The 1,153,433-nt window shown below is 40.6% G+C and overlaps 4 protein-coding genes and 4 non-coding genes across 11 annotated transcripts in view; 3 read left to right on the plus strand and 5 right to left on the minus strand.

Moving 5' to 3' along the window:
- Window positions 1–55,832, plus strand: part of MB21D2 (Mab-21 domain containing 2) — a 107,019-nt gene extending 51,187 nt beyond the window's left edge. Inside the window, exon 2 of the mRNA XM_038749249.1 lies at window positions 54,314–55,832. Coding sequence (XP_038605177.1) covers window positions 54,314–55,578 — 1,265 coding nt within the window. The 3' untranslated portion in view covers window positions 55,579–55,832. The remainder of the gene's footprint in view (window positions 1–54,313) is intronic.
- Window positions 55,833–98,423: 42,591 nt separating this feature from the next.
- FGF12 (fibroblast growth factor 12) lies at window positions 98,424–548,961 on the plus strand. 3 transcript variants are annotated; one of them, XM_038749231.1, is made up of 6 exons: window positions 98,424–98,554; window positions 98,692–98,879; window positions 397,600–397,710; window positions 412,638–412,741; window positions 531,735–531,933; window positions 548,475–548,953. In XM_038749231.1, exons 2-6 carry the CDS (start codon window positions 98,867–98,869, stop codon window positions 548,591–548,593), a joined length of 546 nt encoding a protein of 181 aa, XP_038605159.1. In that variant the 5' UTR covers window positions 98,424–98,554; window positions 98,692–98,866; the 3' UTR covers window positions 548,594–548,953. The 3 variants fall into 3 exon arrangements, with proteins under 3 accessions (XP_038605159.1, XP_038605157.1, XP_038605158.1); XM_038749229.1 differs by lacking the exons at window positions 98,424–98,554; window positions 98,692–98,879 and adding an exon at window positions 349,551–350,888 and having other exon boundaries at window positions 548,475–548,959; XM_038749230.1 differs by lacking the exons at window positions 98,424–98,554; window positions 98,692–98,879; window positions 397,600–397,710 and adding an exon at window positions 349,551–350,888 and having other exon boundaries at window positions 548,475–548,961.
- On the plus strand, window positions 103,785–103,891 carry LOC119931159. The gene has a single exon (XR_005452016.1). It is a non-coding gene; the product is annotated as a U6 spliceosomal RNA (small nuclear RNA).
- LOC119931144 lies at window positions 458,896–459,033 on the minus strand. Its single transcript, XR_005452001.1, has one exon. It is a non-coding gene; the product is annotated as a small nucleolar RNA SNORA7 (small nucleolar RNA).
- LOC119931230 lies at window positions 463,767–463,903 on the minus strand. The gene has a single exon (XR_005452084.1). It is a non-coding gene; the product is annotated as a small nucleolar RNA SNORA7 (small nucleolar RNA).
- Window positions 516,677–516,815, minus strand: LOC119931217. Its single transcript, XR_005452072.1, has one exon. It is a non-coding gene; the product is annotated as a small nucleolar RNA SNORA7 (small nucleolar RNA).
- Window positions 548,962–964,629: 415,668 nt separating the features above from the next.
- Window positions 964,630–1,052,591, minus strand: CCDC50 (coiled-coil domain containing 50). Of its 2 annotated transcripts, XM_038749823.1 has the most exons (12): window positions 1,052,430–1,052,591; window positions 1,000,105–1,000,167; window positions 999,123–999,252; window positions 995,467–995,557; window positions 982,468–982,585; window positions 977,128–977,667; window positions 974,715–974,830; window positions 973,886–973,930; window positions 973,678–973,782; window positions 972,578–972,651; window positions 966,285–966,394; window positions 964,630–965,055 (listed from the first exon to the last, which is right to left on the minus strand). In XM_038749823.1, exons 1-12 carry the CDS (start codon window positions 1,052,476–1,052,478, stop codon window positions 965,036–965,038), a joined length of 1,461 nt encoding a protein of 486 aa, XP_038605751.1. In that variant the 5' UTR covers window positions 1,052,479–1,052,591; the 3' UTR covers window positions 964,630–965,035. The 2 variants fall into 2 exon arrangements, with proteins under 2 accessions (XP_038605751.1, XP_038605753.1); XM_038749825.1 differs by lacking the exon at window positions 977,128–977,667.
- A 35,821-nt stretch (window positions 1,052,592–1,088,412) lies between these two features.
- On the minus strand, window positions 1,088,413–1,120,799 carry OSTN (osteocrin). Its single transcript, XM_038749829.1, has 5 exons — window positions 1,120,769–1,120,799; window positions 1,107,779–1,107,877; window positions 1,102,649–1,102,863; window positions 1,092,468–1,092,564; window positions 1,088,413–1,088,457 (listed from the first exon to the last, which is right to left on the minus strand). The coding sequence occupies exons 2-4, from the start codon at window positions 1,107,875–1,107,877 to the stop codon at window positions 1,092,480–1,092,482; spliced, it is 399 nt and encodes a 132-aa protein (XP_038605757.1). The 5' UTR covers window positions 1,120,769–1,120,799; the 3' UTR covers window positions 1,088,413–1,088,457; window positions 1,092,468–1,092,479.
- Window positions 1,120,800–1,153,433: the final 32,634 nt, after the last annotated feature.

The following is a 1,153,433-nucleotide window of genomic DNA, read 5'->3' on the forward strand; positions in this document are numbered from 1 at the left end:
GCCCCCCTGTGGGACAACCTGATCACCTTGTATCCCCCCAGCGCTTAGAACAGTGCTTCGCTTAATAAATGCCATTATTATTATTATTATTATTATTAAGTGACTTGCCCAAAGTCACACAGCTGACAATTGGCCGATCCGGGATTTGAACCCATGACCTCTGACTCCAAAGCCCGGGCTCTTTACACTGAGCCACACTCCTTCTCTTGTGTATTGTGTATTGTGTTGTATAGAAGCAGCATGGGGCAGTGGCTAGAGTCTGGGCCTGAGAGTCAGAAGATCATGGGTTCCAATCTCTACTCTGCCACTTGTCTGCTCTGTGGCCTTGGGTAAGTCACTTCACTTCTGTGTCTGTCACCTCATCTGTAAAATGGAGATTAAGACTGTGATCCCCACGTGGGACAGCCTTGCCCAAGGCCTCGCAGAGACAAGTGGCAGAGCCAGCATTAGAACCCATAACCTTCTGACTCCCGGGCCGGTGCTCTGCAATGCCATGCTGTACCTTTTCTCGTTTTTTACAAACGATTGTTGAGTTTGGCACGGAGATTACCTTTAGTAATAGCTATGAGAGTCGGGGAGTCTTTTCCCTTTTTCATTCTTGCCCCATCTCACCACAAGTGGAAAGAAAATAATAATCCTTATGTGGTGTAACTATAGCACCATTTCACCAGTCAGCCCCTGCAGTCTCTGGGAAGCCAAAGAGTAGGATCTAGCTTTAACAGTGCCCCTGGCTATTTAAGGAAAGTGAAGCAGAGTTCAGCATAGAGCCTTACTGTTATGCAGAACACCTTTGCCTCAGGCTAATTGAATTGATTGTTGGGAGGTAACCAGTGGGAGAGGAAAGAGGGCTAGGGGAAAATGGGAGAAGGGAAGGAGTGAATATAAGCAGTTGAACAAAATGTCTTTTTTGGCATTGTGGGTTAATAATACTATGCTGCTGATTTCTTCCCTCACTTGCCAGCTGAGTGACCTTGGGCAAGTCACTTAACTTCTCTGGGCCTCAGTTACCTCATCTGTAAAATGGAGATGAAGGCTGTGAACTCCATGTGGGACAGAAAGTGTGTCTAACCTGATCTGCTTGTATCCACCCCAGCGCTTAGTAGAGAAGCAGCGTGGCTAGAGATGCAGCATGGCTCAATGGAAAGAGCATGGGCTTGGGAGTCAGAGGTCATGGGTTCAAATTCCAGCTCTGCCACTTACCAGCCATGTGACTTTGGGCAAGTCACTTAACTTCTCTGTGCCTCAATTCCCTCATCTGTAAAATAGAGATTAAGACTGTGAGCCCCACGTGGGACAACCTGATCACGTTGTATCGTCCCCAGCACTTAGAACAGTGCTTTGCACATAGTAAGCGCTTAACAAATACCATGATTATTACAGTGCCTGGTATACAGTAAGCACTTAACAAATACCATAATTGTCATTATTATTATTAAGTACCTATGCTCACCACTGTTCCTCAGTCACCTTGGCTCGGTGGCAGAAGTTTGGAATAGAATTGGGAGCTCCTCATTGGATAATGTAAATGGAAGTAGTGGTTAACTATCTGGACCATTAGAATTATTATCTGGCTGCTGGAGACCAGTTTTAGAAGAGAACGCTGACCAACAGTGTTACGCCGGTGATAAACTGCGAAAGAGATGCAAAACCTCATTTTTTTTAGTTGAAGGATGAGGTTCTTCCCTTGAACCATCAGTTATGAGAGCCAGTTTCCACAATTTTTTTTCCTCCTAATTTCCTTCAACAGGTTAGTGCAATCTTGGATAGAAGAGAAATGTAATTCCATACTGAGAGAAATTAGGCAGTCTAGTTTCCAGGATTTCAGTTTTGTCAATCTCTGAGCATTTCTGAGTCTGTTTCATTGGCCTTTGGCTGCATAGATTGTGGAAGCTTTTTCTGTTTTTTTAAATTCCCCTCAGCCAGTTGCAGTGATAAATCTCAAGACTTTGCTTTACTCCCTTAAGCACTATCCCTCTACGTGCTATTGCTCTGCAAATTATTTCCATTTGGGAATTGCTCAACTTGGATTTAGTATAATGTGCAGGCTGCAACTGAAACACTTCTTTATTGTTGGATTCCTTTCCTTGCTGAGTCCCAGCAAGTTGAAGGTGCTAGTAGAAGGAAAAAAACGATGGTTTTTCTTTTCCATAATTCATAACATACACAGCAGGTTGGCTTGTTCTGTCCATGCAGTCTGGCAACAGATTTGTTTGTTGCAGTAGTTGAAACCCTTTCTTCTATTCTTATAAAGAAAAAAGGACTGTGGTTTGAAGGCTAAGCCAAGTTTTTATGCGAAGTGAACAGTGTCCCCATCCCTGTTCAAAGCGTACATCAAGATGGCTTGACAAAATTTGATGTTCTTTGACATAAACAGTAGCCATAAGTGCAATAAAATCTTGGGACAGGCCCAGCACAAAAGGTGAATTATTCCGAATGGTTGTATTTTTCAGCCCGAGGGAGGATAATTCTGGTGGGTCCTTGCTGAGGTTATGATTGTGTGGGTGATGATTAGATTTTCATTTAGGTCATGGACACTGTGGTGTTGCCTGTCCCAATCTCTTGCTAATACAGCATATTCAGTGAACTTTTCACTACTTCATCCCTCCTCACCCTCCTTTTCCTCACTGGGTTACTAATATTAATTATGTATTTTTGAAGTGGATAAACTGAGAGATGTGCTTTTTGTTTGTCTGAATGACTAAGGAAAGAAAGGTAAATGGGAGTGAAACTTAATCTTTTTTCTTTCACTTGTAAAGGCATTTTAATTTCCCCCTTGTTGGGTTCTTTATTGGTTATTTCCCCCTTCCATTTTCAATCTGTTTTCTGCGGATTTTAGTAAAGAGATAGCTTATCATTTTTCCAGATTTAATTTCTAAGTAAATCTTATTGGAGTGCCATGATAATTTATATTTGCTTGGCTTCAGTTTTTGACTTATACTGCTTGGCCTCCCCACAGTTGAGGAATCTCACAAGGAAAACCTTTAGGAAAACGTGATCGCTTCTGAGGACTCAAATCCATCTATGAGAAGCAGCATGGGTTAATGGATAGAGCAAGGGCCTGGGAGTCAGAAGGTCATGGGTTCTAATTCTGACTCCCCGACCTGTCTGCTCTGTGGCCTTGGGCAAGCCACTTCACTTCTCTGTGCCTCAGTTACCTCATCTGTAAAATGGGGATGAAGACTGTGAGCCCTGGGCGGGACAGGGACTGTGTCCAACCTGATTTGCTTGTATCCACCCCAGCGCTTAGTACAGTACCTGGCACATGGTAAGCGCTTAACAAATACCATAATATAATAATAAAGTTGCCAGGTCAGCCTCATACATGGGTAGATGTAGCTGGTCTCTCAAACGGCTTGAGAAGAGTTTAGGTAGAGTTTTTGGTCTTGAGCTCCTAAACTCCTAGAGAAGCAGCGTGGCTCAGTGGAAAAAGCACAGGCTTGGGAGTCAGAGGTCATGGGTTTTAATTCTGGCTCTGCCATTTGTCAACTGTGTGACTTTGGGCAAGTCACTTAACTTCTCTGAGCCTCAGTTACCTCATTTGTAAAATGGGGATTAAGACTGTGAGCCCCACGTGGAATAACCTGATCACCTTGTATCCCCCCCCCACCACTTAGAACAGTGCTTTGCACACAGTAAGCACTTTACAAATACCATGATTATTATTATTATTACAAACAGCCATCACACTGGTAAAGGCACTCATCGTATCCTAGCTTGACTACAGCATCAGGCTTCTTGCTGTTTTCCCAGCACTGCTCTCCAGTCCAAACTTCACTCTAATGTTTGTATCATTTTTCTAAACATCGTTCTGCCAATATCTCCCCTAACAGAGCCTCGTCTTCACTGCAGCAATGAATTAATCTGTGGTACTTATCGACGACTTACCATGTGCAGACTAATAATAATAATAATAATAATAATAGTATTTGTTAAGCACTTACTATGTACCAAGCACTAGACAAAGTGCTGGGGTGGGTACAAGCAAATCGGATTGGACACAGTCCCTTCCCAAATGGGACTCTCAGGCTCAATCCCCATTTTACAGATGAGGTAACTGAGGCCCAGAGAAGTGAAGTGATTTGCCCGAGGTCACAAAGCAGAGATGTGGCAGAGCCAGGATTAGAACCCATGACCTTCTGACCCCCAGGCCTGTGCCCTATCCACGACACCATGCTGCTTCTTGAGAGAATACAGTACAATAGAGTTGAGAGACATGTTCCCCGCTCACAAGGAGTTTACACGGCATCAAGTAGAAACTCTGCTGTTGGCTCTAAAATAATCAGTTCTCTCTCCTATTTACACTATCTTCTACCACCCCTCTTCATTCCTCTCTAGCTTCTCGCCTCCCCTCCTTCTGGCTGGAGTTCCCTCCCGCTTCACATCTGCAGACCGTTGCCCTCTCCATCTTCAGGCCTTTTAAAATCACATCTGCAAGGCATCTTCCCTGACTGATTTCTAATCTCCCCATTTCAAATTCACCCAACTGCTATTTCAGTACCTTCTTGTCACTTAAGCACTTACCACAAAGCCCCAGTAGTACTGAGGTACATATCTTTCTAGTCTGTTGCTTCCTCCTCCTGTCATGTAAATTAGTGTTTGTTTCATCGTATTTTTTGTGTTTTACGGTATTTATTAAGCTCCTCTTATGCATCAAGCACTGTTCTAAGTGCTGGGATAGATAGTTGTTGGGCACAGATTCCTGGCCCTATTGGCTGCTAGATTGTAAGCTTCTTGGGGGCAAGGAACTTGTCTACTAATTCCATTGTTTTACCAAATGCTTAGTAAGTGTTCTGCACATTATTGTTGCTCAGTAAATACTATTGGTAGGTTGATTAAACACCATTGAAAGAATGAGTAACTTTTGGCAGCCAGTAAAAGTGGGACTGGGGAGAGAATTGATGAGGGATGCTTGAGAGACCAAAACAAACACACACGCGCGCGCACACACACACACACACACGCACGTGCGCACACACACACACACACACACACTGTGCTACACATCTGAATGGCAGCCATAATCCTACCAGCTGACTCAAGTCTTCCCCATTTTGGAGGGAACTGGAGTGCATGAGAGTGGATGCTCATTTAGAATGCCTAAATCATTGTTTTTATGTATTACTTGCAAATCTGATTTACATAGAAAATTCCATTTGTATACAAATCAACAACAAGTGGATTTTTAGGTGTTTGTGTTTTGTATTATTTACCTCAGTCATATGTTGGCTCTACATGTTAAGTGTGGCTACTTCCCCATTCAGGAGCAAAAGGCTAACCTGTTTTTAATGAACAGAGCATAGTTTCTGTGTATCTGTATTTTTTCCTCCCTAGGGTGCAAAGATGCAGGTGCCTACTCTATAATCTTACCATCAATTAACCAGGAGCGGTCATGTTAATAATTGAAGGTCAGCCATTTTATAACCTAATACTACAATATTTTGAGGGTTTATCATTTCCTTTCAACCTGCAGCTCTGCACCATCTGGCATATGTACCCATGGGAGGATGATTAGAGGAAAATAAAGCAGCTTTGTTCGTTTCCCATTGCTAGTGTCTCGTGTGTGTGTGTGTGTGTGTGTGTGTGTGTGTGTGTGTGTGTAGGGAGGCTGGGGATGAATGTTTTATGATAACTAATTTTGTCTGTCTGTTAGGGTATCTGATTTGGAGGAAGAGGTGGTAGAACATGCTATCAACAGTAATTGATTAATAGTGGTAAGCAATTTTCTAACAATTCTTTCTGGCCTACCCTTCCAGACTTGGGAATTACCCTTTGCCTCAGATGTATATGCCTTTTCTCAGCCATATGCAGGGATCATTCTAACCCTTTTTCAAATTGTCTGTGACCCAGTGTTGCACAGAATGAACAAAACACCAAAACTGAGAGCAGTAATAGTGTGTTGGGAGAGGAAAGCTGATTATATTTCATTAATCCAGAAACATCACTTGCCACTTCTCGCCCTACAGTCTTTTAACCCGTTTAAAAATAAAAGTAATCATTCTCAGCTATTTCATCTACAGTAAATTGTTTCTTAAAGCAAAATCAGGTTTGTGCACATTCTCTCATGCTCTTTCCTTCCTCTCTCATGCTCTCTCTGTGTCTCTCGTCTTTCTCACTGACAGAAACTCTTTTCATCAGAACACGTAGCACTGTAGCAGCATAGAGATGAAATCTCCAATCATCAAAATAATCAATTATCTACATTGTACACAAAGCTGTAGTAAGTAGTTTGTATCAGTAAAGAGATGAATTAGGGATGGTGTCTGCCCTCAAGGAGCATACTCTTCAAGGGGGAAGACAAATTTAGAAACCATCAATAGTTGACATTTTTAGGTTAACATTTTAATAATTAAGCATGAGGAGACTGCTGTCTGGTGAGCCCTTGGTTACACTCCTGGGTAATGAGGGCTTTTCATTCATTCAGTCGTATTTATTGAGTGCTTACTGTGTGCAGAGCACTGTGCTAAGCGCTTGGGAAGTACAAGTTGGCAACATATAGTGAAGGTCCCTACCCAACAACAGGCTCACAGTCTAGAAGGGGGAGACAGACAACGAAACAAAACATGTGAACAGGTATCAAGTCATCAGAATAAGTAGAAGTAAAGCTAGATGCACATCATTAACAAAATAAATAGAATAATAAATATGTACAGGTAAAATCAATATAGTAATAAATCTGTACAAACGTATATACAGGTGCTGTGGGTGAGGGGAAGGAGGTAGGGCGGGGGGATGGGGAGGAGGAGAGGAAAAAGGGATCTCAGTCTGGGAAGGCCTCCTGGAGGAGGTGAGCTCTCAGTAGGGCTTTGAAGGGAGGAAGAGAGCTAGCTTGGCATATGTGTGGAGGGAGGGCATTCCAGGCCAGGGGGAGGATGTGGGCTGGGGGTCAACAGCAGGACAGGCGAGATCGAGGCCCAGTGAGGAGGTTAGCGGCAGACAAGCGTAGGGTGCGGGCTGGGCTGTAGAAGGAGAGAAGGGAGGTGAGATAGGAGGGGGCGAGGTGATGGAGAGCCTTGAAGCCGAGAGTGATGAGGTTTTGCTTAATGCGTAGGTTGACTGGAGCCACTTGAAATCTTGGGGTCCCCATTTAGCTGCCCCTATGGTGGGAGACTTTGTCTGAATTCCTTTACTCATTTTCAATTCCAATTAAATATATTGGTAGAATCTGCTTGATGTAACCATGGTTTTTTGAATTTACTCCGTATTCGCCAGTTATGGGATCTATACCAATTGAGTTAGGGTAAGAACTAAGAACTAAGAACTAGGGTAATGGATGCTGCTTTAAAAGAATTGATAATTTAACGAAAATGTGTGTTTTCAGGAAGAAAAACACTCCTGCTAAGCTCTTCTGTTATTTGCTCCGAAGTGCTTTATAAACGTTTAGCAACCTGACATGTCATTATTGATCACTTTGTAAAGCCAAATTTGAAACCATTATCCCACGTCAGTCAGGTGATGTGAATCCTTTTTGCTTCATGTTGCTTTTACACATTGGCCATTTCCCATGGTTCTCTAAACTTGAAAAGGAGGTGAACAGTTAGTGTAATCTTTACAGCAGTCATGGATATTAAGCAGTCAATCTCCCCTTTCTTCTTTATCCACTCAGTTATTATTGAATTTAATTACACCCTTAAGCTGAGGGCATATGTTTCTTGCCTCTGCTATTTAACTGTTAAAGCCTTGAGGGCTGTGCTGTGTGTGTGATTATTACTATGTACTCTCAGTAAGTGAGAGTACTTACTCTTGGGGAGAGTACTTACATCCTGGGGAACGCTCAGTATATATGCTTCTTGATTGTCCGAACTCTGGTCTCAACTGTACGTTGTCAGGAATGTCACTCAGTATTTTGTCTGTTTCATGTAAGTTGGGTGTGTCCCGTCACATCTCGGAAAACAGCGTGACCTAGTGGAAGGAGCACGGGCCTGGGAGTCAGAAGACCTGGGTTCTAATCCTGGCTCTGCTACAATTTTAATGGTATTTGTTAAGAGGTTACTATATGCCAGACACTGTTCTAAGTGCTGTCAAGATAAGTGAATTAGGTGGACATGGTTCAAGGTTGGACACATACCTGCTCTGTGATTCAGTTACCCACCTGTAAAATGGGATTTTAAATCCTATTTCCTCCTACTTAGACTGTGAGCCCCATGTGGGGCTAGGATTGGTCCAACCTGAATATCATGTATCTACCCCAGCACTTATTTATTTATTCATTTATTTATTTTATGGCATTTGTTAAGCACTTCTTATGTGCCAGGCAGTATTCTAAGCACTAGGGTAGGTAGATACAAACAAATCAATTTGGACACACTCCATGTCCCACATGGGGCTCACAGTCTTAATTCCCATTTTACAGATAACGGAACTGAGCCACAGAGAAGTGAAGTAATTTGCTCAAGATCACACAGCAGACAAGTGGCAGGGTCAGGTCTTTCTGACTCCCAGGCCCACGTGCTATCCACTAGGCTATGCCGCTTCTCAGGTTGCTTAGTACAGTCCTTGGCACATAGCGCATTAACAAAAAACATGATGATGATGATGATGGCCACATTACATACATGGGGCCTTCAAGACTGGAGCAATAGGTCATTGGGATGGGATTTAGGAAACTGGAGAGCCTAATCCAACCCAACCCAGAGCAGGTGCCAGATACCCATACACCACAGCTTTGGTCTCTCTCTTTGTGCTCTTCTCTCTAGCCTTTTGGGCCTTGAGTTCTGCAGGTTGAAGATTTGCATCGAGTTTCTCCCACTAGAAAAGCCATGGGAAAGAGAAACAAAAGTCCAAACTAACCTGTCTGGCGTAATTTAGCTAAAGATTGCGGGTTGGTTCAGATAAGCTCTGGAGAGCCTGTTCAGTCTTGTGGTTCTATGTTTGTCATGCCTCCAACACATAAAATGCCATTATAATAGTATAATGACTGGTTTATTTTGGTGTCTAGTAGATTTTATGGAATGAACTTCTTGAAGGTAAAACTCACACAGATGTATCTGTTCCTGATCTAATGCAGATATATCTGTTCCTGATCTAATGTCCCATCATGTCTTCTATTATTATGCTGCACATACTTCTTTCATAACCTCTTCCATCACCATATCAGTTGACTGGTGGTATTTATTGAGCACTTACTTTGTGCAGACCACAGTGTTAAGTGTTTAGGAGAATACAGTACAACAGAGTTGGTAGACACATTCTCTGTCCACAACCAGCATACAGTCTAGCTCAACCATATCACTCAATAATGGAAAAAAGGTAGGATAAAATTTAAATGGATAAGGTAAAAGTGCTTTGACTCAAGTGTAGGTTCAGCTTTTCAGTATTAAATAACTATCAGTTCTGACATCTTCATTAAAACTTGATATGGTATTCATTCAATCATACTTATTGAGCACTTACTGTGTGCAGAGCACTGTAGTAAGTGCTTGGAAAGTACAATTCAACAATAAAAAGAGACAATCCATATCCACAATGGGCTTATGGTATACTATCATAGGCAGCATGATGGAGGCAAGTGGAATGTAAAGAGCTCCATTAATTAGGTAAAAATAAAATTAGAAAGCAATAAAAACAATGCAGTGTCCGGGGCCGGGGGGTGGGGGGAAGAAACAAGCTGGTGATTTGGTAGGTATCACTTATTTTCATCTAAATTGGGATGGCATGAGTGCAGAAGTGGCACAAGGCAGTGCCAGCCCTAAGTTGGTAAAGCAGATAGTCGTATGGACCGCTGAAGTTGGTGAAGATTCCTCCTCCCACGGTTCTTATAGGATTACTACACCATCCCCAACTGTTTCTGGGTTGATAAATCCCTGAAACACGTAGATTTCAGGATCAGCAATGCCTTTGCCATGTGAGTTTGTGTTTTGGGAACTGGTCTTCAGAATAGAGCCTTAACACACAACAGACAACCACTCCTCCCAATTCTGAAACCATCCTGAAGTCACCTCTCCTCCAAGAGCTCTTTCCCAACTAAGCCCTCATTTCCCCTATTCCCTCCCTCTTCTGAATCACTTGTGCACTTGGATACGTACTCTTTTAGCACTTGATATTCACCCAACCCTCAGTACTTGTATACCCTGCCATTTCCCTTTAAACTGTAAGCTCATTGTGGGCAGGGAATGTGTCTGTTTATTGTTATATTGCACTCTCCCAAGTGCTTTAGTACAGTGCTCTGCAAACAAATCCCGTGGCACCCCAGAAAATTGGGGAAAAGGAGGAAGATAGCCCCTGTGCCTGCTTTCTGTGAAAGAATCCTCTAACTTTTCCTCCTTCTCTCCAGACAATTCCAGCATTGTTTGCTTGTTTTAGTGGTTGGCACAGAGCATGGAACACCCGTGCTCATTTAGTACCTCTTTATCCTGAGGCTATACGCGCTCCATTTAATATGTAATATAGATTATTTTTCCTTTCAATTTCCTGCGGGCTGAAGAGGTGAGTGTTTCTAACTTGGCTAAATTACTACAATCAATATTCAACTGCCTTTATTTATTATGCATGCTAATGACTCCCCTCCCCCAACTTAAAATTTTCATTGTTTTCCAGTCCCGGTTCTCTGCAGTTGATTTCTTTTTTTTGTTGTGGGTTTTTAAAACAATGAATCCCCTACCTATGGATTGCTTTGGGAGCTCCTTAAAATGAATTGTCTTAGAAATGTTCATTTATTCAATCATATTTATTGGGCACTAACTGTGTGCAAAGCATTGTACTAAAGGCTTGGGAAGGTACAGTATAGCAATAAACAGACACATTCCCTGCCCTCAATGAGCTTACAGTCTAAAGGAATGTTGACAACAGATATATAAGGAAAGGCGGACAAAGATAAAGATAATAAACATGAAAGGAGCAACAGGTTTTCTGACATACATAGCTCAAATAACAGTCACAGAAGTCATAGTTCTGGCCATTCTTGTGATCAGTTGATTCATCAGTGGTATTTACTGAGTGCTTTCTGTGTTCAAAGCACTGTACTAAGTGCTTGGGACAATGGAATACAACAGTTGGTAAACACATTTCCAGCCCACATGGAGCTTACAGATTAGAAGGAGACAGTCATTAAAATAAATTGCAAATGGATAGGTACATATGTTCTGTGGGGCTTGGAGAGGGGTGAATATCAAAGTGCTTAAGGGGAACAGACTCAAGTGAACAGGCAGTGCAGAAAAAGAGGGCTTAGACGGAATTGTGAACGCTTAGTCAAGGAAGGCTTCTTGGAGAAGATGTGTTTTTAGTAGGGTTTTGAAGATGGGGAGAGTTTTGATCAGCCAGTCAATCGTATTTGAGTTCTTACTGTGTGCAGGCATTGTACTAAGCTCTTGGGAGAGTACAATGTAACAATATAGACACTTTCCAAGCCCCAGATATGAAGGGGGAAGGAATTCCAAGTCAGAGGGAGGACCTGGACAAGGGGTTTGCCGTGAGAAAAATGAGACAGAGGTTCAGTGATAGAGGAGCAAAATTTCAGTGATAGAGGAGGGAAATTGTGAGGCGTGGTTCGTTTGTTTGAATGGTATTTGTTAAGCGTTTTCTATGCATCAAACAGTATTAAAAACGCTGAGGAAGGTACAAATCAATTAGGTTGGACACAGTCCCTTTCCCACGTGGGGCTCACTAACTAGGAGTGAGAACAGGTATCCCCATTTTACAGTTGAGGAAACTGAGGCTCAGAGAATTAAGTGACTTGCCCAAGGCAAGCAGTTGGCAGAGCCGAGATTAGAACCCAGTTCCTTCTGACTCTCAGGCCCATGCTGTCTCCACTAGGCCATGCTGCCTGGGTGGTACTAGATCAGTAAAGTAGGAGGGAGTGCTAATTGAGTGCCTTAAAGCCAGTGATAAGGAGTTTCTATTTGATGCAGAGATGTATGGGCAATCAATGAATGTGTCTGAGGAGTGGGGAGATGAGGACTGAGTGGTGTTTTAGAAAAATGATTTGGATGTAGTGAATTGTGGAGTGGGGAAAGAAAGGATGCAGGGAGTTCAATGAGGAGGCTGACAGTAGTCAAGGTGGGATATGATCAGTGGTTAGATCAGTGAGATAGCAATTTGGGGTGGATTTTAGAGATGTGGAGAAGATAGAACTGATAGAATTGACAGGATTTGGAGGCAGACTGAATATGCAGTGACATTCTCGAGGTGCTAAAAGTTTGGAATGACGTGTGCTGCGTATGGTTGAGTAGTTTCCAGGCTGAAGCAGAGAAGCTGCAAAATCTCTTATTAGGTGCTTTGCATGTGTTTTAAAATGATCAAATATAATCCTTCTTGATCAGGATAATAGGAGAATGTTGGACAATACACAACTGCTCATTCATTGGTGTCTAATGAATTCCAAGATATTCTGACCGTTTTGCTTCACTGCTGTATTTGTTAAAAGCCCATTTTCAGCTCTGAATTGGCAGGTCCACTTAACTGTTTTGAAGCCAGATAAAAAATGCTTTCTTCTTTGTTTCTCCATTATTCCATTTCAGAACATCTGTTCTTCCACAAATTGCCATGGCTGTTCAATTTGTGGCTTTCAATTGGTTCTCCCTAAGGAGATTTTTCAGTTTGTTATTCAAGGTTTGTATTTTATAATTAGATATTTAAGATTCCATTTATGTCTCTTCATTCATGTTTTTTTTTTTTTTCCAATTTGGGCTTTTTTATTCTTTTCTGTTGCAGAAGAATAGCAAGTAAGACTGATGTTAAACAGAACTCACATCACCTTCATTTACCTTTTGACTTTTGTTTCTCCTATTTGAGTTGTCACATTTCACAATCAGTTCATTTACGTTTTGAAATGGTATTTTTATTGCCTGGTATATGACTTGTATTCCTTGGTATTTGGTCTCAGGACTTTTGTAAGGTGATAGGTTCTTGGGAAATAGTGAGAGGCAGAGTTGCCTAATGGTGGTCACTTTGGACAAACAATCAGTAGGCTTGACCTGTTCCTGTCACAGATTTGCAGTATAACACCTCCCCATTAATGACTTGGACAGTGATCATCACCAAATTTTCCAGTTGACCTTTGTCAAGTATTTTGCAATCCCTGAGGTAAACACCCTACCTAATGCAGTTTTTACTCACATAATTGCCCTATTCATTCATTCGTATTTACTGAGCACTTACTGTTTGCAGAGCACTGTACTAAGCACTTGGAAAGTACAGTATGGCAATGAAGAGAGACAGTCACTGCCCACAATGGGCTTACAGTCTAGAGTGGGGGAGACAGACATCAATACAAGTAGATAGTCATCAATGTAAATAAATAGAATTATAGATACATAAATATATACGTTAAGTGCTGTGGGGTGGGGAGGGAGTTTGTGTTCCCTCTCACCCTTCTGCTCATTCTCCTCCCCCTAGGGGAAGCTATCAGTGCTTACAAATTAAGTAATACTGAAATTTAGTTATTGGTATTTACTGATAGCTTACTGTGTCCAGAACACTGAACAGAGCCTCCTGAGAGTAAAATAGATTTGGTAGCCCTGCCCACAAGGAGCTTACAATTTAGAAGGGAAGACAGACATTAGAACAAATTACAGATAAGGGAAAAGGGAGAATATAGAGATATGAGAATGTAGAGATATTTATTTAGTCATAAGTCAGAGGTCATGGGTTCAAATCCGGCTCCTCCAATTGTCAGCTGTGTGACTTTGGGCAAGTCACTTAACTTCTCTGGGCTTCAGTTACCTCATCTGTAAAATGGGGATGAAGGCTTTGAGCCCCTCCTGGGACAACCTGATCACCCTGTAACCTCCCCAGCGCTTAGAATAGTGCTTCACACATAATAAGCGCTTAATAAAATGCCATTATTATTATTATTATTAGACTGTAAGCTCGTTATGGGCAAGGAATGTATCTATTGTTGTATTGTACTCTCCCAAGTGCTTACACAGTGCTTTGCACACAGTAAGCACTATATAAATATGATTGAATTGAAAATAGGTACAAAAGTGCTAGGGGATGGAGTTGGAGTGAAAATTTCCTCCACAAAAATCAACGTGGGGCAGTTATGTGGTGGAGGCAATAATGTGAAAAAATATGGTAATTATCAACATCAATTTATGTTTTCATAGTATAAAGACAAAAATTGGTTTGGCAGAGTAAAATTATATAGTTCAAATGACGGATAGAAAGAGATCCCTTTGTGGGAGTCTGAAAATATAGCCCGTAGTTTCAAAAGGAAAAGTTCTTCCACCACAAATAGATTAATGAGTAGAAGTGGGAGGTGATACACAGTACTTCCGAAATTACTCTTCAGTTTTACTGTAAGATACCTCTTGAAGGTCCATATTGGAGTTTGAGGAGGCCCAAGGCAATTGGCAAAATTTCCCTTTAGAAATTTCTCACATTGATAATAAATCACTATTTAGGTTCTCTATACATAATACAGTTCCACAGATTTCAATTTGTTCTGTGTGTTTTGTAGTTTCTCTAAGAATCTCCGAAGACATCTTTTGAGGTATCAAAAGAAAAGAAAGAGAAATTATTCCTATACTTTTCCTGGAACAAATTGGGTAGCTTTCTGCTTTAGTCTAGGCTGAAACCCAATATTCTACCTCTGTTTCTTTTACTTTCTCCCTTTCTTTCCTCTCTTGTGAAAATACTGTAGGTAAGGTCCTCTCCAGAGCATGATGTATGAAATAAATGTGGCTTATATTATCAGGTGATTCAACTAAATGTAGCTGTGTCAAAATATAACCTAACCTGTCAACTGACAGGAGGTTTGAGAAAAATAAACTTAATTTCAAATGCTGGACTGTACTACCTTTGGGTTTGTCTGTTTACAGTATTTCATACAGACCATGAAATCAATTTTCATAGTTTCTTTATCTTAATGTATTTTATAAAGCACAATATCCAAATCCCTCACATACATGCACATTTGTTTTTCTTGAATTTTTTTTTTCCTGGAAAATTTAAAGATTTCTGGGATAGTTGGCAAATCTTCTAGGAAATAATAATGATAATAATAAATTATGGTATTTGTTAGGCACTTACTGTGTGCCAAACACTGTTCTAAACGCTGGGGTGGATACAAGCAAATTAGGTTGGACACTGTCTCTGTCCCACGTGGGACTCACAGTCTCAATCTTGGCAAGTCATTTCACTTCTCTGTGCCTCAGTTTCCTCAACTGCAAAATGGAGATTCGGTGTCTGTTCTCTCTCCAGTATCTGTTCTGTCTCCTACTTGACTATGATCTTCATGCGAGGCAGGAACTATATCCAGCCTGAATAACTTGTATGTACCCCAGTGCTTAGAACAGTGCTTGACACACAATAAGCACTAGCAAGTACCATAAAATCATCAGTTTATAAGAAAGTGGCTGGGTGATTTGTATATGCTTCACTATATTTGATTGATAGACTGAAAGAGACAGTGTTAGTTTTAAAGTTAGATCTTTTTCATGGTATTTGTTAATCAGTGGTATTTATTGAGCGCTTATTATGTGCAGAGGATTGTATAGGCACTTGGGAGAGTAGAGTGCTTATTCTTTGCCAGGCGCTGTACTAGGAGCTGGGGCAGGTACAAACTAATCAGGTTGGACAGAGTCCACGTCCTACATGGGGCTCAAAGTCTCCCCATTTTTACAGATGAGATAACTGAGGCACAGAGAAGTAAAGTGACTTGTCCAAGGTCACACAGCAGACAAGTGGCAGAGCCGATATTAGAACCCAGGTTCTTCTGACTCCCAGGCCTGTGTTCTGTCTCCTTGGCCACGCTACTTCTCGTACTAGACCACCTTGCTTCTCATCTGTGTAGTACCTGTGTTGTTCCAAATTCTGTCAGCATTTAAAACCCCCAGTTTCCCTACATGGAAAATGTGATTAATTTATAATGTCGTAAAATTGTGATTCTGAAATCAGTTGGAAAAAGCAGTTATAAGAATGTGAGTATTTAGAGGACAAACTGCTACTACCCCGATTAATTTCCCAGCACCCTGAGCCATATCATCCAGCTCTAGCACTTAGGGACCCCTTCCTGAGTGTTCATCTATATATGTCTGCTAAATATACTTATGCTGACATTGTTGTAAATATCTTTATGTTCATCTCCCCTGATAGAGTGTAAAGTCCTTGTGGGCAGGGAGTGTGTAATTTCACTCCTCTGTACTTCTAGACTGACTCTAAGCTCCTTGTGGCCAAGAACCATGTCTGCCGAGTCTTTTATGTTGTACTCTCCCAAGCACTCAGTACAGTGATCTACACACAACAAACATTCAATAAATGTTACTGATTCACTGATTCCCAAGTTCGCTGCACCACGTGGGCACCCAAATACTACTACTACAAACTCCCACCAGTGCTGGTAATGCTATATTTCAGTGGTCAGTCTGAAATTGCTATATAACATAAAGAGGAATGGTGGTTTGCTATTCTTTCAGTGAACACAAAACTTCTGAATTAAGAAAGTAACCAGATCTCTGCCTCAACTCATGATAATATCGCATATGTACTCATATAATAATAATAATAATAATAATAATAATGGCATTTGTTAAGCGCTTACTGTGTGCAAAGCACTGTTCTAAACGCTGGGGAGGATACAAGGTGATCAGATTGTCCCATGTGGGGCGCTCAGTCTTCATCCCCATTTTACAGATGAGGCAGCTGAGGCCCAGAGAAGTGAAGTGACTTGCCCAAGGTCACACAGCTGACAATTGGCAGAGCTGAGATTTGAACCCTTGACCTCTGGCTCCCAAGCCCGTGCTCTTTCCATTGAGCCACGCTGCTTCTCTGCATGCTTTCATGGAACAGTGACTAGAGCATGGCCCTGGGAGTCAGAAGATCATGGGTTCTAATTCTGACTCTGCCACTTGTCTGCTGTGTGGCCTTGGGCAAGTCACTTCACTTCTCTGTGCCTCAGTTATGGGGATTAAGTCTGCAAACCCCATGCGGGACAGGGACTGTATCCAACCCAATTTCCTTGTATCCACCCCAGCTTTTAGTACGGTGTTTGCCACATAGCGCTTAACAGGTACCAGAATAATTATGAGTGTATGTATGTGTTATTTGCAGCTGTCAATCTTTTTTTATTGAGCAGAGTATTTGTGTGCAGAGTATTGAACATCAATTGGGGATATTTTAAACCCAAAATTAGAAGATATCTAGATTAAACATAGTGTTTACAGGTGGTGTCCTAAAGATCATTTCCATCATCAGTGCCTGGAGGAGCAGTGCTGATTGAATAGCAGTTTGATATGGTAGAATTTAAAGGACATATTTAGCTGCAAGGAGAACAGTACATTCATTGTCTGCTCTCTGGTTAGTAGCTGAAACCACTGGTGTGTAGTTCTGCATTTTTACTTTAATGTAAAATTAAACAAAATGTAAAATGTAAAATGTGGCTCCATGCCACTTTTGCTGAAAATACATCTCCCCACCTCTCTTGAATTCAAGAAAGTCTGTGGGCTGTATTGCTTTTTTGAAATCAGAGGCTAGGACATGTTGGCCATAGTTACATTCTGTACCGATACTTTTTGAGCCCCATTCAGTAATGCTGATGACATCATCTCTGAGGTGGGTACAATCAACTCTTTATTCAGGGTTTGAAGATAACTCAGGCTCTTTCTCTTCTTTTAGTTTTTTTGCCTGCTTTTTTTTTTTAACTCTCTCACTATTACATAACACTTCTCAGAACTCTCCCAGGCTTTTGTCCAAAACTAGATCAGGGTGGCACAAAGTCCTAGGTAACCATACTTTGGTGTCATGCCCCCAGTGAGCCTGGCATCATGAGGTCAACACCATTAGCTTTGCCCCCACAGTTTCGGGGATGGGAAGTCTTAGCTAGTCTGTGCCACCTTTGGATTAGGAAAAAAATCAGAGGGGGACCCAAGGTGATGGTTCAATCTCTTGTCCTCTGATGCCCAGGGGCTTGAGTCCTCTCAGATGCTGTGGGGCCCAGGCTCAGGCCAGGGGTCTTCCTAGCACAAGCAGAGACCGGGTTTGAGTCGGGGCCACTGGAGAAGGGCCAGGAATTGAAACTCTGCTGCCACAACGGGACCGGTGGGGTCATGTTAAGACAGAAATGATTCAGGCGGGCAGATGGCTCTGGGGTGGGGGCAGAGGAAGACCAGAGGGAAGGTGGTGGAGTAGAGTCTCTCCACCTTGTGTACCTTTTGCTTCAGCTTCCTTCTCTTTCTCCTTCTTTTCTCTTCCTGTGTCTCCTAATATGCGCCAAACACTGTACTAAACTCTGGGGAAGATATAAGTTAATTAGGTTGGTCACATCCCTGTCCTGCATCTAGGAGGGATAACTGGTCTTTAATCCCCATTTTATCATTGAGGAAACTGAGGCACAGAGAAGTTTAAGTGACTTGCCCCAGGTCACATAGCAGACTAGTGGCAGAGCCAGGACTAGAACCCAGGTCCTCCGACCCCCAGACCCATACTCTTTCCATTAGGCTGTGCTGCGTCTCAGAGTATGAGTCTCGGAGTCGGAGGACCTGCCTACAGTGAGATTACCATCTAAACGGGGAAACAGACGTAATATAAATGAGGAGGTGTGTGCAGAATGTTTTTGAAAATGATCTGGGCAGCATAGTTAAGTGAAGGACTGGAGAAAGGAGTTGAGCAGTTTTGCTTAGGCACAGTCCTAACAAATTTATTGTCATCGTCATGGTTATTCTCATTACTAATATTCCCTGAGTGATGCATCTTACCCTACTAGATGCTCGGGACTATATGTAGAAAAATTGAATCAAAGACAGTCCTAGTCCTCAAAGTGCTTGAAGGAAAGAGGGAAGTAGAATGAAGGACAGAGACATTTAAGTATGAAAGTGGCCAAATTGCTCAGTAGAGCAAGGTAAATGTTCCCCTATTATCCCCACCTTCCCTTCTGTTTTCTGAGTCTAATAGGGAGACACCAGCATTCTAAATTGTATTATAAAGTCCTTGTTCCTTTATAGGCCCATTCAGTGAGGGAAAGATTGCATCTCCAAGTTTGTATCCTTTGTATTTTCCTGGGTTCTGTTGGTTCGAAAAATGAATTAGCATTTCCAAATTGGTCAGACTTGTTTAGTTTGAGATTTAGCAGTCTCACTCTGTCACTCCAGCACTCCTGAATTCAAGTTCATCCTGTGCAACATTAGTACATTTGTTTAATTATTAAAAAGCTAGCTGAGTTTTTTTTTTTTTTTGTGCTGTGTGACTTTCCAAGAACCAACCTTCCAGTAAAGGTCCAAGTCTCTGGGGGGTGGGGATTCATTAAAAAAAAAGCTAACAATCACACTACAGAGGTAGGATATTACAGCTATTGCATTCAGACCATCAGTGGTATTTATTGAGTGCTTGTTGTGTGCAGAACACTGTACTAATCGCTTGGGAGAGTACAGTACAGCAAAGTTGACAGACATTGTTCCCTGCCTACAAGGAACTTAAACTCAGCAATAATCCTGTCACTCCCCTCTCCAACTTGGTTGTTTCCACGGTGCATTCTACTAACTGGACTTTCCTAAAACAAGACTGCGGTGGCTACAGTCTTGACTTGTTCCATATTATCATCAGTACTTCTCTATGAGCTTCCCAAGAGCTGATTTCCTTTTTAAATAGGAAATGACATCAACTCTTTCACGCTCGTGGCTTGGAGACGAAAAAGGTGAGAAGTAGCAAGGTAAACTACCCATTCTACTTAGACTGGGTGTCCTGTGTCCAACCTGATTGTCTTGTACATAGTGCAGTGCTCAGAGTGCTTAGCATATATGTGCTTAAGAAATATCGGAGTTCTGTGTTCTTATTATTGATGACTATTTTCAATACCTGAAAAAATGGGCGTACTTGAAGTGGTGAAATTTAGAAAGGTATCTGGGAAACAACAGGGTTTCTTCCCTGTCTCCCTGGTGTTAGTGAAAATTAGACATGGTTCCTGGCCCTCCAAGGACTCACAGATTTAAGAATAATGGGCAGGAGAGGGAACAGGGAACAGACACAAAAAAATAAGGTAACAGAAACAACATAAAAGACAAGATGAACAGTATGTGGAATAAGAGAAATATACAGCTCAAAGAATACCTGAATACACCACTTATTACACTTCTCATTCTGTTCTTTATTTTCTGACCCTAAATGTACAAGCTTCCATCTGGAATGGATGTGAAGGCATCTGTTGTGTCAAGGAAGTTAGATTTACTTAGCAACAGAAGTCTTCATGAGGTCGAGGACCACTGTTTCTCAAGTGGCTGTTAATACATTTCCAAGTGGATGAAGGTAGGGCTGACCCTTTCCCATGAGTAACTTTCTTTTGGAGGTGATAGTGAAGAAGGCTGGCACCAGTCTGAAATTTGTCAGGGAAGCAGAACATCAGAGCAGTTTTCAAAACTCTCGGTAAAGCTATCAATCAGTCAGTTGTATGTATGGAGTATTTACTGTGTACAGAACTCAGTACTAAGCACTTGGTAGGGTAGAATACAACAGAGTTGGTAGATGTATTTCTTTGGTTCAAATCCCGGCTCTGCCAATTGTCAGCTGTGTGACTTTGGGCAAGTCACTTAACTTCTCTGGGCCTCAGTTACCTCATCTGTAAAATGGGGATGAAGACTGTGAGCTCCATATGGGACAACCTGATCACCTCGTATCCCCCCCAGTGCTTAGAACATTGCTTTGCATATAGTAAGTGCTTAATAAATGCCATTATTATTATTATTATCATTGACAACAATGAGCTTACAAAGCTACTTTACCAAAACAGTGCAGTGGAACAGTTGATTTTTTTTCTTCTGATTTCCCTCCTCACCTTCTTTCAAATTAGGTTATCTGAATGAATGGTTTGTGAAAAAATTGATAAGACACAGGTCCAATGAGTCAGTGGTCTTTGGAGCCCTCCTTGTCAGCCAGAGGCTCTTGAGTGAGGAGCACGTAGCAACATAAGGGAGTATTACTCCACCGTGGAATGGATTCCTCTAAAGTTCTTCATCTGTGTTCATCCCATCACTGACCTGCGTAATCTCTGTACAGAAACATCACTCCACCACTTGTCTGCTGTGTGACAGTGCACGTCACTTAATTTCTCTGTGCCTTAGTTACCTCATCTGTAAAATGTGATTGCAGCTGTGAACCCCTGTGGGACATTATCTTCTCCCCCCCCCCCCCCCCCCACCCCAGTGCTTAGTACAGTGCCTGGAATATAGTAAGTTCTTAACAAATACAGTACAATAAAATAAAAAGCCCCTTTGCGTATGGTCATAGTGTGTACTTTGAAAAACATTCATGGTCTTAGGTTGCTCTTTGAGGACAGGAATTGTGTCTACAAATTTTATTGTACTCTTCCCAACATTTAACACAGTGCTCTAGAATCAATGATATTTGAGTTCTTCAGGCAGAGCACTATATTAAGTGCTTGGGAGAGTACAGTACAACAGAGTGCGCAAGGACTTTACAGTAGCAGGGGAGGGAGGCATTAATAAAAATAAATAAATTATGGATATATACAAAGGTGCTGTAACACTCTATAAGTACCATTAATTGATTAACCCGTTTTGATTCAGGATCTGTTCAGGTAGCTAAGTGAATATGGGTATTGATTCCTGCTCCCAGATGAATAGAAAATTTTTCACATCTGTCCCAATGTTTAAACTCTGTATATTTTAAGGTGTAATTCAAATATAAGTTAGTGGGTGAGGCTTCCTTTGAAACATTTCTTGAGTTTTTCTTAAATGTCCAAACCAAGCTTGTTTGAATCAGCAAGCCTTGAGTCCAGAAAGACTTGCATTCACTCTGCCATCTTTAGAACCCACTTAGACTTTGCTGATCCTAGATTTCAGTTGTGCTTTCCTGTCACAGTGACAAGCCTCTTGTCGTCCCATGAGAGCCCAAGAAGAGCGGAATGTTTCTGATGGTTAACAACTCAACAGTCTCTCATACTGAGTATCATAAGTGACTCACTGTGGCATCTCTGCCTATGAAATGGCTTTCATCACTTCTCATTTGTAGATAAGATGGTATTGTACTCACAGAAATTCTTAGCTCTCTGCACTATCAAAATCCTTCAGGCTCAGAATTTGAGCTCTTCTTCTGGATGTAAGCTATATAGGGCAATATTTTTCAATTATGTCTGCTTGGACTTGATATTCACCCCACCCCCAGATCCCACAGCACTTATGTACGTCTCTGTAATGAATTTATTTGTAGTAATGTCTGTGTCCCCTTTTGGGCTGTAAGGTTTTTTTGGGTATGCAGGGAACAGAGCTACCTACTCTGTTGGATTGTACCATCCCAAGCACTTAGTACAGTGCTCTGCACTCAATAAGTGCCCAGTAAATGCCATTGATTGGTTGACTTGGAGTTTGTACTTCCCTCCTTTGAAAAATTCTGCATTAGCCTTCTGTATTATTATTATTAATAAGCTCTTAACATGTATCAATCACTGTTCTCAGTGCTGGGGTATGTACAAGTTAATAAGGTTGGACACAGTCCCTGTCCTACATGGGACTTCCAGTATAAGTAGAAGGAAAATGAGCATTGAATCCCTGTTTTATCTTCATTAAGGCGGTAAACTCATTTTGGGCAGGGGGTGTGTCCACCAACTTGGTTATATTATACTCTCCTAATTATGGTGCTTTGCACACAGTGCTCAAAAAATACAATTGATTGTACAGATGAGGAAACAGGCACAGAAAAGTTAAGTGACTTGGCCAAGGTCACACAGTAGGCAACTGAAAGAACCAGAATTAGAATCCAGGTCCTCTGACTCCTAGGCCTGTGCTCTTTCCATTAGGCCATGCTGCTCCTCCATAAAACTTTTTCTCCTCTAAAAGATTTTGAATTGTTTAGTCCATTAAAATAACTGGTGAGAGGTGGATTATTTTTCCTTAAGTGGTATTTTACCTCTTTTCCTGTAATTGCCTCAGCTATCAAGTAGCATCCTTCAGCAAAAATATAGGCTGCATTCCCTGTCATCATTTCCTTTTAGAAAACACTCCTACCATAATTACTCTAGTATCAATTTTAATTTAATAGCCAGATTTGATGAAGCAAACCTGTCATTGCTTTTGTTTTTCTGAGATCCAAATGCTATTAATCATTATAGTTAAACAGTCCATTCTGTCACTTTTGAAGCTATAGTTTTTTAATAATTATGGTATTGTGAGCCAAGCACTGAACTAAGCCCTTGGGTAGATAAAAGATACAAGGTTGAACACAGTTCCTGCAGTATAATAAGTAGGAATCAATCACTCGGTGATATTTATCGAGATAATTTTTGCAGGGAGGAGAACAGGAATTGAATCCCCATTTTAAAGATGAGGAAACTGAAACTCAGAGAACTTAAGTGATTTAGCTAAGGTCACACAATAAGCAAATGGCAGCATCGTGATTAGAACTCAGGCCCTCTGATCTGATCTAGAGAGCAGTGTGGTCTAGTGGAAAGAACATGGGCCTAGGAGTCTGAGAACCTGGGTTCTACTCCCAGCTCTATGAGCTACCTGCTGTGTGACCTTGGGCAAGTCACTTAACTTCTCTGTGGCTCAGTTCCCTCATCTGCAAAATAGGGATTCATCATTAGTGGTATTTATTTGACCCCTTCCTATGTACATCATCATCATCATCATCGTTGATATTTTTTGAGTGCTATGTGCATAGCAGTGTATTAAGCACTTGGGGGAGTACAGTACAACGAAGTTGGTATATACCTTCCCTGCCCACAATGAGCTTTCAGTCTAGAAGGAGAGACGTATGTTAATGTAAATAAATCATTTGTAATGTGTAATTTATAGATATGTAATAAGTGCTGTGAGTTGATTGTCAAATGACTAAAGGTCACAGATCCAAGTGCATAGACAGTGCAGAAGGTAGCGGAAGCCAGGTGAATTTGGGCTTAATTGGGGAAGACCTCTTGGAGGAGATGTATCCTTCATAATCAGGCTTTGAAGGTGGAGAAAGTGGTGGTCTGGCATATATGGAGGGAGAGGGGATGCCAGGCCAGAGGAAGGACTTGCAAAAGAAGTTGGTGGCGAGTTCTAGAGGAGTGGAGTGTACGGGCTAGGCTTTGTAGTAGGAGATCAGTGAGGTAAGGTAAGAGGGGGTGAACTGATAGAGTGCTTTAAAGATGGTGCTAAGGAATTTTTGTTTGATGTGGAGGTGGATGGGCAACCACTGGAGGTTCTGGAGAGGTGGGAAGCCATAGACTGAACATTTTTTTCAGAAAAATGATCCATGCAACAGAGTGAAGTATAGACTGGAGTGGGGAGAGACAAGAGTCAGGGAGGTCAGCTTGGGTGCAGATGTAGGAGTCAAGGCAGGATAGGATAAGTGCTTGGATCAGCACAGTTTTGTTGTCTGTTTCCCCACTCTAGACTGTGAGCCCATTGTTGGATAGGGACTGTCTCTATATGTTGCTGACTTGTACTTCCCAAGTGCTTAGTACAGTGCTCTGCACACAGTAAGTGCTCGATAAATATGATTGAATGAGTGAATTGGCTCTCCCCCTCCTACCTTACCTCACTGATGTCCTATACAACCCATGCAACAACATCACAGTTTGCATCACACTTTGCTCCTCTAATACCACCCTACTCTCTGTAACCTTGATCTTGTCTGTCATCTCACCTGTGCCCCTGTCTTGTATCCTCTCTCTGGCCTGGAACTCCTTCCTCCCTTTATATATGATAGACCAGTACTCTCCCCACCCTCAAAGCCCTAAAATCAAATTTCTTCTGTGCTATTTATTGAGTTATTGTGTGCAGGGCACTGTACTAAGCACTTGGGAGAGAACAGTATGACATACTTGGTAGACACATTCCCTGTCCACAGTACGCTTATAGGCTAAAGAACTGTAAAGCATTCATTAACTAAGCCATCATTTCTCTTACCCACCCTCCCCTGTGTGATGTCTGTGTGCTCAGATCTGTATCCCATAAGGTAATAATCACCCTACTCTCAGCCTCATAGAACTTAAAGTATATATCCTTACACTCGACCCTATCTATAATTTATTTTAATGTTTATCTCCTCCTCTAGACAGTAAGTTCCTTCTGGCCAAGGACTATGCCTACCAACTTCGTTGTATTATACTCTGTCAAGCGCTTGGTAAAGTGCCGGTTACAGGGGAAGTGGCTAATACCACTGATAAATTGATAAACTTTCATTCACAAAATACACAATTAAAAAAACCCTTCCAAAATGTTTTTCCCCAGAAGTAAGAAATTTGAAATTGTAAGGTGGTATCTTAATACTAAATCTTAATTACCTTAAAAAATGAAGCTACACAGTAAAACTTTCTACAATCCCCTCAATTTACAGTTTGGGTATTTTCTGAAATTGATAATTTTATATGTGAGTAACCCTTGAAAAAGACAGCCCACCACAGTCTATACAGAGCAAAAAGATGGACCTATATTTGAATGTCAAGAAAACAAAGATCTTGACAACTTGAAGTTTAAACATATTTGTAGTGTACAGAGAGAAGATTGAAATAATTGACAATTTTTCACTCCTGGGATTGATGATAGTAGCTAAGAAATATGCCGAAGATTACTGTTAGGAAGACTTGGTATGAAGAGCCTGGAAAAAGTCATGAAAAGTGCAGATGTAACAATAGCCACAAAAATACAAATTGTCAACTCTATGGGGTTTCCAGTGACAATGTATGTATCCGAAAACTGGACAGTGAAAAAGCAGGATAGAAAGAACATTGATTCTTTTGAAATGTGGTGTCAAAGAAGGCTTTTGCAAATACCATGGACTGCCTGCCAAAGAAGCAAATGGATTTTGGAGCAAATTAAACCAAAGTGGTCTTTTGAAGGCCAAATGACTCGACTTAGATTAGCATATTTTGGACACATAATCAGGAGGACTAATTCTCTGGAGAAGACATTAATGCCAGGAAAAGTCCAGGGAAAATGTGGACGAGGCAGACCAGCAGCTAGATGGATAGAGACCATAACAGTGATAATGGAAGAACCATTAGAAAGGTTGCGGGTTATGGCAGAGGTCAGCACGTTCTGGAGAAAGTATATCCATGGAGTCACTGAGAATTGGAAACGACTTGACACCACATAATAATAATAATAACCACAGTCTTGCCCCCCATTTTGAGAAATTTCTTTGGATATTTAACCAATGGATGTACCGTGCTTTCTCTAATCATTGTACCAGTTAAAAATTCATTTTGTTAACATTTGAGCAGATAAAATGAATAGGGTTCTCTTTGGTGATCTTTAGTGCAGAGAACTGGAAATGGTCAGAAAAGCATTCCAGAGATGCTAAATGGAACTGAGGTGCTGTTTAGAGTGGAGTCTGGAATGGACACAGCTTACTGGAGGTAACAGTCGAGTTGTTAAATTACATTAGTGGAGACAGCTTGCTCTCTAATGTAGTTAAGTTGCTTAAGCTGACTGTGCTCTGATTTAACTCCTGTCTCTGAGGTAATACCCATTTCACAGGGGTGTTGTGAGGCTTAATAAATATTTGCAAACTTCCAAGAGGTCCTTGAACAGGCAAAAATTGTTGATGTAAATCAGCTGACACATGTAGTTTAAAATTGGATTTCAGTTCTGCAGATCTAGTTCTAAAGAATAAATCTGCTTTGGTTTGATTTCTTACCCTCCTTCTTAGCTCCTCTCTGATTGACATCTGCTGCCTGCTCTTAAAATATATCCAGTTCACCTGTACCTTAGACTCACTACTCCTTTCCCATCAACTCTTGAAGTTTCTTCCCTCCACCCTGCTACCCTCTCAAATCTGCACTAACTGTAATGTTACACGGTGTAGTGGAAGTGATGGGAAGTAGGGAAGAGGAGTAGAGAGAAGATTATGGCATCCCTTAAAGTGAGAGAAAGTAGTCAGTCATATTTATTAAGCAATTACTATCTGTAGTGCAAGCTCTGACTAAGCTCTGGGGTGAGTGTAATACAACAGTAAACACACATTCCCTGCCCACTAGGATCTTACAGTCCAGAGGCTTATTCAATTTATTATTCAAGTGATTGCTGCTTTTTCTTTAACTCCATACACTAATTCTCTCCTGGCTCCTTTCCCTCTGCCTTCAAACAGCCACCAGAGAAGGTTAAAGAAGTGGCTTAGTGGCAAGAGCATGAAACTAGTAGCCAGAGGACCTGGGTTTGAATCCTGGCTCTGGTGCCTGTGTGCTGAGTGACCTTGGGTTAGTCACTTAGCTTCTCTGTGCTTGTTACTTCAACTGTAAAATACTATAAAGTACTGTAAACCCTACGTGGGACATGGACTATGTCCAGCCTAATTAGCATATATCTATCCCAGAGCATAGTGTGCACTGTAATAGTTAAAATGCCATTAAAAAAATTCTAAGAGGACTAAACAATTAGAAAAAGAACTTCGATGAAGGTGACATTGTGTTAACTTCATTAACACAACTCTGAAGTGTAAAGTATTTTTTTCTTTTCTTTTAAGGCCACACCTCTTCCCATGAACCCTGTGGTCAGGGAATATGCCTATCTAATATGTTGTATTGTACTACAGGCCTGGGAGTCAGAAGGTCCTGAGTTCTAATCCCGGCTCTGCCACTTGTCTGTGACTTTGGGCAAGTCACTTAACGTCTGTGCCTCAGTTACCTCATCTGTAAAATGGGGATTGAGTCTGAGAGTCCCATGTGAGATAGGGACTGTGTCCAACCCAACTGGCTCGTATCCACCCCAGATCTTAGTACAGTGCCTGGCATATAGTAAGTGCTTAACAAATACCATAATTATTATTATTATGAGTATTATTACTCTCCCAAGTGCTTAGTACAGGTCTCTGCATATAGTAAGCACTCAAATACAGTTGGTTGGTTCTGTTGTTAAATTCAGTAGTCTAATCTGTAAATAGGTTGGTCTTCCTGGTAGATTCACTCTTTAGCTTTTAGATTGTTTAAAATAAGAGCTACATAGTTAATGATACTGTGTCCTTGGGGAATCACTTTCCAGATAGGGAAAAGTAGACTCAGCACTTGGACGCTGGACTCTTAGAAAAAGAAGTTCGAGGTGAATTGTTTTTATTTTTAAGACCTGCAACACATTCATTCTGTTGTCCAACACCTTGTTATTGGAAAATATGATGGATTGTGGGGCAGGAACTCCAATTGGAAATGATCTGGTGACTGAATGGGGGCTGTCATTGCCTTAAAGTGAACATGCATGTGGCCATGAATATAGGAAAATACAAAGACAGAGGCAAAACAGTCCTAAAGCAATTCAAATGTAGTCACCCAAATAAATGCAATTGCTGACCTAAAGACTGAAACTGAAATACCTCTTTTTCAGTGCAAATCAATCACTGGTATTCATTGAAGCCTTACAGTGTGCTTGGGAGAGTGCCATGCAGTAGAGTTTGTAGAAGTGCACCCTGCCTTCAAGGAACTTACAGTCTAGTGGAGGAGCTTACAGTTAGTATAGGATCTTACAATCTGGTATCGCAGCACTAGACTTGCATTCTAGGCTCTGCTGTATCACTGTGGACAAGTCACTTCACCTTTTCTGTAAAATGTGGATAAGATCCCTGCTCTCTCTCTCAGACAGTAAACTATCTCTATCCCTAGTGCACAGCAAAGTGTGTGGCACTTAACCCTTAACAATTATTGTTATTAATATTGGAGAGGTCGGTAGTGTCAACCCCTTTGCCTGCTACATAGCTAATTCAAACCAGGAAGAGCAAAATGGGGCTAGATAAGCTGTATGGGAGTTTTCCAAAGTTGGAAAATGGCTATAAAAAGAATTGCTTATTACACAGAGTGATTCTGACTCCAAAGTTTGAAGAAAAAATAGGTTGTATTTTTCTGTAACCCAGATGTGATTTGGAATGGTGGACAGTTTGCAGCACTTAAAATCAAAATTGTCTGTGAACCATGATGATGTCAAATGCACCCAAATATTCTCTGGAAGTTGTTTGTTGGGAGACTGAGACTTTCTCTCCCATCCCTTCTGGCATTCTTGTCAGAAAAGGGAATGAAGACCATCTTTATGAGATCAAGTGCTTATCCACTATCCCTTCTGAAAAATAATTCATAGCCCTGCACAGGCAGACTCAATGCAGGGAAGAAGAATAAGACTAGGTTATGATTGATTTTGCCATATGTGTAGGGATGAGGAAGTATTCTCTCACTTGTCTTCTGTTTGTCTTTGTGTGAGTCACTTCACTTCTCTGTGCCTTAGTTAATCTCATCTGTAAAACGGGATTAAGACAGTGAGTCCTATGCAGGACAGGAACTATGTCCAACCTGATTTGCTTGTATCCACCCCAGCGCTTAGGACAGTGCCTGGCACATTGTAAGAGCTTAACAAATACTATAATAATACTAAACTCTCTGCCTCTTGTCCCTTTCTATCTGCTCTGCATCACTGTGTCATATCTGATACCTCTTCAAGCAGGGTCCCTAGTAGCTTTTTATCAATTTCCTGTAAAAAGAACAAGGAGGAGGCAGAAGAGCAGGGAATTGGGATGTTAGGTTAAAGAGAGGTTTGATGTCAGGTTAAACTCAATTTTTCCCGCATCACTGAAATTTTCACACTTGTTCTGTGTCCTGTTGCCAAGCTGTGCAGGGATGTACACTGAGTTCCAAATTTAAAGCTAGGGAGAAGAAATATTGCTTAAAGGGCCCAATTGGAAGGTCTCTTAGGACTGTTCTAGGGTAATCAATCAATCAGTCAATCGTATTTATTGAGCGCTTACTATGTGCAGAGCACTGTACTAAGCACTTGGGAAGTACAAATTGGCAACATATAGAGACAGTCCCTACCCAACAGTGGGCTCACAGTCTAAAAGGGGGAGACAGAACAAAACCAAACATACTAACAAAATAAAATAAATAGAATAGATATGTACAAATAAAATAAATAAATAGAGTAATAAATATGTACAAACATATATACATATGTACAAACATATATACATATGTAGGGTAAGCATCTCAAATGTCAGTTTTGAGCTACCTAGTCATGCAAGGTGTTTGTCACTAATTGCAGTTGGTCAGTTTTGAACTACCTAGTCACGCAAGGTGTTTGTCACTAATTGCAATTGGTTGTGATTGGCCAGGTTGATGAAATGATAGTTGTTTGTTGACTTAAAATTGAGTTTCTGATCATGCATCCATCTTAAATAGTTAATGAGCAATGAGTCTAACGTACTTTAAGTTTTCTAACTGTTTTTCTACTATATTAAGAGAGTGGATTTTATATCTGTGGTGAGGGGAGAGGCTTAGTGTTTTCCTACCAAATGATATCATATAATGAAATTTAAGTAGATTTCCCCCAATTTTCTATCTCTTTCTCCCTCTCTCAATCAGCTAGAAGAAGTTCTTAAATGTTTAATGCAACCACAAAAAGCCATGAGACAAATTAGCCAAAAGCACAAATAAGTAACAGAATATGCAAGTAAAGTGCCAGGACAGAGCATTCATTAACATTTCCATTTTAACTAGTAAGCACAATATACGGTATAGATTTGCAAATGGAGAAATCTACACTTGTTGAATTATTTAATATATTCATTTGAAAATCTGCACAAGAGGAAACAATGCAGTGACTGTTAGTTGAAACATAATTGATAGTGAATTGTTTTAGGTCAACAAGGTAGAACCTAACAGTGCAAGTTATGGAATCAGCAACTGCTGTTGATGACCTCTCTCTCCTTGCCCCTATCACATTCTCCTTTTTTCTCCTTCCAGTCTACCCTTTGGGGTGATACTAAAGAGACGGTGGTACTAAAGAGATGGCTAAAGGGAGTGAAACATGAGGGAGGAAAATAAGGTCCCAGGTAACTCATCCTTGACTTTTAAATGTTGGTCATACCAGGACACTAACTGCAAAGATGGGGATTCAATTAATCAAGCAAGCAAGCAATCATATTTATTGAGCATTTACCATGAAGCAGCATGGCCTAATGGCAGGCACATGGGCGTGGGAGTTGGGGAACATGGGTTCTAATCCCACGTCAGCCACTTGTCTGGAGTGTGACCTTGGGCAAGTAACTTCTGTGGGCCTCAGTTACCTCATATGTCAAATGGGGATTAGGACTGTGAGCCCCACGTGGGACAACCTGATTACCTTGTGTGTACCCCAGTGCTTAGTACAGTGCTTGGCATGTAGTAAGCGCTTAACAAATACTATTATACTAGGCCAAGTGCTTGGGAGAATACAGCAGAATTGGAAGGCACGTTCCCTGTTTACTGACTGTGTATGTTATTCATCCGTAACGTCTTTGCCCTTAATAGAGGTCAGGGCACCATCCTCACTGTTCATAGGCAATGTAGAAGTAAGATGGAAAGCCTCTAAGCCTGTTTTGATTCCCTTCTCCTATTTTAGTGTTAAATGTGCTAAATTAGATTAACCAAATTGTTCATTTAGCAGAGAAAGAAAACAAAGAAAAAGTGAAATATATTATCTTGTTGATCTATGCCAGGAGCATGCAGGTTTGGTCATAGAAACTTTCTTTAGACATTCAGTTCCCTTGACAAACATCATCTTTCACACTTTACAGTCAGAAATGAAAGCAACAGAGGTGATTATGGAATGATTCACTGTGATGAAACTGAATAGCAGTAAGGTCTTGTGACTTAGACCTACTCACTGGCTGCCTCTGATAACTTCTTTCAGTATAATCCACATAGGTATTCAAAAGGGTGGTCAGGAAGGACTTAAACATTTAGCTGATTGAAATATTCATTCATTCAGTCCTATTTATTGAGTGCTTATTGTGTGCTAAGCATTGTACTAAGCGCTTGGGAGAGTATAATATAACAAACAGACACATTCCGTGCCCACAACGAGCTCAAATGTAACATCAAAATTAATTCTGCCCCAGAATCCATGGGTAGTATGTGTTCAGCTCCTTTAAAATCAGATCTGGCCTGTCAGATGGATGGCAGTTAATCCCATACGGTGTGTTAGCTTCTAAACCTGCCTCCTGAACTACTTTAGAAATGACTTTTCTGGCATAGCTATTAGGGTGGAAATATTTAAGACCTTACAGCTATTTTTCAACTGGACTAGTAACACCAATTCCCATTTTGGTATCTCTTAAGACTTTGCATTACTTTCTGAAATATACCATACTTGATTCAATCTAGGCCTTCTAGTATAAATAGTTTCAGGGCTAGAAAAAGCATTAGAGCTTTGTAAATTCTATGAAGACCATTCTAAGGGACTGACTCCAATGATACACTATCAGCAGGTTACATAGCTGGGCTTGACTCGAGTGTTAGATTCTGTTAAGGTTGTTAAAATGTCTTGAATAAGTATTATAACTCCAGTTCCATCATGACTTAACCAAGAAGGATTGGAATATTAGTATGTCTTTCATAGCTCTGACAATGACTCGTGATTGGCTTTGGGGCAGCAGTGAAACCTCCAGAATGCATGTAAAGAGATGATATTTACAAACCCAAAGAGCAGGTAGAGGAGGAATAAATAGGCTTCAAACAGAAATGTTTGAGGCCTTCTGGGAGACATTGCTATTTCAATAACTTATTTACATTTCTGAAAAATGTGGTCTAATTGCTTTTCTCTTGGTTCATCTTCTAACAAGAGGTTTGAGGCTTCGTACATTTTATAATGACAGTTCTAAATCCCTTCATAGTTAACTGATGAAAACTTCATGGATAGTATTCTTATTCATGATGTACTACTATTAAAACCCTAAAACTTTTATTTAAACATTGTAGTAAATACTCATTAAGAAAATGTTTTATTCTACATATGGGAGCTTTGGTTGTTTTCTCTATATTATTCTAAAAATATCTTTGAGGCTGTTTAATAAGAAGCTAACTAATCATTTATTCCTGAATTAGGATGTTTCTTGAAAAGTGTGGTTTTCTATATAGTTTAGAAAAAAAATACTGTACTTGAAGGCAAACACTAAAGGAAAAAGGGAGGGCAAATGAGGGTCCTAATATCAGTCTTGTCTTTGAAAAAATTGGCAACATAGTGAGTGATGCAGAAATTAAATTGTCCAGGACAGAGAGCTTCAAAAGAGGTCAAGAATGGAAAAAAAAATCAAAATAGACCTACCAAAGTAAGGAGGATCAAAGGCAGCGATCAATATTTTGGTGACTTTTAGGGAAGACTAATAATAATAATAATAATGGTATTTAAGTGCTTACAGTGCCAGGCACGGTACTAAGTGCTGGGGTGGATACAAGCAAATCGGGTTGGACACAGACCCTGTCCCACATGGGGCTCACAGTCTCAATCTCCATTTTACAGATGAAATAACTGAGGCACAGAGAAGTTAAATGACTTGACCAACAAGCTCACACAGCAGACAAGTGGCGGAGCCGGGATTAGAACCCATGACCTTCTGTGCTCTATCCACTGCACCATGCTGCTACCCCCAAACAATTGTTGTAATTTGAGGTGTAGCCAGCCATCGTTTTCCCCAAAGTACCAGTTGATGCCAATTGCTGAGTCCCTCGAGCTCCACCCTAAACTCCACAATTTAAAATGGAATGTTTACTGACTCTGTTATATTATACCCTACCAGGCACTTAGTACAGTGCTCTGCATCTGACAAGTGCTCAATAAATGCCATTGATTGATTGAAACCACAGTCTTTAGCATCACCAGGAAGCCCTAAGAGTACGAGGGCCAAGGCTGGGTGGCAGCAGGATTTGTGCTGCAATCATGGGAAAGAGGAGTCAGAGGACTTGAGTTCTAATCCTGCTTTAGCCACATGTCTGCTATGTGACCTGTATGCCTCAGTCACCTCATGTGTAAAATGAGGATTAAATCCTCCTCCCTCCAGTGTAGACTGAGTCCTTTGGGACAGGAACTGCTTACAGCCTGATTATCTTGTATCTACCCCAGCGCTTAGTATGGCTCATAATAAGTACTTAGTAAGTATCATTAAGCGGGGGCGGAGAGTGGGGGAGGTTGACACAGGATTTCATGACTTTAAATGTGTGGGTTGAGAGAGATGAACCCAAAGTAATGTCAAGGTTACAGTCTTGTGAGAGAGGAAGGATGGTGGTATTGTCCACAATGATGGGAAAGTCAAGAAGAAGACAGGGTTTGGGCTGGAAGATTAAGAGTCCTATTGTGTAGATGTTTAATTTGAAGTATCAGGAGGCTATCCAGGTAGAAATGTCTTGAAGGCAGAAGTAAATACGAGACTGAGGAGAATGAGAGAGATCAGGACTGGAGAGGTAGATTTGGGAATCATCCATGTAGCAATGATAGTTAAAGCTGTGGAAGCGAATGAGTTCTCTGATGGAGAGGTGTAGATAGAGAATAAAAGGGGATCCAGAACTGAATCTTGAGTGACCCTCACAGTCCAAATAGGAATATGTAGCTTTCTCAAGCAGGATATAAATGGCTCATGCCCCTTGAAGAGAGGGTCTAGTGGCTGCTAGGTGAAGTCAGGATTATTAAAGAACAAAACCAGAATAGATGCAAAGCCCTAAGCCACAAGTGGAACTTGGACTATTTTCATCATGAGTTGTCCATCTTCTGAGGACAGAATCAATGCCACTAGAAGATGGCCAGCCATTTAATTGTGCAGACTTGCTATAAATTCAGTGTCAGCTGCTTTCTTTCTAGCCACCTTAATATTTTTTTTCCCTCAAGTCTCTCTGCCACACTAAGAAGCATCTCTGGACTTTGAAGTGCCTCTTGAAAGATTTGAGATTAACTTTGTGCTGTCAGGAGCTGTCATTTAAGGGAATTAAAAATATATCTACACCCTCCTGCTAGTTTTTCATCATCACTCATGATGACTCTGGGTTTTTTTTTCCCCTGTTCCTGAGACATTTATGAGCTTTCAGTGAAATCAACTGTGTGCCCCGGCTTTTGCCTTGTAAATAATTCCTTTGTTCTCCACTTTCTTTATTAACTCTGTCTGACCCAATTATCTTATATCTATCTCAGTGCTTAGTACAGTGCCTGGCACATAGTAAGAACTTAACAAATGCCACAATTATTATTATTATTATTATTCATTATCCCTCTGCCCACCTGACATTTGGTCTCCTTCATTCCCTTGTCAACCAAGTGATAGAACTGATTTTGCCGCTCAGGAAATCAGTTCTTCAGAAAATCTTGGCTAAACTTTAGTGTGTAGCAAATGGCAAGTAAGATAGTGTTAAATAAAGGACCCTGGGAAGCACACATACCTCTGACTGTGATAAGAACAGACAGATGAGGATAAGATAGAAAAGACTCATTATGTTTACAGCATGTGCTCAGTGTTTTATGACTTATAAGGAGAATGATATCACAGCTGGAGAAAGATGACTGTACTCTTGTCTTTTGGCCTCAGAGACCATTTAATGTTAAATATTAGGTGTGCTTCTTTTCTTTTCTCTTTGTCTGGACTCTGTTCTTGCCCTGTATGGGTCAGGAAGAAACCTAGCTAACAGATGTCACCCCACCTTCCTTCTTCCTCCTCAATCTGCACATTTCTAGAGTGTCCTTCCATTTTATAGATCTGCCATAACCCAGCCTGAATTTCTGACCTTGATAAACCTTGTCTTTATTGTTTGGTGGGGGATTGGATAGGAGAGAATTGGCACCACAGAGAGCTCTGAGCACTGTTACTGGACTTTAGTGCATTTCAGTTCTACATCCTTGGTTTGGATGGAAATAAAGGTTTGGCTCATTACTTTTTCAAGGCTGCAGGGTGGCCTGTGGAAGTGGAATTGATGGACTTTTGTACATTGTTCCTGGAGAGCAGATTGTGTGTTAGTTTCATTTCAAATGAGGCCATCTCAACTTGGATGCCAGTGTCAAAGTGACTGGTTGTTCCTGGGCCGAAATCTTCAGATTGATACAGAAGGGACTTCATGCCTCACTGGGTAAGCAATAAACTGAGTCAAACAATTCATTCCTTTGCAGTCCAAAGTAACATTATGGGACAGATGAATAACCAAAGTGGAACCACAGTCTTCTAATAACAGCTTGCTGCTTCTTTCAGGGTCTTTTCAGCCAACAGAAACCCAAGCAAAAACTAATTATGAAATGGGATCGATTTGTATGTGAATGGTATTTGATTGGGGTGGTGGATGGATAATATACATGAAATGTTTCTTGATGCCTTTAGGATGTGTTTTTCTATATGCATTGGTTCTGTAATTGTCTTGTAGTTTAACAGGGTGAACTAAGACAGTGATTTAGCCTGAAGGCCTGAAAAACACAGGTGGCCTGAGAAACTGTAAGCTCGTTGTGGATAGGGAATGCACCTGCCAACTCTGTTATGTTATACTCGCCCAAATGGTTAGTACAGTCCTCTGCACACAGTAAATGCTCAGTAAATATGATTGATTGGTTTACCATGGGTACCAGTGACACAAAGACTCTTTCCCCCTCCCCTCTCCCCCCATTACTCTTACTCTCCTAACTCCGTGTCCCTTCCAGAAGATTTTCACATTGTATGCCTGTGCAGTTCTCATTCATTACCCCTAACCTGGAAGAGGAGCAAGGGTATACTTATACTACCATATATAAAACAATACTCATGTATGCACAGGTGAGGTAGGATTTTGAGTTTCAAAATTTTCTTCAAAAATCGCAGGTCCTGGATTAAGCCTCTTAATGGTCAAACCCTGTTGTTCCTTCTGGTACCTCTTACTGGCTTGCTTGACCTCTTAAAACCTCTTTTAATATAACGGCACGGCTTAGAGCATGGGCGTGGGAGTCAGAATTACCTGGGTTATAATCCTGGCTCCATTCCTTATCTGCTTTGTGAAATGGGCAAGTCACTTCATTTCTCTATGTCTCAGTTACCTCATCTGTAAAATGGGGATTAAGACTGAGCCCCATGTGGGACATGGACTGTGTCCAACCTGATTAGCTTGTATCTACCCCCTCACTAAGTACAGTGCCTGGTACATACTAGGCGCTTAACAAATAATAAAAAATATCTTCCTACTCTTGAAAATCCGTCATTGGAAACCTGGTTTGTGTTTTAAATTTACTGGTTCTGGGGCAGTGGGCCTCAGTGGCTACTAATGAAATCCACATAGCTTTCCAAATGCTAAATTTGGAGAGGGGCAAACAAGGGAGGTTTTTCACCTTTCTTGCCCTACCACAGGAGGTAAGGTTGCTACATTTTTTTCCTTTCTAACTGTGAAATGGGTATGTGTGCATCTTTTCCCTCCCTCTTAGACTGTGACCCCCATGTGGAGACAGAGGCAGTGTCTCATCTGATTGTCTTAGAGCTACCCCATGATTAGTAGACTGCTTGGCTCATAGAATATGCTTAATAAAATACTATCATCATCTACTTTCTACACTGTCTCCTCCCTCCATGATGTGGCTTGTCTTATTTTCCAGGACGGAGGCATTGGCCAAAAAAATTGCAGTATAGTGGGTTTCCATTGAAAAAAACTTACTGATTTTTTTCAATCTTCTTCTTCCCCCTTGTTGCTTTTGTGGTTCATTTTTCCCTTAATAATAGAGACAAAAATGAGTCTCAAGAAATGTAGGACCTCTAGTGACAACTCTTAAGGTTGCCCTGTGTTTTTACTGCAGAGGTTTATCTCTTCCCTGATTTTTCTTGTTTTTTTCGGAAGGGAAATCTTTTGAAGAGCCATGATTCCACAGCCTACTGTGGGCAGCTTCAGTCAAATATTATTACCATTTCTCCACTATGTAAATAAGACACTCTATAGATTTAGTTTTCAATGACGTGCTATTGTTTTTTACAATCTTATGAAGTCTCCCAAGCAGATAGTTTCTCTTTTTAGAAACTGCATTCACTACATTTTTTTCCACCCAAACAAAATAGAAAATCTAGTATAATCAGAGTTTCAAAAGCACTTATTGTGCTTGTTGTTTTGGGCTTTTTTTTATCCATGCTTCCAGGACCATTTTCTTTTCTTTTCTCTTTAGTGAAGATTGATAGACCTGGACACTGCAAACCTCCACTTAAACTGTATAGTTAGTCTTAGGTTTCAAGAACTGAACCGTAATTGTGCCTATAACTTGGAGGTTTATTGCTTAGCTCCCAAGCGAACTCGGCACCCAATACCCAGTGACCCATATAAACTTTCTGAAACTAGAATAATGGTGCTTGTGTGTGCTGTGTGATAAGGGAGATAGACATTTTCTTTCCATTTCCCAGCTGCCCAGCTGCTTTACGAATGGGCAAATACACAATTGCTTAGCTTATTCCCAAGACTGAAATCAATCTGAAATCTGCCACCATCTGATCACTGAGGGAGTTGTGTGTGTATTTGAAAACAAAATGACACAAATATAATTTTTTTCTAAAGCTTAATAAACAGCATGTGAGCTTTAAATGGGACAGGGAGGGATTCTGATTGTTTTGAATCACCCTGTGCTTAGGGGTGAGAATGAGAACCATTCTCAGCCATATACAATGTTTAAAATGAACACATTATGTTTACAAATAACTGCCTAAATTTTTTATTGGCGGGAGTTCACCCTTGTTCTGTTAGCCTTTCTGGCAGGAAGGGCAAGGACCAACTACTTGGGATCGTGGCTCAGTGGAAAGAGCATGGGCTTTGGAGTCAGAGGTCATGGGTTCAAATCCTTGCTTCGCCTATTGTCAGCAAATCACTTAACTTCTCTGCGCCTCAGATACCTCATCTGTAAAATGGGGATTAAGACTCTGAGCCCCCTGTGGGACAACCTGATCACCTTGTAACCTCCCCAGCGCTTAGAACAGTGCCTTGCACATAGTAAGTGCTTAATAAATGCTATCACTATCATTATTGTTATTATTATTATTTTGGTCAGAACTCAAGTCCCGGCCCAGACTTTCAGTCCACTGGTTGATTGGTTAGTTAATGTATTTCTTAAATCCTTACTATACTGAGCGCAGTGCTGTGCACAGTGCTGAGCACTGAGGTAGACAGGGCTGGGGGAATCCTCAACTAACAAGTTCATTTGCAAACTTGAGATAAAGATCCAGTTCAAGGGGTTACTAAGATGTCTACCCCATTTCCCCAGAAGACAGACATCACCAAATAGGTTGTCCAGTTTTCCAATTAAAGTCTAAGAAGCAATACAACCCCAGAAAGAAAAATGTGTTTATGCCCACTCTCGGCACTTTTATATGTACTTTTACTCAGTTGCATATTGAATTGTTTATCTTGACTACTCGATTTGTAAATTTCTCTTCCTGTCTCCCCCATTAATAATAATAATAATAATAATAAAATTGTGGCATTTGTTAAGCGCTTACTATGTGCCAGACACTGTAGTAAGCACATTAGAATGTAAGCTCCTCCAGGGGCAGGGAGCTTATCACTTCTTTGTTTTGGACTTCCCAAGTACTTAGTACAGTGTGTTGTACCCAGTAGTCGCTCAATAAATGCTAACGCTACTGCAGGTGTTGATGTCTAGCAGATGGCCTGTCCCTGAAGATGCAGTCCAGGTGATTCAGCTCTGAGCCTTCAGTGGAGGATGCCCTCCCATAGATGATACTTATTAGTTAAGGGGACCCTAAGCTCCCTGTGGGCAGGCAACTGGTCTACCAGTTCTTTTGTATTGTACTCTCCCGGCTGCTTAGTACAGTGTTGTGCACAACAGTAAGCACTCAGTAAATACTATTGATGATAATTGATGTTCACTGGGTGCTGCCCTGCTCTTAGGAGCTGCTTATAGGATATTCTCTGAGGCAGATCTGTGCATAGGCTTTTTGCCTTTCCAGTGCTGCATTAGCATCCCAAAATCATTACTGTCTTTACCATGGCTCATTTTGACTCTTGGGGATATGATAATATTCCCTGAAAGCACTGAAGTCATTTTTTAACTCATAATTTCAGGATCTGAGATGTAGGTTTCTTGGCACTAGTCATTAAGCTCCCAAAACATGAGGCTGGGAATTGCTTCCATTTTCATTTGTCAACACTGATTTAATTGTAGTCATCCCTCCTCTTCCCTCCTTAAACCTAGAATTTAAATAATAATACTTAAGTGCTTACTATGTGCCAAGCAGTGTTCTAAGCACTGAGGTAGATACCACTTGTCAGCTGTGTGACTTTGGGCAAGTCACTTAACTTCTCGGGACCTCAGTTCCCTCATCTGTAAAATGGGGATTAAGACTGTGAGGCCCACGTGGGACAACCTTATCACCTTGTAACCTCCCCAGTGCTTTGCACATAACCGCTTAATAAATGCTATCATTATTATTATTATTACAAGCTAATCAAGTTGGACACAGTCCCTGTCCCACATGAGGGTCACATTCTTTATCCCCATTTTACAGATGAGGTAACTGAGGCCTAGAGAAGTGAAGTCTCTTTATTGCTGTATTGTGCTTTCCAAGCACTTAGTACAATGCTCTGCACAGAGTAAGGGCTCAATAAATACAATTGAATGAATGAATTAATTCATGAATGAAGTGACTTACCCAAGGTCACACTGCAGACATGTGACAGAGCCAGGATTTCAACCCAGGATCTCCTGACCCCACCCCCACCCCTGGCACGTGCTGTAGCCACTAAGCCAGGCTACTTCCCTTAAAGTTCCATTCAGCATAATATTTGTTAACATAAGGTTCTTCTAAACACTTTAATTCTGATCTGCTATATTTTTTTTTTTGGGGGGGGGGGGGGAGTAGGGAAGCCTGTGGGCTGATTTGGCATTGTATTAAATGTGAAGGGTTCTAACTCAGCATACTCATCCTAGCTTTTGGGCCTTTTCATTCTCCTTTCTTGTTCTCGCCATCTCCTGTGGCACCTGAAGATTCATTCATGAATTCTTTATAGTTCTGACTCAATGAGATGAGTCCATGTTTCTCCTGCCGTGCATTAACAATTCATTAGGAATGAATTGTTAATAGTGATGCTGTAACAAAGCATCCTTTGTATGTGATCAGGTCAAGGTCTTTGAGATTTTTTAGCTAGGTGAGTTGAAGAGCTGCATTTGGACAAAAATGTGAAGTGGGGCAGTGTAAAGTGTGAGGGTTACAATAGTGTGCATGTCAGCCTGCTGAGAGGGGAATTTGTTGGAGTGGGGAAAAGGAAAACTTGATTTTCTTTGGGAGGAGAATCTGTGAGAATCAACCTTCACACTGTAAAGAAAGCCATGTTCCTCCTGCCACCCAGCTCGATGGAACACAGAGAGCTAAATGCCCGAAGTGCCATCATGTGGTTGTGTTCAGTCATGGGATCTCTTGATTTGATTTAGCCAGCTATTAATTGTTCTTCGTATTCAGAGTTTTAATATACTCCCTATCTGGTAAAATCATTTTGTTGTACTAAACCTGTTTACGGTGCACTGAATCATGAATCAGAGAAAGAGTAAGATGGGGATGAGAGAAGAAAGAATAGAGGAGAAAAGAGAATCAGAAAATTCATATCTGAATATATAACACCAAAAGCAGTGAATTTCAAGCCATGAGCATACTGTGAATGTAAATTGAAGGGTGCCTCTTTCTGTTTTTCAATCTTACTCATTTTGAAATTGGAGAGTAATAACCCAAACCCATCGCCTTTTGAGAGTTAAAGAGATATTGTCTGGGAAGAGAAAACCCACAGTGAGGAAAACCAGTGTCTGACAAAGCTTAGGGTTGGGAGATTGGTCCAGCAAACAGGGCCCATCCACTCCTGGAGGCCATCCTGTTCACAACCAGCTATGAGAATATAGGTCAGCTTACAGAAAGTGTAGGAATAGGGCCCATTCAGAGCACATAATCTCTGGGAGCCTAGTTTAGAGGCTTGAATCTGAAGTGGCCCAGATATCCGAACCCCAGATCTACCATGGCCCAGAACTGAAGTAGGCAAGGAACATGACTACCAGCTCTATGTTGTATTCTCCCAAGTGCCTAATACAGTGCTCTGCATACAGTAAGCATTCAATAAATATGATTGAATGATCAATTGACTGAATGTTCACTTCGAAACTGGCCAAATCTCAACAGGGTCTTCCAGACTGGAGATGAACCAGTACTAGGTGGGATTTTCTCAGCATTCTAAACCTGTATCCCTGAGATTGAGCAGGAACCTTACCATTTTTCAGGGTGTTGGAGGAGGCAAATGTCAGTAAGGGGTTCATTTTGTGGCATTCACTTTAGAGATGAAGGCCCGCAAGCATGCAGCTCCTCCTAACCTTTTCCAATTAGGAGGAGAACCCAGGTTACTGAGATCTCTCTCTAGAGGAGTGTAAACTCCAAATCTTCCAGTTTGAAAGACCCTGTAGAGACAGTCACTTCAGGAATTGAATTATTTCTAGGACATACTGGAATGCAGTTTGTCCTGTAAATCCTGGAATGTAGCTCAGAGTCATCCCCCTTCATATCAGGAGGTCCTAAATCCTTCAGCCTCGCCCCTTCCACCCCCACCAACATGACCAGTTCTCCCTTAGCATTTTAGACCATTGTGTACTTCAGGTTTGACTTTGCAACCTTCAGAATTTTGGGGAAGCTACACAAGGATTTGTAACCAAGAAGCAGCATGGCCTAGTGGGTGTAGGGGTCAGAAGACCTAAATTCTAATGCCACCTCTGCCACCTCCCTTCTGTGTGACCTTGGACAGTTCACTTTAGTTGTCTCTACAGCTACCTCGCCTGTAAAATGGGGATTAAGACTGTATGCCCCATGTGGGACAGGGACTTTGTCCAACCAGATTAGCTGGTATGTACCACAGTACAGTGCATGGCACCTGGAAAGTGCTTAACAAATACCATCAATTTAAAAAGCAAACAAACAAAAAACTTCCTGGAGTGATTGGTGGTCAGAAGATTCTTCCCTCCAGAAGTTCTTTACTATCTTAATGTTTACCTAGGTACTTTCTTAATGTTTACCGAAGTGCTTTCTTAATGTTTACTGAGGTACTTTCTTAATGTTTACTTAGGTTTGTTGACTTTAATGCTTAACTGTGTTTTACAATCCATTGTTCCCCTTCCTTGTATTTGTCTACCTTTACTTAGATTGTGAGCCCTGTATGGAATGGGGTGTGTGACCCGAGCTGTTTATTTGCAGGTACTCTTGTCAGTCAATTCAGTATATTGAATGTTTGTTTTGTGCAGAGCACTCTACTAAGCGCTTGGGAGAGTACAAGACAGTAATAAACAACATATTCCCTGCCCACAATGAGCTTATAGTTTAGAGGCTTAGCAGAGTGTCTCAGACATAGTAAATACGTAATAAATATTATAACCAACCAATCACTTGAACCAACTGGTAGAACCATAAAGGAGGTGGTTTGAGGAAAAGTTGGTTAAGCTGAAGCAAGTCTTATTGATTATGGCTCTCCCCTCCCATGTCATGCTTACTTAGTTGGACCTGACCCCGGTTCTACAATTCCTGTATCCCACATGCCCATCTTGTGTGTCCCTTCCCCATCCTACGTGACTGGAGATAAATCTGCAATTATAGGAGGTAAGGCGGTCATTTACCTGATGCCTATCTTATGTGGCCCTTCCCCATCCTACCTGACTGGAGATGAATCTGCAATTATAGGAGGTAAGGCGGTCATTTACCTGAGTGTCTGTAATTTTGTTGGATTCTGCAGCAAAAGAACTTTGAGTACACGGAAAGAAAAGTACTAGTTCTAAAGGATGCTATGTTCTTGTTTATTGCAATATGACTGTATTGCATGCCCTGTTCCCATGCAGTGTCCTAATTCAAAAATTGCCCCTTCTGTACACTTGGTGTAGCGGATGGAGCACAGGCCTGGGAAGTCAGAAGGTTGTGGGTTCTAGTCGCAGCTCTGCCACTTGTCTGCTGTGTAACTTTGGGCAAGTCACGTCACTTCTCTGTGCCTCAGTTTCCTTCTCTGTAAAATGGGGATTAAGACTGTGAGCCCCACTTGGGAGAGGGACTGTGGCCAACTCGATTTGCTTGTCTCCACCCCAGCGCTTAGTACAGTGCCTGGCACACAGTAAGCACTTAAATACAGAAGTATTATTATTGTATTCTTCCCCATTCATCTACTTCATGAAAATATATGCCAGCTGAATCCTAGAGCTGCTTCCACGTGCTCTTTCTTTAACAATAGTAATAATAATAATGGCATTTATTAAGCACTTACTATGTGCAAAGCACTGTTCTAAGCTCTGGGGAGGTTACAAGGTGATCAGGTTGTCCCACGGGGGGCTCACAGTCTTCACCCCCATTTTACAGATGAGGTAACTGAGGCCCAGAGAAGTTAAGTGACTTGCCCAAAGTCACAAAGCTGACAATTGGCAGAGTAGGGATTTGAACCCATGACCTTTGACTCCAAAGCCCGGGCTTTTTCCACTGAGCCACGCTGCTTCTCACACATTTAGTCCTGCACACATTTATAGATCAGTTTGTTCTTAATAGTCAATGATTCTTGGTTAGAATAACCTTGGCTGCAGTATGAACACCACAAAATTCCTTTGCCTCAGAATACTAGTGCCAGTGTTTTAGTAAATGAAAGTGGTATTTGTATGCCATCTCCTGCCAGAGAAGGGGAATTGCTTTCTGGAAAAAAAGAATTACCTTGCTTTCGTATACATTGTGTATCATTGCACATCAGTTGAAAGTCTGTTACCTTTGGTTAATGCTGTATAAATCCAGAGGGGTGAAATGGCCTGGATGAAATCAAATTAAAATTCCTGACTTCCTTGATGATCTCCAGAGATTTGAAAGAGGAACTCTAAGGGTATGTCTGAGTTTGGAGCTACTGGCTGAATGGTGCCTAGGTATTAAGAACTAGGTGAGCCAAGCTTGCATATCTTAGTGGAGTTCCTTTAAAATTAGAATTCCATCACTACATTTCCTTTTCCACAGTTGTTTCCCCCAAATATTATGTGTCATATTTTTCCCAACAGAATAAATTTTACCTGCAAATATAAAGTTTGGGTTCATGCGATTGGGCTTGAAAATGCCTGTGGCATTTTGAGTAACAGGGCCAAAATTTGATGATCTTTGCAGTTTTCATCATAATAATAATGTTCTTTGCTTTCTGCTTTTATCAGTAATTTCAGCAGCAAATGCAGGTTAATGTAGTAAATTACAAAGTAGACATTTATGACAGGACTTTTCTCTCTTTACCATGTAGGGGGTCATTCTGGTCAAATAGAAAGAGCTCAGCTCTGGAAATCAGGAGTTCTTGTCCTGACTGTTCAAGTAGGGGACTGCCTGCTGGAACCAAGCCATCATTAATGAAAGGTTGTTGACTGAAAAGCAGTGTGGCTTAGTGGAAAGAGCATGGGCTTGGGAGTCAGAGGTCTTGGGTTCTAATCCCGGCTCTGCCACTTGTCAGCTGTGTGACTTGAATTGGAATCAGCTTCTGCCACTAGCCTGCTGTGTGACCTTGGGCAAGTCAATTAACTGCTCCGTACCTCAGTTTTCTCAATGAATTGTACTTTCCAAGCGCTTTGTACAGTGGTCTGCACACAGTAAGTGCTCAATAAATACGATTAAATGAATGAATTAAGGATTGTATACGTGTTCACCCTCCTGTTTACACTGTGAGCCCCATGTGGGACAGGAATTGTATCAAAACTGATTATATTGGATCATCCCCATTGCATAGTATCAATCAATTGTATTTATTGAGCACTTACTATGTGCAGAGCACTGTAGTAAGTGCTTGGAAGAGTATAGTACAACAGAATTAGCAGATACGTTCCCTGCCCAAAATGAGCTTTATAGTCTAGAGGGTGAAGCAGACATTAATATGAATAAATAAGTAATTTATAACATATAATTTAAAGATATTTACAGAAGTGCTGTGGGATTGCGGGTGGGGAGAATATCAAGTGTCCAAGGGTCATAGATTAAGTTTCCAAGATGATGCAGAAGGGAGAATGAGCCAGGGAAAATATGGCTAAATCAGGGAAGGCCTTGGCATGTAGTAAGCACTTAACAAATACCACAATTATCAATATTATTATTATTTCTTTGACCATGAATGGCTCCTGCTTGTAAAAAGCCTTGTAATAAACTTGACAGTGTGAAGTATTGCTACCCACTTATTTCCTTGGGCATTTCATGTCCCAATGGGAACCTGTTTGGTGGGAAAAGAAAGATTGCTGTGCAAACTGCTATAACATTGCCAATTCCTTCATGCAGATTCTTGATCATGAAGGGTCAGAACCACAGGACTCCCTCTTATCTGTGCAGGTTAAAAGTGTAAACTACAAGAAACTGTAGGCCTCCAGGGCAGGGAGCAGGACATTCTTGGCTTTGCTTTTCTTCAACCTATCCTCTGAAATTTTTCATATTTTGCTTTTGATTTGGTTGGGGTACCACAAACAGCATTTGTCTTATGCTTTATTAAATTCCCAAAGTACTTTTGTCATGGTTTTTTCCCTATGTATTCAAGTGTCTATGCCTTTTTAGTTACTTGTTGGAGCAAAAATGCACACTTTGGATAGTACCTCTTCACAAAGGAAACAGATTTTGTGTGTATAAAGCTCACTAAATGGCTCATCACTTTTCATGACTATTCCCTTTATATCTTTTTATTTTGTTTCACTTAGGTGTAGCAGTTGCATCTCTTATTGCATATGTAGGAGTATGGTGTTTTTCTGTTAGGGAGAAGCTCTAATAATTGTGTTTTAACCCTAATCATTGTATTTTAACCGCAGTGCTGATACCTTATCATTTAAAGGGCTATTCTCTACGGTAGTGCCTACTATCTAGTTCTAGCTCAATTAACAATGCTATTGACAGTTAGGAGATTTGGAGACCTCTTTAATCAGGAATGTTAATCCCATGGTTCAGTACTGGCAGTTTGCTCTGAAACTAATAGGTGTTGATCATTACATTCCCAGTCACTATCAAGCTTATGCTTTCTAAAGGAATAGGACATAGAGGCTGTGGAAATATTTGCGTAAACCAAGAAAGCCGGGCTGAATGGCCAACTGAACTGTTTACCATTTGTTGCTTATTAGGACAACAGGGGACGGGTGTGTTATCTGATAGTTCCTATCAACTGAAGCTTTGAGTGATAGATGAAGTGAATAGTAGAACCAAATTGAAAGTAGCATACAATATTATTTTGTTGTCTACTCTCGCTTTATACTCTGTAAAGACTTTTTGGCGGGGTCATGATTTCCAAAATGTTTCCTCAAATGCATGAACTCAAAAGGGTCAGGAGGTGGAGTAGGTAAGAAACCAACCTGTAATTTCTGAATAGTAGTAGAGTTAACTAATTGGGAGAGCAAGTGAAACAGATTCCCACACTGTTATGGCCATCTCTCCTTTTCTTCTTCCTTTCTTCCTTTCTGTCTTCTCCCCTGTGGAGTGTGTACCAGCACCCCAGGATCCCAAAGGGACTTTTTTGTTACCCTGGAGCAAAGGGAACTTCCAAGGTTCCTTGAGGCAGGTACGTGATAGGAGTGCAGTTCGCATAAGAGGTGTTTGATTGTATTATGGATGTGTCTGGACACACTATCCGATCCACTGACCACTAGTAGTAGGGGTTAATTTGTGAGCAACTAATGAGCCACATCTCCTATGATCGATATTTGCCAATCTTATGACATAATCTGATACCCGCCTGGCATCCACCCCCCAGCCCACTCAGCCCCCAGAACCAGTCATACGATGCAATCCACAAAGTATCTCAGGTCCTTGAGACTAGAGGGAGATGGGTGCGGATGGTAAGTAACAGGGTTTGAGATGGTTTGAAGATGGTATCCCCTGAGTCCAGGTAAGTGCTCTGAACTGGAACTGGTGCCGGGCACCCAAAAGTGGTTGTCAATGCCTAATCTATGGCTAGAGAGTAATATGGCAGCCAGAATCACTTTGTGCTCCACCTATTATGGGCTTATCACATGATTTTGACCCCTGTGCTTGACCTTTCTCTCTAAAGGAATTTCAGAGTTGGTGAGGGTAGAGATTGTACTGCGGCTAGAGATTATAAAAATTAAGTGTGTGCCCAGGTTTGTGAATTTGAGGTGGGGCAAAGTGGGAGGTCATTGGAGTACAAGAATGGGAGAAGATGGACAGTGGAAGCGTTGTCCACGTGGATATTGAAGTCCCCGAGGACTAATGTAGGGATGGAGAAGGAATGTGAGAAAAGGAGTAAAATGGTTAAGAAAGTTGGAGAAGGAACTGGAGGGGCAGTGGATGACCATGACTGGTAATTAGAGTGGGTGGTAAAGGCAGATGATATGGGCTTTAAAGGATGGGAAAAAGAGGGATAGGGAAGGTGGGATGGTGTGAAAGTGGCATTGGGGACCAAGAAGGAAACTTAGTTCTCCCCCTTTCCCATTGAGTCTTGGGGAGTGGGAGAAGATGAGCCCCCTTCCACCCCCCAGAGAGAGTGGCAGAGGAGACTGTATTATCTGGGAAGAGCCATGTTTCAGTGATGGTGAAGAGGAGCTATGATTGGATCATGAACAGGTCTGATGAAGGGAAGCTTTCCCATGATGGAGTAGGGGTTCCACAGGCCGCATTTGACTGAGGCTGTGGAGAGGATCCGTGGGGTGGGAATGTTGTGAGAATGAGGAAGGGGTTGAATGGGAGTGAGCTGGTGGGGCCAGTGTTGGGGATGAGGAAGAGGGGCAGAGTTGGAACAGGATGACAGGGATGGGGATGGGGAGAGAGGTGGGGGCTGTATAAGGTGTGAGGAGGGATTGGGTGGGAGTGACCTGAGGAGGGCCAGCCTTCAGGGAGAAGGATGAGGATGGGTGCTGGATGTGGGGGACACGGATGGGAGTGCTAAGAGGAGGGTACTAAGGTCACATGGAGGCATTGGGGCATAGGTGATTCATTGACTCATAGGTGACTCATTTAGGTGGTGACTCAATAGCTCCAGCTAAAATGAGGTCAGCAAATCACTATAGCATCCATCCAGAGAGAATGGCCAAACACTATCAAGTACTTAGTGGTGATGGGTGAATGCTGACTACTTATCTCCTTGGTGAGTCACTGTCCTACTTCTTTGGCCCATGTGCAAAAGGGTAGGGGTTGTGGGAGGATTGGCGATTCCTTCCTCCTGAACTTCCAGTTCCCACATTGAGACAGGCAGTAATGTCAGTTTCTCACTGATGTTGGATGAGGAACTCAAGGACTGTTATGCACTTGGCTTTGTTTCACATAATCCATCATAGTGGTATTTGAGTGCTTACTGTGTGCTGAGCACTGTACTAAGTGCTTGGAAGTCCACATTAGCAGAAACAATCCCTGCCTCTAATGAGCTTACACTTGGGATAGTACAATTGAGTAGGTAAACGAGATGCCTCCTCCCAAGGAGTTTTCAGATGAGAGGGAAGACAGATATTAAAATAAATTACAGATTGATGTCTAGATAAGCACTGTGGGTGTGGGATGAAAATCAAGGTGCTTAAAGGATTATAGACTCAACTGCATTGGCGACACAGAAGGGAGGGCAATTAGGGGACGTGATGCAGGAGAGGTGAGGAACAAGAAAATATTTAGACTTAAACCGAATTGTTTCCCTCTAAATATTTGTATTCAGAGACAGACAGATTGATTGATTTTGGTCCTTTCGGCTGATTTACAATCGGGTGTATCTGGTTTCTTGCACTGGTTAAATACGAACCCAAACTAACTTTTTCAATGACTTTCATTTTCCTGTTGAGTTTCACATGCTTCTTCACTGCTTTTATTCATTATAATATTGTGTTGACTTTTCCCTGAGTATGTGTCTCACCTTTTCTTATTTTTAGGATTGTGAACCCCCTTTGGGTTAGGGGACTAGTGCTAGAGGCCTTCCCCAGTTAAGCCCTCATTTCTTTTCCCTATCCCTTCTGCATCACCCACAACCTTAGATCTGCACCCTGTAAGCACTTGATATTCACCCCATCCTCAGCCCAGAGCACTTAAGTAGATAAGCTCCTTTGAGCAGGGAACAGTTTCTATCAACTCTGTTGTATTCAACCAAGCACTTAGTACAGTGGTTTGCACACAATAAGCAGTCAATAAAAAACATTGATTGATATCCATAATTTGTTTTGTTGTCTGTCTATAAACTATAAACTCCTAGTGGGCAGGGAATGTGTTTACCAACTCTGTTGTATTCTGTTGTATTATTACTCCCTCAAGTGCTTAACACAGTGCTCTGTGTCCAGTAAGCACTCAGTAAATACCATTAATTTGTAGGACACTGTCTGAATAACTGCCCACACAGTCTCCCCAGAACTTAGTTCAATGCTTTATTCATTGTACATGCTTAAAAAATGTTTTTGACTATTGATTATTAAAGTTCTTCATAAGTCTATCTGAAATCACCCCAACACTAATTTAAGCCCATTTTCCCACGTTTAGTACTTGGTTAACATTCTTTCCAAAGAAGCCCTTCATATACTTCAAGCCAGTTGTCTTCCCATCACATTCTCTGTTCCAAGCTAAACAGCTACATTTCTTTCAACATTTTCCCACAGGATCTATTTTATTGCCCTATATAGAGACCCCCTGGCTAGTGCTCTAAATTGATTCCATGAAAACAAAGTGTTAAGTGAAAGAATGCTAATGAAATATAGTTTCCCTTAGGAAATAATTTAATTTACAGTAATATATCCCTAAGTTCCAAAAATTTAGCCAAAATAATATAAATTCATTACAAAGAGATTCAAAACACAAAAATAGTTACACGAAGAAAAGTCACTGTGAACATTTATTAATAATAAAATGTCAATCAGTGACGTTTATTGAGTAGACTTTGAGTGCTCGGCATTGAACTAACCACTTGGGAGAGTATGGCAGTAGCAATATTCGTATTGCTCAAGACCTTAAAATCTCATGGTAGAAAAGGAATTACATGCTTTAATATGCACAAATAGGAATATTTAATATTCAAAACATTATCTTTCACACCATTTTCAGGAAAAAGATACCCAGAGCCAATTCCATAGAGAGAACAAACAACTTTTAAAATAAGATTTTAATTTTCATTTAAGTCCAATAAAGCAGTACATGGGCTGAGAAGGAAGAAAATCGGCAATGTGAAAGAAGGGAGGCATTTAAGGCAAGTTAACTCTTTACACATTGTGAGCACTCTAAGTATTTAAATTATTAAAATTAAATAACACTATCACAAATAAGCTCTAAATGAATGGTGGACCTCTATTATGATTCCATCATCTTTCTCTGAACATGCTCTAGTTTTTCCTCATCCTTAAAGTCAATCAATGGTATTTATTGAGTGCTTACTGTGTGCAGAGCACTGTACTAAGTGCATGGGAGAGTAAAATACAACAGAAGTGGTATACTTGTTCTCTGCTCACAACAAGCTTACACATCTAAAGGGGGAGACAGGCATTAATATAAGTAAATAATTTATAGTATAAAATTTATAAATACCACAGACAACGGGAAGGTCCCTGCTGTCTGACTTCCCTTTGCACTGCCCTCAGGACATCAGCCCCCTCCCAGAATGTTCCAGACCAGAACTTGGGGGGTGGGAGGGTTGCCCTTCTGCTAGGCCTGTGGTCTGACTGCCTAGCAAGCAGTCCTCAAAGCTCTTCATCATACTCCATTGAACATCTGATTCATGCAGAATCTAACACGGGAACTATTGCCCTTCTCTGACATATCTTAACCATAATTGTGATAGATCCCAGCACTGTATTGGCTTTAAGTGACAACGTTACATCAGCATCTAGTCAATCTGATCTTTCTAATATTTGTGGGCCAATCTTTTGCTGATTTGTGTTTTACAATGTGCTATATTCACTCTTCCCTAATGAATTAGATTGTAAACCATTATATTTTAAGTAGCTTGAGGTCAGGAAATGTGTCTTTGCATAGTACTCTCTCCCCAGGGGCCATTAATGATATTAGAAGTATTAATTAGGCACTTACTATGTGCCAAGCAGAGTTCTGTGCACTGGGGTAGATACAAGATAATCAGGTTAGACATAGCCCCTGTCCCACGTGGTGCTCACAGCCTACAGTTTGTTGCACACAGGAGGCATGCACTACTGACTGTTGAATAATTAAATGAACTTGATACTTTTTGGCAGGACCAGTTCTCCACTTTGAGTAAGTTATTTTGAATTATACTCATGCATTCTGAAGTGTCAGCATTCTTGCCCCACATACAGTCATCTACAGATTAGATTTGCAAGCTCCCTATTTCCTTTGTCCGAATTATCAATAAAAATACTGAGAAGAACTGCTCCTTAGGTTGATCCCTATTGGACACCATTTAATAAATATCCCCGAGCAAACGAGCAACATTGGTGGAGTTGAAGTGGAGAATAAAGCTCAGTCGTGATTTATGTGGGCAGCCTGCTTTTCTATAACTTCATGTTCCAGGGAAAATGGTGATATTGCCAAAAGTCAGGAAAGTGTGAAAGCAAGTCAGTAAACACAATGTGTTCCTATTTACACACTGTTGGAGTGCATTATTCATTTAGTAGTATCTCTTGGTGTGTATATATAAGTTCATATAAATATTTTTGTCCACCACTGTTCTTTCAAAGAACCATTATTTCCTTGAAGGCAGGGTCAGGGTATAATCTTTAACCTTTACTCCAAATTAAATGTCCATTGAGATATCAAGAAATGTGCATTGCATTATAGAAACTGATATTGTAGAATGAGGAGGTAGAAGAGAAATTATGCATTAGCTTCCTCATGTCCTAGCATTATGGAGCATGAAAGCAGTAAGTCCCTTTCTCTCCACATCTGCTCGTGATCATGGGTATTGGTGCTTTGTCTGAGGCCTGGACTTATTTTTGTGGGTGACGGTAATGTTACAGTAGATGTTTTGTCATTTAAAATTTAAATAAATTGTACGTTCTAGTGCATTACTGGTCAGATCTTGTGAGAGAATGTCAAAGCAGCAGGTCATCATTTAAAACCTTGAATTTATGCAGCTGATATAAATGAAGGTAATCACATCAAGTACAGCTGTGTCCCTTTTCCTGTTTCACCCCTGTTCTCTCTCTTTGCCTCCATTCTAAATGGAAAAAGTTGATGCTAGGACTGCTTAATAATGGTAGGTATTTAAGTGCTTACTTTATCCCTCAGCACTGTACTAAGGGCTGGGTTAAATACAGTCTATCCAGACATATCCCTTGTCCCTCGTGAGGCTCACATTTACAAGGGAGGGTGAACAGATACTTAAATCTTCATTTTAAAAATGAGGAAACAGAGGCACAGAGCAGTCAAGTGATTCCCCAAGGTCATGCAACAGGCCAGTGGCAGAGTTGGGATTAGAACTCAGGTCTTCTGACTTCTAGTGTGGGGCTCTTTCTACTAGGCGATGCTGCTTCTCACTGAGTGGGAAGATTTGAAGTCTGCATGCTGCACTTTTGTCCCTAGTTTAGTGACTTCATTAATCAATAGTATTTGATTGATACTTGGAATACATTTCAAAGCAAAGTTATACTTCCTGCGTTGAAAAACTAACCAAAATACTGAGGAAACCTAGGTGGATAAATATATTCAATATTAAATAATAGATTCCAAAGTGCATAGAGGGGAAGAATAAAATGGTATAGTAGAAAGAGCCTGCCCTGGGCATCAGAGAACCTGGTTTCTGCCACTTTTCTGCTGTGTGACTTTGGGCAAGTCACTTAACCACTCTGTTCCTCAGTTTTGTCATCTGCAAAATGGGGATTTGATATTCGTTCTCCCCCCAGCTGAGACTGTGAGCCCCAGATGGGACAGGGACTATGTCCAACCTGATTATCTTACTTAAATCTTCCCCACACTTAGTACAGTGCCTGACAAGTAAGAGGTTTACAAATACCACTGCTATTATTATCATCATCATCATCTCAGGTAGCCCTTATGCCCTGGAGGATTCGAGTTGGCTTAATCAGGAATGCTTTGTAGCAGTAATAATTCTTGAATTGTGAATGAAGAAGAGGAAAGAGTAGTTAATATGAGAAATAGGAAAATGAGTAGAAAGCATGTATTCAGTTAACACTGGTTTCTATAGTGTTATCACTTTCACTTTACTCATTTGAGGCATGGTGGAAATGCAGTTTTTTTGAATACCACTTTATAATTACTGTGGCTTTAGGTTTTCTTTTCACAGAAATATTTATAGATGTGTTAGATCCATTCTATTTCAAGTATTGTGTTAGTTTTGTGGAGCTTGTGATGCTAATTGAGATAATGGAGCTAAAGAAGTGGTGGAGGGTGATGATTGGTATATTCCACTTATGAAAATGAACATTAGCCCATGTGTCCATGGACAGAAATAAATCAGGAATAGGCTGAAGAAAATCATCTTTTGGTTGTTTTTCTTAGCACTCTGGGATTGTGGAGGAAACGTCGGAGTATATTTATATCAGATTTCCTTCATCTCTTTGGGATGAGACTTTAAGCTCATTGTGGGCAGGGAATGTGTCTACCAACTCTGTTGTATTATACTCTCCCAAGTACTTAGTACAGTGCTCTGCTCACAGTAAGTGCTCCACAGTTACCATTGATGATGATGACGATGATGGGATGGATAGGTTGAGGAAGGAGGATTTGGAAAAACAGTACAAAAGAGCCTTAGCAAAGTCTCCATGTCAGCATCCAACCTATGGCTAATTAATCCTTGATCTCCCCGGAACATTGAAACGATCTCTCCAACGCTTTCTCTGTTTTGTTCCAGGAATGGTCCAGAAACTGGACCAGAAACTCCCCGTGGCCAATGAGTATCTGCTGCTTTCCGGGGGTGTCCGGGAAGGCGTGGTGGACCTCGACCTAGATGAGCTCAACGTTTATGCTCGAGGGACTGACTACGACATGGACTTCACCCTTCTTGTGCCGGCCCTGAAACTGCATGACCGGAATCAGCCTGTGACCCTGGATATGCGTCACTCTGCCCTGTGCCACTCCTGGCTGAGCCTTCGACTCTTCGATGAAGGAACGATCAGTAAATGGAAAGATTGCTGCACCATCGTGGACCACATCAATGGGGCCACTAATTATTTCTTCTCTCCAACCAAAGTGGCCGACTGGTTTTATGACTCCATCAGCATCGTTCTTTCCGAGATCCAGAAGAAACCCCAGAGAGGGATGCCTAAGGTGGAGAAGGTGGAAAAGAATGGGACGATCATCTCCATCATCCTCGGGGTGGGGAGCAGCCGCATGCTGTATGACATCGTCCCCGTGGTGTCCTTCAAAGGGTGGCCTGCAGTGGCCCAGAGCTGGCTTATGGAGAACCATTTTTGGGATGGGAAGATTACCGAGGAAGAGGTCATCAGTGGCTTTTACCTGGTGCCTGCTTGTTCCTACAAAGGCAAGAAAGACAACGAGTGGAGGCTGTCCTTTGCCAGGAGCGAAGTGCAGCTGAAGAAGTGCATCTCGAGCAGTCTCATGCAGGCTTATCAGGCTTGCAAGGCCATAATCATCAAGCTCCTCTCCCGTCCCAAAGCCATCAGTCCCTACCACCTACGGAGTATGATGCTGTGGGCCTGTGACAGGCTTCCCGCCAACTATTTAGCCCAGGAAGATTACGCCGCCCATTTTCTTGTGGGTCTCATTGATGACCTCCAACACTGCCTGGTGAACAAGATGTGCCCCAACTACTTTATCCCTCAGTGCAACATGCTCGAGCACCTGTCCGAGGAGACGGTCATGCTTCACGCCCGGAAGCTGTCCTCCGTCCGCTCTGACCCCGCGGAGCACCTGCGCACGGCCATCGAGCACGTCAAGGCAGCCAATCGGCTAACGCTCGACCTTCAGCGACGAGGCAGTGCTACTAGCATCCCTTCCCCGCAGTCTGACGGAGGGGACCCCAACCAGCCCGACGACCGGTTAGCCAAAAAACTTCAGCAGCTGGTGACTGAGAACCCGGGCAAGTCCATCTCGGTCTTCATCAACCCCGATGATGTAACGAGGCCCCACTTCAGAATTGATGATAAATTCTTCTGAGCTTGGGCTAACCTCTCTTTTGGGCTCTGTTCTAAGACTTTCACAAAGTGTTGTGGTTTTGTGATGCTGCGTTGTTGTTGTTGTTGTTTTTTACATATCCAGCAGAGATTGGGTCTGTCGAGAACAGCGTTTGAGTTATGTTCCTGTTTCTGCAGGATGGTGCAGGTTCTGAAACAGTATATTACTATTTCATGTTCTGCCTTTGCTTTCTCTTTTACTTTGGTCGTGTCATATTTGGGATTATCTTTTTTGGTGAGGGGGCGGGGGGCGGGAGAGGGCGTGGGCAGGGTGAGTGTTGTTTTTAAAGGAGAACTTGAGCCATAGATGCAAATGCCCAATTTGGGGACAATTTTTCGTTTCATGGTTCTTGTAAAATTCTTGGTGGGGGTGGGGAAGCTATCTCTTGTAGAATACATATGAGAATTCTATTTTTTTTTTGCTTTTGTTTTTACGAGCTTCCATCACTAAGAAGGTGTATTTGAGGAACTCTTCTGAACAGGACAACTGCTTGGCTTGTCGGCTGGACCTACCTTCTCGCCCAGCGTGTTCTTCCAGTGGTTGGAGCCCTTCTCCTCTGAACCAATAGACTTTAAAAATGATAATGCTACAGATTATTTTCGAAGTAACCTCTTTGAATGTAATTGTCCATATCAGACCCTATGTGGTTTGGCGAGCAGCCGCTACGGCGTTCCAAACTGAATGTTTAGTTTAGTGCATATACTTATTTGAAGTTTTATTTAAGTCCTCTAAAGATTACCTACCATTATAAATGTTTTTTTTTTTTTTTTGCACTAATGAAATCTTGGCCATTGTTGTAGTCCTGACGTGTACTGATATAAATTAGCATCTACCCTTGAAATATTTTTATTTGGCCCCTTTCTTTAAACCAGCAGAGCATAGCATCAGGTTTAGTACTGCCTGCATAGCTTATTTTCTGGAAATTGAGTCATCTTGATCTGAAAGGAGAGTCTATTTCATCTAGTGTAATGCTGCTACAAAAGCAAAGGTATGACCTTTTGAGCAACTTGTTTTTTAACACCATGCTGAGATTTTAAGAAAAACAGCAGGACAAAATACAGGTTAGATGCTTTCTAGTCGTTAGCCTCTTTAAAAGGCAGGCTTGAATGTGGCAGTAATCACAGGAGGCACCTGGTGAAAAGTTTGATGTTATTGTCTTGCAGAAAGGAATGAGGTACCAAGTCTCTTATACTGTAAAAATTGGCTTCCCTCAATGAAAGAGGACACTAATGTAGCAAATATTGTTGTGTGTCAAGTAAGCAAAGTGTATGTGATATTTTGGTGTGTCAGATGGCTTTTTGGAGGTTTCCATTTAGCCAGTAGGCACCTTCTGATATAAAAGGGATCAGGTAGCATTTCCTTTGTAACCTCTAATGTCCCAAGGCTTGTAGACTGGACCCCAGCAGATGAAAATTTGGCTTTTGTAGATCAGGGTTTTGCATAATAATTGATGTTTTTAAAAAAAGAATGGAATTCATTTAGCCATTTTAAGTCAGGTGCAAAATAAGAGTGGCATCAGAAACATATTTTGTGGTTCTGCAATTTAAGCCTTGCTTTTAAAATTCTTAGTATTCTATAGTGAATATGACTCTCCTTGCCATTTTTACTGCAAAAGTGAAATGTGCAAGTTAATATTTTAAATGCCCACAATCCAAATCTGCATCTCTTGTTAATGGCAGTGGGTGCCATCTGTATATTGCATAGATCTTATCCCTCGATCAGTCTGAGCCTCCTAATTTCATTAGTAACAAAGTGGTATGATGACAAAATTCAGTGCCAAAATCCCCATTTCTATAACTGACTCCAAGAACAGAAAACAATAGGGAGAGATTTAAACATTTGTGACTCATTTCAATTGATGTGATGAAATTTAAAAGCAGTAAACTAAAAAAATAAATCCTCACAATATTACAACTAAACACATTAAGGCAGATATTAAGGTTGTGCTGAAAGGTGAATTGCAATCTGTGGTTCTTTAGACATGCTTGCAGGCCAAGTCAATTAGTTGTTAGACCTGTGGAGATCTTTTTGTGGCCATCTGGGGACTAAAGAGATATAAAAGCTTTAAAGATTGATTGCCTGGAGACCTGGAAGAGTTCTCATGGTCACATAGTTTATGGCCCTGCCTACTCCCCAGGAGTCTTCTTCCTCTTTATTCCTCTAGTTACCTCCACTCCTGTTTCCTAAACCATGGAGGGAGTTGTGACCAGCGATTCCTAATCATGAGCACACTCCAAAAGGTGTTTCAAAGAAAATGTTAAAAGAAATGACCAAATGAAGTTTTAAAATGAATAGTCTTAGATAATGGACAACCTCCACCCCCCCACCCCCCACCCCCAGAAAAACCCTGTCCTTGTCTTGGTGTTGTGTCCTTCTGCCCTGTGTCATCCAAAACTTTGTGTTTCTAGTGCTCCCCTTTGTGATGTGTTAACCTTAAAGCAGTATAGGAAACAAAGACCTAGCCTGGCTTGCTATGCCATCAGTAATTCCAGGAAAATCCCAGGGAATCTGGAACTTGGGGGATTTTGTTGGTGGAGTTTGGGAAGGAAGGCAGTTTAGAATTTGGAGTTTTTGTTTTTGTGTGATTTTGACACCTAACAGTCATGTTGAGACCATTGGCAAGGGACAATCTTCATTGATTTCTTAACCAAATACTTCAATGACTTATTCCAGCAGTTTCAACAAAACTTATTCAATTACAGCTAAATATATTCCTGTTGTTATTTTTAAAGTATAGTTCTGAAAGGTTCTGCTCCAGGCTTCCAAGGAGAGTCAAATTTGTTTGCTAACAACATCCTTTGTTTTGACTCTAGTAGGGTGAGCTGAGAAAGAATCCTTTAACCTCAGCTCTCAATTTTGGCAGAAATTACAAGGGTTGAATAAAAGCCTCAAAAATACAATTCACCATTTCCTGCTGCTGAAACTGAGGGTGAAGTGCGTTTCCCAAATGTAAACCCATAGTTTTTAATTCTTGAAGAGTATATGTTTTTATTTATATCAGTTTGAAGGTCAGGAAGAGAAGACAGTTGTGAAAATAAGGAAAAAAATAAACCATAGATGCAAACAAAACAAATCAGTTTGAAAGTTAGAGTATCTGTAGAAAAATATATCTACAAAGTGACTATCTATCCCAAAAAAAGGATATGGTGGGTGTGATTTTTTTTCTTTGCTTAAAATGTAAAATCTTTCCACTTGAATGACTTTACTTTTCTGTTCAGTTCCCACCAATTTTTATGCCAATGTGGAGCAGCTTTATGCTATCATAGGAGTTGAGTATCTTGTGATTCCTTTAATATGAGTAAATACTACAGAATGCTTTAAAAATTTAATGTAAAAATGAGTAATGTCGTTGAAGAGAGAGGATATCATTTCATACATTGTATTTGTTTCTATATGTAATGAATGACCTAAAGTAATGTCTACATTAGTATAAATCAGTGTACTTTATAAAAAATATGAATTGGTATGATGGATACATGTTTGTATTTAATCTTAGTTTCTAACATCCTCATAAGAGTAAACAAATACAGAACAGTTTCAACATAGACTAAATATTTACTTTTTTAAAAAAAAGTAACCTTAGTAACATCATCTGAAAGGTTGTCCTTTGACAAAGCTAGATTATTCCCTTGAAAAATTGTGAGTTTTGGGGTGTTAAAGTAATTGAGTGCAACTTTTATTTTGGAATTCATTTGTTTTGAAAATATTGTTTCAGAGTTAAGCTTTTTAAAAATGTTATTTCAAGCATGGTACCAAATTCACAGTGATTCTGAAATTAATGATTACATAAAATCTGATTCTTCAGAATAGAAAAAGAATTCTACATACCAAAATATTCCCTGAATTTTGTATTTATTTAAAGTGTTTAATATTGTCTAAGTGAATGCAAATAAAATGTCTTCTAAAATTTTACCTTAAGTCAATCATTTAGCATAGCTATAGTCACCCTTCTCTCTGAAGCCTACTGTATTTTTCTCATTGCTTTAATCATGTTCCTCATTTCCCCTCATCCTTCAACATTCTCTCTCTTCCCCCCCACACCTTCTGCTGTCTCTCTGTCTTCCCCTCTGTTCTCCCCCATCTCCCCTCCTCATGCCCAAATCCTTTTCTTTTGTGCTGCTCACCTGGTCAGGGCTGTTTATCACTTGTTCTTTTGCTCATCCTCTATGTAATAGCTCCTTGGCCCTGTCACAAACCAAATATTTCAAAGCAGGAGGATAAAGAGGCAGCAGATCAACTATTGGCAGCCCCAAGGCAGTCTGAGTATACTCTTTATATGGCATTGATGAGCAAAAACAGAAGGGCAGATGGAAAGGAAAGAAGACAACTACAGATATGGAACATTCGCTATATAAACTGCAGTTCCTTGTACTTCTGATCTCAAGCTACTTAGTCATTATACAGGCTAAAAATAGGCAAAAAACCTCATGGTTGCTTTTGGACACTATTTTATTATCACATCATATTCACAGCAAGTTACCATATAAGCCATATCCTTAATAGGTTTCTGTGCACCCAGGTTGTGTAGTAGGGCACATACTTGTGATGCTCTGATTTTGGCTCTCTACCTTTAGTCTTATATCCACACATTAATAAATTATCTTCAAACCATGATGCCCGAGAAAATGTGTTTTAAAGTAAATGGGTAATTTCAAAAAACCATTATTCATTCATTGTCGTATTTATTGAGCATTTACTGTGTGCAGAGCACTGTACTAAGTGCTTGGAAAGTACAATTCAGCAGTAGAGACAATCCCTGCCCACACCGGGTTTCCAGTCTAGAAAGGGGTAGACAGATATCAAAACAAGTAAACAGGCATCAATATAAATAGAATATGGTATCTACTGTAAATAATTTTTGAGGGCCTTAGAGTATACACAGACAGATATTTCAGCCATCATTTGATGTTAACTGTTAGAAGGGACAGTGTTCAAGTGAACTCATTTTTCTTGCCGGATCTCTCCTGCTTTCTATCTTATTGAGGCTCTTGGCATTTATGATTGTCATGAGTTATGTGTTTTCACCCTTTTCTTTCAACTCTACCACCCCTGAGTCCTGCAAATGTTGGCATCAAACACAGAAGTCGTCAGTGCAGACCAAAGACCAGTAATGTCAGCTTTAATAACGCTGTTTTCCAAAATCACACCAGGCCATTTCCAAGATGGAAAAGGCTTCAAATTCAAAATCATAGGAGAGCGACCTTCTTTTAAAACCTAGAAGCCTGGGTAGTTTTAAAAAGGAAAAATCAAGAAGGTTTTAATTTTAAATTTTAAAACCTTTTAAAGAATTTAAAAAAAGCTAACGCTCCTTAAACTTTAAAAAAAATAGGGGGAAGAGATACATAGCTGTTTTATAGTGTTCTGTCAGGCATCTACAGGAGTTTGCAGTGTCAAAATCTAGTTTTCACTTATGTGCACATTTGCAGGTAAAATGTTAAATATGAGTTTAAAACCAGTGCTTAGTACAGTGCCTGGCACATAGTAAGTGCATAACAAATACCATTTTTTTTAAAAAAAGCTGTCCCCACTGACCTGGACAGTAGACCGCCAGGAAAAGTTGTTACTAACTTTACAAGCTTTAGTTCAATTCGTGCTCAGGAGATCTTTTGTGTAAATTTATTCTTGGTAACAATACTTCTTGCTTATGATAGAGGACTCAATAGCAACTGGGGGAATTTGCATTATTTAAAGTGCTGTTTTTGTATGGATTTTTAAGTTACGTGAGATTTTTACAAGCGTAGATGCTAAATCAAATGTCTTAGATTTTGTGGGTTTTATACCTCAGGCGTGGAAAAACATAAATCATATTGGGTTCCTCATTCCTGTGGAGGAGTGTGTATGAGGATTTATATGCATTTGTGTGTGTCTGTCCATCAATCAAAACAGTTTTACTTTATTTTAAAAGACATTTTATTTCTCCTGAACGCTGGCTTCACACGTGTGGTCAAAATTTAAGAAGGCCAATCAGTCAGAGAACCTTATTCCTCACCTTTTCTTAATTTGCTGCCTTTATTAGATCTCTGGCTAGAAACTGTTGATCGATCTGATTTCATTTCACTCTCCCAGTGATTTATTACAGAATGCAGGGATGTTCAGATGCCCTGTTCCTGAACTTCCTGACTGAAGGAAGAAACATAGGGTACTTTGTCATTTGCAATTTCTTGACCTCTCTGTAGGCAGAGAGGGGCTTCTAAATGCCTCTTCTGTCATGTTTCCATGATTTGAGAGTTGAAACAAATGTCTAAAAAGTAACCGTGGTCCTCCTAATCCTTCCACTGACAACTGAAATATAATGCAAAGAAAATTTTTATGGCAACAGAAACAATAAAGTCATTCATATCAAAACTTGATCTTCTGTCACGGCGATAATTTCGGACACATTTTTGGTTTGGATTTAAGTTGTGCCAGTTCTTGGATATGGACAAAGTGTACCAAGTATTTCATAGAATTTTAAGAGGTAATACTCCCTAAACTTTAAAAAAAATCTGGGGAAGAGATAGAGGACTAGTTGTAGGAGACAGCACAAAGGCAGAGGACTATAGGGGAATGAAGAGAACTAAACACAAACATTAAGATAGAGCAACTACCAGAGCATTAAGGTCATATTAATAATTGTAGTATTGGTTAAGCACTTACTATGTGCCAGGCACTGTTTTAAACACTGGGGTCTAAAAGATCAAAATCCAGTCCCTGAACTGCAGAAGAACAGATACAGATCAAATGACCTGGACTTTACCTCTCGAGGAGATAGAAGTTCTGAGACAGTCCTGAAGTTTCTCTCCATGGAAAAAATAGTCCACTAGTCTATAATGTAGTTCCTGCCACCTGTCAGTCCTACTTGGGCTCAAATCATATCAATGTACTTTATTCAGATTTGTTGCCTAAAATGTAATGGTCACTGCTTGCCAAAGGGTGACAACCTAGAAGATAAACCCTGCCCTTCTAAGGCTACTAGTAATAATTGAGGTATTTTTTAAGCACTTTTTACGTACCCACTTATATGCTAAATGCTGGGGCAGGTATAATGAGGTCAGATGTAATCATCCCTCATGGGGCTCACATTTTATAGGTGAGGAAACTGAGGCACAGAGAAGTTGTGACTTGCAAGGCCTCACAGCAGGCAAGTGACAGCAGGGATTAGAACCTTGGACTCCTGAGTCCCAGGCCCATGTTCTAACCATTAGGCCATGCTTATTTTACCAGTGTGGGAATTTCAGTGATTTTTTTTTTTAGTGAGAGCCTGTTGTTGGGTAGGGACCATCTCTGTGTGTTGCCAACTTGTACTTCCCAAGCGCTTAGTAATGTGCTCTGCACACAGTAAGCACCCAATAAATACAATTGAATGAATGAATGAAAAGGAAGCATATGAATGTTTTAGATATGTCCATAAAGAAGAATGTGGTTTCATATACTGACCTTTAAATGAATAATCCTGTTCAAACAGTTCACTGAAAACATCTTGGGTTTGGGACTGGTCTTGAAATAAACTGAACAATCTATCTTTAATCATATCTGTGAGCAGAACACTGTCCGGGGCATTTGGGAGAGTACAATGTAGTGGATTTGGTGGACATGTTCTCTGTCCACAAGGGGAAAACCAATACTAAAATGAGTTATGTATGTGTGCAGCTATTCTTGCTCTCTGTAATTGTTTGGATTGTCACATCAGGATCGTAGAGCATGCTCAGTTCTATGACATTATGGGATTTCTAATATGGATACCCAGGTTGTTGAGCGATTTTAACTCCACACTTTCCATCCATTCCTGTTTTACTTCCCATTTTCACATTTGAAAGCAGGAGAAGGTGGTCAAGGTTGTGATAGTGACTCAATATCCTGATTTCAAAAAATAATATGGGTTTTTCATCCCAACCACAAATTTGCAACCATGATTTGAGATAACTTTTTAACAGTCTGTGAAACATTTTCTTGCCACAGTATTTTGTAGAGTTATCACATATTTTGTATGATGGGGCCACTTATGCAGTTTATCATGGACCACAATTTTTCAAAAGTTATAAGCTACTACTATGTTCCTTATGAATTTATTTCTAGTGTAACATTACTAAATAGAACAAAAGGAGTAAAATACGCTGTCAGTTATTTTCTTACAGATAAGATGTGTAGAGAGAAGGCAGAGAATATGGGTAGGATCGATAAATCAATGATGTTGAGCACTTTGTGCACAGCACTGTATTAAGCATTTTGAGAGTACAATGAAACAGAACTAGCTATGTTCCCTGTCCATGATGCATTTACTACAGTCTAGAGCAGGACAGACATTAAGATGAGAAGCAGCCTGGCATAATGGTTAGAACACAGGCATGGGAGTCAGAAGGACCTGGGGTTCTAATCCTCACTCAGCCACTTACCTGATGTGTGACCTTGGGCAAGTCATTTAACTCTCTGTAACTCAGTTACCTCACCTGTAAAATGGGTATTTAGTCTGTGAGCTCTATGTGGGACATGTACTGTGTCCAACCTGATTACCCTGTATCTGCCCCAGTGCTTAGAACAGTGCCTGACATGTAAAAAAGTTTAACGAATACCATAAAAAATAAGTAATTTATAATGCACAATTTAAAGACAGGCATAGACCCAGAGAGTAGCCAAGCTGGGGTGTGACCGCTTAAGCATCATTTGTGCAGCCAGCTGTTTTCTGGGCTGCACAGGTCTTCACAGAAGGCTTCAGGTTGACATAATGATGGTTTTCCACATTGTGCATAGCACTATCATTTTGATCCTTCAGTGGCTCCACACTACCAGTCTATGCTTCTCACTGTTAGTTTGCCAACAGTTCATTATTGTTACTCTGAAAAACCTATGGAAATTGCTTGCCCTAGATTCACTGTTATCAATTAATTCCTGGTATCACTAATAAGATAATGATAAACAGCACATGCTTGATGTGACTGTAGTGCTTGGGTTCACAGTCCTGAATTTAGAACAGAAAAATTTTTCTTTCATTCCTTTATATGTTACAATTTTTTGATGTGATTTCCCTTCTGATTCAAATAGCATTAGAACTACCAGACTTTGTTTTTGTTTTTTTTTTTTGTCACAGACCCTGAATTTCACCTGGGTTTCAGGAGGCACAGAGTTCCTAACAATCAGTCAGTAGTATTTGTTGAGTGCTTACTCTGTGCAGTCAATCATATTTATTGAGCGCTTACTGTGTGCAAAGCCCTGTACTAATCACTTGGGAAAGTACAGTATAAAAACATAACAGATACATTTCCTGCCCACAGCGAGCTTACAGTCTAGAAGATGACTACACTAAGTGCCAAGGTGTGTATAATAGTAAACATCCCTGCACTGAAGGAATTTATAATCTAGTCAGGGACATGGATACTAATACAGATTACAGGTAAGAGAAAGGAATAGATTCTAAAGATATGTACATAAGTGAGATTGGAGGGAGAACCCAAGAGCTTAAGCAACTGGGTAATGCAGAATTGGCAGGAAAGGGAAATAAGGTGAAGAGATGAGAGTAATCAAGGAATGCTTCCTGGAAGAGCTGTGATTTCAGAAGGACATTGCGGATGGGATAATCAGTGCCCTACCAGATGAAAAGGAGGAGGGACTTCTAGGATGATGGAAGGGCATGAGCAAGTGGACAAGAAAGGCACAGTGAGCGGGTTGGCTCAAGGGGAGGAAAGAGGACAAGCTGAAGTATAGTGGGAGAGGAGCAAGGCTAAGTAGTCGGGAGAAAGCTGATTAACTGTCTCAAAGTGCCCCAACTCACTTGGTCCTAAAAGTTTTTAATTTTGTGGACCCTAGCTGCTTTTGGGAACCTAACCCCTGCTGGTTAAGAAGAATGAAATGTGCATTAAAAAAATGGCTATTTCTTATATCTTCATGTGCTTTCTTTTTTTCTTTTGTCTTAATGAAATGGACAGTTTCTGTGAAGAAAAAGTTTGCTGCCTTATGAATCAGTTCTAATCAACTAGATATGTTGAACTTGAAAACAATTTGTCAGGCTTTTTCGAGGACTCATTTTTTGACAGCCTCACATCACATCAGATTCACATCTGATCTAAGCTAATTTGGTAACTTCTCTGCAAATGTGGGGAGATCTTTCGTGTCTCATGAGCATGCTTACTATTGTCAAAGCCCTACTAAAATCATCTCCTCCAGGAAGTTCTCTGATTAAGCTCTCAGCTGCCTAAGCACTTAAGCAATCACCCCCACCCCCCCCATACAGCACTCTGACAAAACCTTTATACTCTGTTACATCCCTCGCCTGTAATTTACTTAGTATCTGTCTTCCATGCTAGACTGTAAGTTTCTTGAGGTGAGGGATCACATCTACCAACTGAATTGTACTCTCCGGACTGTAGTACAGTGCTCAGTCAATACCACTGATTGATCGATTAACTTTTAGTTGACTTTTTACTTTATTTGTTAAGCACTTTACCATGTGTCAGGCACTCCTACTAAGCACTGGGGTAGATACAAGCTAATCATGTTGGGCACAGTTCATGTCCCACATAGGTCTCACAGTCTTAATCCCCATTTTACAGTTGAGGTAACAGGCTCAGAGAGGTTAAGCGACTTGCCCCGGGTCACACAGTAGACAAGTGGCGGAGTCAGGATTAGAATCTGTCCTTCCGACTCCCAACAACTGTGCTCTATCTGTTAGGCCACACGTTCCTCTCCTCAAGAAACATAGCCTAGCTGGGAAGACAGTCATTAAAATAAATTACAGGTAAGGGAAGCAACAGAGTTTAAGGATATTGTCATAACTGTTGTGTAGGTGAGGGTGTTGGCAATTGCCTAAGTGCTTAGGGGTGGGCGGATAAGAGCTCTTTCTGGCCGTTGAAGTAACACATTTTCATTTCCTCCTAAAACACAAACTGTGATTAACTGGGTTGCAAAAGGGATGGGAAAAAACCCCAGATGGTTTTCTGTTTTTTTCTAGATTGTTCAAAAGGTTGTGGGCAGAGTTCATATCTGCCACTTCTATTGTACTGTACTTTCCCAAGTGATTACTCTGCACACAGTAAACACTCAGTAAATTGAACTGATTGATTGAAAATGAAGTTTTTTTTTTCTCACCAGCAGAGTGGAGAGTGGAGAGTGTTACCTATCTTGTTGAGAGATAGCACGATCAGTTCCAGCCACATGACAGTAAGAAGACAAGAGCTCCATGTGCAGGAGGGTTGCCTTTATTCTCCACTTTCATCTCAAGAGGGCTCCCTTCAACACAATAAGCACCACAGAAGAATCAATGTATTTAACACAACTTCAGTTTGTTTTTTTAATCTTCTAAACCTCATGATCTAGGCCTCCTGTATCCTCCCTTAACTGATAATGGCCAACCTCCACTGTGCAAACCCTTCCCTCATCTCCCCCAGACTCAAATCCTTCACACCTTTGTCCCTGTGTCTCAACGCAGGTTCATTTTGCAATCATTTATTCCATGGCTATGGTTTTCTCTTTCATGCATTCTTGTCAATTGGTGTCGAAGATGACCTATCCTTGCCTTTTCCAGGTTCCAAATTGCACTGTGCACAACCATATCTCAGCCCATTTTCTTTCAGGCTCTCTGACACACACATGTTTGTTGTCCAGAGGAAAAAAATTTGACTTCCAGAAATTACTTGAAAGCATCATTTACTCAAGCAGAAACTCTTCACCATCAGTCTTAAAGCACTCAATCAACTCCCTCCCTCCTACCTATCTTCATTCTTCTCCAACTACAACACATCCAACACACTTCATTTTTCTAATACCAACTTACTATCTGTGCCTTGATCACATCTCTCTCACCATCAGTTCCTTTCTCAAGCCCTCCCTCCTTATTGAAACTCCACCTTCATCCTTGACAGACCATCAATCTCTCCATCTTCAAAGCCCTACTAAATGGTATCTCCTTCTCTGACTTGTAGATACACAAGTATCCTCCCAACCCCGTCCCCTGCTCCCAGCCTGGCCAAGTGGAAGGAGGTCTCCAAGCTGACCAATCTATTGCATTGTAAGCAGTATTGCCTAATGGAAAGAGCATGGGCCCGGAAGTCAAGGGATCTGGGTTCTAATCCCAGCTCTACCTGCTGTGTGACCTTAGGCAAGCCATTCAACTTCTCTGTATCTTAGTTCCTTCATCTGTAAAGTGGGGATTCACTGCCTATTCTTCCTCTTACTTAGACTGTGAGCCCCCTGTGGGGCCTGATTATCTTGTATCTACCCCAGCGCTTGGTACATAGTAAGCTCCTAACAAATACCACGATTATCACTCCCCTAAACTCCTAAGATAGAGCTCTGCCCACAGTAAGTGCTCAGTTAGTTCCACTGATTGATTGATCAATTAAAAGGTGATGACAATTACATCTCCCCCCCTACACACCTCTAATTCACTCCCCAGAAACCAATGGGAGCGATATTAGTATTGTGATGGCAGGGAAGGAGTGCAGGGGTGAGTTTAATTGACTCAGAATTCTGCTTGAGACATTTAGAGCACTAGTTGAGCACCACTTAATGGATCTCTACTACCACAACCTCTCACTAGCCTAGAATAATTGACTCTGTGTAAGATGAGATAGATGGGTAACACTTTTCTCATTTGTTTCCATTTTTATTGACCCAGTAGTTTCTCTGATTTGGTTCTCCCTCTGGATTTGAAAGGTAGGTTGTGGTGTGGGTGGGGGGAATGTACAAGCTTGGTAGCCAAATAAGAATATCCATGAGAAGATAATTGAGTTTAGTTGCTAACTCAGCTGACATAGGGAAAGTACCGTGATTCTCTCCTTTCTGTTTCAGATAAGGGTATGCTGTAGTCATGAAATATCATGGTGCTAGCTCAAATAACAAACTATGTGGGGTCCCTGACATATCTTCCTGACTATGGGAAGTACCAGGATTTTCCCCAATTATTACTAAAGTTATAGCACCTCAATAATCATTATCCCCTCTTACAGCAGTTTTTCTGTAATGTTGTGATTAATTTTTGTTCTAATTTCTCATAAAAATGAACAACTTCTAAATTAAGTATTTGGATGGAAAATTTTTCAATTCTTCATAGGTACAGACTTGTATTTGCAATTTGGACTCTTATTTGAGCTCTGTTCTCTGAAGTCATACTGTAGGCGTTCTCAGGATTTCTGTTTTAGGCAGCTGCTTCTGCCACTAATGAATATTTCAGATGATATCAAATTTTCAAGTCAGTGATTTACTGAAGGGAGTTTGTTAGTTCAGAGATTTGAAACATCCCTAAAGTCTATTTTTCATTAATCTCCTCAAGCATATTTAGTAACCTGTATTGTCTCTTAAATTTTGTGCCTACTTTTATAATGGCATTTATTAGGCACTTACTATGTGCAAAGCACTGTTCTAAGCGCTGGGGAGGTTACAAGGTGATTAAGTTGTGTCCTGGGGGGCTCACGGTCTTAATCCCCATTTTACAGATGAGGTAACTGAGGCACAGAGAAGTTAAGTGACTTGCCCAAAGTCACACAGCTGACACTTGGCGGAGCCGGGATTTGAACCCATGACCTCTGACTCCACAGCCCGTGCTCTTTCCATTGAGCCATGCTTCTTTTTTTTTCAAAGACATCACTTTTCTGGTAGTCAGCAAGCAGATAGGTAAAATCCAGTTTTATTTTAAAGTGCCTTACATGTATTTACAGCAACTTTCTGGTAGTGTGCCCATAGAATTTTCTTGGTAAAAGTACTGAAGTGGTTTGCCATTGTCTTCTTCTGCACAGTAAACTTGAATCTCTGCCCTCGACTCTCTCCCATGCCGCTCCTGCCCAGCACAGGTGAATTTTGACTTGTAGCAGAATGGAATGGGTATGCCTCTCCCTGACTCTCCCAGTGACTCTCCACTGAACTCACCCAAGTGCTTAGTACAGTGCCCTGCACACAGTAAGTGCTCAATAAATATACCTGATGGATTGATTTGACATACTAGTAGTAACAAGGGAGCTTGTTTTTAGGATGAACTCTCTCATCCCCATGACAACGCAGGCCTTGGGTATCAGCTCTGATTGATGATAACCTTGAGGTGCATTTGGAGATAATTCCGGGTTCCAACTGCATTGATGCCAGTGGGAACATGTTTGGGACAACAGGTCAGTTGTCTAGGGCTGGTTAAGTCAGGGAAGAGTTCTAGCCAGACTGAACTCTTCTGTCCTGTATTGAGCTTGGTCTCCAGAACGGGGACCTTCCTTTTTGGAGAACCCCCATCCCCGACCAGGGGGTGGTTTTCCGTGGGGAACAGTGCACAATGCCTAGAAATCCAACTTAAGGTGAGATGGCCCCTATGTTAGGGAGTGACCAACCCAGCCAGACAGCCACTGAAGAAGTTGCCATGTATATAAACCAGGGCTACTGGGTGAAGTAAAATGAGATAGACAGGACTGCTGCTGCTGCTAACCACAAGAACAGACAGCAGAGGCTGGAGGTGAGGCCAAGTAGAGCAAGCCTTTTTTCTAGTTCTGATCTTTCCTCCAAGGTAGAAAAAAAACACAGTGATCTAAGTAGATGATTTCTGCTCCTTTCCTCTTTGCCCCTCTTCTCTCCCTTTCCTCTCTTCTCTATTTCTCTTCCTTAATTAGAACATTATTAATAATAATGATGATAATATTTGCATGGCTCAGTGGAAAAAGCATTGGCTTGGGAGTCAGAGGTCATGGGTTCTAATTCCGCTCTGCCACTCATCAGCTGTGTGACTTTGGGCAAGTCACTTAACTTCTCTGTGCCTCAGTTCCCTCATCTGTAAAATGGAGATTAAGACTGTGAGCCCCAAGTGGGACAACCTGATCATCTTGTACCTCCCCCAGCGCTTAGAACAGTGCTTCATACATAGTAAGCACTTAACAAATACCATCATTATTATTTGTTAAGTGCTTACAGTGCACTAGGTACTATATTAAGCACTGGGATGGATACAAGCCAATTGGGTTAGACACAGTCCCTGTCCCACATGGGGCTCACAGTCTCACACCCCATATTAGAAATTCATTCATTCATTCATTCAATCGTACTTATTGAGCGCTTACTGTGTGCAGAGCACTGTACTAAGCGCTTGGGAAGCACAAGTTGGCAACATACAGAGACGGTCCCTATCCAACAGCAGTCTTACAGTCTAGATGATGAGGTTAACAGGCACAAAGAAGTGAAGTGATTTGCCCAAAGTCACAGAGCAGACAAGTGGCAGAGCTGGAATTAGGACCCATGACTTTCTGACACCCAGACCCAAGCTTTATCCACTTTGCCATGCTGCTTTCTTCCACCTCAGTTGTTTTATAGGTTCCCATTCCCTTTTACCCCATCCAGATTTCCAGTTGCTGTGGACAGAATGTGTCCTTGACCAGTGTTACTGCATTTTTAGGGTGGGATTTGCCACTATTTAAGCCTATCAGTCCAGAAGCAATGTGGCCTAGTGGAAAGTGGATGAGCCTAGATATCGGGGTCCTGGGTTCTAATCCCTGCTCTGCCATTTGCTTCCTGTGTGACCTTGGACATGTCACTTAACTTCTCTGCGCCTTGTTTCCTCAACTGTAAAATGGGGATTAAATACCCCTTCTTCCTCCCTTCATTCAGTCATATTTTCTTAGAAGCAGCATGGCATAGTGGATAGGATCACAGGCCTGGGAGTCAGAAGTTCGGGGGTTCAAATTCCGGCTATGCCACTTGTCTGCTGTGTGATATTGGGCAAGAAACTTCACTTCTCTGTGCCTGTTACCTCATCTGTAAAATGGAAAATGAGACTGAGCCCCACATGGGAGAGTAACTGTGTCCAACCCGATTTGCTCGTATCCACCCCAGCACTTAGTACAGGGCTTGGCACATAGTAAGCACTTAATAAATTCCACAGTTATTATTATTAGACTGTAAGACCCATGAAGGACAGAGACTTTGATTCAACTGCATTATATCTACTTCAGAATTTAGTAATCAATCAATCAATCAATCACTGGTATTTATTGAGCACTTCCTGTGTGCAGAGCACTGTATTAAGAACTTAGGAGGGTACAATACAACTGAATTGGTAGACACTTTCCCTGCCAAAACTAGCTTACAGTCTAGAGGGGGAAACAGACATCAATATAAATAAATAATTTACAGATATATACATAAGTGCTATGGGTTACGAGAGGGGAAAATATCAAATGCCAAAATGATATAGCTCCATTCATTCAACCGTATTTATTGAGCACTTACTGTGTGCAGAGCTCTGTACTAAGCGCTTGGAAAGTACAATTCGGCAACAGATAACAGTCCCTATCCAACAACGGGCTCACAGTCTAAAAGATGGGCTCACACTAGACTGTGAGCCCGTTGTTGGGTAGGGACCGTCTCTATATGTTGCCGACCTGTACTTCCCAAGCACTTAGTACAGTGCTCTGCACACAGTAAGAGCTCAATAAATACGATTGAATGAATGAATGAAAGACAAGTGCATAGTTGAAGAAGGGAGAGGGATTTGGGGAAAAGAGGGCTGAATCAAGGAAGGCCTCTAGAAGGAGATATGACCTTAATAAGGTTTTAAAGTGGGGAGACTGGTGTTCTGGTATCTAAGCAGGAGGAGGTAGTTTCGGACCAGAGGGAAGACATTCATAGTACATCGTAAGAACTTAACAAATGTTATTTATCATTATTATATGTTTGACTATTTTTTGGAATCAAATTGATTATCCAAATAGTGTTCTCATCAGTTAAAAGCTAACCTAACGATGTCCGGTAGAGTTGGCAAAGCGAACAGATAAGTGTCCTGCCTTAATTACATTCTAGAGCTCAGCATGATTGTTCATCTTCTCCAGCTCCAGTGAGTTTGCTTAATGAGCTAAGAGTGACCCTGAGAAATCAAACAACGTAACTTCATGTTTAACTAGGGACAATTCTGAGGGATTGACAAGTTTTGCAACACCAATTACCAGTGGTACTTACTCTTTGGCCTTGCTTCTTATAAAAATGTGATTAGTTTCCTTGTAAAATCACACTATATGTAAATCATTGCTTATCATCCTTCTCTATTCCTCACTCCAAAGCTTCTCCCATAATATAAAGAAATGATGCTGCCCTAAAATTCTTTAGAATGAATTTGCTGCTTTCTGAACCATTCATTACTCTCAGACAATGTTTGTAAAGCTGCTATTTCTGGGCTTTTCTAAATACTTTCTTAGGAATAGATTATATGAAACCAGGATCCATTCATTCAGGACCTTCGTTTCATGGTTATAGCCCATTAAACAGGAGAAAAGAACCCATCTGCCGCCTCCTTCATTTTCATTCTCTTGGTGACATTTAAAATGTGTTCCTCCTGGTTATGTTATTTGTTGCACTGAAAAATCTACTTAGGGGTTGGGATGAAACTAATGCTTTAAACTAGAAATTTCATGGACACTAGACAAATGTTTGAACTGAAGTTGAATATTACACCAGATGAAATTTAAAATACGGGTAATACACCTTTCTTGTGTCCCATCCTTTCTCAGGCTTTGCTTCCCAGTATGATGTAGGAAATGAAAGGAATCTAACCCCAAGGGGATTTGTCCCCAGGCCTGCAAAGGAGAAATACGCAGCATAGCTCTTTGCCCAAATCACCATTACTAAAGTAGCATCTTTCCAGTGATAATGAGAAGCAGGGTTGTCTAATGGAAAGAACACAGTAGTGAGAGTCAGGGACTTGGGTTCTAAACCTGCCTCCATCACTTGCCTGATGGGGAACCTTGGTCAAGTCTCATGTATATATCTATAATTTTATTTATTTATATTGATGTCTATTTACTTGTGTTGATGTCTGTCTCCCCATTTAGACTGTCAGCTTGTTGTGGGCAGGGTTTGACTCTATTGCTGCATTATACTTTCCCAAGCTCTTAGTACAGTGCTCTGCACACAGTAAGCCCTCAATAGATAAATTGAATGAATTGAATAAATACTATTGCATGAATGAATTCTATGTGCCTCACATTCCTCTCTGTGAAATGGGGATAAGATATGTGCTCTCTCTTCCTCTTAGATTGGGAGTTACACTGTGTGCAGGGACTGCCCTGACAGACCTTTTGTGTCTACTTCAGTATTTAGTATAGTGCTTGGCACATAGTAAGCACCTAACAATTATTATTATTATTACTATTATTATTTGTATGAAATCCATGTGCTATACATGGAAAGAGATGATAACCCTCACTTTCCCCATAAACATGGCAATTCTGATTCATAACTATTGGAACTTCTCTATTCTCTACCCTCTACCACAAACGGAATAGAGGATACAGAAAAATAATAAAATGACCCTGTGTTAATTAGAAATGGACATTTAGCAGGCTATATGTATACCAATGAGGCATAGGCCAGTTCTGGGGTTTATCTCTGCCAAATCCCTGGCAGATCTGGAGGGAAAAGGGCTGGAGCATCCCTGTGGGCCAACTTTAGATCATCAAGTATAATCCCAGCTGATCCAAGCTTCTCTCACCAGGCTCGAATACAGTAGGGGCTGCCCATTGAGGATGCTTGAAAATTGTTTAACATAAATTGCTCCACTCCAAGTCCTCATGACTGTCCCAGAATGGACCAGACTTCTGGGAAAGGACAAGAGATGTTAATTCTCTTATGCCTACACAGTTCGTGTCCTCTCCATGGATCTAGGAAAATTGTCCTAGGAAGCAGCTTGGCCTGGTGGAAAGAACATGGGCATAAGAATCAGAGGACCTGTTCTAATCCTGGTTCTGCCACATGTCTGCTGTGTGACCTTGGGCAAGTCACTTAACTTCTCTGCACCTCAGTTCCCACATTCATTTATTGAGCGCTTACTGTGTATAGAATACTGTACTAAGCGCTTGGAAAGTACAATTCAGCAACAGACAAAGACAATCCCTACCCAACAGTGGGCTACAATGGGGATTAGGACTGTGAGTCCTTTATGGGACAGGGACTGTGACCAAACTGCTTATCTTGTATTCATCCCAGTGAGTGGCACATAATAAGTACTTAACAAATACCGTTTAAAAAATAAGAAAAAAGAGGGCAAGAATCATGTGTATAATTCTAGTGTACCCTCCCACTCTGCATACAGTATGTCCTCAGTAAGTATGAACCATTTAGCTTCAATTATATTTGTTCTGACAACTTGACACCTATCCACGTGTTTTGTTTTGTTGTCTGTCTCCCCCTTCTAGACTGTGAGCCCGTTGTTGGGTAGGGATTGTCTCCATATGTTGCCAACTTGTACTTCCCAAGCGCTTAGTACAGTGCTATGTACACAGTAAGCGCTCAATATATACGATTGAATGAATGAATGAACCACTGAAGGCAGCCATTACACAGATCCTCCAAGCATCATTTTACCACAGTAAAAAAAAATACAGCTAGAGGATCATTGGTGTTAAGCACAGTGTAAGTGCTTAACATTGATCAATCAATCAATCAATTGTATTTATTGAGCGCTTACTGTGTGCAGAGCACTGTACTAAGCGCTTGGGAAGTACAAGTTGGCAACATATAGAGACAGTCCCTACCCAACAGTGGGCTCACAGTCTAGAAGGGGGAGACAGAGAACAAAACCAAACATATTAACAAAATAAAATAAATAGAATAGATATGTACAAGTAAAATAAATAGAGTAATAAATATGTACACATATATACAGGTGCTGTCGGGAAGGGAAGGAGGTAAGACCGTGGGGATGGAGCGGGGGAGTCGTATTTATTGAGCACTTACTGTATGCATACCATTGTACTAAGCCCTTAGGACAATACAATATAACATCAACAGACACATTCCCTGCCCACAACACATTTACAAATACCATTAAAAAAATTAAGGGTGAGCACCACTTTTTTGTTCTTCCTAGTTAGCTTGAGAGAATACAATATAACATCAACACATTCCCTGCCCACAACACATTTACAACTACCATTAAAAAAATTGAGGGTGGGCACCACCTTTTTGTTCTTCCTACTTAGTTTGACGTAATGCTTTCAGTATGTTGATTCACCTGCAACCCTTTCTGTCATCTCAGCTTGTCCCGAGTGGGCTGCGGGTGCCATGCAGAATTTAGAAGTCTTAAGCTGTAAAAACTTCAGGAAAGAAGGAAGAAATGAGGTGCAAGGGAGAGCAATCCTGTCTCCAAGATTTCCAGTCCATAAAAAGATCATCAATTGTATTTATTGAGCACTTACTGTGTGCAGAGCACTGTACTAAGATCAATACCTAGCGCATTGAAATTTTTTGTCAAGAATGTAAGAGTGGAATATCTCCTTGTTCAGGTAATGCCTTCCTAGTACTGTTGTTTAGTCAATTTTAATAGTAGTAGTAATAATTAAATTCATTACGCACATACTGAATACAGGACACTGTAACTAAGCATTGAGAAAGAACACACAGGTGGGATTAGATGCAGTTCCAGATCCTCAAGTATTCACAATCTAATATTCCTTTTTTTTTTTCCTCAGGATCAAGTTCCAAGCATCAATCAATCAACCAATAGTGTTTACTGTGTGCAGATAGTTGGACATAGTGCTTGGGAAGCAGAGAAACAGCATGGTATTGTGGATAGAGCACGGGCCTTCTGACTTCCAGGGAGTCATGGGTTCTAATCCCGACTCTGCCACTTCATTCAATCTTATTTATTGAGTGCTTACTGTGTGCAGAGCACTGTACTAAGCACTTGTCTGCTGTGTGACCTTGGTCAAGTCACTTCATTTGTCTGGGCCTCAGTTACCTCATCTGTAAAATGGGGATTAAGAGTGGGAGCCCCACGTGGAACAGGGACTGTACCTAACCTGATTTGCTTGTATCCATCCCAGTGCTTAGTACAGTGTCTGTCACATAGTAAGCGATTAACAAATACCATAATTATTGTTGGGAAAGTACATGGAGGTAGAGGACACAATCCCTGCCTATTAAAGCTGGAGTTGGAAAGATCCTGAACTCTCTGTCTTCTCTCCAAAAAGGAAGATCAGTTTTGGTCACAGAGCTTGAAGTGCAGAGGAGTAAAGCAAGATATCAATTATTATAGCAAGCAATGTTCTAAGTGCTGGGGCAGATACAAGATAATCAGGTCGGACACAGTCTCTGTCCTACATGGGACTCACAGCCTAAGTAGCCTCCCTGGCTTCTCACTCTTTCTATCTCTCTTTCTCACTCTTTTTAAACTATACCTCAGTTTGTACTTCAGTTTACATACCCCTGAGTATGGATTACAGGATGAAGGAACAGTTTTCTTAAAACCTCCAAGAGTCTGAATTGGAGTGATGTAATGTGGTGATGGAGTGTGGTTGCGGTGTTCTCCAGTAGCTAGGGCTTGCTCCTGTCTATCTAGGACTGTTTCATAACTTGCTCCTCCTAACTCTACATCACCAAGATAAGCTATATTCACCTCCGTATTGCACAACAATTCTAGATCCTAGTGGAAAAAGATACTGGCAGCTAGCAAGAAATATTTTTGAAAACCATTGTTATCACCAAATGTAGCGTACAAGATACTTTCTACATTAATGAATGCATTGTCAAAATTGTGCTAGCTTGAAACATTGGGTGAACAGGCCTGGGTTTATCTACAGGATAAAGAGCTCTTTCACAATCAAAATTAGACCCACAACATAAATCAGATGCTCAGAAATGTTGAAGGCCTATGTATAATAAAATCTGAAGTCACTCCTAGATTTCAGCTTGAATTTGATTACTTGGTGTGCTGTTGATGCACATACACACACACACACACAAAATGATATCTTAGCCTATTATATCATTCTAACCTTTTGAAAGGAGGTGCTGTTTTACATTTTCAAGCCAAACTCAAACCCTCTACTGCACTTGATCATCTTTGAACCCCTGCAGTCTGGTTCTTAGTGTAATTGCAGATGCTTCTTTTATTTATGAGTATAAACTCCTTCTTTGAGTCATTCTATTTACTGACCTGCTGCAAGACTACTGCAGTAAAGTGATGCCATAAATCATTCTCCTTCCTGATGTGATAAAGGTCAAACAGGCATATTGTTATTAAAGTCCAGAACATGTGGCTGCTGAAATCACTACAAGAAGGAACCATTGACTGGTTATTATATTTTATTTAATGGTACTTGTTAAGGGCTTACTATGTTCAAAGCACTATACTAAGCCCTGAGGTAGATAGAAGACAAACAAGTCTGGCACAGTCCCTGTCTCACATGGGGCTCACTGTCTAAGAAGGAGGGAGGAGAATTTAATCTTCATTTTACAAAATGAAGTACCTGAGACACAGAGAAGTTAAATGGTTTGACCAAGATCTCACAGTAGACTAGTGGCAGAGCTGGGATTAGAACCCAGGTCCTCTGACTCCAAAACCACTAAGAACCAGACTGCAGGGGTTCAAAGATGGTCAGGTGCAGTGGTACCTCTTGAAAATGTAAACAGCACCTTCTCTCAAAAGATTAGAATGAGGATTCTAATCTCATGAAGTGGCTATGATGGAAAATATTTTTCTTTTTATCCATACATTTCAAGTGTGTGGAAATGCACCTTGTCATATATTTGCACATACATTGTTGCTGTTTTCATGAAAGCAAAGCACAGTGCCGGTAGTAAGGTAAAGATAGATTTGCTTGTCTCATTCCTATAAGGAAAGAGTTAGCTCTCCAGATAACCTATTTGACCATACTAAGGCTCATGGTCTTTTGAACTACACTACTGTTAATGGCTAGGTTACAAATCTTTGAAATGGACTGTTAGTAGACAGAGATATATAATTACTGAGGGAAATTATCCTCAGTATCTTCATCAACAATCTTTTGCCAATTTCTAAATGAAGCTGAGATGCTCAAACATATGCCCTTCTTATATATTCAAGCACAAAATCTTTATTCAAGCATGAAAGGGAGCAGCATGGCCTATGTATAATAAAATCTAAAGTCACTTTTAGATTTCAGCTTGAATTTGATTACTTGGTGTACTGTTGATAATAATAATAATGTTGTTTTTGTTAAGAGCTTAGTATGTGCCAAGCACTGTTCTAAGCACTGGGATAGATACAAGGTAATCAGGTTGTCCCACATGGGGCTTACAGTCTTAATCCCCATTTTACAGATGAGGTAACAGGCATAAATGGGAATTAAGACTGTGAGCCCCCCCATGGGACAACCTGATCACCTTGTAACCTCCCCAGCACTTAGAACAGTGCTTTGCACATAGTAAGCGCTTAATAAATGCCAACATTATTATTATCGGATAGGTCAAAAGAAATGTTCGAGCATCAGTTTGGCAACCATTTGCAGAATTGGAATGCAAGTTTTATGTTACTCCGTAGTATTTGGTCAAAACCACCTGGGAATTTCTTAGCATTTTGTGTGATATATGACCAGTGTCTCCTTGATAAGTGCTTAGTACAGTGCTCTGCACATAGTAAGTGCTCAATAAATACGATTGAATGAATGAATGAATGAAAAGTGATGGCTTAAGGATAAATAGGAAATGCCATTCAAAAAGATCTAAAGGCGAAATACCCTCACTTTTACCTCGGTTGCTGTTGCAATAGGGAGCCTAGTGGGGCAATAGTGTTCTTTTAAGATGAAAAGCAGAGAAGCCTCCAAAGGAACTCAAATGGAAAATTTTGTGAGCAATTGTTAAGTACTTACTATGGACCAAGCATTGTACTAAACACTAGAGTAGATGCAAGATAGTCAGTTTGGACAGAGTCCCCGTCCCCACAGGGCTCACATTCTTAGGGGAAGGGAGAACAGGTATTCAATCCCTATTTTACAGATGAAGAGGCCAGAGAAGTTGTAACTCATCTACACGGTCACCCAGGAGGCAAATGGCAGAGTCAAGATTAGAACCCAGTTCTTTTGACTCCCCATCCTGTGCTCAGTGTGAGCCCAACGGGGGATAGGGACTGTGTCCAACCTGATTTCCTTGTATCTACCCCAGTGTTTAGAACAGTGCTTGGCACATACTAAGTGCTTAACAAAAGCTATCATTATTATTATTTCCTGAAGCTTCCAGGTAATAATTATTTGATAGAATAGAATATTGAGAAGCAGCATAGCTTAGTGGAAAGAGCACAGGCTTAGGATTCAGAGGTCATGGGTTCTAATCCTGATTCCACCACTTGTCAGCTGTGTGACTTTGGGCAAATCACTTAACTTCTCTGTGCCTGTTACCTCATCTGTAAAATTGGGATTAAGACTGTGAACCCCACATGGGACAACCTGATTACTTTGTACCTACTCCAGTGCTTAGAATGGTGCTTGGCATATAGTAAGCACTTAACAAATACGACCACCACCATCATCATCATAAAAGCAAATGTATTTTCTGCCAGGGCTTCATGTCTATACCTAGTTTTTAAGAGATGAAAATTGAGTCATCTCTCCAAGTAGCAGAATGAAAATCTTAGTTCTTTCTGAAAGCTAAGAGGGATTCATATGCTTATTCCTGTAGGTTTTTTGTAACGTTTTCTTTAAATTTTCTTGAAAAAAAAGTTTTGGTATAGCTATTGATTGATGTAGGAACAAAACCAACCTGAAGTTGATGAATGGAGAAGGCAGCCCCTGCCTTCCAAAATATTTCCCCATGTTGTCCCTGTGCAAAATCTCTGAAAAGGTGTTAAAAACTCTGCCATGGGAATGATCAAAGTTTCCCTTTCAATTGCAGAAGTTCAGCGATCAGACTAATGGAAACTGAAATTCAACAGTAACACTAAAGCCAACACAATCTTTAATAATGCACGAAGTGGGAGCTTGATTTCAGTGGCTTTTCAAAGTCAGAGTTCAACTAATTGATTTTAATTTTATCTTCTAAATATTTTAGTACTCACGAGACCTAAACAGTGAATGAACTTTTTAATTTGTTTGGCATGATTTTAAAAGCAAATTAAAAATATTTTTCATTTTTAGAGTGGCCTAAAGATATTAAAACATTAAACAGAAAAACAGAAATGAGATGGAAATTAAGGTGAAGAAAATGCACAAATGAAAATAAGTGCATAAACTCTAAATTGACTTGTTATTCTTGTACATCTAGATCAAATAATATATTGATACCAGTTGCTCTACAAGAAAAAAATATAAAAGTATATTGAATAAAACATTTTTTCAATACTGTTCTTGGTAATAGCACATTTAGTCAGAAGAATGAAGAATGGGTTTTATTACTCTCGGGATAGACTTGATGTGTATAATCTTTAGAAATCATTCCTGAGTAACAGAAAATGCAAGTCTGATCTGCCCTTCCCTTTGCTTCCTAATAGCCATGATAAAGTTTTCCAATTCCTAGGGTCGTGGGAGGACTCTCCTGAACACCAGCAAGATTTCTACAGGAGCAGGGAGAATTGGGCTTATAGCGGTTGCACTGGAAATGTCCTACAATAGGTAAAATACAAAGGCTCTAGACCTCCAATAATTTCCAAATTTTTATCCTTGTAGTGTTTTTTTTCCCTTGTCTTAATTTTGAAAGCTTTTACTTCCAACTCAATGGAAAGAGCATGGGCTTTGGAGTCAGAGGTCATGGGTTCAAATCCCAGCTCCACTAGTTGTCAGCTGTGTGACTTTGGGCAAGTCACTTCACTTCTCTGTGCCTCAGTTACCTCATCTGTAAAATGGGGATGAAGACTGTGAGCTCCCCATGGGACAACCTGATCACCTTGTAACCTCCCCAGTGCTTAGAACAGTGCTTTGCACATAGTAAGCGCTTAATAAATGCCATTATTATTATTATTATCTTTGGAGCTGATCACTTTCACACACTTTGGGTGCTGGAGGTGAATACTGAGGTGGGATGGAAAACACAGAAGTAGAAGTCATTAATGCCGGGTTCAATTCAGGAATTGTTTAGTTCAGTTTCACATACCCTGAAGAGGTGGTGTTCATTCCCACTAGGAAATAAATGCCATAATTGTAGTTCATTACCAGGCTCTATCCCAACTTACATTCATTCAATCAGTCAGTCAATCGTATTTATTGAGCACTCGTGTGCAGAGCTTGGGAGCGTTCAATTTAGCAATATAGCAAAACACATTCCCTATCCACCATGAGTTTACAGTCTATCTCCCTCCTACCATTCCTTTCCAAACTCCTTGCACGAGTCGTCTACACGCGCTGCCTCAAATTCCTCAGCGCCAACTCTCTCCTCGACCCCCTCCAATCTGGCTTCCGTCCCCTGCATTCCATGGAAACTGCCTTCTCAAAGGTCACCAATGACCTCCTGCTTGCCAAATCCAACGGGTCATACTCTATCCTAATCCTCCTCGACCTCTCAGCTGCCTTCGATACTGTGGACCACCCCCTTCTTCTCAACACGCTATCCAACCTTGGCTTCACAGACTCCTTCCTCTCCTGATTCTCCTCTTATCTCTCCGGTCGTTCATTCTCAGTCTCTTTTGCAGGCTCCTCCTCCCCCTCCCATCTCCTTACTGTAGGGGTTCCTCAAGGTTCAGTTCTTGGTCCCCTTCTGTTCTCAATCTACAATCACTCCCTTGGTGACCTCATTCGCTCCTATGGCTTCAACTATCATCTCTATGCTGATGACACCCAAATCTACATCTCTGCCCCTGCTCTCTCTCCCTCCCTCCAGGCTCACATCTCCTACTGCCTTCAGGACATCTCCATCTGGATGTCTGCCCGCCACCTAGACTCAACATGTCCAAGACTGAACTCCTTGTCTTCCCTCCCAAACCCTGCCTTCTCCCTGACCTTCCCATCACTGTTGACAGCACTACCATCCTTCCCGTCTCACAAGCCCGCAAACTAGGTGTCATCCTTGACTCTGCTCTCTCGTTCACCCTTCACATCCAAGCTGTCACCCAAACCTGCCAGTCTCACCACCGCAACATTGCCAAGATCCGCCCTTTCCTCTCCATCTGAACCGCTATCCTGCTCGTTCAAGCTCTCATCCTATCCCATCTGGATTACGGTATCAGCCTCCTCTCTGATCTCCCATCCTCATGTCTCTCCCCTCTTCAATCCATACTTCACACTGCTGCCCGGATTTTCTTTGTGCAGAAATGCTCTGGGCGTGTTACTCCCCTCCTCAAAAATCTCCAGTGGCTACCAATCAACCTACGCATCAGGAAGAAACTCCTCACCCTCGGCTTCAAAGCTCTCCATCACCTCGCCCCCTCCTACCTCACCTCCCTTCTCTCCTTCTACAGCCCAGCCCGCAGCCTCCGCTCCTCTGCCACTAATCTCCTCACCGTGCCTCGTTCTCGCCTGTCCCGCCGTCGACCCCCGGCCCACGTCCTCCCCCTGGCCTGGAATGCCCTTCCTCTGCCCATCCACCAAGCTAGCTCTCTTCCTCCCTTCAAGGCCTTACTGAGAGCTCACCTCCTCCAGGAGGCCTTCCCAGACTGAGCCCCCTCCTTCCTCTCCCCCTCCTCCCCCTCTCCATCCCCCCACCTTACCTCCTTCCCCTCCCCACAGCACCTTTATATATGTATATATGTTTGTATGTATTTATTACTCTATTTATACATATTTATTATTTTTATTTTATTTTGTTAATATGTTTTGTTTTGTTCTTTGTCTTCCCCTTCTAGATTGTGAGCCCACTGTTAGGTAGGGACTGTCTCTGTATGTTGCTAACTTGTACTTCCCAAGTGCATAGTACAGTGCTCTGCACACAGTAAGCGCTCAATAAATACGATTGAATGAATGTATGGATGAATAGAGAAGGTGATGGACCAGATTGCTATTTTGTAGTTTCTTCTGTCATTCACCCTGTGTAATAATTTCTCTTTGCTCCTTTCAAATTTCTACCTTGTCCCATTCTCTGCCACTTTTTTTAAAATCTCCTTCAGACTTCCTTTACAAAGCAGTCATTGGCCTTGAAGCCAATGAGTAGGAAGAAGGTTCATTTTTTTTGATGAAGGAAAAAATGGGTAGTCATTGGAGGTTTATTGAGGTGGAATGTGATGTGTTTTGAAGGTCAATTTTGAAAGCTGATAATCTGGTGAGGGGAGAGGCTAGAGGCAGGCAGATTAGTAGAGAAACTAATGCGTTGATCCAGCTGGGAGGTGACAAGGGCTTGAAGAACTAGTAAGATTTTGAGGCAGCCTGATTGCAGAAGGTGGAGTCAAAGTCCCAAAATCACAAGGTGGCTTTGAGGTCACTGAATGGCCCAGAAGACATGGCTTTTACAGAAGTCCAGGGGGCAGCACCCCAGAGGTCTCTCTTTGGTTTTTATAGACCTGAAAAAAGGATTGGATGTAATTAGTAGATCTACACTTTGAAAACCATTGAGTAAATTTCAGACTGTGAGACTACTTCATGGCAGCTAGATGTCTATCAGAGATAGGGATGGCCCATCTGATACATTTCTAATCGCCAGTGGAGTCAAGCAGAGATGCATAGTGGGCTTAGTCTTGTTCAATTTATTCTTTACAGTCATGCAGGAGGATTTTTTTGAAGTATTTGTTAAGTACTTACTATGTGCCAGGCACTGCACTAAGCACTGGGGTTGATACAAATTAATCAGGTTGAACACAATTCCTATCCCACATTGGGCTCACAGTATTAATCTCTATTTTACCAGGGAGGTAACTAAAGCGCAGAGAAGTGAAGTGACTTGCCCAAGGTCACACAGAAGACACGTGGCAGAGGTGGGATTAGAACCCAAGTCCTTCTGACTCCCAGGCCTGCATTCTAACCACTAGGCCATGCTGCTTTTCAACAAAAGAGGATGCAACAAAAGACCTGACTGCAGATGTGTAAATACAATTCCATACTTCCAGGAAACGTCCAACTCTACAGACCTGGGCATCATCCAAAGTTTTAGGGAAGCAGCTGTCCTAAGGCTAAGATCAACAGCCTGGGAGTCAGAAGACCTGGGTTCCAACCTTAGTCCCGCTACTTGCCTCCTGTGAGACCTTGGACAAGTCACCCAGAGTGGGTGTTAAATACCTGTTCTTCCTGCCTCTTAGTGTATGAGCCCCATGTGAGACAGGGATTGTGTCCAATCTCATTATTTTGTGTGTACTCCAGCACCCATTGTAGTGCTTGGAACTTAGTAAGTGCTTAAAAAATACTCCAATTATTATTTTAACAGTCAGTCAATCGTATTTATTGAGCACTTACTGTGTGCAGAGCACTGTACTAAGCTCTTGGGAGAGTACAATATAACAATAAACTGACACATTCCCTGCCCGTTTTAGATTATTATTATTAAAGGCAGTCATTCAAGAAATGTTCAGTTCAGTTGACTGCAGCCCGGTAACATACAACCAAGAAGACATGTTGCCAATAAACCTTAAGAAAACCAAGACAATGAATAAGCCCACACCAGGGAAGGCATTAAAATTAATTAAATGAAAATTAATCAATTAAAAAAAATTGATGACACAAAACCTAAATGCTGACACAAAATTTTGTTACTTAGGCAACACACTAAAAATTTAATGATTGACAAGAAAATATAGGGCTTTGTTACTTGTAATCTTGTGTTGCTAATTGATGATCAGCATGGCCCACAAATAATGCTCAAGAAACTAATACAAATAACAAAGCCTAAGAATTGTCAGTCCCCTTCCACTGAAGCTATATCCTGGTAAGACACATGATGGGAATGGGTGACAGCAGAATACCTAAACAGCTGTAGTTTGGTGAGTTGTAAATGGGAAACTGAAAGCATGGACTGAAGGAAGTTTTAAGAATAAAATAAAAAAGAGCCTCAGGAAATGTTGCCGAATTGTACTTTCCAAGTGCTTAGTAGTGCTCCGCACACAGTAAGCGCACAAGAAATACGATTGAATGAATGAATGAAATGTTGCATCTTAGCTATGAACTAAGAATTTATTGCTCCAAGTAGACTAACTAGCATGGGATGGGACACTGCAATCCAGAAAAGAGTGGTTCTTTGTGAATAGAAACTTTTGTCAGGGTTGTGAAACAAGAGGGGGTGGGGGTGTGAGGCAAAAACAGGGTCAGGGAGAGCCAACAAGGAATATGACAAGACAACAAAGGATAATTGCTTTGTTTGCATTGTGGTCAGGACTGTTGGTTTTGCAACGTCCTTTTCAACCACAACCGCACCCAAAGATGGATTTCCCCATTAATGATGTGTTCTTCACAAATGAAGGATATATAATAATATATGTATATATATACATACACACACATATATATATAATGATATATAATTACATATATAATTTTTACAGAGGAAATTTATTCTTATCCCTTCTTTCAAAATTATTTCATCATGTACCAGCTGTACAATTTGTTAGTTCAATTTCCTTTGAAATTTTGGTCTTCCTAGATTCTGGTGTTCTTTGATATGGTATATGTGTGTCTAGATAATTTATGGTTCATGATATGTTTTTTTCAAATCCTGTCCAAAGAGGACATCTCAAATAAAATCAACCTCTTGGCTTTAGCCCAGACTCCATCCAGGCTGGCTAGAAGTATTTGACTTGTGTACTTACAAGACATTAGTCTTTTGGCACAACTTACTGCGGCAAAAAATGCTGGATGTAATAATGCAAAAATGGAAATGCAGTTATTTACAAATGTATAATAATAGATCCCCTGAGAAAAAGGCATTTGTTTTTAATATGCTCATTTTGTATTATTTTTGTCAAGAAAGCATTAATAATAATTAGTAGGGAGATGGAATTTCTCAGTTTATACTGGGAGAGCTCTCTTTATAAGTGACTGCATTTATTCACCTAAATTTTGAATATATCAAAGTTGAATAGTTATTAACTCTAGTATTCTGCTAGTCAAAAGCTACCAAAAGCCATGGGAGAAACCCAAAATTTAGTCTAGGGGTTTTCATGAAAAATGAATGTTTCATATATTTCTGATCAAGCTATACTTTCATGGCCTTGGAGGGTACAAAATGACAATCAAAATAAGTATAAAAAAACCCAATCACATTTGTCAGGGAATTTGAAAATACAAAAAAAAACCCACTTATTTTTTTCAATTGGAAGCTAAAAACCAATTTCCCAGCTATGAAGAGCCAGTAATTTTTATTGAAAGAGAATGGTAAAATGATCTAGGCAAGGTCAAAAAATTAGGTAGACCAGAAATATTAGGCAACAGTTTTAACCTCTGCTTAACACATTCTGGGCCATCAGAAAACATTGAATTACATCAATCTAGAGTTATTCATTCATGCAATAGTATTTATTGAGCACTTACTTTGTGCAGAGCACTGTACTGCTTACACTTTGGATGTAGAAATCGGCAACATATAGAGACGGTCCCTACCCAATAATAGGCTCACAGTCTAGAAGGGGGAGACAGACAACAAAACAAAACAAGTAGAGAGGTGTCAATACCATGAGAATAAATAGAATTATAGCTATATACACATCATTAATAAAATAAATACAGTAATAAATATGTACAAATATACACAGAAGAAGAGGAGGAGCAGTGTGGCTTAGTGGAAAGAGCCCGGGCTTGGGAGTCTGAGGTCATGGGTTCTAATCCCACTCCACCACTTGTCAGCTATATGACTTTGGGCAAGTCATTTAACATTTCTGTGCCTCAGTTACCTCATCTGTAAAATGGGGATTAAGACTGTGAGCCCCACGTGGGACAACCTGATTACCTTGTACCTATCCCAGTGCTTTGCACATAGTAAACGCCTAACAAATACCATCACTATTATACACAAGTGCTGTGGAGAGAGGAAAAGGGTAGGGCAGAGGGAGGGAATGGAGGTGATGGGGAGGGGAGGAGGAAGAGAAGAAAAGGGAAGGGCTCAGTCTGGGCTATGGTTACCTACAGTTAACTATGGTATTAATTTGCATCTCTATATCACCTTGCTTATGCAGTAATCTTTTGGCAATAGGATGATAAAAAGGCAATTACGAACAGTAGAAAACCATTTGTCAGGAGATAACTTCAGAGAAAATCTAGCAGTGCAGACGTTCGTGTTTGTAAATTGAGTAACTATAGTGTCATCCAAAATTGACCAGGAAAGAGCAAACTGCCATCCAATAAATCTTATAGGTAATATTCATCACTCTGTCAGACTCTCTAGAAACAATATTAATTGAGCATCCCTGGCTTGAAACCAGAATGTAGATAATGAAAATGGAACTGAGTGAGGACTCGAAGGATAGGAGAAGCCAAAAAGGGAACTCTGAAAGTTCAGGAAAGCCAACCAGTAGTTACAAAATAATTTAAGCAATATCAAGAGTGGATTATAAACAGGGCGGTAGAGAGAAGAGTGCCAGATTTATATACCCCATTCTTTGCAGGTTTTTGCTAGATTTTTGTAGTAATAGATCTATTCTGCTAATAGAGTTTAGGTAAAACAACCTATTTTCTTATAGGATAAAGTGCAGTTCTGAAAAGGGGAGATTGATTGATTTGGGAGTGTTATAGCTATGGACAGGATGAAAAACTATTGGGAGAGGGAGAAGATCATTTGTATATATAATTCTGAGAAGCCAAAGTTCAGTTGGAGGGAGTAATGTGATCCTGAGTAATGGATGTCTTTTGGAAGACCTGAAATGTTAGTGCAGAGTCATGGAGATGTGATCTGAGGAGGTGAATTTAACTCAAGGACAAAGGTTCTGAGGGGTGTTGATGTGGAAGAAAACAAATTCAGCTTGAATTGTCAGGATGATCTACATGGGTGTATGGTTTTGGGAGTCAGAAGGTCCTGAGTTCTAATCCCTGCTCTGCCACTTGCCTGTTTTGTAACCTTGGGCAAGTCACTTTAATTCTCTGTGTCTCTGTGTAAAATGGGGATTAAGATCGTGTCCAAATTGATTAGTTGTATCTACTCCACCACTTAGTACAGTGTCTGCCACATATTAAGCTTTTAACAAATGCCCTGAAAAAAGAAGTGGACAGCTAGGTGCTAATAAAGCATTCCCCCTCCCTTCTAATACCTCTCCATCAGGTAGATTTGTTCACTTCATGTTTCCTGGGGCAGAGGTAGAGGTGGACATTGAAGAGGATGTTGTTGGATGGTGTTTAAGTTGGCCTGTGTTTGGAAACAGATTCAGCAGTAACTCACACAAACCACACCAACTATCTGTGCTCTCTCACCACTTACTTGAGTAATAATATTAATAATAATGATTGTGGTATTTGTTAAGCACTTACTCTACGCCAGGCACTGTACTAAGAGCTGTGATGGATACAAGCAAATCAGGTTGAACACAGTCCCTGTCCCACATGGGGCTCACAGTCTCAATCTGCATTTTACAGATGAGGTAACTGATGCACAGAGAAGTGAAGTGACTTGCCCAAGGACACACAGCAGACAAATGGCAGAGCCGGGAGTAGAGCCCATGACTTGCTGAGTCCCTGGCCTATTCTCTCTCCACTATGCCAAGGCAGTAAGCGAGGCAAAAAAAATGTTCTGTAGCCAATACTGGAAGACAACTCGTCTCATGTAGACATAGCCATCTACTGTTGATTAGGGAAAATTCTGGTATTGTTTCTTGGATGAAATGCTGCAACTTGCCCAGTACAAATCAGACTTCAGACTGAATGAACTTGTTTTGTGGAAATTATGTGTTTCCTGTGATACATTTATTAAATTCATCAACTTGTCCCTCATAAATACTTCAGGGTTTATTTTCAAATACAATAAGAGGGGCAATCACAAATTTTGGCCTTAAATCTAGTAGAATAAAAACTTGTTCTGAAACAAATACATACACACAAATTGAATTCCCTCCTTGAATTTTCAGTTTCAGCACTTTTTGTCTGCTTGCTTACTGGAAATTTATGATCTTTGATATTTTGTGGGGATTAGGTATCTTTCATCAATTTTAATTGACCTTGTCCCCTGAGGCCAGTGGCATTGCAATCACTTTGCAAATCACTTTGACTTGAATTCATTATGTTGATGCCATCTAGCTTAATAACCCAATTCTAGCCTTTAATGTTGCTCCAGTTATCAGCATGACTACTGTCATGTTCAAGTTCTTGTTATGTTACATTATTTTCTAGTCTATAAATTTAAAACACTGTATCATCTGGAAAGAAGCAGATGACTTGGGACAAGTAGATTCCTGTGAAAGGTTACAGTTTCATATCGCTTTATAGACTTTGTGTTCCCACCATCTTTTATCTGAAACCTAAACAGTAATGAAACTGGAATGTTTCCTATAGAGCAAACTCAGTGCCAATTTAACAGATGGTTGGAGAACAGTCAAATGATAGACCATGTATATGTCTCCAACATGTTCACCATGGACTGAGTCCTTAGAGTAACAGTTGTTTTTGACATTTCTTGCTCTCAAGCTTCTAACCACCTCCTGAAAGGGATATATCATTTGTGTTAAAATTGTCATGAAAAAAACCCACTCTGATCCATCAGTATTCATGCTGAAGACTTGTACGACTCAGAGAATGGCCCAGTAGTGTTTGGGTGATGTATGACATACATATACGTCATTCACTCATTCAATCAATAATATTTATTAAGCACTTACTGTGTGCAGAGCACTTTACTCTTGGGAAGTGCTTGGGAAAGTACAATACAATAATAAACAGTGATAATTCTTTCCCACAGTGAGCTCACAGTCTTGGGAGGGCAGGGACAGACATCAATACAAATTAATAAAATTACAGATATAAGTGCTGTAGGGTTGGTGGTTGTGGGAAGAGCAAAGGGAGCAAGCCAAGGTGACACTGAGGGGAGTGGGAGACCAGGAAAAGTGGGACTTGGTCTGGGAAACCCTCCCAGAAGGAAATGGGCCTTCACAACAATAATAATAATTGTGGTATTTGTTAAGCACTTACTATGTACAAAGCACTGTACTACATGCTGGATACAAGCAAATTGGGTTGGATACAATCCCTGTCCCACGTGGGGCTCCCAGTCTTAATCCCCATTTCACAGATGAGGGAACTCAGGCCCAGAGAAGTGAAATGACTTTCCCAAGATCACACAGGAAAGTGTCAGAGCCAGGATTAGACCTCAGGTCCTTTCGACTATCTACTAGGCCAGCCCCCTCCTTCCTCTCCCTCCCTCTCCATCCCTCCCACCCTACCTCCTTCCCCTCCCCACAGCACCTGTATATATGTTTGTACAGATTTATTACTTATTTTACTTGTACATATTTACTATTCTATTTATTTTATTTTGTTAATATGTTTTGTTTTGTTGTCTGTCTCCCCTTTCTAGACTGTGAGCCTGTTGTTGGGTAGGGACCATCTCTATATGTTGCCAACTTGTACTTCCCAAGCGCTTAGTACACACAGTCTGCACACAGTAAGTGTTCAATAAATATGATTGAATGAATGAATGAATTCTGCTTCTCATCATTATCATAAGTGGTATTTATTAAGTGCTTACTGTGTGCACAGCACTCTAGGAAGCACTTGGGAGAGTACAATTCAACACACTTGGTAGACATGTTACCTGGCCACAACAAGCCCATATATATAAGTGTATGTTTTTGAAACATGACGGTCCTATCAAACAATCAGTAGTTTTTATTAAATGCTTCCTTTATGCATAGCATTGTACTAAGAGCTTGGGAAAGTACAACTGAGTAGACATGATCCCTGGTTTTGAGAAATTTACAATCTAAATGGGGAAGCAGACACAAAAATAAGTAAGTAGGGGGAAGCAACAGAATTTACAGATATGCACCTTATATTCCGGCAAGTGGATGAGGCGTAAAAGACAATGTGGATTGACAATCCCTTATACGGGTGCATGGAAAGATAGTTCCTTTCTGTTTTTATTTATTTGCTGCTTATTGGCTCTCCACATAGTGAGTGTTTAATAAATACCACTGAATGATTGATTGGATTTAGCCTGCTTCTTGGTATCTCTAGCGTCACAAAGCATCTGTCCAGGTGAGGTCTTCTTCCAACTGCTGCCTGCCACAGTGATAATTCTGCTCCACAATCTACTATTACAGCACATTTTTCAAAACTATATGTTACTTTAAAACATTTTTTTCTGGCCTCCCTGCTTAGATGTGCCCCCTTACAGGTTATTGTCCAAAAGGTGTTTGAGATTCATGCTCCTGTCCATTTTATTCATGTCTGTTTATTGTTATATTGTACTCTCCCAAGCACTTAGTACAATGCTTTGCACTCAGTAAACTCTCAGCGTGGCTTAGTGGAAAGAACACAAGCTGGGGAGTCAGAGGACATGGGTTCTAATTCATTCATTCATTCATTCAATTGTATTTATTGAATGCTTACTGTGTGCAGAGCACTGTACTAAGCGCTTGGGAAGTACAAGTTGGCAACATATAGAGACGGTCCCTACCCAACAATGGGCTCACAGTCTAGAAGGGGGAGACAGACAACAAAACAAAACATGTGGACATGTAGTTCTATTTAGTGTATTTATTACCAAGGTTCATAAGGTTTTTATATTGTTTTTGTCCTCTTTTTGGTTTTAGAACTTATTTTATATTCCGGCTCCACCACTTGTCTGCTATGTGCCCTTGGGCAAGCCACTTAACTTTTCTGTGCTTCAGTTAACTTATCTGTAAAATGGGGATTAAGACTGTGATCCCCACGTGGGACACCCTGATTACCTTGTATCTACACCAGGGCTTAGAATAGTACTTGGCACATAGTAAGCCCTTAACAAATACCATCATTATCATTATTATTATAAATACAATCAAATGAATGAATGAATTCACCCCATAAGGCAATGTGACGATAATGTTCCAACTGATTGTGTTACAGTACCTCATTGCGGGTAATCTTGTCAAGCTGTTAGATGCTGGGTATGGCTCAAAAATGAGACTAGTGAAACAGCTCAAGAAACTGGATTCTTCATCTAGGGAAGGTGCAGATCTCGCTTCATATAGTTTAGACATTGCTTCATCTTTGGGGTGATGTGCCCATATGGGACAGGAACTGTCTCCAACCTGACCGACTTGTATCTACCCCAGGGCTCAGAACAGTGCTTGGCGCAAAGTAAACACTTAACAAGTACCATAATTATTACCATAATTACTATTATTATTATTGATGCTCTGCTGTCACTAAACCTATTTCTCAATCTCCTCAACATCATATTGGTCTTCTTGAATCTGTTTTCTATCATTCTACCTATCAATGCATCCTTGGATAATGTTCTGCTTAGGCAGCAGAGCTAGGTGGCTGCATTAAGTTCTGGGACCCTGATTACCTGAGAGGTTTTATTCCTTCTTTAACTTTTAGAAACCAGTCATGGAAATGTCTAAAAAGCCGTATGATGAAAAATAACCTTTTCTGGGTGGGCATTCTATTAGATTCTCAATGAACATACGTCATTGATTATGATTTCTGTTTGGAAGTTTTATTCTGAGTCAGGTACTAAAATAGTATAAAAACGTTCTCCTAAAATAACAGGCAGGTATGGCAATTAGTCATCTTGAAGATTATACATTGGCTATGCAGAAGCTGTCTTTGGTGCTTAGTAGTTAATAGTATTAGTTACCATATTTATTGGCTACCTACTGGGTATAATGCATTATTCAAACTCCTGAAAAAGTACATCATACCAAAGTGTCACATTTCCTGCCCATTAACCATTTATTCCCTAATGGGGACAAAGACATAAAAATATTTACAAATTATCAGAATAAATCATCAAATGTACAATTGAGAGGCAGAGCTAGGGAATAATCGATGTTTAGTACAGTGCTCTGCACAAAGTAAGCATTCAATAAACTCCATCAATCTGTCACGAAATCCTGTCAGTTCTACCTTCACAACATCTCTAAAATATGCCATTTCCTCTCCATCCAAACTTCTACCGTATTGATCCAAGCACTTATATCCTCCCTTGGCTACAGCATCAGCCTCTCCAGTGATCTCCTTGCCTCCTGTCTCTCCCTTCTCCAGTCCATACTTCACTCTGCTGCCTGGATCATTTTTCTGAAAAAATGTTCAGTCTTTATCTTCCCACATTTCAAAAACCTCAGAGTGTTGCCCATTCACCTCCACATCAAGCAGAAACTCCTTACCACATGGATATTAGGTGCACAATCAGCACTCTCGCCTTCCTACCTTACTTAGCTGATCTCCTGCTATAACCTAATCCACACACTTCGGTCCTGTAACGCCAACCTATTGTCCATACCTATATTTCTTCTACTTGTCTTCTTATCCATTGCCCACACCTTCCTTCTGTTCTGGAACTCCCTCCTCTTGAGAGTCCACCAGTAGTCCCAGTAGCCCACCACTCTCCCCACCTTCAAAACCCTCCTAAAATCACATTTTCTCCAATACGCTTTCCCTTACAAAGCTCTCATTTCCCCTACCCACCCTCTCTACTGCATCACCTATGCAGTTTCCTATATATCCCTTAAGCCCTTTAATTCTCACCCCAGCCCTTGATCACATATGTGCATTTCCTTATACTCTACCACTTCCCCATCTGTAATTTATTATAATGCCTGTCTCCTGTAGACTGTAAGGTACTTGTGGAAAGGCATCATGTCTATTAATTCTTTTGTATTGTACTTTCCCAAGTATTTAGTGCAGTGCACTGCACATAGTAAACGCTCAATAAATATGATCGAATCAATGGATGAATAATGAATTAGGTCAGATTTGTATTCATTCACATAATTGCCCAACTTTTTTGCATAGGCTTTGTAATATTAAAGTGGGTGGGACTATTACACAGGCTATATAAGAATTAAACCTAGCTATAAGGGGAATAGGAGAAAAAAGAGAATGTGAAAAAGGAGGAAGAATGAAGGGGAGAATGAAAAGGAAGATCAAAATGTATTGAGACTGCATCACTGTTTTTTATGGTATTTATTACACACATACTATGTACCAGGCATCGTTCTAAGCACTGGTGTAAATACAAACTTTTCAGATTGGACACAGCCCATGTCCCCAGCAGGGCTCACAGCCTTAATGCCCATTTTACAGATAAGGTAACTAAGTCACAGAGAAGTGAAGTTAAATATCCAAGGTCAAACAACAGACAAGTGGCAGAGCTAAAATTTGAACCCTGGTCTTTCTGACTCCCAGGATAATACTCTAATAATAATAATGATATTTGTTAAGCACTTACTATATGCCAGCCACTGTTCTAAGCACTGAGGTAGATACAATAATCATAATAATGGTATTTGTTAAGCACTTACTATGTGTCAAGCACTGTTCTAAGCACTGGGGGAGATACAAGGTAATGAGGTTGTCCCAGGTGGGGCTCACAGTCTTAATCCCCATTTTACAGATTAGGCAACTGAGGCACAGAGAAGTGAAGTGACTTGCCCAAAGTCACACAGCTGACTAGTGGCGGAGCCAGAATTAGAACCCATGACCTCTGACTCCCAAGCCCATGCTCGTTTCACTGAGCCACGCTGCTTCTCTAGATAATCGGGTTGGACACAGTTCCTGTCCCACATGGGTTCATAGTCTTAATCCCCATTTTACAGATGAGGGAACTGGGGCACAGAGAAGTTAAGTGATTTGCTCAATGTCACACAGCAGATAAGTGGTGGAGCTAGGATTAGAACCAGGTCGTTTGAGTCTTGGGGCCATGCCCTTTCCACTAGGCCATGCTGTCATCATGTTCTCTTTCCTCCTCAAAAATTGGGGTAACAATAATAATAATAATGGCATTTATTAAGCGCTTAGTATGTGCAAAGCACTGTTCTAAGCACTGAACAGTTATGCAGTGCAGACAATTATGCAAGAGTAGATGGAGAGCCTTGAGTTCAGTTTTGAGGAGTCTGCACGGTGTGGAGTGGAACAGGAAGCCAATAATGATTTTTGAGGAATCTGTGGGAGAGGTGGGCCAAATGACACTTCAAGAAGATGACCAGTAGTAACAATTATAATAATAATTGTTGTATTTATTAAGCACTTACTATGTGCCAAGCACTGAACCAAGTCATGGGGTAGATACAAGATAATCAGATCAGGCAAGATCCCTGACCAACACGGGGCTCACATTTTAAGTGGAGGGAAAAACAGATAATTAATCTCCCTTTTACCGATGAGGAAACTGAGGCATAGAGAAGTTAAATGACTGGCCCAAGGTCACACGGCAGCCAAGTGGTGTGCAGCAGCATGTAGTATAGATTGGAGGGGTGAGAAATTGGAGGAAGGAAGGCAGGAGATGAACAAGGAGGGTGATAGAGCAACCCATCAGTGATATGATCAGAGTTTGAATCAGGTTGGTAACTATTTTAGCGGAAAGGAAAGGGTGTTGAGGAAAAACTGGAAGGATTTGTCAGGGAATGGAATGTGAGAGTTGAAAAGCAGTGAGGAGTCAGGGATGGTGCCAAGATTGAGGGCTTTTGGGACAGGGTGGATTGTTCAGTATTGCTAGAGAGAAGAATGGCTCCTTCCCTACTACTTCTGAGGCCCATGTATCCCCTGCCCTTAAAAAATACAACAAAAGAAAAAACCAAACAGAAAAACCCCCTCCCTTGACCCCACAGTACCCCTGAGCTTATTATCCTATCTCCCTCTTACCATTCCTTTACAAACTCCTCGAGTGAGTTGTGTATATCCACTGCCTTCACTCCACTCCTTAAATTCTCTCCTTGACACCATGCAATCCAGCTTCCACCCCTTTCACCCTATGGAAACAGCCCACCTTCTTGCCAAATCCAATGTCCTCTACCCTAATCCTCCTTGACTGCTCAAATGCTTTCAACCCTGTGGACACCCTCTTCCCCCCATTCTCCTGGAAAAATGATCTAACCTTGGCTTCACTGACACTGTCGTCTTCTTGATTTCCCCCTGTTTCTCTGGTTGTTCCTTCTAAGTCTCTTGCTGGTTCCTCCTGTGCCCCCCACCCTCTAACTGTGGGAGTCCCTCAAGGCTCAATTCTGGGTCTCCTTACATTCTCCATTTATATTCACTTCCTTTGAGAACTCAATCACTCTCAGATTCAACTAGCATATCTACATGGATGATTCCCAATCTACCTCTACAGCCCTGACCACTCTTCTCAGAAATCTCACACTTCCTCTTGCCTTCAGGACATCTCTACTTGGACGTCCCACTGATACCTCAAACTAAACATGTCCAAAACAGAACTCCTCATCTTCCCACCCAAACATCGTCTTCCCCAAGACACTCCCATGAGTATAAACACCACCAACCTCCCTGTTTCACAAGCTCATAACCTTGTCAGCATCCTTGACTCCCCTCTCTCATTCAACCCACATATCTAATCTGTCACCAAATCCTTTTGGTTCTACCCTCACAACATCTTCAGAATCTGCTCCTTCCTCTCCATCCAAACTGCTACCACCCTGATCCAAGCCCTTATCTAAATGCACCTTATCTCTAACCTTCCTTACCTCCTATCTCCTCATACTTCAGTTCATACTTCATTCTGCTGCCCAGATCGTTTTTCTAAAAAAAAAACACAAAAAAACCTTTAGTCTACACCTTCCCACTCCTCAAAGTATCCAGGGGCTGCCCATCCACCTCTTCATCAAACAGAACCTCCTTACCATCTGCTTCAAGGAACCCAATCATCACTCTCCATCCTATATTACCTCACATCTCCTACTTCAACCCAACCCACATGCTTCACTCCTCTAACATCCACCTACTCACTGTGCTGCAATCTCATCTGTCTCACAACTGACCCCTTGTCCATGTCCTCCCTCAGGCCTGGAACTCCCTACTCCTTCATATCTGATGAAATACCACTCTCCCCACCTTCAAAGCCTTACTAAAATTACATCTCTTCCAAGAGCCTAAGCCCTCATTTGCCTTATTTCCCTAATATTCTCAGCCCACACAATTTCTTGTGTTAAATAAATTCCATATGCCTATCACTTACGGTGTGAAGAGGAGTTTTCTTTTCTCCCTTTTGAAATATCCATTTTAAGTTTTAGTGGTTGCCCTCCCTGAATTTTAGGAGTTCTAGGTTCTAGCACTGACTTATTATGCTATCATAATTTTTTCTGCCTCAATATTCCCAGCTATAAATTGAACATAGCAACAATATTTTTGCTTATGCATTTCTTCTGGTCATTAGGTGAAATATGCCATTAGAGTAAGAAAATGTTCTATTTTTTTCTTATTATTAAAGTCTGTTTATGCCTGATCATCTTTATACAGGTTGCTAAAAAATGATAGTTTATTAATTGGTTCTGAGTTAAATATTTTACAGGCAAAATCTGCAATATTATTTGAAGTCTTGACATGTAAATAAAACTTCTTAGAATTTTTCCTGAGTTTGGTGGAATCTAATTGGCATCTATTTATCCCTTGCTTTTCCTGGACTTAGAGCATATGAATATTTGACACATTCTTTCAAATTTTAAAAATTCACTTGTTATTTTATTTTCAGCCAAATTTATAAGATGTTTGCTTGTCAGGTTCAAGCCGGGTTCCCTCTCTCAGCCTGAATTTATAACATAGCCAGACCTCAAACATATTCCAGAAAATTCCAAGGGGCATAAAGCATATTGGAATGAACAAACAAGAAGGATAGTTCATTATTGTTATTCAGTTGAGCAGTACCATAAACTGGAGAAGAAATAGAATTCAAATAAAAAGGGAAAAAATGAAAAGAGAATATTTATGATGACATGAAAGCAGCAGGAAATACAGTTCACGGAAAAGTAAATTCTTATCCTAAGGTGATTTCCCTTTAAAATACTTAGGAAGGAAAGTAAAATGTGGAGAAAAGGAGGAGGAAAACATAATCATTAAAAATGAATCGGGAAACTGCAGTAATCACGAAGAAAAACCCATATTCTGAAATTAAATTACGACTTCCCTACTCTCCCCCTCCCACAGGATCCACCTAGAAATCCTACATGTCTAAAAGGAGGTGTTTCCAGGGTATTTGTCCTTCATCTTGGAAAATTTACTGCCCTGGGCTTAACTGAGAACGATGCACAATCCAATCCATTTTCTGGCTTGCAGAGAAAAATCCGGTCCAGTGTTTATTTTTAGCAGTATTCCCTGTGACCAAATGCTACAGCTCTTTGCTTTTCCGCCGGGATAGCTGTGGACTGAACTGGGAGGAACAGGGGGAGATTTGAGCATGCGCACAGGATCCGTGCAAATCTGCTGTACATGCACAGAGAGAGCAAAGTGGCAATATCTGCCACTACACCTGCAGCACTACACTTAGAGGACAGCTCCCGGGTTGCAGCTTCCAGACTCAGGTAAAAAATGAAATCATTTTCCAAAATCAGTAAGACTAGAGCCCACATTAATGCATTCCTTTGCTAGATGCACGTCTAAAACTCACCCTGCAGAAGTGATTTGCTGATGATAGGTGTCCTTTGGTGGTTGATTGCAGCTTCCAGGTTTTAAGGAATCCCATCTTCCAAGAAGCCGGTGGTGGAAAAAAAAAACCAAACAAAAAAAAGCACAAGCAAGATCATCAGCTTGGTTTTCGGATTTTTGGTGAACCAAAAGGGGTCATTTCTCCCCGTAACTTCCATTGAACTTCCTGACACTTAAAAGGGACGGAAATGGAGAGCAAAGGTATGTGAATGTCCCAATCTGGGGACATCTAATGCATGTGTGTTGAGGCTAGAGCGGTTAATGGCAAAAGGACTGCAGTGCTTGGGTCCTGAGCGTTGTACTAGGTCGATAGGAGGTTGAAATCCTGTGTTATGTACATTGCAGCACCAGGAGGGAAATGTGGCTGGAAGGCGATTCCTTTTTTAACTCCCACCACTTAGTAGACAGTGTTTAATATTCCATCAGTTGCGTAGTAAAGTGTGATGAGTTTTTGGAGGGAGAGGAGAGAGGAGACAGATGTTAGTGATTTTTCTAATATAAGATCCAGCAATAATACATGTATTCAGTCTGTCTAAGGTTTTTGTGGTCAGGAGGGACAATTATTTTACAGCTGAAAATCATAATTTAAAAAAGTGTGTATATGCATATTTACACACATATATATGTTTGTGTTTGTATGGACAGATATAGATATTTTTCTTTCTAAAAGAAGCAGAAGCTGTAGGTAGCTGTTCTCACATAATACTGCATTCTGAACATATCACAACATGCAAATGGATTGTTTCTGAAACGGTATGCATTCACACCCTTGTCTAAAAGGATAGTAGTGTATATTGCTTGACTCTCACCTAATATTTTATGTGTGTATTGTATATGAGTAGATACGTATTCCGATCATCATGGAAAGAAATATGTAAAATGTATGTGTACTCTTCAAATGGTCAAGAGCTAGAAATAGTAATTACCAAACCTGCGGTACACACCCACTAAGGGGCAATTCATTGGAAGGTTAGATGTTATTTGCTTTTAACTCCATAAATTTAGCCCCTCCTCCTCACAACACCCACCAGCTTGTAGCAGCCTTGGCTGATATAACCAAAAAAACAAAGAGACAATGTAATTTATTAAAATACGTGGAAATGATGTCAACTTGTTTGAAACTATATGTATTTCCATGTCCCAGAAGCTATATTTAAAGTCAGTTTTATTTTTATACCAGGAGTGTCGATCAGTCTGGTAGCTCATTGGCGGGGAATGTAGCTGATCCTCGGCTGATTAAGAAAGCTGCTAACTGAATGGTGATAGAGGTAGCATGTCCTATAAAGTGCTCTTAATCTAAGATCAGCAGCATGTCCTATAAAGTGCTCTTAATCTAAGATCAATAGACTTACAGGGCTTTGAACCCAGGTAAGTATTTACCTTTTGAAAATGATCAGTTAGACATAGATTTAGAGAAGCCAGTAATTTTAGTTAGTGATCTGTCATATTCTCATGGATGTTAATGGGCATTACCATGTTTGCCAGTGGTATATTTCTGAGACACACACAAACACATACAACCATAGATGGGGATATAAAAGTATATGCCCATATGCGTATTTGGTACTCATGTAATAGATTGCACTTGAAATGGGAAGTCATGCATAGAAAAGCTGTTTTCAGGATCCAGAGCTCAGTACCATTTTTGATAAGACCAACCTGACTGGAACATAAGGTTAATAACTGCAGAGAGGAAAAGTGCATCTTTACTATGAGATTTTTATGTTTAGGTGGCTATGGAACACCATGATTTTAAACATATCTTGGATCCCATTTGCCCATTCATTCCAGGACTGTCATATGAACAAGGAGTTCCTCATGGAAACTCTACTTTCTTTGGCCATAAACTATCCCTCATTCCTAGCAAAACTCCAGGTGGTTTACAGGGAAAAGTGATGATGATAGAGTTGTTGTTACTCTTAGGCTTTAAAATCTCAGAGGTGAATTTTCTGTTCAAGACAGGCAGGCCAAGAAAGAAAACTAACTCCAGTTATGACAAAGAGAGTGAATTAATTTAAGGAAACCAAGGGTTTTTAAAGTCCCGATATTTTGGTAACCTGATAAAGTCTTTACGGAGTTTCCATGTTTCGATTTGGAGTTAATTTTGATATACAAACATATTTAACGAGACCAAGACTGTCCAATTGCTTAAAATTGGTCCCTTGTTCCAAACTGGCTCAACTGTCCTGACTAGATTCCCAAGTGCTTGGTACAGTGCTCTGCACACAGTAAGCACTCAATAAATATGATTGATTGAATGAATGAAAAGATTAAAATGGTCATTGACTTTTTCACTGACTTTTTTTCCCTTTACTACCCAAACATCAGCATTTAATGAGCTTGTATTTTCACTGCCAAATATTTTATATTATAGATAACATATTCTTTGTAATGAATATTTTCCCCAGTATTATTTATTATTTGAGGAAAATAGACATTACTCATATATATATGTACAGCTTTACTTTCAAATTCAATTTAAAAATAGGTTCAAAGAAGAACATAATTTAATGAGAGAATTCACTTTGCTAGAAAAAAATTAATGAAATTTTAACCCTTCACCATTTGCTAATATCCAGTCATTGGAGAAAGGCAGCACACCCTTTTCACTCTTAGTCCAAAGTTATTCCAGGTTTTCTCAATTTCCTTCTATTACACTTTTTATTGTTTAATTGGCAATTTGTGTCTTTTTCTATTGTCCCTTGGAAAGAGAAGTGAAGAAAGCAGCCACCTAATATAAAGACAGATTTGTAATTAGTTAATTAATGTTTTTGTCTTTCCCCAAGTTATTTTACTTTTCTTCGAAGATATTTATGGGGCAAGCCTGAAAGTTTGCAAAAAAACTGTACATATGACACTGTTTGTAAACTCCTTGAGGACTGAGATTATGTATCACCCAAGAGCTTAATACAGTGCTCTGAACACAGTAAATGCACAATAAGTACAATTGATTGATGTATTACTCTATTATACTCTCCAAAATGTTTAGTACAGTGCTCTGCACACAATAAGTACTTAATACCATTGATTGATTAATAGTATCTTAGAAATTAAGCTTACAAGACTAAACGACTTTGCAGTTGGGAAGGGAATAGTCTTTCCTGTTCCTTTCTACAGCATGTTTTTGAAGGTTATAAATATCACTTCAAACATCACAAAGGCAAAGAATGGCCTGTGCTAAGAACAGTCACATTAGAAATGCAACTATTGCTTGCAGAGAGCTCCAGTGACTTCAGAAAGACAGCTGAAGAGAAAGGACTAACTCACAGGGGAATTTAGCTGTTTATGCATGGCTGAAATAGTGAAAATGAGATCCAACTGGATTATTATTATTACTGTGGTATTTGTCAAGTACTGTTCTAAGCGCTAGACACAGGTTAACCAGGTCAGACACAGTCCCTGTTCCAAATGGGCCTCACAGTCTAAGCGAGGAAGAACAGGCACTGAATCCCCATTTTACAGATGAGAAAACAGGGCTACAGAGAAGTTACATTATTTGCCCAAGGTCAGACAACTGGAAAGGCTGGGACTAGAACCTAGGTCCTCTGACTCTCAAGCCTCTGCTCCTTCCAGAAGGCTATTCTGCTCCTTGTTGAATCCTTTATCATAGGCTCATAGCCCATTCACATTTAGTCTCTGTCACTTTCATGTTGACAAGCTTCTCTGTAGCTTCTGCTGTGCCCTGTGCAAAGGTAACAGAATACACAGTCACTTAAAGGGAGGCACATCAGAAGAGAATGTGCCCCTCTTAAAGTAAGTGTGGTGAGTGTTACCTGGGGTAGACTTTGCCCACCTTTAGTCATCTTTTTACCACTCATTCAATCATATTTATTGAGTGCTTACTGTGTGCAGAGCACTGTACGAAGTGCTTGGTGAAAGTATAATATAAAGGTTAACAGACACTTTCCCTGCCCGCAACGAGTGTACAAAGCTGTCCCTACAAGAAGTTGCACAATACTTTGAGTTTAAAAGAAAAGATACAGCATTATCCCCTCACAAGCAGAAGCTCTGAGTTTATTAACAATATTAGGGATTGTACTCACTCTATGTGAGTCTTCTGGAAAGCTAGCCAATCAGCAGTCTTACACATTTATGAAACTCATTGATGTATAACCCCAGTGTTGACTCATCACATTGGTGATAATGGTTATCACAAATGGGTCATAATTTGTCAAGAATTTATAATAAAATAGCTTGTGCTATTCCACTGATACTGTTGGTAGATGACTCAGTTTACTTATGTATCTGTTAGGGGCACGGTGATTGCCATTGGAGGAGAATGAGAATGAACTTTGACGTAGAACTTCAAAGAATATCACAGTCCAGTAAGGGCTGTCTTTTTATTTTTTTCTTGCTTTATGTTAGAAATAGTAGTTGAGAAGGGGAATAATTAAATAGCTGTCAAGAGGCTAGGCTAGTTCTATGACCTTGGAAAACTTTCATCATGCCAGGACTCTACAAAATAGGGAATAAAAGGGCCACTCTTTTCCACCATACCCAAATGTTGTGATCATGAATGAGACACTGCTGAAATACCTTACTGAATTCCTCAGAAAAAGGAATTCAGGAATCATAATTATTTATTTATTTATTTTTTTATTTAGCAGTGGCATTATAATGTTAAAAATTACATGCAAAACCTGAACCAATCACTTTCTTGTGGCTGCATGAAAAAAATCAGACAAGTTATGATAAGGCAAGAAGCAAAACCCTATATTATAGATTAGAGATTTGAATTTTGGATTTGGATTTGGGAATATTAGACTAATAATAATAATATTATTGTTTATTACAGTGTCTGGCACACAGTAAGCACAAATACCATAATTATTGTTATTGTTACTAAACAAGCAATTCTGGTGATTAATCATTGAGGGAGTTGCTACTAGTATGGCAGATTTTCATCCCGTGCAACACTATGGAAATTTTCCAACAGAGCTGCATGGGTCAGAATCTAATCCTCAGATATTATGGTACATTTTTTTACTGGGCATTACAAGTGTGCTGAACGGCAGCAGTGATCTGATTCTTATATTATAGAGCTGTAACATACACTAGATGGGTAAGCTGGGTGATAGTGCTCAAATCTGGGAAAAAAAAGGATTTATGTGCTTCGGCAGCACATATACTAAAAAATTGGAACGATACAGAGAAGATTAGCATGGCCCCTGCGCAAGGATGACATGCAAATTCGTGAAGCGTTCCATATTTTTTCTTCAAGGCCCTACTGAGAGCTCACCTCCTCCAGGAGGCCTTCCCAGATTGAGCCCCCTCCTTCTTCTCCCCCTCGTCCCCCTCTCCATCCCCCCCACCTTACCTTCTTCCCTTCCCCACAGCACTTGTATATATATATATATATATGTTTGTACATATTTATTACTCTATTTATTTATTTTACTTGTACATATCTATTCTATTTATTTTATTTTGTTAATATTTTTGTTTTGTTCTCTGTCTCCCCCTTCTAGACTGTGAGCCCACTGTTGGGTAGGGACTGTCTCTATATGTTGCCAACTTGTACTTCCCAAGGGCTTAGTACAGTGCTCTGCACACAGTGAGCACTCAATAAATATGATTGATTGATTGAATGATTGATTATCATCCATGCTGTTTCCACTAGAGTGTAAGCTCCCAGAGTGCTGGTATCATCATCATCAATCATATTTATTGAGCACTTACTATGTGCAGAGCACTGTACTAAGTGCTTGGGAAGTACAAATTGACAACATATAGAGACAGTCCCTACCCAACAGTGGGCTCACAGTCTAAAAGGGGGAGACAGAGAACAAAACCAAATATACTAACAAAATAAAATAAATATCTATTATACTCTCCCAAGCTTTTAGTACAGTTTTCTGTACACTGTAAGCACTCGATGAACATCATTAATTGGTTAAGCATACTGGTACCCATGAAAACATGGTTAGCTATAGAGTTATAATGATTAATCATTATTTTTTCAGTTATTCATTTGCTTATTTTTGTTGACCTTCTCCATCTTCCTGCCTAATGATTTAATAACTCTATGCATTATGAAAGTGTAGAAAGAAATTATTGATATAATTTTAATGTGTGTGGTATTTGCTATGTTCTATAAACACCTGTGGCTTTTTAAGAATTATTTTATTATTTCAACAAATAGAGAAACATTTAGTGACATACTAGTATCATCTCCCTCAGTCATTAATCACCAGCATTACTAATCTAATAATAATAATAATAATTTTATTTAAGTGCTTACTATGTGCCAGAAACTGTACTAAGCACTGATATTATTATTATTAGTCTACTCTTCCCAAATCCAAATCCAAAGACTTAAATGAACTTGAGTAGACACCTCAATTCAAAGGACTGAATAGGATTCAGATTATGGTATTTATTTATTGAAAATAGGAGGAGCCAGCATTCACTGGACCAGAGTTTTGATCCTCTCCCTGCTAGCAGAGCTGCCATTATCTACAAAGAAAGTTCTGGCCACAGAGGGTAACATGCTCGTTGTTGAAGCAAGGAGATTTATAGAAGCTAAACAGATTAGGAATTCTGTTCACACAGACCATTCATTAAAATTTCCATCTCTCTTGAACAAAAATTCATTGAAAACATACTACCACTAGTGACATAACTGTTCTAAGAGATGCATTTGGATACATTATTGCTGCCACAAGCCATAAAAGTCTAATGGTCCAAGTCCCTTTCAACTCTGGGGTTTTAGGAGTTCAATTTTTTACATATTAGAATTCTATGGTACTGTAATGTGGTTTTTTTTTGTCCTAAAATTCCCTTGCATAGCAAATTGTGCTTATTCATTGCCACTAATATAGCTATATACAGAGTTGCTGCATAACTGATTCAGTTGTTGAGATCTGGAAATTTTAAAGTGATATTGTTCCAACAACTTTCTACGAAGCAACATGGCCTAGTGGAAAGAGTGCAGGTCAACACTGTGGACCACCTCCTTCTCCTCAACACACTATCCAACCTTGGCTTCACAGACTCCGTCCTCTCCTGGTTCTCCTCTTATCTCTCCGGCCGTTCATTCTCAGTCTCTTTCGTGGGCTCCTCCTCTCCCTCCCATCCCCTTACTTTAGGGGTTCCTCAAGGGTCAGTTCTTGGTCCCCTTCTGTTATCTATCTGCACTCACTCCCTTGGTGTACTCATTAGCTCCCACAGCTTCAACTATCATCTATGCTGATGGCACCCAAACCTACATCTCTGCCCCTGCTCTCTCTCCCTCCCTTGAGGCTTGTGTCTCCTCCTGCCTTCAGGACATCTCCATCTGGATGTCTGCCCACCATCTAAAACTCAGTATGTCCAAGACTAAACTCATCTTCCCTCCCAAACCCTGCCCTCTCCCTGACTTTCCCATCACTGTTGATGGCACTACCATCCTTCCCGTCTCACAAGCCTGCAACCTTGGTGTCAACCTCGACTCTGCTCTCTCGTTCACCTCTCACATTCAATCCAACACCAAAAACTGCCGATCTCACCTCCGCAACATCGTCAAGATCCGCCCTTTCCTCTCCACCCAAACTGCTACCCTGCTGGTTCAATCTCTCATCCTATCCCAACTGTATTACTGCATTAGCCTCCTCTCTGATCTCCCATCCTCCTGTCTCTCTCCACTTCAATCTATACGTCACGCTGCTGCCTGGATCATCTCTGTGCAAAAACGCTCTGGGCATGTTACTCCCCTCCTCAAAAATCTCCAGTGGCTACCAATCAACCTACACATCAGGCAAAAACTCCTCACTGTCGGCTTCAAGGCTGTCCATCACCTCGCCCCCTCCTACCTCACCTCCCTTCTTTCGTTCTACAGCCCATCCCACACCCTCCGCTCCTCTGCCACTAACCTCCTCACTGTGCCTCGTTCTCACCTGTCCCGCCGTCGACCCCTGGCCCACGTCCTCCTCCTGGCCTAGAATGCCCTCCCTCTGTACATCCACCAAGCTAGCTCTCTTCCCCTTCAAAGCCCTACTGAGAGCTCACCTCCTCCAGGAGGCCTTCCCAGACTGAGCCCTCTCTTCCCCCTACCCATCCCCCCACCCTACCTCCTTCCCCTCCCCACAGCACCTGTATATATGTTTGTACATATTTATTGCTCTATTTATTTTACTTGTACATATTTACTATTCTCTTTATTTTATTTTGTTAATATGTTTTGTTTTGTTGTCTGTCTCCCCCTTATAGACTATGAGCCCGCTGTTGGGTAGGGACCGTCTCTATATGTTGCCACCTTGTACTTCCCAAGTGCTTAGTACAGTTCTCTGCACACAGTAAGCGCTCAATAAATACAATTGAATGAATGAATGAATATGTAGTATTTGTAGGTATGTTATTTATTCAGTACACTGTGTGGTTGCATCTGAATCACATTTTATCCCATGTTTGATATTTATTATTTGTTGTTTCCTTTTGGTTGATTTCTTTTCTCCTTTGGCCAACAGTAGATTTTTTTTTGATTTGCATATTGAACATTATGTTTGTCTAACATGTCTTTCCTCCACCTCCACACTTCACTCTTTTACAATTCAAATTAGTTTCTTTATACATCAGTCATATGTGAAGTTCATTTGATGAATGCAAAAATGAATTATGCAGAACAGTTGAAAGTGCTGAATGTTTTATTGACAATGCATGCAGGAAGAAAGTTTTATTTTCCTGGTTCTCAATCATTACTAATATATTATTTAAAACTACTGCCTCCAATTCAATAGTATCTTCAATATCCAGTTTTAAAGTATCTGTAAAGGAATAACTCCCTCTTACAGAGAGTCTGTTTGGATAATAATGCATTTTAACGGTGAAATGAGGAATTTGGTTACAAGCAAGGCAGTATTATGTTCTAAAACCTCAGTGTCTGGGGGCTAATGAGCTGAGATTCATAGTTTATTTTATTGAGACTAAATAAGGGTAACACCAGCTGACCCCTTAGAAATTATTAATCATATTCTCTATTTAAATATGCTGGAGTCAGGCAAATGCCTCCCAGGATATGTCTCTAAGGGTTTCATTGCTTATTCATGTGATTTTGAAAGTATTTTTGAGGCAACGACTAAGTCTCTGGAAGAAATCAAAGCTAGTTTTCAGGGTTAACTTATCTTTTTTCTTTTGTAGGCTTATAGACTGTAAATGCTTAATGGGCAGGGATTGTGTCTACCAATTTGCATTGTACTTTCCCAAGTACTTAGTTCAGTGCAATACACACAGTGATGCTCAGTAAATATGTTTTATTGATCTATCTTCTCAGTGTCAAATCAAAGCTCTGATTATAAGGATGCCAGTACATCAAGAGGGAGCCCAAACAGGGAAACCAGTATAGGTAGGAAGTTGTTACCTGAAAAAAAATCCTTCCTGTTGTCTTTGGTATTTTCTAGTGTTGTTTACTCTGTCATTCATTATGACAGTCTTTCTGGCCCTTCAAAGTGTTTTGAGGAGAAGAGGGGAGCTCAAAATCCAATATTGTCTGCACAACTATTTTTGTACCTTCATCAGTGACCATTTACAAAGTATCTCTATGAAGAGCTCTGAATTACTTGAATGGCTAAGTACGGTGAGAATGTAGTTCCAACTGTTAGTGGGGAGACCAACAGGTGTATGGCTAGAGAACAGGATGAGAGGATATTTGAGTTTCAGACTCTGGTGTTGATTTCTTTGATGGTCTTAGGCAAGGCAAACTCTGAGCATCTTCAAAGCCTCTGCTTCAGTCCCACATGACAATCATTCAAACAATTAAGAGAAGTAGCATGGCTTAGTGGAAAGAGCATGGACTTGGGAGTCAGAGTTCATGGGTTCTAATCCTGGCTCTGCCATTTGTTAGTTATGAGACTTTGGGCAAGTCACTTCACTTCTCTGTGCCTCAGTTACCTCATCTGCAAAATGGGGATGAAGACTGTGAGTCCCACGTGGGACAACCTGATTACCTTGTATCCACCCCAGGGATTAGAACAGTGCTTGGCACATAGTAAGCACTTAACAAATACCATCATTATTATTCTTATTACCAATCAGTGGCATTTAGTGCAAAGCATGTACTAAGTCCCCTTTCAGGGTCACACCTGAAGAGTTCCCAGTACTCTACCAGTCTCAACTACGAGGAGGGAGAGGCAGGCAGAAGCATATCCATTCCATTCCTAGCTTGGGCAGTGGCTAGCAAGTGGAAGGCAATCTGCTACAAGTCAAATCTCACCTGTACTGGGAAGCAGCAGCATGGGAGAGAATCAAGGGCAAAGACTCAAGTTTACTGTGGGGAAGGAGGCAATGGTAAACCACTTTTGTATTTTACCAAGAAAACTCTATGGTTACACTACCAGAACGATTGCAGGTGGATGTGGGGCATTCTGGAAGAGATATGTCCATGGTGTCGCTATGGGTCGAAGATGACTCAATGGCATAAGACAAGACAAGACTGTACTAAGTGCTTGGGAGAGTACAGTACAATAGAACTGATAGACACAATCCCTGACCACAAGGAGCTTACAGTCTGGTGGGGGAAATAGGCATTAAAATAAATTACAGATAGGGGAAGTGGCAGAATATAACGATATGCACATAAATGCTGTGGGGCTGGAATGGGGGTCAGTGTCAAAGTGCTTGAAAGATGCCAAGTGCATAGACAATAGAGTGGGGAACTGAGGCATTAATCAGGGAAAGCCTCTTGTAAACTCATTCTGGGCAGGGACTGTGTCTACCAACTCTCTTGTATGCTCCCAAGTGCTTAGTACAGTGCTCTGAACATAGTGCTTAATAAGTACAATGGACTGATTGTACTCTCGCAAGCACTCAGTACAGTGCTTTGCACAAACTAAACACTCAATATTGACTATTGATTGACTGATATGATTTTAGTAGGACATTTAAGGTATGGAGGTTACTGGAGTGTCAAATACGAAGGTCTCCCACTCCAAGCCAGAGAGAGAATATAGGCAAGTGGGACAAGCGATATCGAAGTTCAATGAGTAGGTTAGCGTTAGAGGAACCAAGTGTGTGGCTAGGTTGTAGTATGTAGGGTAGGAGTGGGAGAACTGATTAAAGGCTCTCGTTGACAAATGGAAGGATTGGTCTTAATCAAGTAATTATTAGGTGGGTACCCAATTGGCTCAAGTATTGCACAGAGGATGGGAATCAATGGCTCAGGGTAAATCAGAAGGATATATTGAGTGGCATCTATAAGGATCAATACTAGTTCTATTCAATATCTTTATTGATTGCTTTGACAAAGGGATTGAGGTCATATATTCAAGTTTACGGGTGTCACTAAATTGGGTACAGTTAATAAAACTTGGAAGACAGGCTAAAATTGAGAGTTACCTAGACAACCTGGCATAATGTCCAAACATAAAGAATCCACAGGGACAATTTTAACTGTAAACCAGGTAGATTACTTAGGAATGAAAATCAAACACAAATACAACAGAAAATAAGCTGGAAGTACTAGATGAAGTTGAGCAGAAGTTACCAATGTAACTTTTTTTATTAAGAAAGCTGACATGGAACTGAGATATAGTGATAGAAGTCTGACATGCAAGAAGTGAGGAATAATCATCCAGTTTTCTCATCACTGGTCAGACCCTTATTAGGATATTATGTGCAGTTTGGGTGACCACACAAAAAGAGAGGGTTCAAAGAAGAGTAACAAAAAGTAGTAAAAGCCTGGAAAATAGGTCCTTCAAGGAAACATTAGAGGAATTGAGGTTGTTCAACCTGGAGAAAAGAAAGTTAAGGGATAACTTTTTTGTAGGGAGGATGCTTGCCAGATATTCTCTAGGTTTACTGAGCACCAAGCAAGAGAAAATGGGCTTAAAGTAAATTTTTGGGGGTTGGCCATGAAGGGAGTTGTAGAGTCTATAAACACAGCAATATTTAAGAAATGAGCAAGCATCATTCATTCACTTGTCTGGAGTAAGGAGATTGAGAACAGGTGATCATTTTTGAGGTCCTTTCCAGCTTCTATGATATTTTTATTCTGTCAACAATAGGCATTTGTGTACCTATTACTGGATTTGGACCCAGGTTCTGCAGTGTGGCTTAGTGGAAAGAGCTTGGGCCTGGAAGTCAGAGGACGTGGGTTCTAATCCTGACTGCACCACTTGTCCACTATGTGATTTGGGGCAAGACACTTCACTTCTCTGTGCTTGTTACCTCATCTGTAAAATGGGGATTAAGACTGAGCCCCATGTGGGACAATCTGATTACCATGTATCTACCCCAGCACTTAGAACAGTGTTTGGTACTTAGTAAGCACTTAACAAATCCCATAATTATTATTACTATTAGTAGAGAAATTACTAAAGTAAAAAAACACAATGAGTCCAGCCACAGCTAGGAGAGGAGGCTACATTATATCAGCTTCCTTCGTGACTCCTCTGGGAAGAGTAAATTTACCTAGATGTCCTGCAGTAATTTTCCCTAAGGGCCAAACTTCTCATCTGAAGAAATGTTATGCTGCAGGGAAAATGCTTTTTGGGATCTGAGGAAGTCTAGAAGGTCTCAATATCAAGCATCTTAACAACAGTGCAACCCAGTGCCTCGACATCTGCAAAACCTTAGTTACTACATAAGTATTGCCAGAGATACCCCAGAAACAAATGAATTAATATATATAATATGGTACACAGAGGTTTGGTTGACCACTGGAGAGGACAGATCTCTTATATAATTTTATTTCAGTTTGCTCTTTGCTATCAATACCAGACAGTCACTTCATTTGCAGTACAATTAAGTGAATTGGAGCTTTGAATCAAGTAATGTTTGAATAAACAAGCTAAAACACACTAATCCAAAATTTCATTTAGGTGGTTTATGACCCCAAGTAGAAATGGATTACCCAAGACCCATCCTTGAGCAACTCTTTGGCGGAGTATCTATGATTTTGTTCTTTGTCTCCTCTGCAGAATTAAATACATAGAACTTTATCATCTTAAGACCTGCCTTGCTAACTCTTCCCCTCAAAAATTAGACCACGAGCTATTGATGGATAAATAAATGGTACAGCAATGATTTGGCCTACCACAGTTGTTTTTTTCTTAAACCAGAGTGCAGATCAAACTCAGGCAACAGCTGCTCTGGCTGAGGCTAATCCTTACATGAAATTGGTTGAGAATGAAAGATAATGTGCATTATTTCATTTACTAACCATTCTCTTGTAATCAAAGAGAAGTAAATGAGCAGATTGATTGCCTATGAATTTATTCTCCGCTCCATGGAGCACTTCTGACTTTTGGTTGTCTCTCACTCACTTGGGTGACTTTGGGCACCAAGAGGCCACGGGGAGTGAATGCATAATTCAAATCAACCCAGCACCACACTTAACAATTTTATAATTCATCACTATCCTCAGCATTTTTCGTATGGTATTTGTTAAGCACTTAGTGTATGACAGAATCTGTACTGAGCACTGAGGTAGGTACAAGCTAATCAGGTGGGACACAGGCCCTGTCCCACGTGGGGCTCACAGTCTTAATCCCCATTTTACAGAGGAGGTACCTGAGGAACAGAGAAATGAAGTGATTTGCCCAAGGTCTCAAAGCAGACAAGTGGACGAGCTGGGATTAGAACTCAGGTCCTCTGACTCCCAGGCTTGGACTTTATTCACTAGGCCATGCTGCTTTCCACTTAAGTCCTATGTATATTTGTGACTACTAAAGTAATTGTTCAATCCTTTCTTCCTGATACTTCTGTGTTACTCCCTGTTATGTCCTTGTTCTTTCTCTTGCTCCCACTATTTGTAAATTATTTTTGCCCATTCACCCCATTAGATTGTAAACTTCTGGAAGACAGTGAGTGTGTGAACCTTGCTTTCATCACTCAAGGACTTAGTACAGGGTTTCTATGTTCAGTAGGCACTCATTAAATATCATTGATGATCATGATTCACCTTCCTATCCTGCTTCTAGCTTTTTGCCACTCACATTTTAATGACATTAGAAATTGAGGATGTGGAGCAGCATTATAATGCTCTGGAATGTAGTCAGTCTCCTAGCATTAAAACTGTGTCAGCATAAAACAGCAATGCTGGGCAGAACACATGAGGAGAATGAGCAACAGAAAGGTACCCACATAAATTTCTCAATATACATACCTGCTGATTTATCAACTGGTATTATTATCAGTATTTATGCCAACTGCCATCTTTTTATTTCATTATTTATGGCATTATAATATAGATTTATTGCGGGACTAAGGTCAGTGCACCCTTCCAACACAGATCATTCTTTGTTTACCTGGTCCTGCTTCAAAATTCAATTGAATTTTACTTTCCTCAGAATTTTAATATAAGTTGTAATATACTGTGATACAATGTTGGCAAGTTCCATATTTGCATTTCATTAAAATCCAGCAACAGATATAAAAGCATACGATTTAAACATTACTGGGAGGTGGAGAATGTTGTTTTCTGTGAATTGTTGGGTAAGTACTGTAAACGACTGCATTATTTAGTTGTCAGACTAACAGGGATCTACTAGTAACAATACTCTGTGTTATTCATTCATTCATTAATTCAGTTGTATTTATTGAGCGTTTACTGCGTTCAGAGCACTGTACTGAGCGTTTGGGAGAGTACAAAACAACAAAAAAGTCACATTCCCTGCCCACAACGAGCTTATCGTCAAGTCATGCTTACAGTTTATAAGCATGAATGAAGTTAATCATATAACATTCTCTAGAATGTTAGTTCTTCTGTTTGTGCTCTGCACATAAATGGTCAATAAATGCCATTTATTGATCTAGAAGGCAAAGAAGCATTATTACCTCCAGTTTGTGCAAAAATAATTTTATATACCAAGAGCCATAGTAAGTAATATTCTGATGGTCACAATTCATAAAATAACAGCCAACAATATTAAAATAATTTGAGATTTTTATGTCTGTTCTGAAAATCCCTGATTACCAATCTCTCCCATCCTCTTGGTCATTTCAGCTCAGCTACCTCAGCATACAGATATTTATCATTATTCACCTATATTTATTATTACAAATTATCTTATCTGTCAATTTATGTACTCATACCAGATTGAAAGCAATATATTTTTGTTCAAAAAGTGTTGTATGCACACAGGTACTCAATGAATACTGAAAAGTAATATCTGTCATTCTGTAACTGCTATAGCAGCATGGCTTAGTGGAAAGAGCCCAGGTTTGGGAGTCAGAGGTCATGGGTTCTAATCCCGCCTCTGTCACTTGTCAGCTGTGTGACTTTGGGCAAGTCACTTAACATCTCTGTGTCTGTTACCTCATCTGCAAAATGGGATGAAGACTGTGAGCCCCACGTGGGACAACCTGATTACCTTGTATCTCCCCCAGCGCTTAGAACAGTGCTTGGCATATAGTAAGTGCTTAACAAATACCAACATTATTATTGCTATTATTATTATTAAATGAGTGTTAATGGACATTGCTCATGGAATTTGCTAAGTACTACTTTCAAAAGTCATATAACACCATTATGAGATGATAATATTATTATTCCTAGTTTAAAGAAGGGAAACTGATCCACTGCAGTTGAAAAAGAATAATAATTATTATATTTTATTTTATTTTAGTTTGCTTAATACAATAATAATGTATTATTACAATAATAATTACAATACATTACAGTAATATTGTTAGTATTAATGCTGAATTTTTCTGTTTTGGTTTAAATGTAAAGATGCAATGTGACCTAGTGGTTAGAGCCTGGGTATCAGAAAGACCTGCATTCCAATGCCCGTTCCCCCACTTGTGTGCTGTGTGACCTTGGGCAAGTCACTTAACTTTTCTGTGCCCCAGTTTCCTCATCTGTAAAACAGGGATAGGGACTGTGTCCAACCCGATTTACTGTATCCACCCTGACGCTTAGTACAGTGCTTGGCACCTCATAAGCACTTAACAAATACCATTAAAAAGAGTGGCTGAAAAGATCAACGTGGGACTGATAACTGCTTCCAAATAACACCCACTAAAAGTGTTTCTTGAGCTGATGTATTTGCACTTTGTTTTAGGCTCATGATCCTTGTGACGATTCAGTGAGGCTGGTCTATCCACTGCAGTTGTCACCCAGCATTCAGCAGTTGTGCAACATAAGAAGCAGTGTTGTCTAGTGGAAAAGAGCACAGGCCTGAGAGTCAGAGGACTTGGGTTCTAATCCCAGCTCTGCCAGCTGATTGCTGTGTGACCTTGGGCAAGTCACTTAATTCCTCGGTGTCTCATATTACATCCTGCTCCCTCCAATTGAGACAGTGAACCCATGAGGGACATGGACTGTGTCCAGCCTAATAACCTTATATCTACCTCAGGGCTTAGAACCGTGCTTGACACCTAGTAAGTGCTAAACTGATACCAAAAACTCAGGCAAACAAAAATTGTCTGACTTCCCTTTTTAATAGTGCATCACAATTCATCCAAGAATTCTTTAGCATAATGAAAAATTGTGTATTTCCTAATAGACTGTAAACTCCTTGAGGGCAGAGATGATGTTTACCAACTCTATTGCAGTGTACTCTCCAAGTGCTTAATATGGTGCCCTACACACTGTGAGGGCTCAATAAATACCATTCAGTCATTGATTGCAGAGAGAAAGGAAGATTGGGAGGAAACTCAGGCTTATGAAGACAAATTATAAGCAGCTGTTTTTTATGTCTGTAGAAGACAGAACAGGATAGAATAGGCATAATGGCAGATGGTGGGAATTTGTTATGCATCAGAAAGACCTTCCTATAAAATTAGAGGAGGCTGCGATGGTCACCTAACCATGATACGATGAGAACTTGAATCATAAAGGTGGCTGTTTGGATGGAGACAAAAGGGGAAATGTTGTGGAGGAATAAGTTGGGATATTTGTTCCAATTTCTTTTGAGTCCTGCTTTGATCCTGATTAAGGGTAATATACCAATCAATGACTCACTCTCCTATGTTTGTGGTGGACAGGAAGGTTGGGGGAAGGAGGGTGTTTATGCTAAACTACCACAAACATTAGCTGAATTTTAAACTCCCAGATTGAATGCCAGTCTTTATTCACTGTATATATGCTCTTCCTCACATATCTCTAGAGATAGAGGTAAGGGAAGTAGCATAATGATCGCATTTGCTAATACTATGTGCAAAGCACTGTTCTAAGCGCTGGGGGGATACAAGGTGATCAGGTTGTCCCACAGGGGACTCACAGTCTTAATCCCCATTTTACAGATGAGGTAATTGAGGCTCAGAGAAGTTAAGTGACTTGCCCAAGATCACACAGCAGACATGTGGTGGAGTCTGGATTCAAACCCATGACCTCTGACTCCCAAGCCCGTGCTCTTCCTACTGAGCCATGCTGCTTCTCTAGCATGGCCTACTGGTAAGAGCACAGGCTTGGGAGTCAGAGGATGTGGCTTCTAATCCTGGCTCCACCACTTGTCTGCTGTGTGATCTTGGGCAAGTCACTTAAATTCTCCATGCCTCATTTACCTCATCTGTAAAATGGGGATTAAGATTGTGAGTGCCCTGTGGGACAGGGACTGTGTCCAACCTGATTAGCTTCTATCTACTCCGGCACTTGGCACAAAGTAAGCGCTTAACAAATACCATTATGCTTATAATTATGATCATGATTATTAAAGCCACAGGATCCCACCAAGGAAAGTGGAACTTACATTTATGCCATTGTCCTGATTGTTTCAAGGGTCTAGCCTAGGAATACTAACTGTTTTGGGGACAAGAGTCCCATGAGTACTTACTGAATGCCCTATTGCAAACAGTCTTTCTTGGATATTGTTCTGAAATATTTGGGCTACAGAAGCAACTCTCCCCTCCAACCTGAACCCCCCCTCCCACCCAGGTTCCATACCTGACCTAGCTGCCCAGGCACCCTACCAGGATGGAGTGAGAAGGACCTGATTGGAAGGTTCCTCCAGTGGTTTAGAATATAAAATTGTGTTCTTGTGTGTAATTCATGCAAGAAAAGTATCATCCCTCCATGTGGCAAGGTTCTGGAGAAATAACATTCCTCAAAAATAGACTGACAATATTACTGATAAATGGGATTTAAAGCACCACACCCAGGACTTGCATTCTCCTTCACCCTCTTGGTAATCATGAGTGTGGGAGGGAGAATGAATACAGAAGCTAATGTGGGACAGAGTTTAGTTGGGGGACAGGGACTGAATGTATTGTATCTACCCCCATGCACAATACAGTGCTTGGCAAATAATAATAATCATGGCATTTGTTAAGTGCTTACTATGTGTCAAACACTGTTCTAAGCACTGGGATGGATACAAGGTCATCATTATTATCATTGAACATTTAACTGTGTGCAGAGCACTGTACTGAGTACTTGGGAGAGTACAGTTGAATTAATAAACATTAACCCTGATCTCAGGAAGCTTTATAGTCACATTTTTCTGGTTGAGTTTGTGATGTTTCAAAACTATTTCCTTTGTGTATCCTTGATTTTGGTCTGGATTCAGTCAAGAGAAATTTGGTCCCCTGCTATGTCCTGATTCCCAAGACATATCACTTGCTTTCTTTAATCTATGCAGTGTCTTTGCAGCATTTTCAAATTCTGATTTTCCTGTCACCTTTTCTCCTTTTAATATTTTACTTCTATGACCCCAGGTCCCTTCTCCTTCCAACTGCATCATCAGATTCTAAAAGCAAACAAAGTGAATTCTATCACTTTATAACTCTGGCTTATCCTAGTACTTCCTGGCAATGCATCCATTGAGGTATTGCCAACTAAATAGCTTCTGCCTGGGTCAAACATAGTTATGCCAGAGACTCTAATATCATTACATTAGATCACTGGATGACTTGTTCCCTAGGGTTCTAGACACCAGAGTAGTTTCAGCTATTTCCTCTCAAGGGCAGAGACACACAATCTCTGGGTTATCTGAAAAAGACATTAATACCCCTCCATGAGCTATCATACCTGGCTTCTAATTGGCTTTATGCGACTAATGAGTATGCCTTGTTAGACAAGAAGCATTTACTTCCTCAGATCCTGAGACAGATAATAATAATAATTATTATTATGGCATTTGTTAAACACTTACTATGTGCCAGGCACTGTACTAAGCGCTAGGGTGGCTACAAACAAATCAGGTTGGACTTAGTCCCTATCCTGCAGAGGGCTCACAGACTTAATTCCGATTTTATAGGTGAGGTTACTGAGGCACAGAGAAGTCAAGTGACTTACCCAAGGCCACACAGCAGACAAGTGGCGGAGCAGGGATTAGAACCCATGACCTTCTGACTTCTGAGCCTGTGCTTTAGCCACTACACCATGCTGCTTTCTCCAGCAAAGTGCAAAACAATCCATAATCCTTTCCCAAATTCTGGATGTTATTTATTAAATAATAATCCATTTCTCAGGTTTGGCCATTAATAGTGCACCTAAAATGAGTATTCAGTTGCTATGGAAAATATATCAGTGATTTTTCTCAAGCCTCAAAACACATCAGTGCTAGAGTCAGAAATAAGACATTTCTTTAACCTCAGTTCAGGACTAGATCAAACAGACTATTTAAATGCAGAAGGAAAATGCTATCACCCGGAGATTCCTCTCATTCTTTCCTCCCATTTCTTTAGGGTTGCTTTCCTGAAAGTCAGTGTAATATGTGACTGTGTGCAAATGACCAGAATTTGAAATCCTGATACTTATTTCCTAAAAGATGCTAGAACAGACTGTAATTCCTTCTTTTCATGATTTTTTTTTCCTTTTTCATTTCCAAAATGAAAGAGGAAAGGGTTGATTTGGTATGAGGAGAGTTTTCTTATCTGTATTATCCAAGAAAAACAAGGTGTCTACAATGGGGCAGGTATTTGTAGGGAAACGTGCTTTGATTTTGCCCCTACTTTAAATTTGACTCTTTTAGTTTGCTAGTTTACAATTAGGGAGTATCCACAGGGTGCTAAAAGCAAGTTCTTGGGAGCAAATAGTTAAAGGTTAGGCGTGTCTGACAAAGATTTTACCAGACAAACATACAATCAACTTAAGTGCCCCCAGCTGAATTCAGTGATTGCTAAAGCACAGGAACAGTGTTTCTGAATTGTTGAATGGGTGATATAAATTGGAGACATTTGGTGGAAGAGGTGGGGTTTGGCCTGAGCTTTAAATGGGAGACTAGTGTTAATACATGAAGAGGAAAGCTGCTTCATAAATCTGAAACAAACTGCGTGAAGGGCTGACAGTAGAAAAGGAAAGAAAGGGGGTGGTGAGAGTTTTCATAAGATTTTCCTAGCATGGAGGGAACTGACATTGAAGGAGTTCAAAAAGACCATATTCAGAAATTAATATTTGAACTGAAGAAGATGGAGAGTCACCGGATTGCTGTTAACTTGAAGAAATGTGAGTGAAAAACACTTTCTGGTCCTTGGGGCAAAAAAATACTTTTCATTACCCTTTACTCCTCTTTGAAATGCTCCTAGTTTTCTGCTTCCTGAATGAAACTAGAGGCAGATCATTTCCCTGGATAGACAGACACACTTTGAAAGGTGCTTTTTGAAAGTATACAAAATGTGGTATACATGCAGAATGCAATAGTAAGGATTGGGAAAAATATACAGGTGAATATGAGTCTTGTCAAGGTCTGAAGGTAAATTATTTTCCTATCACTGTTTTTCCATTATTTTGGCATGGTAGTAGGAAGTTGTGTGTAGTTGGGTTTGTGTTTGCTCTTTCTTTGGGGGATTATAGTAGATTTTCAATTCCAACAGTGAACACCATAAAGTTTAATCTGAAAGTCTGATAGCTAAAGCAATCATGCAGAGGTAAAATATCACAAGAATTTTAAACTAGAGGTTTCCCCAGAATTTACCTTCCTAAGGGTGGGCATGTTATTTGTTCATGATTTGTTATCTGTCTTCTTAACATAAGATATATTAAAAATTAACTGAGAAGTGGCTCAGAAAAATACTTTAATTTCAGTACTACAGTTATCTGTCATTGTCATCAACCTACTGCCTCTGACAAATCTTATAACTACGAACAACAATAATCAACAAAAGTGTGAATTTTATTATAATTTTTTTTCAATCTCAAGAAAACTCATAGCCACATAAACCTGGTCTTAGATTTCATTAGGGAAACCATTTCTTTTTTCCACCAGGGCTTTTGAATTGAATTAGTCCTGCCAGTCACCTGGGCCATCCCTAATTTTCACAGTTGAATTGGTTTGTTAGGTGATTGCCCATGAGGTATGATTCTACTCCTTTTGCTAGAGGCTTTTGTACAGCCATGAAACACACATAATAAACATTTACCTGCCCAAGTATTGAAGAGTACTAGTGATAATAATCATAACTTATATTTGGTAAGTGCTTACTAAGTGCCAAGCATGGGGTAAGTGCAGGGTAATCAAGCTGGGCATAGTCCTGGTCCTACCTGGGACTCACAGTTTATGGAGAAGTGGGAACAGATATTAGGCCCCATTTATAGAGATGAGGAAACTGAGGCCCAGAGAAGTTAAAGGACTTGTCCAAGGTCACACAGTAGGCAAGTGGCAGAGCCATGATTAGATCCCAGATCCTCTGATTCGCAGACCCATTCTCTTTTCACCATACCTGAATCCTCAGTAATAATAATAATAATAATAATTTTGGTATTTGTTAAGCACTTACTATGTGCCAAGCACTGTTCTAAGCACTGGGGGAGATGCAAGGTAATCAGGTTGTCCCACATGGGGCTCACAGTCTTAATCCTCATTTTCCAGATGAGGTATCTGAGGCACAGAGAAGTTAAGTGACTTGCCCAAAGTCACACAGCTGATAAGTGGTGGAGCTGGGATTAGAACCCATGACCTCTGACTCCCAAGCCCGCGCTCTTTCCACTGAGCCATGCTGATTATCAGTACTTTGTCCACTTGCCCAATGTACGTTGTTTAAGCAGTTGTTGCAAAGCAACCTCAATAAGCTTATTTTCAAATCACCTTGTAAATTTTAAAATTGATAAATCTACCATCCTATGCATAGCTAACCCATTTGTATGAATTGATTCCATCCTCTAATGCACTGTGTGGAGTGTATCTTGAAATGAACTTTTTTGTGTATGCTTTTGGCATTGTCAAATATTTTTCAACCTTTTCAAAAAACTGTTAAATAATAGAGACCATGTGTTCTTCCAGGCAGCATCTTTTATACTATTCTATCTAGGGAGCAAAAACTTCTTACCTCTCCAAGGGAACATTACTTGTTAAATCGGATCCATGAGTGGTGCTTTGTGTCCTTAAAATGCCAGTAATGCTAATGATGACCTGTTGAAAAAACAATAGAACTTCAGCAGTAATTATCTACTGCATTATAAATGGATGCTAAAATTAATAGCAACTTGAAATCTAGAGCATTTTGAGGATAGTTTTTTTATTTTTCACTTATTATTATAATAAGATGGCAACTAGAGCCCTTGTTTTCCTCAAGCTTTAAGGACTATTTTACCCTCTGCCCTACTTTTTCAACCTTCTAGTGCAAACAAAAAGGCTTACATTTTTTGTGGGTTTTTTTGGAATAAATTTGTAGCCGACTCTTAAATGTCCAATATTAACTCCTCATGTCACTGAAATATTTTTGTGGCAGGCTCTGATGTCTTGGAAGGGAGGCTTAATATAATGTGATTGGAGCGGGTATTCATTCATATTATAGGTGGCCCAGTTGGTGGACTACTTCCTTTGGGTCAATTAGGGCCTTTAGTTTTCCTCAGTGACATCTATTATATCCATTTGTATCAGTTTATCAATAACTATAACTGTGGTATTTAAGTGCTTACTATGTGCCAGGCACTATCCTAAGCACTGGGGTAGATAAAAGGTAATCGGGTTGGACACAGTCCCAGTCCCATAGTTGGGCTCACAGTCTTAATCCCCATTTTACAGATGTGGGATCTGAGGCACAGAGAAATTAAGTGACTTGCCTAGGTCAGACAGAATACAAATGGCAGAACTGGGATTAGAACCCAGGTCCTTCTGATTCCCAGGCCTGTGCTCTATCTGCTAGGCCATCCTGCTTCTGCTTGGTCATGTTGGGGTGGAGTGGAAGCCTGTGAAGGCAGAAAGCAATTGCTGAGTGATTTATTATCTGGTTTAGAGGGTCTTAGAGTTTCAAATCATTCAACCAGGCACTACGTCAATTCTGAACCTGATAATGAAAATTTTTACAGATTGCTGGTGTTCTTACAAATGGCACTTCTTACCTGTCCAATTTCACATTAGCAATGAAACTTAGGCAATCAAAACATTTTTATAATAGCTCATTCCTTGCTCTTTATTAGTGGTAGCTTACATTCTAAAAACAAACAGGGAAAATGTTTTGAATATAACTGACATTACTTAGAACTGTAATGCCTGAATGTAGTACAGAAAATACAAGTGACATAAACTCTATCTTCAGGGAACTTATACTCCAGTGAAACACGAAATCATGTGGCATGTGTAACTACCGTTTTATCTTAAAGCTTATTTAAAGGTAGATGGGTTGCTTAGTCATGATTTGGCAAATATAATCACCTCAACTTTGCCACAGACAAATCTGCTCTCATCTGATGAACTTAAATGGTGGTCTGCTATCATTTTGGCTTTTTGACTTTTTTTGACTTCTTGATAACTTATGAAAGATTTATTTTAATGACCCTATGAATTAAAGTTGGCCATTATTTTGATTTGGGAAATCATTGTTTTTAGCATGTGTAGTCTTGCATTGTGAATCAGTGCTTCATAAAACAACCTAACAATAGGCATTGCTGTATAATTTTGAACATTTGGCAAACCAATCCTATTGTATCAAATTAAGAATATTTTAGTAATTGCACTCTAATATAAATGGATTTTAATACAGAAAAGTAAGTACTGTGCTTGATGCTTTTGAGTGTTCATCAGTTTCAAAGACCAAATCCTTATGTTTCCTGGAAACATTGTTGGGTTGTTGTTTTCTTCCAGAGTTTGTCCATTTTTAGTTTAACCTATTTAGTATCACCAATCTAAAAAGTAAATGCAGGACAGAGATTAAATAGTTGTAATTAACTCATGTTTGGCACTTAGCTTAGTTTCTCATGGTGATTAAGAAAATAATTCAGCGGTTTCCAAATGTGGTCAATAAAATTCTCGATTGCTTTTCCAAGAATCAATCCTGGGCAAGGTTAAAATGTGGCCTGTTTTCTAATGTGTCTGACCTGTAGTTTCTTTGAACTGCTCTTCCTAAAAGAGGGCAAGGTTTGTAGGATTTCTTTAAAATAGTAGTGATAGCATTGATTAAATGCTTAGTAGGTGAGAAACACTGAAATAACTATTTGGATGAGAATTTTTTGGCTTCAAATCAAAGAAGGAGAGCAAGAGGGAGTTGTTGACAGACTCATAAGATGAAAAACTGTGATAAACACAAAAAGAACAACAGGGCCTCAGCCCAACAGTCACAGTGTGGTCACAGTAGTGAACATATAAACTTTTAAGAGTTGAGGAAGTAGGCTGCTGCTGTTCAAGTTTTTCCAAGTTTGGAGCAAGGGCTGATGGGCATTCTGGGGGCATGGGAATAGAGCAAGAACTTTCCCATGTGATTGGGCTCTGGAAGTCTCTGAGAACCACGGAAAGGCTCACAGTAGCCAGCCAACACAATGTCTTAGCTTTTGCATCTTCAATTATAAAAAAAAAATAAAAAATGAAGCATCTTGAGTTAGAGGAAAAGCTAGTGGCCCTACCGCATTAAAATGGCAGTATATCAAGGCTAGCAAATACTTGTTATTTGTAATTTATCCCACTAATCCAGGCTGTTAGTGTCCCCTCACTGGGTATCAGTGGTTCCTCATTTTAAACTGAAAATTCCATGAATTAAAAACTAAATTGACATCTAGATTCTTAGGGGTGCATTTGTGGTGGTTTCATAAATCTGAGTATATTTATTTTTATCTCACTGCTCTTTGGAAGATTTAGCAATGTCCTTGCCTGTTGCATATTGTACCTATGGCCACTCAATGCAGACACACTTTAAAGGGAAGGGTAGATGTTCATGAGCTAGAATTCTTTCTCTGTCCCCTGAAATGGGCATTTCCTAGTGATGGAAGAAAGATGAGCTCCTCTGATCTCCTTTTGTATTCTCCCCCCTTCCCTTGGGTTTATGGCCTCTCTTCATCTCTCACATCTCACTTTTTTTGCTCTCTGAGATCTCATCCAGGTCTGAGGAAAGTCCTAGTATTGGCCTGGAAAATACTGGATTAATGAGTCCAAGAAAAACATGAAATTTTTACAGAAGTATATACAAACATACACATGGATTCATTGCCATAAGAAGCTTGGTGGAAGGAAAATATCAATAGTTTCAAGTAAGGTTTGGATAAATTAATGGTCAGTAATGGGATGCTAGAAGAAATGTTAGGTTATAGAGGAGAAATGTTTGGAATGCGAGGTGGAACAGCCTTAAACATTAGGATCACATCCTTCCCCTGGCCTGGAATGCCCTCCTTCCACACATCCAAGCTAGCTCTCTTCCTCCCTTCAAAGCCCTACTGAGAGCTCACCTCCTTCAAGAGGCCTTCCCAGACTGAGCCCCCATTTCCCTCTCTTCCTTCCCATCCCCCTCACCCTAACTCCTTCCCCTCCCCATGGCACTTGTGTGTGTGTGTGTGTGTGTGTGTGTGTGTATATATATATGTACAGATTTATTACTCTATTTTACTTGTATGTATTTACTATTCTATTTATTTTGTTAAAGATATACATATAGCTTTAATTCTATTTGTTCTGATGATTTTGACACCTTCTACATGTTTTGTTGTCTGTCTCCCCCTTCTAGACCGTGAGCCCGTTGTTGGGTAGGGACTGTCTCTATATGTTTCCGACTGGTACTTCCCAAGTGCTTAGTACAGTGCTCTGCACATAGTAAGCACTCAATAAATATGATTGAATGAATGATCAATGTCAAGAATAATAATAATGATACTTGTTAAGCATTCAATCTGTGCCAAGCACTAAGTGCTTGGGTAGATACAAATTAGGTTGGAACTAATCCCTGTCCCATGTGGGGCTCATGCTCTTAATCTGCATTTTACAAATGAGGTAACTGAGGCCCAGAGAAATTATTTGCCCAAGGTTACACAGCAGACGTGGTGGAGCCAGGATTATAACCCAGATCCGAGCTCTATCCACTAAACTATGGGCAGCCATTACATTGGAGAAACTTCATGTTTCCAGGGTATATTTTACTCATTGATTGCTCTCTGAACTATTGTGATAAGTTAGGCTGTCTTGGGAAATCATCACTCTAGACTCTCTAGCAGCAGTGGTAGTATTAAATGCTTAGTATAGTGCTCTGCATGCAAGAAGTGCTGAGAGAGAATATACAGGTGGGCGTTCCTATCCCTCGGGGATGCATAATCTTAAATTCACTTCCCAGCATGTTCATGCGTTGGCTCCCTCTCCAGTAACACTTTGTATATTGAAAAATCATCATTTGCCCAAGTAACACATTCATTCAATTGCATTTGAGTGCTTACTGTGTGCAGAGCATGCTACTAAGCACTTGAGAAGTACAAGGATTGGATGTGTGGGATGAATGAGAGAGCAGAGTGGAGGATGACACCAAGGTTGCGGGCTTGTGAGACGGGAAGGGTGGTAGTGCTGTCTACAGTGACAGGAAAGACGGAGAGGACAGGGTTTGGGAGGGAAGATAAGGAGCTCAGTTTTGGACATACTGAGTTTTACATGGTGGGCAGACATCGGATAGAGATGTCCTGAAGATGGAGGAGATATGAGCCTGGAGGGAGGGAAAGAGAGTGGGGGCGGAGATGTAGATTTGGGTGTCATCATCATAGAAATGATAGTTGAAGCTGTGGGAGCAAATGAGTTCACCAAGGGAGTGAGTGTAGATAGAGAACAGAAGGGGACCAAGAACTGACCCTTGAGGAAACATGTGCACCAATACATGCTGTAGATATGAGAATCAACACTGGCCTGGGAGTTAGATGACCTGAGTTTTAATTTTGGCTCTGCCATTTGCCTGATGTGTGATCTTGGGCAAATTTCTTCTCTGGGCCTCAGTTTTTCTCATCTGTAAAATGGGGTTTTGATACCTGTTCTCACTCCTCCTTAGACTATGAGCCCCATTGAGACCTGATTATCTTGTATCTATCCCAGTGCTTAGTACAGTGGTTGGCACATTAAAAGCTCTTAAATATTATTATTTTTATGTGAAGTTTGGCTATTCATGTTTGAAGAATCAGAAACTCTAATTTTGATTACTAGAGGGAGAAAGCACATCTATATAAAGGGTTCATTTCTTTATGGTTCATTGTTCGTCGCTCTTTAGTTATTCAGTTGTAGATATCTTTAGTATTATCTGCTACAGCTTTGAATAATCATACATTAAATGATTGATCATCTAGTCATCCTGAAAATATCATTATTTGAAATGCTGAAAGTATAATAATGATGTTTATGTACTTATTGTATGCTAACCACTGTACTTAAGTGCTGGGGTAGATATTTGATCAGGTTGGACACAGTCCCTGTTGCTCATGGGGCTCACGATCTGAGAGGGAGAACAGATATTTAATCCACATTCTACAGATGAGGAAACTAAATCACAGAGAAGTTAATTGATGGTCACATGTGTATGTATACTTATTTAGACACATGGCCAATTGGATACCATCATAGATCTGAACCAGACTTCAAAAGCTTATTAAATTAACTTTTCTACCTCAGAATCAGATCAGGCTACTGGTAAACCCAGGGTATGGACCTATTTTTTTTTTCCTCTGTTCTTCCCATAGCAGGCACATTCCTGGATTTGAATGTGCCCTTAGAATGAAGAGAAGGCAACTTTGGGCTGTTCAATCAACTGTATTTACTAAGCTCTTACCATGTGCGAAGGTGTTCAATCAATCAATTGTATTTATTGAGCGGTTACTGTATGCAGAGCACTGTATTAAGTGCTTGGGAAGTACAAGTTGGCAACATATAGAGACAGTCCCTACCCAACAGTGGGCTCACAGTCTAAAAAGCACTTGAGGATACAATACAATGGAGTAGATAGGCACAATCGGCCTATGAGGAGCTTACAGACTAAATGACTAAATATGCATAAACTGATATGCATATGAGTGCTGTAGGGCTAAGGTGAATATAAAAATGCTTAAGAGGTACAGAATCAAGTGCAAAGGCAACACAAAAAGGAAGGTGAACAGGCCAAGTGAGGGCTTAGGGAAGACTTTTTGGAGAGATATTTTAGTAGGGCTTTGAAGATGGGGAGACTGATCTGTCAGGTGTAAAAGGAGGAGGGAGTTCCAGGTCAGAGAGAGGATGTGGGCAAGGGGTCAGCAGCAGGAGAGATAAGATCAAGGTATAGTTAGTAGGCTGGCATAAGAGGAGTGAGGAATGCAGTTTGCTTTGTAATCACAGTGAGGTAAGATAGGAGAGTGCTTATTGAGTACCTTAATGCTGATGATAAAGGGTTTCTGTTCCATGCAGATATGCATAGGTAACCATTGGAGGTTTTTGAGGCATGGGGAGACATGGACTGAGGTTTTTGTGTGTGTTTTTTTTTTAATAAATTTATCTTTAGTAAAATGATTCAGGCAGCAAAGTGAAGGTTGTACGGGATAGGGAGAGACAGCAAGCAGGGAGGTCAGCAAGGAGGCTGATGCCTTAAGGTGGGATATGATTAAGTGCTTGGATCAGCATAGTGGAAGTTTGTCCTGAAAGAAGTTGTGCTGTTCTTAGGATTCCTAGGCTATGTCTGCCCCAGAACCCTGGGGTACTGCTTTGAAAATGACCTCTTTAAATGCATTGAAAAGTAGCCTAGAAACTTGAGTTTATAAGTTTCCCAGATTGAGCAATCTACTTTTGATTCACAGAAAGCATCAAATATAAAGTTCATTGACTTATTTTTTCCCCAGACTAAGCCCCCCTTTTCCTCTGATCTCCCTCCCCTCCCCATTGCACCGACTCACTCCCTTTGCTCTACCCCTCTCCCACCCCACATCAGTTATGTATGTGCATATTTATACTTATAATTCTATGTATTTTTTATTAACGATGTGTATATAATCCTATTTATAATGATGCTACTGATGCCTGTTAACTTGTTTTGATGTCTGTTCTCGCCCTCACCCCCCTTCTAGATTGGGCAGGGATTGTCTTTGTTGCTGAATTGTACTTCCCAAGTGCTTAGTACAGTGCTCTGCACACAGCATGTGCTCAGTAAATACAATTGAATGAATGAAATGACATTAATAGGCAATCTAAGGAAATGATTTAGGAAAATAGACCTAATATGTAGTCCATCCTATGGAAATGCACTGCCATAGGATGCATGCCATGGAGGGTTGTGGGGAGCGGAGGTGAATGTGCTTGTGTGCATGCATGCCTGGCTCTAAAACTGACCTGATTGGCTCTAAACCTGGCCAGCCTGCCATTATATTTCTGTCTTTGTGCATTGAGAGCTATTCATGATCACCCCTAAATACCCAAGAAGTAAAAACTTATGGTCTAGCCATAAGCTGTCAGCTAAGTTATTCTGTCATGTCCACACATACCTTAGAAGCATTTTACTTTAAAGCACCTTTCTGGCCCCATCAAGTCATCCTTGAGCCTTATTTTCATCTTGCTTTGCACCACTGCAACAGAAAAGACTCAGGCAACAGGAACATGAGGCCTCCACAAAATATAGAAGGTTGGGAACACTGTAGCAGTCACTGTGACTGTGGACTCTGAGCTCTGAATAGTCTAAAACTCTGCTCCTCTAGCCACAGTAACCTATTACCTTTTTTCTTTTTTTTTCTGCATTTGTCCTTGTCGTTTATGATTTACTGTGTTTTTATTTCATTTCTCAGTATGTCAGCAGTCCCTTCTTTATTAATTAAAGGGTTGGGGGAAGATAGATTATGAGCTCTTAGGGAGCCAGGGACCATGTCTAATTTTCACCTGTATACTCATTCCCAGAACTGCTTTGTACACTAAGTGCTTAATTATTATTATTATTAAAGCAGGAGCAGATCACTTAGTTGGTCATGTTACTACTCTTAGTAATCTAGAAATCTGACCAAAGATTGTGAATTGATGTTCTGGGCATGTCCTTGTATATTTAAAAGTCAGTGAATAAAAAATTTGAATGCAATTGCAGACATCACTGGGCCTTCAAATGAGCATTTCGTAGCAGTGGGAGAAATGGATGTGAACAAAACTTCTGCAGCTGCATTATTCCATCTCTTGAACCATCCAACTATCCCCTGAATTATTTTTTAACATTCCAGTGCTTAGTGTTTGTTTCATTTTAAAAAGATGCATTTTTTTAACTTAGCTCTTTCAAAGCACCAGAAATGATTTTCTATTTGTAGTGAACAGTCATTGCAAGAAGTGAAACAGCATGGCCTAGTGGAAAGAGTGTACTTTCACTCTTTCATGGCCTTGGAGTCAGAGAACCTGGTTCTAACCCCAGCTATGTCACTTGTCTGCTGTGTGTCCATGGGCAAGTCATTTAACTTTTCTGTGCCTCTGTTCCCGCAGTCTTCTAGACTGTAAGCTTGTTCAGGGTAAGGAATGTGACTCTTATTGTACTCTTCTAAGTGCTCAGTACAGAGCTCTCCATACAATAAATACTCAATAAATAAATGCTAAAATGAGGGTTAAGACTGTGCCCCCAATCTGATTAGTTTGCATCTACCCCTGCCACCTAGTAAACACTTAACAAAAATGTAAAAGAATATTACTATACTACTAAGCCCTTGGGGGAGTATGATGGAATGAGTAGACATAATCCCAATCATCAGGGATTCTACAATCTAATGGGGAGGACAGACACTAAATAAATCATAGGCAGGAGAAAGCACTAGAGTATAAAGATATGTTCAGAAGTGTTACAAGGGTGAAGAGGGTGATGAATACTTGAGGGCTTAGGTGATGAAGTTGTGTTGAAGTGGTAGTTGATTTGGGGGAGGTTAGGTGCAGATATAAGAGAATAGGTGGAGAGATGAGAGTCTCATTTCGATGGTGCTTTATTCACTGCAACTACCCCCTCTTGGAAACGCCAAAGCATCTGACAGAGGAAGACCACTTGTAGACTGGAACAAAACTACATTAGGAATAAAAGCAAGTGAAGAGACTACAAAGTGCCTGTTCATCCTGCACTGGCTGATATTTCAGCTGTGCATTTTAAAAGGCTCCTCCAGCAGTCTGCAAGGTATCTGTTTCTTTGAGAATGATGCACCTTTTGGAATTCTCACCTTCTGTCTGTCTTCCCTACACCCATCACACATTCACATGCAGAGATTCATGTGCTTTTCCCAATGCTAATTCTCCATAAAGTCTCCTCAATAGCTTTACTGCATTGCACTCTTTAAAACGCAGAATGAGTGAGCCTGGTAAGAGTTCCTGGCAACCGTCATTTCTCTGGTACTACGTCAGTGACTTCCCCCTGCGGTGCTGTAAGGGAAGGCTGCAAAATTAGAAGAGTGCCAGAAGACAAGTGCACAGATTTCTTTTCACCAAACAGTTGCAATTATAAAGTTGTAATAGGAATTAGATGATGATTAATGCATTTTAACTTCCTTAGGAAATTGCATGTTCACCACTGGTTATTAATACTTGTATGAAAGCGTTTTCTTGTTTGCAAAAGGGAATAACAATTAATGCCATCTTTTGAGTGCTTATTCTGTGTAGAACATAGAGTGCTTGGGAGAGTTCAGTATTTAGTGACAATTCATTATCCATTCCCAAATACGTAGCATTTTTGTCATTCCCATTTTGCAGATGGAGAAACTGAACAATATAGGACTCTGCTGATTAAGTTGTCACAGCAAGTCATTATCAGAGTTGGCTCATCTGAACCACAAACCAATGAATATTTATTTTTTGTTGTTTTATATAACTGCCAATGGCAAACTGGCTATGCAAATGACCCTGAAACAGAAATATAAAATGTTTTCTACACAAAACACCTGAAAACTATTGACTTCTAGGTCTGAGTCTGAAAGGGTGAGGGAGGGTAAAATTTTTCAGTAAGGTGACTGCTAGAAACTGACTTTAAGGATCTTCGAGTAGCTGTTTGTAGCTAAGGCAGGGCAGCACTTTTATTATTATTAATAATAATAATATTTAAATGCTTACTATGTGCCAGGTACTGTGTTAAGCACTGGGGTGGATACCAGCAAATTGAGTTAGACAAAGTCCCCGTCCCATGTGGGGCTCATAGTCTCAATTCCCATTTTACAGATGAGGTAACTCAGGCACAGAGAAGTGAAGTGACTCACCCAAGGTCACACAGCAAAGTGGCAGAGCTGGGATTAGAACCCATGACCTTTTGACTCCTAGCCCCATGCTCTATCAGCTATACCATGCTGCTGCTTCTAAAAACCCCACCCCAAAACAATTTATTTTTATCAGATCAGGTGTGAGTTCACTTGATGCTGACAGCTTATTTAACATCTATTTCTGTCTACTGCCTCCAACCAGTAGCAGAAGTTGATATGAGTTTCTACAGAATGTCATGTGTTTATGTGCATAAAGATGTTGTTGGTGGTGAAATATTTTCATTTTTAACTCTGGTCAGCATACTCAGTTGATTCCATGAAAATAGTATTGTGAAAAAATACTGAGTGAAATATATCGTTTCCCATGGTAAATGATGTAAAGTGCATGAATACATTTCTGATAAATGTTTTAAAAAACCAATACAACTAAGTATGCTTACATAATCAAATAGTAATGTAAAAATGAATCCATAATAAAGTATTGAATAGGACATTTTGAGAACAAATATAAAGTAAATCAAGCAAATTACTTTTAAATCCAAATTTTTAAAGGTATTTAAGTGATTATGTGCCAGGCACTGTACTAAGAGCTGGAATACAAAATAATCATGTTGAGCACAGTACATGTCTCACCTGGGGCTCAGCCTCCATCCCCATTTTGCAGTTGAGATAACTGAGGCTCAGAAGTTAGAGTTGCCTGAAGTCACACAGCAGACAAGTGGCAGAGCTGGGATTAGAATCCATGTCCTCTGTCTCCCTGGGCTCCTGCTTTTTCCCCTAGGACACACTGCTTCTCGGAAAGAGGCACCTCCAGGCAATACACTAAATATGTCATTTTGTCTATGATTAATAGATTTGTTATTAACTAATGCTGAATTCAAATGGGCCTTAATCATCTAATCAAGTCACTCAAAATATTTCAAAGTTTAAGGGGGAGGGTAAAGTATTTAAAAGGAGGGAAATTTTTCAGAGAATAGAGCAGACAGTTTAAAATGAATTAGCCAAAGGTGCATCTAGGCATTCTTTTAAAAAAAAATAAATAAATATTGCCCTTAGTTCGAGGACTGGAATGCCCTGCAATTAGATAATTTGAAGGTGGTGTGGTTTATCTGAGAAAGCAGGGGACAGGGAACCTGGAGTCGCTGGCCTTAGTTCCAGTTCTACCACTTCAGCACTTAGAACAGTGCTTGGCACATAGTAAGTGCTTAACAAATGCCATCATCATCATTTATTATTATTACCACTGACTTACTGTGTGGTTTTGAGCAAGCAAGTTAAATGACTTCTTTTGCCTCAATTTCCCCATCTGTAAAATGGGTATAAAAACCTACTTTCCCTTTTTCAAATTTTCATCTCCAAATAGCATAGGCACTCCAGATTTTTGTATAATTCTTAGTCCAGTACTTTGGCACACAGCAAACACTTAATAAATATTAAATATCATTAAACAATTTCTGAGAATGAGATAGCAATGCCATATTTTTTTTTTAACTAGTGAACATTTTCTGGTTCAATATTTTTGGTTGTTTTTTTTTAATCTTGTATGTGACTTTCAATGGAATAAAAAGCCTCTTTTTTCTCATAGAAATTTTAAGACACTTAGTGCAACATTACCTAAATTCCTAATAAGTCAGGGCATTGAATCCATTTTATATGGATCAAAATTAAGCACTGTGAGGTCAAGCGACCTTAAGTCACTCAACAAGGCAGTGTTAAAGCCACAAATACAAGCCAGAATTTTTTGGGCTCATGTCACTACTTTGAATGTTCGGGAATCAGCAGGCTGTGGGGCAATTCCAGCTTTTCAAATTTCGTTGTTTGACTTGAGGAGGTGAGGAAACTAGAGTTGAACAAAGATTGGAGGAGGGCATCTCATGTTGTTGTGCTGCCTGTTCTAACAGCTTCAAACTGTGGGTTTTAGAATATTGATCTCTGCTTTATTCCCCTCACCTGACAATAGTAGCAATGGTAATTATTGAGTGTAGACTGAGTGCAATGCCCTATAGTAAGATCTTAGGAAAGTACAACGCAAAGTGATGTGTTCCCTGCCCACATGAAGCTTATAATCTAAAGAAAGATACAGACATTATAATATGTATTACTAGAGTAATAATGTGTGCAAGTGTGTACATACACATATATCAATGTATATACACAATTAGAGGACATGTATAAATAGAATATAGCATGCTTGGTAAATGCCATGGGCTTCATTTTCAGTCATGGGTCTCTATGAAGGACAAAAGTTCAGCAAAGGTAACCTATGTAATATTTCAAGGTCAAGTGAAGATGATATTGTCTCTACAACACACATACATTTCTGAACCTGATAAACATATGTAAAAAGTGAGAACTGTTGTACTGTTCAGTAAAATTGTGCTAATTGGGTTATTTGATTAAAAATATTCCCAAGGAAAAAATGCAACAGCACCACTTAGCTATGATCACTTTTCCCTTCCTGAAATCATAGCATTAAAAATAGGAACAAGATCAAGAATGTCAAATTGACCTTGGTTACATAATACAGGATCTTTCTAGGTCCTTAAATTAGACACTAACCCCATGACACTGGGGATTTAATGAGTCAACCTTCAGCAGGGTTGGAAATTGTCTTTGAACTGAAACTTAGGTAGTTGATTGTTTAAAGAGATTTTTTTTTCCCCCCACTTCCTAAGGTCCTCTGCTTTCCTGGGCCTGCTCCTTTCTATGTCACCTGTTTGCCTCCCACTCAGCTATTTTACCTGCTTTCTATATTGAAAGGTTTCAAGAAGGGGATTTTAATACCAGGCATCAACATTGTAGATCTCAAGTTGAGCTAAAGTCTCCAGTGTTGCGTCGGATAGCTCACTTGTAGGAGGCCTCCAGAAAAGTTGTGGAATCAGAAAGGAACATCATTAAGTATTCTGCTCTGGTTATGCCCTTCAACATATGACTAAAAACTCTACATGGGGGTTTCAGGAAAGAGATCAGGTTTTCTGAAGGAAGTGGTGTTTTTTTGTTTTTTTTGTTGTTGTTTATCAGCTGCCAACCAATTTTCTAACTGGGTGATCAGGTGAGAATTTTGCTAAATACAGAATGGAAATGATTAAAAAAATTTGGAAAGCCTTTTAGCAGCCAGCTAGCTATTAGAAGACACTTTGGAATAGGGATAATCTGTTATTTTGGAGGATTTTAATGAAATTCTCCTGTTTGGTGGATGGATCACACCTACACTTGAATAATAAAGCCAATGATCAGTGTCAGAAGACACAAGGAAGAGAAGCAAATGGATCTGGGGATTCATCCACATGGCACCACTTTCTCGATTTGGAAGCCCTAGCAAGTCACTCAACCAGTTTGTAAGCTTGTGGGCAGAGAACATTTCTACCAACTTTGTTGCACTGTACTCTCTCAAGTGCTTAGTACAGTGCTTTGTAAATCGTAAGCACTCAGTAAATACCATTGATTGTTTCTTCGAGTGAATTGGGTTTTGCTGTATTCTTTGATATTTATCACCATAAATATCTCATTTTAAAAATTTCCCAATTTCCTATAGAATCTTTCTTCACAATCTTTCTTCAGTATGATGAATTTCCTCATGCGGTTAAGACCTTAGTTCCACTTTTGCCTGTGATTTCATCTCACAGTAAAGTTCGACAGATTTTAGTTGATAAATCAACATTACCTAATGGTGCTGTGGTATTATCCTCAAAGACCAATCCAGTGGAGTGCACACCTTCTTCTCTTTAAATGAAAGGAAATTAATTCATGGTATTTATTGACCACTTACTGTGAGCAGAGCATTGTACTAAATGCTTGGGAGAGTACAATTCAACAGGGATGGTAGAAATGTTCCCTGCCCACAGCAAGCTTACATCTAGAGCAGGTGTACACAAATGTAAATATTCACAGATGCCTCTTTGGTTTTTCTGTGGCCAGGGGTAGGGTGGTGATGACTGGAAATTGAAGGAGTTTCGTATAGACTGGAACAAGGTATGTAGAGGAAAAGATAAATCTGTTTTAGCATTTTCCTCACAGCTCTAGGACTGTTTTATGTAGAGCATTCCAAGGAAATACCTTTAGAGTTCAAAAATGGAATTCACACATTTAAAATGGTGAGGGTCACGCCTGCAATGGTGCTTATTCAGTGCATACTGAGCACAGTACACTTAAGCGTTTGGAAAAGTACTTCAGAGTAAAATGGCACATTCCATGCTTACAAGGAGTTTTTTGCAATCTAATGGGCAAGTCTGATGTGCAAAATATTTACAACTCATAGGGATTGTAGATAGGGTAAATATCAACTAGGGAGTAGAATGAATATACCAGGATGAAAGATTGGAATAAATTCATTCATTCAATCATATTGAGCACTTACTGTGTGCAGAGCACTGTACTAAGCGCTTGGGAAGTACAAGTTGGCAACATATAGAGATGGTCCCTACCCAACAAATGGGCTCGTAGTCTAGAATAAAGCTAAGTATTGAATATGTGTATGTGAATTAAGTGCAGAGGGTGGATATAAAAATATAGGTGTTAGTATTGGCTCGGGTTAATACAGCTGGGGATGTTGGGAATTTTAATCAGGGAAGATTTGTTTGAGGAGCTAAAATTTTAAGAGGTGTTTGAAAATGGGGAGGGCTGACATTTTGAAAATTTGGGGAAAGTGAAGTTCCAGGCCAGGGAATAGCATCAACAAGGGGTGAAAAGCAGGTGAGCCATAAACAGGTGCAATAAGAAGGTGTTCTTGGGAGAAGCAAAGAGTGGGAGCTGGGAATAGCTGTTGAAGAAAGCGGATATATAAGATGGTGAAAGCTAATTGGGAGCCTTGAGATCAAAGGTAAGGACTTTTTGATGCATAGGGAGCCATTGGAGATTTTAGAGGAGTATAGGAATGTCTGCTGAGTGATGCTTCAGGAAGATGATCTGGACTGAAGCGGGGAGAGGATGATGGAAGATACTGTAGTCCACCTGCTATGTGTTGAGTAATTGATCAAGGTTGATAACTCTTTGGGTAGTGAAGAAAGGGTGGATCTGGGGAATATTTTGGAGAACAACTGGCAGGATTTAGCAGGTAATTGAATGTAAGAGCTGAAAGACAGGTTTGAGGTTTCTGGAATGGGGAATGTGGTGATGTAATTGACTGTGAGCCCACTGTTGGGTAGGGACTGTCACTATATGTTGCCAACTTGTACTTACCAAGAGCTTAGTACAGTGCTCTGCACACAGTAAGCGCTCAATAAATACAATTGATGATGATGATGATGTAATTCATGGAGAGGGGAATTTTTTTTGTTGGTGTTTTGGGGTTTTTTTTATTTTTTTTCAGGGGAAAGATTTAGGAGTGAAGGTGAATTTGAAATGCTAGTGTGTCATCCAATTTGAGATGTCCTGGAGACAAGAGAAGGTATGAGATTTGAATAGTGGTGAGTGTCTCATGGGTGGAAGTCTTAGTTAGCCTATAAGACAGTCAAGGGAACTGTAAACATTGGGATTGAGTCCTGCTATACATTTCTATTCCTGCTATTACATATACATTTCCAAATAGTCCTCAAGGGGCTTTAGTTCCAAACTATAGAAGGGAAAACTACAGAATATCTAAATTACATAGATCATAGCCTATCTACTCCAAACCCTATTACCTTTATAAGCAAGTATCTCTGGGAAAATAGGAGAGGGTTTTCGCTTCAGAGCAATCCAGAAAGGGTCTATGCAGCACATAGGGATAATCTTCTCCAAAAAAGGAGATAGGTTTCAGGAGAGGAAAAATGGAGAGAAAACTTTAATTTTTTTGTTGGGGGGAGGGGCAGGGGTTGGGTGCATGGCTTCCTTGGTGAAAGCTGGTATATTGCCTCATTTTCCATTATGCTTTTCATCTGCCGTTGCCTGGATGATTAGTGAAACAATTTATGATACTTCTGTATATGTTCTTGAATGTATATTTCTAGGCTGCAGTACACCTGTGATTCTTGAAAGACTGTCTCTAAGATTTTGGATGATACACAAAGTCTGTTGAGTTTCCCAGGGAAGTGGAAGCATATTCTAACACCTGCACACAGGACTGTTACACTGAACCAATAACATCTCCCAGCACCTCATGTCTCAGATAAACTGAGGTTTACAGAAACCTGGGTCATTCCCCCTTCTAGACTGTGAGCCCGCTGTTGGGTAGGGACCGTCTCTATATGTTGCCAACTTGTACTTCCCAAGTGCTTAGTACAGTGCTCTGCACACAGTAAGTGCTCAATAAATATGAATGAATGAAGTCTATTTAAGGTAGATATAAGGACAGGAGGTGTGATATCAAAGCAGAGGCATTCTACAGCTATTTAAACATTCACAGATCCAAGAACTCCTCCACATCATTGTCCTGTACATACCATCCCAGCACCTCTGAAGATTAAAAATGGCTCCGGCTTCATTACAGAGAGAGAGAATCCTGAAGAGATAACATTTTCATATTTCCTTCTAGACACCTCCTACTCCTGAAGATGTGGCACTTTATAACAGGAAAATCTTGCAACCTGCATTGACATAGCTCTCATCCTAAATTCTGAAGAAGTCCCTGTAACAGAGCTGTGAAAAATGGAAAAGCATCTGGGCATGACTGTCATCTACAGTCACACAGGGGGGCACCTTTCTCAAACACTCCAACAATTCTTCTTTCTTCTTGACGATGGTGATGATGGTGGCACCTTTGAGATGCTAGGGCACCTCCTCAGTGCTCCACATGTTGAGATAAAAAAAAGAACAATAATATAGACTGAAAGCTCATTGTGGGAAGGTAACAAGTCTACCAACTCTGCTGTAATGTAGTCCCTGAGGGCTTAGGGGATAGAGCATGGGCCTGGGAGTTAAAAGGACATGGGGTTCTAATCCTGTCTCTGCCGCATGTCTGCTATGTGACCTTGGGCAAGTTACTTAACTTCTCTGGGCCTCAGCTGCCTTATCTGTAAAGTGGTAAGAACCATGTGGGATAGGGACTGTGTCCAGCCTGCTTAACTTGTATCTACTCCAGTGCTTAGAACAGTGCTTGGCATGTAGTAAGCACTTAACAAGTACCACAATTATTATTACTTTACATCACTGATCTGCTACAGCCCAGTCTGCACACTTCGGTTTCCTAGCGCCAACCTGTTCATGGTGCCCTGATCTCATCTATCTTACCGTCAACCTCTTTCCAACATTCTCCTTCTGTCCAGGAACTTCCTCCTCCTCCATATATGTAAGACCACCACTCTCTCCCACACTCAAAGCTTTATTTAAGGTCACATCTCCTCCCAGAGGCCTCCCCTGATTAAGCTCTCTTTTTTTCCCTGGTTCCCTTGCCTTCTATGCACTTTGATCTGTGACCTTTCAACATTTTTTATTCACCCCATCCTCAGCCCATAGCACTTAGTGGAACGGGTTCTAATCCCGTTCCTCCACTTCTCAGCTGTGCAACTCTGGGCAATTCCCTCATCTGTAAAATGGGAATTAAGACTGTGAGCCCCACGTAGGGCAACCTGAAAACCTTGTATCTCCCCCAGTGCTTGACACATAGTAAGCACTTAACAAATACCATCATTATTTATTATTGTATCTGTAAATTGTTTATATTAATGTCTGTCTCCCCCTTTGGACTGTAAGCATGTTGTGGGCAGGGGACATGCCTACCAATTTTGTTTCATTGTACTCTCTCAAGTGCTTAATACAATGTTCTGCACACTAAGAGCTCAAATGCCATTAATTGATCAATTGTTACAACAAATTCCAGAAGACAATTACCCATTGCATATTACCTAAAAGAATGCTTCATATGTCTTAGTTATAGTATTTTCTAAGTGCTGATTTGCCAAACCTTGAAGCAGGTCTCAGATGATCAGAGCAGACACAGGCTCACACACAAAAAATAGGATTCAGGCTGTGGTAATGATTTTTTTTTAAATTGAGAGGAAAATCGCATTCTGTACAAGGAAGAGTGTCACCTGTGGATGAGATTCATAGGATCCTGGGGCCTTTTAATTATTCTGCTACTGACTCAAACCAGACTATTTAGATAGGGAAACTTTTGGATTTCATTTGATCATTATAAGTCTATTCACCACCTTCTCCATTATGTTATGGAGATGTAACACTGATTTTTAGATCTGTGATACTACTTTATTGAATGTAATTCTACATTCCACTTCAAAGGTCTATCCAATATTTCAATTTGGGCATTCACTGCTTGTAACATTTCTGAAGATTATGGCTATGCATGTTTAACAGTGGAGAAATTTCTAGATGAGAAACATTTGAGTTGTTTAAAATGGCAGAACTGGCCCCTGAAAGGTGCTGGATTAGCTGAAGAAATACAAGCCAGAGATGTAACTGATACCTGAATGGTTAAAAAAAAAAAAAATTTGGAATCTTTTTTTAACAGTTGCTGAATATAGACATCACGCTTTCCTCTTTTAAACACAACTGGGAACAGCATTTAGATTGCAAGATGTATCAACGTAATAAATGTGTCCTCCTTGTCACCTTGTAACAGTTTTATATGCCATTAATTGCTCTGACATGGTGATGATGATGTTGATAGCTAATCTATTGGCCTAATATAGTTCCTCTGTTTCTGAAAAATAATGACCTCGGACTTTCCCCTTCCATGCATTTTGGGCTGGAATTTGGCTCCCCTTCTAATTGTACTGCAGATATTGTAGCTGCATTTCTAAATGGTGCACTTTAGCATGACAGCCAGAAATCACTTTTGAAAAGGAGGACTCTGAGGGAGGAATTGCTTTTGGGATCTCAGAGTTTCCCATGGCAGGGAAAATGGAGCAAGGGGTGTTAATAAATATGGGAGCAGAGGAGGAAAAAAAGTTTCTTGCTCTCTCACCTTACACTGACTTTTCCCATTGCAATGAAAATGAAGTAATCCCAGCATCAACAGTGGACTAGGATGGAACCAGTGGGAAATATCATGTTACATTCAGCACCTTCTAAGTGTACTCATCTGAAAAATGGTAATTTGTTTTGTTTTTTTTGTGTGTGTGTGTGTGTCTGTGTGTGAGAGAGAGAGAGAGAGAAAGAAAATCTAGAAGGAAGGGTGCCTGCTGGAAGGGAAAGGGTAAGGATGCTTTTGGCATATGCTCACTCTCTAGTAGCATGTAATCAGTGTTCCTGTTGTAGTGAATTGTAAAGGCATAACTAATTGGAGATACTAGTGTCCAGCAGAGAAGGAATTGGCCAGGGCAACTTGCTTCATTGCCCAAAAAAGCTCTCCAATGAGAGAAAATCAAGTTTGAGATGCAACGCAGTGGTGGACAACAGCTGTGCTGGAAAAGGCCAGGCAGTGAGGGCTAGGAGGTGAAACAGAATTCTGAAGTCAAATGTCAGAACTGCAGGAGACAAGAGGCAGAATGCTATTACCTAAACTAAAATTACACTGGTGCCTTGGGCTGCAAGCTGACATGATGGAACAAGCTAGGTTAAGTCTTCTCCTTTAGTTTCCTCCCTCCTAGGTTGAGATATTGCAGATGTTTAACTTGGGACAGAATAAATCTCACTCTGCATTAGCACTGTAGCTAAGAATTCAAGCCCTGACTATTGTACTACAGACATACTGTATGAAGCAGTATGGTCTAGAGGATAAAGCACAGACCTGGGAGTCAAAAGGACCTGGATTCTAATCCGAACTCTGCCACTTGTCTGCTGTGTGACCTTGGGAGAGTGACAACTTCTCTGTGCTTCAGTTTTGTAAATGGTGATTAATACTGAGCTTGTGTGTGATAGGGATTGTCCACAACCTGATTATCTTGTATCTGCCCCAGTGGTTAGTACAGGGCTTGACACATAGTAAATGCTTAACAAAGGCAACTTATTATTACTACTATATAGAACAGTGTGATATCCAGGGTATCAAGCATTTTAGTACAGTGCTTTGTACACAGTAAACACTCAAATACAATTGAATTTTGAATAATGGCTTTGTTTGGCTCAACTAGCTTGGTGGAGTGCAGCTATTTTCAGGGTGGGGTTACAGCAGGTGGAGTAATGAGGGCTTTTTACCTGGATTTGGAAGCCACAAGGTAAGGAAGATCTGAAGGTGACAAACTCCCAAACCAGGCTCCTGGGACCTGTCTTGTGACCAGTGTATCTGTAGCCAGGAGGACGTTATTCTGACGTAGAAGGATGAGAATGCAGGTTACTGGCAGGAAGATCAAGCTACTGGAGGGCAGGAGTCACGGATAAACTGCTGAGTAGGACAATGAGTATAAAATGACTTTAGCAGAAAGATGATTCCTTCAGTATGTACTGTTGCTCTTTGCATTTGAAAAAGAGGCCACTGGTGATTTTTCACCCTTGAGTGCATTTGTGGATGAAAAGGTCAATGCAGGACCAAAAGCCCAGGCCAAAATGTAAACACAACTGTCTCATTCTGTCAGATTTGCTTGCAGGCTCTGGTGTTATTTTCTCTTTTTTGCCTCCTTGTCTCTCATTTCTTTATAGCTGCCATATGCCATACAGGCTTATTCTTGGCAACTGATTCGTAGGTTTCAGCTGAGATGCAGTATTATCTGAGGCTTTGTTTTACTATGCTCTGGAAATGTTTCCTCTGCACTACTTGCTTTCGGCTTTTCAATTTCAGCTTTCTGCACAGCAGTTATTTGTATCCTACTGTAATTCTTTCTCTTTACCTGTCCAATCTACCGAAGCGGTGTTGAGTATTTTTTTTTTTTATTGTGATAATTGTTAAGCAATTACTGCTTGTCATTCGGTTCTAAGCACTAGGGCAGGTACAGTCCCCCTCCTGCATGGGATGCACATTCTAGGAGGCAGAACAGGTATTGAATTCCCATTTTACAGTTCAGGAAACCGAGGCACAGAGAAGCAAAATGACTTTCTCAAGGTCACACAGCAAGCAATTGGCAGAGCCAGTATTAGAAACCAAGTCTTTTGACTCATAGGCCTGTGGTCTTTCCACCAGGCCAAGCTTCTTCTCATAATGATAATTGTGGTATTTAAGTATTATGTGCCAAACACTTTACTAAGCACTGGGGTAGATTAAAGGTGAGCATAGCTTCAATTCTTGAAGACTTAGTTCCAGAGCTTCATGTGTGCGATCTTGTCTTTATCATTTGATATGGAGTTGGGCCCTTAAATGACACTGATGCAACTGGTTGGTGAGCTGGATGTGGTACCTGTTAGCAATCAGGCCTTATAGCTGTAGTGAAGGTTAGCCAGCACTTAACCTTTGTAGACCTTTAGTTTCGTCTGGAGCCTCATACCATACTGATGCCACACTCTGAGAACTTCTCAGAGGATGTATTGGCCTTCTTGATTCTGTTTTCTATTTCCCTGTCTCAAGTGATTGGTCAGTGTGTTGCCAAGGTAACTAAGTTTGGTGGTAGTAATTGGCTCTGGGTGTCTTTTAAAGCACAGTCATCTGCATACAAAATTGATTGCATGACTTTCCTTTGAATTTCACTCAATTGTATTGAACATTTACTGTGTGCAAAGCACTATACTAAAGGCTTGGGAAAGTACAATACAACAACAAACAGGCACATTCCCTGCTCCCAGTGAGTATACTCTAACTCTGTTGAATTGGAAGAATTTCCCAGAGGAAGAATGCTGGGGGTTAATGGTGTCAGTCAATCATATTTATTGAGCACTTACTGTGTGCAGAGCACTGTTCCAAGTGCTTAGGAGAGTACAATATAACCATAAACAGGCATATTCCCTGTTCACAATAGGCTCACAGTCTAGAAGGGGAGACAGACATTAATATAAATAAGTTCAATGGACGGTCAGAGGGAAGAGAAAATTGTTTTGGAGTAGATGGTGGATTTGAGGGCATGGATTTGTACATTAAGAGGTGGGAGGGTGGATAGGGAAATCAAATAGGGCATGATGGACTGAGATAGAGTAGTCTAGAGACCAGAAATCTCTGGGGAGTGAACAGTTTTTTGGAGTGTGGGGAAAGAAAGCAGATTAGGAAATGGTGATCAGAGAGTGGTAACTCACAGTTGGTGAGGTTAGAGATGGGAAAAGGACAAGTGATGAGACCCAATGTATGTCCAAGGTGGAGAGTAGATGAGGTGGAGTGGATTGGGAGGTAAGAAAACCTCAGGAACATCCACAAGTCCCCAAGTATCAATGTAGGGACAGAGAAGGAATGGATGATGAAGCTGAGAAGTTAAAATTACTCAGAAAATTGGAAGTACTACCAGATGCTGCCACTATATAAGAGCAATAAGCAATTGTGGAGGGTGGTATAGGCAGACAATTGGGCTTCAAGGGAAGAGAAAGTGAGAGATGGAGAGTGGGGAAAGTGTGAAAGCATCAGTGCCCCCATTGATAAGGGATAAGGCACAGTCTTCCCTTTCCCCATGAGTCAGTGGGAGTGGCAAGAGGAATACACTCAGGAGAGAGCGGCAGGTAGACAATTTCATCAGGTAAAAGCTGTGTCTCGGTGACCTCAAAGAGGATGAGTGATTGGGTTAGGAAGGAGTTAAAGAAGTCATCCACATAGTGATGGTAGCTGAAGCCTTGTAAGGAGATGAGCTGAAGCCTTGTAAGGAGATGAGCTCCTTGTGCAGAGTAGGAGAACCAGAACAGAGCCTTGCAGAATGCCCACAGTTAAAGGTTAAGGGGCCGAAAAGGCGACAGCAAAATCAAACAAGGTAGAAGCAGTCAGAGGGGTAAATGGGAAACTGTCAATACCCTGTGAGCAAAAATAAGGCTTGATCAGTATTTGGGGGAAGGAGTATTCCACAGAGGGAAAAGCAGCTGAGATATAGTCCTTTAGAGTTGGCTGTAAGGAGATCAGAGTTAATTTTTAGAGCTTGCAATGTCTGGAGTGAAGAGGTCTAAAGCCTGACTGTAGTAGGTCAAGAGGACCATTGGTAGAAAATGAAGACTATGGGGCTATGTGACCTATTCCAGGAGTTTGGCTAGTAGTGGGAGTAAAGGAAGTGGGTGATTAACTGGAAAGGGACCATAGGATTGAGAGAGAGCTCATTTAGATTAAAGACCTGAGCATGTTTTAAGGCAGAGGGGATGGAGTCACCAGAGACTGAGAGATTGAAATAGGAGAGTAGGAGCAAGTGACTTTAGGAGATGTGTGGGGGTGGTTTATGAGCAGGCAGGGGACTCTTTCGAGAAACTGCCGGGAAAGACAAGAAGTAGATATAACTATAATAACTGTATTTTTTAAACAATATATGCCAATCACCAAACTAAGTGTTGGGATATATACAAGAACAGTGCTTGGCACACAGTAAGCACTTAACAAATTCCATAATATACGAGATGACCAAGGTGGGTACAGTCCCTGACTGAGACAGGGCTCACAGTCTAAGTAGGAGGGAGAGCAGATATTGAGTTCCCATTTTATAGAGGAGGAAACTGAATCATAGAAGTTGAGTGTTGGGTGATGGGGAGATTTTGAGAATTCAGAATTAATGGTTTTGATTTGAACAACCAAGTAGTTGAAGCTATAAAAAGTTAGGGAGGGAGATGGGATTGGTGGCTTCAAGAGAGTCAAGATACTATCAAAGTTAAGGGTTGTAGGCATATGATTCAATAAGGAAGGAAAAGTAAAGCTAGTTTTTTGTTAAAAATATTTAAGCACTTAACTATATGTCATACACTGTTCTACGTGCTGGGGTAGATAAACTTAATCAGGCTAATTTGGGGCTCACAGTCTCAGTAGGAGGAAGAACAAGTATTGAATCCCCATTTTGCAGTTGAGGAAACTGAGGCCCAGCAAAGTTTAAACGACTTGCCTAAGGTCAGCCAGCAAGTGGCAGAGCCGGGATTAGAAACCAGGTTCCCTGACTCCCAGGCCTGTGCTTTATCCACTAGACCAAAGTACAGTTAGTCTGTAATTTTATTATTTATTATACTTCTAAGAAAATGCTGGCTTGTGGTACCGTGAATTCTATGCTACCTGTGGGGAAAGCCAGTGAAATGAAGTGTTTAAACAGGGAGTTTAAGCACTTTTGATCATGATGGATCACAGCTCCCATGGTATTAAAATGCAAAGCAAGGTACAGCATTGCTTTCTTCCAACACTTTATCTTCCTTGCAGCTACTGCTGGACATGGTTGCTTTCTCTTCCTGCTTCCCATGGCTAGATAGGGAAGCTATACCCTGTTAAATGGCGTTCCATTTGTCCCAAGGGAGAGCTGAATTTCAGTACTGGGTGGTTCTCTTCTAGTTTTAGTCTCATAAAATACCTTCAGCTAAAAATACCAGTGGTGTGTGGTGTATTTTAAAGTAAGTCTTGCAGTAAGATGAGCCTCACATAGTGTCACGAACCTCAAAAAACAAACACAGGTACAGACTGCACAAGGGGGTTTCCTGGCTTCACTGAGGACTGGTTGATAGGGAATGAAAATAGGATTCCAGCAGCATCATTTACCCTATGTGGCTTTGATCTAAAGGTGATGGCTGGTACCCTATGACTTTTCCCTACTCATCTTCCCCGCTTTCCCTCACCCCCACTCCAATGCACCAAATCTCAGATGGCTTGGATCAGGTTAGTTCTGGTTATGCAGTCTCTAGGGAGGTATGGACAGGGCAGGTGAAAATTATGTAAGATTTGACTCTAGACTCTAAGCTCATTGTGGGCAGGGAATGTCTTTATTTTTGTACTGTACTCTTCCAAGCCCTTAGAGCAGTGCTCTGCACACAGTAAGCACTCAATAAATATGAATGAATGAATGAAATGGTCTGGGGTCTTTGGTCAGAGCACCCTAGCTGTGCCCTGACTGACTCTACACTGGGCTCAGAGGCAACACCGTTCCAGCTGTCACTCCCTGAGGAAGTGAAAGTCAATTTCAGAGGACCATCTGGACTCAAAAGCCAGGGTGGCTCAACTCTCTGGCACCACCAGAGGATAACATGAGGGTTTAGGCCACTCCTAGTTTTCCTTTTGTACATTTCAGGGAAATCCAGAATCGTAGCACTTCCTTAGTTACCAGCCCTTCTGTCTGGGGTGATTCACGATGACCTATGTGCTGCCAAAGAATTCCCAACACAGATCATGACTTATGTGGAAAAGAGAAAGTACATCGGAATCTTAAAGCAGAATATAGCTTTTATTGTAATTCCTAAGATTGCCCCAGGGTGCTCACATTATTGCACAGTTTAAATCAATCCTTAACCAGGCCTTTCTTCTGTATCACCTATCTCAGTCGGATTTTATCTGGAGGTTTAATCTCCTTGACCTATCATCACCTCCTGGAGAAAATCCTGAACCTCTGACCCAGCATTATTTACTCTCTTGAAAGTGTGCTTTTGTTAGAAGCTTTATTAAGATGTAGTTATTTTGTATGCTTAGAGATACTGCTTCAGTGACTCTAAAAGTTCTGTGCACAAATTTTCTACCAGCCTGTAAACACCTTGAGGGAAGGGATTGTTTCTAGCAACTCTATTGTCTTGTACTCTCCCAAGTGGTTAGTACAGTGCTGCACACAGTATGTACTAATAATTGATCAATATTTATGTGTCTATGTCCATCATACCTCAATTTAGCATCCCAAAGTTTTGGGGACAGTATCTTCCATTTTCCCTTGGGTTCCACCAACTGTCTCACACTGTACCAAAATCTCACAGCACTGAAAAAATTCTACACCTGATTTGGTAATTCCAGTGCTGAAACCCAAAGAAAGAAATAGGGTTGGTGGGCATTTACACTCCCACTCTTCCATAGATGATGTTCCCTATGTTCTGATAAGAGTTTACAGTCAGCGAGGATGCCCACTTTGCAAAAGAAAAGGGTCCTTCCAGAGAAGCAGATCTGGATTATAGTTCTGGCTCTGCCACTTTGCTGCTGTGACCTTGGACAAATCACTTAATTTCTTAGGGCCTCAGTTTCCTAATCTGTAAAATGAGGATAAAATACTACTTCTCCCCCACTCCTTCCCCAAGTGGCAAAGGGGATAGGTTTAATCTAATTATCTGGTCTTTACCTCAGCATTTAGCAAATGGTAAGGACTTTATAAACACCCCACCAAAGTTTTCTGAGATGGCAGAGAATCATTGTCTGTACTTCCTCCTCCAAGGTAAAGGTTTCAGTGCAACAATGCATTCCTTAAAAATGGCCTTATTGGCCTTATCATGGCCATATCATGGAGTTGGTATTTACATGAACATTGTTTGTTTTTTTTTTAAAGTTGGGATCCATTTCAAAACCTCAAGGAAAAGTATGAAATTCCTTTTTGACCTAAATACTGTTACATTAAGCATCACTAAATGATTGTTGGATCTGTTAAAATAATTCAAAGCACAACATCACAGCATTAACTAAATGAGTCACAGGATAATTATGAATCTTTGCAGGAGGATGAAAAAGGAGAAACTTTCTCTACTCATGGGGGAAGTGGTTTTCTGACTAGTGAAGAACTTGTCCACCTGAGATTGAAAAATAGCATTTCTGCCTTTGGTAGGGACCGTTTCTGTGTTGTTGATTTGTACTTCCCAAGCACTTAGTACAGTGCTCTGCACACAGTAAGCACTCAAATACCATTGAATGAATGAAGTACCTTGTAACAGGCCAACTACTCAAAAAACCTCATCACAACTCTCTCCATTAGTCTTCTCTTTTCATTTAAAAATACATATGCTTTTTTTTAAAAAAAAATAGATCCAAAACTTCTCAATCTCCAAATATTATCTGTTGTTGAAGAGATACTTCATCTGTCTTCACAATCTTGTGTTGATGGATTGAGGTTGTATCCCCAGGTTGTTTTGTATCATGGGGTGACTAACCAGCGGAAACATATGCACTTCTAGATGATCATTTATATATATTTATGGATCTCTAGACAACATTTCAAAGCAAAGAAGCTGAATTTTGTGGTGTTTGTTCCAATGCTGCATGATGTGTATACATATCAATGAAATTGAAGCAGCGGTTAGACATTTTTGTGTCTAGGGTGATAAGTCATGAAGCCCTGCTAATTAGGAAGAATTCTGATGAAAACCGAATCTTACCCTCTGCTCTTCAGGTCCAATATAGGTTCCTTCCTTCCTTTCCCAGAATGATCTCAGGAATGGTCTGTCTTCCCACCTCAAGTGCACCTAACCCCTCCCTAAAGCAGGGGGGAGGGGCTGGGAGATTCCTTTTTCATATCCCGAAGTACTCAGTCGCTCCAGTGGATACTGCATCTGCCATATCCTTGGGGCATATCCACGTCCATAACAGTTTACCTTGCACCATAATGCAACTGAACATATTGCAATGAAGATATTTTGGAAATTCAGGTGGATAGGTTCATCATGTAAAAACAGCAAACAAAACAAATTATCAAACCGATTTCTGCTAGTTACAGTACTTTATCATTTTAACAGCTTGCTACTTTTCTATTCTGTTCTCTCTCACTTGCTCTGATGAAATTAAATTTTAGTCTCGGTTGCAAATTTGTAGGTTTTTACAAGTTATTGAATAAATATTTGTGAATTTGAGGTTGAATAAGGATGAATTTGATGTCTAAATCCAGAGGAAATATTGTCTCATATTTTTGTAAAATATCATTCCATCTTTCCTACTGTGGCTGCCACTTATCCCTATTTGGGGGGGAAAAACAGTGAATGTCTGAATAGCAGTGAATATCTGCTCTTTCTAGTGTGTTCAGAATCACAGTAAATCATATTTGAGTTCTTACCGTGTGCAGAGCACTGTACTATGGATTTGGGCGAGTACAGTATAACAATATGATAGATGTGTGCCTCTGAGGTCATTAATATCCAGTACAAAGCAAATGTGGGGCAAAGTTGAACTTTGATATCCTTTTATTACGTCTCACATCACATGGTGTAAAATGAACCTGTATGAAGGAGTTGATTATAATGCTGGCAGTTTGTAGCACTCCACTTGTACCCCCTCCTCCCTGTCATTCAGTGTTCCTGGGAAGGGATGAGAGATGACCAAATGCAATCAGAATGTAAGAGGGCAGGGGTGCGGCACATGGCAAAGTGCATGCTCAGTGTTCACCCATGTTCGTTAACTACAAATGGAACTGAGACTAGGACCTTGGCATCCTAATTCCTAGAGCAGTAGTCTTTCGAAGGAACCAATAACAAGATTTCCACTACTGACCTATAAAGTGAAGTAATGGAAATATGAAATGCCTCAAACACAAGCTGAATATCTCATCTGCTAAGAATTCGAGAATTTGAATGGAGAATTTCTATTATGGACACGCTAGAGGGGAAGAATTCATGGAGAGCAAGTCGTATCGGACAAAAGTCAGGGACAGTTCAGTCACCTGATGGAACTTTTTTTGTTTGTGCGTCAATTAATGGTAATGATCATTTGGCCTCTGAGCTGTTGATTTTTGCAAAGGGACTATCACATCCCAGCAGTTATAAACTACATGTGGGAGATGCCATCAAATAAAATCAAGTAAGACTAAAATAATTGTAGTGACATGCTGCATGAAAGTGCTCTACTCTGTCAAGCTTTTAAAGACTTCAAGAAGAGAGCTATCTCCAGTGACCTTCTGCAGAGAAGCTAGGCAACCCTGAAGCTTGGGTCAGTGAGCAATACTTTTGCTCTCAGAAAATCAGAAGTTTTGACAACCTCTCTTTTTTTTTTTTTTTTCTCAGACAATTTGGAGGAGGCAGAGGATTTGGGAAACGGATTGTGCCTTATGGTGCCACCAGCCTATCTAGACAGTGTGGCTTTGCAAAGAAGCTTAATTTTGACACGACAGGTGTGGAGAAGGGGAAAATGACAACCAAAAGAGAGGAAAATGAGACATGAGTTGGTCAAAGTTTTGAGGAAATTAGCCCTTGATCATTATAGTAGTGATTCTAATATAATTTTCAATGTGGATCTGAGTTATTTGGAATACATTGAATAAAGAAGAATAGAAATTGAATTTTTAGAAGAGTCCACATTTTAATTGAAGTTTTGGAAAAAATCAAAATCTATCTTACTATCTATCATTTCTTACAAATTAAACATTGATATATATATATATATATATATATATATATATATATATATATATTTCTTTTCCAGGATTCCTATTCCTGATTTTTCTATTATTTCTGAAATGGAGATGTTTTCCATTCTAAATTCCAAACTTAGGCTATTCACACACTTATTTTATTATTGTGGATGCCTGCTAATAGCAGGAATGAAGTAGTTCAAAATGCTTTTGAAATAGTCCTATTTAAGAGGAAAACTCTTTGACATCTCCTCAGTCACCAAGTCAATATTCTCAGTTGGCCAACTCTTTTGGTTTGGTGCCAATAAAGAGTTTTGAATGATGTTAACTGCAGCAATAATTTCAGGCAAAAATCTTCCCTTGGAGATGTAGATTACCCTTGTTGTAATGCAGAGTTTACATAAAGATGATTGAGGGGAAATGCAGGGTTTCATCTCTAATATCCCTAGCCCTCACCCTCAATTAACAAAACAACAAAAAAAAAGCTAGTGCCTTTCCTTCTGATTTGAGTTGTTGGATCCTAAATGTCCTTAAAGCAGATACCATACACATGATCAACAAATATGTCAGTAACAACAACCTTACTCGGTTCTGTTTTCCATCTTTAAAAAAAGTTCAAACGATTGTTTATTGTTCCCGGTGTAAAACCTGCGTTTTGCTCAGTCTTGCAAAACCACCCAAAGGCAGTCTTTTTTGAAATTGCTGACCAAAGCAACTGAGAACCTAAGGGATCATTATCAACCCAACGACTGACGTAGAATTGGAATGAAGTCACAATCCATGTGACTAATGCAGCGCTCTGGGGTGCTTCAGGCATTTAACCATCACGAGTGTCATACTAACCCTTGATCCTTAGGGAAACTTCCTAGTGCTGTTCTTCCCCTTCCAGTTTTTGACTTCAAAATAATCTAAAGGAAGGATAACACCACAAGGTAATGGCATGGCAAAATTTTGAAAACTAAGTTTAACCATGCTGAGAGACTAATGCCAAACATTTCTCACCATCACAAAATCATGGCAAAATACCCTTGAAATTTTGGTTGAATATTTTCTTCTTTGCCAGATGCTTCTGTGCAAAACCTAAACCATTGTTTGTACATTTAAAACTGTAATATTAACCAAACTATACCCAAATAAACTGACCCCAATTTCCAGTTTGTAAGAAACAATTTTTCTGTAAGAATGTGTGACTCTATTAATATGCATGTACTCAAATGAGGACAATACTGCTGATATTTTTGAATCTTTATAATTTTTTTTGCTCAAAATGCCCGCTTTATAGGCCTGATATCATGTTACTAAATAAGGTGAAATTGCAGTCTGTCAGGGTTTTTTTTTTTTCTTGGACTACTTGTAAATAGGTAAAACAGAAGTAACTATCTGCTGATCTAGAGGGAACATCTGATTATTCAGTTCTCTTGGCATAAAAAAGGTGCAAGGTGAGAGAGTAGTCGAACTCAAACTATGAATAGGAAAATACAAAATAGCCCGAAGTTCAGTTCTTGGCATGGCAAGAATGTTGCTTGCAAAGCTTTATTTCTTGCAGAGTGTCCTGAAAGAAAAAAAGGAATGGTTTAAGGCTAAATATAGACTAGTATTATTATCAGCTCTATTGTTTGGAAAGAGCCTAGGATAGGGGACAGATGATCCAACTTCTATTCCTGGCTTTCTGACTTACTTGCTAGGTGACCTTGGGTAAGTCACTTTTTTTCTGCTTCCATTTTTTCCATTTATAAAATGTGGGCATAACCATATCATTCTATATTCATACTTTGGGAAGATTAATACCTGTAAGTATACTGGAGTATATTGTAGTCTGTATATATGGGGCTGAAATGTGTACAGTTATTGAAAGATATTATGCATTTTTTTAGATTAAATCATTGCTTTCCTTTGTGTTTTTGAACAATAATTTTATTTGGTGGACTACAGGGTTAGAAGAAAATAGCTAAATGTGGACTACAGGGTGAGAAGAAAATAGTTAAATATTTTCATAACAGGCTTCAAAATGCACCCAGAACTTTGCTGTAAAGGTAATCAATCCTATTTATTGAACATTAGCTAGGGGAAGAGCATTGTATTAAGCACTTGGGAAATACAATAGAGTTGATAGACCTGATCCCTGACCGCAAGGAATTAACAGTCTAAAGGGGCAGACAGAAGTTGAAATTAATTTCCGGTAGAGAAAATTCAGAGCATAAAGATATGTTTATTGGAGCTGAGGGTTTGGGGGTGGGGTGAATAAGTGCCCAAGGGGTCCAGATTCAAGTGCCTAGGCAATGCAGAAGGGAGGAAAAATAGGGAAAATGAATCAATTGTATTTGAGGGCTTACTGTGTACAGAGCACTGTAATAAGCATTTGGGAGAGAACGATATAAAAGTTGGTAGACATGTTCCTTAACTACAATGATCTTAGAGCCTAGAGGCTGTTAATGAAGACTTAGGAGGTAACTTTGATTTTGATGGGATCTTGACACTTTTCTTCTCATTAATACTTTGTGCTCCCTGCCTCCTAGTTCTTCTTGATTTATTATAATAGTTTGACACAGAAGAGGATTTTCAAAAGCTTCCTCATGAATTTCAAACAAACTCCTCTCCAGTGGCTTTAAGGCCCTCATTCAGCGCTCTCTCCTACTCATCTTCCATTACAACTTAGTCCATAGACTTCACTCTTCTAACACCAACATACACGTGGTGCCTCAATCTCTTCTCTTGCAGTTGACCCATTACTCACACCCTCTCTCCAGCCTGAAACTCCATCCCACTTCATATCCAGCAGAACACCACTCTCCCAATCTTCTAAAATCATATTTCCTTCAGAAAGCATTCCCTGACTATCCTCATCACCCCAATCTATTCTTCCTCCCTTCTGCATTGTCTATTCACATAATTTCAACCTCCCCAAACACTTTGAGAGTCGCCCCATGCCTATGGCACTCATGTACATTTCCTTATAATCTGTTGCTTCCCCTACTTGTAATTTATTTTAACATCTGTCTCCCTCCTTAAATTTTTAAGTTCCTTGGGAGCAGAGAACATATCCACATACTCCATTGTACTCTCTCAAGTGCTTAGTACAGTACAATAAAAGCTCAGTACATACTATTGATTGATCATTAACATGAGAAAGATTTAAGTAATGCATCATGCAAAATCACCAAGTTGCTTCTTTAAAACCGACCAAAGAAATAGTTACAAATTAGAAAAATCAGGTAGGATATGGAACTGGATATATTTTGAAATGACAATCTTTAATCATCTGAAAAACATGAAATGCAGGTGTTACTGTGTTTTTTTTTTTTTTTTTTAGTCAGTGGTGTTCTGCTTAATGTGAAGTGGGAGGTAGGTAGGAAAGAAGGAATGAGCAAGAGGACAGAGGAAATTACTCTACTATTCTCCCATATCTGCAATTTGTTTTAGCATCTGTTTTTCCTGATGGACTGTGGGCTCCTTGTAAGCAGCGGTCATGTTGACCAATTTGTGTTTGTGCTCTCTTAAACTCTTGGTGCAGTGCTCTGTACAGCATGGAAATTTAGCAAATAACATTGGTTGAGAGGTGGGAAAGGGAAGAATAACCTGTCTAGGCATAATAGCTTAGCTTGAGAATGAATATTGGGAGCTGGAGTGTGTAGGGAGAAGAGAGAGGGTTAGTAGATTAGGAGGAGAGTGAGTGGTGAGGAGTTTCTGCTTGATGTGGGGAGGGCTTGACAAGCATTGAAAATTTTTGAAGAGTGGGGAGATGGACCCAGGACAATGGGGGAAATGATTCAGGTAGCTGAAAAGTATTAACTGGAGAGGGGAGAGGCTGGTGCCAGGGAGAGCAGTGAGGAGGCTGATGCAGTAGTTGAGGAAGAATAATAATTGTGGCATTTAGTTAAGCGCTTACTATGTGCCAAGCACTGTTCTAAGTGATGGGGTAGATACAAGTAAGAAGGTTGGACACAGTCCCTGTTCCACAGGGAGGTCACAGTCACTGCCCAGAGAAGTGAAGTGACTTGCCCAAGGTCACACAGCACACATGTAATGGAGGTGGGATTAGAACCCACATCCAGACTCCCAGGTCTGTCCTCTTTCTACTAGGCAATGCTGTCATACGTCTGGACCACGTAATGGCCATTTAGATGGAGAGGATGGGATATTTGAATGGATAGGACTGGAATGCATTCCAGGTCTGCTAATACGGGAGAGTTAAGCTGCTAGAGGGCATGGGTGGGGAAGCCCGAGGGGCCTGGGCGAGCTGAAGACGCAACAGAGGTACGGACTTCTGTATGTAAGCTGTGTGGCATTCCCTAATGTTAGAACCTGTGGTAGGGTCTGGGTCTCTTTCCTGCCCAACCTGGTATGATGCTATACCTATGCCTCTGTACTGCATTCTCCCAAGACCTTGATGCAGTAGTCTACATACAGTGAGTGCTTAATAGATAACCCTGAATGATTGGTGCCTCTTGCTGCTGCTTCTGAGCTAGCATACAACAGACAAGCCACAGATCCTCCCCCTCCGCCCCTTCACTCATCATCATCATCATCATCATCAATCGTATTTATTGAGCGCTTACTATGTACAGAGCACTGTACTAAGCGCTTGGGAAGTACAAATTGGCAACATATAGAGACAGTCCCTACCCAACATTGGGCTCACAGTCTAAAAGGGGGAGAGCCACTGGCCCAGGAACCATTAGCATGAGTTAGGACCTAGAGGAAAGAGCCTGGACCTGGGCATCAGGAGACATGGGTCTTAATTTTGGCTCTTCCAGTTTCTTGCAGTGTGACCTTGGATAAGTCTCTTTTTCTCTGTGCCTGTTTCCTCATCTGTAAAATGGGGATGAGATACCTGTTCTCCCTCCCCCTTAGACTGTGAGCCTCGTGTGGGACAAGGATTGTATCCAACTTGATTATCTTGTTATCTAGCCCAGTGCTTAGAACGGTGCTTTGTCCATAGTATGCTAAGCAAATACCACAATTTTATTTAAGAAAAATACACCTATGTCATGTTGGACAGTGTACTAAAGATTATTAGAAGAGAGAGATCAATCTTATCCTAGGCCTTTTAGGGGTATGGCTACTTGTATCATTTAAGCTTATTTTGTAACACAATTTTGAAGAGTAGACTGTACTACAGTTAATGTAAGCTTGTTATGGGCAGGGACCATATGTGATAATTCTGTTGTACTCTCCCAAGCATTTAATACAATGTTCTGTACATAGCATGCTCTCAAATACAATTGAGAATGCTTCACTTGCTGATGGATAGACAAAATAACTTGCTGAGTCACTGGAATGGATTTTCAAGGGTTCAAAAACTATCAGTTAATTACATATATAGGCATATTATTTTCTGCGTAGAAGTAGCTATAGCCATGGTGGACTATTCTTTAGTTCTCCAAACTGCTTCCTCAGCAATGTGTCTACAGTGTTGGTAATGTGGTAATTTTTAAAAAAGCAAAGAGAATCTAAATGGATACAGTCAGATACTTAATGCCTGCTATTGCCTCAGTCTTTTTTTAACCCAATCAAAGGGGGGTTGGTAACTAGAATTTCTCCTAATTCAAAAATGCTAATGTCAAGTTGAACTCATAATAATTATTTTGGTATTAAGCACTTGTCAAGCACTGTTCTAAGCACTGGGGTGGATACAAGTTAAAGAGGTTGGACACAGTCCCTACACTACATGGGACCCATGGTCTAAGGAACAAAGCAGCCATTGTAGTTCTGTGATGTGTATCTTCTGATGGCTGAGTGACCCAATCAAAGTTCAAGGAGGGTATGGCTCCTCCTTACTCCAGCCCTCCTACCAGGCTACCTAGGTTCTCAGACTTCTTTGAAACTACCGTGGGTAGCAATGGGATGGGCGACAAACAGGAAACATTTTTGGTCAGCTAGGAATAAGTCCTGATGAGCAGCGTGGCTCAGTGGAAAGAGCCCGGGCTTGGGAGTCAGAGGTCATGGGTTTGAATCCCGACTCCACCACTTGTCTGCTGTGGGACCTTGGGCAAGGCACTTCACTTCTCTGTACGTCAGCTACCTCATCTGTAAAATGGGGATGAAGCCTGTGAACCTCACGTGGGACAACCCCTTTACCTTGTATCCCTCCCAGCATTTAGAACAGTGCTTTGCACATAGTAAGCACTTAACAAATATCAACATTATCATTATTATTATTCCCAGAGCCATTTTGGAGGTGGGATGATGAACCTTGCCTCCAAAACAGGATATTTTTTTCCCCAGATATCATGAGTTAATTCTGGGCACCAGACCTGCTTTACATATAATCATGGAAACATCAAAATTCCTATAGAAACATGTAGTTGAGAATGGTCTCCCTTCCTGGAATACTCAAAAAATTGTAAGGCTGGAATGGACTTCAAAGAGACAGCTAATACATTTCCGTATCTTGAGGCAGGACCAGGTGTAAACTTTATTAGACAACTGAAAATCTGTTCTATTTTTAAAGGTCCCGCAGCTTCCTTCAGGGTTAACAACAGTTACAGTAACAATTAGCCTGACTCTCTGACTTATAATTCCCATGGGTATGGAAGACCCCTAGGGAGCTACAGGGGACAAGAAGTGCCTCCATACCTCTCTGATTCTCTGCTTGAAGGACACTTGCACCTATTCATAGTTATTAGTGTTTCTCTCCTTATGTTAACAAAATGAGAAGTTGTTTCATTGGTACATCAAGTGGCCCTTTTGGGGCCATCCATTTGAGTGTGTATCATGGTGAACCTTGGAGATGCTGTGATTTGAGAGACCCAGTGGAGCTTCTGCTTGTAGTAATAATTATAATAATAAAAGTAATGGGCTTATTATATGCCAGACACTGTACTAAGTGCTGAGATAGATACAAGATAATCAGATCCCACATGGGGCTCACAGTCCAAGTAGCAGGGAAAAGAGGTATTGAGTTCCCATTGTGTAGATGAGAGAACTGAAGCCCAGAGATATTGCCCAAGGTCACACAGCAGTGAAGTGGCAGGGCTAGGATTAGAACCCACATCCTCTGACTCCCTGGTGTATGGTCTCTCCATTAGGCCACACTGCTTCTCATTTTTGTCAAGTCCTGAGGCCTGCCTCTCAGTTCAGTCCTTTCTAGCCCAGAGGCCTACCTCTGGCCCTCCCCACAGAGCTTTACTTCAACTCATCCTTGTCCAGCCCCAGCATCTCTAGGTCTCCAACAGTTCCTTAAAGGTTTGAATCACTGTCTGCTGAAACAGCAGAGATGACAGTAATAATGATGGTATTTAAGTGTTTACTATTTGCCAGGCACTGTACTAAGCACTGGGGTGGATACAAGAAAATCAGGCTGGACACGGTCCCTGTCCCATGTGGGGCTCACAGACTCAATCCCCATTTTACAGATGAGGTAACTGAGGCACAGAGAAGTGAAGTGACTTGCCCAAAGTCCCACAGCAGATAGGTGGTGGGGATTAGAAACTATGACCTGATTCCCATGCCAGTGCTCTATCCATTACACCATGCAACAGAGTTAGTAGGTGTGATCTATGCCCACAAGTAGCTACAGTGTACAGGGGGAGACAGATTGGGTTAGTGGAAATAGTGGAGCATTTGGGTTCAACCAGCCAGAACCTACATCAATCAATCAATCAATCGTATTTATTGAGCGCTTACTATGTGCAGAGCACTGTACTAAGCGCTTGGGAAGTACAAATTGGCAACACATGGAGACAGTCCCTACCCAACAGTGGGCTCACAGTCTAAAAGGGGGAGACAGAGAACAGAACCAAACATACCAACAAAATAAAATAAATAGGATAGAAATGTACAAGTAAAATAAATAAATAAATAGAGTAATAAATATGTACAACCATATATACATATATACAGGTGCTGTGGGGAAGGGAAGGAGGTAAGATGGGGGGATGGAGAGGGGGACGAGGGGGGAGAGGAAGGAAGGGGCTCAGTCTGGGAAGGCCTCCTGGAGGAGGTGAGCTCTCAGCAGGGCCTTGAAGGGAGGAAGAGAGCTAGCTTGGCGGATGGGCAGAGGGAGGGCATTCCAGGCCCGGGGGATGACGTGGGCCGGGGGTCGATGGCGGGACAGGCGAGAACGAGGTACAGTGAGGAGATTAGCGGTGGAGGAGTGGAGGGTGCGGGCTGGGCAGTAGAAGGAGAGAAGGGAGGTGAGGTAGGAGGGGACGAGGGGATGGACAGCCTTGAAGCCCAGGGTGAGGAGTTTCTGCCTGATGCGCAGATTGATTGGTAGCCACTGGAGATTTTTGAGGAGGGGAGTAATATGCCCAGAGCGTTTCTGGACAAAGATAATCCGGGCAGCAGCATGAAGTATGGATTGAAGTGGGGAGACACATGAGGATGGAAGATCAGAGAGAAGGCTGATACAGTGGTCCAGACGGGATAGGATGAGAGCTTGAACGAGCAGGGTAGCGGTTTGGATGGAGAGGAAAGGGCGGATCTTGGGCGTGTTGCGGAGCTGAGACCGGCAAGTTTTGGTGACGGCTTGGATGTGAGGGGTGAATGAGAGAGCGGAGTCGAGGATGACACCAAGGTTGCGGACCTTTGAGCCTCCATCACTAAAACTTTCAGCCTTGAGATTTTGTTTCCTGGGTGCTGTTGGGGACTGTTGTGGCGGGTTGGGAGGCATCAGTGAGAATCCTGCTAGAAAAGGCCACTGGGGATTGACTGGAGTCAGCTAGATTTCTACTCATTTGTCTGCAGGGGAAGAACAAGAAAGTGGCTGGCAGAGCCATAAACTCCATATTTCCTCCCACACACCACAGAGAAGTAGCGTGGCTTTGTGGAAAGAGCATGGGCTTGGGAATCAGAGGATGTGGGTTCTAATTCTAGTTCCACCACTTGTCTGCTGTGTGACCTGGGGTAAGCCAATTAACTTTTCTGTGTTTACCTCATCTGTAAAATGAGGATTAAGATTGTAAACCCATGTGGGACAACCTGATTACCTTGTATTTAGAGAAGCAGCATGGCTCAGTGGAAAGAGCGCGGGCTTTGGAGTCAGAGGTCATGGGTTCAAATCCCGGCCCTGCCAATTGTCAGCTGTGTGACTTTGGTCAAGTCACTTAACATCTCTGGGCCTCAGTTCCCTCATCTGTAAAATGGGGATGAAGACTGTGAGCCCCCCGTGGGACAACCTGATCACCTTGTAACCTCCCCAGTGCTTAGAACAGTGCTTTGCACATAGTTAGCACTTAATAAATGCCATTATTATTATTATTGTATTTACTACAACTCTTAGAACAGTGTTTGGCACATAGTAGGTGGTTAAAAATACCATTATTATTATTAAGCAGCATGGTGTAGTGGTTAGAGCATGGGCCTGGGAGTCAGAAGGTAATGGGTTCTAATTCTGTTCCACCACTTTTCTACTGTGTGACTTTGGGCAAGTCACTTCACTTCTCTGTGCCTCAGTTACTTCATCATAAAGATGGGGATTGAGACTGTGAGCCCCACGTGGGACAGGGACTGTGTCCAACCCAATTCGTTTGTATCCACCCCAGTGCTTAGTACAGTGCCTGGTACATACTAAGTGCTTAAGAAATAACACTATTATTATTATTATTTACTAAAAAATTATTCCCTTCCACATGCTAAGTGCCTTGTGGAATCCACGTCTTCCAAGCTTTCCTCCCAGCGACCCTATCCTGGTTCACATGGAATAGCTGAGTGAGCTGGCTCACTCCATGGGACTGGAAAAAGGGGTTGACCCCACACCCACCCCATTTCTGACCTCATAGTCCAGTTGTACAGCCCACCTTAGCCAATCATTAACATTTTAGCCACAATCATTTGTGAATTTCTACCAACCCAGAACTTCGGCTTTTAGTGCTATGGCTAAACTCATTAATGAAATTGTGGTTTTTGCAGGAATCTTTAAGAATGAATGAGTGACATTGATTTTTGGAAACAAACACACATAATATAGGCTTGGTTTTGGCAAGGCTCTTTTTCATCTAAGGTTAAGTAACTTATTCCAGCAATGACAATATAGTATAATCCACTGACCCCACTATAAAACCACATCAGTTCTTCAAATGGCAGAGTCCTAGTCTCTGTAATAATGGAAGCATTGCTTGTTACCTGTGCACTGCTTCTGGTAGAGTTGGTTTTTGTTTGTTTTTTTTGTTTCTATTTACCGCGTTTCTTGTTCTACTGGTTCATCAAAAGCTTTCCAGGAATAGACGTCTGATTAATCCCATGTTCATCAAGACTTCATTGACCTTACTGAAGACGGATCAAATTGGGGTGGGGAAATGAAGAGAAGTGAATTGTGAGTGAACAGTACAAAGTTTAGAAGGTGAATGCATTTGATATGCTAATTGTACTACAGGATTTGTTTCGTTCTAGAATTTTTTTTTGGTTTTCTGAATTTAAATTGTGAACTCTTGAATGTATCCAATCACTTAACAGAGTATTAGATGTAATGATCCAATATTTCAGGCTTGATCCTGTGATGATTTGAGGTGAGAAATGATATTTTAAGGGAACTGCTTACTCACCTGAAGTAAATTAACTCTTCCAGAATATATTCCATCCACTGAGGAAAGCTTTGAAAAGATTAAATTTTAAAATGGAGTTTTCAAAAAGGATTTGAAAGGTGTTTAGAACCCAGTGCTTAGAACAGTGCTTTGCACATATTAAGTACTTAATAAATGCCATTATTATTATACTGTGTACTTAATATCACTGGTTTTCAGCTGAAAGCTTATTCTTGCATTTTAACAGGACCTGCTGCAGTGGGCAGGAAATGTGTCTGTTATGCTTTCCCAAGTGCTTAGTACAGTTCTCTGCACACAGTAAGTGCTTGATTAAATAGGAAACAGCATGGCATAATGGATAGAGCACAGGCCTGGGAGTTAGGTCATGGATTCTAATGCTGCCTCTGCCACTTGTCTGCTCTGTGACTTGAGGCCAATCAATTCACTTCTCTACGCCTGTTACCTCATCTGTAAAAATGGGAATTGAGACTGTGAGCCCCACATGGGTCAGGGACTGTGTCCAACTCAATTTGCTTGTATCCACTCCAGCATTTAGTACAGTGCCTGGCACATAGTAATTGTTTAACAAATACTATTATTAGTATTATTATTATTACTGATACTACTAATAAATAGAATTGATTGTTATTCAACTGATTTGAAAGAGTTAATGAGACTCCCTAAGGCCTTGCATAGTGTCCGGAAATAACTTTAGCATTGGTGAAGAATAGAAGCAAATGAATTGGAAATAGTTTCTCTGGTGTAATTTTTTTTTCCTCTTGACTATAAGCACCCAAGAGTGTGGGCTGTAATTCACACTAAATAACTTTCCTACAGAAAGGGATACTAATGCCTACCTTCTAGGCATGTAGTGAGACCTAATTAGTTAAATCTCCAGTGGCTACCAATTAATCTGCGCATCAGGCAGAAACTCCTCACCCTGGGCTTCAAGGCTCTCCATCACCTCGCCCCCTCCTACCTCACCTCCCTTCTCTCCTTCTACAGCCCAGCCCACACCCTGCACTCCTCTGTGGCTAATCTCCTCACCGGGCCTCGTTCTCACCTGTCCCACCATTGACACCTGGCCCACATCATCCCCCTGGCCTGGAATACCCTCCCTCTGCCCATCCGCCAAGCTAGCTCTCTTCCTCCCTTCAAGGCCCTACTGAGAGCTCACCTCCTCCAGGAGGCCTTCCCAAACTGAGCCCCCTCCTTCCTCTCCCCCTTGTTTCCCCTCTCCATGCCCCCGTCTTACCTCCTTCCCTTCCCCACAGCACCTGTATATATGTATATATGTTTGTACATATTTATTTATCTATTTATTTTACTTGTACATATCTATTCTATTTTATTTTGTTAATATGTTTGGTTTTGTTCTCTGTCTCCCCCTTCTAGACTGTGAGCCCACTGTTGGGTAGGGACCGTCTCTATATGTTGCCAACTTGTACTTCCCAAGTGCTTAGTACAGTGCTCTGCACACAGTAAGCGCTCAATAAATACGATTGCTTCCAAAGTACATTCAAGTCCTTCGATAAAATCTATTATAGAATGGCTCAGTGCCGTTATTGCTTATGCTTTCTTCCTAACAATTCCCTTTAGGTGCTCTGCTATTAGAATTTAATAGTCATTTTGGAGCAAGTAAGCATTCGAGTTTTGTTCTGTTCCTGTATGGAGCTACCGGTCACTTTTTAAAATAAAGTCTATTTTCTCCTCTGCCGTGCAAATCATTAGTGATTAAAGTACCAGCTGCTTCTGAATAGAGAAAACACTAGTATTTTTTTTCTGGTAGAACTAAGCAACATTTAATTCAATTTAACTCAGAAGGAATCATACCTAGAAAAAAGTGAGCTGAAAAATTTCTTTTCAGGTGAAGCAGTTTGATAAATTATATTTTTAGGCTCAACTTGGAATTAAATCATATTTTATATTTTGATACAACTTTGCTATTGAAAACAACTAATTTGGAGGTGTTTATTTTCAAATATAAAACTGAATTCCAATCATTACTCAATCATTATAAAATGTGTTTGCCATTATTATTGCTTTTTTCAGGGTATATGTTTGCCTAGAATAATGTGACTTCTGTTTCAACGACATTATTTCTATCATAGTGTAGTCACATGACTTTTGAAAACAATTTAATTTTTAAACATATTAATCTCGAATTTGCCAATTGTCAACCTGAACTTCAACTTGTTCAGATAGAATTCATTTTAATGTGCAATCAATCTCTATGAATGGGAGTTAACATTCAAGTTGTTTATAGCTGTAGTGGTTTTCACTTGAACTACATAACTTTTTTTTATTAAGTATGGTATGCTCTTAATACTCAATCTCCATTAAGGTGCTTTCCAAGATCATGCTGCAAAGAGATGGATTTAGAGCAAGATTTACAAATCTAGATCGATTTCAATGCTTACATATATCCACAAAAAGATTTTTGCACAAAATTCACCCACTTACTATAGATTAAGGCAGTTTTAATTCAATAAGAAATGGATTAAACTAGCAAAAAAGTCTAAACATTTAATAAGGCCATTTTCTTTATGTAAAGAAAAAATACAATTACTCGTAGTTTCCAAAAGATACAAAATCTTAAGGAATAACCATCTGTAAACACCAGGAACTTCACATGGATTCATTCATTCGTATATGAGTGCTTAGTGTGTGTTGGGCACTGTATTAAGTACTTGAGAGAGTAGAGAATACAATGCAACAATACAAGCCCATTCCTTAACCACAATGAGTTTACAGTCTAGAGGGGAGGGAGAAGGACAATATAAATAAAATGCAGATTTGTATGTAAATGCTGTGGGGCTGAGAAGTGGGGAAGAACAAAGAGAGCAAATCAGGGCCACTAGGAAGGGAGGTCACTGAGTGATGATGGCATTTATTAAGCTCTTACTATGTGCAAAGCACTGTTCTAAACGCTGGGGAGGATACAAGGTAATCAAGGTTGTCCCACTTGGGGTTTACAGTCTTAATCCCCATTTTACAGATGAGGAAACTGGGGCACAGAGAAGTTAAGTGACTTTCCCAAAGTCACACAGCTGAGTGCAAACAGCTATTAAAACCTACTAATTAATAAAATGTATACTAAAATATGATGAGTTTAACACTGGATTTCTTTGACTCAAAATAATTGGGTTCTCAACTGGATCTTAGCTCCTTTAATTTCTCTGTCTAAAGAAGAAAATGGAAGGTAAACCCACTGTTGGGTAGGGACCATCTCTATATGTTGCCAACTTGTACTTCCCAAGTGCTTAGTACAGTGCTCTGCACACAGTAAGCGCTCAATAAATATGATCGAATGAATGAAGGTGACTCATGTTTGTACCTAGACTGCTCATCACTCTATTAACATAAAGCTTACTGTAATTCTCTAACATTTTGATCTAAGGGCTACTCCACACTTCTTGAACAACAGGAATGTGTTTAGTTGAGTAGATTGTGTGTTTGGTTAATTAAAGGACATAAGAAAGCCAATCTACTTAAAACTGTTAGGACCCTCAGTGTTTAGATGGACAATTTTATCCTTATCTCTTTCTCATAGGCACTGACAGACTTAAGGACAATGAGTTCTGGCTGTATGAGACTGACCCTTGGAAGCATAAGGATTCTCCAAGTTCTGTCCATGTATCTCAGGCTTTCTTCAGTATTGGAGGCAGAGAGACTGAGAAGTGGAGCCTGAAAGTGTTCCTGCACTTAAAAAAAAAAAAAAAAAAAAAAAAATGGCTCTTTTTATTGGGCACAAAAATAAACTGCAAAATTTCCAACTCTTTTTTTGGAGTCTGCAGAAATAGACCCAGACATGGAGATGGATGAGCATTTAAATAAAATATATGTGGATATACTTAAAGTCACAGACTTTGGGTTCATTGGTTGAGGCATCCAGAACTATGTAGAGCAAAGCCTGATTTTTTTTTTGTTGTTGTTGTTGTTCATTCAATTGTATTTATTGAGCACTTACTGTGTGCAGAGCACTATACTAAGTGCTTGGGAAGTACAAATCAGCAATCTGTAGAGATGGTCCCTACCTAACAACGGGTACTGTGATAAGACTCTTGCATTTAAAGCAAACTATATTTCATCTGCATAGTCTTACTAGGAATGCTGCAGTGGTTTTTTTGTTTTTTTTTTTTTAAACTGGCTTGAGTGTAACTTCTTGGGACTTTTTTCCTTCTGAAGAGTTCATCTTTCAGGCTTAATTAATAGCAAATAAAAAGTTCTTGAATAACTTCAAGAAACTTTTTGTGGGCTTCTGTGGAGTAAGAATGGATGTTGCACTTCCTTTTTCTAGTAGTGCTATTCAATTAGTTAAGCTCTTTGTTTTCCCTGTGGTTAAGCAAGCCTCTTCTGTTATGCTTCAGTGGGTAAAATGCATCCATCAGTTTAAATAAAAATCTGAGGGTGGACTTGCGCCATGCTGAACTTTTCAATTAAAAGATAGAGCGAATACCCTAAGATTTGGATTCTTTACTTACAGCCAGACCCCTCTGCAAACACACAACTGGGTAAAACCAGTATAGAGAAAGTTTTAGGACCAGAAACCCCTATTGGAGTTTTATCCTTTAGTTCCCCAAAGGTTCAGCTGACAGTGGAACTGTGTCCAAAGTAATATAATGTAAACGCCAAACCCTTTGGAGAAGTTTATGGCTAAAAAAAATCAGTATGGCCTAAAAAAAAGCTATGTGGTCCAGTGGAAAGAACATGGGCCTGGGTGTCAGAGGACCTGGCTTCTAATCCCTGCTCTGCCACTTGCCCGCTGGGTGACCTTGGGCAAGTCATTTAATTTCTCTGGGCCTCAGTTTCCTCATCAATGTGGATACCTGCTCTCCCTCCTTCTCTCAACTGTGAACCCCATGTGGGAAAGGGATTTTGTCCAACCTAATTAACTTATCTACCCCAGCACTTAGAACAGTACTTGACATATAGTAAGCACTTTGCAAATACCACAATTAATAGTAGCATAGTTCTTTTTTACAGGAGTTTTGGAAATGTTTACTAATTAGACTTCCTAACACTCTTGAGAGCTCTGTTCCCCTTTTATAGATTCCAGAACTTAAGTAGTTTAGGCATTTAGGGGGGCATAGAAATGAACTGGTGTTGATGTTGAAGAAGGAATTCCTGAAATTCAGGATCAATGGTATTTTTGAGTGCTTACTCTGCAGAGCACTTTACTAAGTGCTGGGGAGAATATAGTGCAACAGAGTTTCCTGCCCACAACAAGCTTACAGACTGTAAGCTTAATTTTTCTAGTCTCCAGGACATAGCCTTACTACTATCTCCTCTGCCCTAAGGCATACGACTGTTTATAACACTTCTTATACGTACTAATTTACATAATCCACTATTTAAACTCTTCTCATTCACATCCATTTTACATTTTTCCTCCTATCTGTAAATTAAGTCTCTGTTTCCCCTGCTTTGAAAGTTTCTTGAAGGCAGGAATCATGTCTACCAACTCTAATTTGCTCTCTTAATTACCTAGTTAAGTGCTCTCAAAAGAGTAGGTGCTCTGGAAATACTACTGCATAATTGGAATCTATGCTTATTTAGTATCATATCATTCTTCTTCAAACCCAATCTGAATTCTCAATTCGAATATGATTGTCATTACTGTCATCATTTAAAGGCTTGAGCGCCTTAATGTAAATAACGGGAGACTGTGACTGTAAGCCCACTCTTTTAGACTGTGAACCCACTGTTGGTTAGGGACTGTCTCTATTATGTTGCCAATTTGTACTTCCCAAGCGCTTAGTACAGTGCTCTGCACATAGTAAGCACTCAATAAATATGATTGATGATGATAACGTTATAGTGCAAGCTATGAGCTCTGTAAGAGTTTAGAATCCTCTTGTCTTATGCTGCCGAGTCGTCTCTGACCCAGAGCAACTCCATGGACTCATCTCTCCCAGAATGCCCCACTCTACATCTGCAGTCGTTCTGTTACTGTAACCAATAGACTTGGTAGAAATACAGAATTCATTTTCCATTGCCTCCTTCTGTGCAGAAAACTTGAATCTCCACCCTTAACTCCCTGCCTCTGCTGCTGCTGCCCAGCACAGTTGAGTTTTGACTTGTAGCAGTTTGCCTTCCACTCACTAGCCACTGCCCAAGCTAGGAATCGAATGGGTATACCTCTCCTTGACTCTCCCTCCTGTAAATGAGACTGCTGGAGTACTGGAAACTCTCCAGGTGTGATCCTAAGAGGGGTTAGAATCCTCACCACCCAGAATATCAAATAATATTAGCCACTCTGCATAATGCAATTGTTCATTCTTTTTATTTTTTTAGGCTAATTTTATTTTTAAATCAGAGGTAGTCTCAAATGAGAGCTAATTTTATTTCTATTTGATAAACGTATGATGAATATGACTAAATAGGTTAATTTTGAAGCTGGCTTGGTCTGCTGTATCTTGGATGAACACTTCCATTGGAGGAGGATAGCTCAGGCTAGCTTGTCCCCAAACTTTCACATCTCTCTCTTTACTGTCTCCTTGTGCTCAGTGCTTAAAACAGTGCTTGGCACATAGTAAGTGCTTAACAAATATTATTATTATTATGACTATTATTGTTATTATTTAACATCTGAACTTCTTGGATTATGCTGTTCCTCTATGTGGAGAAATGCTGGACAAAGATCTTCCAAGACGGACCAATCAAATCAGGGGCATTTACTCAGCACTTTGTACAGAGCACTGTACTAAGCTTTAAGAAGGTACAAAAGAGTTGATAGACAAGATCCCTGCCCTCCAGGAGCATAGAGTTAAATAGGGGGAGTCAGAGAAATTAAAAAAAACATTACAAGTAAGGGAAGCAATGGAGTACTGAGTGGGTGGGGAGGGAGTACCGAAATATTTAGCTACTCTAGACTGTAAACTCATTGTGGGCAGGGAATGTATCTACCAATTCTATCAATCAATCAATCGTATTTATTGAGCGCTATCGTACTCTCCCAATCACTTAAGCCATTGCTCTGCACACAGTATGAGCTCAATGAATGTGGTTGATTAATTTGGACTAAGTACATGGGAGGTGAAGTAAGGAGAGAAGATATTTCCCTATTTAAGATGCCATATTTTGCAATTTTTTAAGTATAGCAGTTGGAATACCTTTTAAAACATTTTCCTCCCATTTTAGGTGGGGGAAGAGGCTTAAATGGAAGGTGAAGAATTTGGGAGCCTGAAGGTAGTAGCCAAACACATTATATACATCATAACAATAGGGCATTATCAAGTATTCAAAAACAAATCCCTTGAGGAATGATCATCTCTAATGATCATGCAGGGGTAGAGGGGAAATTTCAGGTGCAATTATAATAAGCATCACTTAGATCAGGAATACTGTACTCCTTCAGCTACTGAACTCACTGAGATCAGGTGCCGCACCTTAGTTATAGCCATTTTCAGAAATGGAAAAAAACATTTAAATTGTCAGTGGTAAACTTTTTTTTTCAGTTAATAATCCTTTAAAAATCTATTTGTAAGTGTTAATAATTAACATAAGTGCTGTCAGCTCTTTTAAATACAGGTATATGATGCATTCCTTATATCCAAGCCCTAAAACATTAGTCTGAGGTGTTTTTTCATTTGTAAACAAAATTCCCAAGGATTCAGAGTGGGCTGGAGGATTCAATTCTCAACTAGAATTAATGGTAAAGGAGAAAATAGTTACACTGGAAAACCATATACAAATATCAACAGAATTAAGATGGACTGAACAACAGTTTAAAGAGAAAGTAATGCATATTTGCTTCATTTTAGAAATGGAATTTTATCTGAAGGGAATAGAACAAGCCTTATAAGTTCTAATAAAAAAAATTCAGCCCTACAGGAGTGTAGTATTTAATGTTTGAGTTTAACCCAAACTTTTAATTAGATTTGTACCCCCAAACTTCCTAAACTCTAATCAGTATTTAACTGAGCCAAGAATGACCTTTTTTATATGAAACAGAGCTTTTAGGAATGCTTTCAAAGAAACTTCTTCAAAACTTTATTGCTTGAAATCTTTTTTTTTTAATTTATGATTATGGTATTAAGCACTTGATGTGTTTTAAGTGCTGGGGTAGATATAGGTTAATCAGGTAGACTCAGTCCCTGTCCCACATGGAGCTCACAGTCTAGGAGGTAGAACCGGTATTAAATCCCCATTTCATAGTTCAGGAAACTGAAGCACAGAGAAGTTAAGTAACTTGTCCAAGGTCACACAGCAGACAAAAGGCTGAACTAGGATTAGAACCCAAGTGCTCTGACTTCCACTAGGCCATGCTGCTTCCACAGGAGACGTTAGCCTGGATAAATGAAATAATTTCTTGAGAAAATTCTGTTGGTGTTACATATTAGAAATGTCATTGGCTACCTTTAGAGAGATTTACACAGGACATTTTGATGAATGGAGAACTTTGATTCCACTCCCCACCCACCATCCCCAGATAGGTCATATTCAGAAGAATTTATAGCTCAATGGTTCATGAATGATCAATATACTATTTACCATCATTTGATCTTTTGGTTATGGGTTTTCTGTTGAACAGTAAAATGCCTCAGATATTTTTTTATCAAAGCATTTGGCAATAGTATCAAAAAGTAGGCAGAGGAACATTTTGGAATGCCTATTTATAAAAAACTGGGGAATAGAAGGATTGTTAAGACTTACAAATTAAGTACATAAGTGTACATCACCAAGTGCATGAAAAAAAAATTACTACTACTCTGCCTAAGAAGGATGTCAGGATTGGAGGTGGGGGGAAAAAAACTCAGCCTCCTCTCTACTTGACTTACTGTTTGTCAAGCACTGTTCTAAATGCTGGAGTAGATGCAAGGTATGCAGGTTTGGGAAGAGGCCAATTTATATAAGGATTATAGCATGGTAGTATAAAAGGACAGGCTTCCATGTCACCATCAGGAAAAAAAATTGCCAGAAGCTGAAGACCTTGCCCATTCTCCCTAGTGATGCTACAGCAAGTAGTGGAGAAGCAGCATGGCTCAGTGGAAAGAGCACAGGCTTTGGAGTCAGTGATCATGGGTTCAAAATCCCAGCTCCGCCAATTGTCAGCTGTGTGACTTTAGGCAAGTCACCTAACTTCTCTGTGTCTGTTACCTCATCTATAAAATGGGGATTGACTGTGAGCCCCCCATGGGACAACCTGATCACCTTATAGCCACCCAGCACTTACAACAGTGCTTGCACATAGTAAGCACTTAATAAATGCCATCATTATTATTATTAGTGGTCATCAAACTCTCAGAAGTTGTTAGCTAACAACACCACTGAATGTACTAGATTCATTTTCTCTCTCTTGATAAAATATTCCAAGTGAAGACCAGTTTTTTCTCAAAGAATTTACATATGATCTTGCCAATACTACAGGTGGAAATTCAATTTACAGTCTTTGACCTGCAGTCCTTGTTTTGTCACACCATTTGAAAATAACAGTCTCAAGGTTGATTATGCTTTCCTGAATATTTTAAGGGTCTTAAAATCCTTAGGTTGATAAATTCCTTTGGTAGGTTTGCAGCTCACAATAATTATTTTGCCATTTCTGCAAGTAGCTGTCAAGAGAAGGGTATAGAGCTGTTGCTTCTAAATTCAACAAGACTAATGACAATTTGAAGAGATGTGAAACAGACATGTATCTTGTCAAAGGGACAGGTAAGACCATGCTGTCAGTAAGGTAGACTGAAATCAGAGTACCTGAGGCTGGCTCTTATCTAGGCATCCCTGTGAAGAGCTCCAGAAACATTAATCTTGCTGGCTCAGGGCAATCTCTGTTATTTTTGAGCTGGGCACTTAAACCTTCAGGCAAATTTGGGCAAAAAGCAAACATTTTAAAGGAAGGACAAGCTTTTCAATCTGAAGTTTGCTGAGAATGGGGCTGCAGACAACACATCGGTCCTTGAGGTTCAGCCAGAACAATCCATGTGTGGCAATCTCTTTCTCCCACTCCAAGCTAAACCTGGGCTAGAAAATAAGGTTAGTATAGATTGATTTGGTCATGAGCATGAACTGCAGATGATTTAAGCCTAAACCTCATTTTCCCAGATTTCCCCAAATAGCCAAGCCTGGCACTCAGACAGACCTCGTAGATTGACTTATGGTTTTAAACCTTCAGGAGCAGTAAATAATTGCCCAGCACACTTCACCTTCAATAGTCTGGGCTGTGATCTTTCTACCTGTGCTATTAATTAAACCCTGGTTTTTTTCTTTTTTTTTTTATCTGGCTCAATCACAGTGGCTGGGGCCTACACAGTCCTCTCCACTGTTTGCTGGGGGAGTCCTTAATTCTGTCTTTGCCTTGGTTGATGTTGAATTCAGCATGGTTTGGTACTTTAGATCCAGTTCTGGATGATACCGCAAGGTAGCCCCAAATTCAATCGAGAAAGGTGGAAACCAGCTCCTTGTGTCTACAAATTCTGTTATCTTGTGTTTTCCCAAGTGCTTAGTGCAGTGTTCTGTACACAGTAAGCACTTGATAAATATGATTGACTATTTGCAGTCTAACAATTACTGGCCTAGTTAGGATGAGAAGCTTTCCTGCCAGGAAGGTGGAGAGGAGGAAAATAAGTGTTTAGGAGGCTTGCCTGGTTTTGACTCAAGATAAAGGGTGGTAGTAGATATTGGTGAAGGATGATGTTGGCAGGACAATTTCTGAGGGAGATTGAAGCATACAGTGTAGTTGTCTCCTATCTATTTTTCCCAGAAATGTCCTGAATTTTGGGGGACATCTTACTTGATACACTGAATTTTTCTAAATGTGAATTTACCTCCCTCCTTGTTTTCTTATTTCCTTAACTTCACCTAATGTGCTACCTTCTTAAAGATAATTATACTTGTCAGTGGCAACGAGGCTGGGATATTTAAAAAAAATAGCAAGAGTATTAAGCACTTACTGTGTGCAGAAGACTGTACCAAGTGCTAAGAGAGTACATAGGCCTTGTCCCTTGAGGTCAAAATCAAGTGTAATAGATAATGCTAGTTAAAGCGAAGGACCCAAGGAGATCAGTAGCTTCAGGTGAGTATATTTATAGTATCTTGGCACTAGCATCTCAGAAATAATGATCTTAATAGTTAACATCCCTGCTAATTGTTTAATCTTTGATGTTACTACTAAATGCTAGTTTCTGCATTCCCCCTAGACATGCTGAGAAGACTTGTTAGAGAACATAAGTTTGTATTAATTTTCCATGGCCAGGGTTTTTTGGAGGAGATTATTTATAATGAATGTGTGACTGTCAGAGAAGGATTTTCATTAAGATGGAGGTGTTCTGAGCTAAGCAGAAAATGAGGAATCCTAAGAACTTCAAAGCATGAACTATGTATGACATTGCATGTGGACTTGTAGAATATCAGAGGAAAATGGAATTCCATTTTCATTTAATATAATGTTTATTTGGATGGCCTTCAACATTGAATTTGGGAAGGGAGAATTGCAACTATTAATATTCAAATAAATTCAGTAATCTACAGGAGAAATTCAGGGTACTTCCCTTTGAGACAAATTGAACTATAACCATTTCGGTATCAAGACCAAACTGCCCACACTGAGTAGGAGGTAATTAGAGTAGCAACAAGGGCAAAATACAGTATTCACAGAAGCACAAGAATAATTAAAGCTTGTGCCTTAGGAATTGGGGAAGCAATATAGAATAAAACAGAAAATCTGGGCTATGTGCCTTTGTTTCATTGTGAGGTTAAGAGCAGGTAGTTTTTTGTTGTTGTTTTTTTTTAAGGTATTTAAGTGCTTACTATGTGCCGGGTGCTCATATGGGGCCGATAACAATTAAAAATTAAAACCACTTTATTTGCTCTAATCAAAAATTGAATCCTTCCTTAATATCTATTCTTTAGGTTAAATAATTCTAATTCCTTTATCCTTTCTTTGTAGGTTAGATTTCTTTTCTTCATTTTTCTTGCTCTTCTCTGGACCTTCTTGTGTTTTTTCTTTTTAAAGAACAGAGACGTAAACTGTGCAAGTCTCTCTAATCAGGAGAGACTCTTAATCAGTGCAATGAAAAGCTTACTTTTCAACTCTCTCCTGACAAATGTTTGCTATGTCCTATTAATAAATTGCCCCTGTTAACTCATTGCTTACTTACATTTCAATTAACCAACTATGATCCTCTATTGTTTGTTTTTCTACAAACAATACCTTATACCTACCCGGTCTTTCCCCAGTCTTTTATGCCATTTATTTTATATCTTAACTTTAGCTAGTACTAGTCCCTATTAAGCTCTTTACTGAGGACAAATCTCCCAACCATATGAATTTACCTCATTTTCTAGGCTGTGGAAATATTGTCTAACGTGAGTATAAAAGTTCTAACCTGCAGAGAGTCACAAGAGCCGTGGCAGGGAATGTGACTACCAACTCTGTTATATTGTACTCTCCTAAGCACTTAGTGCTCTGCTCACAGTAAGAGCTCGATAACTATGACTGAAGTGTTTGCAGATCCTCTAAAGGCAGTGGGAGTTGCTCTTAAGCAGCAATCCAGTATACATCTTAACAGAGTATTGTGTTTAGTGGCACAATATTCACAAGCAATAGTTTAATCAGAAGACAGGGAAATCTGGAAATGCAAACTCAAACACTTATTGCTTGGCCTAAACTTCTCCCTGTCTGCCATCTAAAACCATTCATTTGGCAATGGCTTCTTCCCCACTGCTTTCCAACATGCTCATGTATCCCTTCCTAAAAAAAAAAAAACCCTTCCTTGACCTCACAGCTCACTTCAGTTATCACCCTATCTCCTTCCTACTGTTCCTTTCCAAATCCTTGAGTGATTTGTTTACCCCTGCTGCCTCCACTGCCTCTCCTCCCATATAGTTTCTGCCCCTTTTACTCCACCGAAACTGTCCTCTCTAAAGCCACTAGTGGCCTCCTCCATCTTTATCCTCTTTGACCTCTCAAAAGCCTTTTGCACTGTGGACCACAGTTACTGTCCTCTCCTTGTTCTCCTCCTATCTCTCTAACTGCTCCTTCTCTGCCTCCCATGTGCTAACATTCAGCACTCTTCAAGTCTCTGCTGCTTGTCTGCTGTGTGACCTTGGTCAAGTCACTTAAGTTCTCTGTGCCTCAGTTACCACATCTGTAAAATGGAGATTGACTGTGAGCCCCACATGGGACAACTTGATTACCTTGTATCTATCCCAGCGATTAGAACAGTGCTTGACACGTAGTAAGCACTTAACAAATACCATTTTTACTATTATTATTAAGGCTCAGTTCTGGGTCCCCTTCTATCTCCATTTACTCCCACTTGCTTGGAGAGCACATTCACTCCCATGACTTCAACTATCATCTCTACTTGGATGACTGCCAATTCTACTTCTCTAGCTCTGATCTCCCCATTCTCCAGAGTCTTGTATTCCCTCCTACCTTCAGGACATCTGTACTTGGATGTCCCACGAACACTTCAAACTAACCATGTCCAGAATAGAACGCCTCATTTAACTATTCAAGTCCCGTCCTTCCCATTACCATAGAAAACACAATTATACTCCCTACATCATGAGCCCATAACCTTGATGGTATCCTAGACTCATTTCTCTCATACAAGCCACATATTCAGTCTCACCGAACCCTGTCAGTTCTACTTTCACAAAATCACTAAAATCCACAATTTCCTCTCCATCCAAATTGCTACTATACTGATCCAAACATTTATTGTACCCCACGTTGATTACTGCATCAGCCTCCCCATTGTTGATATCCATGCCTCCTGTCTCTCCACACTCCAGTCCATACTTCACTCTGATGTCCGGATCATTTTTATAAAAAAAAAGTCCATCCACATCTCCCACTCCTCAAGAACCGCCATCAGCTTCAAAGCACTCAATTATCTTATCACCTCTAGCCTTCCCTTGCTGATTTCCTACTAGCAAAACCCAGGCCACATACTTCGCTCCTTTAATGCCAGCTTGTTCAACGTGTCTCTATCTCACCACTGATCCCTTGTCCACGTCTGCTAGTAGTAATAATAATAATAATGGTATGTGTTAAGCACGAATTATGTGCCAGACCTTATACTAAGTGCTGGGTTGGATACAAGAAAATCTGGTTGGGAACAGTCCCTGTTCCACCTGGGGCTCACAGTCTTGATCCTCACTTTACAAATGAGGTAACAAGCACAGAGAAGTTAAATAACTTGCTTAAGGTCACACAGCACCCAAGTGATGGAGCCAGAACAAGAAATCTGGTCCTTCTGACTCCCAGGCCAATGCTCTACACACTAAATTACACGGCTTCACATCTGCACTTTAATGTGGGTTGTTGGGAGAAGTTCCAAGTCAGACCATCACTCTCCCCACCTCAAAGCCTTACTGAGAAGCAGCCTGGCTCAGTGGAAAGAGCACGGGCTTTGGAGTCAGATGTCATGGTTTCAAATTCCGACTCTGCCACTTAGCTGTGGGACTTTGGGCAAGTCACTTAACTTCTCTGGGCCTCAGTTCCCTCATCTGTAAAATGGGGATGAAGTCTGTGAGCCCCACGTGGGACAAACTGATCACCTTGTAACCTCCCCAGCACTTAGAACAGTGCCTTGCACATTGTAAGCGCTCAAATATGATTGATTGATTAATAAATGCCATTATTACTATTATTATTATTACAAACACATCTCCAAGAGGGATTCCCTGATTAAGATCTCTTTTCCCCTACTCCCTCTCCCTTCTATGTCACCTCTGCCTCTGGATATGTACTCTTAAGGCATTTGATATTCACTGCACAGCATTTATGTACATATCCCAAATTTATTTATCTTAATGTCCATCTCCCCCTCTTGACTGTGATCTTGTGAGTAGGGAACATGCCTACCAACTCCTTTGTATTGATCTCTCCCAAGCACTTAGTAATAATGCTCAGTAAATGCCACTGATTGACTACTGACTTTCCCCCACATACACCACAAGTTGGTTGTGATCACTCACCATGAAGAGTGGCCAGTGCCCAGTGACAAAACCAATTTGATTGGGAGGCACACCCAAGCTATGGCAAAAACTTTTAAATTGTTTTAAATTTTTTTTGTGGTATTTAAGCACTTACAATATGCCAGGCACTGTACTAAGTGCTGCAGTAGGTACAAGATCATCCATTTGGACACAGTTCCTGAGGCTGACAGTCTCCCCATTTTGCAGATGAGGGAACTGAGGCACAGAGATGTTAAGTGATTTGCCAAGTTCACAAAGCAGGCTGATAGAAGTACTGATTTTCATTTGCTCTCCTCCTAGGCTCAGTTTTGTCAAAATTATTTTCACTTTAGCAAAAGCTTTATTTTCTCTAGACAGAGACAATTCAGCCTGATGCTAAATGTATTTAGGATTTTGACCACAAACCACTTGTTTGAAAGGGCCATTTCATCTGAAATGGAAACAGGTGTTCAGGCACCTCCATTACTTCTAAGCTCCAGGGGAAGAATAAAGAGGCACCAGCTGGGGTACAGGAACGACAGGAATCATTTTCGTCTTAATCCCATCTCAAATTCTGGGCTAGAGCATTTGAACACTTCCCTGACTCCAAAAGCGAATTTACGATTACTCAGGCAAACAAGAAGTGGAGAAGCTCACCATTCACTGTTGACAGCAGGGAGGCCTCGTAGAAAGAGCATAAGATGGAAAGTCAGGAGATCTTGCTTTTAACAATAATAATAGTAATTGTGCTTACCCTATGCCAACTGCTATACTAAGCACTGGATATATACAAGAGAGGTTGCACATGGTCCTTAACTCCTGTTGGGCTTCCAGTCTGACAGATATTTAATCCCCATTTTATAGATTATAGCACGGAAAAGTAACTTGCCCAAGGTCACACAGCAGGCAAGTGGCAGAATGGAAGTAGAAGCCAGGTCCTTTAACTCCCAGGCCCATGATCTTTTACTAGGTCCTACTGCTTTGCTGTAATCCTAGATTCTCCACTTGCCTACTGTGTGACTTTGGGCAAGTCACAACTTCTCTGCTTCATCCTAGACTGTCAGCCCGTTGTTGGGGAGGGACCATCTCTAAATGTTGCCAGCTTGTACTTCCCAAGCGCTTAGTACAGTGCTCTGCACACAGTAAGTGCTCAAATATGATTAAATGAATGAATGAATCCTGGCCTGTGAGCCCTGTATAGGACAAGGACCATGTCTGACCAATTATCTTGTATCTGTTCTAGTATTTAGCACAGTTCTTTGGCATATAGTTAAGTACTTCATAAATACCATTATTGTTATTAAGGAGATATGGTTGATCAATAAATGGTATTTATTGAGCCTTTACGGTGTGCAGAGCACTGTACTACTCTTGCACTACTTTTGGGGTAGTACAATGTAACAGAGAAGGTAGATATGTTTCCTGCATGCAAGGAGCTTATATTGAATTTATCTAGTCCAAATTAACAGGGTTCCTATTCTGTAACTTGGGGTTCAGGTTCTCTCTTCCAAATTCTGAAAATGTCATAGAATAATGACAATACTGATTGTTTTGCAGATCAAAAGTGACAAGACAGCAGTCTATTTAGATTTGAATTTTAGGATTTTGCTTGTATGCCCTGGTGGATGTTAATATCTTTACTAGAAACTTAGTCTATATGTGAATTAATGTGTTGTACTCTGTGACTTATAAGGTAAAGACTGAAAGGAAGTACAAATATATTTTTGATTTAACTCAGTAAAATGATGGCTTTTTGACAGTAGGAACCCTTTAGCTAAAATAAAAAATACTTGTAGTCTTTGTAAAGAGCTTACTATGTTCCAGGCACTGTACTAAGCACTGGGGTAGATACAAAGTAATTGGGATGGACACAGTCCCTGTCCCACATTAAGCTCACAAACTAAATCCCTATTTTACAGAGGAGGTAACTGAGGCACCGAGAATTTAAGTGACTTGCCCAAGATCACTCAGACAAGTGGCAGAGCTGGGATTAGAACTCAGGTCTTTCTGACTCCAGGGCCGTGCTCTATCCACTGGCCATGATGCTTGGTGAACAACTTGTTCTATTTACTATTTTCTAAGAAAAACCTTGAACTTAGTTCTACCAAAATACCCATGTTTGTGCATTACTGTTTCTAAGAAGCAGTGTGGCCTAGAGGATGGGGTTGGGAGTTAAAGGATCTGGGTTCTAATGCTAGCTCCATCACTTGTCTGCTGTGCAACCTTGAGCAAGTCATTTAACTTCTTTGTGCCTCATTTTATCTCATCTGAAAAGTGGTGATTAAGACTGTGAGCCCTATGTGGGACAGGGACTGTGTCCAACCCAATTGGCTTGTATCTACCCCAGCACTTAGTACAGTTCCTGGCACAAAGTAATTTTTTTTTTTTTTTTAGCCAATATCATAAAAAAATTCAAAGCTCTTTTCAGAAATGCACTTTATGTCCATTTTGCATATGGAATTTTGTTTATACATATGGGCATTAAGGAACACACAGAGGTGATTTGGTTCTAGAATCCAGGTCATCAAAAACCCAATTCCATATGCACTTGCTGGCCCCATGTTTTTTTTTTTTTTTTTTTTTTTTAAAAGTTCCACATGTGTAGGAAAAAAGATTTACCATTTGTTAATGAACTACAAAAACTCTACAATGTTATTCCTATTAATGAAATTCCTTGTGCTATCCCCTTTAAGGTCAGATCAATACATTGTTGAGATGAAAATATAGGATTAATCCAGATCGTTACACAAATGAAAATAATAAATTGACAGATCGATATAGAGATGGGAATAATGAAATAGATCAATTTGCTAATGAAAGTAATGAATTAGACCAGGTCAGTATATAGATGAAAATAGAAAACATCCATAGAAAGTCACAAGGCACTGATAAGCACTGAAGAAGAACATAACCAATTTCTTGTGTTGAAAAGTGGTAAGTACTAGCTTTGAAGCAGTTCTCTCATCAGAGCACTCTGGGAGAATGCAGGAGACAGAGTCCCAGTTTCAGATGAGATGTAGTCTAGCAGATTAGTAGGTATTTATAGTGAACTTTAGACCTTGTGACTTGGTCCATTCTTTTTTGTCCAGTTTATTTCAGTAAAGGTTGATGGGTGTAGTAATGTGGTGCAGAGATCTAAGTAATGATCCAGAGTCTAGAAAATTCTGGCATCACTGCAGTATCTTAAGGTTGGCTGGCATTAGAGACAGTCATCTGATCAGTCCACTCCTCCTTGCAGAACCACACAAAAAACATCCCAGTGTGATAAGTTCTCTGTGCTCTCATCCTTTCTTACAGGGAGGGCCAGGCCCACACTACAAAATATAGCCTCAAGCCAGAACGTGGGAGACTGGTACACTCTGGGCACTCTCAATAATAATAACAATAATATTTGTTAAGCACCTATGTGCCAAATACTGTACTCAATGCTGGGGTAGAAACAAGATAATCAGAACAAAAACAGTTCCTTTCCCACTCTGAGCTCACAGTCTAAGTAGATGGGAGAACAGGTATTGAATCCCCATTTTACAAATGGGGAAATTGAAGTACAGAGAAGTTAAGTGACTTGCCCAAGGTCATACAGCGGGCAAGTAGCACAGGCAAGATTCTAATTCAGGTCCCCTGACATCCAGGCTCTTTCCATTAGGCCAAGCCTCTCAAAAGCAATGAAAGCACATCACAAAATAGAACAGGATTCCAGGATAATTTCTTCTTGTATCTTTGTCCAGAAACGCTCTGGGCATATTACTCCCCTCCTCAAAAATCTCCAGTGGCTACCAATCAATCTGCGCATCAGGCAGAAACTCCTCACCCTGGGCTTCAAGGCTCTCCATCACCTCGCCCCCTCCTACCTCACCTCCCTTCTCTCCTTCTACAGCCCAGCCCGCACCCTCCGCTCCTCCGCTGCTAATCTCCTCACCGTACCTCGCTCTCGCCTGTCCCACCATCGACCCCCGGCCCACGTCATCCCCCGGGCCTGGAATGCCCTCCCTCTGCCCATCCGCCAAGCTAGCTCTCTTCCTCCCTTCAAGGCCCTGCTGAGAGCTCACCTCCTCCAGGAGGCCTTCCCAGACTGAGCCCCTTCCTTCCTCTCCCCCTCGTCCCTCTCTCCATCCCCCCCATCTTACCTCATTCCCTTCCCCACAGCACCTGTATATATGTATATATGTTTGTACATATTTATTACTCTATTTATTTTACTTGTACATATCTATTCTATTTATTTTATTTTGTTAGTATGTTTGGTTTGTTCTCTGTCTCCCCCTTTTAGACTGTGAGCCCACTGTTGGGTAGGAACTGTCTCTATATGTTGCCAATTTGTACTTCCCAAGCGCCTAGTACAGTGCTCTGCACATAGTAAGCGCTCAATAAATGCGTTTGATGATGAACAGTGCTTTGCACATAGTAAGCTCTTAATAAATGCCATCATTATTATTATTATTATTGTGCTACTCACCAGTTGCAAATCCAGAAGAGGCCCTGTACAGTTCCTTCCCTAGTCTCTGGCCACAAGAGAGGGTCCCCTTTCTGTTGATGATTATTACGGAAGCTCAGGTTACTGATCTATATCATATAAACAACCCTCCTGCAAATGACAAAGATCCTTGACCCATTGTTAGCCTCTAAGGAGGCAGCAACAATCACAGAATCCCTAAGGTGATCTAGGTCTTACGTCTGTGGCAGTTCTCCTTTGGATAGTCGCTGCAAGCCTATCCTTTTATATCTGATTTTTTGCTAGATCGGGATTAAGATATGACAAATGGATGTTGTCCTATATTAGGGGTCTTGCACAGTAGCATCAAGGGCCTCTCCCAATCTATTTTGTCCTCTCTCTTTCCCGTGGGTCTCTTCTGACCCATTTTTGGTTCACTTGGGGTGACTTTTTGACCATTTTGTCCCCGTTCCTGTGGGCTAAAAGAGTAGTCTAAATGAGAATGAACAAAGACAATGGAGTGCTGAAGAAGGGCACAAATGAATTCGAGTGCTAATGTTGGCTGACGGGTTTTATAAGGCTTTGGGTGCTTAGAAATTAACCGAGGAAGAGGGATTTTAGGATGGCTTTGAATTATTATTTTTTTCCTCTAGACTAAACTCATTTTCAGCAGGGAAGATATCTTCCAATTCTGTTATACTGTACTCCCTCAAATGCTTAGTAGCTGTGCACACAGTAAGCATTCAGAATTGATTTAAATGTTGACAAAACTGTGGTTTGTTGGAGTCTCAAGTCAGGGGAACAGCATTCGGGGTGGAAGTGGAAGTCGAGAGTGATGAACAACCAGAGGGTTTGCTTGGGAGGAGCAAAGAGTGAGTTGAGCAGTGAATGAAGACATCCAGTAGGTAAAGTGGCTTGGGTTGGCAGAGAATCTTGAAGCTGATTTGAAAGACTTTTTGTCTACAAAGAAAGCCAGTAGATGTTTTTGAGGAGAGTGTTGCTTCAAAAAGATCAACCATGCAGCAGTGACTGAAGGGAGTGGAGGCAGGTAGAGGCTTGTGCACTAATTAAATCATACCATGGCCATTGCTAGCACCAAAGAGGAAAGGAAGTGTCGTGTAGGAAGAATCAGGTGGATTTTGTCAAATTTCTATGTTTAAAAGGGCCATCTGAAAAATTGTTTATGCTCTTTTTGATGCTTTTATTTTTAGTCAAGGAACAGAGGGTAGTTAGATTCTACTGAAGTTGATCTTGGAAACTGTTTCCATACAATATTGATTTATTACATTTATGTGCCCTTTGTGAATTCAATTATCTCTATAGGTGGCATAAACTGTAATTAGGGCAGCAAAAAGCATACTATTTTAAGGAAATAGTTCAAATACAGCACAATGTTTCTTTTGAAAACATCCTTTTAAGTAGCCAAAACGCTTGCCAGCACTTCAAATATTCATTATGCTAATGGATGAGTCCCATTGTAAAGTGGATAATTGCTAGGGTTTAACTGGAAAAATCAAATATTTGCTAAGAAATGTACACAATCTTTAATCTCAGGGTTTACAGAAAACATAAAAGAAAATGTAGTATCATGGAGCATGGGCAATAACGTTTAAGTAAAGTGATATATTTAAGATGAAGCAACCATTTGGCATACTTCAGTAGAGTGACATAATTTCCCCATGAGAATATTAATGACTATCTGGATGTGGTTGGGGTGTAAACAAAGCCAAGTTCCAGGGCATAAACTACAGGACCCAGTCCTCAGACTAAGCTAGTTTCAAAACTATTCTGTGAATGTGTCTGGATTGGGGCAGTTTTGGAAAGAAAGGAAAACCCAGCAGGTTCTAATCAAGACGATTTCTGACTGTCTCATTTTTAATCCAAAGGACAATGTGCATTTTTTACTTAACAGAAAATAAGAATTTTATTCAGATGTAATAAAATTAGAAGCCCAGTTATTAAGGTCTTCACCAAAAGACCACAAACAATCTTATCTTGTTTCAAGTATTTTTTTCCAAATTCTTATTTGGTTAAACTGCACAACTATTCTAGGAGGTTAAGCACTGACAATTCAATGAAATGATCCTATTAGATGCTGCTGCTACTGACATTCTAGATCGAGCTCCATTATTTTGAAATATTGGCAGCTTCAGGTATGTATTTTGGTCCACTGGAAGAGTTTGTAAAATTATATCTACCCAGTGACCCAGAATTTTCAATTGGGGTGTTTTTCAAATAGTTGTTGGACAGACTGACTCCCCACTGCACATGCAGGGAAAAGTCAAGGCAAAACAGACTCTAGAAAAGAAAGAAAGAAAACCCACCCTCTAGTTTTTTCCTGAGTTTCTAAGCCATTTGTCTCTGGCTTCTTTGGTCACTTTCAATACGGCCTCCTTGTGCTGCTTGAGTGCACAAGGGTATTCTTAATCGTCTCAAGATAAAGCCACTTAGCTTTTTAGAAGCAAACCCTGTATAAAGAAAAGAAGCTCATAAAAAAATCTTGTAAATGTTTTATTTCATAGATATTCATACATTGAAAAATGCTTATTGAGTACCAGCTTGTGTGCAGAGCACTCTATCACATTACGCGTGCCGTGGGCAATGTTTCTGCCCTCCATATGCTTAGAATGTGTTTGAAGGAAGACAAGCGAATAGACATACCAAAATACATATGAGGATGTAAAATGAGGTGAAGGCATAGCAAATAAGATATATAAGTACAAACAACCTTTGATATATACGTAAAGGATTAGATCATCAGAAAATCTGTACCTTGATCTCATCTATCTCACCTCCGACTTCTCTCCTATGTCCTGCCTCTTTCCTGGAAAGTTCTTCCTCTTCATATCTACAAACAATTACTCTTCCCACCTTCAAGCCTTATTGAAGGCACATCTCCTCCAAAAGGCCTTCCCTGACTAAACCCTCCTTTTCTTCCATTCCCTTCTGCATCACCTTGACTGGATCCCTTTATTCATCCTCCCTCTCAGCCCCTCAGCAGTTATGTTCATATTTGTAATTTATATTAATGCCTGTCTCCCCCTCTAGACTACAAGCTCACTGTGGGCTGGGAATGTGTCTGTTATTATATTCTACTCTTCCAATAACTTAGTACAGTATTCTGTACACAGTAAGAGCTCAATGAGTATGATTGATTGATTTGATTGAGAGAAATAGCATGGCCTAGTTGAAAGAGTACAGGCCTGGGAGGCAGAGGACCTGGGTTCTAATCTCTGCTCTTCCATTTTTCTGCTGAGTGACCCTGGGCAAGTCATTTAGCTTCTCTGTGCTTCAGTTAATTCATCTGTGAAATGGGAAGTAAGACAGTGAGCTCCATGTGGACATGGACTGTGCCCAACCTGATGATCTTGTATCTAACCTAGAGCATAGTACAGTGCCTGGCACACAGTAAGCACTTAACAAATGCCATTAAAAAAATGGCATGATTGGAAAGAACAGGACCCAGTAGGATTAGTGTGAAGAGTCTTAAAGGAAGAAATTAGTGTTTTTGTTCTAAGAGTGATTTCTTGTAGTTTTTTTTTTCAGATCATTTGAGTTTTTCGCTGATGGGAGACACGACAACGTTCAGTGGAAGTAGCTTAGGTTTGGTGGCTTTTAGGAGTCATCATTTACAGTTGTATTAGTCTCTCCCAGAGTCTGCTAATGGCTGGGGAACAATATCTTGGCCATAATCTTGCAAAATCTTCAATGAGTTATTCGAGCATGAGGGTCAGTGGCAGCGAAGAAGGGAAAGAACATTTGGAGGAGAGAGAGAGGCACTAGAGGAAGGGAAACTGATTTTCATTTTCTTTCAAGTAGAATATAGAACATATTATTCTAGCAGGAAAAGATGTTGTCTGAAGTAAAGGTTATGTTCCTTCATTTATTCAACAGTCTTTATAAAGCATTCACTGTGTACAACACAGGATAAAAAGCGATATAAGAAGAGGACTAGGGATTTGGAAATTGTAAATGTGTACGTATGGATACATGTATATGTGGATATACATATATATCCAGCATAGTAGTTTTGATAGATACTATGTGGTTATTACAAGTCTGTGTTCAAAACCAGACAAGTTGGGACCCTTCAAATAGCCCACTATTTTTCCTGAATTCCTGTTAGCCTGAACCCCACAGATCCTGGCTTCTGGTTCTGGAAGCCTCCAAGAGCAAGGGGAGAGCCCTGAGGACCTATCATGAAGATATTCCAGGAACTCAGCATTGAGGTTCTACCAGCTCTCATCCTAGAGGATCCTGGAATGAAAAGATTTACAGGCACCATCAGCTCAGTCCCGGGAGTCCCAGTTGGTCCCAGTAAGCTCTAGGTCTAGATCTTAGGGAATGTGTCTACCAAATCTGTTTCCTTGGACTCTCCCAAGAACTTAGTACAGTGTTCTGCTCACAGCAAGTTCTCAATAAATGAGATTGATCAATAGAGGTAATCCAAAGGCACCCTCCACCTAAGGAAATTGGCATTTTCACCAAAGTCATGTGGAGTGCACTCAGTTGACTGGTTGTCAACACCCTTCTGTAGCAAACTGGAACATTTAAACCCATAATAGACAGACTTTGATAGGATGATCATAAATTTTACTCTCTTCCTGAAGAGCCTTTTGCCGGACCCATTAGGGTGCAGCATTTGACTGGGGGATGGGAAGGGCATCATCAGTTGGCACAGCAATCATCAATCCAGTCAATCAAGAAATAGTATTTATTGAGCTCTACCTGTGTTGGACACTGTCCTAAGCATTTGGTGAGCACGATAAAGACAGAGCACACTGCCCCTGCCTTCAGGGAGCTTGTCTAGATGCAACAGGGAACAGCATTACCTAGTAGAAAGAGCATGGGCCCGGAACCTGAGTTCTTATTCTGATGCTGTCAGTTGTTTGCTGCATGACCTTGGGCAAGTCACATTGTCTCTGTGCCTGTTACCTCATCTATAAAATGGGCATTAAAACTTTGGGGCATTAACTATGTGCAGTTTAGCTTGTATTTATCATGTGCAATTTAGCTTGTATCTGCCCCAGTGCTTAGTACAATCTCCAGTGGCTGCCAGTCAACCTGTGCATCAAGCAAAAACTCCTCACTCTTGGCTTCAAGGCTCTCCATCACCTCACCCCCTCCTACCTCACCTCCCTTCTCTCCTTCTACAGCCCAGCCCTCACCCTCCGCTCCTCTGCCACTAACCTCCTCACTGTATCTCGTTCTCACGTATCCTGCCGTCAACCCCCGGCCCACATCCTCCCCCTGGCCTGGAATGCCCTCCCTCCCCACATCCACCAAGCTAGCTCTCTTCCTCCCTTCAAAGCCCTACTGAGAGCTCACCTCCTCCAAGAAGCCTACCTCCATCCCCTCCCCACAGCACCTGTATATATGTTTGTACAGATTTATTACTCTATTTTACTGGTACATATTTACTATTCTATTTTGTTAATGATGTGCATCTAGCTTTATTTCTATTTATTGTGATGACTTGACACCTGTCCACATGTTTTGTTTTGTTGTCTGTCTCCCCCTTCTAGACTGTGAGCTTGTTGTTGGTTAGGGACTGTCTCTATATGTTGCCAACTTGTACTTCCCAAAAGCTTATTACAGTGCTCTGCACACAATAAGCACTCAATAAATACAATTGAATGAATGAATACAATTCCTAACATATCACCAAAAAAAAAAAAATCCAGGATGGTGGAAAATGTACAAAGTGGTTGACTATAGCAATCTGGTCACATCACCCCAACACATTCTTGTGGCTGCTAGAATATGACAAAGCCATCTAGGTCAGGGATTAAGATATGTCCTAGGGGTGATATGTTAAGCCATTCTGGTTAGCACTGCAAGGTTTGTCTACAGCTTGGGGACAATGCCTTGTTCCAAGGTGTGTTGATACTTCTGACTGGGACTATTGTCCCTGGGCTCCTTAATGACAACCTAAATAATAATTGTGACATTAGTGCTTAGTATATACCAAGTTCTGCATGCACTGAGCTACCTCAGATATTCAGGTCCCACATGGACCTCACAGTCTAAGTAGGAGGTAGGACAGGTTTCGAATCTCCATTTTGCAGATGAGGGAACTGAGAATGTAGACTTGTCCAAGGTCACACAGCAGGAAATCAAAGAGCTGCGATTGCCTCTCTCACTGTTGTCCCTACTGCTGCCTGACTGACAGAAGCACTCTGGGGGCCCAGAATAGCAGCATGAGTGTTCAGAACAGCAGCTACAGTGCTGCAGATCCAAAGTCATCCCGGTGACTGCATGGCCTCCATCATTTTGTCTGGGAGCCTGAAAAACCCTGTCTCCCCGTCTGTGCTATTGCTGGAATCCACAGAATAACTCTCCCTTTCCTTTTTGTGTTTCTCTGACTAGATGTAAGGCAATAGGTACAAAAAGTAACAGCTGGAAAATCAGGCATGGAACATTCTCCTAAAGCCATTTATTAGATCATTAACTCCAACCCTTTCCCTAACTGTTGGAAGTAAGATGCCAATGTGCCTTGGCTCCGGAGACATACATCTATACTTCTAGAAACTTCAAGGAACATTTTATTTCTTAAATTAGCTTTCTCCTGCCTGAAAAGAAAAAAAAAAACCTTTTTCTGGAAAATCCCTGACACCACGGGCTAAAATAAGAAAAGTTTTGTCAGATAGATATGTAAAAAAAACACCCCACAGAACTGTTGTATCTGAAATGTCCCATCTCAGAAAAATAAGAATGAAAACAAGGGAATGCAAACTGAACAGACTTCAAATAACTTGTTGCCACTTCTTCCTTTAAATCATTGTATGGGCAGAAATTGCTCCAAAATAATGGAATTAATGTAATATTTTGGAAAAATAAATAAGCAGTTATTTCCTGAGCAGGACTGCTATGAGAATGAGGGCTGTGTATCCCCTGATACCTGACTCCGGAGGCGAGAGATATTTTAGGGTCAATGCCCTAAGAGTGTTACAAAAGGGAGGGACACAAAAATGGGAATATCAGGGGCTGAGACTCTGCAGGGATAGAAATCTTCTCAAGCACTTAATACAGGGCTCTTTACACAGCACCTGCTCAAATACCATTGATTAATTCAATCTTTTTTATCATGCAAGAGATCACTCTGCCTCACTCCATGAATTAATCTGTATTCATTCCTTGATGTTGATATAGTGTCCTAAGAAAAAGGGTTCTCTTTAAGCTTAAGTGTCTTTATGATATTAAACACTGAGAGTTTTCTGTTTAAAAGTATCATTAAATCTGTACTACTCTTCAGTGCTAATGATACCTGTAAGGCACCTACCCTGAAGGTCAACAAGCTAGGATCTCTTGGGTCAGGAGGATCTTAGAACCTGGAAAAAAGAAGTCTTGCCTCTTGTTTCCTGAGTTGGGAATTTAGAGAATATAAGTAGAAGTGTTCTGTGATAGAGAATATATCATGGATGATATTTGGGTAATCAATCTTTAGTAGCTTATTGTAACTGGAGTCTCTAAAATATGTTTTGGGACTGACTCCTACTGTGGAAAACTTAATGTTTTCAGCCTGGATTGGGCATCAGCATTTTATTGCACCGAAATCATATTTTGCATTCTGAGGCAAGGTTTAATTTTGAGGTTGTCCAAACTGGATGATCCAAGTTGGGTTAGTACTGAACCATTCTTCCATTCTCCTTTACCCTTCTCAAGGGATTGATGCACCTCTCAGAGATTTAAATGTATTCCATAACTATTCAAACACCTAACATTCTGGGGTATCTCGTAGGAGACAACCCTGCGTGTTGCGCTACTAAACGGCCCACACTATTGAATCTCTGGGCCCTGAGGTACATATCACTAAATCATAACTATCCTCATTTATTGAATACCTACTGAGTACAGAGCACTCTATCAAGCACTTGAGTGAGTACAAAAAAATTAGAAGGCAAGATCCCTGCCTGCAGGGAGAAGCAACATGGCCTAGTGACAAGAGCACAGCATAGGAGTCAGAGGATGTGGGTTCTTATCCTGGCTCCGCCACTTGTCTGCTGTGTCACTTAACTTCTCTAGGTCTGTTACCTCATCTGTAAAATGGGAATTAAGACTGAGCACCATGTTGGACAGGGACTGGGTCCAACCTGACTACTTTGTATCTACCCCAGCTCTTAGAACCGGATTTGGTACACAGTAATCACTTAACAAATACCATTATTATCATTATTATTATTATTGTGCTTCCAGTCTAGTGAGAGTGATATCTTAATCCCTACAGGCATATAACATATTTGATAGAAGAAGCTTTGTAGTCTCTAGGGATCATGCTCTCACTCCATCAAAAATGCCCAAAGGATATTAGTGAACATGTAACTAGTTAGGATGCTTTGGAACTAGAAGGGGGAAATGAATGGATCAATTGGTGGTATTTACTGAGTGCTTATTGTGTGCAGAGAACTGTACTGAACACTTGGGAGAGTATAATACAATAGTTAGCAGACATGTCCCCTGCTCAGGAGCTTACAGTCTAGAAGGGGAAACAGATGTTTATATCTCTGATCTGCATGCTTATGCTCCAGGAACCTCCTTGCAAAGATGGATTGTCCTACAGATAGAGCACAGTAGGGTAAAGTACTACAAATACCAGAATAATATAACGTTCTCTTTGATTGGAAAATTATTAATGAGATGGAACTTCCCATTAATGCATTTTAAATAAAATATTATTCACAGTATTCTCAAACTGTACAGTAAAAGTACAGTGCATAAGAAGTTTTCAAAGGGTTATTGACTTTACCCAACTTCCTAGTAGTCAGCAGTTCAAGAAAATTGTTTTTCTTTAGGCTAAAGGCATATCAGCAAAAAAGTAATAAGCAAATAGTAATATATGTTTCTCCCAGCAAATGAAAAATCATAGAAAATTTGTAATTTTACATTAGGATTACACTTGGTTTTTATATCACCTTTAATATTTCCAGTAAACTTTAATGAATTCTTCCTAAGTGCTCTAAACATTCTTTTCCAAATAATCGTGCCATTTTCAGTGTAACTAGACAGTATTTAAAATAGAACTATTTAATCCAGAGAGGTAGTACAACTGTCACCTAAATAAATAGAAACTGCTGAGTTATCATTTACTCACATAATTGTCCCCACCTTATAATTTTACCCCATCCTCTTCCCTCCCCACCCCCACCCCCACCCCCAATTTTTGAGATGGAATTACTAAAAAAAAAAAAAGGTGATGACGGAACATGCTATGGTGGGAAGAAGGGAACGGTCAGATTATGCTTAACACAGACAGACACATGCCAGCAGGGAGTTTCTTCACTAATAATAATAATTGTGGTATAGCTTACTATGTGCCAGGCACTGTACTAAGTGCTGGGTACAAGCTAATAGGGTTGGACACAGTCCCTGTCCCACGTGGGCCTCATGGTTTCAATTCCCATTTTACAAATGATGTAACTGAGACACAGGGAAGTGAAGTGACTTGCCCAAGGCCACAGAGCAGAATAGTGGAGCTGGATTAGAACTCATGACCTTCTCACTCCCAGTCCTTTGCTCTATCCACTGCACCATGCTGCTTCTCCAACGGGGGAAAACTCGGGGGCAGGAAGAGGAGAATGGGTGTAGTTACTATAATTCACTGAGTGTCCATTGTTTGTAACACTTGGGAAAGTGCAATAGAATAAGAAGCACAGTCTCAAATGTCCTCTTACCTTTCTCTTCTTTCTCCCACCACTTTTCCCCGCATTTTAATTTTTTCTCCTGATCCCCATGTTGCTGGGCTTAGTTCTTATAAGTCAGTGTAATAGCCCTTGCCATAATCTAAAAATCATATATTTACTTATGTGAGTAAATGCAGTATAACTTTGGCTTGTTCGCCCACTCAATGGGATCTTGGACTGATTATTAAAATGTCTGTAATTGATTTTCTTCATCTGAAATTGGGGGTAATGATAGCAACTTTCCTTAGAAAAGTTGTTGAAAGAAAAATAATGTGATCAATTTTTTGCAAAATTAAGGTATTTGGTCATACTCTGATATAATAATTGTGGCATTTAAGTGCTTACATTCCAAGAAATGTTCTAAGCACCGGGGTAGATGCAAGATTATTAGGTCACATATGGGGCTTACATCATAAATAGGAGGATCAGGTATTGAATCCCCATTTTACAGATGAGGGAACTGGGGCACAGAAAAGTTGTGACTCGCCCAAGGTCACACAGCAGGCAAGTGGCAGAGGTGAGATTAGAACCCAGGTCCTCTGACTCCCAGGCCTGTGCTCTTTCCACTCTTACACTGCTTCATCTTATATCAGAAGAAATTCAAATAAAACCATCTTTTTTATAGGAAAGGTTAAGGTGAACTTGAGGTCACTGCCTAGGTCCTTGGGAAAGAAGTGGATATCTTTCCAAGGGTGGATGAGCTCTCTGGCTTCCTGATCTTTTTGCTCCAGTACGGACTGGCAGCTTAGGTATTCTGGCCCAGTGGGAGACCATAGCCTTAGCCTGGCTCCTTCCCAGACAGAGGAGCCAGTTCAACCCAGAAATGCTTAGGAACACTAGTATTTTTGGGCCATGCCAGGTAGTAGAAGTATTTTCTAAGCCCTGCCATGATGGCATTGCAGAAACTTCATGGAAGAATCTTGTCTTCCCTGGAATGCCACTGCATAACTGTCATGGTGATCAAAGAAGCAGCATGGCTCAGTGGAAAGAGCGTGGGCTTTCGAGTCAGAGGTCATGAGTTCAAATGTCAGCTCCGCCAATTGTCAGCTGTGTGACTTTGGGCAAGTCACTTAATTTCTCTGTGCCTGTAACCTCATCTGTAAAATGGGGATTAAGACTGTGAGCCCCCCGTGGGACAACCTGATCACCTTGTAAATTCCCCAGCACTTAGAACAGTGCTTTGCACATAGTAAGCACTTAATAAATGCCATCATCATTATTATGTGGTATTTAAGTGCTAACCATTCTTCAAGTACTATACTAAGCACCAGTGTAGTTACAACGCATTCAGATCAGACACAGACTGTGAGCCCCATGTAAAACAGGGAGAACAGCTACTTAATCTCTATTTTACACATGAGAAAACTGAGGTTCCAAGAAGTTGTGACTTGCCCAAAATCACACAGCAGGCAATGGGCAGAACTGGCATTAGAACTTAGGTCTTCTGACTTCCGGGCCTATGCTGCTTCCAGTAGGCCACGCTGCTTCTCCCTGTGTTGTCTAGCAGCCGCAGACCTGAACTTCACCAAGACTTCTCTCCAGCTGCAGCTCAAAGTTTGGGTAAGAATAGTCTCCTCAATTCCTGCCATCTTCCCATTTCCCAGAGCAGGACCCGCAGCAGCCATAGCTGGAAACTCTTGCTCCTTACCTTAGAGAACTCAAGCTCCCCCATTTACCCAGACCATGCTTGTTGATCCCTGCTGAGAGAGAGATAGTCCCATACTTGATGTGAAGGTATATTTAATGTTTAATGTTTTCACATGTGAACAAGAATATCAAAAGGCAGAACCTGCCCCATCTCTTAAATCCTGTACTATGCCTCCCTGCTGTTGGAGTGGAGAGAGCACTGTTCTGGGAATTAGGAGATCTGCTTGCTTTCTAGCCAAACAACCAGCCAAGGCATTCTGCAAGGTAGATAGAGCTCAACAGGAATCTTGAAAAATAGCTGGCCCAAGTGGGCAGTGAAAACAGTAGTTACGAAGGCAACCACCTGTTGGTCATGGAGCTGTGACAGAGCCATCTGCAATGGGCTGGGACATTTTGGCCTTATTTGGGTTCTGCATATAAGAAACTTCCAGGTTCACTTTGCAATACATTGTACCCCTGCCTGCCTACTTGTTGCACTCTAGGCTGTAGCAGGAAAATGATTGGCAGGCATGAGAGTCCAACAAAGACCAACGCACAAACCACTAGCAAACACCATAATCCATTCTTTTGCACAGATTCTTGGCCAGTTCATCAGTGATGTTTGACTGCTTACTGTGTGTAGCGCACTGTACTAGAGTGTTTGGGAGAGAGAGAGAGAGCCCTATCCATTGTTCTCCATGGTGGACTCCATGATCATCTTGTCATACCAATGAAGAGGGTAGTTCATAAGGTAACTCAAGTGACTTGCTCAATATTACAAGTCACTTGTTAAGGAAGCATGAGTTTGGGCTTGCCAATTCTAAATTTTACAAACTCATAGACTCATCACATAATTCAGTCTTTAGTTCTTTGCATGTTACATGGTAAATATCCTATATGTAACTTTTACAATGAAACAGATACTTTTCACATCTTCAGTCTGTAGGATTGACGGACCCAGAGCTTCAGATCATAAGGTTTAGAGGGATCTTGATGGCATCCGTGGACCAGCCTCCAGGCAGGGGATTGACTAAACCATTTAGAACAGATGATTGTCTATTCTTTCCTTAAAGTGTTCAGGATTTGTGACTTCCCAGCATCCCTTGGCAACCTAGACCAACATTATTTCCACCTTTAAAGGAAAAATCCTCTCTTAGTATGTCCAACAGAGTTCTCTCAATTTAATTGAAGACTCTTTCCTCCCGTTCATATTAAATCCGGTGGCCAGATTTTTCCAACGTTTGAAAAATTTGCAAACCGTTAATGTTTATGCCAGAATAATAAAATCTTAATTTGCTGGATGAAAACTAATCTCCACAGGAGACAGGAAGGAAGTTACAATGTTATATATACTTTCTACATATTGCTGACAGATCAGCAGCCTCAAGTTCTCTTTGATAAGAGGCCTTCCCTGACTAAGCCCTCATTTCCTCTTCTCCCACTTCCTTCTGCATCACCCTTGCAATTGGATTTGCTTCCTTGAGTCACCCCTTTCTCAGCCCCACAGCACTTATGTACAGATCCATAATTTATTTTAAAATCTGTCCTCCCTTCCCCCTCACCCCGCCAGACTGTAAACTTGTTGTGGGCAGAGCAGCAGCATGGTGTAGTGGCTAGAGCATGGACTTGAGAATCAGAAGGTCATAGGTTCTAATCCCAGCTCTGCCAGATGTTGGTGTGTCTTGGGCAAGTTACTTCTCTGGGCCTCAGTTACCTCATCTGTAAAATGGGGATTGAGACTGAGCTCCTTGTGGGACAGGGACTGTGTTTGACATGATTTGCTCTTATCCATCCCAGTGCCTGGTATAAAGTTAAGCACTTAACACACACCACAATTATTATTACTATTATTATTATTATTACCCAGTCTATCATATTGTGCTTAGTGTTCTGCACACAGTAAACACTCAAGGAATATGATTGATTTGTAAAATATGATTCAGGGAGCTTATTGCAGAGTCCTGGTGTTGGGTTGTTAGCACCAAGCCTAACGATGGACTTGGACAGCCCTTCTCAATCCATCAGTGGTATTTATAAAGTGCTTACTATGTGCAGAGCATTGTACTAAGCACTTGGGAGAGAATAGTACAACAGAATTAGTGGACACATTCCCTACCCATAACAGCTTACAATGTTGTTGTTTTTGTTCCTTGGCCTCACAATATGGGAAAAGGAGGAAAAAAAATCCTTCTGTGCACTTTTATTCCCGATTTTATTCTGGGCAGAGTTGGTATTGTGGGGTACAGGCAGTGATGACAATAGGGTAGGTTTCCCTCAGCAAAGCTGTTGCCTCTTGCCATGGGTCATTAAATGAGAGGGAAGCAAAGCTTTAGAACTAATCTACCTATATAAAAATAGAAGAGGGTTACCTCTTGCAGGGGCCTACTGATGCTCAGTGCATGTTCTCAGCCAAGTCCACCCCACCTAGTAACGCCTTCCCACTGTGCAGAAAGGTCCCAATAACCTCTTTCCCCTCATTGCCTCCAGCCCAGCTGGGCCTTCCTTAAACAACTGCTGATCCTAACCCAAACCAAATTAGGGTTATAGCTGGACTTGCTTCCTATGAAGGAGAATCCATGGCTTGTTCTATCCTTTGCCCTCACCACTGCTACCATGGTGAAATCTGCCTGATATTAAGGAAATGGGATCTTCCTTTCTCTTTCCCACACAGCTAGATATCCCTTTACCTATCCCTTTTTCACCTGTCTCCCCCTTCTAGACTGTGAGCCCATTGTGGGCAGGGATTGTCTCTGCTGAATTGTACTTTCCAAGCTCTTTGCATAGTGCTGTGCATGCAGTAAGTGCTCAATAAATATGATTGAATGAATGACCACTGAGACAGTGAAGGAGGCGAAGGAGCAGGAACACTCAGGCACAGTATTTCTGCCCATGGTAGATAGCTAAATTTATGTGTATCCCTGGATGTATATTTCTTTTTGTCCTTGTGTTTGTAATAGTAGTGATTGTGGTATTTATGTGCCAGGCACTGTACTAAGCACTGGGGTAGATACAAGGTGATTGGGTTGGACCCAGTCCCTCCACCACTAGGGGCTCACAGTCTCCCCACTTTACAGATGAGGTAACTGAGGCACAGAGAAGGAAGTGACTTACCCAGTGGCAGAGCCGGTATTAGAGCCCAAGTCCTTCTGATACCCAGGCCCGTGCTTTATCCACTACACAATGCTGCTTCCCCTTAGTGATTGGGAAGTGTCTGTGGAGGAAGGAGGATTGGGGAAGGGGCTGTTTCTATCCCATATCCCTAGACTGTAAGCTCATTGTGGGCAGGGAATAGATCTGTTTATTGTATTATACTCTCTCAAGTGCTTAGTACAGTGCTCTGCACACAGTAAGAGCTCAAGTATTGAATAAATGAATATCCCTAACCCCAGGTGAAGAAGGGTAGTTCCATTAGTAATAACAGATAAAGCAGGGGACATTTTTATAAAAGGTGAGTTGCACTCCCGTTCCTATTTGCTTTCTTTCTGGACTAAGGTGGCCATCTCCCCTGTGGCATTTTCACTCACTTGCTTTATTAATCACTGTTTCAGCCTCTTCCTATTCCTGTAGCAGCCAGTAAAATCTCCATGGTCAATGGCAGATTCCCCAGGAACTGTAATTACACTTGGCAGATCCACATAGCTTTTCTTTCAAGTGATTCTTTTTCTTCCCCCTCAATAGCAAAATATCAGTCTTCCTATCTGCAAGGCCTGATGGCTTCCTAACTCATGTGATGACTCAGTATCCTTACTGTGCACAATGGTCCCAGAACAATCAAAAATACAGCAAGCAAAGTGAAACAGCTAGAGAATGAATAGTAAAACTGTGGCCAAAATGTATGCCCTGTCCTTGAATCTGTGCTCTTGCACTGTCATTATGTTGCAATAATAAACATTTGTATTCAGACAGTTTACCTAGCCTGCTGCTTCTGAGTGTTGTGGAATAAAACATTTGTCATTTTTTTTCTGATCAGAGATAAAACTGAAGCCAGCCAGTTTAGCTTCTCTATGAAATGCTAAGCATTTTTATCCATTAGAAAAACTGGATATCTGGGGATACACATAAATTCTGGCAGAAGTACTGTCTGGGTGTTTCTGCTCTTCTTCTTCACTGTCTCAGGTGTCCTGTCCCAACTCTCTCTACATTTGGACAACTTGCTCCCCTCTACATCACCTATTTACTTGGGATTGTTCCCTGGGGGCACGTTGTTGCTCTCCATCCTCAGACCCAAGGCACTTTTGTACATATCCTTATCTGCCATTTCCCCTATCAGTATTTTATTTGAGTGTTTGCATTCCTTTCCAGACTGTAAGTTCCTCATGGGCAGAGATTTTTGTCTACCAACTTCATTGTATTGGACTCTTCTAAGCACTTAATACAGTGCCCTGTGCACAGTAAGTGCTAAATAAATACCACTGATTGATTAGGGGCAAACCTGACAACTATTCTCTCCCCAGCTGAGTGACAGGCTCAGCCTCTTAAGGCCCTGCTATCATGCCGCCATCTTCCTCTTCTCTGCTTTTCTTTTCCTTTTCCCCTGCTTCTTCACCATCACCTCACTATGTAGGAACCCCAAATGGCCCACTGGAAAGAGCACTGGCCTTGGAGTGAGAGGAAGTGGGTTCTAATCCCAGCTATGCCACCTGTCTGCTGTGTGACCTTGGGCAAGTCATCTAACTTCTCTGTGCCTCAGTTGCCTTAACTGTAAAATGGAGATTAAGACAGTGAGTCCCATGTGGGACAGGAACTTTGTCCAACCTGATTAACTGTATCTACCCCAGAACTTAGAACAGTGCTTGGCTATTAACTATACAGAGTGCTCAGAGGCAGTGGTCCAGAGAGAGATACATAGTTCCCCAGTCTTTATCACGCTTATGGTTTCTAGAAATAGGATTGTGTGAGCAATGGAGCAAGTGTCTCTAAGAGACATAGACACTTGCATGTGTGCTTGACTCAATCCAATTGGCTTCCCCCAACATGTGGGACTCTATGAGTTGGAGGTGGTTATCTGTCCTTCCTTCCTTTTCTGTAAGCTCCTTGGAGGGAAGGATCATGTCTACCTGCTCTATTGTATGCTCCTGAGTCTTAGTACAGTGCCCTGTGCACATTAAGAAATCAGTAAGTACCACTGATTGACATAACATCCACCCTGAGCTCTGCTTACTGCAGGAGGTGGGGCCCCCTTGGTTATAGAGAGGTGGTGGGATATGTTATGTGAGCCCCAGTTTATTGGTGGGAGAGGTGCTGATAGAGAAGAATGGGGCCTCTGGCCCCCAGACAAGGGCCCCCACTGGGTGATGTCACCCTAAGCTCTGCATCTCTGTGTGGATGTTACGGGTATTGTGAGTCTGAGAATGGGAAGATTTTCATCTGTAATCTCCTGAACCAGAATGTTGCTACTGGGAAGCACATCAAACTAGGATCTAGGGAGTTGCATGATATCCAGCTGCTTTTCCCAACTAGGTACCATACCGCCTTTCAACGAGTCAATTGTATTTGAGGGCTTACTGTTTGCAGAGCACTGTACTAAGCGCTTGGGAGAGTACAGTATAACAGAGTTGGTAGATATAGTACTTGCCCACAGTGAACTTAGCCTAGAGCACTGCATTCAATAATAAAAATAATAATAATAATTGTGGCTTTTAAGCACTGGCGTAGATACAAGATAATCGGGTTGGACACAGTCTCTGTACCACACACAGGGCTCATGGCATAAGGGTAGCGAGAACAGATAGTAAATCCCTGTTTTACTGTTGGTGAAACTGAGGTGAAGTGACTTGCCCAAGATCACACAGCAGGCAAGTGATTCAACCAGAATTAGAATCCAGGTTCCCTTACCTCCCAGGCCCATGCTGCAGAAGAGTAGCCTTTTGGAAAGAGCATGAGCCTGGGAGTCAGAGGTACCGGGTTCTAATTCAGGAATCTCTTCTTGCCTTCTTTGTGACCTTGGGCAAGTCACTTCACTTCTCTGGACTTCAATTTCCTCATCTGTAAAATGGTAAGTCAATACCTGTTCTCCTCAAGGACTTGATCCCACTTGATTCACCTGTATCTACCCCAGTACTTAAAAAGTACTTGACACATAGTAAGCACATAAAAAAATGCAATAATTATTATTATTCACTTTGAGATGGTAAAGTAAAGGCATGTCTGCTAGTTCCTTAATCTTAGTGACTGAACTCCAGAATTCATCACGTTCTCTAGACTGTAAGCTCAGTGTGGGCAGTGAACATATCTACCAACTCTATTATACTGAACTCTTCCAAGGGCTTAGTACAGTGCTCTGCACACAGTAAACATTTGATAAATACGAGTGATGTTATGTTAAAGCTATACCTCTGTATAGCTTTTGTCCTAAAATGTTGAATCAAAAAATGTCACTTGGATTTCTTTAAATATACTACCGGAAAGGCTTACTGGCTGATGCTTTGAGGATGGATATTCCCAGGAGGGGCACCTCATTTTTCAAAGAGGTCTCTCTGTGAAGTAAGAAGTAGGGCGACTGTTTTGGGCATGAATTGGAGTACTTAGTAGCAGTATTTACTAAGAACTTGCTGAATACGGAGCAACTATACTAAGTGATGGGAAAGGAAACAGTCACTTTATCCTCAGATTCCTAATATCTCTTCCAGTTCACTTAAGGAGAAATCATTAGCTGCTTTATTGCTTATGGAAGCATATATTATGCATCATACATAGAGTCCCTAGTGACCCAAACACTTTTTTATAGCCTACCATTGTTGGAATTTAATGCTGAGAGTAGTACTGGAGTTTGAAGATGGACTCAGTCCATTAATCAGTGCATTTGTTTTGTGCTTTGTCATACTCAACAGGCAAGCCCAGCTTAGATGCTGTTTGCTGAGAGCAATCTTTTAGTGCCTGAAAGGCAAACCTGCCAATTTTTCAGATTTCTTGCCTGCTCCTTTTTGTCACTCTGCACACCACTTCCCCCATTTGTTCCTTGCTGTGAAAACTATAATTATATCCATTTTCCTTCATACAGCTTAGCAATGGATAACATTTCTGTTTGGGGGATGAATACTGTTGATCCTCTTTCCCCTCTCTGTCTCCTTTTCATTATAGCTGCCAACTTTCTCTGTTATTCAAAAGTGCTTGCAAAAGCAAATAAGAAAAAGGAAATGAATGCCAGTCTTTGGAGCGAATTATCCATGGTTCATGCTTTGAAGGGAACGTTGTTGATGGTTAATTTAATCTATATAGTAGAACCATGATATCATGTTTGCTTTCATTTCAGTTCATTTATAGGCATGATCATGTTCCTGCTTGCCCAGCTGATAAATTTACTTGGTGATGATGTAAAAGTCATAGCTTAAGGGAGGCCAACATGAGTTTTTTAATGCTACTTCCTTTGAAATTCCATTCTTAACATTAATGGATCTTTGTGTGGCTAAGAGCATCATGTGGTTTTCTAGGTGGATATCTTAAAGCTGATTTTTAAATACTGACTGACTAATCTGTTTCTATTTAAATATTAAAGAATCTCTTTGGATAAAGCAGCTTGTACATTGATATTCCTGGACAACGTTTCTTGATCCTAGAGATGAAGCTCTTAAGCTTCTTTTGGGCCTGCACATTTATAGTTGTTGGCACTTCTTGTTCTATAATGAATATAATTGATATTTCACACAAATATTCATTTAAAAATTATGTAACTAGTATAAAGATTCTAAAACTAGTGATTAAATTATACACTGAATAGTAATTTTCTGAATCAACTTTCCTCATATTAGACATCTTTTACCAACCCTTATTTTGGTATAAGCCTTTGTCAACAATGAGTTAGAGTTGGGACTTGACCAGCAGTTGCTGAGAGATACCTAGGATTGGTCTCCAAACTTAACGGTACTTAATGAGCACTTACTACATGAAGAGCACTGTGCTGTTCTAAGTGCTTGGGAGAGTACAAAATAGAGTAGTTAAAGATCATCCCTACCCACAAGGCATGCAGACTAGCTCCACAGACTCCCCTGGAGACCCATCCTGGCTTACTTTCTCTATCAGAACTAAGCATGCCCAATGATTCCAAGCAAGCCTTGCCTTGCCAGCAGGAAGCTATAGTGACATATCCTGGATGCACTTTTAATGATTTTTTCCTCTTAGTAATCAATGAATTTTTAGAAAAGAGACTATTCACCTAACTCCATTCCCCATGGCAGCTTGTATCCACCCCAGTGCTTAGTACAGTGCATGGCACATTGTAAGTGCTTAACAAATGACATTTGTTATTATTAGTATTGAAAAGTTAAAAGCAGGACATCCCAGTCCTATTCATAAGGATGCACTACACTTACAAATGTGTTGCCAGTGGTTCTGGCGAAACATCTTTCCAAAATGTGACCTATGAAAGTGGAAGCACTGTGCCCTAGTACAAAGAGCGTGGGACGAGGAGTCAGAGGACCTGGGTTATAATTCTGGCTATTGCCACCTGTCTGCTTTGACCTTGGGCAAGTCATTTAACTTCTTGGTGCCTCAGTTTCCTCATCTGTAAAATGGGGATTCAATTCCAGGTATGTCTCCTACTCAGACTGTGAGCCCCCTGTGGGACAGGGCTGTGTCCAACCTGATTCTTAGTATCATGTTTGGCATATAGTAAATGCTTAAAAGTATTTATTATTATTATTATGTTCTTGCACAGTGCAGTACTGGGAGGGCCATAGGCTACAAAAAGACTGGCCCTGACCATATCCCTCTCAGGGATGTATTCAGTCAATCACTCATATTTATTGAGTGCTTACTGTGGGAAGAGCATTGTATGAAGTGCTTGGGAGAGTACAATATAGCAGAGTTGGAGGACATGTTCCCTGCCCATGATGAACTTATGGTCTCTCTCTCTCTCTCTCTCTCTCTCTCTCTCTCAATGGCATTTATTGAACGATTACTGTGTGCAGAACAGTCATCTGAATCTGAGTACTCACTAGCTGTGAAAATAAAATATGTGAGAGTTGGTAGCTATGATCCCTGTACACAGGAGTTTTCAATCTACAGGGGCAGACAGGCATTAAAATAGATGAGAGAAAGGGAAAAATTCATTCATTCAATCATATTTATTGAGCACTTACTGTGCTATATATATATATATATATATATATATATAAATATATATATATATAAAATCTGAAACTGTTCTGGATATTTACTTGAATTACTTTAGCCCCTGCAGTTATCCATCAGCTCCAATGTTCTCTTCTTTGTGTCCCCCTTACCCTAATAAAGCAAGAACCTATTTTCTAGTCATCAGGTGGTGTGAATTTTCCAGGGAAAATTATAACATAACAATGCCCAAATTTGAGGGAGAACTTTAAATTTTCTAAATTGTCAATTAAATTAAATAAACCCAAATCCCCACTGTCACTCAACAGTGGAAAGGAAAATGAATAAAATGTTAAATCTTAGTACTACCTATTGGAACTAGGTTGACATAGTGTTACACAACAAACAGAACATGAGCAGATTCAGCTAATAGCAAGATGGAAAGAGAGACCATTAAGTACAAAAGGTCAAAACATGCCTTCAGGTGCACACATGCTTTTCATGCTGTAATCAGCGGGAAGCCTGCCCAGGTGCCTGAAGAAATAGCTTGGCCTAAAATATATATATTTATATATATATATATATATATATATATACATATATATATATATATATATATATATATATATATTTACAAATATATACATCAGAATTAGAGAAGCAGCATGGCTCAGTGGAAAGAGCCTGGGCTTTGGAGTCAGAGGTCATGGGTTATTCAAGGCTCTCCATCACCTCGCCCCCCCCCCCCACCTCACCTCCCTTCTTTCCTTCTACAGCCCAGCCCGCACCCTCTGCTCCTCTGCCGCTAACCTCCTTAGCGTGCCTGTTTTTGCCTATCCCGCCGTCGACCCCCAGCCCACGTCCTCCCCCAGGCCTGGAATGCCCTCCCTCTGCACATCCACCAAGCTAGCTCTTTTCCTCCCTTCAAAGCCCTACTGAGAGCTCACCTCCTCCAGGAGGCCTTCCCAGATTGAGCCCCTCCTTCCTCTCCCCCTCCTCTCCCTCCCCATCCCCCTGCCCTACCTCCTTCCCCTCCCCACAACACCCGTATATATGCGTGTATGTATTTATTGCTCTATTTATTTTACTTGTACATATTTACTATTCTATTTTATTTTGTTAATATGTTTTGTTTTGTTGTCTGTCTCCCCTTTCTAGACTGTGAGCCCACTGTTGGGTAGGGACCGTCTCTATATATTGCCAACTTGTACTTCCCAAGCATTTAGTACAGTGCTCTGCACACAGTAAGCGCCCAATAAATATAATTGAATGAATGAATGGGTTCAAATCCCGGCTCCACCACTTGTCAGCTATATGACTTCGGGCAAGCCACTTAACTTCTCTGTGCCCTAGTTCCCTCATCTGTAAAATGGGGATTGACTGTGAGCCCCATGTGGGACAACCTGATCACCTTGTAACCTCCCCAGTACTTAGGACAGTGCTTTGCACATAGTAGGTGCTTAATAAATACCATTATTATTATAATATATATACATGAATATATATGTATATATTCAATATATATTATATATTTAAATAAATTGTATATGCTTAAGTGCTGTGGGGCTGAGGGAAGAGTAAAAAAAGGGTGAGCAAATCCAACTTCAAAGGTGATGCAAAAGGGAGTGGGAGAAGAGAAAAGGAGGGCTTAGTCCGGGAAGGCATCTTGGCCTAGATGTGCAGCCAATAGGGCTTTGAAGTTAGGGAGAGTAACTGTGGGACAGTGAGGAGGAGAGCATTCCAGCCAGTGGCAGGTTGTGGGTGAGAGGCGAACCCTCAGGCACAACTAGCTGCATGTTGTTGCTTATGGGTAAATGGGGTGGTTCCGTGTGGGGGAGATAGCGAAGAGGTAAAGGATCTGCAAGAAAAATCTTGAGCCAGCTAACTGCAGAGCAGTTTTTTCTTGGATTTACCAACTCATTCATTCATTCAATCATATTTATTGAGCGCTTACTGTGTGCAGAGCACTATACTAAGACTGTGAGCCCACTGTTGGGTAGGCACTGTCTCTATATGTTGCCAACTTGTACTTCCCAAGCACTTAGTACAGTGCTCTGCACACAGTAAGCGCTCAATAAATACGATTGATTGATTGGGAAGTACAAGTTGGCAACATATAGAGACGGTCCCTACCCAATAGTGGGCTCACAGTCTACTGAAAAAAGAAGAATTAATAACATTAAAGACACAGTTTTCCGGTGAAATTTTATGTAGTTACACTTGAAAATGTGAAATTATTTTTGCTCCATTTTCAAAATCACATTATTTTTGTATTATAAAATCACCTTGACAACTAGACACATTTCACAATATAGGAATGACTGAGACCCAGTAGACCTCTTATTATACTTGCATAAAGCATAGCTTATTTTCCATATCTAAAAGAAACAAGAAAAATTTTTCCTTTGACCTTTTTCTGAGTAGCTTCTGCTGTTCAAATCTCCAGTTTTCTCAACTCTTTCCACCCCCATGGCACTCTTAAATGTCCTTGCCAGAGTTGAATTAATTCCTGGGTGATCTGGGGCTATTTGATTTTTATGGAGCCTCCATATGACATGTGATGCAATGTAATCACATGGTCAGAGGACCAGGAGGACACTGCCAAGCTGAGGGGGAAGAGGCATGGATTTAGCCATGCCTCTATCTCCAAGGTCTGTTCCGGGAGAGGCAGGAAGGGTTTTCAGTTGGCTAGTAACCACTAAATGGCACCACAGTGATACCCACACCAAAAGAAGTTGGTCAAAATGCTATTATTGGTACATGCACCAAGATTACATTACAAGACAAACACACTCAGCATCTGCTTGATAGGCATGTGCTAATACGGGCAATTAGCACCTGACAGAGCAGCTTAATTTGATCACTAGGCAGTTCAGTGACTACAAACTGTCAGTTGAGTCTAACTGCCAAGTTAAGAAGAGTTCAGCTGTCAAGGACAAGCTGGCATTCCATGTCTCAAGAGGTCTTATTGTGCTGCCACTGCACTGCTCTTTTGCCACTCTACTGCTCTGCTTTGTGTAGCAAGCACGTGAAGTTGAGTGGGAGTTCCACTCTAAACTCTTTTGAGAAAGCAGTATGACCTAATGGATAGAGCACAGGTCTGGGAGTCAGAGGACCTGGATTCTAATTCTGGCTCTGCCTCTTGTCTGCTGTAATACCTTGGGCAAGTCACTCAACTGTTCTGTGCTTCAGTTGCATCATCTGTAAAATGGGGATTAAGACTGTGAACCCCATGTGGGACATGGACTGTGTCCAACCTGATTATCTTGTATCTATCCCAGCACTCAGTACAGTGACTGGTTTAACACATACCAATTAAAAAAAAAAAAACACAAACTACCAGAACACACGTGATCTGCCATATAATGTCTGCAGATTCGCTGAGTAGCTTTACCCTCCTTCCCCTCCAGTTGCTTGCTCATTCAGAGAAACGGTTCCACTCGGAAAGACTTCTGAGAGAATGAGCAAGTAACAGCCAGGGAGTGAAACAGTGGTTCCCTATCATGACTGGATTGTCAGTTGGGGCCCATAACTTGCCCCAGTCATACTCTGCTCTCTGCCTGTCTCCATTTCCGCAGCTGGGGCAAAGAGGTGGGATTTCCAGTGGGAACTGGGAGTAGGAGGGTGGGGAAGGATGTGGAACATGACATAGACAGACTGTACCTTGCAGGGACTGGATTATTTTTATGACGTTTACTCACTTCTGTGGCATTTGTGGGCAGCTTTTAGTGGGGGCGGTGATGACTTGCTTAGCTCTTGAGACTGGCATCCAGAAGGGTCATCTCTTTTCCACCCCCGAGGGATAAGGACCCTTGGCTGCAACTTCTCTTTTCCTGTGATAATTCAGCTCAATTCCAGCCAAGCATTTCCACTCAGTAGGATGAAAAGTCTCAATTTTTCTGTGTTCTAGAGCCTCTTTCTAGACACAGTAAACACAGGACCTGCCAGATGATCAATTAATTAATGGTATTTGTTGAATGATTACTGTGTGCAGACCAGTCATTGGAATTTGGTGAGAACTCACTGGCTGGGAAAGTACAATATGTGAGAGATGGTAGCTATGATTCCTGTACACAGGAGTTTTCAATCTACAGGGGCAGAAAGACATTAAAATAGATGAGAGAAAGAGGGAAAATTCATTCAATCTTATTTATTGAGCACCTACTGTGTGCTGAGCACTGTACTAAGTGCTTGGAAAGTACAGTTCAGCAATAGAGACAATCCCTGCCCACACCAGGCTTGCAATTTAGAAGGGGGAAGACAGATGACAAAACAAGTAAACAGGCGTCAATATAAATAGAATTATATATATACACATGCATCAGTATAAATACATAGAATTATATACATAAATACATAAGTGCTGTGGGGCAGGAGGAGGGGAAGGGCAAAGGGAGCAAGTTGAGGTGACACGTAAGGGAGGGGGAGCTGAGGAAAAGGGGGGCTTAAGCTGGGAAGGCCTCTTGGAGGAAGTGAGCCTTCAGTAGGGCATTGAAGGGGGGGATGATAGTGTATAAGATAATTTACATTTAGTGCTTTGGGGCTGAGGTGAGTATCAAATTGGGATACAGAGACCAAGTATAGAGTTGACCCAGAGGTGAGGGCAGATGGGGAAATAAAGGGCTTCATCTGGAAAGGCCACTTGGGGTGGTGGACTGTCAGATATGAAAAGGGAGGGAGTTCCTGCCCTAGGGAGAATGTGAAGCCAAGGGCTGCTAGAGGTTCGATAAGGTTGGAGGTACAGAGAACAGGTTGGTGTTCAAGGAGCAGAGTGGGCAGGTTAGGTTGTGGTAGGAGATCAGTGAGGTTAGGTTTGAGGGAAAGCACTGTACTAAAGGCTTGAGAGAGTATAGTACAATAGAGTTAGACATGAACCCTGCCTTCGAGGAACCTACAATCTAGAGAGAAAGATAGACATAACAAATTATGGATAGGTGATATGGCAGAATAGGAGGACATGTACATAGGTGCTGTGGAACTTCTGGATTCAGCCCTGTAAACTGGAGAGGGTGCTTCCCTGAATAGTAGGTAGTTTGTCCTCCCCAAAGATGTCAACACCACTCTCCTATTCTGAAAAGACAGAGGACTACCCTCTTTCCAGTAATGAGTGTTATCATTATACTATTGTCTTTGTGATTTTAGTTTTTCCTGGTTTTGTTTGATTCTTGTCTGTCTGTCTTGTTCTGTTGGCCAGGGATGGGTTTTGAATTAATATTCAGGCACATTGAGTCCTCTAATTCAGAATTGTACTGTTTTTGTAAGACTGTTACTATTTTGTTCAATGCACACTAAGGAGTTAGTGGAAAAACTAGAAAGGTTCCAGAAGATAGTGGCAAAAGCACGAAGAGGTGGAAAGTAGATACCACAGGAAAAACAGAAGGAAATGGAGGTAAATCTGGAGAAAAGTAATTTTATGTGCCTTGAAGACAATGATTAAGGGCTTTTGTTGGGAAGAAGCTCACTAGATGTTCATATTATCCATACTGCCTGAAAAAAGAGGAATTGAACATAGAGACTTGTTTCCAGAAAAAATGAAAGGTGGGCTGTGGGGTCTCCACCCATGAAAATATTTAAGAAGAAACTAGCCATCCATGTGTTTTGAGACAGTCATTCACCTTCTTGAAGGCAGGAATGGGCCAGATGGCATCTCAAAATCCCTTCCAGCTCTTTTATTCAAAGAGTTTGGGATCAAGAAAGGTCACAGAAATCCACCAAATTGCATATCATGAGCCTAAGAAAAGCATTTTTCTCATACTGAAAGGGAGAAAAGTCAAAATCTTGTGGATCCAGAGAGTGTTTTGGAACGTCACGGGCTCCTGAATGCTGATGAGCTAGAAGGAGAAAAGTGATTTATGAGTAGAAACTACACATTTTGGGCCAAGCTATTTCTTCAGGCACCTGGGCAGGCTTCCTGCTGATTTCAGCATGAAAAGCATGTGTGCATCTGAAGGCATGTTTTGACCTTTTGTTACTCAATGGTCTCTCTTTCCATCTTGCTAGTAGCTGAATCAGCTCATGTTCTGTTGTGTAACACTGTCAACCTGGTTCCAATAGGTAGTACTAAGATTTAACATTTCATTCATTTTCCTTTCCACTGTTGAATGACAGTGGTGGGGATTTGGGTTTATTTAGTTTAATTGACAATTTAGAAAACTTAAGGTTCTCCCTCTTAAATTTGGGCATTGTTATGTCATAATTATCCCTGGAAAATTCACACACTATCTGAAGGCTAGAAAATAGGTTCTTGCTTTATTAGGGTGAGGGGGATGCAAAGAAGTGAACATTGGAGCTGATGGATAACTGCAGGGGCTAAAGTAATTCAAGTAAATATCCAGAACAGTTTCAGATTCAAGTTGTTTAATTATTTTCCAATATTATAGACTAGAGGGATTTTTTTGTTGTTGTTGTTGTGAGGTGGAAACAGTTTCTTGCTATTTTTCCTTTCAGCTTTGACAGTTCCCTGGATCAGAAAAATAGAAGTGAAAGCAGCACTTTAAACCACTGAATACATTGAAGTATTTATAGTCATTTTATTCTGACTTCACATTACTGTAAAACCAGATCAAATATATTTTTCTCAACATAATTTCATCTCTCAAACACATTCACCCGTTACATTTATGCGGAGGGGCATCACCATGGGAAACTCTGCAAGCCATCTTTTCTCAAAAGAATGGGGTTCTGACTCCAACTCTTGTGAATGATGGAAGTGTCTAGCCTTTACTTTGTTAGCTTTCACTTGTAATACCTGCTTGTTTGATTCTTTCAGTAGATCAGCCATTCTTTTTCAATCAGTTCCACCTCTCGCTGCCTTGCTCCCTCACTTTGCACTGCACACTCTTTCTTTCCCCCTCACCCACGTAACTGATATTTCAGTCTAACATAATAGGTCCCCTGTAATTCTCAGACACACACCAGACATAACTGATAAGCAGGCTTGAGTCTGGCAGAGACTAATAGAATTTATTGACAGCACCACATGGAGCAGTTTCCAAGTGTTTTTCTTCATTAACTGACATCTCTTCATTTCTAAAATAATACAATTGGAAAATTTTTGGGAATATGGCATCTTTGTGAAATTTCATTATGCCCTGCTTGTGTGATGAAGTCTTGTACATTTCTATGGCAATGTATTCTTGTTATTGAAAGCCCTTAAGTTCATTGCTGTTGCATTACAAATGCAAAATTATGAATTCTTCATTATCCTTTCTTCTTCATTGTGGATACATACAATGGCTTTTAAAAACATATTTTCTAGTGCAATTTTTCCATTAATAATGTCCATGATCATCCCATCTTGAAACATTCTTTTAAAGACTGTCATTCTTGTGCCACCATTGGAGACTGAATCCTGGGCTGGATGGCTCAAGGTTCTGACTAAAAAATAGCATAGTCTTATGTTCTTAAACTGGACGGCATGTAAATATTATACAAATATTCATATTCTATAGGATGTTTTTCTCAGAGGTCTACAAAAAAATGTTTGCCAGATCAACACTCTCCAGCCCCAGTTCAAATCTGCCCAGGGAAGTGCCAACTACACAGCACTTCGTGTAATTTATTTACATTAATGTCTGCCTTCCTCACCTCTAGACTGTATGCTCAGATCTACAAGGAATGTGTTGTGATTCCAAGGGCAAGGAATGTATTGTTATCATATTGTACTCTCCCAAGCACTTATTACAGTGCTCTGCCCACAGTAAGAGCTCATATGACTGAATGAATGAATATGAACACTACAGGCTAGGGTGGAATCTTTCAAGAGATCAATCAATCGTATTTATTGAGTGCTTACTGTGTGCAGAGCACTGTACTAAGAGCATGAGAAGTACAAGCTGGCAACATATAGAGACAGTCCCTACCCAACAGTGGGCTCACAGTCTACAAGACTAGAAGAAGAAGAGATAGCTCTGGACTGTTCTGGCAGTATCATTCCCCAAGACCCAAGGTCCTTCTTTCTCACTGGACTTCATTGTCATGAAAATTAAAGATGGTAGCCCATGAGTATTCCATCTCCACATTATGGTGGCCCTGGAATACCCTATCCACTCTTGTTTGCATTGTCAGCAGAATATACTGATAGGCGGGAGCTAGTTGAAAGCCAGCTGTGGGGACCTGCAGAAGCAGAATCTGCAGTCTTTTGGAAAGCTGTTCCAATGCTGTCTGGAAGAGATTAACCATTCCAGGGGACTAAGCCAGTCAGGCCCTATAGATAGACTTCAGAAATACTATGTCAGAGGCAATTTGAGGATGAATTTGATGGTTTAGTTGCTCCGGAAGAGCAGCAAGTGGTAGAGGAATATCTTTCCATGCCACCTTTTACCCTGATATTCCTGGATAAGGACAGTGTAGAGCAGCATCTGCAACCTTTGATTTAGGAACTATCTCTGACTCTTCTTGGAACCAAATGTAGCTTTTGATCGGTGATTAAGAGGAAAACACTTAAAACCATTAGATTCACAATGAAGTATGCAACAGTGTGTGCTTAAATTTTATGACGAACTCCATGTAACAAGTGTTCAGCATGAATTAAACACTTACTATACACCGAACACTGTATTAAACACTGGGGTAGATACAGTAGAAGAGTTCGGCCCATGATCTCTGTTCCACATGTCAAAGATTTCATTTTGTTTGTCTTTCTGGTACCATGAGGTTGCTGACCCCTGCTCTGGAGAGTACGAGGAGGAAGGGAGCAGAGCGTAAGGGAGAGAAAGGATACCAAGTTAGTCTTTGCACTGGTTGTGTGAGTTGAAGCACAATTCGTAAAACTTGCTTCAGGTTACTCTGTTGCTTTACAAATAAACAATTACGAATGGTGCAGTGCTTCACACTCTTGATCATTTTTGTTGCCCTTAACTGAGCTGGAGGAGGTGTAGACATTCCAGCCCAGCAGTTAGTCCAATGGACAGAGGACGGTTCTGGAAAGGAGGAGATCTGGGTTCTAGTCCTAGATCTCCAAGTCGGGGAATGCATGCTGTAATTATGCCATTAGTGTGTGAAGGTTTTGACAAAAGAGCCATCTAGGGCATTCTGAGAGACAGACAGGATTCTTGAAAAATAGGTACTACTCTGCACATAGTAAGCAGGGGGCAATGAAGATCACAGCAGTTTTCAAGACAACCTCCTGCTGAGTGATGGCACTATGGCAGAGGACCCCCACTCTCTTGTAGTGACTTTGGCTGAAAAAAGCCCTGCACCGCCAAAGTACATGCTATTTGCTTTTCCCTGCCTGCCTACCCACTCATTTCTCTATTGCTAACCAGTACAGGATGGGGCCAGATTTTGTGTGTGTGTGTGTGTGTGAGTTGACCTCAACCCTGAAAGGGCTGAATTTGGCTCCCACGTCCTCTCTACTCTGTGCTCTACCTTCATATCACTAAAATTAGTTCCTTTGCTCACATTCTCAGGCTTAATATCTCAGGATCAAGGCTTATCTGTCGTTTTTGCCTGGAGACTCCAATATTTAATTATTTATCAATAAGACATAGAATTGAGTGAATATGAATCTATCAATATTAGTGCTGTTCCCACTGAACTAATCTCCTATCCTTTTCGGGCCAAGTTTCAAAGTTGAAACTTGATTTCTGAAATTAAACAGTGTGTTCATTGATTTGTAGATTACAAATTTATGGTACAGGTGTAAACAGTTCAGTGATGAAGGCTAATTATTACTGTGCATATTTCTGTAAGTGGCCATTGTCAGGTTCTGTTGATTTAAGAAGACTAAGCAAAATTTAGTCCAGAATAATATTTGGTGTGTTTTTCTTTCAGCTGGAACCATATCTCTTTCAGGATTCTTGCTCTGGAAATAAATTGAACTAAGTGAATTAGGTATCATTAGACTAATTACTTGGAAAAGGCAAGGGTACTTAAAGCATTATAGTATGCAAAGCTGCCTGTAGCAATTTTGTTTATATCTTTTATTTTTAATGATATTTAAGTACCTACACTGTGCCAAACACTGTATTAAGTACTGGAATAGATACAAGTTAATCAGGTTGGACATAGTTCCTGTCCCACACAAGGTTCACGGTTTTAATTCCCATTTTACAGATGAGGTCATTGAGGCACAGATAATTAAGTGGTTTGCCCAAGATCACAATGCAGACATGTGACAGAACAGGAATTAGAACCCAGGTCATCTGCTTCCCAGGCCCGTGCTCTTTTCCCTAGGCCATTCTGTGTATAAAGCCTTTTATGTAAAAACATATCCTCTTCTCTTTGTTGTTCTTCTTGGTAATTTATTTTGGTGTCTGTCTCTCCCACCAGATTGTGAGCTCTGAAAGGCAGGGGTCATTTCTACTAATTCTGTTGTACTTTTCCAAGAACTTATTTCACACTTGATACACTTCACACAGTAGATGCTCAGGAGATCATTCTGATTGATTAACATACAATGACAGAAGGAGTAATTTTGTCATGACACTTTATGCCTCATCAAACTTGATCTAAATATTCTAAGAGAAGCAGCATGGCTCAGTGAAAAGAGCACGGGCTTTGGAATCAGAGGTCATGGGTTCAAATCCCAGCTCTGCCAATTGTCAGCTGTGTGACTTTGGGAAAGTCATTTAACTTCTGTGGGCCTCAGTTCCCTCATCTGTAAAATGGGGATTAAGACTGTGAGCCCCCTGTGGGACAACCTGATCACCTTGTAACCTCCCCAGTGCATAGAACAATGTTTTGCACATAGTAAGCGCTTAAATGCCATCATTAAGAGAAGCCTCCCAGTGGCAGGTTGCTTTGTTATTAACAGTCCTTCTGCTGCAGAGAGCCCCCATCTCCCTTAGACCCACCCTTCTAATTATTTCTCGTGGACCTCATCTCAGGTCCCCAGGCTCTATAAATGAGGCAAAAATCCCTTTTCTCCCCCAACCCTAAGACAGCTGGCTCTGGGATCCTCTTTCTATCATTAACACTTGACTCTTGGGCTCTGCTTCCATAGAACAAAAGATGCCTGAGACTGGCACTGAGAGAGGTCAAATTCTTATGCCCACACTGGGGGGAATCCAGGAATGATTCCTTTGGGCACTAATGCCCCTCAGTGGAGGACCATGAACAACAGCATAAAATGTCTACCCCAATCCAAGTCATGCAGATGTGTGAAATATCAGCAATGTTATCAGAAAATAGCTTGATACCCTGCTGAAATAGATGACTTTCTGTTTCACTTCTCTGGCACCAAACGGAAGCCAGTTGCTATGGCAATAAAGAGGAGCTGTTCATTTGTCCTGGATAATCTCACTTCTGTAACGACCGCACGCGTCTTTGATCGCGTACGTATGTCTCCATATATAAGGGAATGTCTGTTAACTCTGTGACGTACTCTCCCAAGCTCTCAATACAGTGCTCTGCTCATAGTAAGTGCTCAATAAATACCACCAATTTATTATATCTCCCCCAAGAGGTCTTCCTCGATTTAAGCCATCTTTTCTCCTACTCCCTCTCCCTTTTATGTGGCTTTTGCACTCTAGACTATATGCTCCTAGGGGGCAGGGAATGTGTCTTCCAACTTTTTTGTACTCTCACATGTGCTTATTACAGTGCTGTGTATACAGTCAATACTCAAATGCCTTGATTGATATGTTTTAACCTTTTTACTAAGATCTATTTTTTCCTCTCTGAAATTTCAGTTGCATATAGCATTCATCTTTTTACCCTGCTTAGTGAACTTAAAAAAAAATTGCTGTAGTCCCTTAAAAGATTAAATTGGATTATAGTGTCTATTACTGTTCCTTGACTTAATTGCATTAGGATTCTTTAATACTAAAGGAACTGTACTACTCACAGAGAAATACACTTATTCTCTTAGTCACTACATCTCTGGTCACTGTTAATAGTACCACTTATTGCTACTCTCAATTTAAACTGATCTGTAATATCATACTATAATAAGATAAATTTTTCTCTGAGGACCAGATATGGAAATAGTGAAAATTCCTTGGCTATGAGCTAGGGGAAATAATTTAAAGTTAAGATCTTGACTTTCTGACTTTGAGGGGGAAAAAAAGGGACTTCAGCTACTAGGAAAATCCCCAAAGAGGCTGCTGGAAGAGCAGGGTTTTTTTTTCCCTTTTATGGGGAGTTGCTGTGGGGGAAGAGAGCAGGTAAGGGGAAGGAGAAAATAGTTAAATATGGGTCCAGATTCTCAAATATGCACATAGGATGAAGAATTCGAAATTTTAAGAGTAGGCCACATAAAGTACATATTTGCCAAATCAAATTGTTAAATTTATTAATATTCTTAATAAAATCCATCCATTTTAATTATTATTTGTAACTAGCTGCCAACTGCCTTAGAAAACTAGAAAAATTCCAGTACCATGAATTCTGACTGAGAAATAATTCCAAAATACCAAATCCCTAGTAAAATGTTATTTATGAAATCCAAAATAGGCTCTAGTAATAGAGCCTAGTAATGGTTTTTAAGTTTAAAAACAAAAGATTGAGAAGCCCTCTTGTCAAAATTAATAACTAAAACCAATTGATATGACATTTTTGGTCATTAAAATCCATAGATCATGCAAAATTTTATTTTAGCCAGGATTTTCAAACTCTCTCTGCTGGGGTTGTTTTCAAGAATTGTCTTCTCATGCTGTCGAGCCATCTCCAACCCATAGCACCTCCATGGACACTTCTCTCTCAGAACACTCCACTTCTATCTGAAATCATTCTGGTAGTATATTCATAGAGGTTGTTTTTGGTTTTGGTTTTTTTTTTTTGTAAAAAATATGGAAGTTCTTTACCATTGAAGTCTACTGCATGGGAGAAGGGAGTCTCCATCCTTGATTCTCTCCCATGCCACTGCTGTCCAGCACAGGTGAGTTTTGACTTGTTGCAGATTGCCTTCCCATCGCTATCCACTGCCCAAGTTAGGAATGGAATGGGTATGGCTCTGCTTGACTCTCCCTCCCAAAGCCAAGACTGGTACAGTACAGGAAACTCTCCAGGTGTGATCCTGACATGGGCAAGAATTGCTAACTAGGGGCAAAAAGGACTCAATTTGACTTTAACATCCTCTCCAAACCCTGCCCACCCTCTAGAGGAAATACAAGCAATGAAATGGTCAAAGAATGGACAAAAGAGAAAACCAGACTAGCCCCTTGAGATCCCTCAAAAATCCCCATAGTCCAATGCCTAAGAGGACCAGTTTGAACTGTCTTCTTTCTTAGGGGATGATTTGAAAGAGGGCAATGGCTCTTTATGGGGCCTGTTACCTCTGGAGCCTTCGAGGGCTGCATGTAAGTGGAGAAAATTCTGTTCCTGCTCCCTCCCTCCAATCCTAATTCTCACCCCTTCAACATGGTAATTTCTTAGTCTGTTAGAGCCAATCCAGTAGGATCAATCAATCATGGTATTTATTGAGCACTTATTGGGTACAGAGAACTGTATAAAGCACTTAGGGAAAATACAACAGAGTAGGTAGACAAACTTGCTGACTACATGAAGCTTACAGTCTTCAGAGAGAAAAGGACATTAAAACAAATTACAGATAGGATAAATGATAGATATAAGGACACAAGTGCTGTGGGGCTAGGATAAGTAAGTGCAAAGTTCTAAATATGATTGATTAATCAAGGGTTACACACAGCCAAGTGCATAGTCAACACTGAAGAGAGGGAAGGTAGAATTAGTAGGTTAAATAGTTTGGGAAGGCCTATTGGAGATGTGCTTTTAGGAAAGTTTTGAAGGTGGGAAGAGTTACTGGTCTTTTGGATATGAAGGGGGAGAGGTTTCCAAGCCAAATGGAGGATGTGGGCGAGGGGTTGGTGGTGGGATAGATGAGATCAAAAATTCAGATGAAGCAGGGTGGCTTAGTGGAAAGAGCATGGGCTTGGGAGTTCAGAGGTCATGGGTTCTAATCCTGGCTCCACCACTTGTCAGCTTTGTGGCCTTGGGCAAGTCACTTAACTTCTCTGAGCCTCAGTTACCTCATCTGTAAAATGGGGATGAAGACTGTGAGCCCTACATGGGACAACCTGATTACCTTATATCTACCCCAGCTCTTAGAACAGTGCTCGGCAAGCACCTAAAGCACATGTTTGTGGTACATGCATTGGATAGAACACTATTATGAAGTTAGGGAGCATTTATCAGGTATTTTCTGTGTCACATATGCACTTGGACCTGTACTTTTAAACACTTAATATCCCCCCCGCCCCGTAAACTTGTTGTGGGCAGGTAACATGTCTGTTTATTGTATTGTGCTCTCCTAAGTGCTTAGAACAGTGATCCTCACACAATTGAATGATTGACCCCACAGCTCTTATGTATGTGTCCTTGTATCCTGCCATTTCCCCAGTCAATATTTATTTCAATATGTCTTGCTCTCCAGACTATAGGTTCCTTGTGGGATGGGATCATATGGGCTCATGTGTACCACGTGGGGCTCAGTCTTAATTACCATTTTACAGATGAAGTAACTGAGACACAGAGAAGTTAAGTGGCTTGACCACAGTCACACAGCTGACAAGTGGCAGAGCTGGGATTTGAACCCATGACCTCTGACTCCCAAGCCCGTGCTCTTTCCACTGAGCCATGCTGTTTCTCTGTAGTAAACGTAGTAAAGCTTTTAATTATGTTTTGTGTAAATTCCAACTGAACCTCTTTAGGAGCAGAAGTCAGAAGATCAAGGTACTTTGTTTCCACAGCTCAAGGTTTGGGAAGGAATTACTGAGGTCTTAAGGTTTCCTCCGCTGCTTCCCCTCCTAAACCTTTAAATTACACTGGAAAATCTTCCATTAGTGATGAGGGGGTGTTCCTTTCCAGGAGACCTTCCCTGATTGATTTCTAATCTTTTATATTCCACAACTGCTACTTTTGCACTTCTGCCCCTGCTATGTACTTCCAACTCAGGACCACTTAGGAATTTATCTTTATACTCTAATAATTCCTATCATCATCAATGGTATTTGGTAAGTAGATACTGTGTCTAGAGCACTGTACTAAGCACTTAGAACTGTACCATCTTTGTTTTGTTTTAGTGCCTGTCTCCCCTGCTGTTGTAAACTCTGAGGACAGAGATCATGTATATTTTTTCTGTTGTTCTCTCCCAATTGTTTACTATAGTGCTCTGCGGGCAGTAGACTCTCAATAAACACAATGAATTGGTTAACACTTAGTCTTATCACCTAAAGCACATGCTTATAGTACATGCATTGGATAGAACACTATTGTGAAGTTAGGGAGCATTTGTCAGGTATTTTCTGTGTCACAAATGCACTTGGACCTGTACTTTTAAACACTTAATATTCTCTCCCCTCCACCCCCCAAGACTGTAAGCTCGTTGTGGGCAGGATACTTGCCTGTTTATTGTATTGTGCTCTCCCAAGTGCTTAAAACAGTGATCCACACACAATTGAATGATTGACCCCACAGCTCTTATGTATGTGTCCTTGTATCCTGCCATTTCTCCAGTCAGTATCTATTTCAGAATGTTTTGCTCTCTAGACTGTAAGTTCCTTGTGGGATGGGGCCATATTTATGAACTCTTTTGTGTTAGTCTCCCAAGTGTTGAATACAGTGCTTTTCACACAGTAAGTGTTCAATAAATATCATTGATTAATGTGTCCATATAAATGATTGTGGGCATACCCGCAGCGTCAAACTACGGAGGTAAACTATTGTAAAATGAGATGTACTCTAATATGATTTTTCCCATAGTGTGAGGCTTTTAAACTAATCTCCATTTTACAGGAAAAGTGACTGTAAATTCCAATAATTAGAGAAACGTTTAGTAAGTGTTACTATGAAATACAAACTAATATCACCTATTTTAGTCTCTGAGATTTTGAAGTGGGAAAAAAATAAATGAGCCAGATCAAAATATTGAATGAGGAAGTATTTTATTACAAATAAACTAACAGAGTAATGTGGAAAGCATAGGTCTGAGATAGTTTTGAAGTGCACTTTGGGTCATCACTGGACTGAATAGGAATAAGGTTGTTTCATATTTTCTTGTTAAAGCTTGAAAACTCCTGAAGTATCTTTTGAGGGTCGACACCATTGCTGTGATGAGAAATGTGCCTGGAAGTTAGGACCTGCCACTTTTCTGTTGTGTGACTTTGGGAAAGTCACTCCTCTGTTCCTCAGTTCCCATATATATAAATTGGGAATTAAGACTGTGAGCCCCTTGTGGGACAAGAACTGTGTCCAACCTGACTAGCTAGTAATCTACTCCAGCACTTAATATGGTGCCTCTTACATAGCAAGCACTAATAAATACAGTAGGTGCTCAATAATACCATTAATTGACTGAAAAGCAGTTTTCCTCAAAATGACTTTTTACGTGTCAATGGATTCTGTTTTCTCTTGTGACAAAAAATTTTTTCACATGTTATCAAACTCCCTAAACTACACTATATTACTTGCAGAATTGACTGTAAATAACTTAAACCGATGTTGTGTTTTCTTCTGTGTAAGCTGTTCCATGATTGGAATGAAGGAATTCAGTTAGATCTTGGCCTACAGTTGTGAAAGCAGATGTCATAACGCTGTGATGTTGAGTGATGGGAACAGTGCTCACTAGGGAGTAGCAGAACCCTTAGGCAGCTTTATTAGAATTCATCAATAATAAAAAAAAAAAGCCACATTAAGCAATGCTTTGAAATTCTGGAGGAGCAAGGAGCCAAGTGCTCAGAGAAGAGAGAATAATCTATGAAGATAATAACAAGAACACAATTACTGGGAAAAGGAACAGTTTGTGATAGCATAAAAGACCAGAGAGGGGGAGGCTCAGATGTTCTGACAAAATGTATTTTTGTTAAAGGGCTGTGGAAGAAAAGGGTGAAGATTCTTAGAATTATAGCTGAAAGTATTCAAGGTGCTAGAGGTTCAGAATTCAGGCTATAGGAGGGAAATGTGGAAGTTGCACCAGTATGTAGAAGCAGTGTGGCTCTGTGGAAAGAGCACGGGTTTGGAGTCAGAGGTCATGGGTTCAAATTCCGGTTCCACCAACTGTCAGCTGTGTGACTTTGGGCAAGTCACTTAACTTCTCTGTGCCTCAGTTACCTCATTGGTAAAATGGGGGTTAAGACTGTGAGCCCCCCGGGGACAACCTGATCACCTTGTAACCTCTCCAGTGCTTAGAACAGTGCTTTGCACATAGTAAGCGCTTAATAAATGCCATCATTATTATTATTATTATTAAAACAGGTATTAGACCCCATTTCTCAGATGAGGAAACTGAGACATGGAGAAGTTAAGTGACTTGCCCAAGATCACACAGAAGGCAGCTGGTAAAGTTGGGATTAGAATTAAGGTCTCGACTCCCAGGCCCATGCTGTTTCCACTAGGCCACATTGCTCCTTTATATCTGCACATTATAGAATTTGAACCCCACGCTATGCTTTAAGACAGATAACATCTGTTCTGAAATTTTATAGAGTGACAGAGAGCAAAAGAATTTTAATTGCTGGGTCCATAATAGCATTTCGGTTATTGCTATTTTTTGTAGGCAGAACATCTGTGAGTTCCAGAGGAAATGCAAGTGTAGGTAGAGATAATTCTATCAAATGTTGAAATATTTTAAAATACCCAAACCATGCAGGATCAATGATAGGGGGATTTCTTAAGTCTGGTTTTGAACACTGAGCTCTTTTGAAATCAGTAGGACTTCAGCCAACAGATCAACTGTACAGAGATCCAAGGGCAAAATAAAGGGCTAATCTGTGTTTTTCTAAGACAGAGTAACTAAGAAGGAGATCTCAGACAGATCAAGAAATGAAAATGAATAAAACAAAATTAAACTTCAGCTTTGAAGATGGAAATACCACACAGTAACAGATCATACTACTGTATTGAAAACCAGAGTCTGATTTCCAACCCAAACTTTTCTGCCTCTCTGTTTTCCCTCAGCAACTTACAACTAAGGAAGAAATGGTGAAATTATAGCCTTTAAAGTCCTCCCAAATTCTGGGGCATCTGTTGTACAAATCCCAGAATGCTAGAGAACTTAAATGGAGCATGTGTTAAATAAACTAACCAAATGTGAAAGTCCAAACATTTAAAGTGAGGAAGAGCTACTGGGGAGCAGCCCAATGTAGGCTGACCAGCATAGTATTTTAACTGGCTGATGTGCATATTACAGTGCATTGTATTAACCTAGGCATGCAGTAAATATGATACTTCCAAGATAGTTCTCAGTTGTGGGATATTTGTATATTTTTTAAAAATTGCACAGAGCAGCCTCCAGAAATCTCAGCTGGATTGTCCCAGCCATACCAGAGTCTATGGTCAACCTAAAATTCCAATTGATGTTTTCGTTTTCCTAAGACATTTGCTCAGCTGTAGCAAGAAGCAGTAGGAACAGATCAAGGAGAGAATGCTATGATCTGGCCTTCATTCCAGTTATAGTGGAGTCAGAATGCTAAATAAATATAATCCATCCCTGAGCCATTTGAGAAAGTCTAACTTGGAGTCTGCAGGCTCTTGAAACAGATTCATTCATTTAATTGTATCTCTTAAGACAGATTCATTCATTTAATTGTATCTATTAAGCACTTAATAGTGCAGAGCACTGTACTAAGTGCTTGGGAAAGTACAATGCAACAATAAAGAATGACAATCTCTGCCCACAACGAGCTCAAAGCCTAGGGTGGCAGGGAGAGACACACATCAATACATAAATACAAATAAAATTACAGATATATACATTAGTGCTATGGGGATGGGAGAGAAGGGAAGATCAAAGGGAGCAAGTCAGGACAATGCAGAAGGGAGTGGGAGATGAGGAAAAGTGGAGCTTAGTCTGGGAAGGCATCTTGGAGAAGATGTGACTTCAGTAAGACTTTGAACTCGGGGAGAGAAATGGGCAGTTTCAAGGAGGGAGATTATGATCATTTTCTGGATTCTTAGGAGATCTGAACTCTACCCATTTATGATCTGACACTGATGTGGTCCTGGGCTCTAGAACCCCCCAAACATTTTGTGTCCATGGTTGAAGACAGAACGCTAGGCTTTGTCGACCATTGTCCTGACCTAGTAATAGTACTTCCTGTGGTCTTATATTTCTGAATGGAGACTGCTTTTAGAGTCAAAATTAGATTTTGCTTAAAGGTCACAATTCAGATTATGCCAAAAGGCACTGACCTCCAGAAATACTCATGACAGAAATGTACATGGTGAAATTATTCTGCTTCTTTATTGGCTGTGACAGACCATTTTCTTTGGCTCAGATACTAGTTTTATGCACAAATCTTTGTAGTCATCTTATATTCACACTGGAGGAAAAAATATCAATACCCCCTTTAACCTGGGCCAGGTTAAAGAACAATTCATTTTCCCTTTAGTTGAGGGGTAAAACCAGTAGGACTAAAACTTGGTCTAAGCAATTTGAATTTAAGTACTATATATACTATATATCTGGGCCCCAAGTTATCAAGATAAGTATTATTTCAAATAAGGAGGTTGAGTAAACAGGCCTCCTTGAGAAGTACTGTGCTTCATCCAGAGAAGCAGCTTTTTAGCAGAGAGGAATTAGAATATCCACATTCTGGCCCCGTCACATACCTCCAGGATGCTTTAAGTGATCTAATGCCTTGGAAAACAATAATTTAGGACTGGAGATCATTGCCCACAAATTCTGGTTTGAAGAAGAATTTGAAAAATCTACAGCTGATTTGTTTTTCCTTTTCTAAAGATCATTATTTGAATTAATGGAAAATTTGAATTTATGGAGAAAACTTTTTGATCAAGTTTTAAAAATCAGTTGACAAATTCAGCTGTCATAAAAGCATTCACAAAAAGGCACAGCACCCCCACCACGACTGCTAAAATCTCATTTAATTGACCACAACTTCAGTAACTCTGAAGTCAAAACTGCGAGCATTAATGGATGGTGAATCGTGTTGAGGCATCTGCATAGTTATTATAGCTCACTCAGTATAGGTTAGGATAAAAATACTTTTACTGTGTCTAGCATTTTTTTTTTCTAAGCTTGCAGAATCTGGCTGAGGCACAGATGCAGCAGGGACATTGAGAGAGGAAAGACTGATTAGATGATGAAAACATTAAGGGCGCCTGGAGTGGTCTGGGCTGTACCCTAGGGGATATAAAAATAATGATGGTACTTAAGTGCTTACTATGTGCCAAGCACTGTTCTAAGAGTTTGGGTAGATACAACTTAATCAGGTTGGAGACAGTCTAAGTAGGAGGGAGTAGGAGTTAATCTCCATTTTACAGATGGGTAAATAAGGCACAGAAAAATTAACTTGTCCAGGGTCATGAAGTGGCCATGTAGCAGAGCTTTGTTTAGCACCCAGGCCTGTATTCTTTCCTCTAGACCACAGTGCTTCTCATCTTAGCTAAAGCCCCTAGGATCACCTACTCAATTGAGTGCTTACTGTGTGCAGAACACTGTACTAAGCGCTTGGAAAGTACAATTTGGCAACAGAGACAATCCCTGCCCAACAACTGGCTCACAGTCTAGAAGGGGGGAGACAAACAACAAAACAAGTAGACAGGCATCAATAGCATCAGTATAAATAAATATAATTGTAGATATAGGCACCTCATTAATAAAATAAAATAATAAATATGTACATTTACCCAAGTGCTGTAGGGCAAGGAGGGGCATAGAGCAGAGGGAGGGGGTTGGGGTGATGGTGAGGAGGAGCAGAGGAAAAGGGGTGCTCAGTCTGGGAAAGCCTCCTGGAGGAGGTGAGCTTTCATTATGTCTTTGAAGGGGGGAAGTGTGCTAGTTTGGCAGATGTGAGGAGGGAGGGCATGCCAGGGATCGACAGCAGGACATGCGAGAGCAAGGCACAGTAAGGAGGTTGGCACCAGAGGAGCAGAGCGTGCAGGCTGGGCTGTAGAAGGAGAGAAGGGAGGTGAGGTAGGAGGGGGCAAGATGATGGAGAGCTTTGAAGAGAATAGTGAGGAGTTTTTGCTTGATATGAAAGTTGATAGGCAGCCACTGAGATTTTTGAGGAGGAGAGTGACATGCCCAGAGCGGTTCTGTAGAAAGATAATGTGGGCAGCAAAGTGAAGTATAGACCGAAGTGGGGAGAGACAGGAGGTTGGGAAATCAGAAAGGATGCTGATGCAGTAATTCAGTTGGGATATGATGAGTGTATTAACAAGGTAGCAGGTTTTCCGCTGAACTGCCCGGAGTTATGGATTCTAGACTGTGAGCCCACTGTTGGTTAGGGACTGTCTCTATGTGTTTCCAGCTTGGACTTCCCAAGCACTTAGTACAGTGCTCTGCATGCAGTAAGCGCTCAATAAATACGATTGAATGAATGGACAGACATATTCCCTGCCCACAATGAACTTACAATCTAGAGGTATACCAAAGCCTATCTTCCACCCACTTCAGTCAGGACTCTTCACAACCTAACTCTGTCAGAATTAGTGGCGATGTTGGGATGTTCCCTTGTTACAGCACCCAAGAGTTCCCAGCTAAATTATTGTTTTGAATCAGAAGGGGCTTAGTTAGCTAACTTATCCTATGGCTAGGAAGATAGTTATTCTTTGAGAGGTTTTCTGTCCCCTTCAGTAGTGTGGTTCAACTATCAATAGATCTCGACCATGTGCTTTATGTTTTATGTAAAAAATGAGGTTAAAACATAGATGGCTAAAGATGGGTTTAAGTAACGAGTAAAATACTATTAATGAGCATTTAATCAATTTGCATCTGATTAAAGGTTTGCATCAATACAAGATAGAGTACAAAACAAAATCAAGTCAAAAATCTTTTTCTCCTAAGTTTGCCCCTGAATTTATGTTGTTAAAGGTCTTCAAAGGTTATTTATAACTCCATGAAGTCAGTGGGACTACTATCTCAGCCACCTCCTTCTCTCTTGACCTGATCTTACCAGTTCTTCTGACAAGGACTTCATGCTCCCGTTTTGAGCAAAAGCCCCAACTTCCTTTGTCCCTACTTTTTTTTTTTTTAAACCTAATCTCTGGTGCTAGTTAATTAGCTTGTTGACAGGCTAGTTGACAGGACTAGTTGATTAGCTTGAACCCTCAACAACTCCATCAGATTTTCAGAATCCCAGTCTTGTCTGAGGGGACTTCGACCTCTTCCAAACCCAGTCTGCTCTTTGAGCTTAAGCAAGAACAGTGAGCCTTTGCTCTAGGTATTGTTTCCCAGGTTATTGCTTCCTAGATCATTAAGTAGCTTAAAGTACCGTGGAAGTAAGTTGCTGGGTCCTAACAAGGATGCAATCTTCCTACCTGCTATATAGCAACTTCTCTGTTTGAACCCAGTACTGAAAAATGAATACTATTTAATCATCATCCTTTTGGCAATAAAGCTGATATTAAAATTTTTCTGAGAAGCTAATGAATATAGGACGTGCAGTACAGTTGTTAAACTAGATTTCAGACCTGATTGTTCTCCTCTAGTTGGGGGCGAGGGGAGAAGAAATGATACCTTAGAATGACACCCTTTAAAGGAGAAATCGTATACAATTTTCCTCTTCTGTGTGGGCATGAAATGACCTTAAATATTAAAGTTGTTATTTTAGCAAACCTATTTAATCAGGCAAATTATTGGAGACTGAGAATATGCAAATAGATTCAAGAACACATCTCAGAATTTGCTGTGTCACTCAACCTACAGTTTGGTTCTTACAGCACATCAATCAATCATATTTATTGAGTGCTTACTGTGTGCAGAACAATCTACTAAGTGTTTGGGAGAATACAATATAATAGAGTTGGTAGACACGTTGCTTGCCCACAGCAAGCTTACATTCTAGAGGAGGAGACAGACATTAATATAAATAATGTATAAGTACCTGAGTGTGGTAGGACTGAGGGAAGGGTGACTATATGGGGCAAATCCAAATGCAAGAGTGGTGCAGAAGACAGAGGGAAAAGTGGTAATGAGGTCTTAGTTGATAAAGACTAAGACTGAGAAGCAGCGTGGCTCAGTGGAAAGAGCCCAGGCTTTGGAGTCAGAGGTCATGGGTTCAAATCCCGGCTCTGCCAATTGCCAGCTGTGTGACTTTGGGCAAGTCACTTCACTTCTCTGGACCTCAGTTCCCTCATCTGTAAAATGGGGATTAAGACTGTGAGCCCCCCGTGGGACAACCTGATCACCTTGTAACCTCCCCAGTGCTTAGAACAGTGCTTTGCACACAGTAAGCACTTAATAAATGCTATCATTATTAAAGACTACTTGGAGGAGATGTGTTTTTATAAGGCTTTGGAGGCCAGGAGAGCAATTGTCTGTTGGATATGAAGAGGGAGGGTATTTCAGGCAAGAGGCACGATGTGGACAAGGGGTTGGCAGTGAGATAGATGAGATGAAGGTAGAGTGAGTAGGATGGAATGAGAGGAGCAAAGTGTACGGGTTGGGTTGTAGTGGGAGATAAGGTAGGAGAGTGCAAAGTGACTATGATAAGGAGTTTATGTTTGATAAACCTATATTCTAAATATAGTTTTATTCCAAGAAACTGAATTTTACTATCAAAGTTTGGCCTGCATGCTCAGGGCCTTAAGAGCATGGAAATAAAATACTTCTAAACCACATAGTTGGGTATTATCATACATTGAATTAACTATTGTTCACCATTTTTAACATTGATTATTTTATTGTAGTGTGTTGAGTAATGCAAATAGAGACACCAAAGATAACTGGTGTTTAAGTGTTTAGTGCCAAGAGCTGGGATAGATGCAAGGTAATTGGATCAGACACAGTGCCTGTTCCACAAGGGGTTCACAGTCTGAAGGAGGGACAAAAGGGTACATCTCACTCTCTCTCTTTAAATTCAAATAGCCACTAGACTCTTTAGGAAAGCATACATTAGCTGTATGCCAGAGACCTTTGCAAGCAGTTGACCTCTAGATTATTTTTTGACAGTGGCTTCAAAAGCGCTTGCAAAAATCTGAAACTGGGTCCATACTAAGCTTTTAAATCTTTCAGCAGTGCACCCCACTGAGATAGCTAAACATCCCATGGCACCTCACAAATGCTTCGAGTTGCATCATTTGATCTGGTGTGTTTTTGGCAGGTTTCACAGGCTGGGTTATTTTCAGAAAAAAGTGTCTTTCAGAACATATCCAGTCCTGACAAAGCACTACAACCAATTTTATAAAGTCATCATTACCTCTCCAGCAGAAAGTCTTAAAATTTGACATTGACAGTCCATTAATTGCGTTAACAGGAATGGTTTCAGATCAGTTCAGTAGGAAATGTTTATGCGGGGTTAATAAAATGCTTTTTCAAAATGGCAAAAATGAAAGAAGTTTAATTTTAGGCGGGTGGAGGAACCCTGAAGCATAGACAGGTTAATGGGACTGCTAGAACTGCCAGGGAACTAGCTCCCTCTTTTCATCTGAATGTCATTTGCTTTCATAGCTTTTTCTGGAACTCAAATCAGAAGCACAGCTTTCAAAAAGGAGCATGGTGTAGTGAATACAGCATGAGCCTGGGAATCAGAAGGTCATCAGTTCTAATACCAGCTCTGCCACTTGTCTGCTCTATGACCTTGGAAAAGTCACTTAATTTATCTGTGCTTGTTACCGCATCTGTAAAATGGGGATTGAGACTGTGAGTACCGTCTAGGACAGGGACTGTGTCCAACCTAATTTGCTTGTATTCACCCCAGCAGTTAGTACATTGCCTGGCACATAGTAAGGAATATTATTATTATTATTACCCTGAGGAGTGATTGGGAGCTCAAGGACTGCATTTGTCAGTGGTCTGAAACTTAATGATTTGGGGAAATACATTTTCCTAGGAATAGTGTTCTAGTCTTGTAATCATGGTGAGCATTAACAGCTAAGAGAGTGAAGTGCGTGTGTGTGTGTGTGTGTGTGTGTGTGTGTGTGTCTTCATGAACATAAAGTGCCACCTTGCAACACATTATTGCCTTTTTTTTCTGGTATTTAAGTGCTTAGTATGTACCAGACACTGTACTAAGTGCTGGGGTAGATATGAGACAATCAGGTTAGACACAGTCCATGTCCTGCTAGGGTTCACAGTCTTAATCGGTAACTAAGGCACAGAGAAATGAAGTGACTTGTCCGAGGTCACACAGTAGACAAGTGGAAGAGCTGGGATTAGAACCTATGTCCTTCTGACTCTCAGGCTCATGCTCTATCTGCTAGGCGATATCTAGACCAGTGACCAATTTTGAGGGACATGTCATCATCATCATCAAAGTATTTATTGAGTACTTACTGTGTACAAAGCACTGTACTAAATGCTTGGGAAAGTACAATACAACAGAGTTGGTAGACACATTCCTTGCCCACAAGAAGTCATCATTAGTAAGCTGATATATGGACATAAGTCCTTAAAGCCAGTGTTATGGGCTCCAAAATAATTGGTTCTTTAAGACAAGCCCAATTCCCTAATGTTAGTTTGACACATAATTATATCTACCATGTGCAGACTTGGGCCATAAAATGGACAGAAATAAGATAGCTGTCCACAGGCCAGGCATGATGACCTTAATGGACTAAGTCTTTTTATTTCTATTTCATATATGTGAGCTTTGAGTGTTTTGGGTACAGAATATTATCCTAGAAATCTTGCGATAACAGGTGTACCTTTCTTTATTCATTTCTACATCATCATCCACTGTCCATGTATTGATGGGGAATATAAAGTTCACTCATACTTCAAACAGTATTAAAATGCCTTTTTAAAAGAAAACTAAAAAAATCACAGGCCCAAAGGACTGGTGGAATTTAGAATTGGTGATAGACTTTTTACAAAGCAGGGCACTGTGGGAGAGGTTTGATTTATATTTTTAAAATTGAACAGATGGGTTGCTTTCTTATAGAAAATAAAATTGTGTGTGTTGAGAATGTAGTTCAGTTTGGTGGTAGCTTCGCCAGTGGAAGCAATATGAATTTTTTTCAATTTGCAGTTATAGAAGAGATTCTGTTGAATCCCCAGAGAACAACAATTGACAAATATTTTTTCTTTTAATCTGTTTATTGTTACCTAGAAAAATTCAATATTCTGTTCAGTATTTTGATAATCAAGAATGAAAAATGGGATTTTTATTTTCAATGAAAATTGGCTGTATAGAGAAAAATGATTGGGCAAGACATTCATTTCTTCATCCTTCATGTTCTTGTTAGTTCCACCCTGCTCCTTTGTGATACACGATATTATCTGTGGACATGCTCTGCTTTTTTCCTGGAATTATGAGAAAGTTCTGTTTATTGAAAATGGTGATACATTATTTTCTGGACATAAATAGCACAAAATACAATGGCTAAACTATGGGACCTGGGTTCTAATCCTAGCTCTGCCACTTGTCTTGTGTGTGACCTTGAGCAAGTCACTTCACTTCTCTGTGTCTACCTCATCTGTAAAATGTGAAGACTGTAAGCTCTGTGTGGGAAAGGGACTGTATCCATCCCAGCTCTTAGTACAGTGCCTGGCACACTGTAGGTGCTTAAGAAATAGCCATTAAAAAACCAAAAACCAAACCAAAAAACAATACCTCACTTCAAAGAATGCATTCATTTCTCCCCAAATGTTTCTGTTTCACAATGGCCTGGTGCTATTTGGCTGTTTCATGCTGAGGTTACTTGCATCAAGAATGCCAGGTCATGAGAATTCCATAAGAAACTTACCTGTCAGAGAAATCTTTTCCCAACTCTATTCTTTTCCCTCTCTGTCGCTATATAGATAATAGGCCCTTGGATACAAATGATCATCCGAGGAAGAAGGTGTAATTGGAACGGTAGAAGAAAAAGGAGAAGTGTAAAATATAGTGTAGAAAGATGAAAGTTTACTTGCTCAGGAATAGTGGAAGATATGAGAAAAGCAGAGAGCTAGGTCTAAACCCCTATGTTTATTCTAGAGACAAAAAACAAAAGAGGAGGGGTAAATATCCATTTGACAAATGATTTCAGTTGTGTGCTGCCATGGGACAAGCCTACACATAGGTCAGCTTGAGTCCGTAGTTTGAAAAGGAAGTGATACTTATGTTTTAGTGTCTGAAGCCAAATGAAAGGGGAAGATAGTATCAGTTGCCCCATGCCAAACTGTGGCAGGTTGAGGACTAGAGATCAGTAAATCCAACATTCTTAGGCCTTGGCTTTCTAGTGTGATTTTCTTTTCTAGATTTTTAGAAGCTTTCAGTTTCTGAAAGGATCAGACTCAGGTCCAGGAGTTGCAGCTCTTATTTTTGTTGATATAGGATAAATATAGAATATGAGAGGACAGTACAGGCTTCCCTGGCACTCTAAAGAGTGGGATTCTCCAAAATCAATCAATCAATCGTATTTATTGAGCGCTTACTGTGTGCAGGGCACTGTACTAAGCACTTGGGAAGTGCAAGTTGGCAACATATAGAGACAGTCCCTACCCAACAGTGGGCTCACAGTCTAAAAGAAGAAAAAGTAGGTAGTAGAGGTTCCTTAACGAATCACAACACTTTACATCTGCCCCTGTCAGCTTTTTGAAGGAAAGGATTTAAAAAAAATCTGTTATAAAAGTAATAAAATGAAAATGTCAAAATTAAAAAGTGGGATGTTACTTTCTAAAAAGGATTAGACAATCAGTGAATAGGAAATGAGTACCCACTAAGCACCTAGATAGTTGAGAATACATTCATTCTTTCAATCATATTGAGCACTTACTGTGTGCAGAGCACTGTACTAAGTGCTTGGAAGGTACAATTTGGCAACAGAGACAATCCCTCCCCAACAATGGTCTACATCTTTGGAGTGGTGAGTCATTAGGTATCAGCATAGTTGGGACATCCTCCATTGCCTCAAATATCAGTTTGCTTTTGTAAAAATTTATCAATCACTTACTATGTGCCAGAAACTGTACTAAGTGCTGGGGTAGATACAAGGTAATCAGTTTGGACATAGTCTGTGTCCTAAATGGGCTCCGCACAGTCTTAATCCCTCAGTCACGGGTAACTGAGACACAGGAAAATAAAGTGACTTGCCCAGGGTTACACCAAAGGCAGTAGAGGTGTAGTAGAGCTGTGATTAGAACTCAGGTTTTCTGATTCCCAAGCCCATACTCTTTTCCACTGGGCAACACTGCTTCTCAGTTGTCCTGCAGTTCTGTAGCCCAAAACTTATAATCAGATGGGCATCAGGGAAGATCAGCAGAGTCTTGGGAGAAAAATGGAGTTGGAGCAGAGGAACGGGAATCCTGTAAAACAAAAATACTAGGTATTGTATAGGCAAGGAAAGAAGAGAAAATGGAGATTCAGCTGCTGCCTAAAAAGCCATTAGGGATAGATGGGCTCAACCAAGAGTAAAGCTGAGATATGTCTCCATCATGAAATTATATGTGAGGATTGAGCCGCTGACTTAGATGTACCTTTTCATCTAGCCACTATGAGAAGCAGTGTGGCCTAGAGAACAGAGTGGGGGCCTGAGAGTCAGGACATGGGTTCTAATCCCGGCTCTACCACATGTTAGCTGTGTGACCTTGAGCAAGTCACTTAACTTCTGTGCCTCCGTTACCCCGTGGGTAAAATGGGGATTAAGACTGTGAGCTCACATAGGACATAGATTGTGTCGAAACTGATTACATTGCATCTACCCCCATGCTTAGTTCAGTGCCTGGCACATAGTAAGCACTTAATAAATATAATCAAAACCTAACAAAATAGGCAACAGAAAACACAGTTTGAAACTATAGAAATAGTAGCATTTACTGAGTACCCACCAGCTGTGGTGCACTATATGAAGTGCTTGAGGAGCTCAGTCTGTCAATTGTATTAAAGCACTTACTGTGAGCAGACCACGGTACTACGTGATTGGGAGAGTAAATATAACACATTCCCTGCCCACAATGAGTTTATTGACTAGAGGAGTAATAATAGAATAAGAGCCATGTTTTCTGCCAACAAGAGGCCTGCACTTAAATCAAGAGAGTCCTCAAGAGGTTTGAAATGGAGAGATAGTGCTGGTTCTATTTAATAAATTCTTAGGTCCTTTTCAGGTTCTCTCTTAACAGTGTTTTGTGTGCCTCAATTGAATATAGCACTGTTGGTTGTTGCCTTCAGTCTGTCAGAGAAACTTCTTATTGGTAAATGAGACCTGAAATCCTCTGCATCCTGAGAGAATGGAAGTTTCTGTCAGGCAACTTCTCCTCAGTTGCTTATAGTTCCTCCACGTGCACTTGCCTCTTTGGCAAAGGTCCTAATGCAGCATGATTCAATGTTTCATTGAACCACGACAAAATGGAGGAAGGGGCTATTTTGGGATAACAGGCATATGATCTGATCTGTTTTTGGCAGATTTCACAGGCTGGGATGCTTTCAGAAAAAAGTGTCTTCCAGAACATCTCCAATCTTGTCCAAGCGCTGCAACCAATTTCACAAAGTCATTGTTACCTCCCCAGCAGAAAGTCTTAACATTTGACATTGACAGTCCATTAATAGCCAGTCCATTAATTGTGTTAACAGGAATAGTTTCGGATCAGTTCACTAGGAGATGTTGATGTGTTGATGTGGGGTTCATAGGCTGCTTTTTTTGAAATGGCAGAAATGAAAGAAGTCTAATTTTAGGGGTGTGGAGGATCCCTGAAGGAGAAACAGGCTAATAGGACTGCTAGAACTGTCAAGGAACTAGAATTCCCCCTTTTCATTTGAATGTCATTCGCTTTCGTAGTCTTTCTGGAACTCAGCTCCCCTCCTGTGGAATTATTGGGAGCTGAAGGTCTGCATTTACCAATGGTCTGGAACTTAATCCACGAGAAGCAGTGTGGCTCAGTGGAAAGAGCACGGGCTTTGGAGTCAGAGGTCATGGGTTCTAATCCCGGCTCTGCCAAGTGTCAGCTGTGTGACTTTGGGAAAGTCACTTAACTTCTCTGGGCTTCAGTTACCTCATCTGTAAAATGGGAATTAAGCCCACGAGCCCCTCCCGTGGGACAACTTCACCTTGTAACCTCCCCAGCACTTAGAACAGTGCTTTGCACATAGTAAGTGCTTAATAAATGCCATTATTATTATAATTATAATGATTTGGGGAATTACATTTTCCTAGGAATAATGTTTGTGTCTCCCACCGGAAATATTATAGGTTCAGGTGGGCAGGCTTCGGTAAAATGGGACATTATGTTATGCTGTGAAGCCAGAGTAATGCATGTTCCATCATGTACCTTTGTATGTCTAGTATCCACTAGGGCCTTCAGTGGTCACTCTCTGAGAGGATGTGTGTGTAGGGAGGTGGAGACTAAAAGAGGAGAGGAAGGGGATGGAAGACTGGAAGCAGCTCCTCATCCCTCACTATAAACTGGACTGCTGCTGCTGCTTAGAAAATAACCACTTTAACAATTAAGCATTTCTTCGAGTTGCACTACAGAACTCTTAAATCTAGCTCTGTCCTGATCCTAGCAGGCCAGGTTTTAGCCATTTTACTGTACTACACTAGCCACTGGCATGATTCAGGACAGTGATATTGTTGGGGCTGCGGCCAAAGGACCAGACTCCTGGCAACTAGTGGAAAGTGCGGGTGAGCCAGGCCTGGCCTCTATTGTTAAAACTGAGCTGTGCCATATGGAAGGAAGGAGAAACTTGACGTGCTCCTGCTGTCTCTCTGGATTGAAAACATCAAACCTGCGCTGTGGGGTAGAGGCTGTCCTTTGAACATGGATATAGAAACCACGCAAAGTGAATCTAGCATCAAGGCTTTGCCTAGTCTCACCTATTTTAAAACTTTTAGTGAATAGCTTGCTCTAATCCAATGTACCATATCCCCAACTGAAACTTTTGGGTTTATCTCCTTGTATTCTGTTGATTCCTCCTGCCTATAATTTATTTTCAAGTCTGTCTTCCCCGTTAGATTATAACCTAGATTATAATCTAGAAGCAGTGTGGCCTATTGGAAAGAGCACAGGCCTGGGAGTCAGATGACCTAGGTTATAATCCTAGCTCTGCTACTTGTCTACTGTGTGACCTTGGGCAAGTCATTTCACTTTTCTGTGCCTTAATTATCTCCTCTGTTAAATGGGGGTTTAGATTGTAAACCAGCCCCATGTGGGACCTGGACTGTGTCTAACCTTATCTATCTATCTATCCCAGTGCTTACCACAGTGCCTGGCACCTAGTAAGTGCTTAACAAATACCATAAAAATCACACAAAACAAAAAAAAAAGGAAAAAAACTTATTTGAGAGCAGGGAGCATATCTACTAATTCAACTCTTAAATATTTAGCACAGTGCTCTACACACAGTAGGTGTTAATAAATTATATTGATTGACTGTAAGAACAACCAGTATGTTTCCATATTAATATTAGTCTTAGAGAACATACTCTTTTTGTACAGTTTCCAATATGTAATGTGTTGTAATAACACAAATGGTGGTCTAAGTAATGTCCTCTTGACATACTCTTCTTAAAAACATTAAAATCCTATTGGAAAAATCTAAAACTTCCAAGTCCAAATCACCAAGGACTCGATGACTCATATAGCATGGTATCTTCCAAGAACACAGCACCACTGTTAGGTGAAGTTTGGCTGTACAATGTAGAATTTACATAATCATGGTCATTCTTCCAAGAACACAGCACCACTGTTAGGTGAAGTTTGGCTGTACAATGTAGAATTTAAATAATCATGGTCATTAAATAGAAACTCAAGATGAGGGAGTCTCCTGGTAGGAATGACAGATTTCCACTTGACCATAAGAAGGGTGAAAATGATATAAATTATCAATTTATTAATAAACATTCTAGACAGCATACATTAAAAAACAGGCAACATTAATATAAACCATACATGTAAGCTTTTGCCTTCATTGAAATTTGGAGTCGCTGTGGACTGGAGATGTCTACCAACTCTGTTGTATTGTACTCTCCAACGCATTTAGTACAGTACCCTGCATAACAGTAAATGCTCAATAAATACCATTGATTGTCATGGTTTATATCCCTAAGAAGATCTATTTAATTTCATTGATTTATTTTTTGTGGAATTACGTGTCCTTGAGAGAATATTAGGTAGGAGAGAACAATGGAACTATCTGCTGGGGTCCCTTCAGCTAGTTTTTTTTTGAATTAGAATCCACCACTTTGAGTAGCGAACACACGAAATGCATTTCAAACAAATTATATTTTTTCTGGGGGGAGGTGTTTGATTAAACAGCTGAGGGTGGTCAACTTTCTTACAAAATAGGTACAGCCCATTAGTTTAATTGGAAAACCTTTATCATAATAATAATTGTGATATCCCCTTTTAGACTATGAGCCCACTGTTGGGTAGGGACTATCTCTATATGTTGCCAACTTGTACTTCCCAAGCGCTTAGTACAGTGCTCTGCACACAGTAAGCACTCAATAAATATGATTGATGATGATATTTGTTAACCGCTTACTGTGTGCCAGGCATGGTACTAAGTGCTGGGGGGAGATACAAGCAAATTGGGTTGGACACAGTCCCTGTCCAACATGGGGCTCACAGTCTTAATCTCCATTTTACAGATGAGGGAATTGAAACACAGAGAAGTGAAGCAATTTACTGAAAGTCACACAGCAGACAAGTGGTGGAGCTGGGATTAGAACCTGGTCCTTCTGACTCCTAGGGTCTATCTGCTAAGCTATGTGAAATGTTTAGATACATAGGAAGGCCTACCAATACATTTCTCATAATGCATTTTACCCTTTTGGTAGACTTATTCTGGTGAAGAAGTAAATGGCTGGTGGAATGTTTTTAACTTTAGATCTAGTGCTTAGTTTTTCTAGGTACTTCTTACCAGAGAGTTAGCAGGAACTAGTAGAGAGAGCACAGGATGGGGAGTCAAGAAAATTGGGTCATTCATTCAATCGTATTTATTGAGCACTTACTGTGAGCAGAGCACCGTACTAAGCACTTGGGAAGTACAAATCAGCAACATATAGAGACAGTCCCTACCCAACAATGGGCTCATGTTCCAGCTCTGCCATTCAGCCTGTTGTGTGACTTTGGAAAAGTCACTTGAACTTCTCTGGTCCTCTGTCTCTTCATCTGTAAAATTGGGACAATACCTCTCACTATCTCACAAGGGATGTGGTGAAGACAGTGAGATAACTGTGAGCCTCATGAGGGACAGGGACTTGTATCTACCCCCAGTGTTTAGAACAGTGCTTGGCAAATAGTAAGCACCTAACAAGTACAATCATTATTATCATTATCATTAAGTTCTCTGGGCCTTAGTTTCCTCACCTGTAAAATGGAGATTATAACTTCCTCCTACTCAGACCGTGAGTAGGAAAGCTGTGGAACTCTGTCCAACTTGATTACCTTGTATCTACTCCAGCATTTAATACAGTGCTTTGCACATAGTAAGTGCTTCACAAACGTCATAAAAAGCTTCCGCCAAACACAGCTTTTTGTCCTAGAGAACCACTGAATTGGAAAAATTCACCACTAAACTCAGTAGTAGTAAGTGGTTTTCTGCTCTTCTGAGTTTCCTTTCCCTTTTACCTTCATCACCTTTGGTCTAAAGATGAGAACTAGGCAGACTAAACTAACAGTTAATCCAGTTCGTGGTACTTTTGTCCTGACTGTCAGAATATCTTACTTTTTAATGGAAAGAGACCACTAAATATAACAAATCATGTAATACCTTGAATTTATGTGTAGTAGTGGCTTTTATTTCAAAAGCACTGTAACATATGTGATGTCAGTTGGTGGCTCATTGGAAAGAGCATGGGCTTTGGAGTCAGAGGTTATGGGTTCAAATCCTGACTCCTCCAATTGTCAGCTGTGTGCCTTTGGGCAAGTCACTTCACTTCTCTGGGCCTCAGTTACCTTCATCTGTAAAATGGGGATTAAGACTGTGAACCCCAAGTGGGACAACCTGATCACCTTGTATCCTCCCCAGCGCTTAGAACAGTGCTTTGCACATAGTAAGTGCTTAACAAATGCCATTATTATTATTATTATTATGTGCATATAGCTTTAATTCTATTTGTTCTGACAATTTTGACACCTGTCTACTTGTTTTTTTTTGTTGTCTGTCTCCCCCTTCTAGACTGTGAGCCTGTTGTTGGGTAGGGACCATCTCTATATGTTGCTGACTTGTACTTCCCAAGCACTTAGTATAGTGCTCTGCAAATAGTAAGTGCTCAATAAATATGATTGAATGAATGAACTGGGCCAAAGTTTTTAGGAAAATAAACAATAAAAACTTGAAGTAGTAGTATTAGGACTCACCTGCCAACAAGCCACATGTAGCATCTGAGTATTAGGCAGCTGATGCTTCAGTGTCCTTTCTGACTGTCCTTTGGTCTCATGGGATTGATCTCTAGCTCTGGACTTTTCCAGTTGGAAGTTTGGGCATTTTTGTCCTTTGGTATGTTCAGATTTGGTAGAAAAGTCTTGGGGTTTAGGGGTACAGGCATGTGGGAATTGGTAGGAATCAGAAACAAGTGACTAGACATCATTGCCAGCCCAAGCACAGGATGAAGATTAAAATCTACTAACCACCCTGACTGCACAAGGGTATTATCCTGCTGTGGCTCAGCTTCTAGGCTTGCCCTTCCCCTTGTCTGCTGAATTGACAAGAAAGTGATCAACCTGTTGGCAAATGTCATCCAGATCACTAGTGGCCTGAGTCTTCATGTTGGGGGAGGGGGTGAGGACTCAGGTGAGTCTTGGAGGTGACAGCACCTGTCTTACCCTAAATTTTGGAATACTCTGAAGGTGCCTCAACCTAGTTTAGAGTACAGGACCAGGAGGATCCCAAGGGTGGAAAAAGACAGGGATCATAAGGAATGGAAGAGCAGGAGTAAGAAGGAGAAGAGGAATGGGAAGAGAGTTAAAAGAAAAGAGGAATAAGGAAGAGGAGGGAATATTCTACAATTAGGACTTCTTATGAATTTGGAAAAGACCCACCTTTCCTTTATTTGAAATCTTCAAATTTCTTCCAAAATTTCCTTCAGCTTAAGTTGCAACAGAAGAAAAGGGAAAGGTATTAGTAGAAGCAGTGTGATTTGTTTAGAAGATATGTGAAAATGTCAATTCTCTGTATTTAAATAAGACCCATAAAAAGAATGTTTGCACTAATTTTGGTATCCTGATTTTTTTCCATGTGATCTTGTTTTGAAGTGTATTGTTTTTGATATAATTCCTTACTTAACTTTCTGTGGTTAGTTGGAAATACATATGAATCTATAACAGTGTCTACAAATCTGTCATACCCTTAAAAACGGCCTAGTGTAACAGGAGGTGCCAAGATTTTCTAAAAAATAAAATTAGGGGTCTCCAGTCAGAAAGATTTGAAATCTGACCAAGTCCATGAACCTTTCCTAGCCACTTCTACTCTCCCCAATAAACTTAATGAAGTAACTGATTCTTAGAAATGATACACTTTGACCTTGGTCTCATCCTGATAATATCCGTAAAGTTACAGAATCAGTCTTTTGCCACAGGTTGCTGAAAGTAGGCTCCATTATAATGAAACTGTTTATAATCCATAGTGACATGCAGCAGATCATATGCAGGGTATCTGTAAGTGTAAATTAATATATAATATTGTTACTTAGCATTCATGCAGCTGAGTGTTTAAAAGAGCTATATATCCATTCTCATATCTTTGAAGTAGGAAAGAGGTATTTTTAGCTTGGGAAACGAAAGCCAAAAAGTGTTAAGTGACTTATCCCAGGCTGCACAATAAATAGGTAAGAGTATAGAGATGGGGACTCAGTTTCCCAGACTTCCAATTAAGTTTTCTGTTCTTTGGCCAAAATAGTGTGGTTCATGAGAGGAAAAATTCCTTTTCTTTCCAAGAAGAAAGCTAAGGAAATATATCCTATATCAGCTCCTGGAAATGAAATTAGCACTCAAGGAAAAAAGTGTTGCATTCTCCAAGGAGTTAACATTAAATTCAAATGAAGGGAAACGTAAAAGTAGGAGATGTTTACTGAGACTCTGAGCTGGATTTCTCTGCGTGTACTCTTTAGATTCTGCTGCCCTCTGGTGACTGTATCTGTATTTGAGGGACTTATTTCTTTATAGTTAGCCTTGCAAAAAAAAAAATAGATCATGGGTTGCCAGCAGCCTCCCAGGTTCTAGACAGAATAATGCGTGAAAATTTAGGCCCTCAAAGGTGCATGTTCTGCTATACATAAATTCAGTTGAATAAACTTACATCCTTAGAGTAGGCCCAGGTTTTTTTTTAATACATCAAAATGCACTCATTTACTTCGTGATTGTTTTGCCTTAAATAGGATTCCCTTTAACACCGAGTGCACAGTAACTCCTCGGTAAAACAGTCCCAGCAAGAAAGCAGTATGGCCTAGTGGAAAGAGCACAGGCCTGGCAGTCAGGAGACATGGGTTCTAATCATGGTTTTGCCACTAGCTTGCTGTGTGTCCTTGGGCAAGTCATTTAGCTTTTCTGTGCCTCAATTTCCTCATCTTTGTAATAACTAAATATGAGTTCTCCCTCCCGCCTAGAGCCCTACATGGGACAGGAACGGTGTCCAATCTGATTACCTTGTATCTGCCCCAACATATAGAATACTTGGCACATAGTAAGAATTTAACAAATATGACTGTTAGCATTATTGCACTGGTGAAAGTATAGGGAGGAGTCTTTTCAAAAAGAGGTTTTCAATCTCCCCATTCTCTTCAACATTGATTGTTGAATATCAACCAGCTGGGTCTCAAAACCAGACTTAAACTGGAATTTGACATGCCCAGGACCTTTGTGTTAGTTTTGCTTCTTCACAAAAGAAGCACTAGCTTTCCTGAGTCTTTACAGATGTTTGTTTGCTTATTCTTTTTAGGTTTGGTGTAAAGGCCTCTTAGAAAAGACTTCCCAACTATAATAAGGAATTCTCAGCTTTTGAGCAGCAGTGGTGCAGAGGAAGGTGTGGCGGACACAAGTGTCAGGGTTTTTTCTATTGTAGGATGCTAGGCATCAATCCTGTTCCAGCAGCACATTGTCAGACAAGCTTTGCACAATCTCCTGTTCCACTGCTGGCATATGTTGAACGCTTTGAGTGCATTATGAGCACTAATTTTCAAGTTCATCGTAGGTGCCACTTTGGAAATGATTCCCTAAAAATTAAGAACTCTCAGCATCTGAATTGCATAGTAATGAACAAAAAAGGGACTGAAAGTGATTCTCTTATTTTATCTGTCTTGCCAAGGTAGTCTGAAGCCCTAACAAGTTTGGGTGTGTCTTCATTTCTGGATTAGTCCTGTCTTCCTGAATCTTTACCCCAGAATTATTATTCTCATAAAGTAGGTACCAGGATTGCTCGTCATCTTTTTCTCATTGAGGAGCCCACAGAGATAAGAGAAGAGGCCAAGGAGAACAAGAAAGGTTTCGTTCGTTTTGTTTTGCTTTTGAGCCATCTGTTATGATGGTAAGGGGAAAGATACCTTCTTGCTCTCCCAAATCCTGTCAGGATAAACACCAAGATGTGGGGAGGACAACTGACTTAGTGAGCCCATGATCTACTCATAATAATAATAATAATAGTATTAAGCTCTTAGTATGTGCCGGGCACTGTTCCAGCTGGGGTAGATACAAGCAAATTGGGTTGGACACAGTCCCTGTTCCATATGAGCTCACAATCATAATCCCCTTTTTACAGAAGAGATAACTGAGGCACAGAAAAGTGAAGTGACTTGGCCAAGGTCACACAGCAGCCAAGTGGTGGAACTGGGATTAGCACCCCACTAGGCCATGCTGCTTCTCATGAAGATGGAGTATCACAAGTATCTTCTTGTGAAGATGAAGTCTCCCCCAGAGTGCCACAGATGAGGTGCAATCCCGAGACTTTGGAACTGTGTGAAGGAATTTTAGTGGTAGTGGTTTGCACATCACTTGCACTCTCTTACCTATGATAGCTGTTTCCATTGGGACATGGAGTGTAACAAGTGAGCAGGTGGGCAGGGGTGCAATACACTGTAGAGTGTCTGCAATGGCTTTTTTCATGACTAAAGTGACCACAGTACATTGCCAATACAGTGTCGTAGCACACAACCCAATGTGTGGCTGCTTTGGTAGCCTCTACAGTAATAATAATAATTGTGGTTTTAAGCACTGTCTGTGTGCCATGCACTGTACTAAGCACTGGGTTGGTTACAAGCAAATTGAGTTGGACATAGTCCCTGTCCCGCAGAGGCTCTCAGTCTTAATACCCATTTTACAGATAAGGTAACTGAGGGCCAGAGAAGTGAAGTGACTTGCCCAAAGTCACACAGCGGACAAGTGGTGGAGCTGGGATTTGAACCCAGGTTCCTCTGACTCCCAGACCTGTGCTCTATCCACTAGGCTAAGATGCTTGCCATCTACATTAGCCAGCCATTTTTCAGGATCCCTGCTGAGCTCGTCTACCACATGAGATGTGTCTTCAGTTACACAACTTTACCACTGATGGCAAAGCCCAGTGGACATCCTCCTATTTTCAGGGCAAGCAGTGGAACGAAGAGCTGAGCTCATCTCCTAAATCAGGAGTGCGGGCCCTCTTCCATTATACTTGGTACACAGCAACACATTTTCAAACTTCATCCACCTTGGGCAAGCCACTTAACTTCTCTGTGCCTGTTAACTCATCTGGAAAATGGGGATTAAGACTGTGAGCCCCACGTTGGACAACCAGATCACCTTGAACCCCTCCAGTGCTTAGAACAGTGCTTTGCACATAGTAAGCGCTTAACAAATACATCATTATTATTGTTATTATTATAATAATGTTCATAAGTGAAATCTGAAATCTATTTATAAAAAATCCCCCCCCCCAATTATCCTGTTGTTGGTTTAGTGAAAATCATAGGCGTTAAGTTGCCTTTAAAGAAACCATGTGTGTTTTGGACCCTTCTGGGGTCTTGCATTTGAATTCTTGAGAATTTATTGGATATTCTTGAATTTATTGTTGGTCTTCTGTTTCCTGAGTTAGACTTTTTCTAATATTGTCTCAGTTTCAGTTCTTCTGAATTAAAATGATCATACCTTTTGGAGCTCAAAGTGATGTAGCATATATTTTCTTCTAAACTAACCATATGAACATTCATATCTCCCTTAAGTAGCCCTCGAGGGCATTTTTAAAATGAAATTTGTTAATCACTTATGTACCTGAAATCATACTATGCACTGGGGTAGATATAAACTAAGCAGGTGGGACACACTCCATGTCCCATGTGGGGCTCAATCTTAATCCCCATTTTGCAGATGAGGTAACTGAGGCACAGAGAAGTTGAGTGACTTGACCAAGGTCACATATCTGACAAGTGTTAGAACTAGAATTAGTACCAAGGTCCTTCTGACTCACAGGCCCTGGTCTGATCTAAAGATACTGTAGCTGAAATGCCGTGCTTTTTTTTTTTTTTTTTAGTGAACAATGATGAACAAATCCATTGCTTCATTATCAGGTACTTTAGGCATGTTATTGTTTTTTCTCTTGTGATTTTCATTTTGGGATTTCTGTGGAAATGTATGGAAAGCAGTGTTCACCCCTCTATCTCTTTAGATTAATTGTACCAATTAAAATATGCTGTTGGGATTTTTCTCAGGACATGTGTTGGATGTGGTTAAATGTTACAGATTAGTAAATACACTGCTGTCATTCAATCTGCCATCCTGTGCTTTGGAAAGTTGCTATGTTTTAAAGACAGCCACTATTAGATATGGTAATAATGCTCACCATTCAGTTGCACAACAACCACCCCTAGCACTTTGATTTATGCCTACCTTTTAAAAATGGTATTTGTTAAGCACTTTCTATGTGTCAATCACTGTTCTAAGCCTAGGGTAGATACAAGTTAATCAGGCTGGATACAGTACCTGACCTGTAGGACTCTTACAGACTAATTAGGAAGGAGAGCAAGTATTGCATCCCCATTTTGAAGTTGAGGAAATTGAGGCACAGAGAAGTGAAATGACTTGTCCAAGGTCACACAGCAGGCACGTGACGGAATCAGAATTAGCACCCAGATCCTCTGGCTCATCAGCCTGTGCTTTATCTACCAGAACATACTGCTTCTCTATCCTCGAGTGGAGCATAAATGTGAATTCATTTGTACATTTATTTACTTTGGTTTTGTAAACATTTTTTGTCTGTCTCCAATGTTGGAGGGTAAGTTCCCTTTGGGGTTCCCTGGTGGAAGGGTAATATGTCTTCTGTTGTACTTTCCCAGGCATTTAATAGAGTGCCTTTCACCTAGTGGTTTCTTAATAAATACCATTGCTGGTAATAAATCTTCTAGATCAGGTATTTGGGTCATTATTTACCCAATCAATAGTATTTATTGAGTGAGCATTTACTGTGTACAAAGCACTTTATTCGCCCTTGGGAGAGTACAGTACACATGTTAGTAAACATGATCCCTGCCCTAAAAGAGTTTTCTATCTCTTGGGGAAACAGATATTAAAATAAATTACAGATAGGGGAAGCAGCAGAATATTAGGGTATGTATTTAAAATGCTGTGGGCTTGAGGTGGGTGTGTATCAAAGTGCTTAAATTGTACAAATCCGACTGCATAGGTGACACAAAAGTGAGGGTGAATAGGGTGAGAAAATGAAAGGTTAGTCAGGGAAAGTTTCCTAGAGAAGGTATGATTTTAGAAGGGCTTTAAAGATGGGGAGAGTGGTGACCCTGTAAAATATGAAGGGAGAGGGAGTTCCAGGAAGAAGGGAGGATATGAGCAAGGGGTTGACAGCAAGAGAGCAAGTTTTGTAGGAGAGAAGACAGATCTCCAGATGTGCAGAATTTACCAGCCTTAAAGTTTGATATTCTTCTGCCAGATCTGCAACTGAGGCCTCCTGATACCTTCTTCTGTCCCCAGCCTTTTTTTTTAATCATCTTGTCTCACTGGAAAATATATTTCTTTTCCAAAGACTTGGAGCTATTCATAGAAGTTCACTGCTGAAATGCAATTGCCATTCTCACCCTGAATTAGGAAAGTTCCTATAAGAGAAGAAATGTTTATGTAGTAATAATAATAATAATTGTGGTATTTGTTAAATGCTTACTATGTGCCAAGCACTGGGATAGATGTAAAAAAATCTGTTTGGACACAGTCCTCTTCCCACATGGGCTCACATTCTTAATCCCCATTTTACAGATGAGGGATCTGAGGCACAGGGAAGAGAAGTGACTTGCCCAAGGTCACACAGCAGACAAATGGCAGAGCCAGGAGAAGATCCTACATCCTCTGACTCCCAGGTCTCCACTAGGCCATGCTGTTTCCCAGAGAGAAACTGAGACCCTCAAAAGTAGACCTGCTTTGAAAATCCTTTCATTTAGATGAACATGATGGGGAGAGTCTTAAGTCAGGTCTAAGGTTAATATAGTATTTTTTTCATACATTGTTTATATAATGCCCAACATCAACTAACACATAAAGTATATAATAATCTCTTTAATGGCATAGTGTCAAATGATGCCATATAGCAACAGAGGCATCAGCCTGGAATGTGGCAATTAGAAGAGAGATGGTTCTTGAGCAAAGGCTTGAGGAAGATTGAGATACAAAGAGGCTGTCATGTTTTAGTCTGCAAGCTATGCCATTTCCCCTATTTGTACTGTATTTTAATGTCTTTCTCCCTTTCTAAATAGTAAGCATGTTTTGGCCCAGAATCATAGTTCTCTACCCTATTGTATTGCATTCTCACAGTGCTTAGAACAGTGCAGTTCACACAATAAGAGTTCAGTAAATATCATTGATTGTGATTGCCAGTGACAACCCATCAGGGAAACAAGAGACTGTTTAAATGTACAAGTGAGGACTGTTTGGTTGGCCATTGGTCTTTTCAGCTGCACATATTCTCATAGTTAGGATCTCATTGGCAAGTTGTCACCTTTGAGTATATACTGATGTATATATATTTATGTGTATATCTATATATATGTATATATAGATATAGATGAGGAAATTGAGGCACAGAGAAGTTAAATTACCCAAAGTCACACCACTAGGAAGTGGCAGAGCCAGGATTAGAACCCAGACTAGCTAGTATTAAAACCCACATTAGAACCCAGAACTCCCAGACCCATGTTTAGCCACACTACTTCTCTGTGCCTAAATTTTCTTAATCTGTAAAATGGGGATTAAGGGGCTGTTCTCTTTTTCCCTTAGACTGAGCTCCAGGCAGGAGAGAGATTGGATATGACTGGATTATCTTGTGCCTACAGTAGTGGTTAGTAAAATGTTTGGCACATAGTAAATGCTTCTTTATGTAGCTATCCTTTTGGTTGGAAGATAATGCTATTCATGGTGAGATTTGATTTTATCATTGCATACACACCAATCAACTTAGTCTCTGCCTTGAAGAATTACCATCTAAATTATTTGCATATAGACACTCCTACTCACTGGAAAAAATAGATGGTGTTTCAGATAAGACAAGAGATTTGCAGTTGGGCTTTCCTCCTCTCTCCTCGTCATGAGTGGGCAATATTTTGTCATTTTGGGTTGATTATATGGGTCATAGAGGATGGGATTCTGTACCCCATTTAGGAAAATTGCCATCTGAATTGTCCTGTCCACCATTTAATTTCTCTATTAGTCTACTCAAAATTTAACTGGAACAATACAAATGAAGGTAATATAAATAAAAAACCCTGAGAAAACAAGTTTATCTTTCTGCCCTGAAAATGTCAGCTCCTTATCGATAGGGACCAACTCTTTGACTTGGTTCCTTGTCAGATGAATGGAAATCACTTATTTTCAAATTCACAACAGGTCAAATTTCTGTTTTTATCAAATATGCCTAGGAAGATGCTTCCTTGGCGACCTTTCTAGCCCAACAGGTCCTGTTCCCTGGGGCTTCCTGGGTCCTACTTGAATGAGGGGGCTCAGTGGCACTTGGTTCTCCACCCTTTACCACCTGTTCTCACCATCCTGCTACAGGTGCCATAGTTGAGGGGAAAGCAAGGTCTGGGGTGGACAGGTGTACAGCAGCAGAGGGACATATATTAGAATGAAGACGATGGGGAGCAGGAAGACTAGAGGAATGGAGAGGGACCAGAAGGGTTAGAAAGAAAGAGGGGTATGGACAAATTTGAGATGTGTAGAGTCAATAACAGAGAAAGAGGGGATCTTGTACTTCACTAAGCACTTAATAAGGTACTCTGCCCAAAGTTAGACCTTAATACAACTGATTGAAGGAGAGAACTTGGGGCTTCAGCCACCACTACCACCTCTTCAAGGAAGAAGGAGTCTCCACCTCTCCTTCCTCTCCCTTGCCTTGTTGTTTTCAGATTTGTCCCTTATTTTGTGGTTGCAGGAGGTGGGTGGTGAGGTCTATGTGAGTGTGTGTATGCATGCAAAAGTGTGTGTGCATGAACTGTAGCAGCAGAGGTAAGAAGGGGTCTAAAGCTACGGAAAGACTGTGACTGTGAAAGCTACGGAAAGACTTTTAGACTGTGAGCCCACTTTTAGACTGTGAGCCCACTGTTGGGTAGGGACTGTCTCTATGTGTTGCCAATTTGTACTTCCCAAGCGCTTAGTACAGTGCTCTGCACATAGTAAGCGCTCAAAAAATACGATTGATTGAAAGAGAAATGGATTGGGTTGGATTGGGAGAGCAGAGGGGTGACTTTGGATGTGGAAAAGCAGGGGCCACCTATAAAGTGGTGGCATACATGACCCATCCTGGGCAAGGGCAGAGTTAATTCTGGGTGCACCTATCATTCTCAGGGATGTTTTCCCCTTAAAACTGGCAAAATGTGAGTGAAAAGGGTAATTACCTTATTTCTAGGTCCATTGCCTGCGTTTGTTTGGGTTCCACTCCTTAATTTCATTTAGCTCTTCCTGGGCCCTCAGAACATAATCATGGACTAATTGTCTTGGCTGGATTAAATCAGGAGTTGTGAAAACAATTCTGAATGTCCTGTAACAGGGGCTTGAAGCTTTGCCTATGGTATTTCAAGTTTTGTCCCCTGTAACTTGACATGTTTAGATTTTGGGGAAATAAGCTAAAGACTGAGGACTCAGCTGTAGATTTTACATATACCTGTGTTATCGATTTCTGGCTTTCCCGAATGACCCTAACCAACTTCTTTTCCTTTCTAGTAGTGATAATGATAGTAGTATTCACTAAGTGGCTACTGTGTGCAAAACAATGGTTTAAAAATAAAACCACCACAAAAAAACCCAAAAAACTTGGAACATTAGACACCATCCCCTGGCTTCCAAATATAACATGTGTGGAGGAGCATTGGTGAGACACCCGAGGAAAGAAGAAAGTACCAAAATCATATAAAAGACAAGGATAATGTTAACTAGGATAAGTATAATAGGCATTGTGGCTAGAGGAGTGGAATTTCAGGCTTCTCGTGGTTCTGTTACAACAGTTAAAACAGTCACGTTCATGACCTTTATCTCATTGCAGGCTAAGTGAATGTACCTGGTATCCCTTTTCTTATCAAGCCTATTGCATAGGCTGCATTGTGTTGCTCTTGCACTTGGATTTGTATCCTTTTTTCACCTTACACTGAGCCCCTCAGCACTTATGTACATATCGATAATTTATTTTGTCTCCCCCTCTAGACTGTAAGCTCCTTGTGGGCAGAGAATGTGAGAAGTGAAGTGACTCGCAGAAGATCACACAGCAGACACATAGTGGAGCCAGGATTAGAACCATTGACCATCTGAATCCCAGGCCCGGGCTCTATCCATTGGGCCATGCTGAATCCTGAGGTTTTTGAGGAGTGGGGAGAGGTGGACTGAACTGAGCATTTCTTTGGGAAAATGATCCAGGTGGCAGAATAATATATTTATATTGATGTCGGTCTCCCCTGCTCTAGACTATGAGCATGTTGTGGGCAGGGATCATCTCTATTGATTTATTGTTCTTTCCAAGCTCCTAGTACAGTGCTCTGCACATGGTAAGTGCTCAATAAATACGATTGAATGAATGAATATGTCCACCAACTCTGTTATTCTGTGCTCTCCCAAGTGCTTGGTACAGTGCTCTGCTCAACAAATACAATTGAGACAGAATCTTGGATTTGGAAATTTGGGGTTCTTGATGTAAATGAATGCTAGATAAATGAAGCCAATGTTAATTCAACTGACTGAGAAATAAGTTAGTCAACTCAGTCCTCTTTTTGTCTTTTCTCTCTCCTCTCCAAAAATATTTAGGTAGGCATTTTAGAGACCAAGAAGTGAGTGCTTGATCTAGATTTTAATCATATAGTCTAATCCTGGATCTGTTCTTGAATTAACCTAGAGCCTAAGGGCAAGTCACTAGCTTGACTTACCTCAAAGGAGAATTCTGTAGATTTCTTATCTAATGCTTGTAAAGTGCTCCAAAAACATTAAGTATTTAAATGTCTTCTAATGAGTCTGAGGGAAATTGATGAGCGAGTTCACTGAAAAGAAAATGATGAGCTAAACCGTAATGGAAATATCAGATATCTGGTGCCAATTCTGTAATTGCAACCACCAGCTCTTTAGGGAAAGTGCTGGTACTGTGAACTCTGCTTCAGTAGTTTTGGGAAACTGCTGGCAGGTGTTAGTTTTATAATGTTTGGTTTCAGCTTCCATATTCAGCGAATTGTTCTGAATCCAATGTTATTCCCATTTTACCAATATTTTTATTATACTTATTATATAATATAATTGTGCTATTTGTTAAAAGCTTATCATGCATCAATCAGTGGTGTAGATATTCTTTATGTAAATCAGTCACAGTCCCTACCCCAAATGAGTCTCACTGCCTAAGTAGACAGAAGATAGGTATTTAATCCCCACTGAACAGATAAGGAAACTGATGCACAGAGAAGTTAAGTAATTTTCCCAAGGTCACACAGCAGGCAAAGTGTAGAACTGGGAATTAGAACTCAGAGCCTCAGACTTGCACTCATGCTCTTTCCACTAAGTTAAATTAACATCAAAACCTATAAACAGCATATTAAAATATTTTTAAAGCAGTTACTATGTGCCAAACATCACAAGATAATCATATTGGACAGTTTCTGTTCCAAATGGAATATAGAAGCAGTATAGTGGAGTAGAGAAGCAGCGTGGCTCAGTGGAAAGAGCATGGGTTTGGGAGTCAGAGGTCATGGGTTGTAATCCTGGCTCCCTCACATGTCTGCTGTGTGACCTTGGGCAAGTCAATTAACTTCTCTGGGCCTCAGTTACCTCATCTGTAAATGGGAATTAAGACTGTGAGCCCCACGTGGGACAACGTGATCACCTTGTACCCTCCCCAGTGCTTAGGACAGTGCTTCGCACATAGTAAGCACTTAACAAATGCCATCATCATCATTATAAAAGGAGTAGAGCGGTGACCTTATCCATGTTGACAGAGGAGGAAACTGAGGCACAGAGAGGTTAAGTGACATGATCACAGTTGGACAGTGGCACAGCTGAATTTAGAACCCACGTCTCCTGACTCCCAACCCTTCCTCTGTTAACACCTTCACTAAACTTTCAAACCATTATATTATTTGGCCATTAGAAATGAGCGGCAGCATGGCTTAGTGGAAAGAGCACTGGTCTTGTCAGGGGGCCTGGGTTCTAATCCCAGTGCTGCGGTGTGACCTGGGGTAAGTCTCTTAATTTATCTATCTGTTACCTCATCTGTAAAATAGGGATTAATCCTCCTCCCTCCAATTTAGACTGTTGAGCTCTATGTGGGACAGGGACTGTGTCCAAACTGGTTAACTTGTATATACCCCACCGCTTAGAAAGATGCTTGACATGTAGTAAGTGCTTAACAAATGCCGTTAAAAAAAAAAAAAAAAAGCCTGGCCCATTTTCCCAATTTGACCACTGAAGTTCTGCTAAAAGAATATTGACTAAGTAATTACAAGTTAGAGCTTATTAGAGAAAGAGCTTGATAATAGCTTTAAACCAAACTATGAAAACAGAATGCCTTTCCATGAGATGGAAAGGAATCCCCATGCTTCCTTTTATAGATTCATAAATAGCACATGAGAATGACTTTTGAATTACATGCAATTGGGGTTGGTTTGAATGGTATTTTCATAAGTGTGTACAAGTCTTTGAGGTTTTGCATTTTTCTAGATTGCTAAACGTTATACTTGTATAACAAATGCATTGTTGAAATTACGTAGCAGTCTACTATCCATAATGATCAATATTGACATTTGTGAGCACTTAAACTGAATCCAAAGTCAACTCATTTCAAAAGTGGAAAAGAAAGATTCTAAGCAATTCAAAGTGTACTAGCTTTCAAAAAGAAGATGAAACCCCATCACATGAATTTTTAACTTTAATATTGTTTTTATGTTCAGATCTGTTGAATAATTTGTGAGGTGTTTTCTGACTCACTTGTTTGCACATCCAAATCTTTAAGAAAAAGGCAGTGACCACAGAGAATTTATAGGAATATAAGACTTGAAATGTTCAGGGGAAAAAAGAGCCAGTGCCAGTAATAATAATAGTTATAATATTAGGCACTTACTATGTGCAAAGCACTGTTCTAAGTGCTGGGGTAGATATAAGGTAATCAGGTTGTCCCATGTGAGGCTCATGGTCTTAATCCCCATTTTACAGATGTGGTAACTGAAACACAGAGAAGTTGTGACTTGCCCAAAGTCACACAGCTGATAAGTGGTGGAGCAGGGATTAGAACCCACAACCTCTGACTCCCAAACCCGGGCTATTTCTACTAAGCCATGCTGCTTAGATCATGATAGCCTTAGATCATTTAAGTGCGAAGGTGCATGGCACAATATGAGAGTTTTTTTGTACTTCTAGATGGAACTGCATAAAAGGTGTAGAAATGGACATAAGCAGTCTGAAAAAAACTTAATGCAATATCTTCATAGGAGAATATGAATAAAAAAGAATGTGACAGTATATATGGATAATCCATTGTAAATTTTGTTTATCAGATCCATTTGCAATTGGAGATTGTCCTGAATTTACTGGTATTTTGGGAAACTCTATTTCAGACCCCAGAATGTTATTCCTTTTATTTTCTCTTATGGGAAAACACCAAGCAGGTCAAAATGATTGTACTTCCCAAGCACTTAGTACAGTGCTCTGCAACAGTAAGCGCTCTAGAAATATGAATGAATGATTGTTGCCTATTGTAACTCACATGCAGGGGAAATGAGTCACAGAGAGTAAGGCCACGCATAGTTAACAAGAACAGAATGGGCTAGAAGCCAGCTACATCACCTTTCCTCAATCTATTAAATTAATAATAGTAGTAATTGTGATATTATACAGTAAGTGCTTACTATATGCCAAGCACTGTTCTAAGCACTGGGGTAGAGACAAGCAAATCGGATTGGACACGATTCATGTCCCACATAGGGCTCACAGTCTTAATCCCCATTTTACAGATGAGGAATCTGAGGTACAAAGAAGTGACTTGCTCAAGGTATCACAGCAAACAAGTGACAGAGCAGGGATTATAACCCAGATCTCTCTGATTCCCAGGCCCTTTCCAAGGGAGACCCATGCCACCATCCCAAATACTGGGAGAATGTTTTTGATATCAAGTACATATTTTCAATTGTTTAATACTTTCCTATTTTTTCTAGCTATCATTCCCATAACCATCAGAAATGTTCATCAAAAAATCCCCCTATATGTGGTATTAAGTAGCATGTGCATTTTGAAGTGCTGACCTCTACTGACAATCTTAATGTGGTTGTGACCATACTCCTAGTTCTCCATTAGTTTATAACTGAAAAGGATTTCATTATTAATTTATCAGTAGTATTATTGAATGCTTACCCTGAACAAAGCACTGTACCAAGCACTTGGGCAAGTACGACGGATTTAGAAGACAAAATCCCTCCCCTCAAAGAATTTACAGTCTAGTGGGTGAGACAGACTTGAAAATAAATTACAAGTAGGTTGAAACAACAGCCTTTAGAGATGTGTGTAAAGTCTTCAGTGGGAGTGTCAGTAGTGGGGTAAATAGGGTGGGGAGGTGAGTTAATAAAAGATTAATCAGGTCATTCATTTCCTAATATATTCATAATCCCAAAATTTACTTTTTATGAACATTTTTACAATGAACCCTGTAGTCAGTGTGCTTTCTCAAAGCCTACCCCATCTCCTGCATTATGATTCTGATTCTATGGTTTTTCTTCCTGATCGTATATCCTTCCCATTTTAAAGTTGAAAACTGTGACTTTCATATTGACAGCCAGCGATCCAACGTAAAACCCCTTGTACCTCTTCTAGTTTTCCTAACACTTATTCAGTAAGTGTTCAGTATGGTATTTACCGAGCTGTGTGCAGAGCACTGTACTAAGTGATTGGGAAAGTACAGCATAACAGTAGGTGAACGTTTTTCCTGCCCATAGTGAGTTTACAGTCTGGAGGGATTATAATCAGATTATCATGAAGAAAAAAGATATTCCCAATGCCGCCAAGTTTCGTTTTTCCCTATATGCATTTCATTTAGCTCATGAATAATAATAATTGTGGTATTTAAGCACTTACAATACACTAAGCACTGTACTAAGCACTGGGGTCGATACAACATAAACAGACTGGACAAAGTCCCTGGCCTAGATGGGGCTAACAGCCTAAGGAGGCAGAGCAGGTATTTTTTATCCCCATTTTACTGATGAAGTAAACGGAACAGAGAAATCAAGCAACTTGACTAAGGTCACACAGCAGGCAAAAGGCAGATCCAGGATTGAGCCAAGGTCCTTGGACTCCTAGATCCGGGCTCTTTCAACTAGGCAACCCTGTGTTAGGAATACCAGTAGACTACGTGGGGAGAATGTGTCCTTAAACTTTCTGGATGTCAAGCAAAGTCATAACTTGGATATTAAAATAGGAAACATGGCAATTTCAAAAAAGAAGGAACAAGAATACATGTGTGTGGTCTGAATTAGGTAATATCATCAATGATGAGATCTGAGCCAGGTGTGGCAAAAAAAAAATCTGGTTACAGCTGAGCCACCATTCCACCTGTGTATCTAGAAGATCATTATTGTCATCATCAATGGTAATTATTCTCCTTTATTACAGTGATATGTGTGGGTACCCCTGACACCATTTTAGTGTTCTGTTCTTTTAGTCCTGGTCATCCTGAAGTTTCTGCTTCAATTAATGTCATATTGACTGAGTGCTTACTGAGTGCAGAACACTGTACTAAGTGCTTGGGAGAATACTTCACAACAAAATAACGGACACATTCCCTGACCACAGTGAGCTTAAGGAGAACTCCTTTCCTTATTCCTGTACATTAGTGTGCTTAAGGTTATCGTTCATATGAAGCGTGTGGCCAGTGTACTGTATCCTATGGCTTCTCCTGCTGTGATAAATCCTCATTTTGTCACATTGTACTGGGAATGTTCCAGTCCCATAAAAGATACATCTGTGTGAGTTGTAGCTGGGTTATGGAGAATCATCCAGGGTTCTCGTTATGTGGAAACTCTTGACAACAGGCATTTTTCCGTAAGCACTGACTTCAAGTTGTTTCCTGTAGCCACGAGAAGCTTCAGCTGGTTGCTGTAAAAGTTCAGCTGTACCACTGCCTTCAAATTCAAAGTGTAATGGTCAAACTTCTAGACTTGGTGTATGTCCCACAGTTGCTCATGAAGCATTTTATGGGAATTTGTGCAATGGGGCAGGTTTTTCTCAGACTTGGAAATGATGCTTTATTGAATTGCAGGGTGGATGTAATCACTGCCACCTCTTCCTAGATCAGTCTTTGCCCCAACCACACCTACATGATCTTTAGTAAGTGAAGGGTAACAACCAATAACAGCTCAGTCTACTAGATGTGGTAGCAGATGCTGAGTGATTACTGCACATCTTTATTCATTCCCCCTCCCAGCACCACAGTACTTATGTTCATGTCTGTCATTTATTTTTATTAATGTCTGTCTTCTTTCTAGACTGTAAGCTCATTGTGGGCAGGGAATGTGTCTTTTTATTGTTATATGGTACTCTCCCAAGCACTTTAAAGTGCTTTGCACACACAGGATGCTCAATAAATTTGCTCTGAACATAGTAAGTTCTCAATAAATATGATTGACCAATGGCACACATTCTTAACCACCACCTGGTCATTTTGATAATTAGTGCCTCAGATTTTCGCTTTATTCCCACATCAGTTACTTTCAGGGAAGAAGCCCTTCCCCTCGCCCTAATCTCGTAAAAAAAGCTATTTGCTATGCTTCCTTGGACAGACAAATTATTAGCTAAAACCAAATGCCTCGTGCTTCCCACTTTTCCTTTCTGGCCTACTTCTGAGTCATTGGGGATGGCTTGCAAGCCTTAGAATTTTATAGCAGGCCAAAGTCATTGAAATAGTAACAGTAGGTGTGATGAATGGTGAGTTGATAGTTTCCATATACTTATAAAGTTGTTCTAGAAGTTTTTTCTCAAATGCACTGTTCTCATGAGACAAAATATATTTCATTTTGTCTTGGTGGGCAGACCTTTCTGGAAGCCAACAAGACTAGAACTAAGAGTTTTTGCAGTTCCAACTAGAAGCACGTGTCCCTGGCACAAAACATATAACATCTATTTTGGCCCAACTAATGAAGTGGGAAAATATTCTCTCTGAATACAGTAGTGCACTTGATCGTTGGTGAAATCAATTGATGGTATTTGAGTGCTTAATGTGTGCAAAGCCTGGTACTAACTTCTTGGAAGACTGCGATACAACAGAGTTGAAAGATAACATTCCCTGCCCACAGGAGCCATTGTGAAAATCTGTGCTGTGAAGTAATTTTTCTAAACAGCCTCATGATGTGAGAGATATAATCCCCCATAAAAATGAACAAGTACCCCCCCAGTGACTGCTCTCTTCAGAACGTTACATTAATTGATCCTGAGATATAGATAATCTTATTTAATTGCAATGGAATGTGGAATTGAGAGAGATTAAATACCTTGCTCCAGCTCATTGAAAGTCCATGGCAACAAATGCCAGAACCAGAATTTGAGGGCTTCATTTCTGTGGCCAACATGCCCAAGGACTCTCTTTTCCTCTCTGGACAGAGTTGAACTCTAGAGAAGAAAGGGTGCAGTGACTCAAAGAAAGAGATTGGTTGAAGGAAACTGTGGCCTCTATGGGGAAAGAGGTAGCAGGGAGAGTTACCCACCAAAGGATCAATTTTTGTTGCTTTCGGAATCTCCGCAGTTATGTCAATTCAATTGGAAAGGGCTCAAATCAATCATTAGGTATACTATATTTTTAAAATATAATCTAATTGATAATTTGATAATTTTTGATAATCTATTTTTTCTCTGAATGATGCTCAAAACCATGTTCTATGTTGTGCCTGATTAAAACTGAATACTTGGACTGTGGCTTCATGTGGAACAGGGACTGTGCTCAACCTGATTATCTTGTATACACCTCAGCACTTAGTACAGTGCCTGGCACAAAATAAGTTTGTACCATTAAAAAATACAGCAGTGCTGCAGGGTATGCCCAGCATTCCAAGAGCTATGTATGTGAATGCCCATCAGTCAAGATAAAACTATTCCTCATATCTTTATTTTAAGAACTTAGAGTAATAAAAATCTTATAGGCTATAATAATGCTTCAAAAGAAACTTTATTGGTAACACTGCAGACCTTTCCTCATCTGTTGCTCATGAAAGAGTCCTTCTAAAATGGGGTGCGGAGACCCAAGGCAGTAGGAGTTACAGGTGCCCTTCACTGTTAGCAACCCAACCCTTGTTTATTTTTTTTTTTACTGAAATTACCATTGTTTAATTGGGTAGCAGTGCTAAAAAACAAAAAACCCAGGAGTGGGAGTTGTATTCACTATCTCCTCCACTGATACATCCCTTCTTCCTTTCCTATTCTCCCTCTCACCTCCATCTTTCTCTCATTCCTGGGCAGGATAAGGTGCTACACAGGAACATACCTCTTCAGGTTCTAGTTTTCCAACTAAATAATTGAACTTGGTGTCTAGCAAAGCATCCATTTTTCCCAGAGAAGGGAATGAAGGCCTCAAATTGCTTCCATATGCTTCAACAAATCCATTTGTTACTTTTTTTAGTAAAACAATGGTTATAAAGTCTTAAGTGTTAGGAAGGTTACTTTGGGAAGTAGTGAGCAGTTAAGTAACATCTGGAAGTTCAGGAGTTTAGCAAGAGAACAGTTCTGAGGAGTTGGAGATGTGCTTGGGGCCAACATTAGTAGAAACTAATGTCACTAGGTGAAAGAAGGGGAGAAAAATGTCATGTAACAGTCTTATATGTATGGACAACAAATCTATATCTCTATCCCTGTATTCCTATTGTGGAGGTAGAGTTATCCCAGCTCCCATGAACCTCTGTTTGCTGCCAATGCTACTGGGGATAGAAGGTTTTCCTCCATCCAATAATAGTAATAATTGTTAAGGGCTTGCTATGTGCTAAGCACCGGAGTTGATGCAAGGTTATGAGAAAAGACAATTCCTGTTCCACCCTGGATTTAAAATCTATTCATCCCCATTTTATAGATGGGGAAACCAAGGCCCAGGGAGGTTAAGTGGCTTGCCCCAGATCATGCAGTAGATCACATAGGGCTGGGACTTCAGTTCAGATCTCCTGACTCCAAGTCCTATGCCCTTTTCACAAGGCCGTGTTATAAATGATGGCATTTATTAAGCACTTACTATGTGCAAAGCACTGTTCTAAGTGCTGGGGTCACCGTATTAATCCCCATTGTACAGATGAGGTAACTGAGGCACAGAGAAGTTAAGTGACTTGCCCAAAGTCACACAGCTGACAATTGGCGGAACTGGGATTTGAACCCATGACCTCTGACTACAAAGCCCGTGCTCTTTCCACTGAGCCATGCTGCTTGTGATACTTGTCTTATGCTGTCAAGTCATCGCCAATCCATAGTGACATTATGGACATATCTGTCCCAGAATGCAACCACCTCCATCTGTAATCATTCTGGTAGTGTATCTATAGAGTTTGCTAGGTAAAATTATGGAAATGGTTTACCATAGTCTCCTTCTGCACAGTAAACTTATCTCCACCCTCAACTCTTTCCCATGCTGCTGCCGCCAAGCACAGGTGACTTTGGACTTGTAGCAGATTGCCTTCCACTTGCTAGTCATTGCCCAAGCTAGCAATGGAATGCAATCCCAGCTCCACCAATTGTCAGCTGTGTGATTTTGGGCAAATCACTTAACTTCTCTGTTCCAGTTACCTCATCTGGAAAATGGGGACTGTGAGCCCCCTGTGGGACAACCTGATCACCTTGTAACCTCCCCAGCACTTAGAACAGTGCTTTGCACATAGTAAGCACTTAATAAATGCCATTATTATTATTATTAATATGCCTCTGCTTGATGCTCCCTCCCATAGTCAAGATTGGTAGAGTTCTGGAAATCTCCAGATGTGACTCTGAGTGGGGTATAAATGATATTAAATACACAAATGATGAAAAACAAATGGAAATTTTGCAGAACTGTATATATGTGCTAATTCACTACCTGATTTAGCATTACTGTTAAATACATAGATAAATACGACCAAGCCACACTGCATCATCCCATATCCCATATTCATCTTATAAGCTCAACCAATGGCTCTGACACTATTTTTTCGATGATTTGTATAGTCTCTAATTTTCATACCTATTTCCATTCTATTACAAATTCCTTCATTTGTGTCTTAGTAATGAGTTTGTTTAAAAGCTGTATCCACATTTAATGGCATTTTTACCAAACAAGATTTTCTCAAAAGAAAAAGCAAACACTGGAATCAGAATTTTAATCATAATATTTTGCAATTATAACTAATGAGCAAATACATGTTGGTCCCCAGACAGTTCATGTGTGTTAATTCAACTTGATTGATTGGTTTCATATTTCCAACAATAAGCATCATGAGCTCTGCAAGGAGGCAATAAAATGTTTTTCTCTATTTGGATAGATTATCTCAAGAAGCTCTCTTCAAAACAAGGTATATACCTCGGAGAATAATTTGTAAAGCTGGTATGGGAAAAAATGCAAAACTTCCACTATATCTGGATTGCTTGAGCATGCTATCTAGCACTGGTTTTGTTTTTGTGTTTCTTTTTCTTTTTTCTTTTTTTGGTTCATTTGATTCAACTCGACCTCAGTAATCCATAACTGGTTTAATCAGAGACAAAAATTGTCCATGTCTCCATTAATGCAAGACTGACAGCAAGTTGAAATGAGCTCAGGGAATCTGCCTGTGACACCAACTATACCTGACTCTTTAATCAGCTAATGTTAGGGAAATTTTCAATGAGGTATTTGCTTTTTTTTGTCTCAATTTACAGGCTTGTGCTAGAAAATACATTAAGCCTGTGTGTTATACAGGAGTTCTTATGTACACCTTCTGATTGATCAGGAAGGTCTCCTGATAGCTGTTGTTCCAGGGTGTTGTGGGCCTGTATCCCTGCTTTACCCCACATCCTGCCATCCCGAATCTTGGACATTAAACTGAAGTCACTCAGTGGTATTGGGTGGCAGAGGGAACATATGGTTGGGTCACGGTCTCAAAATTTACTATTAAACTTTAATTCTACACTTTATTTTCCTTTCCTGCTGCCTCACCTGTGCACTTAGTACCATTACCTAAGTGGTTCCATTCTCCCCTAGAGCCCACAGCCCTTATATACATATCTTTATACTCAGCTGTTTCCCCCATATCTACTTTATTTTAATGTCTGTCTCCCCTGCTAGACTGTAAGCTCCTTGAGGGGATGGATCATGCTGACCAACTATATGGTACTCTCCCAAGCACTTAATGCAGTGTTCTTCAAAACCTTATTGAAGGCACATCTCCTCCAAGAAGCCTTCCCTGACTAAGCCCTCTTTTCCTCTTCTCCCTCTCCCTTCTGCACTGCTCTTACTTGCTCCTTCATTCATCCTCCCTCCCACCCCCACAGCACATATGTATATATCTGTAATAATGATAATTATGGTATTTGTGAAGTGCTTACTACATGCCAAGCACTGTTCTAAGTACTGGGGTAGATGCAAGGTAATCAGGTTGTCCTACGTGGGGCTCGCAATCTTAATCCCCATTTTACAGAGGAGGTAACTGAGGCACAGAGAAGTTAAATGACTTGCCCAAGGTCACACAGCTGCAAGTTGTGGAGCCGAGATTAGAAGCCACATCCTCTGACTCTCAAGCCCGTATTCTTGTCATTAGGCCATGCTGTATAAATCTGTAATTTGTTTATATCAATACTTTTCTCCCCTTCTAGACTGTGAGCTCTCTGTGGGCAGGACTGTTTCTGTTCTTATATTGTACTCTCCCAAGTGCTTAGTACAGTGCTTTGCATACAGTAAACACTCAGTAAATACAATTGAATGAATGAAAGTAAGCCCTCGGTAAATTCCACTGATTGGTTACGGAAAAAACATCTTTAAAACACTTTTTCCCTGTAATATGGGGTATCACAAGGAATTGACAATTAGAAAACCAATGATAAATCACCAAATGTTAACTCCTGGACATTTCAGTGTTTTCATGAACTAATCACTGGTAAGAGGTGGAAAAAAGGAATAATAAATTTCCATCCAGCTGAAGTTTTATGCCCTCTATTGGACAAAAAATATTCTCAGATTAGAGAACAGTTGTATCAATTTGGAGATCCTCTCCTGTCAGATGGTCTGTTTAGGTAGAAAGGGCCAGTCCAGAAGGAGGCTTATTGAGAAGGCCAGTGCCGATGTAGGCTCCAACCTCAGTGTCTTGGTTGGAACAAGCTCCTCTTTCTTCCATTTGTTAGGGAGCTGATGTAGTGTATCGTCAATTTACATTTGTTCTGCAATGTTTTTATTTTACATTTTCATAGTTTAGGATCAGAACAGTGATTGTTAACAAAACAAAAGCCTGAAGCACACAGTGCTGGGTCAGTGGTGTAATAAAAAAAAAAAAAAAGTTGAGATTTAAATTTTCCTTTTCTAGTTGATAAAAATTGGACAATTAGTGGATTTCCAGTAAAGTCATTCTTAAACTCTCCTTCCTCACTTGTCCGGAACAAGTAACAATTTATCCTGGATAAATTTGACTATGTTGAACTATTTTACTGCTTGACAATTTTGGGGTGTGAACAGGCTAGCCAACACTCCTGTCTTTGTCCTTCTAAAGTACACAACAAAACAAACACAAAAAATTGTAAAGGCTTGCAGATTTTTTTTTAAAAAGGTAATTTCAAGGGCTGTCAGATAATCTGTATGTATTTTCAAAGCTGTTGAAAATAGAACTCATCAATATTTATCTTTCTAGAGAAATAGCTTCCTAGGAAGCAGTGTGGCATAATGGAAAGCACACTTGATGCTCTTAGAGTGTTATATTTCTGCTGCGATTTAACAGGCTTAAGTGAAACTGGATACAATACAGGTGTACGAAATGCTTTTGAAATCGGCAGATGCTGGTAAAATTGTTAATAAACTATTTGAATTATATGAAACTTTTAGAGTAACTACAGATTAGGAAAAAGAGAAGGGAGTTTGGTGAAGGAAGGTTTGAGGAAAAGGTAGTGTCTGGCACTTAGCAAGCTCTAAATAGTGCCATTTAAAAAAGGCAAATTATCCTTGCCATTTTATGAATGAGAAAACTAAGGTAAATGTATTCAGGGAATTGCTAAAGGTCAGGGCAGTGATTGAGTGTCTGGTGGCAAGATTCCTTCCCTGATGGCTTTTCCTTCCTGGCCTTCTCTTGCCTTAGTTTATTCCCAGAAGCATCATCCCATTTCATTTTTCCATTCCTTTCAAGATAAAGGAAGCCTTTCAAAATATAACTATCCTGTCTTGTGGCTAACTGCCTCTTAATAACCATAGTTTTTATCTAATTCTTCAAAAACAAGCTCTGTGACAGTTTTGAAAGCTCAAATTATGGTGGGGGGAGCCTGGAGGCAAAAATCACATGCTCCTTCAGGTTTTTATTGTCTACAAACAAATTAAGTACTCGTGAGCTATATTGTTGTTGTTTTTCCCCCTACAATATAGATACTGTGAAACGTTAGGATACTTCGGCTCAAATCACGAGCACGCTCCCCAGAAGCAGGAAGAAAATATATTTTTAGGTGTTTTCCTTTTTCTAATTGCTTCCTTTCTCCCCCTGAGGCCTTAACACCGGTAGCAGCAACAGGTGTATCACCATGTTTATTATTTCCCAAGAGCCTGAGAGAGAAGCTAACTTGAAACTACCCTGGAAGTTTGGGGGGCCAAAATTAAGCTCTCCCGTGGCTACCTAAACTATTGCTCTAGCTCCGCCTCAAGCATCTGGCCAGATAATAAAGCTGGACAGCCAATTTCAAGTGGTAATGTTCAGCTCAACTCTTCACTACTTGCCTAATTTTCGCTTCTTTCAAGTAGAGGTGTGTTTCAGGGAACTGGACAGGTTTCAGTAGCACAGGGTGTGTGCATTGCATGGACTCTCACAGGTGTCAGTGGTGCAGGATGAGCAATGCATGGTGTTGGAGTGATGTGTACATATCTGTAATTCTATAGATTTATAATGATGCCACTGATGCTTGTTTACTTGTTTTGATGTCTGTCTCCCCAATTCTAGACTGTGAACCCGTTGTAGGCAGGGATTATCTCTATTTCTTTGCTGAATTGTACTTCCCAAGCGCTTAGTACAGTGCTCTGCACTCAAATACAATTGAATGAATGAAATTACATTATTAGGCAATCTGAGGAAACGATTCAGGAAAATAGACTTAACACGAAGTCCATCCTATGGAAATGCACTGCCACAGGAAGCATGCCATGGGGAGTTGTGGATAGAGCATGGGCCTGGGAATCAGAAGGTCATGGGTTCTAATCCCGACTCTGCCACTTGTCTGCTGTGTGTCCCTGAGCAAGTCACTTCACTTCTCTGTGCTTCAGTTACCTCATCTGTAAAAGGGAGATTGAGACTGTGAGCCCCACGTGGGACAAGGACTATGTCCAACTTGAATTGCTTGTATCCACCTCAGCGTTTAGTGCAGTGCCTGGTACGTAGTAAGTGCTTAGCAAATACTATCATTATTAGAGAAGCAGTTTGGCCTAGTGGAAAGAGCCCAGGCTTGGGAGCCAGAGGTTGTGGTTTCTAATCCTGGCTCTGCCACTTATTAGCTGTGTGACTTTGGGCAAATCACTTAACTCCTCTGTGCCTCAATTACCTCATCTGCAAAATGGGGATGAAGACTGTGAGCCCCACGTGGGAAAACCTGATTATCTTCTATCTACTCCATTGAACAGTGCTTGGCACATAGTAAGCGCTTAACAAATACCATCATCATTAATATGAATGACACTGGCACAGGTTGTTCATTGCATGGGCCCTTCCAGTCAGGGCGCCTTTCTGATGCGAATGACAGGACCCAGGGCTGGAAGGCCAAAGATGCAGGGTGACCCCTGGCTCTGCTTTATCCAGTGCAATCATGCGGGGTGGGTGGGCTGTGAAAATCCTATAGTTTGTGAAATTTTATTTTAAAAGGGGCTGAAGAAAGCATGCGTGTTTAGTATTTTTAACAAGGAGGGAAACTGGAAGGGAAAAATGGATTGTTTAGGAAACATTGCATTTGGTCAGCGCCTGAGTCAGTATCCCCGGAATCCCCTCCACCAGGGGGGAAATCTAGTTGTGACTATCATCTGCAATGGGAGTGATTTCGGGAAATACAGCTCAAGGAAATCCCCACACCCACGATGTACAGAGAAAAGAGGGAAAGGAGAGGACATTTGATGGATTTTATTTTGTCCTATACAGTCTCTGTAGGTTTGGACCCCGCCGTTGTTCCAGCGGACCGGGTCCAGGAAGAGTCGAGATTTCAACATGAGCAGGACACACAATCCCACATTAACACCTAGGAGATGCTCCATTTATTCTTCCTCCTATTCTCCCCCTCCTCCAATTCTTCTGCCCCTCCTCCTTGCCACAGCATCTGGAAAATAGGTGCAAAGAAAACACTGAGATCCAAGACTCGAGACGCAAGCAAAAGGTCGCTTATTTAAAAACTCTAATGATGAATTTCCCTTGGGAATGCCCCGATCGTTCTTCCACTCCTCTTCCCTGTGCCCAAGGGGGCACGCGGGATCGGAAGCAAATCCATCTTCTAGGAAGCGGATCAGGTCCTCTGTGCTTCCACTGTAAATAATAATAATAATAGTAATGACGGTATTTAAGCGCTTCATTCATCCAGTCATATTTATTGAGCGCTTACTGTGTGAACAGAGCTTACTATGTGTCAAGCACTGTTCTAAGCACTGAGGTAGATACCAGCTCATCAAGTTGGACGCAGTCCTTGTCCCAGGTGAGGCTCCCAAGCTTCATCCCCATTTTCCAGATGAGGGAACTGAGGCCCAGAGGAGTGAAGTGACTGGCCCGAGGCCCCACAGCAGGCACGTGGGGGAGGCAGGATTAGAACCCAGGACCTACTGACTCCTAGGCCCGTGCTCTAGCCACTAGGCAATGCAGCACCTCAGACCTGTCGGGTCCCCACGGCTTTCCCTCTTGGCATCTCCTCGCCGTCGCAGGGCCGCCCTCCTTGCCCTCCCCCCGGGTCTCCCCATCCCCCGCTATACCGCCCTCTCCTTTCGTCCCCCACGGGTCTCTCCATCCCTCGGGTCTTCTAGACTGTAAGCCCGTTGTTGGGCAGGGACCGTCTCTATCTGTTGCCGAATTGTACTTTCTAAGCGCTTAGTACAGTGTACTGCACACAGTAAGCGCTCGGTAAATATGAATGAATCCCTCGCTATACTGCCCTCTCCCCCCCCCCACCCCCAGGTCCCTCCATCTCCCCCTATACCGCCCTCTCCCTCCTCCCCTGGGTCCCTCCATCCCCGCTCCACCGCCCCCTCCCTTCGTCCCCCCGGGTCTCCCCGTCCCCCGCTATACAGCCTTCTCTCTCAACCCAGGTCCCTCCATCCCCCGCTATACCGCCCTCTCCCTCCGCCCCTGGGTGCCTCCATCCCTCGCTACACCAACCTCTCCCTCCGTTCCCCGGGTCTCTCCATCCTTCACTCTACCGCTCTATCCCTCCACCCCTGGGTCCCTCCGTCCCCCGGGTCTCTCCATCCATCTCTATACCGCCCTCTCCCTCCGCCCCTGGGTCCCTCCATCCCCCCGCTATACCGCCCTCTCTCTCCGCCCCTGTGTCCCTCCGTCCCTCACTATACCGCCCTCTCCCTCCGCCCCTGGGTCCCTCCATCCCCCGCTATACCGCCCTCTCTCTCCGCCCCTGTGTCCCTCCATCCCTCACTATACCGCCCTCTCCCTCCGCCCCTGGGTCCCTCCATCCCCCGCTATACCACCCTCTCTCTCCGCCCCTGTGTCCCTCCATCCCTCACTATACCGCTCTATCCCTCCACCCCTGGGTCCCTCCGTCCCCCGGGTCTCCATCCAACGCTATACCGCCCTCTCCCTCCGTCCCCCGGGTCCCTCCATCCCCCTCTGTACCGCCCTCTCCCTCCGTCTCCCGGATCCCTCCACCCCCCCTCCATACCGCCCTCTCCCTCCGAACCCCCGGGTCCCTCCATCCCCCGCTATGTCACCCTCTCCTTCCGTCCCCCGGGTCTCTCCATCCCTCACTATACCGCTCTCTCCCTCCACCCCTGGGACCCTCCGTCTTCCCGGGTCTCTCCATCCCCCGCTATACCGCCCTCTCCCCCCCCCCCCCAGGTCCCTCCAAACCCCGCTATACTGCCCTCCCCCCCCCCCCGCCCAGGTCCCTCCATCCCCCGCTATACCGCCCTCTCTCTCCGCCCCTGGGTCCCTCCATCCCTCCCTATACCGCTCTCCCCCTCCACCCCCGGCTCCCTCCATCCCCCGCTATACCGCCCTCTCTCTCCGCCCCTGGGTCCCTCCACCCCTCACTATACCGCTCTCTCCCTCCGCCCCTGGGTCCCTTCATCCCCCGGGTCCCTCCATCCCCCGCTGTACCTCCCGCTCCCTCCGCCTCCCGGATCCCTCCATCCCCCTCTATACAGCCCTCTCCCTCCGAACCCCCGGGTCCCTCCATCCCCCGCTATAGCGTCCTCCCAGCAGCTGCTGAACGTCCCTCTCCATCCCCACGTGGCGCAGGACCGGCCTTGGCCCCCAAGGGGGTCAGCCCACCTGGCCTGCGCATTTCCCCTCCCTCTGGTCCTCTGTCCCTCCTCTGTCCCTCCTCTGTCCCTCCTGCCCTGGAGCCTCGCCCCGGGAGCATCCCAGGAGGAGCAGGAGCAGGACCACCCCCCGGTGACGTCCTGGGAGAAGCCCGGCCCCCCTCCCTCCTTCCTCCTCCTCCTCCTGCTCCAGGCCAGTCCTGCCCTCCGGGAAAAGCCCCCCTACCCACCCCACCCGTGCCAAGCCGGTGCCCAGTGGGGCGTGCCCGGGGCTGGGGGGCCCTCCGCCCCCGCCGCCTCCCATGGGACCCTCAGCCAGCTGGTCATGGGCCTGCAACTTTCCCGGCGGCAGGAGCCCGGGAGCCGGCTGGGGAGGGGAAGTGGAGGGAAATAAGAAATGAATAAAAAATAAATAGCCAATGAAGATTTTGGGGCTTCTCCTGAAGAAAGGAGTGCTTATGCTGCAGTGTCTCTGTGGAAGGCGTCTGAGATCCAACAAGAGCCCAAGTGGTGAGAGAATATGCGCTGTTTTCCTACCCCTAGAATTAATACAAGATTGCTTTTGAGTGACCATTTAGGAAATTGACAGGCGCCCCCCTCCTTTTTTTTTGTTTTTGCTTAAGCTTCTCCCCAGGCGAGGTAATAGCCCAGCCTTTCGAGTGCTTGGTACATAGTAAGCACTTAACAAATACCATCATCATTTTACTCTGTGCCTCTTTTTTTTAAAAAAACCCAGGAGCCCCCACCCGTGTAGAGTCCGCGATAGCCTTTGCGCTGCACTTTAATCTGAAAGCTCCGTCGTAAAACCCTACCTATCATTAGTCTCTTCTCACTCATCAGTGTGTGTATTTCGAAGGAGGGTTGACACTTGGACTTGTTTAATGCTGTCTCATTCAAGTCTCTGGTTCTTTGATCATGAGGGAACTTTAAACAGGTGGTTGGAGAAGCAGGTATCTCTTTAGTCGCCTGAAAAAACGTGATTCGTGGACATTTCTGTCCAATTTCAGGCGATTGCCATTTCCCAAAGAATAAAGTGCCAGGGGTCCTCTTTGACTGCCCCACTTTCAAGGGCTCTGGGATGGAGACAAAGTCCTGGAAAAAGACTTTTATGAAATACTTAACGTTAAAAAATAGAAACCCTACCCAAAAGTAGCTCTACTGTATTGTTTCTAATTCATTTGTCTTGACTTTTGTCATTACCTTTCCAAAGAGTAAATATTGACTTTTGAAGAGAAAAACATAAAGTCTTCCTGTTTCTACTATTATTTTCTTGAGAACCATAAAACTTCTGTCTTGTAAAAAAAAAAAAAAAGAAAAACAGGGATAGGGTTTCTAAATGCAAGATTGTATCATTTCCTACTCTCCCAAACGCTTAATATAGTGCTCTTTCTGTCCACAGCAAGCATTCAATAAATACAATTGAATGAATTTCCTTAAAAGTTTTTAAGAAAAATTTATTCGCCTGTGGGTATGGGTTCCTCAGTTAACTGTCTACTTCTGTTCAATACTATGCCTATTAACTTTATTTGGAGTTGTGGGGTGCCCTAGGAAAGGGAAATACAATAGATTTTTGCTATTTTTCTTAAATTTTCTTAATAAAGGATACTTTTTAAGAGCTTTAACTCTGTCCAATGAACTGTAAATTAGAACTGAAATCCAGATGGTCCATTATACCTCCTTGTACTGATTTCATGTTTTGATTAGCTTTTTAGATGTCAGTTCATTTTCTGGCCAGCATTCTCGAAGGCCTATAATATCACTGTAGCACTGTTTCCTGAACCAAGGCATTTAGTGTGTTTCATGTTTTGATATTAGATTTTTTAGAACAGAAGTAATGATGTTTATTGTGAATCCAAAAATTTGCCTCTGGCAAATGTCAGAATTAATAATGTTTCTGTGGGACTGTCTTATAATAACCCTATTATTTCTGAAAATAAAATCGTTCTGGAAATCGCTCTCGGTTTACAATTACAACCTCTCTGGATGTAATGAAATACAGTCTTGATATTTGAGAAGCCCTCCATGGTTTAGGTGATGGGTGTGAACAAGAAAATATTTCTCAGCCAGTGGCTGTGGCCTTTGATGTCTAAACTGGGGAGTCATTTCTAACTAGGAAATCGTTTTCTACAACCATGATTGGGATTATCCAAGATGATTAGCCCTTGGGATCCTAATCAGATGTAAGTTTTAAAACCTTAAAACAATTGTGCTGCCTGATGAAAAGTATGCATGTTCACTTTTAAGTGATATTTTGTTAGATATTTTAAGTGATATTTTTGTATTTCCTCTAGAGGAGGAAATCATTTTATGATGAATGATCAATTGCTATTTCTAGTGAGGTTCTAGGGAGACTATCCGCAATGACTTAAATGGTCCCAACCCAGGCTAGAGTATTGAACTGAGACTCAGATAAGGGATAGGACCTGACTGTCAAAAGTTCTGATCTTGAAAAGTTTCCAAATGTTAAGTTGTTTACTGTAAATGAAAGTAGTACGACTTGCCACTTCTATCCAAGGAGGTTATGATTTTAGTTTTTATTGACCATTTAGTAGAATTTGAGTTTAAAGAACAGCATCTGTTTGAGAAGCTTCAGTTAATCAGCTTTTTCTATATGGTATTGTTATTTCTGCTATGGAGGTAAATTATAATTACCCTTCTCAGGTGCTGAGGCATGGATAGGTTGAGGACTTGCCAAGTTCACCAAGAGAGCAAAGGTGTTACTAGAATGTGAAGCCATGGAACTGTGCAACCAACTTTTAAAGGTCCATGAACACATTTGGTCCCAGAGCTCATTGGATGTGTTTCCAGGATATTGGGGCTGATCAATCTCTGTGGACTTGCCTAGTGAGTAAGATAACTTCCTTTCTCCCTTAGGCATTTGAGCATCAGGTGTGCTGAAGTGGATCTTGCCAATATTTGGCTTGTTAGGAAAACAGTTTGGATCAGGACAGGGTGGGCTGGAGTGGTGAGGAATATGAGACTCTCTGACCATTAGTGAATTTACATTTTTACTGTCACTGTTTTTTGATTATTTTACTTTACTTTCCTCTTTAGTACAGGGAAAATTTGAATCAGTATCCATGAGCCAATCTCCAGTATGTACTACAGTGTTTTACGTGTTGTAAGCACTTAAGTTTTATTGTTAATTACTGGTTAATTATCATGGATATAAGGGGGTGTTATTTGTTTCTCGTAAAAATATGATTACAATGATTTTTTCCATATTTAGTGTTTTAACATTTAGAAACATATGTGGGAGGGATCCTAAGAGATTATGCAATCCAGACTCCAAGCAGGTGAATAATCAAAGCCCCCAGGACAGCTGGTTGTTTTCTTTTCTTAAAGATTTCCACAGGTGGAATAACTCCACAGCCAATGTTCTGTCAAGGGGTCCACATAACATTTTCTTTTCCTCCTTGCCTGAACATTTTAATGTTGGGACTATCTTTCAAATCAGAGAAAAAGGAAATGTAGTTTTGCAACTGTTTTTTTTTTTTCTTCAGACTGCTTGACCTTTCCTAGATTTTGGTCCAGTGTTTTGATAAAACTATCTCTTCATTTTCATAAGTTTCATTCAAAATCTACCCTTGGCTAAATGTGTATAACTAACCCTTTCATTCTTTATTTCCTCCCTAAAATGAAAGGCAGCAGATTTGTCCTGAGCAGAAAGAAAAGATATTCATTATATTCTTTAGTTATGGAAGAAAACAGTTACCTTCAACACTCTTAGATTTAATTCTAACTCTATGTAAGTGTTAACAGTAGAACCATAGCTGTGATCTATGCTCTGTCTAGAGTGTGAAGTGGGGCATTGGAGATAGAAGAGGAAGACTCCAAACAGCAGAGGATCCTTCAAATTCTAAACTCTAAGCTTCTTATGAGCAGAGTTGTAGCTGCCAATTTTATTGTACTCTCCTAAGCACCTAGTACAGTGCTCTGCACACAGTAAGTGCTTAATAAATACCACTGATATTGAAAGGATTTATTCTCACATCAATGCATGGGAGACTTACATTTGTAATTTTTTCAGTGATCAAGTGACTCCTGTTTCAACCTGGAAAAATTTAACAGAAGATTCATGACTCACATCTGATTGTCTTTGTCTTTGTTGTGGAATCTTTCTCTTGAACTATTTTTGATGCCCTAGCTCTAAAGTCTTTGATTTTTTTTTTTTAAAGTGGGAGTCTAATGATTACATTTAAGTCCAAACTCAGTAACTGTGGTTGAGCCAGGACTTTCTGTTTTTAGTGTTTTCTTTATAAGGTAGAATAACAGATTGAGCATCATAAAACTGACATTTCCAAGACTGTCTACATGTCAGAGAATCTCATTCCCATTTTTCAGATCAGAATTGAAGTACCTTCCACAGGGCCACATGAACAGCCACTAGTAAAATAATTAAGCCCCCGCTAATCAATCTCTAGGGATTAACAATTACTGTTAGATAAAATTAAGCAATAATGCCAATTCAGGTTGGATTCTTCATATTCATCCACATGGCCAAATAGTATTTCTTAAACCCCAACTTATTCATGTTTATCTTCATTCAAGTTCAGTTTCTTGAGGTCTGGGAAAGTGTCACTCCCTTATTCTGTAATCAGTCGATCAGAGGTATTTTTTTAGGATTTACTGAGTGCAGAGCACTGCAGTAAATGCTCGAAAGCATGCAATATTGTTGGTAGACCCAATTTCTGCCCTCGAGCAGTTTGCGATATAGTGGGAGGAGCTTAAAATCTGTAGTTCTCAGTAACTTAGTACAACGCATGCACAAAATGGGGCCCTCAGTACATTCCTTCTTCCAGATCTGTATGAATGGCTTTTGTTTGGCCATGCTGTTTGTTATAGAATTTTTTTTAATGTATAGTCACTGTAACTTGAAGAAATGAAGATTGCATCCAAACCCAGTGCACCTCCAGAGGAGTTTTATACTGATTTAAACTTACAGAGGTAGAAACAAAAGTCAATTCCCATGAAAATCTTCCTGCTTCCCTCCAAGTGAATGATTTAGGTCCAGAGTTCTAGCAGTGAGCCCAATGTGCTTTAGCCTTAAAAGTTTAGAATTAGTACTGGCAATGGATATTCAGGTAGTACTATTTTATGTGCTAAAAATCTATTTTTGCTTCCGTAAAATGTAAGCAGTCAAATAGCATAAGGCTAACTGAGGGTTTTGTGGATTCTAAACTTTCCTGTCATTTGGTGGGTCCTGGAAATGGTTTCAGGTGAACAGGAATGATTTGTGAGCCCGCTGTCGGGTAGGGACCATCTCTGTATGTTGCCAACTTGTACTTCCCAAGCGCTTAGTACAGTGTTCTGCACACAGTAAGCGCTCAATAAATATGATTGAATGAATGAATGAATTTGGAATCTGATTGACTTGGGGAGAAAGGAGTCTGAGACAATGAGCTTCAGACCCAAACTCTTTAAATGTCAAGACACTAGTAGGGTCAGTGAGGGTTATGTTCCAGTGTCTGAATCTCTTGCTACATTTGTGTTGAACAAAAGTTCCAGAACACTCTATATACTTCCCAAGGGCTTAGTATAGTGCTCTGCACACAGTAAGCGCTCAATAAATACGATTGAAATGCATTTTTCACCCTGGTTAGTTAAGACACGGCTTCTATTATGAATGACTTAGAAATAAGTTTCTGAAAATGCTTTCTTTTTACTAGAAATTGACTTTTTTTTTGCCTGTAGCCTCTAGCATTTTTAGTTTGCAGGTGTTGTGATATTCTCCATTTCTACTGCTTTCTGAAATCTGATAGTTCTCATTATTACATCTTTTTTCCCCAGCTAACTTCATCTCATCTTTGTCCTTCCACATGCCAATCAATAGTATTTATTGATTGTTTACTATGTGGGAGATCACTCTACTAAGCACATGGGAGAGTGCAATACAAATAGAGTTGGTACGCTAATGGAGTGTACATCTAGTGATTTTGCTCCTTTACCCCATCACAAACCTTTTCTGTGACTCCATCCCTGCCTTCCTTCTTCAGTGCTGATTTTAGGGCACTGTTGTGTGTTTTTCCTAATGTCCAGGGTTGGGCATTACTGAATCACCATGCATATTTGGATAATACCTTGCTTTCAAGAGCCCAAAGAACATTATTATTGTAGAAATATTATTATTGTTTTCTATGTTTTGTGAATGAGGGAAATTGAAGCAGACAGGTGAAATGCTTCGTTTTCACACTTATACAGTGATAGGGACAGGGCTGGAATTAAAACTAAAACATGCACCCCTTTCTCATTAAACACATTCTAGCCTGGATGTATTAAATAATCACCCACTCTATCATGATCCCAGCACTATCTTTCTGTAAAGTTTTCCTGCATCCCAGTGTGTAATCATCATTTTAGTGCTCCGTTGTCTTTTTAAGAAGAGATCTATAGGACAGCCAAAGTATTGGTAAATTATTTGGGTTTCAGCATTTGCTCTGGAAACCAAATGTTGAAATTTGGAGAGCTGTTCCAGGCAGTCCTGTTATTCCAAGTTGATTCTGTATCAGCCTCTTTACCTCACCAATCTATGCATCACTCTGCTGATCATGTCATCTTTCTAAAACATCATTCTGCACCTGTCTTTCCATTCATTCTCTTAGCAATCAATCAGTGGTATTGATCACTTATTGTGTGAAGAGCACTGTACTAAGTGCTTGGGAGAGTACAATACAGCCAACAGAAACTTCTACCCATTGCTCCATGGCATTCCAACTCTCTCCCTACTACCTTTCCACTCTCTTCTCCTACTATTAAACCCTAACTCACCCTCTCCATTTGTAACCAATTCACTTTTTTCACTGTGCCTTATTCTTTTCTCTCCCTATGCTAACCCTGGTTGATGTCCTTCTATCAGTCAGCCAATCAGTAGTATTAATTTTGGGCACACTATGTGCAGAGCACTATATTGAGTGCTTAAGAGAGAAGAATAGAGTAAATAGACATGATCTGTGCCTTCAAGGAGCTTATAATCTAGCAGGGAAGATAGACAATGATTTCACAGACGGAAGAAGGAAAAGGATATATTTTCCTGAGTTAATGCTTAAATAGTAGGGTATGTAGGCTACTCTGGTTGTGAGTGCACCAGTGCTTAGTTGGTGCAGAAGTGCTGAAGGGGCAGTTAGCAGGGGATAGAACCTGGGGTTGATTGGAGGATAACTGGTGAAGACCTGCTGGAGATGTGATTTTTTAGAAAGGTTTTAGAGATGGGAGAGCATTGGTCTTGTCAGATTGTTCTCCTTCCTACTTAAAATGTGAGCCCCCTGTCGGGCAGGGATTGTGTATAAACCTGATTGTCTTAAATTTACCCCAGTGTTTAGAATGGTTCTTGGCACACAAAAACACTTAAAATTATATTATTATTATTGTTAAGTTGAAGGAAGTTCCAGGCAGATAGAAGAGAGTGAAGAAAAGGACAAATCCATGTATTTACATCTATTTGTACTGATGTCTGTCTCTCCACCCCCCCCCCCCCCCCCACCACCAGTCTGTGAGCTCATTGTAGGCAGGGATTGTCACTCTTGATTATTGTATAGTACTTTCCCAAGCACAGGGTACAGTGCTCTGCACACAGTAAATGCTTAATAAATGCAACTGATTGAATGAATGAATGAATGAATCAAACCAGAACTCTTCCCAACTTCTAAAACCCTTCTGAAATCTCACCTACTCCATGAGGCTTTTCCTGTTAATCTCTCCTCAACCTAAACTACGTTCCCAGTACTGTCACCTCAGCACTTTTGCATTTACTCCTGCCCATTGAACCTTTGTACATATTTTACATGCTCTGCTATTTGAATACTTCTTTCTTGACAAACTCTCAATAAATCAGTCAATGGTATTTGAGTGCTTACTGTGTACAGAGCACTGTCCTAAACTCTTGGGAGAGTACAACAGCATTGGTAGACTCGTTCCCTGCCCATAATGAGCTTACAGTCTAGAGGGAGGCTACACTTCTTCATTTTGTTTTACCTTGTTGTACAGACTTTGGATTTTGCTACTTGTTAAGGGAAAATGGTATTACCTGCCTTTACTGCTCCAGCAAGGATGGTTATTTTAATTGTTGCTGCTGTATTGGAGATATTGGAGAAGTCTGCTGATGCTGCATGTGAGCCAAACCAGGATAGCAATTAGAAAAGGAAAACAAAGCATTCAAGTCTGGATCACAATAGAAGTGTAGTCCGACTGCTTTTAAGAAGTGAGATCACTGACAGAGTACACCCAAACTATTAAGGCAGATAATTGTCTTCACTTCCAATAGACACCTTCTTTTTATATGGATTGAAAGAGAGCTTGTGTTTCTAGAGTAATTGCTTCTTCCCCTGAAAGTATGGTTGTTCAAACATGACAACATTCCCTACAAGTAAACATACCAGTGATAAACCATTTTTAATTGATCAGATTAACTGATATATAAATACAGCCATTAAGCTGTTTAAACAATGATGTACAATAGCAATACTGCATTATCTTAATTGTACTATTTTTTTACACTTTATGATTTAACCTTTCTTAAATAAACCAGAGAAAAAAGTTGAAGCTGCCAAGAGTAGAGCACTAGTAATCTATCTTGGTTAAATGATTGTTTTAATTTATACCCATAAGTTTCCAGTACAGCTCTGCACCCTTTACTCATTACTATTTATAGCAATGAAAGCATCACAGTTGGTGTTCCATTGATTGCCTATGTTGTTGCTTCAGTGGAGCCAGCTGGATTGCTATTAGTCTTTAAATAAAATTTTGATGCATCGAATGCATCTTGTTGGAAGTGGGAGGGAGAAGCCTGTAGTTACTGGCTAAAGTATTCTACATTCATATCTTTTGAAAGATGTTTTGCTAGCACTAGTGAGTATTCCAGTATTTTGCCCTGTATTAATTCACATATTGAAGTTTCTTCATGTCATTTACCTCAACTTAGTTTCCTCTGGATAAGAGTTTAGAAACCAAGCTGTGGAATTTTTTTTTAGAAAAAATTAATTATCATGTCTATTGTAAACTCAACTTGGAACCTATTATCTCAGCATCCAAATGCTGTGTGACCTTGGGCAAGTCACTTAACTTCTCTGCGCCTGTTACATCATCTTTTAAACAGGGATTAAGAGTGTAAACCCTCTGTGGCATAGGGACTATGTACAACCCTGTTGAATTGTATCTAACCCAGTGCTTAGAACAGTACTGGGACACAGCACTTAACAAGCACTATTATTATTATTCCTTGGGAAAAATTAGCAGTAGTAGCAATAACGCTTATTGAACACCCATTTGGTGTGGTGCATTGAACTAGTTGCTTGGGAAGTGCCAACTCTTTTATATTATGCTCTCCCAAGCTCTTAGTACAGTGCTCTACACACAATAAGTGCTCAATAAATATGACTGATAGAAGTGCAGAATAATGAAGTGATACATTCTCTGCCTTCTACTCCCCGAGAACCCATGCCCATTTTCCTCTGCATTATCCAGGAGCCTCCAACCTGATCTTAGTAGCACCCCCTTGGGAAAAAGAGAAAAGCAGCCCAACATGGCACCTCCACAAAACCTAGGGAAGGTTGGGGTGGCTGTGACAGCTGCTGGAGTAGTTATAATGGCTGTGAGTGTACCTTGGACACTGAGCTGTAAGAAGCCTGAAACTCCTCCTTTTTTAGCTCTAACACCTACTGATCTTTGTTTTTATTTTGTAAATTGGTTCATGTAAGCTCAGTGTGGATAGGGATTGTGTCTGCCAACTCTCCCAAGTGCTTAGTACAGTGGTCTAATGATAATAATAATTGTGGTATTTGTTAAGCACTTACTATGTGCTAAGTACTGCTCTATGCGCTGGGGTAGATAGGAGGTAATCAGTTTGAAGCGCTGGGATAGATACAAAGTATTCAGATTGGACATAGTCCCTACCTAACTTGGGGTTTACAGTCTTAATCCCCATTTTACAGTTGAGGTAACTGAGGCACAGAGAAGTTACATGACTTGCCCAAAGTCACACACCAGATCTGTGGCAGAGGCTAGATTTGTCAGCCCATTGATGAGTAGGGACTGTCTTTATATGTTGCCATCTTGTACTTCTCAAGTGCTTTGTACAGTGCTCTGCACACAGTAAGTGCTCAATAAACACGATTGAATGAATGAATTAGAACCCATGTTATCTGAATCCCAGGTCCTGAATGCAGGAAAAACTCAATAAGTTCCATTGATTGATTGCATGCTTGCTTTTTTAGTGTTTCATACTCTCATTTCTCCTTCCAGGTGTTGCTAGTCCACTCTCCTCCCATATATTCTTAAATTATGAGCCCCTTGAGAGTCAGGGATTGAGTCCAATTCTCAGCATGGTATTTTTCCCAGTGCTTTGTTCAGTGCTCTGCCCACAGGAAGCACTTATCTATGCAGACCACTGTACTAGTTCATTAACCTCTCAGCAGCTATAACGATCCTAAATGAACAATGGGTTTGTAATTCTTGTAATGAATCCATCTCTTTAGGCTGCATGCTAGAGATGGTTATCATAAATTATGGAGGCCAGCCTTCCTTTTTTTTCCCCTGGTATTTAAGTACTTACTATGTGCCAGGCACTATAATTGCTGGGTTAGGTGTGTGCTAGTCAGGTTAGACAGAGTCCATATTCCACATGAGGCTCACAGTCTTAATTCCCATTTTACAGATATGGGAACTGAGGCACAGAGAAGTAAAGTGACTTGCCCAAGGTCACTCAGCAGGCACGTGACAGAGCTGGGATTAGGACCCTGGTCCTCTGACTCGCAGGCCTGCTCTTTCAACTAGGAAGCACTGTTCTTCCCTAGTCCTCCTTTGCCAGGGCTTATGGTTACTGTGTCCCAGGGAATTCCTCCAAAGTGCATGTTAGGCAAGGCCTGATGTGATCTAGCAGAAGTACATTCCTGAAACTCCTCCCAGGAGTGCAATGGCCTCTGCTTTGTGTACCATCGTGCTTGTTTCAGAGACAACATAAAGGTGTCTTAGAGGTGGCCTTAGGCACCGTGTTCTATTTGAAGTGGACTTTAGGTGGTTCAAGTAGAGAAAACAGAAGGCAGATAGAGGGGCATTATTTTCCTAAACTGAATGTCTTGGTGGCTTCAAGGGGAAGAATGCTTTGGGGTTGTCAGTGGAAAATTCAGCCAAATGACTTTTTTTTTAGTTCAAAGCTAGTGCTAGTAGCCAGGAATGTGGCTGAAGAGTCTGAAAAGTCAGCACCAATTCTGTTTAGTAAAAGAACAAGATTTTATCAAGGATTTTGAAAAGAGTAAATGCTCAGTCAGTAAAAGCACTTGGTTGCTGCTTAAGCATTTCATTTTACTGGTATCCTCACTGACATTTGAGTTTTTGAGTTTATGAGTTTATGAGTATTTGAGTTTATGTTGAGCAGAATCTAATCTGGACGAACCAGCCATTAGTCCCCCTCTCCTTTGCTCAAGGGTTTACTAGGGATCCCTTGAACATCATCTCGATTAAAGCTTTACTTCTTTTTTTTCCCCTTGGAAATGTGCAGATATGAGACTTTCTCATACTCTGCATCATTCTTCTTTAAGATATTCATTCATAAACAAATATTCATATTCCTAGGTTGGAGGCAATCTGGCCTATTGGAAAGGACACAAGACTGGGCATCAGGAAACCTAAGGCCAAATTCCAAGTGACGTTGGAAGTGACCTAAGTCATTTCTTTCTGCCTCAATTTTTTCATCCATGATGTGGAGATAAAGTACCTGCTCTCAATCAATCAGTGGTGTTTATTGAGTCCTTTCTATGTGCAGAGCATTGTACTAAGCACTTGGGAGAGTACAATCCAACAGAATAATCAGCCATGTTCCCTTGTTCATTTTTAAAAATTTATTTGATGTTATTTGTTAAGCACTTATTGTGTGCCAGGCAGAGTACTAAGCACTGGAGTAGATAGACGCTAATCAGGTTGGACACAGTCCCTATCCCATATGGGGCTCGGGGTCTTAATCCCCATTTTACAGATGAGGTAACTGAGGCAGAGAGAAGTGAAGTGGCTTGCCCCAAGTCACACAGCAGACTTGCTTCTAGGGGATAAAGCTGTCTTTACTAATTGGAGCAAAGCTTTGCTTTAAATTAATGGAGGTTGGAATGACTGCTCCATTTCTGAAAGTGGGGACAAGAATGGATACCCCAGAACCGCAGAATCAGGAAACAATGCCTAGGTCCTCTTCCCCTGAAACCTGTTTTCCTAAAGTGGTAGAACAGTCTCACATTGCTAAAATCATCCCTTTCCTCTCACTGATACCACATTAATCCAAACATTTATCTTATCCCTCCTTTATGACTGTATCAGTCTCCTTGTTGACCTCCCTGCTTCCCTCCTGTCTCCCCACTCCAGTCCATATTTCACTTTTACACATGGGTCATTTTTCTATTAAAGATTCAGTCCATGTCTCCCCACTCCTCAAGAATCTCCAGTGGGTTGCCCATCCACCTCCACATCAAACAGAAACTCCTTACCACTGACTTTAAAGCACTCAACCACCTTGCCCTCTCCTATCTTACCTCCCTGATTTCCTACCTTAACCAAGCCCATAGATTTCATTCTAGTAGTGATCTCCTCTATCTTGCTGCAGGCCTCCACCTTCCTGGAGGCCTGGAATGCCATCCCCTTTTGTATCCGACAATTACTCTCTCCAACTTCAAAGCCTTATTGAAGACAAATCTCCTCCAAGAGGTCTAACCTGACTAAACTCTCATTTCCTCTATTCCCACTCCCTTCTTCGTTGCCCTTGTACTTGTATTTGCTCCCTTTATTCAACATTCCCTCAGCCCCACAGCACTTATAAATATCTGTAATATATTTACATTAATGTCTCTGAGCTGACTGTGGGCAGGGAATATGTCTTCAAATTCTGTTCTATTGAACTCTCCCAAGCAGTATAGTGCTCTGCACACAATAAGCACTCAATAAATATGATTTATAGTAAGCTCCTTGTGGGCAGGGATCCCATCTACCAGCTTTGTTTTATTCTTCCAAGTGCTGAATACAGTGCTCCACCCTCAGAAAGTGCTCTAAATATCATTAATCGATTAATTGATAGTGGGGTATAAACATCTCCTTCCAGCTCAGAGAACTCAGTTCCAGAGAATGCTGGGTCCTGTATCTGCCAGGGGACAAGATCCAAAGCACCAGGCACAGAAAAGGAACTTGAAGTTTCCTGTGGTCTTCCAGTCTTGCATAAGAAGGTGTGAATACCATGTCTGATTCCACCACTGCCCTAAGAGGCTTTTCTTGTTCTGGTCAAATACTGAGCACCCAGGCCTAGAATGAGGTTGAGAAGAGAAGAGTGCTGCTTTGGATGCAGAATCATCAAATCTTTAGGGTTTCTGGAAGACCTTTTGGACTCTTGGGATAATCTGGGGGCTTGTATCTGCTGTGGTTCAGTTCCAGACTTCTGGTTTATCTTGGATTTGCCCTAGAGTGAACGGAAGCCCCATCAACTTACTGCTGGTCCTTTAAAAAGGAGTTAAGAGGGCTGGGATGCTCCTCGCAGCATGGCTTACTGGATAAAGCGCAGACTTGGGAGTCAGAGGTTATGGGTTCTAATCCAGGTTCCTCCACTTAGCTGTGTGACTCTGGGCAAGTTACTTAACTTCTCTGTGCCTCAGTTGCCTCATCTGTAAAATGGGGCTTCAAATTGTGAGGCTCATGTGGGACAACCTGATGACCTTATATCTACACCATTGCTTAGAACAGTGCTTCACACATAGTAAGCGCTTAACACCATCATCATCATCCTCAGTCTATCCTTTAAATATAAGTGGAGGGAAAACCTAGAGCTCCTTCAGAGATGTGAGAACAATTAAAGAAGTAGAGTTTGGCTCTCTCCCTGCAACACTCAGAACTCTAGAAGTCAGTGTTTTATATGGCTTCCCTGGTGTGCTTTTCCTAGTGGTTTGTTTGGAAATGTATTAGGTATGAATTCTAAGGAAATGTGCATCCCCTTTGGCCCAGTCACTATAAATGTGGGGTTTTTTTTTTGCGTTACCTCTTTACTCCCTTTCAAGAAAGGTAGTCAAATAAGTATTTTTTTTTTGTGATGCTGATTCAAAAATTTTAAAATCATAGTGCATAAAACAGAACCGTCTTTAAATAGCCTCTAATGAATCATAAGGGTTCTGAAGGCCATTAGTAGATAATAGAAAAACTATTACAGGCTTATTCCATGATACAACAGGGTTACATTTCCTAAAAATATAAATAGTTCATCTTGCAATCAGTAAAGAATTTGTTTGTTACTAAGGCTTTATAGAGAGCCGTTTAACACATATTTTTTCAAGGGGAATAATACATTATTACAACAGGAAGCTATCATCAAGAAAATGAGTAAAATTTACAATATGTCTAACAGTAAAGATGAATTAACGGAACATAGTTAACTCACTGCTGTATGATTTCAATCTGACCAAAACACATCTTCAAATATATCCCCCATTCCACAAAATAGGGTCTTTAAGGTTATCCAGAATTAAATAGAACGAAGCAGAAAGCAGTGTTTGCTTTCTACACTTCAGAACAGAATGGTGTAAAGGGATTGTGACTTAATTAACTCATCTCATCATAAGGCTAACAGATCCAAAATAACCACAATTTTTTTCTTTCATGTGATTTTATTTCTATCTGTACATCACAGCCTTTGTTTTCTTACCAATGCATTTTCTTGGGAATGTTAGACTAGTGTATTAAAAATGGTAACATATTAAAATGAAAGTGAAGTTTGGCCTTTAATGGAAAGAGCACAGACCTAGAAGTCAGAAGACCTGGGTTTTAATCCCAGCTCTACCACTTGACTGCTGTGTAAATCACTTAGCTTCTCTGTGTCTAAATTTCATCATCTGTAAAAACAAGGAATATATTCTTCCTTCCCCTTAGACTTTGAGTCCCATGAAGGGCAGTGACTGTGTCCAACCTGATAATCTTGTATGATGATCTTAGAGAAGCAGTATAGCTCAGTGGAAAGAGCCCGGGCTTGGGAGTCAGAGGTCATGGGTTCTAATCCCGTCTCTGCCACTTGTCAGCTGCATGATTTTGGGCAAGTCACTTAACTTCTCTGCGCCTCAGTTCCCTCATCTGTAAAATGGGGATTGACTGTAAGCCCCACGTGGGACAACCTTGATTATCTTGTATCTCCTTGCAGCGTTTAAAACAGCGCTTGGCACATAGTAAGCACTTAACAAATACCAACCTTATCTTGTATCTACCCCAGTGATTAGCACAGTGTTTGGCACACAGTGAGTGCTTAACAAATACAATAATTATCATTATTATTATTATCATCAGAATGTGTGGTGAACTGTTTTAAATACAGACATAGCATATGAATGTCATTCCCATTTCTGAGCCTTTCTTAAACGGGTCAGACAGTAAAGACTTCTGATTAATTGACTAGCCATGATATAGAGGCAGTGCACATAGTACTTCTAGACTGTGGGCAGGGATTGTCTCTATTTGTTGATGAACTGTACTTTCCAAGAGCTTAGTACAGATTGAATGAATGAATACTACTTAATATTCAATTCCATTGACTGAAAATGCTTCTTTGGTAAATTATCCAGGATGTCTGTGAAAGTTAAATGGATTAAGGCACTCACAACCTAAAGACTAAGAAATTATCTTCCAAGATGCTGGGAGAAATTCAGAACAGCAAATTATTACTAAATGAATGAATGAATACTACTTAATATTCAATTCCATTGACTGAAAATGCTTCTTTGATAAATTATTCAAGATGTCTGTGAAAGTTAAATGGATTAAGGCACTCACAACCTAAGGACTAAGAAATTATCTTCCAAGATCCTGGGAGAAATTCAGAACAGCAAGTGATTACTAAATGATTACTAAATCATTACTAAATAGATTTACTAAAATGACTTAGTAAAGATAAAGGTCCTTGAGAATTTCTTTGCCCACCAAAATAGAAAGAAGGCATTTCCATGCAGGAGACTTAAAAGGTGGAAAAAAGGAGTCAGGATAACTGGAGATGAGGCAGAATGCTGTTACTGGGAGATTTTAGGACTATATTATCTGCTATTTTAAAAACCTACCCAGTATCCCGTACTTCAAAAAAATGATGGAATCTATTCCCAGATTATATCGCAGGTGCCTAATTGGGCTGCCTATCTGGCTGTCGTTTTTTCAGCTGAACTTCTTGACTCTATGACTGAATTAGGCTCTGAACTCCATTAAGTCCCATAGCTTTAAATTGCAGTCACTGGGTATGACAGCATAGGGCAGCCTGTGGGAGGCTGAAAATTGTTCATGGATTGGGGCTTGGGCCCAGTCTCATAAAGCCAACTGATTTTACAGTGATTTAGTACTAATGCTTTTGATTGCAATTCAGCATAGGTGGGTTGAAAAAATACATTAGACTTCAACAAGCAGGATATTTTTGTTGTGCAATATCCTTAATCTTGTCTTCCGCTGGGCTCAGCAATCCAAATGTTTGATTACTAATAGTAGGTTCTAGGGCTTCTCTACTTCCTCTCTGTTAGGCTCCGAAGTTTGTATTTCCCAAAACCAGATTGAGGCTATTTAGCTCTATTACACCATAGTAGAACCCAAATTAACCATCCTGTTTTTAGAGCAAATAGAGGAAGGTGTAGGATGAGTGACTCCAGCCAAGTTCCAGTTGCTAGTTCAGACAAGACTCCATTATTTGTGGTTGAACCGGATGCCCTGAATAGGATGATGACCCAAGTCATGAGCAAATCAACATGCAAACTGGAAAGAATAGCAACAGAAAATACAAAGATTGAGGTTTACAAAATGATATTTAAAGCTACTGAAGTTTAGTGGAAGGAGCAGCGTCCTGGGAGGCAGAGAACCTGGTTTCTAAACCCAGCTGTGCTATTTGCTGTATGACCATGGGCAAGTCACTTAATTTCTCTCTGCCTCAGTTTCCTCACTTGCAAAATGGTGATTAAATGATCCTGCTATCTAAAACTCCTCTCTCTACCCTCCTCCCAGTCTTCCTCAAGTCATCCATCTCAGACTTATTCATTCATTCAATTGTATTTATTGAGTGCTTACTGTGTGCAGAACACTGTACTAAGCCTTTGGAAAGTACAATTCAGCAATAATGAGAGACAGAAAGCACTCTAAGTATGATTGAATATATACACATCAAAAAAGTAAACAGGCATTAATATAAATAAATAGAATTATAGATATGCAGATCTAATCCTGGCTTTGCCACTTGTCGGCTGTGTGATTTTTGTCTTAATGTCTCGGTGACTCAGCGTCATCTGTAAAATGTGGGTTGACTGTGAGCCTCACATGGGACAACTTGATTACCTTCTCTATCCCAGTGCTTAGAACAGTGCTTAGCATATAGTAAGCGCTTAACAAATACGATCATTATTATGTACACAAATGCTGTGAGGTGGAGAGGGGGGTTAGAGCAAAGAGAATGAGTCAGGGTGATGGGGTGGGGGCCTGAGGAAAAGGGGCGCTTAGTCTGGGAAGGCCTCTTGGAGGAGGTGAGCCTTCAGTAGGGTTTTGAAGGGGGGAAGTATGATTGGCAAATTTGAGGAAGGAGGGCACTCCAGACCAGAGGTAGGACATAAGCCAGGGGTGGACGGCAGGACAGGCAAGAATGAGGCACAGTGAGGAAGTTAGCACCAGAGGACCGAAGTGTGCGTGCTGGAATGTAGAAGGAGAGAAGGGAGGTGAGGTAGGAGGGGGCAAGGTGATGGAGAGCAGACGATGAGGAAGGGGATCAGTCTCTGCATGGACTTACAGAACAGGCTAAAACCCAATTGAGTTTTCTTTCAAAATGTCGCTAGGCTAATAGAATCCGCCCCAGTCCCTGCTCCGCTACCTCTACCACCTCGAACTGCTTCTCAAGGCCCAAGGCTAAGAGGTTACCAGAATCTGCCTGCAGCCAACACAGTTTTCTAACACAGATTAGTCGGAAAGCAAACATCATTGTTTCTTTTAAGCCTGCCATCTGATTTCCTTCATTTGTTTCATAATTTAATATAGATTCTAGGGGCGTGGACCATATTATGGTTGGCCTAAGGTAATATCACATGCATGCTTTTACAGCCTATAATTTAGTTCACTGTCAAAGGTGAAACAGAAAAGCGGCAATGGCTGATGTGACCACCCAATCCATGGCATTTATTGAGCACTTACTGTGAGCAGAGCACAGTTCTAAATGCTGGGGGAGTTCAATATAGCAGAGTTAGTAGACACATTCCTTGCCCACAAGGAGCTTACAGTCTAGATCAGAGAAATGTGTTAATGACCATTCCTACAAAATGCTAAAATCTCTCCAGTTTGAATCAACATTTCAGCCTCTCTCCTGCTTGACAAAACAGACCTAAAAAAATTGGTGTGAGATGTTGAAAATTTAAGTCCTAAGCAAGGAGTACAATGCAATGATTCTTTTCTCATGAGACCCACACAACTGATAGTGGTAAAATTTCCCAGAGATCGCCATAAAAATTTTTAATGTACTTTAAGTGGAAAGCAGTGATCCCTCCCGCAACTCCCAGTCAATGTTTCTATCTTTCATTTGCTGTTTCTTCTCCCAAGTAAATATTCTGCTACTTAAAAACCCCTTTCACCTTCCTCCATCCTACAAAGGTTCTAGGAGTTATTATACAACACGTATAAATTGATTACTATTATTAGTAACAATAATTAATCATGACATTAAGCTCTTACTATGTGTCAAGCCTGTACTAAGTGCTGGGGTAGATACAGTATTTGCAGATTGGACATGGTCCCTGTCCCACATAAGGCTTTCAGTCTAAATAGGAAGGGAACAGGTATATAATCTCTAATTTACAGATGAGGACATTAAGCCACTGAGAATACAAGTGACTTGCCCATGGTCACACAACAGGCAAGTAGCAGAGCTGGGATCAGAAACTAGGTCTTTAGTGTCTTAGATTCCTCACATGTAAATTGAAAATAATCATTTGGCCTACCTCGAAGGGGATAGTTGACAAGGCATTCTAATTATTGAGGAATTGTAAAAATAAAGTCCTTTAGTATTGGCTGATGACATTTTATGGGTAAGTGTGCTAGGGAATGGGAAACGTGAGGGCAAAAAGTAAGATACTTGCATGAAAAAGCTCCATTGGACTGGTACTGTTCCGTGGTATTACAAATACCCTTTTCATTTATGGAATATGGTAGAAGCAGATAAAGAACGTAGAAGTAAACCAATTTCTTCCTTTTCTCTGATTAATTGTTTTCCATATCACTCATTTATATGCTGAAAAGCTTTCTCTGCATTTCATGCATTTCAGACTTTGTCTCTCCCAAACATATGTGGACGAAACTTGTTTTTTTTTTTTGCAGTCAATAATGTGGAGAATCAGCAAAGTCTGATTGAATAGAAAAAAACTTGTTATATATGAGATTTGTAGCAGCACAGGTCCTGAATATTGAAAGGGAACTACATCTGCCAGCATTAGATATTGCTTTTATTCAAGAGATTTAAAAAGTATGTCAGAAAAGCTTTATCCAAGCATAGGAAATTGAACCAACCCAACCCTTCTGCCTCCATGATTAATCCTAAAATGCTAGCTTCATAATGCAATCAGTTTTTTCATAGGATATTGAATTGGCTGGTTTGAGTCTGTTGTACACAAAGAAAATATTTGATCATAATGGTAAATTTTTTTGGCTAAACTCCAAGGAGTTAGAATATAATGAACAAAAAAATCTGTCAAAAATGGGTTTTCTCATTTGACACCAATGACATAATCAAGATTACAAAACCACTAACAAGGACTTAACATGTCCCAAACAGAACTCTTTATCTTCTCACCCAACTCTGTCCTCCTGCTGATTAACCCATCACTGTAGACAGCACCACCATCCTTCCTGTCTCACAAGCCTATATCCTTGGCATTATCCTTGACGTCTCTCTCACATATTCAATCTATCACTGAATCCTGTCAGTTCAATCTTCACAGCATTGCTAAAATACTGATGGTATTTGTTAAGTGCTTACTACGTGCCAAGCACACGTTCTTACTAAAATGAGAAGCAGCATGGCTTAGTGGAAAGATCACGGGCTTGGGAATCAGAGGACGGGGGTTCTAACCCCGGCTCTGCCACTTCTCTGCTGTGTGACCGTGGGCAAATCACTTAACTTCTCTGTGCTTCAGCTATCTCATCTGTAAAATGAGGATTAAGACTGTGATCCCCACGTGGGACAATCTAATTGACTTGTATTTACCCCAGAGCTTAGAACAGTGCTTGGCAAATACTAGGCACTTAACAAATTCCATAATTATTATTATTATTAATAAAATATGTCCTTTCTTCTCCATCCAAACTGATACTACGTTAATGCATGCATTTTCCTATCCCACCTGGATTATTGTATCAGCCTCCTTGTTGACCTCCCTACCTCCTCTCTCCCCACTCCAGTCCATACTTCACACTGCTGTTCAGGTCATTTTTCTACAAAAACCTTCAGTCCATGTTTCCCCACTCCTCAAGAACCTCCAGTGGTTGCCCATCCGCCTCTGCATTAAAGAGAAAATCCTTACCATTGGCTTTAAAGCACTCAATCACCTTGCTCTTTCATTCTTTCATTCATTCAATCAATCATATGTATTGAGTGCTTACTGTATATAGAGCACTGTATTAAGCGCTTGGAAAGTAAAATTCAGCAACAAATAGAGACAATCCCTGCCCACAACAGGCTCACAGTCTACCTAATATCTTATGTTGCCAATTTGTACTTCCCAAGCGCTTAGTACAATGCTCTGCACACAGTAAGCGCTCAATAAATACGATTGATGATGATGTTCCTGTAATACCAACCTACTCACTGTACCTTGATCTCTTCTATCTCACCACCTACATCCTGCCTCTGGCCTGGAATGCCTTCCATCTTCCTATCTGATAGGCAGTTACTCTCTTCACTTTCAATGTCTTATTGAAGGCATATCTCCTCCAGGACGCTTTCTCTACTAAGCCCTCATATCCACTTTTCCCACTCCCTTCTTCATTGCCTGCCTTGGTTCTTTTATTGATCGCCCCCCTCCAGCCCTATAGCACTTATGTACATATCCATAATTTATTTATATTAATACCTGCCCTCCTCAGACTGTGTTGTGTTGTATTCTCCCTAGTTCTTAGTACAGTGCTCTGAACCCAGTAAGCGGTCACTGAATGTGATTCATTGAAAGAATCCTGTCATTTTCTTGAAAGTTTTCTCCCCCTTCCACTTCTGGTTTGAGGTAAAATAATAGTCGTATTTCTCTTGTTTTATTTTGTTCTGTATTATTGGAAAGACTGTTAGTGCATCTCCGTGTCATGCTACAGGTCATTTTGCTCTTTTGTTCTATGTTATTTAGTGGAAAAAGCATTCCATCCGTGGAATTACCATAAGGAGTTGTGCCAGCAAAAATATGGATTCAAGAAGGGTTTAGATAAAACTTGTGGAAAGTAAGCCCACAATGCTTAGTTGTGGTATTTAAGTGTTTCCTATTATATGGAAAACTTGATTGAAGGTATATCCCTATAAGGAAGTATGGTAATGAGTAAATAATTTCATTTCTTCCAAGTACATTTTGCTGTCAGTTCTGGAGACAGTATCCTGAGCTGGCATTTCTTAAAAGCTTATGCTATCCTCAGAGGATACTTAAGAGCAGGGGCAATGTCTTTTTAACTCCAATGTCTTTTTCACTCATATACTTATTTCTTAAATACGTAATATTGTGCTAGGCCTAGAACAGAACCATAATATTATGGCTGCTCAAAAATTAGTAATTGGTGATGAGCAGAACTTCCTGCAATATTGGTACTCAAGAATCATTTATATTCTGCACTCATGTTCAAGGGAATGAACATTCCTTATCTTACATTGTACCTAATGATGGATAATTGTTGGAGAATGCAAGTTTAGTCATTGATTCATAGCATTTGTAAAAATTTCCACTGAAATTACTGATTAACTCTGTATCTTTGTAAAAATGGACAACAATGAATTCACATATTGCACTCATTTCATATTTTTAAAATTGTGCAGTGTAGACAAAACCTCACAAATGCAGCAGAAGATGCCCTAGGGTAAAGACCATGGGCCTAGGAGTCAGAGAACCTGGGTTCTTATTCTAATTCTAGCCCCACCACTTCCCTGCTGTTGAGGAAACTGAGGCATAGAGATGTTAAGCAATTCGCCCAAGGTCACACAGCAAGAAAGTAGCAGAGCTGGGATTAAAACACGGGTCCTCCAGGCTGTCTTTTTCCATCAGGCCACACTGCTTCCTTTATTATCACTTGCCTATTTGGAAATACATCAGTTAATATGGTGATACTTGGAAAGTTGTGGGAATTGTATATTTCTTAGCTTAAAGAAATTCTTTGGAAAATGTTAGGAATTTATAGCTTTAGAATATATTTGGCTCAATTTTCTACTGTGTCATTCTGGGTTGATAATCAGGCCACAGAAAGATGGAGAATTAAACCTGTGAAGTCTTTTCCTCCCTCCAGCCCTGATCCTTGCCTGACAATACTTGTCTGTTAATTTAGTTTTCTTTGTAGGTAACATCCCTTAGCCTGTGAGCCCTGTGTGGGCCAGGGACTGTATCTGAGCCATTTGTATTGTATCTACCCCAGCATTTAGCATAGTACTTGGCACTAAACAAATACTACAATTACGTCAACTACCACGATAAATCTTGGGAAATAAAACTTTACTTTTTCTCCTTTCCTGTTCCTTCCAAAAAGGGAGAGTTGCGATACACAATAAGATGATGTGTTATGCACTAAATATAGATTGTTCCATTTGTTCTCCTGTGGGCTTAAAAGTGGAAGAAATTGATAAGTGGTCTGTTTTCCCAGGGGATCTGTTGGAAATAGAGGGTGCCAACCCTTTACCTGCTCAGGAAATGCCCTACTCTTTGCATAATACAAAAGAGGAAATGGAGGGGAGGGGATGTGTATTAAGATCATATTGAGAACCAGGTTTGGTGTGAACCAAGGATGATACAGTGAAGAGAGGTTATTTCTACAAAGACCCTAAAAGTATGGTAAAGAGCATACTGTATGAGGAGTTTTTCACACAACAGCTTCCAGACAGAAAGACAGAAATGCAACTGAGACCTTCTAACTCACAGTGCCAAATGTTATCTCATATATTAGGTCACAAAGCAATTTTTCGAATGCCAGATTCTTAGCCAGTTAGTTGAAATAAAGTGTAGTTGTCAAATTCTCAATAAACTGTACCTGGCATTTTTACTTATTTCCCTATTTTGCCTTCTTGATTTATTTAAAATATTCATTAAAATCATATTAGCAAATCAACCAAATATTTTTCAAAATAAATATACTTGGAAAATATGGATGCCTGCCTGTGGACCATTCAGAGGAAGCTCATGGCTACTGTTGGACAGCTCAAAAGTCGAAATGTGGTCAAAAGAGAGCACATTTGTTCATTCTTGTTCAGTAACAGCTGTCATCTGAATTTACACTCAAGGACCTCTCCTGAGACTTGCACAATTACTTTCTTGGCCGTGTGATGCTTTGGGGAGTTCTTGGGCATGCTGCATCATTCTGTGAATTGCCTGGGCTAGTTTTGAGCAATATTTGTTTTTCATAATGAGAAAGCTTTCCAAATAGCATCACTTGTGAAGGATGCTTCCCAGCTGGTCAGCAGAAGGCATCTTGGGGAAGCAGGGAGATTGTTTTCAGTTCCTTAGAGCTCATGATCACAAGAGTTTCCACTGAAATTTTGCCACTGATGTTTGATTACAGTGACTGCTCTGGCCTCTTGATAAAATGGAGTCTCAATCTGATCAGCCTGCTAAACCAGTGTCCAACCTATTTAGTTTGAGCAGAACAGTTTTTTTTCCCTAAATCAATCAGTCATATTTATTGAGTGCTTACTGTGTGTAGAGCATTGTACCAAGTGCTTGGAAGAGTGCAACGTAATAGAATTGGTAGGCACATCACCTGCCCACTGCTACAGACTTTCTCAGTGATATGGGGATCATTCTTTAACTTCTTTGTTAAGGGTGGCTCAGTGGAAAGAGCACAGGCTTGGGAGTCAGATGTCATAGGTTCAAATCCCAGCTCCACCGCTTGTCAGCTGTGTGACTTTGGGCAAGTCACTTAACACCTCTGTGCCTCAGTTACCTTATTTGTAAAAATGGGGATTAAGATTGTGAGCTCCACATGGGACAACTTGATCACCTTGTATCCCCCCAGTGCCTGGAACAGTGCTTTGCACATAGTGCTTAACAAATAACAAAATTATTATATCCCCTTCTTAGGTGGACCAGAAGAAGGGTTTCACTGGAGGACTTCCAGGTGTTTACATAGGGTAAAACGATATTTTTGCCACTTTTCTGTAGCCTAGAGAAAAAGAATGGGGACTTTCTAAAAGCAAAATGCCCTGGCAATCCAAGCACCATATGAGGATGGACTGGAGCAGGGAAGAACTGGTGGCTGTCCACTTGCAGGTATTGTGCCTGGAACTGAGTATATTTAGTCAATCATATTTATTAAGTGCTTACTGTGTGTGGAACAATGTACTAAGAACTTGGGAGAGTACAATACAACAATAAAACAGACACATTCCTTGCTCACATTGAGCTTAGTTTAGAGGACGAGATTAATGCCCTATGTCAGTCCCTACAAAATGGAAGTTCATTCACGCAGCGGTATTTACTAACAGCAGGTCCTTAGGATGCAAAATTAAAAAAAAGGTTCTTGCCCTTTTTGAGGTTCCAATCTACTACTGCTGCTCTTCTTTGCTTGGGAAAATGGGGCTACTTTTCAGGCATAGTCAGCTGGTTTCACAGTACAGATTTTTATTTAAACAAGTGAAGTATATGGCTAGAAGAATACTGGAAGGTGGAGTGAAGTTCTTTCCTCTATGATTCTATCCTTTTCATTGGGTTCAGTGGAGTGAAGAACAGAGTTTGTGGTATTTATTATCCATTTGTCCAATGCAAGTCCTTGTTCATATCAAATGCTTAGAATAGAATACTGCTTTTCACTACCAGGATACTAACACAACAACAACAAAATTGGTCTGGTAAATTTGGTATACACTTTTTCCCATCATATTGTGGATTTATGGAAAATTCTTACAGAAGTTCACATCTGTATGTTGCCGACTTGTACTTCCCAAGCACTTAGTACAGTGCTCTGCACACAGTAAGTGCTCAATAAATATGATTGAATGAATGAATCTGCAGGATAGAATGAATGTATTGTTGGAAGAGACAATTGTAGACTAGGGAATTAAGGCAGGAGGGGAGAGCTGATTGAGTGTCTTAGAACTGATGGTGAGAAGCCACTGTTCGGTGTGGATGTGGATGGACAACCCTTGGAGTTTTCTGAAGAGTGGGGAGATATGAACTGAATGTTTATTAAGAAAAATGATCTGTTCAGCAAAGTAAAGACTGTAATGAGGAAAGGCAGTAGACCAGGAGGTCAGCCAGGAGGCTGATAAAGTAGTCAAGGTGGGATATCAGTGTGGTAGCAGTTTGGATGGAGAGGATAGGAGATGTTGTAAAGATGTTGTAAAGGTAGAATTAATAGGATTTTAGAACAAATTGACTGTGAGTGTGAGAGATAAGTTAAGGATTATGCTGAGGTTAAGGGTTTATCCAAGAGGATAGTGTTGGTGTCTTCAGTGATGGGGAAAGTCAGGGGATGGACAGAATTTGGGTGGGAAGATGAGTTCTATTTTGGTTACATTAAGTTTGAAGTGTTGGTGGGTCAACCAGGTAAACATATCCTGAAGGTAGGAGGAAATTCGTTTCTGCTTAGGAGGAGAGAGGTCAGGGCTGGAGAGATAGATTTGGGAATCATCTGCATAGAGATGGTAGTTGAAGCCATGGGAATGAATGAGTTTTCTAAGGGAGTGGATGTAGATGGAGAATTGGAGGGGATCCAGAACTGAGCCCTGAAGGACTCCCATAGCTAGAGTTTGGGAGGCACAGGAGGAATCAGCAAAAGAGGCTAAGAATGAATGGTCAGAGAGTTTTGGAAAGACCAGGAGAGGACAGTGAAGGTGAAACCAAGGTTAGATAAGGTTTCTCGAAAGGTGTGGTCTGCAGTGTTGAAGGCAGCAGAGAGGTTAAGAAAGATTAGAATGGAGTACAGTTCTTTGGTTTTTTCAAGAAGGAGATCATTGGTGACCTTGGAGAACTTGTAAGTGCTTCAAAAATGCATTGTTTATATTATAATTATTATTATTATCCCCTAACACAAAGTTCTTCAATGATGCAAGCCCTGCATTAGAGAGCTATTTGCAAGCATGGGTTAGTGAGTTAATACAATTGTGGCATACGTCAGCCCTCCAGAAGAAGTGTAGAAATAATTGAATGCATTAACTATACAACTACAAAATATTTTTGCAGGATGTAGAAAATTGCCCAGCTGCTATTTTCTAAACTCTTTCCAGTTGAATAGCAATTATTTTCCCCTTTCTTTTTTTCTCTTGCTCTTGTTCTTGTCACCTTCCTTTGCTCTTTCCTATTGTCACTTGCTTTCCCGTAACTAGTCCCCAGGGCCTATTCCCCAGGGTTTTTAGTGTTTCCTATTTGTCTTTGACATTTACAATTTTAATTTTGAAAGTTCATTGAAGAGTAAGGACGTAATCCAAGTTGAACTACACTCTGACAGCCCATTGTTGGGTAGGGATTGTCTCTATTTGTTGCAGAATTGTACTTGCCAAGCGCTCTGCACACAGTAAGTGCTCAATAAATATGATTGAATGAATTAGTGAATGCATGAATGAATGAAAGCAAATTTTCAATGGGACTCAGGCACCTGCTCAGCTGGAGGAGCAAACACTGAAGATAAAAATGTTGTCATCTTACTCTAGGCCTACAGCGTATATGTTACTAAGGGGGGAAAAAATCTGCATTGTACTTTCCCAGGTGCTTAGTACAGTGCTCTACACATAGTAAGCACTCAATAAATCCTATTGATGATGGTGGTGATGATGTATGCATGATGTACAAAGCAAGCATCACACAAATACCATTTTATATTGTATTTTCACTCAGCTCTGACTGTTTTCCTTCCACATTAAACTGTGAGCCCTATGTCAGAGAGGGACTGTGTCCAATCTACTTAACTTGGATCTTCCCCAGAACTTTGCACAATAAGGGCTTAACAAAGCAATCAATGGTATTTATTGTAATGTTATTATAATAATTCAATAATCATATTTTTCTAGGCTCCTACAGGGGTGATTGGAGATGGATGTCTGCTGGGTTGGGTTTGATCAGAGAGAGTGTCTATATTCCCCCCCCATCACCCTACCTGACATTCCTGTCCTTTCCTATACCTTTGAATTTGTGTGCATTGTCCAGCCCCAGTAGAAATCCTCAGTGTTTCCACTGTCTCAGTGTTTCCTCGCCTTCCTCCGTGTCCCTCATTCATCCCTCTGCCCACCCTCTGCCATGGTCATTTGACACATATGACATATCCTCTAGACTATAAGCTTGTTGTGGGCAGGGGATGTCACTGTTTTTTTGTGGGGTTTTTTTTTGTTGTTGTTGTTGTTGTTGTTGTTGTACTTCCCCAAGCACATAGTACAGTGCTCTGCAGGCAGTAAGCACTCAATAAATACGATTGAATGAATGAAGGAATGAATCCATTGGCATTTCCCTCACCTCAGGCCCAATTCAATTGTAATGACCCATAGTCCTGTATGGTAGGTGCAACAGCTGGACAGACTTCCTCCCTACCAACCTGTGGTGAGTTAAGGCATTTCCCCTTGTTTGGTGAGATTGACTCCTGGTGATCCTAAAATAAGGAGGACTGTACTTCCCAGCTTTAGGCTGAGATGGATGGCCTCCCCATTCTTTGGCAATCCTTTGGATCTATCACTGGCTAACCAGGTCTCCACTCTACCCTACCCAAGTCACCCTCCCTTTTTTCCCCTCCAATTTGTAATTTCAATTAATTTTGCATGGAGTCAGGCCGAGTTAGCAGTTGGAATCATCTCTTATTACTCTTCTGCCCTTAGCATTCTAAATGTGAAGGTGGTCAGTCAATCCTATTTATTGAGCACTTACTGTGTGTAGATCTCTGTACTAAGCACTTGGGAGAGTACAATATAACAAGCAGGAATATTCCCTGACCATGATGAGCTTACAGTCAAGAGTGGGAGACAGACATTATAAATAAATATATTACAGATATGGGCAGAAGTGCTTTGGGCTTCTCCTTACCCTCTGCTCCTGAAATGATGAGCTTTCCTCCCACATAATGAGAGGAGGAAAAGGCCCAGTCATGAGCTGACTTCCCAACTCCTCCAACCCTTAGATCCCTACAGCTGTGCGAGCTTCTGGTCACTGGACATGGTGTCCTACTCATCTTACATTCCTACAGCCCAGGGCCTGCTTCTTCCCCACAACAAACCCCAGATGCTTCCTGCTGAGCTTATTCTGTAGCAAAAGAAAACTTGTAGTTGCTCAATAATGTCTGATCTACGAATATAACCCCCATATGCCTTGAAGGCAAAATATGAATATTTCTAAATAAAGTAGGTTTAATATCTGTCTCATTTAAAATATACAAATTACATGTAATTGTGTTGTGGTTGTTCAGTAGCATGGTATATAAGGATAAAACTGTAAATAGTTTTCAATTGGTTGTTTTTATGTTTCATTTAACATATGAAATAATGAAGTAAGTATATTCCTGCTGTGATATAAACTTCCTGTGGTCTTGAGCCTATAATAATACTAATTATGGTATTTATCAAGCTCTTGTTATCTAAATATCTTTGTCTCTCCAAATCCAGTTGCCTTAGGAGATTCAGATTCTCACATTTCCAAGAAATTTGTAGCTGAAAAATCAAATTATCTTTTAAAACTGCCCTACAAGATATAAAGACCCATCCTATTTATGAACATCAGCTAATATGGTCTTGGTTTTACTGACGTTATTTTTCTGTGTATGAGACTGCTTGGAGTAATTAGAATTGTTCTGTCCTGTAGTTTTTTAAGTGTTTCAGACTAGCATTTTAGAAACTACTAGCCTGTAAGCTCCTTGTGGGCGGGGAACATGTCTACCCACTCTGCACACAGTAAGTACTCTGCTCTGCGCACAGTAAGTACTCAATAAATACCACTAATTGATTTACACTAGGCCTAAAGATATGTTTTCGGGCCCTGAAATGATCCACTCTCATCTACGTCAAAGAAGAATCATTTAACAGTAACATTTTTGCTATTTCCATTGACTTTTGAAGGACACTGAAGAAAGTTTCATCAGTTTTTCATTCTACTCGGTTTTGCCAAGAGCCCATACTTTGTTGCATAATGCAAGCATTTGGTCCATTTTGAGGAAGGTATTGTAGAGTCTGGTTTACTGATCCCTATGATGATTACTTTTTGGGGCCTCAAAATCATTCTCTCTTCTCCAGAAGAGGCTTGGGACTTTCAGACTCCCATTGCTGCTGCTTCTGTGAATTTCGCCGCTATTCACAAGTCAAGTGCAACTGGCACATATTCTGCAGGCTCTTTGCTCCTGAAAGGAGGGCTGTGAGTGCAGAGTCCCTTTAAATGGGCTTGAGTTTTCAGAGTATAGCAAAGGAATGGAAGGGTCATTCATTTTTCTGCAATTGCTTCCCCTCTCTGGGGTTTAAACGGGGACTTTCTTATTTGATTGGCCAAGGTGCTTATTCTTTGAAGAGAAATGAGTATGCTCTTTTGGGTTGCGCAGCTGGTCTACCAAATACAGCATGTCGGGTCCAGTTAAATATGAGTCCGTTGCCAGTTAATTAAGGTAATTGTGCCTGCGACCTAACTTCCCTGCCATCTGCATGTGTCAGTATTTATCTTCTACCAGAATAAAGCTTTATCGCCTCTTTGTGGCTGATTCTTGGAACTCCAGCCTCAGATTACACATAGCCCAAAAAGCCTTTATAAAGAAAGTGAAAATATTGCCCAAGGCTGGATTAACCCAGAAATTCTAAACGCTGGGGTAGTTACAGCTCATCAGCGTGGACACGGTTCATGTTCCACATGAGTCTCACAGTCCTAATCTCTAATCCCTAATTTTACAGATGAGGTAACTGAGGCACAAAGAAGTGAAGTGACTTGCCCATGGTCACACAGCAAACAAGTCATGGAGTTGAGATTACAACTCAGGTCCTTCTGACTCGAAGGCCCGTGCTGACCCACTAGGCTATGCTGCATTTTGTAGACCAAGTTGTAGGCTCTGGGCAAGAGCTGGCCCAGGTGGATGTGATGTTTAAAATGGCTTCCCATTCCTTGCCTGGGCTCTGTAATATCAAAGTAGGGCAGGTTTTAGAGAGGCTCTCCAAGGATGGAAAGGCAGAAAAAGAAAGAGAGGCACAGACAGAGGGAGAGAGCCAAACAACCTATCCCTTTTCTCTGGCATGTTACCCTCAGCGGTTAACTTGTTCCCCCAAGTACACTTTCTGTTTTCCTGAAAACATCTAGTCCACATTCCTCTGGTCTGTTCTCCACAGACTCTGTTGGTGAAACCCCAGGTGCCAGGTTTATCCTCTACAGGGCCTTTCCTGAGGATTTCCAGATAACACCAACGAACTGCTATTGATTCACAAGATCACTTCCCACACTCACTCTCTGGGGATTCTAGCCTCTGGATCCCCACATGAAGAACTCTTCTCCAGCATCCTGATCCCAGGTTCATTTTGTCCTAACTCTAGTTTAAAGGGCTGAGAGGCTTCTTCCTCCAATTAATTAACATTTCTTCCATTCCCCATCCTTCCGACTGGTGGGATTTATTCATTCAGCCATATTTATTGAGCACTTACTGTGTGCAGAACACTATCTATGCACTTGGGATAGTTCAATTTAACAATGAGCAGACATTTCCTACCCAACACAAGTTTATAATCTAGAGGGTGAGACAGACATTAATGTAAGTAAGTTACAGACATGAGGGGCTGGGGGGTCGGGGGGTGAATAAAGGGAGCAAGTCAGGGCAAGGTGATGTTTACCGAATACATATGAATAAGGAAGTAGTGAGGCCTAGTGGAAAGAGCACGGGCCTAAGAGTCAGAGGACCTGTGTTCTAGTCTTGGCTCCCCCACTTGCCCACTGTGTGACCTTGGGAAAGTCACTTAACTTCTCTGTGCCTCAGTTTTCTCATTTGCAAAATGGGGATTAAATATCTGTTTTTCCCCCTACTTGTACTGTGGGCCCCATGTGGAACAGGGCTATGTCTGATTTGATTACCTTGTACCTATTCTAGCACTTAGTACAGTGCTGCCACATAGTGCTTAACAAATACCATAATAATAATAAAATAATTATTATTGCACAATACCTTTTCCTGTGCGAGGTGGTCCTCAGGAGTGAATTATTTATCTGTTCTAGCAACTTCTGAGGTTCCCATCCCCAGTCTCCATTGCAGGGTGCGGTAGGGCTAGCGTTAGTAACCACCACACTAATTGTTCTCCATTGCCAGTACGAGGAGAGCAACAGGGCTCCTGGATGGACTGTTGAAGAATGTTATGACCCAAAAGCTGCTCTCAGATTTACAGTGTCACTTCGGGTCCTAGAGTGACTTGTGGGAACATCACCTTTGCAACACATCAAATATAGGCAAAGTGCAGGAAGTGGCACCAAGTCCTCTACACAGTTAGGACTTACCTGAATTCATTCATTCATTCAATCGTATTTATTGAGCTCTTCCTGTGTGCAGAGCACTATACTAAGCACTTGGAAAGTACAATTCGGCAACAAACAGAGGCAATCCCTACCCAACAATGGGCTCACAATCTAGAAGTGGGGGGAGACAGACAACAAAACAAAACAAGAAGACAGGCAGCAGTAGCATTAATATAATAATGATGGTATTTGTTAAGCACTTACTATGTGCAAAGCACTGTTCTAAGCCCTGGGGGGGAATACAAGGTGATCAGGTTGCCCCATGTGGGGCTCACTAATCCTCATTTTACAGATGAGGTAACTGAGGCACAGGGAAGTTAAGTGACTTGCCCAGAGTCACACAGCTGTCAAGTGATTAGAACCCATGACCTCTGACTCCCAAGTCCAGGCTCTTTCCACTTAGCCACACTGCTTCTCTTATATAAGAATATATATTAATATAAAGAAATGGAATTATAGATATATACACATCATTAATAAAATAAATAGAATAATAAATGTGTACATAAATATGCAAGTGGTATGGGGCGGGGAGGGGAGTAGAACATAGGGAAGGAGTCGGGGTGATGGGAGAGGAGGAGGAGTAACCGAAAAGGGGGGCTAAGTCTGGGAGGGCCTCCTGGAGGAGGTGAGCTTTCAGTAGGACTGTGAATGGGGGAAGTGTGCTAGTTTGGAGGATGTGAGGAGAGAGGGCATCTGCCACTGTCGCTTTTGGACAACGGAAATCCCCTAGTAAATTTGGCTTTACTGAAAAGATCATTAAGATTCTGAGATTACCTCATGATAACATGGCTGACTATGGCGGGTGGGAACTGTAGTTTTTTAGTCATTTCTTATCTCCACTGAGCACAGCAAAGGTGTTTCTGATCCTGTTCAATTTATTTTAAGTATTCATCCTGGAGAATGAGAAAAGTCATATAAAACTAGGCATTAGAATGCACTTCTACTCCTTTGGGAAGCTCTTCCAAATCAACAGACTTTGAGCATGATGCAAAGACCCAGAAGCAGTCATTCAAAAAGTGTTGTATGCAGCTAGGGGTTCTGGCTGCAGCCCATTTGCAAATTGTAGCAAAGAGGATTTAAACTATAATATATTAGGATAGGTCACCTTGTGCCCTGCAGTCCTGCAGATTGGAAGTTTCCTGGCCTGCTTCAAGGAGAGAGCTCAATCCTGACAACACCTTTCATTCATAAATGTGTGGTGAACTATGTAAAATGAGTCATTTTGAAGACACAGTATATTAAATGGTTCTTTTTAAGTGAGCCACCTTAGATAACCCTAGTTTAAGACAAGCAAGCAGATGTCCTGAAGCCCGATTTCCACCACCTTTTTGTCTTGTCTCTTCAGATTATTCTCTGTGGCTTGGGATCACGTGTTTTTGCATTCTACCCCTCAAGAATTTTACTAACCTGACATCCCATTTTCTCCCAAGGACACTACTTAAATACTACTTTGGAAATACTGCTCCCAGTATGCCAGCCCAGAATCCAGATATGTACCACTGTATCGTAACGTTTTATCAATCTCGCCTCTGCCAATTGTTTGCTGTGTGATGTTGGACAAGTCAGTCAACTTCCCTGTGCCTCAGTTTTCTCATCTGTAAAATGGGGATTCAATACGTGTTCCCCCTTGTACTTAGACTGTGAGCCACAAATGGGACAGGGACCTTGTCTAACCTGACTAGTATCTACCCCAGAATTTAAAGCACTGCTTGACACATGCTAAGCACCTAAAAATGCCATCATAACAATAATAATCAATCTATAGAATTTGTTGAGCACCTACAGGGTGTGGAACATTGTACTAGTGCTTGGAGGTAATACAATAGTCTTAGTACAAATTCTCCTTGCCCACAAGAAGCTTGCTAACAATCAGGGGAGACAGAATCCAGATAGGAGGGAAAAGGAGACGTACATAGGAGTTAATGCTTGAGTAATAAGGTAAATAAGACTTGTGCAGAAGTGCCTTGGGCAGTTGTGATTAATGAATTATTACATGTTTTACAGGATAAATTATTTATGTAGGTTTTCCTAATCAAAAAAAGATCTTCAAGCTGTTGACTTTCAGGTTTGAGTCTAGCTCTGAGTCAGGAGAAAAGGGAAGGATAAAGGGATCCGCTAACATTATATATTGAAATTTAGAATTTTAGAGTTGATCTAAGGAATGGATCCATTCTAAAACCCCCAGGCTTCCAGCCGTGGGGAATTGGTTATTGGGAATTTGGGTATCTCCTGATATTAACCAGTTCTACTCTTCTGTTAATACTTGGAGTAGATTCAAGAGGCAGGAAGGAGATGTTGTGTTATCTACATTTTTTTTAGTTATGGTATTTGAGGCCTAATAAATTGACTCTGAGAATTATCTATCCTGGAAGCCATTCAGTAGTTCCAAACCTCACAGCCCTGCTATTAGTTCACTGGAAAGAGAAACACTCTGGGAATCAGGGAACCTGGGTTCTAGCCCCAGTTTGGCTTTCTGGGGCTACACTTTCAGTAGCGAAGTTCTTTGACCAAAGAGCCACCTATGGTGCTCTGAAGAATGCATGGGTCCTGCAGGAATCCTGAAAAATGGTTAAAGTGGGCAGCAGAGGCTTGGGCAGTTACTAAGGCAACAATCCACTGGTCATTGTGCTATGGTTCAGTTTCAACATTACACTGGTCATCTAAATGTCTTACCTGTAAGAGACCTGTGCATGCACTTTGCAACGTGCTGTGCCTCTGCCGGCTTTCTCCCTCAGTGCATCCGTTGCTCCAGTGGGAACAGGATTGGAGGGGAAGAGAGAGTGTGGGTTGTTTTGCACAATCCAGTAACACTATAATCCCATCCTTCACACCACTTCTTTATCCTGAAGTCTCAGGACCAAGGCTAATTTTCATCTTCATCAGTTCCAAACCTTAAGACCATAGTGTGTTGCCATTTTGGGTCAGACCAGTGATTTAGCCAACCCCGTCTCTAACTGGCTCCACAGGAGATTATGCTGGCTACTATAATCTAACGTTTTTTCATCATGAATGTCTCACTAGGGGAAGTTTGCTCCTGTTGGAGTGGAGATTCTAGCGGTCATAGAATGTCGGTTTGAAGAGTGGGTGGGTTAGTTAATGGGTGGGATGAAGGTTTTTCGGGTGTTTTGGGAGCAGTTGGTTTGAAGTGACAGAGAAGAGCAGAGACATGATGAGCAGAGGGTAGGGTGAAAGGGAACATAACAAGATAGAGTGAGGCTGAATCACCAGGTGTGAAGCAGCTGGCCACATGGTGGGAGATCAGGTTTTCCCAGTGTCTACCTAGATAACTGTGAGATAGGCACTCCCAGCCTGGGAGAAAGATATTAATTCATTCAACCATATTTACTGAGTGCTTACTGCATGCAAAGCACTATACTAGTGCTTGAGAGAGTACAATATAACAATAACAGACACATTCCCTTCCCAGAACAAACTCACATTTGGGATTGGGGGGCTGGGGTGGTGGCGGGGTGGTGGCAGGGTGTGGGTGGGAGAGGATGAAATAGGAAAGGGTAAAATTTCAGCTTGGCAGCTTCAATAGTGCAAATGAATCATATAGATACATTTAAATCTGTGTATTTTACTTTAAAACTCCATTTATCAAAATTATATATTCTTTAAAATGGGAAAATCAAGCAAAACAAGCTATCTTAGAATAGGAAAGGCCAGAGACTGTCTTTATTGGTTTACCACTCAAAGTGCCTAGCATCTAATAGTTGCTCAGTGAGTGCTGGTAATAACTTCTTGAAGTGAGATACCTTAAAGGTTGCATCTTCTCCTCACTTCTGAGTTACCCAAATCCTTTCCCTTAATTAGGGAATAATGTTTTCCTTTTGCTTTAGTTTTGTCTCAGGATACATCTTCAGTCATGTTTTTAGTCATTGATGCTATTCAGAGTACTCAGAGGATCTGGCTTTTGTAAATTAAGGGTTTCTTTCAGTAGCTGGGAGATTTTTAAACCATTTTTAATCCTAATTCCCTTCAGTGTGGCTTTTTAGGCAAACTGCTATTTAGTCCTTATGAAGAAGCAAAAGCCTTCCACTGAAACCAGCAGACGGCACTGTGTTACCATCATTAACAGGCACCCAGACAAGACATTGTCATTCCTAATGTACAAAAGAATGTGGAATCAGGCAAACTTTATCACCTTTTTGTAACTGCATTGCTTGAATTCCTTTTGGCAAATTGAAGAATTCAATATATAGTTTCTCTTTCTCAACCATTTAATTTCCATATAAAATGTGATGATCCTTTTATCCAACATTGTGCTTAACAGTAATAAACCGTAAGGGAATTAAAGTACATAACCTACTAAGCCAGAATAACCCAAGGTCAGTGAACCCTGAGATGCAAACAAGTTTCTTTCTCTCATAAAATATATTGAATGGGAATGTTGAGAGATTCAGGTGAAAGGTTCTGGAAGATGAATTCTTTTTTTTTTTTTTTTTTGTTCTTTAGCGTTTTATCTCAAAATCAGAGTTGAGGCACTTGAGTAAGGACAGATTAAAGAATCCAAATTTGCAATTAGGTCTGCATGAACATCGGGTACCCTTGGCATCCTACCAGTTCCTTCCACTTCATTTTAGGGTTCAGATTGGAGATTGTAAGCTGTGTGGTCAGGGAACATGTCTACCAACTCTGAATGTACTCTCCCAAGCGCCTAGTTCAGTGCTCTGCACACAGTAAGCACTCATAAACACCACTGATTGACTGATTGAGAGATGCAGCTGCTCTGTCCTGGGTGTCCCATGGCAAATAACTTTATTGTACTCTTCCAAGTGGCTAGTACAGTGTTCTGCCCAGAGGAAGCACTCAGGAAATATGATTGATCCCTTGATACATAGGCAGTTGTTGTCTGGCCTGGTGGGACTGCAGCTTTGTGTACCAGCATTAGGACCTTTCACCCCTGGAGGTTCCCCCTTCTAGACTGTGAGCCCACTGTTGGGGAGGGGCTGTCTCTATATGTTGCCAACTTGTACTTCCCAAGCGGTTAGTACAGTGCTCTGCACACAGTAAGCACTCAATAAATACAATTGATTGATTGACTGAGCTCATATACAGCTTGCAAAAGGTAGGTCCTCCCAAGCTAGGGCAGGTGCCCACAGAACCTGGCCAAGTTTTGGAATTCTGACCCTTAAAGGACTCTGACTTACACTACAATTTCAACGGCTCTGACAGTTCTTATAGGGGCAGGGTTGATGTGAAAGTAAGCAGCATCGCACTACCCATGAAGCAGCATGGTGTAGTGGAGAGAGCACAAGTCTAGGGGTCAGAAGGTCATGGGTTCTAATCCCAGCTCTACCACTTGTCTGCTGTGTAACCTCAGACAAGTCCCTTCACTTCTCTGGAACTCAATTACCTCATCTGTAAAGTGGGGATTGAGATTGTGAGCCCCACGTGGGACAGGGACTGTGTCCAACCCAATTTGCTTGTATCTACCCCAGCACTCAGTAAGTGCCTGGCACGTAGTAAGTGATTAAAAATACCATCATCATCATTATTATGATTATTGAGACATTGATTTCTTACTATAACGCAGCCTGCTCATTTTGCTCTTCTAACGCCAAACTATGTACTGTACCTTGATCTCATCTATCTCACTGCTGACCCCTCTAGCCTTCCTCCTCCTTCACGTCTGACAGACCATCACTCTCCTCATCTTTAAGGCATCACATCTCTATACTCACTCCCTTGGTGAACTCATTCGCTCCCACTGCTTCAACTATCATCTCTACGGAGATGACACCCAAATCTACATCTCCTCCCCTGTTCTCTCTCCCTCCCTCCCTCCAGCCTCATATCTCCTCCTGCCTTCAGGACATTTCCACCTGGATGTCTGCATGCCACCTAAAGCTCAACATGTCCAAAACTGAGCTCCCTCCCAAACCCTGTCCTTTCCCTGACTTTCCCTTCACTGTGGATGGCACCATCATCCTTTCCGTCTCACAAACCCACAGACTTGGTATCATCCTTGACTCCGCTCTGTCATTCACACAAGCCCATAGCCTTGGTGTCATCCTTGACTCCGCTCTCTCATTCACTCTGCACATCCAATCTGTTGCCAAAACCTGCTGGTCTCACCTCCACAACATTGTCAAGATCTGCCCTTTCCTCTCCATCCAAGCCGCGACTTTGTTGGTTCAGTCTCTCATCCTGTCCTGACTGGATTACTGCATGGGCCTCCTTTTTGATCTCCCATAATAATAATAATAATGGTATTTGTTAAGCACATACTATGTGCAAAGCACTGTTCTAAGCACTGGGGGGGATACAAGGTAATCAGGTTGTCCCACATGGGGTTCCCCCATCCTCCGGTCTCTCCCTGCTTCAGTCTATTCTTCACTCTGCTGCCCGGATTATCTTTCTACAGAAACGCTCTGGGCATGTCACTCCCCTCCTCAAAAATCTCCAGTGGTTGCCTATCAACCTTCATATGAAGCAAAAATTCCTCACTATCAGCTTCAAAGCTCTTCATCACCTTGCCCCCACCTACCTCACCTCCCTTCTCTCCTTCTACAGCCCAGCCCACACCCTCTGCTCCTCTGCCACTAACCTCCTCACTGTGCCTCATTCTCGCCTGTCCCGTTGTCGACCCCAGGCCCAATCCTCCCCCTGGCCTGGAATGCCCTCCCTCTACACATCCACCAAACTAGCTCTCTTCCTCCCTTCAAAGTCCTACTGAGAGCTCACTTCCTCCAGGAGGCCTTCCCAGACTGAGCCCCCCTTTTCCTCTGCTTTTCCTCCCCTCCCCATCACCCCCACTCCCTCCCTCTCTGCCCTACCGCCTTCCCCTCCCCACAGCACTTGTGTATATTTGTACATATTTATTACTCTATTTTACTAATGATGTGTTTGTATCTTGTGTATTTTGATGTTATTGACACCTGTCTACTTGTTTTGTTTGCTGTCTGTCTCCCCCTTCTAGACTGTGAGCCTATTGTTGGGTAGGGACTGTCCAGGAACAGTGTTTTGCACATAGTAAGGGCTTAATAAATGCCATCATCATTATTATTATTATATATGTTGCCAAATTGTACTTTCTGAGTGCTTAGTACAGTGCTCAATAAATACAATTGAATGAGTGAATGAATGAATCTCTTCCAAGAGGCATTCCCCACTAAGCCCTCATTTCCCCTACTCCCTCTCCCTCTGCATCACCTTCCACTCACCTTCAGCCCCAAAGCATTATTTATATATCTATAATTGATTTATTTATATTAATTTCTCTCTCCCCCCCCCCCCGGCAGTAAACTCGACGTTTACCAACTCTATTATATTGTATTTTCCCAAGCATTTAGTACAGTGCTCTGCACACAGTAAGAGCTCAATAAATAACATTGATTAATTAGTTGATCAAGATTGACCATATACTCTCACCTATCTTGTTGTTGGATAGGGATTATCTCTATCTGTTGCCAAATTGTACTTTCCATATGCTTAGTACAGTGCTCTGCACACAGTAAGTGCTCAATAAATACGATTGAATGAATATATTCCCAGCTACCAATTCCATTTATTACACTAAAGTTTAAAAAAATCTCCAATTCCAGGCATATAAAAAACCATAACCTCAGTGACGTTCAAATTGTATGATGTTTGGAAATGAAAGTCAAACTCTAATCAGCTCTAACAAACTTTGACCTGGTTATTAACATCAGGGACCATCTCTATATGTTGCCGATTTGTACTTCCCAAGCCCTTAGTACAGTGCTCTGCACACAGTAAGTGCTCAATAAATATGATTGGATGAATGAATGAATCATCACAGTGTAGATGAACTTCAGTTGAGTATATATAAGAGAACCCTGGGCATAAATATCTTAGGCTAAAATCAGAATTTTCTACCTTTGTCTTGAACTAAATATTGAACACATGATCCCAGGCAGTAATACTTAAATTTCCCCACCCGTAAGTGATGTCTCAATTGCTGTCTTAGTTGGTGACAGCCCTTCCTGTGCGTGGATTATTTCATGGGACCTCACTTGTTGTGTAAGATGAATTTACGCAAATTTGGCACTCTACTCTCAGAAATTGCTCCTTTTATTACTGAACTCAGTTTTTCATATGTATGTGGACATTTCATGGTTGCTGGAACTACAAGTACCATTAGCTTCTGAGGCAAGCCCACATGTATGAAATCATTGTGCCTATGGAATAAAACTGTCTAGGTCAGGGACTAATTCTGCTTCCATTTGAGTCCTTGAGTAGTTGGGAGGCAGAGGACGGATCCAAAGCAGGGTGGGGTGGGTGAAATTGTGGCTCTTAAAGGGTGCTCCTAACTGGCTCTTAATTGGTGTTTGTAATCTTTCCAGTTACAGAAGAAGCAGTGTGGCTCAGTGGAAAGAGCACGGGCTTTGGAGTCAGAGGTCATGGGTTCAAATCCAGGCTCCACCAATTGTCAGCTGTGTGACTTTGATCAAGTCATTTAACTTCTCTGTGCCTCAGTTACCTCATCTGTAAAATGGGGATTTAGACTGTGAGCCCCCCATGGGACAACCTGATCACCTTGTAACCTCCCCAGCGCTTAGAACAGTGCTTTGCGCATAGTAAGCACTTAATAAATGCCATTATTATTAAGTAAGGAATAATTAAAGCCTGAATTGAGCTGCTTTTGTCACCAGTTCTATCGAGTACAATCTCCCTCTATTCTCTACCTAGTCTTGCAATCAAACTTAATTTGAATAGCTTTGTAAACAACGAAGTGGTTCTCAGTAAAGGTGAAAACTTATTTTACTATTGCCATTTCGGTGAAACAAACAGGACTGTGAATTGAAGTTAAAACCAACTCCTACCCTTATTTGGCTCCTTCTCAGATGAAGAAAAGACATTTGCAGGGAGAGGGCCAAGGACAGATTTTATTTCAGTCAAAATAAAATAGTCATGTCATTCCCACACAGTCACTTCTCCCTGGCAACCAGGTTACCACCCCACCTCTCTTTAAAATTTTCACTCTCTCCTCTCCCCCACCCAATTCTTAACCATATTTTCCTGTTTCATGAAGAAGGAGAAAACTGCTTTCTTCCCCACCTCCCACCTGAAAATCTGTGCCAGTGGCTGTGTTGCATCCAGAGGCTGCTCTCATTAAATAAGCATTTTATTTTGTATTTTTTAAATTACCCTTGGTGGGTAGGAAGGGAGAGGAAGGGGTGTGGGGTGGTGGATTTTGGGGGGTGAGGGATTGGGTGAGAATGCCATGACTATTTTACTTCTGTTGACATAGTAGTCAGCTCATTAGGGTAATTAATCAGGTTCATATGGTGGACCGAGATAGCATGAAAGTTACTTAATCAGCTTTTTGCATATTTCATAATCAAAGCTTCAGTGAAGATTCATATCAGAAGACTGAGTCCTTCATGGAAGCTATTTTTCCACATCACTGACTGCAGTGTTATGGGTAAATTAGATGTGGCATTGCTTGATTGGAATGGGTTTTAGGGTAAAATAAAGCTACTTGCCCATGTAGTTCTGCATCACTGAGCACAGGAATTTCTAGAACTTTCTCCAATTATTGGGGACCTGTGTCTTCTGAGCCCTCTGGATTGAACCTTGGTGTCATCCTTGACCGCTCTCTCGTTCACCCCTCACATCCAATCCGTCACCAAAACCTGCCGGTTTCACCTCCACAACATCGCCAAGATCTGCCCTTTCCTTTCCATCCAAACCGCTACCTTGCTGGTTCAATCTGTCATCCTATCCGGACTGGATTACTGCATTAACTTCCTCTCTGATCTCCCATCCTTCTGTCTCCCCCCACTTCAGTCTATATTTCACACTGCTGCCTGGATCATCTTTGTGCAGAAATGCTCTGGGCATGTTACTCCCCTCCTCAAAAATCTCCAGTGGCTACCAGTCAACCTATGCATCAAGCAAAAACTCCTCACTCTCAGCTTCAAGGCTGTCCATCGCCTCGCCCCCTCCTACCTCACCTCCCTTCTCTCCTTCTACAGCCCAGCCCGCACTCTCCACTCCTCTGTCACTAACCTCCTCACTGTACCTTGTTCTCGCCTGTCCCGTCATCGACCCCTGGCCCACGTCCTCCCCCTGGCCTGGAATGCCCTCCCTCCACACATCCGCCAAGCTAGCTCTCTTCCTCCCTTCAAAGCCCTACTGAGAGTTCACCTCCTCCAGGAGGCCTTCCCAGACTGAGCCCCCTTTTTCCTTTCCTCCTCCCCATCCCCCTACCCTACCTCCTTCCCCTCTGCACCTGTATATATGTTTGTACAGATTTATTACTCTATTTTACTTGTACATATTTACTATTCTATTTATTTTGTTAATAATGTGCATCTAGCTTTATTTCTGTTTATTCTGATGACTTGACACCTGTCCACATGTTTTGTTGTCTGTCTCCCCCTTCTAGACTGTGAGCCCCTTGTTGGATAGGGACCGTCTCTATATGTTGCCAACTTGTACTTCTCAAGCGCGTAGTACAGTGCTCTGCACACAGTAAGTGCTCAATAAATATTGAATGAATGAATGAAAGCAGTTGCATAATTAGCTATTCTCCTGATTGGCTCAGGAGATGTTTGGGAAGTAAAGCTTTTGCCACATATTTCACACCACCTTCACTAGCAAGGTGTCTTTATGTTTCTAACCGAATTAGCATGATATGGTCTGTGATGCACCAGATTATGCACTGATGTAGTTCTTATTCAAGTCAAAGAAAATTGAAAGGGAGCTGCTAGGTCAGCTCTGTGTATCTCAAAATATCCTTGGTTGCTTTAAGAGCTAATAGACACTAAACTAGATGCTGGCACAATCGATGTGAGTCTTTGTGTTGTTGCAGTGGGAATCCTTTAGCAGCCAAGGCTATTAACCTGGAAACGAAGAGACAGGGAGTCTTTCTGGAGTAATTGGTACCTGCTTGAATCTTCTGTGCAGTTCTTTGGGTAGAAAAGTGTCAGGAGCTCACTTTCAAGTCATTTTGTCTCCTAAAGAGAAGTCTCTTTGGTTGCTAGTTTACAAAAAGGATCAAAGGAATCAACAGTCAGGACCTTAGTTAACTGAAGGGCAATCATTTTCAATATGAAGCAGATATTTTACAGCAGCACTGAACTGGAAAACAGCAGAAATAATTGTATTTAGTTGGTTTCCACTTTATTAATCTCAAAGTACTGCAGCTGAATAAGCTCTTATTCCTTTCCAGCTTCCTCCCCTGATGGAATATTTTGATGATATCTTTCCCCTTGGGGTAATGAGAAAAAAATATTCTCTGACACAGGAACAACATCTTGACTTAAGATTAAGCAGTAATGACAGGGTAGGAGGCAGGTTGATTGGGACATTTTTCTGATTTAAATGGGTACTTTAGTGATTAAAAATGTATTTGAAAACTAAATACAGCTGAGTTTTCAAATGTGTTCTGGCATATCAGGGAAATATTTATTTTCTAATATCTTACCACATGTCAGCATGTTTAACAGTGTGGGGAAATGTCTTAGTGTTACTTAACTAATGTAAAACTTCTCAGTTCCTGTGTAAGTTACGAGTCATAAAATCCAGGCTTAAATGGATGATAGCCTTCAAATAAGTCGCTTGTGATTTGTGAGATGTGGCTTTTTTCCCCTCTGTGGAACATAGTGTTAAAAAACTGCTTCATGACTCTTTTGTGGGTTAAGTAAGGATTAATATTTATTGTATCTACTCATCATTGTCCTCATTTTTTTGAATTCATTTTTATAACATTAAAACATGGATTAGGCTTTTACAAATGGTCATATGGAATTTACATTAGCATTAACAAGTGGATAAGAAAAACAGGAGTAGGAAAAAAAGAGGGAAAGTTAGGAGGGACTCAATGCCAAATCTCTCACTTCTATTACTCTTTCTCAAGCATTGCATAGAACTGACTTTCAATGAATTAACCCACTTCCCTTCTTTTCTTCTCCTTTTTATAGAAGGAATTACCCTGGGAAAAGTATGTCTCTGCTGATTCTTCTCTTCCTACCCCAGTGCATGCTGCCTCATTGCTTACAATAATGTGATGCAAAAAATAGTATTTTATTTCCTCCTCAAAACTGGGGGATGAGGTGGAGCAGTTGTGTGGTGGAAGCAATCATAGGAGTCGTCATTGAGGGATCTATTTTGCTAACTGGAGGAACTAAGGTATCAAGAAGTGAAATGACTTGCCTTTGGATGAGTGGTGCCAAATCTAGACTCAGTCATATTTACTGAAGGCTTACTGTTTGCAGAGAATGGTACTAAGTGCTTGGGAGAGTACAGTATAAACCAGGAGTCCTGATTTCCAGAACCATGCTGTGCTTATTAGATCAGACGATTTAGTTGTCTATATGCCTAGCTGATTTGGGTGGTTTGAGAAGACCTGCAATAAGTCTGTGCTCAAAATGGTTCTATTTTTGTTCTCAGCTTCAAAAAAAAGCTTCTTCTGCACCAAAGACCAGACTGCAGAAAAAGCTTAGTGAATAAAAGCCTTCATTTGAGTTATGTCTGTTCTAAATGGTCAGTTAAGTGTCTAACAGAAACTGTGTCTGTTCTAATCAGTCAATTCAATCAGGGGTATTGAGCTCTTTCTGTGTGCAGAGGACTCGGGGAAACACTAGAGTTAGTTGACATGATCCCTGCCTACAAGGAGCTTATGATGTAGTGATGGAGTTTTCAAATTTAGTGGTCTGATCTGATATGATTTGATCTGATTATCCTGCATCCGCCCCAGTGATGAGCACAGTGTTTGGTCCATAGTAGAAATGTAATACCATCATCATTACTACTACTATTATTTTTGTTAGTACTGTCTGAAAGGCTTTTCTTAAGAGACAGATCCAAGCTGTGAAATCTAAACAAAGAAGAACTTAAACAATTATAAGCCTCTCAAGAGAACAGGACCAATTATGAGGCGATTAAACCCCCACCATACTCAAATATCAAGAAAGACCTCATGTTACCCCACCATATTTATGTATGTATCTTTAAATTGTATATTTAAAATGATTTATTTCTATTAATGGCAGTCTACCTATCTAGACTTGTACGCTCATTGTGGGCAGGGAACCTGTCTGCTAAATCTGTAGTATTGTACTCTTCCAAACATGTAGTACAGAGCTTTGCATATAGTAAGTGCTCAAGAAATATCATTGATAACTCAAAACGCTTCCTTGTTTTTGAAACAGACAATTATATTTCTAGTGGTGGTTAGGAAAGCTGGCCCTCAACCAGAATGGGGCTGTTCATGGAACTACAGTGCTCTGCCAATTACCTTAGAAGAAATTCTCCAAGCCTGTGTGAGCTGGGTCCTTGTAGGATGCTTGAGTGCTCCTGCTGGCTTCTATCCTTCATTGTTAGTCCATGAGCCTAGAGGACAGATCAAGTAGGAACCTATTCACCCCTTCAGGTGTGTGTGTGGGGCTCAGAAACGGTGGCAGAATTAGGACTAAAAAGATTCTATGAGTGCTTTGAAAAACAAAATGAGAAATTCCTGTGCCTGCAGTTCTGTTTTAGCATCAAGGGGATTTGGGCTCAGATAAGCCCGAGAATCCAGGGAAGTGTGCCATCCCGTGGCTCTCGAAATGAAATAGGACACTTCCTTTTCTGTGTAATGGGGATTAAATATCTTTTAGACTGTGAGCCCACTGTTGGGTAGGGACTGTCTCTATATGTTGCCAACTTGTACTTCCCAAGCGCTTAGTACAGTGCTCTGCACACGGTAAGCGCTCAATAAATATGATTGATGATAAATATCTGTTTTCTCTCCTCAAATTGTGAACTCCATGCAAGGCAGAGACTGTGTCTGATTTGATTATCCTGAATCTAACCCAGCATTTAGCTCAGTGCTTGGCACATAATAAGCACTTTAACAAAAACCATAATCATTCATTCATTCATTCACTCGTATTGAGCACTTACTGTGTGCAGAGCACTGTACTAAGTGCTTTGGAAGTACAAAGCAGCAATATATAGAGACAGTCCCTACTCAACAATGGGCTCACAGTCTAGAAGTGGGGGAGAAAGACCAAAAAACAAAGTAGACAGGTGTCAATGACAACAGAATAAATAGAATTATAGGTATATAAACATCATGAATAAAATAGAGTAATAAATACTTACAAATATACACAAGTGCTGTGGGGAGGGGAAGGGGGAAGGGCAGAGGGAGGGAGTAGGGGGATGTGGAGGAAAGGAGGAGGAGGAGAGGAAAAAGGGGGGCTCAGTCTGGGAAGGCCTCCTGAAGGAGGTGAGCTCTCAGTAGGGCTTTGAAGTCCTTCTAGACTGTGAGCCCACTGTTGGGTAGGGACCGTCTCTATATGTTGCCAACTTGTACTTCCCAAGCACTTAGTACAGTGCTCTGCACATAGTAAGCACTCAATAAATATGATTGAATGAATGAATGAATGAAGGGAGGAAGAGAGCTAGTTTGGTGGATGTGTGGAGGGAGGGCATTCCAGGCCAGAGGTAGGACATGGGCCAGGGCTTGACTGCGGGACAAGTGAGAACAATAGTCAGGGACCAACTACACAAATGTGAAAACCATCAATGGTTCCCAAACTTCTTTGCATGAAGCCTCCCTGAATCAGTCAATCAGTTAATCAGTTGCATTTATTGAGTGCCTCCTGTGTATCCCAAAACCATTTTTCATGTTTTCCCAACTCCCTCCTTTCCGTGTAATCAATGGACAACCTTGGTGCCCATTTCTGAAAGGATCATTCTTCAGTTGAAATGCATTGCATTAGTGGTTCATCATCTCATTCATTCAATCATATTTATTGAGTGCTTACGGTGTGTGGAGCACTGTACTAAGCACTTGAGAGAGTACAATAACAGCAATGAACAGACGCATTCCCTACCACAACGAGCTTACAGTCTAGAGGGGGGAGACAGACATTAATATAAATGAAATTGCAGATATGTTCATAAGTGCTGTGGGGCTGGTGGGAGGGGTGAATAAAGGCAGCAGGTCAGGGTGACACAGAAGGGAGTGGGAGAAGAAGAAAGGGGGCTTAGGGAAGGCCTCTTGGAGAAGATGTGACTTGAATAAGGCTTGGAAGCAGTGGGGAGAGTAATTGTCAGATTTGAGGAGGGAAGGCATTCACCACTGCACTTCCTGGCAGCCAGAGACCCAGCACAATTCTTCTCCCAGCAGTTACAAAGCCAAATGCAGCCACAAATAGTTTGTGGGACATTCTCTGATAAGTGTATTTATTCCGCAGAATAAAGAACTTCCTGATTATAAAAGCTTTTAAAATTAAAGGGAGGCTTGGGAAACTTCTCTAGAAAGCTTCAGGAAACAGTCCAATTCCCACCTTTCTATGGTGGCCTAAGATGTGGTTCTGCCCAAAAGTAAACGGTTGGGCAAAATAGCCTTCCAAGGATTTACTCGTGGCTGTTCCTCTAAATATGCAGTAATGCAATCTTACCGCACGGTGGTAGCGTTGCACTTGAGAAGGTCTTAAAAATCGCATTTATCAATTCTAGCAAAACACAAATCAGAAAATGGATCTTGCTCAAATTATCCCATTTATGCCTGCGGGGAGAGCAGAGTAACTCATTACACATTACACAGAGAAGCAGCGCGGCCCAGTGGAAAGAGCACGGGCTTGGGAGTAAGAGGTCATGGGTACTAATCCCAGCTCTGCCACATTCATTCATTCATTCAATCGTATTTATTGAGCGCTTACTGTGTGCAGAGCACTGTACTAAGCTCTTGGGAAGTACAAGTCTAATCTTCAGCTAGTAAAAAGTGATATGCGTGAGTGCTTACTGTATGCCAACTACTGTATAAACATGGGGGCAGATGCGAAATAATCAGATAGGACACAGTCCCTGTCCCACATGGGGCTCACAGTCTAAGGGGGAGGGAGAACAGGAGTTAATTAACTTTGGTATTTAAGTGCTCACTATGTGCCAGGCACTGTACTAAGTGCTGGGGTGGATCCAAGCAAATCAGGCGGGACACAGTCTCTGTCCCACATGAGGCTTAGAGCCTTTATCCCCGTTTTACAGATGAGGGAATTCGGGCCCAGAGAAGTGAGGTGACTTGCCCGAGGTCACACAGCAGAGAAGTGGCGGAGCAGGGATTAGAACTCATGACCTTCTGACTTCCCAGGTTCGTGCTCTATCCTGAATCCCCATTTTTACAGGTGAGGATAATGAGGTGCAGAAAGGTTAAGTGACTCGCCCAATGTGGCACAGCGGGCAAGTGGCAAACCTCGAATTAGAACTCAGGTCCCCTGATTCCCAGGTCCCACGCTCTTTCCACTGAGGCATCACTGCTCCTCAGAGTTGACTACCAAAGCCTAGAGTGGAACTGCTCTCTCTCGCCAACATCCTAATGTCTACTGTGTGACCTTGGGTAAGTCACTTAACTTTTCTAAGCCTCAGTTACCTCATCTGTAAAGTGAGGATGAAGACTGTGAGCCCCACGTGGGACAATGTGCTCACCTTGTATCCCCCCAGTGCTTAGAACAGTGCTTTGCGCATAGTAAATGCTTAACAAATGCTATTATTATTATTATCCATGAAGAAAACTCATGGCTATTCCTATTTTTTCTGCTGTATTGTACTCTCACAAAAACTTTGTACAGTGCTCTGCACATAGTAAGCACTCAATAAATACCACTGACTGACTATGTTTATCATTCAGGAACTGATTTGGGGATCATAACCTTTGTCAGGTGGTTATTCTGGGTTTAAAAGGCACATACTCCTACTCCATCCTCGGAGCATGGAACGCAGACTGTGTATGTTTTCTTCATGTCACACCTCCCTAGGTGTAACGAGCCATTCTTGGGCCATCAAAAGATGTCACTACATTTGTGATGTGGAAATGTTTCCCATGCATTTGCCTCCTTGAATGGATGGGATCTGTAGGGATAGCAATAAGTGGGAGGCACAACCGAGAGCCATTAAAAAGAAAGTCACATGAAAACAAAATTGGCATTCTTTTTTGGAATGATTGCCTCTGCATAGAATGAGATTCTATTTTTTATGAGGCTTAAAGATTTCCATTTTCTTTGACCCTGAACTTAAAGAAATGGAATGGCTTACCTAAGGTCACAGCAAAGGCAGGGATGGGTGTTGCTCAAGGTACCAGGCCTCCTAGAAGCAGCGTGGTTCAGTGGAAAGAGCCCATGCTTTGGAGTCAAAGGTCATGGGTTCAAATCCCAGCTCCGCCAATTGTCAGCTGCTTTACTTTGGGCAAGTCACTTAACTTCTCTGTGCCTGTTACCTCATCTGTAAAATGGGGATTAAGACTGTTAGCCCCCCATGGGACAACCTGATCACCTTGTAACCTCCCCAGCACTTAGAACAGTGCTTTGCACATAGTAAGCACTTAATAAATGCTATTATTATTATTATTATATCTCCCTCTTGGGCAATCTAACTCTGTAAATTCTTCTTCCTCCCACCTGGTGCTTCAGTCCACTGTTACCTTAGAGATTCTTTCTCTCTCTCTTCCTATAGCCCATCCCTCCAGGGCTGATCACCCATTGTGATCAGCTGTTAGTGCCCCAGTTGACACTTACTGAGCTGGTAAGGCCCATAGTTTTAGAATCCCTGTCTGCCCTCCTCTATTCATTTTTAAAGTGTGATGCAAATCCCTTTAAAAATGATTTTCTTGATATTGGCAGTCTTGGGATGCACAGTTTACTGCCACTTTTTAAAGTTTCATATGGTGCTTTTGCTGCTGAATGATTTTATTGTGCTGCACTCTATGGCTTTTTTATAGGTAGAGAGAACAACTTTAAAACCCAATAAATGAAGGTCATGGGTTCTAATCCAGGCTCCACCACTTGTCTGCTGTGTGACCTCGGGCAAGTCACTTCACTTCTCTGTGCCTCCATTACCTCATCTTTACAATGGAAATTGAGACTGTGAGTCCCACATGGGAAAGGGACTATGTCCAACCTGCTTTGCTTGTATCTACCCAATTCCCAATTTACAGATGAGGTAACTGAGGCACAGAAAAGTTAAGTGACTTGCCTGAGCTCTCACAGCATATAGGTGGCAGAGTTGGCATGAGGAACCAGGTTCAGTGACTTCCAGGCCCATGTTCTTTCCTCTAGGCTATGTTGCTTTTCTGAGGGTTCTCAGTAGTTAAATCAATCAATCAATCAATCGTATTTATTGAGCGCTTACTGTGTGCAGAGCACTGTGCTAAGCACTTGGGAAGTACAAGTTGGCAACATATAGAGACAGTCCCTACCCAACAGTGGGCTCACAGTCCAGAAGGGGGAGACAGAGAACAAAACCAAACATATAAACAAAATAAATAGAATAGATAGGTACAAGTAAAATAAATGGAGTAATAAATATGTACAAACATATATACGTATATACAGGCGCTGTGGGGAAGGGAAGGAGGTAAGACGGGATGGAGAGGGGGACGAGGGGGAGAGGAAGGAGGGGGCTCAGTCTGGGAAGGCCTCCTGGAGGAGGTGAGCTCTCAGTAGGGCCTTGAAGGGAGGAAGAGAGCTAGCTTGGCGGATGTTGGGAGGGAGGGCATTCCAGGCCAGGGGGAGGACGTGGGCCAGGGGTCGACAGCGGGACAGACGAGAACGAGGCACGGTGAGGAGATTAGCGGCAGAGGAGCAGAGGGTGCGGGCTGGGTTCTAGAGGGAGAGAAGGGAGGTGAGGTAGGAGAGGGCGAGGTGATGGACAGCCTTGAAGCCGAGGGTGAGGAGTTTCTGCCTGATGAGCAGATTGGTAGCCACTGGAGATTTTTGAGGAGGGGGGAGCAACATGCCCAGAGCGTTTCTGGACAAAGGCAATCCGGGCAGCGGCATAAAGTATGGATTGGAGAGGGGAGAGACACGAGGATGGGAGATCAGAGAGGAGGCTGATGCAGTAGTCCAGACAGAATAGGATGAGAGCTTGAATGAGCAGGGTAGCGGTTTGGATGGAGAGGAAAGGGTGGATTTTGGCAATGTTGTGGAGCTGAGACCGGTAGGTTTTGGTGACGCCTTGGATGTGAGGGGTGAATGAGAAAGTGGAGTCGAGGATGACACCAAGGTTGCGGGCTTTTGAGACAGGAAGGATGGTAGTGCCATCAACAGTGATGGGAAAGTCAGGGAGAGAGCAGGGTTTGGGAGGGAAATCAAGGAGTTCAGTCTTGGACATGTTGAGTTTTAGGTGGCGGGCAGACATCCAGATGGAGATGTCCTGAAGGCAGGAGGAGATGCGAGCCTGGAGGGAGGGGGAGAGAGCAGGGGCAGAGATGTAGATCTGGGTGTCATCAGCGTAGAGATGATAGTTGAAGCCGTGGGAGCGAATGAGGTCACCAAGGGAGTGAGTGTAGATCGAGAACAGATGGGGACCAAGAACTGAACCTTGGGGTACCCCCACAGTAAGGGGATGGGAGGGGGAGGAGGAGCCTGCAAAAGAGACTGAGAATGAACGACTGTAGAGATAAGAGGAGAACCAGGAGAGGACGGAGTCTGTGAAGCCAAGGTTGGATAGTTAAAGGCAGTAATTGGAGGAGACAGTAATCTGCAGGTTCATTCTGGTTCCCCCACTGGTTGATTGTGTAACTTTTGAAGACAGAAATTGTCTTCAACCTCTAATTTCTTCAATTACACAGTAGAGCAGTCTCCTCTCTATGTTTTCTCGGAAAAGTAGTGAATTTAGGTGGCTCCACAAACGTTAGGAGAAAAATGCTTTGCACTGGAGGAAAGGCAACATGATAATGGACAGCAGTGGTAAATAATGGTGAAAATAACCTTTCTAGATTTCAGTTTTCTTCCAGGCACAGATGTGCAGTGTTAGCAGCTGGGAGATGTCAGAACCCTTCTTCACTTAGGATGCCGTAGACAGTTATTAGTGACATTAGCTCATCATTCTTCATTAAAATAATTCTGCACATGTGCAGATTTCTCTCTGCAGTAGGTTGACCCAATTGCGGACTCAAGACCCATCTCAGCTGAGGATTGACATTCCTCTGGTCAGAGTTCCTCTTCCTGTGGAAGTGCTAGATAGAGTCTCTGGGCTGGAGGTATCACTGTTGCTGTTCTTGCTGGATGGGGGCTCCACTCCAGAATTTCTGAGGCTCCAGAGGGCATCACTGCATGCAGTTCCATATACGGTAAACCAGAGTGTGGTGGGTTCAGTCTGCTCTTTCCACAGTTGCTGCACTGCCAGACTTAGGGATAGCTGTATGTGCGTGCTAAAGAGTTGTCAGTCAGTCAGTTTGCATTTATTGAGCACTTTCTGTGTGCAGGGCACTGTGCTAAGCACTTTGGAGAGTACAGTATAACAATAAACAGACACATTCTCTGCCCACAACGAGTTTACAGTCTACACGGGGATACAGACATTAACATAAATTACAGATACGTACAGAAATGCTATGGGGAGTTGTGTATCTCTCCACCGTTTCCTCTCTCTCTCTCTCTCTCTCTCTCTCTCTCTCTCTTTTCATTCCTTAATCTGTCTATTGCCCTTGTAGAAACCCCACTCACTCACAAGAAATCTGCCAGACATTGGCGGATAATATTTTTATTATTAAATAATATCCTCACTGTTAAACAGAAGTAAATGAATAATTACAAAAATGGCCCACAAAAAAGAGGAGGTTTGGCATGACTGTTTTATATGTTGGTGAGTTGGTAAATGATTTGGTACTTTCTATGTGCAATGCTGATTGGGTAGTTCAGTTGAAGATTTAAGGTTCACAATTAACTCAGCATTTACTGGGTACCTCTAGGCAAGTCATTTAACTTCTGTGCCTGTAACCTCATCTGTAAAATGGGGATTAAAACTGTCAGCCCCCCCGTGGGACAACCTGATCACCTTGTAACCTCTCCAGCGCTTAGAACAGTGCTTTGCACATAGTAAGCGCTTAATAAATGCCATCGTTAATTACCTTGGGTTTACTAGTTAGCTCACAGAAGATTAAGGATTCCAGGATAGCTGCTACAAGATGTTTTTATATTAAACTGCAATAAATAAACCACTGAATGCCACTGATTCCCAAGCCACATAGCTTCCAAAATAATTGCAGACAGAATTCATTTACTAAATGTGAAACACAGGACTGAGCTTTTTTTTTTTTCCTGTACACCTCCCACCCATCCCTCCCCACCCTTGCCTCCCCCCTCACCCTTTCGGGGGGGAAGAATTACCTGATTAACTACATATGTCTTTGTATCACAGAAACTTTTTAGATTACAAATCAATGCTGGCTCTGTTACCTTGTGCTTCTCTACAGTCTGGGTAAGAAGCATTCCCTGCTTTATAATTTTGGCAGCTGTTCAACAAAAGGTGCCAATGCAGTTCTCAGTGTCAGGCATCCCATCTGTCCATGTTCCATTAGCTTGTCTGGCTGATGGATCTGTTTTGTCTGCTCTCTGATGTCTCCTCCCTCTACAGAGGGCACAGTCTTCAACGCTCCTCTCTAGCTTTGACAGAAGAAAACCTTGTCAATTAGAAAAAATCCTAGAAACAAAAAACAAATAACTGCATATGCAAGAGGAAAGTGGTGCAAAGCCCGGAGAAAGGACAGGAAACCCTCAAGCAGTCAGGCATTTTCTTCACAGACAGGAGAGTGACTTCTAGTGACTAGAAGGAAGATCTAGCAGGCAACTCTTGATTCTCCATTATAAAAAGAAAATCTTTGGTAGGGATTACCCCAAACCATAGATAATAAGCAAATTATTAGTAGTCAGAAAACAATTTATAGAATTTCCTTAATCTTCAATTTTAAGTGGCTGGTATATATTCAGACTCACGTTTTTGTAATATCCTGTAAAATGTTTTCATCCTATTTAAAAACACTGATAATGTCTGTGAGGTAGAAATTTCACATGCTGTCCTAGACAGAGGCTGTATTAGAGTTTTAGGTTTTTCAACCATGAAAGGCAGCTATCACACACTGTTCCCGACATCATCTTTCATCAACTTCTCTCTGTCCTTTCTCTCTCTCTCCCCCTTTCTTCTTTCTCTCTCTCTCTCCCCCTTTCTTTCTTTCTTTCTTTCTCTCTCTTTTTCTCTCTCTCTTTCTCTCTCTCTTTCTCTCTCTTTCTCTCTCTCTTTCTCTCTCTCTCTTTCTCTCTCTTTCTCTCTCTTTCTCTCTCTCTTTCTCTCTCTCTCTCTCTCTCTCTCTTTCTCTCTTTCTTTCTCTCTTTCTCTCTCTCTCTTTCTCTCTCTCTTTCTCGCTTTCTTTCTCTCTTTCTCTTTCTTTCTCTCTTTCTTTCTCTCTTTTTCTTTCTCTCTTTCTCTCTTTCTCTCTCTCTTTCTCTCTCTCTCTCTCTCTCTCTCTCTCTCTCTCTCTCTCTCCCTCCCTCTCCCTCTCCCTCTCTCCCCCCCCCCATCCCCAGGAAGTTTGGAAGAGAATGATCCTAGGCTAGAAGAGTGGTGGGGATGGCTGTTCATTTTTTCCAAGGAGTGAGACTAAATCACTTTTTTGAGCAACAAATTTTCATATTTTATAGCAAAAAGTTCCTGTAAAAACTGTCTGGACACTTTCCAATATTCATTCAATTGTATGTATTGAGGTCTTACTATGTGCAGAGCACTGTTCTAAGTGCTTAGAACTTGCCATCTAGTTTATGAGCTAATGTTTAAATAACATGAAAAGAAAGTTTAATAGAAATTATGATGAAACTGATCTAGGCATTTTTACTGCCGCAAAATGAAAATTAAAAGGGGCCTCAGAAACAAAGTAATAAATTAGAATTTTAAAAATGTTTAAAGTGTTCATTATTGTGATTTTTACTACGAAGGAAATCATAGGTATTTATTTACAAGCTATAACAAAATGTTTATTCTATCAGTCACCTCATGTCAAATGTACAATTGACAAAGATTAAGAGTGGACCCTGCTAGCCAGATCATTTAGGTTAAGAATATGTTCAAGGGATGCATTCAGCAGGAAACATGCAGAAAAGTGAACCAAAGGGTGTTTTTATATTTCCCATAACCAGATGCAGCTGAAGTTGTACCATCATAATGATCATCAATTTATTTGAGCATTCGAGTTCCTCTTCTCAGCAATACATTATACTAAGCATTTACCAAAACAAAAGTGAAAGATATGAACTCTGCCTTCATGAGATTACAACTGAATGAGACAGACAACAGGACATTAATTGCTAAATATATAATAAGTAAAGAGTAAAAACATAAGTATTCATATGTATGTATGCATACACTTGGGGGTGTTCTTCGTAATCAAAGAAGTTGCCACTGATGGTCAAATTCACTCTACCAGTGCATGTGTGACCAAAAAGTCCTGATCTCATTGGACTTATATAAAGACTATCTCTCATTGCCCTGAATTCATTCATTCATTCAATCGTATTTAGTGAGCACTTACTGTGTGCACAGCACTGTGCTAAGTGCTTGGGAAGTACAAGCTGGCAACATATAGAGACAGTCCCTACCCAACAGCAGGCTCACAGTCTAGAAGGGGGAGACAGACAACAAAACAAAACATGTTAACAAAATAAAATAAATAGAATAAATATGTACAAGTAAAATAAATAGAGTAATAAATATGTACAAATATATATACATATATACAGGTGCTGTGGGGAGGGAAAGAAGGTAAGGCGAGGGGGATGGGGAGGGGGAGGAGGAGGAGAGGAAGGAGGGGGCTCAGTCTGGGAAGGCCTCCTGGAGGAGGTGAGCTCTTAGTAGGGCTTTGAAGGGAGGAAGAGAGCTAGCTTGGCGGATATTTGTTGCCTCCTTGCCTCATCCTTGAAAAGCTTCTGTCAGGCCCCATGCTGGTCTGTTTGAGGCAAATGAGATCCCTTCTATAAATGATTCCAATACCTTATCTTATAATGAATCCTGTGGATAGGAAATATATACCTCATTTTTGTTGTATTCTCCCAAGTGTTTAGTACATTGCTTCACACCTAGGAGCTCAATAAATACCAGCTCTGTGAAAATACAGGCAACTCGAATTACAGTACTATTTTCCTCTCCACCCACATATATCCCTAGTGAGAGAGGAGGATTTTGGAACCTGAAAGGAGCTAGAAAGGTCTGAGAATTGGTGGGCGGATATGCCGTCTTTTGCTCTCCACAGGGCCTCCTAGGATTACAGAAGACAATAGTGTTAATTCTTCCCTGCAGATTTTATACCTAGCAGGCTTGTATAATAATCTGAGAGACCAGTCTAGGTTTAAATTACTCAATTGATGGAACTTTTAAAGTCATCTTTGGGAGACATTTCTGTTGAACTATATATTCTCAGTGCTATTCTGTAAGTTTGAGATTTTTTTATCCTTGGTATTTTGATTCATCCAAGTGTTTTATTTGAGAAGGAGAATTTAAATATCTACCAATCCAGAATGAGCACTTGTAAATGAATTCTGAAATTCCTGTGTCTAGATAAGCTAGCAAATCAGAGGTACTGGAGTTTCAAAATTCACAGGAGGTAGACTTCCCCTGATGACTTCATTTTCAAGGGTAGAAAGAATGATTGTATCCTGAAGTGTTTCAGGGAGCAAAGATCCCTTTATTTGTAGCTCCTGGAAGTTCACAAGTGCAAGACAGGTAAAAAGAGAAGGATGTTTTTCCCATACTGATTACAGGGCAGAAAATTTCATTGAGAAGCAGCTTAGGCCTGGGAGTCAGAAAGACTTGGGTTCTAATTCTGCTCCTCCACTTGTCTGATGTGTGACCTTGGGCTAATCACTTAACCTCTCTGTGCTTCAGTTACTTCATCTATAAAGTGGGGATTAAGACTGTGAGCCTCATGTGGGACGGGGATGACTGTTATCCAACCTGATTAGCTTGTCTCTAGCCCAGTTCCTGGCACATAGTAAGCACTAACAAATACCATGGAAAAAAAAAGATAATAGGAAAGAGTAGATTTCCTCCCCTCCCCCACTATAAATCCAGGACATGTCACTTTAATATTGCAGAGGCTACCCCAATAAAAAAATGGGTTCAGCAGTTGATGTTTGTTTTATTTAAATACCAGATTAAAACAGCATGTAAAAAAATGCAAAGGAATTGTAAAACCCAGAAAAGCAAGTGTAATCATTTGTGCTTGTGGGAAAGTGATTATTAGCCTAGCTTAGTAGCATCCTGAAATTATCTTGCATGGGGAAATCAGAGCAATTGGATTTCTAGAACTAAAATATGACAGAGAGAAGAAAAGAAGGTATTGATATCAGTATTGGGCAAGTTTTATCAGGAAAAGTTATAATTGTTTTATTTTTCAGAAGAATTTATCCTTCAGGAAAAATGTAATTTTTGGTTCTAGGTTTTGGATAAGAAAAGTGGTGTGAGCTTTGTGATTACAGTGACAGACTTAATCACTGTGCTTTGAGCTCAGCCTAGCTGAATCATGACTCTGCCAGTTCCCCCTCCTCCCCCACACCTCTGCCAGAGCTCCTCAAACCCAACCTGCCCCTCCCCCAGGATTCACTGTGTTCCCTATTTGGCTCTGGCATTGCTTGCCTAGTGCCCTTGGTTACCTGATGGGGACATGTAGTGGGATGGAATGAGGGCTCACTTGGTCCTGACCGACTAAATGCTCCTGCCATATAAGTGGACATTGACAGCACTGGCAGAACCTCGGGCCTAGGATAATTGGGGTGTGCTACAGGTCAGGTACAGAGTTTGTCTTGCTAGAGCTCTTCCTGTGCCCAATTTGTGGGGCTCAACCTGACTCAGCTCAGTCCTGCCCCTCCAGAGCCCTGACCCAGAAGATACTGAAATTTCTAATAATAATAATTGTGGTATTTAGGCACATACCGTGGGCCAGGCACTGTACTAAGTGCTGGGATAGATACCAGGTAACTGGGTTGGACACAGTCCCTGTCTCACATTGTGCTCACAGTCTCAATCCCTATTTTGTAGATGAGGTAGCTGAGGCACAGAGAAGTGAAATGACTTGCCCAAGGTCACCCAGCAGACAAGTGGCGGAGCTGGGATTAGAACCCAGGTCCTTCTGACTCCCAGGCCCGTAGTCTATCCACTAGGCAAGTCAGCCTGCCCAAACCCTGCAATTTTAAAAATTTCCCTGCAGCTGGATAAACATAGAAATTCTGAGGCAGGGCTGTGGCTGTCTGTACATTTGTCCGGTTCAGGCAGGAAGGGAAGCTTAAAGCAAAAGAGGTATTTAAGAATCTATTTAGCCCTTCATCCCCCTTCCTTCCTTTGCTTTGCAGTCAGGCAAGGGGCTGGCAGCAGGAGGGTTGGTGGGGAGGCTATTTTGAACTAATGGCCCATTAGAGGCAGCTCCTTAGGATTCCAGGCAAGCCCTGAACATCTGTCCCTTGCAGAGTTGTGCAAGAAGAGCATGGCACAAGTCCTCCACTCACTGCAACACACCTATACAGTTACCTGTCAGCCTAGGAAATTTTGCTGCTGTCTGGGAAAGTACAAGGAGTGCAACCTCTTTCTTGTCGTCGTACAAATATCCAACTCAGCCTCCTCCCCCGCCTTCCGGAGACCTCCCTGATTTCTACCCTGCCTTCCTTTGCTGTCACCGCTTCCATCACGTCCTCTTACCCCAACTTACCCCCCAGCCTTCTTGGTCTTCTCAGACCCTTCTTTCCCACATCCTCACCCCCTGCAACTTTTCTGTTCTATTTCTGTTATTTTAACCTTTATTTTTTTTCAAAGTTGCTATCATTGCTGTGGCAAGTGCCTCCCCCTTCTGCTGCTCGCAGTCTGTTTTCTGGGGATGCAAAGTTGTGGGCTAGAACTAGACTAGGGAAGTAATAATGTCAGTAGTAGTATAAGTAGTTAGTAGTAGTAGTAGTAGTAATGTCTCTGCTATTTCTGTTGTACTCTCCCAAGCACGTAGAGAAGCAGCGTGTTTCAGTGGAAAGAGCATGGGCTTTGGAGTCAGATGTCATGGGTTCAAATCCCGGCTCCACCATTTGTCAGCTGTGTGACTTTGGGCAAATCACTTAACTTCTCTGTGCCTCAGTTCCCTCATCTGTAAAATGGGAATTAAGACTGTGAGCCCCATGTGGGACAACCTGGTCACCTTGTATCCCCCCAGCGCTTAGAACAGTGCTTTGCACATAGTAAGCGCTTAACAAATACCATCATTATTATTATTACTACAGTGATCTGCACATTGTAAGTGCTCAGTAAATACCATTGATTGATTGACTAATAGTAGTAATAGTAGTAAGAGGAATAGTTGTAGTGGCAGTAACAGTAATAGTAATGATAATATTAATTATGGTTTTTTTAAGGGATTACTATGTGCCAGGCATTGTTCTAAGTGCTGAGGTAAATAGAAGATAATTGGGTTGGGCACAGTCTCTGTTCCACATGGAGCTCATGGTCTTAATCCCAATTTTTCAGATGAGGGAACATGAGGCACAATTAAGTGACTCCAAAGTCACGCAGCAGACAAGTGGTGGAGCTGGGATTAAAACTCATGACCTTCTAACTCCTAGGCCCATGCTGTATCCAATAGGCCATGCTGCTTCTCATAGTAATAGTAGTAGTAATGAATGGCATTTACTGGGGAACTCTTTTCTGCAGTGCATTGCACTAAATGCTGGGGAAGGTACAGAGGCAAGTAGGGAGGGCCGATGAAAGAGGTTAGCAGGGAAGGAGGTCTGCAGCAGTGGAAACCCCCTCCCATCCCACCATCTTGCCACTTGTCCTCCCCAATCCCACCCAGGGCAGACTTGTGTCTCTGGCTTTGCAGCCTTGGAAAGCAGGAACCACAAACTATGGAAGGGAGATGCGGCACCAATAGCAGCTGTAAAAACACAAAAAGTTGAAAAAAAATTGAAATGCAATAGAAAATCCAAGGGTGTGTGTCTTGAATTAATTACATTTTTGAGCTATAACATTATTATAGTATTTAAGTGCTTAGGTGCCAAGCACATAGTACTAAATGCTTGGGTAGATACAAGATAGGTTGGCTATAGTCCCTGTTGCACATGGTGTTCACAGTCTAAAGAGGAGGGAGAACAGGTATTGAATCTCCATTTTGCAGTTGAGAAACCTCAGGCACGGAGAATAATAATCATAATTGTTTTATTTGTTAAGTGCTTACTATGTGGTAGGTGCTGTAATAAGCACTGGGATGGAGACAAGCAAATCACCCAAGATCGCACAGCAGGCAAGTGGCTGAGCTAGAGTTAGAACTCAGGTCTTATTCCCAGGCCTGTGCTCTCTCCACTAGGGATGTTTGCCTCCTGAGATAAATGAAAACTCTTTCATTTCCCTAAAACTTGATTTCCCCATCCCAGAAGACATTGCATCTGTGCATGAAAAGCTACTGATCACAGTTACTGATTGAGAGGTGAGGTTGGATTAAGGGAGGATTTGGGCATCTGCTTGAAGATCGGTAGAGCTCAAGGGAGCTGTATTCCAGCTCCAAAGTCCTTTCCTAGCTGGCCTATGAAGCAATCTGATTAGAATAGTGCCTTCATCACTTACTGATAATTTCTCCAGCTTCCTGAAGTGCAGTCAAGGGTAATGAGAGTCTCTGATGTATGATTTCTCCTGTTCCTCAGCAACTCCAATTGCACAATCCTACTGTGTAATATCTTAACCCTAACCCATTGTTGAAGGAAATGGAGGCGGTTGTGTTTCTTTTATAACCACACCATGCATTCAACTCTTTCCAAATCCCTTTCCAGTATGTACAGTCTCTATACAAATATAGTTCTCAGAGATTAGGATGTAAAAAGCATCCTTGAGGAAGCTTGGTAAGGGCTTGTTTTAAAAAAACTGCAGTAAAATTAATTGTGTAACAGATTTTTGCTCCATTGGTGAGAAGTGACAGGACTGAATAAACCACATTCAAACTAGTTGTCTTCAGCATCAAACTGATATACCGTGGGTGGCATGAAATCCTGCAACTCCTCTTCTGCAGAAGTAGAATTTTATGGCAGCAGCCGCACATTGTTTTGTCATGATGTTAGATTTCTTTTCCCATTAGCTTCTGGAATAAAAAAAGTCTGTTATGTGAAGGAGCTAACATTTCTCCTTGAAGTATATTGTTCCCCGTGTGACTCAGTAGGTATTGTAAATGCTTAAGCCCACTGTGATTGAAAGCTGCATTATGAGATAAGTGAAAAGTTGTTTGTTTCTTTTGGTGGGGTAGAGGGACTGGGCCTCCAAAGGTCTCCTTTTGAAGTCAATATGTTAACTTAGGGCCATTTACAATTATGCAGCCTTGAGAGGAATAAACAAACAGACTTTATAATCCTTTTAATCCTTTCTTCGCTGTTGTGGCATTTTGTTTTTGCTCCATTTCCGAATTCTTTTTTCATGTCCCTGTTTTAAAAGAGAAAGTAAATTGTTGGTGAGAATGCCATCTATTGCTTGTCACTAGTTGTATAATCACAGAAAAAAATAGAAACCTTCCATCTAACTAGAGGAAGGAGATAAGAAGGTGTGACTATGTGCGCGTGTGTGTGTGTGTATCTTTCCCTTCCCTCCCTCATACAAAGGTTGTCACCAAAAGATAAAACAATTTCGATTCATTCCCTTAGCTGAGCTTTCATTGGTTCTTCCCTGTTTCGAACCTTGAGTAAATCAACCTGATACTCACTCTAAATGGAAAGGTCTCATGAAATGCTTCTTGCAAGTGCCACTGATGTTCACTTAATCAGAATCCCAACTCTAGTTCAGAGAGACAGCTCCTCCCTGCATTATGAGGGACAGGAAGCAGTTTTGCTTTCTGGACAATCAGTCTCTGTCAGGCCACCTCCAATTGTGATCGTATGCGGAGGCAGTAAGGGTCCAACCTTATGCCTTCAGGTTCATCAAATATTGTATTTATTCACATAATTGCCATAATTTTCCCATAATTTTCTCAATCCACAAACACGGAATATTATTCCATAATAATAATAATAAAGTTAACAATGATAATGGTATTTGCTAAGCGCTTACTATGTTTCAGGGAGTCTCTAGACTGTAAGGAGCAAGGAATGTGTCTGCCAACTCTGTTATACTGTATTCTCCCAAGCACTTAATACAATGCTCTGCACATCGTAAGCACTCAATAAAAAGACTGATTCCTGCACTCAGTGAATTATAGTGATCCTCCTTTACATTTTCTGTCCTGGAGCATGGCTGTTTTCAAAAAGAAATTCCCCTTCGTCATGAGGAGGACCTGTCTCCTTGGCATTACCACATTTCGCTTTTTCTTCTTATCCTGGCACTCTGCCCCTTTCATTGGTTTCAATTGCCGATACATGGTACACACACCCAAAACAAGTTTGCTTCTTCCTTTAAAATTGGGGGTAGGAGAAAATTATGTGGTGGAAGCACTTTTATGCAAGTAAATATGGTAATTTGTCCTATCCTGCCATTCCCTTAACCTTTTCTCAGTGCTTCTGGAGCTGTCAAAGCAGGGCCAGGTTGGGAGATGTCTCTGGGACGCTGGGGTCCAGAGTGCATGCCTGTGACTTCCCTGTCGGCAGAAATTGGCTTAATAAGAGAAGAAGGGGTAGCCCACAGACTCCCCAGTGTTGCAGCAGCATCCTGGAGTATTTGTTCATGTTTCTCCCTTGCCATGTACTGCTTCCAGCACAAAGGGGAATCAATGCTATTGAGCACTGACATAAAAAAGTGGCAAGTCCTAGAACGTGGGGTTGGGGAAAATTCTGGACTCTCATCCCCCTGCCAACACTGGAAGGTAGGAAGATGGGTAGTGAATGCTGTGTTTGTAGAGGCTCTTCCTCTGTTCCTCTTCTTCCTCACAACTTATTTTTTTTCGAAACTTCCCCAGTAGTACTCCTCTCTGAAAAGTAGCCATCTTCTCTTCCACTTCACAGCCACTCTTACCTCTTCCCATTCTTGCCCATTACTTCCCTTTACTTTCCTCCTCCCCTGATCCCTTCTCTCTTTTGTTCATGTTATTTGTTAAGCACCGGAATAATCAGTTTGGACACAGTCCCTGTCCCACATAGGGCTTACCATCTTAGTCCCCATTTTACAGATGAAATGACTGAGGCACAGATAATTTAAGCAACTTTCCCAAGGTCACAAAGCAGACAAATGGCAGAGACAGGCATGAAAATAAATTACAGATAGGGGAAGCAGGAGAATGTAAGGGTGTGTACAGGGTACTGTGAGGGTGGGGTGATTGTCAACATGCTTATTGGATTCAGACCCAAGTTCATGGACAACACGAGCAAAGGGTTGCCAGTGAGAGACAATATTGAGGCTTAGTAAGCAAGTGGGTGTTAAAGGAGCAAAGCATGCAGACTGAATTGTAGGGGAGAATTGAGCTGATTTGGTATTGAAGCCATCTTCCAAAAGACACAGCTGCTTTGTTGATGTGATTTTCTCCCTTTTTATTAATTCTTGTATCATTGGACATTGTGCTCTCCAGGTACCAGAATTCAGTGACAGCATTCAACTCTGTTTTGCTGACATTAGTACTTGGGTTTTGTCAATAGTTATCAGATGTGAATTGGTACATAATCTTTGTTTTTTTCAAGCTGTCAATCAATAGCATTTAGCTGATTGTGAGAAGCAATTTGTATGTCATCTTATGTGTGTGCTTCTAGAGAAGTCATCAACTTACAGGAGCTTCTGTATGAATGCTTAAATGATTTTTGATGGAGTTCTCATCTTGATGAATTGAAAAAATTTCCTAGTGGATTGGAATCCTATTAAGACAATAGCTTTCTGATCTCTAGTTGTGTCCTTGAACGTGGCTGCATAGGCTAGTATGAACTAGACTGAACCCTGAAACCAGACCAGCTTTATTCCATTGGTAATGGAGAAATGATCCTTCAAGACCATTCCAGTTCTCTAGTGACCTGATATATCATTACAATCCTAGGCTCTTAATAAACTTCTCAGGGCAAAACTTCTCAAATGTTTGAATAGTTGCTAAGTTGCTGATCTTCTGGATGTAGCACATTTGTTAACACGATGTGTAAAGCATTGTGCTAAGATCTTGGGTTAATAAAAAATCAATGAGGTTGGATACAATTCCTGTCTCTCTGGGGGCCTAAAACCTAAGTAGGAGGGAGAAAAGGTATTGAATCCTCATTTTGCAGTTGAGGAATCTGAGGCACAGAAAAGTGGCTAGACCAACGAGAACCCAGGTCCTCTGATTTCTGGGCTCTTTCCACTAGACAACACTGCTTCCCATGAATTCATTGGTAAAGTCTTGATATTTTTCCCCTTCATTTCTGCATCTGGCACACAGCAAAGATCATGTTTGCTATGCCCCACTGTGGTCTGAAGCCGCAATGCGATTCTGGGAACACCTGGCTAGCAGTGTTCTTTGGCAGATGGACCAGGAGGATGCTGGCTTGGATGTTCCTATCCAGGGAGAGCAATGAAATCTTATTCTAGTTTCTGCATTCAGCTCAGTGACTGGGTAGTGTAGGCTAGAGAAGGAGAGCAGCAACAAGGTAATATTTGGAGAAAAACAGAAAAAGTGGAAGGGAAATAGATGATGAAAGAGAGGAGAAAATACATGATTTATCCAACTCATGCAAAGGCTGGGAATTTCTGCTAGCTCTATTACTACAACTAGAGTGTTGAGGTGACCTTACTTTCCACTGTGCTTTTCATCCTGTAAAATCGAAAGTACTTACCAATTTACTGAGAACCTATTCCAGTATAAAGGTAATATTTTGCCACCTCTAATATATGCACACCTCAGATTCACCCCCCCATCGCCCCTCACCTTACCCCTTCTCTACTGTAACCTTGTAGTGGGCAGGGAATGTGTCTACCAACCCTGTTGAATTGATCTTTCCTAAGTGCTTAGTACAGTGCTGAGCACACAACAAATGCTCAATGAATACCATTAATTGAGTGATTCAGTAGCTTGCACATACTTCCATTTGGCATGTCCAGTCAAAGCCTGGTACCTTCAGAAGGCCAAATGAAGCTTTACAAAGGGCTCAGAGTTTTCCTTTCCAGCTCTTGTTTTAATGTTTAGTTGTCAAAATATTCTTTCCAACCTAGGTGTACAAAAAGCCAAACCACTGAAGTCATTTCAACAAGCTGGTAGGTAAGAGTACTAGATTTTAAACCACATCCAACACTGGCCCTTAGGGCAGTCACTATTGAGCTTTCCTTTTTTGACTATGGAAATGGTGGGCATAATTTGGCTAAATACACCCACATGTTTAGGTAATATCTCTAAGGAGTTTTGGGTTACATCAATGTGTCATTACCTCTTTTTGGACATCAATCAATCAATCAAGAGTATTTATCTAGAGCCCACTGGATGTAAAGCACTTCAGTAAGCACTTGGATGAATAAAATTAGAGTTCGTAGACTTGACATAAATTCCCCTAAAGCCTGTCTTTTCCAGCTTATTTTAATCCATTTGATAAAGAATATGTTTGTCAGCTCTATTGTTAGGCTGCTTGAATTGTCTTTATTGAGGTGAAGCTGTTTACCCCATTTGCCCCATGTTCCTTTGTTGTAGTTGGAGAAAAAAATAACTGAAGAGAATAAAAGCTTCAGTTGAGTTGCTGCTTCCTTTTTAGGCAAAGAAAAAATAATCGTGTCCCTTAATAAACTCCAGTTTCTTGAGCTTTATTCTCAGTTTACTGCTGGTTCTTCCACAAACAAAACTGTTCATTAGCTTCTCCTTCAATTAGAGATTATTCAAATTACATCTGCTTCTGACAAAGGCAAAGTCATTTTCCCTAGGCTACGGTTGTTTTTTAAAGATTAGCTTGTAGACTAATGAATACTCCAGTGATAAGTTGCAATTTTTAATTTAATCAAATCTTTGAAGTCAAAGACCGGCAGTGAAGTCATTAAAGGCATTATCATAATGTGATTATCAGATGCCAGTACACAGTGCTCATTTAAAGGAAGGTTCTGCTATGAAAATACCTGGGAGACAAGTGCCTTGAGAAATGCTGGTTTTGCAGCTTGCAGTTTTCACATGTTCTGGGATCACTGTGCCTACTTAGCAGGCTGGGAGCAGCAGTGTGCTATCTAGCTACACAGTGACAAGAATCTGTGCTGCCTGTTATGAAGAAGCATTTAGGAAACTGCAGATTACAGAGTGGGTTGTAATTATTGTATTTCTGTCTTCACAACATCCTCATTAACAGAGCTGGATGGAGTGTGAGCAAGGGAACTACCTTAGGCTCAGCACCAAGTGGGATCCTGTGCAGAACAAGGTGACTGAGTGATGCCTTTGGTTCAGAGGTGGCAGGGGATTTAAGCCCCCTTCTGCTGCTGGAGCGATGCTGCCACCTGCATCCGATCACCTCCACTGCCCATAGATCTGCCATCCTGGGGTTTGGACTGGAAGTACTATTCCTGGAACAGTGAAGCTTCCTTCAACCCATCAAAATCATTTTTCAGACACCTACAATGAACATCACACTGACCTAGGTGCTTGGGTACTGTGATGCTACTGGGAATTTTCAGGACTCAGTTTGAGTCACTAAACCAAAAGCTCTTTGTGGACAGGGGATGTGTCTGTTTATTGTTATCTTCTACTTTCCCAAGCGCTTAGTACCATGTTCTGCACACAGTAAGCACTCAATAAATACAACTGAATGAATGGATGAATGCCTAGGCCAGTCAACTTCACTGAATCCTTATGGTCTCCAGTTCTTCTGTTCTCATGCAGGTCTTATTTATTCATTCAATTGTATTTATTGAGTACCTACTGTGTGCAGAGCACTGTACTAAGTGCTTGAGACAGTACAGTATAAATAATAAACAGCCACATTCTCTGCCCATGGTGAACTGCTCTCCAAGTCCCTACACCCCTGTCCCTGCCACTACTCTACAGCTGAGGCACAGATGTCTCCCTGAAGGCATAGAGGTCATCAGGGATTCACTTACCACCCCCTCCCACAGTTTGCCATAGGAGGTCCATGGATAAAGTGTTCCTTCCCATGCCTGCAGCTCCCTAGATCCACATGTCTTCCCTGCACCTGGAGCTCCTCCTCCAGCCCCTGTTAAGGCATCCTTTAAGATCTGACTCCTCAACAGCATTCATTAGGTTATTAGCAAGGTAAATAACAGACACAAATCCAGTTCAAACCGTCTTTCCCTGGATTTATCACTCACCCCTCAAGGACCATTTGCATTTCCCTGTAGGTGTCCTGGGGCTCACATTCTTCTCTCCCTCAGAGACAGGAGCCTAGCTTCTCCAAAATCCTAGCCCATGGACTCCAATCCTCCAAGAATCATCTCTGATCCCTTCCTGTTCCCTGTGTCTGTCCAGAGTCCACATCATGAGCTCTCCCCAAATCCTGCCCTTCCAAGCACATAACTGGCTACCTTCTCATCCCCCAAGATGGCCAGGAGTTTGCTCTTTTTCCCAATCTGGCTCCTCTATTTCCTCCCCAGTCTCTCTCTCTGATTGGTTTAGCTATGTCTTCTGCGAGTGGCACCACAGAGTGACTCTCTTGGCTTCCTCGGTCCTCTCCTAAGTGGGGGTCATTTGAAGAGAAAGAAATTGATTAAAGGACTGTGCTGCCTTCTACTTCTCTGCTACTACCACTGTGTTCAATGCTCAGATCTAGCCTGGGCCTGCAGCCAACAGCTTTCTTCAACTCTGGAATAACAGCAGCCTCATGTGGAGGCACAATACTCAGACTCAGGGTCCCACAAGGACAACAGTACTAGCAGCAATGTCCCTTGAGCAATTAAGGAGGCCCCATACAGAATCAGGAACATTGAGTTCCTAGTTTCACCACCACTCACCTCACTATGGGACAATAATGACATCATGTTGACATAACATGTTGTGACACCACAATGACTTCCCCACCACAAAAACCCCAGTATTTCCTACAGCTTACTCTGTGAGGGAGACCACTCTTGATTATTCAAATATGTTGTCGTTTTCAACTGCATCCCCAGTAAGGAGCACATGATTAAAATCAAGAGAGCTACTTAGTGGTGGAGAAAAAATATGTAAGATTCAAAATCCACAGTGTAGTTGTTTAGAACTCATATATGTTGCTTCCTTATTTCCATCGAAATAGGTGTATTCCCAGGCTAGAATTGGGCCAGAACAAAGAAAAATTGACATTTTTTTATCACCATCCATATATTAAAATAATCAGAAATGCTAATTGGTTTGCCAAAGCTAGGTTAATTTTGATTATATCATCATGGCTATTAACAGACACACATGCATATACATATATGTATGTCAGTATGTAGTTTTTCAAGCTAAAGACTAAAATGAATAAAACAGATTTAGAAGTGAGTATGCTTAATACAAAGCATTGGTAGTACCTATACTTCATACACAAGTAGAGGAAATAAGATACCATTCTAATGCCTACTATCAATCAATTAATGGTATTTATTGAGTGCTTACTGTATGCAGAGCCTTGTCCTAAGTACTTGGGAAATTGCAGTACAACAGAGGTGGTAGACATATTCCCTGCCCACAAGGAGTTAACAGTCTAGAGGGGGAGACACACATTAATTTAAATACATTATAGATATGTACATAAGGGCTGTGGAGCTCAGGGTGGAGTGAATATCAAATGCTAAAAGAATATAAATCTAAGTGCATAGTGTGGCTCAGTGGAAAGAGCATGGGCTTTGGAGTCAGAGGTCAGGAGTTCAAATCCCAGCTCCGCCAATTGTCAGCTATGTGACTTTGGGCAAGTCACTTAACTTCTCTGTGCCTCAGTTCCCTCATCTGTAAAATGGGAATTAAGACTGTGAGCCCTGCGTGGGACAACCTGATCTCCTTGTATCCCTCTAGTGCTTTGAACAGTGCTTTGCACATAGTAAGTGCTTAACAAATACCGTCATTATTATAAGGGAGAGGAAGTAGGGGAAAAGGTTTAATCGGAGAGGGCCTCTTGGAGGAGATGTGATTTTAATAAGACTTAGAAGGTGGGGAGAATGGTGGTCTGGGGTATATGGAGTCGGAGGGAGTTCTGGGTCCGAGGAAGGATGTGGGCAAAGGGTCACTGGTGAGATAGACAAGATCAAATGCATTGAGTAAGTTGGCGATGGAAGGGTAAAATTTTCAGACTGGGTTGTAATAGGTAATCAGTGAGGTAAGATAGGATGGGGCAAGCTGATTGAATGCTTTAAAGCTGTTGGCAAGGAGCTTCTGCTTGATGTAGAGTTGGATGGGCAATCACTGGAGGTTCTTGAGAAGTGGGGAGACGTGGGTTGAATGTTTTTAGAGAAATGATCCAGGCAGCAGACAAGTATGGATTGAACAGAGAAGAGCCAGGTGGCAGGGGGAGGTCAACAAGGAAGCTGATGGCTGTAGTCAAGGTGGGATATGATAAGTGCTTGGATCAGTGCATTAGCAGTATGGATGGAGACGAGAGGATGGATTTTTGTGATGCAGTGAAGGTAGAACCAACAGGATTTAGTGACTTGAATACATAGGTTGAATGAGTGATAATAATAATAATAATAATGGTATTTGTTAAGCCCTTATTATGTGCCAAGCACTGTTCTAAGTGCTGGGGAAGATACAAGGTAATCAGGTTGCCCCTTGTGGGGCTCACAGTCTTAATCCCTATTTTACAGATGAGGTTACTGAGGCCCAGAAAGTTAAGCAATTTACCCAAAGTCACACATCTGACAAGGCTCTCCATCACCTCGCCCCCTCCTACCTCACCTCCCTTCTCTCCTTCTCCAGCCCAGCCCGCACCCTCCGCTCCTCCGCCGCTAATCTCCTCACCGTACCTCGTTCTCGCCTGTCCCGCCATCGACCCCCGGCCCATGACATCCCCCGGGCCTGGAATGCCCTCCCTCTGCCCATCCGCCAAGCTAGCTTTCTTCCTCCTTCAAGGCCCTACTGAGAGCTCACCTCCTCCAGGAGGCCTTCCCAGACTGAGCCCCTTCCTTCCTCTCCCCCCATCCCCCCTCCATCCCCCCATCTTACCGCCTTCTCTTCCCCACAGTACCTGTACATATGTATATATGTTTGTACATATTTATTACTCTATTTATTTTACTTTTACATATCTATTCTATTTATTTTATTTGGTTAGTATGTTTGCTTTTGTTCTCTGTCTCCCCCTTTTAGACTGTGAGCCCACCGTTGGGTAGGGACTGTCTCTATATGTTGCCAATTTGTACTTCCCAAGCGCTTAGTACAGTGCCCTGCACATAGTAAGCGCTCAATAAATACGATTGATGATGATGATGATGATGACAGGTGGCAGAGGCAGGATTAGAACCCACGACCTCTGCCTCCCAAACCCGTGCTCTTTCCACTAAGCCAACCTGAGGCTAATGCCAAAGTTATAGGCTTGTGAGATAGGGAGGATAATACTGTTGTCTACAGTGCTGGAAGAGAGAGTTAGCTAAATTTATATCTTAAGACTTCAAAACAGAGATAGCTCCTGTTGTAATCAAAGCTTACCTAAAGTGTTGTAGTATTGATTATATCCAGTAGAGGGCAATGTTAATACACAATAATGTAGGATGTAGGTGTGTGGACTAATTCTACCAGAACCACCGTAACAATGTAAGATTCCCCATTTTTTCGGTATCTAAAAGACTTCAAGCGATGAAGTAATGGATATAGACAACAGGAAAAAATTAGGGACATTATAGAAAGAGAAAGAACCATCTCACGATCCTTGTGTCTAGTCCTGTATGATTGATTAACGTTGTGCTCCTCCCCATTGCTCAATAAATTGTATTTATTGATTGCTTACTGTGTGCAGAGCCTTGTACTAAGTGCTTGAGAGAGTTAAGAGTTAACAGAGTTGGTAGACATGTTACATGCTCACAAATGAGCCCACTGTTGGGTAGGGACTGTCTCTATATGTTGTCAACTTGTACTTCCCAAGCACTTAGTACAGTGCTCTGCACACAGTAAGTGCTCAATAAATAAGATTGATTGATTGATAGGAAGGGGGACAGATGTTAAAATAAATTGAGGATATGTAATAATATAATAATGATGATGATGGTATTTGTTAAGCCCTCACTATGTGCCAGTCACTGTTCTAAGCACCAGAGTGGGTATAAGCAAATCGAGTTGGACACAGTCCCTGTCCCATGTGGAGCTCACAATCTCAATTTCCCATTTTACAGATGAGGTAACCAAGGCCCAGAGAAGTGAAGCAACTTGCCCAAGGTCACACAGCAGACAAGTTGCAGAGCCAGAATTAAAACCCATGACCTTCTGACTTCCAGGCCCATGCTCTATCCACTACAACATGCTGCTTTTCACACAGTACATAAGTGCTGTGGGGTTAAGGGTGGAGTGCCTAGCAAGTGCTTAAAGGCTACAGTCCCAAGGGTGAGGGCAACAAAAAAAAGGAGAGGGTGTAGGGGAAATGAGGGCTTAGGTAAAGCCTCTTGGAGGAGATGTGACTTTAGTAAGGGTTGAAGTTAGGGAGAGAGACATAGTCTGTCGAATATGAAGGGGGCGGGAGATCCAGGCTAGAAGTAGGAAGTGGATCTGGTGAATTAGACAAGATCAAGGTACAGTAAGCAGCTTGGAATGGGAGGTGAGAAGAGAGTGCACTTTCACTTTCCTTGCTTGTCCTTGCCATACCTATGGTAGGCATTAGGCAGTGAGGAAACAACAGTAACAAGGTCTGTATTTATATAGTTAAATGACCAAACATTGCCATTGACTAATACTGCCACCAATCAATCAATCAATTGTATTTGAGTGCTTACTGTGTGCAGAGCACTGTACTAAGCGCTTGGGAAGTACAAGTTGGCAACATATAGAGACGGTCCCTACCCAACAGTGGGCTCACAGTCTAGAAGGGGGAGACAGAGAACAAAACAAAACATATTAACAAAATAAATAGAATAGATATGTACAAGTAAAATAAGTAAATAGAGTAATAAATATGTACAAACATATATACAGGTGCTGTGAGGAAGGGAAGGAGGTAGGGCAGGAGGGATGGAGGGGGGAGGAGGGGGAGAGGAAGGAGGGGGCCCAGTCTGGGAAGGCCTACTGGAGGAGGTGAGCTCTCAGTAGGGCCTTGAAGGGAGAAAGAGAGCTAGCTTGGCGGATGTGGGGAGGGAGGGCATTCCAGGCCAGGGGGATGACGTGGGCCGGGGTCGATGGCGGGACAGGCGAAAACGAGGCCACCAAGAATAGCAGCCACTCTCTTGACTAAGAGTTACTCTTTAGTTCTCTCTATATCACACCTTCCCATTAAATCAGGCAAGTCAAACTCATCCCACACCCTGTACATACATATTCTTTCCTGCTAGAATGTAAGGTCCTGCAGGGCCGGGCTCAAGACTACTAGTTCTATTGTACTTTCCTGAGTGCTCAATATAGTGGTTGGTATCAATCAATGGGATTTATTGAGTACTTACTATGTGAAGACCACTGTTCTAAGCACTTGGGAGAATACAATGTAATAGAGCTGGTAGACACGTTTCCTGCCCACAATGCGTTTACAGTCTAGAGGGTGAGACAGACATTAATATAAATGCACAAATTATGGAAAATGCAAAAGTGCTGCAAGACCAAGAGTGAAATGAATATCAAGTGTTTAAAGGGTACGGATCCAAGTTCATCAATGATAGAGAAAGGAGAGGAAGTCAGGGGAAAAGAGGTCTTAATCAGGGAAGGCCTCAATACATAGTAAGTGCTCTATAAATATTATTGATTGGTACATGGTCCATTGTTAAGCTGTCTGAAATGCACTGGTCAGCTAAAATAGGAGGAAGACATAGATTGGTGACCAATCAGCCTTTCCCTACCTCTGCTAGAAGTCATTTTGTGTGTTCTGGACTTGGAGGGAACTCTCCAGGGTTTCTGGGAGTTCTTCTGACCCAGAAATGCCAGAAGACAGATCCCGGTAATTGGATAGTAGCAGCTCCAGTTAAAATATGAGTGATCTGCCAGCAGAGGCAGGGAAAGGGTCATCTCAATTGTGCCTCCCTCTCTCTTCTCCTGTTTTTTTCTTGAGGAATGTTGATCTGGATATGTGTATTTATGTGTATAACTATGTCTGTCTCTCTCTGTGTCTTCCTCAGTTCTGTCTTTATCTCTCTTTGTCTCCCTGATTCTATCTCCCTCTCTGTTTCTGCCTCCCTCTGTTCTGCCTTTTTCTCTCATTCTGACTCCCTGAGCCTCCCTCCATCTTTCCCTCTCTCTGTGGGTTCTGTCTGTACCTCTTTCTGTCCCCGAGTCTTTTCTCAGTGTCTCATCTCTATTTCTCTCTAATAATAATAATAATAATGACATTTATTAAGCACTTATCATGTGCAAAGCACCGTTCTAAGCACTGGGGAGGTTACAAGGTGATCAGGTTGTCCCACAGGGGGCTCATAGTCTTAATCCCCATTTTACAAATGAGGGAACTGAGGCACAAAGAAGTGAAGTGACTTGCCCATAGTCACCCAGCTGACAAGTGGTGGAGCCGGTATTCAAACCCATGACCTCTGACTCCAAAGCCGGGGCCCTTTCTACTGAGTCATGCTGCTTCGCATATCTCTCTCTCTATCTCTCTACTCTCTCTATCTCTCTCTCCACACCCCCCAGCCCCTCCCAACAGCCTTTTTCTCCCCCACTTAATATTGGAACAAACTCCCTGCTCTCATGCCAGCCTCTCCCACTGATATTACATTTTCAAAAAATTAATAGCTAGTTCTTTTCACCAATTTAATTTGTTTTTATTAAAAAATAATGTTCTACATTGAATATAATTTTCAAAGAATTAGTGCTTTAAAGTTTTCTACGAGTGGGTAGTCATTAATATTAATTGAGTACCTACTATGTGCAGAACCCTATATTAAATCCCTGGGAGAGTACAATAGAGGCAAAAGACAATCTCTACCCTCAAGAGAAGCAGCATAGTCTAGTGGAAAGAGCACAGGACTGGGAGTCAGGAGACCTGGGTTTCTAATCCTGGATCTGCCACTTGCCTGCTGTATGACCTTGGGAAAGTCACTTAACTTTTCTGTGCCACCATTTCCTCATCTATAAAATGCAGATTAAATACCTGTTGAACCTCCCTCTTAGACACTGAGCTCCATGTAGGACTGGGACTGCATCTAATGTGATTGTACTGTATCTTTCCCTGCACAATAAGCACTTAACAAATACCACAATTATTGTTTTCATTCAAGGAGCCCACAGTCTCTCAGGGGAGGCAGAGAGAACATTATTTTACAGTTAAGAGGAAAAAAGGAAATATGGATAAGTGAATAAGTGCTTAATTAGTAGTGTACATGAATTGATATCTGCATAAGTGCCCTTTTTGGCTTTGAATATTGTGCAAAGAGGGTAGTTGAAAAGACATGAGGAGAAGAAAATTAGCCAGGGAAAGCTTCCTGGAGGAGATGGGATTGCAGAAGGGCTTTGTAGATGGCGAGAAGCGTGGCCTGACGGATAGTAATGGGGAGGTAATTCCTGGCAAGGGGCTGGCAGGAGCTAGGAATTAGAGACAATATAGAGTTAAGAAAGATGAGTGCCTAAATGCATAACTGCATATCATACCAGTTAGTTACTCAAGTATATTTATGAGTGATTCCAGCATGCGACAGTTTAAAGTGTGAACTTCACACCATGTTGTCTGGGCCACAGGTATCTCAGAGAGTAACAAAATAACTCAGTTAATAGTTAATTGAAAGGTAGAAGATAGCAGTGAGGGAGACGATGAGAGAAGTGACATGTTTTCTAAAAGGTGCAAGGGGAAGTACTCAGACAGTACAAGTATGAGGTTAGATTTAGAGAGCACTAGGATACCTCCTTTTGAGAGGCATCAGAAAAGAAATAAAAGAGGAGAAAGATGTGGTGAGGAGGCAATGGGAGATGTGGGGAAATTCACACCTGTTGGCATCCATTTTACCAACAGTTCCCAGGGAATATGGAGGAATGTCCTATAGGCTGCAAACGTCTTGTAGGCTGAGATACAAGGCATAATGAACATGTTACTGAGTGTCCTTCTTTGAAGGTTTATTAGAGGAAGGATAAGCAGCACTTAATAATAATGATAAGGCAGCTAGTTCCTTGAAATACAACGGAATGGTCTAGATGACCATGAAAGACTTCCTTCAGCCCTATGATTTACAGAGCTTTATTCTTTTAAGTCCATCAAATTTTGTACATCCACTTCACATCAAACAGAAACCCCTTACCATTGGCTTTAAAGCACTTAATCAGTTCACCCCCCATCTTTACCTTTCTGATCTTCTCCCACAGCCCTGCCCCACACATTTTGCTGAAGTGCCAGCTTACTCACTGTACCTTGATCTCAATTCTCTCAACTATCTCACCACTGACCTCTTTCCCACTTCCTCCCTCTAGTCCAGAACAGTGCCCCCCAATGTAATATTCACCAGACCACAACTCTCTCCACCTTCTTATTAAGGTCACACCTCCTCCAAGATGACTTCCCAGAGTAAGCCCTGTTTTCCCCAAGTGCTTATTAGTGTGTTGCACAGAGTAAGTGGTCACTAAATGCCATTGATTTATTTGTTTAGTTTTCACAAGCCAACATTTTAGAATAGCTCTCTCAAATCATGAGGCAGAGATGCAAATGTGGGTTGTATGTAAAACCCATTAAATTAACAACTAAATTTGGTTAGAGTATAAGTTCCTAGGCATATAAAGTCCTTATTAGAATGTGAACTTCCTGTAGGCAAGATTTATGTCTTGTAATTATGTTTTCCCAAACAGTACAATGCATTTCACATAATTGCTTAATAAATAGCATTCCTTATTCCTTTTTTATGGTATTTGTTAAGTACTTACTATGTGCCAGGCACTGTTCTAAGCACTGGGGTAGATACGAGGTAATCAGGTTGGACCCAGTCCATATCCCACATGGTCACTATTACTTTACTGGTTACATTGAAAAATGTGAAAAACACTTTGTGAAAGGGCTTTTATTAACTTTGTGGCTGCAGATAGATGTTGTCATTTCCCAAATGTTAAAGCTCATTTATTTCTATTTTTAAAATGAATAATTTAAATTTGGGATTCATAGAGCTTCTTGGGGGAAACCTATAAAGTGTGATACTGTTGCAAGTTCACAAATGTATTTTCCATAAAGTAATATTCAACAAAATCTCCATTATTTCCTTTATTATTATCATTGTCAGCAACTTAGAAAGCAGATACCAAATCTGTTCTACCTTCTTGTTCATCAGCCAACATAATACTATCTGTGGTACTGGGGAAGCAGCATATTGTAGTGGAGTCAGAAGATCATGGGTTCTAATCCTGGCTACTCCACTTGTCTGCTATGTGACTTTGGGCAAACCACTTCACTTCTCTGTGCTTCAGTTACCTCATCTGTAAAATGGGAATTGAGACAGTGAGTCCCACATGGGGGACTGTGTCCAACCCAATTTGCTTGTATCCACCCCAGCGCTTAGTATAGTGCTTGGCACAGAATAAGTGCTTAACAAATACACTAATAGTAATAATTATTATTACTACTACTGCATGTGTCTGAAGAACTGAAAATGAGGTGAAGCTAAAAATTGCTCGTCAGAGAATTGTACAAGAGAAAATTGTTTAAACAATTTATTGCTGAATTGTACTTTCCAAGCTCTTAGTACATTGCTCTGCACACAGTTAAGTGATCAATAAATATGATTGAATGAATGAATGAAAGTGTGTTTAGAATGCTGCCAGGGAGTTTGAGTAAACAAGAAACAGCATGATTGTGTAGAAAAAAAATAATAATTACGGCATTTGTTAAGCATTTACTATGTGTCCACTTTGTTTGGACATAGCCCTTGTCCAACATAGCGTTCACAGTCTTCATCCCCATTTTATGGATGAGGTAACTGAGGCACAGAGAAGTTAAGTGACTTGCCCCAGGTCACACAGCAAGATAAGTGGCAGAGACAGGATTAGAACCAGGACCTTATGATTCCCAAGTCCATGCTCTATCCACTAGGCCATGCTGCTTCTCTTTGTCTCTTGAAAAGCTAGAGCTGTTAAAATTATGCAGTTAAGGTGCTTACTGAATGGTAATAACAATCCCCTTTGATTATATTAGGCCAGAGAAGAAGGTTGGATAAAATATTACCCAACTGCTAGACAGAAATGGAAAGCTGATGGCAAATAACTGGAAGGACAGAGACTTTAAAACAGTTTCATGCTTGTCTTTTAAAAAAAGATGAAATGCAAAGAGTTGACTAGGGCAAGGTTCTTTTGCAATGGTAGGTTAGAAAGCCAAGTATTTTAAGAAATGTCTAAAAAATCTGGGTGATTTAAGTCAGGAATGCCTCTTGATACACATCAGGAAATTCTTAGATTGGGAGCCCCCCCTCCCCCCAAGGGAGAGGGACCATGTCTAATTCCCACCTGTGTATTCTAACCCAGCACTGAGTGCAGTGCTTTGCACACAGTAAGCACTTAATAAATGCTACTACTATTACTTAAGGAATTGGTGGATACTACTGCAGAACCACTAGCTACTCCTTTTTCAGAATTCATGAAAGGTAATGTTTTGAGGTTTGGGAAAAGGAAAACCTTCTACTGACATTTTAAAAAATTAGGAAAAGGGGAAAGATGACCCTCGTAAATTCATGTGCCAATCAGCTTAATGTCAGTGCCTGGGAAGATAGTAAAAAAAAATAATCACCAATCAAATTGCAACCAGTTATCTGGATAGAGCACAGGCTTGGGAGTCAGAAGGACCTGGGTTCTAATCCCAGCTCCACCACTTGTCTGCTGTGTGACTTTGACAAGTCACTTCATTTCTCTGTGCCTGTTACCTCAACTGTATAATAAGGATTAAGACTGTGAGTCCCACGTGGGACATGGACTGTATAGACCCTAGAGTTTAGTTCAGTGCCTGGCATATAGTAAGCTCTTAACAAACACCATAAAAAACCAAAAAATTAAAGCAGAACATAAGATTCTGAGAGCAACTCACCTAGATTTGTGTGAAACAAATAACTCCAAACCAATTTAATTTTCTTCTTTGAGAGTGACAGGCTATTTAGACAAGCAAGAAACATTAGATGCAATCGCCCTAGACTTCAGTAAAGCCTTGTGATTCCATTTCGAAATACAGTCTCATTGACAAGCTAAAAGAGTCAGAGTCTGAAATAGCAGTTCTCAAAGAAAATTTTGCTCCAGCCTTATGCAGCCACCTTAGCAAGTTAGTGGTTGAACCTTTCAAAGATTAACCCACTAATGAAAAACTACTAGAAGTCCGTGAAACATTTACGATATTTAAAAATGCATCCACAGTCTCTCTCTGCTTCTGTCTGTGTCTCTATTCTCTCAGTGCCTCTGCCACTTAATGTATTTCTGTCTTTGCCTGTCTCTTGACGTCCGATGGAAATCACCTAGTTGTTGCGTGTTACATTGTCTGCATTTGAGAAGCACTGGTCATGACTACACTGTTCTTATTTGATAGAACAGCTGATTCAAGGGGTAGTTATCAAAAACTTGGTGGCTGTCATCCAGGTGAGGATGCATTGAGGGGCTGGATCTGTCTTTGGTTTTCTTCTATCACTTTATTGATGGCTTGAGTGAAGGAATCAAGAATATGTGGATCATATTTGCAGGTGTTACTTGCATTGGAGGGAGATGTTAACACTTTAGAAGGCAGAATAAAATTCTACAATATCATGGCATATTGGAAAAGATGAAATTCAGTAGGGGCTGGTGTAAGGTGTACTGAGTACATTTAAGGCTAAAACCCTACAAATAACACAAGTACAGAATGAGGAAATATTGGCTAGGCACAGTGTCTTTATCCTTGACTTCAAGGACCTCCTCCACCAGCTTTCTCCATTTACTTTATCTGCTCTTTTCACCTGCTATTCCCCAGATCACACTCTCCACTCCTCCCTAGACCACCTTGTAAACGCATTTCATTCTCAACTCGCCTATTCCCACCTCTTGTTCATACACTTCTCCCTGCCTGGATTCTCTTCCCCTTTCCAATCCACCAGGCCACAACCCTCCCTATTTTCAAAGCCCTCCTAAAAATCCCATTTCCTCAACGAAATATGTCATAAATTCTTAGTGTCCCAAGACACATCAACCCAACCACCATATTTTGATTTTGTGTATTTAGTTATCAAAACTTAGTATTTACATATGTGAATGTGTGTGTATTTACTTACTGATCTATTTTATCCTGACATGTTTGTTCTGCTTTTTAGATCATTGTTCTTCCTCCTGGCCCCACTATTTGTTCATAATTTATTTATGTGCCTGATTCCCCATTAGATTGTAAACCCACTCAGGGCAGGGACTATCTTTTTTTTTCTTTTGCATTTTTCCAGATGTTTAGTGCAGTGCACTAAATGCTCACTGAACACTATAGCTTGACTGAAAAAGACCTGAGGGTCATAATTGACTGTAAGGTGATTATGTGTCTGCAATGCATTTCCAATATGTACAAAGCCAGTGTTGGCAGAGAAATGTATCAACAGAGATATGGTGCCAAAGTGGAATCCTTCTACTCTACTCAGACTAGTCAGGCTTTTCTTGAAGCAGAGTACAATTTTGGTCCTTTCACTTTAAAAATAATTAAAGATAAACTAGAAAGGATCCAGAGAAAAGTGACAAAAATAGTCAAAGGGATGAAAAATATGGCCTGTGAGGAAAAGGTTAAAGGAATTGGGAGTGTTTTTGCCTAGTGAAGAGAAGGACAAGCAGTGACTGAATATGATGTCTTCATGTAAATGAAGTATTTTTAGGGAAAAGATGCTCACCAGTTGTTCTCTAGTGTATTGAGAGCTTAAGAGAAAAAGGCATACATTAAAAAAAGAGATTTTAATTAGGCACAGAATCATTTTTAATAATTGTCTGGGCAAAAAAAACCCATAGAATAGGCTCCCAAGAGAAATTAAGATGTCTAGATTCCTGGGAATCTTTGAAGATAAGAATGGAATAAATAAGTGTTTGTCTTGGGTAGCTAATCATTCACCTATTTAGGAGTAAGGGGCTAGATTATATGATTTTCCAAGATTCAATGTCATTCTACTCTGTCTTGGTACTTTGGGACAAGCTGTTTAGTGGGATCGTGGAGGTCTCTATTTCTAGGATCTTTAACAATATGGCAAACTACCATCTCCACTGGATAATAATAAATATGATCGATAACTGTGTTATTTAAATTCTTACTAAGATATGGGGTAAATAAAAGGAAATCGGGTTGGACATGTCCTTTGTCCTACATGGGGCTCACAGTCTCAATCCCCATTTCACGGATGAGGTCACTGAGGCTCAGAGAAGTGAAGTGACTTGCTCAAGGTCTCACAGCAGACAAGTGGTGGAGCCAGGATTAGAACCCATGACTTTCTGACTCCCAGACCTGTGCTCTATCCACTATGCCATGGTGCTTCTGGATGGTTATACATTCATTTTTTTTCAATATAGGAGGCTTGACCAGATCGCCTCTTAGAGGCCATAGTTTTTACTGAATGTCACAAGTGTTGAATAGAACAGAGGTTTCAATATGAACCTTAATAAAGTAAATCATAGGGAAGAGAGGGGGGATGGTGTGAGACAGAACAAGATGGATGGGAACAGCATCAATCAATCATATTTACTGAGTGCTTACTGTGAGCAGGGCATTGTACTAAGGGCTTGGGAGAGTATAACACAACACTGTAACAGACATGCTTCCTGCTTGTAACGAGTTTACAATCTAGAAGGGGAGACAGACATCAATACAAATAACTAAATAAATTACAGATATGTACAGAAGTGCTGTGGCCTAGTAGAAAGACCAAAGTCCTGGGAGTTAGAAGGCCTGGATTCTAATCAAGCCACTGCCACTCACCTGCTGTGTGAATTTGGTCAAGTCACTTAACTTCTCTGTGCTTCATTCTCCTTATCTGTAAAATGAAAATCAAATACCTGTTCCTCTTCCTATGCATATTGGGAGTCCCAACTCGGTCAATGACTTTGTCTGACCTGATCTTCTTGTATCTTCTCCAGCACCTTAGTACAGTGCTTGCTATAGTAAATGTTTAACAAAAATACCATGTAAAAATAATGCTTCATTAATTCCTCACATTTATCTTCAGAGGTCACAATCCATTTTAGAATAGGTGAGGGATTAAGTCTAAAATTTTCCTAACTATATTATTCTCATTGTACCTTCAATTTCTGGAAACTGATCTTGAATTAAAGAGAATTGGAAATGGATGGTGAAGAATGTATTTGAAATTCCAGTCTGAGAAACAAGTCTGTTTCTTGCCTCATATCTACTTCTGATCAAATGACCAGCTGTTGAGGGTGGGACTACTGGTTCCCATCCTTTTAGGTGCCATTAAATATGAGGATTGACTCTTGGGCAATTTTCCCTAGACTGTAATCTCATTATGGGCAGGGAACATGTTTGTTATACTGTAATATTGTACTCTCCCAAATGCTTACAACACTGCTCTTGCACACAGTAAGTGTTCCATAAATATGATTGACTGACTAGATGGATATTCATTCAGTCATATTTATTGAGCATTTACTGTGGGCAGAGCACTGTACTAAGCGCTTGGGAGAGTATAACAATAAACTAACACATTGCCCACAGCAAGCTCACAATCTAGAGGGAGCTTATATGAAATATCATCATCAGAATGTATTGGATGGCTACTCTGGGCAGAGGACTGTACTGGGTAACTGTTGAGGACAGAACAGGGCACTAGGAGCCTTCTGTGTGCACAGTACTGTATTTGGTGCTTACTTGTTAGGGAGGCTAATCATATGATTTTATAGTGGACAATCTGGTTTTAGATGTCTTTCCTCTCTTAAAAAAACAAAAACCCTCCCTTGACCCCATGGCTCCCTCCAGTTATTGCCCTATCTCCCTCCTACCATTCCTTTCCAAATTCCTGGAGTGAGTTGTCTACTCCCACCGTCTCCTCCAATTCTGTCTGGTACTAATCTAGAACCGGATTCTTTTAACTCCAGCTCTTTCATTTACTGTGTTGAGTCTCCTTCCTCTGTATTCTTGCTTCTTGGGTTTGGCACCAGAATTCATACCGAGCTAGGAGGCGGATGTTAAGAGTCTGGTGCTAATGGGGGAATTAAGGGGTCCTCTTGGAGAAGCACTCTAGATTAAACAAAATGGCATTATCAGGGAATGCTGGATACCCACCATGATGCATGTGACATCATATGTGTCTCCATGTCCAGGACTTGTGAGGACCATAGTGGCCATCCTATTGCATAGCTTACAATAAAAGTAGAAGATATGGTCCCCGTCCTCAGTGAGTTTACATATTCCATCTTTTCAGATCAACTCTTTTAAGGATTTTCTGCTCTATGGCAAGGTCAGATTTTAGAGGAGGTCTGCCAAGCACTTAATACAATGCTCTGCACATAGTAAGCTCTCAATAAATGCCATCGTTGATGATGATAAAGAGTCTCAGCCTGCCAGATTCAATAACCATTGATTGTCCTTTCACTCTTGTCTGTTAGGATTGAGACAGGGCAGTTATTGTGTAAAGGCCAAGAGAACCCAAAGAAAACATGTATTTCCTACTTTTTTCTTTTGAAAAATGCCCTTAGGTTACTAGTCTTTAAAATAGATAGTACAATTGGAGAAAACTGTTTCTTAACATAGAGCAACAAGTAAATGGCATCCAGTTTACCTAACAGAGATCATATCCCTGTCTATGGGTTTAAGGATTAAATTACACAGACTGATATAATCTAGGCAGGTAATATATAACTAATCTAATCTCTTTCCTGGTAAATCACATTGAGTGACATCATCATCTAGGACTAGATCTAAGTTTACCATTAAGCAATAGTTCAAAAACTAAAAACTGGTCCAAGGTCATGTTATCTGGTTATTTATCGGGACAAAAAAAACGGGGGGGGGGACGGGACGGTGGGGGGAATTAACTGTGATTGCCGTTTGAGCAAAAAATAATCAAAAGAGGATCTTTTCTTGTTTGGCACATAGCATCAAGCCAGCAAGATCCATTGAGTTAACACTCACAGACAACTTCTGCCTCACATCTGGCAGACCACTGGTTCTTTGCATCTTCAAAACCATTTTGAAATCAAATCTCCTCCAGGAAGCCTCCCCTGCCTAAATTTGCACCTCTCCACTCTATTTCTTCCAACTGCCCATTGAGCACTTCTGCTTCGCCCAAGAAGTTGGGTCTCCTCTCCCTTCCCCACAACCATAGAATTTATGTAATAATAATAATAATAATAATGATGGTATTTAAGTGCTCACTTTGTGCAAAGCACTGTTCTAAGCACTGGGGCAGATACAAGGTAATCAGGTTGTCCCACTTGGGGCTCACAGTGTTCACCCCCATTTTACAGATGAGGTAACTGAGGTACAGAGAAGTCAAGTGACTGGTCCAAAGTCACAGAGTGGATGTGGTGGAGTCAGGATTAGAACCCACAACCTCTGACTCCCAAGCCCATGCTCTTTCCACTAAGCCACACTGTTCATATCTTTAAACTCTATTGCTTCTCCCTACCTGTAATTTGTTTTCGTGTGTATCTGTCCAGCTATGCTGTGAGCACCTTGAGGGAAGGGTTTATATCTACTAACTCTAATCTACTCTCCCAAGTGTTTTGTACAGTGCTCTGCACTGAATAAGAACTCAGTTGATCAATGGTATTTTCTATGTGCAGAGCACCATACTAAGCATTTGGGAGAGTACAGTACTACAGAATTAGCAGACACATTTTCTGTCCATAACAAGTTTAGAGTCTACTATTTATTGATTGAACTCAACTAGTGCTCCTTTCTCAAAATCAGTTCCATATATCTATCTGCTCATAAAAATGCCAGTTTGTATTTAACTCACCTTGGATGTCTGTTTATTTGATTTGAATTAGACTGTAAATTCCTGAAGAGGGAATTCCTGGAGAGGGACCCTGAATTCCATTTTCTGCAATACACTTTCCAAAATCCTGTGCTTGCTCTGGGAGCTCACTGATAATTGAGTTGGGCATTTAATTGGGGCTTTGGAGACTTAGAACATAGCTTGAACTCTGACAGGGTTTGTGACTTTGGAAAAGACACTTGGCATCACCATGTACTTATGCCTCAGTTTCCCCATACAAAATGAGGATGCCACAAATATTTTTAATTATCCCATAAAGATAAAAGCAGAATATTTTATTTAGCAAATTCTTTCAACTCCTTAGAAGTGTTAGGTTTTTCCTCCTGAAAATAATTATTCTTATAAAAAAAAGTCTGCCTTTTGCTTGATAACAGATCATGTGTAAGCTGATTTTCCTTTCATGCCTGATTTCTTAAATCTATATGTAAAAAAAAAAAGGAGCTGCATTTGTCCCTGTGCAATTCTGTTAGCAAGAATTATTGAGGACAGGTCAGCATCAAGAGAACTATGTGGGGCAACCAGGAAAGTTGACAGGTGCTGTAGGTTTTAGGTGACTCACTTGTGATGCCAGGAGGTCTATGATGACCCAGGAAAATTTTTGGACTGATATCTCCAAATCCATGTGGAATGAGCACTGCGATACCTTAGTCAGATTCCATAATTCCCAGTAGGCTGTAAACCTTTATCATCACTCTTCTACCCTCACCCCTCAAATTCTCCACCACCTCTATGAAGGAGAAGTAGGAACCTGGAAATTTGTCATAGTTTCCACAGATTTTTGGTTTAATGAGCACTGCATAGGCACAGCAAGTCTTCAGAACTTTTTGGTTCAGTTATTTCGGATAGTTATGTGACTATGGTTAATATCTGCCTGGGTCATTTTCCTCATAAAATGGGATTAATAATATCACCTTCTCAAAGGGATCAATCAATCAATGCTATTTGAGTGCTTACTGTGTGCAGAGCTCTGTACTGAGTGCTTGGGAGAATGCAATACAATAGGGTTGGTAGATCTGTTCCCTGCCACAATGAGCTTATAGTCTAAAAGGATGAACTGAAATACTCTAATAGAAGTAGATGGTATAATTTATTTTGTTGGAGAAAACACAACCAGCACCATATTCTGCTAATAGAAATTTGAAAGCAGAAGGATTTCTGCTATCAGACAGCAGGTGTGTTTATAAGATACCTAACTTGTTGCTTTGAAGCCAGGGTGCAGATGACATATTCATTGTCAATTCAAACAACAGCTGTTATTTAATCTGGATTTCTTTCCCTTCTTAAATTTTGAGGTCCTGGAAACCTTTTGCTCTGAGGCACCGATTCTGGATTTAGAGAGGATATTCAAGTTGATCAATTGATTTCATTTTTGGCTGGTAGTGAAAATGGAACACACCAGTTTGTGTTAGTGATGTCCAAATGTCTTGGTCATTTTCATGGTTATGAAATAGTTTTTCTTTTATTCATTCGATCATGGCAAGCCTGGTGGGAAACTGTCCAATTTTGGAACTTGGAATTTGTTACTTTCTTCAAGCATCAGGTGTTGATATGTTTATTTTTGTGATTTTCCTGGGACCTCTGTTACCCTGTCATTAATTTAGATGGTTGGCTTGAGTTCCTAAAGGAAGGAGAGAAATATTTAGTATGGTTTGTGCTTTATTCAAGAATCAGAGAAAGCTCTGGCTAGTCAAGTAACAGAATTTTCTTTCCTGAATTTGGAGACCACTAATTGATTATTTCCATATGGTGATACCAGTTGGTTTTAAATCCTCCCTCATCTGCACTTCTGAAATGTACTATGTGTTGTTATTGGCAAAACATATTTAAAAAAATGATTTTCCCATCAGAACACTGTGGATCATCCCTCACTCATTTTCGTTCAACACCCCCGGAAGTGCTGGAAGTGAATAACACCCTTTAAATGAGGACTCTCCCACCCTCTACTGCTCAAAACGAGTACACCCTTGGCCTTCCCCCTACTTCTCTTCCTACCCTCTTTCCATAACTCAACAGAAGGTAAAATGCCTCAGAAAATCATGAAACTCTAGGGACTTCTTTAGGTGTGACCTAAAGTCATCCTATTTTCAGTCTCCATTCATAATCTTGCTGACCCTTTTTTGTTCCTTTCCATCATTCCCAAGTCACTCCTTCCATTTGTACCCAAACAGCCAGACTTAAGCACAAACCAGTGTCCTCTTTTAGGTAAGCAACCCCTTCTGTACTCCTGCTGTCCTATGGCAAATCCACCAAAAGCATTCAGCATTCTGTTGCTCCTCCTGGGACTCATAGAACTTTATCTTATACCCGATACATGAATGTGGGGAGAAGAGAGAAAGGAGAGAGATAAGAGATGGGGTGGAAGATGAAATTACCTTAACCTGGGCTTGAAAAGAGCAGAAATCTGCCTTTCTTCCACCCTCCAATGTCCAATGGAATGGAGCGTGGGAGTGCAAGAAAGAACAGATGAGATAAAGCCAGGGATGGCCTAGGGCACAGTCTTCAATATCACGTATTCCCTGGAAACAGAGGCAGGTTCTATAGGGAGCCTTGTAGTCAAGACACAGCCCCTGGAGTTGACCAGCTGTCTCTCATCTCTGTACTAGCATAGTCATTTGGGAGACAGGCAGAGGAAGCTTTTCTTCCACATCAGAGTAAACTGTCATTAAAGGAAGACTAGAGCTCATAGAGTAATAGGGCTGAGGGGCTTTGAAGTATCACCCAATTCATCTCTGTCTTTGGGAAGGCTACATTTGGGCCACACTGCAGACAGATGAGAATCTCACCTGTTTTTAAAAACTTCAGAAAGCATTTTTTGGCTTTCTCGTGTATCCAGATCCAATGTAGTCATCATTACGTGTGGCCTAAAATCCTCATGCTGTGGATTCTCTGGGGATCCCCCTGGGGATTCCATTTTTTGATACGGCCCAGGCCGTGTAAGGGGATTGCTTGCACTCCAAGATGACTTGGAGAACCTGCAGAAAATCACTGCCCTACTGAATTATTCCTACCGAGAAGCTGTAGTCCCAAACTGGCCCCAGAAGTGGATTACAACTTGAGTTAGAAGTGTTGGAGATCACTGCTTAACGTGACCCCTCTTTATGGGGCCTAAAATTGTTTGAGTCAGGTAAAGACCTTCAGAAACTCTCAAAGGAACTCTTCAATTTCCCTCTCTGAGGTCTGACAAGTGGAAGGGGACTCTGCAGACCTACCATTTTAGGGGGAAAAGAATTCCCTTCTTCCACTCCTCCCTGCACTTTCACCTACCTTTCTACCTCAGCTTTCTACCCCCACCCAAGTCCTTTAACGGGAAGAGATTGGGAAGCTGGCTTTATTTGCTTTCCAGTTGGGTAAAGAAAAGGGACAGATGAGACATGAACTGCAGTTCCTTTGCTCTGCCTCTGAGAATTTCTCATCCAAACCTCAATCACGTAGGATTGCGTAGAGAAGGTGGGGTGGGGAGGGAGAGAAGGGCTGGAGGAAGAAGAGAGAGAGAGAGAGCAGGAAGGAGGCGTGGAGGGGAAGAGAGAAGGAGAGGAGAACAGAAGGAGGGGGAAGGGCTGGCAAATGTGAATCCCAGAGCACTAGAAGAGCTTCACCACACCAACACCCAGCACACTGTCACCTGCTCGCCAGCTTGTTGTGGCAGGCTCCCCCTCCCTTCTAGCAGCACGAAATAAGTTCAGGGGGGCGGGGGGGAGGGGTTTCCCCTTCTGCACCCCACCCCCTTCCTTTAAAAGCATCCGTGGCCGAGTTCCTGGAGTGCCCTGGTTCCGAGCAGAGAGGACAGGGAGCCCGGCCGAGCATCATCTGACGGTCGCGGCTGCCTAGGCGATGGCCCTTTAGCCCGGTGGCGGGGCTCGGCCCTGAGTTGGCCCGCAGGGCGGAGGGCTGCGGGGCGGAGGCGGCGCGGCCGCTGGATCCCCGGGCTCGCCCCGTCCGCCGGAGGCGGGGATGCCAAGGGAGCTAAGGGAGGCAGCGGACCCGCGGCAAGTTGGGGGAGTTGGCATTGGGGGGCAGCGAGGCGGCGGAGCCCGAGGCCGGATGGGCCGGACCTAGGCTGGACCATGCTGGCCGCCAGGGCCCGGGCCGAGAGGCTGCCAGGACCGGACGCCCCTGGCCAGCAGTTGCAGCAGCAGTTGCAGCAGTTGCAGCAGCAGCAGCAGCAGCAGCAGCAGCCCTCCGGGAGGGAGCCGCCGGTGCCCAGCCTGCGCCCGGCGCCCGGACTGGCACCTTCCATCCAGGACTGGCATGGGCAGCGCGGACCGGCCTGAGCGTCCGCCCGACGGTTCCGTCCCACCAATCCCCCCCACTCCGGTCGGTCTGGGGGCGACGGGAAGCGGATCCGGGGCTGCTCCGAGGACCCCCCTCGTCTGCCAGCTCCCAGCCGGGGGGGCCGGGCCCTGGGAGGAAGGATGGGGCGAGCCCCCGGCCCGTCAAGGCCATTTCGTCCCAGCTGGGCTCTGGCCTGGGGGCCTTTCTCCTCCTAACGACCCAGTCATTCCCGGCTGTTGCTCTTCTCCTTCCCTAAACTAACACCACCTGTGCCCGTCTCCTGGGAGGAAAAAAAAAACAGAGGAAGAAGAAAAGGGGGGTGGGAGGGGGGGAGAGAAATTCCCCGCGAAGCCATCGGATCCCACGGTGTTCCCCAAGGCCGGGAATCTCCCTCTTCTCCTGTCCCGACCTCCGCTGCACCGCTGGTGATGGATTAAGCGTCCATCCTTGCCTCGCCCTTCGCAGCTGGAAACAGCTGCATCCTCGGTGGGAAACCTGGTCCATCGCATCCCCCTCCTCCCCCAGTTTTGTTGGGTCTTTTTTTTTGGCCAATAACCCCTTCCCGCCTTTTGGAATTTACAGAAGCCGAGGCTGTCCGGATCCCGCGCGGTGCAGAAATAAATACAAACGGGCAAAATCGGGAAAGGGCTGTCCAGCGCTGATGTGAGGGCTTAGAGGTGGATCGTCTAGTCTTCCAGAAACCGGCCACAGAGAGTTAATTCGCTGCCTTCTCGGTTTCCTCCTCTCGCCGTTGGTGGTTTGTTTTCTATAGGCCCTTTTACTCACTTTCTAGGATTTTATACCCCGGACCCGCCGCACACCTCGTTCGTTTCCATCGCTTTGTACACAGTTTTTTATACCTGTACAAATATATATGTATTTACAAATCGAGATCTCCACGGACATCTGTTCTTAAACCCGGGGGACGATTTTTTTTTAAAGATTATCATTATTATGGACCCCCTCTACCTGCCGAGTTCGATCAAGCTGAGTTTGCCATCTCTCTCTCCCTTGCCCCCCATCTGAGGTGGACCAGCTCGGCGCCAGGACCCGACGGACTAAGTGGTCAAAGTTTTGGGGAGTGTTTTTTTTTGGGGGGGGAGGACTCTGCTCCCAGGAGGTGATTTGCCCAACCCATTCCCCCCCCTCCCCTTTCCCGCTGGCGGCCGTGGAAGTTTACATTTGGATTTTTACACGTCCCGTCCCCTTCCCTTTGGCCCTAACCAGAGTCCCCTGCCTCCACCTCCAGAAATTGATCACTGCCTCCCTCCCCTTCGCCCTCTGGATTGAGAGACACTTTCTTTAGCCTGGGCTGATCTAGGAGGGACGGAGCCGAAAAAAACGATCAAAGAGACACATATACGGAGACATACACACACGCAGACACAAAAGCACACACACACACACACACGTCCCCACGTACCCGCACACGGCAGAGCATCCTCTCCCTGCCCCGCCCCGGGGGCTGGGGGCTGGAGAAGGGTCCGGCCGGCTGACCGGCGATGGCCGCGGCGATAGCCAGCTCGTTGATTCGACAGAAGCGACAGGCGAGGGAATCCAACAGCGACCGGGTGTCGGCCTCCAAGCGCCGCTCCAGCCCCAGCAAAGACGGGCGCTCCCTCTGCGAGAGGCACGTCTTAGGGGTGTTCAGCAAAGTGCGCTTCTGCAGCGGCAGAAAGAGGCCCGTTAGGCGGAGACCAGGTCAGTACAACCCTCACAGCCATCACCATAGCTTTCCCTCCTCCTCATCCCTAACACTAACCCTATCCCTCCCCCTCCTCCCCACAACAGCATCCCAAACCCTAACCCTTTCTCTCCCCCTCCCCACAACAGCATCTGTTGGGCCTGGTGAGCCTCCTCTGGAGACCCGGCGTCCTGGTGAAGTAAGAACACATTCTCTGACTCCTCTTTGTCCCACTTTTTCCCCCTCTGTTCATCTCTCCGGATGAGAATTCTCTCCTCAGTCTCTCTGACCTCTTCCCGCCTCTCCCTTTGGCCCCTAACCCACTCTTCAGTTGACCTCTCCTCCGTGTTGTCCTTTCTCTCTCTGCCGTGGCTTCTCTTCTTCCTCCCTTCTTTGCTCTGTCTCCTCCACTTCCTGCTCCTTCCCTCCCAGGCCTTGGCTCAGATAGTTTGTTTTCCCTTTGTAGTCCCTGGTTTGGAATGGTTAGGGAGAGAGAGAAGAAATCATCTCCAGCTGAACTTTGAACCTGATATGGGAAAGAAAACTTGAAGAGGGCACATTCATGTGACCCTTCTCTTAAGGGGGTGGTACCATTTCTAAGGGAGTAGGCTTCCCCAGGTGCACTGGTTTTTACTCTGGCGACTGGACAGTTGTAACTTGTTCAAACCATCAATCCCACAGATCCATAATCCATGCGAGGTGGCACTACGCAAACCAAACTTGTGTCTGGGTTAAGGAGGAAAATGCTTCAGTTTGTAAAAACTACCTTGGGCAAACCTAGGGGGTACTTTGCATGCTGAAATCCTATTCCTGGCAGCATCCTAAACCATTTCACTGACCAGTTTAGCGTGACAAGTATTACTTGAAGAACTCATTCACCTACAACATTTGTTGTTACTGTTGATGTGTTTTAATCTCCTTTTGCCCTGATTTCCATCTTTTCTTCCTCTCTTTCTCTCTCTTTCTTCCTTTCTCTTTTTCTTTCTTTCTTCCTTTCTCTTCCTTCCTTCCTTCCTTCCTTCCTTCCTTCTCTCACATCTCCTTTTCGCTTATCTTTCTTTTTGGCTACTCTTGTTTTTTCATGCCTTTTATTATTACAGTCTCTCTTTGCCTATTCTATTTTTTGCCTTTTCTCTTCTTCCTTCTATCTACACCCTCTTTTCTTATGTTTTATCACATTACCCTCCCTTGATTTCTCTAGTTAATGCTCTGTTCTTCCTTTCTACCTACATTTCACTGCCTCTCTGCTTTCTTGTTTCTCATCCTTTACTTCTGTTCTATTTGTTGCTGTTCTAGTACTCTTTCTCTATCCCTCTTCTTTCTCACTACTTCCACTTGACAAATGACACCTCTCATTTGCTATTTTGTTGTTTTCTATAATTTCTGCACCCCTTAACTGAGTTTGGTCTTGCGTCCTGTTTACCTTCTCTTGTCTGTTGTTTGTGCTTCACTCTCCCCTTCTTTCCAACACCTAGCTTTCACCTCTCTGTTGCAATATTTTCCCTCCCTTTCTTTTTTTCTTGTTTTTAGTGGGCTTTCTTCTTTTTGACTAAACCCCCTTTTTGGCCTTCTTGGTACTTCCTTGTTGTTTCTTTATCTTCATTGCCATCCTGTTTATTATTATTGGGCACTTTGGCTTTTCCATTTTTACTTCCTTTTGTTCTGTCCTCTCCCTTGCTTATCTCTTTCATTTATTAGTGAGTTCTCTGCCCTACCCTTTTATAATTTCTCATTTCTTATCTTCCCTAATAGTTTCCTTCATTTGTTTGTTACTTCCGATTGGATTCCTTTTCTCCCACCTTAATGCTATGTTTGTCCCTACTTTGCTGTTTCTCTTAATTTTCCCTGCAGTTATTTGTTCCTGGACTTGTTCTTCTCAACCTGAAAAAGGAGTTTGGGAGAGGGAATTCTCTCACCCCTGCAGTCAGTGTTTAGCTCCATGTTGCCTTTTTTTAAGGATGTGGTGTCTCCAGATAGAGCTCATGGGATGGGGAGTCAAAGAATGAGGATGCTTGATCATCTTCCTAGTCCCCCTCTTTTTTTCTTGTTCTCTTCCTGGCCTTTGATTTTTCACCTTAATCTAATTTCCATCAACTCTTTCCATCTTATGTTTGTGTCTTATTATGGTTTTCTCTTTTCTTTTCAACCTCTTGATTCTTTTTCAAATTATCCTTCTAACTCTCCTCTCCTCTTGCCACATTTTCACCTAATTGCTTCTGTAGGTAAGACTCATATATCATCCAGCATAAAGGAGGAAGGAAATAACCAGAGGGGGCTATTCCTCAGATTCACAGGGGCTGTTACCTGGCTTTTTCTGCAGGTGGCATTTGGCTCTAAGCTGCCCTTTGCTTTTAAAGTGTGGTGGGGGACAGAGTCCAAAGGGTGGGATGTGGGATGGATAGCTTCTCCGTGCTAACACCCCATTAGTTACCTGGCGGGAGGAGTGAGGAATCTAGAAGATCCATGTTTCTCATGGACAGAAAAAAAGAATGTTTACTAGCCCATAGACAACCATGGCTGCAGGAGAAAAGTGTGCGTATGTGTGTATGAATGTGTATGGTGAAAGGAGGGTAAGCAGGGGTAGCAGTCATAACATGCCTGGTTCCTTAAACAACCAATGAACATATGTGTGTGGGCTGGCAGACACTTAGGCAGATATATAGCTAGCGTTACCATTTTGCTACCCGAACCCCACTCACCCTCCCACTCACTCACTCCCACCCTTTCCATCTTTTTCTGTCATTCTCCATCAATCACCCATTCATCCAGCCACCTCCTGATCATGAAATTACACTTTTCCTTTTTAATGCTACATGTTTTCCACCTCTCTATTTTTTAAATCTTTTCTGCTAATGGTTGAGAAGAGGGAAAAGGAAACATTGTGAGGTATTGGGGAAGGCATTGATTTTGTCTCTAGAGATGACCTCAGTATTGTGTTCAGAGAGGTGTGAAGAATGGCCTGTTGGCATAAGCCTGAGAGAAGACTGGGGCCCCCCAGAGTGGATAGATCCATCCAACTGCCAGTGCCAGGGAGCTGGTGAATGTTTAGCGGAACCCAAAACTTTGGAGCAATGAATCAATCCCAGTGTTGCAAAAAGTGCTTTGAAAAACATACTATGAGGGTAATGGGGAAGAGATGGCAAGGAAACGTTTCTTTAGACATCTGTGAAGGAAGGGGCCCTTGACCAATGGTTTTGTTTGAAACAGACCTCTTGCTGCTGGAATTTCAGTTAAGAATTCTAACTGGTGCCAGAATGGCATTGGATATCACTCTAGAGTAATCTTAAAGTGTAGTGAAACTAATCTTGGGATTAAAGAGACCTTTTATAGCCACCAGTAGTTAAGACTTTTGATTTTTAAACTATTAATACATTTTCCCCTAGTCTTGGGCTTTGACTAAGATTTTTATTCTTTCTGTGCTGTTAAGAAAATCAATAAATTTAAAATAATTCCTCAAATAATTAATGATCCTAGAGTTTGTTCTCAGGTAATACTGCATGCTACATAAAATCTGTTTTCTTGTAATAACAACCATACTACCAGTACTAGGGATGGGTTGAAATGTTCAAAAACCGGGCATGTTTTTCTCAGGTCGCCATAGATTTTTGTAGTTAATCTCAGTATTTCAATATCAATTGTACTCACCAAATGCATTCTCTGTGAAGGGCACTCTATTAAGTGCTTGGGACAGTTAGGCATGATCCCTGCCCTTGAGGATCTTACAGTATAGAGGGTGGGCAGGCAGGCAATAAATTAATTACTGGTAGGAGGAAGCAATAGAACGTGAAGTTGTGTACATAAGTGCAATGGTCTGTGTGAATACCTAAGGCCTTGGTTACATGAAAGTGCTGGAATGCCAGTTGAGGAGGAAAGAGATTGTGGAAATGAAAGATTAATCACGGAAGACCTCCTAGAGGTGATGTGAAAGCCTTGAAGATGGGGGAGAGCAGTGCTCTGCCGGATATGAAGGGAATAGGGAGAGACAGGAAGAAGGTAGGATTTGAGGAAGAGATCGGTGGTGAAAATATACCTAATTATATCTGTTCTTTAGAAAATGTCAAGAATTTCAATTGTGTTCACTTCTCAAACTCTGAAATGTACTTCTTCTCCTGAAGTTTGATGTGGAAAAGAGTTGTGTGGACTAATAAATGGGATGAAAATTGAGATCAAAATTTCTCTGGGTGACAGAAAAATAAGATTTTAAAATAGTAACCAATTGACCCAGTTTCATGGACATTGTTTGGAAATGGGTAAAATGCCTGATGCAATCAGTTGTCTGAAAAAAGGGTGATTGTACTGTTCACTCTGCATAGCCCTTGCATTAGTCCCCCACTGGACATAGTGAGATTGAAACCGAGTAAATTCTGTTACTCCCTTCTTTGTCCTTTTAATCTCACTCTCCCTCAGGCCTCCCAAGCTGCTCATCCACATAGTGTGTATTTTTGCAGAGAAGATCCTCATTGTTTACTTTCTTTGGCTGAAGGCTGACTGACACATTTCGGCAGTAAGATGTCTCACCCAGTTAAGACATTCATTCAGACAGGAAGGGAAAACGTACAATTTATCTGTAAATCAAGGAAGTCTGTTCCCAAGCCAAGATGGGTGCAAACAGGAATTGGCCTTTTGGGAAGATGATAATGTGGTAGCGTTGTTATCAACAAAATAAAATAATCTGATTTACTGAGTCACCTGATTCACATATCATGGAATGAGGCTAATTTTTTTTTTCATTTTGGCCTGCATGTCCAACAATGAAAGACAGGTTTTTTTTTTAACTGAGCAAGAAAAAATGAAACTAAAAATAGAAAAAAGGTAATATTATGCAACACCTTTTTATTTGTTAACAATAACCTATGTATTCTCACATAGAAATCCTTTACACACACAAAATAATTTATCCATGTGAGTGACAATGGAAATGCAGGGGATGAAGCAAGGGGAACACACCAAGTAGAGAAATTACATAGGCCACATGCTTCAGTGAATCTGTGGAACAAATGCATCCTGAAACTTTGGCTTCTCACACCTGGGGATATGCCCTATTAGCCAGATAACAAAACAAGGGGTGAAATGGTCCCATAATGTGGATCAACCATTAGGCTAAGCAGTAGATCCTGGTGCTCTTTTTAGTGTCACCTCTAATTGACTAAATCTCTTACCCTTCTGGAATGCTTAATTTTCCTATGTATAGAATGGAGGCCATACTTTCTTGCTAAATAATTCTAACTCCCAGAGTATAATGATGGCATAATAATAATAATAATAAAATAATAACAGTGCTTTATGTTAAATGTTCACTATGTGCCAAGCACTGTCCTAAGTGCCAGAGTAGATACAAAACAATCAGGTCAGACACAGTCCCTTTATTTAATCAGATTCTCAGTCTAAGGGGGAGGGAGAAGAGGTATTTTAACCCCCACTTTATAGATGAAGAAACCAAGTCACAAAGATATTCAGTGATTTGCCCAGGTTTATAATCCAGTTCTCCTGATTCCAAGTCCATGCTCTTCCCACTAGACCATGCTGAAACCATAACATGAAGAGCACTGTGGTTCTCATATAGATGCACCAACTTATTAAGCAGGTTAGAGGGGTAATTTGGTGGGTTTTTCCACTATTATTCCTGTTTTTTATTATTCACAAAGGTATTATATTCATCTTTTTAAAAAACTTTAATTGTGAAGAATATTCCTAGGTTAATAGGTCAACTTCAAAACCCCCTACTACCAATATTTGACTGTGACCTTATTGACTCTTTTCCAAGATAAGTGAAAAATACAGTAGCCTAGAAATTAATTTCATCTACATTTCCATTATAGAGATAACTATTCCAAGATGAAGGTCAACTACATCGAAAGGTTAGCACAACAGTAGTTTGTGCTGCCTTTTGCAGTGCTGGGTTTGGGAGAAACTGAGACATGGAGCCTTAAAAATGAACCTCACCATCCAGCAAAGGGAAAGGAGGATACGAGGGAGGGTGTCCCTGAGCTAGGAAAAAGCTTAGGAGATATTTATATCTATTCAGTTCATTTTTTTTCATGCTGGAGGCTCTTTGCAATTTCACATTGTTTTTCACGAGTCAGAATGTGAACATAAAACACCTGTTCTGAAAGACTGCCAGGAGCTTTGCTAAAATGTAGTTTGCTGCTAAAATTCTACTAGTCCAACGGGTATCTTAATGCCGCAGTGTGAATTAATGAGTTATTCATTTTTGTGATGCGCTTCACTTGTGAATGGATGAAGTATGCAAATGAATGAAAATTCGTATAGAGGAATGGGCATGAATTGTGCATTGACCCAGAAAGCCCAGTGATTATATTTACTTATTTATGTGCCAGCTCAGTAGTGCATAAGCTCCTGATGGTACAGTAGATTAGATTCACTTTCAAGGGGAAAAGTATTTCAATATTTAGTGAGCAGTTTTACAGCAAACTCGACTGGGGGTGCTTTTTCAACTTGGAATTTGGCTTTCCCAAGGAATAACTTCCTTCTCTCCTCCCCCCTTGAATCAAACTTGTAGAAACAATGCATCCAGGAAACAAAAGAGTGAAATGAGAACATGGAGGCAATTTCAGCAGTCTTTCCATTTCTTTGTGTAGTGAGTTTGAGAGAATAATGATTTCACTTCTCAGACAATAATTTAGACTGTGAGCTTCAAGCAGGACAGGAAATGGGTATGATCTGATTAACTTGAACCTAACCTAGCACTTAAAACATTGTTTGACACATAGTAAGCACTTAACAAATACCATTAAAAAAATAGTTGAGTTTTTGGTATGAGTGATACAGGACAGAATGAACATATATAAAATTTTGGTTTCCCTGAATGAACCCATTTATCCTAACATCGGTTCTTTCTGTTAAAAATATGGCCTTCCCCAATAACTGCAAGTCTTTCAATTTGTTTAGGTAGTGATGCTTTAAATGTCCCTAAATCTGCATTTTCCTGGTGAATGATCAAAACAGCTATTTACAATATGTAGATCCGAAACATCACAGAAAAGAAAGGCTTGAGAACAAAACCAGTAGTGAAGGAAAAGGATCTGATCTATTAAATGCAAAAAGAGCATCTACTGTGAAAGTCAATGTATATAGGTCTAGAAAGCTCTCACTTATGAAGATATATGTTCAAGTTATTCAGTTGGATTCCTTCTTTTGAAAGTATGACTCATGACTCTGAAGCACAGAATCAGCCTAATTAAAGGATGTTTGATTTAATGTTGTTGAGCAGCCCTTTCTCTTCAGAACCCCACCCTAGGATTTAATGATAGCTTGCATAAGTTTTATTACACTGTTTTAGCAACATTGCATTTTTAAGAACAAACTATGTTCCTATTGCAAGAACCTTTTTTAAATAGCTACTGTGATCTGTTGATTACTTTCATTGTACAGTCAACCCATCAAGCCACACTTCAGAGTTTAGATTTTAAAATTTAATGAGGTTAATATTCCTTAATGAAACAAAAAGATCAATTTGCTCAAATTGAGGCCATCTCTGTATCTGGTGAGCTAATAAGCAGTTTTCTGGATGAAATTAAGGCTCCAAAATTATAACTCACAATAAGAGTAACTTCCTATCTAAAGATATACAGAATTATTTTAAGCAACATCATATGGTGTTTCTCCATTGCTTTATGCCTGAACTCTGTCTCAAAAATTGTTAATTCCCCAAATTATTGTCCCAAGGGTTCAGAGTAACACTTTTGATTGCATTGCTCCTTTCCCTAGTATCATAAATTACTTCAGTGATGATGATCATTGTTATTTCTGTTGATCAATCAGTGGTATTTATTGAGTGCTTACTATCTGCAATACAATCCATACTTCACGCTGCTGCCCAGATTGTCTTTGTCCAGAAATGCACTGGGCATGTTACTCCCCTCCTCAAAAATCTCCAGTGGCTACCAATCAACCTACGCATCAGGCAGAAAATCCTCACCCTGGGCTTCAAGGCTCTCCATCACCTCGCCCCCTCCTACCTCACCTCCCTTCTCTCCTTCTACAGCCCAACCCACATGCTCGGCTCCTCTGCCACTAATCTCCTCACCATGCCTCGTTCTCACCTGTCCTGCCTTCGACCCCCTGGCCTGGAATGCCCTCCCTCCCCACATCCACCAAGCTAGCTCTCTTCCTCCCTTCAAAGCCCTACTGAGAGCTCACCTCCTCCAGGAGGCCTTCCCAGACTGAGCCATCTCCTTCCTCTCCCCCTTCTCCCCATCTCCAGCCCCCCAAATTTACCTCCTTCCCTTCCCCACAGCACCTGTATATATGTATATATGTTTGTATGTATTTATTACTCTATTTTACTTGTACATATTTATTCTACTTATTTTATTTTGTTAGTATGTTTTGTTTTGTTCTCTGTCTCCCCCTTCTAGACTGTGAGCCCACTGCTGGGTAGGGACCGTCTTTATATGTTGCCAACTTGTACTTCCCAAGCACTTAGTACAGTGCTCTGCACACAGTAAGTGCTCAATAAATACAATTGAATGAATGAATATGCAGAGCACTGTACAAAGTGCTTGGGAGAGTACAGTGCAACAGAATTAGCAGACACATTCCCTGCCCATAACATTAAGCACTTACTAGGTGTCAAGCATTGTTCTAAGTATGAATTTAATTAAGCTAGGGTAGGTTTCAATAAGGAAGAGATTGCAGTGCTTCCAGACTAATGGCTGTGCTGATTAAGAACTAACTGTGTGCAGAGCACTATACTAAGTGCTCAATAGATACCATTGATTGATTCTGTGGTTCACACAGTATTAAAACAAATTAATACCCGGTGGTAGGTCTCTAGAAAAAATGAAAATGGTTCTGAATCTGATTTAAAGTATCAGCTTGCAATGCCCCTAAATGTACAGGAATCCTAAATTTAAAGATGCACATAAACTGTCAATTCATGTCTAATCTTAGATTCTGAATATTTCACTTCACTAAGAGGAGGAGGAGACAGATCAAGAAGAGAAAAAACTTGCTGAAAAGACAAAGATAGACTAGGAATCCATTTGCATTGTCTCTGTTGCTATGTACATTGGATCCAAAGCTCCAGGGTGGGTGCGTCAAGGAGAAAAATCGGAGCCCTGGGATATGTTAAAGATGTAGTCAGAGCAATGTGTTTTATACACCGGGTCCTCGGCTTCAGAAGGATTTCTCTCGCTCTTCTGCAGAGCACCCCAGAGACTTAAAAGGCAGCTCTGGTTTTGGAGAAGGAGGTATCTATCCTGGGAGAATCAGGTCCACAGAGGTAGACCTGCCCATACTGGAATGTAAACAATTACTTCAGGTGGAGGAGGCCAATGCTAAGATTGAGAGCTGCCCTTGAGGAGTTGCCTCTTCCCCCTTTTTATACTTTTTATCAAGCAGAGTTGACAGAATGGTAAGTATCCTTTTGAAAGGCATAGATATTAGGTGATTTCTGTAAGTCTTCTAGTACTTCATTGTTGATCTTCTCTCTCCCCACCCCCTTCCCCCTGCTTCACTAAAGACCAGTTTTTGTAGTGCTCAGGGTCTTTATTCATGCACATGGCATGCTTCTGGCTAATAAGTTAATTTAGGAAACTGTTGCGGGTAATCTTGTCCCAACTTAAGGCCGTTCATTCTTCAGGTGGACAGCAACTGGCTGATCAAAGTCCTTATATTTTCATTTCTACCAGAAACAGAGAGAAGAGCTTCTTTATATTATATCTTTTTTTGTGGTGAACATACATTACCCATGACTTGAAACAACTGCCTACACAAGATTTTCCACTTACATCTTGGAAAAGACCGATGAAAAGCTATCCCCAGTCTTAGTGTTATGGGTTTTCTCTAATTCAACCTGAAGTTTAATTACCTGTTTATAGTAATCAGCACGTCTTTCTCTAGAATGTCAGTCTTTATTTCTCTGGAATCTAATTGAGCCTTGCTCTGTCCCTTAGACTTAGTGAGCTGTGAAAGACCAACAGCTTGTTTTTGGCTTCTGGAGACCTAAAGTTGAAAATGAATTTTGAATGAAGGTTAAAAAAATAAGAGGGTAAAAATGAATTGGACTTACTAATTAAATGTTTAGTTGTATTTTTTTTCCCCTTCAAAGAATCACCCTGGACTTTTCTGCAGTGGACTAAAAGGTGCTTTTTGAAAGGTGTATTTTTCACTGGACAATTTTAAGTTCAGTCATTTATCTTCAGGGGCCAAATCCCTTGCTAAGAGTTTAACTACTGTTAAGCATAATTGAGCCATGAAGACAAAACAACTGTTCTTTGAACCAAACAACATCAGTCCCACTTCCAAACTTGCCCCCAAATTATTGATGCTGTCTCATCAGCCTCAGATATAAGGATGTGAGTTTAAATCCCAACTCCGCCACTTGTCTGCTGTGTGACTTTGGGCAAGCCACTTAGTTTCTCTGTGCCTCAGTTACCTCATCTGTAAAATGGGGATTAAGACTGTGAGCCTCACGTGGGACAACATGACTAGCTTGTATCTGCCCCAGTGCTTGGAACAGTACTTGGCACATAGTACAAATACCATTATTATCATTATATAAAGAACATTTTGGTATTGAAGCAGCATGGCCTAGTGGAAAGAACACAGGCCTGAGAGACAGAAGGACCTGGGTTCTAATCCCAGCTCCATCTCTTGACCATAGGCAAGTCACTTCACTTCTCTGTGCCTCAGTTACTTCATCTGTAAAATAGGGATTAAGACTCTGAGCCCCATGAATGACAGGGACTGTGTCCAACCTGATAAGCTTGTTTCTACCCCAGCACTTAGCACAGAGCCGGGCACATAGTAAGCGCTTAACAAATACCATAAAATAAATGAAATAAATATTTGCCAGTGAAAAATTGCCCATGGCCATAGGCCAATCTGGAGTACACCAGGGTATACGAGCCTTGTCCACACAAACCCAACCTACTACATTTTCAGGCCTTCTATGTAGAGTTAGACAAAATGTACTAGTTACCAAATCCCCTTTCACTAACTTGCTGAGTCAAGCCACGTTTGTCCATTAAGAACAGTTGGGATCCATTCATTTTTCTCCAACTGCCTCTAGTTCTATCCTGGGCAGACCTGAGTTGTGACTTTCAGTAGAAGTTGGAACTTTTCTTCAGCCACTCACTCATTTCTAAGGTGTTAGCTGGCTATGATTACTACCGTGGAATCCAGGATTCCCTGATCACATTTCCAAACTCTGAGAGATCAGGGGCACAGGTCACACAAACTCTCACTGGACGGAACCCAAATTGCCCAGTTGGATTAGTCACTTGATTCTATCTCCGGCCAAAAGGTATTTAGCCAAGGTGTCAATCTGCCACCAGTCAGGCATGCTAAATTCCCTGGAGGGAATTGAATGAAAAAGACAAGCCAGCACTTAAACTGACCTTCATCGGCTTCTACTGATCTGGTCAGAAAGACCCTTTTAGGAAAGGAGAGAGGACTGCAGGCTCTCAAGTTGAACCAAACCCAATTCTCTTATTATGGAGTGATATCCATGTTGCTATCATGCTTGTTTTTTCTTGAACAGATAGGAAGCATTTGAGAAACAAAGAGGGTGAATGTGTCAGGGAAGAAGAATTGCTTCATTTCATAATGTCCTGGGAGTCCTGCAGCCAAGGAAAGATTGCTGTTCCCTATAAAATCCTCAGATGCTATTTCTGCAGGTCTCATGTCACAAAGCTGAGCTGAAAGGGAATCTCCTTCTCTGGAGGGGAGCTTTAAAGACTTGCTCTCCCCTTAGCAAAAAGAAGCATGGCTGTTCACGCAACCCTCCATTTAGGCTCCTGTACCATTTTCTGCAGTTTTTCTCAGGAAACAAGTCAGCATCTCATTATTAACCTTGCTGTCACCACACTGCAGCTCTGGTTTCCTGGGCAGCCTCCCTGCCTACTCCTCCCCTTCACCTATGCATTTCATGCAAAGAACAAAACCATAGGGGAAATTGCTTTGCAATTGAGCTTTTTCAGGTGCCATTGAGCTGGGTTTTCATTCCACTACATTGATTGTGGATTGAGCTTCTGTTTGTTGCCCTCTCACCTTGACTAGGGACACTACTGTTGGCTGAAGTAGCATGCTGTAGTGGATAGAGCACAAGCCTGGGAGTCAGAAAGTCATGGGTTCTAATCCTGGCGGTGCCTCTTGTCACCTCACTTATCTGTGCCTGTTACCTCATCTGTAAAATGGGGCTTGAGACTGTGAGCCCCTTGTGAGACAGAGACTTTATTCAACCCAGTTTGCTTGTGTCCACCCCAGAGCTGAGTACAGTGCCTGGCACATAGTAAGGGCTTAAAAATACCATTATTATTATTATTATTATCATTATTATTATTATTATTTTTGAGGGTATACCTCTTCAGGATGGCAGCTGGTTTGTCAAGTGCAGCTCTTCATAAACTTTTTATTCCATGTCCCAGAGGCATACCGTCCTTACTCAACCCGAATGGTTGGATAGGTAAAGAAGGAGTTCTCTCCCTCCTGCTGCTTGAGGCCAGAAACCTATAACCTCCTATAAGCCCCAGCCTGAATTTTCCAAAGCACTGTCCTAATGAACTAACTCGGGGAGCCACAGTTTTCCAGTCTTCCTTCTTACGGGTCTTATTGCCTCGAGTAATGACTTTATTTTCTATTAAACATTTCTTCATAAATTCAGTTTCAGCTTTCCTGATTGCTGGATGGGGACTCTCCAGCATAATAGTGGAGACTAAAGGAAACAGTGCTGGCTATTCCAATGATCTCCACTTGAAATCAATGTAATGAACCAAAAGATTCAGGGAAGGGTTCAGAGGGTTGCTATGCCTGTTATTTTTGGTTTGGGATGAACATGTTTTTGCCTTGTGATCTCATATCATTATGGCACTTGACATCATTTCCCAGTCAATTTTAGTTTGAGTAGTGATAATCAGCCATGAGAAACACCTACTTTAGTTTCATGCTTTTCACTTCCTATGCTCAGGTGTTATGCTGCTGTACACTCATGGATTATTTCCCCTTTGAAGTACCCATATTTAATTTCAAAGGTGAATAATTCCAGAATTTAAAGGAATCACTGGAGTGAAAACTGAAGTGCAGTTTTATTCCAAGTCTCTATTAGATACTTCTGCTATTAGTTGCTGTAGATCTTGAATGATATATAAAGATCCTCAGGGATGCAAGGCACTGTGTAAATACAAGTTGTTTTATTGCATATTTTTTTCAACTCAGTAAGATAGGGCAATTCCTACCAATAAGTGGCAAAGTTGACTGAGGAGTAGAAACTGCTTACTTTTAATAAATAAAATGATTTGCTATACTTAAGGTCCTTGGTTTGAAATGAAAGGGTGAAAGGAACCCAATCTGTGGTCCTCAGGTCATATTAATTTGATTTGAGGATATAGTAAGATCATTGTACCCTTTCCCAATTCTCCTCTGATTTCCTGTGTTTTTTTTTAATTGAAACTTAATGGTAGACCTGTCAAAAATAATTTTCCTTCCTTATCTTCAAAGCAAACAAATTCTGAAGGCAAATAAAATAGAAGGATACATAAAGGGAAATATTTTTCTTCCTCAGAAAACAGGATGCAGGGCTGGAAGTGAATTCATATCACCGTCATTGACCATAGCATTAACTGACCATACTTTAATACAGAACACACTCCTAGGAACTTGGGAATATAAAACAAAACAAAATGCATGGGTCCTCTCAGTGTGGGGTTTAGAGTTTACTCAGAGGGACAAGTAGGAATAAATTGCCATACATTAAAAATCCAAAAGCGTAAGAGCAGAGATACAAATGATAAGAATACAAGCAGCCAATTTGAAGTGGATATAGACATGAATGGAAAGGTAGTGAGTGGAATGATATCACCAGGAAGGTGGACGCAAAGCCAAGAAATGCCTATTGGATGATGTGGGTTTGGAAATGGAGGTAATCTACTCAGTGTTAAAAGCATGCAAAATGGGTTGGAGGTGCAAGAGTGGCAAGTGAGGTACAATTAGTATTTATTCATTCAATTGTAGTTATTGAGTGCTTACTGTGTGTACAGCACTGTACTAAGCGCTTGGGAAGTACAAGTTGGCAACATATTGAGACGGTCCCTACCCAACAGCGGGCTCACAGTCTAGAAGGGGGAGACAGACAACAAAACAAAACATATTAACAAAATAAAATAAATAGAATAGTAAATATGTACAAGTAAAATAGAGTAATAAATCTGTACAAACATATATACAGGTGCTGTGGGGAGGGGAAGGAGGTAGGGCGGGGGGGATGGGGAGGGGGAAGAAGGGAAGAGGAAGGAGGGGACTCAGTCTGGGAAGGCCTCCTGGAGGAGGTGAGCTCTCAGTAGGGCTTTGAAGGGAGGAAGAGAGCTAGCTTGGCGGATGTGCGGAGGGAGGGCATTCCAGGCCAGGGGGAGGACGTGGGCTGGGGGTCGATGGCGGGACAGGTGAGAACCAGGCACGGTGAGGAGGTTAGCGGTAGAGGAGCGGAGGGTGCAGGCTGGGCTGTAGAAGGAAAGTAGGGAGGTGACATAGGAGGGGGCGAGGTGATGGAGAACCTTGAAGCCGAGAGTGAGGAGTTTTTGCCTGATGCCTAGGTTGACTGGTAGCCACTGGAGATTTTTGAGGAGGGGAGTAACATGCCCAGAGTATTTCTGCACAAAGATGATCCGGGCAGCAGCATGAAGTATAGTTTGAAGTGGGGAGAGACAGGAGGATGGGAGATCAGAGAGGAGGCTGATGCAGTAATCCAGTCGGGATAGGATGAGAGATTGAATGAGCAGGGTAGCGGTTTGGATGGAGAGGAAAGGGCAGATCTTGGCGATGTTGTGGAGGTGAGACCAGCAGGTTTTGGTGACGGATTGGATGTGAGGGCTGAATGACAGACCGGAGTTGAGGATGACACCAAGTTTGCGGGCTTGTGAGACAGGAAGGATGGTAGTGCCATCAACAGTGATGGGAAAGTCAGGGAAAGGGCAGGGTTTGGGAGGGAAGATAAGGAGCTCAGTCTTGGACATATTGAGTTTCAGATGGCGGGCAGACATCCAGATGGAGATGTCTTGAAGGCAGGAGGAGACACAAGCCTGAAGGGAGGGAGAGAGAGCAGGGGCAGAGATGTAGATTTGGGTGTCATCAGCATGGAGATGATAGTTGAAGCCGTGGGAGCGAATGAGTTCATCAGGGGAGTGAGTGTAGATAGAGAACAGAAGGAGACCAAGAACTGACCCTTGAGGAACCCCTACAATAAGGGGATGGGAGGGGGAGGAGGAGCCCGCAAAAGAGACTGAGAATGAATGGCCGGAGAGATAAGAGAACCAGGAGAGGACAGAGTCTGTGAAGCCAAGGTTGGATAGCGTGTTGAGGAGAAGGGGGTGGTCCACAGTGTCGAAGGCAGCTGAGAGGTCGAGGAGGATTAGGATAGAGTAGGAGCCATTGGATTTGGCAAGCAGGAGGCCATTGGTGACCTTTGAGAGGGGACAGAAGCCAGATTGGAGGGGGTCGAGGAGAGAGTTGGCATTGAGGAATTAGAGGCATCGGGTGTAGATGACTCGTTCAAGGAGTTTGGAAAGGAATGGTAGGAGGGAGATAGGGTGATAACTAGAAAGGGAGGTGGGGTCAAGAGGATTTTTTTAGGAAGGGGGAGACGTGTAGTGACATTGGAATCTATTGAGTGCCCACTTGAGCTTTGTTATACTAGGTGCTTAGGAAGTACAGAAAAATGAAGTGACATATTCCCTGCCCACAAGGATCCTTCACTGTAATAGGAGAGGCACATGTGAAAATATCTACAACTACAGAGGTCCAAAATAAGACATGAGGTAGATATATATATATCCACTCATATATATTCATATATATATTCATATGTATGAGTGCTAAGGAGGCTTCAAGGGAATTGGGGCAGGGTTCTGGAAGAGGTGGGATTTTAGAGTTTTTCATGGTTCATTGTTGGAAATGGATAAAAGAACAAACAAAAGACAGTATAGTCACCTTGATTATTTAGGGCCTATCAGATAATTTTATTGGATTAACACTGTCTTATGGATGAAAGAGGAAAAGAAAGATAGTGGAGTTCATAGTCAGTTTTGGTGCTTGTTAGCACCTCTTGCCAAAAGCTTGGGAAAACACTGTTGATTCAAAGATTTGGAATTATTTGTGAGTTGTATTTATCCATCCAGTTTATGCCCTCTCTAATCATGTGTTATGGTCTATAGTTTTATCTCCTTGGCATTTCTTTTTGGGATAGGGTATTTACTGTTTTCTGGAGAGTGTAATCTGTATTAACTGGTGCCTAGGTTTGGCATCTTTTTCTCCTGTCAGTGGTAGCATAACCTGAATTTCATTACAGTCCTTTCTCAGAAAGCAGGACCTTTGACTGGAAATGGAATGGAATAGCTCTAGTGATCTCAGAGTTATTGGGGCCCTGGGCAAGAAAATCAATTTGGGCCCTTTAGAGGCTTAATTTCAATTATCTGAGAACTGAGTGTATAGTTTCAATTGTACATTGCTCTAGCCAGAAATTCAATATTTCAACATAGAGCTAGATTCCTGCTCCACCATGGGAAAGCTTCCCTTCATCCTTGACCTGTTATGGACCCAGTCACTGCATCTTTTTGGTATCACTGAAACTTGGCGATCCCCAGATGGCACTGTCTTTCAGTCACTCTCTCCAGCCTCATTTTTGCCCACTCCCCAAGATTCACTGGGAAAAGAGGAGTTGGTTTCCTTCTTGCCTCCAGTGCTGCTTTCAGACCATTCATCCCCACTATCCCTCTCTTTCCCTCCCTTCAAAGCCCACATCATTCACCTCTACCACCTACTCCAAATACTTGCTGCCATCTTCTACCACCCATCAGGCTCCAAGCCTAACTTTCTGAACCACTTTGATCCCTTTCTCACACTCCTCTCTCTCTGTCTCTTCACTTCACTGTCCCTCGAGAACTTCAACTTCAATCCTTATAGCGGTTTCCTGTGACTTTTCCGTTGTCCACCTCCTCTCGTTCCTCAATTCCACCAACCTCCCACTCTGCACCACCTTACCCATTCACCAACTTGAACACACACTCAATGCAGTAGTAATAGCATGTATTAAGTGTAGACTGTAAGCTCCTTTTGGTCAGGACAACTCTTGAATAGTACTTTTGCAAATGCTTTATAGAGTGCTCTGCAATTGATCAATCAATGGTATTTATTGAGTGCTGGGGTGTAGAGCACCGTACTAAGCACTGTGTATTCTGCACACAGTTAGTGCTCAATAAATAATATTGATTATTTATTAAACAGTTACTGTGGTTCATCATCTCCAGCCATCTCTAATCACCAGCTCTAAAATTCCATTCTCTGACCACAATTTCCTGACCTGCCTTCTCTTCCATGCATCCCCTCCCTGTAAATCTGACCTACTTCCCCAAAGACCACCGATTTTTCAACCCCCTCAAAGTCATCATGCCCCATTTGGTCTCCATACCAAATCTAGAGATCTGACTTGGACAAGAATATGCCAACAATTTGTTTACTTCTCAGACTCTTTTAGAAATAGAAATGAGTCAGGGAATACTGTTGTTTCTGTGAATTCCAGATGCAGGATGTTGCAGATTAGCTGGATTGCTCGATCACCATTGGAGTTCTCAACTGAAAGCTAGCACTCCTATTATCTTCACATGAAAGCTGGAAGCCAGATGAGGTCAATCTGACCTCAGCTCTCAAGGAAACTGGGAAATCTTGAGAATCGAGAGCAACTTTGAAAAAAATGGCCAGTTCCACTATTGGAGTGAAGTGACCATCTTTGCTGAAGGGCATTGGGATTTTGAAGCCCTGGAAGTTTAGGTGGGAAGAGAGCAAGAAAAGCGGGGGTAGCTGGAATGTCAAAATTTTGGAATTTGGGTGGTTTGTGAAAATCTTATTTTCATCCATGTTTGACCTACCGCCAGAGTACTGAAGATCTCTGCAAAGTTGTGTGTGTGTGTGTGTGTGTGTGTGTGTATTTAGCATGAGCAGATTGATGGTTTTACCACCCCTTGTTTGAGCTAATGGTGCTGGACTCCTCCCCTTTACATTCTCATTTCAGTTAGAGATTCTTTATCTTATCAGTAAGTTGTTTTAATGTTTGCTCTCACCCCCAACTGGATTGAGAACTCCTTGAAATCAGGAACCATATATATTCATTTTTTAAATATTATTTGTTAAGCACTTACTCTGTATCAGGCAGCACTGTACTAAGGACTGGGGTTGATATCAGCTTGGCCATAGTCCTTGTCCCACAAGGAGCTCACAGTCCTAGTTCCCATTTTACAGATGAGGTAACTGAGGCACAGAGAAGTTAAGTGATTTGCCCAAGGTCATAGAGCTGACAAGTGGCAGAGCTGGGATTTTTACTACACTGCTTCTAAAATTAAAACAGTAATTCCACCCAAGTGCCCAGCGCAGAGTTCTACACACAGTAGGCACTAAATAAGTACTACTAATTTATTGATTCTACCGGTCATGAGGCTATGAATAGTCAAGAACAAAAATTATAGGATGTAGGTTGATCCCTGGTAGCTTTTAAGCAAATTATTTCACTTGACTATTTTTTACTGTGGTGGCTAATAACAGTAATGATAGTATTGTTTCTAATATGTTCGTGGAAAATACATCATAATTTCAGAGCACCACTTCGGTTATTTTTTATAGTTAACAACTTCATAAGTAAGGTTTCAGCTTGAATTCCAGTAAAAAGCTCCAATCAGTTCAGAGTCAGTTTAAGCTGTGGCATGCATCCCTATATGTGAATTTCCCACCAGATTTGATTGCATTGTATTTAGCTTAAGGGGTTCAGAACACATTTTGGATCAGAATTTTATTCTGCATTTCAGATTTGAGGCTACTGTAGTAATGAGCATTGAAGAGAAACTAATTATCCTGGACAACCAGTTACTGAACAGTCTCCCCTATCTGTGGTTTATATTAATTATTATAATTATTATGAATGTTTACTTCCCCCTGTAGGCTGAAAGTTCCTTGTGGGTAGGGATTGCATCTGCCAGCTCTGTTATAGTGTAATAATAATAATAATAATCATGGCATTTATTAAGCGCTTACTATGTGCAAAGCACTGTTCTAAGCGCTGGGGAGGTTACAAGGTGATCAGGTTGTCCCATGAGGGGTTCACAGTCTTAATCCCCATTTTTCAGATGAGGTAACTGAGGCACGGAGAAGTAAAGTGACTTGCCCAAAGTCACACAGCTGACAATTGGCGGAGCTGGGGTTTGAACCCATGACCTCTGACTCCAAAGCCCGGGCACTGAGCCACGCTGCTTCTCTAGGGACAGAGTACTTTCCCAAGAGCTTAGCACAGTGCTCTGTACACAGTAACTTCTCAATAAATGCCATTGACTGCTTGTGAGGGAAGTTTCCTAGAAATGCATGACTAAAAGAGCAGGTCATGAAGTCTTCCACTCTTCTGCTTTCAAACTGAGTGAGTGTTAAAGTGTCCTTAAACAAGGAGAGCAAGGATATTGCCTGGGGACTTCACTTTTTTTTTTTCAACTTTGTGTTAACAAATTCACTATAATCTTCAGGTGTCTCTTTGGGCCATAATGTAACTACCTAATGTGCTTAGGTGCTGAACTCCTCTATATTAAATACCAACACCTCTGGCAAATTATATTGCAGAGGAGAAACTTATACAACACTGTTTGATGCAAGTGAGGGAAGGGGAACTTCTTACTTCTAAGAAAGGTGGTCAGAAACATTGTGTTCTGTTGCTGTCTCCTACAGCCCTGCCCCAGCCATTCATTTCACAATACATGCTAACAACCCCAGGGGAGAGTGTGAATGGCTCAGTGCAAATCATCCCCATTACTAAAAAATCAAATGAAACATACATTTGCTGAGATAACCTTAATGTGTCTCGCACAAGTGACCAATAGTGGTTATTTGTTTTTGGGTTACACAAGTGTTAGCAAGATAGTTCAGAAAGGTTCTGTGACAGTTGAGCTGATATCCCGTGAGCATCGTATTGGGCTGTCAGGTCAGAACCAATTTCCAGGTGATCTTAAAATAAATACTCTTCCCTTTATCAAGGGTATAGAGGATCCTCTAGCCTGTAAGCTCACTGTGAGCAGGGAATCTTTCTGTTATATTGTTATATTATACTCTCCCAGGCACTTAGTAGAGTGCTGTGCACACAGTAAGCACTGAATGAATACGATTGACTTGACTATCAGAGAACAGTGGGTTAGGTGAGAGAGGAAGCCCAGAGGGAACATCTTAAGTCAGCACTACCCAGCCTTCTCCACCCTTGCCTTGTCCCCTCCTGCCCTTCCTGAGTTGTATCAATTTTCTCCTGAAGGGGCTTGTTCATTCATTCATTCATCCAATCACATTTATTGAGCACTTACTGTGTGCAAAGCACTTTACCAAGCACTTGGGAGAGTACAATATAACAACAGACACATTCCTGCCCACAGCGAGCTCACAGACTAGAGGGGGAGACTGACATTAATATAATAAATAAATAGATAAGTACATAAATAAATTGCAGGTATACATACGTGTTGTGGGGTTGTGAGGGAGGATGCATGAAAGAGCAAATAAGAGCAGTGCAGAAGGGATTGAGAGAAGAGGAGAGGCTGGCTTAGTCAGGGAAGGCTTCTTGGAGGAGATGTCCTTTAAATAAGGCTTTGGAGTTGGGGAGAGCAATTATCTGGCTTTTGTGATGGTGGGTATCTGAGAATGAGAAGGAGGTGGGGTCGGTGGAGAAGGAGTGTCCCAGTGGGGACCACAGGAAAGGGGGCAGGGGAAGATGGGGAGCAGATTTCTCAGGCAGACCCTGACTTGGATTACCTTCACATTCCTGAAGAAACTGAGGATGGGGTGCTGAAGTGACAGCTCCTTTTCTTCCTCTCCTCCTTCACTCTCTGAAAGTGGCTCCACTAGGCTCTCTTCCCAGCACAGGCGGTGGCGCAGCAACAGAGGGCCCATAGAGGTTAATGTTCCTCCCCTTGCTCACTTAGGTGTGGTCCAACACCCCGACAAAAATTATAGCTGTGAAGGGTGCAGTGAGGCTTCTCTTAACCTACCCTCCCTGGGCCACTGCCATCTGCAGGCACAGCCCCTGGCTTTCCCCTTTCTCAGCCAGAGAGCCTGAGACCAGCTACTCTCTCCACCAACGCCTACACCCACCACCCTCACCCCCCAATCTCTCTTTCTCTCTTCCTCCTCTCAGCGTCTGGGTTGTTCAAAAATCATAATTTCTGAGCCCAACGCATGCGTGTGAGTGCATATGTGTGCCTGAAATTGCATATGATGAGCACATATAAGATCTGGTTTGATCATATTGAGAAGCTGTGTGGCTCAGTGGAAAAAGCATGAGCTTGGGAGTCAGAGGCCATGGGTTCTAATCCCGGCACTGCCACATGTCTCCTGTGTGAACTTGGGCAAGTCACTTAACTTCTCTGAACCTCAGTTACCTCATCTGTAAAATGGGGATGAAGTCTGTGAGCCCCACGTGGGACAACCTGATCACCTTGTATCACCCCAGCGCTTAGACCAGTGCTTTGCACCTAGTAAGCACTTAACAAATGCCCTCATTATTTATCATTATCCTCGTTGGGCTAGGGGTTGGGGTCAGAGGTGGCAACATGGGAGAAATGATTTGGAGTAGGTGCAAGTCAGGTTCTGAGCAGGAGGGAGGTTGGAGAATGTTGAGAATGAATTGTACACTGGGATGGTGGGGGAAGGGGTGGGCATTCTGTGTTGGGACTGGATTAGGCAGAGAGTATCCAGTGGGCTGGTTCAGAGAAAGGCCAGGAGGAGAGATTGGATATTTAGGTCTCCCTTTCCCCTCCCTCACCATTTAGGCCCTAACTCTACAGAAGAGCCAGTGGGATCTGGAGGGTCCTTATTCTCTCCCCTCCTCTTCCTCTCCTCCATCTCTTCTCCTCCTCTTTTTCCTCCTCCTCTTCCCCTCCTCTTCTTCCTCCTCCCATCTGTCCCCCTTCCCCTCCCCCTCCTTCCCCTCTCCTCCTCCTACTTCTCCTTCTCCTTTTTCCTCAGTGAAATTACCAGGCTGTCAGTAGAATCCTGGGTATCCAAGCAACCCTATTTAGGAATGTCTGTTCATCCTGAATGTGTGTCTTTTTAGGCACACCTTTCTTAGGCTGTCTCATCCACATTAGAGTACCTTTGGGGTCTGCCTTCCTGGGGATGAAGTTTAGTGTTTGTCTACAGAAAAGAGTCAAATTATCTCTCTCCTTGAAAATCCACAGAGGGCAGCCCCTGCAGATTTGCAAGGCCTCCTTGTTTTCCCCACTTAAGGGTAGGACCGTATTGTCAAATAATATTGCTTATTTTTTTTTTTACCAAGAACACTTTAGAAAAGAAGCAGCACCAGTTCTTTCTAGAATGCAGTAGCTAATGAAATGGAATTGCGGGTTTTTGAATGTATTCTTGTGGGTCAACTAGTTACTCCGTGCTAATGAAAGATCTAGGTCCTAGCATTTGAACGTATTAGGGACAAGACTCTTGTGGAAAATCAAAGAATTGTGAAATATTTGAAATAAAGGAGCTTTTCTTTGGTTAATTCCAATGTTACCTTGTTATGGTATTTGCTGAGAGCTTAATATGTGCCAGGCACTGTACTAAGCACCGGGGTAGATACAAGCTAAACAGGTTGGACACAATCCATGTCCCAAGTAGGGCTCCCAGTCTTAGAAGCAGCGTGGTTTAGTGGAAAGAGCACGGGCTTGGGAGTCAAAGGTCATGGGTTCTAATGCTGGCTCCTCCACATGTCAGTTAAGTGACCTTGGGCAAGTCTCTTAACTTCTTTGTGCCTCAGTTACCTCATCTGTAAAAAGGGGATGAAGACTCTGAGCCCCACATGGGACAACCTGATTCCCTTGTATCTACCTCAGTGCTTAGAACAGTGCTTGGCACATAGTAAGTGCTTAACAAATACCAACAGTATTATTATTAGTATTATATTACAGATGAGGTAATTGAGACACAGAGAAGTTGTCACTTACCCAAGGTCACACAGCAAACAAGCGGCAGAGAAGGGATTAGAACTCAAGTCCTTCTGACTCCCAGGCCTGTGCTTTAATTCACTAGGACACACTGCTTATTTATGTTCAGAACTTCTGTTATGAAAGCATCCTTCCAAAATCAATCAGAAAAAGGGAACAAGAAAATCACAACTAGAATTCTTAAATTTTTCTCAAAAACTTAGATATCATAAAGAGGTTAAGTCACTGATTTTTATTCGCCAACACTTGGCACATCTTCATTTACAGATCTCTCATTTTTTTATGGAATTTGTTAAGTGCTTACTATGTGCCAGGCACTGTTATAAGTACTGAGGTAGATACAAAGTAGTCAGGTTGAACACAGTCCATATTCCCACATGGGGCTCACTGAGTCACAGAGAAGTTAAATGACTTCCCAAGGTCACACAACAGATAAGTGACTGAGCTGGGACTAGAAGCCAGGTCCCTGTGTCTCCCAGCCCCATGCTCTATCCACCAGGCCAACCTGCTTTGATGGTTTCAACTGAAATTTAAGAAGCTCAGAAGAAATGTACAGAATGTGCTATTGAAGTATATAGAGTATTACCTATTGCACTGATAAGGCGTGAGGATTCATCCATACATAAACTGTACCTCATAATTGTTATTGATATTTATACCATCTTTTTTTCCCTAATTGTACCATATGCCTGGCATAACTTTTACAAAATCATTAGCAATAATGTGCCTTGAAAGTTAGAGCATATGCTTCAAGATTAATTCTATCGAAAATAAATTCTTTTTTTTAGGTATGAAATGTAATAGAGATGTATTTTTAAACTAATTTTTATTGGAATCTTGTTAAATGAGAGTCTCGCCACATGTCCCTTTTCAATTTTAATTATATTTTTGATAACCACAATCTCCCTTTCCTTTTTTCTGTATGTATACCTTCTTCCTGACCACCCCCAACACACACACACACACACACACACACACACACACACACACACACACACACCAAGTTCTGTCCACACCATACAATCGTATGGGGAGTGTGAATCCAGAGTTTCAAGGAAGCCTCTCTGGTGCAGATTGCAGCAATGGTAAAACAATGCCAGTATAGCATACCAGTCTGAATTATTTGCAAATGGCGCTTGACTGTTTTGTTTTGATTTTTGGTGCCAAGCCTCCCTCCTCCATGATTCCTGCTGCAGAGTTCCATGTCTCAGGCTCTGGGCCATATTTCACACTAACCCTGGAGGAGAATGCAGAGACTCTGGAGCCAGTTGAGGGGGGTTCTGAGATTCTCCTGGAGAAATGTTCTGTCCAAGACAGAGTTCCCTATCTTCCCTCCCAAACCCTGTCCTCTCCCTGACTTTCCTGTCACTGTGGACCACACAACCAACCTTCCAGGCTCACAAGCCCACAAACTTGGTGTCATCCTTGACTCTGCTCTCTCATTCACCCCACATATCCAATCCGTGATCCATATCCAAAAGGTGCTGGTCACACCTTTACAACATTGCCAAGGTCCACCCTTTCCTCTTCACCCAAACTGCTACCATGTTAGTGCAATCACTCATCCTATCCCGACTGGATTACTGCATCAGCCTTCTTTCTGACCTCCCAACTTTTTGTCTCTCCCCACTTCAGTCCATACTTCACTCTGCTGCCTGGATTAATTTTCAAAAAAAAAAATTCTGGGCATGTCAGCCCGCTCCTCAAAATTCTCCAGTGGTTGCCTATCAACCTCCGTATCAACTAAAAACTCCTCACTATTGGCTTCAAAGCTCTTCATCACCTTGCCCGTTCTTACCTCACCTCCCTTCTCTCCATCTACATACAAGCCTACAAACTCTGCTCCTCTGGTGCTAACCTTCTCACTGTGCCTCATTCTTGCCTGTCCTGCCGTCAACCCCAGGCCCAGGCCTGCATCCTACCTCTGGCCTGGAACACCCTCCTTCCTCAAATAGGCCAAACAATCACACTTCCCCCCTTCAAAGCCCTACTGAAGGCTCACCTTCTCCCAGAGGGCTTCCCAGACTAAGCCCCCCTTTTCCTCAGCTCCCACTCCCCTCCGCATTGTCCCGAATCATACCCTTTCCTCTCCTTCTTCTCCCCCCACACAGCACTTGTGTATATATTTACATATTTATAATTCTATTTATATTAATGCCTGTTTATTTGCTTTGACGTGTATATATCTATAATTCTGTTTATACTGATGCCTGTTTACTTGTTTTGATGTCTGTGTCCCCTCTTCTAGACTGCAAGCCCGGTGTGGGCAGGGATTGTCTCTCTTTATTGCTGAATTGTACTTTCCAGGTGCTAAGTACAGGGCTCTGCACACAGTAAGCGCTCAATAAATACGATTGGATGAATGAAATGTTGTAGGAACATGGGATATCTTCCAGAAAATGACATCCCTAATAGATTACCTCTTCTGTATGCCCCTCTGTATACGCAAGATGCATGAGCTGGAGCATCTCGGCGAAGTCTGTCACAGACATCCCTTAGCGCTATGCTCTGGTTCCTTTTCCATGCCCTTGACATCCCTTTGGGATAGCTTGGACACCTTCAGTGCCACGAGTGCCATTGGTGCGATCTAGTGGATAGAAGTCAGGAGGACTTGGGTTCTACTTCCAGTTCTGCCACTTGTCTGTTGTGTGACCTTGAGCGAGTGACTTCACTTCTCTGTGCCTCAGTTACTTTATCTGTAAAATGGGGATTAAAAATTGTGAGCCCCCTCTGGGACAGGGACCGTGTTCAACCCAATTTGCCTGTAACCACCCCAGTGCTTACTACAGTGCCTGGCACATAGTAAATGCTTAATACCACAATAATTACTATTATTATCATTCTGCACCAGCAGCATCACCTCTCTGGACTTGATCCTGGATTAGAGAAGCAGCGTGGCTCAGTGGAAAGAGCCCGGGCTTGGGAGTCAGAGGTCTTGGGTTCCAATCCCAGCTCTGCTGCTTATCAGCTGTGTGACTTTGGAGAAGTCACTTAACTTCTCTGTTAACTTCTCTGTGCCTCAGTTACCTCATTTGTAAAATGGGGATTAAGACTGTGAGCCCCACATGGGACAACCTGATCACCTTGTATCCTCCCCAGCGCTTAGAACAGTGCTTTGCCCATAGTGAGTGCTTAACAAATGGCATTATTATCCAGGAAAGATGTAAAGAGTTTCATGAGGCAAAAGAGGTACTGTAAAACCTGGAGCGAGAAATTTGGAGGTGGAGCCTTCTGTAATGTAGTTCACATGTCTAGAAGCTTCCAGTCTCATCGAAAGCATGGAATGAGGCTAAAATTTGATGAGAAAAATAGATATCTAAAATTTACATCCATCTGTTTTATTGGGTTAAGTCACATAAGGACTAATTATGAAGTGTCTTTAGTAATCGTCCTCTGAGATATCCTTGCAGAATATTAAATAGCTCCTCTATGTATTTTTTTCTCACTACTCAGGCATGACAGTGCGTGTTACTGATTCATCAGCGGTAATGAAATTAGATTGCTCTTCTAGGGTTTATCAGTATACTGAGCTGGTGGTATGTGTGTGGAAGGGAAAAATGTGTATTTCCAATTTTTTTGTCATTTGGGGCAGAAGATGAGTACTGCTAATGACTGCTGTGTGTCTATCTCACATCAGCCTCCTATTCCTTTCCTCTCAATTGTTGCAGACCCCTGGATCAGAATGTAAAGTAGTTTTTAAGGTCACTTAAAGCTCATGTAAAGGAAAAGTTTCTCTCAAGGGATCCTGTCCTTGAGAAGTGCTTCAGTCAAATAGTGCACTTTCTTTGTCATCTTTTGGAGAGTTAGACTTTCAGCTTCTAGGGGACAAATGAGTGGGAGAGAGTTTCTCCTGCATAGCCAATCTTTTCCTGATTCATCCAACAGGGGGTGACATTATGATTTTATGGTTTATAATTTACAGACACATGTGATAAAGGACGTTTTATTAGTAAAGAAACCTGACTGATAAGTGACATCTATTACAGGGCCTATTGAGTTAGACAACAGAAGCAGCATGGCGTAGTGGATAGAGCATGGGCCTGGGAATCAGAAGGTTATGGGTTCTAATTCTGGCTTGGCCACTTGTCTGTTGTGTGACCTTGGGCAAGTCACTTCACTTCTCTGTACCTCAGTTACCTCATCTGTAGAATGAAGACTGAGACTGTGAGTCCCACATGAGAAAGGGACCGTGTCCAACCCTATTTGTTTGTATCAACCCCAGTGCTTAGTACAGTGCCTGGCACATAGGTAAGTGCTTAACAAATACCATTATTATTATTATTATTATTATTGCAATAGTGACATTTATTCCATATTTCCTGGGGGCTAAGCATTACTAGAGATCATTCCCCAATTCCCTGTCTACGAGTCTGCTCACTTATAAGGAAGTGTCTCCAAATATTGAGTTCACTGCAGTTGGTTCAGTGAGGGTTCTCGACAAATGGACCTGTCACCCTGATGTGTAGATTTAAATCAATTGTTTAATATGTTTTTAACCTAAACAAAATTACTGTGGGGGAGGAGTGAGAGATAAATGGTTACCATTATCCTGCTTTCCGTATTGATGGAAGGCACTGATGGATTTCCTTGAAAAACTCATTTAAACCATCATTAGTTTTGTCATTTTAAACTAGTACTTTGTATGACTTTCTCATTTTTTCTTTATTTAATTGTTATTTATTTTAGTCCGAGTTCTGGTCTATACCCTTCTCACTGCCTCCTCTCTTTTCATCCCTAATCTATCTTTTTTTTTTTTTTTTTTTTTAGTATCCAATTTGGTTGTTTGTTTTTTTTAACATAGAGTTAATTTAGGCAAATGGGAAACAGTTTATGATGTGATTTGAACAGTAGTTTTGGGATGTGAGTGATCTCTTCCTTGGGTTCTTGACTCATACATCAAGCAGTCATTATGACAGATGGAATTGGAATGGAGAAAAACAAAAGTAATGGACGGGGCAATTGCCAGACTAAAATTTTAATTAATTGCTGTCAACTGTGTTTAAAAATGTTTAAGGCATTTCCCAGAAAACAGCACAAATATTTCATAAGTGTCTATTTGCTTGGGCTCAAGGTGGATGGGGGCAGAGAAATGGAGAGAAATAAAGGGGAATTGAAAGGAGTCCAGAGAAGAGGCAGAAGGAGGTCAAGGAGAGCAAAAGTACGGAGAGTGGGAGAGAAAAGGGAAGGATTCACTGAGCTGCCACCCTTCTTCCTCACAATGACACTCCTCCTCCACCACCACCATTCAGGTTAGGTGGTGGCAGTAACAACCAGCCGCTTGCCAAATTGGCCTCATTCCTGGAATAATAATAATAACAATAATCATGGTATTTGTTAAGCACTTACTATGTGCCAGGCACTGTACTTAATGCTGGAGTCGATACAAGGTAATTGAGTTGGAAACAGTTCCTGTCCCACATGGGGCTCACACTTTTAATCCCTATTTTACAGATGAGGCAACTGAGGCCCAGAGAAGTGAAGTGACTGGCCTAAGGTCACACACCAGAGAAGTGATGGAGCCAAGATTAGAACCCAGGCCCATGCTCTTTCCACTAGGCCATGCTGCTTCTCCTGAACTTTGGCTAAACTCTAAATGATGGATGATGGTTCTGTTCTGGAGGGTCCAGACTGGCAGTGGTGGCATCCTCATTGACAGCTGCCTGTCATTAGGCCTCCAGATCTGGCCCTTCCAGGTTGTACCCACCGTTTTCTTTTCTCTCTCTCTCTCTCTCTCTCTCTCTCTCTCTCTCTCTGTGTGTGTGTGTGTGTGTGTGTGTGCGCGCGCGCGCGCATGTGTGTGTGAGCCCGTTGTTGGGTAGGGACTGTCTTTATATGTTGCCAACTTGTACTTCCCAAGTGCTTAGTACAGTGCTGTGCACACAGTAAGTGCTCAATAAATATGAATGAATGAATGTGTGGGGCGGCGGCGGCGGTGGTGGTAGGACACTCAGTAACCTGGTGGAAATAGGCAGATATGAAAAAGTGAAAGAAGAGGTAAATACTGGCAGAATTTCCTGTAATTATGGTATTAAGTATTTTCTATGTGCCAAGCACAGTACTAAGTGCTGGGGTAGATATAAGGTAATCACGTCCCACATGGAACTCACACTGTAAGTAGGAGGGAGAACAGGTTTTGAATCCCCTGGGGTACAGAGAAGTTAAGTGACTTGCCCAAGGTCACACAGCGAGTATGTCACAGAGATGAGATTAGAACCCAGGCCCTCTTGATTCCAAGGCCTGTGCTCTTTTCACTCTTTCCATGCTACTTCCCTGTTCCACATACTAAGTGCCACTTTAGCCATCAGCAGAAGAGACAGCTATCCTGTGCCTGCAGCCTTATGGGAGTCCATTACAGCCATCCCAACAGCATTGTCTGGATTTCCTGTTCTTATTCACTACTTGTTCCAAATGTTTAACTCCCTCCTCAAACTTCCTGTCCCCCCACCTCCCCAATCCCTTGCCCCTAATGACTTGGCTACCTACTTTATTGGAAAAAATTGACATTGTCAGGCATAATTTCCCTTAAATCTCCCCTGTTCCTCTCCAGTTCCTCCTCCTTCCTGCTCCTTCATCCACTTTCCCACCCTTCTCAGCGGTATCTCAAAAGATGATCTCCTGCCTTCTCTCATTATCCACCCCCTCCATCTGGGCATCTGATCCCACCTCTTCTCCTTGCCCCCTCCTTTCTTCCCTCCCTGACTGCCATCTTCAACTGCTTGTTCTCTAATGACTTCTTCCCCACTGCTTCCAAACATGCTCATGTCTCCCCTATCCACCCCACCAAAACCCTGTCTTGAACCTACGGCTCTCTGCAGTACCTCATCTTCCTCCTAAAATTCTTATACCCGCTCTCTCAAGTTTCTCTCCTCCAGTTCTCTACTCGACCCCCTCCAATCTGGCTTCCATCCCCTTCACTCAAAGAAACCACCCTCTGATAGGTCACAAATGATCTCCTTCTTGCCAAATCCAATGATCTCTACTCCATCCTAATCCTCCTCGACCTCTCAGCTGCCTTCAACACTGTCGACCATCCCCTCTCCTGAAAACATTATCCAACCTTGGCTTCACTGACACTGTCCTCTCCTGGTTCTCCTCCTATCTCTCTGGCAGCTCAATCTCAGTCTCTTTTGCAGGCTCCTCCTCTGCCTCCCACCACCTAACTATGAGTGTCCATCAAGGTTCTGTTCTGGGCCCCCTTCTATTCTCCATTTACACCCACTCCCTTGGAGTACTCATATGCTCCCATGGCTTCAACTACTACCTCTCCGCGGATGATATTCAAATCTACATCTCCAGCCCTGATTTCTTTTCCCCTCTATATTCTTGCCTTTCCTTCTGTCTTCAAGACAACTCTGCTTGCTTGTCTTGCTTATACCTCAAGCTTAACATGTCCAAAACAGAACACTTCCCACCCAAACCCTGTAACTTTCCCATCATTGTAGACAAGACCACCATACTCCATCTCATAAATGCATAAGCTTTGTGTTATCCCTGACTCCTCTCTTTCATTCAACCCACATATTCAATCTATCACTGACTCCTGTCAGTTCAACCCTAAAGGCATCGCTAAAATCTATCCTTTTCTCTCCATCTAAACTGCTACCACATTAATCAAAGCACTTATCCTATCTGGCTTTGATTACTGTATCAAACTCCTTGCTGACCTCCCTGCTTCCTGTCTCTCTGCATGCTTCACTCTGTTGCCTGGATCGTTTTTCTACAAAAATGTAAAAAGTACATGTTTCCCAACTCCCCAGGAACTTCCAGTGGTTGCCTATCCACCTCCACATCAAATAGAAACTCCTAACCATTAGCTTTAAAGCACTTTATCACCTTGCCCCCTCATACCACACCTCACTACCCTCCTATTAAAACCCAGCCCTCACATTTCACTCCTCTAATGCCAACCTACTCACTGTACTTCGATCTCGTCTATCTTGCTGCTGACCTCTTGTCTACATCTTGCCTCTGTCTTGAAACACCCTCCCTTTTTATATCTGGCAGACAGTTACTCTCTTCACCTACAAGCCTTATTTAAGACACATCTCCTCTGAGACCTTCCCCGACTGAGCCCTTATTTCCTCTTTTCCCACTCCCTTCTGCATTGCTCTGACTTGCTCCCTTTATTCATTCCAGTGTTTAGAACAGTGCTCTGCACATAGTAAGCACTTAACAAATGCCATCATTATTATTATTATTATTATTATTATTACCCCCTCCTCCAGCCCCACAGTACTTAAGAATATATCCAAAATTTATTCATTTATATTAATCTCTGTCTCCCCCTCTAGACTGTAAGCTCATTGGGGACAGGGAATGTGTCTTTTATACTGTCTTGCACTCTCCCAAATGTTTAGTACAGTACATACAGTAAAGCACTCAGTAAATATGATTGATTACTTCTACTGCTGTAACATAAATAAATGCCCTCAGTGAAGTTGGAGAAGAGATTGTGAACTTAGTGGCAGTGGCCAACAACTTTTATCTTCAGGACTCCTTGGGCTTTCTTTACACAGTCCCACCCAGGACCTCAATCTGGTCCTGGTGACGCTCAGTATATAAACTGGTTGTTTTGGGATGCACTATGACACCGTGCCACTGGGCCACCTAAGGTCTTTAATCAATCAATCATATTTATTGAGCACTTACTGTGTGCAGAACACTGTACTAAGCGCTCGGGAGAGTACAATATAACAGAGTTGGTAGACATGTTCCCACAACAAGCTTAGCCCGGATTGGCAAAGAGGGAGAATTGGAATGATATGCATGTTTTTTACATGGCCTTATCTGGATTGTTTTCATGTGCTGCACAGCTGGTCTGCTTAGAAAAAGGAATAAAAAAACCAACCCTCTGGTCTCCATGGTTTGTCATGGGAAAAGGGCAAAATAAAAAAAGATGAGTTGAAAGTTGATGCAAGGAAGAGACCAATATTGACTTGAGGCTGCTCCCTCAGAAAATATTACTTTCCACATCAGGAGTGTTTTAAACTAACCTCATAATTCAGCCTCTTACGCCAGAATGTAACAGCCAAGTTACTGATGGAGCACTCCATGTTTGAAAATTGGAAAACTGCCTAACATAATATGTGTTTTTGACCATTTCTTAGAAGCAGTATATAAGATTATAGGTAGTAACTTTATAAACTGAGAAACAGCATGGCTTGTGGAAAGAACTTGGGCCAGGGAATCAGGAGACCAGAGTTCTAACCTTGGCTTTGCCACTTGCCTGCTGTGTGACCTTGGGCAAGTCACTTCAATTCTCTGTGCCTTTGTTTCTTCACCTGTAAAATGGGGATTAAATGCCTGTTCTTCTCCCCATGAGATTGTGAGCTCCATGGAAGGCAGGAACTTTATCCAGTGTGCCTATATTGTATCTACCCCGGTGCTTAGTACAGTTCTTCGCAGACAGTAAACATTTAACAAATACCACAATTAAATAATTATGGACTTTCATTTTACCCGATTGGTCTCTAACCTCAGATCCCAGCAAGTTTATTGTCTGCGGAAGACATCCTGACCTTGGGTAGTTAATACTTTGTCTCTTTTTCTATATTCGGAGTTTCTTCTTTGTTATCTTCTCCATGTATATGATAGTTTTACAGTCAAGTTCCTGAGAAGAAACTATAAATTAAGGAAAATTAAAATGCAGAAAATTACAGCCTTCCTCCCTTCTACCCCTGTCCTTGGGTTTGCCCTTGGTCTAGAGCAATGGAGCATGGATTATTGCTCCTGAGATGCAGAGTGATCAGAAATGCTGGTTACCTAGTAAAATACTAAACTGGTGACCTCAAATTTGAAAACTAAAATTTATAAAGTGTAATGATTAGAAAAAAAACTTGGAGTTTTCCTGACACTGAAGAAGATACTACACACTGGCTGTAAGCAAATTCTAAACCAGTGCTAAACCTCAAATTCCAAATTCAGAGAAGAATATCAGAAAGCTAGGCCAGAGATAGAATATATTCAGCCTGAATAGTTCTGTCTAGGTATGAGTCCCGCTATTGGTTCAATGGCAAGCACTTTTCCGGGAATCGGAAGACCTGGATTTTGGGCCTGGTTCAGTTTGCTGAGGCTATGGTGAATGTTTCTAAGACAAGACTAGAGTATGGCATTCTAGATGGTGAGAAATGGCTGGCCAACATGGGCAGCAAGACCATGTTGGCTTTCCATGCAACTGCCTTTTGAGTTATGATGCTATATGTAGCCTATCATTGGCATTATTATGCAGTCATTTTGGCTACAAATTTCAACCTGCAGGTACAAACCCTTTCCATGTACTTCACATAGTGCTGCGTTTCTGCCAAGCTATTCGTGTGTTGTACTTTGTGTCCCAGTAAAAATGGGATTAGCAGGCCAGAGAGGATGACAGTGGTGCTGAGCAAACCACTAACACTATAGTCAAGAGAAACACTAATTCCACCACTTATTCATTCATTCATTCAATCGTATTTATTGAGTGCTAACTGTGTGCAGTGCACTGTACTAAGCGCTTGGGAAGTACAATTTGGCAACATATAGAGACGGTCCCTACCCAACAGTGGGCTCATAGTCTGGAAGGGGGAGGCAGACAACAAAACAAAACATATTAACAAAATAAAATAAATAGAATAAATATGTAATAAATAAAATGAATAGAGTAATAAATACGTACAAACATATATACATATATACAGGTGGTGTGGGGAGGGGAAGGAGGTAAGGTGGGGGGCAGGGGGAGAGGAAGGAGGGGGCTCAGTCTGGGAAGGCCTCCTGGAGGAGGTGAGCTCTCAGTAGGGCCTTGAACGGAGGAAGAGCGCTAGCTTGGCGGATGTGCGGAGGGACGGCATTCCAGGTCAGGGTGAGGATGTGGGCCGAGGGTCGACGGTGGGACAGGAGAGAACAAGGCATAGTGAGGAGGTTAGCGGCCGAGGAGCAGAGGGTGCGGGCTGGGCTGTAGAAGGAGAGAAGGGAGGTGAGGTAGGAGGGGGCGAGGTGATGGAGAGCCTTGAAGCTGAGAGTGAGGAGTTTTTGCCTGATGCGTAGGTTGATTGGTAGCCACTGGAGATTTTTGAGGAGGGGAGTAACATGCCTAGAGCTTTTCTGCACAAAGACGATTCAGGCAGCGGTGTGCAGTATAGATTGAAGTGGGGAGAGACAGGAGGATGGGAGATCAGAGAGGAGGCTGATGCAGTAATCCAGTCGGGATAGGATGAGAGATTGAATGAGCAGAGTAGCGGTTTAGATGGAGAGGAAAGGGCGGATCTTGGCGATGTTGCGGAGGTGAGACTGGCAGGTTTTGGTGATGGATTGGATGTGAGGGGTGAACGAGAAAGCAGAGTCGAAGATGACACCAAGGTTGCGGGCTTGTGAGATGGGAAGGATGGTAGTGCCATCAACAGTGATGGGAAAGTCAAGGAGAGGGCAGGGCTTGGGAGGGAAGATAAAGAGTTCAGTCTTGAACATGTTGAGTTTTAGATGGTGGGCAGACATCCAGAAGGAGATTTCCTGAAGGCAGGAGGAGATACGAGCCTGGAGGGAGGGAGAGAGAGCAGGGGCAGCGATGTAGATTTATTTGTCATCAGCGTAGAGATGATAGTTGAAGCTGTGGGAGTGAATGAGTTCAACAAGGGAGTGAGTGTAGATTGAGAACAGAAGGGGACCAAGAACTGACCCTTGAGGAACCCCTACAGTAAGGGGATGGGAGGGGGAGGAGGAGCCCGCAAAAGAGACTGAGAATGAACGGCCGGAGAGGTAAGAGGAGAACCAGGAGAGGACAGAGTCTGTGAAGCCAAGATTGGATAGCAGGTTGAGGAGAAGGGGGTGGTCCACAATGTCGAAGTGGTCCCCCCCATCCCCCCAACCTTATCTCCTTCCCCTCCCCACAGCACCTGTATATATGTATATACGTTTGTACATATTTATTACTCTATTTATTTTACTTGTACAATGTTTATTCTATTTATTTTATTTGGTTTATATGTTTTGTTTTGTTGTCTGTCTCCCCCTTCTAGACTGTGAGCCTGCTGTTGGGTAGGGACCATCTCTATATGTTGCAAACTTGTACTTCCCAAGCACTTAGTACAGTGCTCTGCACACAGTAAGTGCTCGATAAATGCGATTTAATGAATGAATGAATGAAGGTAGCTGAGAGGTCAAGGAGGATTAGGATAGAGTAGGAGCCATTGGATTTGGCAAGCAGGAGGTCATCGGTGACCTTTGAGAGGGCAGTTTCCGTGGAATGTAGGGGACGGAAGCCAGATTGGAGGGGGTCGAGGAGAGAGTTGGTGCTGAGGAATTCGAGGCAGTGCATGTCTAACATCCTTAATCTTTCCTTTTAATAATCCAGAATGGGCATATTGTCCCTGAATGGATCCTCCCTACTGCTTTATTGATATTTTCTGATAAAAACTTCCAATTCTTATAGAAGTGTTTTTTACTAGCTTTTTTTTCTGCATAATTTGTCAACTTTACCCTATTACCCAAACAACTCTCACTGAACTTGAATATGGAAAGTTAATCTTACCAGTGCTCAAATCAGGTTATCACAGACAAATCCAGCTAAAAAGCTGGCCATTTTGTTTGGAGTCAGATAGTGTGAAAATATTTCATTAGGGGCGAAATATGTCTAATATTCTATTTGAATATAGATATTCTATATTCTATATTCTAATCCAACTTATTCTATATTCTATATTCTAATCCACAACATTCTAATCCAACTTCATTCAGATCTCACCATAAGGTCTTCAGAATGTCAAATTTGAGTTCTGACCCTTAAATGAAAGTAGGTTAAATTCCCTACTGGACTTCTAAGGTATTTTACCATTCTTATGCAGTTCACCTGCCCTGCAACACATTTTATAGAAAGAAAAATCCACTTATTAGCTATGCACCCCCAATCAAATCTTTCCAAAATCATTTCTCCTCCAAGACGACTCCTTCCCTGATTAAGTTCTGACTTCCCCTGCTTATATCTCCCAAGCAATTTCCTTTCCATTCTTCCTGCTATGTGTAATTTATTTTAATGTTTCTCTCCCCAACCGGATCGTAAGCCCCTTTAAGGTAGTGATCATATCCACATATTCTACTGTACTCTCCCAAGCCCTTAGTTTAGTACTTGGTGCAAAGTTAGTGTTCATAAATCCTACTGGCTGATTGAATTTGAGTGTGGATTATTAGGGTACGTAAATGCTACATATATTAAATTCTGGATTTCTAACACAGCTTATAATTGTTTTAGGGAGCATAAGCTTTGTCTCATCCCAAAGCCAAGTATTTAGAGGTTAAATTAATTTGGACATTGTTTATTATAATAATAATGATGATATTTTTTAAGCACTTACTATGTGCAAAGCACTGTTCTAAGCACTGGAAAATTAATCTTAGTTTTACAGATGAGGCAACTGAGGCACAGAGAAGTTGTGACAGGCCCAAAGTCACACAGCTGACAAGTGGCAGAGCCAGGATTAGAACCTGTGACCTCTGACTCCCAAGCCCGTGCTCTTTCCACTGAGCCACACTGCTGGTTGGGAACTGTGAACTGGCCACTAGATTTCCGCACACCCAAAGTGGCTTCTGTGTGAAATTGCTCCTTTTTTGACCTCAGCTAGGATGCCACTGTATTTGGTGTGGACAGTACAAAATTTCTCTTTGACCCTGGCAAGCTCATCTCTGTCTCTGCCCCTCTGGGCTCCCCATGTGTCGCCACATGCTGTGTGTTTGATTTTCTAATGTTCTCCCTCACTCTTCAGGGTTTTTCTCCCTGGATGCCCTAACTTATGCATTGCCATTCTTTCTTTACTTCAATGCCCCAATTGAAAAGTTGACTTTTTAATGACAAGGAAAGAAGCAGGTGTTTCAGCAAGGTAGGATGGAATGACACCTCCCCAACATACTGATTCCAAAGGTAGTTGGATAAATGGTCAGTAGACTATGAGGAGTAGAAACAGTGAGGTGCAACATGTCAAGAACAAAGTCTATTACTACTAATGGAACAATATCAGTAAATCCTGTCCACGGTCACGTTTTAGCATTTCTATAATACTTTGCATTTTCAGAGTATTACATAATAATTTATATTGCATTTTGCTACACTAACCCAATGAGATGGACCCAGATTATTCTTTCTTTTTTTGCATGGGGAAATGGAGATCCAGAAATGTGAAATATCTCATCTGGTGAGTGATGTCCATGCCGACATTTACTTACAGGGCTTGTGGCATTGAATTTAGGGATCCCTTCCAGGTTTTACTTCATAGACCCCACTGCCCTACTGACTTCCCCAATAGGTGGGACAGATGCCACGTCTTTGTGTGCTGGTAGCTCTTCTATGTTTATCAGCACTTTTTTTTTTTTGGATAGTAGAAGGTGTGTTTAGGAGGCTATTGAAGTGTTCATTCATTCAATCGTATTCATTTATTCAATCACATTTATTGAGCATTTACTATGTGCCAGGCACTGTACTAAGTGCTTGGGAAGTACAAATCAGCAATGTATTGAGATGGTCCCTACCCAATAATGGGCTCACAGTTCTGAAGTGTTATTGGCAACACTTCCTATAGTACATTAGAAACTCTGGTGTCACCTCAGAGCTAGCATAGACGAAGCATTCTGGCAGTCTAGAAATCCTAGGTCAGTTCTAGACTAGACACGTTTAGACTAGATATCAGGATACACAAGTCCATGCTTCCCCACCCATCAGTGGTTGCCTATCCAATGCCTCATCGAACAGAAACTTCTAACCATTGGCTTTGACGTTCAATCAGCTCTCTCACTTTTAACATACTTTACTGATCCCCAATTTCAACTCAATCCACTTACAGTGCTTCTTTAATGTCCACCTACTCTACCTCGATCTTGTCTATCCTTGTCCGTATACCACCTTGGGCCTGGAACTCCCTCCTGCTTCATATCCAACCTTCCTCCAACTCCCCGCCCCCATCTTCAAACCCGTCCTACTATCACATCTCCTCCAGGACTAAGCCTTTACTTTCCCTAACTGCCCACCCCTCTGCATTGACTGTGCACATGGATGTGTTCTCCTTAAACCTAGGCTGTGAGCCCCTTGCGGGACAGGAATTGTTTCTGGCCTAATTAACGGTAGGTACCTCAGTGCTTAGAACAGTTTTTAACACATAGTAAATGCTTAACAAATACCAGAAAAAAGCACTTTGATACTCACCCCAGCCCCACAGCACTTAGGTACATATACTTATAATCTACCATTTCCCCTATCTGTAGTTTATTTTAGTTACTGTCTCCCCATCTATACTGTAAGCTCCTTGCAGAGAGTAGGAATCCTGTTTACCAACTCTACTGTATTGTACTTTCCCAAGCATTTGATATATTGCTCTGCCCACAGTAAGCACTAAATAAATTGTTTGACTAAGTAGGACTCTGAAATGCCTCCTATTTAGTCTGTGAGCCCTATGTGGGACAGCAACTGTGTCTGACCTGATTAGCTTGTATCTAATCTCAGCATTTAGAATGGTGCATGACATAAAATCAGCACTTAACAAATGCCATCACTGTTAGCTCCTTGAGGGCAGGTGTCATATCTACCAATCCTGTTGGTAGCACTTAGTACAGTGCTCTGCACACAGCAAGTGCTCAATAAATGCCACCGATTGCACACTCCTATGACTTAGAGATGACTAAAAGCCTGGAACACTTGGAATGAGGGAAGGGACGAGAGTGTCAGAATGTTATGCAACAGATAAGACCAGATTTAATAATAAAAAATAAATAATAATGATGGAATTCATTCAGTGCTTACTACCTGCCAGGCACCGTACCAAGTGCTGGGGTGGATACAAGGAAATTGGATTGGACACACTCCCTGTCCCATGTGGGCTCACAGTCTTGATTTCCATTTTGCAGATGAGGTAATTGAGGCACATAAGTTAAATGACTTGCCCAAGGTCACATAGCGGACAAATGGCAGAGCCGGGATTAGAACCCATGACCTTCTGACTCCTAGGCTCATAATCTAACCACTACATCATGCTACTTCCCATTGCATTACAAGCTAGAATTTAAACTACTGGTCTATGCTGGCTTCACCTCTTCTGTGAACCCACCTTCTGACTCGGACAGAGGCATCATCTATATATGTTAAAGTTTCCCTCAATTTGACACAGCAGGATTTCAAAGGGCTGTTCTTTCTCAAGGTCACTCGGCTCATTTAGAAATGTGCTGCAGTCCTGGGCTTTGAGAAAATGGAGTTTACTCAGGCTACTGCTGTGCTTGTTATCATCATCTTGGAATGGATTGTATTGAGTTAATGTGGGAAGTAGGAAAATGAGGAAAACCCTTCTAAGGTCCTGCAGGGTTAATGCCAGAGGTCTCAAACATGGCTTCAGTTATGAATGAGCAGCTCTTTATAGATTCAAATGGGGTCACGGGGCCCATGTCTGATTCAAATGCTAGTATGTCCCGGTGACCCCAACTCCTTTATCTTGAGGCCTTGTATTGTATCTCATTGCCTTTCCTGAAACCATGCTGTGATGCTAATTTGCTCAGAAATCAGGTGCTGACTGATAAAATGCTTTCATTTAAGGAGGTATCATTTGTTCTGCCTGGGTCCAAATCTATTTACAAGTCCATTCGCAGTCAATAAGAGCTTTAAGCCAGTGACTAAGACCAGAAAATGGCCATGGCGATTTCTCAGGGCTTGGTGGTAATGCACTGCCCAACCCAAATAATCTAAATTCTGCACCTACTCTTGTTTCTCCAGTGATGAGTCTTTTAGCACCAACCATTCCAAAACTGCTCTAGTATTTGCCAACAAGCAGATGGCCCCGGGGAGAAGGGCTGCTCTGTTTTTGCCTGCAGGTTTTGTGACTAAATTCTGCAAAATGGGACAGTTCCAATAAGTAATAGAATCCTATTCCCAGTTGAATACGTTTGTACCAGGGAGTCAGAATTGGCTGGATGAGTAGGTTCCATGCTTTCCTATCCCAGGTTTAGCAGTTAGTCTTCACATACTAGACTGTAAGTTCCTTGTGGGCAGAGATTTGTCTACTAACACTATTGTATTGTATTCTCATAAACCCATAGTTCAATACAGCAAGAGGTCAGTAAATACCATTGATTGATTTATTCACGTTAGCCTGGCAACTGCTGAATTGGTTGGTCAAGCTACCCCTGTGAATGCTTGTCTATCTGCAATTTCACACACCTGCCATTGCTGTACAGTTGTTTCTAGATAATAATAATAATATTGACATTTGTTAAGAGCTTACTAGGCATCAAGCACTGTTCTAAGTGCTGAGGTAGATGCAAGCTAATCAGATTGGACACTGTTCTTATCCTATATAGGGCTCACGGTCTTAATCCCCATTATACAGATGAGGGAACTGAAGTCCAGAACAGTGAAGTAGCTGGCCCAAGGTCACACAGCAGACAAGTGGTGGAGTCAGAATTAGAACCCAGATCCTTCTAACTCCCAGGACGGTGTTCTATCCATTTCTATGACCCTGAGCTGTGTCCTCCTTCCTCTGCTTTCTCTCTGACCCAGCCGTTGCTTTAACCTGCTGGGGCTGGGGGCTCAGGGAGCAGTGGGTATCAGATTCGGACCCAGAGGGGGAACTGTGAGAGAGAAGTCACTAAGGTGGGCTCCCCCAGGAAAAGCAGGTAGAGCATGAGAAGCTGCATGTTCTAGTGGAAAGAGCACAGGCCTGGGAATCAGAGGACGTGGGTTCTAATTCCAGCTCTGCCATTTGCCTACTCTTCATTTCGGACAAGACACTTAAAATATTTTTGCCTCAGTTTCTTATTCTCAACTGTTTATCCACTGATGGGTAAGGGTACCCATCCATGTCCTTCCTCAGGCCTGTAACTCCTTCCCACTTCATATGCAACAGACAGCCACTCTCTCCACCTTCAAAATTTTATTCAAAGCACATCTCCAAGTGGCCTTCCTCATCCCCCCTACTCCCCCTCCCTTCTGTGTAGCCTTTGCACTTGGATCTAAACCCATTAAGCACTTGATATTAAGAATTATGGTATTTGCTAAGTGCTTAGTATGTGCCAAGGACTCTTCTAAGCATTTTACCCCACCCTGAACCCCACATCAGTTACATACCTAGCCCTAATTTATATTAATGTCTCTCTCTCTCTGGACAATAAGGTCCTAATGGGCAGGGAGCATGTCTACCAATTCTGTTGTATTATACTCTTGAAAGTGCTTATTACAGGCTTTGCACATAGTATTCAAAAAGTACCACTAAATGATTAATTGAGTTGGGGTAATAATAATAATAGTAATTGATAATTGCGGTATTTGTTAAGTGCTTACCATGTGCCAGCACTCTACTAAGCACTGGGTTGGATACAAGCAAATCGGGTTGGACACAATCCCTGTCCCATGTTGGGCTCAAAGTCTCAATCTCCATTTTATAGATGAGGTAACTAAGGCACAGAGAAGTGAAGTGACTTGCCCAAGGTCACACAGCAGACAAGTGGTGGAGCCTGAATGAAATACCTGATCTCACTCCCTTTAAGACTGTGATCCTCATGTGGATCAGGCAGTCTTATTATCCCATATTTACTCCAGTGCTTGGTACAGTGCTTGGCATAATAAGTACTTAGCAAATACAGTTTTTATTATTATTATTATTATTAATAATGATTATTAGGTGAGCTCACCCAGCTACCATAGATCGTAGCATCAAGAGGGAGGTGCTAAACTGACTGGACTGAGGTGAAGCGGGCTCAGTAGCAGTTTTGATTCTGCATTAAAACACTACTCCAAAATTGTCTTAATTTTTCATAAAACACTTGATACTTTCAGAACCTGATGTGGGCAAACCCATAATGGCTTGCACCTGTGGTGCATATTTTGAACCAGTAATACCATTTTGGGCTTTTACAAATGTGAGACACAGAAATAGCCAATGTGCTGAGAAATGATATGGCCTGGTAGAAAGTGCATGGGCCCAGGAGTCAGAAGACCTGGGTTCTAATTCTGACTCTACCACTTGCCTGCAGTTTGACCTTGGACAAAGCATTTCCCTGTTCCTCCATTTCCTCATCTGTAAAACGGGGATTCAGTATTTGTTCTGCCTCTCCCATTGACTGTAGGCTCCATGTTGGACAGGGACTGTTTTACCTGATTATCTTGTATGTCCCCCAGTGCTTAGTATATAGCCCGTGGAACACAGTAAGCACTTAACAAATGCCGCAATATTGTTGTTATTATTGTTGTTGTTGTTATGTGTATGTCCCCATTCCTGCAAATCCCATCCACACCTCATTTGGGAAATGGGCTGCTCACATTATGGTCAAGCTATAGTGGATAGAGAATAGGTTTGGGAGTCAGAAGATCATGGGTTCTAATCCTGGCTCGGGCACTTGTCTGCTGTCTGACCTTGGGCAAGTCTCTTCATTTCTCTGGGCCTCAGTTACCTCATCTGTAAAATGGGGATTGAGACTTTGAGCCCCACATGGGACAGGGACTGTGTCCAACCCGATTATCTTGTATCCACCTCAGCACTTAGTACAGTGCCTGACATATAGTAAATGCTTAACAAATGCCATCATCATCATCATTATTATTATTATTATCGTTAGAGAAGCCGTGTGCCTCAATGGAAAGAGAACGGGCTTGGGAGTCAGAGGTCATGGGTTCAAATCCCGGCTCTGCCAATTGTCAGCTGTGTGACCTTGGGCAAGTCATTTAGCTTCTCTGTGCCTCAGTTACCTCATCTGTAAAATGGGGATTAAGACTGTGAGCCCCACGTGGGACAACCTGATCACCTTGTATCCTCCCCAGAGCTTAGAACAGTGCTTTGCACATAGTAAGCGTTCAACAAATGCCATCATTATTATTATTGTTGTTTGAGAGGCAGACCTGCTCAGGGCCACTCCTCTGGTCTGTGAGATGGAGAAGATTTTCTAGCCCGTGTGCTATGCAAACCGCTAGGGGGCAACGTTGGACTCATTAATAATAATTGTGGTATTTCATTAATTCATTCATTCATTCAATCGTATTTATTGAGCACTTACTGTGTGCAGAGCACTGTACTAAGCGCTTGGGAAGTACAAGTCGGTAACATATAGAGATAGTCCCTACCCAACAACGGGCTCACAGTCCAGAAGTGGGGAGTCAGACAACGAAACAAAACCTGTATTTAAGTGCGATGTGCCAGGCACTGTACTAAGCATAGTATCATGTAGGTCATAGTTAAATTCCTTTGACTGGAATTGGTAGAACTCTAGGGTGCCCAGACAAGTTCAAAAGCTAAACAACTTTTTACACAAATCGCACCACTGTTGCAAACTCATACAGTGCTCTGCACACAGTAAATGCTCAATAAGTACCACACTGATTGATTGATGTAGGGCTACTCCTATGTATCTCAGCTCCATCTGTGCAGCCTGGCCTCTTTGCTGATATCCAAATTATGTCAGTCAGCCAAAGTACATGAAATACGTGTACATGTTGTGGGGAGGCTGAGAAGGGGGCAGGTCACTGGTTCATGAAACTAGTCTGTGTCTTTTGAAGCTTTTGTGGTAACATGAATTAGCTTTATCTAGTAACTCTGTTTTGTCTGTAGGGGCCATTCTGCACTCATCCGTGAGGGATTTAAGAGTTTTCTCCTCATTAGCAGTAATAGGAGTTACTTAACCTGAATTCCCAATGCTCTCCACAAGATGATAATGTCCTGTGGCAAGCAAACTGCTGGTACTAATGTGCATGAAGAAAAGAAAACAAGCAATGGCTGCAATCAACAACTAGGCCACCAGATAACTTTAAAAAAAAATCGCATACCCCTTCAAGACAGCTGTAGCCGCATTTTAAAATGTTGAATTGGCAAGATTGAAGTATTGCTTTGATATCTCATTTTTATGATGTCATTTTCATTTAATGGCATTAAAAAAACCAACAGTAGGATTCTAGTAGTTTAAGCCGAGATGAGTAGTCCATCCAGCCCGATATTCCATTTGACCATGTCACCAGAGGATCCTTGGAGGAACACTGTGATGATGATATTTGTTAAGTACTTACTATGTGCCAAGCACTGTTCTAAGCGCTGGGGTATATACAAGGTAATCAGGTTGTCCCACGCGGTGCTCACAGTCTTAATCCCCATTTTACAGATGAGGTAACTGAGACACAGAGGAGTAAAGTGACTTGCCAAAGGTCACACAGCTGACAAGTGATGGAGCTGGGATTAGAACTCATGACCCCTGACTCCCAAGCCTGGGCTCTTTCCACTATGCCACGTTGCTTCTCCATTGTGATGGTTGTCCTCTTTTACATCCAATACAATGGCTAGAAATATACTTTCTTACTTCCTTACTTTTTTCCATTTTTGCCACTCATTCATCCCATTTTGGTTTCTCCTCCATATACCTCTCCAACTCCATCATGTTCTCTCAAGTTGTACACTTAAGGCATTTCTGCTGAATTCAAGGTGTGGAAAGGGAATCTCTCTCCAATGGGAGTGAAGAAGCAGCGTGGCTCAGTGGAAAGAGCCCAGGCTTTGGAGACAGAGGTCATGGGTTCAAATTCCGGCTTGGCCAATTGTCAGCTGTGTGACTTTGGGCAAATCACTTCTCTGTGCCTCAGTTACCTCATTTGTAAAATGGGGATTAAAACTGTGAGCCCCCCATGGGACAACCTGATCACCTTGTAACCTCCCCAGAGCTTAGAACAGTGCTTGGCACATAGTAAGCACTTAATAAATGCCATTATTGTTATTATAAACCCTCCCTGCTTTACAGATAGGTTCACATCCCAGTTGAAGTTTTTTTCTCAATTTTCCCAGTTGGAGAGAGAGAAAAATATATTTACATACCTGGCTAATACTGTGGGACTTTGATGGCAGACAAAAGTCTTCAAAACACCTCAACCATGCTACTGGGATGGATTTATTTAGAGGCCAAATCACCAAAAGGGCCTTTGATCTCTTTCTAATACCACCCTGATATTCTGGTTTCTACTGTTCCCTATTTGCTGGTGCTCTGATGTCATTACAGCCTGCCATGGTTCCCTCTCCCACTCTTCTGCTCAGGAATAGTTCTGGCCCACAGCAGTGAACTGGAAAAAAAAAAAAATCTGAATTTGTCTATAAAATGGGTTGGTGTACTTGGAAAAAGACACCATAAAATGCAAGGTGTCACTTAAATTTTTTTAAATTTTTGAAGTTCAGATTCATTAGCTAGAATTTCAGTGAAAGCTGCAGAAAATAACTCTGTGAATATACTAATAATACCTCACAGAGATGGGATTTCTGTGTATATGGGAATACCGGAGAATACTGTAAAATACGGTTTCATTGCATGATTTTTATAAAACAGCGTGGGTACCAATTTGCTCAGCATGATCTCTCTCATCTAAGGGCATCCTTTGAAACCAGGAAGTAGGAGGAGGTTTCAGCAAAACCTGCTTTCCAAACACAGATATATGCTGACCACTCAAGCTCTCTTTATGCGGTTTTAGATCGTGACTATACTGTGCAATATGGCACAGACAAAGGATCAGTAATTAGAAGGCATAAGAAAGGAAAGCAGTTGGATGTCAATCAGTCATATTTATTGAGTGTTTACTGTGTGCAGAGCACTGTACTAAGCGTTTGGGAGAAAACGTAACAGAGGTGGTAGATGTTTCCTGCCCACAACAAGCTTACAATCTAAAGGGGAAGACAGACATTAATATTAAAAAAATTACAGATATGTACATAACTTCTGTAAACCTGAGGGAGGGATGAATACAGGGTGCAAATCCAAGTGCAAGGGTGATGCAGAATGGAGTGGGAGAAGGGGAAATAAGGGTTTAGTCAAGGAAGGCCTCTTGGAGGAGATGTGCCTTCAATAAGGCTTTGAAAATGGGGACAGTGATCATCTGTTGGATAGGAAGAGGGAGGGCATTCAAGGCCAGAGGCAGGATGTGGGCTAGAGGTCGGCGGTGAGATAGATGGGATTGAGGTTCAGAGAGTAGGTTGGCATTAGAGAAGCAAAGCATACTCCGGTCTATACTGGACACAATTCATGCCACAATCACTGAGCACTATTCAGATATTAAGGCTGTTCATAGTCAGTAATTAAGATTTTCAATTTAGACCTTTTAATTTCCATCTGAACAGGATTCTGATGAACACTGTGATATAACTTTAAATAAAACAGTTCTTCAATATTTCAATTTCAAGAATTGCCTAATGCAGTTGACTTGGTGATTTTTATAGCATTTTTATGGAAGAGTATTTTCCAAGAATACGGTGCTAGGATTTTACACCATTTCACTGTACATCGTTTCCTCACCCTGTAGAAAGTATTGCTAAACTCTGAGGGACAGAGTTAAGGGATTTCTGTTGGGGATGTTGAGTCCTGCCTCAAACAAAAGTGATCTAAGGCCTGATCATTAATTCTTCAGGAAAAGAAAGCACAAGAATTTCAGTGGCAAATGTCATCCTCGAAATGAATACGGTTTAGAATCTTAAGCAATAAGCCTTAACTTGTTTCCCTGTATTAGATTCGTGAGAAACTAATGAATTTTTCTGTGTTTTCCATCTACTCAGCCAATGATAATTAGGTTTTATTTATTTACATTTGAATTATGGTGGCAACTCTTGTACTTTTGCTTCCACATGTAAAGAAAATGTCTTTTGACACTGCTATGAAGAAATACTCATTAGAATACACTCCAGTAGAATATACTCCAGGCTAACTGTTTGAGCCATTGATGTTTGTCTGATTTTGTACAGGTTGCTTTTTGCACCTCATGGAATGTTTCAAATTCTTTTCATTTAAAAATGTTAATAGTGATTTGATTTCTGTTTTGTAGAACCCCAGCTGAAAGGAATTGTGACAAGGTTATTCAGCCAGCAGGGATATTTCCTGCAGATGCACCCAGATGGTTCGATTGACGGGACCAAGGACGAGAACAGTGACTACAGTAAGGAAAATTAGCCTCTTGCAACCCAATTATAAATCAGATGTATGGCCTAATGGGTCTCACTGGTAGGGTTTCATTGTTGAAAATATCAGAAGCAAATTAGGATGCTCCAGCTGTTCTTTGCACCATTTCATTATCTCCAAATTGTTCCTCTTCATCCCTCTTTGCTTTCATCCTTGCACCAGACAGTGACGTGTGATAGGAAGGAACTGAAAGGAAGTCATCCAAAAGACGTGAGTTCCTTTCACTCCTGCTCTGCTGACTGTAGTATGTACTATGTGATATGAGGAGGAGGGTGTGTAATTTTTGTCAAGGCTCACCATGACTCAGTTCTGGTGCCTCTGAGCTTGGCATTTTGTAGCTCTAGTATTCCTGATTTAAATTTGTAAATAATTAACGGCTTAAAACACCTGTGTTAAAACAAGGGGAAGCAGGGAGGACCCTAGGCCTGGGACTCAGAGGTTCTAATCCCACCTACACCCCTTGTCAGCTGTGTGACCTTGGGCAAGTCATTCAACTTCCCTGTGCCTCAGTTACCTGACCTGTACAAAGAGGATTAAGACTGGGATCCTCATGTGGTACATGTACTGTGTCCAAACCTGTATCTATCCCAGCACTTAGTACAGTGACTGATACATAGTAAGCTCTTAACAAATACCATTAAAAAAAATCAGGCACTTTTACCGTGGTAAACTAGCAGGCTACTCTTTAAAGTGACTGTATTTCTAGTAACAACAATACTACCACTCCTCATTCAGTCATTTCAAATTGAAAATATACACTGGCATGAGACAGTTAAGCTGTGGTCCCATTTTCTCTACAAAATGAACATTAGAGGAAGAGAGGTAAAGGCTCTGAAAAGTCTGAAGGAGATGTGAAGAGGAGGAAGGAAACAGCATCTAAGCCTCTTCCTAGTAAGTGAAGAATTCTGAGTTTCAGGAGGAGCCATAGGAAAGAAGCTTGGCATGATTTAGGGAGGGGAGAAGGAAAGAGAATTCAGTGTTGTGAGGTAGGGAGGACGGTGGGGCTGATGGAAAAGTCAGGGGGAGGACAGGGTTGGCTAGAAGCTCCCACCCTCCACCCCCTCCCCCTGACAGATACACACATACATGCACACACACACATATACACCAATTCTAATACAGATATCCATTCATTCATTCAATCATATTTATTGAGCGCTTACTGTGTGCAGAGCACTATACTAAGCGCTTGGGAAGTCAAGTTGGCAACGTATAGAGACAGTCCCTACCCAACAACAGGCTCACAGTCTAGGAACATGTGCTTTCCTCCTTGTCTACTGATAACTTTCTCACTGACCTCCTTGTGTCCTGCCTCTCCTCATTCCAATCTGTACTTCATTCTTATGCCTGGAGCATTTTTCTAAAAAAAGTTCAGTCCATATCTCCCTATTCCTTTAAAACCTCCAAAGGTTTCCCATCTACTGCATCCAAAGAAACACCTTATAATCAGCTTTAGATGATGATCTCATTATGGGTAGGGAACATGTCCACCTAATCTATTATATTGTAGTCTTCCAAGTGCTTAGTACAGTGCTCTGCACACAGCACCAAATAAATATGATTTATTTAAGGCATTCAATTGGATCTCCCTCTCTTATCTTATAGTGCTGCTCTCCTACTTCAACCCAGCCCAACACTTTGCTCCTCTTAACACCTGTTTACTCACATTCCCTCTATCTCACCTATATTCCCACTGACACCTTCCCCACATACTTCCCCTGGCCTGGAAACTCCCCTTCATATCAAATGTATCACCACCACTCTCCCCACCTACAGAACCCTCCTAAAATCACATCTCCTCCAAGAGACCTTCTCTGACTAATCTCTCATTTCCCTTACTTGTCCTCCCTTCTGCATTACCTATGCACTTAGATCTGTCTTTCCTAATCACTCGATATTCACCCTATTCTCTAAGCACTTGATATTCACCCCAGACCCACAACTCTTAGGGGCATTTCCTTACACTCTGCTGTTTTCCCTATCTGTATTTTACTTTAATATCTGTCTCCCAGTCTATACTATAAGCTCCTCGTGGGCAGGAATCATGTCTACCAACTCTATTGTACTCTCTCAAGTCCTTAGCACCATGTTCTGCAAACAGTAAGCACCCATTAAATACCATCGAATGACTGATTGATTACTTGGAGAATAAATCCAGAAACAGCAATTTGGAGATGCTGTTTCTAGTGTAATGATGTGGTAATTCCTTTATGAATACAAAGTAAATGCCGTGTCATTGGTACATTCTCATTGTCCCAGGTAGACCCAGTGAGACCCTTCCTGTTAAAGCCAGCTATCGGCTGGTTGGCAGTTTTATTATTTTCTCAATCCCTTTCTTTCCCCAATTCCTGTCCTCACCCACCTCATCCTTACTTTTGTTGAACTTGCTGTATCTCCGGCCTTATGGAGACCCCTCCTGAATCTCCTCACTCAGCCGGACTTCTTACAGAGGATGGGACTGAGGAGGTGGGAATAGCATAATGAAGGGAAGACACATTTTATAAATAAAAGGGAGGATAACCTTATATGGGCAGAGAATGAATGTAATGGAAAGGGAAGAGGTCCTGTTTGATTCATTTGAAGATCCATGGTCTAGGGAAAAGAGCACAGGCCTGGGAATCAGAGGACCTGTGTTCTACTCCCATCTCTGATATCTGCCTGTTGTGGGACCTTGGGGCCAGTCACTTAGTGTCTCTGTGTCTCAGTTTCCTCATCTGTAAAATGGGGCTTAAATACCTGGATCTCTATCCTAGTTAGATTGTGAACCCAATAAGGGCCAAGTACTGCAACTAACATGATTATCTTGTACCTTCCCCGGGGCTTAGTAAAGTGCTTGGCACATGGTAAATGCTTAGCAAGCACCATTATTCTTATTATATTTACTGAACAACTTCTGTGTGCAAACTATGGGGAAAGACTATAATAAAGTATAAATAAGAGTCACTCCTTGTTCATTAGAGGACTCACAACCTAAAAAGCAATTTCTAATCTAATCTCTAGTTTCCATTGTATAATATGCCCCTGAAAACAGGCTCCTAAAATGCAGTCAGTTGTCACTAGCATCGAAGCAATGCTCACAACAAAACAACTCTTCTGAGTGGGACAGGTGAGGAGAATGGATATTAGCAGAATATCTAAACAGTTACTGTATGGGGAGATTGAAAGGAAGCACATGCAATCAAGGAAGACAGAAAATGTATTTGAGACATAGTAAAGCTCAGTTTCAAACAACGTAACATAACCACCGACTAATGGGAGACCACTGCATCAGGGAAGCATAGCAGGTGGAAGTCAGAAGAGAGATTGCTCTCATAGAGAAAAAACTTGGTGAAAACTAGGACAACAAGAAGGAGAGTCAAAACCAGAGAGAGGCCCAGTGAACTCACTAGCACAATAAGGAGCTGTCCTTACTTGTAAACAATGCAATGCACATATTCATTCATTCAGTCATATTTATTGAGCACTTACTGTGTACAGAGCACTGTACTAAGTGTTTGGGAGAGTACAATATCACAATAAAAAGACATATTCCTTGTCCATAATGAGCTCAAAGTCTGGGGGGGAAATACAATTTTTTTTTCTGATGATTTAATTGTGGTATTCTATGAAATCAGAGAATGTACAATGGAATATTAATTCACCCCTCATTTTTCTGGACTATGTGATAATTCATACAGAGTATGTGTTAGCAGGTAATATATTGATCCTCAAGTTAGGCCTCCTCCCACCCCTCCAGGGTCATCTGGAATATTATGCAAGGGACTGGATTCTGCCAATAGGGTAGAATTCTCAGTCAATCAATCAATGGTATTAAGAGCTTACTAAGCGCACAACCGAGTTTGTAGACATGTTCCCTGCCCACAGAAAATGGATAGCAGGTGTGACTCCTGTCCTCTGAGACTTTGGAACTGTTGAATGTTGGTAGATTTTTCTCTATTTCCAAATGACATCCAGAATAAAAGGAATTAAGGATAATATCAGCCTAAACCCAGTTTCTCAGGGCTCCCCATACAGCCAAACCGAGTCCCACCACTGGGTGTAGAATCACCTTGCCAATCTCTCCTTCAATATTCTGTGTTGTGGTCTCTCTAGTTATGTTACTAATTAAATTATGATTTTTACCTGTGTGGAGGAGGTGTGGCTCCAACATGACTATTGGGTCCATTCAGCCTTATTAATGAGATTCTGGGTGGAGTTCCTACCTTATCTTGATACTTATGACAGATTAGCTGGTGGAGGTCATGATATATGGGTATATAGCGATACAAGCAGTGTAGTCTAATGGGTAGAGCACTGGTCTGAGAGTCAGAAGGACCTGGATTCCAATCCTTCCTCCACTTGTCTGCTCGGTGACCTTGGGCAAGTCACCTAACTTCTCTGTGCCTCAGTTACCTCCTCTGCAAAATGGAGATTAAAACTGTGAGCCCTTTCTGGGACAGAGACTATGTCCAAACTGACTAACTTGCATTTACCCCAGTGCTTAGAACAGTGCCTAGCACATAGTAAGAGCTTAACAAATACCATTGAAAAAAGAAAAAAAAGAAAAAGAAATCTTAGATTCAATCCAGAGAGGTGAACCCAAGCAGAGTTGCCTAGTGGAGAGAGCACAGGCCTGGGAGCCAGAAATCCTGGGTTCTAATCCTGTCTCTACCACGGTCTTGCTCGGTGACCTTGGGCAAGTTGCTTAACTTCTCTGTTCCTCAGTTTCTTCATCTGTAAAATGGGAATTTAATACCTGTATTCTCTTAGACTTTTATTGTGATAGCAGCTAACACTCCTATCTTAGACTGTGAGCCCCGTCTGAAACAGGCACTGTGCTTTAGTACAAATGCTTAGTACACAGGTGCTTGACAATTGCTATTCATCTTCTTCTTATTATTAAAAATAATTTCTGTAACTAAACTGAATTTCAAAAAGTACTATGTTATTTAATAATTGTGGTATTTGTTAGGCTCTTTCTAGGTGCCAAGCACTTTACTAAGTGCTGGGTGCAGTCCGAATGATCAGATGAGACACATTCCCCATTCCACCCGGCCTCACAGCCTAAGTAGATGAGGAAACTGAGGCCCAGATAAATTATTTAACTGTAATCTCACAAGCACTTAGTACAGTGCTCTGAAATCAATCAATCATATATACTGAACACTCACTCTGCAGAGCACTGTACTAAGCGCTTGGGAGAGTGCAATGTAATAGAGTTGGTAGTCACATTCCCTTTCCACAAAAAGCTTACAGGCTCGTAGGGGATACAGACATTAATATACATAAGTAAATTAGGATATGTACAGAAATGTTAAAGGGCTGACAGAGGGATGAATAAAGGGTGTGAGTCCAAGTGCAAAGGACACACAGAAGACAATAGGACAAGAGAAAATGAGAGCTTAGTCAGGGAAGGCCTCTTGGAGGAGCTATGCTTTAAATAAGACTTTGAAGGTGGGGAGAGTGATCACTAGTCAGATATGAAGAAGGAAGGCATTCCAGGCCAGAGGCAGGATGTGGGCAAGATGTCGGCAGTAAGATACCCAAGTTGAAGTTATAATGGGAAGGTTGTCATTAGGGGACTGAAGAGAGCAGGCTGGGCTGTAGTTAGAGAACAGTGAAGTGAGGTGGGAAGGAGTGTAGTTTGATTTAGTGCTTTAAAGACTATGATAAGGAGTTTCTCTTTGATGTGGAGGTGGACAGGTAACCACTGGTGGTTCTTGAGGAGTGAAGAAATATGATATCGTTTTTGCAGAAAAATGATCCAGGCATCAGAGTGAAGTATGGACTAGAGTGGAGTGAAGCCTGAGGCAGGATGGTCAGCAGCTGATTACAGCTATTGCAGTAATTAAGGCAAGATAGTATAAATGCTTGTATTAACAGTAGCAGTTTAGATGGAGAGGAAAGAGGGATTCTAGAGATTTTGTGAAGGTTGAACAGACATGATTTGATGACAGATTGAATTTGAGCGTTGAATGAGAGAGATGAGTTGAGGCTAACATCAAGGTGACTTTGCACACAGTAAGTGTTCAGTAAGTATGATTGATTGATTGATTCATTAAGTGGCTTGCCCAAAGTCACAGAGCAGGCAAGAACAGATCCAGGATTGGAACCCAGGTACTCTACTGTTTTCCATTTAGCTCAAATGAAAAGGTCTACCAGGTAGTACAGCTTGAATTGTGTACATGTTTATTTTATGGTATGAGTACTAACATCTTAATTTTATTCTGCACCTAAATCAAATAATATAAAGCTATATGTTTATTTTGTATTTATATTCTGCACTATTTATTTTCTTCCCACAGAAAATAAATGATGCAGTAGAATTTTAAAGTTGCATCCTGGATGACTTGGCATTTAAGAATTTATCCAAGAGCAATAAGTGTTTGCTTCTTCTCCATTGCTTCTTCTCTGTTTGATTTTACCATTTATACTTTGATAGGATTATCTATATAAAAGGTGGCTAAATGTGCCACTTTAAGGCACTCATTCAACTCTCTCTATCCTACCTTATCTCACTGATTTACTACAACCCAGCCAGCACACTTTGCCCCTCTAATGCCTTCCTACACTCTGTACCCCTACCCCACCTATCCCACCTCTATCCCACCTCCAACTTCTTTTCCATATTCTTGCTCTGGCCTGGAACACCCTCCCCTTTCATATCTGACAGATCGCCTCTCTCCCCACCTTCAAAACCCTTCTAAATCATGTCTCCTGCAAGAGACCTTCCCTGACTAAACCTTTTTTAATCGTATTTGTTAAGCACTTACTGTGTGCCAAGAACTGTACTAAACACAGAGGTAGATACAAGCTAATCAGATTAGACACAGTCCCAGTCCCACATAAGGCTCACAGGCTTCAGTTCCCCTATCCACCCTTTCCTCAGTTTCACCCATGAACTCAGTTACTGACTCTTAAGCACTTGATATTCACCACACCCCCAGACCCATGGCACTTGTGTCCATATCCTTGTACTGCCATTTCCCCTATCTGTTATTTAAAAGGGGGTCTCCCCCTCTACACTATAAGCTCCTTGTGGGCAGGGATTGTGTCTACAAACTCTGTTGTTGTAATTTCCTAAGTGCTTAGTACAGTGCTCTGCACTTAGTGCTCAATCAATACAATTGATTGATGTAATGATTTATTAATTGATTGATTGGTGGATTAAACCTAACAGGGGTAGAATTACTTTTGGTTTTTTGTTCCCTAGTGGTAACATGGCTGGCAGGGATGAAAAAATGCGAGGGGCATTCCTTAAACCATTATTAGCATAACCAAATCCTTTGTGTGCGTTCCTCATTCCAAAGTTTCAGAACCAAGGCTCATATGTCATCTATAATGGGAAACTCTATCATCATCATCATCACTGGCTATATCTAGGTATAGAATTTATCTAGCTAAAATCAACAGAGCTCCATGTTTCCAAGCAAGGGAAGAGAATCAGAACACTGTATATTAGTGGAAATTGTTGATCACTGTACTAAAATAATTGCTTCCCTTGCTGCAGGTATAGTAATATAATTTATTTGATAGATGGAAGTGTTTGCTTCTTCTCCAGCTCATAAGAAAATGTCCTCTTCTTGTCAAGGACCTAAACCATTTAACCTACTTAAGTCTTAATTAGACAAGGTTATTGAATCTGGGACACTAAAGCCAGCTCTGTGCCTCTCAGTAAACAAACCTTTTAATCATCAGGACATATACTTTATTCACAAGCCATCTAAACTGTGAAAATACAATTGGATTTGAAATATGTCAACATTTGAAAATAAATCTTGAATACACCAGTGGAATTTCATGCTCATTTTTTCACAGCTGAAGCATGGGATTTAAAATTTTTTTTTATAAGTATCCCATTTGCAAAATATAGTGAAACTTTTGCACCTTAGAAGTCTAACAGAAGGATAGCTTAAACTGCAATTGTTGTGACATTGAATTTCAACAAGCACTTGGGGAAGAAGAAATTTTAGGCACTAACCTAGGTTTTGGTGATCCAGGGCAGCAACAGTGAAAGCCTGAGGATGCCATACTGTGCTGAATTCATTTTTATCATCCAAATTGGTACTCCACTATGAAGACAGACAGTCTTTCATGCTCAAGCACTGCTTGGACAGCCCCTCTAAGGGGCAGGTCAATGGTGGGGTTACCTTCAAGCTGTGGTTGTAAATTCTGATTGAGGCTTTAGCTGAGTTTTCAGAGAGGAAAAACCCTTAGAATCCAGTGTGAGGGAATACAGTGAGGAGTTTAGAAGAAAGAGCAACCCTGAACAAAGATGATTTTGTTTATGTCTTCCTTTCTGTTTCTGTCTCAGCTGCCTCATGTCTGACAAGTGTTTCAATCCATTTCTGGGAGCAATAGATATCCAAACACTCACAGTTCACTGAAGCCACACCATAGCTTGAAAATGGCTTTGTTAGTTAACTCTTCTAAAGTATGTGCACAGTTTCATTGAGAGTTTCATTTTATTTAGTATTAAGGTAATTTGGAGAGAAAAACCTAGATTCCTAGCAAGGGACATTGATTAAAGAATTCAACAGTAGACCATACAACTGTTGAACTTGTCACTGGCTTTGACACGTTCTAAACCCTTGAGAACCATGCATCACAGTTCTCAGGAACAATATAAATTTAAAAAGGCTGAAATATCAATAGTTTTGCCTTGAAGCAGAAATCTTCCTAAAAATCACATGGAACATTGTAGGTTTGGCTTATACGTCAACAGTTATCTCTTTAATTTGAAGTCATAAGTGAAGAAATGTAAGTAGGCCACACAAAATAACTGCACAGCCATCAATAGAAAGTGGAGTGAATAATATGCTAAGTTGTGTTTTACTTTCACACATAATCAAATTCAAGACAGCCCCCCAGATAATGACATAATGAAACTAAATAAAATAGAAAATCTAAAACAGTCAACCTGTAGAAAAAGAGATTAGACATCTTGTAATTGAAGAGTTAAAATGATTGTCCAGTGCTTTATATTTATATCAAAATGATTTTTTAACTATTTGCAATGTTTTCTACAATATCATAAATTCATAAACCTTATATACATAATGCAGTTAATCATAGGGAGGGGATAGTTATTTTTATTCAGCTGCATTATCATTTCATTAAACTATGTAAATAACATTGTTAATAATAGGAAGGGGGCAGTTATTTTTGTTATTCAACATAGACCGACTCAAAGTGGATACTGCCCACAACATACCTCTTCTCAACTTTAATTGTCTTCATTAGGAGCAAGTTGAATCTACACTTGGGTGCTCCTCTGAGGCACTAGGGAGATGTTGGATAAGAAGCAGTGTGGCAATGGAATAATTACCATGAGCACTTTCACCACCTCTCCTGAGCATGTCCCCAAGACACACTATATGCCGTCATATAATCCCTATACGGCAGACCTCTGCATATCAATATTTTTCCTAAGTGTGTATGTATGTGAGAGAGAGAGAGAGAAAGAAAAAGAAAGAGAGGGAAAGAGAGAGAGAAGGAAAAAATAAATAAATGGGAGGTAAGGGAGTTAATTCCCTTACAGATATACCTTCCTGGGTCTAGGGAAACCTTTTCTTACTTTACCCATGTGAAAGAATATGCTCTCTTAGTTGGAATATTTTAGAGCAAAGCAGGCTTCAACATGGTAGGGAAAGTGAAGTATGAGCAAAATCAACCTATCAGTGATATTATTGACCACTTACTTTGTGCAGAGCACTGTACTAATTGCACTATAACAGATGAACCTGTCCTGATAGATCTAAAGACCCAGGTCCATATTTTACAGTATTTAAAATACTTGAATCTCTACCTTTTAAGCACTTGATATTCACCCCACAGCCCCACACCACTTATTTACATACCCATAATTTATTTATATCAATTTGGTCTCTCCCTTTAGACTGTAAGCTCATTGTGGACAGGAAACATGACTGCCCATTCTACCATGACTGCTCAAGGGCTTAGTTAGTGCTCTGCACCCTGTAAGTGCTCAATAAATACCATTGATTGATTGATTGATTTACTGAACATTATAGCACACAGAGCTATGATAAGAGTATGGTAATAATTTTTCACAAAATGTATCATCTAGAAAATCTATCTTGATTTTCACATAATGAATCTAGAAAATATAAGTTTTTGAAATTATTGGTTTCTTTGTGTATGATAAATTGAAATAGTCATCAATATTATAATTACTGAAGAATTGCTAGAATTTAAGACATTTTAAATGTTAATTATCTAAAAGTCCACTTGATGTTACTTGGAGGGTTTGTAACGTTCATGTTAAAAAAGAAACACACATAGAAGCCAAGAAATCATTGAAGGAGATAATCATGTAGCCAAGATCAAGTGGAAGTACTTTATACATCTGGTGCCACTATTACTTAGAGGCAAAATTAAATATTTATCAGTGTTAGACTGTGTCTTTATTTAAATTCAATCCACTCTATATTATTAATATTGCATTTTCTACCCATTTTCAGTTTTTCCTCTTTGAAATTCAATGAAATGAGCTATTAATTTCATGGTTTCTGGTCATTTTCATATTCTAGCTTTCATCATGCCTAGAGAATTGCTTAAGTGCAGTTAGGTAGTTTGGACTTCTACAAACTTTAATCTTTGAATAAAGATGATTCTTTGTAATTTGCCTAACCATATATTTGGGTTTCTATAGTATGGTACTCTCAAAAGGCAGGAAACTAAGTAATATACTTTCTGATTTAAAATATTGTGATAGACAATTTCTGAACTTATGTGGGTCTAAGCCAGGGCATTTTATAGAGGAATTCATCTATCTGAGAGTGGTAGGAAAAGAGGAAACTAGTGTGTGGACTTTTTCAAACAAGAATTAATGCAAACTGTTCATGGCAGTACCAGTAAAAAATACAAATACAAACAATGAAACACTGTGAGAGAACATTTAGCTTTTCCTCCAGATAAAGAGAGGATCTCGATGTTTTCTTGCCTGGGTGAATTTCTCATAATGTTTTTCTTAAGAACTGGCACTTGAGGCTCCTGTTTTGGTCCTTGGCTTTTTCCATTGACTTAAATTTAGCAAGCTACAATTCCTCATCTATGAAATGGGAATATGAATGTTGACCTCTCAGGGATGTTATGAGTTTTAATTGATGTTTTTAAAGAGCTTACCTGCTTTGATGATTTGATTTAGAAAAGTGCAAAGCATTCAGGTGAGTATAGGTAAACTTTTCATCAATACCATCCCTTTTAACAGTCCTAAGTACCTGCTGTAGGCTGACTAAGCACTTGGGAAACATATGATAGAAATAAAAAAGAATGTGGTCTCTGTCCTTGAAGAGCTTACAATCTACTGGGAGGGACAGGCAGACAGAAAATACTGAATATGCAGTCGGGAAATGAGGGCAATAAATGCAGCAACTACTAAATGAGTAGATATATACGTGATTGTTAAGTGGCTGATTGAATGACAAGGGATTGTTTGGGAATTTTCTCGTAGAAAAGGTGACTTTTTGGAGTCCGTTGAAATAAGGACTGGATATGGTCTGTTTGACAACTATGGTGGGAGGATTGGGTTGAAGACGGTACCGTAGAGAGTGAGGAACAGAATGAAGGTTTGTTTGGGAAGGGCCAAAGGTTGGAATGGAGTGAGAGAAGAAAATGGGTAAGTTACAGAGCTACGGATATTAATCAAGAAACAGATATGCTAAATTGGAATCTGGAGGTGGCTGAGGAAGTGGCATGGCTGGAGAGGTGGAAGATTAATTGGAAAAAGCCTTCTAGTGAAGGTAGCATTTTAGAAAGATTCCCTATTAGTAACACGATGTTCCTTTTCAAATGAAAAAGCAGCCTGAGAGATCATAGTGAAAATGTATGGATTCGTTCATGAATTTCGTCCCCCTACAAAAAAAAAAGGAGGCAAACTATTTCTGAACTTGATAGGAATATTGTGTTCTTCTAGAAACTCCCTACAAGGTCTTCAAATCACTTTGTTTATACCCTTGTCCTTTCCTCTGCAGTGTAATCCTGAAAATTACACCCCCACTCTCCTTTTTTTCTTTCTTTTTTTGTTGTTGTAAAAGCTAACAATGCGACAAGGTAAAGAGTGTATGATTAAATTCATGGCGGTCCATGTTGTTTCCTTTTGAAACACGGAAATATTTTTTAGGGTAAGGCTTTGCTCATTGATCTTGTGGACTTGCCTCTATCCTGCAACAGTAAATGTTACAAATAATCCAGGGGGAACAGCTGTGTAAGACAAATGGACTGTAGAGAATGAAAGATTAGAGTCATTTGCTCTCATTATCCATAGTGATATGCTTCATTTTTCAGTAAAATAAAATATAAAGAATCACTTAGAAATTGACTTGTTAATTATGCAAGTTTTTTGAACTTTTCTGAAGTGCCAGAGTTAAGGTCATAAAACACTACCATTAATAATAATACTAATAATAATAGCATTTGTTAAGCACTTACTATGTGCCAAGAACTGTTCTCAGTGCTGGGGAAGATACAAGGCAATCAGGTTGTCCCACGTGGGGCTCACAGTCTCAATCCCCATTTTACAGATGAGGTAACTGAGGCACAGAGAAGTTAAGTGACTTGCCCAAGGTCACACAGAAGACAAGTGGTGGAGTGGGGATTAGAACCCAAGACCTCTATATCCGTACTCTAGCCAATAAGCCATCTTGATTTGTGAAGAGAAGAATACGATTGCCAAAGAGTGAGAAAGTCTAGGATTGCAGGCTTGGATATCCTCATTGCTCCATGACTTCCACAGTAAATTTACTATTATTATAATTTTTTTGATGCCAATTCTTCATACTGACTCTTGGATCTGAAACCATAGCTGTATTAATTACTGCCCATCTTTATCAGGAATAGCTTCTACAGTGAAGAAGCTAGTTGGAAAAAATGTTTAAAAGTGATCTGGAGTGAAATTCAGATTGACAGTGGTTTTGTCATCCTAAGTACTATCATTTTAGGTCACCAAAATCAGCAGATGTAACTTGAAAATAGGTAGAGAATAGGTAAATTGAATAAGATGAAGTCTTTCGTATTTTGATAAAAACTATAATTTTGAGAAGAAACTGTCATCTTACTTGGGTCTGAATTAGAGCTGCTTCCAAAATAGAACATTGACCAGTGGTTGTTTTAAAATAATCACTCCATCAAGAAAATATACAATACTTCCAAATTACTTGAAGCAATACTTTAATGACCCAAAGCCTAAGTTCTGATAATCAAACAATGCCTCCTCTTATATTCTCCTAGTCATTATACTTGTACTTTGAAAAAAATCTTCAAATTTAACATTTTAAAGAAGACTCAGCTCAATTACATTACTTCTCCATACTCTGTGTCCCCACCAATTATTCTAGGCTTTTAACTCCCTCCTGAAGTGCCGAGTTTTATCATAACTCCCTGTTTTCAACATGACAACTTTGTCAACTATTTTTAATGGCATTTGTTAAGGATTTACTGTGTTTCAAACACTGTTCTAAGTGCTGGGGTAGATACAAGTGGGGGCTCACAGTCTAAATAGGAGGGAGAACAGAAGAACTGAGGCACAGAGAAGTTCAGTGACTTGCCCAAGTTCTCCCAGCAAGTATCTGGCAGAGGCCTGTGCTCTTTTTCCACTAGGCCATGCTGCTTCTCATGTTTTTGTTGACAAAATGAATTAACCAGTACTATTTATTTAATTCTTATGGTGTATAGAGCAGTGTATTTGCCGTTGACATTCTGGGTCACTCCTTTCTTCTGGAAACTCTCTCCATCCTTAGTTTTACTGGCAAAATTCTCTTCTGATCTTCCTCTGCTTCTTTGGCCATCCCAGGCTCTTTTGCTAACTGTTCCCCATTTGTTACCCCTTAGCTGAGAGTGTTGTCTCTCAGTGTTCTCTTTCGGTCTCTTTCTCTTCTCACTTTACACTCACTCCTTTGGGGACATAGTTCACCCATTCCAATGGCTTCAACTACCACTTCTGTGTGCATGATTCCCAATCTACTTTCCCTTGTCCTCATTTATTATCTGCTATGCAATCTTGCATTTCCTCCTGCCTCCAAAACAGAATGCCTCACCAGCATTTCAAACTGAATATGTTCAGCACTGAGTTGCTCATTTTCCTCTTCCAAATGCTCTCCTTTGCCTAACATCAAAATTGGCCGCAGGCACCTAAAACTGGACTCCCTGCTCCTTGTGGGCATGGATCATGTCACCAACTCTGTTGTATTGTATTTTCCCAATTGCTCTGCACACAAACAGAGCTCAATGAATACCATTGATTGATTGAAACTCTCAAATTTTTGTTAGCTTTTTTTATATCAATATGTGGTATTTACTGAGTGCTTACTGGATGCAGAACACTGTACTAAGTACTTGAAAGAGTACATTAGAGTTGGTAGACACAATCCTTGAGATGTTGCTTTCAGATGTTTAGCCATTCACAAATACATAGTAAGCATTTACCATGAAACTGAGATATTAGTAGTGTCAAACTGGATCAGCCCAATAGTCTGTCCAACCCAGTATTCTGTCTCTGACATTCACATCAGGGAACTGGAGGAATAGTGCGATGTCTGTGCTTGCCATTCATTTGTGTTAGCACTTTTGTACGTATTATGGGAATTCTGAAATAGCAAACAGACTCTGCTTTTGGGGAGAGGTGAGACAAGCAGATGAAGTTTAATTTTAAAGTTATAGGAATGTATATGCATGTTTTTATTTTCCTTTTAGATAGTTTTCCTGTTTACCCTTTTTCAGGGAGCTCAACAAGTTGTGGGTGAGAGAGAAAGAGCAAAACTCTCCCCAACCAAAAAAAAAATATTATGAAACACCATTAGGAATTTTCAAGATATCAGCTACTAAAAACTAATGTTGGGAAGCAATGGAGTGCTATTCTAGAAGAACACTGATGGTCACTGTTTCACCTTTTTTCTTTCCTTTCAGCCCTTTTCAATCTAATCCCTGTGGGTCTACGTGTGGTGGCAATCCAGGGAGTGAAAGCCGGCCTCTATGTGGCAATGAATGGTGAAGGCTATCTCTACAGTTCAGTAAGTAATTCTGATTTTTATTTATGAGCTGAGGACTAAACTTGTATTGTGGTTGGAAATGTACAATTTCTTGAATGTTAGAAATGTTTCACATCTTCTTACACTGAAACCAGCAAGTTATAAGGGTCTAATTCAGTACTTCAAGACAGTATCTTTGAAGCGTCTCCATTTTTTTTTTTTGTCCCAAAGATAAAAGTTGACAGCTGCTGAGTGAAAGAGGTTTTTGTTTCATTCCATACTGAGGGAACTTCCTCCACACTTCAAAGTCCTTTCTGTAAGAATTGGCTTTTACATTTTGCTGTTCTGTATGATCAGGGATGGAGCTGATTTCAGTGAGTCAAACTGTTTGAAGTTCTGAAATCTTAAATTTAAATTGGTGTTCTTCCAATTTGCTACAAGGGTTTGCAACACATGCTGGAGTAACAAACAGCAGGTAGGTGCATTTCTTGGGCTCCTAAGTCAGGACTGGCCTCAGTGAACCAGGAGAACAAACTCAAAGCATGTTTCTTTCTCGTTCTTCCTTCTCTTCTCTCTTCTCTCCCTCTCTTTACTTTACCCTTGTTAACTCACAGTCCAGGTATGCTGGATCTAGAAGAGTGGGATAGGAGTGATTTTATAGTTCAATCTTTCACCCTCTTGTGCTGCCCAGTTGAGTATACAGTGGTGATATGGCAGGGAATGTGTCTGTTTATTGTTATATTATACTCTCCTAAGTGCTTAGTACAGTGATTTCCACACAGTAAGCACTCAATAAATGTGATTGAATGAATATGGTCCTGAAGGTAAAACTGGTGACAAAGTCTTAGAGACGTGGGGTGGGGGGGTACTGACATGGCTGTGAGGGCAATATTGCTCTGCACTTGAGTAGCACTACAAGCATCTATCTATTTTGTCTTCCCCTAGACCCAACACTGGCCTATGCCTCTGTAATAATAACTTTGTCTTGATGTGGACAGAATAACTTCACCAAGCTTTACTGTTTATTGTTTGCATGATATAGTGAGCCTACTTCTCCAAAGGATATATTGCACCTAGAGTGAGTGTTAGGAATCTATATAAACTGCATTGCTGACAGTCTTTAAGAGTTAATACAGCCCCCAAATATGCCTAATTAATTCTCAGGTATATTCATTAGGTGAATTAGCCAATTTACTTTAAAATCTGATTTTTAAAAAATGCATGCAAATGTGATTTCAAATACTTAGAAAATAGATTTATGTTACCAGTATTATTTGCTTATTTTTGATTCATGAAAAAGGCACTGAAGTAAATCATCAATTACTGATTCTACTCTCACTTTCTTTGATTTCATTAAAGATGAGATTATTTGGGAAATTCAAATGTGCCCACTGGAATCCAAATTAGTTACTCAATATTTCTTCATTAGATTTTTTTCGGGTTAATTAAATGAATTTCTGCCATATATTTATTTATTAGTAATACATTTGTCATCTGTAATTATTTCACAGCACAGACAGATTTGATATGCTCCTAAGTGCATACGCACAACAGGACAATTTTTCCACGGTAACAGTTGCTGTTTGAAGGAGACTCTTAAAACTACTGAAGTTTAAAACATTTTCAGTTCAAAATTATCAACCTTCTTTCCCAATATGATTAATTTCCTGAAGCTGACAGTGCCCAGATATTGTGGATCTAAATGAAAAATAAAGTCAAACACCAATAACACACACACTAATTTCAATTTTAAAGCATTGCAAGTTGGTTAATTTGAACATGCAGAAAAACTGGAGGTGATCTTTTAGCATTATTTTGGGTATACTTCAATCACCTCAAACTCAAATGGGGACATCACAACTGTGGACCATGATGGTCACACCTTGTATATTATGAATTATTTATTTAAATTAGTATCTATCTCCCTACCTAGACTCTAAATTCGTTGTGGGCAGGGAATATGTCTTCCAATTCTGTTGTACTCCCCCAAATGATTAATATAGTGTTTTGCAAACAGTAAGTGCTCAACAAATATCATTGGTGATGATAACAAAGAATGAGCTCTGGTTACCTGGTTGGGATTTAGACAAAAGAAATTCCTAAATGTTAAACCACTGTCTCTTCTCCCCTGGTCTTCAGCATTACAGGACTTCTTAATTTCAGGCATTTTGTCAATTGAGTTAATTCTCCTACAATATGGGAACTATGATCCTAAGCAACCTTGACTAGGCTATATGCATATTTCTTTCCAAAACCAGATAGCATTATGTCTGGACTAATGAGTATTAATGGGGAGAACATTCCCTAATTTTTTAGTAGTGTTCTATACAAAATGTATTTGCCACTCTGTAGTCTTGCTAGTCATTCAGTGAAATGTCATCAGATGGGTAGGCTTTCTTTAGAATTCTTTGTCTTTTGTCCAAAATTTTTCCCTATCACCAACTTCCACGTTAGTTTGAGGAGTACCATGACCCTGCCTGTCTCAGAAGCCCAAGGATTATCTGTGATGCTTGTCATTCTTTACTACATAATAATGGTGGCCAAATCCAGCTCCTTGTAATGTCACTCAATTCTATATGCAGTTATCCTTCATACTCAAAGATGCTATCGATGATGAAATTCACCAAAGTGTGCATGTATGACTGAAGAGGATATGCTAGACCACCACTCTCCCCACCCTCAAAGCTTATTAAAATCATATTTCTCCAAGAAGCCTTGCCTGCTTAAGACTTCATCTCCCACACTCTCTCTCTCTTCTTTGTCGCCCATGCACACTTGGATCACCCTTTAAAGCACTTGATAGTCACACCACCCTCTCCCCTCCAGCATTTATGCAGGTAACCCTAATTCATTTTGATATCTGCCTTGCCCTCTGGACTGTAAGCTCCTTAAGGGAAGGGAATATCTCTACCAAATCTATTGTATTGTTGTCTCCCAAGCAATTAGTAGAATGCTTTGCACACAGTAAGTCCTCAGTAAATGCCATTGTTAATTGATTGAATGTGGGACCACAACCCAGGCTACATTGTGCATTCACAAAGGCTGACTGATATTTGTTGCTCTCAGCCCATGGTACTGTTTTAGCCTTGTTTCACAGTCCTTATGGAGTTTACTCTCCAACAAAACTCCTCCTTTCTAGATTGTAGGGTACCATGCTGATCATACTGTACTTTTAATCAATCAGTGGTATTTATTGAGTACTTACTATGTGCAGAGTACTATACTAAGCACATGGGAGAACACCATACAAAAGAATGAGCAGGGAGGTTCCCTGCCCAAAATGAACTTACAGGCTAGATAAATGACTCCCAATTTGGTTGCAGAATTGCTGAGACTTTGTTTTACTGTGTATCCTTAAATTGTTTCCTCTAGTTTCCCTGATTTCCATTTTACAATATCCATTTACCATACAGCAGCTGTCTGCCTATCTTGCTGCAGCCTATTCTTGTCATTTACCCCATACAACACAACTCTATTGCAAGGAACATAGTTTCAGAGCTTTCAGGTCTTAACTGTTTGAAATCCTGACCTGCCATTTGAGGTTAAATCTAGCCCATGAGTGACACTGTTGGAACGGCTCAAAGAGTGGAACGAGGCACCTGAGTGGGGAGGTCAAGTCTCCCAGGTATAGAGAAGGTTAGACATTGTCACTGTTCTGTAAGGCTATGGTTTGCTGTGATGTCTGATACCACTGTTCGATAGTCTCTCAAAGGATGAGTTGGTCTTCTCAATTCAGTGTGTACCACTTCCTGGCCTGTTGTTTCATTGTTGAGAAATATGAGCCAGTTATTGGGAAGGCATTGTCTCCATTTGTTGCTGAATTGTACTTTTCAAGCGCTTAGTACAGTGTTCTGCACACAGTAAGTGCTCAATAAATACGATTGAAGGAATGAAGTATGATGCCTAGGTAACAGAATTCTGAAACAGAGCTAAACTCTGTTTCCAATATTCATTCATTTATTCAATCATATTGAGTGCTTGCTGTGTGCAGAGCACTGTACTAAGTGCTTGGGAGAGTACAATACAACAATAAGCAGACACATTTCTTGCCTTCACAGATGTGGCTCATCAGGTTCCCTGCCTTGAAAATCACACTCCTGCTGGATTGAATTAAAGGGAACAAACTGCTCATTTTCGATTAAAAGCTGTGGACTTGAGCCTGGGGTTTTATAACACTAAAGAAACTGGGGAAAAAAAATCAAAGAGTTTTAGGCATAAAGACATTGACAATTCCCTGTGGCTAGAAGCTGCAGTGGACTTGTATGGTATATAACATCACAATCTATTCAAAGTGTGATCACACAGTGAGGGGGGACTGTACAAAGTTAAGGAAAAGCTGTTAACATTGAACTTCCTGAGGAGTTTGTTGATATAAGTTAAAGCTTTGCGGCATCTTAATAGTTATTTCCCATTTCATGTAATACAATGCAACTAAAGTTATAATGGCTCAGTGAGCCAATTATTTGCCCATGGACTTTTGGAACAAAGTGGCACTGAAGAAGCCAGCTCAAAATCTAGAGTTGATGCATTGGACTGCACATAAATAGGTTTTGCCTTCTGAATAGATCATCTGCACCCTCCAAGTCAGCTTTGCAGTATATGCAAATTATATAGAGTTTAAACTCTCCCTTACATAGTATGGACAAAGCTCTCAGCGCTCCACCATGCCACTATTGGTGAGTGAGAAGTGCCACACTATATAGCCACCACTTATTGAGCACTGCAATGGGAGACGTGAAAAAGAAGCAAAACAAGTAGTTACTACCCTTCAGATGCTTCAATCTAATAGGGATGCTGTAGACATAATTCAAATATAGCTAAGAGTTAGAATACAGTTATAGCTAATAGGCACTAGTGAATGAGTCAATCAGTAACAAACAGATATACTTGAGTGGCTGATAGGATGGCACTAATGAAAAGATGGGAGTCTTAATTAGGGAATACCTCCTCTGCAAATAGTAAGCTTTCAATAAATACCATTGATGTTGGAGACATTTACAGAAGCTCTTCGAAGGAGGTTATTTGGGGAAGCTGAGAAGAGATGGAGATCTACCACTCCCTGTGAGGTATATAGCGTAGGAAACACTTGGCTCAAGTTCATACACACCAGACTTGGTTCCTACACTGTCACTCCCTCCTAGGAGGTGCTCCAACATACTCACCAGATGGAAACAATCAAGGGAGCACAGATTACAGATTCCATTCTATTTATAATCCCTGTTCTCTGGAAACTAAGGAAACATCCTTCCTCCCTGCCCAGCCCTTTCTACCCCTTCAACTTTTTCCTTGCTCCCTTTCTTATTGTCATTTTAATATAATCAGGGATTTCTTGCCTGCCTAGAAGGACCTGGCTGTCCTCATTTTCCTTGTTTTTGAAGAAATCATTCAGTCTATGCCCTTGTTCTGTGTTCTCAGTCAGTCGAGCAATACTATTATTGTGTGCTTACTGTATGCAGAGCACTGTGCCAAGCAAACTTCACCATTGTCCTGTCCTTTCCCCTTAACCCCCTTGCTCCACATGAGGGCTATTAATTAATGGTTAGTGTTTGTCCCATGGATGCATTTGGGCCTGTAGAGTCCATGGTGACTGAGGGCATTTCAAATGCTTAATACAGTGCTCTACACATAGCACTCACCCAATGCCATTGGTTGATTGACTTCAAGCATGAAGAAAGGGAAGGACAATTAATCAGTGGTACTGACTGAGCACTTAGTGTGTGCAGAGGACCATACCAAGAGTTTTGTCTTGTCTTATGCTGTTGAGTGGTATCCGACTCATAGCGACTCCAAGGACACATCTCTCCCAGAACGCCCCACCTCCATCTGCAATCATTCTGGTAGTGTATCCATAGAGTTTTCTTGGTCAAAATATGGAAGGGTTTACCATTGCCTCCTTCCGCACAGTGAACTTGAATCTCCACCCTTGACTCTCTCCCATACTGCTTCTGCCGAGTGTAGGTGAATTTTCACTTGAAATAGATTGCCTTGCACTCCCTAGCCACTGCCCAAGCTAGGAATGGAATGGGTTTGCCTCTGCTTGACTCTCCCTCCCATAGCTTGTGAAAGTACAGTACCAAAGAATTGGTAGATACCCTCTCTGCCCACAAGTGGGGAGTCTACAGGGACGTAGACTTTAAGATAAATCACAGATAGGGGAAATAGAGTAAATGTGCTGAGGGGCTAGGGTGAATGTCAAGTACCTAAAAGGTACCCAGCCAAGTGCATATTCAAAACAGAGGGGAGGGCAGATTGGGGAAATTAGGGTTTAGTCAGAGAAGGCCTATAGGAGAAGATGTGATTTTAGGAGGGTTTTGAAAGTGGGCAGAGTGATGAACTCACAATGTGATTACAATGTGATAATTCACAGACTTCAGGATTATTATTTACCGAACACTTGTGAGACAGTGGAAAGATTTAAATGTGATAAAAGATGACAAACAATGTGGCCTTGTGGACGGAGAACAGGCCTGGGAGTTAGAAGGATCTGGGCTGTAATCACAGCTCTGCCACTTGTCTACTGTGTGAATTTGTCTGTTCACCTCTGCATCAAACAGAGGCTTCTTACCATTGCATTTAAAGCTCTCAATCCCCTTGCATCCTCCTACCTTACCCCTCTGATTTCTTACTGTAACTCAGCCCACTCACTTCACTCCTCTAATGCCAACCTATTCACTGTATTTCAATCTCATATATCCCACCTCTAACCCCTTGCCCACACCCTACCTCTGGCCTGGAATTCCCTTCCCCTTCATATCTGACAATCACTCTCCCCACTCTCAAGGCTTCATTAAATCACATCAACATTAAGAGGCCTTTTCTGACTAAGCCCCCATTTCCTTTTCTCCCACTCCCTTCTGTGTCACCCTTCTACTTGGATTTCCAACCTATATTCACCCCTCCCTCAGCTTCACAGCACTTATGTAAATATTCATTACTTATTTATTTGTATTAATTTCTGTCTCCCTCTCTAGACTGTAAGCTCACTGTGGATGGGGAGTGTGTCTATCAACTGTGCTATATTGTATTCTCCCAAATAATTAGTACAGTGTTCTTGCACACAGTAAATGCTCAATAAATATGATTGATGGACTTGTTGATATATCCCCCCTTCATCATATAACTATTTGCATATACATAGCCTCATGTATGATTTTTGTCAATGTTACAGACCTTATTGCTTAAGTACTTATTTATGAACGTTTCCCCTTTTCCTTCTTCCTCTTGTCTACATCAATAAATTCATGGTATTTTTTGAGCACGTACTGTTTTTAGAGCATTGGACTAACATTTGGAGGAGTACAGTACAACAGAGTAGGTAGGTAGACGTGTTACCTGTCCACAAGAAGTTTACAGAGTAGAGGTGGAGACAGATATTGAAATAAATTACAGGTGGATAAGAACATAAATACTCTGGGTTACGGGCCCAAGACCCAAGTGCATAGGTGATATGGAAGGGAGAACAAATACAAAAAATGAGGGTTTAAGGAATACTTCTTGGAGGAGATGTGATTCAAGTAGGGCCTTGAGGACAGGAGACATAGTGGTCTGTCTGTCAATAGGAATGGGCGGGGACCAAGCCAGGGGGAGACTGTGGGCAAGGAGTCAGCTGTGAGAAATATAAAACTGAGATACGGTGAATAGTTTGGTTTAAAGGATGTAGTAGGAGATCAGCGAGTTAAAGTAGGAAGGGGCCAGCTAAGTGAACTTAAAGATGATGGTAAGGCGTGTCTGTTGGATGAGGAAGTGGTTGAACAACCATTAGATACGTTTGAGGAGAAGGGAGATGAGGAATGAGGATTTTTTTAGAAAAATGATCCGGCCAGCAGAATGAAGTATGGAATGGAAATGGGATTCAGGGTGGTCAGCCAGGAGGCTGATGCAGAAGCCAAGGTAAGAGTCTGGATCAGTGAAGTAGCAGTGTGGATGGAGAGTAAGGGGTGGATTCGAGAGGTGTTGTGAAAATAAAAATGACTGGATTCGGTAATAGAATGAAAAGGCAGATTAAATGAGAGAAATGAGTCTATGATGTCGAAGTTACAGACTGTGAGACAGAGAGAATAGAAGGGTTGGCTACAGTTTGGGAAAATCTGGAGGTGGACAGGATTTGGATCAGAAGATAAGGAGTTCTATTTTGGACATGTTAAGTTTGAGGTGTCGGTGGGACATCCAAATAGACATGTCTTGAAAGCAGGAGGAAATGTGAGACTGCAGAGAAGGAGAGGTCAAGGCTAGAGAGATGGATTTGGGAATTGTCTGCATAGAGATGGTAGTTGAAGCCAGGGGAACTGATTAAATTCTCCAAAGAAGTGGGTGTAGTTGGAGAGAGAATAGAAGGCCTCCCAGATCTCAGCACTGAGTTGGGAGGCAGAGAGAAGCTGGCAAAAGAGAGATAAGAGGAGAACCAGGTGAAGACAGAGTCAGCCAAGCCACGGCTAAATAGTGTTTACAGAAGAAGGGGATGATACACAGTGTCAGAGGCAGCTGAGAGGTGGAAGAGGGTTAGGATGGAGTAGAGGCCATTGGATTTGGCAAGAAGGAGGTAAATGGTGACCTTAAAAGAGGTTAGTTTCTGTGGAGTGGAGAGGGTGGAACCAGATTGCAAGGGTTTAAAAGAGAGAATTGAAGGAGTCCATCTCCTATTTTAGAGTCCCTCTCCGCTGCTAGAGAATAAGCTCCTTGTGTGCAATGATACTGTCTACTAATTCTACTATACTCTCCCAGTACTCAGTACAGTGCCCTGGCACACAGTAGTGCTCAGTAAATACTATGGAGTGCTTTCTTGATTGATTTATTGAAATTGGTTTATTTAATAGTCAAGTTAATTGAGCTATGATAATCGTTTTGCAGTAAAAGAACAGCCTGTAAACCAAACAAGTGTAAAGTAAATTGTGAATGCCAACAAGATCAGCAAGTGTGTGGGAATTTCTGTGTGACTTTGGGCTAATGATGCTCCGGTATGATACAATCAATCAGTGCTTCCTCCTGAAGAACCAGTCACGTATATTGTAAGTGCTAATGAACATTTTCAGACTCGTTGTTCCCTGAAATATAGTTGTCAGATCTGCATTAATGTATTCCTCCCCTTTGTCTTCCTTTCTTGAGTGTGGACACAAAGAATAACTAAACTTTTATCTCATTACAAACCTGGCTTTCAACCAGGAGATTCAATATGGAGTAATAGGAATTAAAAAATGACTTTTGAGATCCTCTCATCTCTTTCCTAAGAAATGACACTACTTAAGCATATTTTTAATGCTAGACCCATTCTGTTTTGAATTATTTAAAATTCTCAGTTCCTTCATTTTCAGTTGTTATTGTTGGTGTGTTTGTCATTGGCTTGTCAGAGATTTCACTGTTCATTATTATCAGTAATTTATTTTTGGTGGTTGCATTTTAATTCAGAAACATTCTTCTGGAAAATCAAATCCAAAGAAAGTGAAGACCTTAAAGAGGTCACTTTAAACCCCTTTCATAGGTTCGCTGAAGCATTTGGGCCAGGTTTCTAAGACTGATCCATGATCTGTGAAAACTTGGAGGCATTTTTTTTGCTATAAGCAGGGCAATTTCCACTTTCTTCTTTCCTGCTTCTCTGGTGCTGCCTATAATATGTGTGTGAAGTGTTTATTTAATATTTGTAAATAAAAGATTACTTTAAAAACATTTACAGTTCAACTTTTAAAAAAATGTGATCCAGGAACTTCTACTTTTGGGTTGTCCTTTGGCAAAATTGAAACCTATGTTTTTGACTATATTCCTTTAAACAAAATAAATATATTTACTCTTAGGGCAGTTTCTCATATGGAAGAAGTCTGGAGGCAGTGACTTATAAAGAGTGCCAGGGACAAAAAGGGGGAAATTGTATTGAATTGGTCTAAGCAGGAGGGAAATAAGCAGGTTCTCAACTAAGATTTGTAATGAATATAGATGTGAGATGTGGAAGCTGAGGAAGGTTATTCACAGGGCAGGAACTGAGGAGGCGGAAGCTTGAACAGTGAACAAGGAGTATCAGAGATATTGGAATATAAAGAGATCATTTGCAGGCAAAAATATATAACAGGAGGAATGTAGAGTAAAATAAGTGAAGCAAGTCTTAAATCTACTAATATCTTCATAAGGGACTTTAAAGAGCTGTACATGGGTGGCATATTTTAATTGTCTGTTGAGATATCTCCTAAATTTGAGCTGAGAAATTTCAAATGTTTTTTCTCATGGAATCCTTATTGGAATGGGGATCATTGGTTTTTGTTGAAAATTTTTGTAGTGAATCAAACATAATCCCAATTAATTTTCATTTTTGATCTGTATCCCGATGAGAACTAAAATCCATGGTAAGTGGATACCACAGGCTCCTGAATTGTGAGCAGGTTTCTTTCAGTATTTAGACACGCAATTCTTGACTTTTTTCCCTAGAAGCGTTTCTGTTAAGCATTAATGATTCTAAACATTGAAAATGGAAAAAAATAAGCATAGGTACAGGCACATAATTTGACAGGATCAAATTTGGTGTCTAATTACCTCTTACTAGGTTGTGTCTTTCTAAATTCTACTTAATAGTGACAGGAGATTAAAATAGCTTCTTGCATCTTTTAACTGATCTCCAAGGGGAATTAATTTGACTAGATATAAAAACCATTCCTTCCTTTTGAGAGCAATCTTATTTGCTATTTTGGATTTTAGAATTAGTTGCTATTCAAATTCATTCTGTGATCTTTATCAAATAACACATCAGTAACAACTGGCTGCATTTTCTCTGCCTCTGCTGATGACACAGGATTGTACAACACAGAATCATGTGAGAGTGATTTTATTTTTTCAATTGGATTCCCAAAAATGCCCATACCTCATCTAATTGTTTTCTAGCCAGAAAGTAGTATTGAGAGACACAGGTCAAGAAAGAGTTGAGCTCACTAGTCTCTGTCAACTATCGATGTCGGTGAACAGTTCCCCTCACTGACACTAGCCCAGTTCCCATTACCTCATGCCTTACCTGATCATCATCATCATCATCAATCGTATTTATTGAGCGCTTACTGTGTGCAGAGCACTGTACTAAGCACTTGGGAAGTACAAGTTGGCAACATATAGAGACAGTCCCTACCCAACATTGGGCTCACAGTCTAAAAGTCACACAGAACACAAAGGGTGCTGGGAAAAATGCTGATGACTCTTGATCAGGCAGGAACCTAGGAGTGCAATTTTCTGGTACTGAGCTCCTGCCCTTATTGCTTTGAATGATCCTGCTTTAAAAGTTTTTATAGCTTTTCAAATGAAACTTTAAATTCATAGGGATACCCATTCTTAATGCCTGAACCTAAGTGCATATGGGGGCATAACCACATTGGCAATCACATGTTGAGCATTCATTAGGGCCATTAATGACACTCTAAATTCCCTTTAGACTGTAAGTGTGTGTGTGCGGGGAATGTGTCTACCAACTTGCTATATTGTTCTGTCCCAAGTGCTTAGTACAGTGCTCCGTACACCGTAAGGTTCAAAAATATGATTGATTGGTTGATTCTATTGTTAACTGTAAGTCTTGCAGAAGTAGCATGGCCTACTGGAAAGAACATGGCCATGGGAGTCAGAGGACTTGGGTTCTAATCCTAACTTTGCCAAATACTTGCTGTATAACTTTGGACAAGTCACAACCCCTCTGTGCTTCAGTTCTTTTATTCTCCATCCTACTTAAACTGTGTGTTTCACGTGGGACAGGGACTGTGTCCAGCCTAATTCACTTGTATCTACCATAGTGCTTATAACAGTGTTTGATACTTAGAAAGAGCTTAACAAATACCACAAAAAACTCACTTTGCTCCTTAAATTCCAAATGGATTATTTGAGAATATGTTAAAGACCAAAATGAAGGAGAGTCCCACCTTCCCTAACGTTAGAGCTACCTCCAATCAACTTGGGAGAAAATTTACAGTTTCCAATTCTTGGGCCCAGGAGTAAGAAGCTCCATCTTTCACTACATGGTTTCTTGTTTGGCAGAGGGCAGGACCTCCCTTGGAAGCATGGGCTGTACTTCCTTGCCGCCCTGATGGGACCTAGCTAAAAACCCTAGGACTCATCTTAGGCCAAACTAAATTAGGACCCTGGACTGATCATTTACCTATGGAACTTTCAGCTATAGTCCCTATCAGGTTCAAAGGATTGCAGTTAACTATTTGCTCTTTATCCGCCTTTGTTTGTTATTGCTATCTACTCACACTCTTTATCACATTTTTATTAATTCATGACTGCCTGCTTTCTCCATTATACTTTAGTTCCTCAAGGGCTGTTACACTTTATACTTTTATATGCTCCCAATTGCCTGAGTGCTCTGCACACAGTAGGTCACAATCAATGTTCCCTCTAGACTACAAGCTCGTGGTCAGGAAATGTGTTTACCAACTCTGGTACATTGTACTCTCCCAAATGCTTAGTGCAGTGCTCTACACAAAGTAAATACTCAATAAATGGAATTGGTTGATCAATTGATTGAATGCAGAACATGGAATATGTGTGATGGGAATTCGACCTTCAATTGATTATCCAGTTTCATCCTATATAAAATCTGGAACATGATGTAAGCAATCTTGAATTGCATCTGGGGTGAACTATAAGATAATAAATGGCTAAACATTTTAATTTCCTTGAATGTGGGAGTTTAAAAAAGTGCAGATTGTTATTATGATAATGGCTGTTTGTGGGCCTTATCAATCAGTTCTATTTATTGAGCACTTTGTGCAGAGCTCTCTACTCTGGAAGCACTTGGAAGAGTACAATGTAACAAACACATTACCTACCCACAGTGACCTTATAGTCCAGAGGAGCCTTGAATGTGTATGCTCACATCTAAATCTACATTAGGAGAATCAGGATGATAAAATGAAAAATTCAAAATGCCTTTGAAATTACTTATAGATAGGAAGAAGGCTTTTATCACCTCAGCTAATGAAAAGAGAGAGGTAACATGGCCATAGTAGAAAAAACATAGGTTAGGGTGTCCGGAATCCAGGGCTCTTTTCCCAGCTCTCTCACTGTTCTGCTTTCTAATATAGGGCAAGGCACTTAACCTCTTTGTGTGTCAGTTTTTCATCTGTGCAATGGGGAACACACACTCTGCTTTCCCTCCCTTTTAAGTTGTGATTCTTTGTTGGACAGAGATTGTCTGATATTATCATGTATACCCTAGCACTTCACAAAGTGTTAGCTTCTCATAAATTCCATTACTTAAAGTGCTGGTGATAGGATATTTCGTCTACCTTTTAGTCCAACAGTAACCAGCAGGATTTTCCTCTTTTCTGCTAACTCCTGGCAAAGGACAATTAAAGTTCTGCTCATAGTTGGTTAGGAAAATTTGAATTGTAGATTTCAAGGCCATTTCTCAGTGCCTGTGCATTGGGCATCTCACCCTAATGCATTTGAAATGCTACCTAAAATGTGTGAATATGTATATGACCTGTTTGCAAAGGTAGATTTCATTATCGAAATAACCTTTGTGCCTCTCTAGCAAGAAGGATGAGATGCATTATGTCAGGTGTTTCTCTATATCCTCTAGACTGTAAAGTCGTCTGTAGACTCTAAGCTCATTGTGGGCAGGGAATGTGTCTGTGTATTGTTATATTGTACTCTCCCCAGCATCTAGTACAGTGCTTTGCAAACAAAGTGCTCAATAAATGCCATTGAATAAATGAATGAATGAATGTATAAATCCATGGCTAGAACCCTTACACAGAAATTGAGACACTGATTGAAACTGGAAGTTCTCAATGGACAGACTCAAAATTCAGGCCTGAGGAGTGTTCTGGGGTTACTCAGGCATGCATTAGAGCATACTCCAATTCCCTACAAAGGACCTCTCCGAAAGAATTTACATATACCAGTTAAATACTGAGAAAAGAATATAATTTCTCAGTTGCACTGCTGCCTGAATTTGCAGGAATCTCTTCTAAAACAAACAAACAACCCCTCACCAAGAAACCTGCAGGCCACATATCTCTCTCCATTACAATCCGTACCCCTGTCAAAAATGGTCTCATTTTTCACTCCAGTCACTCCCTGCAGCAGAACCTCCTCCTCTCCCTACAGCTCTTGCTTATTGCTGGGGCTTATCCTAGAATATGATGGGCAGGAGGATGTAATAATGATAATTAATAGTAATAATTCTGGTTTTTAAATGCTTACTTTGTGCGCTGGGGTGGATACAAGCAAATAGGGTTGGACACAATCCCCGTCCCACGTGGGGCTCACAGTCTCAATCCCCATTTTACAGATGAGGAAACAGGCACAGAGAAGTGAAGTGACTTGCCTAAGGTCATACAGCAGACAAGTGATGGGAGGAGTGGGACAACAGGAGGGTGAGGACACAGGCTAGGCAAGGGTGATGGGAAGAAAAGGGGATGACATCTTTGAGATGAGAGACAATGAAACCCACAGGTTGTTGGTCCAGTCCAAGAGCCTGAGGCACCTAGTGTTGCATCTTGAAGCACACCTGACCAGTATCTCCCTGCCCTCGGGCAGTACCTGTGTCAGTTCTGTTTCAGCGGCTGGTTCCCAAGGAGAAAACCCAAAGTTATACCTCAGGGAATAAATGAATAAGAACAGGCTGGGAATGAAAGTTTTCAACCTTTTTCCAAATGAGGAATTTAGAAATACTCCCTGGAAAGCAAACATCTTGTCAGAAGTCGAACCTCTCAGCCCTAGGCCTAGGGAGACAGAGGAGATAGTTGCCTGAGGCTGGGTGGACTACTAGAAGAGACTTAGTGACCTCTGGAATCTGGGATGCCTCTACATTCCAGGTCCCAGTTGGGGAAGAGGAGGGGAGATGAAGTCCAGGGAAAATGGTTCTAAAATTGCAGGGCACATTTTTCTGTCTCCATTTTTTCTTGTTCCTCTCTTCTCTTCTTTTTTTTTTTCTCTCTCTCTCCTCTCATCTCCCTTTTTCTCATCCTTTCTACTGCCGCTGCTGCCCGATAACATCATGCCCCACATGGAGGCCTTGTCAAAGGAATTAGTCCCAGGCCCTTGTGGTGTTTGATGCAGCTCTGTGGGTCTGTCCTAGTTTAGTGACAACTATTTGCTTTAAGAAGTACATTGAAACCAGGCCTCTTCTGCCAGGTTTGTTTCCACACCTTTCACTACTCTCGGTTTTTAAAAAAAACTCCTTAGCTGGGTCATCCTTAGGGCAGGGGAGTTCAACCGGCTTTACTTTTGATTTGATAACTCAGATTATTTCCTACCCAAGATCCCAGACAGGTCGTGTTTTCCTTAACCCTGATTATTGAGTGGGCGTTAAGCAAAACAGGACCTGTCTAAATTGAGCTAATGATGTAATCATTTGGCCTCTGTGTAGCAGCAGACCCCCCTTGATTAAAATCCCCCTTTTCATTCATATTGAAAATAATAATTTAAAATGTTGAGACAGGAAGAGTAAGGAACTCACAGAAATAGAATGAGGGTATATTTTCTCTTCAGGAGCAACAGAGAATCATTTTGCATTTTGTTATAATGTGGTTAACTAACCTATCTTTAAATACGTATTAAAGAAAGGTTTCTAGAAAATATGTTCCCAGTTCAGCATAATAATGATCTTCCCCATTGTTCTTATTTAAATTTAAGTGGTGAAAAACATTTTAAAGATGTTTAGGAAATTGTTTTAAATATATGCATTTATCTCAGTAACAGACCATTCTCAAAGTAAACTGAATTTATCATCCAGTATTTTCAGGTTTTCAACAATTCTGCTGTTAAACTTTCTTTATATTCACACCTATTTTAAAATATATTTCTGTGCTTGCCTATAAAGGGATATGATTTTTAAAATATATGATTTGAATGCATTTGAATCAGCATATATTTAGAGATATGTTGTGTAAATTTTTATGTTATAATTATTATTTTAACAGATAACCAACCATAGATTCCTTTTAAGACTTATTTGGAAATTACAAGGAATGGAGCATTTTTAATCGAAAATATTTTGGCATAGCTGATTTTTTGATTTTCATTGTCAAAAATGTATATCCTGAAATTCCCCCAAACTAGTTAGAAGTAGGATGAGAACTTTGTATGTTGTAAACATTTTCTTCTTATTGTTTATCATCTTCATTTACTAGAATAATAAAATTGCATGTCATAATGAAAGTCCATGTGGTGGGCTCCATTAAATCTGTGATTTTATTATGCTAATTTTGTTTTTAATCCTCATCTCATTGAATTTTTTAAAGTTCTGTTGTTCTCCCTTGGTCACTACAGTGTTTATGTACATGATTCCAAGATGAGCAGTTTAGTTTGGGCAGTCTTACTTTTTTACTCATTAAAGTGGATAAAATACAAAAGGCTTCTACTGTTTATTTAACTGTAAATTTAATCTTTTTTCAAATTTAATTCTGACCACCTAGAAGTAATTCCTGGCAAATATAAATGCCAGAGATATGTTCCTCATTAACCCTGCATTTTGGAACGTTAGCATCCAAATATGTGTGGTTGGAAAAATGTTGTCTAATTCGTTACCAACATTCTATCAAAAATATATTACAAGATAAATTATTGTAAATGACATATAATAGTGCATTTGCATATATTCCATAGCCTCTGATTCCAGGGTGCTAGCTTTGTGTATATGCAGATCATATCTTCATTCTGACCATCCTCCGGCAGTGCCAAGCAAATTCACGAGTAATTGAAAACTACATATTGAGTGAGCAGAATGGATGGAAGCTGATTACCCAAGCAGATGTTGGATAGTTGGATAGATGTTAGATAGTTGGACATATGCAAGCAGGGAGGGCAGAATAAACTTTTTCAAGATGTATTGAAAAAATAGTTTCAAATGTTGTGACATAGCAGCAGAGTTTTGAGAAAACAGCAACAGACAGACCAGCCTGGTATGTGGTAATCAAGAGAGGGAGTTGCTCTCTAGAGCAGAAAATACAAGAAAATTGGGAGACTTCAGGCAAATTTGAAAGCAGTGACAGGCACTGTGCAGTCTTAACATGTATAAAATAAATGTTGATTTCTCCATGAATCTTTTCGGTCATATCCACAAGCATGGCCATAATCAATCAATCCTATTTCTTGAGTCCTTCTGTTGCACAGCACTATAATAAGTTCTCTGAAGAGTACAGTACAACAGAATTGGTAGACGCATTCCCTGTCAACAAAGAGCTTACAGTCTAGACAGACATTGATATAAATAATTTTCCAATATGTACATAAGTGCTGTGGGGTTGAAGAGGCGATGAATAAAGGGCACAAGTCCAAGTGCAAAGACAACAAAGAAGGCAGAGGGAAAAGAAAATGAAGGCTAGTGGGGAAAGTCTCTTGGAGAAGATAAGATTTGAAGGTGGGGAGAGTGATCATCTGGTCAGATTTGAAGTGGGAGGAAGTTCTAGGTCAGAGGCTGGACTTGGGTGAGAAGTCAGTGGGGAGATAGATAAGATGAAGGTACAGTGACTATTAGCCCTAAAGGAGTGAAGTGTGAGGCCTGGATTGTAAGGTAAGGTAACAGTGGGCAGCTTTAGATTCAATGGCAAGGAGTTTCTGACTGTAGCCAAGGTAAATGGCAAATAGCTGGAGGTTTTTGAGGAGTGGGGAAACATGAACTGAATGTTTTTTATAGAAAAATGATCTGGACAGCAGAGTTAAGTATGGACTAGAGATGGTACAGACAGGGTCAGGGAAGTCAACAGGAAGGCTGCTGCAGTAATCAAGGTGGGATGATAATAATAATAATAATGATGATGGCATTTATTAAGCGCTTACTATGTGCAAAGCACTGTTCTAAGCACTGGATAAGGGCTCGGATTAAAACGGTAGCTGTTTGGATGGAGAGGAAAGGGCAGGTTTTAGCAACATTGTGAAGGCTGAACTGGTAGGATTTTGTGACGGATTGAATATGTGGGTTGAATGAGAGAGATGAGCGGAGGACAATGCCCAGGTTATGGGCTTGTGAGACAGGGAGAACAATGGTGCTGCCTACAGAGAAAAGAAAGTCACAGGGAGGGACAAAGTTTGGGTGGGAAGATGAGGAGTTCTATTTTGGACGTGTTAAATTTGAGGTGTCAGCAGGATGTCCAAGTAGAGATATCCTGAAGGCAGGAGGAAATATGAGACTGCAAGCAACTTTGGGTGTTATAAGCACTGCCCAGTACATCGCGGGGAGGTGTCCCGTTCCTCCATCCCTGCTAGCCTCTGGCCTTGCGTCCGGCCACAGCTGACCCCTCCAAGGGCCGACCCACACCTAAGGGCCCAGCAGCACTGGCATCCACTGCAGTATCTGCACCAGGCCCCCATTCGTGCTTCCTCTGTGGCTGTATGGCTGTGCATGGGGGGCAAAGGGGGAGACATGGGGCAGGCCAGTGTCAGATCGCATCATGTGATTGGCATGGGGAGGGAGCCCCATACTGAGTCATAATTCAATCACTCCTACTAGGGATTTGTTAGGACACCCAGATCCAGTCAAAATCTAAGCAAGCACCTTTTGTGCAAATCACCCCCCCACTGTGGCTCACCAATTGACATCAGAGATTCTGAGGTTGGAGCATAGGTGAGAACAGGTGATTTTCAATGTATGCAAACTATGGAATTACTCCTTCAGGAAAACAAGCTCATTGCATGATAATGGACTCTGGCTTCCCCAAAAGTAATATTTCCTGGTCTTCTGCCAAGTTTTAAATAGAGCTATTACTATGACCATCTTGTTCTTTCACAGCTTTATCTTCTGAAGTTCTTTTAAAAAAATACCAAAGACTTTTCTGCCTTTGTATGATCCAATGATGTCAAGCATAGTTATTTCATTCCCTCGGGTGGTACAGGGTAGCACAAATATTTTGCTTCCATTTTATTTTTAACCCATAGATAATGAAATGGAAAAATACACCTTCTTTCCATTAGAATTGGTAAGGAGCCCAACTTCCTTGTTTTTTTCCTCTTCGTTCACTCATTTAAAGGACTGTTTTTTAAAAAATATTTGTGCTTTGATACCTTATGTTGCCATATTTTAATTGTCACCACCCTGTCCATTTTGCTAAACACCTTGATTACATTTAATAATCTTGTTAACTACACTGGTGATATTCTGTGGTTGGTGACTTCTAGACAGTGGATTTTATTTGAAACTTTTTTATGGAAATTGCCTTGGCTCTGTCTGCATAGCTGGATCAAGTTGCTGCTCTGGGCCAGAATGTTCAGATAAATGGTGAACATTGGTCATTTTCCCTGTGCAGTTCAGCCACATGACCAAAACAATTAATTAGTCAATCAGTGGTATTTATTGAGTGCTTACTGTGTGCAGAATACTTTGCTAAGCATTTGGGAGAATCCAATTCGACAAAGTTGGTAGACATGCCCTCTGCCCACAAAATGCAAATTTATATGACACCATTCCAACTCTAAATTATGTTTGAAGGTAGCAGTATGGGTCATGTTGTTAATTTTTCTTTTTCATTTTTCATTAGTTTTACATTTCCACTCAATTAACAATGTTTTACTTCAGCATGTGACTAAGCAAATCAAGTATTCCAGATTTTTAGCCATAATATTTTTTTGTGCTTTTATGTTTTGCCTGGATATTTCTGTTGAGAATCTGATAATTTCTGTCCCAGGTATATTTCAAATTGCTATATCCTTCTGAAACAAAGCTATCAAACATATTGGGTTATATTTGGTGAGGATGTTGTTGTTAATTTTTGTCCTTTTTATAAATATTTTAATGGCACTACTGTTGGATACTTTATATGCACATATGCTTCTTTATTAGTCTCTTGTCCATTACAAAATGCAGAGGTATACAGTATCAAACATCAACTTGCTTGCTAAATTGTTTGGCAATACGTTGGTCCATGTGACTATATAATTATCTAAAAAGACAAAAAATGTAACTGGAGTAATCCAGAATTTTCCAAGAAAACTTATCTTTTTTTCCTAGAACTTTGGAATTCTCAAATACGTTTTATCAATCAACAGTTTAATGGAGCACTTATTATGTGCAGAGCACTATACTAATTGCTTGGGATAGTATAATAGAGCTAAAATACATGATCCCTCCCCACAAGGACCTTATATCAATAATATGTTTGGGAGTTCTGTGGTTCTCACATTTCTGCTGTAAATCAAGAATCTCCACAAATAGAACCATTAAACAATCCTTGGAATTTGTCTTCTCTCTTCTAACTGATCAATTGTCTCTCTTCTTTATTCATTTTTACATTAACTCCTGATTTTCTTTTCTTTTTTTTTTGAAAATGATATTTTTTGGTTTGAACAGGTTTTCTTTTTGTTCATTGACTGGGTACTGAGGAAAGGCTACAGAGGAAACAAGACCTATTTGGAGAGTGAGGCAGATTTGAGTGGGAGGCAGAGAAAACTGCAGAGAGAAAAAACAACCTGTACTCTCATGAAGGAAATCCAGACAGATATTTAGAAAATAAGAAATAACCCCCTTTGAAGATTGACACAAGCTAAGTTTTTGAAGATTCAGGGATGAGGAACAGAAGGCCATGATGCTATTTCTCTTTGGCATCCTATTAATCATGCCACCATTGGATAGACTTCGCAGCATATACAGAAGATTTGTCTCCTAGGGATCAAAGCTGTAATATCTGAAATTAACCCAACAGTCATACTGACCTTGAAAAATGCTGAGAGAAATCACTTTTTTGTTTGCAGGATTACTTTTGTATTCTAACCTGTTGTATGCAGATGCTAGATGACCAGGTATTTGTGGGACAAATTCTTGGATCTTTGTGTCCATTTTGCTAAATAGCTTACTGGAATTGATTCACAAAATGAAATGTCACTAGGGCTTTTTGTTGTCCAATTTTCAGCTATTTTGCCCCTGTTCAGTATGGAATAAACCCTGGACTGTGTGTCCAATCTTGGTATTTTCAGTAGTTCAGCTGCCTCAGCCTTGTTCCATAGCTCAGAGCTGGAACCTCTGTACATAGGGACATGGAAAGAGAATGAAGTGGCTCTGGAGAAAGTGGGGAGAGTCAAGGTTTTTCTTGGAGAAATCCTTTAGCTTTGGGTAAAGCTCAACCTATCTTGTAAAATGGCACATAGAGCATTACAGAGTTCCTCCTGGAGAAGTACTTTTAGCTTTGGGCAAAGCTCAACATATTTTGTAAAATGACATATATGACATTGAACTGTTGACCTGATGAAATATGTGATATCCTGTACATGAAATTACATAATAATAATGATGATAGTATTTTTTAAGTGCTTAGTATGTGCAAAGCACTGTGCATCTCGACACCCAGTGTTCCCACATATCATCAGGAACCATCATATCCATCAGTACTGTTTTTTGATTCACCCAGCCTGTTTTGCTTTTCAGTTAGAAATGTGTTGGTGGGTTGTCAGCATAGCAGGACACTTCAGAGACAAGCACTGCCCAAATTGACAGAACCTAGGAAAGGAATGGTAAGGACAACTGCAGACCACTATACTAAGTGCTTGGGAAAGTACAATGCAACAGAGATGGTAAACACATTCCCTGTCCTCAAGGAGCAACTTTTACCTCAACTATTTGTGTTTCTCGGATCATTTTTTTTTTTTTTTTTTGCTGAAGCTTCATATTCTTACATTTTTCTACAACCAAGGAAGTTAAGATCATTTAATGTCTTAAACTCAAAGGACTTAGGGACATTCCATTGTAGAAAAATGATAAATGGTTTGGTTTTTTTTAAGATTGTTTCTCCTTAGCAGGAGGAGCTGGCATGCATAATTTACCAGACTGGTTTTTGATGTGTGTGACATATTCCCAAACTATTTCAGATGAGAGAATGAGATTTGTTAGGCCTGGCTATCTCCTTGCTACCTAGATCCTCTATCTACAAAGCAACAGTAAATCCCTGGGAAAAAAAATAAATTCAGCCTCATCTGCCTCCTCATTTAACTAGTCCATGTGTACCTTAATTTAGTTTTGGAGATTCAGGCCTCCAAGACTAGGTCTTTGCCATAAAAATAACATTGATGAACAGTGGAAATACATAAAATATTCCTACCCCACAAGGATTGGATCAGCCATGGCTGAACAAAAGGCTTAGTTCCCCTAAGGCTGAACAAAACTGTAAAATGATGATAAGAAATCAAATCTAGGTCAGGTTATAGAAGAAAAAGTGTTAGAGCATCTCTAACATCAGTTTTGTATATTGAAGGAGGACCAGTATGTTGTACCTTTGGCAATCTGGTTGCCACCTTCAGAGATGGAATATTAAGCTAAATGGTCTATTATTGTGATCCAGTCATGACTTTTCTTATGTTAGGTAAATGAGAATTTTAGTATACTCTCACAGGAAGTGGCCAAGCATTGACACTGTAGTTTCTCAGCAGGTGCATGTTCTCTGATATTGAATGCATTGCTGTCCTATAAATAGCACAGGTGAACATCTTACGGATTAATTATAATTCTGCACATTGATATACATCTTGAACTTTCCTTTCGTAAAACCTGTTTAGATGTAGTCCTTCCTGGTATCAGGGGTGTGAACTTGACTTAGGAAGGTCTTTTTCAAACATGTAGTTTTGTGGCATAGTGTAGAATATTTAGTCATGGGGAGGCTTTGATCTTCAGCCAACACCCTTCATTTTGGGCTCTTATATGACAAGAAGTGAGGGAGGTGGTGGGGAGGCCTGACTGAGGGGGAGATAGGGAGGAGGGGAGGCCTGGCCAAACGGGAGCAGAGGGAGGACAGAGAATTCAGAGGGAGAGAATTAAGTGAATATTTGAAGAGATGGTTAAACCTGGTGGAAAGAACATGTGGCTGGGAGGCAGGAGACCTGGGTTCTATCCCCAGCTCTGCCCTTGGACTGCTGTGGCACCATGGAAGAGCCACTTAACTCCCTGTGCCTCAGTTGCCTCCTTTGTAAAATGAGGATAACATATTTATTTTCCTCTTTCTTAGATTGTGTGGGCCAGGGATCATCTCTGATCTGATTTTCTTGTATCTACCTGGGTGCTGAGCACAGGGCTGGGCACATATGAAGCACAAGAGAAGCAGCGTGGCTCAGTGGAAAGAGCTCAGGCTTTGGAGTCAGAGGTCATGGGTTCAAACCCCAGCTCCAATTGTCAATTGTCATCTGTGTGACTTTGAGCAAGTCACTTAACTTCTCTGTGCCTCAGTACCTCATCTGTAAAGTGGGGATTAAGACTGTGAGCCCCCCGTGGGACAACCTGATCACCTTGTTACCTCCCCAGAACTTAGAACAGTGCTTTGTACATAGTAAGTGCTTAATAAATGCCATTATTATTATTAATAAGAAAATCATGATTCATAATGGATTTTCCTAGTTTTGTGATATTTTCAAATATAAAGGGCACTGTAGTTTGTTTCCAATTTCCCCAATAATATATTCAGACATTTCACTCAAATGTCTTGCTTTCAACAACTACTGAGTACCAAAGATAAATTTTTAAAGCTTTTTAAACAGTTTTCCTAGGATGAAAAGAAGATAAAAATCATTTTTGAGAATTGTTTTGTAAGACATTTTGCAAGAAAAGAAAAAAAAATAAGAGGAGTTATGCATTAGCTTGTTGTGAATGAATGTTCTCAAATGCTAAAAAAATTAAAAGACAAATATGAAACATAGGAAAATTATACTATAGTTGAAGTGAGAATTTGAGAGAGAAAATACTTAGCAAGAAAAAAGGTTATGATGATTGCGTGCATTCACATAACATTAATCTTAGGAAGAGAATCTTTAAGCTGAAAAGTAAGAGAAAGAAACCTTAGAAAACGTATTCTAATGCTTACACTGTATTTCTATGGGGAGATGATAATATCTCTTTAAAGCCATATTTGTAAAATGGCGCATTAGAGGAAAAAGCATTTATGAAACATAATAATAATTGTGGTATTTTTAAGCACTTCCTATGTGTCAAGCACTGTTCCAAGCATTAGAGAAGATACGAGATTATCAGGTCAGATACAGTCCCTGTCTCACACAGCACTCAATGTAAGGAGAAAGGAGAACAGGCATTGAATTTCCATTTTACAGTTGAGGTAACTGAGGCACAGAGAAGTTAAGTGACTTGCCCAAGGTCATACAGTAGACATGAGATGGAGTCATTATTAAAACTCAGGTCCCATGATTCCCAGGCTTTATCCATAAGGCCTCTATTCTGCAAGGAAAAGAAGCAAGTGAAATAACGAATAAGGTTTGCCACAGAAACAAGATACTGCCATTTGATTACTAGTCTTCCCACGGTACATATTATGGAACATTAGCACTTAGAACTGTAGATGAATGTTCATGTTAACCTTGTGTAGTGAAATGACAACATTCACAAAGATAGCAGTATTTTCCATTCTGAGTGTTACGAGTTCAGAAACTAACCGCAGAGTTGTCATTTATTCTCAGGAGCAGCATTAGAGGGACCCATGGGGTTGCCCCTGCCCTCCGGAGGTCTTACATGCAATTTCCATTGACATTAGTGGGAGTGGAATGTAAGCAATGGAGAAAATGGGCCCCAAGAGAAATCTGAGAAATGATAGAAAGTGATGAAGGTCAGAGCATCTGAAGTAAATTCTTGTGTCCGTGACTTAACTAAGTTATCCAGTCTCCTGCAGATTTCTAGTAAACAAATCCTGCCTACAGATCACAGTTTAGCAGCCATTCCCTTGTTCTTCTGGCAACTGGTAGTCAGTTCCATCTTGTCTTTTCAGTGGAAGCTGGAATCATCCATTCATTCATTCAGTTGTATTTATTGAGCACTTAAGTTTGGGAGAGTACAGTACAACAATAAACAGACACATTTCCTGCCCACGAGGAGCTTAGAGTCTAATGTAGTGGCCAGGCATTGCATAATTAACATTATTCCATGAAGACTCTCCGCCTTTTTCCTGTCACCATTCTTCTTTTTCTAATATTTTGAAAATTCAGGTGAAGTGGCAAAAAGTTATAATTGGATGAAACACTATACAGATCTGAGGACATTTTAAGTACTTTTAGGCATTTAGGCTGGAGTTCTACCCTGTCATGAGACATTTTGAAAGGGATTCTTAATTCAAAGATGGTTGGGAACCACTGGTGATAGTATAGGTTAAGGTTTAACTGCTTAAACTGTAAAAATCTAAGAAAATGAATAGGAGGAAGATAGTTTCAAAACTTCATTATGTGTTGCAACACTGAAATTCTACTTTGGTAACATAGACTTGCGTGACGGGTTAAATAATTTAAGCTTTTTTTCTTGATTTTTCTCATTATTAAAATGTATTACTACAGTTACCTACCTCATAGGACTATTCTGAGGATTAATTATTGTGTTACTTGGAAAGCACTCCGCAAGTGAAAAATACAATGTAAGTGCTCCCGTGTTATTATGGTGTGGCTGTTATGTACTTGAAATATTGACAAAAACAACTCTGGGATATAATTTGCATAGGTGGGCTAACATCCTGCTGTTTAATAGTCACCTGCTGGGTTTGTTTGAATATTTTATTTTGTTCTTATGCATAAGCAATGTTTTTATTTCTTTTTGTTCCAGCAGTCTGTACTGTGCCAGTCAAGAAAGTTGGTCTTTGTTTAAAGCCAAATTCAAAGAGTGCTCTAGTTAAAACAATGTATCTGCTAAAAATTGTACTAGTATTCTAAATATTTTCTTAGACTTTGTAATAATAAGGCATTAAAAAAAGTGAATGGAAGTGACCAGGTATAAACTTATTCAGATTGCAAAAGTGTTCAATTGATAGGTTCATTTATTTTTGAATGAGATTTGGTAAATTTGCTTTTCTGGAATCTTTGAGAAGTTTGAACTTCACAATCATGCTCTTATTAAACCTCTCAACAGCCCAGTGAAGCAGTAAGTATCAGGTAATATTATTCCTCTAGCAAAACAGAGAAAATTAAGGCATTAGTAACAGCCCTGTGGAGCAGTAGGTATCAGGTAATAATGTTCCTCTAGAAAAACAAGTAAAATTAAGAATTAGTAACATACCCTGTAGAAGCAGTATGCCTTACTGGCAAGAGCACTTAGTGGGGAAGCAGCGTGGCTCAGTGGAAAGAGCTCGGGCTTTGGAGTCAGAGGTCATGGGTTCGAATCCCAGCTCTGCCAATTGTCATCTGTGTGACTTTGGGCAAGTCACTTAGCTTCTCTGTGCCTGTTACCTCATCTGTAAAATGGGGATGAAGACTGTGAGCCCCCCGTGGGACAACCTGATCACCTTGTAACCTCCCCAGCGCTTAGAACAGTGCTTTGCACATAGTAAGCGCTTAATAAATGCCATCATTAAGAGTATGGGCTTGGGAGTCAGAGGATGTGGGTTCTAATTCCGTCTCTGCCACTTATCTGCTATGGGACCTTGGGTAAGTCACTTTATGTCTCTGTGCCTCAGTTCTCTCATCTATAAAATAGGAATTAAGATTGTGAGCCCCAGGTGGGACAACCTGATTACCTTGTATCTATCCCAGTGCCTAGAACAGTGCTTGGCACATAGTATGCACTTAGCAAATGCCATCATTATTATTATATCCAATGCTGGAATCATAGGCTGGAGGAACTTCAATATAATATTCTCAAAGCATTTGATGCTTATGCAATAGCACTTCATCTTCTATATTAGGCAATCTCTCAATCATAGTTATTGAGCAACTACTGTGAGCAGAGCACTGTACTAAATGCTTGGGAGAGTCCAAGAGAATTAGAATACATATACTTGCAATCTAGTGGAAGAGGCCCAAAGCATGAGAAGTGGAATATAGTAGAAGAAGAGAGGTTATAAATAGGAGTGAAAGAGAGAGGGGGAGGGAAAGAGGGAGAGAGTGAGCAGGAGAGAACATTGAATGCTTTCAATTGAGTTGTCTGAACTTTCTGCTTGATGTGGAAACAAATGCACTGATATTCAGTTATCTAAATGATAAATTGAAATGGACTTTAGTCACTCTATTCCTCACAGATTATCTCTAAGATTGATGGGGAGGGGAAGAAAGGTGTTCAAGGCAAGTGAAAGAGCTCTGTAAGAAATACCATATTAAATTTCAATTGTTCTGTCTTGAAAGAGGCCTAAAAGTGAAAGAGGCCCTGCCCACAACAAGCTTGCAGTCTAGAGGGGAAGACAGACATTAATATAAATAAATAAATTATGGATATGTACATAGGTCTGTGGGACTGGGAAGCAAATCAGGATGACACAGAATCCTCCCCTGAAGAGTTGAACAGGTTAGAGGAAGGATAAACTCAAATTTATCTCTTTTGATGATGGTTAATCGTCTTCCCAAAAGTTTGGTCAGAAAACCCAAACACAGTGAAGTCTGTGATTTTTCCCTTACATTTATTTTAAATAACCAGGCACTTCTACCACTTAGAGCATAGAAAACTGAAAGTTGATGGTGTTTTGAATGAAGGCACATTGAAAATATACATCTGACAATTCCTGTGTATACTTTTGGGTAGGCTTCCAAAAGTCACATTGTCAGAAGGAAATACTTGTACTGAGAAATATCTTTGGAAACATTAGGGCATTGTTCGATAGCCAATGTATTCAATCTTGAAAACTTGGTCTATATTTTAGCTAATTTTATATTTAAGATGAATCTCACAGCAGATAATTTTTCAATTTAAACTGTGAAGTCATAAGCCATTGCTTTCCCATTTCGACTTCAATGGAATTTTGAAATGTTTGGAAATGGTATGAAATGCTAATTAGACAAAAATATCTTGGGCTGTAACATGCTTTGCTTTTATGAGAGCTTTGGGGAATGCTTTCTTGTTTCATCTTAATAAAGAAGCATAATCTGCTCCTTTAGATATTTGTCTACAATGGCTATATGTTTTTACAGTTTTACATTCAAACTTGGGATCAGTGGTGTCACTAGATACTTTTATACCCAGGACAAATTTTGTGCTCAGGATTTTGATTCCCTCCATATCCTCCTGGTCCTGGAAGTGGTTGGGGAGAGGAACAAAAGGAGAGGGAGAATGAGATCCCAAATGGCAAAAAGCTTATATTTTTCCTCTTTGTTCAGTGCGTATTCTGTGAATGAAGTGGCGATCACTTTGCTGTCAACCAGCAACCAGCACTGCTCTGAAGACCCAAATTCTCTAAGGCAATAGCCATAGAAGACCAAAAATTGTTTCTGACAGCAATTGACAGACTTACGGGGTCATGGGTGGTATTTTCTGCCAAAAAGCTTTACTTGGCAATGTATTTCAAAGAAATTAATAGTCTGAATGATTCTGATCTGTTAAAACACATTGTGGGAATGGAATGTGTCACATATTGTACTCTCCCAAGTGCTTAATACAATGCTCTGTACACATTGTTTTCAATTCATGTGATTAACTGATTAAAGTAAGAGGTAGATTTCATCTGAAGTGGTTCGTGGTCATATTAGATGAGCTGCAATCATCCACTGGTCTGGGCTCTTATCTTCAGCTTTGTATATGCTTTGTAGTAGTAATAATAACATTTATATTGCTGTCTGTTCATTTGTACTGATGTCTGTCTCCCCTCCTCTAGACTGTGACAAGCAAGGACGTTATGCTTCAATTAGAGAGACAAATATAAAATATGTAAAACTATAGGGGTTAAAAATAAGCAGACATATTCATTTACAGGTTTCTAAATACTGACAGCTGTCAATTCTCAAAGGGCCAATTGTACTGATACTTGACGTTACACTCTACACGTGTGTCAGAAGCATGAATGACATTCATTCAGTCCAAAGGTCTGCTCTCTCTGAAATGGTTTAAACTTTAAACTCCTCATTACTGTCCCTTCAAGACTTTCTTCTTTAATCAATTAATCAGTCCTGTTGATTGAGTGCCTATTATATGCTAAGCACTGTACTAAGTGCTTGGGAGAGCACAATAAAACCGAATAAGCAGACACATTCCTTGCCCACAAGGAGCTTCAGTCTTTAAGAGATAGGAACTAAAACTAAAACAAGACAGGTTGAACACCTCAAACCATTTCAGAAAGTACCATTACATTCCAGCCAGGGAAGATTTTGAGATTTCACAGTACAGATAGGTATTCTGATTTCACTGATTCTAGGGTGGTAGCAGAAGCTCAGAGGTGTAGTTATTCATCAGTAAACTCTGGTAACTGGAAGACAAAACACTCAGGAAACCATCCTTAGCTCTCTCTATTTGTTTTACCAAATGGGGGAAACAGGCATTGTGGAGCTTACTCAAAGCATTATTGCTGCCAAAGTATCATAATATATGTGGATAACCCTAATTTAGGTAGAGATAGCTTTAATAAAGTGAAATCGTAACCATGAAATACTGAGGGTACCAAAAGAATATTCTATGGTCTGTAAATTGCAGTTGAGTGGTATTTCTAAATATGGGGAAGAATCAAACCAACCTTATCAATCCACCTTGTCAAAATATTCAATTTATGGGATTCCTTCCATACCCACTGTTGAAATGTAATTTACTCCATAGTGTACATATCCTTTTTTCATTTCCTTTCTTTCCTTGATGTTCAGTTTTCTAGCTAGCTTACTTCTATCTCATAGATGTAAACTCTAAGAAATCATGCATTATGTCTGTTTTAATTGCTTCATAGTACCCAGAGTTATTCCGTGTGCAGAAAGGCGGTTAATAACCTCATTCATTCATTCATTCATTCAATCATATTTATTAGGCGCTTACTGTGTGCAGAACACTGTACTAAGCACTTGGGAAGTACAAGTTGGCAACATATAGAGATGGTCCCTAACCAACAGCGGGCTCACAGTCTAGAACGGGGAGACAGACAACAAAACAAAGCATATTAACAAAATAAATAGAATATGTACAAATAAAATAGTGTAATAAATACGTAGAAACATATATACATGTATACAGGTGCTGTGGGGAGGGGAAGGAGGTAAGAGAGGGGATGGAGAGGGGGAGGAGGGGGAGAGGAAGGAGGGGGCTCAGTCTGGGAAGCCCTCCTGAAGGAGGTGAGCTCTCAGTAGGGCTTTGAAGGGAGGAAGAGAGCTAGCTTGGCGGATGTGCGGAGGGAGGGCATTCCAGGCCAGGGGGATGATGTGGGCCGGGGGTCGACGGCGGGACAGGCAAGAAAGAGGCACGGTGAAGAGATTAGCAGCAGAGGAGCAGAGGGTGTGGGCTGGGCGGTAGAAGGAGAGAAAGGAGGTGAGGTAGGAGGGGGCGAGGTGATGGAGAGCCTTGAAGCCTAGGGTGAGGAGTTTTTGCCTGATGCGTAGGTTGATTGGTAGCCACTGGAGATTTTTGAGGAGGGGAGTAACATGCCCAGAGCATTTCTGCACAAAGACAATCCGGGCAGCGGCGTGAAGTATGGATTGAAGTGGGGAGAGACAGGAGGATGGGAGATCAGAGAGGAGGCTGATACCGTAATCCAGACGGGATAGGATGAGAGCTTGAATGAGCAGGGTAGCGGTTTGAATGGAGAGGAAAGGGCAGATCTTGGCAATGTTGCGGAGGTGAGACCGGCAGGTTTTGGTGACGGATTGGATGTGAGGGGTGAACGAGAGAGCGGAGTCGAGGATGACACCAAGGTTGCGGGCTTCTGAGACGGGAAGGGTGGTAGTGCCATCAACAGAGATGGGAAAGTCAGGGAGAGGGCAAGGTTTGGGAGGGAAGACAAGGACTTCAGTCTTGGACATGTTGAGTTTTAGATGGTGGGCAGACATCCAGATGGAGATGTCCTGAACGCAGGAGGAGATGGGAGCCTGGAGGGAGGGAGAGAGAGCAGGGGCAGAGATATAGATTTGGGTGTCATCAGTGTAGATATGATAGTTGAAGCCATGGGAGCAAATGAGTTCTCCAAGGGAGTGAGTGTAGATTGAGAACAGAAGGGGACCAAGAACTGACTGTTGAGGAACCCCTACAGTAAGGGGATGGGAGGGGGAGGAGGAGCCTGCAGAGGAGACTGAGAATGAACGGCCGGAGAGATAAGAGGAGAACCAGGAGAGGGCAGAGTCTGTGAAGCCAAGATTGGATAGTGTGTTGAGGAGAAGGGGGTAGTCCACAGTGTCGAAGGCAGCTGAGAGGTCGAGGAGGATTAGGAATAAATACTTTGAAAGATGATGAGATCGTTGTTGGTCCTGTTGTTGATGAGGATGATTATAATGATGATGACAATGATAAAAAAAAATGATGTGAACTCTTTCTGTGATACTTATTTTATGTGTGGTAAATGATAAATCCTGCCGGTTACATTTAACCTTGAGCATTTTTGTGGATTTCTACAACTCATTACAAGCCTCTACATGATTATCTGTATTTGCCATAAGCTTCATGTTGCTCTCTGTAAATATTGTTTGGAGTTATTGGCCTAGAATATCAACAAGCAGTCCAGGCAACTACTGAGAATGATGGGGTGGATATTGTGATACAGAATATTTTTATAGATTCATTCATTCAATTGTATTTATGAAGTGCTTACTGTGTATAGATGGTGATCAACTCTTTTCTTTTTAAGGAGTCCCTATATTAGCCTTAGAGTGTAGAAAGCATACCAAAGGTCATAAGAAATGTGCAAATATCAAAGCAAGAATAGAGTGAATGAGATAATGACAACAGTGTGCCTACTTGCTTCAGTGCGGTTTTGTTTTGAAAAGTGGCTATTTAAGAATAATTTTGTGCCCCCAATATCTACATTAAATATTTGGAGTAATAACTACTGTACTGATAAAACCAAAAATTGGACTATTAAAATGTGAGAAAGGTGCCAGTCTTAACTTGTCATTTCCAGGTATCTGTTATAGCTAAATTCTGATTATTAATGATCGTCGATGTTGATTCATGAGGCAGAATGACCACAGGCTGACAATCTGAAATTAAGTTTAAGATGAAGAAAAAATTATTAGACAAAACTCCCCTGGATTTACAAGAAGAGAAAATATAAACTGGGCAATATTGAAACTTAATACACGTATTAATTTCTTGGATTACTAAATATTTTACATTATGCATACATATTCTGACAGATATAGTTCTAGGAGAAAACTAATATATTTGAGTAGTAAAGAGGTGTACTTTACATTATGTGCTATAAATTTTTCTGTTTGAATAAGAACTTTTTCATTAATTATTTTATGTGTTTCTTTATGAGTGGATAAATATTACTCATATTAGAATCAGAATGCTGCACCCTCCTTGTGTGCATCATATACTGTTTAAAATTTTGTTCACCTCTGCCCTCAATTAGGTCTAAAGCAAAGGACACCACAAGTAATCGAGCAATCTTTTATGTTATAGATGCTACAGTGGAATTTCCATGTCCTGATAATTTTACTTAGACAGTTTATTTGGATAGTTTGCCATTTTTAGTAAAAATGATGGAGAACTTTGTGGATGAAGACTGGATTTCATTCATTCATTCAGTTGTATTTATTGAGTGCTTACTGTGTGCAGAGCACTGTAATAAGCACTTGGGACTGGATGAAGACTCTTGGTATGTGTGTGTGTGGGGGGGGTCAGACAGGAGAGGAAAGGGGAAAAAGGAGGTTGTCTTATTTTTAGCATAGGTGTTTACTTCACAGAATTCTCAAAATGCAATTTTTCTTGAACTAGAAAGATTCTTCATCACGATATCTTACATTAACACAAATTTGGTTGTGACTGGTTAAAAATACACGGTTTATTTATGTTTGGGGGGATCTGTCAGTCCATTTACATCATTATTTAACAAACTAATTTTAACAGGCTTGCAGTTATACATTTTCTTCAGTGCAATTTGGTGACCCCAAATTTGATTTCGGGGGAATAGTTTTGGATTAGGGACAGAATACGGTAAGAATCTCCCTCAAGAATTTGAAACATGTTAATCTGCAGTGATCTTTTGAAACTCTGAGTGAATGACAAACTTTGTAAATGCCAACTTGGAACAAGAATTAAAGAAATTCCAATGTTTAATAATAATAATAATTATGGCATTTATAAAGCACTTACTATGTGCAAAGCACTGTACTAAGCAGTGGGTAGGTTACAAGGTGATCAGGTTGTCTTAATCCCCATTTTATAGATGAGGTAACTGAGGCACAGAGAAGTTAAGTGACTTGCCCAAAATCACACAGCTGACAATTGGCCGAGCCAAGATTTGAACCCCTGACCTCTGACTCCAAAGCCCGTGCTCTTTCCACTGAGCCACACTTCTTCTCAGTACAGTGCCTGGAACATCGTAAATGCTTAACATACACCATTTAAGAAAAAAAAAGAGAAAACATGCTTCTCAGGCTTCTGTTGTACTTCCTCAAAATCCTAATATAGTGTGTTGCACCCAGTGGACACTCAATAAATATTACTAACACTTGGATAAACTGAATCCAGCCTGTCTAGTACAATGCCCTCTCTGTGCACAGTAGATATGCAAAAGTATTATTTGTTTGTGGTATTTAAAAATGAAGTTATGGAGAAATTATACCTAGTGAAAAGGGCATGGGCCAGGGAATTACTGGACCTGGGCTCGAATCCTGGCTCTGCCACTTACCTGCTAATTAACTTTGGGCAAGCCACTTTACACATATGTGGCTCAGTTTTGTCATACACTAAATGGAGTTTAAATACCACTTCTCCCTCCTATTTAGTAGACTGTGAACCCCATGGAAGTCAAGGACTGTGATTATCTTATATATGCTCAATGCTTAATACAGTGCTTAGCTCATAGTAAACACTTGACAAATACCAAAATTATTAATATAATGACAAAAATGAATTAGAAAGAAATAGAATTGTCTGTTTTGGTTAATATACTTGTTTCTTTCAGCCCCTTAAAGATTTCCTCTATATAGAGACCTCTGAAATCATTTAGGAGAGGCAAGGATCACAGGGAAAAGCAGCAAAAATGGAAATCTGATTCTACGTATGATGTGATTCATTACTGAAGCCCTGTCTCTAAGCCCAGTCACTGTGAAATATATTCATGTTCGTGGGTCTGAGATAGTGTGGCACTATTGTTTGAAGATAGCCAACCATGTTAGCTTACATTGATTCCAATAATACTGTGAACTTCTCAGAATACCATGGATGCAAGCAATTAAGCTTTGAATTTAGTTTAGGGCTTGGGAAAAATGCATGGAGGAAATGTGCTGGAAGCTGAATATCACTTCTATCATTTGTTGGACATTGGTAAAACCAAGAAAAAAAATTAACATGAGATGCCGCAGTAGATCAGACTAATCACCAATCCAGCCTAGTATTTTATCTCCTACAATGACAAGAGGATATTTGGAAGAAAACTGAGCATGGCTCAGTGGAAAGTGCATAGGTTTAGGAGTCAGAAATCATGGGTTCTAATCTTGGCTCTGCTGCTTGTCAGCCGTGTGACTTTAGGCAAGTCACTTGATGATAATGATGATGGCATTTTTTATTAAGTGCTTACTATGTGCAAAGCACTGTTCTAAGCACTGGGGAGGTTACAAGGTGATCAGGTTGTCCCACGGGACTCACAGTCTTAATCCCCATTTTACAGATGAGGTAACTGAGGCACAGTGAAGTGAAGTGACTTGTTCCATCTACACCCACTTTCTTGTACACATATTGTACTACCTTAGGAAATGCTGGACTTTTGCCTTGGGGTTGTTTGTAGTTGATCTTTCAACACACCCCCAGAAGGTTGAGGCAGCAGACTTTACAGAGATGTAAAGTACATTAACTAGATATAATTCAGGGGCAGATATGGTACCTCTCTGTCTCTCTTCCTTTTTTAATTGGCTACCTAATGGTTCACTTAATTGCATCCAACTTACCCTTTTCTAATGGCAAAGTCCTTTTTCAAATATATTATTTTTCACTTCTCCTCTGACTTACTTTCCCATTAGAATCTTTTGGTCAGAGGTTATCCAGTTTTGTGATGAAAATTTTAATAGTTTACTGACCTTTTATTTAATTTTCCAATATAAAAAATAGCATATGCTATAAATCCTTTAAATGGAGAATAATATGAAGGACAGAGATGATAAGCTTGTTGCTTAGGGTTATACCACAGCGTGGCTTAGTGGAAAGAGCACGGGCTTAGGAGTCAGAGGTCATGGGTTCTAATCCCACCTCTGCCACTTGTCAGCTGTATGACTTTGGGCAAGTCACTTAACTTCTCTGGGTCTCAGTTACCTCATCTGTAAAATGGGGATTAAGACTGTGAGCCCCAGGTGGAACAACCTGATTACCTTGAGTCTATCCCAGTGCTTAGAACAGCACTTGGCATATAGTAAGCGCTTAACAAATGCCATCATTATTACTGTGATTAGAGCTGGCATTTAGGACATTTGCACTTTGTTCTTCCTTCCACAAGGATTCATTTGTTGTTGTTGTTGTTTTCCAAGCAGTAGAATAAAAAAGCCAGTATTATAGAAGGCCAGTGGCTCCACTTGGATTTTTCAGTCCTATTTGGAGAGCAATCCTGGAAGGTCCAGGACAAACACATATAGAAGGAACACATACTATTTCTATGTATGCATGTTAAAATTAATGTAAGCTTAAATATAATTTGGCCCAGAAGCATGTATTTGAATCAATCAGTGACATTTACTGAGTCCTTACTGTGTTCAATCACTATACTAAGTGCTTGGTAGACTACAACATAGTTGGTAGATATATTCCCTGTCCATAAGGACCTTAGAGTCCAAAGGGATTAAATAATGGATATGAGCATTAGTACTGTAGAAATTAGAGTAGGGTGAATATCAAGTGATGAAAGGGTACAGGTACAAGTGCATGCATAGATGGCACGAAAGGAGAAGTATGGGAAATAAGGGCTTAGTAGGGCTTAGTTGGGAAAGACCTCTTGGAGGAGATGTGATTTTAGTAGTGTTTTGAAACTAGGGAGAGTGATGGTCTCCTGTATATTAGGTGGCGAAGGATTCCAGGCCAGAAGGAGGACGTGGATAAGGGATTGGTGGCTAGTAGGTTGGCGTTAGAGGATTGAAATTTGCAGGCAGTAGAAGATTAGTGATGTAATGTATGAGAGTAAGACATTCCTGAGGAAAGGGGAAAAATTGAACAAACTTTTTTTTGGAAAAATGATCTGGGCATCAGAGTGAAGTGGAAAGATAGGAGGTAGGGAGGGCATTGAAAAAGCTGCAGTAGTCAAGGCAGGATATGATAAATGCTGGGATCATCCTGGTAGCAGAAACAAGCTACTCAAGCACCTAGTTTTGATTTTGACCTCCTGAGCTATGTCCATCCAGCAAAGTCACTCACAGGAGCTATGGACAACCAAGCGCAAGACAACATGAAACCAGTTTTTCAGTTTTTGCCACCTTCCTGGCAACCATTTCATTCAGTCCTTATGAAAATTCAGGTGTCTCAATTATCTGAATTCATACATTATTGCTGTTCTTTAGATTTGTCTAATTTTTCACAAAGTCAAGAGAGGAAATACTGTGGAGTTTAATGCAATACTTTTAAATTCATGCAGGGGTGATACTAAAAATGTCCTTTTACTGGCATAGCCAGCAGGAGTTTCTGGGGAAGGGAGGAAAGGTCACTGCCGCCTTGCGTGTGAGCCCCAAGCCTGGAAGGTATGACTTTCCTCACTCATCCCCATCTCCCTTTTCTAGAGTTGTTGCTTCTCCTACAGCTATGGGAAAGCCCCAAGGCCTGGTCTTGCTTTATTTCCCAAAACTGCTCTCACTGGAACTGAACTGGCAGCTGAGCATTGAACCAGATGAGTCTACCGTAGGTGGGGTGATTGCATTGCAAAAGGAGAGAAAGTTGTTCTACTGGCCTCATCCCAGTTGCTGACCTTCTTCATCTCCTTTCTTTCTCTCTTTTACTCTCAGTCCATTCCTCTCTCCTACCTGCCCTCTCCTCACCTCTTCTCTCCTTCCCAGCTTGTTGCCCTTCTTTCCTTGATGAAACCAGCCCGAAATAGGCAAGGCCATCTCCAGGGCCACTGAGGGAGCAGTGCTACTGGTGGAAGGGAGCTGCTAGAAACCCTGCAGCCCAAGTCCTACATTGTGGGGGAAGAAAATTAAATACCAGCTACTTTTTTCATCCTGGAATGAGTGCATTGATACCTTGTTTTACCAGTGCAGCACTCCAGATATTTTCTACCTACTTTCACCAATGCATTCTGGTCCAGGTGTCACCATCTGAGTTATCCCTATAGGCAGAACACTTTTTTAAAAAAATGGTACTTGTTTAGTGCTTACTATATGCCAGGAACTTTACTAAGTGCTAGGACAGATACAAGGTTGGACACAGTTTGTGTCCCACATGGGGGTCACAGTCTTAATTTCCATTTCACAGAAAAGATAACTGAGGCACAGGGAAGTTAAGTAACTTGCCAAAGGTCACACAGCAGACGGGTTATGGAGCCAGGATTAGAATCCAGGCCTGTGATCTATCTACTAGGCCACGATATTCAGTTTGCACTTCAGAGATTTCTTTATAACTGAAGTAAAACCTAGGAAATTTAATGGACATTTTAGCTCACATTAAGTTTACCCAGTCACACTATTCTGCTGTAACTTTCTTATTGGGAAATGCCAAGTCTAATGAATACAGTAGTTGATTTGGAAACAAGAGGTGTGATTTATTCCCTTTGTTTATATCCTATGAAGATTTAAGCAAGCAATTTTAACTGTGCATTATCCTCAAGTTGTTTATCTTTAAGGCACAGAGAGATGAATGAGTGAAATAAAGTCTGTAAAGACTCTGACACATTAAGTAAGGTATAATAGCAATCAAAGATTGCCTCTTTAGAAATGTCAGCATGACAGTCTTACACTGTGAAGAGTCATATGTTGCAAACAAAATTATGGTGAAGGAAAATCAATAGAAAAATATTGCCATCAAAACTGTATCTTCATGTCTCATACTAAGTGAGTAGGGAAACCACACATAGCAGGTAGTGAAGATAACTTTGACCTTAAAGAGCACCTTCTAGACTGTAAGCTCCTTGTGGGAGGAGTTGTGTCTAACAACTGTGTTGTATTGTTTTCTCCCAAGAACCTAGACAGTGCTCTGCACACAGTGAGTGCTCAATAAATACAATTGAATATGGTATTCAATACACATTCATTAAATAATATCATTGAATTATAATAATACCGTCAAATAATACCAATGACTGATTGAACAAATTTAAAGTAATTTCTCTGCACTCATTAACCTTTGTAGAGCTACCCGATGTGCAACTTAATCTGAGCATTTTTGAAGACCTTTTGACATCTCAGTAACAAGTCACTGGATTGTTGTTCAGTATAGCATCTGAAAAAGCAGCACAGGGCAGCATGTTGACTCTAGGCAGTGACTGATTTAACCCAGTTATCAGATCTCTTTGAAGTCATGAAAAGAAGGAACTTGCTCTTGCTGCTTCCAACTTAGTAATTCAGCATTTGTACACTGTTCCACCTCCAGTAACTGAGAACAAATTTCCATATGGAGTCCACAGTTTAAATTAATTTGATTTAGAAGATTCGTTCAATTTGGAAAAATTTTGGGGGAGGTAAACCTAAACAGAACAGAAAATATATGTCTGAGAATTTAGTCAGAGGAATTATAATGCCTGACAGGTGGCAATAAAATGGATAAAGGAGGTAATGTGACCAGATATAGATATTTCATTCAAAACATCTAGTTTAGTAGGACTATTAGACTTCTAGGTCACAGCCAAACCTGTTTGCTTTAAAATCCTCAAAGTGGTTCTTATCAAAAGCAGGGAAGGAAAGGACAAGAACTCTGTGACCCAGTTAGCAGAGAAATAATATGGTCACATTTCCAAGCCACTGAGTACAATGCTTTGCTTACACCAAGTGTTCAGTAAATACCTTTGATTGATTGATTGATTTCAAGAAGTCATTGAAAGTGGAGAGCTACGCTGCCCTCTGGGAGGACCTGAGGTAGAGCTTTGTTTTCTGAAGAGGTTATACCCTAGAAATGCTGCTTTCTATTAGCTGCCCTCACGCATGTTGATTGGCGTCTTCATCTGTTTATGCTGTCTTGGACTCTGCAGGAAGAATATTTCTGTGTGATGAGGCATTCTTTATTGTATTTGTTAAGTGCTTACTACGTGCCAGGCACTGTTCTAAGTGCTGGGAAAGATACAAAGTAATCAGTGGAGACAAAGTCCATATCCCATATCTTAATCCCCATTTTACAGATGAGGTAACTGAGACACCAAGAAGTGAAGTGACTTGACTAAGAGCACACAAAAGACAGGTGGTGGAGCCAGATCCTCAGACTCCCAGCTCTATCCATTATGCACACTGCTTCTGTCTGTGTTTAGCTTGAAGAAGTATAGATGTTCCCCACCTCTAGACTGTAAACTCATTGTGAGCAGGGATTGACACTTTATTATTGTATTGTACTTTCCCAAACACTTAATACAATGCTCTGCATACAGCAAGCACTTAATATGATTGAATAAAGGAAAGAAGGAATGAATCTAATTTGGGGTTATTTGAGGTTGAAACCTTTTCCACACACCTTCCTCAAGGAAATGCCTGAGAGTAAGGGAGGCCATTGTGCTATGCAGATTTGACTCCAATCACATGTTAGAAGCTCAGTGCACTTCCTTACTAATACCAGGGTCTACTATGTGTGAATGCAGGGTCTATCAATCAATCAATCAATCGTATTTATTGAGCACTTACTATGTGCAGAGCACTGTACTAAGCGCTTGGGAAGTACAAATTGGCATCACATAGAGACAGTCCCTACCCAACAGTGGGCTCACAGTCTAAAAGGGGGAGACAGAGAACAGAACCAAACATACCAACAAAATAAAATAAGTAGGATAGAAATGTACAAGTAAAATAAATAAATAAATAAATAGAGTAATAAATATGTACAACCATATATACATATATACAGGTGCTGTGGGGAAGGGAAGGAGGTAAGACGGGGGGATGGAGAGGGGGACGAGGGGGAGAGGAAAGAAGGGGCTCAGTCTGGGAAGGCCTCCTGGAGGAGGTGAGCTCTCAGCAGGGCCTTGAAGGGAGGAAGAGAGCTAGCTTGGCGGATGGGCAGAGGGAGGGCATTCCAGGCCCGGGGGATGACGTGGGCCGGGGGTCGATGGCGGGACAGGCGAGAGCGAGGTACAGTGAGGAGATTAGTGGTGGAGGAGCGGAGGGTGCGGGCTGGGCAGTAGAAGGAGAGAAGGGAGGTGAGGTAGGAGGGGGCGAGGTGATGGAGAGCCTTGAAGCCCAGGGTGAGGAGTTTCTGCTTGATGCGCAGATTGATCTACAGTCTATACTCTGTGAATCTCTCTGTTATTATTATTTCCAATTGTATTATTGGTTAAGCATCGACCTGGGCCAGGATACTATTTGGAAACCTAGTTCAGCCATGTTTATTGGGGTTTTTATATCAGTCAATTAGTGGTATTTATTGAGTGCTTACTGTTTGCAGAGTACTGAGACTACAATATAACAGTATTAGTACACATGTTACCTGCCTACAAGGAACTTTCGGTCTAGAGGGGTAGACAGACATTAAAGTCAATTATGTACATAAGTGCTGTAGGGCTGAGGTAGAGATAGTAAACAGATCCTGGCTACTATCCCTACCCACTTTTATTTCTCTTGGAAGCATTGAATCGAGGATGGTGCAGTTTGATTTTAATTATTGTTTGGTGTTGTGCAGCAAGGTTGCCCAAATTTCACAAAGTGTCAGCTTCCGAATCTCATAAAGACTAGCAGACTCTGTTTTTAAATTGCTTGAATAAAGGTAGTTTTTCAGGGTTCACTGGTTTGGTCTATTTTGATGCATTTTCCCTGGATAGAATTTTGCACAGCAGGATAGATTTGTGTCTCTAGGACAATATTGGGAACATTCAATTTTGTGGGAAGTGGAAAGAAAAGGGAAAGTAACTAGATTCTTCATTCAAGGGATCAGCAAAATATCATGAAGGGAGACCCTACTTACAAATATACATTGCCAACAGGAATCGGAGAGGGAATATAATGTGTACACTGAACTAGTTCAATAACATTCAACTAGTTCAACTTGATCTAGAATTCGGAAGATTTGCAGGCTGTTTAATGAGGGGTAGTAATTGAGTACATACTGTGTGCACAGCACTGTATTAAATGCTTGGGAGAGTACAAGTTTGTAGATGTGATCCTTGCCCTCAAACAGCAAGCAGTCTAACAGGGGGAACAGACATTACAATAAATTACAGGTAAGGGAAGCAACAGAATATAAAGAGATATGTATACAATCGCTACTGGGGTGAGGTTGGTGTGAATACTCAAGTGCTAAAGGCATAAGATGAAATGAGGCAATAGAAAGGGAAAATGGGTGGATGAGTTCATCAGAGAAGGCTTTCTGGAGGAGACATAATTTTAAAAGGCTTTGAAGATGGGAAGAGTGCTGGATATTCTTCTTACTATTATTATATTTATTGAACCTTACTATATGTCAAGCACTGTTCTAAGCACTAGGGCAGGTCCAAGATAATAAGGTCAACACAGTCCTTGTCACACATGGGGTTCATGGTCTTAGAAGAACAGATAACGACTTATTAGTAATGTGTGTGATGCTAGTGTTTTATTATTATTATTATTATTATTATTATCATTTGCAGTGGTAATGATGAAGACCACTCTGCCAGAAATTAAAAAAAAAGTTGAACTCAATTGGATTGACTCTCTTTGAGCCTGATTAGTAGGTATGAAAGTAATGGTGGTAAACACCATGCTATTTCTGGATCAGCAGAGGCGAAAAAAGGCTCCTCTTGATTTCTCTTTCCAAAGTGTCTTTAGAAAGCAAGTATAGTAACATACAATCTATTCAGAGTTAAATGTCCTGAAGTCTAGAGATTTGGATTTTCATCATCTTTCCTCTGGACTCTATTGGTCTGCTCTGATATTCATGACAAATATCACTGTATCCCTGTGGAATGAATGGGTAGATAAAAGGTTGCTCTGCAGAATGTAGCTTTTCACAAATCCAAATAGATCAATATATTTTGTTCTATCTCTTGTATGCTTTTTCTCTATTCTCCTTCCATCCAAAAGTGATATTAATGTGCCATTGATGAAGTAGAATTACAAGAAACCAAAGTGACTAGTTGACAGTTCTTAACAATTATTTTATTACTGCAGGACCTGACAGAAGGGAATTTCAGAGGTTGGGGAAGGAGGAACCTAAGTATAGCATGTTAGTTCTTTGCATGCTTATAGCACTTTTAAATGAAAGGATCCATACATGATCAAAAAATAAACAGGCTTGTTTTCTTGTTGGGAAATGGCATCAAAGAGAGGACCTGCTAAAATCCCATTCAGAATCAGGTAATTGGAAATAAATTCCAAGTCTTCTGTCACTATTTCCTTCCAGTACTTATCACCAGTTTTTCAAAGTGCTCACATGTTCCCTCTCCGGTGCTTCTGTGTTCTCATTTCCTCAACCTAGTAGTAAGAGTGTTGTACTGATACATCCTAGAATTTTATTGTTTGTGATCTTGACTTGCCATTCATTATTGAGAACATCTGTGCCAATGATGTAACGAATCTAGAAGTTGTATATGACACCAGTGTAGTCCAGTTTTCAGATGTATAGAGTAGGACATTACAAATGCTTATAGACCTTCTCCTTGGTTTTATGATATCATACTCTGACTTATTAACAATGGATATGAATGCATCCTAAATTTGTTATTTGAATATTTTAAGTACTTAACATTCCACTTAAAAACTCCATAGAAAACCCTGGTTGTCCTTGGGATTTTCTAGAGGCTGATTCCTACATACCTTTGGTTTTCTTTGGGTTAATTTCTTTTCTTCTTAATAGTGTTTATTAAGCACTTTCTATGTATCAAGCACTGTTGTAAGTACTGGACATGGTTCTAAGTATCAACTGACAATGTACGTGTTGTTTTAAAAGACTGTAAAATGACAGTCCTTTGATTCTGAAAAGAAGTTGATAATTACTGGGGTACTTTCCTGTAGGAGTCCCCTTGTAGAACACTGTCCTCAGTTTATAGAGACAACTTTATAATTGACCCAAGGAAGAGCTTTTTTTCATGCTATTAAACACTTATTATGTACCAGGCTGTGTACTAAGCACTGGGGTAGATGGAAGCTAATTAGTTTGGACACAGTCCATGTCCCACATGAGACTCACACTCTTAATCCCCATGGTACAGATGAGGTAACTGAGACCCAGAGAAGTTAAGTGACTTTCCCAAGGTCACACAGCAGACAATTGGCAGAGCAAAGATTAGAACCCAGATCCTTCTGATTCTCAGGGTTGTGCTCTATCCCCAGGCCACACTGCTTGATTTTCAAAGAAATGGAATCATATTCTAGCAGCTGCTTCCAGGTGCCATGTTGCATCCTCAAATGGACTTTTGCTTCTCCCTATTCCAGGTTGTTTGAACTGCACTAAAGACTCACATGTTTACAGTTAGGTGAGTAGGCAGGACCTGGGGTATGGCAAAGCTCCAAATGCTCATTCAGTATGTTTGACCAAGTCCTTAACCTCCTTAACACACATATAATTCTTCAAATGCCTACTTTTGATTCTATGATGTGCATCTATGCTTTTATTCCCTTATCTATTGTATATTTGCAATTTGTATCTACTTTGTTCCTTCACCAGACTGCAAGATTGTCTCCAGAGTTTAAGCTCGTTATCGTCAGGGAACGTTTACTATTAATTCTCCCAAGCACTTAGTACAGTGCTCTGCACATAGAAGTGCTCAATAAAAATGATTGATTAACTGAATTTCATAGTTCAGAGCTCTGAGCGCAGGAGACACTCAATAAATTATGCTGCAATTGATGATATTGGGACAGGTGTGGAGTGCAACACCTTTGCATATAACCATGTGCATGTGAATATAGTAAAGTAATTAAAGGGGCCCCAGTTTCTCCCTGCTCCAGTCTGTGCCTATTGCTGCTACATGGTGCAATGTGGCATAGTAGAAAGAGCATGGGCCTGAGAGTTAGGAGACCTGGGTTCTAATTCCAGTTTTGCCAGTTGCCTACTGTATGACCTTAGAAAAGTCACTTCACTTCTCGTTCACTCAGTTGCCTCATCTGTAGAATGGGCATTGAATATCTACTCTCCCCACTACTTAGACTATGAACCTCATGCAGGCCAGGGATCCTAATTGACCTGTTTCTTGTATATCTCTCCCCCCTACCCCCACAACCCCCTTTAGAACAGTTCTTGACATGTAGTAATCACTTAACAAGTACTATGATAAGAATCATTTCTCCCTTCCTCAAAATCTACCATTGATTTCCTGTATTCCTCTTCATCAAGCATAAATGCCTCACACAATCAGCTTCCAGGCTCCCAACCAATTTAACCAATTTTACATATCTGCTCTCTTCACACCCTGCAATCTAACCTTCTAACTATGCCTCACTCTCATCTCCTCTGCCCACATTTCCTTGTCCTTTACATGCTCCTAATATCCCGCCTCCTCCAACAAGCCTTCCCTAAGTAGCTCCCGAGCTCCCAAAACTTACAAACCTACCAGCTATCTTCAGTAGTCATGTACTTAGTTGTGCCCACCCTAAACAGTTTCATAGATAAGCTTTTCAATTGTGAGTTAAATTCCTTTAATTAATCTGTGTAAATATTTTTATGTTTGCCCATCAAAGAGTAAACTCCTTATTGGGGGGGGGGGGGGGGGGGGGGGGCACTTCACTTCATTCTGCTGCTTTCCCAGGGTTGAATACAATGTAAATAGCTCAGTACTGGAACTACAAGGACTCTTTCAAGCAACTAGAGCATCATTTAATGCACTACAACAGTAATTTACTGAAGAGAGCCCCCCAGTTAAGGAGATTACTTCTTGGTCTATTCTTTCACAAAAAACAATCTAAATTTTATTTACATACTATCACAGATGGGTAGATATGAAATGTTAAATTGCCATACTCTATCACTATAACTAGAAGCAAATAGCTCATTATATTTCAAACCTTGTATTCCATATTCACCCTTATTTCTCATTTAATGCTTACTTTTGTCAAGAAAATTAATGTATGGTATGCTTCATTACCTGAAAAGTGTAGTTAACTTTTAATCTGAAATGAGGAATTCGAAAAGTCTATTAAACTAATTTTTAAAAACCTCTCAAACTAGGATACTCTATTTCCCTAGTGAATTAGGCTTCTCACAACTGAACATGTCTCTGCCTCCTATCTCTTCACATTCCAGTCCATACTTCATTCTGCTCTCCTGTTCATTTTTCTAAAATACCATTCAGTCTATGTCTCTCTACTCCACAAGAACCTCCAGCGGTTGCCCATCCACCTCTGCATCAGACACAAACTTCTTACCAGAGGCTTTAAAGCACATAATCAGTCCCCCCCTCCAACCTCACCTCACTAATTTCCTGCTACAACCAAGTCCTCCCACTTCATTCTTCTAATGCCAATTTATTCACATGGACTCAATCTCATATATCCAACAGCTGACCCCATGCCCACATCTACCATACGACCTGCAACTCTTTCCCTGCCATATGTGACAGACAACCACTCTCCCACCTTCAAAGCCTTATTAAATTCACATTGCATGGTGTAGTGGATAGAGGTGGGAGTCAGAAGGTTATGAGTTCTAATGCTGGCTCTGCAACTTCTCTGCTGTGTGACCTTGGGCAAGCCATTTCAATTCTCTGTGCCTCAGTTCCCTCATTTGTAAAGTGGGGATTAGAAGGTGAGCCCCATGTGGGATAGGAACTGTGTCCAACCTGATTATCTTGTATCTACCCCAGTGCTTATTACAGGTTCAGAGTAAGTGCTTAACAAATTCTAGAATGATTATTATTATTGATAAAATGATAATTTTATCAAATCACTTCACTTCTCTGGGACTTAGTTACCTCATCTGTATAATGGGGAGTGAGATCAAGAGCCCCACATGGGACAGGGACTGTGTCGAACACTATTTGCTTGTACCCACACCAGCGCTTAGTATCGTGCCTGGCACATAGTAAGCACTCAACAAATACCATAATCATGATATAATTATTTCCTCCTAGAGTTTTTCCCCCATTAAGCCATCTTTCCCCCCTCCTGCCTTCCTTCTACATGGCCTATGTACTTGGATCTGTACCATTTAAGCACTTGATAATTCCTCCACACTCAGCTTCCAGCACTAATGACTTATCTTCTTTTATGCTGTCAAGTTGTCTCTGACCCATAGCGAGGCCATGGACACATCTCTCCCAAAATATCCCACCTCCATTTGCAATCATTCTGGTAGTGTATCCATAGAGTTTTCTTGGTAAAAATACAGAAGTGGTTTACCGTTGCCTCCTTCCATGCAGTAAACTTGAGTCTCCACCCTCGACTCCCATGCCGCTGCTGCCCGACACAGGTGAGTTTTGACTTGTAGCAGATTGCCTTCCACTCACTAGCCATTGACCGAGCTAGGAATGGAATGGGTATGCCTCTGCTTGACTCTCCCTCCCTTAGTCGAGACTGGTAAAGTACTGCAAACTCTCTAAGTAGGATCCTGAGAGGGTAGCATTTATGTACTTCAATAATTTCCTAGTTTCTATTGATGCCTGTGTCCCCTTCCAGACTTTAAGCTCCTTGTGGGCAGAGAAGTTGTCTACCAACTCTTGTACTGTAACCAAGTGCTTAGGACAGTGCTCTGCACACAGTTAGTGCTCAGTAAGTACCACTGCTCGATTGATTAATGATTGGAAAAATTTGCCTTGCCCATATTTTCATTCAGATGACAAATAGACAAAAACATTCTTACCATATTTTGAATATTGATTCTGAGATATTACTGGATTAGATTACTGGCCCATCCATCCAGTATTTAGTCACTGATGGTGGCAACAGGATGCTTGAAGGAACCATGCAATGGTTACTCTTTTTTACATCCAGCCAAATGTTTAGGTTTGGTCATTCATCTATTCATTCAGTAACATTTATTGAACATTCAGTGTGTTTAGAATACTGTAATTAGCACTTCAGAGAGTACAATGAAAGTAAAACCACAGTTTCTGCTCTCGAGAGGTTTGCAATATAATGAGGAATTATGGACCATCTCACCTCTTTAATTTTTCCCTCAGTGTCCATTAATTTCCCTGTAAAACTCTTTATGTGTCTATTATCTGTAAATGTAGCTAAATTCCTTTTGAGTCTGCAAATATTTTTAACCCATACAACTTTTTGTGGCAACAGATTTCACACTGATATCACTTGCTGTCTGAAGAAATGTTTCCTTGCTTGAGATTTGGACTTACTAGCTTTATTATTTTTATTTTAGTGGTAGTTGTTAAGCACTTACTATGTGCCAGGCATTGTACTAAGCACTGGGTAGATAAAAGTTAATCAGGTTGGACACTGTCCTTGTCCCAAATGGGACTCATAGTCTTAATGACCATTTTACAGATGAGGTAACAGAGGCACAGAGAAGTGAAGTGACTTGTCCAAGGTCTCACAGCTGACAAGTGGCAGAACCAGAATTAGAACCCAGGTCTTTCTGACATCTAAACTCATATTCTATCCACTCTATTCACACTGCTTCTTCACATCAATTCTTCAGTTTCAAACATCAATTCTTAGTTCCTTATTCTGGTGGTATGAAAGTTGGTGAACAATTCAGTGCTCTCCCTTCAGTCATGTTCACTTGTTGCCTTCATTCATTCATTCATTCGTATTTATTGAGTGCTTACTATGTCTTTCCAGAACAATGGGCCCTAGTCTTGATTCTCAATAAAGACTATTGATTCAACAAATATGATTGGTTGATCCTACTCTCCTCTTCTGAATTTACTTTTCTTCCTTCCTAACTTTCCCAACACTGCTGACAGCAGCACTTTTTCCCATCTGAGAAAATTGGGACTTTGACTTCTCTGTCTTTAAATCCTGCTGGTTTTTCCTCTAAAATATTTCATAATTATGGCCTTACTTTTTATGCTCAGCTTGCCTTCCTGGCTGGATTACTACCAGTTACCTTAAGGTTCATTTTGTCTCAAGCCTGTCCCCACTTCAGTCTATCCTATATTCAGTTGAAATAATCATTAGGAGCCCTCCTCAAAAATCCCCAGAGGCTTCCAGTTTCTTCTAGCACAAAATGAAAAAAACTCCTACACATTGGGTTCAAGACTTTCTGCCAGCTGTCTCCCTCTTTCCTCTGTGCTCTCTTCTCCTACTGCACCCCAGCTCATACTCTCTACTCTAAACAAGGTAACCTCTTAGCTATACCTTACTTCTGACTCTCCCTAGTCCAACCCATTGTCACCCTCACCCCCGCAAGGAATTCCTCTTCCCTTCTTCCTCCAAATGTGTGTCTGCTTCTTTCCTCCATTAAATCATAATCTCTTTGGGAATAGAGAGATGTCTTTTACTTCTATTTTTTCTCTCCCCAACACCCAGTGCAATGCTCTACATACAGTAAGTGTTCAACAAATGATGCTGTTGTTAATGATGATGATGACTTGAATCCTTATTACTTGATATACTGGATAATGAATGGGAGTCTTATTTCACTTAGCCGAACTGAATTAATGACTATTTTCCAGAAAGACTTCCCTCAGAAGGATAGAAAATGATCTTTTAACAAAATAATGTGCTATATTACCATATCAAGGGACAATCAATCAAGAAGCAGCATGGACTAATGGAAAGAACATGGGCCTGGGAATCAGGGTACCTGGGTTCTAATCCCATCTCTGTCACTTGTCTGCTGTGTGACCTTGGGTAAGTCACTTAATTCATTCACTCATTCAATTGTATTTATTGAGCTCTTACTGTGTGCAGAGCACTGTACTAAGTGCTTGGAAAGTACAATTCGACAACATATAGAGACAGCCCCTCCCCAACAGTGGGCTCACAGTCTAGAGGGGGAAATTTCTGAGCCTCAGTTACCTCCTCTATAAAATGGGAATTAATACTGTGAGCTCCATGTGGGTTATAGATCATGTCCAACATGATTATCTTACCTACTCCAGTACACTTAATACAGTGACTGGTACAATTTTTTTTAATGAGTGCTTATTGTGTGCAGAGCACTATACTAAGCTCTTGCAAGAGTACAACAGAGTTGGCAGACAAATATCCTGCCCACAGGAAGCTTACAGTCGAGAAGGACTGTAAGGGTGAAGGATGTTGGTGTGTTCTCTTGTAGGAGTTTCTATGTCAACAACAGCATTAGAAGAATAAGGAGAGGCGTCCATTCTGCCAGCCTTCCCTTGGTTCCAGGAGTTTTGTTCTTTTCCCAAAGTCCTGTTTCTGTTATCCAAATTTTTCATTAGTTCAATCAATAGTGTGTGTAGAGTGCCTGCTATGTGCAGAGCACTGTACTGAGCACTTGGACATAAACTTTTTTGGAGAGGAAGGTGTATCGATGGTGCTAGGATGGGGGGCGGGTGAATCTGTTCATTGTTGTGCTTAGTTGTGGAAAATGTATTTATTTTTCTTGTTATTAACAATGAGGATTATATAATTTGATTATTATTACTATCACTAATAATAGTTGCATTTTAAGTGCTTACTATGTGCTAAGTACTGGGGTAAATACAAGATAACCATGTCAGATACAGTCCCTGTCCCATATGGGGCTCACTGTAGGGAGAAACAGCATGGCTCAGTGGAAAGAGCATGGGCTTGGAAGTCAGAGGTCATGGGTTCAAATCCCAGCTCTGCCAAGTGTCAGCTGTGTGACTTTGGACAAGTTACTTCACTTCTCTGGGCCTCAGTTCCCTCATCTGTAAAATGGGGATGAAGACTGTGAGCCCCCCGTGGGACAACCTGATCACCTTGTAACCTCCCCAGTGCTTAGAACAGTGTTTTGCTCATAGTAAGCACTTAATAAATGTCATTATTATTATTATTATTAGGGAGAATGGGTATTGAATTTGCATTTTACAGATAAGGAAACTGAGACATATATAAGTTAAGGGCCTTTCCCAAGGACAAACATAAAACCAGTCATGTTGTTAGAATTAAAACTCAGTTCCTGTGACTCCTTAGGCCCCTGCTCTTTCCATTAGTACAAAGCACAGTAGTCCACAGTGCCCATTTTTGGCCCTTTCATGTCCAATTATCTGACTGAAGGTAGCCAATCCTTGTGATCCTGATAAAATCAGACTCTTTTCCTTGTTTCAATTTTTATGCTCCTTTAATCCCTAAATTGACATTCTGGAGAACCTAATCCTCCACTCAATCTGCTTTAGAGGAAGAACTCCAAACAATAACTTCCCAGACTTTCTCTACAGCATTTGAACCTTTCATTGTAACTTTATAGAACTTGGACTACAGTATTATTTAACCTCATTTTACAGATAATGGGGTTGAGGTATGAGGAGAGAAAGATGATATATGAGAAACGTATTTGGTTTGAAAAATTATGTGTCTCAAATTGTGGCCTTCTGCTTTGCTTATTTCCCCAGTATATTAAATAATCTTTTTCTCTAGCTTTCACTGCTATACCACATCAGAGACACCCAGGAACCTTGTTACAATGCATAGAATAAAATGAGACAGAAGGGATTACATTTTAAGGACAAGAAGACAGATCTGCTTAGTCACAGCATTAGAATGGGTGTTCTTGGTTTTTCTGCCCTATTCTATTGTGCCTTTTAAAAATGAGCTAACACTTCTGTGTAGACCTTCCTGCACAGATCTTCATATAGACACCTTCTCCTGCTTCTAATTAGTTTGCGTTGTGTTGAGTTCTTTGCACTGCAAGACTTTTCCAAATTAAAATTTTCTACCTATTCAGTGTGGAAGTGACATTTCACTACTCCCATTTTGTCAATATGCTCATTTTTAAGCTCCCAGACTACAGATTTAAATTTACGCTCTCTTGAAAAAAAATGCAAAGCATGGAGTTGCAAACTCCCCCTTCTAGACGGTGAGCCCGTTGTTGGGTAGGGACCATCTCTATATGTTGCTGACTTGTACTTCCCAAGCACTTAGTTCAGTGCTCTGCACACATTAAGTGCTCAATAAATACGATTGAATGAATGAATTGGGGGAGAAGAAGAACCTTCAGTTTTTGTTCTCCTGCCTTATGTCTTATGCCCATCGAGTCCTTTCCCGACCCATAGCAACACTATGGACAGCTCTCCCAGAACGCCCCGCTCTCCATCTGCAATCATTCTGATAGTGTATCCATAGAGTTTTCTTGGTAAATATTGCAGAAGTGGTTTACCATTATTGCCTTCCACGCAGTAAGTTCAAGTCTTTGCCCTAGACTCTCTCCTTTGCCACTGCTGCCCAGCATGGGTGAGTTTTGACTTGTAGCAAATTGCCTTCCACTCACTAGCCACTGCCCAAGCTAGGAGTGGAATGGATAGGCCTTTGCTTGAATCTCCCTTCCATAGCCAAGGCTGTAGAGTACTGGAAACTCTCCAGGTGCTACCCTGAGAGGGCTATTACTCTCCTACTTATCTCTTTTTTAAGTTAAGTGCTTACTATGTGCCAGGCACTGGACTAAGCACTAGGACAGATAAAGTCAATCAGGTTGGACACAGGTCATGCCCCACATAGAGCTCACAGCCTTAATTTTCAATTTGCAGATGAGATAACTGAAGCTCAGAGAAGTTGTTACTTGCCCGAGATCACAGAGCAGACAAGTGCCAGAGCTGGATTTAGAACCCAGGTCCTCTCTCTCCTACATGTGTGCTTTTTCCACTTGGCCATGCTGCTTCACATATCTGTCTCTCCTGCAACTAATTTCTTGCCCACCACCCTCTCCACTGCTTGTAACTTCCACTTCTTTTATACCAGACAGAACACAGCTCTCCTCATCTTCAAAGTCCTTCTGAAATCACATCACCAGGATCTGGGCCATAGATAGGAACTCCATGTTTCCTATTGGATTCCACTTCTGCCAAGAACCTTGTTTCACCCCTACAGAATTATGGGAACAACCTAGGTTTTTCCATCTCACACCAGGCTTGGAGATCAGTGGGAACTTTTTTGTATTTCTCTGTAGGGCCTGGTGTGGACGCATTACCCCCTAGAAGCCCCATCCCATCAAAACCCCTCTTGCACTCTAGACTTCCCTCATTTTGGACAGGGAATGTGTCTGTTATATTGTTGTATTTTACTCTCCCAAGTGCTTAGTACAGTTCTCTGTGCACGGTAAGCATTCAATAAATATGATTGATTGATTGCACTCAAATTATCTAGCTGGCACTTTTTCTTCCCCCTACCTTGTGCATCAGCCACCTAAAAATAATAATAATCATGGTATTTGTTAAGCGCTTACTATGTGCCAAGCACTGTTCTAAGCATTGGGGGGAGATACAAGATTATTAAGTTTTCCCAAGTGGGGCTCACAGTCTTAATCCCCATTTTATATATGAGGTAACTGAGGCCCAGAGAAGTTAAGTGACTCGCCTGAAGTCACACAACTGACAGGTGGGGGATTCGGGATTAGAACTCACAACCTCTGACTCCCAAGCCCAGGCTCTTTCCATTAAGTATACCTCTCAGAACAGTGCTCCTGAAAGGCAACTGGCATTTACTCTAACTTGTGTTTGAAGCAGAACTACTATAGAATATATCTTGTGGGATAAGTTAACAAATGATAGAAACTCTTTCTGCAAGTCAATTCTGACCCCTAAGTCTTCTCTTACACAAGATTCTGCATGTGGCAGCCCCGTTCCCTGGACAGGGTCAGATTCTCCTTCTCTACTCTGCTCGCTTTGAAGTCAGTCAAGGACTACATGCATGGACTTTTGAGGAAATTGTAAAGTTGGCTGATTTTAATGGATCAAGTGAGTGGCTGGGGAAATGAGGGTTCCTTTGATCCTCTGGGTTTAAAGGCAGACCAAGATGAAAGAGCCACACCCATAGAAATCAAAGGGCCTTTCTAATATTGTGGTCATGCCATCTCCATCGCTTCTAGCTAAACTTTTCCTGGTTTAAGGGGATGTAGGGAAGAAGGAGTGAGATCATTCATGTGGGGAAGGAAATGAAAAGAAATGTGGCATCTAAAGTAAGCATGAAAAGAAATTCTAGAGCAGGCTGGCCTGTGATTTTTGAAAGCAAGGGCATAATAAAGGCTTTGGGGGGAGTTCAATGTGTCATGCAAGCTGTCTGCTCCTGAAAAGCCCATCATTTCTTACGCCCAAAGTTACTGCCTCGTAGCTGACACTTGGAGAGGTTTTGTGGCAGGGCCTAATTGATGATTGATCATGGTCCAATTTTCTAAAGTACCTTGCTGACAGCATAGAGTGTGTTTAGCCTGTCAATAATCCCGCTGAAAAACTCAGAATAGCAACATAAAACTATTCATCAATTCAGTTTAAGGCCCATTTAGCGGGATTTCTAGCATCCCATCAGTACCAATCTCATCACACTGTTATCCCTCCCAGTGGAGGGAAGGCTTCACTTGGGCTTGGCACTATCTCTTATCTTCTGCAGAAAGATACTGATTAGATTAACATGGGAACATGCTTGTCATTTTAGTCTCTCTGTACTGTAAGAGTGGAAGATAGATTTGGTTTTAAGGTTTAAAGCAGTGTCTGCTTCCAGAGTTAAACTGCTTCAGCGAAGCACATGTTTTTCTTTGCCTCTTCTCACTGTCCTTGGCGAGTCTTGTTATGGCCTGTATTGATTTAATTCAAGGTACTGGTTTGTCAAGGGGAAAAAATAAAAATAAGAAAATAAAATGGCATGGGATGCTGTTGTGGACTCACAGAATAAACCACAGAATCTCAGAATTCTAGACTTCACATGATAAATGGAATTAACAGTTCAGAAAATTTAAGTGTAACATTACAAAGTGCCTGAAGCTCTAGAAATGTAAGTCACATGCTCTAAGTATTCAGTAGGGAGCTGAAAACTGATCTGGGACTACCAGATCAAAACTTTATATTTCTATGAAAAATATCAGTAGGACAGAGAACCTGGTTTTGTATTCCAGGAGACTCCTTTATAAACTACCTAATAACCAGATCATCTAATGTGGAAGGTGTGAGGGTCGAGGGAGCCATATTGAGATTTGACCTTGAGGGTGAAATTGAAGTGTTACAAAATGTAGCCAAGTCCATGACCTAACGTGACCTATTATGGCTATGCTTCACTCACACAGTAAGCAAGAAAGTAGTTAACATCATCTAATCATAAACTGAAAAAGATGGGCAATTATTCATCTAAATATTAATCAGTAATGTCGTTCTGATTAGACTTCATGCTGTGAGGTATTCTTCCTTTCCACTCAGAGCTGGTTAGCCCTTTATTTGCATGCTTATCTATAGCCTGATAAGGAAAACCTGGGGACAATACAAGAAGGAACAAGGAAAATAATTAAAGGATTGTGATATGGACTGGAAACAGAACACATAAAAGAACAGGTTCTAATTAGCATGGGGAAGAGAAGGCTGAGTGAAGGTTTAAATGCAATAATTTGAAATTGAAGGGATTCAATGTAATAAATACCCAGAAGTTTTAGAATGCCTTTTTTTCCCCCAAGCATTTCTTCTCAGCTTCCTGGTGAGAAAGAGGCAGGTATTCCTATCCTATTGGAAACAGAGAAGTTAGGTGACTGGTTTAAGTTTAACAGCCAATCAGTGACAGAGCTGAAATTAGAACTTGGCTCCCTCAGCTTCTCGATCCAAGGCTCTTTCCACATGTTCATTTGGTGAGAGAACAAGAAGCTTCAATTTCAGTAGGTGGAGTTTAGTTTAAATATTAGAAAATCTTTAGCCCTAGAAAACATCATGAGACAACAGAATTGCCTTCTTTGGAAACTTAAAGTGAAGCCAGTTATCTTTCTGGGCAGCTGTGAGATATGCTCAGTTTCTTCCAAGGATTGATTCAAGGATGGATTAAATAGTTGACCTGTTGGGACCTTTCCAGCACTGAGATTCTGAGAAATACTCTGAGGAAAAACTGTCATTCAAAATAGTATGAGATCCCATGAATACTAAAGAGGAATAAAAGCCTCCAGTGTAAAATACATTTTGAAAATGTCTAGAACTTTGCATACCTATCCACATGTTAGATCAACAGGTATCTACCCAACTCTTCATTTAGCTTATCCTCCAATAAAATTCATTTTAAAAGATTTGATTGTGACACTTGCCTGTGCTCTGTAGAAAGACAGAGGGAAAAAACAGAGGAGATATATTTTCCCGAATTCGCGATGGAGAAGCCAATTTTAGAAGAGCAGCTGAGGCCATGAAGGAGTGATGAAGTGAGCTGTCCAATATTGCCCAACTAATCAATATTGGTGAGAAAAAAATTCTGTCTCCTAAGTTATTCATTAATACAAGTTTATCCTTTTCTCTCCTTGGACCATCAAGTTTTCAAACTTGAATCTCCCGATTGTCAGTGATGCCCAGAAAAAGCCCAGCATGGCCTAATTCAATACCACATCACCCTGATAATCAGGAAGATATTGCTAAATTACATCTCCTGCTTTAATTGGATACAGTTATTTTTGTGCTGTAATAAAAATCAAATCTTACGGCATCGGAAACAGTGTTAACCACATCTTATAAACTCCAGTCAAGTTTGTTTGGCACCTTTGAGTTATTAGCAAAGGGTTCAGTGGGCTATCACTCAGGGAATTTAAAGTAAAGGTTATCTTTTCCCATCTCCTGATTTGCCCCAAACAATGCATGTCTGTGAAAACAAATGCGGAATTTTTAATAGCTTCATTTACATATAAAGTATCCGTCTAAAATCAATATTGAGCTGTCTTCAAGATCTGTTGACTGAATGGTTTCCCTGGATTTTAATGTTGAGCAAATTAATAGGAGGTTGTGCAGAATCATGCCGAAGACCTTTTGGGTTCACTTTTTCCCTCTTCCATCCTCACACAGCCTCATTTGTTTCACATCTTTCCTGAATACTAAGGATCTTTTTTTAAATTATAGACATATCTCTCAAAGAAACATTGGTAATGGTAAAAGGGACTGGGGTTTGGCAGAGTGGCGGGGGTATTATTTCACCTCACTCTCTTTTCCTAGTGATGATTGCCCAGACCTGGGAGGACAGCCTCCAGGGATTAGAAACTTCAAACTATTTATTTAACTCTCACTCTGGATAGAGCTCTATACCTAGGTCTTGGAAGACTACAATAGTTTTAGTAAACTTTGTTCCTGTCCTTGCTTGTTTCCTGCTTTGTCAGCTCCTTGTGGGCAGGGGACATGTCTACCAACTCCGTTATATTGTACTCTTCCAAGCGCTAAGTACAGTGCTTTGCACCCAGTAAATGCTCAATAAATAAGATTCAATTTTTTGATTGCAAAGAGAAGTGGAGAATTGATACAAAATACCTGATAATTTTTTCTTGGGTGGGGGGAGGGAAGAGGATGAAACAACCACTCTTTCACTCATCTTTTGAAGGAGGACCTAGTTTCTTCTCTGTAGCCTGACTTCTCTGACACTCTGACAGGTGTTTTGTTTCCTAGGAATCCCTTGCATTTTAGGTGGTAGGCAGGGAAGCTTCAGAGCAGTATGATCTAGTGAAAAGAACATGGGCCTGGGAGTGAGAGGACCTATGTTCTAATACCAACTCTGCGACTTGTCTGCTGTGTGACCTTGGGTAAGTCACTTCTCTGTGCCTCAGTTTCTGTATCTGTAAAATGGGGAATACATTTTACATTTACATTTTACTCCCTCCCACTGGGAGCTTCATGTAGGCCAGGGACTGTGTCTAACCTGATTACCTTGTATCTACCCCAGCACTTATCATGGTGCTTGCCACATAGTAAGTGCTTAGCAAACACTATGATAATAATAATAATAGCAGTAGCAATAATGATAATATTACTACTACTAATGATGATAAATTGTGCTCTGCCATTCGAATAGGTTGTGGCCACTGGAGATCACTCTAAAGTGAGCCCAAAGGGTACATGAGGATGGTGCAATTTCCCCAAGAGGCATTTGGTAGGATTACCAATAGAAGGGGTTGAATTACATGAGTGCTAAACAAATACCAGAATAAAAAGGAGCATATCAAATCCACTGACTGAGCCCCTAAAACCTCAACAACACTGTGCATCTGCTGTGCCTCAGTGACCGCATCTGTAAAATGGGGATTAAGACTGGGAGCCCCATGTTGGACAAGGACTGTGTCCAACCTGATTAGCTGGTACCTGTACCAGGGCTTATAGTATTGTGTCTGGCGTGTAGTAAGCACTTAACAAGAACAGCTCTTATTTCTGTATTAACTTTAAAATGGAAAAATCAAGATAAACTAACTTTTTAATTTATGCTTTTTAGCAATAACTGAAATGGTTTTACTACTGAATTTTCACGTACTTGCAATTAGGAAATGTATCTGGGAAAGCTGTTTTTTGAACTTGAATAACCAGCTTACTTATGTTCTCATAAAAACATTTCTGTAGGAAATGTAGAACCACTCTTCTTTAACAGTTAGCCATATTGAAACTGTCCTGGTTATCTTAGAAAAATGATTTTTGTATTGCTCTTGCATGGTATAAAGATATAACAGATTCTGTTTCCTTTGAAGCAGTGTTTCTAAATTTTTTCAGTGTAGAGGCAATTTCTCTAGAGAAAAAAACCTTTATTTTTCTATTTTCATAATGGATGCTTCCTTTTGAGTTCTGGTTTCATCGTTATCAGAATTAAAATTTTCATACGTATCTTGCAGAGGATTTGAATGAATTTTGTGTCTAAGCGATAGGAATTCTCCAGCTTTATTGTAATGATAATGTTTTGTTAATGTGAGAACATTGAGCAAACTCATTTCTCGGAACTATTTTTTTGCTGTCTAGGTACATAGACCTTTGCACACATCCATATGTTAAACTTTTCCACACTACTGCATTGTTTATCTTTATTGCAATCTCATTAGTCCCTTAGAAGCATTTATCTCTAAAACTCACATAAAGGAAAACAAAAAAAAATCAATCCTGCAGTTTGATGTGATTAAAAAAATAAGATTTCAAATTTTATGACCTTGAAAATATAACTGAGTGAAAGAAATGCTATTAGGCTTTATGAATAGACAATAGGGAAGCCATTTCAGTTGTATCTTATACGAAATTATGCAATTTCACTTGAATTCTTGGAACTGCTATTTCCCATTAAGCTTTCTCCAGTTGAGTAACTGCCATGACTATGTAGTTGAGCGTTTACTAAAAGCAGAGAACTATACTAAGCACTTGGAAAGTAAAATAGAGTTAGTAGTTAGTTTTATGTGTCAATCACATAAAATCTTTCTTTTTCTATTTTGCCCTCAAGGAGCTTACAGTCTAGTGGCGGAGATAAAAATCACAACTAGGGGAAGGAATAGAGTTTAAAGATATGTACATAACTGCCTACATTTAAGGTGGAAGGGAAGGTGAGTTCTCATGTGCTTAAGTAGTGTGTTAGTGCTGCTGCTGGCATTAGGTGATGAATAGTGTTTGGAAAAGAGATCAGTCAGGAGAGGCTTCCTGGAGGATATGAGATTTCAGAACGGCATTAAAGAGGGGAGAGAAGAGGTCTAAAGGGAATAAAATTCCAGGCAAGAGGTTGGCAGCGAGAGGGATGAGAATGAGACATAGGAAGTAGGTTGTTTTCAGAAATGAAATGAGGAGGAAACATGGATAATTAGGAGGTAAAGCGCAGATCGATTGCCTTGTGGTCAATGATCACGAGTTTCTGTTTGATGTTAAGAGGAATATGTAACCCCTGGAGGTTTTTGAGGTGAGAGGAGAGGTGCACAAAATGTTGTTTTGGAAAAATGATCTGGGTTGCAGAGTGAAGTATGGATCAGAGAAGAAAGAGGGTGGAGACAGGGAGATCTTTGAGGTGGCTGATGCAGTAGTCGAGTCAGGCTATAACAAGTGCTTGGGCCACTGTGGTAGCAGTGTGGATGGAGAGTAAGAAATGGATTCTGGAGATGCTATGTAGAAGAAAGAACGCGCAAATTCGTGAAGTCTTCCAAATTTTTCTTTAAAGCCCTACTGAGAGCTCACCTCCTCCAGGAGGTCTTCCCAGACTGAGCCCCCTTTTTCCTTTCCTCCTCCCCATCCCCCCACCCTACCTCCTTCCCGTCCCCACAGCACTTGTATATATTTGTACAGATTCATTACTCTATTTCACTTGTACATCTTTACCATTCTATTTATTTTGTTAAAGATGTGCATTTAGCTTTAATTCTATTTGTTCTGACGATTTTGACACCTGTCTACATGTTTTGTTGTCTGTCTCCTCCTTCTAGACTGTGAGCCTGTTGTTGGGTAGGGACCGTCTCTATATGTTGCTGACTTGTACTTTCCAAACGCTTAGTACAGTGCTCTGTACACAGTAAGTGCTCAAAAAATGCGATTGAATGAATGAACTGGAAGATTTGGTGACTGATGGAAATGGGGTTGAAAGATAAAGGAGTTGAAGATAATGCCAAGGTTTTAAGCTTAAGGAATGGGAAATATGAAGCTGTTGCAAAAGTGACAAACTTGCAAAAGTGGGAAACTTAGGAGAAGGAGAGGATCTGGATGTGAAGATGAGTTCAGTTTTGGACATGTTGAGCTTGAGAAACTGTCAAGATATCCACGTAGAGATGCCTTGGAAGAAAGAGGAGATGCAAGATTACAGCAGAGAGCAGTCAAAGCTAGTGAATTAGATTAGGGAGTCAACCTCATAACAGTGCTATTTGAAGTCATGAGAGTATATAGTCTCTAAGGGAGTAGATTTAGGATAGAAAGGAACCCAGAACTGAGCCTTGGGAGACACCCTCATTAAAGGAGCTGGATACAGAGGAAGATTTGTCTGAAGCGACTGGAATGGAGTGGCCAAGTAGGAGAAGAACAAGGAGAACACTGTGTCATAGAAACCCAGGTTAAATTGTGTTTTTAGTTGAAGGGAGTGGCACATAGTGTCCAGGATGCATCACTGATACTGATGGGAGTCAGAAGACCTGGGTTCTAATCTCAGCCCTGCCACTTGTTTGCTGTGTGACCTTGGCATTTTAACTTTCCTGAGCTTCGGTTACCTCATCCGTAAAATGGAGATTAAAATCCTCATCACTCCAGTTTTCACAGTGAGCCTCATGTGGAACAGGGACTGTGTCCAACATGATTATCTTGTATCTACCTCAGCACTTAGTACGGTGCTGGCACTTAGCAAGTCCTCGACAAATACCATTTTTTAAAAGTATAGAAATTGGTAGGTAGTTTTCTTACTTTGTTTTCTGTTTGTTCTGGCCATGGAACTGCCTTTCCTATATGTGGTTTATACTTCTTCATGGACAATATACTCAGCTAACTTGCCTGGCTGGTTTTTGGTCAGGCAGAATTTCCCTATCTAGCCTCTTATCTTATTACCCCCTGTAAACAGGTTCCAAGCTTTTTCCAATCTTTTCAAAATAATTTCCCTAGATTTATAGTGTTATTTCTCCTATAATATATTTCTGTTTTTATCAACCAGCCACAGAGATTTACCTACATTTGTAATGAAACAAGCTTAGTCTAACAGCTCTCATCTCCTACACACATTTATGTTTATTCTTCTGAATGACAGCAAACTGTTTCTATAGTTCTTTCATTTGAGTTGTCTCAAAGAGGTTTCCATGAAGTTATCCTTATAATGAAATCAAGGTGTCATCATCACCATTCAAAGATAATTAGATTGAACTGTGGAAGGCTTCAGTGACAGGAGAAGGGAATGAGCAATTTTTAATCTTGAACCTCTGCTTCCATAATTAAATATAATTATTTGGCCCTTCTTCATAAAAGGCTCAGAAAATGTGTTAATCACAAAAAATCTTTCTTTTTCTAAGTATTTACTGGCCATAATTCCTCAATTTAGAGCTGTTTCAAGGAGCCAAAATTATCCATAGATTTTTTTTTTTTTTTACTGAGGAACTCTAACATACAGAGTTGGAAATAAACTTTAAAACTTTTCAGGGATTTTTAGGTGATACATCAAAAGATTCAGCATAAGCACTGAATTGAGAATTGAAAGGGAAGTCAAGTAGGAATCAGGAATTTAACCCAATGACAAGAAATAAGGATGAATATGATGGAGTGATAAAAGGTTTAAGAATAAATCCTTTTATCTGAATCCTGGACTGAAAGTCACTCAGGAGATTGTGTGACTATATTTTGAGTCATACAGAAGGATAAATAAGATTGGGTAACTCAGAATTCTGCAAAAGCATCAGGGAAGCAGATTGGCCTAGTAGAATGAGCCTGGGAGTTTGAATTCCAGCTCTGCCACTTGCCTGCTGTATGACCCTAGGCAAGTCACGTCATGTCTCTATGTCTCCGTTTCCTCATTTGTAAAATGGAGATTCAATACCTGTTCTCCCTCCTACTTAGATCATGGGCCTCACATTGACTGTGGATGACCTTGTATCTACCCTAGTGTATCTACCACAATAATGATAATAGTTGAAGCTGTACTGTCAGTGGAAAATACATAAACAACAGTGGATGAGGTCATTGCCTCTACTAAATTTATTGCATTGCACTTTCCCAAATGCTTAGTACAGTACTCTGGACACAGAAAGCCTTCAATAAGTACCACTCTTTGTCACTTGTCCCCTTTTTTTCCCATTATTCTTAGATTGTGAGCCCCAAACATTCGGTCTGTTTCTTACTAGTGTATTTGTTCCCCGGGGCTTAGTACAGTGTTTACACACAGCACACACTCAATCCTATGATTACTACTAACTATGATGACTCTTCCTCAGTGTTGAATAGCTTTAATGTACTTAGAGTTGTTTTTGCAGCTCTTAGGCCCAGTGGCTTTATCTTGTAATTCCAAATGAATTAAGCCATCTACATTTCCTTCCCACAAGCTTTAATGCATATCTGAGTCAGACTCAGTAACTGCTAACTGTGCTCTAGAAATCAAGTTATATGTGATGAAGCATTTTGCTTTCATTTCAAAAGTGTGATTTAAGTTTCATCATCTATTTGCACAGATGTCTTAGCTTCTAAGATTGACTTGCTTGTTGAGAAAAGATTGACACCAAAGAATTGCCAAATCTAGGTTCACCCATGGTAAATTTCATCCTGAAAAACATATTCATTTTTAGAGTTTTTAAGCTTTGGAATGTCTGGAGTGCAGACAAATCATATGTTTTAGTGTCTTAGAAATTCATTCATTCATTCAACCATATTTATTGAGCACTTACTGTGTGCAGAGCACTTTACTAAGCGCTTGAAATAAATCTGTTATTGAAAAGTGATTGAAATTCTTATAAAATAAGTTTTTTTCTCAGAGTACATAGTCCTCTCACGTACCCAATATTCATCCATTAGAATTCAATTGAACCAAATCCAGAAGTAACAATAATGGCATTTATTAAGTGCGTACTATGTGCCAAGGACTGTAGAAGGTGCTGGGGTAGATACAAGATAATCCATCAGGTGAAGCACAGTCCCAGACCCTCATGGAGCTTATTGTCTAAAAGGGAGGAAAACAGGTATTTCATCCTCATTTTACAGATAAGGAAACTGGGGTACAGAGAAGTTGCGTGACTTGCCCAGCGCCACACAGCAGGCAAATGGTGCAGCTGGGATTATAACCAAGGTCCTCTGACTCCCAGGGTGGGCTCTTTCCATAAGGCCATGTGCCTTCGTGTTACCATGATATATTCTAGAGGAGTTCATGAAACCATTAAAAAAATGAATATCATCACTATCCTTAGCAGGATGCCTATATCCAACTTGACCCATTTTAAAGGGGACTTCAAGAGAGTTTGAGAGAGAAGGAATGGAGGCATGGGGAATTTGTGGAGGGTTTTGATATTAAATGAATAAAACCCAAAATACATGTAAACTGGAATGTTTTTTATTGGAATTTGTTAAGAGCTTACTATGCCATGTATTATACTAAACACTGGGGTAGATACAAGCTAATCAGGTTGGACACAGTCCACATAGTACCTGGGGATCACAGTCTTAATCTCTATTTTACAGATGAGGTAACTGAGTCACAGAGAATTTAAGTGAGTTGCCCAAGGTCACACAGCAGACAAGTGGCAGAACTGGGATTAGAACCCAGGGCCTCTGATTTCCAGGCCTGTGCTCTTTCCACTAGGCCATGCTGATTTCCAAATCTATTATTTTCATGGGAGTAACTCAGGCTGTTTTTGGAAAAAGGACTATATCACTATACACATGGGGAATTAATGTGGATGGAGATGGAGATTGACAAAAGGAGATCCATGATTGTACCGTACAGAATTTTCCTGCATTCTGTGAACTACCTTTTTGAGCAAAAAGAATGATGTTTTCACAAACAGGCTGTTAAAAGTCTCAATTAATTAATAAATCATGCACAGTCTCAGTTACAAAGACTCTTGAGGCAAAAGCAGAAATGTTACAGCATGTAGAATACATTTCTGGGAAACACTACTCTCCACATAATTGTAAAATGTGGCTATATCCCAGAGTCAGAAGATGAGTGACAGGTAAGTATAATTGAGGATTACTAGATTATTTTCAAACACTGAAATTGAATCTTTGCATCAGTGAATTTATCATGTGCAATAGCAAAATAAGACAAGTTACAGTAAAATGGCTTACTCTTTCATCCCTGCTAGAAATGATGTTTGTGAGGGTCTATAAATCTTATTAAAAGGGATGTTTTGCATCTCTGTTGTGGAATATCATCCGCAGTCCTGCTATTTGGGAACATTAAATTAGATACATATAACCTCAGGAAGCATATTTATTACAATTTTAGAGGTTGTGTGTTTTCTATATGTGGTACTTTATAAGGAGATGTGCTAGACCACCATTAATGTAATGAAGCATATCTTTTGTTTTGCTTGATTCTCTCCCACACTTTTCATTTTTATTTTTTATGTGCAATTGATTCAATTTCCCTTTAGTACAAGTATATTTTCTGGCATGTAGGAGAAAATCAAGGGTGATGGGCATCAAATAGAGATGCAGGGTTTTGCAGCACAGATTTTTTCACTCCAGTTATCGGTCCCTTTCTAATTAACATATTTTTTGCCCTAAGAGGATTCAATAAAATTTCTAATATGATTTTGAATATTAGACTTCTTGCCAAACATTTCAGTCAAAGAACAAGAAGCACAAGGTCATGCTGCAGAGTTCTGGATTTCTAACACTATTGATTTATGTTGTTATGTAAAATAGGGAATATTTGTAATTTGGGGCCTTTTGTTGTCCTAGTACCATATACAATTCATTATGAGATCTTTGTTCTATGTATTACAGCTCAACAGGATGCCTGTTGTATATGCTGTGTTCAGAATTCCCTTGGTGTTGTATAGTATTTGTTGTCTGCGAATCAACTGACTCTGTCCAGCTGGTCAGAGTACAGTATATGCAGTTTACTCTCATCCGGTCTTTTGCTGCAGGTTTAACTGACAGAGAAAAGGAATCATATTTAGAATTTCTATGCTTTTGAATTGGCAAACATTGTACTAAGGGCTGGGGTAGGCACCCCTAACCCTAACCCTCCCGATTTCCTGCTGCATCGCCATGACTTGCTCCCTTTGCTTTTCCCCCCTTCCAGCCCCACAGCACTTATGCATTTATCTGTCATTTTATTTATTTGGATTGATGTCTGTCTCCCCCCCAGCCCCCTGCCCCACCCAAGACTGTAATCTCGTTGTGGGCAGGGAATGTCACTGTTTATTGTACTTTCCCAAGCACTTAGTACAGTGCTCTACACACAGTAAGTGCTCAATAAATACAATTGAATGGCTTAGTGGAAAGAGCATGGGCTTGGGAGTCAGAGGTTGTGGGTTCTAATCCCGACTCCACCACTTATCCGCTGAATGACTTTGGGCAAGTTACTTCACTTCTCTGTGCCTCAGTACCTCATCTGTAAAATGGGGATTAAGACTGTGAGCCTCATGTGGAACAATCAGATTACCTTGTATCTACCCCAGCAATTAGAACAGTGCTTGGCACACAGTAAGTGCTTAAAAATACCATAATTATTATTACTGTGTATATATTATTATTGTGTATATATCTATAATTCTATTTATTTTTATGATACTGATACCTGTCTAGTTGTTCTGTTTTGCTGTCTGTCTCCCCCTTCTAGACTGTGAGCCCGTTATTGGGTAGGGATTGTCTTTATATGTTGCCGACTTGTACTTTCCAAGTGCTTAGTACAGTGCTCTGCACACAGTAAGTGCTCAATAAATATGATTGAATGAATGAATGAATTTATACTGACCAATACTCACAACTCATTGAACAATCAGTCATTTTTTTTTAGAGTTTCTGTGTGCAGAGTACTGTATTATGCACTTGGGAGAGTACAATATAACAGAGTTGATAGACATTTCCTGCCCACAAGGAGCATACAGTCTAGAAGGGGACACAACATTAAAGTAAGTTATGGATATGTACATGTAAGTGCGGTGGGTGGGGCTGAGGTTGGGATAAATAAAGGGTACAAATACAAGTGCAAGGGAGACATAGAAAAGGAGCTTGAGTAGAGAAAATGAGAGCTTAATTGGGGAAGACATCTTGGAGGGTGATTTTCATAAGACTCTGAAGAGTGGGGGAATGATTTGTCTTCAGTATATGAAAGAAGAGGTAGTTCCAGGCCAGCGGCAGCACATGGTCAGGGGGTTGGTGATGAGATAGAAGAGGTCGAAGTACAGTGAGTAAGTTGGCATTAGAAGAGTGGAGTGTGCTGAGTTGTAGTAGGAGCCAGTGAAGTAAGATAGGAGGGGAGCAAGGTGACTGAGTACTTCAAAGTTAAGAGTAAAGGGTTACTCTTTGATGTGGAGGTGGATGGGCAAACCTTGGAGGTTCTTTAGGAGTGGGGAAACATGGACTGAACTTTTTTTAAAAAAATTATCTGGGCAGCAGAGTGAAGTATGGATTGAAGTGGGGAGAGATATGAGGGAGAGAGGTCAGCAAAGGAGGCTGATGAAGCAGTCAAGGCAGGACAGATAAGTGCTTGGCTCACCATGGTAGCATTGTTTTTGGAGAGGAAAGAGCAGGTTTTTAGTGATCTTGTGCAGGTAGAACAGACAGAAGTAGATGACAGATTAAATCTGTGGGTTGAATGAGAGAGACGCATCAAGGATAATGCCAAAGTTTATAAAGAAGGGACATAGAGATGGAAAATTTACTTAAGATCACACAGTGAGCCAGTGACAGATATTTCTTTACTACCAACGCATATATTTTTCCCCCTGAATTCACTACAGTTAAGGCAGCAGCATCAAAATTGACTCCATTTCTTCTGCCAGTGCCCCTTATTTTTTTCCAAGATGGCATCTTGGAAGGGAATGAAGTAGTTGGATTTTCATATTTGATCATCACTTGATGGGTCCTTATAAAGAAAAGTATAAGCTCCAGATAGTTGTGATATGACTTTCATGGTGAACAATTGTATCCAGTTCATTTTTCATTGTCTCTGATGACACTGCATTAAATAATGATGGCAATGAAGCGGTGCGGCATACTGGAGAAAGTATGAGCCTGGGAATCAGTGACTCTGGATTCTCATCCCAGCTCTGACAGTTGCCTGCTCTGTGACCTTTAGCAAGTCACTTAGCTATTCTGTGCCTCAGTTTCCTCCTCTATAAAATGGGGAGTGAAAACACCTGCTCACCATCTTGCTTAGTCTGTGAGCCCCATTTGGTACGGGGACTGTGCCCAACCTTGTGTCTACCCCAGAACTTAGAGCATATAGTAAGCACTTGAATCACTCATATTTACTGAGTGCTTACTATGTGCAAAACTTTCTACTAAGTGCTTGGGAGAGTACAGTATAACAGAGTTGATAAACACATTCCCTGCCCACAATGAGCTCACGGTCTAGAAGAGGAAACAGACATTAATATAAATAAATACACGGTGGATATATACATAGGTGCTGTGGGGCTGTGGGAGGGTGAATAAAGGAAGAAAGTCAGAGCGATACAGAAGGGATTGGGAAAGGAGAAAATGAGGGCTGAGACAGGGAAGGCCTCTTGGAAAAGATGTGCCTGCAAAAAGGCTTTGAAAGTGGACGTAGTAATTGTCTGTCCAGTATGAAGAGGGAAGGAGTTCCAGGCCAGAGGCAGGATGTGCCTGTGGTCAGAGGTACCAGAGGTCAGTGGTGGGATCGTTGAGATTGAGGTACAGTGTTAACATTAGAGGAGTAAAGTGTGCGGGCTGGGTTGTAATAGGAGAAGCGTGAGGTAAGGTAGGCGGGGGCAAGGAGGCTGAGTGCTTTAAAGTCAATAGTAAGGAGTTTCTGTTTGATGTGGAGGTGGCTGGGTAGCCACCAGAACACTTGACAAATACCATAATTGTTATTATTATTATAGTACTCTTGAAGATGTATACCACTGATGTAAATGAGAGAGGAAACGAAGTTTTTGTAGTTCTGGTACTGAAACTGAGTCCATCATAAGACAGGCCATTTCTCAGGACAATACATTTTATGTTATCAACTGCTTAGAACAGGTCATGTTCTTCTTGCTTCTCTTACTTCCATATGAGATTTCCTTAAATGTTTTATTGAACAAACTCTGGGTCGACTTCAGGTGGTAAGTGAGATAAGCAATTACATCAGGATGCTGTGGACCAGAGCAGCTTTTAGCTTTTTGACTCTCACAAGAGTGAAATCATATCACTGATTTGAACTCACTCAAACTGCTTTCTGAGGGCATCCAAGATAGCATCCATACCAGAGACCTCTTCAAGATGGCCACCACATATGTCCAGAGATGCTGCCGCCTCCCATCTCTGCTGTATGCATGAAAAGCATTTAGTCTTTACACCTAAATTTAATAACAAAGTAGATTGGTGAGATACATCTACAGGTGCTATCATTACTGCTTAAGCCCATACACTCTTAATAATAATGTTTAAATGACCTCAGAAAATATTCTTAATGCTATGAAATGATAGGCAGAACTTGCAAATCTTCCAGACAAATTAAGTACTCCATTCTAGTTTAATCCTATAGCATCAATTGTTATCTCTTCTTCTGGAAAGTAGCACACACATAGTTTCTCTCACCACCGCTTCCAGGTGCCCTTTATGCTAGAAAACTAAGACCAAAGGATGAATGAGAGAATGAAGGGAGGGAAAGTAGACACCTTCCAGTACACCCAAATGGGAAAATTCAGCACACTGATAATAAAAATGTAATAATACAGTGGTTTTTATAAAGAAGCATATTATGGATTTGAACTTGCTCGAACTACAGTAGTTTAGTTGCCTTTGACTAAGAAATCTCATAACTTAAAGTCCATTTATGGATTTTAAAACATAAACCTCTACATTAACTCTGTGTTGAAAGAGAGGAAGGAGAACAGACTGTTGTAATTGAAACTGTAACTAAATTAATTCCTGATAATAATTGGCACTTGACCATGTTTCCCAGGCTTCTTAGATTAAAACAAAGAGACAGAGCCTATCTCACATTCCTTTGTCTGTGCGACATGTCACTGGTAACCATTTCAGCATTTCTTAGGCATGCGCTATTTTTTGATGTTGGTAAACTGAGTGCTTCTCCTACATTATCCTTTCAAATCAATTGTTAATGCATATAGATTGGAGACTTTTGATATGTATAATTACTATAGTGTTGATGCATAGTGAGTAGATTATGTTTTTGGATGTTTATAGATCCCCATAGCTTTTTTCATCCATAAATTGTTGTCTGCATTTGGTGCAGTATCTAGCTACAATCAAAAACTTACTTTGAAGAATTCTAGCAGTAATGCTAATGGAACGCAACACCTTTTGAGGTTAACCAATCAAATGGAACTAAAACCGGACTTTGGCCCAAATGTCACAAAAATGATAGAGAATGAATTATAATCATTGCTTCATTCTTCAGAAACACTTGAGAAGGACACACTTTTTTGTTAAGCTTAGTGCCACTCTGGGGGAAAAAGGAATTTGTGCTTCATATACTGTGGATGATGCATAAATTACATCACTTCATCAAGAAATCTTAGGAATAAATCTTTCTAGGTTTTACTCAAAATAATTAACCACAAGATCTGGAGTTTTGGCAGTAACAGGATTTTCACTCAGATAACCCACATATCAATATAGAGTTATGATAAGCAGAGCTTCAGACAGCTACCTCCCTGCTGAAAACTGAGAGTCTGTGGCTGAGAATAGACCTGCATGGTGCACTGCCATTAAGAAAGGAGTGACTCTGAGCAAAAAATTTGTGTGGAAAGAGAGGCAAGGAGGCCGAATACTAACTAGTAGAAGACACTATAAATATTAAGCAAACAACACAGAAGACAACAATTTTTGTGTGCCTAATGTAGCCATGATTTTGGATCCCACAGTGACCTTTTCAGCCCTAAACACACTCACAAGACTTTCACTGTCAGTGGTTTCTTCTTCATATATGAAAGGCATCTATATAAGTTTATCTTTAGTGTGGCCTTGGTCAAGTCACTTAACTTCTCTATGCCTCAATTACCTCATCTGTAAAATGGGGATTAAGACTGTGACATGTGGGACAGGGACTGTGTCCAATCTGATTTGCTTGTATCCACCCCAGTGCCTGGCAAATAGTAAGCACTTAACAAATACCTTTATTATTATTATTATTATTATTACACACCCAAATGCATGCACACACACAGATTCTTCTATGCTCAGATTATTTTTATATGGCTATCCTTTCTGTTAAAAAAAGCAGTACTGGTAATAAGACCTTATTAATGTTTGTGGCTGAGGCAAAAATGAAATTATGAGCTTAATAATCTATTTAGGAAGGGAGTCCTAAAGTGGTCTCAGGGCTTACAGATTTGTCTGGCTTTTGCCATAGGTGGTCCTATTTTCAAATCTGAATCTTGGTAGCCAATCTTTCCCTAACCCCTGCTCAAGATATATCTAAAGCTAGGCTTTGCAGTGAGAGACAAGAAATCCTCTTAGCTGCTTTTTCCAAAGGATAAACCGTGACATAGGCATCAACCACCCAGCTGAGGTTATTCTTGGGAGCAAAGCCAGTCATGAAGGTATGAAGGAAAAATGGTTAGAGGACTAAGAAGCTGGAGAAGAAGCACAACCACCTTAAGTAGTTTGGGCCTGAGCATTCTGGGGAAAGAATGCTCAAGACTCTCTGTTTTAGGATCAAGAGTGATAAGACCAGCGAGCTGAGCTGTTCCACAGAGTTGGTTGGGACATTCGCTCAATCAATCAATCAATTCTATTTTTTGAATGCTTATTGTGTGCAGAGCACTGCATGAAGTGCTTGGGAGAGTACAATATAACAGAGTGGGTAGAACAAATGTGAACAATCTACAGTGGTATTTATTGAGTGCTTACTATTTGCAAAGCACTACACTAAGCATGTTGGAGAGTTCAATACAATAGAGTCGGTAGACATGATCCCTGCCCTCATGGAGCTTACAATCGAGTGGAGAAATGGAACTAAGATGTCTTCATTAGGAAAATCATCCAGCATCGTTGTAGATAATTAAGATATCTCCGTGAGGGGAAATTACCCTTTTGTTGGGAAAATTATCCATTTGTGAGCAGAGGCACTGGATACTGAATTTTGTTTTAATTACTGTTCCTTAAATACTACTGCTGCTTTTGGTAATTTCTACACAGAAACCCTAGGGGCTATTTGGATCCTATATATAACTTTTTCTGAAGCTAAACTGTCTTATTTGACAACCTGATGTTAACTTGAAGCTAATTAAAAATCTGTTAAGATCACTACCCACAGATGATGGAGTGAGCTGAGTTTGTAAGAGGCTTGTAGCTATCAGGGCATTTGGCAGTCACTTAAGCTGGCCCCACCTGTAGAGGAAAGGGGGGAAGAGAAACTTCAGAAATTGTTTGAGCAAGTACATATTCCTGATATTCTGAGAGCAAACTAATTGGAATAATTTCTAGGTACTTGGTGTCTCCAACTAGAATGCAACCAATCACAGAAGAGGAATGGGTTAAGAGGAGGGGGCTGGTAACTGGGAGTAGTAGTCCATCGGCCATTTTAAATAAAGAGTTTGGTAGGTAACCATGAAGATTCCAGATGTTAAAATCCCAGAGGGATCTAGAGGTGCTTATTTCATCATCTGTCAGGTTCTATCTTAACAAAGAAGAGGAGATGGAGTCTTCCAATTAAGAGTTCACAATCCAGCATGAGTCATACTAAATTAAAAAGAGCCCTAGATATACTGAACTCATTTCTCCTTTATTTTCCAGGTAACAAACTGAATATTTCATTTTCTTAAAAGTGAGATTTTTTTTCTTTTTAAGAAGAGTGGATGAAGACACTGTAAAGTCAAAATGTGTCATCTGGTTCCAAATTCCCACAGGGTATACAATATGTCAACCACTCTATCCACAGATGGTGACACGATGAGACTATTCAATCATAGGAAGTAAGTGTGTTAGAGGGCAGTGGGAGAGACAAGTGAATGTGAAAGATAAATGCTCTGTCTTGGATTTAGCCATTATCCTCTTCCATCTTTAACGTACCATTTTTACTTCTACTATATTCTTCAAAGGATTTTCATTCACCTCTAGCTTTTTAAAAGGTACAGAAAATGCTCAAATTTTAGATTGCAGGCTCCTTTAGATAAAAAAAACTGTGTCTTTTCTACTTTTTATGCTATGGTTAAGTGCTTACTGGGTGTCAAACATTGTTCTAAATTCTGGGGTAGATATGCATTCATTAAATCAGACAGTACCTGTCTCACATGGTACTCAGTCTGTATAGGAGGGAGAACAGGTATTGAACCCCCAGTTTACAGTTGAGGAAACTGAGGCACAGAGTAGAGAAATGACGTGCCCAAGGTCAAACAACAAGCAGTTCACAGAGCTGGGATATATCCTAGTTGGAGCTGAATTGTAGGGGTTTTCTATCACTACCTGTGCTCCCTAGGTAATTAACAACCCTTTTGAATCCTGATTTGGAAAATCTATGAGTCTCAACAATGTTTAGAAGTGAGATATGTGATTGTCATCCCTTAGCATTTATCTTCTTAACAGCTTGCCATATGGAAAGATCAAGCCTGGCTGCACTAAGTTTTGATCATTTCCTCTGAGTTCACATTATCTTAATTGTTTTCCATAAGGGTAGGGATTTAACTTGCACAAGGCCTAAAAAAAAAAAAAAATCATAAGGTAGATTTTTGTCTGTACCCTGCAACATACTCTTCATATTTAGGTCTGAAGCAGTATAACAGAATTGTTGATTCCTGGGAAGTGAGTGTACCAACCATCCATGCTAACATTTTCAAAGATTGGATGGCTCAGAGGCAGCAAGCTCATGATAGTGTGATAGTCAACAATAGTGTTAGTCTTGCTAAATCAGAAACCAATAAAAACTATTGCATCCAGTTTTTGGCATCTTTTGGTCCTTTTTACCTTTTATTTTATCCTACCAGCATCTCAGAATAAAATCACAATATCAATTATTTCATCTCTTTGATATCTTTTGGTATCATATTTCATTTTCAGACAAAAGAGAATTAACAAATTTCACCCCACTGTTCTAATTACTAATTCTCTTTCTCAAGTCAAAGAAATGAGGAATCCTTAATGGTCATTTCAGAAAACATTTATGCTGATTTTCTTAAAGGTTTAACATTTCAAAGAAGAAAAGGAAGCATTATCTACTCCAGTATCAGAAGGTAGACAGCATCTGAATCAGTGGACTGTAATGAGGTTATCTGTTCTTCCTTACTAATCTATAATGAATCTGTTCTGAATCTGTTTGCCTTGTTACATATTTTAGTTTTTCTAATCTTCTAACTTTGCTAATCTTCCAAACAACAAACAGGTTATTTGGAAGGACTCAGGCAGAACAGGCTGTTAGGTGGCACTTCTGGCTATAATCTTCTTTCATTCTTCTTGATGGTGGCTCAGTGATTCTTGACTTTTAAGTATCAGTTTTCCCAAAAGGAGCACATCATCTGTCCAATTTCAGATAGTCTTACCATTTTAAAGTACATTCAGCCTGACTGAAAACTCCATCAATAATATATCAACAATATTGAAAATACAGTTTATTCTGATAATTACCAAGGTCAGAGAAGAAAACAGGAAGTTTGTCCATCTTGAGTAAAATCTAACTGAATCAGAAATATCATTGCTGAGAGTACTTTTTTTTTCATGTTCTAGTCAAGTTTCAAGAAGGCCTGAGGCTATAAAACTGAAAACCTACAAAGATTTGCTAGTTAATTCAAGTGCTTAAGGTATAGAAAGGTAAATGACTTTCCAAAATAGGTCATCTTTAACTTAGATTGTTTCATTTTATTAAAGCTTTCCATTTAGTTCTGAAGATCCTAGGGACATGTTCACTAGGAAAATTTTCATTAGTGTAGATGCAAAATGCCTGGGAGGCCACCTACTCCATTATGTCCAGATATTTATGATTTGCTGCACCTTTTGTTTCAAAACTTTCTTCCTCAATTTAATTGTATCCATCTGTAGCTAGAGTGCCAAGCACTGAGACACTGGGGGTTATGGGACAGAGATGCTATTTTAGCCTAAAAAATGCAAAGCGGGAGGAAAAAATAATCTCTAATAGAGATAATACCTTATATTCTGAGCCATTTAGGGATCAAACCAAAGGGTACTGCCTAGAATCAACTAGCATAAAGGGAATAAAAATGAGCAAACTGGATATTCATGCTAAATATCAACCTTGAATCTCTTTTAATGCCCAGTCTTAGGCAGGTGTCCAGGGGCAGAGTTCCTTTGCCTGACCTTCAATCAAAAGGGTTACTGATTAAACTTAAAGAGCGTTAGCTGCTGCATAACAGATGAGCAAAATGTGTGGCTGAGATGAGAGTAGACTATTCGTTGATTCTTTGGATTTTCATGTTCCACTGAAGGAAAGGCAATAGGAAATAAGAACTAGAGCTTACTCTGTGGTTCATTCAAGACTGGCAGAAATGAATTAGGTTATACACCCAGTGTGTGAAGGAGAGAAGAAACAAAGCAGAAGATTTTATACTTGTATGCATTAAGCTGCAGTTGCACCAGTGAATTATTGAAAGGCCTAAACTGAAAGTTATATGTGATTCACTGAAGCAAGCAATTATTTTTCTAAATAGTATCTAGGATCTGAGTAAGGAGTTACAGTCCAGAATGCTAAATGAAAATTACTGTTGATTTCATTAATGCCCAGATCACTATTAGGAACCAGAGACTGTGAGTCTCAAGATAGTTTGAATCCCCAAATACTTGTCATTTTCGACATTAAATAAAAACTTACCTTCTTGCTTGGAGAAAGCAGATACTGGAGTCTAGTGAGAAATGCCCAATTTACAAGGTTGGGTGATGTCTGCTCCTAAACAATGACTGCTCATAATGAGGCCATTTAAGAATGGCTTATCGAATCTTGTCAGCTGTGTGACTTTGGGCAAGTCACTTAACTTCTCTTTGCCTCAGTTACCTCATCTGTAAAATGGGGATTATGACTGTGAGCCCCACGTGGGACAACCTGATTACCTTGTATCTATCCCATCGCTTATAACAGTGCTTGGCACATAGTAACAAATACTTGGCGCTTAACAAATACCATTATTATTATTATTATTATCGTTTCCCAATCCTGACCTTTCAGGTGATGTGCTCAGTAATCAAGTTTCTAATCATATGCTTTCATCTGGAGGGGGGTGGGTGTTCTTTATAATAATAATATTAATAGTATCTAATAAGTGCTTAATATGTGGTAAGATGCTTTAAGCACTGGGGTAGATACATAATAATCATGTTGGGCACAGTCCCTGCCCAACATGGGGCTCACAGGATAAGTAGGAGGGAGAGTGGGTATTGAATACTCATTATACTGATGAAGAAACTGAGGCACAGAGAAGTGAAATGACTTACCGAAGGACACAGAGCAGGCAACTGGCAGAGCCAGGATTAGAACCCACGTCCTCTGATGCCCAGGACCATGCTCTTTCCACTAGGCCAAGCTGCTTGTTCTATGTTAATTTTTAGTATCAGTATTCTTGGCAAGATCATATAAAGTAAAATAACCTAACTTATTTATGCCAAGATTCAGACTTCGAATGGCTAGGTGAATTGACTTGGAACATCTCTATAGAATGGGTTCTCATTGAAGATGCTGCTGCTGAGAACTGACTGCTGCCTGAGTGTGTGATATAGAGATTGAATCAATCACTCAGTGGTATTGTTGAACACTCTGAGTACAGAGGATTCTACTAAGTGCTAAGCACAAGGGAGAGTACATAGGCATTGGTAGATACGATCCTTGCATTGTGTGATTGAGGAGTCCCTGGCAATCCACTCTAGAGTGTTACAGTTGGTCTTCGAGGTAGCAGAAACCTGTTCACCAATGTCCTCGGGTGGCTGGGACTTGGAAGGCTTGGGACTGGGGAGAAGACTCAGTTCAGGTTCATGCGTTTTTTTGGACCCAGTCTAAGGTAATTCTCAGAGTTTTTTCCATGATTTTTTTTTTTTCCCTTGGGGCAGTTCTGGGAGAACAATGACCAAGGATTATCTTTTAACTTTCCAAGAACAAAAAAGGCCGAAAACTACAGTTCATGCTTATTTTCTATTCATGATAGCACCACCTGGGAATGATAAATTATGAATTGCCATTTCCTGAGCAGTAAATTGCTATAAATCCATCCCCTCCTTTCCTGCTTGCTTTTAAATCTGCAGCAGTTAGGGTAGGGTTTTCAGCTTCCTGAGATTTATGCTGTTTTAGTAAGGCAAAGTGGTGGTTTTACTCTTGTACTTTCAGGCTCTCGTAATCCCACAGTTTCATCTGGTCTTTGGCCCATTCCCAGCTTTAAAACCGCCAGAAAGCCAAGACCTTATATTGAGTATTGTCTTGGCATGCAGCTCTTGCTTATGACAATTTGTCACAGATCAATAAAACATTTTGCACTTAAATATGAATAAATGTAAACTCATCCTCTAGACTGTAAACTTGTTACAGAATGCATAATGGAATGTGTCCATCTATTTTTATGATGTACTCTCCCAAGTGCTTAGTACAGTGCACTGCACACAGTAAGCTCTCAGTATATATGATTGAATGAATAATTAAAGGCATAAACTAGAGATTAATGATTAGTCAATTTTCAGCTTATTGGGTCTATCCAAAACAAGAAATGTTATTCACACTTTCATTCCTTTTCACCCATCCCTCCTCCCTCCACCGGCTCACACACACACTTTAATCTTCTAGTAAGTCTAATTTATCTTCGGTAAATTGAATACAAAAAAGCAACAAGGGCTATATAATGTAAATGTACCTTTTTACTAATCCAGTTTACTACAAAATATGATTAAAAACATGAATTTACCAAATTCATTCCTGAAATAGGACTGGACAGAGTTGAAGAAAATTTTTCAATAGAGAAGTCCATTGTTGGCCCCAAATTTAAACAGGTCAAGGTCCAACCTATCATTAATGGGGAACATGGGTCAGGCAAGACCTGAGATTGCATAGCCATGTTTTCCAGTTCTAATCCTGAGCTTACCTCAGCACACTGATATCACCATGCCTGCCTGACTGACAAATGCAATTAGGGATATTTCGATTCTCCAGTCCTGACCTATCATCTTGCCATTTCCCTGAGGTAACTCTGAGTAGTCCACAAAATGGAGTTAGGTGGTGTGGGGAAAGAGGCCATTAGCATCTTAGATAGTCACTGACACTCAGATGAAACTCCCAAGACAGAAAGGAGACATGGAATTAAGACACCTTGACTGTTTAACTTCCCGAATTATGATGTAAAAGCACTAGTATCAAATCATTCTAACACTTAATGACTTGTGAGTCACGCATCAATTACACCATTAGGTGCGGGTGGATTCCATGAAATATCTTCAACCTGATGTTGTTTGCCCCATACAGTTACTGGTAGCTGCTTAAAACATCAAATGATTGTGGCCCTCAATTTCATCTGATTTTTAGACTTTTCTCTCTGTAGCTAGCCGACCCTAGCATATCTGTTTATGACAGGAGCTTCATAGGATATCAGCATCCTCAATGGCAGGAGTTCTTTTATTCCTCCTGGTTAAATGCAATTTACAATTTTCCTAACACTAGGTAGAGGAGAATAGGAGAAGCAATCAATTCCTCTTAAAGATAGGCAGCTCTGCCTAGGATTCTGCTTGTAAAGATTCAACAGATTAGCATGACAACCTTCATAGAGCAGGAGGTGGGGTGGGGAGAGGAAGGTGCTGATTTAAACCTCTAAATATAATCTTCTTATGAGAGTTATGCTTTCTGCATTTTATTACTCTCTAAAATGGCCATCAGTGTAGGAAGTTATTTCTGTTCTAAGTACAGCAAGGAGGATGAGACAGGTCAGATACAGGACCAACAAGAAATTTTCCTCCCTATCCATTGTGTATGCTGTTAAGTCAAAATATCCACCTGTCAGAAGGCTAATTATGCATTAAGTGGAATGCTTAATTTATGATCAGCCAATAGGGTTTAAGGGTCTCAGTCCTTCAACATAAACACCCTCAAATTTTAGACTAAAAATTTTACAAGTAATTTGTAAAAGAGTGGGGACCCCAAAATTAATAATGCCACATAAAGTTTACTACAGGGAATCATTTAAGAGTTCATGTCAAACTGCCATTCACGAAAATCAAATAGTAGGCTTGTGGTTTTTTTCTGAGGATCTCTTTTCTCTCTCATTTACTAGTTCTATGAATGAACTAAAGGAATGCTTATTATATTTCAATAGTGTATATTAGATGTACAAGTAGTTCTACACTTCTTTTAGAACAGTGCCAGCACTTAGAACAGTGCCCAGCGCTTAGAACAGTGCTTTGCACATAGTAAGCACTTAACAAATGCCATCATTATTATTATTATTCTTTTGACCCATTAAAATGATTGTCATGCATCTGCTTCAGAGCCAATTGCAACTGAAAGGTTAACATTACATTCCAGATAGGGGGGTTTGTGTATATAAACAAGATGAGAGACAGATAAAGCTTGACTTGATAACAACAATATTTGAAAGGAAATCACTTACTCTAACTTAGTAAACCTGTTTCTATCTCTCTCCCATGGAGAGAAATATCTGAGTCATTGTATCTGCCATATGCATTGTGACAATGACCACTGGTAGTCATAAGAGTCCATTTTGGGGTAGGGACCATCCCTATATGTTGATGATTTGTACTTCCCAAGTGCCTAGTACAGTGCTATGCACACAGTTAGTGCTCAATAAATATGATTGAATGAATGAATAACTGTAATCAGAAGTAGCGTATCCTACTGGAAAGAGCACAGGCCTGTAAGTCAGAGAACCTGGGTTCTAATCCCTGCTCTGCCACTTGCCTGATGTGTGACCTTGGGCAAGTCACTTTACTTTCCTTTGCCTTGGTTTCCTCAATGGTAAAATGGGGATTCAATACCAGTTCTCCCTTCTTAGACTGTGAGCCTCACGGGGGATAGGAGCTCTGCCTGGCCTGATTAGCTTGTATCTACCCCAGCACTTAGAACATTTAGAAAGTGCTTAACAAATACCATAGTCATTATAAACTAATTGATCAAAGTCATGTTTTGCCAAAATAGTAAGTGATTGATTGAATTGTCAGTAGGATGGGCTGCAAATTCAAATGGGCTGTGATTTAATAGTGGACCTAATTCTATATTTCATAGATGGTGTTTTAATTCATTGGACATTTCTTCTTCCATGATCCATCCTAAAAGAGAATTGTTTTATCATGATTCCAAAATAGAAGTTTTGAAATGGCACATGTTTTAGCAAGACTGCTTCAAGTGCAAGTAGTGAGTTTCCTAGGTAACATGTGTGATATTCTGTATTCAGTTCCCTTTAATGAGGGAATTTACATAATTCATCTAACTCTCAAAAGCACAGAGCATTTAAAAAGTGGATTTGCCCAGTGGAATTCAGTATTGATCACTACTTTCTTAACAGCTACCTTTGGAGTAAATGGCAGAAACTATTGAAGTGGTAGAGACTATTCTGTTCAATCCAAATAGAAGAAAATTGAGATGGAAGCCAGTGAAATTTCACTGTTAACTCAGTTGCAACACTGGGCCCCAGATAATGTCTGTAGAGAGCAGGTCTATTTCTTGAAAGGAATTCTTGCCCCAGTTTGCACACTGAAAGTCTAACTTTGGAAAAGGTATCCTTTCTGTGTGAGAGCTTAACTTTTTCAGAGCTAGTTCCGTCTCCATGTGAGTGGCAGTTCTCTGGACTTGCTAGTAGTGATCCACCAAATGTTAAAAGCAGGGTTGTGCTCAGACCTAGGGGTGACTTGGTGGTAGTGGGGACCTCAGTTAGTGGATCTAGAGCCTTAGGCTAGGGATTGGGCAGGGAATTAGAGCCAGCTGCAGAGAGATATCAGAGTGGAGCCAACTTAACTTAGCTCTCTCCTTGCTCATTAGACTCCCTCATTCCCATGCACCTATAAAACCATCCTATCCACCATCCCTCATCATACTTCACACTGCTGCCCGGATCATTTATCAAAATCATGATTCTGCACATCTCTCCACTCCTTAAAGACCATCATTCCAAATCCAGCAGGAACTCTTGACCATTTGACAGAGCAGACAAGTGATGGTCACAGAGCAGACAAGTGATGGAGCAGGGATTAGAACTCAGGTCCTTCTGATTCCCAGGCCTGTGCTCTTTCCACTTGTCCATCCTGCTTCTCATGCTGCTACAATTTTAAGCACTCAATTTCCCCCATATTTGCCTTTAATATTTTCTTCAGGCTGTCTGGTTTGACTATTCTGTATCCATATTAGTGTTTAACATAGTACTTTTTGGCTCACAGTAGGTGCTTAACAAATGCCATTATTATTATTATTTTTTACCTCCTACCCGTAAATTATTTTGTGTCCTTCTCCCACATTACACTGTAAGCTCTCCAAGGGCAGTGATTGTGTCTTCTCGTACACTCCAAAGTGCTAAACACTGTGTCCTGCATACAAAGGCTACTCAATAAATACATTAATTGATTTGTGCTTTGAGTAGCATCACTTGCAACCTCTCACCCCTGCTAATTGTGCTCCCTCCAAGCCAGTGGGTATCACAAGTGGTCAGTTGTATAGTCCCTTGTTCAAAGTACATACTAGAATTACATGTAGAAAACCCACCTACAGCCCAAATGACCATAGTATGGTAGTGCTAGTGTGTAGCCGCAGCATTGTAAACCAGCAGGCAGTTGCCAAGGTAGCTGCTGTGGTAACTGCTGGGGTCTTCACCACCTTTGTATAATAATTAATAAAATTACTAAGGTGCTTGTTAAGCTCTTACTATGTGCTAAGCAATGTTCTAAGTGCTGGGGTAGATATGAGTTAAGCAGGTTGGAAACAGTCCCTGTCCCACATAATAATAATAATAATGGCATTTATTAAGTGCTTACTATGTGCAAAGCACTGTTCTAAGCACTGGAGAGGTTACAAGATGATCAGGTTGTCCCACGGGGGGGCTCACAGTCTTCATCCCCATTTTACAGATGAGGTAACTGAGGCCCAGAGAAGTTAAGTGACTTGCCCAAAGTCACACAGCTAATTGGCGGAGCCGGGATTTGAACCCTGACTCCAAAGCCCATGCTCTTTCCCGCTGAGCCATGCTGTTTCTCCATATGGCAGCTGTTTTCAAGATCCTTGCTGCACCTCTCTATTACACAAAATACCCAAGGTGGTTAAGCTCCTAGAAGGCAGGAATCATGTCTACCTTCTCTATTGTACTCTCTCAAGCACTTAGCACAAGGTTCTGCACCAGAGTAAAAAAAAACACTGATTCACCAATGATGGAATAGTCTCAGAAGGCATCCACCTATTTCTGACTCTGTCAGACTTCTGAAGGGACCATCAGCCAGATAAAGAACTAGTAACTAATACCTTTGTTGGTTGCTTGCTAATGGGCTGGATATTATTAGGACTATTAATATAAATGGAGATTCTGTAAAAATTATTTTAGTCTCCATTTAGATTGGCCCCATGGTAACACAGCCCTCCACCTTGTCTCAGTTATATAATAATAATAATAATGTTGGTATTTGTTAAGCGCTTACTATGTGCCAAGCACTGTTCTAAGTGCTGGGGTAGATACAAGGTAATCAGGTTGACCTCTGTGGCCTCACAGTCTTCATCCCCATTTTACAGATGAGGTAACTGAGGTACAGAGCAGTTAAGTGACTTGCCCAAGGTGACACAGCTGACAAGTGGCAGAGCCGGAATTAGAACCTATGACCTCTGACTCCCAAGCCCATGCCCTTTCCACTAAGCCACGCTGCTGATTCTCCATTCCTTTAACTTCTACACCCTTGGTTACGAAATGTCTGATGTCTTTTAGACTGTGAGCCCACTGTTGGGTAGGGACTGTCTCTATATGTTGCCAACTTGTACTTCCCAAGCGCTTAGTACAGTGCTCTGCACACAGTAAGTACTCAATAAATACGATTGATGATGATGATGATGGAGTAAGCTAAAACATGTGACCACCTGGGAAGTGTAGACAATACAATTTCTGGGAAGCAGCCTGGCCTAGTGGAAGAAGCATGGTCCTGAGAGTCAGAGGACCTGGGTTCTAACCCCGGTTCTGCCACTTCTCTGCTGTATGACCTTGGGCAAGTCACTTAACTTCATTGTGCTTCAGTTAAGTCTCCCGTAAAAGTGGGTATTTAAATACTAATCTCTCCTACTTGCTATTATTAATAGCATTTATTGAGTGCTTACTGTGTGCAAAGCACTGTACTAAGCACTTGGGAGGGTACAATATAACATCAAACACATTCCCTGCCCTCAGTGAGCACACAGTCTAGAGGGACTACTACTTAGTCTTAGACTGTGAGCCCCATGTGGGAAAGGGATTTTGTCCAACCTGATTTTCTTGTATAATAATAATAATAATAATGCTGGTATTTGTTAAGCACTTACTGTGTGCCAAGCACTGTTCTAAGCGCTGGGGTAGATACAAGATAATCAGGTTGTCCCATGTGGGGCTCACAGTCTTAATTCCCAGTTTACAGATGAGGTAACTGTGGCACAGAGAAGTTAAGTGACTTGCCCAAGGTCACACAGCAGACAAGTGGCAGAGTCAGGATTAGAACTCATGACCTCTGACTCCCAAGCCCGTGCTCTTTCCATTGAGCCATGCTACTTGTATCTACCCCAGTGCTGTGTGTCTTGCACAAAGTAAGCATTTAACAAGTACTATTTAAATTTAAAAAATAAATCAAAGAGCTCATTTTATGGCCCCTATAAATTATGGAAAATTAGCTGCAACAGGTTTCCAATTAATTCTGATTTTACTATGGAAATTCTTGTACTATTTCAAAGCACTTAGCTAGAACTATTTGGCCACTGATCCTAAACACATTTTGTAAAAATGGGCAGTTCTGGACTTGATTGCTAAATCATTGCTAAATCATCGCTAAATTGCAAATAATAAAATCAATCAATCATATTTATTGAGTGCTTAAACGTGAGTATGGCCAAATAAAATCTATTAAATTGTAAAATATGATCAAATATTTGTCTTCACCATTTTTATATATTTTCACTGCCAGTCAACAAACCAACTATGAGGCTGTGTATTGAATCATCTTAAGCCCCCCACAAAATAATTATATTGGTATGATTATTCCACCTCTACAAATATTCATGAATCTACTGAGCTAATTAATTTCTGTTTCATGTATTATTACTATAGTGGCTAGCTCAATTTCACCCTTCTCACTGATGGTGAATGCAAGAGTGCAACTACAAGCTTACTAGTCAATATTTTTTAGCTAGTTCTTAGAAGAAAATGAAAGAAGACATAACCCTTAAATTTTTCTAAATAATATGGAACAAAGCAGTGGGCAAATGGATTTGGTAACCCAAGTGAACAGAGGCCAAGGCTTTGATCCAAAGATTTTTGCAGGGCTGGCAGCTATTGATTTAAAAATCAACTCTGCAAAATATGATGAGATTTAAAATGAAATGAAACATCATAGGATATGTTAGCAAGCTTGTACTTTTTTGGTCATTGCTGAGTTTTATTTCCTAACTTTCTTAACTAGGAAATAACACATCTTTCTACTTTAAAGGAAAGTAGCTTATAAAAACAAAGGGACCAGTCTATATGTTTCATTTACAGTGCTCTGCATACAGTAAGTGCTCTGTGAATATAATTGATTCAACCAAGAGGCATCCAGTCTAGTTATTTCAAATTATTAGAATGAGATGAAGATGGAAAAATAATTCACCTTTTTTTTTGGCATTTGTTAAGCGCTTACTATGTGCAAAGCACTGTTCTAAGCACTGGGGGGATACAATGTGAACAAGTTGTCCCACGTGGGGCTCACAGTCTTAATCACCTTTTAGTATTAAGGACATGAGTAGTTATAAAGTGGAAAAGATCATAGCTGACAATCTTTTTTATCTGCATGGGGAGATAGCAAATGATATAAGAAGTGACAATGATCACTCTAGAGTCTCAAGTTAGTGATAATTTCAGAATAATTCTTTGAATTCCTGTAAAAAAAAGAGGCAGTGGAAAGAAAATAGATGAAATGTAAATTGAACTGATAAATGATTGTTTTTATGCAGGAGAATGATTAGAAAAAAATTAATAGGGACCAATGTTTTTACTGTGCCTTTTTCTATAGGGACATTAGAGGACACTATTCCAACAGCATATGCCTGTTGCGATATGACTTAAGGTGATGTCATAAGAAGGAGTTGTGTGTGTGTACACAGTGTAGATCAAGTTGTGTGGATAGCCACATGGGTTTCCTAGTAGCAGTAGAGACATCATATTCTAGGGAAATCATAACTGGAGTGGAAGCTAAGAAACCTGGACTTTGCTGCCATCAATTTGTCAAATGGCCTTGGGCAAGATGCTCATTTTGCGATTTCATCTGATTTTGTGCAAGTCACTCTAAGTGTTTTAGATCACCACCTGTAAAATAGTGACATCACAACTAATGCAGCAATATTAGGCTCCAAAATTTGAAAACCCAGGACCATTTAAGGTATAGAAAATAAATGAGCTTACAAGATGTGAAATGTTATTGGGCTCTTTGCAATAAAGACAATGATGATAGTGATTTTAGTATTTATTTGGAACTTTGTGACAGGCACTGTGCTAAGTGCTGGGGTAGATATAAATCATAATAGAAACAGGCTCTTGCCCAGTGGGAATCACAATCAAAGAGAGCTATTTAACCCCATTTTTCAGATGAGGAAATTGAGACACAAAGTAGTTAAGTGATTTGCCCAAAGTTACTCAGCAGATAAATGGCAGAGCCAGCACTAGAACCCAGATCTGAAACCCAGACCCTCTCCTCTTTCCAATGGGCCACATTGCCTCACAGCTGTTTTCATTTTTGGTAATATTGTGCACATTGGAATTGGGAATCGGATCCATTAGTTCATTCATTCATTCAATCATTTATTGAGCGCTTACTGTGTGCAGAGCACTGTCCTAAGCACTTGGGAAGTACAGCTTCCTTTTCCAACTCGATTTGTTTTCTGACCTCTTATTGTGAGGATGGTGCATTTACCATCTCTGAAATATAGCCCCAGTCACAATTAAGAGGCCCAGGAAACTAGTTCATTTATAAATATTGATGCAACATGGCTTTGTCTGCTGGCCTTTTCATTGTGAAGTCACAAAGAATCCATTCAAACCATCTCTTTTTATTTCTTCATTGGTGGTTGGATAGATTGGAGTGTGTCCATGATTCTTTCTGCAGTTCACATCTGCATGTTGGTGAAGAGTAATAGTCCTTCTTTCCATGTTCCTAGTCATTTACAATGCAGCTATTGACCCTGAAATCCAAATGGGCCCACAAATTCCCATTTAGTGGTGGAGCCAGCAAGTTCAATCTCTGAATGTTCTTCTCATGTCCTCATTGGCCCATATGCTTTGCAGTAAAAACCTTATCTGCTCCTGCATTTTGTACGCTAAGGAGTCTGGAGCTCACTGATGCCTGCAGTCGTAAGGATCGAGAATTCAGATTGCAGCCAAGTAATAGCCAGGCGATAATGCCTTGAAAATTGAATTGCAGACTGATACAGCATTCCACAGCTGCAAACCCAGTATGGATCACAATACCCAAATGAGACTCATCTCATCACCTGAATGTGATTTATGACAGACTTCCAGGATCAATCAATCAATCAATGGATGAAATGTATTAAACATTTACTGCATGCAGAGCATTGTACTCAGTGCTTTGGGAATGAACAGTGTAATAGAGTTAATAGGGATGATCCCTGTTCCCAAGGACCTTGTAATCAACAGAGGGAGACAGACATTGAAATACATGTTTGAGGCAGGGGCCTCGTGCTGTAATGGTTAACACTCTGGACTCTGAATCCAGCGATCTATTTTCATAGCTCGGTGGGACCTTGAAATTTATTGAGAATCAGCATGCCTAGTGATAGAGCATAGCCCTAGGAGTCAGAAGCACCTGGGTTCTAATTTCTGCGACCATGCTGTGTGACCTTGGGCAAGTCACTTTACTTTTCTGTGCCTCAGTTACCTCATAAAATGGGGATGTAGACTGTGAGGGACAACGACTGTGTACAACTCGATTAACTTGTATCTGCCTCAGCACTTAGAACAGTGCCTGGCATGTACTAAGCACTTAACAAATACCATTTAAAAAAATTGGTTGCATCATCCTTGAACTGATTTGTTAATGACTAATTCGGTATTTTGAAAAGATAGAAATCTGGATTGCTCGTTACTTTGAGATCCTTAGATGTGAGATTGTAAAGGCATTAAACATTTTACCTTGTTCTTGGTGTAGATTTTTTTTAATAGGAAATACTTCCAGTGATTTCCATAAAAAAAAAACCTTTTACAATATAACAGGAGATGTGCACTTGGTGAGAGTGGTAGCAGTAGTGGTGATAGTATTTATTAACCACTTACTGTGTACTAAATACTGGGAAAGAGTACATGGATGGGGATTGCAGGTAAAACATGCACACTGAGAAGCAGTGTGACTCAGTGGATAGACCACTGGCCTGGGAGTCAAAGGACCTTGGTTCTAATCCTGCTCTGTCAACTACCTGCTGTGTGACCTTTGGCAAGTCACTTAACTTGTCTGCGCCTGTTATGTTATTTGTAAAATGGGGGTTAAGACTGTGATCCTTATGTGGGACAGGGATTTTGTCCAAACTGATTGTCTTGTATCTACCCCAGAGCTTAGTACAGTGCCTAGCACATAGTAAGCACTTAAATATTGCCCCCCCAAATGTACCAAGTATACTGATGGGAATAAGGCATGCTCCCTCACCCTCAAGGGATTCCCAATCTAAGAATAAAAGCGGGAAAAGGGACTGGCAACAAACACCTAAGGAGAGATGATAGAGATCCAGATCTTAGAATAAGCACGCGAGGAGGAAACTATGGATAACACCTTCATTTCTGGTTCTTTATCACTCTGAGTTATGTGGTGGAGGACAAGGGAAGAATGAGAGCAGACTTCATTTCTTTGCTTATAGGGGTAGCAGTCTGCTTCATGGAGGACATTGTGTGCAAAACAAGCTACCACATTAAGGATGGGCATAACATAGCATGTCAAGTGACACTGAAGACCAAATATAAAGCATCAGCAGTGCATATTAGAACACCTGTGACACAAAGGCAAATCTGTCTGTCTTTGGAAAAGATTATAACCGCTGCAGATGGTATCACATCCATTTCAGTGTGAAGGATCTTTATGCTAGTCATTAATGTTAATGACCTTATCCTCACCAGAACACTCAAAGTTGCTTTTGAAATCAGAAACAAAATTAGCCCTCCTATCCTTTTTATTTTTGTGACGCCTGAACTTGCAAGTATTATGAGAAACTTTGTCACTAGGATTCTGAAAATGAGGCGTATAATTGGTGACTTCTAAATAGAAAATGCTGAAGAATCTTTGAGTTGAAGCAGGAAAAAAGAGGGATATTAAATTTGACCTTTGATTTTAATAGGCCTATGTAAGAAACCTGTTTCTTGGCTCACCAAGCAGCACTTTAAGTGATTAGGCTACATTTAGCCTTTACCCCCATATGCAAAATGATTCTGATTCTTTGACACTGAGCAGTCTAAAGTATGGGGCCCAGGGTAGGTACCAATCTCCTCTACCTTAGGGATGCTTCTGGCCATGCAGGTCCTCTGTGAAAGCCTGGAGAAGGGGAAGAACTTTGCTGTGGAGTCACTCAGATTGAGTTGATATGGGTGAGGTCCTGTTTACACATATGTTAGAACTAATCTATCAAAGAAGGTTCTTTCCAGCTGTAGGATTTGGTGAAATGCAATGATTCACCGGTATAGACCTATGAAATTGTGATATATAAAACTGAACAACCCAAGAGCATCTCATTTTAGGATTCAGTATTGATATGCTAATTATCTTAGAATACCTGGTTTGTGAGAAAGGGACAACCATTGTGGGATATACACTTGGATCTATGATCTTAGGATATTAGATATTCACCCTGACCCCACCACCACAGCACTTATGTACTTATCTTTAAATAAAGTAGATTAGATTATAAGATTATGAGCTCATACGGGCAGGGAATGTGTCTGCCAATTCTGTTATGCTGTACTCTCCTAAGCACTAACTACAGTGCTCTGCACATGGTGAGCACTCAGTAAATGCCATTGATTGATTGTTGATTGATTGATTTCTTGGATTGCAGAGATGGGGTGCTGAGTGGTGCTTCAGGAATGTGATCTTAAATAGCAGTATGGAGTGTGGACTGATATAGAGAGAGGCTGGAGGCAGGAAGTCCAGTGAGGAAGCTGGTACAGTAAGCTAACCATACTATGATGAATACTTGGGTTGGGGGGAAAGGCGGATCTGGGAAATGTTTTAGAAGAAATGGCAGGACATAAAAGTTGTCAATATGAGAGCTGAAAGCTGAAAGGAGAGCTGAAACTCCTTGAACAAGTTGTCTACATACGCTGCCTCGAATTCCTCAACACCAACTCTCTCCTCGACCCCCTCCAGTCTCTCTTCCGTCCCCTACATTCCGCAGAAACTGCCCTCTCAAAGGTCACCAATGACCTCCTGCTTGCCAAATCCAATGGCTCATACTCTATCCTAATCCTCCTCAACCTCTCAGCTGCCTTCGACACTGTGGACCACCCCCTTCTCCTCAACACGCTATCCGACCTTGGCTTCACAGACTCCGTCCTCTCCTGGTTCTCCTCTTATCTCTCCGATCGTTCTTTCTCAGTCTCTTTTGGAGGCTCCTCCTCCCCCTCCCATCCTCTTACTGTGGGGGTTCCCCAAGGTTCAGTGCTGGGTCCCCTTCTGTTCTCGATCTACACTCACTCCCTTGGTGACCTCATTCACTCCCACAGCTTCAACTATCATCTCTATGCTGATGACACCCAGATCTACATCTCTGCCCCTGCTCTCTCCCCCACTCTCCAGGCTCGCATCTCCTCCTGCCTTCAGGACATCTCCATCTGGATGTCTGCCCGCCACCTAAAACTCAACATGTCCAAGACTGAACTCCTTGTCTTCCCTCCCCAACCCTGCCCTCTCCCTGACTTTCCCATCTCTGTTGACGGCACAGAATGCCGTCCCTCTGCCCATCCACCAAGCTAGCTCTCTTCCTCCCTTCAAGGCCCTACTGAGAGCTCACCTCCTCCAGGATGCCTTCCCAGACTGAGCCCCTTCCTTCCTCTCCCCTTCGTCCCCCTCTCCATCCCCCCATCTTACCTCCTTCCCTTCCCCACAGCACCTGTATGTATGTATATATGTTTGTACATATTTATTACTCTATTCATTTTACTTGTACATATCTATTCTATTTTATTTTGTTAGTATGTTTGGTTTTGTTCTCTGTCTCCCCCTTCTAGACTGTGAGCCCACTGTTGGGTAGAGACTGTCTCTATATGTTGCCAACTTGTACTTCCCAAGCACTTAGTACCATGCTCTGCACACAGTAAGCGCTCAATAAATACAATTGATTGATTGATTGATTGAAAGACAGTGTGGAGTTGAGGATGATTCCAAGGTTGTGGCTTCTGGGATAGGGAGGATGGTGGCGATATTGACAGAGATGGCACAGGTAGGAAGAGAAGAGTATTTAGCACAGCAGTACATACTGAGTTTGAGGGGCTCATGTGCAGTCCAAATGTAGATGACCTGCAGCAAGAGAAAATTTAAGATTGAATAACAGAAGAGAGGTAAGAAGATAAATAAATCTGGGAGTCATCAGCATACATGCTGAGCTTGGATGAGCCCCCTGGGAGAGTGAATGTAAAGTGAAAAAGAGTAGGGAACCAGATAAGAGCCTTATAGAACATATCAATCAATTGTATTTATTGAGTGCTTACTGTGTATAGAGCACTATACTAAGTACTTGGGAGAGTACAATATAACCACGTAACAGAGTTGGGAGACACGTTCCCTGCCCACCATGAGCTTACAGTCTAGAGGAAAGCAGAGGTTAGTAAAAATAAATAGATGAATAAATAAATACATTGAGAGGATGAAATGTAGCAGAGAAGGCAGCATGTCTTAGTGGATAGAACCCAGTCCTGAGAGTCAGAAGAACCTTGGTTTTAATCCCAGCTCTGCCTCTTATCTGTGCCTCAGTTACCTCATCTGTAAAATGGGCTTTAATACCGTAAGCCCCATGTTCAACATAGAATGCATCCAACCTGTCAAATTAGAAGAGTGCTTGACAAATACCATAAACCAAAGCAAAAGAAAAATAATCAGTCAATCATTCACCCAATCAATTGTATTTACCAAGCACTTACTGTTTGCAGAGCACTGTACTAAACATTTAGGAGAGTACAATATGACAGAGTTGGGATACATGTTTCCATCCACAAGGAACTTAAAATCTAGATGTGAAGACAGACATTAAAATAAATTTTGGATATGTACAAAAGTGCTGTGGAGATGAGGGTGGGGTGAATTAAGGGTACATATACATTATAAAGGCAAAGGTGACACAAAAGGAAGGAGTAGGAGAAATGAGGGCTTAGTCAAGGTAGGCCTCTTGGAGGAGAGGTGATTTTCATAAGGTTTGGAAGCTGCGGAGAGTGATGGTGTGTCAGATATGAAGGGGGAGGCAAGATGTGGGTGGGGGTCAATACCGAGATAGGCGAGATGGAGGTGCATTGAGTAGGTTGGAGTTAGGGGAGCAAAGTAAGCATTCTGGGTTGTAGAAGGAAATCAGTGAGGTGTAGTTATGAAGGCCAAGATGATTGAGTTCTTTAAAGCTAATGGAACAGAGTCTCTGCTATGATGGTGGCTTTTCTTGAGCAGTGGTTGAGAAGGAATAGTCAGAGAGATATGGGGAGAACGAAATGAATACCATTCTGCAAAACCAAAATCTGATGGTATTTCAAGAAGAAGAGGGCTATTTGCAGCATCAAAAGTGGCTGAGAGGTCAAGGAGGATTGGACCTCATTATGGGCAGGTCATTGGCAAACTTAACGAGTGCTGTTTCAGTGGAATAAATAATTGAAAACCTAATTGTTGTGGGTTGAAAAGAGAGTTGGTGGAAAGAAAATGAAAGCAGTAGGTGCATCACAATCCTTTCAAAGTGGAGGTAAGTGATAGCTGGAAAGAACTGAGGGATCCAGAGAAGAACTTGTTACTATAAGAGAGACTTGAAGCATATAATCATTTACAAAGGTTTTTAGGGTTTGCAGGTGCTCTCAGGAATCTGAGGTGTGTAAATTTGTATGAGCTTAAGACTACAGATGTGATATTTAGAGAAGGCGTTAGTGTAATCTTTTGAGACCGTCGTTTAATTTTGTTGGCATTTTAAATACATCTGTGTGTAAATGAATAGAAATGAAGCTGTACCTCATTAGTCAATTTCATATCATTATAATTACTTTCCACTTGAGAGAGTGTTGGTTAAAGAAATAATTAAGCCGGGTCAAGGTGAGTGACAGGGCATAGGAGAAAAGCTGTAAAAACTGGCAACTATCAGTGCAGAAAATCATCACTGATTTCGCTAGGCCACCATGCTGATTGTTCCAAAGTACCTTCAAATGTCATCTCACAAGAGGTCAAGTCAAGTTTCTTTGGCTAGAGAGATAAGGGACTGGCAGCAGTTAGCATTTAGGCTCTGGATTCTTCTGGAAAAAGGGAAGTGAAATTTCTCTAAGGAAGTACCTTATTCTCCTCTTCATCATCACCTTTATTATCCACACAAATATTTACTAAATACCTATCCATGTTTGGCACTATATTGAGAATTATGCTAGAGGCTTGAGCAAACACAGCCACTGCCACCTATGAGCTCTCTACGTACGACACGGTATGACATTTTAAGGTCAATCTGAAAGAACATTGGAAAATGCATTTAAGAAATGCAAATCCAGTGATTTTCAATATATGCAAGCACAGTGGTAAGTTCACTTAGGAAGCCGTTAAATAAAGAAGACATCAGAGGAGCAGCACACATTTTCTTTTTAATCATAGATGATATTTTCATCCCATGCTGCTCTATAAGAAATTCTAGATAATTTTATGCCAGGTTATTCTGAATTGGAAATCATAATTATGGAACTTGTATCTTAATGTTTGAAAATGAGTAAAGTCTAACAACTAGTATAAAGATCATTTAAAAAAATACTTTTAGTGGAAGCATGTTTTCGGAAGTTTTATAAGTAGATCCAACTCTACAATACTATTAGAAACCCATAGCTCAGAAGCCTCGCCCAAGGAAAACTTCAATAGAGAAATTCATTATATGCAGGAAGTAAACCTACTCAGTGAAATTTTTATTCACGCTGAAGCAATATTCAAAAATTAAATTGCATACATGATGAAAGGCAAATTAGGCAATCAACAGTGGTTAGGTTTAAATGATACAAATGCTATAAAAATGATTTGACATACACAGAGATATATATAGTTACACATCTCTACATATAGATGTACTCAAACATGAGTGATATTTGGGTATATATAGTTCCATCAATATTCACATTCATGGAAAAGTAAATAGGTTTCTTTTTGGTGGGATTCTGAAGTATATACATCTTAGAGATGTCTCAGTATAAGGTGATGCTATATGGAATTTTGCTCTAATTGTATTCATATATATTGAGAAATAAATTAAGTATACACCCTTTAGATTTCCATTTACAGAATTATGAATCTGAGGGAGGAGCTACTGCTGTGAAGTTTGAGGATGAAGAAGCTCTGGTCAGGAAGGAAGAGTTCTATATTGTCCCACTACGTTTCTCCCTGAGGCCATTTTTCCAAGCCAGAGTTGTAGCTTTTGTTGTTGATTCATTGTTCATAGAGATTGATTGGAAACATTACCAGGCAGAAAACAGAACTGAACGTAGAGGAAATGGGAAAAATAACAAAGGCAGGGACTGGGGGATGTCTCGTCTAACAAACACTTCTGAGTGAGCCCTTCTTAGGATGGGACGGGCCTCCAGCTAGTTCAGTTTTACATGTTACATAACTTACATGACTCCATGAGGTCAAAGGTGGCAGGGGGGGAGGGGACGTGGGGAGAGTTCAGTAGATTTTTTTTCTCTAATTACATTATCCATGAAAACCTGTCTTTCCGTATGTTCTTCCAACGCCTCAAACTGAACACATCTGAGCACCTTATTTTCCCACCCAAACCCTGTCCATCCTGGTCTCTTCCATCATGGTAGACAATGCTATTATCCTCGCTATCTCACAAGCCTATAACCTTGGTGTTGTCCTTGACTCATCTCATCTATCTCCTTCCACCCACATATTCAATCTGTCATCAGATCCTTTCAGTTCAGTCTTTGCAACATTGCTAAAATCTGTCCTTTCCTCACCATCCAAACTGTTACCATGCTATCCAAGTGCTTATCCTATCCTGCCTTGACTACTGTATCTGCCTCCTCACTGATCTCCCTGACTCCTTTCTCGCTTCACTCCAATCCACACTTCACTCTGCTATACGAATCATTTTTCTAAACTAAAGTTCAGTTCATGTCTCCCCATTCCTTAAGAATCTCCAGTGGATGCCCATCCACCTATGCATCAAACAAAATTTCCTTAACATAGGCTTTAAAACACTCCTACCTGCTCCCTCCTACCTCACCTCACTGATCTCCTACTCACTGTGCCCTGATCTCGTCTATCTCACCACTGACCTTTTTCCCACATCCCCCTTCCTCAGCCTGGAATTCCCTCCCTCTCCGTATAAGCCAGACCACCACTCTCCCCACCTTGAAAGCATTATTAAAGTCTTATCCCTGCCAGGAAACTTTCCCCAGTAAAGTCCTTTTTTCCCAGGCTCCCTCTCCCTTCTGCATCATCTATACACTGATCTGTGATTTTTGGGAATTTGATATTAGCCCCTCTCTCAACACCATAGCACTTATTCATTTATCTTTAAATCACATATATAATATTATGTTATAATATTATATTATTAGCTATTTCCCCTTCTAAACTATAAGCTCGTTGTGGGCAGGGCACGAGTCTGCCAAGTCTGTGTATTGTACTCTCCCAAGCACTTAGTACAGTCCTCTGCCCATAGTAAGTGATCAATAAATACCATTGATTAATTGGTTGATCAATATATCGAGACCTGTCTGTACATGTGTGTACTAACTCTAACATATTCTATTCTCCTAAGTGCTTAGTACCATTGTATCTGCTCAAAGTGCTTAGTACCACTGTATCTGCTCAAAGTAAAGGCTTAATAAATACCATTGATTGATTGGTTAATGGGTATTAGTCTAAATTCCATCTCCCAAGATAAGTACAAAGGAGAGTTAATTATCCAGTTACTGGACATCCAAACTGACTCTTGTTCAGTTAATCCTAAAGTAATCCAGATAATTTTAAGATAGTGAAAGCTAGTTTTTGTTTGGTTGTCTGAATTTATTATTTAAACCCCTGACACCAAATGATTCAGATAATCAACGTTCCACAGTATTTGCAATACCACAGTTGGCCCTTTTTGAAATTGATAAATTTTATTCCTATCTTTACCAAAGAGACCTCATCTGGTAAACTAAAGAGAACGATACTGTGGGCAAGCACTTTTGGAAAGAAATGAAATATTTGGTGAAAAGGTTATTCCTTATGATATTGGTAATAATAATAATTGTGGTATTTGTTAAGCACTTACTATGTGCCAAGCACTGTACTAAGCATTGGGGTAGTAACAATACCATCAGGTCTGACACAGTCTCTGCTCCTCATTAGACTTAAGGTCCAAGAGGAAGAACCAGGAACCTCCCATTTGCTTCTTTTCCCTTCCCTAGGTGCTCTATAAATACCATTGCTGCTTCTAATATATGGAATAAAATACTCTTCTTTTGCTGAAGCTACCACATAAGTTATTTTTTGCTAATGTCTCTAATGGGTTCAGGGCATTGTTAAGTGCATATTTCAGGCCACTAACTGTGCTCTGCCTCTAGGGTCATTATTTTCCTATTCTTCAGCCTAAGCCCCTAGGGCACTTTGCCTTGTAGTGCTACAAAGGAGAACAACAATCCTTCCAGTCTGCTACCTACCTCTTCTTCCCCGGCAGTAGGCCTAACTAGCAGAATCCTGCTTCTAATGCATTCTGTTGTGCACCTCCCTGGAGCACTGCTATTGGATACATTGAGGAGTCATCACAAGAGTAAGGCAGTAGTACCTGTGTCTATAAATCCTGCTGTAACTCTGAAAACTCACAGCCATACCCCTAGCCATGTCCTGCCCCATCCTTCTCTGCCTTCTCATAGAAGAAGCTTTTCTGACTATACCAGGAACTTTGCAAAATCTCCCCTGTTCTTTCCACCCCTCCTCAGACTTACAATTATTCCATCTCCCACCCCTACAGAGGAAGAAGGATAGAGTTTATTTAACTTGTGTCACAAAACATCAGTATCATTGCTTTCCTGATAAAAACTGTTTAGCACAGTGATGTTTTCTGAAATCTGAAAATAAACCTTTCATCAACAATAAATTGATTTGATAATCTTGCATTGTGTATATGTGTGTGACTAGCCTTTGAAATGTGATTCACACTAGGCCATCAACCAGAAAAATATCCTTTGATTGATCTGAATGTTGATGATTTTATTCTTGAAAGTTCAAGCATGATAAGACATAATGACATTACATTTATCTTTGAGGTCTTCAGAAAGGAACAGTGCAGTAACTACATGCAAACAAACCACTGAACTATCTTTTCTGGCATTCACAACTTGACGGGATATCACTGTTTGCTATAATGACCTCTGTGTAGTATGGTTTTCCTTAGAGGGCTAGATAAGTCTCCTATGTTCTCAAAATTCCATGAGCTGAATTTTCATTTAGTAATTGGTTAACTGAGTTGCACAATATATCAGCATAAAAATGAAACATATGCCCCCCCCAGATTTCAGTGAAACAGTAATATTAAAACTGTAGTTTGAGGAGATTGTCTCTTTTTTGCATTTAACTAACAACTGAATTGTTAACTGCATAAGTCTAGGAGCAGAACACTTTTTAAAGGGAAGGCCTGCCATGCTTTATATCTGAAAATGGCTCTAAATAAGAGGTTCAGATTCACTTTGTTGCAATTAGTCACTAAAAAATTGTGTGTCCATTTACTACGTGAGACAAAACAAACTAGATCAGTAAGAAGAAATCTTAGAAAAAAAGTTTCCAAGGGCTCTGTGCTCTTGTTAAAGGCATTTCCTTTTACTTAAGCAAATTTCAAAGAAAACTCATAGAGATGATGCAAGAAGGATGCTACGTAAATCGATTCCTCAGAGTTGACTTTTTGTTCTTCACAAACTTTGTGAGTTAATTATAAGTAAATCATTTCATAAAAAATAATTAGTACAACATACTATAAATATTTTGCTCTCTTCAAGTGCTTAGCACAGTGCTCTGCACATAGTATGTGCTCAGTAAATACGATTGATTGAATACATTAATACTTTTGCAGTTGTCAAACTCTACTTATCATTTTTGATGTTATGTATTGTGCTGTGATAATTAACTTTTAACAGCAGAGATTGTACCAAATTACCTTTTAAAAAGACATCAGTGTTTTGATTTGCTGAAGTTGTCGAATTATTAATAATATGGACCTTTCCTTATGATGTTTTATCCATAAATCCAGCTTCTCATTCATATCTCATCTCACTACATTTTTTTTCATTTCTATATTTTCCTTTATTATTCATTTTGTAGGTTAAAAAGGCAGATGTGAAAACTTGAACTTCCATGATCTTTCTCATATCAGTTATAACTCATCTTGCTCTACTCCCAGCTTCCTGACCAAACAGACCCACAAGGCTGAACCATTTTAACTGGATTCCTAGAAAATTTCCTATGCCAAACTATACTTTCATTGGTGTTTTGTTGTCTCCTATTCTGGTTTTTTTCCACGATCAGATTCGTGTTTTCTGACTCATTTAAAGTTTAAGCATATTTCTTAGCTAACTTGGAGCTGGCTTGCTTCAGTTGATGAAGCATCATTGTTTTAAGAGAATACTTAAAGTAATTTTACTGATAAGATTGGGAGCCTCAAATATTGTATGTGGAGGATCTTCAACCATTTACTAAAATTCTGCATGAGGTACTCCAGTCCAGTAATTTCCCACGCTTGATTTCGACCACTGGAGATTAAGGAATTTGACTAATGATAAAATCCAAGATGTTTAATTCAGCATATTGATGATTTTAGAGATTATATCTTACATTTGAATTCCCTTGCCTGAGATATTTGGGACCTGCTATGTCTTACAAATTTGCAGGTGGTCCCCTAGCCCTAATAATGCAACAATATAGCCATTCACATTTTCTCATTTGGTCTGTAAACTAGCCATTCTCTTTCCTGGGAGAAATCACTCTCTATATCCCTTTGGGATTCTCATGTTGCACTTAAAAAAAGAATGAAGCTAAGAAGCACAGGTGATGATAGAACTAGTGCAACAGGTAGAATTTGAATCACTCACAGGAGCTGGTTATGGCTCTTTTATGGGCTAGGTACTGGGCAGCATGAGCACGAAGTGAGTGCTTCACAGAATTGCTCATGGAAGGAAAGAGACTATCCTGATACTCCCATATAAACCACCTTTGTGACTGCCAGCAAGGTTTCCAAGCAAGCCTGATTTTCCCTTTCCTGCTTGGGAAAGATCAAGCTCATTATTTTGCTTGGCTCTACATCGTGCCAAGTATAGTCACTGTGCTACATTACTCAACTTCCAGTGCTATGGTCTGTCTGGATGAAAACTCCAGTTGTCATTTAGTTTCTGAAAGTGCCAAACCTAATCTGAGTTCTTCAGTGAGAAGTTCAGTAGAGTGAAAAATGTAAATGCTGCTAAAGATTCCAAACACCCTGTGATGCACCTTGCACAACTTCCAACATGCTGATTCTTGGGAAGCAGAATGTCAGTGTGAAGAGGTCAGAGATTGTTTTAACTCTCCCACTCAGCATACTTTCACTACTTACATCTGCCAAATTATTTGAAACAGTGTTTAGTGTGTTTTGGGGAATCTTATTGATGTTTTCCAGAAGAATGAAAATGTAAGGTTTGGGAGGAAAATGGTATCTTCAGCAGATGTCTGCACACAGTCAAAATTACAGCTACTAAAAATAAAAACCAAGTAGAGTTCATAGCTATCTCAGAATATTATCTCAGAAAAGTTAGATTGAATCATAAAGAACAACCCAAGGGCTTAAAAATGCCACCCAGAGTCAGATTGGTGACCCATCTAGTTTCCAAAAATGAAGTCAAAGAATGCTTGGAGGAAGCCCCCATTCCCACATGAATTTCGCTCAACCTCTTATAAACATTGGTCTATTTTCTGACAGCCCAGTTTCCTCCTATTACTCATTCCACATGTTTACAATTTTCAACTGTCCTTCATATTTGAAGATGTTTCCACTGACAGCAGGATCCTATCTAAATGTTCATTTGTTACCAAGGAAACATGCAAGACCAGGACTCCACGTCCCACACTGTGGAATTTCCCATGCCTTAACTTGGACACTTTAAGTGATCACTGTGATTATTTCAATCTGCCTCTTCGTTTCCCAAACTTTCTGCAGCTTCTGCTAAAGGAGTGCAATTAGGATAGGCATTCATATACTTGTAGTCTGCCATCTAATCAATCAGTATGGCATTGGATGGCTTTATGTATAGTACATGTATTTTAAGGAAATAGTATCCTTCTGCCTCTGTTCTCTCCACTGAGTTCCACAGCCTGGAAGTGGTGTCCATGCCCACAGAGACTGGGAAGAGAAACTCAAAGTCCTGGAACAAATAGAGGATGGGGGTAAACATCCTCCTAGAGAAGCATTCTGCTTTCATGGGGCCTCAGTTGAGCTTACATAGAGGTTCTCTTACCCTGCATGCCTGATATGATGTATGTGATGTCATGTGCAACTCTCTGTCTGGTATCCATGAATAACCCCTTTCCTTCTAGCCACATAGATCAATCATCAATGATATTTATTGCGCACTTACTATGTGGAGAGCACTGCACTAAGCACTTGGGAAAGTGCAGTACAACAGAGTTAGCAGATACTTCAACCTTGGCTTCACAGACTCTGTCCTCTCCTCGTTCTCCTCTTATCTCTTTGGCCATTCATTTTCAGTCCCTTTTGCGGGCTCCTCCTCCACCTCTCATCCCCTTACTGTAGGGCTTCCTCATGGGTCAGTTCTTGGTCCCCTTCTGTTCTTGATCTACACTCACTCCCTTGGTGAACTCATTCATTCCCATGGCTTCAACTATCATCTCTACGCTGATGACACCCAAATCTTCATCTCTGCCCCTGCTCTCTCTCTCTCTCTCTCCCTCCAGGCTCGTATCTACTCCTGCCTTCAAGACATCTCCATCTGGATGTCTGCCCACCATCTAAAACTCAACATGTCCAAGACTGAACTCCTTATCTTCCCTCCCAAACCCTGCCCTCTCCCTGACTTTCCCATCACTGTTGATGCCACTTCCATCCTTCCCGTCTCACAAGCCCGCAACCTTGGTGTCATCCTTGACTCCGCTCTCTCATTCAACCCTCACATCCAATCCGTCACCAAAACCTGCCGGTCTCACCTCCGCAACATTGCCAAGATCTGCCCTTTCCTCTCCATCCAAACCACTACCCCGTTGGTTCAATCACTCATTCTACCCCGACTGGATTACTGTATCAGCCTTCTCTCTGATCTCCCATCCTCCTGTCTCTCCCCAGTTCAATCCATACTTCACGCCACTGCCCGGATCGTCTTTGTGCAGAAATGCTCTGGGCATGTTACTCCCCTCCTCAAAAATCTCCACTGGCTACCAATCTACCTACGCATCAGGCAAAAACTCCTCACCCTCAGCTTCAAGGCTGTCCATCACCTTGCCCCCTCCTACCTCACCTCCCTTCTCTCCTTCTACAGCCCAGCCCGCACCCTCCACTCCTTTGCTGCTTATCTCCTCACCGTGCCTCATTCTCACCTGTCCCACCGTCAACCCCTGGCCCACGTCATCCCCCTGGCCTGGAATGTCCTCCCTCTGCACATCCGCCAAGCTAGCTCTATTCCTCCCTTCAAAGCTCTACTGAGAGCTCACCTCCTCCAGGAGGCCTTCCCAGACCGAGCCCCCTCCTTTCCCTCCCCCTCATCCCCCTCCCCATCCCCCCGCCTTACCTCCTTCCCCTCCCCACAGCACCTGTATATACGTATATATGTTTGTGCATATTTATTACTCTATTTTATTTGTACGTATTTGTTATATTTATTTTATTTTGTTAATATGTTTTGTTTTGTTGTCTGTCTCCCCCTTCTAGACTGTGAGCCCACTGTTGGGTAGGGACCATCTCTATATGTTGCCAACTTTTTACTTCCCAAGTGCTTAGTACAGTGCTCTGCACACAGTAAGCGCTCAATAAATACGATTGAATGAATGAATGAATACTTTCCTGCCCACAGCGAGCTTACACACATTGATAGACTAGTCTTCCTGCTGCATTTCCTTCCTGTTGTCTCCAGCAGTCGGTGATATGAAACTGTGTTTCACAGTCTCTTTAAAATGTTTTGTTCTGCCCTCCTTGCTTGTCATGGGCACCAATGGGTGAAAAACTGACTCCATTTGTTTGTCTTGAAGCTACCCCTTCAAGCATGTGCAACCAAAATCAAGAGCCTCACTCATTAGAGGGAGGCATAACAAAAGGTTTTCTACAAGTGATGTTATCTAGGCTGCCACTTCAAGACTGCCATTTCCTTTCCCATCTCTGAATTGTTTACATGTTCAGTGCAAGAAACAGGAGGCATGATTCTCCCCTTCTCCTTCAACTCTCCCTTGGAATAAATAATTGGCCCCATGGGTTACATTAGAAAGAGAGACTAGCTTGATTTCTTTCCTGCAGATCGCTGTAAGTTCAGCTGCAACTGAGACCTTGTGTGGCTGTTTGCAGAAGCCACAATTTGCTATGCAGCTCCAGAGCAGGCTGGACCTTTCCCCTTGTGAAGAGGGAAAACATGTTCAGGGCATGTGTGTTCCCTTAAAATACATAGGGAACGCAAACATCTGTCCTTCCTCCTTCCTCACTGGTTCTATACCCTTTTGTCACTGCATTGCTTGGGTTACAATCAAGTTCAGGCCTACTGTTTAGCAGTTCAGTCCATGAACTTTGTGGTGGAAAAAGTCTAATGGGGTCTAAAAATATTTGAGAAGTTATTGAGGTTGAGCAAAACAGCTCCCTGCACTTGAGGACATTCTCATCCAACAATGGCTCCACCTGAGATACCAGCTAACAGATGATGTTATATGAAAAGATGGAAATACAGAAAAAAAGTCCATAAGGGAGCATAAATTCAGAAAAAGAGTTATACCAGAATAGTGTTTGTTGACAGCCCTCTTAACAATGCACTCCAAGGTGGTAGCTTCTCTTGCTCCTTAAGCCTGGCTCTCTGTCTCTGGAAAATTTTCAGTAATAATGGCAATGGGTATCTTCTGAAGTTTCTTTCTGCAGCCAAATGAAAGCCACTTTCTTCATGAGGTATGTCCATATTCATCCCTCCACCATCCCAGATTTGCCATAATTTCAGCCCACTTTGTTTTCAAACATGTTTATTTTCTAATGATTTATTTATTCACTTGTGCTTTTTATTTATTCCTAATATCACATTCTCTTAACTATTGTATATTCAACAATATACTATATATTCATTGTATACAATATAATATATTGTGTATTGCTTATGTCTGCTCTATCTTCATTGTTAGATAGCTGTTAGATAGCTACTATTGCTAGGATGGTTTTCTGCTAATCTTGGTTGGTCCTAGTATTGCTTTGCACAATACTGTACTTGTGAAGTTTAAAGTTTAAATTTGTGATGCGTAAAGTCCTTTACTCTCCTTGCATGTGTTAAAATAAGTGATCCAGATATGATTTATCCATAGTTTCCACACTGTACTTTGACTTCTACTTTAGCATCCTAAATGTTTGTGGTCATATACAACAGAAACACTGTAAATAGCTTAAGTATTTCCTAGCTTGAATATTAACTGTGGAACTATCTTACCTGCATAATGTTAATTTTTTAAGTAAATCACACAATCATCTGGACACAAGTGTAGTCCTGGCTCTGCTTCTAGCTTGGAATTATACCTGTGTAACCATCTGATTTTGGCCTACCTGAGATTGTTTCTCCATTTGCAAGATAAGGATATTATTTTTGAGCCCTCATCATACGGTTCCAAAAATAATGACATATTTTATACTTCTTGGAAGAATGCATAGTATTAACACTGTGATTTACATGCAGGGAGGATGTGGGGAGAAGGCAGGATATGAAAAACAGAGTGCATTTTTACGTGGCCTGGTTTACATGTACCAGTCATAACATGAAGCGGTGTAGTAGTGTGGAATTCACATTTCAAAACCATATGTTTAATATATTTAGGCAGTGATACGGTTACTGTGTTCATAATGGATGCACAGCTGCATTCTAATATTGAAAATTCCTAAGGGGAATAAAAAATAGTATGGATTACCAGTATACAACATTTATTTTCTGTAAAAATCTTGATAATCACTTGGCTACTGTTCATGTTCATGAGGATCAGCATGGCTTAGTGGATAGAGCACAGGGCCAGGAGTCAGAAGGACCTGGGTTCTAATTCCAGCTCCCTCTTGTCTGGGCCTCAGTTAAGAGTGGTAGTCCCCTGTGGGACAGGGACTGTGTCCAACCTTCTTACATTGTATCTACCCCAGTGCTTAGAACAGTGCTTGGCACATAGTAAGTGCTTAACATAGCTTAACATTTCTCAGTGGAAAGAGGCTGGGCTTGGGAGTCAGAGGTCATAGGTTCTAATCCCAGCTCCGCCACTTATCAGTGGTGTGACTCTGGACAAGGCACTTAACTTCTCTGTGTCTCAGTTACCCCATCTGTAAAATGGGGATTAAGACTGTGAGCCCTATGTGGGACAACCTGATTGTGTTGTATCTATCCCAGCACTTAGAATAGTGCTTGGCACATAGTACGTGCTTAACAAATACCATCATTATTCTTATTGACAGGTATCATCTTTATTATTATTATTATTATGTTTGCTGTTTTGATGTTTATATTTGTTCTGAGTGGGTAGGGGTTTAAGAGCCTAGTTAGCAATTAATACATTAGTTGTGCCCTGTTTGCTAGTAATTTGCCAAAATGTGGATAGTCTGCTGTTATTTGTACAGGACTAACATTTAGGCACTGAGAAATAGAATATCTGCAGTCATAAACATTGCAGCTCTGAAATGGGATTTAAGGCAAGGGAGATCTTTTCAATATCAGAAGAGACAGGAAGGTTGTTTTTGGCAAACCTTTGGAAATGAAGAATATTTCATAAAAGTATCAGTACATTTTGAGGATTCCAGTTATATTTGGTGAGCTTAAAGTTCAGAATGGCTGTCTTTTCCCCAGGTGGGAAAAAGCAGACTCAAGAGAAAATAACATGTGAATAATCATCATACTTTCTGATTGGGTGCTTCTCTACCTCTCTAGAGAGTGTATTTTCAGAGCTGTAAAATGAAATACCTCACTTTATTCAGGCCCAGTTTTAAAATTGTTTCTTTTGACTAACTACTTCCTGCATTTGTGTCAAGTAACATTACATCAACCTGGAGCTATCTTTGTTCAGCCAAGTTACAACTACTGATAGTTTTCTTTTGATTATTTATGGTTAAGGTCTAGAAATCTGAGTGAATTTATGGGATTATAGAAAGAAATTTGATTTTGAAGATACTTTACCTTCTTCAAACTGCAGCTTTTCTCCTCAGAGATCCCCTTTGTTAGTCTTCCAGAATAATGGTGCTTTATTGATTCAGGACACATTGAGAAGCAGCGTGGAGTACTGTATATAGCATGGGCTTGGAAGTCCGAAGTTCATGGGTTCTAACCGTGGCTCTGCCACTTATCTGCTGTGTGACCTTGGGTGAGTCACTTCACTTCTCTGTGCCTCAGTGACATCATGGGTAAAATGGGAATAGAGACTCTGAGCCCCATGTGAGACAGGGACTTTGTCCAACCCTATTTGCTTGTATCTACCCCAGTGCTTAGTACAGTGCCTGGCACATAGTAAGAGTTAACAAATGCCATTATTATTACTAGTAATAATAATAACACATTCTGACTTCTTTCTGACCACTAGAAATCCAAAAGATCAATTGTTATATTGAAATTTATGGATTCAGCTTGAAAAGGAGAGTTGAGTTGGGAAGCTAACCAACACAAATGTCAACATTTAAATATTGGTGAGTGTTGAGGTATTTTCTGAGAGGCATATTCATTTTTGAAGGTTTTATAAAACAAATAACTCCTTATGATTTTCCAGAAGACTAACCCCACACACAAACAAGGGGACAAGGTTCAGATACCCAGGATCCCTTTCAGAGGGAAAGCACTTTTGAATGAGTTATTGGTCACAATAACTTGGCGATGTCACCTGGACAAACAGCCAAATGCAGGGGAGGAAAGTGGGCAAGGAGGAGGAAGCTCAGAAAGTACAGAGAAAGCCAGGAGCCATGAGGAGAGGAGAATTCCTGATAGACCTCCAACTGGAAGGGAAACTTGAAGCTGTTGTTCCCCAGGAAGGGTATGGATTAGCAGAGCCAACTACCTCAGCCCAGGACTCTGTGCACAGTTAATGCTTAATAAACACTACTTATTACTACTATGATTACTCTTATTGTTGTTGTTGTCATCTTATGCTGGTGGAGTCTTGTCTGACCCATAGCGACTCCATGGACACATCTCTCCTGGAATGTCTCACCTCCATCCGCAATCATTCTGGTAGTGTAGCCATAGAGTTTTCTTGGTAAAAATATGGAAATGGTTTACCATTGCCTTCTTCCACACAATAAACTTGAGTCTCTACCCTTGACTCTCTCCCATGCCTCTGCTTCCCAGCACAGGGTTTTTTTTTAACTTGTAGCAGGTTGTCTTCCACCTGCTAGCCACTACCCCAAGCTAAGAATGGAATGGATATGCCTCTGCTTGACTCTCCCTCCCATAGTTGAGACTGGTAGAGTACTGGAAACTCTCCAGGTGCGACTCTGAGAGGGGATTACTATTATTACAGTAATAATAATAATAATAATGGTATTTAAGTGCTTACTATGTGCCAGGAACTGTACTAAGCACCGGCATGGACACAAACTAATCAATTTGGACACAGTCTCCATCCCACATAGGTTTCACAGTCTTCATCATCATTACTGCTACTATTACTACTACTACTACTACTACTACTACTACTACCACCACCACCACCACCACCTGAGAAGGACCTGTGGGATTAAGATAAAACTAAGTACCCAGTCAAGAATAGGTGGCTATTCCATGATCTATTTTAAGATTCTATTTGTCCAATATACTGTATGGTTCTGTACTCTGACAGCCTACAGTCATGGGTGCTACTACCCTCAACAAAGTAAATGCTGGTTTTCTGTTTATGAGCCAAAAGCCTGCCTGAGGGATCTGTGCGTAAACCTACAAATTCCAAGATTTACTATCCCAGGGAGGGAGTAGCATATATTCTGCATTCCTTCAACCTCAGCAGATAGGGGTATCAAATCTAAGAATCATAGGGTTGTAGCAGCAAAATTACAAGGATAAAACCCTAAGAGGACTTTTCTCCCAGCTGTAAATTGCAATGGGCACCAGAATCCTGCTGCTAGAAACTGAGCATCCACGAAGTGACTAAAACCATCACACTCATTAATTTGAAGGTTTCAACTATTCTTTAAAATGGTATTTGTTAAGCACTTACTAAGTGCCAGGCACTATACTTAGGTTGGACTTAAGTGTCAGGTTGGACACAGTCTCTGTTCCATACAAGGCTCACAGTCTTAATCCCCATTTTGAAGGTGAGGTAACTGAGGCCCAGAAAAATTAAATAATTTTCAAAAGGTCACATAGACAAGTGGTGGATCTGGGATTAGAACACAGGCCTCTTGACTCTCAGGTTTGTGTGCTATCTGCTTGACAACACTGCTTCTCTATTTAGAAGTGAACTTGGATTAAGCTGCTATTTCTGACCCATGCTCTGCTCAGTGTTGTCATGCTTCTTGTATTTTGAGCTATTCTTCTCTTAAGGGAATTTATTGGGATATCTTCCATTTTAGAATATTGACAGGCATTTGAATATTACAATTTATAGATTCAGTTAGTCTTGACCATCATCTTTTAATGCTAGCTGACTTCTAAAAGTATCTATCTTTCCCTATTGTATAACTTCCTTATGTTTTCATATCTCCTCCGTCTTCGAATGGGACACTTTGAATACAAAGTTACTTTTCCCCCCAAAGCCTTGAACTCACCCATTTTGCTTTATGCTTTCAGCTGGTAGTAGAACAAATATTTTCTGTTTCTTATGTAGCTCTCTCCTTTTTCTATTTTACCCTCAGTAGTAAGGTAATAAAAAAAGTTTCCTTTAAACTGATATGAAATTAAAACAAACCAACAGTTGTCCGTACTCGAAGAAGATTCTTCTGGGGAGCTGTGTGGCCTAATGGATAGAGCATAGGCTTACAAGAAAGAAGGCCTGGCTTCTAATTCCAGCTCTGCCACTTATCTGATCTGTGACCTTGGGCAAGTCACATATCTTCTCTGTGCCTCAGTTACCTCATCTGTAAAATGAGGATTAAGACTGTGAGCTCCATGAGGGACATGGATTGTGTCCAACCTGATTAGCTTGTATTACCCCAGCGTTTAGTGCAGTGCCTGGTACATAGTAAAAACTTAAGATACCATTAAAAAAATGACCTGTGGATGTGCATCAAGCTGAAAAGGCCAATGAGGAACTGAGGACCAACTGCACTGTACACACACAAAGGCTAGTGCAAGCGCTTAGTACAGTGCTCTGCACATAGTAAGTGCTCAATAAATATGATTGAATGAATGTACTGTCGTGATTAAATCTGTTGCAGCAAACAAATTCACAGGATAGGATATCTTTCTGGTTGATGACTACAACCTTATGGTTTCACAATTTCATGTCTTTTCTCTTCTCCATCTATTGTGCTGTTTACTTATTTTGTTTCACCTAAAACAACTTCTGAAAATCCTCTGCCCCCAAACCAGTTGATTTTTGTTTCCCATCTACTCATACAATTAACAGCATTTTCTTCAGTGTATCTACATTTCTAATTCTAATACATAGTTGATGTCTTGTATAGGAATCCACTATAATTCTAAAACTGCACCTTGAACTTAAATTCTTCAGAATTTCTAGGTTGCAAATGTTTCATTTTTGGCTTACTATAATGATAATAATGATAACAGTATTCGTTTAGCCCTTGCTATGTGTCAAGCACTGTACTAAGCACTGGGGTAGATATAAGCTAATCAGGTTGGACACAGTCCCTGTGCCACAAGGTGCTCAAAGTATTAATCCCCATTTTACAGATAAGGAAATGTTTGACTCAGAGAAGTGAAGTGGCTTGCCTAAATTCACACAGCAGACAAGTGGCAGAGCTAGAATTAGAACCCAGATCCTTCTGACTCCCAGGCCTGTTCTCTGTCCACAAGGCCACACTGTTTCTCATCTTTTATCACATTTAAATCTTTCCACTGTCTCATAAGTGTTCAGTAAATAATAATCCTGAAGTCTCTGAATTATCACATTGTAATTACTCTTTTCAGATTCTGATATATTAAAGCCATTAAACAATGAGATGACTTCTTGCATTGCTGCATGTGTCCTGCATACAGTAAGAACTCAAAAAATACCATTGATTGATTGCTATATTTAGGAATATTTCAACCATCTGGTGGCTATTCATATTTAATCCGCATAACAGGAACAGAACAAATACCTCTATTAATCATTTCCCATCCTTAGTAGCATTTACTATTAATTTTGAATTGTCGGTGCTTTGACCTGTTCCATGTCTATTGTCCTCTATTCCCCAGTCTGGAGTTTGTATTCAAACCACAGCTTAATGCCATGCGGTGGGTTTTTATTGGAAACTGAACCTGACACTGCAGTTTTCATAAAGCAAATTACTCATTTCTTTAAGGAATTAAATTATTTACAAGTGAATCTGTTTCAAGATTTGGTCTGCGGCCTGCTCTATTTCTCAGGACTTTCTGTATCACCTATAGCTTTTTTCTCTTAGCGATATACTATTTAAACAGTAGAGCAATTTACATTCTTACTGTACATTTTGTAATGGCAGAACTAGTTCTTCCTTGACTTAGAAGTTTATCCATACACTTAAGACTTTACAGTTACTTTGTTCAGTCTCAGTACTTTAATGGCAAAAGATTGTCTTTGCTTTCTTTCCAACTGGAATTTCATTTTCCAACCCATTCTCACTGTACATAGGTTCTAGATCTGAGCTCTTGTGAGATCCTAACCTATACTGCATTTCTTTTTGCCTACTTGTGACCTTGGGCTAATCGAGTAACTTCTCTGGGCCTCTGTTACCTCATCTGTAAAATGGGAATTAAGACTGTGACCCCCATGTGGGACATATAGCTTTTATCTATTCCAGTTTTTAGTGCAGTGCCTGGCATGTCTCAGGTGCTTAACAAATACATTTTTAAAATACCTAAAAATATAAAACAGTGTTATACTGCTCTATCTACATGACTTGAAATTTCCAGGTTTTTTCTCTATTTAGATATGAACAGAAAGGCATATTGTATACATTGGGTGGAGCGATAAAGGAGCACACATAAAAGGTTTTTCCCTTCATGAGAAATTAAGAATATAAAAACCAGGTAGTTCTGGCCCCTGCTTTAACTAAAGTGAGGGGCATATTACTCTCAGAACTATATCTTGAGAAGCAGTGTGGCTCAGTGGAAAGAGCAAGGGCTTTGGAGTCAGAGGTCAGGGGTTCGAATCCCAGCTCCACCACATGTCTGCTGTGTGACCTTGGGCAAGTCATTTAACTTCTCTGAGCCTCAGTTACCTCATCTGTAAAATGGGGATTAAGACTGTGAGCCCAGGGTGGGACAACTTGATCACCTTGTATTCCCCCCCAGTGCTTAGACCAGTGCTTTGCACATAATAAGTGCTTAACAAATGCCATCATCATTATTATTATTATTATCTTGTGTAATTTTGTATAGGATCTCCAAATATTTGTTGTTGCTTTCCCACACAGTAATTTTAAATACCGCTTTAAAAGTTATATGCAAGGAAGTTTTATGCTGACGGTAAGGGGAAACAGTCAGAATGACTTCATGCCCTGCACAGAATATGCTGGTAAGATGCTGTGGCACTTACCCTCTCAGTCTCCAGTTCACACACATCATTGGTTTTGAGTTGGGCTGACAGAGAAGCTAGAAATCTTACCCTGCGTAACAAATTTAAACATGCCGAGCCAAGGAAAATCTGGAAAGCCCCTTTATGTGACTGACGGTACTGCTTTGGCCTAAATCCACCTGCAGGGTCACCTTTAGTGGGAAAGGAGGTCAGATGATTCAACTGTATTAATAAATTGAGTTTTGAAATTGAAATTACCTATAAGAGAGCAAGATTTAGGATTAGCTCAAAGAAGTATCTCATATATTGGCCAGAGACCTTTGAAATCTTAGAAAAAAAAAGATGAAACTCTATTTTCCCTTTGCAGGGGAGTGTTGAAATGAAATTTAAAAAAAGCATCCAAATTATTCTTCCGTCCAATAAAGTCACCCAGGGTTAGTCTGAACAATGATAAATCTAAATTGTAAATAGGTTTCTTATTATGTCATTTTGAAAGAATTTTTTCCTTGTGTTTCCGTGACTCAATAAATTTAAAAGATGGGGAAAAATTTTTTATACATAAAAGAACATTTACAAATTGGTAGAATGTCATGTTTACTGTGACTTTGAAGTATTAGGTGTTACTGGGTAGCAGACACTCTTTCTATGTTATTATGTGGGGATGTATATAATGTTTGCATAAGAGCTAGAGTGTTAAAAATGTATCTTTCTATATACATGCATAATTAGTAAATAGCAGTGGGAGGAGAATTCTTAAGTGTGGTCCCAGAGCAGAGAAATAGGAACAATAGACTACAATTAAGAACAGTACTGCGTGAGATAAATGCTAGGCCTAAGTAGTGTAATAGTGTTTCCTAGTAGTCTGAGAAATCATCTGCCATGTAATCAATCAATCAAGGTGGCATTTGTTAAGCATTAACTATGTGCCAAGCAGTGTACTAAACAATGGGGTAGATACAAGATAATCAGGTTAGACACAGTTCCTGTCACCACATGGGGCTGACATTCTAAGAGGGAGAGCAGGAATTGAATCCCCATTTTACAGATGCGGAAGCTGAAGCATAGCAGGCAGATAGTGAAGCTGGGATTAGAATGCAGGTTTAAGGACTCCCAAAGACATACTCTTTCCATTAAGCCATGCTGCTTCTCATATTTATTGAGAATTAATTATATTTATTGAGTGTTTACTGTGTGCACAGTGCTGTACTAAATACTTGGGCACTTACAATACAATAGAGTTGGTGGACATGATCCCTCCCCTAGAAGAGGAGCTTAAGGTCTTGAGGAGTTTAGTCTAGAAGAGGAATTTGCAGTCTAAAAGAAAGCTTGTAATCTAAAAGAGGAGTTTTCAGTCTAGAGAAGAAGCATGCAGTCTAGAAAGGAGCTTACAGTCTAGGAGAAAAGAGTGCAATTGAGAGAAGGAATTTCTGATCTAGAAGAGGAACTTCCAGCCTAGAGAAGTAGGTTGCTTCTGTCTACCAGCAAAGGAATTATTGGGAGGTATATTGCATGATGGAATTGGAAAAATATTGCTTTGTAGTGATCTAACAGCTCACTTGATGATAACAATCATTGGTGAGGCCGACACACTAGAATATGTGACACACTAGACCTTCTGAGTAATTTTCACCAAACCTCCTTGCCATGCCCACTCTTAACAGCTGTCTTAGAGGCAAGTGTTTCAGGGAAAGACCCCAGTGCTGTTCATGTTATTACTGTGAATGTGGGGGTCCTTTATTCCAGTAAGGCTGCTGTGATATTGCCACAGAGCAACTTGCAGCAACTTGCACCTTGAACTTGACTTCATTCTGTAGAAACTTCTTATTCACCCTTTTTCATGGTTTGAGTGTCATTTTTCATTGCAGTAGTGTTGATAGCATTAGAGTTGATAGTTGATATCTGTTGATTGCAGTAGGGTTGATAGGGTTGACTCCTCACTATTTACTTCAAAGCTCTCCATCCGCCTTGTCTCTCTTACCTCACCTCCCTTCTCCTTCTACATCCCAGCCTGCAAACTCCGCTCCTTTGGAGCTAACCTTCTCACTATGCCTTGTTCTCACCTGTTCCACTATTGACCCCTGGCCCATGTCCTATCTCTGGCTTGGAACACCCTCCCACCTCAAATCTGCCAAACAATCTCACTTCTCCCTTCAAAGCCTACTGAGGGCTCACCTCCTCCAAGAGGCCTTCCCAGACTAAGCCCCCCTTTTCCTCAGCTCTCCCTCCCCTCCTCAGCGTCCCGACTCACTCCCTTTGCTCTGCCCCTGTCTCCCTGCCCCACAGCACTTGTATATATATATGTACATATCTATAATTCTATTTATTTATACTGATGCCTGTTTACTTGTTTTGATGTCTATCTCCCCTCTTCTAGAATGTAAGCCCAGTGTGGGCAGGGATTGTCTCTATTGCTGAATTGTATTTTCTAAGCACTTAGAACAGTACTTTGAATACATTAAACGCTCAATACATGATTGAATGAATAGTATGAGTTTGGAATGTCCAGAGCTTGTCCTCTCAGAGGACTGCACTGATCTGTGTACATCTCCATTTCCCACAGATGAATGATGACATAATTGGTGAAATGCCATTATTTGATAAAACGATCAAAGATATTTACCAAGCACTTATTGTAGAACACTGTACTAATCATTTGGGAAAATAGAATACAATAGAGTTGGTAGATAAAATCTCTGCCCACAGGAAGCTTACTAGGGAAGACAGACATTAAAATAAATTAAAAATGGGGAATTAGTAAAGTACAAGGATAAGTGCTGTGGGATTGGAGTGAATATCATTTATGTTGATTCCTGTTTACTTGTTTTGATGTCTGTCTCACCACTTCTATAATGTAAGCCCAGTATGGGCAGGGATTGTCTCTATTGCTGAATTGTGCTTTCTAAGCACTTAGTACAGTGCTCTGCACACAGTAAGCATTCAATAAATACAATTAAATGAATGAAAAGTGCTTACGTGGTTAACAGCCAAGTGCATAGATGATGCACACGAGGGTGAATAGGGGAATTGAGGGATTTAATTAGGGAAGGCCTTAATTATGTACATGATTGTCTTTATGTTTCAGTTTTGTTTCATTTTTTTAATCTCCAGGGTTAATCTCCTGGCAGTCTAGAAAATTTCCTTCAGTCCAACCATACTTACTCCTGCTTGAATATTTTTTTCTTGTTTGTGCCTCAGTAGCTGTAGAAAACAACTGTCCAGTAACCTCCTTATAAAATCATTTTGTATATTTCAAAGGAATTAAATTCACTCAATCTTCCCTTTTCAAGGCTATACTACCTCCAATTTTTGCAGCGTTTCCTCACAGGATCTCTTTTCCATTCTTTTAATTTATTATGGTGGCTGGACCCTCTCCAGTTTCTCTACAGCTTTTTAAAGTATAATGACCAAACGGCACACAGTACTCTAGAAAGGAAAACTACCCGATTTTTGGACCATTTTTCCCATTGGTCTAAGACACTTGGCATTCTAATCCTGATTTTCAATGGGTGAGCAACCCAGCCAAATTGGAATAATCTGCCAGTTTAATATGAACACTCAGTACTGCTGGAATGCATGTTTTCACTCTGCATTGGGATAGAGTGTGAGAACAGAATTAGGGAAAGTATTTTTGACAAATCAGGTCTAGATACACTGAAAGGTGTTATCAGATAAGTGTGTATGTGTGTATGTAGTGTTGAATGTAGGGTAAGTGCTAAAGTGCAAGTTTCCTTAACATGGATCTCTGCAAGAATGCAACCCTACATTCTAGAAGAACTGAGTTCATATTCTTGGGCCTTTATTCAAGGCACCAGTAAAAATACAGCATTGTGGGGATACCAAGACCAATCCTTGTAGGATACCATTCAATATATTGCAAAGCCACTGATGTCTAATCTTTGAATGTGATTCTCAACTCTGTGCTTCCACTTAACCTAAAACATAACACATTAAAACCATCGATCTCTGCTTGTCATCGACAATGTTGGCAGATTGCTTTCATTTTAATGAACTGTTTTCCACTAGATCTTAATTTTCTCAGGGACAGTAAACCAGATAGGGCAGAAAAATCATTTCTTGAGTAAGGCATAAAATTAGGGCTGATTCTAGTTAAAGCCATATTTTATTTTAAAAAACCTCGGTTTTGTTGGAAATCATTTAAGGTCGATTTACAGTTCAACCCTTTTTTAGCCACACCTGTCAAGTTGAAATAAGGGAAAATAATGCTCTTTACTTGATTTTATATCATTATGTATGACAATGCAGCTGGTAAATAGCTGTTGTTAGCTTAATGTCCTTCTAGTTTTGTTCAGCTGAAAAGAAATTAGTGAAGTTAACAAACCAAAAAGTTTTGCAGTCAAATATCTGAAGGTTTTAACTAAAACCATCTCCTTCTATGGTTTTCACAGGTAAATTATGGTATAAGAATCATCAATAGCTTTGAATCCTTTTATCCATACTCACAGAGATATCAAGAGTCCAGCAAAGTCAGCTGTGTGGTGCTATAAAATGTTCTCTGTGCATAATAAAGGGCCAGGTATTTTATTTTTGAAGCAGAAAGACGAAGAAAATCCAACCAAGAAGGACTTTTATGTTTGGAATATGATGGAAGAAAGATTTTTTTACCAGCCACAAGAAATGGAGTCCCATTTGCTTTGATAATGCTAAAGATATTTTATGTTTGACCCATGTGGTAACTTTTTCCAGATTGTAATTTGTCACTGGTTGCCATGGGGTGATAAAGACTTTCATTTGCTAATGCATTTTACTGTACTGACAATGTGTTCTCCATATTGTCATCTTCATTTCAACATGTGAATTAACTTTGCTTAGTTGGGTCTTGTGTATCTGCCCTTTTGTATCACGGTGATGGTTTGGTATATGAAAATTATTTAGGGTAGTCTGAAAAGCTTTTCAGATAGCAAAATTTCCTGTGTTTTGTACCTTTTAATTCCACAAATCTAGTCCCTAATGTCTGAATTATATTTTCCTACTCTACTGGTAGGGTTTGTTTTGGTCCACTTAATAACACTATGGGAGAAACAGGTCATGATGCTGTCTTGGTTTTCTATCAAGGTCCTCGTTCAGGTAAGCATCAAATCAGAGACATGAATTGGAAGCAGCATCCTTTTATTTTACATTCCAACCCTGGAGGGCTGCAGGGTGCCCGTGAGATGCAAACAGTGAAGAGAACCCTGTTCCCTAGGTAATTTCCAGAGTCAACAATATAGATAATTCCATTTTTTAAGCTTATACTCTGTGCCAAGCACTATCTAAGTTTTGGATTAGATACAAGATTGTCAGGTTGCATGTAGTCCCTGAACCTCATTAGGCTCACAGTTTAAGTGCCTAGCCCCTGTTTCTTTCTGCTTTTTGCTTTCTCCACTACTGCCTTCCCCTCTACCCAACTTTTCTCCTTCACTCCCCATTTCCCTCCTGACGCAATCAAGTGATTTTCTGCCCTCCTGGATTGACCCAAACATCCTCCGCCCCTGTTCTGTCCTTTTGCTTTCTCCTCATTATTCCTTCCTGATTCTTTCAGGATTCTCCTTGCCTCCATAACTCTATTCATGTCTTTTTTCCTTGTCCCTTCTAAGCCTTGTGAAGGATATTAGTTATTAATTGATCAATGATTTTTGTCAAGTACTTACTGTGTGCTGAGCATGGTACTAAGTGCTTGGAAGAATACAGTACAAAAGAGTAGTTATAGACAGTTCCTGGCCTCAAGGAGCTTAGCAGCCTAGAAGAAGAGACAGACATTACAATAAACTATATATGGATTTGTACTTAACCACAAGATACTAGTTATAAGCAGAGTTTTCTAGTGGATAGACCATGGGCCGGGAAGCCAGAAGGATGTGGGTTCTAATACTGGATATGCCACTTGTCTGCTCTGTAACCTTGGACAAGTCACTTCACTTCTCTGTGCCTCAGTTACCTCATCTGTAAAATGGGGACTGTGAGGCCATGTGGGACAGGAACTGTGTCCAACTTGTTTACCTTTTATCTACCCCAGAACTTAGTACAGTGCCTGGCACATAGTAAACACTTAACAAATACCTCAGTTATTATTCCATCAGGGTGTTTGAGGCTGTAATTTCCATGGTGCCGAGTTACTCTGCTGCAGCCATCATAAAATTGTTCCACTGGAATACTTTTGGCAAATGCTGTAAGAAGCAAAAGACATTAAATGTGCATTTTCGATCAGGGGATATATCTTATAGCTATTGGACAGGTAGAAAAATGGACTAGTCAATAGAAATATCTAAAATCTAGAACTAAGGGAAGAACAGCAAATGGCATATGGCATTTTCCATGACATTTTCTTTCCTAAAATCATGTAACCTGGAGGAAGTCATTTTACTGATCCTTCTGGGTTAAAACCAACATCCTAAATTGCTTTCATATTTTATTATAACCACCCTCATCATCATTACCATTGATCAGATTATTCACTAAACATCTCAGTCAGTATTATTTAGTGTGCTCCTGTTGTGTGCAGAACACTTTAATGGATACTTAGAAGAGTAAAATAGACGTAGGAAACATGATCCCCACCCACAAGGAGTTTACAATTTAGCACGGTAAATGACACATAATAATTAAAGATAAATGAAAGAAGTGTGTAAATATGTGTAATATGTGTAAAGAAGTATGCAAACTGGAATGTACAAAGGTGTAAAGGAAGGTTGCAGAAATTCTCAGGTGGGGCAGATGTTCTGGAAAGACAGGATGGTATAACTTGGGTCATGTTAAGGTTATTAGAATGAGAGTTAGGATGATAGATGTTATAATAACAATAATACTTAAGAACTTACTATATGTCAAGTACTGTTCTAAGTGGTGGGCTAAATACAAGTTGATCAAGTTGGACACAGTCCCAGTCCCATTTTACAGATAAGGTAACCGAAACACAAATTAAGTGACTTACCCAAGGTCGCACAGCAGACGTGGTGGTGCTGGGATTAGAACCCACGTCCTTGTGACCCTCAGGCCCTTTCTCTATCCACTACACTATGCTACTTTACATGTTATGGATGGTATATGATATATCTCTAAACATTAGGAGGCTAAGGAGGACAACAATTACACAATTCTCCCAAGCAACCCATGGTCACATTCAGAGGTGTCATTCTGAACTGGTTGGGCCATTGATCTGTTCCCCAAACAGCATTTATGGTCTACAAATCACGTGGTTTTTTAGATTTACCTTAAATAATATATAGGAAAGAACTTTCTTAAATGATTTTGGACATTCTTTTTTGAAAGTTGGAAGATATCCACTAGTAAGAAAACAATGTAAATGTACTTGTATTCATATGGAAATCCTTCACTGTTATGCTTCAAGAATGACTTTGTATTAAATGTTGAGGAAATAGTACTTGGAAAGGGAGCTAAAGTGAATAGCTACCAATTCAGTAAAAGAGCAAAGGAGCTTTTGGATGGTCTGCGTATTTAATATGAACCTCTTATGAAATAGAAATGACCCTTTTAAAGCATCATGAAAGGCTTATTGAAATCGCTTTAGTCAAAAGAAAACATTTTAACTAAATGAAAGGATTGTTCATCAGACATGGCATTACTCTTTACTGGTCCTCTTTTTATAAAACATCTTTATTGTTCTAATGATTCATTTTGGCTTCATTATAAGCACTGAAGCAAGCTCTGGGCTTTCTGTTCAATTTTATTTCCTTTGGCTCTAAGCCTGCCTGCATCTATTACACATCAGATTTATTGTCATCCCAAACACAATTGATATAACCTCAAAAAAGCACTTTGGGATGCATATGATAACCCTGATCGTTGTCAAGAGCTCTGGATGAATCCATTTTCAAGAACAGTATCATGAAAGTATGCTGGGATTGTCCTGATCTGCACCCAGCCAGAGCATAAAATTAATTCCTGTAGGCTAGAACCTAGGGCTTGAATCCTGGAACAAATGTAATTACACATTAAAAAGTGCATTCAAGCCTCATGACTAAACATCAGGCATTAGGCAGGGCGGTCATAAAATTTAGCCACCTCCCAACTAACCCATAAAGCAGCTGCCTAAAATCCAATTTTCAGCCATGGTGGAGGCAGCTGGGGTGGCAGCTAAGCAAGACACCAGTAGACTAGAAAATTCAGTGAAGCATATAAGAAAAAGGCTTAAGTTGATGTGGCAAACTTACCTTCCTCACTGCCATTCCTACCATTGTAGCTATTTTCTTGACACTGTAAGGATGAACTGTACTCCAGGAATTTCCCACATGACCTCTTTGGAATTCTTTGTTGTTGAAAAGAAAGATTTTTGCAAGTTCCTGTCAATTATTAAAGAGTAGATTTGACTAATAGTATCATCAACAAGATCATCTTAGTCCTCCCCCTTCTCATAGGTATTTATGGAGCATTTATATTACATGCTTGTGAGCATTCAGTGATAATAGAAAATACAATTCCAGCTCCTGCAGAGTTGATATGGCATTTCTAAGGGAACTCAGGGATTACCATACACTTCTAGGTTATATAGGATGTTAAAATAGAGAAGCAGCGTGGCTCAATGGAAAGAGCCTGGGCTTGGGACTCAGAGGTCATGGGTTCTAATTCCGGCTCTGCCACTTGTCAGCTGTGTGACTTTGGGCAAGTCACTTAACTTCTCTGTGACTGTTACCTCATCTGTAAAATGGGGATGAATACTGTGAGCCCTACATGGGACAACCTGATCACCTTTTATCCCCCCCAGCACTTAGAACAGTGCTTTGCAAATAGTAAGTACTTAACAAATACCAGCATCATTATTACTATTTAGCATACTAACTCAAACAAATCTCCTTCACCTATCTCTATAGTTACCAATTTTTCAGTGAATTCTTAGAGTATATGATTATCACACTTCTCTCTTGCCCAAAATTCCACCCCATTTACCTCTAACAACTTCATTAACCAGGCAGGAAAGGAAGACAGCATAAACATAGATTACCTGATCTAAAATCTTTGAACTATCACACTTGGATTGATGCATATAACCCAGATTATCTTGAAGATATATTGTAGTTAGACAAAATAGGAGAAAGTTGTGCAGAACCCCCATATTCCTATATCTGGAGCTAAAAAAAACTTTGTCATGAACTGTGACTGATTATTTTCTGTTCTTTGTCCATTGGAATGTGAAATTATTTGGGTCCTCTTCATTATCTGAAATCACTCCCCTCTGGTTCTCTAGCCAATTGAACTAGTTGGCAATTGGCAACACCACAGGGAATTCATAATGAATATGAACATTTTTATTATGTTGAAACCGTAAATGTCCTATACATCATTTATATTCCTATTCTCTTAAAAAATATTTGAGCACTTAATTTTAGAATTACACTAAATCTGAATTTAGGCACTGCTTTTTAACAATAAAATAATTTCTTTATCCCTTCCTAAAGTTTACTAATACCAACCTAGTCAGCTCCATATAGCAGCATAAATGCAATTAGCTGGGAAAGAAACTCCTGAAATTCAACTATTTCAGGTCAACTGTATTTTTTATTCATTTTGCCTCTCTCTTAGGTAACCAGTGTCCTTAATGATTCAAACCATGGAGATTCTGTCCAGAATAAGGACAGTTGTAGGGGAGAAAATATTTCATAGAATAAAAGGGCAGGAAAATTGCACTTGCCATCTGTGTTTATTCTAAATTGCAAGTAACCGAGCTGGACTTTGGTGACAGCCATTTCCTTTTTGTGTTTTTCTGCTTAATTTAGGGAAAAGATTCCTTATCCTTTTACTGACTTGCCCTGGAATGTTTGCCTGTTGTCATGGAGGTGGTAGGGGATTCTATTTTGGATCAGAGGAGAGTAATCCATACAGGAAAAGTCAACACAAAGTTATCTCACACATAATCCTGGCCAAGTCTAACAATGTGACCTCAATGGCCACTCCCTATTTTCTGCCATGTTTAATTAGAATATGTCTTATTCTTGGAGACTCATAAAATGGATAAACTCCTAGACTAATAATAATAATCATTATACTTGTGGTATCTGTTAAACACTTTCTGTGTGCCCAACACTGTACTAAGCACTGCGGTGGGTACAAGCAAATCGGGTTGGACACAGTACCTGTCCCACATGGGGCTCACAGTCTCAATCTCCATTTTACAGATGAGGTACCTAAGACCCAGAGAAGTGAAGTCACTTGCCCAAGGTCACACAGCAGACATGTGGCACAGCCAGGATTAGAACTCCCGACCTGACTCCCAGGCCTGAGTTTTATCCACTATGTTGCCAACTTGTACTTCCCAAGCACTTAGTACAGTGCTCTGCACACAGTAAGCGCTCAATAAATATGATTGATTGATTGAATGATCCACTACACCATGCTGCTTCTCTATGACCCCATATGTAGGACATAGACTGTACGTAGGACATAGACTGAATTTGAAATGCTTATCTTGCAACTACCCTAGGGCTTAGGTGTCTGGCACAAATGTAGTAAGTAAAGAAATACTACAATAAAGAGAACAATTCACCTTTACCCCAACAAGAGGTATAAGACAAAAACCTTGAGTATCATTTGATTGGGGTGGAATAAAAAATACTTTATAAATATATATATATTGCTTTCAATGAATTTTGGAGTCCTAAAATGATATGTTTTAAAAATTATAACGAATTGTTTTGAACTTTTGAACTTGCTCATTTAGCATTCATTTTTCCCTCACTGATTGTCTTTCAGGAATATCAGGTTTGAATCATCATGGTCAATTCTTTCCCTTCTCTATCTTTCTTTCTATACCTCTGCAGGATGTTTTCACACCAGAGTGCAAATTTAAGGAATCTGTTTTTGAAAACTATTATGTCATCTATTCTTCCACACTCTACCGGCAACAGGAATCTGGAAGAGCCTGGTTTCTGGGGCTCAATAAAGAAGGTCAAATTATGAAGGGAAACAGAGTGAAGAAAACCAAACCCTCATCACATTTTGTACCCAAACCAATTGAAGGTATGCAAAATCTCCATTCTTTAGTCACTGCATTTACAAGGACCTTAGGACTCTGAACATTTCCAGAGAATTGGGGAAGATGGAATGACTGCAAAGTTGATTCCCAAATTGTGAAAGCTAGAGTAAAAAGGTTTTGATTTAACAAAATTCTAGCAACATCATTTTGGAGTTATAATCTCTAATAACAATATGAAAAATATCTAGATTCTCTTATCCTATCTACTCAACTTGATGGCTTATTAAAGTCTTTAAAATTCGGACACACTCACCAACAAAACAACTTTCTTAGGCCCTTCTAGAAAAATATATCCCTCCCTTTTCAGTGAATATCACGTTTGACTTCAGTATTGACCTGTTATTTCCCATAAAATTCTTAGCTTAAAAGATCATTTACTCTTGACTTTTGATTATACAAATTATGTCTCAGTTTGACTTTCCACTAAGGTTTAAGAAATCTTTCCATTGTTTGGTGACTGGAATTTATTTTATGATATTGCCTTCTGGCCTTAACCAAATTAATCAAATATCTGAGTTCAGCACATTTCTGTCTTTATTCCAGACAGAGTTTTCCAAGAAAAGCAAAGGGTGTGATAGTGATCACTTAAAGGGTTTTACCTGCATGGGTTTCCAGTCCTGTAGTGCCTTGTTGGTGTTAAAAACTTTTTTTTTCGAGGAAGCACTTGTTAAGGTTGAATTCCAGCATCCCTCGATGAAGGAAAATTTACACTGGCTGAAATAAACATCACTAACACTAGGGTTGGTAATCTTACTGAACCTTAAGAGATCTAGAAAAGTGGTGTAGAAATCAAATACCCATAATCAAAATTGTGGCTGTCTTTTGAAAAGGACAGGAGTGTGACTGTCAGTTTCAACTGTGTGTTCTTTCATTATTCATTTATTCAATCATATTTATTGAGTGCTTACTGTGTGCAGAGTGCTGTACTAAGCGCTTGGGACAGTCCCTACCCAGCAGTGGGCTCACAGTCACTGGCTTCTGTTTTGGATTGAAGTTCTGATTTGTGAAGTTATCCACACTACATTAAGCCATGTCACACCTATACTTTTGCCTCAGCTTAGAAACTGGGGAACTGTTCTCAACTTTTCAGAAAAGAGTAGTCACTAGAGATTGAATCCCCAATTATTATTTTTAAATATTTCTCCTTGTAGTACTTTTGCCAAGATAAAATATTTTAATCTTAAAACTCAGTGTCTTTGATAAAATGAACACTAAATGACCATTGCATCCATTTTCTTGAAACTTTCTCTAAGGCTTTCAAATAGTTTCTTTCCTGTTCTGAATGAAAACAGATTATTACAGATAAAGTGGTACTAGGATTTGTTTCAGGAACTTAATTTCGTTTCTTTTTTGACACGACTATGTATAAGCAGAAAAGGCCATAAGTATTAACTGTAAAATTGTCAAAGAATTAGAAGGGTGCATGAACTCATTACAGACCAAAGGTTTTTTAGCTACTCTCCCAAAAGAATGTCTCCTGTACTAGAGAAAATTCATAACTCTCCTGAAAAACAAGGGAGTAGCTTAAGCAGAAATGCAGAAGCATTGCTTATAATTTTAATGTACAGTATGTGCATTGCCAGAGAGTTCTGTAAAACACTTCTCAGTGGTTACACTCAACACTGTTATTATTCCTTGGAGATAGTCACCATCTAGAAATGACAGCACACCCAAAGTGATTTGTGAATTTTGCGCTTTATCCAACTATACTCAAATCTAACTATTCTTAAATTCACTCCCAACCTCCGCTTAGTACAAGTCCTTCACTCATCAGAATAAGGTACCTGCTCCCTTTCAAAGCTTTAGAAACATTACAGACAAATATTAAGCAATTTCAAATTATATTTATAGTCAATGGGAAATGCAGTAAGTTTTGATACCCTGACAATATTAACCTCAGAGGCCTTACTTCAAAGACATCTTCCTTAAAGATTAGTTATGTGGTACAGTAAAACCTTCTTAAGATTTTTTTTTAAAGACCAGCTATTATAAACTGAACCAGAAAACTTTTTTAAATAATTTGAAAATTACATACACAAACCTTTTCATAAATGTTAAGGCAGGACCAGCAGAACTTTTCAAGAGGGTTTTATTCCTGTACATGCCCCGGTGAATTCATATGCCACTATTCAGTGCAATATGCCACTGCAATTCTGTATATAGGGTCAGACATCTATTTTTCAGTGAAGATGACTGTATATTTTGGCATAGTAATAATAATAATGGTATTTAAGTGATTACTTTGTACCAGACACTGTACTAAGTGCTAGGGTGGATACAAGCAAATAGATGTGCACACAGTCCCTGCCCCAGGTGGGGCTCACTGTCTCAATCCCCATTTTACAGGTGAGGTAACTGAGGCCCAGTGAAGTGACTGGCCCACAGTCACACAGCAGACAAGTGGTGAAGCCAGGATTAGAACCCACAGCCTTCTGCCTCCCAGGCCTGTCCTCTATCCACTATGCCACGCTGCTTCTCTCAAATATGGATAGTGCTGATATAATATTAGAGCTGGAGATTTGTCAATTGATCGGTCACTGCTGCATCCAGTAGTTGCTGCCACTTTGAATTCTGAGTTCTCACAAATACATCCCCAACAACTAAAACTCTATATCTGAGTCAGACACTTGTGAAAAACTAATAATTCATTATCCATTAACTCTCCACCTTCTGTTCAACACCCCAAGTTGGTCATTGGAGTATTAGGGTGATATTTTCAGGAAAATAGATTTGGTGATTAAACTCTTCACTATTTACATCCTACACAATTCCACAATTCTCTACACATCTGTACTCTTCCTCTGGAATTAAACAAAGCAATTACCAACATAAAGTCTCTCTTATTCCTGCCCTTTCATAGCATTGTTTCTGCAACAGATGCCATTTAATTAGGCTCTTCCAAAACTCAAGTTGTCATCTCCTTTCTCAATGTGACCACCCTCTTCAGCTTTAGTCACAACTGTCAGGATTCCTTTGAATTCTTGGGAATTCAGCAGTTGAGTCAAATAATACCAACTCCTCCTCTTCTCCTCCCTCCACCTCTACCCATTCTCAGTCATCTTGTGTAGGTATTGTTGTACTGATAATGTGGCTTTTTCCCAAGAAAGGAATGTAGAGCTTCCCCAAACATTTTTAGCTCTATGGGACCTCAAATCTAGAAAAACAAGTGCATTTATAAACTGAAAATGTCTTATTACTGGGCAAAATAGAGGGCCTGGTTAAGAGTGAGAGGGGATAAAGAGTTAGAATTAGAGCTGGAATTACATTTCTTAGCTTCACATGACTTCTTTGTGCTTCTTCCATTGTGGCTGGGAAGACAAACAGCTTTGGCATAGATTAAGATGGAAGAGATAGAGAAATGGTATACTGAAACCGTTTTTGAAGGGTAAGATATTTAATTTAATGGTAGAGCAGTCATATTCAAAGGCTATGCTGCTGATGATGGGGTTGTATCCCTGAGTGTGAGTTTCATTGAGAGAGAATCTCTCACATACCGTGCCCTTGGAAATAGAGTACGGAACATTTTCTGATTCCTTACCATTCAGGGTGAGCATTGGTCAGTAATTGCGTGCTTGTAAGAGACTTTGCTCTCTCTCCTTTAGCAATAGTTCAGACTTCAGTTTCTTGTATTTTCTGGGACCTTAGGTTTGGCTGAAAGGGGACAAATGGATAGCTACCTATATATCTGTATATCTATATTTATATATACACATATATATCTGTACCTATATATTGATATACAAATATATAAATATATACATCTATGTCTACACATTGCAATAATGAGATAATAATAATCTATACATACAAATAGATTACTTGCTACCTACAATAATTTCTTACTACTGTAATGCATTTTAATAGTAAGGAAGCTCACTACAGTCGATGTGAAAATATATGGATGTTAGAACATCTGTAAACAGGCTAGCACATCTCTAACATTTTAATATTTTCCTCAACCCACCTTCTAGCATTAAAGATGAAGCCTTTTAAAGTATAGAAAACCTTCTAAAATACCAAGACATGGCATTGTCCTATTGACAAAGTCACTGTAGTGATTAAAGTAATGGAAAAGCACCTGTACCCGTTGACATAATTGTTAAGATCTACAAGCGTGTTAGGGATGCATAATAAAAATTATAATACCTAGGATCTAAGCCCAGCTCTTCTTGTCTGCTGTGTGACTTTGGGTAAGTCACTTAACTTCTCTGTGCCTCAGTTACCTCAACTGTAAAATGGAGATTAAGATTGTGAGCCCCATGTTGGACATGGACTGTGTCCAACCTGATTAGCTTGTGTCTAACCGAGCACTTAATAAAGTGCCTGGCACATATTAAGAGCTTAGTGGATACAATTTAAAAAACGTATATTTGTTAAGTACTTACAATGTGTAAAACACTACACTAACAACTGGAATAGATGCAATATTAGCTAATCAGACACAGTCCCTATCCCTCAAGAGGTCCACAGTTTAAGAAGAAGGGATAACACCAAAACAAATATTTGAAACAGCAGTTCCTCAACCTATGGAATACTGAGAAAATGCCACAGGAACTCATAGATTCCACCATTATTATTATCCCAAGAAAGGTGAAAGCAAATATTGAGATAATAATTGAAATGTCTCATTACTCCCAAATGCCAGAAAAATCCTAGCACCTAGATTGGTTACTAAAGAATATCGTTGTGGGCAAGGAATGTGTCTATTATTGTATTGTACTCTCCCAAGTGTTTAGTACAGTGCTGTACACATAGTAAGCACTCAATAAATACAATTGAATAAATGAAAGAATATCACTGACCAAACGCTCCTGGAATCATTCAATCGTATTTATTGAGCACTTACTGTGTGCAGAGCACTGTACTAAGTGCCTCACAGTATAGCTTCAGATCTCAGTACAGTATGCTGTCACAGCAGCATGTCAGAACTAGTAAAGTGCAGGAGATGGCACCAAGACCATACGATTGTCATTGACCCTTAATTAATATTTGACACCATCAATGAACCTGGTCTCTGAAAAACGCTTAGTAAATTTAGCTACCCTGTAAAGCTTATTAAGATTCTAAAACTATCTCATGACATCATGGCTGGCTGGGACCGAGTAGTCGAGTCAAGAAGAGGGTTAGGGGAGAGGAAGTAAATGCAGAAGTTGGATATAAACCAGTCAAGGAGTTTAGATCAGAATAAGAGCAAGGAGTTGGAACGATGGCTCGAATGGGATGTGGGATCCAGAGAAGGATTTTTTTTAGTTTAGTGGAGACTTGAGTATGTTTGCAGACCAAGGTGAAGAGGAAATCAATATAAAATGAATGGATGTTAAGGAGGGCAACCATCTCCTGGTTCCTTCAGACATTCTTGACACACAGGGGCAGAGAGAATAAAGGTAGACCAAAAGAAAGATACAAAGGGATAGAGATACATACAGAAAAGTAGAGGCAAAGATAGTAGTTGATGATATGCAAGGAAGTCTGATGAGCACACACAAGCAGGGGAATCACAGTCCAATAGGCCTATTGCATTTTAATACTGGTTTTTCTTACCCTATTCTCTGACTTTAAAGAAAACCTCTCTGGTTTTGTAACAAAAGTTTACCTTGGATGAAATATCTCCCTTCCCCTTCATTTAGACATTGAAGCCCATTTCTATTGTAATGACAGATCTTCAGTTTGTTAGTACTTCGTGCCTTTTTGTTAATTATGAAAAAGAACACTCATGTCTACCAACACTGTTATTCTGTACTCTCCCACATGCTTAGTAGAGTGCGTTGCACACAGTAAACACTCAATACATATGATTGATTATAAAATTAATTATACATATGAAAATTTCATTCAAAACCTGTTTTTGGTACACATCTAACATTTTTTTTAACAGGTTTCCCCTTCTGAAAGTGTTGGGTAGTTCATTCATTCATTCAATCATATTTATTGAGCACTTACTGTGTGCAGAGCACTGTACTAAGCACTTGGAAAGTATGATTCAGCAACAAATACAGACAATCCCTGCCCACAACGAGCTCACTAGAATGGTAGTTATTCATGACAACCATTACATAGGAATATTAGGGCATATATTTAAGGCATAAACCTTTTGTGGGCAGGATACATATCTTTTCCTTCTGCTGTACTTTTCCAAGTGCTTAGTATAGTGCACTGTACCAAGTGTGTGTTGAGTACTTACCATTACTCTTAAGCTTCCTATTAAGTTTTTTTTTTTTTTTTTTCCTGCTGTCTGGTGGAAAGATCCTGGCTCTGTGGAAACAGGAGATCTGGGTTCTAGTCCCAGTTCCTGCAGGAGCTGGAGATCACAGTTGAAAATTACACATGCTCTTCACAGTGCTCCGCAACCAGCCTATTTATTTGCTGCACTCATTGTCCCAGTGAGACTGGCAGGAAAGAGCTAATGGGAATGGTTCTGCAGAGGCTATAAGAACAACAATCAATTCCTTGGTACAGATTCTAGGGCCTGAATTCTTGTGACTGAGGCGTACTCATCTTTCTTGATGAGAGGCTCCATTCACTCGACTTTCCAGTAGAAATCTTCTAAAGCAACAAAAAAGAACCCAAAATATTATGAATCTTGCTCTAAAAAAATTATATTGCATAGTAAGTGATTTTAGGTATAAATAGCTAAAGGAGAAAAAGCTGAAATTTGGATCTCTCAGGGCAAAAAGAATAAAACAAAATGGAAATTCTCTCCCATCACTACAGTAACAAAATGAAAGACAAATTGGAATTTAAGGAACCAAGAGCATTCATTTAGAAGGTCACATCCCATAAGGGAAGCATGTTGTCTAGTGAATAGAGCCCAGGTCTGGGAGTTCGAAGGAACTGGGTTCTAATCTCAGACACTTGTCAGCTGTGTGATCTTGGGCAACTCATTTAGCTTCTCTGTGCCTCAGTTACCTCATTTATAAAATTGGGACTGTGACCCCATGTGGGACATGGACTGTGTTCAGTCTGATAATAAGATACAAGATACCTCAGGGCTTAATACAGTGCCTACCACATAGTAAGCACTTAACACTATAAAAAAGTATTGTTTTCTTTCAATGTACTGTGTCCAGAACAAAACAAGGCACTTGAAAAATTCAGCTTTTTTGTTCCACTGTAATAAATGGCAAATTATAATTAGATAGAACTGCAATGGGGCAGCTTACAACTTTATGCCAATAATGATATCTGGGGCAACAGCTACTTTTACCTCTTGTGCCTGACCTTTTATTTCTGCCATCTAACCTTGCACAATTTATTTTCCATCCATTCATTATGCAAAGCTATTTCCTGACTTCCTGAAGTAAGAAGGCTGCTTACTTCTCTCTCACACATTATCTTCCTTATCTGCCTCTCATAAATATAGCTTCTGCTAAGTCTTCAAAGGGAGAATAGGCATCATTTATGTGCATATTCCCTTAACTCTTTTATTATAACTACGAATGGCCTTTACCTATCGTAAATGTATAATTCCACTTGGCAACATATTTCTAGTTGGTGGCCAAGTATGAAACTTCAGAGCACAACATTTGGGAGTTGAGACACTCTTAGTGTTTTCTAAATTACATTAACTGAAATATAAAACTGTGACATAATGACCTGACTTCCCATATCAGTTACTAAAACAATTAAAGATCTGTAATGGAGCAGTAACTCACCAAGGATCTTAGTCTTTTTGTTTTGCAGGTATAGGCAACATATTGTAAGGTTAGCAGTAATACTAATAATTAGTAACACTTTGATCTCTTCAGCTAGGAGCTGCTACAAAATATTAAGTTCTCTCTTGATGTTCATGTAAGGATTTTGACCAATGGAAGGGAAAAGATGATCATTAGAGAAGCAGTGTGGCTCAGTGGAAAGAGTCCGGGCTTTAGAGTCAGAGGTCATGGGTTCAAATCCCAGCTCTGCCAACTGTCAGCTGTGTGACTTTGGGCAAGTCACTTAACTTCTCTGGGCCTCAGTTACCTCATCTGTAAAATGGGGATTAAGATTGTGATGCCCACGTGGGACAACCTGATCACCTTGTATCCCCCCAGTACTTAGAACAGTACTTTGCACATAGTAAGTGCTTAACAAGTACCATCATTATTATTTTTATCATCATCCCCATTTTGCAAATGGAGAAACTGACACACAAAAATGGAATAACCTCTTCCTGACCACCCAAAGTCTTCTGGAAGTTGCAGCAATAGTCCTCACTCTGGGTCTTTATTTCAATTGTTAGAAATCTATATAAATTATTTATTTATAGTAATAATCGCCTCCCTATTTACTCTGTAAGCTCGTTGTGAGCAGGGAATGAGTCTACCAACATCATTGTATTGTTCCCTCCCAGTGATTTCTATAAATCAGTTAGCAGCATAGTAGATATGCCCATTTTACACATACCCACATACATTTATCTCACCTTCAATAGCCTTACAAAAGCAAGAAGATGTTCTATCAAGACTAGTGCAGAGTAGTTTACTTGGCTGGTTGTGCAGAGTCAAAACAGAAAATGACCTGGGATTGGTTATATGTACTAACAGGCTGATTGTATCAGCAATATAGTCAGTATGACTTGTAAAATGAGCATTGTAGCAGCATATATTTAGCTGGAGCATAACACACAAGAGGCATAAAGTAATCTGGTAATTCTCTCTGTGATCTGCACACAGTAAGTGCTCAATAAATACAACTGAATAAATTGATGCATAATTTAGACTTTTATGGGAAACATCTTGCCAGTTTTCATCACCATGCTTTAGGAAGTATGTAGGTAAACTGGAGTATATCCAGGAACCAAAGTCATTCATAGTTTAGAAAAGAAGTCCTAAGAGGAAAGGCTAACAGTAAATGGAGTGGTTTAATCTAGAGAAGAGAATGCTTAAGGTTAAATAACTGTTTTCAAGTATATGATAATTTTAATTGGGATATGTTGACTAGTTCTGCTTGCCCATTTAAGAGCAAACATAAGAAAATTGGTTTAAATTAAAAAAGGAGAGATTATTTTTGTTTGAGTTTGTGAAAGAACACCTGAACTTCCAGTATGAAAATATACTGCAAATTGCCAAATGAAGTGCAGGAAACTAGTAGGAAAGCATACACAGCCATATTATGCTTGATTTTAACTGGTCACCCACCTTGGGTCTTGGAGCTGATCAATTTTTTTTAAGGTAATTTCTATGAGCCAGGCACTGTACTAATGTACTAAGCTCTAGGGTAAATACAAACTAATCAGGTTAGACACAATCCATGTCCCACATGGGGCTTACAGTACCAATCCCCTGTAACAAGCACAGAGAAGTTAAGTGACTTACTGAAGGTCACACAGCAGACAAGTTGTAGAGCAGGGATTAGAACCCATGTTTTCTGGCTCCTAGGCTCATGTGTTCATTTGCATTTCTTAGTAGCAGGTTTGATTTACACCATCCACACTCATTGGCTTTTGGGAGGCATTTTCACCTAGCATTCTTCAAAAACACTGTTATAGTCTCATTGGCTTTATGTGCCATTACTGAGTGTGATCTTCATTCTCCCATGCAAATTTCTATGTCTTTAGCACTTAGCCTAGTTTTATTTAGTTTTTTTCATATCAAAAAAGTCCCTGCAATGCTGTAGGTGATAGATAAATAAGTTCAACTGGTAGAGTTTGAGATCATGAGAAAAAGGTGAAACCCATGGCAAACAATCCTTTTTGCCCAGGTTATTTTAGGGAAATCTCTTTTTCTGTTTCCTACAGCATCCACATTTTTCCAGTAAATTCTCCCCTCAACTAGGAAGGGAGATCTGGTATGCCCATGCACATGCATACCGCAAGGAAAGCAGTTTATCCAAAAATAATAATCTTTTCCCAATCATTAAAATTTCCACTGAGCAGACTTTTCTATGAAAACGAAAACCCAACAAAAAGCAAAGTGAAATAATCTAACATGTTTTCTAAACCAATTCAGTAATCTTTAAACATTTACCCCAAGACATCTAAATCAAGTTGATGTTAGATTTTACATAAAAGTTGAGGCTTTGGAATACAAAGATCAGTGATATTACCAATGAAGCAGAGAATGGCAAAACAGTATCCTCTGCTGAATAGAGGGTTTGAAGATATTCTATTGTAAAGCCACAGACTGAGCTTCTAAATCCAGCAAGCTATCTTTCAGTGTGTGCCACTGATCTTGAGGAGCATTGGACTGGCTTTGTGGAATCTGTTACCACTTGTAGAAAGCCAAATTTTGAATGTTCTACTACACTGAAAATATTACAATTATTTAATGATATTCACATATGCTTTTATCAGTCAGGCACATGCATTACTTTCATAGCAATGGAAGAGACCCCAAGTAATCAGTCTTGGTCCAGTCCAGGTCCCTGGCTAATGGTTTTCTAAGAAAGGAATTTCTGTAACCTTCTGCAGGGACCGGTTCAGCTCATTTCTCACCCTAATGTTCAGAAAGTACATTTTTATGGTATTTCTAAAGTGCTTACTATGTGTCAAACACTCTACTAAGCACTGTAGGTACTTAACAAATACCATAATTATTATTATTACAAGTTAGATTGGGCACAAGCTTGTTGTGGGCAGAGAACGTGTCCACCAACTCTGTTATACTGTACTCTCCCAAGCACTTAGTACAGTGCTCTGCACACATTAGGGCTCAAAAATACCACTGATGGATTTATCCCTGTCCTACAAAGGACTCACAGTCTAAATGCTTCACTATAAACATCTAAGCTCTTTCCTACAACCATTTGAACCTATTTCCATTTGTTTGGTCCTATGTAGACATGGAGTAGGTGGTTAGGAATCATCAGTTTGTACACTTTTTGGGAAAGCAGCAAAGGAAGAAGCAAGGGGACTGATTTTGAAATAACAACCCCACAGTTTGAAAAGCTCTGAAAAGGCAGTTCACTGCAGGAAAGGCACCTGGGCAGGGAAATTGCCAAAGGAATAATGTCATGATCTCAAACTATGAAAGAAGACCTTTCTATAAAAAGCTTTAAAGAAATGGAGGTATTAGGTCCACTGAGAAGAATATACAGAAGAGTAGAGCAAAAAAACATTCATTAATTTAAATAAAATGAATCAGGGCAAAACAAAAAATTAGTTATTTGACTTCTGATACACGGAAAATTGAATGAAAGAGAAAATGAAACTTGGAGGCAATAAAGACAAAACATAAGAAGAGTGTGAGAATGGAAAAACCCTGGAACATTTAAAACATGGATACAAAGTTACTATATACGTCTGGAAAGAGTTGGATAACCAGAAATGGATAAAGAAAGATTGTATGAGTTTTTTAAAACCACACATAGGAAAAGCATTATAGAAAGCTAGAAATGACAAGGAGTTGTTTGGAAAGAGAATGAATGGTGAGAGAAGGACAGTGAGAAGGGCAGTGGAAAAATGGTAAGCCATTTGAAAAAATGAAAAAGGATGCTCTGTGTTTTAAAAGATGTGCAAATATAAAATTGTTTTCTATGAACCAATTTATGAGGTATGCTTTTTGTAGTTATTCATTCATTCATTCACTCAATCATATTTACTGAGCACTTACTATGTGCAGAGCACTGTACTAAGTGCTTGGAAAGCAGAACATTAAATTCTGCCATAAGATGTCTTTTCACTGTACATTTTGGCTAGGTCATAGTTCGGGATCTAGGGCCCCTTAATAATCCTACAACCCAAGCCCCCTGAGTGCAGCTACTTCAAGGTCAGAAGATGGGATTTCTATGCAGGAGAGTTTGTCCATATGAGCATGCTTGGGGAACAAGGCCCAGTTTTGCTTCAGTACAATTTTTTCTCACCTAAAATTTTCTCCTTATTAAAATTAAAAAAAAAAAAGTAACAAGGATTATACTGAGGATGGGGGGAATTCATTAAACTGCTTTCAATTTCTAGAACTGCAAAATATAAAATGAACCTCAAAGTTTAGAACACAAGGACAAACTTCCTGTTTCCTGAGGGCAAGAGTGGGGTGGGTAGGTGTGAAAAGGAAGTGATTGTATAGCCTGTGGTTTTTGCAGGCAGCACTTATTCCTTGCACTGAATTGTTGATACTTCATTTATTAAACTGTTAATTATTTCTTGGATTGTCTTCCCCCTTAAATTGTAAGCTCCTTGAGGGCAGGTAATAAACCTAATTAATTTGTCTTTGTACTTCTCCCAAGAGCCCAGTACAATGCTCCCCACACTCACAGTAAATCGTTTTTATGAGTAGGATGAGGGAAACCAATTAAGTTCAGGGCCTGCTAGCTAACAACAACACCACAAAAAAGGGAAACAAGGTTAAAAGAGAAAAATCAGTGCTATGTCACTCAAGGTTAGAAAATCGCCTTTTTGAGTAAGTGTTTTATGGACATAATTAAAAGTAATAGCATTTTAACTATGAGAGCTTACAGATACCTTAATGATTACAACACTATGGGAGCTGCTCAGTTTATTATAATGTATGTTTGAAGGAGCTGTTCAGCATCTCCTTTGAAAAGTCTCTATTTCCACTTTAAAACAAGGCGTTGGATTCTGCAACATTTTTCAGAAGACACTTATGAAACTCCGAAATCACAAACAGCCTCTGGGTTCTCCTATTGCTAGTTTTTATGTCTATTCACTAGATGAATGCAATCAAGAGATGGGCATAAATTAAAAAGCTAAGTATGACAAGCCATTGGCTGTTGGTAAAATAGAGTAAGTAGTCTTTTCTTTTATTAGGTAGTAAAATAATATTTTCCTATAATCTGTTCAAATAGCCAGAGAAATATATGCTTTTCAGTGTGGCTAGCAGATTCTAGGTTTAGCACATGTAAACACAGACATCTCTAATTTTGTATAATTAATGAAGATTCTTAAATGCAAATGAATGAAATATGTTAGAATCAAACATACATGGGTGCTATCCTTTATTGAATATGTTTAATCATATTTTGTTTTATGTCTAAGTATATCATTTTCACCCTATATTGAAACCACTTTTTTCTACTTTACTGTTGGCTTTGCGTAGTGCTGATTCAGCTTTCTGGGGCCAGAAGGGAGATGTACAGTACAGTAAATGGCTCATTTAGTATAACTTTTAAGGAGTAGTTGTGTCACTGGATATAACATCTTTCCCATTTTTGATATTTAAGTCAGGGCATGCACACCTCTATTTAATTTGTCCATTTTATTACTGAAAATTTATCATTATTCAAGCCATTAGATAGAATAGCTCTGTGAATGGAGAGTATCATAGTAGACTATGACATCCTAGAGCCTGTAGTTGGATATTTATTCATTCTATTTCCTCAATCTCAAAGTCAAAATGAATGTATTGGTCTTACAATAAGTGCTCTTTTAAAAAAAAAAAAAACCTGTTACTGTAGTCCTTTTACCTACCACTAAATGGCTAAAATATCTTCACAGTTTCCAGCAAAGTGAAACTCACTATGGAGCTCTCCAAATATACTATTTTTTCCTCTTCCTCAACCTCCATTCCAAGTATAGTCCTGATTTTCACAAAAGCTGTATCAAAATCCTCCAGTGTTAAGTCAGTGGTTTGCAGAGCTGTTTGGGAACTAATATATGAAGGGAGAATTTGGGAGGAGGATAAAGAAGAATTGCACCTTGTGAATTGCACCTCCTACCTCACCTCCCTTCTCTCCTTCTACTGCCCAGCCCGCACCCTCCGCTCCTCCACCACTAATCTCCTCACTGTACCTCGCTCTCGCCTGTCCCGCCATCGACCCCCAGCCCACGTCATCCCCCGGGCCTGGAATGCCCTCCCTCTGCCCATCCGCCAAGCTAGCTCTCTTCCTCCCTTCAAGGCCCTGCTGAGAGCTCACCTCCTCCAGGAGGCCTTCCCAGATTGAGCCCCTTCTTTCCTCTCCCCCTCGTTCCCCTCTCCATCCCCCTGCCTTACCGCCTTCCCCTCCCCACAGCACCTGTATATATGTATATATGGTTGTACATATTTATTACTCTGTTTATTTATTTATTTATTTATTTATTTTCCTTGTACATTTCTATCCTACTTATTTTATTTTGTTGGTATGTTTGGTTCTGTTCTCTGTCTCCCCCTTTTAGACTGTGAGCCCACTATCGGGTAGGGACTGTCTCTATGTGATGCCAATTTGTACTTCCCAAGCGCTTAGTACAGTGCTCTGCACATAGTAAGCGCTCAATAAATACGATTGATTGATTGATTGATTGATTGAAACTACTGAGTTTTGAAAACTTCCAATTTATAACTATTAGGATTGGAGGAGAGGGTTAGGATGACACTGTAGATTAATGAGTAGATAGAGCATCTGGGACTCAAGAGATGTGGGTTCAATTCCCAGCTCTATCACTGGCTTGCTATGTGAACTTGGAAATGTCTGCACTTCTGTTTCTTCCTCAGAGAAATGGAGAGTAATACATCTAATTATTTTGAGGACAAAATGAGCCAGTTCAGGTGAAAGCACTCTGAATAATAGCATGAATTTGGATACTGCTTTTATTCATTTCTAAAGGACAGCTGACAGTTTTTAGGATTTGAAAGGTTTTTTTTAATATATCATTTTAACAATAATCCGCTATGTAACCATACTGAAAGAAGTTTACATAGGAGTGAGTTAATGAATATCAAAGTGAGAAGGAACACTTCATTTTGCCATTGTCGGATATCTGTCGTTATTATGGTCCAGCAATGGCAATACTCACATTCTTAAAATGCCACTTTGGTAGATCTATAAAATAAGGGTAAAGGCAAATAGAAAATATGGCAACTGAAACCAACTAGTTTATATACTGAATAGATTTGTTTTCAACTATCCATGAGGAATCAGCTGGTTTTCATGGTCCATTAGCAACAGAGTTGAAGGAACAGGAAACAAATGCTGTAGGAAACTACTGATGTCTGATCCCATTCATTCAACTGTATTTACTGAGCACTTAGTGTGCAGAGCACTGTACTGAGTGCTTGGGAAGTACAAATCGGCAACACATAGAGACGATCCCTACCCAACAACGGGCTCACAGTCTCATCCTCTCTCATTTTTCTACTTCCTTTATCATGCATTTTTCAATTACGTTTTTAGTGAAATTACTGTATCCAATCACCTTGTATTTAGTTTAACTAGATTAGATTATACTGATTAGAAATTAGAAACCCATTGTCTCTATATTGGAGAGACTGAAGAGCAGGACATGTAAACACCTCAAAAACCTACAGAGGCTCCTAAACAACAATAGTGTTTAAGTAGACATTGAATCTAGACAGAAAAATTGATGGAATTTAACCTTAGAAATTGTCAGTTACCATGTTACTTTCAAGAGCAGAAACCTGAATGAGCATTTTAGGATTAAACACTGAGTATTTGGATCAATGCTGTCTCTTCTACAGTGCCATTGTATGAAATGTATTAATCAGTGCAAAACATCCAGTTTCATATTTACAAAATCAGGAAGTCTCCTTTCAGATATACAACTATACATATGTGTGATGCCAATGGTATTTTCATTCCATCGTTTTTATTGAACACTTACTGTGTGCAAAGCACTGTACTAAGTGCTTTTCTGTGTATGTGTGTTGTGCAAATGACCAATGACATACTCTTTAAGCAGAGTCTGTGTTTTGCAAATATCTTTGTGCTGCAACATGGATACAGTTACCCCCTCTGGATTGTGTATGGCAATATTTGCCTGTCTCATAGGAGTATGTTGAGGCTGAATTAATGAAGATGAAATGCTTAGAGGTTCATTCTTGGAAAAACAATACAAGTGAAACATTTTATCAATTTTAAGCAATAATGCAGCAACAGTCAATAAGACAGCTGACTGGACTTCAGAGTAAAGCAAAAAAATAGAGAAGAAAAGTAAATGTTTTCCTGGATATGAAAAAGTACAGGGAATAATAACCCATCTCTCTATTGTATAATTTAAAGTATTTATTCCTATGTGATGAAAAACTCTGAACAAAAGCAATTACTTCACTTTATTTCTTTTAAATGAAAACTTGCTTACACTGTTTCTTTCTCTTTGGCCACTTCATTAATTCTAGCCTTAATGTCTCAGGATGTTGTGGGTAATAAACATTTCCAATTGACAGACACAACAGTATAATATTTTCCCTTGCCAGCAAAAGATTAGCAGCAGGTAAACAAGGAAAACCTTTCTCTGTCCAAATCAGATTGCTGATAAAAATTAGGAGAATATTCTGTGTTGTAATATTCTGTAAAATGTACTGTGCAATTGCCTCCTTTGAATGATTCTTTAAAAAAATGTTAGAAAATAGTAAAGATTCAACCCTTATCTGTCAGTGAACAGGAATCCTCATTTATGTCTCTAGCACCAGTAGGATGCAGACTTAGAAGGTTATGGCTGACAGCACAGGAAGAGAGCTGGAAGAGAGCTGTGAATAACCAAGGAATATATTGCCAGGATAATACATTGTTGGTATGAAAGCAGGAATGGGGAGAGAAGGGGAGAGAAAGGAGTGGAGGGAGGATTCATTTAAGGATCACATCACAGATGTTAATGGTGACCAGAGAGTTTGTTCTGTTTAATGCCCTGAAACTAATTTTTGCTCTTTGTTTCCAGTGTGCATGTACAGAGAGCCATCACTGCATGAAATTGGAGAAAAACAAGGACGTTCAAGAAAAAGTTCAGGGACACCAACCATGAATGGCGGCAAAGTTGTGAATCAAGATTCAACATAGCTGAGAACTCTTCCCTTATCCCCTTTTCCATCCCTACCCTTCTTTCTTCCTTTCCTTTTTCCCCATTCTCTCCCAATAAATCCATGAAGACAACAGTAAAGTGGCAAGGCAGGACCTAGTGGCTAAGATCCTGAACTCAAAATCTTTCTTTGTGTAGAACAAAGAATTGGAACCTATATCTTGCCTGTTGAAACACTTTAGAAAGCAAACATGCACACATACATATAGGAAATGAAGAAAAAAATAAATAAATCAGGATTCCATTAACATTTTAAGGCCAACTGTTTGCTCTGTGATTAAAGGAAAAAAATCTCTGCATATTATAATAAAGATGTCACCTTTAAAAAAAGGTTTTGGAGAATTGAACTTAAGTGATTTATCCTGAACTTTTTTTAATACTGTCAATGGCCTAATGTGTGAGTATGCTTTGATTTCATGTTTTCTATGTTTTTTTCTTGCATATAATTGCATTCTTTTTCCTAAAGAAGTGTTGATTTTCCACAATGGTGATATAAGGAATGGATTAGGATTTATTTTAATGCCTCCAAAATGTTTACTGGAAACTCCACTTCTCAGAGTTTCCAGTTATTCTATCATTCACACCATAAAGACAGACATTTTAACACCTGAAAATATTGGATTATTTTGGTAATGTTTAGAGGGAAGAGTTTTGAGGCAGAAGGACAGTCTGACACAAAATTACAGTAGTAGCATTCCAGATCATAGTAGGAGAAATATCAAACACCTTCTATTTTTTAAATCTTGTTACAGGACTTTTATTTTTTTAAGTCATCTATAAGATAATAGCTTCTATTATAAGATTGAAATGTCCATAATCATGTTGAAAACTTCAATCCTTGAATATTGAATAGTTTGATGTTACAATTTAGTCAAATTCCTTTAGCTTGTGGAATCATCTCAGGGGTTATGTGACTAACTGAATCTCTCAGTGTTCTGAATTATGTCTGCCAGCTAGGGATAGGAAAATAAAAAACATGGTTCAAATTTTAAAATGAATTAATACCATACTGATTAAGAAGACAGAAATTGACAAGCTATTAAGAAACTGAAACTCTTGAAAAGTTACTCAGGGTAGTTTTGAAGGAACTCAGGGTGGAGGCAGACACATAAATTCTCATGTATATATGAGTTCTTGGGGAAAAAAATGAAAGGAAGAGGAATAGAATTCCTCCAAAAGATTAGTGTTTGGGAGAAAATTAATTTCACTTCAAGTCCGGAAGTCAAGACATGAAGAGAAAGAACATCAGATTAAGAAAGGACTCTATAAAATGAATGAGGGTGATGGTAAACCCTCCACCAGTTCCACTAATCATACCTAATTCTTCAATGCATTAAAATGTTGGTAGTAATATCCCCCAAAGCTTTTAAAATTGTGCTATAATATGACTTTAATACAATGACCTTGAAGTTGGTTATGTTCTTTTTAATTGGACAATTTATTTTTTCCCAGCTTGTTGCAACTTCTGCTACTAGCCACTATCATTCCAACCAAATACACTGTTTTTTCCTTTAGGCCAAGTAGGACATTCCTACTTCTGGTGTTAGGAATTTAGCATAGAAAGAAATGGAATAATGTGGGCTTTCATTTGCAAAGGATGGGAATAAGGGATATGAAGAGAATGAAGAAACATTCTTCAGCTCTAAATATTTTGCTCTCCTAGGAAAAAGCAATGGGGCATTTTCAAAAACCCTCATGATCTGTCATTAATACTTTGGTCACAACATAAAGGAATGTGTCTCTCCAAGTACTAATCAATGTAGAACATAAATCTTGGTTAATGAAAGAGATACCTGAAAGGTAGGAAAGGTAATTATTTAAGTGTGCTTGTCTAGGGAGGAACTAATGAGGGACGGTTCTTAATGCATAGTTTTTTTGAAAAGGTAAAATATTTTAGAAACAACCCAACAAAATTAATTACTACCCATTATTAAGCATCAGAGTTCACACTGAGCAATAGAGAGCCACATGGCTGTTCACATTTGACTCTTTGCTAATATCAATTTAAACTGTGTTGCAGAAGCCAAATTGGATTTACGTTAATTTTCTTCCAAATTAGAAGCCTCAAAAAAAACATTTTCAAATTCAAGGTTGCCTTGTTACTTAAAGTGTCATGTGTGAGACAAAATTGTCCAGTCTGAACTAATTCACTGTTTGACAAGTTCCCTCCAAACCAGGCTTAAAGACTGTTTGTGGAGATTTCTTTGCACTGCTGCATTTGTGTTATCTACATAGAACATTCTCAGAGCTGTTTGTAGGAAGAAATGAAAACTCAGAGTTCATGGCTGTTGAACGAATACCTTTTATACTTTCTGCATTTAACCATTTTTGAGTCCAAAAAACCCTAACTCCCAAAATAACATTTTGGATACTGGGTAAAACAATCCACCATTTTGGTAATACCATTTCAAACTCAACAGAGGCTCTAATCCTTTCTGCTTTTCTCCCACTCTCTCTCTGGGTGAATTCTTTGGACTTTGAATCTCTAAAAAAGAAACTGCAGTTATACAGAAAGACTTTTAAACTGGCCCAGGTGAATATAGATTGTTTTACATATTTTTAGAGCTTTCACTGCAAACCATTTACATCTGTAGACTCCCTGCTTAAAGTTATTAAGCTTTCTGGAAGGCACTCATTGCACTTTCTGATACATAGCTTACTGCACACTAGAGCATCAACAATGATTGCTTTCTGTGAGGCTTAGAAATAAGGCAAGTTTAAAATTGTGTCTGCTAGTTGAGAATTGGCGGACTTGAGCAGAACAGGAAGACAGAAGACACAAACTTGATTGTAGTAATGGGCCTGATGCAATCAAGGCATGGAATTTCCTGGGTTTTTTTTCTTTAATATCAGATCACATGCAGTAGGTACAGCCTTTGCAATGTTTTTCTAATCACTGAACAGATTGGCTCATTGAAGACCATTTCTGTTTAATACGATGGGCCACTCAATTGAGCCACTTGGTTTAGAACCAGAAGATGACTTGTGTGAAAGAAAAAAAAATGGAATATGAATTTTAACAAAATTAATGATGTAAAACAACTAGAAGCTATCCAATCTTAGGAGAAACAAGAAGTGAATGAGGTAAGAATAATCCCAGTTGTAAAGTTCAAATATCACTAGTCTAGCCAGACCTCCCTGCTCTTTCATAAGTTGGGATGTCCCAAGAAGTGTAAAATGTACAACCTGGTGAGTTTGATTATATGCCTGGTGATGAGAACACATTCATTTTTTTTTTATCTTAGTCGATTAATCCTATGTAAGGAGGGTTTTTTTGTAATATTCCATTTAATGTTTGAGCTATTCAGTCCATTAAAGCATATCAATGCCCCCATCTCCTACTTAATAGCATAAGAGGCTGAGATCACACTATATGCTGAATTTGTAAATAACATTTTTTAAAAGGAACATGTCTGAAAAGTGGATTGTTCTGCAAATATATATGTATATAATATGCATCTGAAATTAGGATACTATATAAGGGTTTTTATTTGTTTGATCTGTGGTCTTTAGTCATAGCTCTATCAAAGAAATAAAGAGATTTGAATGCAAAAATTTATATGTATATTTCTACTGATAGTACAAAGTGTCACTTTATAATAAAAGATAAACTGATAGGCAACACTAACAAAAGCACATGATCCTTCAGAACTTAAGGAATTCTGGGTGCCGATGGTTGGAGAAGGTCATTAATTCTATTTTTTAAAAAATATTATGTTGAACCTTTATTTCCTGGAAAACACCTTGATGAAGATGTATCAGATAATGCACTTAGTACAGTGCCCAGCATAAAGTAGCTGCTCAATACATATTATTGATTGATTAAAAACAAAAGAAAAAGAGGCAAGCATATAAAGTTGAATGCTTTAAAATGTGGTTCAATTCCTTTCCTATTGTTTTAAGTCAGTATAGCATTTGCAATTTGAAATTTTACATGAGTGGCTTAGCATTCAGGATGAGCTATTTCAGTTAACTGGTATAAAAAGTTACACTTCTATTAATATAGCAAATAATTGCAGTAAACCTCACATTATAATAAAAATTGCCTGGTCATTTGTGCTACAAGCTAGGCAGATTGTCTTGTTGATGCTTTGCCTTTGTTCCAAGCACAAACTGGAAAGAGTGGCACTCATTTTAATGAAAGACTCTCAGAAAATTTGAAAAGGCAAATTCATCTATAGAATTGTTTAGAGCCATATTAAAAGGATAACTGCTCTTCAGCTTATACAGGTTCCAGACATAAAGATAACTAATAAATATGCTGTATGAGAAACTGAACAAACTTTATGTTTCCTTTTTTCATTAAAGCACAGAGAATAATATGCAAATTATTGTTTTAGAGATCAGGTTTATAAAATGTTTTACATCAAGATCTTCCTAAAATGAAAATAAAGTCTTGCACTGCTAATGCATGTGGGCAAAAATGCTGACACTTTTTTTCTACATTAAACTTCTTTGGGAAGTATTGTTTCCTAGTATTTATGCCATAATTATGTCTCTCTCGATGCTGTAGCCCTACAGAATGATTGAGGAAATGTATAGAAAAAGAAGTCAAGCATAATTTCAAATATATCACTCAAGAGAAAATTACTACTATTACTGTTGAAGACACTTAGACAAAACGGGTCCCACATATCTGTGATGCATCTGCCATGTTAGTTTACCTCATTTTATAACCGGATCATTATTATTTGGAGTTAGGCAAAATTTGAATTGAAACAAGTATAATTTTAACTTGAATTTAACAGTAACTTACTCCCATGGTGCTAATTTGGCCAACATCTTCCCTAACAAGGTATTTTTGCCTCAGAACAAAGAAAGGCAAAGAAAAAAAATACAAGTAGAGAGTTTGCTATACCAGACATTAGTATTGAGTTTAACTAATGAGCCAGAGTTAGAGGGCATATGAGAAAGGAGGATCCCACAGCAGTTTAGCTGTTAACCATTCTCAGTAGGGATGGGAGAGGAGGCTAAATATAATACTCCACTGGCTAGCAAGAATGGGAAGAGGCTCCAGTACTTTCCTAGAGTACAGCACATTAGGCCTTGCTTGTAACATCTAAATTGAGGTTGTAGAGCCTGCCTTGACATTAAAGTAGAAGGAAGATAGTGATTCTTTTCTCTGCTCAAATGCTAGGTGTGCCCAGTAACTGGATGTAGAGGAGTTAATTGGGTAATTATTCAAGCCTACACAGGGGAAGTGAAACTATGGTAATTTAGGAATTATAGGGGCAATGGAACCATGAATACTAAATTGGGAAGGATTAAGACATCCATTCTAGTGATAGAATGACCATTTCTTTCCCAAAAACCTTTAGAGGTGGACCTTTTTCAGAGATAAACTGTCCATTAGTAGTCTGGGAGGAGCTCTGGCAATCAACAAGCTAGACGAAGCTATTAAAATCCAAGAGAAGCAGCATGGCCTAGTGGAAAGAGCATGGGCCTGGTAAAAGACTCAGGTTCTAATCCTGACTCTGGCAGTAGTCTGCTGTGTGACCTTGGACAAGTCACTTCCTTCTCTGTGCCTCAGTTACCTCATCTGTAAAATGGGCATTAAGACTGTGAGCCACACATGGGATATGGGCTGTGTCCAACCTGATTAACGTACATCTATCCCAGCATGTAGTACAGTGTCTGGCACATAGTAAGCATTTAACAAATACCATAAAAAAGAGAGAGAGAAGAAGGGCCTTGGCTTGCTCTTGCCCTTCCTCCATTCAATGAGTTGTTCTGCTTCTTCCCTGTAACTGGATTGAATCTAGGCCTAAAAGAATTTATTTGGGCTTAAGGAAGCTTGTTTAATTTATAAAAGACATTTGAATTTTACTTTCCAATTCCTATTTGTTCTTTCTCATATTACTAAATTAGACAGATGGCATCTCTGAATTTTTAGAAACTGTCTGGAGCACATATAAACTTTTCCCCTTTACACACAGTGCCAAAACAAGGTATGATACTGTGGAAACATCAAAGGATTTCAAAGAACCCTCATTCTAACAAGCAATTGGTAATTAATATGAAGAATTTTTCCAGTGGAGTGTTGGCAAGTTTCTGTTGAATCTAGATAGGCAGACAATTTTGATCATTGTGTGGGCTGGGGGAGGAGACACCCACCCTGGCTGGGATTTTCCAAGTCATCTTTTGTCACTCCTCAAATTCACCAAATACAAATACAACAAGGGGAAGCCCTTGAATTTTGGGATTATAGCTGAATGTAATCCTGCTCAACATTAATAGTCTTTGCATACTTCATTCATTCAATCATATTTATTGAGTGCTTACTGTGCACAGAGCACTGTACTAAGCACTGGGAAAGTACAATTCAGCAATAGAGACAATCCCTGCCCAGAGATTTACTGAAATATTCCTGAATATAGGGATTCCTCAGTCTGTATTTTTCAATCAATTAATCAGTGGTATTTATTGAGCACTTACTATGAGTAGACCACTGTAATAAGTGCTTGGAAGAGTACAGTACAACGGATGTGGTAGATATGATTTTTTTCTACAAGAAGCTTACAGTCTAGGAGACAGTCATTAAAATACAGGAATAAGGGAAAAGACAAAGTAAGGTTATATAAGTGCTGGGTAGCTGGGGGTGGGGTAAATACCAAATGCTTACAGGGTAAGTGGCCTAGTGGACAGGTGACAAAGAGGGGAGAACAAGTAGGGGAAATGTGGCTTAGTCAGGGAAGGCCTCTTGGAGGAGATGTGATTTTAGGAGGGCTTTGAAAATGAGGAGAGTGGTGGTCTGTCAGATAGTAAAGGGGGAAGGTGTTCCAGTCCAGAAGGAGAAAGCGGCAAAGGGGTTGATGGAGGGATAGATAAGGTTGAAGTACAGAGAATAAGTTAGTGTTAGAGGATCGAAGTATGCAAGTTGGGTTGAAGTAGGGGATCAGAGAGGTAAACTAGGAGCGAGAGAGTCTTAAAGTAAGGAGTTTCTGTTTGATGCCGAGGTAGATGGGTAGACATTGGAGACTTTTGAAGAATGGGGAGATATTGACTGAACATTTTGAAGAAAAAATGATCTGGACAGAATGAAGGAATCTTAGCTTGAGTGAGAAGAGACAGAAGGCAAGGAGATCAGTGAGGAGGATGATACAATAGTCAAGGCAGAATATGATAAATGCTTGGATTAGCGTGGAAGCAGGTGGCTGAAGCAATGGGGAAAAACCATAGTAAAAGGTAAATCAATTTTAGTTCTGGTCAATGAAATGAAATTCAATATTTTTGTACCTGAACCTGTCCATTATATTTGGGAATTTGAATACTGCTCAAGGTCTGAAAATCCTGCTTTTGATCTGACTCTACTCGGATAAGCCCAACTTGATGAACAAGCATCTGGCACCCACACTGTTGACTGGTGGCATGAAAAAATAGGATTTCAGGTGATCTGGGAAATAGTATGACAAAATAAGACTCTTTTCTTCTTTTTTTCTTAATTGAAATTGGATCCATTTGTGCCAGAATTTGAGAGTTTTTTACAGATCAGCATAATCTAAAATGATTGAAGACAATATTGTAAGTCTTCGTTTTTCTCTCCTTTCATAATTAAAAGAAAAAAATATGATTTTTGCCCCAGAAATTTTCTTATAAGAATAGGAATTTTGGATCCACCAGGATCATCCTTGCCCAGCCCCTACTTCGTCACTGCATTCTATATACATTCATAAGTTGTTCAAAGAGACCACTTTAATCCATTAGTTCTAATTCTATGTTACAATGTGTTTGTTCTATATACTATGACATTCTTCTACTTCATTTTTCATTTTGTTTCCACAGACAGATACTAGAAAATAGGTCATTTAAAAAATATATTTTTCAACTAGATGAAAGGAAACTAAAGTCAGGTCTCCAAAAGTAAGCTACGTGGCTACTTAGACTTAAAAATATTGTGCATTTTTCCCTTAGATTTCAGCCCTAAGTGCCCAAATTAAGTTTCAGGCTTATATATGTCCCTGAACAAGTTAAGTGAGGTTCCAGGCTTGTCTTTCACCTGCACCAAAATTGTAATTGCAGCGCACCTGAGCAACACCCTCCATTTGCCCTCTGATTTAAGCCCTTCTCTTAATCAATCAATCAATTGTATGTATTGAGCGCTTACTGTGTGCAGAGCACTGTACTAAGCACTTGGGAAGTACAAGTTAAGACTTCTTTAGACTTTGGTTCCTGATTCTAGGATCAGCTTTAGCCTTCATTTCTATGTCCAAGCCCACATTTCTACATCCAAGTGGGATCCTGAAGAAATTATCCTTATTTTTAAACAAAACACCCACTTTTGCCTCAATTGTCTGACTATTCTAGGTAAAACTGTCTTTTTTTAAAAAACTGGAATATGCTGATTATTTCCTGAATTCTTCACTTCAATTTGTAGTGTAGACCTTGCCCACATACTGTAAACTTGAGTCAAATAAAAATCCAGAAGTAAAAGTATGTATGTCAATAAAAAAAGTTTATATGGTCCTTGAGAGCAGGGACCACATGGATCAAGGCAAAGTGGATAGAGCATAGGCCTGTGAGTCAGAAGGTCATGGGTTCTAATCCCAGTTCTGCCATGTGTCTGCTGTGTGGCCCTTGGGCAAATCACTGCACTTCTCTGTGCCTCAGTTACCTCATCTGTAAAATGGGGATTGAGACTTTGAGCCCAACATGGGACAAGGACTGTGTCCAACTAGATTTTCTTGTATCCACCTCAGCACTTATTACCGTGCCTGGCACTTAGTAAGCACTTAACAAATACCATTATTATTAAATCACTTAGCTAAGCATCTATTGCATTAGTTGCTCTAGAAATACTAAGTGCTTAATAAATGCTGCTGATGAGGAAAGAAAAGAAGGATTCAAGTAATCATATTTATTGAGCACTTACCGTATACAGAGCACTGTAATAAGAGCTTGGGCAAGTACAAAATAACCATATAACAGAGTAGGTAGACAGCTTCCCTGCCCATAATGAGCTTACAGTGTAGAGATTCCTGTCAAAAGTAAAAATGACTGACTTTCTAAGAGAGATACCATTTTTGAAAAACATTCGCAAAGCAGACCTAAATCTGCTTAGAACAAACAACACAGAGCAGCAAGCTAATCGTAGCAGTGTCCCCATGCCAACAAAACTAATGGTTTCATAGCCAGCATCACTAGTCCTGCCTCAGACTCCACCCCAGCATCAGCAGATCCAGTCTAGCAGAAAATTTTGGTTCTTTCAACTGACCTGCTACCCTGTTTCCCCCCAAAATGGTAATACAACATATCCAGAAAAAGCAGGAATGTAGGGGAGAGCTGTTTTTACCTTTTTTATACAATTACCCTTGAGTATTAAGGTGGCTAAAAAGGGCATTTGGAATTAACAGCCCTGATCACACTGCAAAGATAGGTACGGTCAATCATGCTGTTGTGTTTGTTGTTAGCAGCTCCTGGAGCTTGTTTTCACTGTAGCCTCTGCTTCTGCTCACAAATTTATGCTCATAAAGAGCCACTTCTTTGAATCAATGTGCCAAGCACATTTATCTTCTTCAGTTCTGTCTGGTCTTTCAGCTGTACTTGCACATTTTTCAAGATTGGACCTAATACTTAAAAAACATATCCTCTGCCCTTCTTGTTTAGTGTTGCCCCATTTCAGTTCACCATTTGCCACTTTTTGTGTATCTGACCATTGTCTATTTAATAATAATAATAGTAGTGGTATTTGTTAATTGCTTACTTCGTGCCAGTCACTTTACTAAGCAATGGGACGGATACAAGCAAATCAGGTTGGACACAGTCCCTGGCCCACCTGGGGCTCGTAGTCCCAATCCCCATATTACAGATGAGGTAACTAAGGCACAAAGAAGTGAAGTGATTTGCCCAAGGTCACACAGCAGATAAGTGGTGGAGCTGGGATTAGAACCCATGACCTTCTGACTCCCGGCCCATGTTCTATCCACTATGCCATTTTCCTCACATATCTCACCCAGTGTGGTGTGCTTTCTGCTTATTGACTGACTCATTTTTAGGCTAACTCAGTTTCTTAGTCATAGATTGTTCGGCCATATGATACTGAGTTTGGCCCATAAGTAACACTAATGGTCCTGTCCAAGGAAATGGATGTTTATGGTGACCTAGGGCACAAGATTATACTGAAGGGCTACTGGGAAGCAGTGTGGTCTAGAGCAAAAAGCACCTAAGAACCAGAAGACCTGGATTCTAATCTTGACTTTGCCAATTACTTGCTGTGTCACAACAGGCAAGTCACGTAACTTTTCTGTGCCTTAATTTCCTCAACTGTAAAATGGGGACTCAATTCCTGTTATCCCCCTTATTTTGACTTTGAGCCCCATGTAGGGACAGGAACTGATTCCAATCTGATTAGCCTATATCTACCCAAGTACTCAGAGTAGTGCTTGACACATAGTAAGCACTTAATACTATTATTTTTTTAATTAATAGTAAGGACTGATATCACTACATTTCTGTAGATTTTCAGTTTGATCTCCTGCCTCATGCCACATTGGATCACACTCTAACAGTCTCCCATAAAATGTTGGCTTTGTTGCTTTGGTTTTCTACTTCCTCACTACTCTACTAGACAAGCATGAGAAATTGTCCCCAGAGAAGACAATTCTTTCTTTTCCTAAGTGAAAACCAAAAAGCTCCCCCTTTCCCTTTATCCCTAGCAAACCAAACCTTAACAAACAGACTTTTCTGTGTCAGGAGGATTCTGTACTCAGAGGACAAATTTAAAATGCAAATCCTTAAATTAGCAGTTTCAAATATAAAATCAATTAAGAAGCAGCATCTAGGGAGTGTGATTAGCTGTCAATCAGGCAGACTCCCAGATCAATCAGACATTATGCCCAAGGGTGGATCACATGCAAAAATACCTAGCCTGGGAAGTTCAAAGAACTTCCAGCTGATATGAATTCCTCTGTCACTGGGCAGAAGATAAGGATTTTTCCATTTGTGCAAGGTGATTCTGATATTTTCTTCAAGTGAGCAATACGTTTTTAAAGCACTCCCTTCCCAGATCTAAAACATGAAGTTTAATCACCTCCGTAAATTCGAAAGTGAGAGACTATACAGTTAATATAATATATAGCCTTTCATTGAGGTCATGGATTCAGATTCAGCAAATATTGAATTGGCAGCATTTTCTAAGGGCCTTTGGGGTATTTTAAGTTCTAATGAAAATGGTCAGCATTGACGAAAATCCCATTATTGCAGCTATCAAAATAGACTAGAAATAGAAGCATCAAAGCAGTCCAAGATCTGATTGGATATAGAAACTAAAGTCTTTTCTGATGCTTGTTTGTTCCAAAATTCAGTTTGGTTAAATGTATGGAGTATCCTGAAGCTCCTCTCACTGATGGTGCTGTATTTCTCGGGGTAAATAAACAACAAAGTTCAGCCACTGGAATTGTCAGTTGTAGCTTTCTCACTAGCTCCAGACTGACTCTACAAGAAACAGGAGAAAAGGTATTTACCTTGGACCTCCTGAATGCCAAATTAAAAATGAGAAAATTCAGGTCAAAATGTGTAGCAGTAACATCAATTTAACAACATCTTTCAGGTGAGAGATTAAATTATGCTAATTTACTGTCCACCTTCAAACCAAATGTTAGTTCACAAAGGGCCTTCTAGAATTTCAACATTTTTGTTTTGCATTTCAGGATGCTTCAATCACAAAAGGAACAATTTCTCAAACTCCCATCAAAGTCTACCGTTACTCTTTACCTGACTGTAAAACAGGAGATATAATCCCACACAGGGCTTTGAGAAAGCACTGCCACAAAATTTCCAGTCTTCAAAATAATTTTTGCTAATCGTATTCTATTCTCTATACTACATCTAAAGTTTTTCATATTCAATGTTACTTTGCTGAGTGAAAATTGTAACCCAGAATTCTAAGTGGTGTGTGGGTGTCCTGGAGCAAATATCCTGTTAATATACAATGAGATCTGTGCATATATTGTAACTCCCACAAGATTCATAAATTTGCTTGCCTGAGCTGTGTAGAGCACATAACACAGCTGGATGACTTTCTGCATTTGGTGCAGTGTTCATACTATCTTTGCTTTGTCACCAGGGTGCTTCTGGGGTCAGATTAAACACAAAGAGAAGCTACAAATATCTCAGTTGAACCTCTTGTTCAGTTCCTCCTGAAGCAATGAACTTGCAAACTTTTTAGGCTACTAGAGAATAATAATAATAGTATTCATTAAATTGATCTGAGAGACCATGTATATAAAGAGAAGCAGCATGACTCAGTGGAAAGAGCCCGGGCTTTGGAGTCAGAGATCATGGGTTCGAATCCCAGCTCTTCCAATTGTCAGCTGTGTGACTTTGGGCAAGTCACTTAACTTCTCTGTGCCTCAGTTACCTCATCTGTAAAATGGGGATTAAGACTGTGAGTCCCATGTGGGACAACCTGATCACCTTGTAACCTCCCCGGTGCTTAGAACAGTGCTTTGCACATAGAAAGCACTTAATAAATGCCATTATCATTATTATTATAAAATAATGATCTGAATCCCACAATTTCAGAGGATAAATTGACAATCTTCATTTTCAATTTGTTATAAGCTAAACTGGGAAATTTCTGATCCAGAAAGGTAGTAGCAGCCCTCAGGGAAATTCATGTTCAAAAACATATGCCCAGCTATACGGATAAAAAATAGTTCATTCATTCATTCAATCGTACTTATTGAGCTCTTGCTGTGTGCAGTGCACTGTACTGTACTAAGCTCTTGGGAAGTACAAGTCGGCAACACGTAGAGACGGTTCCTACCCAACAATGGGCTCACAGTCTAGAAGGGGGAGACAGACAAAGCAAAACGTACAGGTGTCAAAATATTTGATAAATATTTGTTCAGAAAGGTTTTTCTGGTTTTCCCTCTGATTGTTTTTCCACAAATGTTTCCGAAAACTCAAGTTCAAGTTTGTCAAGTTCTATACCAATCCTGAGAAACGTTCTGTTTACCACTTTGAGCTCTAGAAAGTATAGTCATTTTATATATGCACATAAGACTTGTTTTCTAAGATCATCTCATCTGAGACAGCCTGCCATGCATAAACAAATATCTTTTTGCAGAAATCTCTGGCAGACCTCTTTCATAAAAGATTTGTTTTCTTTGTCCATTTTTCTTGTCTAACAGATCCAGAAAGATAGGAGACTGTTAGTTCATTGAGAGCAAGGATCATATGTACCAATTCCATTGTACTGTACCCTCCTAAATGCTTACAGAAAGGCTCTGAACAGAGTAAATGCTCCACATATGAAATTGATTGGAAGGTAACCATTCACTCCCCTGAGGTTTATCAAATAATCTAAAAATTATGTCATTACATAAGCAACCTCCCTGTCCAGGTACCCTAAAGAAATAACAGTTGGGACAGTATTGCTGCTTGCCCTGTTTCTTCTCCTACGGCCCAGCCTCTAGGTATTAGCTGAAATAAGGGATACAAGAAATACATCTGAAACTTGCAGCAAACAAAAATGACATTGGCTAGAATATTGGAGAGACAAAAAGCAGAAACATCTTTGGCCTAGTGGAAAGAGCACGGGCATGGAAGTCAAGACTGGGTTCTAATCCCAGCTCTGCCACTTGTCTGCTGTGTGACGTTGGGCAGTTCCTTGACTTCTCTGTGCCTCAGTTATCTCATTTGTGAAATGGGGTTTAAGATTGTGAGCCCCACCTGGGACATAGACTGTGTTTGACCTGATTTCTTGTATCTACCCCCAGGGCTTAATATAGTGACTGACATAGAGTAAGTGCTTAACAAATACCATAAAAAGGGAATAGTGATATGGTAATAATAATGATAATAGAAATTGTTAAGTGCTTTCTGTGTACCAAGCACTAACATAAGTGCTGGGTTAGATATAAAATGATCCGGTCAGACAGTTCCTGCCCCAAATGGGGCTCACAGTCTAGAGGGAGAGGAAGAACAGATATCGAATCCTCATTTTTGTAGATGAGGAAACTGAGGCACAGATAAGTTAAGTGACTTGCCCAAGGTCACACAGCAGGTAAGAGGCAGAGCCAAAATTAAAGCCATGGTCTTCTGACTCCTAGTACCAAGCACTTTCTGTTAGACCACACTACTTCTCAGGTCACCTAGTAATAATAGCTGATGAGTTTCACCACATTTTATCCCTGTCGAATATGCTCATTCTGAGTAAGTATTTTGCTGTGATTGGGATTTGAAGTGGAGAGGATAATCATTCTTTTAGACATAGAACATTTTGTGCTTAGGAACTTCTGGAGCCTGTGTAGAATATTCTTCATTCATTGATTCATTCAATCATACTTATTAAGCGCTTATTGTGTGCAGAGCACTGCACAGAACAGTTGAGAAAGAACAATATAACAATCAACGGTAACAATCCCTGCCCACAAGAAGCTCACCATCTAGAGCCAGGGAGATAGACATCAATACAAATAAATAAGATTGCAGATATATACAAAAGTGCTGTGGGCTGGGGAGGAGGGGAAGAACAAAGGGAGCAAGTTAGTGTGATGCAAAAGAGTGGGAGATAAGGAAAAGTGGGACAGTCTGGGAAGGCCTCTTGGAGGAGATCTGCCTTCAATAAGGCGTAGAAGCATGGGAGAATAATTGTCTGGAGGATTTGAGGAGAGAGGGCATTCCAGGTCAGAGGCAGGATGTGGGCCAGGGGTCAGCATTGAGAGAGGCAAGATTGAGAAACAGTGAGAAGGTTATCACCAGAGGAGCAAAGTACATGGGCTGGGTTGTAGAAGGAAAGAAGTAAGGTGAGGTAGGAGAGGGCAAGGTGAAGTGCTTTAAAGCCAATGGTGGAACAGGGTGAAACATCAGGACCAGTTAAAGACAGACCCAGTGGAACACATAACCAGAACTTGACTACCACCAGAGTGTCTCACAGCCAAAAGTAGGGGTTATAATCATAATAATACTTAAGCATTTTGTGTCAAACATTATACTATGTACCAGGGTAGTCACAAGATAATCAGACCAGGCACAGTCCCTATTCCAAAATGGGCTTGCAGTTTAAGTAGTATGGAAATCAGGTGTTTAAATCCAATTTTGCAGATGAGTAAACAGAAGTACAGTAAAGTTACATTCTTTGTCCAAAGTCACACTGCAGGCAAGTGACAAAACTGGGCTTAGACCATGTTTTTTTCTACTAGTCCATGCTGCTTCCTGGGATGCATGGAGAAAGAGCCCCAGGACAAAAGATTTTAGTCCAAGCTCCCCAGAGACTACAGCCAGATCCAGATCTGAAAAGGAGATTTAGAAGAGATGCATAGGGAAATTTACAAAAAGACTGAAGAAGAGATAGAAGAGAGACAGTATCTGTGTCAGAGAGGGAGAGTGAAGAGAGACTCAGAATCCATAACTGATATGGACAATGACCAAATGAAGAGAAAGTGGAGAGAGAAAAAGACAGACCTAGAGAGGAATTAATAAAGAGAGATACAGAAAGACAGGACCAGAGAGAAGAAAGGAGACAAGTAAAGAGATGTTTCTGGATGGAGGATGAGAAAAGATAAGCATTCAGACTCCAAGTGGAGAAAGAGTAAAGAGAGATTGTATACACTGAACTCTCCCAAACACTTAGTCCAGTGCTCTGCACACAGTAGGCACTCAATAAACATCACTGATTGATCAATTGAGAGAAATAGAAAAAGTTAGAAAGCGGGCGAAAAAACAAGAGGGGGGAGAAAGTGAGAGAGTGAGAAAGTGAGAGTGAAAATTAAAGAGAGACAGGGGCCTGAAAACAGACACACTTGTTCTTCCTAGCTGGGTCCATTGATGGGGAAATCTGGGTCATACACTGTCCTAAGCAGGGGAGGACTGCACTGTTCTCTCCTAAGTGCTTAGTAATCAGTCAATCATCTTTATTGAGCACTTAACTGTGTGCACAGCACTGTACTGAGTGCTTGGGAGAGGACAGTATAACAGATTTGATAGATATGTTCACTGCCCACCAAGGACAGTTCTGAATAAATGTTATTGATTGACTGAGGGAGAGGAAACAACAGGGAATGTTGCCTTAGGGAGGATTGTGCTGCTATTGATGGGGCAAAAAACTGTGTTGGCGAAATTAGGTGGTTTTGCCCCAACAATTCTGCTATCTCTACGCAGATGATTCCAAATTCTACATCTCCAGCCCTGTCCTCTCTGTGTAAAACAGAACTCCTTATTTTCCCACCCTAACCTGTCCCCCTCTGCTATTTCCCATCACTGTAGACAATACCATTCATTTATTCATTCACTCAATCATATTTATTGTGTGTTTACTGTGTGCAAAGCACTGTACTAAGCACTTGGGAGAGTAGAAGAACACACACACATTTCCTGCCCACAGTGAGCTCACAGGGTCCCTGTCTTACAAGCCCAAAACCTTGGCATTGTGCTCGACTCATCTCTCTCACTCAACTCACATAATCAATCATCTCTCTCACTCAACTCACATAATCAGTCTCTCACCAAATCCTGCCAGTTCTACCTTCACAGCATCACGAAAATCCACCCTTTCCTCTCCATACAAACTGCTACTCTGCAGATCCAAGCACTGATCTTATCCTTCCTTGACTAATGAATCTGCCTTCTCACTGACCTCTAGGATTCCTTTCTCTTTCCATTCCAGGCCATAGTTCACTCTGCTGCCCACATCATTTTTCTAAGAAAAGTTCAGCCCGTGTCTTTCTACTTCTCAAGAACCCACAGTGGTTGCCCATCCACTTCCACATAAAGCAGAAACACATTACCATTGGCTTTAAAGCACTCAATCTTCTTGCCCCCTCCTACTTTACCTCACCAATCTTCTATGACAGCCCAGCCTGCACACTCTAGCACTGTGCTCCTATCGCCACAGTCTCCTTTCCCACATCCTCTCTCTGTTCTAGAATTACCCCCACCTCCATATATGCCAGACCACTCTCCCCACCTTCAAGGCTTTATTATTAAAGTCACATCTCCTCCAAGAGGCCTTCCCGAATTAAGCCCTATTTTCCCCTGTTCCCTCTCCTTCCTGCATTATCTATGCACTTGAATCTGTGACCTTTGGGCATTTGATATTCACCCCACCCTCAGCCCCACAGCACTTATGGACATATCTATATGTTATAGTTTATAAATTATCTATATTAATGTCTGTCTCCCCAGTAAACTGTAAACTCATTGAGGGTGTCTGCCAAGTCTGTTGGATTGTACTATCTTAAGGGCTTAGTACAGTGCTCTGAAAACAGCAAACATTCAGTAAATATCACTGATGTTTATGATGATGATAATTCCATTTATGATTGAGGACCATCACCCTCATCACCTCTCCAAGGTTGGTACATTAGGTACCAGTTCAACTCAGCATTAACAGTGCAGAATCTTGATTGGAAAAAGATACAAAAATGACTACTTTCTGGAATGAATAGTGAAAAATCAAGCTTTTCATGTAGGAGGAGAGTTGATGCCTGAGAAGGAATAATGCCATGACATTTCTTTGTGCCATTTCTTGAAGCACACACCAAAATAGTGAGGATGAGAATTGTTGAACACAAAGCTAAAGCTGGATAGCCTAGAAAATTACAGAAATAATTGGTATCTAAAAATTCACTTTAGTTTCAATTAAGCCTGCTAAATTTTGGCCCCAAATTTCTAGGTAATTGAAATCAAAGTGAAAATATGAATCTGAATTAGCTATTTGAAAGTGATAGATTTGTGATGCACCTAACCAATTTCTACACAGTTTATAAAGGCTTAAAGCCTTAATATGAAAAACTGATTGCTTTTTCCACTTTTGCTTATATTTTTGCTGAAGGCATGGGAGATTTTCCAGATTTTTTTGCTTTTCACAAAGACAAATAGCCTATTGTTATAAAAAAATGAGCTATGTATAAGAAAGAGCACATCATTAGTTAAGACAAATAATGAATAATGGAGGGCAAGGATTTGTTAACACAGAACCAGGCAACACAGTAGCAATAAGCATTGTCTATAGATCAATGACTTCTGTAGTACTAGGAGAAGCAGCAGCAGCAGTTCAGGTAATCAATTGAATTTATTGGGTGCTTACCGTGTGCAGAGCACTGTACTGAGCAGCTGGGAGAGTACAATATAACAGAGTTGGTAGGCACGTTCTCTGCCCCCAAGTAGCTTACAGTCTAGAGGAGAGTTAGATCCTCTGTAATTCAATGAAGACCAGTTGACAAAATCTCCCTAGTCTCAGGCCTCTTTAGCCTCCTGCAACTATCTTGCTAATAACAATGATGATGATGATGATGATAATAATATTTTTTAAGTATTTATTTATATGCCCAGCACTGTGCTGACTGCTGGTGTATATACCATACACTCAGAATAGACACATTCTGTGCCCACATGGGGCTCAAAGTTTAAGGGGGTGAGAGAACAGGTACCTAATCCCTGTTTTCCTCATTTTACAGATAAAGAAACTAAGGCACAAATAATTTAAGTGAATTGCCCAAGATCACACAGCACAGCAGGCAAGGGAAAAAATGGGACTAGAACCCATGTCTCCTGAATCCCAGGTTATCTGGTGGAAAGCAGCAGCCTGGCCTAGTGGATAGAGCATGGGCTTGGGAGTCAGAAAGACTTGAGTTCTAGTCCCGTCTCCACCACTTGTCTGCTGTGTGCCCTTGGACAAGTCACTTCACTTCTCTGTGCCTCAGTTTCCGCATCTGTAAAATGCGGATTAAGACTGTGAGCCCCATGTGGGACAGGGACTGTATCCAACCTGATTACCTTGCATCGACCCCAGGGCTTAGAACAGTACCTGGAACATAGTAAATAATTTTAAAATACCATAAAAAAAATCTACTACTCCTTTCTACTTTTGCTTTCCTTCTCCACCTCTGTAAAATCAGGAAGGTGAGGCCCTGCTCCAACTGTTGCTATCTCAGTCCTGTGATTTTATTTAGTGAAAGAGGAGGATATATGCTACTCTATATGCAAAATGTATGTCTTGATACAAATTAGCACATGAAATGTGTGGACTCCCAGCTTCATTTCAAAATATCGCTATTTCTTCTCAATTTGTCCTTCTTCTTTAGAAAGACAGTGATCTTATTTTTCTAACTGGATTCTTCAGTGGAAAATTCTGTTTTAGTTATGCTCCCCTAAAGGGCAATATTAACGCTGAGTGTCTAACTAGTTGTTATAGCATTTGTCTCGTAAGGAAGAAACAAAACACAGGGGAGACACAAACTACCAGTCCAACATACTCAACTTGCTGACAGCTTGAGGGTCTCAAAACAGCCTTTAGAGTTCAGGTGATTGACAGTGGGCTATAATAGGGAGGAGAAGGATACCAATGTTCCTGGCCATTTGTCATCAATCATACCTATTCCCATGTCAATCAGTCAATCAACCATAATTATTAAGCACTGCTATAAGAGCACGGAAGACATGGAATTTACAATCTAGCAGGAAAAATACATGTAAGACAATTTACAAAAATATGTAAAAAACTGCAAAAAGTACTGAGTGTGTGAATGAAAGTGCTGAAATGATGCAAAAGTGCTGATATGATAGGAGGATGTGACCTGGGGGGAAAGGAAAAATTAATCAAAGGAAACCTTCTGGAGGAGATGATATTTCAGAGGGTCTTTGAAGACTGGGAGAGATGTGATCTGGCAGACGGGAAGGGAAAAGAGAAACAGAGTGTGATCTGGGGTATAGTTGGAGGAGAGTGGAAATAGAGCGTAGAGGGTGGATCTAGTGCTTCATAATCAACGGTCAGGGGACTGTTGATACAAAGATGAAAAGGTAGCTATTGGGGGATTTTGAGCCGTGGAGAGATGTGCAGAATGATGTCACAAGGAAGTTCAGAGACACTCAGAAGTTAGCACTGATATGATTGGCAGACTGATTGCAACAGTTATCAATGCCTCCTCCATCAGATTGAAAACAAGCCGGGAACAATAGGCTTTTAAGCAGCAAATGCTATCTGATAGGTTCTTATTTTTATAAAAAAAATCTACAATTTTTCTACTGTGTTCTCAACAGTAGTATTGCTGCTGATGTGGACATTCGAGTCACATGAGACCCCCAAAATCCATATTCGAACTCCTGTCCCTCTCCCAGCCTGTCTCTGGGGCTGCTCTGACCTCATTCTGTTAGTTAAAGATGAAAGATTTTCGCAGATCTTTCTAAGAACAATTGGTCTGTTTTCACAGCCAAGATGAGAAACGGACTGGGGATGATTGGCTAACCTAACACTGGCTTCGATTGACTGTTGCAAAGTATTAATATCCCAGTGAGACTATATAAAAGGAAGATGGTGGATTCCTTAGTGACTACCACCCCATTTAGGCAGTGAATCCCAGCAGACATAGATGATGTTTCCGGTGCTGTAGAAAGGAGAAATACAAGGGAACACTTCCTGTTGCCAGCATGCTTAGGAGGAGAATCAGTCAATCAATCAATAATATTTATTGAGCACTTACTGTGTGCAGAGCACTGTACTAAGTGCTTAGGAGAATACACTAAAATAGAGTTGGTAGATACATTCCCTGCCCTCAGTGACCTTACAGCCTAGGAGAAAGTGACATTGGAATAAACAGCAGTGTGTAAATGAACAGAATCCAACAACTTATTACTGCTGAGATGATGGTGGGGGAATTCCTCACTGATACTGCCTGTTTTAGGCCCAAACTTCCCCATTTTTCTAACTTTGCAGTAGGGCAGCTTTCCATCAATTCTCTTTTAAAGAACCTTTAAACCATTCAATCACCTACCCCTCTTCTACCTTCCCTCTCCACTCTCCTAATACAACTCAACCAGCACACTTCCCTGGTGCCAACATGCTCTCTGTACCTCGATCCCATCTACCTCACCACCAACTCTTTACCCACATCTTGCCTTTGGTGTGGAACGCCCTCCCTTTCCATATCTGACAAACAATTACCCTACCTACCTTCAAATCCTTCTTGAAGGCAAACCTCCAAAAGCCCTTCCCTGACTAAACATGGCGTAGTGGACAGAGCACAGGCCTAGAAGTCAGGGGTCATGGGTTCTAATCCTGACTCTGCCACTTGTCTATTGTGTGACCTTGGACAAGTCATTTCCCTCCTCTGTACCTCAGTTCCCTCTCTGCAAAATGGGGATTGAGATAGTGAGCCCACTGTGTGCAAATAATTCTATTTATTCTGATGATTTGAAACCTGTCTACGTGTTTTGTTTTGTTGTCTGCCTCCTCCTTCTAGACTGTGAGCCCGTTGTTTGGTAGGGACCTTCTCTACACGTTGCCGACTTGTACTTCCCAAACACTTAGTCCAGTGCTCTGCACACAGTAAGCGCTCAATAAATAAGATTGAATGAATGAATGAATGACAGGGACTGGGTCCAACCTGATTACCTTGTATCTACCCCAGTGCTTAGAACAGTGCTTGGCACATAGTAAGCACTTAACAAATACCATTATTATTATTATTATTATTATTTAGAAGCAGCGTGGCTTAGTGGAAAGAGCATGGGCTTGGGAATCAGAGGCTGTGTGTTCTAATTCCACTCTGCCACTTTGGGCAAGTCACTTAACTTCTCTGTGCCTCAGTTACCTCACCTGTAAAATGGGGATTAGAATTAATACTGTGAGCCCCATGTGAGACAAGATGAAAACTTTGTAACAACCCCAGTACTTAGAACAGGGCTTGGCATGTAGTAAGCACTTAACAAAAACCATCATTACTATTACTAACCCCTCATTTCCTCTTCTCCCACTCCCTTCTGCATCTCCCTGATTTAATCCCTTTATTTACCCTTCCCTCAGGCCCAAAGCACTTAAGTACATATATTAGTGTCTATCTTCCCCTCTGGACTGTATCCTTACTGTGGGCAGGGAATGTGTCTACTAACTCTTGTTTTGTACTCTCCCTAGTGGTTAGTACAGTACTCTGTACACTGTGAGTGCTCAGTAAACACAATTGATTGATTGACTGATTGGTCTTCCACTCCCTATTGATATTAGGTGGAAAGAGAAGGAACCACCCTCCTCAACAAGTGGGGCTGCTAGACTCAGGGTCTTCAATGTCAATTTCACTGTCAATGGTATTAACTGAGGGCTTGCTGGTGTAGAGCACTATACTAAGTGCCTTAATAATAATAATAATAATGTTGGTATTTGTTAAGCGCTTACTATGTGCCAAGCACTGTTCTAAGCTCTGGGGGGGATACAAGGTAATCAGGTTGCCCCACATGGGGTTCACAGTCTTCATCCCCATTTTACAGATGAGGAAACTGAGGCCCAGAGAAGTTAAGTGACTTGCCTAAGGTCACACAGCTGACAAGTGGCGGAGCCGGGATTAGAACCCATGACCTCTGGCTCCCCAGCCCGTGCTCTTTCCACTGAGCCATGCTGCCTTCGACCATTATACCTTATATTGTACCCTCATTCATTCATTGTCATATTATTGAGTACTCACTGCATGCAAACACTTGGGAGAGTACAACATAACAATAAACGGACACATTCTCTGCTCTCCCTAGCACTTAGTACAGTGCTCTGCACACAGTAAGCACTCAAAAAATATGATAAATTGGTTAAATGCAATAGGGTTGATAGACATAACCCCTGCCCTCATGGAAGTTACAGTCTAGTGGTGGAGTCGGACAATAAAATGAATTAAAGACAAGGAAATAATAATAATAATAACAATAATAATAATGGCATTTACTAAGCACTTACTATGTGCAAAGCACTATTCTAAGCGCTGTGGAGGTTACAAGGTGATCAGGTTGTCCCATGGGGGGCTCACAGTCTTAATCCCTATTTTACAGATGAGGTAACTGAGGCACAGAGAGTTAAGTGACTTGTCAAAAGTCACACAGCTGACGTGGTGGAGCTGGGGTTTGAATCCATGACCTCTGACTCCAAAGCCCGTGCTCTTTTCTACAGAGCCACGCTGACAGAGTATAAGAATATGTACCTAAATAGTGTGGGTGGTTCATCAAAGTACTGAAGGGCCACAGGCCCAAGTGCATAGGTGACACAGATGTGGTGGGAATGAGAAGTTGGTCAGGGAAGGCTTCTTGGACAAGAAATATTAGTAAGCCTTTAAAGATGGGAAGAATTTCAGCCCCAAAGCAATTTGCACATAACTGAGAGAAAGAAGGTAAAGGAGAGGTTGCCTGAAGTCATCCTATAAAGGTTAAATAATTCTGATTTTGAGCAACGGATGTCAACTGCTCGTTGAAGATGTGTTTGATGAATTCTCGTTGCTAAGAACAAAGTTTCAAGTGTTCCTTGATAACTGTTCAGGTACAAAAAGTGAGGTGAAAAAGGTGTGGTGCCTAGACAGCTCATTTTTCACAGCAGGTTAGGCTGAAATGTACAGATCTTATTAAGGGAATAATTGGTATTTCTGGAAAAATCTTGACATTTCAGTTGAATTATATTATTGTTCTAGACAGGATTGGGAACATACCAAAAAGGGCTCTGCTGAATAAACTCTTGGATAAGTTCCCAAAGGATTGCAAATATTTTTCATTATTTGTTTTAAAATCATAATATGAGCAGATTATTTGAGCCATGCATTTTTTATCCATTAAGGATATGGTTCTCTATGTCCAGTATTATGAAATAATTCTATCCTGCATTATCTTACAATGAATGAAACAAACTGTTTCAAATAAAACATCAGTAGTGATAAGATAATGGATTCATACATTCCTACTGAGTTACAGCACATTATTTGGAAAAATGGAATCCATTAGTTGGGAAAATGGTCTCAAAAAGCAATTATGTCCAAAGTCTTTTCGTTATATTTGTAATTTGCAGCTACATGCAAACTGGTAGCTCCAGTAAAACAACTGCCTTATTTACTGAAAAAAAAAGTTCCAGACAACAAAAAGGACATATTAAGAATGAAAAGAAACTATATCTGCATCTTCTTAATATCATCTGTCTCCTTAGTTGCTAGATATATAAACCCACCAAGTTTCCATATTCTGCACCTCTACAGTGTTTCAGAGGTAATTTTAGGCAGACTGAGCCAACTTCAATTAGACAAAGACAGTGTCTTTGCAAAAGCATTACTTTGTGAATAAAATCCCTGGGAACATAACTGGCTTATGAAGTGGGGCTTAGGGACTTCTTTTTGTAAACCATTATGTACTTTTTACATGCAGATTTCATACATTTCTATCTATGCAAATAGAGTAATAGCTTGCATATTTGAATGAGAATTCCCTAAATATCCATCCTGGATTGCAGTCTGGGACTCCAAGTCTGTTAATGCAATCTCCATCTGGAAAGATCAAGCAGTCTATGGTGTTCATTAAGTACTTACTGTATGCAGAGTACTGTACTAAACTCCTGAAAGAGTTCAATATAATTCATTCATTCAATCATATTTATTGAGCACTTACTGTGTGCAGAGCACTGTACTAAGCGCTTGGGAAGTACAAGTCGGCAACATGAGATGGTCCCTACCCAACAGCAGGCTCATATAACAAAGTTGGCAAACACATTCCCTGTTCATAAGGAGTAGAACCCATTTCTGGCTTATTAAGCACCCTCATGATTCAGCTCTCATTCATTCATTCATTCAATCGTATTTATTGAGCCCTTACTGTGTGCAGAGCACTGTACTAAGTGCTTGGAAAGTACAATTCAGCACCAGACACAATCCCTACCCAACAACAGGCTCACAGTCTAGAAGGGGGGATCTCTCCAAAATAGCAAGTCAGTCTCTGCCATTTTGGGTGTCTGAGTGATGACTGAATTTGCTGCACAAGAGAGGAGAGAAACACTTTTATTTTGCAGAGTAAATATTTTGAAATGATCATGTGTAAAAAGTACACATTTCCTTCCAACTTCATAGCCACTAAAATTCATCCTTTCTTCTCCATCCAAACTGCTACTATGTTAATCCAGTCACTTATCCTAACCCACCTTGATAACTGTATCAGTCTCCTCGCTAACCTCCCTGCCTCTCATTCAATCTAAGCACTTGGAAAGTGCAATTCTCCCCACTCCAGTCCACACTTCACTCTGTTACCGGGATCATTTTTCTTCAAAAATGTTCAATCCATGTTTCTCCATTCCTCAAGAATCTCCAGTGGTTGCCCATCCACAGGTTCATCAAACAGAAACTCCTTGCCATTAGCTTTAAAAAACTAAATTACCTTACGCCTCCTACTACAACCCCCACACAGTTCTCTCCTCTGATGCCAACCTGCTCACTGTACCTTGATCACATTTAACTTGCTGCCAAACTCTAGTCCACATCCTGCCTCTGGCCAGAAATGCCTTTCCTCTTCATATCCGACAATTACTCTCCTCACTTTCAAAGCTAATTAAAGGCACATCTCCTCTAAGAGGCCTTCCCTGACTAAGCCCACATTTCCCCTTCTCCCACTACCTTCTATGCCTCTTTTTCACTTGGATTTGCCTCTCATCCCCTTCAGCCCCAAAGCACTTATTTAATAATAATAATATTTGTTAAGTGCTTAGTGTATGCCAAGCACTGTTCTAAGTGCTGAGGTAGATATAAGGTAATCAGGTTGTCCCACATAGGGCTCACAGTCTTAATCCCCATTTTACAGATGAGGTAACTGAAGCACAGATAAGTTAAGTGACTTGCCCAAAGTCACACAGCTGACAAGTGGCCGAGTCGGGATTAGAACCCATGACCTCTGACTCCCAAGCCTGACCTCTGACTCCCAAGCCTGCACTCTTTCCACTATCTGTAATTGATTTATTTGTTTGAACGTCTTTGAACCGTAAACTCATTTTGGGTAAGGAAACATGTCTACCAACTCTGCTATATTGTACTCTCCCAAGTGCTTAGTGCAGTGATCAGCACGCAGTAAGCTCTTAATACCATTGATTAATTGAATGATTGATTACCCCAGTGCTTAGTACAGTTGATGACACATAGTAGGTGCTTAACAAATCCCATTAAAAAAAAATTGTAGCTCCAAAGATGTTATCTTTATCTGCACTCAAATTCTTCCAATGAATATGGTTTTGGGATTGAAATCTTTTTCCCCATGAAATATTTGGTATGCAAGGTGGATTTTCCACTAGAAAAATCTTCTCAAAACTAGGCATTGACCAATACAAATGCATAAAGGCAAGGACTCCTTCAGGAAATGCTTCATTCTTTGCCTAGAATTTTCTATCTTATTAAATATCCCCATTGTACAACTGATGGAACTGAAACACAGAGAAGTTAAATGACTTTCCCCAAACAGCAGGTAAGTAGGGGAGTTTGTTTTAGCACTCAGATTTCCCAAGTCCCAGTCCTGTGCTATTTCCATTAGAGTACGCTCCTTCCCGCTACTTAAAGAGGGAAATTAATATTGACCATTTGAAGTCCTGGGGTTGAGGTTGAATGATCACATAGTAAATCAGTCAAAATTTATAGAATAAGTCATCTCCACTTCCATCATTCAACATAGTCAATTCTAGTTTACTCAGATTATTCCCAGAAGTATAGGTTTATTCCATTAGAGGCTGAAGCTCTAAAGGTAGTTGTGAACAAGTTTTATCAGAGCCATTTTAAAACTGAAGAAACCGAGGTCTAGGAGCAGTGAAGTGATTTGTCTAAAGTCATAAGATTAAGCAGAAGTTGAGCATTTAAAAGTGATTGCCACTTATCCAGTGCTTAGAACAGTGCTTGGCACATAGTAAGCACTGAAATGTCATCATCATTATTATTATACCTTTCTAACTTGAGATAATTAGGCAAATTACTGAATTGAAAATTTGGGGGGATGATAATATCTGAATTGATTTATGTAATTTTCCAATCCCACCTTCCCTTTTATCTCTGGATCAGCCTTCACGGAAGCCCATGGAAGGCTAATCAATGTACTCCCACAACAAAAGAGCTAGAGCTCAGATGCACATTCAGATTAGATCGTCCCACATTTCCAAAACTCCAGGGTTCCAGAAATCATCCTAGCAAATATTGTCCTGTAATATTTTGAAATCTGTTTGTGATATCTATGTTATATATATATATTTAAAAGTTTACTGTTGATCATGTTACCGTTATACCACTCACACTATCTAAATACCAGTACTGTCTGAATAGGGAAAAATAACACTAATTGAAAAATGAACAAGAAACTCAAATTCATATATATGCATGTATGTGTGTGGGGGTGTGTGTGTGTGTGTGCATGTGTTCTAATGACATAAGTATATCTTGACTTTTTGTAAAATAAAATGAATAAAAGTATTTCTTGAGTACTTTCAATGTGCAGAGCACTCTACTTACTAAGTACTAAGTACTTGGGGGAGTACAATACATTTGGTTGACATGATTCCTGCACTCAAGGAGCTTATGTGTTACCCAGTACATCAGATGCAATTTGGGATTTCTCTGGAATCATTGGTCGATCTACACTCACTCCGTTGGTGACCTCATTCGCTCCCACGGCTTCAACTATCGTCTCTACGCTGATGACACCCAGATCTACATCTCTGCCCCTGCTCTCTCTCCCTCCCTCCAGGCTCGCATCTCCTCCTGCCTTCAGGACATCTCCATCTGGATGTCTGTCCGCCACCTAAAACTCAACGTGTCCAAGACTGAACTTCTTGTCTTCCCTCCCAAACCCTGCCCTCTCCCTGACTTTCCCATTTCTGTTGACGGCACTACCATCCTTCCCGTCTCACAAGCCTGCAATCTTGGTGTCATCCTCGACTCCGCTCTCTCATTCACCACTCACATCCAAGCTGTCACCAAAACCTGCCAGTCTCACCTCCGCAACATTGCCAAGATCCGCCCTTTCCTCTCCATTCAAACCGCTACCGTGCTCATTCAAGCTCTCATCCTATCCCATCTGAACTACTGTATCAGCCTCCTCACCGATCTCCCATCCTCCTGTCTCTCCCCACTTCAATCCATACTTCACGCCACTGCCCACATTGTCTTTGTCCAGAAATGCTCTGGGCATGTTACTCCCCTCCTCAAAAATCTCCAGTGGCTACCAATCAACTTGCACATCAGGCAGAAACTCCTTACCCTCGGCTTCAAGGTTCTCCATCACCTTGTCTCCTCCTACCTCACCTCCCTTCTCTCCTTCTACAGCCCATCCCGCACCCTCCACTCCTCTGCCGCTAACCTCCTCACTGTGCCTCGTTCTCGCCTGTCCCACCATCGACCCCCGGCCCACGTCATCCCCCTGGCCTGGAATGCCTTTGCTCCCCACATCCGCCAAGCTAGCTCTCTTCCTCCCTTCAAAGCCCTACTGAGAGCTCACCTCCTCCAGGAGGCCTTCCCACACTGAGCCCCCTCCTTCCTCTCCCTCTCATCCCCCTCTCCATGCCCCCCTGCCTTACCTCCTTCCCTTCCCCACAGCACCTGTATATATGTATATATGTTGTATGTATTTATTACTCCACTTATTTTACTTGTACATATTCCATTTATTTTATTTTGTTAATATGCTTTGTTTTGTTCTCTGTCTCCCCCTTCTAGACTGTGAGCCCACTGTTGGGTAGGGACCGTCTCTATATGTTGCCAACCTGTACTTTCCAAGCACTTAGTACAGTGCTCTGCACAAAGTAAGCGCTCAATAAATATGATGGAATGAATGAATGAATGGTCTTTTCTTGAAGATATGAATTCTTGACTGTGCGATATATTTTCTCACATTTTAAGACTGGCTCATGTCTCATCACTCCCTTTCCCTTTTTATATAAAGAGATGTACTTGGAATATATTTCCTTACACATTTCTGGTTTCAAATATAATTATTTTATTGATTTATTCTGTATATAAAAGGGTGAAGTTTCTCACAGTGCCTGAGCCAGGTTAATCTGTGGCAGGAATAATGGGATAGGAACACATACAATATTCTCTTTCCTATTAAGGAGTCGGTAACAATAAGAGTCTATTATGCCAAAGAGGTGCTAACTATTCTGATATCATTTATACTTCCACTTTACTCCCTTTATATGGGTCTGACCAACTTTTCCTTCCTGTCTGAATCCTTTTCCTTTTCTTCTAAGGGAGAAGATATTGCTTTGACAGTCAATCAATCAATTCCATTTGTTGATATGATAGAAATGAGATACAAATGTGAACATGACACTATCTTGGACTATTTTTGAAGTACTGCATTTTAGATGTGAAGTTGAAAAAGGCAGGTTGAAAGTTTGGAACTCTAGAAATTTTCCTATTTTTTTCATCTCTTGGAACAGAAATTGTACATTCTTCTGAACAGTGAAAAAAGGTTGCTGCAAAGAAGAGTTATTTTGGAGAAGGGGCTAGGTGTGAAGAACAGCTGGTGTGTGCAAGTGACAATTCTCTGATGCACTGTTTTGCTCATTGTACTCCCACTGCTCTTCAAAATGCTGCTTTTGGTCTATGTACCTTATTTACTCATTTTTTTCCATTCTCCTTTTCCTCTAACATTTAAATTACTTTGTATCTATCCCCCTTGAGGGCAAGATTACATCATTTACCTTCATATTCTCCTTGAGAGTAGACCCCCAGGAAGTACTTTTGATAGATTAATCACCAACCGTGTTAATTGAGTGCTAATGTGTGCAGAGCACTACACTAAGGGTTTGGAGAGTACAGTGGAATCTGTGTACATAATCCCAGCCTTTAAGGGATTGAATGATTGATAAGGGAAGTGGTAAAAAAGTAAATTGACAGCTTCCCCTATCCTCTCTGGCCACTGGGATTCTCCTTAAAAGCTGCTTCCTCACACAGTTAAAACAGTCAATTAATAGTATTTATTAAGCACCTGTATGCAGAACACTGTGTTAAGACCTTGGAGGAATTAAATAGAATCAGGGTACATAATCCCTGATTTCAGGGTATCAACTGATTGATATGGATAGTGGGGAAAAAACAAGCTGATATATTGTAGGCAGCCTAAGTAAATATTTACACATATTCTCTAGGCAGATATGTTCAGATACAATGTCACTGAGGCATTCTCTTGGCCCATAATTAGATAATTTATCACTAATTGATAGTACTTTAGCTGTTTAAAGATTTGGTAAGCAGCATAAATTAGTGGAAAGGGAAAGGGCCTGGGAGTCGGAGGTGGGTTCTAATCCCAGCTCTGCCACTTTATTGGCTTAAGTAAGTCACTTAACTTCCCTATGCCTCAGTTACCTCGTCTGCAAAATATGGGTTAAATCCCACTCCTTACTACTTTGACTGTGAGCACATGTGGAAAAAGACTGTGTCCAACCTGGTTACTCGTATCCAGCACTTAGAACAGTGCTAGGCACATAGTAAGTGCTTAACAAATATAATCATTAGTATTATTACCCCAGCTTTTAGTAGAGTGCTGGGCAAATAGAAAGTGCTTAACAAGTAACATTAAAAAAAAAAAAAAGATCTTTCTCTATCCTCCCTGATCAGTGAGGGTCTTCTGCAGAGCAACTCCCTCCTACATTACAATCAATTTGTCCGTGGTATTTATTGAGCACCTATTGTGTGACAGTACTCTACTAAATGTTTTGCAATAGAGTTAATATCCACGATTCCTGCCCTCAAGAAGCTTACAATCAAGCTGAGGGGAGAGGGGACAGACTTTAAAATGGCATAGATTTCAGGGAAGACAAGTGTTTATCTGGAGGTAGGAGGTTATTTATGATATCAACAAAGATTCTATGTGTGGTTGTATGTATACAAATGTGTCGTTGGCCCAGAGTGTCACAGTGCTAATTGGTTTGGGGGGAGGGTTGGTTATAATTTGGGAAAAGGTAAATGAATTCATGTTGCAGAGATTCCCCAATCCCTCAATTCTTATGAACCTCCTTCTACTGTTTCTTCCCTCTTAGTTCCGCCTCTTCACCCCATTACTAAGTAAAAAGTAATTAAATGAAATAGAAGCAATCCAGAATCAGCCTAGCAATTATGAAATCTGAATTCACCTCCTAAGAACGTGGGTACTCATTCCACTCCTCACCCCCACAGCATTTATGGACATATTTTTGTATTTCCTGTAAATTATTTTTTTAAAAATATAGGTTGCAACTTCCTTGAAGGCAGGCTCCTTGTGTCTACTTCCTCTACTGTACTCTCCCAAGTGCTAATAAAGGCAAGTGTTCACTAAATATGAAAGATAGATTCATGAACTCTTTGATCTAAGGGAGATACCACTTTCACAACTGCTTCATACCAACCAGGCTAGTCTGCCCACTACAGTGTTTTCCCAACAACAGCATTGTTTGAAGTTGTGCTCCACAAAATCCTTATATAATTTATTCTGCTCTCTTGATTTGCTTGTGTCTCCTTTCAGTTTACCAGACAATAGCTACTTAGGAATTCTGCTGTAGTCCATTCTTTTCCCATGTCTTGCCCAGGAGAGATGTGTTGAGATGTGTTGCTGGGAACTTGGCTTCAGTGTTGAGAAGCAATCTACATTCCAGAACCCCATTCATTGGTCACCTTGTTCTGACCTACAATGTTGTCAAGTTAGGTTTGTGGTTGTGACTACTGAAGTAACATGGGTACATCTTCTGAAGTAGTTCTGGTTTCATAGCCATAGATGAGGTTAGTCACTACAACAGCCTTAGAGACTCTCAACTATATAATACAGAATTTGCTATCCCTTTCATCACATTGTGCACTGCTGTTTGCTGAAAATCATGCTAACCATATAGATTCTGTTTTCTGCATCCTTATCTAGCCAAACATTGTTGGACATCATTGGAAAAACAGTCATTCCATTTCAATTGCTTTTGCCAGACTGATTTGCCTTTAGCTATCTCACATTTTTCTACCTACATCATATTTTTCAAAGTTGTTGCTTCATATCATCCTTAAAAATGTTTCATCTCTCCACTCCAATTAAGCTTACTATATTTCAGCTAATCATAGAGTCACTGTTTGGGAACCCTGTTTTGTGTATTCACCTCATATTTTCCACAAAGGAAATGGGAGATATGATGAACCTTTTCTTCAACGCTGGTGATCTTTTTTAAGCCCCAGGCCTCATTTTTTATGCTCCTGAATTGCTACCTGATAGCAAGTACTCTCACTGTTCCTTAAACTGAGGGAAATGTTCTAGGCAAACCCTGCATTAAGAAAAAACACACACTGTTAAACACATACCTTGAGCTACGTTTCTTCAGATTCTCACTGCATTCTATTCAGACAGACTCATGATGTTGGGGGAATGTTCCCTAATTATCTAACAATGCTCTATACAAAACGTGTGGTAAAAATATGTGCTATGGAAGAATTAGATACATGTAGGTGGCATTGGTGGAAATACAGGCTTTTGACATCTCTGAGTTTCAAGGTTGGGGCTTTGTCTCCCCTCCAAGACTTTTTCCTCTAGACTGTAACCTTTTGTAGGCATGGAACGTTTCTACCAACTCTGTTGTACTGTCCTAAGCATTTTATACAACATGTAGTATGCATTCAATAAATGTCACTGACTGATCGATTGATACCACAGCCCTGTCACCCTCATAAAATCTGTGCCTATGCTCAATCAACCAATTGTATTTTTTGAGCACAATGTGTAAGGAGCACTGTACTAAGCTCTTGAGAGAGTAAAACACCAAAGTATAACTGACACATTCCCTATCCACAATGAGCTTACAGCACAGAAGGGAAGACAAACATTAATGTGAATAAATTACAAATATGTATATAAGTTCTGTGGGGCTGGGGGTGGAAGTGGTGAATAAAGACAGCAAGTCAGGATGACATAAAAGGGGGTGGGAAAAGAAGAAATGAGGGCTTAGGGAATGTCTTTTGGAGGAGATGTGCCTTAACTAAGGCTTTGAAGGTGGGGAGAATGATTGTCAGATATGAAGAGGGAGGGTGTTCCAGGCCAGAGGCTTGACATGTGTGGTGATGAAAAAGATGTGATAGAGATACAGTGAGTAAGTTGGCATTAGAGGAGAGAGGTGTTTGATTTGGGTTGTAGTAGGAGAGTAGCAAGGGGAAGAAGTAGTAGTCAAGGTGATTGAGTGCTTTAAAGCCACTAATAACGAGTTTTTGTTTGAAATTGAACTCCTTATCTTCCCTCCACAAACCCTGTTCTCTCCCTGACTTTCCCATCACTGTAGACGGTACTATCATCCTTCCTGTCTCACAAGCCCACAATCTTGGTGTCATCCTAGATTCCGCTCTCTCGTTCACCCCTCACATCAAATCCATCACCAAAACCTGCCGGTCTCACCTCCACAACATCACCAAGATCTGCCTTTTCCTCTCCATCCAAACTGCTACCTTGTTGGTTCAATCTCTCATCCTATCCCGACTGGATTACTGCATCAGCCTCCTCTCTGATCTCCAATCCACGTGTCTCCCTCCACTTCAGTCTATACTTCACTCTGCTGCCCGGATTATCTCTGTACAGAAACACTCTGGGCACGTCACTCCACTCCTCAAAAATCTCCAGTGGCTGCCTGTCAACCTGTGAATCAAGCAAAAACTGCTCACTCTCAGCTTCAAGGCTGTCCATCACCACGCCCCCTCCTACCTTACCTCCCCTCTCTCCTTCTACAGCCCAGCCTGCACCCTCTGCTCCTCTGCCGCTAACCTCCTCACTGTGCCTTGTTCTCGCCTGTCCCGTCATCAACCCCCGGCCCACATCCTTCCCCTGGCCTGGAATACCCTCCCCCCACCCACATCCGTCAAGCTAGCTCTCTTCCTCCCTTCAAAGCCCTACTGAGAGCTCACCTCCTCCAGAAGGCCTTCCCAGACTAAGCCCCCTTTTTCTTCTCCTTAGATTATATGCCCCCCGAAACAAAGACCATACTTTTTGCACCTGGTATACTCACCCAAGTGCTTAGTACAGTAGTCTGGACAAAGGTGCCACCCAATAAACATCACTGATTGGTGTATTAAGTTCCTAAAAAGTTATCAGAAACTCTCAACAGAATCCTTACAAGAATAAATTCCAGCAAAAACCATTTCCTTTTTTCCTATGTGCCCACTCAATATCTTATCAGTTTCAATTCACAGTGCTGTCTATTGTGTAAGTGCAGTACTATATCACCCCTGAAGTTTGTTCATAAGAAATAATCAAGTCAATTTTGTTCGACTTCCAAAGTCTGCTCGACTCAAGATATCTTAGCTAAGTTTTTGGATATTTTTCAAAAACATAAATTTAATGTGGAATTTCCCAGAACTGTGCTCTCAAACTATACCGGTTTTCCCTAGTATTCCAATTTGGAACACATGGACTACTGCTTTGTAAGTCTGGATAGATCTGTAATCCTTCAGTTCTCAACTGCTTACAGACAGCAAACTAATCAGACGGTGGTCTGAATGTCTCACTTGATGACCAAGCTGGCATAGGGCTAAAATTTTAAAGTACTTAATCAGTGCTTGGCACACATAGTAAAATACCAAACAACTCTAAAATCTTTGAAGCAAGTTGTTTTTTCTCAGGTCAGTTAACATTTTCATCCAGTTGAACTCAAGCGGTGATGAATATATCAAGGCCTCTTCCTCTGAGGTACGTAAATAAAGTGTTCAGGAAGTAAAGTACAAGGAGTTGTCAAATTTCTGCTTAAATTGCTGCCAGCAACTGAACTGAGGTGGTAGCCTAGTTGCATACCCTTGGAAACAGGGAAAGTTTTAACTATTATTTCTCTATTGCTTGTTTTTGAGCCCATGAATAGAAGATTTCCCTTTACTTCGCTCTTTCCCTCCTCTCTGTGAAGTACTGGGCAGTGTTACTTGGTCAGTCAAATGGATTTCATTTTTTTTACTGTTACTTTTTATCTATGTACCAGACACTGTGCTAAGATCTGGAGTAGTTCTAGTAGTAGTAGTAATAATAACAGCAGCCATAATAACAATAATGATAGTCTTTATGAGAGCGAGGAAGATTTAATCCCTATTGTACTAACAAGGTAATTGAGGTACAGAGAAGGTAAGTGATTTGTCCAAGGTCGCACAGCAGACAAGTGGCAGAGTCAGGATTAGAAACTAGGTCTTTTGATTCCCAGGCCCATGCTCTTTCCATTAGGCAACACTGCTTCTTTCAGACCACTGCTACCTAAGTCATTTCCCTGTTAAAAATGTTGGGGCCTTAATTACAGGTGAAAATGCACAGCACCTGAAAAGTGGTGGGGATTCATATATGCACTATCCCAACTAAAGCTTGAGCACTGTGCTCTGCTTGATGGTCTCACTCATGAAACATGTTCTGTCCAGGTGGTTAGTGAGCAGAAGTGAAAGATATTCAGTCTTCTAAACACATCTAAGGTGAGGTAACCTCTTAAAACCAGTTCCTTTCGGATTGAACAAAGGATTTCCCAAAGTTCTGGATGCATGAGTCATTCACACTCCCATAATGATCAGGTCTTACAGGAAATCCTAAGAACTTGTCAGAGGCAGGATTAGAATCCAAGTCTTCTGACTCCTAGGCCTGGGCTCTTTCCACTAGGCCAAGTTGCTTCTTATTAGACCATGATGTTGGGCCAGGTGCTAAAAACAACCAACCCAACAACCCACTGAAGGTGCACATTTTGGTGGACCTGTTCATCCCTAAGTTGGCCTGTGCAACCCCATTCAGTTCTGCTGGTAAACTTCCCAGTCAGTAGCATTATTTTCATAAATATACATATGTAAACAATTGATTGATTGATGCATTCACATACACACACACAAACATATATATACTACATTAGTACTACTACTGTATTAATGTATTTATTGAGTGCTCAGGGGTTGCAATTTAGCAAGTATTTGGGAAGTTCGAAACAGAAATATGGCACATTCCCTGATAATATGAATGGAGGAAGACAGGCGTATACATATTTATAAATGGAACAATTCAAGTACTTGCATTTAAAATAGAATAACATAAACAAAGGAGCTCAAGATGGATATAAGTGCATAAATTCTGGAAATTGCCAGTGGGTTCCTGTGACTTGGGGTAAGGTTGTTGGAAGAAGTGGGATTTTAGGAGATCTTTAAATGAAGGGTGAGAGTGTCTATGGGATTTAGGGAGAGAGAGAGTTCCAAGCTGGAGGACCTGCGAGGGAAAGGGGATGAGGGTGGGAGAGTCAAGCACAAGGTACAGTTAAAAGATTATCTTGGGTAATAAAGGAGAGAAGCGAGTTCATTCTTTCAATCGTAATTATTGAGCGCTTATTAAGAGCACTGTACTAAACACTTGGAAAGTACAATTCAGCAAGAGAGAGACAATCCCTGCCCAGAGAGTGAATTGGGAAGTAATGAATGAAGAGAGCAGATATGTAGAAGTAACCAGAGCTTAATGACACTTACTTGACAGACCACTAGAACTATGATCATTTGTGCAGAATTTGAACTCTGCATTTCAAACGTTTGCTGACTAAAAATAGTTTAATAGCCTACTTAGTATTTGGGCATACTTGATTTTGGAAGGGCTACTCCGTTTTCAATAAAAATAGTTGTGGTATTTGTTAAGCAATTACTATGTGCTTAGCACTGGGGTAGGTAGAATTGCATTTAATCAGCATGGCCTAGAAGATAACGCACAGCCACTTGTCTTCTGTGTGACCTAGAGAAAGTCACTTATCTGTGCCTCAGTTACCTCCTCTGTAAAGTGAGGATTAAACTGTGAGCCCCATGCGAGACAGGGACTGTGTCCAACCTGATTACCTCGTATCTATTCCAGCATTTAGAACAGTGCTTGGCACATAGTAAGATCTTAACAAATACCATCATCATCATTATTATTAGTAGTAACAATAATAATAATAATAATAATTATTGCCCTATGCCAAAGAGTATACTAAGTTCTTTGTGGGGCGGGGTAATAAGACAATCAGGTCAGTCACAGTCCATGTCCTAATACAACTCAATCTGCTCACTTCTCTCATCTAATGTCCATTGTGGGCAGGAATTTTTTCTCTTTATTGCTGAATTGTACTTTCCAAGCACTTAGTACAGTGCTCTGCACACAGTAAGCACTCAATAAGTACAATTGAATGAGTGAATGAATAATGGTAATCTACTCTTTTACCTGGATCTCGTCTCTCTCACCGCCAAATCCTTGCCCACATCCTCCCTCTGGCCTTGAACTCCCTTCCCCTTCATATCGGACAGTCTACTATTATCTCCATCTTCAAAACCCTCCTAAAATGAAATCTCCTGCAAGAGATGTAAGGTCTTCATTTCCCTCCCCACCTTCCTCTCTGTGTTGCCTACGTACTTGGCTGTATAGCCCTTTAACACTTTGATTCTCACCCCAGCCTCTCATCACTAATGAACATATGCTTATACTCTTATTTCCCCTAACCATAATTAATTTTAATGTATGTCTAGTCTTATAGACTGTAAGCTCCTTGTGGATCAGAATCATGGTTACCAACACTATCATACTGTACTCTTCCAAGCTCTTAGCACATTGCTCTGAACATAGTAGGTACTCAATAAATATCATTAACTGATCGATTGATTAGTGCTTACAGGCAATGTAGGAGGGAGAATAGGCATTTAACCATCATTTTATAGGTTAGGAAATTGAAGCTCAAAGGAAACTTGCCCAAAGTCACCAGCAGGAAAGTGGCAGAAGATCTTAGAACCTATGTCTTCTGACACCCAGGCCTGGGAACTTTCCACTAGGCCATGCTACATGTAAGCAGATTGGACACAGTCCCTGTACCACATGAGATTCAGTCTAAGAGGGAAGCAGAACAGAGTTACCTTAAAGAACTTTAATGAGGACAGAGGGAGAGAAGCCTAGAAAGAAAATTGAATTGAAAACAAAATGGATATTTTAAGGAGGATGATAACACACTTTCCTATTGTTACTTAGGGTAGAACAAGGACAAATTAATAAAATTGCAGCATGAGGGACATTAAACATTAGAAAACACTTCCTGGCCATAAAAATAATAGAATAGATTTCCAAGGAAGCAATCTCTGCCCCTAGAGGAAGAGAGAAACCCATAGTTCTTAGCTATGTTAGCCCAACAAATAAACCAAGGACAAACAACTCATTTACCAAGGATACTTTTGGCATTCCCAGTTTAAATACATTTCCATGGGGAGATTATATCATTTCTTGATTGTTGTTTGTCATTTTTCCAGTGGCCAATTGTTAAGTAACTTAAAGGATGTGGAAATGTCAGAAGAGATTACTTTCCAGAGAAAAAGAATATTTCATCTTTCTGATGAGCGGACAAACCCAGCCCCTGTTTTTCTAGTCTCTCTAATTTTGCATTACTATAAAAGTATCTATGGGTAATATGGATAGATAATATGGGTTAGTAACTAACATACTAGAATCCCATTCTACTTTATAATAATGTTTTACAATATCAGGTGAACTTACAGATTTCTACCATTTATTGACATGATTGTTGGTTTATTCAAAACTGATCCCATATTATTGTTCAAGACTCATTCCCACCAGGAAGCTCCTTTTGTGCAGGGAATGTGTCTACCACCTCTGTTATACTGCATCTCCCAAGAGCTCAGTACAGTGTGCTTCGTACAGTAAGCATTCAATAAATACAACTGATTGTTCAAATTCAGTAGGGGAATCCTCTAATGCAGATCTTCCTTGAAAACTCAAACTAAGAGACTCCACACCCATCTTCGAGAAAAGATGTCTGTCGCTTCCCATATGACAAAGACAAGTGTCTTTGTTTTAGGATCTGGATTTTGGGGGATATGTTCAGCCATAGTCAGACAGATGGCTGGGCCAAATAGCCCTGGGGAGCAGTGGAGAAATTTTAGACTGTAAAAATCAGTCTCTCCTGTCTTGGAGGGAATTAAAATGGCATCTTCCAAGTACAGCTCTATTCAAGAAGAATACAAGACCAAAAAAAGCTGCTTTTGATTTCCCTTATCTGCCTGCAAGGGTTTCCAGAGAAGCTGCATGCTTATCAGAGAGATTAGGAATGCAGAGTAAATGTTACAGACAGTAATGCTCTGCCTGAAGCTTTCATTAACTAGATACAAAAATCTATTCTTTGGCTGATTCTTAACCATTGTTAATGTTTTATATTTCCAAAGCCATCTGACCCTTCTGAACATTTGTTACCCATGAAAAGGGAAGACTTGGGCCACAGAAAGAAAAACTTGAATATAAAGAAAAATAGTCTAAAATAAATCTCAAGGAAAACAAATAAAGAGATACCAGAGAAATAAATCAGGTGAAAAGAAAGAAGAAAAATGAATTTGAAAAAAAAAAGAGAAAAAAGTGGTGTGAAAGGAAAGAAAAAAGGAAATAAATAATCCAGAGTTCAAAGAACCAAACAAATGACATGAGGAAAAACAGACCGAGAAAGAACAAAAGGTGCTGCCAAAGCTAAGAACTGCTGTATATATTTTACTGGAAATCTCATGATGAAAGTTAATTCAAGGGTGAAGGGTAGCATCAGAGACTGGGAGGAGAGACAAGTACTCTGGTTCTTGGAGTTAGCTGGAGGCCCATGCCAATAAGTCTAGGGAAGTATATGAGGCATAAACATACTCTGTGAATTCTCCTGGAGCAATTCCCCAGATTATTTCCCATCACCCTTTTTTCCATTCCCTAGGCTGCCTTCCTCTTTTGCCTCATATAAAAATCTTGAGAATAATGTTATACAAGGCAAACGAATGCCAGGCATTTGAATGGCTTTCCTCTTTCTTCCAGTTGGACCCTCCTGAAGGAAAGGTACAGCTATTGAGTCATGATTCAGCGGGGGCTGTCATTCCTGGCAGACATAACAGCGAGACACTGCAGTTTGCAAAATGCCTTCCAGTCTCCATTTCTGCTGCCAGTAACTGGAGGGGGTGGATATCGAGTTGACACACTGGAGGAGAGCCAACAGGAGAGAGAAACAAACAGGTAACGCTGTTGAGAACTGCTAGGGCTATGGTTATGCTCTATGGCTCTTCTGCTCTCCCACTGGTTGAAAGAGGTGGACTGAGGGGGAATATTTGGGCCAGGGTGGTTTGGAGTTTGCTGGAATCTCTATCCCTTTGTTTCCCGTTGCCAGGACCTTCTTTTAAAAATTTCTAAAAAAGAATGTCTGTCAGAGCCCGTTGTTTTTCCATTTTTTTAGATGGTTTTAAAAGTGGAGACAGGGACTACTGCATCATTGGCCCTTGACAGTTAATTGACAAGTAATTGTTGACAATTATCAATCATGTTTACTGAGTGTTTACTATGTGCAGAACACTGTACTGAATGCTTAGACGAGTGCAGTGTAGCAGAGTTAGTAGACGTTTCCCGCCCACTGTAACAAGGTTACAGTCTTTAGACATTCAGTAATAACTGCCAATTATAATGAAACAGTGGGTTCAGTTCTCCCCTTCATATGATTGGGGGATGGGGAAGAGTGGAAAACTAAAAGACTGTTAATTCAATCTCTTGTCAATTAAGGTGGTGGGGCATAACTGTCACTGAAACTTGCTCTCTAGATACACTCCTGCCTATCTCTGCTCTAACACTCCTAGCACCTGCTGCTTTAAGAGTCTACCGGGTCTAGAAGGTAACTGAGGAAAGCAATCATATGAAGAATAAATTCTCTTGCCTCTCTTCCATCACCCCAGTTTTAGTAGGGTGGCAGAAGTACTGTATCTACTCATCGAGTGGATAGAAGTAGCCTCCCTGGTTATTCTGTTCCCCACCCATTTTTTTAATGTTATTTGTTAAGCACTTACTATATGTCAGGTTCTGTCCTAAGCACTCAGGTAGATACGAGATAATCAGGATGGACACAGTTCATGTCCCAGGTGGGGCTCACAGTCTTGATTCCCATTTTATGGAGGAGGCACTGGAGGCACAGAGAAGTTAATTAAACTTAAGGTCAACCAAGTGAAGTCGACCAAGATCACAGTGAAGACAAGTGGCGGAACCAGGATTAGAACCCAGGTCATCTGACTCTGAGTCCCGAGCTCTTTCCACTAGGCAACACTGCTTAATTTTAACAATATATCAACGTGTCTGTTTATTGTTATACTATGTTCTCCCAAGCACTTAGTGCAGTACTCTGCACACACAGTAAGCACTCAGAATACTATTTAATTAACCCCTCTACAACTCCATTTCCCCATTTCCAAAATTATACCCAAATTTGTTGGGGGGGGGGGGCTTCCCCCCTCCTCAAGTTTTGTGTCCTGCAAATACAGAGTAAATTTAAGGGTAGTGGTGTTAGGACAGAGAAAGAGAATGGTAGGGTGAAGATAGAATAAAGAAGTTTGAGCAGCAGTTTATGTTCCCACTGTTTCCATCAGTAGCAGATTGTGGAGTTATTTGGTTTTTTGAGTGCAGTAATTAACTACAGACTCAGCAAATGGTAAGGTCATTCTGACCTTCCTCCACTCAGGCTGTCTTGTTAAGAAGCCTACTGAGGACTAAGCAGTATGGCTAATATTTTTTGTAGTTAAATGCAACTTGTTCACTTGTATTATTCACATTCCCTCTGCACTGGGGTTTCAAAAAATACAACCAATTACCCTTACATACGTGTCTATTTCTCAAATTAAATTCAAGATTCTGACTTACAAAAGTCTTCTTTCCTAAAGGACTGGCATTTCTGAAAATGTTTACATTAATTTGATTTAATTTTTAAAAATTTAATTATGGTATTTGTTAAGCGTTGACACTGTTCTAAGTGCTGGGGTGGATAAAAGTTAATCAGGTTGGACATTGTTCCTGTCCGTCGTGGGGGTCATAGTTTAAGTCGGAGGGAGAATAGGTATTGAATCCGAATCCCCATTTTACAGTTGAGGAAACTGAAGCACAGAAAAGTTAAGGGATTTGCCCAAAGTCATGCAACATGCAACCGGCAGTGCTGGAATTAGAAACCAGGTCCTCTGATTTCCAGGTCTGTGTGTTTTCAACTATGAAATGCTGCTTCCCTTTACTTGTGAAATTGTGTCAAATATATGAAATAGAACTCTGAAGTCACTAATGGAGTCATTTGTCTATTCTTTTTCTTTTCCCTGACATATGTGGTATTTTTTGGTGTTTGCTGTGAACCTTATACACTTGAATACTTCTTGAGGGGCACCTATAGATCAAGTATTACCGCTTATGTAAATGCACAAATTAGGTTAATGGAAATACATGTAATTAATCATAAGGCTTAATTCAGTGCTCTGCACACAGTAATCATTCAATAAATAACACTGATTAAGAATAACATCCTGAACAAAAATTCCTCCAATCTCAGTCCCCATATTTTACAATGACTACATCTTGATAAATATGATTGAATTAATAACAAACCAAACCAAAAGGCTAATAAATGAGTATTTTAAATTGTGTTTTGAGCTAGGAGACAAATGCATCTAGTCTGATTATTTATTTTTCTCTCATCTCAAAGGAAAACTTTTAAAAATCACTCTTCAGAAAATGCAGTTTCATCTGATGAAATGAAAAATTGTTGCTGTGAAGTTCAATAGGAACTGACTGTCATGTAAAATAAAAATGCCTCTTTATTCCTTCTGTCTTTCTTCCTAATACTCCCAGAAGAACACTGGATGGCTAAGACAGTGTTTGCTACTAAGCAAACAGTGCTTAATGATTACAGCACAGGACTAAGCATTCTTCTATTCTAGCTTTATCATTGCCTTTCAGTGTGACCTTGCTGGAGTTACTTAACTGGTCATTTTCTCATTATCCTCATCTAAGAGGTGGGGATTGCTCTTCCCTAATCTAATTAGGGAAGGGTTTTTTGAGGCACCAGTTTTTTGTGGGCTTCTTAGGCTATAACCTCCTCATGGGAAGGCAACATGTCTACCTGTCCTGTCAGTCAGCCACTCAATCCTATTTATTGAGTGCTAACTGTGCACAGAGCACTATACTAAATGCTTGGGGGAGTACAATATAACAATAAACAAACACATTCCCTGGCCTCAACTACAGTTGTACTGTAATCATCCATTCATTCAATTGTATTTATTGAATGCTTATCATGTGCAGAACACTGTACTAAGTGCCCAGGGGAGTACAATACAGCAATAAACAGTTACATCAATCAGTGGTACGTATTGAGCACTCACTGTGTGCAGAGCAGTGTATTAAATGCTTGGGAGAGTACAAAAGAGTTCATAGACACGGTCCCTACCCACAGTGAGTTTACAGTCTAAAGGGAACTTGCTCTGCATACAATAAGCACTTCATAGATGCCATTGACTGATTCTAGATTAAAGAAAACTCCATACAGTATTCACACATTTCTTACAAGTACATACCCATTCCTTCTGATACCTCATCACACTGTAACTAGACATCCAGACACACATACACACACATTGTCATAAGAACATTCCCTAATTCTGAGTAATAATAAGGACAATAATACTAGTAATTATGTAGTTGTTAATTGTTTACTTTATGCCAAGCCGAGTGCTGGTTAGATGCAAGAAAATCATGTTGGACACTGTCCCTGCTCCACCTGGAGCCCACAGCATAGAGCAGAGGGAGAACAGGTATTTAATCCCCACTTAACAGATGAGGAACCTGAGGCACAGAGAAGTTAGGTGACTTGCTAAAGGTCACACAGTAGGATGGTAGCAGAGTTACTATTAGAACCTGGGTTCCATGACTCCCAGTCCTCTGTTCTTTCTACTAGGACAAGCTAAATACATATTGAAAACACTTGCTTAGGCTGAACTGAGTGTATTTAGAAAGCATTCCAAAGAACAAATGAAATACAAAGCTTTCATGCTGGGTAGAAAAAAATATCAATCAATGGTGTTTCTTGCGAGCTTACTGTATGCAGAACACTACACTAAGCACTTGGGAGTACAACAGAGTTCAAAAACAGTTGAAAGTGAATTTTAAACCCAAAAGAACTGGAAACTTTAAACCATAATGTACCTCCATTGATGACATGATAAGAATCCACCTCCATTCAGTGAGGAAATGACAGGTTTTACATTACCTCATCCTACCAGGGTTTAGGCTAGACAGCAAATCAGTCAGTGGAAATGCTTCATTCCAAGAGGGACTACCTCCCTATTATTTCAGTATTTCTAATTCTCTATAGAGCATCTGGCTACGTGGGCAGTGGCTATGCAAGGATAACCACTAAACAAGGAAATCCTGGGAGGGCTTGATAAAGGTCCTTTTCTCCCACAGTAAGAACATGTGCTTATTCAGAGGGGAAAATTTTCCTTCTGTTAAATACAGAAATCAGAAACCAGAGGACAAAAGAACTAGGAACAGGAAAAAAAAAAGAGAGAGCGAGGGAGATAGAACACATTAGTGTGCATAGAAATAAGCCAGAAAGAAAAGCAATATTTAAACGATCCATCTTACCTGAATGATACCTATTTATTAGAGAAAACAGGGTACTGCAGTGTTTTCAGTTTCAATTACATCACAAAAAAAATCATCCCCCCAATTTGTTTTTCAGTTATTTGAATGAAATTTTTTTCATCTATCTAAAGAAAATGTATTTCCGAGAGCTAAAAGAGTGTGTAAAGTTAAAACACTTTAATAAGGAGTCAACAACAGCACCAGTCATAATAATAAAGGTCAGTGCCACTGCAGAGTACCAGTTTCGTCTAGACAGTACGTGGTTCCTGACATATACCAAATGCATTCCCAACCCTGGGGCTGTTCCTTCATTCATTCAATCACATTCATTGAGCACTTACTGTGTGCAGAGCACTGTGCTAAACACTTGGGAGAGTACAATATAACAATAAAGAGATTTCCCTGCCCACATTGAGCTTACAGTCTAGAGGGAGCTCACTTGAAGTTATATAGCTGGGTTTCCCTGTGGTCCCACCTCCCCTAATTTTGGGTCCTACTTTCAAGTGTGGGATGTGCTGAAACTGGACATCAATCCATGTCGCTGTCAACTAAAATGTGAACGCCAAAGGGTTTGCTCAGGAATCTGAAGCTCTTCCTGTTATTTGGAGGATAATTGTCCAAACAGAAAACTCCAAAATATTCCAAGGCTAGTTAAAGCTTTTCTTCTTTTGTGCCTGACATTGTTGTCCAAGATTTTAATTCCACAATGAAGAAAGGGCCTTTTGCAGAAATTTCATTTCCATGCTTTATTTCTTCAGACATTATTTCCTCTAGACCGTAGGCAAGCTCACCGTGGGCAGGGAATATATCTACCAATTCTGTTGTACTCTCCCAAGTGCTTAGTACAGTGCTTTGCACACAATAAGAGCTCAATAAATATGATTGATTCAATAAATCCCATGAGGTTAAAACTAACAAATGATATAAATAAATAATGAAAAAAGATAGAACAGCAGATTTCTGGAAGAAAACTGAAGTACACAGACAGTTTGAAGTGAGAGAGGAGTTGGATTTTCCTTGAAAAGAGACTTTCTGAAGGACAAAGGCTAAGAGACGTATTTGAGATGCCTCGAAGAGTAAATGCTGGAGAGCAGCAAAGAGCAAGCTTTATAGGTAGTGTGGGATCAGTATCATCAGTATTCATGTCTTTTTAGCAATCCCCATACCCAACAATGACATCTCACCACTAAGTGTATTTACCTCAAATCTAAAGAAGCCATACATACATCCTATGGACTTGAGGATGAACAGACAAGATAATTAATAATGAGGATAATAATAAAAAGAATAGTAAATGATTTTTTTTACTGCTTTCTATGTGGCAAGCACTGTACTAAGTGCTGGGATAGATACAAGATCACCAGGTCCCACATGGGGCTCACAGTGTAAGCAGGATGGAGAATAGAGGTTGAATCCCCATTTTGCACATGAGACCCAGAGAAGTTTAGTGACTTGTCCAAGGTCAAACAGCAGGCATGAGGTGGATCGCATATTAGAACCCAGGTCCTCTGACTTCCAAGTTGTGGGTATTGCTAAAAAGCCAGTGAAAAGCATATTTAGCCATAAATATCTAAAGTGTGAAAATAAAATGATGTTATGAAAGATTCTTTCTTTAAATAAAATGTATGGGAACAGTAAGTCAAGCAACTAGAAACAACACAATCAGGTTCAAGGCATAAGGCCCAAAACAGCATATCAGCGAAGTCCTTGGCATTTGTCTTCTGAATAAAACCAGGTATCTTGTTGCAGAAACCTTAGAAGTTCAAGTTGCTCCATATGACTTGGTAAGTACTCTCATGTTCGCACAATCAATTGATTATTGAATGTTACATGGGCAGAGCAAGAATAGGTAGATACGAGTTTACAGTCTCAAACGTGTTGATAGTGCTGGTATAAAACATATATAGAGAAGAGAAATTTTAAACATGAGTGTACATAAATTTCACTGCCTCTTATTGGTGTAAAACAATAATTAAAATAGTTGTGTTTTTTTAAGCACTTACTGTATTCCAAGCACTCTGTTTGTGGTAGACATAAGATGATTAGGTTGGGCACAGTCTAAGAGGAAACAGGTATTTTAGCCCCCATTTTACAGATGAGAAAACTGAGGCACTGAGAAGATAAGTGACTTGCCCAAGGGCACACAACAAGCAAATGGCAAAATCAGGATTAGAACCCAGATTCTCTGACTCCCAGACCAGTGCTTTTTCCATTAGACCACCCCACTTTCCTGAGAGGAGTTTGAAGTGTCATTTCATCAGGAAATGGAACTTTGAAGTTGATTTTTAAGGCCACTGGTCATCAGTGCTCCTGTAGCAACCATTACTTCTAAGACAAGTTCCAATAATAATAATGGCATTTGTTAAGTGCTTACTATATGCCAAGCACTATTCTAAGCACTGGGGTAGATACAAGGTAATCAGGTTGTCCCATGTGGTGCTCACGGTCTTAATCCCCATTTTACAGATGAGGCAACTGAGGCACAGAGAAGTGACTTGCCCAAAGTCATACAGGTGACAACTGGCAGGGCCGGGATTAGAACCCACCACCTCTGACTCCCAAGCCTGTGCTCTTTTCACTAGGCCATGCTGCTTCTAAATAATAATACAAGTGAAAGTAAGACCGCAGCATACTCTGTACTGTTCTGTATTGTGTACTGTACTAAGCACTTGGGAAAATACAATATAGTAGAGAAGCAGCATGACTTAGTGGGTAGAGCAGAGGCCTAGGGGTCTGAAGGACCTGGGTTCTAATCCCAGCTCTGCCACATGTCTGCTCTGTGACCTCGGGCAAGTCACTTCACTTCTCTGGGCCTCCGTTACCTCATCTGTAAAATGGGGATTAAAACTGTGAGCCCATGTGGGACAGGGACCGTGTGAAACTTGATTAATTTATATCTACCTCATTGCTTAGAATGGTGCCTGGCACATACTAAATGCTTAACAAGTACCGTAATTATGAATACAAGGAGCTTGCAGTCTAAAGTATATCACAGATAGGGGAATACGATTTAAGGACATTTTAAAAGAATGTTGGGCTGCTAGGGGGAGTATTATAGTGCTTAAGAGGCACACAGCAAAGTGTAATTGATGCAGAGAGGAGGAAGGATGGGGAAATAAAGCGTTTATGGGAATAGGACATGGGTTCTAATCCTGACTCTGCCAATTGTCTGCTGTGTGACCCTCAGAAAACCACTTAACTTCTCTGTGTCTCAGTTACCTCCTCTGTAAAGTAGGGATTAAGATTTTGAGCCCTATGTGGGACAACTTGATTACCTTGTATTTACCCCAGTGCTTGGCACATAGTAAGCACTTAAATACCATAATTATTATTATTATATCCATAAGTGAATTTATTGTTTTTAAAAAGTCAATATTTGTCTTTTTTCTACTTCCTTAATATATCTCCTACCAGGATGGAACATTCAGTTAAGTTACTTAAGTTTTCTGTGCCTCAGTTACCACACCTGTAAAATGAGGAATAAGACTGTGAGCCCCATGTGGTAGTTGAGCTGTCCAAGCTATCTTGTGTCTACCCCAGCACCTAGTACAGTGCCTGAAACATAGTAAGCACTTAACAAATGCCATAAAAAAGGGGAACAATAGGGAAAACAGATGTCTATAATTCTATGACTATCTTCAGAAAATTAACATTCATATCATTGTTTCCTTTTGACATTTTTTGGTATATAAGTATCAGCTTTTTCTTCATATCTTGTTTCCTAATCCTTCATTTTCTTAATCAATGATACTGATTGAGCACTTACTGAGCACTATCTGCTTTGGGAGTATCAGCATAGTCTAATGGGTAGAGCATGGGCTTGGGAGTCAGAAGGACCTGGGTGGTAATCCTGGATCTGCACCTTGTCTGCTGTATGTCCTTGGGCAAGTCATTTCACTTTTCTGTGCCTCAGTTAAATCATCTGTCAAATGGGGATTAAGACTGTGAGCCCAGTGTGGGACAGGGACACTGATCAACCCAGGTACCTTGTATCTACCCCAGTGCTTAGTACAGAGGCTGGCACATAGTTAGCAATTAACAAATATGACAATTATAGAATTAATAGATGCAATCCCTCTCCTCAAGGAAATTTCAATGTATCTGGGGATGGAGACACTAGAAGAAACTACTGGTAGGGGAAGCATCACTTAACAGAAATTTAAAATCTGTTGACAGGGAGGGGGAAGGGAGGAAGTGGAACATTAGGGGGAAGTAGGTTTGGGAGATGAAAGACATCAGAGAAGGCCTCCTGGAGAAGTTGTAGTTCCAGAAGGGTGTCTTAGTTAATTTGCTACTTTATTAATGCATTTGTAAACATTACCATTTAACAGTGTGCATTTAATATGATTAATTTATTTTACAAGCCTCGGTGTCATAAATATTAAATGCCTGATCATCTAACTGTAAAATGGGGATTTGGTTCTTAATGTCAGTAAGCATCTGTATCATCTAAGCCACCAAAACATTATCTACAATTTTTAAAATAATTTCTGACTGAAAAATAGCATCCACTAGTGTGTGGCAGAAATCCATAGAAGGTGTTCTGTGTATACATGAATTGGTACTGATTGAACAGGACAACACTGCTGGCAATCCTGATTAAGAAATCTAACTTTGGGTTCATTCTTTGTCCTCTTACCCTGAACAGCAATATTACTCCTTCTTATTAAGCTACTTTGATGCTCATGCTGCTTCCTCTTCAACCACTCAGCTGCCTTCAACACTGTGCACCAGCCCCTTGTCTTGGAAATATTATCTAACCTTTGCTTCACTGATATTGTCCTCTCCTGATTCTCCTCCTATCACTCTGGGCACTCATTTTCAGTCTCTTTCATGGGCCTCTCCCCTGCCTCCCATCCCCAAACTGTGGGAGTGGATGATGGGGGTGAAACGACCCAGAAGGTGGGGAAATGCCTTAGGATGATGCAACTTTGGGGGAGGGTTTTAAGGTGAAGTGAGATATAGATAGACCACTGGAAGGGAAAGTTGCTCCATGCAGTAAAAAGGCATGAGCAATGGGGTTAGAGGCAGAAGAGTCACAAGTGAGAGACAGTTAAAACGTTACGTTGGAAGAAGTGAAGATTATTAGCTGGGGTGAAGTACAATCTTTTAATCACGTGTCAGGGAGATGGCCAGGGTAGGCGAGATGAATACAGGATTCCCAGCCCTCTAGGCACCATCTTTATTCATTCATATTTAGTGAGCTCTTACTGTGTGCAGAGCACTGTACCAAGTGCTTACAATCTCATAGCAAGAACACTCTTACTCAAGCTCCATCTAATGGTCTTCATTCTCTCGGATGCTACATCTTGACAGTCAAGCTCCATCTAATGGTCTTCATTCTCTCGGATGCTACATCTTGACATAAGGTTCCAAATACCGTACTTTTTCACTGACTGACAAGCTAGATATTGTTGATGCTCCTGAGACACAGGCAAAATCTTTTTAAGAAATATCCATCGTTTTCAGGCTGGATCATCCAAGGTGATTGCTGCAGATAAGCATGGAGCATCTCTGCATGTCAAACATTTCCAATTGTATTCTATTCTGTTTGAAATGTTCATCTTTATCATTTGTGTCATAGTGTACAGGAAAAGAACGAGAGGGTTTTACAGATTGATATTCTAAGGGCCTGTAAACAAGCACTACACATTCATGTGAAATATTACAAGTACGTTCCTCCCTAAGTAATTCTGTCTACCAGTATGATTGTGCAGAGAGCTGTGTGCGTCCTCACCTACCCTCCTTCCCATTTCCATTTACCCCATGTAACCTATAGAACTAAGGACCATGGGCCCAATGAACACTTAAAAAAGGAAAGAAAATCAGGGATAATATCAGTAATTCTAACTTTATTTTAAATGTCAGGAGACTATTGATCTCCAGAGTGCCAACCAACTTCAAAGAAGGTTATACTTTGAAAAGACATTTTAAATGAGATGTGCATGAAATGTTCTCTAGAGTATCCTTCAATGCTTTTACTACTTGAATATTAATTTATCCTTCTAAAACCTTTTTAAGTGTAATTTTCATATCTTTCATAATGATAAAGTTATTTAGACTGGGAGCCCCAAGTGGGTCAAGGACTGTGTCCAACCTGATTAACTTATATGTATCCCAGCAGTAAGAACAGTGCTTACACAGTAAGTGTTTAAATAGCATTGAAAAGGCTTTCTCTTTTTTCTCATATAAGCAGTTGTCTTATCCTGTTTAGCCAATTGCTACAATAATCCTGATACACTGACCTATCTATACCTTGCTTCTAGCCTCTCCCCTCTCCAATCCATATTTCACTTTGTTGGCCATGTATCACTATCCTAAAAAATCCTTCTGTGCACACCTCCCCACTCCTCAAGTGTCAAGTAAGTTCCCATTCTTCTCCATATCAAGCAGAAATCCCTCACCGTCAGCTCTAAGGCACTCAGTCAGCTCTGTTCCTTCCACTCTATCCCACAATCTTCACTCTTATTACCTATCTAGTCACCCTGCCTTGATCACCAATTGGTCAATCAATCATATTTATTGAGCACTTACTTTGTGCAGAGCACTCTGCTAAGTTCTTGGGAGAGTGCAATAAGACAGAGTTGGTTTACACATTCCCAGCTCACATCAAGCTTACAGTCCATAGGGTGAGAAATATTAATATAAATAGATTATGGAAATGTATATAAGGGCTGTTAGGCTGTGGGAGGGGTGAATAAACTGTGTAAATCCAAGTACAAAGGTGGTGCAGAAATGGGTGGGAGAGGAAATGAGGCCTTAGTCAGGGAAGGCCTCTTGAAAGAGATATGTCTTCTATAAGGCTTTGAAGATGGGGAGAGTAATTATCTGTCATATATGAAGAGGGAGGACATTCCCGGCCAGAGGCGTGAAATGGACGAGAGGTCAACAATGAGATAGATGAGAATGAGATACAGTGAGTAGGTTGGCATTAGAGGATCAAAGTGTTTGGTCTGGGTGTAATAAGAGTGTAGTGAAGTGAGTTAGGATGGGACAAGCTAATTGAGTACTTTAAAGCCAATGGTAAGGAGTTTCTATCTGATATGGAGGTAGATGGGCAACCAGTGGAGGGACAGGGAAAGTTCAGTGCAGTGGGTAGGTACAATTCCAAACTGGAAGCAGAAGCAAGATATAGAAGACTCTTCTACTTCTATAGCAGGATTTTACTCTGTCTTCCAATTATCCTACTATACATTGTTTGGGGGGTGGAGTCAGGGACTTTTATTTCATCTGGTGTAATACAAGAAAAGTACTATTTCATTTGTTAAGTGATTGCTAAAAATCTTTCATCACTCTACATTTACACATCACCTAGATGTGTAGGCACTTTTACCCAAACTATACTTTGAAGATAACTGTGATTAGTGTGAATGAGTGTTCTGATAGGACCTATCAGAAACGGGGTTATCTAATGGGTAAAGCATGTGCCTGGAAATCAGAAGGACCTGGGTTCTAAACCCAGCTCTGCCACTTGTCTGCTGTGTGAACTTAGGCAAGTCACTTCACTTCTCTGTACCTCAGTTATCTCATCTGTAAAATGGGGATTAAAGATGGTGAGCTCCATGTAGGACATGGATTGTATCCAACCTGATTAACTTGTATCTACCCCAGCACATAGAACATAGTGAGTGCATAACAAATGCCATTACAAAACAAACCCAAAAACCTGTGCACCATCATGAGATGCAATATGGCTTAGCCAAAGAGCACAGGCCTGTGTCCTCATCTCGGTTTCAAAATTTGTCAGCTGTGTGACCCTGGGCAAGTGACTTGACTTCTCTGTGCCTCCATTTCCTTACTTCTAAAATGGGGATTAAATACCTGTTCTGTCCCCTAGATTGTGAGCTCCATTAGGGACAGGGCTTGTGTCGACCCAATTACTTTATATGTACCCCACTGCTTAGTGGTATTTATTGATATTAATGGTATTTTTGAGTGCTTACTCTATGCAGAGCATTGTACTAAGTGCTTGGGAAAGTATAACAGAGATGGTAGATGTGATACCTGTCCACAGGGAGCTTGCAATTGCCAGTGGGAGATAGAAATTAAAACAGATTAGATATTTATTAATGATGTGTATATAGCTATAATTCTATTTATTCTGATGGTATTGACATCTGTCTACATGTTCTTTTAGGCTGTGAGCCCGATGTTGGGTAGGGACCATCTGTATATGTTGCTGATTTGTACCTCCCAAGTGCTTAGTACAGTGCTCTGCACACAGTAAGTGCTCAATAAATACAATTGAATGAATGAATGAATCAGGGAAATAGTAAGAATATGAGAATAGTTAAGTAACTACTGTGGGGCTGAGGTGAGTATCAGAGTGCTTAAGGGCTACATGTCCAAGGTCATAGTCGGCACAGATGGTTGGCTGGGTAAGGAAAATAGAAAGTTTAGTCTGTGAAGACCTCTTGGAGGAGATGCAATTTCAAGAAGGTTTTGAAGGTGGGGATAGTGGTGGACTTTTGGATATGAAGGGGTTGGGAATTCCTATCTGTAAGTTACAGATTAAAAATTATTTATTCATATTAATGCCTGTAACCCCCTCTAGACTGTAAGCTCATTATGGGAATGGAATGTATCTGCTAATTCTGTTGTATTGAACTCTCTTCCATACTCTATAACAATAAGTGCTCAATAAATATGACTGAATGATTGATTCCAAGCCCAAGGGAGATCATGGGGCAAGGGGTCAGTGGTGAGATAGATGAGATCAAGGTACAGGGAATAGGTTGACATAAAAGGAGGGGTGTATGTGGTTTGGGTTGGGAGTAGGAGATCAGTGAGTTTAGGTAGTAGGAGGGAGAAAGTTAATTGAGTGCCTTAAAGCCGATGGTAGGAAGGTTCTATTTGATGCAGAGGTGGATGGGAAACCATTGGAAGGTTTTTTTAAACAGTGCAGATAAATGAACTGAATCCTTTTTCAGAAAAATTATCTTATTATTATTAGTCAATTTTTACAATGTGCTCACCCCTAAAGCTGCCCCCTCCATCTTTGTAACACCCCATATCTGGCATCATTTTGGTTTTTTTTAAAGTGCATTTTTGCAACTGAGGATGGTCATTCCTGGGCATGTTGCCCCTGCTTCCATGACTACAACGGTTTAGGGGAATATTAGGCACAGGATGAATTGGTGCGGGAGGACGTAGACCCCTCCAGACCTTCTCCCCTGTCTCAGTCTCTCCTGATCCTTGTGGCTGTGGTCAACCCAGTGATAGTTGATGGATGGATGTTTCTCCATCAAACAATCCATGTTGACAAAACAAGCACAGTGAGCTCTCCAATAATGTGGGATTGTGTTCTTGAAGAATTTTGCATTAAGGAAAAATTATATTCTAGTACTTTTTGGCTCAATGGGTATTAGTGGCCTAGAAGTAAGTGGTCCAAGGAATCAAATGTGACTGACGTTTTTTGGTACAAATTTCTATATTATTGTTTTTCCCAACTCCAGCAGAATGCTTTACAACCTTACCAGGGAAAGGGCTAGGAGAGGGTCTACCTGATTATAATTACTATCATTTTCGTTCTTGTTAAGTGCTTACTTTGTGCCAAGCACTGTTCTAGGTGCTGGCATAGATATAAATTAATCTGGATGAACACAGTCCCTGTCCCACAAAGGCTCACGCTCTTAATCCCCATTTTACAGATAAGTTAACTGAGGCACAGAGAAGTGAAATGTTTTGCCCAAGGTCACAGAGCGGACATGTGACAGAGTCAAATTTAGAAACCAGGCCCTTCTGAATTCCAAGCCTGTGCTCTACCCATTAAGCCATGCTTATTCTTATCACCCGGGAAGCCAGTATGGGATGAAATAACAGATGAACAGATTAGAGAAGCAGCATGGCTCAATGGAAAGAGCCCGGGCTTTGGAGCAGAGGCCATGGGTTCAAATCCTGGGTCTGCCAATTGTCAGCTGTGTGACTTTGGGCAAGTCACTTCACTTCTCTGGGCCTCAGTTCCCTCATCTGTAAAATGGGGATTAAGACTGTGAGCCCCCTGTGGGACAACCTGATCACCTTGTAACTTCCCCAGCGCTTAGAACAGTGCTTTGCACATAGTAAGTGCTTAATAAATGCCATTATCATTATTATTATGTACTATATATGTTTATATATATAAAGTTTCTGGCTTTCACCAGCTTGCTGTCATATAAAAACCACTATGTCCAGACAAATGTGCTAACAAGCTTTTCTAGGAAGGACAAAGTGCAGTAAACCCTCACCCAACACAAATGTGATTATGCACATGAAAATATGTGACAATTTGTCCTTCATGAAAATAATTTCATTATACATAGCTCTAATATCACGCAGGAGAACACCACACACTCTCCTCCATAATCCTCCTACTGTCAGATTTGCCTAGCCACTACTAAACTCAGTTGTCAACTTGTACTTCCTGAGCGCTTAATACAGTGCTCTGCACACAGTAAGCACTCAATAATTATGATTGAATGAATGAATCTACCCTGAGTCATTGCAGGGCTTTAGTTAATATGCAATATAACACTATTTTTGAAGTTTTAAAAAACTGTACAGAGAGTTTTAAAATCCAGTCCTTTTTTTTATGCTGTCTTACTTTTTCACATGTAAATTTTGCAGAACATAAGATTTTCCAATCAATCAGTTAATGGTATTTATTGAGCACTTACTACGTGCAGAGAATTGTACTAAGCACTTGGGAGAGTACAATACAACAGAGCTGGCAGACATGTTCCCTGCCCACAGCTGGCTGACAGTCCAAACTCCCTCAATGTGTAATATAGTGCTTTGTACAATAAAGAAATGGTAAGATTGGAAGATGATTATTAGGACGATAATGACGACAACAATACTCTGCAGACCTGTAGTCTACGGTGCAATTCACTAGGAGAGGGGTTGAAGTAGATGCTAGAGTTGTCATTTCTGTGTCTGCTTCTGACTTGTTTCATTCTCAGAAAATGTTATTTATTCATTTCATTTCTCTAGATTGGGCAAACGTTAGGAACATGGTAACAAGTACACCAGTGGATGGGGTAGGAGAGTTGTTCAATTAGGATCAAATGGGCATCAAGGTGGAAAGCAAAAACCTGTTGTAAGGGCCAGACAATCAAAATATCACTACCATTATCAGTATCATTTACTGGGGGTGGGAGTTGGGGGGAGGGGTACTGTGAACAGAGTAATGTGCAAAACTCTTACAGTAGTACATGGCAAGATGGCCTAGTGGAAACAACGTGGAATCTAAAGTCAGGAGATCCAATATCTCCAACTAGTTCTGCCCCTGGACTGCTGTATGACCTTGGAAATCATAGCCTCTCTGGACCTCAGTTTCCTCAGCTGTAACTGGGGATAAGATAAATTCTGAACCTCGTGATGAGAGACTATATTAGATCTCGTAACCCTGCATCTGTCCCGGAGTCTAGCATATAGTAAGTGCTTGATAAATGTCAACATTATTATTATTAGTCCCTACCCTAAAAGAACAATCAAGACTTATTTTCACCTTTCACTCCCAAAACATGTTGCATGCCCAGAGTTTGTTTCATTTCTTTGCCCTTCAAATTTTAATTACCTGATAATAATAATAATAATAATAATGGTATTTATTAAGTGCTTAATATGTGCCAGGCACTGTTCTAAGCAGTGAGCACTGTTCTAAGCGCTGGACTGAGGATGGCAGAATTATCCATTTGTTTACCAGTGTGAGACACCCTAATTAAAGGACTGATTTTAGAAGAGATGAAGTGTGGCCTAGTGGAAAGAGAATGGGCCTGGGAGTTAGAGGACTTGGCTCCTAATTCTGGTTACACCATTAGCCCGCTTTTTGGTCCTGGGCAGGTCACTTCAATACCTTTTCTCCCTCCCACATAGAACATGAGTCCCATATGCGAAAGAGACTATGTCCAACCTAATTATATTGCATCTACCCCAGCGCTGAGTATAACAGTTGGCACAAAATAAAGCTTTTAACAAATACTATTGTAAATCATTATTTTTGTTCAAATTCAAGTTCTTTCAGTCACAGCAAGTGTTGAAGTAATTTTAAAAGGTAAAGAAAATATTTTCCCGTGTGGAAATTGATCAAAGGAATAGTCCACAATTGTATCAAAGTGGATTAGTACATTTAGTTTGAGGATTGCTAAGCAGGTTTCCATTCATTTCTCTTATGGAATCCCAGTTTGCTATCTATCAGTTTGTGGACCCTGACAAAGTAGCATTCTTAAAGGCTTCATTTAAGGTATCAGTTGTATCTAATAAAGTCTGTTAGTTAAAAAATAGCCTTGGAGCATCCCAGGCTTATCAGTAATTATAGCAACTCTTCAGCCATTCCTTTTAAGAAGCAGCATGGCTCAGTGGAAAGAGCATGGGCTTGGGAGTCAGAGGTCATGGGTTCAAATCCCGGCTCCGCCATTTGTCAGCTGTGTGACTTTGGGCAAGTCACTTAAGTTCTCTGTACTTCAGTTCCCTCACCTGTAAAATGGGGATTAAGACTGTGAGCCCCACGTGGGACAAGTTGTATCCTCCCGAGCACTTAGAACAGTGCTTTGCACATAGTAAGTGCTTAACAAATGCCATTATTATTTTAAGCACTTGAAAAGTCAAAAAAAAAAAAAGAAGTTAAATGAAGTTCCATGGAATGAAGTAACCAAGCCAGTGACTATATAAGAGCAAAAATACATTTTGGGAAAAATAAATTGGTGCATACAGTTGGGTTGATGATTTCTTCATGTTGGAAACAAATCCCAGGAAACAGCATGAGAACAATGGGGTTAGGAGTAGAGGAAGCATAATGTAGTGGAAAGCCTGCAGGCCTGGGGGTTGGAAGAAGGGGCTTCTATTCCTCCCATTTTCCAATGCGCTGCTAGAAGACATCATACAAAGCTCTTCTCTGTGCCTCAGTTTCCTCATCTATCAAATAGGGGTAATAACTGCCTCTCATTTCATAGGGTGTTGTGAAACTAAAATGGTATCTGAGAGACTTCAGAGAAACAAGTTTTATGCAAAAATGCAATGAAACAATTCAGTGAAACTCAAGTTTCATGAAAGAGCTTTTAGCCCATATGGTTGATTATTGCTTAATGAAGTCAACCACAAGTGCAGTTTAGTCACAGAACACATTCAAGCCTATTCATCACTATATTCTTATTATATTTCCATGAAGTAGGAAGGGGCAGACAAATTATTCCCATTTTACAGCTGAGGAAAATGAAGTCCAGGAGTCTGGAGTCATTGTTCTCTGTCTCCCCCTTTTCGACTGTGAGCCCACTGTTGGGTAGGGACTGTCTCTATATGTTGCCAATTTGTACTTCCCAAGTGCTTAGTACAGTGCTCTGCACATAGTAAGCGCTCAATAAATACGATTGATGATGATGATGATTAACAGCCATTGGCAGAGCTGGAATTCATTTAATCATATTTATTGAGCATTTATTCTGTGCAGAGCACTGTATTAAGTGCTTGCAGAGCCCAGCTCATGTGGTCCAAAAACCCAAATCCCTTCTACTAGCTAAGAACCAGCAACCTACAGCTCTATGTCTCTTCTTAGCTTGATTCTTTAGCATAGACACCCACTTTTTGGGCTACACTGCCCTCACAGACACAGCACCGTGAGGGTGACACCATTAGCTTCACCTCTCAAATATGGGAGCGGGAAGGTGCGTGTGGCCCATTGCCTCTTTGAGCCAGAGAGGGGCCAAGGTGAAGCTATCATGGCAGCTCCACCTCTGGCCCACTGCCAGCAGATGAAAGCTACAGCTGGCCCAGGATACAGCGGAGTTCCCATCATCCTTACCAGATGGCAGGGCAAGCTGGAGGTATGCTTACTCATCCCCACACTCTGGTGCTCAGCCAACAGCAGCGGTGGCAGCAAGGAAAGGTGTTCCAGGGAGGCAGGGAAGGAGACTGCTCACTCCCAAATAGGTGCAAGGCAGGAGCCGTCAGCAACCCTTATGCTGGGCATTGAGCACATGTCTCCACAGGCACTGGGGAGGAAGATAAACCCCACCTGCACACCTGGTCCAAGCAACTATGTGAAGCAGTGGCACAGGAGGCAGATGAGTGGAGCTGGAATGAAGGGAGTTAAATTATATAAGCACAATAGCAGGCATAAAGCTTTGCATCTCTGGTGTCCCCCTTCCCAAATGAAATGGGATTTTTTTTTCTTTCTATCATTTTCTTCCTCTTCCCTTTTTCCCCCTCCACTAAGTGCTGTTAGAAATTGGCAGTGTAAGTACAGTGTTCACTTTAAATTTTTATTTCACAATTAAACCTCCACATGACAGTATACTCCATTAATCTGTCTTTAATTTGCCCGGCTGGCTCTTCACACACCAACTGCTCAAGCATTTCATTTTGTTTGGCTCTTCTGCACTGAAAGGCTGTCAACTCCTGCACTAGACCATATTGATTCCAATATTCGGAGTTTGATATGGTCTAGAGAAAATTTGTTTTGGAGAAACACTAAGCCAAAAAACTTTCAGATCTTTAGAAAATATGATGGGGAGAGATAATGAGAAATAGAAAAATGTAAGAACGTTACATTTGATAGCACGATGGCACAAGCTTATCATATACAATTTTGTACAATTAGCAGTGGCATAACAAAATAGCTAACAGATACTAGCTCAATATTGTGTGGCTTCTAGTCAAAACATTCCTAGCAGAATTCTAGAACATTTTGTAGGTATCCTGTCACTTAAATACAGACCCTCATGCAATCCCTCCATGGATAGACCTTATTGGAATAACTGTCCCAGACAATATAAAAAGGGGAAAAACACTATATTTAAGATATCTGGAAGCCCCAGACACCTTTCAAAGGAAGACTTTACTGACAGTCCTAGTGATTTGGAATAACATTTTAAAAGGCATAGCTGGCTGAAAGCAGTTTTGGCCCAGAAGATTTTTTTTTTTTTACAGTTTTTAGAATAATGTATGATGCAACATCTCAATGGAGAGATTTGTCAGGGTAAGTGCAGAAGGAGAACATTTCACTGCCAGGAGCTGACTCATTAATGTCCAGGCAGATTGATGTTTTGTAAATCAATGGTTGACACTTTAGGACCTCCTAGTAGGGTGAAAGAGTGGCCCGCTCCAAAATGTGATTTTAGAAACCAGTGCATTCTATTACTTCATGTATAAAGTGCACTAGGGAATTGTCTAGCTCTCCACTTTACAATTGTATCTTACTTTATACGAGAAACTTGTTTAAATTGTCAACTCTGAGGCTAAGACACAAACTGATTGACTGAACCTAAAGTTAGCTTCTTCAGATCAGAATGGGAGCCCATAAATTAAGAAGTTTCTGATATCTCTGGGACAATAATAATGATAATAATAATAATTATGACATTTATTAAGCACTTGCTATATGCCAAGCACTGTACTAAGTATTGGGGTAGCTACAAAGGGTTCACAGTCTAAATCCAAGGGAGAACAGAATCCCCATTTTCAGTTGAGGAAACTGAGGAAAGAGAAATTAAGTGACTTTCCCAACATCATACAGCAGACAAGTGGCGGAGGTGGGTTTAAAACCCAGGTCGTCTTATTCCCAAGTCCATGCTATTTTCTCTAGTCCACACTGCTTGGGACCTGCTATTTGCACAATCAGTGACTTCAGAAGGTTTATTTGCAGAGAACTATATTAAGTGCTTGGTAGAGTACAACTGAGAGATAAGATACCTGCCCTCAAACATCTTACAGTCTAAAAGGGGTACCCGACAGACACCTGAGAAGGAGCGGGAAAAGAGCCAGGGCTTGGGAGACAGAGGACCTGGATTCTAATCTCTGCTCTGCCACTTGTCTGCTGGGTGACCTTGGGCAAGTCACAACTTCTCTGACTCAATTTCCTCAACTGTAAAATGGGGATTAAATACCTGTTGTCCCTCTACTTAGGCTGTGAGCCCTATGCAGGACAGGGTTGTGTCCAATCTTATTTAACTTGTACCTACTGCAGTACTTAGAACAGTGTTTGACACATAGTATGCACTTAACAAATACCATGGAAAAAAAAGAGAGATGAACCATTTCAAAATAGCTGGAGGTGGAGAAAGAATAAGAATTGAAATAGGTAAGTGGACTGTATATACATTGAAACTATTTGTTGCTCAGGGTAGAGAACAAACAGAAGGGGTAAAAAGACCCTGCTGACTGGACACAGCCTGGGAGGGTGGAGCGTGACGGAAAGCCTTCTGAAGGTTGTTGATTTCCCAAAGAGCTTTGAATAATAATAATAATAATAATGGTATTTGTTAAGCGCTTATTATGTGCAAAGCACTGTTCTAAGTGCTGGGGATGGTACAAGGTGATCAGGGGGAAGTGAGGCACAGAGAAGTTAAGTGACTTGCCCAAAGTCACACAGCTGACAAGTGGTGGAGCCAGGATTATAACCCATGACCTCTGACTCGTAAGCCCGGGCTCTTTCCAGTGGGCCACGCTAAAGACAGGGAAACCTGTGACATGGCAGATTTGAAGGAGAAGGGAGTTCCAGACATGAGAAAAGGTCTAAACAAGATGTCATAGGTGGGAGGAAAGAGCACCACCATAACAGGGTTAATTTGGAAGAATTACAAACGGAAGATATTAGAAGAGATCTGATAAGTAAAAGGGAGAGTCTTAAAGCCAATGGTCACGGGTTTCTGCTATGCTTTGGAAGTTTTGGAGAAGTGAGGGGTGGGTGCATAAAATAGGTATTGACTATTGAGTCATTTTATACAAGTACTGATAAAAGGTTTTCAAGAAAGACTTTTTTAAGAATGACGACAAAATTCATGGAAATTCTTCACCATTGGGTCTAAGACTAGTTTATCACTAAGGGATGCTACTTTGAGCAGCATGATGAATTGGACAAAGTGCTAAACTAGAAGTCATAAATCTGAGTTCTTGCTCTGCCACTTATTTGCTCAATCTTGGATGTTTGCATCCCTTTAGAAAGAAAATACCAGTTTTGGCTAACTTCAAGGAGATGTCATGAGTTTGATTTAGGCACATTATGCAAGGTACTTTAAGTTCTTAGGAAGAATAGCTTTCCCTTTATTTTGGGGATTGTTCCTATGATCCCTAAGAGGCTGAAGTAAACCCAGTGGGCATATTCCACCTTTCAGATCTGAAAGAGGCTTTGCCACTTGCCTATTGTATGACCTAGGGCAAGGCACTTCACTTCCTTATGCCTCAGTTACTTCTTCTGTAAAATTGAGATTATAAATGCCTTGCCCCATATGGGACAAGGACTGTGGCTAACCTGATTAACTTGTAACTACTCCAGCCCTTAGTACAGTACTTGGCCCATACTAAATGCTTACCTGATACCATAAAAAATGATAATGAACTTTCTCTTGCAACTCTGAAATAAAAAATATATATTCTAGAACTCCTGGGCTTTTTCTTATTTGCTAAGCACTTGCTATGTGCTAGACACCGTACTAAGCACTGGGGTAGATACAAGATAATCAGGTCAGACCCAATCCATATCCCACATGAGGCACATAATCTGAATCCCCATTTCACAGTTGAGGTAACTGAGGCACAGAAAAGTTAAGTGACTTGACCAAGGTTACACAGCAGCAGGTGAATGGCAGAACTGGGATTAGAACTCAGGCCCTTTTGACTCCCAGGCCTGCCCTCTATCCACTAGATCATGCTGCTTCTCATTATGCCACGCTGTTTCTCTGCTTTTCTGTACTGTTTATATCATAGAAATACGAAACATAGTTCCTCTATAGCAGTCCCTTTATTGGATTGCATATTATTGACTTTGAAAGTTTTAATTAATAATATGATAGTTGAACCTCCTTTCTCTCTAAGAAATGGTGATAAAATGGAAGTAAAGCTTTCTCCTTATTGGGCTTCATATTTTCCTTCATGTTGCAGTCATTTTAAAAGTCCCTTCCCAAGTCCATAAATCCATATTCTCCCCTTGAAAAAGTAAAATAAAACTTTGGTCTAAATGATAAAGTTTTAATGAAGCTTGACAGTGTGCTAATTTTTACTCTTGTTAGGAAAGAAAAACCAGACAAATAACTATACAGTTGAATAATTATCTATCAATGGTAGTTATTAAGCATCTGAGTGCTAAGCACTGTACTAAGTACTTAGGAGAGTTCAACAGAAGCACTCACAATCTCTCCTCAAACCACTCACCATCTAATGGAGGAGACAGACAAAAAATATTTGATGTAATAACAAAGACAAATAGAATTAACTTAAAAGTCAACAAGTGCATGTCTGAGAGATGATAATTACTACTAAAAGATATTCTTATTTATTGCCTAAGTGAACTATGGAATGGAAATAGAATGGTAAGAATGGAAAGTCTTCTCTCTGAAAATGCTAAACAATTGTATTTGTGGATTAAATAATTTATTGATTAAATAATATGTTTGCTATTCAATGACAGTTAAGGAGTCAAGGAATCAGCGTGGCTCAGTGGAAAGAACACGGGCTTTGGAGTCAGAGGCTGTGGATTCAAATCCCAGCTCCACGACTTAGCTGTGTGACTTTGGGCAAGACACAACTTCTCTGGGCCTCAGTTACCTCATCTGTAAAATAGGGATTAAGACTGTGAGCCCCCTGTGGGACAACCTGATCACCTTGTAACCTCCTCAGCGCTTAGAACAGTGCTTTGCACTTAGTAAGTGCTTAATAAATGCTATTATTATTATTATTAAGTTCCAGGTACGTGCCACTCATTACCTTACTGCTTCCCACAATTATTTCTCCCATTGTTGTGAGAATTTAGAAAGGTCCTTCCAGCCAGCAACATCTTTAGAGGTTCTGTCTTCATGGAAGTGTGGAGACAGCAGTATAGATATTCCTCTTCTGTGGTGCTTTGTTATTTTAATGATGCTCACAATTTTAGTAATTGATCTGATAATCACTACTTCTGATCAAAGCTTTGAGATATATTTTCCTAAAACTGGAACAAACACTTGGATTTTCTTGGTGTGTGCCAGACAAGAACTGAGTGCCAGTTGCATTTATTCCAATTAATAACGATAATAATAATAATAATTGTGGTACTTGGTAAGCACTTACTACATACCAGGCATTGTACTAAGCTCTGGAATAGATACAAGATAATCCGGTTGGACACAGTCCCTGTCCCATTTGGGGCTCACAGTCTTAATCCCCATTTTGCAGACAAGGAAACTGAGGCCCAGAGAAGTTGACTTGCCCAAGTTCACACAGCAAATAAGTGGTAGAGCCAGGATTAGTACCCAGGTCCTCTGACTCTAGGCCCCTGCTCTTTCTACTTGGCTACGCTGCTTCTCAATTCCATTTGTACTTCATGCTAAGCATAGCAAAGTCATCCTGAATGCAAGAAACCTGTAGTTAGGGAGGAGCAAGCCTATTCGGATAAATTATACACATTAATATTTTGCAGTGATTGAAGATCTTTCTACCAAGAATCATAAATCACTGTAATAAGAACCTATCAATCCTTCCTTAAACTTTATCAGTTTGGCAGATGACACATTGAATTAAATCATATCATATCAATGGAGGGTCCATTTTGTGCAGCGGCTATCCAAATCATTTATTCTGGACTTTTTCAAGACCAGATCTGATAACTCTTGATTTCTAACTTTGGCTGAATCCCAATTTCATCCCATTTCACTGTCTCAGCCACCCGGCCTATTTTGAGGTTTCAATAGATGTGGTTCTTTTTTAATTTGCCTTTTATTTTCATTTTATACCAGGACTAGAAGGCAAAGTATTGAAATGCTGTCAAGAGAGGTGCTTTGCATAGAATTTCTAACCCTGTCAGAAATGGACAACAGTGGAGATCTCAGGAGGAATCCTGTTCTTGAGAATTTTCTATGTACAAAAAGGTCAGGGAAGCAAGTAGGGCTTGAAGTCATTTTGTAACCAGACCAAACTTTTAAAATGTGTAGTTGTTGACTGGCCAGGGGTACCAGGCTACTCTCACTTCTGGGCATCAATTTTGCCCACAGTCCTGTGTGCCTGGGCAGCCTGCACAATTACTGCACATGTAGCAGGCAATTTAACCCAGTCTGACTTGAGCTGGATGCCTAGGGTGCAACAAATGTCACACAAGAAAGCAAGATAGTATTGGAAATTTCAGAAAACTGTGCTGAGCTTATCTAGAATGATATTATATGAAACAGCAAATTTGTGTCACCTGAGGCCAAAGATGGTAATACACCAAAGCCTATTATTGTGAATTATACTTCTCTGTGCCTTAGTTCCCTTATCTGCAAAATGGGGATTGAATTTCTGTTCTCTGTCCTACTTCAACTGTGAGCCCCATCTGGGATGTGATTATCTTGTAACTACCTCAGCACTTAGTGTACAGTGCTTGGCACATAGTAAGAACTTAAATTCCACTGTTATCATTTTAGTTAATTATTATTCAACTTGTTGTCTAGTGTTATTGCTGTACTTTCAGACTTTTGGTTGTTTATGAACTATTTTACTTGAGGTCCCAACCCCCTGCTTAGTACAGTGTCTGTCACATAGAAAGCACTTAACGAATACCATCATCATTATTATTACCAATTCCCTCGAGTGCAGTTACCACCTTTATTTATATGCACCCACATATCCCTAGAAAACATGAAATTCTGTGCTCTAAGTGGAAATTGCATTACAGATGCACCATAGTCTAGTAGACAGAGCAAGGGCTTGGGAATCGGAAAGATCTGTGTTCCAATCCCACCAATCTGCCACCTGTCTTCTGTGTGACCTTGGACAAATCACTTCGCTTCTCTAGGCTTCAGTTACCTTGTCTATAAAATGGGGATTAAGACTGTGAGCCCCGTTTGGGACAGGGACTGTGTTCAACCTAATTACCTTGGATCCACCTCAGCACTGAGAACGGTGCCTGGCACCTAGTAAATGCTTAACAAATACCGTTAAAAGGATAGCCCCGATATTAAGACTTACAGTTTTAGGTTGAACAAAACTGTGATAGCAAAGTTATGATAGCAGTCACAGGTAGGAGGAAATTGAGGGAGATGATAGTAGGGAAATGCTGGGAATTTCAATGAAGTACTATAAGAAAATGAGAAAGCCTAATAGCAGAAATCAATCAACCAATGTCTGTCAGTACACAGTCGAGGCACACCTCACACCTGTAGTGGGAACGGTCTTCACCACAGCCAAGCAAAGCAACTGATATGTGCCATTTTCTCTCCTGCCATCAAACAACATGCTTTGAACATACTGGCCTATGTGGATTTATGCTGCTGAGCCACAGTCAAGCCTGCCTGCTCCCCCCAAACCAGCCGGCCACACTGCATTCCTGAGAACATACACCCATTCTCCTCTGTGCCACCGAGGAGACTCTAGCCCATCCTGCCTTCCACCACCATAGCAGGAAAGAAAATAATATCCACAGCAAGAGGCCTCCACAACTTCTCCGGAAGACTAGTGGCTGCTGTGGCTATGGATGTGCCTTGAATTCTGAGCCCTGAGGCGGCTGAAATTGTTCCCTATTAACCATAGCACCTTACCGATTTTGGTAATTTGTGTTCATTTTTGTTTTGCATTTTTTGTATCTGTATTTGTCTCATGTTTTTAAGTTGGATTGTTTCATCACTCCTTATGTGTTTGTCTCCAGTCCCTTCTCCTTCTTTGTAGTGAGTCCCCCGAAAGTCAGGACCCATCTCTAATTCCCAGTGCTTAATTCTGCACACAGTAGACTATTTAATACTATTAATAGTTAATAGTAATACTATTTACTACTACTACTTTACAAAGATTTTACTCTCCCAAGCACTTAGCCCAGTGCTCAATAAATATAATTGATTGCATGATTGACTTTACACCCTCCCCCATCATGTTTCACTCTACTGGCCAAAAGCTGAAATCCACCAAATTTTGTTCTGCTACTGATCTGAAAAATCTATCAGTGCATGTCATTCAAATCAAAACCTGGATAATAATGATTTGGAATGTTCGTGTTTCTTTTCATGGCTTCATAAGAACCTAGGAGTGATAGTCCATAATACTTGAGAAGGGGCCATGGCTAGGTCTCATACCTCAAAGAAGTACGGAGCCAATCGAGCACCACGGCTCCCCACCCAGAGACTCAGTTCAAATCACTTTATCATAATAAGCAAATTTTTCTCCAATTGATTCCTTCTCCCCTTCCTCTACCCAGTGTGCTGCTTCTGCCAGACAGAGGTAGAATAATCCCAAGAGAGAATGAAGGCTGATCTTCCTGAGCAGTTCTGATGATCAGGTAGTCTTTGGAGATCATGGAACATTACTTTGTTATGGCTTCATCCTCCTCCATTCTGGGCAGATTCTTTAGGTTCTGTAAACTGATCTCTGAGGAGTCTCACCATGAGGCACCCTTACCACTATCTCAGGGCAATGGATCTTCTCCTCTTAATTTCTTTTTCCTCCTCTTTCCCTCAAAATCCACCTGGAAGCCTCATTAATCAATCAATGGTATTTATTCAGAGCTTGTTAGGTGCAGAGCACTTTATTAATTGCACAGAAGAGTATAATACAGCAGAATTAGCAGACAAATTCCCTGCCCATGACAGGTTTACAGCCTAGAGGGGGAGACAGACATTAGTATGAATAATTTATAATATATAATTTAAATTACAAAGTAAATCAAGCCCACATACATTTCACTAACTCACCTGCATCTATCTAAATTGAACTGAGTTTCTCCCACCTCTTTTACAGGACAAATGAAAAGCTCTTCCACTAAAATTGTCCCATGAACCTGCAGGAGGTAGTGATGGTGCTAATTTAAATTTATTTAAGAGTATTATGGGAATCTTATTTTTGTATTGAGTGATAGAACATTTCATCCAATTTGTTTTTAGAAATGGCTTAGACTTCATCAATGTTCTATTCTCTCCTTAAGGTAAAACAAGTTATTTTGATTGATTGGCTCATCATCCTTTGAAGGATACTTAGGTCTTTCTCAGAGTACATTCCAATGGTGCATTGCAATCTAACAGTAGTATTTATTGTGTGATTACTGTGTGCACAGTGCTGTACTAAGTGTCTGGAAGAGTACAGTACCACAGAGTTTGTAGACAAATTGCCTGTCCACAAGGAGCTTATGGACTGGGAATGTATGTTTTGAGTTGTCTATACCCACTGCCTCAAGTTGTTCTCCTACAATTCTCTCCTTGAGCCCCTCCAATCTGGCTTCCATCCTTTTCACTCCACAGAAAGTTCCCTCTCCAAGATCGCACATGATCTCCTTTTTGCCAAATCCAACAGTCTCTACTCTACCCTAATCCTCCCCAACCTCTAAGATGCCTTCAACACTGTTGCCCCCCTTTCTGCTGGAAACATTATCCAACTTTGGCTTCACTGAAACTCTCCTGGTTCTCCTCTTCTTTCTCTGGCCACTCATTCTCAGTCTCCTTTGTGGGATCCTCCTCTGCCTCCCACCACTTAACTGTGGGGGTCCCTCAAGTTTCTGTTCTGGGCTCCTTCTATTCTCCACCTACACCCACTCCCTTGGAGAACTCATTCGCTCCCATGGCTTAAACTATCAGTACCATGCAGATGACACCCAAACATATAACTTCAGCCCTGATCTCTCTCCCCCTCTGCAGTTTCACAATTCCTCTTGCCATCACGACATCTTTAATTGGATGTCCTCCTATCACTTCAAGCTTAACATGTCCAAAACAGAACTCCTTATCTTCCCTCCCAAACCTTGTCCTCCCCCTGATTTTCCTATCACTATAGATGGCACCACCATCCTTTCTGTCTCACAAGCCTGTAATCTTGGAGTTATCCTGTACTCCTCTTTCTTCTCCAACCCAAATACTCAATCCATTACTAAATCCTGTTGGTTCCACCTTCACAACATCGCTAAACTATCTACTTTCCTACCCATTCATAAACTGCTTTCATGTTAATATAGTCCCTTATTCCCTCTCACCTTGATTGCTGTATCAGCCTCCTTGCTGACCTCCCAGCTTCCTGTCTGTCCCCACTCCAGTCCATACTTCACTCTGCTGCCAAGATAATTTTTCTACAGAAACATGCCATCCATGTTTCTCCACTCCTTAAGTATCTCCAGTGGTTGGTTGCCCATCCACCCCTGCATCAAATAGAACCTCCTTACCATCAGATTGAAAGCACTCAGTCACCTTGTCCCCTCCTTCCTCATCTTGCTACTCTACTACAACCCAGCCTGCATACTTCACTCCTCTAATGCCCACTGTACTTCCATTTCATCTATCTCACTGCCAACCTCTCAACCCCATCCTGCCTCTGGCCTGGAATGCCCTTCCTCTTCATATCCAACAGAAAGTTACTCTCTCGACCTCTAAAGCCCTATTGAAGTCCCAGCATGTCCAAGAGGCCTTTCCTGTCTAAGCCCTCATTTCCTCTTTACCCTCTCCCTTCTGTGTCACCCTGACTTGCTCCCTTTATTCACTACCCACTCTTTCAGCCCTTATGTACATATCCATAATTTATTCATATTAATGTTTGTGTTCCCCTCTAGACTATAAGGTCATTGTGGGCAGGGAATGTACCTCTTATATTGGTGTGTTGTAGTCTACCAAGAATCTAGAATAGTGCCCTACATACAGTAAGCACTCAGTAAATTTAACTGAATGATTGGTGCCCAGAGTCTAGAATTTCAAATTTCCCACCAATTATGCTACAGTGCTACCCATCAATTATGTTACATGTTACTTGGTTCATTCAACCAATCTTATTTATATGCTTAGTGGGTGCAGAGGACTGTACTAAGAACTTGGAAAAGTACAACAGCATTAGCAGAAACATCCACTGTCCGTGATGAGCTTACAGTCCTGAGGCATTTTGTTGATTTCCTTCCTACAAATCTAAATTATTTAGAGGTACTCTTTATAATAATTTTCTCCCAATGTGTTTTTCAGGATTGTACTTCAGTATTATTTTTTTTGGCAAATTATACTTGTTACTTATCAGACTCAAATTCTCATTGTTTTTATAATATCTGCCCCAATTCAGAATACACCCCAGGGCTTTTCACCAATGTTAATTTGATTGTAACAGTGTAAACCTCATAAATGCCTGGAGATTCGAAAAATATAAGTTAAAAGCAAAAATAGGAAACTCTATAAAACGCAAGAATGTCATTCAATAACAAGGTTAAAAAATTTCCTACAGTGAGTGGACAAACATGTTTTGAGGACTTTCACAAAACCTTATTATAATTATTATTTTTGCAAAATAAATTTTCTCCTGCAATGCTTTAGCATCCATCGTGATAGTACCAGACCAGTGAATGGGAACCTCAAAAAGAAATTTGCCACTGAGAGAAAAGCTGGAGAAAGATGGAAAGCAAACATAATGATGATTCTTCTTATTTGAGAAGTCTATTTCATTCGAGGAGAGCCCAGAGCCTTCCCAAATTGACTCCATCTCCTCAAAGTAAAATCTCCTTCATGCTTCTTTTGCTAATATCCAATCTTTTTTAATGGCCTGCAGTTTCACTTCACTTAGTAAATACGGAATAGTAGAATGATGGACTTTACCTAATGTAACTAATATTTCATTACTTCTTTTAAGTGAACTAGAGTATATTCATTAATATTCAGTATAGTGTCATAATCAATCTAAATCAGTCTGGTCAGACTATACACTGTACATTTAATAATAATAATAATGGCATTTATTAAGCGCTTACTATGTGCAAAGCACTGTTCTAAGTGCTGGGGAGGTTACAAGGTGATCAGGTTGTCCCACGGGGGGCTCACAGTCTTAATCCCCATTTTACAGATGAGGGAACTGAGGCCCAGAGAAGTGAAGGGACATTTGAACTGGTAGTATATATGGGGTCCAGAAAGGCTGCTGCACAGAAAGGCAACTAGTTACATGATGTAGCTCATTGCAACATACTGTCCCTCACTTTGACGTTGGAGGTTTGAAGGGACCTGAGGTAGGTTGTAAGACAAACTGAACCTCCTGGAAGCATGCGAGGGCAAATGCACCTTTTCCTCTCCTCCTCCCCATCCCCCCGCCCCCTACTTCCTTCCCCTTCCCACAGCACTTGTATATATTTGTACAGATTTATTACTCTATTTATTTTACTTGTACATATTTAATATTCTATTTATTTTGTTTGCGATGTGCATATAGCTATAATTCTATTTGTTCTGATGATTTTGACACCTGTCTCCATGTTTTTTTGTTGTTGTCTGTCTCCCCCTTCTAGACTGTGAGCCCGTTGTTGGGTAGGGACTGTCTCTGTATGTTGCCAACTTGTACTTCCCAAGCACTTAATACAGTGCTCTGCACACTGTAAGTGCTCAATAAATACAATTGAATGAATGGATGAATTTAGTGTGCCTGTGGAGCAAAGTCTCTCTCCATTTGGTGTATTGTATCTGCTATGATGTGTGGTAGATCCATCAGCCATCCCTAGCCCTTATATGTTCGTATATGTTCATTTATATCCATTTCTATATGCATTTACTCAATTGTATGTTCAATTATTTATTGATTACTCTGCTGAAAAGCAGCATGGCTTAGTGGAAAGGGTACAGAATTGGGAGTCTGGAGACCTGGGTTTTAATCTGCCTGTTGTGTGAGCTTGGGCTAGTCATTTATCCTCTCTATACCTCCATTTATTCATGTATAAAATGAAAATAAAATATCCATTTTCCCTCTCCCTTAGTCTACGAGCCCCATATGGGACTGGATCCAACCTGCTTATATTAAATCTACCTTAGTACTTAACACATTTCTTGGCAGAGAGTAATTACTTAATATCAGTCAACAGTATTTATTGGACACTTGCTGTGTGCAGACCACTGTAATAATAATAGCAATAATAATTATTATTATGGTATTTGTTAATTACGTACTACGTTCCAAGCACTGTACTAAGCGCTGGGGTGGATACAAGCAAATTGGGTTGGATTTGTCCCTTGTCCCACATGAGGCTCACAGTCTCAATCCCCATTTTACAGAAGAGGCAACTGAGGCCCAGAGAAGCGAAGTAACTTGCCCAAGCTCACACAGCAGACAAGTGGCAGAGCCAAGACTTGGGAGAGTACAATACACAGAGTTGGAAGACACATTTCCTCCATATAAGGAACTTACAGGGAATGGAGCGGCGAGGAAGGTGGGTACTTAATTCTACTAACATTTTTAGGGTTCTCTCTCCTTGTGCGTAGAGAATGAGTCATGTCTCCATTTTGTATGCCGAAAGCACTTAGTACAGTTCGTTCAATCAACCATATTTATCGAGCGCTTACTGTGTGCAGAACACTGTACTAAGCACTTGAGAGTACAATATCACAGAGTTGGTAGACACAGTCCCGGCATCTAGTTAGTCCCCAGTAAAGCTACTTCTACAATATGGGTCTTCTTGGGGAATTCTGATGATGAAATGCAAATCCTGATATCTCCATATTTTTAAAATGGTGTTGCTACCAATTGCCAACTAAAAATGGAGATGATTTACTAGTTTTCACCTCATGCTTTCTGGTACAATTCAGTATGGCAGTGCTAAAAAAATGACACTTTGACCTCTTGGTAGATTTGGCAGTCTCATGCTTGCCTTGGGATTGGTTCAAGAGTCCACTTGAAAGTCAGCTGCATCCTGAGAACAATGGAAGCCTTTCTCTCCCCCATTCACTCTGATGACACCACTCCAGGACTCCAGGAGATTGCCTTGTGATATTCTAGGTTAGATGTCAGATTGGGCTCTAGGAAGAGGGGCAGCAAGTTTGGAGGACAAAAAAGCCTGAATTTTTTACCAGTCCAGGCACAAAGAATGACTTCATGGGCTTGAAGTGGGACCCACAAAGACAGGACTGGTGAGATCAGTTGCTGTCCAATACAATCCCCAATAATGTTAGTGCCTGTAATCAGTGTTAGTTTTTCTTTTCAAAAATGGTTGGTGTGCAATTGTCTGGAAAGCATACCAAAGGGATGTCGATCCAGCAAGTCAGCATCAGACCTATGATGAGACTGAAAACTGAAAATTTTTCCCCATCTAGACTGTGAGCCCGTTGTTGGGTAGGGACCATCTCTATATGTTGCCAACTTGTACTTCCCAAGTGCTTAGTACAGTGCACTGCACACAGTTAAGTGCTTAATAAATATGATTGAATGAACAACAATTCAGATTTAAATATTTGGAGGAGTTTTAAAGCATCATCTCTGTTTCATTGAGGCAGTACTTATAGGCGATTTAAAATTCTGTAAAAAAAGGAATGCCTGTGTCATGTTTTAGGAGAGAGATTAGGAACAATGACATTTTTATTTACATAGTAGTTAAAATTAACTTCAAATTGTTTTTTATGCAATTCAAATATTATCTAACTACAGTTATGTTTGTCTAGCAATATCATGTTTGTTTTTAGTGGCTCTCCTTTTGACAATATCCAGACAGTAACTTTCATTCCCAGAAATGGTATCTTAATAAATGGCTTTGGTACTAAAAACAACAACTCTCTGAGGAAAAGGTTATTTATGTATTTGTGCATGCTTGTTAAGTGATGTAATTAATATATCCCTGAACATTGGCTATGCATGGCTGATCAGCAGTCAGTCACCAAAATGCAACCCAAGCAATTCTTGGGTTATAAATTTAATATATTCTTGAAAAGATATTTGTATTCATGAATAATAATTAATTTGAGAGGAAAGTCTTTAACTGATACAATAAATGTTATTGTGATAGCAGGTTTGTGACGGGCAAAAGAGTACCTCCAATGCAGGGTTTTCTTTGGCACTGGAGGAAGCTGGCCTGCTCATGCAGATTGGCATACTCTGTGTCTCCCCAGTCTTGGCACCCTCCCACCTCAAATCTGGTTCAATCAATCAGTGGCATTTATTGAGCACTTACTGTGTGCAGAGCCCAGTACTTGGAAAAGTATAAACGACAGAGTTGGTAGATGTGATCCCTGCCCACAGGAGCTTACATTCTACAGGAGACACAGACATTAAAATAGACTAGAGATAGGGCAAATTATAGGAAAGTCCTGGGGGCTGGAGTATTAGCTATAGATCACTGTTCACCCCATCTTCAGAGCCTTCCTGAAAACTAATTTCTTCCAGAAAACAATTCCTGAATCCACAATGTCAATCAACTGACATGCATAACTGTTGTGTTTAAACACCTGCACTTAGTACTTGTGTATTTTCTTGAAGCAGCATGGCTTAGTGGCAAGATCACGGGCTTGGGAGTCAGAGAGTGTGGGTTCTAATACCGGCTCAGCCACTTGTCTTGGACAAGCCACTTAATCTCTCTGTGCCTCAGTTATCACATCTGTAAAATGAGAATAAAGACTGTGAACCCCATGTGGGACAATCCGATCTACCCCAGTAGAGCTTATATCTACCCCAGTGCTTAGAACAGTGCTTGCCACATAGTAAGCGCTTAATACCACAATTATTATTATTATTATTATTACTCTAGGAAAAAAAGAAGAGCACAACTGTATGCAAGTATTTATACAGGGATTAAGACTGTGAGCCCCATGTGAGATGTAGACTATGTTCAACCTGATTATCTACTCCAGTCCAAGATTTGGACAACTGTATGCAAGTCAAATAATTGTAGGGAAATGTTCACATTTTAGCCCCTGTTTGAAGGAAACCAACTTTAATGTGCCCTAGTTAGCGCTGATGTTGAAATTCAAATGGTCTTTCTTCTTGGGCTCCATCAAACTAATGAGAAGGAAACACAAGCCGTATGGTGGCACAGCATGACTGGAACTTAAGAGAATTGTGAATTATATTATTCGTGCCAATAATAATTAACAAAACTTCATTGAGCATGGACTACAATCGGCCGTGGCTTTCACAAAAAGAGTACAGAAAACAGAAAGGGATAGAGTCAGCTAGAGAAGAGGTAGGGGTTGGGTAATGATTATGACATGTAAGTTACCTGGGAAGGGGCCATTCAGCAGAGACAAGAAGAGTTCTCAGACCTTAATTAGTAGCCAAAGAGGTGCTGGGGCCCTCAGCCACTGTGTAAATCATGGACTCAACTATGTCACAAAGGTAGCAGCATAATGTTTCCAAATAAGGAGAGTGATTGCCATTTCCTAAGCGCTGCCCATTTTCAACATTGGAAGTTCGCCTCCAGTGTGGTGCCTTGAACATTATTCTTATAAATGGCACGAGGGAAAGGAGAATTGGTGTCAGCATATTCATTTTTCCATTTCTTAATAATAATGACTGCTATATTTGTTAAGCAGTTACTATGTGCTAGGCACTGCACTAAGTGCTGGGGTGATAAGCAAATCAGGTTTGATACAGTCCCTATATGATCTGGGGCTCAGTCTCAATCCCTATATTTCAGATGAGCTGAGGCCCAGAGAAGAAAAGTGACTTGCCCAAGGTCAAACAGAAGACAAGTGTCAGAGCTGGAATTAGAATCTGCTGTCACCCTTTCATAGTACACAGTTTTGATGAAAATTGAGCATGATGATGAAGCAAGAAAGACACTTTGAACTACCCTGTTTCACAAAAGCAATGATATTCTCCAGAGTTTCAGCAGACTGAACACTCCTTCCTTGTTCTGATTCATCTCTGTGTATCAAGTTGTCTTTCTGAAAGTTTTTCGTTTTATTTTATGGTATTTGTTAAGTGCTTACTATATATATGCCAGGTACTGTTCTATGGACTGGAGTAGATAATCAGGTTGAACATAGTCTGTATCTCACATGGGGCTCACAGTCTTAATCCTTATTTTACAAATGACATAACTGAAGCACAGATAACTTAAATGACTTGTCCAAGGTCACATAGCAGACAAGCGGCAACATCAGGATTAGAACCCAGATCCCTCTGGCTCCCAGGCCAGTGTTCTATCTGCTAAGCCACACCACTTCTTAACTTTTCAGAAGTTGCTCTATTAACCACAACTGCTAATTTGTTATATTTCTATTCTCTTTAAAGTTTACTTCCTTGGGGTAAATTACCCAGGAAAAAAAGGTGCTCCAGAAGACTAGAATTTCAATTTCTCCTAACTACCCATTTTTTCCTCATATTACAACAGTTAAAGTGTTTTCATGTGCCCACTAATCTAGTTGAAGTTTCTTGAGCTCTGATAATTTCAATAAGGTTTATTGAAAGGTTCCAGAGTCCATTGTGGAAAAGTCTCTAACCATAGTTCCACTGGTCATGGAGGTAGAGTGGGAAATTTCATTCATTGATTTGTGACTTTATTATTTTGCTTTCATGTTGGTTAGTTTCATAGGTTCACATGAGGAAACCAGGATTTGGACACGTGAATGTGAGGTCAAGAAAAAGTTCAAACCAAACACTAAAAGATGAAGCACTAGGATGCAGTTTGTCACAAACTTAAGTTGGAAAGAGAAAAATCAAGCCTTATGAACTGGCAATACAATTGTCTCTGTCTTGTTTTTTGAAAAAGGTCTCCCATTGTGGAAAATAGACATGATTTGCCCAATAATGAGACATTCAATACCAACTTCTACCCAGCGCTTAGAACAGTGCTTTGCACATAGTAAGTGCTTAATAAATGTCATTATTATTATGGGGCATAGAATTAGAAAATAGGTCTGGAATAGCCAGAATGATGATAATAAGGCTATTTGTTAAGTGCTTTCTATGTGCTAAGCACTGTATTACATGCTGGGGTAGATACAAGATAATCAGGCCCTACATGGAGCTCCCAGTCTAAGTAGGAGGTAAGAACAGGTATTGAATCCCCATTCTGCAGATGAGGGAACTGAGACACAGAGAAGTTAGTACCTTGCCCCAGGTCACACAGCAGACAAGTGGCAGAGTGGGATTAGAACCCAGGTTCTCTACTCTAAGGCCTATGCTTTTTTCTCTGAGCCACTGTGCTTCTCAGAACTGTTGCAGAATTGGAACTTTGCAGAAAAATTAGGATTTCCCTAAAGTGATACCAACAGCCTTGAACTGTATTTCCTTTCCTTGGCCAACTGATTTGAGAAATAGAAACTGAGCCCCTTCCTTCCTCTACCCCTCGTCCCCCTCTCCATCCCCCCCATCTTACCTCCTTCCCTTCCCCACAGCACCTGTATATATGTTTGTACATATTTATTACTCTATTTATTTATTTTACTTGTACATATCTATTCTATTTATTTTATTTTGTTAGTATGTTTGGTTTTGTTCTCTGTCTCCCCCTTTTAGACTGTGAGCCCACTGTTGGGTAGGGACTGTCTCTATCTGTTGCCAATTTGTACTTCCCAAGCGCTTAGTACCGTGCTCTGCACATAGTAAGCGCTCAATAAATACAATTGATGATGATGATGATGATAAATATTTCCATCCCAAAAGGAATTACTTTGGAAATGGCAGTTCAGAACCTAAGGAGGCACAAATCACAAAGCTTACTACATCTTGTCCTATATCCTGTCCTATATCTTGGCTCAAAGAGATTCTTACCATTCAGAAAAAATGTAGGGCTGGTAAAACAGGGGGAAAAAAAAGAGTTTCACTTAACTGCCTCTTTTATCCTGAATTTCTCTTTAGGCTATCTGAAAGAGTGTACTGACGTGGAAGGCTGACTAGATCTGCTGTTTAAATTGTCAAGGCAAAGTTACTGGTGAACTGCAACAGTGGGTTGACTATATGCATCTCACTTAAAACACTGAAAGCAATTCCTTTATTGTCTGCCAGGAGAAGAAAGGGGTAAGGGCAAGAGCATTTTATTTTAGCAAGAAGAATCAATGATGCAATGACAAATTGAGACCTTTTTCTTACAGATTGAGTGATAGAGAAGGTGAAGGTATGGAAAGCTAGCATTTTTCCTTGTTTTCTATATGCTATTACTTAGGATGTTTTTGATTGATATAGACCACGTGATCCATTTGGGACATATCTAACCCCATGCTTATTTTAGTGGCTAGCACAAAGTGCTTAAAAAGGGCCATTTTTTATTTTTTTTAAAGTTCTTGTTTAATATACAGTACCCGAACTGACCCCATATTTTTTTTTATTGCTTCTTTCATTTGACAGACAAAAACCTTTATTCAAAGCCCACAGTGGGCAGTATACTGGGCACAGCGTAACTTAGGTATGTACAATATATTCATTCAATCATTGTTATTGAGTGCTTACTGTGTGCATAGCACTGTACTGAGTGCTTGGGAAGCAGTGTGGCTCAGTGGAAAGAGCATGGGCTTGGGAGTCAGAGGTCATGGGTTCAAATCCCAGCTCCACCAGTTGTCAGCTGTGTGACTTTGGGCAAGTCACTTAACTTCTCTGTGCTTCAGTTACCTCATCTGTAAAATGGGGATTAAAACTGTGAGCCCCCCTATGGGACAACCTGATCACCTTGTATCCTCCCCAGCACTTAGAACAGTGCTTTGCACATAGTAAGTGCTTAACAAATGCCATCATAATAATAATTTGGGAAAGTACAGTACAACAATTTAACAGTGACATTCCCTGCACACAATGAGCTTAGAGTCTGTGTGTGTATATGTGTGTGCATGTGGGGGGGGCATGGTCGAGAGAGACTTGCTTGTAGTGATGATAAATAAGGCTGGCCTGTAACCACACTATAGTTAGAAGAATTCTCCAAATAAATAATAATTGCAGTATTCATTAAGTGCTTTCTATGTGTGAAGTACTGGGACAGATACAAGATAATCAGGTCCCACGTGGGGCTCACAGTCTAAGTAGGAGAGAGAATAGGTACAGAATCCTCATTTTGCAGGTGAGGAAACTGAGGCAGAGAAGTTAACTGAGTAGCCCAAGGTCACACAGCAGACAAATGACAGAACCAGTATTAGAACCCAGGTTGTCTGTTTCCCAGGCCCGTGTTTTTTCCAGCAGTCCCTGCTGCTTCTCTTCGTGGTCATTTGTTCTCACTAATTGTGGTGACGAAGGATGGTGTCCAGCCTTGTTCTGAGATTTTCCCAGAGGGCTGCCACTGCACCTCATTGAGTACAGTCAGTCAGCTCTGCAGCAGGTGGAATTATCATTTTAACAATGGTAGACTTTCCTGTGTGTTTTTGAAGCTTTATTTTTCAAAGTTGCAATGACTCATTTTTCCATGTTCTTACTTGACACGGTTCTTTTCCTGCCTCTGTGAAGCACTTAGAGAATGGTGATAATCAGGAGAGTCAGAGGAAGGATGTGATTGATTCGTTTTGTTTCTGGGGTTTGCTCCAGCATTTAGACCACATCTTTTTTCTCTCCCATTATTGCTTTTATGCAATTATTCTTGATTAGAAATGTTTTATTACAGTACTTCTCAAATGTAGCACACATCTATATTACACTGCAGAAAAGCTCTGGACTGTGAAGTGACCCATTCCAACTAGGTCTGTGGTAGAGCCAGGTTTAGGAGTTGATGCCTAGGCCAGTGCACTATACACTAGGAAATGCTGCTTCCTCACTTTTCCTGAGAACTCAATTTGTCTTAATTCTGGTGTGCCAGCTAGATAGTTATCACAGCAATGATATTTTTAACGATAAAGCTAATAAGATGATCTTGTGAAGTTTGATTGCCTCAACTCTACTGTGTTGTACTTGTCTACGTGATTACTAAAATGCTCAGCACCAAGTACTCAATGAATACCATTGATTGTATTTGTAGTGACCAGTCTTGAGCTTTTTTAAAAAAGTAGTCTATTGTAGGTTGAAAAATTTCTAGTTTTGGCTCATCTAACATACCCAAGGAAATCAGGGGGCTCACCTGGCTTAGACCCCTTAATTACATCTCAACTGACTTGGGTGTGGACCCTTAGGGAAAGGAAAATCTCATGAGTGTCTCCTGGGAGTCCAGACTGATAATGGGGCCCTAAGGATTCTTACTTCCTCCCAGGTCCAGACTAAAGTGGGTCCCTTGAAATTATTCCATTCAATAGTTAGGAATCCACTGTTGATTCTTAAGATTTGGGGGGGGGGGGGTGGGGGGGGCACTTGGGCCTGGGCCAGATCTCTTAAGGCAGCTCCAATTGGATTGGATTTTCTTGACTGTCCCTATTGGACCCTCTTTCTCTGGAGCCATCTCGATGGACTCTCATACCATTGGCACAGCCTCAAAATTGGCACTGTGGCCTGTAGGAGTTTATTAGTCATTGCATACCTGACTGAGCCTATTTGGACTTAGACATTGGTTTTAATGAAATACTCAAGCCGTAAATGAAGTTTCAACATTTTCTAAATTACATTTCTTTGGTCAGTACCTTTGTGAGAGAAAACCATAGATGTGGAATTCTCGCAATTACAGATTACAGAACCTCCTAATGTTTCTATTTAAGCTGGCTCTCTTCTGTACAGACTTCTATTAGGGAGGATCCCCATGGTTTACCTAGATAATATGATGAGCACAGCAACCTTCCTAACAGTTGATCCATATTTAGTACCCAGCTAACACATATTCACTACTCAGCATAGTACAATGCTGTGCCCTCACTTGGAATGCAGTAAATATTAACTAAATTAATTTGGACACTTTTACTCATTACTAGGCATAAATAATTGTCCTTTGTTTTTAAAGGTGATGCTACTGACAGTGAACTCTTATCCATGCATGCAACTGTGGCTTCCAAGACCAGTGGGTGACTACACTCCCCATGACAAGGCTTGCATGTAAAGATAGATTTTATGCTGTGCTAATGGTTTTATCCCAAACAAGACTTGCCTCTTACGTCACTGATTTTCACAAAGCCTTTGTTCAAGGAGGACCACACTCAGTCAAATTGCTGTTGGTCTATCTACTGACTAAAGCAGAAAAATCCTAACAGATTCAAGGCTGTCCCCCTATTACTTAGCCTCCTCCACTACAACCCAGTCCACACACTTCACTCCTTTAATTCCAATTTACTGTCCTTTATTCTCACTTCATCTCCCAGCAACCCCTTATGTGCTCTCTCAACTCCTTCTCCTAACATATCTAACAGACCAGCACTCTCCTAATCATTCATGCTCGACCAAAATCATATCTTCTCCCGAAAGCCATCCTGGAATCAGTTCTCACCTCTCCACTCTATACCTTTATTCCTACTCACCAAGCAATTAGGTAGTTCTCTTTCCCCACAACCTCACCCTTAAAAAAATTATACATGGTTGCCTCCTTATCTGTAATTTATTGTAATGTCTGCTCCCCTAAGCTCCCAAGCTCATAGGTCAGGAGCTGTGTCTACTATGTCTCCCAAGTGCTTAGAACATGTCTCTGCACAAAGGAAGCACCCAAAAACCATTGACTGAGGTCTTCCAAACAACTATGTAACATTGTTTAAGACTATTTCAAAAGATTTAAGAGCTGGCAAAGGACTAAGGAAACTAAAGTAACTGATATTCACCTGAGCCTCAAACCTATAGCACATGTATATATCCATAATTTAATTTCAGTCTCCCCCTCTGGACTGTAAGCACCTCGTGGTCAGACTGTCTACCAACTCTGTTGTAGTGTTATCTCCCAAGTGCTTAGTATAGTCTTCTTAACAGTGATATGATTGATATGATTTTTTGTACAAGGTGCTACATTATGTATGCAAAATGAACATTTTCTAACTGATTGAGGATTGTAGTAAACCATGTGGACATTTTGTTTTAGTCAAGCCAAATTTCCCAACCTTATGTAAACACAGAATTAGTAGAAGGATAAAGTTTTCATTTTTCTAAGGTTATATATTTATGTTTGTTGTGAGCTTCCAAAATTCTTTAGACAACTGAACTGGATATCAACAAGCAAACATTAAAGAATCACAAACTATAATCTTTCTCTGCATTTTTTCAGCTCAGGTTCAAGAAAGGTGTAACAAATGAGATCCACATTTTAAATGAGGAAAGAGGGAAAGATGTAGAATATGCTTAGAAGTTAAATAACTAAATGAATTGAGGGAGTTAGAATATTTATAGCTTAAAATATTTATAAATTAATTTAAAATGTCAGCTGTACAATATTAATTGTCTTAAATAGTCATACTGATTTCATTTAGAATCAGTGAGGTGTGTGAATTAGAGAGCTCAGTTTTTGAATATTTATATGAGGGCTAGGTATTTATCGGAAATGAATTAAGGACTATATTTCAAAAATCTCCCATCCAGTTACAATGATCAAATTCAGTTAAGACTCTCCCCACTTAGACTCTTCAGCTCAGTTGGAAGCAGCTAATCTGTGGCCAAATGAGACCTCAAACATAAAAATTCCTCAACATAAATGAGATAACCTACGAGTTCAACTTACAAAAGTTTTCCTTCATAATCCTTATCATGGTTCTTGGTACCAGTAGGGAGATAACAGAATTGAGGCTCATTGGTACCCCAAACAAAGTAATCATTATTTTGCAACCAATCAGAAAACAGTGCAGCTCTTAGTAGCCTGCTATGGATGATTGGGGGAAATAATAATAATAATAATAATCATGGCATTTGTTAAGTGCTATGGGCAAAGCACTATACTAAGCACTAGGGGGGATAGAAGGTGATCAGGTTGTCCCACGTGGGGCTCACAGTCTTAATCCCCATTTTACAGATGAGGTAACTGAGGCTCAGAGAAATTAAGTGACTTACCCAGGTCACACAGCAGACAAGTGGTGGAGTCAGGATTAGTACCCATGATCTCTGACTCCCAAGTCTGTGCTCTTTCCACTGAGCCATGCTGTGACACTCTTCCCAGAATGAGAGCATTTTTGACTGGCGATCACTCATTTCTGTCCTGTGATTTGATTAGTTCCTTTCCCTTATAGCTTTCATTACTTCTAGGTGAGCAGTCCATTGCAGCCCTCTCTCCACATCTCTCTGAATCCTGGCCCAGAAGTCACTCGACCAAGATCTGTTTCACCAATCCATCAGAAAAGTTGTCAAATCATTTCTGATCAGTGTTGCCATCCCAACACCACCCATTTCCATTTCCTTAGTTCACACATAACCTTCTTTATAAACTGGAAATAGGAGTTTTTATAAAAATGTTCCACACTATTTCCTTTGGCATTGTCCATAATTTCTCTGATTTCAAGGAGACTCCACTGATGGCACTAATGAGGTGCTCTTAAGGTGATTAATAATTAATAATTCAGTATTTCTTTGTCCCATACAAGATACAGTCCAACTCCGCAAGTTGAATATATCAAATATTTGGAATTTTAGCTTCTAGAGAAGCCTGACTCTGGACAAAGCCCAGGAAATGTAGACAACACCACTGTGCTGCTTCTGAGTCATGGGGCAGTCTCAATGAAGCTGGAGGGCTCACCAGGGGAATTCCAGCAAACACAGCCCCCATTCCACTATAAGGGAGCTGTTAGGGTCTCTGATTCTCACAGCTTTCTCAGTGATAGCAACAGACCTAGGGGGACACCAGGAAGCTGTGGCAACTCTGGGTACCACCAGGGAAGTAAATCCACGGGCTTGAAGAAGCCACTCCACATTGCCTGAAAATGGAATGTACTCCATTAGGTATGTTTTACATTTAGTGTGGGGAGGCCTTGTTTTCTCTATGGTGCACAAATAATCTATCCCTCTGGACTACCATATTTTTCATTTTCCCACATGGAAATAGCACATAACCTGAAAAGTGAAATAGATTGTGGTCTCCTTGAGGGCACAGATCGTGTGTATTCACTGTACTGTACTTTCCCAAGCACTTGCTAGAGTGCTTGGCATTCGGTCAAATACTAAAATACTATTGATTTAAATAGAATCTATGTAAATGCCAAATGAAGTCATCCTGTCATTAAGACCAGTGGACTGGATGCCCTGAGCAAAGCAGCTAATGGGAAAGATAGCCAATTTAACCTTTAATTTACCAAGCTTAATTCTGCTTTCTAATTTGAGGAAACGTGGAACAGTGAGTGAGTATCCAATTAACATTCTGAATGCACTCTTCTAGATTGTCAATTGAATGTTCACTCACTGATCCAAAAGATAGAACAAATTAGCAGTAAGTCCCATGTTAAACAAGATGAGAACAGGGGACACACACTTCTCTCACCAATGAGTTTTATTACACAAAGTGAGACTTGTACTTAATTGGATTTAAAGCAGGTATTTTCCAAATTCCTTCTGAAGGACAGACAAGAGGAAGAACTTCCTCTTAGAGAATGACACACAAGTGGTTGAAATGGAAAGTGCAGCATGAAGAATAAATAATGTAACATTTTTCTTAGGTAATGTGTGCTACTGCAGCATCATTGATCAATATATTCTTCAATAATATTTATTCATTCAATCATATTTATTGAGCACTTTGTGCAGAGCACTGTACTAAGTGCTTGGGAAATACAAGTTGGCAACATATAGAGACGGTCCCTACCCAACAGCAGGCTCACAGTCTAAAATGGGGAGACAGACAACAGAACAAAACATATTAACAAAATAAAATGGAATAAATATGTACAAATAGAGTAATAAATATGTACAAACATATATACATATATACAGGTGCTGTGGGGAGGGGAAGAAGGTAAGGCGGGGGGATGGGGAGGGGGAGGAGGGGGAGGAGGGGGAACAAAAGCTGCTCAAAATGAATATCTGATGATAAACTTTTGAATTTCAGCCTATTATCTAGTTAGGTAAAACAAAAGTTAACTACGAATGTATATTAAATCCCTCTGGTATGACAGACAAGAAATATTTTACTGTTTTTTGAAAATGGAAAATGAATCACTGTTGAGATAAATCTGTCACAAGACATTTTGGTCTCCAATTGACTGATGGCGTGTTTTAGAAAATATCAAACTCAATTAATAGAAAATATTAAGAAGGTGCTGCCAAAGCAGGTAAATCACATTTGAGTGCAGACATGACCTCAGGCTAGGGAAAGTCAATGAACAGAATTCTCTCAGCATTCATCAGAAGCAGAAGGACGGATGTTAGTCTTTGCTGGGATAAAATTTTGAACTGAATGCCTTTGCAACTTTTTCCTGATGGCATAGTTCTTTTTCATTTCCTGACTTTTATTGCATATATCCATTGTGGTTTTTTAATTGAATCAACCAATGGTATTTATGGGGAACTTATATGCAGAACACTGTACTAAGCACTTAAGAGAGTATAACAGCGTTGGTGCTCTGCACCCAGTAAGTGCTCAATAAATACAACTAAATGAATTAATAATAATAATGGCATTTGTTAAGCACTTTCTATGTGCCAAGCACTTTAAGCGCTGGGGGGGGATACAAGGTAATGAGGTGGTCCCACATGGGGCTCACAGTCTTCATCCACATTTTACAGATGAGGTAACTGAGGCCCAGAGAAGTTAAGTGACTTGCCCAAAGTCAAACAGCTGACAAGTGGTAGAGCTGGGATTCGAACCCATGACCTCTGACTCTCAAGCCTGGGCTCTTCCACAGAGCCACACTGCTTCTCTATTGATAGAATTGGTAGAAATGGGCCATGCATACAAGGAGCTTACGGTTTAGAGGGGGAGATAGGCACTAAAATTAGAGATGTGTACAGGGTGAATATTAAGTGCTTAAAGGGTACAGATTCAAGGGCTTAAGCAACGCAGAAAGGAGAGGAAGTGAGGGAAAATGACAGCTTAGTCAGGGATGACCTCTTGGAGATGTAATTTTAATAAGCTTTTGAAGGTGGGGAAGAGCGGTGGTCTGTCATATAGGAGGAGGGAGGGAGTTTCAGGCCAGAGGGAGGAAATGGGCAAGGGATCGGTGATGAAAGAGGCAAGATTGAAATATAGTGAGTAGGCTGGAGTTAGAGGAGCAAAGTGTGTGTGGGCTGGGCCGTAGTAGGCAATCAGAAATGGAAAGTAGCAGTGGGATAGCTGGTTGAGTGCTCTGAAGCTGATGTAAGCAGTTTTTGGTGGATGTGGATGGGCAACCAGTATTAACTGCTTATATATCTAATGGCTTAAAAGACAACGTCTAGAGAATAGATACTATCTTTTGGAAATATAAATGCAGTAGAATTTCTGAATCAGTAGCTTCTTAAAGAAATCTTTGTCTTCAATGAATCCCACTGATTTCATCATGATAAAATATTTGATCTGCAAGGATACTCTTCAGGTTTTGGAGTTTACTGAGTTCTTAACACATTCCCCCACCCCCCCCCCCCGCCCACCCCAATAAACTGTGAGCTCACTGTGGGCAGGGATTGTCTACTGTACTTTCCCAAGTGCTTAGTACAGTGCTCTGTACACAGTAAGCACTTAATATGATTGAATGAATGAATAGGAAGTGAAGGGAATCTGCATGCATCCCAAAACATCCTTATGGAGAAGAACTGGAAGGCATGGAGGTATTATCCTGGAGGCAGCCATCTGATATAGACAGTATATCTGCCATCTGATTATGCCTTTTGGACAGTCTAGTTTTGAGATTTAACACTATAAGCACTGTTCAAGTGCTTAGTGTGGACAGGACACTGAAACAAGCCCTTGGGGAATACTGAAATGTAAAAAAAAAAAAAATTAAAAAACCAACCAATCCCACAATGAGTTTAAAGCCAAATTAAGAGTGTTTACCCAGAAGTAGATAAATATATCGTAAGAGGAAATAATCAGTAATATTTATTGAGCTAAGTGCAGAGCAGTATACTAAGCATTTGGGAGAGTACAATGCAGAGTTGATAAACACATTTCCTGCCCACAACAAGCTTACAGTCTAGAGGGGAAGACAGAACTTAATATAAGTAAATGATTTACGGATATGTTCATAAAAGCTGTGGAGCCGAAGGTGTGGTGAATACCAAATGTCAAAAGGATACAGGTTCGATTGCATAGAAGACATAAAAGGGACAGGGAGTTGTGGAAAAGAGGTTAGGTATTTAAGGTAATGTAACCTTGAGGCTTTCAAGATGGGAAGAGATAATAGAGGCAATTGAATCAAGTAGCAGAATGGTCTATATTCCCCATTTTCTGACAGTAAAGTTTTATCTCCATTACATAGGCATCTTTAGCTAATGCTCATACTTGAAGAGGGATCCTTACTAGAAATTCATGTTCTGACCTTTGATTATTACTTCAAATGCTAAAGTAGGATTCTTTTTAGTATTTAAGTACTATGGAATGCTAAAGTTATTTGCATATGGAAGATGTCTGATTAGCAAGTCTCAGTATTAATGCACCACTGAATCAACTGCAGCTGACCCTTTAATTCAATTTTTCTTCAAGGAAATTAACTATCTCTAGACTGAGCTCCTTGTGGTCAGGGAATATTTCTGTTGTACTCTCCCAAGTGCTTAGTAAGACTGAGCTCCTTGTGGTCAGGGAATATTTCTGTTGTACTCTCCCAAGTGCTTAGTACAGTGCTTCACACACAGTAAGAGCTCAAAAATATGACTGAATGAATGAATGTTTTAAATTGACATTACCATGGCTTAATAACTTCTTATTTGTCCAGAAGAAAAGGAAGATCTATATTTTTTGTGTAAACCCCTTAATATCTTAAATTTCTCTCACTATGGTTCTAACTCCTTGAAAATTCTCAGTTATGCTGTGAAAGGTTTATGTATGTTTAACATCCAAAGGCCATTCTGCCTCAATAACTTGCAGATACATTATGCATTTACTTAGCTAACATTGCTGTCTCTGGGCAACTAGCCCAAAAATAGCAATCGTCTACTGAGAAAATAGCTTGTCACCTAACCTTCCTGATAAAGTCCTTCTTATATCTTCATTTTCAATTGTAGATAAGCCAATCACCCCTTAATACAAGCAAAACAAAGACCAAAAAGAAAAAAAAACACACACCTATGATTTGTGTCAGGCAGGGCAGCATTTTAGCAGTCAGCTTTGGTGAAAAATAGAGGGAGGCATCTTTTGTACTCCTGTCTTACAAAAGAGTTATTTAGCTCCAACTTGAGCTAGCTAGGTAATTTCAAACAGTATAACAGGCTCCAGAATAGCTACTGGTGTTGAAGGCAAGTTATTAATTGGGCTACACTATCATTAGAAGCAAAAGCACTCATTTTTTTGGTAGCTCCTTGCTTATTAAGCTCCAGACAGCTGGTCTCTCAGTCCACTGTTGTGTTGAGATTTGTCTCAATGTGAGACACCCACGTTTACTTACACACACACACACACACACACACACACGAGAGAGACTTTATGCTTGTAAAGCATTACCAACCCCTTTTGTATGCATGGACTGAGATTCCATTACTGCAATCTGATGCTCTGTGTAAGGGGAAGAGGTTGAATAATAAGATTAAATTAATGGAAGGTGTGGGCGAATTGAGCCTGATATCTATTCAGGCTCAGAAACTGTTTGCATTTTTGGCCCAAGTTTAAAGCTTTTGGGGGTGAGGGGTTGGCTAGAATTGATGAATAGTTGATACTGAAATGTAACAATGTCTTTCAGGCCACATAATAGCCTAGTATACTATTGGACATTTCCTTCCTGTCTTATCTCTTCACATAACTTTACTTTGCAGTCAGTAGAATTCCACTCCTTTCACCTTTAAATATGAGAACACCACAATAGAGAAATCCAGCCAGGTTAGCTTGTTTTATTATTCACCTTTGTTTAGAAGTTCTGGATTGTTTGCATTTATAAGTCAGCAACACAACCTTGGATGTGAGATTGGGCTCCATCATCCAGAGTCTTTTGACAAAAGGAATTTATTGCTCTGCAAGTTTAGTTCTCATGACAACAGAAAAAGTTGGTGTACTTGTCAGAATCCAGACAAGATGTGATCAGTTTATAGGAATGCTTGCCTAGATAATGGTATAGAAGTAAAATATTAACCCCCGCCACCAAAAAAAACCTGTCCCCATAGGAATATTACATATTTAAAGGAGTTATTAGCACTGTTAATAAAGTGGACAAAGTTGTCTTTCACATTACCCTTATAATCCTTCACCCACTGCTCTCATGACATATCACAGCCATTAACATTACATTCCTATTAGTAGTAAGAGCTACAAAATTGCATATGCATGTCAGAAAATGAAGGAAGGTATTGCTTCCTAATGGTTAGTTAACTAGACTGTGAACTCCTTGTCTACAAACACTTGCCCAAGAATTTAATACTACACTCTGCACAGAGTATGTACTCAAATACCATTGATGGACTGTGACAAGCAGGGTGGCCAAGAAATTTAAATCCTGCTACTGGGTGAGATGGTCACCTCTCCCAAACCACTGGAAAGCTTTTAAGTCTCTGCACTTTCCAGTGGCAGGGATAGATTTAGGGTCTCATAAGAAACTGCAAATAAGTGGAAGAGAAATTAAAAAATATATATTATTTCCTACTTCCCTGCAAATTGCAACAAGACTTTTCCCTTCCCTCTCCTTTCCTGAACCCCACTCTTTAGGGAGCAGGACAGCAGGAAGGCACTCATTCAAGACATGAGTTCCAGCTCCAGAAAGTTTGGGAGTGAAGGGGACTCCCCCAAGAGGCTCCCTGGAGTGGGGAGGTGGGTGGGCTCACCCCCATCCAGTGGGGGTACGTAGAAGAGCTTTCCTGACAACCTGTCTCCTGCTTTTCCATGAGCTCCTAGGAAAAACCTGAATCACAGTGCTTCTTCCCTCCCCCAACCACACTCTCTTCTTTAGCAATGCTGAAACAGAGCCTTTGTACAGTTGTGAAAGGGGACTTTCACTTGGTAAAGCCACCTCTAAAATAATCTTTCAGGATCTGTACTCAGATTCAGAGTGGCTTCATGATACCATGGTAGTCTCACCTATGTTCCCTGCCAGGGCAATGGTCATCTTTTCCTGCTCTCTGTAAAGAGCTTGTGCTCTGCTTTCCCTCCCCACTACAGCAATGGGCATTTTTAGTAAGCCAAGAGAGTGGGGTTGGCTAGAAAAATGAGTTCTGGGAAACCTCTTGAATGTGAAGTACCTATGGCATCTTCCAACCTAGGTTATAGTAGTCCTGGTGGGAACATGTGGTGAGATGATATATCATAGACCAGCAAAGTCCTCTGGGACAGATTTTTCATTTTTAAGGTACTTGTTAAGTGCTTACCATGTGCCAAGCGCTAAGTATTGAGGTCAATCCAAGCTAATCAGGTTGGACACAGTCTTAATCCCCATTTTACAGATGAGGTAACAGACACAGAGAAGTTAAGTGAATTGGCCAAGGTCACACAACAGACAGGCGGCAGAGTGGGATTAGAACCCAGCTCCTTCAGACTCTCAGGCCCGTGCTCTATCCACTAGACTATGTTGCTTCTACTGCATTTCAGGCTTCCACAGCTCCTTCCTGCTTGGAAGGCCGTAAATGAGGAGAGGTGAAGGAGGTTCCAGTGAACAAAAATCAGAACACTCCTCACTTCCAATTTATAGGACAAAATCAGAAGTCTTAGGGATTCTTTGAATTGGGAGCTGGACTGCACTAAAAGCCTCTTTCCTCCTCCACCCATCAAATAACTTTTAGAGTGATCCTGTAAGCTCTAGAACTGCCACCAATTTCATAATGTAGGGTCTAGATGTTCCTGAGCTATGGAATTGGGCTCGTTGCCTGGATTTCACTGGATCTGATGAAGACAAATGCCATCAGGGAGGTATGTCAGTGATGTTGGGCCACTAACTGTAGTGACTTGAAAACCATCACTGGCAATTCAAACCTAATAGCTAAATTCAGTGTCAGCTATGTCACTGACAAATGATGCAAGGAAAGAGATAGCTTTCCTTGCAGTTTAACTAGTACCTTTTCTGGGAACCTTTCTGTGTCACCTATGCTCTTAAATCCAGACTCCCTAAATCCTTAGATATTCACCTCCACATCAGTTACATTCACACCTTTATGCTCTGTTGCTTCTCCTTATCTGTAAATTATTTTAATGACTTTCCCAACTAGACTGTAAATTCAGTGTGGGCAGGGGGCATGTCTACTTTGTTGTACTGTACTCCCCCAGACATTTAGTACTTTTCTCTGCACACAGTAAGCACTCAAACATGATTGATATTATACTCTGTTGCTTAGCACAGTACAAGCAATTAATACCATTGAGAGAAGATAGTCTGCCCACTGTTAAACTCCACAGTACACTCAGCATTAGAATGCCCACCCTATTATAACAGGATGAAATTTGTGTCCAATGGTCTCAATGTTCATGATAACTTTTGTATCAAAATAGTATTAAGTTATGGACAAGACACTAGGAGAAAAATGTTCACCATGCTAAGTATAAAATGGAGATATATGGTTAACTAATGAGTCCTACAAGGGATTAGGCTCACTTGTATCCAAAGTCAATTTTTTCAGAGTGTCACGGAGTGAAAATGATACCTAAACAATCAGCTTCTAGTGAACAGAAATGCGTTTTAATCCCAGCTCTGTCATTTGTCTGCTATGTGACCTTGAGCTAGTCACTTCACTTCTCTGGGTCTCAGTTACCTCATCCATAAAATGAGGATTGAGACTGTGAGCTCCATGAGAGACAAGGACTAGGTTCAACCCAATTTGCTCGTATCGACCCCAGTGCTTAGTACACTGCTTGGCACAAAGTAAGCACTTAAATACTACATTATTAGCCTTGTCACATTATAGATGGAAAGGAAAAAGTCAATGTTTTAAATGGAACATCACTTGTGATTGTGGTGGAATACAGGAAGGAAATCAAACAGTTCTCTCAACTGAACCCCCAAACTTCCACAGAGTAAGAGACTTGATTGTCACTTCTGTCATCCTTCTGGATCAGTTCTTTGAAGTGGAAGTCATGAACTGCACCTTCATTTCAGACAGGCTTGGCAGATGGAGCTGACCTATCATTGGGTAGAGGCTAGGCATAAGTATACCTGAAAAGATGGTAGCTCAAATTTTTCAGCACTAAAGTGAGGGTTTCATCCTCATGCTCTAAATCTGGCTAGGAGCTTTGTGCACTCCCATTGGAGATTTTGGTGGTTGGGGGGTTGGAGGGGAGTGGGAGGAAAGAAGGAAAGAGAGCCACACCACCTGGAAGCTAACACAAATTCACCCTCATGTTCAAAATGAGAGCGGCTTCTCCTATTTTCCACTCATCTTTTGCCCACTAGTCTGACCAAGAAATGGCATGTCTCTTGTGGGAAAAAGGAATGATTAAAACGAAATTGATGAGAAACAAAGTTATGTGGTCATACCTGTTGCTTGATGGAATGTAGCACCAACTGCTAGTCTGAGCTGATATGAAGTGGCTCTGTTAGGAAAACAGCCTGCATGAGGCAGAGCTATAAAAAACTTGTGATACAGGAAACAGGAGTCAATACCACTGGAAAAAAGAAATGGGTGACCAAATACATTGTAACGTATAGCTTGTGCTTCATTTTTAAGGATAATTCAAAAGGTGAGAATTTAATTTTTTTTTAATGGTATTTGTTAAGCACTATGTCCTGGAGAAGATACCAGTTAATTAGGTTGGACACGGTCCATGTACCACATGTGGCTCACCATCTTAATCCCCATTTTATAAATAAGGCAGCTGATGCCCAGAAAAGTTAAGTGACTTACCTGGGGTCACACAACAGACAAGGGGCAGAGCCAGATGAGTATGGAAGTGGCCAAAAAGATTAATGTAAGACAAATAGTCTACTTCACATCATGAACACAAAGATAATGCCATGCTGGTTTTGCTGGACAGGCCTGAAACTACCTCTACTCAATAATATATCTACTGAGTGCTTATTGTGGGCAGAGTCCGGTACTAAGCACTTGAGAAAGTACAATATAATAAGAGTTGGTAGATACATTCCCTGCCTACAAGACATTTATAGTTTATAGGGGAGCTAGGCAATCTTATTCCTGAGTCATCTGTCTTTTGTGGAGACTTCAACAGTCCATGTCAATCATATTTGAGTGCTTACTATAATGATAGCACTGTACTAAACACTGGACTACACTACATTCTTTAAGACTGCCTCACTCTGACTTTGAAACATTTATTCTGCCTTTTATCTGATGCTCCTTCCCACTTTTTACAGTTTACTATCCTGTACTTGGGTATTCTGATCCTCCCATGTGCCATTCTGAGAATTTGTGTTGCAATGAGAATTGCCTCAATACTGGTGAGTATATAATGCTTCAAGAAGCAGGCTGCTTAGGAGGTTGAACTGAAAGCTAGAAGCAAACTGAATGGTCTGCAGTTGGTCATGCTGAAGGGATAACACTGGAGGTCTATGCACATTTTTTCCCTTGGGTCCTGTGAAAAAGTTAAATGCATTCATGATTTTCCTACTAAAAACATCTGCGGATATGAAAACAAGTCATCTTTACCTGATATTTCAAAGAAAGATTTTGCAATCAAACTGAGCTGACAATAGTGTTACTGATGTAAGACAGAAGAGAGTCTAGCCTTATTTTTGCCCTCCATCTATGTGACTGGCAATAACAAAAAATTATGTTGCTCAAAAAATATATTCCATAACACTAGGTAATTTTACTGTGTTTACGTGGTGCAATTTTCTGGGGTAAAAAAGAGAATATAGAAAAACCAAAAGGGGACAGCATTTTTTCCTTTTTAAATTTCCAGAGGCTCCCCTTGCTTGTTCTGATGTGTAACTCCTCCCTGCAACCACATTGTCATCACTAAGTAGGATAAATGTTGTACACTGAGCTTTGGAAAGTGCATTCAAACAAGCCCAACTAAATCATTGTGAAAGGCATAGGGGCATGCTGAATTACTTTACATTTCAAGGACACAACTCTGTGCAGAGGTCAAAAGTAAAGAGAAGTAATACAACCATGTTTAAACTGGATTAGGTTTTATCTAGAGTCAGCTGAGAGAAGGGGTAAGAATATGGCTTCTTTGAAAGGTGTCAGATTTAGAATTGATTTTCTTTTCTTCATTTAAGTTTTTTTAGCTACGCCTTTTGGTTTAGTTTAAAAAGTCAACAAAACCTTTGGCAGCACAAATCCGTAAGACTATAAACTGGAAAGTGATTTGAAAAAATTAAACATAAGTGATCTTAATCCATATTAGACTAGTCAGCTGTCTTGCAGATGTTAAGAAAGGTGGGAAATATTAAAGTGAAAAGTTTTGTTCCAACCTTTTGGCACTGCTAACAGAGGACTCAAAAAGAAACTGCTTCTTTCCATATTTGCATAGCTGCCCCATCTATTCAGTTCCAGGCTCCTCTTTCACCCAAGATGGACAAACAATGGACCTCCTGACAGATGCTTCCAACATCTAGATTCTCAGGTGCATTTGAAGAATACCCTACAGGTGGCTTAAAGAGGTGCTTCTGCAGTTCACTCCTTCTTTGTCCCAAGGTTGGAAGGGACAAGCAGAAGAGAAGTCTAGTGTTATTTGTTGAGCAATACAATTTTTTAAATGGCAAAACTAAGGAATCCAAAAAATCTGGAGACTAAAAAGCACATAATAAATGCTAGCTGCCTATATTAAAGATAGCTAACACCTAGATGAAAAAGTAGAGAGAAAAATTTTCAAAGAGCCATCCTGTCTTTCTCTGGGATGAGGAGCTCAACAGCATTTTCCCTTCTTTTGCAATATGCTCAATAATGTTGCTTAAAGTTTGACTCCTCCCATCCCTTCCTCATCTTGAGGCCACCTAGCCTTTCATTCATTCGGTTAAATCATATTTATTGAGTGCATACTGTTTTCAAAGCACTGAACTAAGCACTTGGGAGAGTATAATACAATGGACTCGTTCCCTGCCCACAATAAGTGTAGTCTAGAGGGGGAGACAGACATTAGTATACATACATTTCAGACATGTACTCAAGCCCTGTGGGACAAGGAAGGAGAAGGAGATTAATCAAGATGCTTGATGGCTTTGAGAACTTTTTTTCCCTAAAACAAAAGTACTGAAAACAATAACTATACCCAGCAAAATGTGGAGAGAAAGGAGAAGTAGCAGGAATGTTGCAGATAACACATACCACAATTATTATTAAGTGCTTACTATGAGCCAGGCATTGTACTAGGCACTAGGATAGATACAAGATCATCAGCTTGGACACAGTCCCTGTCCAACATGGGGCTCACAGTCATATATTCCCATTTTACAGATGAGGAAACTGAGGCACAGAAGTTAAGTGACTTGTACAAGTCACAGAGCAAACAAGTGGCAGAGTCTGAATTAAAACCCAGGTCCTCTGATTCCCAGCCTGTGCTCTTTCCACTAGGCCATGAGCTTCACCACACTCAAATGGGGTCAAAGAGATCCGCATGTAAGCACTACTTAAGTCACCATATAGAGTAGACCCCAGTGGTTAACAGAAATTCACTTAGCTAGCAGTAAAGATCAAGCAGCCTTCCAGTCAACTGCCTTAATTACTACAAGTGTGGGAAAGAGTTGGGGAGAGAAGAGGAAGAGAGCCAAAACTTCAGGATAATTCAGTTCTCAACTCCTTTGACTTTCCCAGAATAAATGTTTTAAAGATCTGGTGATGCATAGTATCAAAAAATGTGACATTCATTCAATCATATTTACTGAGCTCTTACTGTGTGCAAAGCAATGTACTAAGCACTTGGGGGAGTACAATAACAATAAATGGATACACTCCCTGCTCTGAGTGTACAGTCTAGAGGGGGAGACAGACATCAATATAAATAAATTATTTATATCATGATATATTTAAATCATGACATCATATTATAGTTCTATCATGACATCATAGTTGACTGTTGGAAGACCACGTAAGCAGACAGACTAACCGAATCAGAGGAGCATTTGGGAGACGGATATCAAGAGGTAGACTTGAAAACCGAAATTGGGTCTGTGAGGAACAGATGCCTTATTGCAGCAAGGATCTATACTCACATGTAAACAGTGTTAGTAATTTTTGGCCTAGATTCATCTTTTCAAATCACAATTCCATGCATGGAGAGCATCATCTCCGAAAAAAAGGTCAGTTTTACATATGTGTAGACCTCAGGGGAGGTGACATCAAGGGAAGATTTTTTTTTTTAAAGTCTCAGCATTCATTTCTCAAACTTTCAGCTCTATCTGATATATTTTCCTCAAACACTTCATGCTCTGAGTTCAAAGGTAGGTTTAGTTGGAAAGTTGAAATCATATTTGTTGTCTGAATTATATGAAATTGAAAAAGCTCTTCTTTCAAGAATTAAAATTTTCAATTATGCCTTCAAAAATAGCTGAGGCAGCAATACATGGAAATGGAAGTGCTCCCCGGAGGTAGATATGGTAGACTATCTGTTTGGAGGATGCAATAATAATGATATAAAATGTTGAGTGCCTGTCTCCCCCAAGGTATGAACAATCAGGGCAGGAGAAGGGCATATAAAAGGATGTTCCAAGAAATGGAGACATGCTACCCAACACATACCCTGGATGACAGAGTCCTAAATGCCTGCTAAATGTAGGCCTTCTGCAGAACTAATTAGGAGCACATGAACTGGCCTTTGCCAGCAGACAAATTTTAAGTGGGTGGTTTAAGCCAGGGAATCAGAGGAGCAAAGTGACTGGAGAAGCCAGGGGGATCAGAACAATTCACAGCCACTCTGTGTCTCCTTTGTTATTGAAGAGATCATCAAATAGTATTTAACCAAATAATGTGCTCAAACCACTATACTAAGCATATGGGAGAGTACAGTATAATAGAGTTGGTAGACACTTCCTGCCCACAAGGAGCTTACAGTCTAAAGTAACTAGATCAAAAAGTGACATCAGGCAATACATTAACTAGATAATAATAATAATAATGGTATTTGTTAAGTACTTACTACTGCCAAGCACTGTTCTAAGTGCTGGGATAGACACAACGTAATCAGATTGGACACAATCCCTGTCCCACATAATAATAATAATAATAATAATAATAATGATGGCATTTGTTAAGCACTTACTATGTGCAAAGCACTGTTCTAAGCACTGGAACACATGTGAGCACATGGGGCTCACAGTCTAAATCCTCATTTTACAGATGAGGTAAGACACAAAGAAGTAAAGTGACTTGCCCAGGGTCACTAAACAGACTAGTGGCAAAGTCAAGATTAGAACCCATAACCTCTGCCTCACAAGCCCATGACCTTGCCATCTGACCATACTGCTTCTTCTTGGATTCATTACTGCTACATTAGCCTAGAAAAAAATAAGCCTGCCCAGGGCCACCATAAGTCTAGAGCTAGCTCTGGATTTATCGGGGGCAACTTATTTATTTTTGTATAGTAAGGTTTGTCTCCCCATCTAGACTGTGAGTTCACAGTGGGCAGGGAACGTGTCTGTTGCATTGTTTGCTTTCAAGTGCTTAGTACAATGCTTGGTAAACAGTAAGCACTCATTAAATGATTGAATGGATGCAGAGTCACCTGTAGAATAGCTTGTCCTCATCACACATCCTGAACACAGATAGACAAACACCTAGTTGGAGAGGGCAGAAAAATCACCTGCCCAGATAACCTCCTCAAAAGCACCAGGGGATTGTTCATTGCTCTCCACAAAGCAGAAGCTTCTCACCATTGATTTTAAATCAATCAGGTCTTTTCCTCCTACTTATCCACTCTCTTCTATCACACCCCAGCTTGCAAGCTTCATCCCTTAAGTCTAGTAACTGTGCTTCTCATTTCTCCCATCCTCAACCTCTTACTTCCTCAAAGCCCTTCTGAGATAATATCTCCTCTAGGAGGCTTACCCCAGTAATCTCTATTCTTGCTTTATATCACCCAATGGCAGGTAGAGCCCCTCCATGACACTTAGGCGCCTAATTAAGCACCTCCAGTAGCTCCTATCTCTTGCATAATCTATTACAGATAAAGTGAAGTAGTTTAAGCCTTGATTTTCCCTGCAATACAATAAAACAAGAATCAGGCCTTCTAAATCTTTGTATTCTCCCAAGCATTTAGTCCAGTGTTTGGCACAGTGAGTTCTCAATCTTTGCTACTGATTGTAAGGAAAAACAAGTTGAGGATGGCAAGGAAGAATCTGACTCTGTGTAACTTCTTAAAGCCCCCAATAACTACACAGAATTTTGACTAGATACTCTGTTGTCATCCTGTACTGGATTGCTTTAACATCTTGAGGATGAGTGTGAGGATGGGGAAAAAGACAGGTAGATGTGAAGACTGGCAGTGCTAGTGAACTGGATTTTCTGGGTTAAGCAAAAGGGGATATAGCTAAGAAACTCATTTTAGCTACAACTCCTTAAAGTATGCAAAGATGAAGGTCTGGCCTATGCCTGTTTCAAGGGAACAAGGGTGTCCTAGTGGATAGAGCACAGGTCTGGGATTCAGAAGGACCTAGGTTCTAATTGTGGCTCCCCCACTTGTCTGCTGGGTGACCTTGGGCAATTTACTTAACTTCTCTGACCCTTGGTTACCTTACTGCAAAATGAGGATTAAGATTATGAACCCCACGTGGGACAGGGACTGTGTCTAACCTGATTACTTTCTATCCACCCCAGTGCTTAGTACAGTGCCTGGAACATAAGTAAGCTCTTATATACCATAAAAAGGGCAGAATCTTTCAAATGATTGAAGCTTTCCAAGCTCCTGTTACATTCCTTGTACCATCTGGTGCCTCATATAGACTAAGCTTTGCCTTCCTTGTATTCATGCATTTGATCATATTTATTGAGCACCTACTGTGTGCAGAGCACTGTACTAAGCACTTGGGAAGTACAAGTTGGCAACATATAGAGACAGTCCCTACCCAACAACGGGCTCACAGTCTAGAAGGGGGAGACAGACACCAAAACATGTGGACAGGTGTCAAGTCATCAGAATAAATAAAAATAAAGCCAGATGCACATCATTAACAAAATAGAATAGTAAATATGTACAAGTAAAATAGAGTAATAAATCTGTACAAACATATATACAGGTATTGTGGGGAGGGGAAGGAGGTAGGGCGAGGGGGATGGGGAGAAGGAGAGGAAAAAAGGGGGCTCAGTCTGGGAAAGCCTTCTGGAGGAGGTGAGCTCTCAGTAGGGCTTTGAAGGGAGGAAGAGAGTTAGCTTGGCGGATGTGCAGAGGGAGGGCATTCCAGGCCAGGGGGAGGATGTGGGCTGGGGGTCGATGGGGGGACAGGAGAGAACAAGGTACAGTGAGGAGGTTAGCAGCAGAGGAGTGGAGGGTGAGGGCTGGGCTGTAGAAAGAGAGAAGGGAGGTGAGGTAGGAGGAGCATGGTGATGGAGAGCCCTGAAGCCGAGAGTGAGGCTTCTATCATTTGATCCCTCAGATAGGCTAAGCTCAGCTTCAGAGTCCCTGGTTTGGAGCCTCTGAGATGGATTGTCCTGAGGTAGCAGTGCTCCTACTTCAGAGAATGGTTTGGGTACTACCATGACTCCAGACCAGAATAGGTGGGCCATCAAACCAGTCCTTGGAATAAAGGGTGTTTTAGCCACATTACACCTGTTTCTCTTCCTGAGAGGCTTGCCAATGACACCAAGTGCTGGGTTTGCCAAGGCCCAGAACAGCCTAAATGAGTAAAGTTAGCTACAGGTAAAGCCGGGAAAGAGTCACACTGGTGGTGGAGTTGCATTCAGCATTCCTTCCCTGGTCCCAAATTATATTTCACCCTCCAGAGGTGGAAGGAGGCCCAGCATATGCACGTATAGTATGCCTGTCCATGATCATGGTTATCATGATCAGAGATCTCCGTGGCTAGTGAAAGGCTATTTTTCTTGCTCAGGACACTAGATGGAAGGAAAACAGGAAAGCACCTGTTTTATAGCCTCTATGTCACTATTATTAGTCTGTTCTTGTAATCTGAGGCATATTGTGAAAAGTTCTTTTTCATATTGTACATCACCAGAAAATGAAGTAAAATAATCCCAACAGGGCAAATACCGCAACAAAACTTAGACGTTAGAACCTTTGATATGCAGCAGCTGAGACTCTTGGTTACTAGTCTTTCCCAAAAAGTTTTCATGATGACTTTAACTACCAACAGCAGTTTTCAATTAGGAACACTGCTAACCAGCAATCATTTTTGATGCTAAACTATTTGACCATGGGCCATCAGAAAGGTAAATGCAAGATTGGGCCATTTCTTTTTGACCAGAAACACATTTTTCTTAATTGCTCTAGAGTAAACACATTTATGGAGTAAATGCAAGCAAAAGAACTTTAGTTCTCTTGGCTAAATGAATACCTTGCCCTGTTATGTCAGAATCCATTTTTCTGCACACAACTCATGTTTCTCAATTACATGAGACTCCCCAAGATATTTTCTGAATCAGCTACTGTAAGGTAATGCATAGTAGTGTTTACTTATCAAGTATTACTTTATACAACATACTATACTAGGCAGAATTAAGAAGTAAATATTTATATGTGGTGTTTTCCAACTCCAAGCCCTTTAAGGAGACTTGGGCTGTAATAAATAACCTTTAGACTTCAGTGATTTTCTATGTTGCCTATAATGTAATTGGTCTATCAGGATTATAAATATGTAGGAGCAGAGAAAAATTTATGGTACTATTACTTCCCAAGTAAACAAAGGTAAGGTGGGGAAACAACCAACAAAATCTAAGTAACAAAGTTTTCCAACTTTGCCTTGTTCCTCAGATAAGCATATAAAATTGTTAAGGGGTGTACTCACAAACAGCACAAGACAGGATCTTCCCAAAAATGATCAGTACCATTCCTCTGCAAGGTAAGCAGGCAGTGGACTCACAGAGAGAATAAGCCCCTGATCTCTGAATTTAAAAATCCTGTTCAGCTGGATTGGTTCTCATTCCCAGATGATCCTGATAAATGTAGGTCCTTTGCTTTCTGGGAAATGTAGTTCCTAGGTAAGGTTATTTTATTTCACCTCAGCTCACACACCTATTCCTGTGGACCTGAAGCAGGGCTTCTGTTTCCTTGACACCTGGGATGGAAATAAAAAGCTTTTGCAGTGAGAACTCAGGGAGTTCTTTTTGGCCAAATGTCTTAGGTTCTGTCAACCTCCACAAAGTGTCATGTGACATCAATACACTACATTGAGTAATTTATTATATTCAGGTCAGCAAAATTTTGAGTGGTAATTCTGAGTGCCATCAGTGGCTACCTTAATCTGTATCCCCCATGGAAGCCTGACCTCTATAACAACTATGAATGGCCAACAGGTGCCTACCTTTAAGAAGCTTAGTACAGTGTTTTTTGAGTAGGGTTTTAGAGAAGGCATATGATATATTTAATGAAGCATGGTGTGAGGATGGCAGTCTAGGATGAAGGGCTGAAATGAGAAATGACTAGACAATAGAATAATTCAGTGTAAGGAAGAGGCTAGCCTGGGCAGAGTGAAGGATACAAATTGGGACTGAGCCAGTAAGGGAGAGGCTAGGTCTTGGGGGTGATGTGCTGTGGAAAGCCTTGATTCCACTTCCAAGAAATCAAGTTGATTGAACTGGAAATGGAGAGCCACTGATGCCTTTAAGGATAGTGTCATATTCTGGTTGATAATTTATAAAGATGTCTCATATGGCAGTGTGCATGGTAGTTTGGAGAATGAAAATATCGGAGGGGAAACTAGCAAAGCAAAAGTTGTAATAATTTGGGTGTATGGCAGTGAGGCCTTATGTGAGATTGGTAGTAAATTGTAACCCAGATAGAACAGACTGTGACTAGTCTATATCCTAACTGGGTGTTCCTCTGAGAAACTGCATGACCTAGTGGGAAGAAAACATGCCTGGGAGTCAGAGGACTTGAGTTAATAATGATGATGATAATAATAATAATAATAATAATAATAATAATAATTGTGATGTTTAAGTGCTTACTATATTCCAGGCTTTGTAGTAAACTCTGGGGTGGATACAAGCAAATCAGGCTGGATACAGACCCTGTCCTTCATGGGGCTCACAGTCCTAATCCCCATTTTACAGATGAGAACTTGGATCATCTTTAACTAACCTCTCATGTCCCCACTGTATTCTCCCTCTCTTCTTCATCACTGTCTATAGCTCTAAGCACTGTGGCACTCACCACACCCTCACCTTAAAAGCGTTTATGCACATATCCTCTAATCCACTGCTTTTCCTATCTGTAATTTATTTTAATGCCATTTGCCTCACTAGATTTTAAGGTCCTGGAAGGCAGGAATCATATCTACCATATCTTGAGGCTCTCCATCACCTCGCCCCCTCCTACCTCACCTCCCTTCTCTCCTTCTCCAGCCCACCCCACACCCTCCGCTCCTCTGCTGCTAATCTCCTCACCGTACCTCGTTCTCGCCTGTCCCGCCATCGACCCCCGGCCCACGTCATCCCCCGAGCCTGGAATGCCCTCCCTCTGCCCATCCACCAAGCTAGCTCTCTTCCTCCCTTCAAGGCCCTACTGAGAGCTCACCTCCTCCAGGAGGCCTTCCCAGACTGAGCCCCTTCCTTCCTCTCCCCCTCGTCCCCCTCTCCATCCCCCCCATCTTACCTCCTTCCCCACAGCACCTGTATATGTATATATGTTTGTACATATTTATTACTCTATTTATTTTATTTGTACATATCTATTCTATTTATTTTATTTTGTTAGTGTGTTTGGTTTTGTTCTCTGTCTCCCCCTTTTAGACTGTGAGCCCACTGCTGGGTAGGGACTGTCTCTATATGTTGCCAACTTGTACTTCCCAAGCGCTTAGTACAGTGCTCTGCACACAGTAAGCACTCAATAAATACAATTAATTGATTAACAGGAAAGCAGTGTTGCCTAGAGGAAGTGCTCAGGCCTCATAGGACTTGGGTTCTAATTCCTGCTCGGCTCGTACCTGCTGTGTGATCCTGGGTAAGTCATTTAAATTTACTGTGCCTCTGTTTCTTAATCTGCAATATCTGTTCTCTGTCCAACTTAGGCTGCGATCCCCATGTGGGATCTGATTATCTTGTATCTACCCCAGCACTTAATACAGTGTTCAGCACATAGTGCTTAACAAATACCAAAATTATCATTATCTACCTATTCTATTATATTATAATCTTCTAAGTGCTTTGTACAGTATTCTATACTCCCTAAGTGCTCAATAAATATCATTGATTGCAGCTTCAGATACAGTGCAAAACCAGAAATCTTTGTCTTCCCCATACACCATGACCTTTCTGTTAATACTGCCACCTCCTACATTAAGAAACTTTCTTTACAACAGTATATTTTCTATTAGTGTGAGAAATGTATAGAAATTTCTATGTCTAAAATATGCCTTTGTTACCATAATTGTTTCTTAAATGCCATCTCTATTTCTCCTCGAATAAATAATAATAATGATGGCATTCATTAAGCACTTACTATTTGCAAAGCACTGTTCTAAGCACTGGGGAGGTTACAAGACGATCATAATGTCCCACGGGGGGCTCACAGTCTTAATCCCCATTTTATGGATGAGGTAACAGACACAGAGAAGTTAAGTGACTTGCCCAAAGTCACACAGCTGATAATTGGTGGAGCTGGATTAGAACCCATGACCTCTGACTCCAAAGCCCGTGCTCTTTCCACTGAGCTATGCTGCTTCTCAAATGTAGCCACTAACTCCAATTTATGCTTTTATCCCTTTACTTATGGAACTTGATAGTTCAGCTCTTTCTTTAGCTCTCATTTCTAGAGTGAATCTTAGCATATTATTCATTAGAAATGCAGCTTTTGTTTTAATGACAAAACAGCACATGCTGTCACCTTTGAGTAGTTTAAGCCACAGTGATATTTTCAAGTTATTGTAATACAGTACTTTTCCACTTAGCTTCAGTGGATAAGCAGACCAACTAAATACTATATTAAGAAGCCAGAAATGCAAAGGCTGCTCTGAATAGCCAGTTGGAAAGAGACATGAAAATGAGAATGTCAAATAATCATTAAGAATGCAAAGCACATCACAAATGCACACACCTTATAATTTCTTGGCACTTCTGATAATTTAACAATCAGGTTGATGTAACCCCTTGGGAATAGACTGTAAACTCATCTGCTAGATTGAAAACTCATTGTGGGCAGGGAATGTGTCTTATTTTGTTATATTGCACTCTCCCAAGTACTAGTACAGTGCTCTGCACACATTGTTTAGTAAATATGATTGATAAAAATAGAAAACAGTGACTTCTTTTGCAATGAATGACGTGATGCCAACTCCAGACTATTCAATAGAAAGGATAGGAAGTCTGAGCTCTTGAATCCCAGTATTGAGCAGTGCCTGTTTAAGCTTAAAGTAACCAGAAATCTCAGATTGGGCAGAAGCACATTGAACTGTGGTCACTTGTTCCACCACCCTAAAAAGGAGAGGTTAACTCTAAAGTCATGCTTTCAAGGGAAGCATTAATTCATTCAATCACATTTATTGTTTACTGGGTGCAAAGCTCTGTACTAAGCACTTGGGAGAGTACAATATAACAGACACATTCCTGCCCATAACTAGCTCACAGGCTAGAGGGGGAGACTGACATTAATATAAATAAATAAATTACAGATATTTATACATTGTGGGTATAGGAGGGAGGATGAATGAAAGAGCAAGTAAGAGCAGCACAGAATGTAGCAGTAGAAGAGGAAAGGAGGGCTTAGTCAGGGAAGGCCTCTTGAAAGAGATGTGCCTTCAATAAGGTTTCGAAGTAGGGGAAACCAATTATCTGATATGAGGAAGGAAGGCATTCCAAGCCAGAGGTACGGTGTGGGCTAAAGGGCGGTGGTGAGATAGATAAGAGCGAGGTACAGTGAGAAAGTTAGCATTAGAGGAACAAAGTGTGCAGGCTGAGTTGTAGTAAGAGAGTAGGGAGGTGAGTTAGGAGGAGGTAAGGTGATTAAGTTCTTTAAAGCCAATGGTGAGAAGTTTTTGTTGGAAGTAGCATGGCCTAGTGGAAAGAGCATGAGCCTGGAGTCAGAAGGACCTGGCTTCTAACTCCAGCTCTGCCACAGGTCTGCTGTGTGACCTTGGGCAAGTCACTTAACTTCTTTGGGCCGCAGTTACTCAACTATAAAATGGTGATTAAGATTGTGAGCCCCATGTGGAACAGTGACTGTGGCCAACCTGATTACCTTCCTTCTTCCCCGGTAATAATAATGATAGCATTTATTAAGCACTTACTATGTGCAAAGCACTGTTCTAAGCACTGGAGAGGTTATAAGGTGATCAGGTTGGCCCACGGGGAGCTCACAGTCTTAATCCCCATTTTGCAGGTGAGGTAACAGGCAGAGAAGTTAAGTGACTTGCCCAAAGTCACACAGCTGGCAATTGGCGGAGCTGAGATTTGAACCCACGATCTCTGACTCTGAAGCCCGTGTTTTTTCCACTGAGCCATGCTATACTTAGAACAGTGTTGACACATAGCACTTAAATACCATCATTGTTATTATTATTAGTGTTACTAATGATGGCCCTGTTAGTTGTGACAATGCTGACAGTGCCCATATGGGTTAGTCTAGCAATGACAAGAGGAGCAAAAGAACAGCTCATGCTCCATCCCACCTCCACTGCTGCTCCCAAGGTCGTTAAGGTTGTCACAGTTATCTGTGCTGCTGTCACAGACAACTACCCAAGAATGTTCCAGTGGAGCCAGACCTGCATTCAAGGCGGCTGTTTGGCATGCTTTGTCAGTTCACCTGTGGCACAGAGACAGAAGCAGCAACAGTAATAAATACAGCAACAGCAGGAGAGAGGCAATGATGACTTGCCTTTGCTACGCTTATCTGCTTTTGCTGAATACTCCACATGAACAATGTTATTGGGATGAATTTTTTTATAGTATTTAAGTGCTTACTATGTTCCAAGCTCTTTATTAAGTGCTGGGATAGATAAAAGGCAATCAGGTTGGACACAGTCCATGTCCCATATGGGCTCACAGTCTTAATCCCCAATTTGCAAATGAGGTAACTGAGGCACAGAGAAGTTAAGTGTTATGCCCCAGGTCACACAGCAGACAAGTGGTGGAGCCAGAATTAAAACCCCAGTCCTTCTGACCCCGTAGGCCCATGTTCTATCTAGTAGGCCATGCTGCTGTTTGTTTGTATTTTTACATGTGTATGTGTATTCATAGGAGAGGGGTTTTTGTCACCACTGTCTTTGCTGACAGTCTGTAAATGTGTCTCTTTTTTTTTTTTTAATGGCATTTGGTAAGTGCTTACCCTGTTTCAAAAACTGCTCTCTAAGCACTGGGGTAGATACAAGTTAATCAGACCAGATTGAGGCCTGGCCTACTTGGAGCTCATGGTCAAGTAGTAGGAAGACCATGTAGTGGTTCCCCACTTTACAGTTGAGGAAGTCCAGGCACAGAGAGGTTAAGTGACTTGCCCAAGGGCCACACAGCAGGCAAGTGGCAAAACCAGGATTAGAACCCAGGTAATTGTAATGATAATGATTATGACATTTGTTAAGTGCTTACTAAGTGTCAAGCACTGTTCTAAGTACTGGGTTAGATACAAACTAATCAGGTAGGACAATGTCCCAGTCCCACATGGGGCTCAAAATCTTAATCCCGATTTTACAGATGAGGAAACCGAAGCACAGAGAAGTTAAATGACTTGCCCAGGGTCTCACAGCAGGCATGTGGTGGAGCAGGAATTAGAAACCAGGTCCTTCTGACTCCCAGCCCCAAGCTCTATCCACTATGCCATGCTGCTTCCCAGAAATTCTGCTTCCCAGGCCCTTGCTTTAACCATTAGGCCATGCTGCTTCTCAACCTGTCTTTTTCTTCCTCTTTCCAAAATGTCCATTGTCCCAATCCCTATGGAAACCCTGTATTTTAGAAACACCCCACTACTAGCCTGCTTTGAACTCTAGAAAACGGGGCTCTGTTTAGAGACAAAACCTATATCATGTAGTTTGTTGACAAGATAAAACAGATAAACAGCCTGTGTGTTGGCATGTTCTTTCATTTTCACTTTTCAGTCATTTTTGTATTTCTCCGAATTTCACAAAAATATATAAGCCTCTCATAAAACACCTTAAATGACTTTTGGAGGTTGTATCATCAAGAGAGCTGGTCAAACAGTTCAGCTGCGGACCAAAGAAATTCCCGAAAATGAATTAGAGGAACTCCTCACCCAAGAGTCTGACTCACTCTGTGTGCATCCAGGATATTACTGCCAAGGTGATGTCTCTTGGATCTCAGCAGTCCTCCAGTTGAACCAAAGCAAAATGTTCCTCCTGGAAAAGACAGCATTGTAGGTCTTAAATTAAGCTCAGCTGGAAGTCGTCATCTTTGTTGCAGGTGGTTCTTCAATTGTTTGAACTCAACCTGATTAGAGGCAACACTGAGGGTGATTTCCCCCTCTTTTAATTGTGTCTTCACTCCACAGCTGACATTTACCTTTATGCCTCGATGTGTTGTGCAATATGATTTAAGATTCTATTATGGCTAAGTAATTAGGTTGAATGCCAGTTCCTGAGTTCAATTTCTTGCTCTAGGGCCTTAGGAATCGACTGCTTGGAACAATTTTGCCCCTTGTGTCTTGAGTTTAGAAAGGACATAATTTTGTTTCGTGAAGAAGTTAGCATTCTAGCTAAGTGGGAAAATGAAATGATGGTGAGCTCCTGAGATGTCAACTGAGACCATTTGCTTTTCTTCAGTACTGAGTTTTACAAAACTCAGCAAAACAGAGGTATAATTCACCTGGATACTCACACTGGCTTTATCTTAGCCTTCTTGTCTAGATTCAGATATTTACTTCATCCAGTGCTTAGAACAGAGCTTGGCACATAGTAAGCACTTAACAAATGCCATCATTATTATTAATAGTAGTAGTATGTAGCAGAGAGAAGCTGTTTCTATCATTTCCTAAAAAACATAAACAGAGTGGCTGAATGGAAAAAGCTTGGGCCAGAGTATCTGAGTTCTAATTGTACCCCTGCCTGCTGTGTGACCTTGGGAAAATCATTCAAATTCTTTGTGTCTCAGTTTCCTCAAGTATAAATTGGGGATTTAATACTTAGACTGTGAGCCCCATGGGGGACAGGGATTGTATCCAACTTGAATATCTTGTAACCAATGCAGTGCTTCAAACAGGGTTTGATGTATAGTAAACACTTAACAAGTACCATTACAAAGTCATAGGATTGTTAATACACAATTCAATGTAATCGAGGTTAGTAATTCAAAATTTCCAAGAATTCCGTGATCGGATGCAACAAAATAAAGAGGGTTTGGATTGGGTGGGGGAGGCATACTTTTAGAGGATTTTTTTTTAATTGAAAGTGCATTTAGGACCTGAATTTGCTTGAGGGAAACCTAATCTCCAGTGCAAAGCCTACATTAAAAAGCACTGGTTCACTCAGGAGGAGAGTGTTTTTCAACCAAATACTACAAGACCCATTCCTGAGTTGACCGTAGAAACTGTGATCTCAGTGTACCTGATTGATTTTCCACCTTTTTGTGGTCGGTTTCTTTGGCTAAATTTGGATCACAGGTTGGGCTGTCCTCATTCATTTAGTACAGTGCTCTGCACTTAGTAAGCGCTCAATAAATACGATTGATGATGATTCATTTACCTATTCATTCATTCATCCATCCATCCATCCATTCATTATTCCAATAGTGGTTATTGGGAGCCTACTCTGTGCAGAGCACTGGATTATGCATTGGGGAAAACAGGGTTCCTGGTATTCAAGGGGTTCACATTGATAAGTTCCTCAAAAGCAGCAGAACATTTTAGCTAAAGGGGAGATTTGGGGGCCACTTATCACACAGATTAGGTAAGGCTTGCTCTCAGGGTGGCATGCCAGGTGTCTGGAGTCTCCCAGATGGCTGGCTTCCTCTTCTTTTTTTCTTCTGTCTTTCCTTCTAAATAATAATAATTGTGGTATTAAATTTGTCCTACAACCAAGCACTCTATTATGCACTGAGGTCTTGTCTTATGCTGTCGAGTCATTTCAGACCCACAGCAACACCATGGAAACATCTTTTCCAGAACACCTCTCCTCCATCTGCAATTGATCTGGTAGTGTATCTATAGACTTTTCTTGGTAAAAATACATAAGTGGTTTACCACTGCCTCCTGTTGCACAGTAAATTGAGTCTCCACAATTGAGTCTCCACCCTAGTCTCTCTCCCATGCCACTGCTGCCCAACGCAGGTGAGTTTTGACTTATAGCAGATTGCCTTTCTCTCGCTAGCCACTGCCCAAGCTAGGAATGGAATGGATATGCCTCTGCTTGATTCTCCCTCCAGTAGTTGAGACTGGTAGAGTACTGCAAACTCTCCAGGTGTGACCGTTAGAGCAGAAGCACTGAAGTTGGCACAAGATAATCAGATTGAACACAGTCCCTGTCCCAAAGGAGACTCACAATCTAAGTAGGCATGTGAACAGGTATTTCATCCTAACTTTGCAGATGAGGAAACTGCAGCAGAGACAAGTGACTTGCCCAAAGTCCTTCTCAGTCTCTTCCTTCTATCCCCTGTCAATTCTATCAGAGTAGCTCGGAACTGGGTGAAATGTCTCATCTAACAGTGTAGTTTAGTCCTACTTCAAAGGTTTACAACTCCGTAGCACATCAAGAATGAAAGAATCAATGCACCAAGCGGCAAATTGCTCAAGTGGCCCATTATGTTAGACTTCTGGGGGTGTGGGAGGGTGTCATACCCAAGTATACAGCCCGCAGGCAAAGCAAAAACACATCTCTAGGTCCTCTAAACCAATGGAGTTTGTAAAAGCTACGTTTGCAGACTAGGCCAAGTCATGTATAATGTTCCTGGACTGGAAACAATTAAGTAAGGTAATTCAAATTTCCCTGATAATCTGGAATTGGTTCTTCCACACTTGTAGAATTTTTTTTCACTCGTAAAATTCTAGCAAATAAAGGATTCTTCAAATAGTTAGATATGATATTCGTTTACATTAACTGCTTACTATGTGCTGAGTGGTGTTCTACAGGGACAGGGTTGGCTGAACTGAGCAGGGACCCTAAGCATCCTGATTTTAAAGGGGCTGCCCACCCCTACTCCTGCAGCAAATAATATTTCCACATATCTGACCTCCATTGCATCCTATCAAGCAGTTGTACTTACGTGTTTCATACACACCTTTGCACTAACTTCTGAAATTTGCAGTTTAGGCCTTTCCGAACTAAGCCCTTCTCTCTCCTATTTGCCTTCCCTTCAGCATTGCCTATGCACTTGGGTCTCTACCTGGCAAGCACAGAGAAGCAGCATGACAGTGGATAGAGCAAAGGCCTGGGAGTTAGAAGGACCTGGGTCATAATCCCAACTCGGCCGCATGTCTGCTGTGTGACCTTGGGCAAGTCACTTAACTTCTCTGTGTCTCAGTTACCTCATCTGTAAAAAATGGGAATTCAGAGTGTGAGCCCAATGTGGTACAGGGGCTGTATCCGACCTGATTAACTTGAATCTACAATAGCGCTCAGAAGAGTGCCTGGCCACATGTACCATAATTATTATTTCTTGTTATTCACCCCATCTCCAGCCCCAGAGCACTTATGAACATATCCTTGTACTCTCCAATTTCCCCTCTCTGTAATTTATTTTAATGTCTGTCTCCCCCTCTAGACTGAGAGTTCCTTGGGTCCACCAACTCTGTTGTACTGTACTCTCCAAGTGCTTAGTACAGGGCTCTGCACACAATGAAACACTCAATAAATGCCACTGATTGATATTCTTAAATTCTTTGGTCATATGGCACACGTAGGTTATTTCAAATCTAAAAGGTCTGACAAATATCATGGATCTGGTCCTTGTACTATGATGAAAAGTGAATGAAAATCAGTCGTGAGCAATTTTTAACTGAGGCCATTTTTCAACTGTTGTATTTTATCACCTCTAATTTATGGATTTTTCAAAGAGGTTGGAATAACAAAATATGTTAATTTCAAATCATGCAAATGTTAACAGTTCACGAAAAAATGATCATTTGATGAAGTCCTGTTCCACAATGAATAACCACTGAATAGGGCACCCGGAGTCTGGGATTGGATCCCTTGTCTGAGACTGTCCTTGGAGGAGTCACACAGGGAGCGAGCACTCTCCATCCATCAGCTCCAGAACTGCAGACAGACACCAAAAAGCAAGAGTCTGGATGGCATCATACAGAACGCACTGTGGGACATTTACTCATTGTGCCACCAATGCAATGTCCACTCACTCTGGTCATAGACAAGGCCTTGGATGCCCACTGGGTTTTGAGAGGATGAGGTAGGGCAGTGGCAGATCCAAGGGAATGGAGAGCAGGGGCACACACTCCACAGGGTGTAGTGATGGTCGTTCTGGGGAACTGAGTCATGCTCCTTTCCAAGCCATTCCCTTCCCAGGCACTCTGCTCTTTGCTGCCCTGTTCCAGCCCTAGAATTTCCCTGGGGATGGAAGACTAGCAGTAGGCAGTGCTGGTTTTCCCCAGATGCTGGTTTTCTCCAGATGCTGGTTTTCCCCAGAATAACAACTGTGGTATTTGTTGCGTACTTACTATGCTATTGATGCCTGTCTACTTGTTTTGGTTTGTTGTCTGTCTCCCGTTTCTAGACTGTGAGCCTGTTGTTGGGTAGGGATTATCTCTGTTGCCAAATTGTACTTTCCAAGTGCTTAGAAAAGTGCTCTGCACACCATAAGTGCTCAGTAAAGCATGGCTCAGTGGAAAGAGCACGGGCCAGGGAGTCAGAGGTCATGGGTTCAAATCCTGGCTCTGCCACATATCAGCTGTGTGACTTTGGGCAAGTCACTTAACTTCTCTGTGCCTCAGTTACCTCAACTTTAAAATGGGGATTAAGATTGTAAACCCTATGTGGGACAACCTGATCACCTTGTATCCCCCCCAGTGCTTAGAACAGTGCTTTGCATCATATAGTAAGTGCTTAACAAATACCATTATCATTATTATTTATAATAATAAATACAATTAAATGAATATGTTCCAGGTGCTATACTAAGAGCTGGGGTGGATACAAGCAAATTGGGTTGGACACAGTCTCTGTCCCATGTGGGGCTCACAGTCTTAATCCCTATTTTACAGATGACATAACTGAGGCATAGAGAAGTGAAATGACTTGCCCAAGGTCATCTAGCAGACAAGTGGCGGAGCACAGAATATCCCTCTGTGCCCAGTTTCAACATCAGGAAAACAGGGTGGAGTGCTGAGTTCCCTAGGTCACCAGCTTTCCCCTCAACAACCCCCAGTGCCCAGCTTCGGATCTGGGACAAGAAGACAGAGTCCTGAGTGCCCTGGACAATTGGCTCCTCCTCAGTGCATCCTCCAGTGCCCAGCTTCAGAGCCAAGACAACTCGAAACTGCACTAAGTTCTCTGGGCAACCTGCTCCTCCCCAGAGCACCCTCCAGGACAACAGAGCAAGCACTGAGTACCCTGGACCACCATTTCCTCCATGCCAAGCTTCAGGGCTGGGATAACAGGGCACTGTGCTGAATCCCCTTTGCTCCCAGAGCTCAGGATCAAGGCTGGGAAAGTAGAGCAGTAGCCATGGACCTCAGCAGGCTTAGAAACTGGTCCAAGGGTTGTGGCCAGGTGAACAGACCTAGAGCCAAGGCCCTTGCTGCACTCCATGGCCCTTCTAACCCTGGCTCCTGGAACTGGGGCTGAGGCAGGGCTTCATCACCATGCCCTTGCCCAAGCAGCTGGCTCCTGGTCCCCAAAAGGACTGCAGTCGGTTCTTGCCTCCTAACTGCCTGTCAATTTCTGTGACCCTCCCCCTTCCAAATGCCACTGCACACCTCCCCAGTTCTCTACCACTGAACAATTTCCCAGATGGATCTTTTTGACACCTAAATAAAAATAATCAAAACAAATCTTGTGGCAGAGACATTTCTCTTTTAGGGATCAAGTGGGAGGACGGATGACATAAAAATGATAGAAAAATGGCTTCCATACACATGTAACATCAGGAGAGGGTGCAGCAGGGACTCTGTGTAGGTATGGAGGCCATCCTGATGAAATCTTGGATTTGGGCCCCATCTTCAATGTCCCAAACAGCAGCCAACTTGATAGAAACAGAAATCGTGTCTCTATCCCTACGATGTGCTGCTCTGAAACAACTGCTTACCTTGCTCACTATGTGAGCCAGCCCTGTCTGCACCTCCATTACCCTGTGGAAATACAGTGGTCTAGGCCTTACATTAGTTCCTTCTCATCCAACCATTCCCTCTGAGCTGTTTTCTTTCTAGGCCTGTTTGATTGTCTCCTGACCGCTTTGCTTTAATCAATCAATCAATCAATCAATCGTATTTATTGAGCGCTTACTATGTGCAGAGCACTGTACTAAGCGCTTGGGAAGTACAAATTGGCATCACATAGAGACAGTCCCTACCCAACAGTGGGCTCACAGTCTAAAAGGGGGAGACAGAGAACAGAACCAAACATACCAACAAAATAAAATAAGTAGGATAGAAATGTACAAGTAAAATAAATAAATAAATAAATAGAGTAATAAATATGTACAACCATATATACATATATACAGGTGCTGTGGGGAAGGGAAGGAGGTAAGACGGGGGGATGGAGAGGGGGACGAGGGGGAGAGGAAAGAAGGGGCTCAGTCTGGGAAGGCCTCCTGGAGGAGGTGAGCTCTCAGCAGGACCTTGAAGGGAGGAAGAGAGCTAGCTTGGCGGATGGGCAGAGGGAGGGCATTCCAGGCCCGGGGGATGACGTGGGCCGGGGGTCGATGGCGGGACAGGCGAGAGCGAGGTACAGTGAGGAGATTAGTGGTGGAGGAGCGGAGGGTGCGGGCTGGGCAGTAGAAGGAGAGAAGGGAGGTGAGGTAGGAGGGGGCGAGGTGATGGACAGCCTTGAAGCCCAGGGTGAGGAGTTTCTGCCTGATGCGCAGATTGATCGGTAGCCATTGGAGGTTTTTGAGGAGGGGAGTAATATGTCCAGAGCGTTTCTGGACAAAGATAATCCGGGCAGCAGCATGAAGTATGGATTGAAGTGGAGAGAGACACGAGGATGGGAGATCAGAGAGAAGGCTAGTGCAGTAGTCCAGACGGGATAGGATGAGAGCTTGAATGAGCAGGGTAGTGGTTTGGATGGAGAGGAAAGGGCGGATCTTGGCAATGTTGCGGAGCTGAGACCGGCAGGTTTTGGTGACGGCTTGGATGTGAGGGGTGAATGAGAGAGCAGAGTCGAGGATGACACCAAGGTTGCGGGCTTGTGAGACGGGAAGGATGGTAGTGCCGTCAACAGAGATGGGAAAGTCAGGGAGAGGACAAGGTTTGGGAGGGAAGACAAGGAGCTCAGTCTTCGACATGTTGAGCTTTAGGTGGCGGGCGGACATCCAGATGGAGATGTCCTGAAGGCAGGAGGAGATGCGAGCCTGGAGGGAGGGGGAGAGAGCAGGGGCAGAGATGTAGATCTGGGTGTCATCAGCGTAGAGATGATAGTTGAAGCCATGGGAGCGAATGAGGTCACCAAGGGAGTGAGTGTATATTGAGAACAGAAGGGGACCAAGCACTGAACCTTGGGGAACTCCCACCGTAAGAGGATGGGAGGGGGAGGAGGAGCCTGCAAAAGAGACTGAGAAAGAACGACCGGAGAGATAAGAGGAGAACCAGGAGAGGACGGAGTCTGTGAAGCCAAGGTCAGATAACGTGTGGAGGAGAAGGGGGTGGTCCACAGTGTCAAAGGCAGCTGAGAGGTCGAGGAGGATTAGGACAGAGTATGAGCCGTTGGATTTGGCAAGCAGGAGGTCATTGGTGACCTTTGAGAGCGCAGTTTCCGTGGAATGAAGGGGACGGAAGCCAGACTGGAGGGGGTCGAGGAGAGAGTTGTTGTTGAGGAATTCTAGGCAGCGCGTGTAGACAACTCGTTCAAGGAGTTTGGAAAGGAATGGTAGGAGGGATATGGGACGATAACTAGAAGGTGAGGTGGGGTCAAGAGAGGGTTTTTTTAGGATGGGAGAGACATGGGCATGTTTGAAGGCAGAGGGGAAGGAACCAGTGGAGAGTGAGCGGTTGAAGATGGAAGTTAAGGAGGGGAGAAGGGATGGAGCGAGAGATTTCATAAGATGAGAGGGAATGGGGTCAGAAGCACAGGTGGCCGGAGTAGCACTTGAGAGGAGGGAGGAGAGTTCCTCTGAGGATACCGCTGGGAAGGATGGGAGAGTAGCAGAGAGTGTTGAGAGCCGGGGGGTTGGAGAAAGGGGGGAAGAGACTTTGGGGAGGTCGGACCTGATGGATTTAATTTTGTTAATGAAGTAGGAGGCCAGATCGTTGGGGGTGAGGGAAGGGGGAGGGGGAGGAACCGGGGGCCTGAGAAGGGAGTTGAATGTACGGAAGAGCTGGCGGGGGTGATGGGCATGGGTGTCAATAAGGGAGGAGAAATAGTTTTGTCTGGCAGAAGAGAGGGCTGAGTTAAGGCAGGAAAGGATAAACTTGAAGTGAACGAGGTTGGCATGGTGTTTAGACTTTCGCCAGCAGCGTTTAAGTGAACAAAAGTAACTCCAGTGATTAGAGCCCTTAGGAGTGGTAGACTACCAAGGGCTGGAACACGATGGGCCTTTAGGCGTGGATTCCAGTTTGTGTTTCCAAGCCACCATTTGATTGCTAACTCCAAATTTAGGAATTGAGATGTAAGTTGTAATAGTAGTTACGGTATTTACTCAGCACCCACTCTCCACCATAGCTTGCAAAGCACCGTGGCCTAGTGGATAGAGCATGGGCCTGGAATTCCAAAGGATGTAGGTTCTAGTCTCAACTCGGCCAGTTGTCTGCCGTGTGACCTTGGAAATGTCCCTTCACTTCTCTGTGCTTCAGTTACCTCATCTTTAAAATTGGGATCGAGACTGTGAGCCCCTTGTGGGACTGTGTCCAACCTGATTACCTTGTACCTAACTACCTCAGAACTTACAACAGTGACTGGCTTATAGTAGTCATAATAACAATAATAATAGTAATATTGATGGTAGTTGGTAAGTGCTTACTATGTGCCAGGCACGATAGTAAGCACTAGTGTAGATACAAGCAAACCCAGTTGTACACAGTCCTTGTCCCATCTGGGGCTCACCATCAAAATCCCAATTTTATAGATGAGGTAACTGAGGCACAGAGAAGTGATGTTACTTGCCCAAGGTCACACAGCAGACAAGTAGTGGAGCTGAGGTTAGATCCCACCTCCTCGCTGTACCCCGTTCTCGCCTGTCCCGCCGTCAAACCCCGGCCCACGACCTCCCCCTGGCCTGAAATGCCCTTCCTCCACGATAGCTCTCTTTCTCCCTTCAAAGCCCTACTGAGAGTTCACCTTCTCCAAGAGGCCTTCCCAGACTGAGCCCCCTTTTTCCTCCCCTCCTCCCCATCCCCCCACCCTACCTCTTTCCCCTCCGCACAGCGCCTGTATATATGTTTGTACAGATTTATTGCTCTATTTATTTTACTTGTACATATTTACTATTCTATTTATTTTATTAATGATGTGTATATAGCTATAATTCTATTTATTCTGATGGTATTGACACCTGTATAGTTGTTTTGTCTTGTTGTTTGTCTCCCCCTTCTAGACTGTGAGCCCGTTGTTAGGTATCTATATGTTGCCAACTTGTACTTCCCAAGCGCTTACTATGGTGCTCTGCACACAGTAAATGCTCAATAAATACATTTGGACATTCTGACTCCCAAGCCTGGCTCTATCCACTAGGCCATGCTGCTTCTCTATGAGCTTAACTAATACCATAATTCAGAAAATCCACTAGAAACCTACTGTTTCACCACCATAACTCCCAGGGCCTCTTCTCCTAACTTGCGCGGTGCATGTTGGGCTATGGGGAGTTAAGATGCTGCAGCATCTATCTGCCCCTGGTCTCCTTTCCCCGCAGTCTAGCAAAACAAACAGTAACTAGTACTTTTCCATTGTGAAATCAATGGGTCCTTTCAGTTAGTCTGTCATTTGTATTTATTGAGCACTTACTGTGTGCAGAGCACTGTACTCAATGCTTGGGAGACTATGATATAATAATACAACAGACATGTTTCTTGCCCTCTATGAGCATACAGAACATAGTGGGAGCTTACAGTACTGTTGCTGTCATCTCTTGTGCATGCTGGGCTGCATGAATTTAGCTGGAACATATCACCACTAAATCCCACTCCTGACCAAGCAATTCCACCAAATACCACGCCACCCTTCTACCAAGACATCCAGAACCCTCGGCAGTCTCCTCCACTGGACAATCATGCTGCCTCCAGTATCCCACACTGGCACTCCTCCACATCACCGGGGTACCTCCAGCCTGACCTGCCTTGAAACATCCTGTTGGAAACAGAATAGCAGCCGCAGCAAGGCATCACCTCCACAAATCTTCAGAAAGTCTGTGATGGCTGTAATTGTGATGGTCACTGTGGTTGGCAGCTACAGTTCTAATTGTGAACTCTGAAACACAAGGATCCTGAAATTCTGCTCCTCCAGCCACAATACCATACTGATTTTTTATTTATATTTTTGAGACCTTGGTTTATGTTGCGTCACTTTTTAAAAAATCTCTCCTTATATGTCCGTCCTCAGTAGTCCTTGCCCCATTAAATATTAGGTTTTTGAACTCCCTGAGGAACAGGAAAAGTGAATAACTCCCACCTGTCCTCAGCATACAATAAGCACTTAATAAATATTACTATTAATATTACTCACTTGGTATATTGAACTGTGCTAAGTGCTTCCGAAAAACAAAATAAATGTGACACCCTTCCTGCCCATGAAAAGCTAGCATTTTAATGGGGGAAAGAGAAATAAAACTATTTACAAAAAAGTAGTTAAGATAACTGAGTGAAACATTGAATAAATAAATAAATGAGCATAAATATGTCCATAAATGCTAGGATGGCTGATGGATTTATTTGACTGAATGTGCTTGAAATTAATTGGGGAAGGCTTGTTGAGGTTTTAAGTGGACTTTGAATGATGAAAGACTGAATTTGAGTAGAGAGGGAGTTCCAAACATGGAGACTAGTGTGAAGGAGAGTTTGGAGGTGAGAGAGTCTACAGCAAGGTCCTGAGAGAAGGTTAGCTTTAGAGGAATGAAGAGAATGAGTTGGGCGCAGGTGAAGGCAATAGAAGGTTAAAGTGCAGTACATTAGTTGAGAGCCTGGAAGTCAACTATGGGAAATTTTAATTTGATTTGGAGCCACAACATCTCCAGAATTTGCTCCTTCATCTCCATCCCAATTGTTGCCATGCTGGTTCAAGCACTTATATCCCATCACCACCACTGTCTCAGCCTCCTATATGACTTCCCCACCACAATCTCCACTCCACACTTCATTCTGCTTCCTGGATCATTTTTCTAAAAAAAATGTTCTGTGCATATCTCTCCACTTCTCAAATGCCTCCAATGGTTGCCAATCCATCTCTACATCCAGCAGAAACTCCACACTATCTGATTCAAGGCATTCAATCAGCTCTCTCCCCTTACTTATCTTCATTCCTTTCCCACTACAACCCTGCCCACACACTTCACCCCTCTAATACTAATCTACTCAAGTCCCTTCACCATGTCCTCACTTTCTATCAAACCCTCACTCATTCCTTCCCTCCTGTGTGTAACTCTCCCCACTTATATGTCTAACAGATCAGCACTCTCCCCAGTCAAAGCCCTATGGAAATCATATGTCCTTCAGGAAGGCTCCTCAACTAAGCTCTCCTTACCCCACTCTATTTTTCTTCCCTGTTGACTCTCCCATGCCCCCAGTCTCACTCCCTAAGCGCAAAAGTACACCCCACGTCCCCACCCCCTGGCATTTATGCAGACAGTAATAATTATGCCATTTCTTAAGTACTTATTATGTGCCAGGCATGGTTCCAACTGCTGGGTTGGATACAAGCAAATTGGGTTGGACACAGTCCCTGTCCCACATGGGACTCATAGTCTTAATCCCCATTTGACAGCAGAGGTAACTGAGAAACATAGAAGTAAAGTGACTTGCCCAATGTCACATAACAGACAAATAGCAGAGCTGGGATTAGGACTCATATCCTTCAGACTTCAAGGTCTGTACTCTTTCCACTAGGCCAAATTATATATCCTTATGCTAGGTTGCTGTAATTTACTTTAACATTTGTCTTCCCCAATAGACTGTAAGCTCTTTGAGGGCAAGGATTGTGCCTAACAACTTTATTGTATTTGCCTAAATGCTTAGTACAGTACTTTGCACAATGTCCTCAATACATACCTTTGAAAGATTAATTAAAAAAGGAATGCAGTGGAGGGTTTTGAGGACAGAGAGACTTGGGCTGAACTATGCTTCAAGAATTTGATCTCTGCAGAAATTATTCTTTTAAAACTACGAAAAAGATCCCAGAAAAGCTTGTTGAATGTAAAATATGGAAAATAAAGTGGTAAATAAACTAGAAGTTACACCTTGGTCCATGGGGGATCAAAACAGTCTTCTGCTTACACTGTGTTCATTGGAATGGTGATGAAACATAGATCTGGGGAAAACATGAAGGGATCATTTGTCTATGTCTTGGAACGATTCCACTTGCACTGCCCACATTCAAGGCTCCCTATAAGGGAAAGACAAGAAGAGCTGTATCACCCGACAGCTCAGCATTCCCATATTTCAGATGGTTGATTTTAAAATGTAGAGTTGGAATCTGTACCAGCTATTAAACGTCTTCATCTGCATTTTACTTCAACCAGTGTAGTTCTGAAGCAGGTGCAAGGGTGGAGTGTGGAGAGTTTAATTTTGTTGTTTTCAAATCTGGGCAGTTACCCAAACAGCACAGAGAGTGATAAACCGTTTTTATGTCTTGATAACAAACTGAAATACATTGCTGAATAACCACCAAATGGAATCAGATTGTTCCCATTTGTTTTGCTGCAGGTTTCCCCAGGGAACACAATCCTATCATCTCCCTTAGTATTAATTTTTCACATCAAGAATACAATTTGTTCTCTGAAAAATCCAAAGAAATTTATGGCTGTTAAGCTCAGTGTTTCACATTACCCTAAGCTCCAAAAGTATCAAGAAATAAAAGCATGAGAAATGCCACTTCAATCTATCCTGCCTAGTAACAGAATGCTAAGGAACTGTGGGGCAATTGTCCTTCTTGAAATTCTTTTTGATGTTTAGGTAGCGATGGGCAAGTTGGGCATGCAAGAGATTTACCGCATGATCTGCAGTCTGAGGGAGTTCTTCTTGTTCAGGTGATTGCCGCACATGCATTAAACTATTTTAACTCAGCACACTTTAAGAATATAGCTTGTTATGCTCATTAAAACAGCTTAATGCATGTGCAGATGGTAGCAGCCTGCAGGAGCCTTAACCAGAAGGTGACTCTGGTGCTCAAGTGCCCACCCCTCCACTTCAGCTGGAAATTGGAGGAGCAGGAGTCCAGTTGGGGTCCCAAAACAAATGGACAGAGACCTCGGGCTGATGCTGCTTGTGCTCCTGAGGATTCCTCAGTTCTGGGGAGTTATTCTGCATGCAGTTCCTGGGAAGTATAGCAGCCAGCAGCTGCACTTCCAACATGCAGTGAGAAGCTGGTTGGCAGGAAAGAATGGTATTTTTTTAATGGTATTTGTTAAGTGCTTACTATGTGCCAGACACTGCTCTAAGCACTTGGAGTATTCAATCGTTCATTCTATCATATTTATTCAGCACTTACTCTGTGCAGAGCACTCTATTGAGTGCTTGGGAGAGTACAGAGAAGCAACGTGGCTCAGTGGAAAGAGCCCAGGCTTGGGAGTCAGAGGTCATGGCTTCTAATCCCGGTTTTGCCACATGTCCGCTGTGTGACGTTGGGCAAGTCACTTCACTTCTCTGTGCCTCAGTTCCCTCATCTGTAAATGGGGATTAAGACTGTGAGCCCCACGTGAGACAACCTGATCACCTTGTATCCCTCCAGTGCTTAGAACAGTACTTTGCACATAGTAAGCACTTAAAAATACCATCATTATTATTACATAGACACATTCCTTGCTCAAAATGAGTTTACAGTCTAGAGAGATAAGTAAAAACTAATCAGATTGAACCTAGTCCATGTCCCACACTGGACACACAATCTTAATCCCCATTTTACAGATGAGGTAACTGAGGCACAGATAAGTTAAGTAAATTGAACAAGGTCACACAGAAGACAGGTAGAGGAGCAGGGACTAGAACTCAAGTCCTCTGATTACTAGGCCTGTGCTTTATTCCATTAGGCCATGATGCTTCCATGCCGTGTATCTGCTGGATACCTACTGCTGCTGTTAGAGTCAGGCTGATTGAGGAATCCTCAATCATCACATATGGAGATATAGAGAAGCAGCATGGCTTAGTGGAAAGAGCACAGGCTTGGGAGTCAGAGGTCATGGGTTCTAATCCCGGCTCTGCCACCATCTGCTGTGTGACCTTGGGCAAGCCACTTAAATTCTCTGTTACCTCATCTGTAAAATGAGGATTAAGACTATGAGCCCCACGTGGGACAACCTGATTGCCTTGTATCTACCCCAGAGCTTAGAACAGTGCTTGGCACATAGTAAGCACTTAAAAATATAATAATAATTATTATTATATAATATAATTATTGTATTATTATTGTATTTAAGTGCTTACTATGTGCCAAGCACTGTAATAATAATAATTATAATGTAATAATAATAATAATTTATTATTATTATTATGTGTGTGTGAGTTTGTGTGGCGTGTGTGTGTGTGAGTGAATCTCTTCTCTCTGTGTACTCTTATCTTTGGAGTTCTTCTCTCTTTTTCCTCTCTTTCATGTCACCTTCTTTTTTCTGGTTTTTATTTCCCCTTCAGCCTCAGACTACTCACCTTGCTCCATAAAAGGCACATTCATATGTATTATATTATATTTAATGTTAAGAAAAGTGGTATTTAATCTTAATATTCTTTAAATTCCAATTTTCTATTTACAATACTGCATTCTATTTAATGATGCATTCAGTTGGTAATTACAGTACTGTAATTTATTAGTAATTTACAGCTTTTAAAAAGTGTGACCCTCTAAATAACCCATCTCTAGGATGCGTTTGACATTTCTGCTTTAAGCACTAACAGGTTTCAGTGAAAAATCCTTAATCAGTTCAAGATAAATATAGTACAGTCTTTAACTGTGTTATTTCCTCCACATGAAATGAAGGAGACTGTCATTGGGTAGTTCAACTGCCTATTTATTCTACTAAAACTATCACTCTTACAAATTAGAATTTCTTATAGTTGCTCTGCATTTATTAGCACTGAATTTAGAAGTCTACTTATAATAATACTAACAATAATAATGATATCTTGTTTCCTGTATAGTGCTTTTTTATTTTTCCAAGATACCTTCACATCAGTTATCTCATTTTATCCTTACGTTAGTTCTGTGAGGTAGGGAGAGACAGATGCATTTACCCCCATTTTACAGATGAGGAAATTGAGGCCCAGAAAAGTTAAGTGATTTACCCAAGGTCAATAGCAGGCAAAGTGCAGAAAAAGGAACAGAACCTAGTTCTAGGTTCTTCTGACTTCTAGTCTTGATGTCTTTCCACTAGGGCACTACTCTAAGCTGAGGCCCACTGCTTAGCTCAAATTAAGGCTCTTGAAGATATTTAAATTGAATTAGTGAGGTTTTAACAATGCTAAAGCCAAAATAAAGACTAATGTAGTCATAAAATTAGAATTTTAGCAATATTAAGATTTAATCTTTGCTGTTGAAAACTTTAAATGGCAAAATGTGAGTTTTGAATTTCCCAGTTAGTACTTTTTTATGGTGCTGCATGGTTATTTATTCCCTGACTGAGAAAAACCATGTTTGCTCTATAGCTACTCTGTTAAGGCTTCAAGAAATACCCCCCATTTAGTCTGATTGCAATATGGCCTATTGGAAGCTCAGGTGCTTGGAAGGTAGAGGACATGGGTTCTAATCTTGTCTCTACCGGTTGCCTGCTGTGTAATCTTGGACAAGGCACTTAACTACTGTGGGCCTCAGTTTCCTCATTTGTAAAATAGAGAGTGAGTACCTGTTCTCCTTCCTACTTAGATTGTAAACCCCATGTGTTAGACTATGTCTGACCTTGTGACTTGTATCGACCTAATGCTTAGTTAAGTGCTTAGCTCAAAGTAAGTGCTTAATAGATGTTATTATCAATCAATCAGTCATATTTATTGAGCACTTACTATGTACAGAGACCTGTACTAAGCATGTGGGAAAGTACAGTACAACAGAATTAGCAAACATGTTCCCTGCCCACAGTGAGCTTACCATCTAGAGGGAGATACAGACATTAATATGAATAAATGAGTAATGTACAATATATGATTTAATATGTGCATCAGTGCTGTGGAATTGGGGGTGGAGTGAATATCAAGTGTCCAGAGGTCACAGATTGAAGTCCATTGATGACGCAGAAGAGAGAGCTTAATCAGGGAAGACTTCTTGGAGAAGGTGTAACCTTAGTAATGCTTTGAAGGTAGAGAAAGTGGTGGTCTGGTGTATATTGAGGGGATGGGAGTCCCAGGCTAAGAGAATGCTGTGGGAAAGGAGTCGGCGGTGAGATAGATGAGATCGAGGCGCAGTGAGTAAACTGACTCTGGAGGAGCGGAGTGTGCAGGGTGGGCTACAGTATTAGTGAGGGGAAGTAGGGTGGGGCAAGCTGATTGAGTGCTTTAAAGCCAATGCTAAGGAGTTTCTGTTTGATGCAGAAGCACTCATTATTATCATTATTGTTGTTGCTATTATTCTAAGTTGATGGTTTAGGCAAGGGGAAGGTCAGGAAGGAAATGGCTTTGGATGTTAAATGATCTTTTTACCAAAAAAGTCATCATGTGTCATTGTGTGTAGGAATGAATCATCTATTTATATCTAAATCATCCTTCTACGGTCTTAGCTTTCCTTCTTCCAACTCTTTATGGACCATTGATTAGTAAATTTATCCAAACTCTCTTGAACAGGATCAGGTTTTCACCCTGCACACCTTCTCTAGGTAGCAAATTCCATAAACCTATTTGAAAATCTCTTTTCGTAATTTCTCAGTTTTCAGGTCCTGTCCCCACATGGCCCAGGATGAGAATTAACACTCTCCCTTCTCCAAGGCTCCAAATGATGTGCCTGAGTACTCACATATGAGTAGACGATTCAAAAACCAGAAGTTAGACTTCCTTGAATTATTCCAAAGATGAAAGATCCTGTTGGCCTGAAGAACCCTTGAAATATTATAAGTAAGCACAAAATACAGAGAATATCTTTAGTTTTCATACCAGGAAGACTTTATTTTTTCAAGGCAAAATAAGGCCATCGTAGTTATTAATGCAGACTGTTAGCTCGGCTTCAATCAGTTACTTGTGGAGAGCCACATATAATGCTTCTCTGTGACTTGTTTGTACACTATTTTTGACATGAATCTTCAGGAATACTAATGCGCTTAACCCATAATAATAATTATGGTACTTGTTAAGTGCTTGCTTACTATGTGCCAAGAACTGTTCTAAACTCTGGGGTAGATACAAGTTAATCAGGTTGGACACAGTGCCTGTTCCACAATGGGCTCAGATTCTTAATCCCCATTTGTTTACAGATGAGGTAACTGAGGCACAGAGAAGTGAAGTGACTTGCCCAAAGTCACACAGTAGACGAGTGGTGAAGCCAGAACTGGAACCCATGACCTTCTGACTCCCAGGACCGTGCTCTATGCACTAAATCATGCTGCCTCTCAATACTACAATCACTATCATCCTGAACTCATCTCTTTCATTCAACCTGCATATTAAGTCTGCCATCAAATCCTCTTGGTTATTCCATCATAGCATTTCTAGATCCATCATTCTTCTCCATCCAACCTCCTAACTCGCTGCATTCAAGCACTTATAATAATAACAATAATAAATATGGTACTTGTAAGTGCTTACTATGTGCCAAGCACTGTTCTAAGTGCTGGGGTAGATACAAGTTAATCAGGTTGGACACAGTCCCTGTCCCAGATTGGGCTCACACTCTTAACCCCCATTTTTACGGATGAGGTAACTGAGGCAAAGAGAAGTTAAGTGATTTTCCCAAGGCCACATAGCAGACAAGTGGTGGAGCCGGGATTAGAACCATTGACCTTCTGAATCCCAGGCCTGTGCATTATCCACTACACCGTGTTACTTCACTTATGCCTCAACTACTGCAGCAGTCTCCTCGCTGACTTCCCTGCCCCCGTCACACACCACCCCCCTTCCTGTCCCTATTTCATTTTGCTGCCTGGATATATTTTCTAAAAAAAAGATTAAGTCCACATCTCTGCACTCCTCAAAAACCTCCAATGGTTGCTCATCCATCACCGCATCAAACAGAAATTCCTTATCATTGGCTATAAAGCACTCAAACAACTCTCTCCTTCTTAACTCCTAATCTCCCACAACAACCCAACTGTGCACTTGGCTCCTCCAATGTCAACCTGTTCACTGTACCTTGAATTTATTTGTCTCACTGATGTCCCCTTGTTTACGTCCTCCCTGTAATCTGGAACTCCCTCCTCTTTCCATATTTTACTGACAGCTACTTTCCCCATCTGAAACCAAACATTTTCTACAGGAGACTTTCCCTGATTAACCCCTCATTTCCCCATCTAAAATCAAACATTTTCTACAGGAGACTTTCCCTGATTAACCCCTCATTTCCCCATCTAAAACCAAACATTTTCTACAGGAGACTTTCCCTGATTAACCCCTCATTTCCCCAAATATTCGCTCTGCCTTCTGCATCACCCATGCATTTGGATCTGTACTTCTTAAGCAATTTCTTTCCTCACCCCAGCCTCACATCTTCCTTAAGCACCTTAATACTCACCTCACGCCAGTCCCACAGCACTTATATACATACTTCATAACTTCATACTCCGCTTCTTTTCATCTGTAATTTATTCTATCTACTGCTCCTACTAAATTGTAAGCTCTTTAAGGGCAGGTATCCTGTCTTCCAGCAATATAAAAAGAATATACCAAAGTTGAGGTTTACAAAATAGTATCTACAATGTTTGAGGTTCAAAATTATCAGGGCCAAGTGGATGGTCTGGCTACCAGAAGACTGACACTGCATGTGTAGGCCTGGCAGCTGGCAAACTGAGAGCTTCCCTAGAGAAATGGCTGGAAACTGCATTCAGTTAAAGATAGTCCCCAAGTTAACTTACTCACTCTAGCTTTATGTTTACCTCAGGGATAGCTTACATTAGAAAGAAATGACCACATATGGACCTATTCTGGCTGGATCTCATGGAGGTCAGGCCAGAATTCACCTGATAGTCTACAGCAAGCGCCCACAGCCAGACTTCCATTCACTCTGCCCTCAGGAGACTTCAGGTCTGCTGTCAAGAGTGGTACAGTACTCTTAAAATCAGAGGGAGATAGAGCACGGGCCTGGGAGTAAGAAGGATGTGGGTTCTAATCCCAGATCCTCCACTTGTCTGCTGAATGACCTTGGGCAAGTTACTTTATTTCTATGGGTCTCAGTTACCTGTGAACCCTATATGGGGCAGGGACTGTGTCTAACCTGATTAGCCTATATAAATTCCAACACTTAAAACAGTGCTTGACGCATTAAGATTCATTCATTCATATTTATTAAGTGCTTACTTCATATGTGCAGAGCACTGTGCTTAGTTCTTGGGAAAGTACAATAATAATAATAATAATAATAATAATAATAATAATAATGATGATGTTGGTATTTGTTAAGCACTTACTATATGCCAAGCACTGTTCTAAGCGCTAGGGTAGATACAAGGGAATCAGGTTGTCCCACGTGGGGCTCACAGTCTTCATCCCCATTTTACAGTTGAAGTAACTCAGGCACAGAGAAGTTAAGTGACTTGTCCAAAGTCACACAGCAGACAAGTGGCGGAGCCGGGATTAGAGCCCATGACCTCTGACTCCCAAGCCTGGGCTCTTTCCACTGAGCCATGCTGCTTCCCAATACAACAATACACAGTGAAAATCCCTCCCCACAATGAGCTCATAGTCCGGGTGGGGTGAGGAGGGGGGATCTTAACACATACATTCATACTCCTACTATTGACAGAGTGGAGGGTTGTCCTTCTTTCAGGCTTATGACCTTGCTATCATGAGTTTGGCCCCAATGGCTTAGAACTGAACTGAAAGAGCAAGAGCTGTGGAAATGCTTGCTTGGGAAGGCACATTTATAGAGGCAACCAAGGGATAGGTAGGTGCTTTGACATCAGGACCATGCTAACGTTCCTAGCCCTTCTGGGCTGAGGGGCACTAAGCCTACACAACTGGTTGGGGGCCATGGAGGAAGGGCTGGGAACAGATCTGTGGGAATGTTCAAACTCAAACTGGCCTCTCCCTCCAGACTATAAGCTTATTGTGGGCAGGGAATGTGTCTGTTTATTGTTATACTGTACTCCCCCAAGTGCTCAGTACAATGCTGTACACATAGTAAGCACTCACTATGATTAAATGAATGAATGACTGAATGAATGAACATCTCTTACTGTACTCCATTGTCAAGCAGACCAGGATGGACTCGGAGTGAAATCAGTGACACATGAAGTACTTTCCCAAGCTCTTAGTACCATGCTCTGCTAATAAATCAACTGATTGATTGATATGATCCTGAAATCATTACCTTCTCTGCAAACATTAGGTTGGTGACAAGGTTCAAATTTGCCCAAAACAGAATAAGTTAAAATTAGAGTGTTCTAGGAAAAAAAAAAAAAACCATCCATTAGAAAACTATATATACCCTGTGAGAGGTAATGTTCTGATTCAGGTTTCTTAATTTCTGGACTGATTTCTAGCTGCCCTGCTTCATCTCTAATTCTTTAACAACTAAGTGGCCTAGAGAAACCCAGTAATGATCATAAGCTACCCAGTGGTTGGACCTGTTATTGGGTTTTTTGCTCATTTTTTTCTTCTCTTTGATTTATCACAAAACAGTGAGTAACATGTTAATCATTGCCAAATTCTAAAATAATGAGAAAGGGAAGTTATGACAAACTTGCTTGCATCTTCTTGAATCCAGAAGAGAGATGTTTATCAGCTTGCATCTTCTTTTCCTTCTGTTACTTCCCTGTGATGGCTTTCTTTCCCCAGGAAACAGCTGTCCTACAAATATAATGAGAGAGTCCATACAAATTTCAGTTCCAGACCAACTGTCCTTAGCTTTTAACCTTTCCTGTGGAATATTATGCACCAGTAGAGCTCACGGAAACAGAGAGTAAAGTTTGAAAAAGGAAAAGAAGTGGTGAAGAATTCCAGTTGAGAGACTGGAACTGCCCCATCACCAAGACAAATATTGTTTCTCACCTTTCTCATTTGGAAACAACTTGCAACAGCAAAAAAAAAAAAGGAAATAGGGTAGATTTTATTATCGATTGTAACTGAATTTAGCTGGGATGAACCTCCAAAGATTCAGATGAGATAAATTCTAGAAAGGTCAATTGCTTCTCTGAACCTCTAAAAGCAATCAGTACAATTAGAACAGGTAATTTAATGGATAGGCTCACTTGCAGGATTTCATTCAAGCCAACTAGGCCAGCCATGCCAAAAAATAAGTGAATAGCATCAATTTCTCCGCTACTATGTGACTGGAAACCAAAAGCACAAGGTGAAGGGAGAATGAATTATTGAGCACATGATTAATATTGTCCAAATTTATTCCAAATAGTTCTATTACTTTGCATTTATATAGCATTTTGTAAATAGGAAGTGCTTTCCAATTACTCATTATCTTTACAGCTCTCAATTAACTCTAATAATCCAGAAATGATTTTAGTTGTTAATCAGAAATTCCCATGAGTGTCTGAGAAGCAGAAGTCAGGCTGGGGAAAGAGCTGCCTCAGATAAAATTTGAAAAGCTCTGGCAGGTGGGTTAGAGAGAGATGGTCAGAACTGGACACTACATGACCTTGCCTCTCACTATACCTCTTGTCCGTAACAATAATAATAGTATTTGTTAAGCATTTACTAAGTACCTAGCACTGGAGTAGATACAAGATATTCTGTTGGACGAAGTCTCTGATCCACTTGGGGCTCACAGCCTAAGTAGGAGGGAGAACAGGCTTTGAATCCCCATTTTACAGATGAGGAAACTGAAAGCACTGAGAAGTTAAATGACTTCCCCAAAGTTACACAGCAAGCAAGTAGAGGAGCTGGGATTATAAACCAAATCCTCTGACTCCTAAACCTATGCTCTTTCCATTAGGCCATGTTGCTCCTCCCCAGAATTACTTCGAGGCTGCTTCTTTATAGCTGCTCCACCTGTCGTTCTTGCTAAATCCATCATGTGATGGGACACACAGATGAATATTTAATTCTTTCTATCTGTAGAGCTGTTTCATCATTTAAATTTTGTGCTTATATTTTGATGTGTTTTAGCTGAAGTGGTTAATTTTGTCAGTTGGAATGTCCTCTGTAGCTTCATACAAAATCAGACGCATACAGATTCCAAATATTCATATAATTCATACACATAAACTTATATAGTAATAATGCATAATATGCAGTGTGGAAACAGAGTAGGTTTGGAAGACAGAGGATCTGGGTTTTAATCCCCATTTGACAGCTGTATGACTTTTGGCAAGTCATTTAATTTCTCTATAACTCAGTTTCAACATAACATAAAATGGGAATTCAATACCTGGTCTTCTTCCTACTTGGACTCAAGCTCTGTGTGGGACAAAGACTATGTCCCACCTCATTTTCTTGAAACAACCCCAGCATTTAGTAGAGTGCTTGGAACACAGTAAGGGTTTAATAACTACTTCAACTATTATTATTAATTAACCATATAAAAAGAGATCATCTATTATATGATAGCTATACCTCTATTCTTCCATCCAAATGAAAACAATGCACATATGCATCACAGTATTCTGGATCTGGCTAGATCCCCTCTAGACTGTTTTCTAGGGAAGCAGCATGACCTAGTGAAAATAGCACAGACTTTGGAGTCAGAGGCCCTGGGCCTAATCCCAGCTCCACCGTTTACATGTTGTGTGTGACCTTAGACAAGTCACTTAACTTCTCTGTACCTCAGTTCCCCCATCTGCAAAATGGGGATTCAATACTTCTTATTTCTCCTATTTAGACTGTGAGCCCCAAGTGGAACCTATCTTGTAGCTACCCTAGCACTTACTACAGTGCTTGGCACAGAGTAAACACTTAAAAATATCACAGTAAACAGACTGTAAGGTTGTTGTGGACAGGGAATGTTTCTATCAACTCTCTGTATTGTATGTACTCTCCCAATCACTTAGTACAGTGTTCTGCACACAGTAAGTGCTCAATGAATACCACTGACTGATTTATCACCCAAGGATTGGAATATTCAAAAGTTCTTATATTTGTAATTTCAAACTGATCGTGTTTCCCCATGATTTTCTCACCTCTCTGCCACCTTGACTTTCCCACAGGATGTGTTTGAAGCACTATGACTATTTACTCCTATGTTCAGTTCCAAATGGCACAGAACTGGAGATGTACATCTCCTCATTTCTCCTAAGTATATCATATGGGCAATGTGACATCCTCAAAAAGGTTCAATCGCTTGAATGAGCACTATTTTCCACTTGATATCAATTTATGAAGGTTCAATAGTCTTCAGTAGCCTACAGTCTGCAATAACTTTAGATAACTAATATTTTTACATTAACTTATCACTTATGATTCCTGTTTTAGATGAAGGACAGAAACAGTTTCTGCTTTCTAAGTGTCTTTATCTGAAAATGGAAAAAACGTGTTCTCAATTTTGTATTTCATCATTAGTTTTATTTGAAGGTCATTATGAGCTGCTGAAAAATTTTGGAAATCAGTTTTCCTCAAAAATACAGCTTGTTCTTAAATGTTTCTACAAGCACTGGTTTCCTTCATAATTGTGTCCAGAGTTATAATAATAATTTGTTGCAGAAGAGACCTATGCATTCTTCCAAACAAATACCTGAGGAGTTAATTAAAACAGTAACTTCTCCCTTGGAAGAGGACTGTGAGAGTATGTAATATACTATGCCATCCTGTTTTGTGCCTCATTTTAAACTTAACAAAACTGCCAGAAAGGCTATTTAAATTTAAAAATCTATTTCTCTTATCCCATAAAATTGAAGGAGATGGATAGAATGTACCCTCTCATAGAAAATACTTCTTGTAGTCAAATTTACTATGTTCAGATGGCTCTGAAGCTTTAAATATTTATTTTGTTTAAAACCTAATAGATTTAAGAAAGTTTATTGTTCGTAAATAAACAAACAAAAAAAAAACCCCTTGACTTGAATTGTTCTGTATTTATCTGGGCTCTCCTGAAATCAGATTTTGCGAAGAAAACTAATTACCAATGAGAAATTATCTTTTTTAGCCCTATTTACAGATACCCCCCATCCCCATCCAATATGGATCCAGGTAGCCAGTTTCAATCCATTAAATGAAAATCTCTGAATGACTCATTGATCATTATTAGCACCATTGATTCACCTTGATCACGTATTAAATCTTAATTGCCTATGTATTTTTTTCTAAATTTAAGGAGAGTTGATGTTCTTTATTCTGATTTCCTTTGTTAGCTTGCATTAAAATCACAAGCCCAATTTACTAAGGAGAAAATGGTTTATTTTTTATCTCCATAGGTGTTTCTATCATCTATAAATATAAAATGATGATCCCTTAGGTTTGCAAGACAGCTATTTACTCTACCTCCAAGAATGCCCAGCAGTACAAGAAAATACAGTAGAGAAGCAGCATGACATAGTGGAGGGAGAACAGGCCTGGGAGTCAGAAGGTCATGGGTTCTAATCCTGGCTCCTCCACTTGTCTTCTGTGTGACCTTGGGCCATTCACTTCACTTCTCTGGGCCTCAGTTCCCTTATCTGGAAAATGGGGATGAAGACTGTGAGCCCCATGTAGGACAGGGACTGTGTCCTACCTGATTACCTTGTATCTACCCAGCACTTAGAACAGAGCCTGGCACCTACTAAGCATTTAAAAAATACCATTATTATTAATATTATTACAAGATATTTGTGGAATTATTGAGGAGAATTCTATTTGAATGTAGTTTCTTTTTTGTTCCGTGGGGTTATCAATCAATCAATCAATGGTATTTATTGAGCACTTATTATATTAAAGAGCACTCTTCTAAGCACTTAGGAGAGTACAATACAACAGAATTAGCAGAAATGTTCCCTGCCTATAATGAGCTTATAGTCTAGAGGGTTATAATGCACACCTTAAAAACTGAGCATAATTAATGATAGGAGACTTTCAAAATTTACATATATAATCCCTTACACTTAGCTAACAAACAGGATGCTTTATCCAGCTCACATTATCAGTCCAGAAATATTTCCAAAAGAGGCATTCTCATTAGGATTCCAAAAGCTGCATTTTTTTTGGTATGCTCCCAAGTTCATAATACAGTGCTCTGCACACACTAAGTGCTTAATAAATACTGTTGATTGATGTCTTACATTTCCCTGACATAGGTTTTTTTTTAAAATGATGGTATTTGTTAAGTGCTCACTATGTATCAAGCAGCTGAGGTTTATACAGTTTAATCAGTGAGACATAGTTCCTGTTCCACATGAGACCCACAGTCTGAGGAAGAAGAAAAGTCACTGAATCCCTATTTTACAGATGAGACATAGAGAAGTTAAATGACTTGCTGAAAGTCCCACATCAGGCAACTGGCAGAGCTGGGATTAGAATGCAGGTCCTTTATCTCCCAGCCTGTGCTCTTTCCACTAGGCCATGCTGCTCCCATTATCCCTTTACAATTCCCTTTACTCACTTAAGGAAGGGAGGATGGCACTAGAGTGTTTGCTTCAAGAGACATTTCAAGTCAGCTAGATCCCAAGCCACAGAGATAATGTATCATCCAATGATTCAATTAGACAACTAACAATCCATGACATTAATTGTGCACTTAGGCATTGTACTAAGGGCTTGGTAGTATATACACCATGGACCAGAAACCATCCTGTACTTTCATGTACTTGAAAATGTCCATCACTTCATTCATTCATTCTTTCATTCAATCGTATTTATTGAGTGCTTACTGTGTGCAGAGAACTCTTCTAAGTGCTTGGAAAGTACATATCAAATGCAGGACAAGGGAGGCAGAAGAATCGGATTATGGTATGAATCGTCCTTTGCCTGATGTTCCCACAATACCTCAGGTGTCAAATCCCGAGTTTCTACTTTCAAATTATCCTCATTGGAGGTCACAGTGTCCATACTTGAAGAGGAAGTCACAGATATTTTTCTGTTCAGACCTGAAGAGGAAAATCATGGATATTTTGCCCTTTGATGCCTCCAGGATCCCACACTGACACTCATTCATTCATTCATTCAATCAATCGTATTTATTGAGCGCTTACTGTGTGCAGAGCACTGTACTAAGCGTTTGGGAAGTACAAATTGGTAACCTATAGAGAGAGTCCCTAACCAACAATGGGCTCACAGTCTAGAAGGGGGAGGATGAGAAAAGGAGGCAAGAGGACAGTGTCATAGATTAGCTATTCAAGTATTTATATAGTCTACACAAACACAGGGGTCTCTTTGGCCACCCCTAAATTTTTTAATAGCCTAAAGGGGAGTAGTAAACACAGCAGCACATCCAAGAGGAAGACAAGGGGTAAGGAGCTTTCCAGCTAGCAAACTGGGGAGTAGAAATCCCCCAAACAGACACCAAATTGAAGGGATACAAAACCACAATATTATTCACAGAGGGAACATGAAAAGAAGCCCACAAAACATTAATAACATTGCCTAGTACTGTCTGGGGCACATTTTGCAAATTCTGCAGCCAGATTTCAGATCTTAAGTTCAGCTGAATTTAAAATGTCTTACCCGCAAAAAGGGAAAACAGCATTACCTAAATTCTGCACAATCTATTTGATGGCAAGAATATAAAACTCGATCAATCATACAATTGGGGAATAGAAATTCCTCTTTGGGTTAGGTGGTAGCTTGTTAGGGTCTCAAAACCCTCTGGATATGGGCCAAGGATGATGGATGAAGGTGTGAAATGGAATTGTCACTCTGCAGCTAAGGCATTAATCAAATGTCTGAACAGTTAAGAGCATGCAGTGGGGGAAGCCTGGAAACAGAAGCAAGCAACTGCAGAAAAACAACCCTCTACTCAACTCTTTCTGATGGAGAACTATCCACTGGGAATTTCAATCTGCACAATGATAGGGCAAGGCGACCAGTCTAATTTCAGGGGTGATTGTCCTTGTAAAAACAGTGTACCAGACCCAGGCCCATCTAGCAGAATAATTTTCCTCTGAGGGTCTCAGTAATTTGACTCTGCAGCCACATTTTCCCAGGTTGGTAATTAAGCTGGGTGGGGAACAAAAAAACCCATTTTACTTACAAAGGCCCACTCTACAATCTGAACTTGAATAACTGGAGCTCTGAACAGGTAAGCAGTTGTAAGCAAAATGGTGTCCCCCAAAAAAATACTCTTCCCCAGGGCTGGATTAGGCTCACAGGAGACCTGGGGCTAACAGGCTACATTGGGCCCACCAATCCCAATCTAGTCCCCTTCCCACCTCCTCCTGTAGAGCCCCCAGCTTACTTCTCCCCTCAGAAGTTTTGAGACTATTTTTAAACCTCAGACAAGGGGTTGTAGCAGGCACAATGGAATGAGAGGAGAATGGCAATTGGGTAAGGCAGTTGAGAGTGGGGAGCCAAGGCTATAGCCCTGGATCCTGATTTCCAACACTTCCATGATGTGTTTTTGAAATAAGTTTGAACTTGGGGCTGGAATGAGGAAATAACTTCCAAATTATTATCTTAAAATGTATGCACAGAAGGGCATTGGGCTTTGAAGCGTTCTTGTTACTTTCTTAGCTTTTCTCCTTTCACTTATGTATTTTAATGATGAAATAATGATTCTCAGCAAGAATTAAATATTGACTTTTTGCTTGGCTCCTTTTCATCACATTTTAGAATGAAATAGATACACTTTCCATTACATTGTTGTAATGATTAACATACTCATTTAAAATATTTAATCAGAATTCATGTTTTGGCAGAGGATCTATTATATGTTTCCATCACAAGACCCTTTAGAGAAACATGCCCATAATAAAAGTATAGAACAGGACAGTAAGAGACAGGAAGCCATATCTCCTTACAAGAGGACTATTCTGTGAGTTTATTGGACACAACATATGTCACTACAGAATCTGCAGCTTTACCAGTGTTCATGGACAAAGTGTAAATAAATCCCTCTCTATACTGCGAGCTCACTGTGGGCAGAGAATGTCACTGTTTATTGCTGTATTATACTTTCCTAAGAGCTTAGTACAATGCTCTGCTCACAATAAGCACTTAATAAATACGGTTGAACGAATGAATGAATGAATGAATGAATGCAGGGTATTCATTTAAGTCACTAGACTTCCTATCTGTGGTAAGAAATATTTAGCTTCTACCCAAATCCCCAGACATCATTTTTATGCACAGATATCAGTTAAAAGCAAAACATCCTTCATGAAAGATCAAACAGCTTCTTGCAGAAACTACCTAGCTGACATCTTTGGCAACCAAATGAATGTTCATCCCTCCTGCTGTTATTTTTCTTGTTGCATTGATTTTCAGTTCTTTTGTCACTTCAGGAAAGAAACATATGCTAAAATTCTGATGCTCTATCTTGACTATAAACCCGGTTTATTTGCATTTCTGTTTTCCAGACTGCTGCAGGAAACCACACAGTTCTGTTAAGGAGAAAGCAGAGCTGTAACAGCTTGACTGCTAGGTAACAGACTAAACAGTTCACTTTGCTCTCTTTACTGACATTCATGATTTAACTAAAAGTTTAGAGATAAGTTCAGAGAAGAGGAACGTTTGTAATGTCAAGATCCTTTACTTAAGAGGCAAAAGAATATAGCTTTCTAGAGGCATTATCACAGCCTAAGATTAATGGGTTCATTCATGTCTTTAATAATATTCATAATCTTACAGTAATTAGAACACTGGTAAATTAAGATACATTTAATTTATATTAAATTAAAATCATCTCAGTTCTTTTTGGATGTCTTATGAAATGAGCAATTTTGTGTGGAACAACTAAGAGGGGTAGATTTGGGAGGGAAGTTGAGGAGTTCAGTTTGGGATATATCGATCTTAAGTTTATAGTGGGACATCCATTGGACCTGTAATGGAGGCAAAAAGATGAGTTTGCAGAGTAGGTAGGAGGTCAAAGTTGGCAGGATAGTTTTGGTAGTCACCCACATAGAAGTAGTACTGGAAGTCATGGGAGCAGATAAGCTCTCTAAGCGAGTGAATGTAAAGTGAAAATAGACTCTGGGCAGAGCCTTGGAGAAACGTGGCTTAGTGGAAAGAGTACGGGTTTGGGAGCCAGAGGTCGAAGGTTCTTATTCCAGCCCCGCCACTTGTCTGCTGTGTGACCTTGGGCAAACCTTGTAACTTCTCTGTGCCTCAGTTACTTCATCTGTTAAATGAGAATTAAGACTGTGAGTCCTATGTGGGACAAACTGGTTACCTTGTGTCTATCCCAGTGCTTAGAACAGTGTTTGGCACATAATACCTGCTTAACAAATGCCACCATTATTATTACCCACAGTTAGGGTCTGAGAGGTGGAAAAAGAGCCAGCAGAAAAGACCATAAAGAAGCAGAAAGAAAGATAGGAGAACCAGGAGAGAATTATGCCATAGTATTTATTTTTCTCCCATAGTTTGATAACTTCCTTCCAAAACTTGTTTTCTTCTTTAACAATTTCTGATGTATTTAAAAGGCCATAAACTACTTTGTACTATAAAACATAAATGCAAAATACTCAAGGCAGAAGACTAGAATATTAAATACACACTGAGGCATTTCAATGCAAATATTCACCACAGAAATGCAGCAAATATTCTGTAATGAAAATCATGAAATCATGTCAGGAAACAAATAGGCTACCCAGAAACTCCCTATTTGGGAGAATGTGGAATGATCATGCTGTTAGCCATTAATGAATACTGAGTCAATAGATTGTGACAAGTTTTGTCTCATTCTTTCTAGAGAGTTTTGATGACTTTTGTGCCCTTTTCACTTTACATATAAAATAAAATGGGTAATAAGCCAATAAAATCCTCTATCCTACAAAGTGTTTGGGATGAAATTAAATTCTTACACCTCTCTATTCTAGTTTAGATTTCTCTTTTACTCTATCTCTGTAGGACTGTAGTGGAATCCATGGGAGCAGATAAGATCTCTACACTACTTCCTGTACCCTATACACTCATACTGATTGGGTCCATTTGTGAGAATTTGACCATTTTTATACTGTTCTCTTCCAGTTTCAGATTGTAGGTTACATGAAGGCAAGAGCCCACACCTACTTATTTCCATTGCCCTTTCAACAGAGCCCACTTTGTGTTTCATCACTGAAGTGCACTTACAGAACAGTGTCATTATGGGAGTGTGGGTTTTCATACCTATTTATTTCCTGAGATTTTTCTATTGTTTCTCTAACTGCACATTTTCTCCCACTGAGATTTGGTTTCTTTTTAATTATTAGGCTTTATTTATCCCTCCTGCTACACTTTTCCCCCCTCCATGGATGCTCCTTTTTATTTATTCATTTTCTTCTGTTCTCTTTCCAACTTCTTGATTTGGGCTTTCTCTCTTTTCTACTCACTCACTCATTTTCATCCCTTCTGTTTGGTTTTATTAAGCACTGGCAATGCTTCAAGCAATGGAGTAGATCATCAGATCAGAAGCAGCTATTATACCACATAGGAAAAGCAGGTATCTTAGCCTTAGATGAACTTACTAAGTCACAAAGAGGTTAAGTAGCCTGTTCAAAATCACACAGCAGGCCAATAGCAAAACTAGGATTAGAGTAGTTCAGTTCTCTTTCCACTAGGCCAACTTGCGTCCCTTCCCATCATTTTGTCTGTGAGATGGCTATGTAGTCTCCTCTCCCAGATTGTGGATGGAGGTATGGGAAGGTGTATGTTTCTTAGGGATTCAAACCTCATCCCCAGGGCACGAGAATTCAGATGTTGGGGAGAAAGCCTAGCTCTAGGGAGCTGTTTCTCTATTCCTCTCTAGACTACACGTTCCTGTAGAAGGGAACATGTCTACCAACTGTTATACTGAATTCTCCCAAGTGCTTAGAAGCAGCATGGTCTAGTGATAGAGTCAGAAGGACCTGGATCCTAACTCTGGCTCTGCCACTTGTCTGCTGTGTGACCGTAGGCAAGTCACATCACATATCTGTGCCTCAGCTACCTCATCTGTAAAATGGAGATTAAGACTGTGAGCCCCATGTGGGACAGGGACTGCGTTCAACCTGATTAGCTTGTATCTACCCCAGCACTTAGAATAGTGCTTGGCACATAGTAAGTACTTAACAAATACCACTATTATTATTTTATTATTACAGGCAGGGCTCTGCTCACCCCAAGCACTCAATAATTATGATTGATTGATTAGATACCTGATGGAGCTCTCCATTCCAGGTCATTCCTTGGTTCCTCTGCCACTTTCTCCTCTCAGGGAGCTACAAGGGAATGTTGATATCTGACTTATGCTTGCAATATTCTTCCTGTTTTAATATAGTAGGGAACTGTAAAAGCCCTTCACAAATAGAAAATAACAAATGTTCATTTCTTGATTTGAAATAATGAGATGTTCTGTCACCTTTGACAGATGTGCACTGAGATGATTTTATCTTTGATATTTGTGGCATTTTGATGTAAGATTAAATTAGTGGAAACTGTTTTTTTTCTCTATTCATATTCTGAGATGAAACTGACTTCTTTTGGCTAGGAATAAGTGGGTAATTCACTAGCTTTCTAGAAGTTAAATAACAGCCCTTAATTTATAAAAGTCTCTGACATTTACCAGGGATACTGAAGGAAAAAAGACCAAATTTAAACACAGAATGTTCTACAGAGAGATATTATGCACTTGAATCCACATCAAATGTGTTACTGGGGAACAATCAATCAATGGTATTTACTGAGCACTTACTTTTTGCAGGCCACTGTATTAAGAATTTAGAAGGATAAAACAGAGTATTTAGACACAATCCCTTTTCAAGACAAAGCTGCATTTTTCCAATTCGAATGAAAAGAATCCAGTACCAGAAACTGTCTTGATTTAACAGAATTTTTATGATTACATATATTTACCAGTCATTAGAGTTTCTATCTAGAAGGAATTATATCACTTATAAATCAGATTTATAATTCTTTCAATAATCCCTGCCAATAAAAGCAAAGCTAATTGAAATAATTGAAAGAATCAGAAAAGGCCTGACTGCTCTCTCACTCTCTCTGTCAATCTCCAACACTGGCCAAAAAATAAACTAAAAAGGGGAACTGGGAGACCAGCATGAGATAACATTAATAATAAAGCCCAATTAATATACTAATAAAGAATAATTGGTTAGTGGAGTGATGCATACTGTAATCAACACTAGTGGACTGTCCACTGGTGTCCTCATATTTAGATCCTGCTTACTGAGTATTTATCAAAAATATGATTGATTCACAGTGGGGGCATATTCTTTCAATGAGGTGAGCATATCCAAAGCAGTTGCTCATGCGTTATCAAATTGAATAATGGTAAATGATTAATGTTCAGCCTTTTAATTTGACAAAATTAGATTTCTGTTTTCACTGAGCATGAGTCACTTTCCAAATGAGCAGCAGTTCAAATCACTTAGCAAAAAAGCCTCGATTTCTTCGGGTATCTTTATTTTTCTGGAGGACTTTTTGAGAGCAACTCACCAAAATATAGAACATCTGATACAGATTCTTAGCCTGTCTATCTTAATGATAATAACTGTGGTATTTTTAAGTGCATACTATGTATCTAGCACCACACTAAGTGCTGAGATAGCTATCATATAATCAAGTCAGACAAAGTCCTTGTTGCACATGAGGCTCACAGTCTAAGTAAAAAAGAGAACAAGTATTTAATCCCCATTTTATAGATAATGAAACTGAGACATAGAGAAGTTTAATCACTTGCCCAAGGTCACACAGCAGGTAAGGGGCAGAGCTGGAATTGGAATCCAGATCGTTATACACCCTGACCCATGCATTTTCCACTAGGCTAATATCATGACCATTTGTACCTAATAGATTGTTAATTTTTAAAGGTCGGAAATCTCATCTTTCATTTCTGTCATAAGTCCGCCGCAGCTAGTACAGTGGAAAACAATTCCTGATTCTTGAGAATCAGGAAATCTGGGTTCCAGTCCTGGCTCTGCAAGTGGGTAATGTCCAGTGGAGCTAAGCCAACTGTGTTGAAGATTTCTAATCAAAGCATTAAGCTCATTGTGATGATCATGATGGTATTTGTTAAACACTTACTCTGTGGCAAGCGCTGTTCTAAGCACTGGGGTAGATACAAGGTAATCAGGTTGTCCCATGTGGGGCTCACAGTCTTAATTCCCATTTTACAGATGAGGTAACTGAGGCACAGAGAAGTTAAGTGACTTGCCCAAACTCACAAGGCTGACAAGTGGCATAGTGGGGATTAGAACCCATGATCTCTGACTCTCAAGCCTGTGCTCTTCTCACTACGCCACGCTGCTGCTACAAGCAGGGCAGGGAACATGTCTGTTATACTGCTATATTGTACTCTGGTCAAGAAACACGATTGACTGGCTAACACCTTTTTCAAGGTGGACAGACACTGCAAAAATCCTGAAATATGACCATCTAAAGGGGGAAATGAAGACCACAGTGGCTACCAAGGCAACAACCTTGGATTATTGTGCAGACTGCAGTGACTTCATCTGTAAATGAATCCTGTGCATAAAACCCTCTTATGTTCACTTCAATGTTTGCCCACTGTCCACTTACTCACTCGTTACACTCTATGTCACAGCAGGTCTGTGATTGACAGGGACAAGAGTGTATGACAGTCACTGTAGAAACCACTATCAATATGATCAATTCTTTGCACAGGTTTTGAGTCTGAATTCTCAGGTCTGAGACTTCTCACTGAGAGACTCCATCATCATCATTGTTCCCCAGTGTGTAGTACAATCATTTGTATACAGAAGATACTTAGTAAATAAGAAGCAGTGAAGTCTAGTCAAAAGAGCATGAGTCTGGGAATCAGAGGACCTGGGTTCTTATCCTGGCCCTGCCACTTGTTTGCTGTGTTATCTTGGGCAAGTCACATAATTTCACTGTGCCCATTTACCTTATCTGCTAAATAGCAAATAAGACTATGAGCCCACTGTGGGTCATGGACTCTTTCCAAACCTGATTATCTTATATCTAACCCATTGCTAGTACAGTTCCTGACACTTAGTAAGTTCTTAACAAATGCCATTAAAAAATGATATTGATATACTGATATTGACTCTGGAAACTGTCCTGAAATCTCAGAGGCTGTCAATGGAAAATGCTGACATTAGTATTTGATTAAAGGTATCTGAATATGATTACTAAATTATTAACCTTATATTAACACCTAATACTTAGGTGCTAGACTTGTACACGTAGATGTGTACCCAAAAGAGACTTTTCTACTTAAAGGGCAATATTTTTTCACACCATTCCTTCATAACAAACTGTTAAGAAGACAAGAGAGATGATCTAACTTAGAACCTAATGGAGAAAATGGGTATTAAGATACTTTTTCCCATGCAATATTAGAGAGCTGAACATACATTCACATCTAATTAGGAGATAATTTAGCTCAAACTGAGTTTCATGGGTGAAAGGTCCATTCTCATTTGACCCAGAGGTGAATAAATATAAAACATTGATCAGCATCCACCGCAACATAAAATGTGGGAAGTTTTTCACACAAAATTACCACTTTGATTTCACAGCACATTCTACCAACCTTTTTCATCTCAACTTCTGACCTTGACTACATTACAATCCCAGGATTCCTAAAAAGAGTCCTTTGATAGAATCTGTTCCTGTTGAGAGTTTGGGTGGACACTGCTCAAGTTCTGACTAACATTGTTCATTCTTTCCACCCATATTGCTCATTTTCTTCCTCTTGTTCTCACCGTTTTCTGGATCATTTTCCTGGTTAAACCAGGTGCCTTGACCACTTTACCACTGTCTCCCTCTTAGCCCTAAGTTGCCAGTAAATCTCCCCAGTGCAGTTTCTGACTAAGGCTGAGCTTTGCAGCACTGACATTAACTTGAAGTACTAGTCATTGGTCATGACAAAATACTAGATGAGAGCCCAGTAGGAAAATCATTGATCTTTATGGGTTGTACTTATATCACATTTCTACTTCGATAAGTGAAAGGTGACAGTGCTGTACAAGCAAAATAAACTTCACCCATAGCTGTGGGAATATGGTATCTGAAGTGAAGCATGAAAAAGTAGATTGAAGTGCATGGAAATAAGAGTGATGGGAATAAATTAGTTTGTTATAGATGACTCTTGGGAAGAATGAGTTGAATTAATTTGCACTAATCAATCAATCAGTCAATGACGTTTATCAAGCACTTACTATGTTCAGAGCACTGTACTAAGCACTTGGAAGAGTTCAGTACAACAGAGTTAGTAGATGTGCTCCCTGCTCACAACGAGCTTGAAGTCTACAGTACCTCAAAGAATTAACATGAGTTGATATTTTCGGGGTCTTTCACCATAATACTCAATTCACTTTTCAGGTAAGTAATTATCTTTATTAGTTGGTTACCAGAAATTCTTGGGTGTTTGAAAGGAATTTCTGACCAATCGTGCTCCATCTACTAGTTTCCTGGTGGCAAAGGAATTGGGCTAGTTGAGATAAATATTGGAGAGAAGTGACAGAGTACCCAGGGAGATTCTGTTGAGTAGGGCTCACTCAGCTGATTTCATCTGACTGTCTTCCCCAAAGCCCCTATCACATCCTTTCTGCCCTCCCACTGGCTTCCCTTCTCTAGCCATCACCAACTCTCGTGTTGCTGCAGAGTTCTTATATAAATATATAAGAATAACGAGGTGGGGGAAAGAACAGGTGAAGAAGAAGAGTGACCTAGTGGAAAGAACACAGAACTTGAAGACAGAGGACCTGTGTTCTAATCCTGATTCTGCCAACTGCTTGCTGTGTGACCTTGGACAAGTTAATTGACTTCTCTGTGCCTCAATTTCATTAACAGTAAAATGGGTATTCAATACCTGTTCTCCCTCTTTTTTAGACTGTGATCCCCACTCGAGATAGGGACTGTGTCCTACCTAATTGACCTGTACCTACCCAGTGTTTACAGCAGTGTTTCACATATAGTAAGCACTCAACAAATACCATAAAACAGCATGCTACCCATTCTTCAAGTGGTCAAATCAAATGATAAGTCAGATTTCAAGACTTGATATGTTCATAGAAATTGTTCTGCATGTCCAACAACTAGAAGCAACTTCTTCTTTCTCCATCTGAAATTTGGCCCAAGAGGAATGGCAGAGTTGAGCAGGAAGCAGTAACTGATTCAGAGATTTCCTCTCCCTTACTCCAGTTGATATCAAACTCTTTCTGTGCTTTCTTTTACTTTTAATAATATAATAATAATGATAATAATAACACTAATGATGATAATTGTGGCATTTGTTAAGTGCTTACTATATATCAAGCACTGTATTATGCACTGGGGTGCATAGAGGATAATCAGATGCCACAAGGGGCTCACAGAATATATAAGTAGGTGGGAGAACAGGTGTTGAATCCTCCTTTTGCAGATAAGTGAACTAAGGCACAGAGGAGTTAAGTGCCTTGTCCAAGGTAGGTGATGGAGCTGGAATTAGAATCCAGATCCTTTGACTCCCAGATCTGTACTCTTTCCACTAGGCCATGCTGCTTCTTTTGAAAGAGATTCAACTTTTATTTAAGATACAAAAAACAGGAGTATGATCATTAGTCGGTCTTACATATCTGAACAATACTACCGGATATTTAGAAAGTCCTGTTTTTGAAATATTGATTGGTATATTTAAGTTTGGTCACACATTTTTTCTTATTATTAAAAGCAGCATATGGGATGGCTGCACATTTGGGTTCATGTTTGCAAATTGTACAAATTAGGATGAAAGATTATTATTTTGAGACTATATGGACAAGAATACAATATAAAATGAATTACTTAGGTGAGGTCAGATGAAATCCAGGGACACCTGAAAGTAATTGAACACTTAGATGCTGCTATAAATGTGACATTCCTTAAATTCTGTCAGTGAACTTTCATCTAATGATATTTAATCACAGCTACTGAAAAATGAAAGCAATCTATTCTGGTCATGTGATCTCCCAGGTCCAGTGCTGAATTATTTTATTCTTCTCTCCCTTATGCTGTCTTAGACTTCCCATGCAGGCTAATTTTTGAATTGCTTAGATTTGGGGCCATCATGCCGTCTAGGGTTCATTGAACACACTAGTTATGGGAAAATGTTAGCAATTAAAAGTGAGTGAAAATGAGTTTGGTTCCTTATTTAACTCTACCCAAATAATAATATGCCTATCTCCAGGGTAGCAAAAGTGGAATCTGGGGATTGATGTAAACTTAATAGTCATATACAAGTATCTATATACTCACATATATACTCAAAGATGGCATTACCAACAGAAAGATTTTATCCCTTTTAAATATGGCTGAAGAGATTATAGATGCCCTTTTCTGAAGTACCATGGAATCACCCTTTCTTGTATAATTAAGCACTAGGCCTGACAGAATCTAGAAATGCAAAATCCCAGTCATGAAAATTAGAGTCAGCAAGATGTTGAGTAGCCCTAAAGGAAGAAAGGTTTTCAGAGGACTTGGAACTGTGAATCCTGTTCTATCTCCCTCAAACTAGAAATATTTTTAATCCTTGTTTGAACTGACTTATAGGTTGTGAGTCACCTTTTCATTCAATCCTTGAGAAAATCCTTAATCTTCAACAAATTATTTGTCATTTATCTTAAAAGGACTTCATTGAGAGAATAAACAGCCTTCCTTACCTAAATAAAAGTACAATGCATATATAGGCATTTCTCAGCCACCTGTCACCATGGTGATTAGGCTCTTAGAAAAACCTTAGCATAAAAATATACATTGTACATTTTGTCTTTATTTTTCTGAATTCTAATGAAGAATTAGAGTATATATACATAGAGAGAGAAGAAGAGAAGTAGAAATAGAAGTGGTTCTCATCTCTCTGGTGGCACCTTTTCAGTCTCTTTCTTGGGCTCCATTGGGAAACAGACACCAGTATAAATAAATAAATTACAGATATGTACAGTATGAAAAGTGCTGTGGGGCTGGGAGGGAGGATGAATAAAGGAAGCATGTCTGAGTGATGCAGAAAGGAGTGAGAGAAGAGTAAAGGAGAGCTTAGAAGGCATTGGAAACTTTGGAGTTCTAGGTGCCTCACATCTCAATTTTCCCAGTGATATTTACTGAGAGCCCTTAGGCTGACTGCCACCAAAAAAGACTAGGGCATTGTGTTGGACACTGTTACAGACTAAAGAGTAAACAGTGTGGGTAACAGGCAAAAGATTGCATTTATGAATGCTATGGGAGCGATCAGAGTGCTGAGTTTCCTAGTTGGAAGCTGAACGAGTGTTGTATAATATTAAAGATGGTAGAGAGATGCCAGTGGCTGTTGGCACTGTGATACATACATATTTTTCCTCCAAAAAAAAGAAGAGAGAGAAGGAGAATCAGCGTGGCTCAGTGGAAAGAGCACGGGCTTAGGAGTCAGAGGGCATGGGTTCAAATCCCAGCTCCATCACTTGTCGGCTGTGTGACTTTGGGCAAGTCACTTAACATCTCTGTGCCTCAGTTTCCTCATCTGTAAAATGGGGATTAAGACTGTGAGCCTCACGTGGGACAACCTGATCACCTTGTAACCTCCCCAGTGCTTAGAATAGTGTTTTGCACATAGTAAGCACTTAATAAATGCCATCATCATTATTATTATTAGCATAGCATAGTGGATAAAGCATGGACCTGGGAATCAAAAGGTCATGGGTTCTAATTCTGGCTCTGCCACTTGTTTGTCGTATGGCCTGGGGGAAGTCACTTTATTTCACTGTGCCTCAGTTACCTCATCTGTAAAACGGGGATTAAAACTGTGAACTCTATGTGGGACAGGGACTGTGCCCAACCAGATTTCCTTGTATCCACTCCAGCACTTAGTACAGTCCCTGAAGCACAATAAGCACTTAAAAATACCACCATTATTTTTATTGTTATTATTATGTCTGCTATGTGACATTGGGCATGCCAATTCACTTCTCTGTGCCTCAGTTACCTCCTCTGTAAAATGGAGATTAAGAGTGTTAGCCCTATCTAGGCGAGACAGTAACCATGTCCAACTTGATTAGCTTGCATCTACCCCAGCACTTGGAACTGTGACTGGCACATAATAAGTGCTTAACAAATACTATAGAAAAAAGGGGGACTTCCCATTCAGACCATCTCCTGATATCCAGCAGTGAACTCAGTCCCCTGGAGCTGGTAAAAGAGAGATACAGAGGTAATATTGATGATGTTGGAGTGCTGGGATGGCTAAGGCCCTAAGCCTTACACTCATAGAGCCATTTCATTCCAAGCAGAAACTCCTTACATGTGACTTCAAACCTCATGCCTAATGGAAAATCATGGTCCTAGGAGTCAGAGGACCTGGGTTCTAATTCTGGTTCTGCCACTTACCTGCTGTGTGACCTTGTGCAAGTCACTTCATTTCTCTGTGTCTCATTTCCCTCATCTGCAAAAATGGCAATTCAAAGTCTGTTTTTCCTCCTACTTAGATTTTGATATTATCTTGTATCTATCCCAGGACTTAGTACAGTGCTTATCACATAACGATTTATCATTATTATTATTGTTATCACTATTATCTCCATCCTCTCAGATTTTCTTTCTCTCTCTTTCACCCTGTCTTGGTCTCTCTCCTCATTTTAGCTCCTTCCCATTGGCTGTTCAACTCTCTAGAGATCACATACCCTTCTTTTCTGGGGCCCCTGAGAACCTAGTCATCTTAATCATTAATTCGATCAAGGCCATTCTTGATGTGAATTTTGATTCCACTGCTATCCAATTTCTGTTCAATTCTACTATTCTTGGAGTTAATTTCAACTGGACTTGCCAAGGGAGGAATTTGGGAATTGAAAAATGTGTTCCTGAAAAAGAGGCAATAATTGGTTCTGATGTCTTGGATTTGCTATTTACACATGGATTTTACTCTGCTATTTCCATCACTTGTTAGTTCAGTCCATATCTCTTCTAGAATTTCATGCATTATGAGTATGTCAAATTACCTTTCTGGCAGGCATAGAACTATTTGTGTTAATGTATATTTGGAGAAGTTTCATTCCCGGATTGTGGTTAATTTCTAAATTTATTTGGCATATTTCAGCTTCCAAAGCTTTGAACAATATTTATTTCCTTTTTTTCCACCAACCTTCATAGAGCTTTTGCAATTACATCAACCAAAGCACCATCTTCTGCTCTTGCATTATTAAATCACTATTCAGTCAGGGGCTAGTTTTTTTTTTCAAATCCCTCTTAAATCTAAATAATGCAATCCTATTATTTAATTCCAAACCAGCTGCTCATCTGGTGTTACTCAAATCCATAAAATTCTCCTCACCCTAATGCCTTTGCTGTAATTTAATATTTTTGGAAGAGAAGGGCGACATTACCAGATGTCGTAATTTATCAACACTATTCTTCCAAAGATTGCATTGGAAAAAAGCTGTTAACCCTTTGTGCAGACATTTTTCGTAACTTAGACTAGAACAAAAAATATCCTCAGTTTTGGGTCTCTGATGACTAATACTTCATTTTAGTTCAGTGGCTTCATTTCCTTTCGCTGTAGACTACAAAGTCAAACATGAAAAGGAACACTCCAGGAAATACCTAAGCAAGAAAACCTATTTTGGGAGTTAGTTTTCACAGAAGAAAAAGTGTGAAATGCTAAAAAAATTATTAACTCCCTTTAAATAGACACGTATGTAATCCACCTCAACAGGAGAAACAAATACCTTGGAAATTCTTAATCTACTTTAGATGGGAAGCAGCATGACCTAGTGGCAAGAGCAAAGGCTTGGAAGACAGAGAGTGGGGGTTCTAATCCTAGCTCTGCTACTTCTCTGCTGTGTGACTTTGGGCAAGTCACTTAACTTCTCTGTGCCTCAGTTACTTCATCTGTAAAATGGGGATTAAGACTGTGAATCACACATGGGACAACCTGATTACCTTGCATCTACCCCAGCACTTAGAACAGTGCTTGGCACCTAGTAAACATTTAAAAATATACCATAATTATTCATTATTACTATCTTTCAAAATTCGGCTTCAATGAAAAGATTTCACAGATTTCTTGAAACTCTAACCATATGCCTTATTCTGTGACTTTTTCCTTCTCCCTTTTTAGTTCTTTGCCTTCTGTGGAAGCAGCATAGCATAATGGGTAAGAGCATGGACCTGGGAATCTGAAGGTCATGCGTTCAAATCCTCCACTTGTCTGCTTTGAGGCCTTAGGAAAGTCACATCACATCTCTGTGCCTCAGTTACCTCATCTGTAAAATGGGGATTGAGTTTGTGAGACCAGAGTTACCTCATCTGTAAAATGGGGATTGAGACCGTGAGACCCACATGGGACAGCAGCTGCACCCAATTTGCTTGTACCCACCCCAGTGCTTAGTACAGTGCTTTGCATATAGTAAGTGCTTAACAAATACCATAGTTATTATTCTCTCTGCTTTACCATCTCCTTGCCACATCCCATCTCTCTTTTCCTTAGACTCTGCCCCTGTGATAATCTCAAACAAACTCTTTTCTCTTTGTTTTGGAGCTAGGCTCCACAACAGCTATTTTTTGTGGTTGGTTTCAACAGGAAACATTATAGTTACATTACTGAACAATAAAGCCTTGGTCTAAAGAAGAGCAAACTCTCTTTTGATGACATCCAAATCTGTGAGGTTTTACTTGGATCTAGTCATTTCATTTTATCTCCCCGCTGTAAGTATTCTAACAGTAGGAAGTTCCTTCAAATTTTCTTGGCATTTCTTTGTCAACTTTGTTCTTAACTAATTGGCTAGATAACTATTTATAACATTATATTAAGATATAACCCTTTTCAGAGAAAGAAAAGCAGGGAAGTTCCAGAAGTAGAAAGGAGCTGGAAACAGAAGCAGCAAACCTGAGCAAGAGAGAGATGCAATTAAATAGTATTTCAGTTTTACAAATAACCCCATCATTTAATGTTAAATCAAATATGCAGTGGCCTGAAAGATTATCAATGAAATGATTTTTCATTCTGGACATTGGTTCCTAACATCGTTATCACCAGTATTTATATAGCTCTTTCTCTCCGTAGACTGGACATCTGGGAGCACATAATAAACATAGAAGACATACACCATGTCTTCGAGGAGCTTAAAACCTAATGGGGGATCTGTTAATTCAGTGGTCTAACGGAGCCCTAAATGGAGATGGTGAAATTCACAGGAAAACATAGTCCTGCTACAGGAACCTCAAATGCCTGTTATAATGAAGAGGAACCCTAGAAGATTTAGCTCAACTCTGGATCTGTTTATTTTTATATTGTCCTTTCCCAAGCACTTAGTACAATGTTCTGTACACAGTAAGTTCTCAATAAATATGATTGAATGAATAAATAAATAAATGGGTCATCCCTGCTTGGCCTGGGGAATCTATGAGGGCTTATTTTATCATAGGGTGATCTAGAAGGTCTGGATTGGTCCAGGATCATTGGAACCATAAAATCTCTGACTTGAAATTTCAGGTTCATCTTAGAACCAACCCAACAGTAGAGGAACTTTAGACACTATGGTCTCTCTCTCTCCCTTTTAAATTTTAAATTATCATTATTTTTTCATAATTTCACCTCCATAATGAAGAAAGACATAATAATATTGCTAATTTGCATGTTTGGCTTTTGAGGCACTAACTCTTCAAAGGTTTCATTTATTTAGCTCTTGGCATAGAAAGGTTGCTGACTCCTGTTCTAGGGTACTGAGGTTTGCAATGCAGAAAGTATGGTTTGGTAAATACAGAGAACTGAACTGTTTGAAAAAGCAGAATAATCTCTGAAACAGACTCTGAGATAAGATGTTTCCTCATTCACATCACAACTCCATGATATCATAACTCTCACTCCTTAAACCTTTTATTCTCAGCTTTTCAAATAGACCAACTATGAGTTTGCAATTTTGCGATTTTGAAACTTTGTGGTGAATCAATTAACAGCCAAACGCTTGCAATATCAGTCAATGGTATTTAGTAAACAGTTACTGTGCAGAGCACTGTACTAAGTGGTTGGGAGAGTACAATACTACAGAATTGGTAGGCATATTCCCTACCGACCTACCCTGAGTTTCAACAGGCACTTAGCTCAAGTTTTTAACTATTGAAAATACAAATAACAGTTTGGAAGCTCTTTGTGGGCAGGGTGACATCTGCCGTCTCTGTTGTACTCGACATTAATATAGTAGTCTGCACACAGTATGTGCTCAATAAATGCCACTGATTCATTGATTGATGAATGAATGAATGGTACCTGTAAATTATGTATGTTGACTCATAGTTCAGTTACACTGCATTACTAACCCCTTCCTCAATAATGAAGCAGCACATAAATTCCCTAAACCCATAGGCAGGCTTTATACTTGTAGTGCTCTGAACAGTAAAAGAGCACTAAGTCAGTTGACACTTCTAAACACAGTTTTAGACAGTCCTGACCAATAAATCAAATTTATGTTTCACCCATTTTATTATGCAAATGGAGCACAAAATGTCTTTTGCACACATTACAGAAAGTCATAAGCTGAAGAAGCAATCTGGAAAGATTGTGAGCTGTATAATTATTAGACCATACCTGCTGAGTCAGAACTCACTGAATAAAGCTTTCTTCAACATCATTATCTACAAAAGCATTTATTGAACACTTCATTGGTGTGAAGCAATGCACTAGACATTTAAGAACATAGGATAGAAATTAAAGATATAGCCTGTGTCTTTGAGGAGTTTTCCATCTATTGGAGATAACAAGTGCGCACAAAAACTACCAAACTTTCAATCAGTGTTAGAGAATTAGACGAAAATAATAAACACAGGAATAAGCAATTAGATGAATAAATGATAAGTAGACAAGAACAAGACTGCTAGGGGATGACGATCAGAAAGATGAGACTATTGAGGGAATGCCTTTTTTATTGATATTTGTTAAGAGCTTACTTTTTGCCAAGTACTGTAATAAGCGCTGAGGTAGACACGGGGTAATCAGGTAGGACCCATTCCCTGTCCCGTATAGGGCTCACAGTCTTACTCCCCATTTTAAAGGTGAGGAAACTGAGACACAGAGAAGTTTAGTGACTTGTCCAGGATCACACAGCAAACAAGTGGCAGAGCCAGGATTAGGACCCGGATCTTTTGACTCCCAGGCACATGCTCTTTTTACTGTTGTGTTGTGTGCTATTGTAGTGTTCTCTCTCAAGTGCTTAGTATAGGGCTCTGCAGACAGTATGCACTCAATAAATACCATTGTTTGATTGATTGATTGATCAGCAAATTTGATATGAAAGGGAGTTTCATATGGAGAGAAAGGAATTACTGCAGACAGGGAAGACCCCTCTTCACTGTAAGCTTTCTGTAGCCAGAGAACGTATCTGTCAGCACTATTGTATTATACTCTCCCAAGCACTTAGTATAGTACTCTGCAGTAAGTGCTCAGTAAATGCCATTGATTGACCAGAGTTTGTAGACACAATACCTGCCCACTGGGATCAGGGATACGGAAACCCTAAGACTACCATCCAACACAACTGTGGGCTTAGAGAACTCTTTAGAGCAACAGTGATGGTTGTATACCTTGTGGACAGTATGAACAACCACCTCCCAACCCACAGTCCTTAGCTTGATAGTCATGTCATAATTCAGGCTTCCTTTTGGATCATTTTTGTTGTAGGGATCCTAAGTAGCTGCAAAATGTTGATATTACATTCATTGCTTTATTGCACATAGCGTTTTGAACTCTGAGGTTTCTAATCAAACCATTTTCTAGTGGCATCAGTGGAAAGACCACAGGACTGATGACTGCCTGACAAACTATTTCTCAGAGAGTTGCTGAATCACTTTGCAAATGATGCTTGCAGTGTGAAGAATACTTAGCACTCTTGTTCATAAGTTGTCAACAGAAAATTTGCTTCTTCATTAATTTTAATATTTTAATGTTGACCACTTACACAAATAGCACATACACAACTGGTGGTACCCTTCTTTCTTAATTGCTGAAATTTAATTGCCTCTCCATATTCTGATATTCTATCACACAATGGCTACTTAATGAGCTTCGTTTAATATGAGAAAGCAGATGTTTTGGAACCTTCTCATGTTTTCTTATGGCAGAGTGAACAATATAGTGTTAAAAAAAAACCTACCAGGCCTCCAGGTTGCTGCTGGATAACATTACTGCTTCTCTAATGATCAACAGTATGGAATCTTATTATTTGAAGGTTGGTCTGTTGTTTGAATGGATAATTCAATAACCAAATCCTTTGGTTCTACCTTCAAAATATCTCTGGAATTTGTCCCTTCCCCACTATCCAAACTGCTACCATGATAGTCCAAGCATTTGCCATATCCTGTCTCAATTATTCAGCCTCTTCATCGACCTCCCTGCCTGCTACCTCTCCCCTCTTTAATCTAGACTTCTGCTGCCCAAATTATTTTTTAAAAAATAATTCTGCAAGTTCTCTCAACTCCTCAAAAATCTCCAATAGTTGCCACTGAACAGAAATCCTTCATCAACAGATTTAAGGCACTTAATCAGCTACTCAACTCACTCCTCTCCCACTATAAACAAGCCCACAAACTCCACACTTCTAACACCATCCTATATAATATGCTTCAATCTCCTCTGTCAACTGACACCTCATTCAATTACTCCCTTCTTTCAAGAACTCCGCCCCCTTAATATCTGACAGATAACTATGCTCCCCATCTTCAAAGCATTACTAAAATCATATATCTTCCAAGAAGTCTTAAAAATAATAACTGGTATTTGTTAAGTGGTTACTATGTGCCAAGTATATCTCTAACACTGAGATAGATTGGTTGAGAAGAAACAAGATGATTAGGTTGGACACAGTCCCTGTCTCCTTCATTGATCTCATAGTCTAAGTAGAGGGGGAGAGTGGTTTCTTAATGCTAATTTTACTGATGAAAAAACTGAGGTACAGAAAAGTTAGAAGACTTGCCCAAGGATACACATCAAGCAAGTAGCAGAGGTGGAATTAGAACCCAGGTATTCTGAATCCCAGGACTGTGCTCTATCTACTAGGACACGTTGAAGAGAGCTTAGCCTTCTCTGACTAATCTTTCATTTCTCCACCCTATTTCCTCTCCATTCTGTGATGTTTATGCATTTGCATCTATGAACCGTAAGAACTTTAATAATCACCCTACCCCAACTTTCACCCCAAACACTAAATGTACATATCCGTATCTCTACGGTTCCCCTGCCTGTAACTTATTTTAATGTCTGCCTCAACCATTAGATTGTAAATTTGTTGAGGGTAGGGATCAAGTCTACCAACTCTATTCTACTTTCTCAAATGCTTAGCACAGTGCTATGCACAGAGTTAGGACTCAATAAATAGCATTAATTGATTGTTGATTGATTAATTGACACAACTTACAGTCTGTGCTCCAGCAAGGGGTTGGACTTCACAGTTGCTTCCAGAGTTATGCTCAATGAATCCTAACGCTACATCTCTGTGGAAAATTAAAAAAACAATAGTTATATCCCAGATAATTTATAACAGTTTAGGATTGGTAGAATGAAAAGTATTTGATTAAATGAGAAGTCCCATATCAAACACAATTGTAAAGTCTTGTAATAACATATTTTGATACCTAAAGTTTAAAAAGAATAACACACAAAACACTGCCAAAGCAGCATGTGAAATGATATGCTCTGCTGGTGCAAATAAACTAAACTGTTTCCAATAAATTACGTAGAATTCTCTTAATAAGAACAAACAAGGGTATCTTTTCAGCATGAAAAATGTATCAAGCAAGGCTGGCTTTGTCAGCATTAGATGTAAAGAGGTATCATCCCTGGTTAAATCTGATTTGGAAAGTGACTTGGGGTTTGGAGTGTTTGACATCACTGAGACAATTTGTTGATGGTATAATTCAACATTGCTCAGCTGACCTTCACCGTTCCATGAACTAAGTATCTGTAGGATGAAACATTCTAAAATATTCAAATAATAGGGGAAAATATTTATTCAAAGTATTTGAGCAGAAAAATGTATGTGTAGGAACCATTACATAAAGTAGAAAATGCAGTGACATTACTTGCATATATACAAACACACACACACTCAGTTATGTTATAACGTATTCAGAATGTATTTTGGCTAGTATGTGATTAGAAATAAGATAATGTCTTTCCAACAATATTCCTTTGGGTTTGATAATAATAATGATTATGGCATTTACTAAGCGCTTATTATGTGCCAAGCATTTTTCTAAGCACTGGGGTAGACACAAGGTAATCATGTTGTCCCATGTGGGGCTCACAGTCTTAACGCCCATTTTACAGATGGAGTAACTGAGGCACAGAGAAGTAAAATAACTTGCCCAAGGTCACATGGCAGAAAGTGGCAGATGCGGGATTAGAACCCATGTCCCCTGACTCCCAAGCCAGTGTTCTTGCCACCCGGCCATGTTGCTTCTGCTTCTCTTGTGTTTGATGCAACACAAAACTGAAGAAACTGCTTGTGTGTGTGTATACATGTGCTTGTTGTGTACAAGCCCATGGCATAGATCAGATGAATACCACAGAGCAATTTCCCTTTAGCAATAATACAACCCCCTCATTATTGGAGAACTCCGTATAGCTGTTCTATGTGTTGAAAGATCAATCTGTTATTGATTAGGTTTGCACAGGCTAAAATATGACTGACCTTTCCTTATCACAAAGACCACCCTCTGTTTTGTTGATAGATTTCTTGTTTGCAAATGAGGCACTGTTTTCAGATTAGTGTAACTCTGACACTTCTCCTAAAGCTTCTGTTCAAAACAAACCACTCATTTCTAGATGGCAGAATGTTAGACTAATGTCTGATGCAGCATGTAGCTAACATGCTACACTTTTGGAAGCTGCACTTCTCTATATCCATAAAATAATAATAATAATTATGGCATTTACTAAACACTTACTATGTGCAAAGCACTGTTCTAAGTGCTGAGGAGGATACAAGGTGATCAGGTTGTCCCACATGGGGCTCACAGTCTTAATCCCCAATTTATAGATGAGGTAACTGAGGCACAGAGAAGTTAAGTGACTTGTCCAAAGTCACACAGCTGACAATTGGCAGAGCCAGGATTTGAACCCATGACCTCTGACTCCCAAGCCCGTGTTCTTTCCATTGAGCCACGCTACTTCTCTATGTTTCCTTTATTCCTCAATTTGATCACCAGCTCACTACAGAGCAGTTGTTTGGGCATGTTACAGTTATCCATTCAGAAGCATCTCATTTAGGCACAGTTAGGTTGCGGTAAGTATTGATTCAGTGGCTGTATACTAACTTTGCTCCAGGATTTTATTGTTGGCAATTCATTACCATCTCTATGTAGATTTGGGAGATTTCTCTCCTTCTCTTCAGTCTTGTATTTTCTCCTGCCTCCAAGGCATCTCCTCTTGGATGTCCCACTGACACTTCAAACTTAACATGTCCAAAATAGAACATCTTATATTCCCACCCAAACCTTGTCTTCTCCCTGACTTTCCCATCACTGTAGACAGCACCACCATTCTCCCTCTCATAAGCCTGTATGCTTGGTGTTATCCTTGACTCATCTCTCAGTCAACTCACATATTTAATCTGTCATCAAATCCTGTTGATTCAGCCTTCACAACATTGCTAAAATCTGCCCTTTCCACTCCACAGAAACAGCTTATGTTAATACAAGCACTTATCCTATCTCACCATGATTACTATATTAGCCTCCTTGATGACCTCCCTGCCTCCTGTCTCTACCCATTTCAGTCCATACTTCACTCAGCTTCCCAGATCATTTTTCTGTAAAAATGTTCACTCCATGTTTATCCACTCCTTAAAAATCTCCAGTGGTTTCCCATCCACCTCTGCATCAAACAGAAACTCCTTACCATAGGTTTTAAAGCACTCACTTGCCTTACCCCCTCCTATCCCTATTCCATGATTTCCTACTACAACCCAGCCCACACACTTCATTCCTCTAAAGTCATCCTAGATCATGTCTAACTTACCACCAACTCCTTGCTCACATTTCGCCTCTGGCCTGGATTTACCTCCCACTTCATATCCAACAGATGATCACTGTTCTCACCTTCAAAGCCTTATTAAAAACACAACCTCCCAGAGGCCTTCCCTGACTAAACCCTCATTTCCTTTTCTCCCACTCCTTCTTTTTATTTTTTATGGTGATAATAATAATAATAATATAATGGTACTTATTAAGTGCTGTTCCACCCACTGTTCTAAGTGCAGGGGTAGCTATACGTTAATCAGGTTGGACATTAGTCCCTGTTCCACATGGGGCTCAGACTGTTAATCCCCATTTTCCAGATGAGGTAACTGAGACACGGATAAGTTAAGTGACTTGCCCAAGGCCACAAGCACACGAGTGGCAGAGCCGTGATTAGAACCCAGAACTGCTAACTCACAGGCCAATGCTCGTTCCACTAGACCACACTGCTTCTCTTGTCTACAGTGCTAGTGGTTTGCTCAGCACCACTGGCACTATCTCTGGCCCACCAGTTGCATTCCTGTTGGGACACGGAGTGCAGCACACTAATAGGTTGGCAGAAGTGCAGCACTTTGCAAAGCACATGCATAGGGTTTGTACTTGCAGGCTGAAACTGCTGAAATTTGTGGCTGAAATGATTGCATCTTAATGCCGATGCAGTGCTATATATAACACCATGACTTAATAGGCAGTTTTCAAATACGATTGATTGAATGATTGATGTTAAGTATGACATACAGGTAACGCTGATAGGATATAATCAGTTCAGGTTACACAACATTTCAGGAAGTTGAACATCACTACTACTCTATAGATCTTTAGTTTGTATTGAAACTCATCATCACCAGTCAGAGAAGTTTCCAGAATGAAATGAAGACTTCAAGATTTGGTTTTCTAGTTCTTTATCTATCCTTGCAACATCAAAGAACTGCCTGGATAGTAGAATTCTATTGGAGCCCTCAGTTTCCTAATGATGATGACAGTGCTGTAACTCCTGGTAAAAGCTTGTGTGTTCTATTTGTTTATTCATGCTGATAATCAATCCATATACAAATTCTTCAGGAAACATGCTCACCACCCAGATTTTTTAGCTTTGTCATTCCATCAGCCAATCTAAACCGTATTGACTTTCTCCTTTCATTTGTTGTTGATGTTCCCATTTGCATATTTTTATCTAGTATCTCATTCCTAGCTAGTGCTTTTATTTGTTAATTGATACAATAATAATCATTTTATGGTATTTGTTATTCATTCATTCAATCATATTTATTAAGCGCTTACTGTGTGCAGAGCACTGTACTAAGCGCTTGGGAAGTACAAGTTGGCAACATATAGAGATGGTTCCTTCCCAACAATGGGCTCACAGTCTAGAAGGGGGAAGACAGACAACAAAACAAAACAGGTAGACAAGTGTCAAAACCATCGGAATAAATAGAATTACAGCTATATGAATATCATTAATAAAATAGAGTAGTACATATGTACAAGTAAAATAGAGTAATAGATATATACAAATATATACAAGTGCTGTGGGGATAGGAAGGAGGTAGCATATGGGGTGCGATGGGGAGGAGGAGAGGAAAAAGGGGGCTCAGTCTGGGAAGGCTTCCTGGAGGAGGTGAGCTCTCAATAGGGCTTTGAAGGGAGGAAAGTAGGGCTTTGAAGGGAGGATACTTGTTAGGTACATACTATGTACCTGGCATTGTATTAAGCACTGGTGTGGATAAAAGCAAATCGGTGGTCCCTGTCCCACATGGAGCTCAAAGTCTCAATCCCCATTTTACAAATGTGGCAACCGAGGCCCAGGGAAGTGAAGTGACTTGCCCAAGGTCACACAGCAGACAAATGGAGGAGCTGGGATTAGAACCCAGGACATTTAGACGCCCAGGCCTATGTTCTACCCACTGCTCCATGCTGCTTCCAATATATGATATATACGTGAAAGTCACTTATGAGATGGTTGTGTTGAAGAAATTCATGTCCTGGGAAAATCAGAAACTAATGAGTTAAGGAGTAGATGGTTCAAAAATACCGCCCGACTGACAATTTTTATATACACTCCAAGATTTTTGTCATGTCCATCACTATGGGCAGGGATCATGTCTGCTAATCCTGTTGCATTGAACTCTCTCAAGCTTTTAGTACAGTGCTCCATGCATAATAAATGCTCAATAAATACCACTGATTGATTAAGGAGGAGAATGCTTAACAGTCTTGCTATTAAACTAAACAGAGGTTTCAACAGTCCTTCTAGAAGGATTCCCACTAGGATCTTTCCAGTAATATAGAATAGTGAGATGCTGCTATATGTACTTCTGTCAATGATATTTATTGAGAACTCACTGTGTGCAGAGCACTGGACTAAACAGTTGGGAGAGAACAATACAGTAGAGTTGGTAGACATGATCCCTGCCCACAAGGAGTTTAGAGTCTAGAAGGGGGAAAACAGATATTGGAACACATTACAGATAGGGGATATGATAGTAAAGATAGTGGAAATGGCAGGATAAAAGGCTACCTACTATGGGGCTTTCACTTCATGGTACACTTTCACTGTGCAAATGATGATGCTAATGGTCCCTTTAAGATCATGTAGCGTAGTCTCAGTATTTCATATGTGGAGGAAAAAAACTCCTCCTGGTGCTTTAACAGTGCAATCATTTTTTTAGTAGGCCTCTGTAGTTACATCATCAGATCTACGTGCATTGCCATTTTTCATGTTCCTGGCCTTTTGTGGTCATTTCCTCAAGAGTTAAAAAGCAAACCATGAGGACAGATTCTCTGCTTTGAAAGCACACTATGATATGCCAAACATTACTGTCTTGTCTCGTGCTGACGAGTGATCTCCAACCCACAGCAACACAATGGATGGACAAATCCCTCCCAGAACGCCCCACCTCCATCTGCAATCATTCTGGTAGTGTATCCATAGAGTTTTCTTGGTAAAAATATGGAAGTGGTTTACCATTGCTTCCTTCCCCGCGATAAACTTGAGTCTCCACCCTCAACTCTCTCCTGTGCTGCTGCTACTCAGCATAGGTGAATTCTGACTTGTAGCAGATTGCCTTCCACTTGCTAGCCACTGCCCAAGCTAGGAATGGAATGGATATGCCTCTGCTTGACTCTCCCTCCCATAGTCAAGACTGGAGAGTACTGAAAACTCTCCAATCAATCAATCGTCAATCAATCAATCAATCAATCCAGGTGCAACTTGGAGAGGGGAACCAAACATTATACTAGGTGCTAAAAAAAAATACACTTCCATTTAGCAGCCTCAGCCCACATGTGTTACTTGCTTGTTTTGTGTGCACAAACCAGGATTTCATTAGTACCTTATTTTTTAACCATGAGCAGATAAATTGATGATGCATGTAAACTCATTGTGGGCTGGGAATGTGTCTGCTTTATTGTTGCATTGTACTCTCCCAACCGCTTAGTACAGTGCTCTTGCACACATTGAGTGCTCAATAAATGTGATTGAATGAATGAATGAAAGCTTGAGGTGAGTAATCAAACCAGTCGGGGTGATGTTGTCTAGTTGAGCCCACAATAAAGCTCTTAGATCTGTCCCACACTATGAGTTGAGTGCCTCAATCCAGGGTCACACCCAAAGAATTGTCAACAAATCATTTAATGCTAGCCTGGGAGAAAGGTGGTGTGCTGATTCTGGGAGCAGTTCATGTATTGGTTCTAGTTAATATCTTTATCATTGATAACTTGGAAAAAAATCAAGAACTGATTCATCAAATTTACAAGTAACGCTAAATTGAGTGGAGTAACTAATACTTTTCAAGATGGGAGTAAAATTCAAAGCCATTTAATTCAGAAAAATGTATTATAAAAAATAAGATGAAATTCCAAGGGAAACACACACCCCAAAAACATGATTCAAGATCCCCAAGTTCTCTTTCCAGCCTTGCTACTGCTTCTGTACCACGGGAGATAAAATAAATGATCTATGTGCTCTAATCCTGAACCAGCTAATATGCTACTTTCTCTGTGCCCATTATTAACGGGTACTGGATTAGAATGTCTGAAAGACCCAGTCCAATTTAAGCCCTGCAAGTTCTGAGAGTTCTATTGGAAAATCATTGTCACTGTTAGATTTTACTTTCTCCCAACTGTAGGCCTTGTCAAATTGCCACTTTAATAACAGTTCCTCGTTCTAAAATATATACTAAGGTGACAAACTAATTGCCCAAAGGACACAAGAATACGATTGTAATTAGCACTTTTTGCATGACCTGTTCCTGCTACAGCCGTAATTTTCTGGGTAATGTATGATCCTCAAGACAGCCTGAGGGCCTTTTGTACCCCCTGCCTGTATGTTTTAGAAGCTGCGTGACAGTCTGCTCTGTCTCTGCTGTAACAGCTGTGTTTGTCCTCTCTGTGTTACCCTGGGTGGCTCAGAAGGAAGCGATTTTTAAATGCATCCAGAAATCTGATCACAAGATGTGTTTTTTTCAATTAGGAAGTGTACCACAATTAATGGACTTAACTCAGGCTGTTATCACTCAATAAAAGAAATTAAACAAAGGTAAAAATAAAAAAAATTTGAATTTCACCAATGTAGCAAAATGTACTCTAGTCTGTATTGAATACCTAATTCTGAAACAGGTTAGTTGGCCTCTTACCACATCTGGGAAATACAGCATCTCTGAGGCAGCACTTATATAATGCTGTATCTAACACTATAAAGGGATCTTCGGCCAATTGAATAGAGGAAAGGAATGCAATTATTACCATTTTGCAAATGGGAAAACTGAGACTGGAAGAGGTTCTTTGGTCCAAGTCACAAAGTAAGAGACAGTTCCTCTCTGACTGCAGAGCCAGTGATCTCCATTGATGACTCAGTAAAATAAAAAATAAATAATGGCATTAGTTAAGCGCTTACTATGTGCAAAACACTGTTCTAAGCACTGGGGAGGATACAAGGTGACCAGGTTGTCACACGTGGGGCTCACAGTCTTCATCCCCATTTTACAGATGAGGGAACTGAGGCCCAGAGAAGTGAAGTGACTTGCTCAAATTCACACAGCTGACGAGTGGCGGAACTGGGATTCAAACCCATGACCTCTGCCTCCCAAACCCGGGCTCTTTCCACTGAGCCACGCTGCTTCCCAGTATGGATCTAGTAGAAAATAATAATAATAATAATAATAATAATAATAATAATAATGGCATTTATTAAGCGCTTACTATGTACAAAGCACTGTTCTAAGTGCTGGGGAGGTTACAAGGTGATCAGGTTGCCCCACGGGGAGCTCACAGTCTTCATCCCCATTTTACAGATGAGGTAACTGAGGCACGGGAAGTTAAGTGACTTGCCCAAAGTCACACAGCTGACAACTGGTGGAGCCTGGATTTGAACCCATGACCTCTGACTCCAAAGCCCATGCTCTTTCCACTGAGCCACGCTGCTGACCCGACCTTTACCATTGTTGGCTGAACATATTCTAGGGAGGAGATTGCATTCTACATACAAATAATCTATTTGAAAAAATTATAATACCAGAGCTGTGAATTTCAGAGTTAGTGGTTTTCTCTAACTCAAGCTTTTTCTGAAATGTGAAAACACAGTGGAACAGAGTTCTTTTCAGTGGATTGAAATTGCTTTTTGTGCCTAAAGGGATTTGAACGTAGTTAAGGATTTTTTTTAATGTAAGCCTTTATTTAGGTTCAATAAAAGAGTCACATACCAAAAACTTGCTTTTTTTATTGCAAAAATCAATAATCATTGTAGGGATTCTTGTGTATGTGCTCAAGAACACTGTGATTATACCATTGTTAAGACCTAGGAATTCATAATGGTAGCAGAGTATTTTTGCTTTAGAAGCAAGTTCAGGGCAGATTTGGTAGGCATGAGACACTGAACCAGAGAATAAGGTCTGACTAATTGCAAAAATAATCCATGAGGGATGTGATTCTGAAGAGGGAATTTTCTCTAGAAGAAGGCATACCTAACACCTCTCTCTGAGCTGTCCTTTGTCAGTTAGTATTGTGTCTCTCAATGTTATGCTGTCAATTCTCTATCTGACTAGTTTATGGACAAGTAATGTTCTCTGGTGATGACCGTTATTATCACCAGTAAATAGCAACATCCTAATGATCTATGACTCAATGCTTTATTTCTATGGTGTATTTCTATTTATTCATTTTCTAATTTTATAGTACTATGAGATGAAAGATCTCCAGGTCCTGTCATTTGATGAGCCAAGTTGGAATTTGAAAAGTCAGGCAATTTTTAGGGCAATTAACCACCTTCCTTGTTTGGTGTAAGCAGTGCATTCTTAAATTGAGCATTTCATCAGATTCAGAAAACGGAAAGTCATAATCAGATTCTGTTAGAGAAGCGGCATAGTTTAGTGGGCACAGCACAGGTTTGGGAGTCAGAAAGACATGAGTTCTAATCCCAGCTCTGCCACTTGTCTGCTGTGTGAATTTGGGCAAGTCACTTACTTTGTGCCTCAGTTACCTCATCTGGAAAATGGGGATTAAAACTGTGAGCCCCCCATGTGACAACCTGATTGCCTTGTAACTATCCCAGTGCTTAGAACATGCTTGGTACATAGTAAGTGCTTAACAAGTGCCATAACTACCATTATTGTTATTTTAGAGAAGTAGCATGGCTTAGTGGAAAGAGCACAGGCTTGAGAGTCAGAGGGCGTGGTTTCTAATCCTGCTGCACCACTTGTAGGCTGTGTGACCTTGGGCAAGTAACTTAACTTCTCTGTGCCTCAGTTACCTCATCTGTACAATGGGGATTAAAAGTGTGAGCCCCAAGTGGGAAAACCTGATTACCCTGTATATATCCCAGCACTTAGAACAGTACTTGGCACATAGAAAGCACTTAACAAATACCATAATTATTATTATTATTATCTAAGCAGTATACTATCCAATGACAGACGAAGAAGCAGAAAGCAGAATCAAGAAGGATAGCTTTGTTTTTGTTAATTTGGCTAACAAGAAGCAGCATGGCCTATTGGAAAGAGCACTGGCCTGGGAATCAGAGGATTCAAGTTCTAATTCTGGCTCTGCCATTTGCCTGCTGTGTGATCTTGAGCATTTAAATTCCCTGTGCCTCAATTGCCTCATCTGTAAAGTGGAGATTAAGACTGTGAGTCCCAACTAGGACATGGACTATGTCCAACCTGATTAGCTGGTATCTAACCCAGAGCTTAATATAGTGGCTGGCACATAGTAAGTGCTTAACAAATACCATAACCCCCTCTCCCACCACCACCACAAAAAATAACGATAAAAACCCAAGAGTTTGGTGACAAGACATCAAGCTCTTTTTAGTGGTATTTGATAAGAATTTACTCTATGCCAAGCACTGTACTAAGGACTGTGGTAGACACAAGATAATCAGTTTAGACCCAGTCCCTGTTCCTGTCCCTGTCACATAGAGGAATCACAGTCTTAATCCCCATTTAGCAGAAGAGGTAACTGAGGCACAGAGAAGTTAAATGACTTGCTCAAAATCACACAGCAGACAAGTGTTTGTCAGGATTAGATCCGAGTTCCTCTGACAGGCCCATGCTCTTTCCACTAGACCACACTGTTTCTCTAAGCTTCACTTCCATCAGTGACATTTATTGAGCACATACTCTGTGCAGAGCACTGTACTAAGCACCTGGAATAGTACAGTAGAGTTAGTTGACTTGCAGTAGTAGTAGAATTTATTTGTGCAGACTACTGTCACTAACCACTAGGAAGAACAAAAAAAAAAACACCCTGGCCTTTAAGGGGTTTATAATCTAAGGGTGAGCTGCTGCCATCCTTCCACTTATTGGATAAAAACAGACACTAGGTTTTCTACTAGGTGGAAATGGATTTTAAATTTGTTCCTCCAGCATGATCCCTACCCTCAACGAATTTACATAGACCTGATCCCTGCCTTCAAACATGGGATTTTGTTGTGTGGGGATCTCCTATAATGCTAGAAGGACCAATACTGATATGCTGTGCTTACTGTGTGCAGAGAACTCTACTAAGCACATGGGAAAGTACAGTATAACAATAAACAGACACATTCCCTGCCTACAATGAGCTTACAGTCCGGAGGCCCATCTCTCCATGAGGGAAGCCAGAACAAAGTGTATCTTTGGAACAGTTTCCCAGCAAGTAGCCCATATTTTGTGAAATCTAACTCCTTTGTTAAGACTCCCCTTTGAATTTAATGTAGAAAACTAAACTCTGCTTTTTCTCTCTTAATCCTTTTCTTTTTCTTATCTCCCCCATCACTCTCAGCACAAATACCATCCTGTCTGTCCTATCCATCCATAACCTTGGTGTTACCTTTGACTCTCTCTCCCTTCCTCCCCCACATTCAATCTGTCAGAAAATCCTGCCAATTCTTCTTCAATAATATTTCACAGATGGGACAAGTGAAATTTTGAAGAGACTAATTTTAGTTCAAATCCTAATCACTACCCAATTGTATCATTTCAGCAGGGCCTGTTTTGAATCCAAGCTTTCCCTGCTGTAATTTATGCAGGATTGCCAATCATTTTGTAATGCAAACTATATCACATCATAGCCCTTCTCAAAAGTCTCACTATTGACCTTTATATATAGCTAACATTTTGTTGAGGATTCTTGTGAAACAAAGATCTTTGATGTGCATTTTTGTCATTTATGTTTTTTCATTTATGAATATCAAAACATGATACTCTAATATCTGTTCTTACTAAATCAGACCAACACTCAATTTAGTATTTTTTCTCTGTCAATGGCCACAGGTTACCTGAAGGAACGGTTTCTAACTGAAAATGTTTCCTTATGTTGAGAGATGTATCATCTAACATCCCTACCTTTTTTCTCTATATCTATTTCTGTCCCCAGATCTATCCTAATGCTTCCCATCTAGCATCCCTATTTTTTTATCCTTCAGTTTCCCTCTTGTAGCCCATTTCAAAGCTCTTGTCCATGAGTTTATGCAAACCCCTTTTGAAGTATTGACATTTGCAGAATGGACAACATTCTATGGTAATAAATTCTATTTGTTAATTTAGAAAATTACACTTGATAGCAACTCAATGAATGTTATAACTACTCCTCCTACCTGTATTTAAAACTGACAGTGTGCACAAGCATTCATTTTAAACTTACTGTTTCCCTGCTGTGGCATGATCAACAATTTTGTGCTTGCCCTGATCCCAACTTTCCTAACTTTAATAATATCCTCTCTCAACCTCTGTCTTCAAGACTGAAGATGACCGTATAATACTAGTATTTTCATTCCTAATTGGAAGGCTTCTTCATCTTCCTGATCATCTTGTCCTGTCTTTTCTGTGGCTTCTCCAGCTTTATTAATTCCTTCCTAAAATGGGGCACAAAGAAGTGCATGCTGTAATCCTGGTGCAGACATGCCATGGCTTTGTGCAAAACACTGCCATTTGTCTGTTCTTTTAACATCTTCTTCCTGATGCTGTCTAATATTGTATTGGCATTTTGTGCTATCAATTTCAATCAATCAATTAATCAATCAAATATATTTGTCAAGTGCTTACTAGGTGCCAAGCACTGTATTAAGTGATTGGGAGAGTACAAAATAATAGAGTTGGTAGACATGTTCCCTTACTCACAATGACCTTCCAGTCCAGAGTGGGAGACAGAGATTAATATAAATTAATTAATTACAGATATAATATATATATATATGAGTGCTATGGGGTTCAAATTTATTTTTAAGGTGGGTAAGGCAGGTAAAAACTGGGCCCTACTAAAAATGCTCCTAAAAACTAAAAAAATTCCGAGAATGAGTTATGTTCTCATACATCATATTTTCTCAATGAATAAGATAAAGACTATTTATTCAAAGAGGTAAAAAGAGTCTCTTTGAATTTTCAAGTGTTTACTTAATCACATGAAGTGGAATTATTTATCAAAATAAAATATCTAAGATCTAAAATCCAATAGCTTCTGGTTTCAAAGACCCCCCTCTCCCCCCGCCCCCCCAGCCAAACCTAAAGCTCATTAAGATACTATTGACAGATAACTTTCTTGAGATAAATCTTATATTTTCAAGAAAAGGAGAGGTTCATTTGTTTTCATATCAAGAATAATGACATTGTGGAGGAACCTATTGATTTTTACACAGATTTTCAGAAGAATAACCGTTTGCTAAAAATATCACAGTAGTGAAAGATGAACCTCTTTAACAAGCAAGGGATATTGAATTAGAGAGAATAAAATCTTAGAGATCTATAGAGGGATGATTTAAATACCTTCAGCTTAGGACACATATATTTGTCACTAATATTCAGTAGGATTAAGGCTAGAAGTTCAGAGACCTCATCCATACTAAATTATTCTATCATTGACATCATATAGTTTACTCACATTGACTAGAATGCTTAAATGGCAGTATCACTGGGCAATATTTCCCCTAGGACTGTGAAAGAGGGTTTGTAGCAAAACCGCAGGCAATTCTAGAATTAAACAAGAGGGATGGTCAGTCATTCAACTGAACACGCATGAACAAATCAGTGAAATGAAATCTACTTTCTCTGCTCAACATCTGCAGAGAAAGGTAAAGAAAAAAACAGTTTTCAGTCACAAAAATGACTGAAATTACTGAATTACTTAGAATACTGAAGCAAATAACCTTAGAGTCCCCCATTATCAATAATAGTACATATTGTGCACCTACCATGTGCAGGGCACTGTATCAAGTGCTCAGGAATGCACAATAGAATAGTCACAATCCCTGCTCTCAAGGAGTTTACAATTTAGGGGGAGAGCAGACAATAAAATCATTTACAAATATGAGGAACTTGGGAGTAACCATTTAAGTAATAGGGTATGTTAATTTGGTAGATAAGTGCTGTGGAAGACTGGGAATAAACACAAACTTAGGTTATGGAAAAGTGCTGAATGGCAATATGATGAGATTGGAAATTGATTTGGGAAAGTACCCTGAAGGAGTTATGATTTCAACAGGGCTTTGAAGATGGGAAGAGCATTTGGATTTGATGGAAAGGGAGTTTCAGGCACAGTGCCAGGTGTAAGAAAGGGGTGGTAGTAGAGATGAGGTACAGTGAAAGGTTAGCTTGAGAGCATAAAGAGTTCAAGTTGGTGTGTAGTGAGAGAAGAGAGTGGATAGGTAGACATGAGAGAGCTTGATAGATAGCTTTTAAACCAATTGTCAGGAGTTTCTGCTTAATATAGGAAGGACTGGGTAACCAGTGGAGGCTTATGAGGAGTGAGTAGATATTTGCAGAACATTGTTATAGAAAAGTGATCCAAGGAAGAATGTTTTGAAGAAGAAAGATATTGGAGACAGGGAGATCAGCAAAGAGGCTGATGCAGAAGTCAAGAGGGCTATTGTAAGTGGCAGGATCAGTGAGACTGCTGCTGGGATAGAGGGGAAGGGGCAGATACTGGAAATATTGTGGAGCAAGAACCCCAGCAGGAATTGGAAGCAGGCTGAGTGAAGGGTAGAAAGAGAAAGAGAAGTGAAGGATAATGCCAAGGTTATGGGCTTGAGAAATGGTGGTGTCAACTGTATGGAATGATCGGTGAAGGAGAAGATTTGGGAGGGAAGATGAGGATTTCAGATTTGGTCATCCTCATCATCCATAGATTTGTTTTGTGCCTACTGCATGCGAAACACTACATTAGGCACTTGGGGAAAGCTTAACATCTATTCCTGTGAGTGCCTAATAAAAAAGTAACAAAATTTATTCTATGTCTTAGGTTCAGTACAATTTATTTTAGGCTTTGGCCATAGGGTACCTGTTAACTGTCAAAACTGTACTTTATAATGCAATAAAAGGGCTCACTTTTGCATAAAGAAATTTAAGATGTGACCTAATCTCAGGAGGCTTTTAGATTTTTTTTGTAAAAAATCACTCACCATTGCCTTCAACATTACTGTTCACTTTTGTTCTTTGAAACCTATTAGTAATTGTAGCTAAATACTGCCCAAGAAGAGTTTGCCCACACCAAATAAAGACCCACAAACTAAGGTTTGCAATCATTTGTGAGCCATTCGCAAAGACCCAGGAATGTAATTTGTTCTCAAGAAAAAGTGTTTAAAATATTGCTATCTTTAAAATTGGGGTAGAAATGTATATTCCTACTGCCCTACAAATTTCACAGCAAGATTTTAATATGAGTCCTATTTTGTCTCAAATTAAAATCAGAATCAAGATGACAGTCCCTCTCATATACTCTATATTCTCCTCTTCTAGACATTAAGCTTCCTGTGAGCAGGGAATTCATCTACCAACTCTGTTGTACTGTTCTCTCCCAAGTGCTTAGTGCAGTGCTATACACATAGTAAGAGCTCATTAAATACCGTTGATTGATTGATTGACTGATTGATCAACATCTAGTGGGCTAATCATATTATTGATGTTCAAAATAAGGACATCCCAGATTTGCAGGCTTTTTTTTTAAAATTGGTACTTGTTAAGTACTTATATGTCCGGTGCTGTACTAAGACCTGGACTAGATACAAGGCTGGTTACAGTCCATGTCCCATAAGAGGCTCACAGGTTTGCTCTCCATTTGACAGATGAAGTAATTGAAGCAGAGAAGTGAAATGACTTGTCCGAAGTCACACAGTGGATGTGGTGGAGCAGGATTAGAACCCTGTTCCTCTGACTTGGCATTGTGCTCTTTCCACTAGGCCATGCTGCTTCTCAAGGTTTTTCACATCCCTTTAAACAACCATTAAAGTGGAGAAAGGGAAAGTCTTGAAAGGCTGTTACTTCATTTAAAGAGAGTAAGGGTAACTGGAAGACAGGCTAAGATGTGTTTTACCAGTTCTAATGCTAGTACAATGCTCTGTAAACAGCAGGGCCTAGTGAAATGAGCACAGTCCTGGGAATAAGAGCACCTGGCTTCTAAACCTGGTTCTGTCACTTGCCTGCTGTGCATGTCACTTAACTTTTCTGGGGCTCGGTTTCCTCAACTCTAAAATGTTCCCCATCTACTTATACTGTGAACCCTGTGTTAGACAGGGATTGTGTCAGATGTGATTATCTACCCCAGCACTTATTTCAGCATTTGACACATAGTATGTGTTTAACACATACTACAGTTATTATTGCTGGTGCTCAAGAAATGCATTTGTTGGCTCACTTGATAAACCAGGGTTTGGAAGAACTTACATAGCCCTCCATCCTTTTGGGGTTTGGTAATTTCTGTTTCTAGGGATTCCCTTTTCTTACACTGTTCAGAGTTCTGAGCAGGAGGTTGCAAGGGGGCCAAAATCCCACCACGGTATTTCCCCCGGGCACACAGAGACAAGATTCACTAGCTGTATGTCTGTGGGAACCTCCTCTCCTGAGAATTCCTATGCAACTCCTTAAATTCATGAAGGCACCTGAACTCTTAACCCTCTTGAGCTTTTCCCAGTAGTAGCTTAGTGATGGTGAATGTATCAACATTTATTTTTCTTTTGAGAAATCACAGATACCATTTTTGCAGGGAATACTTTTCCTTGGAACAAACAACCAACCCATGCAACAAATCACCAAAACACTCATACAGAGGGTGGTTGTATGCTATTAAAACAGATGGGATTTCTGAGCATGGCTGCATCTCTTCAAAATAACAGTGCTATTAACGACAAATGGTGAAGCACATGGCCATCGAGAACTGTGACCAGGTTGCTTATCTGTATAAATAAAACTTTAAAAAGCCATTAACAGCCCATATCCTAGTTCTGCACTACTCTATACCCCATCACATATTAACTTTAAATATGCCTACTGGGCAGATAGGAAGAAAATGCAGTTGGTTCACTGCCAACAATAGCTGATTGTAATCCTTAAGGGGCTCATCCATTTGGTGGAGAGGAAAACAGTCATTTTTTGTGGGGGGGAGGGGGGGTTGCTTTTGTTTGTTTTTTTTTAATGGAGATGACAATAGACTTTAAAGGTTTGGGGACTTTTCTACAACTGAGGGGCACAGATGGATAGACTATGCATTTTTAGCTATATAAAAATGATTTTAATATGCTAGATTTGTACAGTGTGTAATTAAAAACTGGAAGAGAAAGTGGATGTATCCATAACTTTGGACACCCCAGTGTTATCAGACATGTTCTTGTAAGGTTTGGGGGGTAATTTAAGAGCCCAGAGAATGGAGGAATCTACTCCAAGCAAGTAGGAGCAAAGTCATGACATGGTTGTGAAAGAATAATGAAAACAAAATATGGGTTCCATTTTCACAAGACATAAAAGTTAACAGTAAAATGCTCTTCAATTCTATTTGTCAATGGAAAAGGACCAAAGAAATGTCATCAACATGACCTCAAATTAGACAGCAACTCTAATGAAGTCTGACCCATGGTGAATATAGAGGGAGTCCTAGTCCAGTCATTAACATTTTACTCTTATTTTTACAGATCAGACACATGCTTTTTGTAACATTACTACTGCATGTTTAGCTGGTGGATCAGTCTGACTAGGCTACAGCCTGCTTAACTTATTATTTCAAGGAGGATCATAATTATTTATATGTGTGATTAGCTTCATCATCTAAACTGGCATTTCTGCTAAATGAGATGGTAGAAGTTTCATAAAGGTAAGACTAAAAAGGACAAAATAATATGAAAGGGTCAGATGTCTTTGAATTTCAAGGAGTTGTGAACTATAGGGGCTGTGGCAAGAAGCTTCCCCATTCACCTGGGAAACAGGTTCAGAATATATTGTAAAGCTGTGAAAAAGCATATGGAATCAAAGCATTGACAACTGGCAGGAAATGAGATGCAATGATATTATTAAATCTCAATCAGATCATTTATTAACCTCACCCCTCCCAGTGTTCTGCAAGCTTGCAAATTAAAGTACACCAAATCAACTTGATCATTCAACAAACATTTCCAGTATTTAACACAGACAAGATGCTCTTTCTGGCAGCAGCAACAGTGAGACCATTTGCTAGACTCTTTTCCATCACACTAGGGAACATCTGTCCTGCCCTCACACCATTTCCCTGATGGATTGATACATTTTGTACTATGACACATTAATCAGCCAAAATTCATTTATTAATTCAATCAACTGTATTTTTGAGAACTGCTTGGGTGCAGAGCACTATACTAAGAGCTTGGGAAAGCACAATACAGCAATAAAAAGAGACAATACCTGGCCACAACGAGCTCACAGTCTACAGGATCCTTCAAGATGATCAATGAGAGGTTCGTATCAGCTTCTTAGCGATTTTCTTTATAGTTTAAATTACAAAGTTGCACAATCTTATGACCAGTGGATGGCACTGGGGAGGAGGAAAATGATGTTTTTCATAACCCTGGGTGGCCTCTACCCCCTGTTCCCACCATGGGTTTCAGCTCTAGAAAATGGAATCCAGTCTGACTGCATCAGACGCATGGATTGTGGGGCGTCGTATGGGGGATTGAATGTGGGGTGGGTGGAGGAAGGTCAGAAAGACAACCTAAGCATTCTTAGATTATGGTCTTCTCCAATTTTTAATTATTTCACAATTAATTAACAGGAAACCACCCTTCTTTTGATTATGACTTTCATCTCTCTCCTGCATCCCTTCCTGTGGAATTAATCCCTGTGACAGAGGCAGAGGCAGTGCAAGCCCTTCTTCTTGAGCTGAACCTCTCAGTGGGGGCCATGAAGAGAGAGCTCACATTACAGGCTTGGGGGACGGAGTCTCTTGCATGCCATTTCCCCTAGGCCTAGTGAAATGAGCACTGGTCTGGGTGGCAGAGCACCTGGGTTCTAATCCTGGTTCTGCCACTTGCCTGCTGTGCAAATCACTTAACTCTTCTGGACCTCAGTTTTCTCATCTGTAAAATGGGGATTAAATACCTGTTCCCCTTCTACTTAGACTGTAAACCCTATGTAGGACAGGGATGGTATCACACCTGAATCTACCCCAACACTTATTTCAGTATTTGATACATAGTACATGTTTAACACATATTTCAGTTATTATTACCACTGCTCATCATTAATAATAACAACAATAATAATAATAGTATTTGTTAAGCACTTATCATATGCCAGGCACTGTACTAAGCGCTAGATTGGATGCAAGCAACTTGGGTTGGACACAGTCCCTGCCCCATATAGGGCTCCCCATTTCACAGATGAGGGAACTGAGGCCCAGAGAAGTGAAGTGACTTGCCCAAGGTGACACAACCGACAAGTGGAGGAGAGGGATTAGAACACATGACCTCCTGACTACCAAGCCAATGGTCTAACCTTTATGATATGCTGCTGATGGCTCAAATGATAAATGAGGGTTTGGAAGATCTTAAATAGTCTTTCATCCATGGATTGCAGGGGTGGGAAGTGGACCAGGGGGCAAGCACCTGGTTCACAAAGACCTGACTAGGAAACTTCTTCCCTAGATCCCTTCCTCCAGAGCTGACTCCCAAGGCAGGGGCAGGGCATGGGGCTACCCATGTCCATCCTTGGAAGAGACCGCCACAGTGGGTGCCGGGGGAGAGGTCTCATGGTTCAGGCTCAGAGGACAGAGTCTCTGGCACACAGTTTCCATGGCAGGAACAGGAAGGAGAGGCCACTCAAGCTCTTCTTGTAGAGCTGATCCCCAGAGCAGGGACTGGGGGAAGAGGCTCCACAGTACAGGCTTGGAGGTCAGGCACTGAGTGGAATGGGGGGCAGGTGCCAGACCACTGTCAGATTGAATCGTATGACTGCCAAATGCCAGTAGATCCGCCAGGAGATGGTAAATCTGATAGGATGACCAGATACATTCATAATTCAATTTGTACCTCCTACACAAATCACACCTCCATCACCGACCCCTCACACATCTGTGACTTTCCTTCAGACCCTGTTCTGCTCCACCACAGCAGGGAGAAGCTGCAGTGTAAAGCCTTCTCAAACTTTTGAATGCTAAGAAAGCTGTGACTGCCGACTTGTACTTCCCAAGTGCTTAGTACAGTGCTGTGCACACAGTAAGCGCTCAATAAATACGATTGAATGAATGAATGAATGAATGCCTCCAGCTCTAACAGTTGTGTCTCTTGGACTCTGATCCATGAGAAACCTGAAACTCTGTTCTTATGGCCACACAATACTCTACTGCTTTTTCTGTATTTATCATTAACTTCGTATTTTCATACTGTTTTGCATCTCCATTGATGCATTTTCTTGATATGTCTGCCACCAGTCCCCTCTCCCCTTCTTATTATTAGACCAAGAGCCCCTTGGGTGTGAAGGACTGTGCCTCCTTCTCAAACTAGTATTTTTCCTAGAGTTTAGTATGGTGCTTTGCACACGGCTAAATGCTTAGTAAAGTACTATTAATACTACTTACCAATACGAAAATACATATGAAAATGAGTAAGAATATATAGTTGAATATTGGAAGGACCAAAATGAGGAAAAGAAAACTCTGGTTCATCTGTTTGGTCATCCATCTTCAACAGACATCGGCCTCTATGACAGTCAGGCTTTCTGCCAGGCTTTTTGGATTTGTAGAAAAAAAAATGTTCCTTCTCAGTTATAGTGATGTTGACATTTTAACTGCTATAATTATTTTACTTTCCTCTGCCCACCAATATTTCAGTTAATAAATATATATATCTATAGATAGATATGTATATATTATTCTCCCAAGTGCTTTGACCAGGGCTTGGCACACAGTAAGCACTCAATAAAATGAATGATTGATATGCATATATAGTATATATATACATATATATAATATATATACTTATTTTATATGTAGATATTTTATATAATTTCTCCGAAATTCCATATGAGATTATGTTTCATTGCAAGCCCAGAATCACACATGCAGCCTCACCTAAGTCAGGGTGGCCACCCAAGGAAGGGGGAGTCAAATGTTTTCTCACCTCTAGATGACCGTGTCAGAAATCTGGTCTGCACATCTGTCGTATGAATATTTCTAATTTTCCCAGGCTATAGCCTTCGATAGCCATTTCATCACTTATGCCTCACCTGAGCACTTCTGAATGCACAACCTCCCATAACACATATGTACCTTTCTTACATAATGTATTAATCACCAAGCTCACTGTAGGCAGGTAATGTGTCTGTTTATTGTTATATTGTACTTTCTCAAGTGCTTAGTGCAGTGCTCTGCACTCAGTAAGTGCTCAAAATATATGATTGACTGACTGACTGTGTATAGGCCCATTTCTTTCTTCCTTCTATGTGTAAAGACTATTGTAGTGTCTGTCTGCAGCCCTAGATTATAAACTCCCGCAGTCTAGGAGTTTTCACCTTGCCTGCCTTCATCCTCTGGCTCAAGCCTGGAACTCTCTCTTTCACTCCCCAAATCCAAATTCACTAGTCCCCAGGGAGAGGGGTGAGAGCAACTAATACATTATGCAGCTCTTTCTTTACATTTTCTAGAAGAAATTCCAACAAAAGAGTTTTTCTTCTAAAGTCTCTAAACTTGTCTTCTCCTTTAAGCTTCTCACCAGTGCTTGTGCTGGTGGAAAATATTTTTGGTATATTTCCCAACTCAGTATCTCTCACCCCTAAATTCCAGGTTTCAAAAGGTACTTGCCATCCTCTATGGCTCTTTTCCTTTATTTAACAAGAATTGTGGTGTTTGAAAATGTTACTCTTGCCAACAGTTACTTGAATAAACAGGATGTCATTTGTATTTTGAGTGTTAAATGCTTTCTTTTTAAGATGAGGTATATAGACAGTTTATTTTGTGCATGGTTTATAAACACACCCTTGGCTATCCTTAAAAAACCCTAAAAAGCTGAATTTGTCTACAGCCCAATTAATTAGGTTTGGGAGTTTACTAAGATCAAATGAATACAGCATTAGAGCATTACAATAATCTGATAAACAATTTTTTTAAAAAATTCTCCATGATGAAAAAGTTATTTTTTCCCCCACTTCACTCAACATTAGTTATTATACACTGACATTAATGCCAGAGCAGTTAGAAGACTTACAGCATAGGACAGAATTGGTTGCTGCTCAGTTCCAGATTATAAAGCCAGTTTCTATAGCAGAGGGTTAATTAAAACCACTCATTAGTTTCAAGACTTTCCACCAGTTCTTTCATTCTTACATGTCAGTTCTTCTTGCCCGTTAACTACTTAGCTTGCTCTCATTAGCTCATCCCCCAAAACACCTGCTTTCTTTGCTAGTTCTTGTCCCTCTGTCCTGGTCCCCCTACCTGGAACTCTCTTCCCCTTCAAACCAGATTATAGCTCTACAAAGCTCCCCTAATCTTCAAACCCACCTCCTTGAGTAAGTCTTTCCCACTGCAACAAGTCCCCTCAATTTTACAGCCACCTTCCACATTTACACAATTACATCCATTGTCAGGATTTATGGTTAGATAAATAGGTGATATGTATCACTCTACATATACTACTTAGTTTCATTATTCTTTTCACCTCCCAAACTCTTTCTTTTACTGATGGTAGTCCATGTTAGTCTTTATGGATCCACTACTTGTAAATCATTTTGGCCTGCCTGTCTCCCCCAGAAGATTATAAACTCCTTGAGAGCAGGGTTTTTATACTCTGCTTTTATTGTACTCTCCTAAGACTTAGTCGAGTTCTCTACATATACTAAACAGACACTGAATACCATTGATTGAATTGGACAAAAGGATGATGGCTAGATCAACTTTCCATCAGTCAGAATCAGAGAGAGATGGTCATAGATACCAAGGTGAGCTTTTATATCTTCATGATGAAAAAGATGGTTGAACCTTTAAAATTCTTGGGCATTTTCTCAATGTTTCATTTTCTAAGGACAAATGAAGCAGATACCTAAGCAATATATTCCATCCACGCTTAAAGATCTCAGAAGGCATGACACCAGAAACTTTATTTTTTCCTTCTGACCTTTTCTGGATCGCCAGTGAGCAAAATTGGGTGTTGGCTAGCTCCCAACTCAAATGATATCAAAAAGCCCTTTTTATGCATGCTTGGCTAATACACATTCCATTATGTATAATCAAATGCCTTCCATTATATTAGCAAAAAGTTAATTCAATTGCTCTGGTCATATTTCTGAAGTGTACTTTGACTTGAGAGATTCTCTTTAATTGGAACTCTGAAATTCATCCATTCAAAGCCCCTGAACTTCTATGAAAGTTTTAGTCTTTTCTTTAGTTTGTTGCTCATGTTTGAAGTCAGATGTGGTATCATACATTTGTAGCTCCTGGCTTTGATATGCATGTTTCTAAGACGGGGTAGTTGGAAAACTTTAAGGGAAGCTAAACATCCTGCACTGAGCTACAAGTCTATCAATGTTTATGTGGTGTCTTGAAACATTTTTCTGAAAAACATTTTAACAAGCAACCTTGTGTTAGACTAGTATAGTCATATCATTTGTCATAAGAGTGTAGCTTAAGCCTCATGTCTTGAGCCATGATCTGGAGACACTCTTGAATGTTCTCTCTACTCTAAGGGATACCTGAAAAATTGGGTTGAAAAACAAAAGGTTTTAAGACTACCATTTATCTACCTTTAGGCAATCAGACATAAATGATTAAAATACACTAGCATGAGGCTGGAAATGAGAGTAACTTTTTCTTTCAGTTGCGGGATGGCTTGTCTGAAATTCCATAAAATCTTTAAATAAAATTGAAAGTATTTCCACTTGATAGATCAATCAATCAATCATGTACACTGAGTGCTTACTATGTGTAGAGCACTCTACTGAGCATTTGGGAGTGTGCAACATAACAGAGTTGGTAGGCAAGTTCCCTACCCAAAAGGAGTTTACAGTCAAGAGTGGAAGAACTGAAGTGATTAACTGAGAAGGAGAGGAGATGGGAGGCAAGTATTTGCCTTCTGTGCTCCATTCATTCATTCAATCGCATTTATTGAGCGCTTACTGTGTGCAGAGCACTGTACTAAGCGCTTGGGAAGTACAAGTTGGCAACATATAGAGACATTCCCTACCCAACGGGCTAGCTAAGGTGGCCACTGATGGTCGTCCCAAAATGCCATACAAGGAGAAGCATGTGATGTCTCACTCCTTATCTGAGCATGCACGATATCATGGATTACATCCATTTGTAGGGCTACATCAATTTTGCATAGTCCTAGAGCATTTTTCTGCGAGGATCCCTGAACCTGCAACCTGCTCCAGAGCCTTAAAGTTCCCCTCCTAGGTCAGTATGAAGTCTGGTGTAGGATCCAAATTGTGAAATTTGGCAGCAGAATAGGAGGCAGAGGCTCAGCAACCCAAATAAAAAAAAAATCAGACATAAAAGTCCAGGATGGATGAGAACTGGACAGAGGACAGGCCAACTGAAAAAATAATAGATTGTAGAATATATATCTGACCTTCCCATTGGATTCAGCCCTGTCTCCTGGAAGAATAAGACCATAGCCTTTCTCACATGCTCCCCATAACCTACTTCTCAGCCCAAGTATTAGCTCCAACAGGAGTAGGATGAACTAAATCCAGGGGTGATGAGAAGTTGATCATCAGCTTCCTCCTTCCAGTAGTCCAATAGACTACCTCCACTCAGTCTCAGCTACTGCTGTGCCCTCAGCCTTACTTCATCTGCCTAAGATTCATTTCCCACAGGTAACGATAGTGACCAAAGATAGTGACTAAGGTTGCTAAAACCTGCAGGGCTCTGATTCTGGTGACATCATTTTAAAAAAGCAATGTGGCCAAGTGGAAAGAATAATTGGCCTGGATTCAGAGGACCTGAATTCTTAACCGAGCTCTGCTACTTACCTGCTGGGAAAGTCACAACTTCTCTGTGCCTCAGTTCCCTCATTAACAAAATAGGGATTCAATACCTGCTATTATTATTATTATTAGTAGTAGTAATAATAATAATAGTATTTGTTAAGCACTTACTATACCCCAGGCACCGTACTGAGTACTGGAGTAGATACAAGATAATTGGGTTGGACACAGTCCTTGTCCCACAGAGGGCTCACAGTATTATTCCTCTTTTGAGGCAACTCAAGCACAAAAATTTAAGAGACTTTCTCAAGATCACACAGCAGACAAATGGTGGAGCCGAGATTGAAACCCAGGCCCTCTGACTCCCAGTGCTGTTCTCTTTCCACTTGGCCACTCTGCTTCTCTATAATGACATCTCCCTCCTATGTAGACTGTTGAGCTCCATGTGAGACTTGATTATCTTGTGTCTACCCCAACACTTGGTATAGTTCTTGGCATAAAATAAGCACTTAACAAATGCCACTGTTATTATCAGTGATGGAATTTTCTTAGAATACAAAGGACAACACAATCTCTCTCTTGACTTGTTTGCTCACTCTCTATATAGACACACCCAATCAGGAGATGATTATCCAGGGTCTTTGGTCCTCTTTTTTTTTTTGCTATCTGCCAACTTGTGACATTCTGAAATAATTCCTTAGCACCTCCAAAAGAGTCTGGCAGGAGGAAAACAACATAAAGTCAATTGGGCAATTTTATTATTTGATAGAAATACTAATAGTATTTTTTCGGAGGAAAGCTTTTGAAATCTGCATATCATCCAACAACTTAATTCTAGCCATTATTTTTGATTATCCATGCTATTTTCCATTAGCACAGAGAATTGAAAGTTGATTATATGAGAATAAGTACGTATTAAGAAAAAGTCCTTAATACATTAGCCTTTAATGCTGATGCTTAGTATGAAGAAAGGAAAAAATGTTATCTAAATTATATGACTTCTTTGGATATCACATAATCCAATCTAAGATTTTCAAGGTTAATAAGTAGACGCTTGTAGCAGAAAATCACGCTGTATAGTTAAGAATGTGATTTAATTTATAGATTCTTCTGTCAAGTTATTTCTGAATGCTGGTATACATCTCTGGAAAATAATGAAAAAAAATCCATAGAAGAATTATGTTAGTCCTCATTTTTTATTGTTCAAGGAATACTGGTAGGCGGAGTTGACAAATAAAATAAAGGAATCATTTTTTGCAACTGCATATCATCTTGGTATATTGTTTATGATCCCTTAGATTTTTGTAAATCATGCTTTCGTCAAAATGTCATTTCGTTTAAACTAGGAAACCATGCAGACAATAAGCATTGTGAAGAGTGTGGTTTAGGAGAAGAACAGACATTCATTAGTGGGCCAGAGACTTGATCTGTGACCTTTGGAAAGCAGAGAACTCATTTGGTTCGTGCCAACTTTCTAATGGGCAAATCTGTAGAGTGCTCTAAATCAATACAGTATCACTAGCAGTCTACAAGAACTGTGCATTTGAGGACTCTTTGGGTGGGTGGCACAATATATTCACTGATGCTTTTCTGGTGGAAGAACAGCTGAAAATGTCATCATCATTAGCTCCAGTGCTCAAGAGTTTAGTACAGTAAACACTTAGCTCAAGCACTTATAGTGTTCTGCACACAGCAGGTACTTAATAAATACGAACGAATGAATACTCTCCCAAGCACTTAGTCCAATGCTCTGTACACTGTAAGCGTTCAATAAATGCGATTGACTGACAGATTGGGGGTGGACTGATTGCACTGGTTATAAACGGGATCACTGTTCTGTGGGCATCATCATCATCATCATCAATCGTATTTATTGAGTGCTTACTGTGTGCAGAACACTGTACTAAGCACTTGGGAAGTACAAATTGGTAACATATAGAGACAGTCCCTACCCAACAGTGGGCTCACAGTCTAAAAGGGGGAGACAAAACCAAACATAGTAACAAAATAAAATCTGCTGTATTGTACTCTCCCAAGCATTCAGTACAGCACTTTCTACGGAGTCAGTGCTCAATAAATACCATTGATTGACTGATCGGGCATTGTCATTGCTCAGGCAGGACGGGACTTGATCGGGCTCTCAAGAAGGTAAGTTTGTTATGGGCAGGGAACATTTCTGCTAATTCTGCTGTATTGTACTCTCCCAAATGCTTAGTATAGTGCTCTTCACACAGTCAGTGCTCAATAAATACCATTGATTGATTGATTGATCATCATGTTAAGCTACTAGGTAGAGCTTTTAGAAAGTGAGGATTCAAAACGGGGTTAACACCATAATAAAGGATTAATGAATGAATCCAAAATTCAGAAAAATCTGTTTATCATTCTCCTCCAATTTATGGGACCACTGGCCACCCTTTTCCCTCTTCCCAACATAACTCTCCCTAATATCTACTCTTTTAATGATTAGTCCGCAACATTTTTTCCCCAAATGGTCCCCATTTCTTACTCCTCTTGTGCCCTTCTCCTCACCTTTGTTCTTGTGATATCCTTTATTCCCCTTGGTTTTTCTATTTCTTTGTTCTTGTGCAAACTCATGTTAACTAATAATGGCAGTCACATAAAACTGAGGAAATTTCAGTTGCCAGAAAACTCAGCATGTTGCACTCTGTGAGTTTTCTAAAAGGCAGTAGGTGCTGTATACATTTTACCCACATTTTTTAAATGTTGCATCCAGTAAGAATGCTATCAATGCACTAAGTAGGAAATGTAACCTTTTAAATTGTCAAATCCTTTTTACATGTCTCTGAATAATTTTTCAAACTCTTTAATAATGGTACTAATTTAGACAAAGTAATTGTACAAACTGCATAAGATTTCTTCATTTGTTATTTTGACATTTTTCTTCTTTTAAATCTTTTTTATAAGCACCACCTGATATGGATGGAATAATTTTCCTTCCAAATTAATCTCCATAATAAAGGGAATTTATTTTAGTGAAAGCAAAGAACCTGAATTGATGTCTCTACAGGACTTTCCCATTTGGGTGGTTTTGAAGATAAAAATTTCTCACTTTTGTCTTGCTGCATTTGCTTTGTTGAATATTTCATGAAAGAATTATGGAAGTCTTGAAGATGTCCTGTGAAATTTACCGACTGAGCCCAGTTTTATTCATAGTGCACATAGAATAAGAATGTTTGATACTGGAAATTCCCCCGCAAGGTTGTTTCTCAACCCTCAAGAACATGAACCACTATTCAGAGGGTGAGAGAGCTTTGCAATCTTTAAGCCATACTACACACTGCCATGGCAGAGAATATTTTTAGGAATACCCATTATCCAAACCCACTAACCCCTTCTATACAGGTAGCAGCAGACAGACAAGAACCATGGTTTTCCACTGGCAATCTCCATGGCTTCTGTTTCCAGCTGGGACATGCTTACAGCAGGTGAACAAAGAGCAGTTTGAAAAGAAAAAAGAAAAGACATTGAAAATGCAGCCTGCCTGTATCTAAATGGCACAGCTATAAGCAGCCTTGGTTTTAAATGAATCTAAAGGGACTGTTGAACACATGCTTTTTGTTCTCATTCAGATCTTGGATCCCCTGTCTGCCAGGCCTCAAGACTGCTTCCTTGTGTTTGCTTTCTCCTTAGTCCTGGAGTCCTCATTTGACAGCTAAACTCCTTTTGGCCACCTGTCATGAATCCCTGGATATTATATCCTGCTACAGGATCACTCAGGCTAGGAGAGGGTTGGAGGATAGAGCAGGGAGGTGAGGAATGGAAAAGCTTAAGAGTATTTCTCTCTCTCCCACTCTGAACAGATTTGATGTCAGACCTGGAAACTGGACTTTTAACTCTGTGCATCGCAGGGCTTTGTGTTGTCTATATTATGCAGACACTGCTCACAATGGGTTGGAACATGATGTTACTCTTACCTTGTTTAGAAATAATAATCATAATCAATGACATATATTATTAACAATAATTATTATAGTATTTGTTAAGGTCCTACTATGTGTCAGGCACTGTACTAAGTGCTGGGATGGATACAAGCAAATCAGGTTGGATATGGTCCATGTCCCACATGGGGCTCACAGTCTTAATCCCCATTTTACAGGTAAGGTAACTGAGGCACAGGGAAGTTAAGTGATTTGCCCAAGGCCAAACAGCTGACAAGTGGCGGAGCTGGGATTAGAACCCATGACCTTCTGACTCCCAGGCCTGTGCTCTATCCACCGCATCACGCCATGTATAGCACTGTACTAAGTGCTTGGGAGAGTACAACAGAGGTGGAGACACATTCCCTGCCCACAATGAACTTATAGCCTAGAGATAATTATGGTGATGATGATATTAATAATAATAATATTTCTAAGACTTACTACGTGTCAAACACTTTACTAAGCACTGGAATTGAAACAATGATTCCACGAAAGATTATCATCATTCTGAACTATGAGCTATTTATATCCAGTGCGGTCCTAAAAAATGATCAGTTAGGCTATCACATGTCTCACAACCTCCGCCACTAAACTGTTTAAACTAAGTTAATCGCCAACCTAGTGAAAAGGAGAAATCCGGGGAAGGGGGAGGTGGGAGATTCTAATAAGCCCTGCTCCCACCCATCCCATAGTGGTATTGCTGTCCCCCTCTACTAATACAACCCCTCCAGAAGTTCTCTTCACCTCCTCCTCTCTATCCTCCGGAGGGAAGAAGCTGTGAGGGCCAGGGATTATGAAGGGGAGTGCCCCTAGTGTGACCAACTCCTCATGAAGAGCTGGGACAGAGCCTCCTTGGTTTTTCCTCCCCACTGCTGAGGAGCCAGGATGCAGCACTGAAAGGCTCACTGGGGTCAGGGGTGGAAGGCACATCCCCACCCCCAAGGAGCCAGGATGTAGCATTATGAGACTTGTGGGGCTCAGGGGGTGGGGCTGAGAGTGGCCCCTCCTTCCCTCCCCAAATTGCTGGAAGTGCCGCTTTGTGAGACTCACTCACAAGGAAGGATGCTGATTTTTATGTTTCAGAAATTTCCTGTCTATCTCTTGGTCTGTATGTTCTACTGTGATTTGACTGCATCCGAAGATTGACAGATCTTCCAATCAATCAGATTTTGTCTGCAGAAATTAATCAGAGGATCGGGCTGATAAGCATGTCATGATTCAACTGGCACCCAGGGATGGCTAAAATCCAATCAAACATACCTTAGCAATTAGCACCAGTGTCACATATCTGGTACAATATAAGCAGTATGGAAACAGTCTCTTCCCCATATGGGGGTCACATTCTAAGAGGAAGGGAGAACAGGTGTTTTATCCCAGTTTTGCAGATGAAGTAATTGAAGCACAGAGAGGTTAAGGGACTTGCCCAAGGTCACACAGTGTGCAAGTGGCAGAGCCAGGTTTAGAACCCAGGTCTTATAACTTCCAGGCTTGTACTCTTGTCTGTTAGAAAATATCTCCCCATAAACTTGCTCACTTCATGAAGATTTTACCACAGGGTTTATCAAAAGGAAGTCAGTGAGGCTACCACCTCCTATTCTCCACAGGTCTATTTCACTCCCCTGCTTGTCAATCCTGGCAGATATTGAGATTGTGTCAACAGTTTTGCTATTGATTTTCTGTAGTTCCAGCATCCGCAAATCAGAGACTGACTGTAAAAATGCAACTGTGCTGCAATAACTCACATTTCACTCCAGGAAGAAGCTGAATATAACCTGCCTGGCTCTAATGTGGCCCTGGAATAGTCCCAGTAGTCAAATGGCAAATGGTTTATTCATATTCCATCTGAAAAATGGAATTGCCACAGCATAGCCTAATGAAAAAGGCACAGATCTGTGAGTCAGAGGACCTGGGTTCTAATCCTGGTGCTGCCACTTGCCTGAGGTGTGATCTTCTCCACTGATGACATAACCTGATTCCCAGGGCTGTGCTCTCTCTACTGGACCAACAGCAGTACTGAAATGGGTAATAACAAACTGACAAATTTCACCCTAGATTATCTATGACAAATCATACATATAGCCATTTATTCTGCCTGTCATATTCTTCAAGAGCCTCATACTAAGAAAAAGTCACATTAGTGTAACCACTGATTCTATGGAAATGATATATGTGGCATACATTTCTTTCTAATATAGTATTTACTTAGGATAATGTGTAGACAATATTATATCCAGAACAAACGTATGTAGTGGCAAGTAAGTTCCTTAATATTTCTGTCATTTTGTTTCTTAATTAAAAAACAGCTTGAAAATATATTGAAAAAAGGAGGTATAGTAGAAATGATAATTTTTTATATGCGGATTTTTTAAAAAAATGATCATATTCTTCCCTGACATTTCACTTCTCTAGAAAGCTGACCTCTGTCCAGAGAATTGTATTTAACTTGGGTTATTTTTGACTCTTTTTTTCCAATGTGACCCTCTACTATTTCCTCTGTAATTTATTTTAATCTAGAATGTAAACTTGTGCGCAGAGATAGCATCCACCAACTCTATCATGTTGTACTTTTCCTAACGCTTAGTACAGTACTCTGCATACAATAAATGCTCAGTAAATACCACTGATAGATTAATCTATGGTGGCCAGAGATGATTTTAAAGGTGATTGAAACGGTCTTTCAGCCAGGACCCTCAATATTTAGAAATCAGCTTCTCCAGACCTTCCCTCTCTCCAATCCACTCAGGGTGGGCAGCCATTAGGTTGTTCCTGGTAACCTGGTATTTTGAGGCCTTGGAATGGACCCTGCTGGACTCCAGAACTAAAGTTGCTTGGGTTCAATCTAAGAAGGGCTAAAGCAAGGACTGGAATTGTTGGAGCGTCGTACTACTGCTCCTCAAATGCAGCCTGACCAGAGGTTGCAAAATGACAGGTGGTCCTAGGACCCTGAAGTGTTAGCATCAGCTGCTTTCTGGGCCCATGTGGCCATGGACAGAGTCGGAAGCAGATGGGTGGTTGCAGGCACCAGGCTGGACATTGTGGGACAGCTGTTAAAAACAACAGTCATAAGTGGAAGCTGGAGGACAGTCTTTGAAAGAATGCACTATGCAAACATCCCCTGAGTGCACCTGCAGAAATCTGTAGCTTTTAATCTGTCGTGAGAGTCAGTCAACTGTATTTATAATAATAATAATAATGGTAGTATTTGTTAAGCACTTACTATGTGCAAAGCACTGTTCTAAGCACTGGGGGGATACAAGGTGATCAGATTGTCCCACAAGGGGTTCACAGTCTTCATCCCCATTTTACAGATGAGGTCACTGAGGCACAGAGAAGTGAAGTGACTTTCCCAAAGTCACACAGCTGACAAGTGGCAGAGCTGTGATTAGAACCCATGACCTCTGACTCCCACGCCCGTGCTCTTGCCACTGAGCCACGTTGCTTCTCTAATGGAGTTCTTACTGCATGCAGAGCACCGTACTATTGGTTTGAAAGAATACAATATAACAGACACATTCCCTACCCAAAATGAGTTTACGGTCTAGATGGGGAGACCGACATTAATATAAATAAAATACAGATTTGTACATAACTGCTGTAGGGTTGGGAAGGGGAATTAATAAAGGGAGCAGGTTAGAGGGATGCAGAAGGTAGTGGAACTAAAGGAAAAGAGGGTCAGTAGTTATATTAGGGTAAACATTTCTTTTTAACTCTATTATATTTGCATTTGAAGGGCTTCCACTTAATATGAATAAGTGCCCTACACTGTGCAGGTGAGCAGGAACAGGCTTCAATCTGCCAGTAAACAGCCACTATGTCAACACCCACTTTGCTATTCAGTTGAGGTGGAATCAGGGGACAGATTGCAGCAAATCCACTCACCATCCACTGCGCTGTTACCTTGTACGGAAAATATCTGGCTGAGCACTTGAGGTATTTGTTAAGCACTTATTATGTGCCAAGTGCTATACTAAACCAGGTCCAATACAGTCTCTGTCCTACATGGGGCTTGCAATCAAAGAAGGAAGGAGAACAGGTATTGGATTCCCATTTTGCAGATGAAGAAATTTTAGCACAGAGAAGTGACTTGCCCCAAGTCACACAGTTGGCAAGTTGCAGAGTCGGGATTAGAACCCAGATCCTCTGACACCCAGGCCCACGCTCTTGCCATTGGGCTAATCATTTGTGGGAATATTTCTCTGTGAGAACAAGTCTCTGCATGTGGATATCCCCCTTCTAGACTCTCCCTCTTCTAGACTGTGAGCCCGCTGTTGGGTTGGGACTGTCTCTATATGCTGCAAACTTGTACTTCCCAAGCGCTTAGTACAGTGCTCTGCACACAGTAAGCGCTCAATAAATACGATTGAATGAATGAATGAATGAATGAAGTGCATCTAATCCTATGTCTCTGTGTGTGCTTATATTTTATTGTGAGTGACTCTTCCTGACTGTGTCCCTCTCTTGTGTTTGCCCCATAGCTTCACTGCTTTTCTCTGTTCTGTCTTCTGTTTTCTTCTCTCTCTCTCTCCCCCACCCAGCCTCTGATTTTTCAATTGTTATTTCTTGTCTCCTAATCCTTCCACCTGGCAGGCCCCTGACTCATGTCCCACATAGGGCTCTAGAAACCTTAATCAGTCATTCATTCAATCATATTTATTGAGTGCTTACTGTGTGCAGACCACTGTACTAAGCACTTATAATAATTACGGTATTTGTCACATGAGCAGCCCCCACTCGGGTGCCCCACTCGGGTGTCCCACTGGGCCCGCCCCCTGGAGCATGCTGAGCGCCCCCCGCCCCCCTCCTCCTCCAGGTCCCGGCACAGGTAGGGGGGCCCCATCGCCCCCAAACCCCCACCCCTGCCGAGGCCTAGAGGGGCCCTGCTGCCACCAGGCACCGCCAAGGTGACCCCCAATATACCCCCGGCCCGGGCCCGGGGTGGGAGGAGGGGCTCCTGGCTCCCTTGGTGCGGTTGGGCAACCGGGCCTGGGCCTGCTGGGGATCTCTTGACCCGGCCTAGGCTGCAGAAACAACAGCCAGAGGGCAGGGGGCCCAGGAGGCGATGGGCAGGGTGGCCAGAGGGCACAATGCGGGGGCACAGAGTAAAGGCCTAGTGACCCCCAGCCCCCAGCATCCAAAGACCTACATAATAATAATAATAATAATAATGGCATTTGTTAAGCACTTACTATGTGCAGAGCACTGTTCTAAGCCTGGGGGGGATACAAGGTGATCAAGTTGTCCCACGTGGGGCTCACAGTCTTAATCACCATTTTACAGATGAGGGAACTGAGGTTCAGAGAAGTTAAGTGACTTGCCCAAGGTCACACAGCGGACATGTGGTGGAGTCGGAACTCGAACCCATGACCTCTGACTCCAAAGCCCGGGCTCTTTCCACTGAGCCACGCTGCTACATGGTGCTCCTTCCCTGCAGCTGCTCAGCTCTCTCCCAGAGGAGCGACCTCAACCACCAGAAATGCTGGGGGGGATACAAGATCATCAGATTGTCCCATGAGCGGCTCACTGTCTTCATCCTCATTCGACAGATGGGGTCACTGAGGCCCAGAGAAGTGAAGCAACTTGCCCAAAGTCAGCCAGCTGACAAGGGGCGGAGCCGGAGCCCCAAGCCCAGGCTCTTGCCGCTGCGCCACACTGCTTCTCTAAAAGGAAAAAGTGCACTGGGACAGAGGTGCTGTAGGAGGGTAGTCAAGGCAGGGCCTGCTCAGTCCCGAAAGAAAAGCAGCGTAGCCTAACGGATAGGCACAGGCCCCAGAGTCGGAAGTCCTGGGTTCGGATACCATTTGCTCCCCCTTCTAGACTGTGAGTCCATTGTTGGGTAGCGACCGTCTCTATGTGTTGCCGATTTGTACTTCCCAAGTGCTTAGTATAGTGCTCTGCACACAATAAGTGCTCAATAAATACAATTGAATGAATGAATGTTAAGTGCTTACTACGTGCCAAGCACTGTTCTAAGCACTGGGGGAGATACAAGGTAATCAGGTTGTCCCACGTGGGGTTTACAGACTTAATCCCCATTTCACAGATAAGGTAACTGAGGCACAGAGAAGTTAAGTGACTTACTGATCACACAGGAGATCAGTGGCAGAGCCGGGGTTAGAACCTGTTACCTTTTGACTCCCAGGCCCGTGCTTCCATCGCCCTAGTCAAAGTTCAATAATCAAAACAAAGTCCAAATTGCCCTTTGGTCCTCAGTAGAGGGGACAGAAAGGAGAGGTGGAGAGTATCTCAACGTCTAGTGAAGTCTCACCTTTTGGCTGCTCTGAGCCAGCTTGGAGCTCCTTCAAGGCTCTCATAGACCTTTCCAGCCTCACAAGGCCCTTCCTAAGACAGTAACAGGTGATTTTCAGGTCCTTGGGTGCTAATCCTCCTCGACCTCTCAGCTGCCTTCGACACTGCGGACCACCCCCTTCTCCTCAACACGCCATCCAACCTTGGCTTCACAGACTCCGTCCTCTCCAGGTTCTCCTCTTATCTCTCCGGTCGTTCATTCTCAGTCTCTTTTGCAGGCTCCTCTTCCCCCTCCCATCCCCTTACTGTGGGGGTTCCCCAAGGTTCAGTTCTTGGTCCCCTTCTGTTCTCGATCTACACTCACTCCCTTGGTGACCTCATTCGCTTCCATGGCTTCAACTATCATCTCTACGCTGATGACACCCAAATCTACATGTCTGCCCCTGCTCTCTCCCCTTCCCTCCAGGCTTGCATCTCCTACTGCCTTCAGGACATCTCCATCTGGATGTCTGCCTGCCACCTAAAAGTCAACATGTCCAAGACTGAACTCCTTGTCTTCCCTCCCAAACCTTGCCCTCTCCCTGACTTTCCCATCACTGTTGACGGCACTACCATCCTTCCCATCTCACAAGACCGCAGCCTTGGTGTCATCCTCGACTCTGCTCTCTCATTCACCCCTCACATCCAAGCCATCACCAAAACCTGCTGGTCTCAGCTCCACAACATTGCCAAGATCCGCCCTTTCCTCTCCATCCAAACCGCTACCCTGCTCGTTCAAGCTCTCATCCTATCCCGTCTGGACTACTGCATCAGCCTTCTCTCTGATCTCCCATCCTCGTGTTTCTCCCGACTTCAATCCATACTTCATGCTGCTGCCCGGATTGTCTTTGTCCAGAAACGCTCTGGGCATGTTACTCCCCTCCTCAAAAATCTCCAGTGGCTTCCGATCAATCTGCGCATCAGGCAGAAACTCCTCACTCTCGGCTTCAAGGCTCTCCATCACCTCACCCCCTCCTACCTCACCTCCCTTCTCTCCTTCTACAGCCCACCCCGCACCCTCCGCTCCTCTGCCGCTAGTCTCCTCACTGTGCCTCGTTCTCGCCTGTCCCGCTGTCGACCCAATTTGTACTTCCCAAGCGCTTAGTACAGTGCTCTGCACATAGTAAGCGCTCAATAAATATGATTGATGATGACCCCCGGCCCACGTCATCCCCCTGGCCTGGAATGCCTTCCCTCTGCCCATCCGCCAAGCTAGCTCTCTTCCTCCCTTCAAGGTCCTACTGAGAGCTCACCTCCTCCAGAAGGCCTTCCCAGACTGAGCCCTCTCCTCCCTCTCCCCCTCGTCCCCCTCTCCAACCCCCCATCTTATCTCCTTCCCTTCCCCACAGCACCTGTATATATGTATATATGTTTGTACATATTTATTACTCTATTTATTTATTTATTTTACTTGTACATATCTATTCTATTTATTTTATTTTGTTAATATGTTTGGTTTTGTTCTCTGTCTCCCCCTTCTAGACTGTGAGCCCACTGTTGGGTAGGGACTGTATCTATATGTTGCCAACTTGTACTTCCCAAGCGCTTAGTAAAGAGCTCTGCACACAGTAAGTGCTCAATAAATACGATTGATTGATAATACTGACTGTGTCCCTCCTGGCCTTGAGTTCTGGTGTATCTGTCCTGACTATCCCAATCTTGCGTAGGTCCTGCATCTGCCTCCCTGTTCGGTTCCATATTCAGCCTTCTATTTTGTTGCTTTTTTTTTTTTTTTACCAAAAAGACAGTAACTATGAAGATATTCAAAATGGACAGATTTCCTTCCAAATCACCTATCTTGGGGAGATTTCCCTGAGAAAACAAGCTTGGCATTATTAGTTGTCATGCACCCACTTTATTCCTGTCATAAATATTTCTCAATCCACCAAACCAAGCTTTCCCAGCCAACCACTTAAAATGGATTTGGACTGGCAAGTGCCATGTTTCAGAATAGATTGAACAATTACTCATTTTCTGCTTTTCAATCGAATACAGTTGAACTACAAATCATACTGTTTGGGGCAGGCATTAAAGTTATTCAATATTGTAAAGGTTTTCCCGACTTGGAATATAGTAATTACATCTGAGATACCTAAGTGCTGGCCCCATCAATTTATGTTTGTGTTTTCTTCAGTCCCATTGTCCTTCTACTGACATGGTCAAGACAGGCTGAAGCCATTTAGCTGCCTGAGTCAGGGAACAAACTGACTGCTCCTCTCCATATTCCATATAATAATGATGGCATTTATTTAGCATTTACTATGTGCAAAACACTGTGCTGGGAAGGTTACAAGATGATCAGGTTGTCCCACGGGGGGCTCACAGTCTTAATCCCCATTTTACAAATGAGGTAACCAAGGCACAGAGACATTAAGTGACTTGCCCAAAGTCACACAGCTGACAATTGGCAAAGTCGGGATTTGAACCCATGACCTCTGACTCCCAAGACCAGGCTCTTTCCACTGAGTCACACTGCTCCCATCATGCTGAACAAAGACAGCATTTAATCAATCAAAATTAACGGCATTTATTGAGCACTTATTGTGTGCACGCCAATGTACTGACTTGTGTTTGTATTGGCATGCAATGCCAGTAGGTTGCAGTGAGCTGTTCCTCCTTCCTTTTCTTCCCACTCCATGCTTTGTCCTATGGCTTTTTTTCCACATAAATCTCTTCCCCTCATGGGTCACCAATTGCTTCCAGCACAGACAGAGCTCAGAAAATCTCAGGAATGCTGCAGAAGTGGGGAAGGAAAATCAGCTCAGGAAATAACACTCAGAGACCAAGGCAGTTCTGGGAGGGTGAACCAAGGTCAGTCTGAGCAGTGAGCACGCTCCTACCTTCCATGCAATGCTCTCATACCCCCAAAACCACTCAGACCCAAGTTCTTTTTGCATCCCAGACTGGGCTGGGTCCGCCTTGGACAGTTCCTCCCCCTAACTGGTTGGAGTGGGAAAATGTGTCGAGCCTTGGGGGCATACCAGATCAGCCAACTTCTCCAAGACGGACTCTGCTGCCCTGAGCTGAGTGGTTTTGGGGGGTTGGAAGGGGAGAGAGAGAGTAAAGAGGTCAGAATGAGTGAAAGCCAGAGGTAACAAAAGTAGCATTTAAAAAAAAGCCAGTAGTCAACAGGCTTCTGGTAGCCAGAGAGATGAAAGTCGAGTCAGGGCAGAGAGCTGGGCTCAACTAGGTACCCTTGATGCTAGAATCTTACTGGGATCCCATATGTGAATTGGTACTTTGGGGCCTGGGGTGCTGGCATGATCATGCTAATCCCGCTGTGGATCCAGGGATAATGAATTTTGAGGGTACCCTAGTGTGTCACATAACATTCAATATGTCAGTCAGCCAATCAGTACTTAGAACAGTGCCAGCACTTAGAACAATGCTTTGCACATAGTAAGCACTTAATATATACCATCATTATTTTTTGATGGCTTAAAGTGTGCAGAGCATATTGATTATTTTGGCACCCCTTTTCTCAGTGAACTGATTAGCAGACAGGAAAGAGCCTTCCCCTTCCCTGCATTGACTCCAGAGACACCACCCCGCCCCAGCAGCAACTAATTACTCACAGGTTTGCTCAAGGTTTTCTCCAGGAGTGGTTCCTATTAAAATTGCTAATGTGTTTTTTTTTAAGTCTTTCAGCTAAAGGGCAGGTGTTTCTTCAGGGTTGCAGCTCCATTGGCTCCACCATAGTCGGCTCCCTCATAGCTAAGGATTTTAGGAGTAGGCAAAAGGGAGGAGGAGACTTGGAAGGTGTGATTCCCCTACTTCCACTTCACTCAGTTAATTGTATTTATTGAGCACTTACTGTGTGTAACCCCTTTCAGGGTTGCACCTGGGCAGTTTCCAGTACTCTACCAGTCTCGGCTATGGGTGGGAGAGTCAGGCAGAGGCCTACCCATTCCAATCCTAGCTTAGGCAGTGGCTAGTGAGTGGAAGGCAATCTACTACAAGTCAAAACTCACTCATGCTGGGCAGCAGTGGTATGGGAGAGAATTGTGGGCAGAGACTCATGTTTACTGTGCAGAAGACTGCAAAGATAAACCACTTCCATATTTTTAGGCCAGGGGTAGGATGTGGGCCGGGTTCGATGGCGAGACAGATGAGAATGAGGCACAGTGAGAAGGTTAGCCCCAGAGGAGCAGAGTGTGTGGGCTGGGATGTAGAAGGAGAGAAGGGAGGTGAGTAGGAGGGGTCAAGGTGATGGAGAGTTTTGAAGCTGATAGTGAGGAGCTTTTGCTTGATACAGAAGTTGATAGGCAAACACTGGAGATTTCTGAGGAGGGGGGTGTGACATGCCCAGACTGTTTCTGTAGGAAGATAATCTGGGCAATAGCGTGAAGTATAGACTGAAGTGGGGAGAGACAGAGATCCGAAAGGATGCTGATGCAATAATCCAGTTGGGATAGGATGAGTGATTGTATTAACATGGTAGCAGTTTGGATAGAGAAGTAAAGGGGGATCTTGGTGATGTTTTGAAGGTGAGACTGGCAGGATTTGGTGACTGATTGAATATGTGGGGTGAATGAATGTGGGCTGCACACTTACCTACTGTGTGCAGAATACTGTATTAAGCACTTCAGAGAATACAATATGACAATGGAACAGATGCATTCCCTGCCCACAGTGAGCTTACAGTCTAGAGGGTGAAACATACATTGATATAAATAAATAAATTATAGATATGTAAATAAGTGCTATGGGGATAGACAGGTGGGTGAATAAAGGAGCAAGTCAGGGTGATGCAGAAGGGAGTTGAAGAAAAGGAAAAGAGGGCTTAGTCAGGGAAGTCCTCTTGGAGGAAATGTGCCTTCAGTAAGTCTTTGAAGTGGGGGGAGAGTAGCTGTCACATAGGAGGAGGGAGGGCATTCTAGACTAGAGGCAGGACATAGGAGAGAGGTGGGTGGGAAGATAGATGAGATCAAGGTACAGTGAGAAGGCTGGCATTAGAGGAGCAAAATGTGTGGACTTGGTTGTAGTAAGAGAGCTCTGGGGCTTTCCCCTTCCCAACATACCAAAGGTTAGCTAGGCTCTTTTGAGCCCACTTGGCTGGGGATGGGACTCCCAGGGCAGCTGGGGATTGAAGTTCCAGTGTACCTCTTGTGCACTGTGTGCAGCATCAGCCCAGAGATGTAGAGAAGGGAGGGAGGGAGTTCCACTAAAGGAGCAGAAATGATAAGGGGAGTGATTACTGCTCCATCCTGCAGCACCTGAGAGTATGTTTTGAAGGGGTTTGGGGTTGGAGTGGTGACAGAATCCTGCAAAGTTGGGGATTGAATCTGGGGTGTTCAGGTTTCCCCTTAGCCCAGGCCTTGATCTTCAATCCCATGAGCCCTTAGGTTAATCCAGCCCTGGGTCCATATCCAGGGCCAGTGAGAGGAGCTGTGAAGGCACACGTCCAGGGGACTGGGAGATGGCACCCCACCACCTCTGCTGAGAAAGGATAGATTGGATCATGTCAGATCCAATGCTCACGCCGCCCCCGCAGAGATTCTGCCATCATGATTGAGAAGTTACCTTTTCATTTACACATTTAAGAGTCCAAGGCCAATTGAGCTCAAATTGATGTGTAATGTACAGATTTTCCAAATGAGCTAAGGGGAAATGGAGATCATTACTTTCTAAAACTTAAAAAGCAACTTTTATTCAAGTATGTCAAATAGTTTTACAGTCACTGAGGCCAAGTCAATGCCAACTACATAAAGGCTCTATTCTGGAAGGTTGGTGGAGACGTACCCTGAGTTTGTTTATTACAGCAGATATTGGAAGAGAGCAGGTGATCCATTGGACTTGCAGAGCATATCAAAAATGTTATTTTTCTGAATTTCAACAAGTTTGTAGAAAACCCACATCTAATGAATTCTTCAACTCTCATCTCAGGTGGAGGTCTGACTCGTTGCCCAGGCAAGGCTGAGTTTTTGGGAAGGAGAGTGAACTGGTCCTGATGTAACAATTTTGAGGGGAGCTTCAGACTTCCTTGAGTGAGCAATTGGATTGTGAACCAATCGGAGGGCGTTTGCTTCCTGGAAACAATGCCTCACTGTCTTAGATTGGGAAGGGAGGTTTAAGGAATGCAGATACTGCTCTGACAAGTAGTTTTGCTCCATAAACATCCTTCCCCTTTCTTTCTCTGCTTGTGCTCCAACTGCCATGAATCAAGCCTGAAAGTGGCTTGTTTTGGGTGTTGGTCCAGGGCCACAAATCCTCTAGAAACGGATCTGGCAACAGTTTCCTGGCTAGTTAGTTTGCTTTATCATTCAGGTCCTGCAAGGAATAGTTAACATGAATCCTCAGGGACAATTTCTTAGTCACCTGCTCTGAACCTATGATTCCAAAATTGACTCTGGCTGCTGAAAATGTTATAGCAGAGTGCTAAGGGCTGCTGACCAACAACCTAACCTCAAGCTATTGGCCAACATTCCCAATCCCAAAATCAATCAATCAATCAATATCAATTGTATTTATTGAGCTCTTACTGTGTGCAGAGCACTGTGCTAAGTGCTTGGGAGAGTACAGTAGAGTTACTAGGCATGTGCCCTTCCCACAGTGAGCTTACAGTCTAGAACTGGGGGCTAGGGAAAGACACTGGTATAAATAAATAAATTATGGATACGAACATAAGTACTGTAGGGATGAGGAAGGGGTGAATGAAGGGTAAAAATTAATGGGAAAAGATGACACAGAAGAGAGTGGGAGAAAAGAGAATGAGGACCTTGCCAGGGAAGGCCTCTTAGAGGAGATGTGCTTTTATTAAGGCTTTGAAGATGGGGAGAGTTATCGTCTGTCAGGTATGAAGAGGGATAGAGTTCCAGACCAGAAACAGGGTGTGGGTCAGAGTTTGGCACATAGCCAAGATCAAGGCACAGTGAGTAGGTTGGCATTAAAAGAGCAAAATGTGCAGGCTGGGTTGTAGTAGAAAATCAGGGAGGTAAGGTAGGAGGGGCAACGTGATTGAGTGCTTTAAAGCCTATGGTAGGGAGTTACAGTTTGATGAGAAAATGGGTGGGAAACCACTGGAGACTCTCGAAGAGTAGAGAAACGTGGAGATGGTGGTTGAAACCAAGAGAGCAAATGAGTTCTCCAAGGGAATGGGTGCAGATGGAGAAGAGAAAGGGGACCCAGACTGAGCTCTGAGGGACTCCCACAGTTAGGGGATGGATGACAGAGGAGGAACCTGAGAAAAAGACTGAGAAGGAACAGCCAGAGAGAACCCTGAGAAGACATGTCAGTGAAGCCAAAGGTAGATATTGATTCCAAGATAAGGGGGTCATTGAAGGCAGCTGAGAGGTCTAAAAGGATTAGGAGAAGCAACATGACCCAGAGGAAAGAGCACAGGCCTGGGAGTCAGAGGACCTATGACTATCATTCTGAGTTCTGGGTTCTAGTCCCAACTCCTCCACTTGTCTGCTGGGTGACCTTGGCAAGTCACTTAACTTCTCTATGCCTCAGTTACCACATCTGTAAAAAGGAGATGAAGACTGTGAGCCCCATGTGGGACATGTACTGTGTCCAATATGATTACAATGCACCTATCCCAGTGTCTAGAACAGTGCCTGACGCATAGTAAACACTTAACAAATATCATAAAAAAACTTTTTCAAAATGCCTTCCCCTTCCCTTCTTCTCTCTCTGTCAGCCATCTTAAACTGTTCACTCTCCAGTGGCTTCTTCTCTACTGCCTTCAAACTGGCTCATGTATCCCCATCCTAAAAAAAAACCCTCCCTTGATTGTACAGCTCTCTCCAGTATTGCCCCATCTCCCTCCTACCATTACTCTTCAAGCTTCTTGAGCGAGTTGTCTATATCCACTGCCTTCACTTCCTCTCCTCCAATTCTCTGCTTGACCCCCTCCCAATCTGGCTTCTGTCCCCTTCACTTTACTGCCCTCTCCAAGTTCACTCATGATCGCCTTGTTGCCAAATCCAACAGGCTTTACCCCATCCTATTTTTTAAATAATATTTTGTTAAGCACTTTCATTCATTTATTCATTCATTCCACCATATTTATTGAGTGCTTACTGTGTGCAGAACACTGTATTAAGCGCTTGGGAAGTACAAGTTGGAAACATATAGAGATAGTCTCTACCCAACAGTGGGCTCACAGTCTACTCACAGTCTAGAAGGGGGAGACAGACAACAACGCAAAACATATTAACAAAATAAAATAAATAGAATAGTAAATATGTACAAGTAAAATAGAGTAATAAATATGTACAAACTTATATACAGGTGCTGTGGGGAGGGGAAGGAGGTAAGCCAGGGGGATGGGGAGGGGGAGGAGAGGGAGCAGAAGGAGGGGGCTTAGTCTGGGAAGGCCTCCTGGAGGAGGTGAGCTTTCAGTAGGGCTTTGAAGGGAGCTAGCTTGGCGGATGTGTGGAGGGAGGGCATTCCAGGCCAGGAGGAGGACGTGGGCCGGGGGTCGACATGGGATAAGTGAGAATGAGGCACAGTGAGGAGGTTAGTGGCAGAGGAGTGGAGGGTGCAGGCTGGGCCATAGAAGGAAAGAAGGGAGGTGAGGTGGAGGGGGCGAGGTGATGGAGAGCCTTGAAACTGAGGGTGAGGAGTTTTCACCTGATGTGTAGGTTGACTGGTAGCCACTGAGATTTTTGAGGAGGGGAGTAACATGCCCAGAGCATTTCTGCACAAAGATGATCCGGGCAGCAGCGTGAAGTATTGATTGAAGTGGGGAGAGACAGGAGGATGGGAGATCGGAGAGGAGGCTGATGCAGTAATCCAGTCAGGATAGGCTGATACATGTGCCAGGCACTGTACTAAGCGCTGGGTTAAATACAAGCTAATCAGGTTGGAAAGAGGCCATGTCCCACATGGGGCTCACAGTCCTCCTCCCCATTTTACAGATGAGGAAACTGAGGCTCAGAGTAATGAAGTGATTTGCCCAAGGTCACACAGCAGACAAGTGGAGGATCTGGGACTTGAACCCAGAAACCAGACTGATAGATGGCCAATACTCCCAGCCCCAAGATCTGGTCAGCATTCCCTGTCCCAAGCTATGGCCAGTATTCCCAGCCTAATCTTTCAAAAGGAAGAATTGATAGGTATCCATTAATTAAGAGTATTGTTCAGAGTTAGAGAAATGGGCTGACTGGTCTCTTGTGGTCTCTTCTAGCATTTGGATCTTATGCCTGTAGGTTAACGTAACATTCCCAAGGTTGCCTGACTGAGACAGGAAAAGAACACTTAAGATTCTGACTCCTAGTCAACTAATATAATTCTAGGATTATATTCCATTTGAAACATCTTTCAAATGATATATTGAGGTGGTAAATTATTTATTTCCAATTTATGGAATGGAATAATAAATAGTGTTTCTAGAGTCTGAAATTGACTGATTGGCCAAAGATTTGTAAGACTAGTTGAATGATAAAATTCCTGACTAGAGCTGCAAACAATGTGTTCACCAGACTGGGAAAGTTTAACATTGATTTCTGTTATTGGAAAAATGGACAAGGACAAAGGAATGAAAGCTTAAAAATCACTCAAGAAAAAATGTCTATACATCAAGAACTAAATTGGGTATTTCAAATGCATATTTTACTTTTTTATTTTTATGATTTCAAAAAGGTATTCAGAGTTTTAGATTTCACATAAAACATTTGCAGCATGGCTCAGTGGGAAAGAGCACGGGCTTTGGAGTCAGAGGTCATGGGTTCAAATCCCGGCTCCGCCACTTGTCAGCTGTGTGACTTTGGGCAAGTCACTTAACTTCTCTGTGCCTCAGTTCCCTCATCTGCAAAATGGGGATGAAGACTGTGAGCCCCACGTGGGACAACCTCATCACCTTGTATCCCCCCAGCGCTTAGAACAGTGCTTTGCACATAGTAAGTGCTTAATAAATGCCATCGTTATTATTATTATTATTTAAAAATGTATTTGGAAATCAGTCCTTCACACCTTATGCTAAGCAGTTTTCTCCACCACATAGCAAAGATGAGTCACTTACTACTTCCATAGGAAAGATACCAACAGCTTTTATGAAATATTCCTGTTTTCTAACAGCTGAAGGAGAGCCATTCAGATATGAATATACAAGTAGAAAACTCACATGGATTTAGGTTCCAACCTTTGAGTAACTACAAAAGTTTGGAACCTAAATCCTGCTTCATCTTTCTTTCGATATAAGAAAGGCTGGTGTGGATAACAAGTAGAAGTCAACACATTTTAAAATAGGCTGATTGTAATATTATTGCAGAAAATTGGGACTGTTTTACCATTCCAGAAGTGTACCCCTTCCATTGCCCACTCAATAAAAATATATTGATATATTATTATAAATATATTAAATGTCTTCCCGCTCCCCAACTCTTCAACAGCCTTGTAAACTAACATGTCTGACACAAAAACAGTGTTACTCACAAGATGTGGCCATTTTGTTTTGTTCTAGAACCTGCCTTCTTTGCTTCTGTAAACTCTGTGGAGTCCCCTAGTCCTCAGACTATTTTGAAAAGTGTTTATGATGATGATGGTATTTGACAAGCGCTTACCATGTGTCAAGCACTGTTCTGAACGCTGGGGTAAATACAAGATAATCAGATTGGATAGTCCCAGCGGGGGCTCACAGTCCTAATCTCCATTTTACAGTTGAGGTAACTGAAGCACAGAGAAGTTAAATGACTTGCCCAAGGTCAGACAACAGACAAGTTGAGGAGCTGGGATTAGTACCGAGGTCCTTCTGACTCCCAAGCCTGTGCTCTATCCACTAAGCATTGCTGCTTCTCTACTTCAGGACTACTTCAAGGTCAGCATATATTAATTCTCCCATTCCATTATTCAAGAACGTAACTCTCCATGAAATTCTCCCTCAGACAACAAATCCATCAAAACACCCACCTCCCCTCCAAATTTCTGCTAAAAATCTACATCCTCCAGGAGGTATTTCCTGACTCATCTAAACCTCCTGGTCTGGTCAGTCCATGTAAGTATTGTATGTGTATCTGCTTATTTACTTCATTCACAAGTGATTTACTTACCAATTTTCAGTTATACCTATGCTCTAACTCTTATTCCTATTGTATGTTTGCAATTTGAGACTGCCTGCCTTCCCCATCATATTGTAACCATGCCTTATGCATCTTAGTTCTGTATTCTACTCAATAAATATTATTGATGTTGAAGGTGAAGATTCAGATGATGATGAAATAGATATTTCTTTTTATCAGGACTGCAGTTGAGCTTTAAAATACATTTTAAATGAAAATACAAATTTTCAGAAAGATGTTTGCATGTATGTATCAAAGCATAAATACTCATCTCATGAAGTGAGAAGGAGAATAATCAAAGAAATTGGAATGGCAGTGAGTCAAGGAAAATTTGAGGTTGAAAAACTACATAATGTTGCTACAAGATTAAAGAGAGTAATCCAAGGTTATTAATGAAAGCCTCATCTCCTTGAATCATTTCAAAGTAGACTTGACAAACTCTAAAGTATGTGGAAGAGCATAGAACAGAGAACAATTCTACACAAGGTCTCAGGAGATGCGTTAAAATAAGTGATCTTTTTCAACTCTAATTTCTGTTTCTGAATATTGCCAAGAAAGGAAAATAGAAGTGACTGGAGAAAAAGGTTTTCTCCTTGAAAATTTTTAACAAAAAGGATCATTTTTCCTGCATGTGACTAGTCATCACCTCAGTCCAAAATAAAGCCAGACTACCTGATGAAGGAAAAGTCACACATAATTATTTGAAACATCTGGAGGGGCCTCCCCTCTTCAGAGCAACATATTTGCAATCAGACAGGCCTCTAGGCCTTCCAAATATGCCCAGAAGTATGTTGAACTGAGCAATGCTTCTGTCTGCCTCCAAAATCAAAGAAATTAAGATTATCTCAATGATCAAATGACAAAATTCCAGTATCCTTAGTGGAGCATGGAACTCCCCAATGTTTACTGTGATAACTGTTGGAAAAGTAGGAATGACAAGTGAGAAATAATAAGATGGGTTTATTAAATTACCGACAATTAAGAAACTCATTACAACAAAGCAAGAAGTTCATTATCATTACCCTGAAATCTCTCATGATTCTAGCAAAGGGAGACCAATAGAATCTCTTGCATGACATAAGGATCAAGTAAAGAGGTGTGTGCAGTCATCAGTGGAATACCATTCCTCACACCTTCTGTTTCTTTGTTCTCAAACATAACCCATCACACTCCAGAGGTGATATTATTATTATCATTATTGTTACTAATATTAATAATAATAATAGTTATCATTATTGAGCACTTGCTGTGTGCAAAGCACTGTTTTTAAATGATTGGGAGAGCATCAAACACATTCCCTGCCCACAACGGGCTCACAGTCTAGAGGGATGTGGACCATTATTTAACATATAAAAAAGAATAGAAATATTGTATTGAGGCAATTCCCTCACTGGAAAGTGCAGAGGGAATTAATCCTCCAACAACACTTTTGTCATTTTAATAGTGAGAGAAGGAGATAGCTGGACATCTAAACCATTAAATATTTGTAAATGTGAATATATACATGTTCCATTCAAAGAATGTCTCTGGAGTACAGGCAGCTTTAAAGTATAAAGGAAACCTCTTGCAACATTCATTCATTCATTCAGTCATATTTATTGAGCTCCTACTGTGGGCAGAGCACTGTACTAAGTGCTTGGGAAGTACAAGTTGGCAATATAACATAAATGAATACTAAGATTCAAGTATATTTTTGGACTATAAAGTGAAGAAAACTGTAGATATATTTCAAAATTCAGCATTAAAACAGTTTCTTATACTTCAATGGTAATTTGATAGTACCTAAATAAATAATAATTTTAAAATCTGAATTTCTTCAACATTTAGGTGTTGATTATAGTGGTTAAAACAGACAGATCAATTCCAATTTCTGCTCTAAAATGGCACTCCTAGTTTAGTATTTTAAGGATCATAGGAGAGCACTTTAAATGCTATCAACTATGAAAAATATTTCCAGTGACATTTATGCCCCCAGAATATTTTGAGTCTAATGGCTTACTCTTCTACTTAGAGCCAATTCTAAATTTGGGACCAAATTTTTGGACAGTAACCCTTTACCCTTGCCTGCTGTGCACTTTTTACTTTGACCAAGTTTGATGTAAAATAGCTTTCCTGAAATTATTATTTTTTGTTATTTTTATATTTACAGTTTAAAATTATTTTGAAATATTTTCAACATATTTGAAAGTAAACTTTCAAGCCAAGCTTTAGAATTAGCTTTAGAATACAAAAGCCTGAGAATGAGAAAATGGAGAGCTCACTGTGAGCAAGGAATGTGTCTGTTTATCATTATATTGTACTCTGCCAAGTGCTAGGTACAGTGCTCTGCACACAGTAAGTGCTCAATAAATACGATTGAATGAATGAATGAGAGAATGGGGAGATCAGGATTACAGCTCCAATTCCCTAGCAAAGGAGCATTTGGAATTTTGTAAAACACAGGGCCCATTCAAGTCACCCACATGGCTGTCCTTAGCACATACACTCGTTCCTTCCCACACTCATGTTTCTACCTCAACTACTATTCTAGAGTTAAAATTTAACCTTACAGGCTGCAGGTGGGGGAAGAAAGCAGGTGGAGGAGGCGGGGTGGGGGTAAAGATAATGCAAACTCTACTGTATTTCCTTTCTCAAGCACTTAGTACAGTGCTCTGCACACATTAAGAACTCAATATAATACCATTGATTGATTGATGGATGAAATTAGGGCCATATGATTGAACTCCAGAGATGGTGGAATGAAAAAAAACTGAGATGTTGGGGGGGGCCTCACGATTCTTCAAAGCCAGGATTCCCTAGGTAGTAACTTGGTTCTGGAGAGAGCATAAAGACACATTTTTATTGGCTCCTGCTGACTCTTAAAATCTTACTAGAAAATAACCAGTCTGAAGTCTTAAGGAAGGAAGAAGACGGGATACAAGAACATAAACTGACACTTAAAAATACTAAGCACCTGCACCAGTAGACTCAACATACCAAATTTCAAATAAAAATAATTCAGCTAAGAGACTTATTGGCTGTTTACAAAATTGTCATCGCTGACAATGTCCACCCCGATTTTCTTGACTCTACCCCAGCGCGAAGTACAGTAACTGGCACACAGTAAGCACTTAACAAATACCACATTATTAGGAGAAGCAGCATGGCTTAGGGAATAGACCATAGACCTGGGAGTCAGAAGGACCTGGATTCTAATCCTGTCTCTGCTGCTTGTCTGTTGGGTGACCTTGAGCAAGTCACTTCACTTCTCTGGATCTCAGTTACCACATCTGTAAAGTGGGGATGAAGACTGTGAGCCCCATGTTGGACTGTGTCCAACATGATCAGCTTGTATCCACCCCACTGCTTAAAACAGTGCTGAGCACATAATAAGCAATTCACAGGCACCATCATTATTGTCATTATTATTATTATAACCACTGCTGGTAGACAGACTGCTGGGACACAAATAATTCACTACCGAACTGCTCCACCAAGAAGTGACCCTTCCATCATCCTTTCTCTTACTGCTCCCACTCTAATTATAATAATGATGGTATTTGTTAAGCACTTACTTTGTGCAAAGCACTGTTCTAAGCACTTGGAGGATACAAGTTGATCAGGTTGTCCCATGTAGGACTCACAGTCTTAATCCCCATTTTACAGATGAGGTAACTGAGGAACAGAGAAGTTAAGTGACTTTCCCAAAGTCACATAGCTGACAAGTGGAGGAGCCAGGATTAGAACCCATGACCTCTGGCTCCCAAGGCTGTGCTCTTTCCACTGAGTGACACTGCTTCTCTTATGCCAGGCCTTAGTACCCAGTGAATAACACAGAGCAGGTATGCCTGTTTATAACCCTGATGACAAAGGTTTTCTTTTTTGAAAGTCAACAGCTGCCTACTTTCATGTCAACTTCACAATCATTCCCAAATCTCATGGTTTAAACAACTTTCTCTATGGGGATGATTACCAAACCTAGCTCTCCAGTCCTGACCTCTCTCCTTTTCTGCAGTCTTTGCCTTTCCTTCTGCCTTCGGGACATCTCTTCCTGGATGCCTCACTGACACCTCAAACTATACACATTAAATACTGAACTCCTCATCTTTCTAACCAAACCCTCCCCTCCCCCTGCCCTTCTCATCAATGTAGACAACACCGCTATCTTCCCTTTCTCACAAGCCAATACTTTTCTCACAAGGACATTCATTATCCTTGACGCACCCCTCTCATTCAATCCGCTCATTCAGTCTGTCATGAAATCCTGTGGGTTCTACTTTCACAAAATCACTAAAATCTGCCCTGTCCTCACTATCTAAACTGCTACTATGTTGGTATAAGCACTCATCATATCCCTCCTTGCCTACTGCATCAGCCTCCTTGTTGACCTCCCTGACTCCTATCTCTCCTCACTCCAGGCCATATTTCACTCTGCTGCCCAGATCATCTTTTAAAAAATCTGTTCAGTCCATTTCTCCCCACTCCTCAAGACCTTCCAGTTTGGTGCCCATCCACCTCTACAAACAGAAATTTCTTACCATCAACTTTAACATTCAGCTCATTCCTTCCTACCCTACCTCACTGATTTCCTATGCAACTCAATCCTCACACTTCACTCCTCTAATGCCAATTTCTTAATGTACTTCTATCTCATCTATCTTGCTGCTGACCCCTTGTCCATGCCCTTCCTCTAGCCTGGATCTCCCTCCTCCTTCATATCAGGAAGACCACCACTCTCCCCACAGTCAGAACCTTATTAAAATCAAATCTCCTTCAAGAGGGCTTCCCCAGTTCATTCAATCGTATTTAAACCTTCATTTCCCTTGTTCTCTATATCTTCTGCAGTACCTTTGCACTATATCCTTTAACCACATGATATTCATCCTACCTTCAGGCCCAAAGCACTTATTCATTTATTTTAAATGTCTCCCCTTCTAGACTGTAAACTCCTTGTGGGCAGGGAACATGATTACTAGCTCTGTTGTACTCTCCCAACGGTTTAGTACAATGCTGTGCACATAGTAAGTGCTAAATAAATACTGATTTATTGATTCATTGATCTACCACTTGCCTGCTAGGTTACCCAAGGTAAATCACTTAGCTTCTCTTTGCCTTGGTTTCCTCATCTGTAAAATGGGGATTAAATCCTGCTCCCTCCTAATTAGACCATGAGCCTCTGTGGAACAGGGACTGTGTCCGACTTATCTTGTCATCTACCCCGTCAAGGTTCACTATGGTTTTTGGTAGACAGCAAGCACTTAATCAATCAATCAATTATATTTATCCTCTAAACTGTGAGCTTGTTGTGGGCAGGGAATGTGTCTGTTTATTGTTATTTTGTACTCTTAAGTGCTTAGAACGGTGTTTTGTACACAGTAAGTGCTCAATGAATATGATTGAATGAATTTATTGGGTGATTACTGTTCCCAGACTGAGCCCACTCCTTCCTCTCCCCCTCCGCCCCCTCTCCATCCCCCCGGCCTTACCTCCTTCCCTTCCCCACAGCACTTGCATATATGTATATATGTTTGTACGTATTTATTACTCTATTTATTTATTTATTTAGCTTGTACATATTTATTCTATTTATTTTATTCTGTTAATATGTTTTGTTTTGTTCTCTGTCTCCCCCTTCTAGACTGTGAGCCCACTGTTGGGTAGGGACCGTCTCTATATGTTGCCAACTTGTACTTCCCAAGCATTTAGTACAGTGCTCTGCACACAGTAAGCGCTCAATAAATATGATTGAATGAATGAATGTTTGCCAAGCACTGTGCTAAGCGCTAGGGAGAGTACAAAAAACAGAGTTGATAGACATGTTTCCTGCCCACTATCACTGCTGTTCTTATCATCATCATCATCATTGTCATCATTAATAAACTACCTTTGAAAAGTATCCATCTATCACAGTTAATTTTTGACTAAGTTACTAATAGATAGCAGAATTCTCTTTGTGATATATTCAGACTGGATTTTACTCATTACATTTTAGGTGTATCACTTTGCTGAATATAGCCCATGCAAAATTTGCCTATGTTTTATCTGTTGAACTTTGTTTTTTAATACATTTACATGGATGATATCCAATTCAGGCTCCAAGTTTGCATATTTTTCATCATATGCTCTAGATAGTGTGTCTGTAATAATTAATGATCTCCCTGAAGTGTTACACAACACTTCATATCATTGCTGTAAGTGAAAAAAATAGATTCTGTAATCATGGAGGTGTGCCACCCAGATTTTGCTTTAAAATTGTTACTAGGAGTTTGAAGATAAATTCCTGCAAAGAATGATTCTTAGCAAAAATACATGACTTTTTATTAAACAAAAATGACTTGTTTGTTTTTGCAATTTAATTATTTATAAGCAAAATTTATCACACTCCATTCTTCCACTGTGAGCCAGCTTTTCGAAACTCCTCATCTCTCAGGAACTGTCCTTCTCTTAAAAAGTGATGTTAGTTAATACTATCTGAATGCCTATGGAATTTGGGGCTATATAACTACACTTCCTATTTGAAGATGCTCCTGTGGACTGTATTTCCAATCAATCAGTTTATTGAGTGTTTATACAAAGGATTGTAGTAAGAGCTTGGAAGAGCACAATAAAATAGAGCTGATAGACATGTCCCCTGCCCACAGTCAATCAATGGTATTTATTGAGCACTTAGTGTAGACCACTGTACTAAGCACTTGGAGCTTAGAATACAAGAGTTGGCAGACATGTCCCCCACCCTCAAAGAGCACTCACAAACTCACCCTATATTTTTCTTTGTCCCATCCCCACTCTCTCTGTCCACTCTCTACCCAATCAGCAAAGTGACATGGGGGGAAGAGAGAGGGAGGCTGTCCTCCACTTAGGGATGATGTTTGTCACTACCCAGAGGAGTCCCAAGTGACCATTTGCAACAAAAAACACTCCATGAATCTACTTGTTGGTAATCATCTTGAATGCTTTATGATGTAAATGGAGGAAGGGTCCTTTGAAGTGCAGTCAATCCAGGCATGCTCATGACACAACATGAATTGTAGCCAGGGAATTTGTCTGTTATATTCTTATATTGTACTCATCCATGTGCATAGTACAGTGCTCAGCACACAATAAGTGCTTAATAAACATGAATGACTGATAAATCCATGAAACTAATGATTGCTGCATCTGCCTCTTTGCTGACTTTCATTCATTCATTCATTCAATAGTATTTATTGAGTGCTTACTGTGTGCAGAGCACCGTACCAAGCACTTGGAAAGTACAGTTCAGCAACAGAGACGATACCTGCCCACAGTGGGCTCACAGTGTAGAAGGGGGAAGACAGACATCAAAACAAGTAAACAGGCATAAATAGCATCAATATAAATAGATATAATTTTATATATATATACATCAGAACAAGTGAACAGGCATTAATATAAATAAATAGAACTATAGTTAACTACATATCTACACAAGTGCTATGGGACAGGGAGGGAGGGTAGAGCAAAGGAACCGAGTCAGGGCGAGGTTGGGGACGAGGGGGAGCTGAGGTAAAGGGGGGCTTAGTCTGGGGAGGCCTCCTGGAGGAGGTGAGTCTTCAGTAGGGCTTTGGAGTGGTGAAGTGTGATCTGTTGCCTGCATGGTTTTTCTTCAAAGCCTTTCAGTCCATGTTTCCCCACTCCTCAAGAACCTCCAGTGGTTGCCCATCCACCTCCACACCAAACAGAAACCCTTTACCATAAGTTCTAAAGCTCTCAATCACCTAGCCACCTCTTACCTTACCTCCTTGCTTTGCTACTGCAACCCAGCCTGCACGCTCCTCTAATGTCAACCTATTTAATGTTCCTCAACCTCATCTATATCATCACAGACCTCTCACCCATGTCCTGCCTCTGGCCTGGAAGGCCTTCACTCCTCGTATCCAACAGATGTTCACTCTCTGCACCTTCAAGGCCTTATTGGAGGCACATCTCCTTCAGGAGGCCTTCCCTGAGTCAGACCTCATTTTCTCTTTTCCCACTCTCTTCTGCATCACCCTTGCATTTGGATTTTCACCCTTTATTCATCCTGCCTTCAGCTTCATAGTACTTGTGTACATACCAGTAATGTATTTATTTATATTAATGTATGTCTCCCCTACCAGACAGTGATCTTGTTGTGGGCAGGGAACGGGACAACCAACTCAGTTCTACTGTGCTCTCCCAAGTGCTTAGTGCAGTGCTCTCCACACAATAAGCACTCAGTAAATACGATTGACTGATTGATTTTACAGATGAGAAAACTGAAACACAGAGAAGTTAAGTCACTTGCCGAAGTTCACAAGGAGGTAAGTGGCAGAGCTAGACTTAGAAGCTGCGTTCTCTCACTTCCAGACCCTTGCTCTTTCCACTACGCCATGCTGCTTAATCCAACACTGGGTACTTGATAACAAATATCAGCAGCAGCAACACAATAATAATTTCCCTTTTTTACACACACGCAAGCTTTACTTTGCCCTGTCCCATCTCTAGCTGGGTAGCAAGATTCCATGATTTCCCCCCCACCTTTCCTCATCTTTATCACTCACTGGTTGCTTCCCAACTATCTCTTTCCCACTGCAGCTACCCTCTATTATTCAAACCAACTGCACAGGCCAAGTCTGTCCCAATTGATCCATCAGTGGTATCTATCTACTGAGTGCTCACTGTGTTCAGAGCACTGTACTAAATGCTTGTGAGAGTACAGTAAAAGTAGTAGGCATAATCCCTGCCCTCAGGGAGCTTCAGGGCACTAAACAGGTTTCCACCATTTCTTTTGCCTTCTTTTCAGATCTTGTGGTTAATTGTCCTTGGCCAGTCAAATTACCTTTCGCAATTTCCCTACTCATTGGTTCAACAAATCTTATCTATAACTGTAAGGCTGTACCCATTATTCCAACTGTCCTTGGCTGTTTCCCTACTAATTGGTTCACTTAATTGTATCTGTGCCAAGTGGACTCTTCCCAAAACCAATCCATTGCCCAGGCAACAGAAATCATATCCGTTGTTAAAGTGTCTACATTGGAAAATTATGCAAAGACAGATGTACATATATATAGAGTATGCATATATCTATCTATCTTTATATGTATGTATATACACATACATACTGGAATACTAGAGAAGCAGCATAGCTCAGTGGAAAGAGCATGGTCTTTGGAGTCAGAGGTCATGGGTTCAATTTCCGGCTCCACCACTTGTCAGCTGGGTGACTTTGGGCAAGTCACTTAACTTCTCCGTGCCTCAGTTACCTCAACTGTAAAATGGGGATTAAGACTGTGAGCACCATGTGGGACACCCTGATCACCTTGTAAACTCCCCAGTGCTTAGACCAGTGCTTTGCACATAGTAAGTGCTTAATAAATTCCATTAAAAAAAAACCAAAAAACTATATGTATGTAGTTTTCCAGTATATAGTTACATATTTTAGCAACTCTGGTTACACAAGATATGGTTGAAGGACTTCTCCTGTCAGTGACCTCTCTTACCTCCAGCTCACTGTGGGAGAGTAGAGAGGGGGTCAGGTAGTGGTTGCTCCGGCTCCAATTCACTCAGTTTCCTAGGACATTTGTGATAGGCAGAGGGCAAGGATGGATTGACTGGACTCCATATCCCTCATCCCCACCAGAACAGAGGATAGGGCACTCTGCTCAACACAAGTTGGGCAGTGAGTGAAATAATGACTCTCCCAACTTTCCCTCACTCCCCAGAGGCTGCTGGGAAGGTTGGTGAATTGAGGGGTGTTGTCTAGATTCCAACACCTCTCCCAGGATAGGGAATGGTGAGGGGTGGTTAAGGATAAGTTGAGATTTGAGATGATCCTCCAGCCCCAAGATGACTAGGTGGCCAGCCTTACTCAGCAGGTAAGGGCAAAATGTTAGGAACTGACTGTCACCGTCAATTCTCACCAGCTCTGAAGCAGCAACTTCCCATCCACTTGGCCCTACATATTTTTCAGCTCCACTGGAGCTCCTTTCTCTGAGGGCAGGAGGCACAGCGCTGAGGGTGGCAGAACTCCAGGCAGAGTTGTTCCAAGTGTCACCCTCTGATGAAAGCGTTTAGTCTAGCCACTCCCTACTCTAAACTTCAGACTTCAAAATATGATCAGTTCACACAACTAAGGAGGCTTTTGTATGTGAAAATTTCTAGGATAATTTTAAATCTTTAAAATGGATTAATTTTCAAGATAAGTATTTAAGAGAAGTAGCATGGTCTAGTGATAAAAGCGTGAGCTTGGAAGTCAGGGGACCTCGGCTCTAATTCCGGCTCTTCCAGTTGTCTGCTGTGCAATTCTGAGCAAGTCATTTAACTTCTCAGTACCTCAGTTCACTCATCTATTAAATGGGGATTCAATATCTGTTCTATTTAGCCTCGGTGTCCCATATGGGACAGGAATTGTTTCCAATCTGTGAGCCCATTGTTGGTTAGGGACCGTCTCTATATGTTGCCGATTTGTACTTCCCAAGCGCTTAGTACAGTGCTCTGCACACAGTAAGCGTTCAATAAATATATTGAATGAATGAATGAATGAATGAATGAACTTGTATCTACCCCAGCACATAGAACAGTTCTTGATACATAGCAAGGGCTTAACAAATACCCTAATAAATAAATTAATAAAAAATGTTATTGGCCTGAGAACCTTGAGAAGCAGTATGGCCTAGTGGGTAGATAACAGATCTGGGTGTCAGAAGGACATGGGTTCTAATCCCGGGTCTGCCATTTGTCTTCTATGTGACCTTGGGCAAGTCACTTCACTTCTCTGTGTTTTAGTTACCTCGTCTGTAAAATGGGGATTAAGACAGTGAGCCCCATGTTAGACATGCACTGTGTCCATCCTGATTACTTTTTATCTATTCCATTGCTTAGAACAGTGCCTGGCACATAGTAAGCACTTAAGAAATAACATGAAAAAAAAATAAAACTTCACCCTCACCTGCACTTTAAAGTGCCATTGGGAATTCATAATAGATCATTTTAGTCATCTCCTTCCCTGCCTTTTCCCCACGGATGGATTTTCCTTTTTGGTTGATTTCAGCAGGGAACACCTCTGCACAATTGGAGAATTGCAGTTTGCCTGGGGTATCCTTGCAGTCACAGAAATATCCCCAACAGTAAATGCAGAACAAATACTTGGAAAGCACACTCTATTCTTATTTAAATAAGCCTGAAATCTGCCAAGTGTACAAAATGTCTTGAATACAGCTGTGATTACTGTGCTGATTGAAATTCAGGGTGGCTTTTCTTTATAAAATGGCTAAGCTTTTCCTCTTTCGTAATCTATAAAAACATAAAGAAATTATATAATCCATGTGCATTCTTCCAGAGATGAGAATAATGTAGCGTGGAAACAACATCTTTCACAGGAAAGGTGTTTTAGGGGGTATTTCTGCTGAATCATCCCCCATACAAATGAGATTCTTTATGTAACCTCTAGATAGGCATTAGAGCCAAGACTTGCTTTTGCTCTAATGATTTCATAAATTGGAAATCCTAATTCATTTGATGAACTAGTTCTAGGGAAAGCTCCAATTTCATTTTCACCCTCACTCCTCTACAAGTACAAGAATATTTTATGCAACTGGCTTTTTCTAGATGGCTATTCACCCCCGAAGTAGATTTCCAAGCAGATGCATGAAGGAAAGGGAATTTACCATTTAGGAAAGAATTGCTTCACATTTTTTTCTTGCAAGATAATTTAACCTTTCATAAGAGAAGTACATGTTGGTGAGAGAGAACTCAGGTACAATTGATTCCATTTTAAAAGCTATTCTGTTTGAAAATTGATGCAAGCACATTTTTATAAGAAATTGGTTTAGCAAAACACTACTACTATAGCCTAATCCAAGAGAAATTCAATGATAAAACAAACCCGAGCAGAGAAAAAGATTAAAGAGCATCTTATATCCAGTACTATTTCTTCATGGGCACAAGGTGGAAGATAAATAGACTTCCAAAGACAATAGATTAAAATGCAATCCAACAATCTTTTCATCATTAAAGAGATAGTTCATTGACCAAGCCGAATAAAACTCAAGTAAGAAATAAAAAAAAGAACAGGAAATATATACATTAGTAATATTTATGTAATGTATATAATTAATGAGCTCTGTCCTAATCCTCCTCTTGGAGGCTCTGCTGCTTTTAACATTGTGGACCACTCCCTTCTCCTGGAAACCTTCTCTAGCCTTGTTTCTTCTGACAAAGTGTTCCCTGGCGGTCTTACCTTTTGGCCGATCTTTCTTAGCTTCTTGTCACTGAAGGTTCCATTCTGGATCCCCTTATCATCTCAATTTGGAAAGCTCATCCACTCCCATGGTTTCAGCGGTACCAGAGTCGTAGATTAACAAGCCGCAACCCGTTGTGAACCCTGTTCAACCCCCACCTCTAGGCAAATAACTCCTAAATCTACCTTTCTAGCTTTGACCTTGCCCTAATGATGATGATGGTGGTGGCATTTGTTAAGCACTTACTATGTGCAAAGCACTGTTCTAAGCGCTGGGGGGGGATACAAGATGATCAGGTTGTCCCACATAGGGCTCACAGTCTTAATCCCCATTTTACAGATGAGGGAACTGAGGCTCAGAGAAGTTAAGTGACTTGCCCAAGATCACACAGCAGACATGTGGCGGAGAGGGATTCGAACCCATGACTTCTGACTCCAAAGCCTGTGCTCTTTCCACTGAGCCAAGCTGCTCCTCAATGCTTAACATAGTGCTGGCACATAGTAAAGCACAATAAATAGCATTGATTGATCAATTGATTGACCTCTCTCCCTTGCAATTTCGCATATCCTCCTACCTCCAGAACATCTCCTCTTAGATATCCCACCAGAACCTAGGTGTAATATGTTTAACATCTCTTCCAGCCCCCAAATCCTCCTCATACCTACTTTTTTTATTATAAACACCATCAACATCCTCCTTATATCTCAATCCCACATTATCCTTAACTCCTTCTCTCTCTTTCAACTTCCATATTCTGTCCTGCTTGTTTCTCCTCCATGTTCCTAAGACCCTTCCCTTCTGCTCCATCCAAACAGCCACTACAATGGAACAGGCATTTGTCACATTCCAGCTTGATTATGACTATAACTTGACCCTCAGCCTCCTAAGTGGACTCCCTGTTTTCAGAAACTCCCCAACTCCATTCCATAATTCATTCTACTGCCCAGGATATTCTTCATCTTTGTTCTGCAAAAACCTCCCCACACCTCAACAGCATTCACTGATTATTCACTCCTCTCCATATCATGCAAGAACAACTTGATAAGTCATTGCCTTTATTCATTCAATCATATTTATTGAGAACTTACTGTGTGCAGAGCACTGTACTAAGCGCTTTAGAGAATTCAAGCAGGGCTCTCTTTCTCTTACTTATCCCCTATATCTCTAAATATTACCCAAGTCCCACTCTTGGTTCCCCTTAAGATAACCTATTCACTGTGCCTTGCTTTCATTTTTCTGATCTCTGAGCCTGTGCTCACCCCCTCCTTCTTGTGTTGAACTTCCTTTGCTTTCAAATCTGCCAGACCACTGCTCTACTATTTTCAAAATCCTTCTGAAAACACATTTTGTGCAAATTGCCCTCTCCCCAACTGCCCTATTCTTAAAAAACCTCCTATGATTGCTCATTTTTCTCAGCATAAAACAGAGACTCCTGACCATTGACTTTAGGGCAGTTATTCAGGTTCCCCTTTCTCTATTTCCCCTTGCTCCTCTCCTTCACTCCTTTCAAGCCAACCTACTAACTGTCTCATTTTCCCAAATCTACCAATCCAGCCCTGACTCCTCTCCTCTACAATCCCACATATCCTCCTGCTTTCAGGACATCTCTATTTGGCTGAGCCACTGACACCTAAAACTTAACAGAACTCTTCATCTTCCCACCCAAACCCTTTCCTCCCCATGACTTTCTCATGACGGTAGACAACACCAAAATCCTTGGCATTATCATCAACTCATCTCTCCCATTCAACCTACATATTCATTGTCACCAATTCCTGATGGTTTGACTTTCACAACAACTCTGGAATTTACTCTTTTCTCTCCATGCAAACTGTCAACAACCTGATCCAAGCACTTGTCATATCCTGTCTTGACTACTGCAGCACCTTTCTTGCTGATCTATTTGCCTCTAATATCTCTCCACTCTAGTCCATACTTAACTTTGATGTCTAGATCATTTTCATTCATTCATTCAATAGTATTTATTTAGTGCTTACTGTGTGCTGAGCACTGTATGAAGCCCTTGGGAAGTACAATTCAGCAACGAAGAAAGAAAATCCCTGTCCACAACAGGCTCACAGTCTAGAATGGGGGAAACAGACATCAAAACAAGCAAACAGGCATCAATAGCATCAATATAAATAAATGGAATTAGAGATTTATACACATTGAAACAAGTAAAAAGACATTAATATAAATACATAGAACTCATCTCTCACTGCCAACCCCTTGCTCAAGGCCCCTATCTATCTGGAACCCCCCCCCCCCCCAACATATCTGACAGACTATCTCTCTCCCCATCTTTAAAGCCATATTAAAATCACACCTACTCCAAGAAGCCTCCCTGACAAACCTCTCCTCTCCCCATCCTATTCTCCCTCCTGTCTGTGTCACCTATGAACTTTAGTCTGCACGTTTTAAGCACTCTGATACTCATCCCAACCCAGCTCCGCAACACACACATATACATATTCATATACTCTGCCATTTCCCTCACCAGTAATGTCTGTCTCCCACTCTGGGCTGTAATGTCTTAGCAGGTAGGGAATCATGTCTACCGACTCTATTGTAGTGTACTCTCCCAGGTATTTAGTACAGTTCTGTGGATACAATAAGCACTCAATAAATACTATTGATTGCTTGAGGCACAGACACATGAACTAACATGGCCAAGATCACCTAGTAAGCAAATGGGGGATCCAGGGGCAGTGCCCAGGTCTACTGATTCTCAATACTGTCCTCTTTCTATTAGGCCACACTGAGGTTTAAAAATCACGAGGCCATATAGCAGCAGCAGAAATGAGATTAGAAGGTACAAGCTAGTATAACACACTGCGCTGTGAAAATTCTACTATAAAAGAAACAATCAGTCCTATCAAAAAAGAGAATCTTTGCAGAAAGACAACCCCACTAGGAAGCAAGTATTTGTTTTTGCCATCTCTTTAAATTTGAAAAACGTCCAAACTAATACTCACCTGAGCCTGTGGAGATTAGTTTGTCAAGTGTAAATATGTCTATCTCTAGCCAAAATAAAAAAGTTATTAAAAAATGTCAGCTTAGTCATTTTTCCTCTTTTATCTCAGAATTGAAGTCATAGTATAGAGAGCTCTGCTTCCTTTAGAAAGCAATAACCATTTACATTTCAACTCAGGAAGCAATTTGTTGGTGAGCTGTCAGTATCTGAGGTCATATTTTCAAAGATACAAGGGTTGCTCAGAAGAGTACAGGACCTGATATATGAACCCAGATTTGTGCAGAAGCAGCATGGCATAATAGAATGAGCACAGGCCTGGGAGTCAGAAGGTCATGGGTTCTAATCCCACCTCCATCACTTGTCTACTGTGTGACTTTAGGCAAGTCACTTCACTTCTCTGTGCCTTAGTTATCTCACTAGTAAAATGAGGATCGAGACTGTGAGCCCCATGTGGGACAGGGACTGTGTCCACCCAATTTGCTTGTATCCACCCCAACACTTAGTACAGTCCTGGCACATAATAAGCCCTTAACCAACACCATTATTATTATTATTATTATTATTATTAATAATAATTAAACTGGTCTGACATTTCTCATGGCAATAGGTGGTTAAAGTGCGGTGAAACTAACATGGCCAGTTGTCCAGTTTTACATCAAGTGCCTGCTTTTCAGTCTTCCTCAGTCTGCTTCCAATATGATACCAGATGCTTTTATGTTGTGTTTCTCATTTTCAGAATAATGCTGCCTCTGCTGCCAAATTCCACAGTTAAATCCTGCTACAGTCACCACACTGACCCATAAAGGAAATAAAAAGACTCGAGAACAAACAGGAGTTTCAAGGGTCCTCCCAGGAGAAACCCCCTAGGACTCCACAAAACTATAAAAGCTACCATTTAACTCCCCACCGATGATGACTATCACACCATCATGTTATGCATAACACAAATGATGCTACACATATCTCTGGAGTATGAAGGATTGCGGGTGGCCACCCTATTAATCTAGCAGTTGTCTCTAAATATCTTCCTCACAATCCATCATTCAGGGTCCTGATTTCCTGTCCTAAAATCAGTGTACTGATTTTTCTGATCAACAGGCTATTTCTTTTTATTTTTTTACCTCTAGGCACAGCATTATCATCATGAAATTGAATATTGATCCCTTTCACTCAGGAAGCTTTATAATGCAAAGCCCAATTCTTGGTCTTGGGACTTTGTTAAAAATACAGTGTACAATTCGGACACTGCATTTCATTCTTTGAAGGGATTTAGTTTTGAGATTTAAGGGTAATCTCTTGCAACTAAATATTGATTTGGGGATTTCACTTGATGTTTATGCAAATGCTAACTGATTTGTGTAAAATAGTCCCTTTTGAAGGGCTACTGTTGTGTGGGTTAAACTATGATCTGCGTTTAGATGGAGCAACCAAGAATCTTTAATTATGTCTGGGAATGGAATGAAGGCCCTGTCTCTACAGGCAATTATGGTCGATGTGAGCTCCAAAGGCCAAAAGCTCTATAAGCTAAAACACCTCTAGGTTGCTTATTTCCATAAGCATGATTGGGATGATCAAGGTTGCTTCAAGAAATGATGTGAGTACATTTCAATAAATGACACAGGGGTAATTCCTCTTGCACACTGAATAGGCATCAATAGCTCATGAGAAATCACATGAGGTCACCATTATGTTGGCAATTAGGATGAATGCTGTGTTCATTGCAGCTGACTAATTTGGCAGTTACATAAACACAATATCCTAGCTAAATTGTAGATGCTCCCTCTCTGTAGTCAAGGGCTGTTGAATAGCTGGACATTCAGATCTCGACTAGTATATGGGGAGCCTTCCTGTGTCTGCTCTCTAAGGCAAAATGTGTAATCATGTGCCCACAACTACATGAAATTTCTCATAGTCATGTGACATAATAATAATAATAATGGCATTTATTAAGCACTTACTATGTGCAAAGCACTGTTCTAAGTGTTGGGGAGGTTACAAGGTGATCAGGTTGTCCCATAGGGAGCTCACAGTCTTAATCCCCATTTTACAGATGAGGTAACTTAGGCACAGAGAAGTTAAGTGACTTACCCAAAGTAACACAGATGACAAGTGGCAGAGCTGGGATTTGAACCCATGATCACTGACTCCGAAACCCGTGCTCTTCCCACTGAGCCATGCTGCTTCTCAAAGCAGCAGAAAGGCAAGCTACTCCCTGTAAGGAACACATTTTTAAGAACTAAATTGATAGTACCTGTTAATGCGTCATGAATCAATGGTACATTTCAAGAACTTATTGTGTGTAGAGCACTGCACTAAGCATTTGGGAAAGTACAATGTAGTAGAGTTGGTAGACATGATCTATGCCCACAAGGAGTTTACAGTTTAGAGGAGGAGACAGATGTTAAAATATATTACAGAGGGGAATTGGCAGAGTTTAAGGATGTCTCTGCAAGTCTGAGTTTACTCCTGGATGGATAGTTCTCCTATAGAAATTACCTAAACTGCTTCTGGAGTCCAATCAAAGCCTTTGTAAAATATGACTAATGATCAACATTAGTGATTTTTTTGTTTCTTCAGCCTGACCTTGGTGAAATATCAAGCATCTTTCACACAGTATAATTCTGCAAAACACCTTAGATAACAACTCCTGTTTACATGCATTCACACTTTACAGATGAGAAAGTTATGGCATAGCATGGACTCTTGCCAAATAACAGCAGCAAAGCCCAGGTTACAAATTCTAGGTCCAAATCTTGATTTATTTCCCCACCCTCTAACACAAGGGACCATTACTCCTGTATTCTTATGCTATGGTGGTAGTAATAGTATTTATTAATCAATCAGTGGTATTAATTGAATGCTTACTGTGTGTAGAGCATTGTACTAAGTGCTAGGGAAAGTACAATACAACAGAATTGGTAGAAGCATTCCCTGCCCACAATGAGCTTATTAAGCACTTATTTTACAGAGCACCGGGCAATAACACACAGGTGGGAATCAGACACAATTCCTTGTCCTTCAGGGAGCCCACAATCTAAACTTCTGAGCCCTTCTGAAATTTAGCTCCCTTAGGTAGTATACCTGGATTAAATTCCACCTCCTGAAGCCATGACAGCCAGCTCAGGGGTTATAGATTTACAGCTAGTTAGGGACCAGTGTGACATTCCAGTGTGACATTCAAGTCTGAAATCAAATTTTTGTGTTCTCACAAGGTTTTCCACCACCAACTTCTTGAGGTCCTAACAATTGTTTTTTTCAGCTCAATCAATTAATCAATGAATTAATCATATATAATGAGTGCTTAATGTGTGCAGAGCACTGTACAAAGTGTTTGGGAGAGCATAATATAATAGAGTTGGTAGGCACATCCCTGCCCACAGTTAGCTTACAATCTAGATGGGGGAGACAGACATTAATATAAACAAATAAATTATTGACATGTACATTATTGGTGTGGAAATAAACTATTTTTATAAGCTTCACATGAGGCAGGACTTGAAGTAGTCAATTAATCTACTCCCAATAATAATAATAACAATAATTATGGTATTTGTTAAGCTCTTACTGTGTGCCAAGCACTGTTCTAAAGAACAAAGAAGTTAAACTCTGCCGGGCAGAGGTGACCAAATTTCAAGGTCTGTTACTGGTGTAAAGAAGAGAAAGTGGTGAAAGACCAAAAATTACACATAAAATCAGTTGTCACCTTGAAAGCTTTGATATAATGACTCTAATATATGTAGCATTCATATGAATTTACAGATGAGTATTCTCATGCACATGCTGATCCTTTCCTCAACATAACAGGTTGTTCTTTAGAGAATTGATTATATAAAATATCCGGCCTGAAACCTGTATAGTACATTAAATAATAATCAAATCTGGCTGGATTTATGAGGACACTGCCTTACTGACATTTTATGTACTCCTGTCAGGACTGTTGAGGTGTTCCCTCTGTGCTGACATTTAACATTTTTTGTGAAGAGTGATTCTTGCAATTCTGCCCATTTTTTATTTGAGAACTTATTGAAGTGCAAGAGGACACATTGCCATCAGGCATGTTGGGAAAGAACTGATATAAAAATGAAGAAAGAGAAATTTCAAAGATGAAAAGCTCTTTAATAAAATTAGGACATGTCACATCTGCGTTTATGGCCAAGAAAAAAAAAAAACACACACATGCCTAAAGAAATTCAATTATATCCTCTATGCAAAAATGTCAGATTTGTTATAATGTCAATTATTGTTTATGGAACTGTAAGCACCCTCTAGGCTCTTTATGGACATGGAACCTATCTTCATATCTACCAGCTCTTTTACATTTACTCTCTCAAGCATTCAGTACAGTACTAAGCACTGGATTGATTGACTGATTGATCGATAATAATATTTATGTTATTTGTTAAGTCCTTACTATATGCCAAGCACCGAACTAAATGCTGGCTTAGATACAAGATAATTAAGTTGGACACATGCCCTGTCCCAAACAGGACTCACTAAGGGGCAGGGAGAGTAAAAATTTAATTTATGTGTGCCTCTGTTCTCTTGTTCTCTTTCCTGCTTACACACAGGGGACAGAGACTGTGTAGAACCTAATTAACTTGAATCTACCTCAGCACTTAGAACAGTGTTTAAGACAATAATAATGTTTTTACCCATTTCTGAATATGAAGTTCCTAAGCGAGTTATAGTCAGCATATGTGCGTTGGTCTGTGGTTCATCAGCTTGGGTCAGGCTTAAATGAGTAGAAGTGGTAGACAGAGGGAAAGGCCAGAAACTAATTTTATTTTATGGCATTTGTTAAGCACTTACTATACTAAGTGTTAGGGTAGATACAGGATAATCAAGTTGGACAAAATCCCTGTCTCACATAGGGTACACAATCTCAATCCCCATTTTACAGATGAGGTTACTGAGGCACAGAGAAGTTGAGTGACTTTCTCAAGGTCACTCAGCAGACAAGTGGTGGAGGCAGGATTAGAACCCAGGTCGTCTGATTCCCAGGCTTGTACTCTTTCCACAGGCCATGGGAAGGAGAGGAAGAGTTAGAGCAGGAGAAGTTTTTTAAAAAAGTTTTAAAACAAGTTCCACCACTTGCAAAGATGTTAGGTCAGTGGGAGAGGCTCCTGCTATTTGCTGAGACGAAAAGCAGTTCAGTCCTTTAATTTGTTTACTTATGTCAACCTTGAGTTTTTGACCCTTGAGCTAATCAATGAATGAACTTCCTGTTTTGGAATTGTCCATTACAGAAATCTATTGATGATTTGTCAACTTGCCCAATTTATTATTCCCCCAGTGACAACTTAGATTTCAACGTCCTTATTGATGATCCCTCTGATCTACCAGCCATCTGTTCCCTTCCACCTCTTAATTCCACTGGCCTCCAACTTCACCGCACTTCTTCCATACATCATTGCAGAATAACACTAGATCTGGCCATTTAGAAATACTACACTGTGCCATTTCTAAATTCAACACTGACAACCCAATCTGACCTCATCCCTTCTAACCTGCCACCTTGACCACTCCCTCTTTCCCTCAAACTCAGTTCTCAACTCCAACTGTGACCTCCATACCTGGGACCTACTCCTGTTATTCCTATCACATCCCTTCTGTATTCTTTGCACCTCTCCTCCCCTGGTGCAAAAACACTTCTCTGCCTTCTCCACCAATCTCTACTTGCTGGTCACAATTCTGAAAGGCTTACAATGTCAGCCACACATGAAAGCAGAACCACTCCTCGAAAATAAAAAATCTCAGCTAGAATATAAAAGTAAGGGTGTCAGCAGGGTTCTAGCTGAAAGAGTAAAAAATAAAATCATTTAGCCTAAAAGAGAAGTTGGTAAATACAGACTGCTTCTAAAGGCACACGGTTGTGACTTGCACTGTATTTTTTTTGAATGCTTACTGAAGCATTTAATAGAGAACTAAAATTCAAGACGTCAGATTTTAAAAGGGCAACATCAAGAGACTGGGAATACATTAACTAGTGTTAAAACATAATAAGCACCAGCTAATATGCCCAGAGCCTGAAATGGAAATTAGGGTGGACTTGACAGAAACCAAGAGAAGTAACATTCATTCATTCACTCATTCATTCAATCGTATTTATTGAACACTTACTGTGTGCAGAGAACTGTATTAAGCTCTTGGGAAAGTACAGTACAACAATAAACAGTGATAATGAGTTTACAGTCCAGAGAATCACAGATCACATCACAAACAGACCCCTCAGACAAAACAAATGGACCATGCAAGATGGGACATTCAACCACCACACAGGTTAAAGGAATGCCTTGGGTGACTAAGAGGGGAGGACATGCCAAGGGGCATATAGATGGGTCAGCAACACCAGCCTCGCCCCCTGACCATACTTGATCCTCTGCCACTCCAGCCTGGGGGCGGCCAGTCTCTCTCTATCTCCTCACTTTCCCACCAAGTCCCTCCTCTTGGCACATTCCACTCAGGCCTCTCTGGTAAAAGCAGTGAGACCATCACACGGCATGGGAACCGCACCTCAGAAGAGGCCAGCAGGCCCAGTCCTCTCAAGCCTCTGCCCACCACCAAACTGCCCTTTCCCCTCACCTTAGACTGTGCGCTCTGTATGGGACAGGGACTGGGTCCATATAGATTATCCTGCATCTACCTTAGAACTGTGCTTAACACACTTAAAAGGCACAATAATAATAATAAATAATAAGAGGGTGTGGGAGAAGCAGCATGCCCTAGTGGATAGAGCACAGACCTGGGAATCAGAAGGATCTGGGTTCCTGACTTTTTCACTTGTTTGCTGTATGACCTTGGGCAAATCAATTAATTTCATTGTGCCTTAATTACCTCATCTGTAAAGTGGAGATTAAGACTGTGAGCCACTTGTGGGACATGGACTATGTCCAACCTGATTATTATCTTGTATCTATCCCAGTGCTTAGTACAGAGCCTGGCACATAGTAACTGCTTAACAAATACCATAAAAACCAGGCAGCAATCCTAATGCAAATGAGTAAGAGGACCTTCATCAATTGAATTTGCTTTTTCTCTCTGGTTTGTTCTCATTTGTTTGTCACTAGAATTGTGTTTACAGGAAAATTTAGCATATATTTGCTTTAGTAAATGTATTGTGTCCTCTTCTGTTAATATAAAAACAAGTGACTGTAGGGGAAAAGGGTGATAGATATAGGCCAGCCTAATACAAAATCTTTGGGTCAAATAGAATGTTGGGGATTTGAATGATTTTGGATAAACATTTGTAATATAAGTTTAAAACAAGGCCTAGTGATTTCATATTTCAACTTTTCGGCAAAATATAAACATGTTTTTTAATTCAACACCTTTCAAGGGAATTTTAAAATCACTGTTTCTTTAATCTTCTTATTACCTTGAGCAGTATAGGTAAGGGAAGTGGCCTCAATGCATATTTTAAAGTGTGGATATAAAGGCACCAAAATATGATTCATTCAAGGTCACACAGCTGATGATTCTGGAAACACAAGATATTAAAGACCTTGTACTGTTACAATATAACTGAGAATAATTCTACGGAAAAAACAAACAAGCCAATAATCGAACCAAGGGTAAGTGGCATGTCTGTAAATTCACATTGTTAACCTGTCTTAAGAAACTGTATAACATTTTCAAATCTCATGCCATGTTAGATCACTTCCTTTGCATTTATGAAGCACTTTACAATTAGGTTTCTGTTTTGTTCCTTTCAAACTCCAGGGAGATTAGTCAGCATAGAAATCTTATACTGCTATACAATTTGGTCCCATCCTTTAATTGTTAAATCTCAGATTCCCCATCTGTCAGCTATGGATATGCTGCCTTCCAGTCATGTGGAATAAAAATTGCTCAAAGTTCTGTAAAAGTCCATCTAAATCATGAGGAGGTAGGTACTATGTGAAGGTCCAGATCTTCCAATGAAAATAAATTTGAACTGGGAATCAGATGACCTGGGTTCAAGTCCCCCTGGCCTGGAATGCCCTCCCTCCGCACATCCGCCAAGCTAGCTCTCTTCATCCCTTCAAAGCCCTACTGAGAGCTCATCTCCTACAGGAGGCCTTCCCAGACTGAACCCCCTCCTTCCTCTCCCCCCTCCCCCTCCCCCCAATTCCCCCGCCTTACCTCCTTCCCCTCCCCACAGCACCTATATATATATGTATATATGTTTGTACATATTTATTACTCTATTTATTTATTTTACTTGTACATATTTATTCTATTTATTTTGTTAATATGTTTTGTTTTGTTGTCTGTCTCCCTCTTCTAGACTGTGAACCCACTGTTGGGTAGGGACTGTCTCTGTATGTTGCCAACTTGTACTTCCTAAGTGCTTAGTACAGTGCTCTGCACACAGTAAGCACTCAATAAATACAATTGAATGAATGAATGAATGAAGTCCTGATTCTGCCTGCTATGCTCTATGGTGAAGCTTTCTGACCAAAGAAGCACTTGGGGCATTCTATGAGGTAGACAGGGCCAGCATGATCCTGAAAAATTACTGATCAGTGAGCATGGCAACACCTCAGAAGTCAGCAACCAATTACCCTTTGTGTCAAGGTGGTATAGCACACATGGACCCTACCTAACCTGGAATGATTCAGGCCATAGATCAGTCCGGCATAGAAAAGTTAGTCATGTGCATTTTACAATGTGCTGCACCTCAGCCCACTTGGTCTCTCACTGCACTGTAGCCCTAGTGGAAACATGCCTGGCAGGGAAGAGAGAGGGTACATTACATTGTGTAAATCACTAGTTCCATATTCAATTCCTTCATTCAAATTCTCGGTCCCTATGTCTCAACACAGAGGTTCATGAATCTGGGAGATTTCATCATCCTATAAATGTTCAAATAGATCATGATTCCTTTAAACAGAGCCATCTGTTTTATAATCACCAATAAATATAAATTCTAACCAACTAGTGTTTACATGTAAACCTTTTGTGATTTAAAAAAAATATGGTTCATCTTCTTAGTTGGGAATTTGCATCTAGGGAGACTTCACAGGAAGCCACAGATCCCTAGCACTTTTAAGAAACAAAATGCAATATTTTATATCTTGCTGATGTCTAGTGCAGAATGAAATCAGACAGACTGGAGACTTTTATGGAGCTCAAGAGCAAATAGTGATCAAAGTGTCTTTGCTTCCTTTTGGAAAGACCATTTCTCATCATTCCAACCCTCAGAATACTGCTAGTACCAGGGGGTAGAACTAGTAATTCACCATGTCCTAAAACAACATCTTGGTAATACAAGTACGGAACTTGCGTAACTGCAGATATTATGCCAGCAGAAAATGACAGTGGATTCAAGAAAGTTTGGAGAAATTCATGGAAGAATCCCATAATGGGTCATTAGTGGAAGTGTTACCACTGTTAGCAGGTACATCACTAACCAAGGTTGGAAGTCAAGAAGGGCAACCATCACACTGATGTTTTATGCATCCATTTCGAAGTCCCCTCTCACCCTGAATCTCTTAAAGGCTTATGTGGGCTGCATTTTAAAAACAGTATTAACCTTGAGATAAGTCTGGTAGAGTCAACAGCTTTATCTCCTAAAGGAAATGGGCATGGAGGAAAAGTCTTTTTTTTTTCCAGCTCACTAAGTCTCTCAATGTGATTTTTTAAAATTTTCCTGTCCATACAACCCAAGATCAAAATCATTCAATAGGCTAGAGTGATATGATTTCTATCTTGTACTAAATATACTATAAAATGCATAATATATATCTATAATGTATGTACAAATATTTACAGGTGTAAAAATTATTTATATTAATGACTGTCTCCCCCTCTAGGTTGTAAGCTTGTTGTGGGGAGGGAGTGTGTCTACCAACTCAGTTGTATTGTACTCACTCATGCACTTAGTACAGTGCTCTCCACATAGTAAGCACTCAGTAAATACTACAAATTGATTGATTGATAGATTGGTTCTCAACAAAGGGAATGTTACTCACCTTTTCAAGTCACTCTGTGTTCATTTAATATATTAGAGCCAGTGGCCTGAAAGGGGAAATGCACCTCTCTGATGCCTCAGTTACCAGCAGGGAGTGACACTGACTCTGGGGAAAGTTGGGATCAGTACGCATCCAAGATATAGAATAAACTAGAAAAACTCTGGTACAATAAGTTATTTTTCAAATGAGACTGCTTTGGGTTTAAGATTGTGTTTATTGCTTGGTTAACAGCCCAATTATGCTTTGTGAGGGTTAAAACCTGAATATTGCTCTTCCAGTATAACAGACGTATGAGGTGAAATGAGTTCTTCAGACATACTCACAGACGTGGCAGACTGCTAATATGTTGCCCTTGAATGAGAATGTGTTTTTAATGGAAGCATTATGGAAAATTCCACAACATGCAAGATCGACAGTCAAACGCCCCCCATGGAATCACTTAAAGTCTATCTATTCAACCTAGCATTCAACCTAAAAGTTTTTTTCAGTCACAAGAGGATTCAACAGGAAAGATCATAGGTTTCACACCTCAATAAAAAACTACAAAACTTGAAACAAAGTGTCACTTCCAGTAGGTTAAATTCTTGCTGCCTGATATGAGAATTAAGTGGATTGTCTGTGCACATCTAACAAAATATTTTTATCTGAGAAAGATGACACCTGTATTCAAAACCTTTTCATCAGTGTTTTCCCAAAGAAATGTACAGGGGCACTCAAGGTACTGAATTGCCCATCATTAATCATTAATCATGACTGTTGCAATTCAGCAACATGTCACACTGGAGTGAAGAAAGATGATATTCTGGAAAATTCTCTGTGTATTGCAAAGTTGCTCATGATAGAAAAAGAAAAGTGTAAACATTATGCATGTGAAAATAGAAAGCATTTATTTTTTGGAGTTTCTTGTGCCTGCCTTTGTTCTATTTGGTAGCATTAAATCGAATCCTGAAAAAATAAATTCCTGGGGTTTTTCAGTGAGGATGTTTTAAGGTAACTCAGGTGAATCCATCCCTGTCTCTTGACCCCAACCATCTTCTGTCCCTATGTACTTATACCAACAAGGAAACCCTTTAATCAATCAATTAATTGAATTTACTGAGTGCTTACTATGTGAACAGCAGTGTAATAAGCACTTGGGAAAGTACAATACAACAAAATTGGTAGACATGTTTCCTGCACATAATGAGCTACAGTCTAGAGGGGGAGACAGACACAAATATAAATAAATAATTTACAGATACATATATAAGTGCTATGGGACTAGGGATGGGGTGAATAACAAGTGCCCAAAGGTGCTTAGGTGACACAGAAGGGAGAGGATGTAAGGTGCAGGGAAATAGGAATGATGATGATGATGATGATTAGATTAATAAATTTTGTACTCATATATATTAAGGTATACATGTTTACATATACATACACAAGTAAGCATGATACTAGATCTCCACATTTACTTGCTATTAATACGTTTTACACTACTTAATTTTCCTTCTCTCTCTGTCATAATATAGTATGTGTGTGTAACTAAAGAGGCAACCAGATATTCTTAACGATAATATTTTAACCTCTTATGAAACCCATCGGCAGCACTGCTTCCTTTCAAGATTTCATGAATAATCTCAATTTTTCTTTGTAGATGTATTATATACTGAAGTTCGTTAAGAAGAGAAATTGTGTCTTCCTCCACTTTGATACATTTCCCTAAGAACAGTGCACTGCATATAGGAAGTACTCAATAAATACTTTAATAATGAAGATCTTTGGGATGTTAAGTATTTCACTGGTATTCCATACAGTAAATAGAATATGGGGGAGAAACGGCATGACCTAGTGGATAAAGCATGAGCCTGGGACTCAGAAGGACATGGGTTCTAACCCCAGCTCTGCCACTTGTCAGCTGTGTGACTTTGGACAAGTCACTTAAATTCTCTGAGCCTCAGTTACCTCATCTGTAAAATGGGGATTAAAACCGTGAGCTCCATGTGGGACATAGACCATGTCCAACCTGAATAACAGTGTCCAACATGAACTGTGTCCAACACAGCACTCATTCATTCAATCGTATTTATTGAGTGCTTACTGTGTGCAGAGCACTGTACTCAGCGCTTGGGAAGCACAAGTGGGCAACATATAGAGACGGTCCCTATCCAACAGCGGGCTCGCAGTCTAGAAGGGGGAGAGTGACAACAAAACAAAACATGTGGACAAGTGTCAAGTCATCAGAATGAATAGAAGTAAAGCTAGATGCACATCATTAATGAAATAAATAGAATAGTAAATATGTACAAGTAAAATAAATAGGGTAATAAAATCTGTACAAACATATATACAGGTGCTGTGGGGAAGGGAAGAAGGTAGGGCGGGGGGATGGGGAAGGGGAGGAGGGTCAGAAGAAGGAGGGGGCTCAGTCTGGGAAGCCCTCCTGGAGGAGGTGAGCTCTCAGTAGGGCTTTGAAGGGAGGAAGAGAGCTAGCTTGGCCAATGTGCGGAGGGAGGGCATTCCAAGCCAGGGGGAGGACGTGGGCCGGGGGTCGACGGCGGGACAGGCAAGAACGAGGCACAGTGAGGAGGTTAGTGGCAGAGGAGCGGAGGGTGCGGGCTGGGCTGTAGAAGGAAAGATGTACATATCCGTAATTCATTTATTTATATTAATGTCTGTCTCCCTGTCTAGGCTGTATGTTCACTGGGGGCAGGGAATGTGTCTGGTATTGTTATACTCTCCCAAGTGCTTAGTTCAGTGCTCTGCACACAGTAAGTGCTCAATAAATACAAGTGATTTATTGATTGATGAGCTTGTATCTACCCCAGCGCTTAGTACAGTGCCTGGGACATAGTAAGTGCTTAACAGTTAAGAGAAAAAATAATGTGAGGGTATATCTTCACAGTCTTCTGAGAACTGCAACTTTTCCTTCCTTGTAGATCTTGCTATACTTAGTACATCATATCTGAGGGCTTAAAGTTGACAAACTATGATTGCCAAAAGAAGAGAAAAGGAAAGAACTACTATTGCAGAAGCAAGTTTTCTCATCAACAGTCAGCCAGGAAGAGAAAGCTCACTGGGAAATGAAGCAAATGAAAGAAACCTATACAAAACAGTACTTGATCAGCAGCTTGCTACCCCAGGATTCTTCAAGAACAATAAAAAACTTACCATCAAAACCCTGCATTAGTTTTGTTTTGTCATTAATGAATGTGTTTGTCCAAGAAAGGAGAAAAATTAGCTATATGAGGAGAAATTATTGCCATAGTATTAATAAATAACTCTTTGTAGATTTATATAATAATGTGCAAAGCACTGTTCTAAGCGCTGGGGAGGATACAAGGTGATCAGGTTGTCCCACGTGGGGCTCACAGTCTTCAACCCCAATTTACAGATGAGGAGACTGAGGCTCAGAGAAGTTAAGTGACTTGCCCAAGGTCACAGAGCATACATGTGGCAGAGTGGGGATTCAAACCCATGACCTCTGACTCCCAAGCTCGGACTCTTTCCACTGAGCCACGCTGCTTCATATGTATTTGGGCAGCTTAAACTGGTTTGTGTGGGAAAACATGCTGGTGGCTGAGGGACCACATATTTTGGGCTGGATCAGACAAGGTCAGTCACCACAAGATGTTGTTTTCCTTATCACCGCCAAATCCGTCAAGTACCCCACCACTGACCACTGACCAATAATGGCACTTAAGAATTTTTTAACAGTATTTTTTAAGCACTTACTTTGTGCCAGGTACTGTATAAAGTGCTGGGTTAGAGGTAAGATAATCAGGTTGGACATGGTCCATGTCTCACAAGAGGCTCACAGTCTTAATTCCCACTTTATAGATAACTGAGGCATAGGGAAGTGAAGTGACTTCCCCAAGGTCACACAGCAGAGACGCGGCAGAGGTGGAACAGCAGCATGATGTAGTGGATAGAGGCAGAACAGCAGCATGACGTAGTAGATAGAGCAGGGGCTGGGAGTCAGAAAATCATGGGTTCTAACCCTGGCTCCACCACTTGTATACCACATAACCTTGGGCAAGTCACTTCACTTCTTTCAGAGAAGCAGCGTGGCTCAGTGGAAAGTGCATGGGCTTGGGAGCCAGAGGTCATGGGTTCTAATCCCGCCTCTGCCACTTGTCAGCTGTGTGACTTTGGGCAAGTCACTCAACTTCTCTGGGACTCAGTTACCTCATCTGTAAAATGGGGATTAAGACTGTCAGCCCCCCGTGGGACAACCTGATCATCTTGTATCCCCTCCAGTGCCTAGAACAGTGCTTCACACGTAGTACGCGCTTAACAAAAGCCATTATTATAATTATTCTCTGAGCCTCCAGTACTCATCTGTAAAATGGAGTTTGAGACTATGAGCCCCATGTGGGACAGGGACTGTGTCCAACCTGATTATCCATCCCAGCGCTTCATAGGTGCCTGGCACATAGTAAGTGTTTAACAAATACTGCAGTTATTATGGTTATTAATATCATTATTAATATTATTATTAGTATTATTATTATTATTATTATGGGGTACCTTTGCTAACATCCCCCTGACACAACCACATGCTGTACCGGACAGGGGTCAGACCTGAGAGAGAAGCAGCATGATAGATTATGAGCCTGGGCGTCAGAAGGACCTGGGTTCTAGTCCAAGCTCCACCCCTTGTCTGATGTATGACCTTGGGTAGTCACTTCACTTCTCTGTGATTCAGTTAACTCATCTGTAAAATGGGGATTATGACTGTGAGCCCCATGTGAGACATGGAATGGTCCAATGTGATTAACTTATATCTCCCCCAGCACTTAGAACAGTGCTTGGAGCATAGTAAGTGCTTCACAGAAATAATAATAAAACCAAAACAAAACAAAACAGAAAAAAACGTGATGACAATTGTACTGTCTGCTCTAAAAACAAATGTGTGGCCATCCTATCTATTATGGCCATGCCCTTTGTTGGTTTCCAGCAGCATCTGAACTGCAGGGGGAGAAGCAACTCAAAGCTGCAGCACTGGCCACAGAGGTATCCACTCCAGGGTATATAGGCCCTTCCTTACTCTAAACCTGGGGTCACACTTCTTGAAGAGCAGGGACAATTACTCTTCTTGCTTCCCCTGTTTTCCAGGCCTGTGCCAAAAATATTTGACAGAAAGTAGTCATCTCTGCCCAAACAGGACATTTTCCCATCTCAGGCTGAGTGTGATTCCGGCTCCCTCAAATGGTGGGGCAACATAAAATTACATGATCCTGCTTTGAAATGTAGAGACTAGACTATTCAGAAATGCTTTGTGTCAGAATCTAAGTTAAAGCTAGAAACAATGCTAGGCCAGTTTTCTGAGTTGACTTCTGCTGGTACTAGTCTATCTTTCCAATTTCTATCTCCAAAATGCATTTATGGGCCATTTGACAATGAGCATACAAAATAAAGACCCGTTCTATAATTATTTACTCGGCTCAGTAGTCACCCGATTAGTCTGCATTTGACCTGAATAGTGGCAGGAAAAATACGAGCGCAAATTGAAGTGAATGTGCAGGCAAATGGAGAGGTGGGATAGACTCAATCTCTTTCCTGATTGACTGACATTAGTCTCTTCACTGTCAGTTTTCCCACGGGAAATGGCTGTCCTGTATTTGATGCAATGCTACTGCCAATACTGCAGTGAGGGTAATGAAACCGATTGAGAATGTGGTGGAAATAAACTCCTGGCTTCACTATATTCCCACCAAAAGCCAGGGGTCATGAGGGATAATTCCAATCAAGCCAACACAACCTCCTGTGAGCTCTCAATCAATCAATACCAATCAATCATATTTATTGAGCACTTACTGTGTATAGGGAACTGTACTAAGTGCTTGGGAGAGAACAACATTACAACAGACACATTCCCTGACCAAGAAGATCTTACAGTCTATAGGGAAATGCATCTCAGGATTCATTTTTCCCTTATACTCAGAAACAACCTTGCATTTTACTTCTGACAAATTATGACCTTTCCCTCATGTGAAACCACCAGGGAAACTACCTTAGATGACCCTAACCTGACTACAGTAATGGGATAGAGTAGGAAAGTCTGATTGGTAGTGCTGGCAAGTCAGTGATATCTTTCCTGTTAGAGATAATTACTGGCTTCCTCAGAAATAGCAGCCAAAGGGTCATTTAGGAATAGTCTCTTCTTGCTTTCATCCTTCCCTTTCCTATCTCCTAATCCCTATTATAGTTCTGTTCGAAAGGAAAAGGAAATCTCTCACTTTTTCTTCAAGTGCTTTGCAAAGATTTGGGCTATTCAATGCCCAGTTGAATACTTGGATGCAAATGGCTCCCAAAGCAAAACTCACTACAGTGCTTGAGATAGGTCAAGGCCTGTTGGTGGTAGTGGCCAGCCCAAACTTCATTTGTGTCAGGGCTGGCCAGAATCAGTGAAATGAAATGCACTGGTCAACTAATTGACTACAGAAGGGGATAGATAAATCCTGGAAGGACTACCCTGTCCTTACTTTCCAGACCACATCTATCACATCTCATCAAAAGCTAGTATCCTGCACATCTATCAGCCCAACCTGCAGCTTCAAGAATTAACATCTATAGCATTAGATTGTAAGTGTCTAGAGAGCAGAAGCTGCACATTTGGTCTAACTTGTATCTTCTCAAGGAAATAGAAGTGTGCACTGCATTTATATTGTCCTCTCCAAAGTACTTAATACAGTGCTGTGCACACAGTGAATGATCAATCATTACAACTGATCGATTGATTAATAGAGCTGGCACTCAGGAAAATACCACTGATAATGACATCATCATTTACTTAAACCGTGAGCCCCATGTGGGACAGGGATTGTGTCTAACCTACTTACCTTGTATTTACCCCAGTGGTTAGAACAGTGGTTTAGACATGGTAAGTGCTTAATGAATATCAGGATTTGTTTTAATTTATTTAATTCATTTGTATTAATTCATTTAATTTTATTCATTGAGTGCTTACTGTGTTTTGAACTAAACGTTTGGGAAAGCACAATACAGCAATAAAGAGAGACAGTTCCTACCCACAATGAGCTATAACACAACATCAATAAATGTTATTCATGGTAGAAGGGACAATATCTTCCACGCCTCCAGGATGAGCCATGATCTGATTACCTTTAGCACACATAGTAATGTCCTTCTACCCTCTTGTTCCTATTCTCACAATTTCCCCTTTTGAAACATTCTGACAAAGCAATCAGATATGCAATTCACTGCATGCTTTAATGCTCCACTCAGTAGCTGGAAAACATATTTTACTGCCTTTAATGTGATGTAACATATCATTAGGATCAATACTAATGTGTATGAATAAATTAAACAAAAGCCAACTGCAGCAGCAAAATATACAACTGGAAGAGAAAATAAAATCAATTTTCCAAAGCGGAGGTTGGAGTCTTGGGACCCTGTCTGTTTAGTTTCTGCTGACTGGCTATTCCAAGTGTTACAATTGGGAAGCAGTGTGGACTAGTGGAAAGAGTGGGGGCCTGGGAGTCATAGGGCCTGGGTTCAAATCCTGCTCTGCCATACATCTGCTGTGTGATCTTGGGCAACTCACTTATATGTGCCTCAGTATCCTCATCTGCAAAATGGGGATTCATTACCTGTTGGCCCTCCAACTTATTCTATGAGCCTCAGTTGGGACCCCATTATCCTGTATCTACCCCAGTGCTTAATACAGTACTTGGCACACAATAAGCATTTAAGAAATACTACAGTTATTATATGTTCTAGGACCATTGGTTTGCAGACCAGTTTTCAGATCTTTAGTATCTTTTCTCCCCTAAAAATACAACAAAATCAGAAAAACCTCCTACACAAACTCTGCATTGAAAAATCCTCCAAGTGGTTGTTGTTTTATAATGCAAGTAATATTTCACACCTGCAAAGGCAGAAAAATTAATGTATGAAAAAGACACTATCAGTCATTTCTCTAATATGGATAAAGAACTTATGTGCTAGTATTTTTAACAGTATTATTTCACTTAGTTAAAAAAAGGAAGCATGACCAATTTATGACTTTGAAGGACTAACTGACTTCTGACCTGCGATGCTATTCTACAATGGAAATCTTTCTCTGGTGTACTTCTGCAATGCCAATTCTAGGTCATTTGATATTGCAACAAGAGACATCTTCAAAAAGCACATTGAATTATCTGAAGCTTTTTAGTTCAAAATTAGTGGAGTACAAAAAGCTCCAATAACTACCCTCATCTGGGCTATGAAAGTAGTAATTTAGCACCGCCTAAGGGGCACTATGGATAATAAAAGGCATGTACTTTTTTCTATGATATAATGCCGATAGTCTTAATGGATTTTACTTTAAGAAACTTTTAATAGCTGCAGCAAAATAACTTGCAATTACCATATCTTCAATTAAACATGCCGCGCGGCTTTAGAAGGATTGGACTTGCAAATGTTGTCTACAGAAATTGCAAATGGGTGGGAGCTGGGACCTACTTAATTAACTGATGATTTCTAAATTTGAGGGGAACATTTGGTCAGAGCCAAAATGTGATCGCCGGCAGCTCAGGATGCAATTTACTTCCCAAAGATTGTAATCATGTGGAATGTACATCAAAGTACTTTAATTGATAGATCAAAGTTTAAATATTGACACAACACATATGCTAGAACAGTTTATCCTCTTTTTTTATGGTATTTTTTAAGTCCTTACTATGAGCCAGGGACTGTACTAAGTGCCAGGATAGGTACAGGTTAATCAGGTTGGACACAGTCCATGTCCCACATGGAGCTCAAAGTCTTAATCCCCATTATATAGATAAGGTGGTTGAGGCACAGAGAAGTTAAGTGATTTGCCCAAGGTCACACAGTAGACAAATATGGAGCTGCCATTGGAACCCAGGTCCTTCTGAGTCCCAGGCCCATGCTCTATCCCCCAAGTCATGCTGTTTCTCCTATCCTCACTATAAGATCCAGGAAGAACAACATCAAGGCACTGATGGGTAAATTAAAATAAATTGTTTACTTGCCTAGTGCCCAATCAGTAGCCCATCATCAATATTTCAATATTTTATTACGGATTAGGCAGATTTTACTCTAGTGATGGGTTATTTGGGAGAATAATTAATGAACATGTATCTAGGATTAAATATTTTACCCTAAAGTATGCTTTTACCACTGAAATAATTCTGAAAATAAATTGGGTAGCCAAATAACACCTTGTAGGAGAATCTCACCTCTCTCACTTTGCTGAGAGAGAGAAGAAATTCGAAGGAAAAAGATAGAGAAAGGAGCCTGACCTGCACAGAACCAGGTGAAGTGAAGCCTGGCAATTATCTGACCAATTCAAGCAGCAAATAGGGTATTTTAAAATGCTTGAGGTTTTTGTTTTTGTTTTTTTTTTTCTCCCCAAACTATCCAGATACCTGTGGGGATGGAGATACAGCTAAAGTGGAAACATTCAAACCAGATTGTATTTCCTATGGCGACATTATAAAACACAATTCCTTCACAAAAAGATAATGAAGAGCTCAGTAACCAGAACAAAAGCTACCTGAAGAAGTGTTTCAAAGCAATCATAAGCCCTCAAGGAGCTTTGGTGGCAGTATGCACATTGAATGAACAATAAAAACATTACAATTAAAATTGTCAGTTGATCATTTTTTTACCTGTGAAAATTTAGTTCTTGTCTTGGTTTTGACTCATTCTCATACATTTTTTAAAGTAATGTTAGGAAAAAAAAATGTCCCGCTGTCCTAAACTCCCTTTTAGTTTAATGTCAGCCTTACCTTTCTGCTATGACCTTGTATTATTTCTCATCTCCATAAGTATCTGTTTCTCACATTCATTAGCATTAATGATAGACAACAGGGTTGATCTGAGCATGGATCCGAGAGCTGATTTGACTGAGAAGTATTAAAAATTCCATTGCTCATCAGAAATCTAGTTCTTTCAGAAGCAAGAAAGCTACCATTCTAGGAACTGGGAATCTAATGGAAAGCAAGCTGGGTTGGAAGTGAAAAGCTTAAAGTTCTAGTACCTATTTTGTCCCAAACACTGTGACTTTGACCAAACTGCTCTCTGTGTCCCATTCCCCTAACCTAATAAATAGGAATCCATTTGTTTATATGAACGTCCCAGAAATTATGAGGCTAAAGTGAGATTCCTTAATAGATATAAAAACATTATATACATAAGACATCATTATAATTTTCATCATCATCATTATCACTACCATTGTTATTATCATCATCATTGTCACTATTATAGCATGAAATCTGGCTCTCAGAAACTGAGAATGCTTATCACCCCAAAAGAGACAACCACACTGAATTTTGGCAGGTCATAGGTTTGAGCTAAAACTGCAACCTGAAAGCTGAGCCTGGAAGGAGGAATCCTTTTTTTTTCCTAATAGATTTCTCTGAACTTTGACCTAAAAAACATTTAGTTAAAATACTGCTTAAATTGGTGGAACCAATTTCACCCTTAGTAATTCACATTTGCAAGAGCTTCGGTGTCAGCTTACTTCAGGGTCAAGAGAGAATCTCTCAAAGACACTCACTTTCATGGATACAGTCTCAGTGTCAGCGTTGTCATCTTCAAACCAAAGGACGTTTAGTTTTTTTTTTTTTTATTAGTACCAGAAAGTCTTTGTCACTCTTTATTCTTCTATTTTAAAGTTCTGGCCCAAAGATACTTTAAGATGCTTTTATAGTTTAACTTTAGTTAAATATGTTCAATCTCTCAATACCCAACCTTCATTAGCTCATATGCAAGTCTCATTTAAAACCAAAATCGGAATGCATTTTTAAAGGCTTCTTCTTTAGAAAGCTCCTGTCGAGAGCTCCCTTTTGCATCATTTTGTTTAAGCCTGATTCTTCTTCACCTGTCTGTGCCCACTTCTCTACCTCCTACTCAACTCCCACACCTTGGAGACAAAACTGCTCTTCAGTAGAGCTGTTTTTCCCCTTTTTCATTAATCTTTGGGGGAATGTACATATGGAAATATGATGATTAATTCCTGTGGGCTTCTGTGTAGCACTAACCACTAAAACAGAGACAAGGGTATGTGTGAGTAATCTGAAAGATTGGTGGTTTGCTTAGAGAGGGACTAGTCTTTCCCAAAAAGTAAAATAGAAAATTGTAGAGGAATCAGGAGGAAGATTTGTTTTTGACCAATTCCCAGTGCCTGAAAATTGTTTTGATTAATGTTCTTTCATATTGTTGTTAAAAAGTATGACCGTTAAAATGACATGGTATTAAATGTTCCTTAGTGGAAAGAAATAAAACATTTTTCTCAGTGCTCTATATTTTTTCAGACATTTAATCATATCACTTTTGAAAATAACCCTACGAGATAGGTAATCCTCATGCCCATTATAAAGATGAAGAAAGTAAAAAAAGAAACCCTTTTCAGAGTGGCATATTTTCTGTGACTACTTTCTGGAACTCCAAGTAAAACTGGAAACAGTGGGCAGAGCCTTCATGAAGAGCAGGAGAAAAAGGCAAAAAAGGGAGATGAACTAGAGAAGGTCAAATAAGGGGGTCAAAGAGGGTGAGAGAAGGAAGAGAGAGGAGAGAAAGTAAATGAGGGAGAAGGAAAAAGAGGCCTATACGCAAGTGCTCTCTCTCTCTCTCTCTCTCTCTCTCTCTCTCTCTCTCTCTCTCTCTCTCTTTATCTCTCCCTCTCTCTCTTTATCTCTCCTTCACACACAAAATGGCAGAATCCCAAACGGACATTGTCTTCTGCTTCCCTTAGCCTGTTGGAAGCAGCAGGAAAGCAAATAAGGGAGAAAATGGCAGTCATATTGTCCACCAACCTCCCTGGTGCCTCTTCTGCTATAACACGTAATCCTGCTCTTGATCATATCTGTGGCCACAACATTTATCAGTGATTCAATTAATAGTATTTATTGAACATTTATTCTGTGCAGGGCTCTGTACTAAATACTTGTGAGAGCATAGTAGAGTTAGAAGACCCACATCTGTGACTTATAGGAACTTTCAATATAGCAGGGAAGCCATACACTAAAATAGAGTATAAAGGTATGTACATAAGTGCAATAGGCTGGGGGTGGTGAAAGGGCTTGGGGATGCAGAAATACTGAAATGACAGTAGGGGAAAAAAGGTATGGGAGATCAGGGAGTGATTAATCAAGGAAAGTTTCCTGGAGGAGATGTGATTTCAGAAGGGCTTTGAAAATGGGAGGAGCAGAGGTTTAACAAGTGGATATAGAAAATGCATTCCAGGCAGAAAGAAGGCCATTAGCAAGAGCATGTTGGTGGAAAGAGAGAAATGAATGTGGTCCAATGAGTATATTGGCTTGAAAAGCCTGAAGTGTAGGAGAGATGTTTTTTTTGTGTGTGTTTTGGGGTTCGGGTTTTTTTTTTTTGGTATTTGTTAAGTGCTTACTATGTGCCAAGCACTGTACTAAGCACTGGAGTAGATACAAGATAATCAGGCTGGACACAGTCCATGTCCCATGTGGGGCTTACACACCTAAATTCCCATTTTAAATATGGGGTAGCTGAGGCACAGAGAAGTCAAGTGACTTCCCCAAGATCACACAGCAGATAAATGGCAGAGTCAGGACTAGAACCAGGTCCTTCTGACTTTCAGGGCTGTGTCCTATCTACTAGGTCATGCTGCTCCTCAGTGAGGATAAGTACTGGGGAGTAAACTGATTAAATGTTCTAAAGGCTAGTGTTTAAGAGTTTTCCTTGGTGCAGGGAGGAATGGGTATTTATTGGATGGTTCTGAGGTGTGATGAAACATGCAAGATGATGCTTTAAGGAAAAATATCTGGTCAGCCAAGCAAAGTATGGGCTGCAGAGAGGAGAGAGTGGAAGCAGTGAGGTTGGTGAGGCTAGTCCGCTCATGAGTGGTGTTGTTCTGGGGTTCAGCACATTTCCCCACTCCAGTCAGCTGAGGGGGAGGAGGAGGGCAGCGGATGGCCACCACCTGCAAGATCTATAATGATATCCTCCTTGCCAGTTTTAATAGACTCTAATCCATCCTATTCCTCCCCAACCTCTCAACCTCCTGGGACCATGCAGACTACTACTTTCTCCTAGAAATGCTACCTATCTTTGATTTTTTTTGGTGTCAACTTTCTCTACATCCCACTCCCTAAGTGAGTATCCCTCAAGGTTTTGCTGTGGGTCCCTTTGCCTTCTTATTTTATACCCCATAGCTTCAACTACCTCCTCTATGTGGCTGACTACCAGAGGCACCTTGCCTCTCTATTTTGGATGTTCTACTGACACCTTTAGCTCACTACATTCAATACTGAACCCCTCATCTTCCCACCCAAATCTTCTTCTCCACCTAACTTTCCTATTACTCCTATTACTGTTGACAATACAATTACCATCCCCATTTGGCAAGCATACAACCTTAACATTACCCTTGACTCACCCAGAGTCAGTCTGTCACCTATTTCTGCCAGTTTTCCTCTCCAAAACATTTTTGGGTTGCACCCCTTCCTCCCATTCCAATGGCCACCACGCTGATCCAAGCACTTGTAATAGCCTGAATGGACTACTATGTTAGCTTCCTTCCTGATTTCCCAGCATTCAGTCTCTCCCCTCTTCAGTTCATAGTGCATTCTGCTGCCTGGATCATTTTTTCAAGAAGCAGCATGGCTTTGTGGAAAGTGCATGGGCTTGGGAGTCGGAGGTCGAGGGTTCTAATCTCCTCTCCCCCATTTATCAGCTGTGTCACTTTGGGCAATTCACTTTACTTCTCTGTGCCTCAGTTACCTCACCTGTAAAATGTGGATTAAGACTGTGTTAGCTCCAAGTGGGACAACCAGATTACCTTGTATCTACCCCAGTGCTTAGATCAGTGCTTGGCACATAGTAAGCGCCTAACAAATACCATTGTTATTGTCATTATTATTATTATTGTTTTTCTCAAATGTCATTTGCACAAGGCTACCCACTTTTCAAACACTTTAAAAAGATAAAATAGTCCTCTTTCTATCAGGTAGAATAAAGGTATTTGCTCTGTTTGACTTATATGCCCTTTTTTTCAATTACACCTCAACTGGCACACTTTGTTCCTCTCCAGTTAACATATTGTGCTTCATTTCCATCTCTCCCATTATCGACCTCTCAATCATGGCCTCCCCATGCCTAGAGTTTTCTCCTTCTTCACATCTCACAGCCCACAGCACTCTGCATCTGAAAAAGGCCTTCTGAAATCACAACTACTGCAAGAGTTGTTCCTTGATCAATGCCTCTAGACTGTAAGCTTCTTGTAGGAAGGGAACATGTCTATCAACTCTGTTATACTGTACTCTCCCAAGTGCTTGAATAAATATCAGTGATTTAGTAAATTTAGTAATCACTAAATAAATATGATTGATTGATTAATCTCACCCTGTTTCTCCTACCAATGCTCCTCTATCACTCTGTTTCCCCATAGCACTTGGCTTCTCACTCTTCCCCTCCTCTCTCCAGTCAGTGGAACAAATCTTCAAACCCTGTTGTTCTAGCCCAAATTACCACCACTGGTTCAAGCACTTGTCATAGCACTTGCACAACCTAACTACTACATCAGCCTCCTCACCAACCTCCCTGATTCCACTCTCTCCGCTCTGCAGTCCAAATGCTTAGCCCAGTTCTCTTTTTACAAGATTGCCCTTCTTCCCTCAAAATATATTGGAACACTTAATATAAGGGGAAATGATTGAAAATGAATTTCAAAGTAGAAGGTGTGGGTTTTTTAATTATGGTGAGAGAATCTCAGGGAAATGAACTTGAACTGAGTTTTTCTGAAAGCAAATCAAATCTTTTAAAAAACAACAAATAAAAAAAAAAACCCATTATCATTTCAATTTTCTCCATAGCAATGCCACATTGACTTTTACAAGATGCTTAGAAGACATTGAGAGTTTAATAGATTAGCCATGTGGGTACCCCAAAATGTTTTAAGTGTATCCTCTGCACACTTGGAAAATTCCAGACATTTCTTTTAGGTCATTTTTTAAAGGGAGATGAATATTAGTATATCATGATGAGGCATGAAAAAAGATGTCAGGGAGTAGTCATTACTTAAAAATCAGAAAGAGCAACAACTTGTTCAACACAGATTACAATGAGCCTCTAATTAACACTCCCAGTTTCAAAATTAGCATAAAGTGTTAGACAACCATATTAAATAGATGCAGTTAGAAAATACAAAGCCATTACTCCATGCCTACATTAACAGGCAATGATCCCTTACAAAACCTGATACGATTTTCCCTGTGGAACACTTGTTCACGATGAGGAAGTTAAGTTTTAAAACAAATCATTATTATCAACACTATTTATTGATTGCCTAGGTGTGAAGTACTTTACTAGATGTGATCCCAAGCCTCTTTTTAAGTAGAGGAGGAAAGAGGAGAGCTACTAGAAACAAGGACTTTATTTAATTGTGGAATAATTTAGAGTGGAACATCAGGGAGTGAGAGAAAAAAATGCCAAGGAGGATCTGGTAGAAGGCAAGAGGTTGTTATAGGATAATATCTTTGAAATCTTTCATAACTGGTAAAAGGGCAGTGGATATTTAAGATTGTTATTATGGATCCCTGTTTTCAGTTGCTGTGAGTTATAATTTTCATCATTCCTGCTTTTATAGCATTATTCCATGACCCATTCTGCTCTAACTTCAGTAAAAATTAAACAAAGTGAATAACCATTATTTGATTTTGCCATAATAAACCTATGAGGAAGGCTAACACCAAGGCTGGATTTTTGATGAATGGAACAAGATGCTACCTGCACCATCATCTGCCCTTGCAACTTTCTTTTCAGGACATGACTTCTATAGCATTAGTCAAATCATCCAAAGAGAAATTCTTAAGTTCAACAATAAATAAGCACACCTCCTGCCTCTTACAGTCCAATAATCAGCAAAACTAACTGCATAATTAGCCATGCTAGTACCCCAAAATGTTTCAAATCCAAAAGGTCTCTTTGCAAATGAATGGACCAAAGTCAGGAAGGCTCCAGAAAACAGGCTAGAAAAGACTAAACTACTTGGGTCCCTTAATAATTGCTTCTCTGTGTCTTCGAGGCCTTTTGCTTCGAAGTGGTGGTAAGTAACCACAAGGACTAAAGCATATCTCCTCCCTTTGAAGTAAGGTTAGTAAATACCACCTCAGTGTGGCCTAGTAGATAGAGCACAGGCCTGGGAGTCAGAAGGACCTGAATTCTAATCCTGGCTCTGCCACTTGTCTGTTGTGTGACCTTGGGCAAGTCACTTCACTTCTCTGTGCCTCAGTTACCTCTGTGAGTGCCTTGTGAGACAGGGACTCTGTCCAGCTTGATTAACTTGTATCTGCCCCAGTGCTTAGTACTGTTCCTGGAATATAATAAATGCTTAACAAATACCATCATTATTACTATTATGATTATGATTATTGTTATTATCGTTGATGGAACATAAATAATAGCAGTTTTAGCATGTCTGCCTAAGTTGCTTTGTTAACTGAATGAGACATGAAAATAACACTTTGAAAATCAAGTACTTTATGTATGTCTGCAAAAAAACTAATTGAAATATTTCATTATCAGTGTGTATTTAGGTTTCTATTTCCTCAGGTAACCATATTTATTGTGTTTTGGGTTTTAACATGTGTGTATTATCTTGATCAATTTGGAGGATGCTGAGATCTCCCTAATGCATTATACAACATTTCCAATGGGAAATGATATTTCTTTTAGCACTCTTTTAACACTCTATGAACAGTATTGTACTCTCCCAAACTCTTAGGACAGTGCTCTGCACATAGTAATTGCTTTGTAAATATCACAATTGATGTATCCAGTGCCCTGCACATAGTAAGTGCTCATTAAGTACTACTGATTGATTGATTTTCATGGAGCCAATTAAGAATGCTATGAAGGGTATTGCAGCATTGCAATCACTTAGAATGGCTTGGGAAGTAGAGAAAGTTGAAAGGGAGAGGCATCCTCTTTCTCATCTTGGGCTAAAAATGTGCTCACCAACTCTGTTGTACTGTACTCCCCCAAGCACTTAATACAGTGCTCTGTACACAGTAAGTTATCAAAAAATACCATGGATTTGTGTATGCAGGGTACATGTGTACCAACTGTTATTTGTCTTTCCCAAGTGCTTAATACAGTGCTCTGCACACAGGAAGTGCTCAATAAATACCATCAATTGATGGATTGAAAGAGATGGAAGGCAAGAGAAGAGATAGAGACAAAATAATAATGATGATAATAATAGTATTTGTTAAGCACTTATTAGGTGCCATACACTGTACTAAGTACTGTGTGGATATAAGTAAATCTGGATGGATGTATTCCCTGTCCCATGTAGGGCTCACAGTCTCAATCCCCATTTAACAGATGGGAGTAACAGGCACAGAGAAGTGAAGTGATTTGCTCAAGGTCACCCAGCAGACAAGTGGAGGAGCAGGAATTAGAACCCATCACCTTCTGACTCCAGGGCCCATGCTCTGTGCACTATGCCATGCTGCTTCTCCTAATGAGGGATGCATCCTAATGAAGGATGCAAAGTACCCTCACCTACTGCAGTAAGATGGAAACAAATGATCAGGTGGATGCACCTTCTCAGCATGGTTCACACATCTGCTGAAGACTGCTGGAGCCTCAGGCATTAGGGATTAGTTTGGCCATGTGATTTGAGACAATACGACATCTCCATTTTCCAACCCAAGCATACCTGATTTATAAATATCTGATTTGACAGTGGAAAATTGAGGATAAAGGGCACCCCTTTTGACTGCTCCCTGCTTTTCAAGGTAAGCTGTTCGATCAGAGTAGAAATTGTTTAAATTTGGTCTGAATAGTAATATCATTGCTTTGTCTCTTTAATAAAATAGACAAAAATGGTGTAGGTGTTAGGAAGGGATACTTTTGTAGAAGATGAATTTATTGGAGAGTCAGCTCTTTAGAGTCTTCCTTTGAAGCTCACTGTGGACAGGGAATGAATCTGTTATATTGCTATAGTGTACTCTCCCAAGTGATTAGTACAATGCTCTGCACATAATAAGTGTTGAATAAATACATTATTGACACTTTAGTTTACCAATGTTTGTAACAATAGCTAAATAATAATAATGATGGTATTTGTTAAGCGCTTACAATGTTCCAGGCACTGTACTAAGCCCTGGGGTGGATTCCAGCACATCGGGTTGGACACAGTCCCTGTCCCACATGGGGCTCATAGTCCCAATTCCCATTTTACAGATGAGGTAACTGAGGCACAGAGAAGTGAAGTGACTTGCCCAAGGTCACACAGCGGAGAAGAGGTGGAGGTGGGATTAGAACCCATGACCTTCTGAATCTCATGCCGGTGCTCTACCCACTAGGCCATACTGCTTCCCTGTCACTTCAATGACTCCCAAGGTTCTCCTATACTATCTAGTGATTTTCTAGATGTTAAGCATGAAGTTTCCTAGTGTCTTGGTGCCTTAGAGATGGTTTTTACAATTAAAATGATCAAACACACAAATATATTGCTACAATACTGATAAAGTTGCTGCCTTCCCATATGTTTAAGACCACCCTTTTCCTGTAAAGATCCATCGGGTGGAGATGCAAACTCCACTGACTGATGTCCACTATACTGTAAGCCCCTTGTGGGCCCCGGATTGTGTTTACCAATTCCTTTGTATTATACTCTCCCCAGTGCTTAGAACAATGCTCTGCACAGAGTAAGTACTCAGTAAACACCACTGATTGACTGACTGTTGGATTGCATCAGATTTGAGCATCTGAAGTCTCCTTTCTGCAGCTGTTTTCCTGCATTCCCAAAGTGAAAATCTGGCCACCCAAATATAAGCATTTACCTTCAACATTTTACTCATTCCATCAGATATCTCATCTTATGTGGCTGGCCCTTTTCACTGCTCTCAGTTTCACCTCTCAAAGTCAGAAAATTGACCCTGTTCCCTTCTTTCAGTCCTCACACCAAATTAATCAATAACCATTTTACTTTGCTTGATTGAGTCAAGACTAATTAGCTTGGGTGTCCCTCAAAATCTCCGGTGATATTTCACTTGGGAGACTTTCACCTGCCTGAAAAAAACAAACTCTTTCTCACTGTCAGGTTTAGCCTTGATGTCTCAAACCACCAGGAAACTGACAGTATCTAGCAATCTCAAGGCCCTTGGCCCAGGCACCAAAAAACAATGCAGGCTGCTCTTACAGCATCAGTGACAGATAACTGAATTTAGCATCCTTATCAAGTGGATGAAAAATGGTGCAGCACTTTGATGAAATAAGCATTTTTATCAGTCTTTGATTACTGCAGAGTGAGACCAAGAGGAATTGAAGAGGGAGCAGATACAAATCAGTCCTGAGCTAGTTACTGAAATCAGTAAATTCTGTTGATATTTTAAATTCTTATTCCGCTCGCATAAGCAATTCAGAAATGGAGATTTCAGACTGCTAACATTTATGAAACACTTCCTTTATGGAGGCAAAAAAGCACATCATAAATTTTAGTTTTAGTATGCCATATTATTCAATAATACCCAGATCGTGGCTTTCCTGAATTGCCAGAGTATAATTTTTTTTTATTATGGCAGTTTTATAAAAAGGGTATTTTTTAAAATTTTTCCCTACAGGTAACCCAAATTCTATGGCAAAATATCAGTTTAGAGCCTCAAGGAACACATTCTCAATTAAGGATCACAAGAGCAAAGAGTGAGAACCATGAATGAAGAGCTGTGTGGCCTAGTGGAAAGAGCACTGGCATATGTGTTACAGGATAGGGGTTCTGATCCTAACCCACTAGAGAACAGAGCTTTGCACATAGTAAGCGCTTAATAAATGCTATCATTATTATTAGCCTGCTGTATGACTGTGGGCAAATCACTTAACTTCTCTATGCCTCATTTTCTTCATCTATAAAATGAAGATTTCAAAACTTGTTCTCCCTCCTTAAACTGTGAGCCCCTTGTGGGACTAGGATTGTTAACCTGTTTCTACTCCAGGGCTTTGAAAGGTGTTTATAATTTGGTAAATGCTTAACAAATAACATTGTTATCATTATGTTTGGGTAACTAACCACTTAACACAGTTTGACCAGGAGAAGCTGAGATTGCTGGCTTGTGTAATGTTAGAAGTACAAATAAATTATTATTATTAGGTGCCATCAAGTTGTTTCTGATTCATAGCGACTGTATAGATTTACTTTTCCAGAACATCTTGTCCTCTGCCAAAATCCTCAACCTTTCTAATGATTCTTCTGTTATTGTTGTTAAAAGTTCCTTCCAAAATGATTGGTCAACCTTATTCTGACTTCAAGCAACTCTTGTTTATGCTAAATGCTTAGATTCCCATTTCTGGGCTGAAACATGCTCATTATGTCCTCAGATTAGGTTACACAGGGACTTTAAATACAGATGTCCCAAGATACTGAGGAATTTTAACTCTATACTATCCTCTCTTCCCACTCTCAAGATCACTAAAAGGGTAGCAGAAGTCTTTCACAGTGTTCTTTCTCCTGCTTTTCTCCATAAGTAAAATGGCCAGTCCATTTTTAGGCTATATCTATAGCGGTAAAATTTAATTTCAAGATGTTCGACTTTCAGGGTTACATGGACACTGGGGAGAATTTTTCCTGAAAAAGACTTCTCAATCAGTCAGTTTTCCAGACTGCTTTATCTTTAATACTATTTCAAGAGGGGAAAAAATAGTTTGGTCCCAATAATACAATAGTGAAAATGGATGCCTACAATAGCTATAACCTTTGAAACTACATCTTGGTTCTAATGAATGGAAAAATAAATGTGCATTTTAAATTTAGGGAACATACTGTCTCACTTCCAAGTGCTATTATAAATGTTCTTAATATGAACGCTAAATATCGAATTTGTCCCTCCACAGCTATCCAGAAATATCGTGTTCTACAGAATTCTTTTTCTGACCTATGCTAGTAAATACATAAAATAAAAAAGTGTGTATCTCTCTGCCTATCATGAAAGACTCTAGGCTGGAATTATAAGCAAATGGGATTATCTTTCACGTTCTCTGGAGGCCCATATTTTTGGAGAAGCAGATTGTGATGATTCATTTCTTGTCATCTTTCCTGTCTTTTTAAAAATTCTCTGCCTCAAAACATACATTACCATCCAGGCTGACAAGGATATACCCTTTGAAGCAATAACAAAGTCTACTCTTTCTTTGGAAAGAACAGCTCTTACATTCTGGCATCCTGAATAGATATTTTAGGCATTACTAATGTGTTTGGCTGCAGACATTAATGAGAACATGAACCCCCTGCCAATAGGGGGAGGAAGGAGAATTTCCCTGCTCCAAGGTTGGTTTCCCACAAGTTGATATCTGATGAAAAGCTGTAGCATTTTATACTGCATGAAAAGGTGTGCTTTATAGCAATATTTCAATTCTTAATCATGAAAGATCAGAATCTAAACAAGATTTTGCATTTCTTATGAACATGGAAAATTCTAAAGGAAATGTTACATTGACCAAGTGCAAAAATCACAAAAGAATTTCAATAGTCTTGTGACACTGCTGATCACTATATAGGATCAGTAAGAAAATGTCCAATGTACCAATTAAGTGCTCACCAAGGTGAATGCTTCCCTGAACTATATGATGTCCTTGTACACTGTTGGTGAGCATACACTGGACGACCTGCTTGATGCCAGAGAACCAGGGTTCTTGGGGAAACCTATTTGGTGGGGATCTTTTTCAGATTTAAAAAATGATAGAACTGGTTGGACATTACAGCTCCATACCTAAGTCTTCCTGGTGCACAAACTCAGGCCTTTCTTCTACTGTGAATTACCTAATTTGAAAAGTGTACTGATCAGGAAAGTCAATGAATGGAAATGCTTGGATTTTCAGTGCAACAAAATGTAATTTTTTCCCTCCTTAAAAGTTTTGCTGCAGCCATCCTAGCAGAAGGTAGCAGGTTGACTGAAAGGAGATGTAATGACAGCAGCATTCTGCATCTGTAGGGTAGCACTGAGCAGACTGCTTGATGTACCATCCAATGTATCAAATAGTATTGAAATGAATAACTAAACGGTAATAGGAAAACATCCCACTAGTAGAAAACGTGATTTCTTCTAAGCCACCTAATACTCCTGAAATAATTTCATGACTTTCAAACATTTCCTAACTACAGTGAAGAGTCCAACGGAGTCAGTGTGGATTAGTGAAAAGAGCACAGGTCTGAGAGTCCGGAGATCTGGATTCTAATCTCCACTCTATCATTTCTTGCTCTGTGAACTTTGACAAGTCACTGAACTTCTCTGTGTCTCAGTTTCCTCATCTGTAAAATGGAGACCAATACTTGCCCTTCTTCCTACTTAGACTGGGAACTCCCTGTGGAACAGGTACTGTTAGTGACCTGCTTATGCTGTTTCTAGTCTAGTGCTTAGTTCAGTGCTTGGAACATAGGGAACACTTAACAGATATTTTTTATCATTATTATTCTTATCAGGGTTTCAATGTAAGTGCATGCTTTCCAATAATAGCATTTCAAAATTGACAGCAGGATATTGTGCCTTCATTCCTAAGTCTAAATAGAAATATCCAGAGTATAGATAAAGACCTGGGAAAGTCCAATTTAAAAAATGTACTGAGATCTCAGCATTCTATCTGCTATCTCTAAAGCAATTTTGTATTCAAGGTCAAATTAGTCAAGCAGAAGTTTACTATTGCCAACAATTTTTAAGGGTACAAATTAGTTAAAACGTGCTGTGTTAATTACATCTAAAATATTCCAAAGATTTTTCTTTCAGCACTTAAACATCTGTGCATACAAAGATTTTCTTGAATTCTATAGCAAATTAAACTATATTCTCCTTGATAGTAATCTATTGATTGACAAAAGTATAGTTCCTCTCAGTGTTCAGGAGAGATGTCTGTTCAGAATAAGTAGTTGGATACATCCTCCGAAGTTGTGTTTTCTTTAAAAAAGTTGCAGTCATTTAAAAAAGTCTTCATTAAAAAAAAATAGCACTCAATCTCAGCCCTCTTTAACCATACTTTTCCAACTTTCTACCATAGTTATACAGTACTAATCAATTGATTTTCTTCCAGAGACTATAGAATAATGTTGAACATCAAGACAGTATTAATTGTAATGGAGCAGTACTAACTAAATATGCCTAGTGTCTTGAAAAGAGTACAGCATCTCCACATTTTACTCTCAGCATCAAGATTATCCAATTTATTGTTATGAATGAACTGATATTTTTACAATAGCAAACACATAAAAAGAAGCAAAACAAAATATAAGTGTAATACCAATAAATTCCGACTATACTCCTTTCCAAATCCATGGTGTGATTTGATTATTAATAGTAATAATGACAATAATTATGGGATTTGTTAAGTGCTTACTATGTGCCAAGCACCGTTCTAAGCACTGGAGTAAATACAAGCTAATCAGGTTGCATTCAGTCCATGTTTCACATTTTACAGATGAGGTAACTAAGGGATAGAGAAGTTATATGACTTTCCCAAGGTCATTCAGCAGACAGGTGGCAGAGTAGAATTAGAACCCAGGTCCTTCTAACTCCCAGACCCATATTTTATCCACAAGGCCAAGTTGCTTCTTAGATGCTTTCTGTACATTATCTCATCAGTCCTCACAATGAGCATGTGAGGGGACAGGATGCATTATTCTTTCTACCAAGAAATAGAATGCCTAACTCAAATCACTTTTGGACAATAGGGAACTAATTCTTTGGCTAGCACTTTATTCATTAGATCACAGTAACATTTTTTAACCATACCGTCAAACCAAAAATGTTATAAATTTAGGAAGAAAATTATAGTCTAATTTTATGTTATTATGCTGATGCAATCAAAATACCTTGTTGAGTCATTTGACCAAGTCAAAACAATTATATTAAACTGTGAAAAACAACGAAAGAGTTAAAGCATAAAGGATTCAATAAAACAACCATCTAATCACCATCTGATGAAAAATTCATGACAGTATAATGTTAAGAAGCATAGATGCAGCACAGTGAAATAAAAATAAAGAACTTGGTTTTTTAAATTTTATATGAGGTCTATGCTTTTTTCAGATTAAATTAATCTCAACTTTTCGTTTTATTCCTAATGAAAATGTATGTCCACGTGATCCAGTTGGACTTAGTGAAGGCAGTTAGTAAAGCTGATCAAACTCCTGACATGGCAACTAAGTGCTCCACACTTTGAGAAAGACTGAGTTTAATGCATTATTTAGGATTATGGTTAGCATGGTAAATTATTAATGTATTCACTGATCTGCATGCTGGAAGATTTCAATTCCAGTCTTATTTGGGATTCTGTATGAGCAAATCTACCCTCCTGTGCCTCAATTGCTTCATCTGATCAAGGCCTATCTAAATTATCTTAAGTGTACCATAATAATAAGTCTTGCTTACATACCAATTGTAATTTTGCATCATTTTTGCCACTTTTGGCATCATAAAAATGTACCTCATTAACATGGCTATTTTCACCTGTTAGAAAACCTGCTAATGAAGGCTATTGTGAATAAGGCCTCCTTGATCAAGTTGTGCTTTGCTATTAGTAAATGTTTCTTAATAGTGATTGCAGACCACTTTATTTCTCTTAGGAAACACTAGAATAGTTTTTTCGATTGTGCCCAACAATGGATCTAATTTTCTTTCTGTTGCCACGTGGACACTAAGCAGGAGGAGGAGAGAATCTAGTTTTTCAGAGATTTTTAGTTCATGAATTTTTAAAGGATAAACTCATGTCAGTTTCAATTGTGTCTTAAAGTTGGTTTGCCAAACTAGCAATATCTTCAAACATGTGTATTTCTTAGATATTTTTCTAGTGTATCCAGCAGGGCTTACGGCCAAAATGTCTCCTTCACAGTTCACTTTTATTCCATGTATCACCTGCAGCAACTTGTAATAACCTTGAATATCTCTGCTTTATATAATCTATTTTCATACTCACCAAGCATAAATACCAGTAGTTCATAGCCATTCTTTCACAATCTGTTTTGCTAGCTATCAATTCTCTTGTTATAAACCAGTGAGTAGTCATGCTCCAAAATTGATTGTGTCATGCTTTTTTTTTTCAACCGAGAGGCAGCATAGTTTAGGAGATAAAGCCAGGGCCTGGGAATCAGAAGGGCCTGGGTTCTAATCCCAGCTCCACAACATGTCTGCTGCGTGACTCTTGGTAAGTCACTCGATTTCTCGGGGCCTCAGTTACCTCATCTGTAAAATGGGGATTAATAGCGTGAGCCCCTCATGGGACAGGGACTGTGTCCCACCTGATCATCTTGTATCTACCCCAATGCTTAGAACAGAGCTTGACACATAGTAAGTGCTTAACAAGTACCATTATTATTATTAACCAAGTGTCTCAAATCTGCTTCATTTATCCTATAAGATACCTCTAATTGATTCCTAGGTAGTGAGAAGAGACAGAGGAAATTGCTGAGCTGGCATCATGGATATTGGTCCCTTTTTGACATTTTTTAAAGCCAGAGAAAATTCCAACCTATTTCCCGTACCTGTCTTGTCCATTTCACCACTGACCCCTTTCTCCCTCCATCCTTCTTGGAACTTTCTATCTGACAGATCAGCACTCTCCCTACCTGCAAAGACTTACTTCAATAATATATGCTCTAGGAAGCCTTCCCTGAATAACCTCTCATCCCTCCACCCTATTCTCCCTCCTTTCTGCCTCACCTATGTACTTCAGGCTGTAGCATCCAAACTCCAGAGCACTTGGAAACATATTGTTATACTGCACTGATTCCCCATGTATGATTCACTTAAATGTCAGTCTCTCCTACTATATGGTAATTATAATAATAATAATAATGACATCTGTTAAACACTTATTATGTGTTCTAAGCGCTGTGGAGGATACAGGGTGATCAGGTTGTCCCACGTGGGGCTCACAGTCTTAATTCCCATTTTACAGGTGAGGTAACTGAGGCATAGAGAAGTGAAGTGACTTGCCCAAATTCACAGAGCTGACAATTGGCGGAGCTGGGATTTGAACCCATGACCTCTGACTCCCAAGCCTGTGTTCTTTCCAGTGAGCCACGCTGAACTTCTCTAAGCTCTAAGGTCCTTGGTAAGCTCCTTGTGAGCAGAGTTCAAATCTACTGACTCTATTTTCCTCTCCCAAGCATTTAGTATAGTGGTCTGCACACATCTGATGTTTAAGAAATGAAACTTATTGATGCAAATTCTCAGAAAGATATGGGTCATTTGGTTAGAATAGATCTGTTATTCTTCCATCCTCCTCACATTCTCCTATTCAAGAAATACAATTAAAACCTAGATAGAATCGATGTTTCAAATCAAGTTTTCATTTAGGGGAGAAATTGGGGTGGAGTCCTGAGGGAACAGGATTTCAAAGGGATTCAAACTTCACCATACCCCCGCATTCAGGGCCAAGTCCATGAGGACCATACTTTTCCTTACACCAGTGGAGTTGGTACCGCTAATTCAAGTATTATTTAAATATCTTGTGATCCTAGCACTACTTTGAAAGCCTCTTCGAAAGCAGAGATCATGCCCAGCACGTCTACTGTACTTTCCCCAAGTGCTTAGTACAATGCTTCGCACACTGTAGGTGCTCAATCAATCAATCAATCAATAGTATTAATTGATTGACTGATTAGAAAGGAACACTCAGGGAGGGATGGCAGCAACAGAAGTCACTTCTCCCCCAGACCAAAGTCCTGCTGCCTTGGGAAAATCTTCTCTACCTCCCACACCACTGGGACTTTTCCGATCAGCCTTTTCTCTCCTTCACCATGGTAGGAAGAATGAGGATCAGAAGGAAGGTGAAGCCTTCTCAACCTTTAAAATGTTGGGAAAGCTGTGATTGTGGAGGAGGCAACTGTGACTACTGTGATTGTTGGACTGGGAGCTGTGAGGGGATGCAAGGAACCTGTTCTCTCTAGTCACAGTACCCTATCACTCTTTTGTATTCATTTTTTTGTTTTTAATCTTTGTTCTTTTCTATATTGTTTGTGTGTTTTTGTTGTTTTACCTTCCCTTATGTATCTGTCACTAGTCCCCTATCCCCCACCTTATTCTTTAATGATGAGCTCCATGGGGCAAGAGACCGTGTTTTTTCTCAGCACTTACTACAGTGTTTTGCACATGCTAGAGACTAAATAAATAGAATTACTACTACTATCAATCTAGCCTCCATTCAGATGAGGCTAATTTCTGGGATATAAATGTATTTCTGAGGTAGCCTACGAATGAGTAAATGAAGGTCTAAGGTGAAGTTTTTTGTAGGAAACTGAGAAATAACTAATCCTGACTAGCAAGGAATCTGCAATAAGTGGTTTTCCTTTTACCTGTATTCTTTAATGCCTTAGCATAATGCTCATTGTTTAGCTACTGAGTTCTAGTCTCCCTTCTCATTACTTTCATTTAAAGCACTTAATTTTGTCAGCACCTTACATAACCATCTTTTGAGGAAGCTGAAGTAGACTGGGATCTTCTGAATCAAGTGTCAGCATCCTTACAGGGTTCTTTCATTTCTTCTTTTCCTCATGTGATCTGGAGTTCATAGTAAGCATTTCAGAGGTGTATGAAGTCTTATGCATGCAAAATTGTTCTGTCTACCACTGATTTCAATGTATTTTACCTGCAGGACTGTGATACAATCACACACATGCACAAACACATGCTTTGTCTAACCGCTTTCATTTTTAACTACAGAAATGAGAAATTGGAAAATTTAACTGAATTCCTACTCAGCTATTGTAATCATCCATCAACAGCATTGTCTTTAAATCAAAGAATCTCCCAGACCAGATTCCCTCTACTACCCGTCTCCCTTTACTTTAACTCAGAGTCTCGTTAAAGTCACTTTCCTTTGGATATATTTTTCTTTGCATCCTCCTATGAATTATTTATACACAGATGCTATATTCCCCGCCCATATGTGGCCCCATTACAGTTATGGGTGAACTGATTCCTTTCTGTATTATAATGAAAACTGCTATAGAAATAAGATATTTAGTCTACTAACTATATTTATGCATCTTCATTTCCATTCTGCACAGAATATTTAGAACAATCTGAAATTCATTAGGCTTCCCTTTTGTGCAGTTCTTTAAAAGCTTATATATTTAATTGATGTAAGAATAATGAGTTTTGTTGGGGAACTAACTGAATAAGATCTCTGTATTCATCTCATCTGTTCAAAATGATGTCTTTTTCTGGACCATTTTTCTTGGAATTACAGAAAGCAGGTTTCAAAAATTATGCTGAATCACTGTCATGGTGTCATGCAGGAACACAGAATCTGTTAGCCCATTTCCAGGATAAGATGATTGAGCCAAATCATGTTTTTAAATGACTTGAACAAGGTTACTCAGCAAATCTGCAGCCTGATAAAGAAAATAATCAGCTCTCATGTTCACTTTCTGCTGAATACTAATTTGGCCCTGCTCTTAACCTTTAAGGGAATAAAAGAGCAAACATTCATCACAGTCCTTTGAGTAGTAGGTAAAGTGAGGAGAAAAGAAGGGTGAAATTATTCTCAGGAAGAATTTTTCAACAATGTTTTTGCATCAGAATTCTTGCCCTAGATGATCTTTCAAATGCTACTTAGGGATTTCTATCTGAAACTGCATTCTTCCAAGTCAGAAATGATTTTGGCCGAGTTTATTTTCCTTGAAGAGATTTTCTTGCCATGTAAATCATCTGGCTGCTGGGCCACCTGCAGTGTTGATTTCTTGGTCAGATTACAAAACTGAAGCAAGGAGCCTAGGGACTATACGTCAGTGAAAGCGTTTCAGACAGGAAACCAAGGTGCCAACATATACATCTCTTGCTTCAGCCACAGAGCAATTCCCCATTACACTGTGCCTTTTTGTTGGGTCACTCTGGTCCCCTTATACACTGTTGCTGAGCAGAAGACTGCATTGATAGCATGAAAATATGAAACGGGAAGTATCTCAGTGGCAGAATTTACACTGCTACTCCATCTCTGGTTTTAGAAGTCCCAGTAACAGAATATTTGTCCAAAAGGTCAGCAATGTGGCCATTCCCCAGAGGGTTTGAAAGAAACTCTCCACCGCCTTTGGCTTTTATCATTTTCTCAAATGCTGACTCACTGCCAAGTCTCCAACTACCATCGTCCTCAAAAGTCATTCCACTGACTTTTAGTTGGTTCAACTTTTAGTGAAGGCCCAAAATGTAGAGCAACATACTAAGTGATGTAGGAAATTATAAAAGAATCTGAAAATGTTGCTTCTTCCCTAAAATAACAACATTGCTTGGGGGGCAATATGACAAACATAATAAGTTCTAAAAAATAAACGAATGGCAGAAATATTTAAGCATAAACATAAACCCGAGTTAGAGAAACACATAAGACTCTCAAGTACCGAGTATAGGATTTTGTCCCATGATGATACTTAGGTGAAGGGGAGATGAGAAGATTTCATGATAGTGAGAAGGGAGAAGGGAATTAGATAACACATGTTTAGATGTCCGGTACACTGAATTAGGACATTTCAGACAACGGGATTCTTCTTCCCCTACTGTCACAGGCACATTCAAAAGGTCAGCCCCACCGAAAAGGATGTTGGCCTGTGTCACTGGACTTCCTTGTCTACTCTGATTCAATAGCCTCATTTTATTTATCTTTGGGATAAGCTGCATGAGCTCCATTTTTAAAGTGGCTTACCTAAGTGGTTGTAAGATAATATGATTGGGCTTTTCATATTTTTGACTTTTTATGATGACAGTGAATAAGTTTAATTCATTTTACTGTACTTAAAACCTAAGACTAAATGATTACTAAAAACAATCATTTCCCAAACTTAGTTGATGTGTAATGGCTTGGTGCAACTCTTATAAACATCTGTTGACTTCCATGTTAGAGGAGACATATTTCAGAAGAGAAAGAACATATGTGATAGGATAAATTGAATTATTGAGGCCTAAATCAAGGTTCAGGACATCATTTAAATTAATGTAATATGCTCAAATCCTGGCTAATTGAGGTTAACTTGTGTAATAAGGTCTTTATTGGATGTGATGTAATTCAGAGTCTGATGAAGTATAAAAAACTGTTTTCTGTTTGAGCTGATTTTGCTTCCCTATGTACCTCAGAAGTTATGTATTTGACTCCCTTTAATAACAAACTGTGTCAACTTAGCCCTCCTCCAACTCTATATGTTACCCCCTCCCTTCACATGTTGGAGAAGCAGTGTTGCCTGGTGGAAAGAGCATGGGCCTGGGACTCAGGGGACCTGAATGCTAACCCCGGTTCTGCCACTTGCTTGCTGTGTGATTTTGGATGAGTCACTTAACTTCTCTGTGCCTCAGTTAGCTCATCTGTAAAATACAGATTAAAATTGTGAGCCCTATGTGAGATAAGGACTATCTCTAACCCGATTTGCTTATATACACACCAGGGCTTAGTACATTGCCTGGCACATAGTAAGAGTTTAACAAATACCACAAGTATTATTATTTTCCCCCACCCAGAAGAGGCAAGAGCCATCTTCCCACCCACAAGCATCCTCCCTGCCAAAGTTTGGTTGCTGACACTGCCAGAAATGGAGGAGGCCCCCTTTCCTGTGAGCTTCTACTACAGCCCTGGTTGGACAGAAGGCAGTGGCAAGACCAGAATCCTTGGGAGGGGAAAGAGCTTGGCCACCAGCTATGGACCTTCTCATCCCTGGACCTTCCCTTGCAGCTGCAAACCCAAAAGGGCCTGGGTTCTAATCCCAGCTCTGCCATTTGTCTGCTGTGTGATCCTGGTAAGTCACTTAACTTCTGTGTGCTTCAAAAGCAGCGTGGCTCAGTGGAAAGAGCACGGGCTTTGGAGTCAGAGGTCATGGGTTCGAATTCCGACTCCACCGCATGACTGCTGTGTGACCTTGGGCAAGTCACTTAACTTCTCTGAGCCTCAGTTCCCTCATCTGTAAAATGGGGATTAATATTGTGAGCCACATAGGGCAACTTGATCACCTTGTATCCCCCCCAGCGCTTAGAACAGTGCTCTGCACATAGTAAGCGCTTAACAAATGCCATCATTTTTTTCTAGACTGTGAGCCCACTGTTGGGAAGGGACTGTCTCTATATGTTGCCAACTTGTACTTCCCAAGCGCTTAGTACAGTGCTCTTCACACAGTAAGCACTCAATAAATACGATTGATTGACTCAGTTATTTCAACTATAAAATAGGAATTAAAACTCTGAGCCCCATGTGGGACATAGACTACATCCAACCTTATTAGCTTGTTTCTACCCTAACACTTAGTTCAGTGCTTGGCATATAGTAAGCCCTTAACAAATACTATTAAAAATACATATATATAATCCTGCCATGGAATGGCAAGGAGATAGGGAATCGCCCTTTTCCACAATCCCTTACCAAGACCAGCAGGGAGAAGAGGTAGCCCTCCTTCTGCAAGCTCTCCCCAGCCCTCTGCTTCCAGCCTGCAGAAATAGGACTAAGAATGATGGGGTAGATCTGCTTCTTAATTAAACTTGCTAAGCAGGAGACCTGGACTTCAACCACTTCTGGAAAAAGTGATTCCTGCCTCGCTAATATGGTCCCTAAAATACTAGGCTTCCTCACTGTCAACGATTAGCAGTTTTGATCTTGCTGTGCTTGATCTTGATCAAGTACTTAGTAGAGTATTCTGCACATAGTAAGTGCTCAATAAATATCATTGATGATGTTGATGATCAATCAATCAATCAATCGTATTTATTGAGCATTTACTGTGTGCAGAGCACTGTACTAAGCGCTTGGGAAGTACAAGTTGACAACATATAGGGACGGTCCCTAACCAACAGTGGGCTCACAGTCTAGAAGATGATGATGACAAATGGCTGACACCATCTGTCAAGTAGCTTTAATTTAGCTACAGCCCCTGCTTCCTGTTCTTTACTCCACCACTGAACTGGGGACAGGCTTCAACCTCTCCACCCAGCATTCCCAAGCATCAGTTTCATTCATTCAAATGTATTAATTGAGCTTTTACTGTGTGCAGAGCATTATACTAAGTGCTTGGGAAGTACAAGTTGGCAACATATAGAGACGGTCCCTACCCAACAACGGGTTCACAGTCTAGAAGGGGGAGACAGACAACAAAACAAACCATGTAGACAGGTGTCAAAACTGTCAGAATAAATAGAATTATAGCTTCCACAAAAGTGTGGTCCCTTGTCTTCCCAGGGTCTTGTTCTGAGGCAGCCATGTGTTTTTGCTCCAGACCCACCATCCGGCTTTAGTCCTCAATGGACATAAAAAACTTGCTGACTTGGATCTGACCTCCACTTCATCATCATCAATCATATTTATTGAGCGCACTGTGTGCAGAGCACTGTACTAAGCGCTTGGGAAGTACAAGTTGGATAGTGACTGTCTCTATGTGTTGCCAACTTGTACTTGCTCTTCTCCACTTGCTCCACTTGCTCTTCTTATCTACCAGGGTCTCAAGCCATACTGCGATCAATGCCTTCTGAATGTGGTCCTGGGTTAAAGTGATCAGAAGTCCAAAATTGGGTAGGACATTTTCACTTTCGGGAGGTTCTGCCCTGCTATCCAATAAGCCTAATGCAGGAAGGACTTTCTTTCCTTCTACAACCATATCTCCTCCAAGAAGCCTTCCCTGATTAGCCTCTAATTCCCGCACCCTATTCACCCTCCTTTCTGTGTCATCTATGCAGTTGGCTCTATACCCATAAGCACTTTGCTACTCACTCCATCCCAAACCCCACAGTACTTTTGTACATATCCTTGTACTCTGCCTCTTCCCTATATGAATTCTATTTTAATGTCTGTCTCCTCCACTAGATTGTAAGCACCCAGGTAGCTTAGAATCTAGTGGAGGAGACTGTCATTAAAATACATTTCATATAGGGGAAGTAGCAGAGTATAAGGACTCTCCTAAGCATTTAGTAGACAGGGTTCTGTGCATAATAAACATTCAATAAATATCATAGATTGATCAATATAGGAAGCGAGACCTTCTCTTCTTCTCTTCTTCTTCCTCTCCATCTTCCACCATAGGTATTGCTGCGCAACAGTCCTGACCCTTTAGGTTGTGAATGGGCACAAATGGATGATGCATCCATCTGCACTGGAAACATCTATCCATCACCCAGAGGACTAGTTTTGTCACCTTTGGCCAGGCAAACAGTAATTCAGGCAGGATTACTTTAGCTGGACAACAGAGGAAGAGAAGGGACAGGGCAGCAGCAGCTCTGGTGGTAGAAAAAAGCCTGGGATTGGGAGGTGGTGGATGGTAGAAAGAGTGACAATAAATGTGAATGTTGGAGGAGGGCAACAGCAGCAGAGGAGCCAAGTCAGCCTTTTTCTCAGTCCCTTAATCCCACCTTTATGGTTCCACTCCTATTCAACTTTGAGCCCCCAAATTTGTAGCCATTTGAACTTAGGCTCTGACTCTAACTCCACTTTTCCTGCCCATTTCCTTCCATGCTGTGCAGTAATAAGCTCTGAAGGAAAGGAAAAAAAAGTAGCATTAATGCCATTTATTAAGCACCCATTCACTGGGTGCAAAACATCCTACCTAGTCCGTGCAAAAGTATAATGTAAACGCGAGACTCATCGCCTGCCCACAAGGAGCTTGCATTCTAATGGAAACCTCTGAAAGAACCCTGGACTGAGGAGCGCACTGAAGTTGCCTGCTATTTCTCATGATTAAGGCCCAGCACCACTTTGGAACACCAGTGGACCCCAGAACTGGTCAGTGAAACAGGGCTCCCTTTCCCATTTTCAGTGCAAAGATGCTATTCAGCATTTAAGACATCTTTCCCATTTTAAAATTATAGTTCTTAACAACTTCCTTTCATTTCAGAAGTTCCCAAATTTGTTCGCACCTTATTATTCTTTGAAGTTAATTTACAAATTGCCTTTCAAAAAGTATTGAAAATGAACAGCACCCAAGGGGTGTGTGAATGCATGTGTGTGTGTGTGTGTGTGTGTGTGTGTGTGTGCATGTAATATATTTCTTTTAAGATAAATCCCTATGCTTGCAAATATTTGTTTGTAGCTGTCACTTCTTGAGCATGAAGATTAATAGTTGCATTATTGTTCCATTCAGTAGCTAATAGCCTCTTAATTGTTTTTAAAAGGACTTTTTTGAGGCACCCTAGATTTTCAAACTGCAGCATTTCCTAACAAAGAACTTCTGAATTCATACGAAGCTCATAATATGGGGTGCTTATTGGGAAAACTATTTTTAATATATTAAATTGCAATTTGGAATTGTGATTATTTTTTCTTTCCTGGACATCTCTCAAGTAGGTGGTTTTGCTGAGAGGTTGTTAAAGGAGCTGTGGTATTCCACCCCAGAAGTGGCTGCAAGCCAATAGTGAGTGAAGTTATTCCCACATATATAGGTCAACATTCTTGTCTTTGATCCTCACTGCAGATCCTAGCTGTGTATTCTGCATGTGGAATTAGAGGAAAATAAGCACTAGCTATCCGCACTGCAGATATGAGGCATGCAGAACAGAGAGAGATAATTTTGTTCTTAACAATACACAAAAATCTCTAACAGTTGGAAAATGCAACTACGTTTGGGCTGCTTACTACAATGTCAATAAAATTCCAATAGCACCCTGAGAGCACGCTGAATATCTTGACCAAGGACAAAGGGGATGTTTAATTTCAAAATCCAATTCCATTATAATGAGTTTCCCAACCAGGGAAAAATGCTAAAATATGTGATTTTTAAACATCTGGGTAATGTGCCATATTTTATTTTTGATTCAAGTTGCATATGTTGTTGGATATTTTGAAAGCTTTACTGATAAAGAGCCTTTCAAAAGCATCGTTGGATATTAAGAAACATTAGCAGTGAGTCAGAGTTCTAAAAAACCTGGTCTCTATCTTCTAGAATTTCTCATAAATGACACTGAGGGAAGGGAATGTGTCTACCTATTTGATATACTGTATACTCCCAAATGTTCAGTTCAGTGCTCTGCACACAGTAAGTGCTTAATAAATATGCTTGATTGATGTGGTAAATAATAATATAATAATAATGATGATGGCATTTGTTAAGTGCTTACTATGTGCCAAGCACTGTTCTAAGCACTGGGGGGGATACAAGGTAATCAGGTTGTCCCACATGGGGTTAATAGCCTTAATCCTCATTTTACAGATGAGGTAACTGAGGCACAGAGAAGTTAAATGACTTGTGCAAAGTCACACAGTAGACAAGTGGCGGAGCGGAATTAGAATCCATGACCTCGGACTCCTAAACCCGTACTCTTTCCACTGAGCAACACTGCTTGAATTGCTATCCATTAAATTTCCCAAGATTAGGTCTCATGGCCAATATATCCATGTAAAGTAGCTAAATAAGTTAAACTTTTTAATATAGCTAATTAGCATTAGGTAGTGAAATGACTTGTCCAAGGTCACATGGCAGCCAAGTGGCAGAGTCAGGATTAGAACCCAGGTCCTTCTGACTCCCAGGCCCGTGCTCTCTCTATCCATTACACCTCGATAAATCCTGTGGTGAGAATGGAGGGAGGGGAGAAGAATAACCAAGTAGGTGTGGTGGAAGTGGTCGAGGGTCAATACAGGGGAAAAATAGGGTGGAAAGATGAGACATTAAATGCAGAAGACCTCTTTATTTTATTGTCTGCTATATCTTTCTTCTTCCACACAAGTATAATCTCAAAGAAGCAGCGTGGCCTAGTAGAAAGAGCACAGGCCTGGGAACCAAAGAACATGGGTTCTAACCCCGACTCCACAATTGACCTACTGTATGACCTTGGGTAAGTAACAACTTCTCTGTGTCTCAGTTCCCTCATCTCCAAAATGTTCAATATCTGCTCTTCTTCCTGTTTAGACTGTGAGCCCAGTGTGGGATCTGATTATCCACTCCAGCCAAATGTGTTTGGCACATAGTAAGTACTTAAGAAATATTATTATCATCATTCAGAACACCTAAAGTTAGGCTGTTCCAGGCCTTTGCACAGGCATTCCATACAATGAATGAATGAATGAAATTTACAAAGCGCTGTGTGCAGAGCACCGCACTAAGTGCTTGGAAGCGTACAAAACAAAAGAGTTTGTAGTCAAGATTCCTGCCCTCAAGGAGCTTACAGTCTAGTAGAAGACTAACTGGACTCTGCACTCTACCATGAAAGGCAGAATCAACCTATGATAGGCCCAGGGCAAATCGAACCCAATACTCAGGGCGTGCTTTGAAAAGGCTTTCATTCTCCAGGGGTTCCCTTTCAGTGAGCTTTTTATGCTCTTTCATGGTCTTACTTTCTTTACATGGACTATTAATATCAAGCTCAGTGGACTTGAAGAGAATTATCATGAGTTCGTGGAGATGTAAAAATGTGTTTGGCAATGCATTTAGCCATTCATACTGCTTTAATGGTGGCAAGGGGGAAGCTTTGTTCCAAAATTTAGGGAAAAAAATCTTGGAGCTCCAAAGTGCCACATTTAAAATATTCATGATGATGTGAGCAGTTGACTGGAATAAAACATAGTTCAGGGTGGGGCAAGGCCTCTTCCCACAAGGTAGGTTGTGTATCCTGGGCGTTGAAGGTGTTTCAAAGTAGGAAACACAGTGTGCGCGTCTCTCTCAGCTTTGATTGGAATTCTTAATGTTTGCAGCAAAACCAAGGCAAAGAGTGGAGGATAAGGTCTGTGATTTAATTCACACTGGTTTGTTTTATTTGCACAAAACTGGAAAAAAAAAAGGAAATTCTGTCACAGACAGAGCCTTATGCCTCAGCTTTGATCTGAATCTTTTCATTGGACTGTAAGCTTATGTCAGCTCTTTCTAACAGCCATGTGGTACTTTCTGCCTTAGGAAACATTTAGGGCCAGAAGGGAAATTGATGTGCATGACAGTTTTTAAAACACTTTTGTAGTAATTGGTTTTTCTTCTAAAAGAAATTGCAGTTAAAAAGGGAAGCATTGGGCCAGAGTCCTAGTCTTTATACCTCTATGGAAAAATCCCCATAGAGAATGTTCACAATGTTTTGTGAAATTCAAATCTGTTCCGATCTTACACACAATGTACGTAGAGGAACTGAGTTCTCAACCTTTGTGTGATTCAGCCATGCCATCCGTATTTCACTTACATAGCTAAATTTATATCTTATAATTTTGTTGGGAAGTGGAAACATGTCAAGAAATCATGGAAATTGAGCAGAAAACTAATTAAATCTAATTAAAATGGTTTTAATTAGGTCAGATAAATGTCAAAAACAGAAATTGAGTAAACAACCACTGTGCAAATGTGAGATGAAATTAAACTATTACCTTCTTCCTGAGGTTGGACTTCTGCAAAGCATACAGGCATCAAAAAATGTAGATTTTATTATAGGATGATTCAACCTGGAGTAACGTAACAATTTTGGATAAATGCCTAGGAAGGATGTATTAAGGGGTGGCTATGACCTAGGCTATGCTTGTATTGTGCCTTTTATGAATTTTGAAAAATAAAATAAAATAAACAAAAACAAGGCAGAGTTTGGAAAATACATTTGTGTCTGGTTTTCCAGGACATAGAAGATGCTATGATGTTTAATAGAATCAAACAGAAGACATTTCCTTCAAGACATTCTACTCTCTCTCCCCTACTTGAATCTTCACTTCTCTCTCACTACACCACAGCTCACATGCTTTGGTCCTCTTAAGCCAACTCACAGTGCCTCCATTATTGTCTCTCTCAATCAAGTCCTCTTGTTTATGCCCTCCCTCCTGCCTGAAACTCCCTCCTCCTTTACATCTGGCAAGAAGCAGCATTGCCTAGTGAATAGGGCAGGGACCTGGACGTCAGAAGGACATGGATTCTGATCGCCTCTCCTCCTCCTCCTCCTCCTCATCATCAATTGTATTTATTGAGCGCTTACTGTGTGCAGAGCACTGTACTAAGCGCTTGGGAAGTACAAGTTGGCAACATATAGAGACAGTCCCTACCCAACAGTGGGCTCACAGTCTAAAATGGGGAGACAGAGAACAAAACCAAACATACTAACAAAATAAAATAAATAGAATAGATATGTACAAGTAAAATAAATAAATAAATAAATAGAGTAATAAATATGTAGAAGCATATATACATATATACAGGTGCTGTGGGGAAGGGAAGGAGGTAAGATGGGGGGATGGAGAGGGGGACGAGGGGAGAGGAAGGAAGGGGCTCAGTCTGGGAAGGCCTCCTGGAGTAGGTGAGCTCTCAGTAGGGCCTTGAAGGGAGGAAGAGAGCTAGCTTGGCGGATGGGCAGAGGGAGGGCATTCCAGGCCCGGGGGATGACGTGGGCCGGGGGTCGATGGCGGGACAGGTGAGAGCGAGGTCCACTCATCTGCTGTGTGGCCTTGGGCAAGACATTAACTTCTCTGTCCCTCAATCACTTCATCTGTAAAGTGGGAGTTAGGACTACAAGCACCATGTAGAACACAGGCTGCGTCCAACCCGATTAGCTTGTATTTACCCCAGTGCTTAGTACAGTGCCTGGTACTAAGTGTTTAACAGATTGTCTTGTCTTGTCTTGCAAGACAAGCAGCATGGCTCAGTGGAAAGAGCACAGGCTTGGGAGTCAGAGGTCATGGGTTCTAATCCCTGCTCTGCCACATATCTGCTGTGTGACCTTGGGCAAGTCAACTTCTCTGAGCCTCAGTTCCCTCATCTGTAAAATGGGGACTAAGACTGTGAGCCCCAAGTGGGACAACGTGATCACCTTGTATCCCCCCCAGCACTTAGAACAGTGCTTCACACCTAGTAAATGCTTAACAAATGCCATCATTATTATTATTATTATACTGTCGAGTTGCCTCTGACCCATGGTGACACCATGGAAACAGCTCTCCTAGAATGCCCCACCTCCATCTGCAATCATTCTGGTAGTGTACCATAGAGTTTTCTTGGTAAAATACAGAAGTGATTTGTCACTGCTTCCTTCCATGCAGTGAACCTGAGTCTCCACCCTCGATTTTCTCCCATGCCGCTGCTGCCCAGCACAGGTGAGATTTGAATTGTAGCAGATTGCTTTCCACTAGGTAGCCACTGCCCAAGCTAGGAGTGGCATAGATATGCCTCTGCTTGACTCTCCCTCCTGTAGTTGAGACTGGTAGAGTACTGGAAACTCTCCAGGTGCAACCCCGAGAGTGGCACTTAACAGATACCATTAAAAAAATCTGAAATCTGACAGTGGGAGTTCCTCAAGGCTCAGTTCTGGGACATCTTCTATTCTCCAACTCCATCCATTTCCTCAGAAAACTCACTCGTTCCCATGACTTCAACTACCATCTCTACATGGATGACTCCCAAATCTATCACTTCAGCTCTGACCTTTCCTTCCCTACAGTCCCATATTTTCTCCCTCCTTCAGAACATCCTTACCCATATGTCCCATCAATACCTTAAATTAAACTTGTCCAAAACCAAACTTATCTTTCCACTCAAATGCTGTCCCCCCCATCTCTTTCCCACCATAATACACAACACCACTATCCTCCCTAACTCACAAATCTTTAACCTTGGCATTATCCTCGACTCATCTCTCTCATTCAACCCACATATTCAATCTGTCGCCAAATTCTGTCTGTTATGCATTCACAATATCACTAAAATCGTGCCTTTCCTCACCATCTAAATTGCTGCTATGCTGAACAAAGGACTCAGCATATCCCACCTTGACTACTGCTTAGCCTCCTGGCTGAACTTCCTGCCTTGTCTCTTTCCACTCCAGTCCATGCTTCACTCTGCTGCTCAGATCATCTCTCTAAACATGTTCAGGTCACATCTTACTACTCCTCAAGAACTTTCAATGGTTTGTCCATTTGTCCATTGGAGAATTTGTCCATCTCCATATCAAAATGAAGCTCCTTACCATCAGCTTTAATGCACTCAATTAGCTTAACCCATCTACTGATTCTTCACTGATTTCATACTACAGCGAAGACTGCACACTTCATTCCTCTAATACCAATTTACTCACTGTAACACGATCTCCTGCGTCACCTATGCCTTTTAATCTGTACCCTTTAAATACTTGATATTTACTTCATCCTCAGCCCCACAGCTCTCATTTAAACAACCGTAATTCATGTATTTATTTTAATGTCTGTATCCCCTCTAGACCACGAGTTCCTCCCAAGCTCTGCACACAGTTAGTACTCAATAAATACCATTTATTGATTGACTGATCTGCCACTTGTCTATGCTTTTTCCACTAGGTCACTCAGCTTTGGTTCTTATATACCAAAATTGTAAATGAAATAAGTTATTAATGAAGGTTTTTTCTACATCCTTAGAACAGGAATAATGTTGAAACACCTAGTAGAAATTTTCCTTCTATCCATTCAGACCACCATAAGTGGACTTTCCTTGAAATCTAAAGGATTTAGCTCTAGCATTGGAAGTAAAATCAACTGTTTCCCCTCTGGAAGGATTATCAGTGAGGTGCCAAACATCCTGGTGGTTTTGGCAAAGGGACACTTATGGGAACTGAATTTAAATAAACAATCCATTCTAAGCCGCAGAACAGCTGGGGTTCAAACAGATGGTTCAATCTCTCATCCTACCCTGACTGGATTACTGCATTAGTCTCCTCTCTGATCTCCCATCCTCCTGTCTCCCCCAACTTCAGTCTATACTTCACTCTGCTGCCCAGATTATCCCTGTACAGAAACACTTTGGGCATGTTACTCCCCTCCTCAAAAATCTCCAGTGGCTGCCTGTCAACCTATGAATCAAGCAAAAACTCCTCACTCTCGGCTTCAAGGCTCTACATCACCTCTCACCCTCCTACCTCACCTCCCTTCTCTTCTTCTCCAGCCCAGCCCGCACCCTCCGCTCCTCTGCTGCTAACCTCCTCACTGTGCCTTGTTCTCGCCTGTCCCACCAGCGACCCCCGGCCCACATCCTTCCCCTGGCCTGGAATGCCCTTCCTACACACATGCCCCAAGCCAGCTCTCTTCCTCCCTTCAAAGCCCTACTGAGAGCTCACCTCCTCCAGGAGGCCTTCCCAGACTGAGCCCACTTTTTTCTCTCCTCCTCCCCATCCTCACCGCCCTACCTCCTTCCCCTGCCCACAGCACTTGTATATATATTTGTACAGATTTACTACTCTATTCATTTTACTTGTACATATTTACTATTCTATTTATTTTGTTAATGATATGCATATAGCTATAATTCTATTTGTTCTGACGATTTTAACACCTGTCTATATGTTTTGTTTTGTTGTCTGTCTCCCCCTTCCAGACTGCGAACCTGTTGTTGGGTAGGTACCATCTCTATATGTTGCTGACTTGTACTTCTCAAGCACTTAGTACAGTGCTCTGCACACAGTAAGCGCTCAATAAATACAATTGAATGAATGAATTAACAGCTGCCAACTGGTAATAAGTTGGCCTACTCCAGGCCAGAACTAACAACATGGAGATGAAAAGTGAGGTCACTACCAATCTATTCATTCTTTCTTTCTTTTAAAACATTCAAAATGATAAATCTAAAAAAGAGAGCTTTTTTCAGATATCAGATATCTTCAAATATCCCAAAATACTGATTTCTGTGATGAGAGGATGAGTCTGATTAATCAATTTTTGAGTTAGTTTTACCCATTACCTTTATGAATTAGTGATTCACAAGAATTGTTCAGAAGGAATGGCAATAGAAAAATAGAAAATCAATTGAAATAGTTTAGTAACATTTAAAAACATTTGTAGGGATATTTACCAATTGTTCAAAAATGCTGAACCATTGATTTTTTGTTTGTGGCATTTGTTCAGCATTTACTATGTGGCAAGTACTTTACTAAACACTGGGGTAAATATAAGATAATCAGGTTGGACAAACCCATGTCCCATATGAGGCTTACAGCTTTAATTGCCATTATATAGGTGAGGTAACTGAGACACAGAGAAGTTAAATGACTTGCCTAAGGTCATACAGCAGCCAAGAAGCGGAGTTGGACTGGAACATAGGTCTGTCAATTCCCATGCCTGTGCTCTTCCCACTAGGTCATACTGCTTCTCATAATAATAATGATGACATTTATTAAGCACTTACTATGTGCAAAGCACTGTTCTAAGCGCTGGGGAGGTACAAGGTGATCAGGATGTTCCACGTGGGGCTCACAGTCTTAATCTCCATTTTACAGATGAGGTAACTGAGGCACAGAGAAGTTAAGTGACTTGTCCAAAGTCACACAGCTGACAACTGGCAGAGAAGCAACATGGCTAGAGAAGCAGCGTGGCTCAGTGGAAAGAGCCTGGGCTTTGGAGTCAAACGTCATGGATTCTAATCCTGGCTCCACCGCTTGTCAGCTGCGTGACCTTAGGCAAGTCACTTAACTTCTCTGTGCCTCAGTTGCATCATCAGTAAAAGGGCGATTAAGACTGTGAGCCCCACGTGGGACAACCTGATAACCTTGAAACCTCTCCAGCACTTAGAACAGTGCTTTGCACATAGTAAGCACTTAATAAATGTCATTATTATTATTATTAATTGGTGGAGCTGGGATTTGAACCCATAACCTCTGACTCCAAGGCCCATTCTCTTTCCACTGAGCCATGCTGCTTCTCTGGTACATGCTTCTATGGTATATTATAGATTATTGATGTACCAAAAACCAATAAAAGTGATATAAAAAGTTAAAGCTATTATTCAATAAAGTCAGGAGAGTATGAAGTCTTTGCCCTAGAACTTCTAACACACCATTCAATATAATTCATATAATTCAATATTCTTTAGGAATAATATCTGCGATGCTCAAAATTCGAAAGGCAGCATAGTGAAATGTGAAACGGGTATTTTGTCAAACTATTGCCAGAGAAACAGATTGGCTTAGTGGAAAGAGCACAGGCTTGGGAGTCAGAGGACACGGGTTCTAATCCCAGGTCTGCCACTTGCCTGCTGTGTGACCTTGGGCAAGCCACTTAACTTCTCTGTGCCTCAGTTACCTCATCTGTAAAATGGGGATTGACTGTGAGCCCCACTGTGGGACAACCTGATTACCTTGCATCTACCCCAGTGCTTAGAACAGTGCTTGGCACATAGTAAGCTCTTAACAAATACCACCATTATTATTATTACTGTACTGGTGTACGATCCCAACATCCTGGAGATTCAACAATCACTTGAAGACTGCATTTGTTGTAAGTCCCTTGAGGACAAGGGCCGTGCATTTAACTTCTGTTGTGTGTGCTCCCACGTGTCTTCTACAGGGCTCTGCACACAAGAAGTTCTCAGTAAATGTTGCTGTGGAGAATGATCAGCACTTCCAGAGACTTGGAAAGGTCTCCCGGGCCAGTCAGAGGGTCCAAGGGAGACACCATTTGGGGGGAATCAAGATCGAGCTGGGTAAGGCTCCAAGTCAGAGTGCCCCATGGGAATTTGGAGTAATTCTGGTTACTGTCCCAGGGTTTCACTAGACTTCAGGAGGTACTTTGACTCTCTGGTTCTCCACCACATAGTTCCCTGTTCCCCTCAGACTCCACAGACCCATTCCTTTCCACTTCCCCTATTATGGAATAAAGAGGGAAATTTTGGCTTGGTTGCTCTGGAGTAGAGAAATGAGAAATTGATCAGGAATAAAATTGGTGATCAGAAGGGAAAGTGGCTGTCCTTCTGGAGTCAACTGTAAATTGGTCTAGAACGTCACCAGTCAGGCTTCTTGTAAGAGAGCCCTCAGGGGTCAAAATGCTGTGATTGTCCTTTCCTTCAAATAATAATAATAATAATGGTATTTGTTAAGCGCTTACTATGTGCAAAGCACTGTTCTAAGCACTGGGGGGAGGATACAAGGCGATCAAGTTGTGCCACATGGGGCTCACAATCTTAATCCCCATTTTACAGATGAGTTAACTGAGGCACAGAGAAGTTAAGTGACTTGCCCAAAATCACACAGCTGACAATTGGCGGAGCCGGGATTTGAACTCCTGACCTCTGACTCCAAAGCTCGGGCTCTTTCCACTGAGCAACGCTGCTTCAGTGGGAAGCCAAAGTAATCTGCTGCTTCAGGTTATCTCCTGATGGAGGACAGCTGCACAGGACCTTCAGAAGATGAAAGCCACAAAGTTTCTCTAAAATATCTTTGCTCCTCTCCCTCCTCAAAATTGGCAGCTGATTGGGCAGAATTTAGGATCTAGGGACTAAACTGCCTAGATTGTTTGGTCAAGGAGATGTGGGGACTTGGAGGAGGCACTGGTGCAGCAGTTTACAATGGGGAAATGAGCTTGCATCAAATGGCACATAGAATGTCATTTTGCTATGTTGTCTGTACACTCAGGGAGACCTGATGGCTCTTTACGTCATGAAGAATATGGTCAGTGGACATTTTGGGGGGTTTTAATCCTGATTCTGCCATTTAGCTGATGTATGAACTTGGGCAATTCACTCAATTTCTCTGTACTTCAGTTTCTTCACCTGTAAAATGGGGATAAGATACCTCTCTCCCTCACCCATAGACTGTGCTCTCCACTGGGACAGGGACTGCATCCAATCTGATTTTATCATATATACCCCAGTGCTTGGCAGATAGTAAGTACTTAACACATACCACTATTATTATTAGTAGTAGTGGTATTAGTAGTACTAATACCCACTCCACCAATTGTCAGCTGTGTGACTTTGGGCCAGTCACTTCACTTCTCTGTGCCTCAGTTACCTCATCTGTAAAATGGGGATTAAGACTGTGAGCCCCCACGGGACAAACTGATCACCTTGTAACCTTCCCAGCGCTTAGAACAGTGCTTTGCACATAGTAAGTGCTTAATAAATGCCATTATTACTAATTTCTATTACTAATTACCACTACTACTACTAATACATGACATTTATTGAGAGCTTACTGTGTGCAGAGTATTTATTATTATTATCATTATTATTAGTATTATCCAACCCCCAGAATGTTTGAATGTCTGAATCTAGCCCTATTATTATGAGAACAGTCAAGCAATCAATCAATGGTATTTATTGTGTGCTTATGGGTTATAGAGCACTGTACTAAATGCTTGGGAAAGTACAATATAATAGAGTTGGTAGACATATTGTCTGCCTACAACAAGCTTACAAATACCTTTTATGTGGTGTAGGAAACATGCTTCAGTAAAACAGTAACGTAAAGACCTTAGTGTAGGATTAGATGTTACAATGGAATGGCTATGATATTGTGCTACCAGGAACCAAGTGGGTAGTGATTTTATTTTTTTCTACCAGAATATTTTTCAGCACATGAAGAGAAGAGTTCTCTGTGATCTCATTGTCCAGTACAGTTAGTACAGTTTCCCTAATTTGAGTCTGCTTGAGATGATTTGTTTCATGACATTCCCTTTCCTCAAAGCTAAAGCTCATTTTCTGCGGACAATGATATGCAATGAAAAACTGAAAGGACGTGGTGTCTGATGATCTTGGAAATTTCAAAAGGTTGGGTGAAATTATTTCTAATATATTTGCTGGAAAAATTGCTCAACTTAACAACAAAGCTTAAAAAAACTGCAACAGTTCTGTAGTTGCAAGATTGTCACTGGGATTCAGGAAGCCTAGATTCCAGTCCTTGCACCATTCTCCTTCCTCTGCCTTCTTCCCATCTGCTTGCCATAAGTCCTCACACAAGCCATGTAACTTCTCTATAATACTGTGCAAGTGCTCAATAAATGCCACTGATAGAGTGTAAGCTCACTGTGGGCAGGGAATTTGTCAGTTTATTGTTGCACTGTACTCTGCCAAGCACTTAGTATAGTGCTCTGCTCACTTACTGTGCTCAGTGAATATGACTGAATGAATGAATTGGATTGATTGATCCAAGTTATGGATTCTTATATTCACAAAGAAATGCTGAAAGGATTTAGCAGTTCATTACTGTAAAGTATTTTTCATTTTCTACAACATATGCTAATAAGGGGCAAAAAGAATACAATACAAATAAACACATTTCAGTTCATCTCCTGGGAATTGATACTGGCTTTTCTCCCACATAAGAGATGGATCTTTTCTTTTTTGTTTTTAATCCACCTTTCTTAATCTAAAAATGAGATTATTTAATAATGAACAAGGCAATTGTCTTATCACATTGTTATGTGTGCTGTGTGATTTCTCTTTTTGAAAAGTGTAGGTGTTTCTTTGGGATGTCTTACAAACTTGGGTCATTCGAAATATAGTGTGCTTCCATTGTTATGAAGGATAAATGGATTCTAGTTAAAAATAGTCTAAAGAAAGTATGTTGAAGGTAAAATAAAAGTAGTCTGATGTTCCCAATTTTAGTCCAGTTAATTCATCATTACATGCTAAGGACCAAATCCTCATTACAGGTGGGGCTTTTCACAGTATCGAGGCATTAGCCAGAGCATATGGACAAGGGAGTTAGAAATCTTTAATGTCAAAATACAAAATGTAAGACCTGCAACAGTCTGGAATATATTTGTACTGGGGCTTCCTTATGGATTTCCCTCTAGACTGTAAGTTTCCTGTGGGAAAGGAATGTGTCTGTTATATTGTGTTGTAATAATAATAATGATGGCATTTATTAAGTGCTTACAAGGTGATCAAGTTGTCCCACAGGGGGCTCACGGTCTTAATCCCCATTTTACAGATGAGGTAACTGAGGCACAGAGAAGTTAAGTGACTTGCCCAAAATCTCACAGCTGACAGTTGGCGGAGCTGGGATTTGAACCCATGACCTCTGATTCCAAAGTCCCTGCTCTTTCCACTGAGCCACACTGCTTCTCCCAAGCACTTGTACTCTCCCAAGCACTTAGTATGATGCTCTGCACACAATAAGCATTCAATAAATAAAATAGATTGATTGATTTGGTGCTTTATGATAGTATTCTGAACACAAACAGGTCTTTGTCTTTAAAATAATCAATATCTAAATTAAAGTTAAGTTTTTGGTCTCCTATCATTGGCATTTTTTTTAAAAAAGTAAGAGCTAAAGAATTACTCTGGGTTTTTTTGCATTTTGCTCTACCTATTTTGTTAAATACAGAAGGACTGATTTTTAGGAGCAAGGTAACAAAAAAGCCAGGAGAAAATGTAACAGCTTTACATTAAGCATTTGTTGGAAATTGCCCTTTTATTTTTGATTTTAAGGAGTCCTAGTTGTGAAAGAAGAGTTTAATGATTGTATCTCAGAGTTCCATAACATGGCATTAAATATCCTGGGAGGAAAGCTGACATTTTTCAGGTTTCCCTATTTGGATATATTCATCTCCAGTTTGTGTTGCCTGAAATAAAAGCATGGTGATATGTCTTCTATATGGGCTAATGATTCTGAGAAAAATCACCAAGCCAAGACTTTGTAATCTCTTATTATACACTTTGGCTCTAAATCAGGAGGACTCACAACACTTTGCCAGGCACAAATAACATCTATTCAAAGTAATCTTGATTCATTAGAAAATGATCCTTCTGAAACAGGATAGTAAGTGACAAAAAAAGATAAAATGGCAGAAATAGAGAATATTAGTCAACCAGGCAGGGAGAAGAATCTGTCTGTTAAACAACAAAAGAACTGGGTCAAATCAGTGGTATTTATTGAGTGCTTACTTTGTGCGGAACACTGTACTAAATGCTTGGGAGAGTATAATACATCAGAGTTAGCAGAGATGTTCTTCGCCCACAGTGAGTTTATGGTCGAGGAAGAGACAGGCCTTAACATAAACAAATTATTTTTATAAGAGAAATTGTGTAGCATAGTGCACAGGCCTGGGAGCCACAAGAACCTGGGTGCTATTCCTGGCTCTGTTACTTGTCTGCTGTGTGACCTTAAGCAAGTCACTTAACTTCTCTGTGACTCAGTTGCCTCATCTGTAAAAGGGATTAATACTGTGAGCCCCACGTGGGACATGGACTGATTAGCTTGAATCTACCCCAGCACTTAGTACAGTGCATAGCACATAGTAAGCACTTAACAAACACCATTAAAAATTATAACATTTGTTTTTAAAATATGTACATAGGTTCTGTGAAGTTCAGGAAAGAGTGAATATCAAATGCTCAAAGGTCAAGATCCAAGTGTATAGACAATACAGAAGGGAGAAGGAGCTGGGGAAAAGAGGGTTTAATTGGGGAAGACTGCTTGTAGGAAATGTGACCTTAGTAATGCTTTGAAGGTGGAGAGAGAGGGGTGGGACATATGAACGGGGAGAGAGTGCCAGGCTAGGGGGTGGATGTGGGAATGGGTTTGGCAGTCAGGAGACAGTTGAGACTGGAGCACAGTAAGTTGGTGATAGAGGAATAAAGTATGTGGGCTGGCTGTAGTAGGTCAGTTACATGAGGTAGGATGGAGTGAGCTGATTGAGTGTTTTAAAACTTATGGTAAGGAGTTTCTGCTTGATGTAGAGCTGGTTGGACAGCCTTTGGAAGTTCTTAAGGAGTGGGGAGACATGAACTGAATTTTTTTTAGAAAAAAACCCATGCAGCAGTGTGAGGTATGGACTGAAGTGGGAAAAGACAAGAGACAGGGAGGTCAGCTGGAGGCAGATGCAGTAGTCAAGATGGGATAGGATAAATGCTTGGATAAGCTTCCATCTGTTTGGATTGAAAGGAAATGGAAGATTTTAGCAAATCCTGTTGGTTCCTGTGGACCTTACAGTATTTGGTGACATATTAACTGTGTAAGTGGAATGACAGAGAAGAGTCAAGGACAATGCCAACATCATGAGCTTGTGAGTTAGGGAGGATAGAGGTATTATTTATAGTGATGGGGAAGACAGAGTGAGGACAGGTTTGTGTGTGAAAATAAGCTGTTCAATTTTGGACATGTTTACTTGGAATTGTCTGTAGGACACCCAGGTAAAGAGGTCCTCAACTCAAGGGGAAATGCAAGACTTCAGAGGAGTGAGATCAGCACTGGAGATGTAGATCTGGTAACTGTAGATGTACCTCAAATAATATCTAAGCACTATCTATTACTGTGCAGGAGTATTGTGTCCATATTTTAAAATGATACATAGTCATATTAACAGAATTATCACATGTAGAAGCTGAACACTAATTCTTGAACCAGAGATGACTGGAACTATGTTCTTGTGTGTAACACTAGGTGAAATAGCATTGTTGTGTCACATTGTATCATTATAACGTCACACACACACCACAGCTCGGTGAGTTTGATAGTCAGCCCCAAAATATCACTGCAAACTCTGGACATCCCCTCAGTTTAAGCCTGGAGTCCTGGCTGGGAAGAAGCATTGTCTTGGGGCTGAAGTGGGAAATTCAATCTGGGCCACAGGACTGTGTGGGTGGCAGAAGTGGCATGAGGCCTTTGCCTCCTCCAGAGCACTACCAACTCTATTATACTGAAGGAAGATCTCCTCCAAGAGGTCTTCCCCAATTAAGCCCTCCTTTCCTCTTCTCCCTCTCCCTTCTGCATTACCCTGATTTACTTCCTTCATTCACTGCCCCCATCCAGCTCCATAGCACTTATGCCCATGTATGTAATTCATTTAATTATATTAATGTCTGTCTTCCCCTCTAGACTGTAAGCTCACTGTGGGCAGGGAATGTGTCTGTTTATTGTTGTAGAGTACTCTCCCAAGGGCTTAGTATGGTGCTCTGTACATAGTAAGCACTCAATAAATAAGATTGAATGAATGAATTTCTATTGCACTTTCCCAAGCCCTTAGTACCATGCTGCATATAGAGTAAGTGCTCAATAAATATGATTGACTGATAGATTGATTGCTACTTCCCAGCCAGAGCCCTGGATCCAAGCTAGAGAAATTCCCAGACATGACAAGATCTAAACTGCCCCAGGCCTACCCTTGCTTCTGCCTCTATTTCACTCATCCTTGCACCTCCTTGGGCCATGCTTTCTACTATTCCCTGCATTTTTCAGGCCCTTATTGGCTGTTTTGTTCATCTTTGGTCCCCTACATTTAAAACCAGAAGTGGAGAGACTGGAGGGGATCCAGAGGAGAATGGCCAAAATGAATCGCCTTTTAGGGACTCAAGGGATAAATCTATATTCCTCCACTAGATTGTAAGTTTCTTGAGGGCAGGGACCTTGTATTTTTACCTCTATCATATTTTTCCAAGTGTTTAGTATAATATTAAGCACAGAAAAGGCAGTCCCTGAAACTGGACAATGCTTAGTGTTCATGAATCCATGAATTCTTCCTGATGTCCCCTTTCTGGAGTGCAAATTGTGCTGGGCACGTCAGTAGCGCTGTAATTAATTCTTCTGCAAGGTTCTCTATTATGAAGTTTTAGGACCTAGCCTACTCTGTTGTTTTTGAAGATAGACTTCATCCAAACATCTATTACTATTAATCAATCAATTAATCATTGAAATGAGACCTTCTTCAGGGAAGACCTCTTAGAAAATGTGATTTCTGAATGGCTTGGTAGGTGGAGGACTCTCTGATATGAAGGAGAGGGAGGATGTGGGAAAGGGGTCAGTGGCAAGATAGATGAGATCGAGACAGTCAGTAAGCTAGCATTAGAGGAACAAAGTGTGAAGGCTGGATTGAAGTAGGAGATCAGTGATGTTAGAACAGAGGAAGAGAGCATGTTGAGTATACTGAAGTCAATGGGCAACTATTGGAGGGTTTTTGAGGACTGGGGATAAGGGCTGATTTTTTTTTAAGAATATGACCCTGGCAGCAGACTGGAGTATGCACTCCTACACACTTGGATCCCTTTGTCCTTTGCATACTTGATATTCACCTCTCCCTTGGTCCCTCAGCATTTATGTACCTATTTATAATTTATTATACCTATCTATAAGGTATTTATTAATATTAATGTCTGTCTCTCCCTCCAGACCGTAAGCTCCTTGTGGGCAGAGAAAGTACCTACCAGGTCTGTTATGTTGTTATATTGTACTCTCCCAAGTGCCTATATAGTGTTCTGCACACAGTAAGCACTCATAAACACTATTGATTAATTGGTTGATTGGAGTGGAGAGAGAGACAAAAGTCAGGGAAATTAGCAAGAAGTCTGATGCAGTAATCAAGGCACACTATTACACTGAGAATAGTTTTATATATTATCTTACACTTTCCAGCAGACTACATAAACAGCCAAATCCTTTATAGTCATAAAAATGATACAAGAAACCCCACTTATTTAAATTTTCTGCTAGTTACTATTGATTATTAACCTTTTTCTAGAACCTACATGAGGAAATTAAGTAGCTTTTAAAAATTGCCTATTATAAAATTGAGCAATTATAAGAGACAGGACTATAAAAGACTATAAAAGATGTTCCCTCCCATGAACCTCTCCAGCCAATTTCCCTTAATTCAGGTCGACATTTGCAACAAAACAAATCTTGAAGATTAGTACATTTTATTTATTTTACTCTAATTCTTGTAGCTCTATATCTTAAGTCCTCCATTTCCCCATTGGTTGAATGCAAATGTAGTGCCATCTTAATACACACACCCTCTGCCCCTCTCTCTGTCTTGTGAAAAAAGACTTTTCAAAACACAGCCAAGTCCTGCTCCTATTGTTGATACATTTCTTACTTAGTTAAACTGTCAGCTTTATCTGCTTACAACCTTGAATTCCACTACAAAACATCACTGTATTTAGGCTATTATTCTATCGATAATACTGAGATAATAAAGATTTTCCCTATATCAACCTGCCTGAATTGGAAACCTAGATTCTGTATTCAGGAAAAAAATCACTATCATTCCTTCACTAAGAGCTTGTATTAGCAGAGATCAAACTTGAACGGATCATTTCTTTCCAATAAATACAACACTTTATTTAGATTGTATGTTCTTCATGCAAAGTCAGTTGTCAACATAAATAAAAGGGCTAAAAAATCAGCACAAGTTTTGAAAAAAAAAATTCTAATTCCAATGTTGATTTAATAATAGTCTAAGATAGTAGACAATGTCAAGGATATATGGAAACATACGGCATATTAGTAAATACTTTGTAATTCAACAATTTCATTTTGCATATATATTTACTAGCAAAAATTATTGTATATTTTGGAACAAAGACACTAGTGTACGGATCCTCAGACATTCTCACCCACAAGTAATAATGGTAATAATAATTGTATATATATTAAGTACTTACTATGTCCAGGCACTTTATTAAGTGCTGGGCTTAATACAAGATAGTCAGGTGAGATGCAGTCCATGTGCCCTATATTCCTATACAGATCTGGATAAGAGACATGGGTGATAGTCTCAAATGTGTAATTACACCTCCTCAGTCTCAACCAAACCATCTCTGAAGCATACTCAAGATCAAATAGCAGGACAGGTTTGCCAACAACGACTGAAATGCTTTCAGCTCTCCAGCACTGAAGCATTGTTCTCTAGCAAACCAGTTCTGCTGGATAGGACATATGAGCAGAAGGAAGCCATTGGAATCCCTAAACTGCTGTTGCCTGGACAGCTCACAGGGTACATACGCACACAGGGTAGACACAATGATATCCTGACCATTGTAAAGTTCTTTGCTGAGTGAAGACTTGCCACAAAGGAATTAATCAGAAAAAGTTGCAGTTGCCTTGCAAAGTTGTTTTCTAGAGTTCCCTGGTAAGCAATATCCCAGAGAGCACAACTTTTTTGGGTCAGTACGGCTCTTTTGATAATCTTAGTTCATTTTACCAATCAACATCTGCTTCATAGAAGCAGTATGGCATAGTGGATAGAGCACACGCCTGGGAGTCAAAAGGTCATGGGTTCATTCATACATTCAGTCGTATTTATTGAGTGCTTACTGTGTGTAGAGCACTGTACTAAGCAGTTGGGAAGTACAAATCGGCAGCATATAGAGACGGTCCCTACCCAACAATGGGCTCACAGTCTAGAAGGGGGAGACAAACAACAAAACAAAACAAGTAGACAGGTGTCAATACCATCAGAATAAATAGAATTATAGCTATATACACATCATTAATAAAACAGAGTAATAAATATGTACAAATATACTCAAGTGCTGTGGGGAGGGGAAGGGGGTAGGGCAGAGGGATGGGATAATGGGGGGGAGGAGGAGGAGGATAGGACAAGGAAGAGGAGGAGATGGGGAGGAGGAGAGGAGGAAGAGGAGGAGGAAGATGCAGGGAGGAGGAGAGGATTGTAATATCAGCTCTGCCACTTGTCTATTGTGTGATCTCGGACAAGTCACTTCACTTCTCTGTGCCTCAGGTACCTCATCTGTAAAATGGGGATCAAGTTTGTGAGCCTCATGAGGGATAGGGACTTTGTCCAACACAATTCACTTGTATCCACCCCAGTGGTTAGTACCGTGCTTGGCACATAGTACAGTGCTTGGCACACATACTATTATTATTAGTAGTAGTAATAATTATAATAATAATAAGAAGAAATAAGTTTTGGATATGCACATAAGTGCTGTGGGGGCCAAGGGAGGGGTGAATAAAGGGTGTAAATACAAATATAAGGGCAACACAGAAGGGCGTGGGAGAAGAGGAAATGAGGGCCTTGTCAGAGAAGGCTTCTTGGAGGAGGTGGCCTTCACACTCAAGGCCCCCATTTACTCCCAATTTTCCTCAAAATGGGTACTGGGTCCTGACTGTACTCTCCCCATCACCTCCCTGTCATATAGGGAAAAATAAAATGTGGTTTTATTCTCAGAAATGCACAGGGAAGCAGGAGAAAAGAATATTTTTGGCTTTTCCCCCATAGGTTTGCACTTTATTAACTGGACTTCATCTCTAATGATAATTATAATAATGGTGGTATTTAAGTACTTACTGTGGGCCAAACACTGTTCTTAGCACTGGGGTAGATACAAGATAATTAGGTTGGACACTGTCCCTGTCCCATGTAGGACTCACAATCTAAGCAGAAGGATATAGGATTTAGTCCCCATTTTACAGATTAGGAAACTGAGGTACAGAGAAGTAAAGTGACTTGCCCATGATCACACAGCAGGCAAGTGGCAGAGCCAGGATTAAAACCCAGGTCCTGACTCCCAGGTGCATATTCTTTCCACTAGGCTATGCTGCTTCTCCATCAATCAATCATATTTATTGAGCATTTACTGTGTGCAGAGCCACAGTAACTGTTCTTCTGCAAAGACTCTCAATGCCCATCTACACTGATTCTCATGGATTCTTTGTTACCCAGTTGCTGCTGAATCATTGGCTTGTTAGTGGAGAAGGCAATAATGACAGTTCTTCACTTTTTTCTCTCTCTACTACTCTACTTTGCTCTAACAATGTCCGTCTTGGCATGATTGGGTGCAGTATATATGCATGGATAAATGGTTTAATTTCTGTTTGTGGCTAAGTGGTTTGTGGATGTCTGTCACCCCTGCCTGAGTGACGTACTCCAATACATGCATAAGCAATCCCAACAGATTCATTCTACACCCATATACGCTCATAAATACATACCAGACCCGTACTTCCTCCACATAATAATAATAATGATAGCATTGATTAAGCGCTTACTATGTGCAAAGCACCGTTCTAAGCGCTGATGAGGTTACAAGGTGATGAGGTTGTCCCACGGGGGGCTCACAGTCTTATTCCCCATTTTACAGAAGAGGGAACTGAGGCCCAGAGAAGTGAAGTGACTTGCCCAAAGTCACACAGCTGACAAGTGGTGGAGCCGGGATTTGAACCCACGCCCTCTGACTCCAAAGCCCAGGCTCTTTCCACTGAGCCACGCTGCTTCATGCATGCATGAAAATCATTCATGCATGCAAATCTCTCTTTCTTTCCTTCCACCCCCCTGCCACCACATACACATAATGGATACAGTAGATTGGAATGCTCACATGCAGGCACAGCAAGAATCATACATATAGAGGCCTCAAGCTGAAAGCCTATAGAGACACATACAAAAAAATCTACATAAAACAAATTTGCCCGCAAGGACAAGAAGAGGGAGAAGAAGGACACCAGCATGCAGGTCTAGAGGGCCAAAACAGATAGAATATGAACAGAAAAATGGAGAGAGGAAGAGAAGAGAAAAACTGGGACAAACACATTATCTAATCGAGGCAAAGACTGGCGATTCCAACCAGTAGTTCTATAAATTATATTTCACATCTGATAGGCATAGGCATCCTATCTGGACCAAATCTGCAATTCATTGCACATGTCATATTTTTTAAGGAAACCATCAATTGTCAGCAAATCTTACCTCAGGACATTACAAAGTAAAAACCTAAAGGTAATAGCCTCCTGGAGGCTGTGTGACCCAGATAGTGCTCTTCACCAGACTGTAAGAAATCTCTGCGACTGGAGCAAGTAACTTAAGTTTTGCACGTCAGTTTCCTTGTATGTCAATATAATTGTGAAATTCCTATTCCTTGCCTAAACCACGAAGAAATGATGACAGCATTTCATTCATTCATTCATTCATCGTATTTGTTGAGCGCTTACTGTGTGCAGAGCACTGTACTAAGCGCTTAGGAAGTACAAGTTGGCAACATATAGAGACGGTCCCTACCCAACAGCGGGCTCACAGTCTAGAAGGGGGAGACAGACAACAAAACAAAACACACTAACAAAATAAAATAAACGGAATACATATGTACAAATGAAATAGAGTAATAAATACGTACAAACATATATACATATATATAGGTGCTGTGGGGAGGGGATGGAGGTAACGTGGGGGGGATGGGGAGGGGGAAGAGAAAAGAGGAAGGAGGGGGCTCAGTCTGGGAAGGCCTCCTGGAGGAGGTGAACTCTCAGTAGGGCTTTGAAGAAAAAGGGAAGGGAAAGCCTTGGTTTGAAGGGATTCAAACCATTTCACTTTATCTTTCATCTCTGTAAAAAGCTCTTTCCCTCTCTCAGGAGACAAATATATGGGGATGATCGCAGCAGTTGAGACTACTGGAATTTGGACAGCACCTTCCGAGAAGAGAGCCCGAAAACCATTCCATTGGTTGCAATGTTTGGCAGCTCTTCTGGGATTCATGGCTGTCCTTGTGTTCTTTTATTGTCTTGGCTCATTTCAACCTTTCCTCATGTACCAGTTGCCAATCTCCCCTCCTTTCATCTCTTTTAGATAGTGAGCCTCCTGAGCACTGAGGACTAATACACTTATATTTCATTCTCTATTCTGTTTCCCCTCATATCTCAGAATGGTGCTTTGCACATAGAAGGCACTCAATGAACATTACTGCCTGAATACCAAGTCTCTTGTTTTGTTGAAGTATGCAGAAAAAAGTGTCACCCCAAAGACAATATAAAAGTGCGATCAGTGATATTTATTGAGTGCTTACTACATGGAGAGCACTAAGCGCATGGGAGAGTATGATACAGAGTTGGTAGACCATGTTTACATTAGCAGAATGAGCTTACAGTCTAGGAGTATACAACCATTTACCTGCTCATACCATCTTTCCTTGTTTGGAAACTATGTTGTTGAACTGCACGAAGTCTAATGAAGAGCAATGTTGCCCAGTGTCAAACAGGCTGATGGTGTCCAACCTGATTTGCTTGTACTGAGTGCTTAGTACAGTGCCTGGCATATAGTAAATGCTTACCAAATACCATAATTACTATTATTATTATTATCATCATTATTATTATTATTGGAAAGAGCACAGGTCAGAGGATCTTCTTTCTAACCCTGGCTCTGCCACTTGCCTGCTCTGTGACCTTGGATAAGTCACTTAATTTCTCTGTGTCCAGTTTCCTCACCTGTAAAAAGTAGATTAAGATTGCGAGCTCCATGTGAGACAGGGACTGTGTTCAACCTAATTAGCTTGTATCTACCCCAGTCCTCACAATGCCCGGCACATAGTAAGCACTTAATGAATACCATTTAAAAAGAAACACCCTGTTCTCCTTCCCCCTTAAATGGTGAGCCCCAGAAACAGGGACTCTGTCCAAGACGATTATGTTGTATCTGCCACAATACTTGGTGCGAATAAGTGCTTAACAAATCTCACAATGATTATCATGCATATATTATATTAGTATTATAATAACTAATGACATCCCTATGCTGAAAGACCTAAAACAATCTATTTAAGGTATTGACAGATGGTATTCTTCAAACTCTTTTCTCTGGGAATTAAAGAAAGATTGATAACAAAGATAGGCTGTTCCAAATGTGGCTAAATTGAAGAAAGCATCTACTGGCTGTCATTTTGTCCTCAAGAGCTGTCATTCCTCATAAAACTATTTTGGTGAGTATATAAGGAAAGGAAGTTCTTAACAGAAAGGAAGATTTAACTAACTCAAAATTATGAAAACTCAAGAGAGAATTCCAGTCTATTACTATCAATGAAATAGCACCACTGATATTGAAAGGAATAAGGTATCTCTTCACTATGCCATTTATTATAGCAGAGGAAATTATAAAATGACTTGGTGTGAGAATTCTGTACTGCTGGAGGACTCAGTTAATTTTATGATCTATGAAACCTTTTTACTTGCAGTGATGAACTTTTTCACTTGCAAGTACTAAACAATAACACAGACTTAACTTCCCTGCTAATTGAATGATCCAAGCTTGTTAAATATTCCAATTGAGTTGTTTTCATCTCCACCAAGTATTGGAGCAGCAGGGAGCCTTTAAACTGTTAAAATGTCTCCCCTTTAACATGATTTGCCATTTGATATGCTCAGTGGGGTGGCTGAACAACCAGCACAGCTATATATTCTACAGTTCCAAGAAGCAATGTAAAATTATAGATGCAATTTGGAATAAAATAGGCGTAATATGAATCTCTTTCCTCTCTGTCTCTCTGTCTCTGTCTCTGTCTCTCTAGAAATATATAGTATATGTATAATACAAATATACATATACAAAATGAATTAATGGTATTTATTTAATGTTTTGTGTGCAAAGCAATATACTAAGTACTTGAGCAGGTAGAATACAACAGAGTTGGTAGATAAAAACATTCCCTGCCCACAACAAGCTTACAGTCTGGAGGGAATATATTTATATTATATTTATATTTCATCTAGACTGTAAGTTCATTGTTTTCTTTTTTTATATATTATACAATTATAATAATAATGGCATTTATTAATTACTTACTATGTGCCAAGCACTGTTCAAAACATTGGGGTAGATACAAGGTAATCAGATTGTCCCATGTGTGGCTCACAGTTTAAATCCCCATTTTACAGATGAGGTAACTGAGGCACAGAGAAGTGAAGTGGCTTGCCCAAGGTCACACAGCAGACTAGTGGCTACATGTTTTGTTTTGTTGTCTGTCTCCCCCTTCTAGACTGTGAGCCCATTGTTGGGTAGGGACCATCTCTATATGTTGCTGACTTGTACTTCCCAAGTGCTTAGTACAGTGCTCTGCACACAGTAAGCACTCAATAAATACTATTTAATGAATGAATGAATGAACCCATGTACTCTGACTCTCAAGCCCTTGCTCTTCCCACTATGCCACGCTGCTTCTGATACATATTTGTTTTCTTGAATTTACAGGTAAGAAACAGCAACAAAATTTGACAAATTGTGCAACTTTGAGGAAACATTACTAATTCACCCAACAATTTTGTGGTTGCCCTGGGAAAATGAAAGACAGGCTAGGAGCAGGTGTTTATACAATAGACAAATTTAAAATACTCTTAAAAGCTACCCAATGAATCTGATACAACAAGCCTATTTTGAACTCTTTTTTCGTAACTGATGCATTGATATAGATACTAATATTTTCTACTGCATCAATCTGCTCTATATAAAAGTGGGCCATATACCTCAGAAGTTTTCTGTTTTAAATTAAAGAAATCAGAACACTGTCTTTTTTAACTGTCTAGGTCAAATATATTATTCAATTTTAAAAAATAACTAGTAAGAAAGCTATTCCTATAGATTGACTACTCTATGACTAGACCATGACAATGAAGAAATCTCCTTCATTCTTTTTTAATATTCATTTATATTTTTAGACTTCTAACAAGAACTCTAGCTTTAGACATCTTCTCATTTAAATAATTTCATCCTTTCCCAAATATCATTTAAATAGACATAGACTTATTTTTAAAATCTAATCAGGCTTTCCTGTGGGAACCCAATTGCTGTACTTCAATGTGAATTTCACTATTTTTAATTTTAATGTGGATAACCTGTGTTTTGCAATCAATCGTCATCTAACCAAGAGAATAATGAACAGGAAGGTTATCTTAGGATGATCTCTATATTTCAAATTAAATAATATAGTAATAGTTCATATTTTTCAGCTGGCTTATTTCCCAGTAGCTTTAACCACTTTCCAAACATCACCTCTTTAATCCCACATCCCAGCCAGTGGGTGGAAAGTGTTGTCATTCACTCTCTCACAGATGGAGAGCAGCCATAGGAATAAAATGACTTTTCCAAAGTCATATATAAGGACAGATATTTCCCCAAAGTTTTAGCACCCCAGATCAGTTACTTTTCTCTTATTCCCACAGTGTTAAAAACAATATTCTGAAACCCAATCATCTGACTTCATTTATTTGCTTTCCTCCTTTATGCTTTATAAAATGGCTGGTTTGCAACCTTGTCTGCTAGACTCATCCTTATATTCCAACTGTTTCTGGGAAATTTTCCTTGGTCTTAGGCTGTTTTTTAGCCTGTAAACATAAATATGTAAAAAAAGAAAAATCTCAGTTTTCTCTGTATTGGACTTCAACAAGTCTTCTTTTTTACCCTCTTTGACTCAAAATTGGGTTCACTTCCCTGTATATCCATAAACAAGATCAAAATCAGCAAACTTTGCATTTAAGACTACTAAAGGAAGAAAGAGGAAGTCCATCCGCAATGCAATTGAGAGTCCTGTATAGGTTCTAGGCTGTGATTGACTCAAAACCCCAAAACAATCATGAGAATAATCAAAATTTATTGGAGGGTATTTGCCAAATATGCAAATATAGGGCATAGTCATTCCAGCCAAGCCTTCTACCAGGTTACAGGGATGGGATACACACTGAATCAGAATATCCTTCAACTTCAATACTTTGACGGTTATATAGATTATGTCAAACTAATCCACTGTATGTAATAGGAAGGAAAAATATCCTATGGAGTTCGAATCGTTTAACAGATTTCCTGACTGAGGACAAAATATTGGTATACTTTGCATTCTATTTCAAAATATCCTGAAGGTATAATTATTCAGTCTTCTGGTTAAACTTTCTATTGTGCAAAATTAGGCAACCAGTGGGGTCCTAATTAGAATGAGCCTAATTCTTCCTCTCCATACTGGGTAGAAGAGGAGGAGTCACTAAAGCATGCATAGGTTGAAGCAAAGTTAAGCAGGAAGGCTCAGAGCCTGGGCCTAAAGTTGCCATTTCCTCTGCTACTATAGCATCTCAGGGAGGTGACTAAAATATGAGGCAAGAGAAGAGAGACGCCCACTGGGGCCTGATGTGGACCATAGATGGAGGTGGGGTGAGGATTCCTCCAAACCTTTTTCTGTTCATCTTCCTTAGCTGGCCCCTAGACCTATGGTCCTAAACTCCTTACCCCTCCCTCTCCATTGGCCAAGAATGATATTTAATCAAATATCCCATTTTTGTAAGCTTGCTACCGTAAATATAATGTTATTAGTCATTGTAAAAATATAATAATAATAATAATTTTGGTATTTGTTAAGCACTTACCCTATGCCAACACTGTGATAAAACACTGGAGTGGGTACAAGATAAGCAGGTTAGACACTGTCCCTTGTCCCACGTAGGACTCATAGTTCAAGTAGAGGGGAGAATGGGTAGTTAATTCCCATTTTACAGATGAAGAAACTGAGGCACAGAGAAGTTAAGCAACTTGTCCGAGATCACACAGTAGGCAGGTGGCAATGTCTTTCTTGTACATCAAACTAGTGAGTCATTTTTCTGAATTAAAATATCAGGTACTTACCAATCTACAGTCTTTATAACAATTATATCATGCAATCACTTAACTAATGCTACATTTTTAAAATAGAACTAGTTAATGTTTTTCCATTCCAGTAGCATTAAGAAGCACTCCACAGCCTGCTGAGAGAAAGAAGCAGAATTTGGGCCATTGAATGAACACCAAATCAATTTTTCCATCATTTCTATATAAACATTAAAGATGACAATCCACCTTTTTCTCTTTCAGCATTATCAGAGGCCCAGTACTCTCTATCCCTGATTCACATTGGATCATTACTGACATGAAATGTACTTCTGAAGTTATTTTCCATCTCAGGTCCTGACCGGGATGGCTCTGGGAAGCTGGTGAACATTGCCAAGCCTTTCTATGATGCTAGGTATTTTCTATGATGCTAGGTATTTTCTATGATGCTAAGTATCTTGGTTGTACAGTAGCTACTGAGTTCAAGTCAACACATTTGCCACTTTATTTACTCCTCTTTTACAAGCACAACACCTGAAGTGAGAGTGAAGTTTCGTAATGCAGCAACTTTGGGTTTAAAGGCAGTGGAGGTATTTGTTAAGCACTTAGTATGTGCCATGCCCTATATTAAGACCTGGGGTAGGTAGAAGATAAACAGGTCAGACAAAAACCCTAGGAAGAAATAAGGATGATATGATTTCTGATTATAATACCTGATATTTAAAGAGAAAATACAGTATTTTAGCTGTACTTAAAAAGATCTATCAGCAATTAATAGCACTGATTAAGAGCCTACAATGTATGAGGTTCTATACGAGGTGCTGGGGAGAATAATGTACAGTATGGCCTACAGGGATTCACAATCTGGAGTGTAGGAGAACAGATATGCACAAGTAAAAAGGTGGGGAAAAAACAGGGTAAAATGAACAGTTTAAGGCAGTGATAATATGGGTCCATATGTTGATTTAGCCCAGTATTATACATCTTATACTAACACAGATGCAGTGATATTCAGTTTCCATCTAAAAATATAAGCACCTGGAAACTCTAAATTATCATCCTTATTAATCCAACAAGAAGTTGTTAGGTGGAAAAGTGAGAAGGGAGAGAGGAAAAGCAGCAAACGAGAAGAAGGGAAAAATAGGAAATGATTTCTGAATAACTGATCTTTACTGAGAAAATGTAGTATCTTAGCTGTACTTGAACAGCTCTATTATCAATTAATAACATTAATTAAGTGTTTGCAATATGTGAGCTCTGTACTAGGAAGGAAAAAATGGAGGGTAATTTTATAGAAAATAAATTCAGTGAGCTGCTTTTTTTTCCCCATCTCTTTTTAAACATGGTTTCATTTTAGTCAACCTGTATAAAGTCAGAATATTCTTTGGACCTGAAGGAAAATTTGATACTCACTTTACGCTTCTATTACTTGAGTTCTGAAAAGCTGAGAAAAAAGTAAGACTTCTATCCTTAGCAACTCTGATAGAGACTTCTCACACATTGCCCCTGTTGTGTTAGTTAAATCCTGCACTCGTCTCATCCTGCTAGGGTGGAGTAATTCAAGTTTCACTCCTTCTCAGATTGTTTAAATCATTTTACCACAATTGTCATATTGCCTTCAGCATTATTCACATGAAAAACAATTTTTTGTATGGCCTTCCAATAGGTCTATTAGATTTATTCAAAAATATAAATAATTGGACTGGCAAGAAGTGAGGGCTAATGAGAAAAAAAAACGGGCCTGGGAGTGGAGGGACCTGGGTTCTCACCACGGTTTTGGCACCTATCCGTTGTGTGACCTTGTGCAAGTCACTTAACTTCTCTGTCTCAGTTTCCTCATTTGTAAAATGGGGATTCAATACCCGTTCTTCCTCCCTTAACACTGTGACTCCTGTGTGGGACAGAAACTATCTGATCTGATTACCTTGAATTTGCCCCAGTGCTTATTACAGGGCTTGACACATAGTAAGTGGTTGATACTAGAGGAGCAAAATATGCAAGTTGGATTATAGTAGTAGATCCGTGGGATACGAAGGGGGAGCACCAATTGAGTGCTTTAAAGCCAAATGGTAAGGAGTTTCTGTTTGATGTGGAGGTGAATGGACAATCATTGGAAGTTTTTGAGAAAAGGGGAACTTGGCATTAACCCATTATAGGTGCTCCAAAACCAAATACAAATAGAAATTTATCCTGAATCCCAAGTGTTTTTATTAACTTTTATTCTTAATGTGACCATTGGTAAATATTTTAACATTTTGGATCCCATACCTTCAAAATGTCAAGTGAAATTAGCAATATTTAACAGTTGGCCATGAATTTTATGACCCATGAATTAGAGAGGCTGCAAAGGTGAAGCTTATTTTGTGTCACAGATAGAGGATATGATTTCAGATAGTGAATAGTCTTTGCAGTAGGGAGAGATAAGCCTTTAGGATTAAAGAATATTTCTCTCCTCTACTTTTCCTTCACATTTTAAGGGAAGCCAAATCCATGTAATCTGTGTCATATGAAAAGATTCATTTAAACTTATATTTAAAGCTTTCCAAATATAATCTCTAACTGCTCTCAAGATAAGGAGCAGGTGTTCCCAATCAGTTGACATATATCCAGAACATCACCCCTGGAAAGTGGAGGAACTCTGTATTGTAGACATTAGCAGAGGATGACTCTTTAACTCTTAGAATCCTTAAATTCACAGCAGAATGCATTAAGATAAAAAATCTAGCCTCCCTGCATAGAATAAAGCATATCTTGGCTATTCTGAGACATGTTCTTTGGGTGACATGGAACAGTCTCCCTCTGGAATGTTGCTCAGTGCTATACACTATCAGTTCAAGTTGGTAGGCTCCAATTACTTAATCAATAGTATTTATGAAGCATTTACTCTGTACGGAGCACTAGAGAAAACACTTGGGAGAGTACATTATAGTTAATAGAGTCAGAGAAGTGGCAAGCTGGTGAAAAGAATATGGACTCGAGAGCGAATTGACCTGAGTTCTAATCCCAGCTCTGCCACTTGCCTGTCATGTGACCTTGGGAAAGTCCCTTAATAGTTCTGTGCGTCAGTTTCCTAATCTATAAAATTGAATGAAATACTACCTGATCTCCCTCCACCTTAGGCTGTGGCTTAATGTGGGACAGGGACTGTGTCCAACCTGATTATCTTATATCTATCCCAGCACTTAATGCAGTGTTTGGCACAAAGTAAGCGCATGATAAATCCCGCACAATTAGTAGATATGATCTCTCCATTCATTCAGCAACATCGTATTATGTTTTTAGTTTAATGACACCAATAGCTCCAAAAGTGGTTATGGGCAAAAGAATGCAACTATTACCCTGTGATGTTTATGAATTCCCCTTCTGACACTTAGAAGGGAAAAGGGACAAATAGAGGGTGGAAGACCAGGAGACTCCTGATTGAATCGGGAGAGGGAAGAATGAGAGGACAAAAAGGGTTGGCAAGGGAAGGGAGATTACTATATTAGTCCAGGGAGGTGGCAACTATAATCCAGAAAATAAAATGGGAACAAAACTTTTTTTGTTGTTGGCATCTTGAAAGCATGTGGAGCTCCCAGGTAAGGAAAGTAAGGGATGTCATTTCCAACTTGTGTCTCTAAATACTAAATCAGGAGAGTATCAGTTTTTTCCTTTACTGCCCGAGCCTTAAATCCGTGATATATAGGTTAGACATAACCTCGATTTAAAAGCTATAAAATGTTTGATGCTGTTGTTGTTGATGTCAGGACCTGAGTAGTTTCTTCATTCCTTTCCTTGCTTTATATTTGGTTCTTTGCCCTTTTCAGCCTTTTTCATCCCTCATTCATGGAACTTGTATTTTAAAATGTATTTTATAATATTACACCTTTCTAGCATTGTCCTTACATCATGGAGCCTTGGTTTGATCACAGTGTTGATCAGCGATGGTTCTCAAGTTTAATGAATAAAAATAAAGTAATATCAAATGTTGCCATATTTTCTCTACCCTGGGCCTATTCATCCTTGCAAAAATGCAACACCGAACAATGCTGAAACCATTGGATTCTTGAGGGGGAGTTTTAGTTGGGCTAAATTTATTTTCTTCTGTCCACTTCTGTGCAAATATTGCAAAACAAATATCTTCCCAAGCTCTTCTGAAAAGTAAATCTTCATAAATTTCCTTGCAATTCCATGTGTGAATATTCAATTTTCATAGAAGTTGATTGCTTTAGAATAGGAAGCTATTGGTTACAAGGTAAGATTATGAAACTAGGTGCTTGGAATTTACATCACACAATTCGGCCTGAGTTGGGGGAGCCAGTAGAGATGTGCTTCAAAATATTTTTTTCTTTTGCCACTAATCATTGTCTCTTTTCTACAACCACTGCAGTTCCTTCAGATATTTCAGAAATGAATGCGAAGTAATAAATTGATTTATCATCTCAAAAGAGTCAAAGCTGAACTTCAAAATCCAACTGCAAATTTTGAGAGTCATGATTTGAAAAAGAACTATAGTAGCTATTAGTTGAGGCATGTGTGGCATGGGCAAATGGAAAGAGCACAGAAAAGTGAATCAGAAGACCTGGGTTTTAATCCCAGCTCCACCACTTGTCTGCTGCCTCACTTTGGGCAAGTCAATTAGCTTCTCTCACTCACTTTCCTCATTTGTAAAATGAGAATTAAATGACTCTTCTTCCTATCTCTTGGACTGTGGCCTCCTTGTGGGTGAGAGATTGCATCAGATCTGATTGTGTTGTACCTACACCAACACTTAGTAAAGTGTTTGCCCCTAGTAAACACTTAACAAATTCCACAGTAATTATTATCAAAAGAAAGAACTGTGCTAAGCACTGAAACAGATATGAAGCAATCAAATTAGAGACAGTCTGATCTAAAAAGGTAAAGGGCCAAAAAAGAGAGAGAAAAAAAAGAATGAGCACAGTAAAACTTGCTTATGATGAAATTTAAGGACCATATTGTGGGAAGAGTTTTTCAACTGGGTTTTTGGGTAAGAAGTTCTGATATCTGATGGTCTTTTTTGACATATTCTGCATTCTCAAATGGTCACAGTAGTAGCATTTGGTGTGCTGATTGAACTATATGCTTGGGAAGTATAGAATAAAGCAGGGACTGCTTCATTACCCAGAAGCAACATCATTATCATCAAAGAAATTATTATTATTAATGATGATAATAACAATGATGGTATTTGTTAAGCACTGGGGTAGATACAAGGTAATCAGGTTGACCCACGTGGGGCTCATAGCCTTAATCCCCATTTTACAGATGAGGTACTGAGACACAGAGAAGTTAAGTGACTTGCCCAAAGTCACACAGCTGACAAGCAGCGGAGTAGGGATTAGAACCCACGATCTCTGACTCCCAAGCCTATGCTCTTTCCGCTAAACCACACTGCTTCTTAAGCATTATTGAGTGCTTTCTATGTGCAGTGTTTAGAGAAGCACATGGCTACAAGAGAAGCCATACGGAAAGAGCTCGGGCTTGGGAGCCAGAGGTCGTGGGTTCTAATCCCAGCCCACTACTTGTCTGCTGTGTGACTTTGGGCAAATCACTTCTCTGGGCCTCAGTTCCCTCATCTGGAAAATGGGGATTAAGACTGTGAGTCCCACGTGGGCCGAGCTGATCATCTTGTATCCCCCCAGCGCTTAGAACAGTGCTTGGCACATAGTAAGTGCTTAACAAAAGCCATTATTATTATTATGTGCAGAGCACTGCACTAAGCACTTGGGAGAGTACAATACAACAGATCTGGCAGAGCCATTCCCTGCCCACAACAAATGTTTAGTTCTGCCAGAGGACACTGATGTACTTTTCAGTAGGCCAGGCTCATTTTAGGGTGTTCTCCAGATTTGCCCACCCTATCACTTATTCACACCTACAGGTTCAGCCTGGAAATTATGATGAAATGGAGGAGAGGCACCTGGTCTTGATGATAATATCCTACTGCTTCCCTGAAGAAAAAACAGAAATTAAGTTCCTAAATTGGACTTGGTGTATCCAAAATATGGCGTATTGGATAAAGCATGGGCCTGGGAATCAGAAGATTCTAATTCAGCCTGGGCCACTTGTCTATTATGTGACGTTGGGCAAGTCATTTAACTTCTCTGTGCTTCAGTTACCTCATCTATAAAATAGGGATCTAAGCTCCCTACATGGGACAAGGACTGTGTCCAACCCGATTTGCTTGTAAGCACCACAGCTCTTAGCATATTTTCTGGCCCATAGTAAGTGCTTAACAATTGCCATTATTGATATTATTATAGTAGGAGCCAATTTTCAATTGTGAGTGCAAGGGTGGAAAAGGGGGAAGGGTCTTACTGAGAATGTGTCCTTGGAGGGGGCAGTCTTCAAAGATGGAACTCGAAAACCATCATTTGGAGTCTTTACAGTTCTGGCTGGAGGCTCTCTGGTCTTATCAGAGTCCAGGAATGAGTAAGGTTGTGGAGTCTAGCTCAAGTAGCAGTTGGGGTCAGTCTCCTGGAATGAACACCTGTGATTGGATTAATTACCAGGCCATTTCATCAAAGGCTCAATGTAGGTAACTGGACAGGCTCAGAACAAGCCTCAGAATGTTTAGGCTGAGCCTGGTTGTCAGGGCCTTGTATTTGCCCTTTCTCTTCAGACTATCTCCTCTGAGCTTCCCAAGTGCTTAGTACAGTGCTCTGCATACAGTAAGAGCTCAATAAATACAATTTGATGAATGAATGAATGAATGAATGAATGAATGAGCTGGTTTGGCTCTAAACCCACTTGATTGCCTCACAACCATCTTGTTTAAATGAATGAGTAACTCTGGTGACTAGAGACCTTATGTGTGGTAAGATACCAAGGGTTGAATTGTGATGGGCCTTTAGGCCTGGACCATTTTGTCAGACCAAGACACTATTTGCTCAAGACAGGCACATAATTTATACTCCCCTTTTTGTTCAACCTGTTGAGATGTCTGCCTTATGGGGGAGTTTGTAATATCGAGGTCCTGAGACAGAAAGGAGTTCTTCCTCCATTAGCGAGGCCAGGACTCCTGGCCAGCTTATCAATGGTATTTGCCCACATGGCCTCTATGATGATGAGAACAAGGAGAGCAGAGCCAAGTAGAAATTTACTGCTACTTCTTTTAGAGTATATATCTTGTATTGTGCTTTTCGATCATGTGTGAAGGGTGGGTCTAGTCTAGACTGTGAGCCCACTTTCTAGACTGTGAGCCCACTGTTGGGTAGGGACTGTCTCTATATGTTGCCAACTTGTACTTCCCAAGCACTTAGTACAGTGTTCTGCACACAGTAAGCGCTCAATAAATACGATTGATTGATCGATTGATTGGGTGCTTGTACCAATTGCATATTGCTATAAGCCTCCTCCAAGAGGCCTTCCTAGACTAAGCCTCACTTTTCTTCACCTCCTACTCCCTTCTCCATCACTCTGACTTGCTACCTTTTCTCTTACCCCACCTCTCACAACACTCATGTATATATCAGTAATTTTATTTACTTATATTGATGTCTGTCTCCTTGCCTCTAGACAGGAAATGCCTATTAAATGCCTCTTCCTCTTATCCCTTAGTACAGTGCACACACTTAATGTTTAATAAATATGATTGAATGAATAAATGAATATAAAGAAACCCTGTATTGCTTGGAGCTGATCTGGTTTTAATTAGCAGGGAAGCTCTGTCTATCAACCACCGCTCCCTACAAGCACTGTAAGAAATAAACTTCTCTCTGACATATCCGCCTGAACAGAATGCAGAGTCTGTGAAGTTTTCTTCACATCTCCCACCTTCTCTCTGCCTTCTGGGTCCCAGAAAGTATGGTAACTGTTACACTATTGGGTCTCTTTGCATTTGCAATGAATCATAAATGCTAGAAGTTTCAGGATACCTGCTGAGATTACTGAACCCTCAGATCCTGGTATTCACACATTGCGACTGAGAAGAGGCATGGTGCAGTGGAAAGAGCAGAGGCCTGGGAATCAGAAGGTCATGGGTTCTAATCCCAGCTCTGCCACTTGTTTGCTGTGTGACCATGGACAAGTCACTTCACTTCTCTGTGCTTCAGTTCCCTCATCTGTAAAATGGGGATTGAGATTGTGAGCGCCACACGGGACAGAGACTGTGTCCAACCCAGTTTTCTTGTATCCACTCCAGCACTTAGTACAGTGCCTGGTACATAGTAAATGCTTAACAAATACCATAATTATTATTATTATCAATAATTCCCTCAGAGAGAGGTAAGCTTGCCAGGGAACAAGCCTGCTTAAATTCACAAATTTTTTGAGTTCAGCTCAGCCCTGACTAGATTGGGTCAGATAAGGCTCTCTCTAGATTTTTTCTTCTACAATTTAGGGCTTCATAGCAAATGTTTTCCTAATGGGGTTTAGTGTCAAGTATCATTATTCACTTTTTACAAGTGACGACGCAGATCAGAGAAATCACTAGTCCAACAACGACAAAACTAATAGCAAAAAAAGAAAGTCCTGGCTTTCAGCCAATTTCTTTATCTGTAAATGAATTTTCTTCTCTTTTCCCTTGTCATTATAGCCCATAAACATTTAATTTTCATTTTGTAGGAAATGAACAACAATGATTATGATACTTATGTGCTTTTATGCACCAAACACTGTTACTGACTGCTGAAATAGATTCAAGATAATCCCGTAGGACATCGTCCCTATCCTAAATGAGTCTCACAATCTAAATAGGAGGGAGTAGAATAATCCCTATTTTATATATGAGAAAGCTGAGGCTCAGAGAAGTCAAGTAACTTGCCCAAAGTCATACCGCAGACAAGTAACAGAGTCAACATTAGAAGCAAGGTCCTTTGACTCCCAGTGCTTTGCTCTTTCTATAGGCCTTACTGCTTCCCTGAATAAACACTTTTGAAAGAAAATCAACTAAGCATCCCATTGTCAGATTCTTCCTTCCCAAAAGCTTGCATTCAGAAAACCTTTGGGCCCCAAAGAATGTTATACATTGAATGGAACAGTGAGAATTTCCCTTTAAGCAGTATTCAAAATAGTTATTTTTATTCAGATTAGAGTTTGTAGGAATTCGTGCTTTGAAGAGCTTTGCTGTAATAACTTTCTTGGCTTATGGTTTTTCTCTCACTAAACAATCTAACCATGAAATTGAAAGAAAAACAAAGCAAAGCAGAAGGGATGAAAGTTTATTATACTCCTCCTTGTGAATTAAGTATATTTCATCAAAAATATCCCTGCCACTATACAGAAAAATTGGATTTTAATGGTTTGAAAAAAAAATCATGCTGGAGCCTTCTTTTCCATAGCCAGGGATTTATCCCTGCTTTCCTAAAAAGGAAATTGAGCTTAAAAATGGTTGTCAGATCTCATAGAGATGTAAGATCTGAAAATCCTAGGCTTTAAACCCTGACTTGATGGGCTCTTCATAAACAAAATTATTCCCTAGGTTTTGAAACTTTATAAAATATAATAAGTCAAATGCCTACCAAAATAGCCGTAATATGTTACTACCCATTGGTGAGAAAAGTTGGTAATGTTACATTAAAGTTGATTAGATATGGATAAATTAAATACTGAACTTGAGGCAGGGCTAGCTTAGGGAATAGGAAATGCCCCATTGTCCAAGAAGCTTCAAAAATTAATTTCAGGTCAGTAAGTAGAGTACATTCATTTCTGCCATAATTGGTGTTTCCACTCAGCGTTCTGACTAGACAGCAGCTTTAAGGATTTCAGAACATTTTTTACTGACCATCCAAACTTATTTGGTTACAGTGAACTTCCGGTTGAACTCCACAGACATACGTTGCAAAAACAATTTAATGAACATATAGTTATATTAAAGAGATTGTTGTTTGCACTGGGAGTCTATTCCTCATTCTAGAAAGAAAGTTTTCAACTAGGACATATGCCATTTTTGGAGTAAGTCTAAATAATGATGCTTGCATAATCTAATGATGGATGGAACATATTCAAAAACGACTATTTTTTGCGATCCTAAAGAAAGGGAAGAAAAAAATCAGGGAGATTAAAAAAAAACAAAAAACAACATGAGCTTCAGAAATGAAATATTTCAAAATATTAGGTCAGTAGTAGGAAGGTCCCAAAGAGAAGATAGCATAGGGGGCAAAGGAGATGAAGAACACTAACCTTTTTTCAAGAACACAATACCTCAAAGAAAAAGACAAACCATACTTATGCAAGAACAATAATGAAATGCCTAACTGGCTTACCAGAGCACTATATAGAACTGAGAGAAAATTGAAAACATCTTTACACTCACTAGAGGGTAAAGCTATTTGTGGGAAGTACCAGGCCATTTCTTTGTTTTGTATTTCCCCAGCATTTAGCACAATGCATTGCTCCAATGGGACTCAATTACTATCCTACTACTACTCAAATACTATTCCTACTAAATTTGATAGAGATCTTGGTATAAAATTATCCAGAAGATAGTAATCAATGTTCTTCACAAATGTGGACTGAATGCTAGGAAATCATAGAGTGAAAGTTGAGATTTAGGAGACATAGTAAAGATTTTCTGACAAAAGTTCTCCAAAGAGTACTAGATTGGGTTTCCAAAGGAAGTTTTGAATCTCCTTTCTGGGAGGAATCGATCAATCGATTTATCATTAGGGTGAGAAATTGTTACTTGCTTTGGGTGGATTGAATACAATCCTACTAAATGCAGAGGGAAGGACCACAAAACAACTCAAGATTTGTTTTTTTCCACCTTATGATTCTATGGTTCGCTGACCTCAGAGTGGCCAAAAGACTAATGCATATTGAGAGCAAATATAATTTGGCACCTGGGGAGTAACTACAGCTGATGCCTTGGCTTCCTAGCTGGAACAACTGTGTTTCCATGTATGTAATTCTACGTTCAATTTCCACACATTAGGGTGATCTTCCTACTCCTCCTATGCCTGTTAGTTACTGTTCTAGAAGCAAGCTGGAACCGGCAGGAAGTCATCTCTGATAGAAAAAAAAATCACAAAACCAGCAACATGGGATGACAGGTGGTGGCAGCTGCAGTGGGAGCTGGACCGGGCTGGGGAAAATCTGTATTTACAGCTTGGCTCTGCCCCAGACCTCACTGATAGGCTGTTCCTATAAAATGCAACAGCAGCCCCACCTTGCCACTGACCCGGCCTGCAAAAGGAAAGTCTGCTATCTAGCCACCTTGACCTTTGCTGCCACCACCTCATTCCCCACAAGACTACTTTCCTCCAGGACAGTGGGAGTCACGTGCTGGAATCAGTCCAGTCAGTCCAGTCACCTAACTGGAATCAGTTATCTTTTGGGTTAACTTCACCCTGGTTAGTTACCACTATCCTGAACACAAGGATGGAGCCATCTTTAGCTCTGTTCTGCAACAGACCATGAACTGATCTGCAAGAAGAAGGCTGAGAAAGGGGCAAAGGACCCAACAGCTATCCATCTAACCAGAGTGAACCAGAAAAATAACAAAGCCAGGGGCAGGGGTAGGAAAGAGATGGTTCATTTACCTGCTCACTCGTTTGAGTCCACAGATGATGATGCTCCTGGGAGGAGCTAAAGAGTCCTGGAAGCATTTCTGTAGAAGCCCGGAAGAAATCAGATTACCAAAATGTTCATATTGGGCTCAGGCAGAAGCAATTACCCAGTTCATTTGACATTTTTGCTTGTAAACAGTCAAAATCAGCAGTTGTTTCACAGGGAATTTCCATAAGTATGTGGGGGCCAGAAGGGGTTGGGAACAGGGAAAGGGAGTTGGAACAAGATTACAGATGCATTCTCTGAAATGAGCACCTTCTCAGCTAGACTGCAACTTTCCCAAGCCACACTTCCAGTTAAATACCCCAAATATTTTCCTAATTGCTTCAGCTAGAATGTTGTTGATTTTTTCACCTCCCAGCTTCAGAGTCTAAACTAGTAATGTGAAAAGCCTTAAATTAGCTTGAAGATTTCAAATCACTTGGACAGCTAACTAAATGCCAAAGCTTCCTGCAACATTAGTCTGAATGTTCCCTAAAGGTTTCCTCTTGGTCAGAGTGCTGGAGTGAATGATAAGGAGGGAGAATTGCTGTTTCTGCAGCACAGTCCCAAAGGTGTCTAATGGAAAGCACTGCTGTGCTATTACACAGGTTAGAGTGATACACTGAAATGGAAACTGCCAAGCAGCGTCAACTGTTTGTCCATAGAAATCTACAAATTGGGAGATGATAAACATCAGGCAGTGGAGAGGCTAGAAAATGAATTGCAATGACTTGAGCTAGGGTAATAGTGTGTGCCGTGCCGGAAATTGTAAGGGAGAAGGAAAAGGATAAAAAGCCTTGAGGGCATAGGGTTTCCTAAGAAAGGTATTTTTCTAAAGCTTGGACTTGTGTTTCCAACTGATAGCTTCCAGTTCTAAAGTGGAAATTGCAAACTGTACAAAACAAATAATTTTAGATAAGAGCCAGGTTTACACATAAAGTTCTTGAATCAATCAACACAGTATTCGTTATATACTTCAGTGGGCAGAACACTGCACTAAGAGCTCTACATTGCCAAGATCCGCCCTTTCCTCTCCATCCAAACTGCTACACTGCTCGTTCAAGCTCTCATCCTATCCCGTCTGGACTACTGCATCAGCCTTCTCTCTGATCTCCCATACTTCATGCTGCTGCCCGGATTGTCTTTGCCCAGAAACGCTCTGGGCATGTTACTCCCCTCCTCAAAAATCTCCAGTGGCTACCAATCAATCTGCGCATCAGGCAGAAACTCCTCATCCTGGGCTTCGAGGCTCTCCATCACCTCGCCCCCTCCTACCTCACCTCCCTTCTCTCCTTCTACAGCCCACCCGGCCCTCTCCGCTCCTCTGCCGCTAATCTCCTCACCGTACCTCGTTCTCGCCTGTCCCGCCATCGACCCCCGGCCCACGTCATCCCCCAGGCCTGGAATGCCCTCCCTCTGCCCATCCGCCAAGCTAGCTCTCTTTCTCCCTTCAAGGCCCTACTGAGAGCTCACCTCCTCCAGGAGGCCTTCCCAGACTGAGCCCCTTCCTTCCTCTCCCCCCTCCATCCCCCCATCTTACCTTCTTCCCTTCCCCACAGCACCTGTATATATGTATATATGTTTGTACATATTTATTACTCTATTTAATTTTACTTGTACATATCTAGTCTATTTATTTTATTTTGTTAGTATGTTTGGTTTTGTTCTCTGTCTCCCCCTTCTAGACTGTGAGCCCACTGTTGGGTAGGGACTGTCTCTATATGTTGCCAACTTGTACTTCCCAAGTGCTTAGTACAGTGCTGTGCACACAGTAAGTGCTCAATAAATACCATTGATTGATTGATTGATTGAGACTACAATAGGGTTGGAAAATGGGATTCCTGCCTTTAAGGAACTTACAGTCTAGCAGGGTGTTCAGGCACAAAATAATTCACAGTTTGGAGGGAAAGAAAAAAAAAATATGTATGTGCATAAATGCTTAAAATATAGGGCACACAAGTCAATATTTACCAAAGTGCTGTAGGTGGATAGGAATGTGTTAGAGTGCATTTGGAGCAAAAATGCTGAGATGGAAGTTGGGTTAGGAAATAGGAGCTGGGAGAAATCAATTAATTTCAGAAGGCTTCCTGGAGATGTGGTTTCAGATTAACTTTGAAGTTGGGGAGAACTGGATAGAGGTGGAAGGGAAGGGTGTTCTAGACAGGAGGAAAGGCCTGATCAAAGGGCTGGAAGTGAGAATGATGAGAACGATCAATCCATCAATTGAAGGTATTTATTGAGCACTTACTGTATGCACAGCATTGAACTATGCACTTGAGCAAGTAGAAATGATCCGTGGGGAGCTAACAGTCTAGTTGGTGAGACAGAAATTAAAGTAGATTACAGGAAAAGGAAACAACAGAGTACAAAGGTATGTACATAGGTGCTATAGGGATGGGTATGAAGGTGCTTGGAGAGTGAGGACCTATGTGTATGGATGAGAAGAAGGGAGGGTAAGCTCATTGTGGGTAGGGACTGTGTCAATCAACTCTGCAGTATTTTACTCTCCCAAGCATTTAGAACAGTGCTCCAAACACAGTAAGTGCTTAATAAATACCATTGATTGAATGATTCAGGTATAATACAGTAAGGAAATAGGTTAGTCAGGGAAGATTTTCTACAAAATATGTGATTTTAGTACGTCTTTGAAACTGGGAAGAATAGTGATCTGTCAGATAAGAAGAGGAAAGGGAGTTCCAGGAAGGAGAGAAGCAACATGGCTTAGTGGAAAGAACATGGGCTTGGGAGACAGAGGTTGTGGGTTCTAATCCCAACTCTGCCACTTGTCAGCTGTGTGACTTTGGGTGAGTCACTTACCATCACTGTGCCTCATTTACCTCACCTGTAAAATACAGATTAAGACTGTGAGCCCCACATGTGACAACCTGATTACTTTGTATCAACCCAGGTACTTCAAACAGTGCTTGACACATAGTAAGCACTTAACAGAATCCTATCATTTGCGAAGCAGCATGATTTGGTGGAATGAGCATGGGCTGGGGAGTCAAAGGATGTGGGTTCTAATCCGGGTTTCACCACTTGTCTGCTGTGTGACCTTGGGCAAACCACTTCTCTGTGCCTCAGTTACCTCATCTGTAAAATATGGTTTAAGACTGTGAGCCCTATGTGGGACAACCTGATTACATTGTATCTACTCTAGCACTTAGAACAGTGCTCAGCACATATATAAGAGCTTAACAAATACCATAATTATTATTATTGTTATTATTATTATTATGAACAGAGGTCAAAGGTGAGAGAGAAGAGATCAAGGTACAGTAAGTAAGCTGGTGTTAGAGAAGTGAAATGGGTTGACTGGCTGTAGTGGGAAAGGAGTAACAATTGGTAGGAGGGAGAATGAGGCATGGTTAGCAGGTTACCTTGAGAGGATCAAACACTGAACTGGGAAGTATTGGAAGAAAAGAAAGGATAAGTGGTAGGGAACCAACTGAATACCTGTAAGCCAATGGTCTGAAGTTTGATCTGATGGTCTGATAAGGAGAGGAATGTGTAACAGTTGAAGATATTTCAGGAATGATGAGGTTTGTGCAGAACAATTTTTGGAAAAATTATTCAGGCAATAGAGTGAAGTATATATTGGGGTGAAGAGACTGAAGACACAGTGACCAGTGAGGAAGTTGTTATGATAGTCAAGCCAAAACCCATACATATCTTTAAATTACATATTATAAATTATTTATTTATATTAATGTCTGTCTCTCCCTCTAGCCTATAAGCTCGTCATGGGCAGGGAATGTGTCCACTAATTCTCTGGTGTGGTATTTTCCCAATCAGTACAGTGTTCTGAGCATAGTAAGCACTCAATAAATACCATTGATTGATTGATTGACATGATAAGTGCCTGAAGAAGGGTAGTGGCTGTTTGGATCGAGAAGAAGGGACAAACTCTGAAAATGTTGTGGAGGAGAAACTGACAAGATTTAGCAACTGAATTAACATCAGACTTGAAAAAGAGGGAGCCATCAATGCCAAGGTTATGGGTTTCATAGAGGAACATAGGGAAATTAGTTGAAAAGGAATTGGGAGGGAAGATGAGGAGTTTGCACTACTGCACAATGGTACTGCTTTGCATTTTATACATCTGCTATCCAAGTAACTCTAAGTTTTCAAACAATCAGTAATTGCATTTAGCATTTTTCACTTCCCAGTGTCCAACAGCTCTTTACAACATCATAGAGAAGCAATTCAGGAATCAAATTTTATTGGTGCCCCCAATTTTTCAAAATCATATCGGGGGCCATAAGTAAAAATTGATTCAGTGGAGGAAATCATTAGAGTACCATTTTTGAGCATTATAAAAAGAAATGGAAAGAGTTAACATTTCTCAAAAGAAATATAAACAGAATCAAGAAGGCCAGCATGACCTTTGGGAGACTGGCAAGCAGAGTTTAGTGTCAATATTATAGTAGCCTTAAGATGAAACTAAAGGTCTATGAAATAATAGCTCCATTCAACCATCTATATGATTGTGAGATCTGAGTTTACCATGGATTCATATCTACTGCATACTGCCTGGAAAGACACCAGTGAATTTATGAGTATTTAACTGTTGTCCATTGTTGGGTAGGGATTGTCTCTATTTGATGCTGAATTGTACTTTCCAAGCTCTTAGTGCACTGCTCTGCACACAGGAAGCGCTCAATAAATATAATTGAATGGTTGAATGATTGATTTCCTAGATTATCAGAAAAGTCCCAGTTAGACAGTGCCATGATGAATTTCTCTGCGCCTTTAGGATGAGTTCATGTTGGAGGTCTGTAAGCAGGCCTGACAGAGAAACACTGCAAAGGTTGTAAAGTTGCAGTGAAATATGGCCAGCTGAAGGCAACTGGGAGATCAAGATGCTAGAAAGACCAGTTTGGCATGCAGCAATCAGACACAGGGTACTCTCACAAACAGATTATGAGACGATCATGATGGCAAGAGGCAGAATCAAAAACAATTCAAGGGTCTGATAATGGTCAATGTATCGGTTTAACGAGAGAAGTTTTTCCAAAGAGGAAAGGGCTGTTGATTTATGCGATGACCTATTCGGTTGCACTTACATTCATGGATAAAGTCAAGTTTCATTTGCATTTTCAAATAACAACCTTCTCATTTACATACACACACATCTATCTATCTGTATATACGTATATATATATATATATATACACATATGAAAAAAACTTCCTTTTAAGTTCCTGAAATATTATCATTAGCTATAATCTGATACTTATATGTTTAAAAATTCAAAGCATAACATGGCATAACTACCACAATGGGAATATGCAAATAGGGGTACAGAAAGATAAATATAAATATTTTTGTCCAACTCACACCAGCATATGAAGTGGAAAAGGATATAAATGCTTGCAAAGCGGAAGGCCTTCTTACTGAGATATTTTATCAAAGAAAATTACTGGTGTTCTTATCAGAGAAAAGTTGGTACAGAAAGTATTAAAATGAGAGGAAATCTTTAAAAGACATCACCAATTCTCTCATTAATTCAGTTCAGCACTTAGAACAGTGATCAGTGCTTAGAATAGTGCTCAGCATCTAGAACAGTGCTTGACACATAGTAAGCTTTTAATAAATGCCTTCATTGTCATCATCACCATCATCATCATCCTGAAAGTGCCCTCTATAAACCTTTGCCAAATTTGGAAATTTTTTGAAACCACACTCATTGTAGAGTTGGGTTCAATGTAGAAAACATTTTCAGTGGTAAAAAGAAATGTTTGGGCTGAAAAATCATACACTAAGCAAAATTATTTGGGCAAAAATAGAGGACCTTATTTCAAAATTGTACCAAGTTCCACATGAGTCTGCTAAGGTACCAGATAAAGAGAAATATACTTTTTGAGGCCCCTTCCCATCATTATCCCCTTTAGTGATGTCCTCTTTGTACCACTTTGAGAAAACTGCTTCTCCATTGCAGTGAAGCCTATTTTGGAGTGAAACGTTGTAACTGTTGTACTCCAGAGAATAGGACAATGCAGTCGTTCGATGTGCGGAGAGTTAAAAGCAACTTACACCCTATTAAACATTAAGTAATATTTTAGGGAGTCTTTATGGAGTAAAATATCCTAGAGAAATCACATTTACAAAAAAAATGTTTCTGGCTTGTTTTAGGAGGGAGTGAAAAACAAGATCAAAAAGAGATCCTTTATCTGAATGTTGCTTTCTTCTTTCGGCTTTAAATGAGACCAGTCCTCTGAAATCTATTTCATTCTTTGGGAGATTGTCTGCAGTAGATGGAGTACTTTGTTCAAGGTCAGAAAGCAAGGATGTGGCAGATGTGAATTTAGAACTCGAATCTAATTCCAATCTCTGCCCACTGGACTGTCTTTCTCGGGCACAAGTGTGATTCTATCATTAATATCTGAGTTCATTCTTTGCTGCTTAACAAGGCACATTTAATGACACCTGAAAGGAAAAGTTACTGCTACTAATTTATTAGGTTTGCTTACAAAGTCAATATATCTCTCGTTCTGATTTCACATGGCTACCTCATGAAAGTGAAATCTATTTTAATTCCAAATTTGTAGCTAATTTGTTTGAACTATCAGTTAACTATGTTTTCAGTGTATTTATAATACCATCCATGGTGCAATGTAGCACAATTCTTGAATGTTTCCTGCTATGAAGGAAGCTGTTTTATAACACATTGATTTTGTTTAAACTGTATAAACTACAGCTTTTCATTTCACTTTCCCTTTCAATATAAAACCCTCCTGATCCCCTGTACTTTGAAATGTGAAGTCTCTCCAAGTGGGTAAATATATTGTTTTCTGTCAAACGGATGTCATGTCAAATCCTTTCCCCCACCTCAAGTTTTCCCCGGCCAAAACATATCAAATCATTTGGTGCAAGAGCATGTTTTTAAAATATTGGCCATTCATAAATATTAGAGAGAGATGAACGAGCTTTAGAATTCTGTAAATCCCCCATGTGATTTTCCCCTTCATGGCAGCTCATAAAGATTTGCATTTAAGTGATCACTGTGTGATGCATCGCTGCATGGAGAATGTTCTCAGATCTTCTATTAATTATCTGGGGCCCAAATCTATCTGAATAATAGACTGAAAACACTGAGGACTTATTAAATGTGAATCATTTCTTTCATATCACATGAAACCTCAACTATTTCTGAACGGTGATTACTATAAGGGTAGGCTTATATTTATCAAGAGAATATTTTCAACAGAGCTTCCAGAATACTTCAATTATTAAAGTGGATGACTCATCTGCAAAATGCTGACTGGAAACAATGTAAAAAAAATTGAGAACAGTGCATATCTGTAAAGTGGAATTCTATTGAGACAATACGTATGATTCTTAAATCCCCAATTTACTGGTCCCGGGGTAATAATTTAATATGTCATAGAGATCAGATACAATGATGGAAAAATGTCTCGATGAGATGTGTTTGGGGACTTTTCAATTCTCTGATGGTTTCTCCTGCATAAAATGGAAGTCTGGTCTGTTGTGCTTATGAAGGATGTTTCCCAAATTTCCCCATGATGAGTACATTACTTCCAGAGCCGGGGGAGAAGAATGACAGGGTTAGCGTCTGACAGCTGACAGCTCATAGGTAGAGCTGACCTAAACCAGAGTGAATAGATAGCTTAAATGGGGAATTTATTGTAAAATCCCCAAAGATAGGGATTGTGTGTAACCAACAAAATTATAGTCTCCCAAGTGTAATGCACATACTAATTACTCAATAAATATCACTGATGAAAAAGCTTTCTATAATTTGATATGGGATAGATACAAATTATTATTATTATTACCATTATTATTGGCATTTAAGTTCCTACTATGTGCAGAGCACCTTACTAAGCGCTGAACTGTTGACAAATTGAACACATATAGTGGAATTATGAGGGAAATAATACAAGTAACTGGAAACAACAAATGGTGAAATGAAAATATAAATGATTCAATAAATGAAACAAAAATATTACTAAGAACATCAATAATGATGATAATAATAATGGTATTTGTTAAGAGCTTACTATATCCCCAGCACTGTGCTTAGTTCTGGTGGTTGATATTATAATAACAGTACCTGATACAGTCCCTGTCCTATGCGGAGCCCAAACTCTAATAAACCTAAGTGTTCAGGATGGCTACTAGGATGACATGACCTGAGAAGGTGGTAAATAGTTAGGGGTGTCACCATTATCGCCATCTTCAAGGGGAAAGTCTGGCTGTGGCTACTATAGTGGGATATTACTGCACTTCAGAGCGCCAAGATTCTAATCTTTTTTTTTTTCCCCTCTAGGACTGACTACTGAAGAATATCATTAATCATTTCTTCCTAGAATCACAATGCTTCAGACCACAGCACTGGGCAGTAGATATGATCTTTTCTGCATATCAGATCAGTAGAAATTCAGGGAACAATATCAACACTTATAATAATGATGGTAATGATGATGGTAATAATGACATTTCGTTTTGTTGTCTGTCTCCCCCTTCTAGACTGTGAGCCCGTTGTCGGGTCGGGCCCGTCTCTATATGTTGCCGACTTGTACTTCCCAAACTCTGCACACAGTAAGCATTCAATAAATACGATTGAATGAATGACAGCCTGTGTCCAACCTGATTTGCTTGTATCCACCGTAGTGCTTGGCTGATAGTAAGCTCTTAATATTTATTACTCTATTTATTTATTTTATTTGTACATATTTATTCTATTTATTTTATTTTGTTAATATGTTTTGTTTTGCTCTCTGTCTCCCCCTTCTAGACTGTGAGCCCACTGTTGGGTAGGGACCATCTCTGTTGCCAATTTATACTTCCCAAGCGCTTAATACAGTGCTCTGCAGACAGTAAGCGCTCAATAAATATGATTGAATGAATGAATGGTATTTGTTTAGCGCTTACTATGTGCCAAGCACAGTTCTAAGCACTGGGGTACAAACAAAATTATCAGGTTGTCCCACATGTTGCTCACAATCTTAATCCCCATTTTACAGATGAGTTAACTGAGGCACAGAGAAGTTAAATGACTTGCTCAAAGTCACATAACTGACAAGTGCCAGGGTCAGGATTAGAACCCATGACCTCTGACTTCCAAGCCCATGCTCTTGCCACTAAGCCATGCTGCTTGTATATTAGGTCCAGTATATATAAGACAAAGTAGATCTGGTCTTTTGGACAGTATTGTAAAGATTTGTTTACCCCAAATTGTATCATGATTTTCAGATTATTTGATGATGATTTGATTTACAATGTTAGAATTACAGGTTCCTTGTCTGAACCTATCCCCATCACCAACAGAAACAAAGCAGTCCTGTGTACTAGATGTGGTTCTGTACACCCCATTCCTTGCAACAACTTTGGAGGGTTCCACCAGTTGTCTGGAACCTGTGTCAAAATATGAATCTAGTCCTCTGGAAAGCTAAACTCAAGAAACTGAAAGCATCATCAAAGTCCTTGAACAGCTTTTACAGGAAATCCTATATGCTAATGTTTGTGCTTTCTGAAAGCACACACACATAAAGCTGTCATTCGATTATGAATGATTCAGAAAAAACAAATAGCTGTAGATTGACAATTAAATTGAAGAACACTGAGATTGTGTGTCAGCTAGTATCTGATAAGTCCTACAAACAACAAAAGATTAACATTACTGATGTAGAGTTGAATGATTTCATTGAATAGAATAGCACTCTGTACAATTAATTAAATAGTATGTATATGGACACTTACTATGTGCAGAGTACTTTACTAAGTTTGTTAGGAGAAGAGCATGTCTTCCAACTCTATCGTACTCTCTGAAGTGATTAGTAAAGTGCTCTGCACACAGTATGTGCTCAGCTTAAACCATTGATGATGATATTGTGGAAATTGGAATCAAAGAATTTTTTTCTTCTTTTGGGAAGATCAAAGAAAGTGTGGGCTCACAAAACATGTTTAAACAAAACTGAAGATTCACAGGGCAATTACGGTATTCAACTATTTTCTAAAACACAATCCCTAGAGTTGCCAATGATGCTACAATCAACTTCTAGAGCATTTTGAGCTATGCTACCCAAGTGTAATTCTTACTACCAAGAGGCAGGCCAGGATGACCAAAAATGAAAACCTAGAACAGTCAAAGCCACCTGCATCAAAGTCAACTTCAGTGGGTGGGACATTTGAGCAGAAGGACCAGTAGTAGGATACTTATGTAACTGCCTTATGGATGTCCTAAAATTGGATAACTATGGAGAGGAAGGACAAACGGTGAAATATAATTTCCACTGATGGCACACAGCAGTGGGCATTAGGATGGAGGCAGCCGGAAAGGAGATGTCAACCTGATATATAGTATTCAGAAATGGGGTATCTGGCTTGGATCAGACACCCTGAGGAGATCTGACACCAGTTCCTGCAATAATAAATGCAAAAGTACTGCAAAAGGCAATCTTTATAAGCTCCCTATGTGGAAAGGATTGCTAGTCACACATTAACCTATCAGTCACACCTGCACACACTGATAAAATTTCACTGTCAGCAGCATCTCCTTCAAATAGCTATTTTGATAACACCACACCATCTTATCTATAAATGTAACACCAATGAGACAAAACAAAAGTGAAGGCAATCAGGCTAAACTATGAATGTCAGAATTTATATTGATAAATTTAAAAAACAGCATGAAGATGACCTATCAAAGAAATTGAAAGTTGCCATATCTCTGACAGATAAAACTGACTTTTAAATCAGATAAACATCTTACCTCTGGAAGGAACGAACAGGAAGCAAGAGCTCTTTTGAAGTTTTATCCCAGATGTGCAATTAGCTGCTCACTCATTCTCTCAAGATAAATAATAACTATAGTAAGGTATGCTAATTTTAACAATCCCTCTGTGACAGGGAGAAAACCTTACACAAATCTGTGGAGGGCAGTTTTCCATAGGATAAACTCATTAACTATCCTATATGATACATATTACTGACAAGGAGTGGATATTATTAAGAATTCTCCCTCAACTGAAGGGAAGTAGAAAAAGTCTCACCATCTCACTTAGGAACTTTATTTCTCAAGTAGCGAAAGGCTGACATTTCCCAGGAGCACCTGTAAATTGTAGTCAATCAAGTGGGTGGAGAACTTTTAAATTCAGGAGCCCTGGTATCTCTGCCTTCTTCCTTCTCTAGATTCATTCTCTGCTTGAGTCTTGAGAACAAGGTGGGTGCTGACGGTTCTCCAATATACACCACACAAGGAGGCATAAATGTTATCACACATTTTATAATGTTAAGATGATCAGACAGTGGTAATTAATAGCATTTTTTAAGGCATTTGTTCAGCACTCACTGTGTACAAGCCACTGTCCTAATCACTGGGGAAGACTTGTTTTTTAAATGGTATTTATTAAGTGCTTACTATGTGGCAGGCACTATACTACACACTGGGGTAGGTACAAGCTAATCAGGTTTGACACAGTCCATGCCCCACAATGGGCTCCCACTTAATCCCCATTTTAATAAAAATAATACTAATAATAATGATGGCATTTATTAAGTGCTTACTATGTGCAAAGCGCTGTTCTAAGCGCTGGGGAGGTTACAAGGTGTTAAGGTTGTCCTACAGGGGGCTCACAGTCTTGATCCCCGTTTTATAGATGAAGGAGCTGAGGCACAGAGAAGTTAAGTGACTTGCCCAAAGTCACACAGCTGACAATTGGCAGAGCAGGATTCGAACCCATGACTTCTGACTCCAAAGCCCATGCTCTCTCCACTGAACCATGCTGCTTCTCTACATTTTACAGATGAGGTATCTGAAACACAGAGAAATTAAGAGGTCACGTAGTAGACAAGTGGCAGAGCAGGTATTAGAACCCAAGTCCCCTCTCTAACCTGTAGAACTTGGTAGCAGGAGTTGTACCTGCTTTGTACCTGTACAAAGGAGTTGTAATGTGCCAGTCTTTGGTGCATTATTTAAGGAAAGCCTCATTTACATCATACAAACATTTATCATACAACGGATCCTACACCTCAATCTAGTGGATAAAACCCTTAGTCAAAGGATCAGTGAACTCTCTGAATCACTGAAAAATCTTCACTTACCCATATTTTGCAGAAAATTGAATAGAAGCAAAAGGATGGTACCTGTTTTGAGACTACAACTCCACTATGAAATTAAATCCCGTTAATAGAGGACTGAATTATCTGGATTTTGCAGAGTTTGAGAGTTTGCCATCTGAAATAGCCAGTGCCTTTTTGTCTTATGCTGCCTAGTACTCTTGGAGCCATAGCAACTCCATGAACACATCTCCCCAGAATGCCCCACCTCCATGTGAAATCATTCTGATAGTGTATCCATAGCATTTTCTCAGCAAAAATACAGAAGTCATTTACCATTGCATCCTTCTGCACGGTGAACTTGAGTCTCTGCCCTTGACTCACTCCTTTGCCGCTACTGCTCAGCACAGATGAGTTTTGACTTGTAGCAGATTGCCCTTCACTCACTAGCCACTGTCCAAGCTAGAAATGGAATGGATATCCCTGTGCTTGACTCTCTCTTCCATAGCCAAGACTGGTAGAGTACTGGAAAGTCTCCAGGCGTGATCCTGAGAGGGGTTGTGCCTTTTAGGCCTCAATTGTCTAGGTATTTTGTATGCATAAGCTCATGCTCAGAGATGTGGGTCCAGGCTACAGAATCATTTTTAATTTTCCTTTATGAGTTACAAATATTCTTAAATAATATCAAATGGTCTGTTTTAAAATTAAATTCTACCATTACTAGCAGAAATTTGACTTTGATAACACTTTATTCAGTAAAATGACTTATGGGCCCCACATATATTTAAGGATAATGACTTTTTAGGACATGAATTTCAGTCTTCCTTTAGAGGCAGAATAAAATTCAAACACAGCAAAACTCTAACATGTATAAGTCTCAAATGGATAAACTAGTACCCTGAAAAGAAAGACTGAGAAAATGTAAGTGATGGTCAATGCCCTATGAGTACATTAATTGCATTTCAATTTATCATGGCTGGTCTGGTTTTCTGAGATTAAAAAAATGATTAAGCATAGTGTAGTGGATAATAATAGTAATAATAATTATGGCATTTGTTAAGCACTTAATATGTGCCATGCACTGTTCTAAGTGCTGGGGAAGATACAAGGTAATCAGGTTATCCCATGTGGGGCTCACAGTCTTCATCCTCATTTTACAGATGAGGTCACTGAGGCACAGAGAAGTTAAGCAGCTTGTCCAAGGTTACACTGCAGACAAGTGCAGAGTCAGGATTATAACCCACGTCCTCTGACTCCCAAGCCTGTGCACTTTCCACTAAGTCACGCTACTTCTCTAATGATGGTATTTGTTAGGTATTTACTATGTGCCAAGCACTGCCCTAAGTGCTGGGGTAGATATAAAGTAATCAGGTTGTCCCATGTGGGATTAGGAGTAAAGATAATGAATGGGAAAAAAGGGATAACATCAGAAATTTGAATTAAAAATAGAAGAACAGCTTTCACAGAATTTACAAGCAATATAAAATGCACATGAACTCAGTGCTTATTAACATTCCAATAAAGACTTCTCTTACAGTTCCATTTTAATTCACTCAAATTCTCACAGTCTTATTCCCATTTTACAGATGAGGTAACTGAGACAAGAGAAGTTAAGTCACTTGCCCAAAGTCACATAGCTGACAAGTGGTGGAGTCGGAATTAGAACCCACCACTTCTGACTCCCAAGCCCGTGCTCTTTCCACTAAGCCATGGTGCAGGCCATGGTTCTAATCCTGACTCCGCTGCTTGTCTATTGTGTGACCTTGGGCAAGTTGCTTCACTTCTCTGTGCCTCAGTGACCTCATCTGTAAAATGGGGATTGAGACTGTGAACCCATGTGGGACAGGGGTCTGTGTTCAACCGAATTTGCTTGTATCCTCCTCAGTGCTTAGTACAGTGCCTGGCACATAGTAAGCACTTAATAAATACGATTATCATTATTATTATTAGGTATCAGACTATTGCTGTTCTCATTTTAGACACCCTATCACAGGGTTCTCAATTTACAGGATTCTTATATTCAAAGATTCAGAGCTTTGATTTTTAGTCAACCTAGAAAGGGTATGAAATCGCCCAATTTATTTTCAAAACATACAGGTAACTACATGAATAGGGTGTAAATTCTGTGAGAGTTTTCAAATAGAGATTATTTATGTTTCAAGTTTCAGGAGTAAAATATATCCTTCATTAGAATGTTGGTGGCATTCAATAACGTAATAAAACCTAGAATGGCTTTTATTATATGGCAAAATAAACAAATCCTGAATCTCAGGGAAATTGGGTCTGTATTGCAAAATAGTGGCATCCATACAAAAAGTATATGTATGCTATTATGATTCATGTGACTATTAGGAAAGAGAAGAATGTGGGGTTTAAGGGAGCAAGAATAAATAAGAATCATTAAGAAGTAATCTCAAGAGAGAGGTAATGTGAAATGGAGTTCAAACTACAAAAGAAGGAACTCTGGATTAGGAGTAAAGATAATGAATGGGAAAAAAGGGATAACATCAGAAATTTGAATTAAAAATAGGAGAACAGTTTTCACAGAATTTACGAGCAATATAAAATGCACATGAACTCAGTGCTTATTAACATTCCAATAAAGACTTCTCTTACAATTCCATTTTAATTCACTCAAATTCTCTGAAGTCATCATCTTTGTGTTTAATCCTCAGGTTAAGTTTTATAGAATATGAGTTAAAGCTGCTCAGCTGTCTTGCTTATTGAGGTAGGGAAATTCACTAGGTGTGGTGATTCTTTTCCTACACAAATAACAGGAAACACTTCAAAATTCAAACTACTCTATGGAAAATATCTTAAAGCAGTCACGGGGGCTATTTTTACATCCAAATGCCTTGACAAGACTGTACCATACTATGGCAAAGAGATGAATTGAATGTTAAACCCAGACATAAGGAAGAAGCATAGGAAGAAACTGAAAAAACTGATGCAACCAATAAGTATTAATATGTATCTAATTTCACATACAGCATATTCATACATAATTCTTTTATCTAATAATTACCAATACCAATTACCAATAATTATATCAGTTTCCTTACACATGACTGAACATTTTTTGGCTGAAATTGCTTAAGGAAGAACCGTAATTGAAAATCCATTGTCCAAGAACATGAAGAAACCATAGTCTTATATCACACTGAAGAACTAGGGCTTCTAACACTAATATAATGTTCCCTTTATTTTACTTTCAAAACAATTAGTAAATTAAATACAAAATCCTATTTAAATGAAATAATAAAGTCAGAAAGTGCCTGAAATCAATGGCAGCTATTGGGCACACTGTATGAGGAGCACTGCACTGGGGAAAGTATTAGCAGACTCAATAGAAAGGAGTACTACTTTCAAGGAACCTACGATCTAAAGAGTGGAGCACATACTAAAATTATTTACAGATAGAAGAAAGAGGAAGTGGATATGTTAGTTCTTCAGTAATAGGGAGGGTGTGTAAGGTATGAACAGAATTGCAATGGGTGTTGTGGATAACAATAACAATTGTGGTATTTTGTTAAGCCCTTACTTTGTGTCAAGCATTGTGCTAAGCACTGGGGTAGGCACAAGGTAATCAAGTCAGTCACAGTCCCTGTCAGCACAGGCTTTCCAAGTAGAACATGTTTTAAATCCCCATTTCATAGGTGACAAAATTGAGGCACAGAAAAGTTAATCAATTGTATTTATTGAGTGCTTACTTTGTGCAGAGCACACAGAATTTACTTTATTTTATTGTGTTGTATTGTAACCTCCCAAATGCTTAATACAGTGCCTGGGAGCCAGAAGGACCTGGGTTCTAATCCCGGCTCTGCCATTCGTCTGCTCTGTGACCCTGGGCAAGTCATTCATTCATTCATTCATTCAATCGTATTTATCGAGTGCTTACTGTGTGCAGAGCACTGTACTAAGTGCTTGGAAAGTACAATTCAGCAATAAAGAGAGACAATCCCTGCTCACGCTGGGCTTAAAGTCTAGAAGGGGGGAGACACATCAAAATAAGTAAACAGGCATCCATATAAATAAATAAAATTATAGATATGTATGTATATACACAAGTGTTGTGGGGTGGGGGAATAGAACAAAGGAGGTGAATCTGGGTGATGGGGAGGGGAGGGGAAGCTAAGGAAATGGGGGGCTTAGTCTAGGAAAGCCTCTTGGAGGAGGTGAGCCTTCAGTAGGGCTTTGAAAGGGGGAAGTGTGATTGTTTGGTAGATTTGAGGAGGGAGGGAGCTCCAGGCCAGAGGTAGGACGTGGGCCAGGGGTCCACAACAGGATAGGCTAGAATGAGGCACAGCAAGAAGGTTAGCACCAGAGGAACAGAGTGTGTGGGCGTGTGGGCTGGTAGGGTGTGTAGAAGGTAGGAGGGGGCAAGATGATGGCACTTTGAAGCCAATAGTGAGGAGTTTTTGCTTGATACAGAGGTTGTTAGGCAAGCACTGGAGATTTTTGAGGAGACAGGTGACATGCCCTGAATGTTTCTGTTGAAAAATAATCCAGGCAGCAGCGTGAAGTATGGACTGAAGTGGGGAGAGATAGGAGGTTGGGAGATCAGAGAGGAGGCTGATGCAGTAATCCAGTCGGGATAGGATGACTACACTTTTCTGTGCTTCAGTGACCTCATGTGTAAAATGGGGATTAAGACTGTAAACCTTGTGTGGAATATGGACTGTGTCCAACCCGATTACCTGGTATCTAATGCAGCGCTCAGTACACTGCCTAGCACATAGTAAGTGCTTAACAAATACCACAATTATTATTATTATTTAGGGTTGCTTGATGAGCCTATGGAGCACATAAGATGCCTTAGGATTCTGACTGAAGGTGGTAGAGTATCTAATCAATCAATCAATCAATGGTATTTCTTGGGCATTTACTATGTGCAGAACACTTTACTCAGCACTTGGAAGAATACAGTACAATAAAATTGGTATGCACATTCTCTGTCCATATTGAGCGCACAGTCTAGAGAGGGAGGTAGACAATCTAAATAAATAATTTTCAGCTATTTAAATAAGTGTTGTGGGGCTGATGGTGGGGTTAATGAAGAAACGTGAGTGGTTGTAAGTACATAAATGAGGAGGCGCTGCTACAGTGCTAAACTGGTAGTTGGTAGGGCTAGGAAGCCCTGGGAAGAAGAAAATTTAACTGGGGAAAGCCTCCCCAGTAAATTTCAGAAGGGCTTTAAATAAGGAGAGAACTGTGGTCTGACAGATTTTAAGGAGAAGAGAGTTCCAGACAGGAGAAAGGGCATGAGCAAGATTAGAAGAGAAGGCATGAACAAGACTAAAAAAGTAGGCATGAACAAAACTAGAAAAGATGAAAACAAGGCATAATGTATAGGCTTACTTGAGAGCAATGAAGAGGACAAGTGGGAGAAGAGGTTGGATAAGAAGGAGACAGATGATGGAATGGTGGTCAGTATCTTCCGCTTGAGGGAAGCAGCGTGCCTCAGTGGAGAGAGTACAGGCCTGGAAGTCAGAAAGACCTAGGTTCTAATCCCAGCTCTGCCACATGTCTGCTGTGTGTCCTTGAGCAAGTCACTTAACTTCTCTGGGACTCAGTTACCTCAACTGTAAAATGGGGATTAAGAGTATGCGCCCCATTTGGGACAGGGACTGTGTCCAATCTGCTTAACTTGTATCTACCCCAGTGCTTGGCACTTAGTAAGCAGTTAACAAACACTGTATTATTATTATTATGTGAAAAGGAAGGGATAATGGTTATCCATTTGAGGTATTTGAAAAGTGGAAAGATATGCGCAAAATGATATTATAGAACAGTGATTGGGCTGCAGAGTGAAGCTCAACATTTTAATTGTTCCACTCCATATTCTCACATTAACAGCTTCTTCTCAATAGTTAGTGAATTGGAGAGCATGGCTCTGTCCCCTCCTTCCATTTCAGCTTCTAATTATATTATTACTTATTCACAGCTGGAATTAAAAGACACTGGATGGGTTATGAGAGGAGAGAAAGGAGAATAAGAGATCAAGAGAAAATATGACTTCTCATAGTTCTTTGTCTGCAGCTCATACAAAATAGGGCTTTCAGAATTATCATTCCTTTTGGCCTGCAAAGACTGGACTGTTTAAACTACTGCTAATCTTCCTTGGCTTTTTAATATGTTTTTTCTTTATTTTATGTGTTATGATTCATTTGACCGTGAGCTCATTAGGGACCAGTGATTTGCATAGTGTGGCTCTTTGGTGTGCCATCAATCCTAAACCAGCCATAGATTTAATAACCTCCCTATGCTGAGTGACCTTGCTACCAAGGGCTGGGAGAGAAAATCTTGAATAAAAATCTACAGCCATTTTTGCTCTTTATAATATCCATGGAGCTACTGCAGTGACATGAGTGAGGATGATCTCCACAAGCATGGCAAATCAATCTGGCAATATTTATTATAGTTAACAATAATAATAATAGTAATGTTAAGGGCTTATTTCAATGAACAACAAGGAGGGGACAGAGTAATCTATACAACAAAATGCAAACAAAATTCTAGTGGTAATGTAGACAGAGGGAGAGTAGCATGGGAATGGTTCACAGGAGCTGAAATGCATTCCTTTTTTATATTTTTTTGCCAAAATTATATTCTTGAAACAGAGAGATGTGACACCTAATGGGTTTGTAGTTATGACTTGTGAGATGACATCAAACAATCAATTAATGGTATTTTTTGAGTGCTTACTGTGTGCAGAGCATTATACTAAGCGCTTGGGAGAGCACAATACAATACAATAGGGAGAGCTGGTAGACACAGTCCCTATCCACAAGGAGCTTATTTGTTGCTGAACTGTACCTTCCAAGTGCTTAGTACAGTGTTCTGCACACAGTAAGCTCTCAATAGGACCGCATGAGTGAATGAATGAGTGTAAGTGAGATGGGCCTGTCTCACTTAAAGGTCATTTAGCCATCTCATTTTCCAGCTACGTTTTGCTCCATGATCTGAACACTCACTCATTGTTTCCACAGGTAGCTCATCTCCACTGTTCTCCCCTGAGAACTCATATTTTCACACGGGCCTTGCTTAAATGTGCATTTTCACAAAATCCCAGTTTGAAGTAGGATGACTGCAGACCTTCTGCAGTTTTTTTTATCTTTTAATTCCTTTTGCTAGCCAGCGCCCTCTTTTGCCATCTAAGCCAAAAATATCAATGCTGAAAGGATGAAAAACTTCCCAGTCAGTGTCTGCTAACCAGAGACAAATAGTAGCTAGTTTGATGTCTATTAAGATAGATTATACTGCCATCTTTGTCATTCTGTTTCCTTTTCCGGCTCTCAGGTCACCATGTGGAATAAAACTTTTCTTATGAAATGATCCAGCTAAGAAATATCATGAAAATTCCCAGTCTACCAATGGGAATGGCGGTGGCAATAATAATAATAATAATAATAATAATGATAATAATAATAATAATAGTATTTGTTAAGAGCTTACTATGTGCCAAGGGCTGTTCTAAGCACTGGGGCAGATACAAGGTAATCAGGTAGTCCCACGTGGGGCTCACAGTCTTAATCCCCCTTTTACAGATGAGGTAACTGAGGCACAGAGAAGTTAAGTGGCTTGCCCAAGGTCACTCACCAGACAGGTGGAGGAGCCGAGATAAGAACCCATGTCCTCTGACTCCCAAGCCTATGCTCTTTTCATTAAGCCACACTGCTTAGGAGAAATTATGCACATTAACCATGAAGAAAACATTATGTTCATCCACATACCAGTCAGCTCTGTTCCCACCAAGAAGCGTGAATATCTGCAGAGCCTGCTTCAGTCGAAATAATTTTAAATGCTTCATTTCCTTGTCTGGTTTGAAGTAAACATCTTATTTACATTATTGATTGAAATAGCAATTTAGGTTGCCACTCTCCCCAAGGGGATACACAGTGACTTTTTTTTTTAGCTGAGCTTTTAAAACTGACTTTCAGATTTTATATAGCAATGAATACCAGCAAGATACTTCTTAACACCTCTGAGAATGTACATTTCAAATTATTCTCAGAAGCCCCTTTATATGCCAGGAATTTAATGTTCATCAGCTTTCTTTAAGAGAGCCCAGAAACTGAAAGGAAAAACTCCTGTTTTGGAGTACTGAGAACATTTAATCTTCATGACTTGGTGATACTTTCCAATCCCACTAGACTATAAACTCCTTTAGGGCACAGATCATGGAGATCATATCCATCAACTGTATTGTACTTTCCCAAGTGTTTAGTACAATGCTCTGCACAAAGTACACACTTAATACTAAGTCATTGAAGGCAGAGACCATGTCTACTAAATCTACTGAACTTTTTGAAGCTCTTAGTACAGTGTCAGTGTTCTACCCAGAGTAAGCACTCAATTATTAATCTCACTTGATTAAGGGCAGAGATCTTGCCTACTATTGTACTTTTCCAGCTGCTTACTCCCTTAGACCTTAACTTGCTTCTCTGTATTTCAATCTAGCCTCCACCCTTCACTCTAATAATGCCAAGGAACTGACTGTACACTGATCTCATCTATCTCACTGCCAATCTCTCATCCTCATCCTGCCTCTGGACTAGAACACTCTCCCTCTTCATACCTAACAGATAATTACTTTCCCCATCTTCAAAGACTTGCTGAAAGCACATCTGCTCCAAGAAGCCTTCCTAGACTATGCTGTTTCCTTCTTTCCCCACTCCCTCAGCTTTGCCCCAATTTGCTCCCTTTATTTAACCTTCCCACAGCACTTGTGTGCATATCTGTAACTTATTCAGTTATACTAATGTCTAGATTGGAAGTTTGTTGTGGGCAGGGAATATACAATACAACCAATTCTGTTGTACTCTCCCAACCACTTTAAACAGTGCTGTGCACATGGTAAGCACTCAATAAATATTAATTGCTTAGTAGACTGCTTTGAAATTTATTGATTGATGGCTATGCATTCAAAATATGGCTTGGCTCTCATAAAGCCTCTAAAACACTGCAAGATGGGGTCTTAAGGGGGTTCATTTGTGTACTGAGACATTTATGCTATACAGACTCCAGCCCCCTTTATGCCTCTTTTGAGAGCCAAGAGCCAACAAAAGCCAAAGGTTAGAATGCTGGGGAGGACTGATGCAGGTTGGGACCAAAGATTATAAACTGCAATTGGGAATAGTACCATGACTGTCCCCTCCAAGGATGTTTTATTACTAAGCCATCTATGAAACAGGATTTTAGCAAGATAGAGCAAGCACACCAAGATGACAACAAGTAGGTACTTAGCTTATTGATTCAGAAGTAAGAGGTGGTCACCCTCCATTCAGGAGAGGGAGACCCAAAGGCTCAGAGAAGCAGCCACAGGGAGAGACCAGGTGCCAAAAAGTCCAGAGAGTTTTGACAGCAAGGGGCAAGCAGTGCATTTGTGTAAACTGTTCCAGTTTACTCTAAAGGGTGACTTGGGCACGAGCTTTGCATGCACAACAACTATAGGCACGTTATCACCTTGTGAAGTATCTTCCCTACCAAGTTCAGTATTTTCCCACAGTCCAGATGTTTGGGTTTGTCCTTGATCTATGATGTATAATCCCCCTCTTCATGAGATAACAACTACATTTCTGAAGTTGGGCCATTCTGCAAATGGTACAGAAATGTGGTTATTCTTTATTGGGGCCTTCCTCCTAGAAGTATGCTGGTTCGAGTGGTCATGCATAATATCATTGTACAGATTCTAGGGATCATAGTTAGGGCAACAAAGAACAGCATCCAATTGGGCCTGGGGGTCTTCAGGCTCTCTTTTCCATCCTATACCTTCAGACTGTAACAACGTTCTTCAGCAAATCCTCTAGAATGTATCTCTGTGCTTAAAATGATTGATTCTTGAAATTAAGATACTCCTTTGTCTGAACTTTGTTTATGATTCTTTTCTCTTTCCTGTGTGTCTATCCTCCGACAAGAAGGTTGTGAGCTCCTTGTTAATTATCATAATTATTGCATTTGTTAAGCATTTACTATGTGCCAGGCACTGTACTAGACACTGGGACAGGAACTGTGTCTAAATTATCACATTTTGTATTCAATTAATCAATCAATGGTATTTTTTGAGTGCTTACTGCATGCAGAGTGCTGTACTGTTTGGGAGAGTACAGTATTGCAGAGTTGGTAGAAATGTTCCCTGCCCACAAGTACCTCACAGTCTAGGTGGGGAGACAAACATTAAAATCAATCAATAAATTGGGGATGTGTGCATAAGTACTGTGGGACTGAAGGGTACAGATCCAAGTACACAGGCAACTCAGAAGGGAGCAGGAATTGGAGAGGACTTAATCGGGGTACAACTCTTGGGTATTTTATAATAAGGCTTTGAAGGTGGAGAAAGTGGTGGTCTGTCAAATGTGAAGGGGAAGGGAATTTCAGGCCACAAGGTGAATGTGGTCGATGTGAGTGGTCTAGATTGTAATAGAAAATCAGCGAAGTAAGATAGGAGGGGGTGAGCTGATTTGAGAGTCTGAGAGCAACCCTAGAAGTGTGAGTCCTCTTTAAAGCCACCCTGTGGGTTCCTTCAGCAAAGAGGATAGCTGAGAAACACTCAGACTTCCCTATTGGCCTTCAAAGAATTTGCAATCTAATGTGAGAGATATATTTATAAAAATATAAACTAAGAGTAAGAGCAGGACAAGATAAAATAGTGGTCCAACTAAGTAATTGAATATGAAGATTCATTATATTCACATAAATCAGCAACAGCAGTTATGTAGACATCTGTAATTTATTTCAATGCCTGTTTCCCACTCTAGACTGTAAACTGCTTGTGGGCAAGGAACTTGTCTACCAATTCTATTATATTGTACTCTGCCAAGCACATAGTAGAGTACTCTGCAAACAGTAAGAGCTCAATAAATACACTCGATTAATTGATTTTTTCTCGGTACTTGAAGTGCTTTGCATTTAGTAAGCACTTAATGAACAGTACTACTAATACTATTACTATTTAATGGTACTTTGTAGGTGCTTACTGTGTGCCAGCCACTGTACTAAGCTCTGGGGTAGACACAAGTGAATTAAGTTGTACATAGTTCCTGTCCCACATGGAGCTCACAGTTTAATTTGGAGGGAGTAAGATTTAATCCCCATTTTGCAGATGATGTAACTGGGGCACAGAGAAGTAAAGTGACATGCCCAAGGTCACAGAGCAGACAAGCGGAGTTAGGATTAGAGCTCAGTCCCTCTGATTCCCACTAGGCTATATTGCTTCCCATTACTATTACTACTACTACTGATCAAGAGTCAAGATAGGAATGAGGAAAGGGGATGAGGCAATCACAATCGCGGCATTTATTGAGTGCTTACTATGTGCAGAGCACTGCTCTAAGCACTTGGGAGAGTACAATACTAGAGAATTAGCAAACATGTTCCCTGCCCATAATGAGCTTACAGCAATAGCTAGATGGAGCTATGGAAAACAGAGAAATCTTTTTTTCATAAAGGTAAGAGACTAGTGCATATTGAAGCCAGAGGGGAAGGAGAAGAAAGTGGAGGTTTTAGGATGTAGAAAAATGGAAGTAAGTGGTTTTAAGAGGTGAGAGGGCATGGGATCAAAGGTGCAGGTAGAAGAGGTAAAAATAGAACTGGAAATCAACAGATCTCAAGGTTTGTATAATTAGATTGCAGAGCAGAAGCATTTGGAATTATTAGATCAAAAACACAATTTTGAGTATAAATCATTTGCCATCCTTCTTAGAATCAAGTAAGTACCCCTATAAGTTGGTCATTTCACTCAGAAGCATATTTTAGATTTGGTGAGAACATACCTCAAGCTTGCATGGGTAATAAAATTATTTTGAAGTGCTTCTAGAGAATGCCCAGTAGTCTCAATAGAATTCACAACTAGCAAAATCTTCTCTGACCTTATTTTTTTTAATTTTGCTCTTGAATTTCTTGGAGATGCATTTCTTGATACTGAAGAAGATCAAATGTCAAAGATATGTGTAACAGCATTAGAGACAAACTTAAGGAGGCCACAATTTCCAGAGTACAGATTGGAATGAAAGATGGAACCTCTAGGACTTTTGAAGGGTGGAAGAAGAGAGGGAACAAGAGAAGGGGAAAAGAAAGGAGAAGGAAAGGAAGAAAGAGGAGGAAGGAGAAAGAGGAGAGGAAGGGGTAGAGAAAAAGAGAAGTTGCAATGGTAGACACTGCAGACAACAGATATATACACACAAAGATATACATACAAACACAAAAAGTGCTTAGTACAGTGCAATAAATACAATTAATGAATGGATGGCAGTATCCTCTCCTTACACTGCTGACATCCTGTGCCCTTCTGACACCTTGTATGCAAAAACAGGACTCTAAGCATCCTCCCAGCCGTTTTCTGGGTGAAAGAATGGGACTCTAAAATTTGTGCCTGTTTCACCTAATCACTGCAGACAAATCTCAAAGCTCTGCAGCTGCTATTAGCTCCTTCTCAGGAACCAATTCAGGCTCATTGACAATAGTGGAAAAATTTACATCACTCTCCTGGCTACTCTGGACAATCCATAGGCAGAAGTGCTGAAGCTTTGATTTGCTTGTGAACTTCAGGAGCCTTTTAAAAAGAAAAATTGATTGTTTGTGGTTGAATCAAACCTGTACTATTACAGGTCTGATTCACACATTGGGGGTTCCAAAATAGTGCCCCCACCCTGCCCCAACCAGCTGCTTGCTTGCAATCCATCTGTAATTATTTGAATAATTAACTATCTGCCTTGTTTTCTCTTACAGTTACCAGCAGCTCTCCATCCCATCCAAAATCTGTACCTTATAATCATAGTAGTTAGGAGCAGAAGAGTTGAAGATTAAGGCTGCTGTAAAATGACAGTGGATGGGAAGAAAGACAAGCAAAACTCCGACTTTTATTTCTTCTTCTGCACTCTTTGCAGACAATTTGCATCCTCTTTACTCGCTCAGAGAATAGTTGTGCTGAAACTATTTAAAGATGACAGGAACTGATTTTCTAGAGTTTTCTAGAGTGCAAAGTCGTTGATTGAAGCAATCTCCAAGCATGTAATTTTCACCATAGTCTCCCAGAGAACGATCCCTAACACACTTAGAAAAAGTTTAGGCAGTGAAGAGTAAGCCTGAGAGACCCAACAAATAAAATGACCTTGAAACTATCCTCTACACTTTCTGGGATTTATGTGGGATTAGCTTCTGGAGGTCTATGGCATCTCATAAGTTTCTGACATACTTCACAACTGTCTGATCTTGAATCCTTTTCAAAATGACTCTGGCAGAGAGGTTTCCATCTCCGTCCTTCACTTGACTTATTTTGAAAATCCTTTTTTTTGACAAAGAGCAACTCTTTTGAGCTGCTGACTACAGTGCTTTAGGACTCCAAATCCCCATAAAACATATTAAAAGAGGAAAGAAAAACTTCCCTTACTGGCCAAAGGAGTATAAGTGTCACTCATTTAGTTTCAACATAAAAATAGGAGCTGAGTTTCAATCTTTCTTATTGTTGTTTCTACCAAAAGGTAATTATTTTAGCTAGGGAGTGGAACTGTTTTGCTAGAGATGTTGTACATAACCTAGCCATTTTTTTTTATTTTTAATTGTCCTAAAAGCATTTGCAAGATATTTATAGCATGATTAAAACTAGGTTGTTTCTTAGTCATTAACTCAAGCAGTAGGCTACCCAAACAGCAACTGTATGGTGAGCTAAAATCGGGGAACAGAAAATAAAATGAAGAGAAGAAAGGCTTTAAGGATAAAGTAAGCACTGTGCCTAGTGGATAGAGTACAGATATGGGGGTCAGAAGGACCTAGGTTCTATTCCTGGCTGTGCCACATGTCTGCTGTGTGACTTTGGGGAAGTCACTTCACTTCTCTGTGCTTAAATTTCCTCATCTGTAAAATGGGGATTGCAATCCCTTTGTGGGACACAAACCATGTCCAACCTGATTAGCTTGTATCTATCCCAGAGCTTAGCACAGTGCCTGGCACATAGTAAGCACTTAACAAATACAATTTTAAAAAAGAGTTATAACAAAGCCTCAGGCGATGCCACATCTCAGATGAAAACTGGGAATTAATTGCTCCATTAGGCCAAATTGGCATACTCAATCAAGAAAGGAGTGCTGCATTTTCTGAGCAAATGCTTTAGGAGGCTCCTGAGACATGAAAGTAAAAGTGAAAAGAACATCGGGTGCTGCAATAAACACAGCATCACAAGGGCCAGGCATTGTGAATACACCATAGCAGCAATACTGTGGATCCTGTATTGGCCTTTTCAGTCACATATGCTCTCAGAGGTGAGTTTCATCATTAGTGGCTACATACTTATAAGTGGATGTGTATGTAAAACCCAAGAAATTTGATAATTATCACTTAAATCCATATTGGTGATGATCTCATAGAATCATTTTGAATTTCTGGAGAGAGGCAGATAAGAGGGCCTTTAATTTGCAAGATATGGCACTTTGGTAATTTCCTTAAATTATTACTGCCCCGATTAAGCAACTACAGTAAATTATCTAGTCAGAACCTTTAACAAATTAAAATATTGAGAATAATTATCCAGTTCAGAACTGCTGCAGACATCACACCCCCATGAAAGTTGAGGAAAGCAACCGACCTGTATCCTGTCCCCTTTCATTCATTCATTCAGTTGTATTTATTGAGCACTGTGTGCAGAGCACTGTACTAAGTGCTTGGGAAAGTACATTACAACAATAAACAGTGAGATTCCCTGCCCAACAACAAGCTTACAGGCCTGAGAGGGGAAGAAAGACATCAATACAAATAAATAAAATTACAGATATGTGCATAAGTGTTGAGGGGCTGGGGCGGGGGGAAGAGCAAAGGAAAGAACTCAGGGCAATGTAGAGGGAGTAGGAGAAGAGGAGAGGAGGGCTTAGTCAGGGAAGGCTTCTTGGAAAAGTGCCTTCAATAAAACTTTGAAGGGGGAAGAGCAATTGTCTGTATGATATGAGGAGGGAGGCCAGAGTCAGGATGTGGGTGAGATGTTGGCTGTGAGATGGATGAGCTCGAGGTAGAGTGAGAAAGTTAGCAGTAGAGGAATGAAGTGTGTGGGCTGAGTTGTAGTAGCTGTCCCTCATTTGTTACTGTATTCAAAACAGGCATGCACTGGCTTTAATCAGAAAATCACTCCCTGTGTTGCAACAGGAGGCTTTTCCCTCCCTCCCCATGGTGATTTTTATCTTCTCTATTGGCCAACCAAGGGTATTGAGATGTTCAGTAATATCCTAATCAGTCAATCAATCATATTTAGTTAGCACTTACTGTGAACAGAGCAGAGTACCAAGCCCTTGGGAGAGTACAATATAACAGAGTTGGTAGAGTAGACACATTCCCTCCCCATAATGAGCTTACAGTTTAGAGTGGGAGACGGTCATTAATATGAAGAAATGAATTACAGATATGTACATAGGTGCTCTGGAGCTGAGCAAAGGGTGAATAAAGGGAGCAAACCCAAGGGTGACACAGGAGGGAGTTTTGCAAGAGGAAATGAGGACTGAATCAGGGAAGTCTCTTGGAGTAGATGTGCCTTCCATAAGGCTTTGACTGTAGGGAGAGTAATTGTCTAGTGGATATGAAGCAGTGTGGCTCAGTGGAAAAGAGCCCAGGCTTTGGAGTCAGAGGTCAGGAGTTCAAATCCTGGCTTTGTCAATTGTCAGCTGTGTGACTTTGGGCAAGTCACTTAACTCATCTGTGCCTTGGTTACCTCATCTGTAAAATGGGGATTAAGACTGTGAGCCCCCCGTGGGACAACCTGATCACCTTGTAACCTCCACAGAGCTTAGAACAGTACTTTGCACATAGTAAGTGCTTAATAAATGCTATCATTATTATATGAAGAGGGAAGGTGTTCCATGACAGAGGCAGGAGGTGGGTGAGAGGTTGGCAGTGAGATAGACGAGATTGATGTACAGTCTCGTATGAGGTCAGTATGAGAGGAGCAAAGTGTGCAGGCTAGATTATAGTAGAGTAGCAAATTGCAGTAGGAGGGGGCAAGGTGATTGAGTGCTTTACAGCTGATGTTTAGGAGTTTCTGTTTGATGTGGAGGTGGATGACTGGAGGTTCTTGAGGGGTGGAGAAACATGGACTGAACATTTTTGGAGAACAAATATCCAGTCAGACAGTCAGTCAATCATTTATTGAACATTTACTCTGTGCAGAGCACTGTACTAAGTGCTCTGGAGAGTACCATATAACAATAGAACAGGCAGCAGAGCGAAGTATGGATTGGAGTGGCAAGAGATGGGAAGCAGGGAGGTCAGCAAGGAGGCTGATGGAGTAATCAAGGTGGGATAAGAGCTTGAATTAACATAGTAGCAGTTTGGATGGAGAGCAAAGAGGATTTTAGCGATGTTGTGAAGGTTGAACAAATAGGATTTAGTGACAAGATTGAAAATGTGAGTTGAATGAGCAAGACGAGTTGAGGATAAAGCCACAGTTATGGGCTTGTGAGACAGGAAGGATGGTGGTGCTGTCTACAGTGATGGGAAAATCGGGGATGACAGGGCTTAAGTGGAAAGAAAAGGAGTGAGTGGGAAGATAGGGGAGGTAAGATAAGGATAAATAAGATAGCCCTTAAACATTGCTTTCTCTTTCACTAGACTGTAAGCTTCGTGTGGGCAAGGACCTTGCCTTCTTCTATCACACTTTCCCAAGTACTTAATTCTGTGCTCTCCACAGAGTAGGTGCTCAATAAATACTATCCAATCCTGCTCACACTGTAGGGGTAACAATAATAATAATAATGGTATTTGTAAAGCACTTACTATGTGCCAAGCACTGTTCTACAGGCACCAGGGTAGATACAAGGTAATCAGGTTGTCCCACGTGGGGCTCACAGTCTTAGTCCCCATTTTACAGATGAGGTAACTGAGGTGAAGTGAAGTGACTTGTCCAAAGTCACACAGCTGATAAGTGGCGGAACCAGGATTAGAACCCACAACCTCTGATTCTCAAGCCTGTGATCTTTCCACTAAGCCATGCTGCTTCTCCAATTATACAACCATGTTTAAAAATGATTGAGTGAAATTGCATGTTGGGTATTTGGTGCTTTACAGGAAGTTAGTGTTTAAATAGCTAGAATCCTGCAAGACTGTAGGTAAGGATGGAGAGAGTTATAGCACAAGGGAGGGGCAGCAGCAGAATTAGGTTTGTGTGAAACTTCCAACAGCATCAAAGAAGTGACCATGTCAAGGGGAAGAGGCCAGCATGAGGAAACATCACCTAGCAGATTGGAGAGGAGGATTGGGCATGAGGGTAGCGTAACCCAACAAAGGAAGTGCAGAAGGCTAAAGTGGTGGAGAGGACAAATGGGCCTTCACAACATCGCTTAAATCCATCCTAATTGCTACTACACTTCTCCTCTCCTGCCTTGACTACTACCTCCGCTTCCTCGCCGACCTCCCTGCCTCCCATCTCTCCCCACTCCAGGCCATACTTCACTCAGCTGCACAGATCATTTTCTTAATTTTTCTTTAAAAAAGTTCAGTCTGTGCCTGCCCACTCCTCAAGAACTTCCAGTGGTTGCCCAACCACCTCCATTTCAAAGAGAAGCTCCTTACCACTGGCTGTAAAGCACTCACTCAGTTTGCCCCCTCCTACCTTACCTCTCATCTCTAACTACAGCCCAGCAAGCACAATGCATTCTTTAGTGTTAGCTTACTCACTGTGCCCAATTCCATCCATCTCTCCAATGACCCCTTTCCCGCTCTCTGGTCTGGGAACTCCCTTTCCCTCCATAAACACCAGGCCACCACTCTCTCCACCTTCAAAGCCTTTTTAAGGTCAAAAAGGCCTTTCTACCTTCAAAGCCTTTTTAAGGTCAAAAAGGCCTTTCCCAACTAAGTCCCCTTGTCCCCGGCTCCCTCTCATTTCTACATCATCTATGCACTTGGATCTGTGACCTTTGCGCATCTGATATTTGCCCCACCTTCAACTCCACAGAACTTACATACATATATATAAATTAGATATTATAAATTATTCATGTAGACTAATGCCTGTTTCCCTGACTAGACTGTAAGCTTTTTGTAGGCAGGGAACATGACTACCAATTATGTTGTACTGTAGTCTCCCAAGTACTGAGTACAGTGCTCTGCACACAGTTAAGTACTCAAAAATTATCATTGATGATGATTATGATGCCATCCAGTGGAAACGTGGGCAACCAGTGGAGATGAGTGAGGGTGTATGTAGGTATTCAATATCCAATCTATCACTAATTCTTGTCCATTTAACATTCGCAGCATAATTAAAATCTACCCTTTCTTCTCCATCTGAGTATGGTATCAGCCTCCTTGCTGTCCTCTCTGCCCTGTTTCTCCCCACTCCACTCCATGCTTCACTCTACTGCCAAGGTCATTTTTCTGCATAAACATTCAGTCCATGCTTCCCCACTCCTCAAGAACCTCCAGTGGCTGCCCATCCACCTCGGCATCAAACAGGAACTCCTTACCATTGGCTTTAAAGCACTCGATCACTTTTCCCTCTCCTCTCTTACCTCCCTGATTTCCTATTACAACCCAACACACCCACTTCATTCATCTAACTCAAATTTTACCCCTATTGCTCTCTGTCTTTCATTCATTCATCCATTAAAGTGTATTTATTGAGTGTCAACTTCTCAGTACTGAGATTTTTTTCCCCATCAGTGAAATGAAGGTATTCCCTGTACCCTCTGAGTCCAGTGGGAGCTCAATAACTGTTGTTGATGTCAATAATTTTTGTAAAATGGCTAAAGAACTTTGTGACTATAAAGCAATAATAAAGATAAAATTGGATCCAGAGTAAAATATATTATTTGAAGTGAAATATCATAATAGGTTTTCCAATGCTTTGAAAGGTTTCTTTGGCTGGTTGTCTATTTCATTTGCTTTTGCTTTGCATGATTTTTTTTTCTTTTTGTAATCCTCAATGCTTTCAATATTGTTTGGCTGTTCCCAGGACTTCTTTGATGGTTCAGTTAAAGTTGAAATAGAGACAACCGAATAGAAATCACCTTAAAAATGATTCAAAAAGAGAAGTCCAGGAGGAAAAGACTATACTATAGACTAGACACTCTGACATTGATTTCTAAAATAAATGAACTTATACTTAGGCTCAGAGACAAACGAAACACTAACTTTATTTTGGAAAATTGGTAATCTTTCTAATATAGTACAGTTAATAATTAACCAATGAATTACAAGAGATAATCTCAAAATATTACCAGAAGAAATAAGTTAATATTGATTTATAAATGCAAACGGCATTTATCTTCTGGGTCTCAAAGGAAATGCATTTTTTTGCTTTTATCTCTGGAATAATAACTGTGGTATTTGTTTGTCATCATCTAGGAGCTTAATTCAGGTGTTTAGCCTTACTGTTTTCAGTGTGGCAGTGTCTGCTTTGAACAAACCAAATCACGCTTAAAAAATTGAAAAGCACTGCAATCACCCTCCAATTTTCCTCTTTCAGATTCTTGGCATTTATTAGATCACACTGTGCCTTGGACAGAATACTGAAATTATTCTAGCACTCAGGTCCCTCATTTTAATTCCCAGAAGAAAACTAGTTATCTACACTTTAATAAAAGTGATTAAAGTAAAATTCTGTGAAAAGGTAACTCTTAAAGAGCATAGGATAACTCATCAAATTCCTTGGATTTTTTTTTATTCTTTCTTTTAACCAATTCTGAACTGAGCATATGAACCTGATCTGTTTCTTCATCGCCTTTGCTGACTATCTAATGGATTTTCAAGAATTTGGAAAAAAAAAACCCAAAACTTTTATCCATTGCATTGTGTACCTGAGAACCAGAGGGAAAACTAAACTAGAGATTTACTCCTATTCATGATGCTGAACTTGTTGTTCTCTAAATATGTAGTATGACTAGTTCCTTTTGAATAGGTAGAGAAGGATGTGGAGAGACATATTTGTGCTGATGTGGCAGGATTATACTTCAGTGAGAGCAAGATTCTAATTAAAACCCTTCTGGAGGAGCTCCTGAGGAACATCATTCTAGATCACAAAATGACTTCAGAACAAAATATAGTATAGTAAATATGATCTTTGTAACAGGACAGATACAGAAAGAACAGGGAGACATGAAAAGACTTCTATTTTATTTCTGCAGGTCTTGCAAAAGCATTTGGCATCATCAAACCGAGCAACTACTAACCAGTTTGGCTTCCCTGAGGAGTTCAATCAAATCCTTAGGTTATTCCATGCAAACATACTCCACCATGTCAGATTTAAAAACAATGATCCTTTCCCCCATTTCCATCAGAAAAAAAGCCAAGCTGTGTGGTAGGGAAAGGCCTGTTGACCTATATGGTCATTCTGGAGGATGCCACAAGAGATTTGGAAGCTGGAGTCAGAACACACTTTGGATATCACAATCTCTTCCTGGCTGAAAGGGATAAATATCTTCCTGAGGAAATGACCCAAAATTTAGGGAAGTGGCTTGGTCTAATGGATAGAGCATGGGCTTAGGAGTCAGAAAGACCTGGATTCTAATCCTGTCTCTGCCACTTGTCGGCTGTGTGACCTTGGACAATTCACTTAACTTCTCTTTGCCATAGGTTCCAAATCTGTAAAATGGGGATTAAACTGCAAGCTCCATGTGGGATATGGACTGAGTCCAACCTGACTGTCTTGTATCTACCCCAGAGATTAGTTCAATGTCTGACACATAGTAAATGCTTAGCACATACCATCAAAAAATTCAAAGATGCCACTTTGTACTCTCCCAAATGCTTAGTCCTCTTAGTCCGTCCTCTCCTGGTTCTCCTCTTATCTCTCTGGTCGTTCTTTCTCAGTCTCTTTTGCAGGCTCCTCCTCCCCCTCCCATCCTCTTACTGTGGGGGTTCCCCAAGGTTCAGTGCTTGGTCCCCTTCTGTTCTCAATATACACCCACTCCCTTGGTGACCTCATTCGCTCCCACGGCTTCAACTATCATCTCTACGCTGATGACACCCAGATCTACATCTCTGCCCCTGCTCTCTCCCCCTCCCTCCAGGCTCGCATCTCCTCCTGCCTTCAGGACATCTCCATCTGGATGTCCGCCCGCCACCTAAAGCTCAACATGTCGAAGACTGAGCTCCTTGTCTTCCCTCCCAAACCTTGTCCTCTCCCTGACTTTCCCATCTCTGTCGACGGCACTACCATCCTTCCCGTCTCACAAGCCCGCAACCTTGGTGTCCTCCTCGACTCCGCTCTCTCATTCACCCCTCACATCCAAGCCGTCACCAAAACCTGCCGGTCTCAGCTCCGCAACATTGCCAAGATCCGCCCTTTCCTCTCCATCCAAACCGCTACCCTGCTCATTCAAGCTCTCATCCTATCCCGTCTGGACTACTGCACTAGCCTTCTCTCTGATCTCCCATCCTCGTGTCTCTCTCCACTTCAATCCATACTTCATGCTGCTGCCCGGATTATCTTTGTCCAGAAACGCTCTGGACATATTACTCCCCTCCTCAAAAACCTCCAATGGCTACCGATCAATCTGCGCATCAGGCAGAAACTCCTCACCCTGGGCTTCAAGGCTCTCCATCACCTCGCCCCCTCCTACCTCACCTCCCTTCTCTCCTTCTACTGCCCAGCCCGCACCCTCCGCTCCTCCACCACTAATCTCCTCACTGTACCTCGCTCTCGCCTGTCCCGCCATCGACCCCCGGCCCACGTCATCCCCCGGGCCTGGAATGCCCTCCCTCTGCCCATCCACCAAGCTAGCTCTCTTCCTCCCTTCAAGGCCCTGCTGAGAGCTCACCTCCTCCAGGAGGCCTTCCCAGACTGAGCCCCTTCTTTCCTCTCCCCCTCGTCCCCCTCTCCATCCCCCCGTCTTACCTCCTTCCCTTCCCCACAGCACCTGTATATATGTATATATGGTTGTACATATTTATTACTCTATTTATTTATTTATTTATTTTACTTGTACATTTCTATCCTACTTATTTTATTTTGTTGGTATGTTTGGTTCTGTTCTCTGTCTCCCCCTTTTAGACTGTGAGCCCACTGTTGGGTAGGGACTGTCTCTATGTGATGCCAATTTGTACTTCCCAAGCGCTTAGTACAGTGCTCTGCACATAGTAAGCGCTCAATAAATACGATTGATTGATTGATTGATTAGTACAGTGTTCTGCACACAGTAAGCACTCAATAAATATCACTGATTAATTTTCAAGAAAAAAACAATGGAGAGACTGGCTTTGTAATTCTCATGGGAATGCATTGCTGTCTTTGTAAGGAAGATTTTAGCCAGGATCTTCCTAGGACAACTTCTGACAAAACTTTTTTTTAATGATGTTTGTTAAGAGCTTACTTTGTGCCAAGAACTGTACTAAGCTCTGGGCTAGATACAAGATAATCAGGTTGGACACAGTTTATTGCCCACATGGAGCTAATATTTAACAGATGAGGTAATTTAGGCAAAGAGAAGTTAATTGACTCACCCCAAGATACACAGCAGAAAAGTGGCAGAGCTGGGATTAGAACCCAGGTCCTCTGACCCCCAGGCCATAGATCTTTACCTCAGCATGCACTGCTTCTCTGGAAATGGCTCATAATGCGACTTCAAATGACAACAGAGAGCAGTTGACAAAATCTTGAGATATATATATATATATATATATATATATATGTAAGGTACAGGGGAAGTGACGAGAAAACATCAAAACCTACATACAGTGTCCATATACTTTTGCGAATCATGTGAAAGCCCCAGCAGACCTAAGCCCTGGGAAAACCAAAATAAAATTACCTTCCTGAAATGCTTATTAAGATCCTAAAACTATTTCACAAAGATATGGATGGTCTCTTCAGAATCTGAGGAGCCTGCCTGAGGCTTTTCTCAACACCAATGGAGTAAAGCAATACCACTTATACAAAACTGAATGTGAACACATTCTGTCCACAGAAAAAAAGCAATGTTCATTGCAGCACACATTCCCTATCTGGATTATTTGAGATGAATGCACAGTAGCAGGACACGTAAACATCTATTCTATGATGAGATAAACGGACAAATTTGAAACCGAGAGGACAAAAAATATGATAGAGACATAATAAAACAGAACCTCAAATGATGTTGCATGAACAGGCAATTGGGAAATAGAAGCAGAATGTAAGTTAGCACAACATAGGTCATATTTGCTTAAATATGGAAGTGTTTTCTCATCTAATGACAGGACTGGAAAAATGACATGTTGGAAAATATATAATATGCAGAGGGAATATTTTGCTTGGTTCCTGTTAGTCCCCTCCTACTTTGCCTTCCTAGTTCTCTTTTTTTTTTCATCTAAAATACACAAAACATGCATTTCTGTCTTCCTCATTCTCAAGTTTAGGTAAAATGAAATTTTCTGATCTGATGTCAAAAATGTTTTTGACAAGTTATCTATCAGAACCTTCACTGTGGTCCTCTAATAATGTTAGTTCAGCTTCCATTTCATAATGAAAATTACTTTTTTCATTGTATTTGTTAAGTGCTTACTATTTGCCAGGCATTATTCTAAGCACTGGGGTAGATACAAGGTAATCAGGTAATCAGGTTGGACACAGTCCGTGTCTCACATGGAGCTCACAGTTGTAATCCCCATTTTACAGATGAAGTAACTAACACACAGAAAAGTAAAGTGACTTGCCCAAGGTCCCACAGCAAGCAAGTGAACCGGAACTAGAACCCAGGTCCTTCTTACTATCAGGACGGTGCTCTATCTACTAGGCAATACTTCCCTATAGTCTGTCCCTAAAGCTAAGAAAAGGCTTCAGGGGATTCATAAGTTATATTCATCTGCTGCTGCTTCTTTTTTTTTAGTACTTAATCTAGTCGTATAGGTCTCCATGCATGACTTGGGTAAAACAAAATGCTCAAGATACAAATATTGCCTTTTAGAAGAGTGTACCTTTAAGGACAGGAAGAGCTTGAGTAATCAGCAGGAAGCTGTTAAAAACATCTAAATGACACACTTGTTCAAAGCCTAATCATCAACATATGATTATTTGTAGAATTGCAGTGAATCCAGACTCTGTATTAGTGAGTGAAGATAGATAACTACTTAGACAATAGATTGCTAAAAACGCCATGTAGCTTAAAATCGACAGTGAGTTCTATGTGTGTCAACATAATTTATGCAAAAGTCTGGCTTGCTTCTTAAGGCAATTTGGCTAATCTAAAAGAGGATTCTCAGGAGCTTGCAATGTTCTTAATCATAGAAGGCAGCAGTTGCCTGTAAGGACATAAAGCAATTTTTCAAAGATCTCTGTGCTGTCTATGGACTGAAGTTTGTTGGCACTAATCCGTTCCAAATGCTGATGAGTCACAACTATTGGCCTAACACACTACAGTCCTGAGCAGGTGGACTGAACACTTCAAGCAGGTTCTTAATTGAGACTGGAGATACTCTACCAGTCTCAGCTATGGGAGGGAGAGTCAAACAGAAGCAAATCCATTCCATTCCTAGCTTGGGCAGTGGCTAGCAAGTGAAAGGCAACCTGCTACAAGTCAAAACTCACCTGTACTGGGCAGCAGCAGCATGGGAGAGAGTCAGGGGCAGAGACTCAGGTTCACTGTACAGAAGAAGGCAATGGTAAACTGCTTCTGTATTTTTACCAAGAAAACGTTATGGATCCCCTACCAGAACAACAGCGGATGGAGTCTGGGAAAGATGTGTCCGTGGAGTCGCTGTGGGTCAGACATGACTCAATAACACAAGACAAGACAAAATAGGGTAAATGAGGATGATATCATGGACTATATGAAGGCTTAAGAGAGTTACAGGCTACTTACAAGACTGATTTTAAGAAAGATTACCTTCCAAAAGTACATGCTGAAAGGAATATACCAGCAAAGAGATTTGACCAGTTAGAAAAAGTAAGCAGTCCTTCATAATGGGTTCATTCATTACTGTATGCAATATTAGAGAAAAAGAACAAATAACTTATATTTGAATACTAACAGAAAACATATGTTAAATATAGCGTTGCTCATTCCAAATGACAGGGGCCAAGTAATTTTCTTTGCAAAGTGCATATTTGGGGAAAAATACAGATAATATGGATAAAGAAGTAGCATGGCCTAATGGATAGAGGAATTCAGAAGGACCGGAGTTCTAATTCTGGCTCTGCCACTTTGTCTGTGGTATGACCTTGGGCAAGTCATGTAATTTCTCCCTGCCTCAGATACCTCATGGGTAAAATGGAGATTGAGACTCCGAACTCAATGTGGGACATGGATTGTATCCAACTTGATTAGCTTGTATCTATTCCAGCTCTTACTACAGTGCCCGGCACATTGTAAGTGCTTAACAAATACTCTAAAAAATATTGTTGATAGAATCCAACTAGTGGATATGTGCAATCATGCATGGCATATGGGAAGCAGCATGGCATAGTGGAAAGAGCACAGGCCTGAGAGTCAGAAGATCCTGGGTTTTTATCCTGGTTCCACCACTTGTCTGCTGTGTGGCCTTGGGCAAGTCACTTAACTTCTCTGGGCTTCATTTACCTCATCTGTAAAATGGGGATTAAGACTGTGAGTCCCATGCAAGACAGGGACTGTTTCCAACCTGATTTGCTTATATCCATCCCAGCGCTTAATACAGTGCCTGGCACATAGTAAGTGCTTAACAAATGCCATTATTATTATTATGCACCATTTGGAAGACATTTTACTAGTCTACCATTTCACTTATCCTCTGCTCCTGAAGTTTTCCATCAAAGAGCACAGTTAATACTGGAAGGTGCAGAAGGAAGAAAAAATTACAACAGATAGACATTTCTTTGGAATTCACCACTAGAGGAACCCTAAGGGATACTTGAACAGCTGTTGATTAACATGCACAAAAAGGGCATGAGTCAAAATAAAAGCTAATGTAAAAATTAGAATGAAGGAAATGTCTTATTTCAAAAAAAAAAGTGTTGCAAGGCCCCCACTGGCACGTACCAACCCGGATCTTCTTGGACCGGGGGAGCTTCGGTGACATGTAGTAGAAGTCAAACCGCACCTCTGATCACCAAGGTTACTGTGAAAAGTTTTTACTTTGTTTTAGCAACGTGCAAGGGGGTGACACATACACACACTCACTCACTCCACTCCACTAAGGGTCCAGTACCAGTCTGCTGGTCAATGGAGCCCGTTCTGCCAATGCTTCTTCTTTCTGCTTCCAAGTGCTGCTGCCTGCTGCTGCCTTCTGCTGCCCTGTTTCACGGTGTTTATGATTAAGTCAATCAATCAATCGATCGTATTTGAGCGCTTACTGTGTGCAGAGCACTGTGTCCCTTGTGTGCCTCTGTGCTGCTTTCTGTGGGCCCTTTGCAAGCCTCAGTGCGCCTTTGGGCGATTCAAAATGACCACCTTTTATCTGCCTTAAGGGTCATAGCTTTGGCTCTACATGGCAGTCATTGATTGTTCCAGGCCCATTACTGGGTAGAGCAGGGAGAGAAAGCCAGGCCTCCCTCCACGCTCTTCCCCCACAGGAATGCAATCACCTGTCTCAGGTAGAGCCTATCACTGCCTTCATGATTCTCTTCCTTCTTCTTGTTCACAGGATCAAACAGTCACTTATTGTAGGCTCACCACAAAAAGTTACTAACAGAGTGTAGAAATGGGTCAAAATATAATGCAGTGATTATAAAAACAACTATTTCAATGACAGTGATAGGTTTCAGAATACAGAAAACATGTTTATGTGTGGATGCCTTTAGGAGAGGTTACAGAATTACCAGGAAACTGTTGAAAAACAAATCCTGTGAGACACCCACTTGAACATAATTTAATTTCATGAAAAAGCAATATTTGTTGTTTCAGAAAATATTTGGGGTCATTTTCAATGCTAATAGAACTATGAAATATAGTTACTGAGCTGCTTTGATTTCTTACTTCAAGCAATCAATGATATTCATTGAGCACTGACTGTGCAGAGCATTGCTTAAAAGAATGCATTCTAAAGCATAGGTAGACATAAATCCTGCCCACAAACAGCTTCCACTTGCCTTTTATTTTTAGGTCCTACATCTTAGAAAGAGGAGGCAAACTCATTATGCAAGAAGCAGGGTGGCTTAGCGGACAGAGCCCAGGCTTGGGAATCAGCGGTCGTGGGTTCTAATCCCCACTCCTTCTCTTGTCAGCTATGTGAGTTTGGGCAAGTCACTTAATTTCTCTGTGCCTCAGTTACCTCATCTGCAAAATGGGGATTAAGACTGTGAGCCCCACGTGGGACTACCTGATTACCTTGTATCTACCCCAGCACTTAGAACGGTGCTTGGCACATAATAAGCGCTTAACAAATACTATAATAATTATTATTCCCCCTTCTAGACTGTGAGCCCATTGTTGGGTAGGAATTGCCTCTATCTGTGGTCAAATTGTACTTTCCAAGCACTTAGTATAGTGCTCTGCACACAGTAAGCGCTTGATAAATGATTGAGTGAATGAATGTTACAGACAATAATTTATATTCACCTCATACTGATATTCACTTTCCTCTAATAATTCTAGCTGATATGAGATACTGAAAACCTGCACTATTTATCTAGCTAAAAATACTATATTTTGATTTACATCATCATCTCATTTTGGTTTATTTTCATTTAGTTCACTTCATTCATTGCTATGTTATGTAAGAGTTGGTCCATTCTACCAGAGTGTACGACCCTGGAGATTGAACTCTGAGCTACCAAAGACCTTTATGTGCTGTGGAAAGATATTTCTCTTTTTTTATCAGGGTGTATATTTTTGAATTTATACTATATACAATGCTTGCTGCAATCATGCACTGCATGTCACAATTTACTTTATATTAGCAAATTCAAAGCTAAAAATACCAAGCTACAGCTCTCTAAATCTGTGAAATTAAACTGATGTTTCAAAGACTACATGCTGTGATTATTGAAGGAAAATAACATAGTTACCATGACAACACCACTCACTGACTTTGATTTTTCAAAGCAAAGACAATGTATGCATTTTATAGAAGGTTGTAATTGTCTAGAACTCTAGTTATTGCTCATAATATAGCTACTTTTTTTTTTTTGCTAAAGATCTCAATACTGGAAACCTCTGCCTCCAGCTACTATTAGCATATTTTGTATCCACGCTTTGTATAAATTCTGGAAATGTTTTCAATTAAGCTTCCCAGCTATGCATTTAATTTATATTTAATGAGACAGTTAAGAATATGTTAAGTAAATGAGACTTGATTAATTAAAGCAGATGTATTGATGTTTATTAACAAAACTGTAGATACTTTATCTACTATTGAAGTTTTAATCAAAGTACTGTGTTCAGTTGATCCTTGCAAATACAGCTAATAATTATTAACATGGTACAGTAAATAGAAATAACTTAATCATTTTGAAAGAATTCTCAGGTTTTGACATAATTACTTAACTTTTGAGTCATATCATCATAAGCTTTTTAAAAAAAATAGTCCTTGTTTCAGTGGACATATGCTTAAAACACATTTTGCCATTTGTTATATGAAATCAATAGTTCAAACCCCCTAATATGATATCAAGGTTTTTCTTATGCTTTAATGGGTCCTTTGTGTTATGAAATACTCATGAAATATGAACACTATATACCAGGAGGATGAAGATGATATTAAGCAAGTCCAACACTATCATAAAAGCTAGGCAAAAAGGCAGTGGAAAGAGAGGAAGGCACATTTAATTCCAAAATTGGCCCTTTCCCAATTCTGATTAGGCATGATTTCAAGGCCCCGGACACGTAGCTGGCTATTTTCATAATTGGCTTACATATTTCATTCTTAGACTGTGAGCCCCATGTACGACAGGGACTGAGTCCAACCTGATTAACCTGTATTTCATTCAATTCAATTGTATTTATTGAGCGCTTACTGTGTGCAGAGCACTGTACTAAGCACCTGAGAAGTACAATTTGGCAACAGATAGCCTATGCACTTTCCTCTAAGCTTCGCTGCTTCTCTAATGATGGTATTTGTTAAGGGTTTATTATGTGCCAAGCACCGTTCTAAGCTTGTATCTACCCTAACACTTAGTATAGAGCCTGGCACTTAGTCAGCCAATTTGTTTTTACTGAGCGCTTACTGTACTAAGCACTTGGGAGAGTACAATATAAAAATAGACACATTCTATGCCCACAATGAGCCTACAGTCTAGAGTGCTTACACCTAGTAAGTGCTTAACAAATACCATTAATTAAGGGTAGTTAATGTGGAAAACCGCCTAACTACAGTGAAGTATTTGACTGCCCTCTCAAGAAAGTTCACCAGTGGAACCTATCTGCCAACTTAGTTTTTCATATCACTGCTACTTGTGGTGTCTGAGTATTAGACCATAGAGTTGGAGCAGTGTTTTACAAGCTATTATCAATTCAGCCTTGTCATTCTCAATTTACCAGATAGAATCTCAACAGAGGCTCAGTCCTTGAACATATTGCCAGATGCACTCTCCGATAAATCTCAGTGGTAGCTGGGCCCTACCATATTGGAAATTTATGTGGGAGAAAAAAGAAAGCAAGTCCAAGAAAGAAAACTATGGAATTTGATCACATGTTGAGGTCTCTAAGAAGATAGTGGATATTGAATTCTACCAATGAATTAAACACTGGCATTTACTGAGCATTTGCTGCATGCAAAGCACTGTACTAAGCATTCTACCTGTATCTTCCTTCTCTAGAATGTTGTGAGAATAATATGAACTAAAACAGACTGTAGCATTTTGATTTTTAGGCACAATAATCCTAAATAAAGCTTAAATATTGTTTATAAGTGAGAGATCTGACTGTGAACTCCAGAGAGACATTTCACTCCTTTCCAGTGCCAGCATGATTCCAGCCAGAATCCTACTGGGCAGACAAGTGAAGAACTTTGCCAACCATCAATCAATTGCAATGAAGTTTCAGCCCAAATTCAGAATCAAAAATATGGTTTTGCGGTATGACTGAAACAGAAAATCTGGAGGGACCAACAGTAAGGCCACAGCAGGGGGTGAGTGGGATGAAGCAGGGATCACAGTAGGTATTTAATAAAGCATAATCAATTAAATCAATCAATCCAAGCTTTACCTCTTCATAGGAATCTAGATCCTCTAGTCTGCAATCTCACTGGGGACAGGGAATGTGTCTACAAACTCTGCTGTATTGTACTCTCCCAAGTGCTTAGTACAGTGCTTTCTATACAGTAAGTGCTCATAAATACCATTGATTGATTGACTGATTGAAAAGAGTGGATGGCAGTTGAAGCAAGGAGTGGAACCATTAGAAACATCTAGACATTGGCAACTTCGCAGTTATATTCCTGGGGATAGGGGAAGGGAAGAAAATGGTTTTGAATTGATGTGTGTGAGTTAGTTTTTCTCTTATATTGTTGGGTCTTTGTGGGCAGGGACTATCTGCAATTTATACGTCTGTTTCTATATTCCAACTGCCTAGTACAGCGGAATGCACAAAGCAAGAAAAAACAAATACTCTTAGTGATTACAAAATGTTTTTGCAAATTCCGCTTTAAGAAAAACATACACTGTAATACCCATTTTGTTGTCTCACCCATGAGCACAAGCCATCTTGCTGACACTGTATGTAAACCGGGTCACAGTGTCACATGAACCTTTAGAAATTCCCTAATAACATTTAAGCCAAGACAGAAGGGAAAATGTGTATTAAGATGAAACTATGTATCTATAAACAAACAAACACAGCTATGAATCCTGGGATCTGAGCAGGGAAAAGCATAAGGGGCTCCCCCATTTAGTTAAAAGTTCTCCTGAAGGATCAGAAGCTCTTTCTCACCTCCTTGAATCATGAAAATGCAGTGCTACATTGACAGGAACCTTAGCTGGAAGATGTGAAAATAACAACTGTTAAATTGTGAATTTTTTCAAGGCAGGGAATATGGGTTTTTTGTTGTGTTCTTCCGAACAGTTAGTACAACACTTTAGACTCAATAGGTGCTCATAATTAATTGTGACCAGCAGCAGACATTGAGAAATGACTGAACAGGGTTAGAGTTGCAGTATATGGTCATTGGTTGGAAGATCTTGTATGCCCTTTGTGGAAGCAAAAACTGCTATACCCTCAATCCTTTTTTATTGATGTTCAGTATGGCATGAACGTACATTGTGCAAAGCATTGGGCTCCTCTCTTTATTTTAATTTATATAGCCATGTATTAGTCTTTGAACAAATGATGAAATGGACTTAGCCACAGGCAAGAGAGGATATTCATTCATTCATTCAATCATATTTATTGAGCGCTTACTATGTGCAGAGCACTGTACTAAGCACTTGGGAAGTACAAGTTGGCAACATATAGAGACTGTCCCTACCCAACAATGGGCTCACAGTCTAGAAGGGACAGTGGTAGTGTTCCAAATTAATTGGATCAGAAAGCAGAAAGAGCTACAAAAGATCCAGATCTGAAGATCCAGAACACATGCGCAGGTGCCATTATCTCACCCACTGAGGTGTGAATTTCAGCATCACCACTAGGCCCCCAAGACAGAGTTCCTCCTTCCAGGAATGGTCTGGGAGAGGAAGCAAGTAATAGAAATGTTATGCATTAAGTGCTTACTGTGTCCAGAGCACTGTGTGATGAGCTCTGCACTGGGAAAGAATATACATGTAGAAATTAGACATGGCCCCTGTTCCTGGAGGTGCTCATAATCTATTAATATGTCTTCCAGAGAGGAAGACCAAGATTCTTGCCCTCTCCTGTCCAGGGCAGGAATTCACCATCTCCCTGGCCCTTGTGGCTGCATGAGGAGCTCCGATGCCACCCTTGCTTCCCTTCTTCGATCAATCAATCAATGGGATTTATTGAGAACCTGCTTTGTACCAAGCATTGTGCTAAGCACTTGGGAGAGTACAATAAAGTTAATAGACATGATCCCTGCCCACAAGGCATTCACAGTCTAGCAAAGAGAGGCAGATACTAAAATAAATTTCAGTTAGGAGAGTGTCCATAAGGTGGGGTGAGCATGGAAGTTGTTTGCACTACAACACATCCCTTATCTAAGTGCTGATTTTGCTACTTACAGCGGAACACTACAAATAGCACTAATGGAGTAAGGATAGTCAGTGATGGCCCCTCACTGCAGCCACTGTAATACCTGGGACCAAAGAGGTATTGGTTCTGTAGTTCTGACCTCAATTTACCTAAAGAACAATGGCCCACCTACTCTTTTTGTCCAAATGTTGGAGATGAGACCTGAAGATAAAGATGAAAATGTAGGGATGTTTCGTAGCTTTTGGGAATAATGGGCTTAGCTCATCGTGGGAAGGGACTGTGTCTGTTTATTGTTATAGTGTACTCTCCCAAGTACTTAGTACAGTGCTCTGCACATAGTATGCACTCAGTAAATATGACTGACTTACTGAATGAATGAATACAATGACTATTTGCCTTTTGCTTTACCTTGATTGACGGTAAACTCCTTGAAGGCAGGGATCGCCCCTACTTAGTCTGTTGTTCTCTACATAGTAAGCACTCAATAATACCGTTGACGATTGGTTGACAAAGTTCACAAAAATGCATTGAATTTTTGGGGGGAGAAATTAATTTCTGAAGTAATGTTCTTAGGACGCCCAGCATGGCGATAGTCTTGGAAGCACTTTGACCTTTTTACTCTTTCAATAATCCATCCTTCTATTAGGTAAGGTGAAACCCAAGGACTAAGATACTGAACTGAAAGAAAGAATGAAAAACGATGCAGAAAATTTTCATTCTCATGTATAGACAATCCCCTGACCGGTATCTAACACAGTAAATTCAATTCTGTCAATGGTGAACCCAAAGATGCAAAGTCCAAAGTTTAGAAGTAGAACTGCTTTTCTTTAAGCAAACAAGTCAACTCATTGAGAAAACATGCAGAGCGATAATTCAGTACTTTGCTAGATTTGATTTCCTACTTCTGCTCCTTTGGAGTAGGAAAGGCATTTTTCCTCTCACATAGCATTAGAAGGGAAAAACAAGGTATGAAATAAAAAGAATGCTTATTTCTACTTCAAAAGTATCCAACATTAGTCCCTGGGTCATATATGATCTAGTCCTGTTTAGCTACCTATTCACACATGACAGCATTTTTCTTTCCAGAAGATGCAGTTTTGCAGTTTTCAACTTATTTTTGATGTACTATTTTTTTCACATTGTCTTTTGCTTACTAACAACAGTGGAAATAATCAAAAGAAGAGCAATAGGTTAGCAGTTTGTCTACTGTTCAAGAAAATCATTTTAGATTAACTGGAAAGTGAATGAAGAACATAGACCCTACAACAGTCTTAACTTTCAACCCATCAGCTTCAAACTGGATTGATTTTAATCGGTACAAAGAGCTCTTTTTGATCAAATCAGTATTCTAATGTTCTCAGTGCCACCATGTGGGAGAGTACCATCGGTGCAAGGACTGCCGTGGTGAATTTACCAAAGAAATGGTCTAATAAATCCAAGAATGATTATGGTACTTATTAAGTGCTTACTAGGTACCGAGTACCATACTAAGCACTGGGATAGACAAGATATTCAGTTTGGACACAATTCCTCACTCACAGTTTAAGTAGGAGGGGGTATGAAGTGTTCAGCATTTTAGTAGTTCATGTAGTGATAATTTAAAGAAGCAACATGGTCTGCTGGAAAGAGCACAGGCCTGAGAGTCAGAAGACCTGGGTTCTAATCCCAGATACATCACTTACCTGCCAAGTGACCTTGGGTTAGTCACTTAACTTTTCTGTGCCCCAGTTCCCTCAACTGCAGAATGGGGATTCAATATCCGTTCTCCCTTCTACTTGGACTGTGAGCACGCTGTGGGACATGATTAACTTGAATATACTTCAGCAGTTAGTACAGTGCTTGGCATATAGTAAGCACTTAACAAATACCATTAGTGTTGTCATTATTATTAGTAGTAGTATTTTGTACAACTTTTATCCTCTGAATTCGAAGAGGACACCATTGACTGTATGGTTTTAATCAAGTGTGCAGTTGTGGAAGGAATGACCATTTCACAGTGTGCAGGTAAAGATAAACACCACATTAATGTATTATTTCCAGTCCTGTTTTCTAATAATAATATTAATGATAATAATAACAACTGTGGTATTTTTAAGTGCTTACTGTGCACTAGGCACTGTACTAAGTGCTGGGGTAGATACAAATAATGGGGTTGGACACAGTCCCTGTTCCACATAGGGTTCACAGTCTTAATCCCCATTTTCCAGATGAGGTAACTGAGGCCCAGAGAAGTGAACTGATTTGCCCAGGGTCACACAGTAGACATGTGGAAGAGCTGGGATTAGAACCCAGGTCCTTCTGACTCCCAGCCCTTCCTCTATCAACTAAGCCACACTGCTTCTCCAATCTTCTCCTTGATTTCCCAGTATTGATAGAGGACCCCACCTCAACAATCACTGCCTCCAGTATAGTCTGTTGTGCCATTGTCTGTTTCCCTACAATCTACTCTTCTGAACTGCTTGAGACTGTCTCACTATGCCTTAGAAGCATTTGTTCTTCCTTCTTTACTAACACATTCCCTATTTCCTTTGTTTCCATGCCTCTCCTAGGTCCTGCCCAGACTTCAATCTGTGTTATTATGAGCAAAGTCTTAGATGCTAATCAACTGACTGGATTCCCAGGACCTTATTGTGGGTGATTCTTGCCTTGCCAGTTGGTAATTATTGCTTGTAGATGAAGCTGCTTGAAAAAGTCACTCAGTGAATTATGTTATTTGTTAAGCACTTTCTATGTGTCAAGCACTGTATTAAGCACTGGAGTAGATACATGGAAGGAATTTTAAGTGTGGTATGAAGCTCATTCCACATATGCTGCCAAACACAGATATTTTTCCAAGTGACACACTCTTCTTTTTGATGATACTTTCCATTTACTGGTCTATGCACGCATCATTGAATTGAATATTGCTTTGGTAGGCAAATTTGTTAATAGCATTTAGCTCAGTTGCCAAAAGTATTTATTTTGGGGTGGGGTTTCCATAGTGATCATTGTGCCATTAGCTGCTTCCTCTTCTGACATTTTCAGTATGAAAGACTGTTCTTAGTGGTAAGGCAATATGTAACATGGCTGGTGAAATTGAAGTTACCTGGGGACTTAAACACACTCTTCTCATACCCTCAAACATAGTAGCTCATGATAGGTTGAAGAGGATCAAACTTCCTTCTCTTGTGAAAAAAATGGACAATGTTTGACATTTTTTGATCATCACATTGTAAGATCCTTGAGGACAGGGACCAGGACTAATCAATCAAGAACAATTATTGAGCAAGGAGTGTAAGCAAAGCATTGTATCAGGTGCTTGGGAGACTACAACTAAATTAATAGAATTGAGCAAGTGCTGAGTACAGTGCTCTGCACCCAGTAAGTGCTCAAAATATATCATTAATTGATTGATTGATGCCTGCCCTTACAATCTAGTGGAGGAAACAGACACTCAAGTTATGACTAGGAGGAAGTAATTGAGTACGTCCTATCTTACCTTTCTGATTTCCTACTAGTAGCCAACCCCCACACTTCACTCATCTAATGCCAACATACTCACTGTACCTCAATCTCATCTATCTCACTGCTGACCTCTCACCCATGTCCAGCCTCTGGCCAGGAATGCCCCTCTCTCTAGTGTGGCATAGTGGATAGAGCATGGACCTGGGGCTCAGAAGGTCATGGGTTCTAATCCAGGCTCCACCACATGTGTGAGCCTGGGCAAGTCACTTCGCTTCTCTGTGCCTCAGTTAACTTATCTGTAAAATGAGGATTGAGACCTTGAGCCCCATGTGGGACAGGGCTGTGTCCAACCCAATTTGCTTGTATCTATCCCAGCACTTAGCTCAGTCCTTGGCACAGAGTAAGCACTCAAGAAATACCATAATTATTACTATTAGTATTATGTCCAACATACAATCACCCTTTCCACCTTCAAAGCTTTATTAGAAACACATGTCCAAGAGGCCTTCTCTAAGCCCTCCTTTCCTCTTCTTCCACTCCCTCCTGTGTCATCCCTGCACTTGGATTTGCACCTTTTATTCACCCCTCTCTCAGTCCCACAGCACTTATGTACATATGTATAATTCATTAATATTAATGTCTGTCAGCCCCTCTAGGCTGTAAGCTCATTGTGGGCAGGTAATGTGTCTATCATTTCAGGCATATTGTACTATTCTAAGTGATTAGGACCATGCACTGCACTGATTATGCATTGACTACATAGGTGTTGCTACCGAGAAATTACTTAGATTGTGAGCCCCACATGGGATAGGAATTATCTCCAACTTGACTATCTTGTATTTACCTCAGGTCCCAGTACAGTGCTTGGCACATAGTAAGCAAGCATGGCATAGTGGTTACAGCATGGGCCTGGAACTCAGAAGGTCATGGTTCTAATCTTGGCTCTGCCACTTGTCAGCTGTGTGACCTTGAGAAAGTCACTTTAATTCTCTGTGCCTCAGTTACCTCATCTGTAAAATGGGGATGAGAGACTGTGAGCCCCATGTGGAACAGGGACCTTGTTTAACCCGATTTACTTGTATCCACCCCAGCTTTTAGTACAGTGCCTGGCACACAGTAAGTGCTTAACAATTGGCATACTTATTATTATTACTTAACCAATACCATGTCTTTAAATTATTTTTGTCAAAAAACTGTTGCTCTGGGCTAGATATAAGGTCAGTCTTTCCCTTGGGTGTTTCGGAATTATTAATTCTTCTTTTTCCAGCTATTTAACTCAGTGGACTGATTTTATCCCATAAAGCCTCAGATGAAAAAACAATTCTAATGACTACTGTCCTATTTAATTGTGAGCAGTTTTGGAATTCAGTCTTCTCATTCTTAGTTCTTCCCCTACAAAAATCTTTTCATTTTAAGGTTAATGCTAAAACTGAGTGAAAAATTCCAGGGAGATCTAAAGTTCTTTGATTTCTATTAAACTCAAGTCACTTTATTTTTCTGGGCCTCAGTTAACTCTTCTGAAAAATGGGGATTAAGGCTGTGAGCCCCACGTGGGACAAGCTGATTACCTTATATCTACCCCAGCACTTACAAAAGTGCTTGGCACATAGCAATCGCTCAACAAATACCATAATAATAATGACTCAATATTCTTTATCAAACTATCTTCCTCTCCTATGCTCCTTTTTCTTTCTGTTCTTCTCTCTCTTCTAAAACACATGCACACACCCCAACACACAATATGGTATGCAACTTTAATATCATACTAATAATATTCTGGTGACATATGAAAATGTCACTGGAATATTATAGATACATAGATAGACAGATAGGTACGTATATCATTTTATATTTTCTTCAACTAATGCCCTGCCCTACTACTCAGGTAGGAAAAATATTAATGCTATTTTTAATTTTCTTATTTATGGCTGGATTTCGTGTTTGTCAAAACTTCATGCATTTTGGTTTATTCCCAAATAAATGGCTACAAATCACGTGGTGTTTTGTAAAAACAGATTAAAAAGAAACATTATTGCCTTGAAAAGTTTCCATTACAATGGACGTTTTCAAATGACACAAGCTCAGTTCATTTAACATTAGATGATGAGCCCTATGTGAGACAGGAATTGTGTCTGACCTGATTACCCTGTATCTAACCCAGTGCTTAGTACGGTGATTGACACGTAGTAGGCACTTAACAGGTACCACTATCGCTATTGTCATTACAATAACATACAATCACCCTTTCCACCCTCTCCAGTTTCCACTTTCACACTTTTTTTAAAATGATGAAGTGTAAAATAGGAAGAGAAAGATAAAATAGACACAAAAGCACAGCAGTCATCTCTTGAATTTTACCAGTTCTACTGAATCATTGATTGGCTGACGGGACTTATTACTATTATTATTGTTATTATTAACAATGATAATAATATTTGTTAAGCATTTCCTTTATGTCAATCAATAATATTTATCGAGGGCTTACTGTGTTCAGAGCACTGTACTAAGCACTTGGGAGAGAACATTTTAACAGAGTTGATAGACGTTTACTGTTCACAACGAGCTTACAGTCTAGAGGGGGAGAGTACTGTTCTAAGCTCTGGGGTAGATATAAATTGATCCACCACCACCATTCATCACCCTCCTCTACCCCAACACTACTCACCACCTGCTTTCAACACTGGACTAAATTTGTTTAGGGAAAATGAAAATTGACCAACCTCTATGAGCTCCTTTTCAATAACTATACTGAGGCATAAATTAGACTGAATCACATTAAAAAAATGATCAGTGGATTCCCTAAACTTTACAAAGCACTCATTATAAAGTGTTCAAATTAATAGGTGTAATAAAATATATGGATTGTAGTGTACTTCAAAGTAATATTCGGTAATCACTAGTGATTTTTAGTAATTAAATACTTAAACTTTCTACTAATTAAATAGTTAATTTGTTTCTCATCGTTGATGTTCCCCATTTACAAATATTTGCATTATAAGTATAATAAAATATCTTTTAGTTTTATCCAATCTCACCCTACCATTCACCCCACTCTGGTCCTTTGCTTCTTCCCTTGCTCACTCTTACTCTTCTTCACTTTTTACCAGCATAATTGCCCCAGCCTTGTTTTTGGGTTTTTTTTCTCCCCCCATTGGACATTTTCTTTTAGAGGAATGGGAACTGGTGGATGGACAGGAATAAGACAGGGATATTTATTCATTACTCTTTCATTCTTTCTTTCCAATTTTATTCGTCTTCAACCCCTTTCATCCCTCAAAAGTCTCCCTTCTCTTCTCTCTCTTTTTCTACAATGCCATTTCTTTTCCTACTATACTGGTATATCTGATTCAGAAAACAAGGTCTCGGGCAGGACCATATGTTAGCTAAATGCCAAATTCGAAGAGGTTCTCCATTACGTTATTTTGAAGAACAATCAGCACTGATCCGGCCAGTTGTCATTAGTTTCTCTCTGATAAAAGTGCATGGCTACTTTCCTTCAGGAAATTTTCATCCTTGCAACATTCTGCTAGGTAGGGGATACATTTTTAATCCCTTAAGAAAATCTGTGGCCCAGACACATTTATAAATGAGTAAATACCTAGGCAGTCCACTGAATATATTTTAAAACTAAATTTAATCTTCAGAACTACAAGTAAATATAAAGAAGGTGGTATCCCTTGACTACTATACTAACCTAGCACTGTAAAGGAAAATGTCCATAGTTGATCAAGATTATGTTGGTAGACAGAGTTTAATGGTGATATAGAAATACAAAAGCAGTGTAAGCTTTCTGTAAAATCTTTTTAAAGCCTTGGATCAACATTTGTTTCCTTGTCTCTCCTGGCAAGTAAACTGCCTAAATTTGCATAGATTTCTTTTCTCTTCAATAAGGTTGTTTCAGTGTTCACTCACTACAGCTATTTAGCTTTTGGATTTTAGGTGGTTAATAAGAGATGAGCAGGTTGGAGTTCTTTTGGATCACTTTCCTTGTCTCTCCATCCCCACTGTATCATCCTCCACTTTTTTTTTGAAGGACTTGGGGAGAGTGAGATGCATGGTTTGGATAGATTCCTTTGCAGGAAAATCTTGGCAAAGTGATCATATAGGCTGTATGTACTGAGGCTAGAATACGTTTTCTTTTTTCCATTAAACTTACTGCTGTTAAGTATTTATAGAGCCCTTTATAGGCAGGTAGGCAGGTGGGTAATTTTGTTTTATCACACTCTCCCTAGGAGGTAAGCCATTAGCCCCCTTTATTTTGCCAATGAGGAAACCAAAATGGAGACTCTTAACAGCTTCCTCAAGGACACAAGGGCAGTTAGTTGCTCCCCCTCAAAAACATCAACATATCAGAATCAGAGCATTGGAAGGACCTTGAGAGATCATAAAGGATTATAATACCTGCATTCAACTGTCAACTTTATGATTCTCTATGGCCTAAGTAATTATTCAAGTAATTAGGTGATTATTTAAGTATTACCTAAATGCTTTTTGTCAGAATTACATGAAAAATTGCTCCAAATCTTCACTTAACCTGCAGAGTCTTGGTTAAGCAGGTTTTTCTGTCCAACATTTGGAATAGTCACTCCATCCCTAATAATTTCTTCCCATTCCCCAACCCTTCAGACCACAAAACAGAGAAGTCACCTGCTCCTTGCCTTCCTTCTTTGTTTGTTTGGTTTATGGTACTGGTTGAGCATTTACTATGTATCAAAAACTGTTCTAAATGCTGGGGTAAGTATAAGTTAATTAGCTCGGACAAAGTCCCTGTCCTGCAAGAGGGCTCACAGTGTTAAGTGGGAGAGAGAACAGGTATTGAATTCCCATTGTACAGTTGAGGAAACTGAGGCACAGTGACTTGCCCAAGGTCTCACAGCAAGCAGTTGGTAGAGCAATTGGCAGAGCGGGGATTAGAACCCAGGTCCTCTAACTCCCAGACCCGTGCTATTTCTACTAGACAACACTGCTTCCTCAAAGATTGGTGCCTCTGTGGGCATATTGGGACAATGTGGGTGGGGACACCATTGAGTATATCTAAGAATTCTTCGAGTTTGCTGGAGAAGGTCATTGTATAAAAAAGTGCACTGAGCATGCATCTAAGCATCATGCTATCCAGGGTCCATGGAAATTTTCAAAACTACCTGACTCTCAAGGTCACTCAAGTCCATTGAGCAAAATGGGCTGCTGCCTAGATTTTGGCATAACCGCTGATTTCTCTTTGGTTACTGCTTCAAGATGGATAAAGCAAGAGTAGCAATGTTGGCAGCTCCTTTGTTTTTAGAGAAGCAGCATGGCTCAGTGGAAAGAGCCCAGGCTTGGGAGTCAGAGGTCGTGGGTTCTAATCCCAGCTCCGGCACTTGTCACCTGTGTGACTTTGGGCAAGTCACTTAACTTCTCTGTGCCTCAGTTACCTCATCTGTAGAATGGGGATTGAGAATGTGAGCCCCACGTGGGACAGCCTGATTACCTTATATCTCCCCCAGTGCTTAAAACAGTGCTTGGCACATACTAAGCACTTAACAAATGCCATCATTATCATTATTATTATTATTGTAAGTACAAGGATGGGAGTTTCTCAGCCATATAAGCCCCTCCTTTAGATGCTAAGATCCTTGTGGGTTTGCCCACAAGGTTCTGCAGGTCAAGTGAAGATTTGGGGCAACTTTTCACGTAATTCAGACAAAAAAAGCAATTTATATTATACTTGAATGATCACCTGATTACTTTAATAATCACTCAGGCCACAGAGAATCAGAAAGCTTAAAGCCGGCATCGTAATTCTTCATGACCTCTCAAGGTCTATCAACTCTGTTATATTGTACCTTTCCAAGCACTCAGTACAGTGCTCTGCACACAGTAAGCACTCAATAAATATGGTTGATTGACTGAGAAGCAGCGTGGCTCAGTGGAAAAGAGCCTGGGCTTTGGAGTCAAAGTTCATGGGTTCAAATCCCGGCTCCACCAGTTGTCAGCTGTGTGACTTTGGGCAAGTCACTTAACTTCTCTATGCCTCAGTTACCTCAGCTGTAAAATGGGGATTAAGATTGTGAGCCCCCCGTGGGACAATCTGATCACCTTGTCACCTCCCCAGAACTTTGAACAGTGCTTTGCACATAGTAAGTGCTTAATAAATGCCATTATTATTATTATTATTATTATTGATCAACACACATGCTAGCAGAATTATCAGTAGCATCTCCTAACCCCATCACTTTAGGAGGCAGTCATACTCATCCATTCAATTGTATTTATTGAGTGAGTGTGTGCAGAACACTGTGCCAAGTGCTTACACCTCCTTTCTAAAAGAACAACAAAAATCCCCTAGACACACTTGAGGAAAGAACAAATTCTGGAACTTGTCTACACTTTGCCTGGAGTTTAGCAAGTATTACCTCTCCTCCCACCATCCTCACACCCAACCCCCCCTTGACAGATAAAAGCAATGCCCACCAGATTGAGAGGTAGAGTGGATTCCGAGAGGTGAGAGTGGATGAGAAGAGAATCTACTGTTCTTGTGCTTTACCACGAGCTCCCTGAATTCATGCAGCGTGGCTTAGTGGAAAGAGCATGGGCTTGGGAGTCAGAGGTCATGGGTTCTAATCCCGGCTCCACCACTTATCAGCTGTGTGACTTCGGGCAAGTCACTTCACTTCTCTGTGCCTCAGTTACCTCATTTGTAAAATGGGGATGAAGACTGTGAGCCCCACGTGGGACAACCTGATTACCTTGTATCTACCCCAGCACTTAGAACAGTGCTTGGCACATAGTAAGTGCTTAACAAATACCATTATTATTAGTAGTAGTAGTAGTAGTATGCTTCAGGGTCATCAGAAGCAATCTGTACACAGTCTATTCTCTCACTGCTACTCAACCTCTCCCATCTCCCTCTACAACCCAGTCGGCATGTTGAACTCCTTCATTGCCAACCTACTTACAGAAACTCAATGTTATATCTCCCACTGTTGACCCTTCTTTCTCGCCTCTCTTCTGGCCTCAAACTCACTCCCCTTTCCTATCTAATAATAATTATTATTATTATGGTATTTTTAAGGACTTACTATGTGCCAGGCACTGTACTAAGTGATGGGGTGGTACAAAGAGAAGCAGCATGGCTCAGTGGAAAGAGCATGGGCTTTGGAGTCAGAGGTCATGGGTTCAAATGCCAGCTCCACCAATTGTCAGCTGTGTGACTCTGGGCAAGTCACAATTTCTCTGTACCTCATTTCCCTCATCTGTAAATGGGGATTAAGACTGTGAGCCCCACATGGGACAACCTGATCACCTTGTATCCCCCCAGCGCTTAAAACAGTGCTTTGCACATAGTAAGTGCTTAACAAATACCATCTTTATTATTATTATTACAAACTAATTGTGCTGGAAACAGTCCCTGTCCCACATGGGGCTCACAGTGTCAATCCCCATTTTACAGGTGAGGTAACTGAGGCACAGAGAAGTAGAGTGACTTGCCCAAGGTCACTCAGCTGACAAGTGGGGGAACTGGGATTAGAACCCACGACCTTCTGACTTCCACTCCCCTGCTCTATCCACTATGCCATGCTGCTTCTGACAGATTACCACTCTGCCCATCTTCAAAGCTTTAGAGAAGCAGCTTGGCTCAGTGGAAAGATCCCGGGCTGCAGAGTCAGAGGTTATGGGTTCTAATCCTTGCTCCGCCACTTGTCAGCTGTGTGACTTTGGGCAAGTTACTTCACTTCTCTGAGCCTCAGTTCCCTCATCTGTAAAATGGGGATTGACTGTGAGCCCCACGTTTGACAACCTGATCACCTTGTATCCTTCCCCGTGCTTAGAACACTGCTTTGCACATAGTAAGCACTTAACAAATGCCATCATCATTATTATTATTACTAAAATCATATTACCTCCAGAACAACTACCCTTATTAATTTATCATGCCCCCACCCTCTGTGTCCACATATGCACTTGGATCTGTGCCCTCAATATTCACCCTACTCCCATAGCACTTTGTACGTATCATTATACTCTGTTGCTTCCCTAATTTGTAATTTATTTAAATGTCTGTCCCCTTCTAAATAGTAATCTCCTTGAGGGCAGGGACCATATCTACCTAGTCTATCACAGTGTACTCGCCCAAGCACTTTGTATAATACTTTAGACATAGTGAGTGCTTAAAAAATATCATTGATTGAGTAGCATCCAGAATATGCATGCATTTCAGGGGAATTGCTGGTGGCAGCAGCAATATCAAAGGTAGTTATCATTCCGCTGCTCTGGTTAATGTTTTAGTTCTTGTTGGACACTCCAGATTTTTGTTCTGGTACTTGTTAAGTGCTTATTATTTGCCAGGTACTGTACTAAGCACTGGGGTAGAACCAATTTAATCAGGTTGGACACAGTCTCTGTCTTATATGGGGCTCATAGTGTTAGTCCCCATTTTCCAAATGGGGTAACTGAGGCCCAGAGAAGTGAAGTGACTTGCCCAAGGTCACAGAACTGACAGCTCAGCCAAGAACTACTGATGTTATTACTATTGTCATAGCTATATTTCCTTTAGAAACTCTGAAGAACTCCTAAAGTTATTTGCACCTCTGGTTGAAAACCTCAGCCCTAAAACTTCTTCAGTCCATTACTGAACAGTATTATGAGGCAGGCATTTGAAATAATGAAGCCTGGCTTCCTATGAAACATGTCCAGTAATAGGAAAATCTTGGAAACTTCCAAAAGTTACCCATCCATCTCCGAGTCAAGCAGAAACTCCTCACTGTCAGCTTTAAGACACTTAATCAGCTCCATTCCTCCTATCTATCCCACTACGACTCAGCCTCGGCATTTCGTTCCTCCAACATCAACCTAGCTACCATGCCTCAATCTTGTTTTTCTCACTGTTGTCCCCTTGCTTCTCCCCATGGCCTGGAATTCCATCTCCCTTTATATCTCCAGACTCTGACAGACTGTAACAAGACAAAGAACACCCTCTCTTTCCATTATCACCAGACTAAGACAGACAGGTGTTTCCTCCAACCTCAAAACTCTATTAAAATAAGATCTCATCTCCCTACTCTACTCTTCTAAGTTGACTCCCCCTTCTAGACTGTAAGCTCGCTGCTGGGTAGGGACCGTCTCTATATGTTGCCAACTTGTACTTCCAAGCACTTAGTACAGTGCTCTGCACACTCCCCTCCTCAAAAATCTCCAGTGGCTACCAATCAACCTACGCATCAGGCAAAAACTCCTCACCCTTGGCTTCAAGGCTGTCCATCACCTCTCCCCCTCCTACCTCACCTCCCTTCTCTCCTTCTACAGCTCAGCCCGCACCCTCCACTCCTCTGCCGCTAATCTCCTCACTGTGCCTCATTCTCACCTGCCCCGCCATCGACCCCCGGCCCACGTCATCCCCCTGGCCTCGAATGCCCTCCCTCCGCACTCCACCAAGCTAACCCTCTTCCACCCTTCAAAGCCCTACTGAGAGCTCACCTCCTCCAGGAGGCTTTCCCAGACTGAGCCCTGTCCTTCCTCTCCCCCTCCTCCCCCTCCCCATCCCCTCACCTTACCTCCTTCCCCTCCCCACAGCACCTGTATATATGTATATGTGTTTGTACATATTTATTACTCTATTTTACTTGTACATATTTATTCTATTTATTTTATTTTGTTAATATGTTTTGTTTTGTTCTCTGTCTCCCCCTTCTAGACTGTGAGCCCACTGTTGGGTAGGGACCGTTTCCATATGTTGCCAACTTGTACTTCCCAAGTGCTTAGTACAGTGCTCTGCACACAGTAAGCACTCAATAAATACGATTGAATGAATGAATGCACACAGTAAGTGCTCAATAAATACGATTGATTGAATGAATGAATGAATGACTCTGCACTTGCATCAATTCATTCTATGCACTTCAATATTCACCCTACCCCCACAGCTCTCAAGTACATATCCTTATTCTCTTGTTGCTTTCCTTAAGTGTAATTGATTTTATTGTCTACCTATTCTTGTCTTGTCTTGTACTGTAGAGTTGTCTCTGACCCATAGCAACTTCATGGACTCACCTCTCTCAGAACACCCATCCTCCATCTACAATCGTTCTGGTGGATGATCCATAGAGTTCTCTTGGTAAAACATATTTAAGTGTTTTACCATTGCCTTCTTCCACGCAGTAAACTTGAATCTCTACCCTCAACTCTCTCCAATGTCACTGCTGCCCAGCATAAGTGAGTTTTGATTTTTGATTTAGTTTTGAGAATGGAAAACAGATTGCTTTCTATTCACTAGCCACTGCCCAAGCTAGGAGTGGAATGGGTATGCCTCTGCTTGACTCTCCTGCTTGTAACCAAGACTAATAGGATACTGGAAACTCTCCAGGAAAGATCCTGAGCAGGGCCTATATCCCCCACTAATTCCTTGTGGGCATGGATCATGTTTACCAACCCTATTGAACTCTCCCAAGTATTTAGTACAGTGCTCTACACATGGTAAATGGTCAATAAATACCATTTAGTGATTGACTGATTAGAAACAAAAGTTAAAGATATGCAGAAAGAGCCTCTTAGGGTAACATTACTTCCCAAGCACTTAGTACAGTGCTCTGTACACAGTAAGCGCTCAGTAAATACGATTGAATGATTGAATGAATGAACATTACCAAAATGTGGTCATCTGTCTATGATGTCATCAAGGTGGATGGAAACAAACAGTTCTAAGTTTGAACAACACACAATTTCAAAACATTTTCTGTTTTGCCATGGTAAATTTTAGGTAAATTGCTACAGATCTGTGAGGTTGTCAGATGCATTTGCTAGAGGTTCCAAAGTTATTACTGACTTCGGCAAACAGTATTCCCCACTGCACACAAAGCTGCCAGAAAAACATGGCACTGCAGGAAAGATTTGCAGCACATCTTCAGCCAATCAATTATTAAACACCCTTGATAGGTCCAACACTGCACTAGGCAAGTTACTAGGAAAATGTAGAGGATACAAACCCTACCTGCTTCTAAATTTAATGGGGGTGAAGGCAATAAACACACATCATTTTACAAAAACAATAGAACAATGAAAAAGGTACTTCAGTGAAAAACTCCATAAGAGCCAAACACACCTATGGGCTAATGATTTAAAGTTACAGGTGTCTTGGAGTTTAAGAGCTAAGTTTTTATTATGACCATTGATCTTCTACATCAGTGAAGAAGGCAGGCTTCTCTAACAGAAGCAGCAAAGCAGAAAAGCAGCGTGGCTCAGTGGAAAGATCATGGGCTTTGAAGTCAGAAGTCTTGGGTTTAAATCCCAGCTCCACCAATTGTCAGCTATGTGACTTTGGGCAAGTCACTTCACTTCTCCGTGCCTCAGTTACCTCATCTGTAAAATGGGGATTAAGACTGTGAGCCCCCACCCCCCGGGACAACCTGATCATCTTGTAACCTCCCCAATGCTTAGAACAGTGCTTTGCACATAGTAAGCATTTAATAAATGCCATTTTTATTATTATTATATGGCCTGTGCTTTCATCAGCCCACTTTAGTGGAGGCCTCCTTTTAGGGTATTAAATTACTGGATGTAAGAATCATATCTACCAACTCTATTATACTTTCCCAAGCTCTTAGTACCGTGCTCTGCACAAAGTTAGGAAGGACTCAATAAATACCTTCGATTGATTGAGTGATTGATGATAGATTAAGTAGGAGACATAAAGGGACTTGAGGATTAGAAAAAATGTCACTGTGATCTGCCCCTCTTTACAGGGGAACTATGCTCATCCCTTACAGGACATTATACATTACTGCATATGCTTTATTCACCTCTAGGCACCTCAAATTCATACAGAATTAATCTCTTAAACCTGAACATGAAACAACTCCCTCTATTTCAGAACAAAACACATCGCAGCAGTTTTGACCTATGGAGCAATAATAGGAAAAAATGAAAGACCTCTATACTAATACCGGACACCACTGGGTACTTTTTTGGTTTGATTTTTCTTTTGTGTGTGTGTGTGTGTGTGTGTGTGTGTGTGTGTGTGGTGGGGGGGCGTTTATTGGGGTTTTGTTTATATTTTTGTGCCAGACCCTATATAAAGTTCTGGGATAGATAGAAATTACTCAGGTTGGATGCAGTCCATATCCCACATGGGGCTCACAGTCTCAATATCCACTTTTCAGATGAGGTAACTGAGGCACAGAGAGTTGAGTGACTTGCCCAAGGTCACACAGCAGAAAAGTGGTGCAGCAGGAATTAAAACTCAGGTTCTTCTGACTTCCAGGCTTGTGCTTTATGCACTAGGACATACTGTGAAGCAATTTCCCCTTCTGGACCAAGCTTCAGGACAACCTGATGATGGTTCTCCATCAATGTCCACCAATAATGATGGGCATTTCTAGTCTATTCTGACATGGAAGAAGACTGCTTTGTCTCCTGGAACTTAAAGATGGTGGTCATCATCAAAGAGATGATGATGGGTGTCATTAGATCACCTGATTCAGAATGTCCACTGTCCCAGTAAGTTGTCTTACCTACTAAGACCTACCTAAACCTAACTAACCCTGAGAATGGGTGGTGGGGTTGGGAGTTGGGCAGGGACAAATCTTAAGTTTAAACAATACAGAGAGTTTTCTGGCCTAGGGAGACTAAGACAAAGGAAGAGTAACTACCTATTACAGCACTTACTTTTGTTCCATTTACCTCTGATGATATAACTAGAGTATCTACTTGCTTTGACATGGCCCTGGTAGGGTGGAGAGCCATCAGTAAATCTTTCCTTTAAATCAATCAAAAATGTTAAAGTTCACTTCATGGTCTGAGATAGAGTATAGACTTTTCCTGCTTTGATGCTTAATGTTAATAATATGTATGGGTATATTTGCATATGCTTGCATACCTATTTTCAAGGGATAGAGGCAAGGACTCTTATTCCATGGGCAATGTCCACGCTTTTTGTTACCCTTGACCTCTTCAGGCTTGGGCTCCTGTGCAGAGAGGTGAGCCACAGGCTGTCTCTAACACAGAGTCTTGCGCTTAGAGCTTCTGCTCCTGAGGGGCATCCTTAGTCTTCTGTGATGGGTCTTCCCCACTTTTCCTTCCCTTCCCTGGCTCCAAATCGTGGTCTGGGTTGAGCTTTGCGGTGTGGGGTGGGAGAGTCAAGCAGCACTGTTGCCCCCATGGTCCAAGGTGAGCCCTGCAGCTCAGCGGGGACCCCGACCTGTTGATGCCACCCCTCCCTTCCCCTCTTGTCTGCAGCACACACTGGGGGCCTGAGCCACTGCCACTTAGGAGTGCCTTTGCTGTGCTCAGCAGGTGTCTCTGTGCCCACACGCAGCCCCCTCAGCCCCCTGGCCTAGCTCTGCTGTGTGACTGGTTCCAGTGGCCCACGATCACCAACCCCTTCCCATATACCCCCGGAACATTCCCCAGTCCCAATCCTGGAGCGCAGCTCACAGCAACTCTTGAAGCCACTGCCACTGAGGACACCTCTAATCCCCACTCTATCAGAGCTTGGAAAGCACTCCATCTATTGGTGTTTTGGGGGTGCTCTCTGGGCTCCCCCCGCCAGGCCACAGGGCTCCAAGATGGTGGATTGGGCCATGAGTTGGAGATGAATGGACTGTTGGAGGAGGGACTAAGAGAGATGAATTGGGACCATTGAAGACTGGCAGCATGGGGACTAATGAGTGATCGCTGCCAAGGAGCATCTTTGGAAGGGGCCAAGAGGAGTTGATTATGTCAGTCAAGGACAGGTGTATGCACATGTAATCGTCCTGTGCTCAATACGTGGACTGCTCAGTGCCTGGACCAGCAGGCACATGCTGCAACCTCCCAGAAGGGAGTGGGATTAAAAGGACCTGACTGTGGTCTTCGTGTTCTCTACACTACACCTCACTGGGAGTGGTAGCATTATTATACAACATGAAAATTCACTTCACTGGAATCCTTGCTGGACTTCCCTTCTCTTCATCAGTTCTGCCACGTGATTCAGCATATAACCAAATTCTGTGTTTAGCAAGGATGTCATATCGTCTATTAAATTTTCCAAGCCAAATGCCTGCTGGTACTACTTGTTCCATTCTGCTTTCCCACAAATTAATAAAGCCGTCACTTACAGAGGAGACACATTTGAAGGAGAGCCAAATCATTTCCTGGTTTTGAAATTGTCAAACAAGATCAAGGATCAATCCCAGACTTCAGGCTTTAATACTAGGGCAGATTAAATAGATTTTGGTCAGGTTCACTCTGCATTCTTCTGGTTCAGAGCAGTTCCAGTTCTAAAATGTACTCATCATTTAGTTACCCCAGGGATAGTACACTAGGAAAACTATCCAAGACCCCAGGAGATTTTTGATTTATCTAGACATCACATCTGTAGGACATAAGAACCCTTTTGGATAAGGAACCTAACTGATATTTGAAAGAAAATTCTTCAGAAATGAATGTCAAACCAAAGGAATAAATATCAGATAACTGGTAATCATCTCCTTACTCTGCCCTATCTTGTTTAATTCTGCTTCTCTGGAATTAAACCTGCCACCACCCTTTAATGATCAAGAAAATTTAGAATATCAATCCCAAATAAATGAACAGAAAAACATTCCATCAAATTGCATGCTGTTTTTTTGATAGGACTTATAACTTTCTTATGCTGTGTTGTATGAAGAGTCTTGTATTTCAAGATCAGCATCAGATGAACTTTGACTTAGAAATTAGAATTGCTTTTTAGGTACAAATATGCTATCCATTCAGGGAGTGTGATAGAGTCCACTGAGGGATGGATTAGGATATTTTTTCCTTTAGTTACTCCATTAATTTACTGCGGAATTTTGCACCAACAAAACTATCTCTCTGTTATTTCAGTTGGTCATTTCTGTAGTGGGCCAATAATATCGCTATCTGATTTTCAAGCATGTTGCAATGATAATTTATTTACATCTTGGGTATCCTAGGATGACATAAAATGAAAAGAGTATCCAGATTGAAATGATGCAATGCAATGATGAAATTTAATAGAAACTGGCTTTTGCACACCTCTTTTTAATCCCAATTAGAGATCCTGGCTCCACCACTTATCAACTGTGTGACTTTGGGCAACCTGATCACATGAGACAACCTGATCACCTTGTATCCCCCCCAGCACTTAGAACAGTGCTTTGCACATAGTAAGTGCTAAACAAATGCCATCATTATTATCAGTTTGGCTAAATTTGTTGATCTGAAATAAAATCAATTTGTCCTCACCAAAATAAATGTATTCCCAGACCAAACATCCTGCTAAACTCAGCATTCTCTCTAGGTTGTGGAAAGTGAAATAAGTGACAATGGCATTTACAGGTCTAGGCACCCATGTCCTCTTGCCAATTTGAACTACTCAGGGCTTATCCAGACAGATTTATTGGCAGGAAAAATGGGGGAGGGGAGGGAGAAAATGCTGTCAACAGGAATGACTTATTATAGAGCTTTGAACTTGTACAGGGCTCTTTGGAAATTAGCTTTTTCTAATCATTGAAAAAAAGTTGTTATCCCTTGCAATTCATTAGGTTTCTCAGAATACAGTGACATATTCAGCAGAGCTTCTCGGAAGGATAAATAATTGAGCAAGCTTTTAGCAAGTGGTAAACTAAAAGCATGTTAAAAACTAGCAAGGTAAAGGAGACGTTTAAAAGAAACTTTTCCATCTCCTGCACTGTATGCTGGGATAGTTCAGTTCAATTGCTCTGTATCCTGGTAGATGAAGAATGGAAGGAATGAGAGGACTGTGGAGCCAGCAGTGTCAGGTGAAATAAGAAGTCACCCACTCATCAACTGGAACACCTATGCCCATTTCATCGTCAGGGCTTATATTTTTCATGCCCTTTAATGTCTATGAACATAATATTTGAAATAAATTTGGAGGAATCTGTGTCTTTATTCTATGCTAAATAATTAGCCAGCTTCTGGGAAGAACTAAACCAAGGATGGTGCATTTTATCTTATTAATAAAATGCAGACTTTTCCATTAAAAAGCCAATCCTTCATTTCAATAGGTTCAATCCTTCATTTAATAGGACAGTATTAAATATTTTCAACAGGTTACATTTAGGATACAGACAGTCCTCAACAAGACTATACTCTGGCCCTATAGATTACCATTTAACTGTGAATCTATATGCTTTCATTTACTTTTAAGTTCTTTACTCCAAACATTTTGTTCTGCGATGACAGCTAATATAAATGGTTGTTAATTTAATGCAAAAATGATGGATTCTGATTTTCTGGCCCCAGTCCAGCTAGCCCCCATAAAGAGAATGGGATAACAAATGCAACCAGTGGCCCTGGGGTGGGGTGAAGTTAACCTAGGCTCTTCCTGACCCAGATCTTGGTTCTTTCAACGAAAAGCAGCATGGCACAGTGGAAGGACCATGGGCCTGGGAGTAAGAAGGTCATGGGTTCTCATCCCGGTTCTGCCACTTTTCTTCTGTTTGACCTTGGGCAACTACTCTGTGCCTCAGTTACCTGATCTGTATAATGGGGATAAGACTGGGAGCCCTGTCTGGGACAGGGACTATATCCAACCTGGTTAGTGCTTAATACAGTTCTTAGTACAGTGCCCGGCACACAGTAAGTGCTTAATCAATGCCATAAAAGAAAAGAAAGAAGAAAGAACGCCCATTCATGATGCGGGATGAGATCCTTCAAATCTGTAGAACTGGTTTACTGGGATTTCTGAGGGCACCCTGAGTAATCCAACAGATGCCAAGGTCTAAATCTCATCTTGGTCTCCCCCACACCTCTGAGGCCAGGATAGACCTCTGGACCACTACCCTCTGAGTCCCCCCAACATAATCGACTTTGGGAGTTCTAGCTCTGTGAGACCCTAAAGTCTGAAGGATCAATCAATCAATCAATCGCATTTATTGAGCGCTTACTGTGTGCAGAGCACTGTACTAAGCACTTGGGAAGTACAAGTTGGCAACATATAGAGACAGTCCCTACCCAACAGTGGGCTCACAGTCTAGAAGGGGGAGACAGAGAACAAACCCAAACATATTAACAAAATAAAATAAATACAATAGATAAGTACAAGTAAAATAAATAAATAGAGTAATAAATATGTACAAACACATATACATATATACAGGTGCTGTGGGGAAGGGAAGGAGGTAAGACGGCGGGGATGGAGAGGGGGATGAGGGGGAGAGGATCCTTGGTAATTTCTGAATCAGACAGCCATTTGACTTCATCAACATCATCATCATCAATGGTATTTACTGAGCTTTCACTATGCGCAAAGCACTATACTAAGCACTTGGGAGAGTACAATAGAGTTGATGTGCTATATTGAGGTTCTAATTCCATGTTGAATCTATACCCTGGTGTGTAAACCTTCCCCATGATAAATTATTAGAGCACTAGCAATCAAATCTTAATCCTGTCACTTTAGACTCATCTGGGATGGTGAGATTAGACTGAAACCAAGAAAGCCAAAGCTATTTTGTTTTAAAATTTTAATGGCTTTTCTATTTGTTCAGGGAGCAGGAAATCTGGATTCCTGTACAAGGTGGTGACTGAGGAATTGAAAATGCCTATTTCATGAGTTTGGAAGGGAATTTATTGCTAGGGAAAGGCATTGTTATTGATAGCTAAGAGACTGAATTCCTCTTCCCGCTGAGCTAAGACAGTGCTGGCAGCTGCAGCATCAATAGCTTCCCACACATATCCTGCCTGCTGCTGTGTCCCTGCAATGAATGGGAGGGAGGGAGACTTGGGGCAGGGAAAGGACGGTCTCCAGAGCTGGGGGTCTCCTCACAACCCATCCAGATGTTCTCAGGTGGGCAGCACACTCACAAAATCTCAAAAACGAACCACACCTTCTCCCCAACTTTGGGTGCTTTTCCTGTTTCATCATGACAGGCAGAACATGGTGAATTCTTCAGAACAAACTGGTGTTTTCCTTCCCCTGTCCTGCTTGCTTCCTGAGGGTTGCTTAGATTAGGGGTCTGGAACCTAGGCTTGACTCATCTCAGGAATATAATGTGTCCACCTACGGACTCAGAACCATGAAGTTAGCCTCTGTAGCAAAGAGCTACACAACAACCCGGGCAGGAAGTAGGTGGGCTGCCCCACTCTTTTGGGCCCGGAAGGGAGACAAAATGGCATTGTCACGCCTCCCTAAGATGCAGGGTTAGCTCAAGCTGCTCTCACCCCTTCTCTACTATCTCCCCACTGCACACCCGAGGTTCACAGGAGTCAGCCCTGTGGAAAGGCGAGCCAGCCCAAGTGGACAGGGAAGGAGTCTGCTCTCCCCAGCTCATGCTGGAGCCAAGATCTGCCCCTGTGCTAGGCCCTGGGCATGTGTATACTGTAGCTGCTGAGGAGCTAAGTGTGGTCAGGAGAGCACTAGGGTAAGGACAGATTCAGCCACTATGTGGGGTGTCACACGTGGTATTGCAAGCCTTCATATGTCCCAGGTCTGGGAAGCAGCCGAGTTAAGGAAAAGCATAAGATGCTAGGAAGAGGAGAAGAAAGGAAACAAACAGATTGGAAGCTTGTGTGGATAGGGAATGTTTCTGTTCATTATTGCTTTGTACTCTCCCAAGCACCTTAGTTCAGTGTTCCGCACACAGCAAGTGCTCAGTAAATACATTTGAAATATATATAAGATCAGTTCTCTTTCTCCTCATTTCTCCTTTGTCCCCAGTCACCCCCCATTAGCAAGCAAAACACAGATTCAGCCAAATCCTCCTGGCCTTGGGGATTTGTTTTTTCTCTCGCTCCTTTAAATTAAATTTTAGCATTGAAATAAGGGAGACTGCTCTCCCCGACTCATGCTCAAATCCCTCAGTGTCTCCTGCCAACACCACAGTGGGTGGAGGATTTCCTCTGAATTGCACTTGTGGGTGGTGCAGTAGTTAGCAGTAGTGGAAGCAAGGGTGGGAGCAGGGAAAGGGGATGGAACAGGAGCAGAGGTAGGGGATAAATAGAGAGCAGGGGTAGGGGAAAGATTGAGAGCAGGGGTGGGGGAAGGCTTGGGAACAGAGGAAGGGGAAGGACCAGGAGCAGAGGTGGGTTAAGGGTTGAACTCTGGGTCATGGAAAGCAGGGGTCGGAGAAGGGACATCAGCAGGTGCAAAGGCCAGAATGTAGCCTCCTCCTCTTCCCGTGACTCAGAAACATTTTGGAACCTGAACAGAGGGGTAGAGGGAAATCAGGAGTCCGAGGTCAGCACAGGAGAATCCAGGATGGAGAACTCCCCTCCCTCTTTCTGACATGAGGAGCAGAAACTCCTTCCCTAGTGGGAATTTTCCAGTCAGAGTATCTTCTGGGACCTCTAAAGCCCTTGAAGGCCCCAAATCAGGGCCTTCTGGAATGGCCCTCCAAGGGCTTCCCATTGCTGATTTTCCCAAACCTGTCCTCATTCAGCCCCTCTTCCCTTTTCTTTCTTTCTTTCCTCCCAGTCCTCCCCCATTTCTCTTCCATCATCTCTTCCTAATGACATCTCATGTCTCTTGGGGGTCACAAATGGTCTGGCTCTTTGCACACCAACTGCTCCAGGGTTTCATTTTGTCTTATTGACAAAAAAATGGTCACCAGTCACTGGTTTACATTGAAGTTGTCAAGTGGTGAGCTGAGAGTGGGAGAAGGGTTACAGAGAGAAAAGGGCACTGAAACCCTTCAACTCACTAAAAACACATCTGCTCCTAGCTATGTTCAGGAAAAGGTAAGGAAGGAAGAGAGAGCACAAAGAGTTACTTGTCTCTCCTGCTCCTATTATCATTATTAATATTTATTAAGCAATTGCTATGTGCAGAGCACTTTAATAAGGACTTGGGAGAGTACAATGCAACAGATTTGGCAGAAATATACCTGCCCACAACCAGCTTACAGTCTAGAGTGGGGATATTTTTATGTATAGTGTATAATATACTTAAAGATTTGTACATAAGTGATCTGGGGTTGAGGGTGGGGCAAATAGATGCCCAAAAGTCGTACATAGATGACACAGAAAGGAGAAGAAGCTTGAGGAAAGAGGTCTTAATAGGGGAAGGACTTTTGGAGAAGATGTGACCTTTAAAATGCTTTGAAGGTGAGGAGAGTGGTGGTTTGGTGAATAGGCAGGGGAAGGGAGTTCCAGGCTGGTGAGAAGACAAGAGAAAGAGGTCAGCAGTGAGGTAAACAAGATTGAGATCCTACTGTCTGTAACCTTATCCTTATCACAGGGGTGTGGCTATGTAACTGCAAGTTTAACATAGTCTTGATGCTTCATTCAGTCCAGTAATGTGCCCAGTTCTAACCTTTCTCTAGTGAATCTGTATGCATGGCTATATGAGCAAGTACCTCAGTGGTGGTGGCAAAGGAAGGAAATAGAATATCTTTAAAATCCTGAAAAATTACTTAGAATTAGAAGAGCTCTAAAATGGTTATCAAGTGGGGTATTGAAAATAATATTTCCAAAGTCTCGTTCTGGGAAGTCTGGCCTCATAGGAAGATCCCAGAACTGGAAGTCAGGAGACTTGGGTTCTTATCCCACTTCTACTACTGGCTTTCTATGAGACCTTGGGCAAGTCGATTAACTTCTCTGTGTTTCAGTTTCATGATATGATGATGTTAACCACTTGTTATGCACTTGTTAAATACTTACTATTTGTCAAGCACTGTTTCAAGTGCTGGGGAAATAATAATAATTATGGTTTTTGTTAAGCACTTACTAGTGCCAAGAACTGTTCTAAGCACTGCAATAGATACAAGATAATCAGGATGCCCCATGTGGGGCTCACAGTCTTAATCCCCATTTTGCAGATGAGGTAACTGAGGCACAGAGAAGTTAAGTGACTTGCCCTAGGGCCCAAGGTCACACAGCAGACAAGTGGTGGCGCCAGGATTAGAACCCACATCCTCTGAATCCCAAGCCCGTGCTCTTGCCACTAGGCCATGCATATAAGCTAATCAGGTTGGACCCATTCCCTGTCCCATGTAGGAGAATGAGTATTGAATCCTCATTTTACAGTTGAGGAAACTGAGGCACAGAAAAAGCACACACAACAGGAACTTAGCAGAGCCAGAATGAGAATTTAGGTCCTCTAATTCCCAGGCCCATGCTTTTCCCAGTAGACCACAATGCTTCAACACATGTAAAATGGAGATTCGATACCTGTTCTTCCTCCCACTAGGCTGTGAGCCCTGTATGGGACAGGCACTATGTCCAATCTAATTATTCTGTATCTACCCAGAATTTAGCGTAGTGTTTGGCATACAGTAAATGCTTACTAAATATTATTATTATTATTAAGATAATCAGCGGTATATTCTGGTCAGCTCATCCTCTTAGAGGAGTCTCAAATTATTTTCATCCTTTTATACTGAACTTAATCAACTATGAATGCAAAATGAACACATAGATTTTTAACTGCTATGTTAGGATTAAAAGTTTTATCAACCCAATTGGTATTCAAGTATGGTGCTACTGAACTACAAAGTGAACTGCAATTTTGCTCTCTTGCATATTTTACATCCCCTTCCCCCATAAAGCTGTTTTTCCTGAACTATTATTGCCTGAGTTGATTGGTAGAACCAACCCACCACCAAAACCAGAAAACTTGAAAAGCAAATTCATTTGCCATCCTCTGGGTAACCTTAGCACAAAGATCCACTTCTTCCTTTTGTTCCTCAGGAGATCAGAAGTGTTCCAAATGGAATCTCAGCTAAGCCATCACAAGTGATTGCCTCTTCACACACCTGCAGTTCCTGAATAAATCTATAAAGCAACAGCACAAAGATTCAGGCAGAAGCTTTTACTGGAAAATCATCAGCTCTGGATATTGGAGAAGATATGAAACTGTCTTCTGGCTGCTTCAGGTAAAATCCAGAGTCCAGAGAGAGCAACACTGAAATTCACTGTTACAATCAAGTTGGCCTCTGAGCATTTCCTCAGATGAACCAAAGAAAAAGCTGACGTTCTCAAATCAAAGGCTCCTGTCTAATTGCAGCATGGTTAATTCCACTGGTAGTTAAGTTCTTCTTCCTCAATCAATCATGGTATTTATTGAATGCTTACTATGTTCAGAGCCCTATATTTAGTGAGTGTTTACTGTGTGCAGAATGTTTTACTAAGTACTTTGGACAGTACCATATAGCAGAGTTGGTAGACTTATTCCCTGCCCATAATGAGCTTACAATCTAGAAGTGGAGGCAGACATTAATATAAATAATAAATTATGGATATGTACATTACTGCTGTGGGGCTGAGAGTAGAGTAAATGCAGGATGCAAATTCAAGTGCAAGGGCAACCCAGAAGGGGGTGGGAGAAGAGGAAATGAGAGCACAGCTGGGGAAGGCCTCTTGGAGGAGATGTGATTTTAATAAGACTTTGAAAGTGGGGAGAGTGATGGCCTGTCAGATATGAAGGAGGAGGGAATTCCAGGCCAGAGGCAGAACGTGGGCAAAGGGTCTCCCGTGAGACAGACAAGATGGAGGTATGGTGAGTAGGTTGTCATTGAAAAAGTGAAGTCTGTGGACTGGATTGAAATAGGAAATGAAAAAGGTAAGAAGGTAAGAGGGGGCAAGGTAATTAATTGAGTGTTTTAATGCCAGTGCTTTAGAACCATAGTCTCATGTTCGAAAGTCAAGCTTCCTAGGAACCCATTCCACCCTACTCACAAACTCTTTCAAATGGATTAGTCTTTATAATCACCATTATTGAATGAAACCTTGAACCTTGGTGCTCCTCCCTAAGGGCAATGGCATTTCATTGTAGGAGAAAAAGTCTCCAGAGCAGTCTTCTCATTTGTGGTTTGGGTACTCCTGGTGGTTCTGTAGCAACATATGCCACTAAATTGACTAGGAAAGCCAGGTCCCCTACAACAATGAAGACAGAAACTTAAACTCTACACCATGGCTCAGTGGAAAGAGCACGGGCTTTGGACTCAGAGGTCGTGGGTTCAAATCCCAGCTCTGCCAAGTGTCAGCTGTGTGACTTTGGGCAAGTCACTTAACTTCTCTGTGCCTCATTTACCTCATCTGTAAAATGGGGATTAAGACTGTGAGCCCCCTATGGGACAACCTGATCACCTTGTAACCTCCCCAGCGCTTAGAACAGTGCTTTGCACATAGTAAGTGCTTAATTAATGCCATTATTACCCTTTCCAAAGCGTAGAGTAACCTGCATTCAACTTCAGATAAAAATCTACATTCTATTGAAGTTGACTTAAGAGCCTCCTTAAAAATAGGCTTCCTCAATTTTAGTGCACTTGTTCAAAGTTAAACTTTTGACTGGATTGAAATGAGATTAGATGATTTAATAATAATAATAATGGCATTTGTTAAATGCTTACTATGTGCAAAACACTGTTCTAAGCACTGGGGAGGATACAAGGTGATCAGGTTGTCCCACGTGGGGCTCACAGTCTTAATCCCCACTTTACAGATGAGATAACTGAGGCACAGAGAAGTTAAGTGACTTGCCCAAAGTCACACAGCTGACAATTGGCGGAGCCGGAATTTGAACCCATGACCTCTGACTCCCAAGTCTATGCTCTTTCCACTGAGCCATGCTGCTTCTCTTGACAATTGAGATAAAGCAAAAATCATAAAATTAGCATTTTGAAAATCTGCTACTGTGGCAAAGCCAATCTCTACACTCTTATTTGCCTAGTGGTTTCTCAGGACACCTGCCTCTTAGCATTGTCTAAAAAGGAGAATAGCTTTTCTACCTAAATAATAATAAATAAAACACTAGAAGGAATAAGCATCTTTTTGCTGCCAAAAGAATGCTATGGAAAAAGATTTCCCCTCCCGCAAATCCCTTTCCCACTCCACACCCCCTCAGTGAGTCTGCTTTTTGTCTTTCTAAGACAACCATTAGCCACTCCTCTCTTTAACGGGGAGACAGCAAGGGAGAAAAGGTAAAATAGGAGAGAACAGAAAAAGAACCCAGATCTTGTTTTTGCCGTTTCTCCAGCACTTTGTGTTCTGAAATTCAACCCCTCTTCTAGTACTCATGTGATGAGTGAAGTTGCCTCAAAGAGGCTTTGAGTGCAATTGCTTAGATTGCCAATTTATTATTTTTTATAGTGCTAAAAATAACCTAGCAACTTCAGACCCAGGTTTTTGCTTCTTGATTCTGAACTTTACTTTTTGACTATGAATTTTAAATCATCATCACTGGTATTTATTGAGCACTTACCGGGTGCCGAACACTGTACAAAGTACTTGGGAGAGTACAATATAACAGAGTTGCTAGATACAATCCCTGCTCACAGCAGTGGTGCACATTGCTAATGGTATTATTCTCCAAACCATATTCTTTGTTGCTTGTTGATCAAATGAAGCTCAAAGAAGGACAGAGTTTGAAAAACAGCATGGCCTAGTGGACAAAGCATGCTCCTGGGAGTCAAAGGACCTTTGCTCTAATCCCAGCTCCACCACTTTTTTTTTTAATGGCATTTCTTAATTGCTTACTATATGTCAGGGACTCTTCTGAGCAATGGAGTAGGTATAAGCTAATCAGGCCGACAGAGTCCATGTCTCCTTATCTTCCCTCCCAAACCCTGTCCTCTCTCTGACTTTCCTGCCACTGTAGATGGCACTACCATCCTTCCCGTCTCACAAGACTGCAACCTTGGTGTCATCCTTGACTCCACTCTCTCATTCACCCCACATATCCAATCCATCACCAGAACCTGCCGGTCTCACCTCTACAAAATCACCAAGATCCGCCCTTTCCTCTCCATCCAAACCATTACCTTGCTGGTTCAATCTCTCATCCTATCCCGACTGGATTACTGCATCAGCCTCCTGTCTGATCTCCCATCCTCCTGTTTCTCCCCGCTACCAAGATTATCTTTGTACAGAAACACTCTGGGCATGCCACTCCCCTCAGCAAAAATCTCCAGTGGTTGCCTATCAACCTTTGAATCAAGCAAAAACTCCTCACTCTAGGCTTCAAGGCTCTCCATCACCTCACCCCCTCCTACCTCACCTCCCTTCTCTTCTTCTCCAGCCCAGCTCAAACCCTCTGCTCCTCTGCCACTGCTAACCTCCTCACTGTGCCTTGTTCTCACCTGTCCCACCGTCGACCCCTGGCCCACGCCCTTCCCCTAGCCTGGAATGCCCTCCCTCCACACATCCGCCAAACTAGCTTGCTACATTCCTTCAAAGCCCTACTGAGAGCTCACCTCCTCCAGGAGGCCTTCCAAGACTGAGCCCCCATTTTCCTCTCCTCCTCTCCTTCCCATCGCTCCCCACCGTACCTCCTGCCCCTCCCCACAACACTTGTATATATTTGCATATATTTATTACTCTATTCATTTTACTTGTACATATTTACTACTCTATGTTATTAATGATGTACATATAGCTATAATTCTATTTATTCTGATGGTTTTGACACCTGTCTACATGTTTTATTTTGTTGTCTGTCTCCCCCTTCTAGACTGTGATCCCGTTGTTGGGTAGGGACCTTATCTATATGTTGTGGACTTGTACTTCCCAAGCGCTTAGCACAGTGCTCTGCACACAGTAAGCATTCAATAAATATGACTAAATGAATGAATGAATGAATGAATGTCCCATGAGGGGCTAACAGTCATAATCCCCATTTTTCAGATGAGGTAACTGAGACACAGAGAAGTTAAGAGACTTGACCAAGGTCACACAGCGACATGTGACTGGATTCTAATCCCAGATCCACCACTTGTCTGCTATGTGACCTTGGGCAAGTCACTTCACTTCTCTGTGCCTCAGTTACCTCATCTGTGAAATAGGAATTAAGACTGTGAGCCCCACATGGGACATGGACTGTGTCTGACCTGATTAGCTTGTCCCTATCCAAGTACTCAGTAGAGTGCTTGTCACATAGTAAGGGCTTAAGAAAAACCATTAATAAAATAATCAGTAATGGAGCCAGTGACTACACCATGAGGAGAAGAAAATAACAGAACAAGACAACATTGCAGTCCCAATTTCAAGAGGGCTGGGGAAATTACTCCAAAGTTTCCTAGAGTTAGCCCTCCTGTAACCTATTTCTGAACCAAGGGTGAACTCCAGAGATGATTCCCTAGACTTCGCATCTATAAATAAAAGAGAAGCAGTCTAAGAAGCATAGTAGAAAATCAGTGCAGCTTAGTTTATATAGCATGGGCCTGGGAGTCAGAAGGACCTGGGTTCTAATCCTGGCCCCACCACCTCAGCTGTGTGACCTTGGGGCAAGTCACTTCACTTCTCTGGGCCTCAGTTACCTCATTTGTAAACTGGGGATCAAGAGTGTGAGCCCCATGTGGGACAGGGGTTGTATCCAACCTGAGTAACACATATCTACCATAGTGCTTAGAAGAGTGCTTGGTACATAGTAAGCACTTAAAAAGTATAATAATAATAATAATAATAATAATAATAATAATAAATAGGACATCATCTCCTGCCCAGGTTTGTGAGTGCAAGTTGAGCCAGAGCAATTCTGGAATTCCTTTCCCATCATGCCTTCTCCCAAGTCTCCTTGGTTCCTAACAGTCACAAATTCTGTTCTCCAACTATATCCACTATCTTGGAGAACTCATTCACTCCCATGGCTTCAACTACCATCTCTATGTGGCAGATTCCCAAATTTATCTCTACAGCCCTGAACTCTGTCCTCCTCTGCAGGGTCTTATTTCCTCTTGCCTTCAAGTCATCTCTACCTGGATGTCCCGCTGACATCTCAGACTAAGCACGTAAAAAATGGAACTCTATCTTCTCACCCAAACCCTGTTCTCACCCTGCCTTTCCCATCACCGTAGACAATACCACTATCTTCTGTGTTTCACAAGTCCATAACGTTGGCATTATCTTTGATTCATCATTCTCGTACAACTCACATTTTCTATCAGTCACCAAATCCTGTCAATTCTACCTTCTCAGCATCAATAAACTCAGCCCTTTCCTTTCCATCCAAACTGCTACCATTTTGATCTAAGCACTTATCTTCTACCACCTTGACTAGTGCTTCAGGCTCCTTGATGACCTCCCTGCCTCCCATCTCTCACCACTCCAGTCCATTCTTCACTCCACTGTCAGGATCATTTTTCTAATGAAAGTTCTGTCCATGTCTTCCCACTCCTCAAGAACCTCCAGTGGTTACACATCCAGCTCAGTGTCAAACTCCTTATTGTTGGCTTTAAAATACTCAATCAGCTCACACACACACCCTGCACTGATCTCATACTACAGTCCAGACTTCACACTTCACTCCTCTAGCGCCAGCTTACTTACTGTGCCCTGATCTCATCCATCTCACCACTCATCTTTCTCACACCCTCCCTCTGGCCTGGAAACAGCATGACCTAGTGGAAAGATCACTAGCCTGGGAGTCATATGGACCTGGGTTCTAATCCCAGGTTCTGCCACTTATCTGCTGTGTGACCTTGGGCAAGTCAAATCACTTCTCTGGGCCTCAGTTACCTCATCTGTAGAATGGAGAATAAGACTTGTGAGCCCCATGTGGGACAGGGACTGTGTCTAACCTAAGTAGCTTGTATCTATCCCAGCACTTAATACAGTGCCTGGCACATAGTAAGCAAATAACATCATGCAAAAAAAGTGGTCATGGGTCCTCTAGGCTGTAAGCTCATTTTGGGCAGGGAATATGTCCGCTTATTGTTATATTGTGCTCTTCCAAGTGCTTAGTACAGTGTTCTGCACAGAGTAAGTGCTTAATAAATGAATGAATGAATGATACAAGTCCAACGGTGACTGCATCACTTTCTCTATCCTAGGATGGCACGTACAATTACCTTCTTGAAACTGTTTCCCCTTCTACAGACTGCTTAGAGCACCTTTCAATGGCTGTAATGGTAATTCAAAAGCACTAGCTCTCAGAATTCATTTTGATAAGAAAATACTCTCACGCCTTTGACAGTTGTATCTTCTAGAAAAAGGGAATATTAGTCCCTTTGGCTGTCAATCTAGTATTAAAATGGTAGAGTTGAAATCCTTTAGCTCAATAAGTGAGAGAGCCATTTGGTTCGAGCTGTTATTGTTAAATCAACCCAAGTATTAATTTCAGCTCTATTCAAAATTCAATAGGAGGGAAAACTCTGGTATGGACTAAAGAAGGGGAATAACTGGCAAAGAAAACATGTTCTAGTTAAGTGGCTGAGATGGCATTGCAAATAACCAAGAGCATTAGAAAGGGAAACACACTGTTTGACAGAATGTCCTGTCAAATTCTTCTTTAAGGATACAATTAGTCCTAGACTGAGTTTAAAAAAAATGCTGCTTTGAAAATAAATGCTGTGTCTGATTTAATAATAGTATATATCCCATGATCTCTTTTCTGCAATTTTGAAGTTAGGGGTTTGGGTATAGACTCTAGACAAGTCTTCCACTGTGTAAAGTTAAAGTGGAGGCAGGAAAAGCTTTAATTAGCCCATTGCCTGAATTATACCCCAGACAGGGAGGCATCACTAATCGCCCTCATGTAGACAACTGAACTTCATCATCATACCTGTTTTGAAGCCTATTATCATCATTGCTAACATATACTGAGTGTCTACAATGCACTACACTAGGTTCTTGTGAGGTATACGCAGGTAAAAAGTGAAGCCTGATCCTCTCCACAAGGAGTTTACAATCTGATGGGAGGGGTGACAAGTATGTGATGAACAGAAGGCAAAGAGAGACTAAAGGCAAAGTTAATACTGACGTTTGAACAATGCTGCTCTCTCCCAACCTCATCCCCATTAACAGAAAAAAACAGTGTTCTTAGTTTAACAAAGATCTTCCTCCTCACTTCAGTCATCTTCTCTACCTGGGGCACAGGTACTTGGGCCACAAGGTGGTCAGTAGTGATAGATGAAAAGGGGCTACCACTAATGGAGCTAAAAAAAGGACTAGACTGTGAGCCCACTGTTGGGTAGGGACTGTCTCTATATGTTGCCAACTTGTACTTCCCAAGCGCTTAGTACAGTGCTCTGCACACAGTAAGCGCTCCATAAATACGATTGATTGATTGATAAGAAGAGCCACGAGGTTCATGTGAAACAAAGGCTTAAAATGGGTTCAGATTATCTCCACTCAGAAGGATTCTATGATAGTGCCCGATGTGTACCACTCTCAGGGAATGAACTGGGGAGTTTGGGATTGGTGATACTCTGCTTCTCTCTCCCTTCTCTCATGCTTGAATACCACAGATTGATTGACTGATTGATAGAATATAGGTCAGCTGGGAAAAGCCCACCCAGTATGGGAGTTCCTCCTTGAGAGAAAATGATCCTATTTTATAGTTCGTGATGCACTTTTCTGTGACTCTTAAAAGAATTATGGTATTTGTTAAGCACTTACTATGTGCTGAGCACTGTTCTAAGTGCTAAAACACTGTTCTAAGTGCTGGAAAGAGATCAACATTTTGGAGACACTGAGTGTTTATGAGTGAGGTGAGGCCTGGCAAAGGAAATATAATATAGGAGACAGGAAGTTTGAGTAATCTGCTATTCCCAGCTTCCTTTATTCTCAGTTAAAGAGTGGTAATAGGATATATCATAAAAATGAATGATATGTTAGCTCATGCCATTTATCTCCTCCATTTCTGCTCCTGAATCTACGTGCAGTTCTTATAGAAGGACATAGAGACACATCCTTCCCTGCCTCTGCAGGATCATAGAATAGGGGTGAAATTTTCTGGCATATAAATTGAGATCAATCAATCAATCATATTTATTGAGCGCTTACTCTGTGCAGAGCATGTTACCAAGCGCTTGAGCAAATTCAATGCCTCAAGGAATGGAAAGCTAGCCATTGTTCACTTGGTGGGCTGGGTTGGGGGTGGGGGGGCAGACAGGACGGGCAGCGCTGCTTGTGTCCGGAGTTTGGGAGTTGCTGGTCACATCATGCAGCCTGAGCAACTGCTGGAGGGCCAGATGCAGGTTTCGGGAAAATCCTCATTCCGAATTCAGCCTCACGGAAAATGTTGAGCTCCCAAAATCCAACAGAGCATTACCTAAGCATAGTAATGGATCTGTCATGGACTGTCACCTGGATATTTCCACACACACTGCTGCTCTGCCACTAATCTCCTCACTGTGCCTCGTTCTAGCCTGTCCTGTCATCAACCCTTGGCCCACGTCCTTCCTCTGGCCTGAAATGCCCTCCCTCCACACATCCACCAAAACTAGCTCTCTTCCTCCCTTCAAAGCCCTACTGAGAGTTCACCTCCTCCAGTAGGCCTTCCCTGACTGAGCCCCCCCTTTTTTCCTCTCCTCCTCCTCCTCCTCCCCTCCCATCACCACCTCCCCCCTCTGCCCTACCCACTTCCCCTCTGCATAGCACTTGCATATATTTGTACATATTTACTATGTTTATTTTATTAATGATGTGTATATAGCTATAATTCTATTTATTCTGATGGTATTGACACCTATCTACCTGCTTTGTTGGGGTTTTTTTGTCTGTCTCCCCTCTTCTAGACTGTGAGCCCGTTGTTGGGTAGGGACTGTCTCTATATGTTGCAGATTTGTGCTTCCCAAGCACTTAGTACACAGTACTCTGCACACAGTAAGCACTCAATAAATGTGGGTGAATGAATGAATGAATGTTCCTAGGAAGAGAGAAGGGAATAACGGTGTACAGAGAAAGGCTTAAGTCATCCTTTTACCCTCCTACCCCAACCCTTTCACTTTTTTCATTTTATAGAAAGACAAGGAACCGAGATAACTCTCCAAGCCTTCTCTTCCTATCTTTTATTCTTTTTTATAGAAAGAAGAGGATCTGAGAAGGGAACATTCCAAGCCACCTCTTCCTATTTTTTATCCTTTCTTCTGGCTGTATAAGTTACAGATCACTTTTAGATCCCACTTGGGTCTTATTTGTAAAGACGTGTTGTTACACCTTGACATAAGGAAGTGGATTTTGAAATTGCAACAACTCTCTCTGGTCCACCAGAGTACCATTTAGTTCACTGATACATCAATTTACTAAATGGTACCCTAGGGATTTAAAGAATAAATGCATTTCCAAAAACGTGCTTAATCAACTCCTCAAGAATATATTATGAATAGGGAGGACCATGATGCAAATTTGTAAAGTTACTTGAAAGCTTCAAATTAAGAAATGGTCTCTAAAGAATGTTGGTATAATAGGAATGGGCAATCTAATGGGTATAAAACATGTCAAGCATTAAGGATCCAAATTCTCAATTAAACCCCATCCTTTTGACATTTGTCTTTTCCCAAATTCTCAAAAAAAGATATGTAAGTAGCCAACTAATAGGAGGAGGAGGAGTAGCATTTCTTTAATTGTCCATTTGGTGCAGTACACTCTACTAGGCACTTAGGAAGGGCAGAATAATGAGAATAATGATGATGATGATGATGATAATAGTATTTGTTAAGTGTTTACTATGTACCAAGTACTATACTAAGGATTGGAGTAAATACAAAATAATCAGGTTGGACACACAGTCCCTTTTTCACATTGGGCTCACAATCTAAGTAATAGTGAAGTTATAAATTCCCTGCCTTCAAGGAGCTTACATTCTGAGGAGACAAACATAAAAATATTTACAACACTGTCAAAATAAGTAAAATTGAGCGGACACATATACATGAGTTCTAAAGAATAATGATAATGGTATTTGTTAAGTGCTTATTATGTGCCAGGTACTGTTCGAAGCACTGGGGTAGATAGAAGATAATTGGGTTGGACGCAGTCCTCGTCCCACATAGGGATCAAAGTCTTAATCTCCATTTTAGAGATGAGGGAATTGCGACACAGAAAAGTTAAGTAATTTGCCCAATGTCACACAGCAGACAAGTGGTAGAGCCAGGATTTTCTAATTTTCTAACCCAGCTCCTTCTGACTCCCAGACCTCTAGTGCTCTATCCACTAGTTCAAGTGGCTCCTCTGTAGAGAAGCTATAAATAAATTCAAAAGTGGTAGAAATAGCTGAAGGGATCATATAGCTAGAGATCCTAGGAAATTAATCAGTGAAAACTTGTTAAAGGAGGTGAAATTTTAGCAGGAATTTGAATATGGGGAGAGTGGTAATCTCTCTCATGTGGGTAGGGAGGGAGTTCCAAGTCAAGGAAACAGCATGAGAAAAGGATAGAAGCAGAGGAGTTGAAATAATTGAAAGAGAGAACCCTCTTCCACTCCAACAGTGATAGGTTAGAAAGGACATCTCCAACTCTTACACTATCGGCCCTTCTACCATTGCAGCAGCTCAGCGGTACTGTTGAATTTCTCAGGACAGCTAATTCATATTTTAGCAATTTCCAGAGTGCTTTTTTTATTACAAATGCTTATATGAGGTCAAATAAATCAGAATAGAGTAATAGTAGTGATGGCATTTGTTAAGCACTTACTATGTGCAAAACACTGTTCTAAGCACTGGGAAGGATACAAGGTGATCAGGTTGTCCCACAGGAGGCTCACAGTCTTAGTCCCCATTTTACAGATGAGGTAACTGAGGCACAGAGAAGTTAAGTGACTTGCCCAAAGTCACACAGCTGACAATTGGCGGAGCCAGGATTTGAACCCATGACCTCTGACTCCCAAGCCCGTCTCTTTCCACTGAGCCACGATGTTTTAATGAGCTCCATTTTCTATTAACATAGATGAAAACTATTTCATTAGCAGAAAAATAACCACAATAATAGTGGTATTTGTGACCACTTCATATGTACCAAGCACTGTACTAACTGCTAGGATGGATACAGGTCAATTAGATCAGACACAATGCCCCATGGGGCTCACAGTCTAAGGGGAATGGATGAAAAGGTGTTTTACAGAGGAGGAAACTGAGGCCAGAGAAATGAAGTGATTCACCCAAAGTCATACAGCGGGCAAGAGGTGGAGTCAGAATAAGAACCAGGTCTCCTGATGCCCAGGCCCGTGTTCTTTCCACTAGGCCATACTGCCTCTCAAAGTGGTAGGAATAGATGTGATGGAAGAAAATCAATTCTTCCTAGTGTTCCTTGCCACACTTTTGAAGGACAGTAATGATATAGATGGACCATAAGCATGACCTGGTAGTGGCACTGTTTAGGTTTCAAAAAAAAAAAAAAGAATTGCAGGTGGCATAGTCTTCTCAGAAACAAAACAAAATGTTCCATTTAAACATGAAAACCACCCAATTTCTTCCCACAAAAAGAAAAACTGCACTCAAGAATCTTTCACCATTTCTACTTGAGGTCTTTGGCTTGGCATTGCTATATCTATATCTGTATACCTATATCTGTCCTGCTACAGATCCTAACTCTTGTGTCAGCCTTTTCGCACACACAGGGAGGATCTTTTCAGTAGAGGGGCCATTAAAAACAACGGTCAGATATATACATATGCACACACAATTGATTAAGAGGCAAGCAGGATTAAGAGGCAAGCAGGATCTATAAGGAAAAATCATAGACTTATGAGACTAAAAAGGATTCCTAGACCTCAGCTACTTCATCTTCCTGAGTATAGAGAAGATGTCTAAGTCATCCATGACAAAATGGAAGTCTTCCGTGGTAACATTTTCCAGTGTACAGTCACCGTGATGAAGAAGTTTCGTTTTCATGTTCAAGGAAAATCTCTTGTACTTTCAGATCATTCTCTTTCGTGTTGGGTTATTGTTTGATCAAGCCATCAAGCAATTATGTTTATTGAGAGCTTACTATGTGCAGAGCACTGTATTAAGTACAGTTCCCTTTCCAAAGGGAGCTTAAGCAACTCTCATAAACATCAAGTTCTTCCACTGAGCCCACTCTTTTAGACTGTGAACCCACAGTTGGGTAGGGACTGTCTCTATATGTTGCCAACTTGTACTTCCCAAGTGCTTAGTACAGTGCTCTGCACTCAGTAAGTGCTCAATAAATATGATTGATTGATTCCACTGGACTGAGCAGATATTTTGCCATAGGTTTAGAGACCTACACAACACCAATTAAATGCTTATAATCCAAAAATGAATAAGCCATGTCTGACTTTTAGTTAACTTGGACTCTAATCAAAACTATTTTCAATGAGCTGAGTGAATATTCAAGTTGGCCTACTCTAAATTCCCTGTGGATTCTTTTTCTTTCCATTCATTCACCTGAAATGTTTCTAATTTGTAGAGTCAAGAAAAACTAGGTTAATAAAATCCAAGTGTTTCAAATTTGCCACGCTGCCTTGTTAAAGACTCATGACAATATATTCCATCTTACAGGAATGATTTACAATATTGACCAAGTGAACCTCAAAATCATAGAATGTCCATGTTGCAAAATTCCATCCTCATTTAAAGATACATTCCAAACATCTTATCAATATTGTTATTTTGTTGTTATGAAACTGGCTGCAGCTGCTGTTATTAAACTCTGTCCTCCTCCATTGGTTTAGGAGGGCTCAGAACACATCCTTCAGTGCTTCAGAGAGAAGGCCCTGGATTAGTCACTTAAAAATGACTAATGCTGCATTTCAGTGGAACATTGCAGCCCAGTAGCCTCCTACTTATTGAGCACTTTACTTATTGAGCACTTTCTTTGTGTGCAACAGAGCTCGTAGATATATTCCCTGGTCACAACAAATGTACAATCTAGAGGGGAAGACAGACAATGTAAATAAATTGTGGATATGTACATTAGTGCTCTGGGGCTGAGGAGGGTTAAATAAAGGGTACAAATCCAAGTGCAAAGGCAATGAGGGGGAGTGGGAGAGGAGGAAATGAGGATTTAGGGAAGGCCTCGGAGGAGATAGGGCAAGTGTCAACATCACATATGGATTTACTCACCATTTCAATATAGCTGAGCTATAACCTAGCAGTGAAATTCCTAAATGTGACTAAAAAACACTTTCATGCTGCTGTTGTTTGAATTCTTAAGACGGTAATCACTCGCACAAAGAATAAATTGTAAGAGATTGGGCTTTTTTCCTCCATTTGAAAATGTGCTGTCATGAATTTCCGGAAAGAGGCTCTAAGAAGCCTATGTTGGGAAATTAAAGGATGTATTTGAAAAATGGTGGGATGCTAAAGGTGAAGAAACAGAAGGCTAGGTATGCTAAATTCCATTAAACCAAGCTTTTGTGCATCACTAAAGATGTTATATAAAGTCATCCATGCTGTGTAGCACCTCTAGAGAGTGAAGAGGACAAGTGACTCAAAACAACTAAGGAGGGAATCCAAACTAGCAGCAGGGTCTTGAAATCCTTTGACTTTCTAACATTACATCCTTCAAGTCCTCTCTTTTTCTTTTGCAACTCACATATTCTGTCAGTCACCCAATCCTGCCAGTTCTTTCCTCATATCTCCGTAATCCATCCCTTCCTCTCCAAACAGCCACCACTGTGGTTCTAAGACATCACATCCCAACTCGACCACTGCATCAGCCTCCTTGTAGACCTCCCTTCCTCCACCTTCTCCCCTCTCTAGTCCATACGTCACTGTGCTGCCTAGATTATTCCTACAACATCCTTTTGAACACATCTTCATACTTCAAAATGCTCCAATGGTTGCCCACTCCTTGCCACATTAAGCAGAATCTCCAGACCACCAGCTTTAAAACCCTCCTTCAGCTCTCTCCCTGATACTTACTCCTGCTCTTCTTCCATTATAACTCTAGGCACCAGCATCACTCATCTCAAACCAACTTACTTACTGAGCCTCAGTCTCACCTCCCTCACCAACAACTTCTTGCTCACACACCCCCATCCTACCTCAAACTCACTCCTGCTTTACATCTGGCAGACCATTGCTCTCCTCATATTCAAAGCACTTTTAAAAGCACACCACCTCCAGGAAGTCTTCCTTGATTAATCTCTCATTGGGCATAAGGAGGAGTAGAGGAGAGAGTGCTCTATAGCCTTCAGTGAGTTGGGAGATGGCAATTATGATGGCGATGGCAGGGCAAAGCTAACTCTAACTGGAGCAAGCTGTGAAAATGGACACCTTGTGTTTTATCTGATTTCTAACAACGTATAAAGTAGCCTACATTTTCAGCTGCTGAAGGGGTGGAAGGTTTTGGGTTATAATTGCACATCCATGGTGTCAATTTTGAAATATAAGAACATAAATAACTCCGTTTCTTGATCAGATTCTGCTCCACCCATTCCAGATTCTGCTCCAACAGTGGTAACTAGGATGGTTGGAGAAACTGCATGATGGATGTCTTCCTTGACATTTAGGGAGCTAATAGGGTGTCCAGAGTTGAGAGTAGCAGAGGGAATGGTGTAAAGCAGATGTAGGGGTAGACTGGCTGGCAGTGCAGAGAAGGCCCAGAGGCTGAGGTGATCCCCTTAAAGGGAGGGAAGCAGGCAGAAGTTAAGGATGATATGGGAGAGCAGCAAAGGTTCATAGTTTCTAAGGGGATATGGACCAGGTAAGGATGCAAGGAGCTGAGGAATGTGTAGGACCAAGGCAATGGGATATTTGGGAAAGGATCAAGAAGTGCTAGGTGTTCTCTCTCATGAGTCTATATGTATGAAAGCAGCCAGTGACCTCAGATGCTGATTTACTCTCTTAACTCTAATCCCAGCTCTGCCAACTCCTTACTGTGTGAACTTGGACAGGTCACTTACCTTCTCTGTCCCTCAGTTTTCTCAACTGTAAAATGGAGATACCTGTTCTCCTCCTACTTGGACTATGAGCCCCATGTGGGACAGGGACTGCGTCCTACCTAATTAACATGTACCTACCCCAGGGTTGGAAAAGTGTTAGACCCACAGTAAGTGCTTAACAAATAACATTAAAAGAGCAGAAACACACACACCAAAAAACTCTTTCTTCTGTCCTTCCTCTCCCCTTCACACATGCTCGGGTCCTTGGTCAGCTCTGAGGAAGCAAAGCAATACACCCTGTTGTCTCCCTTTGAATTTGAGAAAATATGATTGCCTATTTTTAATCCAGGTCTTTCATCTGTAAAGTGAACAAACATCTTTCTCACTGAAGGGAGCTGAATGGAGAAGCTGTACTGGGCAATGTTTGCTCCTTTGTTAGTTGTAATGGAGGCCCAAAACTGAAAGCCCGGCCTGCTCTTGGTATTTTTATCATTTCCACAGTTCACACGCCCAAAATAGGACAATCTTGGGAAATCTGGAAACCAAGGTAAATTCCAGGAAACATGCTGACAAAGGACAGAGACAATGGTCAGTTTTAACCATCTCTAAAGGAACAAATTGAGGAAAACTCCTTTCAGCTTTACTCCTAAATTTTCAGGTGGTAAGCATTACCCTGCTGGGAAAGAAAAGAATGCTCCTTAGCCATTTTCAGATTTAGATATGAGAGTTTCTTTTAGAAGAAAGAGAAAACAGGGATAGAAAAAAAACTACTCTTCAGGACAGATCTGATATTATGCCATTCTGAATTATACATGCAAACAGCAAACCCAGGCTGGCACTTTAGGGCATAATTGCAGAAATACCAAGTGAAGGTAATTGAACAACCTTTATGTAAGGTAGTAACTGTTGTGAGGAAATCCCTTTTTCCACATGCTTTCTTTACCTGCAGCCAAAGCTGATGAAAATTTAATGGCAACATGGACAACAAATAGGCTGTGTACTGAGAAGACCATCCTGATAATCATTCTGGGCATGCTTGCCAAAACCACAGCAGTGCTCAGGCTTCATTCATTTTGTAATAGGATCTCACAGAAGTAATGTCAGGGCATAAATATTTCACCAAGACACCCCAATGACCTTCTAAGTAACAGACTTGGCCTTCTAAATAGGCCAAAGCAGGCAACCAATTTTGCAAAAGGAAAAGATGATTTCTCAAGAAATTGGAGCAGTGACACTGCACAGTTCGCAGCTGTTCTTTTGCCTGCTTAGTGAAGCATAATTATGAACCAGTCACACTGGCTTTCACCGTATGATTTTTACACAGCTCATGCTACCCTTTCTGGGTGGCAGGTGCTTCAATTTGGCAGTTTTTCGTAGGTGAGAAACTAGAGAAACTGCCTAACATAAGACAGGCACAAAAAATAAAAGTCACTGCCTCCAAGGACAGTTAGTGGTTTTTTCTTTTAAAGCCAAAAGACCAGTCACTTTATTTCCCTGTATATGTTTCAAAGGAGAAGCAGCATGGCCTAGTGGATAGAGCACGGGCCCGGGAATCAGAAGGACCTGAGTTTTAGTCCCGACTCTGCCACTTTTCTGCTGTGTGACCTTGGGCAAGTCACTTCACTTCTCTGTGTCTCAGTTCCCTCATCTGTAAAATGGAGATTACAACTGTGAGCCCCATGTGGGACATGGACTCAGTCAGTCAAACATATTTATTGACTACTTACTGGGTGCAGAGCACTATAATAAACTCTTGGGAAAGTACGCTATATCAGACAATTCCCTGCCTGCAAAGGCCTTAAAGTCTAGATGGGGAGACAGGCATTAATATAAAGAAATTACAGATATATGCATAGTGCTGTGGAGTTGGGACAGGGGGTGAATGAAGGGAGCAAGTCAGGGTGATGCAGAAAGGAGTTGAAGAGAAGAATAGAGGGCCCTCACCTGTTTTGAAATCAGTGAATTCAGTGTGGCCTGAAGGTGACATTATCAAAAGCTCAATTAGTCAATCAATGGTATTTATTGAGTGCTTAATATGTGCAGAACTAAGTGCTTGTAAGTGTACAGGACAAAGGAGTTGGTAAACACTCAATGAGCCTGCCTTCAATAAACTTTCAGCCCAGAGTTGGTGGACCCTTACCATTTCCTAGCTAAAAACAGGGGGAAAACCAAAAGAATGTAGTTGTCATTTGCACAATGAGACTGGAGCATCAGAGCAATGTATATGTTAAAAAGTGTGTGGTTTGGAAATGGGTGGGGGTAGCACATCATTATTAAATAGTCACAACATCTGGGAAGAATTAGCGGGCTTGATTGCAATGACTGTCTGACTTGGAAATCAACATCTGACAGCAGGTGTTTCGAGAGAAGGCCTCTCCATGAAATGGTGTCTCTGCCACCTAAGCCCCACTTGGACTAGTATATCGACCTTACATCTGACCATCCCACAGGCTACGGAGGTTGGGTTTCTTTTTCCTGAAAGATGACTGTCTGCAACACCACACAGCATCCTGATCAGAAAGGGTGTGAAAGAGAAGTGACAGTTGTAGATCATGAAGAAAAGGGGGTACTTGTTATTTGCTTAATAGGTGCCAAGCACTGTACCATGCATTGAGCTATTGTCAAGATATTCAAGTTAGACACAATCCCTGTCCACAAGGGACTCACAAGGGAGGAGGATTTAATAGTCGAGGTATTTGTTAAGCACTTACTACATGGAGATCAGGGTGCTCTAGAGAAGCAGCGTGGCATAGTGGAAAGAGCCCGGGCTTGGGAGTCAGAGGTTGTGGGTTCTAATCCCAGCTCCACCACTGATCAGCTGTGTGACTTTGGGCAAGTCACTTGACTTCTCTGTGCCTCAGTTACCTCATCTGTGAAATGGGGATTAAGACCGTGAGCCCCGCGTGGGACAACCTGATTACCTTGTATCTACCCCAGTGCTTAGAACAGTGCTCAGCACATAGTAAGCGCTTAAAAAAATGCTATTATTATTATCATTATTATGTCAAGCAGTGTTCTAAGCTCTGGAATAGATAGAAGATAATGAGGTAGGATATAGTCCCTGCCCTACATGGGACTCACAATCTAAGCAGGTAATCCCCATTTTACAGGTGAGGAAACTTGAGACTTGGAGAAGTTAGCTGACTTGCCTGAGATCACACAGGAGACAAGTTGCAGAGCCAGGGTTAGAACTAAGTCCTCTGACTCCCAAGCTCAGACTCTTTCCACTAGGTCACACTGCTAAAGCTAAAAGAAAGCCCAACAGACATGCCCCATCTTAGATTGAGAAGCAATGTGGTTTAGTAGAAAGAGCACAGGCTTTGGAGTCAGTGGTCATGGGTTCAAATCCTGGCTCCGCCAATTGTCAGCTGTGTGACTTTGGCCAAGTCACTTAACTTCTCTGTGCCTCAGTTACCTCATGCTCAAATGGGGATTGACTGTGAGCCCCCCATGGGACAACTTGATCACCTTGTAACCTCCCCAGTGCTTAGAACAGTGCTTTGCAAATAGTATGCGCTTAATAAATGCCATTTTAAAAAGAAAGCCAGGGCCAGGGGAGCTATGCTTCTCCAGAAATCCCTCTAGTGGAAGGTCATGAATAGTTAAGAAATACTGCTACTTCCACCTTCACCACCAGCCCCTCTTGGTTTGATTACTGTCTCAACTAGGACCATGGCATCAGGCAATACCGATAATTCCCATTAACAGCTTGGGTGGACTGTCTCTCGGTGACCGTGAAGAAATACTGAACATATTAGAGAGAAATGCCTGACCCCACCCACTACCCACCTGTCACCTGAATCTGGCATAGCTGGTACCTCTGCATCCCAGTCAATAGTTTTTTTCCTCCCCTCCTGATAATAATAGCTTGGCAAAAATTGGTTTAAAAAAAATCACATTATGCATCTAAATTAGGTACTTATGATAAAATTACTCTTGGTTAATGACAAAGCAATCCATTTTTTCTGCAACGGAGATATAAATCTTGACAACTTGCAACCATCTGGGAAAACTGCATACATCTCATTAAGGGAGCATCCCTAAATTAAGGGGAACAGTCACACAACACTAAGAGGAGGAGTCAAACGTTTTGGGGCTCTTCTGTATTGCCTGAAAGTTCTAGGAGGGGGTCCGACTTTCAGTTGTGGTGGTGGGAAAGATCCCTCTCCTCTGGGATGATGCTGTTGGAAGCCATAATAGCAGTTATTGCTGCTGATGATGATGAAGAAGAGAGAAGACTCCATTTCCAGAGGAAGGCTGACTAACCACTGACACTGCTACTTCCGCCTTCACCACCAGAGAACTGGCCTTTCTTGGTTTGATTACTGGCACAACTAGGAATATGTCATCAGGCAACAACAGAAACTCCCATTAATAGCTCAGGAGGATTGTATCTGGGTGGTTGAGCAGCTGTTATCACCTTCAGTCTATACTTCACTCTGCTGCCTGGATTATCTTGCCCAGAGAGTTTCTGTAGAATGTCATTCCTCTCCGCAAAAAATCTCCAGTGGTTGCCTATCAAACTTTGACTGAAGCAAAAACTCCTCACTCTCGGCTTCGAAGCTCTCCATCACCTCGCCACCTCACCTCCCTTCTCTCCTTCTACAGCCCAGCCCTCACCCTCCACTCCTCTGCCACTAACCTTCTCACTGTGCCTTGTTCTTGCCTGTCCCTTCGTCGACCCCTGGCCCATGTCCTACCTCTGGCCTGGAATGCCCTTGCTCCACACATCCGCCAAACTAGCTCTCTTCCTCCCTTCAAAGCCTTACTGAGAGCTCACCTCTTCCAGGAGGCATCCCCAGACTGTGCCCCCCTTTTCCTCTCCTCCTCCTCCCCTCCCCATCACCCCCTCACCCTACCCCCTTCCCCTCCCCACAGTATTTGTGTATATTTGTTCATATTTATTACTCTATTTTATTAATGATGTGTATATAGCTATAACTCTATTTATTCTGACGGTATTGACACCTATTTACTTGTTTTGTTTTGTTGTCTGTCTCCCCCTTCTAGGCTGTGAGCCCATTGTTGGGTAGGGACGGTCTCTATATGTTGCCAATTTGTACTTCCCTAACACTTAGTAGTGTTCTCCACACAGTAAGTGCTCAATAAATACAACTGAATGAACAAATGAATCAAGGTCATGAGTTCTAATCCCTACTGCCCCACATCTGCTGTGTGATCTTGGGCAAGTCAATGCACTTCTCTGCACCTCAGTTGCCTCATCTGCAAAATGGGGATTGAGACCTGTGAGCTCCACATGGGACAGGGAGTATGTCCAACCCAATTTGCTTATAACCACCCCATTGCATAGTACAGTGCCTGGCACATAGTAAGTGCTTAACAAATATCAAAATTATTAGCATAATTATTTATTATCAGCCTCCAGTCACTGCAGAGCACAGTGAAAGGGTTATTTACCGACTGGCTTTGACTCTTTGAAAATACTTTATTTCCCCAACAGTGAAGTAGAGAATTTTCCTTTCTTAACTGCTCCCTGGACATATTTTTCTAGTTCTTTTCCCCTCCACCTCCCTCCCTCCCCTCCTCACTAGAGAAGCAGCATTGTCTAGTGGATACAGTACGGGCCTGGGAATCAGTAGGTTATGGATTATAATCCTGGCTTTGCCACATGTCTGCTATGTGACCTCAGGCAAGTCACTTGATTTCTCTGTGCCTCAGTTACCTCATCTGTAAAATGGGGATCGAGATGGTGGGACATGTGGAACAGGGACTGAGGCCAACCTGATGATCTTGTATCTACCCCAGTGTTTAGTACAGTGCCTGGCACATAGTAAGCACTTAAAAATACCATAATTATTACTATTATGTTTATCTAACCAAAATTCTACCCTGACTGAAAGCAGCTGCCAATTTCCTAGCCACATTTGGCCAGGAGCCGTTCTAGAACGATGCAGGGAAGGCATCCTTTGGGCTTCCTGGGTTTCCCTGTTTGGCAGTTTTAAATCCCAGTGACTCAGCCCTTCACTTTTCTTGAGTAGATTAGTTTAATGCTCTGTAATTGGATGCAGTTGGAAAGAGACCTTAAAACTCGAGGTCTAGTCTGCCTGCAAGTGATTAAACACTGATGAGCCCCTTTGGTGGCCTGAGGGTGTGGCTCTCACCTGAAGCAAAGCCTGGAGAGATCTCTGCAAGCTGTTTCATTCACTATTCATGCAGGACTGTGGAACTAACTCAGGTCCACCTTTAGTTCGACTGTGGGGACCACAGGTGATACATAAGGTCACAAGAGTTGGAATTTTAAAAGCGTGCTGATTTTTAAATATATTCTAACGTAGATCTATTATCAGCATTTTCTGATCAAAAAATCAGGTGCTATTAATATACTATGACACTCACCTGTGTTCCTCCCTCTGTCCTGGAACTCCCTCCCCCTTCATATTAGACAGATCATCACTCTCGCCACCTCTAAAGCCTTATTAAAATCACATGTCCTCTAAGAGGCTTTCCCTGACTAAGCCCTCATTTTCTCAATGCATTACTCCTATCCCACTCCCTTCTGCACTGTCTGTGCACTTAGATCTGTACCCTTTAAGCACTAGATATTCACTCCACTCTTAGTGCCACAGTACTTCTGACAATATCCATAATTCATTTTAATGTCTGACTCCCCTACTAGACTGTAAGCTTGTGGTGGGTAGGGGACAAGCCTACCAACTCTGTTGTACTCTCCAAAGCACTTAGTCCCATGCTCTGCACGCAGTAAGTGCTCAATAAATGATTGAATGAATGATTGAATGACTAGCAGTGATCAAGGATTCACAATCCAAACAAGCATAGATTCCAGTTAGCGTGGAGGCATGTGCAGCAGGAGACCATATGAATAAGTCAGTGGAGTTTACATCTCTTACTTTTTCCTCCGGTCATCTTGCTAACCCAAATTCAATTTAATAGTGACGGGATTGCTTTTGAAATGATCTTTTTTCCTTTTCCTATGATGGTAAACAACAGTAATCAGATCAGATAATCATAAGGGCTAGCCATTTGGCAGGCAAATCAGTTATTTCTCTGCAAATATCCAGTTCGCTTAAGCCTAAAACCTAGGTGTTCATCCTTGAAACCAAAATCAGACATATGTGAGTTTATTTTTCACTTGAAAATAATTAGAAAGAATGAGAAAGACGGAGAGCTTTGTAGATTTGAATCAGCAGAAAAGGGAGGGAGTTTGGATTCAGAGTCCAAGAGAAAGCACAAGGGGCTATTTATGAGTACACATGTCAGAAGCTATGATTGACCTGTGCTTAACACAGTGCTATGCGTCCAGTTGACACTAATAGAAACTGCTACGACTTGGAGGTGGGGAGATAGTATGGAAAAGAGATATCCTCAGCAGAGTATCCTCATTTCAACTACCTACCTTTGTCTGGCATTAATACCCCTATTTTGTGAACATTTCACCATTACTTAGATGTTGGACCCTTAGGTAACTAATAGATGTTCATGGCCTGCAATTCGCTCCACCATTCATTGTCCTTGCTTCTCTTTCTCTCTTTTCCTTTTTGCTATTTCACAGTTCATTAGCTCCTCAACTAGCAGGTGTGCAAGGGCAGAGAAAGGGGGTTGAAACTCAAAATCAGTCATTTTTGCTCCTTATTAGCAGCTCTGGGAAAAATGGTCTAGGTGAAGGAGAAAGATTGAGGGTAGTGGCTCAAATGAAGTTTTTTTGTTTTGTTTTTTCTTTAATGGTATTTAATTGCTTATTATGCACCAGTCACTGTAGTAAGCACTGAGGTAGATACAAGCTAATCAAGTCAGACACAGTCCATGTCCCAAATGCTGTTCCCCATTATACAGATGAGGCAACTGAGGCCCAAAGAAGTGAAGTGACTTGTCCAAGGTCACACAGCAGAGTTATTATTATGTGTGAATTAATCATGCTGGCACCGCTCCCAACTGCAATGGAAGTTTTTAGATTTGGGCCACCACTGAATATTTTATGCCCACAAGTTTTAGCTATAATTCACATGGCATTTTGCAAAAGCAGGTAAATCAAGATTAAGGAAAGCAGTGAAAAATTCATGTTCCCTACAAGAATTCTAGAACTACCCTCAGAAATCTTAGGAAGCGTAATTGCAGTTTTAATCCAAAGAGACTAAAATGAGAGACCAGCAAAATCCAAATTCTTGCACTTCGTTAATTTCACAAACTCCATAATTACACAAGCTTCTTTAATCACACAACTTCTCTAGAGTAGGTACTTACAAATAACTATGAGGAAAAAGAAGCAAATGGAGGTAAAAGCCCCACCTCAAGTGGAATTTAAAGTTTAGCCTTAACTGCCAATTTGTAGAGCTCTGCCTAGGTTCCTCTTACCCAGTCCCACCTCCTCCCTGCCCACCGAGGAGGTTTTGGGAAATGCAATCTTTATAGATCCAAGGAAACCTAGTTTGCAGAAAGAAGAGGGTTACAAGAATGAATTTCTTTCTACAGTTGCTTTTGGCTCCAGTTCCACCTCCAATAGGGACCACAATACTTCCACAACTGAACTTGACAAATACATTTTATGAATTATCTATTTATTCATAGTAATGTCTGTCTTTCCCTCTAGACTATAAGTTCATTATGGGCAGGAAATGTATCTGCTAATTCTCTTGAACTGTACTCTCCCAAGTGTTTGGAACAGAGCTCTGCACATAATAAGTGCTCAATAAATACCACTGATTGATTGGCTATTCAAATGAGGAGAATTTACAGGACTCTTACCTTGGTAATGGGCCTGTGAAATGTATTTCCTCCAGCTGGTCTCCTTGGCTTAAGAAAATGGTGAAAAAGAAGTAACTTGAAAAAGGATGGGGGTGAAGGGCTGGATCAGTGGGATTTCAAACTGCCATCCAAGGAAACCTAGGATGCCAAAAGGATGGCTACTGGCATCAAGTGGACAGAAGGGGTTGTGATGGGGTGCAGCTGGAGTGGTGGTAGCTGGAACCTTAGGGGATACAGATGGAAACACCCACAATGGACGCAATCCCTTCTGAAGGGCTGGGATTGAACTGCTTTGGCTTGTGCTCCAGTCCAGGGGAGGAAACAATGCATGCACATTTCCATTGACAGTCCATTCCCCAACGCACCACCCCTAAGTCTGCTCTGGAGAAACCCCATATACACATCCTCAGTGGACAATCTGATCCCTACAGCACAGCCCCTCCCAGGTACCTGTGTACCCACAGTCAGTCTGGTTCCCTTTCCACAGAGCTTCACGGAAAGTCTCCCCTCTCTCTTCCCCAGCATTGTCTCTTGGTCTGAAAATTGGGTGACTTCACAATTTAAACAGACATGGATCAGGTGCTGCTACAAACTGCTCATTTATCAGATCATCATCAAGGACTTTCACCTGATTAATGTGCCAAAGTGCAAAATGTGTCAGGCTGTCATGGAATCCGGCAAAGGATGATGACAACCCCTAGTGCAGTCATATTCTCCCTTATTTCTATGCTAAAACTTAATTTAAAGGAGCAAGAGGAAAACAAAGTTAGCCCCTTTCACTGTTACATAAATCCTTCAAGGACTAGTTCAAGTTTGTGTTTTAATTGACTGCCTATTTCCCATTGCTGAATAGGTGACAATCTGTGTTTTCATTCCTTCACAACTCAAGATGTTATTTTGAAAATTCAATTGATTGAAGTAGGGCCTTATGGAATTTTTCATCTTTTCCCTAAGAGAGCAGAAAACATATTGAAGTAGACACAAAGACTTATTAAAAGATCTGCTAAGAAACAGTGAAAGAGTGACTACTTTTCACAGACCAGATTGGCAGCACCAGGGAATTTGGTTGATGCAAAAGATTAACTGGCCTTTCTTATATTATGGTAGAAAATTTGATGGTACCTATTGTGATTCCCTCTTTTTTACAGTATTTGTTAAGTGCTTACTGTGTGTCAAGTATTGTTCTAAGTTCTGGGTAGATAAAAGTTTGTCAGGTCGGACACAGTTCCTGCCCTACATGGGGCTAATGTCTGCCTCAGCCTCCGTGTTAACCTCTCTGCCTCCTGTTTCTCCTCTCTCAAAGACATACTTCATTCTGTTATCCGGATTGTTTTACTAAAAAAAGTTAGCCCATATCTTGCCACTTCTCAAGAATCTTCTGCTCTTCTACATCCTCATCACCACAAACGCCTTTCCATGAGCTTTAGGGGACCCACAATCAGCTCTCCCCTTCCTGCCTTACTTCATTAACCTCTTATTAACCTAACCCAAACTTCTTAGAATTTTTATTTTAATAGCAACCAATGCTAATATAGTACCACCATGCATGAAAGAAGTCCTATGCCAATCAGGGAGCTCCAAAGATATTTTGAATTCTGCTACTTGGGCAGTTTCTTAATCCAAGATTTCCAGACTATTGAAAAAAAAAAGGATGGAAGACCAAATCAAGGAGATCAGTATTTCCTTTGGTAACCTGACAGAGTGACATCAATGTGGTTTCAAGCTTTAGAATATATTAAAGGATTACAGAACAGTTTTAGATCTCAACCTTGTTTGCATATTCATTCATTCAATCATATTTATTGAGCATTTACTGTGTGCAGAGCATATAGTTTATGCTTATTATTATTATGGTATCTGTTAAGTTCTTACTATGTATGTGTCAAGCATTGTCCTAAGTGCTGTAGTAGATATAAATTAAGTTGGACACAGTTCAACTACAAAGGGGAACAAGTATTTAATCCCCATTTTACAGTTGAGGAGACTGAGGCACAGAAAAGTTAAATGACTTGCCCAAGGTCACATAGCGAGCTACTGGCAGAGCTGGGATTAGAACACAGGTAACTTTGAAACCCAGGTCCATGCTGCTTTTCATGATGCCACCTATATCATTTATTGTTGAGAAGATTGTCAAGTTTGGCTAGAAATGGTTGTTATTGGATTACATAGCAGCCTCATCAACTGTCACAGTTCTTCAAATAACAGCTGTGGCACAAAGCAAGCAAGCAATTTATCCACAGATCTATTCCCGGGGCCAAACTTTAAGCAGTGGTCTCTCATTTCCTCTGCATCCCCATTAACCAGCATCCAGAAATGAAACAGATCAGGGCTACTAATTGGACCCAGTATTCTCCCATTTGCTGACCTCCTCTCTAGACAATGGGTTGGGAGCTGTTCCCACACAAAAGGCCTTTTTTGTGGTATGTGTTAAGTGCTTACTACATGCCAGGCACTGTGCTAAATGCTGGGGTAGATACAAGCAAATCAGTTTGGACACAGTCCATGTCCCTCATGACGCTCACAGTCTGAATCCCCATTTTACAGATGAGGAAACTGTGGCACAGAAAAGCTAAGTGACTTGCTCAAAGTCACTCAGCAGACCAGTGGCAGAGCTGGGATTAGAACCGAGGTATTCTGACTCCCGGGCCCAAGCTCTTTCTATTAGGTCACACTGCTTTCCATGACAAGCTATGTAAAGTTTCGCAGACCAAGGACAGGAATGCATGAAAGAGCCCTAGCAGAGCTGAGGTGGCCTCAATGACTGCCATTAGTGCTGCGTCTACCTAACCTTCCCTAGTTCTTCTTCTGGCCCAGCCCAGCTCTCTCTCACTTTCACAGTTAACCTAGAGGGAACACAACTAGCATGAATGAAAGACTGTGAACTGTGCTCTGCAAAGTACTATAACTACAATCAATTCTTCTTTGCAGTTTCTCACTCCTCAAGTCTCAGCAGGAGACTTCAGCAGGGATGGCATTTAAGTTGTTACTTTGTGCAGAGCCTTGTATTAAGTGCTTGGGAGAGTGAAATACAGTTAGGAGATACAATCCTTGCCCTCAAGGAATTTACAATTTAGTGGATCATTGTAAGTCTTGTAAAGCTGTCTGTTTTGCCTGGTGGGGTTCTCTCTATTTGTGTAGTGTAAATTGGGTATATTGTTTTTGGGCTCAGACAAAGACTCTGGTATGATACTTGTAATTATATACTACAAAACCTTACAGAAGCTGTACTAATTAGACTCCTCCAGACTGTAAATTCGTTGAGGGCACATGTAACAACTTTCCCGAGCACCTAGGACAGAGCCCTGCACACGGTAATTGCTCAGTAAATACCACTGATTCTCTTTACAAAGGGAAAGTTTCCAGCAGACATCTTGAATGGATTCACCTATGCCATTAGTCATTATCAATAGTATTCATTGAGCACTGGCAATTTGCAGAGCATTGTTCTAAGGGCTTAAGAGAGTGCAATTAGTTGCTCTATTTACCACCAAATGGCAGGAAACCAGTGGAGTGGTGCAATCAGTCTACTAAGCAAAGCAAATTTAGGCACCTCAAACATTTGCTGATTGGAAGATATGAAGAGAATGGATGATTCCAAACAGTGCCATAAATCTTAATATATGGGGATTAAGTCTTAATCCCCATTTTGCAGATGAGGTCACTGAGGCACAGAAAAGTTGAGATTTACCCAAGATCACAGAGCACACATGTGGTGGAGGCAGGATTAGAACCCAGGTCCTTCTGACTTCCAGGCCTGTGCTCTATCCACTAGGCCACCCTGCTTCTCACAGGAACACAGTCCCTGTCCCTCATGGAACAGTCTTAGAGGGAGAACAGGTAACATAGTTGGTCTTAAAAACAAGAATCTATGCTTCCCAAATGATGTGTATTCATGGAAGTATACTTGAGTCTCTTGGAAATTGGCCTTCATGCCAGAAGAACTGTAATCATTTACCAAAACAAAAAATGAATTTTTTTAGCCTTTTTAGTAAAGTGCTTTCACATAAATTATCTCATTTCATACTCCTAACATACCTGTGAAATAGAGAGGCAAATATAATTATTCCCATTTTACAGATGAGGAAACTGAGGCCCAGAGAAGTTAAGTGATTTGCACAAGGTCACACAGCAGGCTGGGGGCTTGCTGTACCTTAAAACTCACCTATTGGGATTCCAAGTCCCATAATCTTTTCACTAGGACACTCCACCTTCCCGGGGCAGAAGTAAAACCTTTTCTTTTGATTGATTCTTTAGCCAGCTACCCTTGAATCTTGACCTTTTTCATCAATTCATTCGGTAAATGTAATGTAAATCTGCTAACTCTGAAGAGGCTGTTTTATAGTTCAGCTTGCAGAAACTGCCTCTAGGATGAGAAACTTACTTCCGTTAAGGGCGAGCTCCTTGAAGAAGGTCAGACCCACCATTGTTTTACCCTCCTGTTCTGCTACAAGGATTCTTCAAGTTTTCACTTCTGATCTGGCTTCCCATCAAGGGGAACTGCCTTTTGAAGACTACAAATCAAGACCCAGAGTGAGGGTTGGTTGTCATAGGAATAGCTCTGGACAATACAGGAACCGAGTGGGTACCCTGAAAGCAGGGCAGGCTTCGGGCCATACTAAAATAAGCCTTTATTTGACGATTAGTGAACAATCCTTCATTGTTAACTTTTTCCTCCTGGGAACCATTGTCTGGCCCATCTTCCCTCTTGAAGCTTGCCAAGCCAAATCCGTCCCTTCTTTCAAAGCATTCTTATAAAGCCATCTCCTGCAGAAAGGCATTCCATGATTATAATATATTAGCTATTGATTTATTCACTTGTGTCTACTGTTCATATCTTCATGTAGACTGAATATATCTCTTCCCCCCATCTCTATCAAGCCACATTTCTGGCCAATGGTTCAGCTCTGTCCGAGCCAACTAATGTACAAAGTTTACTCTGAAGGAAAATTATTCTTTCCCATTTTTATCTTGTGTGGCCTCACCCATCTATAGCCTTCTTTCCTTTGATATTTATGCTTGGAGTAATTTACCTTAGATACTCATTTGTGTTAATCCTTGCCTCTTCTCCACATTTCCATGTGAAGCAGCATGGCCTAGTGGATAGAGCACTAGCCTAGGAGTCAGAAGGACCTGAGTTCTAATTCCGGCTTTGTCACATGTCTGAGATCTCCTCCCTTTTCTCAAGTGCTACTCCGGCCACCTATGCTTCTGACCCCATTCCCTCTCATCTTATAAAATCTCTCACTCCGTCCCTCCTCCTCTCCTTAACTTCCATCTTCAACCACTCACTCTCCACTGGTTCCTTCCCCTCTGCCTTCAAACATGCCCACGTCTCTCCCATCCTAAAAAATCCCTCTCTTGACCCCACCTTACCTTCTAGTTATTGCCCCATCTCCCTCCTACCATTCCTTTCCAAACTCCTTGAACGAGTCATCTACACACACTGCCTCGAATTCCTCAACGCCAACTCTCTCCTCGACCCCCTCCAATCTGGCTTCCATCCCCTACATTCCACGGAAACAGCCCTCTCAAAAGTCACCAATGACCTCCTGCTTGCCAAATCCAACGGCTCCTACTCTATCCTAATCCTCCTTGGCCTCTCAACTGCCTTCAACACCGTGGACCACCCCCTTCTCCTCAACACGCTATCCAACCTTGGCTTCACAGACTGGTTCAATCTTCATCTTCAAACCCAAAAATCAATTACACACACACACTTGTTAAAACCTCCACCATTATCAGACAGATCAGAATTCTGTTCCTTCCTTCAGAAAAAGGAAAAAAAAAAGGGATCTAAACCTATTCAGATTTATCTTCACTGGAAGTGCAAACTAAGGACTCTTCTTTTCCTCGGGCAAGTCTCTTATTACACTGAAAAAAACATACTGGGCAAGCTAGAAAGCCAAAGAAAATTGGAAATGCCAGTCTCCTTCCTTAGATCATGTGTTATTGGATTTTCATTACTCTACATACCTCTTACACGATCTGTTTTCTTAGAAACCAATGGGAATCCCATCCACTAAGATAACTCATGGCATGAGAAAGAGAAAGCTCATTAATTCCCTGGTGCACAAACATCATCATTATCAATTACGACTTGCTAAAGTCTCACAAGGGCAATGGATTTGAACTTGCTCCTTCGGAATAGTAATAATAGCCTAGAGTTGAAATGAACCTGACTTTTAAGCAGTTCAAGGCTTTATGTCTTTGCACATGTTTTTCCTTATATTCGGAGATAAATCTATTTTTTTTAAAAAAGAAGTGAAGTCATGGCTTCTATATGCAGCTGATTCTGCTGAGGGGCTGCTTCTAAGGAATGCTGCAATGATTCCCGCACTTAATAAAAACAGCTGGGATCTCCACACTGTCTTACCAGCACCGAGTGCCCTCTGCTGACAAAATGAAAATATGGCCTTCAGTGGGAAGTTTCTCCTTCAGAGTAAGGTACATAATAATAATAATAATAATAATAATAATAATAATAATGGCATTTATTAAGCGCGTACATGCGGCCTCATCATTCGTTCATTCATTCAATCGTATTTATTGAGCGCTTACTGTGTGCAGAACACTGTACTAAGTGCTTGGAAAGTACAATCCAGCAACAAATAGAGATAATCCCTGCCCACAACGGGCTTGAAATATCAGGATCATTTCCTAACTTTTTACATATGTTTTTGATTCCTAATTTTTTTTTTTAATCTGGAAACAAGGTGACTCTGAAAGGTAACTCAGAAAATTGGAATGGTCTAAAGTATATAGTTAAAAGATGATGAATAAACCAATCAAAGAGAATGATAAGAGCCCCAAACTGCTCAAATGATGCATTTTAACAGAAGTGGAGAAGAAATGAAGTAATACTACTAATCAATCAATCGTATTTATTGAGTGCTTACTGTGTGCAGAGCACTGTACTAAGTGCTTGGAAAGTACAATCCAGCAACAAATAGAGACAATCCCTGCCCACAACGGGCTTGAAATATCAGGATCATTTCCTAACTTTTTACATATGTTTTTGATTCCTAATTTTTTTTTTAATCTGGAAACAAGGTGACTCTGAAAGGTAACTCAGAAAATTGGAATGGTCTAAAGTATATAGTTAAAAGATGATGAATAAACCAATCATTTTAACTTCTGTTAAAATGATGCATTTTAACAGAAGTGGAGAAGAAAAGAAGTAATACTACTAATCAATCAATCAATGAATCGTATTTATTGAGCACTTACTGTGTGCAGGGCACTGTACTAAGTGCTTGGAAAGTACAATCCAGCAACAGAGACAATCCCTGCCCACAACGGGCTTGAAATATCAGGATCATTTCATAACTTTTTACATATGTTTTTGATTCCCAATTTTTTTTTTAAATCTGGAAACAAGGTGACTCTGAAAGGTAACTCAGAGAATTGGAATGGTCTAAAGTGTATAGTTAAAAGATGATGAATAAACCAATCAAAGAGAATGATAAGAGCCCCAAACTGCTCAAATTATGCATTTTAACAGAAGTGGAGAAGAAAAGAAGTAATACTACTAATCAATCAATCAATCGTATTTATTGAGCACTTACTGTGTGCAGGGCACTGTACAAAGTGCTTGGAAAGTACAATCCAGCAACAAATAGAGACAATCCCTGCCCACAACGGGCTTGAAATATCAGGATCATTTCCTAACTTTTTACATATGTTTTTAATTCCCAATTTTTTTTTTAAATCTGGAAACAAGGTGACTCTGAAAGGTAACTCAGAGAATTGGAATGGTCTAAAGTATATAGTTAAAAGATGATGAATAAACCAATCAAAGAGAATGATAACAGCCCCAAACTGCTCAAATGATGCATTTTAACAGAAGTGGAGAAGAAAAGAAGTAATACTACTAATCAATCAATCAATCGTATTTATTGAGCACTTACTGTGTGCAGTGCACTGTACTAAGTGCTTGGAAAGTGCAATCCAGCAACAAATAGAGACAATCCCTGCCCACAACGGGCTTGAAATATCAGGATCATTTCATAACTTTTTACATATGTTTTTGATTCCCAATTTTTTTTTTAAATCTGGAAACAAGGTGACTCTGAAAGGTAACTCAGAAAACTGGAATGGACTAAAGTATATAGTTAAAAGATGATGAATAAACCAATCAAAGAGAATGATAAGAGCCCCAAACTGCTCAAATGATGCATTTTAACAGAAGTGGAGAAGAAAAGAAGTAATACTACTAATCAATCAATCAATCGTATTTATTGAGCACTTACTGTGTGCAGAGCACTGTACTAAGTGCTTGGAAAGTACAATCCAGCAACAAATAGAGACAATCCCTGCCCACAACGGGCTTGAAATATCAGGATCATTTCATAACTTTTTACATATGTTTTTGATTCCCAATTTTTTTTTTTTAAATCTGGAACCAAGGTGACTCTGAAAGATAACTCAGAAAATTGGAATGGACTAAAGTATATAGTTAAAAGATGATGAATAAACCAATCAAAGAGAATGATAACAGCCCCAAACTGCTCAAATGATGCATTTTAACAGAAGTGGAGAAGAAATGAATTAATACTACTAATCAATCAATCAATCGTATTTATTGAGCACTTACTGTGTGCAGAGCACTGTACTAAGTGCTTGGAAAGTACAATCCAGCAACAAATAGAGACAATCCCTGCCCACAACGGGCTTGAAATATCAAGATCATTTTATAACTTTTTACATATGTTTTGGTTTCCTAATTTTTTTTTTTTAATCTGGAAACAAGATGACTGAAAGGTAACTCAGAAAACTGGAATGGACTAAAGTATATAGTTAAAAGATGATGAATAAACCAATCAACAAAGAGAATGATAAGAGCCCCAAACTGCTCAAATGATGCATTTTAACAGAAGTGGAGAAGAAAAGAAGTAATACTACTAATAATATTTATTCATTCAATCATTCAATCGTATTTATTGAGCGCTTACTGTGCGCAGAGCACTGTACTAAGTGCTTGGGAAGTACAAGTTGGCAACATATAGAGACAGTCCCTACCCAACAGTGGGCTCACAGTCTAGAAGGGGAGACAGACAACAAAACAAAATATATTAACAAAATAAAATAAATAGAATAAATATGTACAAGTGAAATAGAGTAATAAATATGTACAAACATATATTGTTTGTAAAATTGTACAATTTGTACACACAAACAGTGGAGAAGCAGCGTGGTTCAGTGGAAAGAGCACGGGCTTTGGAGTCAGAGGTCGTGGGTTCAAATCTCAGCTCTGCCACTTGTCAGCTGTGTGACTTTGGGCAAGTCACTTAACTTCTCTGGGCCTCAGTTCCCTCATCTGTGAAATGGGGATGAAGACTGTGAGCCCCACGTGGGACAACCTGATTACCTTGTATCTACCCCAGTGCTTAGAACAGTGCTTTGCACATAGTAAGCACTTAAAAAATAACAACATTATTATTATTATTATTATTATTATATATACATATATGCATATATACAGGTGCTGTGGGGAGGGGAAAGAGGTAAGGCGGGGGGGATGGGGAGCGGGAGGAGGGGGAGAGGAAGGAGGGGGCTCAGTCCGGGAAGGCCTCCTGGAGGAGGTGAGCTCTCAGTAGGGCTCACTAATAATAGTGATGCTTGTTAAGTGCTTACTATGTGCCAAGCACTCTACTAAATGCTGGGGTAGATACAAGAAAATCAAGTCAGACAAAGTCTGTATACCACTAGACTAAGGGGGAGGGATAACAGGTTGTTTCATTCTCATAGCGTGGTTTAGTGGCACAAGCACAGGCTTGGGAGCCAGAGGTCATGGGTTCGAATTTCAGCTCCACCACTTATCAACTGTGTGACTTTGGGCAAGTCACTTAACTTCTCTGTGCCTCAGTTACCTCATCTGGAAAATAGGGATTAAGACTGTGAGCCCCACGTGGGACAGCTTGATGACCTTGTATCTAGTGCAGTGCTTAGAACAATGCTTGGCACATAGTAAGCACTTAACAAATACCATCATTATTATTTTACAGGAAAGAAAACTGAGGTACAGAGAAGTTAGGTCACACAGCAGAAAAATAGCAGAGCTAGGATTAGAACTCAGGTCCTGTGACTCCCAAGGCCCGTGTTCTTTCTAATAGGCCACTGAAAACTACGAAATGAAGAGGGGGAATTGAAAGGGAAAAGATGTGGATAAAACCATGTTGTACCCAAAGATTAGAGATCTAGAGAAGCTTTTACACTTGCAGCAACATTAACATTGTTTATCAATGAAATAAACAATGTGAAGAAATGAGGAAGATAGCTGTACAGTTAGAGGTAAGAATGGATTAAGGAAAATATGATGGAAGCAAGATCAAAGATAAAGCAAGATAAAATTCCAACTCCTTTAGATTGTAGACTCCTTGAAAGGAGATCCACAATTTGTATCTTTTATTTGTTGACCAAGAACACTCCAAAGTTCCCTGCACCCAGTAAATACTCAGTAAATTATTTGATAATCATTCTGAAAAAACATTAATCAAAAAAAAGCATGTCTTCTTTATTGCACCTCCTAATGAAGTCAAAAAGGACAGTCCAGCATCTGACAGTCCACCTCTGAAATACTAGGCAGTGGACTGGAATTAAGAGATTTTTCCCAAAATGCCAGGCAGGAATAAAACTCTTCTAGTTAACAACCAGTAATCATTCCTTTCTTTAGACTAAGAAACTGAGGCAGAGTCTCATGAACTGTCATGCCACTTGATGGCAAAGCCAAGTTCATGAATAGATCTTCTGCCAATCTAGAGCTGTTTAATACTTTAAGCCACGATGAATTTACAGTGTGCTTCCATTTAAAAGATTTCTACAAACTAAAATGATAACTGCTCTTATTTAGAAGACAAGTTTGAATAACTTTCATCTGTTTTTGATTTATGCACAAATGGGTCAAGGAGGTTTATGGATTGAGAGTTTCCTTTGTTTTTTTCTTATAACTCTGAAATGGTTTTCATTTCATTGAAGTACAACACATATAGATATTCCACTAAGAACTCCCAAATCCTTCTATTTTCCCCATTCCCTACATGAAAACATCACATCTATATTATGAATTACTTATTTACTCATAGTAATGTCTGTATCCCCATCTAGACTGTAAGCTTCTTAAAGGCAGGGAACAATTCTGCTAATTGTGTTGAATCATACTCTCCCAAAATCTTTATACAGTGCTGTGCACATAGTAAGCACTCAATAAATACCATTAATTGATCAATTGATCTTTGGATTAAGAACATACATTGATCAAATATTGGCTATTTCTGTCAACAGGGGGAGTTTAGGAGATTTTAGGGTACACTTCATGAAGGTGTTCTAATATACTCACCATTAGGATAATTGCTGCCCCAATACTCACTGATACTTCTGAACATTAATTAGGTTCTTATGCTAAAAGGCTGAAAATATAAAATGCCAAAAAGAGGACACTAGTGGCCATTCTTCCCCATCATTCATAATCAAATCACATATAAAACTAAGACCACTAGATGTATTTGTATCTGTGAAGTTCGGTATTACCATGTTTAAATGGTCCTCTTCGTGGTTAGCTGTCCATGATCTTCCTGTATCTCTATGGAAACATTACTGAGAAAAAAGATGAATTAACGCATGGAAGACATTGTAGGTGCAGTAGAGAAGGAAAATTTGGTCATGCAAGATTAAGAGGGTGAAAGTTAGTTAGGAATGCTTTTTCATTTTTCCTATTATAGAACAGGGAAGTCTATTGTGAAATTAAAATAGTTGTCATTTTCCCCCTGAAAGCATAATGATCTTATGTAATTCCAGACACAGAGCCTGTCTGAATCCTCAGAGTGTCAGGCGTTCATTTCTTATGAAAATAAACAACACACTAAAGGATATGAGGAATTAAGTAAATTAAGAAAACAAAGCTCCACACCTTAAATGGAATGCTATCTAACATGAACTGGAGTCCTTTCAAAATTCAACTCAAATGAGTTTTGAGATGAGAAGCAGCTAGGCCTAGTGGAAAGAACAAGAGCTGGGAGTTAAAGGACCTAGGTTCTTATCTGGGCTCTGCCACTTGTCTGCTGTGTGACTTTGGGCAAGTCACTTAACTTCTCTGTGCATCAGTTACCTAATCTGGAAAATAGGGATTAAGACTGTGAGCCCCATGTAGGACATGGACTCTGTCTGAGCTATTTTTCTTCCATCTATCCCAGTGCTTAGGGTAGATAGTAGGTAGATGAAGAAGCAGCATGGCTCAGTGGAAAGAGCACGGGCTTTGGAGTCAGAGGTCATAGGTTCAAATTCTGTCTCTGTCAACTGTCAGCTGTGTGACTTTGGGCAAATCACTTAATGTCTCTGGGCCTCAGTTACCTCATCTGTAAAATGGGGATTAAGACTGTGAGCCCCCCGTTGGAACAACCTGATCACCTTGTAACCTCCCCAGTGCTTAGAACAGTGCTTTGCACATAGTAAGCGCTTAATAAATGCCATCATTATGATCATTTTTATGACTCATAGTAAGTACTTAACAAACACTATTAAAGAATGATTTCAAAAAGTATCCTAAAGATATTTAGGACCTAGCTAAAGCCAAACAAATGTCCCATTCTAAAAGTTTAAAAGGGAACAAATAGACTACCAGTACCTTCAGCTGTTGTTTCCTTAGCTATTTTGCTCCCAAGGTATTGCTATTGTTCTCTATTGGCCCTGGATTCAAAACTACCTCCAGTTCCACATTTTAAACCCATAAAACCTTTTTTAGTTATGCTTCCCATCACTTAATAATAATGATGATAATAGTGGTATTTGTTAATGGCTTACTAAGTGCCAAACAGTGTAATAAGTCCTGGGGAAGTTGCAAGATAATCAGATCAGACAACAGCCTCTGCCTCACTTGGGGCTCACAGTGTAAGGAGGAGGAGGAAAAGATATTTCAACCCCATTTTCCAGATGAGGATGTTGAGGCACATAGAGTTTAGGGGACTTGCCCAAAGTCATACAGCAGGCAAGAGGTGGATCTTGCCCCTGCCTCCTAAGCCTCTGCTCCTTCTACTAGGTCATGCTGCTTCCCATAGGGAATTCAAGTAGCTGAGACCCTGGCTTCTGGTTTTATCCCAACTAGAACCTTTTCTTGATGATCCAAAACCATGCCATATAGGCTTCAAAATGATGCCGATGAGGTTTTAGCAGTTATTTTTTACTTGAAATACTAGATAGCTATTTCATTCATTCATTCATTCAATCATATTTATTGAGCACTTACTGCGTGCAGAGCACTGTACTAAGTGCTTTGAAAGTACAAATAGGCAACAGATAGACTGTCCCTACCCAATACTGGGCTCACAGTCTAGAAGTGGGAGACAGACAACAAAACAAAACAAGTAGACAGGTGTCAATATCATCAGAAGTCACAGGACATTTGCCAAAATATTTCCAAATAACTACTGTATCTAAATAAAAAAGTTGTAACAAATTCCACTTTGCATAAAAGCCTATCTTTCATAAATTCTGGCTCCTTTGTTGCATAATTCCTTGGTATTTAAAAGCACTTAATAAGGGCTTTATTTAAGGAAAACATTGCTACTCTTATTTGATCCCATTCTATCATTGTTCTTAAGGCAGGAAAGATCAGGCAGATATCATTGAGAGGGTCAAAGATAACAAATGCCAGGATGGAATAGTCATTTAATGTTAATGCTCTCATTTAATAATAATAATGATGATGATGGCATTCATTAAGTGCTTACTATGTGCAAAGCACTGTTCTAAGTGCTGGGGAGGTTACAAGGTGATCAGGTTGTCCCATGGGGGGCTCACAGTCTTAATCCCCATTTTACAGATGAGATAACTGAGGCACAGAGAAGTTAAGTGACTTGCCCAAAATCACACAGCTGACAATTGGTGGAGCTGGGATTAGAACCCACGACCTCTGACTCCAAAGCCCATGCTCTTTCCACTGAGCCACACTGCTTCCCTGCATTTAATACTATATCCCATAGCAGTGAATTTACTCTTCAATTGAGAGAATTGAATTCACTTACAATAGTAATGATGAAGGATGTAGTTATAATAATGATCACTTCTGAAATTTGACCAGGATCACCTAATCTCTTTGTAGCAGAATTAAAGAGGACTATAAATGTTCAATTTCCTAAAAAAATTCAGCACCTCAAATCCAGCTCTCAGTAGCAGTCTAGAGGAAGTAGCTCATACCGTGGATCAAGAAGCTGAAACATGAAGCCTGCCAAATATATGTCCAGGATGACTCTTTTTACTTTTTGAGCACTGATGGAATTGATATTATTATAAATAGTAACAAGGAGTATTTATCTTCTGCATAATGTACAGGACTGAAAATAGAGAACACTGATTGAGCTGGACTAATGAGTCATTTTGAGGCATCTTCTTGATATAATTTGCTAATTATATTTGAAGGTAGTATCTGTGATTTCCTCTACATGCACACATCATTGGTTTTTAAGTTTGGATTTCAAAAATATGATTACTATGACATTTATATGGTTTTATTTTCATTGTATTTTTATGGTTGAAGACTGTAAGCATCTCTGATCAATGATTCTCTCTTCCTCAACCTGATACAAATCAAATGATGGGAAAAAAACTTTGCTTTAGCCTTTTACACTTTTTGATATCCATCTTTGGAGATTTCTCTTTTCAAATCACTTCCTCTGAGGAGAAGGAAAAGGAGGAAAGGAGGAGGGAGAGGAGGAGAAAGAAGAGGAGGAAAAAGAGGAGGAGGAGAAGGAGGAGAAGAAGAGGAGGAGAAGTATGAGGAGAAGAAGGAGGAGGAGGAAGAGAACAAGAAAAAGAACCATATATTTATTTGCCAGCAATCACTCAATTGCTTAGTTCTGTTCTCTTACCATTAGTATCTATATTGCTATCTTTACTTAATGCATAAATTTACCTGTAAATTTAGTATTTCAATTTCGGGCACAACTGCCTCTGTGACAAAGCAGGGATTAAACCTTCCCTTCTGCCAGCCTATACAGGGTATTCTAGCCAAAGTTCTTAGGAAAGGAACCCACCTACTCATTAGGATGACAATATAGCTAGCTGTATTTAATAGAGTTAGGAAGCTATTTATTTCCCTGCTTATCCCTCGCAAAGTAAATCTCATTAACAGAGGAGAGCAGCAGGGTCTTGTGGAAAATGCATAAGATTGGGAGTCAGGATATCTAGGTCCTAATTCCAGTTCTGTTACTGGCCTGTGGGTATCAAGTCACTTCTCTTCCCTTTGCCTTCAGTTTCCTTATCTGCAAAATGGGGATAAGACACCTGTTCTCCCTGTACTTTATCTTTAATTTGGTTTAGTATTTGCCTCCCTGATGGCAGAAATCATATACTGATTCAATTGTACTCTACCAAGTGTTTAGTACAGTGTTACACACACAGTAGAAACTAATACTATTAGTGATTGCTCCCTATCATTTAGATTGTGAGCTTCGTATGTGAGAGGGACTGAATCTCATATAATTATCTTGTATCTATCTCAGCATTTAGCACAGAATAAGCACTTAATAATAGTAATTATTATGGTATTTGTTAAGTGCTTACTGTGCTAAGTGCTGGGGGAAGATACAAGCAAATCGGGTTGGACACAGACCCTGTCCCATATAGGGCTCACAGTCTTCATCCCCATTTTATAGATGAGGTAACTGATGCACAGAGAAGTGAAGTGGCTTGCCCAAGGCCACAGACAACAGTGGAGCCAGGATAGGACCCATGACTTCCTGAGTCCCAGGCCCATCCTCTATCCACTATGCCATTGTCTGCTGTCATTGTCATAATGAACAGTGAAGGAATATTCCCTCCTTAAAGGAAATCTAATTTGCATAAGGTGTCCATCACTTTTCAGATGGCTCCATTTGTATCAACAAGAGAAAGGACAGTCAGAGAGAGAATTAAGGAAAAAAGAGAAGTAGGTGAGCTACAAGGGGAAAGGAAGCCCAGGCCATGAAAACCACTAGACACAAGTTTAGGAATGGCCACATGGATAATTCAACCTAATTTGGGGGATCCTGAGGTGAAAGATCATAAGCAGGCTCGAGAAGTTCAAAGTCACCAAGGAGACTTCAAGCAGCCGGTGAAGCATCCAAAAAGATTTCAGGATGTGGCAGGCCACAGAGAACCTTGTTGCAGGAAGTGCAGGGTTTTTTGTTTTGTTTTGGTGGAGGGGAAAAGGGTGAAAGTGAGCCCATATATGACTGTGCTAGTTAAGGGATAGGTGGTTTGGAACCAGAATTTTGTAATACTTACAACCTAATAAGGAAAGGTTATAAGTATATGATCTATTATTAAAAATTGGTTAAGATTCCTAACACTGAAGTCTGAATACAGCAGTGAGTATTTGGGCTCATATTTGTGGCGAACACACTACAGTGGTGGAGAGAGAAGCATCATAGCTTAGTGTATAGAGTACAGGCCTGGGAGTTAGAAGGACCAGGTTCTAATCCCAGCTCTGCCACATGTCTGTTGTTGAACCTTGGACAAGTCATGGGAAGAGCCCGGGCTTGGGAGTCAGAGGTCATGGGTTCTAATCCCGCCTCTGCCACTTGTCAGCTGTGTGACACTGGGCAAATCACTTAACTTCTCTGTGCCTCAGTTACCTAATCTGTAAAATGGGGATTAAGACTTTGATCCCCACGTGGGACCTGATCACCTTGTACCGTTCCCAGTGCCGAGAACAATGCTTTGCACATAGTGAGCGCTTAACCAATGCCATCATTGTTATTATTATTATTCTCTGGGCCTCAGTTACCTCATCTGTAAAATGGGGATTATGAGTGTGAGCCCAATGTGGGATAGGGACTGTGTCCAACCTGATTAACTTGTATTTACTCTAGTGCTTTGAACAGTGCTTGGTAAGCACTTAGTACAGTGTTCTGCACACAGTAAACACTCAATAAATACGATTGAATGAATAAGCACTCAACAAGTACCATAATAATTATTATTATTAGAGATGGAGATAGAGGGAGAGAGAGAGAGAAAGAGGGAAAGAAGGCGAGAGGAAGGTGGGAGAGGAGAGAAAGAGAGAGACTCTACTCTGCAAACTTCCAGCTCTTGGGAAATAGGACTGGCTGAACAGACTCCAAATGAAACACGTACCATTTTGGGGTACTTTACAAAAGAATCGAGGAGACGGTAGCAGTAATTTGAGAGGTGAATATGCATGGAGACTTTTAGGGGGACTTCTAAAAACTACCCCTTCTCTTGAAAGGGGAAACCAAATTTTAGAATTCTGGGTATCTGAGACCTCTTAATGATTCTTGGGGTCATTCTGGCTGGGATAAGGGCTGAGGGAGCCACCCCCCACCCAAAAAAACCCCACCACATTGCCCACCCTCTCCCTGCCTGTGGGAGCTGCCTGGCTGGGGCAAGTGAGAGAGTGTGGGTAATCCATGGGAGGGGTGAATAAAGGTGAAGTAGGGTCAGGACAATCCCCACTCCAGTTAGTCTCTAAATGATACATGTTCCCCCTTCTCAAAATAATTTTCAAAGTTAAGTCTTTTCATATAGATTTGACAAAAACATCAAATTCCTACTTCCTTGTCACGTGATCCTAAAAAGCTGGATGACAACTCACCTATTTAATATTATTATTACCAACAAGATGGCTCACCAGAATTAAAGCCCATCATCACTATTCTCAAACTGGACAACAGGACTCGAAAAAAATTAAATAATCATTGTAATATTTCAAAGCTTCATAATTTCCCCAAAAGATCTGCAGACTTCTCCAAGAGAATCTAAATGCTGGGTAACTGTGTACAATTATTTTTTTTTTATTGTATCGGTTAAGCACTTACTATGTGCTAGGTGCCGTACTAAGCACTAGGGGAAATACAAGATAATCAGGTTGGACTTAGTCCCTGTCCTATATAGGGCTCACAGTCTTCTTCCACATTTTACAATTGAGGCACCTGAGGCACAAAGAAGTTAAGAGACCAGCTGAGGTCTCTCAACAGGCATGTGGCTGAGCCCAGAAAGATCCCTGTCCCAGGGACAAAAATCACAGCTGGGGATCACTAAGGATCTGCAAAAGCAAGTCCACGCCAATGTTGACCCCACATTCAGGTTGGCATCATCTATACTCAGAAAACTGAAGGATGCAGAGAAGGACAAGGCCTTAGTCCTGCTTTGCAGCATTCTCCACACTCTGTTGTTGCCCACACTAACCAGGATGATAGGCCCAAGCCATGCCAGGCCCTGCTACTAGGGTACAGAATGTTACATCAAGCTGCTTTATGATCAGCAATCCAAACAGTGATTCCTATAAGATGCCCGTAGATGCCTATGAGATGTTCCATATGTGCAACAGCACACGTTTGGAGTTCATTTACCCTTCTTAGATAGATTCCACTATTCTGAAACAAGTTATGGCCCAATCAATTTTTTGCAGATGCATTTTCTGGAGAAAGGGAACTCCATATAAACTCATCTTCTCTGGCTAGAGTGCACTTTTCTGAAGAGGAAGAAACACTTTTTCCTCCTCCAGAAGGATTTCAATGGCTATGGATACAAGATTCTTCTACTTTAATCATAGTCAGGTATTGTCATCTGGAATGGAGAATGGGGAGTAAGGTATTGACCATAGAGATTGATTCCTGGAGAATGGGCATTTCTGGTTAAATGGCATTATGATTATGCAAATTACTTATATGTCCCTACAAGTGAAGAAAGGTCCATGCCCCTCATGGGGCTCACAGTCTTAACCCCCATTTTACAGATGAAGTAACTGAGGCACAGATAAGTTAAGTGACTTGCCCAAGGTCACACAGCAGCATTAAAAACCAGGTCCTTCTGACTCCCAAGCCCTTGCTTTAACCACTAAGCCATGCTGCTTCTCATTTTTTTTAAACATTGAAAGTTTTCTAGAACCCCCTCAAGATTCTCTGGAAGGCTAACCTCAGAAAAACAAATAGTATGACTGGTAATTTAGCAAAAAAAGGTACCAAGTTCATCAATGTGGGCCTAATGAGAATTAATGCTAATTCAACCCTCTTTGACTTGTCTACTGCTGCCAAATCAGGGAAACCTTACTCTAAAAGTAGTATTTGCCATGGATCAGGGGAAAGAGTCCGGGCTTGAGAGTCAGAGGTCATGGGTTCTAATTCCAGCTCTGCCACTTGTCAGCTGTGTGACTTTGGGCAAGTCATTTAACTTCTCTGTGCCTCAGTTCCCTCATCTGAAAAATGGGGATTAAGGCTGTGAGCCCCACATGGGACAATCTGATCACCTGGTAACCTCCCCAGCACTTAGAACAATGCTTTGCACATAGTAAGCACTTAACAAATGTCATTATTATTATTATCATCTTATCAAAGGCTAACAAACCTGGGTTAAGCTGCGAGCCACAGGAGATGTTTTGAGGCAACAGGGGATCCTTTGAGAAGGAAGAAAGAGAACTCCACCCTAGATAGATTATGAAAGAGACAGACACCTAGAGAACAGGAAGCTAACCTGAGATTAGCACCCAGAGAATTTATTGAGCACTTACTGTGAGCAGAGCACTATACAAAGTGCTTGGGAAAGTACAATGCAACAGAGTTGGTAGAGATGATCCCTGCCCTCAAGGAGCTTACAGTTTAGAGGGGGAGACAGACATTAAAACAAATGAGAGAGAAGGGAAATGACAGAGTATAACAGTATATACATGAGTGCGGGGTTCTGAGGGTGGCATGAATATTAAGTGCTTAAGGGTCCAGATCCAAGCTTGTGGATGGGGTCAAAGGATCAGAGCTCTCTGTTGGGGAACAGGACAGATTTGCGGGGAGGGGGTGTATGGGAGAGAAGGCAGGTGAGGAGGTTTTGTAAGACAGAGATTGAACATTACCTAGAAATGATGAGATCGAGTTTGTATCCAACTTGGTGAGTGGGTGAAGTGGGGTGGAGCAAGGAGGTCGGGAGAGTTGAGGAGTAGTAGAAAGCGGGCAGTGGAACGGTTGTCAGGAACATTCCCAAGGATTTTGAAATCCCCAAGGATCAATGTCAGGATGGAGAAAGAAAAAAAGCAGATGGTGTGTTACCAACAATGAATGTCCCACTACTGGCCCAGTCTTTTTCATAAAAAAATTTACAATTGTTCCTTACCTCCTTCCCTCCATCAATCAGGAAATTGCTTTGGGGGTATTCCAAAGGACATTCAATTTACCTCCTCACCTTTTTCCCCTATCTTATTCCCTTCCATCCCTCCATCCCACAAAGGAGAATGCTTGTGATTCATTTAGATTGGCTGTTAATGAAAGGGGTTCAATGTTACTGCTATATCAAAGGTGTCCCTTGAAAACAAATTTATTGCTTCTGATTGGATTGGCTTCCAACCAAATTCTCATTTGTCTTGATTTTCACCCATGGCAATTCTGATTTCTCAACGTCTTAGGTATAGTGGAAAAGAACAAAATAACAAACAAGCAAACAAGGATTAGAAAAGGTTTACAGTTTGAACTCAAAATCAGTTATATTGATACTCTTGCATTTAATGTAGTACATTTAATCTTAAGTAAGCCACAACTCGGAAGCAAAATTGCATCTGGAGAAATGGTTACACCACAAAAGCTATAAAAATTCACCTCCTCTCAGGCCACTTGAGAATTTACCACCTTTTCCTTGACTTTCCCATTACCAGCATAAGAACCACTATATTTTCTGGTCCCTTATGCTCTTCAAGTTGGAGTTATTTTTGATCAGTTCTCTTATTTGCTCCCCTTGGGAAGCAGCATGGCCTGGGAGTCAGAAGGTCATGGGTTCTAAGCCCAACTCTGCTAATTGTCTGCTGTGTGACCTTGGGCAAGTCACTTAACTACCTCATCTGTAAATGGGGATTGAGACTGTGAGCCCCATGCGGGATAGTGACTGTGTCCAACCTGATTTGCTTATATCCACACCAGAGCTTAGTACAGTGCCTGGCACATAGAAAGCGCTTAATACCATCATCATCATCATAGTTATATCCAGACCATCATGCCACTGCCCCCATGAAATGTCTTCCCAACTAAACTGCCCATCCAAGCCTCTTCTTTCTTTTGATTAAAACCCCAACTTCTTCAACAAGCCCACTCAGATTAACTCTCGTTACAGGCATACCAATTACCCATAAGACTTTACATATCTGTAAATTATTTTGTTTCTATAAAGCTTGTGTTTGTGAATCTCTATACATATTCCACATTAGTGTCTCAATAGGGGGAAAAGTATCTTGTTTTTCCCCTGACTTCCCCATCATTCAATAAATCCTGTTGATGAACAGGGCTGTCAGGAGCAATGACTCAGTATTTCACAGCCAATATTCTCTCAGCACAAACACCAATTTACCCAGGTTTAGGTAAAATGTTACTACTCCAAACCCTTGCAAATTTGTTCAGTGGTTTCTTTTTAAACTCACACGGTAAGAATCAAGGTCTTTTGAGGACCTTTAAATAATTAATACTTATGTCAACAGTCAGGGTTTTACTACCTTTATTGGCTTGGAAGAACATATTGATTGGTAAAGCAGGGAGAATGTCAAAAAAAATTCCAAACTCCTCCATTCACAAAGCCTCTTTAATAAAAAGATAGAACTGGGGAACGGAATGGTTATATACTTGGCAAGCTATTGCACAACAACGAAATAATATTAACATTCATAAGGAAATACAGCAGGGTTCCTTTAACAAAAACGAAAAGCAGCCAATTCAATAACCTCTTTAAGCCCTTTAAACAAAACTAAAGTAAATACCGAGACAGATGCAGTGAATAACTAAAATTAAGCAAGATAGAAGGGCAAGACTGGCATTCCCTTTAGAGTCAACTGACTCAGAAAAACAAACTCATCTACACAAACATAATACTTTGGCTTAAAAAATAAAAGTTCAGTGTTAAACCCGATAAAAGAAGAGCATAAACAGTCCAAAAAATAGGATTGCATAGATGAGTACAACTAAGTGTGCAGTTTAACTTAAAGGAAGCCCAAGGACTGAGGGGGAAAACTGGCAGCTTTTGTGAGCTAACTTTCTACAAAGCACGTCACTTGAAAAACCACAAGCTCCTCAAGGACTATTTCTTCCATGAAGGCCTAAAAGAGACAGCAACAACCATTTTGTGGATATTTGAAAATGTATAATAAATTAGTCTGGGTGAATGATCACACACAATGGAACCAAAAAAAAAATCACAGCCATTACAAGCTTTCTTTAAGGCGTTCGATGGCAATTGTCTACTACAGTTAAGTTGCACCTGTGGTTGAAATGTCATAGCACCAAAGGAATTGTGGATTAGGTTGCAAAATCCTTAATGGTGAATCACTACAGCTCATTTATATTCTAAGGGACCTAATAAAAGACAATTTTGTGAGTCTGGATTTTTTTTATATTCTGAACATTTCAACAATAGTGAAAAAGGAATGATTCTTTTATTTAATAAATATAAAAGCTTTTCCCCAATGTAGTAAAAACTTTGGGGAATACACTTTTTTCATAATGAAACTGAGAACAATGTGACCTTAGGCAGTCACTTAATTTCTCTGTGCTTCAATTAACTCATCTGTAAAATGGGGATTAAGACTGATGTCCAACCTGATTATTTTATATCTACCCCAGCGCTTAGTACTGGAGTATAGTAAACACTTAAACAAATACCATAAAAAATTCCTCTCCCTACAATTTTAAAATACCTTTTCTGTTAAAGTCAAAGTTTAAAATTGTACTGCTTCTGTGATCCACCACACCACAATGTAAAAATGGCTGTTGCACCAAAACAAACTCAGTGATGGAGTATCAGAGAAGTTCATTTTCAGGGGACAGTCTTTCACTGGTTTTGGCTTGCCTGCTAACCTATCTCTCTGAAATCTTAAAAACTTTAGAGTGTAAGATGTGGGCAACCTTTAATTGGAATGTAGTGAATTTTGAATAATGTCAAGTGGGATAAGTACATAATTTGGTCTTCAAATTAAAATCAGGGGATAAAGTATGGTTCAGAAAGTTGTGCGGCTGAGCTATCGGAACTAAAAAGAGAAATCTGAAGTCAAAAGATTTCCAAACAAATTCAGTGATGAAAACAGTCCATATCATTTTGAGAACTGACAGGTTTGAAAGTCAGTGTCACAAAAAATACCTTAAGGATTTATATTAATCCTTAATTTGTATAAACCCTTATAATTTGTATAAACCCTTAATGTCTTTATTGCTTTTAATCCATATTATTTCTAAAAACTTCCCCACTGAGAACCTTAAATTCAGAATTCCTACCACTTCCCTTTCTTATTTATAGGGAGAAAAATAATTACAGGATGATTCTCTGAGTTTTGAGATTTAGATGCAATCAATGGTAAAAATGAAATTTTAGAATTATTTGTGAATCAATTCATTTATCAATGGTGCCCCAGCATGAACTTGGGTAAAGCACTGTACTTTTGATTTCCTTGTAAAATGATGACATAGATATGCTATATTGAATATACCTAATTAAATGAAGATAAATTTATTAGTAGTTTGCCAAAGTAGAATATGATTTCCCATTCAACAATGACTTTTTATCAAATAAGCAAGAAAACATTAGTGCAAAGTCCTAAATTGCTGTACAAGTAATCTGTAATTATTATAGCAAAAAAAAAATATTTTCACAATGAGAGGCACAGTTGTCTGTGCTAGAAAAGAGATAATAATAATAATGATGGTATTTGTTAAGCACTTACTATGTGCCAAGCACTGTTCTAAGCACTGTGGGGGATACAAGGTAATCAGGTTGTCCCACGTAGGGCTCACAGTCTTCATCCCCATTTTACAGATGAGGGAACTGAGGCACAGAGAAGTTGAGTGACTTGCCTGAAGTCACACAGCTGACAAGTGGCGGAGCCGGGATTAGGACCCATGACCTCTGACTCCCAAGCCTGAGCTCTTTCCACTGAGCCACGCTGCTTCTTTAAAAGAGAGGCTTTAAAGACAGCTTCAGCTTGATCCCTTCTAGCAGAAATTGTTACTTTGGGCATTTTTCACATAATTATAAATAACAGTTTTCCTACTATGAAACTTCCAGCTGACTTTAGTTTTGCATTGGCTTTTCTTTTGTTTTGTTTTTTTCACTTCTATGCAAGGCAAATGGGATCCTAACTGAAGAGAGACGTGGAAGTTATGGAAAAATTACGTGTACAGAAAATGGTATTACTCAGGGACTGATACCACAAATGTACAGATTATTTCAGTTCCAGCTTCTCCTCTTTCTGGTTCTAAGTCTTTCAACCAATTTACAACTAATTGTCACTTCCACGAGAACAAGGGCAATGAAACGAAGAGGTAAAATGGTATCTGTCCATTTTGCTGCTTATTACTAGCTCTAGCAAATGTTGTGTTGAAATTAATGGGAAAAATGAGGTTTGAGGATCATCTGTGGTTTCCATTATTCTAAGAAATCCTTGTTCTCCATTAGCATGGATAATGGGGCACTATTGTAGTTCGCAATTAGGAACTTCAATATTGTTTGACCTGAAAGTCAGACTCATTTAAGGCAATACTGCTCCTCAGACATGTGTTGTCTTAAAGTGCGGTTCTCATCAGAAAAGTGACTTTGTAGAATTAAGATTGTCCCAGTTTACTCTTTCACACAGTGACTTCCCGAGATCCAATTTTTTTGCATTTTAGAAGGCTGAATTTTAATGTGGGTGTCTTAAACTCAGCTTCAAATGAAAAATCCATCTGTTTCCCTTCACATTCTTACAACATCATAGCTAATATAGAGTCTTCCATAGGAATTTAGATGAAATCTTCAGTAGCTTGCAGCATCAATAGGTTCAGTTTGTCTCCCCTTAGCTGTATTGGTTGTGCAGTGCTAAGAGAAGTAAATATTTGCTGGTGTCAGTAAGGTAAGCAAATATGGCTTTATGACCCACAAGTACCAGAAATGAAGAGAAATGAGGGACCATTTTTACACAGTCCCTTTTTTGACTATAAGCATACTGGAGAGAAAAAAATGATATTTTACATGTATTTTTCTCCTTCCCCAGAATACTTGGTTTGGAATAATTTTCCAAAAAGAAAAGCATGGGCTATCAGAACAATACATACTGCATATAGTGAAACCCCACTATAATGTTTTCACATAGTTCTGTTTTGGAAGCTCCTGGCCTGATGCTCACAAATATCACATTTCCATGGACAGTACCAGATTCCTGTTTACATTCTCAATCTTTAAGGAAATGATTGTAAAACAGTTTCAGTAGAGAAGATGGAGATTTTGCCACCATAAGTAGCAGATTAATTATGTGTGTGCTCTCAGTTTTGCTCTGCATCTTTTGTTTCGTATAAATTGGCAATTAAAACAATAATTAAAACAATAATCTATGCAATATATACACTGAGCCTATACTTAGGTAACATGCTTTAAAACTCCAACCCCTGAATAACAAGTTAAACCCAACAATTGCAGTAAATTGAATAAGGGTCCTAAGATACAGTGGCAGTTTTGAAAGAAAAATTTGGCATGTGACAAAGTTGGCAGGAGGCCATCAAATGTCTTTAAAAAGAAAAACCCCCAAACTGGCTTTTTCATTGAAAATTGAATTTATCCACAATTGGAAATCCCTGAAAAGTAGAGATGGGAGAATGAGTTTATCAAATCATTCAGAACTCACTGTACTGTTAGTTCCGTGGTTCCTGGATCAATGGAGGAAGGGCAAACCCAGAGAGGAAGCCAAGGTTAACAACAGCTTCCATGCCACTTTGGCGGGAAAAAAAACACCCTCTTCCCTTCCAACTTTAAACTGAGATGTTCTGCATATCACTCAGATGCTATTATGCAATTCAGATGGCACAACTGTCACTGTCTCAAATCTCCAGGACGCTTCTGCTTGAATGAAGTATCCTAAAGCATTGTTCATCTATTCTCTGGCCCCAGTGGAGAAATCACTGGCAAGACACAAATTTAAAAACTAATACAGTGCTCTGCACATAGTAGATTCTTTGTGAATGATAATAGAAAGGTTTTAATTTTAAAGAAAAAAAATAATCAGAACATCTGAAATAATGTCTATATGCTGCCCCTGGTTAATAATATTCTTAACAGTAGTAAAGCTCCAGAATGCTGTTAATATGGCAGATTATTAGTTGGGTTATGCAGGAACGATAAACAGATTGGAAGGGTATGGGAGCCAGGCAGGCTTACTGTAAGAAACATGTAATATTGGTTTTACTTTTCAGGGAAACAGTAAGAAATTGTGCTTCAGTCAGAAATAGAAATAGGGTTATTTATAGAGCATGACCACCAAGGAATGGATATATAAAACATTTATAAACTGTAATAATTAAGATGAATTGTAAATAAGGTAAAATATAGCATTTGCCCATACATTCTAGTTTTACCATACTCTGATGGGTTTAAACTGAAAAATTCAATGAAATATTTATATTCTGAGATAGAGTGCATCTCAAAAAAGGGACATGCATGACGACTGTCAACTACTTAGCAGTTTGTTGGAATAAACTTGGTACTTTAACTAGAAAGGGAATAAAGAATCAACTGGAGTTTTTTTTAAACTGCTCTCATCTGAAGGAAAATGTATTAATTTTAGCAAAGAACATGGAAAGTAGTAAGACGATAACTTTCACCCTTTGAGATTCACAACTGTTTAAAATAGATGCAATTTCATTTTTCACAGGGGAAATAACTGCCTTGGTCAAAAAACCCTGAGGCTGTTGAATAATTTGGTACTTGTTAATTTAGCTACGTAATTTATGACTGACATATCCCCAGTTTACATATCACAATAATACAGTCAGAGAAATTACAGAAGGCAGAGAAACATGGCATTTTGTAAGTATAATTTTGAGTGAGTGAAATATAAAAAATAAACATTTATAAAATAAAAACACTGCAAATGGTAATGGGCATTTGCCAGATTATGAACTAAAAAATAGGCTATTCATTTAGTTCATTTAAAAACCATATGAACACTTCCAAAACCATAGCACACATATCATGTTGTAAGTACAGTAAAATCTAGCATCACTGTAGGTCAACATTCCTCAAGAATTTTCATGCTACCTTGGAGCAGCTCAGATTGCAGCATTTTGCAAGTAAATATATCTTCTCTTGCTTTACAGGCAATGTTATCCTCACAGTCTTTCTGTACACTCATCAATTTTCCTTTTCCCATTGCTCTACTACAAAAAAAGCATGCTTTGTTCCTTTCTTCCCATTTCCAGTTCGTAAATCCTTGCCCTCACATAATCTACTGGGACAGATCCCCCAGCCTGATGATTTCCCTGACACTGGGGATGCTTAACTTCAATTACTATTAATCCCAAAGGTTCCTCAACCCTCCTTTTGGGAAACACTGCTCTAAAAACTTTCCTAAGAACAGGAAATTGTAAAAAGTCAATTTGAAATTGTTTTTGGACTAGGCATTTCTTAGTGGGAAAAGGGCAGTACAGTAAATTGTTTTTCAGTCATATTTCATCCAATAATTTTTTTCCCCATTTCCACATGGCAATGCGCCTGAGGCAGACAATGCAAAATAAAACAGAAACCAATCCAGAATAATATGTACGCACATTCTTCAATTTCCATTTAAATGTAATGCTGATTCTTTTCCATAGTTTGTATTTCCTTGAGGACAATTCCAGTTTAATTTCTGCGGGGCGTAAAAATGCATATGGAATATACTTAGAAAAGGAACATAAATTTGCTGATTTGAGGGTGCATATACCTGCATATATATGCCGATATAGATATAAATATATAATCAGTCAATAATATCACTGAGCACTTTCTGTATGCAAGGCACTGTACTATGCACTTGGGAGAGTGCAAAGATTTGGCAGACAAATTCTGACCTCAAGGAGTTTACAACCTAGTGGAATATTATACATATGTGTAATGTACACACACACACACACACACACACACACACACGCATCTGAGGTCTCTAGCCTGAAAAATTGCTTTAGCTTTACCAGCTTCATACGACACCAGAGTTATAAGCCTGGCCAACAGAATAGCTTTAAAAGATTTTGCAATTCTACAAGAAGTGTTCTTAAAAAGCTGCTGTAAAGGAAAGAGGTCTAGTGTGATCAGAAAAGCTTCTCCTTGGCAAAAAGGAATTTCTTCTTGAGAGGAGGGCAACCATTTCCTCCCCAAGTAAATCAGGTGGTAAGAGAAGAGAAAGAGATGCAGAGAACTATTTCTACATATAGGCAGCTTCAAGACTACCTTTTCCTTCTCCTCCAATTCCAACACCTATGGCTTTATCAATAAAAGGAGAACACACTGCAATAAGATGTTATGACTTCTCATTGCTTGCATAGACAAGCTAAAATTTCATAGGTTAGATATATGCCGATGAATAATAAGGTAGATGGCTCATTGCCCACAGAGCAAAGTCTTGTTTCTTAATGAAGTGACAGCAGGGCAAGGGTTTGGAAAGTCATATCTAGGCCACTTTCCCTGAGAGAGCTTTTAAGTGTTATGAAATCTTTCCTCTTTATAGCATTCAGGACCAAAGACTACAATTGCTCCAAATTTTTTATGTTTTTTTTTTCTTCTGGAAAAAGACATAGATTCCTTAAAGTACTGCCTATCAATTATATTACAGATTCAATGCACAACAAACAGAACAATTTCTTTCAGCAATTTATTTTGCATTGTCACAACCAAATATCATGTCTTGCTTCAGCTATTTCTTACCATAAAAATTGCTACATAAAATCTAACTCCCAGTTACTCGGGCTCTATACCTAAACAGAATGGAACTTCTTCGATGGAGTCAGCTGATAAATTGCCAATCACATATATATACACACAATGTGGAGTTGACCAAATATCAAGAAGCTAGATTTTATTCTACTTTCTGAGTGTTCATAAATAACTAGAACCTTGAAATAAACATATGTCACATTTGGACAGAAAGAAATTAAAAAAAAAAGTCCAGGGAATTGAAATCCAGGAGAAGAAATGGAAGATGCATCCTGTGTACTCCAGTAAATATATTTGCTACAGTTAGTTTTGAGGCAGATTCCTATGCTTTTACTGCTTGTAACGGTGACCTATAAAAAATGGGGGGAGGGAAGAGAAATCAATTAATTACTAATTCTTGAATTGACCAAGCCTTTAAATATTCATATACCACTTGTCAAGGGAGCCAAAGGGGCAGCTTTAATTTTTTAAAATAATCTATGATTTACTGATTTACCTAATAAAATTACAAAATTTAATTATCTTCAATGCTTTGTCATGCAGTGCTAGGTGCTCTGGAAATCAATCTACAAAAGTGTTAAAGCTAATGAAAAATACTGCAGGCTCATACACACTTTTATGGACTGGCAGATTATTTGTAACTAATTCCATCTAATTAATACCTGCTTGCATACAAATTCAAACAAGACAGTTGAGGCATTCAGAAATAATGAAAGGATATTATAAAGAAGACTTCAGGCACAAGCAGTCTCTCTAAAATTCATTGATTACAGCAAGCTAAAGTATTTTCATGGAGAAAATAACCGGTTACTTTGACTTCTTGCTGAAGAGTAAAGATTGGGAAATATTTTACCAGACAGAGGCAGAAATCCCCCCTATTACTCATTTCTTTTGTAGGATTTGTTCAATTGGAGCCTAATATGTAGTCTCCATTTAATATATATTAATGCTTGGAACTTGGAGAATTAAGATATCTGCTGATAAGACTTATCATAAACGAAGTGCAGTCAGTCCACATGCAATGGTGCTTTATAACAATGTTTCTAAACCCCACCCTCTACATCTCTATTTCCCCTAGGACCTCTCAAAATAGGCTTTCAGTGATGATACTGTCAGCAAATTAGTGGGAACCATTAAATCAGTCAGGACCACAATTCGACAGCACATATCTCAGAAGCCTGCATTTAACCCTGAGAATCAACTTAAATGTGTAACTGGTTTCAGTGAGTCTAGGAAGAGAGATAAAGAAGAGAAATAAAGCTCCCTTCAGACTAATTTCCCTTCAATTGCTCCTTGGCCTCAGACTTAGCTGGGTGACTCCAGATCACAGATGACCAGAGCTAAGAGCTTGCCCTTGGTATTCAGTGTCCAGGCTTTTATCTAAACAGCACTCCCGAGAATTGCAGTGCTCCTGCCATATGTTTCCCAGCTCTGCAGGCTGCTAGCCCTTTCCTGCTCTCTCCACCCCTAGGAGGAACCATCACTTCAATTCCTTCAAATGAGAGTCTGGCAGCCTTGTTAACAGTGGCTACTTGATTTCCCGCAGCCTACAGTCAAGATCCACATACCCATCTCCTACCTTTATGAGAGGGTTCAGGTTTTGGAAATGGACGGGTAGAACTAGGCTGGTTCTGTGTGAAAAAGGAATAGTCCAAATCTTCAGCATCAGGCATAGAAGGAGGTGGTGGCCTTAAAAGAAAAAGAAATAAAGAAATGCCCTCAACACACTGAAACAGAATACCCCACACCTTTCTGGGTAGTATCCCAGCTCCGCCAATTGTCAGCTGTGTGACTTTGGGCAAGTCACTTAACTTCTCTGGGCCTCAGTTCCCTCATCTGTAAAATGGAGATTAAGACTGTGAGCCCCCCGTGGGACAACCTCATCACTTTGTAACCTCCCCAGCACTTAGAACAGTGCTTTGCACATAGTAAGCGCTTAATAAATGTCATTATTATTATAACAGAATAGTAGCATAATTTAATGGAATGGTAAACAGGAGGTCTTGGTTCTATAATTAGTATTCTGCGACTGGAAAAACCACTTGACTTTGCTGGGTCTCAGATTCTTCACAGGTACATGGAAAGAGGCTAATCCTTTTCATTTACCTCCCAGATTTATCTGCTGGCTTCAAATAGAAATTAAAAAAAAAATGGTATTTGTTAAGTGCTTACTATGTGTCCAACACTGTTCCAAGCACTGTGGTAGGTACAAATTAATTAGGTTGGATATGTTCCATGTCCAATATGGGGCTCACAGTCTAAGTAGGAGGAGAAACAGGAGAACTGAGGCACAGAGAAGTTAAGTGACTTGAACAAGGTAACCCAACAAGCAACTGACAGAGTCAAGATTAGAACCCAGGTCCTCTGACTCGCAGGTCAGTGATCTTTCCACATAGTAAGCGCTCAATAAATACGATTGATTTCCACTAGGCTATGCTGCTTCTCCCTAGGAAAAATATTATTAAATTAGAAGGTACTGTTGTTGAGTCACCCTGGGAAAGATACTATGCTATTAGAAAACTTTCTTTTCATATAATCTATTATGAAATGAAAATTGGGAAAGTGAAAGTGCACTAATATATTCCTCAATCCACTAGGTGGTAATGCAGCTCTTTAAAAAAAGGAATGAGAGCAATCTTTTGCAGTTTTCTCTGACTATCCAAACAGATTGAATTCTCAAACAGTGGGATATGCTAACTCCATTTAACTTTGTGATGATCATTTTCTGATTTTTAACATTTCTTAAGATCTCACAGTGGGCTAGAAGATGTGCACAAAACAGAAGATTTTGTGTTTTGACCTCAGGGAATTTATTTTCTAAAACAAGATGTATATAGAGTGTACACATGCACACACAAACATCCATAAAAAGTATTTTACTAATTCTTGAAAAGATGAGGATCACTATTTATCCAAAGGTTTCTTACAATGCTTAAAAAAAAAAAAAACTATTGTCACTGAACTATTTCAATCAAGACTGTAGGCTCATTATGGCCAGGGAACCTGTCTACTAATTCTGTTGTATTGTAATTTCCCAAGTACAGTGCTCTGTACATAGTAAGCAATCGATAAATACCGCTGATTGATTTTCATTTTAAATTATTCTAAATAGAGAGTGATATCCTATGACACAGGGGCTGGGCACTTGATGAGCTCTATATGATAGGAAAATTGTGCATTAGTCATCCCTAATAATGACAAATACCATTATTATTACTGATAATAACAACTGTGGAGAAGCAGTATGGCTTAATGGATAGAGCACAGGCCTGAGAGTCAGAAGGACCTGGGTTCTAAGCCGGGCTCTGCCATTTATCTGCTGTGTGACCTTGAACAAGTTATTTCACTTCTCTGTGCCTCAGTTACCTCTTCTGTAAAATGGGGATGAAGATCGGGAGCCCCATGTGGATGTGTGAAAACTGATTGCTTTGTATCTACCCCAGTGATTAGAACAGTGCTTGGCACAAATAATAATAATAATAATAGCTTTTATCAGCACTTACTATATGCCAGGCACTGGTCTAAGTGCTGGGGAAGATGCAAGATAATCAGGTTGGACAAGCACTTAAAAATACCACAATCATCATTATTATTATTATTATTATTATTATTATTATTATTATTATTATTATTAAGTAGTAGGGCTGGGACTGGAACCTAGGATCTCCGACTTCCAGGCCCATGCTCTTTCCATGATGTAGTTTAAAGATACCATGACTGGTGATTTTTTTAAATATAAATTCCTATATTCTTGTTTGTCACTATCAGAATGCTTTTTACATTTGTCATTCATTGTTATTATTTTTTATGAAGTTTCTTACGTTTTTACTATGAGCCAGGCACCATACTAAGCACTGGGGTAGATACAAATTAATCAGGATGGACACAGTATAAACCCCATTTTACAGATGAAATAACAGGAATGGAGAACTTAAGTAATTTACTCAAGGTCACACAAAAGAGAAGTGGCGAGGCTGGATTAGAACCCGGGTCCTTATGATTCCACAGCCCATGCTCTATCCACTAAGCAATGACGGTTTTCCACTATTTTACTCTATTAAATGCTGTAAATTTGAGAACAACAAATAAGCATCAAATATTGTTTAGTAAACCTGGGAGAGAGGATGGTAAATGTAGCAGCATCATGCCTTGACTGATGCCGGGTACATATCTATTTCTTCCTATAATAAATCTAGCTGTACAATCATGTTGATCATATTATATTCAGAATAGATTTTCTTTTTAGAAAAACATGCCCTAATTCTTCCATCATGTAGATCTCACCGCCTACCCCTGGCCCACATTCTACCTCTGGCCTGCCCCCTCCCTCCTCAAACCCACAAAACAATCACTCTTCCCCCCTTCAAAGCCCTACTGAAGGCACACCTCCTCCAAGAGGCCTTCCCAAACTAAGCCCCCTTTTCCTTAGCTCCCCCTCACTGCTGCGTCACCTCGTCTGGCTCCCTTTGCTCTCCTCCGGCTTTCCCGCCCCACAGCTTGTATGTATATTTGTATACATCTATAATTCTACCTATTTATAGTGATGCCTGTTAATTTGTTTTGATGCTTGTCTCCCCCCCAGAGACTGTAAGCCTGTTGTGGACAGGGACTGTCTCTCTTTATTGCTGTACTGTACTTTCCAAGTGCTTAGTACAGTATTCTGCTTATAATTAGCTCTCAATAAATATGACTGACTGAATGAATGAATGAGTCAAAATCATGCAATGAAAACAAGTGTTGTAGCAGTTATGAGTGTAGCAAAATGGCAAACAGGTCTGAGGAAGCACTTAGTACAGTGCTCTGCACACAGTAAGCGCTCAAGAAATATGATTGAATGAATGAATGGATATTTTGGCTAGAAGACATGGGCTCTAATCCTAACTACTGCAATGATTCATTGGGTATAGGTGAAGGGAATAATAATAATAATAATAGTATTTGTTATGTGCCTACTATTCATTCATTCATTCTATCATATTCATTGAGCACGTACTGTGTGCAAAGCACTGTACGAAGTGCTTGGGAAGCACAAATTCTCCACATGTAGAGATGGTCAAGCACTGTTCTATGTGCTGGGGTAGACACAAGATAATCAGGTTGTCCCATGTGGGGCTCACAATCTTAATCCCCATTTTACAGATGAGGTAACTGAGGCACAAAGAAGTTAAGTGACTTGCCCAAAGGCACACAGCTGATAAGTGGTGGAGCTGGGATTAGAACCCACGACCTCTGACTCCCAAGCCTGTGCTCTTTCCACTAAGCCACACTGCTTCTCCAAACAACTTGATCCCTCATCAACCAATTATTAATCAATGGCATTTATGAAGCACTTACTGTTTACAGAGTAGACAACACTAAGCACTTGGGAAAGTACAATACCACAGAGTTGGCAGACACAATTCCTGACTGCAAAGAACTTGCAGCCTAGAGATTGTTTGCAAGAAAGAACTAGAATGTGCTTGCTTCTACACAGCTAAGTTAGATTACTTGCCTGATTAACTCCCCAAACCCAAGTGACATCAACATATCAGCTATCTTTAGAATTCATGTACTTATTTTTAGCACTCACTCACTCTCTCTCTCTGTCCCTCCCTCCCTCCATCCAACTATATACATGCATACATGGTCAACTGTACATTCAGTATATTTATTCTTATTACACCATTTGTAAATAATACTACTAATAATAATTATGGTATTTGTTAAGTGCTTACAATGTGCCAGACACTGTACTAAGAGCTGGATAATGATGGTATTTGTTAAGCACTTACTATGTGCCAGGCACTGCTCTTAAGCACTGGGGTAGATACAAGGCAATCCGGTTGGACACAGTCCCTGTCCCACATGGGGCTCACAGTCTTATGCCCCATTTTACAGTTGAGATAATTGAGGCCCAGAAAAGTGATTTGCCCAAGGTCACACAATAGATACTGGCGGAGCCGGGATTAGAACCCTTGACCTTCAGATTCCCAGGCCCATTCTCTATCCACCATGCCACTACGCCATGCTGCTTCTAATATCTTTATTCCTGTCACTCCAGGTAGCGTCCATGTTCCTTGTGGGCAGGGAATGTATTTCATACTTTCATGGTACTCTCCCAAGAATGTAGTACAATACTCTGCATCCAGTGCCCTCAATGACTATCTTCACTACTCCTAAAGATGCTCAGTTCCAAACTACAAGACTTCAGCTCTGATCCCAATTCTTCAACAGCCGTGCTGTGTGACCAAAACACCTACATAGAAATCAAAATTCACTTTAACAAAAATTACAAGAAACCACCAAGTATCACTCTCAACTCACAGGTATAGAAAAAAATTTTCAAAACTATAGACCAATGCTTATTAGAAACAGCCTGTCGCTGACTGTCTCTACAGTTTTAAAACTGTTCTTCAAAAATATTGAAAAAAATGATTAGTATACCCTTAATGAACAACCAAACTAAGATAAATTTACAAAAGTGGGTAGATCATGTAGCTTTCTAAAAACCACCACTACACTGGGATTTTTTTGGAAGGGTATTTCTTAATCTCCTGTGAATGTGTGCTTTTAAAAATAGATGCAGCCTTCTTAAAGATGCTATAAATACATTTATTTTTTGGAAATCACATTTGCACAGTTGAAAGATTTGCAGCCAGAATTTCAGAGTTGAATGGCAAAAGTAGTTCAGATTTTCCAGGATTACTTCTCATGAGTGCTGCTTGTGTTTTAAGAATTAATAGATGTTTGATAAATGATATATTAAACCCCACCAAAACTTTTAATAATTTAAAGACATTTCAAGTCCCCTTTACTGCCATTTTAGTCTCATTTCTATTAACTAACCCCACATTTTCTCCTTCCTATTTCGACTGTTTTCTTTTCTCCCTGAAAGGCAACCAAAAACCATTCATTACAGATGGTCCAGGCGCAGATCATTTCACAGCAACTGAAATCCAGGCACCCCGAGGGTAGAAAGAAGCAGCTGCTTCATAACCAGATTCCACAATTATTTAGGACAGGATATGGGGAGGTGAAGAATCCTGTGGACATTTGATCCAGGAAAACAGAGATGGACAGAATGCAATTACTCTAACTGGCTTATGTCCAGGACACCGAGCCTGACATTCAACAAGTGTGGTTTTCTAGAAGGCATGTGTGCGCATACACACACACACACACTGACACACACATATTCATATACATAAAAGCAATGTCATTTCTAGTTTCCTCAAGTGACTTTATTACTTGCTTTATATTTAGTTTAGTGAGGAAGAGTAGTTCAAAACTTATCTTTCACTGTCTGTCTGTCAATTCTATGATATTCAAAGTGTCCTTACTTGTAATCAAATGACCCTTCTCACTATATCCAAGCTTTCCTTCAAAAATCTCTTAACCTGTTGCATTCCAAGATGAAAGACTGTTAGTCTGGCATAACAGTCATCAGAATTTAAACAGTAAACCTTGACAGGTTTTCCTGACAGTTCTGCAATTATATGGCATCCAGTCATGATTGGTTTCCTTAAGCTTTGAACTCAAATTATGAAAATCTGGCAAGTTTCCAGCTGGGAGCAAATGCTTTTCTATTATAAAGAACATGTTTTGTAGCAGCATGGACTCCATGTGCTGTTTGTGTTCAAACAAACCCACAGAACAAGCCACCCACTGTACGTAACCAATGTTGGCGGTTTGCTCAATTTATGGTTCCAATCACACTAAGCATTTCCCCCTCCCACTCAAGGGCTTATTCATTCATTCAGTCGTATTTATTGAGTGCTTACTGTGTGCAGAGCACTGGCTTATTCTTAGACAATCAGTCCCAATCATCCAATTCAGTCACTCAAGGTCAAATGTTTAATTTTTCCTGTGTCAGAAGGTGCTGCTGCAGCTTACCGTGCTGGTTGATCATTCTTGGACCAATGAGGCTCATGACTCTCTCTTGTCTTTGGGCGGATGGGTTCAGTAAACTGCAAGTAGAAATAAGGAAGTGTTAAACAGAGAAGATTATATTTCCCCAAAAGAAAAATTAACTATTTCACATGGAACAAGCCTAGTATCAGAAAATAAATTCAAGCTGAGGGCTTTTTATTTTCAAGCCCATATCCCTTTTAATTTAGTCGTATCACAAATAATTTTGAATAATCTCAAGCAGGGCTCAATGTGCAAAATTGCCTGGTCATTGGTAACAAGCATTTACTTATATTTATTGAGCGTTTACTGTGTGCCAAGCACTGTTCTAAGCACTTGGGAGAATACGATACAATAGAGTTAGTAGACTTGATCCCTGTCCTCAAGAACCTTATAACCTAGTGAGGACATGAACCTTGGATCAGCTGCTGGGACACAAAGAGCAGAATATTCATGTGGCCCCTTCAGGCATCCTCCTGCAAGGCTATCGTCACACCACCCCATTGCTCCAATCTGCCACCCATTCACTTGATTCCCTGACTCCACCAAACCAGATAAGAGATGGGAAGAACTCCATCCTTCATTAATGGCTGAGTAGGAAGGAACAGGGAAATAAAACATATTTTTCAACAGCATAAACAAGTTCAAACTGGACCGCATAGGGCTGACCAAAATTGTAATCCGACAATTCATCCTCCTCCTCAGATAATCTTGTACCATACTTCCCCAAGCACTTAGTACAGTGTTCTGCACATAATAAATGCTCAACAAATACCATTGTTGTTGATGATGATGATGGTGATGGTGATGAAGAGACCTTGTCTTCTGCTTCTAGCATACTATTCCAAACACCTAATTCAGCACTCTGCCTATGGTAGGAGCTCAATGAATACTAATGGTAAGGGTTGGGGAAAATCGAGTATTATCTCTGAAGATTTCCATTGGGTTTTATAGAGATGATCATTCTCAAGTAGTCAGAAGTGCTAATTATTTATATATTTAGAGAGCTCCCTCAAATTGCTTACTCAGGAAAGCAGAAGACCCACTATAACTTGCTTCTACTGAAAGGAGGAAATCCAACTCGCCTTCCACTCTGGGTCCTGCTTTCTCCTTTCTAATGAGGACTTCTCCCTTTCCTTTGCCTTCTTATATGCTTTCTTCTCTTCAGCCATCAGCAGCCGAGCAATTTCCTAAAAGGAGAATCCATCACATCATGAAGGGCACAGAGAAAATGCCTTTAGAGTTTCTTGAGGCCTATGTGTGAATCCAACGGCTTAATATAAACAAACTCACCTCATCCTGGGCTACTTGAGCTGCTCTCTTATCAACCTGATTAGCCTAAATGGAAAAAGAAAAGGGCGGTTAAATATAGAAATGACAAAGATTTAATAAAGAAAAAAGTTAAGAAAAATATCATCAATCATCACTGCCAAAGGATAATCTTTGGCAGTAGAGTCACAAATGACTGACTCTGCCTAGATACCACACAAAAATTTTACACCAGGGTCCTAAAATAGTATTATTAGCAGGAAGGAAATCCTGTAATTAGAAGAATGATTCCATAATATATGATTGAAAAAATAAAATTGGGATATTGATGGTATTGCATTGTACAGTGATAAAAGGAATTTTCTAGAGAATTCAGGAAGTACTGTAATTTGAAGCAGACATGAAGGAGGAGAAGCAAAACAGAGCTTGGTATAGGCTTACTTGCAAATTAGCTCCTTACTAAAGCTATACAACAAAGGGAATTAAATATTATGGAAGTTAAAAGACTACACAAGGATTTGGATTTATTGATAATACAATCAGTGTTGCATTAATAGAAAAAATGGGGGGGAGTTAGTAATGCTAAAAGGCTTAAAGTCTGAGATAGTTACACAGATGATAAGTCCACTGAAAAAAAGTTATCATTGTTAAAAGATACATCCCTCACCATAAGATGGAGCACTCCAAACACCGTACTTTTCACCCAGGTGTCGTGTCTTTTGATACAACTGAGAGACACCAACCACTGAACTAGATGGATCATTGGCTTGGCCTAATACAAAATTTTTTTACATTCTAACAAATTAATTAAAGTGTCAAGAAGTGTTAGAGATTTATCGACAATTTTGCTCACCATAAGTTCTTCCTCTTGCAGTTTCCTAGCTATTTCTGCATCATATAATTCCTGATCCCTGTGCGCCACTCGAGATTGGGAAGAGATTGCTTCTTTTGTCCCCTTTGGCTTTATTCCTAGAAAAACTCAATGTAGTAAATCAATTTAGAATTTCCCAACCAGTTGTGAAATTTTAAATGACCAAACTCTGCCTTTCCATTTGCAGTCTTTCACACTTTCAAGGAGACAAACTTACAGCAATGACAGTGAGAGAACGTAAACTGTTTACTTCAACAAAGTACATAAAGAAATAGATATTATAAATCAATCTTATAATAGCATTCATGAAAACACAACTACAATGGGTCTTCCAAAGGTTATGTCTCTCACCATTTCCATACCTCAAAATGTCATATTTTGCAGGAGACGGAGCTGATGGATAGTGCAGGTTCATTCACCATTTTCCAGTGAAAAGAGATAATGAGTTACTGAAGCTAATTCTTCTGCTTTAATAACAGGTTACATAAAATGCTTCAAATGCAGGTAAAGCCTTATGTTCAATGGTGCAAGGATGCCCAGACCCTTAGTGGGATAAAAGTTTGCCCCATGGCAAAATATTCTATTAAGCTCACTTACCTCTAAATTTGCATCTGTAATCAGAAAAGTGATTATTAGCCCTGAAATTACCTAGTTTACTTTTGCCTTCTGCCCTATATTTTCTGACCTCTTTCCAAGGAATCCCTCAGGATGAAGGTACATTTGCTTGATTTGTTCTAAATACAACCCCTGCCAAAATTTCAAGTAGTGTTGGGTTAATATTCCAAAGGATGGTGTCCAAGAAAGGTACTGTTTGGATACGAATATGGAGCCTTACTGCAATCAATTCCTCAGCACTGCATCCATTCACCAAACAGAATAATCCTAGTTCCTTTCAATATCTCATATTCTTAATTTATTCCATTCCATTACTGGCCTTCTGACAAACTCCTAACAGGGAATTAAAACCCTGAGGCTCTGTGCCTGGCTTCCCATTTATACTCATGCTAAAGACACACAGCATGATACTGCATGGAACCAGAAGGCAGTGAAATAGTGCTTTGGAATCCTTAATCCCTGTCTCTATCCTTTCTAAAAAATCTACTGCTGTGCTCTGGGCAGAAACACTCCGTGTTTTTGTTATCTCTGTGGAACCTATTATCTTATCTATTTTCTGTTAACAGGCCTAGAATTGTGGTGAAGTCAGTTGGCACTGTAGAAGCCAAACAGCTCAATTTCACAAAATGGAGCAGAAAGAAAAAAGTTCAATCAAAATGCCATGCAGTATGGGATCAGAATCTTGGCTATGCATGAATTTGGCACCATAATAAATACTTCAGAGAACAGCAATCTCTTTAACAATGCTAATCTTGTATCACACCATAGGTCTATAACTTGTTTATGAAATCTAAGGGTGAAAAACTCAAATTTTTGTCTGAACCTGTGGTCCAACATGTAGTCCGATGATTCAAGTTAGGCACAGTCACAAAATAAAATAAGCTGCTCGACAGCACTTTTGTAATACTTAGGTTCTGTTTTAAGTTACAGTCTCCTTTGCTCCATTTGATGTTATTTAGCTAATTACAGTGAATTTAGAAACATGTAGCCAAAACCCAGGCAGACCAAATAGTTCACACTGCCATGTTACTTAAAAAGGTCTGGATCAGAAAGGCCCCTGAGAAGTCATCTTTCACTCCCATCTTACATCTCCCTTATTAAAATTGGTCTCTTAATCCTGTCAGCTTCTTACCTAGGCTCTTCCCCAGATATGACTTTTCCTTTCCACCCTCACAGCCACCACCTTAACACAAGCAACTGTCACTTTCTGACAAATACCTCAAGCTCTTCATTGCTCTTCCTGATTCCAGTCTCTCCCCTCTTCAGCCCAACTTTCATCTCCATGGCACTGCTAAAACCTCCAACAGCTACCAAACACTCTTGACCTCAAACAGAAACATTTGTCCTCTGACTCAAAAGCTCTCCTACAATAATAAATGTGGTATTTGTCTAGCACTTCTTATGTGCACAGTACTAAGTGTTGGGATAAACACAAGACAATCAGGTGATCCCACAAGGGGATCACAGTCTAAGGGGGAGGAAGAACAGGTACTGGATCTCTAGTTTACAAATGAGGAAACTGAGACACAGAGAATGTAAGTGATTTGCCCAAGATCACACGGCAGAAAGTGGGAGAACCTTGGTCAGAACCTAGGTTCTCTGACTTACATGCTCGTACACTCTCCGCTAGACCAAACTATTTCTCACTGATAACTGACTGATCTAAGCAGTCTGGCAGAGCTCTCAAAATGAATTACATAGCCTTTAGTTAAGTCATATAATCTATACCAGAAAGCCTCATTGCAAACCAAGGCTTCCTCATCTCATTGTTCTGTATTACCTGGGTCACTGAGGTATTCGTGATCCCTTTCCCGGGCCTCTTTTTGTGAGGAGGGAGGAGTCCCAGGCCTCTGTCCTTTTCTCTTATCTCTGTGTTCACCCGGCCCATGGTCCCTCTTACATGTGTCTTCCTTATCCTGAGACCTAGGTTTTGGTGAGGGCTTCGGAGAAAGACGTTCTTGGTGATGTGGCCTGTGCTTATCTGAGTTCCGTAACCTACTGTCACTGGGCTCCCAGTCGAACTCAGTGCTCAGAAAAACCTCTCCGCTGATCTTAGGCAAGGGAGGTCTCTGTGGCCTTTCACGGCCAGAATGCTTCTGCTCCCGCCGCTCCCTGTTGGCCTGATGATCGTCTCTGAACTTGACCCGCCCAGCCGATGATGGACAAATCTCAGAGGCAGGATCCTTGGGTTCTTCCCAATTGCTGGGTGCTGTATTTTGCTCCTCCTTTCGCCGCCTCACAGGCCTGTCGTAGTTCAAGGGTCTGCGGGGCCTTGGGGACTCATAAACAAGTTCCCTGGTCCTCCCTGACCTTGGGTGGTCTGAGCGGAGGAGGAGGGATATGACAAACAGAAAGCAGGTTAGTTCCACGTTAACTCCAAGTGGTGGGCTACCCACTTATGCTTAGTCAACAGGGTAAGAAGTGCCAAAGCTTAACATGCAGGACAAAGTTAAAAGTTGCTACGTTAAACTTCATAAATTAAAACAAAAAAGAGGGAACTAGAACTACAGATAAAAGCATTTATGGGAGTCCAATCATGCACACATGAAGAGTCACTAGATAAGTAAAGTGAGAGAGGATAGGGCGACAGCACAAGTAACAGTCAAGGGCCTGAAACGATACATTAGGTCCTTTTCAAAAGACAGAAGAACTTTATCATAAAGAATATTGGCCATTAAATGGCCAAAGTGATTGCATATCACTGAGGAAATATCACAGGACTCGCAAAAGTAATTGTTTGGGAAGCAATCTGTATTCAAAGGACCATATTGCTGTGGCTGGTCTCCTCCACTAGGCTTTCCTGGCTTTTTCTTCACAAGCCAAGTTAAATAGGTTGCAGCACTATTCTGAATCATAATTTGTGTGTGGAGCGGTGAGCCGCTGCAGAAATCATTGTTGGGCACAGTCACAACACATTTGGAAGGCTGTAAGGAGCCGAAGGAATAGTGCAACTTAATATCCCAACCTCATATTACTATTTAGAAAGGCACTACGATCCACTGTGACGAACACGTGAAGACAGTGCCACCAAAATTTGTTGATGGATTTTGGATTTATTTTTAGAACTTCCAATGAGAAGGTCTAAGTAAAGAGGCCTTTCCTGGATGCTCCCTGCTTTTACTCTGCCTGGAGATGTCACTCTCCAGGTTTTCTTCATCTTCTAGGCATCTCCTTAGCATTGCTACTCCCTCTGAAGGGCTAAGGGGTATTGAATATGAGGAGTGATAAGAAATTATTAGGAAGTGTTTAGAGTCTTCTGTTTCCAGTCTTAGTGACAATTAGAAATGGACATTAAAAATTATACCATTACTTTAAAACCTCTGACATGTACACACTAATACACTGCAAAAGCATTTTTCTTTGACTTCACGTACTCTTAGTCTACACTGGTTTAAATTTTAGCTGCCAAAACTACATTCCTTGTGTAAAAAATACTAATGGGAATAAAAATTAACTTCTTTATTTTTCCTCATTTGCAGTACCAAACAATTAAAGGAGAATAATGTGCAGTACAGTACTGAAGTGCATTATTTTGTTGGAACATTACACTCTCAAAAACTTTTTAAAAAGTATGATTCTGATGGAAACCTCCAAAGCTATTATGTTGAATATGAGAATTGTTGCTCTTTTCTAAAATAAGTTTTGAATTTATTTTAATATAGATTACATTTTTCAATTGCATTAACCAAAACTTCCAACAATTTAAGAGACACATAATGGAAGTGGAAAAATTGCTTGGAAGTTCAGGAAAGATTTTTCTAAATGTGGATGTGATTCTGATAAAAAGGTAGAGGAATAGGCATCTTATACATTAGATTTCAAAATGTTTTCAGTTCAGAGGATCAGAGTCCAACTAATCTTTTAACTATGGTTTTAAAATGTTTCTCAATCTACTGAATTAATTTTTTAGAAAGAACAGAGTGAAAAACTCTTATGGTGCAGGGTTTTTTGTCTGAGTCAACACTATGAAATAAAATTATTAACATATTAATTAAGTGTTCACTACAAGGTAGGAGTGTTTTACCTGGTGGGGTAGATAAAAGAGGTTGGACAATCCCCATCCCATACTGAGAACAAACAATACATTTCCATTTGAATGCTTAAGTGAAACCACTGTTAAAGTAATTACTTAATTGATATTCAAGTCTACATAACAATGGGAAGTGTGAATCGCATTTGAAAACACCCTTCTTCACTTGGGTGGAAGAATTCTAAATCCACTTTTCACTAAAAAAAAAAAAAATTCCATGTTTCCAACATGCTTGGGCAAAGGTTTCTTGAGGTCAAGACAGAAAAAACAAGGTGACTCACATCCTCTCAAATATTTCCATATCTATTTTACACTTGCTCTAAGGGGAAGTACAGAAAAACAGGACATGGTTGTCATTTCATTTTGAAAGAGTTCACTACAAGAGGGATTCCTAGTATAATGGATCAATTGTTTTATTCTTTTGTGAAAAATAAAAGCACAAAACACCCTTTTTGGAAATTTTGGCTATACCCTTTTATGTTGAGAGCATAATTGAATGTTTCTTGAAAAAATTTCATTTGACAAACTTTTTTATATCGTAGCTGCCAGTGAAAGTATATTCTAAATGTGCACCAAAGATATATATCTATATATTTCATATATTCTATATAATGTACAATTTCACTTTAATCGATGTAGGCATCCAAAAATTTCATTTTGCCAAGCAAATATGAAGTCACAGACTATATGCTACAAATTTCAAAATTATGACAATTAGTTGTAATTTTTGGACAATTCCATGTTTGAATACAGATGGCTTTTATAGTTTTTATAGCAAAAGTAAAATTGGGCAGATCAATTTCTTGAAAAATGACAACAGAGATGACAATACAATCAGATGAGTTAATAGCTGTGATATCGCCGTTAGTAACTTGCTCTTTGATACACAAAGCACAGACACAAATCAGAGGCAAATGTCAAACAAAGATGCAGAAATGAAATGTGAGGTTAGAGTGAAGCACTGAAGTTGTGTTGGGAAAGGACAGTTTCATCTTGGATCAGTATCGCTTGGAATGAGTTGAATGGTCTGGTGTGGTTTCTGGGCCTCAGGACGGTCAGAATCACTGTTTCCTTGGGATGTTTCTTTGGGATTGCACGGGCATGTGACATGCTTGAGCACGTTCTGAGCAGGCTCTCATTTCCTGAACAACAAACACTTGCGATGGAGGAATTCCAATTCACTCATAACCAAGAGGGGCATTACTTCCTTAATTTTTCCAATGAGAGCAAACACATACACCATTTCTCCTAACAGTCCAAAAACTGGGAGGGAAAGAACATTCAAATGTGGAACATGGATTTCTTTCTACAAGTAGTAGAGCCCCTGAATAGAATAAGGCTGAATCATTAATACATTCACTTCCTAACACCTAAGGTAGCCAGATATGGAACAATACACTTAGCCAGAGTAAGCACTGTCTCAAAACAACATCAAACCACAAGTCTTGCTAATTCTGTCACAGGAAGGGGCTGAAGTAGTTAGAACAAAGCCTGTGTGTCAAGATCCTCATGCCCATTTCTCAGATATGTTCAGGTACAGTTTTTCCCCATTTCTCAGGGTTTTTTTTTTCCAGTTTTTAAACAAGAGTGATACTTACCTTCCTCAAAAAGGAAGTCTGAGAAAAATTAATCAGTTGTGCAAATCCCTTTGGGATCCAAAGATGAGAGAAAGTGAGAAAGTGTGTGATAGCCTAACTATGCTTGCCTGGTCTTTGAGATTCACTGGGCTTTTTACTGTAAAGTGTAGGACACATGTTTCTCACGTTTACCTACGATTTATTTTCAACTGAACTTCAGTAAAGGTGTGAACTGAAAATGAGAAAAAATACTTCATGAAAGGAATACAGAGATCATCATGACCTTGAAAAGCTCAGAAAGGATGCACTCTTTGATGATGAGGGAGGCTTCTGTCAGAAATGATGGATCAGCCTCAATCCTTTGGGACCAAGAACCCGTGCAGAGGAATTGAGGATAGTGCTGGTGACTGCAGTTCTCTAGACCCTGCAGGCCATGTCCCCCAGGGACACAGAGTGCAATGTGTGAGTAGGCGGGCAGAGGTGCAGCATAATGCAAAGTGCTTGTTTGGTCTTCACCCCCATTAGCCAGCTACAGGCAAAACCGAAACCAGAACCAGAATTTCCAGAACAGTGTTCTTTCCACTGGACAAACGGCAGGGTTTCACTCCTTAGTATGCATCAATGGCAAACAGTGAATCTTCTAAATTCTCCTTTCCCAACACACTCACAGGGGAAAGAACCACCACCAGAAACAGCAAGCAAGCATCAGATTGGCCTAGGATGAAAACATTTTCTTTCTCACCTAGAAAGTTACGTTATTCTCTTACTGATTAAAAAGCCAAGAGCATCCACAGCAAAGAATGAAAAGAGACTCTTTAAACTGCATTAAAGTTCATAATTTGTAAACTAGAATACTAGTGTGATTATAAATACGATTGAATGAATGAGTAAAGAAAGGAAATGAGAATGCAGTTACCCAGTAACTAGTACATGTGGCATATCCTGGTTTTTAATTCAACCCTGGTACTCAATTCAATGCTGCACACATAAACTAAGAGGTCTTTAGGAAAGGTCAACCCCACAGACTAATCATTCATTTCCCAAGCCTCGTGCTATGAGCTCAGAATATAAAACAGGATTCCAAATGGGTGCAGAGTGCTAAACTGAACCATGGCATTTGTAAGGCTGTTTTAAAATTTTAGGGTTGAATTTCCTTTATGGCTTTTCTTATCCCATTAGACCACAGGCCAATTTATTAGATTCTGAAAGCCTGCTGACATAAATCTCTTCTTAACCAGCAGGAACAGAGGGAGAAACATATACCTTCTCCTTTGCTTGGGTGTGTTTAAAAGACCAATAAATAAAACCAGGCTGAGCATTAGGTATTCTCTGACTGCTTTGCAATGGATACTGATTGTCCTTATAGAGTCTTATGCAATTTGCTTGTATCCACTCCAGCACTTAGTACAGTGCCTGGCACATAGTAAGCACTGTACAAATAAAATTATCATTATTATTATTATAGAGGGGTACATCAGGAGGGGGAGACATTGGGATCCCAAGGAAGCATTACCTCCATTTTCAGGGTAGTAGTCTTCTTCATAAGCACTGGTCCCTGGGGGTCCTGAATAGTGCTTCTTCCATTTCTTCTCTTCCTGCAATTCCCTCTCTTGCAGTAGGCGAGCAATATCCTTAAGACACAGATACAAAGGAAATCAAGCTTAGTGAGGAAGATAAGGAGTCTAAACAGATGGTATACACACCCACTGTCTTCACTTCTCCTCCAACTCTTCCCAGGACACTCTAAATTCCCATCCTCTTTATGTTCCTGGAACTGCACTCTCTGAGGTCACCAACAACGCCCTCCTTGCCAAATCTAAATAGAATCCACCTTGACCCCCCCCAGCTGTCTTTGCCACTGTTGTTGAGCACTATCTTCTCCAGGAAATGCTTAAAAAACCTTAATTTCCTAGATCCAGTTCTCTCCTATTTCTTTGGCTGCTTTTTCTCCACTGTTTTCATGGGCTCTTCTTTCACCTCTCACCCCAAATGTGGGTGGCTCTCAAGCATCTGTTCTGGATTCTCTATTCTTTTCACATCACACTCATTTGCTCTAAGAGCTCACTCACTCCCCTTAATTTGGCTACTACTTCTATGCAAATGACTCCCAAATCTATCTCCCTAGACCTGGCAACTGGCTTGCATTTCCTCTTGCCTAACGATATCTCCATGGGCTGTTCTACCATCAAGCTGATGCCTCAGGTTCATTGCCAGGCATACTATGAAATTAACAAATACCATGAAAAAGCAGACAATGTGCTCAAATAATTTGTGGAGGAATGGTAGGAGGAAGATGGGGTGATAACTGGAGGGAGGTGTGGGGTCAAGAGAGGGTTTTTTTTAGGATAGGGAATGCATGACCAGGTTTGAAAGTAGTGTGAAAGAAGCCACTAGAGAGTGAAGAGCTGAAGATAGCAGGGAGGGAAGAAGGGAGGAAATTGTTTGACAATGTGCCCAAGGGATGGGGTCGGATTCGCAGGTGGAGGTGATGGATTTTGAGGGGAGGCAGGAGATCTCCTCTAGAGATACTGCTGGAAAAGATGGGAGCATCAAAGAAGGGATTGGAAGAGGGAAAGGGATTCAATACTTGTTTCCCCTCACACTTAGCATGTGAACCCCAGTTGGAACAGTCACCGTGCCCAACCTGAATACCTTCTATCTATCCCAGTGCTTAATACAGTGCTTAGGCACATATTTCATTCAATCGTATTTATTGAGCACTTACTGTGTGCAGAGCACTGTACTAAGCGCTTGGGAAGTACAAGTCGGCAACATATAGAGATGGTCCCTACCCGGCAACGGGCTCACAGTCTAGAAGATGCTTAACAAATATCATAATTATTACCATTATTATTTATGGAGACTACCTAACCTGATTTGAAGGTCCACTTCAGCAATAACATGATTGTTACGTTTTCCTCCAGCAGTCATCACCTTTAATATTAAATTATGTGCTGGTTTAGTACTTATTTCCATGAGAGTACAATTATGACACAAATTGCATTGTATTTGTTTCACTACAACAGAGCCACTTGATTTGGAAAAGTAGATTTTCCAAAGGCTGTGCAGCACCTAAGGTTATGAAAGTACTGTAAACTATGGTTTTATTCAAGCCTTCCAGCTGAATAGTTTTTCTCTAACTTCCATCACAGAAAAGAACATAATTTCCCTTCATGGGGTATCAATACTAGTTAAGTTCGTTAGGGCCGTACACAGCTTTCCGACTTTTGCATGTTGAGTTAAAAGTGGTCTGAAAGACTAAAAATACTCTGGAGAATGGGGTAAAGAGAAGTTTGTTGTGGGCATGGAACCTAACTACAAGACCACGCCGCTTCCCAAGGTGCCTAGGTCTGAGACTTCAAAAGCTGAATGAAAGAATTGATTATAATTCTAGTGGCTTCCACAAAACCATTCACAATCTTTCTTCCCTGTTCTGATTGGAACACAGAATATAATAAATGAGTATGCAGAAGGAGTGCAGCACATGATTATGTGCACAGTAAGATTTTTCATATTCAGGATCCATTTATGGCCAAAGTGACTGCAGCATCGTGAGGACACGTGCCAGAGGAGCACGGGCCAGCAGGTAATAGCTGCATCTGTACCCAACAAGAAACAGACTGAAACGGCCACCCTATCAATCAGTTGTATTTATTGAACACTTCCTGTGTGCAGAGTACCATACTAAAGTGCTCAGGAGAATACAATATAACAGAATTGATGGATACGCTCCCTAATCACAACACGCTTACAGTCTAGAGGAGCCTTTTCTAAATTCAAAGGGAGTTTAAGTGGGCAAGAAATCAAATGATAAAGGAATTTTTAAAAAATAAGCACCATGAATTACATCAAAGTTCCACAGAGTAATGACCATCCGAAAAGGGTAAAAAATGGTAATGTAAAGAGTTTTCAGCAGAATCATTAAGAGATCTGTTGGATTTGCTTTCAAAAAAAGGAGCCACTCAGGCAGTGACTGAGCCACAAATATCATGGAAAGGTGATCCAATTTCCAGCATCACTGACTTGACCGAGTCCCCTTAGAAATGGAAAATCAGCCGTAATGAAACTGTGTCAATCAATTAATGGTAGTTTTCAGCACTTACTATGTGCAGAACACTGTACTAAGTGCTTGAGAGAGTACAATACAACAGAATTAGCAGAAAGGATTCCTGCTCATAACAAGTTTACAGTCTAGAGATGAGGTGACAGTCTAGATGCTCTAGAAGGTTAATACCTCAGAGACCACAGGAATGTCACTCCAGAATTAAGCAGCAGCATGGCATAGTGGATAGAGCACAGGCCTGGGGGGCAGAAGGTCATGGGTTTAAATCTAAGCTCTGCCACCTGTCTGCTGAGTGACCTTAGGCACGTCACTTTACCTCTCTGTGTTTCAGTTACCTCATCTGTAAAATGGGGTTTGAGACTGAGTTCCATGTGGAACTGGGCCTGTGTCCAACCTAATTTGCTTGCATCCACCCCAGTGCTTAGTACACTGCCTAACACATACTAAGTGTTGAACAAATACCATAATTATTATTATCGTATCCCAATCCCATTGAGATGAGACTGTTCTGTGCTTCTCTCTTCCGAGAACAGTTATGGAATCACATCTTTATGAAGTTAGATTCCAGGGACTGTGATGTCAGGAGGAGAGCCCAGGGATTTCCACTACATCCACTAAACCTTAGAAAGATCCTCACTCAAGTAAGCAGAGCTAAACCTTCCCCGGAGGTCCTAACTAAATTTGCCAATAACAGAGAACAACCTTTCTCATTTCATTCCTCACTGATTCACCTAAATCACATGAAAATATTCCATGTCTCCTTTACAATCATCCTGCTAAGATGCTAAGAAAAGAATCTACCTAATGCCCTGTGTTTAGTGATCATACTTTATCAATGATTTCAAATTAATGTCTCTCAGTGATCTGAGAACCAGCATGGCTTAGTTGATAGAGCACGAGCCTAGGAGTCAGAGGACCTGGCTTCTAATATTGGTTTTGTCACGCGCCTGCTGTGATACCATGGCTAAGTCAATTAAGTTTTCCATGCCTCTGTTTCTTCATCTGTAAAATGGGGATTCAATATCTGTTCTCCCTCCTCTTTAGTCTGTAAGCCTCATGTGGGACAATGACTGTGTGTTGTCTACTTGTATTCACTCCAGTGCTTAGTACAGTACTTGACAGCTAAGCAAATGCTTAACAAATACCACAATTATTTTTATTACTATCATTATTATCACCTAGAGTCGGTATTCTTTATCACTGTACCTTTCTCCCTAGTGCTAAATTGATGCTGAGGGATTAAATGCCAAAAGCAAAACAAAACATCAGCAACCTAGTGGAATATTTGAATAGACACTGCAAAATGTCAAAGTAGATTCTGCTTAAGATAAGAGTTTTCCAGCAAATTAGATTTATAATTCCCCCTACACAGCAGACTTATGAATAAAATCTGGTAAATTCTGGAAGGACAAGACAAACGACTTTGAAGCTAAGAAATGTTGTTTGTATAAAACACGGGTACATCTATAAAATGCCTTAAATTAAATGGCATTCTAACCAACTTGACCAAAGGATTTAAGGAAAAGTGCCTGTGAAATTTTGGATTAGATTGTAAAGTAGTTACTAAATTTACACAAAATATTCAAACTACCAATGCCTTCGACTGGCTGGATTAGTACCACAATTTTCTAAGCAATTTTAGTCCCACAAATGTCCTTATTTAAATTAAAGACAAAGCTAAATACAGCAATACATTTACATTAAACTTGAATTTCTGGGTATATGTACACAGAGTATAACTATAACATACACATATTTTGTCCTCTCCATCTAATTACAACATAAAATAACACAGAATTTTATTAGAGGAGCACAAAACAGTGACAAACACTTCTAGATGCATGTCCCAGAGCGTCAAGGAAAAGGTCCTACACGTGGCAAAATCTAAGTTCAAAAAAGCCCTCAAAACAAATATGTCCCCACATGTTTCTTGATATTACAAAGTGTTTAGCTCTGTTTACACTTCACCTAAAAATAGGACTGGCAAACAGTGGCCAAGCCCAACAAATTGAAGAGCCACAAACCAGATCTATTATGGGTGAGACCGCAGATAAGAAGGGGCGGATAGAGAGTGATCCTGGTGGGGGTCAAGGGTAGGGAGCGGTGGCAGGACAGATTCGTGACAAACTCATCACTGAGGCACCCACTGCTAGAGCCATGCTGGGGCCAGGGAGGTGGGGTTTACCTATGTCAGGGGTGGAGGGTGCAAATCCCGGCTCTGCCAATTGTCAGCTGTGTGACTTTGGGCAAGTCACTTAACTTGTCTGTGCCTCAGTTACCTCATCTGTAAAATGAGGATGAAGACTGTGAGCCCCACGTGGGACAATCTAATCACCTTGTATCCTCCCCAGCACTTAGAACAGTGCCTTTCACACAGTAATAATAATAATAATAATGGCATTTGTTAAGCGCTTACTAAGTGCAAAACACTGTTCTAAGCGCTGGAGGGGATACAAGTTAATCAGGTTGTCCCACATGTGGCTCACAGACTTAATCCCCATTTTATAGATGAGGTAACAGACTCAGAGAAGTTAAGTGACTTGCCCAAGGTCACACAGCAGACATGTGGAGGAGCCTGGATTAGAACCCATGACCTCTGACTCCCAAGCCCGTGCACTGTCCACTGAACCACGCTGCAAGCGCTTAACAAATGCCATCACTACCATACTACATTGACCTTTCACTTGAATTTTCACCCTTTATTCACCCCTCCCTCAGCCCCACAGCGCCTGTGTACACATCCATAATTTATTTATATTATTGTCTAGATCCCCTTCTAGACTAGACTGCTCGCTGTGGGCAGGACACATTTCTACCCACTGTGTATATATTGAACTCTTCCAAGCACTTAATACAGTGCTCTGCATACAGTAAGCACTCAATAAATACTATTGATTGATTGATTACCACTCCTTACCTGATCCTCCTCGGTCCCACAGCTCGGCCACCACAAGGGAGGAGCTTAAAGTTTTCAATATTAGCTAGAAACACTTCCATGAGTTTGTGAAGACACAGGGTTTTATTCATCAGTATTACTGAAAGCCTTCTCTGTGAAGACCATGGTATAAAGTAAGTGCTTGGGAGATACGAACAGAATTAGTGGACATGGTATCTGGCCTGAAGGCGTTAACAATCTAGTAGGGGAGGGGTTGAGGAGAGCTGAACCCTGAAATAAATTTCAGATAGGAGGAGGGACATAAAAGCTTAAGGGGTAAGGACGCAAATGCTGAAGTGGCAACTAGGAGAATATAGGGTCAGAAGATGAGAAAGCGCTTAAATACCATTATTATTATTATTATTAAATGAATTTGGGAAGGCTTCCTGTAGAAGATATTTCAGAATGGCTTTGGAGCTGGGGAGAGCAGTTGCTAGATGTGAAGTGCAGGGAAGGAGTTCCAGGTAATAACAATAATAATAATTTTGGTATTTGTTAAGTTCTAACTACGTGCCAAGCACTGTTCTAAGCACTGGGGGAGATACAAGGTAATCAGGTTGTCCCACATGGGTCTCACAGTCTTAATCCCCATTTTCCAGATGAGGTAACTGAGGAACAGAGAAGTTAAGTGACTTGCCCAAAGTCACACAGCTGAGAAGTGGCAGAGTAGGGATTAGAACTCATGACCTCTGACTCCCAAGCCCATGCTCTTTTCATTGAGACACACTGCTTCTCTAAACAACTGCTGCATTGGCTGGGAATCGAGCCCGGGCCTTCTGCATGGCAGGTGAGAATTCTACCACTGAACCACCAGGAGACAGGGCTTGAACAGAGTCCAGAATAAATATTTTATCCCCATTTACAGATGGAGAAACTGAGGATCTGAGCAGTTATGTAACATGTCCAAGAGCACACAACAGGAGAGTGGCAGTGCAGGGAGACTAAAACTGGCTCTCCAGACTCCCTTTCCCACGCTGTGCCCAATAAGCCACTCATTCATTTCCTGCTTATGAATACTTCCACACTATATTCATTCATTCATTCAATCGTATTTATTGAGTGCTTACTGTGTGCAGAGCACTGTACTAAGCACTTGGGAAGCACAAATCGGCTACATATAGAGATGGTCCCTACACAATAATGGGCTCATAGTCTAGAAGGGGGGAGACATGCAAAAAAACCCAAAGCAAGTGTCAATATCATCAGAATAAATAGAATTATAGCTATATACACATCATTAATAAAATATAGTAAATATGTACAAATAAAATAGAGTAATAAATTTGTACAAATATATAAAAATGTTGTGGGGAGGGGAAGGGGGCAGGGCGGGGTGGGGGCGATGGGGAGGGAAGGAGGAGGACGAGAGGAAAAAAGTGGGGGCTCAGTTAGGGAAGGCCCCCTGGGGGAGATGAGCTCTCAGTAGGGCTTTGAAGGGAGGAAGAGAGCTAGTTTGGCGGATGTGTGGAGGAAGGGCATTCCAGGCCAGGGGAAGGACGTGGGCCAGGGGTTGACGACTGGACAGGCGAGAACAAGGCACAGTGAGGAGGTTAGAGGTAGAGGAGCGGAGAGTGTGGGCTGGGCTGTACAAAGAGTTGAGGTAGGAGGGAGCAAAGTGATGGAGTACCTTGAAGCCAAGAGTGAGGAGTTTTTGCTTGATTCGAAGGTTGACAGGCAACCACTGGGGATTTTTGAGGAGGGGAGTGACATACCCAGAGCATTTCTATATAAAGATAATCCAGAGAGCAGAGTGAAGTATAGACTGAAGCAGGGGGAGACAGGAGGATGGGAGATCAGAAAGGAGGCTGATGCAGTAATCCAGGTGGGATAGGATGAGAGACTGAACCATCAAGGTAGCAGTTTGAATGGAGAGGAAAGGGCGGATCTTGGCGATGTTGAGGAGGTGAGACCGGCAGGTTTTGGTGACTTACTAGATGTATGGGGTGAATGAGAGAACAGAGTCAAGGATGACTCCAAGATTGCAGGCTTGTGAGACGGGAAGGATGGTAGTGCCGTCAACAGTGACAGGAAAGTCAAGGAGAGAGACAGGGTTTGGGAGGGAAGATAAGGAGCTCAGTCTTGGACATGTTGAGTTTTAGATGGTGGGCTGACATCCGGATGGAGATGTCCTGAAGGCAGGAGGAGACACAAGCCTGAAAGGAGGGAGAGAGAGCAGGGGCAGAGATGTAGATTTGGGTGTCATCAGTGTAGAGATGGTAGTTGAAGCAGAGGGGGTGAATGAGTTCACCAAGGGAGTGGGTATAGATAGAGAAAGAAGGGGACCAAGAACTGACCCTTGAGGAACCCCTACAGTAAGTGGAAGGGTGGATGAGGAGAAGCCTGTGAAGGAGACTGAGAATATTCAACTTGATTTACTGTAGCCTTGGTGTTTTAGGGACGGTTCTATTAGCCAGTTTGGTCACTGGATACACTCAATGGAAGGGAGTCAGAAACGTTCAAACATGCAGGTGAACTGATAGAATATCTTGGGTCCGTTCTAATAATCACAATAATTATGATATTTCTTAAGTCTTTAATACGTGGTAAGCACTGCTGCTGATAAAAGATAATCAGGTTAGACACAGTCTAGGCACAGTCCCTGCCCAAAATGGGGCTCATGGTCTAAGGGACAGGGAAAAACAGCTATAAAATCACCATTTTTTTTTTTACAGATGAGGAAACTGAGGCATAGAGAAGCTAAGTAACTTTCCCATAGTCACACCGCAGGTAAGTGGGGGAGCAAAGATTAGAACCAGGTATCCTGACTCCCAAGACCGGCCCCTTTTCACCAGGCCATGCAGTTTCAAGTAAATTCTGTGTCCTTACCCATATCTGATCAGCACTGGCTTCTGGATTGTTCAACACTTAGAAAGAACTCTATAAAAACTCTGATAAGAAATGAAAATCTTCCACATGGATATCCCTCACCAAAATGTGTCTTGCTTCAGGTAGACACTGTGATTTGTAGCTCATCTTTTGCTTTTTTGCACAATGGGGATGTTTTGGGATTCAAGTATCCCATGGAATCCTCCTATTCTGGTCATTCCTAACAGCCTTGCTTCCAAACGCTAACCTAACAAGCTTTATTAGTACTGGAGCTACTAATCAATGGCATTTATTGAGCACTTGTGCAGAGCATGTTTGCAGAGCACTGTACTAAATGCTTGGGAGAGTGGCATACAATGTTGCTGACAGACACATTCCCTGCTAACCACAAGGTTTTAGTCTAAGAGATACTAAGTAGTTCAAACGTCAATCTTATAGAAATTGTACCTAAAACGACAGATTTCTTCATTCCTGTCTACCTGCAGCTCTTCCTAGAAATCATGCAATCTTTGAATAATCACATTAATGATAATAATAGACAATAGTAATTGCAGCATTTGTTAATGCTTACTCTTTGCAAAGTACTTTTCCATTCATTGGACCAGATACAAATTGATCAGGTTAGACACAGCCCCTGTCCCACAAGTGGCTCACAGTCTTGATCCCCATTTTACAGATGCAGTAACAAGCACAGAGAAGTTGAGTGACTTGTCCAAGGTCACATAGCAGACATGTGGCAGAGCCAACATTAGAACTCATGAGCTAATGTTGGTAACTTCACCAACACGAATGCCATGGTGGAGCTGTAACTAACTCCACTACTTCCCTAAGATTATATTCAAAAAGGAAACTATTTTGAACAGGACTCGAAACTGTGGTTGCCAGGTGGCACCGCTTGAGAGTTAGGACATAACGCTCTTTTGTTCATACATCAGATTCCACTTTCTGGAACGTGGGCTAACTGCTACTTCCAGGGTCACAGAGGAGAACTGAACCTGCGTCAAAGCAGAACTCTCTCCATCCCCCACTCTCTGTTCAGTCAAGCATTATTGACACAAGTACCAGTAATAACTTGAACAAAGTTTTTCAAATTTGAGTCTCAAATAATTAATCTTCATCACAGACAACACTTTCTGGCATCAGAATCTGCTCAATATGTATCCTACTGATCAATATCAATAATATTTACTGTGCGCATACTCTGTGAAGCGAACACCATGCTAAGCCCTTGGGAGAATACAACAGAATTAGTAGATATAATCCCTCCCTTAAAAGAGTATGCAATTTTGATTGGGAGACAAACACTAATATAACACTTGCCTGCTATTATTTATTTCTTTATTTATATTAATGTCTTTCTCCTCATTCTCATTGTGGGCAGGGAATGTGTCTGTTATGTTTATTGTTATGTTGTACTCTCCCAAGGGCTTAGTACAGTGCTTTGCACACAGTAAGCACTCAAATAAGATTGAATGAATGAATGAATGCTGTGAGATCAGCGCTTAGAACAGTGCTTTGCACATAGTAAGCGCTTAACAAATACCAACATTACTATTATTATTATTATCACTTTGCTGTTTCTCAGTTTCCTCATCTGTAAAAAGGGAACTCAACACCTGTTCTCCCTCCTGCTTAGACTAGGAGCCACAGACTATGCCTGACCTGTTTATTTTGTAATTGCCCCAGTGCTTAGTACAGTTCTTGGCACATAGTAAGTGCTAATAAATACCACAGTAATGATAATTACTATTATTGATAACAATAACATAAATTACACATGGGGGAAGCAACCAAGTATAAAGATATATTCAAAGATTCTGGGAGGTGGGGGATAAAGTTAAGTACCTAAAGTGTGAGGACTCAATTGCCAAGGTAATAAATTAGGGAGGGAAATTGGGCATGGGAAAGTAACATTAGTCAGGAAAGTCTTCCTGGAGGAGTTCAGATTTTAGTACAGCTTTGAAGACAGGGTTAGTAGTTTACAGGATGTGAAGAGGGAGAGACAGAGGGGACAAACTTTCTGAAATAAGAGAGATGAAAGTGAGGTACAGTGAATAGGTTGGCTGTAGAAGAGTGTTGTTAGATATAATACTGAAGTATTAAACCTCAGCGTTAACAAATTAGTCAATGGACATTCACTTGAGCCTGAATTCTCTGCCTACCCTTCCCCTCTGGTGATTATGAAAAGAATAAAAATGCAGACGTTTCTGGGACCTGTGACTTCATTTCACACCTAGTCATTGATTCACACTACTTCCACCAAGTTCCTCATGATCAAGTTTGTCATGCAATCTACTCTCATCTCCTAGAACTATGTAGTCGATAGAAACAGAAAGAAGGAGAAAAATAAATTTGGCATTTGTAAAATGAATCTATATTTCTAGGACCCTGGAGTTTGACTGTGCAGTCCTCTAAACTGTAAAACACCTACAGTAAGACACCAGACTCAATCTAACCCTGCCTTGCTGTACCTCCAAAATAAGCGATTTTTCATTGTTTCAGCATTTACTACTCATAACTACTATGAAACATCTGTTAAGCACTCTGACATCCTACATGAAGGAATTATCAATTTTAGAAATAACTGGGTTTATTTGAGTCAACGACAAAAAGAAGGCATAATTTTCCCTTCCATTTAGATTAGTAAAGTTTTAGACATCGATATAATTTATTGGAAGCCACTATTAATATTTTAAATTCTAGATGTAAAATTTTTCAAATTGTGAAAACAGACAGCATACTTTTACCCTCCATTTAAACAACAAAAATTTCTTTGACATCAATAGAATTTATTGGAAGCCAATTATTATTATTTTAAATTCTAGATGTCAAGGTTTTCAAATTGTGAACACTTCAACTCCTGGTCTTAGATTCCTGAGCTAGATCATAGTGGTATCCTGTGTTAAAACAACTGTCCTGGAACAATATACAAAAAAATGAAAAAAAAATCGTACTTCTGTAAAACGGTTAATTTCTACAACCTTCAGTTGAAATTCAAGAATGATTATACATATTTCTTTAATGAATACCACAATAATAATGATGGCATTTGTTAAATATTTACTATGTGCCAAGCACGGTTCTAAGTACTGGGGTAGATACAAGGTAATCAGGTTGTCCCACATGGGGCTTACAGTCTTTATCCCCATTTTACATATGAGGTAACTGAGGCACAGAGAAGTTCAGTGACTTGTCCAAAGTCATACAGCTGTTAAGTGGCAGAGGTTGAATTACAACCCACGACTTCTGACTCCCAAGCCCGTGCTCTTTCCACTAAGCCATGCTGCTTCTCTTCAATTTGGCATCAAATATAAGGAATTTCTAGGGCTTCAGTAGCTTGCAGATAAGTGTGTAATTTCTTTAACTGATGGTTTCAAGTGACTTGTTGCATAGCAATAATAATTATTATTATAATAATGGAGTGCTGAATATTGTACTAAGTGCTCAAATATTCAACACAGCTTAAGTCCCACATGGGGCTCACAGTATAAGGGGCAGGGAGAAGAGGTATCTTAACCAAACTGAGGCCCAGAGAAACTGAATGACTTGCCCACGTTGGCAAAAGTGGCAGAACTAGGATTAGAACCAAGGTCTGACTACCTCCCTGAAAGAAGGAAGTCTCCTCTACTGTAATAGACTAGGAACAAGAGGGAGATTGATGGCAGAGCAAGTGTGCATCTAGTAAGAACATGTCATACACACAGACACACAGTTCTTTCTTTGGACAAAAAATATCCAATACCTATCATAAAAATGAAAAAAAAAAGATTAATACCAACTGCAGGCTCAAATCCTCTTAAAACAAAGGGACAATTGGGGGCTATTTTTAGTAATTTTTAATAAAACAAGCTAAGTTAAAAAAAAACAACAACACATGATTAAAAACAGACACAATGAGTCTTTTATTCTTCAGGCTTGTGTAGCCAGGGAAAGTAGTCTGTTAAATTAGACATAAAACCCCTCGGGCTCTCAAACTAGATTGCTCTCAATAGCTCCATCTGCAAGGTCAACAGTCAAGATCATTCATTCATTCAATCGTATTTATTAAGCATTTACTGTGTTCAAAGAATTATACTAAACCCTCGAGAGAGTACAAAATAACAATAAAGAGACACATTCCCTGCCTGAGTTGCCAACCTTGGCCACCCAGGAAACAAACCTTCAATTTTATCATGTCTCTCCATTATCTTGCTCCCTGGCTATTTTTCCACCCTTGCTTATGGACCTCAAGGCAGAGGGTGAGGGAGGAAACAAGCGCAAGGTGTATACCTATATCTCTAAGCAGTGAGGCTTAGGTGAAAGGGCCCGGGCTTGGGAGTCAGAGGTCATGGGTTCTAATCCCGGCTCCACCACTTGTCAGCTGTGTGACTCTGGGCAAGTCACTTAACTTCTTTGTGCCTCAGTTACCTCATCTGTAAAATGGGGGATGAAGACTGTGAGCCCCATGTGGGACAACCTGATTACCTTGTATCCCCCCAGCGCTTAGAACAGTGCTTTGCACATAGTAAGTGCTTAACAAATGCCATTATTATTTTATCTATGGAAGTTTGATTTTCCACAAAATAGAGAGTCCTCAAGCTGAACCCAAGCATCACCTCACTTGTGGTCATGAATATGGAAATTTTTTGCCTGGCAGGGGGAAGGCCCCCTAACACAGATTCCCCCCCTTCCTTGTGGTTTAGGCATACCTCATCTTTCTCTTCCTGTCTGCGCCGACGCTCAGCTTCGATCACAAGTTTCACTTGGATTTCCTGAGCTATTTCACAATCCTGCTGTTCTCTACAACACCAAGAGGGAAACAGCGTTAGTTGTAGAAATAATTATCATTTCCTCCGCTCATCCTCCACCCCTGCAGGGGAAGATCACTGTGTTTATACAGAGAATTACCGATCTGTGTCAATAAGTTCCAGATAATGATGATTAAAAAAGAGAAACGCAATACACAGACTTCCACAACCAGCCCTGGCAGGCCATGTGACCACACTAGCAAAAAGATCAGAGGTTACCAGGGACTTCTGCCCACATTAGTGGAACTTTCCATATTCTTCTCTTTCTCCATCTCCAGTGCCATTATAGACAGTAAGCCTGGTGTGGGCAGGAATTGTCTCTCTTTGTTGCTGAATTGTACTTTCTAAGTGCTTAGTACAGTGCTCTGCACACAGTAAATGTTCAATAAATATGACTGAATGAATGAATGAATTATAAGCAAGAGGTGAGGAGAGATATGTGAACCGAGGTCTTTACCCCCTTCCTTTCTGTAACCTACAATTTTCAACCTAAAAATTAAGACTTGAGGATTTGAAGCAATCACTTTTTATGAAATACAGTATTGAAAGAATAAAAATCTTTTAAAGCTATGATATTTGTTATTCATTCATTCATTCAATCGCATTTATTGAGTGCTTACTGTGTGCAAAGCACTGTACTAAGCGCTTGGGAAGTACAAGTTGGCAACATATAGAGATGGTCCCTACCCAACAGTGGGCTCACAGTCTAGAAGGGGGAGACAGAGAACAAAACAAAACATATTAACAAAATAAAATAAATAGAATAAATATGTACAAGTAAAATAAATAGAGTAATAAATACGTACAAACATATATACATATATACAGGTGCTGTGGGGAAGGGAAGGAGGTAAGGCGGAAAGGATGGAGGGGGGAGGAGGGGGGAGAGGAAGGAGGGGGCTCAGTCTGGGAAGGCCTCCTGGAGGGAGTGAGCTCTCAGTAGGGCCTTGAAGGAAGGGAGAGCTAGCTTGGCGGATGTGGGGAGGGAGGACATTCCAGGCCCGGGGGATGACGTGGGCCAGGGGTCGACGGCGGGACAGGCGAGAACGAGGCACGGTGACAACATTAGCAGTAGAGGAGCGGAGGGTGCGGGCTGGGCTGTAGAAGGAGAGAAGGGAGGTGAAGTAGTAGGGGTGATGGAGAGCATTGAAGCCAAGGGTGAGGAGTTTCTGCCAGATGCTTAGGTTGATTGGTAGCTACTGGAAATTTTTGAGGAGGGGAGTAACATGCCCAGTGCATTTCTGGACAAAGACAATCCGGGCAGTGGCGTTTAGTATGGATTGAAGTGGGGAGAGACAGGAGGATGGGAGATCAGAGAGGAGGCTGATACAGTAATCCAGATGGGATAGGATGAGAGCTTGAATGAGCGGGGTAGTGGTTTGGATGGAGAGGAAAGGGCGGATCTTGGCAATGTTGCGGAGGTGAGACCGCAGGTTTTGGTGATGGCTTGGATGTGAGGGGTGAACGAGAGAGCGGAGTCGAGGATGCCACCAAGGTTGCGGGCTTGTGAGACGGGAAGGATGGTAGTGCCGTCAACAGTGATGGGAAAGTCAGGGAGAGGGCAGGGTTTGGGAGGGAAGACAAGGAGTTCAGTCTTGGACATGGTAAGCATGTGCTTGTTAAGCACTAAGTTCCAAGAACTACACTAAATGCTGGGGTTGATACAGCATAAGCAGATCGGACAGAGTCCCTGGCCCACATAGGGCTTATAGTGTAAGAGGGAGGGAGAACAGATATTTTATCCCTTCTTACGGATGAAGCACAAAGGAGTTAAGTGACTTGCCCAAGGTCACACAGCAGGGAAGTGGCAGAGTCGTCATTAGAACCCAGATCCGCTGCCTCCCAGGACTGAGCATTTCTTACTAGGCCATGCTCTTCTCAGCTGAAGGAAAAACTTTAGAGAATGTCTGTGTTGATCCAGATGGAAGTTCATTTCAGTGAGATGGAAAACAGTAGCAACTGCCAATAGAATGCTCTGAAACAACAGCTCTAGCACTGAGATTTAAGGCCCTGAGTGACTGCTGAACTGTCTGCTGAGCGTACTGTTTTCCTCTAATACTTCTAAGAAGAATTATCTGTTGTAATGGCAAAATGGACAGGCATATCCAGCAAATGACGGAGGGAAACATCCTGAGGAAGGAAAAGTCACTAATAAATGAACAGTCAGCAATCACTTTGCTTTACTTTTGAACAGACTATGGGTAATGCAAGCTGGGAGAGAATTATTTCCTCTCTCAAACCTCTGACTTGCTCTCCAGGAGTATCCATTTCAGAGCAGACTAGCAGATAAAGGAACATGAAAACTAGTACAAGACAAGCACTGTTATCTGACCCCAGGATACTACGGGATATCCACTGAGTTAAAAAAAAAATGGTGGATTCAAAAATCAACAAACAGCAAGACTTTTATGCGGTGGATGGTGAGCAGATGGGACTGATCACAGGAAGTTGCACAAATACAAACTCTTAATGGGTTCAAGAAGGACTCGGATAAATTTGTGGATGCTGTAACATGCTATTAAAAAGTAACTTAAAGGTATACTCAGGCTCTGACTCCACAAAGATTGCAGAAGCAATGTGGTCTACTGGCAACAGAACAAGGCCTGGGAGTTCGGGGACCTGAGTTCTAATCCTCTCTCTGTCAATCTCCTGCTGTGTGACTTTGGGCAAGTCACTTACCTTCTCTGGGCCTCGGTTTCCTCTCTGTAAAATGGGAATTCAAAACCTGTTCTCCCTCCTACTTAGACTGGGAGACCCATGTGGGACCTGGACTGTGTCTTCCCTTAAAGTCTTGTATAGATATCAGTGCTTATTATGCTTGCCCCAGAGTAAGTGCTTACTGAATACCACAATTATTATTATTAGAGATGGGAAGGACTACCACCCCCATAGTGTTTTGGGGAGTTCAGGCAGCTGAACCTAGCCCACATCGCCCCTCAAAGCGAAGAAGAGACCAGAGATGGATGGGAGTTGTTGGTTCTACCTCTAGCCACCTGACTGAGGGCCACTGCTACTTTTTTCCTTACCCTCATTTGGATCTGGAGCTGGTCCAGAGAGACTCCTCTCATCGCCACAACACCGGGACCCCAAGAGGAAAAGGCAGGAAGCAGTATGGGACATGAACTCCATGGGGGCCAGAAACGCACCCTGCTGCTTCCTGGTTTCAACCAAAGGCTGCCACTACCTCTGCAAACTCCTTCCTCCTATGTCCATCAATACATGGGCAGTCTGTCGAGCTAAGATTCAGTCAATCTATCAGGGGCATTTATTTGAGGGCTTACTGTGTGCAGAACATCATTCAGAATTTATTGCATTAGTCTGCCTTTCTAGTAGTACACCCAGAGTTTAGAGAAACAGTATGAGTATGTTTTACAGAAAGAGAAAGAATGATCCAGAGTGAAAAGAATGAGGTTCGAACTTCAGAAAAAGCTCCTGAGAATTATGGAGTAACAGTTGCAGGCCAAAGCTTCTTGGAAAAACATGAGTAAGTAGGAGATGAGGGAAGGATTCCTGCCACAAAGGGAGCAAATTCTGATATTTCCCCATTCCACACTCACATGTCTTTGTGGCGTTTCTGGATTTGTGCTCTTGCTTTCAGGTCTTCTTCTTCTTGCAGCTGCTTGGCCACCTGTAGATCATGTTGAACCAAGCGGTTCCGCTGAACATTTGATGCCAAATGATGCTCAACTAAAAAAAAAATCCATAGGAGGAAAGCATTGTTTCTTGGCACATTTTTTATCTTGTGGTGAAAACCCTTTGGCATACTGTTTTTGGCAATGCCTTATGAATAACCTACTAACCACTTAAAAACATTAACGGTGATAATCTGGTGGAAGTACTAAAATATGTGCTGCTTATTTTACCCACCCATCTACTAAGAGCTCAGGATTTAAGTGTTTGTCTCATATATGGCCTAGTGGATACAGCATGGGCCTGGGAGTCAGAAGGATCTGAGTTCTAATTCCGGCTCTTCCACTTGTCTGCTGTGTGACCTTGGGCAAGTCGCTTAACTTCTCTGTGCTTCAGTTACCTTATCTGTAAACTGGGTATTAAGACTGTGAGCCCCAAGTGGGACAGGGACTGTGTCCAACTTGATTAGCTTGTATCTACCCCAGCACTTAGAATAGTGCTTGACACATAGCAAACACTTAACAAATACCATCATTATCATTATTTATTCATTATTACATATACACAAAAAATGGCCAAGGAGAATAAATCTAGAACTAAACATTCCCTTGAGTAGCCTGAGCATTATTTATGTAAGGGCACTCCCTGCTCCCAGATGACTGAAGATTTAGACTGTCTTCACCATCTCCACTGCCTCAACCAACCCTAGAAGTGGTTAGGTGACCACAAATTAGGACTTTTATCCCTTTCAGTTCCACTGTAGATACTCAAATGTCCCTTAATCCATTAAAACTATCCCTGTTGTCTTAGAGTTTTGGCCTTTCCATCTTTTTCTTTGTAGAACTCTATCTGGGCCTTTACAGTTAGAAGGTAGATGAAGAACAAAAGACCCCAAAAGCCATTACTCACTCTCCTGTTCCTGTAGACTGTAGGCCAGTGTATGATCCTCTAGGACAGCAAAATCTCGGCACACTGTAGGGTAGAAGAAGACAAGTAATGGAGATTAATATTACTACTGCCTGGTTACTTTTAGAACATTGCTTCACAATCACTCGGGCTGGTCCTTTCACCCCACAACCCTATAAGTATATTAATTATTATCATGTCCACATCACACACTGGTAAACTGAACCACAGAGATGTCCTTAAGGTTATGCAGCAATCTCTCAGGTCCTATGAGGTAAGACACAGGGTAAAATTCTCCCTCAGCTAGTTGTAAACTCTTTGAGGGTAGGGATCATATCTTCTATTCGATTGTACTCTCCCAGTCACTAAGTTCAATGATCAGGACACAGCAGCATTCAGTAAATACTACTGACTAAGTGACTAACAAGTCATCTCCTAGGAAGCAGTAGAAATATGCACTCCACCATCCCAGATGGATTTGCAAGTGAATCAATTTGAAGGGAAAAGTGAATCCCTCACCATGTGAGCACACATATGCATTCATACCCCCATTTCTCTTGTAACACGAGTGTCAATTCTCATAAAACCTCACATTAAGGAAAACCTGCACTGCATAATTCACCAGTTCTGATGCAACAAGTATGTGCACTAGCAGATTCTTCAATAAGGTGGCAGGCCCAGCCTAAACAGGCTCATGCTGTTGGGAGAGCACTTACAGTGCTCAGAGCACGGTACAAAAAGCTTGGGAAAGGCCCATGTCTAATTTCCAGCTGTGTATTCTTTCCCAATGCTTAGTACAGTCCTCTGCACACAGAAAACACTAAATAAATACTATCTCTACTACGATAATACAATAGAATTGGTAGATACAACCCCTGCCCTCTTGGAGCTTTCAGTCTAGTTAGTTTACAGTCCTTAATTCCCAAATTAAATTATAACCAAAATAAAAAATTCCTGACCTATGCTGGTAGATCCTGGTCTATCTAAGAATATCCTATGTCTCAGAAAGATCCCACCTTTGCCAATCATCCAGTTATGTGTAAAACTGATCAAACTCCTTCACATAGAAGATTAAGCTCCCAATTGTCCCTTTTTTTAATAAGTCTGAATTGATGGTTAAAATTAGGTTGAATTTTTGATTTAGAATATTGTACGCTCACCCTTCAAATAATGTAGTTCCAATAAAAATTGATGAAGTATAAGGAATTTTAGCCTGTGAAATACTCGTGCGCAAGTGAATTTTCAGAAACAAGGCTGACAGGATCTCAGCTCCTTTCTGGGAGCTTATCAGTATCTTATTATTTTGAAATTAAAGCAAGAGCTTGAAAGTATTTAGGTAAAGTGGTACAGAGACTTTGTACAAGAAAATATTGTTTTCATGTTCTGTTTCAGGCCTTCTCAGCTTTCAAAAGCAGAGAACATTGTGTACCTTTCAAACAAAATTTCTAAATGGACTTCCTTCCCAATTTGGGAACAGTGTATCCATGTAATAGGGAAAATTCCTACAGCTAAGTTTTAAACAAGTTACTTCAACTGAGAGCATGCATGGATATGTATGTGTCAAAGGGCTGTGTGTGTTAAACCTCAAATATGAACACAAATCAGATCCAAACTGCTGATGTCATCTTAATCTATACTGAGAATGCAATAAACAATGACTAATACTGCAAACATTCTTGTTAGGTTATTGTTTATATTAAAAGAACTGACATAAAAAGCATTTATTGTACTACACCTGGTAGTCACAACATGTGGCATGAAATTTTCATTACAGTTATTATATAAAAATCCCACACTTTATACATTTGTGATGGAGACAAACACAGTTTGACATAAACACAGAGCAAGACACAACTAAGTGGGGATAAACAGGGAGGAGGAGGTTGGGGTGAGGAAAAGGAGTATAGGAGATGCGATTAAGAAGAGTCATGAGGGAAGCAAAGACAATCACAGTAAGTTGGCCATCTATCTTTGCCTTCCCTGAATAATTCCTCATCTCCCCACTTTAAAGAATAATAATAATAATAATAATAGCATTTATTAAGCACTTACTATGTGCAAAGCACTGTTCTAAGCACTGGGGAGGTTACAAGATGATCAGTTTGTCCCACAGGGGGCTCACAGTCTTAATCCCCATTTTACAGATGAGGTAACTGAGGCCCTGAGAAGTTAAGTGACTTGCCCAAAGTCACACAGCTGACAATTGGCGGAGCCAGGATTTGAACCCATGACCTCTGACTCCAAAGCCCGGGCTCTTTCCACTGAGCCACACTGCGACTTCAGCACTTCCATGTCACTCTCCGATTTATACTTACATTTCTATCCTTATCAATCATATTTACTGAGTGCTTACTGTACTAAGCACTTGGCTTAGTTCAATAAAATAAAGCTGGTAGACATATTCCCTGCCCACAAGGAGCATACAGTCAAGAGAGGGAGACAGATGTTAAAATAAATAACAGATAGGTACATAAATGCTGTGAGGCTGAGGGTGGGGTGACTATCAAGTGCTTAAAAGCTAAATATCTGAGCACAAGGGCAATGCAGAAGGGAGAGGAGGCAGGGGAAATGAGGCCTTAGTCGGAGAAAGTGTCTTGGAGGAGATGTAATTTTAATTAGACTTTGAAGGTGGGGAAGAGTGGTGGTCTGTCGGATATGACGGGGCCATTAGCAGAACATCAGTTCAACTGACTGATTGATTGAAGTGTCAACAATGAGACAGAGAATATCGAGGTACAAATGAGTAGGTTTGGTGTTAGAGGAGCAAAATGAGCATGCTGGGCTGCAGTAGGAAATCAGGGAGGTGACAGAGGAAGACGCAAGGTGATTCAGTGCTTTAAAGGCAATGATATGGAGTTTCTGTTTGATGCAGAGGTGGATGGGCAACCACTGGATGTTCTGGAGGAGTGGGGAAATGGACTGAAAATCTGGTTGTACCAAGAATAGTTATTATCTTTGGACACATTTTCTCAGAAACTTAAATGTTATAAGTTGGGTTCTGTTCCGTAACCTCTGGAAAAGTATTGCAAAATTCCTTTCTGTGCTATATACCACAGTGATAAACATCACTACACTAGCATTTAATTTTCAGAGTAATTTTAATGAGTGCGTTTAATTCGGTCTTGAAGATGGGGAGAGTGATCGTCTGTCAGATAAGAAGAGGGAGGGCATTTCAGGCCAGAGGCAGGATGTGGGCGAGAGGTCAGCGGCAAGGTAGATGAGATAATTCTGATATCAATATAGGCTCTTGCTGTCCAAGAAACGTTCTGGCCAATGTGCTTACGGAAATGGATGCATTTTGGCAGGACTGTTTTTTTTAAGAAAGAAATATGATTACGAGTCTTCACAGCAGGCCTCAAAAACGTTGGCTTGTTCTGCTGATTGACTTGGTAGGCATTTTCCACTATTGTGAATACTTTGATTTATCTTGAATGCCAGCCTTCTCTTAAGTAACTCAGAGCATGGCAGTTCCTTCTGAACAAATCTGAACATCTCTGAACTTCTCTCTTCTCCGGGGTCTCCATACATATTTATAAATTCATTGGCTTTCTCAAAAATTGATGCAAGATTGGTGAAAAGGAGGCACAGGTGGAGGGGGTAGATTTCAAAAACGTGAGTGAGATCTCTTGAGAGACATGGCTAAGATGAATGATGGAGTGGACTGTGGGGTCTGAGGAATCCGGGGAGGTGAGGGGGATATTTGTGGCTTCAGTTTTGTCAGCAACGTAGCTGGCAGGGTTGTCTAAGGGTAGAGTGGGGAAGGTGAGAACACTGGGAGTTTAAGAAAGGCTTTAAAGGTCTAGAATAGTTGGTATACGAAATGGGCATGGGAGTCAATAAGGTAAGGAAAATAATATGGCTGAGCCATGGAGAGTACCAAGTAATTATTGCATGTGAGGATGAATTTGAGATGGTCCCCAATCTGACAGGAGCCTGGATTTCTGCCAACAGTGCTCCACAACCTGAACACAAGAGTGGAAGAAACATGCCGTGGAGGTGAACAGCACTGTGCCTAGGTGGTGCAAAATTGGCAGAGGGGCAGGGGGTGTGGTCAGATTGTCGGATCTGTATCTCCCCCAGCTCTTTGTACAATGTTTGACAGATAATAACTGCTTAATCAATGCTATGACTTGAATTTCCTTCAGCCATAGGCTAGTTGTGCATTTTTAATGGTATTTGTTAAGCGCTCACTATTTAACAAACACTGTTCTAAGTGCTGGGATAGGTACAGGCTAATTAGGTCAGACAAAGTCCCTGCCCCACATGAGGCTCACAGTCTAAGTAGGAGAGAGAACAAGTATTGAATCCCCATTTTACAGTTAAGGAACATGTATATTTGATTTGCCAAACCTGGGATGAAATAACTTAGCAAATCAAATAACCTCTGGCCAAGCAAACCCCATCAAAACCATGCTTCTTTTTGGCTTGAATTACTTGTATCCTTCTCCATTTTGTTGCAATCTAACTACTGTAAATTAGTAAACAAACTGAAACTATAGATAATATTCTTTGGTGAAGTCAAACTCTTAAATGACCTTTGCACTTGAACCTTGCTTACTCCACCCTCTTAATAAATCGTTTCCTCACTATAAAGTGTTTCTAATACAGGAAAGGTGACTGAACTATGAGAGAAAAGATGAGCACAAAAATGGTCACCTGGCCAAAGCCAAATCAGGCCCAAGTGAGAAGTGACTGGGTTAGGAAAAGGAGTTTGAATGAAGGAGTTTGTTCATGATGGAATGGGGACTACATAGGCCTCATTTCACTGAGAGAGTTGGGGAGGCGGGAACTTAACTTTGTACCATAAAGTCCTCTGCGCAGGATTGAGGGAGTTTTTTTTGTATCTGGTTTAGCCTGGGCCCCCATCTCCTAAGTTCTTCAGACACCTGGAATGAGGTAAGGCGGGAAGACGGGCTCACCTTCTCCCACTCCACCAACTCCTGGGGAAAGGGAAGGGATGATAGCCTACTCCTTATCATCATCGTTATATCATCGTTATTACTATGATTATATTTGTTAAGCTGTTACTATGTGTCAGGCACTATTCTAAGCACTGGGGTAGATAACAAGTTAATCAGGTCGCGGTCCCTGTCCCACAAGGGACTCAAAGTCTAAGTAAGAGAGAGAACTGGCATTAAAACCCCATTTTGCAGATGATAGAACTGAGACACAATTAAGTGAATTGCCCAAGGTCACCGAGAAGGCAACTGGCAGAGCTAGGATTAGAACCCAGATCCTCTGACTCCCAGGCCTGTGCTCTTTCCACTATACCAAGCTGCTCCTCCTAATGATACTTGCCCCACAATGTTCCCCCCACCTCTATCCAATTCTTCAATCAATTGCATTTATGGCTACTTACTGTGTACAGAGCACTGTACTAAGCACTTGAGAGAGTACAATATAATAGCGTTGCTAGACACATTCACTCTCCACAATGAGCTTATAGTCTACAGTGGGACAGACATTAATATAAATAAATTACAGACATGTACATAACTGCTGTGGGGCAGAGGAAGGGGTGAAAAAAGGGTGCAAATCTCTCACCTTCTCTTTTGCAGTTCATGACATTCACTTCTGCCCGCTGTTACAATTAGTTACAGTCATCTGCTGCCCCCCCCTCCATCCCCTCCTCTACCCATGTGGATGTCCCCAGTGACACCCAGCCACCCACTTCCTCTCACTTAACTCCACAAACCTCCAACTCCACCCTACCTCACCCACTCACCAATTTGGACAAACACAGAATCTCATCATCGCTAGTCAGTATACCATTACTCAGCTCACCACTTCTTAAATGCCATTCTCCAATCGCACCAAGATCTCTCCTTTCCACAAAACTGGTCTCTCTCCTTGTAGAGACCATGGATGTTTAAGCCCCTCTAAATGTATCCCAAGACAACATACACCACCTGGACTCCCTATTCAATCACCCCTCTGGTCTTGCACATACTCATACCTTTATCTAACTTGTCCCCCTAAGCTCCTGTAGATCGGGTTTCAGCAATTTTCAACAAGTTCACTTCATTCACTACTTATTTTATTTTGTTGGTATGTTTGGTTCTGTTCTCTGTCTCCCCCTTTTGGACTGTGAGCCCACTATCGGGTAGGGACTGTCTCTATGTGATGCCAATTTGTACTTCCCAAGCGCTTAGTACAGTGCTCTGCACATAGTAAGCGCTCAATAAATACGATTGATTGATTGATTGATTGATACTGCACTATCATACGCAGAACAGTACTGGTGGAAATTCAAGCACCAGGCTGAGTAGGGCCACTTCAAAATAATTCTTACTTACTGTACTTTGTCGTTTCTTCCATTCAACGATACTACTTCTCTAACAACCATGTTCATTCCTCCAATTATCCAGACCTTTAACTCCCCTCCTTAAACCCCCTAAAACCTCCTCCACCCTACTCTCTTGCTCCTGAAGAAATAGCAAAGATACACCTGCTTAGGTCATCTTTTAAAAACATCATTCTGTAGTCCTCAAATACCTCCAAAGGTTACTTCACATGAAACTATAGGCCATCAGCTTTAATAACAATAATGATGGTAAGCGCTTACTATGTGCCAAGCACTGTTCTAAGCACAGGGGTAGATACAGAGTAATCAGTTTGTCTGATGTGAGGCTCACATTTTTAATCCCCATTTTACATATGAGGTAACTGAGGCCCAGAGAAGTGAAGTGACTTGCCCAAGGTCACAGAGCAGACAAGTGGCAGAGCCGGGATTAGAACCCACATCCTCTGCATCAGCTCTCTCCCTTTACCCATTTTCTGTCTTCTATCACACCCCAGCTTGCATTTTCCACTCCTCCCAAATTCACTTTCTCACAATATGTCTCCCTCTTGACTTCTGACTGTGAGCAAGGTACATGTCTACCAACTTTGTTATATTGTATTCCTCCAGTATATATTGTATACTATGTTCCACACATAAGTACTCAATAAGTATGATCAATTGATTCCTAGCTCTGATCCATGGCTCATGGCTTTCCTCCTCTCCAGAACTCCCTTCCTCTTCAAATATGCCAGACCACAGCTCTTTCCATATTCAAAGCTCTTCTGAAATCCCACCTCCTCCAGAAGGCTTAGCCCAGTTTATTTTTTTTCCCCTAGGTCGACCCTTTCATTCATTCAATCACATTTATTGGGCACTTATTGTGTGCAGAGCACTCTACTAAGCACTTGGGAGAGTACAATATAACAATAGACACATTCCCCGCCCGATGTCATCACTTTTGGCCTACTTACTGTTGCACTTTTCTACTTCTCACTTTCCATACTCAATTACTGCAGCACTTCATCCTTCCATTAGTAAATCATTTTATGCCTGTCTCTCCTTCTAGATTGTAAGTTCTGTGTGGGCTACTGCACTTTCTTTAGTATAGGTGCTTAAAATTATTTTTGATCGACATTTTTGAGTTCTGAGTGGATTTATATCTTAGTAAAGTCCTTCTCAAACCTGTACTTTCTCCCCTATTTATTGGCCCAGGGCACTTTTTAACTCTTGAAACTCAAATGACCACTCGCCCTGCCCATAGGTTTTCTGGATCCAGGGCAAGACCCTGCCCTGGAGTATGGCCCAAGTCCACCCCAATATGAGTAGCCCCAGGAATTGGGAAAGCAGAATTCAGAATTTGGCCTGCTAATTCGCTTCCAGATGTGGCTGTACTTTTGCCCGGAGGCTCCTCCCTAACTCTGAGCCTGCTGTATATGATTTCAGCAGCCTTGCAGGCCCCAGTTCTCCTTTGGTGCCAGTCCTCCTTCCTGAAAGCAGCGAGGTGAAGAGGGTTGGTAAGTGAATTCATGGCACGGAAGGAGTAGGAGCCACTGCGGGCAAAGGTGCAGTTACTTACATCTTTCCAAATCAATCCTCCCTGGCTTTCCCAAAATAATTGTCCACCCCTAAAAGGCATCCATGCATTCCCTTCTCTGCAACCTCACAATTCCTTCTGCCTTCAGGATTTCTCTACTTGGATGTCCCACCTACACCTCAAACTCAACATGTGCAAAACAGGACTCCTCATCATCTTTTTTTTAATGGTACTTGACAAGTGCCTACTATGTGCAAGGCACTGTACAAAGTGCTGGAACAGATACAAGCTCATCCAGTTGGACACAGTTCCTTTTCCACGTGGGGCTCACAGTCTTAATTCCCATTTCTATGGTCTAGTGGCATGAGCACGGGCTTGGGAGTCACAGGATTTGGGGTTCTAGTCCCGGTTCCACCACTTGTCTGCTGTGTGACCTTGCTCAAGTCACTTAACTTCTCTGTGCCTCAGTTACCTCATCTGTAAAATGGGGATTAATACTGTGAGCTCCACATGGGACAACCTCATTAACCTTGTTATCTACCCTAGTGCTTAGAACAGTGCTTGGCCCAGAGTAAGCACTTAACATATACCATAATTATTATTATTATTTTACAGATGAGGTAACTGAGGCTCAGAGAAGTTAAGTGACTTGTCCAAGGTCTCAGCAGACAAGTGCTGGAGCTGGGATTAAAATCCAGGTCCTCTGACTCCCAAGTCTGTGCTCTTTCCACTAGACCATGCTGCCTCTCCTCCTTCTCCTCCTCCTCCTCCTCATCATCATCATAGCAGTGTGGCTCAGTGGAAAGATCCCGGGCTTGGGAGTCAAAGGTCGTGGGTTCTAACCTGGCTCTGCCATTTGTCAGCTGTGTGACTCTGGGCAAGTCACTTAACTTCTCTGTGCCTCAGCTCCCTCATCTGTAAAATGGGGATTAAGACTGTGAGTCCCACATGGGACAACCTGATCACCTTGTGTCCCCCTCAGCACTTAGAACAGTGCTTTGCACATAGTAACCACTTAACAAATGCCATTATTATTATTATTCTATCCACCCTGTCCTCCCCATGCCTTTTCCATCACTGTAGGTAACACCACCATCCTCCCTGTCTCAAAAGTCCATGTGCTTGGCACAGCCCTTGACTTATTTCTCTTTTTCAACCAGCATATTCCATCTGTCACCAAATCCTACCAATTGTGCCTTTGCAACATCTCTAGAATCCACTCTATCTGCTCTATCCAAACTGCAACCATGCTGATCAAGCAACATTTCCAAGACCGCCTTCACTACTACATCAGCCTCCTCACCTTCTGCCTCTCCCTACTCTTAAACACACTTCACTGTGCTGCCTGGATCATTTTTCTAAAAAAAAAAAAATCACTCAGTCCATTTCTCCCCACTCCTCAAAAACACCCAATGGTTGTCTATTTTCCTCCACATCAAACAGAAACTCCTTGCCATCAGTTTTATAGCATTCAATGTTTTCCCCCTCAGAACTAATCTCACTGATCTCCTACGATAACCCATCCCACATACTTATTTGCTCTCTAACACTTATCTCCTGTACTCCTTGTATCTTGATCTCATGTATCTTACCACCAACCCCTTGCCCACATCTTCCCGCTAACCTGGAACTTCCTCCCCCATCATATCTGACAGTTCACCATTCTTCCCACTTACAAAGCCCTCCTAAAGTCACATCTCCTCCAAGAGGCTTCCTCTAAGTCCTAAATTTTTCCTACCTGCCCTCCTCTGTGTGTCTCCTATGCATTTGGTTCTGAATCCTTTAAGCACTTGATATTCACCTCACTCAGCCCCATGGCATGTATTTATCTATCCTTAAACTCTGCCACTTCCCCTATCAGAAATCTACTTTAATGTCTGTCTCCCATTCTAGACTGTAAGCTCCTTAAGCATCCCTGGCACTTAATACAATGCTCTGCAACCACATGCACTCAATAAATACCATTGACTGATACCCTCAACTGGGAGCTAGAAACACTTGTGGCAATGAGTGCTTTATCCCTGGGGCAATCCATTTAGCACCTTGGAGAACACCCAATCCCGAAAGAATGTGTGTTTTCATTATATATATATTTTCTAAATGATATTTGTTAAACACTTACTATGTGCTAGGCTCTGTATTAAGTGCTAGGGTAGATACAAGCTAATCAGGTTGGACACAGTCCATGTCCTACTTGGGGGCTCACAGTTTTAATCATCATTTGACATATGCGGTCACTGAGGCACAGAAAAGTGAAGTGACTTGTTCCAGGTTACACAGCTGATGTGTGGAGGAGCTGCGATTAAAACCCAGGTCCTTCTGACTCACAGGTCCATGGCTCTATCTGCTAGGCCACACTACCTCTCAAAAGAAGTTCAACGGACATTCAACTAATGTTCTCAACTACAACATGATTAGGGAATCAAGGACTACTCAACCAACAGTGAAAGACTATTTCTTACAGGTAGCCTTACATTTGAAAGAAATGGCTTTTGTGCAACAGAGCAGTATTGGACAGTATGAGAACTATGGGGAAGTTTTCCTTTATGAGGGGTTTGGTGGGAAGGCAATTCCCACGTGTTAGGAAGACTGGATATATATGATTGGTGCAGAAGCTGAGACATTTCCACACCACTGGAAACTCTAGAGCTCCACTGATTTTAGGCTCCCGGAGTCCCTCAAATCAATTTCTACCTATGGTTGGCAAGAGCAGGCCTACCAGTCAGTAGAAAATTCTGAACCCCCAGGTCAGACCCACCTCATCTATGGGTTCCATTTTTTTTTTTTTTAGTGATGAAGTGGAGATCTCTGATTTATATTTGGCCTTTTCCTCAGGGATGAAAACTGCTTTACATCTACTAATTTATCCTCAAAATATCACTGTGTGGGCAGATTTTGAGAATCTCTATTTTGAGGTGGGAAAACAGGAACAGAAAGGAAACGCAGATTGCTTTAGCCTGTAGTGCAAATCAATTCATCTGGCTTTAACCAACTCTGTGTTCTCCCCATTAGACCACCCTTCAAGACAAATAGAAAGTCTGTGATATGGGGAACAACTGTCAGCTTAAGTTTTATTTATTTGTAAAGGGAGGGGAATGCCAATTTTATCAATTTCATTCCTCATTGGTTAGAATGGACATCACAAATTAAAAGCCTTCCAAGATATTATAAATGGTAATGCAGTTTTGCATTTCTATAATACTTATGATTCCTCCACATCCCAAAGCCTTCCAGCTGATTAAAACTCAGCCACTGTGGACTGCAATACTGCAGATGATTACAACTCCATCACAATCCTGAACAAGGCTTTTAGTTCTAACGATGTAATAACCGTAGACAATTATTACTGTCCTGTGGTAGATACAATTGGACCTTCTTATGCCTTTGCCTGGATTAACCTCTACTGAAGAAACACGGAAAAGATAACAGACATTCTTGCTAAACAAAATTCTTCTTTTGTTCAGGTAATCATGGCTAATCTTGGAAACAACAAACAATTCTGAATTCTAAGTCCCTGTGTGTGAGTTTCATTAAACAGAAATTGTGAATGATACACAGTGAATAATACTATATTCAATTGAATGGGTGTCCTTGCTCTTCATGGTACAACTGGAGAAACTAAAAAGCAATTATAAGAATTGGAATTTGTCCAGGCCCATAGTCACTCTTACAATAAGTGGCAGTAAGTACATTTAGTTCTAATCTGAATGCCATTTTCAAGAGCTTTGAATACTTAAGATAGCATTTCTAAATACAGTCTCTAGGATACCATGTCTAAATCAGAAGAACATGATGGAATTTTGGGTTCTCCTTCAACTCCAGCTAAGAATGATCCACTGCACAAAGCTATAGATAGAGCTGGAGATTTGTTCTGTTCTTTCATCTGATACTGAGTCACTGGGTTCCCTGAAGCAAATACATTTTGCCTCAGTTTCCACATTATTAAAAACAAGGAAAGGCATAATATCTAGCCATTACAGAGATGCTAGGCAGTTTGAGGCTCTAAACCCTGGGGCTAGAAATCATATGCATATTAACACCTATCTTATTAATCATTTATATTAATGTCTGTCTCTCCCTCTAGACTGTAAGCTCGCCATGGGCTGGGAACGTCTCTACTGACTCTGTTGTACTGTACTCTCCCAAGCACTCAGTACAGTGGTCTGCACACAGTAAGTGCTCAAAAAATACCATGGATTACTGATTAACTGATATGCCAAAGAGAATGTGAAGAGGACAATGGGTGGGCAGGCAGAATGATGAATGACATTGTGCAGAGGCCCTGAAGATTGCATGAATTCTGCACAGATTTTCTGGTGCTATTCTGCATCACCTGCTTTTAAGTGAATTGTTTCAGCATCTTTGGCACCAGTTTCTAATTATCTGAATTCTACTTATTCTATATATCTATATCACTTTATTATTGCATTCTGAAAAGCTTTGCCATAATTTCTGTTGGACTTTAATTAAGGACACCTAACAGAAATTGGGAAGAGGTAGGACCTCAGCTCCTTTTAGTATTGGACTATCTAAGCAGAAATTTGGGCACTTGCCTGTTGGCTGGAGAAGCCTCAGGATACAGGTTTTACAGGGACTGGCTCAAGCAGCCAAGCTCTACTGCCTGACCGGAACTGGTAAAGATGTACTCTTTTTCTTTTTTAATGGTATTTGTTAAGTGCTTACTATGTGCCAAGCATTGTATTGAGATAGGAACAAGATAATCAGATTGGACACAGGCCACGTCCCACATGGGGCTCACATTCTTAATCCCCATTTTACAGATGAGACAACTGAGGCACAGAAAAGTTAAGTGACTTTTCCAAGGTCAAACAATAGACAAGTAACGGAGCCAGGATTAGAATCCAGGTCCTTCTGTCTCCCAGTCCCAAGCTTTTTCCACTAGACCACGCTGCTTCCCTTGTTCTATTTCCCCAATCCACTCCCTCTTACCCACAGCTCAATCCACTAGAGCCCAATCCATCCATCCAGGAAAGGATGTGGAGATTTGTTCTTAATCCCCCTTCCCCACTCTTTTCAGGCTAAGGCTGCTGCTACTGCCTTGGACTGTCTGGGTGACAGAAACCAAACCATAGATCAAGCTGATGATATGGGAGCTGGGAATCCACACAGCTCCAGGCTCAGATACTAGGCAGAGCAAGGGGTCTAACTGTAGGAGCCTGTCTCCTTGTCTCCCACACCCACATCTCCCCTGCCGACTCTTCCAGATCTCTCCCTCCTAGAACCAGCAGAGACCCCAGTGACAACCACTAACTTCGTGTGACCTCGCCAACTACATCAGCAAATCAGATACTGTCAGATGTGTACTTCCTAAGTCCCTCCCTTTTCTCAATCAATCCAAGGTATTTACTGGATAGTTACTGTTCTCGGCCCCATCAAACTCCACTCCCCTTTCTTTCCTTCCCAGCCAACTCTAAAAAAAAGTTTCCTGCTGACTCTTAAAATCTACCCCATGTGCTCTCAATTGCATCCCCTCTTTTCTCTTAAAAACTCTTGCGCTCAACTTTCTTTCTTCCCATAGGGTCATCTTCAACCTCTCACTCCTCACTGGCTTCTACACCTCTACCTTCAAACAGACTTAAGTTTTTCCTACAATTAAAATAAAGATTACCTTGAATCCCACTGCACCTTTTAACTACCATCTTATCTCTCTGCCCCATGCTAGTCCAAAGTCCTTGAACAGGTTGTATACTCTCACAGTTTTACTTCCTCTCCACTACAGAGTTTCACCCACTTCATTTCACTGAGACCACTCTTCCCAAGGTCACCTATGACCTCCATGTTGTAAAATTCAATGGGCTTTACTCTGTCTCAATTCCACTGGACATTTCAAGTCTCAGATGCAGGGCCAGAATGAAGAATCACAAAGTCATTCCTCAAGCACGCAAATATCTGTGTCACTTTCTACTGCATTTAGCATTTTCCTTTTCCTGCAGCAATTATATGAGGGAGTGTTACCCTACTTACTAGCTTCACCTTAGACCATCCCTTTGAGAGAGTATTTTCAAATGGGTTCAAAGGCACAGTCAAAACACACTGAACATTAAAAGTAGAACAAGAGTTGAATTTATGAAGTGCTAGTTTGAGTTGAGTTACTGAAGAATAATAATGATGGCATAGTTAAGTGCTTACTATGTGCAAAGCACTGTATTAAGTGCTGGGGTAGATACACGGTAATCAGGGTGTCCCATGTAGGGCTCACAGGCTTCATCCCCATTTTAAAGATGAGGGGACTGAGGCTCAGAGAAGTTAAGTGACTTGCCCAAAGTCACACAGCTGACAAGTGACAGAATCAGAATTAAAACGCATGACCTCTGACTCTCAAGTCCGGGCTCTTTCCACTAAGCCACGCTTACTATAAGCCAAGCACTAGGCTAATCACCCAGGGTAGAAACCAGAAGATGAGCTCAGTGCTATCCCATTTATATATTTGTCTGTCTTGAAGCTTTGGTCCTCTGATAGGTAACAGTGAGTCAGTCAGTCAATCGTATTTATTGAGAGCTTACTGTATGCAGAGCACTGTACAAAGCCTTGGGAGAGTACAATATAACAGACACATTCCTTGCCTATAACGGGCTTACAGTCTTGTGGGGGAGACAGACATTAATATAAATAAATAAATTACAGATATGTACAAAGGAGCTGCTGGGTTGGGATGGGGAATGAATGAAGGGAGAAAGTCAGGGTGATGCAGAAGGGTGTGGGAGGAAAGGAGGGTTTAGTTAGGGAAGGCCTCTTGGAGGAGATGGGCCTTCAATAAGGCTTTGAAGATGGGGAGAGGAATTGTCTGTCAGATATGAGGAGGGAGGGCATTCCAGACCAGAGACAGGATGGGGCCAAGAGTTCGGAAGTAGCAAGGGAAAAAAGGGAAGTAGAAGATAAAGACTCTGTCTCTAAGATTGATGGTTATTTATCAGGGCTTAGTGGTACCAAAATCACAGGAAGGCTCAAAGCTGGCTGGCAGTAACTCAAGCCCAAAAGTGGGCCCAGTCCTAGTCCAATGTCACAATTCAGTTCAGCCTCACTTGCAAGCCTCACTTGCACCCACAACTATCTGTTTGGGGTGCAGGGAAGACTTTTTTATGGTTTTTCTATGTGGTGTGCCCGAATAGCCACAGATATGAGAAGCAACCTGGTAGTTGTAAGGACACGAGTTCTAATCCCAGTTCTTCCACTTATCTGCTGAGTGGCCTTGGGCAACTCACTTAATTTCTCTGTGCTTTAGTCACCTCATCTGTCAAAAAGAGATTTAAGATCATGAGCCCCAAGTTGGACAGGGATTGATTAGCTTGTATCAACCCCAGGGAGTGCCTGGCTCACAGTAAATGCTTAAAACATATCATTTAAAAAAAAAAAATCCCTCAGTTCAGATGAATGGTATTTGAAATCCTCAGGCCTGATGTCACGTTTCAGAAGCTACAGCAGTCCACAGGGCCAGCAATGCACATCCATCAATCAATTGTATTCTTGGGCACCAAGTGCAAAGCAACTGTATTAAGCTCTGGGGAGGCTACAACAGAGTGAACAGACACAATCCCTGCCCTTTTCACACAATCTAGCAAGGGAGTGAGACACTACAAGAAAGTACAAACAGGAAGAAGAAGGAATATATAGGGCAGCAAGATGGCTGCACCTTACAGAACCTTGAGTCCAACCAAAGAAGATTTAAGTGTTAGGGTACCCTGGACCATACCAAGATTCATTCATTCAATCATATTTATTGAGCGCTTTCTGTGTGCAGAGCACTATACCAAGCCCTTGGGAAAGTACAATATAACAATACACAGAGATATTCCCCGCCTACGACAAGCTTACAGTCTAGAGGGGGGAGACAGACATCAATATAAATAAATAAATTACAGATATGTACATAAGTGCTGTGTGGCTAGAAGAGGGAAACAACACAGGGAGCAAGTCAGGGTGACGTTTGCTGTGCTATACTCTGAACTTGGCAAGCTCGTTATTCTCTCTATCCACCCTCCCCTCTGCGTCGACTATGAACCGGACTGTGCACCCCTTAAGCACTTTAATACGCATCCCAGTCCCACAGCACTTACACAAATATTCTTATACTCTACTATTTCCCCTATTTCTAATCTATTTTAATGTCTGAATTCCCCTGCATACTTTAAAGTAGACTCTAAATTCTTTGTGGGCAGGGACCAACTCTGTTGTAACATACTTTCCCAAGTGCTTAGTACAGTGCTCCACACACTGTAAGTGCTCAAGAAATTCCAGACCGATTGATAATCTAACGATAAGCAGTGGGAAGTTGTTACAGATGGCAAGGACACTCTTAGAATTTAACCCACTAAGAACAGCTGCCCCTAGTCCTGGGGACCCCTCCCACCCAGCGAGTTAACTTTGGAGAGCAGCACCCACAAGGGATGAAAGGAGGGTGGTGGGAGCACTTAGGGGTCTGAGTCACCAAATTCAGGCCAACAGCCACCCTGCTCCTGTTGCCTCACAAACTGGCAACTTTCCAAATCCAGTTAACCAAAGAGCCTAGAGCTGTTGAGAGTCCCAGTGGAACAGACGGGGAAATTGATAATGGTTTTCAGTCTGGAAACATGGGGTATGTAGAACTTTACTACTAAAGCAGGGGGAGGGGAACTGACCACTCCCTTTTTGGACCCATAGGCAATAACTTGGGCTAGTTTTCCTTGTCCCGGCATCCATCTTGTCACACTCCTGCATGGTTGGGTGGAAAGAACACATCAAGCCAAGAATGAGGAGGAAAGACCATTAGGCAAAAGTAAAATTGGAAGAACAAACGCTCAAAGATAATGAGTATCCTGATTTTCACTGTATCTGCTTTACTACAGGCTTGAGGGCTTACAGCTAGACCCTGTGAATTTCAAATTAATGTCAGCACCATGAGACCTAAAACAAACATCCACCAAGATGTAATCTTTTCCTGAGAGGAGCCCCTTTAGAAGAGCTAGACAAAGATACTGCTAAAAGGGCAGAACCCAGAAATGTGGCATTAGAAGAAAAACAAACACACAGATCAAAATGACAAGGGCACTGAACTGCAGTTTCAGTTGCTGGCACTAGCACCCATAAAGATTATTTTTCCCAGGGCATAAGCAATTTAACATAAAATGAAACCATAGGTTAAGGAAACTTGGAGATTAAACAGTTGAAACTGATAAAGGAGAAGAGACAGTCACTTAAAGACCACACTAATTCTCAAGTCCCAACATGTGCTATGAAAACTTGCACAGACTTGAGATTTCTATATCCACAAATTAAAAAAGAAAAAGAAAGATTAGATCACTCCAATCATTAGTTTTTCTATAGGGTAAGCCCAAACTCGTCAGGAATACATCATATATCAAGCCAGTAGGCCTGGAAAATGCTAAGAAAACGTGAAAAGTCCTCCAATTGGAACCAGCACTTCGGGAGCCCAGCTATAGACGTCATTTTTTGAACTGAGAAAACAGTTTCGCTGAGTCAGAAGCCAAGGCTGAAGAAATCATCAAAAAAGACAGAGTGGGAAAGTGAGAAGCTGGGAGAAAGATAGATAAAAAAAACCCCAGCTCTGCAATCACCCACACGAGTATTAGCAACCAAGAAAGATACAGGAATTTCCAAAAGGGAAAATATTATTCATGGTAAACTTGAGTCACAAATAAAAACCCTCCCATGAAAGCAATCTCAGCAATTTCCTTTGCTGCAGGCCATAGTTTTTCTGGAGTGATCTCAAGGCAAAATATTGGCACTTTCAATGAAAAAGGACAAAATAACAATCAGTTCTTAGGTCTACAAGGGGGTAACTACCAATCCAAATATCCTAGAAGTAAGTTCAATTAGCCCAAGTGATTTTTTATTCAGTATGACGGTAAATTTTGTAGAAGTATCCTACATAAGCTGTTGGAACAGAAAGGTAAGCAGATTTTGAGGATTGTTTTTTCTATCAATCAATAGTATTGATTGAATTCTTACAGTGTGCAGAGCACTTTATTAAGAACTTTGGAGAGTACAATAAAATACAGTAGCAATGATCACTGCAAACCAGCTTACCTGACTGAGGCATATGCACAGAGTAAAACAGTAGTAGTAGCAGCAGCATTTACTGAGTACGGTACCCTATACGAGGCACTTGAGAAGTAAAGGATAATGAATGAATCAATCAATCAATCATATTTATTGAGCGCTTACTGTGTGCAAAGCACTGTACTAAGCGCTTGGGAAGTACAGGTTGGCAACATATAGAGACAGTCCCTACCCAACAGTGGGCTCACAGTCTAAATGGGGGAGACAGAGAACAAAACCAAACATACCAACAAAATAAAATAGAATAGATATGTACAAGTAAAATAAATAGAGTACTAAATATGTACAAACATATATACATATATACAGGTGCTGTGGGGAAGGGAAGGAGGTAAGATGGGGGGATGGAGAGGGGGACGAAGGGGAGAGGAAGGAAGGGGCTCAGTCTGGAAAGGCCTTCTGGAGGAGGTGAGCTCTCAGTAGGGCCTTGAAGGGAGGAAGAGAGCTAGCTTGGCGGATGGGCAGAGGGAGGGCATTTCAGGCCCGGGGGAAGACGTGGGCCAGGGGTCGATGGCGGGACAGGCAAGAACGAGGCACGGTGAGGAGATTAGTGGCAGAGGAGCGGAGGGTGTAGGGTGGGCTGTAGAAAGAGAGAAGACAGGTGAGGTAGGAGGGGGCGAGGTGATGGAGAGCCTTGAAGCCGAGGGTGAGGAGTTTCTGCCTGATGCACAGATTGATTGGTAGCCACTGGAGATTTTTGAGGAGGGGAGTAACATGCCCAGACAGTTTCTGGACAAAGACAATCCGGGCAGCAGCATGAAGTACGGATTGAAGTGGGGAGAGACATGAGGATGGGAGATCAGAGAGAAGGCAGATAAAGTAGTCCAGACGGGATAGGATGAGAGCTTGAACGAGCAGGGTAGCGGTTTGGATGAAGAGGAAAGGGCGGATCTTGGCAATGTTGCGGAGCTAAGACCGGTAGGTTTTGGTGACGGCTTGGATGTGAGGGGTGAATGAGAGAGCGGAGTCGAGGATCACACCAAGGTTGCGGGCTTGGGAGACGGGAAGGATGGTAGTGCTGTCAACAGAGATGGGAAAATCAGGTAGAGGGCAGGGTTTGGGAGGGAAGACAAGGAGTTCAGTCTTGGACATGTTGAGTTTTAGGTGGCAGGCAGACATCCAAATGGAGATGTCCTGAAGGTAGGAGGAGATGCGAGCCTGGAGAGAGGGGGAGAGAGCAGGGGCAGAGATGTAGATCTGGGTGTCATCAGCATAGAGATGATAGTTGAAGCCGTAGGAGCGAATGAGGTCACCAACGGAGTGAGTGTAGATCGAGAACAGAAGGGGACCAAGCACTGAACCTTGGGGAACCCCCACAGTAAGGGGATGGGAGGGGGAGGAGGAGCCTGCAAAAGAGCCTGAGAATGAACGACCGGAGAGATAAGAGGAGAACCAGGAGATGATGGAGTCTGTGAAGCCAAGGTTGGATAGCATGTTGAGGAGAAGGGGGTGGTCCACAGTGTCGAAGGCAGCTGAGAGGTCGAGGAGGATTAGGGTAGAGTATGAGCCGTTGGATTTGGCAAGCAGGAGGTCATTGGTGACCTTTGAGAGGGCAGTTTCCGTGGAATGTAGGGGACGGAAGCCAGACTGGAGGGGGTCGAGGAGAGAGTTGGTGTTGAGGAATTCGAGGCAGCACGTGTAGACAACTCATTCAAGGAGTTTGGAAAGGAATGGTAGGAGGGCTATGGGGTGATAACTAGAAGGTGAGGTGGGGTCAAGAGAGGGGTTTTTTAGGATGGGAGAGACATGGGCATGTTTGAAGGCAGAGGGGAAGGAACCAGTGGAGAGTGAGTGGTTGAAGATGGAAGTTAAGGAGGGGAGAAGGGATGGAGCGAGAGATTTCATGAGATGAGAGGGAATGGGGTCAAAAGTACAGGTGGCCGGAGTAGCACTTGAGAGCAGGGAGGAGAGCTCCCCTGAGGATACTGCTGGGAAGGATGGGAGGGGAGCAGAGAGTGTTGAGAGCCGGGGGGTTGGAGAAAGGCGGGGAGTGACTTGGTATAATTATACTTTGTATAATGAAGTGATACATTCCCTACCCACAAGGATCTTACATTCTAACAGGGGAGACAAACATGAAAATAGTTAAAAACTGGCTTGGTCCAAAAAATAATAGGGTACATGTAATACTTACGTGCTTAGGAGGGTGTAAATAAATTCAAAAGTGTTAGAATTGACTGAAGGAATAATATGGCTCAGGGTTCTGGGAAAATAATAGAGAAAATGTTGGAAGGGGTGAGATTTTAGGAAGGATTGAATGTGGGAGACAGCAGTGATTTGGCTGACATGGGAAAAGAGGGAACTCCAAGCTTAAGAAGCAGTATGAAAAAAGGGACAGAGGCGGGCGAGTCAAGAGAAAATCATAGCTGGAAGGAATGAAGACAGTAGGAGTTGGGGAATAATATTATGGTACTTGTTAAGTGCTTAATATGTACCAACCACTGTTCTAAGCGCTGAGCTAAGTAAAAGTTAATCAGTCCTTTTCCCACATGGGACTCAGTTTCAATCCCCATTTTACAGATGAGGGTACTGAGGCACAGAGAGTTGAAGTAACTTACCCAAGGTCAAATCAATCAATCAATCGTATTTATTGAGTGCTTACTGTGTGCAGAGCACTGTACTAAGCACTTGGGAAGTACAATTTGGCAACATATAGAGACAGTCCCTACCCAACAGTGGGCTCACAGTCTAAAAGGGGGAGACAGAGAACAAAACCAAACATACTAACAAAATAAAATAGAATAGGTATGTACAAGTAAAATAAATAAATAAATAAATACAGTAATAAATATGTACAAACATATATACATATATACAGGTGCTGTGGGGAAGGGCAGGAGGTAAGATGGGGCGATGGAGAGGGGGACGAGGAGGAGAGGAAGGAAGGGGCTCAGTCTGGGAAGGCCTTCTGGAGGAGGTGAGCTCTCAGTAGGGTCTTGAAGGGAGGAAGAGTTCTTGGCGGATGGGCAGAGGAAGGGCATTCCAGGTCTGGGGGAGGACGTGGGCTGGGGGTCAATGGCGGGACAGGCAAGAACGAGGCACGGTGAGGAGATTAGCGGCAGAGGAGCAGAGGGTGCGGGGTGGGCTGTAGAAGGAGAGAAGGGAGGTGACATAGGAGGGGGTGAGGCGATGGAGAGCCTTGAAGCCCAGGGTGAGGAGTTTCTGCCTGATGCGCAGATTGATTGGTAGCCACTGTAGATTTTTGAGGAGGGGAGTAACATGCCCAGAACGTTTCTGGACAAAGACAATCTGGGCAGCAGCATGAAGTATGGATTGAAGTGGGGAGAAACAGGAGGATGGGAGATCAGAGAGAAGGCTGATACAGTAGTCCAGACGGGATAGGATGAGAGCTTGAACGAGCAGGGTAGCGGTTTGGATGGAGAAGAAAGGGTGGATCTTGGCAATGTTGCGGAGCTGAGACCGGCAGGTTTTGGAGACGGCTTGGATGTGAGGGGTGAATGAGAGAGCAGAGTCGAGGATGACACGAAGGATGTGGGCTTGTGAGACGGGAAGGATGGTAGTGCCGTCAAAAGGTCACACAGCAGACAAGTGGCACAACCCGGATTAGAACCAACACCTTTTGACTCCCAGGCCCATGCTCTATCCACAGTGGATGAAGAGCAATCAATGGTACTTATTGAGTGGTTACAGTCCTAAGAGCTTGGGAGAGAAAAATAGATGGGTACAGGCAATAGGTGAGGCCAGATGGTGGAAGTGGAGGAGCTTTTGCTGGATATGGAAACACAAGGAGCCAGTAGAGGGCTCTGGGGAAAGGTGAGTTGTGGGCTGAGCAAGGGAGACTTCTGGAAGATGATCTTTGCAGGAGCATGAGCTGCAGATTCCAAGCATCCTACCTGAGGAGTAGCATGGAGAAGCAGATAAAGCACGGGCATGGAAGTCAGAAGATCATGGGTTCTAATCAGGGCTTCGCCACTTGTCTGCTGTGTGACCGTGGACAAGTCACTTCACTTCCCTGGGCCTCAGTTACCTCATCTGTAAAATGGGGATTGAGATGGTGAGCCCCATGTAGGACAAGGGACTGTGTCCAACCCAACTTACTTGTGTCCACCCCAGCACTTAGTACAGTGCCCGGCACACAGTAAGCACTTTAACAAATACCACAATTATTATTATGGCATGACTGAACTGGAAAATGGATTAATCCATTAATATACCACATACAATTACGGTATTTGGTAAGGGCTTACTACGGGCCAGGGACCATACTAAGCACTGGGGTGGTTACAAGCAAATTGAATTGAACACAGTCCCTGTCCCACATGGGACTCACAGTCACAATATTACTGCCAACTGTCCTCTGATGATGATGATGATGATTATGGCATTTGTTAAGTGCTTACTATGTGCAAAGCACTGTTCTAAGTGCCAGGGTGATCAGGTTATCCCACATGGGGCTCACAGTCTTAATCCCATTTCACAGATGAGGTAACTGAGGCACAGAGAAGTTAAGTGGATTGCCCAAGGTTCCACAGCTGACCAGTGGCAGAACCAAGATTCGAACCCATGACCTCTGACTCCAAAGTCCGTGCTCTTTCCACTGAGTCACGTTGCTTCTCCACGCTGCTCTGCAGATGGAAGGCACTCAATCAATGCCATTGATTGATGGATTGATATCCTGGAGGAGGAGGTGGAGCTTTAGAAGTGCTTTAAAGGGGGAAAAGATGTGATTTGGTGAAGCTGAAGAGTGGGGAAGGGCCAGAGATATACAGTAAGGCATTAGCGCTCAATAAATACCACTGATCGATGAGCAATACCATGAGGGGTTTGCTTGGGGGGAGCAAAGAGTGTGAACTGGTTAGTGGGCGAAAGCAAGAGAATAGGTAATATGGAGTCAGCTAACAGAGTGCTTTGAAGGCACTGGATAGGAGGCTTTTTTTTTCCAGTGTGAGAACAAATGGATAGGTGCTAGAGATTTTGGAGTATGGAAGTGATACATTTCCATCAGTGTTTTGCAAAGATCAGTGGCACCAACCGCAAAGAGACTATGGCTACTTTGCACCATGCTCACTTCCTGAACAGCACCCATTGAATTAGCATGGTCAGAGAACTTTCTTGCATGACAGATCACTACTCTCTTCACCTTCAAAGTCTCGTTAAAAATCTCATCTTCTTCAGGAGACTTTCCCTAAGGCCTCATTACCCTTAATCCCTCTTCCTTTTGCTGTCACTTATGCACTTGGATCTGTACCCTTTAAGCACTTGATATGTACCCTCACCTTCAGCTCCACAACATTTATGTACATATCTGTAATTCATTTTAACACCTCCCACTTTTTCCTTTTCCCCATTCTAGACTGTCTGCCCGTTGTTGGGTAGGGACCGTCTCTACATGTTGCTGATTTGTACTTCCCAAGTGCTTAGTACAGTGTTCTGCACACAGTAAGCGCTCAATAAATATGATTGAATGAATGAATGACAAGGAATGTGCCTACCAACCCTGTTGTACTCTCCCAATACAGAGCTTAGTAGAGTGCTCTGCATGCAGAAAGCGTCCAATAAATACCAACTGATTATGCCTCCTCCAGGATCTCCAACTCTTTTTCATTTCCATTAGCTTCTACCGTAAGTAAAGTGTTGCCCAAAGAGGCTGGTACAATTATTTAAAGTCTAAGAAGCCTATTTGCTGAAAACCGGGCCATTATCTACCCAGATTTCTTTGTTTGTATACCAGGACACCAAAGAACCTTATCCAGGATGATGGGTCCTGGGTGAGGGACTGATTCTAGCAAGCATATGCATGATGAGGCATTAGTCTCAGAATTTAGTTGCTACGTTTGGCTCTGATATCCCTGAAGTTATTCAAACATCTCATTTGCCAGCTACTTGAGTGGCACATTTTCTGGCATTTAGACATGCACCCTAATGGTTTGACAACTACTTATTTACTTGCCTTAGCTTGGTGAGAGAAACCACCAATCTACATTTATTCTAACAGCATAAACACAGCAAGTCCATTTAAACCCCAAAGATTACATACAGCTCGATTACTGCAGATATTTATACTAAGAGTTGAAAAATCACTTCCTTTATTGGGTTAATAGGAGCAGGGAGTTGCCGCAATTGCTAGTTGAAACAGGTCCTTCAGACAGATGCTTGTGCTTCATATGTTTTCTCTGCAGGAGTATAATTTTACAGGAACTTTCTTCCCTTGCAGAATGAGTAAATGCATTTTCAGTTTCAAATTTACCACAGATGGCAAATCCTGGAACTTCTGAACAGTTTCATTTCAAGGGACAGAGGCTGTGGGGTGGGAAATGACTTGGAAGTCTCTCAGATACCATTCCTTTGATGCTAGCCCCCAGCATGCTCTGAGTAAACAGGGTACATTTGCTGAAATTTCCATTGGAAATAGAATATATGAATTCACATTGGGGAGCAGAATTTTGATAGTTATGGTATACTTAAGGATTCATGTGTGCTGAAAGCACAGAAAAATTGTAAACACTAATAATTGTGGTATTTGTTAAGAACTTACTGTGTGCCAAGCACTGCACTATGACTACTTTCTCAAACAACCAATGATGTTTACTGAGTGCTTACTGTGTGCAGAGCACTTCTCTAAGAGCTTGGGAAGAATATAATAGAATTGGTAGAACCAATCCCTGCCCAGAAGAAGCCTGAAATCTATGAAACAGACAATACAATAAATTAAAAATAGGGGAAGGAACAGAATAAAAGCTCCTTGTGCATAAGGAATATATCTACCAACTCTGTTGTACTGTACTCTCCCAAGTGCTTAGCACAGTGTCCTGCACACAGTAAGTGCACAATAAATGTCATTGACTGAATGACAGATAAGTAAATGCTCTCAGGGTAGGGTTGGAGTATTTAAGTGCTTAAAGGGCATCGTCAGGGGGATAAGGTGGGAAGAGGAGAGGTTAGTCAGGGATGGCTTTCTGGACGAGATATGATATTTAGTGGGACTTGGAAGAGGGGTAGAGTGGTGACCTGTTAGATATTAAGGGGAAAGGGATTCCAAGATGGAGAGAGGATTGAACAAGTGGTTAATGCCACAAGAGTTGACATCAGGGCACGGTAAGTAGGTTGGTGTTAGACACGCGAAGTGTGTAGTGAAAGAGGAGTGAGGACAGGTGGACAAGTAAAAGGGAGAGTGCCTTAAAGCCAAGAGGGAGGAGGCTTTTTATTTATTTAAAATGACATTTGTTCAGTGCTTACTATGTGCCAGGAACTGTACTAAGCACTGGGGTAGATACAGCATAATCAGGATAGCCACAGTCCCTGTCCCACTTAGGGCTCACAGCCTTAATCCCTATTTTGCAAATGAGGTAATGGGCACAGAGAAGTTAAGTGACTTCCCTAAGGTCACACAGCAGACAAGTGGCAGAGCTGGCATTAGAGCCCAGGTCCTATGACTTCCAGGCCCATGCTCTTTCCACTAGGCAGTACTGCTTCTCCTTGATCCACAGATGGACGGGTCTCTAATGTGTCCAGAGAAGAAGAGTTTTGGACAGGATCAAAAAATAAATTACTCAACCAAGAGATCTTTTAAATCCTTTCTGCATTAGTCAATCAATCATATTTATTGAGCACTTATTGTGTGCAGAGAACTGTACTAAGAGCTTGGGAGAGTACAATATAATGGTCAATAGACACAATCCTTCTCCACAGTGAGCTTACAGTCGAGAGGGGGAGATGGACATTAATATAAATAAATTATGGATATGTACATATGAGCTGTGGGGTGGGGGGGGGTAAATGATGAGGTAATAAAAAATATTCCACAAAAATGTTCTATGCTGGGTTGAATTGTCCACTATGCTCCTGGGAACTTACATTCTCTAGGAGATAATGGGAGACACGCTTTCTAAATTCTTCTCTCTCCCTGAGAAAGTGGAGAGCATGTGCTGGCAGAGGGAGTTGAAATTTCTCTTCTGTGGAGGCAGCCAGAGAGCACCCTATAGTCCTGCCTTATCTTCACAACCCACCCCATCCCCACATTTGCATATGCTGTAGTTGTGTGTTAGCATAAAGGAAGGAAAGCAGGCAGAAACCTTGAGCCCACATCTGCTATTTCACCATGTATTTATGCCTGTCCTTCCCACAACAGAGTTCACCTTGAGCTTGCTTGCACTGGGACCCATTCCAGTCTCAAAACGTATTGAAATCCCAGGGTCTAGAAAAGAAAAATAAAAGCGAAAGTCTAAAAGAAGCTTAATTAATCTTTCAGTTAGGCTTCCATGAGAATTTGGGGTTGTGACTGAAATCTGAAGATGCCTGGCCCCAGCCATTAAGAAATGGTAAAAAAAAAAAAAAGTAGTACTTGTGTGTGGACAGTTAATTTTTCATGTTTAAAGAAGACACTACTGTTGTGGTGCAATCAACCACCTCTTTTGCACATCAGAGTGGGTCAAAGTCATCCCTTATTGCACTATTGCATTTGCCTTCAGGGAGGCAGCATGGCCTAATGGATAGAGCATTGCCTGGGAATCAGAAGGACCTGGGTTCTAATCCCAGTTCCACCCTTTGTCTGTTCTGTGACCTTGGACATGTCGCTTAACTACTCTGCGCCTCATTTACCTCATCTGTAAAATAAGAATTAAGATTGTGAGCCCTGTGTGGGACATGTACTGTATCCAACCTGATTAGTTTCTACATACCCCAGCCCTTAGTACGTGACTGGCACATAGTAAGCACTTAAAAAATGCCATTTAAACAAAATGAAAAACAAGTCACAGTCACCCCTGAGGGTCTGGGTTTGAAATCCATGCCTGCTAAAATGCTGCTGTGATTAACCCCATCTGAAGAAAGCTGCTTCCTGTATTCCGAAGCTGGAGTCAGCAATCTGAAGCTCTTGAGCCACATCTGGCTTCTGTGGGAGCCGAACATGGCTTTTGGGAAGGGAAGGGAGGTGGGGGGGGGCGGTTGAGACAGGGTGCTGCAGGTGGGAGCAGAGGTAGGGACAGCAGTGGGGCCACAAACTTGCTAAAAGCCACACTACCAGAAATTAGGGAAAGTGGTTATGCCAGCAAAAAGCAGCTTCCCCCATACCTGTCGATAATGGGTAGTCCACTCAGAGCCCATGCTAGATCCATGCTAGATGGCCATGAATCTGCTCCATGGCCTTCCTACTGGTGGGGGCAGACAGTCAGACCTCCCACCCATGCCACCTAGACAGAGGATGCTCACCTCGCAAGCCTGAGGAGGGATTTCTTACATTTCACCTAAGCCACACAGCTCTTGGGAGCTAGGAGAGGAGGAGCCAGAAACTGGGGGGTGGGGAGGGGAAGTCAGGGAGCAGCAGAAGGGAGCAGAGGTGGAGACAGAAGCCCCAGAAGCTCTCCCTCAACCCCTAAGAGCCGCACCACCACAGCTTCTTGCCTCCCCCGTGGCGGGGAAAAGACAGGATCCACTCCAGAATTGGGACCTGGAAACTCTGCTGCAGCCCCATAAGGGAAGGTGCTCCTGTCCTCTGCTGAGCAGTCTAGTGACACTGTAAAAAGATGATTCAAATGGCAGAGTGAAGTACAGATTGGAAGAGGAGGGGCTGGAGCAGAGAGACTAGTGAGAAAGCTGATAGAGTGTCAAGCCGGGTACAACAAGCACCTGGACTTTATTGGTGGCTGTTTGTAGAGAAAGAGGAAGGAGTAGATTCAGTAAATGTGGCATAAGAAGTCAGGATTTAGCAGGAGACTGATGTGGAAGGCTTTAGTGAACTATACAAAGCCTCCTCCTGGACAGTCCTTGTTCTAAGAATTAAAATTTTTGACTAACTGCCAATAGTCTTTCCCATAGTATTCAAGCAAACAGAGCTCTTCCTGAATATATTTCTCTCTATGAAGATAAATATAAAAATCTTCTCCTCAGTATATCATAATCTGGATGGTTACCCCCATCTGAGACTAGACTAGCCTGATAGGACTTGTTCTTTGCTAAACCAGGCTGGTTACTATCTACTGTATCTCCTATTCTCTAGTTTTCTCAGTGCCACTGCAGGATGGCTCTTTATGGGTGCAGAAAGAATAGTGTATACAATGTTTAAGTGTCGGAAGTATTCTGTTTTGTAACTACATAACACACAAATTTTCCCTACCATTGCCTCACATCACATGTCACTGAACAAAGGGAATACGGAGGAGAGAGAACATGGATGGTTCAGAGCACACCATCACAACTACTTCAAAAATAAGTTCTGCTGATGGCAGAACATCCATTTGCCCTGTTAACTATTGTTGTCTAAGCAATGTTCACTGAATACAAATAGGCAGAAAAAGCATACTACTGTATTTCACGGTCCCAAATAAGAACACTAATTCTGATTTTTTTTTCAGCAGCAGGGAAATGGAAGGATGATACAGCAGACACAAAGATTACCCATTAGCACAAGGCCCAAATACAATGGAAAACTCTTAATTGGTTATATAGAGACAGTTCCCATTGCAGATTTTATTTTTTTGTTTTATATGGTATTTGTTAAGTGCTTACTATGTGCAAGGCTCTATGCTAAGCACTGGGGTATTTACAAGATAGTCAAATTGGACACAATCCCTGCTCTACATGGAGTTCACAATCCTAATCACCATTTTACAGGGGAGGTAACTGGGGCACAGAGAAGTTAAGTGACTTGCTCAAGGGTACACAGCAGACAAGTGGCAAAGTTAGGATTATAATCCAGGTCTTCTGACTCCCGAACCCATGTTATTTCCACTAGGTCATGCTGCTTCCCAAAGGCTGACCCAAATAATTAATTAATGAATAAGTGGCTAACCTTATTTGATGAACACAAAGCATTTTACCTGTCATGTCCATTTAAAGGACTGCCAATTTATTCATGACATGCCCCCCTGAATAAACTCCCCCCCCCCACATCCTTCCTCTTTATTTCACTTCCTTTCCGCACCACCACTGTTTTCTATAAGTGCTAGCAGGTGTGTGAGTGTGTGCACACGCACATGTGCATGCATGAGCATTTGTTCCCTAGATGAGATTTTATCCACATATATGGGTGGGTCAGAAGGACTTTGTAGGACTAGAGTTCCCTTCTATACTGCCTTTCTGGCTATTATATTTGCCGCTAATAACAGTGATGGTATTTGTTAAGCTCTTACTATGTGCCAAGCACTGTTCTAAGCACTGGGGTAGATACAAGGTTATCAGGTTGTCCCACATGGGGTTCACAATCGTAATCCCCATTTTACAGATGAGGTAACTGAGGCACAGAGAAGTTAAGTGATTTACCCAAAATCACACAGCTGACAAGTGGCAGAGCCGGGATTAGAATCCACTTAAGAAGACTGACACTTTCTGCCTCCGCTTCTTTGTTTCCAGGTTTTCCTGAAACCTCACTTTCTTTTTCCCAGTTAAAAATACACTGGATATTTTTCTAGGTTGTGGAAGCAGATCCACACCTTAATTATCCTCATATTTATAGACAATCCAAAATATAATTCTGTCTCATCTACAGGTTCTAGTGGATGTCGATCCATCAGTGGTATTTACTGAGTGCTTGCTGTATGTACAACACTACAGTAAGCACTTGGAAAAGTACAATGCAATAGAATGGACAGACATGAGCCCTGCCCACAGGAGATTACAGACTATGGTGTCCTTCCAGAATGCAGCACAGTTTATCTTTCAACAATGGCTAAACACTCTAGAAGTGTAAGAATCTCCCAGAGGACTGAAACATATATATCTTCAGACTGGCTACAGAGAATAACACAATCCAACTTACTAGGCAAACAAGCTTTTTTTCTTTAAAAAAAATGGTATCGTTAAACTTGTACTACGCATCAAACAGTGTTCTAAGCACCGGGGTAGATAGAAGATATGGGCTCTAATCCCAACACTGCCACTTTTCTGGGCCTCAGTTACCTTATCTGTTAAATGGGGATTAAGACTCTGAGCCCCACGTGGGACAACCTGATTACCTTGTATCTAACCCAGCACTTCTATGTGCTCAGCACATAGTAAGTGAATAACAAATACCATTATTATTACAAGTTAATCAGGTCGGTTACATTTCCTATCGCACATGGGGCTCACAGTTTAAGTAGAGGTAGAATGGTATTTAATCCCCATTTTGCAGTTGAGGAAACTGAGGCACAGAGAAGTTAAATGACTTGTCCATGGTCACACGGCAGACAACTGGCAGAGCCGGAATCAGAATCCAGGTCCTCTGGCTCCCAGGTTCATGCTCTTTCCACTACACCATACTGCTTCTCAGCTTTAACAGTTGAACGAGAAGGATCAGATGAACAGAGGTGAAAATAGATGTTTATCCTTACCTGTATTCCCAAGAACCAAGGTGATGCCTCATAGCCTCCTCTGACACCAGAGAAAAAGTGCACAAGATGCCACACAAAATAGACCGTGATGCCACACAAATTAGACCATGATGCCTACATCACGTGGAGGGCAAGATTTAACATAGGGACTCTAGGGGCCACAGCTCACGACTTCAGGCTAAGGGGTGCTTAGGAGGTTGGGAAGATAAATGCTCACAAGAAAAGACAATGGGAGCAGAGGTGTTGCTGGCTAGTATGAGATGATTCATTCATTCAATTGTATCTATTGAGCACTTACTGTGTGCTAAGCACTGTATTAAGCACTTGGGAAAGTACAATGCAACAATAAACAGTGCCATTCCCTGTCAACAACAATCTTACAGTCTAGAGGTGAGGAAGCAGACATCAATACAAATAAATAAAATTACAAATACCAAAGCAAGGACTCAGGGTGTGGCCAGGCACTGCAGCCCCTTCTTGACAGGGATACATGTGGGCAAAGGGGCTGCCCCTGGGGCCAGTTAAACGGTTGGAGCAAGAAGGGCAGTGGGCCAGCTTTCCCCTTTCCCAACCCCAGAATGGCCTCCAAGCCCCCTGCCTGGAATCCTTCCATTATCGCTGAAGGAGCAGAGGCACTGCTGGTGGTCAATTAATTCCTTCATTCAATTGTTTTTATTGAGTGCTTAATTAATGGCACCACCCGGCCTCACCAAGGCCCGGGGCCACAACTCCAGGCCACTGTGAAGAGGCTTTCTTCCCTGGTCCAGGGAAGGGGCAGAATCAGGGCACCCAGGGAAGTTGTCCTGCTGGGCTGAACTGAGATCAGAGGTGGCAGTCCTGGAGCTTGTGAGCCCGTTGTTGGGTAGGGACCGTCTCTATATGTTGCCAACTTGTACTTCCCAAGCGCTTAGTACAGTGCTCTGCACACAGTAAGCGCTCAATAAATACGCTTTCATGAATGAATGAATGAATGGAGCTTGGGCAGGGGGCACCACAAGAGTCCAGGCCACCCTGGGGAGCGCTGCCAACATGGCCAAGGATCACTCTCCTCCCAGGTCACTATGAAGTCCGTCCCACCCAATGAGCTAGGGGTCGGCTGGAGGGAGGTTCGGTGCGAAAAATAAACAACTGTACAGAAAAGCATTCTGGCACATTGTTTTACTGGTATGGCATACCAGCTTTCTCCCACCTCTGCTGACGAGGCACTTTGACTTCTGACACTACTAGTCACAATACTATGGTCTAGCCTTAAATCTTTATAAATTTCTCCAGAAAGTTAAAGAATAACAGATGATGGAGAATACTTTTGTAATGTGCTCAATACCAATCACTCGAACAATGGAATTTATTGCACGCTTACTGTGGCAAAGCACTGTATTAAACACTTGGGAGAGTAGAATAGAGTTGATGTGATCCCTTTCCACAAGGAGGTTACATTCTAGTGGAGGGAGATACATGATAAAAATAAATTATGGATAGGGGAAGAAGCAGAGTATAAGGATACATACATAAGTACGCTGGAGTAAAGTGCTCTGGGGATAGGGATGAATACTGAAATGCTTAGGGGGGAATAAGTTAAGTCTTCCTGGCGAGATATGATGTTAGTAGGGCTTTGAAGATGGGGAAAGTTCTGATTACCGGATATAAAGGGGGAGGGAGTCCAGGCAGGATGGAGGGGATGAGCAAGGGTTCAAAGATGAGAAATTAATTCAATCTGTGACCTTTGGATACTTGATATTCACCCCATCCCCAACCTCACAACACATTTATTCATATTAATGTCTATCTCCTCCCCTAGACAGTAAGCTCATTATGGGCAGAGAACATATCCACTAATTGTTGTACTGTACTCTCCCAAGAGCTTAGTACACTGCTCTGCACATAGTAAGTGCTCAATAAACTGATTGATTGATTGAGGGGCCGTAAGTAGGTTGGCGTGAGAGGAGGGAAGTGAATGGGCTTGGGTTGTAATGGGAGAGCAGCAAGGATAGCTAGGAAGGAGAGAGATGATTGAGTGCCTAAAAGCTGATGTTGAGGAGTTTCTGCTTCATTCATAGCTGGACAAGCAACCTTTGGAGGTTTCCGAAGTCTGAGATGTGTGCACAACAAGATTAGAGAGGTTTAGGGTTAGGTTTTTTTTTTCTAGAAAATACATGATAAGTGCCTGGAGTAGCATGCTAGCAGTTTGGATGGAGTGGAAGGGTGTATTCTGGAGATACTGTGAAGGAGGAAGCAACAGTATTTGGTGACTGACAATATGCAGATAGAATAAGAAAGATGAGTCTAGGAAAATGCTAAGGCTGCAGGCTTGTGAGACAGGGAAGGTGGTGGTGGTGCTGTCATCAGTGATGGAAACCTCAGGTAGAGGCAAGGAAAGGGTTTTGATGGGAAAATGAGTTCTGATGAGATGAGGATGATGACAAGAGTTTTACAGGTCTCTGGGTTCTAGTAATCACCTAAATAATTGCCTGATGTTCTCCATATCAGGCCAAAAAACCCTTAACAACAATTAGAGAAGTAGTGTGGTCTAGTGGAGACAGCATAGGCCTAGTATTTAGAAGAACCTGGGTCCTAATCCCAGCTCCTCCACTAATCGCTGTGCCTCAGTTATCTAATCTGTAAAATAGGGATTGGCACTCTGAGCCCCATGTGGGACAGGGACTGTGTCCAACCCGATTTGCTTGTATCCACCCAAGAGCTCAGTACAGTCCCTGGCACATAGTAATTGCTTAACAAAGACCATCATAATTAACCTCATTTCTTTATGCTTCAATTACCTAACCTGGAAAATGGGGATTAAGGCTGTAAACCCTATGTGGGACATGGACTGCATCCAGTTTGATTAGCTTGTATCTTCCCCAGTGCTTAGTACAGTGCCTGGCACATAGTAAGCACTTAAATACCATTAAAAAATTGTGGCCCCACTAATACTTTTAAACTGTGACCATAAATTCAGTTAATCTAAGGATTTTGTGGCACAGACTTGCCTGCTTGCTATTGCTGAATTTGGCTTTCATCAGACTCTTAAGAATACTTGGGCTTCACAGTGTAATGCCCCAGTGGAGGAAGCAAAAGCACATCTGGGGTAACATGCAAATCTGAAAAGCAGAACCTGCTGATAAAACACCTTTTTACCCTTTCTGCCTCACTTTCTTTTCCTTTTCTAAACTAAAACTAATCTTCTGGTCATTTTGCATACATCCTGAAAGAAGTTTAAATCTGGACTATAAAAGAAAGAATATCAAATGGAAATTTTAATAAAATGAAGACAATGCTTACATTTAAACATAGAACATACCAAAGATCCAGCCCATAAACTATTTCAGGCCGGATGTGTATGTAAAGTTAAAATAAAGTTAGTTATGTTGCCAACTTGTACTTCCCAAGCACTTAGTACAGTGCTCTGCCCACAGTAAGCGCTCAATAAATATGATTGAATGAATTAATGAATTAATGAATGAATGACTGAAGATTACCCCAGGGAAAGTGGAAAGACTATAGGCCTAGTAGTCAGGAGACTTGGGTTCAAATCCCAGTTCTGTCACTTGCCTGCTGTATGACCTTGGGTAAGTCACTTAACTTCACTGGGCTTCACTTCCTCATCCATAAATTGGGGATTAAATCCTTGTTTACCACCCTCTTTAGACTGTAAACAGTAGCTAAGATAACTTTCCTCTTGGATTTGGGCCTGCTGTTTCTCTGCCTGAAGCAGTAGGAAATGGATCGGATTGGGACTCACATGGATTCTGGGGTTTCAGATCAGACCCATCATTGGGTTCCCCAAGAGAACGGGTGGCTCTTGGTCACCACCTCTCACTTCCACTGAGGATTTAAATTACTGTACCATGATCCTGAGACTCAAATTAGGTCTTAAGTACTTTGATACTCCAGGACCACTACACTATATGAATATCCTTAAACTGGATTATTTCCCCTATCAGTAATGCATTTTGATGTCTGTCACTCTCTCCCTGTACCCTAATAAGATCTTTGTGGGCAGGGATCAAGTCTTTCAGCTCTATTATATTGTACTTTTCCAAGCACTTAGCACAATGCTCTGCACACAGATTGCACTCAGTGAATACCACTGATCAATTGATTAGGTCAATGATCTTCTGAGGGGAGTTAAAAAAAAAAACCCTTCTTCCAGTCTACATCACTAGACCCATTCAGTCCTTCTTGGTCCCAGGGTATGGGATGACCTACATTGCTTGGCTCTCCAACCTCTGCTCTAAATTCTTAGAATCGCAGAGGAGAAATTGGCCAAAATCACTGTCAACTACTTTCAGCTGCCAGTCAAGACAATGGAAGAAAATTTAATATATTTATATCTAGAGGACATATAGTAAAAAAAAAAAAGAGGGGGTTGGTGCTCATTTCCATGTCTACCCACTAAATCAGGCCTTTGTGAAGAAGAAAAAGAAAAAGCAACAGACCAACAGCATGACCTAGAGGAAAACACATGGGACCAGAAGACAGAAGACTTGGACTCAAATCCTGGAGGAAAACACATGAGAACAGGGTCAGAAGACTCAGACTTGATTCCTGGTTCTGCCACTTATCTACTGTGTGACCTTGGGAAAGTCATAGCTTACTTCACCTCAATTTCCTCATCGAAAAATGGGAATAAAACACCAGTTCTCTCTCCCTCTTAGGCAGTGAGCACAAGTGGGACAGGAACTATGTCCAATCTCATTATGCTATATCTATTCCAACAACAAGCAAACACTGAATAACATCATTATACTGTCATTATTCCAAGTTACCCTATTTATTGGTCTTTGGCATGAAGAATTTCTTCTTGGATGAAAAATGTTTTTCGTTTCTTAACCTCTAATTTCATTCTTTGAATTCCCTTATGAAATCATTTATTGTCCTTTACCTTATGAACAACAGCACTATGAATTTTAAAACCATTTTTTTAATGTAAAACATTAATAGAGGTCCAATACCCTGTATGACAAAATCTGAACCTTAATTTTGTAGGTATTAGTTTGTAATGGAGAAAAACCAATGTGCTATTACATTAATATAAATCATGACAATGTATATCAGCATATGTGCATATGCACATTTTGTACATTATCTGTAATTTATTTATATTGTCTATCTTGTCTATCTCCCCATTTAGACTGCGAGCTCCTTATAGGCTGGGAGTGTGCCTATCAAGACTATTGTACTATACTCTCCCAAGAACTTAATACAATGCTCTACACACACCAAGCACTCAAATTCATTCCCTGATTGATAGCCATGGTTAATGAAGGAAGCAATATACACATAAGCCCAACCCTGAAAGATATCTGGATTCCAGTCATAACTACATTTTCATATTTCTTTCAAAAAAATCACTAAGAACCTCCAAAATATTTTAAATATGGCTTGTTTAGGGACATTTTCCTGTTATTGAGCAGGTTTTCAAACTTGTGCTCATCCAATATTCACGTAGCAAAAACAAAAACTGTAGTAGAGTTGGAAAATTGAGGTATCAAAAGTAAAGTTCACCACTGAATCCTGGCATCAGTCAGAAGCAGACCTGAGCTAGCACTCTGCTCATTCATTCAAAATGTGTCAAAGTCTCTGTTCATCTATAGAGAAGTACAGCATCAAAAGACTGACTGCTGGGAATAAGTTATAAAAGGGGAAGATCCATTTTATCCTCCTCCTCAGCTTTGGGCTTCGAAGAACCCATCCCCTAAACATCAATTTCTCATATAAGAGAAAACTTTAAACTGGGAGGTCTGGCTCAAGTATTCAAACGACGCCCAAGAGTGGAGTTTGATAGTTACCAGCACAGAATAGATCTGAACTCTCTGGATCTAGACAGCCTAGTATCTTAGAAAACTTCTTTTGGAGAGCATGACCTAGAGATCTTTATAGTAATTAATACTGGTGGTATTTATTAAGCAGTCACTATATAACAAACACAATATAGAGGTAAATACAAGATAATCAGGTTGGTCACAGTCTGTGTCCCACTTGGGTGACAGAGTCTAAGTGACAGGGAGAAACAGGTACAAATACACCATTATACACATGAGGAAACCAAGGCACAGAGAAGTTAAATGACCTGCCCAAGGTCACACTATCAAAGATCACCCTAACTCTTCACTATCTGACATGATCCTTTTGGAGAACAGCCAAGTTCTCTCATTCAAAGATACTAATAAATCTATGCTAGATTTTTGTCCTTCCTAGTAATTCACAGGGAATAGTTTGAAAAGAGTCCCTCTCAAGGGAAAATGGAACTTCCAAAGTCAAAACAGAGAGTATCCCTGCCCTTGTGTTCGATCAGCATGAAGCCATGAATTATGGGATGCAGAGAAGCACAGAAGGTTCTCTGCATTGTTCCTTTGAAATGAAATTGTAAGCCCTGTTAAACTCTGCCAGATTGGCAAGAAGAAGAAGAAAAAAGACTGTTGGGTGTTCTATCCCATTTGACCTGCACCAATCTGTTCTGCAGCTGTTTTCACATTTGTGCAACTGCACAGCCCAAGTGATGGGAGGGGGAAAAACAGCAAATCTTAGCTGAAGCAGCATTAGGCACATATGTCTCAGGGGCAGGAAGTCTTCAACATTTTTGTTAAAGTTCACTGAACAGGGACCTTGTGTAATTCCACGATTGATACGAAGTATAAACATGAATCAAGAAGGCTACGCTATCTTTTAGGAAATTAGCAAGACGCTATCACCAATATATATTTTTCCCTCCTTTCTGGATGGAATCTCAAAAATAGTTCATGGGCACATGGGACAGACGGACACACACATACACACACGCCCCCCTCCCCACCAATTGGTCCTCAAGCTTCAGCCAGATCCAAAATTCTAGGAAAGGAAAGGAAATCCCCAAATGGGGAGTTTCAGGCAGAGGAGAGGTCACAAGAAGCCCCAGTGAGTTTGGAAAACCCTTGTAGGCTACTCTGAGATGCTGAAGAATGGAAGGTGGGAGGCCTAGGGAGAGTAATTCCAGCTAGGGAGGAAATGGGAAACAGACATGGATCCAGCAGGGAAACATGCAAGTTGCATCTTCAGCTAGTTGGGAAAGGTCTGGGAAAAGTTCCAGGAGAAAGGACTCTGGGAAGGGGAGGGAACAGAACAGGAATGACCCTCCAAACTACCACACCCTTCCCCACTGGTTCAGTGCTTGGTCCCCTTCTGTTCTCAATCTACACTCACTCCCTTGGTGACCTCATTCGCTCCCACGGCTTCAACTATCATCTCTACGCTGATGACACCCAGATCTACATCTCTGCCCCTGCTCTCTCCCCCTCCCTCCAGGCTCGCATCTCCTCCTGCCTTCAGGACATCTCCATCTGGATGTCCGCCCGCCACCTAAAGCTCAACATGTCGAAGACTGAGCTCCTTGTCTTCCCTCCCAAACCTTGTCCTCTCCCTGACTTTCCCATCTCTGTTGACGGCACTACCATCCTTCCCGTCTCACAGCCCGCAACCTTGGTGTCATCCTCAACTCCGCTCTCTCATTCACCCCTCACATCCAAGCCGTCACCAAAACCTGCCGGTCTCAGCTCCGCAACATTGCCAAGATCCGCCCTTTCCTCTCCATCCAAACTGCTACCCTGCTCATTCAAGCTCTCATCCTATCCCGTCTGGACTACTGCACCAGCCTTCTCTCTGATCTCCCATCCTCGTGTCTCTCTCCACTTCAATCCATACTTCATGCTGCTGCCCGGATTATCTTTGTCCAAAAACGCTCTGGGCATATTACTCCCCTCCTCAAAAATCTCCAGTGGCTACCAATCAATCTGCGCATCAGGCAGAAACTCCTCACCCTGGGCTTCAAGGCTCTCCATCACCTCGCCCCCTCCTACCTCACCTCCCTTCTCTCCTTCTACTGCCCAGCCCGCAACCTCCGCTCCTCCACCGCTAATCTCCTCACTGTACCTCGTTCTCGCCTGTCCCGCCGTCGACCCCCAGCCCACGTCATCCCCCGGGCCTGGAATGCCCTCCTTCTGCCACTCCGCCAAGCTAGCTCTCTTCCTCCCTTCAAGGCCCTGCTGAGAGCTCACCTCCTCCAGGAGGCCTTCCCAGACTGAGCCCCTTCCTTCCTCTCCCCCTCGTCCCCCTCTCCATCCCCCCATCTTACCTCCTTCCCTTCCCCACAGCACCTGTATATATGTATATATGGTTGTACATATTTATTACTCTATTTATTTATTTATTTATTTATTTTACTTGTACATTTCTATCCTATTTATTTTATTTTGTTGGTATGTTTGGTTCTGTTCTCTGTCTCCCCCTTTTAGACTGTGAGCCCACTGTTGGGTAGGGACTGTCTCTATGTGTTGCCAATTTGTACTTCCCAAGTGCTTAGTACAGTGCTCTGCACATAGTAAGCGCTCAATAAATACAATTGATTGATTGATTGAATGGTATTTACTGAGCCTTTACTATGTGCACAGCACTGTACAAAGTGCTTAGGAGATTACAATAAAACAGAATTAATAGATGCGTTCTCTGCCCACAACAAGCGTATATAGCTTGTCCTCCAGACTGTAAGTTCACCAGGCAGGGCAAGGAATGTGTCTATTTATTGTTGTACTATACTTTCCCTAGCACTTAGTACAGTGCTCCGAATACAGTAAGTGCTCAATAATACAACTGAATGCATTTTATAAATTTGAGAGCTTTATGGGATTGTAAGGCCACCAAATGGCTAAAAATCCACCTTTCCTCAAGTATCTGAAAGAAAAATATTGAATAATTTGAGGCCCATAAAATCAGAAAAAATACAAGAAAAATGAAAGGACCTGCCCTTGTGCTAAAAATCAGCTGAACTGTGAGCTGTAGAGTTCCACCCTCTATATGGCAGTTGGACTTGGACCTCAAATCTGGCTCTCCAGTATTTTCATGGCTGTCACTTCTGGGCTGTACTTGAGGGCAAGATAGGATTACCAACAGTGTGGTCCCTGGAATGCTGCCAGGCAGGCTACATGCAATGATGCAATGATTATCATACCTCTTGAGCAATGTTGAAATAACCACAATATGGTGAACAGAAATGGGATGAACCTAATGCAGAACACAATTCTGAGGGCACAAAGGCCCTGAGGCCTCAGACATAAGCTGGAAAGGGAGCTGCACAATTTTAGGCGAAGGTATTTGGTCAGCTATGTGGGAACTAGGCCATGAAAACAGTGTCTGCATATATAAACCACAGTACTGTTTTAAAGAGTAATCTGCATATAGCTCACTCTGTAGTACTTTCTTGGCACATAGTGCAATGCTTTGCAAATAGTAAGCACTAAATAAATACCATTACTACTATGACTACAGAATTCATAGAATGGAAGCACTGAAAAAAATAAACCAAAGCCCCTTATTTAGATAGAACCCCATTAGACACAACTTCTTTGAACAATAATGACAGATCTTCTTTGAACAATAATGACAGGGGTGAGTAATTCCTTAGTAGATAGGCACTGGATTCACTTACTATCCATTAAGTCCAAAGAACTGAACTGGGCAGACACTGCGGAGTTACTAAAACAACACACATTCAGTCAAATGTGGGGGAAAGAAGATACATAAATCAATTGCATTTACTGAGTGCGCAAAGTGTGCAGAGCACTCTACTAAGCACAATATAACATGGTTGGTAGAAAACATTCCCTGCCGAAGACAAGCTTACAGTCGAGGGGAAGAATATAAATAAATTGTAGTTACATATATAAGGGCCGTGGGACTGAGGAAAGGGTGAACAAAGAGGGTAAAACCAAGTGTAAAAGTGATATTAAAGGAAGTGGGAGAAGAGGAAATGAGAGCCTAGGTGGGGAAGGCGTCTTGGAGGAGATGTGCTTTCAGTAAGGCTTTACTCAGGCAGTCATATAACTAGTAACGTAAAGAAAACAAACACATACGACAGAAAAATATAAACATGAAAAATACAAAAAAAACACAGACCAGAACAGGCATGGTGTTTAGTGACTACTTCATCAGCAGTGTTCAAACGTAATTGTGCTTACTAATAGTAATATTGTCACCCAACCTGTGAAATAATACTCTCTGAATCAACAAAACTACTGGCTTAAGAGTGGAAGAGATCTAACATCTGTTGAACCATTCACACTTTGATGCTATACAATGTTTTAAAGAGTTAATGAAATGTAACTCAGCCTTGCTGAATCACACTTTCAAAGACTAAAGCCAAATAAGTCAAAGGAGACTCACATATCTAGCATTTGACTAGCGAAGAACAGCATTAAGGTAGGCAATAATAATAATAATTATGGTATTTGCTAAGTGCTTCCTATGTGCCAAGCACTGTTCTAAACACTGGAGTAGATACAAGGTAATCAGGTTGTCCCACGTGGGGCTCACAGTCTTCAACCCCATTTGACAGATGAGGTAACTGAGGCCCAGAGAAGTCAAGTGACTTCCCAAAGTCACACATCTGAGAAGTGGCGGAGCCGCTATTAGAACCCACAACCTCTCCCAAGCCCGGGATCTTTCCACTGAATCAAGATGCAATGCTTGCTATCAACAAAGCATCAAATACTGGGAGTTAATTAGCTCTGCTTCATAAGATGAGGGGCTAGAGAAATTAAATTGAAAAGCAGAACATGATGCAGCAAAAAGGCTCATTTTAAAAACATCCTATTTCACTATAAGTTTGGGGTGTTTTTATCTCTGTTTTGCCCAAAACTATGGCATAATTTAAAATATTAAAACCTCCAAGGTTGTCCAATCCTCTCCATACCAAGCAGGAATCCTAACCATTGGTTTTAAGGTAATCAATCAACATATAGAGACAGTCCCTACCCAACAGTGGGCTCACAGTCTAAAAGGGGGAGACAGAGAACAAAACCAAACATACTAACAAATTAAAATAGAATAGATATGTACAAACAGAATAAATAAATAAATAAATAAATAGAGTAAAAAATATGTACAAACATATATACATATATACAGGTGCTGTGGGGAAGGGAAGGAGGTAAGATGGGGGGGATGGAGAGTGGGACGAGGGGGAGAGGAAGGAAGGGGCTCAGTCTGGGAAGGCCTCCTGGAGGAGGTGAGCTCTCAGCAGGGCCTTGAAGGGAGGAAGAGAGCTAGCTTGGTGGATGGGCAGAGGGAGGGCATTCCAGGCCCGGGGGGTGACGTGGGCCGGGGGTCGATGGCGGGACAGGCGAGAGCGAGGTACGGTGAGGAGATCAGTGGTGGAGGAGCGGAGGGTGCGGACTGGGCTGTAGAAGGAGAGAAGGGAGGTGAGGTAGGAGGGGGCGAGGTGATGGAGAGCCTTGAAGCCCAGGGTGAGGAGTTTCTGCCTGATGCGCATACCATGTGCAAAGCTCTGTTCTAAGCACTTGGGAGGTTACAAGATGATCAGGTTGTCCCACAGGGGGCTCACAGTCTTAATCCCCATTATACGGATGAGGTAACTGAGGCACAGAAAAGTTAAGTGACTTGCCCAAAGGCACACAGCTGACAATTGGCGGGGCCGGGATTTGAACCCATGACCTCTGACTCCAAAGCCCACGCTCTTTCCACTGAGCCATGCTGCTTCTGTTCAGTTCTGAGTCCCCTTCTATTCTCCATCTACCTGGAGATCTAATTCACCTTCACTTCTTCCACTACCATCTCTAGGCAGATGATTCCCAAACCTACCTCTCCGGCTCTAACGTCTCTCCTTCTCTACAATACTTGTACTGAGAGCCCCATGTGGGACAGAGAATGTATTTGACCTGATCATCTTGTACCTATCCCAGCACTTAGTACGGGCTTGGCATGTTGTATCACAGCAATTACATACACATATTTATACTCTACCCCATAGAAACTTTCCCTTACCTGTAACTGCTGCTAGTGCCTGTCTCACAAGCTTGAACGGATGCTCCAGAGAGCATCTACTAATGCTACTGTACTCTCCCAAGTGCTCAATAAAGTGCTCTGCACAAAGTAAGCACTCAAATACTCCTGATTAGTAATAAGCGGCATTTAAAAACTGAGAGCTTCTGTATTTACCTTTCAATGCAGGATGGGCTTCTTAAAAGCAGTCCACACTTGTGAGTAGAATGTCTATGTAGAGTTGTTTTTAAATTCCACTGGAGCAACAAATAAGCATCTACATGCAGCTGGAGAAGGTTTGCTTACAGGTAGAGTAATCAAAACTCACCTGTGCTGGGCAGCAGCATCATGGGAGAGATTTGAGGCAGAGACTCAGGTTTACTGGGTGGAAAGAGGCAATGGGTAAACCACTTCCATACTTTTACCAAGAAAACTCTATCGTTACACTACCAGAATGATTGTAGATAGAGGTGGGGCATTTTGGGAGAGATGTGTCCATGGAATCCCTAAGGACTGAAGATGACTCAACAGCATAAGACAATAGGACAACTCAGGACTTCACAGTCTGCGGGAAGCCTCTGAGTTACATGGAGTGCCTTCATTAGATGATTCCTCAGTATCCACAAATAGGCCAACCTACTGCCTGCACTTTCATTCTATTTCTCCAAAACCCTTTTTTACTGTATCTTACCTCTCAATTATTTTCATGCACACTCATGAAAACAGAATGCAGACAGTAGGCTCTAGACTGTATTATAGACTGTAAGCTCACGGTGGGCAGGAAACAGCAATTAATCATTTATTGAGCACTTATGTGAAAAGCACTGTAGTAAGCGCTTGGGAGAGTACAATACATTAGCAAACACATTAGCACACATTAGCAAACCCATTCACTGCCCATTCAGAGGTTAGAGTCTAGAGGGGGAAACAGATAGTAATATGAATAAGTACTTAATTTATAATAAATAATTTAAAGATATGTCTGTAAGTGTTGTGGAATTGGGAGTGGGGCAAATATCAAATGCCCAAAGGTCACAGATTGAAGTGCATAGGCAACACACAAGGGAGAGCAAGCTGGGGAAAAGACGGCTTAATCGGAAAGGCCTCTTGGAGGAGATGTGACTTTAATAATAATAATGATGGCACTTGCTATGCGCTTGCTATGTGTGAAGCACTGGGGGGATACAAGGTGATCAGGTAGTAATGCCTATCAGCTGTTATATTTCAATCAATGGTATTTGAGCGCTTACTATGTGCAGAGCATTGCACTAAGCACTTGAGGGAGTGCAATACAACAGAATTAACAGAAACATTCCCTGTCCATATTGAGCTTACAGTCTACAGGGGGAGACAGAAATTAATATAAATAATTTATAATATATAACAAATTGTACTCCCAAACGTTTTGCTCAGTGTTCTGCACACAGTAAGCACTCAGTAAATACAGTGGATTGATACACAGTGTTGACAGTAGTCTAAGATTGAAGCAACATGGCATAGTGGAAAGAGCATGGGCCTGAGCATCATAAGATTTGGGCTCTAATCCCAGCTTTGCCATATGCTTGCTGTGTGACCTTGGGAAGTCACTTAACATCTCCGTATCTCACTTTTCTTCTCCGTCCTATTAAGACTGTGAGCCCCATGAAGGGCAGGGACTGTGTCCAACCTAATTAACTTGTATCTACCTCAGTGTTTAGAACAGTGTTTGACACATAGTAAGGGCTTAACAAATTCCAAAAAAAATTTTTTAAAAAGATTAGGACAGAGAAAAACACTGGAAGGAAGAAAACCAGAATGAGATTCAGAGGGAAAGACCAAGCCAAAGAAATGGAGATGGGAGCATGCACACAGCATGGTCTAGAGAGAAGCAGTATGGCCTAGCAGATTGAGCATAAGCCTGAAAATCAATAGGGCATGGGTTCTAATCCTGGCTCTGCCACTTGTCTTCCGTGTGACCTTGGGCAAGTCACTTAATTTCTCTGTACCTCAGTTACCTCATCTGTAAAACAGGGATTGAGACTTTGAGCCTCACATGGGACAGGGCTGTGTCCAACCCAATTAGTTTATATCCATTCCAGCTCTTAGTACAGTTCCCGCCACATAATAAGGAGTTAACAAATACCACAATGCTTATTATTAGACAAACACACACACACACACAAACACAGACACACACTGCCCCACCCCCTCCCCTGAAGACTTTCCTTTAAGACAGCAATGATAGCAGCTGGAGGAGGAAGTGCAGGGCCCATCTGTGACTAACCCCTCTATGACTGAGTATTACAGTTCTGTCTGTGCTCCCAGGTGATGGGGCTGAGGCTGCAGCTGCTGCTCTTGCTTTCCAGGTTGTCCAGGATTTGGGGGCCCCTCTTTGACCAGGCACTCTGAAAAAGAGCAGTTGCCAGGCTCCAGAAGGAGTGGACACGTAGCCCAACAGCCTCCCTGATTTGGGCAGTGGTCCTGCAGGAGACTTCCAGACACAGAGAACCTCTCAAGGGGCCATATGCAGCTGAGATATGCATTTGGCTTGTCTCCCTTAAGTCATTATTTTTCTACCAGTGGTATCCCATACTACCAGAATTAGTACACTAGTGTTAACGATAAACTACAACTGGTTTCGCCTCAAATCCTTTAGTTAAACCACCGTGGCATTTGTTTTTCCAAGAGAATGTGAGTAATTGGTTGGCTTGTTTGTTTTCTTTAGCTAATTATTGGGTCTCTTTAGGATAAAGTCAGTTGAGTTTGTTTTGACCCAATAAATGTTGTTTTAATTCTACTGCTTTACACTCTGCTCCACTGGAGGACCTTATATGGTAGAGAACAAAGGTCAAATATCTAGGTGGTTGTCTCAAAAAAAAAAGACTAGAAAGTACTGTTAAAAAGCAACCCCTACAGCTTAGGGCCTGGTGGTATTTTTAGACACATTATTCCTGTAGGTGGGCTGGAATTAGTAAGAATAAATTATTCATTGATGAAAAAAATCACTATATGACAAGATGATTATTCAAACAACCCGAAAAACCCGCTCACTGATACAATCTCCCACGGATCCCAAAAACCTCTCGATTAAGTTTAGGCTCCTCAGAATTTTCTGGGGAGTGTTACTTAAAACAGAGGTCTGAATGAATCAAAACATTTTGATCAGGTTTCCACACAGTATTCATAATAGTATTTATTATGCACTTATTGTGTACAGAGCATTGTACTAAGTACTGGTAAAGAATACACAGGTGGGAATTTGATGTGGTCCCTGATACTTGTGAGGGCTCACAATCTAAAAGATAAGGGCTTGTGCTGAATACCTAGATAGAGATTTGTCTGCTTCACTGAATCTGGTCCTGGATAAGCGAGGAGTCATATTTGGGCATAATAGTAATAATACTACTAATAATAAATATGGTAAGTGCTTACTATGTGCCAAGTACTGTACTAAGCACTGGGGTAGATACAAGTAAATTGGGTTCCACATGGGACTCACAGTCTAGGTAGGAGGAAGACCAGGTATTGTAGATGAGGGAACAGAGATGTAGGGAAGTTATGTGATTTGTCCAAGGTCACACAGCAGGTACATGGTGGCACCTGGATTAGAACCCAGGTCTTCTGATTCCCTTGCCCTCTTTCCTCTAGACCACACTGCTTCTCTAGCCCAACAGCCTAAAGCATCTCAGAAGATGCCTTCTGGAGCATCTGTGAAGGTTGTACAGAGCTGATTATACTGAGTCTTAAAATATTTTTTTCTGGAGTTGCCTGAACTTCAAAAATCACTCTTAACAGTGTGCCTGAGTCTTATCTCAAACCTCATCAGGGGTATGAGGGTGACACATGCTGACCCCACAAAGGAGTATGGGAGGAGAAACTATGGAAATAGGCAAAAGGAATAAAGTCAGTCCTGGGGACCCTCTCCCTAAGGATGAAGTATTGGGAACTAGAAGGATTAAGAGAAGGGAACACAGCCAATAACAGGGGAGGGTTGGGAAAGGAGGAGGAGGGCCAATTAGATGGGGAAGAAACCCATCAGCCATTTCAGGGGTAGAATGAGGAAATAATCCTGTTAAGTCAGGTCGTGGCAGAAATGTTCTGCATGTTGGGGTCCAGAGGTTAGGAGCCCAGAGGAGCAAGACTCCTACCCCTGAGTTGGGGAAATGGTCATGCATGGCATCTGTAACTCCACAGAGGGCACATCTGGAACCTGAGAGTCCCTGGGAGAAGAGGGGAATAGACTAGAAAAAGGTGTGCACCAAGGCACTAACAGGAATGTAAAAAATGTCCTGGGGAAAAAGAGTCAAGAGTTAAAGAAAAGGGAAAGATGTCTGGGATTAGAAGCACTAGACTGCAAACTCTTTTTTATGGTAATTGTTAAGTGCTTACTATGTGCCAGGCATTGTACTAAACACTGGAGTAGCTACAAGCTAATCAGGTTGTACACAGTCCATGTCCCACATGGGTCTCACAGTCTTAATCCCCATTTTACAGATGAGGGAACTGAGGCCCAGAGAAGTGAAGGAATTTGTCCAAGGTCACACAGCAGACAAGTGGCATTGCCAGAATAGCACACAGGTCCTTCTAATTCCCAGGTCCGTGCTCTATCCAGTAGCCCACAATGCTTCTCACTGTGGGCAGGGAATATGTTATATTGTACTCTCCCAAGCATTTAGTACGATGCTCTGCACACAATGAGTGTTCAGTAAATGCCACTAAAGAGCATGACACACTTTTGGGCTGTTGTTACCTAGTTAACCCATTATGGATACTTTCACCTCATCGACCACTTACCACAGTGTTCTGCACAGTAAGCACTCAACAAATACCACTGATTGATCTGTAAAAAAATGCTGCGGGCTCAGACCTTTGGGTCTTCCTTCAGTATGGGCTCGGGTACCTCCAGGGTGTGGAGAAAACCTGTTTCCCAAAAATCCACGGAAGGGGAGGGAGGCCGGACTCCACTTTCTAGCTTCTTGCAACCAACTTCAGAAAGAGAATGGCTTGCAAGACCTCAAATGATCCCCTCCCTTTGTTGTTCAGGAGGGATGCTTTCTTGAGAGAAGTCGTGGTGGGTAGCAGACATAGGAGTGTAAGAGTGGCTTGGTGGGGAATCCCAATCGTGTCTGTCTTTGGAAGGGAGAAATCACACGGCTTTAGGACTCTGAGGACATTACCCTGTCCCAGGTTCTCCTAAGTAGCTCCAGAGTTTATTTCAACTGGGTTGAAAGGCTGAGTAGACTCTGGCACATCACAGGGGACATTCTTTCTGGATCAAGTACCCTTGAGCATCAGTGAATCATTCACCCTTCAAGAAAGAGGAATGGAATGAGAATTTGGAGTATCTCTTCTGGCCTGGAACATCTAGAACTGGAATGAAAGTCATCATCAATGTGCAGAGCACTGCACTAAGTGCTTGAGTGGATATAATACAAGCCACTGAGATAAATTTTCCAGGCAGGGGAAGAGTCCAGGATGGCCCAGTGCTCTCCAAATGGTAAGCACTCAATAGATACAATTGATTGACACAAGAAAAAGATACTAAGTGGTCTATCTGTGGCATCAGACTGCAAGGACACAGAACTTATATGAAGTGTAATCTGTAATAACCAGAAAAAGGAGTCTTTGAAAAGATTCAGAGAAGCCACTAACAGGGCCTTGGAAAGAGTTGCTAGAGGCATTTCAGGAGGGGCCCAACATAGTGGAAGAGAAGAGTGAGGCAGCATGGCTGAGAGTCCCTTCTAGACTTGAGCCCACTGTTGGGTAGGGACCGTCTCTATATGTTGCCAACTTGTACTTCCCAAGTGCTTAGTACAGTGCTCTGCACACAGTAAGCGCTCAATAAATACGATTGAATGAATGAATGAATGAGGACCTGGAATCCTAAATTCGACTCTGCCACTTGGCTTTTGGATCTTGGGGAAATCACTTAATTTCTCTGGATCTCTGTTCCCTCATCCATCACGCAGAAATCAAATGCCTGTTCTCCCTTCCGTTTAGACTACAGCCCCAAGTGGGTTAGGAACTGTGTTTGACCTAATTAACCTGTTCTTACTTCAGTGCTTAATACACAGTAAGCACTTAAATACTACTATTATCATAGAGAGGTGAAGGAGAGGATAAAAATCCCACTCTTACCTAGGAATAAGCCCAGCTCCAGCCTGATCGGATATCTTACTTGGTCTGTGTCCAATTCATTAGCTTGATTGGGATAAGGTCATAGGCCCAAGACCATATAAAAGTCTAGACCTCAACCCCTGGCCAGTATGTGTCCTGGGAAAGTACAAAATGCCTTCAAAAAAACAACAACAAACAAAAAAACACCTAGTAGCACATATAGCTAATATGCTAAAAAAATGCATATCAGCTTTTTTTCTACAGAAGGATTTAAAAGCAGAGTATGGGACAGAATGCTGAGAAATAGAACAAGCAAACTAGCTTTCTCCATCTGCTGTTTAGAAAAGAAGCTATGGGCATGTGGCTTTCATTGTGTGAATTTAATAAAGGTCATGGTTAGCAGAGCCTGGGGAAAGATTATTTTATGCTATAGACTGAAATTTAGGACACATTCAATTAAGTTTTAAGATTAAAGATGATTGCTTTGAGGCAACATAAGATATTTTAGAACAGCAGTCCAGTCAGTCATAATTTACCTGATAGAATATCTACACCCAATCACAATTGAGAAAGGTGCAGTAGTTACATCTACCCTGACCCATGCACTAAAAAGAGCATGCTGTGTATTAGCTAAGGAGCGGGGACTTCTGAATCCAGTCAAGAAAAAGCTTAAAAATCAACTTCAGTTAATTGTTAATAACCAACAAAAACATGTTCTAAATTCTGCAATTTCCTTTGTGAAAATTAGGCTATCATTTCACCTGAAATACCCTTTATACGGAAAAATGTTCTGCCATCTTAACTGTACATGGAAAGTCTCTATCCTTCAGAGGCTTTAAAGTTTGGTAGCAAAGGGCTGTAGCTACATTGCTATCCAACAGGAGGGTGTACATCATTACAGATGGAGGTGTTCGTTGTTCAAAACCTCTTAAAGCCAGTTTAAAATGTGTGAGAGAAGAAAAATTGTAGTACATTAAAAAGCTGCCTATAATGCTGCTCCATAAGCTAATTATATTGTCTGGAGCTTCATTACCAAACCCAGCTATGCCATAATTACAATATTTGCAGTTCAGAGAGCAGGGCTGGAGTAGATGCATGCCTCACAACAAAAGACACTACAATTCTTAGATTCTTGCAGGTCAGCACCTGACTGACAAAGCAAGGCATAGAAGAAGAAAGTATTTAAAAGGAAACTGTCTGGGATTCAAAACTGCATGGAGCAAACCTCATGCTGCAACTATGTCTAGCATTATTAGGAATTGAGTCATGTAGATAAAACCAAAGGTTTTGGAGCCACCTTACTAGCACCAAGACATTTAATGAGTCACCAATTTCCCCAAACTGAATTGGGAGTTTCCCTTTAAAACTTGCCAAAGATTCCCAACATTTGGGGGCTTTCTGAGCACTTTCTGTATTACCTTTATTTAGGGTCAAATGGGGTTGCTAACATTAGATGCTGTAATTTCAAGGTATATTAAAATAGGACACACCCAATTAGGTGGCATAGTTTCTTAACAGGCCCAGAGTACATAACTTCTGGCAACAATGTTTCTAGTCTCTTCATGAAAGCACTAAGATTTTCAGGTTTTCCTGATCACTGCCCAAACCAGAAAATCCATAGTTTTAATAATCTGTAAAGCATCCATGCTGAATTTCCTTTCCATTAAACCACTATTGCATTTTCACTTGATGGCCCACGATTCAACCCAAATGGTAAATCTTGGAAATAAAAATTTTGCATTGATATGTCAATCTCTGCTTGCAATTGGGCAAATTCACCCCCACTCTGAACTTGAGAAGCACTGTCACGTAGTGGAAAGAGCTCGGTCCTGGGAATCAGAAGTTCATGGGTTCTAATTCTGGCTCTGCCACTTGTCTGCTGTGTGGCCTTGCGTAAGTAACAGTTTCTCTGGGCCACATTTACCTCGTCTGTAAAAGAGGGGATTAAGACTGTGAGCTCCACGTGGGACAGGGGCTGTGTCCAACCAGATTAGCTTGCATCTACCTCAGAGTTTAGCACAGTGCCTGATACAAGGTGGAATAAGCTACGTGACTGCATAGGGAAGAAATTCTGAAAAGGTAAAAGCATACAAAGCTGAGCCACGTGAACTTTGAAAGTGTCACTGCACTGCCTAAAGAACTTGCTCTATTAGGTCACAATACTGGAGAGGTACCACACAAAAATTCAATTCTGCCTAAATGAGTTCTTAAGTGAGATCACCGTTCCTGAGAAAACAAAAGAAAAAAAAAAGCATCCTAACAAGGAAATCTTTTCTCAGCTGGGACATCTAGATTCCATGTTGTAAATTCCCAACAGTCAATCATATTTACTGAGCAGTTACTGTGTGCTTAACACTGTACTAAGCACTTGGGAGAGTACAATATAACACTAAACACATTCCCTGCCCACATTGAGTTTACAGTCTAGATGGGGAGACAACTATTAATATAAATAAGGAAGGACCCGATTCAGATCACAGTGCTGCTCTTTCCTGGAAAAAAAAAAGTCACCGGTGGCATGGATAGAGTGACCTCCAAAGCCTGGATCTAGGACCACCAGACTCTCCTGGAAATAAGTTTTCCAGTGAAAATGTGGTATGCGAGCTAGTGAGTGTGCTCCTTGAAGCCTAGGATGACTACTAAGATGACAGATCTGGGATGATGGAGCAGAGGAAATGTCATTTGTTTACATTTCAATGCCTTCAATACTGTCCTTATTCTAACACTGACTTGGTAACTGAAAAGTTTGAAGATTTCTAGCAATTAGAGGAGGGAGGAGGGATTGAAGAGAAGAGGCCATGACTCCCTCACCCTTCACAAACAATAAGGCAGATCAAGCCTTACAAAGCAACCCGACCCATCAACTCCCCTGCCCCAATGCTGTGGACTGGGGGAAAGTGAACAGCTGCTTCTTTTCTTGTGGATTCTAAAACCGACCCAAGCACACAAAGCCATTCAAGTCATTAAAACTGCCAAATAGCCCAGAAATGGAAGCCAATAAGTGAATAGGTAAATGGACTACTTGTTAGTAAACAGTCTCTCCATTCTCAATGCATTCTCTTTCAATGGTGTGTTTCCTGAAACCGCAGAAATTTCACAACGATCCCGACTGTTCTGTTTCAACAAGAGGCACTTGGCCTCCAGCTGATGAACTCCCAGGGAGAATTTTAAAAAATGCATTTACAGTTTGGCAGAGGACACCAGATTTTGTTACAACCAAGTGCATCGATCCACATTTTCTTGGAGATTTGGAACAAGCAGTGCTTAGCGCTTTGCACATAGTAAGTGCTTAATAAATGCCATTATTATTATTATTTCCTACTGCTTCCCACCCAGCCTTGCAATCAATCAATTAATGGTATTTATTGTGTGTTTACTGTATGCAGAGCACTGTATTAGACTCTCGGAAGAGTACACCGTAACAGAGTAGGTAGACACATTCCCTGGTCACAACAGTAATGGACTGCTCTTGGTGGCTGGTACTCATCTCCGGACCCATAAGGTGGTCCGGAAGCATACAGAACCGGCGTGGATCAGTGAAAAGAGCCCGGACTTGGGAGTCGGAGGTCATGGGTTCGAATTCCGACTCTGCCACATGTGACCTTGGGCAGATCACTAACTTCTCTGAGCCTCAGTTCCCTCATCTGTAAAATGGGGATTAAGACTGTGAGCCCCACGTGGGCCTCACAACCTGATCACCTTGTATCCCCCCCAGCCCAGCGCTTAGAACAGTGCGTTCTACATAGTAAGCGCTTAACAAATGCCATTATTATTATTATTATTACGGTCTCATGGCTACCCTTTAGCTTTGAAAGGTGGTGGCAGTCTTGCTGGCCGGCAAGGCGACTCCTATGCCGGCCAGACACTGGACAACAACAGGAAAGGGATGAGGGTCACATTTCAAAACACGGACGTGGTATCGGTACAAAGGAGGGCCTACCCTCCTCTTCCTCCTCCTTCCTCACCAGGGATAATAATTATCCTTATCATTAGTATTATTCTATTATGACCAGGCCCACGTACCATCACCCGGCTGCGGGGTTTCCAGGGATGGTAGGGGGCTCGTGGGGGGGTGGGGGGGGTCCCAAAGTTTCCCAGGGCTAAACTCGCTCAGTGCATCTTGGAGCAGCAGGGGCGAGCCCCCTCCCCACCCAAGGCGCTTGAACTCCCGGGCCCGCAGCGGGCACGGCGCCCACCGACCCGTGCCCGCGGACAAAGGGGTTGCTTGGGGTTTTTTCTTTCCCCCCCTCCTTCCTCCCTTTACCTTCTTTGACTCCAGGTAGCTTGGACTGGTCGATGCTGATTTCAGCCATGTTGGGAGGCTGGGCTTGGTTCGGTGTCCGGGCGCTGGGCGGTGGGGAGGCCGAGGCCGGGGGCGGACGGACAGAGGGACGGAGGGACGGAGCCGAGGACGGGAACAAAAGCCAGCGGGAGGAAGAGGGAGGGGGAGGAGAGAGGAGAGGGAGAGGGAGGGAGGGGGAGAGAGAGAGGGAGGGGGAGAGAGAGAGGGAGGGGGAGGAGAGAGGAGGGGGAGGGGGGAGGAGGGGGAGGGGGGGGAGGGGGAGGGGGGGAGAGAGAGAGGGAGGGGGAGAGAGAGGGAGGGGGAGGGAGGGGGAGGAAGAGAGGGAGGGGGGAAAGGGGGAGGGGGAAAGGGGGGATGGGAGGGGAAGAGGAAGGGAGAGAGGGATAGGGGAGGGGGAGAGGGGGAGGGATGGAGGGAGAGGAGGGAGAGAGAGAGGAAGGGAGGGAGGCGGAGAGAGAGAGGAAGGGAGGGAGGCAGAGAGAGAGGAAGGGAGGGAGAGAGGAAGGGAGGGAGGGAGAGAGAGGAAGGGAGAGAGAGGGAGGGATGGAGGGAGAGGAGGGAGAGAGAGAGGAAGGGAGGGAGGCGGAGAGAGAGAGGAAGGGAGGGAGGCAGAGAGAGAGGAAGGGAGGGAGAGAGGAAGGGAGGGAGGGAGAGAGAGGAAGGGAGAGAGAGGGAGGGAGGGAGAGAGAGAGGGAGGGAGGGAGAGAGAGAGGGAGGGAGGGAGAGAGAGAGGGAGGGAGGGAGAGGGAGGGAGGGAGGGGGAGAGAGAGGGAGGGAGAGAGGAAGGGAGGGAGAGAGAGAGGAAGGGAGGGAGAGAAAGAGGAAGGGAGGGAGGGGGAGGGAGGGAGAGAGAGAGGGAGGGAGAGAGAGAGGGAGGGAGAGAGAGGGAGGGAGGGAGGGAGGAAGAGTGGGAGAGAGGAAGGGAGGGAGAGAGGAAGGGAGGGAGAGAGAGAGGGAGGGAGAGAGAGAGGAAGGAAGGGAGGGAGGGAGGGAGAGAAGGAGGGAGAGCGACTGGCCCTTATTTCCGTGGAACCACGGCAGGGGGCGCGACCACCTGCTCCGGTGCCCGCTGCCCGCCTGCCCCCCTGCCCTCGTGCCGCCCCTCCCCGGGGCCCCCACGGCCAGGCGGGGACCCGGGGCTCCACCAAACCGACACCGGACGGGCGGGAGGGCGGGCGGAGGGGCGGGAGGGCGGCCACTACGGAGCGGGACACAGGACAGAAGGCCAGGAGGAGGAGGAGGGAGCTGCAGGTTCCTAACCGCAAGTGCAAGTCGCTGGCGGAGCTAATCGGGCCGGCCGCGGGCTCAGCCTCCCCCGCAGTGGTCTCTGTGGCCCGGGTCCGCAGGGAGCGGCTGGCTGGCTGGCTGGCTGGCTGGCTGGCTGGCCCGCCGGGGCAGGAGGAGAACGGCTCCCAGATCCCGCCTCCCAGATCCCAGCTCCCGCTCCAGGGCTCAGCTTCCCGCTCCCTGCTCCTGCTCCAGATCTTAGCCCCCAGCTCCGGAGCTTCCGGATCCCAGCTCCAGATCCCAGATCCCCACTCCCTCTCCCAGATTGCAGCTTCCAACCCCAGATCCCCTCCCCAGATCCCAGATCCCACTCCAGATCCCGGCTCCCAACTCCAGATCCCAGATCCCAACTCCAGCTTCCAGATCACAGGTCCCAACTCCAGATCCCGGCTCCCGACTCCAGCTCCCAGATCCCAACTCCAGCTTCCAGCTCCAGATCCAGGCTCCCAACTCCAGCTCCCATATCACAGCCCCAGATCCCAACCCCAGATTCCAGATGCCAGCTCCAGCTCCCAGATCGCAGCTCCCAACTCCAGATCCAAGATCCCCACTCCAGCTCCCAGACCCCAGCTCCCATCTCCAGTTTCCAGATCTCATCTCCAGATCCCAGCTCCAGCTCCAGCTCCAGGTCACAGCTCCCAACTCCACATCCCAGATCCCTACTCCAGATCCCAGACCCCAGCTCCCATATCTCAGCTCCAGATCCCAACTGCAGCTTCCAGATGCCAGCTTCAGATCGCAGCTCCCAACTCCAGATCCCAGATCCCAACTCCAGATCCCAACTCCAGCTTCCAGAAGCCAGCTCCAGCCTCCCAGATCTCAGCTCCAGCTTCCAGATCCCAGCGCCTCATAAAAAAACCTGCCAGAGCAGGGTCTAGGACAACCTTCCTTATGGGAATCTAATGTAGTAATAGTGCTTATTCAGCATTTATTATTCAGCGTTTACTGTGTGCTGAGCATTTTAGTAATCAATGGTATTCATTCATTCAATCGTATTTATTGAGCGCTTACTGTGTGCAGAGCACTGTGCTAAGCACTTGGAAAGTACAATTCAACAGATAGAGACAATCCCTACCCAACAACGGGCTCACAATTCAATCAGTGGTATTTATTGAGCGCTTACTTTGTGCAGAGCACCATACTAAGCGCTTGGGAGAGTATAATACAGCAGAATTAGCAGACACATTTCCTGCCCATAATGAATTTACAGTTCAGCAGGGGAACTGCACTGAGCTCTGAGAAAGAACACATAGGCGAGCATCAGAAAGCGTCAGCGGGCCAGTAGTGCGATGATCAGTGTGTTTCGATCGCATATGGCTATCTGGCATTTATCTGGATTGTCTTTCCTCCAGGGGCTCTAGAATCTTCAGAGGGGCCGATCCTCTTGAGGTGAAGAGATGTGATTTCCATAATAATAATAATAGGACCTGTTAAGCATTTGGTACGTACCAAATATTGCTAAGTACTGGGGTATACACAAGATCATCAGATCAGACACAGTCCCTGTCCTACAAAAGCTCCTGAAGTCACAGGTTGTGTCTACCTACTCCATTGCACCCTCCCATGTGTTTAGGACAGTGCTTTGCACACAGGTAGACCTCAATGAATACCACTGAATAATGGATTAATTGATTGATTAATGGGATCCAGACTCTAACCTGGAGGAAGGCAAGGCAGTTAGTGTAACCTGGTCAATTTATCAGTAGGAAAACCAAGTCCTAAAGAAATTCCTCAAAAATCCTCCTCTAACTACTGGACTTGAAGCTAAGGCTATTCTTAGGGTATAACAAGGGAGAATCCAAGAATTAAAGCCTAAAGAATAAACCTCTCAATCATATTTATAGAACACTGACTGTAGAGCATTGTACTAAGTGCCTGGGAGAGTACAATATAATAGGGTTGGTAGATTCATTCATTCAATTGTATTTATTGAGCGCTTACTTTGTGCCGAGCACTGTACTAAGCGCTTGGGAAGTACAAGTTAGCAACATATAGAGATGGTCCCTACCCAGCAATGGGCTCACAGTCTAGAAGCGGGCTCACAGTCCAGAACATCTCCTGCCACCTTCTACTGATAACCTGAATTTTGAAATCTCACCTTGCTTCCAAAGATCTGGAAGTTTAACATTCACACTCTACCTGGATATAGATGATTGGGTTTAATATAATGAAGATCATATTTATTTAGCTCCCCTTATTTCCTAACCTCAGTTACAGCTTTCTTAATTGTATTCGTTAAGCCCTTATTAGGTGCCAGGCACTGTACTAAGTGCTGGGGTAGATGTAAGATCATCAGGTTGGACCCAGTCCCTGTCCCACATAGGACTCTCAGTCTTAATCCCCTTTTTACAGATGAGGTAATTGAGATCACAGAGCAGACGAGTGGCAAAGCAGGGATTAGAACCCAGGTCCTTCTGACTCCCAGGCTTATGCTCTATCCACTGTCACAATGCTTCCCACTTTATTAAAGTGACATAAGAATTAAAAGAACAATGTTTCTACTCTGTTCTAACAGCAACTGCAGTATTCTTCTTCCTATTGTGGAAAGGCCAAAGCAAAGAGAAGTGTGGGAGGAAGAGGGAAATGGGTGAACTAAAGAATCGTGGAGAAGAAGAGGAGGATGTATTTTTATAAATGTTGCCTATGTTGGGAAAAACGTGAAATATATAGAATTGAGCCAAAATAAAGCTGATGTCGTGTTCACAAAACTTTGAGAGTGCATTGAATGTGCTAAAATTGCTCCAGGGAAAAAAAGAAAAAATAACCAGTCCAAAAGAAATGCTTGAGGATAAATGCATCATCAAAAATCATTTTAGATTATTTTAAACTTTTTTTTCACCCTTAATCCACTCCATGGTGTGACCATAGAACCTGAAATTTTAGGAATAATTTGAACTCAGTGACTCAGTGCTTAAAGTAAAGGGAAGGCAATGGGGCAAAATATGACTGTAGTAGCAGAGATTATAATTGAGTGGAGAACAGAATGACTGGAGGGAGAGGGTTCATTCATTCAATCGTATTTATTGAGCGCTTACGGTGTGCAGAGCACTGTACTAAGCGCTTGGGAAGTACAAGTTGGCAACACATAGAGACGGTCCCTACCCAACAGCGGGCTCACAGTCTAGAAGGGGTAGACAGACAACAAAACAAAACATATTAACAAAATAAAATAAATAGAATAAGTATGTACAAATAAAATAGAGTAATAAATACAAGCATATATACAGGTGCTGTGGGGAGGGGAAGGAGGTAAGGCGGGGGGATGGGGAGGGGGAGGAGAGGGAGAGGAAGGAGGGAGCTCAGTCTGGGAAGGCCTCCTGGAAGAGGTGAGCTCTCAGGGCTTTGAAGGGAGGAAGAGGGCTAGCTTGGGGGATGTGTGGAGGGAGGGCATTCCAGGCCAGGGGGATGATGTGGGCCAGGGGTCGACGGCGGGACAGGCGAGAATGAGGCACAGTGAGGAAATAGTGGCAGAAGAGTGGAGGGTGTGGGCTGGGCTGTAGAAGGAGAGAAGGGAGGTAAGGTAGGAGGGGGCGAGGTGATGGAGAGCCTCGAAGCTGAGGGTGAGGAGTTTTTGCCTGATGCATAGGTTGATTGGTAGCCACTGGACTTTTTTGAGGAGAGGAGTGACATGCCCAGAGCATTTCTGCACAAAGACGATCTGGGCAGCAGCGTGAACTGTGGATTGAAGTGGGGAGAGACAGGAGGATGGGAGATCGGAGAGGAGGCTGATGCAGTAATCCAGTCGGGATAGTATGAGAGATTGAACAAGTAGGGTAGCGGTTTGGATGGAGAGGAAAGGGTGGATCTTGGCAATGTTGCGGAGGTGAGACCGGCAGGTTTTGGTGATGGATTGGATGTGAGGGGTGAACGAGAGAGCGGAGTCGAGGATGACACCAAGGTTGCAGGCTTGTGAGACAGGAAGGAATGGGAAAGTCAGGGAGAGGGCAGGGTTTGGGAGGGAAGATAAGGAGTTCAGTCTTGGACATGTTGAGTTTTAGATGGCGGGCAGACATCCAGATGGAGATGTCCTGAAGGCAGGAGGAGATGCGAGCCTGGAGGGAGGGAGAGAGAGCAGGGGCAGAGATGTAGATTTGGGTGTCACCAGCGTAGAGATGATAGTCGAAGCCATGGGAGTGAATGAGTTCACTAAGGGAGTGAGTGTAGATAGAGAACAGAAGGAGACCAAGAACTGACCCTTGAGGAACCCCTACAATAAGGGGATGGGAGGGGGAGGAGGAGCCCGCAAAAGAGACTGAGAATGAACGGCTGGAGAGATAAGAGGAGAACCAGGAGAGGACAGAGCCTGTGAAGCCAAGGTTGGATAGCATGTTGAGGAGAAAGGGGTGGTCCACAGTGTCAAAGGCAGCTGAGAGGTCGAGGAAGATTAGGCTAGAGTATGAGCCGTTGGATTTGGCAAGCAGGAGGTCATTGAGACCTTTGAGAGGGCAGCTATGAGGTAATCAATAATTTGGACCGGGGATGTGACTGAGAAGATAGAGTAATATGTACAGAATGAAAGCAAGGTTACAAAAAGGAAAAGAATTTTTACTTGAAAGAGATCATTGTGAAAAATTAAATTCTCTGAGAAGGGGAAAATAGGAGTTTCAAAAATAGCTGTGGATTGAAAGCAAGAAAGGGAACATGTGCCAACATGTACCAAGGCTAAGGCTTCTGACGGACTGTTACAGGGATTTCATTCGTTCTATATTCTGAAATCTACCAAGTTTCCTTTTATGGTCATGTTCCATGAACATTTGTCTTATTTTTTTTTTTTTTTTTGCCTTGGCTTCCAAGATCTTACAGCCTCTTCCCTCTTCAGTCCATACTCCATACTGCAGACTGTTTTATCTGTCTGAAATGTCTTTCAGAGTACATCTATTCATTTTTTAAAAACCTCAAATGACTGCCCATCTCTACATCAGAGAAAACTTCCCCTTTTCCCCCCTCTTCACCCACTTTCCCCTTTCTTTACCTACTACTCCCCAACTTGCACTGAATGTTCCTCCCAAATTCACCTTTTAACTGTATCCCACTCTTCCTTTGTGCATGCTGTTCCCCCAGTCTGGAACTCCCTTCCCCCTCCCCCCACCGCCCAGTATGTCAGACCACAGCCCTGCTCATAGTCAAAGCCATCCTAAATTTCACCTTCTCTGAGAAATCTTCTTTGATTAGTTCCCAAAGCCCCATGTTAAACCAGTCCAATAACTATAACTCTGTAGTGATTTGTAAAACTCGCAGGTTTTTCCTTCATGTAATTGGGGCCATTTGGCTGTAAAACACCAAACTAGGACCAAAAGTGTTTATAGAACAAGCCAAGGATTATGCTCTAAAGAAAGAAAATTAAAAACTCCAAGAACCAAGTTGAAAGTCCTGTAGAGGTCCCAGAAATTGAAACCAAACTATATTCGGTAATGATCAAAGTCAAGGTTTAATTGGTACCATGAACTAGAAAAAATAGCAACAACAACAAAAAAAAAGCTGAGGTATACAGAATGATATTTAAAGCCACTAAGATTTGCAAATGTGAAATGTGAATTCCAAATTACCAGAAACCAGTCACCATGTGATTGCCTGTATGGCCACCTGAAGATTTTGCTTGAGGGAAGTGGCTGGGAAAGCGTGTAGGCCTAAAATAACACCAATTTAGCTTAACCTTGCTTTTGTTTTGCACTAGGTAAAGCTTAATCAGAGAGAAATACATTCCTGCATGTAATTCTTCTTCCAGTTCAGCCCCAACCAGGAGCTGATCAAAAGCCCATAGCTCTGCAGCACATGAGGGTAAAAACTAAACCTCCTCTACAAAGTCTTCATTCAGTGAATTTAACCCCACCCCCAGTGGGTAAGTATTTCCCACTATTGGCAGAAGAACCACTCTCCTCCCAGAATATCCAGATTGTTCCAATAGTGAGACCCCTTGGCCCTGTGTAACTATGGGTACTATAGTTTTGTGTCACAAGTACCTTCCCTGCAATTCCCGTCCAACCTGTTCTGAAAGGGTCTCGGAGCACACTGCTTCAGCTGTGACCATGTTGTTAAGCATATTTATGTCTTTTGAGTTGAGTACTCAGTGATTTATACTGCTTTATTCTGGTATCTCATCCTGGTATGTTTGTTCTACTCGATCTGATTTTTTTATTCCATTCAACCCATGTATTCAATCTGTCACCAAATCCTGTCGGTTCTATCTTCACAACACTGCTAAAATTAGCCCTTTCCTTTCATCCAAACTCCCACTGCCTTTGTCATATTTGCCTTGACTACTGCATTAGCATCCTCACTGACCTCCCTGCTTCCTTTCTCTCCCCGTTCCAGTCCATAGTAATAATAATAATAATGGTATTTGTTAAGCACTTTCTATGTGCCAAGCACTGTTCTAAGCACTGCAGAGGATACAAGGTTATCAGGCTGTCCCATGTGGAGCTCACAGTCTTAATCCCCATTTTACAGATGAGGGAATGGAGGCACAGGGAAGTTAAGTGACTTGCCCAAAGTCACACAGCTGAAAACTGGTAGAGCAGGATTAGAACCCATGACCTCTGACTCCCAAACCCATGCTCTTTCTACTGAGCCAAGCTGCTTCTCTATACTCCACTCTGCTGCTGAGATCAGCGTGGATAGAGCATGAGCCTGGGAGTCAGAAGGTCATGGGTTCTAATCCTTCTCTGCCACTTGTCTGCTGTGTGACCTTGGGCAAGTCACTTCATTTCTCTGCGCCTTAAGTTACCCCATCTGTAAAGTGGGGATTGAGACTGTGAGACTCACATAGGACAGGGACTGTGTCCAACCGTATTTACTGTCTCCACCCCAGTGCTTAGTACAGTGCCTGGCACAGAGTAAGTGCTTAACAAATACTATCATTATCATTATTGTTTTTCTAAAAAAAAAATCCAGTCCATGTCTCCCCACTCCTCAAGAACTTCCAATGGTCCATCCACCTCCACTTTAAACAGAAACTTCTTAAAGCACTCAATCAACTTGCCCCTCCTATCTTACCTTGCTGATTTCCTACTATAGCCCAGCCTGCAGACCTGACTCCTCTAACACCAACCTACTCACTGTCCCTTGATCTCATCTATCTCGCCGTCAACCCCTTACCCACATCCTCCCTCTATCCTGGGACTCCCTCCCTCTTCACATCTGGCAGGCCACCACGCTACCCTACCAAAGCCTTATTGAAAATCACATCTTCTCCAAGAGGCCTCCTCCGACTAAGCCCTCATTTCCCCTATTCCCTCACCCTTCTGTATCACCCTTGAACTTGGATCTGTACTCTTTAAGCACTAGGTATTCACCCCACCCTCAACCTCCCAGCACTTAGGTACAAACCCATAGTTTATTTTAATGTCTATGTCCCCTTCTGGAATGTAAGTTCCTCGTGAGCAGAAATCATGCCTTCCAACTCTTGTATTGTACTCTTCCAAGCACTTAGTACAGTGTTTTGCACACAGTAAGCACTCAGTAAATACTAATGATTAACTAATTGATCTTTCAACTTCTCCTAATATTAGAAAATACCTTGTAAATTGTCTTGTTCCTTAGATTGTACTCTCCACCTGAGTAGAGAACATGTGTTCAAATTTGTTAAACTCTCCCAAGAGCTTAATACAGAGGTCTGCATTCAGTATTTGCTCAATACATATCATTACTACTGCTCCTACTAGACTGTATAATGTAACAGGCAGGGTTTCTCCTGGCTCCAGACCCATAAAAAGAGCAACATCTTCAGTCACTCTATCTCTCATCACATCTGGCTGGTTTCCTAGGTTTTCCTAATAATGCTATATTTGCTCTCATAAGGACCTTTTGGTTCAACCTCGTTAGCTTTTTTTTACAGCAGCTGTTGATTAACAGGGATGATTGAGGTCCACCACCCACAGGAGCACCCTCCCTCCCTATCAACCCCCATACCTCACAACGGTCTTGCCAGTGTGGTTGTTATTCTAGAGCTAAAAATTGCTTTGGCAGTCATAGGGAATGCTGAAGAAGGTACCGTTCAGACTCTGGGAGAATACTAACATGGTGATTCCACCAGAGTTTGCTGTCCATGACATCTGATAACTTTGATTCAGTCATGATGGCCCTCTACATTACTTATCAAAAATGGGTGACGCCTTTTCCAGCACCTAGTTATGACTGGCCTTAATGGCTGAATGTTAATGAGGAGTGAGATTCAGTTTGAATAACTCAACTGACATCGTCACAGGGAGGAAAGGCAAGGATTTGAAATATATTTTCGCAGTGGGGGAGCAAGAAACAAATTTGGAAACAGAAAGTAACCTGGAGAAAAAGAGGAGCCTAGTTTTAGTAATAATAAAACCTCTCAAAAGAGCAGAATTTCTAGGAAGGAAAGAATGAATTCCAATTCGACAAAGCCTCCAGGAAGCCTATTCCAAGGACATTTCATTTAGATTTTGTTCTCAAGAAGTTTAAGACAAAGGAAAGGGACTCCACATAGTGTATTAAAAATGGGTAAACAAAGGGATTGATCTATTAGAAATCGATTAAAGGGAAACAGGTAAAGGTTTGTCAAGCAATAATTATTAAGTAAAGTTAAATGATGATGAGATAATGAGTATTAAGAGGAGAAAATGAGAGAAATTATACCAGCAAGTGGGAATATTTGTCCTTTGGAAAGCAAATCCTTTGGCTGCAACTACTCTATCCTGATATCTGAGTTGGCTTGGTAACAAAAATTGTAGGACACTGTCACACTGAAAAATTGGTGGTCATACCTAAAGAGCCACTTTTGTTTAAAAAAAAAAAGGAAAAATTGGTGGCCAAATGATCTGGAATAATTGGTAAACTTTTTCTGGGGCTGCCACTAGAGAGCAGGCAAGTGATAGCAATAAAAAGAAGCCAGACTCAAATCAACACAGTTAGGGAACCACCAAAGGCTAGTGATAAAGAGCAGGGAATGGGTTTTCTTGGTGCAAGAAAATGAAACTTCCACTATTGCGTTATCAAACATGCCATGACGAGGCACATTAGCAAAAGAACGTAGAATTGGTTTAGATTGGTATGAAGAAAAAGATACATTTTTTTTTTATAGAATGAATGCTGTGTGAACTTTCTTCTTTCCAAACCAAAGGGACTTTCTGCGCCAGTGGCATACATTCCTCAATGTTCAACCATAAGCTATAACCCTCAGGCTGACAACCTATAGCCTTCTAGTTACCAAAAATGTCTCTTAAGCATAGGGGCCCACTCTGTGGATGCTATATTCCCCCATGGACTTAGTACCAAAAGACAATACCATTAGCTTTATCCCTACAGCTTTCTGGGCAGAGAGTAGCTGTCCTTTCTGCCCCTTTAAGCCAGAAAAGGGTCATAGTGGAGATGTGGCTCTATCCCTTGCCCTCGGCTACCAGAATGATATTTTCCTGAACCTGGTATCCATCCAAGCAGCACCAGTGCTAAAAACCAATTATCTGCGCTAGGCTGAAAAGGGGGCTGCTCATTCCCAGGGTTCTCTGTGAGCAGCTACTCTCCTACTAAAACCCAGCCTGCACACTTGGCTCCTCTAATTCTAACCTTCTCATTGTACTATGACCTTATCTATCTTGCCACTGACTCTTGACCATGTCCTGCCTCTGGCCTGGGATGCCCCCAGCCCCAATATCCAACAGACAGTTACTCTCCCCACACTTCAAAGCCTTATTGAAGGCACATCTCCTCCAAGAGGCCTTCCCTGACTCGGCCCTTTTTTTCCTTTTCTCCAACTTCCTTCCGCATCGGCCTGACGTGCTCCCTTTATCCTCCCCTGTTCCCAGCCCCACAGCACTTATGTACATATCTGTAATTTATATTAATGTCTGTCTTCCTCTCTAGACTGTAAGCTCACTGGGGGCAGGGAATGTATCTGTTATATTGCTACATTGTACTCTCCCAAGTCCTTAGTACAGTTTTCTGCACAGAGTAAGTACTCAATAAATATGACTGAACAGACAGAGGTGGACTACATGCCAGGCAGGAAAGCAACAGACCATGGGTCTAGAGAAGCCTCTAAGGTGAGTGTTATGCACACTTATCACAGTCCCCTTGGTCACTGGAGAAAAAGATTCAATACCCCATGCATGCTGGGTCCAAAGCAACTAGGCAACAACAACAAAAAGCACAAGGGGAGGAGGGAGTGAATGACTGAGTCAACAACCATGGAAAGTACGGTGCCTGGCAGTTCTAACTTGGAGAATATACTGTTGTTTAGATTGTTATTATAATTTAATATTATACATTGTTACTAATGTGCTTTAAAGAGTTTAATGGGAGTGACAGAAGATGATGAAGATAAGGGCAACCCATAATTCTGAGAATTCTAACTTAACAATAATAATAATGATGGTTTACTATGTGCCAAGCACTGTTCTAAGCATTGGGGTAGATCCAAAGCACTGTTATTTTTGCTCATTAGTTTTATACATTTTAACGCTTGGAGCATAAAGGATCCAGTCCCTTAAATCTCTTATCTGATTTCCTTGTATCTATCACAGTGCAAAGCCCAGTGTTTTAACCCATAGTGAGGACTTAACAAAGACCGTAATTCAGTATTCTGTTAAACTGAAGTAGACATATTCATCTGGTGTCTGGAAGATCAGAGTGGCAAATGCCAGGTGCAAAAATGGTGACTGGCATTTCAAGCGACAAAAGGATCAGTGTTTCAAAGGGCAATATTTATGGACATAAAGAGTGTAATGTTATTGGTGTGGGTGTATTTAAAGTCACATCAGCAAGTATGGGGAACAACTTGCCATACGGAGTGTGATCTCCAGATATGAAGTGTATGTACATGTATGGTTTTCAATAACATTTGTTTATTTTGTAATCTTCTGGGTAGAATAACCCTAGATGACTTTATATCTTAATTTTCCTCATGCATTTCTACACCCTCTGTAAAATACATTTTTTATTTATGATTCTGTCCAAGAGTCTCCAGGAATAAGGCTATGTTCAAACCAAGTAGGAGGCCCTTGAAAAATTCTAGAAGGCCCAGGCAGCATTCAGTCCATAGGACAGTGTGGTGGGGCTTGCCATCAGCCTATCTGATGGACCTGGTTTTGTCCTTAGATTGGGTCTATCCCTTTTTGTCCTTGTAGACTTACCCAAAAGATGAAGGAGAAGAGGACACAATGATGGTGAAGATGGTGAAACAGAGAAGCAGCGTGGCCCAGTGAATAAAGCATGGGTGTGGAAGTCAGAACGACTGGATTCTAATTCCAGCTCCATCATTTGTCTGCTCTGTGACCTTGGGCAAGTCATATAACTTCTCCGTGCCTCAGTTAACTCATCTGTAAAGTGGGGATTCAGATTGTGAGCCCCATGTGGGATATGGACTGTGTCCAACCTAATGGTATCTGCCCCAGTACCTAGTATATTGCCTGGCACATAGTAACCACTTAACAAATACCATTAAACAAAACAAAAAAGGACTTACATGCAGGAGAGATCAACTGGCAGTGAATCCCCCTAGGGAGAGAAGAATAAGCTGTGGGGAACAATAAGCAAGAATAGTTGTTTTCCCTTGAGGGGCTAGGAGGGGCCTGTGGAGGTCGCAAAGAGATGAGGTTGAGACAGATCTTCCATGATGAAACAGGTATGATTCAGGGAGCAGGAAGGCCTGCAATACAGTCTGGAGACTCAAGAAGGAAAAAAAATCTAGAGAAATAAACAGAGAAACATAAGTATAAGGAAATGCAAGTGCAGAAGCAAAAGTGATATTTTATGGTATTTGTTAAACACTTACTGTGTGCCATGTACTGTACTAAGCACTGGGGTAGAAACAAGCTAATCAGTTTGGACACAATCCTTTTCCCACATGGGGCTCACAGTCTTAACCCCCATTGTTTACAAATGAGGGCATTGAGGCACAGAGAAGTTAAGTGATTTGTCCAAGATCACACAGCAGACAAATGACAGAGCCAGAATTAGACTTCCAAGCCTGTGCTCTGTCCATAAGGCCATGCTACCTCCCAGTTGTCTGCTCCTCATCTCCTGTGATACCGAGGGAGCCACAGCCATGGGCTTGAGTTGTTTTTGTAGTAATGTGATGGTTTGCACTAAGCCATTCACAAACTTTTGCCAAATCTCCCTTTGCCCAGCCATATGTGTGCTCCTCATGGAACAGGGACTGTGTCTAACTTAATTACCTTGTACATACCTGATTGCTTAGTACAGTGCCTGACGCATTATACAATCTAAAAGCAAACAAATGAAAAAAAGGGTGCAGCCCCTCATCACACAACAAGACATCAACAGTAGCAGTCACCACTGTACTTTGAAAATCCTTCGCTAAGTATGATTACCCCGGCAGACAACACTAATCGGGAGAACTGATTTACAGCCAAAACAAAAAGGTGAATAATAATAATAATGGTATTTATTAAGCGCTTACTATGTGCAAAGCACTGTTCTAAGCGCTGGGGAGGTTACAAGGTGATCAGGTTGTCCCACGGGGGGCTCACAGTTTTAATCCCCATTTTACAGATGAGGTAACTGAGGCACAGAGAAGTTAAGTGACTTGCCCAGAGTCACACAGCTGACAATTGGCGGAGCAGGGGTTTGAACCCAAGACCTCTGATTCCAAAGCCCGGGCTCTTTCCACTGAGCCATGCTGCTTCTTGAAGGAAACAAAACCCAAAACAGCAACAGCAATTATAAAAATACAAGTTGTTCTTTGTACAAGTAGGCAGACCAGAGCTGGAAAACACCAGGAACATCATTCATTCATTCATTCATTCATTCAGTTGTATTTATTGAGTGCTTACTGTGTGCAGAGCACTGTACTAAGTGCTTGGGAAGAACAAGTTGGCAACACATAGAAACAGTCCCTACCCAACAACGGGCTCACAGTCTAGAAGTCACATCAGTGTGGTCCAGTGGAAAGCGTGTGGACCTGAGACTCAAAGGATCTGAGTTCCAGTTCTGGCTCTCCCAGTGGTCTCCTGTATGACCTCGGGCAAATCACCAACTCAACTGTGAGCCTCAGTTACCTCATCTGCAAAATGGAGATTAGGACTGTGAGCCCTGTGAGACAGGGACTGAGTCCAAAACAATTACTTTGTATCTATCACAGCACTTAGTCCAGTGCCTGGAACATGGTAAGTGTTTAACAAATACCATAAAAAAAATAAGAGCAGGGTCTATGCAGGCAAGGGTAATTGTTTCAGGGGGCAGCACAGCCTCATCTGACTGGTCAGATTTGAAGGCTGGATACCACATCAGTTGCTGACTTTGAAAATATTCACTTTCTCTTACTGCTTCAGTGAGAAAAGACCACCCCTAAACAAAGTGCGGTCAAATCTCATCCCCTAGAGCCATCCTTTCCCAGACTCCATAACAGGTGCCGTGGTAGTGACTACTCTTCTGTCCAGTTCATAGAGAACTCCTGACTGCCTACTTTCTGGGAGATTAATTCACATCACCATTCAGTGCCCTAGTCAGAGGGGGTACAACAGGGTAGTGACGCTTGTAATTAGGGAATCTTGTTTTAGGCAGGGAACTTGTCTACCAAATCTGTCGTATTGTACTCTCCCAAATGCTTAGTATAGTGCTCTGCATACATTAATTCCTCAATAAACACCATTGATGAGCAGGGTGGAAAAGAGCTAAAAACCCACATTGTGCACCAAACCAGTCAGGAAGTAATAATAATTGTTATTTGTAAAGCTCTTACTATACGCCAGGGTCTAAGTGCTAGGATAGATACAAGATAATTGGGTTGGGCACAGTCCCTTTCCCACATAGAGCTCTCAGTCTCAATCCCCATTTTACAGATGAGGTAACTGAGGCACAGAAAAGTTAAGTGACTTGCCCAAGGTCACACAGCAGACAAGTGGCAGAGTTTGCATTAGAACCCAGGTCCTTCTGACATCCAAGCTCATAAGCAGCGTGGCTCCATGGAAAAAGCATGGGCTTGGGAATCAGAGGTCATGGGTTCAAATCCCGACTCTACCACTTGTCAGCTATGCGACTTTGGGCAAGTCACTTAACTTTTCTGTGCCTCAGTTACCTCATCTGTAAAATGGGGATTAAGACTGTGAGCCCCATGTGGGACATCTTGATCACCTCATATCCTTCCCAGTGCTTAGAACAGTGCTTTGCACATAGTAAGTGCTTAACAAATGCCATCATTATTATGGCCACACTGCTTCTTAGGAAACCAGGAGTGAGAGAAGGACACATAAAAAGAGGTGATTCATTGTACTTCTGTTTCTAGGAACTAGTTTGAACACTATTTCTGAGTGAGATTCTCATTTCTTAAGTACATAATATTGGCAACCATGTTGGGTTTGGTAACGGAAGCACCAGGTGCAGGTAGTGAAAGAATGGGAAAAGGAGAACAAAATATATATGCAATGGCATCTGCATATGCTTTAATATTATGGAATGTCTCACTCTTCTCCCTGATAGCCAGGAGGCATCAGTAGAGGAGCAATGTCTCAGCCTCCCTGAGGTTTCCTTACCCTCTGACCCCTAGTTTCCAGGGCTAATCTGGTATAGAGACATGGAAATCAAAAGAAAAAGCTTTGTGAAATAAACTACTGAACCTCTAAACTCTTTTCATTTAAAATACAATGCAACACCTGAATAAGGGGTAGATTAGAGACAGTACTTAAGCACCTTGGCTTGAGTACTGTGCTCTGCACACCATAAATGTTCAATAAATACTACTGAATGAATGAATGACATGAAATTGACTTTGGTTTTCTTTTCCAAACGGATTCAGATATTATCTTTTCCTAAGGGATCCACTGTAGTTCAAAGTAGAAGGCTCTGGTCTCATAAGAGCCTCCTGGTTTTCACAGAAATAATAGATGAGTTACTTGAGAGAAGTGGTTCACTTTTTAAACTGTTTCCAATGCAGGGTAAAATGAGATGGTTATGGAAAAGAACAGATTGCTCTTTATGATTATCACATCTAACTTCCCCTGGGGATAAATAAATTTGCACAAGGTTGGCAGAGTTAATCTGTGTCTGGGACTGAGATGGGTAGCTCTTGAGTAAGGAAGGACCCCTAAAGTTTCATGCATAATTTAAAATGCAGAACTCTCTTATTCCACAATATATGTCTTAAGGGAATGTAAATACCTTCAAAGCTAAATTGTATAATCACTTGGATTGGGATATTTTACTATTACAATATTTGGAGTATTAGCAAATAGTACCCTTTTAAAATACCCACTTTTGAGGCATCAAAACACTTAAGATTTATTTTTTATTTAGTCTCACAAGTAAAGTGACAAATTCCTGGAACATGCCTTAATCCCTTCTTTGAACCCAGTATGCTGGAAGCAGTATTTCAAAATTCAGAGCTGTGAGTACAAATTGCAACCATATGAAAGCACCTTTCAAGACACACTTAGAAAGGGATCCATGCACCTTTAACATGGGTCCCTAGGCTTTGGGCAAAGAACCAGTAAGTTTGATGACTACTCTCCTCCTGCTTTCCCGCTAAACCAAATGTTCTGGAAGAAACTCATACCTAAAGGGTTGGCAGTGTGGCCATAATAATGATGGCATTTGTTAAGCACTTACTATGTGCAAAGCACTGTTCTAAGCACTGGGGAGGATATAAGGTGATCAGGACGTCCCACATGGGGCTCACAGTCTTAATCCCCATTTTACAGATGAGGTAAAGGAAACCACCCAGCAAGGTAATGGGAGGAGTAATAATAATAATTACAGTATTTGTTAAGCACTTACTATATGCCAGGCACTGTACTAAGCGCTCGGGTGGATGCAGACAAAGTGAGTTGGATAGAGTCTCTGTTCCATGTGAGATTCACAGTCTCAATCCCCATTTTACAGGTGGGTAACTGAGGCCCAGAGAAGTGAAATAACATACCCAATGTCGCTCAACAGACAAGTGGTAGAGCCGGGTTTAGAACCCATGACCTTCTGTCTCACAGGCCTGTGTTCTACCCACTACACCATGCTGCTTCTCGTAGATTTATGAACTCCATTTAAGGAACAGAGAGAAGTTACTTGCTTGTCATTTGCATGACCAACGTGGCCAATAAATGGTGGAGTCAACTTTAGAAGAACCCAGGCCTCTTGAGCCAGTGCTATGCTTAAGTTTTCCCAAGACAGCACTCTTACCATTTGGGGGTCTGACCAGAGGTAAATAACTTACCGGTACCTTGCTTTCATCTTTCTTATATCTGACCGCTTGCTCACATTTTTTCCCCAGCCTGGTACTCTCCTTTCACAAAATCTACCAGACTTTAGTTCCTCCCCACCTACAATCCCTTCCAACAAGCCTTCCCCATTCAATTCTCAACATCCCCCATTTGGATCAACCCAACAACTACCTTAATCATTTTTGTATTTATCTCTACACATTTTCAGCACTTGGGTATATGAGTGCATTGAATTGTACATTCAATTATTGATTATGATTCTGCCATTAGTAAATATTTAAATGCCTGTCTCTTTCACTAACTCATTGAGAGCAGGAACATGTCTTGTACTTATGTTGAACTTTCCCTAGGGCTTAGTTCACAGCTTTGCATTCACTGGGTACTCATTAAATACCATAGTTCCTAGGTGTGGCAGTTGTGGGAGTTGTCATAGGTGAATTTACATAGGGAATAGATCATTTTGGAGTAGCTGAAACTCTACAATCAATCAATCACATTTATTGAGCTCTTACTCTATGCAGAGCAGAGTACACTTGGGCAAGTACAGTATAAAAGTTGGTAGACATACTCTACATGGGGAGTCTAATAATAATAATAATGGTATTTTTTAAGCGTTTACTATGTGCCAAGCACTGTTCTAAGCACTGAGGTAGATACAAGGTAATCAGGTTGTCCCACATAGGGCTCACAGTCTTAATCCCCACTTTACAGATGAGGTAACTGAGGCACAGAGAAGTTAAATGACTTGCTCAAAGTCACACAGCTGATAAGTGGAGGAATCAGAATTAGAACCCACGACCTCTGATTCCCAAGGCTGTGCTCTTTCCACTAAACCACTCTGCTTCTCTAATAGCACAGAGCATTTTCGAACTTTTGTCTCAGCAGTTGAAGGGATCTCTTCCATTCTCACCAGAGTTTTCAAGAGTGCTATTAAAGCTAAGCACATAATTTTACGGCAGTTAATGGACTCAAAAACAGCTGAGCACAGAAGATAGACCCCAGGCAGGAGTTACAAATTACATGAGTCAGAGTAAAAGCTTCATAAATATTGACTCCATTTAATGGTTCCCTGCAGAAGAGGAAATCTCATTCTTTAATAATGGCATCTTTCTTTCCCCTGAGTGCTGCTCTCAGAGTCAGGGTTGGCTATTGGTAGGAAGACTTTTTTTCCTGCATTTGGGTATAAATGATATTTTCTGAATCAGGCTTTATCAGATTTTGTGTTTTAAGGTCTGAGAGCATATCTCCCTCCTGTGATTTTTTTAAACTTTCAGACTAGTCATTTCAATATGCAGTCGTGACTTTAAAAGTGTGCCCCTAGATCAGAGAGTCCGTCGGATAATAAATAGGAAAGAAAGGACTGGCATGGGTTGCAAGAGGTGTTTTAGAGGTTAAACCCTTCAGAGAAAGGAAGAGCGAGGCCTGTGAAGTGGGAAAGAGTAAGAACTGCTTAGGTCAAAGAAAACAGGGGGGAAAATTAAAAAAAATAAATCAAATAATCAATGGTATTAACTGAGCTTAAGGCTGAGTGCCTTGTGCATACAGTCAATGCAGCAATTTCTATGGAAGTCCTACTAGCTATCTCAAAAGCTACACAGTACTCCAGCATATTCCTAGGACCTTGGCTTTATTACATTCCCTCCCTCATTCTTCAAAAGAAATGGGTCTGGGACTGAGTTTTGCAGAGAATCGTTGGCCTGGGGAACTCATAGCAGCAAGGATTTCTGGGTGGCAGCAGTACTGCATGCTGAAGAGGGAGATGAGGATGCTGGGAATCGAGAAAACAAGATTTAATTTAACAAATGAACAAAGGCATTAACCCTTACTGGCTACAGTGAGTTCAAGCGAAGCTTAAAAACCCCTCAGAAAGGGAGCCAAATGGCAGTATAGGCTTTTGTTTCTAAAAAAAAAAAAAACACTTTTAAAGTGTGCAGATTGGAGTGAATAAATGAATAACTGTCAAGTTTTAAGTTAAATATTACAGTTATTCATTCATTCAATCATATTTATTAAGTGCTTACTGTATGCAGAGCACTGTACTAAGCACTTGGGAAGTACAAATAGGCAACATATAGAGATGGTCCCTACCCAACAAGGGGTCACATTCTGTCCCAACAGTGGCATTTTGTCCCAAACACAAAATTGCCACTGGATCCACTGAACAGGTGTGTTTGTCTTTTCTACTTTATTATATATTGAATCAACGTAAGACTGTATCTCACTCTGACCCTTCCTGTTCACTGGAAGAGGTACTGCCAAGTTGTGAACTGTGCAGAAAATAGGCATCAGAAAAGAGTATAAATAATAATAATAATTATTAGAAACAATATTAATAAATGTGGTATTTTTTAAGTGCTTATTAGGTGCCAAACACAGGACTAAGCACTGGGGTGGACACTAGATAATCAGGTCCCACATGGGGTTTACAGTCTAACAGAGGAAAAGAGGCCTCAGTTGGTCCCAAATTGCCAGTTCTTAAATAACCAAGAGTTGAAAAAATAAATGTTCAGTAGGAAACAATGCACTGAGGCCTGTTTAATTCTTTAACTGCTGTCATTTTTCTCCACCATCATTTGAGGATTAGTTTCATTGTATCTTTAAAAAAGTTTCCTCCTTTTTAAGAAAAGGGCTGACAAGTGTTCTCCAATTATGATCTAGCCAGGCATATTAAGGACTTGGATAAATTTTTCAATCTTGATAAACATTTCAGGGCAGCAAAATCGTTTTAGAAATTTCCATAGTCCTGGTCTGCTGAACTGTCAAATGTTTTTGTCCAGTTTGTTGTGGAAGCAAAATGGTCTGGGCCTTGAATTTGCCCCCTTCTCTTCAGACCATCCTCTCTCAGCTGATTTGCCTCTGGGCACGTTTGATTGTCTCCTAACCATTTTGTTTAAGTGAACAAGAGTAACTCCCCTGACCAGAGTCCCTAGGAGTTGTAATTATGATAAGAATTGTGGTATTTGTTAAGCGCTTACCATGTGTCAGGCACTTTCCTAAGCACTGGGATAGATACAAAGTAATCAGGTTGGACGCAGTCCCTGTCCCACATAGGGCCCACAGTCTTAATCCCCGTTTTACAGATGAGATAATTTAGGCACAAAGATGTGAAGTGACTTGCCCAACGTCACACAGAGGACGAGTGGAGGAGAAGGGATTAGAACCCAGGTCCTTCTGATTCCCGAGTCCATGCTCCAGTCTTCATATCCACTAGGCCACACTGCAGAATACCAAGGGATAGAATGTGATGGGCCTTGAAACCTGGGATCCCTTTTGTCTGGCCAAGCCACCATTTACTCATCACTTAATCCTCTCCTCCTTTGCTTGCCCTCTCCAGGGGTCTGCCTTTTCAGGAAGCTTGGAATGTCAAGGTCTTGAGATAGGATGGAGATGTTCCTCCTTTAGTAAGGTCAGGACCCCTAACGTGCTAATCTGTTGTGTTTACCCACCTGACCTCTGCAATGAGGAGAACCAGGGTAGGGCTGAGCAATTACTCCAAGTTGGAATTTACCATTGATTGTCTCTAAGTATATACCACGTATTGTGCTCTTTGATCATGTACAGAGCTTGAATCCTGTGCAACTGTATATAAAGAAACTCTGTATTTCTTGGAACTGAGTTGGTCTTGACTAGCAGAGGAAACCCTGCCTTTCAACCACCACTCCCTACTGGCACTGGTAGAAATAAACTTGTCTCTGATACATCCTCTTAAACACAATGCAGAGTCCATGAAATTTTCTTCGACCCTATGAACACTGAATGAGCCTTATTGTTGCTCCCTGTATTTCTTCTCTATCTGATGTGCTCCCCAAATTGTGTCTGCTGTGACCCACTGTGTGATTTTGGGAATGTGTGAATTAATTTTTAAAGTCTTTTTCTTGTCTTATGCTGTCGAGTCATTTCTGAAAGACAGCAATTACATGGACACACCTCTCTCAGAATGCCCCACACCCATCTGCAATTGTTCTGGTAGTGTATCCATAGAATTTTCTTGGTGAAAATACAGAAGTGGTTTATCATTGCCTTCTTGCGTGTAGTAAACTTGAGTCTCCACCCTCGACTCCCTCCCATGCTGCTGCTGCCCAGCACAAGTGAGTTTTGACTTGTAGCAATCCTGCCCAAGCTAGGATTGGAATGCATACGCCTCTGCTGGATGCTCTCTCCCATAGCCGAGACTGGCAGAGTACTGGAAATTCTCCAGGTGCAGTTCTGAAAGGAGTTTTTAAAGTATATAGATACAAATATGTGTATATTCATATGCTTTGTAGCCTAGTGATGAACACTGTTACCATCAATATTGAGCCTCTAAGGTGCAGAGCACTGTATCCTGGGCTTAGGAAATGTCAAGCAGAAAATTTCATGATCTCCACGTTAGAGACATTCACTGTCTAATGGAGAAGGCAAGTAAATATAAATTACTGATTGAGTACCCACCACTTAGAACAGTGCTTTGCACATAGTAAGCTTTTAATAAATGCCATCATCATTATTATTATTACTATTGAAAAGAACTTGGGAGTAAATAGAATAGCAAACTATAAATAGATTAATAAATAATGAATAAATATATACAGAAGTACAAAATGTGCACATGAATAATTAGGTGGCTGAAGGATGCCATTAATCAATCAGTGTTATTTAATGAGTGCCTACTTTGTGAAAAGCGTTGTTCTAAGTGATTTAGAGAGTAAGTACAATATAGCAAGTAGATATGTTCTTTGCCCTCAAAGAGCTTGCAAATTTGTGGGAGAAACAGATTAAAAATAAGTTATGAGTAGGAGGAAAGAATGTTCCAATAGTCAAATATTCAAAACACTATGTTTAGAAATGAAAACAATATGAACAAACATACTCAGGAAGAGTAAAACTGCTGTTATAATAGTTGGGAGGTTATGACCTGGGGAGAAGAAAAAATTAATCAGGAAAAGTTTCATGGAGTTGATAGAGTTTCTGAATGGTTTCGAATAGAAATAATAGTATTTATTAAGTACTCGCTTTGTGTGAAGCACCATACAATGCTAAGAAGGAAGGAGAGCAGGAATTTTGCCTATGAGGAAACTGAAGCACAGAGAAGTTAAGTGACTTGCCCAGAGTCACACAGCAGGTGACATAATCAGAATTAGAACCCAGGTCCTCTGACTCCCAGGCCCATGCTCTTTTCACTAGGCCATGCTGCTTCCCATAATGATTCTCTATAACCTTTAGGCAATTGGTTCTACTACATAAAGCAGGTCAGTGGCAAGGTTGACTCTTGGTCTAGCTTTCCATTTTAGACTTTGCAGTTTTCATCTGCCAGGGATTCTGGCAACCTACACATCATGCAAAAACTCCTCACTCTCGGCTTCAAGGCTGTCCATCCCCTCGCCCCCTCCTACCTCACCTCCCTCTCTCCTTCTTCAGCCGAGCCTGCACCCTCCGCTCCTCTGCCACCGCTAACCTCCTCACTGGGCCTCATTCTTGCCTGTCCCCCCATCGACTCCTGGCCCACGTCTTCCCCCTGGCCTGGAATGCCCTCCCTCCACACATCCGCCAAGCTAGCTCTCTTCCTCCCTTCAAGGCCTTACTGAGAGCTCACCTCCTCCAAGAGGCCTTCCCTGATTGAGCCCCCTTTTTCCTCTCCTCCTCCCCATCACCCCCACCCTACCTCCTTCCCCTCCCCACAGCACCTGTACATATGTTTGTACAGATTTATTACTCTATTTATTTTACTTGTACATATTTACTATTCTATTTATTTTGTTAATGATGTGCATTTAGTTTATTTCTACTTGTTCTGATGACTTGACACCTGTCCACATATTTTGTTTTGTTGTCTGTCTCCCCCTTCTAGACTGTGAGCCCGCTGTTGGGTAGGGACTGTCTCTATGTGTTGCCAACTTGTACTTCCCAAGCACTTAGCACAGTGCTCTGCACACAGTAAGCACTCAATAAATACGATTGAATGAATGTAATACAGTACCCAAAGATGAATATTGCATCACTTTTTCATGTATCAGAAGAAAGAGTTGGTTCAAAAATGATTCAGTTTAGAAGCTTATGCACCCTAAACAGTTTTAGAAGAAATGGAACCAAGAAAAAATCATTTTAACCTGCTTGCCTAAGAATTGTAAAGTTGGCATCCTAGATGTACCAAGGGATTTTGAATTAATTGGTTTAAAGAAAAAGTATAACAAAGTTTAGGGGTCGGGGGCTTAGAGCATCTGTCAACTCTCCATTAATTAGATTTAATCTCAGTTTTTAAATGTGCTGGGTTTTAGGTAAGATAAAATCATCGGCAGTCCTCTTCTGGCTCAGTGGAACAGTTGTCTCCATTATGATTAGTTTCAAAACTGATCACTTTTCATCCTAAAGCACTTTGATTGGTAATGAAGCTCAGAAAGAGCTGCAGCAGAGTGTCAGTAATTAATTAAACAAAATGTGAGTTGCTCCCACGCCTGTCTATCTCCCCTTACATGCAATTTTAGCATGAATTAGATTTTTGATTAATTAAATTAGGCACCAGGAATTGCAAAGATAAAAAAGAATCAGATCACTTAATTGGACATTTGCATGTCTTCCATTTCTCTAACTGTAGATTCCTTGTAGGCAGGGAACGTTATCTACCAACTCCATTGTACTGTACTCTCTCAAGTGTTTAGTAGAGTGCTCTGCACAGTAAGCACATGTATGTGTATTGGTCTGCATAGTAATGCTTCCTTATTTTATTGTGCGGATATCAATATTTTATTTTATTTCATTTTATTTGGTGGATACAGGAAAGCAGCATAGCATTGTGGCCAACTTCTACTTCCCTAGTGCTTAGTACAGTGCTCTGCACACATTAAACATTCGATAAATATGATTGAATGAATGAAAGAATGAACACGGGCCTGGGAGTCAGAAAGTCATGGGTTCTAATTCTGGTTCCTCCACCTGTCTGCTGTGTGACCTTATGCAAGTCACTTCATTTCTGTGACTCTCAGTTCTCTCAACTGTAAATTGGGGATTGAGATTGTGAGTCCCACGCGGGACAGTGACTGCATTCAACCCTATTTGCTTGTATTCACCCCAGCACTTAGTACAGTGCCTGGCAAGGTAAGCGTTTAACAAATACCCAATTATTATTATTATTGTTATCAAGTGTACTGAACCGACTTCTCCTGACTCAGTGGAAAAAGCCCGGGCTTGGGAGTCAGAGGTCATGGGTTCTAATTCCGGCTCTGCCACTTGTCAGCTGTGTGAATTTGGGCAAGTCACCTAACTTCTCTGTGCCTCAGCTACCTCAACTATAAAATGGGAGTTAAAACTGTGAGCCCTACATGGGACAACCTGATTACCTTGTATCTATTCCAGCGATTAGAACAGTGCTTGGCACATTTTAAGTGCTTAACAAATACCATCACTATCATTATTATTTGCTATTTAGTTGACCAGTCAATTCACCAAGAATTTTAATCGTGCTGACAGTAACAAGTATATTTTGCAGTTTTCCCTGAACATTTATAGTGGATGTACATTTATCGCCTCCTAAAAGTAAGCTCGTCTTTGATCTGAATACACCGCAGTTATCTTCCTGATGTGAAAACTTACTTCAATAAGGGCAGTAGAAACTAGATCCTGTAATTTAGAGAAGAGATTTTTGGTGTACCTTTTGCAGCCTGGGCAAGGAAAGTCTTTAGTACTTCAGGGTAAATTCGTGGGAGACAAAACCTTATAGGTGGAACCTGGAGTTAGTCTTCTTTTTCTTCTAGCTTAACATAATGTATAGGCATCATATTTTAAAGAGATGGAAATACATTACTGAGAAATGCTAATTATTTTCTTAGTCTAAAACTTGCTGAAAGGTTCAATGATATTAGTTTGATACAAATGTGCCAAGTAGCAAAGCAGCTACAATCGAAAGTGTACTTAATGTACTAGACAGATGATTTCCAAATCTACTTCTCCAGCCCTGACCTCTCTCCTTCTCTAGTCTCACATTTCCCCCTGCCTTCAAGACATCTCTACCTGATGTCCCGTTGATACTGCAAATATAAAATGTCCAAAACCTAACTCTTCATCTAACTCATCTTCTTATCCAAACCATGCCTTCCCCATCTTTCCCAGCACTGTAGACAACACCACTATATCCCCATCCCACAAGACCAATAATCTTGGCATTATACTCAATTATCTTATTCTGCCCACATATTCAGTGTCACCAAATTCTGCCATTTTTAACTAGGCAACATCACTAAAATCCATCCTTTCCTCTCCACTCAAACTCCTACTATGCTCATCCCGGCACTTATCATATCTCACCTTTACTACTGCATCATTCTCTTCCCTGACCTCCCTGCCTCCTGTCTCTCGCTACCTCCAGTTCACATTTCACTTTCCTGCCTGGATTATTTTTCTACCAGCCCATGTCTACCCACCCCTCAAGACCTCGAGTGGTTGCCCATCCACCTCCACAAACAGAAATTCTTTACCATCATCAACTTTAAATCATTTAATCAGCTCACCCCTCCTACCTTATATGGATGATTTTCTACTACAATTTCATCCACATACTCCATTCTTCTACGACTAATTCACTGTAGCTTGATCTCACATAACTTACCACCAATTCCTTGTCCACATCTCTGGCAGGAATCCCCTTCCTGTCCACATACGGCACTAATTCCTCTCCCCACCTTCAAAGTCTTATGAAATCACATCTGCAAGAGACCTTCCCTGATTAAGCCACTGTTTTCCCTACTTCCTCTCCATTTTGTATCATCCATGCACTTGGATCTATACCTTTTAAGCACTTGTTATCCAACCCACCCTCAGCTCCCCAGCAATTATGTACATGTCCATAATGTATTTATTTATTTTAATGTCTGTCCCCCTCACCTAGATTTCAAACTCTCTGTGGGCAGGAAACATTCTACCAACTCTTTTGTACTGTATTCTCCCAATCTCTAAGACAGTGTACTGCACTCAGTAAGTGCTCATTAAATGCCATCAAATGATTGATAATTGTTGCTGTCTTTTGTTAAATTGCATCTGATTAAATTGTCCTTCCATTTTGGCCATTCCTAAACCTTATAATGTGCCAAGTAACTAAAATTTCAAGGGCTGGTGGGACCTTTCTAATCCCTAACCATTCCATAGGAGAAACTTGAAAAATCTGAAATCAAAATAACATCGCAAATTTCCTGTGTCCCTCCAAATTGAAAATGTTTAAACCCAATGTTGAAAATAAAGAACTAGATTTTCAATTCAGTATCTCTGAAGACAGGTCACTGGAGCAATGGTTGGTGGGTCTATAAAAAATATTAAGTTGGAGATTTGGGCCAAAAAAGTATTAAAATTGGTAGAGAGATTAAACTTCGTGGTTATATTGTGTCTTTCTCTAAAATTCTCAAAGAAATATAAAAATATCTTTTAATCCTCTCTACAATCTAAGAGGAAAATAGAACAGAAATTCAAGGCATAGATAAAGCAACTAACTTCTATAAACAAACACAGGAAGTTAAGATTATAGTCAAACTTTCTTTACTCACAGATTAGCTCTAAATTTCCCTGACAATACTGTTTTGTAATATGTAGCAGTCATGACTTTCACAGAGATGATGCTCTTAACAGTACCTAAGAAAGCAAACATGTAGATTGAAGTTATTGGAAACTAGGGCTCCTCAAGTAGTGGTAATGAAATTGAACATTGCCTGGCCTGTTCATTTATAAACAGTGTTCTCACTGAAATCCAGAGGATTCAGTTCAAAATTAGGAATCAAAAATCCTGGTTTTGAACTCTGGTTCTGCTGTCGACTTGACTAATTTTTGCTATACGTCTAACACTAAATAGACAATTTCACAGTGGTCTGAGTCCCCAGGAATGTAATGAGGAATGGTGAGACTGCTAATCAAGGGCCTTGCATGAATAAAATCTGACCAAGCTTCTTGGTGCAAGTGTAAAATAAAGAATACAAATAGTTTACAATTTCCAGGCTCTCAACAATACAAAGCACCACTTCAAGGATGAGGGCTTTTGCAGAATACCAGATATTAGTAAGTACAACAAGAGTTGGCTGAGAGTTGGCTGAGAGCAGTAAGTCTTTTACTTATAGATTATTTACTGTACCACAATAAGCACATTTATACTATAGACCCCAAATTGAAGTAAAAAATGTATATGCACCTTGAATTATGAACATAAAAGGTTTTCTTTTACTATTCTGTTCAATTTGTCACTTTAAATCCTAATTGGAAATTCATCACTGTGTTCACTAACTCATTATTACATTTTACAATTTTATACTATTTATTGGATAAAAACTGAAGCAACTGTTTAATTTATCAGAGAAACAAGTAGCATCTCACATCTTTATACTTTACTGAGGAAGCTGAAAATGGGTACAAACTCAGGAAAATGAGCAGAATTTGTTATAGCAAATAGAAGAATAAAGTTGAAGCTTTATAAATTTTCATTGGAACCCTTCTCCCCTAATTTATTGGGTTAGTTTTGCTAAACCTATTATTTTCTTCTGACATATTTTGAATAACCTAATTTGCAGATTTGTATTCATTTTAGACAGGAAAACAAAAATTATCATTTTCTGACTATATTCACATGTTATTCAAAAACAGTTCTTAAAGTACTATGTCAAAAACAAATCAACAATGTTTCAATTACCAATAATAATAATGAAAAAGAAAACATAAGCAAAAATCAGTAAAACTGACCAGATCTTTATTTGTCCTAAATAAATGCAAATGTCACTTAGCCTACCGCATTTCAACTGTGGCTTTCCTTTTCCTTGCAGAGATGAAAAACAGATACCATATTTCTGAAGCAGCATGAGAAAAACTGTATAAAACAGCTCTCCAAATCTCTGGCTGCAGTTTCAACTGAAGAAATCATTCACATCTGGCAATATTGTCTCCCCAAAGGGCTAAATGAAACTAGTTTAAATGAGTTACCAGATTCTGATGAAAGGAGAAAAAGTGCATTTCCAAGTTATATGAAAAGTTGTCTGGGCTTTAATCTCTTTTAATTGCTTGCCTTTTCTTGTGAACCAACTCTCCAGCACTTACTTCTTCAGCCATTCCATGATACCTCAGTTTGTCCCAGAGTTCCTTTAAGGAACCAGTCAATCAATCCATGGAATTTGTTAAGTGTTTACTATGTGCAAAGCACCATACTAAGGTCTTGTGAAAGTACAACAGAGTTTGTAGACCTGTTCCCTGCCTACAATGAGCTTACAATCTAGAGGGCAAGAGAGCCATTAATATAAATAAATTATGGTTATGTCTATTTAGAGTTAGACCCACGCTCCTATGACATGGTAGGTCCTGTACACAGATCTTCCAATATGTTGCATGGGGTGTAATTATTGTTTAAATACCCAAACAGTATCATTATTAAATGAAAATAGGGCATCAGAGAAAGGGACAAGAAGAAATCTGAGGGAAGAGGAGACATAAAAGAAAGAGATGTAATAGGGTGTACAATAATAATAATAATAGTAAAGGTATTTGATAAGGACTTACTATGTGCCAAGCACTGTACTAAGTCCCAGGGTCAATACAAGCAAGTTGGGTTGGGCACAGTCCCTGTTATCACATAGGGCTCACAGGTAATGGAGGCACAGAGAAGTGAAGTGACTTGCCCAAGGTCTCACACTAGACAAGTGGCAGAGCCAGAATTAGAACCCATATCCTTCTAACTAGAAAGTTCCAAACATTCAAATACCCTCTCTCTGGAGTCCTTGGAAAGATTAAATCACTATAGTTAACATGGCTATACCATTTAGATTTTACAACAACTCTATTAACTCCTAAATTTGAATTCTTTTACAAAATCTGTTTGGACTTCTTTTCTGTTGTCATGCTTCATAGAAGTCAAAAGTCAATTTTTTTTTTTTTGCAGAAAGGAAAGAGATTACTAGACCTCAAGATGGCATTCCCTCAAGATAGAGGAACAATCAAGAAATGGGAGCAAGAGATACTGAGGTTTCTGATGCTGTGGAATACCTATCATTTCCCCAGTCAAAAAGGCTTGGTCAGTTTTAATTTAAATCTTTGCAGTTTCTTCTAAACACCACAATTGCCTGTCCTCTCCCATAGTCCATCACCACCAGTGCCCTCCAAAATCTCTTTGAATTTTTGTTGAAAGGAAACCAAAAAGCTCCCTGAAAACTGTACATAAAAGAAATCACCGAAAGCAGGAACTAGATTTTGCCAACCTTGCTGTCAATAGCATATTCTTTATTTAAACTTTGAAGGACATAATGCCTATTTAGTATAAGCATAAAGCCAAAATTGATATTATTGCTTGGCTATAATACATTAGGACTAGTTTGGCAACATGTTACAATGATCCTATTAGGGTGTTTTTTCAGTTGTAAGGTTTTTAAAAAATTGTATGTGTTTAGAATTTAATAATGTCTGGGGGAAAGTGAGAAAACAAACTTGAAGCTGTCAGTTCAAGGTCTGAATCATAAAAGTAATTTTAGAATCTTGACTCTCTTGTGCCCTTTTAAAAGTTTATGATTTCCCATTGTCAGGGTCTTGTTCCTTCCAAAGTGATTAAGTGTTGGAAAACTTCTGCATGTTTTTCTCTTCATGTAGGGATGTGCAGTTTGCAGGTCTTATTTTTTCACAGGACAATGCTTCAAATTTGGTTGTCATGAATTTATTCAGGCTATTCTGCGACTAAACACCAGCTGGAACAAAGTGCTTTTCTTGCTTTGTTTTTTCCATCTGAGATGCAAAGATCCAACAATGACTCCTGCTGGCATTATCTTCCCAACACAAAGGTCATTGCCTTGTGACTGGTTTCAGCTTAGTAAAATGATGTGGAAAGAAAAGCAATCAATGGCCAAAGATCAAGATCAACATTTCTGACAAGCCACACTGGGAAAAGAAACAGGACGTAATTTCACAGTTTTTTGTAACCACAAAACTAATTAGAAAAGCGTATGAGGTTGGTTCCCAAGGAATCAGTGTAGACTTGTTCCCTGTTGTCCTCTAAGATTTAGGAAATAACAGGTTGTTCATTTTCCATAGATGTTTAAAAATAAGCAGATGAGTAAGATAAGATTTGGGTTATTGCTAAAGTTATTGCTAAAAATAGTCACCTCAGCTACAGCTCAGCTTATGTCAGGCAGAAAGCTCACAAACTGGAAGCATACACCTCTCAGGCATGACTGTTAAATAACGAGTATATTTAAAAATTAATGTCTAGCTTCCCCTCTAGACGGTAAGCTTGCTATGCGCAGAAAATGTGTCTGTTTATTGTTATACTGTACACTCCCAAGTGCTTAGTACAGTGCTCTGCACACAGTAAGCACTCAATAAATATGAGTGAATATTGATAGGAGCCAGTGGTTGTAACAAAGAACTTTCCCAGTAGTGTTTCATTGTTAAAAATTGCATTTACTATTTTGAACCAGTCTTATTACTGTGACTTCAAGAGGTTCTATCTTGATTTGACTTGATCCATGAAGATGTGTACTGAAAGTGTTGCAGAGAGGTGTAATGAAAGAGTAAAACTACTGTGAATGGAATGAGTTGCATTAGCAAAGCCTCAAATTAGTTCTTAGGACAGAAGATCTCTCACTTTCAAGAAACAAAATCATAGTTAAGTGAACACTGTGATAATCAACCCTGTGTTTTATTTGTTGTGCTACAATGTTTTTTTCTAGATAAAATTCTCACAATTCAAATAATTCCTGCTCTTTTTTCCCCAATTCTAGCATGCTAGTGGAACTATTTAATCTAGAGCTTTTTTTTTTCTTTCTGGACCTAGAAACCTAAGAGCACCATAAAGGATGTTCTTCTGGGACATTACTTAATGAATGCTATGTTGTCTCAGAAAAATGAACAGAGAAGTCATGCTGCCTTCTGTTTTCTATCCTCTGTAATTTTATTTATCCCTGTACTCTTCCCCCATCCCAGCCCCAAAGCATTTATGTACATATCTGTAATTTTATTTATTTGTACTGATGTCTGTCTCACTCTAGACTGTGAGATCATTATGGGCAGAGAATGCCACTGTTTATTGTTGTATTGTACTTTTCCAAGCGCTGAGTACAGTATTCTGCACACAGTAAGTGCTCAATAAATACAGTTGAATGAATGAATAAATGAAGGATAACTTGGGCTATTTCTCATAAAAAAGTTTTTCCTGGTAAAATTACTATCAATAGTGCTTTCTCTTTAAAGGATCAGGAGCTGCTGAAATGAATTTGATGATCACATGTTGGGGTTTTGTTTTTTCCAACATTAACTTTCTGTGATCTATCCAGGATTAATCCAGCACATACATTGATTTCTGTGTTGCTGCACTCCATTATATCAAAAATTGCTCCCAGGAATGTATGAATTTTGGAAGAGGAAGGAAGGGAAAACAATCAGAAGGACTAGTTTAAAGAGATAAAAATATGAAATATTCATCATTATTTTTAAAAAATCAAAGTTGATTTTTTTTTTGGAATCACAGTTTGTAAGAGTAGATTGTGTTCCATATCCATGGATAACTTCCACTCTCAGGAACAAGGTGAGTTTTAATATGTGTGACCTTTCTAGGAGAAGCCCAGGTACTATCAAGAATAACCAGAAATTGCACATGTTCTTTCAACCCTTGTAATTTTGCTTTATAATTTTTTAAGTAGACTTTAGAATGAGTTCTTGCCTCCAGCATATCTGAAGATAGCTGAACTTGTTTAAAATAGAGTACTAAATCCCAAGGTCTGGTCCAGTAGGATTTCTCCTGGATATGATGGAGCCATCAATGCTAGAGCCTTCTGGGGACCATGAAGAGAAGGGAGGGATGGGAAAAGAGTGGATCTAAAACGAAGTACTTAGTTTGACTGTTATTACGTTGAAGGGAGGCGTCCTAAAAATAACAAGATAAAGGTAGAGCCACACCCTTCCTACATTCTGTAGTGTTGCTTGCAAAAGCAGTTCATCAATATTATCCCAGTGGTTCAAATCAATCAATCAATCATGTCCATTGAACACCTACTGTCTGCAGAGTATTGTACTAAGCATTTGGGAAAATATTATAGAGTTAGAAGGCATCAACTTCAAGGAGTTATCAATCTAGCAGGTTTGAAAGAAAAAATTCAGTGGCCCAAACCCTGTATAGAGGCAGTAAGGACTCAGCAGACCTGGGTTCTAATGCCACCTCAGCTTTTGGCCTGCTCTGTGACCTTGTGTCCTTGACCAAGTCACAGCATAATTGAGCCCCAGGATCCAGCCCCAAAGGTATTGTGAGACTAAAATGTAACAAATGGTGTGCGAGCACTTTTGAAAAAAATAAAAGGGCTATAATATTATAGATGTGAAACAATTTAATCCAAAGTCTGTAAGTTGTTACTTAGTTCACAGTAATACTATGTAAAAATTATGTTCAAAAATTTTGAAATTCTCACCTTAAATGGGAATAGACTCAATGTTCAATGTTCTTGATGTTATTATCCCCTATTGTGTATAGGAAACAAATAATGCTTGTAGACTATCTCCCAAATAGTTTATTTGTATATTAATATTAAAAAACAATTTTTTCCAACCAGACGAGAAAGATCTTGTAGAGAGATACTGGCTTTACTTCTCAAAGCATTTCTGTGCAGGGAGATGAATAAATTTTAAAATAAAAAGGTCATTTTTGGCTGGGGAAGTGTTTGGCCATAGTTCACTGCATGTCAAATTTCAGCCCTGGATTGGAAAAGCTGGCACCAGCCCATACCAACTATTTTCTATTGGCCTTACCCTAGCTTAAATCAGCAGTACCAGACATGAACTGCCTTAAGGCGAACAATGCAATATCTTCAGATTGGCTTGGGTCATTCCAGCTCTAAATAAAAATCATTTGGGAATTACAATTTGAATATATTTGCAATTACACTACAATTTCCAAGAACTAACACTTTAGTATCCAAGAAGGATACAGTCGCAGCTGCAAGAACACCTCGAAAGTGAACAACTGACTCCTAGAAAATATTTTTCCTAAATCCTAAAGTTACCAACACAATCTGTATTCTGAATGAATGGTTCTTTTCACAGCATATCTACTCTAGCGACAATGTAAAGTCATTTTAGCTCTTGCGATGTTGCCTAAGGGTACTTCCCCAATCCTCGCTTGGCTTCATTCTCAGATGATGTGACTGCCATAAGATACCCATTCTTGACTTATGGGTCTATGGATTTTTGGGACTCCAAGTCTCAGCAGGGGCACAGAAATTGCTGTAGATGTATTGTACCTTGGTGCCACAGGAAGAACTTTCTATCTTCCTCAGATGGAGAAGACCTGAAATTGATAGTGAACAGCAAACTCAAGCCTATGAGTCAGTCCTGACATTCTGTGGCATGGACTATGCTCTAGCTAGTATATTAGAATACAGATTGCTCCTCAAAAAGTGTATTGGCTATGTGAGATGAATAGAGAGAACTCTTATTTAGGCAACAAAACAAATTGATACCATGTAGTTCAAGCCAAAAAAATAACCAGGAGTATGAGGCATTGAGACATTTGGCCTGTCACACCTAAGAATATACTGCACTATAAATAAATGACTAATATAAATATCATGAGTAGTAGCCATGAATTAGCCACTTCATGGGAATACAGGAATATAGAAGTCTACTTTATGCATAATAAAAGCACTGTACGAAATCCTGGTATCATCACCTTGTGTTTACTAACTTCCATGCAGTATTAAAAATATCCAGGATCATCCAGGTTTTCTATAGGAGCAATAATGCTATTCAAGCAAGCCTTTTTGCTATGATTTTCCATAAATATTAATTTAAAATTGAATGCTTCTATGCAGTGAGCTCCAAAACATTTTGCTTTGAAGAACTAAAACTTATTTCAGAGGCTTGTGGAGGAAAAAAGAAAGTGACACAAAACAGAAGTAGATAACTAAATATTGGCCTAATACCCCAGGCGATGTCAATCACTATCCTAAACTAAGATACAGAAACTCCACCCTTGAGACCCCTATTTAAATACCTCTTTCTCGCTTCCAGTTTTGAAACAGAGAGATAATATATGATTTGGGTAATGAAATCCATTAAAAATATGAATTAAAGCATATTGTGGCTAACAGCTTAAAAATGAGAGCTATTTTAACAGGCACTTTGCATCCTACAAACACAATTGGACTTTTCAATTGGTAATCTTTGATCCCCAAAGAGTGATTCCAACTGGAAAATTCTTCTCCTAAAAGGAGACTTCAAAAGATGTATTTTTAGCTCAGTTTTGAGAAAGGAAAAGATTAACCGAAGTAGATAACATGTCAAGTTGTATGTCTTATTTTTAGTATTGTTTAGTTTCTAGGAAATCAAGATTTCTGAAATTGTATCAGTCATTTCCACTATGTATTAACACAATGTAGTGGTTAAACATTACAATACTAAAAGAGGGCAATTTGTAATGGGTAAAAAAATAAATTCCTATCAACTTGATGGAGAATTTTGGAGCATATGCTTTAATCCATGGCAGGTGCCTAGGACACTGACTATATAATTAAAATGGCTCTTAACCCATTCAATTGACTTTTTTATTGGCAGACTATCCTGTAGTGCCTGGGGCTTATACATGATTACACCTATCTTTCATTTTTCATTAGTACCTTCATTTTTCCTCCTATTTCCCCTGGTTTTAATATCTAGTTTGTTTCCTCTTATAAAACCATCATTTCATTTAGTTACCTTCAAAATTACAAAATATAATTCCATTTGATCCTTTTTTTCTTAAATTTTACCTTCCCAGTGCTAGTGCACTACTTTATAATTATAGGTGATCTTTTTTTTTAATGTTCCTTTTTTGTCCTAATGAACGTTTCACCCATATGTTTTCAGTTTACTTCTCCACAATTCCCTAGGAATAAGGTGGTACTCTCCTTTCCCAATACTTTTATCCTGAAAGGAGCTCCCCAAGTTCTCAGTTTTTCATATTTTTGAAATCTGTCCTATTAAGAGCAGTCAGTGTTTAATCTGGATCATTATGAAACTTTGGAAAGTTGCCCACAGAACATTCATCTGAGAAGTGAATAGCTTTAATCTGATGAAGGCATTTTTCCTATCCTGCATGGTGTGGGTGGCTACAGAATATTAACTATCAATTACCCATCAAATTTCAGGGTCTCTCAAATATGTCCAAGGTTCTTACAGAAGAGGAGTGCATGCTTCTATGCAAGTGACAACACTAATTTTTTTTAAAAAAATTATATCATGAATTTTTACAAAGCAGATTTATATCTTTGAAGGCAACCAGAAGTGAACTGCAATGCATGATTAAATCATTGTACTGCAGGTTCTTATACAAATGATCCTTTCTTTATATTGCTAACAGGGATTTGGAAGAGCAAATAGGCCTGGAAAAATCTTAAAATTTTGTTTTAAAAAAGTGCCAAGCAGGGAAATTATATACATATTTCAACTGTGGGAGTGACAGTTTTTGGGTCCAATATGCTGTGTAGATTATTCCTTGAAAGGTGATGTGAAAAGCATTGTACAGGAGGTCAGTTCCTGAAACATTAAATCATTAATCAATGACAAGAGGCTTCTCTGAAGCCCCTTCCAATGTTTCTGTGACATTTCATTCTGGGAGGTTGCACCTGGGGAAATAAAAATGGAAATTTTAAAGTCAACAAGAAAACAACATTGGTACTCTGAAGGAAGTCTAGATAATAAAAAAAAAAACCTACTATGGAATTTATTAAATGCTTAACGAATGCCAAGCACTGTGCTAAGCACTGGGATAGATACAATATAATCAGACACAATCACTGACCCACATGGGGCTCAAAGTTGACATAGGAGGGAGATTAGGTATTGTAGAAGAGAAGCAATGTAGCATAGTGGGTAGAGCAGAGATCTGGGAGTCGGACGGGCATGGGTTCTTATCCCGGCCCTACAACTTGTGTGTTGTGTGACTTTGGGCAAGTTACTTAACTTCTCTGTGCCTCAGTTACCTCACCTGTAAAGTGGGGATTAAAACTGTGTCGTTTACATGGGACAGGGACTGTGTCCAACCTGACTTGCTTGTATCTACCTCAGGGCTTAATACAGTGCCTGGTACATAGTAAGTGCTCAATAAATACCACAGTTTTTCCCTCTAGACTGTAAACCCGTTGTGGGCAGGGAATGTGTCTGCTTATTGTTGTATTGTACTATCCCAAGCACTTAGTACAATGCTCTTCACCTAGTAAGCATTCAATAAAAATGATTGAATGAATGAGTCCCCATTTTACAGGTGAGAAAGCTGAGGCACAGAGAAGTTAAGTGACTTGCCTAAAGTCACACACAGCAAGCCAGTGGTAGATCTAGGATTAAAATCTGGGTTTCCTGACTTCCAGTTCTGTGTCTTTCCACTAGGCCACGGTGTCACCAAACATTCTGAGTTTTGGGGAGTTTATTCAGAGGCAGTGGGAGATATGTCAAGTATCTGCCACCATTTGCCAGGTGGGTTCTAGTCTCCTTGGCCTGGGCACAGGCCAATTCAATGCTCTGACTGCCCCCTCTTCATCTGGTATAACCCTAACATATCTCTTAACATATGAGAAGCAGCGTGGCTCAGTGGAAAGAGCCCGGGCTTGGGAGCCAGAGGTCATGGGTTCTAATACCGGCTCTACCACTTGTCAGCTGTGTGACTTTGGGCAAATCAGTTCACTTCTCTGTGCTCACAGTATTAAGACTGTGAGCCCCACTTGGGACAACCTGATCACCTTGTATCCCTCCCCAGTGCTTAGAACAGTACTTTGCACATAATAAGCGCTTAACAAATGCCACCACCATCATCATCATCATCTCCGCTCCTGTAAAGCTATACACCCTGGTGACAGCATCAAATTCCTCAGGTAAAAAGGGCAAGTGACTGATAGCCTGTCTGATCAACATCATCATCATCAATCGTATTTATTGAGCACTACTGTGTGCAGAGCACTGTACTAAGCACTTGGGAAGTACAAGTTGGCAACATATAGAGACAGTCCCTACCCAACAGTGCGCTCACAGTCTGATGTAAGCTCTCTTATTCTCCCTTTTCATGGTCAATCTGGGTTCAGCAGGTGGGAAGAGCAGAAGCCAGAGCAGAAGGTAATATGTGAAAAACTGCATCTTCACCCTTCCAGTCCATTGATCACTGATCATATCTGTACTAAATCTTCATGAGACCATTCTGAATGAAGAGCCAGGTTAATGTTTGAAATGCAGAATGGGCATCAGGTAGAAAGAGAATGAGGCAGCTGTCTCAGGGTTATTGAGGCAGCGTGGCCTAGATGTAATAATGCAGGCCTGGGAGCCAGAAGACCAGGCTCTGCCACTTGCCTAATTGGCAAGGCATTTAACTTCTATGTGGCTCAGTTTCCCCATCTGAAAATGGGGATAACAAGCCTTTTCTTCTCCCTCTTAGACTGTGAATCCATGTGGGCAGAAGGGCACGGGGGCATTTTAGCAATCAGTGGTATCTTCTGAGCACTAACTGTGTTCATGAGCACTGTACTCAGCACTTGGGAGAGTACAATACAAAAGAGTTGGTAGAACATTCCCTGCCCATAAGAAGCATAGAGTCTGGAGGCAAAGGGCCTCTATAAGCACTTGGAGCACTGTGCTCTATTACTCTATTCATTTATTTATTTTATTTGTACATATTTATTCTATTATTTATTTTATTTTGTTAATATGTTTTGTCTTGTTGTCTGTCTCCCCCTCCTATACTGTGAGCCCACTGTCAGGTAGGGACCGTCTCTAGATGTTGCCAACTTGGACTTCCCAAGTGCTTAGTACAGTGCTCTGCATACAGTAGGCGCTCAATAAATACGATTGAATGAATGAATGAATGAATGAAAGGGCAAAGAAGTGCAAAGGTGCCTTTTCGGCCATATGAAAATTGTCTTTTCCCCCCCTATATTGCAGCTATATTCTGCAATTAATACTTGGTCTAATTGCAGAAAGAAATGCAAAGAGTAAGCTTTATAGAAACATAGACTTTACATTATTAAAAGTGAAATACCAGGTTCATTGAAAAATTTAGAATAAGATAAAATTCACCATAGATATGAGTCAAGCTGGTAATTTAGCCCAGGTTTGCCCAAAGTTTTCAGAAAATTTGTGGGTGGTTTTTAGATGGAAAACTTCTTCCTCTCCTTCTTTCTCCTAAAACCTTATTCTTACAGTGGAAGAATAGTTTTGAATTGAATGGGGCAGTTTCGATTGGTTTCGACCTCAAACAGCTAAAGCGAAAGTGGTTTAGGCTGAGTTTCACTTTGAGTTTTAGTACGTAAAGTGAAACTCAAAAGGTGAAAACCGCCAAACATGTTTCAATAAAGGTCAAGTTGCCATAGAAGTGAAATGTGTATTTCCTCAAAGCTGAGGTCACAGCATTAGATTTATCTAGAAGTGTTTAAGTGGTACAAAGGCTGCTGATTTAGAAAAAGGACTCTTCCTCCTTCGGCTCCAGAAGCACACTATATCAGCATTGTCATGGATCACTTCACCCAGTACCTGAATACTAGGAAGTCATAAGAAACAGTTGAGAAACTATAGGGAAAAAGTAAGTGAATAATAAAGCATATTGATAAAAAGAAATCAAAGATATAGATACTAATTAAGACAGGAGGCATTTGAATACTTTTAAAAAAACAGGTGAATTAAGCTTTAGGAATTTGCCTAAATCGCAAAAATGTGGATTAAGATTGACATTAAGAATTTCATGGGGTTTTAAATTGATGCCTTGAAATTAATGACCCACTTAATGTTACCATCTGATAGAAGAGGAAATGGGGGTGTGAAGAAGAATGCCACCTTACCCTTCCCAACTCATTCAAATTTTGAAGTTAACCCTGTTCAGAAAGCTTTGAGTAAGAAGCCCGGAGAGTAAATCATCATCATCATCAATCGTATTTATTGAGCGCTTACTGTGTGCAGGGCAATGTACTAAGCGCTTGGGAAGTACAAGTTGGCAACATATAGAGACAGTCCCTACCCAACAGTGGGCTCACAGTCTAAAAGGGGGAGACAGAGAACAAAACCAAACATACTAACAAAATAAAATAGAATAGATATGTACAAGTAAAATAAATAAATAAATAGAGTAATAAATATGTACAAACATATATACATATACACAGGTGTATATGCTCTTTGGCACTAATGCAGAATTCTGCTACTTTTCCTATAACCTGGAAGTTTGGGGTCTGGAGGACTGAAGCAGAATGTCTTTGGAAAGCACCCTTTTCTTTGAAGATTTCTTGACACTTTCCATTCTGGTACTGAGTCTAATTATTCGGTCAGACAAACTACAGGAATACCAACAGGAAGATGAATGAAAATGGAATTAGGAAGCCACCCAAAACATGTGAGCACGTGGGAAAAATAATGTCCTCCTTCATATCTGTAGAACCTATTCAAGACTGCACTCACTTTTCTCTTTTCAGATAAATTTATCAATTGATTACTAATTAATTGTTTTATTAATTTCCACAGGTATTTGTTAATCCTCTAGGATGAGATGAAAAAATTTGCAAGTAAAATAGGAAAGAGAATGTGTCAAGTAAGAACATTACTCAGTCTATTGTTGATTACCTTCAGAGAGGCTTGGATCAATTCTTAAAGAAACTACACTTACATATGGATTCTGTTAACCCCTGGTGTTAGCAAGACGGTTTGTGCCAATCCGATCTACGGGAACACCAAATCGTCTTTTGGGAAGCTGTACTACTTTCCTACAACAAAAAAAGACCACACACACACACACAAAAAGAAATATGAGAAAAGCCTCCTGAAAACCAATGTATACATGCTTCTTCACATTCACTTTATGCATATACAGGAAATGTGCTTCTCCAGATATCTTTTGCTCGCTTAAAAAGACATTTTAAATGCAGAAGTATTAGTGTTATTACTTGTTCATTTGATCAATCACTTAAACCTACCTAGATGACAACATAAACAACCTTGCTACTAATTGTTATGAAACTCAAATTTCCCTTGCACTATTATGATTCTCTTGCTGAGATAGGGGAATAGAAATGTCTAACACAATACTATCCTGAATTTATATAGTGCTCTTTTATTTTTCACAAAACACTTTTTATTCCATCTAATATATTCTCAAAATAACCCTGTGAGGTAAGGGAGCAAATATACTCCCTTATATTATATATTTTAAATTTTTTCCATTTTATATTTTACAAATGGGGAAAAAAAGACACAGGTTTGAGATGACATGAGGATAGTGGCAAAGCAGGACCTCAAACCTAGGTTTTCTAACTCACAGACCTATGTACTAATTACTAGACTATATTGCCTTCCAAACTAACAGTTGGTCAACACATTTATGGGGGGCTCCCTGAGAGCAGTAAAGTTAAAAGTTATCCTTCCATTTGAAGATGATGGTATTGACATCAAGCTACATCCTGGGATGTGAGTGTCTTGGAGAAAGAATCTCTGGCACACTTATATACTTGTCTTCTTGAGTAGGTGGGATATATGTTAAACTAAAAGCACACTCCATATAAAAAAACCTTATACTCTAAAGAAGGAGACAAAATACAATTAGTTGAAAAGGGTGGGTTTGTAGAGGAAATGCTTCCTTCCAGAGGAAGAAGAGAGGAAGTTGGTTTTGGTAACAGGAGCAGGCGGTTATTCGAAGTATGGGGCCACTGGGACAAAAGATGGTGGGATCAGTGTGGTAGGCTAAAATAAGGCAATCTAGGCTGGAGTTAGTGTAGACTGGAATACAGAGAACAGCAGGCACAGAGAGAGATAGAGGCAAACCAGCTGGGGATTCACAAAGTAATGATCAGAATTTGCTATTTAATCCTGAGGACATGTATTATTTGCTTGACATTTCAAATCTTGTTAGAAAACATTCTTTCTGCATTAACTGTTTGGCTGAGCTGTATGCACCTATTATATTTTCCTTTTCCTTCACGATTTTAATTTCAGGAAGGCTGCATTAGCCACACTTGCAAGGGTAGATGAGATCTTGTCAGTAGCCTCGTATTTCAAAATGAAGGATGGTAACCAGACTTCAGTCAGGCCCTTCTCCAACTGGGCAGAGTGAGGAAGTGGTAGCATCCTGAGACCTCAGCTGCCCTTTCTCCACTGGAGCATAAGTCCCAACATCCAGGAGTTGGACCACCCAGTATCTTCACACCTCCTGGGGTCCCCAGTAGACAAATTCAGGTGGGCAGCATCAGTTTCCACCTTTTAATAATAATAATAATAATAATGGTATTCGTTAAGTGCTTACTGTGTGCAAAGCACTGTTCTAAGCACTGGAGGGGATACAAGTGATCAGATTGTCCCACATGGGGCTCACAGTCTTAATCCCCATTTTACAGGTGAGGTAACTGAGGCACAGAGAATTTAAGTGACTTGCCCAAAGTCACACAGCTGACAAGTGGTGGAGCCGGGATTAGAACCCATGACCTCTGACTCTGGACTGTAGGGCTATAGGGCTGTGGCAGTTGCAGCTGTTGGATTTTGAAAAGCCTTGCCTTAGTAGGGAGATTACCGGAACTCTGTCCTTTAGGCGCGTGCTCTATTTTATATTTTATTCATTGTGATGCTTGCCTTTTTATGTTGTTTTCCTGTTTTCATCATTTCAATCTTTCCTTATGTGTCTATCATCAACCCACATCCCTATCCAACACAGCTGCCCCTGATTCTTAGATTATGAGCCCCTTGTGGGGCCAGGGACCCTATCTAATTTTTGTCCTTGTTCATTTCCCAATGCTTAACATAATGTTTTGCATGTAGTTAGTATTCCTGATGAACATTAATAAATAATGAATGATATGATTACAGAAACTGCATCACTACATCTTCAAATCAATTTGAAATCAAGAAGGTTTGTTAACTTTGTTAAACCTTCTTCTAAAAAAGAATTTTGGATGGAATCAGACTTGTGATCATCCTTAGCTGCAAGATGTATTTAGACTAACCCAAGATGCCGTGTTTCCTGCATTTCATTTATGTCAATATTTGGGGAGCAAGATCTATACTGACTGGGGAAAAAAGTTAAATGTCAAATTAGCATTAGGATATTTAAATCATGTCAATTTGGTACCTTGTCTGCACTGCAGCAGTATCCATAAAACCATCTAATTCAGTATTACCAAACTTCACAGCTTTGTTTCCATAAACAATATTGCATAACTTTTATAAATCTGCTTTTTTTTTGGCACAGAGCTCTGCTTTATTGATTCACATACTGTTCACCTCTGCTTCCGCCTTTAATTTTGTCTACTGTTAATATATTAATCTCTACTGCTACTAAATCCATAAATATAATTTTTAACACTATCCTCCTCGTTGATGAGTACCTATTCTGTGCCAGGAAATAAACTAAACACAATAAATAAAACAAGATCCCTGCCTCAAAGCTCCAGTAGTTTAGACCACTAAGCTAGCCACAGTTCTGCTATTTATACCGGGCTATCTGGTTTTCAGCTAGCCCGACCCCTACCTAGAACCAGTATAGTATTTTAGGCTTTTATGACTGATTTTTGATGCGGGGACTTCCTTCACCATAGCTCATGCAGTCCAGGTTCTGTGGTTCAGCTGTTGCATCAAGACTTGATGTAGACTAAGGAGGGGAACTCAAGGATCCAGGAGCAATGGAGAGAAAGAAGATTTGGGAACCCCAGATAAGTTCTCTACTTTTAGGTCAATTTGGGTCCAGTAGAGAGAACATTTGCAAGATGGTGACCGTGTGACATCATTAAGTTACACTATGCACAGGTGGGATTGTGCCATTGCTGGCCACCCTATAGACACAACTGACAAAGAAAACATATGGGATGGCAGATTATTACTTTACCTCAAAAAACCACATTTATAACATATGCATAACAACTGTATATATGGAATCTTAACTTTTCTGTCCTTACATCCTTTCCCTGTCCTCCGAGTTTTCTTATTGGGCACCATGACCCTATCATCTGAGTTACTCTTCTTCATTTATTCATTCATTCATTCAACCATATTTATTGAGTGCTTACTGTGTACAAAGCACTGTACTAAGCACTTGGGAGAGTGCAATACAACAATAAGCAGACACATTCTCTGCCCTCAATGAGCTCACCGTATTGAGGGGGAGACAAATCCCAAATCTCAGGCAGGAACACTGCACCCCTCAGTTGTAAGGGTTATATTGAATTCCTGGAGACTGCAAGCTCGTTATGGGCAGTGAACATGTCCACTAATTCTGTTGCATTGTGCTTTACCAAGCGCTTAGTACATGCTCTGCACATAGTAAGTATTCAATAAATATCACATATGAGCCTAGCACAGCAATCAGGAAAAATGTTGTGCTTACTAAACAGAAACATGGGGATAATTAGGATACCAAGAGACAGAAACAGGTATTGGAAATCAGAAACCTATAGCCAGCCAAAGGAAAATCTTGAGGTGAATACAATGTGAACACAATGAGAAGCAGCGTAAACTAGTGGATAGAGCATAGGCCTAGGAGTCAAAAAGACCTGGAGACTAATCCCAGTTCTGCCACTTGTCCACTCTGTGATTTTGGGTAAGTCACTTAACTTCTGTAAAACAGGGATTAAGACTGTGAACCCCATGTGGGACAGAAACAGTGCTTGCTACATATTAAGCACTTAACAAGTATTAGAATTGTAGTTATTATTATTCTCTTTGCCTTAGTTACCTCATCTGCAAAATAAGGATTAAGACCATGAGCCCTGTGTGGCACAAATACTGTGTTCAACCTGATTATCTTGTATCTATCCCAGCCCTTAGCACAGTGTTCAACACACAGCAAGCACTTTAACAAATACCATAAAAATGTGGAGTGATTTATTTTAGAACACTGATGGGCTCTTTTTCAGCGGCATCATTTTAATTCCAACTGTAACTCTTCTTTATCTCCCTGATTAACAATGTAGATCTGAGACTGCAAAATGACCTCTAATTGGATTCTCTGTTCATGAATTCCTGCTGTTCTCATGACTCTAGAATGATAAGCATTTTATGATAAGCATAAGAATGGAGAAGCAGCGTGGCTTAGTAGAAAGAGCATGGGCTTGGGAGTCAGAGGTCATGGGTTCAAATCCTGGCTCTGCCAATTGTCAGCTGTGTGACTTTGGGCAAGTCACTTCACTTCTTGGTGCCTCAGTTCCCTCATCTGTAAAATGAGGATTAAGACTGTGAACACCACGTGGGACAACCTGATCACCTTGTATCCTCCCCAGCACTTAGAACAGGGCTTTGCACATAGTAAGCACTTAACAAATGCCATCATTATTATTATAAATGCAAAGTAGAACTAAAAAGAATCTTTACCTACCTTTTATTGTTAATGATTATATTTGCATTGCCCCTACCTGAAGTGTGTACTTGATACTTATTTGAGATTTGGAATCCAAATGCAACATTTACTTTTTAAAGGGTGCCATGGAAATGTATCCACTAAATTATGTCAGTTATATTTTTTGAGTGCTTATTGTGTGCAGAGCACTAGAACAGTGCTTGACACATAGTAAACCCTTAATACCATTATTATTACTATTGTCATTATTATTACACCATATTTGGGAGAGAACAATAAAATATGATCAAATCTTCAAATTGATAGGAGCAGAACTGTCCATTCTATGACCTACCATGGAATGTTAATTCAGCTCTCTTGCTAATTCTTCCTGACCATTTTCTCCTCCTGATATCCTGGTCTCTCATCAGAGAAGTGTTGCTCCTAGCCCTTACTAGTGGGAGCAACAAAAACGGTAGAGAAAATGGATGGACAGTAGGCAGGTTTGCAGGTGAGAAGCTGAAGAGGCATCAGGGACCGGAAAGGGAGAGACATTATAGTGGCTCATATGGCTTGCAGTTCCCTCCTCATAATAACAATAATAATAAGAATTGCGGTATTTGTTAAGCACTTACTATGTGCCAAGCACTGTGCTGAGTGCTGCGGCACATATATAATAATTGGGGACTTACAGTCTAAGTAGGAGGGAGAACATATATTGAATTCCCATTTCTCAGAGGAGGAAACTGAGGCACAGAAAAGTTAAGTGACTTGCTCAAGGTCACACAGCAGGTGGATGTAGGATTAGAATCCAGAATCTGGGAAGCAGCATGGCCTGGTGAAAAAAGTATGGGCCTGAGAGTCAAAGGACCTAGGTTCTAATTCTGTCTCTGCAGCTTTCTTCTGTATGACCCTGGGCAAGTAGCTTAAATTCTCTGTGCCTTAGTTTCCTCAGCCATAAGTAAAATGGGTATTAAATCCTAGTCCCTCCTATTTAGATTGTGAGTCCCATTTATGACAGGTACTGTATGCAACCTAATTAATGTTTACCTACCCCAGTGCTTAGAACAGTGCTTGCTTGACACATAGTAAACTCTTAACAAATACCATTAAAAAAATTACCTGACACTCAGGCCTGTGCTCTTTCCACTAGTCACACTACTCACTTTGGCCAAATCCTTGTCTTTGTTCTTACTAGGGCAACCTGGAATCCTTCAGTGCAATAATTTGATTTCAACGGATTTATTATTGATTTTAGCAGCAGTTACTTTTGGTTCTTTTTTTTTCCCATTATGGGTGTGAGACTGTGAGCCCACTGTTGGGATGGGACTGTCTCTGTATGTTGCCAACTTGTACTTCCCAAGCTCTTAGTACAGTGCTCTGCACACAGTAAGCACTCAATAAATACGATTGATGATGATGATGATGTAATTTATTTTTTTCTAACAGCTCAGGGTTACTACATTGGCATCAGGTCGCTCATAGACCATAAACAGCAGCATGGCTGTTTATGGTCTATGCTGCTGCTGCTGGAGAAGCAGCATGGCTCAGTGGAAAGAGCATGGGCTTTGGAGTCAGAGGTCATGGATTCAAATCCCGGCTCCATCAACTGTCAGATGTGTGACTTTGGGCAAGTCACTTAACTTCTCTGTGCTTCAGTTAGCTCATCTGTAAAATGGGGATTAAAAGTGTGAGGCTCCCCCGTGGGACAATCTAATCACCTTGTAACCTCCCCAGTGCTTAGAACAGTGCTTTGCACATAGTGCTTAACAAATACCATTATTATTATTATTATAAACCATTTCTGAACAACTCTAACATGCTAGGTAATCATGGATTATGCATACAAGAGTCAAAATAGAGACAGTACTTCCTTAGAAGTTGCTAATAAAATAACTTTGTCTATCTTAGAGGTACCTCTTCTGTAACAGTGAATTACCTTGTTAAGCACAGGGTATGGTTATACGTATATTTGGGAAATGTGTCTGTTTATATGTGCAAGCAAAAGAGAACTGACTGCTTTTAAAAATACAGTCTGGATATGCCATAAGCAGAGATAGCTGTACAAATATATTGATGAGCTGTCTTGTGAGCCTTAAATTGTGCAGTCCCTAATTGCCCTAAAAAATGTTTTACTGGCTTTCATTTGATTTTAGTTTATTTTTTTAACTCAGAAGAAAGCCTGATGGGGAATAATAGCTACTCATTTATCAACCATTCCAGTGAAATAGCATCCCTTAAATCAGCTAAATAAAAACTGCAGAGAAGTGCTCTAAATTTCAAAACTCTACTGTCATAGAATACCAAATATTGGAAAATTTCATACTACCCATTTGCAAAACTACTAGTTCAATCATGCATAATTCACATTTTGCTCATTTTACGTTACTCAAAATATTTTTCATCAGTGAAGACTAGACTCATGGGAAACTTCTCCCTGTTTTTTAGTAATCCACTGCATTAAATCACAAAGTATTTTTTAAAACAAATAGAAAAAATGCCTCCCCTCATATGATAACATAAATAAATTTAAAAATTCTCCTTTCATTTATTCCTTTGGGCTGAGGGCATAGATAAAAATGAAAGGAAACGTTTTTCAGAATGATATGCAATAACCAAAATACAGATTTTAATGTAAGTAAATATTTGTATTGCAAACATAATGTAAGATATTATAAAATACAATATGAGACAAGCAATATTTCTCAAGGACAGATATTCAAAAATATTTTTGAATGTAATAAGATCCATTGTCCAAATTCTGTTATCATAATAGGTAAAGTTACCAGTACAATTGGGCTTTGAGTTTCAAACCCATTCGTATTATTAGCTTGTTTTGGGCTATTGCTCAAAGTTATCCTATGCCAAGAAGAGTTACTGAAGGACAACTTACATTCTTATGGATAGAGCTTTCTAAGAAGCCCAGAACAGAAATGACATGATTCGTGATGTCAGGATATTGCACACTTAGGAAATGGATGAGTCCAGCTCACTGCAGACCTCTCTAGTCTCATTTCAGGTCCTTGCTGCTCTGTGCCACCAGTACTATAACCCAGCAGGGACCAGACCCTGGATTTGGGCAGTCTGCAGGGATGACAGCAGCAAAAGGCCTTCCTTGCCTCTAGGGCAGCCTGGCTCTTGTCTCCAGAATGCTATATAGTCCCTGTCCACATCCATTGTTTCCTAGTAGAAAGAGCACAGACTTGGGAATCAAAGAACCTAGTCCTACCACTTGCCTTTTGTTTGACCATGAGCAAATCACTTCACTTTTCTGTGCCTCAACTTCCTCATCTCTAAAATGGAAATTCAATACCTCTTCTCCCTTCTACTTAGGCTGTGAGCTCCCTGTAGGATTGGGCTGTGTCTGACTTGATTATGTCGCATATTCCCCAGAGTTCAGTATAGTGCTTGGCACATAGTAAACACTTAACAAATAACATAATTATTCACTCTGGTAACCCAGCTCTCATAGCTCTAGGGCAGAACTGCCTTCTAACAGGAGTACCTGGCTAAACTACAATGGTCTGCCCAGCTGGAGCTGGTGGAAGAGAAACATCAGCCATGCTGTCCTGAAGCCAAGAAGCTTCCTCATCTCTAGATGCCTAGAAGTAATAGAAGTAAATATGTGCAAAGCACTTAAGCACTGGGAAAAAGAACAAAGATTATAAACTTCTTGAAGGCAAGAACATATCTACCAATATCTACCAACTCTCTCAGGTGCTTCATATAGATGGTCTGCACACAGTAAATGTTCAATAAATACCACTAATTGATTGTCTGAATAGAGGTAGATGAGGTCCCTCACCCTCAAGAAGCTCACAGTCTAAAATAAGGGAGGTGTGGCTGGTGATAAATGCACAAGGAAGGAGAAAATAAAATCAGAAAACAACATAAAAGATAAAAGTAGTTTAGGGTCTTCCTTGTTGAGGGGATTTGGTATATTCTCCACCTTTCTGCATATAGGTATTCTTCATGGACATCTGTACAGTGAACTTAAAATTATTGTTTTTATTCACATGCAAATAATTCTATTTATTTATACTAATGGCTGCTTACTCATTTTTATGTGTATATATCTATAATTCTATTTATATTAATGCCTGTTCACCTGTTTTGATGTCTGTTTCTCCTCTTCTAGACTGTGAGGCCGGTGTGGGCAGGGATTGTCTCTATTTCTGAACTGTACTTTCCAAGTTCTCAGTACAGTGCTCTGCACACAGTAAGTGCTCAATAAATATGATTGAATGAATGAAATAGAAGTGAGAATGTACGGGCACTGTAGATCCCTATCCCTTTTGTATCACTTTATGCCCTTGGGTCTGTACCCTTTAAGCACTTGACATTCACCCCACCCTCAACCCCAAAGCACCTATGTACATAGCCATAATGCATTTATTTATATCAATGTCTGTCTCCCCCTACAGACTGTAGGCTCCTTGAGGGCAGAGAATGTGTCTAACCAACTCTGTTGCATTGTACTGTCCCAAACACTAAGTACAGTGCTCTGTAAGCAGTTAACAATTAATAAATGCCACTGTTTGATTGATTCTGAATTATGTAAATTTGTAAGCAATCAATCAGTGGTCTTTATTGAGTTCTACTGTGTACATAGCACTCTACTAACCACTTGGGAAAGTACAATGTAATAGAGTTGGTCGAAGCAATCCCTGCCTTCAAGGAGATTATAGTCTACCAGGGGAGACAGACATTAAAATAAATTACAGTTATGGGAAATAGCAGAGTATAAGGCTATTTACATAAGTGCTGCAGGGATAGGATTTATCAAAATACCAAGCTAAGCCTTTTAGATTAGTTAATAATCAGAAAACTCCATCACACTGCTAAGGAAGTGAAAATGCACAGAGGATGTTTGATCCTATGAAATATGAGAAGAGAAAGCAAAAGATTTTGCCATCTTGGCAATATGATGATAGGCTGAAGAGGTTCTTCAAGGTGTGTCCATCTGGAACAAAGCTATGGGTTGGATAGACTCAGGGTCTTGAGATTAGTTTTGGTGCCAAAGACCGAAGAAGTGATTCCTGGAAAAAAATCTGCAGTCACTGTTGCTTTCCACATTTTGCACAATATCAATTGGAAAATAGTTGGACAGAGTGTGGGGAGTGGGCAAGTTGTTGCAGAAGGCTTTCTTTCTATCCTTTCATGAATAGAATGCTTCAGCAACTTCATTCATAGCCTACATTTATGTAGATCTGAGAGCTCATCACACCCAATATTTGACTGGAGAATCCAACAACAACAACAACAACATCCTAGTATCAAAAAGCCCAACTGCTGGGTGCGATGTAACAGATAGAAAGATTTAACAGACTGAAGGATCTACTTAGTAACTGGCACCTGAGTGGTCTGAAAGGGTAGATGTGAATTCCCCCAAAATGTGAATTCTTAAAAGAATCTAGCACATCAAGTGTAGCATGACTTTTGCTACACTGAGGAAATTTTCCTTTTACCAAGCCAAAAGTTATAGGAGGTAGCAGAGAAAAGTTTGGGATTTCCTTTCTGAATTGTTCAATTACCTTTGTTTGCCTTTCATGTCTACAGATCCAGCAGAAAGTCTATCCAAGGGAGACCCAAAGCCAGGGAAACTCCTTTTCTTCTTGGTCTCGATCACATCATTTTCCAGGGACACTAATTCATCAAGAAACAACAGTTTTGTCTCCAGGTCTGTAGATGATTTCTCTTCACTAGATGCTGAGTGTGACTGCATAGCTTCAGCTATGGAGTCAAATGACTGCAAGGCCAAAAAAAAAAAATAATTTTTTAAAAAGTGTTTTTCAGGGATTATGTTTTATTCACTGGATAAGAACAAACTGACACAACAATTGGCAAAAGTTGCCCAAATCTTTAATTTTTCTTATGCAGAATGGATACTTATCCCACCTCCCACTGAAGAACCCATGAATTTGGAATAGGATCCATTTATTAGATTGTTCTGGGAATGGAAAAGCAGAAATGAGCAATTTAAATTTCATTAAAGAGTGACTAAAACAGGTAAAACGTCTAGAAAAATCTGTATGATTCTTTGATGTGTCAATCAACATACACCTATGCTACAAATCAGTCTTTCTTTATATTATTTCCCCTGAAATTTCTTAGTCACATTTAAATAAACCCTTCAAACTAAATGTGACACCAGTCTGGATGGAGATGTGACTAGCATTATCTTTTCTAGGAAATCCTAGGGAAAAAATGGGTATTTTAATAGGCAGTTAAGTGACATCAATGAATGAGCCTGATCAATCTTCTAGAGCCTTGTCCAGGCCTGAGAAACAAAGGCAATCACAAGCCTTTCTCAGTTTTAACTAAATGGGGACATTTAATCAAAAGAGTAGCAAAAAGAAGAAGAATTATGGTCTAGTGGATATAGTATAGGCCTGGGAGTCAGAAGGACCTGGGTTCTAATCCTGGCTCCACCACTTGTCTGCTGTGTAACCTGGGCAAGTCACTTCACTTTTCTGTGCCTCAGTTACCTTATCTGTAAAATGGGGATTATGAATGTGAGCCCCATGTGTTTCCAACCTTGTATCTTTTCCAGTGCTTAGTACAATGCCTGGTATATAGTAAGCACTTAAATACCATAAAAAAATTAAGAATCAGAAATTTTGAGGCCTTTGGGATGTAGAACAGAACAGCCAGGCAGGATGGCCCTGCCTCAAGTGAGACTTCCGATTGCTTTGTTGTACCCAGAACTCACATCTGCCTTATAAGGGAGCAGAAGGAATGTGGGAATTCTGGGCTCCCAATCCTCCAGCTGGAATTCCTGCCTCCCTCCCAAAGTGTCTCCCAGATTTATGACCACTAGGAAGATTGTAGTAACAAATCAATCATATATTTTAAGTTCCTACTGTGTGCAGAGAACAGCATTAAGGAGCTTTATAGAGGTGAAAGACAAGAATCCTATCCTCAAGGGGAAGAGGAAACAAAATTATTTATCAATCAATGCAAACTATGTGCAGAGCACTGTATTAAGTGCTTGGGAGAGTGCAATACAGCAAAATTAGTGGACATGTTACTTGACCATAATGAGCCTACAGTTTAGAGGAGCATTACCAATTCTTCTATTTACCAATAGAAGTAAATGAAAGTGAAAAGATGATGAGTGAATAAGTATCATAACCAAGTAAAGTTTGCAACTTGTATGGGTGGCCTAGCACATCAGTCCTGAGATGGTAATTGGGAAGGATTTTATGACTTGTGGCAGCAAAAAAAAATCAGGGAGTGTCACAAGAAGGAGATGGGATTTCAGCAAGGCTTTGAGGTGCAGAGAACTATGGTCCAGTAAATTGCAGTGGAAGAGCATTCTGGGCCAGAAAGGGACCAGGAGCAAAGGACAGGAGGTGAGAAAAGTGAGACTGAGTAGCATGGAATGGGGACTGGAATGTAATGGATGGAGAGGTCAGATAAATGGGAATGACAGAGCTGGAAGAGAACGTTGAAGCCAATGGCCAAGAGGTTTTTCTTGTTGAAGTGGGAAATAGGTAGCCATTGGAGGTTTATGTCACAATAACAAATGTTTGGAAAGTGATCCAGGCAATGGGATGTTGTAAAAATGTAAAGGAGAGAGGTTGAATGTAAGAAGACAGGTAAGGAGGCTGACATTGTAATCTTTCTAAGAGGTGAAAAGAACTTGAATTAGGGTGGGGAGTGTTCAGCTAGAAAGGAAGTGGGAGGGGGTGGAGGGGTATGAGAAGTACTGTGGAGAAAGAATGGACAGGATTTGGCACAGACAATGTGAGGGTGTAAAGCTAGTGAGGAGTCAGGATTGACTATATTTGTGGGATTCTGGAACAGGGAGGATGGTGGTATAATCACATTTAGGAGGTTACCGTGGGATTAGATGTGATGTTGTTGTGGGACAAACATGTGGAGATGTCCTGGAGGGAGGAGGAAATGTGAGATTGTATAGCAGGAGATAATTTGGAACTGGAAAAGTAGATTTGGGAGTGAACTGAAGGACCTGCCACTCTCCACAAAACTGAATCCTAATAATTGCATAATTTAATCAATTGTCCACTAGATTTAAGGCTCCTTGAGGGTCAGGATTGTCAACTCTATAGAATGGTATTCTCTGAAACACTTAGTATAAAATATATATCACTGATTATTGGATTGTCAGATCCAGCTTCAGAGAGTCAGTCACATTGCTTTTTTTATTATAAAGAATAAACAGCACACTCCAAAGGTGGACATGCAAAATATGTCACATATCTTTTTCCAAAAAAAATGTTAATTTTATTATAATAAATTTAAATATAAATTAAATATAAATTTATTATAATGTGTGCCCATTACATCTACTTTGAGACAAAGTGATGCAAAAAAAGCTATTTCATCTCATGCTATGCTATGAAAATGAAAGACGGCTTTTGGACAGAACCCAACCAAAATAGTGTCAGAACTATCTGACCCTCAAAGTCTTGCCTTAAAAAATGAGCACAATTCATGACTGGGTTAAACCACCTTCTTAGTACATGCAGGGGATGGAATATGCCTAACAGAGACAGCTTGGTGCCCCACAGTGCAATGGCTGTCAGAGAACTGTGAGGGTGTATGGAAGAAAGTGGCCACATGGGAAATTAGGAGTTAGGCTGATCCAGTAATAACAATAATATCAACAATAATAAAAACACTAATAATAATAGTACTTATTAAGCACTTATTATATTCTAAGACCTGTACTAAGAGCTGTGGTAGAGAAAGGATAATCAAGGTCCACTCACAAAGTAAGCAGGAGGGATAACAGGTACTGAATCCCCATTGTGCAGATGAGGGAACTGAGGCACAGAGATGTTAAGTGACTTGCCCAAGATCATATGGCAGGTAAATGGCGGAGCTGGGATTAGAATACAGGGCCTCTGACTCCCAAGCCCTGGTTCTTTCTTCTAAACCATACAGCTTCCCAGTATTTATACCCCAAGCATTGTGATAAGCAATGGGGTAGATAGAAGATGATCAGATAAGACACATTTCCCATCCTTCATGGGGCTTACAACCTAAAATCTAAAATCTCTTCCCCCCTTCAAAGCCCTACTGAAAGCTCACCTCCTCCAGGAGGCCTTCCCAGACTGAGCCCCTCTTTTCCTCTGCTCCTCCTCCCCACGCCACAGCACTTGTTAATTTTTGTTCATATTTTTCTATTTATTTTTAATTATGTGCATATATCTATAATTCTATTTATCTATTTTGATGCTATTGATGCCTGTCTACTTGTTTTGTTTTGTTGTCTGTCTCCCCCCTTCTAGACTGTGAGCCCATTGTTGGGTAGGGATTGTCCCTATCTGTTGCCGAATTTACTTTCCAAGCACTTAGTACAGTGCTCTGCACACAGTAAGCACTCAGTAAATACTACTGAATGAATCAATGAACGAAAAGGTAGGGAGATGAGGTATTCTATCCCCATTTTCCATATGAGGAAACTGAAGCACAGAACAGTCAAGCAAACTTGCCCAGAGTCACTCAGCAAATGAGAGGCCTAGCTGGGATTAAAACCCAGGTCTTTGTCTTTCCATATCATGCTCTTTCCAATTAGTAGACAACAAATAGAGTATATATGCAGTAACAGCCACCATCTTTAGATGAAGAACAATGATGGCTGTTCCCTACTTATGCTCTAGGGACACCAAGCAAAATTCTAGTGAAGGCTCTAATTGTGGGTTTGTTTTATTTTTTTGGGGGGGGGTATGTGTTGTAGTACGGTCTGACACTATTTTCACTACATAATAATAATGATAATAATAATAATAATAATAATAATAATAATAATAATGGCATTTATTAAGCGCTTACTATGTGCAAAGCACTGTTCTAAGCGTGGGGGAGGTTACAAGGTGATCAGGTTGTCCCACGTGGGGCTCACAGTCTTAATCCCCATTTTACAGATGAGGTAACTGAGGCACAGAGAAGTTAAGTGACTTGTCCAAAGTCACAGAGCTGATAAGTGAGAAGCAGCATGGCTCAGTGGAAAAAGCATGGGCTTGGGAGTCAGAGGTCATGGGTTCAAATCCTGCCTCCCCCAATTGTCAGCTGTGTGACCTATTCTAAAAAACCATTCTATTTATTTTATCTATTCTATTTATTTTATCTATTCTATTTATTTTGTTAATATGTTTGGTTTTGTTCTCTGTCTCCCCCTTATAGACTGTGAGCCCACTGTTGGGTAGGGACCGTCTCTATATGTTGCCAACTTGTACTTCCCAAGCGCTTAGTACAGTGCTCTGCACACAGTAAGCGCTCAATAAATACGACTGATTGATTGATTGATAATCAAAAGTTCACCTTTTACTTGGCAAACTTCAAGCTGCAGACAAAAGTGTACATATGATGTCATTTAGTTTTTTTGAAACTTGGATGATATTGAAATAGATTTTCTCTAATGCTAATATCTCCACATCATTCCACTTTTTAACTTAACATGCTTCACCACCAAAACTCTTGTTTAGATAATATAATCTTTGCATTTACAGATTACAGCCTCTAATTCTTCACACTTGGACAAATATTACAGCAATGTACCCTATAATCCAATTATTTACTTCAGTTCATGTCAACAAATTTTTCCTTTCTTGATAGTTTAGCAAGCCTCAGATGTGTACATAAATTTCCTCCATAAAATAGAATAATATGGTCTGTTAATTTTTTCCCCTTACCTCTGGTTCTGCATCAACCAGCAGAGGTGTTCCAGCACTCCACGGCATCAGGATAACAGCAAAGATAAAATGTACAATCACAAGTCGGGATTCCAGCATCTATAAATCGGAGCAATGATTGAAACATTTCTATTTCACGGTAATCATTGGTAGATGAATAAGCAACAAATCAGGAATTTTGAATTCTTTAGCACCTAGCGAAAGTTCTTTGGTCTGTAAGATTTAAAAGAATCCCTTACTTGATATGAGGTTTCTCTTTCCTAGTGTAGATTGTTCAATATGTTTCAAAATCCTCTAAAATCCCATTGATGCTCCCCCAATTATGGAAAAATATCTTGTGCCTGAATTACCCAAGCACATGAACTCTATTTCACTTTTGCTGCATAAGCAGCCCTTAGTTTACATTTGAGCCTTTTAACTAAGAGTAGTTAGGTATCCTTGGCAAGCATGACTTAGTGGAAAGAGCAAGGGCTTGGGAGTCGGAGGTTGTGGGTTCACATTCCGGCTCTGCCACTTGTAAGCTGTGTGACCTTGGGGAAGTCTCTTAACTTCTCTGGGCCTCAGTTATCTCATCTGTAAAATGGGGATTAAGATGGTGAGCCCACGTGGGACAACCTGATGACCTTGTGTCTACCCCAGTGCTTAGAACAGTGCTTGACACTTAGTAAGTGCTTAACAAATACCATCAATATTATTATTATTCAGTAGATGCTAAGAATTGAAGTATATACAGTTTAAAATTAAATAAGTTTAAATTCAGTGGGCTGTCAACTTTAGGGTCCAAACTCTACTGCAATCCTGAAAGAGAGATGGTGATGAAGGCAGAGGAGGAATGAAAGTGGGGAGGTATAGAAATAGTGAATAGCAAAGTGGAGTCATTTTAAGTTTCCTTATTAATACTGCTGCTATAGAGCAGAGGTGGGGGGAAAAGAAGAATGGGATGAAGGGGAAGAAAGTCTGAACAGTTATTAGAAAAATAAACTCCATCCAAGCATTTTTGCCAAGCCAAAGGTTTGTTCTCTTATTATTGACATTTGATTGTTTATGGAACACTGATTTTATTCTGCTGCATTACTTGATGTACTTGATGTACCAGTGCTCTATTCTGGCACTTGACTAGAGGTTAAAAAAGTTTTGTAAACTAGAACCTAGTAATTATTCTCGTGTTTTTATAGCACCTTTAACCTAAGCAATTCCACAAAGCTTGTACTGAAGTTATTAATTAGGGCCACTCCCACATATGGGACTATATTTATCAATTGGGAAACAGTCCCTTGCTAAATTCAGCTCTCACACTTATTGCCAATCACTCAGAGTTAGTGTTCTTTCTCTTCCACAACTGTGATAATTGTTTGCAGGCACCCTTAGAAGGACTGTGTCCAGCACAGTTGGTCTTCTACTTAGAAGAAAAGTTCTTGGGAGTCAAAACAGCACTTGAGGCAGGGCAGTCCCCAGTAGGTCCATATTCCATGGGCCTTTTCAGCTCTGTTGGCTGTCAGATTCCCCATGGGAGCTCTGTATTTTCCTATAATCCATCAGTCCTGCCAGAGTTATACCTTAGCTGAGAACACCCTCTGATCCTGTTTTAGGGGACAGCTAAGGGACTCTACCTTAATACAGGTTTAGCTGTATTTCCCTCAATCTAAATCAGGGAACTGAGTTAAGCATTGTTTCCTTTAACAGCTTGACATCAAATTAGTAATAATAGTAATATTATTAATAATAGTATTTGTTAATCACATACTATGTGCCAGGAACTGTTCTAAGCACTGGGGCAGATACAAGATAATTGGGTTGGACACAGTCCCTCTACTACAAATGGCTCACAGTCTTAATCCCCATTTTACAGATGAGGAAACAGAGGAGTTAAGTAACTTGCTCAAGGTCACAAAGCAGACAAGTGGCAGAGCCAGGATTAGAACCCAGGTCCTTCTGACACCTAGACCCATGCTCTATCTACTAGGCCATGCTGCTTTTCTAATATTAATGAATTGATGTTAATTATGAATATTATCAATTATGATATGAATATTAGTAATAGTGCTTATTAAGCACTTACTGTTGGCAGAACACTGTACTAAGTGCTAAAAAATGGAGATATGGATAAGGAAATCTAGGTTAAACAAGGTTTTTCCTCCATTCATATGCTTTTCTGAGATACCTCAACAGTAGCTATTTAATCAAACCTGCTTTGATATGTAAGAGAGCAGTTGCTCAGTTTTCCATTTCCCAGGATCCAACATTGTCTCTATAAACTCTGTATCAGTTGGTTTGGGTCAGACCAATCCAAAGGAAGTACTACTAATTCATGGGAAAATGGTTAGTTTTAGGACACAGTCAGACAAATTATTCAGGAATGAGAAATTCATTGTTGGTGTCAGAATCTGATAATTTGGTTTTCCATTTCTGGATCTCCCTGTTGACTGGCTGAGTCATTTTTGTGTGAGTCAATTCACTAAGCCATATTATAAATGTGTGCCACATGCTTTTCTCCGAGAAATGTAACAATGGAACATTTATAAGGGACTCGAAGCCCTTTAGATGGATGTAACAATATATAAAGTACAGTTAAGTCTCTGCTATTCAAAATCTGATTTTCTAGGTGAAAAATAATATGGGAAACTTTCTTTTCTCCCTTTCCTTTTTCCTGTATGCCTTTTAATTATTTCATCAGTCACTAGCAATTTTACTATAGCTGAGAAAGGAAAGGGGAAGGTGAAGAAGTAGAAGAAACAAAAGTTAATGTATTTTTCTTCTGGTTAGCACATCTTAAAAAAATATATGATGTTGAAATTACTGGCAAAGTGTTTCAGATCTCTTGAAGCTTTCATTTATCCATACAATTCTTACTCCCATTAGTCATCTTACTGAGGGCTAGCTACATTGCTCTTATTTATAAAAAGAAATACTAAAAAAAATTTAAGTGAACACATTATAGCTTATTATTCATTGTCATAACATAAGGATTCTGTGCAGCCTAGATTACCAAAACAAAAAGTTTGTTCATTACGATGGCATGTATAAAAAGTAATGTAGATTTAAATTTTTTTCATTAATGTAGATTTGTAGTCGTAGACATACAATCAATTTATGGTAATATTTCATTTCTAAATATAGGGATATGGATCAAAGGATTATGAGTGAAAGAGAAACAAAGACAGGAGTGTAAAGGGGCAAGAAGCTAGAGATGAGAAAATAGTGGAGAAACGAGGACAGTGGAGGATGGTGGGAATGAAAGCAGAGAAAGAAAGTCATAAAAATGTTCTTGGAGAGTGGGGAGCGATGGAAAAATGGGAACAGTCAAGCAGGAGACGTGGAGGATATGGAGTCAGAGAGATAGAGTAATACTTAAATAGCTCATATTGCAGAGGCCTCAGTAGTAAAATAATCTTCAAAATTAATACTAACAAATTACTATTTGTTACTTTGAATTGCCATTTATTACTTCCATATTTTCTATATGGGAAAAAAGTACTGTATTTTTCTTTGGTAAATTATGGCTAAAGATAGATCCTTAGTAAATAAATATATTTTAAAAATCAATCATCCTTGTATCTTTGCACTAAAGAGGGAAGGTCTAAAAATGACAAAAAGGAATGCTCCTATTATATGGTAAAAAAAAAATACCAACTCTGAACTGGGTTAATTGTTCCTTTAATAAAGCCAAATTTGGAAGGTTAATTTACTTGGTCTCTCCAGTTATATTTGATTACAGTCCTTGTAACAGAGGAAGAAAGATGTCATCAATATATTTTAATGATTACATATATTTGCTTATATTCAGTTCATTTATTCAGTCATATGTATTGAGCGCTTACTGTGTGGCAGAGCATTATACTAAGCACTTGGGGGGAGTACAGTATAATAAGCAGACACAGTCCCTGCCTACAATGAGTTTACAGTATAGAGGACTGTAATAGATCTCATTATATCAAGATAAAATTCAATAGAAATGTTTTTCTTAACACTTGTTATCAATCAGTGGTAATAAGCACTTGGGAGAATACGATGCAATAGAGTTGGTAGACATGTTCCCTGCCCACATTCTTGTCTACAAGGGGAGACAGAAATTAAAATGAATTATGAACATGTGCATTTCATGAATGGTACACCACAACAATCTTGTATTTATCCTATTTATTTTTCTATGCACTTTATTAATAGACTCGTCTTTATTCAATGAATGGCACAGGAAACTATGAGCTCTCTGTAAGTTTTGTGATTGCTTCTATAGTGTATATTTTTGTGCTTGGGTGTACATAAAAATAAAAAGTTACAGTGTATCACCTTGAAGATAACCACATCCTGATTATTTGGATATGGAGATGTAAAAATAAACCTTGAGTTTAAATATACACATTTAAATGATTTAATGCTCATGCTGGTATTCATTCATCAAAAGGACCAAATACCTAAAAATAGTACCTGGAATATTAATAAAAATAAACACTATGGCACCTGCAGCACAAAAGACAATTGAACAGTTAAACAGTTGAAACTTGACTCCAGCAAAATTAGAAACACAGGAAATTTTAGGGACAAAATTAAAAGTCCAAGTTTCATATTCAAGACCAACCCAGCCTTATTAAGGCCATGTCTAACTAGAGTGGACGTGTTTAATGCAGAGTTTTAAACCTTATGCTATTCTGTTGTCTACACTAGTTTTGTGAGGAATTTAGAGTTCCATGCTAATTATGGACACCATCACCATTAAACCACCTGGAAAGGGCAATAGACAACCTACCTTTAAAAGGTGGAGATGAGATGTAAATGGAGTTCTACTTTACTGGAAAATTCCATGAACCTGTAGAGGGTTTGATTCTGACATTCTTATAAATGAACTGCGTATAAATTAGCATGAAATAAAAAAAAATTCCCAATATAATTTCCTCCCATTTAGGCATACTTGGGCAAGTGTTTCTAAGTGTATTTCACATGGCCACAGTTTTTACTCCTCTGCATTGGACATCTACCACATGACCATAGGAGACTTTATAGGGTTTTCAGAAGACACTCAAATCAGGGGATGAAGTCATCATCATCATCATCAATCGTATTTATTGAGCACTTACTGTGTGCAGAACACTGTACTAAGCGCTTGGGAAGTACAAGTTTGCAACATATAGAGACAGTCCCTACCCACCAGTGGGCTCACAGTCTAAAAGAAGTCATCTTTTGCATTCAATTTTAAAACTGGTATCTTTGATCTCTGGAGAGTGGGCCTGGGGGAGTGATTGGTTGCCTTATCTGAAGATGGATCTGTGATTGCCAGAGAAGTAGAATGGCTAAGTGGGTAGAACCAGGGCCTGAGAGTCAGTAGGTCATGGGATAAAATCCCGGCTCCATCACTTGTCTGCTGTGTGACCTTGGTCAAGTGACTTCACCTCTCTGTGCTTCAGTAACCTCATCTGGAAAATGGGGATTAAGACTGTTAGTCCCATTTGGGACAGGGACTGTATCCAACACAATTTGCTTGTAATCCCCTTCTGAGTGCTTAGTATAGTGCCTGGCACATAGTAAGCGCTTAACAAATACCACAGTAATTATTATTAATATTTTTTCATAGGGTTCTTTTTGTGGTTCCATTTCCCAGATTTCCAGTTGGAGATCTGGAGTGCTCTGAGGGTCAGTAGAAGCAGCGTGGCCTAGTGAATAGAACACAGGCCTGGAAGTCAGAAGGACTAGGGTTCTAGTCCTAGCTCCCCCACTTGTCTGCTGTGTGACCTTGGGTAAGTCACTCTACTTCTCTGTGCCTCAATTCTTGCATCTGTAAAATGGGGTTAAGACTGTGAGCTCTGTGTGGAACAGGGACTTTGTCCAACCTGATTAGCTTGTATCTACTCCAGTGCTTAGTACAGTGCTTGGCACATAGTAAACATTTAACAAATACCACAATGACTATTATTATTAAGAAGACGTGGTGGGTCCTAATCAACCTGGGAGAACTCCAGAGCCTAGACCCTTAGAAAGAAGGTTGGACTTACTCTTTTATTAAGGGTCTTATGCTCTTGAATCATCTCCCGACACATAGTGACACCATGGACACATCTCTCCTAGAATGCCCCATCTCCATCTGCACTCGTTCTGGTAGTGCATCCATAGAGTTTTCTTGGTCAAAATACAGGAGTGATTTACCCATACCTCCTTCCATGCAGTAAGCTTGATTCTTCACCTTCAATGTTCTCCCATGCTGCTGCTGCCCAACAGGAGAGTTTTGACTTGTACCATATTGCCTTCCACTCACTAGCCAGTACCTCAGCTAGGAATGGAATGGATATGCCTCTGCTTGATTTTCCCTACCTTAGTCGAGACTTGTAGAGTACTGGAAACTCTACAGGTGTGACCCTAACAGGGGTTCATTAAGGGTATTTAGTTTTATTATACTCTCCCAAGTACTATGTGCTCTGCACATAGTAAGCACTCAATAAACACCACTGATTGATAGGAGCCAAAGGCCTGGTTTGTTCAGAACCCAGTGGAGATAGCATGGAGGCATAGTATCCTCTTGGTCTTTCTAAGGACTTTCCGGGCCAGTAATCTGCCAACCCAGACCCATTTGGTTCACGTTAGGAAAGGCTCTTTTCCTCTAACTCAGAGGGGACATGGCCAAATGACAAAGCATCTCTACATTATCAGTTGCTGGTCAAGGAATACCAGTGGTTGAGGGCTTCTGTTCTTATTCTGCTCCTTAATTCATCAATTTAGTTAAGGCCCAATGAAAAGGCAAACGTAAAGAGAAGGGCATTAATATTCTACCTGGAAATCTCACTCTGCCCTGGACCAATGTGATGTTTTAAGTGAACATTTTTGGTAGTTCATAGTGTGGAACTAGTTCAACTGTAAAGAAACTATTGTCTTTGCTCAATGCATAATTTTATAGTTTGTGGAAAGATATTTCTGTCTTTTGACACAGTCTAAAGGTTGCAATTTGTCCTTTTAATTAGTTTTTCTGATCCCTTTTGTCATTCTACAATTCTTTTGTGCCATAATGACCACAAGTGGAATTGCCTTTTTGAATAGACTTATAAGAAAAAAATCCCAATTCAAGCAAAATAATGAAATTGTATATAGAATCTTATGCAATATTGTACTCTATTTGTAATCCAAATTTATCAACACTAATCCCAGAATTACCACAGTGCTTAATTTTGGCCTGACACTCCTGGAATTGGCAATTCAGAACTTTGGAAACTTTGGGTTCATAGCCCCAGCAGGACTGTTACCAAGACAAACATTAAAAGTTCCTTCGATAGGAAAATATAACCTATCTCATCATTGAATCCCAGCACCTCTTCTGTTAAAAATTAAGCATTGGATTATCAACTTCATATAGGGTATTTTAAACTAATATTTCAATCTGCTTTTATCAAATGAAAGACATCTAACATTTAAGAATATTTATGGGATTTATCAATATATTGGTTTAAGATATGTCAGAAGAAATAGATGCAGTGCCTAAGTTTACAAGCCAATTAAAAACAAAAAAAGCCTTCCCAGACTGAGCCCCCTTTTTCCTCTCCTCCTCCCCATCACCCCCACCCTACCTCCTTCCCCTCCCCACAGCACCTGTACATATGTTTGTACAGATTTATTACTCTATTTATTTTACTTGTACATATTTACTATTCTATTTATTTTGTTAATGATGTGCATTTAGGTTTAATTCTACTTGTTCTGATGACTTGACACCTGTCCTCATGTTTTATTTTGTTGTCTGTCTCCCCCTTCTAGACTGTGAGCCTGTTGTTGGGTAGGGACCGTCTCTATATGTTGCCAACTTGTACTTCCCAAGCACTTAGTACAGTGCTCTGCACACAGTAAGCTCTCAATAAATATGATGGAATGAATGAATGAATGAATGAAAAAATCCACTTTTTTAACCTATGGAAGCATGTAAGCACAAACTATTTTTCCTAAGAGAGAGACACATATCATAGAGCTTTCCTTTTTCTAGGAATCATATCAAGATAGGATTTCAGAACATATGCAGTGTTTTGATATAGGCATTAACTTAACCTACTTTTTTTTTCCAGGAAACAATCTTTTCGGTTAATGGGCAGGGTAATAAATTGATTTCCTTTAAATTTGATATTTCAGTCACTGTCCATTCACTCTCAAGTGATCATATTTTACACCCTCATGAGGAAAATGACTCCATGAAAGTCCTCTTATTTTTATTTTTCATGCCTTACTGAGATGTATGCAATCAATCTATCAATATTATTTATTGAGCACTTATTCTGCAATTTAGAAAGTGAAATAGAGTTAGAAGAGGTGTCCCCTACCTCTAAGTAACTTGAAAACTAACAGGGAACTAGCAATGTTTGCCAAACATTGTGTTTTAATCTCTCCTAAACTCTCTAATTTGTTGGCCATCTATTCTTAGAAACAACAAAAAAAACCTCAATTGAGTCTTTTGCAATGGATAAAGTGTTCTAAATGCTACGAAAGTGATATTGATTTGGTAATAAGAAAATTTGAACGATGAGGTTATTGTTGTTGCCTTCATGTATATTTTTAATTATATTTGCATCATGTCTTGAACTCAGACATCATTGATGTGGGAGGAAGTGCTGAATCAAGTTGCTGATGCCAGAAGAACTGGGAGAACACTTTGAAATAATCTCTGAGAACTAGGGAGGTACAATTATAGAACATCTATCTTTGTTTCTTTTCCATAAACCACAAGGCATTTCTCTATAAGACAACAGAGACTCTCATTACTCTCCTGAAACTAACTTTCAGCCTATGCTCCACTAAGAAGCCTAAACTATTATTTGGTGAATTTGGAGAGTGTGTTTGTGTGTGTGTATCTGTCTTTTTATAGACAGACATCCCACTCCCGCCTGCCACCCAAATTCACTGAATAATAGTTTAGGCTTTGTAATTGGAATTGGTTGTACATATAGCATATATCTATTTGCAATTCCAAATATTCAGACAAAAGAAATGGTATTGGTCTTGGAGAGACCATATTAGATGATACCTTTATGGAGCACAACAAAATATTTAGAAATTCTTTTTCTTCTTCTAGCCCTTGATGTGATGGCATAAATAATAATAATAATAATGCTATCATCATTATATTATTATTATTATACTGTAAATAATACTACTTATGGCATTTGTGAAGGGCTTACTATGTGTCAAGCACTGTACTAAGTGCTGGTATGGATACAAGATAATCAGGGCCAACATGGAGCTTGGCAGAGTATAATATAACAGGTTTGGTAGAGATGTTCCCTGTCCAGTCTGGAGAATCCTGGAATAACACCTAGAATATTTTTAGTAAGTGATCTAATGGCATAAGTTGTCATATTAATTTATACTACAAATGCCATTTTTATTCCTTCTACTAATGTTTGCTGCTTAAATAACTTTTATAGATGATACAAATAAAATGTAAATGAAAAATTCTTCTGTGCATACAAATCAAATGGACTTCATCTCTTTTGATCTGTTTTGGGTTGCCCTCAAAATTACTTGAATCTCAACTTTTTGGAAAAGGAAGCTGCCAACAACAGATGATGGGAATTCAAATGTAAATCACACTAGAATGATGCTAATTTAGCCCTCTCTTGGTCCAGAATAATTTCCTTGTTTAATATTCATCTCTTTAGAGGAAATAAAAATGTGCTAATACTGGGTAGTGAGAAGCAAATAGACTTCTAATTGAACATCTTATTTAGACTTTAGATAAGCACAAGGAAAATTATGGTAAAGGAATATTCATGTAATATCACCTAAAAAATCATCGGGTTAACTAGAAAATACAATCTTTTTGGATGTTAGAATGGCATGCAAGGACACATAATCATCCAGTCTCACCTTATCATTGGTCCGATATGTTTTTGTGAAAGCAAACAAAAATTATGTTTACATATCAGAAAAAAAACATAAATTATATCTGCACCAGAGTCCTTTTAAAATACCTGATAAAACTAAAGGAAATATTTGACAACATTGTAACTTCAAACAGCAGGTTTAGGGTTAGTTAGGGTTAATAATATATATCTCATTTGTATTTGTGTAATTATCGCGATGCCTCAGGACTAAGCTCATTGTGGGTAGGGAATGTGCCTGTTATACTGTACCCTCCCAAATGCTTATTCATTCATTCAATCATATTTATTGAGTGCTTACTGTATGCAGAGCACTGTACTAAGTGCTTGGAAAGTACAATTTGGCAACAGAGACAGTTCCCACCCAACAATGGGCTCACAGTCCAAAAGGCTTAGTACAGTGTTCTGCACACAGAATACACTCAAACATGATGGACTGAGTGACTGACTAGGAATTGAATGAAATAATTCACTAGTCTAAAATAATTCTGTTACATATTAGAGAAAGCAACTATTTAAACTAATTCGTTCATTCAATCATATTTATTGAACACTTACTAAGTGCAGAGCACTGTAGTAAGCACTTGGGATGTACAAATCGGCAACATATAGAGATGGTCCCTACCCAACAACAACAGGCAGTTGCCAACCAACACACTCTTTAAACATTTGCGAAGTTTTATGGGCCAACTTTTCAATCCTTCTGGCTACTTCAGCCTTTTTATTTAGGAAAACATCAAGACAGGAGTCTTTTCTTACCTTAAAAATGGAAATCTCCTTAGGGTTCCACTGTGCTATGTCTTTTGAAGGAATGGCAGTGGCAGAAGATGACATAATCAGAGAATAGAAAAACTCGTACTGGGTAGAATTCAGTAGTGCCACTGACCTAATTTGAAACTATGCTTAAGTTTGTGAGAGTTCAAAATTTATTTAGATTAAGAATAAGGATTAGGGGGGAGCACCTGAGTTATAGTCCCATTACATTTCCATAATATTTTCCAACATAAAAGCACATAAAACACTATTTTAAGCCAATAAAAAAAATTTTTCACACCAAAAGTAGTCCTAGAATCCTACCTAACAATAATAATGATAATGTTGGTGGTATTTGTTAATGTTTACTATGTGTCAAGTACTGTTCTGAACGCTGGGGTAGATACAAGTCAATCAGGTTGGACACAGTCCCTGTCTCACATGGGGCTAACAGTCGCAATCCCCATTTTACACATGAGATAACTGAGGCCCAGAGAAGTGAAGTGACTTGCCCAAGGTCACACAACAGACTAGTGGCAGAGCTGGGATTAGAACACACAACCTCTTATTCCCAAGCCCATGCTCTTGTCACTAGGCCATGCTGCTTCTAGCAGTGTGGCTCACTGGAAAGAGTCCGGGCTTTGGAGTCAGAGGTCATGGTTTCAAATCCCAGCTCTGCCAACTGTTAGCTGTGTGACTTTGGGCAAGTCACTTAACTTCTCTGGGCCTCAGTTACCTCATCTGTAAAATGGGGATTAAGACTGTGAGCCCTCTGTGGGACAACCTGGTCACTTTGTAACCTCCCCAACGCTTAGAACAGTGCTATGCCATCATTATTATTTCCCATATTGCCGGTATTTCAAGGAAAGTTTACAATTAGGATTAGCATTCAATAAAATATTTTTATAATTTTTCTCCATTATTTTAATATCACTTTCTGGCAGAATGGTTTCATCATCATCATCACTAACACCATTTTACAATTAAAACATTTCAAAGCCTCAGAGGTCAAATGATTTATTAAGTGGGATCAGAGGGGTCAATTACAGAGCCAGAATTTCAATTCCCAGCCTAGTTAATCCTCTAAACACAGAGTAACATCGTCTCTGTATACCCACAAATACAGAGTATGAAGAGGATGCAAAAAAATACATCTAGAACTGGAGGAATAATTCTTACTATGGATAAATATATTTTACTAGAGTAGTAAAGGTAACAGCATGAGAACTAATGTGGAAAACCAAAACTGCTACTCAAGACAAAAATCTCATATGACAATAATATTTATATATGTACATGTAAATATACATACATATATATATAACATATATATAACATATATGTATATATGTATGCATATATATATGTTACTTAAGTTAACTAGGCGTTCTCCTGAGCATTCTCCAGGGGAGCAAAACAGTAGAGGAGAGGTTGATGGGAATTGAGTCAGATACCTTTATATTTTCAGTTTGGTGCAATTGCAGCAGTCCTATAAATAAATTGCAATCCCTAAGACAGGGAAAAATTATTCAACAAGTTGAAGAAATGTTTTTCATAGGAGTATCTGAGAATAATTTTTAACCAGAAAACTAGGGTGTTCAAAAGTTATCATTTGGATCAATAAATGTCATTAATATGATGCAATGACCCATATAACAAAGCTTCAATTAATTTTTTAAACTTTTCTGAAATTAAAGCAAAACTAATTTAATACTTACCTCCAAATAAATCAAATAGATGGAGAGATTCAAATACAGAAAGATAGACTACCTTCAAAATTTACTAGAAAGACTTTAATATTAGTCTTAAATGTGCTAATGCTTATATACCTAATTAATATAAGAGAAAAGCAATACTGAGAAAAGAAGACTTTTTCAAGCTGAAAAAGACAGGACTCTCTAGGGTTCATTAATGTTTCAATCAGTTACTTGTAGAACATTTTTTAATTTGTGATCTAGAGAAGATCTGATTTTTTTTAAAGCCCTTGATTTGCTTTCTGGGTTGTTTGAAATTCAGCAGTAGTGATTTCATATATATTGGGGTAGTATCACCCATGTCATTCAGAGACTGAAATAAAAATGAAAAATCAACCACTAACTTCAGTCAGTATCTGCATGTGTTTCTTATCTTTCTGTGGAAATTGGAAAATGCATTGTGATTGATTATTATGAAATAAGTGAGCAGGGCAAATGGAATCAAATAGCCTCTGCTATAAGCATGCAGTTTAGAAGCATGCTCTTAAATGCCAACTCATTTTACACTGAAAATGCAGTTTCCATGTTCTGTTACCATACCATTAGCTTGTGTAAAACTAAATAGTAAGCTATACACTGAAGAATATCTGAAAACAGAATAGATTTTAAAAAGGCTTTACCCATTTCCTTATTGAGCTTACCTTGTTCAAAAGACAAGTGATTCCAACCTTTAAGAGTTCTTGCTATGCTGTTCCCCCTAATTTATCCCTGTTGTAGAGTTTTCTTTCGGAGTTTTTATAGTCTCAGCTCTACCCTCCTCACTCCAATCCCTGCCTTTGCTTTCTCTTACATCATTTCTACAGATTTTCCACTGATCCTTGCCTCAAATCTTTAGTTCTCTTTCTCTCTTTCACTTGAACTCCACATGTGTTAGACCTTTTACTTTGATCAAGGTGATAGGTAGCCATTAAAGGTCTGGGTGTTTATAAAATTAAGTTGAGGCAGTTTGGGGAAAGAATGAGTATCATGTATAACCTCAGAATCATCACCTCTTCCTTGGGCTTTTTCCAGTCACATTTGAGAAATGTAATACCCTAAGACATGTTTAAACCATAAATCACTGGGAGTTTAGGAATTAAGATTTTGGAAGCAACATTTGCTTTAAGGCTCAAAATCAGAGACAAAAATGCTTTTTTATCATTTCATGCCTGTTCTAAATTACGATAATTTTCTGTGGAAACGCTGAATATTTTCTGCATCTGTCATGTACGCTATGCTCTATCGCTAGACTTTTCAACCCTTCATACTTAGCAGAGTGACTTGAATGGGAAAAGACATTGGAATTATTTAACCAGTAAACGCTGTATTGTAGAGTCTGGGCTTTGACTGCAAAGGTTGTTTTTGCTGCTGTTTTGAAGGCAGTTTTTGGGTGAAATAGTATGTGTTTATTTTTATAGATCTGAAATTTCCAATATTGTTGTGTCTTCCTCTCTGGTTTTCTACTTGTTGAAAAATTTTTGCTTTCTCCCTTAACTAATCATATTATTAGAATATAGGAGTCATTATCTCAGGATAGCTAATATTGATTTATTTCAGAACACAAACTGAACCAAGTATAGAGTACTAAAGTTTGTTATTTTTAAAGAAGAGTCTCCAGGAACAAAATAAATCTCAACAAGCATGAAATTGGAGTAGCTGGCAGAAATATTTCAGAAGTCAACAAATATCACAATGTACTTGTGGATCCCAGTTTAGACCAGCTCTCATAAAACTACAAGGTTAACTGGAATCCACATAATGGAAACCGCTGAATGTAGGTTTAAATGACTTTTCAAGTATCCCAAACTCTGATTATTTCCTAGACTACAAGAACCAAATGCTCTCAACATCCCTCCTCTCCTTATTTAAAATTCATCTCTCAAACATGTGCAGTGATTGTGCAAATAGCTTGAGATTAATACCATCAGGATTCCTGGAGAATTCCCAGTATTCTGAGTTTGGTGCTTAACTGCAGAAGGAGCCGGGGTCTTTGATTTCAGAGGAGTACCAAAAGAATAATAATAATAACAATAGTATTTGTTAATCGCTTACTATGTGTGAGGTACTGTACTAAGCTCTGGGTGGATATAAGCAAATTGGGTTTGGCACAGTTCTTGTCCCCTGTGGGGCTCACAATCTCAATCCCCACTTTATAGATTAGATAGCTGAGGCCCAGAGAAGTGAAGTGACTGCACAAGGTCACAGAATAATAATAATGGCATTTGTTAAGCACTTATTATGTGTGAAGCACTGTTCTAAGCGCTGGGGGGATACAAGGTGATCAGGTTGCCCCATGTGGGGCTCATAGTCTTAATCGCCATTTTAAGCAGACAAGTGGCCGAGCAGGAATTAGAACACATGACCTTCTGAGTCCCAGGCCTGAGCTCAATCCACTACACCATAAAGGGCCAAAGTAGTTGCATACATTGACACCACCACCGTCTAGGGACTTATTTTTAATGGCATTTGTATACTATGTGCCAAGTACTGTACTCAGCATAGGAGTAGATACAAAATAATTAGGCTGTACAGAGTCCCTGTCCTGCCTTGGGCTCACAGTCTAAGCAGAGGGAGGAAGATTGAATCCCCATTTTACAGATGAGGTAACAGGCACAGAGAGGTTAAGTTCAATCATTCATTCATTCAATCGTATTTATTGAGCATTTACTGTGTGCAGAGCCTTGTACTAAGCGCTTGGAAAGTACAATTTGGCAACAAAGACAATCCCTACCCAACAATGGGCTCACAGTCTAGAAGGGGGGAGACAGACAACAAAACAAAACAAGTAGAGAGGCATCAATAGCATCAAAATAAATAGAATTGTAGATACATACACATCATTAATAAAATGGATTAAGAAGTATGTACAAATATACCCATGTGCTGTGGGGTGGAGAGGGGGTAGAGCAGAGGGAGGGAGTAGGGGCGATGGGGAGGGGAGGAGAAGCAGAGGAAAAGGGGGGCTCAGTCTGGGAAGGCCTCCTGGAGGAGGTTAACTCTCCTAAGTTCACATAGCAGGCAACTGGTCAAGCCAGGATTAGAACCCACATCCTGTGACTACTAGGTCCTCTATCCATTGACATACTGTTTCCCAGAATTACAAAAAAAAGTGCTTCTCCCAAAATTTAATATTCTCCCAGGAAACTTTAAAAAAACAGAAAAAGGTCATTTGCACTGTTTCTTCTTTCTCTGATTGTGGCCCAATTAATTTAGCATTCCATAGAAAACTTTTTTCATTTACTTTTATGGTACTCATCTCTCCCTCCATTGTCTTTGAGGATTTAATGTAATAGTCACTTGGATTGGTAAAAGGAATAAGAGTTTGAATTCTAATGATTGATATCCACATTTTCTCCATTCATTTTGTCCCCTAAATCAGGGTATTTACCTCCATATGGAATCGATCAATCGATCAATGGGATTTATTCAGTGCTTACTGTGTGCAGAGCACTGTATGAAGCACTTGGGAAAGTACACTACAAATTTTTATGTAACATGATCTCCACCTACAATCTAAAGGGGGAGACAGACAGTGAAACAAATTACAGCTAGGGGAAATGGGGGAGTGTAAGGATAGTACACATGTGCAGTGAGACTTGTTTTTATTTTCCAAATTACTTTCACAACAATTATCTCATTTTATCCTCACAACAGAAAGGGAGAGTTAAGGTATCATTATCCCAATTTTATACCTGAAGAAACCGAGACCCTGAGAGGTATGTCTAAGATCACAACAGAAGTTACCACATCAATCATATTACTTGAACACTTAGCACTTAATACAGTGCCTGGCACATAATTAAGTGCTTAACAAATACCATTATTATTATCACTACCGTGTGCAGAGCACTGAACTAATCAATTGAGAGAATACACTATAACAGAGTATACATCCCACTATAATATTCAGTGAAATAATCTTATTGTTGAATTTCCAAATGACTGAAATTAAAGATTTGTGAGAAACTGTCATTCAGTGAATGAGAACCCACACCCAAGGAGTAGTCTGATTTAATGACTTTTACTGATAAGAAGTACACTACTCATCTGCTGTAAATATCTTGATTCCAGATACCTAGAATCCTCACAATGAATTATTTCTTTCAGTGACCTTAATTATGTTGATACGCCCATATTTTTGAAGGATGAGGAATTCTGTGGATAAAGATGTTCGTAACTAGATAGTGGTGACTGTTTCTCTTTTTTTTATATCAGGTTTGTGGCTGTGTAATACTGAAAGTGGTTAACCTAAGTGTCCTAAAGTTCTAGAGAAAGAATATACTGGGATATATAATGCAAACATACAACTGTAGCAGACAGGTGGCTAACAGGAATGGAGTTGCTTTCTCTGACCAGAAACTTCAGGGAGATCTGGATAGCAAGGGAAAGATGAGACCCAGCCCAGAAGCTGCAAGAGACAAAGCATATCACACAGCAAAGGTCAGTCTTTAGGTGGACACAATAGGGAATGGATTGTCAGTCCCGCAAGGGTCTTTTCAGTCACATTAACTCTCATGGATAATACAAATCAATCAATGGCATTTATTGAGTGCTTATTATGTGCAGAGCACTATACTGAGCACTTGGGAGAGTACACCACAACAGAATTAGCAGTCATGTTCCCCTCCCATAACGAGCTTGAGGTCTATAGGACTGGTTTGCATCTTAGTGAAAAGCTTATTCTTTAAATGTGAAGAAAATTTATAAATATGGTCTCCAAAAACAGAGATATGGAGTACGGAACAATGACCGATAACTTCAGAGTCACTTTCTAGGCTCATATTGGTTATCAGCCTGTATTAAGAATCTTGTAAATCCTTCTATCTTGCTTTTTTCTGTGTCAAAAAAATTAGCTTGAATAATTTAGTATATTCTAAAGAGTGATTATTCCCCTTGTTTCTAATTAGCAGGAAGAGAACATACACTTGGGGAAAGGTTAATTAGCAAGAAGAGCAAAAGTAACAATAAAATACATTAGTATAAAATAGAAATAAATAATAATAATTGTGGCATTTGTTAAGCAATTACTCTATGCCTGGCACTATACTAAGCGCTGGGATAGATACAAGTTAAATTGGATTGGACATAGTTCTTGTCCCACATGGGCTTACAGTCTCAATCCCCATTTTACAGATGAGATAACTGAGGTACTGAGAAGTGAAAAGACTTGCCCAAGGCCACACAGCAGATAAGTGGTGGAGTTGAGATTAGAACACAGGACCTTCTGACTCCAAGGCTCCTGCTCTATCCACTACACCAGGCTGCTTCTCTATATAATTTCCACTTAAAGAATTGACACTATGAAAGGCAACTGATGCAATTTCACTATCAATCATGTTTATTGAGCATCTACTGTGTGCAGAGCTCATAGAAAGCACTTGGAAGAGTAAGATAAATTTAGAAAACGTGATTTCTGTTCTGAAGTAGCTTCCGATCAAGTGCAGGAGACAGACACTTGTAATAGTTTTTAGAAAGGAGGAAAAGAGTGAATATGCTCAAATCATAAAACAGACATTTGCACAGAAGTTGAACCGTGTTCTATTCCAAAACAGTGGGATAAACATGGTTTATGATAGAGGGGGGAAAAAGAGGGGATAAATTAAGGTTGTCAAATGGTACATCCAGAAACATGAGGTTGGATGTCAAGGAGGAAAATGTCATATTCCTCTGCCAAGGCTCTTTTGTTATGCTCCATTTGCCTCAACAGCTTCTCAGTCATCAGGGGTCTCAATCAGGCCTGAAATTATTGACAGATGTGGTCATGTTCCCCTTGACCATTAGTTACCCACAAAGTTCACAGAAAACAGCTGAGTCAATGCCCCAGATAACCCAGGAAATAAATTCTGCCGCAATTTTAACAATAATTGTTCCATCCTCTAATTCACTTTCAGAGTCACAGCCATAGTTCTTTGAATAGAAGCTGGCAATTATTTACCACTACAGGAGACAGACCAGCCTGGGTTGTAGCCATCAGGAGACTGGTTGCTTTCCTTTCCTTCCTTTTTTTAAATGGTATTTGTTTAGCACTTCCTTTGCACCAGGCACTGAACTAAGTGCTGAGGTAGATATAACCTAATCAGGTTGGACATAGTCCATGTCCCACATGGAGTTCACAGTCTTAATTTACAATTTACAGATGAAGTAGCTGAGGCACAGAGAAGACAATTGACTTGCCCAATGCCACACAGTAGAGAAGTGGTACAGTCAGAATTAGAACTCAGGTCCTCTGACTCCCAGGACTATGCTCCATGAACAAGGAAAGTTGAGACACCATCAGGCAGGCTCATGAACAGAGACAGGCCTTATAGGCGATAGGTCCCTTAAAGCAGCCAGGGACTATTCTTAAATGCAAATAAAGTAGCAAGCTACGTCGGTCTTGCATTCATGTTTTCAGCCATTCTGGCACACCTGGCTAGGATTTTAGCATTCGGAGCATCATCTTCAAAAGAAAAGGTCGGTGTATGTGTGAATGTGTACATATATATACTACAAGTAGTGTGTGTGTGTGTGTGTGTGTGTGTGTGTGTGTGTGTGTGTGTGTGTGTATGCCATAGTATCACTGAGGATTGACGATGGAAAGCAGCTTGGCCTAGGGAAAAGAGCATGGGCCTGGGAGTGCAGGGACCTGGGTTCTAATCTATCTCTGCCATTTTCTATCTCTGCCATTTTCCAGCTCTTGGAACTTGGCTAGTCACTTAACTTCTCCGCTCCTCAGCTTCCTCATCTGTAAAATGAGGACAAAATTTCTGTTCTTTCTCTCCTTTATACTGGGAGCCCCATGTGGGAGAGGGACAGAGTGTGACCTGTGACCTGATTAACTTGTTTCTACCCCAGCACTTAGTATAGTGGTCAGCACATAGTAAACACTTAATCAGTTAATCAAGTCAAATTTTTTACACACTTACTGTATGCAGAGCACTTTACTACACATATGGAAGGCTACAATATAACAGAGTTGTTAGACTTGTTCCCTGACCATAAGGAGCTTATAGTCTAGAGGGAGAATCCAGCAGTAAAATAAATTATGGATATGTGCATCCGCCCTGGAGTGGGTGAGGTTGTGTGGGGCGGGGGGAATAAAAGTTTCAAATCCAAGTGCAAGGCAACATTGAAGGGGGAGGGAGATGTGATTTCAATAAGGTTTTGAAAGTGGGGAGAATGATCATCTGGCAGATCTGAAGTGGGAGTGGCAGACTAGAAGCAGGATATGGGCAATAATAATAAATCAATCAATCAGTCAATCATATTTATTGAGCCTGTACAGTGTGCAGGGCACTGTACTTGGAGTTTGGAAACTACAGCAGTACAACAGACACATTCCCTGCTCACAGTGAGCTTAGAATAAATAATAACACGTTAATAATAATGAATAAATAATAATAAGTACTACAAATACCATTATTAGCAGCAGAGAAGCAGCATGGGCTAGTGGAAAGAGGCAGGAGACCTGGGTTTTAATCCCCACTTTGCCATTTACCCGCTGGGTGACTTTGGATGAGTCACTTAAACTTCTCTGGGCCTCAGTTTTCTTATGTCCTACTCTTAAGCAGTTTCCAACTACTTAGATTGTTAGCCCTGTGTGGGTCAAGGACTGTGACCTACCTGATTATCTCATATCTACCACAGCACTTAGAACAATGCTTGGCATATAGTAAGTACTTATAAAATTCTACTCTTAGCCGCTGTAGAATATAAATTCCCTGTGGGCAGGGAAGCTATCAATTCTATTGTGTTGTACTCTCCCAAGCAGTTAGAGCAGTGCTCAATAAATACCATTGATTGATTGATTGATTGATACACATGATTTAGGGACACAGATGCCCCTTCCTCCACAAGAAAGCACTTCACATCTGTGTTATTAAACAATAAGCTTTTCCTCGAACTTCTAGGATCAGAGTGGAAAACTAAAAATAGCCTAGCTAACCTTGAGTACAATGTTAGAACTTCACAAATCAATAAGATTCTAAGTAACCTGACCTTAACAAAATATTTTCTAGCTTTCAACATATGGTCTAGCAAACTGTACCAAGAGATATTTTCTTAATCACATAAAAATGACATTGAATTGCGGAGGTTCTTCCAGTCTGTGAAGAAAACACCCAATTATTTCCAATTCTTCACACTACTTTTTGGTAAGTGGAACATTTGTGCTGATCTTGCTCATCACCTGAAATAAACTCTTGTCTATGGCCTAGCCAAACATGCCACCGACTTGCCAAACTGCAGCAAAACTATATGCCTTTAAGTGAAATGCATACTTTAGTCTTAAAGCTAATTACAAATGTGGATCTAGTAGCATGAAATTGAGTGTAAGGTTAGAGTTTAAGTTTGTGGTGCAAGAGCTGCCAAAATGAAAGATATGTGGTTATAAGAAAAATCATCAACCCGACCTAGCCCACAGAATTCTGCAATCCCATCCAGACATTTTGAGCAGTGCTAGAGTGCATTCATCTTCTACTTTTAAGTCAAGTATTTTTTATGCACAGAAAAAGCTTAAAATGTAGTGTGAAATAAGAATAATGAAAAGGGAATTAACTTCCAGAAGGAGGAATGAGCTTTCAATCGCTGACAGCAGAAAAAAAAAAGTGGAATGATAACTGGTGAGGTGGCACTGGCAATGTAATCTGGAATAGAACAGAGATGGGTAGAGTGTATTGGTTTAGCGTTTGTTGAGGCTTGTAAAATACTTTTCAAATATTCTGGGTTCAATAACCACCCCCCCACAAAATACTGTGCCAAGTAATGCTACCCTTATTATCGAATCCACATGTCTTTATGGAGAGATTTAATCCATATGGCTCTAATTTATTTGTACAACTCATCAAAAGATTATTTGGTCAGGACCATCTGGGGTGTCCTTTAAACCTCCTTTATTACAAATAGGAATTTTTTGGTGTGGGTATATATATGGTTACTAAAATTGAAGAAATCTTAAAGTTGCAGTGCTTTAACTTTGAGTGCACACTCCTAATTCATAGAGTCCAGAAGTGATGTCATAATTGCAAACAAATCTTCATCTCCAATTTCTAAAATGGCTGGGTAATTTTAGAGAGTGTTCTGAACTCAACTGATATAAGCTATAAGGAGTTTGGAAATCCACTAGGGTTTGGCACTCAATCAATTTACTCCCTCCTACCTCAGCTCTCTGATTTTCTACCAAAACCCAGCCCATGTACTTCATTTCTCTAATGCCAACCTTCTCACTAACTCTCGATCTCGTCTATCTCTCCAATGACCCCTTACCCACATCTGGCCTCTGGCCTGGAACTCCCTCCCCCTTCATATCTGACAGATTCATTCATTCATTCATTTGTTCATTCATTCAATCATATTTATTGAGCACTTACTGTGTACAGAGCACTGTACTAAGTGCTTGAAAAGCAAAATTTGACAACAGATAGAGTCAATTCCTACCCAACAACAGGCTCACAATCGAGAAAGGATCATTCACCCTACCTTCAAAGCCTTATTAAAATCACATCTCCTCCAGGAGGTCTTCCCTGACTGAGCCCTCATTTCATTCATTCATTCAATCGTATTTATTGAGCACTTTCTGTGTGCAGAGCACTGTACTAAGCGCTTGGGAAGTACAAGTTGGCAACATATAGAGACGGTCCCTACCCAACAGCGGGCTAACAGTCTAGAAGGGGGAGACAGACAACAAAACAAAACATATTAACAAAATAAAATAAATAGAATAAATATGTACAAGTAAAATAGAGTAATAAATATGTACAAACATATATACATATATACAGGTGCTGTGGGGAGGGGAAGGAGGTAAGGTGGGGGGATAGGGAGGGGGAGGAGAGGGAGAGGAAGGAGGGGGCTCAGTCTGGGAAGGCCTCCTGGAGGAGGTGAGCTCTCAGTAGGGCTTTGAAGGGAGGAAGAGAGCTAGCTTGGTGGATGTGTGGAGGGAGAGGGCATTCCAGGCCAGGGGGATGACGTGGGCCAGGGGTCGATGGCAGGACAGGTGAGAATGAGGCACAGTGAGGAGGTTAGCGGTGGCAGAGGAGTGAAAACCAGCTTCTTCATTCAATCAATCATATTTATTGAGTGCTTACTATGTGCAGAGTACTGCACTAAGTGCTTGGAACAGTACAATAGAACAAGAAACAGACACATTCCCTGCCCACAATGAGTTTACAGTCAAGAGGGGGAAGTGCTGTAGGGCAGGGAGGTGGGATGAATAAAGGGAGCAAGTCAGTGTAATGCATAAGGGAGTGGAAGAAGAGGAAAGGAGAGCTTAGTCAGGGAAGGCCTCTTGGAAGAGATGTGCCTTCAGGAAGGCTTTGGAGGTGGGGAGAGTAGCTGTCTGTCAGATTTGAGGAGGGAGGGCATTCCAGGCCAGAGGCAGGATGTGGTCGAGGGGTCAGCAGCAAGATAGATGACATCAAGGAACAGTGAGAAAGTTAGCATTAGAGGAGTGAAGTGTGTGGGCTGGGTTGTAGAAGAAGAGTAGTGAGGTGAGGTAGGTATGGGCAAGGTGATTGAGTGCTTTGAAGCCAATGCTGAGGAATTTTTGTTTGATGCAGAGGTAGATGGGCAACCACTGGAATTTCTTGAGTGGGGAAACATGTCCTGAATGTTCAGCTAGTTGGAAAGCATCCAGCAGCTTTGTAGCTCACATCCTTCAACATTCTTCACTGGAGTGGTTCAAGGCACCCTCTTAGCAACCAATTTTCCTGCACAGGAAGAAGAAACATGACATTTCTCTCTGACTTGAAAAAAGGATAGAAGCATTGGCCCTGATGAGAATGAAACATTAACAAATCAGCATTACTTTTATTCCTTCCATTTCTTCACAAAATAAATGGTATGACGACTCCTGCTCCAGCCCCTTTGAAGAGGGGGTCATTGAAAGGCAGCACAAACAAGTCAGCACCAGTTGCACTTCATGACGATGTGAACAAGACTAGAGAGAGTCAGATAGCATAGGGAACGTGGGCAGGAAATGAATAGCAGAAATAGCTTAGAGAATCAGCATAGCTAAGAGGAAGGACACTGGCCAAGAAGTTCAGAGGACATGGGTTCTAATCCTGGGTCTACAACTTGCCTTCTGTGAAGGTAACAGTGAATAGTTCAGAGCCAGTAGTAAAGTAACAACAATTACTATCATTATTATCATTGCTATTATAATGATGTTTGTTAAGCATTTACTATATGCCAAACATTCAACTAAGCTGTGGAATAGATACAAGATAATCAAGTCAAACACAAACACATGGGGCTCATTGTCTGAGTAAGAAGGAGAATAGGTACTAAATCCCCATTTTACAAATGAGGAAAATGAGGCACAGAGAAGTTAATAATAATAATAACAATGATGGCATTTATTAAGCACTTACTATGCTCAAGGCACTGTTCTAAGCGCTGAGGAGGTTTACAAGGTGATCAGGTTGTCCCACGGGGGGCTCACAGTCTTCATCCCCATTTTTCAGATGAGGTAACTGAGGCACAGAGAAGTTAAGTGACTTGCCCAAAGTCACACAGCTGACAATTGGCAGAGCTGGGATTTGAACCCATGACCTCTGACTCCAAAGCCTGTGCTCTTTCCACTGAGCCATGCTGCTTCTCAAGTTAAGCGACTTGCCCGAGGTTACAGGTCAGGCAAATGGCAGAACCAGGATTGGTACCTAGGTCCTCTGACTTCCAGTCCTGTGCTCTTTCCACTAGGCTGTACTGCTTCCTTGAAGAGCCTGTTAAGCCACAATCTGAAAGAAATTAATGAAATGGCTGACTTGGAGCAAATCATGACACCAAGAGAGAATGACAAAAACAGAGTAAGACATTATGGGTAACATATACAACATTACAGCAAAGGGCAATCTTTAAATAATTGTAATGTGGAAAGGATTACCAACTATACATAAATCTTATCAGCCATGGTAGCTACCACAAATCAATTAAAAAAAAACACCTCACCATCAGCACCATCTTTGAACAAAAAGGGCAGTACTCTATCTTCCAGCATCATCTTTGATCACTGAGGACAGTTCTCTCTCTACATAAAATTATATACAATATAATAATAGAGATAAAATAATGTTTTATGAATGGTAAATTATTCTAGCTCACAAATCCTCAAGCAAGCATTATTCACTGTCATTACGTTCTTCACATAGGTTTAATTAAATAGTTTAGAATGTTCTGTTTCAACCAATTAATGGCATTGCTTGAAAGTGGGTTACTGGAATTACAAAAAGGATTTCATATATCAACTTTGGTTCTTGCTACTTTTAGAAAATTATATACTATATTTCAAGGTCACACATAGGAGGGATAAAAATGAAGTAGTACCAGGTACTGGGGTTTTTCAGCATTTGAATGCTTTCTCTGCTATTTTCAAGCTTTAACACCACTTCCTCCCTGGGGGATTCTGAACTCGGTATCCATGTTATCAGTAAGTATACAGTGAGGCTGTATTTACTTAGCAAAATTAGATTTGCAAAACAACTCAACTCAGAGGCTAAAAAATATAATGGACTTTTTCATGTAACATATTTATTCCAGTTATGTGCATATTAAAGAAAAATCTCATGGGGTGTGGGAAATTTATGCTGACCTCAAAAACAACAATATTTTTTCTTGGGGAAAATAATATGCTGGTTTTTGCATCTGACATTTCAGATTTTAATGTGTTTTTCTCTCTTTGGCTTTCACATTATTTTCTGAATGCAAATTCTTCTAATGTAAATTGCTCTCCAACTGCTACCACCAAAAAGATAAAGGAGAAATGAAAAAGAAAATTAATAGTGAATAAACAGAATGGTAATAATACTGTATATTTGCATAACACTTACCTCTTCTCTGTGGGATACTAAAGCCTTTTGCATTAATTGTTGGAATTTTTCTCTGACAAATATTTTCTACAGCTGAATGGGGCACATATAGAGTCTCATGATTGGCTTGTTAGTCACTGTGATCTATTTATTCATATAATATAGCATTCATATTTGTTGAGTGCTTACTGTGTGCTTGGGTGAGTACAACACAACAATAAAACAGACATACTCCCTGCCCACAGTGAGTAGAGATTCTTTTAGAGTGGATGCTTTCCATTAAAGCTCTATTACCTCATTTCAAGGACCTTTATTTTATTGAAGGGGAAACTGAATTAGATAACCTCCCATTTCAGGGCTTCTGACTGTTCATGGTAACTAACTAAAGGGTCATCACTCCGAAACCGAGGAAGAAGTTATAATTTCTCTACTACCAGTTGAAGCAGTATGAGAAGCAGCGTGGCTTAGTGGAAAAAGCCCGGGCTTAGGAGTCAGAGGTCGTGGGTTCTAATCCCACCTCTGCCACTTGTCAGCTGTGTGACTTTGGGCAAGTCACTTATCTTCTCGGTGCCTCTGTTACCTCATCTGTAAAATGGGGATTGTGACTGTGAGCCATACATGGGACACCCTGATTACCCTGTATCTACCCCAGCACTTAAAACAGTACTCGGCATACAGTGAGCACTTAACAAATACTAACATTATTATTATTATTATTATTACATCCAGAAACTAAAGTCTTGGATTCTATTTTCAAGAAACAGATGAATTTATAAATATGTTGAAGAAGCAGACTTCAAAGGAGAGAGGAGTTCAAAGTGGAGAGGTATTTAGAAGGAGTCAGGCTGCTACAAGGTACTTTCTGAAGCTGCTGATCAACTAAATTTGGAAAAATTCTCCACTGAAGTTGAGATAGCTCCTATCATAAGCAGGGGAGCAAACTTCTCCTTCTACCTCACTCTGCAAAAAACTCGTAAGCACATTGATAGGATTTATTGAAATATACTCATGTTATGCTTTGTACCACTTTAATGATCAAGAACATTCCTCCTGAATGATGGAAGAGCCTTTGTTCTGAAACTGAGAACCTGGTTAAAAGAAATGGGTACATGCAAATGATTTGTCCAGAACCACTCACCCTCTCTTTCCTCTGTTTCTCATCTTTTTGCTGGGGCATGGAGGACAATCTAGACTGTGAGACCGTTGTTGGGTAGGGACCATCTCTATATGTTGCTGATCTGTACTTTCCAAGTGCTTAGTACGGTGCTCTGCACACAGTAAGCGCTCAATAAATATGATTGAATGAATGAATGAATCAGAGGAGTAGGTGGGAGGTGTGCAACATAATGCAAAGCATATGTGTAGGTTCTATATGAGTATGGCCCGATTATGGCTGAAGTGACAAAATGACAACAGTTTAGTGATGTTGATTCTTATTGTTTGTAGTATGTAAAGAAGCTCTGGAATGGATCCAATTTATATATGTCTATAGGAAAATATACATCACAATATGACCATACATGATACAACATTATTTTCAGGAACATAACCCCATAAATCAATCAATCAATCAATCAATCGTATTTATTGAGCGCTTACTGTGTGCAGAGCACTGTACTAAGCGCTTGGGAAGTACAAGTTGGCAACATATAGAGACGGTCCCTACCCAACAGTGGGCTCACAGTCTAGAAGGGGGAGACAGAGAACAAAACAAAACATATTAACAAAATAAAATAAATATGTACAAGTAAAATAGAGTAATAAATATGTACAAATATATACATATATACAGATGCTGAGGGGAAGGGAAGGAGGTAAGACGGTGGGGATGGAGAGGGGGACAAGGGGGAGAGGAAGGAGGGGGCTCAGTCTGGGAAGGCCTTCTGGAGGAGGTGAGCTCTCAGTAGGGCCTTGAAGGGTGGAAGAGAGCTAGCTTGGCGGATGTGGGGAGGGAGGGCATTCCAGGCCAGGGGGATGATGTGGGCCGGGGGTCGACGGTGGGACAGATGAGAACGAGGCACGGTGAGGAGATTAGCGGGAGAGGAGTGGAGGGTGCGGGCTGGGCTGTAGAAGGAGAGAAGGGAGGTGAGGTAGGAGGGGGGCGAGGTGATGGACAGCCTTGAAACCGAGGGTGAGGAGTTTCTGCCTGATGCATAGGTTGATTGGTAGCCACTGGAGATTTTTGAGGAGGGGAGTAGCATGCACAGAGCGTTTCTGGACAAAGACAATCCGGGCAGTGGATTACAGGGAGTAAGTCTGAAAAGGAAGTTTTGAACAGAAAGACAGCTAGAGAAATTATGTATAGGCACAGAGAGAGAGAGAGAGAGAGAGAGAGAGAGAGAGAGAAAGAGAGAGAGAGTGTGTGTGTGTGTGTGTGTGTGTGTGTACAAAACATGAAGGACACTTTCCCAAGGTTTTCAATAAATGTGTCAGTTAATGATCTCCCCAAGTTACTTCTTCAAACTATTTGAAATAGTCAACATTGGAAAAAGTTGTCCAAAGTAGAATATAAGCTTATCTGGCTAAAAAACAGGAAACTGCATTAATTAGAAGAGGCCGTTGCTTACTAGAGTAGGTGCGTAGATCCTCATGTTACCAAAATGTCAGAATTTTAAAGAGGTATTATTAAAATACCACAGCAATGCTCAAATATGTAAAATGAGAGGATAATCACCGGGCAGGATGAATGATGACAGATCGACCATGTTGAAATTATGCTGGTGCACCTCTAATTTGTCACATGACTTGATGCTTAAGTCCATTTTATGGTTTTAAATTCTGGGATTGTGACAATCATTTTTTTCTCCCATAAAGTGGATGATGATGATGATGATTTGTAAACTGACTTCCCTTATTCCCAAACCACCCAGACCATTATAAATTGGTTTCCATGAAATATAAGATTTCAAAGGAAGTTTTGGCTCAAATAGCTTCTGTTTGGGGAGTTTGTAACTGCCAGAACATCCATTCAAAAAATATGGTGATTTCTAAATTATTCTATTTTTATACTGATATCCTCTAAACAACATTGCAGTTTTCTCCTTGGGCTGTTCATTCCTTTTCCTTCTGTTTGTTCCTGAGGACGTTACTAATAGCAACTGACATTAGCTGATCTTTCTGGCCGAAGTGTGACAACCATCAATCTGAACAGATTTAAAATCTACTTAAAGGAATATTACAAATAGCTTATCTCTATAGTTTTTTCCATAATTTCTGTGGAATATACAGTCAGTTCCTTTATAACTTGGGCTCAGACCATGACCTACACCATGTATATGCACAAATTGTCTGTATCTGGAGACAATATTATTACTATAATAATAGTAATAATAATTGTGGTATTTATTAAACACTTTGTACCAAGCACTGTACTAAGTGATGGGGTAGATACAAAGATAATCCCACAGTCTTGGAGAACAAGCACTGAATTCCTATTTTGCAGATGAAGGAATGGAAGCACAGAGAAGTTAAGTGACTTGCCAAGATCATACAGCTGATAAATGGCAGAAAAGGAACTGAAAGTATTGCTCTTCTCGGGGAGTTCTTCTATTAGTCTCTCCTGAAGTCTTAGTATGGAAGGGAATGTGTCTGCTAATTCTGTAGTACTGTACTCTCCCAAATCCTTAGTACAGTGCTCTACACATAGTAAGAGCTCAATTAATACAACTGATAGATTGATTAGGCACTCACTATAAAACTATTGTTGGATTGAATTAATACCTTTCATTCTGAGATATTATTTGGTCAAGAAACAAATGTTAGTAAGTCCTACAAAACCAAAACTAAAAATGCTTTGTACTGGCCTGTGTAAAATAAGCAAGTTCTGTGTATCCCAGTGAATTGAAGAATCGGCATAATTGAGGTATTATTTTCTCTACTTTTAAAAATGTTTATGAATGTTCCCCTAAACAATTGATTCTTTTCCCTCACAAACAATTCAAGGATATGGTCTTTTCAGCTCGATTATGTTTTCAGGCTGAACAAATATAGCCCTTTCTATAAATGTTACAAAATGACAATGAAATGTTGTCTGTCTCCCCCTTCTAGGCTGTGAGCCCGTTGTTGGGTAGGGACCATCTCTATATGTTGCTGATTTGTACTTCCCAAGCACTTAGTACCATGCTTTGCATGTAGTACGTGCTGAATAAATACGATTGAATGAATGACAACATTAAACTATTGGTTCATTTTTAGAGTAAGAAATGAATCCGAAGATACAATAATTGTAATGTGCTGAGAGCAGTTAGCTAGGCCCTTATAGAGTTAAGATTCAGTCAATATATCTGAGTTAAGACATACCAGCTATTCTTACTGTATTTTGATTAGGTTAACAAAAGTCTTCCAGCATAGAAAAGTCATCCCAAAATAAATCTCTTCCATTGCCAAAATGAAGAACTACTGTGCAGTCAAGATTTGATCCTGTCTTTTAAGGTCAAGACAACTTTTTGGCTTTTTGGGGAGGTCTTCAATTCAAAACATGTGTTTTCACTCATGGCACAGTGGAAAAGGGTACATAAGGTTTGGCACTGAATGCTTGACTGGCCCAAAGATAATGCAAAGGATAATATATTATATGCTCTTTCACTATTGTTCTCCTGTCACTTCTCATGTAAATTAATGGAGTGACATCTGCTCAGCAGCATGAGGACAGCATATCCAGACAACTGTTACTGTGCAAAATAACAACAGCTGGGGCAATTGTGTCTTGCTTTCCTGACCCAACACTAAATGATAGGCTTAATCCTATCACATATGGAAACAAAAACAAGATGAGTAGTTGAGAATCATTTACTTAGGCAAAAAAGATTGTAGATGTCTTCCCAATATGTTATTTAAATGAATGATTAGCTCAGCAGGAGCAGGTCCTCTCACACAGGTCAGGTATAAATTTAAATCAGCACAATATCTGCTGCTTTTCAAAAGTTAAATGATATTCTTCTGAAGAGTAATGTTTACAATCAAGTGGCTACTATGAAAGTCCTCAATGGTATATTATTTCTGCTCTTATTTGGAGTAAGTGAAGCAATTTGACAAAAAGATCCAATTTTAAGCCAAATTAAATTTTCTAAAACATACAATTTTCAAACTATGCCAATAAAAACGAAGGAAAAATTGTATGGGAGGCATTTTTCAACCTTGGAAACATAAGGAGCACTAAAACAAGGATCATCAGCATGGGGTAGAGCACAGGCCCGGGCATCAGAATGACCTGGGTTCTCATAACGTGATATGTGACCTTGTCTGATTTGTGACCGTGGGCAAGTTATTTCACTTCTCTGTGATTCAGTTACCTCATATGTAAAATGGGGATTAAAACTGTGAGCCCCCCGTGGGGCTACCTGATTACCTTGTATCTACCCCAACGTTTAGAACAGTGCTCGGCACATAGTGAGCACTTAACAAATATTATTATTATTATTTTGGTCCAGGGTTCGGTAATAGAGTCAGGATCACAACCAGACCTCAATTTCTTTCCTTGACTTAAGTCTATGTTTCTCAAATTTGGTGTTGTTGAAGAGTTTCAAAAATTTGTGAAGCTGGAAGGTAAGGAATTCTGCTATGCTCCTTGGTGACAGTGGCAGTGGCATTATTCATCAACAGAAGCCCCCTCTAACACTGCAACTTCCCTCTTTGTCTGCTTCTCCTTACCACCATTTTCACTTCATTCCTTGAGATTAAAACCAAAGAATACCATGTTATTATCACTTTCTCCTTATAAAAAACATGGAAATATTGTCATACCTTTGTTGTTCTTTAGTAAGGGATGATGCAAGGTACTATGTATGGGGTACAGAGGAGGGAGAGGAGGAACCTATTACATAACTGATAAAAAAAGTTTGAAGAACTGTCATAGTATATTATGCTACCCTTCTATAAGAGAGTTTTTGTTTTTGAGAACTTTTTCGAGTTGTAAATTAGACTGAAGACTCTAGACTGTAAGCTCCTTATAGGCAGGGAATGTGTCTACCAACTCTGTTATATTGTACTCTCCCAAGTACTTAATACAGTGCTCTGCATGTAATAAGCACTTGATAAATACCATTGTTGATTGTAATTTTTAACACAATATTAAGAATTCGTTTTGATCATACCTTTGTCTAGGAAGGGTTGGGTTCACCCAACTGAATTTGTGGTCCAAAGAGCATAGGAAAATCCACTGAGTCAGAACAGTGATCTAGAGAAGCAGCATGGCTCAGTTGAAAGAGCCCGGGCTTTGGAGTCAGAGGTCATGGGTTCGAATCCCAGCTCCACCTCATGTCTGCTGTGTGACCTTGGGCAAGCCACTTCACTTCTCTGAGCCTCAGTTACCTCATCTGTAAAATGGGGATTAAGACTGTGAGCACTACATAGGACAACTTGATCACCTTGTATCCCCCCCAGCCGTGCTCTGCACCTGGTAAGCGCTTAACAAATGCCATTATTATTATTATTATTATTATTCAGCACAGAAAAAAAATCACAACTTTTAATTATTAATTTTCCTCCTAACTCTTCATTGTTTTCTTCTTTGTCTCCTTGCTGGCTCTTTTTCTTCTCTGCACAACCGAGAGTTCTATATGTTTTGAGCCAGATGATTTGTTTTCTCTCTGTGTATTCACTGTCTTGGACACTCCAACCACTCCTACGGCTTCAAACTAACATCTAACATGACTGACTCATGATGCATAAATTATTCATTTATATTGATGTCTATCTCTCCTTCTAGACTGTAAGTTCATTGTGGGTAAGGAACATGTCTACCAACTCCATTGTATTGTACTCTCCCAAATGCTTAGTACAGTGTTATGCACACACTAAACACTCGATAAATACCACTGATTTACTCCCAAATATATAACTCCAGTCTTGACTTCTTACCGGATTTCACAGCTTCAAATTCCTGCCTGCCTCTGAAACATACCAACTATCACAAACCAAAGGCATTAGCACACTATGTCTAAAACTAAGCCTCTTTCTGCTAAATCTTTCCCTCCCTCGACCTTTCCATTCAACACTGATACTAATCATAATGCCAGAGATGTCCAAGGCCACACTGAAGACAAGTGGCTAAATCACTTCACTTCTCTTTGCCTCAGCTTTCCCATCTGTAAAATGGAGATTAGGACTGTGAGCCCCATGTGGGGCATGGACTGAGTCCAACCCACTTATCTTGTATCGATCCAAGTGCTTAGCGTAGTGCCTGGCACAAAGTAAGTGCTTAGCACCAAAAAATAAAACCCAAAACCCATAGTGTAAAGTCCAACGTCCAAGTACCCTATAAAATATCTGTTCCAGACAGTACTTTCTGAAAGTGTGGATTCATTGTTTTGTAAGCTCAAGAGCACCAATTGTATCCCCTTCTTATTTTTTGTAATATTTCCCAAACCATGAGTCCAATTCAATAAATTCCATTTATACTGTGTTTCATAGATTTATGTGATTTTTAAAGCACATAAAAACTCATATTTTGAAAAGCAGAAGTTAAAGGGATTGTTAAATAATAAGTACTTAATCATTTTTAAGATTACTCTTTCCAGTGATATTATAATGCTCGGATGGGAAGTTATTACAAAAATGATTTGAATAAATTTCATTTTGATCAATCGGGTTGCCATTTCCTGAACCTAACCCTCAATGTATAAAAAATTTCTCAAAATGTTTATTATTTTGAGATTCCAACGCTTAGCATTGTCTTGTTACAGTGAGAGTTTTGTCTTACCTTAATTGCAATTACAACAGAAATATAGTCTGAGAGTTTAAGATCTACAGAAATTCTTAAATATAAATTTGTATTTATTTATCTTAGTGACTTTTGCAGTATAGTTTAATCTGCTGCACTGTATTGAAAGGGAATTTTATTTCATTTCAAGCCCCATTACAATCCTCAGAATTTTGATACTTTACAAAATTTCAAGTGAGTAAGACATTGCTTGGACCCCTTACCACACTGTTTTAACTATCAAACTTACATAATGTGATTTTCCTGGAAATAAGTCTTACCCCCCAAAATTTCCAAAGGTCTCTATGTGTTTCTAATCTCGTGTCTATAAATTATTATACAGACCTGTTTGAAAAGTCCAAGTTTTTTTTTTTTTTTGCAAGTTGGGTTAACACTGAATTAATCTGCCATGTTTGCAGGGCAGTTAAATGATAGAATAGTTTCACATCCAAAAGCAGGGATTATCTGTCCCTCCACAATGCTTCCCTCAAACAAACTGGATTCTTTAGTATGAACCAAGAGACAGAAAACAATGCAGAGATTCACTCTATATATCTAAATAATACTGTTTTTCAAAAATATAATATCTAGCAATGGTTCCTTAGAAAATGATTTTGTGAACCGTCCATGTTCTGCTGGTGCCATAAAATAATAATATAATGGTGCCATCATATAAATTGATGTCATTCTACAGAGACTTGGATGGTTTTAAAGGTCACTGCCCATCCCAAACATTCTCATTAACTGCAGACAAGAACAGAAAACCCTCTCCATTGTTGTTCAATATCACTGTTTTAAGACTTAGGTACAGTTTATAATTTACACCTGGTGAAATCATTTTGAAACCACCTGAGGGTAAAAGCAAATAGTGCGTAGTTTACCATGCACTTATCTGGCTTCTCAAATATGATGGAAAGAGATTTTCATCTGAAATCGATATAGGTAATCACTGTTGTTGGTGCTAGGCAGAAGAAGGGCATCTCCAGGAAAGGCTTGCTGAACTAGTGAACACATGTATAGATAGACATACTCCAGGATTTAGAGAGGATACTATTATTTGCAAGTTGGGAGGAAGTTCAATGCATGACCAACAATACGTGTACGCATCTAGAGATCTTTTCCTAGCTCTACTCCACTGTTTGCTACCTGCTGTGCCTGGAGGTGTTTCCATTTCTATTTTTAGTGTGCAATCTTCTCAAGGACTGCTCTAAGAGTCACTACATTTCTAATTGATGAATACCAGACTATTAAGTCTTCTCTTCTCTCCCAGGTATTTACAAAGAATACATCATTTTTCTCACTTCTGAGCCCTTTAGAAGTGTTCTACACTTGCCATTAATAATAATAATAATAATGGCATTTATTAAGTGCTTACTATCTGCAAAGCACTGTTCTAAGCACTGGGGAGGTTACAAGGTGATCAGGTTATCCCACTGGGGGCTCACAGTCTTAATCCCCATTTTACAGATGAGGGAACTGAGGCACAGAGAAGTTAAGTGACATGCCCAAAGTCACACAGCTGACAATTGGCAGAGACGGGATTTGAACCCCTGACCTCTGACTCCAAAACCCATTCTCTTTCCACTGAGCCACGCATTGCTTCCTCTTCTTCCCTTCTCTGCTTCTGCTAAAACTAAAAGAGGTAGGGCCATCTTCAGACATTTGCCTACCCTAAGGTCCTAAGGTGAGGAAAAATCAGCTGCATAATATTATGCTATGCACATCACTTCTGTCCTACTGTTATCTTTTAGAGAAGCAGCATGGCCTAGAAGTAGAGCACAGGTCTGCGAGTGAGAAGAACCTGGGTCCTAATCCCAGCTCCACCACTTGACTGCTGCGTGACCTTGGGCTAGTCACTAAACTTATTTGGGCCTCAGTTATCTCATCTGTAAAATGGGGATTGACTCTGAGTCCCAAGTGGAACATGAACTGAGTCCAACCTGATTAGCTTGTATCTACCACAGCACTTAGTAAAGCTCCTGGCACATAATAAGTGCGTAACAAATACCAAAAAATAAAAATAAAAAGAGGAGACATGCAGCGAATTAGAATGGCAAGGCAACTTCCCTCTTTGTTACAATGCACACCCCATCCACAGTGTGCAGTATCCTGAGGCACTTTACCTCACTGTCCAAAGTCAGCCCTGAGACGTCCAAGAATATTCATAGCTGTCATCCAGGAAATATTCAGTAACCAGCAACAGATTATAGTACCAAAGTTGAAGCTTCTGCTCTAGTACTTGGGTTTGGAAACTTGCGTTTCCTTGGCTTAAGTTAATTTAATAACAATCTATCTCGACTCCATATCCTCTATCATTGTTGACTGGATTTTAAAGCGGGGGATGGGGCAAGACTTCCTGGACTAGATCAAAACACTACGGTCTCAGTGTGAAATATACAAGGAACTGGGGAATTATATGGCCACATATATTTTCATACAATGAATGTTCAAATGCTCATGTCAAGATCTGTGTGTTCTGGCTCCAGTTTACCTCCTGCATTCCTCATCTGTTGGGCGGTGATGCTAGAATCTTTTGCAAGATTTGTTCATCCCAATCTTCCCTCAAATGCCAGATAGAGCAAATTCTACCATAATATGTGTTTTTATTAAGGGTTTTAGGTAGAAAACTACTGGGGAAGTTCAGAATGGTTTTCCAACAACACATATCTGTCTGAACAGAGGGCCCACAACCTTGGTGTCATCCTCAACTCTGCTCTGTCATTCAGCCCATACATCCAATCTGTCACCAAAACCTGCCAGTCTCACCTCCACAACACCACCAAGATCTGCCCTTTCCTCTCTATCCAAACCGCTACCTTGCTGGTTCAATCTTTCATTCTATCCCGACTGTATTACTGCATCAGCCTCCTCTCTGATCTCCCATCCTCCTGTCTCTCCTTGCTTCAGTCTATACTTCACTTTGCTGCCTGGATTATTTCTGTACAGAAACGCTCTGGGCATGTTACTCCCCTCCTCAAAAATCACCAGTGGCTGCCTATCAACCTACAAATCAAGCAAAAACTCCTCACTCTCGGCTTCAAGGCTGTCCATCACCTCCCCCTCTCCTACCTCACCTCCCTTCTCTCCTTCTACAGCCCAGCCTGCACCCTCCACTCCTCTGCTGCTAACTTCCTCACTGTGCCTCATTCTCGCCTGTCCTGCCATCGACCCCTGGCCCACGTTCTTCCCCTGGCCTGGAATGCCCTCCCTCCACACATCTGCCTAGCTAGTTTTCCTCCCTTCAAAGCCCTACTGAGCGCTCACCTCCTCCAGAAGGCCTTCCCGGACTGAGCCCCCTTTTTCCTCTCCTTCTCCCCATCCCCCCCGCCCTACCTCCTTCCCCTCCCCACAGCACTTCTATATATATGTGTGTACAGATTTATTACTCTATTCATTTTACTTGTACATATTTACTATTCTATTTATTTTGTTAATGATGTGCATATAGCTTTAATTTTATTTGTTCTGTTGATTTTGACACCTGTCTACATGTTTTGTTTTGTTACCTGTTTCCCCCTTCTAGACTGTGAGCCCTTTGTTGGGTAGGGGCTGCCTCTATATGTTGCCGACTTGTACTTCCCAAGCAATTGGTACAGTGCTCTGCACACAGTAAGCGCTCAATAAATACGATTGAATGAATGAATGAATGACTGTGATTTTGGATGAAGTTGTTCTGTGTACACATGCAGCAGTCATGATGGATTATAATGTGAGTTTTCCTTAAGAAAGTTTGCCTAGTGAAAAGAGCAGGAGCCTGGGAATCAGCAAACCTGGGTTCTAATCCTCCCTCCACTGCCTGCCTGCGGTGTGACCTTGGGCAAGTCATATAACTTCTCTATGTCTTAGTTTCTTCATCTGTAAAAAAGGGATTCAATTCCTGTACTGCCTCCTAGTTAGTCTGTGAGCCCCAAGTGGGACAAGGACTGTGTCTAATCTGATTACCTTGTATCTATCCTAGTCCTTAGTAGTACAGTGTTTTGGCACATCTTAAGTGCTTAACAAATACTACAGTTATAATGTAACCCTTGAATTACAGGAATGCTGATTTCTTCATTGGAAATTTCTAAAGATGACTTAAAGGAGTAATTATAATCAACAAACATTATTGAGTGCATCACTATCTTGTTGACCTATTTAATTTTTGGTCTTCTGGCTATTTTTATGCCTCTCTTTCCAAAAACAGTCCTGACCTACCTCATATTGAGGTAGTTTATTTTTGCTTCCTGAGTAAATTTCCTTGCCCCTAATGAACTTCATCCTGTTTATATCCTCCCACTTTCCCAACTTTTCAAGGACATTTGGAAATGAAATCCAGTTCTCTGGAGAGCTAGCTAGCCACCCCACCCCATTTGTGTCATCAACAATTTAGGTGAATATGGTCTTTCTTTTGGTTACGGACACTATGATAAACACTTGGATGGTCTGTTTAACTCAATCTCTAGATTTTCTTTTAAAGAAGCACTGTTAAGCATGGTGTTAAACTTCTCAACTGAGCCCTTGTGCTTTGGGTTCAAAGATGACATTCATGACTGTTGAAATTATATCCACCTGGAACAGTTACTGATAAAAAGATTGAAGCACAGCTAAAAAGTGCTGTCTCTGAATGAACCCTTAAAGTTCACCCTTTGCTGTACTAGTTTCCTTGCTTTATACCATGCCTAGAGCTAGTGCTGTTTTCTATTTTGCTTCTTGATAAATTGATATTCCTGAAGTCTCTACTCTGAAAAATCCACATTAGAGATATAAGCACTAAAGATTCATGCCCAGCTGGTATGTTTGACAATAGTATCACCATTCGCAAAACAAGTTTGAGAAATCTATATAAAAAAGTGGCATTTCACCCCTCTCTGCTGATGGCAAAATATTAGCCAAGACCTCTCTCTCTCTCATTTATTCTCTAAAGAATAATGATATACACGGGAACCCAAAATCAAAATATTTTTTACCTCACAAAATGGTTAAACAGGCAGGAGGTTTGCAGCATATCAACTTCAGGAGAATTGGGAAGAGCCTCATATCTTCCAATCAATCAATCAATCAATCAAGTAGATTGGAGTCTAGAGAGGGATACAGACATTAAAACAAATTAGACATAGGGAAAATAGTAGAGTACAAGGATGTATATATAAGTGCTGCAAGGCTGATGTAATTATCAAAGCATTTATCAGGTATATATCCCAGTACATTGCCATGCAATGGGCATGATGAATAGGGTGGGGAAACGAAGGGGTTGGCCATGGAAGGCCTCTGGGAGGAGATATGATTTTAACAGGACTCTGAAGAGGGAGAGAGTGGTGATCGGTTCTATATGAAGAACAAGGGAATTCCAGGGTATTAATTCATTCATTCAATCGTATTTATTGAGCACCTACTGTGTGCAGAGCACTGTACTAAGTGCTTGGAAAGTACAAGTTGGCAACATATAGAGACAGTCCCTACCCAACAGTGGGCTCACAGTCTAGAAGGGGGAGACAGAGAACAAAACAAAACATATTAACAAAATAAAATAAATAGAATAAATATGTACAAATAAAATAAATAAATAGAGTAATAAATAAGTACAAACATATATACATATATACAGGTGTTGTGGGGAGGGGAAGGAGGTAAGGTGGGGGGATGGGGAGGGGGAGGAGGGGGAGAGGAAGGAGGGTAGATGTAGGCAATGTGCCAGCAGTGAGACAGATGAGATACAGTGAATAGGCTTGCATTAGAGGAGTCAAGTGTAAGGGCTGGGTTGTAGCAGGAGATTCATGAGGACAGGTAGAAGGCAGAAGAGCCATTGAGTGCCCTAAAACTGAAGGTAAGTAGTTTCTCTTTGATGCAGAGGTGGATGGGCAACCCTGGAGGTTCTTGAATAGTGGGGACAGATGGACCAAATTATTTATAAGAAAATGATCTGAGCAGTAAAGTGAAGTATGGACCGGAGATGGGAGAGATAGGATGCAGGGTGGTCAGTGAGGAGGCTGATGCAGTAGTCAAGGTGAGGTCAGATGAGTATCTGGATCATTGTGGAATGGGTGGATTCTAGAGACATTTTGAAGGTAGAACTGACAGTATTTGCTGACAGGAGGAATATGTGGGTTGAATGAGAGAGAAATGTATTACAATATATGGTTGCCCCAGAGTGGTACAACCAGTTATTTTCCAATTTGAAGAGATTTGTTGGAGTATTTAATCATCACCATGGAGCAGGCTTGTTTCAAAAAAGAAGCATTGCATAGTGGACAGAGTATAAACCTGAGAGGCAGAAGGACCTTGGTTCTAATCCCACCATTTGTCTGCTGTTTGACTTTTGACAAGTCACTTATCTGGGCCTCAATTGCCTTATCTATAAATAAGGGGCTTAAGACCATGGAACCCTATGTGGGATGTGGATTGTGTCCAAACTGATAATCTTATATCTACCCCAGCACTTAGTACAGTGCCTGGTACATAGTTAGTGCTTAACAAATACCATAAAAATGAATATATTTCAAGAACCTTACTTATGCAGTAAGACTGGTCCTATTAAACATATTCTAAAATATTTGAGGAATATCATGACCTAAAAACAAGGAAAACTTTTCTATCATAATACGATTTGAGTATCATCAAAAGTCCTTGAAGCAGTCATTAGGAAGCTACTGGGATGCGGAACAAACTAAGACGACAGAGAAATAGTTATGAAATGCTTTGCAGAATCAACAAAGTGCAATGAATAACCTGAAGACACCAAAGATTGTGCACCAGTCCAAATCTAGAATCCTTATGCAAAACCAAAGATTGTCACTGACCATCAGAATCAGATACTGTCAATGAATTTTGCCACCTTTGTAATATACCATAACCATGATATCACAGTTGAAGATTTAAGAAACTTTTGTATCCCCTCAACTTAAGCTATAATGGGGAAGACTATCACAGTGAATCAGTCTTTCTGCATCAAATCTTGTGACAATACAGCTTCATTGGCAAAAGAATACATAATGGAAGGAATTGTTGTGTGAAGAATTCAAGAGGAGGAACCAACTATAAGAAGAACAACAGAAGAAATATCTTAAATATATTAGGAAGAATAACCCCAACAATGTGGCCCATGTTGAAAGATATCTTGGCTTCTTTCCAGATTCAGTCACTTTACCAAAATGTATATTTTGTCCCATCCATCTCTTCAACAAATAAAGAGGACTAATAAAAAGAATGAGGCTATTTCTTTTCACATCTTCCTTGTCTGGTTTGTTTATGGAATTTGTCTATGGACCTCTGCTAACTTCTTGATTTGATCATCTCTTCTTCTACTCCTAATTTGTGGTTCCTTAATAAATCCTACTCAAGATTTCCAAGATTAGATTTTTAAAATCCCACTGGGTCAGGTTCTCATCTCCTTTTCCACTCTCCTTCATTGTATTCCTTAGAAGAACTGGCATCTGCATCTAAGGTAATTTGCTCCTGAAATCCACATTATTTGGAAAATACAATTAACCATGCTTAGCAAATCCCTTGTTTCCTTAGAAAATTTACCTGCTGAATGGACAATCCCCATTGCTGATGACTTCATTTGTGGCCTACTTCTTTTCTGGGGAGTGGTTATACTATTCTTGGTGTTGGGCATTGTTTGAAGTCTCAAATTACAGATCTTTTTATGATCCCTGAAAAATTAATTATGTGTTGGTTCCATGAAGGGAATAAAAGGCATGGCCAACCTCCCCTCAGGGAAGTCAGGAAACCAAACAATCACTTAAGAGATGTTTACTACTTTCAGCTTGGAAACTCTGTAACTGTCTGAATAGATTCCAACATGGCATCCGGGAAATGAGTAAAATGGTTGATTCATCTGGTAACTTCTAGGTGCTGCCTTTCTGACAATACTGTTTAATGTTTCAAGGACAAAGTGATTTTCATGAGAGGAAATAATCACATATGTAAATGGGTCTGCCACCACTGTGAAAAAGTATTTTCATGGTTTTTCAAGACTGTCCTGAGGATCAGAAGATGGCTTCATGCATGTTGCATGTGTGCATGTTTATAAGGGAACTGACTTCATCTCTCTGGAAATTCTCATGTGATTTCTTGAGACAGGCTGCAGTGAGCTTATGAGGATAAAAAAATGGGGGAGAGCTTAAAATCGATTCGTTAAAGAAAGGGGAACAAGCAAAGCAATTTGATGCAGAAGTCTTGATTGAGCCTTTGCAGATTTTAAAATTACTTACACTGAATTATATTAAGCTAAAATATCAAGAAGTGAGGTGAAAAGAGGCAAATAGTTCAAGGGTGGAAAGGTCAATACATGTACAAACACAATAATACCACAAAACTAATTGTACTGTATAGGTTTTGCAAATAAAGAACCAAGAATAGTAAACTCCCTCAGACTAATTACTATCTGCTAAAAAACTATATTAACATATTTTTCACAGCATTCAGTAAAGCGTAATATCTTATTAAAATTGTACAATACATTCAAAATTACAAAAAGGAAAAGCAGCATGGCCTGGTAGAAAAAGTACAGGTCTGGGAATCAGAGGACCTAGGTTCCAATTCTGACTCCACCACTGAACATGGCTCAGTGGAAAGAGCACGAGCTTTAGAGTCAGAGGTCATGGGTTCAAATCCCGGCTCCACCACTTGTCAGCTGTGTGATTTTGGGCAAGTCACTTAACTTCTCTATGCCTCAGTTACCTCATCTGTAAAATGGGGATTAAGACTGTGAGCCCAACATGGGACAACCTGATCACCTTGTAACCTCCCAAGCGCTTAGAACAGTGCTTTGCACATAGTAAGTGCTTAATAATTGCCATTATTATTATTATTACCTCCTGTGAGACTTTGGGAAAGTCTTTGGGAACAGCTTCTCTGTTCCTCAGTTTCCTCAGCTATAAAATGGGGATTCAGAACCTGTGCTCACTCCTACTTAGACTGAGCAGAATGTGGGACAAGGGCCAGGATTCGCCTGATTATCTGGTATCTATCTCTGTGCTTTGATGCAGAATAAGTGCTAAAATATAATAATTCTTAATTATTAGATCTCTCTTTGAGTAATACTTGTCACTGACCTCAGAACTATTAGTTTTCAAGCTTCATGATTTTAGAAACAGATTTTTCTGAGCCCTGCTGGGCAAATAATAATAATAATGGCATTTATTAAGTGCTTACTATGTGCAAAGCACTGTTCTAAGTGCTGGGGAGGTTACAAGGTGATCAGGTTGTCCCACATGGGGCTAATAGTCTTCATCCCCATTTTCCAGATGAGCTAACTGAGGCACAGAGAAGTTAAGTGACTTGCTCAAAGTCACACAGCTAAGTGGCGGAGCCGGGATTTGAACCCATGACCTCTGATTCCAAAGCCCGTTTTCTTTCCACTGAGCCACACTGCTTCTCTACTTCACTTTAAGTCCCTGAATAAAATCCTTTGTAGTTTAGGATTTGAACCTAGCCCTCAAAGAAACTAAATTTCATTGAGACCTTCAATGAACCTTGAAACACATCATTTTGCTCCTCTGCAAAGACTGAGACATTGAATCGTGGTTTTGTTTTGGTTTTGTAATATGACAGTTGGTCATATCACCAGTCCCCACATCTGGTTACACTTTGAGACTAAACCACTCAAACCTCAGGCACCCAGTGAAACTTGTAGGTTTGTCAAAACATTTTAGTGACAAACTTCTTGTACACACATATATAATAGGAAAACGTTGATTTTATTTTAACTTTTAGTTTATCTCTGTGAACTTAAGTGAAACTTAACTCAAAAGAGAAGATAACATTAACTAAAACACACTAACCATGTATGCCAGCTATACTCCATAAAATACTTGTATGCCAAATCAGTTTAGTTTTGACCTCATCTTATGCTTAATTTTTGACCCCTTACAAGGCTGTCTTCCTGCTCTGCACACAGTAAGTGCTCAGTAAGTTCCACTGATTGATTGATATAGTATAGTATATGAATATTGTTGTCTGTCTCCCCCTTCTAGACTGTGAGCCCATTGTTGGGTAGGGCCCGTCTCTATATGTTGCTGACTTGTACTTCCCAAGCGCTTAGTTCAGTGATCTGCATACAGTAAGTGCTCAATAAATACGATTGAATGAATGAATATAGAATAAAACTATTTGATTATGACAAAGATGATTCTTAAAACATCTACAACCCTACAAACTTTACAGAAAATGATGCATTATAGAAATCTAGTGTTTCAAGTTTCTTATAACTTATTGTCATATGTCCAAATTCCAAATGGGTTATTTTCGGTCATTTTTCTCGATAGTTTTAACATAGTGAAATACATTATATAATTTCCCAGAGGCTCGACAATACATTAAAATGACAAAACTTACGCACTCTAGAATTAATACTGTTGGGCAATTATTATCGCAAATTTAGACAGTATTGAATCACACAGTTTCAATCGGCAGACCTTACTCAGTCAACACAGAATACCACTTGACCCATCTAGGACACAAATCTCATTCAGTATTACATACACTTTTATCCTTAGCCACTAAAATGACCTCACCCCACAATAGTTACCTAATTCTCATGCTATCACCAAAGGTCATTGTAAATCTTGACAAATCACAAAATGGATTATGTCTCATCCTTCTTAACCATAGAATTGAAGGAGGGAAAATACCACAACAATGTACAGATTTTATTTCAAATGACTGATCCTCCCCTTCTAAAGATCTTTAACTGAAATCTCTATAGAGGTGGAATTCGTAAACCAGATAATCACTATTCAGTCTTAAAAATTATGGCCTATCAGTTCCTTCCCACTTCATTCATTTCATGGTATAAAATCCACTGAATTCCTTCAAGTTCTAAACATAGAATTGACTTAAGTGTCTATTCAGACAAAACAAAGAGGACGGTACAACAAATTTTCAGTTACTTTTGCTGATGCAGCTAACCACTCTAGATGGGATATTGAAATCAAACAGTTGATTTTATTATCTTCATCAGCCCATTTGTTCTGTGGCAGCAGAGACCAGAAGGGAGAATAATTTGAGTGTAATAATGATAAGGAAAATAAAGAGCATTTCATTCACCCCTCATCATTATTACTCCCTTCTGTTCTGAAAAAGTCCACACGCCTCTCTGTATGCTAATTTGAAGTAGGTGAAACAACATAATCGATCAATCAATCATATTTATTGAGAATTTACTATGTGTAGAGTACTGTACTAAGCACTTGGAAGAGTACAATATTGCAATAAACCGACACACTCTCTGCCCACAATGAGCTTCATGAAATAGAAGGAACGTATCTACTAATTCTGTTGCAATGTACTCTACCAAGCGCTTAATATGGTGTTTATTCATTCATTCATTCAGTCATATTTATTGAGCACTTACTGCATGCAGAGTGCTGTACCAAGCACTGTACCAAGCACTTGGAAAGTACAATTTGGTAACAGATAGAGACAATCCCTACCCAACAACGGGCTCAGGTCTAGAAGGGGGAGACAAACAAAACAAAACAAGTAGACAGGCATCAATAGCATCAAAATAAGATAAATGGAATTATAGATCTATACACATCATTAATAAAACAAATAGAATAATAATAATAATAACAATGGCATTTATCAAGCGTTTTCTATGTGCAAAACACTGTTCTAAGCGCTGGGGAGGTTACAGGGTGATCAGGTTGTTGCACGGGGGGCTCACAGTCTTAATCCTTCCCTTCCCCACAGCACCTGTATATATGTTTGTACATATTTATTACTTTATTTATTTATTTATTTTACTTGTACATATCTATTCTATTTTATTTTGTTAATATGTTTGGTTTTGTTCTCTGTCTCCCCCTTCTAGACTGTGAGCCCACTGTTGGGTAGGGACTGTCTCTATATGTTGCCAACTTGTACTTCCCAAGCGCTTAGTACAGTGCTCTGCACACAGTAAGCACTCAATAAATATGATTGATTGATTGATTAATTAATTAATCACCATTTTATAGATGAGGTAACTGAGGCACAGAGAAGTTAAGTGACTTGCTCAAAGTCACATAGCTGACAACTGTGAGAAGCAGCATGGCTCAGTGGAAAGAGACCGGGCTTTGGAGTCAGAGGTCATGGGTTCAAATCCAGGCTCCACCAATTGTCAGCTGTGTGACTTTGGGCAAGTCACTTAACTTCTCTGTGCCTCAGTTACCTCATCTGTAAAATGGGGATTAAGACTGTGAACCCCACGTGGGACAATCTGATCACCTTGTAACCTCCCCAGCGCTTAGAACAGTGCTTTCACACAGTAAGTGCTTAATAAATGCCATTATTATTATTAATTGGTGGAGCCGGGATCTGAACCCATGACCTCTGACTCCAAAACCCGTGCTCTTTCCAGTGAACCACACTGCTTCTCTAGCTAATCTGTACATACATACACAAGTGCTGCGGGGCGGGGAAGTGGGTAGAGCAGAGGGAGGGAGTAGGCATGATGGGGAGAAGAGGAGGAGCAGAGGAAAAGAGGGGCTCAGTCTGGGAAGGCCTCCCGGAGGAGGTGAGCTCTCAGTAGGTCTTTGAAGGGGGGAAGGGAGCTAGTTTGGCAGATGTGAGGAGGGAGGACATTCCAGGCCAGAGGTAGGACGCGGGACAGGCGAGAACAAGGCCTAGTGAGGAGGTTAGCAGCAGAGGAGTGGAGGGTGTGGTCTGGGCTGTAGAAGGAGAGAAGGGAGGTGAGGTAGGAGGGGACGAAGTGATGGACAGCTTTGAAGCTGAGAGTGAGGAGCTTTTGCTTGATTCGAAGGTTGATAGGCAACCACTGGAGATTTTTGAGGAGGGGGGTTACATGCCCAGGGCGTTTCTGTAGAAAGATAATCCGGGCAGCCGAGTGAAGTATAGACTGAAGCAGGGAGAGACAGGAGG

Source organism: Tachyglossus aculeatus, chromosome 7 (assembly GCF_015852505.1).
Source record: "Tachyglossus aculeatus isolate mTacAcu1 chromosome 7, mTacAcu1.pri, whole genome shotgun sequence".
Classification (NCBI taxonomy): domain Eukaryota; kingdom Metazoa; phylum Chordata; class Mammalia; order Monotremata; family Tachyglossidae; genus Tachyglossus; species Tachyglossus aculeatus.

Bases quoted from the DNA above. Each gene is read 5' to 3' on its own strand.
- CCDC50 (XM_038749823.1), bottom strand. From the start codon at position 1,052,478: ATGGCTGAAATCAGCATCGACCAGTCCAAGCTACCTGGAGTCAAAGAA. The intron at 995,558-999,122 runs GTGAGTGTGGAA...TTGGTGTTGTAG, and splicing joins CAGAAACGCCACAAAGACAT to AGAACAGCAGGATTGTGAAA. The intron at 972,652-973,677 runs GCGAGTTGGATT...TTCTACTTGCAG, and splicing joins AGCAGGACCCAGAGTGGAAG to TTTACTGAACCCATCCGCCC.
- OSTN (XM_038749829.1), bottom strand. From the start codon at position 1,107,877: ATGCTGGAATCCCGACTTGTGATTGTACATTTTATCTTTGCTGTTATC. The intron at 1,102,864-1,107,778 runs GTAAGGGGAAAA...TTGGCCTTGCAG, and splicing joins TGGTTGATGCAGAACCAGAG to TCATTTGACTCCATAGCTGA. The intron at 1,092,565-1,102,648 runs GTAATTGAACAA...TTTTTGTTGTAG, and splicing joins GACATGAAAGGCAAACAAAG to GAAAGTAGTACAGCTTCCCA.
- FGF12 (XM_038749229.1), top strand. From the start codon at position 350,690: ATGGCCGCGGCGATAGCCAGCTCGTTGATTCGACAGAAGCGACAGGCG. The intron at 350,889-397,599 runs GTCAGTACAACC...TCTGTTTTGTAG, and splicing joins GCCCGTTAGGCGGAGACCAG to AACCCCAGCTGAAAGGAATT. The intron at 412,742-531,734 runs GTAAGTAATTCT...ATACCTCTGCAG, and splicing joins AAGGCTATCTCTACAGTTCA to GATGTTTTCACACCAGAGTG.